General features: G+C 40.8%; 1 protein-coding gene across 1 annotated transcript; it reads right to left on the bottom strand.

The window, feature by feature from the left end:
* Positions 1–192,011: 192,011 nt before the first annotated feature.
* On the bottom strand, positions 192,012–935,107 carry LRP1B (LDL receptor related protein 1B). The gene is made up of 92 exons (XM_060279545.2): positions 934,648–935,107; positions 722,247–722,366; positions 596,184–596,321; positions 499,960–500,079; positions 499,108–499,236; positions 489,979–490,236; positions 474,780–474,942; positions 423,304–423,526; positions 420,184–420,355; positions 414,660–414,803; positions 412,179–412,415; positions 404,739–404,919; positions 396,724–396,943; positions 394,700–394,889; positions 390,354–390,476; positions 389,081–389,221; positions 382,939–383,064; positions 381,466–381,582; positions 372,724–372,804; positions 371,055–371,222; positions 362,206–362,388; positions 359,064–359,264; positions 358,162–358,407; positions 355,271–355,468; positions 352,961–353,165; positions 351,196–351,360; positions 349,703–349,947; positions 348,019–348,150; positions 346,734–346,961; positions 344,378–344,552; positions 343,369–343,463; positions 336,054–336,203; positions 321,634–321,774; positions 317,223–317,348; positions 315,429–315,560; positions 313,938–314,072; positions 311,334–311,463; positions 310,456–310,582; positions 310,159–310,310; positions 309,729–309,853; positions 301,894–302,265; positions 295,308–295,497; positions 293,409–293,613; positions 291,402–291,594; positions 288,947–289,072; positions 286,058–286,186; positions 285,750–285,869; positions 283,324–283,437; positions 282,947–283,096; positions 282,407–282,529; positions 280,910–281,029; positions 280,229–280,357; positions 279,962–280,084; positions 278,100–278,240; positions 276,577–276,764; positions 274,420–274,603; positions 272,960–273,045; positions 270,845–270,967; positions 268,984–269,165; positions 265,804–266,003; positions 262,869–263,057; positions 261,699–261,847; positions 260,879–260,972; positions 256,981–257,097; positions 255,426–255,545; positions 255,035–255,154; positions 253,859–253,975; positions 252,156–252,262; positions 250,547–250,676; positions 250,090–250,196; positions 249,024–249,156; positions 246,965–247,087; positions 245,829–245,951; positions 244,515–244,652; positions 240,770–240,904; positions 239,066–239,185; positions 237,525–237,766; positions 234,780–235,003; positions 233,437–233,543; positions 230,626–230,742; positions 229,080–229,253; positions 227,162–227,287; positions 225,692–225,856; positions 216,910–217,071; positions 214,541–214,715; positions 213,740–213,844; positions 213,235–213,348; positions 203,495–203,571; positions 201,175–201,265; positions 199,335–199,473; positions 196,699–196,797; positions 192,012–193,283 (listed from the first exon to the last, which is right to left on the bottom strand). Exons 1-92 carry the CDS (start codon positions 934,730–934,732, stop codon positions 193,143–193,145), a joined length of 13,905 nt encoding a protein of 4,634 aa, XP_060135528.2. The 5' UTR covers positions 934,733–935,107; the 3' UTR covers positions 192,012–193,142.
* Between the last annotated feature and the right edge of the window lie 96,510 nt (positions 935,108–1,031,617).

Below are 1,031,617 nucleotides of genomic sequence, written 5' to 3'. Positions count from 1 at the left end.
TAAAAGTAGGGTTGTCAGCCAAGTGCTCCTAATCAGGCCAAAACAGTGTGTGTGTGTGTGTGTGTGTTTTAAAGGACCCAAACTGTATATTTTGCTTGTACCCAGTATTTAGAGTAGGTTCATTCAGGAATGACCCGCAATTATTTGTAATGTTAGTGTCACTACTCAGGGCAATGTAACTTCTTTTGTGATTTGCTACAACTATAATAATTTCAAAAGAAAGCCATGGGGCCACACTAGGTAAATGAGCATTTTCCATTCTCCCATGACTGTCTCTTCACAAACTGGCTGACGAATTATTACAAGGAAATATTACATTGGAGTTGCTGTCTTTCTAATGGAAACAGAATGCTGATCTTGATGCATTAGGAAGGTATTGTTAAAATGATTTACTAAGATCGTTTTAGAATAATTAAAAGGATGTGTTGCTTAAATACAAGTGACAGCTAGCTTTCTCTCTCTGTCGAAACAAAATAAAAAAATACAAAAATCATTCCAGTAGCACCTTAGAGACCAACTAAGTTTATCATTGGTATCTGAAGAAGGGTGCATGCACACAAAAGCTCATACCAATGACAAACTTAGTTGGTCTCTAAGGTGCTACTCGCAGGGGACCCAAGACTACGGCCCCCGGGCCGGATGCAGCCCAATTGGCCTTCCAATCCGGCCCGCGGCGACCCCCACCGCCCGCTGCCGCCGCCCGCTCTTACGGCGCGGCGGCGATCTTCCAAATCGGGAAAAAAATCGCCGAAAATCCTTTGTGCGCATGCGTATGGGCCTCTCCCGACCCAGAAGAGGTCATTTCCGGTGCACTTCCGGGTCGGGGGAGGTGCACTTCCAGGTCGGGGAGGCCCATACGCATGCACACAAGCGATTTTCGGCATTTTTTCCGACCGGGAAGCGTGCCAGTGCACCAGTAAGTGTGTGTGCGCATGCGCACGGGCACGCACTCCCCCGCCTTCCAGCCCGCTGCGCGCGCACTCCCCTGCCCTCCGGCCCGCCACGCGGTCGGTGCGGCGGGCACCGGCCCAAAGCCCAGGTAAGTCTGGGGACCCCAGTGCTACTGGAAGGATTTTTTTTATTTTTTTATTTTGTTTCGACTACGTCAGACCAACACAGCTACCTACCTGTAACTAGAACCTCTCTCTCTCTCTCTCTCTCTCTCTCTCTCTCTGTGTGTGTGTGTGTGTTTCACGTATACTGTATTCTCATGAGGTCTGAATTGGCCGTGACTGACCAGGAATGAACCATTGGGGTTGTAGTGCAATCAATGAAGACGTTGACCGAATGTGTGGCAACTATGAAAAAGGATCATTAGGAAAGGAACTGAAAACTGCTGAAATTATAATGCTATTATACAAATCTAAGGCATGCACAGCCAGTCCAAGTTATTTTGGCACTGGAGGCAAACCACCAAATAGTGACCCCACCTCCCCACCAGGGATCAAGGTATGAGTAAACATTTACAAGAAGAACAAGGGAGGAATAAAGATCTACATCAGGCATCCCCAAACTTCGGCTCTCCAGATGTTTTGGACTACAATTCCCATCTTCCCCGACCACTGGTCCTGTTAGCTAGGGATCATGGGAGTTGTAGGCCAAAACATCTGGAGGGCCGCAGTTTGGGGATGCCTGATCTACATCAAGATTGGCTGCTCCTGTGGATCCTGTTACCTAAGGCAGTCACCTCACCTTGCCTCATGGAGGGCCGGCCCTGATGACCAAAACTGCAGTTGGAATATTCTGGTTGCCTGGCCTCCAAAAACGATATTGTGGAGTTGACAAAGGTTCAGAGAGGGGCAAGCAAAATGATTGAGGGAATAGAGAAACTGAAGGGATGCTAATACTCTAGAATGGGGATCATTAAACACTCTAAAGTGCCAACTTAAATAAAATGTTGTGGGGACATAGGAAGCCCCATCCCATATAATCACATGATGTGGTGCACACACACTGTTTGAATGACCATTCTCATCAACTTGGGAGGAGATGGCCCCCTCAAATATTTTATTGTGGGGGCCGAAGCCCCCACAGCACCTAAAAGTTGATTCCTATGCTCTAGGGCGGGGCTAGCTAACACCCTATTAAGGGTCTTATCTGAACTTCCAATACATATTTTATTATCTCCCCAAGACCCTACCAATTTTTGCTGCAGAAGGGGGATTGTGTTCCTCTATATTTGTCTGCCTCTGTCTGTCTGTCTGTCTGTCTGTCTGTCTGTGTGCGCGCACACACCCACACACCGTCTGCATGTGCATATTCTTGTGAGGGTGAATGCAGCTGTCAGTCCCCCTGCCATTCTAGAGATAGGTAATACCCGCATAGGATACATTTTGCTGTATGCAGCATAGCAACAGCTTCAGATGTCTACCAGGCTGCTTGCAGATGTCAACTTATCGTCTTCAGCTACAGATGTGGCTAGATGAAACAGCTTCCCTTCTGCTGCCTGACAGGCTGAAGTGTTTACGCTTCAGATTAATAGGCGTTCTTGTCACTAAACTCAGGTGGTAACAAGATACTGTATTTTATGACGTATTCTATCCATCTCTCAAATATCAAGCTTGAAAGCAACGGCTGTGCAGAGAAAACTATTTGAGGGTGCTTAAAATTAATTGCAATTGCAATTTATGTGAAATGGAATGATGTGCATTCCTGATACTGTATTATTTTTACATTGTTGCAAGAATTAGCGAGTTTAAAAGGCTGGAAATAAGAAACAAGTCTTCCTCATAAATATCTATCACATCCATGGGACTTGCTTCTGTGCAAACCTGCATAGGCTTGCTCTGTCTGTGTTTTGTTTTGTTTTTAATGAGCATTTGTTCAATTACCAAGCAGTCTGGTACATACTGTTGTTACTCTATTGGTCCCAGTGAGACGATGAGGCATGCTTAAGTGATAGGGTGCTGCTTATGCTTGCCAACTCTTGGTTTGGGATTATGGACTCTTTGGATCAAAAACCCTTATCCGACAAGCTGCCAAACCAATTCCCTTATTGCAGCATAGAAGTGTAACCTTGGTAGAAACAGCAGCTTCTCCTTGCTCTCCCACTCCAAAGCTTTCAAAACCTCTTGCAAGGCCTGGTCTCCTTTTATATTGCTGCATGCCACCCAAATCTCCAAGCGGTGCGAGATTCCATGGGTTCCAGGCCTTTACCCAGGGTTGATGTTATTTTAGGAAATGAAACACAGTGGAGACTGTGATGTCTTCACATTTTTGCTGTGGCTGCCAGCCTCCACCACCTGCTGCCACCTCCAGGGCCTGAGCGCCAGAGTTAAGGCAGTAGGTGATATGCAGAGGTGGCGGGCAGCAGCTGTGGCAGGGGGGGCAGCTCCTGGAGGTGGAGTCAGGCTGCCGGCGGGTGTCATTATGGTGCGGCACAGTGGGCACTAATGTTGGGCACCCGCAGTGTGGGCCCCAAGTCTGAGCCCCTGGATGTCTTTATGATATATGGTTTATTTACACATATATCCAACTTGGGCTTACGATGGAGGGGTGTGCAGCATTAACAAAAGTTTCTTGTTTCTCTCATAGCTGCAGCCTTTGATTCGAGCAGAAATCAAATATTGTGCTCTGCCTCTCTGCCTTTCCAGCCTGCAGCCTTTTCCATGCAGCTTCTAACTTACATAACTCCTTGTCTAACCTCCCTACTCTAAACTCTAGCTTTAGCTGTTGAGAGAGGGGGTCCTCACCCGTTTGCCATCTCACACTGAGCCACCTTGATGTTATTTTCCTCTTAATGGCCTATCACACAGGCAATCACCTCAACACAAAAATTTAGCCTGACTTGATTAGCTTTTAACACTTGCTGGATCGAATGATTGGAAGTCTGGCACCCAGCTTGACACCTTGATTCTAACCATAGCTGCCAAGTTTTCCCTTTTCTCGTGAGGAAGCCTATTCAGCATAATGGAAAATCCCTTAAAAAAAGGGATAACTTGGCAGCTATGATTCTAGCACTTACTGGATCCAGGGATTTAGAGAGGTCTAGCAACTCATAACAATGTACTCAGCATGTGGGGTGAGATCTCCTAAGCTATTATTCCCTAGAGCAGTGTTTCCCAGCCTCTGGTCTCCAGCTGTTTTTGGACTACAATTCACATCATCCCTGACCACTGGTCTTGCTAGCTAGGGATGATGGGAGCTGTAGTCCAAAACCAGCAGGAGACCAAAGGTTGGGAAACACTGCCCTAGAGCATAACATATCCACAGATTTAAAAATCACTATAATAGTGGGTGGCACAGTGGTTTAAACCACAGAGCCTAGGGCTTGCTGATCAGAAGGTTGGCGGTTTGAATCCCCACGATGGGGTGAGCTCCCGTTGCTCAGTCCCAGCTCTTACCAACCTAGCAGTTTGAAAGCATGTCAAAAGTGCAAGTAGATAAATAAATAAACGGCATTTCCATGTGCTGCTCTGATTTGCCAGAAGTGGTTTTGTCATGCTGGCCACATGACCTGGAAGCTGTACGCTGGCTCCCTCAGCCAATAACGCGAGATGAGCGCCACAACCCCAGAGTCAGTCACGACTGGACCTAATGGTCAGGTCCCTTTACCTTTACCTTTATAACACCAAATAATAGTGTTTATGCCTAACCTGCTCCCACTACATTAGCTGCCATAACTTCCAGCTATTTTCCTATATCTTCACTCTCCCTGATCTCATTCGTTTCTTCAAGCTGCAGCTCTCTGTGCAGCTGTCTCTCAACTCATCCCTTCTAACTGTCACTTCTCAGCTCAGCTCTCCATCTGTCATTTTCTCCCACCCTGCCCATCACACTCCCCTGCTGTCAATCATTTTTTTCCACTCATCTTTTTATTATACCTCTTTCATAGTGAGGTACAGGTGGTGAAGGCTGGAAAATAGGGAAGAACAGACAATTTTTAGGAATGGGCTGGCAGTTGTAATTAGTACTGAGACAAAGAATCACTAAGGCAATATTTTAACATGAATTCTATGGCATGCGATGCATGCAATACCCCCTAAACTCTCCCCCAAATGTATCTGAAATGCACAACTTCTGTGACTGCAAAAGAAGTAAGGCAGCAAAAGTAACACATTTCCCTGTCTTCAGTCATCCCTGTCTTCTCCGTGGCTCCCAATCCAAAGCTTAAAGTTAAGCAGCTCTTTATTGTTTTGGTGACTGGGCATCACTCCCCATCGTCCAAACAATGTGCAGCACATCAGTAGTGGTTGGTGGTCCAGCAGTGTTTACATGACCTCCTATCATCGGCGTCACTGCGGTGTACCAGGAGTGGGAGAGGCTTGGGGAAAGGGCTTTCAATTAGCTCCAATAATGTAATAGGTTTAAGGAGCAGTGCAGGTAGGTTACAAAGGATTTTCAAACATTCTCAAGCTGCTCTTTAAATTTCTGGCTTTTGGAGGTTTAAGGAAGAGCACTAGCAGCAGGATGTTTTTACAAAGGGCTTTCACTGCTGGGTGACCCTTCCTCATCTGGTTGGATCTTCCATGTGATTCCCATGATGTCTGATCTCATGCTGCTGTTATGAAATGTGGGAGGGAAGGTTTAAAACTTCTCCCTGCCTGCAACCACCCAAGCACTGCTCAGCTGACTGGGGAAGAGCTGAGAATGGTGAAAAGGGGGCTGGACTCAGGAAAAGGAAACCTGAGTCGACATGTGCACACTCCCCAAGGCCTTTTGGGGTTTATGAATATGGCTGGAGGGTGTACAGAATTCATTTTCCTTTGTAGAGTACATGGAAATGTAAGGCTGTCGCCACCCATTTCATGCAGGAACATGAAAAGGTCTGAAGAACAGGGCAGTCTGGTGGCTTCAGAATTGGGTGGAAGGCAAGAAGGGTGCTTAGTTGTTGCAATGTGTGGGAAAGGAAGATCCAGGGAGTTACCATAGGTGTGGTTTGCAAGGGGGTAGGCACAAAAGGAGGGGAGAGGCATGGGCATGTGGATGAAGGTGAAAACAAGGGCGCAAAGCATGCCGGCAGAAATAGAGGAAAGAAATGGGGTTGCGATGGTGAAAGTGGGAAGTGGAAGCCCTAGGGGATTAGTGTGGGGCAATGGCAGAGGGATTGGCAATGCTGATGAACATTTTGGTTTTCGAATGCCGTAAACCCGGAAGTAAATGCTTTGGTTTTCAAACACACCTCGGAAGTCAAACATGCCATGCGGCTTCTGCTGAGTGCAAGATCTGGAGGCCTACCTGCTGGCTATTGAGTTTTTGGTTTTCAAACATTTCAGAACTCGCAAGGTCTTCTGGAACAGATTACGTTCAAAAACCGAGCTCTCTCCGTGTGTGTGTGTGTGTGTGTGTGTGTGTGTGTGTGTGTGTGTGTATGCGAGAGAGAGAGAGAGAGAGAGAGAGAGAGAGAGAGAGAGAGAGAGAGAGAGAGAGAGAGAGAGAGAGATCAAATTTATTTGGTGAATAGCCAGCTCTATAATATGTGGCCTGATTTTCAGGCAACTGGGGAGAAATACCTATCAGCTGTGATGGTATCTGATCAGCACGGGATAAAACATGATACTGAAAATCCTGCTGCCTGGAGTGGTTTATGGTAGAAATAAGCTGGTGTGTTTTTTATATATATAAAACTCTGTTGAAAGCTTATTGTGGTCCCCTCAGTGCTACACAGAGTAGCAAAAGACACAAATTTATCTTAAAACATTTTTCTCCGTTTTACAGCTCTACTGATGATTTTAAATGTTTATGCTATTGGTGCTTATATGCAGTAAATCATGAATGATATATTGCAGCAACCCTTTGAAGTGAATTGCTTTTCTTACCTTTATTTTTTAAAAAATGTGAATTTAGTGTCTGTGAAGAGTAACAGATTGACAATACCAGTACATTAAGTCCCTCATTTATCTTCAGCAGAAGTGTAACGTGGACAAGAACAATATACTTCCAGCACCCCCCTCCCCTCACGACACCGCTTGGCTCCCATGGCAAGTCACCCAAGCAAGAAGATTCCTCAACTTTGTTATTTTTTGCTCACTTAATCTGTCTCCTCCAGGCTTGCAAACATAATCCTAGGTTTGTCATTTGCTTATCATAATTGGGATTTCAAATAGAAAAGCAGTGGAAAAGAATATCTATTGCATTTCCAGCACTCCAAATCGTCACATTTCACTGGTGCTTTGTTTTAATTTCTTATCCATCCTTACCCTAAAAGCTATCAGTGAGTAACTGCTTTTTTAAAAAACAGGTGGCAGAATAGTAAATTAAGATAAATACTTGCGTATTCAGTCTCTTCCAACATGTACATATAGTATGAAATCTATATCTATATCTATATCTATATCTATATCTATATCTATATCTATATCTATATCTATATCTATATCTATATCTATATATATATATATATATATATGTAAAAATCTTGAAAGTGTCGGCCATACTTTTCTCCGTAACCGCTTGACCGATCATCCTGAAATTTTGACACAACGATCCAGGCCACTCCCCGAGCGTTGTTGGGGACCAAAATCCCTGACATCTCACATCTGGGCAGGTAGAAACCTGGTTTTCCACCAAGTCAAACAGCACCCTCAAGTGGCATTATACCCTCCTCCACCCCTTCCCTTCCTGTGAAATCTAAGCCACACCCACAAACCAAATGACATCATCAACCAAGCAACTGAAACCACCAAGGCGGCCATTATCAGACCCCTAGCCCCTGCCAGGCTGCTAGGCCCCCCACTAGGCCCAAGGGGGGGGGAGGTTGAGCGCCCGGATCGCAGGTCGCAGCATGGCCTTTGTTTTATGTAGCCCCCTGCCAGGCCCCCACTAGGCCTGGGGGGGGGGAGAGGACAAGCACATGGAGCACAGGTCACAGCACAGCCTTTGTTTTATGTAGGCCCCTGCCAGGACCCCACTAGGCCACTGGGGGGGGGTAACTCACAGCAACGCACTTGGGGGCACGGCAAGGGGTTTTTACTTTACAATTTAGCACCACTATCAAGTAACATTTTTACTTGATAGAGCTAAAAAAAAAGTTAACCTTGATGTTTGCAATGGAACTTGTACAGCACTTATTTAGGAAAGTGTGCCATTACACCTGAGAAAAGCAGCAATTAGGGGACATAATGGTTTTCTAAAAACAGTTTTAGCTAGCAAAAATAGCAGAGACAGCCTCCCCCCCCCCCAGTATTCCAACAACCCTGCTTTGCTCAAACCTCTGCTGTTATTTAAAACTACAATTTTCCTCTCAGTGATTCTCCGCCCATGCTTTACTCAAACCTCTGCCATTGTTTTAAACCACCACTTTCCCCTTCCCAGTTTGTGTCTCTTCTCACTCCCGTTTCATCACTTTTGTTGTTGTGCAACCTGCCTTCATTTCCCCCTTCCAGTACCTTGCCCTGACTTAATGCAAATCCAGGATTGTGATGCGGAACTACAGATCCTCCAATGGCGGCTGTATAATGACAGCCTTACATTTTTATTATATGGAGAGGCAGGACACATGACTACATAGGTATCTGCACTAAAGAATGATGCGCTCTTGCTATGATGAACAGAGCTCTGCAGATTTGCAAATCAAATTCAAGTAGTGGTTTCCCTTGGTCTAATACTTAAATGTGCACCCTTGGAGAGTTACCACATCAAATTATTCTCTTTGGCTACCTAGCCATCATTTAATTTGCTGCAGCAACCTCCAATTTGTTTAATCTAATTTTGAAACATTGACTGAAAATGAACTAGACACTTTGTTTCCACATCTGTAACAAATGAGATGCAAAGGCTAATATCATAAACCAGCCATTCTGGAGAATTTCTGTAAAGAAATTGGTTTATGACTGTGTCCACATTCAACACAAAGGACCAAAGTATTCCACAGGTATTACAATTCAGTAGTTTGCATTTTTTTTCTCTCTATTCTGTAAACTGTCACCATATGAAGACTGGAAATAAATCTGGGAATACAATAGTAGTAACAATGTAGTATTAGATGTAAGTAATGTAGTAGTTATAGAAGCAGTAGTAAGGCAATGTAATGGCCTGACATTGTAGTTTATGGTGCTTTAAAATAAGCAAGAAACCCAAGAACACTAATCCCATAAACAAAAGAGAGTTGCCTGCCCCCAAAGACCATACAATCTAAATTGCTACAGTAGAAGAGAAAACAGAGAAAAGAGACTGCAGACTAGGCCTAACATCTGAGGAAGAATAAGTCAGAGGTTCATACATATTAGATACAGTCATACCTCAGTTTAAGTATGCCTCAGTTTGAGTATTTTCAGGTTAAGTACTCCAAGGACCGTCTGGAACGGATTAATCCACTTTCCATTACTTTCTTCTTCTTTTTTAAATCTATTTATTAATTTTTCCAATTAAAACACAATTATATCACATCCATTATTTCAAATTATACAAATACATATCAATTAAACCGAATGTTATGCCAAATCATAAAAAAAAAAATTCAGTTCCCATGCTTCAATATTTGGGGATTCCTGACAACTGTCCACACTGCCGTCTTTATTCTAATGTCCTAATCGTCACTCAAAGTCCGTTATAATCCCGATCTTTCCCAACAGTCGCTCTAGATGTTTTCTTTCTTTCATTCATTTTTTTTCCACAGCTGCTGAGATAAGCATCAAATGAGATTTAACACATATTCATTCTCCTGTTTGAATCTTAATCAGTCCGGCCTCCCCATAAATCTCTCTTTGTCTGGAGTGCCTCTCCTGCTGCGTCAATCTTCCAGCGCAGACCAGCGCCATCTTGCAAGACTCAGATCGGTTTCCCTTTCTTCTCAAAGCTCTTAAACTTTCCATTACTTTCAATGGGAAAGTTCGCTTCAGGTTAAGTACGCTTAAGGTTAAGTACAGACTTCCAGAACCAACTGTGTTTGTAAACCGAGGTACCACTGTAGGACTAGGGCCACCCACAGAAAGTCCCAATGGTTTTAATGAAGATGCTCTGCATATGCTTGAAATCAGCTGAAATCAGCTGGTCTCAAAAGTGCTTAACATTGGCACAACAATAAATTGACAAGATGTGGGGCTGGCTTGTAAGAAGTAAGGAAATGTGTAAGATTCAGCTGAGACAGAGTCTGAAAAATGATAATCTCTGCTTAATTCTAAGTAGACAAAAATATAACTTTTAAACTTAGGCAGAGTGAGGTGACAGTCTCAGGCAGCATATGCTAAGGAGGAGAGAGCGATCAGTTCTCAGTGTGCCACACAGCCTATGCTGCATCCAGGGGACTCTCTCCCATCACCAGCAAAAAAACCACTTGCTGGTCTTGTTGGCTTTTGTACATGGAATGGAGGAAGCACCACCTTCTCCTTCACCTTGCAGGCAGCAAAAAGTCTTGGGCTGACCTTAAGCTGGTCAACGGGAAGGAAATGCCTGCTTTGTAGCCAGCGCAGGAAAGGAATGAGTGTAGGTTCCACAAATACAGCAATAGGATGTTACCTTTTGTCTTAAATCTTCCCTGCATGCATTTATTTAATATACAAATGGTTATATCCTGCCTTCCCATCTTTGATTCCTGAGGTGTCTCAAATAAATTAAAATATCTCAAAAGGCAAAAGAGATTCAAAACCAGAGCTGTTTAAAAGTTGAAAACCATGACACAATGAGACAAAGCAGCAGTGTGGGGAGAGGGAGAGGCAATGTGGCAGGCCCAAAGCCTGCCAAAACAGGAGGGTCAGCAATGAGGGGGCAAGATATCTCTCTCTGGTCAGGGCCATAAAGAAGTCTTGGTCTCATATTCCTACACAACGCTGTTTAGATGCTGGCAGATGTGGAGGGAAACCATTGCTACAGTAAAGAACCTAACAGATGAGCATATACAGGAGGTATATGTGTATGTTGAGAAGTTATTTTCACGTGCAGTGGGATTGATTCGCATATGGAAACTTGTTTCCGTAGTGCTGAGTAGGGAAAACGATCCCAAGTTCTCTTTCTTAAGTGGCAAGTCATATAATGACAAGAAGTGGTTTCCACCCACCCGCACTGCAGATGATTTATCATTTTCTATTTATCAGCGTGGTGTTGTTTGCCATTTTGTACCCGTTCCATTCCCCTGGGGCTCTGTGCTGTAGTGCACTCTGTCATTTTGAGCAGCTTCCTTCAGACTTAACTGCCTTTAAAAGTTTGTCATCGTCTGCTAATTTGCCTGACACTTCGCTCTTTGCATCACTTTTATAGGTTATTAATCAAAAGGAGAAAAATAAGGTCTGATTTTGAACTTGGATTCTCTCGAGGCAGTCATTTTTCAGCTCTGAAGAGAGTCAAGCCACTGATTCTTTATTGTCTCCACTCTTATTCTTTTTCGGACAAACTTTCCTTGACCTCACATGAGTAGCATCTTTTATTGCAAGCTTTCCCCAATAAAAATACTTTAAGAATAAATAAAAACACAAACCCAGGATGCTTACATTTAACAATCCTAACTGTTCCCTGAATCCAGGTGTTCTAATGATTTCTGTTTTCCCCTCATTGCTTTGAACCTTTTGTGCTAGTACTGTCATCTGCCAAGGGCTGCCATTCATCACCAGGGAATTCTCAAGTGAGTGAATTTGATTAATTCCAGGTATAAATGTTTCTACATAGGAAGGAGTTGATATTTTAAATGACAGGGGGCTTCTATATTTTTGTCATGTTCCAGTGAAATGCTGGACAGTGGCAAAAATCTAGTTAGATATCAAGACCTTTTTATTAGATTTTTTTATGACTTTCCTTCATACCCATTCTTCTTTGTTGAGTTTTTATATAGATAGATTTTATACAGCCTCAGACCTATGCTAGCAAGGAATCGTGTGTTCATTTTAAGATCCCTGTTGAAGAATTTCATTTGGAACAAATCAGTTTTACACAGCAGAGTAAACATAAAAAGCTACATAATGAAGCTCATTTCATCATAAACTACAATAAATAATATAAATTTTTATGTTTACATTAAATTATTCTCAATAAGGCATTAAAAGCATAGGCTTCTGCTATATTAATACTAATTATTTTAAGCCATCTTGCGGATTCATTTAATGCTGAGGCCAAATGCAAGTACAGTATATTCATTCCAGAGTCTGAATACAGTGGTGCATAATTCTAAGTGTTGTATATAACTACAGTCATACCTCGTGTTGCGTTAGGTTCATGTTGCATCTTTTCGGCTTGCAAACATGGCAACCCCAGAAGTGTATACTTCCGAGTTTCGACGCATGCGAGTGCGCAGAAGCGTTCTGTGCGCTTCACACATTCACAGAAGCACTCTGTCATGCTCTGTGCTTGCGCAGAAGCGCCACTCTAGTTGCGGACTTTTCGGGGTGCAAACAGCACCCTGCAATGGATCATGTCCACAACTAGAGGTACCACTGTAAGTCATCCTGTTACTGCAAGGATTTCCATTTGTGCAAGGAAAGTCTCCCTCCCCTTGCCTGCCCCAATCTGCTCTGGGTTTTCCTCCAAGCCCCAGCAACAGATTTGGAAGTTTCAGAAGTTCATGATGAGGAGCAAGGAAAGGGAAGTTTTATTGCACAAGTGGAAGGGCTGACAGTAATGGGATTATCCTGTGGGTACAATACTAAGTAAATGAAGGAAATGGTGCCATTTTCATTAACTCATCTTTGAATTTTGTTCTAGACTGCAACCAAAGAGGCAATAAACTCTGTTGAAAACAATGGGATTTTCTACTGTATAATGGGTGGGTACTGTCCAAAGAACCATGGGTTAATGACATTAACAACAACAACAACAACAACAACAACAACAAACGTTAGGGTTACCTAAACTTCATTGAACAGGATCCCAGAAGTTCAACTGATTTATACAGGATATTTAAGCAGATGATTAATTTCTTACATTATAATCAATGAGATATGGTTACCTTTGGTTAGACTACCTACTGAAATAAATGAGACTTGAGTACATAGTAAGGAATAGTACCATTGATTATTACGGGTCGTAAGCTGTGACCAGGATAGTGCTCTTTTCACATTTCATTTCATTACAGTTTTATTATTTGCTATCCCAGCAATTAATTCCACATATTTCATTTTCATGTGTTCTACCTCTTCTCAGTGTTTTTTTTACATCAGAATTGTAAAACAACTGAATTTTCCCCAATGTATCACTGAACCTATACACTCCAATAAATTTAATACAGTGAGATCATACTTATGCGAGGAGGGTGGATGGCAAAATTTGATAGTGAAGGGCAACTACTATGACTGAAAAGAAACCAGCAGAAAAAAGGAAAAGCTAATATGATTCCCTCTCCCCATCCACTAATGAACAGGGGCCGTAGGTCCAAAACCTCTTCTTCTCCTTCCTAAACTTTCTAAGAAATAAACTGTACTTATAGGGTGACTGTGTGCATTGCAAATATGCAGTGCAGGTCAGAGCCCAGCAATTCATCATAGGTAGATAGGTAAGTAGGTATGTATAGATATATTCTTTAAGTACCTAACAGCACCCCACATAATGAAATCCATGGAATGGAACAATGACTTAGAAGAAGCAGAAAAGAAGAAGATCTATGATCTTTAACAAGAAACAAGTTTTTCTATGAGGAAATTCAGAATATAAGCACAAAGTAAAGAGCAAAAGTTTTGCCTAGCAGTAGATAAAGCTATCAATCTTTGTTCACAGGCTTCTGCGGAAATGTGGGGAACTGAAATCAAGGGTAGAAAAATTAGAAACTGACAGAAATTGAAATTTAAAAGTCCTCATGGGCATTCATAAGCATTTTAGTGTAGATCTCTCATAAAACATACATTTTCTATGAAATTTTGCCTAATATTCACATTTTTGCAAAGCAATTTCTCCTCATATAGTGCACTTTCGTGTAACTTTCACCAATGCACACATTTTTTTGTGCGCACCTTACCCTAGTAATATGCATTTTGTAAAAAGGACTTGGTTGGAGAACTGCATTTCAAAATTCAGAGAAATGCAAATTTTGAAGGATGGCTGGTTTGGATTGTGTATTGTTTCAGAAAGTACAAGTTAGGTATGTTCACCTTTCAAGGCAAACTAAATAAAATTTCTCCTTCATCCAAACCTTTGCTTTCTTATTTCATAATACCACCAGCAGTTACCTGTCTTTCTTTCTTTCCTTCTTTCCACCTATCTATGCCAATCCAGACACATGCCAGAATATCTCCTCCTCACTCAGTCGAACTGACAGCTCTGTTTCAGAATCACTTAATCAGAGTAATCACTGGGTGAACTCTGATCAACTTCGCTAAACTAAAGCAAGGGTATGCTTTGGGTGTAAGAGTTCTATTAAAATGTGTATGAAGTTCCCTGAATTGTTTTTTTGTTTAGAAGCAGCGTATGATGACCAAAATAATGGCCAACTTACAGAAGGTGGCTTTCACAACTAGTATGTAACGAATGTGTTGCACGTTTGCTTCATAGGGAAAACTGTATGAGCCTATTCAGACATGGCTTTTCCACTGCCTTGGGTAAAGCTTCTCTAGGAAAAGTCTGGCAATGGACCTTGGGCTTGTACACACCCTTACTCGTTCTTCTCATAGAAAGGAATGAATCTTTTAAAGGAGAACTTAATCTTCCACAGTCATGGGAAACGCTGAGATTGAATGGATGCCCACAATTCCTCCAGGGGAGGAGAGGGTCAGGCTAGGAGCAAGAAATAGATACATGACATGTCATGGCCTACTCCCAAACTCTCCATGGGGAAAATACCTCACAAAGCAGGCACCCCCAAACTTCGCCCCTTCAGATGTTTTGGACTACAATTCCCATTTTCCCTGACCACTGGTCCTGTTAGCTAGGGATCATGGGAATTGTAGGCCAAAACATCTGGAGGGCCAAAGTTTGGGGGTGCCTGTCATAAAGCAAGTGGCATCTAAATAACCCAGAACCATCCCTGCCTGATGCAAATAACAAAACGGCACCTCCCCCCATTCCATATACAAAAGCTAGCAGCTGAATCTGATCTTGACACTGACAATAGGAAAGCTGGCTATTTTAGGGAGTGTAGGGCAGGTCATGTGGAACACACAGCTCTATCTATTTAGCATTTTCCATCTGAGGCGGCTGCTTCACTCTGCCTCACAGTAGGACTGGCCCTGGCTCTATGTGAGCCTACTAATCAATAGAGAATATGCGAAGCCACACGCTTCTTTTGCCGCCACTTTCCCTAAGGATGAGGCAGGCATAATAAAGCGAAAGGGAGATAAAATCCCAATTGTATTGGACAGCAAAACACTGCCGTGTATAAGCGTGGTACTTGCGTTGTTTGGCCTTCCTTTATTTTGTTATATAGCCTGTGTCTTCCACCAAACAACTAAGGTTTACAGTAAGAATAACTGATTTGTAACCCCATTTTAAAAGTGTCCTGCTTTTGTTGTATGCTCTCTGATGCATTATAGCCTGGGTATTACTCTAAGCTGGTTTGTGTCAAATTATGCCACTGCTTGGCCTCAAGTCGAAAGTAATAAATGTTTTGTTAAATAATTGATCTAAGACTATAGAATGAAGCAATTTATCACTGAGTCATGATTTTGTGCCTGTTTCCAGTAAATTGTTACAGTATAATTTCCTCCAGTCATTCATCTTAGAAGACTTCTAATGCTTAATGGCACCACACAATACTGAATTTGCCATGTTTAGAAAGAGGATTTATGCGAGCATCAAGAATATCTGTATTTGCCCCCAATGCAAAAATAAAATAAAATAATAATGTGCATTATCTTTTTAGTTAATTGACCTACGAGGTGAAATTTCAGTTGCATGCAGACTGGGACAAAATCATAATGCTTAATGACAAAACTTGTTGGATAATTGGATGAAAATGCAGGTGGAGAAAGGAGTAAAGTGGAATGTGTGGTAACCATGTCTAACATGCTCCTTCTGTTATGGAAAGGCAGCTTCTGTAATGACTTTTCAACATCTCTTAAAAATGTATAAGCTTATCCAAGCTTTCCTGGACTCCATTAATTTTTAATCTTTTTTTGCTTTAGGCTCAACTCAGTTTTATGTGTGATATACAGCTGCATTTTGCTCTCAGCTTGTTTTTTTGGAAATTTTCTTGAACTCTGTTGTGTTTTTATTGTTTTTATGTAAACCGCTTACAGATTTTATGATATTAGGCGGTATAAAATTTTAATAAATATATAAAATTCTAGGACTCAGCACAGATACTTTATTAAAGACACTCCACAGTTTATCCCTGGTCATTTGTTGAACGAATGAAGCCCTGGGTAGATCTACATTTTATCCAACAGCTGGTAGTATGGTGGGTGACAGTGATTGCCTGGTCTCCCAAGAACTGAGTTGCTACTGAAGGGAATGGTGGGGAGGTCAGTGTGAAGCAAACACACGGGCAGGAATGCCGGATTATCTCTGCCATGTACCAGCCTTCCCATTGCCTCACCCCTCTGCCTCCCACTGCTCCCTCCCAGCAGTGACTTGGTTGTTAGGAGGGCAGATGAGCACTACCTGCTTGGCATGCCATATGCTACTGATTTTATCAGTGGTTTGCATGTAGCTAGTTAGCTAGCTAGGATGATATATGTGTTTATGTGAGTCCCTTATTTCCCTGGAAACCCAATAATCTGGATAAGGGAAAGTGAATTCTGCATATTGATTGGAAAGCAAAACCTGCCATATATCACCACTGCCACACAACCAATAACTCCCCCCCCCCAATTATCGCAGTCAAGGGAGGAAAAAACAGAGCTTAGTGAAGACCTTACTGGTGGCATCATGCGGCTGGTGAGGCTGCATTCTCTCCTTGGAAGGTTTCAAGTTGCTTTTGCTAACTTTGTAGCTTCTCATATTAGCAACAAGTTCACTTTTTCCAAGGATGATCTTTGTGATGAGCTGTCAGGCTGCAGCGAGCTTTGGGAGAAAGATTCATTCTGCAGATACTCAACTAGAATCAAGAAGTCTTAACTGAATCAGGCCAAAGGCATGTTCGCACTAGAGTGTTTCAGCTTCCTCCATCTTGCCATCCAACCAGGCTCCTTCTGGGACCCCCATCCTCCACTAGCTTCTAGGCAGCCAGCTGTTCCTTCCTCGGATCCCCACCTCCCCTCAATTTGCTGCTAATTTTCATCGCAGGAAAATCTACCCTGTTTCTCATATTTTAAGACATACCCATAAAATAAGCCATAGCAGGATTTTTAAGCATTCAAGGAATATAAGCCATACCCCGAAAATAAGACATAGTGATAGGCACAGCAGCAATGCCGGCCGCGGCAGGAGGAGGAGGAAAAAATAAGACATCCCTTGAAAATAAGCCATAGTGTGTTTTTTTGAGGAAAAAATAAATATAAGACATGTCTTATAATATGAGAAACACGGTATCAGGGTGACGGAGGAGAGCAGAACTCTTCCCACTTCTACCCACAACATTAAGGACTTTTAAGGGATGAGATCTTCAATCTGAGAAAGTACAAAGAGATGTACTCGCTGTCCTGTTTTCAGCCTCCAAAGCAGAATTGGGGAGGGTGTGGTGCACACGGGGAAGACAGTGGTTAAAGTCCCATTGTGCTTATGGTAATCTTTGCACCAATGGGACATGTAGTAAAATACTGTTCTATGAGAGTTAAACGAGATAGGCCTTTTCATTTTAGAGTCCATTGAAAAATTGACACCAGTTCCCAGGCATATGGAACAAACTCTGTACATACTTGTGCTGTGTGCCTTACTGCTATGTCTAGATATAAATACAAATCAGTCTGAAATTATGTACTTGCACCAGTTATCTGTTGCTCTGTGTTCTAATTTAATTATTATTTTTAACTAGCTATTGTTATCTGCTAAAATCTGAATTTACATTCATATAGCTTATTTGCTTATGAATTAAATTATTGTGGATTTTATTGCCATTAGCTGCCTTAGGCATTTTTTAAATGGAAAGGCGGGGGGGGGGAGGGAGAGATAAATTAATAAACAAACAAAAATGGAAGTAGTTGAAGGATGCAAATCAGTTCTCCAATATATATTTTCCCCCAAATAAGTCAACTGAGAGAGGTTGGCCTATGCTAAAAGTTTGCACTGTTCTCAGAGAAATAATTCTGGATAATTGCCCCAATTGACAGTAAGAGACAGGTGAGAGAACATCCTGCACCCAAAGTGTAGGTACAGACATATCCTGCCAGTGAACTGAGACAATAATACTATGCTCACTTGGCTTGTGACATAAGTCAAAACACCATTCCTGTCACATGGGAGTGGTTCCTTTTAGAGTGCAACTAATTTCCAACTCAGTTATAGCTCAATTTGAAATACTCCTGCAAACACATCAAAGGTGCAGATAATATACACCTTACTTTATTCAGTAAAAAAATAATTTATCACAAAAGCTGCTTTAAACACAGAGGGGGGGAGGGAGAGGGAGAATGATAGAAGTTTTCGCTAAAGCATTTTTTCCTTGCTTTTAAATGTATAGAGCTGTTGTTCTTGCAATTTAGGTCTTTAAAACATTCTGGGGGTTTTTTAGGAGGGGGGGATGAGGGGGGAATACAAACAGTATCATTGTTGGTATTTTTACCAACATTTAAGGAACAAGATTTATATTGATTTTCTGGAAACTGACTTCACTTTGTTATTTGTTTTTATGCCTTTCTCTCCTCACAGAATACAAGACAGCATACATGTGGTTCTCAAATGGTCACCCATCCAAGCATTGGCCAGACCCTGAACCACCATTCAGTAGAGGGAGCAGGGTTGGGCTGAGGTAAAGCTATCCTAGCTCTCCCACTGCATATAACAGGCATAGGTAAACTCGGCCCTCCAAATGTTTTGGGACTACAACTCCCACCACCCCTGACCAGTGGTCCTGTTAGCTTGGGATGATGGAAGTTGTAGTCCCAAAACATCTGGAGGGCCGAGTTTGCCTATGCCTGGCATATAACAAGCTGGAGAGTAATGGTGTGATGTTGCAGCTAAAGCAGGAGTGGGATGGGATGGTGAATGGGATATCCTTGCTTGAATGCTGGAATGACTGGGTGGAGACTGGGTGGAGACTCCGCTGTCCTCTTGACTTCCACGTATACTGTTTAATTCTTCATACAGTGGTACCTCGTTTTAAGTACACAATTGGTTCCGGGGAGCCGGTCGCTCCCTGAAAAGTACTTAAACGGAGTGGCAATAGCGTGCATGCACGAAGCACCGACAGAGCACTTCTGTGCATGCGTGCACTGCACAGATCACTTCTGCACATGTGCACGCCATGGAACCTGGAAGTAAACACTTCTGGGTCCGCGGAGTACTCAAACCGAAAGTACTCAAACTGCAGCGGACGTAAACTGAGGTATGACTGTATACCTGTGTGTATGTGATGATACACGTGTAGAGCTTTCTCCATGCAATCAGGAAGCCCGGAAAAGTAGTGTGGAAAGAGCACTACAGATACAATTTTCTGTGCATATGGGATTGAGGCTTTCAGATTAAATTTTGGAGGTCAGAAGAAGACACAGCAAACACAACTAATCTCCCCTTCATCACTTAAAAAAATACGTAATCTGTAATCTCCGAAAATTCTTATCAACTCCATCTGCTACTTTCCCTAAAGGGAGTAAACATAGTCATGACAGTTTCAGAACACAACACAGAGCTGGGGATTGCTACTGTACCTGTGGTGCTTCACTATTGGTGACAATTTGTAAATGCCATTTCTTGATAGGCTGCAAATAATTAACGACTGAATGGCTAAACAGATTGCTTGGAAATAAAGCCATTGTGAGCTTTGATCACTGAAAATTATTTTCTTTTTTAAAAATAAACCCCCCAAAAACAACCTGCTGCTAACAGTAGGTAAAAAGTTAATGAGAAACATGTAAATGAGATACATGTAAATAATTAATATATCCTTCAGTTCTGAAAAAGATTTGTTGGTGCTGCTGCTTAATAATCAGTTAGTTCATTGTGTTTTTAATCCCTGACAATAAGGGTTGGACTGTTCTTTTCATACTTTTTAAAAAAGAGTTAAATTCTTGTACTAATTACCTGGCAAATTGTGGCTTTTCATGTGTCTACCACCCAAACATTGTATTGGGATGCCTAGGGCAAATCACTTGGTAATATTATGCAAGAAGGAACATGCTACCAGGGCATTATAAACAGAAAAGAGCACATCAGTTTGCTAAAAAGAAGTGTCAACGGCATGGCTGTAATTGCACAAATGTTGCTGCTGCTGCTATTAGCTATGGCAGCTGGGGCAAAGCAGCTAATGTTGAAGGCACCCTTGAGGCCAGGAATGAGATTTTTTGTTAGTACTTTGTGCTGTTCTTACCTTCTTGTGCCTTGATGCTGCAGTTATAGACATGATGCTATTGGGAAACATCAGCCATTACTTTGACCTAGTTTGGTGCACTTGTGTTATTAAATTCTTACATTCTTAATGTAAGACATGAACTGCTACGTGATTAAGAAGGCTCATACATTCTTCCATCATCACCTGGTATGGGATATTGCAGCTGGGTATCTTTGTTTTTCCATTAGTTATTAATTGAGCTCATAATGAGCTGTCCCAGCATGGAAATAATCCAGGTCATTTGAACTGTGAGTTTCAAGTTTTGACATCAAAATTTGCAAGTTTGATGAGGAAGAGCCTTTCTTCAATCCATTGAACAAACCACAGAAAAGTTTCTCTCTGCTTTTCATCAAAATTCTGTATACCAATCATACCTTACAGCTGTGCAAAAGCTCCCAGGGGTAAATCTCTAATTCTCCAGCGAACTGTGTACCAACAGAGTACAGCACAATGAACCTTCTGAGCTCTAGGAGCAAAAAATGTTGACAATGCCGCAGTAGTCTGTCCAACTGTTGGCAAGCTCCCCAGTCAAACTAAATGAAAGCTTAGGCAGAATCATTTTACATATTTTCTCATAGGCACTCCTGCCAGCCAATATAATTGTAGCCAAGACTGGGTAACTAGCTAGAATGGGGCAGTCACCAGCCATAGGAGGTGAGGCATCAACTCCCAAGAGATTTTGTGATGGGACCTTCTAAGCACTAACTTGGATCATTAACTTTTCCTGAACTTGGTTTGTCATGGTTAGGGATTGAACTGGACATTTCTTCCTGAAGTTTAGGCACATGAACAATGAGATTCGAGGTTCAGCAGGAAAATAAAATAAAATCCAGTATCTATTACCTTTAACTTTGCTCTCTTGCGCAAGCTGATATTGTACACAGTGTGAAAGCTGACCACATTGCTAAAAACTTCCAAGACATCTTGCCACAATTTGGACACAAGATTGCACATCTTTGTTTGGATTATACTTCCTAGTTCTCCTGCCTAGCAAGTGATATTTCTAAATCCAGCCCTCTCAGCAAAATTCCTCCTAAGAAATTTTATAAGAAAGTTATGATTGATGAGGGTTGATTTGTGTTTTAACTTTGCAAATCTGCAATATTATCAGCCTTAACATCACAATATGAAGAAATGTCTCCTATCTGAAGAAGTGTGCATGCACACGAAAGCTCATACCTATGACAAACTTAGTTGGTCTCTAAGGTGCTACTGGAAGGAATTTTTTTGTCTCCTATACTGTATTTGGATTCCTCAGTCAAATTCCGAAATGAAAGAAGCTAAAACCAGCTGCAAATATATATACTCCTTTTTCTTTTTCTCTCCCTCTGAATCATATGAGGACAATATCTAAATGAGGACAATACAACTTTCACTTCTTTCTGTCAATTTCAGGCTCGTGCAACTGTTACATGGGGCAGCCCAGGAGAAAAGTATCTGGCCTTTCTCATGTTGTTTTCTATGCTTCCATTTGGAGTCATTGCCAGGCAACCAACCAGGAATACAAGAAGGTGTGGGAAGAGCTAGTATGCTCAGGTTACCTTTTGCAGCTGCTGTGGCAGGCACTTCCAGTGCTATGGAAAATCTCAAATCTATTACCACAGGGCTGCCTGGTAGACTGCTGTTCTGAATCTTATCACAGAGTAGTGCCCAGTAAGACTGGATGAGAAAAAGGGTTGTCCAGCAAGATACCTCATGGGTTCATCAGAGTAGATGATTTTTTAATCAAGGACTTGTGCTTTTTATCTGGCTATCAAGGTACAGAAAATGTAGAATGCACACACGAGTCTACATAGATAGATTGTAATGACAAGGTCAAATCAGATAGCTATTCAGGAATGTAATTAAATTGCTAGAGTATTTTACAACATTTTCATTCATATATTTTTAGTATGTTCATAATGCTTACACATTATCCAGTAGATGGTGGTATTATTTCAGCAACTCTCTCACTCTTATGTCGGAACTGGTGACTCAGGATCTCTCTCTCTCTCTCTCTCTCTCTCTCTCTCTCTCTCTCTCTCTCTCTCTCTCAACACTTGGGGTTCATAGAATCATAGAGTTGGAAGGGACCCCAAGGGTCATCTAGTCCAACCACCTGCAATGCCGGAATCTCAACTAAAGCATCCATGACAGATGGCCATCCAACCTCTGCTTAAAAACTTCCAAGGAAGGAGAGTCTGCCACCTACTGTTGAACAGCTTTTATTTCCAGAAAGCTCTTCCTGATGTTTCGTCAGTATCTCCTTTGTTGTAACTTGAATCCATTGGTTTCAATGGAGCCAGAGAATACAAGTTGAGAGGTCACTGGGGGATCTTGGAACATGTTGAAAATAAATGTTTATAAACCTGCCCTGGGATTTACTGATGGCAGTTATGAAAAGTACCTGTATGAGATTTATGAAAGCTTCCGTTTTTGTAAGTACGAGAGAAGCACAGTCCAAAGTGGGCTCTGATACAATTTTTGGTTCTTAGGTTTTACTGTTTCTTCATAATTCTGAAAATGAAGATATGAGAGATGCACATTTTAGTTTTACTTGGTTCCCAGGCTTGTGTTTTTGGCAGGATAAACACACTTCTCATGAAATAAGGTCTTGCTCAGAAATCTCACTAATTAGTAAGCATTCATGGACCACATGACTCTTTGGATATCATCTGTAGGTAGGGCTGCCATATGTCCTGCCAATCAGGCAAATGTCCTGGGAAACTGGAAACAGGGGTTAAATCATGCCTTAAAAAGCTCCTGGTTTAAACTTTTTGAAATATGGCAACCCTATATGTAAGTGCTGTACAAAAAACAACATCAAGTCCCTCCCCACAGACTTTCATTCTAAATTAGCATAACTAAATAATCCAGTGTAAATGAACTGAGTTGTAAAATGGTCTATTATTGTGCTGTAGGCCTTTCTTCTTTTACAGAAAGCCTGGACACGGCAATGGAGCGGATAAGGGCCAATGAACTAAAAATCAATCCAGACAAGATGGAGGTACTGTTTGTGGGTGGTTTGTCCCCCTGGATTAGTAGTGTGCAACCTATTTCGAGGGGAGTTGCACTTGCATTACCCATGTTCATAGTTAGGGTTGCTCACTGATCAATCTTCTGTCAGCATCGGCTGATACACCAACTGTGACTCTAGCTACACACAGGTAACCCTTGCTTCAGTGATCCATGTCCTGGTAACCTCCTGTTTGGATTACTTCAATGGATTGTAAGTCCAGTATATGGCTGAAAGATTGTTAAATTGGAGCTGGGAAACACAAACATATTACAGCAGTGCTTTGACACATCCAGTGATTTCCAGACCTGATTCAAAGTGTTTTTCTAAAGGCACCTCACAGCTTGAGACTAGAGCATTTGAAGGATTGCTTCTCCCCTACCCAGACTTTGAGAGCTTTGCAGAGGCTCTTCCCAGGATATCTCCACTGGCAGCTAACTAGTGCGAAAGAGCCTTTTCGGTAATGGCACCTTGTTTTTTTTTTTTTAATTCCTCCCACAGACAGGGAGGTGCTTACTCTGTTTTGATACCATGCAAGTATCTTCCTATTAACCCAAGCCTTTTAGTCCACTTTTGTTCTCTACATCCTATTCATTTACAGGCTGTCATATGACAAAAATGCAACCTAAAATCAAACCACCCCAAACTGAGTATAAATCAACATCCTGTTGTTCAATGCCACAACTGCAGGAACAGATGGGTGTACCAACAGTGCTGACATACAGAACACAGGAGGTGTAACACAGATGGAACAGAAGCAGCAGGACTGGACATGATACATACCAAAATACCTTCAAGGTTTTCATTATTGTGGCACAAACCTATGTGCCTAATGGTTAGAAGCAAAGCAAGGTTGGTGGTGTTCAGGTGTTGCTAGGCTCCCAACAGGTCCTGTGCTAGGAAAGAACTACGGTAGTTGCTTGAATAAAATTCACTAAACGAGTTCAGTAATCTCTAAACTGCTAGGTGAACTAAAGGGGATTTAAGTGTTGTGATCACCAGTTTATCCCATTTAGCAAAGGGGAAAGTGCTTGTTTTGCTCTGCATAGGTAGGGTTGTGCAAAAGTAATAATAATAATAATTTATTTATACCCCGTCCATCTGGCTGGGTTTCCCCAGCCACTTGGGGTGGCTCCCAATAGAATATTAATAATATCCAAGAGCACACAATCACAGTGTGACTGTATGACTCTCAACAACTTCACCCTTGTCAATTATCCCAGTGACCTGAAATGTTTTATACTGTGATGCCAATAAAGATATTTGATTTGATTTGATCTGAATAATAATAAAGTGATAAAACATCAAACATAAAAAATTTCCTAAACATGAAATAAAAGTCCCTTTTACTTATCCCACATATATATCTCAATATTCCCTTTAGGGCAGGGGTCAGCAACCTTTTTCAGCTGTGGGCCGGTCTACCGTCCCTCAGACCATGTGGTGGGCCAGACTATTTTTTTTGGGGGGGGGGTATGAACTAATTCCTATGCCCCACAAATAACCCAGAGATGCATTTTAAATAAAAGGACACATTCTACTCATGTAAAAACATGCTGATTCCCGGACCGTCTGCGGGCCGAATTTAGAAGGCGATTGGGCCGCATCTGGCCCATGGGTCTTAGGTTGCCTACCCCTGTAGGTGAAGTTTGGTAGCAGCTCTATCAAGAATTACCAACATTCCCTTCTGAGTGGAGAGGTATTTTTTTGCTGTGGACTCCCCACAGATGAGACAGAATGTGACAGCCGTAGTCCATCTTGACTATTACAAAAAAAACAAAAAACTTTTAAGAACATTTATTTGGTGCTAAACTGTTCTGAGAAATGTCACTTCTTTTAGAAGCTTATTTTCCCCACCCTGCTTCAACATTTGTTGAATATTTTAGCTGAGCAGAAGCCGATAAATTTCCCTCAGACTTTAACTAGGCAAAATTTAGTGGCAGCTCTAGATGGGGCATCTGACAATGGATGAAAATGCTACGTCTTGCACTATAAGTAGCAGCAGCATAGAGCATCCATTCCACACAGAGAGCCACTACAAGCGCAAAAACAAACAAAAGCAATTCACATTCAGCCCTTAATGCAAGGGAACTGTATTAAAATGGAAAGCACATGCGCATAAGGCTGCCTTAGAAATACAGACATGCTCCCCCTGCCCAACCCCAGTAATATAAAGCAATTTATATGTAAAGCATCTGTAATCGCAAAAAGTGTCTTAAATACAATATTCACATTCCAGCAATAAGAGCTCCTATATCTGACAATGATAAATCAACATATTAAAAGGCAGGCTGCTCTCCGCAGCAGATGCTATTTGGAAGGAAAACAACAAGTGAGGTTTGTAATGCGGAGTGAAAATAGTGACAGCACAAAGGGAGAGGAGTAGCTGTAGGCCAGAATACACACACCTTCAGCTGCAATGTGCAGGCACACAAGGGGAAGAATGAAAAAAATGCAGTGAATTTGGGATGCCTCTCTGGCTGGAAGAAAAAGAGCCAATGACTTGAAGGTTGGGGTTCCACCACTTCTGAATCCTGATTCAGAAATCCTGGCTGTTCTTTTGGAATCTTGCATTGGCTTATCATCCCACATTATTATTTTGTGTCACTATATCGTTGTCAGCTAGTTTGAAAGCAAGTAGAGATATGTGGATATATTTTTAAAATAATAACAATAGTCCTGCTTTCAACAAATCCACTTGTTCACAGAGTCCTGTATTCACACACACTATATAACCTTTTTGTATCAGATCGTCCTCATTTTGACAGCTTTCTCACAATATTATAAACCATGCATGCCAATAAATTTTGACATCCTGGGCATCAGTGAACTAAAATGGATGGGAATGGGCAAATTCAGTTCAGATGACCATCATATCTACTACTGTGGGCAAGAATCCCGTAGAAGAAATGGAGTGGCCCTCGTAGTCAACAGAAGACAGGAATGCCTGGTGTGCTCTAAACATAGCTGCCAAGTTTTCCCTTTTCTCACGAGGAAGCCTATTCAGCATAAGGGAATTTCCCTTAAAAAAAGGAAGAACTTGGCAGCTATGGCTCTAAACCAGTGGTCCTCAACCTTGGGCCTCCAGATGTTTTGGCCTACAACTCCCATGATCCCTAGCTAGCAGGACCAGTGGTCAGGGATGATGGGAATTGTAGTCTCAAAACATCTGGAGGCCCAAGGTTGAGGACCACTGCTCTAAGCAACTAAACAACAACAAACAATGCATGCCAAACTAGGGAGACACCACATCATACATTTAAAGCACCATAATACGGCTTTGAACACTCATAGGATGGAATCATAGGATCCTGAGGATGGCGGCCCCCAAAGAATTCTGGGAGTTGTGGATTGCTAAGGTTGCTGGGAGACTCCTCTTCTGCTCCCAGAGCTACAATTCTCAGCTGCATGGTTTAACATTCCCTTTTCCCGGGAAACTCTGGGAATCATAGTTCTGCAAGAGGAATACAGGATTCCTAACAACTACTTGCATCCTTAACGAACTGCAGCTATCAGAATTCTTTGTGAGAAGCCATGACTATTTAAAATGGTATCATAGTGCTTGCTTGAAATGTATCATGTGAATGTGGTCAGAGTCTGGAAAGTAATGTCTCCACTGACTGGTAGCAGCTCTCCAGAGTTTCAGGCAAGGCTCTCTCCTAGCGCTACTTGGAGATGCCTGGATTTGAATCGAGGACCATCCGCATGCAAAGCAGATGCACATACACATGAGCTACAGACCTGGTTTAGATTAGTGTGAAGCAGATGGCAATTTTTGTAGTTTGCAACATCTCATTCTGTCAGGAGAAGCATTTCAGCTTTTCCAGATGGAAAAATTCCCCCTCTTGTTTTCCTGCATGCTGTTTCAGGGGTTCTCCTGACTCCCCCAGAACTAATACCAGTTGGGGGAGAAATCCCATTGCACAAGTTCAGGGCTTCTGCTGATGGGACCATAGCTGCCAAGTTTTCCCTTTTCTCGCGAGGAAGCCTATTCAGCATAATGGAAAATCCCTTTAAAAAAGGGGTAACTTGGCAGCTATGGATGGGACTCATTAGTTGAATCCCACCCCTTATCTCCATTTTACCTTCAAATGTGTGCCACCACAGTAGTATTGCAATTCTATCCATAATTTGTTTACCTCAGGCTCCACGCATGGTCACCTGTTTGTTGCCAAAAACGTAGTAGTTCTAAATCCAGAATCATCAGTGTTCATCCTCAACGTGCTGCTTTCAATCTAGACCAATTCTAGATTCCGTTGTCCAGAAGGGAGGGTGTGATTACTTGATATGCATTTGTAAACCCTCCCCTTGATCAGGTTATCCACACCTTATCCTTCCTGCACATGCACTGCATGAATGAAGAAGGAAGGAAGAATTACGATCTTGGCCTATGTCCTCCCACTATGTGGTGTACAGATGAGGCCACCTACGTCTATTTTCAAATGGACACATTGAGGAGTAATGCAGAACCCATCTGCAATGAGCTTCTATTTTTTGAAATAAAACCAGTTTCCCAAGAAGCACTTTTCAGGGAAAAGAAAATATGCAGCAGATCTAGTTTGTGCATGGACTACATAGAATAAACAACTCCTCAGTCTCCATTAATTCTAGAATAAATTATTGTGTATGCATAGCCTGAATCTGGGAAAGGGACTGCATGTAGGATTGTGCTGGTCTGCTTCAAAAAAAGAAAATATGCTACTGTTTCCATAAGGATCCCAGATGTATTTTGTCTGAATCTCCACCACAAAACTGATTGCAGCAGAATGAATTCATGGTCAAAATACAGAAATTCTCTATGGAAACTATAACTACCAGCTATTATGAGAGTAATATTTCCATCAGTAAAACAAATCCCCTGGAGATTTTGTTGTGTTTTGTCTAGGGATTGGCTTACTTTATGCGTTAGAAAAGATGATGTGATGTTTGCCACATTAATTACTTTCAGCAAAAATCAGAACACAAATTACAAACTTTGCATGCATGCATGCATGAGGTACTTGAAGTGCAGGTGCAGGCTCTGACCTTTTCAGAATATGCCAGCGTTTGCACCTGTGGAATGAAACCAGTTCTTTGCAGCCTGAGATCTCAGAATCACTCCAGTTTCTCCCAGACTTATAACTGACTTTGGCACATGATGCAGGAAAAAAACAACTTATGCCTGGCCTATGTTCTGCTTCAATGGCAACAAAACAAAACAAAACAAAAGTTTGACTAGGCTGATGGGCTTTCCAACAATCCTAGTGGGGGACTTGAAATTTCAGATGGTCACCATCTTCTTCTCTTTTTTTGTTATTCTTTTTATTTGATTCTCAAAAATATAAACATACAACAAAAAACAATTCACAACCCAACTACAGTGGACCCTCGAGTTACGTACCTCTCTGGATACATAATCTTCGGGTTGCGAAAGCAGCAAACTCAGAAGTATTTTTCCGGGTTTTGCCACCCACACAAAAATCCTCTACCGTAGTTACAGATTTTTCAGGGTGCACACAGACATCCAGAATGAATTAAATCCATATCCAGAGGATCCACTGTAGAACAGTTTTTTAAAAAGATAATTAGCAAATGTGCAGGAATCATAAATCCTTTATAATCCAGAATCACCAATATTAGTTTAGATTAGATTAGTTTATTTTAGTGGCTACTAAGCTAGGTTCAAGGTGCTGGTGCAGGTGAACAAAACCCTATATAGCCTGGGACCAGGATAATTGAAAGCTCATGTCACCCTTTATATACCCAATCCATCAGCAGTAGGTCAGATCCATTCTGTACTAGGAACAGGGCCTTTAGTGGGGAAGAACCTACCCTTTGAAATTCCCTCCAGGTACATGTTAAACTGCCACTATCTCCATTGGCTTTTGGGCCCCTTCCTTTTTCAACAAGCCTTTTTTCACTAATATCTTTATCCCAGTCTGCATCTGTTCGGGAACTATCTTAAACTGTTTTTTATATATGGAAGTGTTTTTAATGGTTTTTACACCTTTCTCATGTTGGGGTTGCAACAGTTTTATTTGTTTTATAAATGCATATTTTATCACTGTAAGCCACACCGGGACTTTATGGTAAAGGATGGGTAAGAAATCTAATAAATTACTATCATCACCATTTATTTATACGCTGCTTTTCCACAGAAAACTACTCTCAAGGTGGCTCACAATAAATGACCTCTCATCTGTCTCTTCGGGTTGCTTGGTATATTTTGTTGGTTTGTTTTTGTCCAACAGTGAGTACACTATGAGCACAAAACAGAGGCAAACAACTACTTGCAGCTTAGTGCGCACTAAGGATGGAGGGAGAATTCATTAGAACTGCTTGTCACAGCAGACCCAGTGAATTCAGCAGTTCCAAAGTTGCCTCAAATCAGAAGACAACTCTCCAGATTTTGCAATACATTTTCAGTGTCCCAAAAATGCATGTAAAACATATACTTTACAGGGGGGTGGGAGGCATATAAGGTGCATATTTTACAGAAAATCACATTGAAAAGCATTGAAATAAATAAGTATTCTGTGGGAAGGCATACAAAATTGTATACATTTCACATATTCTTTCAAACACTCCATGCAATATGGGATGCAACAGACCAGACAAAAATGAAATCCGATGGGGTTAGCCTGATCTGTCCATCCTTAGTGTAAACTAAAAAAGAGAGCTTCAGCCTGTTATGTCTCTCAGATTTATAGCCAGATAACTGCAAACACAGTATGTGTTGCTTTATCGTGTCCTTCCTCAAAGAGGGCACGCGTCGCAGTGAGACCTGGCAACCAAACCCTTGTGTTGTGGGTGGGTATGATTGGATAGCCACAGCACCCTATAGGTAGGTCCCTTGATGCTGGGTTTAATCTGACCAATGGGACACTAGCCAATTGGATCAAGGGACCTATATGTACCTATGCACGCGACCCTGAGCTTTCTCTCTTGGTCAGTGCACCGGAACACCCGCCCACCTTGCCCTATGTTTAGGGCTTGTGCGCTTGACCTTGCTATGCCATCATGTGTTGTCTGTCGTTGGGACAGGGGCACAGCAGGAATTTTGCCCATTGGCTGATGGGCTGGTGCCATTTGGGTTTTGCCTGCCACGTAGCAAATCGTCACAACTTGTAAGGTTGTGGATAGGCTCTGGTTCATGTGATAGGGATGGGGGAACACTCTCGCCATCCCTATGTGTAGGATATTCCGTTAAAGGAATCCAGGGACTCAATGGTTTAGTCAACCCTGTGAGGGGGTTGTGCCTGTGCCTGAGTCCAGGGGGACATCTGGTGGTGGACATAGCATGTACCCGGCTTTCCGCCTATCCAGGTGTTTACCCTAGGCTTACTTATGGTAAGTGCCCTGGGTCAGTGCTACCTGCAATGGTGCAGGGAGCTAGTCGAACCAGAGCCTATGCAACCACTCACTTGCTGTAATCAATAAAGTTGTGGCTTAAATTCTGCCAAAAAACCAAACCCAAATTTGAGTCTTGTGTGAATTTATTTAAAGGTTTACAGGTCTAAACACACAACACACTTTATGCTGTTAGATGTACACACCTAAGAAATGTAACATGTGGAGAGGTTCTTAATTGAATCTCTAATGGAGCTATGCAGTGCTAAAGAAAAATCACAATTATGGTGATATTAGCCCCCCCCCCAAAAAAAAGGCAAAGCTCTGCTTTGTTTGTCTTCTAGTGCAACTGTGATAGTAAAAGCTTGGAAATTCTGTTTGTGTTCAAAGCTGCCAACCTTGTCACCAAGGTTAATAGCATCTTTGCCTTGGGCTTGTTCACACAGGCAATGAATCCCAAAGTGTTTTTACCCACTAATCTGAGTCATTCTTAGTTCAAGGTGTGTTCCTGTGAAATACACACAATGACCACCTCTGCCTATGAGGGTACTATTACTCTGCCCGTGATGCTGACTATAAGTTCAGTTATACTGAAGTGAGACAATGGCGAGAAATTATCCAGGGGACTTTCTTCTCATTTTGAAACTGCCATCTTGGATTTACAGCTTGATAATGCACATCTCAGGATAAGTGATCAGGCCTGCAGTAGCGGCAAGATGCAGTACCTCCCCATGGACTCTCAGTTAGCTCCCATCGCTAGCAGCCATTACAAGGGAAGGTAAAATTCTAAGTTCCAGAAATAACAGTGTTAGCGCCTTGGAATGAACTTGGCTCAGTGATACTCAGAGCAGTATGTCACAAAGCAAACCCACCCTCCTTCAGAATATACAAACATACCAAGCAAAATCATAGGCATTTCCTATAATGGCTCTGCAGAGAAGTATAAATTTTACAGAGATTGATTGGTCTGGTAGATAAAGCCCATATCAGGTGAGCATCAAGCTGTGTTGTGAGATAGCTGTGCAATATGGGGCATGGAACATGAAACCTGGGGGAAGCGTAAAACCTGGGCAGAGCATCCAGTTACTACATAAGTAGATTAACACACACAAACACACATGCCTTGGTTCAGCTTTCTAATATCCAAGGCTATATTCAGCTTTCAAATGGGTAAGCAAAAACTCCTCATCCCCGACAGTGTGCTATAAATTCAGGAGGCATAGCTATATCTAAGGTGAAAGCAATAAGCTTAACCTAGCCTTGACTTGCTGTTTGTCCTCCAAAGTTTTGGCTCTTTATTTTGTATTACTAGCCTCCCACATAATTCACAGTAATGAAATGCAAGCAGAACATTATATATATATTTATAATCCTTGGTTCACATTATTAGGAGTCTTAAAATAGCTATTTTGTAGCAATCCATAAAGTTTAATGTAGAGGCTGAATCCAGCATAAAAGAACTCTCTTCAATTTCTTTTGCATAGGGTTACGACCTTATTCATATGTGGCTTCTTTATTAGATTCAGAATGTGCCAAACTTTTTTATATGTATAGAAAAACACAGCAGGAACTGAAGTGACACTTCTGGCTCCTTGTGCACCTTGTGCTTTCATGATTCTGCTGGGAAATGGAGAAACTTGAGGACCCTACAACTTTTGTAGTATTATGCAATAGGAAAGGGCTTGCTGTTAGATTTTTTTAACACCATGTTTTCATTGGTTTTCTAGCAAGCAGTAAAAATAACATTGCAAGTAACACAATCAGTGCTGCAGTGAGTAGACAAATGCAGAGCAATGAAAGAGCAATGGCCAATCAGAATACACACACACACACACACACGAACTTAGAGCCCTGCCTAAATTCAGTGATATGAGAAGTAGCCTCTCCATTGTGAGACTTGAGGTGCTAGTGGATGGTATGTTGTGCTGAATTTTGTTATCTGTTTATTGCACTGATATCCCACCTGTTTCTCCAAGGATCTCAAAGTGGCATACATGCTTCTCCCCATCCGCATTTAATGTCCACAACCTGAGGGCACCCAGTGAGTTTCATGGCCAAGTGGGGATTTGAACCCTCATCTCCCACTCAAACCTTTACCCCACACTTCTGTTAATAAAGCTTATAAATGGAAACAATGCTATATTGAATTTATTGTGTTTTGCTGTTCTTTTAATTAACCTGTAAGGAAGGGCTTGTTTACAGGAGGTAATAGCCCCTGGACTTTCTTCAACTGTGATTTTTTAAAATCTAGACTCCAACTGTGGTCTGTGGCACATTCTTGCTGTCTATCTCAATACAGGCAGGTTTTTCATGGAAACAATGGCTAGGTTTTCACAATGCTACCTCAGGATACCCATTCCGGAGGGTAGCAACATGAGAACAGGCAGGGCCGGCTCATCATAGACCCCCGGTGGCGCAGGGCACCATGGCGCCGGCCTGCCAGGAAGGCGCCGCGAGCTGCGCCCGCCCGCTGGCCGGCCGGTCCGCTGGTCCGCTGTGCAGCTGCGCGCGGCGCCCACCTGCCCACCGCGCTGGGAAACGGGGTGGGAGGGCACCGGAGAGATCGCGCTGTGTCTGCCCGTGCCCACCCGCCCACCACGCTGGGAAACGGGGCGGAAGGGCGCCGGAGAGATCCGGCGTACCATGGCGACAGGGGCGCTTAAGACGGCGCTGAGAACAGGCCTTCTCTGCAGTGGCTCCCTGCACTGGTTTTAAGTGTGGTACTTAAAGTATGGTACCTTCCATTAACAAGCCGACTTCGGTTCATTCTTTCTTTTAAAAAAATATATTTTTTATTATAGATTTTCTTTGGTTACAAAAGTACATGCTTTGTCCTTTTTTCCAGGTCATAGAGTCTTTTCAGGATGATTCAGACATAACACAAAACTGTGGTTAATTGAAAAAAGGAAGCAAAGGTTCTGATCTTCATAGCCATGCCAGAAAGGTGAGCACACAAGCCTAAGTCTTTTTCATGTAATGACAGCATGTCTGAATGAAGCCAGTGTGTTTGGTAAGCGGTAAAGATTACAACCATTTAAATTATTATCACTCCTGTCTATCACATGGTGAGACATGCAACTCACCTGCTCCTCCTTTTTGAAATTTTCTATGATGGGGAAGGTGCTCTGCTCTTTAGTTCAGATGTTATGCTGCATGCATAAGCAAAGGCAGTTCAACTCCCTTAGCTTGCCAGTGTGTTTTGTGACACCCACCAGCATCCTTGGCCACCTGATGGAAAAGCAGAAAAGAATGATAGAAGCAAAGGAGGGGGTGGAGCTTTTAATTTTTCATAAGCTTCACCAGCTATTGTAGGTATCAAACATTTTCCAACACAGCTATTGTATGCATCAAACATTTTCCCTTGGCTGGCAGAAAATTTTATTTCTTTGTTGTTCTTATTATTCTGAATGCTATTTAAATTGACAGTGTCTGAACACTGTGCCATGCACTGGCGTCAGCTATGTTATAATTTTATTTTATTTATTTTTAAAAAGCTGAGTACCAGTGCATGTCATTAGAAATTCCAAATACTGTCTCAAATAATAGGGGGAAAGTGGGAATTTATTGGCATGCATGTCACACACACACACAGTCTGAGGACAAAATACTTGATTGCCTACCCTTAACACAGAATGAGGATTACTCCAGTCATAGATGATTATCTTTAGAAGAGAGGCACAACAGAGCTACTTGTATCCCAAGAAGGATTCTCTGATTAACATGGGCTGATAGTCAGAGGTTTATTTACCAGAAATTACTCACAACTTTCAATTTTGACTTGCCCTTGACCGTCTGCAAGCAAATGGAAGAATTAACAAAAAGGTGGTGGAAGGACAGACACCAGAGCAAAACATAATTGTCTCTTACACTGTGCTGAAAACCAAACCATTTGAATACAGTATCACATGACATGGTTCAAATAATTCTGATTAGCAAACTCTATTAGAGAACACAAAGTTGTTATCACGCAGAGGGAAATGCAAAAGCTACAGTCCCTCAGCTCCCGCAAATCAGTTCGTTGAAGCAAATGGTGCTGCGCTGATTTACAACTGTTGGGGATGTGGCCCATTAGGTTTTGTGGAATCCTCTTTTTAGCAATTCTGCAATTTGATGTCTATTACAAGGTCCATGGAGTTGGCTTTAGGCATTGAAGGAAATGAGAAATACCTTTCCTATAGAGACAGGTTTCTGGGGGTATGGGAATTGGAAGAGGGAAGATTGTTCATTTTTGCTTCAGATCTGAGAGGAATGTAACTACATTTCTAAGAAGACGAGAGATACTTTAAGTGTTCCTAGGTCTCTTCTGCTGTATCCATTCACCTATGCTCCATTTGATAAGTAATCTTGCTGACCGCTACTAATGGGAACGTAATAGTGGGCCAGATGGACTTTGGTTTTTCTCTACCTATAAGAATGGTGTCAACACGTCTTTCTCCAGAATATTGTTTTATCTTATGAAACCATTACCAAGAGAAAGATGTCAAATCCTACCTGCTTTATTGTATGTAGAGGTTTAGTACATCTCCACTACAGCAAAACCTGCACCACTTGTTCACTCTCAGTGTCTGCTGAACTGTGAATGCCAGAACACAGGACCTCTGACAGAGAAAGGAGATGAAATAAGTTTTGGAGTCAGCTGGGGTGCCGCAGTGCATTTTACTTCAACCTTCTCTCACGGCTGGAGTTATCATTCCACCTACTTGAAGCAATTCAAACCACATAATGCAAGGAGAAATTTGTGCACCCAAGATCAATTGGATTGACAAAACTATCAGGGATGAGGAACTTGTCATTATATGAAAATGACTTTGGGTTTCATTTTGTTGTCTGGAGATAAGTTTGTATAGAGCAGCCCCCATGGTCCTGTTCCAGTCCTGCAGAGGAGCACTTGGGGAAAGGCAGTTGTCACAACACCATGGACAGGTCCTAGTGAACAACTTGCTCCAATAAGTGGAATGAGGCCTTTCCTCTGGTCCACTTATCCTAGGCTCTGCCCCCACCCCTTAGGGAACTAGAATCTCTTATAGGAACAACTCTCTGGACTGAAGATTGCCTTCACTCCTTGGCTTCCTGCCTGGTGCGTTCTTTGTGGTTCAACTGGCAAGGCAATGTGGGAGGCACTCAGTTCTTCAGGGGAAAGTGCCAATGAGGTTTCCTCAGGCTCTGGTACGTTGGGATACTGTTCAGTGAGCTCCTGCTTCCCAGGCATGGGAGTGAGCCATTGAACTTCATGTCACAGCCTCCACATATATAGTTTAGTATCCTCAGACCCTGAACTGACCTCACTTTTCCTAGCTGGCTATTGATATTTCCCCCATTCCAGTTATGCATTGCTTGAGCAGCAGGGTCTTCATGAGCACTCTAAGGAGTTTAATGTGGTGTGCATGGCTTTTACGCTCACAACAACCCTGTGAAGTAGATTAGTCTGAGATACAGTGACTAGTCCAAGTTCACACAATGAGCTTTTATTCAATTCAACCCACATCATAATCTAACACTAATCATTACATTACAGTGGGATTTTAAAAAATAAAATAAAAAAATTAATACAAATTGACTGTTGTTACATCCCTCTCTATGAGGGATATGGGTGGCACTGTGGGTTAAACCACAGAGCCTAGGGCTTGCCGATCAGAAGGTTGGTGGTTCAAATCCCCGTGATGGGGTGAGCTCCTGTTGCTCGGTTCCTGCTTCTGCCAACCTAGCAGTTCGAAAGCATGTCAAAGTGCAAGTAGATAAATAGGTACCGCTCCGGTGGGAAGGTAAATGGTGTTTCTGTGCGCTGCTCTGGTTCACCAGAAGTGGCTTAGTCATGCTGGCCACATGACCCGGAAGCTGTACACCGGCTCCCTCGGCCAATAAAGCGAGATGAGCACTGCAACCCCAGGGTCGTCCATGACTGGACCTAATGGTCAGGGGTCTCTTTACCTTTACCTTTTTACATTCCTCTCTTTAAATTGGCTTCTTATTTCTCTCTAGGCCACTTGAATTTTAAAGAGACTGAGATCTCCCAAGCCCTCTTTGTGAGCATAAATGCATGGAACACTGAAATCATATGCACAGAATGGAATGTGGGGGGAGGTCATGTGACCTGAAATAGTTTGGATGGTTCCACAGTATCTGAAGCTCAGGCAACCTTAATTGTTACTGTTTTAGTTGACTATCAATCTTTAATCAAAACTTACTGAGGTTGTATTTTGAGAATAACACATAAAATTCTCTCTCTTTAAAGAAAGAGTTTCAGATAGTCACGTGTCCTTCAATATGGGTCAGACTACATAAAGAGGTGCTAAATGAAACTCGATCATGTCTTTTCAATCACATGTCCCTTTTCTGTAACTGTTCTATGGCTTGGTGCTGACCAAACAGGCCTCCCCCACCCCCCCACCCCGCTTCTGCTTGGCAAACATCCTTTCCAGAGGAAAGGCAATGCACAGCAAGCTTTATGGATATCAGCTTGTGAAAAAAGAAGTTTACAATGGATTTGCTGACAGACCTTCAACTATTATAGACCTAGTCAACCAGCTATAATAAAGGGATTTATCTTGGATTAGAGTCCCTGGAATTAATCATTAATTGGATTAATGAACAGCAATTCATCATGCATGCCAAGCTTTGCCTTTTTCTGACTTCTTGCTCCAATCCCCTTGTAAAAATTTATCAAGGGGAACCCCTCTGCTTGCATAAAGTTCATGAAGAAGTCTAAGAGATCTGTAATTTTGTCTTCAGTGGAAATGCCCAAAGTGATTACAATTCCTTCCGTTTTCTTTGATTTCCCCTCCCCCTGCCCATGGTTATCTTATTATAATTTCCTTTTACTTACATTGGCTGATTACAGTCATACCTCGGTTTAAGTACACCTCGGTTTGAGTATTTTCAGTTTAAGTACTCCGCGGACCTGTCTGGAACAGATTAATCCACTTTCAATTACTTTCAATGGGAAAGTTCGCTTCAGGTTAAGTACGCTTCAGTTTAAGTACTCCACGGACCTTCTGGAATGGATTAATCCACTTTCCATTACTTTCAATGGGAAAGTTCGCTTCAGGTTAAGTACTCTTCAGGTTAAGTACAGACTTCCGGAACCAATGGTGTTTGTAAACTGAGGTACCACTGTACTCTTATTAAAGGGAAGTTGCAAAATGATGGTGATTGGATTGTGGAGAATTTTAAAGTGGTTTTTTAAAATAGAAAACATGGTCATATGTTTAATAATGCTAAGTCAGGAGTGGGAATGCAATATGGCTAAAAGACCACAACAACTTTCAAGTCTTTTCAGTTTCAGTGATGCTCCAAAGTGCTTCTGTTTGGTTGGAACATGCCCTGGGTAGTTAGCATTGATAACCCCTAATAAGAAAATATATCTTACACTTCAGGGTCCCTTCCAACCCTACAACTCTATGATTCTGTGATTCAATACAGTTTTAATTCTCTCGCCATAGCTTGCTGAAGATGATACATGATAAGAAATAATACAAGAATTGTTTGCAACTTTTCCCTTGGTTAAGCAATTTACACCTTCAAAGGGAGCCATTCGCTGACTATGATACTGTCAAATGAAGGGATTCCAAAATAGCACCAATGGTGCTGTTTAGCTTCTCGAAGGCTGAAAAATAAAATTACAGGATGTTTAATCCTTCTAGAGTTGCTAATCATTTTCTTTCAATACCCATAGCAGTTAGAAATGCTTATAATGCCTCCGTTAACAGCAGGTCAGAATTAGAAAGGCAAATAATGTCTAAAACTTCAAAGTTACTTCATTGTAGATCTTCCTAATGCATATGCACAGGGTTTCAACTTGAAATCAAAGAAGTTGTTAGCATGAAAAACTATGTAAATCATTAAGGCTGCAATCCTGCACATAGGCTCCTTAAATCCCATTCACTTTAATGGTACTTAAGCTGCCTAAATATGTGTAGGTTTGTAGCCTAAATCCTCTTTCTCTCCTAAAAGAAGATTAAAAGGAAAATGCATAAACCAGTATTTCCAGGGGAGACAGACAGTCCCATCAAAGTAAACATACCTTACTAGGTCAGCATTATTTATCTGTGTGACAACTTTGTTTCATTTTCCTTCCTCTTTTGAACCACATTACACCCATAATGTGATGTCACAGAATGCCTAAAGGACAATTATAATCCATATACCGTAGTTGTGTCTAATGCTTCCATTCCTAAGAAGTTAAGAGGAACCCTGCTGAATCAGGGCCCTTCCAGTCCACTGTCCTCTTTCTCATAGTCACCAGCCATAGTCACCAGCAAGGATGGCTGGACCACACAGCACTGGGATTCAGGTCAAGGCATCTTTGCATTTGCCCTATCTTAGTTACATAGACATCTCAGAACAACTAACAAAGCTGAACGGTGTGTGGATAGCCCAGTATAAACTCACCACTAATACCATAGGATTACGTCAATGACATGTTGCAAAATACACCTTCCTCCTCATCAGTGTGGAGGGGCCCGATTTAATTTTGGGGGACAGGAGTGTTGCATACCCTTATGTTATCAAATTCTGCCCAGAGTCACAGCTGAAGTTGCTGCTTAGGTATAATATGAAGAATGATGAAAGAAGAAAAAGAGTGGAGGCATCCTATGCATGCACAATCATTGCGATTCAATAATAATAATAAAAAGGATGGTTAACAGTTGGAAGGGCTACCATGAGGGTGGATCTGGCCTAAAGCTCTAGCCCCCCCACCACCACCACCACACAATCCAAAGAAAATGCTATGAGGAAAAGGCGAAGAACTTAGACGTGAGAATGAAACAAGATTAGTAGACTAGTAAATGAGTCAAGGAGTTGACGAGCATTAGAGTACATGGATGCAATACTCAGGACCTATTGCATGTTGAATACTCAAAGAAACTCTAGACTCCAAGCTAGGGCCAGCAGCTCCATGGGATATCCAACTACAGGCATACCTCAGAGATATTGCTGGTTCAGTTCCAGACCACTGAAATCAAGTGAGTCACACATTTTTATTTTTGTTTCCCAGTGGTATAAAAATTATGTTTACACTATACTGTAGTCTATTATTACAGGCCACTATGGTTGCAGGGGTGGGAGGGGGAAACCCTCCTCCACTCCTGTGGCCAGAAGAGAGGCAGTGGGCAGAGTGGGGCCTTCCTTCCCCTGGAGGCAGCTGGGCTGCCTGCAGTTGCACCCACGTCCTTGAAAGAGGCAATGCCTGTGAAGCTCAATAAAGTGAGGCGCAAGTCTTCCCTCCACTCTTCTACCCATGAATGCTCTGCACTGTCCCCAAATCTGTGAGGCTTGCGGGGGGGGGGCAAGAACAGATTGGGAGGGCACAGCAGGAGAGGGGATAAGTCCCATTGCACAAGCAGAAGTTGTTCTGCCCATGCAATGAGTTACTTGGCACGGTTTGGATATAACCCATGTTGCTGGTTGCCATGGATGCAGTCTGAGATGTGTATGTCCTGGATGATGATACACTGTGGTTTGGGCAATCATAAAGCAAAAGAGGCAGTGTTGTGTGTTCCAGAGCCATGTGATCACTACAGATCTAGACAGTTTTAGAAACCCTCAGGAATGAGTTCACAGGATCGGTTCCATATAACTGCTTTTAATATATTAATGGCTATGTTTAAAGTAGATTTTGATTTTATTTTCCCCTTCCTTGCATTACCATTGACATTAGCAGAGGCAAAGTTAGGCCAGTGCTGAGCACTTCTGCAAATCCCTTAAGCTTCTTAGCTGAACCATTGTAGAGCTCTCTTTTAACACTGCTCATGCTAATGTGAGTTAGATGTGTTTTCCTGGTCCCTGTGGAGGCATCAAACTGTCTTTAATTGAGTTTAGAAAACCATGTTTTCTATCCTGGGCATGGCCCCCAAAAGCTCTGCCCAGATAAAATGGAACAGAAATGAATTTCGAAACAACTCCGATGGAATGGTTAAAGAAACATTTATTGAGGTGGACAAAAGCCATATCATCCATCAGAAACAACACATAGCTTTGGCGAGTGCATTTGCTGAATAGTGTACTCACCATTTAACAATGGAAGCACCTTACCCCAGGGAATTATTTCTGTACAATTGTGTGGCTCAGGTAGAGATTCTCTGGCTGTGATTCCTCAACAAGATAAATAATGGCATGTGCTTCGCGGAACTGTGAATGCAATGGCAGTAAAGAAAGAAAAGTTTATTACATATAATTGCTTGCTCTGTTTATGCGACTTCCATAGGAGTTGGACAAGCAATTTAGTTTACAGAGATTTATAATGGTTTTCATGAAGATGTATGAAACTAAAAAGCTGTGAGCTTTTCCCAACCACCTATAAATCATTTTACACATTTAATTTCTCCTGGTTGCGTGTTTATATATGTATGTATATAAAAAAAATTAAGGCTGGCTTTCTGAACTGGCAGGTACTTTGGGATTTCTTTTTCCCACTCTGCATAAGTACACCCTCCCTTCATTCAATTCGTAATATACATTACAACTGTTTAATGCAGGGTTAATGGATGTTATCATTATGTTTATTGACCCCCCCCCCGAAAATAATGTATTACAGGTAGGTGCACAGAGGCATTATATATTTGGCTGCTAAGCTAAATAATAGTAATCATTATGGAAGAAAAATGAAACCAACAACTACATAATGATACATAAACAGGGTTCCCTGTGTCTCCTAAGTAGCCCCAGAACTCTTCTAAAGATCTGGGTCAATTTCCTATCTTCCAACATTACCCAACTGAAAACAGGGACACTTTTATGTATTGTTTGCCACTAGGCCCCTATCCTATTTCTTGGCAGTGGCAGAATCTGCATCTGCTGCTGCTGAAGGGAACAAAAACCAAAAAATGTACTGCTAGCTTACAGTGGGGAGGCCAGCATTAGGAAAACAAGCCGTGCAGAGTCCAGTGCAGGTGGCCATTGTCCGTTGCACTCTGTGACTTCTGTTTTTGAGGGATGCTTGAAAATCTTCATGGATTTTGAAGAACTCAGAGAGCATCAGTGGTGCGTCCTATTGGGAAGGGTAAAGAGCAAGGGAATCTGGTTGCCTTCTCAGCCGCTGCCTCAAGGTGCCTGGAGCATCTTAAAAGCGGTGGTTCCAATGGCTCCCCTCATCTCTTGTCTTTCCCATCACAACAGGAAAGATAAGAGCCCATGGAAGCTGGCTCTTTGCTCCTACTCATCTGTATCATCAGATTTGGGTGGCTGTTGTGGGGAGGAAAGTTTTAAACATTCCCTCCCGGCCACCTCCTCTGCTCTCCTGCCACAGTGGACGGCGATGTGTGGCTCCTGTGTTTGTGGTTTATTTGAGAGTTCTTGGGTATTGTTAGTGTACAGTTCTCTGAAGCATCTGTATTCAAGCTCAAACTGAATGCTCGTCATGAACACCATGCATGGTGTTGCCAAGGTGAGTGAGTCTGTTGTCCCCCATTGGTTATGTGCAAATTGCTTTTTCTGTTACTGATAATTTGGACTGCATTTTACAAAAGATTTCACACATCCTGGGTTAGTTGTAGCAAAGGAAAAATTGAAAGCGTTTTCTTAGCTGAAAAAAGAAAGAAAGGAAGTACTCATTCTGAACCAATGTCACTAGTATACAGTTGTGGTAGATTAGCAATATTGTATTATGTATCAGTGAGTGAGTGAGTGTGCGAGTGAGTGTGCGTGCATGCGTGTGTACATATTCTTTTTGGCCCCTATAGTGCCAATGAAATTCCAGCAGTGAAAGATGTAAAAGAGGGATAGGAGAGCTAGCAGATTTCTGGGCTGTGCATTTCACAGCTAGCTGTACTCATAAGCATTGCACTTTCCAACATAAAAACAGTCAAGTACAATATTACTCATCCAAATAGTCTGGAGTGGGTGGGGGAAGAGAACAAACCATTTAGGCTTTGTACATATGAACAAAGGCAAAACAGCAGCACATCATTACAGATTATATGGGCAGCGGTGGGAAAGCGGCTGCTGATTTGGGTAGTCAGACTTTGGAGCGGACCTTAGAAAAAGCTGCACCTGCTTCTTCAGAAGCTGTAGGAAAAACAACAAAGGAACTTGTGGTGCCTCGACAAGTAACACATTTATTATGGCACAATTTTTATGGTCTAGAGTTCACTGAATCAGACGCATGGTGTGTCACCTAAATTGGAAGGTACACACACACACACACACAAACACAAACACACACACACACACACGGTTGAAGAGGGGGAATTTAGAGGAGTCAGGTTAAAGAAAAACAAAATGAAAAAACAAACAAAAAACCAGCCGGTAATAAAGACACAGAAGTTACTGAGGGTGGAGACGGGGAGAGTACGGGATGGTGAAAGTTTGGATACGATATTCCAGAGCATAAATAGATTTGTGCCTGGGGAACAGTATTAGGTGCTGTGAAGTTCCTGTGAAGGCCTTCTTAGCTATCTCCACACCATCCTTTGGGCTGAACAAGGAAGGGTCAGTGAGTAAGCAAGAGGCTTTTCCTGACTGACTGGTGCAGGTCATGAGAAGTCAGGTAGGTGGAACTGCTTTCATCCTTCTGCCCTGCTAATTTAGCCCTCTTACCTTGCACTATTCCCACCCTAAGTCTGCATCCCAAATCCTGTTTATTAGGCAGCAGTGCAGTCAGTTAAAGGCCAGTTAAGCCCAACAAGCATAAGGATGGGCCCCTTCCTTTCCTTTTCCCTTTGTATATGGATCCTACATACCCTCCAATATTCCACATGACACCCATACCATACATTTAAAGTACTCTTATACTACTGTAAGAGTCATGACTTCCCTCAAAGAATCCTGGGAACTGTAGTTTGTTAATGGCGCTAATAGCTTAAAGGAGGTGCTTAACAAACTATAGTTCCCATGATTCCTTGGATAAAGCTATGACTCTTCCTTAAGGTGGCATAAGAGTGCTTTTAAATGTGTGGGGTGGGTGTGAAATTTATTTGATCTGTCCTCATGTTGTTTTCCTGGCAGAAATAATAGCAATTAGGATGGTGAATAAGTAACATGCATATCTAAGCTCTGGTTGTAATTAATTTGAAGGAGTGTTTATATAGGTAGAAGATTGTGCACTATGTTCTCCATGTCAGACGCACACAGATTAATTAATTAAGCAGTGCCTTAAAAAAACATATCTTCTGTTTGTCCGCATTTTGGTTCAGAACTTTTATACTTAAATTGGACAATTTTGCTTCTTTGCATTTTGTTTGGTAATTAGGAAGAGCATTGCAGCTTGAGCTTTTCAGTGACCTCTCTTTAAGATTCTGTTTGAATCGTAGTTAATTTGTTAATCATAATTAGGGACGTGCTGGGATTAAGACATCCACACTCCACGTATGTTTTTGCAAAGTATACAGAATGGATTAAGAGACATGCTTAGCACAGTTATTGGAGATGCATAAACAGCCTTCTTATACCTTTGGATCCAGTTCACAAGGTCACAAATATAGAATTTATGTGTACATGGTGTAATCCTCCACTAGTGTAATGTCTGTATTGGATAGCATGCCTTCATCCACACATATCCTTGATTCTTGTGAACTTCCCACCTTTAAACATAGCTGCCAAGTTTTCCCTTTTCTCGCGAGGAAGCCTATTCAGCATAAGGGAAAATCCCTTAAAAAAAGGGATAACTTGGCAGCTATGCCTTTAAAGGGAGGGGATGTGCAATGGTAATATTGGCATCCTGAACAAATTAATGATGCCATTTCTTCTGGTGGCAGCACAACTGGAAATCACAACAAAATTGGAGAACTGAGGAAGAGGGGTCTGGATGAAGAAACATAGAATTGAATAATAGAATCATAGCATTGGCAGGGATCCTAAGGGGCATCCAGTCCAACCTCCTTTTGCCCAACATGGGGCTTGAACCCACAACCCTGAGGTTAAGAGTCTCAGGCTCTACTGACTGAGCTATAAGAAGCCACCAAAGGTAAAACGCACTGTTGCAAACAGCTCTACCTCAGAAACTGTTGGAACAAATTCTTGCAATGAAATGCATGTCTGCTCTAGAGATTTATTATGCTGCATTCAGACAGCATCCTGTTCCATTTCCCTGATGTTTCCTTGACTGTTAATTTCAACATTTTATGTGATCTTTCACACAAATAAAAGCCACGTCTGGAAATCTAATAGAATCCAGTAGTAGTTTAGCACTCATCGCATTGAATTGTTTCCAGTAAAATCCATTTGTAACCCCATTAACTCAGAAAATCATGAGAGTTTTGCATTGTAATATCTTGTGAGAAAATTGGGAGTGATATCTTGGCATACAGTTCTTTTCCAACATTAAAAAATGAGTGCAACATAGCAGTGTATTGATCAGAAAGGCAACATTCCACGATGGAACAGGTGCTGCAGTGTAAAAGGACATCAGAAATTAATGCAACCTGTATGGTTGGAGTCTAGCAACAACCTACTCATTCTATCCTATTAGCATGGCTATGAATAACAACATAGGTTTTCAGTCCTTAGTTAGAAAGCCTTGTCCTCTTCAATTCCACACTAGTTCTCTATATGGCGTATTTCCAAGAACTAGCAACAGTAAACAAATTATGTGTTCCCATACTGTTTTACATGGCAGTTAAGAAGTTCAATATCTTTCCATTACTTCTGCAATATTTACCTGTTGGGACATTCAGGTGAAAAATATATTTTTGCTCTGTGCTTAAAATGGCACAATTGTAGACTACTGTATCAACTTGCATTTTAAAGCCATAAATCCACAAAATTACATTATGCTTATAGTTGTCATCAAAATATAAAAGGGAGCATTAATCTTCTAGAATTTAATTTTGCCTGAATTTTAATTCCTCTCTTTATTACCAAGGGGATTTATAGATTTTCACAAAGTTTATGCTTGAGTAAATGGTATGCTACAGTACTAAAGTAATTTTCTAGCTGATAGTTTCAGCATTGTCCTCTTATTTTCTATTAATTTACATGCAACTATTATGATACTGATTTATTTCTCAACTCAGCATAAGTGTTATGCTTGCAATATTTCCACACTTGGCTGATCTCTCCAACCAGACATGCCTTTGCCGAGGGAGAAGGTTGGATCTTCCTACTTTCTCCTTTTCCATCTTTGTTGGGTGTAATTTGCATAGAGGCAGCTAACTTTGTTCCAAGGGGAAAATGTTTGTGTTGTTTATTTAAAACTGTACAGGTTGCAGTTTCCCTCAATGGTCCATGGTGACTAACAGATAAAATTACAACTAAAATGCAACAGTAGAAACAAACCAGCAGTACCAAATCAAATAAAAGGCCAGTATGAAAGATGCACAAGCAACAATAATCACCTAAGTTCAAAAGCCTGGCAAAGCAGCAGCTTCCTAACAACCAAACATCCAGTGCACAAGGACTAGGTAAACTTTTATGGGGAGAGAATTCAATAATGTGGCCACTTTGGAAAAGGCCCTGTCCTGAATCACAATCACCTGCACCTCTAATGGTGATGGCATCCAAAGCAAGGTCTCCTTAGAAGACCTCAACAGATGGACAGATTCATGCAGGAAAAAGCAGTCCTTTAGGTCTTCTGGGACCACACCATATAGAGCAGAAGTGGACAACAGGGTTTTTTTCTGTCAAGAGCTGCATTCTCTCAGGGTTAATTTGTCAGGGACCGCCTGCCAGAAGTGTTTGGAAGCAGAGCTGATGATGGTTGGAGCCAGAACCAGACGTTTTATGGATTCACTCATCTAGAACAAATACCACCTTGCTTTTCACCCTAGCTAACTCAGCTTAGAATTCCACTGCAGGTCTACTCAAAAGTAATCCCTGCTGGGTTTGATGGGGTAACTCTCAAATAAGTATACAGGACATTTTATGTTTTAGTCCAACAGATCAATAAGCTTCAGTTGTGGAAAGCAAGTGAAAGTAATTCCTTCTGACTTAAGTATTCTCCATGCACAGACCCTGAGCATTTTTTTAATCAGATAAAATACTATACATCCTAAATGTTCTAGAACAGGCATCCCCAAACTGCGGCCCTCCAGATGTTTTGGCCTACAACTCCCATGATCCCTAGCTAACTGTACCAGTGGTCGGGGAAGATGGGAATTGTAGTCCAAAACATCTGGAGGGCTGAAGTTTGGGGATGCCTGTTCTAGAACTACATATATGTATAGGAGGGAAAGGATTTAAAAGGCCACTGGAAGCCAATGCTGGTTAAGCAACAGTGGGATAGCATGATGTAAATAATGAGCAGCTGGCGCTGTGGTCTAGACCACTGCAACTCAGGCTTGCCGATTGGAAGGTCGGCGGTTCGAATCCACTCCCGTTGCTGTGTCCCAGCTTCTGCCAACTAGCAGTTCAAAAGCATACCAGTGCAAGTAGATAAATAGGTACTGATGTGGCAGGAAGGTAAACGGTGTTTCCAGGTGCTCTGGCTTCCGTCACAGTGTTCCATTGCACCAGAAATGGAAAGCTGTTTGTGGATAAATGGCAGCTCCCTGAGCCTGAAGGGAGATAAGTGCCGCACCCCATAGTCACCTTTGACTGGACTTAACCATCCAGGGGTCCTTTGTTGTTGTTTAGTCATTTAGTCGTGTCCAACTCTTCATGACCCCATGGACCAGAGCACACCAGGCACTCCTGTCTTCCACTGCCTCCCGCAGTTTGGTCAAACTCATGTTTGTAGCTTCAAGAACACTGTCCAACCATCTCGTCCTCTGTCATCCCCTTCTCCTTGTGCCCTCCATCTTTCCCAACATCAGGGTCCTTTACCTTTTTACCTGATATCCATCCTGGATAGGCTGAAGTGCTTTCCATGAGGCAGAGTGCTGAATATGAAAAGAGAACTCTTGTGGGGAAGCCAGTTTGCCTAAAGGCTGTATCTGGAGAAACTTCCACCTCAGCAGAGAGCCCAGCTGAATTTTCAGAGCAGAATCTGAACCTGAAGGACCTGGTTTGTCTTGACTGGTCAGTTTCATCTTATATTCTTAGGTGGTGTATACATGGCACTATTCAGAAAGTGTGTGTCTATAGTAGTATGGCCCTTCCGAGACTTGTATTACTCCAGAATTCTGGTGGGAGAATCCACAAACACACCCTGCATGCATAGAAGGTTAGAAGAGTCTTCTACTTGATGCCCTGGGTTTCTACAAGCAGAAGGTTTTTGTCGCGATGGAGTCATACCTCTTTTCTGAAGTGGCACAGCCCTAGAAGGATTGTATCACATGCCTCTTCCAAATGCAAGGACTATTTCTTTGGAAATGCAGGGCATTCTCCAACTAAGCAGTTACGCTAGTGCAAGAATCCTTAGTTGTGCAGTGGAACTTCCCCACCATCTCATCTACCCACATGCACCGCCTGCCAGGTAAAACTGCTCCGGAGGGTTGGAGGGAAAACCCCAGAACAGATTTAGGGGTTCCATAGATGTATTTGCAGAGTGAGCAGAAGGCAAGGAAGTTGCATTGTGCAGTTAAAAGTCCTTACGCTAGCATAACTATTGGACACCACTCAAAGGATGCAACCATATTTAAAAGGAGAGCACTCAAAACTGTCATAGTTGAATTCTATGACAGTTGAATTCTGTTGAAGAAATAATAGTGGTTTGTTGAATGTCATCTTTTCTAAAACACAGATCCTGATGGAAGAAGTACGGAAAGGTTTAAGCAAGGATATATTCATTTAGACTTCTCCTTTAGCAGTCTTTGTAGGAAGGCAACGAATAACTTATAAATATAGAAATATGACACAGCTATGTTAATTTAACTCATAAATATTCTATGGACTCCCTAAGATTGCATATTGTTTTGCTTTGCAGCTTCCTAACTTGTACAACCTATTTTTAGGATTCAATTATCATATCAGGAACAGCATCATTTTCAATGAGCACACACATACACACACAATTTCACCTATGAACAGAATTTAGCCAGGTGAGATTATTTAACACCCTCCCAACACACACATTTCAGTTGTACTGTACTAATTAATAGATTGCTAAAAGTAAAAACATTGTGATGCTTCATGTGGAGCTGCCAGCTCATGGGGGCAGATATATTAGCCTGAACCAGTTACCTTAATTGTTATCAAACCATTTACGTACAGTGGTAACTCTGGTTACGAACTTAATTCATTCTGGAGGTCCGTTCTTAACCTGAAACTGTTCTTAACCTGAGATACCACTTTAGCTAATGGGGCCTCCTGCTGCCGGCGCGTGATTTCTGTTCTCATCCTGAGGTAAAGTTCTTAACCTGGGGTACTACTTCTGGATTAGCGGAGTCTGTAACCCGAAGTGTTTGTAACCCGAGGTACCACTGTACAGTCATACCTCGACATCCGAAGGCTTTGACTTCCGAAGGTTTTGACTTCCGAAGACAACCGCGGAACGGATTGTCTTCGTAAGTCGAGGTACCACTGTACTGTATTTAGTTTTGAATGGTCTGACATTGTTTTTTAAATGTTTTGCAAAAACTGAGTGTAAGAAAATAATTTCATGAACAGCTGTAAAAAGAAAAAAAGCAGTGTTTAGAACCAGGTACAAAGACAATTATGTGAACCGGGAAGTGGAAACAAACTTAAGCTCAAAACTGGCTTAGAGGGTTTATGACACACACATACCTGCCCTAGGAACTGTAACTGAACCATGATTTAAATTCCCTGGCTTATCTTGAAAAGAAACACACACACACACACACACACACACACACACACACACACACACACCAGTCATGATGGATATGTACTACCTCCAGTATTTGTGGCAGTATGCCTCATCTTACCACCTGCTGGAGAGAGTGTTGTTATAAGCTTCCTATAGGCATGTGGTGGACCATTGGTCTGATACAGCATAGCCCTGCTTTGTTCAAAAGGAAAAGTTCAGGAGTTTCTTTTGTGAGTGATAAGGTAAGGGCCTCACTTCCTCTTCCGAGTAACCATAGAGAGGAACTGTTGGAGGAGGTGAGAGGAGTAGCAGGAATCATCCTGGGATGGAGGGATCATTCTGTTTGCTGCAGGTATTTTGTTTCACAAATATGAAGTTCATATGAATACACAGATAAAGCTAAGCTAAAAGTTTGACATTTCTAGAGGCTGTGCTATATCAACATGAGAACATGAGGAAGAATACTCTGCATCTATGCTATGATAAACTAAAAAGCCTAAAACACTTTGCACCTCTCTCGTGTCAAGATGCACTACCTGTCTTTGATCATTTTGTGCTGTGACGCTGTGCAGATTTAGTTAACGAAGTTGAAATTGCTTCTGAATAGACATGCTTATGATCCAGATGCAAGCTGGCCTAGAGGATATCCTTTCTGAGATGAATAAACCACAGTATCAGTATTATACATGTGGCTAAAGCACACACACACTGATACAATTCCATTTACACTTGCCAGAAATCAGAAATACCTGAAATGAAACTAAAATGATGTTTTCTTTTCCTGCCATGCTAGCTGATTTAGAAATAATATTGTAGGACTGAAATTCATTCTGCCTGCACAGCTGTCAAGGAATTCTTTTTATATATAATTACAATGATACATACAAAGGAAGTAGCCACGTAAATCTATGCATGTCTACTCAAATGTAACTCCAACTGAGGTCAGTAAGGCTTGCTTCAAAGTAAGTATCATAGGTTTGCAACCTAAATCATATTAATTCCAAAATAAAAAGAGGAACAAATTCTTAATATTAATGTATGTATGTACAATACTAAAAGAGGACTAAAATCCAGGCATCACATTTCAAAGCAAACCTAACAATGGGTTTTGTTGTTTCATTTCTTTTCTTTTTACCATGATGTTGGTACAATACGCTAACAGTTATTGAGGATGTTGCATCTTTGTATGGAAATTGCTCCTTTAAAAATACAATTTTTCTCAAATTATTTATAATAGTGTCATATTTCACACTGCAATTGTAAACTGCACACTAAATTTTCTATATAAAATGCATTTGGATATATAAAATCAGTTAGATTTTCACAGTTGTGTCTGGACAGGAACCAAACCAAATAGGAATGAACAGGAACTAAACCCATATTTCTAATGGGGCAGCTCTCTAAAGTGAATACAGCAGTGCAGCCTGATCTTGTTCACTGCACTTAGCAAAGAAATTGTGTTGATCCATAAAAACTTCAAACCATAATTGGATAATACCTTTATGAGGACCAACAAAAAAGTTACAAAAATGTGGCAAGCTTTTGAGTTCTCCAGACCTCTTCACCATGCAGGATGTTACAGAAATCAAGGAATGGTGGGACAAGGGGACAAGGATATGCAAAATAAGGGGGGGCAAATGTAGTAAATAAGTTAAAGTTAAAGCTTTAAAGCTTAAAGTTAAAGTTAAAGAAGTTAAACTAAAGAAAGTGTTTTTCAACTGTGGACTTTGAAAAATGGTGGCTTGTTCACACAGCCATAACTGCCAGATGTTTTAGTAGGATGTCAAAAACTCTTAAGAGATACAGAAATAGATGGAAATGAGATTTGTTGAAAGGGGGTGGTGGTTGTGGCTAATGCCATTATGTCTTCCATAGACCACCTAATTCTCTTAAATTCCCAGCATGTATCATGGTGGGTAACCTGTAGCCCTCTAGATTTTGCTGGACTCCACTCCCTTCATTCCCCCTCCAACTTGTATATACATACCATTAGTTCAGTTTTGTTGCCTAGTGTAACAGGTGAAGAGGACTCAAGAAATGGTCCCGAGTCAAAAAAAGAATAACCCAAGGAAAGCCTGTGGGTATTGCTGCCTATCTTCTACCCCATATGTTGAGAAACTTTCCCCTTTGCTTCTAATCATTATTCCAAAACCTAGAGAGATTTCCAAAAAAAACTTACCCATCCTTCATATTTTCTTCAGGCACGGTAAATAAAAAATAATCCCTTGCAATTTGCAACTGCGTTCATGTGGTGATCTTTCACCCAAATGCTTTACTGTCCAGAAACACATTGCACCTTCCATCCCATTCATGCTTTACTAATTTTTTGAAAAGGTTAATACAGGTGGGCTTTTTTCGCTTTAATAGCTACTTGATCATTGCTGAAGTCATGCTGTACGCATTAGTCATGCAGACTAAAGAATATATCTAAATGTCGTATCCAATTATAAAGAGAGTTTTTCTCAAACTGGGATATCTATATTAGCACAGCTGGGATTGAGCAGACATGTTTATTAGGGGAAAGGGCACTGGGTTCAATGAGTTTTGGGTGTCTGCCAATCCTGAGGTAGTTGACTAGACGCTCGCCATCTGGTCAGTCAGTTATTTTGACTGTATAACCCATCCTGATAATGCATGGTAGCGACACACCATTGCTATTTATTCCGCTGAGCGTGGTGCTTTCACAAAATTACATTGCGTGCTGGGAAAACACAAGCATGTCATGAACAAAGGCACTACAACTTCCTAGTTTCCAGATAGAACATCTTTCCTTCCCCTGAAGGAATCAATGTGAATGGAGCTGTCCTGGCTTGGCAAACTTGTTGCGCAAATGCATGGAAACAGAAATACAATGTACAATGTCACGTGTTGGCATGGTTGGAAATCTGCCAAGGGTCATGGTCTAATGGGAGGTTCGTTGCCAGCTCCCTGGAGGCTCCTGCTCCTGCTGCTTCTCATCCTATTTGTTACTGCCTGTTCAAAGCAAGCAGGTAGGCACAGAGTGAGGAGGAAGAGCAGTGACTTCCACATACTTTGCTCTCTTTCCCGTGGAAAGTAAAGTGGGCTGGGCTCAGCGAGAGAGGCAAGTGAATGGGCAGTGGTGGGGAGGAGAGCCTCTTGGGAGGAACTTGTTCAAATTCTGGAGTCAGGGTTGAACAAAATATGATTAATAAAACTCATTCTGCCCATAGCACTCTTCTTGCCTAGTCACAACATTCTAGCTGCTGTCATTACGAAATACAAAAATGGGAGTGAGCTTTTCATTTCACTCTCTTCTTGACCTTAACATCCTATCCAGTTCCCTCCACTGCTACACATTGTTTCAACAGTGCTTTTTTTCTTTAAAAATGTTTAGGAGTACTCTCATTTTGACTCAAGAAAATCACCATTTTATAGTTCAAATCAGGAAAAATAAATACAGTAAATAGACAAAAGTACAAAGATTCACAAAATGTTTAGGGGTATGCGTACCCCTACGTCCTCCCAGAAAAAAAGCACTCGTTTCACCTATGACCAGCGAAAAAGTCAGGAACACCAGGTGAGATTATTTAGCTTCCCCCCTCTCCCCACATTTCAGTTGTATCAATGCAATGCTGAAAGCAAAGACACTGGTGCTTCATGAATCCTGCCAGCTCATTCTGTTTTCTAAATTGTTATCAAACCATTTAAGTAGAATGCATATTTGATTTCAAACTATGCACTCAAAAGGAGCCACAAGTGGCTGAAATGGCAAGAACTCTGTTCACCCCTGGCTAACATTCAGTCTTTCTCCTACTGGTTTGGCTTTGTACACTTCTTTCCACCATCAAAAGATAGACAAGTTGATGCCTTGTGAGTGGAAATATCAATGGAAGCCTGAGACTACATGCGCTGTCAGGTTGTAATTCACCATTTTCAAATTGCACAATAGAACAGGCATGGGAAACCCTAAGCCCAGGAATGAATAAGGTTGTCCAAGTCTCTTTATCTGGTTTTCCTGAGGCCACAGCCCTCAGTGGCCTTGCTTCACAACTTCTTGAGTATTTTCATGTGGCGGGAATGTATCCTTGAACTCTGATAATGCCTCTTGCTTGCCTGGATGTAAATGAGGGTGTGGATGTACGTAGAAAGTAGCTTAGCATGTGGAGGTAAAATGTACATTGACTGTTCCACCCACTTTTACCTTTGGTCCCGTCCACCAATGGTGTGTAGCTCTCAGGTGGTTGCCCAGGATGGGATGAAGCCCAGTGGTAGAATGTGGCACCCATCACTATGAGGTCACAGATTTTGATCCTGTGATTGTCTGAATTGTAATAGTTTCCTCTCTTTGATGCCTCAAACTCAACTATCGATGGAATATATAAGAAATATACAGTCCCTTTTCTCCTACTAGAAAGGGAACATCCCTAAAATAAACACTTCTGGTTTACATTCAGAAATAACACCATTTTTGAATATTATTCAGAGAACTTCTGAACATCCTCAAAGCAATAAAAAGCTTTAAAATGAGACTGAAAATTGGTAGTCTAGAAAATGGCATTTTCGAAATGGTAATGTCTATTCCACTCTTCCATTACTGGCAAAAATTGAGCTTGACATTTGGCGATATTGAAATATATTTAAACGTTCTTCTGAATCAGGTATGGAGTTAAATAAATGATGGGCTTAACATCATACCCCCTTCCCTGAAAAAAAGAGTGGCGCTCCTGCCTCTGTTTTCCACTATGTTAGGATTCTGAAATTAGGTAATTTATAGATAGATAGATATTCAGTGAAGCAACATGCTAGCTTTGTGATTATTTCCTAAACACTGGGGTTAAGTAGCATTCTGTATAGCTGCTCAAAGAATCAACATTTCCCCTACCATCTCCCACCCAATCCCTTTATCAAAGCTGTTGTTTCTCCTATCTGTTGCTGATTTGTTGTGTTTTTTATTCTTTCTTGGTCACATGGCTGATCTAAGCCAAACAAGGTATGTTGTAGAAAGAATGATCTTACAATCCAATACAGCCAATATGGCTATGTGATAATGCCATTAAGGGCAACTGAGGCCAAACAATAATGAGGGCAATGTTCCTTGGATCACTCACAAGGAATATCCCAACCATTGTACATCTACAGTATTCAATGTACTATACGCCATCTTCCTTCCAAGGAGCTCAAGGTGGCATACATGGTTGTCCCTCCTATCCATTTTTTTCTTCACAGCACTGCGAGTTTGGCTAGGTTGACAGACAGTGACTGGCCCAGGGTCACCCAGTGAACTTCACCACTGAGTGCTGATTGGAGATTTGAACTCTGGTCCCCCAGGTCTTCCCAGTCTGTAATATTGATTAGGTAAATATTCAAGCAACTATAAAAGAAATGAGTTTTGGATTTGAATAAAATTGTGAAACATTAAATTCTATACTAAGTGCCTCATTAAAATGTCTACATTTACAGTGACCGTTTAGTGTTATGTAGCCAATCATATTTGGCTAGCTGCAGGTGGTACTGAGGGCAAATGAAGTCAATTCAGATGAGGGCAAGTACTGTAAAATATATATATTTGAAGCAATCATTGAAAAAAATCCAAAGAGAACACATTTAAACACAGCTGAAGATTCCCCCCCAAAAAAAAAGTGGAGATGCATTTAGACTGAACCCTAGTATGCATAAATTTGCAGAAGTACTTTATGCACTGAAGAGGAACTAGTACATATTTAATAGATTATGCAGCATAATACATAAAGCATAGTTCGTGTCCTACACAGTTACAATGCTCCCTTGCACATTTCCTCATGAAGAATGTGGTGTACAGCAGCTCCTACAAGCCCCTTTACAACCCCCACCACCATAATATGCTTGCACAGTCTGGGTTTATTCCTTCAGGTGACATGACACATGGGCCATCAAATTACTTTTAGCCCTCCTTACTGCTCATCATGTTGCCAAATCTGATCGAATTAAATTCCTGGTTCTGCTGAGATGGCCCTAACTCTGGGCCTTTGGGAATTAATAGGTGCACTCTCAGATGCTAATGCAAGATGTGGGATAACCTCAGTTGCAATAGTACAGTCTTACTAACTTGCTCAGCTGCTCATGTTACACACTTCACTCTCCATGACTAGAGAGTGAAGATCTGGGCTCTAGTCTGATAATGCAACAATATGTTACAATGGTGCTTTTGTTTGTTTGTTTGTTACTATTTATTATCATTAGACATAAAGCACTGTCAAAAAATTGACACTTTTTTCCAGCATGCATAATAATGCATTGCAAACAAAATAAGCACCATAGTTACATAAATAACCAGTAAAAAGCTAACATTAGATGTTCCAGAAATGCATATTCTTATTAAAATATAATTGAACTTCCTCATTAGGAAAAGAAAAACCCTCTACAAATGTTAATACACTTAAAATATTGCTCAGGTAGCTATTCAAGCAAGAGTAATAGAAATGTGGTTTGCATCTGAAAATAGCTGTGCTTAGCATATGGGAGCGTATTTCTAAATGAGGTCAGAGAGATCCGTATCAAATAAAATTGTGAAACATGTAATTATATACCAACTGCATCATTAAAATGTCTACATTTACTCAGTTTCTCAGGCAATGGTGTGGCACAAAGTACAATTAGATAGATATAATTGTGTTATGTTCAAAAGTGTCCCTTTAAGTATAACTGTAGCATGGTTTCCATTGTCATCTTTTCCCCCTTGTTAAACATTTTAATTATGTTTTAAGGCAGCACAGAAACAACCAATAGGAAACAGATGGCTAGTCATGATATATTTTCTGTTAACCCAATCCTAGTAAAGGCAAAGGTACCCCTGAAGGTTAGGTCCAGTCGCGGACAACTCTGGGGTTGCAGCGCTCATCTCACTCTAGAGGCCGAGGGAGCTGGTGTTTGTCCGCAGACAGTTTTTCCGGGTCATGTAGCCAGCATGACTAAGCCGCTTCTGGTGAACCAGAGCAGTGCATGGAAACGCTGTTTACCTTCACGCTCCACGCTGGTACCTATTTATCTACTTGCACTTTGACATGCTTTCAAACTGCTAGGTGGGCAGGAGCTGGGACCGAGCAACGGGAGCTCACCCCGTTGTGGGGATTCGAACCGCCGACCTTCTGATTGGCAAGCCCTAGGCTCTGTGGTTTAGACCACAGCGCCACCTGCGTCCCTAACCCAATCCTTCCCACCTGTAAATCCTGCATTAGCCAATATCATTGGATTGAGTCCAAATGGATTTTTACTCACATTTATACACTCAGGGGTAGATTATGAATTATTTATGCTGATTTTTCCATTCAGTGGCAGCTTCCAGCAAATATATCCACTTTGCTACTGATGATCCCTCTACAGTGGTACCTCGGTTTATGAACACAATTGGTTCCGGAAGCCTGTTCATAAACTGAAGCGTTCATAAACTGAAGCGAACTTTCCCATTGAAATTAATGGAAAGTGCATTAATCCGTTCCAGATGGGTCCGCGGCGTTCGTAAACCGAAAATTCATAAACCGAGGTGTTCATAAACCGAGGTTCCACTGTACTTTCAGAGTAGAGTCCTCAAGAGGTCAGAGAAAGAGGGGAGAAATCTGATTTGTTGGTTCCAACCCTGCTGAGTAGAGATGAACAGCAGTAAGGATGCATGAATCTCTCAATTTCCATTTCTCATTTTTCCAGACTTGTCACATTTCCACAGCATTGTTTTGTTGTTGTTGTTTTTTAAAAAAGAAATTTGCATTAAAATTATTCAGCATTTTCTGTGTGCATTCTTTCCCATAATATAATGCATTTGAATAGTCTTTTTCACTAACATATGTGTCTTTATTCACACTTTCCCCAATATGTGTATTTTTGCACACTTTTTGGGGGTTGAGAAACTGAGTTGCAAGATTTGCAGAAGTGTGAATTTCAAAGGATAGCTAAATTTAACTTTATATTTTGTTTCACAAAGTGTGAATTTGATAGGTTTGTATTAAAATGCAAACTGAAATTCTTCCCCGTCCCTAATTACCATATACCATGGAGGTAAGACATACCTTAACTGATAGAAAGGAAAAGGAGAAGGAAACATGAAATATTGATAGCAGCCTGGACAACTCAGTTGGTTAGAGCATGGTGCTGATGTTGCCAAGGTTGCAGGTTCAATCCCCATATAGGACAGTTGCATACTCTTGCATTCCAGGGGGTTGGACTCTAGATGATCCTCGGGTCCCTTCCAGCTCTACAATTCTATGATCCTTAAGAATTGGTCAAAATTGCATAACCCCCGCCCCATTCCATATTTTAGGTCAACTCACATATAATATAGACTGCATCTATTGCAACCATTCTTAGGCATTTTATTTCATCTATGAGAAGTAAGGTGCCATCAGAACATGAGTCAATGTTGATTTTATTTGAAATTAACACAGCCAGATGTTGCTGGACCTTTAGTTAAAATCTAAACCCAAATCTCTTTTGAAATGCTTACACTAGTCATTTTTTTACCAATGTAAGTTACATTACATTAAGTCTTCTAATTATAATGAACAGGAATGCCATTTGAACACTCCTTGTTGGCCCGGTGTTAATTAAGATTGTTTCAAATTTGGTCAAAGTGACCTTTATGGCTCCCTTTTCTGGTAAAAGTTGAAATAATGCCTCTTAGTTGCAAATGCTGGAACTATTTCGATTTATCATTATTCATTCAGTGTCTTTGCTCATCTAAAGACTATCAGTTTTCTCTCAATTATGTCCATGAATCTTCCTAATTCATGAATAATCCAAGTAAATTTATTTCCAGGCAAGGCAAAGCTTTGTTTAAATACAAAGTTGGCTAATGACGTTTCAAGATTCCCCCCCCCCATTTATCTTAAAAGATAATGTTGCTAATATATTCATGGATTACTGCATAGATTTAGGCTAGTTTTAAATGATCTTCTGTTGAACCAAGATGACTACGAACATTAATGCTAGAAAGAATTCTTGCTCCAACAGGCACCATGGTTATTTCTTATGCATAATTTTAAGCAACTGACATTCCACATCATTGGGGGCTCCTGTATTATTCAGTGTTGTGTTTGATTGGCCTCCACGTACAAAATGTGAAAAGGTATCCAGTCCTTTGCAAAGACCCCCTCCCCCCCCAAAAAAGCTAATTTCTAACCCTTGTACTTGCAAAGACATACATGCACAATGGTACTCTGACCTCTAAAGTGGGATGAAAGCATACCTTGCTCTTCCTTCAAGGAGCTCAGAACAACATAGTATCACTGGAGGGCAGGGCAGGTTGAAAGATGGTATCTTGCTCTGGGCCACTTAAAGAGCTTTATAGGTCAGTCTATGGTGTTCACATCTAAACCCTGCACTTTATTGACTGTATCACATTTATTATTTTTGCTGGATTTGATCCAGAGTGGAACTCTGCTCAAAAGACACAGGACAGAAAAGGGGATGTGTGTTTTTTTCTGATTCCTTTTTCCAATTGCAGCCTCCTGAAAGACTGATATGGAAGGTTGGGACTGTTAGAAAAACACTGGAACCTAATTTGAATAATAGAATGCTTGGCATCTGATGGGCGGAGCTTTTGTGTTGTGCTCCGGAATCAGCCCCTCCCTTTGGGTGCTCAGTTAAGTTCAGTTAGAGCAGGCATCTCCAAACACGGCCCTCCAGATGTTTTTGGACTACAACTCCCATCATCCCTCGTTAACAGGACCAGTGGTCAGGGATGATGGGAATTGTAGTCCCAAAACAGCTGGAGGGCCGAGTTTGGGGATGCCTGAATTAGAGAGACCAACTGTCATTCTTGCCTCATGAGTTTGTTTTAGTTTCTCTCAGAGTATGTTATTGTGTTACAGTTTTCTTTGTTATTAAAGCTTTGTTTGACGTATACATAAGCCTCTTACATTGCTGGAAAAAAAGAAACTCTGCTGAAGAATGGTGGGATATCCTAAACTTGGGTGAGTGAGGGGATATTCCCAGTCTGGAAGGAGAATTGATTTTGTTTTTTAAATCACCTACATCAACCACAACAGGGACACCCTCCAAAACAGCATGGAGGGAGGATCTGGGAATATTGCCTTTCTCCTTCCTCCAGCAGGTGCCTCCTTTGGATCCCAATATTTTCCTTCTGTGTAAACCAGCTGGAGGACAAGGAAGAGGAGAGAAAGAATGAAGAAAGAGCTGTGAGTGGAGGGGGGCTTTTCCCATCCTTTGGACACCCTGGGAAACTCAACAAACCTTCTGCACCTGGAACTGAGTGTCATAGCTGCCAAGTTATCCCTTTTTTAAAGGGATTTTCCATTATGCTGAATAGGCTTCCTCGCGAGAAAAGGGAAAACTTGGCAGCTATGCTGAGTGTGGAGGGTGCAGCTGAATGGGACACAGCTGTGGACAGCCTGTGGAAATGCCATCCACCTTGGGCCTGCCCATAATCAGCAAGTCTAGAGGGAGAGACTAGAGTTATGTCTGCTGTTTCCAGGAGCTCTTCTCATGGTAAGACTTTTGTGGGTGAGCCGAGAGTTTGTTGGACCCTGAGTGAGAACCCAGAGGCAGTCTGTGTCAGAAGGAAAAGGATTTTGATTTTTTAAATGGGGTTTATAAACATGAAAAATGTTATACAGACAAGTATACAAGTTTTCTCATGTCATTTGTGTATCACAAAAATAGCATAATAAATGTGGAAAAATATCTACAACATATGTTTCATTATTAGTGGTCAGTGTACAAGTTCTTGGTTCATGAATTGGTTTAAACAATTAGGAAGGGAAAGAGGGGGAAATGGTGGGTGGGGTGGTTATGCTTCCATTATTCTACTTAGTGTGTGAGGGGTTGTGTCAGAGTTACTTGTATGGGTTCTCTTACTTGTTGTCTTTCCTTAGTGTTGAGAAAGGTTGGGGTAGCATAGGGTGTGGTTGGTTGTCTTTGGTTAGCTGTAGTGTGAATTGTGTGTGTGTGTGTGTGTGTGTGTGTGTGTGTGTGTGTGTGTGTGTATTTTTGAATCAGGATAGTTGATTCGTATACTGTCGGCAGTTTCTTGTTGTGGTCTTGTTGGGCTGTTTTTTATATATCGGTAACTTCGCACTGAGACAACATTTTTATATGTAACATTTTATATGTAACTGTGTATTTTTGTGATACTTGTTTAAGTTGTCTGTTGTTACTTCTTGTTTGCACACCACTTAAAGATACTTTTAATATATTAAATGGTATAGCAATTAAATACAGTAATCAAATGAAAACCAAGGGCAAGCCTGAACCCAAAGCTTTGCTTTTACTAGTATCATAGACCACTGCCACAAACATGTGAATAAGTAAACAAAAGCCCTTCCTACTAGGGTTTAGTAGGTTTGCATGGCTATAGATGTTTTCTTCGACTCAGTAACATGCAGATGAGGGCAGTGGATTTCAGTGGAGTGTACACAAGTACAGCAGCATGAAGGATTGGAGTCTAACCTGGGTTTTTCATGCCATCTGAACTGATTTACATCTCCAGTGTAATAGTAGTCGTGTCCCAGCCAAAATTCTAAAGAACAGCAATTACAAGATAAATAGTGCAGAGCCTGCTACCGTTCACCTCGCAGGGTCATTTATAATGAAGCACTGGAATCCTCAAGAGGGATTACCAGGGAGCTGAACCAGTATTTAATGTCTGGCATCTTGAAAAATATATTGTCCAAAGGACCATGTGATTGCCATTAAAACAATCCCTTTGGACTGTTTGATTTAAGAAGCTGGTGGCAGGAGGCAAATTCTAAGCAGATGCAACTAGAACGCAAGGTTAACAACAGAGAGCCTAGACATTTTTAAAAAAAACCTCTTTAACAAAATGTAAGCACACCAGCCGAGAGACACATCTTTATCACTACTCCACAACATAACCAACTTTGGAAGCACGTATGCATGCACACACTCCGTCACTCCAAGGCACAGTCAGCTTACATGTGTTTTATAACATGGTGAAAGCAGTAACAACTCCTCTGCGATTAAGGTTACTTCATATGCCAAGTACTGTTGAGTACTTCAAGTGTCAGCGAAATGGCAAGTTCATTTGTCTTCTTGAATGCGGATCTTAAAATAGAGAAAGATCTTTGCTCTGTAAATGCAAAATGATAATTGAGCTGCAAATCTCAATGACCAGTTAAAATACAGAGGAAGAAAGTGGTGGCAGAGGTGCTGGCTAATTAGTCACCCCAAATTTCAGAGAGTTACCAGTTATGACACTACTAGATCAGACTCCGGATGAGGAGTCATACCATGAGATCATATGAGAAAGTGTTTTATTTCTAAGCAAATGTTTTATTTCTAAGCTTGGTTGCAACAGCTTTGAGGACATATGGAGTCCACAGTAATTCAACCACCTGTTGTGTTTCTTTTCACATTTTCTGGTTGAGTGTCTCAATCTGGCCATCTTTTTTTCAAGCCCAGAAACGCCTGTGTACAGACTGAATTCACCTGCATCTATGGTGTCTGCATAAATTTTCATGAAGGAAGATGATTTTTATTTCCCTTCCTTTTCACAACCTTCATTTTGAGCTATAGGGAGAGCCAGAGACACACAACCAAAGCAGGCCTGTGTGTCTATATAAGTGCAAATGGGGTTTTGGGTTTGGACACTGCTGTTTACTTGTTTGAGGCGGATTATCCAGAAATGGAAACAGTGCTCAATATGGAGATAATATTACTTTGTTCTTTTTAAAACAACTTTTATTCTCCTTACTTTTTAAGGTTTCCCATGGTTTGCTTCTCCCTAGCATTCATTTTCTCCGTCCCTCTGCCATTACACTTATTTAGGAATAGATAAAATGGTCAATTTCAATTTCTCATTTTCCCCCAATCTTAAATTCACTTTGTCATCATCTTGCCAATTTTTTTAAAGGACTCTCCTAAAAATTTGTCTGCATTTTAATGAACATTCGCCCAATATGCACATTTTTGCAATAGGCTCCCTCAAATAGAACACATTTTTGCATGTCCTTTTCAAGAAACCATGAGTTTTTATAATACATGCATTCTTCTGCACATTTTTTGGCTAGAAAACTGAACTGCAAAAATTGAGAAGTGTGAATTTTAAAGGAGAGCTGTGCTTTGGTTCGCATACTATTTTGGAAAGTTTGAAATGGATAGGTGTACATCAGTGGTGTGCGGTGAATTCTTTGGTAGGGGAACAGTTAAAGGCAGAGACGCCAGCTTGGGAAGGCGACTTTGTGCACATGTCTTCCTGAAGTCATGTGTGTGAGCATCATGCCTCCCGCTCTAAGCTGGACAGAAGCTTCCCGGGCTTTGGGAAGGAGGTGCCAGGGAACATTTAGGGAACTAGCCTGGTCCACTGACTTTTGCATGTCGAGACCCCGTAACCACCCCCTCAAGGAGGAATAAAAACACTAAGACGCAGGATACAAAGTTAATGTTATTGGGCAAATTTAGGCCACAACTTTATTGGTTACAGAATGTGAGCAGATTCCTTTAACGGAGTACACCTAAGCATGGAGGGGCAAGCGATGGCAAGGCCTCCCCTCCCCCATCAGAATGCCTAACTGCAAAACCTTAGTTGTGACGATTGCTACAAGGTAGGTGAAAACCAAATGGCCTGAGCCAATTTGCCAAGTGGAAAAATTCCTACCAGGCCCCTCAACGGCGACCAACCGAGGTCCATTGCAAGGCCACTAAAGACTAAACTTGCAAATAGGGAGGGAGTGTGGGAGATTGAGAACGAGAGCTGAGAGGAAGCCTCTCGGCTCACACCTCTGTTTAAACTGGTCCTGGCCACGCCCCCCAGCCAGCTGATTGGCCAGCCAATAGATGATGTGGCCGGGATCCCCCGGGTGGCATGGAACAACATCCCCGCCCCCAGAGGGGAGTGAGTGGGCACGCGGTCCACTGCAACTCCTCCCCACAGGGAAGTGGAGCGGATTTACTGGTCCTGGAACTCCCTGTTTTACTTTGTTTTAAAACTTTGCCAACATATAATTCCCTTCCCCTTTCCTTTTACTCTTTTCTGTTGACCCCACTTTCCTTTTCATGTCCACTGTCCTTCTCTTTATATCTCAATTGAATTGCAAGCCAGGAAACTTGTCATTTCATGTGTTTGCGCAGTGGCTCATATATTTTAGACCCTCTAGTTAAATGGTAAAGAAAAAAGGGGAAGTTGTGAATCATTTATAATTTTTCTGACTAATATATAGTCACAACAAAGCAAGGTCAAAGAAGCAAAAGGGAAATCATATTTTAAAAGGCTTCATCAATTAAACCAGAACATTGCTATTTGTGCTAAAGAAGAAGGAATAAAATTGCATAAGGTCATCATAATTACCAGGGAGCCTCCTTTTGTTTCATCAAATTCAAAGGCACGGTTTTGTTCCGGGTCATCTTCTTAATTTTACAGTGGCACAGAACTATCTACAATTATTCCAAAATACCTTCCTTGATTAGTTAGTACCGGTAGTAAGTAATTCAGTAGTCAGTGGGTTGCTCAAGATGTGTTCTTTTTTTCAAAGTGGAAGTTCAATATAACTTACTTAACTGTTAAAGAAATTCAATGTTCCAAATAAAATTGCCATGCATCTGTGGCCAAAGTACATGTGATGCAAATTATGTCTCTTAAGTTGTATGTTTCTGACCAGATGCAAATTGATCAGGCTCCTGAACCTACAGAGCAGGCATCCCCAAACTGCGGCCCTCCAGATGTTTTGGCCTACAACTCCCATGATCCCTAGCTAACAGGACCAGTGGTCAGGGATGATGGGAATTGTAGTCCAAAACATCTGGAGGGCTGAAGTTTGGGGATGCCTGCTACAGAGGGTGGAGGAATTTAACCCTCTCGTCCTCTATCACGGTCCAGATGAAAATTGCCCTTCCAAAATTGCAATTTGCATGAAAGGAAAGATTCCATTAGTGCAACACTGGAGGGGGAGGGATTTTTCTGTGTGTCACCTTTTCTCTTCCCACCACCTCCCCATCACTCCAGAACCTAACTGAGCTCTACTGAGCCTGCTATTTGCATTTGAAAAAAGATTCACACAATATAACATTTAGTATGTGCAGTTTGGCCCCGACAAATTCAAATGAAGACAATAAAGGAGAAATATAGAAGTTGCCTTAGTCTCTAATGCACACATTAAGGCACACACAGGTGGATGGTACCCCCCTACCCCTTTGCTTCACACCAAATTGATCCCTATAGTTTCAGATAGCAAATGTATTGTTAAAAGCAAGCACATGTCAAATTATTTTCAGCATCTTAGAGGCTGAAGAAGACTAACTTTTTACTAGTTAGGATGGCATAATTATAGAGATTTAATTTGAGTAAACAGAACAAGGTTGATTTAACAAGAATGAGGAATTCCGTTGAAATACTCTCTGAAACCTCTAGCACCTCCCAAGAATCAGATTTATTTAAACTGTTTGGGCTTTGCATGGCCATTTTAGTGGAAAGGGATGTGGGACAGCAACTATCTATCCATATGCTTCTTATTATCCCATGCACTTCCTTAAAATGCATAGTTGAGAAATTATTATTGTACTGTACAGTGCTTATATCCCACCTTTTGTCAAGGAACACGAGGTAGCATACAAGGTTCTCCTCCTCACCTTTTTATCCTCACAGTAACTCCTGTAAAGTAGATTAGGCAGAGAGTGTGTGACTAGCTCAAAATCAGCCAGCGAACTGAGCAAAGAATTGAATCCTTGACACCCAGCTCCTCGTTCAATCCAGTAACAGTTACACCTCACTGTCTCTCATGTTGAAGATAATTAAAGTAAAATATAATTACAGAGGAATGGAGGAGGTGATGATCTTGTAAATACGTTTGAACCAAGCTAATTTATAGGTCAAAATGTGCACTTTGAATTGTACCCTGAAGGCTGCAAGCCTACAAGATGCCACATAAGCAGTGAAGCATGAAGTTAAGACAAAATGCTGGCTATTGCATTCCATGCAAGCAGAATATGAGGAGGGGGGGAGTGCTACTGGGAGCCTATTCTGAGCCATCACAATAAAATTGGATAGGAATAATAAGAAATGAATATTCAACCAAAATAATGAATGAAGAAAGCTACTTAATGGCTGATTTTCAAGTAATGAGCGTAGTCAATTTCCTCACATTTTATACAGCACAAAACAAGTTTCCATCAGGAAAGTCACAAGGCATATCCCTTTCCAGATGTTTTATTGAATTATTTAAATATATGAGTCTATTAGCACCAATTCTTGTCAGCGCTACACTTCAGGTGTGAAACGATCTTAAACGAATATCAGATAAAGGATGGACCTGTTGCAGCAATAGATTTACTGTTATGGATTTAAGAGGTCTCCACTGTATTCACATTACTTTATTGCCATTTAGTGCACTCTAATTAAAAATAAAAAGACTTCTCCTTGCCTTCCCCCCTCTTGCGCATTTCTGGAGTGATTTAGCTTTAAAGCGAAAGAGCAAATGACAGATCACAGGAAAATGTTAAACTATAAATCACCCGCTTTTCTGGACACACTGACTATTTATGAGGTTGGAGGGTGAATTCTAGTTAAGTTTCCAGGCATTTGGATACATTAATTCACCTCTGTCACTGTATCCACCATGCACCATACTTCTGTGGATGTTAGTTACTGCCTTACTGAAAACCTGCCAAACATTTAGCAGGTCCTTGCCGGTTCCAACTGAGCCGTGTTGCAGCCTGGCATAATGACTGCAGTAGGTCACTGAAACATGCAATGCATAGAGGTCAGTTCAGGTTGCTAGCATGGCAAACCGCTGGTCATTGTAAGGGAAGAACAGACAGGAGGACAAATCAAGTTCATCCATATTTTAGAGGTGTTTTGGTTAGATATGGGCCAGGTATAGGCAACCTTGGCTCTCCAGATGTTTTGGAACTACAACTCCCATGATCCCTGACCACTGGCCCTGTTAGCTAGGGAACATGGGAGTTGTAGTTCCAAAACATCTGGAGAGCCAAGGTTGCCTATGCCTGATATGGGCTCTAGCTTTTGGAGGGGGGGTGGACAAAAAGAACCACCTGTAAAGTGAAGGGAGAATAAGAGAAATGTTGCCAAGATTTCATGGAGGAAAGAGTTTATTTGGCTTACCTTCCATCAAGGGTGAAGAATCTCAGGCCTGGGGGTTGAATGTGACCCTTCAAGTCTCCACAGGATTCCCATCACACCTCTTCCCCAGGCCCACTGCCTGTTCCCAGCCACACCCATAAAACAGCCTTGCTTCACAATCTCCTCGACTGTTTATGCCTGACTAAAATATGCCCTTTAATTCCAATAATTGCTTGCCTGGGTAAAGAATAGTGAAGGATGTGTGTGTGTAGAAGCTAGCATAGCATACATGAAACAGTTACATTCATTGTTCTTCCCACTTTTGTCTCTGGCTCTACACACCCCTGACATATGGCTCCTGAAAGGTTGATCAGAAGGTGCTGCACCCCTCAGGCTGAAAAAGGTTAACCACCCTTGCTTTACATAGAGTCGTAGAGTTGCAAAGTACCCCAAGGGTCATCTCGTCCAACCCCCTGCAATTCAGGAATCCATGACTAAAGCATCCATGACAGATGGCCATCCAACCTCTGCTTAAAAACCTCAAAGGAAGGAGAGTCCACCACCTCCTGAGGGAGTCCATTCCACTGTCGAACAGCTTTTACTGTCAGAAAGTTCTTCCTCATGTTTAGTCGCAATCTCCATTCTTGTAACTTAAGGGCTACCTTCCAGAGCTTGTTCCATCTTCCACATGGAAGCCCTTTAGATATCTGAAGATGGCTATTATATCTCTCCTCAGTGTCCTCTTTTCCAAATGTCTCAAACATTCATCATAAAGCAGATGAAGGCATCATCCAATTGTGCTGATGCTGGTGTACCATGACATTTCTTCTTTCTGAGTTCCTCCCAGTGGTCATTCCTCTTCTGGGCACTGCTGTGGATACATGACCGGACTGATTGTCTCAAGACACTGCAGTCATCTGCAAGGGTTCACCACATAGCAGGGTTAATGTTGCCAACCTTCATGTCACATTTGCAGACATCTTTGTAGCGCAGAGTTTGTCTGCTAACAGACCTAGTGCCTGAAGTCAGTGATCTCTAAGGATCCTGCTATCTCCCATTCTGTGGACATGACCAATCCAGCATCAATGTCACTGAGACAGGAGTGCAAACATGCTGGGAATGTGGGCCTGAGAGAGCACATCTTTGTTTGAGACTTTGTCCTGCCATGTGATTGCCAAAATCTTTCGGGCTCTTTTCATCAGCATCAAAAAGTGACTAGGGGGAAAATAAAATAAAATTTATTACAAGTTAAGAATTGAACTCAACGGGGCTTATTTATGAGTAGACTATACAGCTCTCAACTTATGCCTGTCTACTCATAAATGAGTCCCATTGCTTTCAACAAGGCTCACTCCCAGGTAGGTGGGTATAGGCTTAAAACCTGAATGTACATAAATCCCATGGGATTTAGTGATACATCTAAGTAAACATACATGATCTAATGCATGCTTAATGGTAAAGGTAAAGGGACCCCTGACCATTAGGTCCAGTCGCGGACGACTCTGGGGTTGTGGCACTCATCTCGCTTTACTAGCAGAGGGACCTGGTGTATAGCTTCCAGGTCATGTGGCCAGCATGACTAAGCCACTTCTAGCGAACGAGAGCAGCGCATGGAAATGCTGTTTACCTTCCCGCTGGAGTGGTACCTATTTATCTGCTGCTTTCGTACTGCTAGGTTGGCAGGAGCTGGGACCGAGCAACAGGAGCTTACCCCATCGTGGGGATTCAAACCACCGACCTTCTGATCGGCAAGCCCTAGGCTCTGTGGTTTAACCCACAGCGCCACCCCTGAAAGCAAATCCCAGTAACCTCTGAAGCAGTTAGATTTAGTAAATGTAAATAGGCTTTACATTTAATGAATAGGATCAAGACCCAACAATCAATGTTTATTTTGCTTAATAAGTGGGGTCACAGTCTTTTAATCCTACTTTCCCTTTCTACACTGCTATTTCTGCAGAGCTAGACACGTTTTTGTTTTTTTAAAAAAGTTAAAATAAGTGATATCTCAAACGATGTGCAGAGCAGCATAATGTTCTGGACAACAGTTATTTTATCCTATGTTTATTATGTTAATTTGCTGCAGATTTTCAGTATATCTGTAGCAAAGTAGATCATTATAAGAGCCTCTGCTCATCATGGAAAACATTTCTGTTTGTTTTTCATTATCTCTCTCTTGTAGCAGCTGATTTTTCAATATTCATAAAAATAAAAGGTCCATTGTGCAGTGTATTATACACTCCTGCCAGAATCTGCTTAGTTTCCCCTCTGAAAGCTGAGTGAATCCTGCTTAGCATTATATAGCTGTCCTTAGCTCTCTTTTTAGCAGTGGCTGCCAAACCGTTTGGAATTACTTGCTGTCTTTGTAACTTACACAAATGCCTGCTGGGGACTGAGATTAATACCAATTCACAGTGTATAACCTTTCCCACCTGCTCTCACTTTTACTATTAGGATTGCCTTTTCCTGGGAGGAACAGTAAAAGAGGGTGATTTTCCTTGTTAAAGGTTGTCCTGGTTAAAGGATATTCTTTCAGCACCATTCCATAGTTTCTTGTTTTCTTTCACTCCTTTGTTGATCCAGCTGTCTTTACAAGTTCCAAGCGTTGCCTTGTTAGATTAAAGCAGACTGAATTGAAGGGGGGGCGGGGGGACATAAATGCAAGAATCCCTGCAAGTGCTGCCAGCTCTCGTTCACTCTGACTTGGGCAAGCCTATGCCTAGATATATCCACCATGAATTGGGCCGAAAAGGTGGCTTGAGAATAGCCTGCTTTCCGTGGAGTATAAAGAGAGGGGAAAAAACCCCACTAGCCATTAATTGTCCCTTCTAAGATCTTATGTACCACTCTTCAGCTCCCCCTATTCAGGAACTGTGACAGGTGTTTAATAATGAATAGTGAAGTGTTAAATTGTATGTATATGAAGTCATTTTTCCTGATCACCGAAATTCCCCCCCAAAAAAACCCTTTAGCAGCTGCACGTTAAATTCTGCAGGTTATGCCGCCAGAAAAGAATAATTCCTAACCCATAGAGCCATTCATGTATCAATTTAAATGCATTTGTCTGTGTGATGGAATAAAGCAGCTACTCTGTGAATGAAAAGCAGAGGAAAAGAATAATTCATCTAACCTTCACAATGGGAGGAAGTGGATGAGAATATGGTAATTATCTCAATGCAGTTTGACTGGGGCTCTAGTTTCATTACTCATGGAGGAAGCTGTGATTTCTTTTATAAATATAATCGTTTAGAATTGTTCTCTTTTTCTTTCGGTTAAGCAAATAATAAAGTGCTTTAAGGAACTTTATGACAGTTTTGTTTTTTATAGATGTTGAGAATCAGGGCAGCATGTGCTTTCTTCCTAGGAAAATGAGGAGTCAAATCTAAAATCAACATTTCGCCCCCTAATCCGATAATGAGTGGGTCTTTCCTAGGCCTGCTCGCAAGATATGTGTGGTTATTGAGATGCATAGAAAGGAGGGCAGGATTACACCCTGCTCCCAATCTCTGTACATGCAGCTGCAGGTACAGACAGAGGCTGGATCTAGGCACATCAAAGAAGCGCTTCAGTTAAACATGTTGTAAACTTTGTATGAGAAATCAGATTGGCAAAAACGGAACTCCACAGCACCATTTGGTTTCACAATGTTAGAATGCATATACAACACATATAAAGTGCTTTTTCTTTGCCAATGTAGCTGAGTCCAGAGCCTGTGCATGTGTGAACATGCATTCAATTGGGAATGCTGCCATTTGCAGTATTCCCTTTTGCCTGCAGGCTGTGTTCACAGTAGCAAGCATGATCTTGCTGCAATCTCCTACTCCACATGCTCAGAAAACATATCTCTTGTGAACAGGGCTTCTCTAGTTACACAGCAGCTGGTTTAATATGTTGTTTATTTATTTGATAAAATTTACAGACCACTTGATTGTAAAAAATAATAATCCTCAAAGCAGTTTATAAAAAGATAACAATGAAATAGAGAAAAATTAAAAACCATGCTGTAAACATACAATTAAAATGCTAAAACAGATTAAAATTACCATAACTTTCTAAACCTATGGGTAGATGTTATAGAGGAATAGTCTGTTTGTCACCAGCATACTGATGACACCCCAAAACTCCTAATGTCCACTCCCAACGGCTTCATGTACCGTAGGTAATAGATAGTACCAGATAAGAAGATGCGAAGAACCACTTTATTCTTATTCCACATTTTTTTTGCGGGGTTAAAATCACATGAGCAGAACGGAGCCTTGGTGACCACTTGCACAAAGTACACATTGGAGGCCACATGTCAAGCAGATCCAGGGATGTTATGTGGCAGAGGCAGCTTGTCTTGTTTTGCCACCGAGGCAAAACAGGAAGGAGCTGCAATCTGCCCACTCCCTCTTGCCAATGCCACTGAAGCCTCGCTTACCACAATCTCATGAGGCTTTCATGAGATCTCCCCCAAACCCAACAGAACAAATTCTCCTTGCTTCTCTGGCAGCAGCCAAAGGGCTTCGGTTTTTGCTTTGTTCCTGTTCCTTTTGTACAGAGGTTTAGATTTTCCATTTTCCCACTGAATCTTCATCTCCCCCTCCCATTTGTAAAGCTTATCTAATCGGTTTTTATAATTGTGCCATCTGAGTGGGGATGGTTTCAGGAATAAAATGGTGAGGCGGGGAGACCATGCCATTATTCCTATCCAGGCTGGGAGTCTTGTGGCTTCTTATTGCAAAAGGAAAGAGTTTCACTCTCAAAAATTTGATGTCACATCTAGCGTGACCCTTAGCAAAGTTGCGTTAAGTGCATATATTGAAGCTTGCTCCATTTTCTTTGTTCCTGTGTAGATAGGTACCTTCCCTTTGGTTTTCACTTGGAAATAACACTGGACAAAAATGAAATGTACACTGAAGAAAGGCCTGAGGATAGCATGCCTTCAGCCCAGAACAAATGGAGGAAATTCCTCAATAAAACTATCATAATTTGCTTCATAACAGAGTTTCCAGACTGGCTATCTGGCTTGGCTTCTCTCTCAAGCCTTTACCTTAACTCTTTTTCTTGGTTTAAAACCTCCAAAACCAATCAATGTCTCAGATCTTATTTGGATAGTCTGGCAGTGTGTGGAGGGATGCCGGCCACGTCATTAGGACTCCCAGCCAATCAAGCCCCCCCCCCCGGCGAACCAATCAGGTTAGCTGGGGTGTGTAACTGGTGCTATTTAAATTGCAGCGTGGCTGGAGGGCGAATTCCATTTGTCTTCTTGTTGGATCTCTTTGCTGCGGAGTTGTCGTCTTCGTTCACTGCTCTCAAGCAGCTGCTTTGCCCAGGCTCCATCAGCAGCGAGGCGGCTGTAATCCCCGTGCCCCACGAGATCAGCTGTGAAGCAGCTCCTCTGTTTTCGTAGCTCTTGCTTTTGTCTTATCGGAGAGCTTGTGTACGGGCAAAGCACAGCATGGTGAAGGGCTGGATAGTGTCATTAAAGTTCCAATATCATTAACAGATTTTCTGCAGTTCTTGAATATGGATCGTTTGAGCACTGTGATTTAAGAATAGCTACCCAACTTGAAGCATTCTCTTTATACATGAAAGAGAAAATGCCTTTTGCAATATTTACACACATACATTTCCCACCATTCCAAAGGGGGGGGGAGATGCATTTTCTACAATTTGAGTCAGTATCATTATTATTATAAAGACAAGATGGGGGTACTGCAGTAGCCATAGCAACAGAATCGGGGAGGAAGGAGAGAATGGCTAAGATCTGTGTGTGTGTGTGTCAGGGCTTTTTTCAGCTGGAACTCACTGGAACTCAGTTCCGGCACCTCTCAGGTGGGCGCCATTACTATTATAAAAGAACAAGGGTGAGTAGCACCTGTGTGTGTGTGTGTGTGTGTGTGTGTGTGTGTGTGTGTGTGTGTAGACAGACAGAGGGGGGAGAGGGAAAAGATGAATGAGAGAGGATATGATATTAGAAAAGCCATCCAGACCTTTCTAAAACAGCAAGTAATATAATCTGTTGGTCAATTATTGCTCATATCTCATTTTTATAGTAATTTTTATCCAGAGTTGCACTAAGTGACATCACAAAGGATGCCCCCATAGGCAGAGGCACGGAGGCAATTTTCACCAAAAACCTTATTCTTCCTGGAGTCCCCCTATGCCTCCTTGTCTGCTCCCAGAAATTGAATGACCCTCAGAACACCACAGGTGATTATAGTAGGCAGGGTCAGTCCACCCATGAGGCAAGGTGAGGCACTCACTTCAGGAGGCAGGATCCATAGTGGCAGCAGATCTGGCCTACGATGGAATGCATTGCCTGCTGCTGTTGCCACGGTGGCAGTATTGGCTGCTGTGCACGCCTTGTGGACCAGATCTGCTGCCTCCTCAGCAGCCCCCTCCCTAAGAAAGAAGATTCCACCTAAACGTTCAAGAAAGACGGGCTTGTGCTTGACTTGACAAACAAACTTCAAGAAAGAAGATTCCACCTAAACATTAGGAAGAACTTCCTGACAGTAAGAGCTGTTCGGCAGTGGAATTTGCTACCAAGGAGTGTGGTGGAGTCTCCTTCTTTGGAGGTATTTAAGCAGAGGCTTGACAGCCATATGTCAAGAATGCTTTGATGGTGTTTCCTGCCCTTGTGGCCTCTTCCAACTCTATGATTCTATGATTCTAATGCTGCCTCTACAGCAGCCTCTTGGTGAATAGGAGGCACTGCTGGTACCCTCCCAGGGAACAAATAGCGGAGGCTGCCCTCTGGGATTTCCCACACTCTTCAAGTATCCCTGCCGCTAAGGAAACCTTTCTAGAATTGTGCTGCTGTTAAGCATGTCACAGCAAAAGATACAGACCAGTATGAAGTTGTGATATGACAACAGGTTTGCATACCACATTCAAAAAAGTAAAAAATGCTAATTAATTCAAGCTATCTGCTTTGTGTATATAAAGCCTTTATAAAGGCCAGGCATGGGACCCCAATTAAAATCTATTAAAAACAATAAAAAATATAGAAAACAATTATGACAAAATACTAATATATTTTCAAGGGAGCTGAAACTAACAGAAGCTGTTGGTGCACAAAACATCTTTGTCTACCAGTGAAAAGCACCCTCAGTTACGCCTTTTGTTTTAAGAACAACTAGAATGAAAATGCTAGACTTCCATGCAGCACATTCTGATCAATGAGCCAAATAATGAAATTCTATTAGCCTTATATATAGTAGCAATAATAGAGGGGCCAAGCAATCTAAAACCTGACTGCGCAGTGGCAGGGACAGTCCCATCATTGTACCAGCCAGAGAAGCAGAGGGCAGAAAAAAGGCAGCTGTGAGCTATGTCAGCCTGGATTTGTCGAGTGAAAGCAGTGGGGCTGGCTTGGGATCCAGCAGATCCCAGGCTGGCTCTGCCCCTTTTTTGGTTCTTTTCAAAGGCTACAATGAGCAAAACACGCACCAGCTATGCTTCCGCCACTTCCTGCAGTGAGCAGGAATTACTCCCATTAGTATTTACTCTACTATATTAGTAATTCAAAAACCAAGCAGTCTGGTCAAAGAGGGACAGATCGCTGTGTCCCTCAACTGTTTGGCAGAAGGTGAGAAGGTTCAATGCTAGTAGCCTCTTAGCAGGCTAATACAAACTTTTGCAGGTTCTGTTGCTCAGCCAAGAACCTCCTGCTCCACAACTGGTCTTTCAAGCAGGGCAATTCCTAATCGACAACTTGAATTGGAATTTGAGGCCTCTATAGGTAAGTGCCTCCACTTCTGCTTACCATCCTACCCTCTCATCATGCTCTCTTGCCATTCCCCCCAGGTTCCTTTTCTCTCCCACCACCAAAAGGGTAAAGCTAGGCTGGAGATCTGTTTCTCCAGATGTTGCTGAAGTTTACTGCTTAGATTTGCCAAATTCATGGCCTAAATTTTTGTTGTATATTAAAGCTTTCTAATAACCAGTTCCCAAAGGTTTTCACTAACGGAGATTGGGGAAAAAACTTTTACCTTGCGGTAGGTCACAAGAGACGGTTGTGCAAATTCCAGCTTGACTCATAGTTTCACTGGAACCAAGTGTTAAAAACAATTCAACAGTTATAAGTTTATCTACGGTAGTCTTTATTTTAAGTGGTTTGGTCCTTTGGGTTTTGAAAAAGAAATCTCCATTTGTAATACAATTGCAAAATGTTGCTCATAAGAAAATAGCAATTGGTTCAATTTAGCAGTAGGAAGTGTGGCTAATGTGCACCTCACCTTCTGCTACAGTCGAAGCAAACAGGGCAGTGATTTCAAATGGCTCTTTGATTAATGATCAGAAAAACTTCATGATTCCTTTACTTGGGTGAACAGCTTTGGTGAAAACAGCAGTCTGCAGGACCTCAAAAGCAGCTGGATTTCATTGTTTAAGAATGCAATAATAAAGTATTAATTTTACTAAACACAAATCCATCAAATAGCAAATCCCTAATGATGGGGGCAGGGGATGTTGTGAATCTGCACCTGGTTTTTCAACTGCTAACATAATTTACGACTGCATAATTTATATTAGAAGAATGATAAACATATATCGCCGAAGGGTTCTTCCTTCTATTTTAGATGGTTTAGCTATTATTTGGGTAATGAAACGACGATAGAATGGCCATCAATGTTTTGGGAGGTGGACATGAAAGGCCAGCCAAGAAGACCAGAAGGGAAATAACATTTGTCTCAATATGTCTGATTATTGCATTCAGTGGAAAAATTTAGCCACATTTATGATGAAGTAAACTTCAGATAAATAGGTTGAAGGTAGGAACTCTGGCTCAGGGCACATCCTCGCTTGGGGAAGACCAACCAGAAGTCCTAGGATTCCTTTTAGAGGAATACCCATGCATAGGGTTGGCTAGGAATCCTGCCACCCCTATCAACCGGAACCAGAGCCTATCCGCCAACCTTACAAGTTGTGACGATTTGCTACGCGGCAGGCAAAACCCAAGTGGCACCAGCCAATCAGCCAAATGGGGAAGATTCCTGCCGTGCCCCTGTCCCAATGACAGGCGACACACGACAGTATAGCAAGGTCAAGCACAAGCCCTAAATATAGGGAGATGTGGATGGGTGTTCCGATGCATGATGACCCGAAAAGAGGATCTCTAGAGTCACGTGCAGCAGTTAAATAGTGGTCCCTCTGACTCTTAAGACTTGCATGCCATTAGCCTAATTGCACCCCATCAGAAGGACCACCAATAGGGTGTTGTGGCTGCTCCAATTGTCCCCACCCCAACACCTAGGCCTGATTGCTGGGTCCCACCGCAACGCTTGCCCTCTCTTGCAGGGAGTACCCGATTTCCTATTCAATATGCATATACACTTTCGAAATACAAAGAGCAAAGAAAGCCGTATTTGTCAGGGGCAGTGGGGTGGGAGATGAGCTATTTATAAAGCAAGAATCTGAACACAGGAAAGGAAAACTAATGAGTGTTTGTTTACGTGAAGGTTCAAGCAGCTTCACTTGGGTTCTCAGCTCCAAAGTAGAGGATACACAAATATGTCTCTGGCAACTCAATTCCTAAATGCATGCAACAGGGAAGCATAAGGACCCACCCTCTGCCTGCACAAAAACTCTCTCTCTCAAACTCCTTCTCCCAGCCCCAGCCCAGCCTCTACCTGCATCCCATGATAACTCTTGCTCTCACTCTCAGCTTTCCTCCTCCTACCGGGTCCATCCTCTGCCTGCACATTTTTGAGGAGTAGAAGAAGCTCAAATATGTGAAAAGGGTGTCCTGTTTGAAGCCCACACAGGACAGGGGATACTTTTCTCAAAAAAACAAAGGATGATCACATTTTTCCAGGGACAAGTGGCAACCCTAGCTATGGATCATCTACTTAGAATAATTCAGACCCTTAATCAGCATTTATACTTGGTTTTACATTTCAGGCCTTAAATGGTCTTAAATAAATGATAGGAGGTAACTCTAGTGCTGGATTATGAACCTGTCATATCCCACATTTATATTTATGCTAGAAGCTAGAATGGCCTTTTCTTTTTATCTAGGCTGATGCCCAAGTGACTCTGTCATTACCTTATGTCCTGCTATAAAATGCTGCATATTTATCTAAATCAGGCACCACAAGGAATATAGATAGATACACACATACAGATAGACAGAGATACACAGGCAAACAAAATCAGAGGGTGAAATAGAGCAAAGTTTCTTTAAAAACACTCCCTCCCCCAGCAGCAGTTTGTTCTTTTTAAGAGCAAATGGAACTGCAGACATTAAAATTAAATCAGAGCAATTTCATGAAGGGAACAAAAAATGTCAAGACCAGTGAAACACATGCATAACTACATAATGAAGAATCCAAAAGGAAAATTGGCTAGGAAAAAAGAACATATGTGAGAAAAGACTATTCTTGAAGTCTACTGTGCAGTAACTATCTCAAAGCCTTAAAAAATATGAAATGAATTATCACCCTCTACTCACTTCATACCACTTATAATGAACATCAGGGAAAGGCTTTTTCTAATGCTAGAAAATTCTATCCATCCATCCCTATTATGAGGCTCATTCATATGAGGTTAAAATCATTTTCATTTCTGATTTTGAGGATTTTATAGGGGGAGGATTGCTTATTCCTTTAAAGAAGATTCAAAAAATATCCTGTGTGTTGTTGACTGCCATTTTATAGTAGTTTTTGACAAATTTTAGTACGGGGGCAGTTTCGAAATCACAGGAACAATATGAGTGCACCTAAATCCCAGTTGGGCCAGGTTAGTCTTGACCAGGCATAGGCAACCTTGGCTCTCCAGATGTTTTGGAACTACAACTCCCATGATCCCTGACCACTGGCCCTGTTAGCTAGGGATCATGGGAGTTGTAGTTCCAAAACATCTGGAGAGCCAAGGTTGCCTATGCCTGGTCAAGACGTTGCCAGTAGGCAGCTGTTCCTACAACCCCCTGGCCTTTTCAAGCAAACTTAACTTTTGAAGGGCAGGGAGATGGCCAGCAGAAAAGAGCTTGTAGGCCTCATTCCTAAGGCCTGTGCACACCTGAGGTTTTGTTTGTTTGTTTTGTTACTGGGATACATGGAAGTGTAGTTAAGTCACATCCCTATCCACTGCACAGACTTTAAGAATGAAACATGCAAGGCCAATAAATGTCATGAGCCAGCCTTGTCCACCACCAGTCCCCTGCTCCCTGGCCAAGATCAGTCTTTTTGGGAAGGGTGAGACTGGATGAGGGCTACCACCCTTACAGACCCTCCAAGTGTCACTATTTTCCAGGACATGGCTGGATCTACAGAAGCCATCCTAGTTTCTGATTTGATGCTGGACTGTCCCGCTTTTCCTTAGGATGTCCCTATTATTGGAAAAATGTTGGAAGGTAATTGAGTTATGTGACCCATGAGCCAAGAAGATATGTAACTATACAACCTTTAAAGATAAAGGTAAAGGGACCCCTGACAATTAAGTCCAGTCACGAATGACTCTGGAGTTTTGACGCTCATCTTGCTTTACAGGCTGAGGGAGCTGGTGTTTGTCCGCTTCCACAGACAGTTTTTCTGGGTCATGTGGCCAGCATGACTAAGCCGCTTTTGGCGAAACCAAAGCAGCACACGGAAATGCTGTTTAGCTTCCTGCCAGAGTGGTACCTATTTATCTACTTGCGTGCTATCAAACTGCTAGGTTGGCAGGAGCTGGGACTGAACAACGGGAGCTCACCCCATCGCGGGGATTCAACTGCCAATCTTTCAATAGGCAAGCCCAAGTGGCACAGTGGTTTAACCCACAGCGCCATCCACCAACCTTTAGAAGGTTTAGGGAAGTTTTTAATAATTTTATTATGTTTTTATATATGTCAAAAGCTACCCAGAATGGCTGGAGTAACCCAGTCAGATGGGCAGGGTATAAATAAATAAATAAATAAAATATTATTATGAAATATGACGTTCCTATTTTCATCAGAAAAATGTTGGAGCGTATGTTATAATGAATAACAGTAAATCATAATAATCCCCCCTCTGCCGCTGTGTGAATTTCAGTGCCAAAAGTTGAATATCCTCCCCCCCCCCAAGATTCATAGGCATTATGCACAAGAGATTCATTCCCCGTGTCTGCATTCATGGGATTGTTGTCTATCACATGATGATATATGTTTTCATTCCACAGAGTGGAAAATGAGGAAGACAAGATGTTTGTGTTGCTGTGTGCCGTGAAGTGGGACTTTTGTCCTTTGTTCATTTCCTTTGCTGTCTGATGCTAGAGAGAGAGGGAGCCATGTTGCAGTGCTCCATGTGTGTTTATATGTAAATGAAAGTAGATTAGCCAAAATGCTGAGTTGCTGAGTTCTGTTATGCAACTGTGCAAACTCTGCGGATCCATAAGTGTGCTGATGTTTCTTGGCATCAGTCGCTGTGATGTTCGGGCTGAAGAAAGCTTTTGAAGCTCCTGAACGATTGACCGGGAGGGAGGGAGCATGCCAGTCAGGCACATGTCTCTGCCAGGGTCCTACTCGTGAGTAGGAGATCCTAACAATCTCTAGTCAATGAATCTTCAGTCAGATCTAGTTCAACCAAGATGTAGCATGAATATTAAGACAAGAGATCAATGAGGTTTCCCTTCCTCGTGGAATTGCTGAGTTTATTTGCCCCCATTGACACATGCACCCCCCAAAAAAAACTCCCACTGCAGTAACCTTTGGAAAATACACAACTCTCAGTGAATAACAGCTCTTTTTTGCACACTAGAGAGGAAGGGATGGGGGGGATCTCTTCTTCCCATTTTAATGCCACTGCTGCTGTGGTCCAAGTCCAATAAGTAGGCTTTTTAAAGGGAAGGACCAGTTCCAGACTCACCATGTATTCAGTCTCTTCTGATGACACACCCCCATAATGCATATGAACTAGATGTAGCCATACATTTGGGGAAATGGGGCATCTGTAAACAACTCCAGCCTCAGATTACTCTGGCAGAGGATGAGTAAATCACAGATTATTCAGAATGTGATTTTATACACATTCCCTATAGAAAAGAATTCTTGATGGTGTGGGCTTATTGAAGCTGCTGTGCTGTTCTTATAAATTAGACCAGGTGAAAAACATTGGGGCTATTTCACCTCTGAGGCAAGTTGACATGATTCAGTGGAGCTCCAAATTACAGCAATGAAAAGTGATTCCACATGTGTAACTTTCAGGTTAAATTTACAATGCTATAAAGGAGATTTTTAATAATATAAATAAACTTAAATCCCTCAACCTGCTGTTTTTTGGCCAGGGGGAATGAAGCCCAATTCATTTTCAATGCCATCCAGAGTACATAGCCCCTCAGCAAAGGCACTCCGGGTAACTTTAAACTTTTTTATCTTTTGAAGTATTTGAGTCTGTTACTAAAATGTTTAGATAATTTATCACCATCTTCACTTGGGAGAGATACTGCCTAAGAAAAACTGAGAAGAAGCCAAGAGGGATTGTCGAATCTCACAAAACTAGCATTTAGCAGAGAACTGCTAAAGAATTTACAGTCAAGATGGATTGGCAAAAACTTTCCTCCATTCAGGCAGGCATGAGTTGAATTGGTTCCATGTGATTATTTTTTGGTAACTGCATTTCCAGATACCATGTCAATGAGAAGCACCTGCTTGTCTTGGTCACCCAGAGCAACGCAGAAGAAATCAAATATAATCTAATTTGTCCAGTAATCCAGATCAGGTGGGGGAAATGATTACAAATTACTGGCAGAGAGGGACTTGCTTTGCATTATTCAATATCATTTACCTCTCTACACCACAGCAAGTATACTACTTTATATATTTTTTTACAGGGGTAGCCAATGTGGTATCATGCCTGTGTTGTTGGACTACATATTCCATTATCCCTGATCAACAGCCATGGTGATTGGGATTGCCAGGAGTTGGAGGAAGATTCCCTACCCCTTCTATTTAACAATTATGTAAGGGAAGAGGACCCATGGACTGCAAGAAGATCAAACCTATCCATTCTTAAGGAAATCAGCCCTGAGTGCTCACTGGAAGGACGTGAAGCTGAGGCTCCAATACTTTGGCCACCTCATGGGAAGAGAAGACTCCCTGGAAAAGACCCTGGTGTTGGGAAAGACTGAGGGCACAAGGAGGGCACAAGGAGAAGGGGACGCCAGAGGACAAGATGGTTGGACAGTGTTCTCAAAGCTACGAACATGACTCTGACCAATCTGTGGGAGGCAGTGGAAGACAGGAGTGCCTGGCGTGCTCTGGTCCGTGGGGTCACAGTCGGACACGACTAAACAACAACAATGGAAGAGGAAGAGACTCCTCCTAACAATGGAAGAAGAATGACCGCCATGTCCTATGGGGAAAGGAGAAAACCATATCCTGTAAGTACAGATGGGATGGGGAGAGCACAAAAAAGGCAGACATTGAGGCTTGACAGGCATATGTCAAGAATGCTTTGATGGTGTTTCCTGCTCGGCAGGGGGTTGGACTGGATGGCCCTTGTGGTCTCTTCCAACTCTTTGATTCTAATTAAAATGACAGATAAACCCATAGCATCCCTAAAAATGCTGCCAAAGATAATGTAATGTAACGTGGGTATCTGTTCATGTATGTGATGTGTTCTAAGTAGATGAGTGTTAGAAATGTGTCCAAATTCTTAGGAGTGTCCTGGACACAGGCTGTTTGTACAAAGTACTATTTTCTGTGCAAAGTACCCTTTCACCTTGTTTATCATTACTAAAATTCCTCCTCCTGAGCTCTAAGTTTGCATGGCATAGGGACAGAGAGCTATAGATGTGTGCTGCACAAACCCCCATCAACTTAGTATTGGTCTTCTTGTGTGGGGTTTATATAGTGGTGGTGCTGCACTGTGACTGGATGTCAACATACACCGTGTCCCATGCTCTCTAGTGGCAATGTGGGCAGTTGAAGGAAAGTAAAGGAAATTACCTGGACCAGGGCCAGTGTAAAGTTGTACCATCAGAGGGAGCCTGACACCACTCTGTCCTGTTTTAATGGGGTGTTCTGTCAGGGGATCAGTTCTTCTGGAATGTTATCAGTGGGACATCCGTCAAATCTTTGATCTCATCAGCTGACCGAACCTGATCACAGTATTCTGTCCTTAGAACACAATCCTAAATACAACCCTCAGAATGGAACTTACTCTTAAAGATGTATAGGATTCTGCTGTACCAGAAAGATGTTTGATAGGCCACAGCAGATCAATGGAAAAAGAAGTGTGTGTTATTAAAACACCTTTATTACCATTCAGCCATTATCTCACTGATGCGTCATGGAGGTAGATGAGGATTTAGATTCAGCTCCTACCTTTTAGTAAAACCTGCAGTTTCAGTAACTTTACCATTATCTTTGTTAAAGCTCTGGCATCTTCCAGGTAAGTATTTCCTATTGCAACCATTTCCCTTTCCAGTAAATCTATATCCAGTTCAAAATGGCTGATGAATTTGCAGTTTTATAGAGGTCTTTCTAATTATCTAATTTTTCTCTTGTCGTTTCTCACCCCTGGTAACACTTCTGAGGTTTATCTGTTCAATTTCATGATTTCTTTTTTCACAGAAAAGAAATTAAGACCTGAGCTTGCCTTTAATGAGGGCAATGAAGACAAATGGATGGCAAATAATACAGTAAGAACAATTTCCTAATAAATATAATTTATAGATAGAAAGGATGGAGTCGCCTCCTTAAAAAATACACCTTAATTCTGTTACTTCTATTTTAAGATTTCACGGGGAAAGAATATTGTAAATCCATGTGCTAGGAGACCTTGAATAATCATTTATTTTCTTAGGATAAGAGAAATCTTAACTACAGTAGAATTGAGTAATATTCCTCCTCCCTAAACCTTTTACTGTAGTATACTCCTGTAGTATTCAGTGGGGGCTACCCTGGGTCAAGTGACCTAACAAATGCAGAACAATGTTTTACTCACTGAAAATTGTTTTTAGATTGGAAAGAGAGCTCCTACCTTATCTACTCTGCAATCTCTGGACTTTAGCAGAAATGGGAGATGGCATAGGGGAGAAACACAGTGCTTGGCCCTGTTTTCTTGGCTTAATAGCAAACTGCCAATAGAAAATAGTGTGTGCAGAGTTACCTAGACCTATGGCATGGCATGGGGCGAGTTGCAGATTAAAATAGATGGATGCCTCACTGCCCACCATCTCTTAATAGCTGGCATTCTTCTTGCTCAGTCCAGACCATTATGTGGTAATATGGGAGGAACTTGAAACTTCTCTGACATTTTCATGTGCCTCCTAGGAGGCCTTTAACCGATGTACCAGAGACTTTTCATATTTAGTTAAATATACCCACGTGTACTTTACTACTAGTTAACCCAGGGATCGGGACTCCCCTCCCCATTGGTAACACTGGCTAGGGCTATTGGGAGCTAAAGTCCAACATCTGGAGGTCCCCAGATTCTCCTCCTCTGATATAGACATTGATGAACCTATGGAGTCAGCTTGAACCTCCAATGGACACTTGCATGGTGACTTTAGTCTTCAGCTGTCACAATTTCACAAATGGTGATTAGGAAGTACAGTCTTACTTTAACATGGGTTTTGAAACAGTCCTGGTCTCTACTTGCTCTATTCTCTGTATAACTCACATTTTGAAAAGTACCTAAATACTTTGTGCAAGGAAACAAATGCAGAACGTAGAAGCTAAAATGCGTAACTAAAGGATTTGCTTTGGGGTAGGATTTTCAATAGCAGGAAATGCTTATAGACCACCAGAAAGCTCTGCTAAAAGTGTCCTTTACATGGCTTAAGAAAATTTAAAATTGGGAGTGGGAAGCTCTTGCAAGCATTAAGAGCATTTGGCGTCACAGATTTCTGGATAGCACACAAATCCAAGTTCCTAGTTTCAGAATAATCATGAGCATGCACTGCATGAGTTGTGACCGCCCTGAAATCAAAACATTAGTTTTGACCTGCTGATTAATTATAAATGCGGGTCATGCCACATATTGTTTATTGACCTCCTCAGAATCAATGTAACGTAGATCATACTAATTCAAGGTATCCAGACTGATGCAGCATGCATGCCCATTGTCTTACCGAGGTGGAGGGTTGCTACGTGTATTATTTTCTTTTGTGAAATGCTTGCCTGCTCTTATTACTGTAAAATATTGCTTTTGTCTTTTTCTTTAGAAGCCCTCCCCAGGGCCATGAGATCTAAGAAGATACTTGATGTGAGGGAGGTAGGTGTGGGTTTTATTTTTCCTCAGAGCAATGCTCATTTAGAATTCACAGGAAGAACTCAAGGAGATATTTGCAACTTTTTCCCATCACACAAAGTTAATTTAATTTACCAGTAGTTTGATTTTCATGGCAAGGTACTGAGACACCTGGCATGGTTCTTTTCTGTGATTTAAATTGTATCCACCGGTTCACATGCTATTATTTGCTTTGCTAGTCGTCTTGGTTCACCTACCACATCATGCAACAAAGGGCAATACCTTCCATGCCTTAAAAATACCCAGGAATAATTAACCTTCCAAGTAGTCCTGTATGCTCGTCAGAGAAGAGTCGTTAAACAAATGTAGAAACAATGGAGGCCTATAATTAAACTTCACTGAAGGACATTCCTGATATTTTCTGAGCTTCTCTGGGTGCTTTTTGTCAGGCTTTGTCTGTTGCTTTCAATGCTTTCAGCTTTAGGCAGAACTGAACTGAACATTCACTGTCCCCATTGTCAGGGCTTCGCAAAAACATCTGTGAGCTGCATTCAACCCACTCAACCTTTTTCTCTGTTCCCTGCAGCCGCCATATGGTGTGGCACTTCATCATAACCGCGAGGCTTGTTGTTCCAGGGCAAAAGCCAGGGGAACTTGTTTAGGGAATAATGCATTATTACAGGTTGGATATTATGGCCCTAAAGTCGGACAGTGATTGTTCATACTGATAGATTACACTATTCCATTGGATTTCTCCATGATTTGGATATTTTTATTATTTATTAGATTTGTATACTGTTCTTCATTAGAAGGTCACAAAATACCTAATAAAACAAAAATAAATGAACAACCCCTCCCCCCACAAACACATTTAAAATGCCATAGGACAGTGGTGGCCAAACCTGGCCCTCCAGCTGTTTTTGGACTACAACTCCCACCATCCCTAGCTTAACAGGTCAGGGATGATGGGAATTGTAGTCCAAAAACAGCCAGAGGACCAAGTTTGGCCAACACTGCCATAGGATGTTAATCAGCCAAAGGCCTCGTTATAGAGAAATGTTTTCACCTGGTCCCTAAACATATTTAATGAAGGCAATAAACGTGTTCTCATGTTACCACCTTTTGTCCGTTGCCACTCCTCTTCTGGAGGAGGCACACAAAGAAGGTCCACAGATGATGGTTGTAGGGTCTAAGCTGGTTCATATTGGGAGAGGTTTAAGTATTAATAGGTTAAAACCAGCACTTTGAATTGGGCCTGGAAACTAATTGGCAGGCAATGCAGTCGAGCCAGAATTGGTGTTATATGCTGTCTTGCCTCGGTGAGCAATCTGGCCACTGAATTTGCACCAACCAGCTAATGTTTATGAAGTGTCTTCAGAGGCAGCTCTACGTATAATGTGCTGCAATGATCTAGGCTTGAGGCTATGAGGTATAGATCTGAGTTAGTTATACCCACTGACTGACCGTCATTCAAGAAGATTTTTGTGCTGCCATATTTCTTTTCAGTTGACTAGGCTTAGCACAGCAAGTGCTAAGAATTGGTGGAGAATTTTGGATCTAGAATTACAAGATTCTAAGATACGATATTTAAGAAAATGCATTCACCTGAAGCATCAGGTAGAATGTTATGCAAGATGTACATAAATCTACAGCAGGGATGGGGAAGTGGCTTTTTTTAGATCAAGGGCCATCTCCCTTAATGGAAACTTCCTGGGGTTAGAACACCTGTGGTACCAAGAGCAAAATTTGGTGATGCAACAGTGATTCTTACCTTTGTACATTCCGGTCAGTCAAAATTCAAGGGTTTCTCACACCTACACACCACATACACATTTTTCCATATTTCATCCAGGCAAAGAAGAAGCATGATCATATTTCAGTGATGCATTCCAGCCATGCAAAAGCACTTGAGGAAGGCTGATGAGGGTTGAGGCCTGGGAAGAGTCCCTGGTGGCATCTAGTTATTGCCTGTGGGCTGGAGGTTCCATACCCCTGAATTGAGGAAACCTCTGGGGTTTTAACTGCGACATTAACAGAGCGCTGATAAAACAGACATATTAACTAAATACAGATGTAGGTGACTGTATTACATTTAATCCACTTTTTTACTTTTCCCCCCAACATGGCTTTCGGAGGGGGGTTTCATGAATATTTGCTTACTTTCCTGTACGGTGCTTCCTAGCACACAAAGATGTGTTCATATAAGGGAGGGCAGATGCATCTCTTTTTAGTATAACACTTCTTGCACAACAAGTCAGCAAAAAACACCTCCTTGGCTGTTTTTCATAGGTGTTCTAAAAGGAGGTGTTTTACTAAAAATATACATCATCATCACCCTTGGCATGCATGCCTCTCCATATGAGATAGAAAGTAAGCCATACATGTGTGAAGCTTTTGGCAAAGAATGGCAGTATTAGTAGATCACTTTTCATGAGACTGGGGTTGAGGCTGTGTTTGAGGGGCATAAGGTAATTTGTAGTGGGACAATCATGTATATTTCTCAGGATGAGGTTTGCATAATTGATTCATGTTGAGAAAATAGACATACAGTCTATGCCTCGGTTTGAGTATTTTCAGTTTAAGTACTCTACGGACTTGTCTGGAACGGATTAATCCACTTTCAATTACTTTCAATGGGAAGGTTCACTTCAGGTTAAGTACGCTTCAGGTTAAGTACGGACTTCCAGAACCAATTACAGTCATACCTTGGGTTAAGTATGCTTCAGGTTAAGTACTCCGTGGACCTGTCTGGAACAGATTAATCCACTTTCCATTACTTTCAATGGGAAAGTTCGCTTCAGGTTAAGTACGCTGCAGGTTAAGTACAGACTTCCGGAACCAATTGTGTTTGTAAACCGAGGTACCACTGTATTCATAATTGCTTAACCAATTCTTGTTGGTAGTTGTATGGAGAGCAATAACGACAATGTCTATAGAGAATTACCAAATCCTATGACTAACGGGGAACATGACAGAGATATTTAAGATTATTCATGGTGTGGATAGAAAAGAACTTCTCCCTCCACTCTCATTATACTGGGACCTTGGCCCAATCAATGAAACCGAATGTTGTAAGATTCAGGACAGACCAAAGAGAGTATGCTTTTCACACAGTGCTTAGTCCAACTATGAAATTCACTCACACAGAAGTAATGATGGCTGCCAATCTAAATGGCTTTTGAAAGAGGATTAGACAAATTCATGGAGATTGGGAGATTGCCACTAACATTGTGATGCATCCTTTAAAATGCACATATAAAAATATATAAAATCCAACTCGTAAGTTTTCCTTAGTGGTAAAATGTACAATGCTAATGCATAGCATCTCCAATGAATTATTTTAGTGACAATATATAATAAGTGATAAAATAAATTCATACATGCAACCATTACTGCACCTCACCTTTTTTCATTTGGAAGCTGGACACAAAATCCCCCCTCCACCCCACAAAAAATGTTTTGTGAGGGAGGATAAAAACTACAGTTTTGGTGGTCTAAAACACAAGCATCACTTGAAGAAAACATGGATTGGGAAGGGTGTGGCACATCCTAATCCTAATTAAGGCTAATACAACTAGATAAATGGAACCTCCTGTGTACCAAACAGAAGAACTTGCAGTGCAAACACTTCCTTTACTATCCCAGGGATGGCCTTACATGTTGTCCCTGTTGCAAAGATAAAAAAAGTAACTGTAGAAAAAACAAAACTAATGTAACATTATTGTTTCCATTTACTAGCTCCTTCATAATTTTTTTCTTCAAGACCGTAATTTGAGCACTTAAATCTTTGGCTACTTTTCTTTAGAGAAATCCCTAGACATAACATTGAAAATGTAATCCTAAGCATTTGTACTGCAGCCAAGAAAACAGGTCATTTCACTTAAGTCTAAAAATTCATTCTTTAGTCTCCCAGTGTGCATGGATTTTGCAGCACATTAGTTAAAGTCACATATTTTTCAGAGACAAAAATAACAGCTTGTTCTTAAACCACAGCACATTATGGGTTCTTTTAAACAGCAAGAAATACGTGGTTTGATTCAAACACAGTTATTTTTTGCAGCTTTGCCAGCATAAAACACTTGAGCATGCATCTGCTAGCAAACATTTTGATCTGTTGTAAGAGACAATCAATGAAATGAGTGTCAGAACATTGTTTCCATATTGCTCCCTAGATTACCATACCCACTGCCCAAATATTACAGCCCAAGAGCGGGTGAATGAATGAATGATTGAATGATTGAATGATTGAATGAATGAATGAATAAATAAATAAATGCCACAAGGTGCAGAAAGTTTGGCTCTCTAATCATCTTGCAAAAGTTGTGACATTTCCAAACTGGCTGGTTTTATGAGCAACTAGTGTATTGAGGTATTTAGTGTGTGGCAGCCCCAGCTCCCAAAAAACCCACCATTCTTGGGCCAATAATTACATTATTAGGTACATGAATGAAACAAGTTGTATCTGTTGGGGAATTGTGCCCATTATTTCACACTCTGAGTTTTTGCCCCTTTATGACCCCCTCAGGAATAGGGTAACTGAAACCAGTGCTTTTTTTTTCTTTAAAAAATGTTTAGGGGTACTCTCATTTTCCTACTCATATTGAAATACTGCCCCAAACTTAGATTCACAAAATGTTTATGGGTATGCGTACCCCTGCATCCCCCCCCCCCGGAAAAAAAAAGCACTGACTGAAACCATTAAGTTGGTAGCACTTGTTGGAAATCATTTTCCTGCATTGTAAAATATCCACTTCAGGATTCCACTACTTCATCTTGCAGCACTGAATTGCAAGGCTATGAACAGCTCCATGACTGGGTATGAACTATGTGGAATTATGTCTTCGCCTTTTTGGTCTCCTCTGAGAACGGTGCAGGAATGTTCCTACCTCAGCAGCTCTAATGGGCCAGAATGGGCAGGGGATCAGGTACAGTAGAGCATTTCCCTGACAACATGGTAAACACTTTTCTGAGTTGCTGTTCCAGTACTGGATTTCATAGGAGTGGCCTGTAAACCAGCCTAACAGTAAATTGCATTGTCTTACAATCTGCTTTCCAGTATCATCACTGCTTCATGAATCTTCAGTACTCATTTCTTTTTCACCCCCAATCATAAGAGATCCAGCTGTCCCTGGAATTTTTCCATTGGAATTGAGTCAGATCCTTGCCGTTGTCAATATGTACTTTTGTGAAGGTTTGGAAGAGATTCCTTAAGTGGAATTGGAGGTTTCTAATTTGTATTTTTATATGGCTCATTGTTATGCTAATGAAATCACAATGAAATGGCACCAGATGCAGTTTTACTGCCATGTACATGGTTCCTATTTCAAGAATATCCCATTGTGCTGAGTGGCTAATTGACTTACAATATGACTGATGAGTGCAGTATGCTTTAGACTCATTTCCAGCAGTTTCAGCTGTTATCGCACCATATTTATAGATATTCTGGAAATATATACAAGAAATGCCTGCTGAATTATTAGTAGTCTCCTGTCTATTGTGGTAGAATCAATAGAGAGCATAGGAACATAGAAGGTTGCCTTATAGCAAGTCAGAGCATTGGTCCATCTAGCTCAATATTGTCTACTCTGACTGTCAGCAGCTCTCTTGCATTTCAGACAGGGGGCATTCCCAATCCTACATTGAGATGCTGGGGATTAAACACAGAAACATAGACTTGTAGATTTGGACCCTGATGGTCATCTAGTCCAACCCCCAGAAATCTGAAGCATACAAAACTGGTGGCCATCCAATTTCAACTTAGAAAACCACCAATGAAAGAGAGTTCACCACCTTCTGAGGGAGTCTGTTCCACTGTTGAACAGCTGTTACCATCAGAAACTTTCTTAAATCAGTATGAGAAATGAGGGTGTGTTGTTGAGTGTTGTGCATAGGGTGGGGGGAAATCACTCTCGGTCTCACACGCATTTCCACATTGAGTTGATCACTGTTCCTTTGAAAGGGAAAAATCAGTAAGTAAGAGGAAGCAAGTGAACATGACGCTCATACTGTCTTTCATATGGGGGGGGGGGATTTCGTATAGTCCCTTTGATGACTCCCTAATAAATCATTGCTTACTCACATTCCTTCTCCTGCAAGTATGTTAAAACTTCAGCAAACCACTGATCTTGCAAGACAAACAATGTGCCATCCATTTTAGAAACTATTATCCTTTGCTGTTGACGAAAGAGAGCCTTTTGTGTCTGGCTCTTGGAAACCAAGCTACATTGATATGCAATTCATACAAGTTCAATTATGCCTCTGATGAAAACAATTACAGCTGGAATTTAAAAGTACAGATTAAAAGGTTTGAATACTTGGCAAAAGTGATTTTAAGAAATATTAAAAGTAAATGGCTTTTTAATTCTATGAATTCATCAATTTGTAAGTTAATGAAATTAATGAAGCAAGAAATGGAATGGAAATTCTAGAAGTTTGCAGGCCTGTACTTAGTTTTCTGTCTATGCAAAATCCCAGAATAGGCATTTACCACCACTATGAGCTAAAGGTAATGAATAGCTTCATTTGAACACTAATTCAATTATACAACTCTCTTTCCCCCTCCCCTTTCCCATCCACCAAATAATTTACAAATGTCTGAAGTCAATGATGGATGGACTTTCTTTTCTGACCAGCAGAAATCTGGGAACAAACACAAATGGCCCTGATCCAGCTAAAGTTAGTCCCACTGAAGTCCTGCTGAAAGCAATGGACAAAGGGGGGTTTACGTACTTTAGACTAACTTCTATTCTAGTGGTTTTAGTGGGAATTCAGTCACAGTCCAGTTCAGTTGGATTGGCACAATGGTAAATATGAAGGTTGTAATACATAGGTTGAAACTACAGAACTATTGCTAAGGCTTCTGTACGGGTCCACACACTCCCTCCTCACCCTGAATAACAATATTAGCTAAGTTTCGTGCTTTTTCCTTCATATTGCAATGGCTATACTGAGAAGTGAGACTTTCTACATTATGGAGTGTGAACAGCAACACAATATCCAGAGAAAAGATTTCTTGCCGCATTTTTATTAGGAAGTGGGGAGTGATGAAGAGAGGTCCAAAGGCATTTGCTATAATTTCTTATTCTTTTCAACTTAGTTGCCAAAGGGCAATTTCAAGAAAGAACATGAAATAAACTACAAACAGAACTTGAGATTCATAAAGCCTTGAAGTTGGGGCTTTATTTTTACCTAATTTTGTTCTGCTACACAATGTAACCATTTTGTGAATCTAGCCTTTATCCACCACTCACAACCACACCATACATTACAATATCCTCCACATATATTAACATATCTATTAGGTGCTTATAATGTGGACAAAATTGTCATGCTGCACTTAGACCAGCCCAGTGCTGGCTTTCCAGAGTCTCTGACAGAAAAGGGTTTTGCTGGCAAAGCATGCTTTCTATCATTGAACTTCAACCCATAAACTCCTAATGAACCAAGGCCAAGGTAGGATTCTCAAAAGGAGTAATGAGCTGGAATAACAAAGCAAAGGAAAACCTTTGGGGTTCAACAAAGCACATGATGAGGCATGAGTGCAGTCAAGCCTCTAGATTCAGATGTCATACCCTCCAACATTTATCCAATGAAATTAGGGACATCCTAAGGAAAAGCAGGGGATTCCAGGATCAAATCAGAAATGGGGGTGGCTTCTGTAAATCTTGGAATGTCCCTGGAAAATCGAGACACTTGGAGGGTCCGAGATGCTCCTTCCTCTGTTCTGGAAACATAGGTAAATGGTGTGTGTACACACACACACACACACACATAATATAAATCATTGATCTTCAGTTAATGGGTTGTAGTCCACAAGTGGCTCACACCAGGTGTAACTAATGGACCAGCTAGTTTTAAAGGGGAGAGGGGTAGAATAAAATAAAGGATAAAGAGAAGTGGCAAATAACAGTGGTCCACATGTTGTAAGTTGTGGCCAAACATGGCCCTGAGAAGTTTGAAGACTGTTGAGTAATAGAATTAAACTTTATATGAGGGGAAAACTTTTCAAAGTTGGCAGTGGGCTAACTGTACATAGGCCTATGTATGATGCACCCAGTAGTACTTCCCGTTTTTCATTGCTGTACCAAGATCCACTGGCATCGCATCGGGGGGGGGGCTGCTCTCCCCGGGTGCCATGTCTGCGGGGGTGACAAGAAGTCACCCTGTGGGGCCTCATGGTGGGGCGAGCAACCATCACACCACCACAGCTGCATGTAGAGGATCTTCTGTTCACGGCTGCAGCCACGAGCAGAGGATCCCGGCACCACTGGCAAACTGGCACACATGCGCTGTACGCAGCGACGCTGCACATGCTTTATATAGTGATTTGCCACTGTCGCCGCTCCAGCGCCATACAGACGGTGCCGGGATCCCTCCATCACTGCTACAGCCGCAAACTGAGGATACCGACACTGTCCGTACAGAACTGGAGCGGCAGCGCCGGCAAACCACTATGTACAGCGCATGTGCGGCATCGCTACGTACGGTGCATGTATCGTACGTAGCGACACCGCACATGCGCCCTACGAAGCAATGCCCGCCCCAGGTGTCACAGCGGCTTCCTTCGCCCCTGCCTAGATCCTGGACCTGATGAGATTTAGTTTTCTAAAACTGGGTAAAATTGCCACTTTGCCCAAAACAAAACACTATTCTAGTTGCAAAGAATTTTTTTTCTGTGAATATCTTTCAGATTTTCACACTAAAGGAATGTGTTGATCTTTGATGCCTTTGACCATGTTCAGTTTGATGCAGTCTTCATCCATTTCAAATAATTACAAATACTGTAATATCTCTTTGTGATATTTTCTTTTTTAAATTTAATCATTGAAGTCATACATAGTGTATGACTAGTGCATGACCTAATCTGTGGTCTTGCATCTCTGGTTCTCATGTTATTGTGGTTGCTGTCTCTCTCTATAGCTTCTCATTGCTATGCTGCATTATCTTGGCAGCAGCAAAGTAATCTCTTTTTTAATCATATAATTAATCTACGAGAAAATGTTGTTCTGCATCATCAAAAACTGATAAATAGGTATTATAAAAGGGTGTGAGCCATGATGTTAAAGTAAATGGAACCTGCACGCAATAACTTGATTAATCTTTTTTTTTTTTTACTTTTGCAAGAATTTAACCTTGATAGGGAAAATTCTTCTGTGATATTAGTTAAAATGCTGTAATAAATGTGTTCTGTGAGGTTGGATCAAGGGATCCATAGGGTTGTGGTGGGATACTCTGGAACTGGGTAAAGGCTCACAACATGAAACTATTACAACCGTAGTCATATGGAATAAATAGAACATCAGAAAATACACAACCAAACTGAACAATTTCCACATAAATCATAATAAAATTAAACTAAAGATACAAAAATTAATATATATAACACCAACAACCTCCCCCAACCAAAAACACTAAATAAGCATCTGATTAGTAGTCAGGGAATGAGCAGTCTATTTAATATTTTTAAAGTAATTTTTGTTGTGGTAATTAGGAACTTAAAAAGTCAAGACATAATGATACAGTACAGAAAATATTTTTTCCGAATCTTAAATCAAAGATATTTTTAGACTGTAATTATTATCACTACCAGCTCTTTTGACATGCACTTGCATTTCTCGACACCATACAAGTTTTCTTTAAGTATTGCAATTAGCTAAGCTTGAATATTGTGCTGAACTGATAAAGAATTTCGTGTTTAGCTTCCACTTGATTTTTTTAAAATAAAAAATAAAAAAATGTTTTAAAACAATTTATGGAGTTTTCAAGAAAGTATTACATCATTCCAAGTAATTTGGTTTATGTATAGCATACATTTCATGCTTTGTTCCCTCATATAAAATTATTCTTTGAAATGTGCAGGTAATATTAGACAGCTGAAGTCAACTCATTTTCAAGTTAACCAAAAATGACTCTATAAATTGTTGAAACCAAACAAACTTTTTCTGATGTATCTGAAGAAGTGTGCATGCACACGAAAGCTCATACTAAAATAAAAACTTAGTTGGTCTTTAAGGTGCTATTGAAGGAATTTTTTAATTTTGTTTTGACTCAGACCAACACGGCTACCTACCTGTAACTAAAACTTTTTCTGGTTTGTTGTGATAGCAATAGGAAAGGAGGTTGCCACTATGACAGGGATATAAAACAGAAATTTGAGTGAAAGTGGGTTAGATTTATTTAATTTAAGACATCTGAAGGCAGTCCTGTTTAGGGAAGCTTTTAATGTTTAACAGACCATTGGTATTATTTATCTGCCCCTTCCCTTAAACCCCACCTTCTTACAGGTAGATGAGTAGAAAGGCCTCCCTGATGCACTTTTCCCAGAGTCCCACAACACTGGGCAGCCTGATACAAGCTGACCTCAAAAGTGCAGCCTGCCTTGCTAGGGAGTCTCTCAGTCCTGAAGGCAAATCTTGAGATTTTTAGGCACTTTTAAGGTAGAAGGGGTAAATTACTACACCCTACCTCCTAAATGTGACCAAATTAATTTAACAGCTCCCACTCACCAGCCTATTAATTTACCAGCTCCCACTCACCAATCTATATTTATCATGATAGAGGACTTAAAACAAAACACGGACTAGGCAGAACACACACAATTTGTCAGTTGAGCCAACATGATAACAGGCCAGAAACTCCTACTCATCCCCAAATGATGCCAAGCAGAGGAGCTTTTTACTCAGAGAGCTTGCACCTCTTAACAGCTATCCTGTTTGAATCTGAATATAGATAGATATAAAAAAGATACAAGCTCCCTAGGAAATATTAGTTGCGAAATCTTTTGTCCGCTTCTAATCCCCTTTCTAGGAAGCTACCCGAAATCTTTTCACTAGTGAAGTGATGCTCAGAAATCTGAATTGCAACTTACCGTATTTTTCCACCTATAAGATGCCCCCATGTATAATACGGTAATTGTCTCTGCTCAGTAAGTCTCAACATTTAAGACTGCATTCCTATAGCCAATTACCTGACTGGAAGTAAGCCCCAGTGAACTTAATGGTACTTAACTCTCCGTAGACACATATAGCAGTTTTAGACTTCCATGGAAGAGTCATATATTGTTTCTAGCTCCTTCAAAAAATCAGTATGGAATCCAGCCTGAAATATTTCATGCAGTCTTATCAAGAAACTTTTCTTTCTTTCTTCACTGAATGTTTTGCCCACTTAGAAGACTCTGCACTCATCTTTCTTACTATTTTTTCTAAATTTAGTGACAATACGATAGTTAAAATGTATAACATGTGTAGCTTTAAGTCAGTCCTCAAGGAAGCCAGCATTCCCTTTCCAATTAAAATACGGCTCTGGAAGTGAGAGAGAATATTGAAGTGAATTTTAGTTCCATATAATGAAAGCTATAATGATCTTTATTTCTGAAAAGGAAGCCACAGTGATTAAATATGTAATCATTATAACAGCATGATCTTAAACACTGAATAAAATACCAGCTGGACCCACCTCAGGTGCCTAATTCTTGTGGAGAAGGAGAGCCCAGTGAACAATTTAATTTCAAAATTAATAGGTGGTTAGTAAGAAGCTAGGGACGAGAGCATATAAAACATTGTATGTCAACGAGAAGATAGGGGGGGGATGCCCCAAGTTTGAGTCCATAATCTACATAATTTAGGTATGAATGGATTTGTTCACATGTAACAAAATGCAGATTATGGTATGCATAAGACCGTGGTAAAATAGGAATATAAACAAAAAATTGGATAAGACAAGGTTAGCTTTGCTTAATTAGACCTTTTTGAAAAAAGTAACTCACATTAGTGACAGCAAAAACAGATGTAGTTTTTGTTTCATAATCACTTAATAGAATAATAGAAAGCAATCTTACAGTCATTCCCTTTTAAAAGGGCAGACAGATTAGTAAAATATTCGGAAATATTTTGTTGTTATGCAATGATGCTTCATTAGGCAGTATAGAATCAGGACAACATGGGGAGGTCTTTGCAGACCCCAGGCACTTCATCATCTCAGGCTGTATTTGAACCTGAAAGACCAAAGAAAAGTGTGGATGGATAGAGAGGAAGTTTTAAGCAAGCATAATTTGTGGTGCTGCACATAAATGATCAGGGGCACGTCTGTAAAGGCATCAACCTTTAGCCTAGTCCAGGGAGCTTGATGCAACATAAAATAGCTTTTTAACTGTAGTCTTACTGGCAAGTTTTTTGATCGTTGGAATTTTCTGGTTTTTGATTTTTTAAGATGCTATATTTTTCAAACATAGGTGTTTTTGCATCTCAGACCAGTGTGTGTGCGTGCGCGTGCGTATGCACCACCCTGCAAACAACTACTGTGTTGCAGGATGTGTTTGTGTTGGGGTGTGGAGTTGCATTCCCTTCATGCAGCTACAATTGCGCTTCAAGACCCCCAACCACCCCCCAAAAATGAAGACACAGTGACACAGGATTTAAGTTACAGTCATACCTCAGTTTAAGTACGCCTCGGTTTGAGTATTTTCAGTTTAAGTACTCCGTGGACCTGTCTGGAACAGATTAATCCACTTTCCATTACTTTCAATGGGAAAGTTTGCTTCAGGTTAAGTACGCTTCAGGTTAAGTACGCTTCAGGTTAAGTACGGACTTCGGGAACCCATTACACTCATACTTCGGGTTAAGTATGCTTCAGGTTGAGTACTCCGCGGACCCATCTGGAACAGATTAATCCACTTTCCATTACTTTCAATGGGAAAGTATGCTTCAGGTTAAGTACAGACTTCCGGAACCAATTGTGTTTGTAAACTGAGGTACCACTTTATTGGGCAAAATTTCAGTCACAGCTTTATTGAATACAGAATGTGAGTGGTACTTGCTTAGGCATTGGAATCATCCAAACTACCATATTTTTCGCTCCATAGGACGCATGACCAACCAGAGTGGTGCAGGACATAGCCCTGCCCACATCAGGAGGTGGGAGATGCTTGGGGCCCCGAGCTCAACACGTACCCTCCTTGAAGAGGATCCCATTTCCCATACTGGTTTAACATTTTATCCCTCTTGACAGGGCACTCCGGCACCTGTGGGGGGAAGAGGGGTCACTTAACTCTCATAACCCTTAACAAACTGCAGGTCCCACAGCTCTTTGTGGAAAGCCATGACTTAAAGTGGAATTATAGTGCTTTAAATCTGTGTATGTCCCCATCCCCCCCACTCTTCTCAGGCTAGAAGCAGCAGGGCTTGCTCTTCGCTGTTTGCTATTACCTCCCAGGAAGAACAACCCACTCAGACTCTATCTACTAATAGTTATTTCATATTATTATATACATTCTCTTTTAATGGAATGGAACTGAACATTACACAATCTTTAGGGTGTTCAGGCTTTCTAATAACTTGCCCACTTCAACTGTGTGGGGGTTCAGCAATGACACCCTTCAACTGCCATTCTTTGGTCTCTTTCCTTCCCTGTCCAACAAGGGCAGGACAGATTGCTGTTGCCACAGGTCTGAACTGATTGCGTGAGGAGGGCTTATTAAATTAGGCCAAGAGCCATTTGAAATTAGGATGAGGGCTGCATGTGGCCCACCTCTGATCCAGGCCAACAAAAAATAAGCTGTCCCTTAAAGCTCTGGCAACACCATTTCACAGAATAATTCCATACACCACAGTAAAAGGAGGTGTGTAACAAACTAGAAGCATGAATTCTTCAGTTTCTCACAGCAAAAAAATAACCCAGTTGTCCAATTTATATTATTTTGATCTGAAAGTTTTCTGTAGTAACTAGTTATTGTTTTGTGGTAGTGGTGGGTTCTTTTTTTAGTAGCTTGGTTAAATTCTAAGCTTCATTGACCTATCTGATTCCTTCCATTTTTCAGAAATTATTTCTTCTGGGCATATTCTTTTCTGAACATGGTTTACTGCCTGCTCACACACACACTCCATTGCGTCTAATCAATTCTGACTATCCTTGTATGATATTTGTATGGAGCGCTGTCAGCTAAAAAGTAGCTGAAGCAGAAGACCTATTTCTTCACAATGGAATGCTAGAAAATTCATCCCTTTGACTCCCCAAATGCATTTGAAGGTAGACAAATACTGTACAATGGATTTTCAGTGATGCCTGCTACGGCATGCGTACCTATCTGGTATATCAAAAGATTTTTAGCTGAAAATCTTCACCAAACTGAGTGGTGTGTCTCCACGACATGCACACATTAACTCACTCGCACTGTAAACTGTTTTTCCTTCAGGGAAAAAAAAAAAAGGTCTGAGATTATGTTAGGTGAGTAAACATGTTTAGCTCCAGGTCAGACATTGTAACAATAATAACATCAGTAAATTATTTCTAGCCCAGTCTCTGTCACATATTCTCGCCAAGAAAGTTATTGGCAAACATAACCCTTTCTTACGCTTCAAGAAACTGAACTCTGTTCGGCTAATTTGCACATATATAATAAATGTTCATAAATGTACCACGCAAACAGTTACAGGAAGACAGGCCTGAAAACCATTTTGACTCTCCCAAACTGACCAGAATTAAAGTGATATCCATCTTGTTGTAGGAGTTTCCCCCACCCCACTGAATCAGACACACACATTTCCACATGACTAGCAACTTGGGAGCCATAATCCTGTCAGCCAGAGGCTCTGCCAACTGGACATTTCTCCATCAATGGTGCCAGACTGCTAGCCATCTCATTCACAATGGAAGACTCCTCCAAACAAAAGACAGTGATCAACTCTTATGAAAATGTTAATTTTTCTTTGTGTTTAGGAATTCACACCTGGGAGGGGTGAGAGGAGGACTAGGAGGTGTCAAAAGTGCTCAGATTTCTACCTTGAACCCTCATTTTTGTGAGGTATTGATTACATAGCTGTGATGTAGGAATTATGTATTGGGGGTGTTTCTTGGTGATGGGAAAACTGATAAAAGTGGAGGTTCTCTTTTGTTCTGGGTTCCTTCCTTGTTCTCCTGCGTGAGGGGAAGGACCCTGTTGCAACAGCAAAAATAAAGGCTTTGCTTCTCAAACTTATCTGGTTGGCCTCTTGCTATACATTCTCTGACCGATGGAGAACCCAATAAGGCTCTTATGTACCCCATAAGGAAATAAGGGCAGATTTTTGCTTTTAACACTACTTTCCTGAGTGGTGTGCAATTTACTGGGTTGGTGCTGTTTGAATTTGGTATCCTAACCTTTGGATGAGAATAGAGGTGGACTGATAATTTCTACTGTTGACCCACTTTGGAACCCTTTGGGGGAAGCAAAAGTGGGTTCAAATCTACTCACTATGTCCCCCATTTCCACATCCAGGCTATTCTTAATGGTTGCTCTGGTGGTGGCTGCTAGTTGATAGACATCATTTGTTACTCTGAATTTCCTCTGTAAGTGACAGTACATTATCACATAGCTTCAGTCCCAAGGCTATTCTGGGGGAGCAAGAACCACCACTTCCCACCTGGAATGCCTTTCTGAACAAGACTTGGTGCTGATGTAGCTGTCAAGAATTCTGCTCAATATTGATCCAGAGCAGATTCCAATGTATAGTTAGCAGAGTAAAATAAATGTGGCACATTACAGGATTCCAAAAAAATAGACCAGAGGCAATTAATATTTCATCAGCAGAGCTTTATTGCTACTGAAGGCAAATGAGCATAATGGCCACAAATCCATACATTCAGGATTGGCACTGTCCATAAGAAATCCAGTTGCAGCAGTCTTAACTGAAACTTACAATAGGACTGAAACCTTAACACTAAGCATACTATGTACAGAACACATCACAAGGAAAGAGAGATAGAAACTGAAACTCAGGCTGCTTCTGGCCTGTTATTAAAGTCTGCATGACTTTGAGTGAAAGAGATAACAGAACCAGTTTAAACCACCTGTTCAGCTTATCTGAAGGAAAAACCAAACATCGGGATCTTTATGCCTGTTTCTAGGCAGAATAGAAATTTGCTTGTCGGTAGAAACTTCCAGCTTGCACTAGCTTGTATCACGCAGAGAAGCTTTCAGAACCCTCCTGAATCAATAGAATAGGGAAGTTCCTTACACAGCTGATCAATACCTTCTGTACCAAGTAGCATCTATCACAGGGAAATGTATGAAAAGGGTGGGGTGTGTGCTGTTGACTGGGGAGACAAAGCCACCAAAAAGCAGGGCTTTTCTTCAGGGGGTACTCACAGGAACTCAGTTCCAGCACCTCTCAGGTGGGGCCATTGCCATTCTAAGAAAACGATGGAGGTGTTCATGGTGAGTTCTGGCACCTCTTTTTCTAGAAAAATAGTATTTCTAGAAAAATACTAAAAGTAAGTTCAGAAATTTGTCCATATCAACCAAGGCTTCCTGAAATGAAAACCCCTCCCCAATTTTGCAACACACATATACAGTATAGAGGCAAAATAGGAGAGGTACATTTCAGTTAAGCCCTAGATGGGAGAGCAATAGAGACTTGTCATTTCAAAAATATTTATGCTCTCTCTGTGTTGAGATCCATTGGAATAGTGTCACTTTCTCCAAGATCTGATGCATTTCAGATTCCTCACTGTTCCCTAATTATTGGCTGCCATCCGCCAGCCATTGTGGGCTATTAACTAGCATTCTGTCTCATAAAGGAATTGTAAGGCAGAAACCACAATAGCATAGTTTGCCAGCAAAGTTTAAAACTCTGCTGCTATATTATCTCTTCTCCCTGAAGACATAACCCAAGATAAACAACTTTACCTTCACTACTAGCCAGCCTAAGGATTTTATTTCTCCTGTTACTTTTATTTCTTCCTCTCGGTTTTGTTTATTCTTTGCACATTTGCATGTGAAATGAGAAAACTTTGCATTAGCTTGGCGAACTAGCTCCTTGGGACATTTATACCTTGTACTTGGCACTGTGTTGAAGTCTATAGACCATCTACATGATGAGCTATTCAATGCATGTCTACCAATTTTAAGATTGCTTCTTAACATCTGTTCAGAATTTGTTCATCCTGATGGCCCAGACATCCTTTGTGCTTGGCTGAACATGGTAACTTATGATTACTCCAGTTATGCCAGTTAAAAATCTAAACAACTGCATCAGTGTGCACTCTGGTTTGTTTGCCTTTATAAATATATTGAATTTAACTTTTTGGTGCCTTTGGGGGTTTCTGTCTGAAATACAAGAAACTCTTTTAGACAACAGCTACAGCATCATCATATAAGAAGCAAACAAGTGTTCTCCCAAGTTTGTCAACCTCCCCTCTAACTTTCTGTTATTACATTATCCCAATCACCCCCAAACTGCGGCCCTCCAGATGTTTTGGCCTACAACTCCCATGATCCCTAGCTAACAGTGGTCAGGGAAGATGGGAATTGTAGTCCAAAACATCTGGAGGGCCGAAGTCTGGGGGTGCCTGCATTACTCTATCACTTCAAGTTAATGCTGGTGCTACATGTAAAAAGGCGCTTTATTGCTGGATTAGATTAGGGTGCCCATATGTACTACTTTCCAGAGGTCAGTTGAAGGGCTTTCCAGTCATAATCCAGTTTAAAGATGAAGACCTATATACTGTATCTCCAGACTGTCTCTCTTTGGTTCTCTCATAGCTTCAGCCAGCTTGAGTCCAGAGCAGCCAACCATGCTCCCCTGTCTCTGAGTTGCAGCTTCTCTAGTCAGTCTTGGTTGTCCTCTCTTGTTCCCCACCAACCCTGGCTCCTTGCAAAATGACATTCTTCTCCTGTCATCTCACTGAACATACTCTCTCTCTCTCTCTCTCTCTCTCTCTCTCTCACACACACACACACACACACACACACACACTTTCTCAACACCTGCCAATTTCCCTGTCTCTGTGCACTCCTCAGAGCTGGGGCGGGGGAAAGACAGGTTGCTTTGCATGAGCTGGTCCAGTGATTCCTTGTCTGGTACAGTTCTGCAAATTGCATTTCTGCTTCCTATCCCAGCTAGATTCTAATTTATTGGATTGCAGGGGTTGGGGGTCCTCATACCTAGCAACAATGATATAATGGAACCATCATACAACCGCGTCCAGCCGACACACGATACCCCAAAAAACCATGCCTCACCTTCCTATCAGTTTGGTGGTGGTTTTAAGGGAATTGCAGGCTGGTTGGGGGGGGGGTTGCGGTTGAACCTAGCAGAACTTTTGAGGGCTAGTTCAGTAACAGCCAGTGAGGTGGCACGGGGGGGGGGCACTCCCAGCTTCCCAGCACTGGGTTGCTGGCATTTACCAAGAGGAAAGGGGTGAAGTGCAGGGAGGTTTGTGCTATGAAGAGCATAAGCAGTATCAGATTGGCACTGTGGCCATGTACTGCACCACACCAAGCTTCCTGTGCCTTGGCCCTCCCCTCTCCCTCTAAGTAAGCAGCAGTGTTGGGAAAGCAACAGAGCCCCATCCACACTGCCTCACCAACAGCTAGTGGGTGGATTAAACCTTACCCATTTTGACAATCAAAATCCTGCCATCACTTGATGTTTTCCCGCTCCCAGGAAATCTAAATAGTCACCCTCTTTCTTTTCATTCACAAGTGGAAAGCAGATGGGGTGGGAAGAATGGCCCATGGTGAAATGGTTAAGTAACCTCTTTTGCAGTGTCACCGCTGCAGTTGACTTCATTGCTGTTCCCTCTAGCCTGTGCCATGCGTAGTTTGAGCCATTGGATTATTAATCAATACTGCTTCAAAATGCTGCACTAGAAGTTATAATGTCCCCCTCCTTCTTCCAACACCTGGTCATTGTCTGTCAGCAAGTAGTTTACATTTCCAGAAAAAAAATACACCAGTATTTCTTCTAAATGTCAATTTCGTGTGGATGCCTATCTGGACATTTCATGGCTTATATTGATTTATACCGTATATTTAAATTAATATTGATGTGTTGATGCTTATGATATTCAATCTTAATGTGAGATTATGGGTTTTCCCCTCCTTTATCTGTCATTCCATTTTCTTTTATTCCTTCTTTCTCTGTTAAATATCTTATAAAATTAATAATAAAAATAATTTTCATAAAATAATCATCAATCCAAACAAAGGACCTCTGAGTTGATGTTGGGAGGAAGCCCCACTGTCATTGCAGTCAATGCAATGCATTCCTTCCAAGGCAAACAGCAGCAACTGAAGAATGATTTTTCACCATGATTGCAATTGTGGAGAGGCGGATTAAAGGTTTGTTCCCCTTCCCACTTGATTTGCTCCCAGTGGCTGCTGTCTTCATTTTTATTTATTTTTTAACAACACTGTGAACATTAAATACTAATACATTTTTATGTCATGTTCAGCTTGGCTGTCAGTTTGTAGCAAAGGCCTATCTAATCAAACTACCCCATTCAGTCCCTGCCCAGTCTAAAGCCAGTGCAGAATTGCTTTGAGAAATTGCTAAATTGAACTAACTTGTGTGAAAATGCAAATTATGCAATGCATGTTTGAGCCTTCCAAAGTTGTAAACTGAAAAGTTAAACTAGAAGGTTGGGTCTCCCCCCCCTCTCTCTCTCTCTCTCTCTCACACACACACACAGAGAGAGAGAGCCTTTGTGTCTCTATACTTCAATCATACCCCTTCTTTATTTTTCAATAGCAGTGGTACTTTATGACACAGTGATTCATGCCATCCTCACTACTGAGTTCAAGCTGCTTCACAGCAGTTTTCAGCAATGCAAAATGAAATATAAGTGGTAATTTCAGAGAGTAGGGAATGGTTCATTCAGGATCTCGGGTAAGCAGGTGTGACCTAGGCAGGCCTACATGATAAACTAAACATTTTGTCTGGGAGTAGTCTTAAGCCTTTGCTCTGAATCTCCAGACAGTTTGTGCCCAACAATTATATCTTAATTAAACACTGAAATGCTTCTTTCTTACTGGAAAACCCTTGCACAAACTCTCCCTGTACCCTATTAAGGTCTTTCCTGGTGCCAGAGCATCACTGCCAAAAGCTGCTTCTGCTTTGGCAAGGAGATGGGCGAGGTCTGGCTCTTAGCAGTGGAAGCTGAATCCGGGCATAGCTGTCAACTTTCGGATTTGAAAATAAGGGATCAGCAGCCTCACCTGTCCTTGGGACAGTCTACGGTATATCTAACAATCCAAGAAAGCAGTGGGAAACGACGCTGGGATAAGGGAATTTCCAGCAAAAAAAGGGAAAGTTGACAGCTGTGGCTTAGATTAAAGGAGTTTCCCACAGAAAAAGGGAGGGTTGGCAGCTATGAATCTGGGATCCCAGCATTCAGTTTTATATTTTGATGATGCTGTGCAGAGGGGCATAGAATCAGACTCCTACTTTCATAGACTTCAATAGGAAAAAAGCAGCTTAAATGTAAGGGTGTCACTTTTAGTGATTCATGGCTCTCATTGTACATTCTCAGTTGCCGTCTCATTAGAGATGCTTTCCTCTAAAGAGATTTAGCTCCTTACCATAGCTGCCAAGTTTTCCCTTTTCTCGCGAGGAAGCCTATTCAGCATAAGGGAATTTCCCTTAAAAAAAGGGAGAACTTGGCAGCTATGCTCCTTACATGCTTTGCTTCATAAACAGACCGTGAGCATCATAATGCAATCTGATGGCGAATGTTACCAAATATTGTTATAATTATAAAAATCACAAAGTTGTATATCCCAATCACATATAAAGCAGTGCACTAATACAATGGATAATGCCTTGACCGAGGAAGGAATATGTGTTCACAGAGCCAGACTTTCACGCACACTTTCATTTCTATGATTCAGAGTGGGTGTTGAAGAGCTGTCTATGTATCAACATTGCAAAGTATGACACAAGTCACCCAGTGGGTGGGTGTGTATAAGTCCCATTTACAAGAACATAGGAAGCTGTCTTTTATTGAATCAGACCAACTGATTCATCTAGCTCAGTATTGTCTATACCAGGTTTCCTCAACCTCAGCCCTCCAGATGTTTTGAGACTACAATTCCCATCATCCTTGACCCCTGGTCCTGCTAGCTAGGGATCATGGGAGTTGTAGGCCAGAAACATCTGTAGGGCCAAGGTTGAGGAAGTCTGGTCTACACTGACTGGCAGTGACTCTCCAGGCTTTGGAGACAGAATTATTTTCTAGGCCTTCCTGGAGATGTCTGCAGAAGCTCTAACCAATGAGCTAAGGCCGTTCCATATTGAAATATGGATAGGATGGATAAGAATGCACATTGCTGCCTAATGACTTGGGCCACTAATCATGCACAACACCTTGTTTCATGTAAGTACAACTGGACTGGAGCCAGTAAATATATTCTAATATCACAGCACTTTAAGAAAGACATTTAAGACAACATAAAGGAAAGGGAAATATTGATATAAAAGATGTAGATTTCAGCATCTTACAAGTGTGTTGTGCTTGTGCTTTTATACTTTTTTATCAACTGCAGGATGATTGTTAACAAAGGCTTCCCCCAGTAGCTTGTAAGCAAAATGAAAGAGAAGATTTAATATGGATAATATGAAGCTCTTACCTATGTGCCAGAAAGCAGCTGATAAGGGTTTTCTTTGTGAAGTGCTGTTTATATTCACAGGTGAGAGAGTACATGCCATTTCCTCTGAGGACAGATTCATCTTTGTGGATAGAATCATAGAATTCTGGAGTTAAAAGGCACCCCAAGGGTCATCTACTCCAACCGGCAATGCAGGAATCTCAACTAAACCATCCATGAAAGGTGGCCATCCAACCTCTGCTTTACAAACCTCCAAGGAAGGAGAGGCCACCACCTCCCAAGAGAGTCTGTTCCATTGTTGAACAGCTCCTACCTTCAGAAAGTTCTTTCTGATGTTTAAACAGAATCTTTTTTGCTGTCACTTGAATCCATTGGTTCAGGCCCTATCCTCCAGAGCAGAAGACAAGCTTGCTCCATCTTACATGTGACAGCCCTTTAGAAATGTGCTAATTTTTTATTTTACTTTGGATGCCAAACACTGACAAAGATCCAAAGGTTCCCCCCCAAAGAAGTTAGCTTCTACAGGTAAACTACTCCTGAAGCTCTAATTCTGTAGTGGCTTGTTGGACATCATGGATGAAAAGGACTGCATTGGAAAGAGGGGCTTCAGGAGTCTAAGGTCCCCCATTCCCATTACGGTTAGGAAATACTTTTCCTTTGAATCTTAGCATAATACAATTGCTAACTTTTAGTTCGACCCAGCATCCCAGAGCAGCAGCAGAAAATAGGAGCAGCTCGTTGCTGCTGCTGCTAGCCCAGCCATAGGCAAACTCGGCCCTCCAGATGTTTTGGGAATACAACTCCCATCATCCCTAGCTGACAGGACCAGTGGTCAGGGATGATGGGAGTTGTAGTCCCAAAACATCTGGAGGGCCGAGTTTGCCTATGCCTGTCTAGCCTGACACAGGATGGAGGAGAGTGGTCACAGTCATCACTCGAACACTTCATGTCTTAGTGAGCCACCAGAGAGCAGAATATTCACATCATCTGACATCACCTCAACAAACACAATGTTTTTCAACTGAGTTAACATTTTTAGCTGCAAGTCATAAAATGACAACAAATCCTGATGTAGTGATTAGAGTCTCTGACTAAGGCTGATTGAAATCCCCACTCAGCTGTGAAATTTGCTGGGTGATTGGGCCAGTCATTGTCTGTCAGCCTAACCTACCTCATAGGGTTGTTGTGGGAATAAAATAAAGGGTGGGAAAGCCATATATTATTATAAGCTGCCCTGAGTTTCTTTGAGGAAATGTGGGATAAAGATGTAATATAAAAATAAGGTGATGTACATGCAGTGTGTTTTTCCCCCTGGCAGTATGCTGTGATATGGAGTACCAGCACCTTGTGGGTGGGGGTGGCATCTTTTAAGGTGTGAGCACTAACATGTCATTTTTTTAAAAAAGCACTTTGTACATGTATGTATAAATAAGCCCAGGCATCCCCAAACTTCGGCCCTCCAGATGTTTTGGACTACAATTCCCATCATCCCTGACCACTGGTCCTGTTAGCTAGGGATCATGGGAGTTGTAGGCCAAAACATCTGGAGGGCCGCAGTTTGGTGATGCCTGAATTAGCCTATCACCCTTTTGTATCTTTTAAGCACCTCTACATATCACAATTAATTATCACACAAAAGAAAACCAGGTGTAAAGACGTATATATTTCCCAAGCTCCAAAACCTGAGATAAAACAATTGCCAAACAGTAGTCAAATAAAACCATTCACGTGTAATGTATCTGCCAAGTGGTAGTTGTCAAAAACTCAAAAAGATCAATTTGAACTGCCTTGTGGTAAGTTTTGTTTACCAAACACAGCATCCAGCCCCATAGCCCCCAAAATATTATTATTCTTTTCTATAATTGTACAGTTGTTTACTCTGTCTACTCTGATTGCAAAATCTTTTAAAGTACATTAGTAAACTGAAACATTGAAAGCAGACACAAAACCTAATTATCCATTGTTTCAAAATACCATATGTTTCTTTTAACATCAAACAATGAAGTAGAACACATGCATATTTCAAAGAAGTTTTTGATAGTAATGGATAAGGAGGAAAGGCATTATCTTGGCCTATATACGGCACGTATGTTAAAAATTTTATTGAATGCTTTTATCTTGGCCAAATGTTTTACTTTTCCTCATACAGAAGGGTAAAAGAAAGCAGGCAATGTGTAGACATAATTTTGGATCCATTTATGGTCCTGTAGACTATTTTTGGCATGTTGATCCCTCTTACAAAATAGCCAGATGTTTTTACCGACTATGAAGGGGCAGGGGAGACGTTGAAATAAAACATATACCGATAGCATCAGGAATAACCCAATTCTTTCTGAGTAGCGTAATCATTCTAAAATGCAAATGAAAGCAATTGCTTTTAATGCTGGAAGAAAAACTTATCTGCTGTGTTTTTTGTTGTTGTTGCTTTTTACCAGCTGGAAAAAAAGAAAGAATTCCAATCACAGCATGCAACCTAAGTATACCCTTTCTTCACATTCAAGTAAATGGGACCTTGAATAAGAATTTAAATGTCAATAAGAGGGGACTAAATAATCCTTTGCCAAAATAAGCCAAAAGATTGCCCATGTGGCTCTGTCTGGGAAAACAATAATTGCGTGGGAGAGAGGAGAGGTGCCGTGTACGCTCACTCTGCCCCTTCCTTTGTCTACCATGTTGTCCCTTCCCAAAGGCTGTTGATAGGTTGAGAGCACATCTGCAGTGGAGCTGCCTACTGAACCCACAGAGGCTGTCCCTGTGAGCTGGAACCCTGAACAGCGGTGGGGATAAACATGCATGTCTCCTCTATCACCCAGTTTCTCCTCTATCACACCATTGTAGCACTTATGTTTGATTAAGGTTAGCTTCTGGTGCTCTTTGGCTATGTGTTGTTCCTAAGAACACCACACCAGCTGCATCACTGACATGCCATTCTGTATGGGATAAAAGCAAGAGAGGACTTTGAAGTTTCCAAACTCTTTTCTTCTACTTCCTCTACATTATTGCTATTATTCTTTGTAGATTAGTTCATTTTTTTATTGTATTGTTAAAAATTTCAACAAACCTTTTTTTAAAAAAACAAAACAAAACCCACGCCATTGGGTCTCTTCCAAGCATGCTGGGATTTTACAATGTAACAGAGCATAGTTTTTTGTACACTACTTGTCCAACCACACTGAACAATAGAAACTGGAGCCATTAACAGTATTGTAGGATACTCATGAAATGAAATACAACTCAATTTGTACTACTGGTGCAGTAATCCTCCAGGTTCTAGTGTTTGCACTCTGTAGGTGCAGTGTTGTACACAGTTAGGTAAAGGTAGTTTTTTTAAGCTGCTCAGCTGTGGACTGAGCTGCGGTTATTTCTATAGGTAAAGGTAAAGGGACCCCTGACCATTAGGTCCAGTCGTGACCGACTCTGGGGTTGCGGCGCTCATCTCGCTTTACTGGCCAAGGGAGCCAGCGTACAGCTTCCAGGTCATGTAGCCAGCATGACAAAGCCGCTTCTGGCGAACCAGAGCAGCGCACAGAAACGCCATTTACCTTCCCGCTGTAGCGGTACCTATTTATCTACTTGCACTTTGACGTGCTTTCGAACTGCTAGGTTGGCAGGAGCTGGGACCGAGCAATGAGAGCTTACCCCGTTGTGGGGATTCGAACCGCCAACCTTCTGATCAGCAAGCCCTAGGCTCTGTGGTTTAACCCACAGTGCCACCCGCGTCCCTTAATCACACAGTTACCTGGGAGTAAATCTCACTGAACTTAGTGAGGCTTGCCTCCGAGTAGGCATGCTAAGGCTTGCACTGCAAAATACCCCAAGACATCATGGTAATTATGTGCCGTTTCAGTTCACTCTACTTCCCCCACATGTGCCTAAATCCCCTTCTGTGCTTGAGTTTGTCCTTCCTGCTGTGCAATTAAATGCCATTCGAATCCTGATACCATCATAGCAGATTGAGCTTGCCCTTGTGATCTTTTGCCATGGTCTAATCAAGAGAGAATAATAGACTTTCAATGTAGGGTTAGCCCAGATTAATCTCTGTTATATGTTTCCTACCTGCCTTCATTGCGAATCGAGAATAGAACGGTTAGAGTTCAAGAGCTCCCCTACATAACTATCATTATATTAAGTAGAATTATTATTCCTGTGTAGGCTAAAACGCAACCTTAATGATAGCCTCAGTATTATCATTAGTAGGTGTTTTCCTCATGATCCTATTTTTGAACGCTGTTTTCCTTGACTCATCCTACCAGCCAAGGAGAGTGAGAGCTAACCTTCGCTGCCTCAGGGGGACAAAAATCCCCTGTCAACCAAAACAACTGTTGTTTAAGACAAAGGAAAAGTAAGGTGTTGCTACATCTGCCTCCTCCTCTGTGGGAGATAAGCACACATATCCCACAGAGCTCCCCGCCCTGAATAGTCCAACATTATATTTTGTTCTATTTTTAAAGTAATGTTCTGTGCACAGGTGAGTCTCATGCTGGGATTCTGATGGATTTAAGGTCTTAGTATGCAGATTAGTATGGAAATGGGGAAAGGAGGCGGGAGGAATATGTATTGTTTTCCACACTGCAGAAGTCTACTCACATCGGGGGCTTTTTCAAATTAGCATTGTTTTGAGATTACTTTCCACTAACACAGCTGAAAAGTTCATACCACAGCAACACTTCATATCTCCGAGTATAACAGATGCTTGACAGTGCAAGCCTGAGTGTGCTTACCATACCCACGCCAGTGGTGTAGGACTGTAGCAGTGGTGGGCTAATTTTTCCTTGGTTCATTTTGGTTACTGAAATATATTTTGTTAGTCATTCATAAAAATGACATTCATTTAATTAGGAAGCCCTTAAGATCACATGCATTTCTTTACTTACATGTCATATTGTTGGTTCCTTTATTTTAAGGAGCAACAAAGCTGGTTTCAACAGCTCCCTACTGGTAGCCATTGTTCTATTTTCAGAGAGTGTTGTTGTCACAGATGGGGTGTTGGCTACTCCCGAGTAAGCACTCCACACATCCTCTGGATTTTCATAGTTTTATTGTGCATGCTATATACAGTGGTGAGATGTCTCAAATCATGTCTGCTCTGCATGGGGCAGAAGCCCACAATGGCGTCTCGTGGGCTCTGACCCCCCTTTTAAGACTGTGCATCCAAACGCCCCTCCTCCTTGCTCTATGGGTCCTCCGTGGTCCCAAACCAGGCTCCTGAGGTGCCGGTCTACCTCCTTTCCAGCCCCTGCTGAAGCTAGCTCCTCCCCTGCTTCCCTGCTACCAGCCTGGAGCTGAGCCACCAGGACTCTGCAGAGCCCTGGACCCGTCTTAACCCTTCCTGTTCCTGATTTAAACTCCCAGACTTGCTGCTGCTCTCCCATCTGATGGAAGTAAGCAGAGTGGGCTGCTCTCTGCAAGCCCTCTCTCTTACATCCACTCCCCCTCCAGGCTCCCCCCTCCCCCCTTTCTGAGGCCTGGGTTGCCTGGTCTGATGTCTGTAAAGAGGGCTGGAAGCCTGACAGGTCTTCCTCCTCTGCTGTAGTGTGTGTAAAATCCTGTTCCCAGTTGGTGCTGGGTGGCTGGTCCGTGTAGTTCCCTCCGTTGTCATCCTCCTCCTCCCTCTGGACAATTGCTTCCGATTCCCGGAGGGCTCCTTGGGTCTGCGTCTCCCAAGCTCCCCACCTGGGATCGCCCTCCCCCTCTGTGTCCCCTGTGCTACTGACGTGTGGTGGTTTGGGTCTGTGGGAGAAAGGAGCGTGCAGTTCCAGTGTGCGGCCCTCCCCTTGCATGGTGTGCATAGGTGCCTCCGCGTTTTGGGAAGCAGGAGTGTCCTGCCTGGCCATCAGACATTTTAACCCCCCCTCCCCCCTTCGGGAGCCCGGGCTCGCTGTGGCACTGTAGACCTCCTCCTCTTCCTTTCTTTCTGGAACCTCTTGGCTGCTTTCTCCCTCCACCCTTCTGTCTAGTGTCTTTTGTGTGATTTCCTCCCCCTCCCTCCTGTCAGCGTCTTGTGTTGGATGTGTGTCACGTCCTCTGAACCTTGGGCTTTCCCTAAAGTGCGAGAGCAAAGACCTTTGACCCACGGGATGGACCTTCCTCGCTGTAGGACCTTCCCCCCTGAAGGTGACAGGGTAGATCTGTGTCAGAACCTTGAAGGGCCCCAGCCTTCTGGGTGCCAGCTTCTTCCCCCTTCCCCCCATGGGAAGGCCTTCTGACCACAGCCAGACCCTGTCCCCTCCGTGGAAGACCTTCTCCAGTCCCCTGTGATGGTCTGCCCCCTCCTTGTAAGCCTCATTGCCCCTTGCCAAGTCTCCATCCAGTTGTTGGTGTACTGTCTCCCTCCTCTCACTCCATGCCTCAATAGGTGGTCCCCCAATCTCCCCCTCCCCCTGCTCTGGGAAGGCTCTGGGGTTTCGCCCAAGATTGGCCTTACTGGGCGTGAGCCTCGTGAAGACGTGTACTGCATGCCCCTCCATGGGGTTGCCATGATATTGCTTGAGAATTTTCCCTCTGAGGGAGTCCTGGGGCATATACCGGGCATCATTGCTAAAGAGTAACCCCTCTTTCTCTGCAAGCCCTTCCCCTGCCCCCTCTCCCTCCCTCAAGTCCCTCCGTATGTTCTGGGTAAAAGTGTCCTCTTTGGTGAGTTGGCTCAGTTTCTCTTCCTGCATCCCCGCCTCTGCGTCGTTCCATCCGCCTGGGGAGCTGATGTGGTGCGATCCTGAGGATTCTCCTTCTTCCATTTTCACGATGGCCACCGTGGCTGTGTGGTCTCGGTGTTCTCCTCCTTCCCTGCCATCTGCATCTCCGAAGGTGAGATCTCCCTGGCACTGGCTGCCCACAGGGTCATGGTCAATTAAGTCAAAAGCTAGCACTTCTGAGTGCCTATTCACTGTCCTCTTCAGAGAGGGGGTCTGTTGCGTGACCTCACCCTCCTGCAATTCCCTGCCGTCTATGGCCGAGACGCTCATGGGAAGCTTCCTTGGGAAAAGGGGAATCTGATTCTGCCTAGCAAAGTCCACCGATAGGAAATCATTGCTGCTGCCCCTGCAGAGAAGCCCGACTGTCTCCTGGGTCTGGCCTCTTGGCAGCTGCAGACTTACTTCCATCTCTTTGTCGTGCTGTGGGGTGTTACAGGAGGGCTCAGTTGTTGGTGCTCTGCCTGGCCCCTCCCCTCCTGATCTGGCATCCAGGCTTGTGTCTGTGCCTGCCTGCTCTCGCCATTCCTTCCTCTGGGGGCAGTGTTCCACCCAGTGGCTGGGTGCATTGTAAAGGCATCTCCCGCCTTTCTCTTCCCTCTGTTTTCCCGCGTCAGCGTTTGAAAGTACCCGCGCGCGGGCTTTGTCCCTCTGCATCACATCTGGCTGGAGGGGTCTGTGCTGGGCTGCAGCTGCCTTCCAGGGACTGTATGGGAACTTGTGGCCGCTGCCTTTCCCTTCCGTCTGTCCCCTCTGCCCGGACTCGCCTCTCAGCCTCCTGCACTTCCACGCCACCATGCCTCTCAGCCTTAGAGCCAGCTTGTGCTGAGGGCCGCCCTACAAAGTGCTGGCCCGTCCCGAGTGTCCTCTCTGCTTGTCCAGCCTCCACTCCTCCGGCTTGGCTGTGTTCAGAGCTGCTCGGTTCACTAAGCCTGGCTTCCCCTGTGCCCGGGTGCCTACCTGGTGCTTGAGCCGTTCCATAGTTGCAGGGTGCTGGCTGCAGCTTGCTCTCTGCTACACCCCTCACGCATGCCAATCCTCCCTTGGCATCTCTCTCTTCTGCTTTAGATGCTGCCAACTTCATGCCGGCTGCTACATTTGCAGCCCTCTTCCCTCGGGGTAGCCATCAAAAGATTGTGGGCTTGCTGTCACAGATGGGGTGTTGGCTACTCCCGAGTAAGCACTCCACACATCCTCTGGATTTTCATAGTTTTATTGTGCATGCTATATACAGTGGTGAGATGTCTCAAATCATGTCTGCTCTGCATGGGGCAGAAGCCCACAATGGCGTCTCGTGGGCTCTGACCCCCCTTTTAAGACTGTGCATCCAAACGCCCCTCCTCCTTGCTCTATGGGTCCTCCATGGTCCCAAACCAGGCTCCTGAGGTGCCGGTCTACCTCCTTTCCAGCCCCTGCTGAAGCTAGCTCCTCCCCTGCTTCCCTGCTACCAGCCTGGAGCTGAGCCACCAGGACTCTGCAGAGCCCTGGACCCGTCTTAACCCTTCCTGTTCCTGATTTAAACTCCCAGACTTGCTGCTGCTCTCCCATCTGATGGAAGTAAGCAGAGTGGGCTGCTCTCTGCAAGCCCTCTCTCTTACAGTTGTGTGGTTCCGAGGCATTCTTGGTCCATGGGGAGGCATAGCTCAGTGGTAGAGCATGTGCTTTACACACAGATGATTCTAGGTTTAATATCTAGCCTGAAAACCTAGAACAGGCACAGGCAAACTCGACCCTTCAGCTGTTTTGAGACTACAACTCCCATCATCCCTAGCTAACAGGACCAGTGGTCAAGGATGATGGGAATGGTAGTCTCAAAACACCTGGAGGGCCGAGTTTGCCTATGCCTGACCTAGAACGCCCCTTGTGGTCAGTGTAGACAACACTGTGCTAGATGGACAATGGTCTAACTTGGTATAAGGCAGCTTCTTATGTCACCTGTTGGTGGGGGGATTGAGTCACAGTTTCCTCCCAGAACAATGCAGTACCCTCTAGGTTGCGCCCATCAAGAGAAACTCCTGCCACTAGGGAAAAATAATCCCTCCCCCAATGACTTATAAAGAGGGAATGAAAATGGACTCCACATTTATTTGCTCAATTAGTACTCCTGATACTGTTTCAAAACAAAAGACGAGTGAACCAAATCTAGTTCAATTTTGTGTTCACCCTGCAACGTGCACCCATAGATTGCAACCCAAAAACTTTTTTCATCTGTGTTGGTTCAACACATGGGGAGAGGTAACATAGTGGCTCTCTTCACCCCAATTATTATGCACAGCCAGAGGAGTTAACTTGCATTGAATGGCAGACTGGCATCTTGGCAGCCAGATCCACAGATGGATGCCCGAAGTTTTCTTCACACATAGCGTAGCCGGCTTCCACTTAAGAAAAGCTTTGCTGGATCAGGCCAATGGTCCACAGAGTGCAGCATCCTGCTCTTAGAGTAGCCACTCATATGGGAAGCTTGAAAGCAGGACCGGAGCACAACAGCACACTCTTTTTTTAAAAAAAGATTTTTATTGAAGTACGAGAATTTTTACATACATTATATTCTCTCCTTCCAATTTTTAATTTCCCGTACCATTTTTCCTTTCCCTTCCCACCCCCTCCCCCACCCATAATCCATTGGAAGGGTTCAAACAGTTGTCCTCAGCCACAGGCACAATGTCTTTAATTTCCACTGAATGTCTTCTGGTCCAGTAGTTGTTATCCATTGAAGATAGGGGTTCCATCTGGTCCTTATCACAGTAGACTTGGCCTTCCATGTTATTTCCTGTGACGTTACTGCCACAATGTCTGACTGAATAAATTCAAACAAATAATTAGTCCAGACCTCTACTGTCCATTTTTCACAGTGCCAGCAGTTAGGGTTCAATCCTGGTATCATATTGGCTAGCTGGGCCGGAGTTCTATACCACTTTAGAAAGAATTTTAGTTTGAGCTCCCTAAATTTGCTTACTTTAATCTCATCTATTCCTTTCATTATCTTTTCGACCTTTGATTCACTAATTTGTTCTTCTTTACTCCATATCTTTTGAATAAGTTGGGTTGTCAGTTCTTTATTTGTAATCATCCTCTTATAGATTTTTCCTATCATTCCTTGTTTAGTTTTTTCCATTTGTTTATATAGTTCCTCTATTGGCTCTTCTAATCTCATATTTCCTATCTCTTGGGCTTTGAGAATTTTATTATATAACCCTCCAATTTTTAACCATTTTAACCATAGAGGAGAGTCCTTAAAGTCATTGCAGGAAGTAACAGAGAACATAGATAACCGACACAACAGCACTCTCCTCGCTTGTTTTGCCCTCCATGAATTCCACAATGCCACACAGCCATATATCAGTCAGCACATAGTCCGAATAAAGCTTTGATGTGGTAGGCCTATCTGCAATCAATACATGTATTTAAATTCTGTGTTTTCTAGAGCAGCCAAACATTTTCTCAGCTGGTTGATTCCAGTGTGGCTGTTGCCATTTGTGTGTTTGAAGGACGGAACGTTTCTGGAGAATGTTAATAATATAAGAGAAAATCTGTTTGATTTGCACTTCGGTAATGTACATATGCTTCATTTCAAAAGGCAAGAGTGCCCCCCCCCCCGCACAGTTCCAAGAAACAGCAAATTTCATTTCTGGTTTTCAACACACAACATGAGGTGTTGAAAGACTTGGTGATGTCAGCCTCAGATTGGAATGTGATGAAAGAGGACATACAGCATTACTGGACAGTAAAATGCCTCCAGCCGCAAGCAAACCTGTCCTTGTTAATTTTATCTCAAACCCATTAGTGATTTGTCACTGCCTCTGAATTCTTCAATCCATTTTCTCTATAAAAATGTCGAGCTGTCTCGTAAATTCATTTATGCCATTGGCTTTTATGACCTTCCTTGAGATCTTACTTTTTGTTATTTCCCATCTTGTATGAAATAGCTCTGCCTGAGTGAATTCCCGGGTTGCTCTTAATTTTCTATTTTTGGCTCTGAGGCTGTGTGTCCCCTAGTTACTAAATTCCTTACCAACAGGAACATTTTGTGCAATTAATTATTTCTTTTGACCCAGTCTATTATCAATTAATTGGCCAAAATACCTATAGAAATAACCTCAGCTCAGTCCACAGCTGAGCAGCTTTAAAAAAATCTAGTACGTGCAGATAATTATAAAAAGTTGCAGAAATTATGAAGGGATTGTTCACACAGGGAGTACACACAAAGTGTTCTCATCCAAACACTAGATTATTCAGGGCTTTAATCCATGTCCCTGGAATATATATGTTTATGGTAGCTGGTAGTTGGACAATCAATCTCTGAAACTCTGGACAGCCCCTTGTGGCCTTGGCTTGATTTTGGCTGTGGTAAAATAAGGCATACAAATATATACAATCCTTGGAAACAAGTTCCATTCAAATCAATGTAACTTTACTTCCATTTAAATTTTGAAGCATCATGTTGGCAGCCACAAATCATGCTATAGTTTAAATGCAACAAAGCTTACCCAAAAGAAGCCAGGTAAAACAGTCTATGTTCCAGTTCTGTTTTCATAATATATTGAAAAACAGACTTGCCTATTCAAAATCAGGCTTCATAGAATCATAGAGTTGGAAGGACCCAAGGGCCACCTAGTCCAGGCATCCCCAAACTGTGGGCCTCCAGATGTTTTGGCCTACAACTCCCACAATCCCTAGCTAAGAGGACCAGTGGTCAGGGATGATGGGAATTGTAGTCCAAAACATCTGGGGGGCCGAAGTTTGGGGATGCCTGATCTAGTCCAACCCCCTGCAATGCAGGAATCTCAGCTAAAGCACCCATGGCAGATGGCCATCTAACCTATGCTTTAGAAGCTCCAAGGAAGGAGAGTCCATCACTTCTCATGGGAATGTGTTCCACTGCTGAATAGCTCTTACTTTCAGAAAGTTTTTCCGAATGTTTAGTCGGAATCTCCTTTCTTGCAACTTGAAGCCATTGGTTCAAGTTCTATCTCCAGAGCAGGAGAAGACAATCATGCTCTCTCCTCCATGTGACAGCCCTTCAGATATTTGAAGATGGCTATCATATCGCCTCTCAGTCTCTTCTTTTCCAGGCTAAACATGCCCACCTCCTTGAAGTGCTCCTCATAAGGCTTAGTTTCCAGACCCTTGATCATCCTGGTTGCCCTCCTCTGCACAGGTTCCAGCTTGTCAACATCCTTCTTAAATTGTGGTGCCCAGAATTGGACACAGTATTCCAAGTGTGGTCTGACTAAGGCAGAATAGAGTGGTTCTATTACTTCTCTTGTTCTGGACACTATAAGTCTGTTGATGCAGCCTAGAATAGCATTAGCTTTTTTGATGCTGCATCACACTGTTGACTCATGTTAAGCTTGTGGTCCACCAAGACCCCTAGATCTTTTTCACATGCACTGCTAGTAAGCCTGGTGCTGCCGCCCCCCCCCCCATATTTGTGAATGTGGCTCTTCCTGCCTAAGTGCAAAAACTTACATTTGTCCTTACTGAAATTCATTTTGTTAGCTTGCGCCCAGTTCTCCAATCTGTTAAGGTCAATTTGAATTCTGATTCTGTCTTCTGCGACATTAGCTACCCCTCCCAGTTTGGTGTCATCTGGAGATTTGATGAACATCTCCTCAATTCCTTCATCCTAGTCATTTATAAAGACAACAGGCGCGGGACAGAACCCTGCGGCACCCCACTTGTCAATTTTTCCACAATGATGAGGAACCATGATGAGGAGCCAGGAACTCTTTGGGTTCGGTCAGTCAACCAGGTACAAATCCATCTAACAGTTACCTTGTTCAACCTACATTTTACCAGCTTCCTTGCGAGAATATCACTTTGTCAAATGCCTTACTGAAATCAAGATCACTATTATTGTCCACATCATTTCCCTGATCCACCAAATTTGTAATTCTATAAAAAAATAAAAGAAATCAGATTGGTCTGGCATGACTTACTTTTGAGAAACCCATGCTGGGTCTTAGTAATCACAGCATCCTTTTCTAAATGCTCACAGGCCAACTGTTCTAGACCTTCCCTGGTATCGATGTCAAGCTTGGTAGTTACCTGGGTCTTCCTTCCCCGCCTTTTGAAGATGGAGACAACATTTGCCTGCCTCTAGTCTGTACAGACCTCACCTATTCTTCAAGAATTCATGCCCAGGCCCATGCATTTACCCACTGGAATTTCCCTGTAGAATCAAGTTCATAAGCATATGACCAAGAACAGCAGTGTGCATACAAATTCCATTTATTTGGTGATTTGATACCTCACTTTTTGATTGACATCCTCAAAGCAGCTGACAGTGTTTATAAAATACGTGGATACAGAATATCCCACCCCTGTACAACTACACCCAAGAAAGGATGGCATTCCTCTCAGGGTGAAGCAGGAACCTGATGTCTTCCTTACCTGCCTCCCCTCCAACTTCTTTTTCTCAGAGCAGTTGGTCTTAGGTGCTTCCATGGTTTTCTAGATTTGTCCAGATATAACACTTTCATTACCCTTTTGTAGTTAAAACTTTGACACCTTGGGTTTGTCATGGAAGTCCCATATTATAGTTTCCTACCGTATAGTAAAAATGTACCCTTACCACATACGTTTGTGAACATTCTAGAAGGTTGCTTGCTGTTTTATCACGGTGTAACGTTCAAACCAATGGCCCGTGCATTAGAGAGGCCTTTTAAGTGCAACTGTAAATAAATTCCTGTGCTTACAAAGAAGCAAACATAAATAAAGTTCAAAGGCAAAACTCCCTGAGACATAAATCAGGCTTTGAGCTCACTTTCTAATATATATATTTACATAGGTAAATGAATAAAGAAGAATGAAATTAAATACAACACTCCACTGCTAATAGTGTCAGGCAAATAATAAATTTACAAAACTAATCTGTTCTACACAAGCTGAGCTAATGAGTGTCATATGGGTCACATCCTCAAATTGCAAATAAATGCTATCATTTATCAAACGAACATGTTATTCAATAAATCTTCACCGCCACTCTTTGTACTTATCTACTGTATCATTTCATATTTATTTCCGATTTAAGAAACTGTTTCTCATGTCTGACCTCGTATAATGGAAAACTACAGAAATCAGACAGTAGCTAATTCAAGAGCCGTATAATTTAGAGCTGAACAGAGTCAGAGACCACTGTTGGTGTGCTCCTCTTTCACTGCACTGTGTATCCTGAGCACAGATATTAACAACTGTTCCTGTTTCTGTGAGAAGTTCAGAATGCAAAACTGTGTGGCTTTTGAAAGACTTCAGAATGCACCAAGTTCAAATATGAAGGACTGTCATTCTTAGTGGATGTTCCCTTCACCTGATGAGTGGTGTTAAGGAGACGTGGGGCAATATTAATTTACATCATTACACATACATTTCACTGAGTGAGCTGATACTTTTAAATCATAAGCCACATTGAGCAGAGGCAGGAAAACAAATAAAGGCTCTATTAATGCAAGTTTGAGATTAAAGGGCCAATGTCAAAGGCTTGGGATCCCTAGATGTTTGCCTCAGGCAGCGCTTTGCAGAAGGGTGGTGCTTGGCAGTGATTAGGGTATTCAAATGGCAGAGAATTTCAGGGCGTATGAATGTTAATTTAGTCTGTGTCTCAAACTGCAGCTAAAAATCCTCTCGCCATCTGCAGCTTGCGCTAGTGGTGTGGAGGATTAGTTGAAAGCAGAAGATTCATTAATGCTCTCTTGAATCTCTGGTTCAGCATAGAAAGGGAAACCTCTTTTTCCATGAGTGAGTCAGCTATTGAGTGAGATTCTACTCTTTTTGGGAAGGGTTCCAAACAGCTGTTGGGTTGGAAAGGGGAGCTACATGTGCAGGACCTGTTTGTGCTTCTTTAGCTGGATTGTGGCTGATTTGTGAGAATGCATATAGGAAGGGTAGTCAACAAGGTACCTTGCAGGTGTTGTTGGACTACAAATCCCATTACCCTTGGTTATTGACCATACTAGATCAGTCCAAAAACATCTGCAAGGCATCATGTTGACTACCCTTGGCATATATATATATCATAGGCCATATATATCATTGGCCAGATCCTGGACTCCCTTACCACCCGTGGGCCACTTTGACAGGTCAGTATGACCGCCCATCTGTCAACAACAGTATCATGGCATCAGGTGACCCAACTTCAAAGGAAAGAATTGGGAGTGCACTCTAAGTGAGCTCCTGGTAGTTTCCTTTCTTCTTTTGCAGCCCTACTTGAGTTTGCACCATCACCACCAAGGAAAAATATGGATCTCTGTAGCCAATCCCAGCAGCAGTTGCAGTCAGCATTTATCAGATGACCAACGCTGATTGCGGGCCTTGCTTTTGGCAAGAAAAGGTGCCAAATACAACCTCCTGTTTGCAAAGGAATAATCTGGAGTGCAATATGGAGTGCACTTTTAGGCCCCCTGGTAATTCAAATCCCCAAAATGCAAGAAGAAACTTGCAAAATTTCATAGGGATCCCCAGAATCAGTTCATACATCCATTAACTCAGGTATGCAGTTGCATGAGTCTTACTTTGTCTAACTGCATATGGGAGGGAGTGAACAGATAAGGCTGAGTTTCCTGCTTGATGCAGAAACTGTACCACATGTTCATTGGATGATTATGTCCTCGTCCTGCTTACTTTCTTTTTACAGTTGTAAGGGGTGGGGCAGTACTGAAAGACAAGGTCTTTTTTCAGAAGTGACATTGTCTGTGCTCCTGTGGTGAGATGGGGTTAATTACAGCTACAATCTTAGACAGGAATTCATCCATCCTGTAGCCATAAGGGACAGAATGTTGTAACATCTTGCCTTCAAACATGATTCTCCCTTTCTCCCCCACCCCCCTCTCTCAGAAATATTGGATTAATGTTGAACCTGCTTCTCAGTGTTTGAGTTATTGTGGAAACAGATAAAAAGTTCTTTCTGAAATCCATGCATGCCTCAACACTTAACTCACTTAAAATCATGGGCTTTCTGTCCCCTTCTAAAGCAGTACCCAAGGGGCCCATTACAAAAGGAAATGGGGCCAGGCCACCTCTGCTCAAACCCTGAAACACTTTTACATGTTCTTACTTAGGGTGCACTTGTGCCACCCTTGTGCCTAGTTTGGAAATTACAGTTACTGCAAAATGCATCTGCTGGGATGCTTATTGGGAGATGCAATTTTACACCAGTGTTGAAAGATCTGCATTGTGGCCTACTACCTACCGGTATGAGCCAAGCCCAATGTTTTGCTGCTGGCATTCAATGCCTCAAACAACTTGGGAACAGGGAACCTAGCAGCCACTGATACAGATCTGGCTGATCTTGAGATCCTCCTGGGCGCCCCTGCTGGTTATTCTACAGCAAGCAGATTGTCTTTTAGTGACAGTGTGGAAGCCTTACATTCAATCCTAACATTAAGAGCCAGACAGGGCTTTGGATAAAGCAGTCCAGCCACCTTCAGTCCCTCACCCATTTTAGGATTTCAGCCTTTGTATTCTCTGGATACTGGGGGCATGGAAATTTCTCCAAATGGGGTGAAACATGGCATTACGGTAGAAAACGCCTCTGTCTGAGACCCAGGGAAATGTTTGCTGGTAGAGAGTACTGGCCTAGATGGAATATTGATCTGATTCAGTATAAGGCAGGGTCATTTCTTGTTCAGCTATGCAGCAATTGGGCCAAAAGTTTGGATAGAAACAATTCACCCACAATAATTTCTGATGTTGGTCAAGGTCTCAATACATAAGCAACACTCTTGCCCGCCGGGCATGTTGACAAGAACAACTTTGCTGCACTCAAATAAAGGAAAGATTCTTTTTATGACTTTCAACATTAAAAATGAATTAGCAAAGCATAATTTTCTAGGGGCCTATCTTCAGATGTCACATTGCAGTTTCTTTTGTATATTCCTTTTTTCTTTCCTTCTGAAGCTGGTTAGAGCTGTTATTTGAACATTAAATGCAGAATTATCAGAAATGGGGATATGCTAGTTTAATTGTGATCTATCAATGTGCAAAGATAATGCAGTTCAGAGGGTTACATCTCTCCTGCTTCTTGAGAGCATATTCAAACATGGTCGGTTTCTTTTTCATGTCCTCTTTCAAACTGAGTGAACATGATGGAAACAAACCTGCTGCTGGTATTATTAATATTTTTAAGATTTCTTACCTGCCCTTCACCAGGGCAATCCCAGGACAGGTTACAGAAAACAACAACCAGCAAAGCAAAACAGAACAGAACACCATACAATATTAAAAGCAATTTAAAACCAAAAGAATAGGGTGAGTCCTAAAAGTATGACAAAAGCTGTGCAATGAAGGTACAATGAAGGTACATTTCTGTGGGGAGGGAATTCCACAGCTTAAAGGCTGCCACAGAGAAGGTCCTCTCCCAGACCCCCAATGCCCAAGTTTATGAGGGAAACTAAACTACAGAAAGAGCTCCTTCTGCCGATCTTAACACTCAAGAGGGTCAGTAGGGAAGTCTGAAGTATGTGGCTTTCTTGAACAGCCAATATGGGAATTAACAGGTTCATTATTTATAAGCTGTAAAAAGTGAAATGTACCTACCTTAGTGCTGAAAGACAACTGGTTGACTTCATTCATTGTGCCACCATCTCCTTCCTAATTTTCCTAGCCATCCACCCTTTCTATATTGCACCTTCCCATTTACCTTCTGCATAGGCATCAAAACAGGGTTTCACATAATCTATTAATGAATTGCTACAGAGGTACACGTGCAGAAAAAATTATGTTGTAACAGTATTCTTTTTTTTTTAAAAAGTATCTTAAAAAGTGCTTTACAACACTGCATTTTTACAGTCCAGATCAGTAAAAGTATGCAAACAACACTGAAAAGCCATCTGTTTCAATTTAAGAGTATGGCTATGATTTAGCATTTAAATCCTCCTTTACAATAGGCCTTCTCACACACACCCGCCACTTTTTTGCTTTTCTGTCAGCGACTCTTGATGCTACATGCATCATTTGACAACCCTGCTGAATTTTGTCGCCAGCATGTTTAGTCAGTCATAGGCTGCTCGTAGAAAGCACCACAGAATACATTGCTCTGTTTCTCTGGATTGCAGCCCATGTATTTTAATAATGATGATTTATAAAATAGCTTACAATGCTTGTGTACATCTTGCTTATTATGAATGGTATATTAGGCCGGTTTAAACAGGCAGCCGCGGCAAACACATTTACTTGATCTTTAATGGTGCATGTCATATTAGAAATAGCTGACTAAACATATGTAAGGCATTTACAGTAGGAAACACAACAGTTAATATCAGGTAAATACATTTTTAGCAATTTGGCTATGCATTGTGGCGTTTCAGTGACATAAACTATATGCAAATGATTTGTAAGACACATATACACTGGTAGGTTTTTATCTTTAAAGGGGAGCATTAAAATACATCATTACCATAACAGCAAAGCAAGACATTCTCATCTGAAGTATCTCAATAGCCTATACTTGGAAGGAAGTCCTATTATGCTTAATGGGGATTATTCCCTGGTAAATGTGCATAGGGTTGCAGTCTTAGGTCTAATAAGGATTTGGAAGGGTTGCTGACCTGTCAAGAATCTGTATGATACATAACCAAATACAGTAGACACAAATCAAGTCTTTCAGGGGATAAGTCCCACTTTCGACTACCAGAGAAGAATTTCAGCAGGCTCTTAAATGTATCCTTGTGCTAGGATAGGGGTGGGGAACCTTTTTCAGCCCAAGGTATGCATTCCCTCCTGGGCAGCCTTTCAAGGCCCACATGCTAGTAAGTGGTGAGGGCAGCTGGGGCAAAAGTGGGAAGAATCATGGGTGTGACTCTTACCTTTGTACATTAGTCTGCATTCAAGCCATGCAAAAGCCAAACTGAGATTTCAGCTGTCAAATATAAAAGTCAAAATGGCAACTCCCTTGCAGGGCTTCTAGGTGAATTACAAGTAACAGCATGAGTATGGGAAAGCTAGACCCAATACCCTTAAGCCCCAAACCTACTCTGTTCTGTGTCAAGTGAATACATTCCTTAAAAAATAATATTCTGTCAACATATCTCCATACTTTTAAACACTTTTACCCTTTAATCCTATTGCCATTGACCAAAAGCATTATCTCATTAAGGAACCATCTAGGGATGGTCACCAGCCTCTCACATTTCTCTGAGCAAAGGTTGTGGTATGAAGAGTTCGTTCAGGAAGGTGACATTGCAGAATGCTATTATCAAGGTGCTACACAGATGCTGACACATGCAGTTGGTCCTCAGAGCTTAGCTGAAAATATATTACTGTCACCATAGAACAGTTCTATTAGAGCCAGATGTTCAGAAAACTTGGTGTACTTCCAAGAACATATTGGCTTCTTCTAGGCCTAGGGCACCCCAGTTTTCTTCAGGGACAGTTCCCTGCCAGCTAGCACAAAGCTGTACACAGAGCAACACATTAGCAGAACAATTAGAAGTTTATCTGATATTTGTGAGTGGAAAGAATGGATTCCATGCTGTAGACCAGGCACCCCCAAACTGCGGCCCTCCAGATGTTTTGGCCTACAACTCCCATGATCCCTAGCTAAGAGGACCAGTGGTCAGGAATGATGGGAATTGTAGTCCAAAACATGACTAGACCACCATGGCAAGGCCAATCCTGTCCAGAAATAGTCATAACCAGTGATAGTGTTAGTTTTCTAGAAAAAAGGGGTGCCGGAACTCACCATGACATGACTTAACATGGCAATGGTGCCCACTGAGTTCTGCTGATAGTGATTGATCTAAGAGCATCCTTAAACCACCCAACTGCTCTTTCAGAGGGACTGCAAGGCTCCCCAGAGCTGGTACATAGCTCAGTTCTCAGACCTGCCATTCCCCCCACGCCACTTAGCACATTAAATTCCACCCATTGTTTTCTTTCCAAAAAGTCAGGGAGATGCTGCAGAAGTTTGCATTTGTTCATTACTGACTTCAAGAGACTAACCTGACAGATAAATAGCTGTGTTAAGAACAAGGGGTAAAATAGACAGAGGTTGGCAAATTGCAAGAATGAATCAAACTTAAATGAATCTGACTCATGTTATCATATCTCCTGTGAGATATAGGAAACAATCAACTCAAGGTCATGAAGTAAAATAATTGAGGCAGCAGGTTCAAGAGAGTGCAAAAAAATCTCACGACAGAGCAGCAAATGGCACTGTCTGAAGCCAAAGTGCATAGCATTAAAGGCTGGCCCCGTTATTTTGACTGAGGCAGAAAATCCCATGTGCACCACTCTGTGTGAGTAAAAATACCACAAGAAATCAAATTACTAAGCATTTGCCACCCTCTCACAACACCCAAAATCAACTGCCCGATGCACCTCTGCCTAATAGTAGAGCCAGACTTGACCATAATAAGAGTACATGAATGCAGAGGTTTCTGGGGCATCGAGTGCTATGACAATCCTATTCCCTCCCCCCACTAAAAATTGCAACACTGACACCCAGCATCTCTTAACTGGAAATATCAGGGATTGATCCTGGGATCTTGAGAGGCCAAAGCACATCTGCAGGTTGCAGAACTGATGCAAGATGACTTGACATCCTAATTCTCCACCATTGTAAGATACAAAAACTGTAGTGGCCATTGGTGCTATTGCTTCATGGCTGGGGAAAGAGACCTCTTAAAGCAGAGGGAGATGGTGGGTGTTGGAAAAGGTCTTCTCAGTTCTCTCAAAGAAGTAAAGGGGGAGAGTTTGTGCCCCATCCTAATGCTCACACAGGACCCTCTGAACACAGTGTTGTATTGGCTAGAAGCAGATTTGTCAATGCCATGGAAAGCAAGTGTTCATGGAGCTATTCAGCACTCTGCCCCCTCCATGATTTATATGTGGTTCAAAGTGTGGGATGCACTAAGAAAAAGCCAGTGTGATCTCATCTAGTGTGTTTGGTTCCCCTTTGTCCCATTCCCATTTCCACAGCATGAATGGGGTGCCAGTTTAGTGGCAGGTCCAACCCTGAACCACAGAACTCCTCCAAAAAACCTATTTATTGAGCAATCACCCTGATTTACTTACAGAAGGCTTGTGCAGAGGTTAGACCATGCCTGGCCTTCACTGGGCATTCATTCTGATTTGTTTATGGGGCAGTTACACAACGGTGAACATTCATCCGGATTTGCTTGCGGGGTGTTTATATGACTTCACATTAAACATTTATCCATCCCAAATTTTCAGTGTGAGTCCCTGTCACTTCCTTAACCACAACAAGTCTGGGTGTTTGTTTTTAATATAAAAAGTAGATTTGCTGCACTAGGGAAACAGTGCTTTAATCCACTTTGAAGGCACAAACCTAAATTTCACAAAATAGGGACAGCCCGAAGGCACCTCTTTCCTAAAAGTTGCACAAAGGATTTATCCAAACCTAGCTCCACTCTCCTGCTCCCCTGGACTTGACTGCAGGTTCTTCTTCCAATTGCCAGTTAGTCTTTGTTTCCAGTTCCGCAGCACAGCAACCATTTTTGCAGCTGTTTCCCTGAATCCTTCATAATGCCTTCCGCAGTTCACAACACATGCCCGTTGCTAACAATAGGTAAAAATCTACAAATGAAAGGGAAGGATGCCAGCCGTAGCCAGGCAGGCACCCGCTCTGTTTGGCATAACATTTATGAATTACCGCCAGGCTTTTTTATAATTCAATATGCCAACCTGTTAAGTACGCAGTTTTGCCAGGCCTTTTCATTCAGAGCATACGATCTCCTCCCTAGATACGGGATTCTACTTCTGTCAGACTTTGCAGCTAAATTGGATACAAGGTTACCTAGATAATTAATCACACCCAGTGCTTATTGTGCATCATCCTTATTACGATGTGTGGGCAGATTTTGCACAGCTTGTATTTTGCTCCTATCTGATTGTGTGAAAGCAGCCGGTTATCTCCCCTCCCATATAATCAGCTCATCAGCACCTCCAGCTTTCTTTCTCTCTTTATCCTTTTAAGAAATGTGAAACATTGCTGGAGATAATACGAAAGAGAGCTGTCAGGGAACAGGTCTCTAAAGAGCATTAAATAACGTTTCCGATTACACAACCTCAGTTACCACTGCGTGGCATTGTGCAGTTAACAGCCACCCAATATTTCGCTTTTCTTCCAGGTAGAAAATAGCGACGCATTATTGTATTGTAACATTTTTGATTGTCACATCTTAGTCAGTCACATGCTCCCCTCAGTTATAATCAGACAATTACAGTGGAGTTAATAGAAACCATGAGAAAAGAATTTGACACAATAACACAGAATCCGAACATATGCAACCAATACGTGGCTATATGTTTGTGGCAGAATAGCTATATACCGTTGAGTGTGATCCAGTCATTTATGGAATATTAATTGCTCAAATGTTACAAATGTGGTTAAAAGAAAGAGGGATCTATCTTTGCTTTTTCACATTGTTTTTTGACTCTTGTTTTTGGTATTTTACCTCATTTTTATTTTATTGTTCACCAATTTAATAGAATCGTAGAACTGTAGAGTTTGAAGGGACCCTGAGGATCATCTAGCCCAACCCACTGCAATGCAGGAATATGCAGCTGTCCCATACAGGAATCCAAACTGCAACCTTGGCGTTATCAGCACCACGCTCTAAGTAACTGAGCTAGCCACCTGATAGCTTCTGGCTGTGATGCAGTTTATAAATCTGTAAAAGAAACAGAATAATAATGGAATGCTGTCCATATCTTTGGGGTTCTGTTTTTAAATGTTGCTGTTGTTGCTTCTCCTCCTAGACATATTTGCCCCAAAGACTGATGTGTTCCATTCTCCTTCTGCATGTATCGCCTCCTTTATTCTCTTTAATCATAGAGTAGCATTGCATCTTTATCAGCCATGGTGAATACCATCAAGACCTGGTTGCAGATTCTGATTAGGAGGTTTATGTTAACTGTGGTTAGCAGCAATGGAGACGTTTATGTTTGCCTGCTCGTTTAACACATTTATATCCCTGCCCTTTAGTCAAAAAGGCTCTCTTGAGTGGCTTACAAAGTGTAGTATTAAGACAGTCCTTGCCCTCAGAATCACAATCTAAAAGACAAGACCACACAAGGAAAAAGGATTAGGAAAAGCATAGCACTATGCCATGGTTAAGCAAACCTGGTAAGGTTTATCAGGTGTGTTGTCTCTGGGCGGCTCAAAAGGTGTTGCCCAGACTGCCTTTGTTACAGCTGTGGAAGCCCCTCCACATTCTGAGCCCACAGAAACAGAGAGGGTAGAAGGAACTCGCTTCACCACCAACTATTCTGTACTACCTCCTCCATGTCCATGTTTCCTCTGGTGTCATGTGGTAGTCTGCTCAGCTGCACCCTTGGCTCAGTCCCTTGCTGTTGAAGGGAAGCTTTTGGCCAACTCTGCTTCTGGGTAGCAAGCAAGCTGACTCTTGGTCTCGTCTGTTTTGCCACAAAGCTCTTGTGGCTGTACCCTTGAGCCACAGCAGAATCTGTACTGTCCTAAGTTTGCATCTTCCTCCAGCTCTTCCCACCCTTTGCTTGTCTCTGTCCTCTCTTTTGCTGCAGTCTAATGAAGCTGCATATACATTCTACCAGCCTATCATGTTGCTGCATCCTTGGAAGCTCACAACCCTTATGCTCCCCAAAAGCTTATTTGCATGAAAGAGGAGGAAAAGGAGGGGAGCAGGGATATTATGAAGGGGAAGCCCAAGGGCCCCCGTGCTCCATATTTATATAAATGAACCATATATATGCGGTTTTTGCTTGGCCAAACTCTCCTGTCCCTTCTCCCTTTTTTAATTTATTTTTTAATTAACTTTGCATACATAAATGCTGGGCATGCTACAAAGTGCAGTTGCTGGGGAGATCTCACAACCACCCATCATTCTTAATTACTCAGACATCTCAAATTCCATCTAAACATATAAATTACCATGTGAAAATTTGTGAAAATTTTTGAGATGGGCCTATGGTAAGTCTTCTTTTAGTTTTCAAAATGTTATTTTGAAGGTAAAATAAGAATCTGGTAAGAAATAGGAACTAAAATAAAGAAAACTGTACAAAACAAAACAAAAAAGGTTATGCACTGAGTCTTTTAAGTACCTAACAATACCTGGGGGTGGCGGGGTGGGGAGTGTGGAAGGCATGTTCCAAAAGTGTAGAAAACCCATGAATGCCACCTTGAATTTCTCGGGGGAACAGTGAGATACAAATGTACCGTAGTTAGTCAGTCAGTCAGTCACATAAGCACTGAATGGGAACACTCTGTCTGCTTTCTGGCCTTTGAAATGAACTATCCAGTCAAAATTTAACATAGTGTTCTTGCTTTTAAAAAACAAACTCAGAGGGAAGTGAACATCATATTCAATCACAGAGGCAATCACAGACAGTCTTTCTTTTCTTTCTTGTCCTGCTAGGTTTGTGGCTTTAAGCTTCTTTTGAAGCACAGAGCCATAAGATGCTGGTATGTTACATTCATGCATTCCTGTGAATGAGTGTGTGTCCTTAGTATAAGAAAGGAAGCTGCTCTGTGCCAGAGGCCAAAAGGGTGGGGCCCCCTTTCTCACCTGGCTGGTAGTGAGAAGGACAATATCCAGAGTTGTGTGAGAGCTGGGCTAGAGGCAGGAAAGCAGGCAGAAGCCAGAAAGTGAGGGCCATGCTTAATTTCTGCTTGAATCCAAGACTGTGACTATTGGGGAAGCTTGATGCTGTGAACTCCTCCATTGTAGGCTCAGGTTGTCTATGTGTGTAAATGAACCATATATGATAAAGACACTACTGTCTCCACTGCCCCACATTCCAAGGAAACTGAACCTTGGTTAAGCACCTGGGACCCCTGGAATCTCATACCTCTCGGTGAAAGAGCGATGTGCAATAATATCAACAGTTTTGTCCCTATATATCTATGTAATTTCTTGCTCTGTTAGAGATAAGAGGGTGGCTAATATTTTGTTTGCATATGTACAAGTTAAGGCTCAATATAGCGAGCCGTACCACTAGTCATCTATTCACACTTGACAACAGAGTGCAAATTGTGGTTTGGGTCTCTCTGGACAGGTGAGTTAAGTGAGGAGTCCCTTTTTAAACCACCTTACCACAGTCTTCCCCCACCTGGTACCCCCAGATGTTGTTTGACTACAATTCCCATCATCCTTGGCCATTGGCTATGCTGGCTGAGGCTGATGGGAATTATCGTCCTCCAACATTTCAAAGACACCATGTTGAGGAAGGCAGCCTTTACCAGTTACTTTTTGTGTTTGCTTCTTTTCTACTTTTCATGTCCCTCCATCTTATGGACATAGAGCTTCTCTTAATTTAATTCAAACTTCTGCAGGTTCATGAAACCAAGCATTTAAAGTAATGATGGGCAAAAACCTCTCAATGTGATTCAAAAATAGATAATAATTATGTGCATTTTAGTGAGCCTTCTTTAAAAGAAAGCCAGTTTCTTTCCAACTGTCTTAAATATATTCATAATTCATCATGCTGCATAAAACTGATTGAAAATCTAGTCCAAACCTCAGACAGCAATTTCTGCTTGCACAGAATGAAGGAGGGGGGAGGGATACCCAAATGGGACTTTTAAAAATGGCCCCAAAGCCAGTGACACAACCCCGTTCATGAAGCTTTAGGCACATGACGGTGCAGCCAAAGAGGTCTGAGGCTTTTTTTTAAAAAACAAAACAAAAAACAAAACAGGTTTTAATAGTTTTCTACCCAGCTAGTGAAGCATTTGAGGTCTGTGACTACCTCAAGATATGTTTTGAGTCAACACAAATCATATACCCAAGCAAATGGCATAATGTCCTCTATGAGATGGCATTGGATCCCATCCAGCCCAGAGATTCCTGCAGGTCCATGGCACGGGAATGAAGGAACACAGCTAAGTCTACTAATTTCAGTGGGTTTACTCTGAGTAGAACTTATTTGAATACCATCCCATTTCTATAAACTCAGAGTATAACATGCACAAGCATTCTATATAACAGGCTTCCTCAACCTTGGCCCTCCAGATGTTTTGAGACTACAGTTCCCATCATCCCTGACCACTGGTCCTGCTAGCTAGGGATCATGGGAGTTGTAGGCCAAAAACATCTGGAGGCCGGAGGTTGAGGAAGCCTGCTATATAACATGCACAAACCATGAATTTCCTCAGGTTCTGCTCAGTTCAGTGGGGATTTCTCCAAGTTAGCTAAGTATATCAGCTGCTATATTGCATGCACAGTCTTTCACATACTTGGTGGATGTACTTGCTATGCAGGATTTGTTTTCTGGTGGTGAATTATAATTTATCTGCCCGTTGCCTGTTCTGCTGTATCACAGAGTATATTCGAATGTTCTTTCTCTTTACCCTCCTCCTTCTTCTGGTCACAAAACTCCTTGATTACTCAGAGATATTAATTTCCTGATTCACTACATCCATTTTCCTATAGGACGTGGGCAGCCAACATGCTGCCTTCCAGGTGTTGCCAGAGTACAAATCCTGTCATTCCTAACCATTGGCCATGCTGGCTGATGGGAGGTGGACTCCCACAGCATCTGGAGGGCATCACATTTGAACCCCTGCCATAGGATGTCCTAACAACATCTCAGTTGTTGAATACTGCACAGTCTCACAGTAAGATTTCATTCATTGCTTTCCTCTTTGCACCTCCTGCACAATGTCTGTTGATCCAAATTGTCCCTACACTGTTAGCGCTGAATCACTCTAAAATGCCTTCCCATTAATGTACTCAGTTTTTAAATATGCAAAATGAATAGACACTGGGTGTATTGTTCTGTAGTACAATGCAATTTTACTACACTGAAATCCCCCAAGAGCAAAATATTATCTGTGATTAGGGCATAACATATTCTAACCATTATAACATATGTTAGAAACAGGCAATATTCCAGTTATTTCAAGAGCATTTTGACTTTGAATATACATTGGGCTTCTCCCACAGAGGATGTTACCCTTATTTGTTAATATCATGCAAGTTGGTTTTAGAAAAGATACATTGGATACATAGAAACAAACTCAGCCCCCACACCCCACACCCCCAAAAAATCATAGTGAGAACAAAATTATGGTAATGGAAACTTTCTTCTTTGAAAAGACACATATGTGGAAGTGAAGATTTCCACCGTCACCAGAACTGACATATTAGTAATTTTCAAAAAGGAGAGGCAGTGTGATGTAGTGGTTAGAGTGGTGGACTAGGCCCTATGGGACCAGGGTTCAAATCCTCACTGGGTCATTAAGATCACTGGGTGACCTTGGGCCAGTCACTGCCTAACCTACTTCAAAGCAATGTTGTAAGGATTGAAGGTGGAAGGGGTGAACCATGAACTTTGAACTCCTTGGAGAAAAAGGTGGGGTATAAATGTAATCAATCAATCAAATGTATTAAAATATTTCATGGAAATGCACAATTATACTATTCCCCACCACCACATATGTGCTTGTTTGCAATCACATTCTCTGAGCCAAGTAATAATTAGCCTAAATTGTTCTTTTAATTATAGACCAAGTTAAAGCAATTATTTGAGTATACTGGAGAATGAATGTTTTACAGTGAACTCAGAAGAAAATCAAACACACAGAGGTCTTAAGCTCCCCCATTATTGCCAATATCCCTTGCTGCCATAGGCATTGAGATATACCGCTAAGTTGAAATAATAATAATAATAATAATAATGTGTATATATATTTATTGTTGCTTAGTTGTTTAGTCGTGTCCGACTCTTCGTAACCCCATGGACCAGAGCACTGTCTCCCACTGCCTCCCGCAGTTTGGTCAGACTCATGTTGGTAGCTTCGATAACATTGTCCAATCATCTCGTCCTCTGTCATCCACTTCTCCTTGTGCCCTCAATCTTCTCAACATCAGGGTCTTTTCTAGAGAGTCTTCTCTTCTCATGAGGGTGTGTGTGTGTGTGTGTGTGTGTAGAGAGAGAGAGAGAGAGAGAGAGAGAGAGAGAGAGAGAGAGAGAGAGAGAGAGAGAGATATGTAGGTAGGTAGGTCTATGATAGTACTGTATGCACACTTAAGTGGGAATTCATTAAAAGGGTTAGAATAGACATACATAGGATTGCATTGTAATTCATTGAATCATAAAATTGTAGAGTTTGAAGGGACCACTAGGATTATCTAGTCCAACCCCCTGTAATGCAGGAATCTGTTGCCCAATGTGGGGCTTGAACCTAGACTCTGAGATTAAGAGTCTCATGCTCTGTCACCTGAGCTATCCCAGAGAGCTGTGTTATCCATAAATCTTCCATATCTTGCATTGTGCTGCGGAACCTTTAAAGCCCAAAAGGCTTAGCTAAAAAGTTAACATGTAAAACAGGGTTTTTACAAACTGAAATTTGCTCATAAAATTCTTATCAATGGAAGTAATTGAGGAAGACCACTATAACATCCCTTGAGCTTTGAAGGTCTGCATTCCAACTTTTAAAATTAATGGAAGTCATTCTATGAATAAAGATACTGCCTTATTGCAAGGAAATTAATTCAGCAGTGAGGAAGCTGTTTTCTCATCTTCCCTTTAAAGTTACACAAATGTGACTTCTTAACTAATTAAGCATCTAGTAAGAAAGAGAGGACAGAAGAAAGGTCACCGTGGTAGAAGCTGGCACAGTTTGTTTCCCTCAAGAAAGATTATGGGATTGCTGCAGTTGAAACTGTTTGAGATTATAGTTGATAATTTGTAATTAACTCTCCAGGGTATTGTGAGACCCAGTTAATAAATACTTGAAACACACTTGGGGACCATTGAAAGAAAGGTGCTATGAGGATGCAAAAGGTCACTACTCTCCTTTCCAGTTTTTTCCTCCCTTTACAGAAGAATGCAGGGAAACCTCTGGATTTCTTGACACTTTGCAAACTGCAAAACCCCTGCAGATGTAAATTATCTCTTCCAGAGGGAGTATGCATGTGTTTACATTGAGTATTACAAGTGTAATTCCTTCTATAGATAAACAGTAATTGTTTTAATAATATTCACACTAATGTTGGTTAAGCTCTTTGCCGGTAGATAAGAGAACCACAAAAAAGAGTGAAATTATAAATACCAATGTTGTTACCCATTAACAAGATTTTCGAGTTTCTGCTAAAGGCAAAGAATGCCAATCACACATTTCCATTTATGAGCATACCGTGCAATTTTTATTCTAAACAGTCTGCAAGGCATTTTAAACAGTTAAATAATAATCGAAAGCTCAGGACTAATTTGCATAGCTGCTGGGCTAATGGAGAGGGCTAGTTTCCAGACTCACAGCGAACTGTCATTTAGTGGCAAGGCAATTTACACAGGCTTACCTGGAACCAGAAGCCCAAATTACAACTATGGGAGTTGCAGAAGGACCACTGACCTCCATCTCCTATCACATCTTAGTTGTATGTAACTGAAAAAAGATGAAAAGATAAATGACGGGACAAACTCTTACTGGCATCTGAAGGCAGTCCTGTTTAGGGAAGCTTTTAATATTTGATGAATTATTGTATTTTAATATTTTGCTGGAAGCCCCCCAGGGTGGCTGGGGATAATAATAATAATAATAATAATAATAATAATAATAATAATAATAATAATAATTATTTATGGCATTTCCCCACCCCACCCTGCAGCAGAGGTCAAAACAGTTACATGATGGCATTTTGTGGTTCACCTTTTGTCGGCCCTACAATGTATTTCTGGGTCAAGAGAATATTTCCTATTATGGCCCTTAGCACTGCAGGTTGTGATCTCTAATATCTCAGAAGAGAGCAGGGGGGCACAATCCAGTGGGAGATTTTTTTCTGTGCACATCTCACTGAAATGAATGGGAGTTACCCCAGAGGACTGTTCCACTCTTGTGCAGCTCTCATTGTTCCAGTGGGGCATGCAGAGGATATTGCCCCCATCATCATTATCACTACGTTTAGGACAGAGAGAAGTGAGCTTTTGGATAGATCTCCTACCAAAATAGCTCGCTTACTTTTTTATGAACCCAGTTACACTTAAAAAGAAAGAAAAAAAGATGCTCCTAATTATGCTGTTTAAAATTAGAAGTATCACACCAGCTGGGAAACATAAAAGAGAGCATTTACAACATTATTTAAAACACAGCAGCAAAAGAATAGAAGCCACATTGCCTATAAACTATTGGTGGAAAGAAAACAATTCTCAAACGCTAACTATATTACAGGAAGCTACGGTACTTGTCCCTTGACTGTATCAGCCTTTCATAATAAAAGCCTGAGTTGATATCCTTCCCTATGTGGGCCATGGCAGACAAAGCCCTGTGGCTTAACCTACTCTCCAATTCCAGGTGGTGGTGGTGGACTTGTACATGCCTCCTGTAGTCCATTCATTTCTTCCCCTCTCCCTTGAGTGCAACAACTTGGGTAATTTTATGGAGTTCAAGAAGCATGGTAGATGGTGCTATGGGCATTGATGGACAAACCCCTAAGTTTATCTTGAGATGGGACAGTGAAAACAGTATAGACTTCACTAGAGCAACTCCTAAATATCTCAACAGCATCTCAGATATTGTTCTTCGGGGCAGTTTTGTCTATATATGGAATGTTAGGCATCTCAGAAACTAAATGTTCCAGGGTCTTTGCACATGGGATGCTGCACCCAGATCTCCTAGGCACCTGACACCCACATTATGGCACAGACACCCCAGAGAACTATGCCTTCTACGCTGTCTGGGGCTTGGGGTGCTGCTGTGGCAACAATCTAGGTACCAGGAAAGGAAGACATAATTAAGACTTTCTGCAGATGTATCTGTGCTACTTTGCAATGAGGAAGTATAAATGAAGAGTTGGGGCACTTATAGGAGCAGGAACTGATGGAACCTGGCAAATGTTTTATGAACCCAGCCTCAAAACTTCATTTGAAATGGGAATTTCGCAAAACACCTGGGACAGGGGAAGAGAGATTTGTAAGAGGGCCATTGCACATACCAAAATCCCCCCTCAACTTTTCCACTCTGTTTCTAGATTCCAAAATGCCATCTACTTATTGTTCTTAGATCCTCAAGTGTGCAATGTTATAGAGTCTTAAGCAGGCTTTATAGGACAAAATATGGCACACCGAGCTCCCTTAATGTATTAATATCCCCCTGTGCTCAAGGCAGACTGACTAGAAATATGAGCAGCTCATTTATTTGAGGACTACGGGATTATATTGGTTTGCAAAGCAAGGAGCTATTAATTTCTGGCCATACTCATGCATTCTATTGTGGTGAATAAGATGCCTCCACAGAGTTGACCAGATTTAGTTCAGGACCTATATATCCAGCAGCAGAAAGACAGCTCCAAAAAAGATGTTTTAAAAGGTGAACGCTGTTCTCCTTAATCAATAGACTAAATCAAGGTTCATTATGCTCCATCCATTTGTTGCACTGCTTTAAACACAGAATTAATTAAGATTCCTGAAAGCGTTGCCTAGGCTTGCTACAGAGGTAGCAACGGTGCTTTGCTTCAGTTCTGTCTTTCCTGTGGAGTCCAAGTACTGCAGAGAAAACTTTGAGCGTCTGAAGATGATATAATTGCTATACATGCTAGGGGTGTGATCCTTTCCTACATAGCTAGAGCAGTCTCCACAGAGTTCAACAGAGCTGTATTTTCACATCTTCCCAAGCATGGATAAATGCAAGGCAGAGTACCAAAGCAGGCTGAGGAAAGGGAGAGGCATTATATGTAGACAGAATCATAATTTGGCCACATAAAAAAGGAATTGCATCAAAGAAGAACAGATCTGAAATGAGTTAAATATTACTGCAAGAGGAGCTATATATGCTCAGCCATAGTGTGGGCTAGCAGTGGGTATCTGAAAATCAAGTTCCTGTGTGTGGTGACACCAACAGATAACTGCCCCAAGAGGAGAGGCAATTCATGCAGGCATTTCAGTTGCCAGCTACTGGGTTGTGTGAATCAGCTGACAGTTGTAGCTTCAGAAACCTGGCCTTTTAACATGCTTTTCATTGCGGCTGTAGAGTTTGAGCCCATTTATGTGCACTGAGGATATTTTCAGATGGTTTACTCCTTAAGAGCTCCTTCAATAGCTTTTCTCTTAACAATGGCTTTCCCCCAAAAAAATTTTTTTGGAAGGTGTTGTGTGATTGTGGTGACAATCCCCCTAGCTGAGCTTTTATACCCACATTAAAGACACACATCTTGCATCCTACCAGTGCAATTGCTAGAAAGGCTTGTATAACAAAAGCCCTTTCAAACACATTAGCAATATAATCCAAGGACTGGTTTTGGGCTTGCTGTTGATGTGTTTTCTTCTTTCCCCTGATTTATGTTAGCAGCAGGTCACAAACACAACATTGGTACTAACAGAAGGCAACTGGGATGAATAAAATGTGGGATGAATGAGACAAAGGCCAGGGCATATTGAGGGGCTTCTTGAAAAAATGAGCAACACTTTCTCAGACTAAGATACCTAGGAATCCAAATACAACAGGTTCTCTTGTGGCCATAACCATGTGAAAAACATGACCCTATCAACCCAGCAACAGCACTGCAAATGGCAAAAAGGAAGAAAAGGACGGACTTAGGAGTGTGGAACCAGCAGAGTAAAGCAACAACAATGGTGTGAGAAGGTGGGAGGGATGGCCATTGGTAGCCATACCTGCCAAGACTCCCGCTGAAAAATGCGGGATCAGCAATGGTGCAGCACCGAAAGTTGCGTAGAAGCAACTTCCAGTGCCGCTCTTCCCATGTGTGGGCACTGGAAATAGGGCAGAGTGGCACCGGAAGTCGCTTCTACACATGCCTGGCGGCCATCTTGCTGGTGGTCGCATGGTGGCAGCCATCTTGGTGGTGGCTGCATGGCGGCGGCCATCTTGGTGGTGGCTGCATGGCGGAGGCCATCTTGGTGGTGGCTGCATAGCAGCGGCTATCTTGGTGGCGGCCGCCGCCATGCGGCCACCACCAAGATGGCCGCCGGGCATGCGTAGAAGCGACTTCCGGTGCCGCTCTGCCCAATTTCCAGTGCCCACACATGGAAAGAGCGGCATCCAAAATGGAGGCTCCCTGGCAGGTAGGAAATCCGGGGGATTTCCGGAATTTTTCTCCATTCGGGAGAACAGCGGGAAATGGATTAAAATCCGGTGTTTTCCCGTGAAAAAACGGGATACTTGGCAGCTACGTTGGTAGCAGCCTAGGAAGCTTCCTTAAACCAAGTCTAACCAACTGGCTCAGTATGGCAGGGGCTGGCAGGGGCTCTCCAGAGTTGCAGGAGGAAACATTCCTAGCTGTAGCTGGAGATCCTGGGGATTGAAATGGGGACCTCACATACAAATAATGTGCTTTGCTACTGAGCCTTTCTCCTTGAGTGCATAACATGATTAATATACAAATCACTTTCTAAGTGTTGTGCTTTGTCCAGCTCCTCACACATTTCTGGCCAAATGTGACAAGCACTTTAGTGATGTAAGCTTCCTGCAAGGAAAAGGAAAAGTTGCAAGTCTTACCCACTTCACTATCTTCATGTGTTTACAAGCAGAGGGCCCCCCTCTAAGCATAGCTGTCAACCCTCCCTTTTTTTTGCGCGGAAACTCCCTTATTCCAAGCCACAGCTGGCAGCCTTCCCTTTTTTTACTGGAAATTCCCTTATTCCAGTGCCATTTCCCGCTGCTATCCTGGATTGTTAGATATAGACTGTCCCTGGAACAGGTGAGGCTGCTGCTGATCCCTTATTTTCAAATCCGAAAGTTGACAGCTATGCCTAAGTCATGCAGGAAAGGTCTTTGTCCATGGAGTTTTCTTGGCAGGGATACTGGAGTGGCTTGCCAGTTCCTTCTCCAGGTGGATCACGTTTAGTCAAAACTCTCCACTATGACCTGTCCATCTTGGGTGGCCCTGCATGGCATAGCTCATAGCTTCTCTGAGTTATTCAAGCCCCTTCGCCATGACAAGGCATTGATCCATGAAGGGGATTTGAATTATGGTGCTGGAGGAGACTCTTGAGAGTCCCATGGACTGCTAGAAGATCAAACCTATCCATTCTTAAGGAAATCAGCCCTGAGTGCTCCCTGGAAGGACAGATCGTGAAGCTGAGGCTCCAATACTTTGGCCACCTCATGAGAAGAGAAGAATCCTTGGAAAAGACCCTGATGTTGGGAAAGATTGAGGGCACTAGGAGAAGGGGACGACAGAGGACAAGATGGTTGGACAGTGTTCTCGAAGCTACGAACATGAGTTTGACCAAACTGCGGGAGGCAGTGCAAGACAGGAGTGCCTGGCGTGCTATGGTCCATGGGGTCATGAAGAGTCGGACACGACTAAACGACTAAACAACAAATGCCTAAGTCATAGGAGCTAACTCCTAGGGGCCAGAGTCCATTTGCCCTACATAAAATATTTGAGGGGACTGGGACCCCCAAAATTATTGGTCACTGCCATTCAAATGCTATGTGTGTACGGTATCTTGTGATTGATTATGCAGGATGGGCCTTACATTCCCCCCCCCATTTTATTCAAGCTGGCACCCCTGCTCTCAGTCATATTTTCTCACCATGCTTTCCAGATGCAAACACACCTTGTCGCATGTGTCCTCTGGTGGACTGTGCACCATTTTTCAATGTGATAGTGATATATTTGAAGAAGCTAATTGTTCACCTGGGCCCTTATCTTTATGTAAATGTGTGGCTTTGCCTAGTGTTACGCAGCCTGAAAACCCCAAGACCGAGAGTTCGTCATCTTGTAGCTGTTTGTTTCATAATTAGATAACAAATTGCAATCAATCTGAGACCACTTAAAATGTTCTCTGTCCCTTTCCCCCCAAGATTCTGATTTGCTTGATATTAGAGCATGTGCATCTTCACACAGCTGATTTGGAATTGTGGTGGCATAGGAAATCATGCAGTGTTCTCTTTCATTCTTGCTATGCATGTCACAGTAAGGAAGGGGTTTTAAAGATATAAAGAGACACACACACCCCATCCTTGCTGGGTCCAAAGGCCTAGGAAAAATGACTCCCAAAGATGCCTTTAGATGATGATAGATGAAATGCCTTGTCTGATGAATAAAGACCACCCATACACAACACAGAAGAAAGAAATCAATTCAAAAGACCTGTTGCAAATCAAATAGGAAGAAGAGGTTAAAAAAACAAAACATACTGTCGCAAGCACATTGTTTGCCATATTCGTCAACCTCCATCTTCAAGGCCTTTAGGAAAGCAAAAACAAATGTTGAATGACAAGAAAAGGCCAATAATGTCTGTAGACCGAGCTGGATAACACAGAAAGGCACCCTAGAACAAGAGACTAAATGTTAACACTTCCTTCAGGTACGATTTCTAACACAAAGAACAAATATTATTAGGAGCAAATGTTAAAGTATTCCAAGCTCAGCATTTTAGTCTGCAAAGCTCAGCCCATCTTTGGTGAATAATGCTCATAAATACATCTAAAGGGGAGACAATCATGAGAAAAGAGATTATATTCAGAGACACAGCTTCAAAACTACATTTATTATTAATTCAATGGAGCCCCTCTCTCTTGAATTATTATGCACTTTTCATTTCAGATGCTCCTCTAAAACAGCATCATTGGCAAGACTAAGAATGCAGTTCCACTTCTCATTTAGTATGAAGGCATGAAAAATACACTTTGCATAACTTGATTTATCCAGTCTTTTTTCCCCTAGCCAAATAAACAGGTCTGTTTCATTGCTATACTTGTTTTGACCCAGACTATACTGCATACCTATAAGGTGCCCTATGTTTTCCTTTTAATTTTAGGGTGGTAGCACATGAGGACAATGTGTGTATGAAGTTGTAACCTTTAATTGAAATTAAAGGTAAAATCTCATATGAGCATTGTGTCCGCCTCAGAACACAAACAGGATTTGGGATTAGAGTGAATGACTTCATTAAAACTAATCAGGATTGCCACTATTTTGCATTTTGCCTGAGTCTGCATCCGTATTTCCCTTGCTAGTGTTTTCTAATTTCACCATAAGGAAAAGGAAAAAAGCAGTTTTGTCTGATTCTGCACTGCATCATTTTCTGTATCTTCCAAAGAACACAATGTTATTTCTGCAATCTAACATTAGATTAACATGGCTGGAGAAAAGAAGCAATTATGAAGAGGGCAAGCAAACACCCCTGAAATTTCTTAATATTGAAAATGTCAGCGAGAGAGAGAGAGAGAGAGAGAGAGAGAGAGAGAGAGCTCATCAAAGTCTGACTTTGCAATCCTCTAGTCAAATGGTTGAATTTAATCTGGGAGGAAGAATTATTAATATTCCTTAGCATTATTAACCCTGTTCAGTAATAAGCTTAGTCAGTGCTTCCTTTCTATTAGAGATGGGTGGACCCATCCCTCTCTGATATCGAATGTGGCTACACAGAATGGATTAATTTGCAGAACATCACTGAATATTCAAATTTTGTCTGTTTTCCTTTGCAGTCCATTCTGAATGGAGGCACCAAAGATGATCCCAATGATGTCATTGGGAGCACAACAACTAGAGGTATCCCCACCATCAGCCCTCACTGCAGGCCATTGCCACCAATTCCCTAACTTACCGGTACTAATGCAAGGAAATGTGAAGGGATTGTGAAAGCAATGGGGAACCACTGGAGAATCTCCCTCCAAAAGCAAATATTAACAGAAGAAGAGGGATTCCTTTCAGGACTGCATTCTCTGATTCCATTAATTCCCCCCCCCCCCCAATAATATGCTATTTGCATTTTTTAATAAAAAAAGCAAACAACCCCTGTTTATTAGTTGCAAGGTGCATTTAACATCATACATACTTTGGCCCTTAGGCTTCAAGACTAGTGGTGGTCAGGTAATGAGGAAGCACAGGGAAATGTAGTTTCTATGCCTTCCGTTCTGGAGTATGCATACTGTATTATGTGCTCAGCATATCCAGGACACGAGGATGAGGAAACACAGGAATTACATTTCCCATGTTTTCCAGCCTATGCAGATAATGCTAATGCTTTTAGTTGCTGGAAGCCTTCCCCACCAATCACCTCACCCTGACAGGCAGGCCCAAACAATTGTTCTATTTGGAAAGTCATGCTTGTCTTATTAGAGAAGTTTTTTACATTGTGGTATTTAGGGTTTCCCCCCCCCCCAAGTGCAGATAATAATTCCACCATGTGAGATGACTGGCATGTGTTTAAGTGCTGTAATACTACAAATGAAGCATGAAACAAAATGTTCCCAGTATGGAGTGTTGCAGTTCAAGGTTCCAGTCAGCCAGGCACGTTCTCTTTCAAGATACTCTCTTACATCCTCAACTCTGGTTTCCACTCTTTGCTCCCAAGAGTCATCATTTTCTGTCCACTGAGCATACTCAGTCCTCATTGGACTATTTTGGGTTTCCACATATACACACACAAAACACCACCACCTCAGCTCTGGGGTACCCCAAAGCTTATGAGTATCTCTCCCTTGTGCATGGATGGTTTCATTATGGGCACATAAGTGCCTGCACTCTAAGAAAGGGTTATTAGCATATCAGGTTTGTAAGTCATGCATCTTTTGACTGAACTGTAATGCAGTGTTTCCCAACCAGTGTGCCTCCAGATGTTTTGGGACTACAACTCCCATCATTCCTGACCACTGGTCTTGCTAGCTAGGGATGATGGGAGTTGTAGTCCCAAAACATCTGGAGGCACACTGGTTGGGAAACACTGCTGTAATGAATGCACAAAGCACACAGAAACTCCCCCCAAAATGAGCTTATTCTATCAAATGCATCAGTAGATTCTGCACAACAGCAACCAGGACCAGGGCCGGCCCTAACATCAGGCAGATTAAGGCAAGTCTCAGGCAGTGGGTGCTGAGGGGCAGGGAATCATAGTGAGGTGCTGGAGGAAAGAACTGTGCATGCTGCCCTGCAGCCCTGGATGTCTTGGGCTCACACACCCTGGAACAGGCGTAGACCACTTCTGATCATCACAAGGAAATGTATCTCTCTCATCACAAGGAAATTCATCACAAGGAAATGTATCTCAAATAGACTACCTGAAGAGCTAACTGCCTAATGACAATTCTCTAAAGTACACAGCATTATATTTAAGACTTAGAGGTGACCTTTGCTCAAGTGCCAGTGAAGCAGCTGCCTTCAAAGTGCCCCTGCGTCCAACCTCCACCCCCAGTGTGAAATTGCTGCATCACACCACTGGGATTTTAAGTAGCTTTGACAGGGTGAGTTAATGTGTCAATGCTAACATTCTGCATCAGGCTCTTTTCTACGTGGCTTTCATTCTGTTTTTCCTTATATGGGCTAAGAATGTGAGCCAAGCAGACCCTGGTTTCTCGGCCATAGACTCACATTGGTCTTAGGCAAGCTGGGATGCAAGCAGCATCAGTTCACAAATGCAACATGTGAATGGCAATAATAGCTTTATTCAGGGATTCGCTGGAAGGGCTAAAAGTGAATACAGAGAAAGTGTAAAGGAAAAGGTACAGGGACCCCTGACCATTAGGTCCAGTCATGACCGACTCTGGGGTTGCGGCGCTCATCTCGCATTATTGGCCAAGGGAGCCGGCGTACAGCTTCCAGGTCATGTGGCCAGCATGACAAAGCCGCTTCTGGCGAACCAGAGCAGCACACGGAAACACTGTTTACCTTCCCGCTGTAGCGTTACCTATTTATCTACTTGCACTTTGACGTGCTTTCGAACTGCTAGGTTGGCAGGAGCTGGGACCGAGCAACAGGAGCTCACCCCATCGCGGGGATTCGAACCGCCAACCAAGTGTACCGAGCACCTAATTTCCTGACACAGGAACTAATCATCCACAGCATCATCTTACCAGGATACAATGTCAGATGATGGTGATGATTGCGAGTGCATTTATTACCTGCCTTTCACCAGCAAGTCTTAGTGTGGGTTACAACAATTTAAAATTCAGAATTATTAGCTCCCGTCCAGCCCTTCACTACTCCAACGCCTTCACAGCCTCTCCTGATTCAAATTGGCATCTCCCAATGGTTGTTTTTTTTATCAGGGCCAGCTCAGTACCTTTTGCTGCTAGAGACTAAAAATAAAAAATAAAATGATGCTGTCCCCTTCCCCCACCTCTTACACCAGGCATCCCCAAACTTTTGCCCTCCAGATGTTTTGAACTACAATTCCCATCTTCTATCCTACTGAACTTTCTGAGGTCGCAACACAGCCTTGGCATTGTCCTGAAACATATATTGTCCCCGTTTCCACGATACTCAGTCACTATTTTGAATAGTGTACTATGTCTTTGCAGCTTGGTTAGTTCAAAAAATTGATTTTTTTCCAATGAATATGCAGGAGGCAAGTCTATTCAGATTACTCTGTAAAACACTGTGTGCTTAGTCAATTTTTGTTATTGATTGCACTGTGTTTAGTTTAATGTGTCAAGCCTTTGAGTATTACAACTTACTTCACGGTTCATTCTTTATGCCTGTGGAAATCCTTCTTTTTTAATTGCAAAATAAAAAAAAGCCTGCTTTATAGTGCAGCATGAATACAGATAGATCCTAGCTGCAAACTTTGGATACAAATCTGGATTTATGATCCAAGGCTGGAGGGGAGTTTCATGTAAGTCCAGGAGTTTCATTCAAATTTCCTACTATTTATACTGGTTGGAAGGTGGAGAATATCTCTGTATGAAACATTTAATCTTGGTTTGTGAAGGAATCAGGGGGAGGGGAGCGTTGTCCACAGTCCTATGTGCAATGTTTTGTAAAAGTCAAATGGACTTACTTCCAAATGAAGGTGTCAGACTTGCAGCGCCACTTTGCAAATAGTTCTGCTGAAATTCATTTTCACGAAATTTAGATTGATAGCCTTGTTCCGGAGTGGCATTACTTACTGGACTCTGACTTATTACACTGACCAAGATCTATTGAAATGGATGGTGCTTGCATAGCAACACTGAACTGTGGATTAGGGCATTTACACTTTTACATTCTTCTGAAGATTACCTCCGTAGCAGCTTGAACAACTGAGGTTTATTTCTAACCAGACTCACAGATCACTCTCTGACCTTTACCTTAAACAATATCCCCATGGGGGGGGGTGTTGACCTTAACCATGTTTCGGACGGTGTAGTGTGACAAAAGACATGAGTCTTTGTTAACGCTGGCATACTAAGGTGCATCTGAAGCACAGGAGTGGGCCTGCTTCAGGAGCAAAATACCTGTGTTTCATGTCTGATCATTTAGAGTCTCTTCAAGGCACTAAAGGGAATAAGAGATGGATTTGTTGGGGAGGGGGGAACCCTCTTCCTCCATTTCATGGCTGTCCATGCAGCATCCCTAATTGAATCCCTTTATTGTTTTCCTGTCCACCTCCCATATCCACTACAAAGATTTTGTCCCTAGCTTCAAAACCCTCTTGGTTATCTTTCTGACCTCATAGCTCATGCTCAGTGTTGAATTACCAAATAGGCCAGTCTATGGCCCCATGCCTTTTAGGGCCTCCATATCAATGGATCAAAATAATATTAATTTGATCTTGAAAGAAAGTCACGATCAAGCTTTCTTAGTTCAATGTTATCCCACTAGAACACAAAAATATGTGGACCTCCAGACGCTGATAGAATCCAGTTCCCATCAGTCCCAGTCAGGGAAGTTGGGAATTGTAGTCCAGCAACATCTGGAAGACCACAGATTCTATATCCCTGAACTATGGTTTATTTCCTTATTCCTCATCACTTTACATAAATTAAACTGAAATACATGTAGCTGAGCACATATTCTTCCACGTTGACTCTCCCCTGCTCTTCTTCCCCTGCTACTTTGAGCACTAACAATTCATATTCTAACTTGCATTAGGTGTTTAAGAAAAACCGTAGGTGTGAATATAATACACAGTATTCTGAATGCGATTCAGTGAGCCAATGAACAAATTTAGCCTTGTTGACGGCAGCAGTTATCTAAAAGTTTGCAACACTGAGCCGCACCGTTGATGTGTTTTGCACCGAATTTTCTCATGTAAAGGCATAGCAGAAGACAGTTAACTTGTTTCCGATTGTATGCAACACGAGAGTGATTTTGAACCAGCTGCCAATGCCAGGGCAGTTGTTGCAGAACATAGTAATGCCAGGGAGCAGGGGTGGGGGCAGGGAGGGGAAGAGAATGACACCTGGGTATTTATCAGCTAGCTTCCCAAAAATGCTCTCAAGTGTCAAATACAACTTGTATTCTCCTCTGGAAATCTTTTCTGGTTGGAAGGATTTCTTCATTCCAGAAAAGGCTGCGACCTCCACTTGAGTGCAGTCAGCAGTGCCAATTATATTGGGTAACCCAACTGAGCAGAAACAAACCTTGACTTTCTTACTCTTTCTGTCAAGGCTTGTGCACTGAGCAGAAACTGGATTACATATTGATTTAGGGCATCTTCTCATCCAGGCATGTGTATTCGTGGTTGCCTGAATATTACTGGGCCTCAAGCCTGACAAATTGAAGTAAACTATTAGTTTCAGGATGCAAAACAACACACGCATAAAGTCTTGCTGTCAGGCACACCATGTTCGCAATTTAGTCTTCTCAGAGAAGCTTCCCATTCATGTCAGAGCTTGGTTCTACCAGGACCAATATTGTCAGCCTGCAGGGCTTAGGGAGGCAAGTGTCCCAACCCTTGGACTTCAAAATGAGAGATAGGGGGCGCTGTTGTTCAAGTGGCTGAGAAAGTAGTTTGAGAAAGTACATGGCTTAAAAGGCAAGTATTCTTTCCCCTCTCACTGAAACAGAATCCTGATATGCATGAGCCAATGCAAGGGCGTACCCACCATGCGGCAAGTTAGGGCAGCTGCCCTACTCTAGAAGCAGGGCTGGTGGGCAGAGGCGGAGCACAGCCCGGCGGAGCGCGAGTTCGCCATTCCCGCCGCACCGCGCCGCACCCTCCCTCCAGCTCCCCGGCGCGCCCTCAGGCAAGGCTAAGCGCGGCGGGGAACCAGGGAGCGCGGCGCGGTGGGCGGGAACGCCGAACTCGCGCTCCGCTGGGCTCCGCCTCCGCCCACCAGCCCTGCTGCTAGGGAGGGGCACAGCCCGGCGGAGCGCGAGTTCGCCGTTCTCGCCCGCCGCGCTGCGCCCTCCCTCCAGCTCCCCGTCGCGCCCTCTGGCAAGGCCAAGCGCGGCGGGGAACCAGAGAGCGCGGCGCGGCGGGCAGGAACACTGAACTCACGCTCCGCTGGGCTGGGCTCTGCCTCCGCCCACCAGCCCTGCTGCTAGGGAGGGGCACAGCCCGGCGGAGCGCGAGTTCGCCGTTCCCGCCCGCCGCGCTGCGCCCTCCCTCCAGCTCCCCGTCGCGCCCTCTGGCAAGGCCAAGCGCAGCGGGGAACCAGAGAGCGCGGCGCGGCGGGCGGGAACGCTGAACTCGCGCTCCGCTGGGCTGGGCTCCGCCTCCGCCCACCAGCCCTGCTTCTAGGGAGGGGCACAGCCCGGCGGAGCGCGAGTTCGCTGTTCCCGCCCACTTTGTGGCCCCTCCCCTTCCGTGCCTTGGCCCCTCCCCTTGCCCCCCCTAGTTTTGATCCTGGGTACGCCCATGAGCCAATGGTTGTGGCCAATCGTTATGCTCACAACAATAATCTGTTACCAAGAAGATCAGCTAAAACTCTCTACATGCCTCAAGACCATGTGTGCATGTTAACTTGGCTCTCGGTAACTACTGTGGCGACACTCAGTGCCTTTTTAGGTTAAGTGAGAACTGAGTATCATTTACCAGGGGAATCCACAGTGATTCCCGCCAAAGAAGCTCCTCAGAATGTTTGCCGCAGAAGTGAATTCCCCTACATGTGACCAAAATTATGATCCCATTTACTTAATAAAACCCTCAGAGTTCAATGCCCCTCCCCCATTCAGGGTTAATTAGAAGGACAAATCCTAAATTTAGAGTTGAGTTGCAGTGATGTGGGCAGGAAGCAAAGCAGCAAGCAGGGAGAGCCATGCTGGATCTCTGCTTGAATCCAAGGCTGCAGCTATGGGAGAAACAGTACCCTTTGGAGGTGTTGATGCTGTGCGTTCCTCCATTGTAGGTTCAGGTTGTATATAAACCATATATCATAAAGACACCACGTTCTCTGCTATGCCTCAATTCCAAAAGGAAACACAGACCCTGGGTAAGCACCTGGAACCCCTGGCCTTTTCGGAGATGGGAGTGGCATGCAATAGTGTATTAATGTAAGCATATTTTGATACAGTTATAAGCATTGGTGTATGTGCTACTTTTGGAAATCTGGAATGTATATAACATGTAAAAATTGTGCATATTTTTTTTAAAACAAAACCAGGCAGTAACAGGATGGGGAATAAACCTCATAAGAAATTTTGGGATGGGCATTTAATGCATCAGAATAGACAGGAGACTAAAAAAAACCAAGACGTGGGGAAGGTTTACATGAATTTGGTTCAAGAGAGCTGTAAATAAGCAAAGTATAGGGATACGTGTGTGTGTGTGTGTGTGTGTGTGTGTGTGTGTGTGTGTAGTATATTCAGAATATTTTGTTTAGGGGTGCTTTTAATGTTTAATCGATTATTTCATTTTTCTGTTGGAAGCCGCCCAGAGTGGCTGGGGAAACCCAGCCTGATGGGCAGGGTATAAATAAATTGTTGTTGTTGTTGTTGTTGTTGTTGTTGTTGTTGTTGTTGTTGTTGTTGTTGTTGTTATTTTATATAAAAATCCCCATATAAAAAGATAGGGGTCTGAATCCCTATATTTGTTGACAACCCAAATAATAAAGCATCACCCAGTAGATAGTAACAGTGTTACTGTCTGCTTTCTGCCCTGATTCCTGTGGGCAATACTGTCTTATCTTTGCTCATATTTGAGATTGGAGAGCAGAGTGCCTCATCCTCCAGTTCTAACCAGGTAGCACTTCATCTGACCATATCATCTTAGGTTACTGGCAAGATTTTATCTCAATGGGTCCGTCTACATGCTGGGCTGGCACATTTGTGCCAATGGAAGGCTTTTTCTCCACAGCAGCCATGAAGGAAATATCATGTGTGAGAAGGGATGTTCTATGAATAACATGGCTCCCATGAGTCCAGGTGCAGCAGTGGTGACACCCATGTCATCGGAAACTACCCCAGCCCTACATGCTGTAATCTGTCCTTAATGTTTCTAGTGTGGGTTTCCTCCCCCCCCATTGGACAAAATGTTCCCACTTCACCCTTCGTCTATAACTGGAATGAAAAAAAAATACATTTTTATTCCTGCTCCCCATCTGCTGTAAAGAGTAATTTACCTGTAGGAGTAACACCAGTTCTTTATACGCCAGTGATTTCTTAATTTATAAACCAATCAGTTATGCACATTTCCCCATGAGGACCTGGCATGCCAGGATATATTTTAACAGTTTATAAGCACTTCTAAATTAGATTAGCAATATAGTAAGTAATAACGATCAAGGCTTGGGTCATTTCCTAGGTATTAATGGCCAGCTGGGGAAAACTGATAGGGGCCAGGAAGGAACCAGAGATGCTGTTATCATTTTGTTAGAGATTTGTTTGTTTGTTTTCAATTATAGGCAAAATGCTTGTTCCTTTGATGCGATGCAGCATGGCAGCATAGGAATAAAGTCGCTCAGCAGAACAAGAATACTTCCACTCACAATTGCAGGAAATAATACTTCACTATGTTTGCACCTGATTAGATTTGAGTGGAATTTATTTCAGATACATACACTGAGGACTTTTGCTTGTTTATTCATTTCTAACATCTATATCCCACCTTTCCTCCAAGGAGCTCAAGGTGGCAAGCATAGTTCTTCCTCCTTCCTCGTTTGATCCTCACAACAATCCTGTGAGGTAGGTTAGGATGTATGACTATGACTGGTCAAAGGTCACCTTGTGAGCTCCATGGCTGAGTGAGGATTAGAACTCTGGCCTCCAAGGTCCTAGTCCAACAATCTAACCACTACACAACACTGGCTCGCTCTTCAGTCCAGAGAATGGCATGCGTGACACTGCTGCCATGGGCTACCATATGTCTGGGTTTTCCTGGATACATCACCGATTACCGCCCGGACACTGCTTGTGGCTGCAGTATTCCGGCTATGTCTGGGAACGTCCTAGATGTAATTGAAATCAATGAGATTTGGTCATACAGGTATTCTGAAATCCCATTCAAATTAATGGGATTGCTAAATTAACTGACCAGCCCTAAAGTGGTGGTTGATTGTGGTTTTTGTTGTTTTGGCCTCTGAACATACTGGGACTTATTGTTGTAAGGGGGGGGGGAATGAATATGAGAATTAACCTCTGCAGCATCAGCCTTCATAGCAGACTGCAGTCATAGCATGCATGTTGCTGTCATGAAGGGTTTTGAGCAGAGGTGAACAAATAGTTTTCAGCAGTGTTAATCTCCATGAAATGTAGCTGATCTGAATGAGTTAGATTTTGAATGTGACATGCTTGTAGTTTTTGAGTGTCATGGCAGTAATCTCACAGAAAAAGAATGACTTAGTGGAATGATGAACAAATGATTGAATGACAAATTGAAATATACTTTCTATTTTTAGTCAGATCATGCCTTGTCATGCCACTGTGTTATAACCAAGGCCCAGTTCGCACATGCATATTATAGACCATTTAATTGCTTACCAATGCACTGTTCGGTATGTGATGACAGGCAGTTCAATGGATGAACTGACGAATAAGTGAATGGGCTGCGTTATGTACAGTATGGACAGCAATATTGGCATAGGAGCCAACTCCTAGGGGCCGAGGTCCCTTCAGCACCCCAATATAATCTTTGAGGGGGCTGCCCCTGCAAAGTTGATGGGCATTGCCATTTAAATGGTGTGTATGCACTATGTCTTGTGATCAGTTATGTGGGGTGGGGCTTACCTCCCCCCTCCATATTTTATTTGAGTTGGCACCCCTGGATAATATGAATATTTTGTGGGTGTAAGGAATTGAACTACTGCTTCAAGTAGCAAATGGTGTCTCTACACAGCTTCAGTGAAGAACCATCGGGACTGGCTCTACCTAAACTAGCCACTGATTTCTCCTGGGCAGGAAGGTGTATAAGAGGCTTCCTGTCACAATGAGACCTTTCATCTTCCTGCACTCTAATGTGCTCTTGTCAAGTTATTCCTCTATCCTGCTTCCTGGTTTGTCCTCTGGCTCTGTCTTGCTCATCAGTTCTGACCACTGAACTTGCTCACAGTTCCCTGCCTCCGGATTCTCGCCAGACTGCATTTCACAGCCCTGTCCTATCATTCAGGCACACAAACAATCATTTAATGTTGCAGTAAGAAATACAGTGGTACCTCGCTAGACGAACACCTCACAGCACGAAAAAATCGCAAGATGACAACATTTTGCGATTATTATTTTTTGCAAACTCGGAAGACGAAGTTTTCTATGGCCATGCCATAGAAAACTTCGCGCAACGAAGCAGGGCGCCGCGAGGAGAAAGTCAGACCGAGAGTCTGCCCGCCTCGTGCTTCCGCCACCGCCTCGCGCTTCCGCCTCGTGCTTCCGCCGCCTACCATTGCCTGGCTTTCGCATCAGCCGGATCCCCCCTCACTCACCTTAAGCCTGCCTGCCTGTGCGCGAACAGGCTGTCTGTCTGGTTGGGCGCGAGGGTCCGGCTACTGGGGAAGGAGGGAGGGAGCCTCTCCCTGGCCCTCCTCCTCCTTCCCCCTCCCCAGAGCCTTAAAAACTTCCAGAGCGGCCATGGCGGGTGAGTCGGTGCCTTTTTTTGCACTTCCCCTCCCCATAGGAACACATTGATTAAATTTCAATGCATTCCTATGGGAAACCGCACTTCGCAAGACGAAATTATTGCAACACGAAACGACTCGTGGAACAAATTAATTTTGTTTTGCGAGGTACCACTGTATAATAAAATATGTATGTGTGAGCTAGCTCCATGAAGGAACAGGACATGATACAGAGCCAACTTCAAATGAGGCAAATGCAAACCGTGCTGTGTGGAATGAATCTGTTGGTGTTCACTTTTAGTCATCTATCATTTGACTTATCTTTCCCCTCTATCACCAAGTTTGCAAATATGAAACTGTTCCTTCGTGCTTATCGTGGGCTGGTCTCACAGCACCTGCATTTTAGTATATTTGCTGAAGCTATCGTTAATGACACTTCTAGAGAGGAGCATGTCTACACATGCAACAATTTTTGCAGACCTTGGCATGAACTATGAATTGTGTGGAACCATAAGTACAAGGCGCGGCTGTTTACTGAGGTGGCGAACGTTGTTTATCTAAACCCATCTTTTGAAACCGTCTCAAGGCTCTAGTCATTCTGTGGCCGCCATCCGTATACTGATGACATGGGCTGTATAACAGCTATCACTGTTATAGATGCCCAGCCATAGTTTACAGACACAATTGCATAACCTGTAGTAAATCCAGCCTACACAAAGCACAACCCTAGCCAGCATGACAATAGTCGAGGATAATGAGCGTTGTAGTCCAGAAACATCTGCAAGACACCGTGTTGTATACACCAGACGATGTACACAATGCTGAACTAGATGGACCAGTGGTTTGACTCAGTATAGGGCACTTTACTGCAGTGGGGGAGGAAGGGGAGTGCAGGCCGCCCCTGGTGTCATCACCGAGGGGGGTGAAAAAATGAGTTGTTGTTGTTTTTTTTAAAAAATGGGTTCACAAAACTTTTTAGGAGTGACGTTGTGACTTAGGTGCCTGCAGGTTCCATGCTGCCTGAAAAGGCAGTGTGGGACTTGCGTCTGCCTACTACCTACTGCCTACAGCTGAGGGGGAGGCGGCAGAGAGGCTCCAAGTGGCGGAGAGGCTCATCCCCCCCCCATGGGCATGGATCACCCTGCCCCTATGGGCGTGGATTGCCCTGCCCCCGCCCCAGGCACCCGAGCAGCTAGCTATGCTGCTGCCTTCCTGTGTTGCTATAGATACTGTTGGCAGTGCTTCTGAATAGGGGGCAGGAATTAATGGGTGATAATGGCTCAGCTCCATATTGCTGCTCTGTGCCTTCGAATGGGTGAAATTATGTGCAAATATGAACAAGCCTGCTTTTAGGTACCCTGACCATGAAATTCAAACATGAAGGACCTTGACTCTCACTCTCTCTCTCTCTCTCTGATGTGTGTGTGTGTGTGTGTGTGTTTGAGAGAGAGAGAGAGAGAGAGATTCTTTCATGTTATCAGATCAAGCAGCATAATGCTGAAATGCTGGGAGCCAACAGCATTCTGAGCATTATTCTCTCCTAACTGCTGTTAGTTGCTTCCTGTAGCATAACTTTTAACAGCATGAGGACCACACTTTCTCAATGCATGACTGCCACTTGTCCAGTAGGTGTTCTTGTCAGTCATTCCTCGGTTTGACTTGAGTGAATAACTGTGGAAATAGAAAGGCAGCAATTATAACTAAGCACACAGCTCCTGTGCTATAAGGAGAAGGAAAAAAAGGTCTTGTGCAACTTATATTTTACTCATCACAACCCTGACATCTAGTCATCTGGCTCAACAATTTGTGTGACATGGGTTAGCTGAGAGTGGAAAGAAGGGCTGGAAAGGGAAACAGGCTCTGTCATGTAAGAAAAGCGTATGAAATGTTGATCTGGTGTGAATGCAATGAAATGTGTATGTAGTGTAATTATTTCAGATGTGTGTATCCAGTGATTGATGTGCGTGGCAATGTCAGCAAGTAACATATCTCAGGTCAGATCCATTAGGGAGCTGTGTTTTTTTAAAATATAAGATACATATGACTGTACCTATAAAGCAGAATAAAAAAGGAGACATTGAAAGCTATAGTGAGATGGAACTGGTTGATGATCGAGTTATAGAGTTGGAAGTATGCTGGTTCAAGCCTTGTGCTTGATGCAGGATTCACAATGCAAATAGCAACTCCAGCATCAGTGAGAAATGGCTATCCAGTCTCTGCTGTTGGGAGAAGAGGCTATTATATCTTGAGGTTCCACTGTTGAACAATTCTGACCATTAGGAAGTTGCTCCTAGTTTACTTTATTTATTTTATTTCATAAAATTAGGCACCTCTTGATTGTTTTTTGGGGAGGAACCTCAAAGCAGTTAACAACAACCACCAACAATGTTTAGGTGAAAACTGCATCTCTGCAGTTTTTACCCATTGATTCTACTTTGGCACTGTGGAAAAAACAACAAGGCTTATCCATATTCTGTGTCACAGTCCTTCCAATATTTGAGGACAGTGATAATGTCCACACTTAATCTTCTCTTCTTCAGGCGAATACATTTGGCATTCAACGGTTCTGAGCCCAGAACCAAGAGAACTGAATGATCTAAATGACATTTATTGGTAATTCCACAGGGTGCAACTAAGAAGGGCTTAAAAACATACAACTACAATCAATATCCAGGGTCTGTTGCCGCAAAATGCCCTATCTTCCTGTAATATGGGGACTAACGGCAAGACAACCAAAGTGGACTTTACAAGGGCTTGCAGTTACTAAGAGACTCACAGTGCGAACTTGGAAGGATATTCACCATCTATTATGCAATGGATAATATGCTTGCTTCATTTGAACGTGTTTTCTATATCTATTTGTACATTTGAAGGGCATCTGGTAATCCACATATGTAAATTAAGATAGATGTGTTGATGTTTATTGTATTGCAAATGTGTGATCAGTTTTTGTTTCGTATTTCTTCTCCTTTTTGTGTTGTAATTTTTCCATTTCTTGCATAAGTCTGCAATATATCTATAGATGGATGGATAGATGGATAGATATATGGATGATACTGGGAAAAGGATAACCTGAGAGAAACCAAATTTGACAGATAACCCCATCCCTAGTGTGAATGAGGAACAGGACTTCATCCAATGGCCATGTCCCCACTGGCTGCACATTCAGCATTAGTAGGAAAGGGGTCCTTGTATTGGGTGCAGATGAGAACAAAGAACAGAGGTGCATAGTAAGAGAGGCTAGGCCAAATTCTCTCTTGCTGAGATATGGACAAAGGACTCGTTGCTGTTGTTGTTTAGTCGTTTAGTCGTGTCCGACTCTTCATGACCCCATGGACCAGAGCATGCCAGGCACTCCTGTCTTCCTCTGCCTCCCACAGTTTGGTCAAATTCATGTTCGTAGCTTCGAGAACACTGTCCAACCATCTCGTCCTCTGTCGTCCCCTTCTCCTTGTGCCCTCCATCTTTCCCAACACCAGGGTCTTTTCCAGGGGGTCTTCTCTTCTCATGAGGTGGCCAAAGTATTGGAGCCTCAGCTCCTTCCAGTGAGCACCCAGGGCTGATTTCCTTCAGAATGGATAGGTTTGATCTTCTTGCAGTCCATGGGACTCTCAAGAGTCTCCTCCAGCACCATAAGGTAGGACTCCTTACCTACCTGTTAATACAGTGTCTTCCATGTGCGGCTTGGGAGAAAGCGGCTGAGAAGCGTATTAGTGGTCTCTCTTTTTCTGTGTCTGTGTGTGTGTGTGTGTGTGTGTGTGTGTGTGTGTATGTATATACATATATATATATATATATATATATATATATATATATATATATAAGCTTGGGTTTAAGGATACAGAGGAACACCTGGGAAGCCTTTAGGAACCAATTTATGTTTTAGGACTCCAGTTGCCTATCCCTGCTTTCTGAGTGAATATGGAATATAAATGACCAAGCAAGGAAGTAGCAATTCTTAATTGTAATTTGAAAACATTTACTTAAACAATGAAGTTTTTAAAAGGACGCAGCAATCTTATTTATTCCTGCCCACCACCAAAACCAAGAGAAAACACCCTTTCATTTTGTTACTTAATTAGGCAGCCCTGTTTAGGGAAGCTTTTAATGTTTAATAAATTATTGTATTTTAATATTTCTGTTAGAAGCCGCCCAGAGTGGCTGGGGAAAACCCAGCCAGATGCGCGGGGTATAAATAAATTATTATTATTATTATTATTATTATTATTATTATTATTATTATTACTACTACTACTACTACTACTTAACTCATCCCGCTTATTAATACTCTCTCTCTCTATATATATATATATATATATACATTACTTAGATTCAGTACATGCATATTTTACCAAGAATTCTCTGCCAGGCAAATGGCTTGATAATTTGGATTGGAATAGTATTTATTTAGTATGGGCCCTGCCTCTGAAAATAAATTCAACCTTCTGTCCACTGACATCAGCAGTTTGGCGTATTACTTCAATTATGAACATATTAGAAGGATGAAAGGATTGCAGTTCTGTTAGAGGAGCACATGAGAGGTGTAGCCCACTTTAATTATATAAGTAATGAGCCTGGAGGTTGTTGTTTTACCAGATCAGGCGGTGTGCCTTTAAGCAAAAGTAAATATGCCAGACATAATTATTACAAATCCCCCAAAGCCTTCCTTACAAATTAGTTTTTGAGAAAGCAATTTTAAAAATGTCCCCACCTACTTTCTCACAGGATCATCCTTTAATGTTCTTGCCATTATTGGGATTCTGATTCCTATGTGTTTGATACAGCCTGTTCTAATAGACAAGCCGCACGCTGAAGCTCTCAATTCTCCAACACGTAAGCTCAGTTTGTTCATGAAACAGGGTGAAGCCGCAGTTGTAGGGTGGCAAAGTTTTAAAGCCAGTGATTTCGACCCCAGCTGTACCATCACCGTGCCTATTCCTTTAATGATCCACATCACCCTCTTTCAGTAGGAATAGGAAAAATGTCCGCAGGTAAGTAGTTTAGTCATGTTCATGAAGCAAAGTTTGAAAATTCCTGTAGGAAACAAGCCAGCCCACTCTGGAGTGATTTCCCCTATTGCAGTATGAGACAGTGATGTGCTTGATGCCAGCGGCAGAGTGACCCCTGGGCGGCGCGCATGCCCTGTGTCCGGGGCGGGGCCAGCCGCCCACAGGGGCACTGTGGGGGCTCCGAGGAGTCTGCCTGCCTCCTCCCACTCAGCCGCCCTACAAATGAGGGGGAGGCAATGGGAGGACTGTTTGGGGCAGTGTGGAGCCTGTGGGCGCTCAAGCCACCATGTCACTCCCAGGAGACATGGGTGGCTTGGGCCCCACGGTGAGTGCCTCCCACCATTTTGTCACACCCCTCAGTGAGGACAACCGGGGCAGCCTGCGCCCACCACACCTCCCTTGCTACGCCCCTGCTTGATGCATGTTGACAGGCAAAGCACTCACAGCAGGGATGGGGAATGTGGTGCCCTCCATATCATATTAGACTTCAGTTCCCATCATCCCTGAGTTTGGCCATGCTGGCTGGGGATGATAGGAGTCCAAAAGTATCTGCAGAACACCACGTCAGCTGCCCCAGACTTACAGGAATAGTTACCAAGCTGTCTCTGAAGTCAGCTTCTTGTTGCAGTGCAGTAGACATGATAAGACTTGTTGTCTTTGTAAGACTTGCTTTTTCATGCAGGCTTTTTTGGGTTAATGTTTTGGTTTGGCAGTGTTTGTCTCTTTTGCTTATTTGCATTGTTTGTGATTTTATTGATTTTATATATTTTTGAATCCTCCTCCCTGGAACTCTTTGTCTGAGAATCTGATTCTCTCTCAACATCCTGGGCCAGCAATAAATAATGTGAACAAAAACAGGTAGCAGGGAGGGCACAAATCCTTACTAGGAAAGGTACAGGAAGGCATTTTCTCAGTCCCATTGGTGATGCCATTGTGTGAGGTGACTGGCGATTCATAATTAATCAATTTCAGAATTATTTCAGAATCAGATTTATTTATCATTTGTCACTTTTTAAAAAAATCTGTTCTGGGTCTCCCACCTCTAAAACAAACACAGACCACTAGCTCCAATGCGAGAGATTTTTCTGCTAACTTTCTCCACCCACAACCCACAAAAAAAGCGTAACACTGAGACTGCACTGATTGTTTCTGGAATTGCAGCTGCAACTTCCCCATCATCAGAAAACCAAGGAAAAAGAAAAAGGAAAGAGGAATGTTTCCACTTTCTATAAACAACTATTACTACCCCTTCCCCCAACAGCTCACATCAATCAAAGGAGTCTGAAGCCAGTATTTCAAAGATTGCATTAAAGCTGCATGCACACATAAAAATATTTTAGAATCAGTGGAGACTAAGTACTAATTTTTTTTCCTACATATTCCACATACAATCTAGAACTATTTATTTTATTTTCTCTTCTTCTTTTGCCCTGAAAAGTGCTTGTTGAGAAATTGGCTTCATTTTGAAAACAAAAGCTCATTGCAGGTTGATTCTGCATCACCCTGTAGTGTGCCAGTTTGAAGACAAATTTAGGTGGTCCAGGGAAAATGGTAAAGGAACCTTAGATGGTTAAGTCCAGTCAAAGGTGGCCATGGGATTGTGGCGCTCATCTTGCTTTCTGGCCAAGGGAGCTGCCATCTGTCCACAGACAGCTTTCCGGGTCATGTGGCCAGCATGGCTAAGCCACTTCTGGCATAATGGGACACAGTGACGGAAGCCAGAGCGCACGGAAACGCCGTTTACCGTCCCACTACAGCGATACCTATTTATCTACTTGCCACTGGTGTGCTTTAGAACTGTTAGGTTGGGAGGAGCTGGGAAAGAGCAACGGGAACTCACACCTTCATGGGGATTCGAACTGCCGACCTTCCGATCAGCGCTGTGGTCTAAACCAGTGAGCCTCTTGGGCCTGCCAGTAAGAAGGTTGGCAGACATACGTAGTGAGGAAAAGCTAATCAAGGGAAGAACTTTCAAATGTGTATCAAGTAATCACACCCATGCTTGCTAGCAGCAGGATCTAGAATAATTCTAGCACAAAAGCAGCATGTTGATGAGAAGTGTGGAGAATTCCAAATTGAGGAAAACTACAATTTTTATATGTGCTGCAAATGGGCGAGTGTGTATGAAGCATGATACTTTGGAGACACTGACAAAGCTTGAGACAGCTATAGCCCTCAATGTACTGAAGGTGAAATTAATAATGAGTAATGGAAACTTTGCACATATCTTGAAGGAGTTTCTCCTCTCCTGTGTGCATCCTAGAAATTTTAATGTGCAGATTCTTTCATTCAGCAGTGGAGAATTTCCAGCTTAAAACACGTAGGAGATCAGAAGGAACGTGAAAGCAGGCAGACAAGAAAAGTGCAAAACAGCGAGAGCTATTCTGCAAGGCTATAATGACCTTTTAGTGTTCCTGAAATTCCTATGCTGTGATGTTTCATATTGAAGGCTGCCAAACAGATGGCGCTGTTATGCAGTCTCAAAAACAATACAGCTCATATACCTTAGGGAAAATCCTGAATTTCAGATGAAATGCTACAGGTTAGCTATGATCAATTGCACTCACAGTAGAGGCTTGTTTTTGTGTTTTTACAATCTGGGAAATTTCAAAAACACGGATCTAAATCGTCTGCATTTTTTGGCCACATCTGGCCAGAGATGATATGAGCATATCTTTTTATTTTTATTTTACTGTGAATTGGAAAGTAAGTACCTGTCTTAGTACTGTCCTTATAAAAATGCTATGTGTGATGTGTAAGTGAGGCCAATTAAATCCAATGAAGTTCCTAAAGACACAGTTCCAGAATTCAATTACTGGTTGAGATAGTCATATTAATGAATTCAGATTTTTCATTTGGAAGCTAAAAAGAGAGGGGAGAAAACCCATTTTCAAGTTTTATTTCGAGACTGAACCTCTAAAGCAGAAGTATTGTAATAGATTTTCGTGGGGAGCAAAAAGTAGCAAACTTCACCTGCTGCCAATCTAACAATGAGCACTGCTATGCAATGCCAATCACTTTGTGCCCACAGAAAATGAGAGCCGTTTTATCTGAAAAACAACCCTCCTCTTTCAACTTGATTTCCTTGAATATTGCACTATTTCCAATCCAGCAAAATAAAATAGAAAGGGATAGCATGAATTTTGGCAGCATCCTCTAATTATGCTACATCCCCCTGTGGAACTATACGAGGAGAGGGGATTCACACCCAAAGTTGTGCATGATTATTCAAGCTTTGTGGGGACAAACGGTCTGAATCACATTTAAAGCAACAGAGATCACATGTCTTCTAAAGAACCATATGAGCAGTCATTATTGTGTTTTCATCCCTAATGCCCTAAGGATATGATAGCAGCTAAGCAGCAGAATAAGATGACAATTGACTTTTGTAAACTGCTCTGAGAACCCTTTTGGCAAAAGGGTGGGGTATGAATGCTCTTCATAATGAGATAAAATAATAATAACTGTGTGTGTCTATGGTAATATTAATGTTATTGGTTTCCAGCTGAAGTGGTTGCAATGTTCTTTCACATGCATGTTCCTAAAATGAACTCCACTTCATCTGTCAAATGTTCACAGTGGATTGGATCCAGACTAACACATCAAGCTTCAGGTCTCTGTCTTAACTTAGTACACTGTTGTGTACACTGCACAGGGTTAGGAAAAACCACAGTGGACCAGTCAAAGACCTCACTTCTGTGGTCCCCCAGTGGGCAATTTAAACAGATCAACAGCATACTATGCAATGAGTAAAAGGTAAAGGTAAAGGGACCCCTGACCATTAGGTCCAGTCGTGACCAACTCTGGGGTTGCGGCGCTCATCTCGCGTTGTTGGCCAAGGGAGCTGGCGTACAGCTTCCAGGTCATGTGGCCAGCATGACTAAGCCACTTCTGGCGAAACCAGAGCAGCACACGGAAACGGCGTTTACCTTCCCGCCGGAGTGGTACCTATTTATCTACTTGCACTCTGACATGCTTTCGAACTGCTAGGTTGGCAGGAGCAGGGGCCGAGCAACGGGAGCTCACCCCATCGCGGGGATTCGAACCGCCAACCTTCTGATCGGCAAGCCCTAGGCTCTGTGGTTTAACCCACAGCGCCACCCGCATCCCCTTACAAAGGATAAAACACCATGGCTAAACTTATGCAAGTTAGAATCTCACAACAGAATAACCTCTGCAAACATAGACAGAGGTATAATCACAAATCTCATCAGATGAAACAAATGATGGCTGATAAATAATGTCAAGATTGTTTAAAATGCTTTTACATATATATATATATATATATATATATAAAAGGTCGGAGGCAGGAAGGATTTTACATGGTACTGAAAGGATTGTAAAGTGAGTGCCTGGTGAGCCACCATGGAAAGGACATTCCACAGGCAGCTGCCACTGCTGACCTCCCCACATTGCCATCCTCCAAAATTTTACAGGAGGGTGGTGCTCTGAGGCGGGTCTCCAAGGAACCTTAAGGTTCTAATAGGCTCATTGGTTCAACTAACTAACCACAATCCAATACATGTTGATTCAGAAGTACGGTACCACTGTATCCATTGAAATCTACTCCTAAGTAACTGTGTATAGAATTGCAGCTTTAGTTTAGCTCCAACCCAGAAGAGTAGATCCCCTAATCGTGTACCTAAAAGGGATTACAAAGGCATCCAAGGCATTAGTATTTAGAGACATTCCTGGAAGTATGTCCAGCTTCATAAATATCATGGGAAATGAAGTGTAGGCAAGATCGTTGCAGAATTTAGCATTTATTATCGCTCTCTTCTAAGAGCTGCTCCCTTCTAAAAGTCTGCAGGCATTTATCTTAGTATTCTTTCCTGGAATGAATTCACCCAAAATATCCAACTCCCTTCTTTGAATTATTGCGATTACTAATTTGATTTAAAAGAGGCAATTTTCTTCGACAAGGCCAATCTGTATTTAAGGGAGGACGGAATATAGTATTATTATTCCTTCTGCTATCAATAAAAAAAGAACCAAAGGCACCCTTGCAATTTCCCCCTTAAACGATCACTCCAACATAAAGAAGTAATTTAGCATAACATGATGATTAAAGACCCACAGATGACAGCATCATAAGAAAGCTATAGAGCCCTATGACTTGGAGCATTTTTCTGGTTTACTGCCTATCCTCTCTTACAAGGGATTGTGATTGTGAGTGTTGGAATGAATTCACCCAAAATGACCTCTAGAGAAGAAGTCCCATTTTGCAAGAATGCTTTGAAATCAAGTGTTATTACTGCATTATTATTATTATTATTATTTTAATAATAATAATAATATAACTTTTAAAAAATCATATTGATGAAGAGATAGTAGATAGGCTTTATTATTATTTTCATATTTTGTACGTGAGATGGTCTCATATTAGAAATAAATTAAAAGAAGCAAGGATGGTAAGAACAACAGAGAATGACAGGCCTGCCTTGCTCAAAGAGCAGATGAAATGTAAGCTGAGGAGATAGGCACAGTGCTTTTTTTTTTCCTGGGGGGCGCAGGGGGATGCATACCTCTAAACATTTTGTGAATCTAAGTTTGGCCTCATTGAGGGGCAGTATTTCCATATGGATAGGCATAAGAGCAAATAAGAGGTGTAATGGATAGAGTCCCAGAAAACAGCTAGGGAGCCCTTTCTTCTTCAGACCCCACTCAGCAGTGAAGCCCACTTCATGAATATGAGTCAGTCACCATTTCTCAACATAACCTGTCCTAACAATCTCACAAGGTTACTGTGAAGACAGCATGGCTGGAGGAAAGTACAATGCGTGCTATCTGCCCTGACCTACATGGAGGAAAAGCAGGATAGAAATGCAATCCATAAATAAAACACCCAGACCAATTCAGACTGGAAGGAAGCGTGTTCTTCCTTCGCTCCAGTCTAGCTGCATGCATAACCAACAGCAATTATATGAAATCTCAGAATGAAATGTGTAATATCCCCAAGATCCAGAACATGACCCTGGGCCCTGGAGGTAACTGGGCATAGCTGCCAAGTCTCCCGCTGAAAAATGTGGGATCAGCAGCGGCGCGGCACTGGAAGTCGCTTCTACGCATGTCCGGACATGCGTAGAAGCAACTTCCGGTGCCGCACCACCCATGTATGGGCACCGGAAATTGGGCGGCGCTGGAAGTCGCTTCTACGCATGTACGGACATGCATAGAAGCAACTTCCGGTGCTGCTCTACCCAATTTTCGGTGCCCAGGCATGGGAGGAGCGGCACCGGAAGTCGCTTCTAAGCATGTCCGGGCATGCGTAGAAGCAACTTCTGGTGCCGTGCTACCCATGTATGGGCACCGGAAATTGGACAGCACCAGGACCCAAAATGGAGCTTCCCTGGCAGGTAAGAAATCCGGTGGATTTACGGGATTTTTCCCAATCCGGGCTGCCAGCGGGAAACAGTTTAAAATACAGGGGTTTCCCGCGAAAAACAGGAGACTTGGCAGCTATGTAACTGGGTAAGCTACTATAATTAGGTGTCTAGTGGCTCAGCCTGTGCATTTGGCTCACCACAAACTCATCCAGAGTAAACTGCTGCCACCACCCATAGAGCAGCAGGGCTCTCCTTAAATATGTTTCACCATGAAATATGGGGTGACAGAGGTGCCAACTTTAATAAAATATTGTGGGGGGGGGCCTGCCCTGCATAATCGATCACACGAAGGAGTACATGCACACCATTTGAATGGGAATGCCCACCAACTTTGTGGGGCCCCAGTCCCCTCAAATATTCTATTGTGGGTGCCAAAGCCCCTACAATCCCTAGGAGTTGGCTCCTATGTAGGGTGAGATTTATTTCCCTGGACTCCAAGCATACACATCACGGATTCAAACCAGCTATTGAATATGTTTGGGACGTGTAACCAGGAAATGTAATCATTTAATAAAATATAGGAAACATATATCCAACATGGATCAGAACTGTTTCGTTTCCAGTGTGCAGGAAACAGATAGACAGGATTTTCCCATATTTAACAATGTGATTCTTCTACCTTCCCTCTAAATTGCTACAAGAACAGTTGTATCGCCTGATCCGCAGTTTGTGCAGACCCAGATAGAGAAGAATGTTTACGGAAAAGAATGTTTGGGGCATTGAGAGAAAAAGCACAGTGGTATTATCAGCTGTCATATGTTGTATGCCTCCTGTCTGACGAAAGCAAGAAAGAGAGGTGAATGAAGTGATCCTGCCTGTACGAAGTGAATGGATAATCCGCAGCCTTCCTTTCCAACCTGCTATCCTCCAGATCTATTCATTCAATTCATGGCCACTAGCCATGCTGGCTGGGGCTGATAGGAATTGTTATCTAAAAACATCTGGAGCTGATAAGAGTTACAGTAAATTGCACATATAGGCAGCAGTGGATGTCATGGTGGGTCTGTGCTCATCTGACCTCCCTCCAGCTGAGTCACTACAGCATACCGGGATGCAGAGCCATCATTCAGGGTGTGTTTGCATCATGCCAGTTTTGTTGCTGCTGAGCTCCTCCCCCTCTCAATCCTGGTATGCTGCACTCAGCACAGACCCACCATGCCATCTGCTGCTGCATATAGGACCTTCACTTCCCCCCCCCCCTATAGGGAAATGCTTTCGATGTAGGAAATACAGATGGCATCAATCGCCCTCGGTCTGTGAACTGCAGGAAATCTAACCATTTCTCTGAACCAGTCAACTTTTGGAGAGGTTTTCATCTTCCCACTTACAAGGATTTATGGCAGCGTTGCACACCGTAATAAAGACATGTAGTCATTATTAGAAGCCTGTGTTGGATAATCTGGTTGCTTAGGTTACTGGGCAGTTTAGCCTGCCAAAAATGATGCATGAGTTGATATAGCATCCACAAAAAGTAGAACTTAGATAATTTTAGTAAAAACAACAACACCTCATTAAGTAAAGGTCCAAAAGACTTTAGAATTAGCCTAGCAACCATCTTATTCTTTTTGCACAATGGTAACTTTCATTTGAAGATATCAGAATGAAAATGATCAGGTTTCCATTATCACCTTTAACAAGAATAAGATTATCTCCCTTGTTTTTTTTCCTTTAGTGAGAAGCTAGGAAAGGGGAACTTTTCAATGGCTTGGGTGTTACAGATTTTGCTGTACAGTGGAACCTCGGGTTGCGGACGTAATCCGTGACGGAGGCACGTCTGCCACCTGCAGCATTCGTAACCTGCAGCGCTGCATCTGGGCACATGCATGGCATGATTTGGCGCTTCTGTGCATGCGCAAAGTGTGATTTAGTGTTTCTGCACATGCGTGAGCAACAAAACCCAGAAGTAACCCTTTCCAGTACTTCCAGGTTTACCGCGGTCCGCAAGCTGAAAACGTGTAACCCGAAGTGTTTGTAACCCGAGGTACCACTGTATTTGGTGGGAGTGTGGTGATACTTTGCATAGGTGGCTAGGTCTGATAGCTGACAACTTACCCTAGTGACTGGCTCTGGGCACAAGGAAATCGATTACATCATGGTTGTCAGGGCTTTGCCAAGACAAAATGAGTGAACCCAAGACAGCTCACTACACCTGACAGGAGGACAAAATTGTAATTGCACTCACCCAAGTTTCTCTGAGCTGGGCTCCCAAATAGCATTTTGTTTGTCAGCCATAATTCTGTCCATCTTCATGCACGTGATCATCCTCAACGCATGTGTTGTGAAGCCCAGAAGAAGATGATTGTAAAACAGATTAATGTTATTTTCCTTTTGCCACCAAATAATGCTGGCTAGTTAGAAATGGTCTGGCACATTCAGCTTTGAAAAGGTGCACAGATATATTAAAAGAGAAAGAAAGAGAAATAAACACTGCCCTAAATAAAATAGTTCAACCATATGCCAGCAAAGCTAACTAGCCCACAGGCACTCTGAAAGCTTTGCTCATAAGAAACCTTGATTGTAATGCTTTTTGTCCATTAGTCACTTGGCGTGGATGCTTTAATCAGAAATATGCCATTCTGTTCATTACTTTGTATGCAATATGACCACTTTTCTTAAGCTATTTCCTGTGCATTTCCTGAAGGATAATTGTGTCATAGCAATGTGGTTTAGGGTGCATGTATGTATCATATCTATTGAGACCCTCTTGATGACTTTGCTGTCAACTGGAATTCCATCTTGGCTGGATGGGATTCCGTCTCTGATGTGAAATTATTTATCTATATTCTGGTTGCGGTGCTACAAATCCAAAATCCATGTAGCAGTTGCTGCTTTGACAGAATAACTGAACAACAAGCAAAATGTACCTCAAAATCATCCAGGTACATGTTTGCTTTTCACAAATTGGATGTCCACACCACAAAGAGAGAAAGCGAAGAGAATAGATTGTGGGGTCATTTCAGGTCTATGTGATTGAAAGGGTAACAACAACAACAACAAAATCATTGCGTGAGAAAGATTCAAGACAGGTTTGGGAAGCCTGCTTTGGAATACATCCAAAATTAATATAAAAAGATTCTGATTTCTACATAGGACAAGCAAGCTTCCTCAAACTTGGCCCTCCAGATGTTTTGGCCTACAACTCCCATGATCCCTAGCTAGCAGGACCAGAGGTCAGGGATGATGGGAACTGTAGCCTCAGAACATCTGGAGGGCCGAGTTTGAAGAAGCCTGCTCTACACAAAATAATAATTATGACATTAAAAAATGTCCCAATGGCTGAGTCACTGCTGCTTATTGGTTTCACGGTACTGATCTCCCTGCCTCTGCCTCGCCCATTAAGAAGCAGCGACTCAGCTGTTGGTAGGTCAGGTGAGCACCACTGATGTAACACACTGTCCACTAATGGTCACTGTGCTGTTTCCGCATGCATTTTAACTTTCAATGAATTGTCACAGACTGAACTTTTTGCATTTCGTTACCATTTGATCTCTGCTACCATTTTCCCTGTCTACCTGGCAACTGGGGATCAAACGTCATGAGGTCACAGTTTTATACCAGATATATCAGTGTTCTCCAGGAATAGTCATGCATGATGTGTGTGATGAAACCTCCAAATCAGGCATCCCCAAACTGCAGCCCTCCAGATGTTTTGGCCTACAACTCCCATGATCCCTAGCTAACAGGACCAGTGGTCAGGGATGATGGGAATTGTAGTCCAAAACATCTGGAGGGCCGAAGTTTGGGGATGCCTGCTCCAAATCTTTCTCTAAATGTGGGCCCCTGGTTTCTTTATTAGATCTTTTGTGATGCTACTTCTGTAAAATAATTTCTGGACAGAAAGTTGCTATATAAAGCTAAAATAATAATAATTACTTTTGACATAGAACATCTCTTTTCAGAATAAAAAATGGCACCTTTTAATATCCTGTAATGCTAGCTTTCTCAATCTGTCATGCTTCTCCCGACCTGCCAGAAAACCTGCTAATTGTGTCCATAAAATCTTTATTTGTCTAACTTAAAACGTATTGTCCTAAAGCAGCAGCAGAGAGTAACAATAAAAAGAAAGGTTAGATTGAATTTGCAAATAATGATACTTTTGATACTGAGCACAAAAGCTATGTTCTAAATCTAAATTTCTGTTTTCCAATGGAATATTGGACTCTAACCAATTAAGCAGTCAAATATTGTCCCCTGATGAGTCAATTGATTGCCTGTTATTTGACCACAGTCAAATAATATTTCATGAAGGCAGGGAATGCCTCGGCTGACAGCCTGTTATTTTTTTATTGCAGTTATATTTTTATTGCAGTATCTCACTATCAATCCCCCAAATTATCCTATTAATAATAGACCACCTTTCTTTGTTTTATTTTGGAAAACCTCATTTCTGTTTGGTTTCTGCTGTGATCATTTGTCTCTTTTCTCTCTGTACCTTAATAATATATAGAGCGGGACACAGGTCACTGCGGTCTAAACCACTAAGCCTCTTGGGCTTGCCGATCGTAAGGTCAGTGGTTCGAATCTGCGTTACAGGGTGAGCTCCCGTTGCTCTGTCCCAGCTTCTGTCACCCTAGCAATTCAAAAGCATACCAGTGCAAGTAGATGAATAGGGGAAAGTAAATGGCATTTCTGGGCACTCTCGCCTTCGTCCTGGTGTTGCTCCAGAAGCAGTTTAGTCATGCTGGCCACATGGCACGGAAAACTGTCTGTGGACAAACGCCAGCTCCCTAGGCCAGAAAATGGAGATAAGCACTGCACCCCATTTTCAAATTCGAAAGGACTTAACCACTCGTCCAGGGCCGTCTTTACCCGGGGGTGCAAGGGGTGCGGGGCACCCAGGCACCGAATTCTGGGGGTGCCAGGCACCTGCCGCTGAAGCCGCCTACCGGTAAGCTCTTAACCTGTTATGAAATAATAAATTATTTTGATCAAGCTAGAAAAACAAAACACATATATACCTAGGTATTATCAAAATGTATACCTACTGTTTCACTAAAAGACTTTCGACTTTGTGCACTCATTTACCAAAGATGTGCCATGCCAGTGGCGGCGCTTATCATTCACAACAGCATGTTTTAATTTCATCACTTACAGTTCAAATTGGTTTAGAAAAATACTTAAGTATACAATATACTTAAGTATAAGTGTATTGTAAATAAATGAGCAAATAAAAAAGTATGTTTCTTTTTCCTCCCTTCTTTCGTAAATAAGAGATTAGGCGTAAGTGTGGTGTCTGACATAAGCATAATAAAGTTAATTTGAGGGCTAAACTAAATTTGGAGTCGGATCTTTACACCCTGATGGCAAAGATCTAAATGCTAAAGACAGCCCTGCATCCATCCATAGGAATATATAGAACATTTAAATATTGTTAAGTCTACAAATGACTGTTAAGAGAGACCGATGTGGTTGTGTGATTCCTACCTGTAAAAGTTCTCATTCCTTTTACTAGGCCTTGGCAGTTTTTATTTGAAAAGCAAGGTTTGGAATTTCCACCCACTTTTGAGTAATAGAAGCGTAAGCCAAACTATATTATATTTCCTGACCATCATTTTTCACAAGTATCCTTTGCATCAGCATTTCTCTCATGCTAAACCAGCTCCTTTTGCACTAGAAGCCCTGAAAAGGTTGGCACCTCCAATCTGCAGAGGAGGACACACACATTATGCTCTCAAGCTTCAAAATCTTTTTTTTTTTTTTTTTAGCTCTTCTCCAAATTCTTCTCCATTGACCCTTGACTCCAGTGTCACTTAAAATGGCTATTGAAACAGTGATGGCTATTATACAGACTCTGTAAAATCCCTTGCAATTACTGCAGAAATTGTCCAGAGGGATAGGCTAGGTTTGGATATAACTACAGAAAACACAGCTATGCCCGGGGGTTGTGGGGCGAGAGAAATGTTAAGGTGGGCACAAAGGTATTTCTTTTCATTCCTCCAAACTTTGTCACTCACACATTTGTTGCCCGAGCTCAAAATGAAATAATTGGAATCAAAGGTCAGGTCATACAAACGGCTTCTCGCATTGCTCTTTGGGATACTGAAATAAGTCACTAGTCTGGAATCTGGCATCTTTATACAGCCTTTGGTTCCAAAGCAGCAGCAGAACTTTCAAGACCCTACCCGACCCTAGTTCTTGGCTTTGTAAAAGGAAACGCCAGCAAATACTTAAAAATTACCAGTGGCTGCTCCAGATTTTGAGGCAGGCAACCAGACAAACATAGCTGCCAAGTTTTCCCTTTTCTCGCGAGGAAGCCTATTCAGCATAAGGGAAAATCCCTTTAAAAAAGGGAGAACTTGGCAGCTATGGACAAATAGTATAATTCCTGTCCCAGTACTGCAGATTTCTGTTCTCCACATTATTCACCTTTTAAAACTAACTATTATGAAGCAAAGGGTAACAGGTGGGTGAGAGGTTTGTTTGTTTTTTCCATCTGACTAGTAGCTCATGAGCAAACAAAATAGGCTTTCTATTCCCACCACTATGCTGGGATAGCTCTGTTAGTAGAGCATAAGACACTTAATCTCAGGATCATGAGTTCGAGCCCCACGTTGGGCAAAAGATTCCTGCATTGCAGGGGGTTGGACTACATTACTCTCGTGGTCCCAGCTCTTCAAAAGTGACATTTTATTCCTTTCCTTCACAATTTTTATTTAATTCTCTATTGGCTTATTTTCTGCTCTCTCTATAAGTGAGTGACATTCATTCCTGTACAGCGTTTTGCTATGCACTGTGCAATGTGGATTATGAAAGGAGCAAGCCAGAAAAAAGGACTGAGTATTTTGACTCCCACATTATGGGAAATTATAGCTAGTATGATCAAAAGTGATGCATGGATATTCTACATATACAACTGCAAACAGATGCCATGCTCCCACGTATATTTTCCCTGTAGCGTTTAATCTCACCTAATTTGGTATAGAGGCAACATTTACCGTTCTCTTCAGAGAGTTCTTTCACAGCCCAACCCATTTCACAGTATGAACATTGCCTCAACTGTCAACAGCTATGTTTTCCATCTGTTAATTATTTACTCTTATTTTTGGCACTGCACTTTCCACTATGCTATAATTAATTCTCTTGTTTCTTGCTTGCTTCTCATAAATATTTGTCCCTTTGGAATTTTCTTCATAAATATAAGCGGTGAACTGAATGAAATGTGCCGGCTCTCACACAACTGTATGACCTCAAAATGCCTACAGGAGAGTTCTACAGTGGTACCTTGGGTTAAGAACTTAATTCATTCTGGAGGTCCGTTCTTAACCTGAAGCTGTTCTTAACCTGAGGTACCACTTTAGCTAATGGGGCCTCCTGCTGCCTCCGCGTGATTTCTGTTCTCATCCTGAAGCAAAGTTCTTAACCCGAGGTACTATTTCTGGGTTAGCGGAGTCTGTAACCTGAAGCATCTGTAACCTAAAGCGTCTGTAACCCGAGGTATCACTGTATATAGAATCTAACCTCATGTTTCCTCTCCTGGACACGTACGGTCTCCCAGGGCCAGCAAAATGCCTACATGGACTGCTGTCAAAAAAGGGGTCGTGAATACGTAGTGTGGGGTTATATCATCCAATGATAGGATTGCATCAGTTAGTTGGTGAATCCAGACCAGTTCTCTGCATGCAACTGCCTCACCACTACATGGGACAGGTTTAAGAATTATGTAGCACGACAATAAACAGGGATGAGTATTGCTAGCATGCTGGTCTAACCATGTGGGAGGAAATTGCCTGCATTGCTAAGATTCACCATTAGACAGAAGCAGCTATGCTGCTCCAAATAATGTGTGAAGTGCCTGATCAATAACCAGAGACTATCCTCTTCCCTCTCAGCAGCGACCTTAAATGAAGTCAAGTTTAAGAGGGGGATGTTATACAACCTCTTAGCACGATAACTTTGGAGCAGCAGCTTTTTCAAGATATGAAGCTCTCAGCCATGTGAAATGAAACATGAATTTTCACACATCAGTATTCTAATATTAAAGCTTCAATGCAAATGACTGCCCTGAAGAGCCTTCCATGGATTTGGGGCATTTTCTTAAGGATTTAACTTTCATTAGAGAACTATCTTGGAAACTTGAGATAGATATAATCCTGGTCTCATGATTCACAGTCCACCCAGTGACATCCTATCCATTTTTGGAGGCTGACAAATATACAGATAAGAAGTGTGTTGCTAATCAGCATGAGCTTGTGATAATGTATGAATAAAATGGAATTGGCATAATGAAATTTCAGACCCCTAGGAGAAGAAAAATGGATATAGCTTCTTTTTAAACATTCTTTGCCTAGAACAGAATAGGGTTTGCTTATACGAAATGTAAGAAATGTCCTGTTTAAAGCTATCATAAGAGCTATTAACTCAAATCTTAGCATTTGGTGGTACCTGGCTTTTTGAATTTGCAAATAATGGTATTGCAAGAAGCAGCACAGCCAGAGGAGAGGAGGCTGATAATGAGATGCCTGTGTTAGATGGTGCACCGACACATACGAAAACAGGGCTGTCCAAAGAACAGAATTAGAATTTTAATCAATACTTACTGGTATAGTTAGTCCTTATCTATCTAAGTTCCCCCCCTTTCACTTTCTTTGACACTTTTTACAGCAGTCAATCTTGTTTTGTCCATGACGACATTAATAATATGTAAGGAAGCTCCAATCATTAAGTTATGCGGAGTGAGAGAAACACAGAACTGGATTATTATTGTCATAATAATGATGACCCTCTTTGGAATGCTTGGAGAAATAATAATAATAATAATAATAATAATAATAATAATAATAATAATAATATTATTTATACCCCGCCCATCTGGCCGGGTTCCCCCAGCCACTCTGGGCGGCTTCCAACAAAATAATAAATGGATCTTATACAGTCATACCTCGGTTTAAGTACGCCTCGGTTTGAGTATTTTCAGTTTAAGTACTCCGCGGACCTGTCTGGAATGGATTAATCCACTTCCCATTACAATGGGAAAGTTCACTTCAGGTTAAGTACGCTTCAGGTTAAGTACAGACTTCTGGAACCAATTGTGTTTGTAAACTGAGGTACCACTGTACTAACCTATGCAAACTTTTGACAATGACATTGCCACAGTGGATACCTACTATACACAGCGAATGACGTGATTTACCTATTCATAACTTTGTGGCACTCAACTGTCTTTGCTGTGTCCATGAGGACCTAGGCATATGTGACCCTATGACAAGTCGATGATTATGACCCATCTGTTTTACAATCCAGTTCCATAGATTTTGTTTATTTCAATGGATTTAACTCCTCCTGAGTAACAGAGGCTAAATCACCTGAAACTCTTGTTTCAGTCTGTAACTGACTGATTTGTGGATTGCATTTTTTTTAAAAAAAATTCATTTTACAATTTGCTGATGCCCATAGTTTTAGCATTCTTTCTCCATGCAACTTTTGTGGCTGTAGCAATTATTAATATGTTATTAAATTTCTTCTCCAGCAGCTGAGGAGGCATTAATTTTTAAAATGGGCATTTTCATGAAGGTGATTTGAAGGTTCCATCCATGTCATTCAGACATGACAGTGGCTCATTAATACCAATCTATCTGCCTAATGTTGTTTCAGTAAACAGGACTTTGAGGTTCTCTGTTTTGATTGTTTTCTGCTGTCATTTTGCTTTCTTTTTCCTACTCAAGCCACATTATTATTTGGAATGCACAAATTCTTTAACAGTGCTTTCCTTTCAGGGAGAGATGAAGCCCCAAACGATATATGGATGACTTTCTTTAGGACTTCACCGTATATCTTTGGAAAAGTCATTTTCCAGTAGCCATGCTCCAGTAGTGGGAAATCTCCAACCCAGGGAACAAATTAGGTCTGGCAAGGGTTCTACGTTAGCCCATGAGGCTGTTTATGAAGTAGGAAAAGATGCAGGGCATTCTAATTTGTTCCTAATTCAGATAATTTCCCCCTTGTTTTGGTAAAGGTAAAGGGGCCCCTGACCATCAGGTCCAGTCGTGTCCGGCTCTGGGGTTGGGGCGCTCATCTCACTCTATAGGCCGAGGGAGCCAGTGTTCGTCTGCAGACAGCTTCCGGGTCATGTGGCCAGCATGACAAAGCTGCTTCTGGTGAACCAGAGCAGCGCACGGAAATGCTGTTTACCTTCCCGCCGGAGCGGTCCCTATTTATCTACTTGCACTTTGATGTGCTTTCGAACTGCTAGGTGGGCAGGAGCTGGGACCAAGCAACAGGAGCTCACCCCATTGCAGGGATTCGAACCGCCGACCTTTTGATCAGCAAGCCCTAGACTCTGTGGTTTAACCCACAGCGCCACCTGGGTCCCTCTTGTTTTGGTAGCTAGAACCAAAATCTTGTAGTAGAACCAAAATCTTGTAGTAGACTCTCCAATGAGAGGGGATGTCATTGGCAACCCTGAGTAGCAGCAGAGAAGCGATATTGTTAGATAACCTCCAAAGCTCACCACCAATTCATTAGATAGAAATGAGCTGGCATAAGTTGGATGTAAGGTGGTCACTTAACTTTTAGTGATAATAATAATAATAATAATAATAATAATAATAATAATAATAATTTCTACCCTGCCCATCTGCCTGGGTTTCCCCAGCCACTCTAGGCGGCTTTCAACAGAACATTAAAACCAAAATAAAACTTCAAACATAAAAAACTTCCCTAAACAGGGCTTGATAAGTCAGCCGTGTTTAGAAAAGCTGATTCCTTAACTTGTGTCTTTGCAATAAATTTGAAATACATTTGCAAGAAGACACCATGAGCAACCATTTCTGTGCTTTATGAAAATCTGGAGAAATAGCCCCTGGCATGTCACAAGGGAGTGACAAAGCTTGCTCCTTAGAGGGATGGCAGCTTCAGTATTGTTGGATGGAACAAGGGTTTAAAGCCCTCCACTTTTCTGTACATCACAATCTCAACTTAGGTCTTACCCCCCACTTTTTTTTTAAACAGCTATGCAAAGTCATGCTATGGTAAAGTTACCAGATTTTTTTTTCAATGAATGCAGGGACACTTTTCAACTCCAACAGATTTTGTATGGGGACTGATTTGTAAACCTGGGGACTGTCCCCTGGAAACGGGTAACCTTATGCTACGGGGAAACTGCCATGCCTCCAGTTTGGGCCTCAGTGGAATTTGAGTCTTATTTAGTAGGATGCGGCCCAATGGAAAAACATTTTAATGATTTTATTTATTATTCACTTTCCAAAATGCAAACAGTTTAAGAGAAAGCTAACACAAACAAACACTGTTTAGTAGCTAACGGCTTACCAGTGCAAAGGGCAGGAAGAGCTTAGAACTCTGCATGAAGCATCATTATCCTGGAATAATTGTTGATGCTGTGAAATGGGATGCTGGTTTGATTTTGTGTAATTCAGTCCCAAGGAAAACAACAGGAAGGGTCTGACAGAAATGAAGGAAGGCAGAATGCAATTTGGTCTTTGATGTGTAAACAGATTTAGTACAACAAAGATCAATGAGGAAACCCTCCAAAGGAATGTGTATTTTAATGAATTATCACATTTCATGATTATTATTTTTCTAAAAAAATAAATAAATTTCAATTATAGACCAGTTTACAAACAGTACTGTGCCTCTTGGGGAAAGCATATGGCAATCAAAACTTCAATCAAAGTCCTGCCAAGTCTCTCATAAAAAAATAAATAGCCATAAGCCAGTGTGTTATTGTCCTTTTAATGTTAGTTGAATGCCTATAATTCTTCTCATGTCCGCCCCCGCTGTCAGCTTTGTGACATTATCGGCCTCTGTTTCACGCTCCTCCCCTTGAAGATAGGAGATTAGCTCATATAGAAAATGTTGGCATGTTAATCTGGAGTATTATTTTGAGATGGGATGATGGTTTCTTTTTTTAAAAAAAAAAGCAAGAAAAATTATACATAATAGAGAAGTTACTATGAGGAGGAAGGAGGGAAATGGATGTATCTTGTGAAAAAAACTGAGTACAGCTGCAGTAAGGCAGCATTCCTCACCAATTATACTCAGAAGTGTAATTAAATGGGGCTTACTCCCAGGTAAGTGAAGTTAGGAATGTACCTTAAACTGTTTCTACAAGTAAATAGTACAAGAGCAGGGCTGCTTCCCATCTTCCCAGAATGCTCCTGTCCAGGGCAGTCTCGAGCAGGTTAGGTGCCCTGGCGCTGAGGTGCGGAAATTGCTCCGGCACCACCGCCCTCGCAGCGCGGCTTCCACACAGCTTTGCTGCGCTACACCCCACCTGCCGGCCCGGCGCCCTGGCACCCCGCGCCACTGGGACTATACCTAGAGCCGTCCCTGCTCCTGTCCACCACACGGACATAGCTCCCTGCCTGCAGAGCGCATAAGTACTTTGGGATAGTGTCACATGATTTCACTAAAGATGATCCTTCTCATATGGGGTGGCGGGGTGGGAAATCTATATAGTATTCAAAGGCCATGCAATGCATCTGCATGGGCAAATGATCTGTAAATCATACTTTTTTCTTATACATTGCACACTTGGCAAGCCATCAGTAATTTCCAGCCACTGTTCCTGTGTTAGTAGCTGTGCTTTTGATTAAAAGTGTCTGTATCCGAGAAGCTGCATGGCCATGCTGACAGAACAGCAATTTAGAATCCTTGTACTACAGCTTCAAAATTTGCAGTTTTTGCTCAGAACTCTTGTACTGAGGAGGGAGGGAGTTCCCTTACACACACAGAGAGAGCTACTGTCGGCATAAGTGCTGCTTATAGGGTAAGGCGTGCACACGCAGAGTCAACCCTAGTGGAAGTAAGAACATACATTGGCAAAAAAAATACATTGTACTCAGTCTACCAGCACTTTCCCACTCATAAGTTACTTCCAGACTGTCACTGTTTTGCAGGATGCATTCAACAGTGTTCTGTTGACTTGGCACAACAAAACCACTTTTCTTGCAGTTTGGGAAACGACAGGGAAATTCATTGAAAAGGATCGGATGAACGCATGATTAATGGAAAGACATGGAGATATCCCACAGACAAATCAGACCAAAATGCTCAATAAAGACCAAGCCTAGTGTAATCTCCAGATATGCTTTCTGCAAGCAAAACAGAATGAACGCACAATAAACATGTCACCCGGAGGAGCTCAGTTTTGCTTCTTGTATCAGCAACTGTGAGAGCAACTACTACCTTATTGCCCTCCCCAAAATCAAAATTAGAGCCTCACAGATCAAGCCTGGATACTTCATTCAGAAACAGGGCAGTCTCGAGCAGGTCGGGCGTCCTGGCGCTGAGGGGCGGAGATCACTCCAGCACCCCCACCCTCGCAGCGCGCAGCATGGCTTCCGCGCGGCTTTGCTGTGCAGCGCCCCGCCTACCGGCCCAGCGCCCTGTCGCCCCGCGCCACCGGGACTCTACCTAGAGCCGGCCCTGCTCAGAAAACTCAAGTCTCATCTAGAGATCCTTGAATCATCCATCTATCTTGAACCTTGTTTGATTGGCAATGTTGCTCCTTGTGGTGAACCAGAGAATGACTGACACAGTCCTCTTTGTCAGTATCAGTTTAGACCAGGCATCCCCAAACTTCGGGCTTCCAGATGTTTTAGACTACAATTCCCATCTTCCCCGACCACTAGTCCTGTTAGCTAGGGATCATGGGAGATGTAGGCCACAATATCTGGAGGGCTGCAGTTTGGGGATGCCTGGTTTAGACACTGCCATGGGAGGAGGGGGAAATAGAAACCCGCTGAACTGCTTTGCCTACTATTTTGCTTCTGCCTTCCTAACTAGCAGAGGTGCAGGAGAGAATGGAATTCTCTGCCAGGTGTTCTGGCTGCTAGCTTAGCTTACCAGATGCAGGTGAGGTAATCACTAATTGATCTAGGAACAAGTGGTTCACTCCCTCTGCTGATCAAGTCCTTGGTACATTTGCCCTCAGTTCCAGTGGGTTAAGACAGATTCCTAAAGGCAGCTGGTGGTCAAACAGAAGGTATACAGTAAGGAGACAAATTACTTCCTTCTAATCCACCTGCTAAGTACAGCCTGAAGTGGAAGGGAGTCTGGATGACAGCCATAGAGGGAAATATCTCAGCCCTTGAGAAGGTAAATATCTTACACTGAAATTCCAGGGGAACTTTTTCACTCTAATGTGGTACCTCAGTTTAAGTACACAATTGGTTCCGGAAGTCTGTACTTAACCTGAAGCATACTTAACCTGAAGTGAACTTTCCCATTGAAAGTAATGGAAAGTGGATTAATCCGTTCCAGACGGGTCCACATAGTACTTAAACTGAAAGTACTCAAACCGAAGCGAACTTAAACCGAGGTATGACTGTATTACAGCTGGAATTAAAAGCGTCCCTCTTTAGCTCACTGTCTTCTAAAGTGATGCATTCTGGAGTAATTCGGGTTCTCCAAAGTTTGAATGCAAAAGGGATAGTGCCTCACTAAAAGAATACTTATATTCCAGACTAAATACTGTACAGTATAGAGGAAAAAGTGATGCTATTGAGGATAGGTGAATTTACCCTCTCCTACTTTCTCTTTCACCTCCTTTTCTTCCTTTCACTAGTTCTATTTATGTCTTACTCATGTGTAGGGCATGAGTGTAAAGTTGGGCTGAGCATTTTGCCCTTCTGTAATGTTGCATTTCCATAATAATTGTTCTTTGTTGTCGCATGTGGATTGTGCTCACCTGTCAGCCATTTTTCTTTGTTGCATATCTGGGAAAGTCACACATATTCCAAAGTTCCTCCCCAGTTCTCCTTAGACTACTTTAGGCATTACAAGTCTAAGAACATGTAGCTGAAACAATTGCATATTATTATTATTATTGATTATATGTGATCCTCAAGGCAGTGGCCTCAGAAGCATCATTCACACTGATGGTGCTTAATAATAACCATACTCAAAGCAACAGTAATATGTTGTTCTACAGCATAAGACCAATTTTATTGGGTCGTTGGTTAATACTCCTGATTTTGGTGCTTCTGTTGTGTGACTTTAAACGGTGGAACCTGCATCTCTCACATTGCCATGCTGTATCTCGCTGCAGCTCAGATTCCTGGAGCTTGTAGTGAGGAAGGCACCCAACTTCCTCTTCCAGTTACTACAGCAGAAGTGCAAAGAGTAGGCATAGCTCTGGAAGCCAGGCACAGCCCACCAGCTATTTCTTGCAGCATGCTTGAAACTTTTCTTCTCTGCAATCTTGTCAGGGAACAAAAATAACAAGTTTATTGAGCCTTGTGGACTGCATTCATCTTGATGAGTCACACGCTGCTCAGGTCTGTGCGATTGCCACTTCTCTGTAATGTGCAATGCAGTCCTCAGAAGTAATATATGTTGGTTTCATGGGCACTTTATTGTTCTACGAGACCAAAGCAGCAATGACTGCCTGTGCCATTTTTAAAAATAGAATTTTGACACTTGCATGGCTGGATTAGCCATTAAAAAAAAACATCCACTGACGGAGATCAAGCTTGGCAGTAAGATATTTTCTTTTCTGAAATGAAGCAATAATTCTTCTTGGTCTCACCACTTGAAGTGTTGTGCAAAATATTGCAGCTACTAATGGGTTAAGCCAAAATAGGGTGGGGAAGCAATAACCCCATGCATACTTTTCTACGAAATGCAGCTGGAAGGCATAAAACATGGCGCAACACATGAAATAGTAGGATGTTTGTTCTTACAACAGTTTCTTGAAGCACTAGGCTGCAGGTAAGATGGATGCGTTGTAAAAGCAAATGAGAAAGATTAGAAGCTGGGGCTGCTGACCTCTGTGGTGAGATGGAGGAGGCCAAGCTGAGGAAGACTTAGCAAAAACAAGATTTCCAGTAGCCTAAATCTTAGGGAATGACAGGTTGCTGGATTAAAGAAAGCCAAAACCACAAGAACACCCCCACCGAAGTCAATTAGTGAGCATATGTCCTCCTAGAGGTGAAGCAGTTTCACACAGAGTTTGTGAAATTACTAATAACATCAGAAGGCTAAGCCTGAAGAAATTAGTTCTTTTCTAGGTATGATTGCTCCAAGTGCCAATTAATGCCTGAGGTCTTCTGACTGCAGGAGAGAATGAGCGAGCTAGTATGTTGCATAGATCGTTTGGCAAAGTGTATTGACCCTTAATGAGGCCAAGTGTGTGGTCCAGAGTGAAGGGAGTTAGCAGCGCGTGAGAGAAACATGTTATTGTCAAAGAGATATAATCAGATTATTGATCCATGAAGTCAAGGAAGGCCAAAAAAATAAGAGAAAAAAGAATGCAACAAAATTTGTTTCCAGTGTTGGCAAGATTAATTACTTAGGGTCAGGTTGGCTACAACGCAAAGCAGTACTGTTTTGTGTATGTGGGAGAGGAACATATGCACAGCTACTTCACTTGCTATTTCTGGCAGATCCTGCCAAAGAGACAAACTGTTAAAGAGATGGCTTGGCAAGTACTGTGGTAGAAGTAGTCATTCATACTAACTACGCAAATTCCAGGCTAGATTACTGTAGCATTCTCTGCCTTTGAAGACAGCTCAGACGCTTTAGTTAGTTCAGAATGCAGCTGTGTTAATTGGAGCAAGCACATAACCCTTACTATATGATCTGCAATGATAACCATATTGTTTCAAAGTGTAGCTTTAATCATTAAAACCCCCAAACAATCTAGACCAGAGTGTCTTAAACATAACCTTCACCATATGGATGTGTGTGGCCTGGCCTCTAAGAACTGCCTCGGAGGCTTTGCCCCCGTTCTCCACTCAGTGGCACTGAGATGTTAACAATATAAGAAGTGCCCTGCTGGGTTAGACCTAGCTGCACATAGTATAATGTTTTGTTCTCACAATGGTCCAACCCAAAGCCCACCAGCAGGCCATGGATGCAACAGCATTCTGCCTAATAATGCTCCATAGTAACTGGTATTCAAAGGCATAGCACCATCACGGCCAGTCACTTTGGATAACCTTATCGCCCATGAAATTGTCTAAAGCAGGGGTTGTCAACCTAGTCCCTACCGCCCACTAGTGGGCGTTTCAGGATTCTAGGTGGGCAGTAGGGGGTTCTACGGCACAAGCTGAATCCTCCTTCCATTGAGCACTGGTGGGCGGTAAGGAAATTTTACAATCAAGAAAGATGTATTAGTGGGCGGTAGGTATAAAGAGGTTGACCACCCCTGGTCTAAACATTTCTTATGCTATCCCAAGTTGATATCTTGTGGTAGTGAGTTTTTGTAGTTTATCTATGTGTATCCTGAATATGTCAGCCTTCAGCTTCATTGGGTGACCGTAGATTCTAATATATGGAGCTAAAACATTTTAATTCCCATGGAAAATATTTCCTTCTGGTTCCAAGCTTCACTGGTCAGTCACAATGGAGCTTGTCATCTCTACCCTTCATTCTTAGTGACATCTGTTTTGCTCTTGCAGACTTGCTTCCTCCCCCAAAGCACAGGGGTTGGAGGGCTCTGCTAAAATGATTCCCTCTGATCATACATAAGACCTCTCAGAGTTCCCCTTCCCCATATGCAAGTTTTCCATAAGCAAGAGATATGCATTTGCAAAGCTACTCCTCCTTGCCTTCCTCCCCCTGCTGTGCTGTTTTGCTAAAACAATATGCTTTAAAAGGTAAAGGTGAAGGACCCCTGACAGTTAAGTCCAGTCACAGACGACTCTGGGGTTGTGGCGCTCATCTCACTCTATAGGCCAAGGGAGCCAGTGTTTGTCCACAGACAGCTTCCGGGTCATGTGGCCAGCATGACTAAGCCGCTTCTGTTGCAACGGAACACTGAAAGCAGAGCAGCACACGGAAACACTGTTTACCCTCCTGCCAGAGCGGTACCTATTTATCTACTTGCACATTTTGGTGTGCTTTCGAACTGCTGGGTGGACAGGAGCTGGGACTGAGCAACAGGAGCTCATCCCATCACGGGGATTCGAACTTCTGACCTTCTGATCAGCAAGCCCAAGAGGCTCAGTGTTTTAGACCACAGCACCACCCGTCCCTTCAATATGCTTAGATACAGCTTAACCATTAGTAGACACTTGTATGTAGCATTTCTGGGGTGTCTGGACCTCGAGGTGCTTCAGAGGGCCCTGGTTTGAATTGTGCATTGTCATACAATTCCTTACAAGGCACACTGCCTCATCTCTCAGTTCAATTCTGATGAAAATTCCTATACTTTTATGACTTACCTAATATTCTAGTACAGTCTAATCCATTTGCCTTAGTAAGTTTTTACTCTGCATTTAAAAAGACAGTATAGCTTTCTGGGTAAATACATTTATTTTTTTTCTGCTCATGCTTCATGAACCTGGAAAAATGTGACGAGAAGTATGCATTCAAGATACATGACTATAAGAACATTATTCAGGCATCATTGTGCATGAATAGGTATGACTGCTCCAGAAATATTGTGAGATAAATATTGTGAGATAATATTGTGACTGTTCCAAAAATAGAAACCCAGTCATATATTTTTTAGTGTATTAGAATGGATCTTCTATAATTTTTAGGATTATTAAAGGATATTTCCAGAGTGTTTATGTAAATGAATTGTTTACACATTGAAGTGGGCTGTAGTCAACAAAAGTTTATAACATAACAACTGCTTAATGCAATATAGGCCTATTGTCACCTGTCAAATTTTGAAATATTTGGATTTTCAATTGCCTTAGCAGAGACCATGTCATTTTGGGTGGACTGTGCAAACTAAATAATAGTTGTAATAGGTTGTCTAGTTAGCTAAAGGTCATCTACAATTTCCCAACTGCAAGTTCTCTCTATCTCAAGAAATATAAATGCAGGACAGCTTAATAAAGAGCTAGACCCACATCATTACATGTCACCAAATTTCAGAACCATACCAGTCCCTTCAAAAACTTGCATAAGCATAATCAGAATATATATATATATATATATATATATATATATATATATATATATATATATATATATATATATATAACAGTGCCAAGCTCTTGCTGCCAGCAAGCTTCAGGCAGTAAATTTATTGTTTACCAGAACTTGGCTATTGCTTTCAGTTGTCAACTGTGTTTAAAAGTGTTGTCTTCCTACTCTGAATAATGAGAAGAAGAAAATACAGGGCTAGGGATTCTAGACATGAATATGGAGCAACCTAATTTGTACATGATAGTCTCTCTTTCAAAACCATGACCCCTGGAAGCCTAAACAAAATGTGTTAGAAAATAGAAAGGTTTATATGAAAATCATCCACAGGCAGAATCTTAAGTCTGTAAAGGTGTGGGCTCCCACCCTCATGAGTACAAAAATCCAGAGAGCTGAAGTAACAATATGAAATTTTCTCCGAAACCACTTGACCGATTGTCCTGTAATTTGGACACAACGGTCCATGTACAACCTCGGATTGCTCACCTCTCATACCTGCACAGGTAAAAACCAGATTTTCCACAAACTAAAACAGTGCCCTCAAGTGGTGTTATTCCCACAGCTCCTCCTCCACCTCCTCCTCCCTCCCCATGGAGTCTAGTCCACACCCACAAACCCCGCCTCCGCCACGAGATCCTGTAAAACAGGGGGACTCTGAGACTCAGGGGGATCTGAATTACCCTCCATTTGACAGACTAACGCACAGCAACGCGTGCAGGGTCAGCTAGTATAAGATAAAAAAACAAATGAAATAAAACCTACATACAGCAACAGTGTTTTGTTTTGTTTTGTTTTGTTTTGTTTTGTGTAGGCTCCTATGATGTAAGTAATGGGCCCCGCCTGCTAGCCTGCTCCCTAAAATATCACATATAAAGGGCCCCTTTACCTTCAGTAGCTTAGGGCCTCATCAACCCTAAATACCCCAAATCCAGCCCTGCTGCTATGACTGGCATGGCCGTCGTGGGTTTCAGATGGTGGTCTTCTTTGCCAGTCTTACTTTAATTTCTGACTTTTTCAAGAGAAGATTGTGCTGGTTTTAAGTGTGCATGAATATAATTTTGGGTTTTGTTTTTTTAAAAAACCTTACTTTCTTTAACATTGTACAATTATGATACAGTGGTACCTTGGTTCTCGAACTTAATCCGTTCTGGGAGTCCGTTCGACTCCTGGAACCATTCGAAAACCAAGGCGCAGCTTCCGATTGGCTGCAGGAGCTTTCTGCAGTCGAGCGGAAGCAGTGTCGGACGCTTGGCTTCTGAAAAACGTTCGCAAACTGGAACACTTACCTTCGGGAGCCAAAACGTACAAGTACCAAGGCATTTCAGAACCAAGGTATGACCGTAGAACGTTGGGGTTTTTTTGTTTTTTTAAAAAATGATTGCATTTTTTGTGGGATTTTAGATTTTTATATTTTGATACTATCATTATGAACCAATGGAAAACAAGATGTAACAGAACTTGGCTTTGAGAACCAGCATTTTAGAATTGGCTCTAAAATACTTTGAGAGATTGCACACTTTTGCATCTAAATAGATATTGCATCTTACATAATCTAGTTTTGGTGCTCTCTCAGTAGTTTGCTTTGCTGGCAAGCCCCTGATTCAAAAATGAATGTCCAGGCTTTCTGTTGGAACTTGGCTTTGTTTCACAATACGAATTTTTATCTGAAATTTAATTTTATTATGCCTGTTCATTGAAATTAAATTGCTACTGGAGTGGCTCCATCTTGGGAAAATACAAATGCAGCATTGTTGCTCCTTGATCAGATTTCATGGTGATCAAATACCTCAATCACACACATTGTTATAACTCAGCCCTTGAAATGTTGTTGAGCAATGCTTTCCATCAGGTTCAAATTGATGATAGGCCACTATATATGAAAAACATGCAACTTCTAGCATCAAAATTCCTTGCTGACAACATAAAAACATCCAAGCTCAGATATATATATATATATATATATATATATATATATATATATATATATATATGTGTGTGTGTGTGTGTGTGTGTGTGTGTGTGTGTGTGTGTATGTGTATATGTATATGTATATATATATGTATATGTATCAAAAATAAATGAAACTGATTAACTGTTGAGTGCTGCATAGACTACAGCTAATTAAAGAGGCTTCACTGATGTTTGTGCAGATATGCATGTTTATTACATCTGAAACCTATTATTTCCAAGCCTGGGAGGGCAGCTGTCTTCAGTAGCATAACTTGATAACGGCATAGTATTCTTAATTTGCTGACTGAAGATGGCCATTCCACAGCTATTCCTTCATAAACGTTTTGGGACCTAGGAAATTGTGATTTGTATTGCCCAGTTGTTAAAATCCCTATTTGAGGGCATGGTGCTTGAGAGGTAGTGGCAGTTGCCCTCAATTTGTTTAGTCTGGGTTTCGGCACTAAGACCCTAATGTATGAGCTTTGTTGAGCGGGGGTGGAGTGTGATTCTGTTAATTCTTCTTGATCTCTCCGCAGCTTTTGATACCATTAACCATAGTATCTTGCAAGATTAACTCTGTAGAATGGGAGTTAGGGGCACTAATGAGTCCATCAGCAGAAGACTTGTGCAAGGATTTTTACTTGCACAATGCCCCCCATTTCCCCCCATGCCCTCTGAAACTGGTTGCAGTGGTCAGAAGAATCCATGGAACAGTGCAGAACAGGGAGACAAGAGGGTGGTTGTTCTGTCTGGCAGGCTGAAATGCTTGCCCTAATGGAACGATCATCTTAAGGTGACATTGGATTCCTCCCAGTTCTGCTTTCAGATAATAGCATGGGTGGCTTTTGCTTGACTCCATTGCATTGTGCTGTAGAGTCCTGCAAAATTCCACCTTATCCCCCATGCATATGTACCACTTGGTGAGATCATCAGAGGTTTGGAAGTGTGGTGTTTTTCTCTATGTTATCTAAGTCCAGCAAGGCTGTGCAGGTGGTAGGCTGCGGTCTGTGTAGATTACAACTGAATTTGTGTAGATTACAACTGTGCAGATTACAGTTTGTGTAGATTACCACTGTGTAGCTACATCTGAATTTGATGTGGCTTGGATGAGGACAAATAAACTAAAGCCAAAGCCAGATGAGACAGAGCTGCTGTTGGTAAATGGTTCGTTTGTACAGGAATGAGGTGACCAATCTGTTCTACATGGGGTTGCATTCCCCAAGGGAGCGCAAGTGTGTAGAGACCCATGGCAGCTTTGGGGTTGGTTTGCCTCCTACCACAACTCCTGGACTGTGATAGTATTGCCGCTATGATGCATTCTCTGGTTGTTGTTGTTGTTGTTTAGTCGTTTAGTTGTGTCCGAGTCTTCGTGACCCCATGGACCATAGCACGCCAGGCACTCCTGTCTTCCACTGCTTCCCGCAGTTTGGTCAAACTCATGTTCGTAGCTTCGAGAACACTGTCCAACCATCTCGTCCTCTGTCGGTCATCCCCTTCTCCTAGTGCCCTCAATCTTTCCCAACATCAGGGTCTTTTCCAGGGAGTCTTCTCTTCTCATGAGGTGGCCAAAGTATTGGAGCCTCAGCTTCACGATCTGTCCTTCCAGTGAGCATTCTCTGGTTAAACTCTTGATTTGATTACTCAAATGTGTAGTATGTGGAACTGCTGTTGAAAACTATTTGGAAGCTTCAGTTACTGCAGAATGCAATTGCCAGAACTTCAGCTGGCACAGCCCAATGGAATAATTTTACACATCAAATCTGAATGATGTACATTGGATGTCTATTGGCTTCTGAGCCTAATGTAAGGTGCCTCTTCTTCCAGGTTTAGTTAAGCAGCTCGGGACCAAATACATGAAAGGATTATTGCCTTTCCTTCCTCTAACCTTAATCTTAGGATCTTCTGAGGGGTTGGCTCTCCCCTTGCTCTGGGAAGTGTATCTGAAGAAGTGTGCATACACACGAAAGCTCATACCAAAATAAAAACTTAGTTGGTCTTTAAGGTGCTACTGAAGGAATTTTTTTTATTTTGCTTCGACTCAGACCAACACGGATACCTACCTGTATCTGGGAAGTTTGTTACATGATAACAAGGGAGTCTTCTCTGTGGTGGCACCATATCTCTAGAATCCCTTTTCTATAGGAATACTGTTAATACCAATGTCAACATTTATATTTTATTTAGGTATTTTTCATTTATTCATCCCTTTTATATTCCACATTGATATATTTGGAGATGGATGGCAGCAAAAGGCTTTAAATATTATAATAATATTTACCATCTGACTGGGTAAAATATAATATGAACGAAGCTGGAAGAAATACCTTCCTCTTAGTGGATGCCTCTGCTGGATCAAAAGCAATCCCACAAATGCAAGGGGACCAGTTGGTTACTCCTACTTTACTGCAGCGCATTCAAATAAGCTACAAAGCCAGAAGATTGTTGCTGTCAGCCATTCACACTGCAATACACTGAACTGTAATTTGTATTTTACGTACAGTTCTTCACAAAGCATGACAATACTTTTGAACTGTCACTGAGTAACTAAGGGACTGAATTTGGCTCAGTCTCTCACTGTGTTCTAGTGACCTTGCATACTTAATCATAATTGAGAGTCAAGTGACTTTTATGGGACATGAATTTTAATTAGGCTTCACATTAACAGTGAAGGTACTTTGTCTAGAATTCCTCTGATTGTGATAATTAATTGGCTGTCAGGAGTCAGCCTCCTGTCTTCCAGAATCTGTTGAACAGCATATTTTCAAATATTTATGAAGATGTTTTAGTGTGTATCATAGAAAATTTCATTATCATTATAATTACATTTGGAAATAGGACAGTTTTCTATTGTCAGATAAACCTTCGAGATAACCCTTATATACCCAGCTGAACGCTCAGCATGCTCCTGCAGTTGCGTGTGAAGACTTTTAAACCTCCCCCTTAAATAAATTCAGACAAGACTCAAATTTCGGTTTGGTTTTGGGCAGAATTTAGGCCACAACTTTATTGAATACATCAGGTGAGTGGTTGCATAGGCTCTGGTTCGACTAGCTCCCTGCACCATTGCAGGTAGCGCTGACCCAGGGCACTACCATAGGTCAGCCTAGGGTGAACACCTGGAATGGTGGAAACCCGGGGACATGCTATGTCCACCATCAGATGTCCCCCTGGACTCAGGCATGGGCACAACCCATTGACCAAACCATTGAGTCCCTGGATTCCTTTAACGGAATACCCTTCACATAGGGATGGCGAGAGCACTCCCCCATCCCTATCACCTGAACCAGAGCCTATTCGCAACCTTAAAAGTTGTGAAAATTTCCTACGTGGCAGGCGAAACCCAAATGGCACCAGCTAATCAGCCAAGTGGGGGAAATTCCTGCCGTGCCCCTGTCCCAACGACAGGTGACACACGACGGCATAGCAAGGTCAAGCGCGCAAGCCCTAAATATAGGGAGAGGTGGGCGGGTGTTCCGATGCACTGACCAAAAGAGGAAGCTCTGAGTCATGTGCATGGGCATATATAGGTCACTTGATCGGTTTGGCTAGCATCCGATTGGCCTGATTAAATCCAGCATCAAGGGACCTACCAATAGGGTGTTGTGGCTATCCAATCGTACCCACTCACAACACAGGGTTTGGTTGCCAGGTCGCACCGCAACACGTGCCCTCTTTAAGGGAGGACATGATTTACACACATGCCATGAAGCCATATGGTCAGTGCTCTCAGGGGGGTAGTAATATTTGGAGTCTAGCACCAACACACACATGGACCCATTCAAGAAGTGCATTAAGAATAAAAGGCAGATGGGCAAAAGAAAGAGGCAAAATAAAGCTTTTATGGAAAATAAAGAAAACAAATTAAGTCTATCCTATTCCAATTACTGAAGAGCAGGCTTCTGGTCTTGTTGCAGTGTTGCAATCAACATTGCAGTGTTGATAGATAAAGGTTGAAGACCGTTGGCAACTATAATCTTCTAATGGCACTTTCCTGATGGCCTTTGACTGACAGCTGGCTCTTAACTAGCCACTCACAAGACAGTCATGTTAGTCAGGAAGAGGTGCTTTAAATATTTGGACATTGGGAGAAGAGTTGGTGCCTGGAGCTATTTCTCCCTTCCTTGCTAGGTGCAGCCCATTCCTCACTTAGTTTATTCAAGGGATATGTGTGTCTTCCATTATACATAATGGGGGATTAGGTAGACTGGGTAATCTTAACAGGACAGGCTGACAGTAGGGCACGGAGCCATGAGCTTGGGGGGGGGGTCTATATGGTTGACCATGCTTGTGGAGAAGGGGGAGTTAAGGGCTTCAGTGAGTTCTATAAAAAATACTGTTCTGGGATGGTCTGTTCTGTTCATATTGTTTTTTTCTGTCATTTTTAAAAGATCTCCCTCATCTTTATGATTGCCAGACAATAGCAAGTACTAAATTAAAACTCGTGTAGCAGTGGGGTGCACCTCTAGCATGCTTCAAGCAAGAGAGCTTGTTTATTTAAACCACCTGAAGATATGTTTAAGGGGGGATCCCAGTGTATAATATTTTCATTAATACTGAAACTTCCAAACTAGGTATACAGGGGTGGGGGAGATTCCTCAATTCATAGGTACGGTAATCTACCCATTGAAGGGAGTGGGTGACTCTTGGCTTGGCTCTACAGTGTGAGCGGAAGAGAAAGTTATGTGAGAAGTGGCAAAAATTACTCCATCACAGACATTTCCCCCTCTGGACATAAATCGTGTCCCCACTATCTTTTTGGCTGTAGATAAACTGATCAGATCCGTTTTGCAAACATCTCTGTCCATTTAGATTGTACTTAGGTCAACTTTGAAGTTAGGGTGTTTACTTTAAAAGTTAAAAATGACTGCATACAAAGATGCTTTGAAAGAAACGAAAGAGCATAATGTAGGCTGTATTTTCAACCTGCTCCATAGGAAGGAGAGTGTTAATAGGTGCATTATTTTTTTTTACATTTTCCTATGCATATCATTCTGTAACCTGTATTGTCCTTTGTTACTCTCTTTAGTATGTTCTTCAATTTGGTGTATAGAAATTGCACCCTTTAAACTGTTTATTAAAAATGCAAATCCACCCTCTATAAAAGTAAAGTTTAAGAAAATTAGCCTCAGTTGATCAATTCTCAGCCTTTGAAGCACCATGGCAATCTCAGCAGAAAAGCCTCATGGTGTTGCTTTTTGTCTTTTAAGTTTGCTGCTGCGGTGTAATTCAAACTTCATGAGGCAACAGTTTTATCCTGAGAGGAGCTTAGCCTTCTTTGGCAAGCTGAATTTCTTCTTTCACTCAGAGTGGATAGCATGTCCTTTATCGCAGCTGATCGCACAAACATGAAAGGTTGTGTCTGGTGCCTTGCAGGGTACTTTAGATTTCCTTATCATTATAAGTCACCTTACACTGCCTCCCCACCCCCCTACTTCTAAGCCACTATATTCCAAGATGAAAGAAAGAGGCGATAGGAACTCAGAGGAACAAACTTTCATTCTAATCCTTCCACAGGAAGTATTTAGTTCTCTTTTTCTTTCTCTACCAAAGACTACCACATAATGCAGACACTACTTACCTCTTTTCAGATTAATACGTTGGAATATAAGAAAACAATGCTCTAACATGGCACTAATATAGCTTGCCTTCTTTTTATAGGCAAATGGTCTTAACATGACCACCATCTTTCAATGAAGTTTTGAAATTCATGATGTTCTGTCACTTATGTTATCTCAGTTCTTTTTCATTCATCTTAACTATCAGTTTTCTCTTTATATATTCCACTTGCTCAAAGCTGCTAGTGAAAAATGCTGGCAGAATTAAAATAACAATGAAGTATTGAATCAAAATATAAATAGATCAGCAACTTTCTAACATGAACATTGGTGATAGTAATTTTTTAAAAAAAAACGGGCTTGAGGGGTGTTAGGATTTTGTTTAGTTTAGTTTTATTTTGTCACACATTTATGGAAAACAATAGAAAATACTTAGCAAAGTAAAAAACATTAAAAAATCCTGAGCTTATGGTTTCTCCTCATGTTATAAAAATGTACTTCAAAGAAGGCTACTTTTAAATTGTAATTACTATAATTACACTCTATATTATTATACAGCTTCTTGTTTGCTTCATAATATCAATGCAGTACTGGACATTTCTAGTGCACAATCACTGGGCACAAATGTGTGTAATTTCAGACGTAATAAAAACTATCCCCTGATCATTTTTAAACTTTTCTCCCCTACCAATTGTCTTTACAGAGTGGAAGAAAACTCAGATAGGGGGAAATCACTGGGTGAGGCATTGGCAGTGCATTTTGGTAGATGCGAAAACTGGTAAGTACCCAAGCTTTCTCTGAGACTCTTCCATGTTGTTTTGCAGTCCCTCCTTCACAATGCTTGGGGAAATGTGTTTGCTGATGTCACACATAATTCTGCCCTCAAATACCATGCCACCAAATTCTTAATTTTTCTATCCATGTTTCTGATCTTAAACCAAAGGTAGGAATTGACTTCATGATAGATAGAAAGAGAGAGAGAGAGAGAGAGAGAGAGAGAGAGAGAGAGAGGATAAACTGTTGCCTGTGGGCATAAGGCCTCATTATCTGTGAGATCACCAAGTCTGAGTCCCCACTATCACTCTCCCCACACTCTGATACCTAAGTTTCTATGCTCCCTGTATCTGCATCACTGTGACTTGGTTCCATCTCTGCAACTCCAGAAAAGAATTCCCGGGAGGGAGATGTGTGTGTTTTTCCTCCTAGTCTGACAGGTTTGCATGCACTAAAATGGTGTATTGCAACTGGTTTGTGGCTGTGAGTGTTCATTTTGATGCCCAAAGCAGGCTCCTAAACTTTTGTTTTTGTATATCTGTTGAATATCTTCTTCTACTGGTGCTGTTAAAAGTACAGGAAATTGGTGCAGAGAATAGGTTGCAACCATACTTGTTCCCCACAAAATGTACAATCTGGAAAATCTGCATGGTTGGAGCAGGATTGTATACTGCCCAGTGAACTTTGGATGAAGGGCAGTATGCAAATTTAATAAATAATAACAATAGTTGTCATTTTTTTAAAAAAAATTTTTGGCTCTGAACCCAGGAGAAAACTAATATGGGAAAATATGCATTGTGTTGGGTTATGAGATAAAAAGAATGTTGTAGCCTATTGTTCCTATGAGATTGATTACCCTGTGGTTACTAACATAATTCTATGCATTTTACGCAGAAGTAGTGTGTGCAGGCTTGCAGTGCTCTGCCTCCCTTTCTTTCTGCTTCTGCCTACCATTATCTGCCCTACTCTTTGTCCCACTGGCCAGTGCTGGAAACAGAACAGGAGTGCCAGCTCCCATGGAGGTTATTTAAAAGCACATTAAGAGAGATTAGCTAAAATGTAGGCCACAGATTAGAAAGGATGAACAGGACCAAGTGGCTTCTAGGGTAGTTGATTAGCAGTGTCACAAGACTATGGGAAAAGCTAGCCTAGCATTCTGTTCTCACAGTAGCTGACCAGCTGCCTATGGGATGGCAACAAGCAGGACCTGAGTGCAAAAGCACTCTCCCCACTTGTGACCCCCAGGAACTGGTATTCAGAGGCATACTGCCTCCCAGCAATGAGGAAGAATTTAGCCAGCATCAGCTAGAAGCCCTTGATAGCCTTATCACTCCTCTTTTCAAGCCATCCATGTTAGTGGCCATCATTATTTCTTGTTGGAGCAAATTCCATAGTGTCAAGGTAGGTTTCCTTCAAAATTGGTGGACCTTCCCAAATGATGATAATTAACAGGAGTACCTGCTTCGGCAAAACATGCAAACATTGATGGACTTTGAGGAGCAAATTGGTAAAATTATAAATATCAGCAAACCTACCATAACATTACTTTCAATGGGTCTTCTGTGAGTAGGACTTAATTGGCTACTGACTTGGAACATTGAACATGTTTGTTTGTCACTGGTTGGACAGAGAATAGACTTTTGTGCAGTATTCTTCAGACTGACCCAGCAACTAGAACCATGGGTACTAGCCATTTAAAAACCTCTGAAATGTGCCGTTCATTATTCAGAAGGGCGAGTAGGGAGACAGGATTCAGCTTCCTCCTGCAACTTTTTCACTTTTCTTCCATCCGACTAGTGAAATTTCAGCTTTTTTTAAAAAAAGGCTTTGTGTTTTCAGTTTGGTTACTTTGTCTTTGTCGTGGAGCAGAGCCACCATGTTTCTTTACCAACTTTGACTCTTCTTAAAAAGAAGTAGTAGAGTTTGACATTTTGTACAACTTTGTGTTGAGGGCAAAATATGACATAGAAATTGAAAGTTTGACATTTTGCTCCCCACGTTTAGTATTAATGGATCTTTGTTTCTTGACATTGCTCAAGAAATATGTTTTTGAAACTCCTCAACACGGTTGTTAGAGTGTTAGAGTTTCATTTGAGTAAATAGAAGTCAGCATTTTTGTGAAGTATGTAGGACTTCATTTTTTTTAAAAAACATAGGCAAAATGACTTTTTAACCAAATGAAATATATTATTCTATTAAAAATAGTTTTAACCAATACTCAAAAAGGGTTGTGATATGTATAACATCGTTCAAGCACAACTGCACTAGTATTACATGAATCAAGTTCTTTTTAATAAAGGCCTCAACATGGCAAAGTTTAGAAATAGGTAGTATGCATGCACATAATACAACAAAATCTTTTTATAAAACAGCTGTATTTTTTTTGCAATGTTCGTACAAAGGGAAAAAAGAGCCACCACAAACATATTTAATCTGTTAGATTAATATCTCATGACAGCTAAAAATCAGTAATGTGTAGCAGAAGAACAAAAGCCCCCACCCCCATTCTTTGTGTACAGGTGTGTGAAATCTTTTTTGTGCCTTTAAAGTTATGTATAAAATATTTCAAGGATTGTTTTTTTCCCTTAACAACCTAGAGAAATTGCAATACGTATTTCTGTCACAATTGAAAAAAGGCAAATTGTATTGATTTTTCTTTTTTCTTTTTATTCTTCATAACCACATAAAATAAGCTAATACCGTACCAGAGAAAGTGCTGGAAACTCTTTACATTGAACGCTCTCCACCCACTATTGAGAATGTGATTTTGAGGTTTGTTGAAGAAATTTTAAAAATAATCCACAGTAGCTTTTAAACAGATAACAAAATGATGAAGACTGGGTTAATTTAATATTTTTAGGCAAGTATGGGTTTTCCCCACTCTTCCCTTTAAGAATTCTTTTATTGATGTGTGTGCTTATGGCTTTTTGCTCTCCTTACACCATGGGGGAATTCATCATATACAAATAATGCATATGGCTGAGTAAATAAATATATAATATGTGTGTAGGCGATGCCCTCTTGTGCTCCAGGTAAGCTACTGTATACAGGACTGCAGAATAGGCCTTATAGCACACATCAATTAAGGTCTTTCCACTTGCAAGTCGTATATCACTAAGTTCTATACGGTTTTACTAAATACGAAGGTTTTTTACATGGTATATATGTTTAGTATAGCTTGGACGACCACTGAATCTCCAAAAACGGAAAAATCTGTGTTCATGCAGACCATTAGATGTTCTCTATAGTACTCATAACTTCTCGGCAACCTAAAGCTAACTGTAAAAGGAAGTTATGTTTTATTTGTGAAATTAGGTTTCCTAAAATTTAAACATTCTGAAGTGGATTTTTAATGGGCATAAAGAGAGTAGACCATCCATACTTCCACCATTTAAAAGATAAACAAATTCACACACTGTACTACAGCCTTCAGACCATATAATGGAAAAGTGCAGATATCATCTTCATCAATTGATTAAGTAAAACCAAAGGAAAAGGTTCATACAAAATAGATTGCTCATATTCACACTACAAAGGATTTTTTTAAATTTGTAACAAATTCAATGTGTGTTATATCAGCAGCATTGTTGTAAATTTTACTGTAGTGCAGATTCCCCCCCCCCATAAAAATACCATACAAATGGTCAGTCAAGTCATCAGCAAAAGAAAAACCCAGAAAACCACCAACCAAACAGAAAAAGAATAATCCAGAGGTAATGCTGATGCTAAAACAATTATAATACTGTTGGTACATAGAAAAGTAATCATTATATTTTATACATTTATACAGTATACAAAAGGTTACAATGGATTATGCCACAGTCTCCCTTATGCCAATTTCTATTTTCTTTGGAAGGAGTTCTTTCCGCTCATCAACACTGGCTAAGGAGTTTCGACAATTTTGCCCATCCATATACAACTTTGCATACACTGGATTGGAGTAGTTTGTTGGCTGAAAAGAGATAAATATGTGATATTTAGAATAGCTCAAGCACAAAAATCAAGAAACCTCTCGTTTTAATACATCATACAACATGCACACATAGGAACAAATCGGGACATGATTATTCATTGCCTTGGCTCACGCAAATCACAAAGAGTTGTTAAATATCTAATGGGACATGCTTTTAATATAACTGATGACATGCAACATGAAGGGAAACTGTTTTTTTTTTCAGGGGGTACTCAAGAGTACACAGTACTGGCTCCTCTTTTTGTTAAAAAGTGTGGCACTTACTGTAACAACATCATGGCGAGTACCGACACCTATTTTTCAAGGGGAAAAACACTGAGGGGAAATCAAGTTTATTGGAAATATGGGTGGGGAACATATGAAAACTATGCCAATTCATTTCTCAGTTTCTTATATTTTCATATGATCCTGTTATGGAGAATATGAATGGCAGTTACCCTTGGAATGACCACAACTCTCAAGGGATACTGCTGTGGAAATGCTTACAAACTCCATAGCATGTTAGGATACCTTCTCTTCAGCCCAGCTGCCACTGCAGTATTCCGATTTAAAAGTTAGTAATGGACAGAGTGCTTTAGTGACAATAATGGGTGCCTCTCCAGCCTGGATGTTGATCTGAGTCAATGAATAGTGTTTTAAAAGCCTGCCTTCTTACTATGTACAGACACATATATTCACATGTGTGCAGTCCATTTGGATACATGTTCCACAGGCACATGAAGTGACTCTCAAGCTAAGTTCTCCACTTGTATGAGGATAGTTGATGGAGATAGTCATATGCACATGTTTCAAAGGGCAACTAGATCAGACTTAAATAAACTGTTCCCCTAAGTTCTAAATATCCTATTCATACAGTTCAATATTTCACTTGGTAATTATACTGAATATAAAAGCTACCAGATCATCAAGACCACCTTGACATTGAGTCCATAGACAATTATTGGACAGATCTATTCATTAGACTTCGTTATGGTTTAATTATGAGCATTTTTTCAAGATGGTTGTCCATAGATGCTTCCCCCCCCTATAGTAATGTATTTACAGCTTCTGTATCATTTTATTTACAAAATCAGAATATGCTTGAAGCATGAATGAAAATATTAGATAATTATCACCATTGTGATATGGTTAAAGGAAAGTTCTGGATTATTAAGGCAGCAACCTTATGCATACCTAATTTATACTAAACTTAGTAGAATTATTGTTGTGTAAACACACATAGCATTGGGCTGAATGTTGTGTGATATAACCATAGTCTATGAAATTGGCTTGAGCTCCATTTTTCATGGCCAGATAAGCTCACAATTAAGCCCCTATAAAGGCCCAGTGAATGGGTCTGTCCAGTCTGTTTGTCTCATGCTGTATATTGTAAAATAAAATAAAATAAAATAATAATAATAATAATAATAATTTCCAACTCTCCAACGTCCTATGAACATTTTGGTGCAATACATGCAAAATGATATCCAGTTGCAGAAACCACATTACAAATGAGTGTAAATGATTTCATATAAATACATGCATCCTTGCATATGAATATGATCATTAATAATAATGTCACTGATGTTTAAGAAAGTTTAAAGCTTTTTGATTCATTACTCAAAAATTATGGGTTGGAGTCAGTCTTGACTTGTGGACATAAAGACTTGTTCTGTCCACGGAAACCTTGTGATCTATGAGGAAGAGTGGCAGGGGGAGGTTAATTTTTTTCAATTTCCCTCTCACTTTGCTGCCAGCAGTGTCACCCCTCCCCCACTGTTCTGGAGGGTCCCTAACCCTCGGGAAGAGTGTGGGAGAGAATTAGCAAAATTCACCTTCCCTCTTCTACTTAACTGGAGCATACCCTGAGTGGAATGCCACTTGGAATATTTTCACCGGCAGGGAGCAAAGTCTGGATCCAGTCCAGCAGATGAAATTTAGAGAATGTTGGGAACATTCATGTCCAACTACTTACTAATAATTTTTATGCCTTTTAAGTTTACCACTAACTTTATTTCGATTCTGTGCCTTGTGCCCATAAATGTGTTCCACTGCCCTAAAATCTTTTACACAATCCAGGACACAATCAGGTACAGAGAACACATCTAATTGGGCATACCATTTTGCTTATTAAGACACAATTAAATATTGTGCAATGTTACTGTCACATTATTTTGAGCAGCAAATAATACTCCAGATAAACCAATTGTCTGATGCAGGGTATTAATATAAAGTGGCCAGTTGATCCTAATGTTAATGAAAAATTGACTACATTTATTTATTTGCCAGAGAAATAATTTTGTCATAAATTTGTGCATTTTTTGCTCCTGTCAGTTTCTTTTAGTGTGATATGGTTATGCTTGCTTACTATCTGCCTGTTGGTTATGCTTGCTTACTATCTGCCTGAAGTTTCTCTTAGAATTAGTAGCAAAAAGGTGCAAACGCTGGTTTCTGTGAAAACAGATGCCAAAGCATCACCTTCGACACTACTGTCTAAATATGACAGAATATTTGAAATTATTTCTTAGCTGGACCTGGCTGCACCATAATGGGGTAGAGCTAACCGATTTGAAGTTTCAAAGATGGCACTGACAACAACGTAGTGTCCAGTTCCTTTTGAGGATTATAACTCTTCTTCAGAGGTGGCCACCACATCATCTGTGGAAGACAGTTTTGGACAATTTCTCTTTGAAAGACCTGAAGAAGTATTATAATACTCAAAGGTCATTGGGTAATAATTTGCTGATGCTCATCTTTGGTTATGCTTTCATTTGGTTACTTACTGTTTTGGGTACCTTTCCTTCTTTTCTTTGTTTTACTGTGATGGGAGCCATGTCTGTTTTAATTTTTCTGAAGAAGCAAACAATCCATATGCTGCTCTGATGCTACATAGCAAAACATGACTTATCTATGAATAAGTTTCCTTCTTATTATTGCTTTATTTCCAGGGCCAAACTAGATGTGACATGAAGCTGTGTCAATACAATTAATGTGCATGTATCTAAATAGCAGAATTGTGAGGGTGGGGAGCAGAATTTAAATTCTTTATCTGCCTGCCACAAAATCACCTCTTCGAAGCTGCTACTTGTGTTTCTAAGGAAGCTCCCATTTGCAGCTGTATATATATTTGTATATATATTTGCAGCCCACAGTTACCCCAGGCTTCCCTGCAGCTGTTATTCACATAATAAATGTGCACATTAATTGCATTTTCACTTTTAACATCAGGTCTAGATTCATTGATACTGTTTCATGTTATATTGTATGGCTATTTTAAATTAATACACCATTCATTAAATACTTGTTTGCATATTAGTGCTACCTTTATCAGTTGTAAACTCATACAAATCATTTCTAACTCTTGAGTAGGGGGCTATGGTAGAATGAGCATGGAAAATGAATGGCAGTTTCTCACCCCTGCTGTTAAAGGTCCTTTCAGGTCAGAGTTTAAGTAGATTGGCGGTGCTGTGTGGGGAAGCTTGAAGACTGTGGACCCTCCCCCTATATACCTGGCCTGCATTTAAATACAGCAATTTTTTCCATTTAGTTCTTGTTTTTAAAATATTGCATTTTCCTTCTACACTTTGAAATAGTATTGAACAAGTAATGAGTAAAACCACATACTTGAACTTTATCTTTTTCCCAAATATATTTTTAATGCATACAAATTAAAAAAAAATACTTTCATTAGTACAGGAAGCATTTCTGTTCTAGAGTAATCTTCAATTTGTCAAATGGCCTAGGGGCTAGCCCTAATTTATTGTTTATACATGTGATTAATTGATTAGGACACACTTGGCCATTCCTAAAAACTATTCATAATCCAGCTATTCCTCTGTCATAGAGAACTTTATACAATACATCATAGTATTGAAATAATTCTTCAAGGTCTTGTACAGATGATGGTAATTTGGAACAACAGGAGTGTTTCCTTTTAAGTGCTGGGGAGATTCTTTGAAAACTTAGCAAAACTGCTTTGCTAGTGTTAGGTATGCAACTGAGGGGGGGGAGAGACCTGTTCATTTGGCACGTAACAAAGAGAATGGTCAGAATTGTTATGTGCCTCAAAATACTTCACATGTACAAGCTGAAAGAAGCCTCTACCAGTACCATTAGGTCGCCCCATGTTAAGAAAGGATATTACAGATTTGGAAAAGGTACAGGAAAGTAAAGTGAAAACAGTTAAGGGTTATTGCACTTTCCATACAAAGAATCACTTCAGTATATACTGGTAGGTCTTTTTAGTCTAGAAAGAAACAATTAAGGATTGATGAAGTTGCATGTATAGAAATCCCTTTCGCATAATGCCAGAACATTTGAAAAAACAACAGTCATTGACACTGAGATGTGCAGATGGCTGCTATGTCTGATGAATTTCAAAAGAATAAGATCTATTTTCCATGAATGGATCAATTACTGCCAGCATTAAATAAATTGAACCTCTAGGTCTCTGAGGAACAGATTTTGACACCTTCATTCCATATGTGATTTTTCTAGATACACTGCTAGAAACAGAACACTGGGCTAGATAAACCATTAACTCTGACCCATCCAGGCAGTGATAATCATTAAAATAACTTAAATCCCTATAATGTTCCAGGCAGTTCTTAAGTTTTTACACTGTTTGCTCACTATCTTGCTATCATTCCAGCATCACCATTGAACAATTTGGCAATGGTACAATCATCATTATGTAAAATAAGTCATTGAGCAGTCTCAAGCATGAGATATTTTGCAGCAGCGGGAAAGAGTGTGTTTTCCCATCACAGGTCTTCAAAATTAATTAGGTAAAAACATATGGTTAGTGAAGATTTCAAATACCTGGTGGGGATAAGAAAGCATTACGGTTCTTCAATTGAAAACAATCAATATTTATTAGGAACAACTCACAATTGTTACAATGTATAATACTGAGCTGGTTTCACACATGAATGTTTGCATTTGTGACTTATAGATTAAGCATTCTAGAAATAATGAGTTGGATTCAAATGAGTCTTTCCATTTCAGAAGAGGCCCTGATCAGTAAGGTGGTGGAGGCTGGTCCACAGCCCTTCCACTGAAAATGTCACGTAATTAAAAATCCCTTCTCAAAATCTCGAAGCCACACATTATGTCCATATTATTTCTACCTTTCTACCCTACGTTTGTCAGTGGACTTCTGAAATGAAACGTTAGGGCACCGTGCCTGTCTGGACATGACTCCACATACTTCACCAAATCTGGAAGATATTCTCCTAAACCTCAGACATAGCATAGGTTAATTCTGATTAGTGTGGTGTAATGAGCTTTTGCACATGAGCAGAGATTATTACGGTACTTCACATTTTCAGGACTAATCCATGCATTGCAAATATGTTATGGCTCAACTGTCCTGTCCCCCATCCCCCGACAGTTGGAATACTTTTGGGGTTTTTTTGTTTTAATTTAGAGAAACATATTTTGGATAATGAATAGTTAAATTGATTTTGGAGAGAGGAAACCTGTGTAAGTTTTTATGTGTTTGTTTACTGGCAATGGATGTATAGGTGTAAACAATACATAAATTCAAAAACTTAAGTCATGTGGTATGGCTGAATTTCTAAGAGGTGTGGCGTCAATCTTGTCTGAAAATGCTACTTAGACCCTCTTACAAGGAAACACTTTCCCTGTCCAAAGATGTGCAGAGAAAAAGTGTCAGTGTCACTCTGTACACATATAATGGCAAGCTGCTTAAATAAGTGCTGTCAAAATCCTATCGTGATGAAAGAGCAGGTTAAAAAATTCAGCCCTACCAAGTCAAAAAGCTACCAGCCACCACTGAATAAGCAGAGGCATTTTCACCCATTTTCTCCCCCCCCTCCTCCAAAGAGCTTTGGAACACAATAGTGTGGGAAGTACTTAGGAGGGCTGTAGGGGAGAAGAGATATTCGTAAAAATTGACCCCCTCCTTGTCTATTAGCTGGAGCTTCTTTTTGCAAATGGAAGAAGACCTTTGGATCCTACCCAACAATAATATTTTACTATTATTTAAAACATAATTATTTGAATTAGGAAACAAATACTTGATTTTACCTTTTCTGGATTTAATGTAAAATCTGAAAGACTTCTTTCGTTGTGATTATGGCCCACCTCATACATATTATATGATGGATTTCCAATCTCTACATTGATTCCTCCATTTATAATTGGTTGTCGTCGGATTGTTTTTGCCCTAAAATATATCACAAGGGAAAGAGTGAATAAATTAATCTCTATATTGGTTGTGTGTGTGTGTGTGTGTGTGTGCATATATATAATATAAATTGACAATATGTGAAAAGAAGACGTGATTTTTTTGGGGGGGGGGGAGAGATATTGCCTTGCCAGCTTAATTTTCAATGTTTCCAAGGGGAGTGGGAAGCTTTTCCTCTGCACACACCCCCTGCACTCAACTATCCCTTGACAGTTCTGTGCTTAGTTTCTTACTGTTCTCTTACTAAACTCTCTCCTTGAAAAACATATTAATTCCTATGACTTTCAGTTTACCTCATATGTTGCCCCTGTTACCTCTATATATACCCCACAGCTTTCCAGTCTCGCTGTCTGCCAATTGCTCTAATTGATTCTGGGAAGGGAGTTATTGTTTTGTTTTGTTATTACTATTTATGTTGTGTTCTCATTTTGTATTTTTTGTGTGAATCGCCCAGTGATCTTTGGATGAAGGGTGGAATACAAATACTACTACTACTACTACTACTACTACTACTCCACTAGGTTGTCTAATTGCAATATCAAGGTCAGCAAGTCCAAGCCAGAACTATTTCTCTTTCCTCCCAAGCCTTCCTTTCTTTAGTCTATGTCTGGTCTCCTTGGTAAACAGCTTTCATGTCTCTCTTTGTACGCTATATCTAAATATTTGCCAAAGTTATGTCACTTCTTCCTGCACAACAGTGCTTTCAATTTCTCTTTGTTTCCTTTGATAAACTCTGTTTTGTAAATGGGTTATCTTCCACGTTGCACAAGCGTTTCTCTGCCCTTCTTTCATACCTAAGTCCACCACTACCAAAAAGGCCCTCTGCCACATTCAGATGGTATGACAATTAATTATCTGAACCCGGCAGAGGGCCTTTCAGTAGTTGTGCCCACTCAGTGGAATGCCCTCCCACCAGATGTTAAGGATATGAGTAATTATATAACATTTAAGAAACATCTGAAGGCAGCCCTGTATAGGGAAACTTTTTAAGGTTTTATATTTTACTGTTTTTTATATATGTTGGAAGCTGCCCAGAGTGGCTAGGGCAATATAAATATAAATTAAATATAAATATAAATTTGTACCCAACCCATCTGGCTGGGTACAAATAAATTGTTGTTGTTGTTAGTAGCAGTAGTAGTATATCCCCCCACTTCACAAGCTGTCCCTTTGTGTACCCAGCCTAAATATCTTGTCCTTACCTATCGTATCTGTTGGTCTTGATTTGTTGATGCCCATGCTGTCCGCTCCACTAGCTCTCTCTTACTGCCTTAAACAGTCACACCCATTCTCCCTTCTTTTTGCTTTGTTTAACTTTTGCCATGAACATGTAGCTGGTGTCATTTTGTTCCTTTCCTTCAAGGCCCATCTGAAAATGCACCTTTTCTATGTGGCCTTTGACTCATCTTCTTAATCCCAGTTCCCAACTATGATCAAGCTTTAAGTAAGTGAACCACATTTGCTCAAATTCATCAAGCCCTACCATTGACTCTCCCACCTCTGTTCCTGTTATATTCCCCATTGGCTATTTCATATTGCAAATTATTTGTATCTGCACATGGTGCCATGCAGAGATAGGATTGGACTGAAATTACACAACCATCATCACCATCCAAGGTTGGTAGTCCTTAGAACCTATCCAGTAAATTGTTGCTTCTTCCATCAATGGAAATTTCTTACCTTCGCTTTCTTTTACAAAGTAGCAAACCTATTACCAATGTAGTAACCAAGGTCACCAAGAGGACGAGTGGAACAATGATTGCAATGCTTCCTGCAACAAATAAGAGAAACAGGTTTGACTATTTGAAAATTTAACACTTGGCAAGGAAACTTTGATAATACCTCAGTAAGCAGAGTGACATGAAACTTTGATTGTACTGTAGATCAGGTTTTAACAAATAGATAAGGTAAGGTAGGAATGGAATACTGGAAGCTGTTTAATGGTTTTTGTGTCACCTGAAACCTGAGTTGTAGTTTTGTTCCTCCCAAAAAGCTGTGAGCCAAGAATAAACCTTGGTTACAGCTCGTGGGTTTGTTTGGAGATGATACTAAGCAGGAGCATATCTTAGCTCCCAGCAGTGTGGAAGCAGCCTGAACAGGGGAAAGCATTATGTTCACCTTTTAAACTATAGTTCAGTTTAATTGCGTTTCAAACTGATGTCCGAACCAGGTCACTGACTGACCTAAACAGTCATTCCATGAGTTGTTCATTATATTCCAATGTTCTGATTCTAAAATATTCTACTGAGAAGTCTCTTTCTCTATATGACAAGATGGAAAATGTAGATTTCTTCTACTATTAAGTTCCAGCAGTTGGCCTGCCTGTCATTCCTAAAGTCCTTTCTCAAAGCTGACATTTTACTTAAGCCATTTGTTGAACTATTTAATTTCTCTTTATTAGCCATTTCACTGCCACCTGACAGTCATACTCCAGTCCCTATTTGTGTGTCAATCTGTCACCAGTCTCCTAGATACCGGTAGCTCAGTTGGTTAGAGTGTGGTGCTAATGATGCCAAGGTTGCAGGTCTGATTACCATGTGAGGCAGAACCATATTCCTGCATTGCAGGGGGCTGGACTCTCCCAACTCTACAATTCTATTATTCTATCCCAGTTTCAGTTTGTTAAAGTAGATTACAAGCCTTCTGGATAGTGTTCATGACACCATACCATATGGTTAAAGTTTGTAACCAAATACTAGTCTGCCAAGCACAGGACATGCCAAACATGTTTATTTGCTTAAACATTACATTTGACTTTTCAAATGTAAGTATGACCTATGGATCATACTTAACTTTTTCTTAACTACTTATTAACCACCGACTTGTCTAAATAGGTCTCTAACCCAGTTAGAGAGTATACAAATGCAAATACATGTTTCTGCATATGTATATCTTACTTGTTGAGCACAAACAGGTCCTGCCTGGTTATCCTCTTGGACACAATAGCCCAGATTGTGTGCAAGAAGCACTTAATTCTTTTTAAAAGTGAATTTCCTTATAGTTAAATAACTACCTTTGATTTGGTGCACTTTATTTTCTGTCAAGTGCTTTTTCAAAACCTAGTTTTCCATTAATTTTGATTTATTCTGCAATTCTCCTAACTGAAACCAAACTTTATTCATCACTTGTTAACTTTCCTCCTATTGTCTTCTTATGGCCATACTAGATGTCATGCTTTTTAGTTCACAAATTACCTGCCATTGTGGGGACCTTGATTCAGATTGTGATTCAGGCATGGAGGGGTAGCAGAGCTTTAACCTTTACCCTTATTTGATCCTGATTGAGATCTGTACCCCTCCCCTAATCCTGCAAATGTCATGGCAAGGGAGAAGAATCTCCCAGTTGATTAAATGGTCCAATGTAAATTGCAGCTGCAGGGCCATAGCTGTCAAGTTTTCCCTTTTCTCACGAAGAAGCCTATTCAGCATAAGGGAATTTCCCTTAAAAAAGGGAGAACTTGACAGCTATGTGCAGGGCCCCCAATCCATATGAAGTCTGCGTCGGTGTAAACAATTAACCTCCCCCTTTCCAGTGTCCTGTTCCAAATTGTGAGCTTCCATGCTGTCAATTTGTAAAAGAAAATGTTTGCAAAGGCAAACTACATAATAAACATTTCACATAGGCTCTAAGAGTTGCCCCATACTTTTCATACTAGAGTGACCCACATGTCCACAGGAATGGTCAATTATCATCATCATTTTATTTGTATGCTGCCTTTTGAAAGTTAAAACCATGCTCAAGGCGGCTTACAACATGAGAATATTTACATTACAAACACAACAAAAGTAGTCATAAACAAGAAAGAAAATATCAAAAAAAACACAACCAAATTGAACAATTTCCACTTAAATCATAAGATGTAAAAATAAAGATACAATAAATTAATGTCAATAATAGTAGCAAAATGCCAATTCCAATAACTTCCAGTGCTATCAAAATATGCTTTGTTCCTTAAATAATGGCTTAAATTATATTAGCATTGTTATTCAAAAAAACTTACTTGTACTGATATTGTCAGATTTGCTGCTTTTGGGAGCTGGCCTCTCACACTGTGTACCAGACCAGTTGGTGGAGCATCTAAAACAACCCAATTAATATAATAAAATCAACTCACACCTACAAATTATACAAAAATATATTAAACAGACATAACCCACCTTAATGAGCAAAAAATCATGATCTAGAGTAAACACCAATAAGGTGTAATGATGCTAACCATTTTCATTTCTTCAGTATCAAAAATTTATAAAATAGTTATGTGGTAATACAACAATGCCAGTTTGTACTGTTAACATTGGGTATCAAAACCTGCAATGAAAGCCACAAATAATAACTAAATATAAAGTCTCTTGTTAGAAGAGACTGATGACATTAAACATTCACAAACTGGGAAGTTTCATTTTTTACTTTCAAAACTGTTTTCATTTTACTATTCTCTCCTGTGTCTTTTGCAAAATGTCTTAACCTAAAATGTATTGACTTTAGACTAATAGAAGCGCCAAAATAGGAATCCTAGACATATAAATAGCTATTATTTCTGTTCCTGTACAATAATTGTGCTTTTTATGAACAGGCCACAAGCAGAAATGAAAAGCTATTAAAAATGGAATATTCTGAAATGAGTTACTTGTTATCCATTAAGCTTGGGTGAGACCTGAGCTGCATTATTTTAATTGGCTGATTTTCATGGGTAGTCAACCTGGTGCCCCCTCCAGCTGTTTTTGGGCTACAGCTATCAACCTTTGGACATAATGGCAGGGGTTGCTGAGCTTTGGAGTCCAACAACATATGGAAGACACCATGTTTGATACTCCTGCATTAATTGATTTGGGGTGGGGGTGGAATGGATTCCAGAGAAGCAATGCCAAATGAGATAACAGAGTGAAAACTAATTCTACCTCAGAGATGTCTGGCAATGGGGGGGGGGAGCATCTAGGAAGATGCCTGAAGGGGACTGACATAGAGATATACCTTGTTTCTGATCATGTGGGCACATATACATTGTCTGCTTTATATCATGCCAGATATAAATTTTATGAGACAATGCTCAGGAGCAAACTAGTTAATTATTCTTGTCAATTGATTGAAAGGAGTAAAAAAGAAGGCAATACTGTAACAAAGCCTTAAACTTTTCTACATCTCATGGATGGAAGACAGGTATTCTATCTGCCAGTACTTGAGCCCCCTTTTCATCATAAAGGCAAGAGTAAAGCAGGACATTTTAATGTTCCTCTTCTTAAGATGAGAAAAAATGATTAGCATGTTGTATGGTGTAATTTTTCTTATCCAAAGAAAAGTATACGCCTAGCTTTTGTTTTAGTAAAATCTGCCTACAGACTGATATACTGTGTGTGTGTGTGTGTGTGTGTCTATACACACACACACACACACACACACACACACACACACACACACACACACTTCCTCAGGCAAGGAGGTTCATTAACGCTGAAATAGAATTTGTAGTGATGCAGTGTTCAAGTCGATTAGCCTGATCTTTGCACACTGTGAACTACACACACTTGATCAATTCAGCATAAAAAGTATTAAAAGCAACTCTATTTTCATACTTGCATGAAAGTTACCTTTCATCAAAGAAATCTTCAAAGTTAAATTTAAGCTAATAGTACAAGTGTTTGCTATCATCTGTCATAATATTTGCTGCCATCTGTCCTGTATACCTTTGCACTGTTGTATCTCCATCCCAAACATGTTAACCATTGGAAAAAACTTGCCTTAGTATCACATCTGGTTCTATCCTATATAGAGAAATGCAATTAATCTATGGTTTCTAAGAATATTGCTAATAGCAGCAGACTGTTGGAAAAGAGACTGCGTGGAATGGGATGTGTATGCAGGTTCTGGCTTTGCCTGCAGTCACCGTGCAACCCCAGGAAGGTTCTGCATGACTGAAAGGATGGTGCAATCTGTTATATGGCTGCACTGCATGTGTGTGTGCATGTGCATCTGGGGAGAGGGGGAGCACCACTATTCAATTTTTCAGGTCTATAAAGCAGGCCTAACTTACCTGCAAATGGGATCCTCTTTAACGAGGGTCCTGGTTCTGCACAGGCCCCTGAGAGAACCCCCGCCAGGTTGAAGGTGCTTGGCGTGGCCCAGGCCTTGTCTGTATAGCCCCACAATCACACCAGGCTGTCTGAGCCAATCAGTGCAGGTGGCATGATTGATGGAGGCTGAGGCACTTGCTTTGCGCTGCCAAACACCCGCCCTCCCATCCCTATTTGTAGGCGTTGCTACTTTGGCCTTGCTTCAGATATTGGTTGGTCGCCTGTTTTGGAACAGGCCGGGTAGGAATTTTTCCATATGGCAAATTGGCAGTGGCCACTTGGTTTTCACCTACCCCCTTAGCAATCGTCACAACTGTGTAAGGTTTGGCAGTTAGGCATTGGCTTAATGGTGTGTGGGAGGGGAGGTGTGGCCATCACCTGCCCCTCCATGAATAAGGGTATTCTGGTAAAGGAATCTGGGGGTCCTGGATCTCACCCGGTCCGCTTGGGGGGCTAGGGCCATGCCAGGACCACAGGAACCCCGGGGTGAGCTTTGGTTGATCTTCATCGATGTTGCTCCCTCGTTTGGTTTGCTGGGAGGGCAGGAGTCAGTGATAGTTTGTCAGTCCTAAGCCAATACCGCTCACTTTGCTGTAACCAAAAATGTTGTGGCCTAAATTTTGCCCAAAACTACATGTCAGTGTGAAGTTATTTACTTGGGGAGGGCCTTGGGAGCCTTGGGGCGCAATAGACCATCAGATAGAAACTATAGTTTTTGGAAGCATACTTGGTATAAGAGAGTTGAGAAGATAAAAAGATAAATATAGTAAAAGTTTGGATACATTCCAGTGAAGAAATATGAAAGTGTTTATATTCTATATTTCTGCAGTGAGTATCTGACCGTATTTCTGAAAATACAAATTTTTAAAATCCTTTACATATTTGTAGCTTGTATGGGACAGTTTACATGTTACTTATGCTTGATGGCAACAGATTCATTTCTACGTAGCAACACACATAAATAACTTGCTACTTTCTTTAAATTGTGCTGGCTATAAGTCATAATACCACAACTAATTTAGCACTGATGTATGTGATAAAGTGCTTCCAGATTTTAAGTTCTAAACTTATTTCTGGAATATCTGTACACTTAACTGAAAATTTACAAAGTTATATTTCTTGCTTTAAAAATCCATAAAGTACAGTGCAGCAAATATCACTTTGGTTTACAATAACATTTAGCTTTCACAGGTGATAAATAAAACACCATTTGTAATAGCATACGACATGTGCTGAGTCCACACCTGATGACAACACAAAACAGAAAAGCAGAAAATCATACTACCGTGTTTCTCCAAAAATAAGACACCATCTTATATTTATTTTTCCTCAAAAAACCCACTATGGCTTATTTTCAGGGGATGTCTTATTTTTTATTAAGTATGGTACAGTTTAACCTACAAGGTTAACCTGTATATCAGTATGGCTTATTTTGGGGGTATGGCTTATATTCCTTGAAAGCTATGGCTTATTTTATGGCTACGTCTTATTTTCGGAGAAACAGGGTATGTAGCCTAAATTAATGTTGAAAAATAATAATTAAAGCCAGAGTAGCTATCTATTGTTATAACTAACAGACTGTGTTCCTGGTACTAGCAATACTCATTTCAACACCTTTGAATGATGTAGGCGCAAATACTCAAAAACGGGGGAAATGGCATATTATAGTATGGCGGCAGTAGAAGATATATGTCCATCTATCTGTGGATGTGCTGTAAATCACAGAACCTTAATTTGGAGAAAAATCTTTCATACGTCAAATCTTAGTACCTTAACTTCGAAAACAGTGAAATTGGGTAGCTGGTTATAAATTATTATTATATTATTATTATAAATGGTGAACACATTAGGCACAAATCTAGCTAAGACTAACATTTCTATCTCCTATAAATTACCATAGGATCTCTACCCATAACTATTCTTGAAAGTGCTTAATGGTAGCTGGATTGGTTGCGAGTTTGGTTCTGGGGCTAATACAAGGTGCTCATATTAGTGTTTAAAGCCCTAAACAAATTAAGCCCAAAATATCTGAAATACCAGATCGTTCCCTGCAGATGCTCTTGTAGCTTAAGATCAATAGAGGGGCCCTACTTTGTATTATTATTATTATTATTATTATTATTATTATTATTATTATTATTTCAACTTACAGTATATCCTTGCCTGAAGGAGTCCATCTAAACAAAACGAATTTTAACCCCATACAGTATACAATTGGTAGTTCCACTGCCCTCAGTAGTGTTTGCTTTTTGAAGGGTGCAGGTGAAGACATCATCTGTGGCAGTTGTGGCATTCCCTCCCTATGGAGGTGCATCTGGCTCCTTCATTTTATAAGGAGGAATTCATCTGCTCTTTCTTTAAGCACAATCATTTATTCTTGCTAGACAGTAAAGTCCCCTTTTTCTTCTCCTGCATGCTGTTCTGGGGGTTCTCTTGACCCTCCAGAATGGATCTGGCGGAGGTGTGGAGGTGCAGAGGGAGAACTCCTATTGCACTAGTGGGATCTCTTGCACTGGCTTCTCCTAGTGTGAAGGATTGGTTGGGCTAAAGATACCTTTGTATGCTGAAGACATTCTCTCTACTCTGGCCTTTGACCCTTCAGACATATATTTTAGGACCCACTGCCAAATATCCCTCTGCCTGTAATTATTTTTGAACTTTTTTAAATAAAAAAATATTGAATTATAAATTGCTGTAACCAATCCTGTAATGGTGAAGTGTGGATAAGATTAATAATTAATTGTGCTTTCCTCTTCTCAAAATCTGCATTAGTGGGTGAAATGTTGAGAACTTTGGGCATCAAGTAAAGCCCTTGCTTTACTTACTTATGAACAACAGTACCTGTTCTGACACAGCAATCTACACTTGCCCTATATCTTTCATTCCTTCTCCCCCTGACTTTTCCACTGTTCATGAAGACTTCATATATGTAATAAAAACTAAAATTCTCAAATAAAGTATATTAGAATTGTTGGTTGTGGTTTAGACCACTTTCTGTAAACAGAAGACTAGTTGCAGCAAAGGGTTCCTTGTAATGGTACTATCCTTGCCTTGTATTCCCCTCAGAATGTTACTTCCAACACTTTTCTGTGTCAAAAGGGAACCTTTTGAATCCAACCTATTATTTACATACTGCAATCACATGATTAGAGCATTTTATCCTTAGAATAATTTTCTGAAATATATTCATAGATTCACTTGAATCAGTGCTTACAGAAACAGAGTTTTGTGATTGGTGTTATCTGAAAAGATTCTGCAGAATTTATGCTGGAAAAAGGTGTGTGCCTATTCTAGACTAAAAATTGTACATTTTAAAGGACCTGATTTTGAAGGAAAAAATCAAAATATTTTTGATGATATTGTTTAATTTTAAAATGTTCTTATAAACTTGTTATAGTTCAGTACGCTGCAGAGTAGTATTTTTCAAAAGAAAATGGTTAAGAAATGGTTAAGAAAATGTTAGTGATTGTTGTTGTATTATACAGTTCTGTCACTTGACGGAGGTATAGATGAATGCATATGGATGTTTCATATCATTCATAAAATATCAATTGTTTGATGAGAACAATAGTTTTCTACAAGAGCCATATCCATTTTTAAGGGTAAATATTCAATCAATCCACATTGTAGGCTGAAGCACTGATGGCATTTTGCCATTCTGCAGTGTACTCACGGTAACTAAAGTGGCATTCGTAAAAGGAGTGTTTTGCATATATTTGTGATTCACTGATATCTGAGCTATCGAATGATTTAACGGGGCAGTCCTGTACATATCCACTGAACAACAGGTCCCAATGAGTTCAGTCTAAGATAATGCCTAAGATCAGTCTCTGTTTTTGATTACATTAGGTAACTAATGTGTCTTGGTTGGTCTTCAACCTTTCTTCACATTTGAGTAGAGTAGATTTATATCTTCAGGATGATATGGCTTAGGACAAATGAAATGAGCTGGTTAATGTAAAATGATGATGATGCTGCTTCAGGAAGCAATGGCAGTGTTTATAAGGGAGACAGAAAGAGTGGTCTATTTTGGATCTGTGTGCCTTGGATTTATTTGGGCAGCCACGTATGTTTAGATGAACCATATTAGAGAGCCTTTTTATTGCTTTTAGCTTCAAAGAGGAAGTATAACTCAATATTGCCTGTTTACATATCATTTTATAAAGAACAGATGATGAAAGACAACATTCTATGAGATTCAATAATAAACCTCTTATCTTAGGGCAGTACCTTTATTAGGCCAAAATGTTGCAAATACAGTGGTACCTCGGGTTACAGACGCTTCAGGTTACAGACTCCGCTAACCTAGAAATAGTACCTCGGGTTAAGAACTTTGATTCAGGATGAGAAGAGAAATTGTGCGGTGGTAGCAGCAGGAGTCCCCATTACTGGTAGCTAAAGTGGTACCTCAGGTTAAGAACAGTTTCAGGTTAAAAACGGACCTCCGGAATGAATTAAGTTCTTAACCTAATGTACCACTGTAGTGTGCAAGCTTATGAGTTTTCTGGAAATCTTCATCAAGCTAGAGTAACAAAGCAAGAGGGCTGGGGGATGGGTAAGTGCATGGTGATAAAGCCATGGATCTCAGACTGTGGTTTGGTAAGTCTTAAGACAGAATGTGAGAAGAGGCAGCAGACATTTCATTGAGGTTCTGTAGGTGCTCACACATGGTGATATTGTGGCTGGCCTAATAATGGTATAGCCTTAAGACGGATTTTTTAATTCAGCATTGCTACCTTCTTGTGTGACTTGAAAAATATCAAATTGAATCAGTGGAATCCTAAACTGGGATCTTATATAACTTTTGTAGTTCTATTCTTTGGCTGAATAGTCCTTCCATTTTCTAGGAAAGATGCCCAATTTGGTTCATGGTACTTTTTAAAATTATCTTATTAGACCTGCTGTCTTGGGGAGGGATCTATCAATCCATCTATAACACACACCCATGTATGTGAACTCCAGCTTTTAGGAATATATTCCTTGCTTAATATCCCTTAAAACATCCCAAACTCTGTCATGCTTATGCTTTGGGTCATGGCAAAATACTGGGAGCTACTGCAAATAAAATAGGGGTGAACAGTCTCGAGCTCAGGAAATGAAAGTAGCCCTCCATACCTTTCTGCCTGGCCACACCACCTCCTCAGGACCACCCCCTCACCCCAGTTCTGCTCCACATCATCCTTAAGTCCTTTTGGCTGTCTGGAATGCATCCTTGAATTAGAATAATGCTCCCTGCCTGGTAGGGCTGGGCGAAATATCAATATATTGTCCAAAACCAGTTTGAAGTCCATGTCATGATATTCTTTGATCTAGCAGTATATCATGATGTGTGCGCTATGCAAAGTCACAATGTGAGGAAAACTATGAGATTTTGATTCCTGCAGCCCCTGTTAACTCTGCTTGCTCAGCTCTTCGCTGCCTCTTGCAGCAGGTAGAGAATCACAAGAGCAGGCACCAGCAAAAATTAGGATGTGGGGGAAACCCGTTAAGACTGCCAGTGCCCCTGCAAAGTTTCAGACATTGTGATGATTGTGATATATCAGTATACAGTGGTGCCTCGCTAGACGAATGCCCTGTTAGACGAATTTTCCGCTATGCGAATAGGTTTTGCGATCGGAGGTTGCCTCGCAAGACGAGGTTTTTTTTCTATGGCCGCCGCTTCGTCTTCTGAAGCATGGCCATAAAAACCTCGGATCACAAAACCTACAGGGCATTCCTCTAGCAAAAGGGGAACGGGCTGCAGCACAGGAAGTAGGCAAAGGAAGATCAGCTGAGAGGCGCTGACAGCTGTCACTGCCTCTCAGCTGATCTTCCTTTGCCTTCTTCCTGCGCTGCAGCTCGTTCCCCTTTGTGTTCTGCTGGTCTCTGCCGGTGAGGGGCAACCGGCAGAGACTAGCGGAACACAAAGGCTGTAGCGTGGGAAGAAGGGGGGAGAAGTGGATTCTTCCCCCCCGCCGCCTGGGGGGGAAGCGGAGGATCCTCCGCTCCCCACCACCACTGCGGGGATTGGATGAGGCTGGAGAAGCCTCGTCCGATCCCGGGCACTGTGTTGGGGGGGAAAGCTGAGGATCCTGCGCTTTCCCCCCCACCGCCAGACAGGGGCTTGCTAGGCGCCGTTGGAACGGCAGCTAGCAAGCCTGCTGTTGTGAAGGGGGGCGGTGGGAGCAGCGCCCGAAAGGAGCCCTTTCGGGCACTGCTCCTGCCGCCCACCCCCTCACCTGGGCAGGCTTGCTAGGCGTCGTTGGAATGGCGGCTAGCAAGCCTGCTTTTGCGGGGGCGGCGAAACACCCCCGCATCGATGCACTCCGGGTGAAGGGGCCGAAGCGCGCCGATGCAGGGGCAGTTTTACCGGCTGCCTTCCCCAAGCCAAGGGGAACGCAGCCTGCAAAACACCCCCGCACCGGCGGATCTGCGGGCGGGGGGAGGGAAGAACGGAGGATCATGATGTGTCTAGTTCACATCTTAAAAACAGAATCTTTTTCTTACTAAACTCATTCACCGATAGTCTTTACCCAAAGGAGAGCCATATATAAAGAAGGAAAGAGAAATGCCATACTTCCAGCAGGCTGCTGGCAGAATGTTTGAACTGTGAAAAATGAAAATGGCCAAGTTGAGAACTGTTTATTTGTAGCAGCAGCAGCAGCAGCATTACAATGCTCTTTAAGACTGCTAAGTGTATGGATTGGCATGAGCACATAGGTGCACCCATTGGGAATGTGTCACATTGTGTGTAAGGTTCTCCATGCTCCTCAAGCAATCCAGATGGGAAGCAGCTTTCAAACATTAGCGGACCACAGTGGCCCCACCATAACAAAATGTTGCTTTCAGTGATATGCGGCAGCCCTAAATTATGCCCACAAAACACAGTGTATGCTTTCTGCTTTCTGCTTGTTTCTATCACTTGGTTTAAGCATACTTAATTGTATGTGGGACATAGCTGCCAAGTTCTCCCCTAAGGGAAATTCCCTTATGCTGAATAGGCTTTCTCACAAGAAAAGGGAAAACTTGGCAGCTATGGTGTGGGATTGCACCTAGTCTCAGTTTCAAATTCAAGATAATTCATTTTCCTGTTGCACAAGACAAGTGTAGCTTCATGTTTTTGATCTGCATATCTGAATTGTGATTAAAATTTGGGAATAAATGAAGATAAATTGTACATAGTAAAGAGATAAGGCAGATCTTCTAATTTGTTGTTTGGAGTAATTGCTTTAAAAATTCTTTTCTATTACATTGATTAAGATGTTTATCACTTCCAACAGCTGACAAACTGTCTGCTTTCCTTGTTCAATTAATCTGTACATTGTAGAATTAAAGTTAAGGTTTCAGAATATCAAATGATGTATTTATGTGTAGTTTGGCATTTTTTATAAACTTCAAGCTATTTAAATATAGACGTATTTATGAACCTCCTGACATGTCACCTTCTTGTCATTATGTAGATAAATAGTAGTATAATATCATGTTCCAATAATATAGCAATAGTATATCTGACACTATTTTAATACACTCATTAGCTCAAGACTACACAAAAGCTACATTTTATTGCACAAATGAACCCTGAGATTAAGTATAAATTGTGAAATGTATATGGATGTGCATGATGTGAACCAATGAACTGTGGCCTGAAATGATGTCACAAAATGCGCAGCATTAAGTGGAAGGTTAAACCTACTTGCATCTCGGTTCATTAAACGCAGTTAAAGTGCAAATTCCCTCATTCTGACAGTAGTAATCACAAGGGTTCACTTTCTGGTCACAGCGCTGACTTTTAAATCCCACAGAGCATCTGCAGAATTTCAGTAAAATACAGCTAAATAAATAAATATTCTGCCTTTTTTTGCCGAACATATTTCAAATGCATAGATAGTAGATAGATAGATATACCACATTTGATGCTAAAACGTACAAGGAGAAAATAGGCTCAGCATATCTATCTATGCACTAATTCAAGTGGGTACAAAGAGCAGTTATAACATATACTATGTAATTAAAGATGCCAATCACCCCTCTATCATTTCCAGTTAAAACTCTGAAAACTGTCAAAACCCCAAAAAAGACCTGGATCAGCAAAAAATTCATTACCACCACACTTGGTAAGAAAAGAAGATAAAATGGCACAAGGAATTGATTGAGTGTAAAAATGTTCTAATAATTGTCAGATACAGCAGCATACTCACAGACAGACGGGTATGTTTGTCTCTGGATCCAACTGACATATACCACCATTGTAGCAATAGCCATCACATAATTGACAACTGGATGCAATCTTTCCATTTGTGCAGCTATAGGAGAAACATCATTACTGTTAGATACACTATTACTGTTGAATGCAGATTCTAGAAACCAAAGTCATAAAATAGTCACTCCCAACCCATGTTTACATTGTCAGTTATTTGATTCTACAAGGTTGAAAAAAAGATAATGCATAGGAAGGTCAGAAGCCCTTGGATAAAAAATAAATATACGAAGATAAGCAAATTGTTCATATCTGGATGGTCCTGACAGTTCCATAGTAAAACACATGCCAATTATCCTAATTGTTGTGATATGAAAACAGCAGACTGGTCCTTATTCTGAGATGAATGATTGAACAATGTGAATTTATATCCAGGTAAGAAACAGAAGTCACTGATTAATATGTCACATTTTTAGCAGGGAAGTGAAGGTACTAATGATTTCCATCCCTCCCATTCTCACAGACACACACAGAGAGAGAGAATTTCCTGGGATATTTCTTCTTCTTGCCTTCTGGCTTGTTTTGAATCTCTGTGTCAATCGGAACAATTGGTATATATGTGTATTTTAAAATCTCATATGTATGGCACCAACTCAAGTTCAAGTACATTTGAACCACTGACTTGATATGCAAGTAGTCACACTGTGTGCCACTACTTTGATACATGTCGATTAACTCTGCATGCATTGCACTGTTAAAATATTTTCCTCCTATTTAACTATTTATCATAATGTAGACTTACTTGCACATTATGTCATCGCTTTCCTTGTCCAGAATGCACTGCCCTCCATGGCATTTTATACATTTGTCTGTTTCACACTTTGGACCTTCATATCGTAGAGGACAGACACATTCTACATTGCCATCATCAGCAATGGTGCAGGATTCAGAATTAACACAATAATGATGGCAAACATCTGCAACGAATAAACATTTCATACATTGCAAGTAATAAAAATAGGATATCTACACCTCATCAAACCCCTCCTTAATACAGGCCCATCCATACAATTTGAAAACTCACTTAAGAGCTACCCATATTTTTGGCCGTGTTTGGCTAGTTGACACAGTTCCAACAATTTCCTGTACCTTCCACACTGCTCTCAAGCATTGCCCTAACATTTCCCATTGTTACAGGATCAGCCTATCAAGAGCTAGAATAGGTAAACTTTGCTTACATGGCAGTCATCTTGGGTTTTAAAAACACAAGGCTATGCTCAAACCACTTTGCTTTCTCTTATAGACAAGGGCTTATTCTCTTCATTGTGTGTGAATGTGTTTGTTATAATTGCTGTCCTGCATATATAATATATGGCAAATTTACATTAATTACTGTGCATTTAGTTTGTGTGTACTTTCTCTTATAATAAGTCATGCTTCTGTGTAATCTTTGAGAGTGTGTTTGTAAGGGGTGGTGTAGGTACACATTTAGGACAGTGTGCAGTGGTTTCCACACAAAAGCTGAGAGATTATGACTGGCCCAAGGTCACTCAGTGAGCTTCATGCTGGTGCAGAAATTTGAACGCTGGCCTCCCATCCTCACTGTATAACACACTGACTCTCTCTCTCAAAATTTTGATTTAAAATTTTGCTCCTCTCCTATTTAAGGGATAATACTACTGGCCTGGATTACAAGATTCTTGTAAAATTACTCCAACAATGCATGAGGAACATACCAAGGCCATAATGGTGTTGTAAGTGTTGTTTATTATAATGAATAAGTGATAAGCTACATAAGCCTATTTGGAGGTAATTGTTCTCTACCTTAAGCCACAAAGTCTAATATATATTTAGGCAACAACTGTTTACCATAAATAATTCTCAAATCCTTGGAAGCATTAAATAAATAACACCCCTTCCTTCTCCTTACTTTTATTTGCTCATTAATGGATTTAGTTTATCTGAAATACGCTGTTATTTTAGACTATGTCAGCAGACATTCAAATCTGATAATCAACACACAGTGTAGCAAGTACCCTTAAATTTACATTTAAATGAATTCTTTTTTTAAAAAAAATGATGTTTGCAGAAGCAGTCAACCAGAAACAATTTGTCTGGCTTTTGAGTAAGCCTCAAGTAAATATTTTTTTCTTAATCTGTGTGTCTGTCTGCATTGATTTATGTACTATATTGTTTTCAAATACCCAATTCAAGTTATTTTAGGATCCATAGAGTTTATTCAATACCAAGAAGAACAGAATCACAATTATTGCTGGGGGGTTTTCATTAAAAGCTTTGTATTTATTTAATAGTCTGCCTACTATAAATGTGCTCAATGGAAATTCTATTTAAGATGCATGTGATTTTCTTTCTTTCTTTTGCTGTTTGACAGATCTTGCTGTATACAAATGAAACACTTGAGTATAATATAATAACTCATTTTATCAGAACTGTTCCACGGTTTTCTTCTGGCTCTTCCAATTTTACAGTAAGAAAAAAATTAAATACTTCGTGGCTTTGTTGAATCTTTTTATTAGTTTGCAACTTTGTTTTTGTGCTTTTTATTAATGGTGGATGTTGTGATTTAAAAATGGGCATAGCCAAGATTTTTGTTAGTGGGGGGCAGAACCTCTGATTTGTATTGATTTTGATTTAGGCAGGCAGGTGTCCCCCCTGCCCCCCCTGGCTATGCCCATGGATTTAAATTATGGCTGTAACGAGTGACATGCCATGATGTGGATATAATCAAAAATATAAATAAGAGCCTCCTCTTTGAAGGTTATGAAAACAATGCAAGGCACAGAAAGCACTTTTTCAGAGGGTGGCTCTAAAAGCTCTGGAATGCTCTGTCCAGTGTGTGTTCATTCCTGCTTATTTTAGAAAGCTTTGTAAAGCTGGTTTCAGCAGGCCTTTCTGGAGCTTTGAAATTGTACATAATAGCACTGGCTGCTTGATGATGGTTCTGTTACTATTTTGATTGTCTGGTTAGGGTTGCTTTTTATTACAACGTAAATTTTAATTATACGGTTTAATTCCGCATGCTGGCTGCCCTCAAGTGTCTAGAAGAAGCTATCATTTTTTAAAATAAAAAAATGCAGTTCGCGCAGGTTGCTATTCATGTTTTAAACTTGCAAAGCTTTAAGTTTGCTGCCTTATATTGATAATACTTACAATATTGGCATCTGTCACCAGTATATTCAGGCTGACAATGGCAACGGGGCTGATTTCCAGCGGTGACAGTGCAGGTCCCCCCATTTTGGCAAAAATGATCACAAACTGTTTTGTTGCAGTTTGGACCTGTAAAGCCCACTGTACAGCTGCATGTAGGCCTTCCTAGAAGACAGAAATTGAATTTGTAAAACTAAGTATGTATTTTTGACTGAAAAATATACAAGTGCAGTTAAGGAAAAAAATGTATGTTACAGACCAATTATCATTCATGCCATGCACAACTAAACATTTTATAATTACTACTCAAATAAGGTAAAGGTAAAGGGACCCCTGACCATTAGGTCCAGTCGTGACCGACTCTGGAGTTGCGCGCTCATCTCGCATTATTGGCCGAGGGAGCCGGCGTATAGCTTCCAGGTCATGTGGCCAGCATGACAAAGCCGCTTCTGGCAAACCAGAGCAGCACATGGAAACGCCGTTTACCTTCCCGCTGTAGCGGTTCCTATTTATCTACTTGCATTTTGACGTGCTTTCGAACTGCTAGGTTGGCAGGAGCTGGGACCAAGCAACGGGAGCTCACCCCGTCACAGGGATTCGAACTGCCGACCTTCTGATCAGCAAGTCCTAGGCTCAGTGGTTTAACCACAGCGCCACCTGGGTCCCACTCAAATAAAGGAAACTTAAATTTAATAACATTAGCAGAAAGAATAGCAGCAGGTCCATAGGTGAAATGGAGGAACAATAAGTGATTTTGGCCCCTGTTTATGTTACGCAAATTCTAAATTTTCTTCTGAAATTCATTTAACATTTAAGGGTTATAAAGTATGGGTTTTTTTTTTTTTTTGCTGAACAGAATGTACAGGGCCTCAATGAGTCACTTTTTTATTACAGATCTAGTGTCTTAAATGATAGTCAATTCATTTTAAATGTGTGCTTCATTATTACAAAATAAGCAGCTGCAACTATGATAGGACGGGTTCCCCATTACAGAGAGCACGATTTGCGGTGGGGGCTGAAAACCACGCCTATGGCAAAGGTGGGGGCATGAGTGGCCACCGTTTGATTGGTTAAGGGCTGTTGTTGGGCAAATTGGTATGTATCATTTTGTGAATCAAACCTTGGGGTGTATTTAAGCTTAACGTTGGTTTTTCTGGACCCTTCTCTTTGGCTGCGTTTCTGATCACTCGAAGCACTTCTGGAGGACAGTGGAGCAATCTTCTCATTGTCTGGTTACATTTTGTTATTTTCCCCTTTGTTCTAATCCTCTCCAGTCCCTTAATTAATTTAACTCCCCTTCCCCCCCTTTTTTCTGCTTGATTTCCCACCCCTCCCCTGGTGGGGTCTTTGTCACCCCAGGAGTGCTGTTTGGCCTCTTACCTGGCCTTTGGGAAGATTCTCCCTGTACCTCTGAGCACTACCCATGCGTTACCCTCCTTGGTTTGCCTTTCCTGATAGGGGCTTTCTTGCAAAAAGGTGCCCCCCCCATTTTGCCCGTTTTATAATTGTAGGCTAGTCAGGGCTGTTCCAAGCCTGGCTGGAATCTCTTTTGTTTATAGTATTCCTAAGGTTGGCTTTATTTTGGGTGTGTGCAGCATTTGTTGGCTGAATTTTAATTTTGCCTTGGGGCTTGAGTACCATTTTGGGCTGCTTCTTTTCGCAGCCATCGCCATTGGGTGTGAGGCTTGTCATGAGACAAAGATTCTTAAGAGCAGAAGCAGTGAGGCCTACACGGCCCATACAGATCATTCAAGCCTAAGCCTGCTACTGTGCTCTCTCTAAAATGTATCTGTTTGCTTGCAGGCTCAGTGTGTGTGTGTAACTGCCTGAATGTGCTGTTGTTGCTAATGCATATCTGTGGCAGACAGAGTGGAGCCAGTGACTCTCTGTGCCTTCAATGACTATGAGCACTCTGTGTATGCTCTTTAACTATGCTATTTCTGAGCCAGTTTATTTTCTTAAAGTATGTTTTGCCCTGATGATAATGGTAGTAGTGGTGGTAGTAATAATAATGATAATAATTGTTATGGTTATTATTATTATCATTTATTTGTATCCCGCCCATCCGGTTGGGTTTCCCCAGCCACTTTGGGCGGCTTCCAACAAAGATTAAAATACATTGAAGGTGCATTGAAGGGTTGGTGTCGCTGGTTCCTCACATGTTTTTAGTTCTTTGCAGATTATGGTGGGGCCTTTTCAGATGCTTCCAGAGGTTGCCTCTCCCAAAGGAAGGAAGGAAGCGTCATCGGAGGCAGTGATCCAGAAGGAGGCAAAGAGGAGCGGGGACGATGATTCCACTTCATCGTCAGTCTGTGCCAGTCTCTCCCAGGTCTCTAGAGGTTGCATCTCATGCAGAGGATGACTTGCTGGTCCGCCGGGCACCATCTTCTGGAGGGAAGTGGCATCAGCGTCGTCTTGCCCTGGCATGTTGAGACAGGATCAAGGATCTGGGTCTTTGGCGGAAGACACTCTGCCAGTGCCGGCCGGAACATTTTCGGGCAGCATATGCAACTCTCGCCCAGTCCTTATTCATCCCTGCGACCTTGAAAGTGTATAGCATCAAAGTGTTGGCCACAATGGCCTATGCTGCACCTTTATGGGCGGCCTTTGCAAATCTCTCACCTTTTGAGTCGCTTCAAAGCCAATTCTTACGCCGACTTCTAAAATTACCAACATGCTCTTGCCCAGGCACCTCCAGACAGGATCCTGTATATGAGTCTTTGGCAGTTGACAGTCTCCAAGTCCCGGCTAGAATGTATCCAGGTGGAAACCACTGACATCTCCAGAGGTTGCATCCCAGAAGAGGATGCTTGTTGGTACACCGGGTGCCATCTTCGGGAAGGAAGCGGCAGCGGTGTCGGTGATCCAAGATGAGTATATTGAGGGGTGGGGATGGCGATTCCAATACCTTGGCATGTATATCCCTCATGGGCTATGATGCGATTCAGTTGGTACCTTGGACCTCTACAGGGGTCTGGGGGGGCCATCCCCTCCCTTCAGGCCCATCGCAGGTGGGGAAATCTTTAAAGTCTTGGCTTAATGGCTTTCAAATATTACAGGGTTACGCTTACTTTCCCCAAAACGCGCCCTGCAGGGGTCTTGGGGACAAGGTTGGGTGGACTTCCGATGGGGCTCCACCTCTTGAATGGCTTCCCCTGAGCATTATGAGTGAGGCAGACGTGCTGGAAGCCGGTTTAGCAGCAGAATTTGGGTCTGCAATAGCGGTTCTTGTTAGCCATGGCCCTGTGTGTGTGTGTGTGTGTGTGTATATATATATATATATACATATATATATATATATATATATGTATATATATGTATATGTATATGTATATATATTTATACATACGCAGCTGTGTGGGAGGTGCCCTTGGGTATCAGTCATACACTGCTTGCCCTATCAGCAGGGCCCCCACCATGCTTTTGATAGAGTGCCCCCCCCTGCAGCAACCCAAATCACCTCCTCCCCAGGCTGATCCGAGGTTGATAAACATGTGTCAATATCCCTTGCCCTTGGTGGCACCCCACTGATTTTATTCATCTTTGATTTTATTTGTCCCCTTTGGGATTATACCTAGTATATCCCTTCTGCCTTCTGCCTGATCCATTATTGATTGCATCGCACAGCCCCCCCCCCCCAACCGACTCCATTCCAGTGGAAGTCCTTGGATCAGGTGGTTGAGCACATTTAAGGCAACACGGCACTCTCAGTGGGACATAGCTTTTCTATTGTAAGGTGATGCCAATGGGCTGCGCAATCGCTTGTGCTGTATTCTAGTCCTTTTGGTACTTTCCTTCATAGGGCCTCTCAAGTTTGGCATGGTTCACTGGGGTGACCCATTATAACGTTTGTTTGCTTTCTGGGCTAGATCAGGTGTCACCTGCATCGGCACAGCCTCCCTGGTCGCCTCTTCTTCCCCACTGAGGAGTCGGGGGTTCTGTGGGCGGCGGTTAGACAGAGGGCCCGATGACCTTCCTTTTAATTAGGAAACCAATGGGTCATCAATGCTTGAATATTCCATTTGCCTTTGGAGGGGCTGTCTGCCCTGGAGGAAGTTATTTTGTAATACTTCCTTTGTAGCGAGTGATGCTTGTCAGATCTGCTCTGGATGGGTGGTCTGTATCTTGCAATGAGTGTGGTTGCCCCTGGTTGCCACTTCTGTTCTACAGGAAACGGGGTGGAACCCATGCCCAGGTTGCAATTCCTATGTTAATGCTATGGTAGTTCACCATGGCATTATGCCTTGAACCGGCTCAGTGCTTCAGGTTCACTATGATGCTAAGTTCTTGACTTTTGGTCCTATTTCAGGGGGGATGCAGGTATGGCTTCGCCCTTGGGGTGGTGACATAATCGTTTGTCATAACTTTCCTTAATCCCCCCCATTGTAGTAGCAGTGCACATTTGGACCCAGGGAGCCCAGTGATTGGCGGTCCGCTTTTGGTGCGATACCTGGTAGTGGTGAGCATTTTGGCTTAACAGCCCTCACGCTACAGCGAATATCACTGCCTTTCATATACTTCTTGTGCTGCTGCTCGCTTTATTCCAGGATCCTCTAATGATATGGCTGGTATTCCTTTCAGCCTGCTTAGGAAGCGCCTTGGATCCTGGGCTCAGGTCCCTCAGTTATTGCTGTAATTTCCAACCTACCTGTGTCACTTTGATAATAATTACTAATTACAAGGTATAGCTTCCATTTTCCCTTCAGCTTCAGGTCTTAATGAAGGCCTGGACTGCTCTTATGGCATTTAGCTGGCAGTCCACGGACATTCGGAGGTATTTGTCCTCTCCTTCTGAGCAGGTCCTGCAAGTCATGGCTTACTTGCTGCAGAATGGCGGTGATCAGGAGACTACCCATATTCAGCCCTGCTATGTCTGTTATCGTGCGGCTTTTATTCAGAGACCCTTGCAAATGGTTTGTCATGCGCAGGGCTTTGGAGGGTTGGGATAGGTTCCAACCTCACTAGACGTCAGATGGGAAGCCAGTCATTTTGTCCTCTTTATAGTATCCCACAGCTATAGCTAAGATTGTCTGTGGGTTAAGTATCTAGGCGGACCCCCCCCCCTTCTCATGCCATTGCATTTTGGAGCATTAAGGGTTGGGGTAAGTGTGTCGGAGCCTGCACGGGGTTGAGAGTCTGGAGGCTTATTGCTTCAGGACTTTCCTTCACAGCCTTGGAGCTTGCCGTTAAGAGTCAGGAGCTCTAAGACGGACCTAGCGGGCAGGGGTACCATCATCAGGCTTCTGGTCACAGGTGGAGTGGGCCCTTGCCCAGTTAGGGATACCTGAAATATCGCGCTCTTCATCCTCTTGGGGGGACTGGCCTGCTCCCAGTGCAAAGATTAAAAGGTTTCCCGTTAACCAGGCATTATTGCTCACCTAGTGTGGCAGTTATTCTGCTTTATGCTTGCCCTTCGCTGAACGTGCCTCATTCCTTCCAAGCAGGGCTGCTACAAAGGTTGGGCACTGGGGACCTGTCAGGGGACAGGATTGTGCATACGGTTCATTGGAAGGGTGACACGGATAAAGGTTTAAGTTGGGAAGTGTCGTAGTAATGCCTGAGCTAATGCCTGTCTGTTATTTTCCTTGTGTTTTCATAGGACCATTGCTGTGAACTGGATTGTCTGCCGCAGCTTCTTGCACTGGGGCTGGCAAGCCCGCTGACAAGTCTGGACTGGGGTGCCGTCTCGGCCGCTTGCCTTTGCAAGTGTATCTTGGATGTCCAGATTGGGAATGCTTTAGGAGGATTTCATTCCTTTGGTGCAGTCGAGTGTGACATGCGAGGGTCCTCCTGCAGCGGTGATGGGCAGCTGGGCGGTTGAGTGGCCTGTAACGGTCCTCCCGTAGCGCTAGTGATGATCTGGGTGGGAATGTTTTGCCGTCTTCGCCCGGAGTAAGTTTGCGTCCTGCAGCAAGCGGACTTGGATGAGCTGTTGGCAGTGCCCCCGGGATAAAGAAAATTTAATTTTAATTTGGGCGACCAAATGTGCGGCAAGGTACCCGCTGCCCAGCTGCCACTAAAGAAGTGAATACGACAGCCCAGGAACTTTGCGGGGGGGGGGTCATAGCTCCTCCAGTAATTTATTTCCAGAGCTCAGGAGTTGGGCCTTGGTTCCAGTCTCGGACGCCCGTTGCACATGCATGTGTCTTGGCTGGCCAGGAGAGGGATGTTGTGGGGCGAATTTCTCCCATTGATGCACAAGCAGTTGCACGCTGATGGACTCCCCTCGGCAATTGTGGTGCAGTTTGGTGAAAATGATTTGCCTACCATGGACTGTCGCACATGGCGGTTTTCAATTTGTGATGACATCCATGAATTGAGTGCCCTGCTGCCAGCTACACGATAAATTTGGTCCCGTCTATTCCAGAGAAGAGAGTGGCGGGGGAGTCGATCCCTCGCTGCCACCGGACGGGCTAGGAGACGGGTGGATTGGGCGGTAGTTAACTTAATCAGGGAATTGGGAGGGCTGATCATTGCTCATCCCCATATTTCTTTTGACGCTGCCCAGGTTTATCGTCTCGATGGGGTTCATCTTTCCACAATGGGTAATGTTTTATGGTTGGAATCAATCAGAGGCTGTTTGCAGTCTTGGTTGGGTCTGTGAGTGGTTTTGGCGGTCGAGCCTTCGGCTCTGGTGGCGGTTAGGCATTGGTTATGATGTTTGTATTAAGGGTCTTAAAGATTAGTTGGCCCCAAGTTTATGCCTGAGTGGTGGGGAAATCCTGGACAGGTATACAGTGGCTCTATGCTGTGTCCGTAACCCCGAGGTAGGGGCCAGGACGGCATATTGAAGCCTCTGGGAGCCTGAAGGGAAAGGGGAGAGTTCTGTACACCCGGTCCCCGTCTCTCCCTGTGGGGATTTCCCCGTGTTGACAAGGCAAGTTTATCTTATTATCAGTTCTGTCCTTAGGTGACAGTTGGGAACCAATGCCTACGCAACCACTCACACATTGTTTTGGATTTTAATAAAGTTGTGGCCAAATTCATGCCAAAAACCATTAAACTTAATTCTGTGTACGTTGTGATTTATTTAGGGGTGGTTTGGGGACCTCCACACGCAAAATGTTGTAGTATCCCTACCCCCTAAGACAGCAGGGAAGGACCTATGGCCTACAGGCCTAATGAGGCACACTAGGCATCAGACGATGGTCCCCTAGGGGCAAACTACACTCACTAAATTACTCTGGTGGTATCACCAACCACAATACTGTAGAGGAGTCTGCCAGTTTCGGCATTTCTAGCTTTCTGGACTCAATACCCTATTTGACTTAGCAATACTATCTCCAGTCTGTCCTTCCCATTGAGTTTATATTCAGAGATAGCCCTGCTGGTTCTTTCCTTTCTACCAGGTTTCAATTTATGCCCCCTCTATCAATGCTGTCATCCAAGACCAAGGTCTTCACTTCATCTATCTTGGTATGGAGGTTTCTAGCATTAGCATATACAGACTTATAAACAGTGTCTCCCTTCAAGGGATAAAAATGAGAGCTTTCTATAGAAATAAATGGAGGCTTGTGCTGTAGTTGGGATTGGGAATCAATGTGTCAACCATTTCTCACAAAAAACCTTCCACAAAATCCTTGTGCATCATGGGTGTTTCGGTTTTGGGCACACAGGTGTGGCATTCTCAGCTGATAACTGGTAACAAAATATAAGATTATAGCTTCAACATCCAATCCTATGCATGTGTACTTAGGAATAAGTCTCATTCAGCTCAATGGTACTTACTCCCAGATAACTCTGAGCTCCTGGCTCCCTCTACCTGCTTCTCCGTTATACCCTTTCCCTCTCAGCTCCTCATACCACAACTGACCCCATTCAATAGGTCTCTGTCCTTTTGAGGGATTTACGTGTCCAAGGGGTACCAAGGAGAGTAGGGGGCAGGACAGTCAGCTTCTGCCCTCCCCCTATTTGTTACAAATATGTGGATCTAATCCTATATGTTAATCAGTTCAATAAATTCATTTCTACTGTTGCATTTTGGACACTAATTCTTGAAAAATAGAGTACATTTTTCATGAACTTTTGCTATTGTTCTTCAAAATTCCTACTAGTTTTGGTTTTCTTGAAAATAGTATTACAGCTTTAGGTTTTAATTATGTTTGTCAGAGCTATGCTTTTAATTAACAGATGACATTTTCTTCGGTCACTTATAAGAGTTCAATACAACTGTCACGAATTTATACATTTTAATTAAAACAGCCCCAAACTCTACTTGCATGATGTCCACAGAGGAATTTACCAAAGGGCTTAACTGTAAGTAAACCACTAATGAATAAATCTCAGAGTTGCCGGTGAGATTTGTTTAACAAATTAACATTTGTGTCCAGATAATGAAGATCTATAATTTACAAGATTGTGTAGCACAATTTTAATCCCCAGCACACAATGAATAATAACTTGTGATCTGCCTAATTGTTTACTTGTTGTTATACCAAGTAATATGTCTGATCCATAGATCGACAGGTGCAGTATCATTTGTAGACCTCCCTGTTCTACCTGACATGAAATGGGAAAGGCCCTCTGAATTTCACTCCTGTTTCCAAAGGGGAGACCCTTTCTAATTAAGCCTTGCTGCCGGTTTTGGGTGCTCTATACTCTCATTGCAACATTTTTTTCTTGGGGCACATTGGAAGAATCCAAAGATATGGAAGCTATTCCTGTGCATGTACATTCTTTTATCAGGATTATTTATTCCTGTATAATGCATGTATTTCATCAACTACTGAAACTTTTTTTTTTTTAAAAAAAACAGCTTTCACTTAAAAATGGTTTAAATACTCACCAAGGACAGAAGCTACACAGGTTCCTCCATTTTGGCAATAGTTGTTACAGTGGTTAGTTTCGCATCTTTCCCCTGAATAACTTGGCCAACAGTAACATCTTTGATCTCCCTTTTCATTAATAACACACCTTCCTCCATTTTCACAAGTCAGCTTACATGTATCATCTGTACTTAAAGCATAAACATGCAGATCAAATTCCTATAAATGTTAATCCAGGCATTGAAAGAAAATGAATGCTAGAATGATGTGAATCATGTGAGCTATAAGCATTTCAGAAATCTTGCAAAAATGTGCATATTTGCCTTTACAAATAACGTATGTCAGCTACTTTTCACCTTGGCAAAAATATGCATTGGTGCAACAGGAATGATTCTGTTAGTGCCTCCTAACACGGTTACATTTCCATATCCATAACATGATATGGCTGTAGGAAATAATAATATTTCTTGCTCTGCTCAACGACTGAAATGAATGTGCAATTTCAGATTTTAGCAGAGAAGCACAAATCAGAGTTAACACTTTTCAATTCTCCATGCATTTCATGCAATTTAGTAAGTTTTTTTCTGAAGTTGTTACAGTTTTTGAAATGTTAGTGTTTTTGGAAACTCATCCATTAGTTCAGGCATAGGCAAACTAGACCCTCAGATGTTTTGGGACTATAACTCCCACCATCCCTAGCTAACAGGACCAGTGGTTAGGGATGATGGGAGTTGTAGCCCCAAAACATCTGGAGGGCCGAGTTTGCCAATGCCTGCAGTATATATCTTAAAATCCCTATCGATCAGCGCCTCTGCTCCTGCAGTATGAAAGGACCTTCTACATTTCTTATTTCAGTGCCCCCTATACGATTCAATAAGATCTAAACTTCTTTCCTGGATCCTGCCCTCCATTGTATCTAAAGACAACTGCTTGAAATTCTTATTAGTAGATGCAAATCCTCAAATAACATGTGGTGGCTGTTTTTATTGTGCTGGCATTGAAACGTAGGGATTCCTTGATAGGGACTGTGATCTAGAACAGGACAATTAACACACTTATACATTTCCAGCACATATTAATTCAAGTCCATCCCTGTTCTTAGCTGCTTGGTCTCTACCAGTAATTCTATAATCGGCCTTAGGAGTTTTAAATACTAGCCCTATCTGTTATTGTAATTCATGTTTTATTTTGTTATGTTATGCTTGTAGCTCAGTGCTATTTATGTATTTTATCATCTTATTGTTTGTATTCGGCATTACTTGTTGATGTTGGTCGGGTTTTTGCTATGGCTAATCGCTAACGCAATAAAGAATTTTGACTTTGGCCTATGCCTGCATCAGTTCTAAGACCTTTATATACAAAAACAAAGGAAATGAAATTCAGAATTCTGCAAGGTTCTCCTGTTGGCCATTTGCCGAAAAGGAGACAAACAAGTTAGCAGCTTGTACATTCACAATCTTTTCTTGAGTACAGTAAATCATAATACCCACCTAAAATGCTTAAATCAGTGCATGTTCCATTAAACAATGACTTTCCTTCAGGACATACACAAGCGGCACCTGAAGGGTTGAGTAAACAGAGGAACTCGCAGGTAAACTCCAAACAAGGATTGAGTGCTGTTTGAAGAGGGAGGAAAATCAGAAATGCATAAATGGATTATTTCTGAAATAAAGAATAAACAAATGTGCCAAGGCCTTAAATTAATTAAGTCATGCCCTGAACAAATCTCTATGAATCAACTTGTGCTTTATTTAATTAGCAATGCATTTAATTCCAGAAATAGTATTTTTGTCAGTGAATATTTTCTAAAGCAATCTGCTGTTCTATTACTATTTTAATAAGTATTATTAATAATCATCATCAACTAATTAAGATTAATGTTCCTTTAAAATCCTGTGGTGCAGAAAATCAGAAACTTGTGATACAGAAAAATGACAGGTTGGAGAATTTTCTACTTAGAAAACAATCCAGTCAAAATAATTTTTAAGTATATTGATTTCAACAGGAGGCATTAAAGCACATAACTGACAACACAATCATATACCTGTCTCTTCAGATTAAATTCAATGGGACTTGCTTCTGAGCTGAGATGTTTAAGACTGCATTTTATCTCTCTTAATGATATAATTGGGCATCCATTGCATAAATGAAAACAAAGCTGATACCCCTAAACCTTGAGCTGTGGTCACATTTTAGCCGCATGGGCTGTGACACTGAGGAGCATTAGCTTTGGTATTTTGCTGCATATATTTACTTACTTATTGCATCATCCCAGACCCTTTCTCCTAATCCTTTAATATCTGTATTTTCCTCCTTTTGTGCACTCAGCTCCATAGTTATCATGTGGTAGGGCTGAGCATGGGGAATTATAATATTTGATAGCAGGCCATATCTTAAGCTCTCCAACTGGGTTCTATGCTTTAGAAGAATAATTTATATTTATTCCACAGTTCTATAGGTGTGCATCAATCACGCTGTCTGTTATGTTTCAAGCACTTAGAAATATACTTATAATTAACTAAGAGTATGTTTTAAGACCCTAAATTGGGTATTATCTCTGCTTGATCAAGATCTAAAAGTCCCAGTAGACTTTCCGGAATAAAAAGAGCACTGAACCAAAGTGCTTTGGCTAGGTATCAAAATGGGCAATTAGGTTTCCCAACTTAATATTCTTCTTTCAGTATAACTATTGGGAGTAATCTTCTTCACTTTATATGATATGCTGTGGTGAAATAAAAAAAGATATATTCTTATGTCTGAAGTATTTATACAGAATAGATTTTTTTAGTTAACGGTGCTTTGTAAAATAAAGACTTTTTAATTTAAAAGACAACTTAATTTTAAAATATTTCAACAATTTTACTTGGAAAATACAGTCAATCCAAAGATAAGTTTATCTTAATTAATTTCACCCCACAAACATACCTGGCAACTGAATTATGACTATTACAAGATAACAAAGCCAATTAATTGGCAACATTAAAAGTGCACACCCAACTCTTTGCTGAATATTCATGCTCGATGGGGAGACCCAAAATCAGACAAACTGCATTGAGGAAAGAAGGCAGTTGGTCTATTATTGCAAGTGTACTGGTTACCTTTAGTTTTTCCCCCATGAAATGCTTCCTACCCCCACCACACCCCTTCTCTCCTCTTCCCCCTTTTCTCATCAACCACAACACACTTGGCTATCAGTATCAGTTAAAGAGCAATCTGCACCACCCAAAGGTAGATCCAGTAGATCCACTTATCCCCAGGACGCCAGAAAGTAACTCACTTGAGTACACGTTGACGGCATGCATAACACCTATGAAGTGATCACTTGTTCATATATATATTCCATATATGATGTCTTAAATTTATAAAGATCTTAAAATATTGCATTGAAAAGTAACAAAATATACTCACAGTATGTTTGTTTGTAGTGATGTGAAATCAAGGCACTTTTTGTCTTATCTGTCTCCGTATTTAGATATTCTACGGAGCCGTGACCAAATTTTTGTACTCTAAATGCACCATTTTTAGGTCCTGCTCCATATATATAATTTTCAAAAATATCAATTCTATGGGGATGGAGTAATCCTTAAAGAAGAAGAAATGTGTACATGTCAATTTAGATGCTATCATCTGGTAACAACATATTGCTAGTTGATATAAGCAGAATTTGGAGTGCCCAAGCGATGAAGGGTTTACAAGATTTCCCTGCTAGCGATAGGCACCCATCAATCTGCTGCAGGATTCTGGAGGAATGTATCAGGAGACAAAAACTGATTACAGTATTTGGAGTGCACCACAGCCCTCATCATAGAGTGCTTTCTTCACCACTGTTAGGTTTGGCACAGATCTGGTGGATGGTTGAGTTTCTGGGAGGATCACTGTCCTTTGGGCAGGGAGACTCAGGAAGCGTAGTATTCAAGCCTAAGGCTGCTAAGGACTTGTAAAGGTAGGTAGTGGGCATTCTAGGGACTGTTCCTCTGAGATGTCCACTTCACTCCATTCCTCTTCTTCCAGGTCTGCCAATTAGATTAGGTCTGTGCCAGGAGAAGGCAGAGTGAGTGGGATTTGGGGATTCCCTGCAGCCCTGTCTCTTTGAAGTCAGAATAGATCAGGGAAAGTAGGAAGCCTGGCATCTCTAGCTTAGCCCCTGAGGGGCATCTTAGATCTAAGCAGTTTGTACTGAAAGAGTGGGAGAAGAGTCCATCTCCCTTGCAAAGTGACTGCTTTGTTCAGGCAGGAGCAAAAAACTGATTGGGAGCTTCCCACTTTCCCAGGGAGTTTCTTCTTCTCCCTCATGACCAGAGCCACAGCCCAATCCTGTTATGCCAGGAGGAGATGTTCAAGTGTTACTTTCTAATAGTTTCAAAGACTCATACATGTACAAATACCCAAGAACATCTTGTTCATATCACAAGCCCTGCACTAAAGAAGAATTTACTTTAGCCTAACTTTGTCTAAATTATAATTTGAAAACTTGTTTTTCAAGCACAACAACAACAATTTATTATTTATACCCCGCCCATCTGGCTGGGTTTCCCCAGACACTCTGGGCGGCTTCCAACCGAATATTAAAAACAGTACAGCATCAAACATCAAAAACTTCCCTAAACAGTTGTCTTCTAAAAGTAAAATAGTTGCTTATTGCCTTGACATCTGCTGGGAGGGCGTTCCACAGGGCGGGTGCCACTACCGAGAAGGCCCTCTGTCTGGTTCCCTATGCTGCAGACTTATCTATAAGACTAAATGTATTTGCATGGTGTAGTTTAAGCAAAGAATTTGGTTTACTGCTTGTAGAATATAAATTATAAATCCCATTTTGTGCTGCCTTAGATTGCAATAACCGTTCCAAAGATGGTAAGCTAGTTTTAAAAAGATGAAATAAACTTTAAAGCAGCATTTTTATATACGTTGTGATTCAATTTAGGGCCTGTGGCCAATTGATTCAAATTATACATACCTTGCTTACTGGTCACACATATGACCAAATCAGATCCATCAAAAAGGACACTTCCAATTACAGATAATTCAAAATCAGCCCAGAACAAGCGCTGACTGAAGAGATCAACTACAAGACCTGCAAAAAACAACATTTTTCTCAAAACAATTCTCTTGAAAAATAGTAAGAAAAGAAAAATAGCACATACTCGGTACATAGCAAGAACACAAACACTGTTTTAGAAGTTTGCTTGTAAGGTTAGGTTTTTATATAGTTAACAAAATTTCACGCAGAGTAGACCAATTGAAATTAATGGAGCTAACTTATCCATGTTTATTAATTTCAGTGGGCCTACTCTGTGCAAAACTTCATTGAATACTATCCAGTATCTTTACTCTGTGTCAGTCCTCATATCCAGTACTGCATAACACCATAAAGTGATCAAAAAATGATCCAAACTACCTTTACTTTTGTATAACTTTTCAGCACAGGCTATGTGCGATTAAACAAAAATTCCGGGAACCAACTTTAGTTGCATTATAACCTCCTGTCTGTTTGTAACAGATCATTTAATCTGCTTAGCAATGCTGATTTCACTTATTGAGCTGTAATCATCCTGGGATATTCTCTGGATTAGGCTTGTGACTATAATGGGTATGACAACCATCTAGTGTTTGGTCAAACTTTGATAGAATGACATGCAAAGAACTGTAGTAGGATGTTCTCAATCATTTCATCCACGCAATATGCTGCTGGTTGCTTATGCATATCCTTGAGTTCAATGGGACTCACTCCCAGTTAAATGTATAGAGGACTGCAGTTCTAGGTTTATATATGTGTATTGGAAGATACACTTTCTTTGACAGCAATAAGTACTTTAATGTTTAAAACATAGCTACATTGTTGATCTATCCATGCAAGAGCACTCATATGGCCAGGTAAGAACAGTAGGAATCAATATTGTTGACAATTCTACCACAGAAGAACAGGAACAAGAATCATATCACATTATTTGGACCTATTTTAATCTTATGTTTTATAGCAGAAGAAGTGGCAGAGTGGGACCTTGCTCATTCTACTTGATCTTTCAGTGGCTTTCAGTACCATCAGCCCTTCTTCACCAACTCTCTGAGCTCGAGGCACATTATTACAGTGGTTCCACTCTTGCCTATGGGACTGGTTCCAGAAAATAGCACTGACTGACCACTTGAATGTTGTGGTAGATCAAAGATCTAGTCCCCCATGTTATTTAATATATATATGAAACCGTTGGGAGTGATCATACAGAGATTTGGTGTGAGCTGTCACCAGTATGTTGATGACATCCAGCTCTATCTACTGGAATAATGTGAAACTCTGCAGGTGCTTAATTGGTGCTTGGAAGCTGAATGAGGGCTAATAAACAGAATCCTTAATTCTTCTACCTCCCCCTATGCTATCCTGTCTGCAACTTGAGATTCACCAGGGAGACCATTTATTCCATTATCTAACAAATCTGGTCTCTTAATAAGGCCTTTTTGGTGTTCGCATTCAGATTGTGGAGCACACTTCCTCATAGATTAGAATGGTGCCAACATTAGCTAGTTTTTGGTGTCAGGTGAAAATATTTATTTTGGGCTTTTAAGCGAACAACATTGGTCTTTGTATCAGAGTGTGACAGTTGCGGGATCATGTATATTATTTTACATAGTGATGCGCTTACTGTGTATTTTATGTTTGATTTTATGTTACTGTATTTCTGTTTTGTTGTGTGACCTGCCCTGAGATCATCTAGTGATGAAAGTTAGGGGTCAATTAATTAGAGAAAATTCCCTTTCCTCCTTGTTGTTGTTTTTTTCATTGACATGCTGCACTGCAGAATTAAGGTCCCTTTGGATACTGCAAACCACTATATATAATTCACCCCAAAAATTTTTTTGATGAGAAGCTACTTCTATTAACATAGTGTTGATCCTATGCACATTTCTTCACAGTTTATAAGTATTAGCATTTCTAAGACAGGGAATTAGAACTTTTGGCCCCCACTGCAACTCCTGCTGTCCCTGACCATTGGCCAGGCACACCGGGGGGGGGGTGATGGGGGCTGTAGTCAAACAATTATCTGGAGGTCCACAGCTTCCAAGAACAATGATGAACTGTGCCTTATCAGCCTGTAGGCAATGACATTACAGTGAAATCTAATAGGCCATGGTTTAGTAAGGAATGATTAAATGATTACTTTGATGATCTGAGTCATGTTAAGAGCTGCAGATGGTAAAAACATTTGAACCATAAAATGGTTTAATTTCTTGCTGCTGCTGTAACAATTTGACATTTTATAAGAATGAAAGGGTTTTTTATTATTTCTACTGAGGTAATAAGCGTAAATCAAATACTGCAAGTTATATATAGCAACAAAAGATCTTCTGAAAGTACAAAATTGATCTTCCACCGGGAGAAAAAGAGGAAATTGTGAAAGGCTTAATTCTGGATAGGTGAAAGAGATACATATCTGCAGCATCAAAAAATGACAGGGGGGACAAAAGGAAAGGAATGACGCTATCCGGTGCAGCATACAGTGGTCTACTGAATGGGACGTAATGCACAATCAGCACCTTCACTACCTCTGAATGAACTACAGAATGTCTTAATTATTCTTAGCTGAATTAGAATGCATTAAAGTTAATTCTAGTATGGGTAAGAATATTTAAAATATAACAACCATTTTTAACTCATGTACTGTAGTACCCTTGTCAGTATCCTTGTGACAGATTAAAAAAATCATTTAACACATTGAGTCTTTGGAAAAGAATTTACTTAAGAGAGGGTATAATAAATCAATGTTTTCCGTACCTGTTGGTCTTTGCAAATTTTTTTGTACTAATATCCTCCTCAAGGTCCCATCCATTGCTGCTTCTTCTATATGAGAATGGTCTCCAATTACTGTCCAGTACATCATGCTGGAAAGAGCAAACACGAAAACACATCTAAATGACAAGCTTACATAAACAGTAGAGGATGCCAACTGAACTTTGTCAACATCTTCCGTTGGTTTCAACTAAGAATGCAAACATTTTCTTTTGAACATCAGCTATATGCCAACTATATCATAACATCCTATATGCCAAACATTAAATGCAGATGCCCTAGCATTTACCATAATCATGTAAAGGCATCTTGCACCCTATAAATAGGAGGGCCCAAACCTGTACAAGCAGGCATTCTATGGCAGCAGTAAAGAGTACAGAGAGTGGCTCAGCACTGTGCAAGGTATATCTCATATTGGCACATCTATGTGATATCTATGTTGTTTGCCAGTGAGTAGCTTTGATCATTCATGGTGATGTCTCTGCCACCATATTGTGACACTGCCTGGCAATGACACAAGTGATCCTTACCCTGCAATTGTCAGTCAGTGGTGACCTCTTAATACATTGTGTGTTCCCTTGTTGACTAGTGTACCTGAGCTGCCATCATTTCAAGGTTTCCTTGGCTAAGATCACCAATTTGTTGTTGAGGCATGCTTTGTTTTTCCAGGTACATTCCAGTTTGGTTGAATTAATCATATTCTCTGCTATTCTAACTTTGAGGGGTGGGGTTCTGTTAAATAAATGTGCATGATTCCAGTGTGCATATTCTCTTCTTGCCTCTGGCAAATCTCCAAAATCTCCAAAGATCCAACCTACAAGTTCCATATTTTCAACTGGGCTTTGGGTTGCAGTTTCTTAAACAGCACTACCCAGTATGGCACAGGGAGTCTGCTGCTGAACAACAACAACCAAAACCCTGTAAAATAATTCAACCAAACCTTTGAGCTAGTCTGAAGTAAGTTCTCTGGAGCCACACTAGAATTGTGTTTGTTTTTATAAGTGAGATCTTAAAACAAAAACTTGTTTAAACTTCATTTAAAGCTTGAGTAGGACCTATGTGACTCAGGTGAACCACTTAACATATTATTCACATAGGCTGTTGTGTGCAGGATATGTCTTAGCATTGGCTAAGTATGTAGCTTAGAATGTGGAGGAAAGATGTGTAACAATTATTTCCCACATTCTGAACAAAAGTCATCCAAGACACAGAAACCACACTGAATGATCTAGTAAGATAAATTTCCTAAAGCCAACGATAACATGTACAAAGTTAGGTTTCAAACTCATAGAACAAAAATAGATCAAAAAGTCTTCTTAACAACCTACCCTTTCGGAGGATTTACTGCAATTGCATATGGTTCTCCTGCCATATTTGTAAGGAGCCTTGTGCAGTTTGGTCCATTTATCTGTCCTACATTGATGGAATATCTTAAACTTGTCCAGTGAGTTGTATAATAGCTGAACCAGTGCATTCTAGAATGATCAGTCCAGTAAATATTTCCAGCTATCCAGTCAACAGCAATATCTCTAGGCCTTTTGAATTCAGGACACTAGGAAAAAACACATCAGATTTTAAATTTAAAAGGGCATACATTTCTCATATTTTAAAACCAACATTTTAATACTGAGTTCAAATGAACTTTTGAAATAAAGAATTAAAAAGGCATTGATTTCAATAGTCTGCAATATCATACAATTAAACATGGAAAAATCAGTATCAACAAATATATTCTGAGGTTTAACATCAGCAGTCACCAAAGCTTCTCCACTTTTTTTTTGCAAGTTCCATATGACTACAATAAATTGCTGTAGGGAAAATATGAATAATAGGTAGGAGGGTTGCCAGATGGTTGCTTTGTGATATGTCACAATTGGCAAGCTTTCCGTCCCACAGCACAACAGGTAGCTATTTAGGCACCTGTGCTTTGTGGTGTCCGGAAAACATTCATTATGGATTTTGCTAATAACTGTAAATGAATAATTGGCAACTACTGAGGTACCATGCAGCAGCAATGAAGCAGTCGGGAGGTGGAACCCAACTGACAATGAAAGCAAGGCAGACAACAAGTAGCCCAAAAGTGGGGTGATGGAGGAAAAGTCTAGCAAAATCTTCAGGTGATGAAAGAGCAAATGGGGTGCAGTAGCTCTGTCTGCAAAAGCATAGAAGAGTAGGTAGCAGTCCCAGGACGATCCTGTTTGCTCAGCTCACTAAGTTTAGACACTACCAGACAAGCAGTTCAGGAGCCCAGTTTTTCACTGTAGGGAGCATAATTGGTAAAGAACATTCCTTGAAATTGCAGACCTGCACATTTCGTGGTCCAGCAAATGGTTTTTAGCCTACTGGTGTTATATTTTGATCTGTCAAAATACTTAACAATTTTCTTTTTGCAATTCAGCCAAGTAGAAAAAAAACAGATATTTTATTTATCAAGCTCCTGATGGTTGTATAAAACACAGGGCAGACCTGCTTTATCTGATTATCAGACCCCGAACTGAACTAAGTATTCTTGTTTATAGCCCTGACCCTTCCCCTAGAATGTTTCGCTCTCAATTTTTCAGGTATACCACCACTAGCATAGCTGCCAAGTTTCCCCTTTTCTCACGAGGAAGCCTATTCAGCATAAGGGAATTTCCCTTAAAAAAAGGGAGAACTTGGCAGCTATGACCACTAGTGAGCGTATTATATTGTTTCAAAAATGAGCTGGGGAAAAAACAGAATAATATCTTTGCATTCAAAGTGATATATTGTACACAGAAAACATTTAAAGAAATTCTTTTCATAAAGCAAAAGGTCAGTTCAATCTCCAAGTGATATGATAAGGACTGCATGGCGAAATCTCTCTCTCTCTCTCTCTCTCTCTCTCTCTCTCTCTCTCTCTCTGTGTGTGTGTGTGTGTGTACATACACACACACACACACACACACACACACACACTTAATCCTTGAAAAATGAGAAAACTACCCTCCCTATTTAAATGAGTATTGAAGAAGAACTCACAATATCATCATAACAATGTTGCTTTGAGATCATCACATGGGCAATGACTTTATCTAAAGAATTGGGCTTCTGCGGTATTCCAGGCTTCTGCGTTAGACAATCTGAGTTCTTATGTTACTCATAAATGCTTTCAATTATTTGCATAAGACAAATGGATCTGATATATGATAGTAACAAAGACCTAATGGTATTACTGTTTGGCACAACAGTTTCCAAAATGCATGGACCAAAACAGAGTTTGAATTTAGGGGACTATCCATAAAAATGCAAATTGGAGAACAATTTCCAAACATATTTGAACACTCTTCAATAGCAGCAAGTCTTTGTTAAATAACTACAAATAAATATAAAAATAGGCCTGGATCCTCTGAACTCCATGCCTTGCCACCTTGATGACCTAGATGTGCTTTTCTCCAACCACCAATACACTGTGCTTTTTGTCTTTACTGCTAACCCTGCCGCCCCCTGCTGCTTCTTTGCTCTGATTTACCCAGTATCAGTGCTGCTGTGCAGCACAGAAGCAGGTCATTGGGCTCTTGTTTTGGTTGCATGTAACGTTTAGCTAATTTTTAAAAAATTATAATAGATTCCCCTGAAGTCTTAAGCTGAATGACTGAAGTCTGTCAGCTGAAATAACCTGTGGGAGGTATTGTGATTCACAACATGCTTTATTTATGTTTGAAGTTTTATTAGTCTCTTTATTTGAATTATTTATATGCCACCCTGGGAAGGCAGCACAACTGAAAAGGCCCTTTCTATGGTCACAACGCACCTCATTTCAAAACGTAGAGGGATTTAGTGGAGGATCTGTGAAGATGATCATAACATTCAGCAGGTTGATGTCAAAGGAGGCAGTAGTCCCAGGACTGCTTTTCAGAATGAAAAACAAACCCCTGCGGGAGCCCCCTTCATATTATTACTAACCTAGGCTAATCTGAATAGTAGGTAATCAATCTTGATTAATGGGCACTTTTTATATTTCAAAATTACCACATGTAGTATACAAAAACCAAGGGGGGGGGAATCCAGTTCCAAATTAAAAATGAGCAAAAATATATGCTTAGTTTACTTACTATCACACCATTACTGCTTTGTCTCCTTTCTCCCTCATGGATCTTTGTATAGAAAATGCCTCCTGGATTAAACTGAGTACTCCAAATTATAATTTCCCCTTGATAATATAGATCCATTCCAGTTATTCTTGAATTATGTTCAATGTGTGCAATCTGTTGATGAACATCACTGTAGTTGAATGGATATACAAAACCCAGGATATCAGTGTCATTAGCAATGTAGAGAACTTGATCTTCAGAGCCTGGAGATTATTGTAATGAAATACAAAAATAAAGTAAATTTCAACTACTAAGAAGTAATGTGCTTCATGTATGTTAAATTTTCATATTTATTTGGGTACTCCTGTTGCCATCCACACCCCACTTAGCTTTGGATACTTTTAAACCCCACTGAAGTCAATGGGGCAGTTTCAAAATAATTCCAGAGGTAAGAGTAGTGTGGAATGAAACCCTATAAACCTATGGCTTTCCTACAAATAAAATATAATCTAATGTTAGCAACAAGTGTCTCATATGTAGGTATATTGAGTAACCTCCCCAGGATTACTGTTATGTGGGACTTCAACATTCAAGCCAAAACTGCCTTATCACAGCTGGCTAAGAATTTCATGACCACTGTGACAACCATGGGTCTTTCTTAGTATATTACTAGTCCTAGCTACAAAACAAGTGTATTTTAGAGGAAAGTATATTCATACTCTTTTCATGGTTGTCACAGTGAGTTTTGTCTTACTGTGGCTACTTCTCTCTGTGGAGGTTTTAGGCCCATTATGATGACCCACTTCCATAGATTTGTGGAAGCTGACAAGTTCTTAAATGATCTTGGAGATTTCCCAGTTAATACGACTAGTGCTCCTGTGGAAGCTAGAGAAGGTGGTGTCCTTGCTGTATCAATTAATTTTGAGGCTATCAACCACAGTGTACTTCTGAGTTGAAAGTTTATCTCTTCTTAAACAGCATATTATGTGACTTGGCATTCTGCACTTCAGTAGCAACAGTTCAAGGTTTTTCAATCTGGAATATGATACTGAGAAAAAGCTGTTTCCATAAATGCCTCTCTTTTCAAGCGTAAGAGATGCAAGCACAAAGCTGTAATTATCTCTTCACTTAGGGTGTTATTCTTTTCAGCACATATCATAGAGATATCCCAGAAGGCTCAATAATGTTCTGTCTCTCCCTCCCCAGTGATATAAATAGCAACACATGAAAGCAATGCACTTGGACTGCAGAATAGGATGTACACCTCCACAAGCCGTTAATTCAGTATGGTGCCAGGTTTTAAGCAACTTGAGATATGCAGAATTGGGAGGGCTTGATAAGGATATTGGAGGTTTGCAGAGACTTCCCAATGACTAGACTGTCCTGGTGCACTGTTTCCATATGCATATGGGAGGGGAGTGGGGGTAGGGATGGGGAGAAGAGAAGGAATTGTCTGTTGAGTTGTACAGGGATTCATTTGCTCATGAGCACTGTGGACTTCTGTGGGAAAGGATCATGGCCAATATGTCCACTAGTATATTCAATTTGTTTTGTCATCTTACCTTTTGCAATGCATCTGCTGTTTCGTTCTTTATAATTTTTTTCACAAGTACATTTGTATGATCCTTTCACATTGATACAAAGTTGGGAGCAGATGCCAAATATTGCACATTCATTGATATCTAGGAAAGAAAAGCCTTTATCATTTCTTTTTCAATTCATTGTCAAAGGTCGTGACAGATAACAATAAAACTGGAACTAAGGTTTTTAAAAGCCCAAAGCAATTCAACTGTTAAAAAAAGAAAATAGCTATTAGCTCAGTCTACAGGTTTAACCTTAGACTCCTAGACTAAGCAAAAGATGCTCAGATTTGAGTTCTGGCATATTATTCTAGCTATTGAAAAGAGTTTAAGCAGTCAAGATGGGCAGTTGGCAACTTATAGGCAGTCCCTTCAGGACACCAAGTAGACATATGAGACTGTTCAAAACCAATCCAAAGAATCTCTGTTAAAACTGAGAGATAAGTTGGGTAATGAAGTTGGGCTGTAGCCGAGTAAGAGCAACTTTGAAAGTTGCCTTTCTCTCTAGCTTTCTTTCGCTTGGTCTCTGTTTTATTTATGTTGTCTTCCACTGGGACTTTTGTTTATTTGTTTATTTATTTATTTATTTATTGCAACATTCTTTCGCCTACCTTTAAAACTAGAGCAAAACCGCTTCATCTGTTTGCTGCCTGATCTGCACCCTTACATCATGCTTTAGTCACATAATGAATGGAGTTCCTTTTTATTTACTTCAGACTGTCCCTCCTTTCCCCAAGTTGAATTACGATGGCCCAAATAAAATGCCAGACTTAGGTGTTCTCTATAACTGCTTTTATCTGTAAACCTATAGTTCCAGAGTTTATAAGCATGGAAAAAATAAATTGCTTTCCTTGATGAGAAGAGTGTTGGTTGAGGTATGGAAATAAATGTGAGATATTAATGCTATGGGGCTGCTGTCACAAAGGTATCCTGTTGGAAATGTGACACAAGGAAGGATACGATAGTCCCCTGTGCAGTTGGGGAGTTACCCTCCTAGGTGAAAGCAAGCCCCAATCTACCTCTCTCATTCACTTTTCTGATAGTACCTCACTTGCCCACAGACCAGATTAGTTAAGGAGTACAAGGCAGACTAATGCTGGTGGTCTCATAGATTCTTGGAATCCCTGCAATTAAGTACCTTCATTTCTGGAAAATTTGTGGTATTATTTATTTTAATCTGTATCTGTTAAGGGGGTGGGGAGGCATAACAAAGGCAGCCAAATTCTTAATAATTTTGCAGGAGCTTAAAAACACAAGAATTTTATTATGAATGGTTAACTTCCTACTTCAAAATAAAAGGTTTTGTTGTTATTAATTTCAGACCCCCAAAGTGGACATCTCATAACCATTCTTGATTGTTATTTGTCAGCTGTTTCAGATTCATTGTAAATATATACAGTAACTTTGGACCTTTTTATAACTGAATTTCTGTTTTTTTATCTGCTTTTATAATACTATTTTACTGGTTTTTGTGTTGTACCTCTGTTTCTGTTATACTGTTCTACTGTTTTCAATTCATGTTTTTGTATACCACTTGGGGATTTTTAAATACTAAGTGGTTTAGAATGCTTTTGAATACATAAAACAAAAATAATTGAAGGCCATCTTTTGACATTTAATGTTGCTATTCATTTTAATGGAATGTTTTTGAACATAAGGATTTCAAAGCAGTTTCTACACAAATACCTTCACATTGCCAGTTCCTTCTGTTCCTTTGAAATCCAGGCTTACACTGACAGAAAAGAGGTGTTTTCGTTTTATTACAGTATGCATCATCACCACAAGGGTTCACATTGTTTTCGCAGCTATATTCAGTTAAGCCTAGAAATAACAAAATAGGAAATTTTGGAAATAACAAAAGATGCAAAATCAAATGGATTTTAGTTTATTTCCATGTTTGATACAGAACATCCATAGCCAGTGTCTTCATTCATAGCTGATGAAGAATTTTGTCTCCAAAGAAAGTCAGCTTTAATTTTTGTTTTGAAGTAAGTTAGTCCTGATATTGTATATGGATGTATATACTGTAATGCCATGTTTCCAATCCTTCATGGTTTGGAGCATCAAGAATGAGACCCATCCTCCTTTCCCATAATCAGCTTGGTTCTTACTTCATTTGATAACGCCATATTTGAGTGAGCCCTCCAAACCAACTTCAGTTTGTATTCTACATATAGACATAATTTTATTTTTATACTGCCTTTCCATAGCTAAAACCATGCTCAAATAGGTTTACAACGTGGGAAAAAAATACATGATTGCAAACAATGAACAAACACCCCAGTCCAATAATCTGTTCAGGAGCCTCAGTGTTTGGAGCTGGAGTCAGTCAGGGCCCTGTCCTCCCAGGCCAGGTGGAAAAAGGCCTGCAAGGCATGGAGAATAGGGTGGGTCATAAAAAACTTTTTTTGGAAAATGTTTCCTCCCTTGATCTTATATCAGGCGTATGGTATAAACATAGTCAAATTTCAAATTTGGGACAAATCGGTTAATATTTAGACCCTGCTCCTACAGATTGAAATTTTGCCTCACTACGCGTGATGAAAACATAGGAATTTGACTCATTTATTCTCAGTATGTTAAATTGTGAACTTATAAACATAATTTTTAGATTTTATGTAGAGCAATAATAGTTGCATACTATTATTTTATGCAATATTTATTTATTTAAGATAAAACATGTTGATAATTTACATGAAAAACCAATGGTTTTGAACAAATTATATGGATAAATTAAGCAAATGGTGTACTAAACAAGTAAACATAAACATTAAACAATAAAACACAACTCATATTATGTGTTGCGTCAAAACATCACATTATACTTAATTACTTAGGTATAAATTGTACTAAATGCTTACATTTTGTGTAATTAATAAAATTTTGCCTTCTGCAATATCATACATGGTACATGTACACCATATTATATCATGCTAAAAATATGCTTTTATGCCTTACACTAAACGTCTATTTTGATGCAAAGTCCTTATTTGTCTCTTGTTTTGGGAATTTAGAGTGATTGTTCATTGTTGTTTTGATGGTAGCATCACGTCTTTTCTCTCCAATAACTATCCTAGATGCTCTAGTAACCCCCTTCACTGCACGTTCAACCATTTTCAAATGGCACTTGAATTTTGGAATTGTTAATGGAGTGGTCACAATATTTAACAGTTCATTGTTTGTCATGTTCCTGATTATTGGTGGCTCATATGTTTTAAGTTTACGACCATTTTATCATTTGTTCCATACAGCCGGCAGATATGTCAGGCACTAGGGAGCCACCTGCTATGGGCCAATTTTGAGCAGCTGTAAGTCACTGCTGAATTCTCCAGAGATGCGTGCAGATGTAACTTGCCACAAATACTTTTTGTCAGTAGATTGATTTTTCCAAACTACTTATGGCATTTCTGGGATTGAATCTGACTGTGCAAAGCATTTATATTCAACAACTGGCAAATCGTTGACACTGGGCAGTAATTTCCAAATATGCCCTGAAAAGGTGTTAGCCCCAGATGTGGGTCCATCTAGTTCAATGATGAGATGTTGTAGAGGCAGTTCATTGGCAGGAAGGAGGCAAATATTCCATTGCAATGGTCGGCCAATGTCTATTTCAATAAGATGCTTAATTCCTCCCGGGGCACCTATGCTTGTGTTTGTCCCATCACAAGCAACTGCTGCAAGTTGACTCACACTAGGTCTTTTTCTCTGAGAAATGAGTTAAGAGAATTTGCAATAGATTTCACCTTGCTATCAACCGGTGTAACATGACCACCAATGTAATTTCCATCAGGCAATGAAACAATTGAAATATGCTCCTCTGTTAAATTTTATTATTACACAAAATGTAAGCATTTAGTACAATTTATACCTAAGTAATTAAGTATAATGTGATGTTTTGACGCAACACATAATATGAGTGGTGTTTTATTGTTTATGTTTACTTGTTTAGTACACAGTTTGCTTAATTGTTCCATATAATTTGTTCAAAACCATTGGTTTTTCATGTAAATTATCAACATGTTTTATTTTAAATGAATAAATATTGCATAAAATAATAGTATGCAACTATTATTGCTCTACATAAAATCTAAAATTTATGTTTATTAGTTCACAATTTAACATACTGAGAATAAATGAGTCAAATTCCTATGTTTTCATCACGCGTGGTGAGGCAAAATTTCAATCTGTAGGAGCAGGGTCTAAATATTAACCGATTTGTCCCAAATTTGATATTTCACTATATTTATACCATACGCCTGATATAAGATCAAGGGAGGAAACATTTTCCCAAAAAAGTTTTTTATGACCCACCCTAATGGAGGTGGTCTTCCAGGACTCACAGCCAAGCTCGTCTAAGCATGTTTCCCCCACCTCTTACTGCCCAGAAACAATTAAAAATACATCCCTTTCTTCTAGAAAAACTGTCACAATATTTTCCACTACAGTTTTACAGTATTTAAATAGGTTTATTAGTAGGAAACAAGCAAACAAGAGATAGTGTCCAAGATGAACTTTGTAGAGCCAGTGTGGTGTAATGGTTAGAGTGTTGGACTATAATCTTGGAAGACCAGGGTTCAAATCCCCACTCAGCCTTGAAGATCACTGGGTGAACTTGGGCCAGTCACCATTTATTAGCCTAACCTACCTCACATGGTTGTTGTGAGGAGGAAACAGTGAGGAGAACTGTGTACACTACCTTGAGCTCCTTGGAAGATAAAGACGGTATGTAAACATAATAAATATTTTTTTCTCAAGGCTAAATGCAACAATGGCTCCTCCACACTTCCACTCATCCTGTTCCTAGAAAGCACAGATCTGAGAGATGTGCTGCTTCTCCCATAGCTTTCCCCGGGAAATCTTCTCCTTTCTGCTGAATCGGAGCAAACATTAATCTGAGGAAAACCCAGTTGATGTTTGCTCCAATTCAGCGGTAAAGAGTGGGTTTTCCTGAGTGAAAGTGGTGGGACGAGCAGCAAGGGAAGTGTGGGTGAGCCCTGTCAATGTATCTCATTCCCTTATTACATAAAAGACTGCTTCAGATTGCAGATTGGAAGCTGTATTTGCAAAAGGGAAGTGAGTTCTTTAAATCATTTTAATATAGATATTTATGTATTCCCCACATTTTTAACATACAATGCACTTTATGATCCTGATCAGCTAATAAATTAACAAGAAGCAATGTCAACTTTGGCTCAGTGGCCACTTTCACATGTAAGCCAAACTCTGGTTTATTGGCACCATGTGAATGTCCAGGCCCTTGGATAAGGTCACAGATGGTGTGCTCCTCTCCTAGCCGAGTTAGATACTGTTTGGTTGATGCTAATTTAAATTCTATAAGATTACACATATCAGGTTCTATATAATATAAGCACACATTCTTTTTTTATTTATTCTGAGAATGGCAAACTTTCAACTTCTAAATCAAACTTACTTGTTTTACAGCCTTGCTCATCTGAACCATCACCACAGTCATCAAACTGATCACACTCCAGTTCCACCGGTACACACCGCTTATTGCTACAAGCAAATTCATCCTTTTTACAAGGCCTTGCCTTATATGTAGTTTTGTCTGCAAAATGTTACAAGTGAGCAATCAGATTTTTCTCCCTTTGCTATTATTATCATTAATGGAACAAGTGCATTTAACAATGAAACACTACCAGTAAAAAAATACTGTTCCCTGGATATGTAGAGACCTACTATATACTTGCAGCAGCCCATGAAATATGACAACCAGAAGATTTCCATTTCTCCCATGGGAGAATTCAGCATCCCAGGATGCACATGTGAATGCTACAATTACACAGAGAAATACAGTGTCTGCACTTGATGCTTCAAGAGGCGGTGAGAAAACACAAAACCAAGAGGAGGGAGCAGTCTGAGTTGGCATACACTCCCCTACCTCATTTTCTTGTTTTCTACTTGGGAATGAGCTTGGCCCTCATTGTCAGGCTGTTTTCACTGAGTATCATGTGAAGCAAGGAGTGGGAAAAGGAAGATGGAATATGCTGGTCCCACCTATGGTCCTCCTGTGCCTATGCCTACAAACAGCATGGAGTACCACTGCACTGTATACAGAGTGTATAGGACAAGAGACAGAAACTAGCAAAGGAGTGGTGGCTGTTGTTGCCACGCTGATGCTTTAGCTGCAGTCAATTCTGCTACTCATTCCTTTAATTTCAGTTCTCTATTCCACTGGGAGTCAAGGCCTCACTCAGTGAACCAGACATGACTTGGACAGTACAGACTTTGGTACTTATCAGGGCAAAATGATCACAATGGTCCTATGAAGTCCAGGTGATTGTGTCAAAGACCTGGACTTTATGGGATATCCTTAACATGTAAGAGATGTTAGCATTTCACTGGATACAGTTGTTAGCCTTAGGGTTATATATTGCTACTGCCCTGCTACCTACCTAGTCTGCATACATAGCTCAGTTGTTAGAGCACGAGACTCTTAATCTAAGGGTCGTTGGGCAAAAGATTCTTGCATTGCAGAAAGTTGGAGAAGATGATCCTTATGGTCCCTTCCAACTCTGATTCTATGAATATCATCCAATTAACTGCTAATGATCCCATACAGTTCGTCCCATTACTTAACATGGTCTCACCCTGTAGGCCTCCGAATCTTTTAAGGACAGTACACAACGTCTGCACAGTGTTGATGACAAGATATAATCCACACATTTTCATAAATAAAATGAGAACTTTGGTCATGATAATCCAAAGAAAAAAAATTACCCACCACAATGGTCTTCATCTGAGTCATCACCACAATCATCAATCCCATTGCAAATCTGCTCATGTCTCAGACAGACTCGGTTATTTCTGCATCGGTGAGGCCTTGTTGGGGGACATGGAAATTTTACTGTGGAAAGGGGAGAAAAAAACTAATGCTATAATGCTCATTATGGATGCAATGTATCCGCTTTGAATAGAGAGGCAAAAGTGATTACATGCCAGATACTGTATAACCTTGGATTGTATCCAGTGATCCATGTGTGTAGTTCTGCTGTTGCAATGGGAGTTCCATTCACTCTTCTACCCCACCCCTTGCTCTGGAGGTTCCCCCTTTCCTCCTACCCACCTGGGGTGGGTTAGATGGGACAGGAGGGGAAGCAAAGACTCAGCTGTGGACACAGAAGTCTGTTGTACCAGTAGATTTAAGGGATTCAGCCCCTTAAACATTTAACCAGGCCTTTACTGCATGTATATACTATGGCTTTAAATCTGCCAGATTTAGAAGAAAAAGTATTGTTGAAATGTTCTCACTCTAGCTCAACTATAAAAAAAAACCTCTTGGAACGTTTGGAGGGACCATGCAACAACACTACTGTGTTTTAACTTGCTTCTTTCAAATGTAGTATTTGCAACGTTTACTATAAAGACATTGGCTGCATACACACTATACCTTTAAAGAACCTTCCAAACACATACTTCCCCTCAAAGAATTCTGAGCTCTGCAGTTTATCCCTCACAGTTACAATTCCCAGCAACCCCTTAATAAACAACAGATCACAGTATTCTTTAAGAAGGAAAATGTGCTTTGAATGTGCTTTAGCAATATTGGGTGGAATTCAACATAGCGCTAAGTGGGGTATTCATGCAGGGAACAGGGTCACACAATGGGAATTTTCTACTGTTCCTGCTGCACACACCCCAAGCCATTTTTACAGAGTAGGGATTAATATTGTGCAAGCAGACCTTGTTCTATGCCACTCAACAACTTAGTTGAATCCTGCCCACAATGTGTACAGTATGAAAACAAAACAGAACAAAACAAGACAAAACAAAACAAAACAAGTGACCACGCAAAACAGAAAACTAAGTGGTCTAAAGGTAGTCAAATCAACAAACCATACTGTAGGAAATGAAACTTACCACATATTTCAGGGAGTTCATCAGAGTTATCTCCACAGTCATCTTCTCCATCACAAACCCAAAAATGCAGTTTACAGAGTGAATTGTTGCAAAGAAACTCATCCGATCTACATATATTCCCTCCTGAAAAACATGGAAAAGCCAAAATAGTTTATACACATATGTTGATGCTTTAATTGTGTGTATAATGTGTATGATATTTTTCTACTGGGAAACTGTTATCTTGTTTGTTTATGCATTTGGGGGCTCTTGCTGTATGCCAGAGTCCTTTCTAATTCCTGGATCAAATAAGGATTCAATTGCTGGACTAGTCAGACGTTTCTTAGTAAGGACCCCTGAATATGGGTTGTTCAGGTAACGGGAATTGGCTCTGTGCCAGAGGACAAATGAGTGGGCTCCCCTCCCTCACCAGGCTGTTACTGTGAAGGACAGGCCGGAGTTATGCATGTGAGCTAGAGGCTAGAAGCGGGCAGCAGCCTGGGCAGCAGACAGACAAAGCCATGCCTGATTTCTGCTCGGATCCTAGGCTGTGGATATGGGAGAAGCAAGACCTTCTGGAGGTGTTAATGCTGTGACTCCCTACATTGTACGCTCAGATTGTATATATGTTTAACTAAACCATATGTAATAGAGGTGCAGTACCGCAATCTCTGCTGTCCCTCATGCCAAGGAAAATGAGCCCTGGGTAAGTGCCTGGACCCGCTAGAATGTTGCACTGCTTGGAGATTGGGGTGGTGTGCGTATATATTATTATTATACTGCCCTATACCTGGAGGTCTCAGGGCAGCTCAAAGAATAGAATAAAATAGAAATAAAAACAACAACCCAATAACCCCACCCCATATATATGATTCAGTGTTGTGTTTTAATCCATGGACTTGATTGATTGATTGATTGATTGATTGACTGATTGCTGCTGCCAATTGGAAGTGGAAGTGACACCAGTAGGGCAACAATTTAAATCCTATTTTGAAGCACGTCATTTAGATAAAATAGCCTATTTTCAATATGGTTTTATTATGGTCACTTCCTAAATCTGATTTGCCTAAATCTTCTAAAATAATACGCTTTTTCTAAAATGAAAAATTAACTTAATAGAGGAAACAGTGTTTTTCTTCAGAATTATAGATCTCAAAAAATAGGTGGGCTTAATGCAAACACAGAAGGATTGATAAAAGAACAAATCCAAAAATCAGCAGATAGTTTAATTATAAACACAGCCTTCACAGAACATACACTTCAGATATGGAAATTGGGATTATTCCTGTGATTGCCTAGGTTTAGGATGAACTAGATTTGTGAAAAGGCAGCCTCAATGAGATAATATTGCTCTATATTTTAAGGGATTACTACAAGTCATAATTCTATGGCTTTTCTGAAGAAAATAGTGACAGTTACAAAAATGCCAAGTTGTGCTAACAGCCAAGGAAGAAAGTCTATTCTATTGAACAAAATGTGACATTCTGCAGGTTAAGGTAAAGGGGGTGGGAGTATCGTCAACCACCTCTGTTGCTACCAGCTTTTTCTCCTTTTGTGCAAGTTATATCACTTGAACATTTGGACAGCAACCTGAAAAGAGTTGAAGGCTGTAGTCATAAGGCCAAATTGCAAGCTCCCCTTCAGTTCAACAGGGCTTGTGCCAATAGAACAAATATAGTTCTATTGTAGATTCCCCCCCCCCCCCATGGTGACCTCTTACTCAGAGGCAGCCTCTTTTCCTTGTACATTCTTATAGCAAAAATAAATAAAAATAAGGGCAAATAAGAATTATTTTGTTTGTATTCAGTCTTATGCAATACAATTTTACCCATATCTACTCTGAATCAAATCCCATTGAGTTCAATGGGTTTTACTTCCAGTGTGTTTTGATTACAGCCAATTAAGCACCGGGGAGGTTCATTCTGGTTAAACATGCATAGGATTATCCTGTGGGCGCGCATATAATGGCAAAAGAAAGAAAAAATCATTACAGTACTGACATGGACTGTTATGGTAGGGGTATAAATAAATTATTAATCAATTAATTAATTAAAAAGTGGGGAAGAACATAATGACTCACCTCTGTCACAATGTTGTTCATCACTGCTATCCACACAGTCTTGGATCCCATCACAAAGCCATCTGATAGGGATACAGTGGGCCTTATTTTTACATCGAAACTGATCTTCCTTACATTCTGTTACACAATCCATCTGTTTAAATACATTTATATGCGGCAGTATTTATAAACAAAAGCAACAGAGTTATAGACAGATCAAGTAGAATTCGGCAAAACTGATAAAATTAATCCAAAGGTAGGTCATTTTTCTCTTAGTGACAGAAAAGTTACAATTAACACTGAATGTAAATAACTACAAATGCAGACAACAACATTTTGAGTTATAAAGGAGGGGGCATGAGATCGACACCTTTGCCCTAAAACCACTCCTTAGCATCCAAAGTTACAGGAGTAGCAGTGTGACTGTGCACTGGGCTTTTCCACCTCTCCAGCTTTCAAGCAAGACTTTTTGTGAGTATAGAAAGTTGGGACCTGGGAAAGAGCTCAGGGGTTGGAGGAGGAAGGGGTATAAAAAGAATTGAAGGAGGGATCTATGTTTTGTGAATGGAAGTGCCCTTGCAGAAGCACAAAACACTTTTGGGTACAGCTCATTAACCAGCCCACAGAGCACCACTGTTCTTATGAAATTCCCAATATTTATTTCTTTATGGATGTATAACTTGCTTTTTGACCAAAGCCATCAAAGTGGGTCACAATGTGAAAATGTAAGGATTAAATTGTTGCATCCAGTTGCATATTGGTTTTTAAATGCAACAATTAAAACAGCAAGCCTGGGCGTCTACAACTCAAGTGGTTGTCTGATCTTTCAAGCTTCTCTTTCAAGCGCCACAGACAAGAAACAGATCTGGTGAACCTCTGACATGAGGTAATTCCAGAATTTGGGGGCCAGAACTGAAAGGACCCTACAGCTATGCAAATCAATGAAAGATTCAACTACCCCATTATTTTCTGTACAAGGAAACCTCTGGGGTAGAATGAAATTCCATAATATTTGCTACTTTAAATTCAAATTTCTAAATTTGCTAGCCAAAGCTTTAGGTCAGGTGAAGACTAATTCACTGCTTACCTCATCAGAGCCGTCAGGACAGTCGTATTCTCCATTACATCTGAAAGATGCTGAGATACACCCTCCACTGGCACACACATACTCACTCGAAGAGCAGGTTGGAGATGCTATTTCAGAAATATATTTGGCATTAGAGAAAGGCAGTGCACTGTAAGCTTGGCATTTGGTAAAATACAGAACTACAGAGTGGCATGTTTGGTAAGGGCAAAATATATTTTATATAAGTCATCTTTCCAGTGACTGATTTCTGTCAATTTTCACAGAAGTCAATCTAGACATTTTAAATTTTAGTCTTACTGAGTTTTGGACTGAGGTATAGAACAGAAAAATAATTGTGGCATTAACAATTATTATGAAATGTGTGACAATGTTGCAAACCTATCACTCGAATTACTAACAGTGTTTTTCATTGCAGTTAGTAATTCTATTAACCCCCCCCCTCCAGATAAAGATTTACCTGGTTCACAATTTTTCTCATCTTCCCCAAGAATGCAGTCATCGTGTCCATCACATTTCCACTTTGCGGAAATGCACTGACCATTGGAGCATTGGAACTGGTCTTTTAGGCAGCCAGAATCACAGTATCTCTGTCATAAACAAAATAATGCAACTAATTGAAGTAATATACAATATGAAATGAAAAAAGAAGATTATGCCTGAAAACGAACAGCATTTGTGAATTCTCCAGTAATAAAACAATCATTTCCAAAGTTATACAAAAGTAGCAGAAGTTATAAAATGGAATAGTAATCACAACTGGATAGCGGGTATAGTAACAATTTTATCAATTTGATTGAGTGATAGTCATGGACAGTCATGGACATGGCCACCTCAAATACGGTGACATTTTTCTTTAAGTACATTCAGAATTATCACTTCAAATTTCAGCTAAAAATAGGGATATATGAAACCTTTCTTATTATTTTCTGTGATATTTCCACCTCATGGAATATTGAGACCACATGACAGGGCACATATTAAACAGCAGTCAAATTTTTGCAAGGTTAGAATTTTCAGAACTCTTAATTCCAAAGTTACAAAGCTTCACAGTAGTTTGGACCTGGACTTAAAAGAGATTAAGATGAGGCTTGATTATGCATTGAATCAAAGAATTGGATGGGACCCAAAGTTCATTTAGTTCAAGCCCCTGCAGTGCAGGAATCTTAACTAAAGCATCCATGACCAACTGTCATCCAACCTCTACTTAAAAACGTCAAGGAAGGAGAGTCTACCACCTTCTGAGGGAGTCAGAAAGTTATCCCTGATGTTTCTGCTTTGGAAAAAAACAAGAAACCATATTGCTGTTGGGAAGCAATGTTTTACTCATCATTTCTGATACCAAGTATGGTAGCTTGCTTTTCCTCAACTGAGCAGGCTATGATGACATTTTATTCTGTGCAAACAAGTGTCCTAAAATGCTGACTTCCTTATGCACAGGTCTTACTGGCTAGTTGTTTCTTGTACTATAGCCCCCCCCCAATGCAAACTACTGAATAACTTCCCTCAGTAGATAAGGATATTTCCTGCAATCTAGTTCTTTAAGCAAAGTTAATTGACCCCAATTCTGCAGTGTACCAATGACGTGAAGAATTTTGTGAGACCATGTTGACTCAACCTTACTTTTAACTTTCTAGAAATTCTTACGTTTGAGCCTCTAAAGTCTTACACTTGAGCCTAAATTTTCTTTAGGCAAAAACTAATACTAAAACTGAATTTTTGGCAGTATGTTCTTCTGTCTTACCAATTACACAATGTAAAGGAGTGGGTTTAAAGTCATTTGCCACTCTTGCCATATATTTCTATACTGCCTTTGGGTCTGCTTGCGCAGCAGCTATGAAGGGGAACCGGGACCAATACTTGTAGATTCAAACCAAGTTATTAATCCTGGATCTTACGTAGAGTATTGATCACATGGTTTTAGGTGGTGTGTGCATCAGTATATAAGCCCAAGCATGGATGTCTGGGGGGTATTGAGGTGGAAAAGGCAATTCATCCCCTGCCCCTAGTACCCCATCATATATACAGTAGGTGGTAAGTATCAAAACCAATCTCTTGCAAAGCCCTACCTCATCTGAGCCATCTGCACAATCATAATCACCGTCACACCAAAATCTTGCAGACATACAGTCTCCATTTGAGCAGTGAAAGTCTTTCTGAGCGCATGTCTGTGGTTCTGAAAGAAGAAATGTTTCAGATTCGAACTAAACACAAGTTAGAGAACTATTTTCTTAGTTTGATTTAACTTTCCCAAGCTTACCCTTGATGCACTAAGAACTGGAATCAGAACTGTTTCCTGGTCCCATTAATTTTGTGTTCTCCCTTTATATTATTTATAATGTTATACATCCGAGGGTGCTAATTGGGTTTAATAAATATTAGAATTTAATTAGAACTGGTATGTGAGGACCCATAATAGCTGGATTCGTGTGTATTCAAGATGTGGGCTGGCAGCTGTTAATATGCGAAGAGTTAATTAACCTAAGCACACTTCCTGGGTTGTGTATTTGACATTGTAATCCTGTAGAATCAACAAGTCTAAAAGCTAATTAGCTGAGGTAATTTCCTTGTGCGGTGACCACCTGGGGATAAGCCATTTAGGTGAAACAAAAGAATGAAAGGGTAGGTCTCATTTGCAAATGTGCTGGTTTCCTCCCTCTCTCAAGGGCTAAGTGTGAATAAATGTGAAAAGCTAATCCCTTTTCAGGCAATGAGTTTTAGGACATCAAAGGAAGGGTCTTCCCCTGGGTTATAAAAGAGACCAGAACTTAGGCTATGGGGGTTAGGGCTGGAGTGATGTAACCAGGAAGCTGGGTTGTGCTGGGCTTGTTGTTGCTGCTGCCATGGAATACTCTGGTGTGTTTTGGGCTGCTGCTGCTGTGAGCCCCTCCATTGGAACTCCAGCTTATGTATATATACAGCATATATATATATATATATAGTGTGTGTGTGTGTGTGTGTGTGTGTGTGTGTGTGTGTGTGAATAAACTAGCCTCTGTTGAGCCTTATTCCTGAAGGAAACACTAACCCTGGGTAGGGAATGCCTGCAACCCCTGGAATATTATGCAGCTGCTCGGCAGAGATTGGGGTGGTGTGTAATAATATTGTGACATTATTACTATTTTTTCAAAAAAAATTCCAGCTTAAAAATGGGGGGGAGGGGTATGCTCATACATATTTAAAATAAGTATGCTTGAAATTCAGAAACTATTGATAAAAGGTATTTTACTCTTACATACCCACAGAGGCTCTCCACTTTTTAGTTCCATATAAGAACATATGCATTTTTAAAAGGGACTATTTTAACTATCAAAAGCTTCCCCAAAGCTTTTGATGTTACTACAATGTAGGCCAAAGTTTTAAAAAGAGGAATTCAATGTAGTGCTAAGGAGATCACTCCATCAGTTCGAGCATTTCTGCTTGTCTGATGAAATTATCTCCCTCCTTTTCCTCTCCCCACCCCCCGCTGTATGCTGTTCTGGGTATTCTCCTGCTCCCCCCCCCTGGTCAATTTGGGAAGGCATAGGGACATACGGGGGTAGGGGAGGCAGAGGAAGGGGAAACCTCATCTTGCACAAGCTTCTGCAATAATAATAATAATGTGGTCTGACCAAGGCAGAATAGATCTGGACTTGATCTACTTCTGTTGATGCAGCATAGAATAGCATTAGCTTTTTTGTTGTAGCTGCATCACGCTGTTGACTCATGTTAAGCTTGTGGTCCACTAAGACCCCTAGATCCCCTTTCACATGTACTTTCAGAAATTACTTACTGCAGTTTTCTTCATCAGAATTGTCACCACAATCATTTTGGCTGTCACACCTCCAGTGATCTGGAATGCAGTTGCTGTTCTTACATTGGTATTCATGAGGCCCACAAGTTTTTTTATCTGTAACCAAGACAGATACTGCTTTTATTCTAATAATCTAAGGTAGTTAATCATTCTGAAAAATGCATGCCAGATTATTATCTATACCATATTAAACTATGTTTCACTAGCAAAGGTCCTGAATTAATTATCTGCTGCTATGTCAGAATGCATTTTATTTTTACCATATTATTATTTCCTCAGGGGTGGGGATAATTATTTGCTTGGATCCAAACTTGGATGTGGCTGGTGGGAAAATCCGAAACAGAACTTTTCACAAGAGGCACTTCTGCCAGTAGAAGGGAGGAAGCAATTTAAGACCCCCCCCCACTGCTGCAGCCTCTTGTGCCCTCAGAAAACTTGCTTCAGATGATTTAGGGATTGTCTAGAATAGGCAAGGCAGCAGAGGGAGGATAGAATCAACAAAAAGTCCCTCCTCTCCTCTTTCGTCAGTGGGATTCTCCACTGGATCAAAACCCCTTTTCTGCAAGAAGGAGTCATTCTAATATGAAATGATTCCAATATGAACTGACTTTATTACCACTAGTTGTGATGAAACACTTAATATTCTTGGGGTTTTTTTCAGGACCCACTCATTTCCTTGGTTTCAACTGTTTTAAAATATTAATTTTAAATAGCTGCAAATCACCCTGGGACCTACTGGTGAAGGGTGGGTAATAAATTTAGTAAGAGTATTTTAAAAATAAAAAAAATAAAAAGAATTCCTTCCAGCAGCACCTTAGAGACCAACTAAGTTTGTCACCTACCTGTAATTAAAAATAATAATTCTTACAAGCCTTACAACAAAAATTGCTCCTGTACATGGTTACAAAGAGATGGCATGCTCAATTCCATTCCCAATCTCACATGGTTTTTCATCCGAGAGGTAGGCTGTATTCAATGGACAATGAGTATGCTCAGTGGTCTTTGGCCTGTTGGCTTCTCTCACCACTTCATGATTTCTCTCTCTCTCGTTTGGTATGTCTGCAAACCCTGAATTTCTACCTGCTGATATTTCACTCTTGTACATGGGGCAGGCACTAGAGAATCGCATTTGCCAGTAGTATACAGGATACTCACCACAGTTTGCCTCATCAGACCCATCAGCACAATCAGGATCCTCATCACAAACCCATAGTTTAGAAATGCAGTGCTTTGTTGTTTTACACTGAAAATGGTCAGGAGAACAGCTGTTTTCCGCTTTAAAGAAAATGAGCTACTTTAAGTACAGAAACTGTTTTCTAACATTCAGAAATTCTAATTAAAACAAATCAAAGCTATTTTAAACTAGCTTTCTCTAAATTCTCCAAACAAACAAACAAAACCCAACAAAAAAACCAATGTCTTATCTCCACTTCCTACATTATTAAAATTGTATTATTCAAAAGAATTCACCAAAACAACAATGTGTATAGTCTGTTTGACTGACCACAAATAATGCAATTTTGGAGTTTCTGCATAAGTAACTTACGACAATCTCTTTCATCTTCTTCATCACCGCAATCATCCTGTCCGTTACACCTGAGATTTATTGGAATGCACTTTTGATTTTTGGTGCACTTGAATTGACCTGACAGGCAGACATGTGTATCTGAGGACAAACAAATAAGAAGACTCAGGACAGAAAACTCAGGTGATTCTCATTTTATATTGCTCAACTATATTACTGCTGTTTTGAAAGCCTCATTATCAGGGCTGGTACCAGACTTCAGTGAGCACTCAGCATGATGTTTGCAATAAGTCCCCACCTGGATCTCTACCTAGTGTTGCTACATGCTACTACTGGCACTGCTGTCATCACCATCACTGTATGCTGCCACCAGTCACTCTTCTTGCCTTGAATCAGACTGGACAAGGCAGGTAGCAACACCTGCTGCTACAGCATGGCTGCCACAACTTTTCAGTGGGAGCTGAGCTGTTACTTGGTTCTGATTTGCAGTGCTTGGCATATTTGCTTACCTAAAAATCAACCATTACCCAAAATAAAGAGATTTGAGGTTAACTATTGCATTTTGGGCAATCATATTTGATATTGAATTGGCTCTTTGAATCTTGTTTGAACTGTTCATTAAAGTAGTTTTAAGTTCAGACTTCTTCACGTTTATCTTACAACCCGAAACTTGGTGTGTGTGTGTGTGTGTGTGTGCGCGCACACACACACACACACACAGTAATTCCAAGTGCATTTTGAAATGACAAGCTGACAATACATCATAACATCTCCTTCGTGTAATTATGTTTTCCCTTCTCTATCACTCTTTTTCATTCCTCTTGTACATCCATTTTCTCCAGGGTTTATTGCCAGACAGCCTTTTCACCAAACAAAGAAGAGTGTTTAAAGAGGTCATCGTTTTCTTGTAACTCTCCTGATAGCTGTTATCAGTCATCTTATAATAATATTAGAGTGATACACTCTTTGTAATTATCTTCCAACTTCTTAATGATTCTTAAGAGCTAAACATTACTGGCAGCCTGGTACTATTCAGAATTTTAGCTAGGGAAACTCAAACACCTGGATGCACAACAGCTGATAAAATGGCATATTCTCTATATCAGTTAAAGAGACAGACTCGTCCCGTTTTACAGATTTCTAGCATTGTATCAGATCTCCTTAGTACTCTTGTGGCAACAGTAAGTTATAGAAACACTAGGGAGGTTTCTCCTTCAGTTCTTAGAATGTTGTGCTGGGATATTTGTGTGGTTTCACTTCCCCCACACCTTTTCTAAACCCTTGCACAGCACTTCTGCATCTTAAACAGGACTGTCCTCATCCTGGTGCAATAGCATTGAAGACTAAACCAGCCACTGGGTAGGAGATATGAAATGCTGGCAGCCCTTTTACAAGGGAAGAATGAAACTGGAACACAGTACATGACACTGTGCTGCAGCTGATGAATGGCAGACTATAGCATCAGATTCTCTAAAAAGCTTTTTCTTTGATTTCTTTGATTTCAAAAAATTATATACCACTTGATTGTAGACGACAACAGCAACCTCAAAGCAGTCTCATGCCATATAATGCTTACCACAATTGAGTTCATCAGAGTTGTCTCCACAGTCATTCTCTCCGTCACATATAAATGCTGGTAAAACACAGAGTCCAGTTCCACACTGAAATCTGCCAGGCTGACATTTAAATTCAGCTGGAAAAAAGGATCAAGTGTTGAACATCTGCATATGGTAATAAGTTTTTTAAAAAAACAACAGCAACAACACAACAGCCTTTCATAGCATTTCTAGGCTTATGAAAAAGCTATCATATATTTGTTTACTAATAAATACAGTAGATATGTAAAGTGTCTATCTCTCAGTCCAAGTACGTTAATGAATGTGTTCCATTATAAGTCAGTGTTTTTTTAATCAAATGCATATAAAATGTTTTGCAATTAACAAGGATGCATGCCTCTACTTTGTAATTTTTAAAGCAACGTGAGAACTATCAGAAACTGGGTGATTCTAATTGCTTCTCTTTCCTCAATGAAGCAATTAAATGTATTTTCTCTTAGCTGTACTAAAATTGTTTCAGCCAGATGACTCTTAATTTACAAATTCACAGCTACACCTTTCTCCCACAACTATATGACATCCAAGCAGGAGAAGTGGAAGCTAATTGGCATGGAAGCTGAATTTCTCAGCAACTGTAAACTGTGGGATTTCCTGCATTCTGATGTTCCTCAGGACATCAGATTGCAAGTACAGACCAGCAAAATGACTGCATTCAAACTACTTAATGCACCAGTATTTACTGTGAATATCTGGATGATAATATTGATACACAAAGCACAAAGACCTTCTGAATACAAAACAAGAAACAGGGGCAGCTAAAATAAGTATGTGTATGCCTAGGTTAATAAGTAAAACTGAAATTTGCCTCTCTGTGAGTGTGAAACTAGCTTGTTTAAATAGAATCTAGCCAACTCCAAAATTATTAGCAAGATTCTCGGCATCCATAGGAAGAAGATGTTCTAGGCTGGAATTACGACTGCTATGCTATGGGACTGCTACAAATCACTACTATGACACCACAGTCCTATGCATGCTTACTCAGAAATGAATCCCACAGCATCATCCATTGGTACTTGCTGCAGTATGTGCATTTAATATTGTGGTCCATGAGTTCTTAATTTTATTGATTCATTTTTAAAATTCTACATTTCCAGTGTTTTCTAAATTAATGGAAGATTTAATAAAACATTCTCTCCCAAAAATAGTAAGGGTTGCACATTTGGGAAGCCTTTCTCCATCCTAATCCTCAGTGTGAGTCATATTTGTTCTTTATCATGGCATTACCAGTAGTGACTTCACTCCTTCTAAGTAGCAAGCCACTCTTCTCAGGTCACCGTTAACCTTGCTTACATTTCCTCTGCAGCAGAGGAGGATACTTTGAGCTCTAGACCTCAGAGATTTGATTGAAATTTGACAAGTGGGGTCATCTTAATGGATGGTCCTGGTTGCGGGCAGGCCCTCAAGCCACTCCCCCCTGGCATGGGAGGAGTTATTACCCTCATGCCAGGGTGGCACCACAATTACCCAGGGCCAATTGCCCAATCAATCTGAAGGGTAATTGTGATGAGTAGTTTAAAGGCAGCAGTGTGACGCATGCCAAGCATTTGCTTCGCGCTGCCAAACACCCGCCCACCCTCCCCTTTTTGTTGTGTTGTTTTAGATGTCTTCTGGCCTTGCTTTGAACTTCGTTTGGTTGCCCGCCTTGGGACGGGGACCGGGTAGGAATTTTTCCATTTGGCAAAATTGGTACAGGCCACTTGGTTTTTGCCTACCTCTTAGCAATCGTCAGAACTTTGTAAGGTTTGGCGGTTAGGCATTCACTTAATTTTGAGTGGGGGAGGGGAGGTCAGTCATTACCTGCCCCTGCCATGGTACAAGGGTATTCCGTTAAAGGAATCCAGGGCCTGGATCCTGTCCGAAGTCCGTTTGAGAGGCTAGGGCCATGCCATGCCTCAGGGAACACCAGGGAGATGCAGGTGGGGTCCACCGAAGCATTCTACCCTTTGGGTGGTTTACCCTTATAGACTTCCTGCAAATGGGGCAGGAGTCAGATACAGTGGTACCTCAGGTTAAGTACTTAATTGGTTCTGGAAGTACGTACTTAACCTGAAGCATACTTAACCTGGTGAACTTTCCCATTGAAAGTAATGAAAAGTGGATTAATCCATTCCAGACGGGTCCGTGGAGTACTTAAATTGAAAGTACACAACCTGAAGCATACATAACCCGAGGTATGACTGTATAGTCTTTAGCCAATGCCTAAGCCAATACCGCTCACATTTGTAATCAATAAGTTGTGGCCAAAATTTGCCCAATAACCTTAAACTTAAAATTCAGTGTCTGTGTGAAGTGCCTTTATTCTAACAGGGGGGTTGGCTTGGGGGTCTTGACACACAACTGTTGGCCCTGGGAAGCAAAGGCAGTTAAACATAACTAGTTTCCTCCCGAGTAATCCAGTCTGGGTTTCAAATTATAGTGAGAAATCACCTAAACTCCATTTGAATTGACCCGCATGTATAAACATACCTATACGCAGCAGCAATCAGTGTGATCGAGTGGCAGCATTCACTCTTGACAGCTGAGTTGCTGCTGCTTACGGAGAGGAAGAATGAGGCAGTGTTGGCCCAGCGAAGATGCGCCAGCAGTAAAGCTAGATTGGTTCCGCCCAGGGCTGGCCTATGCATGATGCAAGGTGAGGTGACCGCCTAAGGTGGCAGGATCTGCAATGTTTATTTGTTCCTGATGCCAGTCTTCTCTCCCTCCTCCCCTGGCAAGGAAGGGGGGTGCCATTCTGTAGTTTGCCAAAATGCCACGGGGTGACCATGGTTCTGCTGGTGTGTTAGCCCAATGCCATCTTCCCTGCTGCTTTGCTGATCCGCTACATGCTTTTTACTGGCGGACAGCATTTGGTTGTTGCCTAGTAACTGCCTGACAGACTTCCAACATAACCAGATGAAGGAATACTGTTAATTGTAATGGTAAGAAAGTGACCTGCTGGGGATCCTGTTTTGCTTCTGCTGTTGCACTGGAGCTCTAGGAAGCTTTTAGTATGCTGATTAAAAAAAACCTACTGGCCTAGTTTGTTTAAAAAATTGAGAATGAAGAGATCTGAAGAGTGTGTACCAACCAATGTAAGCCATGTGCAGCAGAAAAGCAGTAGAAAAGTCTCCACTATGAATTACCATGCAGAAAATGCAAAGCTACGCAAGCCTGTTTTCATGAATATAATATATTTGTATTCACCTGTCACGTATTCATCTGTCATGGCAAAATTATAGCAGGCATACTTGTACCTGCTGCAAACATTGTTTACTTTTAAAAAAATGACAGGAGTATTGTGGCAGGTGCATGAACTATGAGCCTATCAAAATATCTGCAGATTTTACAGCACATTCAGGATCCTGCAGCAGTGTTATTAAAGTGCTAAGCAGCAGTACATCTTATGAAATCTCTAGTGATTGCCAGACTGCTGCTAATCTTCTTTTGTATTATTTGTAAAAGCTATAATATAAATAAGGGAGCTATTAGGAAATTATTTAAAAAGTTAAATATTATACCAACTTGCAGCAGAAACGCTTAGAAAAAGTTCTATTTCTCCAGATAATTAAGTTATTATATAAATTGTTTATTCACTCTGTGGCAGTCTTGTAGATTTTATTGACTCAACAACAACGACAAATTTATATCCCACCTTCCTCCAAGAAGCTCAAGGCGGCATTCATGGTTCTCTATCTTCCCATTGTATTCAAACAACAAACCTCTGAGGTAGATTAGGCTGAGAGATTGGCCTAAAGTCATCCAGCAAATTTCATGGCCAAGTGGAGACCTGAATCCTACTCCAACCCTCTTAACCACTGTACCACATTGACTCTTACAGTATGAAAATGCTAGGTTAATGCAACTTGCTAAAATACTTACGGCATTCTTCAGGTTCATCTGATCCATCCCCACAATCATCTACAGTGTCACATTTCCACCAGAATGGAATACATTTGTCAGTTTTGCAGCGGAACTGCAGGAGAAAGGTATTATATAGAAAACCTTAAAGTGTTAACAGTTTTTATTGAAATAACATGATTTTTTTTTTTGCAAATCGGAAAATAATTTATAAGAAATCAGAGCCCAAAGCCAGAATATGGAGTCTGCTGTTCTTTGAAATTAGTTTCTTCCCCACTAAAGGTATTAATGATCTGGATTCATAGGCATACTTGAGTGAGTGGAAGGCACTTCCATTCTCATGGGTTGGGGGAGGGAGGTATCTTTGGAAATTCCACAGCATGCCAGTTCAGAAACAGAGGGAGACAGTGGGCTATAAAAGCAAATGAGAGATGGAAGAGCCTGTTCCATGAATAGAACTTTGGAAATCAGGATCCAAGCCAACATATATCAGTCAAGTTGGGGTGGGGGAATAACTTTGTTGATGTACCTTAATGAAATTTATCCAAACAAGGAATATAAAGATAGATAATTTAGGCTTCAACATAACTGTAACACCATAAACCAGATTTTTCTGATATATATATATATATATATATATATATATATATATATATATATTTAAAAAACAACAGCAACAAAGTTCCTAATCAATAGTACCTTCATTCATTGCCATTTAAAACTATTAGTGCCCTCCCCCCCTTAATCTCAAAACTCTCACAAGTCTTTACACTGCTTCAAAGTCTCTAAATACATTAATAAGTAATCCTTATAAATGTTACAATATACACATTCTACTTACTTGACTGGCTGTGCAGTTTGATAAGCAAGTCTTATTATCTGCTGCGAGGTAAAAGTTGGTGGGGCAGGCACAGGTGTGTGTTTTGCCTGGGGCCAGGAGGCACAGGTGACTACAGCCACCGTTAGTCAATGCACAAAGATGTTTAGGCACTAGGAATGCAAAAGAGGAAACAATTAAAATGTGCTAAGGTGATTCACATGAAAAGCAACATAGCTGGCTTTCCCCCAGATAAACGTCTGGCAAATAGAGGTACCTTGGTATGGCTAAAAATAAATAAATAAATATGCATATAAATATTATCATCAGACTGTCTATATGAATGAAAGTAATTTTTTCCAGGGGCGGCACATCCCATTTCGCCACCCGAGGCAAAATGGAAAGGTGCTGCCCACCAAGTCCTCCCTTATCTGGGTCATGCGGCAGTTCCAGCAAGATCTCATGGAGTGCACGAGATTTCAGTGAGATCTTGCCAGAAGAAGCCTGTGTCACTGCCACTTCTCCTCCAGTGGTGGAGGCGATGAGGTAGGGTACCCACCTAGGCACCTCCATTTTGTGTCCTGATGCCAGAGGCAGCTGCCTTAGGCTGCGTCATGGGCAGGCCGGCAGGCCCTGTGTGGGTTTGAATGAACACAATTTAAAGTCCTTTTGTACCTTTTTTTACTTGTTCCTAGGATACACACACACAAAAAGGTACAAAAAGCCTTTAAACTGCATTGATTCAAACTGTCTATAAAATACAGTTTACGTCATATTACCGGTATATTAGTTCAGACTAATTCAGCCAATTGACAAGCCTGAGGGATTCCTGAAATTCAAAAAATACTCTGAACTAGCAGAGAATTCTGGACCCTGTGCAACCGTGAACTCTTTCCTGGGGTCCAGTAGAGACTTACTGGCAGTGGTTGCGGGCTCAGTAAGAGTTTACTTCTTTCCAGCACCCATTACAAAAATTGAGTGAGAACTGAGGCGGTTCACAAAGCCAACAAAGGCTGCTTATGTAATGGACCTTCAGTGTCAGACCTTCAGTGAAACTAACCATACTTCTAATATTTTGCTCTTATTTCTGTCATACTTCTTTAGCAATCCAGTATAAAACTGCTTAGTTTAATCACTAAGCAAAGTCTTCAGAACTCTAGTGAATTCAGAATGCTCTTTACAGAAAATATTTACCATCAGGCTGTCTGTATGAATGATACACTTGGATATCAGTTATGGCATGCCACGAGTTAATCAGTGCTACTTTATCTGCTCCAGAGGTTTTATGGGCACGGTTGACTGTCTTGGTTTTTCCATCAGTCCAGTAGATGTAGTCTTCAAATAATGTGAGAGCAATCACGCCTAGAATATGTTGATTAGGAACTGCAACAGAATGTAAGATTAATGTTCAGTTTTGGAAGACTGCCAGCTAAAATATTCCATACTGCAAAAGCTGACAAAGACAAGGACTGCATAACTTCTTGTGAATAATGGCTGTGACAACCTGTCAAACCTGGAGGCTCTTTGTTACCAGTTTAAAGTATCTAGGATTAAGATTAGATACATCAACCCCACTTGGCTAAACTCTGTTGGCCTAACCATAGTGAAAGAAACAGCTGGGTCCCAGGGAACCGATAGCAGGAGACTATTTGTGCGCTGCCACATGCAGATTTGAAAGTTCTTGCACAAATTGTAGGCTGGATGTAATTTATAGCTTCTGCAGGGATTCCTTAATTCTTTGGATGCAGTTTAGTTTCATCATGCAAGGTTATTGTTCTATTTAAAAAGGCACTTCAAGGGCATATTGTTTTGGTTACACTGTGTCTAGGCATGGATATGGTGCGCTTCAAGTCACCACCAAAGAAGAAGAAGAAGAAGAAGAAGAAGAAGAAGAAGAAGAAGAAGAAGAAGAAGAAGAAGAAGAAGAAGAAGAAGAAGAAGAAGAAGAAAGAGTGTCAGAACAGAGCCTATTACCATACTTTCTGGGCATGTACAAAAGGCTGTTGCTTTCCACACAGCTTGAGTTCATGTTCAAGATAGTGAGTAACCCACTTCTCCAGCAATTTTGTTACAGTATTTCATTTCTATCTGAACTTCTCCCTCATTTTGGGATTGAGATTCCAAATTAACTGATTTTGTTTTCAGAGTGGCACTGTACATTAATGGCAAATCATCCTCTCATGTCCCCCCCCCCTCAACTTCAGAGCTTTGTTCAGACCACTTTGTATGTTTAGGTCAGTGTCCCTTTGCATGCTGGTTTAAGTTCACCCATTACTAGTAACAAGCATGTAAAATAGTCATTCACAGTTCATAAAATTATCTAGCACTCCAGTTGGAGACCAGCCTTTACCAAAGGTGTCATGGACTTTGAAGACACTCAAACTCAGGACGCAAGGGAGAAACATGCTAAGAGGAAGTCACGCTTGGCAAATCCACACTGTGATCAACTCCCCCCCCCCCCCCGGAAACCAATGTCCCCACGGTGGAAGGACGTGTGGATCCAGAATTGGCCTCCACAGTCACTTACAGACCGATTGTTAAAACCGTGTTTATGGAAGACAATCTTACTCAGATACAAGTGATTGCCAAAGAGAAGAGAGAAGAATATAGAGTATTTTGTCAAAGGTTTAATCAAGAGTTCATATACAATTTACCATTTTATAAAAATTATGCTCTGAATCTCGCTCATTAAATTATATACTCTTTATGACAACCTGTGTACTTTCTTCTTATATTTTTTAAAAATTTGCAGACAGGTCAATATCGATTAATATTTCATTAATAAACTAATATTGATGTTTTTAATATGATTTTGAATACAGTACTTGTGAGATTTGAATAAAAAAATGTTAAAGGTAGATGAATTCAGAAAAGTCCATCATTGCTCATATGTATGACCCTCCATTGTCTTCCATAGAGCTTTAACTATTTCATGTCAGCTGCAGAAGTAGTATTTATAGAGCTGGCCTCATGAATAGAAGCCAAGTTGGGAGACAACTCTCTCATTTCTCAAGCACTATGAGGTTAGGAATAGGGCGCTTTGAAGTTGAGAGCTAACTCCCCATTTGAACTTCCCCAGTTTTGACAATATATACACAAAAATCAAACCGTGCTCACAAGAAATAAATTGGTAAATATGTGAAAAGTGATTCCCATTATAATCCTGATAGACAATATTATTACTCCTTTATTCTAGATGTGACCTGATGCTATGAGACAGTCAATTCCCAGATAACAACTAATAAGGCGAGATTCAAATCAGGGAAGTATTCATTTTAATTAGCAGCTCAATCTGTCAACCATTTGCTGCCTGGGTTCTCATTTTAGTAGCAATAATCCCCCAAGCTTGCCTAGTAGCAAATAAAAACATTTGGTACTTACACATGTGCATGTACATTTGCTGTGAATATATATATCAAGAAGTTTAGTACAGGAGTCAGTGTCACAGCAGTAATTCTCAAATCACTACAGTTGATTAAGGAGGTGAAGATCTCCAGAACTACACTAGCCAGAAGTAGCCAGCATGCTGCCCTCCAGATGTTGTTGAACTACAACTAATCAGGGGCAATGCTGATTGGGTCTGATGGGAATCATAGTCCAATAACATCTGGAGGGCACTTGCACTAATGGAACCCAGTAAACGAAATATAAAAAATGACTGGATTTTAAAAATTCTATTTCACTGGATTTTTATACTAGAGAAAGATAGATAGGAATAGAAAAAAATAGTAAATACACTCCATTAATTGGTCTTTATATATTCTCACTCATTGGTCTTTGTATATTCCTAAGTTACATATTCTTGAATCACATATGTACTGTCATTTTAAAAGAACTAATGGCTGCTCTTTTATTAATGAATGGAAATAAATGTTTTATGCTTGTACTGGTGATTTTCTCCCCTTTTATGTCTGTATTAAGTATTTTTAGCTTTGGATAGGATAATTGAGTAGTGCTTTAAAAAAACAGCTACAGTCTCATGTTTTCCATCCTCTTTGATATGCAGTGTTCTGATTTCTTAGCATACATTATTGGTGAAAATGTAGTAGATAGAAATACATTCACTTCCATAATGAGCATAAAAAACCTAGCGAAAAAACAAAATTTCTGAACTTTGAGAGCAACTGACCTTTATTTCTATGAGAGCCATCCATGTTAGAAAATTCAATATGGCTTTCATCAGCCCAGTAGAGTCTTCTGTTGACATAATCTATTGTAAGAGCCATTGGTCTAGATATCTGTGTTTCTATCACAATTGTCTGATCAGAGCCATCCATGCCAGCTCGGCCAATGTGAGGATACTCACAGCAATCAATCCAGTACAAATATCTAGGAAATAAAATAAGATAACTATTTTGTTTATTGATACAAATGTATTCATCAGAAAAAAATATGTGTATCATCAGGGGATCAATAATTATTCTATTACTGCAATCCTAAACATTCTAACTAGGAAGTACTATTGCTGGTTAGTAAATATAGAGCTCACTGATTATATTACTTGTCAAAAGAGTGAAAATCTACAAACTATGGGGCAAACTAGACTCTATGGCGGTAGTAGCAATCTTAATGTTACAATAAGAGACATGCATTTTCCTATGTCCTCTTCCCCTCAGTTGGAGCAAAGGATTAAGGTGGAATGTGGTTTGGGAAAGAAAAGGGTTCAGTGCCCTTCACCCACCTCTTAATTTTGTTGTTAATAAAATATCCCCACCCCAATTTATATGGATGTCATGAGCATATGAATGATGTCCCTATAAGACCTAGTTTGGCTGTACTGTCTCAGAAAACAGAATCACATATTGCAGGGCTGTTATTGTTGCTCGAGCAAATGATTCTGCAGGGAGATCCTGACTTCATCAATCAAATGACAAGTTCACAAATATTGATATTTTGCATTAGAAAAGAAAAACAAGTGACCCAGATGTGGATCACGGGTCACATAAGATAAGGCGAGCTATTTCCACCACTGCCAGCCCCCAAAATCAGAAAAGGCCTCTGCTCATTTCTGAGGAGGGGAGGAGGATAGACACTACTGCAGAAACAAAAATAAGATTTATAAAGTGCACTTAATCAAAATTTATTCAGGCCAATTAAAATATTGGTCAGGGGCAGTTGAAAACAAAAGAACACTTTTTGTTATCTATATGCAATGTTACACATCCAGGCTTTAAATCTGCATACTGAAATCAATGGGCAGTTCAGAGCATAAAAACACAAATACATAATAAGAACAAGAACAAAACAAAGCAATAACACCCCTCGCTCCCCCCCCCACACATTTAAAAGGACATAGAGTCCTAGAATGTTAATCAGACAAAGACCTGGTTGAAGAGGAACATTTTCACCTGGTGCCTAAAGATGTATAATGAATAAAGACATCACTATTGATTTCAAGACGCTGCAGCTCCAAAAGCTGTTGGGTGAGAAACAGCAAGCCACCGCTGAAGGCCCCTTTTCTCTCCCCTACCAGATGTCAAAGGGATGGCGGGTGCTTGGCAGAGTCAATCAGGAAATCCTACTGCTTGCCTGTTCTTTGATGTGAACACTATTGCTCACCTGTTCTTTGAGATGAGAGCTCCCAAAGCTAATTTCTAGGCTAGACCAAAGCTGGCTTCGCTGATATCTCTAATAAAAAGCTACAGTCCTGACTTGTAACATCCAGAGAAATAATGCCCAAAGAAAATATGTCACTGGGTATAATTCAGAGTAAAACATCTTGTCAAGGAACAAAAAAGCTTTACCAAATTCTTAAGATCTACTGGATCTTTGTAGGGAGGGATCTATCTGCTTGTTAATTGTAAAGAAAAATTCCTTATTCTGAAGCATAGCTGTTTAAATATAGGGGAAGCTTTACTGCTTTATTATCTTATTTAAGGATGTTTCATCTCTTAATGATATTTTGCTGTAAAGTTTTAACTTATTGCAAATTTATCTCTGCCAGGTCACATAACTAACCCTCCTTCTGCCTTCAGAGGAGAAGAGGATATTTCAATTTTCCGTGAGGGTTGCGGAAGGGGTTAAAGACATCCCCAGGATTGGGGGTGGTGTTGGTGAAGAAGGAGTGTATGTAATAGGACCCTTTTTGGTTGCTGGGGAGAAAAGCATGTAGCATGTTTGATTGGCAGGTAAGGTAAAGGTAAAGGGACCCCTGACCATTAGGCCCAGTCGTGACCGACTCTGGGGTTGCGCGCTCATCTCGCATTATTGGCCGAGGGAGCCGGCGTATAGCTTCCAGGTCATGTGGCCAGCATGACAAAGCCGCTTCTGGCAAACCAGAGCAGCACATGGAAACGCCGTTTACCTTCCCGCTGTAGCGGTTCCTATTTATCTACTTGCATTTTGACATGCTTTCGAACTGCTAGGTCGGCAGGAGCTGGGACCAAGCAACGGGAGCTCACCCCGTCACAGGGATTCAAACCGCCGACCTTCTGATCAGCAAGCCCTAGGCTCAGTGGTTTAACCACAGCGCCACCTGGTACTGACCCTTAAATCCTCAGCGTCCTCCAGTTTGTTTCACTTTTGCAAAGAGCATCGGATCTCCCTCCCGCCCACTGCCTTTTCTTAATGGTTAACCTGACATTGCTTTGCCTGTCATGGGGTCGCTTGCTTTGCAAGGGCCCAGCGGGAACTCTGCCAATTGGCTGATTGGCTCTTGCCATTGGTTTTTGCCTACTGCTTAGCAAACCGTCACAACGTGTTAGGTTGGCGGTTAGGCATTGGTTAATAATTCTGGTTGGTGGAGGGGTTTGGCATGGAGGTGCCTACCCCTCATTAAAATTGTCGCTCCACATAGAAGTATTCCGTTAAAGGAATCCTGGGGCTCCGGGGCTCTAGTCCATACACCCCCGCAATGGGCGGGGCTGGGGCCACTACAGAAATGCCTTGGGGAGCATTTCTGGTCGAGGGGAGAGTGCCTGGACACAGCTACCTCCTCTCCCATGGGGTGTTTACTTGACTTCCCGATACAGATAGGGAAGTCGGAGCTGATCTGTCCCAGGCGGGGGACAGATGGGGTAACCAATGCCTAAGCCAACACTCACATTTAATTTGTATTTAAATAAAGTTGTGGCCAAATTAATGCCAAAACCCAAACTAAAATTCTGAGTGCTGTGTGAGTTATTAGGGGGGATGTCTAGTACCCTCGATACGCAAATACTTCAGTTGTCTTTTGTAACCGTTAAACACATTCATAAACTAACTTCAGAGCAGCTTTTGGTGAAAAGAGAGAGACATATATTACATAACGCACATTCTCCTAATCAGATGTGATCAATTAACATAATTAGTTTGTAATATAGTTCCATACCCAGCTTGAGGATCTAAACAGAGATCTCTTGGGAACTTCACCCTTTTGCTCACAAGAACGGTGGGATATAGGCCATTGACTTTTGATACTTCAATAATCCTTTTTTCTGTGTCAGACCAATAGAGATTCTTTCCAACCCAGTCAACTGCAAGTGCATTAGGAACAGCTGTGTTATGAACTACCTAGAGAAATTAAAATTGTATAAGTAGTGGAATACACAGAAAAACAAGAGCAGAATCCATTTCTTATTCTTGAAAAATATTTAAAAGATGCAAGAGAGAAACAAATGATATTACACTGACAAATGTGATTTCATAATTGGCAGCACAATTAATTGTATATCTACTCAGAAGTAAGTTTTGTTGCGCTCAAAGAGAGTATATAAGATTACAGACCAAATTTCCCAAGATATTTGAGGGAAATTATGCATTTCTTAAAGAGTATTAAAAACAACAAAGAAGAGCCTAAATTAAAACCCAGCTTGGTTTGAGAAAGCAGGTTGCGGTGGGGTCTAGCAAGACACCCCTCTGCTGCTGGGCGGAATCGTCTAGATGGCCATGACTGTGATTGGTGTCTTCTGGGTTGTTGGGGAGATTTCTATGTTGTGATTTTGATGGACAGCCCAGAGGCTATATATCCTTTGCTCGCAGTGTTGGGCCTTCTCTTTCACTGCGTGCATTTTTAGTTTTGAAATGTCCGGGCTGAGTTTTTAAGGCTTTTGTGTAGTCCAGCAAGGCCAAAATTTTCCTTTTAAAAAAAAAAAAATTCAAACCCTCGTAACTCAAAAACGGGATGAGATTTTAAAAAATAAAATTTTAGATTTGAACTTAGTTTTGATCATTGAACAAGTGTACAAAACATTAAGGAAATTGGATGACATAAGGTAAAAAGGTTGGCTCACTTGCCATGGAATGCCCCAGTGAAGTTTCCGACTGGGTAGTTGCTGCAGTCAGGGCCCAGGATACTGAAGCTATCAAGGATAACTATCCAGTTACAGCTGTGCCCTTGCATGGGATGGGCTGTACCACTGCCACTTCATGTACAACTTCTGCACCTAATGGTAAGGTCACACATTCCTCATCCCACACAGAGCACACCTGTAATCTTTGATGTATTTTAATGTTTGTTGGAAGCCACCCAGAGTGGCAGGGGAAGCCTAGCCAGATGGGCGGGGTATAAATAATAAATAATAAATTATTATTAGTATTAGTATTATTATTATTACAAGGTGTCACAGGCAGTGTTCCCTGCCCCTCCTGAAAAATAGGTGCTGGCACTCACCATGAAGTTGTTACAGTAAGCGTCACACTTTTTAACATAAACAAAAGAGGTGCCGGTACTGTGTGCCCTTGAGTACCACCTGGGAAAAAGCACTGATCACAGGAGTGTCCTGAGACCTTGTACAACTGTCCCAGAGCCCTGCAAGCAAGGCACGGGGCTTTAAAAAACTGTTTGCACTAATAACTTGTTAAGAAAAATAAGTTGCAAACATACGGGGAGAAATTCAATCAGCATCCTTAAAGGACTTTTCTAAACAATCAAATAAAACAAGCTACTTTGACTTAATTCAATCACATTGTGACATACAACATACAGTTTTGTAACAGCATATTTATTTTTATTTGCTATTAGAATTACCTAACTACACATTTAACTGGACATGTATTAGCTGAATAAACTATTTGCACAATTTGAGCCCAGTTGATCTCTAGTAAAAAAATAGAACAGATATGCTATTTTGTATTTATAATAGTTCTTACTGGCATAAGTTGTGCAAATGCATAACCCTATTTGGCATATATAATAATATTAAGTAGGAACCCAAATAATGTTTATAATTCCATGATTACTTTCCAGTCACCTTGACATCATTTCCATTCAGATTCATTCTGTTTATTCTACTGCCATTTGGCCTGCTGGAATCAATCCAATAGATGAACTCCTCTTTGTAATCAAAGTCTACTGCAATCACATTGTTCAGACCCTGAAAAGGAAAAAAATAATTAACCAGGTTTTTCCATAAGCTATTTAATACAACAAAGATGGCAACTCTGACAAGATAAATAATCAAAGATTAATCAAAAGTGTATATAACTGGTATAATATATGTCTTGTATATTTTCAAGTTTGATTTATATCTTTTAATAGAACATGATGCTGAAATGAGACTGCTCAATTGTGACACCCACATGTTATTTAAACTGATAAATATAAATAACCTGAAATTAACTCCCCATTTGAGTTAATATATGTGTTACAAATTCAAGTCAGAAAGCAGTAAGGTTTGTATTTTTAAAAAGCACATTGAAGCACATCTACTAAACACCTGGAATTCCACAATTTCTGTGGAGGGGTGGTGGAGTCTAATTTGGCTGCAAGGCCATTTTCCAAGACCTTTGATCTCACAAAGTTCTTCTTATTATTATTATTGCAGCATCACTAACAAAATCTATGATCCACATTCTGGATTTTTAAAAATATATACAACAGGAATCAAAGTGAGTGAGGCTGAGAGACTCCAGAGAAGTGTGACTAGCCCAAGATCACCCAGCAGCTGCATGTGGAGGAGCGGAGACGCGAACCCGGTTCCCCAGATTACGAGTCTACCGCTCTTAACCACACCACCACACTGGCTCATTTGTCACCCATTCAGTGGCAGTTTAGGTGCAGAAAATAAATAGTTTGGTTAGGCATGTTGACGTGCTTTAGGCACCTTTAGGGGATGGGTTGGCCCCCAAGGCTCACTTCTCGGATTCTGTGGTTCAGAGGTGAGACAGGAGCCTCCACCTGGGGTTCTACAGTCCCAGGGGTAAGGTCTCCTCACCGGGAATTGGGGCAGGCTAGGAAGCCGTGCCCTAATTCCTTAGGCAAGGGTGGGTCGCCCAATGGCAGTTATACAGTTAAGTTAGTTATTGTCCCATTGGTCACCCCCCTCTACTGATTTCAATTTAAGATCTAAATAAAAGTGTCCCAGTTCAACCCCATCTTGTGTGTCTGCCTCTTTGCCTATTGGGGCGCAAAAGCAGGTGCAGGAGAATATTCAGGATTCCATTAGAAGTGTGAAGTTAGATCACATATCACTCAAATTGGGAACTCTCAGATGTAGTTTCTGAGAACAAGCTCTGGGGGGGAGGGGGGTTCTCTGGGAAGGGAGAATACATGCTGTTCATAGCATCTCACAGTTAATGAATCAAATGTTCTTGACAGGATTTTGAAAGAATTCATCTTTGAGTATGCCAAGCTGGCTTAGGTGCTTTACTAATTCTTAAAGAGAGAAGCAGATTCCAAATATAAAGAGAGTCAATAGGAGGCATTGAAACAACTTAAACGTTGGTCAACTTAAAAAACAAACAAACAAACAAACTCATAATTTTAGCATATTCTAATTCCAGTCAACTGATACTTTAATATTTATGCCCTCCAGAAAAAAGTCCATTAAAAACTGTGCATTTGGAATACATGGTCCAGTATTTCTAGCAGAAATACTTACCGGATTATACATTTACAAAATGGGATGCGATTCACAGTAGAAATATGGGTCTTATTACGAGTAGGATAACACATTATATCATGATGACTGGTGCTCATGAAAATAGGCACTGGCAGTGGAACTTTATTTGTAGGGGGAAAAAACATTTCAGCAGGTATGGCTACTCAGGATATTGGGACCTTAATAGTAATTAGATTTAACCTATTATACATATTCTTATCAGGTCGAGTGGTCCATTCACATAATTAAGTAAGGTGACAAAGGAAAGTGTAATAAAGAGAAACCTCATTTATTATAGCCCTTTACAGTTACTAGAAATACAACAACTGAATTACAGACTTTTAATGCTCACAGCCAACCCTGTCCATAGCTTATATTGTGCTATGGGTTGCAGTAAAGACTGTGGTTTTATGCTCATCAAGCATTCTAAAGAGCAATGAGTATTAAGATTATTAAGTTTTAATTAGATGATAATTGGAATTGTACCTGTTTCAATGAAGTGTAGTTGGATCCATCAGTACTGATTTTTCTGATTTCATGATGATCAGCAAGAATTAAAAAAGGTTCTTCATCTAAATATAGCGAAAGGGGAAAAAATACTATGCTAGCATTTAAGTTAATTTATGGAACTTCAAGAACAGAAATACAAGTAGTGAAAAATAAAATGCTACATGCTGTGAACAGTGTTGTGGATGAAGGAAACATTAAAAGCATAATATTTCAAGTAAGATCAATGATGCGTCATAATCTGAACAAGAGATTCAATTAGCATTTCTTTCAGAGTACTTTAATTTAGCCTTTGTAATACAGAAAATGTATTAGCACTCTCAATAATTTCAATTCCAAAATGAATTTAAGCACAGCTACTCAGCTTGGCTTTTAAGGGACAAATAGGTGATAAGTAACAGTTGACATTAAGAAAGGGGAAAATTCAAAAGTCAGAAAGGTCCAAATGAATGCATGCCAGAATTTTCAACAAGTAGTGAGCTGGATAGTTCTGAAAATACATTTAACTTACATTTTAATAATTCAAAATTTCTGTAAATGAAGTGCACGTGAAGCACACTTGGAGCTACTGTGCATTAAAAAAATACATTTATAGTGTGATACTATACAGGTGCAATCACAAAGAAGTCCCATTAATTTTATTGGAGCTTCCTAGTAAGTTATTCTCAGCACAACCTTAGAATAATATTTAAGAAATTTACAATAATAGGAATGCCTAGCAAATTCAAACGACTCTAAGCCCTGATTTTCAGAGTGACAGATTTTCAGAGTGACAGTTTTCCAAATCAGTTCCGGGCTACTCAAATGGCATACAGAAAGTCGGTGTTGCCATGATCACTCCTGGCCTGATCCTTCCAGTGCAGTGTATTTTGTGGAATGTTTCCCTGTAATTTCCCAACAATATATGCCTCTTGCAACTGGGCCTACTGAACATTAAAGAACATTTGCATCAATTCTATTCCCACTAGCCATCTCCTGCTTGTGAAAGGTGCATCCGTCCAATTTCCAGGGACCCTCCTTCCTCCGCAGCCCCCACACCACAGGCTGTCCCATTCAGCAGGCCCCATTTAGCTGACCCTCAGGAGAGGATTTATGGAGCAGCTACTGGGGCAAAGGAGGGGAGGAAAGCCAGCTTTCTCCAGCCCCATTCCACATGCTTTTCTACATTTCCAATCCCATAATGTGAAACAAAGGGTGGGACAATATGCTCACATCTGGACAAACATCTATTTTTACCTAAGTATGCCTTAAGACAGTTTGGTTAGTTTAATGCATTGTGCGTTGCACAGCTAATTTTGTTTGAAAAAAGTATGTTTAGGATGACTAAAGGAAATTTTAAAACTAACTTAAGTTGCATTGCTTTCCATGGGACTTAGTTATGACTAAGCTTAACTGCACTGAGACAGTAAAATTCCGGAAGCCAAGTAAGCAAATGATACCTGAAAGAGACTTGCAGCCATTTGGGTTATTAGGTTGCGCTTCATAACCATCTGCACACAAACATTTGTAGGTGCCATACGTATTGACGCACTGCTGGCTGCACGGAAAGCCAGACAAACATTCATCAATATCCACACATGTTTTGCCATCATCCTTCATGTAGAAGCCAGGCCAACATTTACACTACAAAGAAAAATAAAAGCAAATTATGCACCAGACACCCTAAGGGTAGCTGCTTTCTTCCCTGCACAGGCATGGTATCAATGTGATACAAATGTTGTTTAAAACCTAGTAATATAACATCTAAAATAACTTTTAAAAGACAATTCAGACCAAGTCTTCCTCTCCAGGTGGTTTTCCATAACAGAAGTTTTATATTTCTGATGCATGTTTTTGTAAGAAATTCTGAAGCCCACTTTATGAAGGAGAAGAGGTAGCAAGGTTTGAGGATACAAGTTAGAGGTGGACTGGGAAGATATACCCAAAGCATACAGATGACTGTGATCTCCATTGGTAATGCTACACTAATATTTAAATGCTACACTAATATTTACCATCCTGCTCTTTCCATGGCCAAAGCAGGGCAGAGAGGAACGTAACTTTTCATACCAGTCATACTCGGCTAGCAGGTAGAAAGATTTTTCAGCAGCTTCTGCTCCCCCCATCACATACATACACACACGTGCAGATAGACCTTCCTTTACAACTCCCATGATCCCTACCTAACAGGACCAGTGGACGGGGAAGATGGGAATTGTAGTCCAAAAATCTGGAGGGCCAAAGTTTGGGGATGCCTGCCTTAGATGCTTTAAAGAACCTTAGGGAAAAATATTCCTCATGCCACCTCCAATTCTTTCCTCCTCATCTTTTCTCTTCTACTTTTCTCTCATACTTTTCTCCATTTCCCAGCCATTAGACATGGGATGCTAGAAGCATTCATACAAAGTTCTCGGGGAAGCCAATGGGCTAGTAATGTGAAATTTCATTTCCCCCTCCCGCTTCAAAAAGGTGAGCATAATCAAGCTCAGTCTTCATGCTAATTTACAAAAGCTCTAAAAACATTTTTTATTTGTCATATAATTATTTCATTGGTGTAATTTTGATATTTTTGCTGGTTATTCAGTGTGATGGGACTAGTTTCACATGATTTTGTAGTTGTTTTAATGTTCTTTTAATTGTGAACTTCTGAACAAAAATTTGTGGGAAATTAACATTTAAAAGTAAAATGGTGAACAATTAAAATATTTTTAAGATGACTAACATTGCTATGTTAACATTGCTAATGGGACCCAGGTGGCGCTGTGGTTAAACCACTGAGCCTAGGGCTTGCTGATCAGAAGGTCGGCGGTTCGAATCCCTGTGACGGGGTGAGCTCCCGTTGCTTGGTCCCAGCTCCTGCCAACCTAGCAGTTCGAAAGCACGTCAAAATGCAAGTAGATAAATAGGAACCGCTACAGCGGGAAGGTAAACGGCGTTTCCATGTGCTGCTCTGGTTTGCCAGAAGTGGCTTTGTCATGCTGGCCACATGACCTGGAAGCTATACGCCGGCTCCCTCGGCCAATAATGCGAGATGAGCGCGCAACCCCAGAGTCGGTCACGACTGGACCTAATGGTCAGGGGTCCCTTTACCTTTAACATTGCTATACGTTTTTTCTCTGCTGCTTCCCTCAGTCTGTTTCTCCTTTTCTCACTACTACCACCAAAATATTTAGCTCATAGCCTTAAATTAGAGGGGGGAACCTGTGTTCTGGATGTTGCTGCACTACAATTCCCATGGTGGGAGGGGGACTGATGGGAGCTACAGTCCAAAAACATTAGGAGGGTCACAGTTTTCCTGCCCCTGCTTTGCACTACACAGTTTGCTGTGCAGTGTCCCAGATTTTAAGGGTTTAGAATAATCCTTTATTCTGACCAAAAGAAAGGCATATCAAGATATTCAGACATATTTCAGCTTATTTGGCTTTCCATGAAACATCCCCCCCCCAAGACATATAAAACAAAATTAAATTAATGGAATAGCAAAAGCTGGGGGGCACAAGGTGTGCTCTCTTTTCCAGGAAGTGTCAAAATCTAATGTTTATGGTACATATGCAAGTCAAATTTTAGATTTAAAGCTCTATTTATAATGTACTATTTTACACACCAGGACTACCAACCTTGTACCCAACAGGAAGATCTTGGCAATCTTGAGAACAGCCACTGACTTTCTTACTCAAGCATTCATTAATATGGCAGTTTCTCTCATCCGATCCATCACCACAATCTTGTTTAGTATCACAAACATTTTCTTGGGGAATGCACTTGCCATTTTTGCACATAAAAAAGGAACTGTTGCATGACTGTTCTAAAAATAAGAAACAAGAGGGAAAGGACACAAATGGATTGCAATATACACGTTGAGATGTGTCAGAAGTAACATGTGGTCTACATATTAATTTATAAACAGATCATTCGTGAAAATTCAGTCCAGCCCTTCCATATTATGTTTACATATCCCACAGCAGAAAGTTTGCCATCATTTTCACTGGATTGCATCACCAGTCAGTGTAACTATGAATAGTCATAAACATACTGCTGGTTTGTTTCAAATAGTAAATGCAAGTTCTGCCTATATTTCCTTTCGTCCAACACCTATATGTATACCCAAGTGTGGCCCTCAGCTGGATTTTATCTGGCCTTTTTGAGTTCCCTTCTGTCTATCAACTATTTAGCATAAAGAGGGAAAAGGCCTTCATGTTGCAAAATATGGAACAGTGGGTCCTGCCTCTGCAGGAAGATCAAAGCATAGGGGGAGTAATAAAACAACAACAACCCCTGCAGTACCCCACAGCTTAAGATCCAGGGGGCTGAGAAATTCTCATCCAGTGCTCCTTTCTGGAACTTCCTCTGCAGACAAGACCAGAACCACTACAGATCAATGCCTTTGATATCCATCTCCCATACACAGTCCAGGAGGGTCGAAAGCCAAGGAGAGATCTTGTAACAGCAACAGGGTTCTACTCCCGCTGCCTTCTAACAGAGATTATCCATCAGGGTGACCAAGGGAGATTCAGTACCAAACTGTCTCACTAAAGATGGTGATGACCCACCCTTCACCTTATAGTTCCAGGACAGATTCCAACATTAAAACACTATACTAAAAACAGCTCTAAATAACTTATAATCACAGAAGTAAGGTGTGTCCTAAAAATATACACCTCAAATGTCAAAAGTCAGGGTAAAGAGGTACATCTTCATCATTAACTGGAAGCTGTATAAACAAGGCACCGGATTCATCTCTGTGGGGGTTGGGGTTCCCTAGCTTTGGGGCTGCCACAGAGAATGCCACATTCTCGGTCACCAACCCCTGAGCTTCTGAGGGTGGAGGAACTACTTGTGTTCCTTGTAAATATGCAAATTTGCACACCTGCAGTTTTCAGGATGCAATTGTAGTTTTGACGTTCAAGATTTTGAACAGAGAGAGGGCAAGGTTTACAGTTTTGCTGTGCAATCACATTACTAAACCTGGGTTGGACAATTTGAGAGCCTGATCCTCCCCTTAGTTCTTCATGGCCTGAATGTTCTCTCCACACTCCACAAATACCAAATTTTACTGAAAACTACGTACAGCATTATTTAACAACAATGCTAAATTATTATACACATATATTTAATTGTAAAAATATTTTAAAGGCTGAACCTGCACTTCTGCATTTTATGTTAATTGGATGTTCATCAGAATGGTCTGGACAATCAAAATCTCCATCACATTGCCACTGAGAATTTAACAGACACCTTCCATCAGCACAGCTGAATTCTCCAGGATTACAGTGACGATAGCCTAAAAAAGAGTGGCCAAACATTAATAATGTAGACCTCTAAAATTTATATTCCAAAAAAGGTACTACTATCTTTTTCAAACAGGAGCTGATCCATAGAACATTTGCAAGTACTTTGCAGGTGTCTTCCTTAGCAGATGCAAACTTCAGCCATAGTGGTGACCGAACTATCCACAGGTGACCACGGTATGGCCAAAAGGAGCAGTTTCAACAGCTTTCAGCAAGGAGCTACAGGGCCACCACACCCTATTCCATGGCTGGAAGCTGTTGTAACTACTCTGACAAAGCAGAACAGTCCCCAGCCATGAAACAGAGCACACAGGGCTTACAATTCTTCATGACTACAGTAGCAGATTTAGCAGTTTCTGGATCTCTGCTAAATATGATAGGGTTGGGAAATGTCTAGAATTCTACACTGAAACTAGTTTTTGAAGACAGACTAGAAATGTGTCTGATCTGACAAATATAAAGGGTTTGAGTTTAGAACAATAAATTTTCTTACTGTACTTTGCCAAACCTTTATTAGGCATTACAAGTATAGGCCATCATAAAATATTCATATATAAAATTTTAAACTATATACAAATAAACAGCCATATAAAATATATAATAACAAGGATTTTCACTGTGATTTCTTCCTGCTAAATAGTGCCATTCACCACTCTAAGAGATACTATCCAATACATTTGTCAGTTTAGAGTTCTTTACTCAAAATTATTCCATTGTGAGTTAAGCAGTAACCTGGCTGAAGCCACCCAATAAATATTATGGCTCAATTCCAATTTGATCCCAAGCTCTGAAATTTCCAAATCCAATACTCTATCCACAGCAAAGAAATATCTATTTACCCCCTTGTTCTTTGATTTTACTGTGTGGAATATATGTTTTAAGTGTGAAATGTATGTTTTCAAGAGAAATACATAGCGACTTATTTATAAATGATAACTCCATGGCCTATTCAAAGTCGACTGGATTCCACATTTTGTCAAATTAGACATATTGAAAAGATCAAATATCTGTTGCTTCTTAGAAACCGTTTTAATACATTGACAAATTGCTCTGAAAAGGCAAATATTTTCTCTACAGAAATCTTAAAGGAGTATGAGCATTGCTTCCTTAGAAGAAGAAGAAATTAAAAACCTGTTAACTTACTTTCTTCAAACGATTTTATTCTATTTGTGGGGAGTTTATCCTTGTCAACAGACAAATGCAGAGCACACAAACTTCAGCATTAAGACCCGTCTCTGTATCAGAAATTAACAGTGCAATCTCATACAGGTGTCCTGAGTAACTCACATTGAACTTAACAGACTTTCTTCCAGGTGTGCATAGGATTGCAGCCTAAGCTTCTCACAATGCTCCATTTATAGTGAATCAATGTACTACTACTAATGCCTTATTTTAGGGGGAAATATTTTATGGAAAAATGTTTTAGGGGGAAATATATTAGAAAAAGCAAAAGTAAACACAATTCCTTCGGAACATCTTTCTTTGGGAACTTGGAAATTTCAACTGGTTCAAAATGAAGCAGCCAAATTACTGTCTATTATTTAATTTCAAACTCATATAGCTCCAGTTTTAAAACAGCTGTGCTGGTTGTCAGTTTGTGTCCACACCCACTTCATGGTGCTCACATTAAAGCCCCAAATGACATAGGCCCAAAAGTATCTTAAGAGTGCCTCCTTCTTTGCTGAAGCTTTCAGGTGTAAAAAACAATACTTGCCACATTCTAGTGATTCATCCGATCCATCTCCACAGTCATTATCATGGTCACATACAAACTGCTTGGGAATGCAGACTTTATTGTGGCATGTGAAAGTATTTTCGTCACAAGTATTATTAGGAGCTAAGAAAAAAAATGGAACGGAAGACAGTGAACCACCAACTTCTAAAGGACAAATGTCAAGTTATTGTCAGCCACCAATACAGTGGTACAGATAAATACAGCAACCCCTCATCTTATTTATGTATGTTGCAAAATGGTTCATACCACATCCTGCTGTAGCAAGCTCATCACTTCCATTCGGACAATCTCTTTCACCATCACAAAGCCAGTGCTGAGGAACACAGGCATAGGAACCTAAGCAGCTGAACATGTCTGAGGCACAGGTTACGGAGCCTGGGGGGAAAATATTGGTATGATTTTAATTTTATTTGCTACGTACGAAAGTTATATTCTGAAGTGACTAGTTAAAAAATAAAATAATATATACTACAATTTTCTTTAATGATTTCTAAAATCTCAAGTCACATTTGTGTCAGTAACAGTCAGGGACATGCACGGGTGGGACTGCATTGCTCAGCAGGGACAGTGCAGGCGTAACATTGAGACTGGAGGGTTGTGTCCACTTCTGTGCCACACTGTGCTGAGCTCCTTAGTGCCTTTTCCTTCCTTCTCAGTAACTGGCAGTGATGCGCAGAAGAGCAACACAGCTACTCCTGCACAGCCCCACTACTGGTTCAAGGAACTTGGATATTGCTCATCAAGTTGTTATTACTGCACAATACTATATGTCTTATAAGGGATACCAAATATTACATATATTTCTTATCTCATACAGAATAAGATCCAATACTTATTGTCCATTGAGTTGACCGAATGAAGAGTCTAGGGCCAAGTAATTTTGACATGTGCACCCCAAGCTCATATTTGTATCATTGTAGTACTCACCACATATAGGTTTGCTTTCATCCAAGCCATTTCCACAATCATCCTCCCCATCACAAGTCCATTGTTTAGAGATACACTTATTTTCAGAGCAAGCAAACTGATTCCATGAACAAGAGGAATCTGCAAGGGCATGTAAATGATAGGTGTTGCATATGTTCAATAGGAACAGATTCAATATCAACACTATAAGAAAAGCTCTAGCATGCCCCCCCCCACTGACAAGCAAAATTCTTCCTAGAAATTTCTGATGAAGTTCATTTCACATATTGCCCATCTGGAAATTCCCTCCAAAATTCCTAAAGCGCCAATGGAATTTTGCTCAGCTTCTCCAGGCATTGTTAGTATGATCTTAAGCTTGTTTTTATATTTTTAAATCACATTATAAACTACCTCCCATCTTTAACAAATGTAAATAAAAACAATTCTTGTTCTACTATTCATAAAAGCATACCACACAGAGCACACAGCTACGTAGAGGAAAAGACACATATCCATGCCTTCCAACAAGCATTTAAAAATGTAATTTTATGGTAAACAAATATCCTACAACAAATTATGTGAATACTTTTGCCCACTACTAAAGGTATTTTAAGTTTTCATGAACATATTGTAAAAAAACAAAATAGCTCTAAGATCAAAATAATTACAAACTTTCTTAACAGCTTGAATATATAGGCTCTCACAAGAAAAATGGCAAAGTTCTTTGAGTGACTAAATATTCAGTGAGGGACATTCCACCATAGTAAAACATATCAAACTCATTGAAATTGCAGAGGAGTCCTGCAGCAAGGCAGATTTTGATTATCTGTCCTTCTGCAGCCTCCACTGACATGTCCTTCATTGTTCCAGAAAGTTCTCCACCCCCCTGGAACAGCTTTTCAGAAGACTGAATAATTTGTGGAAATCGCCTCTTTCCCCGCCACCTCCTCTGCATACTCTAATCACACCAAAATATATTTATAAGTCTGTTGATCTCTAGGAAAGGAATCTAACAGCAGAATCCTATACATGTCACTTCAGACTCAGCACCTAGGTAATTTTAGACTCTGGAATGAATGGTCTTCTTGCACCCCTCCTTTAAAAGCCACCATGTATTTCAGTTGCGCAGCACGCAGCATTTTTTCTCTCCTCCCTCCCACACTACCATTACCAGATGTTATACTACTTATTTTATGCTGCTCTCTGATGGTCTTTGCAGGGGGCTGGACTGCATCCTAACTGGATCACTCATTACGGAGCTATCCTAGACTACAATCTAGGTATATATGTATATGATTATAGCCTAAATGACCAAATTATAGAATAACGTGTTTGCTATGTAACATGCCTATATAATTTGCAAGGATTTCAAGCTGTTCATTGAGATTTGTAAAAATACCAGTTTAGTTTAGTTTAATTGTATTCTTTTTCTTGCAGAGATTTCAACTGACACCTCCTTTGCACAAACATCCATGGTTCAAAGATAAGATACTAACAACAGTGAGGTAAGATACTAACCACAGTGCAATTCATCACTTCCATCTTCACAATCTTTTTGACCATCACACGCCCAGGTATTCAGAATACACCTCCCACTTGGACAACTAAAATAATTTTCTTCACAGGTATGCTTGTTTCGAACTGCAAATAAAATAAAAGAAGCAATTTGTTTCTGGTAGTCATTGAATTTTGGATGAAATATACATAGAAAAGATCATCTGGGTTAGATTCACTGAATAGAAGGTCTCCTTCCATTCATGGAATGGGTTTTGATTCAGCAAAGGCTCCCACAGGAAAAAGAGGCAATATTTGCCCATTTTCTCTTCCCCATGCAGCCATGCCACATTGTGCATTCTTTGGACAGTTCCTCAGCTGTCCAGACGAGTTTCTCAGGGCACTGAAGGAATCACCAACATTGCCACTTCCTCCTATATGCAGGAGTGTTCCATATGCAGGATTATCAAAGAGAAACTCAACATACAATGAAGAAACAATCCAACTAATGAATAATTATTTATCATGAATAAATATAGAAATTATTTTTATTTCCATAATTACCTGGGCATTTAAGTTCATCTGTGTAATCTCCACAGTCATTAGATCCATCACACATCCATTCTGGTAGTATACAAAGTGATGTAAAATTACAGCTAATAAATCCTGAAGATTTGACTCCAAGTTTATAGAAGTGAGCACAGTCTGTGCTATCTGAGGTACACAAAACGGAATGGGCATACATTAGAATATATTCTTTTCAGTGTGGATCTCATCACTGTGATTTCTTTGACAGTGGTTGCTTAATTTAGCTTCCACAATCACAGCATTGCCTGTTACCAATTAAATTACATCACACAAATTAATTAAACTTACAGTTATATATTAGTATAGTATAAGAAACAAATCGTTACAAATGAAAAAATAACTAAATTCCTTACTGCACTTTTTCTCGTCAGAAGCATCCAAACAGTCCACAATCTGATTGCATTGTGCTGATTTTGCAATACAAGTTCCATCTGCACAGTGAAATTCTGTTGAAGTACATCCTGAAACTACAGGGTGAAGTGTTTGGTGGGTGGGGAGGAAGAAAGATATAAACATAACTTGCATGGTTTGAGATATTTAAGTTTAAAGTTGCTACTAAATTAATTACAATGCTTAAATGTGTGTTGTTTAAAAGTAACAAGTCACACACATCATGACCACAGCCCAGAAAAGCACATTTGAGGGTTGGCCTGTTCAAGATGCAAGCCAATAATACCCTTGTGGCGTTTTATATACCCCTTGCTTCTTCATCCCACAGTCCATTATTTTCCTGGTCGAAAGATCTCTGCATTGTAGGGGGTTGGACCAGATGACCCTCATAGCCCTGTCCACCTCTACAATTCTATGATCCTATGTTTCTAATTGCAGCCTTTTTTGCATGTTTAAGGAAGGTGCTGTGCATTATTAAGTCTCTACCTCCAAGTCTGAAAAGAAAAGCAGCGATATTGATCAGCTTGAGCTGAGAGAAGCTGAAAAGGGACTTTAAAACTGCACACACAAATTTTTGAGCTTCTGTAAAAGAATGTGTATCCAATTGTGCTAATCTGGGCCCTACTTGGCCTAAATACCCAGCAGTTATGATAGGTTTAGCAGAGCATCCATGGTGGATTAAGATAGATGGCATTATGTCTGCCATTTATATATAAACTGCTTGGGATTTTTCTGCGATCTTGTGCTGCTTTCTGTGAGACTAATTGAGATCATGGCAAGAGTCTCAGCAAACAATTGTAAAGCAAAAAAACAAAGGGGAAAGCATAACACATTTTTTGCAAGCCAGCACTGGAGTGTGCCAACGTGCCCTGCCTGAAGAATCGCTGATGAAGCAGTGGTCCTAGTTATTCTCTTCCCCATCCAACTATAACCAATTGATTTGAGATGCTTTAAATATTATCATATGCAAGTTGCCTTACGTTACTTTATTTTTAGATATTTCAGCTCACAGAATTGGTTTTATTTTCTGTACGTTCTACAAACCTATCATTTCACAATGCCTTTGCACTTTGCGCACTAAAAAAGAAAAAAGGTGATTCGCCACAGTCACAGTCTTGAACCTGCTGTTTCATTGGTTAAGCCAGACAGAGATTAAATGAAGTAAGATAGAATTATAGGATAGAAATAAGGTAAGTGTCTGAGAACTACAGTAGACACATCAGAAATTGAGCCAGTGACAATATTCACAATTTTGAAAGTACTAATCACTGGGTTGGAGATTCGGGGATATCTGAAATCAATCTCACACAACATTGGTAAACAGTGCACAATGTAGGAGCATTGCGTTTGCACTCTGAACTGCTCAATTTTCACCTACAGAGGCCTATTTTGCACACATAGGACTGCTGCTGAAAGTGAAAAACGTCTGCAGATGCTTATTTCTACATACAAATTGTCACTTCTAGACTAGGCTTATTTGTTTAACATGATAAAAAAATCCTTCCAGTAGCACCTTAGAGACCAACTAAGTTTGTCATTGGTATGAGCTTTCGTGTGCACCAGACCCTTATATAAAGTGAGAGGGTGGGGAGGGGTATTACTCAGAAGGGTGGTGGGAATGGGTGATCATGTATAATGCTGAATTGCAACTTATTACCAAACTTAAAACCATGGAGAGACCTGGTCTGAATACAGTGGTACCTCAGGTTACAAACGCTTCAGGTTACAAACGCTTCAGGTTACAAACTCCACTATCTCAGAAATAGTACCTCAGGTTAAGAACTTTGCTTCAGGATGAGAACAGAAATCGTGCTCTGGCGGCGTAGCGGCAGCAGGAGGCCCCATTAGCTAAAGTGGTGCTTCAGGTTAAGAACGGACGTCTGAAAAGAATTAAGTTCTTAACCAGAGGTACCACTGTAGAGACATTGGATTCTTATCTCATTATACATGATAATGCTATTTTTAGCCATCTCACCCCTTGCTTTTTCCTGTAAAACCAATCAGTTGTTAACGGTCATCAACAGGTTTACCACACCTATCAGCCAATTACCCATTCTCACCACCCTTCTGAGTAATACCCCTCCCCAGCCTCTCACTTTTTATAAGGGTCTGGTCTCTAAGGTGCTACTGGAATGATTTTTGTTTTTGTTTAACGTGATTTATATACTATATATTTGACAAAATATGTTGACTAAAATATTTGACTGGAATTGGGGGTGGGATGGTGGGATTGAATTATAATTCTGGAGTTCAGATGTGACTTTTATTGGTAGTCAGTGAAAATAAATATTTGGTCATTGGTTCAGGGCACTCACAGATTCTTGAAATTTAATAAATACTAAAATTCATAAACATTATACTGCAAGAAAAGAAACCCCCCCAAATGTACCTTCACAGCCTATTTCATCAGACCCATCACCGCAGTCATTTTTGCCATTGCACACTTGATCTGTTGTAATACAGCGGCGGTTAGAACAGGGTTTAAAGCCTCTTCGACAGCTTCTATTTTCTGGTAAATTAAAATACAAAGACTATTATTTTATTTACATAACCTTCCTATTAACATGGCTAGATGAGAGCAAGGTTTGGAATTTGGAGCAGAGTCAATGAGCTATGAATCAGCTTATATGGCTAGTCAGAAACACTATATGGAAACAAGATATGGCAATGTAACCCAATAAGGTGAAAGAATCTTACCACAATAAAATAACTTCTCATCAGACTTGTCTTTACAATGGGTGATGCCATCGCAGGACAGCTGGTAATCAATGCATTCTCCATTTCCGCATTCAAACTCAGAGTAGAAGTTGCATGAGGAGTTTTTAGCTGAAAGAGTGAACAACAGAAAAGCAAGCAGGAGTTTATTTATTTATTTAAAGTATGCATAATCTGCCCTTCTCCCAAAGTTGCCAGGGTGGAAATATACACAGTCTAAGCAAAAAAGAAAGAAAGAAAGAAAGAAAGAAAGAAAGAAAGAAAGAAAGAGAAAGAAAGAAAGAAAGAGAAAGAAAGAAAGAAAGAAGATCAAAACAAGTGTTAAAAGAAGATACAGAAGTTCAAAGTGAATAGGGAAACAGCCAATGGCAATTATGTAACTAACTAAATATATATTACATAAATCTTGTGTATTTCAGACTGCAAATATTCCACTTAGAGCTGCTGATGTTATAATACAAGCTCATACACTAGATGCTCTGGACCCAAGCCATGGGGAAATAGAAGCCATGCTGCTATGAAAACCTTTTTCTTTCTTTTTTTGTAATTTCCAACTTCATGATGTTCTGAAACCCTGAATCATTTCAATTTCTATCCAATTAAGAAAGACTAGTTTAGGAATAATAGAATCATAGAACAGCAGAGTTGGGAGGGGGCGGCTCTTCAACTAAATAGTTGCACTAGCAGGAGCCACAGCAAAGAGACTCCTCTCTCTTTCCCCTGTGTGCCCACCAATCAGTTCTGGGAGGATCAGAAGAAGGGGAAGGAGAGGGGAGATGGGCCTCTCTGGCCAACTTAAATGCTTGAATTGATGGAATAACCAGCTTAGCAATGTGTTCAATTCCACCCTTTGATGCCAGCCATTTAAAAAAAAAAAACACCACACACACACATTTGTGCCAACCACAGATTACTACTGTCTACTACTGATTCCATACTGTCAATTAACAAGACCTGAACTGAAAGCAATGAATTTGGATCAGAACAGAAGACTAAATTGGAGGTAATTTAGTATACCAAAACAGTAAAAGTATGCTCTTGCCTTCATTTCTCTACACATGAAAAAATTTAAGCATACTTGGGAAAGATGTAAATACAGTGGTACCTCGAGTTACAAACGCTTCAGGTTACAAGCTCCGCTAACCTGGAACAGCTACCTCGAGTTGAGAACTTTGCCCCAGGATGAGAACGGAAATCGTGTGCCGGCGGCGCAGCAGCAGCAAGAGGCCCCATTAGCGAAAGCACACCTCTTGTTAAGAACAGTTTCAGGTTAAGAATGGACCTCCAGAATGAATTAAGTTCATAACTAGAGGTACCACTGTATTACAATGTAGTGTATCTGTTACCTAACAACCAGTGGTGAGATCTATACTAAAGCTGTCTGAGTTAATCAACTTAATACCTTTGGGAAGTAAAAATACTTGAACATGTTGCCAAATTAATTCCAGTTTCGAACTTACTGCAAATCAGCTGTGTGAGGTGTTCTCAGTGATATGCTGATGGTTTGTTATTAGCGGTTCCAAGTCTATACTGAAATAAGCTGTTAATAAGAAATACTAATGTTTTAATTACATTAACTTGGGACCATTGCAAATCAGGTGCCTGTCCATACAAGATCAATTGATCTCTACAGGATATGAGTTTCACAGCTATTCTAAGATTGTGGTACACTGCAACTGTGCTAGAGCTTTAATTAACATGCTTTTTATCACTGTAAATCATCTGTAGGAGTCAATTTATCTCTTTAAATAGCCTCTTGATGTGAAGTATTCAAATAAATCATATACATTATTAAATACAATTAATGTAACAAAATATGGAAATATAAAAATTGATGTAAATTTAATTGACGTTTACAGTTGTAAGCAGCACTTAAAGATTCTTAGAAAACACTGAAAATTTCATTGGATAATGGTCCTAAATTTTAGAGAATGGTAAAGGCAGAAGGCTTACATTTCTCAGCTAACTTGCTGGATGTTTCAAAATACTGCTTCACATTTCTAGCTGGTGGTTTTAGATTGCTCACTTTATGAGAGTAATGGGTATGTGGAGAGTTCGGAGGCTGTGAGGGGTGGTTCCACTATTTGCCACTAGTCATGACTCTTTGACATTTGTGCAGTTGATATGCACAAATAACAATTAGTACTGATTTGATTTATAACCAACATTTTACCCTACAGTTTTACACTGAGTCATACATTCGGCAGACAAATAAGTTAAGACAGAAGATAAAGGGTGCAGTGAAAAAGTTTGGGTACTCCTCCCATGGTTATGTGTAATTGTAAGGCATACATAATTCATGGAACACACAAGGGCAAATTCAAGCACTTACATATATATAAAAGAAATGCTTCAAAAGCTTTCATCAATATATTTTCCAGACAATTTAGCAGATACAAGCAAAATACTGCTGGATCTAGATATGCTGTAGGATTTCAATCTAACTAAATTTTACTATGAAATTACCCTGTCAGAACCTGCTTCACCTGATTGCAGTTCAAAATTCCCTATCTATGGCTTTCATGCCTTCTTTTGTTCCTGGTGCCATTCCAGTGGCGGAGCTAAGCAGCCGTGGTTGCCTTCGTTTGCCCTCCATCTCTCGCCCCGCCCCTGAGGTGCACAATACACACACACTCCCCGGGCAGCGTGGAGACAAGCTCCGCTGCCAATTGCTGCTATTATCAATTAATATTACCCCATCCACCCTCCCAATCCCTATCTACCTCGTTTTCCCTCTTTCTTCTTAGTGTCTCAACAAATGAAACTGATTTGCAAAAATGATACATGTTAAAATATGAGAGACACTGCACACACCTTTGTAATTCAAGAAATCCTTAATAAAAAATATTTACAAAAAAAAATATTACTTACGCACACATCTGTTGTCATCTGTAAGTATTCGTTCACCCCTACATGAACAATTAACACGGCCATCAGGGGTCAGAAGACATAAGTCTTGACAGCCCCCATTCATCTGGGCACAAGGGGATAATTCACCTAAAAAAGAGAAAAAGAGAGACATTATAATATAAAACCATAAAAAAGAAGTAATCTAATATTGACATTGGAACTACTTGCTTCATTGTTCAGAAACTCTTGATAATAATAATAATGATGATGATGATGCCCCGCCCATCTGGCTGGGTTTCCCCAGTCACTCAATCTTGACTGATTTAAATCTTAACAAAATTATGGGACACCTAAGGAAACACAAATTAATTTTAAGCTTTGCTCTTAGTACATAGAGGAAAAAATGGGAAATAGGAAGCTGTAAGGTGCTTTATCTGTGACTGTATTTTGATACCTTCAAAACTGTATATATAAATAAAAATATTGCAGTTTTTAAAAAATGATTTTCTTTGCATAGCAGAACCTTGCACCCTTCTCTTTTCCCCATGCCCCCCTCAATCTGTTCTGGGGGTTGTCTCAATGCTCCAGAGAAGACTTGGGGACAGTATTGTGTGCCAAGTCCCATTATGTTAGCAGGAATCCTTGTGCTGGCTTCTGCTAGTGCACATTTCTGCAATTAGTTTTCTCTAATACAATGCATTTATATGCACATTTAACACTAATAATTCCCTAGAAAAGACCCTGATGTTGGGAAAGATTGAGGGCACTAGCAAAAGGGGATGGCAGAGGACGAGATGGTTGGACAGTGTTCTTGAAGCTACCAACATGAGTTTGACCAAACTGTGGGAGGCAGTGGAAGACAGGAGTGCCTGGCGTGCTCTGGTCCATGGGGTCACGAAGAGTCAGACATGACTAAACAACTAAACAACAACACTAATAATAGGCATTTTATATGCATTTTTAGATGAAGAACTGTATTGCGAAATTATGAGAAGTGTGGGTCTCAAAAAAAAAAAAAGCTGTCCTTCAGATCATGTACTGTTTTAGGAAGTGCAAATCATGTAGATTTGCATTAAAATGAGAACCAAGCAGAATTTCTTGCACACTCCTAAGTGGTGGTGAGGGTAGCACCATATGGTTGCATTGGTGGGAGTGCTGCTGCCAATCCAACACAAACCTCAATTTAGGAGCTGCCCTGCCCCAGGACGGTCCAGGTAAACAGCAGTGATGTGGGGAGCGGGGCGGGGGATGACTCTACACACACAGAGAGAGTTAATGGAGCAGTCTAATGAGCAGGCCAATAGTAACTATATTAGAAGAATTAGGTACGTTGAATTGGGTGGCATTAGTTCCTTCATGAAGTCTGTGTCTAACCCCATTATTATGAGTTACAGGTAGGTAGTCGTATTGGTCTGGCGTAGTCGAAACAAAATAAAAAAATTCTTCCAGTAGCACCTTAGAGACCAACTAAGTTTGTCATTGGTATAAGCTTTGTCATTGGTATGAGCTTTCGTGTGCATGCACAGTTCTTCAGATATCCTGAATTATGACACTATAATGGTGTGTGATACAGATGGGCAAACTTGTCAATTTCTGTTTACCCCAGTTTCTCATTTTTCCCACTCTTAAGTTCAGTTTTCCACATCATGTTGTGAATTCATTTTTAAAAAGGTCTTGACAATTCATGAGCATTTCAGAGTGACTCTCCAAAGCTTTGCATGCAATTTTACATTTTGCATGTTATTTCCCCTAAAATGGTGCATTTATATATGCAATTTTCACTAATGTGAGCATTGTTTGGCACACTTTAGTCTATAAATCTTTATACTTTGCTGGACTACTGCATTGCAAAATTCAGAGAAGTTCAGATTTTGACAGAAAGCTGTGCTTCAGTTAGCACACTGTGTTAAAATACACAGTTGTACAAATTGTAAATGCATATCAATGCAAACTGAATTAAAATTATCCCCATCCCTAGTGCATGATGTCATAAATGCCTAGTACTACACTGTCTTAGAGAGCAATTTAGACTATGGGACATTCACCCCAAAGAAGTTTGAAATGGATCTCTATCAAACAGTGAGTTCCAAAGACCTTCCTGCAAATTCCAAGCCATACCAAGATGCATTGTGCATTAGCCTATGAAGTTAAAAGTGGCCATGCTGGGCAAGTCTGATTATGGTTATAACTTTTCAGGTGTTTGCACAAGGCTTGAAGAGAATTCTTCATTTTTTTTTATCCAAAGGAACACTGCAAACCCATCATCTTGTGAAGATTAGCACTTGTCAACAAATGCTTTAGTTAAACTTGCAGCCCCATTTGGTATGTGACTTTCCTGTCCTATAAAAGGTTACTGTATAACTAAATAAGGAATTACAGTATGATAAACTACAAAAATAACCCTTTTACTTAATTTTTTTTAAAAAAATAACTATCTGCCAATAAATAAATATGAATGGTGTGTTTGGTAACTTACAGCTGTTAGTGTCATTAGCAACAGCTATGATGCCCATTGGTTGATGTGGTATGTCAGATCTAAGAATTTTTGTATCTCCACCTGTGTATTTATTGGATCGCAGAATAGCTCTTCTCACCCAGTCGGTCCAGAAGATCCAGTCATCATAAACAGCCAGACTGAGAAAGGTGCCAGGTCCAGATTTGACAATCACCTGGTTAGAAAAGGAAATAGACATCAATTGAATGTATATTTATACTCCTGCTGTTTGTCTATTTCATTTCTTCCACAGGATGTTATTTTTGTTTCAATCAATACTGGCACTCGGCAAGACAGATTGTTTCAACAAATGGCAAAAAGATATTTCCAAAGATATCTGGCAAGGGATAAACCATAAAATATAAAGTATTGATAGATGTGAAAGAGAGAGGAGGTTTCTCCCTGCTGGATACGGGATTATATTACGAAGCAGATTGTCTGTGCTGGTTGAAGGAATGGTTGTTATTGAAGAAATCACATACAGTATTTTAGATTTGGAAGGTCACAACAATATTTTTGGTTGGAATGCTTACTTGTGGTATGAAAAGGTGAAAGTTCATAAAGGTTTTACAAACCAGGAAAAAATGTGTATTGAGTATGGGATAAGTATAAAAACTTGTTGGAGACCAGAACACCACTATGGCTTTCACCTTTGGAAGCCATAGAGGTGGGGGGAAAAATATGATGGAAAATTGGGCAATTTATAGAAATTTATTAAGAGAAGGTGAAGAATTTAAATTTAAAGAATTTAAGGATTTATCAGAGATGTTAACAACATGGTTACAATATCATCATTTGAATGAAGTATTTAAAAAGGATATGAAGTGGGGATTTGGGGAACAAACATCACAACGAGAAAGTGACCTGTTAAACTGTAATGTTAAAGTGATATTTAAAATTTATAAGATGTTATTGGAATGGGAGACAAAGGACGGACAAGTGAAACCTTCAATGATACACTGGGCAATAGATATTGGTCATAATATAGAAATGGATGCATAGGAACATTTATGGAACATGGATATAAAATTTACAAGATGTTATAGTTTAAGAGAAAACTATATGAAAACGTTATATAGATGGAACCTAAAACCTAGAAAAATGGATAAAATGTATAAATCCAAATCGAATATGTGCTGGAAATGCAAAGAGAATTAAGTTAAGTTTTTTCATATGTGGTGGTCTTGTAATAAGGTTAAAGCTTACTGGGAAATGATATATAATGGACAGAAAAAGATGTTGAAGATAACATTTATTTATAAAAAACCAGAAGATTTCCTTTTGAAAATTATGTGATCAGAACTATGTAAACAGTATAGAAATTTATTTATGTATGCAACCACAGTTGCAAGAATGTTATTTGCCCAAAAATGGAAGGAATAAGAGGTCCCGCTGAGAGAAGAATGGCTACAAAAGTTAATGGACCATGCAGAAATGGCGAAACTTACCGGAAGAATAGGAAATCAAGATAACAAAGGAAGAAAATGGCTTATTGAGTCTTTACAAGCAAACTGTAAACAGATTAAGACATTGGCAGGATTAATGTAAAAACCTGCAGTTTCAATATATATATGGGATATATATGGGAATAGATATATAAAATAATATGTTGAGATAATTGGAGTATGCGGGAAGATGACGAGAAATTTAAAGAACCACAGAAAGAGGAGGAAGGGAGTCAGAGTTTGAATGAATAATTGTTGTTATATATATAAATTATATAAAAAAGTAGTTGGGATGTTACGTATCAGTTCTTGGCATGCTGGCATCATTGGTGTCATTGGCATACAAAATAGTTCAGAAGATAGTTGCATTTCTATAGCAATGTAGTTGCATTTGGATAATTAAAAGTCACACATTATTTTCCCCACATCAATAAGGATTAAAGGATATTGAATGGTGAAGGCAATATTATTGTAAATTACTTTTCTTTAGTTAGACAGAAAGAATCAGCATATTTCTAGAAATCAGCATTATGATCTTACTCACATTTCTGTGTGATCCATCATATTCACACCTTTCTATTTTCCCCAAGCTGCCATCGGAAAAGTACAATTTCTCTGCACTGTGATCAATCGCAAGTCCATTTGGTGTCAGGAGGTCAGTGCTAATAACAACTTGTGCATTTTTGCCATACAATGTAGCTCTCATGATGCTTGGATGCTGCTCATTCCAATTAGTCCAAAACATTAAACTACAGAAAAAAAGGTTGAAAGACAGACACAATTCCCTTATCTTAAAATGGACATTTCAGCCACATAAATGGACATATAATGCAGCAGTGGTTCTGCTTTTAAAGCTGATGGAATTATTTAAAACAGGTCCTTGTAATCACCATAAAATCGCACCTACATCAGCGGCACTTCTTTAGATTAAGGGAATGGTGAAACAAGTACTGAAATAGGATGAAAGGTTCCAGCGTTGAGGGTAAATCGTCTAGACGTTTTGGGAGTGGGAGCTTTCCTTGACATCTTTTAAAATATGTAGTACAAGCATTAAAAGGTCTCCCCACCCCCACCCACATGGTCCCTCTCTCTGCTCAGTCGCTGTAGGATATGTTTTCCTTAGGAGGTGACATGATGGCAACAGCATTGTGTCGGGATGTAAGTGCTGTTGCTGTCAACTCCTGTCAGGGTGGGGTGGGGGGACTTTGGCTGGCAGTGAGAGACAGCGAAAATGTGCTTAACTCTTGTGCTACTGTTTAAAACATCAAGCTAAGTGACACTCCACCCAAATATTTTGGCTAACCCCACCATCAAAAGCGGAAATGCAATCTATACACACATGCACACACACAAATCCCCACATTAGGATGGTGAAGTGCCGCTTCTGTTCAGGGATTCTAACAATCTAATCTTAGGGTAGAGATGCTATGGATCAGGCATCCCCAAACTGCGGCCCTCCAGATGTTTTGGTCTACAACTCCCATGATCCCTAGCTAACAGGACCAGTGGTCAGGGATGATGGAAATTGTAGTCCAAAACATCCGGAGGGCCGAAGTTTGGGGATGCCTGCCATGGATATTCATCCAAGCTTGACTTGAAAACAAATGTCTGGAGAAGAAGACTTTAAAAGAGAGATTTCAAGAAGCCTGGAAACTGTCACATCTCCAACTTGGAAGAAGAGCAGTACAATATGCCATTCAGTACAGTACAGTACAGTACAGTATGGCATTCCTTTCCCCCATAGCTACCAGTCCCTCAAGAACCCTTCTCTTTATTTTCCCACAAGTAGGAGGTAGCAGTAGCAGCAAAGACATATTATTTTTTCTTCTTTCCACTCATTTGTCTTGAAGTGCTCCTTGGTCCATAACTCAGGCCTGGGTCTTGAGACTACAGGCCACAATGCCTGTATAGAGATTCCCAAGGGCCAAACTCAACTGCTCTGCCAGTTATAATGCACTCTCCAATGTGTTAGGATACAAGAGGAGGAATCGGGGAGAAACACTTCCTACTATCGCCACCGTACTGTGGCGATACTTTAGGAGCCAACAGGAAGGTGTCCATTTGACGAGTCCTTCAGACTGGCGTGGGAAATAAAACACTCGAACCCTGCATAGGCAACATATATAAAAACGAATGATACATGCCCTTGCCCCACACGACTTCAGTCTTTTTACAAGCATCAAAAATTAAGCAAAAAGATAAAGAACACTATCCAATACCGACAGGAAATTGTAGAAATCAAGACATTTTGGACAAAATCCATAAAAAAACAATAAGGTGCACTTATTCTTTGGTAGTCCCACAGGCTATGATTGATTGGAATGATCTCATATTAGAAACATATACACACACAACACTGTTTGTTTCCTAATGCATCCAAGAGGAACCTAACTTGACAAAGTAAAGTTTGTCATACAGTAATGAATATGACTATGGCACTTACTTTTGGCATTCATCAAGAGCTAATACATGTGGATGATCATCTTCAGACATAGTTATGACTGCTTCTCTGTTGAAAGCACCTCTCCGTTTCTGATCAACTGTGTGTCTTGTGATAGAAGATGTAGTAGAGCTGGTCCAGTACAAAGTATCCCATGTTCTATGATATGCAAGACCCTCCACAGAACCGACATCTGATAGAGAACACATATTCCATATTTAAATCAAGTGAGCACGCTCCAAAATAGAATTGTGTAAAACTGTCATTGTCACATATGCAAAAAAAAAATTGTAATTACAAAAATAAGCTACCTGTGCAATGCTAATGGACACATGAATGTTTTAATTATTATTCTGGAAAATAATGGTTGAATAAGACTTAAATATGATTGAACATGATTGGATATGCTTGTTAAATAATAGTTCAAATTAACAGCAGTGGATAAATACAACAATTGGAATGTAACATTAAGTTTGATTCAAATAGATATATTTTACCATTGTTAGATAATAGCAGCTTTCTGATTATATCATTTTTATTGGATGCTCACTGAATGTGTGCATGATGTCTTAAAGCACACAAAAAGTGCAAAAATGTCATGAATAACGGAAACAATATAATAAATTTTGTGCTCTAAAATTCTATTTTTCATTTAGAAACAGACAGATAAGAGATTTACGGTCCTTGAGAAATTAATTTTGCTGGTTGACTATTTTCCTACACTAGACTTGTGGACTTCTACCTTTGTGGTTGTTCTCTCTTCCAATTAAAGATGCTGGTCTTATACAAAGTAGGAAGGTGTGTGGGGTGGTAGTGGTGGTGAGTTATCTTGAATCAAGAATAAAGGGTGACAGCCAACTAAGTCATATGCAGAGTTTTTAAAGGCTCTACTTGGGGTACGACTAATGTTGAATATCATCCAGCTACTGGATACTGCAAAGCTTCCATACATACACAGAATGCTTCCAACATATATTGCCAGGCAGCTGGGACAACAAACGTTCCCAACATACACAGCAATCAGAGTAGTTTGTACATGTAGCAGGGGGACATAAATGCAGTTTATAAATAGTGGTTTGTAAATGTAGTAGGGGGTGATTTGTGGGGGTTTGCAGAACTATCAGGGAAAGTGAGTACATAAAATGACCCCTTCAGAAGTCATGGGAGAATGGAGACTGCTGCAAGTCCATTGATTTCAACTGTAATGTAGCCTATTGGAAATAGCCATTAAAGATAGATATGAAACCCTTAGCAACTGTCATGCACTAATTATTTGCCAACAAACTCATGATAAATATTTTTCATTGTCATCTGAAGTGTCAAATAATATTTTGATAACATGAAAATCAATGCCATACACTGATTTTCTCGATCTGTAATAATGCACAGGAATTATATATCCATCTATATAATATTTTCTGCCCTGACACACTAAATCAGGGTGGGGAACCTTTTTAGGCTAGTGGGCCAGATCACTATCTCTTCACCCCACACTTTAGTGCCTAAATTAAAGCACCGATGGCATTCAATACAGAGAGCACCAATTATATTTATTTCATATCATTCATGAAGCAACAGTTTATGAGTTTCAAATGAAGTGAGCACTAATACAATATGATATTAATATACAAACACTCACATTATTCACCTGCTCCTGACAATCTGAATTAAATCAGTAATATGGTATATAACTGATTAACTGTCTACACAACGGAAAGCAACAGCTTATGATTTACAGAGGCAATGGTACAGTGATCACATCATTACATTGCCAAATGCCATCTATCACTTTTACTGAACTTAACGAAGATGGATTGCATCCCACCAATGAGATGCAGCCCATGAATACTACCCTGCTGCTCTTCATCTGACTTGCCTGGAAAACGGAATAGCAAATAAATAACAAAAGTAACTGATGAAATCACATGAAACATCCTTTCTTGTGCATAGACAATGCAAACAACTAAAAAACACCAGCCATTGCAATTGACACTTTTATAACTGGTTAGTTTAAACCAGAAAAACACACACAGAGAGATTGTAAATATTTCCCCCCATTTTAAGTTGACAGTTCATTCAACGTATTACGTTTCTTGTTCTTAAGATTCTATTCTTAAAATATCCTACAAAACCGGAAGGCACAGCTATTCCTCCTCCACCTCAGCCCTCTAAGACATGGTGAATAAGGTAGATGAAACCTATTATGCCCCATGCAGGGTTGGCCCAGGACATTTTGCCATTTGCCCTGGCCCCTTGAATTTGGGGAAAAAAAACAATATTGGGGGTTGTTGAACTGAAAGCAGCTGAACAGCTTGATGCACGTTCCTTGTTTTCACACACAAAAAGTTCCTACATAAATCTTTCCATCGGGTAATGAAAAAAAGCGTAGTGGTGGTGGTGGTTATACAAGACTAACGGATGGTTATGCAGCACAGATTTCAGCAAATACAATCTGTTCTCTCACCACTGTATATGCTAAAACTGGGAACTAATAATGGCCATGCATAATTAGGTGTATGGCCTAAAGTATATCCATAAAGAATATAGTGAGCTGAGTTGTGGTCAATGAATTTTTGGGGGTATTTTAACCATATTATGCATTTACTGCTTGTTTTCTTGTTTACTGTGCTCACTCATTGTGTTCACGCAATTTACCTTTTCAGGAAGAGTCTGTCAATTGCTTTCCTAGCCCAGATGCTGGGAATGAGGTTGGTTTCTGACAATCTGTTCACACAGAATATTTGTAACAGACAACAGGTGGTCACCATTTGGTGACTGATATTAAAGCAGTGTTTTGAAGCAATAAACCATATGAGGATATGATTCAACAGTTCACACAAATTATAAATGGCACAATGAGAGCACTAATTAATTCTTTACTCTTTCAGTGGGTTCCTAAGATAGTCACAAAGCAACAAACCATCAATTGCCTACCCCCACCCCCAACATGTAATAATAAGGTGTAAAAGAAATGAATAAATTGGCAGGATGAAGAATTTGTCTCCTGACTGACATATTGTTTGATTGTCTGATTAGATCCTTTTTGCAAACATTAAAAGAAAGATGCATATGCATACCTATTTTCTCATGCTAAGTATGAGAAAATAGGTATGCATATGCAATTTGTAAAATTAGAAAATGTGGCACTTACTGAACTCATCAACAAACAAACAAATAGAGATTTAACACTATAATGACACATGCTATTTGCGGAACTCTTTATAGACCCAAAAGAAAGTTAAATATTAGGCAATTTCTAAGGAGCCTATTAGTAAAAAACACAAAACATTTAATACTTCCCCCCCCTGGATTTTCAGACTTCATATTTTATTCAACTCATGGTGAAATTACAAAAATGATATAAAGATCTTAGGATTTTATTATAGAAAAAAGTTATTGTACAGAAGCCTAAAAATATTAAGGGAACCTAAAATATATATCATGATTAATACTCAATAAGATAAATGCTAACCTAGATGCTTTTGTCTGACAGTTACATAGGAACCACTTAACCAAAAGGAACAGTAACCCACATTTGAACAACCTCAATGGAGAGATATGCAATATATTACAAAGCCAGTCACTTTGTGTTAGGGATAAATTGACTTTTATTCTATAACTCCTATTGCTTAAAGGTACAAATAGTCTAGGCAGCCTTTCAATTCAGAACACTAATATTATGAAAAATGTGACAAACTGACAAAAGCAAATCAATACCATTTTCCATATGCTAGACACTGAATTAATACTAGCTTTTCTCTCTCAGTCCTTTAATATCCTTTCCTCTTTCTGTCAGATTTTTAAAAAAAGATATGTATTGGCTTCATAACTACATCATGGTATAGGAGTTGAAAGGAACTGGAGTCCAGTAGATAAGCTGATAAAGCTGTTGAGAGCAGCCATTAGAAGTTTTGGAGCAAAGTGTCACCAACACATTGATGACACACAGTTCTATTTCTCTGTAGCATATGAATCAGAAGAGGCTGTCAAAACTCCGATCTAAATGCAGTGGTGTATTGGAGGAATGCAGTGGAATGCAGAATGCAGTGGCATCGTTGTTACAAACAAACAAACCTACACTGGCTTCCCACCCACTACCAGGTCAGGCTTATGGTTAGTTTGCACGGTTCTGAACAACTTAATCCTAGTTACTTTATGGACAATCTGGACCTATTTATCCAAACTTGATGATTGAGATCATCTGTAGGAGTGTTGTTAGTCAACTCCCGTTAGTAAGGCTGAATAGTAAGTAATAAAAGGGGAAAGGAGAACCGAGGGAATCCATCTCTCCATCCCTTTCCTCCATTGCAAGTGGAGCTCCATTAACCCCAAGTCTGGCTCCAACTCATCATAATTTTAAACCAAATACAAATGAAAATGCAACTTGTATCCCCAGTTGTTACCATCAGCAAAACAATTCTAAAACAGCAGCTTTTAAAGTTTTGTCAGGACAGTCAAAAGAATACTGTAAACTGCTCTGTGATCCTCAGATGAAAGGTGGTATATAAATGTTGTTGTTGTTGTTTCAGTGATAAAGCAATGATATTTTTTTATTTAATACCATCATAGTGCATGGTGCCTTACAGAGTTACATGGGCATAAAAGATAAGTCCTTGCCTCCAATCTAAGATGTAAATGACATCTAACTATAACCCCCCCATTTAAAAATGATAATTATATTTTAATAAAAGCCTATCTCCCACTTCTCCTATCCTGGTTTGTGGCTTTTGCAAGCTCTCTCCTCATCCTCGCCCCCACGCCAGTCCATGCATAATCCATGTTGGAAAGGATGCAGTGCATTCTTATGGACATTCAGACTGAAGAACTTTACTAATATAATTCAAACATAAAAGGAGAAGATGCAGTCAGTTTTAACTTGCTCTTATATAGTTACTTATGCACCACTACAGGTAAATAATCTAATAAAGTAACAACAACCAATACCAGGTTTATTAATGACCAACCACTAATTTAGTCTTAAAAACCATCTAAAAACCATAATAATTTCACATCTAAAATACCCAATGTTGGAGAGTAATCTAGTAACGTTCATGTGCAAGAGATCACAAGATGACAATGCAGCTGATCTTACATGTTAAACATACACAAGCACACACCCCTTTATTATATTAATCCGATGCTTACAATATAGTATTTAATTTGAAAAAGTGAATGCAGCATACATGACAGTTGACCGAACATATGGTGAGTTAAACTCTTCTTATATTTATTTATGGTGGTTAAAACTTGTCAGTGACTGATATCCTTGTGAGTTTTAAATCTGTTTTCAGTGAACTGGAAACATGTTAGATAATGGGTTGTTTATACACTGTAAATCTACTTTCAGTGAGCTGGAAATGTGTTAGATAATGGGTTGTTTATGAGTTGCAAATCTGTTCAGTGAGCTGAAAGTTTGTCAGATAATGGGCTGTTTATGAATTCTAAATCAATATTCAGTGAGTTGGAACTATGTTTGATAATGGTTTGTGTATGAGTAGTAAATCTGTTTCCAGTGAACTGGAAACATACTAGATAATGGGTTGTTTCTAAGTAGTAAATCTGTATCCAGTGAGGTGAAAACATGTTAGAGAATGGGGTGCTAGTGAGTTGTTAATCTGATTTAGTGAACTGGAAACCAGTTTAACGGAAGACTCCTTACAAGTCATAAATTTGGTTTCTGCGCAAAGAAAATGTTAAATTATGTGTAGGATTTGGGTAACCATTTGCTTTTAGGGATGTGTAAAATCCATCAATAAATAGTGTCTTTTTAAGTAATAAAGGTTTCTGTGAAGTAGAAATGTATCTTCAGATTCACCAATTTTATTATTGAGTGTTTCAATGAAATACTTTAGCTATTTGCTTGAATATACAGCAGCCAGATACAAATTTTGTTTTTTGGATTTACCATGGTTTTCCTTTGAGGTAAACATCACTTAGTTGAAATTGGAAGCCAGTGCTCAATGCTACTTAAATAGCAATTGTGAATGAAGGCAAATATTTTTTTTTATAAAAAGTTCAACTGCAACCAGTGCTTCAGTATCAGATGATATCCTAAAACCTTATAGAATATATTTGGATTAAGAAATACTTAAGATGCCCAATTTATTATTACAGCTTCCAATCAATTAAAATTCAGTAATTAATCACTTACCTATTAACCATTTAACCATTTACATTAAGCTAATATTGTGTATTACCCAAAACTCAACAAATTGCGTTTGGAGAGTCTAAACAAACTATAAGATCATTACAATTTAATAAACAAAAGCTACCACTCACTGCTAACAAGAAAATCTAGCTGGAATGTGTGTTTTTTTCATTCCCTGTTATGGGAACAGGCAGCTATGAACATGGCAGTAAAAAAGTGCACCCTTAAACTTGCCATCCCACAAATTAAACCAATTAAGGCTGCGATCTAAAAATACGTACAAAAGATAAAGTCCCAGTGAGTAAGCATTGTACTGTAAAGCTTCATTTATTGCAGTTATAATTAAGGGCATGAGATGGTTGCACTTTTTTGGGGGGGGGGGGTTAAAAATAACTAAAATACAAGTGGATTCAAAAAACAACCATGCATAAGTATACTTACTTTCAACTACAACTTTTCTGCCAGACCAATCGTCTTTAATAAGTTGTATGTTTCCAAAGTGTGCATCACTGAAGAAGATTCGGTTAGTACCTCTTCCTTTTTGGCTGTAGTCAAAAGTCAGTGCTATCACATTTTTGAAATATTCAGGATTTTCATAAGGTTGTATTGGTGAATTTAAATTTGTTTCATCCGAAAGATGTATACTTTTAAATATTGTTCTTCCTGAATAAAGCAAATAGCCATCATGTCTCAGGCATGTAACTCCATCCTCAGCTAGGTAGCCATGTGCACAAGCACATGTTCTCTGCATATTTCCTCGAAAAAGGCAAAGTTGCTGACATCCACCATTGTTCTTGGCACAAATGTTGGTTCCTGGAGGGAAAACAATAAATATTCTGATTTTTATAACTTACCATGTCACAGTGATTTTGATCATGTTCATATCACACACCAGAAATGTTATTCATCCATGCACTTACAGTAATATAACTATTACATAATTAAATTAAATGGCTCTTATACCACCAATGGAAGGAGAGGATCCCACCCACCTGATTTTCCCTTCCATTTGCAGCTCATTTTGTACCCCAAAATAAGCTATGGAGGGTTGGGGGATCCTCTAGAACAGTGGGAAAGGCAGAATCAAGAAAATGACCTCTCTATCTTTCTGCTGGAGCTATTATTTACCACAGTCATTAATCAATAATTGAAAGAATTGTTGAGATTTCTGTACAATTGCTAAGGGTTACTGTTATAGATATATATATCAGCTATGAATGTTCAAACATTTCATACAAGGTCATATTTTATTATTTTAGAGGTATTAGAAGAGATCTATGAAATATTAAGAAATGCTTATTTAAACAACTGTACTTGGAAATAAATTTCAATATAATTTAAAACAAGTGTGGTTTGTTTTTGTTTTTTGTTTTGTTTAAAAAACACAGAGATTGAAACAGCCATGCTATTTTAAAGTATCTGAAAACAGTATAAAACAATAGTTTATATAGAAATTATATATATACTTAAGTATATATAAACATAATCAAAAGCACAGACTTTTGTTTTAAGTGGTCTGGTTGGTTATAAATGTTCATTGTAATATTTGTTAAATCAGGCAAAAATGAATGATTTAAGGACCAACTGTCAAAGTAACAACTTTTAAGTACCTCATGTTGGGAGTCCAACCTGTTACTAACATAGTTGTCAAAACATATTTCAACTATTAATTTTAATTTGTACTTCTGATGTTAGCACAGAGTTTCTAATTATGGCTTGGATCCTGAATTTGCTCCTGCTGTTGGGAGAATCTTATGAATGGTGTTTTTCTAATGGGATGCTCCCACTCGTGAATGAGGGCTGATTTTGGTTGATTTCCCTATCCCTATGCAGCCCCATCCTTGAAAACTGGCTCCAGGTGGTTGGAGGACGCCACTAGAACAACAGCGGGGCTTTAGGGAGAAGGAATTGGTAAAAGATTGCCTCAGCCCTTCTAACTGTGCAATAAATATTTGCTTTTCTGCATTCTTCCATAGACAAAAAGAAGAAGAAAATAGTAATGAAAACATAATGATTTGATTACAAATTCAATCCTGATTCAAATGATTTAAGGAACTAATGTTTACTATTAACATTTTAGGTGTCTCTGACTGTTCACTGTTTTAAAGAAGTCTATCAATTATTGTTCATTCCAGTAGACATCAGGTGACAAACTATTCTGCCACCGACAGCCGGTGGCCAGCTTCTTAATTGGACGTTTTTTCTTGCTAGGACCCAGGCCCAAAGAGGAGGGGCTATCTAGCTGGATGTACGTCCCCTTGCCCCTAGCTGGGACACATGAGGTGGGTGAGTAGGAAGGTGATAAGGTATCACCACGCTGGTGGCGAGTGGCCGCCTTCTTGTCTAGACGGCCCCCTTCTGTTAGGTCCAGCCCCCGCCTAGGGTGGGCCATCTAGGAAGGAGTGTTTGCCCTTGGCTGAGGCATGTGGGGTAGGGGCGACCTTCCTTCCAGTAGACAGGACCCTTTTCTTGACCTTATTAGCTGCCTGCACAGCACTACTAGGGGTGTCCCTCACTGTGCACCTACGCATGCAAGGGGGGGGGGAGATATCACCACATTCAGTTGCCATAGCGTGAGACCTGATGGTAAAACCAGCGTGTGAAAACAAGGACTAATGCTGCTTGACGATGTAACACTGTGGGAGCAAACTGAAATCAAACAGTTAGATTGCTAAACTAAGGTCTAACAGACGGCACCAGCGACCTTACTGCACACACACACCGCTAAAGGAAATACTCACCAGCAAAGGTCCTGGAACCTGGAAGGAAAACAAGTGAGCCTGGGCCGAGGGGCATTGGCCCCTTATGCTTGCCCTCGCCCCATCCCCAGCTGGCTGCCCATAGGCCTGCCGAGATGGAAGCAGGTGGGTGGCTCACCTGTCCCAGGAGCCCACGCAGTGTTGCAAACCCCGCCCACCCAAGGGAGGGGGCGAGCGGATACTGTTTATATGTAAACACATTCCAGTAATTTTGGTGCACTGCTAATGGGAGAGAAACCAAAGGCACAATTCACAGAGGTGCTCCCCACTGCTGATGTAACCTTTCCCACCAACACAAAGCAGCTGAGACTAATTTTTTATTTCAGTATCTCACACACCATAATCTGTTGCCATGTGGCCATAAAAATTGCCTGGCTTTTCCCTTGCCTCTGTAACACAGCAGACTGATATGGAGAAATTAGTAGGTGAAGCTTTTCATGACACAAAAAGTACACATTACTAAATTGCTGCAAATCAAATAGCTGTTAAGACCAACTACAGAACAGTTCAAAAGTTGACAGCTCTTGCTATAATATTTACCCTGATAATATCTTGTTCCTTGCTGGGAGCTTTTGCAACTGTTCTAGCATTAACATCTCCCAGTGAAATATGGGTTAGTTCCAGTGCCATGACCAGTGCTATTTTTCTAGGAAAAGAGGTGGCAGAACTCACCATGAACACCTCCTTTGTTCTATTATAATGACAATGGCACCTGCCTGAGAGGTGCTAAAACAAAAGCCCTGGCCATGACTTTTGGCCTTGCGGTAAGGTATGCCCGGGGTTTGCTTAAGTATCAGATGCCTGTGTAGTATGGGGGAGCGAGGGAGGTAAAAAAGCGGCCATTACAACAAAACAGAGTGAACTTGTAGATTACACTACATGTCCCCAATACAGTGGTACAGAAACGAATGTTTCTACTTACGAACGGAGCTCCGTCCACCATCTTGGATGTGGTTTAGATAGGATTTTTTCTACTTACAAATTTTTAGATAGGGTTGCTTTGACTTATGAATTTTTTCTCCCAATGCATTCCTATGGGATTCGACTTACAATTTTTTTCGACTTACGAATGCATATTCAGAACGCATTAAATTAGTAAGTAGACTTTACTTTATAAGTAAAGTCGAGTTACAAACTCCACCAACCTGGAATAGTTACCTTGAGTTGAGAACGGAAATAATGTGCCAGCTCCAGAACGAATTAAGTTTGTAACTAGAGGTACCACTGTATATCTAAGCACATGCAACAGCTTTCCTTGCCAAGCAATCCAATGAGCCTCTATGTGCAAGTCTATGGATGTGTACAGTATATGAACAGAAAGGCCCTTTCCTTTGGGCAGAATCCAGCCATGTTAAGCACTTTGAACCCCATTGATTTAAAAGGAAGTTTTAAATACAGCTTTAAAGAGCTTGTAAGTTGACCTGAATCATTTCTTCCTTTTCCGAATAGCAGCTCCCCCACCAAGAAGTTGCTCTCTGTCAGAAAACCCAGTATGCAGTGAATCATGCAATGGTTGTTTGCAAATTAAAATGTTATCTCAAAAATTGATCTATCTGTGGTCTCCTCTCCATCTCTGCAGTTAGCACAACAAATGCCACAAACAAGCTTCTAGTTACCTAGCATAACACATTCAACTTATGCTGATGTCAGTTACTAAGTTTATACTAAAATAAAAAAATTCCTTCAGTAGCACCTTAAAGACCAACTAAGTTTATATTTTGGTATGAGCTTTCGTGTGCATGCACACTTCTTCAGATTCAGTTTATACTACTTATTATAGTATAGCAACCGAGAAATACTTACAGTAATTGTTTCTTTTAGATGGAAAGACTTGTGCAATCATGCAAATAATATCAAATATCTTGGAGACATAATTTTACAATCATTAATGTTCTAGAGGCTAGAAAGGTTAATATGTGCTGTGGAAGGGTGTATATGCCACTTAATCAGTAAACATATTTAATAGTGTTACATATTTTGGATCATCTTTGATTGTTGTAATGCCTTTCTGTTGTTGGTCTTCATCTGTCTCAAGAGACCACTGAGTGTGCCTGTGGAAGCTAAGTCAAAGTACTGTGTTAACAGCACCAACTGACCTCATAGGGACACAAATACTGGCATTCCTGTTATATTTTTAGTTTCTTTACAACAACTTTACACACCCTGAGTGACCTTAATGGGACTCTGTGCAAATGAAAACCTGACTTTTGGCTTCAACTACTTTTTCACTGATTTTAAATGCCCTTTTAACCATGCATTCAATTAAGACCCACTATCTAAAAATGAAGTTAATCCTATCAGTACTTAGGATCTTGCTGACAATGAAGATGTGGGCATCTGTGCTAGAAGGTCACATTAGAGGGTCAGTACTTGTTAAAGGATAAAACAGGTGTTTTGTGAACAATGAAATTATGTCTGTGCCAATGCATTACAGCTTTAGACCTAAGTTAATTACTTCTATCTTAATAAAACTTACTTTTAAAAAAATAGTTGAAATGAGATAGAAAACATTTCAAAATATTTTCTCCTGCCCCCCCTTTGTCTTGCTGGCTCACTGACAGCCCCCCCCCCCCAACCCCCAGACATGTTGCCTGGTAAAATGTGAAAAGTGTATTAATATCATGCAGATATGATTTTTTTTTTCAAACTGTCAGCCATCGAATTCTAGCATGTTACTTCATTATTCTCCCTTACCCCCAATATTATTTCATCTAGCGCAATCAAGTTGTAGCACAGGCACCATTCACCAGAATAAAACTGTCCAAAAGAAGCATAAAGCCCTCTTGAAGCAAACAGGCATTAAAACTTACTAATTCAGCTGGGAGATATAATTTTTAAGGCACAACACACAAACACGCAAATATTTTTATTTCTAAAGGTCACATGAACAGAAGTGGGCACCAACCATCTATCAAAGCAAATAACAACAACAACAACAACAACAACAACAACAACAACAAACCTTCTAGAGCGTTAGCCATGTTAGTTTGCAGCAGGAAACAACAGCAAACCATTGTGTGGCATATTTAAAGACTAACAGATTTATTGCACTATTTCAGGATGTGACCTGAGGACCGTGAAAGCTCATACCATGAATATTCCACAGTTTTCATACCATGAAATATTGCACAGTTTTAATTGTTATATCTCAAGTGGATGCAGCATATTGAGTCATTGCATCTATAGTTACCATGAGTAAACAAAGACAAGCAAGACCTTTTGTATCCCTGAAATTTTATGTGTATTGTGTATGTACAATTATAGTTCTCTGTTACCAGACCTAGTAGGGAAAATGGATGTGTGTCCAATACAAAATCATCACATTTGTGTTCATCTATATTCTTGTAACATTAGAATAAAATATAATCACAATGGGTTTTATCCAACTGATGCCCTTATCATGAGTGCAGGAACTTTTGATCCAGCAGGAAGCATCATTTAATGGAGAACAAGAGCAAGGGATTTTTAATTAATTCTCCCTCTACCCTGCAGCCCCCAGCGGAGGCTTGACAGCCATATGTCAAGAATGCTTTGATGGTGTTTCCTGCTTGGCAGGGGGTTGGACTGGATGGCCTTTGTGGTCTCTTCCAACTCTATGATTTTCTTCAAATGTCCTGGGAAATCTCCCATCAACCCAGTACTGGTTTATTTTATAGGATTCATAAAGTACTACAGCATTCATTATCTATAAACCAATATTAACAATATTAAAAGCCAAAAAATAAACTAAGCACTGCTGAATTCAGACACACACACTTCCCAGGCATGTGACTCATTTCACTCTATGACAGTAGCAAGTTTTAACTCTTTATTAGCAACAATGTGGTCAGTACCAAGAGTCTAGCCTAATGAGCACAGCAGTTCATCCCCAGTAGGTCTTGCCCCATGGCTCAGTGGCCGAGACTGTAAGTTCCTACCACCCCACAGCTGTACAACTTCCCTCTTCTCCAGGGATTTTTCCAAGCAATCAGATACTGTGCCTGTGTGAAGCCTACCTCTCCTCCACCCGTTTCATGCCTCTTCTGGTTCTGGGAGGCCAGCAGGGAGGGGAGCTTGTCATAGCAGGAGGGGGAGACACCTGTGACTCTTCACCAACTTGACTCATCTCTGCCTCTTGGCATCCCTCCTCCCCTGCTTTGGCTTTGGCTTCTGCCTCTGATTCTGAACTTCTCTCTTCCATAGATTCCTCCAGCTTACTAAGCCCTGTTACCTCATTAGGATCTGACATCCCCTCTTCCCAGTCCTCTCCCTCTAACCATTCGTTGTTGTCCCACCACCGCTCCCTGGGGTTTCAGACCTCTTCCCTTGTTGGTTCTCCAGCTGGTTCTTCCCACCATTCCTCTGCATCCAACTAATCCATGGCACTATTCAGTTCATTAAAGACACATAGAAATAATGCCTACGACAGCAACTCAGTCCTGAAAGTTCCTCAGGCTGGAGGTGGGGCAGCACAGGTGAAACCAACCACCCCGTAATAACAGACTAAGTCTCTTGGAAACACCTCTGTTATGAAGGCTCCTAGGGTTGGAGGGTGGAGCAAAGCAGGTGGAAATGTTCGTTGTTCACTGCAGATTCCTTGTCTAGAATTTCAAGTGCTTCTAATTCTAGGGTGAGACTAGTTTCAGCCTGAGTGCAGTCACCAAGTTTATGATGGACTTGGAGGATCATTTTCAGTTCAGCTCTAGTTCTAAGCGGAATTTATCACTCAGTATGGAAAATAGGGTGCTCCTTGCATCCCGATATCAGTTTATGTAATGCCTTCTTGATCACAACAGTCAGGACTGGCCTAAGACATTTTGTTGCCCAAGGTGAATGATTTATTTATTTCTAAAAACATTTATATGCCACTCTCTCATAAAAAAAAACTGAAAACAAAAGCAGGAAACAATATTTTTTTTGTTGCTACGTAAGTGCTAAAGAACTTCTCTATAGAATATGGCTATAAAATGTCCATTTTCTACTTTCTATCATACAATAAATTTCATTTTGAGTGACTGCATATTAAGTACTGAAACTATGTAACCTTTAGAAATTTCCTATATATTCTATATTTATTTATTTACTTACCTACTTACTGTAATATATTTCACCATGTAGGTCCAAAGTAAGGTGGGACTCAATGTCATAGAAATGTGGCTCACTTTAATTCTAAACTTTGTTTCAAACATACTGTGGTAAAATGTAGTACATTTTAATTTCACATTGTTCATTTCTATGATATTGGCCTGAATATTGTATGATCTTTACATATACTGTACTTTCTCCTATTTTTCATTTCCTGAACTATATTTATAAATATTATGTAGGGGGTTATCTTATTTAATCATCTTTTAGAATATTGGTTTATTTACTGTTTCAATAATATACTTAAGTCTTGTATTTGTGACTGCTATTTAGCAATTTATGAAAACATTGCATTCCAAAAATACAGTTGCTATTTTGTTTCTCATGCAAAAAAAGGGGGCGGAAGAGGGAGAAGGGTACAATCAAACATTAAAGTGTTGAACAAAAGTTTACCTTTCTCACGTCCTCTATTGAAGACTTTCACTTCCTTCAAGTTTATTCCAAGACCTGTCCTCATGGATACTGCCTCTGTGGCATCGTTTTTGTGGCCTCGTCTGATGGATCCATTTGCATGAGCTCTGCCAAAAAGATTTTTTTTTTAAAAGAAAATATCTGATCCACAAATCTCAACTAATTAAAATAAATTAAGTCAGTAAAATGCAGGAGACATCTGGCCTAGCAGAAGGTGAAAAAGCATACTTTTGACTGTGATGTTGATATGGTTTAGCTTTGAATATCGAAAAGTGCCTTTTCTCTGGAAATTACATAGCTTTGTGAGATCCTTTCAGTGACCTTGCTAAAGAATGGCTAATCCTACAAGGGTGAAGCATCTGGCACAGAAATAACATTTTGAGACTCAAATACTTATGGAAAAATAAATTACCTGTCAGACCAGTAGATGTAAGCCCCGAAGACTGCGACTGAAAACATATCCACATTGCTTCCTGACAGCACAATCTCCCGATTCCTTCCACTCTCAAGGTCAATTCTTTCTATCTTGTCCATTCGAGCATCACACCAGTACAATTTATTTTCCTATGGATCAATTGAAAGGTAAGCTCCAAATACTTTTATCCTAGCTTTTATTAGGAAAATAAAATAATGAATGTTATGTGGTGTAAATGTTTTAGCATAGCATAGCATTAAATGGACTCTATTTAGAAGAAGGCACAGAACCAACCTCATGGTCTACAGAAATTCCATTAGGCCATGTAATTCCAGTGCCAACAAGAACCATCTTCTCTGATCCATCTAAACGTGCCTTGCCTATGCAGGGTGCCTGTCCCCATTCTGTCCAGAATAAATATCTATAACATGGGAAAAAATAGGATGAAATCTATGTTTATTGAAATTGATCACAGGGCTAGTTCTTGAGTACTATGAGCATTAGAAGGTTTAGGAAAGTTCTCATCACTGCCTGTTCACTGCATCTCTCACATATGTTTCTGAGAGTCAGAGGGTATAATGGATGAATGGTGTGGGATAGGAAATAAGGGGCTACTATAGGAGGTAAAAATGGGCAAAAATCAGACAGAAGCACCTTGTGCAAGAATGATAAACTTAGTATATTAAGGGGTAGGGGTACAATATATGTATTTTTCAATTAAGGTTTTGTTTTCTAAGTTTGCAAACTTGCAATCCGTTATTTTGTTCACACACGCTTCTGTATTCACAAATGTGCTCCATGAGTAAGAATTTTTGCTACTACACACTCATTAATGCACCCACCCCTTAATGGCATCACATCATAGGACCGCATACTGGATTCCCAGCATTCGCCCAAAGGGGACTATGAACTATGGCCTAAATCCAAATTATTAAACAGTTGGTTCAGCATACTTATGTAAGCTTTTGGCTTGTGCTTCTTGAACAGCTGCCCTTTGTTCCACATGAGAAACACCTCCATTACTGATAGGAGACTAAGGCTGAGAGAATTACATTTTTATAAGATTGCCAAAGAAATTGAGGGATAAATTGAGAGTTAAACTGGGAACATGAATACTTAACCACTATTTCAATAATTTTGTTCAAATGCATGCATATAAATTTTTAAGTTACCCTTTTTCTGGGTGTACAGCTATAGACCTTGGCTGGTCCAGACCCTGAGAAATGACTACATATCGAAAAGATCCATTCAGTCTGGAAACTTCAATATAGTTGAAGCCATGATCTGTCCAATATATATTACCTGGAATGGGGGGGAAGCACCATTCAGTTATGGTGACATAAGTCTTTAAGAATGCTTATACTAACACGGCTATTAATGTAAGTTTTATGCCTGACTTATTACTTATTAATAAACAAAATCAACAATCATATCATATCATAATCATTCAGTCAAATTATAGTATAGTATACTTGTTACAAATTCATACCTAACAATGCTAAGAGAATGTTTAAAATAAATCTTCAGGGAAAGGCCACAAGGAACAACAATCTACCCCCCCCCCCCCAAAAAAAGTAAACAGAGTTCATCAGAGCTTCTTACTGAGTTAATAAAACAAATACATCCAGAATAAAAACAAACAAAAATAATGTGGCTAGATCTAGACTCCCCATGAGTGGAGTAGAGATGTCCACTGCAGAAAGGGAGTCAAGGTGATTTTCACAGATTTGTCGCTCTTCCAGCAGCCCACTTTGTCCCCTGAAAAGCTGTTCTAGAGGATTGAGCACTCTCTAGAACAGCATGGAAGGTAGTGTTGGACGCTGCAGGGGGAAGGAATATTATGGGTCTCTTACCCCACTTTCATTAGATTGATGCCTTTTCCATGAGTGGAAGGAGTCATAGAATCATGGTTGGAAGGGACCCAGTCCTTCCAGTCCTATGCTTGCATCCATCCCACTGAATATTGAAAAGGAAACTGAAAGATGCAAGCATAGCTAACCTACTATTTTTCCCTTGGTTACAAAGTAAACTTATGATTTGAAATAATGACTAGTATAATTGGTTGTTTTAAAAAGCATTTGATAGCATTGAATGGAGTTATTTATATCAGATGTTAAATTTAGCTTTGGAGAGAAATTTATCAAATCGATTAAATGGATCTATCCAACCTCCCTGCCATTTGTTACAGTAGAAGGAATGAGCTGTGATACTATCCATCTTTATAGAGGATGATGTGTCAGAGCTTTCCAATCTCTGTTAGTATTTGCTTTATCCAGTTCTTTTTTTCTGGGGGACACAGGGGTATGCATACCCCTAGACATTTTGTGAATCTTAAATTTGGCCCCTAAACATATTTTCAGCAAAAAAAAGCACTGGCTTTATCAATCAAACAATTCACAGAGTTTATCTAAATAAGTTCAGAACTAAAAGGGGTTAACATTTTAAAAGAGTGCAGGGCAAGACTATATGCAGATGATAGCAAATAAACTTTGTTTGACCCAGCAAAGAGGTTTGAGAATGGGATAAAAATACACTCAGAATTTGCATTAATATCAGGCCGTAAGGTTAATATGAACAAATCAGAATGGTTAGGATTTAACGTTGGGAGAAAAGAAAAAGACATGATAGCCACAGATTATTAAGTTCTTTTGGGGGGGGCACCAATTCAGTAGTTGAAGACATGGAAAATCACCATCATCATCTTAAAAAGGTAAAGGGTAAAGGGGCCCCTGACCATCAGGTCCAGTCGTGTCCGAATCTGGGGTTGCGGCGCTCGTCTCGCTCTATAGGCCGAGGGAGCCAGCGTTTGTCCGCAGACAGCTTCCGGGTCATGTGGCCAGCATAACAAAGCTGCTTCTGGCGAACCAGAGCAGCACATGGAAACACCGTTTTATCAATAACCAATTGCTGTGGCAGAACAATCCAAACCATCAATGTGTGTGGATTGGATGAAAGTGCACCTCTACTGAGCTCTGCCACCTAAGCCAGCCTTCGGACAGCCAACGAGAATGGAGTGATCAGTGCAGCACTTTCCTGGGTGGACAGTAGGATCCCCACCAACAGCAATGGGGTATTCTGTGGCAGGGAATGGGAGGTTCTAAGCTGGCCCAGGTGCTGTGGTTCTTGAAATGGTTTCACTGCTATCACATGCAACACCAAGTCAAATATAGGCTCAACTGCTGCATGAGCTATAGGTTGCCACAGCAATCTACCTTCCATCCACTTTCTGCCAAGGCCACCAAAGGCCACAGCAGGGCTGTGAGGTCAGTGGTGGCCATGCTGCTTTGTACAGTCTCATCAACCAAGATTGTGCTTAGTCATACATTTAAATAACATGATAATACCAGATGACAGATAAATGGTAATAACATTTATTAATGGCAGCACATTAACTATTGCCAACAGATGGAAAACAATTCCACGGTCGTATGCATGAAAACATTGGATACAGTTTATATGGTGAACTTCACCAATGTGACTGAGAGAGAAAAATAATCGGTTCATACCAAAGAGCATCTTTCTCTCTTCATTACTGGAATGACAAAGTGCAGACATGCTCTTGATCTTCTCTTGTGCAATCTTATTAATCTACTTTTGCTGTCATTTGTTTCATATATATAAATTGCCACAGTACTATTCTATTTATTGTTCCTTTTTTGGGGGGGGGGGTGAAATGGGACTGATAATGTTTTTCATATGAAAGGTAATTAAAAAAAGGAAAAGTCAAGCAAAACCTAAATGAACCTAAAGAATTAAAAATAAAGAACTGGTGTTACCCGCTATCCAATCCACTGCAATGCCTTCTACTCTTCCCAAACCATTTGTAATTATGTCTTCCTTCCATGTCTGGTCCCTTCTAGCTCTGCTTATTTTGTTGAACCCCATGTCTGTCCAGTATATTGTATCATTTCCTATGAAAGAAATATTAAAAATTAGCAATTATCAAAAATACAACCTTAAATCTGTAATAAATGCCATTAATTGACATAAAACAAGATCTTGTGGAACAGGCTCATTCTAATGGCGGCCCCCATCTTACCACCTCAAGTGCATGGAGATGTCATTGATGAGAAACAGTGCCTCCATCTGGGGGATGTGTACATAGCTGCTGTGATTTGTGTAACTCTACAAGACTGGGCGGGTGTGTGTGTGTCAGTACAAGGCTGTTAACTGCAGCCAGCTAATCCAACAACTGCTCACATAAGCAGTGTCCTTCATGAACAGTCTTATTGACAGTGTGAATACACATGGCAGTTTCCTGTGAGCAGGAAAAGAATAGGTTTCCATTTTTACTTCCAGTAGCACCTTAGAGACCAACTAAGTTTGTTATTGGTATGAGCTTTCTTGTGCATGCATACTTCTTCAGATACCTGAAGAAGTGTGCATGCACATGAAAGCTCATAACAATAACAAACTTAGTTGGTCTCTAATGTGCTACTGGAAGGATTTTTTTTTTATTTTGTTTCGACTACAGCAGACCAACACGGCTATCTACCTGTAACTAGATCCATTTTTACTGTTCATAAAAGGTCGAGCTATTTATCAAATGAGAAGCTATGATGTTGTATAAGTTTGGTCTTCTGACGTTTCAATGCTCATGCATTAATCAATGCTATTTGGCTGCAGACACTTATTTGTGATTAAGACGGAACTCAACAGGTTTTACTTCTGATGCACATCATCATATTGACAGTTGCATTAATAGAAGCAGCAGGTACAAGAGGGCTGAGCTATCATTACAAAGAGCAAATCAAAATGTAAAGGTATCAGAATGTTTTTCCTGAATTTTCAGAGGAGGCCCTTGAGGGGCGTAGGACAGGGGCATCCTCCAGGTGGTGTTGCTTTCCTTGGGATTGGGGGCACTGGGTTGGTGGCATTCCACCCATAGAAATGACACACCTCCACCCCCACTCCCATGAGCCACTGCTGTATTAAGTTTTGCACACACTTGCCTTCCCCTTGTCCCTTCTAACAGTAACATAAGCATTCGTTTTTCCAACGTTTAGTTAGTATAGACCTAATCTAGGGATGCAAGTATAGATCAACTCTGATAAACGGTTTCATGTTCAGTTGCATCAAAGATTCAAGACTTCCACTCCCTTCTCGAACTCACAAGTCGCTTCCAAAACAGATTACGGTGACAATATTTTGAAACTGCTCAAGATAATAATAATAATAATAATAATAATAATAATAATAATAATAATAATTTATTTATACCCCACCCATCTGGGTATGTTAATATAAAGATAAATATTTGTATTCACCTGCATGAAAATCTATACCCACAGCAAATGAGGCTCCTGATATAGGCATTAATGCGTCTGTCTTATCATTTGGATCAAGAGGAACTCCTCTGATTCCGTCATGAACAGAATACATCAGGAATGCTTCTATGCCTAAAGAAAGCACACATGCACAGAAACAGTAAAGATAAAAACAATTATGAGTATCAGCAACCAGGGTGGATGATGGGGACTTCAAGGGACATTGGAAGGGAAAGGGAAAAACATCAAACCTCATTAATGGCCTAATAACAGTTTGGGGATCTTGTCTGTTTAATGATAGAATATATATTATAAATGGAACACAAAAATTCTTACAAAAAAAGTTGTATGAAAAAATAAGCACCTAATGCTACAATTCTACACCCATTTACCAAGGAGTAAGTCTGAGGCAAATGGTTTACTTTGGAACTAATCTGGTGCTTCTCACAGTTCATTTGCACCATGCCCACCTCCCTGGCCCCTCAATCTTCCCTTCTCCCTCATGATAAGTGACTGGCTTACTGGGAACCTAGCAAAGGGGCTACACCCCAGCTGGTGAGCTACTTCTAAATAGCACTATAATTCAATTACTCCAGTCCATTTGCATTCATCGGATAAAACTAGAGCTGAGCAAAAAAATTTTTTACAACATTTCTAAAATGTTAATTTCCACACACACACCCTAAAGAAACCTCTATGGTGGCTGACATTTTCCCCCATTTTGAGAGGCATTTCTACATGGCTTTAAACAGAAAATGGCAAGGTGGGAGGAATTTTACCCTTACTAAGCACTTGGGCAGAATATTGCCTTCACATTTCCCCTTATATCTGCAAATATTAAATAGGGTTTCTTAATAAAAGCTTGATTTTCAAGGAAACTCCTGGAACATTGGATGGTTTGTGTATGTCATGCTACAGCCCTGTAAAATGTCTACAAATACTGATTACTTTGAGCCAATGGTTTTCAAACTTTCTAAACTCAGAGAACATTTCCCACATTAACTTTCTTGCCTTGTAGAGGATTATGTGAACCGAGAATGAATCAAACATTAAAGAGGAACATCAATAATAGCAGACAAGCTGTCTTTCAAGAAATCATGTCCTTTCTTATAAAAAACCCCAATAAGCTTCCAAGGAAACCTAGTGTTCCCAAGAACATAATTTGAAAGTGCTGTTTCAAGCAATTATTTCAGTGCATGTGTACAACTTACTAACACACTGATATAGTGCTGATAGAAAAGTTTGAAAACACACAAAGAGAGAGTGAAATCATTGGTTACAATTTCTTTGGGCGTTTTGCATATTTCCATATGTTTGTTAGAAGCAACATGTCAAAAGGCTACGAAATCACTATTTCTGAAACTGCAATAACTAGCTTTCTGTTATCAATATCAAAATGCAGAGATTGGAATTACAACAAATCCCTGTATTACCATAGTTAATGTTGTAAATTCTATAAAGTTAGTATAGGAAAACCTGTAATAGCAATAACATGCCAAAAATACACTCAGAAGGATCCAGAGCAGGCATCCCCAAACTGCGGCCCTCCAGATGTTTTGGCCTACAACTCCCATGATCCCTAGCTAACAGGACCAGTGGTCAGGGATGATGGGAACTGTAGTCCACAACATCTGAAGGGCAGAAGTTTGGGGATGCCTGATCCAGAGTAACAATATTCATTGTATTTCCCAACTATGAAGCAGTAGGAAAATTACTCCAGTGGTTTTTATTTATTTATTTCCTTTACTAAGCATTATTATTTTATTTTATTTTTTTGTAATAGTGAAGCTGTACCTTGACATGACATACGGTTTTTCCGAAGGTTATAGCCTACTGTACACAAGCATGTCCGGGTTGATTCTGAGGTTGGTAAGCAAAGCTGGGAACACCCTCCATTACTGTGTTGACATGAATTGCTACCTATAATACAATGGAGTTGGGGAGGGGGGTGAAATAGAAAACAATGCAACATTTATGTGTCAAATAAAAATACGTTAAGGCTAAACTACACGTGACCTTAATTGCCTAATTCTGCCCTTGAGTATAGGTTCTGTTCCACAATACCAGAGTAAAAGCTTTGATCCAGATGGGTGCCCTAAATTTCAGGGCAGGGGGCACTTTAACCATTTGTCCCTACTGGAGTTCCAATCTGGGTTGGCTACCCACACCTACAGTTTGCATTGCAAAAACATTTTATTGTTTTAGTCTGGAGCATAAGCACCTTATGCACCACCCTAGGATCTTGACCCAGATTGGGCCTCCAGCACTGGCAATTTGGGGGCCAGGGGAAGTTGCTTCGAAGTAGACAAGTAGGACTATGGCTTTAGTCATGTAATGCTGACATGAATTACAAACATATTTATATAGTATTTTAATTAAAAAGGAGGGTCACTTTTTGGGGGCAAATATTGCAGTGGGAAAATAATCATCAAATTGATTTAATTATGAAATTTAAGGGACTTCTGGTCTACTGTGGAGCGGAATGGCGGTGTGCTCCGTGTCGTCTGACTAAAAGATGACACGGTCCAGGTTGTTAGGGCTCGGGGGGTGAGTGCCAGGGCTAGGTGCCACCCCCCCGGAAAAAACCCCCACAGACAAGTGGAGACTCCAGGGGCCCAGCAGAGCGAGGAGAACTCGCCTTAACCCCAATCTTCCCGTCGCTGGTGTTGCGAGGGGGAGGGGAAGGGGCTTGAGTGCACTCACAGCTCCATCGCACCCTACAGCCGAAGCCACATACTGTCACCAAAAGCACTGGATCTTCCGATTAAAGGTTTTTTAATTTTTTTAAAAAGAATAAATTAGGCGCAAATTATCTGATTTGGTAAAACGGAAGCCAAAAAGGGAGTCAGCTTTTGATTTCTGGGGACAGGCTCTGCAGGGAATCCTTTGTGAATGGTAGTGGCTGCCAATGGAGACTTTTTAGCAACTTGAAGTTTTAAGAGACTGTCTTTCTTTTGGATACATTTTGGCTACAGTTGTGTCAGGTTGCCCTTCAGAGGGTAACTTTGTGATATAAGTTGACAGTCGGTAGATACAATTTGACAGATTGATATTTGGCAGAGAAGAAGGCAAAAAGACTTTTGCACGAAGAGACTGGAAATATAGGCTCTAAAACTCTAAACCCTGGAACTTGGAGGCACAAAACCAAAGCTAAGCAGGAGAACTCTCTATCTATATTGGGGGCAGGAATCCCCCAGGAAGAAAAGAGAACCTGGAATAGCTGGAGTTGGATTGGATTACAAATGCTTACTGAAGACCAGGTGAAATTATTTCAACACTACCTGCAACAGGTAATGCTTCAACATCTTTTGATATCTTTGGAAGCATAGCTCTTAAAGTTTAAAATTGGAAGATCTGGATTATAATATTTTGGATCACAAAGCTAAAGAACTGGACTATAACATATTGGATTACAATTAAAAAAATAGGACTACTTTCCATTCACCGCCACCTTTTTGAAAAGGACAGGAATCGCTGAAGAGAAGTATATTATTCTGCATTGACTATTTGTGCTGGTTTTGCTTACTTTTTCTGGTTTTATGTGTGTCCTGTTGGATATATGGTTGCCATTCTTGATACGTAGGATTTGGTCGAGTTAATTAATTAATTTTTGGGTGAAAGGGATAGATATCATTCACTTTTCTATATATTTCTATTTTTGCTGGCTGGATTCTCTCCCTTTTGTTCATTCTTTTCTTTTTTGTAAAGATTTGCAGGGGTGGGAAAAGGGCCCAAAAGTGTAAAGGGAAGTTTTTTGGTTCAGCTCGCGAGTGGAAAAATAAGAACTAAGAAATGCAGGTGTGGCCTTGAACAGACTATAACAAAGATTCTAACTGTGGGGAAACCCTCTAGTGTAAAAAGTGAAAAAAGTGAAACATGATATGGGAGCTGTTACTAAGAAGGCCTCCATTGAGAAGTAACGTGCAAGTCTACAGGAAGAGACAATAACAGAAAAAAAACAATGAAGGCAGATTATACTGACTTTCTTACAGAGCAATTTATTGATTTTAGGGAGGAGATGGCCCAGTCAATGAAAAGTCTGGTGCAACAAGTGCACTCAGACTTGGAGAAATCTACCAACTTTTTGACAAAACAGTTTGGGAAGCTGGGTGAGAAGGTTAACAATATAGAAATCAAGGTTGACAAGTTGGAAAAAAAATAGTGAGGAACTGGGCCATCTGAAAGAAGAACAGAAAGCTGTCATGGGGACTGTGGGAGGCCTTCAAGAGAGATAAAATGATTTAGAAGACCAGGTTCTTCTTTTGCAGCTAAAAGAGAGGGGGGGGAAACAGTGGGAATAAGAGGATTACCAATTTCAGAGGAAGAACATAATTTAGAAACATACGTTGCAAAGGCAATTTCAGATTGGATGGGGGAGAGCCAAGAGTGGGTGGTGGAAATGGCTGTTTCAAAGTTCGCATGAGGGAAACTAGACAGAGAAAGCAACCAGGAGATGTCCTTTTAACACTTGTTACAAAGAAAAAAAAGTAAGGAATGCAATCCTTAAAAAAAAAAAGAAAAACTTTGAGGACAATCTTGTGGTCGCTGGACAGAAGGTGGACATTTTTAGGGAAATCCCTTTTAAACTTAAAATCAGAAGACAGAGATACAGGTTTTTGACATCAGCTCTGATAAGAGCAGACATAAAATACAAATGGGAATACCCAGAGGGGATCTCATTCACATTTATGAAAAAGAGATACAGGCTGACAACAGAAAATCAGGCCTTGGAATTTTATGAAAAATACAGAAGAGTCTAGATGCCAGACATGACATTAAAACACTAGCAGAACAAAGGGCTGCTTTGGAGCGGCTGTCACTGGAAGGAGCAGCGGGGGGGGGGGATGGATATTGTAAATGACTCTGAAAATGACCAATCTTAAAATATTAACTTGGAATGTTAACAGTTTGAATGACAAAGTTAAACACAACAGAATTGAACATGTAATTTCAAAACAAAAATTGGATATAATTTGTCTCCAGGAAATACATAGGAAAGGAAGGTAGGTTTGAAATTCACAGTTTGTTCTCTATTGAAGGAAGATTATATGAAAATGAGCCTGGTTTTGACTGGGGAGGGCGGGGTAAAAATAAAAAATTATTATTATTATTATTATTATTATTATTATTATTATTATTGTATATTACACCAGTGAAAATGGCAAAAATGTACAAAGCTGGGTCAAATACAACATAAAGAAAAAGAAGGTACTTTATATCATATGTGGTGGGAATGTAGAGAAGTCAACAAGTTTTGGGAGATGATATATAATAAATTGAAAACAATGTCCAAAATTACATTTGTAAAAAAACCTGAAGCATATTTGTTAGGGATCTTAGGACAAGACCTGCCAAGGAAAACAAAGAACTTATTCATGTATGCTATAACAGCGCCAAGAGTCTTGTTAGCACAAAGAAGAATGAGGAAATACCAATGAAAGAACAATGGCAAGGAAAACTGAGGAACTATGCGAAACTGGCAAAGTTAACATACAAACTGCAGGAGAAGGACAATTGTGACTTCAAGGAAGAATGGGAACTTTTTACAAATTATTTAAAAAGACAGCAAAAGGATTCGGACTCCTTGGCAGGTTTTGAATAAACATCCACAAATTTATTAGTGGAACAGATGTATGTACAATTTTACAACATGGAGAGAACAATATGTGTAAACAAACCAGAGAGGGGAGCTGAGGGAAGTCCATGGAGGGTGGGAGAGGGAGGGCTGGGAGAGATTAAAATGGGGGGAATGTAATTGGGTATATTGATTGATAAACCGTTTTGTTAAATTTGTTTCAATAAAAATATTTTTCTTAAAAATTATGAAATTTAAGTTTTATATTTTATATTTTCAGTCAATCATAATTGTATTTCAAATTTATGTACTTTTTAAAGTCTTCAAACCATGAGGTTTTCAATATTTTACAGAGAAAAGTTATCAAAACCTTCTCTAATAAAATATTTTAATCACATGGCCGCTTTCCAAACTATTTGGCATCCCCCCCCCTAACTCTAATTAGGCTCCAGAGGGCTTCTGAACCCTTTTGGGGGGAAATTTCAGGGGACACAAGGAAATAATAGCAGGAAAGAATAACTGGTGAAAATAATTTATTTGATTCTATTTGTGAGAGAAGAGTGGAGTTCTGCTCACGGATCACTGGAGCAAACCATTGAACTGATCATAATCATGGAAAATACAGTTTACCTTGTTGTGCTGCTTTATCATACACCTTCATATGTACAACTCCTGCAGTTTTGTTTCGCAGAACTGTGGGATTTCGTCCATCTTTCTTATTGCAGGTGCCCAGCTGGCCTAAGTTTTGGTCTGCCCACCATAGCTTCCGATCTGTAAAGATAATGTTTATCATTAAAGAAAAACACTTCTTTACTAATATAACAACTCTAATATAAAAATAGATTCCCATTTGGTGACTTAGTTATTTATTAAGCAAAATGTTTTTAATGTATTACTGTATTTAATTTTAAAAATGCCTTTTCTCTATACCTAAGCATTTTTAATGAACAATAAATAATAGCATGTGGGTGGTTGAATTTATTTATTTGATATACCACCCTTCATCCGAAGATCACAAAGCAGTTTACAACATAAACACACCAAAAAATCCACAAAATACCGGTACATAGCCAAATAGCAAAAAACAATACCATCCATCCAATGTATTAAAAACAACAACCCATGAACAAAGACAGTTCTATAACGTTCAACTACAGTGCTAAAAATGGCAAAGATTTGTCAAATACCTAAAGCCTCTTTTTTTTACAATTCCCTGTCACCCTATTAATAATAATTAAGATAAGTAACAATTAGAAAGTAATATTGTTTAATTAAGTGCAATGCATGATGCTGTATGAGCTACACCACAGATATATGAAGCAAAATACCATACCCTAGAGTTCCGGAAACTGTTTTGATTGTTTTTTTGTTCACAATCAAAACTATTCCAGGAACTCTAAGGGACCAAATTAGTCTATTATGTTTTGAAGAAAGGCATTATATTATAACACTGGGTACCAGGCTCTCAGCACAAGTGGAGGTTCATCCCCTAGCTCCAACACTAAAATATAGTTCCATATAGCCAACCCACTCAAAAAGCCCAAAAAGATTGGCTGCGTGTAAGAGATTACATGAAAAAACACATTGTCTTCAAACTATATCCTGTTTATGTTTTGACTAAATCTTGCAAAGAGTATTACTGAAAGAGAAAGAATTGGGAGACCTAAACAAAATAAAGAACAAATAACACAGTAAGGGGGGGGGACTGCAAAAGAGAAGCCGCAGTGAGGTGGTGGGAAGTCACAGGTGGAAGAAGATTTGTATGAGTAGATGTATAATTTATTAATTTAAGGATTTATGTTGTAAGTAACTCAAGAATATATGTATATGTGTACAATCTACACTCAATAAAAATTAAACTTAAAATAAATAGTCCCATCCTCTGTCAAAAATCATTGTAGCTGGACAAGCACGGCTCAAAGGCTGATATCATATACAGAATCATCATGCAAGTTGCCTTTTAAAAACACAGAGCAGGCCAGCACTATCAATGGCTCCAGAACTATTTCCTGGGAGTTATGAGACCAGTCCTAGCAACCTATGACAACTTGTGCTGGTAAAATGGCTGGTAAGGGGAAAAGCAAGAAGGAGCAGAGATTTTAGAGGACATGTCTATTGCTGTTGCTTTTTCATTTTTTGAACGGGTAACTCTTTATTAAGGCAAATGCCAGACAATCAAATAAGTTCACCACCAAAACTAGGATTCAGGCACCTACTTTCTCACCATGCATTTCTTTATCTTACTAAATAATTTCTACCATACCCTTCAAGACCAGGTTTCCAGGCAGTTTACAAATAAAATGATAAAACTCTATCAATACAAAAATACAACCGAATGCAGTTAAAAGCAGCATTAAAAAACAAAAACACAGTGTAAAAGTCCTTTACAGCACATACTTATACATACATAGGCTACTCTTTAAGCAAGAACAATTGAGTTCCCTGGTAAATGTGCATAGGATCACAGGCTTAGGATTAATTTCTTAGTTCTTATTAAAAAGCCCAAATATTTTTAAAATCCTAGGAGAATAAAAAAGTGTCCAGAACACACATGTGAAGGAAGTGGATTTTGCTATCCTGGATTGACCGTAGGTCAATACTTGTAGGTATTGTAGCATAATTTACATGTATGGGGAAAGATGTCTTTCTTATATGGACTGTTGCATTTTGTAGGGGGCGCATATTTTTACCTGTCTCTTTATTTGGGAGATTGTCATATTAATGTGGACTTCCACATTTGTAATGGGACTTCCTTTCACTCTCCTCTCCTCATACCCCATGCCCCTCAAATCTCCTAGGGAAGGCTGGAGGAACCAGGAAGTATTTAAGCAAATACTTCCTGGGGGGGGGGGGGAAAGCTCTTGCACTAATGGGATGACTTTGTTGGATAAAACCCATTGTTCTCTTACTGTGGTCTGCTTTATATAAGTTCTATATGTTCTGTTTTATGTAATTGTCTAAGATTTTTTCAAAAAATAATAATAATTGATTGTTATAAATTGCCTTAGAGATCATATGGTCAAAAAGTGGGATGTAATTAAATAATGCATACATTAAATAAACATTAATAAAATAGGTAAAATGAATTAGTATTTTCTCTTGCTGAAAAAAGCTCATTATTTTCAATCAGAAAACACAGGATCATCAGTATGTTATTGAAGGGTCCACACAGGAATTCTAAATATGAATAATAATCAACTGACAGCTGTGAAAAAGGAAAATTCCATACTTGGGATCATTAGTAAAGGAACTGAAAATAAAACTACAGAACCTATATCATCACACAATTATACAAATCTATGGTGCAACTGCATTTGGAATAATGTGTACAGTTCTTGTTGTCTTACATCAAAAAGGATATTTTTGAGTTGGAAAAGATTCTGAAAAGGGCAATGAAAACAACCATTCTCCTATGAGGAAAGATTGCAGCATGAATGGCTTTTTGGTGCGGAAGGAAAGGTAAGAAGTGACATGACATAAGTTTATACAATGATTCATGGCGTGCAGAAAGTGGATACAGAATTTTTTTCTCCTCCCTCTCTCATGACACTACAATTCGTGTGAAGTTGTATGTTGGAATATCCAGTTCTTCAGCACACAGAACATAGCTAAACTCAAAGCAGGAAGTGACAGCCACCAGTTTAGATGGATTTCTAAGAAAGGGTTAGACAAATTCAATAGCTAGTACCAGTTCGAAAGCACATCAAAATGCAAGTAGATAAATAGGAACCGCTATAGCGGGAAGGTAAATGGCATTTCCATGTGCTGCTCTGGCTCGCCAGAAGCGGCTTTGTCATGCTGGCCACATGACCTGGAAGCTATACGCCGGCTCCCTCGGCCAATAATGCGAGATGAGCGCGCAACCCCAGAGTCAGTCACGACTGGACCTAATGGTCAGGGGTCCCTTTACCTTTACCTAGTACCATAACTATGCTGTGCTGCCACGGTCAGAGGCAATATGCTTCTGAATATCACTTGCTGTAAACCACAGGAGGGGAGAGTGTTATTGTGCTCAGGTCCTGCTTGTGGGTTTCACACAAGCATCTGGTTGGTTGTGTGCCCCTTATGAGGCCTGCCCCACCCCATACCTCCCATTGCTTAGAACTATTGCAAGTGGAGTCCCCCACTGCTCTCCCCAGCTCCCCTCTTCCCAGGCACATCTTACCTCCCTTACTTAAAGGCAAAAACCCCCAAATTAAAACACACACACACACACTAAAAAGCAGTTAAAACAACTTAAAACATTTTAAACAATTAGGGCAAGGCCATCCCCAGGGAACATGATGTCATTCCTCCAAAGCCATCCCCCCCCCAAAAAAAGAAGACCTCGTCAGCCCCACTCCCCTGGCAGATTGAGCCAATGTAGGCTCTCAACCAGTCAGTCTGCAGGGCGTGGGGCAGGCATCCCTCTGCTGGCCAAGGGTGCAAAATGGCAGGCTTCCTGAAGAGGAAGCAGTTGTGTCTCCTAAGGTCTTATTAAGATGCTGTCTCTTGACATATCTGCTTAAGTGTTCTCTTCTAATGAGGCAACATGGAGTTTTCTTGGCAGGGATAATGGAGTGGCTTGCCAGTTCCTGCACCAGGTGGATCACGTTTAATCAAAACTATCTACTATGACCTGTCCATCTTGGGTGGCCCTGCATGGCATAGTTCATAGCTTCTCTGAGTTATTCAAGCCCCTTTGCCACGACAAGGCAGTGATCCATGAAGGAGCTAGAAGTAAGAGCTGGAGCATAAAGAAGACTGATCGCTGAAGAACTGATGCTTTTGAATTATGGTGCTGGAGGCGACTCCTGAGAGTCCCATGGACTGCAAGAAGATCAAACCTATCCATTCTTAAGGAAATTAGTCCTGAGTGCTCACTGGAAGGACGGATGCTGAAGCTGAGGCTCCAATACTTTGGCCACCTCATGAGAAGAAAAGATTCCCTGGAAAAGACCCTGATGTTGGAAAAAATCGAGGGCACAAGGAGAAGGGGGTGACAGAGGACGAGATGGTTGGACAATGTATTCAAAGCTACCAACATGAGTCTGACCAAACTGCGGGAGGCAGTGGAAGACAGGAGTGCCTGGTGTGCTCTGGTCACGGAGAGTCAGACATGACTAAACGACTAAACATCACCAATGAGGCAACAAACACATGTCATAAATAATTAAATAGCAAAGTCATTTAATAGCACAAATCCTAGCCATTAGAAGACCAGCTCCTTTTTTATTGTTTGCTGAATTGCCTGACAACCAATAAGCCCTTATCACTAGTTAACATTGCAAAAAATATGCTCTCAGAATACCAGGTCAGCGCCTTCACCTGGGTCTACCTAGTGATATGCTAATGTCGCCAAGGGGATAGAGTCCTGTTGCATCATAGAATGCCTTAGGTCAGCTTTCCACAGAGAACAACAAAGTCTAAACAGTTCCCTAATTCCACTGAGCTGCTTGCTTTTAATTAATTTACAACTCAATAGCCCAACAACCTATAATACTCAGCCTCCTTTCTCCACGCTCTCACACAAAACACACACCCTCACCGAAGGTTTAATCTCCTCCCCACTCCCCACTTTTGTGTTTTTATTGAATCAACCAAGAAAAAAGTAATTTATGGGGCTGATAGTTCACAAATCAGAACACTTGGCTCAAATTTTAGGAGGGGCCAAAATCACTCTCCTGAAAATAGGTATGACTTGAAGGGTTAAAATTCTTTTTTAAATAAAAAAATTCCTTCAGTAGCACCTTAAAGACCAACTAAGTTTAAGGTGCTACTGAAGGAATTTTTTTATTTTACTTCGATCCAGACCAACACGGCTACCTACCTGTAACCAATTCTTTTTTAAAAATTCAGGGGGCTTATCCTTGGTGATGGTGCAGTGGTCCTTCTCAATCCTTTTCTTTATGCTACCTCTGCTGACCATGGGAGTGACAGAGCTTCTCTTGGCAGCCAAATCTACCCCTTCCCTGCAAATGACCTGTTGTAGTACAACTCGAGGACATTATGGGGACATCAGTGGCATCCACCCACTCCCACTGAAGCCAATTCCCTTTAATACCTCATCAATTGCTTTTTAAACTTAGAAGTCACTATATTGCAATAGTGCAATAAAGTGGGCTGCTGATCCCATATATATCTGATATTTTGTAAGTCAGGCATATCTACATATAATTAATTTACTTTTAAAAAATTCTCTTGAAGCAAATATGAGAACTGAAAATCAAAGCAGCTATGATTAACAGAAAACAATCTTACACATGTCTACTCAGCAATATATCCCACTGCACTCATGGAAGGGGTAGCCTTTTGATCCAACAGACATGTCTACTGCTGAAAGGGGAAGGGAGTATTATCATTTTGTCTTTCCCCCTCCCCTATGTCACCCTCTTATGGAGAATCACCTAATTATTTGACGCTGGTTTTCAGGGATGCAAGGTTGAGGGGAATCAGTAAAATATGCCTCCCCTCTTTTTCTGTCGGAGTAGGCATCCATTGGATCAAAGGTCCTTCTGTGAGCATAAGGGCATCAACTGGATCCCAGTCATTGAGTTCAATGGGGGTTATCACCCAGGAAGTAGGTATAGGATTGGAGCCCAAATATATGTATCACGTCATTTCATATATAAATAACCAATGGCACACTCGTTCTTTTCTTACTCATAATGCATAGAAATTCAAAGTGTTTATTAGGAATCTATACAGATGCTTTGTGCATACATTGTGAATGCCTCACTGAACCGCAGTAATAACTAATGCATTTTTTTCTAACACTTTAAACAGGATAATTAAGTCCAAATGTAATGGTATCCACTTCCTGTGCAATATGATAAATTTATAAAATGATAATGGCATCTCCTAACCAATAATTCTGTGAAAAGATTGTTCTATACACATTATTATTGTAAATGTTTCTGAAGAGGTACAATGAATGTGTTTATTTACAGCCACCGGCATGGACATAAGATGGGGACAGCAACAGCATTAAATAAAACGATGGAACTATGAAAGAGAATTTCTAATTATGAACCAGATCATCAAGCCTGGCCCAGTTCTGTTAGATGGATACAGAACAACAACATGCAAATAGAGAAAAAGGTAGGCAACACTATCCTCCTCCAGTACGAAGACAAATTATACTCACTATAACAAACACTTTCACCTTTCCTACGTTATTTATGATGCATCAAAACTCACAGTACTGTATATATATATATTGCATGCCTAGGCTACCCATATATAAATGCTGTAACGGGAACCCAACAATCCATGCAATGAGAGACTATATTTGCTGTGGTCAGTATCATTGCTAGATATTGTTTAGTATGTTAGCCATACCCTCCACTGTTCTAGCATTGCAAAAGTGAGGCAATCAGGAGTCAGACTCTGTTGACTTCAATCAAACAAAGAAGTGTTCTAATAGTAACTCCCTATGAAATTAATAAGCGGAATATTCACAGTACTGTTTGACTAATAGGCCTAACAAAATTCTTGCTCCCTGTCAAGTCCTATACAGTACCAGGTAACTCTGCAAATGGGAGCTTCCCTGTGTAATCTGAGCAACATGTCTTCAGCATACCCCAAAGGAACATGTAATGGCGAGGCTCTTCTGCCTATTGAGCTACTAATTAAGATAGTTGCTATTTGCATAAATAGTAAATAGTCTCTAGTCCACCTACCTCTCCTGCTAATTCCAATCATGTAATTAGACAATCCTGTTATCTTTGTTCTCAGATCACAGAATCATTTTTCACAACAGACATTAGAATTAGAAGACAATTCAGCACAGGGTTATCTCATCACTAGCCCTTAGAGTATTGGCCTTCTTTGCAGTCTCCTGCACCTATACAATTAAAAAAAATTCAAAAAATCAAAACAGAATTCTCAAAAATAGCCACATGCTGTTATCTTGTTTTCATCTTTGCAGTGACAATGGCTAAAATCCTTCTTAGGCTGCAGAAATCCCATTAAAATCTAACTGTGAGCCAATGTCATTTCCTTTGTACCACTATTTTTTTAATTACAGTAGAAGCTGTAATTTCGTCAAATTGGGGGGGAAAACCATTAATAAATTTGACTAAGCTCAGGAACTAAAAGTCCCAGTCACACAAAGCCTAGGCAATAAACTACATTTTGAGGAACCAGGAAGACTTGACATTTCAATGTTTGCAAGTAAAGAAATAAAAGAGCCTAGTTATTCAAAAGGAGATTTTCTATGCTCACCTGCCAAATACATAACCTTAAGCTAAAGAGCAATGTTTGTTCCCATTCAGTTGGAACAGAGAAAACATAGCATAACACAGCTTAAGTTCCATCTATTTTATACAGACAGCAAGTGTGCTATGTAAGCAGAAAACTTGTATACTTTTTAAGTGTCCTTCGCACATTCTTAAGCACAGACATTTGTTTTCACTTAAATAGTTTATTAACTGGATAATATTAAAGTGTATCAATATTAGAATAGACAGATCAAATTAAAATACCTACCTGTGCTATTCACATGCTATTTTATTTTAATATTTTAAGTATTATGTTACATTTAAAAATATATAATTGATTTATGCCAACAGTGTTTTCCAGTAGCTAATTATAAACTTATTACTGTAGTTGGTTTATAATGATATACAGGTGTGTGTATATATATATATATATATATATATATATATATATATATATATATATACACATACCTGTATGAGAGCACACACACACAAACACACACACAGACACAGTAACACTTCTATACTTAGTGATACATGTTTTCCTTTAAGAGTTGAAACAATACTTTGAATACAGATTCTGACGGGGCATTAATTTTCATTAATGATGGTTTAAATCCTTAAGAGATGACAACCATATACTGTACTTAAAACTGGACAAATTGTCCAGACATATTTCATATATTACTGCTAATGTGCTTAAGAATATTGTGGCAGTTAGAAAATTTAGGTGTACAGCGGTACCCCCGGTTGCGGACGAGATCCATTCCGAAGCACCGGTTGAATCCTGAGGTTTCCACAACCGGAGGGACCACTTCTGCACACACACGAGCGACGGTAGAGCACTTCTGTGCATGTGTGCGCAGCAAAAATCAGAAAATATACTTCTGGGGTTTGCCGCTTACGTATCCCGAAGTTTACGTAAGCAGAGGGATACATAAGCGGAGGTACGACTGTATATATTTAACATCTGTTATAGTGAATATTGCCTGTCATTATAATCAATTCAAGACTCCTTGAATTGCTAAACAATATGTAGATGGATATCTGTTTAGGTGAAGTCTAATATAATATAATCATATATCATGTAATGTAATGCATGCATCAGTTTATTTAAAATGTAAGCTACAACTTTCTACATTTCTATACTGTGTGAAATAAGTAAAACACTTCAGGTATTCAAAGTATTTGTCATTTGCTTGCCTCTGTATTCAATAAAAAATGTATGTCATTGTAGTAGTTACAGTCTTAATTATTGGTTATCAAATCCTATGGCAATTTTGCTAGGGTGCATGCATATCCTGGTGCATATACAAAACAAACATGAAGAATTGGAAAGGAACTTTTTGCCTTTGCCCGTGGTTATCACAGAAAATGAGATGGGGGAAAACAGGGAACCTTTCCATTAAATCTTTGTTAAAATCAGCATGGTACACAACGAATATGAGCAATTTTACATTACATAAGAGTATATAAAAGTGCACAGCTGATACGTGCATTTCAGAAAGTTTGACTACTGGAACAATACTTAATTCTAATTTGCACAGTCAGTATCATATTTTATCAATTATGTGCCTAGTTTATTTGTTCTAGTATATTATATTTATCACTTAACTAACAAAAGCTTGTTTGACATATTTACATTACTTTTTAGTCACATGTGGGATGGGCTTGAACAAGACTAAAGAACATCTCCAAAGAAGACCCCTCTGCCCCTTGCAAATCCACCGTGACCTGCATTGATTTTGTACACCTCATCACTGTTCACCAGATGTAGAGTGTCTAAGAAAATCCAAATCAATGCCTAAATCAATGCCTAAATCAGGATGCCTTTCTAAGGAAGAAGGGTGTTGGTTCTCAACTTTATTGCTACTTGCTACAAAATGCAATATGTCTGAAGTGGAGCTGGGGGGGGGTGGAACTGAAGGGAACTGCCCCAGGACTCACATATGAGAGGAACACATCAACACTGGCCTTGCAGCATTGTTGCCCAGACTTATGAAAAACAGAGAGTGAATAACTCTATCTCCACTCATTGTTGATTTCACCAACTGGGCTGGGGTCTTCCTCTCTGCATACAGAGGCCATCTGCAATCCTGCCCCATCCCCACCCTGGCCCTGCATGCAAAAGTGACACTGCTACCAGGACACTGCAATGCTGCTGCTCCCCATGGCTACTCCTGACCACCCATAAGAGGTAAAGTGAGGCAAGCCATGCTAATTGTTCTTCAGTGATGATATATTTGTGAGAAGAAAAATCCCTTACAGACCCATCTTTCTCCAGGAAAGCTAACTGGGAAGAGGAGTTTGATTCAGGCAAAGGGTGCATGAGGGGAATTTGTTCTCCTTACAAAAAATGGGCAGCAGGATGCACAAAAATTTAAGGGCTAAGTGAGCACTTCTGAATATGTACAGAAGATGCAATTTCATCATTTTACTTAGTAAGCAACAGAAACGGTAGCTATTGAAACAGCTATTGGGGGAATATGAATTTAATTAGCTGCTTAGACTTAGGTAAAGGTAAAGGTACCCCTGACCATTAGGTCCAGTCGCAGATGACTCTGGGGTTGCGGCACTCCTCTCACTCTATAGGCCCAGGGAGCTGGTGTTTGTCCGCAGACAGCTTCCGGGTCATGTGGCCAGCATGACTAAGCCGCTTCTGGCGAGCCAGAGCAGCGCATGGAAATGCCATTTACCTTCCTGTCGGAGTGGTACCTATTTACCTACATGCACTTTGATGTGCTTTTGAACTGCTAGGTTGGCAGGAGCAGGGACTGAATAACAGGAGCTCACCCCATTGCGGGGATTCGAACCGCCAAACTTATGATCGGCAAGCCCTAGGCTCTGTGGTTTAGTGCCACCCGCGTCCTCAGACTTAGTTGAGCTATTAATTTGACTAGCACAGTGCTGCCCTATTCTGTCTGGCAACTATGTTTCTGGCATGCAGTCCTCCTACCATTTATGCTCTTTAACTGGTGATGCTGACAATGGAACGTGAGACCATTCCCCCTGCACAGACACCATCAGAGTACCCATCACAATTTGCAGGGCCAGTGGCAAACATCAAGGGGTCTTCAGCATGATCCAGGGATCCCCAGTCACCACTAATCCTACTTCTTACAGCAGCAGAGCTGTCTATCCTCCTCCTCCTCCTTCCTCCTCTATATTACTTTAAAAACAAAACAAACACACGTTCTTCACCAACAGCTCCCTAGGCACCTGGGCTCTCAACAACAAGAAGAGTTTGGATTTGATATCCCGCTTTATCACTACCCGAAGGAGTCTCAAAGTGGCTAACATTCTCCTTTCCCTTCCTTACCCACAACAAACACTATGTGAGGTGAGTGGGGCTAAGAGACTTCAAAGAAGTGTGACTAGCCCAAGGTCACTCAACAGCTGCATGTGGAGGAGCAGAGACGCGAACCTGGTTCCACAGATTATGAGTCTACCGCTTTTAACCACTACACCACACTAGAGCCAAAGGAACCCTCCTTCTCATAGAGCCAGGCATCGTGAATTGTTGCAGAATTGTTTTTTAAAACTTAAAAAAAAATACCCTAAGTTTTAAAAGCATTACCAGCTCCCATGACAACAAGTAATAATCATTACTAATTTAAAATAGTTCAGTTTTTGATCCTTCCTGCCTCTTTGGCAGTGCCGACGTCAGGCTCATATGTGCCCATAGTGCTGGCAAACCAAATGGGTCTGGTAGTGGTGCAGGCAGAGTCTGGTAGTTGGCACCAGCAGCACTGCCCGTTTGTGTTCTCTGCTCCCCCAAAATTAAAACACACCCTCACTGATGCAGGCAGAAGAAACTAAACACAGCAGCAACAGACTCTCCCCCTTCCACCACTACCTCTGAGACTGGCAAAGTTAGCAGTTGGAGTAAGTAGCAGAGCACAGTCTGGAATCACTGAGTTGGCAACAGATCACAGTTTGACAACCCTGATTAAATACCCAAACTCTGAACATTTCCAGTTTCACATTTTTAACTAACTTTAAAAAAAAATAGTGATTTGCTTTTACTGCCCTGTCTGTCAGCTCCAATCAGGGAAGCGCATCCTCACGATCCCTTTCCCCATCTCTCCTGTAATGTGAAGGATCACTTACACTATGTTGTTGTGACATCACCTCATTGTACATTTTCCTAATCCTGTCAGTGGCTGCCAATAAGCTACATTAGAGCTGGGAAAATGTACTATGTGATGACATCACGATACAGCAGGCATCCCCAAACTTCGGCCCTCCAGATGAGATTTATTCATACAAAGTTAGAAGTCTAAGGCAAGTTTACCTTTTGTTTTTCTGTTATTCATGGAGTTTGAGGAACTGCAGAACGCTGCTTAGACTAAATCAGGCTTCCTCAACCTCGGCCCTCCAGATGTTTTGGGACTACAATTCCCATCATCCCTGACCACTGGTCCTGTTAGCTAGGGATCATGGGAATTGTAGTCCAAAACATCTGGAGGGCCGAAGTTTGGGGATGCCTGCGATACAGGATCCTTCATAGTACAGTGGAGAACATGACATTATGTTTTGAGCATAATGAGGAGAGTTGCCTTGTGGATACAGGGAAGGATTTAGTCCAGGCTTTCTCAACCTCGGCCCTGCAGATGTTTTTGGCCTACAACTCCCATTATCCCTAGCTAGCAGGACCAGTGGTCAGGGATGATGGGAATTATAGTCCCAAAACATCTGGAGGGCCGAGGTTGAGGAAGCCTGATTTAGTCTAAGCAGCGTTCTGCAGTTCCTCAAACTCCATGAATAACAGAAAAACAAAAGGTAAACTTGCCTTAGACTTCTAACTTTGTATGAATAAATCTCACAAAGCAGTTTGGTTTCATCAGTGGATCACTGCAATGCCACGCAAAACCACACAGTTATTCTTAATAAGAGTAATGGATCCTTTCCTGCCTGTTTTGTTGTTGTTGCTTTTTAAAATCACCTCCAATACTGCTGGTCATTGCCAATTCCAGATACTACATAGTATTACATTGTAAGATGCAGGTGGGGTTAAAATAACTTGTCACATGTGTTTATTCCTCAGAAGCACCACTTTTACTGGCCAAACCACCACAAATTATACATACTTCGTTACTAATTGCTATAAATAATTGCATGGGTCTTCGCATTAGATATAAATGCCCAAGCTACAAAACCTTATGTTTAAGAATTATGACAGTTTGACCCTCCTTTACTGTATCTGCAGCTGTGACGCCTAGTTATGGCCTAGCCAGTCCAATTAAATGACCATCCCTGACTCGTTTATTTCCACTCCCAAAGTGCAGAACAGGCAATGAGGCGAACCACTGCCACACATGACACCAGCATGCCCCCAAACCCTACTTGTTACCAACACAGCAGCAAGCTACCCTGCATTCTCCTATGGAAGATGAGGTAGGAGAGGTTGCACAACGTTCATAACATCCTTTGTCCCCATCACAGCTGCACACGCAGAGTCCTTGGATTCAGAGTCCCTGAAAAGCAGCAGCTCTTAGGAAATGGACCTACTCCCTGGTCCATCCAACACAGACCCACCAGCACCAGATCCCTCTCCAAGCCCTGCAAATCCTAAGGATTTACCTTTAACTACAGATATCAAGGAGTGGGCTACCTGCTCTTCTGAGGTTTAAGAAAGGCCTGCAGCACCTCCAGTGACCAGCAGCAATTTATCATGGCTAATATTGTGTGGCTACACCAACTAAAGCCATGGTTACTAACAAGGGTGCCACAATTGCCAGGATTTATAACGAGGATTTGAAATTCATTTGAAGCATACCATGGTGCTATGGTCTCCTCCTTAAAAAACAAAACAAAACCCCAAAACTTGTTACAAAATTGTGTGCTTGTGTGGTGGGATGTCCGTCTTTCTGGGGCTGGATCTACATTCACCATTTAAACGTTATTAGAACAATATTAGAAATATCGTTATAAAAGATCAGGACAAAATAAGTCCCATTTGGTTTCTCTTTTGCTTCCTTTCCACAAGGTCTACCTAATTTATGACAGCTAGTTGCTCTGCAGAGCGCTCTGGTGTCACATTTTAATAACACATTATTAACGTTTAAAAAGAATGTCATATGGCTATATGGTTATCAGAACCATTCCTTAACTTTTTTTTAGCGTTAAACATGAATGTAGATCCACCCTCAATTTTTTCAAAGCAGTATTTATATCAAGCAAGAATTTGCAAGAATCATAGAATGCTAGCATTGGAAAGGACCATGAGGGTCATCTAGTCCAACCCCCTACAATGCAGGAATCTTTTGCCCAATGTGGAGTTTGAACCCACAGACCTAAGTTTAATAGTGTAATGCTCTATCGGCTGAGCTGTCCTAGGTTCTTCTACCTCTGGTCCCTGTCCTTAATGGATGAGGCATAGTATACCTGTACCAGTCCTAAATTAACAATTCTAGAAACTGATCTTCATTCTTTAATAGCAGCCCTCACTTACTTGCATAGCTAAATACTAAAAGCCGCATATTCCACAATACCAAAAAGGGAGGTATGGAAAGGTTTGTTACAAATATGGAAAAGGGGCTGTAACTGATAATGTTATATTCACTGTGGAGCAGAGAGACTCCCACGGATAAATAATGCACTCCCAAAATCACCTAACTTCCAAAGTTTCTAAAACCATCTAGTTTAAAAGAAGATTTCTATACTATAGCTCAATGGAAATTTATCCATCAAACAATAGTTTAAACAAAAAAAATTAAAATAAAAGATGCTAACTTCAAAAAATTATACTAAGAAAGTACTTTCAGAGCAACGTGGGAGTTACTTTGAAAGGCTGACAGGAAAATGAAATGCTGAATATCAAACATGCTTATTTAGCTGTTTACTTACCCATAATGGTTAAGGCTGTAGCTTTCGTTAGTTCTTCTTTCATTGAATCTATTACGTCAAAACCGCCACCATCTAAATTGCATCGGTTTATGGTTCCATTTCCTGAACTGATCCAATAAAGCCTGTTTTCTGCATAATCTATAGATAAACCTGAAAAAATACAATACATGAAGCATATTTGAAACAATTTAAAACTTATGCTTTATTTTCTGAATGCTTACACAATAGCAAAATTTATCTACAAATTGTAAGACATCTAAAAAGTAAAGAACTGTTTGTGGCAAACAGCAAGGTAAGTTTTTATTTGGCTGAATAGTGTTGTGAGTTTGTGGGTGCTAGACCTCTAAATTCCTGGATCCTTTTAAGTGTTAGAATTTAATCAAGGCTCCAGGTGCCAAACTGAGTGCCAGACACTTCTAATCCCTGGATCCAACAAAAGCTAATAGCTAATTAAAACAACAAAGTATCAAAGGGCTCGTGCTAGATGGCAAATGGGTAGAGCCCCCTCCCTCAACAGATAAAGCCAAAGTTGAGAAGAGTTATATGAGCTAGAAGCCAGATGCAAAAAGCTGCAGGATGGAAAGGCAGAGAGAGAGAGAGCCATGGCTGATTTCTACTTGAATCCAAGGCTATGGCTATAGGAGGGGAAAAAAGACCGTATGGGGTGTTGATGCTGTGAACCCCAGCATCACAGGCTCAGGTTATATATACAGTGGTCCCTCGATTTATGAACTTAATCCATTCCGAATGCACATTTGTGGGTTGAATAGTTCGGAAGTCGGAACGCGGCTTCCCATAGGAAAAAAAATATTGCTTCCGTCTTATTTATTCTACCTCTCACTTATTAAAATAACTAACAGGGATGGTCTGGGGTAAACCGAGCCTCCCCCCTATTGCTCCCCTTAGCCTTTCTGTATTCCCTCATGCACTCGAGGGTTTTATTCTATTTCCTTTTCTTTTATACAAAAGAGAGGCCTCTTCCAGCACAACTGTGGCCAGGTACCTATTAGGGCTGTATCTGAGACTATCCCTTGTGTCCACAGTATAGGACATAAGTTCTGCCTCTAAGAATCCCTTTCTGTAAAAGCTTGCCCCTTCCCTGAGGTAACTTTATGACACCCTGGGTCTGTCTGCCTGGCTCGCCCCCTTTTGTGCACCCCAAAGATACAAACTAACAGTTCCACTATTGAAGGAAATGTTGTCTTTTTAATGGGTGTCCTCATGAATGAGTTTCATGTACCTTGGCTGGAAAATAACACAGACGATTTTCTGATTGGCACTTTAACACTGGAAATTTTATTTCTCAAGAACGTAATGGTTGCTTTAAGGTATTCCTGTTGTACAAGCTTGGTTTCAATCGTAATAACCTTGTTACTCATGTACTGGATAACCCAACGACTACCTAACCTTAACCTACTCTCCTAGATCTTCTTTACAACCACCCTCACACTCCCGTTCCCCCAGCACCCTCTCAACTGACAAAACAGCTGTTCCTTCTCTTTAAACATTCAACCATTCCCCTCCCCTCATGGAATGTCCAGTCAGTCAACACGGAATCTGAGTTAACCCTTGATGGGTCGGGTTGATAAAGAGTAAAAATGTCACACCAAGGCTATGGCTATAGGAGAAAAAAAGATGGGTGTTGATGCTGTGAACCCCAGCATAACAGGCTCAGGTTATATATACAGTGGTCCCTTGACTTACGAACTTAATCCGTTCCGAATGCACATTCGTAGGTCGAAAAGTTCGGAAGTCGAAACGCGGCTTCCCATAGGAAAAAAAATATTCAGAAAAATTCGTAAGTTGAAAAAATCGCATGTAAAAATTCGCAAGTCAAAAAAGCCACATTTAAAGCCGCCAACGGTTTCCGTTCGGATGTAGAAAAATTCGTAACCTACAGATGTCAAGTAATTCGTAAGTTGAGGGACCACTGTATGTGCAAATAAATCATACATCTTAAAGACACCACAGTCTCTGCTGTGCCTCATTTCTAAAAGGAAACACAAACCCTGGGTGATCGCCTAGAACCCCTGGAATCTTGTATCGCTCTGAGACTGGGGTAGAGTGCCACAATATGTTGTCTACTGTTCTGAGAAAACACATGGTCACTATACAATTCTTTCTAAAAGGGTACTTAATATGATTGCTTAGTATTAATTACTGTTGCTGTGTTCTAGATTAGCATTTTTAGGGGGGAAATGGAGATTGAAATACTAAGCAGGCCGCAGGTTTATAGAAAATATGATATAAAAGCATATTTTGACAGTAGCAGTATAATTACACTTTAGGATAAGAACCCAATAGTACTATGAAAGCATTCTGTATAGCAGCCTTCACTAAACGGGTGCTCTCCTAGATGTTTTGATGCTGGCTAGAGCTGATAAGAGTTGTAATCTAAAATACCGGGAGGGTGCCAGGTTTGTGAAGGCTGATGTATAAGGTTCTTCTCAGGTCTCACACAAGCAGAGAGCATGGGATTTTTTTCCTTTCCTTCCTCCCTTCCTTGGCAACCAGATCAGAAATATGTAGGGAATTCATTTAGGATCACCGCAGTCAGATGGAGGCCTAGCAATATTGCCATCGTAGGACTACCAGAGGATGGCTCCTTACTCTTCTCCACTGCTAGCAGACAATGGGTGCTTGTTCCTTCTGTGAATGGAAGGGCTCCAGAGACTGACATTCAGTGGAGGCTCAGTGCAGTCATAAGGGGAAGGAGGATCGTCCCCTTGCAGATCTGTGTGTCATAGCCTACACTGATTCATCTTTGTGGAGGCACATTTTCAGGAAACTGTAGGGGAGAAAGAATGGGTGAAAACTGACCCCTTCTTCCTACAGTGGAATTGTCCTATGACCACAGTTCTGCTCATGAGAACTCTGGAGCCCATCCATAGAATAACTTATTTCAAAAAAGCAAGGATATATGAAATTGATTACTTTGAATTTATAGTATTAGGTTAAATAACTTCATTTTTATTGGCTCAGAATTTTGGTCTATGCCAGTATTTTTGCATTCTATTCACCACTATGGTTACTCTATATCATAAAGAGTGCACATTGTAAGAAACATACATAGTGGAAGATTGAGATGTGTGAGGGAAGGTACATGTTTATTTGAAAACAGATTTTAGAGGCAGGGATGGGGTGGGGGGACTCACACCAGGAAAGGGAAACTGGAAAATACTTTAACTGGAAACTGGAAAATACTTTAAATTAATGACTCCAACCACATACTTCTAATTAATGAGTTCATTTAATTAATGAATCAAGCTTTTGCTCTTAATACTTCTGAAATCAAGCCATAAATCTAAATTAGGAATATTAAACAATGGATTAGCTTTGAATTTAAGAGCAGCAAAATTCATTCAGCCAAAACTGCCTGAAGGCTGCAATTATTCACTCAGTACCAGTACTCACTCATAGAATGCAAGATGGGTGTTCTGACAAGATTATGATGCACTTGTATTTCAAAATTTGCTTATGATTATAAGGTCTGGCAAAGTAAGTAAGATTTTAAAAACCAACAAGAACAAAACATAAACCAGTCAATTATTGAACACTTTCTTTCTAAAAAAATCAATCCAGTGAACTCTAATAAAAGAAAGATTTCATATTAAATAAATCATTATTTCTTTACAATTCTAGATTTTGTGGCTTTACTAATGCTATTAGAAAGCTCACCTTCGTCCAACACCTTGAATGGGGCAAGGCAACAAACATTATATGCTGCTCTTTCAAGCAGCTCTTTTTGGATCTCGCTTTTTGTTACCTGCTTAAAAGCCTGGCAAAAGCATTCTGTACCAAATATAGCTTGCACACCATTTTCAAGGGTAATCCTATGTAGAATGCATCATAGCAGACCAATTGATTGTAATGTTTCAAGGGCAAGGATTACTGAAGCTATCGTGGTCTAGGGTTACTACATTGGTTGCTGAGGCTACCCTAATCTATGGATGGTCATAGCTGTTGAACCCACAGGAGATAAAAAAAATAGGCACTCCTAGCCATTGAAGCCACCAGGGCATCAAGTGACAAGACTGGATCCAGGGGGATCCCCAAACTATGTCTTTGATCCTTTAAGGGAAATGCAACCCCATCAAGAACAGAAAATCTTCCCGTTTACTGGACACAGGAGCAACCTACCTACAGTACCTCAAAGTCACAAATCTAATACACCAGGAACATTTATGAACAAGTCGGTAAGGAAATATTTATGCCAGGATTTAGACATAGAGCGGAACTGAATGTGGATAAAGAATTTGCCAAGGTTAATATTGGATGACATTAAAGAAAACTATTTTAGAACCCTATCCCCGTGGTATTTAACTCCATACAGAATAAGTAAAATATATGGAACAGAGCAATGTAACTGCTGACGGTGTAATACACCTTCGGCAGATTTCATTCTTGCATTTAAGAACTGCTGGATAATACAGATCTACTTGATTTTGTAACCAGTGCATCTAATACAGTATTAATATCATATGTACTCTGATTTCCTAAGTTGAACTGTCCCCAGGGGACATTAACTTACAACCGAGGAGGGTTGGAGATAGAATTGCCAGTATGCAAAAAAAGGAACAAAGGTGTGCATATTCTGATTGACGGTTGAAGGTTTAGAATTCTTAGTAAGGCACAGTGGTTGGCTAGGGCTTGCCTAGACTGGCCAGAAGAAGTGAATATAAGTCTGGGTGCTAGTCAGACAGAGGTCAGTCAGTGTTGGTTGTTGCTCGGTGTTCCTGGTGGGTAGCCAAAAGAAGAAGACAGCACAGGAAAAGGAGGGAGGAAAACAAAGACCTGAAAGGAAGGCAGAGTGGCTTGGTGGCTCCAAAACTTGCCGGGGTAATATGGCGCCCTGAATGAGAACAAAATTTGGAGTGTCCCCCCAAAAAATATTCCTCATTTTCACAATAATTCCTTTTGGTGCAGTTGCTTTTTTAATGGATTTTCTCAGTAGGTACACTTATAAATATAGAATAGTAGTAATAGTAATAATAATGATGATGACGTCAACACCACCACCACCACCAACACACCCCTTTGGCTCGGTGCCCTGTGCACCTGCACTGCCCTAAATCCAGAGCTGGGGGTGACTAAATTACTAGGTTTAAGCTGAAGAGAGGAGAGGAGAACCTATCTAGGGTGCTGATAGGCAGCTGGGAATGCTAGGCTGTGGTGTTTAGTAAGAGAGCCAGAGGAAGATTCCAGGACAGCAAAACCAGGCATGTGCTTCAAAAGGTCAGTAGGAGTTGAAACAGAGACTTCAATGAAAGACCGCAGTGACAGTGTTCATGAGGCTTAACTGGGGTGGAGTAAATAGAAGGGCAATCTGGAAAAAGTGTTTTTAAAAGGTTCCACAAAGCTGTCTTGGTTTAGTAATAGTAGCATTAAATAGGCGGTATTTAAGTAACAAGTTAGCAAAGTAGATACAGTGGTGCCTCGACTTACGAAGGGGATCTGTTCCGCGGCGCTCTTCGTAAGCCGAAGCTTTCAGTTGTTGAACTATCTATTGTGCGCAAGCGCAAAGTGTTATTTTGCGCTTTGCACATGCGCAGGCCACGCACGCCGCTTCTGCACAGGCGCAGAACGCACACACGATGAAAAGACTTCCGGGTATGCCGACTTCGTAAGTCGAAACCTTCGGAAGTCGAGTCATTCGTATGTCAAGGTACCACGGTACCTATTTAAAGACACAGCCAGATGGGCGGGCTATAAATAAATTATTATTATTATTATTTAACTGCATAAGCTTCTGTGCTACATACTCTTGCAATAAACATTAATATCTTGTTAAAAACACTAACTTGCTAGCCAAACCCCTACCATTGCCCTGCAGTAATCCTCTAGACTAGAGTATCCCATTCCCATCCCACGCTACTACTAAGCTCACTTTTCACCTTCCCAACTTAGATTTCATGATTTTATTCTACTTCCTGCACATAAAACAGACAGCATAATGTAGATAAGAATTGTTTAAAGAATTGTTTAAAAAAACCCCAATGTATTAGTCTGCATTGGGTACAATTTGACATGTCGTAATCAAGAAATGCTCTGATTGTGTCTTGGTTAAAATTTCAATGCTGCTGACCCTTTTATCTCTGTGTGAATAATGAGCCACTGTTTCTTTTATCATTCATGTATCACCAGACCATGGAAAGAATGAGCGTCATTAAAATAGCTCTAAGTGATATAGATCACAAGTGAATATTTTAGGACTTAGCAATAAAAAGTCAATTAAACTATCTCCCAAAAACAGACATTTAGACATAATTTATCATTTTGTGTTCCTAGAACTCTGAGAACATCCAAAGAGATTATCTGGTAGTTCTCAGACTCAAAAGCACATTATATTTACGATAATCTTGTTAATTACGTGCTGTGCTTGTCAAACATGATGCTATAAAGCAATAATAAATGATGAATGAAATAAGAAATGAAGAATGCTACAATGTTAAGATTCTAGAAGAAAGCAAATCTGACCTTGTAGCATACAATTGGAAGAGTGCATGACAATATGAATAATTTTCAGCATTCAGGAGACAGTTATTAGAACTACATAATGATAAAATGTTTGAGCAGTAGCCTCTAGTAACAACAGTATATATTAATCAAAATCCATGGATACATCAATCTAGAAACACAAGAGAGAAATTTTCCTTCATCTCTTTTTGTCACTGGCTACAGAATGGCAAGAGAGCTGAAACCAATGCTATCAGTCTGGCAAGAATGATTTATTGGATAGAGAATTTGAAACTTGGTCTGTAGTTTGGATTCGGGAACACTGAAAAGATACTACTGTGAAACTTATAAGGTGACACAATCCATGTCACATGAGCAGGCTTACTTCCCCTGGGTCTTCCACCACCTCCTACACCTCTGGAGCTGCATGTGGGGCTGCAGGGGTGAAGAGAAATCCATTCTGCAAATGGTGTCCATTCCATTAAGAGACAGACACCACTGGTTTTCACCCATAGTGCTGTATACTTGCTTCTGTACTGACCTCCCTCCCTGATTATCCACTTAACTTGTTCCTTTCATAACAGAGCTCACATGCTACTTGGAGTATCTCCACAACTCATACAGCAATTCTAACAATACAATAGCAAATTGAAATCTGGAAGCCAGATTGCCCATGATTCCTCATCCTCAGTCCTGAACAAGCTGTGACCCAGCAAGCCAAACACTAGGCATTGTGACCTATTTTTCTCCTTAAAATCATATAAATTATGAATATTATGCAAGATTTTTTTATTTTATTTAAGAGAAAGTTGCACCAAAGTAACTTTACATGAAAATGAGTGATCATAGTAATATTTACCAACTGGATCCTTTTGATTCTGAAACAGAATTTTGCTGTTGCTGCCATCCATATTTGCCACATTAATGGTGTTTCCATCAGTCCAAAAAAGTTTTCTTTACAAAACAAAAGAAACAAAAATTACATCAAAAAGATCAAGCTGCAATCCTATTCTGTTTTACATTATCATATTGGAATTAAAATTCGCATGAATCCAGAGTGTCTCTGTATAGATTCTACAATATTCTTTTTTGACCACATTCTTCCCTTAGTTAAATAAATAAGTATGGTAATATCATATACTGACCATGCCAAAGGGTCACAATACAGATTGGTGAAAAAGCAACACAGAACCTTCCCCCTCAAACAAATAGCATCCCCATCAGAGATGAATGCATGAAAACCCCATTTGTGATTTATTCTTCCACACTCCCCTCCCCCCCTTTTGGTAGGTGTGGAATTCTGAAAATTCATGGGGCCTCCAACTCCCACAATGGGTTATCTATATTAGGAAGCTGGTGATGCACAAGAACAGAGGCATCACTTCATAACTTAATTTACTAGTTAGTACAAGCAGAGCTCATCTTACATAAATTTCACTTATGTGATTGCACCTATATGCAAATCACCCCAAAATAAATAAGCAAATAGAGCATGGGAGAAGGGGATGGGAGAGCGGGAAGAAAATGGCCAGCAATCCCATCAGCTACTGGGAGAACACTTGGCTATAGATGGAGAGTTGGCAGAGTGCAGAGAGAGACTGGAGGAAGGTGGAGCAAGCTTTGGAGGCAGTTGGAGAGAGATCCGAAGAAGCTGGAGAGGTTGCAGAAAAGGTTGGCAAGTCATCGGAGAAAGTTGGAGGGATTTGCCAGGCTTTTAAGGTTTTCTATGGAGTGTTCTGGTTTTAAGTGATTTTGCTTATACTGTACACACAATAGCTAGGAACGTAACCCTCATGTAATATGAGATCAACCTGCGTTTCACCTGAAAAACAATTGCAAAAATATTGGTGTAAATAATCATACTTTACCCTTTAGCTGGATGAACAGCAAGACACTGTGGTTTATCAATTCCATGTATAACTGAGGTTTTTAAAGAGCCATCTAAATGTGCCACATTAATTTGTGTTTCATCAAACTCTGAGCTAATCCAGTATAAATTACGGGATAACCAATCCACAGCCAGTCCCCGAATGCTTTGAATGTCTGCAAAATGTCAAACAGCAAATAAGTTGCCTAATCAGCTCTGCCAAGAAGTTTTCACTCATTTTAAGAAGGCTTTAAATATCACTGAAATTGTAAACAGGAAGACCAAAACACAGGTAATGGGATGGATGCATTTGCCATTTTGTAATTAGAAAGAATTTTTCAATCAATGGAAGGGACAGAGATCTAGCAGAGGCTCCTCCTACTGGTGGAAGGAACTGTAAGGCAATTTGGGGTGATTTCATCCTGCAGCTTGCAGAGCCATCTCCAATACTGTTCTAGAGGGTCCCATGCTTCTCCAGAGCAGCTTTTTCCCCCAATGGAGGTACAGGGTATTGGGGAAGTCTATGAAATTATCTCCTCCCTTCCTCCAGTGGAAGAGTACTATGGACGGTTAATGGCCCACATCTTCCTATATCTTTCTGCGTTTAGAAAGGCATTGTTCACACACCTGTGAAAACTGTGTTGGTTGCAAAGTGGGAAATGTGTGAAAGGGTCCCATACAATACAAATTTAAGCATTATTTTTTCATAGATCTGTAGCAGTATCTACTTTTCTTTCTTTTAAAAAATGCCCTTAAACTATGAATCTGTCCCTTCAATGCTGAATTTCATGGTGAGAAAATTGAACTTAAGAACTTAAGAAATGGTTTGTTGGACCAGATCGAGATGCATCTAGCTTAGCCTTCTATTCTATTATCAAAAGTGGCCAGATGTCTCCTGCAGCTCACAAGCAGGTATGAAATCGATGACCTTTATCTGCTTATTACAAATAAGATTCTGCCCCTGAAGCATCTTTGAAGGACTGTTTGTTCTAATTTCCCTTAGACTGAAACTGAATTCACTTAGCAAAACCACTACAATGCATAAACATGGGTCCTAAAGTTCATACAGTATAATATACCCATTGCCATAGCTATTCCATGACAACTCTCCAACATAACATCGTTAATGATGCAGAGCAGAAGGATTAGAACTTGAGAATTACTTACAAAATCCCAGTGCTGCATCAATGGTTTCTTATTATTTGACAAACATGAAACTGCTGCTGTGGTATGTATCATTAAGAGTGAATTCAAAATGCTTAAATTCCATATTCTCCTGGGAACTTGTTGGAGGCTTTAAAAAGGCAGCAGAATTAAATTAAAATGGTGGTTGTGGAAAAAGGTGAATTCCATGTTAGGTATTGTTAGGGAAAAGATTTAATTTAAATGGCTAAAATCACAGTGCTGCTACACAGACCCAAAGCGTAGCTGCACTTGTAAAGTTCTAGATACAGCAAAACTAGAAAAGGTACAAAAAGAGAAGCCATAATGGTCAAGGGGCTGGAGCAACACCCCCGAGTACCTAAGAATCTGGGATTATCCTATGAAGCGGAACATTGGAAGATTCAGGAGTTAAATAGGGACTACTACTTAATTCAGTAAATAGTTGAACAGTGTTAACTGCCACAGGATGTAATGGTGGCCACTAACTTGAACGGCTTTAAAAAGAAGTTAGAGATATTCATGAAGGATGAGGCTACACAGGAACACTGGTCACGGTGACCATGTAAAATGTCCAGTATGGTATGTCTCTGAACACCAGTTGCAAGTGGGATTAGTGTATTGCTCATGTTCTGCTTGTGGGCTTCCCGTAAGCATCTGCTTTGCTGCTGTAAGAACAGGATGCTGGACTAGACGGGCCATTGGCCTGATCCAGCAGGGCTCTTGAGGAACACAGGATGCTCTTTGACACTGCATCAGACCCATTGGTCCATCCAGCTCAGTATGGTTTGCACTTGACTGCTCCCCAGGGTTTCGGTCAAGAGTCTGTCTCAAATCTATGTGGAGATGCTGAGGATTCAATCTGAGGCCTCCTCTGTGCAAGGCACATACTCCACCAGTGATCTACAGCCCTTCCTGCTCTTATAATGCAGTTACTCAACACCACCATTTCTAACCTGAAAAATTATTTCTCAATATAGTCTTAGGGTGCTGAATGATTCAAACTAGATCAGATACATGCATTATGTAATAATTGACAAGTGTCTTGTATTGTACCAAATAATCAAAATTAGTTTTGCACATTAAACATCGCAACAAGATGCTTTTAGGCATAAGTGTTGTCAAATCTCCACAGTTCAGTTTGATAGCCCCGTCCACCAGCTAGACTTGGAATGTTGCATTTAAAATATGTTTACCTCTTGATATAACAGTTTCTAAACCAGTCCCATTAATGAAGGCTCGTTTTATAGTTTGCGTTTTCACATCAGTCCAGTATAAGCGCTCCTCTGCTGCATCAAAATCTACAACTGTTACATCATCGATATCAGGAACCGTGAAGGCTGTTATGTAGTTGAAGTACGGGTTCTCTATGTCAACACCTCTTATTTCTGAACGTCTGGCATAAAGAAGAAATTTTTTCATTTCTGTAAAAAATATGTATGCCATTTATTAGATGCAGATCAAAGGAATATTATTACAATCTGTATTTCGTTTTAATGATGATCTGAGTTATACATTTATATATTATAATCTGGTATTCATACATAATTTAGTACAAAGCAGGTAAGCACATTCATCTGGTCATTCGTAAAAAGTTCACATTGTCCACGATATGTAAAAAGTCAGCCATGTTTGTTTTTAAACAGACAAAAAACTAAGAAATTGTTTAAAATCCAAGTATCTGTAGTTCAGAATATTGTTAAAAGACATAACATTATTTGGTAATTCTAAATGGCAGTAGCAGGCAGTGTGCTGGGGAGGTGGTGTTTATCAGCTGCATCAGATTGGCCTACTACAGGCAAAGGCAAACTCGGCCCTCCAGCTGTTTTGGGACTACAACTCCCATAATCCCTAGCTAACAGGACCAGTGGTCAGGGATGATGGGAATTGTAGTCCCCAAACATCTGGAGGGCTGAGTTTGCCTATGCCTGGCTTACTAGGATGTAATGGGGAAGGTGTGAGATAGTAGTGAGGTTGATGAGATGCAAATGCACCAGCAAAACCAATATGCCGTTCCTGCCAATGTGTTTGCATCATAATGCATCACTATAGTTTTTTTTTAGTATTTCTTCTTATAAGCTGCTTTCTGAGCTAGTTCTTAAGACTCTGAAAGTGATATCAAGACAATTTCAGAAGATGAGTGCACTGAGATTAAAAACTGTTAAGTCCTTTTTTTTTTCATTCTGCACTTTACCCGCCTCATCATTTTCTGATGATGCCCTTTCTGCTTGCCAACCTCCCTGTTCTGCAGAGATAAGTTCGGTGAACGTACTAGACACATCCACAACAAAAAAGCAAAAGTAATAAATATCAAAGCTTGACAAGCCAAATACATTTGGGCGTCTTGTTGGTTCATGCGAGACAAGAGTTACCCTCAAAGTTATCAGTAAACAACATGTCCCCTACTCTGAAATTTAAGTAGTTAAGAGAGAGAGAGAGAGAGAGAGAGAGAGAGAGAGAGAGAGAGAGAGAGAAACTTACCATAGCATGTTTTTCTGTCTATAGACAGCTTCATCAGGTGAGGACATGCGCATGCAGCACTTCTGTTGTGATTGATCAGGCACATATGAGAGCAAGGACCTCTTCCATTGTTAGCAGCGCAAGGATTGGGAGCTAGAATTAAAAATGTAAACTGAACATGTTAGTCATACTAATAAATCTATTCTGAAGGAGACCAATGAAGGCTGACAATGAGAAAAAATAGATATTAGAAGAGGGGAGGGGAAGAGAATGGCAAACAAATTTATTATATAGTAATAGTTCACCACTGATAGATCGCCTTCATTGGAGGTTTTAAAGCAGCGGTTGGATGGCTATCTATCACAGATGCTTCGGTTGAGATTCCTGCATTGGAGGGGGGTTGGTCTAGGTGACTCTCAGGGTCCCTTCCAACTCTACAAAATTCTGTGATTCTCTGCTGTTGCATTCTGGTCCTTCTTGCAGCCTAGGCATCTGGTTAGCTACTGCAAGAACGGAATGTCGGACTAGATGAGCCACCAGCCTGATCTGGCAGGCTCTTCTTATGTTCAGAATTGTGTACTCACTCACGTGGGTTGGAAGAGATTGAGATCCTGTGGAGGCTCCCTAAAGTCAAGCAGTCTTCACCAGTTTGCCTACATTGACTCCACGCTGCTCTGAAGCACCCCCAACCCCCTGGAATAGCTAAGAGGGATGAGAAAAAGGAAATCCCTCTCCTCTACTGCATTCTGTTTATGGGAATTTTGGATTCAAGCCATTAAAGCTTCAGAATAACCTCTTCAGAATTATCTCCCTGGTAAGCAGGGCTTTTTTTTAAAAAAAGCTGGAACTCTCTAGAATTCAGTTACAGCACCTCTCAGGAGGGTGCCATTGCCATTTTAAGAGAACGAGGGAGGTGTTCGTGGTGAGTTCTGGCATCTCTTTCCTAGAAAAATAGCACTGCTGGTAAGTGATCTGTTTCTGTATAGATGCAAAATAATACTACATATATTTCTTAATTTGAAGACTTGTATTGTAGTAACCAAAGGTAATTTGGATGGCATGCTAAGAGATGCCTTTTTGAACTGCAATTATTTACAGCAAAGGCTTGTAAAAGGGAAGCAGATACTTGTAATCCCTTCCCCTGCCTCAAATCACAAGAGGTGTTCCTGCTGCCATAGCCCTTATAAACCACAGGAAAAAGCAGCTGTTAACATTTGCCCCCATTCCATACCGATCTATTAAAAATAATGGCAACATGAGAAGGTTCCAGGTCAGTGCCATATACAATATATCAACACAGCCTAAAACAATATTTGTTATGGTTCTGACCTAGGGCTAAAAAAAATCTACTGTCTCCCATTTTCAAGCGATTGCTGGTAATACTTCACTGAAGCAGATGCAAAGGGCTGTTAACTCAATGTTTATGATTTCTTTAGTGCTCTTAATATTGCTAAAGTTTTAAGATGTCATTTAGCCAACAATAATGCTGCTCAGAAATGTTCCTTTTCTTTATATAAGCACCACAAAACAGGAAGCATTAAAAAGCATTTGAAGTGGTACTCACATAATGTCAATTTAACAAGTCAGTCATATAAATAATAATACTTATTAGCTAAGAGGCATTCATTCATACTGCTGGTATGTAATGTAGAATCTGACTATGAACAAAAAGACTATGACACCTTTATTAGAAGTGTTAATTTACCTTGTGGTTGACGACTTGGGTGATAGATCTGAAGATCAAAAGGTTGTGCACTAGTTTTTTGTATCACACTAACATTTTGACCTGTCCATTTGTTGGCCTTTGACAATGTGTTTGTCCTCCAGTCTGTCCAATATACTTCGCTCCCATATAAAGAGACAGCAAAGGGATGAGAAAGATATTCATGTCCTCGTATAATTTCTATCATGTCAGTTCCATCATACAGTGCGGAATAAATAGCATCTGACCTGAAAGATAACCCCCCCAAACAGAAATCCATTGTTTGAAAAAAGAGCAGATGTGAGATAAATCTGAAACTGGGCTTAGTGCAGTTATGACCTTGAAACTATATTCTGGAAAATTAAACAAATATGAAAGGAATGTAATTCAAATGTTTGGGAAAGGATCATAGCTCAGTGGTAAAAATATAAAAAAATAAAGAAATACATGCAAAGGGGTCCCAGATTCAATACTTGGCATCTCCAGGAACAACTGGGGGGTGGGGTGGGTGAGCAGGGCGAGGGGCGGCCTGAATCCTTGGAGAGCTGCTGTCAGTCAGTGCACACAATAGTGAACTAAAGCATGAGTGAGTGGCTAATCAGCAGTCATCCAGATGTCATTGGGTTTCAACTCACTTCAATCCCAGTCAGCACTGTTTATAGTTAGGGATGGTGAAAGTTTAATCTAGCAGTATCTGGAAGGCAATATGGTTCCCAACCCTGGGCTAAGAAATCTGACACGGTGAAGGCAGCTTCCTTATCTGACGTGCCTCTAGCCAATTCACTGAGACTGTGAGTGGAAGCGTTGTATAGGAAGTGAGGTTGGAGCAGTGCAATAATGTCAGTAGGGCCAATTCTCCTTCCGATCCATTTACATTACACGAGCCCCACCAACAGGGCTTTTTTCAGCTGGAGCTCACAGGAGTTCAGGTGGGCACCATTGCCATTCTAAGAGAACAAGGGAGAAGCTTATGGTGAGCTCTGGCTCCCCTTCTTCTAGAAAAATAGCACCGCCCGCCACCATTTAGCCCCTCCCTCTTTGGTTCTGGTGTGCAATAGAGATCAGCTGGTGGGGGTTGTAAGCAGCACAGCCCCAGAGCTGCCTGAGAGGTTGGGTTCTGGGAGTCTGAACACAATGAGTGGCTTGCCTTTGTGGCACTGTGGAAGTGCCTGGTGTCTGTTGTGCGCATAGCTTAGTGAGATGGATAGATCACCCTTGGACCCAGGGTGGAATTACTCATGCCAGGTTGAGAGTGGGAGAGGAAGAATCCCAGCTCTCACATGAAGTGTAGCGAGCCTGCACCAAAGGAATGTTAGCTTGTTGCTAACCTGTCTCCTTATGATGAAAATCTGGTAAAAATTAATAGGGCTGTTCCCATTTATCCCCAAACACTTCTTGTGCCTTCATTCCTACTTACAGGGGTGGGAAGACAAAGAATAAATGCAGCTCTGCAACTTTTCTTTTTCTCATACAAAAAGCACAGGAAACATGGTTACCTGGCATCTGTCCATACTATTCGTTTTTCAAAATGATCCACGGTGAGGCCATTAGGCCATGCTCCACTATCCATGTCTTTATATATTATCTTCCTTCCCGCTCCACTCATGGAAGCAGACTCAATGCGAGGAAAATTGGCATCCCAATCTGTCCAAAACAGAATTCTGAGTGATGCAAAAAAAGAGAAAGAAAACAAAATGTACACTAAAAGATGAAACAAATAATATGTACAGGTGTTGTTTTTTTAAAAAATACCATCAAATTAGCAAATCTGGGCTAGTTATTCTAAGTAGAATACATTTTTGACATTACCAAAACGGCTATAAAGTTTAATCATGGAGTTCCCTAACTTTCTAACACAATGAAACTATTCTGAAAGGAAATGAAACTTTTCTCAGGATAGCTCAGTCGACAGAGCATGAGGCTCCTAATCTCAGGCTCCATGTTGGGCAAAAGATTCCTGCATTGGCAGGAGGTTGGACTCGATGACTTGCATGGTCCCTTCCGACTCTACGATTCTGTGATTCTATGAAGTTGAACAAATAGCCCATTTATATTAGAAACCCAATTCTGCCCTATTTCCTATGGCCTCAGTAGCGGAGACACATGCTCAAAACAGTATCTCAGTCCCTCCTTGCCACCAGCATGTCCTTGTCATTTACGATAGGGAAGCGAAATAAGGAGTGCGCCAGAAAGGACTGGAAAGCATAGATACATTTTCATTCAGCCTAGACTCCAAATGGTGTTTGGGTGTGCTCAGATCTGATCTTACTCCAACATCCACAGGAAGATAGTAATAATATGTCAAGGGGCGGGGGATAACATTTTAGAGTTGCGCAGGAGGTGATGCAAAAGATCCTAACCAGGAATTCACCATTTTGAAGCACTGATAAGACTGATTTTCTCCCTACCTGATTTTCTTCCCTGCAGTGTGCCCTTATTCCCTCTTCTAATATTGCATATGGATAGAATTTTGAGACAGGTGCTTTACATTCCAGTGTCAAGATAAGTGCGAGTAATGTTAAGGCATAATCAATGCTAATTGGATGTAGACCTGATACGCAATGGGCATTTGATTGCATTTGGACGTATAATTGCAACACATTTGAGGAGTGGTAGAAAGTAATGATCATGCTCTAAATCTATAAAGGATATGTCTCATTGTGAAAGAGGTTCAACTTGGGAATTAAAGATCCATTTCCCCAAATGTAAGGGAACATGGCTGCTCTGCCTTCAGATACATTAAACTGGTATGAAGCAATCCTTGGAATTTGTGTCACTGAGGAAATGGGATGAAGGGGGAACATTATATATAGCTGATAACATTACACAAGGCTCTTTTGGCAATTATACTATTTAATTTTCCTCCTGAAATATCCTACTTGATTTAATTAACATGTTGCTCTGACAGTACACACTACCACCTCTAGAAACATGGGAAACGAAAATGAATGTGTGTGTGTATTAATTTTATTAACATTATTATTATTATCCTAAATTATTATTATTAACATTATTATTATTATCATCTCCACATCAGAACATTAGATACTCAGGAACAGAAAAATATATAGACGAGTGAGAAGTCATCATGCTAATCTCAAAAACAATCTGTCTTCCAGAAAAGATTAATAACTTGTTTCATAGTAGGGTGGGTCAAAATTACCAGTGCTAAGGACAAATGAAAAACCACATCTCACAGCACCTATGAAAAACATTTGCGCAGTTTCAATGTAAATAATAATCACAAATACATTTAATTACCCATATCTAGGATCCAAAGCAATAGCCCTAGGATGTTCCATGGCACCTGCTATTAATGTTGTCCTCAGTGTACCATCTAATTTAGCAACTTCAATTTGGTCCAAATTGCTGTCTATCCAGTATATATTTCCAGCAATCCAGTCAACAGTAAGACCTTCAGGGGTAGCTAAACCATGCTGGACCACTACTTCAATGGAGCTTACCCCTGTGAAAATATTAGAAGTGTTCTTAAAATGATTAATGCATTAAGTTTAAACTTGCACAAAGTAGACACTGCAACAGAAGAACTACTTACTTTTAAAATAACGATACTGGAAAACATTAGAAAAATTAAAATATTAAATATTAAATATTAAAAAAATTAAAATATAGTACTATAAAACATTATAAAATAGTAGGTTTATAGCCCATTCACAACTTTGCAATTATGGAGAAAACTGAGAAGTTTACTAATTTCAGAATGGTGAGCTATTTTTGCAACAACATTCACCTTTTTAAAAAAATGGCCCCGTGTCAGTGGGACTTGCTCCCAGTAATGTGTGTAACCCTATACACACATTACTGGAAGCAAGTCCCACTGAATTCAATGACGCCTACTTCTCAGTAGACATGTATAGGATTGCACTGTGAGACACTTACTGTGGAACAGGAATTATCATGACCAATCCTCTAATATGCAAATTACCACACTAGGCATAGTACGATACGCAAACTATTAGGATTTACTAATATTATTTTCTTACTATAAAATACAGTACATTTCTGGCGTGCATCACAGGAAGGGTGGCGCAGTGTCAACTAACCTTCTATTAAGGCTGAGCAGAATTTGGCCACAATCCTGCACACTGTGTGCATGGAGAGCATGGTATGGATGGATTCCACGTGTCCTCTTCCCGCCCCCCACTGTCGCCTCTGTTCATAAGCCTTCTACTATTCTAAAAGCCATCGTGTGACTCGACTGGTCAATGCCATTTGCACTAGCAGCTGAGACCCTCCCCCATCTTACCTTCAAGCATTTGGAGCCTGCTCTTCCCCAGGCCCATGGTGTGCAGGCTACTCCCAGCAGAAGCAGGAGTGGAGACACGTGCAGGGGTCTGGTGGGAGAGGGGAGGTTATACTAGAGCCCTACGGGAAAAACTTCACACTCTGTTCTCTGTGCAAGCAGCATGCAGGATTTCGGCCTGTGGAAATTTTAGTGTATATGTGTGTGTCTCTGTTTGTTTGTTTGTTTTTAAACATAAATCAATCATATCAACTGCATCATTTATTCTACTGGTGGTAGGCTTTCCTTCCAGAGGAGAAAGAAGAAATGCTGTGAGCAGAAAGCTCCCCTATGTTAATTGAAGCTTAACAGTAGATATGGAGCCTGAAATAGAGCAATCTGAGTAAACATATTTACTCAGAAAACATATTTACCGGTACTCAGAAAGAAGCCTATTGTATGTGCTTTAATGTATCCATAATGCACATTTCAAAAGGCCATAAAATGCATGTATTTGGATACAGCAGAATCCTGTGTATGCCTACTCAGAAGATAGGGTTGCAGCCTCTGCAGTCTGGCAGGGAAGTGTCTGCCGTTCTGCCTACTTCCAAATGGTCTCTTTCTCAAAAATGTCATGTCCTTTGTATTGTGTCCCCCGGTGGGACCGCCCCATATTCTGAGAACCACTTTCTGAACAGCTTCGTATTCTAGGCTTGAGATGCCTTATGTTTAACACAACAGCCATACCAATAACCCTACTGGATCCATCTAGTGCAGAACCCTGTTTTCCACAGCAACCAGGTGAGCTTATAAGAGGGTCTTATAATAGTTCTCCCTCACTATTGCCTCTCAGCAAACTATATTCAGTGGCATACGGCCCTAAACATAGAGGTTCAAGTTTGCCTAGGAAGCTTAGTTTGGTCAGAATTGAGTATACACTTCCAGAGTTTATGCTAACTACATTACTTCTGGTAATTACTTCTGGCCCATGAGAGGGCCGTGAAAATTTATGTCTCAGGCTTTTTAGACTCGTTTACCCATGTACTATCTGAAACCAAAGGGGGACGTTGGTTGCCAGATGGATTTTTTTTCAGGTTTTCTATCCCACTAGTACCACAAGCAAAAGGTGACAATAAAAAAAGTTTGGAGAATGTTAAACAAGGGGAAAATAGTATCACATTATAAGAACCATTTTGGACTGTATTATTTAATAGCATGTGGGGAGAAATAATTTGCCCAAATTTCATGGATTCAACATAATTTCACCAGTTTTCTCCAGTTGGCTTTTACCAAGATCATTTAAAAAAAATCTAAACTTCATTTCATACCTCCAGTTTCAGAAAGCTTGCCTCTGTAAATTTTATCTTCAACCACATCTGTCCAGTACAGTAAACTCTGATTGAAGTGAAAATCAAGGGCTATTGTATTTCTCAAACCAGGAACTAATAGGCTGTAATCCCGTTTCTGTAGATCGATCCTTCTGATCTCATGCCGAATAGAGAAAATTATGAAAGCTTCAAATGGATCTGGGATCACAAAAGTACAATTTGTATAAAATATAATGATTAGATCATTATTGTGACAGTAATAAAAAGGCATTCATTAGACTAACCCTCACAGAATATTATAATTGTAAAATACTTATGCATTACATTTCTTGTAGTATTGTTTTTCTAAAATACACATTGCCACTTAAATCTAATCTTTATTCAGATACAATAATATTGAACTGACACTGCAAATATGAAAATTAGATTCAACAATCTAACTGTGGTCTGAAGCTCTAGTAGCATAAATTTGTCATTGGCGACAGTTCAGAAATATTCACAGCAGAATCCTGTACATGTCTACTCAAAAGGAAAACCAACTGTGTCCCAATTGTGCTTTCTCTCATGTAAGAAGTGCAGCCTGGCAGAGCAATCCACCACCTCAAGACAAGGGAAGGAAACAATACAGTTTTCATTTTCCTCTCTCTAGAACCCTCCCCAGTGTTTTGCTATCTAGCCCTGAAGGGCTGAGCATTTTATTGATATATAGTAGAAAGTGTGGGGCAATTCTATTGTGGGAAAGGAAAAACATGTCCTTTTATCCTCCTGCAACTTCACTGTATTTGCAGATGAGTTTTTAGAAAGCACTTCATGGCACTCTGTCCCACCACCTCCAGGTGCCTAGGGCTCATTTCCTACCGTTTCCTTCTCTCCCCTCCCCACAACTTACACCTTCAACATTCCATGCTTCCTGGAGGCTACTAAGCATGTTCAGTCCTTGCTTATTTTCATTTTATGAACTAACACATAAGTGTTAGGATTATTGCTATCCTGGGCTGCTTCAGCAAGGACTGGTGTGATTTGTTTATATCACATGAGTGTCATGAGTCTGAGAGAGTGTGGGGAATGGAAGTCTGTTTTATCTGTTTCCTACAGAGAGTGTTATTGTATTACAGTGGTACCTCGGTTTGTGAACGCAATCCGTTCAGCCGAGGTGTTCACTCGCCGAAGCGTTCGCTCACCAAAGGCACGCTTCTGCGGAGCGCAAAGCGCCGATAGAGCACTTCTGCGCACGCGCGCGCTGCACAGCTTCTGTGCATCAGACGCCGCGGAACCCGGATGTAAACACTTCCGGGTCCGCGCCGTTCATAAACGGAGGCGTTCATAAACAGAGGTAGGCGTAAGCCGAGGTTCAACTGTATTCAGTTTCACTTCTGGTGTGTCACAGTTCAGTGTGATTCTGTTCTATGGTGGCAGAGAGAGCAGATGTGATCATGGAGCCTCTGTATATAGTTTGCTAATGAAGTAATTTTAGAACTACACATGAGTCTTCCTTCTCGCCCCAGCAGACCGAGGAGAAACGCCGGCTGAAGGAACTGGCTCAGCGGCAGGCAGAGGAGGAACCCCTGAAAGCCCCCACCGTGGTCAACCCCAACCCCAACTACAGAATAGAAATAGTGTTCCAGAAACTTCATATATGTCAACATATCTTCAGGCTCAGCAACAACTTTAGCCAGGTTTACCAAGAAACAGGAAAACAAAATAGGATAAATAAAAATTGTATTACTTTTATTTATAAGTAATAACCCATCTAAATTCAACATCCATTTGGAATGAGAGGAAAATTGGAGATGAATATGTATATTATAGTGTTGGATGCCTAATGGCAGCAGCTTTATTTTTTAAAAAATAATAATCAGATAATAGTTAACCAGTTGAAACCCCCAACTCTAGCCCTGAAGTTGTGAATCATAAACCCCTTTCCTCGTAACAGATTTAAATATATGGGGTTCTTTGGTGTAATCTAGGCCACAGGAACTGTTGGCTTAATCATGTATGGATGTCTCTAGGTAGATGTTGCTTGCAGTCTGTAAAAGAGGGAGTGCTGTTATAAGAGTTTTAAAGAACTCTGTTTTATTTTGTAAAAAAAGAGAAAGTTTATAAATGTTAAAAGGAGGCAGACCAACTATGTTAATCCAGTGTTCCACTCATTATTACTCAGAAGGGCAGTTACTCACACAGAGGTCAGAACAAAGATTATATAATCCCCAGATAATAATAATAATAATAATAATAATAATAATAATAATAATAATTTATTATACCCCGCCCATCTGGCCAGGTTCCCCCAGCCACTCTGGGCGGCTTCCAACAAAATATTAAAATACAGAAATCCATCAAACATTAAAAGGTTCCCTAAACAGCGCTGCCTTGAGATGCCTTCTAAAAGTCTGGTAATTGTTATTCTCTTTGACCTCTGATCGGAGGGCATTCCACAGGGTGGGTGCCACTACCGAGAAGGCCCTCTGCCTGGTTCCCTGTAACTTGGCTTCTTGTAGCGAGGGAACCGCCAGAAGGCCCTTGGTGCTGGACCTCAGTGTCTGGGCAGAACGATGGGGGAGGAGATGAGGAGATGCTCCTTCAGGTATACTGGACCGAGATCCAAGCTTACTCAATGCTTCACACTATGAATGTCCCCCATGTGAAAAATACAAGTATAAACAATCAGATCTGTAATGTCAAGCTTTGTTAATTGAATGGCAATTTGTACATCTCTACAATTTGTGAATAAACTTTCAAAACCTTGTTATCCTAGGTGTTTAAGAGTTAAAGATGAAACAACCTGAGTGACTCATACTGCTTCTCCAAAGTGAATAGGCCTTATTTTGGTTCCCCTATATTTTCATAAATAGAGCTCTACAGTAGTGAATAGTCTGTAAATGTCAACTTACCAATATTAGCACAGCTTTCTCCATCTTTATTGAGCTTCCAACCTTCGTAACAGGAGCACTTAACAGTATTTTTATGCTGTTCACACACTTGGCTGCACTTCTGGTGTTTGGCACAATGATCTATGAATTCACAGGTTTTATTGTCTGAGCTCAGGTACAATCCTGGTGAGCATGAACACACAATTCTACCTCCAGGAACTATTGAACACTGGTGGCTGCAACCGCCATTGTTAAGCAAGCATTCATCTGCAATTGAAGAAAACAAAACAGAAATTGGTGTTTTTCAGACATAAAATGCAGACTAAAAGAAGGCTACTTAGATCGGTAGTAAATTGTACTGGATTGAGACTAGAGAAAATTAATGTATAGAACTTCTCAGGAATCAGTATAAACTAATTTCACTGCATCTTTTATTAGCATTGGAAGGAAAAGAGGAGTATGTTACTACACATAAGGATTTTTGCTTATACAGTGGTACCTCTGGTTACAAACTTAATTCATTCCAGAGGTCCGTTCTCAACCTGAAACCATTCATAACCTGAGGTACCACTTTAGCTAATGGGGCCTCCTGCTGCCACTGCACGATTTCTGGTCTCATCCTGGGGCAAAGTTCTTAAACCGAGGTACTTCACTGTATTCACTTTGAAAGTGTGAAAAGTGTCACTGAATGCAGAGCTTGGATGTCTGCTACAACCATCTAGAACTGGGGAAACGAAAATTGTGCAGATCCATTTCAGTGAAATGTTGTGCAATTTCAAGCGTAACAAGGAAAGGGATAATGAAAAGCTCAAGTGATAATGCACAAAGCTTTCACAATATTAATGTTTCCAAAGGGCAGAGGCAAGCATACACAGTAAATCTGATAAAGGGAACTTTTTAATATAGGAAAGAGCATGAAGTACCACAAAGGACATCTTCATCAGATCCATCCGGGCAATCTCTTATCCCATTGCAGAGCTTCTCTGGCTGTAGGCAGATGGAAGTTTCATTCGCGCAGGGGTATTTTGGTGGTCCACACATATACCCTTCACAATGATCTTCATCAGAGCGATCCTCACAGTCAATGTCCCCATCACACAGCCATGCTTTGCTAATGCATCTCCCTTGAAAAGAGCAAAATAAACACACAGAATCAGACCAAAAGCAAATGCAGGAAAATATTCTGAACAAAAATGTTTGGAAAAACTTTGCTTCGTATCTTAAAATAACACCTATAACACCTACAACAAAGTTGAGAACAGCCATTTCCTGCCCCAATGTCAAATTTAAAAAGCCTTTGATGGAACAAAAGTGCATGGAAGTAGTTCAACATTTTATCTGTCTGAGGAGAGTATATAGAGAAAACACGTGTGTGCGTGCAGTGTTATTTAAAACGTGAGCTTTGTTCCTCTTCCTATTTAGTGCATTTTTAAATGCAAAAGAGGAGGAAATTTTATGGGAACGGTTACACTTTGCAATGTGAATAGGTAAAAACAGAATTATGAATAAGAATAGAAGAGGGAACAAAGTACCACTACCACCACCCCCGTTCCAAGATGAATCTGAAACAAATTTATGAAGGATAATAATTTTTGAATAATAAAAAATAAGAAGGGGTAATCTATGATCAGTTATTTGTTTAGATAGAATACTTATAACCAGCTTCATATCTCTGAGACACTCTCAAATAGGGTTGCCATGTTTCAAAAAGTTACCACTATATCTGGTATCAAGTATAGAAATGTCCCTATAGGGACATGCTTATTCAGGTGACATTTTCTGCCTTCAGCCTTTTTCTTTTCTTTCTCAAACTGACATTTTTATTTAAGCAATATTAAAATAGAAATCTGAATTATTGAGATTAAAGGCAAATATTGGGAGTTAATATGCTCCTAAATTTATTTCAAGTCAATTGAACTGCCGAAGCACCGGTTTCGTTTTAATCGCCCTTCTGTGATCATTCTGTAATTAGCTGTATCTCAATCCCGGTTCAAACATGAATAGTGGCACTCGGGAACCTGCTGTTTGGGATTAGTGAAGCGCTATACAAGCTTCACTATGTATTTTCATTAATATATACAATGTTATGCACACTTCCCCCAAATATACACCTTTTTTTTGTTGGTAAACTGCATCATAAAATTCAGAGAAGTGCGTATTTTGAAAGCTAGCTGTGTTTTGCTTCAGGTGTTGTTCCAGGAAGTATGAATTCCTCCTCATCCCTACTCAGTGGCAGAAAAGCTCCCCAGATCTGCAAATGAACAGCAGCTGTTGTCTCTCACTAAATTCAAACTTTTATAGCTGCCAGCAGGCCCCATACTGTCTATTTCAAAGATGATGACATTCAACTTTCCCTGCTACATCCTGCTCCTCTCCCCCCCCTTGTTTGATCCCCACCCCCAATATTCTCAGGTCTCATCCAACATCTCACAATTGTTATTTTTTTCAAAGCTGCTCATATTTCCTCCTCTGTTCTCTTCAAGTCCGTTGCCTTGTTGGCCCAACATGATGTTTTTATTTAATTGCCCAGTCTAGGCCAACAGGGAGCTAATGAAAGCCACTGATGCCAAGTAAATTGGAAATAACCCAAAGTAAATTGAGTTCGCTCCCATAATAACACACTGCCTCAATTTTGTTTTATAGATATATACACTTTTAGAATAAGTCTACTTCCTTGACTTCTTTTTCACCTTTTCCCCATAATTTATATAAAGATGACAAAATGACATTGGTGACCTCTATTATCTCAAAAATTCCAGGCAGGACTTCCAAATGGTATCTGGTCTAACTTTTGACAGGTCTGAACAGATTATTAACAGAGATTGTGGATGGATATTTCCTTCTGCCTATAAAAACACAAATATCCATTGATTAAACCAGCTGCTGTTACAATTTTTCATTGGGTTAAGGTGTTTTTTAAACAAACAAACAAACAAACAAACTTACCTTAAAATATGTAAGTTAAAGGTATCATGTTGTATAGCTTATTTTAGACATGTTTTAAGTATTCCTGACATCATATAGCATATATGTAGTACAACCCATTTTAATGTACTTTGCATGTTGTGATATTTTACTTGTATGGTTGTTGATTTAATTTTGTTCAGGTTTGTGACCACATAATAAATATGTTTAGACTTCTTTTCACCTTGATGAAAAGAAAATAATCTATAATAGAATATTCTTCCTACACTCTGATAGGCTAGACACTTGCTATTATCTAAAACAAAATGCATATGTGAGCACATTAATCTTTGTTGCACTACCTAGGAAAAGGCCTACAAGTAAACTTTTATTGTTATGCATGTTTTGATACTTATTTATGAAAAAAAAGGTTTTTCCCCTAGACACTGTTTTATTCTGTATTATTCTCTAAATAACTGCCCTATAGTAATCCATTCTTTGCTTTTATAGCTGTTACATACACACAGCTTCTACCTGCAAAGCTTTCAATCATTTTGAAATATTTACACTATGCTATATTTCTTATTTAATAGCACTCTTTGCCAATTGCATCTGGAGTGTTTTACATTGAAATAATACAATGAAATAGATAAAACCACATCAAACAAAACTCCAGAAATAATTTTAAATGAGGGAGGTCACTGTAATTTATAAAATAACACAGCATAACTGTGTGTATATATCAGCATTTCTGCTCACAGGAAGTGACACTCACCGTGCATGAACAAGGTCTACTAAGGTAATAAAAAAGAAAATATTTCAAGCAGTAATGTAGCTTTTAGTCAAGCAGTCCCTGGGAGCTTGTCCCATGGGCCACAGGATAGTATCAGACCTCCCTTCCAAACTTCAGAAAGATTTTGGATCCAGTATCCCTGCCAACACAGAATCCTCCGTAACCCTGGCAGCTCCCATGTTGGCATGGCCAGCGGTTCTGAATCCAGCTTTAAGTGAAAAGCAGATAGTAGCATTAAAGAGAAGCATGACCACTTTTATATTAGCAGAGCCAAAAATTATCTCTGGTTTTCGCAATATAAAATTGGCATATTGCTTTCAAATAAACAAATATTACTTTACTCTTAATAAAACATGTTTTTTTGGTACCTGTGGTCTTGCAGGAAAATTTTGTTTTAGCATCACATGGGCGTATGGTTCCATTACAGAACTTTTCGTCGCTGCCATCCTCACAGTCCTTTTCTCCATCACAGCGCCATAAGTCAGGAATACAGTTTCCATCCGGGTGGCACTGAAATTCTTTCCCATTACATCCTCCAAGAGAGGCTGTTTCTAATGTGATAATAATAATAATACAAATAGATGGTCAAGATGACATGTCCACATGTACCAATACTCCACATGTTTCATTAACTGCAAATAAACAAACACAAATGTATCTGCCCTTTGCTGGATACCGAGGCGAGATGCAAATGGGGGTTGTGCTACACCCCTCTCATTTCCTAAAGATCTCAGATGCAGTGAAGTGGGTTTTTTTTTTATTCGTTTCCCTTCAGTGGATTAGAATGAACTGTGAAAACAGTTTTGACTTCCTAGAGTTTTAGTGCCAAAATTCAGTGGAGCAGGACTACAAGATTCAACCCATCCTGAGACCACAAGCTGGATGGTTGTATAGCTAACCAGTAACAGAAAGATGGCGGGTGGGAGGACTCAAGCACCCTACACTATTCAGAGATCCAATACATTCTGAAGACCAAATAAGCAAGTTGGAGGAGCAACTTCCGGCTATATAATTATCATCATTCTTTTCTTAGAATGGGTTTATGTATTCTTCACCCCTCTTCTGTTGTTAACCAGATAGTATTCTCTGTGGGATTAACAAGAATGAGATGAAATAGGATAGGAGCTGCTGGTCAAGTATTATTTGCCTACACACCATTTATTCTGATTTCACCCCAGTAGTAAGGAGGGAGAGACTAGTAGATTGAGGGGACCTTCACCTCCCACTACTCTGAACCAGGTCTCATACTTCTGCCGCAAAGAAATGTATTTTAATTAAGTTCGTTCTTACTCCTCCTTCCTCTGTGATAATCACAATCCTATGCTTTCTTTAAACTTGGAGACATCCTTTTCAGTTACTAATTTTCTTTACTCAGTCTATTGATGCCGAGAAGATCAGAAAACTGTTGCACTGATGCAACTTGTTTCTTTATTTTACTCAAAGACTGAAAGAACTTCAAGGCTACCTATGGTTGTTTTACAAAAATGAATGTACCATAAATTTAGCTTTTGCAAGGTTTGTCAGTGTAATTGCTCCTAGTTCTCTTTGAAGTTTTATACTGCTATTTTTGTGGTGTTACTTTGAGGCAATTTCAAGCAATCCTTGCTCAAAGTCATCACATCACTGAGTTTCAAAGCAGGGAGAAATCTGTGCTTGTGGCTTCACAATGAAGTGTCCTTAGCACGACATACAACATATTCCACAACACAGAACTCAAATGCTTATTTCATCCCGACTTTTCAAGCATAAAGAACGTGTGCTGGTACCCTGAGAAAAAAATGCTATTTATGAGGATATTTGCTGAAATTGTAATGAAACTGACTAGTTTCTATCATATAATGATATTTGGGTTTTCGGGAGTCTAAAACCTAAGTGTGCATGTGTTGCTCATTTCCAAACTTTCCAGCACATAATGATATTCCAATGACCAGCCATTCATAGTCATGGATTTATGTGGGACTTGACGAGTGGTAAACTGCATGCAGAACCACTTGGCAAAGACATCCAAGCAGATCTTACAGCCTATTTGTAATTAAGTCACTCAATTTTCTCTTAACTCAGCAGTCTCCAACAGCAGCCAACTTTCCTGCTGTTGACAGAATGCCCTGTTTGGAACCCGGTGGGAAGGCAGCTTCTGAAGCAGTTTGAGTTAATGGTGCATTATGCAGCCTTCCCTGCTGTCTTGCTTCCCCCCTCCTCATAAGTAGCAATGACTCAGCTGTCAGAAGGTCAGGTAAGCACTGTCACTCCACCTCACTACCTGCCAATGATGCAGAGTCAAGTGTCCTTCTATCCACAAACACAGACAATTGCTCTCTAGTTGTTGTTTTTTTACCTGGAAATCTTTATTCCTTTTTTTCCTGAGTCTACAACTAGATTTGGATGCCATTATTTGCTTAGGAGTGCCCCTGTTGGCATCTACTTTGCCCATAGCTTCTCCTTTCCCTAAACATGTTAAACACTGCACCTTTTTCCTGAACATTTGCCCACTTTCCAAACAGGCATTTACTATTCTAGGTTGGTTGCTTGATTCTGCCCTCATCTCCCAGTAAATCCTTGTCATGGTCACTGAATGAGAATTTCATTTTGCTTTGGATTTATGCTGTGTCAGAGGATCCCCACTTTCACTCTTTTGTCACAGGTTTCCAGCAGATTATAAAAGGAGTCAGATTTCAGCACTTTCCCCACCACACCACTTGATACTGAAGCATCACTGTGCATGCAAGTATTACCGGTATTTTATCTGTAGTGCATCAAGCCTTCAGTAATTTGCCTTACGATCTGCCTTGGAAAAAAAAGTTTATCCAAAAAAACCTCTCCTTTTGTTACTCCTGCTTGGGTATCTCAGGAGGCCCCCCTGCTACCTAGAACAAAGCTCCCAACATTACACACATAACATAAAAGTTTTATGTTACATGTAACATAAAAGTTTCTGAGCCAGTTCTGCCATACTAACAGCAGCTTCCCCTTCAGCAGATTGGAGTCAGGGCTACAAAGAAAAATGATTTTCTTAGCACCAGATTAATTTCCTCCACTTGTTTAATAATGTTTCAGAGGGCTTATTCACAGAATGAACATAGGAAGTGTGGGAACAATATACCTTTGGAACAGAGCACAGGCAACCTTTACACTATTTATGAAGCTTTGCCTAAATGTCATGGAACAGAGATGCTTAAAATGAGTGTCTTCTTCAGTTTGACACTATTCATCTACAGTCCACTTGGGGAGGCTGTTTTCCATATCCCAATACCATCTGAGGTGCAATTGGTGGGAATATTTGAAAATACCTCATCTGTTGTAGCACTCACAATATGAAATGCCCTGCTATGAGATTCATTTAGCCTTGACCCTGCTGATATTCTATGGCCAGCCGAGAGCAGTCTAACTTCAGCGATCTTTCATCTAACCATTGATTGCAATGATTGTTCTTGGCACTCTTCTTGCGAGAGGGGGAAATCATATGAACCTTCTCATACACTGAAGTTACAGGACCACACTGACTGGCCTTGGCTTTTACATCTGGCTGCATGTTTGGCAATTGTGTGAAGTGCCCCTATGCACTGAGTTATGAGAAAATGACTCCTCCTGCAAGGGAAAGTCCTGGACCAATCAGGAATACTACATTATTGTTTTATTTTTATCTTGCTTTTCAGACAATTATTCTCTCCCAAAGTGGCTAGCATACACAATTTTTTTAAAAAAAGAATGAGAAGCTCTACCACAAACTAAGTACAGTCATACCTCGGTTTAAGTACGCTTCGGTTTGAGGACTTTCAGTTTAAGTACTCTGCGGACCAGTCTGGAACGGATTAATCCACTTTCCATTTCTTTCAATGGGAAAGTTCGTACTTAAACCGAGGTACCACTGTATGCGTAAGAAGTCCTGTTGGATCAGGCCAGAGCCCACCTACTCCGGCATTCTGATCTCACAGTGACCAAGAAGATGCCTTGGGGAAGTGCACAAGCTGGGTGGTTTTTGTAAATTAAAAAGAGAAAATGAGATACAGAGATCCTGTCTTACAAATTTAAAGGACAATACACTTCTGGGGGAAAATGGGAAGGAGAAACAGAAATGCCCTTCAGATGTTGGCGTACTCCAGCTCCTGTCAGCCACAGCCACTATGGCCAATGGACAGGGATTATGGGAGTTGTAGTCCAATAATTTGGGGGATCTGGAGGGCCACAGATCCCCAATCCCTGTTTTAGTAATTAAATGTGAAATGGAAAGGAGGGAATTTACATTTTTAGTTAATAACATAATAATCAATTAAAATGAAATAAATTGAGTCTACTCAACAGCGCCTCAGGATTTTCTTCAGCCAGCACCTACTTGGGTTTCTAGTCTTTTTCCAGTATGCATGGCATCTTTCCTATACTTAAAAGAGCAACATAATTCAGTGCAAACAGAAATGTCTGCATAAAGGGCAAACTAGATTTTATAAAGAGCTGCAAACCAGATTTTAAGTATAGTATTTAAAATCACATTCTCACAGACAGCTTGGCCTCAAGCTAAAATGTAGCCTGAGGATAAACACACATTTATAAATAATTCATGTTGCTTTTAATGTTTAAATATTAATTCTTTTGTGCTAAAAGCATCAGGATAAGGGAAATCTGTGAGGATAAGTTGTGATTTTTTAAAATGAAGATTTTAATTTGTGTATGTATTATGCATGTGATCCCCCCCCCCAAAGCCAGTCTGGTTTTCCAGCACCTCATACACTGAAAGCATAAAGGGAGACGGAAATGATCCATGCTTCTGGAGCAGGGCAGTCCAACCTCTCAGACCAAGTGGGCCGCAAGAGTTCTTTGACACAGAGCCCATGGGCCACACAATTAATTAAATTTCTGTATCGTAAATAAGAAGTCATTGCAAAGCATACTTCTCAGAAACATCATTTCTGTCAATGGTCTTCATAGTTTGGCTTGTTCATCATTGCTGCTTACCATACACAAATTCAATCCAAGCAGATGAAACCCGAGAGCACAGAATGAAGGGAGTTGCAAATTCACTCCCTCATGAGCCTGCATTCTTTGAATGGATTTTTACAGATCATCTTAGAGAGTAACATAATGCAATATCTATCAAAGTATTTATATAGTGCCCTTCAGTCCTGAAAGGGGTCCACAAGACAGTTAATTACTATAAACATACACCTCAATACAGTGAAAACTGAAAGCACTGAAAATATATAAACAATTACTTTAAAGATAGCAAATAATAATAATAATAATAATAATAATAATAATAATAATAATAATAATAGTGTGCATTTAGTAATTAGATTATAAACTACCGAAGAATAAAAATGTTTTAGTTGGCACTTAAAAACCACACATGATCAAAGAGGGGGCCAGCCAATTTTCTCTAGAGAGAGTTACAGCTGCTGTGCTAAGACTGAAAAAGCATGGTCATAATAAAAATGTTCCCATCCTTAACACGTGGTATATTATATTTTGACTTTTTTTCTAATGGAAGTCCAGAATGTTTACTAAGATTTGTTAACAATCCTTCAGATGTTCTGAGCTGTGTACATCTCTTCTTTTATACATTTATACAGGCTCAAGTTTGAAGTTCTTCAATACCAAATATCATATATGTGTTGATTCAGTTTATAATAATAATAATAATAATAATAATAATAATAATAATAATAATAATAATAATTTATTATTTATACCCCGCCCATCTGGCCGGGTTCCCCCAGCCACTCTGGGCGGCTTCCAAAAAAAACAGAAATTCTAAAATACAGAAATCCATCAAACATTAAAAGCTTCCCTAAACAGGGCTGCCTTGAGATGCCTTCTAAAGGTCTGGTAATTGTTCTCTTTGACCTCTAGTGGGAGGGCATTCCACAGGGTGGGTGCCACTACCGAGAAGGCCCTCTGCCTGGTTCCCTGTAACTTGGCTTCTCGTAATGAGGGAACCGCCAGAAGGCCCTCGGAGCTGGACCTCAGTGTCCGGGCAGAACGATGGGGGTGGAGACGCTCCTTCAGGTATACCGGACCGAGGCCGTTTAGGGCTTTAAAGGTCAACACCAACACTTTGAATTGTGCTCGGAAACGTACTGGGAGCCAATGTAGGTCTTTTAGGACCGGTGTTATGTGATCTCGGCGGCCGCTCCCAGTCACCAGTCTAGCTGCCGCATTCTGGATTAGTTGTAGTTTCCGGGTCACCTTCAAAGGTAGCCCCACGTAGAGCGCATTGCAGTAGTCCAAGCGAGAGATAACTAGAGCATGCACCACTCTGGAGAGACAGTCAGTGGGCAGGTAGGGACTCAGCCTGCGTACCAGATGGAGCTGATAAACAGCTGCCCTGGACACGGAGTTGACCTGTGCCTCCATGGACAGCTGTGAGTCTAAAATGACTCCCAGGCTGCGCACCTGGTCTTTCAGGGGCACAGTTACCCCATTCAGGACCAGGGAGTCCTCCACACCCGCCCGCCTCCTGTCCCCCACAAACAGTACTTCTGTCTTGTCAGGATTCAATCTCAATCTGTTAGCCGCCATCCATCCTCCAACCGCCTCCAAGCACTCACACAGGACCTTCACCGCCTTCACTGGTTCTGATTTAAAAGAGAGGTAGAGCTGGGTATCATCAGCATACTGATGGACACCCAGCCCAAACCCCCTGATGATCTCTCCCAGTGGCTGCATATAGATGTTAAAAAGCATGGGGGAGAGGACAGAACCCTGAGGCACCCCACAAGTGAGCGCCCAGGGGTCTGAACACTCATCCCCCACCACCACTTTCTGAACACGGCCCAGGAGGAAGGAGCGGAACCACTGCATGACAGTGCCCCCAGCTCCCAAGCCCTCTAGACGGTCCAGAAGGATGTTATGGTCGATGGTGTCAAAAGCCGCTGAGAGATCCAGCAGAACTAGGAAACAGCTCTTACCTTTGTCCCTAGCCCGCCGGAGATCATCGACCAGTGCGACCAAGGCAGTTTCAGTCCCATGATGAGGCCTGAATCCTGACTGGAAGGGATCCAAATGGTCCGCTTCTTCCAGGCGTGCCTGGAGTTGTTCCGCAACCACTCGCTCAATCACCTTGCCCAAGAATGGAAGATTTGAGACTGGGCGATAGTTGGCCATATTGGCCGGATCTAAAGATTTTTTTTAAGAAGCGGTTTAATAACCGCCTCTTTCAGCGGGTCTGGGAAGGCTCCCTCATGGAGAGAAGCATTTACCAACCCGCGAAGCCCATCGCCCAGCCCTTCCTGGCTAGCTTTTATAAGCCAGGATGGGCAAGGATCAAGGAGACAGGTGGTTGGTTTCATTCGTCTAAGCAGCCTGTCCACATCCTCGGAGGTAACAGATTGAAATTGATCCCACAAAACTTGACTAGACAGGACTCTAGCACTCCCCCGCCCCGGCCCTGCTCCCACGGTGGAGTCTACCTCTTCCCGAATCTGAGCGACTTTATCTGCAAAAAACTTTGCAAAATCATTGCAGGAGATCATGTGGCCCGTACTGGGCCCGGATGGAGCAGGTGGTTCCGCTAAATTGTGAACCACCTGGAAGAGTCTCCTGCTGCTGTTTTCTGCAGATGCGATGGAGACGGTGAAGAAGGTCCTCTTCGCCGTCGCCATTGCCACTTGGTAGGCTCGAAGTTGAGCTCTAGCCCGTGTCCGGTCTGATTCAAAATGAGTTTTCCGCCACCGGCGCTCTAGCCGTCTCAACGACTGTTTCATTGCCCTCAGCGCCGGGGAAAACCACGGGGCTGTCCGGGCTCCATGCAATCTGAGAGGGCGCTTCGGAGCCAGACAGTCAATAGCGCTGGTTAACTCCGCATTCCAGCGGGCCACCAGGGAATCAGCTGAAAGGCCATCGACATGGGATAAAACATCCCCTACCACTCTTTGGAAGCCAATTGGATCCATTAAGTAGCGGGGGCGGACCATCCGAATCGGTCCCACCTCCCTGCAGAGGGAAAGGGTTGCGGAGAAGTCCAGTTGCACCAGAAAGTGATCTGACCATGGCACTTCTTTTGTTTCGCTTTTACTTAATGTCAGATCACCAACATCCATAGAGGTAAACACCAAGTCCAAGGCATGTCCGCGGCTATGAGTTGGGCCAGACTTATTCAGGGACAGCCCCATGGTGGCCATGCTTTCCACGAAGTCCCGAGCGGCTCCTTGTAAGGTCGTGTCGGCATGGATGTTAAAATCCCCTAAGACAACCAAGCTAGGTGTCTCCAGGAGCACATCCGACACGACCTGAAGCAGCTCGGGCAGGGAATCCTTGGTGCAGCGGGGAGGTCGGTACACCAAAAGGAATCCTGTACTGCCTCTATTGCCCAACTTCCAGAACATGCACTCAGAGAACTGGGTCTTCCCAATAGGACGCCTGGTGCAAACTAATGACTTCCTAAAAATCACTGCAACCCCCCCTCCCCGCCCAGATGGCCTGGGTTGCTGTGCATAAGAGAAACCTGGTGGGCAAGCAGCGCCAAGAACGGGCCCATCGGCTTCCTCCAACCAGGTCTCTATCACACATGCCAGGTCAAATCCTCCATCCACAATCAGGTCGTGAATGGCGGTGGTCTTATTCATCATCGACCTGGCATTGCACAGCAGCACCTTCAGGTCATGTGGGTATCCCTTGCTGATTCCAATATCCGTCCGGTCAGGACCAGACCTGGAGGCAGGGATAGTCCTCAGACAACGACTAAGTCTGCCTCCTCGGTAATGACATGGTCTGGTCTTAGCGTAACTCCTCCTCCTACCCGTGACCACTGAGATCGGTTGTTCCAGTGCACACACCCCTGTGGAATCTGCCCCAGCCATTTTGCTTGCTGGGACCCCCTCCCGGGCAGCCCTGACCCCTCCCCTTAAAAACAAAATAAAACCTCTGTAAAAAACAGCAAAGAACTCAACAAAAGAAGAACACAAAAAGACAATAAAACAATAAAACCAAAAACAATAAAAATTACAAATACACTAAAATTTAACAGATTCCCACACCCAACTAAAAATCCCTCCCACCTACCACCCCAAACACAATAAAACAATAAAACCAAAAACAATAAAAATTACAAATACACTAAAATTTAACAGATTCCCACACCCAACTAAAAATCCCTCCCACCTACCACCCCAAAGAAGATAAAAACATTAAAAATTCTTTAAAAAGCATTTTAAAAAGGACTCTGTGCAGTACGTTCTCATGCGTGTCTACTTGGAGATGGGGGAGAGAAATTATATATAATGCCAACCTTCCTTGGTGCAATTCGGTTTGTTTTCATCACTGAAGTCTCCACAGTCGTTGTCCCCATCACAAGCCCAATGACCTGGAATGCATCTGCCATTGGAACATCTGAACTGGTTGTCAAAGCATGAATGAGCACAGTTCAGTTCATCACTGCCATCCCCACAGTCATCATCTGTAAAAATGTGTAAATATTTTTACTCATGCCTTAAAGTAGTATTGTGAGCTATAAGCAGAAAATAGAATTTAGGATGGGTTCTCACTTCAGTTTAACCAGCCTTTAATTCATATTATTTTCTCTTTTTCAAATCAAAGTTAATACACACCAAACTAATAATTGTGTACATTTAAGTGGATCAAAAGTCCTCACCTTTAAACAATGCAACTAATACAGATAGTACACATATACATGTGTATGCACTTGACTCGCATAACCATTTTCAATTTCATGAGACAAAGTCCCTTCCGGCATAGCAGGAGGGGAGGTTGCGGACAACCACAGGCCCTTCATGTGCTGGGTGTGTGTGGCTGTCATCCCTCATTGCCATTGGCTGTGCCCCGGGGGCAACGCTCCTTGGTGCGTCCAATCTGGATGTCCTGGGGGGGCGTGGCTCACTGATTTAAGTGAGCGTGCGGCCGGGGGCTCAGTCTCTTGCGTCCTGCCCCCAGCCGCCGGTTAGGCATTGGATTATCGCTGAAAGGTTACCGGTGGGGGGGAGGTTGCTGCCATCACCTCCCCCAAAATGCTGAAGGGCACTCCCTTAAGGAGTCCGGGTGGTGTGGCCATGTCCGAAGCCGTGGTAGGTGAGGGCCTAAGGCACGGCCCCTATTGGTGGCCCCAGGGTGAGTTCCTAGTTGATCTGCGTTGTAGGGCTCACCCAATGGTGGTTAACCCTTCCCAGACTGCCAGCACATCGGGCTGGAGTCGGATATAGTTGGTTAGATCCAATGCCTAAGCCAATACCTCTCTACATCCCTAATCAATAAAGTTGTGGCCTTTTTATGCCCATTAACCTTATTCACCGTGTCCTGTGTCTTTATTACTTCGGGAGGGATCGGGGTATCGCCATGCAATACACTGTATATGGTGTGTGTGTTTGTGTGTGTGTGTGTGTGTGCTGTCATGTAATACATTCCCTGTGTGAATGGAGACCTTGTGCATTTGATGCCTCCCAACATGTAGAAGATTCTCACTTTAGGAACTGCTGAAACAAAGCCCACGTGAACCAGAACAATAGGCATATATATAAACCATGACACTTGAACAATCTGAGAAAATTTCCAGAGTAAGGACATTTCTACCCCTTCCAAATGAGACTCTGCCCTCCATATAGAGCAGGCATTCCCAAACTCAGCCCTCCAGATGTTTTGGGACTATAATTCCCATCATCCCTGGCCACTGGTCCTGTTAGCTAGGGGTGGTGGAAGTTGTAGTCCCAAAACATCTGGAGGGCCGAGTTTGGGGATGCCTGATATAGAGAATAATTACTTCTTTACAATGCAGACAAAGAGAAGGAAGGAAATTTTTGTGGTATTGTTTCATTAAATATGATGTTCCACTAACTATTCAAATAATTAGATACTCATGTCCTGTGGCAAAATGTGCTCTTGATACACTAAAGCATTTAGGTTAAAAACATACATATGGTCAAAAAAACTGAATTATTGGTTCTTACCAGAATCGCACTGCCACTTGCTACTAATGCATCTTCCATTTTTGCATATAAAATGAGCTAGTGGGTCACAAGTAGGGAACTCTGTAAAGAGAAAACTCTAACATGAAATGACAGAATTAATATACCAGTTTGACTCTTCCTTCACCAATACAGGGATGGAAAATAAAAGTGTTATTACATTAGTAATTGTGGTGACTGAATCACGAGAAAATAATGTATATCTATAAATTTGTGCCATCTTTTAAATGCCTACTGAAAATGCTTCCATTCCACCAGGCCAACACAGACAATGAAGAATACATCTTTCCATAATGGTTTATTGATATTCATTTTAAACATTTTAATATGTTTTTATTGTATGTTTTATGTATTATTGCTGTAAATTGCTTTTTTCTTTTGATGATATTGTGGTATATTATATACCACACTCTTCCTTGAGGTTTCTAGCAACCGGTATTCAAAAGCAAACTGTCCGACAGTGGAGATTTAACATAACGGTCAGGGTTAGCAGCCTTAGTGTTTAGTACACAGATAAACCTATAAAATAAAACATTTATGGACAGTCCCCACACATTTCCTGCAGCCAAAGACATCTCAATGCATTAAACACACCAGGATTATCACCAGCTGTTCTGATAGTCGAACCTGATTTATGTCAGAACATAAATTAAATTAGCTCCTAACTTGTGTATACACCCTGAGAGATGTTTATACAGAAGTCACAAGCTTGGTATTTTCCCCCCAAGTCCTTAAAAAAAATTATTTATTGTACTAGCATTTATTTATGAACTATTGAACATATTTGCTAAAGCATTATTATTCCAGCTGAAAAGATTTCAATGCAAGTTGAAAGCTAGATACAGACAGGACAAAGGTGAATCAATGTATGACACTGTATTCACCTTTACTGCATTATACATAGCAAATCTTGCTTCTGCAGACAAGGTTAGAATATATTATGGCTAAAGCAGAATCAACACACAGTATAAAGCTAGAGAAGCACCCACCCAAAAAGTAAACATATTTTGTTACACATGCTCTCCTTAACAATTTCATCAGACAAATACCGTGTTTCTCCTAAAATAAGACACGTCTTATATTTATTTTTCTGCCAAAAAAACACAACATGGCTTATTTTCAGGGGATGTCTTTTTTTTTTAAGCTACTACCCTGGGAGGCTCGGCCCGCCGCTGCCGCAGCCGACATCCTCCCAGGCGGAACGCTCCGCAGCGCTTTGCCCCACAGCGAGCCCTTCAAGGCGCCGCCACCGCCGCCACTGCCGCCACCGCCGCCACCGCCGTTGGCCACCAGGTGCTGCTGCGGATGCGACGTCGGCTCCTCCTTCCGCTGGCCGCCGCTCATTGTCCTTTTCGGCCGCCGCCTCCCTCCCTCCCCGCCGGGCCGCTGCTGGGTCGGGGCTCGAGCGGGCGCCGGCAAAGACAGGCGCGTCGCCGCCGCCTCCCTCCCTCCCCGCTGGGCCGCTGCTGGGTCGGGGCTCGAGCGGGAGCCGGCAAAGACAGGCGCGTCGCCGCCTCCCTCCCTCCCTCCCGGGCCGCTGCTGGGTCGGGGCTTGAGTGGGAGCCGGCAATGACAGGCGCGCCGCCGCCGCCTCCCTCCCTCCCCGCTGGGCCGCTGCTGGGTCGGGGCTCGAGCGGGCGCCGGCAAAGACAGGCACGCCGCCGCCTCCCTCCCTCCCTCCCGGGCCGCTGCTGGGTCGGGGCTTGAGTGGGAGCCGGCAATGACAGGCGCGCCGCCGCCGCCTCCCTCCCTCCCCGCTGGGCCGCTGCTGGGTCGGGGCTCGAGCGGGAGCCGGCAAAGACAGGCGCGCCGCCGCCTCCCTCCCTCCCTCCCGGGCCGCTGCTGGGTCGGGGCTTGAGTGGGAGCCGGCAATCACAGGCGTGCCGCCGCCGCCTCCCTCCCTCCCCGCTGGGCCGCTGCTGGGTCGGGGCTCGAACGGGCGCCGGCAAAGACAGGCACGCCGCCGCCTCCCTCCCTCCCGGGCCGCTGCTGGGTCGGGGCTTGAGTGGGAGCCGGCAAAGACAGGCGCGCCGCCGCCGCCTCCCTCCCTCCCCGCTGGGCCGCTGCTGGGTCGGGGCTCGAGCGGGAGCTGGCAAAGACAGGCACGCCGCCGCCGCCTCCCTCCCTCCCTGCCAGGCCGCTGCTGGGTCGGGGCTCGAACGGGCGCCGGCAAAGACAGGCACGCCGCCGCCTCCCTCCCTCCCTCCCGGGCCGCTGCTGGGTCGGGGCTTGAGCGGGAGCCGGCAATGACAGGCGCGCCGCCGCCGCCTCCCTCCCTCCCCGCTGGGCCGCTGCTGGGTCGGGGCTTGAGCGGGAGCCGGCAATGACAGGCGCGCCGCCGCCGCCTCCCTCCCTCCCCGCTGGGCCGCTGCTGGGTTGGGGCTCGAACGGGCGCCGGCAAAGACAGGCGCACCGCCACCGCCTCCCTCCCTCCCTCCCCGCCGGGCCACTGCCGGGTCGGGGCTCGCGCGGGAGCCGGCAAAGACAGGCGCACCGCCGCCGCCTCCCTCCCTCCCCGCCGGGCCGCTGCTGGGTTGGAGCTCAAGCGGGAGCCGGCAAAGACAGGCGCACCGCCGCCGCCTCCCTCCCTCCCCGCCGGGCCGCTGCTGGGTCGGGGCTCGAGCGGGAGCCGGCAAAGACAGCAGCACGCGCCTGTCTTTGCTGGCTCCCGCTCGAGCTCCAACCCAGCAGCGGCCCGGCGGGGAGGGAGGGAGGCGGCGGCGGAAGAGGATAATGAGCGGTGGCCGGCGGAAGGAGGAGCCGACGTCGCATCTGCAGCAGCACCTGGTGGCCAGCGGCGGCGGCGCCTTGAAGGGCTCGCTGTGGGGCAAAGCGCTGCGGAGCGACTCAGCGAGACCCAGCGGGACCCGGGAGAGACAATACCCCAACACGTCTTATTTTGGGGGGATGTCTTATTTTTTTTCCTTTCGAAAATCGTGCCATGGCTTATTTTAGAGGCACGTCTTATTTTAGGAGAAACACTGTAGATGGCGCCTAAATCCGAATTGATATGACAGCTTTCTTTATTTCAAACTTGGCTTCAAATGAAAAACAATGTGACTGAGAACATTGAGCTGAAAACTACCCTAACAAGAAGACTGTTGCTTGCCTAATAGTTGTGATATAATAATTTGTGCATGCGATAAGAATTGCTGGTGATGTTGACAGAGATCAATGTACCTGTGTTTTTGTTGCCTTGTGCTAGCTACTTTGAATTTAAACAGCTTACATTGTAACATTTTGATATTGATGTATATTCTATAAATATCTAAGTGATTTGGATTAACCAGTGAAAGGTTTAACTAAATGAGGATTTTTGTGTGTGAAGAAGATAATGTTCATACGTCTAAGGAAAATTTAATTTGAATGTCTATTAGCTTGCACTCTCTTAGAAAAAAACAAAACCTTCCAGCAGGAAGGAGGGGGAAGAAGCTTGTGCGGTCTCAGCTAAAGGCAGTTCTGCTATTACAATGCCCAGCAGTATGCAGAAGAACATTGCTTTAAATCCTAAGCTCCACAGGGCTCAGTACAAGGATAGTATGGCATAATCAGCATCTCAGAAAAGCAGACTACAAAGGTACAGGACAATATGAGCAGTATTTCCTTTGTTAACTTAGCTTTAATTGGAAAAGGAAATGCTGAGTAAACAGGTGTCAATTATTCTTGAAACACATTGAAGGTCTGTTGAAAAACTCATGCAATATTCTAACGCGTTTATGGTAAGCAGAATTAACACAAGGCCCTTTTTCATATTATCTAATTTAAGATCAAGATACTAAGGATGTCTTAGTCATCCTTTGTATCTGGGTGTAAAAGATAAGTAACTAGTATCATATTAAGCCAAACTTAAACTAAAAAAGGCTCGTTTTCTAGAAAGCACCACATGCAAATTTTTCACCCCCACCTCACCTATAATATAGCTAACTTTTACATACAATTTGATGTAAAGTTGTGTCTAAGTGCAGGGGTGGAAGATCCCTTTCCCTGCCTTGCTGCTCCCACCACTGCCATACCTGTTGTCAGTGCAGCTTCTCCACCTGCCCTGCCACTGCCATAGTTTTAGGCAAGAACTTGCATGGTTTCAGATGATACCAGAAGTGCTTCTGTGCCAGAAGCGGCAGAGAACCTGCAGGTCTGCAGGGGGGGGGGGACTTCAGCCATCTCAGTTTAAGTACTCCGCAGACCCGCCTGGAACGGATTAATCCACTTCCCATTACTTTCAGTGGGCAAGTTCGCTTCAGGTTAAGTACGCTGCAGGTTAAGTACGGACTTCAAGAACCAATTACACTCATACTTCGGGTTAAGTACGCTTCAGGTTGAGTACTCCGTGGACCCATCTGGAACGGATTAATCCACTTTCCATTATTTTCAATGGGAAAGTTCGCTTCAGGTTAAGTACGCTTCAGGTTAAGTACAGACTTTCGGAACCAACTGTGTACTTAAACCGAGGTACCACTGTATATCATTCACATATCTTGAAGTGAGGTTTATAGGTATCTTATCGCAGGAGTGAAAATGTGTCTATAGATGTAACAAATGTTAGGGATAAAAATACACTATTTATTATATGTTCACCCAAGTGAATTTTTCAGATCAAGCATTTTGCAGTACCTGAATAACAGAAATCAAGATCCTGTGACAGTTATTATTAGATATGCATATTATTATTATTATTATTATTACTACTACTATTACTTATACATCAGGTGTCATTTACCACAGCTGCCAAGAAATTAATGTGCACACATTTTAATGCATTTTGTTAAAGATTTTAACTGATTTTAATCATCATGCTAACAATTCTAACTTGCATGTGCAGTAAACAAGGTGTATATAAAATTTGTTCATGATAGATTTCTATGCATACTGTCAAGGTACCTTTTTGAACAACAGCAACAACAACCACAACAACCAAACAAAAAGCCACTAGTTTTATGCCAGCAGAAAAAAATAGTCTCTACTGTGTATGCTGTAGAAGAAGGAGAGGACAAAGGAAGAAAGAGAGGACTGAGAAGGAGGAAAGATGACAGACGAGGATTATAACAAGTTGAGCAGCAGACCAGTGAGTGCATTTATCGTAAAAATAAATAAATAAAGTCCTAAATAAAGAGTGAGGGCATGGGGCGGGGGGAAATAGATAGCTGTGATGGTCAAAGAAAGCAGAATTATTTATTTAACCTTTTATTTTTTTTTCAATTTTTTTACCACACTCTTCACCTGTAGAGGATACCAGAGCTGCTAGCAAATCAATTAAAAAAACAAGGCAGTCCTCACACCTTTCAGGTTTACAATCTGAAAGTCATGACACAAAAGGGGAAACAGAAGTTATAGGAAATAAAATGAAAATTGCAAACCAGTTTGGAAGCAATTCAGGGAGAGGAAAGGGAGCTGGACTTACATGAAGTTCCCCACTAACTTCTTAGTGCAGTCCTATGCATTTTATCCAGAACAAGCCATTCTAGATAGCAGTCCCTCAGGGACAACCTTCCAGGCGTCAAGTGGCAGTGGTGTGTCGGTCCAAAGTCCAAGTGTGTTGAAAAGGTGGGTAATGCAATGGATGTGACTCTTACCTTCTGCACTGTAGGATGCATTCTACCCACACAAAGTCCACACATGGACACATATCCGTGCATCCCTCTCCAAACAAACAAGATGAATTATCATAGTCCAAGAACAAATCTCAGTAAGACAAAATGTCTGTGACATAGGGAAAGGGGTATGGCCTGAGGAGAGGGTGAGCCCAGGGAGAATCCAGAGGGCTGGAATGAGAGGTCTAGAGGGTCATATATGACCCCCAGGCCTAAAGTTCTAGGCTCTGTGACACTTACTTCCAGCTCGGCCTTATCCAACTGCTAGGTAGAGTGAAACAGCTACCTCAGGAAGCTGATGTGCAGTGTCATGAAAGAACAGCAAATTGTGTGTTATTTATTATTATTGAAATACATTTAGTTTCCATGTGACCTTTTTTGTCTGAAATGCCAGGATAAGTTGGAAGCCATAGATACTCAACACATTGGCAATTATTATTATTATTATTATTATTATTATTATTATTATTATTATTATTATTATTATTATTATTATACCATGCCCATCTGGCTGAGTTTTCCCAGCCACTCTGGGGAAGGATGCAACATTTGCTATAATGTCTCAGGCTGAAAGACATCTTGGCCCAGGCTGACTTCCAGGTAAGTGTACATAATTCTGCAGCCTTGAGAACTCAAGCTTGCCAGCAACATACAAAGCCTGTTGAGCTCAATCTACGCTTGATAAGTCTATAATTTGCATTCAGAGAAAGGAAGTAATCCAATGTTGGTAAAAAGCTACTTAATTTTGAATAGTAGGATAGCAGTCACAGTAGGGTTTATTGATGCATCTATATCTATATCTATCTATTACCTATTATTTATTATCTATGGTAGAGATCACGTTAGCCTCAAAATGCACTCTGGTTGTCTAAATGACAGTGCCACCTCAGCAAAGGACTTTCAGAGGCATACATAGGAAAGGTAAAAGGGTAAAGGGACCCCTGACCATTAGGTTCAGTCGTGACCAATTCTGGGGTTGCGCGCTCATCTCGCATTATTGGCCGAGGGAGCCGGCGTATAGCTTCCAGGTCATGTGGCCAGCATGACAAAGCCGCTTCTGACAAACCAGAGCAGCACACGGAAACGCCGTTTACCTTCCCGCTGTAGCGGTTCCTATTTATCTACTTGCATTTTGACGTGCTTTCGAACTGCTAGGTTGGCAGGAGCTGGGACCAAGCAACGGGAGCTCACCCCGTCACAGGGATTCGAACCACCGACCTTCTGATCAGCAAGCCCTAGGCTCAGTGGTTTAACCACAGCGCCACCTGGGTCCCATAACATAGGAAAGAGCCTATCTCAAATCTCTGTCTGGCTTTCTATGGTGACCCATAGAAGAGACTCCTGTGCAGAACAACAGCATACAAGCTTATAGTAAAAATAAATAAAGTCCTAAATTGGTTGTTGTTGTTTTTTACCATACTCTTCACCTGTAGAGGTTTATTGATTTGCTGCTAGCAAATCAATTTAAAATAAAAACATAAGGCAGTCCCGACAGGGAAACATAGAACAACTTTAATGTAATTCTAAAAAGACTTCCTGCTTTATTTGTATGTATATCAGTTTAATTTTTTTCTTCCTCTTTACTGCCCAGGTTTTATCAGTACAAATTAGTGGCCGAAACTATTTACCACATTACCACACACTGTAAATGTGAATGTAAAAATATTAATATCAAAATAATTGCTGCTGTTTGCCATTACTTCATGTGTGTGCAATGCACTCTCTCTCTCTCTCTCTCTCTCTCTCTCTCTCTCTCTCTCTCTCTCTCTCTCTCTCTCTCCTGCTTCTGAGAAGTGCAGTTTGTCAGAATAAAGGTAGGGCTGTTTTTCACATGTTCAAAAGAACTCATCATTTTTCATTGAAAGTGATGGAATAAAGTCCTAATGAAACTTATAACCTTGCCAGCATAATGAAAGAAAGGGAAAAGCCTCCATTTGATAAAATCATTAGTGATCTCTCTGCAATGACCTCTATGCATAATGTGGAGTTTTGGGGAGAGAGGGTGCATTTTTGTCTTGTTTAATCAGGGGAAGTCATGCTACAGTATTAAACATTGATCAGCAGACATTCATTATTGGACTAATGTCTTTCTGTTTCAAGCTGAAATACTAAGCACTCTGGGGAGTAGGTACCTTTCGACTCATTTCCTTCTGGGTAAACATCTGAAAAATCTTTACATTCATAGGTAAAGGGACCCCTGACCATTAGGTCCAGTTGTGACCAACTCTGGGTTTGTGGTGCTCATTTCGCTTCACTGGCCAAGGGAGCCGGTGTACAGCTTCTGGGTCATGTGGCCAGGATGACCAAGCCACTTCTGGTGAACGAGAGCAGCACACGAAAACACAGTTTACCTTCCCACTGGAGCGGTACCTATTTATCTACTTGCACTTTGACGTGCTTTAGAACTGCTAGGTTGGCAGGAGCTGGGACCGAGCAACGGGAGCTCACCCCGTCGAGGGGGTTTGAACCGCCCACCTTCTGATCGGCAAGCCCTAGGCTCTATGGTTTAACCCACAGCGCCACCCACGTCCCATATTCATTCATAGGATGGCTCTTTAATTCTGTGAACAGAACAGATGATAAGAACCCAGGAGAACCATGAAGGCAAACCTTCCTCCCCTCAGACATTCACACCCAACATACTGTACATGCCAGCAATGGTACAGCAGCTCCTTCAGTTCTGCTACTATGCTACTGGCTCAGAATCACTGCAATATATAGAAGGAATTTATTCTGTGACATTGGTCATGAGAGGGGTAAAGAGGTGAGGCAATGCATTAACCCCTATGGATGGAAATCAATGTAATGCTGGAGGAGGGGGAAGTATGCAGGGAGACCCTTCCGCCCTAAGGAGTTGGTGTGCCTGCTTTCTGTCAAAATATGTATTTCATTCCAAATTCTTCTCGGCTGAATTCCCAATAGCATTACCAAATCAGCAAAGAATAGTGAAAACAACAACAGGCAGAAATCTTCCCATCACTGTAATATCTCATGCTTTATACAGGAAGTGTGGAAGACTTTTCAGATGGCAAAGGGAACTGTTTTGTGCATCCTTCCTCATGAAAGGGAAGTCTTGGCAACAAATTGGAAGCCATAACATATGTCTTATTTCCAAAAGGGGTATTAATTAACTTACCACAAGATGCAATTTCATCTGATTCATCACCACAGTCATCTTCCCGATCACAAAGCCAGGAACTTGGAATACACCGTCCATTACCACAAGAAAACTGGTCAGCTTGACATGTTCTTGCTTGAGAGGGAAATTGACACCGAAATAATAAAGTATGGAGGTCAACTATAGTCTAGTTGAATCATACGTAGTTACTATATATCAATTTCATGCACAACTGTACTTTCTAATATACATTCTATAGTAGCATCATACTTTAATTGAGCCATTGAGCTTCTAAAGCATCAAAAACCATTGTCAAAATTAAAGCAAATAAACCTCTTAAAACATATTTAATTTATTTATCTTTAAAAAAGGGAAAAAAACCTTCCTGATATTCATGATATGGCCTTAGGAAGAGAAAAAGGGTGAGAAATAAAACAAAAAAAAAACTCACAATAATTGCAACACACACACACAATTAAAAAGTAATAATATAAATAATGTTAAAATCACAACACTATATTCAGAGATAATTCAAATATGACTACATTAAATGTATATTTATGTTCTGAACTCTCATGTGCATCAGTGAAATCACTCTAAATGGGGAGTCACCTGTCAGCTCAACAAAGCTCCACTGATGAGTGGCAAAGAAGTTTTCCTGCTTGGCAGCTGAGCTGATCAAGGGAGCCCCGCTGACCCTCCGGCTCACGCAAGCTGGAGAGGCAGTGGATTTGCATAGCTGGTGCGCAGGGAAGCTTCTACACCGTGTGTCAGCTGAGCTGATCAACCAAGCCTAAGCTGGAGTCACAGCAGGGCTTTCTGACTAACAGCTGATGCATGGGAAAGTGCAGCAGCCACCGCTTTCTCATCCATCACTTGTTAGCCAGGAACCTCAGCAAAGCCCTGCCGTATCCCTGGATCACAAGGAAATATGATGTCCCCTTTGGGGTCTGTGGAGGGCCTCCTCGTGAGCCAGAGGCACAGTGAGGCTTTGCTGAGGCTCACCAGGTCTCTCCCCACAGAGATCTGCATGTATGCATGGTTGTATGTGAATATGTGTAAATGGGGGGAAGGCAGCCGGCATATGTAAATACATAAATAATTATAACTCCAGGATTCAGGATGAAAAATAACCTTACATGATGTCTGTCAGTGCATCCTGCTTAATTTCAACTCCAACGAAATGTTTAAGAGGGACAAGTTTCTACTTTCAAAACAGCATAATGCTCTGATGGTCAAGTAAAGCCATATGGATAGATTAACTGCCAAATCACTTTGGAACAGCCAGGCACAAATAATAAGTAAAATGTCATTGGCATTCCAAACCTACTGCCATCAAAATCTCAATTCATTTAAATCTGCAGTAATCAGATAATCACTAAGAGTTTGGTTCAGTGCAATTTTCCGCCCAGAGAATTTATTCAATGTAGGATTAAGATAAAACTTTGTCACCTCAGGAAGAAAGTTGTGGCTTCCCTCCCTCCTTTTTACCTGCACAAGTTTCATTTGATTCATCTTCACCACTGCCACAATCATTTGCTCCATCACAAAGCCACCTCTTGGGGATGCAACGGTTATTGTGGCACTTAAACTGATTGTCAAGACAGCTGTGATTGACTGGAGAAAGAAATACTACATTTTATCTTAAGTACGTAACCACAGTACTGCTGAAACACTGATAATATGGCTTATTTTACATCACATTTGGTGCAAAAAGGGTGATAGGCATATAGTGTAATGGTATACATGTCTACCCAGAAGTAAGTCCCATCAAGTTAAATGATTGTAAGCCATTGTTTTATCTTTGTTAAATGAATTTCCCCCCCAAAATTAGCTCAATGGGGCCGTTTTCCAGGGATATGTGTGTATATGTTGCAATCTTCACATTTTTAGACTACATACATTTCTTTATTTTGGATCCTAAAGTTTCAGTTGCCAAAAAAGAATAATTCATAATTTTTAAAAAAGAATTAAGGATTGAAATTACCCTTATAAACAAATAAAGCTGCAGAATTGGAAGGAACAATTTTAATGTACAAAGGTCAGAAACTAAATCATCCCTCAAATATGTTAAATTAATTAATTAATTTAGCAAAACTTATATACCTCTTGATTGTCTAAGGCTATTTACAAAAAACATAAAAATGTTTAATAAATACCAGGTATTTAGCAACGTTCAAAATATGATGAAAGTCATCAATAGCCAGAAAGAGATAAAATATATGCAATTTCTATATGTCTCGATAATGCTGCTTAAACAAAAATGTTTTAAACAGGTGAAGGTACCTGCATGTCAGAAAACAAGGCAGCAGCAGATGAAATGTATTTGGAGGATACAAACCCTAACAAAGATTTTCCCCACTCCATTCTGTTTTGTTGATCTGGACATTGGCAAACATTACAATAGAATATTCAACATTTGGATTTAAAGAAGCATAACTTTCTCTCTCTCTCTCTCTCTCTCTCACACACACACACACACTCTCTCTCACACACACACACAAAATTCTAAATACAAGACAGAAATTGGGATAAGGTTTTACCAGGGATGGGTACCAGAAAATCAGGACTAGGATTCATGAGCAGAACTACAGATGGATTTTGTTTTGTTTTGTCTTCATCCCTCAACATTCACCAGAACCAGTAAATTAATGGGTGCTGCTGCACACTGCTAACTTTTAAGCAATATTTAAGGCTTAAAAGAACTATCTCATGACTCCTGGGCAATGAAATGGTATGACTGGGATGATTTCACTTCATCTGAAGTGATATGCAGTTTAATATTGTTTGTGCTTTGAACACATAATTGTGGCTCTTTTAGGTGAGAAGGTTTTTTAGCAATCTACCCAATACTGAAAAACCTGAAAACAGTGCTATATGTTTGTTTATTTATTTATTTCTCTATCTGCTTATTTAATTTTCTCACAGACCATCACAAAAAACTACCGTTTGGAGTAATAGTATTTTACTTGTTTGTTGTTGATATGTGTTTGAGGCAGTAGGAGTGGTTGATTTATGTTTGGGTCTACTTAGAACTGAATTGATCTCTAAAATTGCTATTCATTGCACTGCTGTTACTCAAAAATGCTAACGTGCAAAGCTTAACATGAAGTTCTCTAGTCAGCTATGGTTACAATAAAACAAACAAAACCACCACCGTAAAGTTAATGAGCATGAAATGTTGCTTATGATGCCCATTCAGTACATTCTTCCATATTTATTACATATTTTATAATGCCATAACTTATTACTACATGCCTTCACAATAATTATCTATCCATACATATAAAATTAACGTAGTTGAGGGCAATGCCTATTAACCAATAAAACAAGGCATCTTACAGTTCAAACCAAGAACAATAAAAGTTAAAGGATGAAGGAAGCTTATAAAGGCATAATGTTTCACAGGGAAGTATTAAACTTCCATAACAAGACACACAGGGAGCCAGAGCTGACTTAATACCAACCTACTGTGTTCCTTATGCTTAAAAGCCCCAAAGCCCTTAACTAGTTTTTCATGCTTTGTCTAGTTATACTACAGCCGTCTTCTTTTGGAGTCATTTAAGTATGTATAGTAGCCACTTATAACACTAACAAACAGAACATTTTAAGCAATAACAAACGCTCATTACTTTTGCTGCCTTTGACCCAACTCTGTATGTGGTACCAAATGAATTGTTACTATATATTCTCTATATTATGCCCAGACAGGTAGACTGTGTATTGTTAATACCTCTGCTGCTTTTATTATTATTAAGCAAGTTTAGGATATGAGCTTCATTGTTCATAGGTTTGTTCCAGAGACTGTTCGCTGTTGTATCCGAGTATGTTTTTATGCTGCTGAAATTATGTCAAGGTCCTGCATAACATGATGTGGAAATCAATTGACCTATTAGGTTATGGGCACAGGGCAAGATGCAGTAGTTTGCTTTGTACGCCTGGTTTATTGATATGCCACCACATCTAATCACTGTGTATATTTAAATGAGAGCCAACTATTTCTCAGAGCATCTCTCTTGCTGAAATCAAATGGAGTGTTTAATTTATGCTTGGATCATGCCCTGTGCTTTTAATGACACTTCCTATCGGTTTCATTTTGCATTCTCACATTTTGAATGATTCAAAATGATGATCTAAAGGGCTTTGTATCTGCAAGCCTATTGCTATGATTTTGCACAGACAATATAGGTAGCAAATGGTAGTAAACTTGCCTAGGAAACACAACAGCGTAAGATGAAAGCCTAAGGCTCTGAGGTCATAAAAACCACCTACAGTTCAGCAACCCTTCCAAAATGATGAAAGGAAATCTTTACTGGACTGAAAAAAAAAGTGCAGCATATAAAAATGTACCTTGTGCTAAGCATTAAATTAGTCAAGATCTAAAACTGATTAAAATTTGATATAAAGCTTTTATATTGTGCCAACAACTAATAGTAGAACTACAATTCTCACTACAAGAAAATGACCACTGTTATTAAAAAGAAAAAAGGTCTGTTCAGTTCCTGTACTTATCAAATACTTGTTAACATCATACAGTTGTAGTGCGATTGTGCAGGGGCCAAGAAGCCAGTAGTATTCACAGCCATTGCTTATTATTACTATTCCATAAGCAGAAAATGAGGGATATAACCAAAGACTACAGAAAGAGTGAAGAGAGCCTCAAGCTGTTAGTCCAAAACCCTGGTGATTTAATAATACAACATAAAATGCCAATTTATTATTATTGCCTTATCTATAGATATGGACATCAACGGGTTGCAGTATTACATATTATTGGTCTGTAGTAGCAAAGTGCCCTCAGAATCAGGCTTTTGGTAGCAGAAGAAACAGAAGATTGGATTTTCACTTTTATCTTAGTGTAAAACTAGTATGGGAACAGATAAAAGCCACGGATGGAGATGGTGAAAAGCAAAGGAACAAAGACATAAAATCTAACTTCGAAACAGAAATTCTCTATCACACAGTGTTCCAAAAGCACTGCGCTAGTCTTAGATCATACTGAGGGCTTCTTTGGCGATGGTTAAGGGATAGATAGCTTTGAATCACTTTTGCATTTGTTTCATTGTATGTCCATGCAGTCTCATTTCCACATTAATCTTCGATTTTAAAAAAGAAGCAAAAATTGGCATTAAGATACATATATTTGAAAATGTTTACAAATGCATATAAAATACAGTGGTACCTCGACTTACGAACAACTCGGCAACCAAATGTTTCGACTTACAAATGGGGGTAATGGCTGCGCGCTTAGGAATGTCTCGACATCCGAAAGAAAACCGTGGAGGTTTTAGATAGGGATTTTTCGACTTATGAATTTTTAGATAGGGTTGCTTTGACTTACGATTTTTTCCGTTTCCAATGCATTCCTATGGGAAATCGCGTTTCCAATGGCGTTTTTTGACTCACGAATTTTTTGACCTACAAAGGTGACTTCGGAACGGATTAAATTTGTAAGTCGAGGCACCACTGTATGCATTTCTGAACACATTTTCTCTCTCAAAATGCACATTTCTAAATGTATTTTTATACCTAATATGAATTTTAAGATGCATTTTAAAACTTTTTTGAGCCAATAACATCATCACAAAATTGAAGTGTATGACACCTGAAGGATGACTATATTTTGAGCCACACATAAGACCCCAGTGATGCGGGTCAATTCAGCCCCATTAATATCAGAACTTCAGAAGCTTTATTCTTCAAGCACTCTTAGCCGTGCCCTTACTATATGCAAAGTCTGCCGTTACTGGTCCAAACAATTGCTTGCAAGTGCACATTCAAATAGTAATTTACTGGTAATGATTGAATGTTTGTCATCTGGAGAGAAAAACACTGCTAAAAAAGTAAGTGTGAAAAGTTATAAAGTGCTATTTTTAAAATGAACAACTTGAACAGACAGCAAGAATATATGCCTAGAAGTATGTCTTTTACAGAGATCAAAAAAGTGTTCAAAAATTCATCTGTTCAAGATAAAGAAACAAGAATTATTTAAGCACGTATGTGTCTTTCAAACCTGAAAAGGCACATAAATAGCTCCCAATAAAGACCTTTATCCTTTTTAAAATGATACCATAGTGATCACATTTCCCTAAGCCGGGTACTTTGATTACGGGAAACTTTCTCATATGCTCACTCATCTCTGTAAATTCAGGAAACGTTCACACATAAAAATCTAAATTTTATATTAAAATACAGAATTTTTTTAAAAAAATTGATGCATTTTGGAGCTGAGAATTGCATTGAGGCACATGAAACTGTGAAAAGGTGATGGATAATTCAGTTCCGATCTGCACTTCACTCCCAAAAGATCAGACTACATACTTTGTTCTGGAATCTGCAAAGACAGAATTCGCCCAGCATTCCTGCCTATGACAAATTGGCATGCTGCAGTCTATCACCCTGTTCTCTCCCACATGAATGTAACACTTTACCCAAGATATGGAAACAACTTCTGTTTGGCACTATTCCCTCATGGTATGTGTGAATTTGTTTATTTTAGCACATTTATATTCCATTTCTCTTCCATCATGGAACCCAAGCTAGAGTATATGGCGTTGCAAGGCAGTCTCTTCCATACAGACACTGATCAGGTCTAATATTTATTTAGCCGCCCTGGGACATTTTAAACAACTGGGTGGAGGTAGACCCAATTGTGTTGAGTTTTCCTCATCCAAATGCCCCCAACCATGTTTCTGCTTACATGCAGGTGGACCAGATGTCCCATAATTGCATGAGATTGCACCACTCGGTACATGTGGCCTGTGACATCTGCAATATGTATTTTCAGGACGCACCATATCATTTGTGATATTTTTAATCAGAAGTTTCAAAAGTTGTTTTTAATAATGTATTTAAATTGTTGCAACCTACTCTGGGACCTTAGGGTGAAGGGCAAGTAATAAAACATATATAACTATAACGACTACAATATGAACTAGAACATTTGAGAAGCATTTTAAGATTCACAAAGAAATAGGGACGCTGCAAATTATTGCTGACATGCTGTTGCCTCCAGTCGCATAAGCATTTTTCATCCTTACAATGGCTTTTAAGTAGTAAAGTAGTGGCAAACATTTAAGACATCACACTTTTGCCTGCATTTCAGTTCCCATATGTCTCCTTTACAATATATCGAGGCAGCAAAAGCTGTACAGCATCTTGTTCCAAACTTATGTCTGTTTTCTTGGACACTCTTCAAGAAACCATTGCCAAGAAGCAATGAAGTGTTTAGCGACCTTCTGCACAGTAATTCTGGCTCCTGGGCATTTAAATTGATTTCCCTCAGTTTTTCCAGCAGAGTTTACCTCCTGGCCCAACAACCATGCAAGGGCAAGGGGCAGTAGCATGTGAGGAACAAAAGCAGACACATCAGAGGGTGTGAGGATCATTAGCATGATCAGTGTTATGAAGCAGGGCCCTCCCAGTATGCTTTAGAGTTCCTATTCCCTACAAATGCAGACCGAGGAAAAAAAATGAATGATATATACATCAAAATGATTAGTCAGCTATGGCAGCTTCATTTCCATTCCCCTCAGACACTTACATACCGTATTTGCATAGATTTTTTTTTAAAAAAAATGTAATGAGAGTGTTAATGAGAAAAACACAGACCACACTTTGCACAGATACATACAGCAAATCTCTGAATGCTCATCAGAGCCATCAAGGCAATCATCATCCCCATCACAGCGCCAGCGGTCTTGGATACAGCGCCTGTTCTGACACTGAAACTCTTCAGGTTTGCATAACCTGGGTAGCACTTCTCCAGAATTAACTAAGGGTACAAATGTATAAAGAATATGCAGTATTAGCTGTCTATAGCAAGCATTAAATATTCTTTCTACTTCACAGCCTTCAGCTCTCATTATTACATATTCATAAAATAACAATCCTATCTGGAGTTTTCTGTAATAATAATAATAATAATAATAATAATAATTTATTATCTATACTCCCCAGCCACTCTGGGCGGCTCCCAACAGAAGAATAAAATAATTGATTGACGATTAAAAGCCTCCCTAAACAGGGCTGCCTTCAGATGTCTTCTAAAAATCTGGTAGCTGTTTTTCTCTTTGACATCCAGTGGGAGGGCGTTCCACAGGGCGGGCGCCACTACCGAGAAGGCCCTCTGCCTGGTTCCCTGCAACTTGGCTTTTCGCAACGAGGGAACCGCCAGAAGGCCCTCGGCACCGGACCTCAGTGTCTGCGCAGAACGATGGGGTGGAGACGCTCCTTCAGGTATACTGGACCGAGGCCATGTAAGAGCAACAAAGTGCTTAGGAATCAGTCTACTAATTATTCCAATATTAATCAATGCTTTAGGATGATCCTACATCATCCTTCACTATAATAACAGCACCCCACTTCCTTAAGTGCTAAAGCAGAGATGGGGAGCCTCGGGTCCAGGAGCTGGATGTGTCCCTCTGAGCCTCTCTATCTAGCCCTTGAGACTCTCTTCAAGACATACATCTCCCTAGCCACATTCCCTCTTCTCAGGACACACCCATCACCAGCCCTGATTCACACTGTCTGTGAGTGTGTTTGCCTGCAACAAGGGGAACATTTATATTTCTTACTCTGCCCACTTCTACCTCTGACCCACTTCAAAAGGCTGGCCAGAAGGGAATGCAGCCTTCAAGCTGAAAATTTAAGTGGGGAATAATTTCAGTCTAGGTTTAAAACAACCCCAAGACTACCTTTAAAGCCCCAAGCATTGAACAGAAATCCTTAGAACACTGAACACTGTGCTCAGTAAAAAAAAACCACCTCTGTGCTTTTCTGTTCTGCTGGTGAAAAAGCATAGTCCCCTACAGTTAGACATTTACAGTTTTACAGACATTCGCAGGCTTCCTTTTTTCTCCCTGCAACATTAGGATAAACTCAGATACTTTCTAGGAAGATCGTACTTGTGCATCTTGTACTGTTCGCCTCCAAATGCTGGTTATCAGCACAAGCACACACTCTGCCTCCGGGAACAGCTAAACAGAGAGTGCTGCATCCTCCATTGTTAACCCGGCACGCGTTGTCGCCTGAAATAAAATAAAAAAGCAACCTTAATGACAAATAAACAACATGTTATAAGAGTATAATATACAGAGACCATGAAGAAAATTGCCTTTATCTAGCAGACACACTGCTTTGATCAATGTGGTTTCCTGCAGGTACAGAAGGTACAACATGATCTAATTTGGTCACAGTCTTATCTCTTACTTTTAAAAGTATAGGACTACAATGAAACACTACACATTAGAATGAACTTATTTGTTTCATTTTCAAGCCACCCTTCCTGCTTTATCGTAACTGAGGTAACATATGTGGTGTGGTGCTGGCGGTGTGCATTTAAGCTTACTTGGCAATTTAAAAACTGGCAAAATGCTGGTGCTTGAGAACATTGGCATGCCAAGGGAGGGAGGGGTTGATATACTGAAAATATTCTGGTAATATCCTGTGTCAGTGATGGTCAGGCAGGGGTGTTATAATAGCTTTTCCCCTCATACACTCAATTCATTTTCACCAAGAGGAATTCCTTATAACCATCCATTCCATATAGGACAATTGAACTGATGATTAAGTAGCTGATGCTACTTAATCTGCATTCTGGGTTCAGTTTCTCCTTTACAGCAGAGTAACAAAACATTGGAAAAGTGGGTCAGAAAGACTGGAACTGTCTTTTTTATTCTTTTAAAATGCATAGTGCATCTTAAGGTTACAATCCTATAGCACTTACCTGGGAGTAAGCCCCATCAAACACAATGTGGCTTATTTCTGAGTAGACAGATATATAGGGTTGTGTTGAAAGCAACTGGTGTCAGTTGAAAGTTGTAAAAATAAAAATGCATGTCAAGCTACGAAACAATAATATAAGATGAGGGCATTGACTAGTGTTACTGCTGAATTTTGCCTGAAGCTATATTGGATGCGGATGTTAAGGTTTTAGCTCTTGCAAAACATCTGAGAAAGAAAGAACTGGTTGGTTTTGCCACAACTAGAAAAATTCCTTAGACATTTACACAAACTTAGGTCATCTCCAATTCCACATAAAAGAAAATTTAGAGCAAATTTGGAGAGTCTTTTTGAGGCAAACAATTTCAGGTTTTTCAAGGGACTTTCAGTAAGCCCAACATGACACCTCAGAGGATTTTGAACGTCTTCAGATGGATGTGACCGAAATACCATTTCATCATTTTGAAACTTAAAATCTTTTCTGATTAACACCACAGACCACACAAACTAGAGAGACCTCAGGTGTTTACAAGCTCCATAATACAATTCAGCTTTTAAGCTGTGTGTCAATAAGGCCTGGTTTATATTGTTCAATGCATCACTGACTACCACTGTTGAAATATAGGCTCCACATAGCATTAAACTTTATTGCAGGCCTTAGAATCATAAAGAATATCAGTAGCCAGATTATAGTTTTTAGGCAAACAGCATAAAGGTAAAGGTAAAGGGACCCCTGACCATTTGGTCCAGTCGTGACCGACTCTGGGGTTGCGCGCTCATCTCGCATTATTGGCCGAGGGAGCCGGCGTATAGCTTCCAGGTCATGTGGCCAGCATGACAAAGCCGCTTTTGGCAAACCAGAGCAGCACATGGAAACGCCGTTTACCTTCCCGCTGTAGCGGTTCCTATTTATCTACTTGCACTTTGACGTGCTTTCGAACTGCTAGGTTGGCAGGAGCTGGGACCAAGCAACGGGAGCTCACCCCGTCACAGGGATTCGAACCGCCGACCTTCTGATCAGCAAGCCCTAGGCTCAGTGGTTTAACCCACAGAGCCACCTGGGTCCCCACATAGCATTAAACTTTATTGCAGGCCTTAGAATCATAAAGAATATCAGTAGCCAGATTATAGTTTTTAGGCAAACAGCATAGACATTGTCTTATATTTAGTTAAGACAATGTATATATGTATTTGTGTGTTTATGTGTGTGTGTGGGATCCTGAAAGTGATTCATTCAACAATACTAACAAGGCAAAGTATTTCAAAACTGCATTTTAGTTAACAAGAAAACCCATTAAAGTAATAAAAAAAAACTTGGATGGCTACACAAATAACTCATATGTGACACATCCTTCAAGTCATCCTCAGTACAGCCTTAAAAAGCTGTTAAGTGGTTTGTAAATGTAAGCTGACTAGAGGCATGTAGGGTCCATTTTTCAAGACTGTTCATAGGTGGCATCAAATTTATGCGTGTTTGTGTTGTGGTTGTTTAGAACCTGAAATGTTGGATACATACATTTTAAATCCAAATCAACACTCGGTTTATTGAGCCATGTAACTACTACTACAAGTCTTGGAGGAGATATAAAAGTGGGGATTATTGATTAGGCCGTAGATGGATTTTTAACAAGCAGTTTATATAAGCTTAACTAGCAACATAGGCTTATATCCTACTTCCATTAAAGTAAATGGAAAGAATCAATTTGGATTCTGTGGAAACCAAACTGAATGTGCATGAAGACTATATTATTCTTCATCAAAACAGATCCCTATACCATTACCAAATAGCAAATCAATTACCATGTGATGCTTCTCTGTGTCTTTGAGACCAGCTAGAATTGTACATCGCAATTGAACGTTACAATTTTAGCTAGTGGCACAGCTAAAAGAGAGCCTGAGGTGAAATCTCCCTTGAAATGTGAGAAATCTCCCCCGCCACACACATTCTGGGTAGTATAAAGGAAGACAAGCTACCAATATTCAAGCACCTGGTTATTTCCCATACCCAGGGCCCTTCCAGGGCTGCCACAATGTCTTATGATTTATTTTTGGATGTATGTATTTTGTGGATTTCTGAACAAATGTTCTCTGTGTTAAAAAATAAAAATAAAACACACACAATGAAATCCAGAAAGATGAAGACCAAATAAAATAAAATAAACTATAAAACCTAATAAACTATGGATCTGTGGTTTAGATCACAGTGCCACCCGTGTACATACATACATACATACATTATATATAATGATGTTTATGATTTGTAAATTTTGGATTATAACTACTACTAATAATACATTTACCATACTTATTAGCCACGTGTTACGGCTGTATTTAGCAGGATATGGGGAAGAGCTGCTGTCTCTTCCCTCACCTTCCCATGCCTAATCCTAAAGTAAGCATCTGGACCTTGGGGTACTGAAGGGAAAGGAGGAAGAGATGGCATGAGGATATCCTGCTCAATCTCCAAGTGAGCAAATGATCAGATGTACTATTCCTAATATCCATGCTTGATTTTTGTGAGCTTAATCACTGTTCCTGAATTCCATCTCTCTCTCTCTCTCTCTCTCTCTCTCTCTCTCTCTCTCTCTCTCTCTCTCTCTCTCTGACTTTCACTATATCTCTCTTCTCTGTGATGTTTGTTTATTTTGATAAACTCACAATTGCAGAATCCATGCAGAGTACCTCCTCAAATAAGGAAGTCATTTATGGATTGAGAGAAAGACCCCTTCATCTATTGTTTATTGTTTTCAGTCTGTCTACCTAACTGGAGGAGATTAGACTTAATCCAAACACTAGCTGCCCTCCTGCCACCGAGGGGGGAAGAATAAAAATAATTGTATGGAGGTCACTATGAATTTCTAGTGTTCTCTTTTTCAAAGAAAATTGATCATATTCAAAATTAACCTTGAACTTTTTGCTACACAGGAAAAGAACTGAAAGAGTTATCGGTCATCAGACTTAAAATTACATAGGGGAATGGCTAGATCTACTACATCTTCAAAGCCATGAAAATGTTATCAAAGCACAATGAACATAACTTCAGACCTTTTAAATAAATATTTGCAGACCTTAAAAACTTCACAGAAAGATCTTCAGATCAAAACCACAATAGGATTTGTTCAGCATCCAATAATATTTTTGAGAAGGTCAGAGCAAAAACCTAACAAATCTCAATATCTATAATTAGTGAGTGGAGCATCTCCTCCAGTTAATAATAGCCCTGATGTATGTTGACTGGATCAATGAATTGTTGGATTAATAATACAAGAAATAGTTAATTGTAACAACTACATAATCCACGGACATCCAGAAAGTCATTTGGAATTCATTTCAATTTAAAGAAATGCATCATATTTATGACTAACTTAAGTCATATTTATTTTAATGGCAGTTAGTTGTAGCTAATGTTTGCTGGAATGCCTTACAAGTTAATGACAAATGTTGAGACAGTGTAGTAAAAAGGTAGCCTTTCTGTAATTAATGTTAAAGCACTGCTCAGTGTAAATACAGAAAATATTGTTTTCAGTACCTTGCTGCTTGTGGGGATCATAAATCTGAAGCCCAAACAGAGGTGATCTTTCACTTCTTAGAAGTGTCACGTTTCTAGTCATCAAATCCAGTTGGAAAATAGAGCCATTCATATAATCTGTCCAGAAAATATAATTCCTATGGTGTGACAGTCCAAATGGATGGTTTAATTCTTTTCCACTGTAGACCACCTACAATTAATCAACATTAGTTAAAGAGATGTTAAAATTCACTGCACCAGTAAAAAGCTTTACAATTCCACCTTAAAACAGGTAAGGGGAGGGGGAAGACAGAGACAGAACTTGAACAATTTTGTCCAAGCATAAAGAAGCTGATCAGAAACAGGCCATGTTCAAGGTCTTGTCGTTAACACACAAATCCCCTGAACAACCCAGGGCCATGTTACTTGAAATACCAGCTGCCTCATACGGACCTGAAAGATGTCTTAGATCATCTTGCAAAATTGTCTTAGATAATCTCATTGTGGTACTGCGTCTTACACAATGTCATAGGGTGTTGATAAAAAGGGCAATTTCCTGGTATTGACCCTATACTTTGGAATGCCATCCCTTCTGCTATATGTGAAGCGGCAGCCATCAGTTTCTTCAAATGTCTTATAAATTTCCTGATACTGTATTCTGTTCCTGATTTAATGTGTTTTTAATGCAGTTTTATACTACTGTTTTACTGGTTTTATGTTGCACCTTTGTTTTAATGTTATCATTTAAATTTTTTAATGTGGTTTACCACTTAGGGATTTTTTTTTAAAAAAAAAATTAAGCAGTTTATATGTGTTTTAAATAAATAAAATAAACCATATAGTCACAAATACTAGGATTGATGTGGGTAATATTCACTAGCTTTGAATGTGTATCGGAGGAATTGTTCCTTTGTGCTGCATTAACCGTTTGTGTGAACATTCTCCATAAAAATTAAAACAATCTTAAGAACATTCTTAGCTAGGGAATAGCCCCAAAGAGCTATTTAGCTGTTTTAAGATTGTTATTGGTGTACTGACTTCTCTGTTTATTCTCAGTTTCACCTGAGGGTGCAATCAGGATAGAAATTGTGCTCATTGATCAACTAGAAACACTTTTTTTTTGCACTGGTGATGGAACAGACCGAAAGCTGCAGAAATCTTTAGCAAAAGACAATTTAGTTGTTGTTGTTTTTCCCTTTGCAGAAAGTCCTCTAGAATGTCTGTGTAATTAACTGGAATTTTCATCCTATCCACAGAACTGGGAAGAAATTAAATGCAAGGAGCCAGGCACTGATAGGATTGTTCACACTTCACGTTAAAAATGTGAGGATACCGGAGCAGTTTTGTCTGACTGTTGATGGTTCTGTGATTCTGCCTAATGACAAACATTGGTGAATATTCACTACATTAACCCTATGTGTACTGCTAGCTGGTATAGGTGTATTTTTAGAATGTTATGCATTTATTTTTACATATCCTACTTTGCCTCCAAGGAGATCAAGGTGGCAAACATGGTTCTCTGGTTCTAGGAGAGGCAGGCACAACCACACTGTCTTCTAGGTTCAAAACAATGGACTCTGCTATACTAGCGATCATGAAAGTGTGAACTCTACTATACTGTCGGAGAATGTCAATGTCGGAGAAGCAGCATGTGCTACAAAAAGTATTTATGTAGTTGGCTGTGACCAATCAAGATGGTCAGAGAGAGCACTCCCATTAGTTTTAATGTAGACCTTTGTACTGTACTGCATCACCATGTACAGAAAACAACTCCACATTAACACAGGATTACCGTATTAGATAACAAAGTCTCTTTGTGTTCTGCTTCTTCTAAAGAAAATAAATAACATATGGGCTGCACCCTGCATCAGGATGCCAGCTAAACTACCTTAGTCATCCTTATGCTGGGAGTCTGTCCCCCCCATGAACATAGATCAGCCTTAGAAGGAAAGAAATAATAATATTAAAAAAACTCAAAATTTAAAGTTGCAATATAATTCAGTGAAATGAAAGCTTGAGGGCATCACAGCATCACATTTTTTCACCTTTCTGTCAGTTCCATTCAAAAATATCCTTTCAATGTGATCATAATAGGCATCACACCAGTATAATACGTTGTTTTGATAGTCCAGAGTTAATCCATTTGGCCACAACATCCTTGATGTAACAAAAATCTGTCGGTGGTAGCCATCCATCCATGCCTTCTCAATTCGTCCCACGCTATCGTCTATTTCATCTTCTTCCCAGTCTGTCCAATACATCCAACTATGAAATGATAAATAAGCATCCATTTATTATTTGAACCAAATTGCAGAATGCCTTCTACAGAGATGCAGTAGTTCCTTTGGGTTTCTACTTTAAGCCTTCTTAATGCTTCCTTCCTTCCTTTCAAGAGCAATAAATGAGTAACAGAGGTAATCCACCAAGGGGGGTGGGGGGGAGAAAAGCTACTCCTGTGTGACCTGAGAGAATATAATCAATTATATGATTACAAAACTGAATTGATTGACATGGAAAGTTGATGCTGTGCTAATGAGCTGCTTCAAACTTTACATAATCACACTAGGCTTAGGAAATCTCTTTCTCTTAACCGGCAAACTGTCTTTATCATAAAGGAAAGAATTATGTGACGATTGGAAAATATGTATTTCTAAGGCAAACTAATTTAACCATTTTCCCAGTTTGTGGAAATTTAATAACTAGGTGTGAATTAGTTCTGCAACTGGGAATATTCCTCAGCACTCCCATTAAAATTGTTTGTTTCCATAAAATATTGTGAATCATCCCCCTTTTTACAAAAATTACTATGTTATAACCAGGAGCAAACACTCTACACTATGGGTGATATGCAATTAAGATACAGTAGACCCACTGAAATACATTGACTTAAGTCCAGTTTCAATGCATTGAGTATGACTTACAGGGCTGTATTTTGCAATAAAATGTTTAGGATACTCTATACCCTGTAAGTCGTACTCTGAGTAAATCCGCTGAAAACATATAGGGGTGTATTTTGTAATTATATTCAACTAAGTTTAATATTTTGGCAAAATTAAGCCTCAAAAACATAGAAAGGAGGGAGGGGTGCTTTGGAAGCTGAAGCAGCTGTCTAAAGTTCAGGTCCTACAAAGGCTCAAGAACCTTAAAGCTGTTTGGAAGGAAAGGATAGGACCCACAACATGATCTTTTGGAGGATGACTCTTGAAGGTTTGGTTTGTAAAAAACAAAAGAAAAAAGTTGTATCTTAAGAAAGACACACATGGAAAGCAACAATTTTTAATTATTTATAGCAAGGGAAAATACAGAATTCTAACACAAATTCATCAAGGTATAAGTTGCCACTGACTGGTATATAGCATGATGACAGTACAGATAAAAACAAAATTTGGCATTCTAGATTTCTGAATTCTATTACAAATTGGCACCAAATATTATTTGGTCTTATTGAAGAATCGAGGCAGCGTCCAACATGCATGTTTCATAAATTCTGATGCAGGTGTGTGTGTGTGTGTGTGTGTGTGTGTGTGTGATGCCAAGCATGTTGAAAGACAGCTTATGTGATTGATTGACTATTGAACATCCATTCTGATTTGTTTATGGGTCAGTTGTATTACAATGATCATTCATCCTGATTTGCTTGTGGGATGTATACATGTTTCTCCATTTAATCATTCATTCCACACTCTTTCCCCCATTACTTTCCTAACAGCAACAAATCTTCTTTAAAAAAAAAGAGAGAGAGAATTTGTTGTGCAAGGATAATGTAACACTTTCATACACTTTAATTGCACAAACTTGAATTCCTGGTATGCTCTTGAATTCCTCCCCCCGCCCCCAACAGTGAAAGTCTGGAGGCACTCATCCAGTTGTGCTCATCTGAAGACACCTTTAGTAAAATCTTTATGTCAGCTATCTTGAATTGAAGTAAATAACCAGATCAATATACTCTTTGCTCTTCTCAACAGTACAATGAATCAATAGCACTTGCAAACATTTATTTGACTTGTTAAAAGGCCATTGCTTAAAAATAGTCCTCTTTGTTTTACAGTTACCACCAGACAACCCAAGTAGCATTGATGCTCACATCTGGAATTAATTAAAAGACAGGCATAGCTCCAACAATATTTATCTGAAGCACATAGAGAATTATAATGCAGTAACTAATAGTCCTTTCTATATATATATATATATAAAACACCACACATTATTTTAAAAAATACAAATGGGGGAACTGGTTGCTGTCAGGCATAGGATGCTCAAATACATAGATCACAATTCTGCTTAACTAAAATAGTTTAGTAAATGTGTGTCACGACATCATTTTTTTCAAACATTCCCTTTCTCAACTATATAAGCTTAGTATTACACTACAAATCTAGAAGACTGCAACCCATGAACTGGAACATTTCATAAATACAATTGCCAGTGTCAATTTGATACAGGTTCAGCTCACATTTCTTCTATGTAGTTTAAGTCAACATAAGCTTCTTGTGGAATAGCTTGTGTTCAATCAAGTATTATCTAAAGGTGCAAACCCTGGAAAAATGGAAATTAGTCTTACCATTGAATTTCTGTTTAATGATCTGGATGAAAGACATTCCTCCTATGGGGAGACAGAGTACTTTCAAGGCTTTTGCTCCTCTCCAGGCAGAGGAATCATCCCCACTGAGTATGGACCACTGGTTCCTGAAGGAGAAGATCCTCCTGAACATCAAACCTCCAGGGAGCCTGCACCATCAAACTGACTAGATCTGGGAACCAAGCCCCCCAGGCCACCAGCATCACCTCTGTTTGGACTTGATGGACTTTCTGCACAGTTCTCTGAATCAAACTGAAGCCAGAAATGCATAAAGTGATCCCAGATGTCACTCTGTCTCCAGTGCATCCAGAGACAAAAAGTTTGAATTGAAGGTGCTTAGCTGAACATTTTCTGCTGAAGCAAACAGGGTTGTCACTGGTTGACCCAGCTAGCATGCCAAAAAGTAGAACACCATAGGGTTCAGCTGCCACTATGCTTCTTTCACTGTTATTTGGCTCAACAAGTCCACTCTTTTCATATGTTCTGTCTTCAGGCTGAGTAGATGACACTGAAAGGTTTGGCGAACTCAGAAGTTTGGACACCTCTGACATCGACATGCAGTATCACGAGCCTCCCTGTCTACTGACATAAGCCTTGGCCAAATTGTTGTCAATCCAGATCAAACCAGAACGAATATGGCATCCCTGGTCCTCCAGAGTCAGGATCCTGCTCAAGGTAGACCATTTTCACACTGAGGCCCATCTGGACATCTTTGCCCTGGATAAAGCCCCCCCCCCCCGCCAAAGAGGTTTGAATTGGTTGTGAGAACCACACAAGAGGGCTCCTCCAGGGACACTCCTGCAGACAGATTATGGGGTGCCAGCCACCAAGACAGCTCCCTCTTCAGTGCAGATGGAATCCTCACCACCTCATACCTCTTTGCTGCAATGACATATTGATATGACCTGAGCAGCTGATTAAGTGACCAGATATGAAACTGAGCCCATGGCAGGAAAACAAAGCTTGGTAGCATCAGGCCCTGCAGATAGGTAGATTGCATTGGAGTGCTTGGCAAAGATGACAAAATGACACATAAGGCCAGCAGAAGTTTGTCCACCCATTCCGGCATCAGACATATGGAGAAACGTTTGGTGTCAAGGCAAGCTCCAAGGTGCCTAAGAAACTTGAGTGGGAAAGACGACACTCTTTTCCATGTTGACCAAAAATGCTGATTCTTGCAGATAGGTGAATATTGTGAGGGTGTCCTGCATGCACTGATTCTGAGAAGGGCGTGCACCAGAATGAAGGGACACAAATGTTCCTAGAGCATAGATGAAGTCCTTCACCCAAGAAAGGAATCAAGGAAACTTCCCCTCCCTTGGAAAGGCAAATGGAGGACTAAGGCTCCATGGAATATTCATTCCTGGCCTCTGCTGGCTAGAAGCTCTATATATGACATCAGCCAGAAGAGATTGTACAGCCACACACATCCTGGTGTCAGAAAGGTCTCCGGAGGGGCAACCGACAAGTGAGAGGAAGCCATTGGAGCAAATAGAACCACTTTCTGCCAATTGAAGAAAAAAGGTGGGGAAGCCACTGCTGTATACCAAATGTTGCAGCCACTTCTTTTCAGCAAGTACTAGCATGCTTGCTGAGAAGTTAAGCTGGGACTACACAAGCTAGCCAACTTGCCAAAAATTGAAGGGTGTAACACTAGTGGTCACTCTGAGGGTACTTATTAAAAGAACCCCTGGACGGTTAAGTCCAGTAAAAGGCGACCACGGGGTTGTGGCACTCATCTCTCTTTCAGGCCGAGGGAGCCGGCTTTTGTCCACAGACAGGTTTCCGGGTCATGTGGCCAGCATGACTAAACTGCTTCTGGCACAACAGCACACTGTGACAGAAACCAGAGTGCACAGAAAAGCCGTTTACCTTCCCACCGCAACGGTACCTATTTATCTACTTACACTGGCGTGCTTTCAAACTGCTAGGTTGGCAGGGGCTGGTACAAAGCAATGGGAGCTCACTCCATTGTGGGGATTCGAACCACTGACCTTCCAATTGGCAAGCCCAAGAGGCTCAGTGGTTTAGACCACAGCGCCACCCACGTACTTATTATAGGCCTGCTAGCAAGAGAAAAAAAGAGCCAGCCACAATCAATGCATAAATGTAACTCCCACTTCATGGTGGTTCTTTGTAGGATTTGCCAAAAAGCTGTTGCTGTGATGAAACTGGCCCCTTGTGGATATAAAGTCCACAAACACACACCCTAAAGAAAAAACACCCACAAATAACCCCAGAGGGTTGGGAGTGCGGGGAAAGGACCCAACATTTTCTCATGACAAACCAACAAGTAACCAGGAGAGAATACAATAATTCATAAAACTCACAGGAGGTTAGTGAGTCAAGGAGATTGGGGGGGGGGGTCAGGAAAATAGTCAGAAGGAAGGTAAAAACAACAATGATAGTCTGAAAATCTATCGACTTCTGGGGTGTCCTGGTTTTTACCTTTTTAAATATGGCAACCCTACCTTGGGAAGGGGGTGCGGGTGGCACTGTGGGTTAAACCACAGAGCCTAAGGCTTGCCAATAAGAAGGTCAGCGGTTCGAATCCCCGTGACAGGGTGAGCTCCCATTGCTCGGTCCCAGCTCCTGCCCACCTAGCAGTTCGAAAGCACGCAGTGCAAGTAGATAAATAGGTACTACTCCGACAGGAAGGTAAACGGCATTTCCACGTGCTGCTCTGGTTCAACAGAAGCGGTTTTGTCATGCTGGCCACATGACCCGGAAACTGTACACCAGCTCCCTCGGCCAATAACATGAGATGAGTGCTGCAACCCCAGAGTTGTCCACAACTGAACCTAATGGTCAGGGGTCCCTTTATCCTTGGGAAGACCTGCTCGAAGCGTGCAATAGGAAGCATCATCTCATAGGAGGAATGTCTTTCATCTCTATAGACTAGTTGGTATATAGTTCATTATTCGGTAATATTCTGGTTTACTTTGGTTCTAGAATAGCATGAAGGTTCATTTGCTACACACTATGTAACTCACCCACTATTAAAAAAATCTGGTGAACTTGAATAATGAATAACATAGAAAGTGGCTTGCTGTCTTGCAACATTATTTTGTAAGGTTTTTAATATGCATAGTGCATCTTATAATGTACTAGTTTCTGATCTTTTAAAAAATTCCTTAATAAGAATATTACTCTAACTATCTTGAAACTAGTGGAAGCAGCAAAGGAAGCTGTTTTATACAGTACATTCACTTGAGACCATGATCCATTAATTTTGAAATGAACTGTTCTTTGAGTACATGTTCACTACTGACTGCTGTCTCCCGTGCCCCAAGCTGACAAAGCAGAGCAAAGAGCATTCTGATTAACATGAAACTCATAACTTCTTAACATATCTATCATTTCTTGGTTCTCTAAATTACTACCACACCACTTTGTGTAGGGGTGGAGTAGGGATCAGTTATTTGCACACTGTCAGGTGAATGCTCTGGCCTGATTTCCCCTGGGCAGGTTTCTCTGCTGTAGCCTTGCACTGAGAAAACATGCTGCAGCCAAATGCTGTGTATCTCTGCAGAAGACATGGGCAGAAAACTCAGCACAATTTCAGCTGTATATCTCTGCACCTTCAGCCCTCTACATGGCAGATCTAAACCTAAGTACTGACTCTTCAATTAGCTATTGGTCCCCATTATGTCCAAACCGGGTTCAGAGCAAGCCAGGTTCTTTAACCTGTTTTATTTCACAGGGGTACCAACTTAAATAGAATTGGGGAGGCAGCACAAGTAAGCCCCACCCCACAAAATCAATCACACACACACCATTTGAATGGCTAATTATGTGCACGTCTTCGATTTAAATACATGGCATTTCCTATTTAAAATGGTGGTGATGATTATTTCTTGTTTGCAAGGTTGGCTTCATTTAAGCTTTAGGGTTGATTTTCTCACCCCAAGGTATCACCTGAGCATAGGGGGATACATTCAGAGGGTGATATTAGATTCCTTTGCTACCAGTCTCCCATGTCAGGTTTCTCCAAAACTATTCAGTCCAAACATATAGCGGTCAAATTTCTCGATGTATGTCAGCCCCTATTAAAAGCTTCAATCCACCTGGTCTTTGACAACTGACATCCTCTTTTAAATTGCATAAAAATTGAGTTGAAACTAGGTGCTGGCAAAGTCACCTTGTAGTGGGGCAAAAGGTGCTGTGATTCCATTGGTAGTTCAACTCAATATTTATGCAATTTAAAAAGACGATGTCAGTTGTCAAGAGTTAGCTATCTTGCTGACAGAGTTCAATGAACACTACTGCATACTAGGAAGGCTAATACTAAAGTTGTGTCTTTAAGTAGATGGAAGCATGATGTTTGTGGACCAGTTTGAGATTATAAAATCACTACTTCAATTCCAATTCTTAGAGGGACTATTGCAAAAACAGGATGTTATAACATATAAACATATGAAGCAGCCTTATATTGAATGTAACCATTAATCTATCTAGCTCAGTATTGTCTACAAGGACTGGAAGAGGCTGTCCAGGAAGTGCTGAGTTTTGTGTTTGAGATGAAGTCTTTGATGTGAATAAATCTTCTATTATTGTAATGATCTAAAACAGGCATCCCCAAACTTTGGCCCTCCAGATGTTTTGGACTACAATTCCCATCTCCCCCGACCACTGGTCCTATTAGCTAGGGATCATGGGAGTTGTAGGCCAAAACATCTGGAGGGCCACAGTTTGGGGATGCCTGATCTAAAAGGTTTCAGTATTTGAGATAAACTGTATTTGAGATAAAATAATATAAACAATTAAATAGTAATGCAGAATTGTTCTTCACCAATTTGGTCTTACTTTTCGAAAGGGATTTTTAGTATTACCATATTGTGCCATCTCCCTGTTTGTAGGGTTGGAATATTTTCAAAATCACAATATTGGACTAATCCACATAGTTGCTGTTTTTTCTCTAATCCGTACTGTGCTACTTCATATCAGTTTCACTCTTCCCTTCAACTTCTGTTAAAATAGCCCAATTTTTACAAACAATTACCATTTCACACTCACAAATTATATGCATACAATGCATGTACACATTCATTGTACATGCTGTTCAAGGTACACATTCTGGCTTTTGCTTTGATGTCTACTCCAGTTTTACGCCATTTCCCGCTGGTTCCATTCTAGGCAGTGATTTTTATTCCATTTCCACTCTATTCCTTCCCAGTCTATTCCCACTCACAGCGTTTCCCCACGCCCTTTGTAATTGTACATATTTTATGCACAATTACCTGTAGATAATGCTGCCTGGATACAAACAAGGGGAGTAATGATGGGCTAATCACAGTGGAGAACCCAATTTTGGTGGTCACAAAAACAGCCAAGCATTATTCCCATGGACATCTAGGCATACAATTCACTTACATCCATTGAAATATCTAGTTTAACAGTGTGAGAGAATATTATTGGGGGGGGGTAATGGTGAAAAGGGGCTAAGTTTTATTTAAACTTATTTTTTAAAACCTTTCATACCCATTGACAGGATCCACAACAATTCCTCTTGGGTGTGACATGTCTCCTTCCAAAAGAATCTTCCGACTTTGAGAGGCTTTCTCTAATCTGGCAACATTAATTGTTTTCCTATAGCCATCATTTGTCCAAAACAGATTATTTCCAAGCCAGTCTACTGCAATGCCTTCCACATTATCGAGATCTGTTTAAAGAAGCATCAGATATATTACACACAATATATTGCTAATGTTGTTATGTATTTGTCATGCTTTAAACTAGTTCACTTTCTCTTAAGTCATCCAAATGCGATTAAGCAGTTAAGAGTGCATACTACGAAGGAAGGAAAACAAATTGATCCACTATAAAAAGTCCTAAACGTGTTATAACATCCATATGCGAAATGTGCAAAAAAAACCAACAACAACAGTGTGGTACCAGTGGCTAGAGGGCTGGCTGGCTGGCTTCTTATTCAGTAACAAAAGCTACTACCTGGGTTGTGAGGCTAAACTGCCACGCAGAGCTCCTTCAAAAAAAGTGTTTATAACAACAGAAATAAATATTTGATCAAAAACAAGAATATAATCACTTCTACATGAAGTCAAAGGAAGAAAGCAGAATCAGACTACTGTACAATTGTAGACACACTTACCTAGGTATATGTTCCATAGGACTCACTGCAACTTACGAGCACACATGCATAAGATAGCACTGTTAGTTATACAGTGCACACAAAGACATACATACATACGCACTGCCCTTTGAGGGAACTGAGTATTATACATATTTCATTATGTCATGAATTCAGTATGTAAAGCCAGAAGATGTGGACAACATCGTTTATTAGAATGCATGCCAACAGACTAAATGTAATGCAGACATCAAGGAAAGGAAAGGAAAATATTTCTAAAGTGTTTTGGCAAATTCTTTGCAAAATTTGTAAGGGTCCACTGTAAAGATAGGGAAAGGAAAAGACCTAACTAAAAGCGACTGGAGATTCGTACTTAGCTCTTCTTAATAACTGTTATCAAGGAAATGGGTTTTTAACTTTCTAGGTACAATGAAGTTCTTTCACTGGACGCCATCTGTGTGTCACACACACACACCTGTAAGTTTTTGAATTAAGTGAATCTTTGGGATAACACTGTAGTAGTACAGAAAGTCACATGGCAGGATCTGTTTCCAAAACACAATATAAGGAAATAAAAAAAATAAGCATTTAACGAATTAAAAGGAATAAGGCTGCAAGCCGCTTAGGCCCTTTCAGGTCCTTAAAACAAAGGTTTTGAGGATGTTCTAACAACATAGCAAAACATTTTCAATAAAAAAAATACTCTGTTTTTGCTTTCTACTCCCCCACTTCCAATATATTTCCTGACTGGCACTAGGCTTGACAGTTTCCAAAGTGATTAAATATAGCAGGTATAGCAGTAGGTCTGTGAGAAAGCCAACCCAGCCTCTGACATGGTAGATTATAATATGATTATATTGTGATACATCACATTTAAGCTTGGCAAAAGTAACTGAGGGATGGTAATAGAGGTAAAAAAAGATTGTGGTATAGAGGTAAATTTTGAAGTGCAGATCTCATCATGGCACCCTCATCCCCAAAGGAGAATCTGAAAGAGCAAGTACCTATGTTGATTAGGTATAAAACCCAAAGAGCGGCAGTATTGCACAATATTCAATTTATTGAAATGAGCTAGCAGTCACAGAACAGACAGAGGCAGATTTAGGGTAGCGCAACTGGTTCCCCCCACAGGGTGCCTGTAGGGGGTTCCTGCCTGCCTCCTCCTCAAAGCCTAGTTAGCACTTGCCCAGCTTTGGAAACAAGAAAGAAGGGCTCTTGGGAAGGACGTGGCAGCCAGGGCGATCGACCCTTTCCTCACCCCCCTAGCCATGCCACTGTATAAACAGAAACAAGAAAATCAAAGGGATAATGTATACATTGGCAAATATGTAAATGGAATGGAACATGCCCAATGAACATGAGAATTAATTTCAGAATGGATTGTGACATGTTTGTACATTCCTATCTATAATATACAAAAAGTTCACTTTCTTTTATCAAAAATTCCTGCAAAACTTGAATCCCTGCCTCAAACTAAAATTCTTCTCCATCTTATGATACTTTCCATCCAATGGAAAATGAGTGAAATGTTAAGGGCAGACTTCTATGCACACTTAGGTAAAGGTAAAAGGACCCCTGACCATTAGGTCCAGTTGTGACTGACTCTGGGGTTGCTGCGCTCATCTCGCATTACTGGCCGAGGGAGCCGGCATACAGCTTCTGGGTCATGTGCCCAGCATGACTAAGCCGCTTCTGGTGAACCAGAGCAGCGCACGGAAACGCCGTTTACCTTCCCGCTGTAGCGGTACCTATTTATCTACTTGCACTTTGAGGTGCTTTCGAACTGCTAGGTTGGAAGGAGCTGGGACCGAGCAACGGGAGCTCACCCCATCGCAGGGATTCGAACCGCTGACCTTCTGATCAGCAAGCCCTAGGCTGTGTATGCGCACTTACTTGGGAGTAAACTCCATTTAACTTAGATGGAGCTATTTCTCAGTAAACATAAATTGCATCAGCCTACACATATCATTAATCACGACTGCTCCTTTCATTGCCTACACTTCAAAATAACAGTACTCCTCAGTTACTAATCCAAAAGTGAAAAACTTAATTAGTTTCACTTTGGAAAAAGAACCTATTAAGGATACTCTTTATATATACACACACACATTCTCTTCCCTTCGCTGTTGCTACACAAACAGCAGATGCACACAACCTCCTCTAATGGCCTTTCCAGTTTTTGTATTTGATCTCTTTTAGTCTAAGATCATTTTAACCCAGGCCACAGACAGAAAGATAATCAAAGCTGCTGGAAAATTGCAACTCTTACCAAGCAAGTACAGAAGTATTGCTATGTTGTTGGCATCATTAAACAGTGCCTGTGACAAGTACACCTAACAAGCACCTTCCTTAGCAAATATAATGAATGCTCCCCCTAAATTGATGGGCTTTTCTGCCTGTTCACTTTCCCTCCTTTTTCATTGTAGGTTATGCTCCAACACGGGGCACACAGGTGGACTAATAAAGGCTCAGACAACTTTTAATTATTTCTGTTATCTGAGGCAGGCAAAGCTGTATAGATCAGGATATGAACTCAAGCTGCAATCCAGACCCTAAAGGGGGAGCGGTGGGCTTAATGGCATGACAGTGCCACCACTGCATTCATGCCAGTTGGGAATCGGGATGGAAGGTGGCTGGTAGTTAAATTGCTAAAGATCCCAGGTTGGATCAGCCCCTTTCTGCCCTGTTTCAAGGTTGGCATCCCTCCGTAGGAGGAATTATCCACTCATTCGAACTCTGCCCTCACAAGGCCAGCACAAGGTGCGTTTTTGTGTGTGTGTGTGTGTGTGCAGCCTCAGTACCGTGTTTCCCCTTTTTTAATACGTAGTCATTAAGTAAGCCATGGCAGGATTTCTAGGCATGTGCGAAACGTAAGACATACCCCAAAAATAAGACATACCTCGGAGAGGTTTGAGACCATGTGGGAGGGGGTGCATGAATTGAGTGCGTTGCCAGGCGAGCCGCGCTGGGAGCCTCCCCACTCTTCCCAGGACTTTTTTCCACTCGGGCCGAGCGCCCGGACAGGGAAGCCCCCCGGTGTCGGGAGCGCTGCTGGCCCCTTCCGCGCCTCTGGAGCATTGTGGGCTGCATGGCCCAAGGCTGAGCGGCGACGGGAGGCCCGCTGGCCCTTCCGTGCCACCAGAGCAACGGACGGCGGCGGGAGCGCTGCTTGCCCCTTCCGCGCCTCTGGAGTGTCGTGGGCTGCATGGCCCAAGGCTGAGCGGCAACGGGAGGCGTGTGGGCCCTTCCGTGCCGCCGGGGCAATGGGTGGCGGCGGGAGCCCTGCTTGCCCCTTCCGCGCCTCTGGAGCGTCGTGGGCTGCATGGCCCAAGGCTGAGCGGCAACGGGAGGCGTGCGGGCCCTTCCGTGCCGCCGGGGCAATGGGTGGCGGCGGGAGCGCTGCTTGCCCCTTCCGCGCCTCTGGAGCGTCATGGGCTGCATGGCCCAAGGCTGAGCGGCAACGGGAGGCGTGCGAGCCCTTCCGTGCCGCCGGGGCAATGGGTGGCAGCGGGAGCGCTGCTTGCCCCTTCTGCGCCTCTGGAGCAACGGACGGCTTTTTTTTCTAGCCGCTTTTTAAAAACAAGGCGCTGGACTGGAGGGACCTTTGGTTTGGTCCGCCTGAGCTCTTTCTGTTTAAGCGCGGGAGAACAGTTCTTTGGAGAGGCTCTCCCAGCTCCCGCCTTGGGCTCTGCAGCACCACCTTCCACACAGAGGAAGCGTGAGAAGCGCAGCTGCCGAGGGCCCCGCTGACCCACGCGGAAGCCATCACGTCCCTCCCTCAAAGCTATGTTGTGCTGGAGCAGCCCAGCAGCTTAGCCGGCAACGTCTCGCCCCGCTCCCAATCCGCCTTGCCACCCACGACTGGGCCATTTCAGATTCCACCCCACTCCTGCCCTGCCTCCTCAGCCGCTGTGCGATCGAGCCCCCGCCAGCCAGCCGCCCAAGCCTGGCTCCTTGAAGGCTTCGCAAAATCCCTGCCTAGGCTGGAGCTGGGGGAGCCTCGCGCCATCGCTTCACACACCCGCTCACGGCGCGCCCCAAGCACCAAGCTACCCCGGCGCGGGACCTGCCCGGTTCCCGCGTGCGCAGGTTCAGGCCGCGGCTTCGGCACCGAACGGACGGTGACGGGAGCGCTGCTGGCCCCCTTCTGCCCCGCCGGAATGTTGTGGGCTGCATGGCCTCGGCGCCCGGAACCGGCGGCTGCTGCAGCGCCAAGCAGCGCCCCGAGCCAGCGGCCTGTCATAAGGTACCGACTACACTTTCCTCCCTTCCTGTATTCCGAGAGCCAGTCTCTGCAAATTCCACCCTTCCTGTCTGCCTTATAAGACCAACGAGCAACAGAAGGTACCGTAATAAAATAAAATAAAAACCTAATAAAGAATTAAGACATCCCCTGAAAATAAGACACCTTGTGTTTTTTTGAGGAAAAAAAGTTATAAGACGGTGTCTTAAAAAAGGGGAAACACGGTAATAGGTTGGTCAATAAACTAAGGCCCCTCAAGACACATGTGCTGTGGGTGGATACAGTTTCATCATATTCTGTATGATGATGCATGCAAGGACTCTCCTGATCCACTTCAGGCCAAGTTAGCCTCAGTGGCTCCTAGTATCAGGTGATTGACAGGTGAATGGCCTCACTCACCTGTGAAATTTGGCATGGCAGGGATGAGAAGATAGGATCTGGCCCACCGCTCCGAAAATGTTCTCCACCCCTGACTTAGACTATATACTGATGGACCATATACACAAATGCGGTGTAATATAATATACAAAACAGGAATCAATGGTCCAGATTTGGACCCCATTCACCTATTATTCACCCCTGTTTTATGTAGTTCAGACCATTCAAATGCCGTCAGATTATCTTGACCAAGAGAAGATAATTTAATCAGAAAGGAAAAGTGAGGGCGACCTAATATATAGGAATTCTGTAAATAAAAAGAATCTCATTTGCAATTAGATTTGTCCTTTGTTTTGATGTTGGGCAGAAAGAGAACTAGAAGGAAGAAAATAAAAAAGTGGCTGGAATATTTGGAGGCAGGGAATATTGGTCGAAACAAATCACATCAGCAACCAACTACAGTAGAAGGAAAAATAGTATCAAGATTCTGCCAGCTGCAGGATATAAAGAAATTGATGCAGTGGGAAGGGGGAAGGGATAGATCATTTAGATCTATTAGCACTTATTAGAAATCAGTGCACCTAGTAGTTAGTTTGAAATGTTCAAATTTTCCTTAAGCACATATTAGCACTGTGTTATAAAGAATCTGTCTCATGATTAGAAAATGATTATTTAACAGTAGCTGAGAAAAAAAATCTCATTACCATGAAAAATGCAACGGAGCTTTCATGAAACAAAAGCATAAAGACACAAAAAAGGTATTCACTACTGTACTCCTGGTCAGCTCAGCAAGGGCTATGAAGAATAGCAAATGAGATCAGCAAGGAAGGAATTAATTCCACTGTCACTTAAGTAGCAGAGCTTGAAATGCTTTTCTTTGAAATAGGAGTTTGGATATAATCTGCTGGTGAGTGAAGCTGCTTAGATGATTGACTGCAACGTTTCTTAGGTATGTACAAGTTGAACTAAAGATGTCTTGGAAATAAGCTTGGTACCACTTGATGCCTTTGATGTATTGGGGGGGGACCCTTCTCTGGGTATTTGGGTCATGCAGGATATGTTAAAATTTGATATACTAATGACCATAACATGCAGCATGTGCTTTGCAATAGTGTTTTTGCAGTTCCTGTAGGCTTATTATGAAACAATTCTATTACTTTGCTGGCCAGGGGGAGCAGGGGGGGGGGAGAGAGATAACCTTTTTTTTAAATCTAGAAAAATGCATAGCCATAGAGGATGAAAGTAGGGATCAGTACCAGGCTACCTGCCTTGTATAGATCTGTAAGATCAACTACACGGGGGATGGAGAACTTAGGACTGGGGGGTCAAACACAGCCCTCCAGACATCATCATCCATCCCTTGGGATTCTCCCTATGCCACACTTCCCAGCCAGATCTTGCCCCTTCAGGTCATATTCTGCACTGGCTTTGCATCGTCCTTGAAATGCCCCACTCCCATGGAATGTGCTCTTGATCTCTGATATTGCCTCCTTCTTGCCTGACTGTATGTAGAAACTGGCTGGACTAACACATTGCTCTACCCAGTGTTGCGGCCCTTCTCACCACTGGCACATCTTGCATGTGGCCCCTGGAATGTGGCCCTTCGGCTGAAAAAGGTTCCCCATCTCTGACTTTGATCACCTGGGGACATTTTACTCAAGGCACCACACCTTACATATGGCCACGAACCCCAAACAGGCACGTTCCACCCTCATCCCTAGACTTTGGAACACTCTTCCTTCTGCCGCACGTGGAGCACCAGCAAAGATGTTGCTTCAAATGCTCAGTAAAAAAAGTATATTTTTTTGTGCAGACTTTCGCTGATCCATGAGATTGGATCCATACTACTGGATTCCTGTTTAATTATGTTTTCACAATATTGGTTTACCACTTTGATTGTTGATTTGTACTGTTTGTACACAACTTAGAAACATTTAAAATATTAAGCCATTTAAAAATACTTTTTGAAGAAATAAAGTGATTTAAAGCAGGATTTCCCAAACTTGGGCCTCCAGCGTTTTTTGGACTACAATTCCCATCATCCCTGACTACTGGGCCTGCTAGCTGGGGGTGATGGGAGTTGTAATCCAAAAACAGCTGGAGATCCAAGTTTGGGAAGCATAGAAACATGGACACAAAGTAGGTGCCAAGTTCTTGCAAATGCTTGGGTGAAATTTTATGTTTATATGAAATCCTTCTAAGTTCCACCTACCATCTTTCAAGATTGTCTCCCGCTCAGAGCCATCAATTTTTTGACGTCCAATCAGGAAGCTGGTAGTGTCAGCAAAGTATATGTAATTGGTCTCAGCATGAAAATCCAGAGCTCGAGGATTAACTAGGTTTTCTATGGGGATCATATATTCATCAGCTACTTTGGTATTCAGGTCCATTCCCCGTATTATTCCCGGGCGTCCCTTGCCATAAAACAGGAACAACTCATTCTTTGGTCCTGCATAAGAAAGATTACAAACATAAACCACCAATGCTGCCTAATTTCTTTACACTGAATACTGTCACTGTTTAATTAAATGGTGCAATTAGTGTGCCCCCCCCCATTCTAAATTCAAAATTAAGCTCCCAAATATTCTGAATGTATCTAAACTCAATATGACTGGTTAATTGCATTATCTTAATTAAAACACAAATTACTTCTGTGACTGAGTTATATCTAATTAATCACTGCCTTTTCTGTAGCAATACATGTTTCAAAAACTGAATCGACCATAGGATAACATTAGAGCCAGGGTAAAATGGCCTGTTATACTCTTGTAGGCATTCTCCAAGTCATTAGGATCTATTGACAATACCAGTACAGTAAACTTTAGCAAACAGACAAAAATGTGCAAAGCAAAGGATTGCAATTTCAACTGTTCATATCTGTGCAAATGATGCATTCTGCCAAAGTGAAAAACGTAACATACAAATACCAATCATGTTGTTTCTTTCTTAAATAGCGGCCCATTTAATAACTTGGGGCATTGACAGAATTATGAAGTCTCCTTCTGTATAAACTACAGTGGTACCTCTACTTACGAATAACTCTACTTACGAATGTTTCTACTTACGAATGGAGCTCCGTCCGCCATCTTGGATGCGGTTTGAATAGGATTTTTTATACTTACGAATTTTTAGATAGGGTTGCTTCTACTTACGAATTTTTTCTCCCAATGCATTCCTATAGGATTCAACTTACATTTTTTTTCGACTTACAAATGTGCGTTCGGAACGCATTAAATTCGTAAGTAGAGGTACCACTGTATACAGTATTTAAGATCTTCCACTTAACACCATGAACATGTTTTTGTAGAGCCACTTTTGTCTGGACTGGAGGCCTGCGTTTAAATATTTCCTTACTCAGTCATCTCCTGCCATTCCCTTTTAGCCGTTCGGAAGATCACTTCGCAAAGCTATGTCCCAGATTGGATTACTGCAGTGTGTTCAATCTGAGGCTGCCATTGAAAAACGTTCAGAAGATCAACTGGCACAGAGCAGCCTTCACCAGCCTTGCGCCCTCCATATGTTTTAAGACTACAGCCATCTGTGCAAAGCTGGAACTGAGGTGAGCTGTAGTCCAAAATATCTAGAGGCACCCAGGCTGACCAAGACTGGTATTATAAATATTCTGTTTATATCACTCTCCTGCTGTTTCAAGTGTTTTGGTTGCTCATTTGCTTTTGAGCTCATTCCAAAGTGCTGGTTCTGACCATTAATATCTACACGGTCTGGAATCAGGATACCTAAAGAACTTACTCAGGTGGTATCCCATTGCCATCTCATGCACAATGAGTGAGGAAGCCAGGCATGGTCTTTTTCTGACTACAGTATTTAGGCTGTGAAAGTCTTCATCAAAGGTATTTGCATACCTGCCTCACTGCACACCTTTTTGAAAGCCAAGCACTCAGAAATACAAGGATCCAAACCTTGGCTATTTGGAAAACCTTTGGATTAATTTAATTATGTAGCTGTCAACTTTTGTCTACATTTACATGGGCTTTGTCTTTATAGATTTGGTAAACTTCTGCTTCTGTGAACTGCCTTCAAGATTATTGCAGGGAATGTGAAATATTAATCTTTTAATGAGTAAAAAGAACAACAGATGCTATGGACTACAGCCAGTACAAAAATGTTCAGAGGAAGAAAATACTTCTGCAAAACTACCTGAATGGTTCCATTTAGCAAAATGTTGAGAATATAATGCTGTTGCCGTTAGCTCTGGGTCAGTAAGATTTCGGTGAAAGCAAAGGAAGTGCAAACATTTCATGTACTGTAATTTGCACGAAGCAAATCCAGTTTATAAAGGCAGCAAATGTATTAAATCAATAAGTTATAGGACTTTTTTTGGTTACAAATTAATGATGACTGAGAGCCCTTAATGCAGCCTGAGAAGGATTTTGTAGGATTAAGACAAAGACTTATCACAGTAGCATATTGTAGGAGACAAGGATAACTAGATAAAGCCACAGGACTAATTTACTCACCTCTGCTGCTGCACAGCCAAACCCGAGCAAAAAAACTTACACCAGGAAATAAAAACAGGATGGGGGTAAAATAGCAGGTGCATATTGCCAAGCACAATTCATCAACTATCACTTAAGGTTAGCACTGCTGCTGTTGATGATGATGTTAATTAACACTCGGAATCCCACTCTGAAATATTAGCTGCTGGCAAAGTGTTTGATTTTAAACAACATACTTTTGCATGACCTGCCATCACTTCCCAAGACGAAACCCATCCTGCAGCGACAAGTCCTGGCTTTGTAGCTGCTGCTGAGCAAACAGATGTGTGAGCATCCCCCTGGCATTCCATATGGGTCTAGTTCACATGCATGGTTCCTGACTGCAACAAATGAAAAACAGCAGGTTAGAAATCCTTTTAAAGCATCACTGTCATATGCATCAGTGTGGAGAGAGAACTTAGGTGACAGGACACACTTGAATGCCACAGCATTGTTGCCCCCCACCCCTGCCACACGCACACACACACACTCACTCTCACACACACTCCCAGCAGCAAAGAGTGTTTAATAAAAGGGATGCAGCACGTAGTCCACAAACAGTAAATACTACCTATTTGGCTAGGACACAGGATAATCTTTATGGATTAAAGCACTCTTCACATATATATTCTTTACTCGTGATTATATTACAGTGGAAATTATAACATTTTGGAAAAGTGTGCACTGCATGATCACAGCTGCTATTGCTAATCACTGTTCTTCAGTGATCCATGTCTGCTCTTAATGTTGCTGGATAAATGAAAAGTAATGTATTTTTCATCTTTTGTTGGAAGCCACCCAGAGTGGCGAGGGAAACCCAGCCAAATGGGCAGGGTATAAATTGTTGTTGTTGTTGTTGTTGTTGTTGTTGTTACTTGCCCTGGCTCATACAGCACTGCTACTCAGATCTTGTGCATAACTGTTGTGCAACTACTATGGGTGCACAGTCCATGTTGTACATCTCCACTGTTCCTAAAACCCACATTTCCCTTTGATCATATTTAGTACAAATTTCAGTATAGCTTGTAAAACTTTACCACATACATTCATTATTTCTTTAAAGGCTGGGTGCTTCCATACTATGGTAGGATGACCAGGATACAACCTGGAAATGGGCTATACAGTGGTACTTTGGGTTACAGATGTTTCAGGTTACAAACGCTTCAGATTACAAACTCCGCTAACCAGGAAGTGGTTGTTCCAGGTTAAGAACCTTGCCCCAGGATAAGAACGGAAATCGCATGCAAGTGGTGCAGCGGCAGTGGGAGGCCCCATTAGCGAAAGCATGCCTCAGGATAAGAACCATTTCAGGTTAAGAACGGACCTCTGGAATGAATTAAGTTCTTAACCCGGGGTACCACTGTATGTTCTTTCAAATCACCAGATTAAATGGGGGAAATAGTGACTCACCAGTTCTTTCTCTAATTCCTCTCCCTGCCTTGTAATGAGTAGATCTCCAGATATATCATAGAGCAGGAAGAGGAGAGCAACAGCCAGAAGATCCAGGTACCAATTGAGGAGACCCAGCTGTATTGCCTACTTGTAATGTAGTTTTAAAGGGGCAAGTCTAAGATGATTAACCTGGAAACCCTGCTCTTTAAGGTCTGCTCTTGCAGCCCTTTTAAAGAACAAAAAAGGTAAATATTAATGAGGTTTCCTCTTCATTTACTGCAATGCACTGCCACTTATTTCTTTATCTTTCTTCTTCAAAAGATAAGCACTAACACTCTGAGGACTGGTACAAACATTTCTCGTTTGTTTTAAAGGAACAAACATGCCTTTCTTGTAACCATAACCCCCTGCTATAAAGTTGTCCCTCATTTGCTTTGTTCCTATCTTATACCCAAGACTCAAGACTGACCCCATTGCTCCCATTTCTGAACTAACAACAATAATCACTTCCTGTATGTGCTAAGAAATACAATGTTGAAACATATGTACAAAGTGTCTGGTAACTAAGACTCCCGTATATGTTACACTGTAGGAGCTACTTTCCCATAGTTACAACCCACAACACTGCTATAATGTTTGAAGGCTGGTAGCCACATGAACAGGACAAATAATACAGATTGTGCTCTCTCTGATCCTACTTCCATAATAAGAACCTGATCCACTGGCCAGACCCATGAAAAAGGCACCCAAAACACTAATGTTTAAAAGGCATATGATAAGAGGAGTAATACACTTTAGCTCTGCCATTGTAGGGATTCTATACTTAATGCTGATAGCTTTACTGTGCCGTTGTAATATAACTGTTCAAAGGACACTCACATCATTTATTTTTTTTTTAAAAAAGCATGGTAGTCATACAATATAATTCGAATCCCAAAATTCCTATACTGGCAATAAGTAGTGAGGAAACATCCCAGCTCACGGTATAAAACTCAGTGAGGGATTCCACATTGCGCCACAGCAATCATTTTGCCATCACAAACTTTTCAGTCTACCATACATATGATCCTGCCTCTCCTCCCCCTGCATGCTCTTCTGAGGGTTCTCGCCCCCCCCCCCCCCGGTAAGAGCCAGTTTGAGGGGTGCCAAGTGTGCAGGGGAAGGAGAGGGTAGAAAGCCTCATTGCAATCTCACCACCTGAAGAGGTAGGCAAATGACAACAGTTTCCACTGTAGATCTTAGCATGTGATCCGGTTAATACGGCACTGAGGACAGCGGTAGTCATATAACATATCATGACCACTACCATATTCTTTCATTTCCCTGTGCGAAATCCTGGACAAAATATTGTGATTTAGCGTGCCTGACTACTGAAGAGCAGTGAAAAATGTCAGGATGAAAATAAAATTCCTCCACATCAGCAGCAACATAAAATTACTGAAAGTGAAAGTTAAGGTATATCACTTAATGTGTTCCACATTGGCAAGAGTTTCAGATGAGAAGGGTTTTTGCAAATCTTAATCTCTAGAACATCCAGGTACTCCTTTTTAGGAATAGAAATAGAGGATGAATATCTTTCCCCCAGTTTCATCCAGTATTATTTGTTAAAAGAAAAACACATTATAGCTAAATCTCAGAATTATATAGTTATAATAAGCGTTATCACTGATTCAGGCCTCAGGTTAGAAAGAGGATGGGAGACAAGGGCAATAATTATTAAGGGAGATTCTTCTTTTCTTTTCTTTTCTTTTTTGGATTGGAAACCAGAGCAGCTGCACTGTTACAAACTACTACCAGCTAGTGCCCTATTTATTTCCAGGTTCCTGACCTAATAACATTGGGAGAGCAGTTTCCCAAATTGTAGAAGTAGTTTGAGATAAAAACCCATTATACCAAACAATTTGTAAAGATAAAGGGAACACTATCAAGTATAGTGTTCTGCAGACTTGCCTAAGCAGTTTTTGTATGGAGGCTCTTTCACATCTGACAAGCCATGACTTGCTACCGACAAACCATGATTACTTTTTGGAGTTTTTGGTTATGGGCTGGACATGATTTTGTTACAGGTGAATTTCAGGGTCACCAGTAGACACCCATGTTCATAAGGAATGATACTGATCTACAGGGCTATATTGCTTTTTAAGTACTGACGGTGGTTTTTCATTGTTGGTTACTCTACAGGAAATACAGAATGGGCCTCAAAAGAGATTGAGCAACAAAAAGGACAAAAAGGAATATTGCACCAGAATACGAAATTGGTAGAATACAAAATACAATGGTAGAACGGAGAATAATGTAGATTTTTTTTAAAAAAAATCCTCGGGGACCAAATGGAATCTGTTGTAATCCTCAACAGAAAAAAATAATTACCAGTACCAACTAGAATCATCAGATGAATTGCTCCAATCCAGGTCTAGCCATGCACAATGAGCTCCTATGGGAATGTTTACCCCAACCTCATCAAAAGAAAACACCCAGGTTTGCATGCACATCTCTATTAGCTGTGCACATGGGAATGTTGCTTCTGTTCACAAATATCCTTTGGTAGATGGCGTTAATATTTCAGTCAAAGTACCACTAGCATGTATGCAAAAGGTCTTGTAAGAATTAGCAGATGATGACGGCCGCTGGAGCAGCTCTTTGGGCAATGGTGATTGCTGTTTTCTCTACCTCCTGTTTCAGATATATGTGTCCAAAGTCTCAGCTTCCATATACTTCTTAATAATACCTATATTTTAATGATTTTCATTTCCAAAGGAGCAGCTGGCTAAGTTTCTTGTATTCTAAATACACCGGTAACCTGTTTGTATGAACTCTCAAGCATAAATATGAAATGTTTGATCTTGAAAGACCTAAAGTTGCATCCCAGCCACTGCTACATGACATTAAAGACCTTACTGGGGAGGGGGAAATATGAAGGGAAAATAAAACAAGGATTATATAGCCCATTGCATGTGGAAAATAAAATACAAAATACTTTTGTTATCAATAAAGGTGCCCCCCCCTTTATTCCTATTCTGTTAGCTTATTTTTCAAAAAATAAATAAAATGGCTCACAAAGTTGGTAACTGTAAAACAGCAAGATAAATAATACCCAGCTGATATGGTAGCCAGCCCGGCAAAGCTTAACAAGCAAAAACATATCAATTCAGAATAATATAATTGCAGAAGTATAGCAAATGGCACTAAAGGATAAAACGTAATTACAAAAGGTGCAAGAAGCAGTAGAGCATAATAATGTACTAGGCACACTCAAACCTCCCAACTCCCTCTGAGAGGGATAGAAAGTCATTTTGCAGCAATATACTTCTTCATGTGCTGACATCAGAGATCTGAACTTATAGGATATATGGATGTTCTCTCATTCAATGTTTATCGTCACACTTGACACAGCTTTTTGAATCCTTTGTAAGAAAGTAACTCTTATACAAAAAGTGTGGCCACAAGTCTACATCGTTATGTTTAGATATCCTGTTTGTGACAACAAATAAATCACAGCCATTTCTTTTTTCTTTCTTTCACTACTGCTAATGGTTACTAGGTGGGCAACCTATGTAAGATAAGAATCATAATAAATTTCATTGGGTGGGAAATCAACCAATGAGTCCAGTCAACAGAAGTCCTATGCAAGGACACTTGCACAATAGGGTTTCCTCCTTCATCTCCATCTGTGCCCCCCTCCACTCCCAAAAATTGTCTGGGGCGGGGTCAGGAGAACCCTGGGACAGCATATAGGGAGAAGAAAGAGGGATCATTCTTTCTGGAAGGCCTAGATGCTTGCACTAATGGAATAATCAGAAGAGGGTGACATTGAATTCCTTCCGTTGTTGTTAAGAGTTAATTTTTTAGCATTAATTTTATAGTTTTAAGAGAAGCATTAATGGGGACATTGGACCTGGTTGACAGACTATTTTCCTACCATGATGCAACTGTGGAACAGTTATCTTGTGGGCATTCATATGGAACCCGTTCTTGTTAATGACTTTTCCACTTACCCTGTTGGACTAAAATTTTAAGTTCAGCTAATGTCTTGGTAGCTGTCTAGTGGAAATAATGGGAAACTAATTTAGAATAATAACAACTCTGCATTGGAATGCACAAATGTAATTCCAATCCCTACCGAGACACCACCTTTTGGAACTGTTTGCACACTCGGGTACCAATCACTTTTCTCCCCAGCATAAGTGAAATTGAATAGAATCAGAATGCCCATACCAGTGGAACCATGCCTATAATGAAGAGTGAAACTGCTTCCCTGATTTCAAGGTCTACATTGTTTCCTTAAATCAAAGGTAGTAAAGGATAGCAATGAAGTTGCTGGAGCCTTACCTGTTGGTTGGATTCTTGTGTGGTACACATGGATCTCTTGAGCATTTTCAAGTCTAATTAACACCTGTGTATCTGTGCCATTAAATCTGTTTATTTGTATGACACTGTAGTTATCTAAATTTGTTGCATACAAATAGTCTTCAAATACAGTCAGCCCATAAAGATGTCTAACCTGAGGGAAGAAAATATATAATCATCATATGATCTTATCAAAAAATTTCCTAATCAAATGGTAATGCAAGGCTACACACAGAAATGAATAATGGGAATCATATTTATAAAGTCAATATTTGTTAATGAAAAACTCATTAAGACTCAAACCACAAATGAATTCTGCTTTCTTTTTACTTCCACAATATAATTTTGTTTTAAATTAACTCAGAAGAGTTGTAAAGAGGTTTAGGCAAGTAAGAACATATCAGATGCCAAAGGGATTAGATCAAGCACAATAAGCTTTCTCCAACTGTGACCAGTATTAAATACTTGAGCCTACATCAGGCGTCTATTTGAAGGAAATAACACAAAAGCAAGAATGATCGATGCTTCTGATGTAACTTCCTAAAGGCAGGGTAGAGTGACATGTTCAGCTAAATCATATGGACAGAAGCACATGGGATGAGAGCCAATAAACCATGTGGAGACACAAGTCCACAGCCTCACTTGATTCAGATGTCATGTCGAGAGAGTGGGTATCATCGACATAATGATGGCATTTCACCACAAATTCCTGGATGATGCCACCCAGTGGTTTCATATAGATGTTAAAAGGCATGGGAACAAGATGGTACCCTGTGAAACCTCATAGTGCAAGCACCAGGAGGCTGAGTTAAAGTCCCCCAATGCTACTCACTGGAAGTAACCCTGTAGGTAAGAGCAGAAGCACCATATGAGTTCCATCTCTCATAAGAGCCATTCTAAAAATATATATATCATGGTTGTTGGTATCAAAAGTTGTTGAGAGATCCAACAGAAGCAGCATAGTGACACTCATGCTGTCCCTCTCTCTCAATTTAGGTCATCAACCATGGTGACCAAGACTAATTTAGTGCTAAAACAAGCCCTGAACAGCTCAGATAATCCATTTCTTCCAAGCATGCCTGAAGCTGTCCAGTCACCATGCTCTCTATCACCTTGCCCCAAAGAGGAAAATTTGTAACTTAGCAGTAGTTCTTCTATACATCTGTGTCTTAGCATGGTTTCCTGAGGAATGGGTGCCTGCACACCTATAGTCAGCATCACTACCCTCCCACAAGGATGTATTAATCACCTCCTGGAACTACTCTATCAATCTATTCTGCCCAGCTTTCACAACTGATGAACTGTGGCCAAGAACACAGGAGGTAGGCCACATTCCTTCAAGCTCCTTGTCTACAATTTCAGGCCACAACAACTGAAAGGGTCTAAAACAACAGAACCAGAGTGTTCTGGACACCCTCCCTGATACTGTAACTACACCACCATAATGTTTGCAACAAATCTTAATGACTTTGTCCTCAAAGTACCTTGCAAATCTGTCACAGCAGGCATCAGAGAATTTTGTTGTCCCCATCTCTAGCTAGCCTATTTCCCACCCCGAAAAGTGCTGCAAGTTGCTATTTCAACCTGAAAACTCAACAATGGCAGAGAAGTAAGATTTCTTTTCTGCTATCACTGACACATGATAGGCAAGCTTGTGTGCGCCTATCTGTGTTCAGTCATGCTCTAAGATTTCTGCCATCTGCTCTCCAGCCATCATCCGGCTTATTTAACTGCCTGCAGCTATCTCTCTCTCCCCCCCCCCACCAAAAAAGAAAACCAGGGAGCTGATCAAGATCTGCAATGCCAGAGAGGATGCTTAGGAGCAATGTTGTAAATAGCTCTACTGCCATTCCACAGCAAGACAAAGGCCTTAGCAGGAGCCGGCAAAAAAATCCCCAGAACATTCAAACTCTGTCAGAGTCTATAAATCTCTTGGGTGGGGGTAGATCATCTTAATCCTTTCCCTTTCAAAAATCAGGATAACCTGCCACTGAAAAATCTACCCCAAAACTCAGGGTCTCTGAGAAAGTGAAAGGTGCTACTGCTAGGAGACTAGTGTGCGGATGTGCGTAATGCAAATGCATGAGATAGATACAACAAATTAAAAAATTCTTATGTAGAACGAAATCTACGGTAATCCTTTGACATTCCTGTTGTGATTTAAAACTGTGTCCTACTAATACTCCCTCGTGGATTTCATTTGAGCCTGTTAACAGCAGTAGTTTTTGGCAGCCCACCCTGAATTTAGTTTAGATTAGCTTTCCATATGCTAACCTATATATCTATAGGCAAGCTGAGCTTAAATCAGCAGGCACACAACTGGAGGTCCGAATAGGCCAGGCATCCCCAAACTGCGGCCCTCCAGATGTTTTGGCCTGCAACTCCCATGATCCCTAGCTCACAGGACCAGTGGTCAGGGATGATGGGAATTGTAGTCCAAAACATCTGGAGGGCTGAAGTTTGGGGATGCCTGGAATAGGCTGACCAAAACTCGCAACTGTCACAGGCTCAAAGAACTGTACAATACAGAGTCTTCCCAAAGCAAGGACAAAACCTAATGCTTGATGGTTCCTTGTATCAAGAGGCCTGTCGGAGATGTGAATTAGCCAGAGCTCAACACATGAGCTTCACTGTATGCTCACTTTGCGAATTAGTTCACACCATTAGATTATTTGAAATTACTCTGAGGAGCAAAACTGTATGGGGTCCAAGAGATGAAAAGCCACTTACTTCCATCACATACCTGGGCTGTGTATTATGCATGCTCATTTCTCACGCTACTACAATTTTGTTTACTACAATTTAAAAACCTGCATTTCTGGGTCTTGAGTTTGGCAGTTTCAGGAAGTCCATGCTGAATTGATATTGAATTTTCATCATAAATGCTCAAAAAAACCATGTAGAATTTAGTATACAGCAACAGCCAGGCAGCCAACACTTGTCTCACTTATAGGCTCACGTTGTTTGCTAAAAATTATGAAACCGTCTTTCTGTAAAGTATTTCAGTGGACACAATAATTGCCATTAGGAATGGCTAAAGCTATGGACATTCACAACACATGCATACACACATGTAAGTATATATGGAAACATAGTACTTACAAGTCGTCCTTTGATTATTGTGTGTCTGTTGTGTCCCTGGTAGTCAACAACTTCTACAGAGTCCAGATAGACATCTACCCAGTAAACATATTTACTGATCAGGTCTAGAGTAAGGGCAGTTGGCTGCTCTATTTTAGATACTACTATCCTTGTTCTGTTCATCCCATCCATGTCACATCTCTCAATTTTAGCAACATTCCCATAGTCGGTAAAGAAGAGTTTTCTGTGAAATAACATTAAGGCACATTTTAAAAAAAAAATATGCATTTTTGACAGGAAGCAAAACCACAAGGTTTATTCCCTGAAAGAAGAGTTCTCTCTCTCTTAAATTAGTATTTAAATATATTAACTTTTAGAAGAATAGCTGTTTCAACCTCTTTTAGGGGGAAAAATAAAGGTGCAATCCAAACTCCTCGTCCTTGACAGTGGGGCTTTGGAAGCAGTAGCAGAAGGTGAGAGGGGCAGGGTGAACTGGCCCAAATTGGGCCTGATGATGTTGCATGACGACAATGAGACTGGCTTGGATCCATGCGATTCCGGGTTGGTTTAATTCCATCCCCAGCCCATCCTTGGAACATCCCGTTTCAGGGCCTTTCACTGGCTACAATCAGTGGGCAGCCCATTCAACGGCACTCCCACCGGCACATTTGGCAAGGCTGAAGGCTGCATAAAAAACTCATGCTTGCATCAGTTTGGTAGTGGTGGCCAGCAGATGGTCAGCTCAGATGGGAATGTTCAACAGAGGGCCACTTCCATCTAATCCAACCTCGCCCACCCCCAACCCAGAATAAGAAGGATGTGGCACTTAAAGACTAAAGAAAGTGTAATAGTGTAAGTTAGTTCCACAATAAAACAGCCTTTTCAGATGCTAAAATACTTTTCATTGTTTTTAAACCTTAACAGCTCATGAATTGCAATATTAATGAATATCAAAACGTTTTAAAAAACAACCTAGTTATGGTATTCAACTTTTACTCAGAGTAGAACCATTGAAATGAAAGAACATGACTGTTAGGTCTATTAACTTCAAGGGGTCTTATCTGAGTTGAATACTACCCTAGGTAACAAAAGTTACAACGATTCTACTTTATGTTTACAGAAGAATGACTGTTACAATTTTGAATACTGAAAAGTGTATTCCATAATTTTATTTGTTTAATTTGTATACTGTCATTCCTCAAAGTAAGTCACGGCAGTGTATATGAGGTAACTGATTTTCACAACCTGTGACGTAGGTTAGACTAAGAGAAAATGAGTCACCTGAGATCACACAATATACTTACTAGTTAAAGAGAGTTTTGAACTCCCACCTCTACAACCCTTTCTTATAGCACAGCAATACATGTTACAAAAATGCAGAAAATAGACACATCAATGTTGTTGATAGTGGAAAATAGAAACTTTGCTGCTAAATACAAAAGACAGAGAGATACCAGACCAAAGCTACGCATGACTTATTTGGGCTCAACTGACAATGTTGTCCTCATGCATATTCAGAACACAAAATTTAAATTATGGTTTTGTGAATATAGTTTTTAGTAGTACAGAGCGGCAGAACAGCAAAGTAATTAAGCAGCTGGAAAAGTAAATGTGAGCTATTGACAAATAATACATGCAGAAGTAATCCAGAGTTCATGACTATCTCATCTTTTGCAAAGCGTAACATCTCACAGAAGGCAAACTATTGACACTTTAGTCTTATCCATTTTGAAAGAGAGAGAAAAAACTGCTAAGCCTTGAAGAAGCTCTACTGCATTTATCTCTCAATAGATTTGACTCACTGATTCATTAAGTATAAGACTAACAAGAATCTATCAAACGTACCTCCAAAGCTTCTAAGCCTGATATTTGATTAGCAACCACTATGTTTAGTAAACACAAATCAATTTCAATTAGCCTGACAATATTTTAACAAGATTACTTTCTCATGAGACTAAATTACATTTGTAAATAGAAGACCAACTTGCCATGACTTTTAACACTATAAAGAATAATCCGATTTCGAGAGACTGAATGGCATAATATTGCTGTACAAATCAATGAGATGATTTTCCTGTAAAGTGCTGCTATTAGAATTTGAAGAAAAGGCCTGAGTTGATGATGATTAAGTATTTTTTAAGTTAGTAGGATTTAGCCAATCTAAATATTGTGTCATCCCACCAAGGGCATGATCCAGTTAAAGTTAAGTACTTGTAAATCCCATTGATTTCAGTTAGAGAGACTTAAGAATGCACTTTGCAGAATCAGACCGTAAGTCCAGTAAAGGTCAATGGTTTTCTTCAAACTGTGTTCAGAGGAACTCTGGGGTTCTTTGGAAATTCATCTGAGTTTCCAAAGTTACGATCAGTAATGATGGAGAAGCTTTTCTTAAAGGCTGCTTGCTACTATTGATCTAGAGAGGCATGGCAATGGTGGACTTGGCAGTACTCCACATGAATGTACTATGCAACCTAGAACATGCCCCGGAATTCTCTGCAATATTCAGAGGTCTTTTTTTTTTTTGCAAATGGTCAGGGGTTCCCCAGTAGACAAGATATTGTGAAATGATTCCTAGAGGGTAGAAATTTGACACCCATTCTCCTCCGCAGGTAACACCTGTGTTATTTGAAAGATGTCACTAAGTATACTTATAATTACTGGAGTAAAGTGCTGAATCTATGTGGAAAATTTAAGTGGTTGGAACATGTAAAACAGGTCTAAAGCACAACTTATGACTAGAATATCATGGACAAATCTTGAAAAGAAATTTCATAGACAAACAAGGCTATAGACTAGGTTTAGCAGACATTTTCCCACTGAAGTATGACAGATGGCTGTGGTTTCATTCCGGATATGGCAAGTGGCCATGAATTTGTTAATTACTGGAAACAAATCTGGTTTACTACAGTGTTATTTATGATTGTTATATGCTGCACTTATCCCTTCCAAACTGAATAATGCAATGAAACATGAAGCAGTGGGTAGAAGAGGAAATAACAACGCAAGTTAACGTATGTTATAAAATGTGTATCCTCTTTTTACTCATCAATGGCACTAAGAGCAGACTACAAAATATAAGAAAACACAGCAACAAATATATACAACAAAAGCTACCATTTGCTAATTTTTGTTCTGTTTAGTGCTGGGCTGAACCTTTTTGATTGACCTTTCTTTTGCCATTGAGGAGAAGACCAAATATGGTCCTAAAGAGAGTTATTCACCTGATATGACCAAGGGGTCTAGTCCTAAAACACACACAGACAGAGCAGTGTAAGGCTCTATGCATGGAGGGTCTGAGCACTTCCTGGAGTGACTCCAGGAAGCTTGGACCCTGTGTAGATAGCCTAGGGTTCAACTAAAGGCTCCTAGGCCACCCTATACAAAAAAAGGGTGAGTATAACCCCCTTGCAAATTTCTTTGAAGATTTCTCACTCCTCAAGTTGTCCTCCAATTTTGTTGAGGACAAATGAACAGGAAAGTTATGGAGCAATTTTTAGCCCACTGTTATTTCTGTTGCTGAAATACTGCTTTTGTCAACATTAGTGACAAAGCCTCCTGCAATCTAGCTTCTTGTGCATAGTCAGGAAAGGCTGCAATCAATACATCTTCTGAAGAACAACTGCATCGTCCATTAACTTTGTTTGCTCTCTCAATCACCTTCATTATCATCAATAGGGGTCACAAGTTCTCATTATACATTTTATGAGGCCTGAATGGATATCAATGTAACTAACATCTTATTAATAACAACATTCCCTTTTCATATCTTGGGAAATTGCTAACATAACTGAAGCTGCAGTCCTATATATGGTTACCTGGGAGTGACCCCTACTGAACACAGGACAGTAAACAGGCAAGGTTTCGTTCATCCTGGAAAGGAAATCCTTTAAATAAAAACTTCAGAATATATACACACCAAAGTAACAAACAAAAACAATACCCCCAGTTAAAAATGTCATAGATTGTTGAATTAACTAAAGGCCTGGGAGAAGATGAATGCTTTTGCCTGGAGCTTAAAAATGTGTAATGACGGCACCAGGCGAGCCTCCTTAGGGAGAACATTCCACAAGCCAGGAGCCACCACAGAAAAGGCTTGTTCTTGTGTTGCCACCTCCTGGACCTCTTCAGTCGTCTTCTTCTTCTTCTTCTTCTTCTTCTTCTTCTTCTTCTTCTTCTTCTTCTTCTTCTTCTTCTTCTTCTTCGATCACTCATGGTGCTTTAGGTATTGCAGTCCTGACCCTGTTTTGCAACAGATGCCCTCAATTTTCCTCTCAGGGTACAGTCATACCTCGGTTTAAGTATGCCTCGGTTTGAGTATTTTCAGTTTAAGTACTCCACGGACCCATCTGGAACGGATTAATCCACTTTCCATTACTTTCAATGGGAAAGTTTGCTTCAGGTTAAGTACAGACTTCCGGAACCAATTATGTTTGTAAACCGAGGTACCACTGTACCTGACAAACAGGCTCTCTTGTTTCCACCACTAGGGCCACTGAGGGATGCCTTTTCTGATTTTAAACACATAGAGTCATCACCATCCATATTCTAAAATGGGCAATTCAAATAAACAGTATCATAAAAGTGAAAGAGACATAACTAAGCTCCCCTTCAAGCAATTCAATAGCATTAGGAAGAACAGCTGCATGGAGGATAGGATCTGCTAAGTAAAGCTATGTTATACAAGTCTAGATTTCTAATTTAATATATGTATTAAAGATTCAAGAGTTTCAAGGGATTCAAAGGAGAATTGCAGTTAGCATTAGCATAAAAAGATAGAACAATGTTGCTTAGCTAACCATTACATTCTAAGATGATTGCTCAGTGTCTTACCAATCTGAATATAGTAGTCTTATGAATATGGATAGAGATACAGTAAACTTATTTATGTGGTAAATGTGGGGATCCAATCATGTCATGTATCATGTTTTTTTCTCTCTCCATGGGCACATGGATGGAAATACTTTGCACACTGTGGAGTTAATGACAATAACCCAGCGTTTTCTCCAACCTGGTGTCCTCCAGATGTTTTGGGCTAGAGCTCCCATCACATGGGCCAATAGAAATGCAGCCTGGGACCAATGCAAACTGTGGTCCAAAATATTAAATGGTTGAAGGCTGCTCTAAAAGGTTTCATTACGAGGAAGCATTTTTCCTCCTGGAACCAGGGACATAGAATACATATGGAAACCTGCCTTGGGGGCGTATGGGTGACAGGAGGGGAGAGATATTTAGAAGTGAAAAGAGGAGGAGGTTGGCTCCAAGTACACATTATATACATATATTATGTTTAACCGAGTCAAAATATTTAAAAGCTGACAAAATTAATTAGTGATTTATCACAAAGCTAACCCCTTCCTCGTGTTGATATTGGTATCTCTCCATTTTTAGCAAGTGCGGGTGATGCCAGCATTACTAGCAGATGAAGAAACAGTCGTGCCATTAGTATACACTCTGCCTGTTTAAAGCAGAGACAATTCAAATATGCTACAAATATTTATCCTGCAATCCAAGGGGAAAAGATCCAGGATTTAGAGGAACCCCCCCCCTCTCTCTCTCGGTATATATATACCCTTATATATATACATACCCTTACAACCCCCCCCCCCACACACCATTATAAAAACATTACCTGGAGAAGAGAAGGTTAAGTAAGGGGTGATATGATAACCATGTTCAAATTTATAAAAGGATGTCATATAGAAGAGGGTGAAAGGTTGTTTTCTGCTGCTCCAGAGAAGCGGACACGGAACAATGGATTCAAGCTACAAGAAAGAAGATTCCACCTAAACATTAGCAAGAACTTCCTGACAGTAAGAGCTGTTCGGCAGTGGAATTTGCTGCCAAGGAGTGTGGTGGAGTCTCCTTCTTTGGAGGTCTTTAAGCGGAGGCTTGACAGAGGGGGCATAATAGGTCATAGATCAGGACAGAGTTGGGGTATTCACGGGGATGAGGGAGGGGGATGAGGGAGGGGGATGAGGGAGGGGGATGAGGGGGGAATCACAGGGGTAAGCGGGGGGGTGAGGGGCAGATTGGGGGAATCACAGGGATACGTCATGGATCGGCACAGGGTAGGGGGAATCACACAAATAACCCACAGCAATGCGTGGCAGGGCCAGCTAGTGTGTGTATAAAAATGCATATATTTAGTGAAAATGGCATACAAAATGCATCATCTTAGATCAGGGGTCCCCAGACTTACCCGGCTTTGGGCCGGTGCCCGCCGCACCGATCGCGTGGCAGGCCAGAGGGCGGGGGAGTGCACGCCAGTGCACGCCCGTGCGCATGCGCACACACACTTATTGGCGCGGTGGCGCACTTCCAGGTCAGAAAAAGCGCCGGAAATCATTTGTGTGCATGCATATGGGCCTCCCCCGACCTGGAAGTGCACCGGAAATGACCTCTCCTGGGTTGGGAGAGGCCCATACACATGCACACAAACAATTTTCGGCGTTTTTTTCCGACCTGGAAGAGCACCGCCGTGCTGCGCGCCGTAAGAGCGGGCAGCGGCGGGCGGCAGGGGTCGCCGCGGGCCGGATTGGGAGGCCAATTGGGCCGCATCTGGCCCGTGGGCCATAGTCTGGGGACCCCTGTCTTAGATCATTTTAGAGGACACTGCTTTGTTTAAAAAAAAAATGTGTGCATGAGGCAGAATTGCATAGAATCATTCCTGCATTGCAGGGGTTGGACTAGAGAACCCCTGAGGTCTCTTCAAACTATATGATTAGGAGAAATTATGATTAGGATAAATTCACTAACATGCTAATTAATTTTCATTCTCTCTCTCTCTATCTCTCTCTCTCTCTCTCTCACACACACACACAAACACACACACAGAGAGAGGGGGGGCATTCTTGGAAGCAGGTCTCTGGGCTCTTGCTCTAATTCTTTTTTTTACTATATAGCAGTATCCCTGGTAACGGGGTTAAGTTTAATTAATGCCATTTCTTTTTCCATTTAAACCAGGAAAAGATCAATAGATGTGATTAATACTTTTCATGGTTGCAAAGTTTTAATGTAAATTAGTGCTAATTTTATTAATGTGTACCTAGAAGCTAATTTGGAAGTAATAGTATTACAATTCTGCCTTGCTGGCTTGCAAACACTTTTCTTTCTGCCTTCTCCTTTTGCTTCTGTCTTAAGTAACAGAAAAGAATCAGTCAGGCTTGAAAAAAAGATTTGGCAGAAACCAAATGATCCATTTTATAACTAGGAAACAGTAAGGCTCCGCCAGTCAGTCTGACAGCTCTTGTTAGAAAGCTACAGAACAATCTGCAATAACATTGTCTGCATGAGCCAAATGATTGTTAAAGCTTAAATAATTTCACTTTGAAATGAATTAGTATACACCCAGTCTGATCATACACCATTTAAATGAAGGTATTCATTTAGCTACAGAACAAGGGCAACACCAGGCAATAATTAGCCTTGCTTCTTGTACAGCATTAACCAGTAGAGGTCCAAATATCTGCCTGGTGTGTTTCCTCAGCTCTGACCTGGAGGAAGATCCAATTTAAACTATACTATCATTCAGAGCTTATCCACACTTACTTTTCCTCTGCTTTTTCCAGGTCTCTGTTTCATACCTTCATTTATAAACACCTTTTTTTTTTTTTGCTCCAGAGCTTTCCCCAAGAAAGCCCACTCTTTAAAGCTCAAGAAGGGCAAATGGCAATTTGTGGAAAACCTGAATGGACATTTGCTCTGATTGAGTGGTAAAAAGCGGGCTTTCACAGGGAAACCTGGGGGGGGGGGTATGTTAAAAATACACACATGGGCAGGGAGGGAGCTTTTAAGCACAGAACAGTGCCTGGAAAGAGCAAAGCAAAATGTAATTGTGGATAAGCCTCAGTCTTTTCTGTCTCCTAGAACGCCTGACCATAGGATTAACTAATACACAATCTAGCATAAGAGGAGCCTGCTGGATCAGGCCAATTAACCATCTGCTCCAGTGTCTTATTCTCACAGTGGCCAACCAGATGCCTGTGGGCATAGCAGCCAACTCCTAGGGGCTGAGGTTCCCCGCCACCCATAAAATATTTGAGAGGGCCAGCTCCCTCCCCCCAAAAAACATGGGCACTGCCATTCAAATCGTGTGTCTGTGTGTTGTGGTTGATTATCCAGGGTGGGAATTACCTGCCACCCCACCCCCCATATTTTATTCAAGTTGGCATTCTGGCCTGTGGGACTCTTCCCTCTTGCTGTTTCCAGCAACTGTCACTTCATTCAGTGGCTGAGCGCAGAATATTGGCAGGCTTGATTCTCACAATACAATTGGACAGAAGAGCGTCTCCACATTTTGCCTTATATTTCAGCTTCTGTAACTGGGAATCTGGGGCAGCTGGTGGCCTAAATAGAACAGGGTGGTTTTTTTGTTTTGTTTTTTAGGATAACATGCGGAGGAGAAAAACCATGTACTTGTAATCCTTGAGGTCCTTTGAATAAAGATGGAGTATAAATATAATAATATTAATAAATATATTTTCCTATATTTCTCATCTTCTTCCCCCGCCCTTACCAGCCCCATGCACATTTTGCAATTTTCCTCCTGATACTGTAACCCACACTCAGTCAACATTTGACCAATATACACCATATATTCCGGCGTATAAGACGACTGGGCGTATAAGATGACCCCCCAACTTTTCCAGTTAAAATATAGAGTTTGGGATATACTCGCTGTATAAGAAATACGACCCGGCGTATAAGACGACCCGTGACTTTTGAGAAGATTTTCCTGTGTTAAAAAGTAGTCTTATACGCAGGAATATACAGTGGTCCCTCGACTTACGAATTTAATCTGTTCCGAATGCACATTCGTAGGTCGAAAAGTTTGTAAGTCGAAAAAAGCGGTTTCCCATAGGAATGCATTGGAAACAGGAAAAATTGAGTAAACCGCATCTAAAATTCATGAGTAGAAAAAAAAACCCCATCTAAACCACAATGGTTTTCCTTTCGGATGTAAAAAAACAAAACAAAAAACCGTAAGCGTGCGGCCATTTTTTTCATTCGTAACTCGGAATTTCGTAAGTTGAGTACTTCGTAAGTCGAGGGAATACTGTACAGTATATGGGGTAGAATTCACCTCAGAAACCCTGTCAGGTGAAGCCCTGCACAAGGACTTCTGTTTGCAGCATAGGGCTTTCCCCCTCTCATCCTGCTGCCCCACAATTGACGTGTGTGTGTGTGTGTGTGTGTGTGTGTGTGTGTGTGTGTGTGTGTGTCAAAAGCACACACAGAACAGCGTTGGGGGGGGGATCATTCCATCTGGCAAGCAGCAATGCTTGCGCAGACAGAACATTGGTAACAATGTGGCATTGAATTCTACACGTTTTAAACATTTTCATTGACCTAACACAACAAATAATTCGGTTTGTCACAGTACAAATGGAGAAATATTTTCCCCAAAGCCACCACATCATTAGATGGAAGAAAAATACACACCTCCTGTCAACTTCACGAAGCCACTCATCACATATTCAGAATAAGCTGCTTTTTATCCTTTCCGTCCCAAATGTGGCAACTATCCTCAAACTTTCCACTCTGACACTGTCAAGTTTTGAATCAGTCCACTGATCCACTTTTTAACTGTAAGCCATAGAAAATCTGCCCCCTGGTTTCTCATTATAATGGCAGGATGTGATTCAGCCGACTCATTCTTAACATTGGGCCACAACTGTGACCCTATAATTCAGGTTGTTTTTGTGTTACTTTTAGAACTTTCTCATATAAACTCTTCAAAAATTGTCAATTTTGTTGGAGGTAAATAGATTCACCTATGACTTTCTGGATTCACAGTGGTAACCTATAGGCCAAAAGGTTTCATATCCCATTACTAATCCTCTGAGTCAGAATCCAGACACTGGTTGAAGACTTTCTTTATGATAGCTTTAGGTTGTGTGTGTGTGTGTGTGTGTGTCTCACAAAGCCTAACACCACGTCTCTCAGCAACAGAATAGGATCATTAAAGAGCTTTTTCAAATGCCTCTGATATGAATGTGGAAAAATCAGTTGGTTGCTATGATTTTTTACTTTATTAGTTTTTTTATTGCTTTACACAATGAAGCACTATTAAACTTCTGCTATGAGTGAATGAAAATAGGATTCTTTGTTTTGGAGAGAGAGAAATACATTTTCACCAAGAATGAGTCAGCCATTTAATTATGCAGCAAGAGAGTGCAAATTACCTTATTCCTGCATAGTACAAGCTGAAGTATCAAAATGGCCTGTAAGCTATAAAGATATTTAGGTAATCAGAAGCTTGGATATGTGGCAGTTCTCTCAAAGCTGCTGATGTATAGTCACACAACTGTTATTTCCACCATGATGTCTTTTCCTACTTGTTCAAATCCTGGGTGTAGGAGTTGCTTAATGCATTTTGAGAAACTTGTTTTGCATGGAAGTCCATCACAAAAAAAATTGCAACCCCTCTCCAAAAATCAACACCTATAGCAAAAAAGAAAAGAAGAAGCAATTGCTTGAATTCACACAGGCTATGATTTAATGCCTTGCAACTGCATTGTTTAAGTGCGTGGAGAAGGATGTGAAATAGTGGTCAGTGTCTTACCCACCACCATAGGGTATTGCCCAGCCCCGCTGCTGCTACAATGCTACAATAGATAAAATATGAATGGTATATAAAAATGCACCATATGAAAAACACTGTACAGTGGTACCTCGCTAGACGAATGCCTCATAAGACGAAAAACTCGCAAAAGTGTTTTGCAATTTCAATAGAGACTCGCAAGACTAAGTTTCCTATGGCGCGCTTCGCAAGATGATTTTTTCGTCCCATAGGGTGCCTCGCAAGACAATTTTTTCCCCTCTTGTGAGGCACCCTATGGGAAATTGCACTTCAATGCATTCCTATGGGAGCCGCTTTGCAAAACGAATTTTTCGCTATACGAAGCGACTCGCGGGACGAATTAAATTTGTCTTGCGAGGCACCACTGTATTGTCCAAGCTACTGCTCAAGTCAGGGTCATGACATGCAAGAGCAGTGGTGTCTGCTGCGCATTGGGGCTGGTAGGGCAGAAGGCTAAGAGACCAACAGCAGGTAGAGACAGAGTCAATGAGAGCGAGGACAGCTAATTCTAGTTTTTTGGTTTTTTTCTCCACCCTCCTTTATGCACAAGGGCAATACCAAACTTAAACAGAAGGAAGTTCAGCTGGCTTTAAAAAGGCAGGCAGGCAGATGGGAGGCTGAGTAAGACTAAGGTTGGCTGGGCAGTGTGAGCAGCTTCCACTATGGAAGAGGAAATCATGTAAAAAAAATGAAATCTGTCCACCCCAAATCTTAAGGCATGTCTTCTTTCAAACTCAATCTCTTGGCCAATTGCTGAAAAACGTTGGTGAGATACATCATTCTGAAAGCCAACTATCTTTCATTTCTATATATTTTTGTTAGCATGCTATACATATTAGATGTCTATCTTTTAATGAACACATTGTCCCATTGATTACTGTTCAATGAAGTAACGATGAAAATTATTTCAAGTCTTGGTTGTATCACAAAATTTATTCTCTTACTTCTGTAGCTGAGCCACAAAAAAGTAGTTGCTGATAAGTGATTTTCCATGGACTTTCTTTATTAAATCTATCATTTATTTATTTATTTATTGCTTCCTTCCCTTGATGAGACTGCATTAAAAAGCAGGCTTTGTTCAGCACACCTCAAAACTGAAGTTATTTTTTTGTACATATTTGAAGCTATCACATAACAACTTGATAATTTTAAACTTAGCACATCAGTTAGTGCAGACAAAACCTTACTCTTTAATGCAAGACAAGGTTCACATGCAACCCTGTATGTGCATAGGTGGGCATGGAAAAGAAAGAAGAAGCAAACTCAGTCCAAAATAAAGCAAACAATTTAGAGCACAATATGTGGTGACGCGGGTGGCGCTGTGGTCTAAACGTCAGAGCCTAGGGCTTGCCGATCAGAAGGTCGGCGGTTCGAATCCCTGCGACGGGGTGAGCTCCCGTTGCTCGGTCCCTGCTCCTGCCAACCTAGCAGTTCTAAAGCATGTCAAAGTGCAAGTAGATAAATAGGGACCGCTACAGCGGGAAGGTAAACGGCGTTTCCGTGTGCTGCTCTGGTTTGCCAGAAATGGCTTAGTCATGCTGGCCACATGACCCAGAAGCTGTACGCCGGCTCCCTCGGCCAACAAAGCGAGATGAGCGTTGCAACTCCAGAGTCATCCGTGACTGGACCTAACGGTCAGGGGTCCCTTTACCTTTACGTGGTGGATAGTACTTTTGCATGTGTTTTGCAAATGTTCTCTAAATCTGCTGTTTTTGAGCCGACACCCTGGGTGGTGCATCAGCACTAGAATAACAGGACACAAATGATACAATCACAATAAGAGTAGTGCGGAAGGATGAAGAGTGCTGTAGCTGGTGCTGAACATTTGGCAACAGGAATAACTTGGAAGAAGATACACAAGGGCTGAACACAGATACAAGCTGTCTCTACATGTGCACAAGGTTTCTGTGAAAGACTATACATTTGTTCAGCTGTGCAGCTCAACTGAGACTATACACTCATTGAATGCTACCTGTAATTATGAGTTTACAGCTCAACTATTTGTGTGCAGTTGTTGAATGTTACATGGGAACACACACACCCTACCAGCAATGGAAACTGTGGCACCACCAACTGTGGCCTATTAGGTTTGAGATCACAGTATTATCGCTGCTAGTATTGCTATATTGGCACCGGCAATGTATCACGCTGTCAGTAACACAGGTAACTGAGACAGGTTGCCAAGCCCATTCAAAGAGATGGGACCGACATATTTAAACGATACAAGGCTTGCAGTCTGGATACAGTCAGTCAGCGCATCTTCTGCTCAAAAAGAAGGGAGAGTAGCCTGATTCCTCACCTCTTAATCTAGTACGCTGAATGCTTGAAAATGAGTTGTGCTAACAGAGCCCTTCCTCGCTTTTCATATAATCAAGTGAATAAGGATTCAGGAAGCCATATTCATGTGGTGGCTTTCAACTGTCACATATTTTACTGGGTTGTTTAAAGCTTTCTTCATATTGTGACAGACCTTGCCATTGCCTTTCCATCTTAATGTTGCAGCTTTCAGTGGGAAAGCGGTTAGTTATCTGTGAAAGCTCTCACATGAAAATATAAATTCATCATGAAAAAAGTTGTTAAGGAACCTGAGTTCATTCTCAAAGGTATCTCAAGGTACCACTCCCACTCATTCATATAGCAGACAGAAGTAGTCAATGAAAATTGGCTGGAGCATGGGTTGGCAAACTAAGGCCCACGGGCCAGATCTGGCCCAATTACCTTCTGGATCCGGCCCGCAGACGGTCCGGGAATCGCCGTGTGGATCGCCAGCATGCACGTTCTTTCCCTCTCCCTCACATGGGCGGCAGCGGCGACACCTCCCTCCCTCCCTCCTCCTGGCTTCTCCCCGCCCTGCCTAGAGGAGGAAGGGGGCTGGGCTTTGTTGGTGCCAGAAGCAGTAGCGCTCAAGCAGCCGCGATTTTAAGCAGCCCCTCTCTGGAGCCCTTTTGCGCACCGCTCATCGTCCGTCCCCCCCGCCGCCAGCCCCTACCGCTTGCAAGACACAGGTAAGCAGCCACCAGGGCTCATGGTGTTCTTGCATCATTTTTATTTCAAAATATAGTCCATCCCCCCACAAGGTCTGAGGGACAGTGAACCGGCCTCCTGCTGAAAAAGTCTGCTGACCCTTGGGCTGGAGTAAGTGGTATTAAGACTATACTCTATGGGCATAGTTGTCCTGCACAAGATTTGGCAAGTAATTTTGTCTTGTATCTTCATTTTTAAAGATGAGAAGAAAACAGACTTAAGCTTAGTTTATAAACATAAATAAGGCTTAGCAGATCAGAGGTGAAATATGGTCCCCAGACTGATAGGTTGCCCACTCATTCACCAGTATATTTGGACAAATGTGCTTTAAAAAATGATGACATTTTGAGAAGCTTGAGTCATTGAATCCTTGGTGTTTTAACTTTTAAATTATTTCAAATACCATTTATTTCATAAAATCAAGAATTCTGAATGATCATTGCTATTTGTGAGTTGTCTTTATTCTACTAACATTACCTTGAAGGTATGCATAAGGAACAGGAGCTTTCTCCACACCCATAATACATTTTATTAATATAAAAATAAATTATAAAAACATTCTTTTGCCTTGATATTTTATGACCTATGCTAGACTAAATGTCAGCAAAAGTTGGCATTTGAAAGCCTGTCTCATCCATCTTTTTCAGAAAATGCTACAATAAACATCATTATAAAGGATTATGTTAAACTAATCACAAATCTGAAATTTGCCAGTGCTACGAATGTCATATGCAGAATGGGAACACACATAAGGCCACACACAGAAGCACAGATTTTTATCAAAAGTTTGTGACCCTGGTTATTTTTTTATTTTTAAGTGATAAGTGATGAAAACACATCCAATTTGGCATTTGGAACACAGGTAAAATTCTTGTTGGTCTTGCAGAAGCTTATCATCTTCATCAAGATGCCTTAATTCAGTATTATTCTTTACAACATTTCACAACCATGAGGATGTGGAAGGATTCCCCCCCCCTTCTACTGGCAGACCTTCCTCTAAAAAACTAATTCAACATTTCATTCATGCAATATTATGCTGGCACTCGGGTTAAAATGCTCCCAGGAAGAGATCCTTAGTTGCAATATCTCCCCCATCATCTCATTCTGAAACACCTTCATGTGATCAAAGCTACTCTGTACAGAACTACAGAGTGCAGCCCCTGATAATTATTGTTCTAAGAAATGCAAGAGTGGGACGGGGTTGTAGCAAAGTTAAGGGTAATCTTACATGGGATGCGGGACTCCTGAGCACATGATGAAACCCACTAATCACATTTGCATTACAACCCTATACTGTATGTACAGGGACTGCCTGTTATGAATCTGCTGTTTTTAAAATATTGTTATATGGTTAAGGGATGGTTTGGATGAGGTCATCAGGTGCCCTCCATGCCTGTGGTTTTATATCTGAATGATAGGAGTGTGTAATAGAAGGAACTGCAGAAAAGGGCAGCCTGGCCACCATTTTTATCCTCCACAATTCCTCATACCTACTGCCATCTGGGGTCATAGTAGGAATAAATGGTGGCAAACCAGCAACAACATGGTAGGGAATATTTGGAGAAAATTCCCCAAGGTGGCTTCTTTTTTCCTAGAGTTGTGAGAAAAATAAAAATATTGCATAATGTATGGGGGGGGGGAGTCTAAGAAATTTCAGCTGTTTTAATTTGACTATCAACCAAGAGTTATGTCAGACGTACTCACAAAGCTACTGGCTTTCCCTTTTGCTAGCTATGAACTTTTTTTTTGCATATAAAATAGGATTTGATAATTAACTCATCCTTTTATCACATTTTATGATATTCTCTCCCATTTTACCTTGCAGGGGGGTATTGGTATAGATCAGGCATCCCCAAACTGCGCCCTCCAGATGTTTTGGCCTACAACTCCCATGATCCCTAGCTAACAGGACCAGTGTTCAGGGATGATGGGAATTGCAGTCCAAAACATCTGGAGGACCGAAGTTTGGGGATGCCTGGTATAGATGTTCCTATTCTTCATTATCTTCTATTTATACATTGGAGTATGATAAAAATCATTATATATCATTGTGCTTCAGCTGAAACCATACCTGGCTGGGCAAATATGCATTGATATTAATGCAATTATGGTTTAGGTTTGTTTGTGATTTCTTTGATAAATTAGGAGTTTAGCAAACTTAATAAGACCATCTATATCCAGGGAATATGAAATATGTATTTCTTAAGACACATTCATTAAGCTATAATAAATGTAATCCGTGGCAGTCACTGGCCATGCAATGATGAAACATATGTTTACCAACAATTTAGCTGCCAAATCTAGTCCTCTTTATGTCCACAGGTGAACATTTATATGAATTGGTCATGACATCTGTGAAATAGTTTTATATAATTGTCCAAAGGGTTATTTGTGCAATCAAGATTTACTATAAGCATAGCCTGAGAGTCGGTCACCAGCAGTGACTGACATTCATGCCATAATTCATTTGTACATGTCTGTGTTTCTTCATCTGAAAAATAAAAATTCCCGTTTCTACCTGTCAGTTACTGAGAGATTTTTATAATCACCTAAAGAAATTACTGCTTGTATGATTCCCCCCCCCCCAATATGTCTATTACAGATGTAAGGCAAATATGCTCACATGTGATTCACTGACACTGGTTGTGGGCTAAATATTTTCCCATCTAGTTTGAATCCTGACTGACAGCTCATGTTAGAATAGTAACCTAATTGAAACTTCCCCTTCAAATTCTTTAAAACATCCTCAGAATTGGTTTGAATGCTCGCATACAAATAGCATATGCACACCATACAGTTTTCATAGCAGTCATGCAATCTTGAGCCGCCCTAGACCCAAAGGCCTCAGTGGATCCCCCGAACCATCATCCTGAAAACTTCAAAAGCAACTCTCAGACCACCCATGTCAACTCTGGAAGGAAACTTATAGATAGCAGTGTGGATGATACCCCAGAAGAATCCACAGTCTGTCCCACACACCCAACGCATGAACTCAGTTGGCTAGGAAGCCTGAAGGAGGAGATAGAATTGCTATAAAACACAGCAACTGCCCCTGCCCAACCCTCAGGCACACTCTAGTGCTGAGCTGAGTAGCCAGTTAGTCTCTCCCAACTTTGTCTAACTCTTTCCAATTCTCCACCCATTTGAGTATGACATGCCCTATAAGTATTTTTAATCTACAGAAGGAACAAACATTATTCAGAATGCGAAGATCATTATGGAATCAACATATTTAATGAGAAAAGTATCCTTTCAACACCAGAGTAATAGTGAAGATAAAATGGCTGAGAGAAAACATCCCATGCAATTGTCTTGCTCTACATGCTTGCAGTAGGGACACAGATGGTGCTGTGGGTTAAACCACAGAGCCTAGGGCTTGCCGATCAGAAGGCCGGCAGTTCGAATCCCTGCGACGGGGTGAGCTCCCATTACTCAGTCCCAGCTCCTGCCAACCTAGCAGTTCGAAAACACGTCAAAGTGCAAGTAGATAAATAGGGATCGCTACAGCGGGAAGGCAAACGGCATTTCCGTGTGCTGCTCTGGTTCACCAGAAGCGGCTTAGTCATGCTGGCCACATGACCTGGAAGCTGTATGCCGGCTCCCTCGACCAATAATGCGAGATGAGCGCACAACCCCAGAGTCGGTCATGACTGGACCTAATGGTCAGGGGTCCCTTTACCTTTACCTTTACATGCTTACAGTATTGCTAAATTGAATGAAATATTTCCATAGGGGGAAAGATGGATGGATGGGTGTGTGAAGGGAGCCCCAGTATAAACATTAAATGGAATTCCTTTTTTTTTTGGTCAGCTGCAGCACAACTGGAAATAGCCCACCACTGGAAGTATTTTGCAACGTTTATCGTACAAGTCTGGTAGTCCAAGGTGTGGCATATTGCATTAGTAGGAAAACAAACTCAATGTTGTGTAACAAAGAAACACAACTTTCTGGGTACCCGGGACCCTTTTCTGCATTATATGGCAAGTCAAGGTGGTGTTGTGAAATGCCTAACAACAACAACAACTGGATTACTGTGTCACAAAATGATGCACACCTAAAAAGTGTGTCACCAACATAAAAAGTTTGGAAATCTCTGTTCTACACAATGCAGATAATTCTGGGCTATTTTGTAGGGTGTATTCTCAGTTCAGGCAAGTAAGTATTGGTCCACAATCAGGCAGTTGGTCCACATCGTCTGAGAATGTGTGCACCTCATGCACAACACTGCCCTGAGGCTAGACACTGCGAGGAATAACTGCTGATGCTGGATAAACTGTTTTTCAGGTAGCTTGTCTGCCATCACCAAGCTTCTTATCAAGAAGCCCCAGGGTCCCTAGAAACACACTTTTAGAAATCACTGCATGAAATTATAAAGGACAGTTGCAAAGGTTAAAGTTTTTGCATCGTCTATGGCATGTGGCACATAGAGTGTGTGATAGCATGATAATTTACTAAAGGCTCGTTGTTAGTAGAAAGCATTTATCTAGGTTCTGGCCTTTGGATTCTTTACAGATGAAAGGCTTCTGAACTGATACCAAAATATTTTTTACATTTACACTGCTAAATTCAGAATCAAGCATATGTTTCAACTCCACCCACAGAAATCTTGTTGCTAGTTTCTTTAACATCCTTTTTCATTTCAGCTGCACAACTGGGAAATCAAAGTTGACCATTTAATTTTGAAAATAATTCTAGGGCTTGTATCTGATGTTTATCATTTGTATAAAACAATAGGCAGCCAGCATGTGTGAAACCAACAGTAGGGAAAAGATAGAGAGAAAACATGCCATCATTTCTGAAGGTCCGTGATCAATAGATGGTCAAAAGAAAATAAATAAATTTTGCATTAGAAAAAACAGTTTGATCAAATCCTGCTCACAAGTTTTGTGGCTTTCCCTTGATTACAGACCAAAGCCTGTCATCTTTCTCAGCAAAGGACTCTTCATGTCCATTTGATCTTTTGCTTTTCTTTTGACTTCAAATGATGTTACCAGTTAATGATAGCTAAGATGTGATTTGCTTGTGATGTAGATACTATAGAAGCTAAAATGAGGCTGGCGCTGTTACATCAATGCTGGCCACTAGCTTGCTGTCTGATGCAAACCACTCACTCCCGCTATAAAACTTTGATGCACTTGAAATAATTATCTATTTGCAAAAGGTTCTAATCCTTATTTATGAGACCTTTCCTCCATGACCCCATACATTTGCTACCTAGGAAGAGTGATCAGTTTATAACCTTCATTCCAAATTAGTATAAATCATTTATAATTTATACTTGGTCTCTTCATTAGGAAACTTGAGGAATTCAATCTTAATAAATAAGATGATCTGGACCTTTCTGCACCTAATATGCAGATCAGAAAGTAAATTAGCCTTCAGATTTCACAATTATCCAACCTTTAAGATGCAATCCTTGCCCCCACCCCCACCCCAAAATAATCACACACACACAAATACATACAAATACATTGGAAATGCATATTTGGGGAGATGTGTCTAGAAATGTATAATTTGTGAGAAAAAATAAACATCTAAATATGTATTGAAAAGTGAAATTTCATGCAAATTACAGCTTAATATGGGCTCCAACTCTGAAACGGGAGAGCTAACAGGAGATAAAGAAATGGTCAATGCATTGGGTAGTGGGGAAAGTACAGTGGTACCTCTAGTTACGAATTTTATTCGTTCTGGAGGTCCATTCTTAACCTGAAACAGTTCTTAACTAGAGAGGTGCTTTCACTAATGGGGCCTCTTGCTGCCGCTGCACAGCCAACACACGATTTCCATTCTCATCCTGGGACAAAGTTCTCAACTCGAGGTAACTCTTCCAGGTTAGCGGAGTTTGTAACCTGAAGCGTTTGTAACCTGAGGCAGTTGTAACTCGAGGTACCACTGTACTTAAATCTCAGGAATTTAAAAGGTAAATTTGTATAATTTAAAATTTAATGACTCTGTGTCAAAGTCTTCTGCTGGCTGGGCCCAGAGAGTGAGGTGACAATGCTTGTGGGAGAGTTCAGCCCTCTCCAGACCACAAGCCTGAAGTCTCCTCAGAGGAGGAACTAGAACTAGAGAAGCGGGAACCTGCAGTAGATCTCCACACTGTGATAACTCTTGTCAATTGATCCAAATATGCCTTTCTCATATCTGGTGCCCACACAAACTGCCTATAATCCTGTTCAGATCTCAGACCATGCCCCCTGATCTCCCCTAAGTCCACAGGAGCTTTAAAAGCAGCAGCCCAACCCAACAGAATCAGACATGCTGCAGGATATGAGGGGACAGTAAACCATGCAGAAGCTTTAAAACCAACAGCTACCTTCCAACTTCCAGCTTTCTAATCTGGGAAAGCAAGTAGTCAGAGACAAGTACACAGTCAAGGTCAGGCAGACATTAAATGGCAGGCAAACAGGGATCAGAGGTGACAGATACAGTAGCAATAGTCAAAGGGAGGCAGGTGTAGGTGGTCAGGCTCAATAGTCCAAGATATGGGGGTGATGGTGGACCACAAACCTTGCAGGGACTGTGTTATGAAAATATGTGGCTGCCCCACAAGTTGACGGGGACAGTCATCTTTTTCAACATACAGTGATCTGTGCAAACAACCAGACATGGTTGTGTCCTTTTGTTTCCAGGGATCATTTGCAGCCCTGTTTTCACAGTGTGTGGCAGTCTCTGTCCATCTTTCAAAAGATACCAAGAAACAATTACATGTCAAAAGAAAGGGGAGGAAGGAATTAAAAGCAGCCTTCATGGTTGAGCAACTTGTACATAATTTACTCAGGCTTCAAATTCCAAATCAGGACTCAATTCTGATCTCATTAGTCCAGGGGATGCAGATCAGGATGATCCAGTTTGGAATCCAGATGTGATGAACTCCTCTGCTCCTAGCTTGCTTTCCCAAGGTGATCAACCAGAAACATTGATACAACCCCTCAAGAGCCTTCTGGTTTTTCAACAATCTCCCCCTGCTCAAAGACCACTTACTGGGCTTGCAACAGATGTAACACTGATGATGATGGTGGTGATGCACAAAGTGAGAAGAGGAAAGGATGGAGATCTTCTTCAATGTCCTTTCCATCTCTGACACAGTAACAGTTATAAAGGATCACAGGTACTTTCTGTCCTGGAGTGCCAGCAGACAAGGGGAGGAAAGGACAGGAAGCTTGACCCCTTTTGTTCCTCTTATTTTACTGATGGAGGACAGAGGAGGAACTGAGGGTCTTAAAGGGGACATGGATCTGAAGATTCAGAAGGCTGGAGATTAGGAGGGAAAGGATTTGGGGACTGGACGAGGGCAGTCCAGAAAGTCTTCTCTGTCTCCAGCCCAATATTTTAACCTGAGCTGTAAAAGAATTCAGAGCTCAAATAGCTCACCTCTTCTTTGAGGTCAACTTTACAAGTTCTTCCAGGCAGAACCTCAGCAAGTTTTGCTGGCATCTCTTTTCCAGAAAGGAGAAATTTTATTTATTTACAAGGAAGCTCAATCCTAGTCTCGATTTCCAATCAACTAAAGCTGTGGCAAGATTCAACACCCACACTTTTGGACGCTTATTCTAATTCATAAAGTTTTGTAGTTCAACAAGAACAAATAACAGATGCCTCTGGGGCGGTAAAAAAAGAACACAGTATATGAAATGAACCCAGTGAAGCATAATGCATGTCAAATATGCTGATCAGTTGCTTTCTATGAAAATCTTGAGTATCTACAGTACAGCTAGCTGGGAAATGCTTGAATAAAATGCACAAGACTTTCACAAATCTACAAGTTCAGAAGGACCTCTTTTAGACAGACAGCAGAGAAAGCACTATTGGCTAAATAAAACATTAACATGAAACAAACCTTTCATTAGAATATTGCAATTTATATAATTTTTCATGGAAAAATATTTACCAAGATGATCTTGCATATCAGCTCTTAGCTCTCAGTGGAAATTAGAAATAATCCATCTAATTATACATTTCTACAGCTTATATGTAATGAAATGTCGACCTTACCTATTTTTCATTGAAAGAAAGTGATCTGCAAGGTGGAATTGCTTGGGTTTTGATTCCACAAATGGCAAGTCTTTGAAATGTAGAAAGGTGTAATAAAAAAAAGTTAAACTGGCTTTGTATTATGCTTTAAAAGAAATGCTTAAAGGAGATCTGCATGCTATGCTCCATAGCTGCCAAGTTTTCCCTTTTCTCGCGAGGAAGCCTATTCAGCATAAGGGGAAATCCCTTAAAATAAGGGATAACTTGGCAGCTATGTATGCTCTGTTTCAAGAACAGAAAATGGACCTTTAACAAGTACTGGAAGAGCTGCATACAAAAGAATCAACCCTCTGCTCTCAATTAAAAGAAGTAAATTTGCATGACTCTGAACAAGTCTTAGTTAATCCGATATCAGCCCTTTGCTTCTGATTGCAGATTCTTATGTGAATTAACAAGACAGAAGTATGCTTTGAAAGAACTAGTGACGACAATTCTGCCTATTGTGTTATTGGTTCATTATGGTGTGGTAAGCCTAAAAAAAGGCAACACAATCATCAATATTTCTTGCTCAACTAAGAATAATCATTCAGAGCTTCAAAAATCCCCAACATTTGCTGATCTATACATCAAACTAACGCGGGTGGTGCTGTGGGTTAAACCACAGAGCCTAGGGCTTGCCGATCAGAAGGTCAGCAGTTCGAATCCCCGCGACGGGGTGAGCTCCCGTTGCTCGGTCCCAGCTCCTGCCCACCTAGCTGTTCGAAAGCACGTCCAAGTACAAGTAGATAAATAGGTCCCACTACAGCGGGAAGGTAAACGGCATTTCCGTGTGCTGCTCTGGTTTGCCAGAAGCGGCTTTGTCATGCTGGCCACATGACCTGGAAGCTGTACAGAGGCTCCCTCGGCCAATAAAACGAGATGAGCGCCGCAACCCCAGAGTCAGTCACGACTGAACTTAATGGTCAGGGGTACCTTTACCTTACATCAAACTAAATGTGGAGGGGTTTCTATTATGAGATTTCCCATCCCCTCCTAAGAAAAGCAGCCATGGGTTAGGAGGGTGAGGCTGGTTCAAATGGGACTGTAGTAGAATGGGAGAGGGTTAATTATTTCTCACCAGGTAGTTTTCTGAAACCTAATTTCCTCTATTTGCTCAAAAGAGGAGTGGGGATCCAGGCATGTTTCACCCTGGAGGGAAAATAACAGTGGGTCAGTAGTCAGAACCTTGGTCTGGAGGCAAAGCTGTTATTATTTGGATGGGCTAGAGAGACACCCAATGGAATGGTTGACAACACAGGGGGTGGATAGAGGTTTTCCTAATGCCATCCAGATTGGTACGAATGATTTGGTTGAGAGAAAATGCACTTATCAGCTGCAAATCTCTAGGTTTTTTCATACACCACAACTAGCTTTACCTTCTTTTGGTCTGAACATTTGGGGTGCCAACAATGGTGAGGCAGGTGCTAATGACCCAAAGCATATCAACCTTTCCTGTAAAAAGGTTAACAGGGCAATGTTCTGGACAGTATACCGGCTAAATGGGCATGTTATTTGGTACCCTGAAATCACCTCTGATGAAATGGACTTGTTGCAACCAGATGGGATATACCTATCACCTATTGACATTGAGGCCTGGCTATTGAATATCTACTGGGGCTTATGGGATTTGTTACAGATCTGAGTGGTTTGGCAGCAAGTTGATGGGGAGGAGCCAATTTGTGTGGCAGAAAAAGGCATTGGGTTGGTTCCTTAGTCTAAAATTGGAGGTGGGTGCCCCACCCTCCAATATCCAGGATGAATTTCAGAGTACCCCATTAAAGGGGTCCAAGGGTTGGGCTACATCCAAAATCCCAGATGGGGGTTGATGAGCCATAGAACATCCCTGAATCGCATTCTGGTGGGATTCCACCATTAGATCAAAGAGGGTTATCCTGTTGCCAGGATTGACCCAGATGGAGATATCCCCCAGCAAGTGGGTTGGCTGATCCAGAATAAAAACCCAGTACCTATGCCAAAATCCATTTTACATCTGCAATCCATAAAGTTGTGGCCATTTTTGTTTTTCCAATTCCAAGCTGCTGTCTTGTCTTGCTTATTGCAAAACATTGTCATTTCTCTGCCTCAGTGGCTGCCGGGCTGCTGTGCTTTGACCCGCCACTGATTTTACTTTTAGGGAAAAGTTCAGATATGATCTCAATTTCCATGACATATCTAGGTTTTTTCGCCCAAGGACTGGCCCTCGGTCACAATGTATGCCGAATCATTCACTAGAGATTGATATAATCTCTCTGGCAACCGTGGCTACAGAAATGAGAAAGGGGAGCAGGAAGAAAACAGGTGCCTGAATTCACCTTTTTACCATTATAAAAGTACTCAGGCTGGATATAAGCAATTTTGTATTCTTTTTACACATTTGAAATGCAGGTTTCTCTTCACAAAGTATGGATACACATTTCTCTTCTTCCACTGATAAGACAAGATTTGTATGTTTATGAAATAATACAATAACCTGGATACGTACTACCAAAGGTTTGTTTTAATTAAAAAAAAAAAAGTGGGATGAGTGCACATACCAGTGACCCTAAACAGGGCATAACAGTGACCCATAAATTTCTTTCAAACTGCCTCTGTCCGAAACCTAATCTGATACATAAGTGTGATAAGAGAAAGCTTGCATATGTACGTTTTAAATAAATAATATGCACAGCATGCACCGCAGGAATCAAATGGGTTTATACAGGATAAAGAGTATGCTACTGAAAGCTTTCCTCCATTAAATAATAAAGAACTCACACCTTTGGTAAGTACTCAACATTAGGTAAATTCAAATGCCACACATCAGAACTTAGTTGCCTGCTGCCTTTGAACAAACTGGTGAGAAATGTTTAGGTATTCTTTATCAAAATATCTACAGCTGGACACCAGAACTTTGCTGGTTTCTTGATAATGATAGTCTGATACATGCTACATTTTTTCTATGTTGACCACAAGGGTCAGCATTGCAGCATTAACTACATAGAGGTTGTAAGGGGGAGGGCTTATAGAGAACAGCCCCCCCCCTCATCAGGTCGAGCTCTTCGCAGAGCAGCAAGTCCAGTAACGGATCAGATTACAGGAATCAGGAATTAGAGAGGGAGGAGAGAGGCTCTGACAGCATGCGAGAGTCTCAACACCGAGTAGAGAGGGAAGCAGCTGGGAAGGAAATGACGGGATTGGCCACTGGAGAGCAGTCAGAAGGACGGCCCTCCCCCCCCCCCGACGTCTGAATTGAGGCGCACAGCATCCCGTAGGGCGAGAGGGAGGCGCTTTGGGGTTCCCAAGCTGTTATGTTGGGCGCGAAACAGGAAGAAGCCATTGCGAGGTTCTGACTCGGAGTAAGCAGACATGTTTTCCAGACTCTTTGCACTGTAAATAATATGCACAATAAAAACACCTTAAAGACAAGGAGGTGTGGAGCATCGTTACTCAAGAGTAGCCACAAAAACCTCTGACGTAGGTGAAGGGAGATTTTGTGACAATATGTTACATGCTTTATTCCTGCCCCCCCCCCAATCCAAAGTTGTGGTTCCTCCCCTGCTGAAATGTTACAATGGGCACTCTGAAAACACAAGTGACCCTAAGCTGGCAATTCCCAAACTCCTTACTGCAAAGTAATGTCATTAAAAGTAAGTCACTTTTAGAAATAAGTCATCTAATGCTTGTTTCTGAATTCTTTTAGCAGAGTTCACATTTCTCCTGGTAGTGCTGAAAAGTTGCAAAGAGCCTTAAGAGACCAGGAAATTCTTTCACGCAAATTGTGCCTCTCCATCATTAGGATGTGTAGGCTGAACTCCGTTGCTCAATTTAGAATCCAGAAGATGGAGGTCTGCAAGGTGACAGGTATTTTGTCCTAACTTCTTCTCCCACAAGTAGGCAATTATCTCTGTTGTTCAAACACTTTTCTAACCCAGTGCAGAACACTCTCAGGTACTAACAACAGGACTTCAGGAACTCTTAATTCTTTACTTTAAAGTACACAAAGTAGTGCACAGGTCACAACAACAAAAACGGATTGCACTTTCATTTATAATCCATTTGAGCCAGCAATTCAAAACTAAACCTTGTGATTCAGACAACTGAATCTATGGCAGTCATTTAACAACAATGGAAGCTAACATGAAACCACATAATGTTTGCAATAGGTCACTGGACATTAATGATATATCCACTAATCTTTATTTAATTTGAATGGGAATGAATTTTGATGAAGGCACATAAATGCTATATAACATGCCTTTGTTTTATCATTGCTCAGCAGTTGCCCTTTGAATACAGTATATTTCCTGCTATATCATATAATAAAGCTGGGGAAACTCAGTAGCTCTAGCACAGGCATCCCCAAACTTCGGCCCTCCAGATGTTTTGGACTACAATTCCCATCATCCCTGACCATTGGTCCTCTTAGCTAGGGATCATGGGAGTTGTAGGCCAAAACATATGGAGGGCCGCAGTTTGGGGATGCCTGCTCTAGCACAACTTACAGATATATATTTTTAAAAAATATGGTCATTAAACATCACTTCAAACTAGTGATTATAATTGTTCATTTATAATAATTTGTATTACAAATATAGACTATGTGAACTACAGATCAGTTTCATAACAGAAGGTCAAAGTATGCTGTCTCCTCTTGGGTGTGTTTTTAGCTCTGTGTCAACAAAAAAAATCGCAGTAATGGTGCTTTGACATGTCACAAAAGTCAAACCAATGTAGGGCTGATATAGCAAACATATAAAAGTAGTAAGTCCAAGGAAACATGACACTGTATTTGATTTTAAAGGAATTAACTCACCTACATCAACCACCATCTCTAATTCACATGTCAGAAAGCTGGTACTGATTTGCCATTCATCTGTATTGTGACTCATGGTGCAAACTGTGGACCGCAATAAAACTGTGTGTGTTTTGCTGCCAGGTGTGTAGCAAATGCATGTTGAGAAAAGACCAAAAGTTAGGAACCAAGGTGATGGGGCTTACCATAATCAAATCACTCAAATTCTACTGATTATGAATGCAGTCTTTATTCTGTAAAAATATTATAATGTTGTCCTATATTCATAAGTGTGACCAATCCTCCAACAATGGTACCTCAAGAAAAATAGTCTATTTGTCCTTGTATTATCTAAATCTTGATTGGAAATGGGCATTTCAGGGACTTAGGAACAGGTATTTTATTTTGCAACCTTGCTACCAGAGATCCCTTAACAAGAAATGTCAGGGATAAAACCTGGGTCCTTATTCCTAAACAACACAAGCTTTATCAACTGATTTGTGAGATTCTCACAGCCTTTGGGCACAGTGGCAAATGTCACACAACAATAATACACCTTAAAATAATCCTTCACCCTCTCTTAATCATATAGACATTTTACCAAACAACCCCACACTATTTAAAACTGTCAATAGAGTAGCCCAAGCAATAGATTCACAATCAGATAATCAAGAGATGACTTTTTCTTTTGATTAAGCATTTCAAGGCAACACAGAATTCAAGGAGCATTAACTTCAAGCAATAATACTAATATGATGCGAGAAAGGCTAGATGTCCCCATAAACCTGTGATTTAAAATAAAACCAAGCTGTATTTAAACCCTTCCACTCATGTACGCAGTTTAAATACTCTTCTCATAAAATAACAGGTTTGCACATACAGTTCTGACAAACTAGGTGCCAGGCTTACTCTCAATAATTTATTAGGAAAAAAGTGGTTGTGGCTCCATGAAACACTATTAAACTCTGTGTTTTTGTTTTTTGTAGAACAGAAGATGAAAAGTGTCAAAGCCACTCAAGTTACTCAAAAAACAAACTTGTGTTTAACGCCAAATTTATATTTGCTTCAGGGCAATTCCAGCTCCCAAGTGACTGTACCTATATTATACATGTGGTTTTCAATATTCACTTGTCAAATCCAAATTCTATATTTCTTTGCATATGGCTCAATATCTCAGATGCACACCAAAAGAATGTAACATATGAATAAGTTCTAAGAATTACAGAATAAAACATTTCTAAAGCTGAAATGGCTTACTTGATCGACCCTAAATTTGGCTAACACACTTTGCATCAGAAGTGTAATGATCTAATAGTGCAAATGAAGTCAGCATAATGGAGCTATATAAAGTTTACTTCAATGCACACTGGATTTCATATGTAAAAAACAGAACTATTTTGCATCTTCATCAAAAATAAATAAAACAAAATAGAATTCATGAGCAGAACACTGCTTGCTGAAGACCATGTCATCTTAAAAAAGCCAGCTTGCAACAGAAGAGACAGAAATGATGGAATGCTCTTGCTTATATTTTAAAAATATAGGCCACATTTTCACAAACCCAAAAGACAGACAACCTAACACCCACAAGGTGGGGGGCTCAAACCTGTTCCTCCCACATGCTGGGACTATATTAAAGGAAGGATAGCTGATAAGCACTTTTTAGGCCACAATTTAGGGGTGGCATCTTGATGAGCCACAAGTTGTGCAGGCCTGTTTTGGGTAGTGCAATGTTGTTGTTGTTGTTGTTTAGTCGTTTAGTTGTGTCCGACTCTTCATGACCCCATGGACCAGAGCACGCCAGGCACTCCTGTCTTCCACTGCCTCCCGCAGTTTGGTCAAACTCATGTTCGTAGCTTTGAGAACACTGTCCAACCATCTCATCCTCTGTTGTCCCCTTCTCATTGTGCCCTCAATCTTTCCCAACATCAGGGTCTTTTCCAGGGAGTCTTCTCCTCTCACAAGGTGGCCAAAGTATTGGAGCCTCAGCTTCAAGATCTGTCCTGAAGGATCTGGGTAGTGCAATCCAGTATCTGTATTGCACTACCCATTCTACCCATTCTGGGTAGTGCAATACAGTATCTGTATTGCACTACCCATGTCTATTGTAGTGCAATACAGGATATGGGTAGTGCAATACAGTATCTTAAAGGGGGGAAACTATCACTGGAAGAGAAAAAAGAAAAAAACAATGTTTTCTCTGTCTCTAAACTAAGCAATTGCCTCCAATAATGTTTGTTAATGTGTTAAGAAGTTTATTCAAAGTACAAAAGAAAACTGCCAAGGAATATTTTTAAACTTAGCTGCAGGTATCACTTAACTTTAAAAAGCAACATCCTTTATCATTGAAACTAAGCACACATACAGCAGATCAGGACAGAGTCAAGTTCCACTACTGTAGAAAGTGTATTTTAGCTCCTCCACCCCCATGATATATATTGTTAGCATGGATTCAATGTCTAATCCAGCACATGCTGTGTTGAAAATACAGCAGAGAGTGTTTCTTATTACCAGCTGCCATTTTCCTTTTTGTTCCTCTAAGAAGTATCCATTACCTGAGTTTACAGTGCTAGGATACCAATAATGAGAAAATAAATAGAAGTCAAGATAAAGGACGCATAAGGAATGCATGGCAACTATGATACATGATGACCACTAGTTAATACAATACCGATAGTTAATACAAGTTAAAACTTTTTAAAAAATAGATTTAACTATGTTATCACAAAGGAAGGCATTGTTCCCCTTTCTCCTCCTAACACATAATATCTCCATAAACTCTCCACAAGCTTCATTTAGTGAATAGAGAAGAGTATGGTGTAGAAAAGAGGTTGCCAACAAGGTTCTCGTGGGTGCACATACACCCAAAGAGGCCTTCACTGGTGCCAACAGGTTCTAGTCTTGCCAAAACTAGACTTGAAAGAAGTATTCTACAGTAGTCAATAGAACAGGCTGCAATGCAAGCTTGGTTTCAGTATGGAAGTGTAGTGTCCTCAACAGTTCATCCAGCTTGATAATGTGCCTGGATGCCCTAAAGGGTTGGCAACTCCTGGCCATTCTTTAACTAGACATTCTCTTATTGGTGTTTGTTTGTTCTTTAAAAAACAAACTAATAAACCATTTCCTATTACTTAAAAAACCAAAAAAACAAACAAATGTGATGTAAAGTTACAATTGAGTGCTACTGAGACAAGTGCTGCATTAGTTCACATAGCTACTGCAACATACAACATCCTTTATTCATTCCTTATGGTAAGATGGCAAAATGTCTCCTATTCCTTGGGGGGAAAGACCGGACTACAATTATGCACATTCAAAGCATAGTGTGTGTCTTTGTCATATTCCAGTAACACAAAGAAATTGGCAGCCCACGCAGCTGGGGGGGGGGGAATCCACAGTGGTTATGTTACCTGCTCTGCAAAGTGGTACAAGGCAGGAATAACCAGAAGAGGGCAACAAAAATGGTCAAAGGCCTGGAAACGATGCCTTATGAGGAACGGCTTAGCCTGGAGAAGAGAAGGTTAAGGGGTGATATGATAGCCATGTTCAAATATATCAAAGGATGTCATATAGAGGAGAGAGAACGGTTGTTTTCTGCTGCTCCAGAGAAGTGGACACGGAGCAATGGATTCAAACTACAAGAAAGAAGATTCCACCTAAACATTAGGAAGAACTTCCTGACAGGAAGAGCTGTTCGAAAATGGAATTTGCTCCCAAGGAGTGTGGTGGAGTCTCCTTCTTTGGAGGTCTTTAAGCAGAGGCTTGACAGCCATCTGTCAGGAATGCTTTGATGGTGTTTCCTGCTTGGCAGGGGGTTGGACTGGATGGCCCTTGTGGTCTCTTCCAACTCTATGATTCTAGGAATGAATGATGTGAATTTTGTAAACATCTTTGACTGAGCTTGGAATTACTTCATCCCCACAATTTCAGCACAGTATACCCACCAATTAATATACTGTCCATCCTCTCATGGTTGTGCTCCCCTCCCCCCCTCCCAAGTTTCTGGTATTTCTGGTTTCTAAAGTGTTGTGCTTAGTGCCAGTCAGCTGTTCTTCCTGCAGTGAAGTATTAACAGGTTCCAAAGCTCAGACCTTTCCCTCATTACATGCAGAAAGGGGAAGCTTTTTTTGGGGGGGGGAACAACCCTCAAGATGCAATCTGTCAGCTCAGTGGGGAAGCAGTGACCTGAGGACAGCAAAAAGCATGTATTTATAGTTGATAGCAGAGATGTGTCCAATAGTGGGATGTGTGTGTTTTTATTACAGTCTGTTTTCCCATCTGACATCTCTGTGGGGGAATGTCATGCCACTGAACGACAAGCGCCATCATTAACCCCAAGAGAACACATTAGGGCAGATGTAAACTTCATTGGCCAAGGTAAAGAACCCTACCAGAAGAAGCCATAACAAAAACAGCCAGCAAGCAAGCTCTGTGAACAGAGTGCCTTGTAAGTCAGGAAGGAAGGAATCTTGTTTCCCCCACCCCCTTAGATTCAAAGGGCAGGAGGCTAGCCCCCCAGCACACACACATACAAAGCAGGACAGGAAGATGCATAAATGTATTTCGAGGTAAAATAAAAAATAACATAAAATCATTTCCACAGGATTCGAGCCTTTGACTAACCAATCACAATGTAAGTGGCCATGGCCTTCTACATGTGGAACAGAAACAGGTATGCTAATTTGGAATCTTAGGTACTATGGCTGTACAGTGGAACCTCGGTTTATGAACACCTCGGTTTATGAATTTTCGGTTTATGAACACCGCGGACCCATCTGGAACGGATTAATTCATTTTCCATTACTTTCAATGGGAAAGTTCGCTTCAGTTTATGAACGCTTCAGTTTATGAACAGACTTCCGGAACCAATTACACCCATGCTTCAGTTTATGAACGCTTCAGTTTAAGTACCCCGCGGACCGTCTGGAACAGATTAATCCACTTTCCATTACTTTCAATGGGAAAGTTCACTTCAGTTTATGAACAGACTTCCGGAACCAATTGTGTTCATAAACCGAGGTGCCACTGTACTATACACACAACTTTGGCTGAGTCTTGCCACTAAGCTATGCTATTCCATATCCTGTCATCTCTCAAGGCAGGATTCAAACTTCAGAAATAATAATAGTTTGTCAGGCAAATGGCATTTCCCCCTGTGTTTTCAAAACAACAATCAGCAGAAAAAGTCAGGACAAATATGGAGAATAAAAGGATATGAGAGCAATAAAGGAAATGTTTAGGCTGGGGAGAGGGAAGATAAACTATTGCCAAGTACCCAGCATATAAAGTGTAACTGGATATAATTTCAAAACTGTACCTGTACATGTATCACACTCTCGTGAAAGCTGTACTCAGAGTGTATTATTCACTGACTCTGCTCACCCTGCTCTTCTCTCATTGTAGGGTGTGTTTTGTTTGTCATAGTATGGAAGTTAGGCAGAGAGAAAGGGCTTCTTTCCACAGGAGGAGGAAATAAAACGAATGATTTTATCATATTGATCTGGCCTTCCTAACATGTGACCACCAAGCTTAATGCTGTTCGTGAGTCATGAATTATGGTCTGCCAGATACTTGACAACCTTTTCCCTCTCCCTCTACTTTTGCAGCCAAAGGTAGAAATGGAAACATGTTTATCAAGCCCTCCAGAAAGCCTGATGTATGGATGAGTAGTATTGATCACATTGTAGAGGTCTGAATAACACTGATTCTAAGACTATTTAACACACTTTAGGAAAAGGGCACTTGTAACTTTTCAGTGCCCATCCAACAGGGATGGTCTGTTATAATACATTTACTGGCAATATTATTCTATTTCTTATCAGGATACAGAGCACATGCTTATTTCAAATCTACTCCATATGTTTCTTGTAAATAAGATACAAAAGGAATTCTAAAAGCAGCAGTTTGCATAGGTTGCATGTTGGCATCTGTCTCCACTGGGACACAGTGGAGGAGTGCACCTTTGGGAGTGAAGTCAAACGGTTGGAAGGTGAAAAGGCCAATACAGGAGAGACTTGTCTTGTTGCAGCTGGGGCAAATGAAAAGTGTCTGGTTGTGCAAATGCAGATGCACCACTGCATTTCTTCTCTCAGTGGTAAATCCTCCTCTGGTCACTGATCTGTCTCCAGGCACTGCAGTCATCTGCAAGGGATTCCCACACAGTGGAGCTGATGTCGCCAGTTTTCATGCCACATTGGCAGACAGAGTTGGGTCTGCCTATGGACCTGGTGCCTGAAGCCAGCTCCCCATAGAGCACATCCTTGGGGATCCTGCCATCTTCCAGTCTATGGATATTACCAAGCCAGCATAGCTCACTGGCTTGCTATTGTATCTCCCACTCCCACTTCTAAATTAAACCAAATCCCACCAGAAATCATGGAAACAAAAATTCTATCCGGCATACAGTCCTGATAGAAACTTCATTGTTTCATCTATTTTTCAATACTGCAGGAAGTGGGAACATAAAACATAGACTTTTTTGTAAAGTATATGCTTTCTACATGCACCTCTGTTGGCCTTCGTGAACATTATGCTTGGCTTGTCATCCTGAAATGGCTTACAAATTGTGGGACTTCTCCTTGGTTTCATAATTCTTAGCTGCTAAATACCACACTGCACTATGTGAACAAGTTCTCTAAATGCTTTTATTTTATTTTATTTTATTTTAAAAGTACTATTAATGTGTCAATATTTATTTCTATAAAGTTCAATAAAAGACAAACAAGCAATACTCTGGTCCCAGCTGCTTAAAGCTTTTTTAACATTCTTGTTCAGAGACATCAAGCAATGTTTATTCATGACTATTTAAATATTGAGGGGAAATGGCAAAATATGAGCAAGATTATTGTTTACAAAACAATCCTGAGCTTAAAGTGCATAGAATTCAACTTCTAACTATATATTACTATTCAGAATTTATGGAAATGTATAAATTAAAGCTGTATATCCGTATAACTATGCTTAAACAGATTCAGCTGTCTAAATAGATTGATTTAAAACAGTGCTATGCCAATATCAGTGGCTGACTTTTTCTCAGCCTGTTGCAGGAGGAGGAAATTTGAAGAAAATGATACAAAATTCTGGAGAATATTGGAGGGGTACAGGAGTTTAATATGGTGCTTACCTTATTAAAGTGGCAATGTGGCCCAGGCGTGTGTGTGTGTGTTCTTCCTTCAGTTTTGTTTTTTAAAATAATCCTTTTAAAATAATCCTTGTGTGACTCTCTGCAGCTTCCCCAGTTGCCTGCACTGCCCGGGTGCCCTAGAATACGTTCCCCAATGGGAGGATCTGTGGACAGCTGGAGAGGCAGCCACTAGAGAGCCTTAGAGTGGTACAAAGTCCTTTAAACTTTCAAAACACTGTGTGCACTCCACTTTCTCTGTCTGTTTGTGAGTGGGCATTTCCCACAGGATTATTCAGAGACCACTTGGCGCTTGGTTGCTTCTACACCTTAGGCCTGCTGGAGATATGGTGTTGTGGAAGCAGCCCTAAACTGTATGTGGATGACGAGAGGGACTGCTGCTCTGGAAAGAGGTTTTGATATGTACATTCATGTTCTTCATTCTGAGGCAGAGCTCATGCTTCGCTCCAGTACTTATGGGCTTTATGCCCTCAGGTATGGGAACTAAATCAAAGTAAAGCAATTTGGTTTCAAATGGCCATCTTGGTTGTTAAGAGGTCGATATTGCAAAAAAAATGTAAGGCCCTAATGGGAGCAGATATATACTGATCTCATGACATCTTGCCACATACAACCAATGAGAACGTAACCTATATCAAAAAAGAGAATCCTGATATGGTTGAAGATATCTGACAATGATTCCTTGACCTTGCTGGGGATTGAGAGGGTGTGTGGAAGCTCTGATTAACTGGGACAGTTGATGGAGAACCTCCTGCTTTCTCCTTCATTTCTCCTTGCTTCTGTTCTACCACACACACACAGCCGGCCCGCCCACAATATATTTATCTATTTACTTAAGCTTGTTTTATGTGTTCTTCAGAGCCTGAGAGTGGGGCTCTGAAGGAGGGAAGGCAGTTGAAGGGGGATAGGGGAAGGGAAGGAACAAAATGAATTTAATATCGACCAACTGTTTTGGAATACAAGCTCTTTTATTGTATTAATATATTTCAAGTTTTTTTTAAGCCGTGAATAAAAATGTAGTTTTTATGTGATAGAAAAATAATGTGTATAGGTATCCATGCAAACACTTTATTGCTGTTCTTTCAATTAAGAAAATTTGCAAGTCTCTTAATACTCTCTGTCACCTGTTGCCTGCATCTGCTAGAAGTGCCCTTTCTCAGGTAATGACCATAGTTAAATCTTCAAAAGACAATAAAAGAGTTTCAGAACCATGATGTCACAGAAAGTAAAAGCACCACCCGGCAACGAAAACATTAAAAGCACCATGAGGCATTCAAGACACCATCTGGCATAACTCGAATTGTCAGCAAACACAGAGTTCAAATTGATGGGCATATTACTGCTTAACATAGTTGACCAGTTAAAAGGTAAAATTATAATTAGATAGTCATTGTAGAGTTTTATGGCTTATATGGACAAATGAGCATAGTCTTGATTAACTAACTACAAACTCAATGGAAAGTGTTGCTCAAGCTAATGTTTTTGAAAGTTAAAACCACTGAAAACTGAGCATTTTGCTACTTGTCTGAAGAACAGCTTAGATTTACAGGAACAGAGGGGATATTCACCATGCTTTTCTAATTTAATAGTATGCATTTGCACATTTCATACTAAAGAAATAATAATTATACTATGCACAGCTGCACTGTAATATACATACAGAATACATATGAATAATATATTTGATTTGTGTAACTTTTAAATGTTTTCTTCCAGTGATTAGCTAACTTCCTTCATCTCAAATAATAAATGGGTTGTGAAACCCTCTGTTGAAATGGAGGGGGAAGCACCTATATCATATGTACCTTAGTTTGGGATCTCCTAAAATGGCTAAACACTCAATCTCTCTACAAGTTGTAATCTAATCAAAGCAACTATTTACTGGCTGTGGAGTGCACAGAGACTTTGAATATCCTTGGCAAGAAGTACTTTAAGATCCGTCTATAGGCTATTGTTAAGCAGGAACAACACAGTCATCCCTTTGTGAGTACAGTACTTGAAAGTGAACATTCAAGGATGACACTACCATTTTGAGTCATTGGGCACTTCCAGTGCTCTTTTTCTAAGGGGGGGGGGGAGGTGCCAGAACTCACCATGAATGCCTCCCTTGTTCTTTTATAATGACAACTGTGCTCATCTGAGTTCCGGAGAGTTCCAGCTGAAAAGAAGCAGCCCTGGGCACTTTTAAACAACAGCTATTTTGCCAGTGGGATTCCACCACAGTGTGACAAATTCAGCTTGTGCACCACTCAGCATCTGTAGCTATCAGTTATCTCACTCCTCACACACCCCTAAGAACAGACTTCCTAGTTAATCATTAAACTGCAAGTATTATTTTTCAACTAAACTTCTGTGGCTCTCTGAGTACCTTATGTGGGCAGTCCACCACCTGGTCTAAGGAATCAAAAGTTATTCATGCTGTGACCCCTGCGTTTATTTAAGTTCATGTTTTTATTTCAAGTATTTCTAACCATTTTTCACCAGAAAAGATCTCAAAGTTGTTGCTAGTTTCTGAACAGACAGAGAACAGTCTCTTTTTCAAGCATACGCTAACAATGGCTACTGGCCTTGGACACATCATCTGATTAATGCTGACCATGCAAGTGGCTAAATTAGCACATATGCTCATAATATGATTTGAAATATTTATATTTTTCGTCTGAGCATCTTCATTTTTTTCTCGGCATTCTAAGGTTTTAAGCTTCTACCTGGTTTCATTTTCTACTGTGCTTTCCCAGTTTGCTTATTATACTGGGAATGTTGTTCCCCTGTTGGGTCAATGGAGAAGAGCAATCAGAAGCTTTAAATTGTTTTAAATACGAAATTGTTGTATTTCTTTATTGTTGCTGTTTTTATTGTTTAAACACTTGAACAAAATTTATAGGAAGCAATTCATGAAGGGGAATAATGAATACATAGATGTGTCACATAATCCAGGAATATGTGTACATGGATGTTTTTTAATTAAAAACAAAATTACGCATTTTCACCAGTTCCATGGATTTTTTATCTAGCAATTGTTGAGAAGAAAATGGTTTCCAATCCATGTATGTCACCCCTATCCCCCCTTTGATACCTTCCTCAGCAGCTCTTTTGCTAAATGCTCAAGGAATCCATAGGGGCAGGGGAAGGGATGCAAAATACTCTCAATATATATCCAATGCATTTGACAATGCTGCTTGCTCCTTGGCTCTCAGCCAACATCTCTTTTTTTAAAAACAACAACATCTTTTGTAAATGAAACAAGCCTAAAATTGAAGAACTTTGGATGAAGCCAAGTTGCACAATCACTAGATATGCAACCAAACAGAAAATCTCCAAACAAACACAGTCAACAACATGGCAAAGGCAGCCTCTCGCACTGAAGGTAAGTTAAGCAGTGTGGGTTTTATCTCTCCCTCCTCCCTCCATGATGAAGTACTCTTTGCAGTATGTATAATAAACAGTCCTAAATCAGCATGTTAATAAATAGCATGAAGTCAACCTTGCAGAAAAAAAATATTCTTAGTAACATTAGTTGCATCAGCACTTTGCAAATGGAAATAGTTTTGAACAATAGGACTATCTTATATCAACGGAAGTTCTAGGAATATAGAACTGTGTTGTGCCGTGTCATCAATGTCTTTCTAGCCTCCAGTTAAAACTTGTGAATTACTGTTATTTTACTTTCAAAAGCTGCTTGTGCAGTATGTCACCAGTCCACAAACTCAAAGGATTCAGTCTACAGTTGTGTCTCTTCTAATCTTTCACCCCGTCACTCCATAGTTTTTAGCCATGTAATTGTTGGGCACACTGGCAACTAGGGCTTGCCCATGGTTATAGCCAGTCATGGGTAAGCTTGGGTATGGTTTGGGGAGTGGAGCAAAAGTTAGACTTTGTCCCTCTGGTCTGCTCTCTGACTATAAAAACCAGCCATGATGCCTGGGCCCCAGCCTCAGTTGTTGCTAGATTCCCCGCCCACGTTACCTGCTCTTTATGTTGTAGTGCTGCTGAAAGGTAAATGGGAAGTCCTTGCAGAGGACATTGCTATGGAAGTGTTCAGTCATCATACAGGGGGCCAATGTAACCAATCTATTCCTTCATAAGCCCACTCACTCTCATTCATCTGGCTACCAGGCTAAATACAAGGCTCGGCTAAAGCTGTTTGCAATTTGCCACCTTAGTTCTTACATCGTCTATTGTTTTTTCATAGCGATATTTTGATAGCAGGTCTTAAGGAATCATATGAAAGACTGAACTTGTTTGGTGGGAACATCACTTTCAGCACCTGAAGTGAAAATCTCTGTGTAATTTGTGTATTTTAGATACATTTAATCTCCACTTTAAAGTATTTTGTTGTAAAGTTATATGCTCAGTGCTTTCATCTGAGTCCTCAATTGCTAAGTGTGTTGAGACATAGAAACAGAAATTTATTTTATGATTACCCTTCCACTGAACAAATTATTGCTGCAACATATAATTGAGAAACATAGTTTTCTAGTGCAAAATACCACGTACGTAAATTCTGTAGTTTCTGCTATTGTATTACTGGACCACTGCTTTATAGCTACATTTTTATATTTTATATTCTGTCATACTTGCATATACCTAACTGCTTCTTTTTTGTATGAGTCCAGCACAAGTTAATAGAAAATTAGAAGTATGCTATTTCTTCTGAACCACCTTACCGCACCAAAGATAATTCTTAATTAAATGAAGGTAATAAGAAAAAGGAGGCTAACAGACCCTCAGCCTTCAGCAATCTACATAGAAACAGAATGTTTTTATGTGAACTCTTACTGTGATCATGCCAAAGACAGAACTGTCATCTCTGAAGTGAGAAAGTAACTTTATAAGAGAACCTGCCCAATGCCCGTAGTGAGGCGGGGGGGGGGGGAAGTACTTAGGGTTTTGATTTAATACAATTAAAGATATGATAACAGGTCTGGCCTTGCAAGCCTCCTCTTTTTTGCAGGTGCCAAACTCCCAGTGCCCAACAAATCAGAGGAAGATTTTGATCTACTGCATCCACAATTCCTGACATGCCCCAAAGGCCGGGAGGGGGGGGGGCTACACCAGGCCTAGAACTAGCACACAATTTCCCTTCCCCTGGGGCTGATCTGGAAAATTCAATTCAAAAAGAATAAGCCCCGAGAAACAGACGCCCCCCCCCTTTGGCCGTCATGGAGCAGTGGATGAGGGTGGGGAGGAGAGCCTGGGATTCTTTTTAAATGCTTGAGTAGTTGTGTAAATATGTAAATCATTTTATCAGTAGCAGCAATTGATAAGTTTTACTATGCTTGTCAAACTTTAGTAACTATTTTTCTTCAGTTTTACGGGGCTATGGAAATGGGACAACTATTAGGTTTGGGTAAAATCCATACTGCCTTATACAAAATTGCTACCTCCTCTAGTGTTAATACTTAATTTAAATATTCAATGCAGGGCCGTCTTAAATTTATCTGGCGCCGTGGTGCACGGATTCCTCCGGTGCCCCCCATCCTCAACCCCACCCCACAGGCGTTGAGAAGGGTGTCAGAGCGGGGAAGGACCCGAGCAATGCTTCTCCTGAGGCGTTGGGATACTGAGGCTTAGCAAACCTTCGCGTGTCACAGGGTAGGGACGTGTGACCTGGAACCCCCATTGGTAAGGGCTGGTGGGGGAAGTGAGGGGTGATGCTGCCTGCCTGCCTGCCTTTATTTTACTTAGGCTGCTCTGCACGCCTGTCTTTGCTCGTCGTGGCTGTGCTCTGTTTACATGCAAATAGTTCTGCCTAACAGCGAGGATCGCCAGCCCTGCTGGAGTACCCCACTGCCCCCACCCCAAAATGAACCTGTGTGCCATCTGCAGCGAGGCTTGCGGAGCGTGGAAAGTTGGAGGCAAACTTAATGCAATAATGTGCGAGCCATCACCACACGATCTGGGATACTGAAGTCTTTGTGCAACTATTTCTAGCCTTTCCCATTGAAAAGCCCCCTTTCGCTTTGATTCCGAGAGAGGAGAAACACAATGCTTTTGTCTCTCGGCACAGCTCTTGGCTCCTTTACCGAATACAGTACTCTCCCCCCCCCCCGGCAGAGATTTCCAGATCTGTGTATCTTGCCAGCCCAGTGCGCCAGGCAATGAACGCATGGTGGGGTCTGAGAAGGCTCCGGAAAGTTTTGGAGCGGTTTGAAATGTTTGTGCAGTGCTGAGTTCAGATGGGAGACCTTCCTCGGGTTTATTAGCCGCAACTGACTGCATGTCTCCTGGCAGAGAAACATGCTGGAGCTCAGCATGGTGGAGGCGGGCGAGGGCTGCACTGCCAGCGGGGCTGGAGGGCAGATCCTCCAGCAGGGAGGAGATGCTGTGGAGGAGCCGGGCTCGGGAGCCACCAGAGCTCTTTCCACAGCGCACCCCGGCCTCGCCTCCACGTGGGCAGCGAGGCGGCGCTTGCTCCGCGCACCTCCCCCACTCGTTAATTAATAAATAATTATAATAATACTTATTATTCACTTTCTAAAGCACCATTCTCAAGGCAATTTACACATAAAAAAGTTAAAAACACAAATACAAGACTAAAATGCTAACAAGTGGTAAAGACCAAACTTATCCAGCTGCAAAACCCACTGAAACAAAAATGCCTTCAAGTGTTTCCAGAAAGTACAGCTTGTGAGTTCCTATTGACTTTCAACCAATTCTAATTCATCTTCATGTTCCTCCCTCAACCTGCCAAACAGGGGGCCTGGACTCTTAGCTTTCATTAAAAACGCAAGTCAATCAGACATGTATAAATAAAATAGGAAATCAACACATGGATACAATGCGCTAACACTTATTAGGCAGATATTACAGAGGCACTGCTGCAGCAAAGACACTTAATCACTGTAGCTAAGCAATCAGAAGGGAGGAATATGAGGCATTTCCTGTGCTGTATCTTTCTTGCTGAAGTGATTCACTCTTTTCCAACTGCAGTGAGTACAGGTACAGGAACACATATCAAATCATGTTTTTAATAGCTGTGTGGCAGGGACAAATTAAGCACAGTAAGCCTTTTCTAGTATGGAAATTCAATTATGGGGAAAGCTTTCCCCATTGACATTCTGTCCAATATCTTATCACTTCTGTGTGGGGCCCTGATTTACTTTTGGACTCTATAGTTCAGCAAAGCAGCTCGTAACATTCTAAATGCTGAATAAATTCTTGAGGGTAAAAATTTTATGAACTAAAACAGTTCATTTGGATGAACTTGGATTGAAATACTTTGTTTTGTAAAAGTACAAACTAGAACTAGTTCCTTTTTAAAATGAACTTCCCAAGCAGCTGGGAGACTTTGAACACAGCCTTAAAAACAACAACAACAACAACAACAACAACCCTTGGCATGCTTTATTATTAATGAGAAGTAGTAGCATCTTTTCTAACAAGGAATGAATACAAATTAAGCTAGTTAATTAATTAAGTTAGTTCAGTGAAAACTGGGTGCAACCCTTTATTTACTGGAAATATTGTTGAATGTTGCTTAAATCCATCTATAATGGACTGAGATTAAACTGAAGTGTCATAAGTCCATCATTTTTATCATAAGGAGTTTCTGCTGCTGCTGCTCTGTTAAAACTTGTGCCATGAATTTTGTCCCCACATAGGTATTTTCACCAGCATCATTCATTATTATTTTTTCATTCTGTCTTTTTGTTTTTTATATAGGTTTTCGTTAGCACACAGCTCATTTTTAAAGTATTTTGTTTCTTTGGTACTTTATGACCAACTGCCATCATACCAGTCAATCAGTGAAATCTATTTCATTCTAGCCCGGGCATCCCCAAACTCTGGCCCTCCAGATGTTTTCGCCTACAAGTCCCATGATCCATCGCTAACAGGACCAGTGGTCAGGGATGATGGGAATTGTAGTCCAAAACATCTGGAGGGCCGAAGTTTGAGGATGCCTGTTCTAGCCTATAAATATTACAGGAAAATATGGTGAAAGTTATAAATTCTATACCTACCCTGGACCCACTGCTCTGCAATAGGTATTGCGGCTTCTCACAGACTCCTTTTAATGTACCTTTAACATGATGTGGTAAACTATTGGTTTACATTGAAACATATGCACTTAAGAGGCCATGCTACCACTTCACTGTATGTGTGAACTGAGGAAAGAACTCAGGGATGATGTGTCAGGTGCTGGAAGGCTTCAGCCAGGAGCCTGGCATGTCAGACACTCGTTCTCCTGCTTACTGTGCTACTGGAGTTGGTTACTTCATCTGTCTTCTACCATGAATTTGTTGATCACTCCTAACTTTAAGTTCGGCCAATTAATATTTTTTAATAGGACATAAATAACATTATCACTGATGTCAGGAAATTTGTTTTTTGCTACTAGTTCTCCTTATCTAAAGGGCAGGTTCATCTGGGTCCAGTTCAGTTATCTCTGCTTATACACTCTTCCCAATCGTTCATCTCTAATGACTGGTAAAACTAGACATGTTTTCATCACTAAAGGATGCCGAGGTAAATCATGAAATAGACTTCTAAGGCAGGAAGAAAGCTATCATCTATCTGTGTCCTCTGTTATTGATTACTGTTCATGTGGAGTATTTTGTTTTTGACAGAATACTTGTGTCCATCTCAGTAAAATAATTGGACTGAATCCAATCTTTAGCTATCCATAAAAAAGGAAGGGCTACTTCCATTCTTGGAAAAGTTTTTTAGTTGATCAGAGGAATCTTGTTGGCAGAATAAGGAAAGGGTGATGTTTGCCGGTTCCCACCTAGGAAACCGCTGTCCTGGAGGAATTCCCATCTGACCAGATTTGATTTTTTTGAGAGCACAGGGGGGAGTGGAAATTGTCAACAACAGCAAAAGCCCCCCCCCTCCATTTCCATCACTGGAGGTGTTCTCTGTGACCAAGGCAAACTATAGAGCCAAACCTTAGCAGGTGCATATATAAACATTAATTATTTTCCCCATTGTTAAGCATATTGCTTTGCAATTTATTAGAGGTCCTTTCATGAGCATTTTATTTGTTCAGTCATTTCCTGTAAAATAGGTATGTCCTATTTTTCAAACATATAAGTATGACTACACAGATAAAATGCTTATTTGTCTCATGAGAAGTGACAAGTTCTGGCAGCAGAATGAGAGTAATACTAATTTAGAAGATGGAGAATGGTGGTGACAGCTCAAGTTTGTACTTTGTGCCCAGAAAAAGAAGGGTCCCTTAGTACCATTTATCAAGTAAAGAGAGCTGAGGGTAGGGGCAGTTAACAATTCCAGTCTGATGAAGTGGGAAATGTAATATATAATTGTAAAACACAGATTTAGGTCAGCACTTGATCCTTCACAATTTGTTAATTTATTTTCTAACAGGGTTGTTCCAGCCCCAAACTGCAACCCAGTATATGCATCACAGAACATTTTGAACTAAAAAGAACCCAAAACAAAAGCAAAACTGAATATGTATGTAATTTCATTCTCCCCTTTGTAGCATAGATATCTATGTTATGGACAATTTACTTTCTGCAACATGTCCTTTACTTGAAAGTAATCGGAAAAGAAGATAAAGTGGCAAGCTGTGTAAGGCCTAAGAGGTAAAGTAATTGTTTTCAATTTAGTTTTCTTTTAACTATGTTCTTTAAAAGAAACTGCTGCTATTTGCTTCATTTGAAGAAATATCACATCATATTCCCAGCAGAAATATTTTTAAAGCCAGAGGAAAATGCATAAGGAGTCTGTGTCTAGCAGGTTAAAAAATAACAAAATCCAATAAATGTTTTAATGTAAGATGAAAAACCCAATTATTACTTATGTTCGCCTCTTAGAAATGGAGAAGTGCTTCACATATTACATTTTCTGCACCCAGGCTAAAGTCCAGGAAATTCTAAGCTTAATTTGATTTTGAGAGCTGCCTAGAATGTCGCAGGTACCCACAGAAGTTTTAATACTATTAATAATACTTGTGTGCCCAAATCACTTAACTACCCAGCAGCAAACCTGTTAAGCATTACTGTCATTTAACCATTATCAAGAGAAAAAAATCCTTAGTCTGAATAATAGCATTTTTAAAACAAATACTATCAGAGCAATAATGCTCAAGATGGACAGGTTTTCAACTTGCAGTGCATGAGCACACATAAGTCATTTTTGTTAGCACATTTCAGATCCCCCAAATATATATTTGTCCAGCAACTACTTGTGGACTCAGGCACAGGAAGTGTGCAGCCTAGTACAGGGCAGGCCAAGGGAAGAAGACACATGACGTTGGCACTGGGTTGAAATAGGCCTCAACTTTATTGATTAAAGATGTAAACAGATTTTGGCGAAGGGACCCAGGAGTCCCAGGTAAGCTGTCATTTTTAGATTCATGCACTCTCTCAGATTTCATTCATTAGTCACATGGGAAACTTTGCATTCCTAAATCCAGAAATATCAAAGCTTGTATTTGCCCGGAATACTCATATTTTTGGAAAGAACGCCCCTTTTCCCATGGACAAAGGGTGAAATGTGCAAAATACAGTACTCAATATATTCTGAGGGACACTTGTTCCATCATGTGTTCCAGCACTGTTATAGGTTAGGCTATGCACACTGTGCACACTTACTCATGAGTAACCCCTACTAAGTTTAGTGGGACTTGTTGCCAAGAAAACCAGCATTAAAGAGTCTGGAAACACATTTTGCATTTAGCAGGTCTGTCTACTCTTGTGGAATGTGATTTAAGATTTCTGAAATACCCCTGCAATGATTACCTTAGCGAGAGAGCAGCAAAGCACATTATCCTTAGTGCATTCTACTACGTGCAGTAATAACAGCTCAATTGTGTTCATTCACAGGCTAATGTGACACATGAAAGGATGTGTGGGTTGTGGCATCTGCTCTGTGGATAATTTTAAAGTCCAACTTGTAAACAGATGTGTGACGGACAGCACAGCCAGACTAGAGTCTGGTGATGTTGTTCCTCTGAAACCCCACCAGAGTGCTGGAGCATCTCACAGATTGGCTACAGAGTCAGCTAGCCACAGAGTGGGGAGGAACAGCACTTTGGGAGGGGGAAGAATAAAAGGAACAGTTTCTGAGGGAGAAATTTAAGCTGGATTTAAATTGAGGGATAGGGTTTGGGTTTTGAGAAGGGGCAAAGGTTAAGAGATACAGTTTGATGTTAGTTAGGGAGTGAGATAAGGATAACTGGTTCTGAGTGAAGTTAAACATATACACTGAGTCTCAGTCTAGCCAGGAGGGGAGAGTTCTTCTAGGTACAGAAGACTCCCAACCCAGTAGCAAAGAGTGAGGTGATCCCCTGGTGATCTGTTATATCATATAGAAGACCACAGGTGTGGGGATGATTAAGAGAGTGGGTAACTGGAGGAGAAGTGTCCCTCACTCATGAAACAAAGTATTAAGCTGTGAAGGAAGTATTTAACTGCAATATCTAAGTGACAGAAACTGAGTTGAGCATTTTACCATCCGTTCTAGCAGCCCGAACACCTACCACCTGAAGTGTAACATCTGGTTTTTAGTAACTGAAGTTTAAGAAAAGTTGTACCTATAGTTTTGTATTTAACCCTGAGATAGCTTAGAGTTGGTGGACAAGGGAGGGGCATCCCTCGCAGAGGAGTTGAATGTCTTTTTTGCCCGCTTTGAAGCAACATCTGCAGCAACACCTGCGGAGGCTAGGCCACCATCACCACCGTCGCCACCATCGGTGCAAAGGAATGTGGTATTCAAAGTGGAGGAAGGAGAGATGAGGAAGGTGCTGAAGGGAATCAACTCAAGGAAGGCTACAGGGCCAGATGGAGTAGCTGGAAGAGTCTTAAGAGACTGCGCAGACCAACTAGCGGGAGTCTTCACTGGGATTTTAAATCGATCCCTAGCCCAGGCTACTGTCCCATCTTGCCTGAAGTCTTCTATTATTGTTCCAGTACCAAAAAAATCCAATCCGGAGAATCCGAACGACTTTCGTCCAGTAGCACTTACACCCATAATTATGAAGTGCTTTGAAAAGCTGGTACGAAATTATGTCATTGCCTGCCTACCAGAGGGATTGGACACATTCCAATTTGCCTACAAAACGAAAAGATCAACAGAGGATGCCGTGGTGATTGCCCTCCAAGCTGTTCTTGCACATTTGGAGCAGCGGGGGAGCTACGCCAGACTGCTTTTTGTAGATTTCAGCTCGGCATTCAATACCATTCTCTCAGAACGCTCCCAGAGGGTCCGGTTGGGCCCTTATATGTCTAACATGCTTAGGACTAACACAGGAACACCACAAGGATGCGTGCTTAGTCCGCTCCTTTATACTCTTTATACATATGATTGTGTCGCTGCCCACCCTAGAAATAGGGTTGTCAAATTTGCAGATGACACAACCGTGATCGGGCTCATCTCTGATAAGGAGGGTGAAACTGAGTATAGAGATGAGGTGGAGCGACTGACAGAGTGGTGCAGAGTCAACAACTTGCTCATAAACACAAAGAAAACTAAGGAGCTTGTGGTGGACTTTAGGAGACAGAAGAACGAGGTCCAGCCACTCTTGATTGACGGAATTTGTGTGGAGAGGGTAACAACGTTTAGATTTCTAGGCATTGAGTTACAGGAGGATCTGTCCTGGAGTGTTAATACAAGGGGGCTTGTGAAGAAGGCGCAGCAGAGACTGTATTTTTTGAGAATTTTAAGGAAAAACCATCTTCCACAAAAGCTGCTGCTTGCCTTCTATCACTGTGCCATACAGAGCGTGCTCACGTACGGTTTATGTGTGTGGTACGGAAGCTGTACTTCCCAGGACAGAGCAGGGCTGTGTAGAATTATTAAAACAGCAGAGAGCATTATTGGCTGCTCACTCACCACCTTAGAACAAATTTACACCACCAGGTGCCATAGAAAAGCACTAGATATATCAAGAGATCCAACGCACCCTGGTCACCATTTCTTTCAGCTCCTGCCATCAGGACGGAGATATAGAACAATGCAGGCAAGAACGAGCCGTCTCAGGAAGTTTCTTCTCTAGAGCAATTTTGGCCTTAAATGGAAAGCCCGGACTTTGAAGTCATCTTATTTTACTTGTTATTTTGTAGTATATTTACTGTTTTTAATTAGCTTTTGAAATTTTGGATTATGCGGAATGCTTTATCTGAGTGGATGTAGCAACCGAGTAATTTCGTTGTTCCCGCAAGGGGACAATGACAATAAAGATATCTTATCTTAAGTAAGTTAACTTCGAATTGAAAGAAGACATTTCCTGACCCACTTTGTTTCATACACTTCTTTTTGTTTAACAAAACCTTTCTTGTTTGTTTGATCAACTCCTGCCTGAGACTCTAAACCATTAAGTTTTCCCTCACACAAGTCCCCCACTAGATAATCCATTGTAAATTGTAGAAAATCATGTAACTGGTGTACCTTGAGGTGGGTGCATTATATTTAATTGGGGGCAGTTAGCGGGAGTGGATCCGCCACATTATTAATTGGTGATATTAGATGGTGGGTTCGCTACATGAGTCTATTAATGAGGGGTTGTTTTTATAATGGGAAAAAAAACCCATCATGTATAAAAATCCGATAAATTCAGTGCCAAAGCAGACTGAAAAAGATATTCTGTTTCATTTATTCCAGCTTGGGGAGTCTAGAAAATTGATTTGGGCACTACATTGTCATTCTGACAATGAATTATGGGAGCAAAAACACAAATCCAAAGGTTCATCCCAAATGCTTTAGCAATCTGTCAGAAAAAATATCATGCACATACATGATTTGTCAGATTTATTTTTCTCTATGGAACCTTTCAAAATGCTAGGGTTAACCCCAGGAGCTTAACCAACTAGACTTATGCTACTTCAAAAAGCATTTCAATTGTTTGGGTATTCTGTTGGTCTAAATTGTTAGACCAACAATTATTTTGGTTATTTTGTTATTTTGTACATGAAGTGTGCAACTGACACACACCTTTTGCTTTGTGCAGTGGGTTATGCATGTGGTGTCACTGTCAGAAACATTAGGGATCCCCTCCCTGTCTAGCCCAGCTTACAACCTGTAAACTTGGATTCAGTATATTCAGAAAAGAGTTAACATGGTGACTTTGTAAAGCAGCAATTACAACAAACCCTAGTTTTCTGCGGGAGCCTTCTCAGCCAGCAAGACTCCACCCCTTCACACCATTCTCCAGGGATGATCTCCAAATTCCAACCTTGATGTCTATTGTAAGAAAATGTCTCCAGATTACTACAATCACTGCACTGCCAACCCTTTCTTTTCTTTTCCATTTTTCTTTCTAGCACCTGACTGTGTTTCTCCGTTTTGCCTAGCAGCAAATCTAGCTTTCCCCTATCCTTCCATTATGTGGAAATGGACATATTCATCACTGGAAATGACTAACACTTGAAAGTGCTAACAGAAAGCCTTGATCAGAAAAGGCCCTGAGAATATTATTTCCCTAAAGCAAAATGTAATTTATTTAATCCTTGAATGAGAACAAATTTCCATTTCAGAATGAGTTTCCTTAAAAAAAAACCAAAACTTCCTTGAAGATTTTTGGATAGCAAAACCACAGCAATGCTACAGCTTCAAAGTCAATGCCTACCTATAATGACAGGTTGGAGGCCTTGGCAGTTTCCTAAGAACAAGAGCCAAGTTTTTTGGAAGACTAACTCAAATCCAGGCATGTCAAACCTGCGGCCCTCCAGATGTTTTGGCCTACAACTCCCATGATCCCTAGCTAGCAGGACCAGTGGTTGGGGAAGATGGGAATTGTAGTCCAAAACATCTGGAGGGCCGCACCCCCCTCTTTCTCACACACACACCTTAATGTGGAGGAAGCTAAATAGGGTTAGGAGGTGGTTGCTGATGGCAACAGGCAGATTATCTCTGTAATATGGCCCATTCGTGTAGTAACTGGCTTTCAAAACTTGTATCCCCTCATAGAGCACTGCCATATAGAAACTTGCATGGGAATACTTAGCTTGGTTTAGCTTATTCTATCTCACTCCATTTTAACCCTCTTATAAATTATTGTCTTTTTATTTATTATTATTATTCTTTTTTTAAAAAAAGTAGTTTTACATCTTTACCCCGGGATTGTAAAAATGTTCATTTTTTATTTGATTTCACTGATCGCGCCTGCGGGCTGCAGCAGTGGATCACGGCTGGGATCAGCAGCAGCCAGGACACTAAAAAGCCTCCTGGAAGCTGTACAAGTAGCAGTGGTGGTGATCACGCCCCAGTCCCAGAAATCAGCAATAGTTACAGACTAAAAAAAACCCCGCTCTTTAAAGCTGAAGCGCAACAAACGGCAATTTGGGTTTTCTGTGGATTGTCATTTTCTCTGATTCTGCTTTAATTTGCGGGTTTCCACAGGGAACGCTCTAGCCTAGAGCACAAATGAGAGGGTGCTCAGACACAGAGCTTTAAAGCCTGAAAAGAACAGAAGAAAGTTAAGTGTCAGTAAACCCAGAGAGGCAGTTGGGCTGCCTCACATCCTGGGTTCCCTGACTCAAACAGGACAATGAGATGTCAACATATGGCTATGTGTATCCTAGGCCCTACCCTGACAAATACAAACCACTGTCAATAGGATCCAGTAATGGAATAGATCGAGCTGGTTCAAGACAGCAATTTGTTTATTGATACCGATTACTAATAAAAAAGCTCATATTTGCTAAGTGTGGTTTACTATTAATATAAAAAGATTATGGTCCTGAATACATTAATAGCAGAAGATAATCTTGTAAGAGCGTGTATATAATACCTTATGGGAACATCCAGTTTAACTTGCTAAATATAAAAAATGTACATATTTTGTAATTAAATGTACAAGGCTGATGAATGTAGGCAACTTTATTAAAGTGTTGTGCACATATTTATATGCCCCATTCATTTCATGCTTCACTTGCAATGCACTCTTATGAAGAAGTTTTATTAAAAAATCTAATAAAGAATTAAATAAAACCAATATCATTATGAAACAGGTAAGGACATTATAACTCAATATACTCAAGCAGAAATTCTGCTGTGGTGGTTAGGTAATAATGAATTCATATGAAAAATAAGAACTTGGAAAAAGAGAAGAGGTGAGGTAAAATGTAGTAGCAGGAGAAGCTACAATATACATATATTGAAATGCTTATCTTTTTCACTTTTGTGTCTTAAAAGGGGTATACCATTAACCATCATTTTTATAACCACAGGTTAATATCTGGAATCTAAAGACTACACTTCAACATCCATTAACAGACCAAAATTACTAGTTTAAATTACATAAAATAAAACCCAAATATATTGCATAAATAAATACACGTGAAAAGGGAGCTAGGTGGTTTGAAAATATCCCATTCATTGTTAAGAGAATTACTAAACAAATCAGTTTAAATACAACTTCAACTAATTTCTTTTGAAACATCACTTCAGTCAGATCTAGTCAAGCTTACCATCTGTTGAGTACACAAAAGCAGCTCTATTCTAGAATCACACAGCTTCCTTTGCAAAGTTTGCATGCAAGCTGTTCTTGTCAAAATTAAACCCATGTGATTATTCATCTTAATATTCAATCAGATGTTAAGTAAAGAGTGACAAAAGTCCACATATGGATGACAAGCTGCTTCTGTAGTAAATATTTTCCTTTTTATTGAACAGAGTCTTATGATATTGTAAGATGTTCCTCACCAGCCACTACAGACTTTGCTATCTATAGGCTAATATAAAACAAGGTTGAAGTAGCCACTTCAAATCTCAGGCATCCACACCATTTACATTATTAAGCCATGTGTCTACTGCTGCGGCTGATAATGAATACTAACTTGTTTATATGATTGGTGAAATGACAAAACATGGTTCCTAATACTTTGCATTATTTTATTCTCCAAAAGTCTGCAAATGTGTTGCTATAACGCAAATATACATTCTCGACTGCTGATACAAAATATTTTAAAGCACTGGTACAAAATATTTTAACTGGCGCTCCAAAGCACATTGAGAAGGGTGCCTTACTATTGTATATGCATACACTACGTTCCAATGTCCTCATTTAAAAGAAAAAGTTGACAGTGACATCTCTCTTACTTATCTATATTCCATAAAATTTACATTGGAATTTTAAGCAATGGACTTTTTGAGACAGTGACAACGAAGTTATTTTTCAATTTCCTCTGTGATTTGGAAATGACAGGGAAACATAGGAACTAAATTGTTCTGAAAATATTTGTTGCAACTGAAGCAAGTTATGGAGGCATACCATAGAAACATTCTGTATCAGTTATGTTCAGGAAAGCTTTGGGCAGTGAGTAGCAAGGAGAAACAAACTTTTGCTAACCTGTGAATGTTATCATTTGTATTCAACAATTGTCCATGGAGTTCAATCGTTCATTCTCTTAGCTACAGAAACCAACCAGAAACTATGTAGAAAATACCACATTTGTTCTCCTTCCAGTTATATCTCCCCCCCCACACACACACACAAGGACCATGAGAACTATAGTGCTGGTTGCAGCAGCAACAATATCTTGCCTGGGATGTAAAGAGCTAATCTAGACACACCTGAGCACATTCCAGTGGGATATTTTTAAAAATGATTTTATTTGAGCAGAAGGCTCTCTCCCTTCAATACTACAAACTGCTTTTGATAGGATTTCAAAAATGGCTTGTGGTATGATATAAGAGGCCAGGTGGTTGTTTAATACTTATAAGACCATAATTACTTCGGGTATTTCAAGCTACTAGGTTCACTTCTGAATATTCTTCACCATCTTTTTCTTATGCTATGTGCAAGGGCAAACAGAAAAACATATACTTCAAAGCAAGGCTTCTCAAATGTTGTGGTCTAACTTCAGATAACCAGCACACTTTCCAAGTGAGAAAAGATTAAAGATTGAAGTGTTATCATTAACTGATCATTCAGAATGGATACTAATGAGAATACACACAGGGGGGGGGGAATCTATCGGAACCTTTGATTTTCTTTATACTTAGCATGCCTATACACATCTTACAACAAACAAATATTATATCATTGAAAGACTCACCCCAAACCTGGATCCACAGCAACTGATCTGGGGTTGTGGAGGTCAAGATCGATCAGGATGACACATACAGATCCATTGTAGTTGCATACAAAGATTGTGTCACTCATACGATCCACAAAATAAAAATTCCCAGTAAGCCAGTCGACTGCCATTTGCTGTATATCTGCCAGAGTGAAAAGATTGTTAAATTAATTATGCTAATCCAACTTCTGTAACTCCAGATATTACTCCAAAGGAGATATTTTAAACATTTGAAAGAAGTAGTTAATGAATTCTTTGAGAACAAGGGATAACTATGAGCAGTGTTTTTTTTCCCCTGGGGGGATACATACCCCTGAACATTTTGTGAATCTAAGTTTGGCCTCATTGAGGGGCAATATTTCAATTAAGTAGGAAAATGAGAGTACCCCTAAGCATTTTTTAAGAAAAAAAAGCACTGGCTATAAGTATAGTACATTCTGCCTAAAGTAAAGTTTAGTCATAGAATACAAATAGAAGAGGAATGTTATAGTTGCCATTTTTACTTCTGTTGTGAATGGATAAAATTTCAGGTGCAAATGACATACTGTAATGATCGCAACTGCAACCCCCCATAACATTTCACTGTGAGTGCATCATAGAAGGAGTAATTATGACTTTTTCACAGAAACCACAGATTTCCACCATGTGAGGAATATGTTGGTTTGTCACTAACCAAAGAAGCAGGATATGAAATAAGCTATGAGAATCACAAAAAGCTTCAGAGATGTATTGCAATCCTGTCAGTCTAGAAGAACCCCCCTACCACAAAAGCTCCCCAACCCTATTTCCTTCAGAACAATGAAGGAGGTCCATATTTTCCTCATCACTTGTACCTTCACTTGGCTTTCCTCAACATTTTATAACCCTGCACATAAACACACTACAGCTGTAGATACAGTAAAAATTTGTATAGAGGAAAGGTAACTAGACCTTCCTTACATGGGTCCCCAACTGTTTGTCCTAAATCCATGGGCAGTGGTGGGATATATTGCCATATACTATATATCCAAAATATGAAAAGGAACAGACATGGATCAGAGTCCATCCTTGAATGGACAGAGTTTGAGATTGGCATAGGGCTCAATGGAACCTCCCTCTTTTCTTGCCTCTTATCTGCTGTTGTACACGTGCAAGGCAGGTAACTCTCCGACTAAAAATCCATGTTTGCTTTATTGTATTCATCCGGCCTTCACTCTCCACCATGGTACTTCAGTTTGCAATCTGTATTGCTTGAAAACCAGGCACAGGGAAGAGATGGGCAAGGGATCTATGCCTGTACTGATTCGTGTAGTTGTGGCTATACAACAGATGGGTTGTATGATATAATTTCAGTGAGATAAAATGAATATACTTAGATGAAAGTATATGCCTATCTTTGAGTTACAGTAGTAGGCATGATTGCAGATGTGAGGATGTATTCAGAAGTTTTCATTTCCAATTTTATTGATCACAGCTTGCTGTGTTGTCAAAAACTGAGAAACTGGTAAATCTTAGCTATGATTTGTTTGGAGCAAGCCAAATTCAAAACATGGGCTATGAAGGTGGTTTATTTAAATACACCTTAGTTAAGATTTGAACAAAATGTGGATCTGTGGATACTGGAAAAAATGAGAGCAGAAGCTTCTGATCTTCTTCTCAAGGCCACGCTGATGAAGGTGCACCAGGCCAAGGCTCACATAGGTTCCTATCAAAACTAAATAATATTTTATCATGTTTCCTGAAAGCAGCTGTTATGTAACAGGTAATTTATACAAAAGGTAAATTTATAGCCATTGGACCTTACAATAAGGAGAGGTGGATGAAATATGCAAAATTAAAAAATGTGGAGTAACACTTCAGTTGTCTAAAAATATATTTTAAAAATGGTTTCTATGATAGTTTTTAAGTACAGATAGGGTAAGCCTACAAAATTAGCAGCTTGCTGCAATCAAGCCTTTGAAACATCTCTATTAGGGCTTCTTATTTTTAAGGAAAGGGCTGGTTCTCTGCTGTTTTTAGTGTAACAATCTGTATGTAAATTGTAATATTAAAAATAATGATATAAATTATGACTGCACAATGGACTACACAAAACAAAACAAAAACGAGTACTGGGTGGTATTCAGCTATTTTGTTTTACATATAAAAGATCCACAGAAATTAATGCCCGTAACTTAGATATGTTCATTCATTTTAATGGATCTTATCTGAGTAAAACTGATTAGAACACTTCAATTGAACTTAATATGGTAAAATATCGACTCCTTCCTTTGCTTGTAAACAGGGGCACTTGTGAGGTGTTTTTAAGAGGAAAGGCTCATAGTGCTGTCTCACTCTGTTCTGTTCTGTTTTATAGACAATGTTTTCACTCCTGTCTTCCCATACACAGTTCTTCTGACACCCCTTGAACATTGCCCTCTCCTGTCTTTCCCCTCCCTCCCTCTTTCTGCCTTGCCTTTATCTTTCTATCCTATTCCCCTTCTTCCTCCTTGTTGTCCTTCCTGAGGCAGACCAAATTCCCTTTGTTGCTCACCCTCTTTTCCATCCACCTCCTTCTCCTCCTTCCCTAGGTTTGGTTTCCTTGCCGATATTTCTCTTCCATTGGCCCAGGATGCTACTCGCTGCTGGAATCCATGAACGCTGCCCTCTTATTTTTTGCAGGATGCTTTCAGAATCCTTATCTGCCACTCCCGCCTCCTATTCCTCAGCTTTCTCTCAGCTCAGTTGTTGAGTGACAGTGTCTGCCGGAATCCCTCTACCATAGCCTACCACCTACAAATAATAGTAGGTACTCAGTTGACCACCATTCTAACGCTGCTTAAGGGGCAAATCACTGGAAAACTTTCCTTCCATTACAGCCGTCATAATTTACTCTTCACGCTGTCACTTCTATTTATAGCCTTTCTCTTCCCGCTCCTTCTTTCCCCTTTTAATTCAGAGGTTTGTTGTTGTTTTTTAACCTCCTCATTGTTGCCGCTGTTTTTAGAAATGTGCAGCTTTACTATGACAGCACAGACTAAAGTACTACCTGCTTCAGTCTCCTTTGTCTGACAGTAGCCATTGCCACATAGTTTAAAAGAAGGTCGAAAGTTGCAATTCATTGTTTTGTCTTTCTTCTGCCCTGAATTGCCAAACTCAAAAACAGATTTAAACAATTGCATAAAATGTTGCTTAGAAAAGATGTGGCATTTCATGGATGTTTGCTTGCATGTGCACACGCACACACACATATAGTCGTGAGATAAACACCCAGCTTCCCCCCCGCCACAGATTGGTATTGAGAAAGGGTAGGATACCTGCTTTGCATGCCGAAGGTCCCAGATTCAATCCCCAGCATCTTCAAGAAGGGCTGGGGGACTTCTGGAGAGCAGCTGCTAGTCAATGTGGACAATACTAAGCTAGGTGGATCATTGGTCTGATTCTCTAATAAGGCAGCTTCCTGTGATTCTAAGAAAGGTCGAGCTTTTTCTACAGGTTTAATAGTTTATTGTATCATCTTTCCAAAGGCTAGTGCACATTTATCACTGGTGGCTAGATTATTATGATAACAGAAGATTACAACAGGCGGTTGTCAAATCAATTCCACTCACTTTGATATCAGTGTTGGATCTTCAATATAGCCAGCCTGCAACTTAACTTGTGCACCTTCAACTTTACACAATTGACCCCCCCCCAAAAACCCTAAACATTAAAAATAAATAAAGGGGGGGGGGCTTTGTGCCTGTCTTGTTGTGTTTCTGTTGAGCATCCTGCCAGTGAATTATAAATGACATGCTGCTTTCAAGTTTGGAAAGTTGTAATGGATTACCAAGTTTGCCTCTGTCTAAAAAGCACATTCCACACTTTTCTGTGCACATCATGAAAAACCTACTTAACTTGCAAATGCATTTTTAATGAATAAGGCTTCTAATCTCTGCAGTGTTTCTCTCTCACTAAAGAAATAAATGACATTAAACGTCTTCTTTTTAAGGTCCATAGTTGTCAGCAAGTAGGTTTCAATATACCTAGTGTAACAAAGCTTTGGGGACACTCCTTTTGTTAAAAAAAAATACCACCAACACTTTTCTTGCCTCCTCTCCAACTATTTAAATGTCTCTAACAACCAACCAATTAGAATTCCACATTGCATTTTAGACCTATGTGGTAACACTAGAGCCAAATTATGTACATACTAATTAACTTGTAATCTTAAATTTTTATTAACAGTGTTTTAACAGTGCTTTTAGTGCCTCTGGATGAATCACAAAATTGTGTTCTCTATTCGTGTAAATGGTACCCACTTAAAGATCAAGTAAGAAACATATTCAGCCATGTCCAATTTTAATACACCCAGGTGGCGCTGTGGTTAAACCACTGAGCCTAGGGCTTGCTGATCAGAAGGTCGGCGGTTCGAATCCCTGTGACAGGGTGAGCTCCCGTTGCTTGGTCCCAGCTCCTGCCAACCTAGCAGTTCGAAAGCACATCAAAATGCAAGTAGATAAATAGGAACCGCTACAGCGGGAAGGTAAACGGCGTTTCCATGTGCTGCTCTAGTTTGCCAGAAGCGGCTTTGTCACGGTAGCCACATGACCTGGAAGCTATACGCTGGCTCCCTCGGCCAATAATGCGAGATGAGCGTGCAACCCCAGAGTCGGTCACGACTGGACCTAATGGTCAGGGGTCCCTTCACCTTTACCTTTTTAGTGCCTCTGGATGAATCACAAAATTGTGTTCTCTATTCATGTAAATGGTACCCACTTAAAGATCAAGTAATGTAAGCAGGGCTGGCGCATCCATTCAGGCAACCTAGGCAGCTGCCTAGGGCACCAGAATGGAGGGGGCGATGGCCAGCCTGCCCGCCGGTGCTGAGCGGTTTCAGGCTGCTATCCCGAGGCGTACGCGTACCTCCGGAGAGCGGCCTGAAGCCGCTCTACAGGCTACAGCTGACAGGCGCAGTGAGGTGGCCCCAGGCTCGCGCTCCCACGCGAAGCTCCAGAGGCATGCGGGAGCCTGGGACCACCTCCCCGCGCCTCTCAGCTGTTTTTATTTTATTTTTATTTTTTCTACTTTTTTATTTTATTTTTATTTTTTCTACTTTTTATTTTTTCCATTTCTATTTTTATTTTTTCTACTTTTTCTATTTTTCTATCTTCTATTTTTTCTATTTTTATTAATTTATTATTTTTTATGTGGGGGGTGCCAGAAGGTCATCTCGCCTAGGGCGCAAAAAAACCCTAGCACCGTCCCTGGTAGTAAGTCTCCCTCTCTGATATCCCTTTGAATACATAGGTGGAGGCAGACTAGTAGGGAGCCTGCAGGACAAAGTTTGATAGGAGAAACAGTGGAACACCATCTGATGCAAAGACAGGATACAAATCTAGCAACCAAGCAAGCGAATAATATCCTTTTTCCCTAGCATGTTTACTCCAATCAAAATCAGAGCGTTTTCCCATGCATCCCTGGTTTCCTTCACTGAAGAGGTGCCCTGGTGGGCAACTACATCTCACTAGCTGCCCTGTGTGGTACATGGGCTCTACAAGGGTGGTATAAAATGACCAAAACAAGACAAAAATGCTCCTATAGTAAAAGGCATATAGAGACTCTCTGTGTGAGAGGAAGAAAATACAAGTGAGGGGGTAAGGATGTAAGAAGAGGTGGCTGGGGGTACACCAACTTGCGCCTTTCCCCTATTTCCCAATCTGCTACAAAAGTGGGTGTTGATGACTGTACACACACCTGTCTATGGACTGTTGCCAATGAAGTACCAGGCAACAAGAGGGAGACGGGAGGAATTATCACTGTCAGCGGTGCAGCATATGCCTGTGCTGCCCAGGGCGGGCATGCTCCCGAGGGAGGCATGGCACAGAGGGTGCCCTCCCAGGCGCAGGATAGCCACTCGGGTGACTGGAGTGGCGTGCGTGCCCTGCAGCCATGGGCGGAGTGAGCCGTGCATAGTGGACATTTGGTGCACTGCCCACCCGCAACTCCCCCAAGCTGTCAAAATGAAGGGGGAAGGGGGGAATGCTGCAGGCAAAGCGGTGCAGCTCCCCCCTTACCCTGATGGCTTGGGGTAGGCTTGGGAGTCACAGGCAGGTGGCGTGCAAATGTCACCCCCATCAGTGAGGGCACCCAGGGCAACCCCCCCCCACTGCATCCCCTTCCTACGCCCCTGCCTCCTGTTCTCCGGACAGCTCATTTTCCATGTTCTACTGTTAATGAGGCAGCAAGCAATCCAGACTTCTCTGCACCACATAGTATTGCTTGTGGCCTGACATGTTGCAGCATGCCTTCCATAGCAAAAGCCTCCATATCACCTTTGGTAAGATCAACATAGCATCCTTAGTAATTAAACATATTGAACTGACAACCAACTATAACTACCAGATGGTGTTCAAAAACATTGCCCCTAATGTACATTCCTCCCTATAACATAGTATCACTGTATTTCAATTTCTTTTCGCCTGTGTACAGTAGCACACGTGCTAGCCATAAACACATGCCTGGAGTATGCCCTTAACATGCTAAAGGATTTTGACAGCACTTCATTAGTATAGTAACAATTCTTTACTAGCAGGTAATCCCCTGTATATATTTTAAGGATCACAGTATATTCAGCTTCCAGAGCATTGATCTAGTTAGCATATTTTACTCCTTGTCTTAGCTGCCAAGGGCAAAAAACCCATTTAAAAAATGTCCAGAAGAGCAATCTAAATGGCAATTATCAAGGGAAATATAGTTTGTTTTGTTTGTAACATGTGAAGATGCTTGGTTTTCACAGATCTTATGCCAATTCAAGAAGTTTCATATCAGTCCTTGTGAAATTGCTCTATAGTGGAATAAGAGCTGTGAATTTTATTTTCTCTTTCCTGTTAGGGTTGTTGATTTCTGGTTCAACAAAAGCCAAAGACTAGCACCCTCAACATGGAACTGAAAATAACATTCACAACCCTGCTGTCAATTGAGATAGATTTCATAGAGCAACAGAGGGTTCTATAACAATATTCTCATGTAAAAAAATATGATGCATATCATCAAGTGATTGGAGGATTGTTCAGAATTGTAGGAGTAAAAGTAAAGTTTATGCCAGTGGCAAAGTAAATTCTGTTCTCAATATATAATTATAAATGTTTTCATACAATATGGTTTCTCTCTGGTATCACAGACCCGGAAATAGTCCCACCATGACTTGTGCTAATCCAGTGGGCATCACCTGCAACTTGAGAGTGTGGCTGCCAGCCTCAGCTCCTTTAGTTTGATCTAAAGTCTGAACATATAAAGTTTGTGACAATATCAAGTCACAAACAAGAAAAAATGGGGCCTTTTCGGTGGCTCCCCATTTGCGGAATGCTCTCTCCAAAGAGGCTCACCAGGCACCTTTGTTACATACCTTTAGGCGCCAGGCAAAAAGGGCGGCCTGCCCCTTTAAGCACTCGTGGAGCAGACCAGAGTGAAGACTCCTGCTGTGTGGTCCATTCCATTGCCCCACCCAACCCCAGCTGCCATTGATTGGCCAAAATTTGAACTGGGTTTGGCGGGAACCCAGCTGGCTCCGCAGCAGCCAGGGGAGAGGAGACAACAGCTGGAGCAAAGATGACGTGGTTTCGAGGGGATGAGGGAAGCTCTGCACCGGGCCACAACCACCCCCCACCCTTGTAAGTGGCCATTCTCTTCAACCAAGCGTTTGGCTGATTAACATTCTCTGTCTGTGGGAGAGTAATTATTGGTGTGTTTTGCTTTTGTTTTGTTGTTTGAATTTTGCGTCTTTATTCTGTATTTTTCTAATGTGAACCAACCTGTGATATCCAGATGAAGGGTGGTATACAAATTTAATAAATATAAATAAATAAATACAATTTCATACCCTAGGAAAGTTCTTATTCCGGATCAGGACATCTCCTTCAATAACTGGCCAAGGTCTCCAATTATCTCCAGCAAGGTTGGGAACTATCTCCAGCCCATAGTGCCTAGCTGTCACCAATTCTGGAGACTCTTTGGCTTATTTTCCACTTGCACAGCACAAAAAAGCCACCATGAATGAAGCTCATGGACCAGTTTGAGAATAAACAGATCCATGGGTCAATCTATTCCAACTCTAATACATTCCGGTAGCCCATTTCTTCATTAGCTTTGGACCTATCTAATTTGGTCTTGTTTTAACAATGGGATAGAGTTATATCATTCTGTTCGCTCCAAATTTTGAAGTTTGCATCATGTCCTGATTAATGAAGTCTTTATTTTCAGACTGCTATAAACAACTGCCAACATATATTTATCTAACTCTAGGAAATCTAAAAGTTCCAAAATGTCCCTTATTATGCACATGCACATATATGTATTTATGTATGTATCTTACAGAAAGAACATATTTATTTTATTTACCTAAACTCGGGTTAGTACAAATATATCCATTGCCTCTTATCACTTATCTCAGGGGTGGGGACTTGGATCTGACTGGTGGTCCTGATCCTTATATTTCCTACCCCTGCAAGCTAACTTGTGCCTGCCCTTTTCTAGACTATATAGCGTAGTTTTTTTTTAGTTACTCTTCCATCTTCTGTTCTAAAGCAAACTTTTCCAAAAGCAGTTAAAAGCAGACTTATTCAACTTGTACAATTACCTGGGAAGAAGTCCCATTGAACTAAATGGGATTTACTTTTGAGTAGATACGTATAGCACAGCACTGATTTTAAAAAAATACTAAGGCAGGCTGCTTAATTTGTTCTTGCTGTAAATTGCTCCATACTGACCACATCCAAAAAGGGAACAAAATATTATAAAATACTCATTTTTCGTAATCTGTGACCACTACAAATGAAATTATGTCTTCCTTGATTGTTTTTTAAGTAGCTGACTGTTTTTGCTGCCAATTTCAGGAACAATCAAAGGGTAACAACAGAAAGTGGTCCCATCTCCCATTTCTGCTTTACTGATTTTTAGTGGTGTTGCCAAATGATTGTAAATTTGCAATAGGGTCTCAGCTGTTTGGCACCTCTGGAGAACAATGACGGCAGATTTATAGAGGTACAACAGCCGTAACACTCTCTTTCTTTTAACGACACATTCAAAAAGCGTACTATAAATCTTTGCAGACAGTAAATCAAAACTGGTTATTTACTTCAAAGTAGTTAAGTAATCTGCTGCTAAACTTAAAATTAAAGCATAATTTAGCATCAATTGATGTGCCATCAAGTACCCAGAGTTTAGTGAACCAAGCTATTAAAGGGGATATATGGCATGATTACGCTACCCTACACGCTTTGGCTGTTTCCAATTGTCTCTTTGCAAGGCATTGTGTAAGCTCCCTCCACATTCTCATTGGAATTCTAGTTTACACTCTGTTTTTTTTTCTCTATGTCATGAAGTTCAGTGGGGGGAAAATAGCTTCTGTTCTTCAAAATTAATGCTACCATTTTTATGTTATCCCATAAAGATGCTAAGCAGTGGGTAATTAAAAATTTTAAGTTGTATACAATATTTTAATAAAATATGGATTGACTTTCTAGTAAAAAGTTATTAAGAAAATGACTTGAGGGGGAAAAAGGTAGAATGTTTTAATACTCTGAGTGCAGGTCCTCAAATATGCTTCTCCAGGGATAATATAAAATCTATTTATTATAGTCAGCTTCTTAAAAGGGAATTCATATTTCAGGCTTTATTATGCCAGGTTGGCATTGGGGGCTGGGGTTTGCTAAGCAAACAACATTGATTCACACTACTTGGAATTGCAATGCATTCTCCTACGTAAATTAGGACTTTTAAAATGCACATAAGCCTTAAAACCACATTCTATTTACAGAGACAATGAACAAACATGTTTTGTGTTGTTTTTTTTAGGTATGGACAGATTTACAATACACAAGTAAGTGGCAATTACAATAGTGTTAAAAATGCACTTTTTCTCCTTTTCCCTAAATTCACCTATGTTCTTCTCAGAAATCAGCATTTCCTGGTTATCGTTAAATATTTAGTGCTAGTTTTTAGCTTCTCAAACATGGATGAAAACCCCCAAAATATTGATGTCTATTTTGGAAGCTTTCAATGTGAAACATTTTACAAATGGGTACGACAGTATTTTATGCTGATGTGGCAATACAGAAAACAGTGGGCATCAATTAAGCATGCTCAATCAGATAAAAATAAAACTGGGTAAACATTATCAGCAGAAAAGCATCCAATAACGATCATCTTGTTGATCCATCAGCAATATTTAATAAGCCAATTAAAGCAGCTTATCCAATATTGCACAGTTATTCCTTGGCTACTAAGGAATGAAATGCACTTAATTTTATGCATTCAGTCATAGCAAAAAATAAATAAATGTTGTTACAAGAATTAAACTTAGGTTGATGTGATTCACACCCTCACTTTTGGCTCTCCTTCACATGGAGGGTGGAGCAAGTGTAGAAATTCGAGCCACTTCATCTCCTATTAAATTTCCAAGAACCATGGGAGTAGGGGCTATAGGAACAACATTTCCTTGGAATGAAAGAAGCTCTCAACTCTACTCTGGCTGGCCCTGGCACTGGCTACTGTCATTCCCTGCCTCTGCCTATCAGCTGAGCGTGAATCTCATTGCACCTCTTCACACTGCTATTTTCAATAATATATGCATTGCATCTGGATACATTGTGATGGAAATTATACAGGGTTTCCTTCCCAACAGTTGCTTCGAAATTTAGCAAAGAGCTTTGTGGATACTCCCTTGTCTCTCTTAAGTAAACTGCATGTATAGGACTGTTATTCAAAATAGCAAACATACAAAGTTGCAAATATTTGCAATTACTGTAAATTGTTCATATATTATTTAGCTTAAAAAGCCAATGCTATTCTGGGCTGCATCAATAGGAATATAGCATCTAGATCAAGGGAAGTAATAGTACCACTGTATTCTGCTCTGGTCAGACCTCACCTGGAGTATTGTGTCCAGTTCTGGGCACCACAGTTCAAGAAGGATACTGACAAGCTAGAACGTGTCCAGAAGAGGGCAACCAAAATGGTCAAAGGCCTGGAAACGATGCCTTATGAGGAACGGCTTAGGGAGCTGGGTATGTTTAGCCTGGAGAAGAGAAGGTTAAGGGGTGATATGATAGCCATGTTCAAATATATAAAAAGATGTCATATAGAGGAGGGAGAAAGGTTGTTTTCTACTGCTCCAGGGAAGCGGACACGGAGCAATGGATTCAAGCTACAAGAAAGAAGATTCCACCTAAACATTAGGAAGAACTTCCTGACAGTAAGACCTGTTCGGCAGTGGAATTTGCTACCAAGGAGTGTGGTGGAGTCTCCTTCTTTGGAGGTCTTTAAGCAGAGGCTTGACGGGCATATGTCAAGAATGCTTTGATGGTGTTTCCTGCTCGGCAGGGGGTTGGACTGGATGGCCCTTGTGGTCTCTTCCAACTCTATGATTCTATGATTCATTCCATTTGTATCCCACATTTCAGACCTATAGATTCTCCTCTACCAAGGCAGCTAGTTTGGATTAGAAACCTGGTGCCTTCCAGATGTAACTACAACTCCCATCAGCCCTAGCCATGTTTACTTCAAAGTATCTTGGGGGAACCAGGTTGGGAAAGGGTGGTTTAGTTCCAGTTCCGATCCTGGTTATTGTACATTGTTCCCCATTAAATCTCTCTCTCTCTCTCTCTCTCTCTCTCTCTCTCTCTCTCTCTCTCTCTCTCTCTCTCTCTCTCTCCTCTCCCCAGAACTGCATCTGCACTCATGCAGACTGTATTCCACTTTGCTGGTCAAAACAGATTCCTTCCTCTCACCATGGTAATGCCTCATATGTACCATTCTCAACTGAAAAACTTTTGTGTTTTACACACTATCCAAAATCTTAGAGGCTATATAAAAAAGCTATTGCTTTTTATAGCTAATTAGTGTCTAATAATCAATTTGACACACAGACTTTGATAAATGAATGGAATAAAGAATTAATGAGCCCCATCTTAGTTAAACAATGGGATAATGTACTAGCCTCCATTTCTAATGTGTCATTAGATTTCAAACTATGTCTCATACAACAAAAGATTCTCTTTTGAGTTTATTGGATTCCACCACGATTGCTTAAAGGTAAAAGGTAAAGGGGCCCCTGACCATCAGGTCCAGTTGTGTCCGACTCTGGGGTTGCGGCGCTCATCTCGCTCTATAGGCTGAGGGAGCCGGCGTTTGTCCACAGACAAACTGGCCAGCATGACAAAGCTGCTTCTGGCGAACCAGAGCAGCGCACGGAAACACCGTTTACCTTCCCACCGGAGCGGTCCCTATTTATCTACTTGCACTTTGATGTGCTTTCGAACTGCTAGGTGGGCAGGAGCTGTGACCGAGCAACGGGAGCTCACCCCGATGCAGGGATTCGAACCGCCGGCCTGCTGATCAGCAAGCCCTAGACTCTGTGGTTTAACCCACAGTGCCATATAAATGACAACATGCTGTTGGAGATGCAATATGGAAAATGCTTCTTTGAAACATGTTCATAAAGTGTTCAGTGTCTGCAATTTTTTAGGGGAAAATGCTAGGATGTATAAATGCTATTGTGGGGAAAGAGTTAAAAGTTTCATCATTTAGAGCTATGTATCTAATATATGGAGCTTGACAACCGGTCAAGGTAAATGGATTCTCTGTGCCCTTACAGCTGCAAAAAGGCATTGGAAGGATAAAAATATGCTCCCTTTGATCAATGGATAGACAACATGACAACTCTTGCAACCTATGAACGGACCGCTTTCAGACAAAGATTACATATGGACAAAATTAATTATATTTGGAACATATTTATTGAAAACATAGTTGACTCCTTAACTGACGTATACTTGAGGGAAATAATAAGTATCTACTTACATATATGCTACATAGTTCTTCAATCTTAATTACATGTTATTGTTAACTTCATTATTATTGTTTTCCTTTGCTTTGTTTTTTATGTATTTTTTTCTTTCTCTTTTTTCCTCATTTACTTTAATTCACTATATAACTTTCAATAAAATAAAATAAAATACAAAAAAAAGAAAGTAAAGACAACTAAATAATGCAGCTGACCCTAAGCCTAGCCTACTGTCAAACATTCAGGCTGCTATGGCCTGTTCCTTGGCATAGATCTGAGACTTAGCAGGATTCTGAAATTATATACATCAGTTCTCTTAGCAGTAGTGCCAGCTATTACGTAATGTTCAGGGAAGTTTTTAATGTGTGACATTTTAATGTATTTTAAATCTTTGTTGGAAGCCGCCCAGAGTGGCTGGGGAGACCCAGCCAGGTGGGTGGGGTACAAATAATAATAATAATAATAATAATAATAATAATAATAATAATAATAATAATGAATCTTGATGAGAATTTTGCTTTTTTTAAAAATTGGAATCAATAGTTTCATATACTTATAAAAGGGTGTGTACCTTTCGTTGAAGTCTCACTGACTTCTGCAACACCACACTTAATCAGAATGCACGTGGTGGGCTGCCCTTGGCAATAAAACAGATAATCAGAACAACAATTTGCATTATTTCTAAGATATTCAATTTCATATGATGTAGAAAGTGACCACTTAGGAAGGGCTTGTCTCCTTTTAACTGAAGATGTTAAATTACTGCACACTTTCTTTTCCCATTTAACCAGGCAGATTTTAGTTTTCACCCATTAAGGATTCTACAGGAAAGAGATATATATTACAGGGCTTGAAAATGGACCGTTGTTCAGTTATTGAGAAAGTTTCAGGATAAATAACGAGGCAATTTTGCACTCATTTTAGCTCTGCATTGCACATGCAGGCTATTCATGCTTTGTTAAACATTTTCAGGTGTCAGTTATTGAGCCATACTCTTGATCTCAATGGCTCATTACGTGCATTTTCACCAGTCTTTCTTTTGCTTATAATCAATTTCCTTTGTGAATGAGCAAAACCTGAGTACATATTAAAGAGAGGAGGAAGATTTTTTTTGCTTACTTTAATTTCCATTATTATGGATTTTCAAAGTGAAACACAATGGAAATAAGGTTGCCATTTTTATTTTGATGGGGGTGTGGAGAGGAGAATGCAAGGAAATGCTGGTGCATGGTCTGAAAACAAGTTGAAGAAAAGCCCAGAAAGACATCTCTGGAACAACATACAGGGACGAATATTCAAGCACTCTCCAATTAGTTCATTATTTTTGCTTATATGGTGTGATGGAGTGTTTATGTAATTATGCATGCGAAGAATATTCAGACTTTAGCATCAACTCCAGAACCGTCATGGTGAAATGCATAGACCATCTCATCAAACTCCAGCTGCTCTATGACATATTGATAAAATGAACAGCTTATACACGGTGACAGGACAGCCCAACCTTCTCATACATTAATGGCCTTACTGCCTTTATTAAATTCCTTCAAAGCATTAAATGACTTTGTTTTCAAAGTGACTCAGAAGAATTGCACAATGACAACTTGGCTATGCTCAAAGTAATTCCGTTCCACTTGTTTATAGTGAACTTTTCAATCCAAGAATAAATGTTCAAATTCATAGCCATCATTACAGTCTTCAAATCAAAAAGCCTCAAGTTGCCTTTTCTCTAAACACAAAGAATCTAATATTGTTCATATCCACTCCCAATTTTTAAAAGGCGTTCATTGTTTCCAAACAAAAAATAAATCTATACCCAATAACATTACACAGCTTGCTTATTTAAATTTGTACATTGCCATATTCTAAGACTTCAGTAAAAAAAACAAAAAAAAAACACCCAGATTTATGAAGGAAGATAAAGAAGGGTGTCACCTGTGAGGAAGTCCCAGGTGCAATGGGATTTGTTGGATGGCCCACTCTGACTTCACAGAGCCAATATAAGAAAAGGGAGAACCAATGTCAGATTTCCCTTCCCTATGACTGCTGAAGCTTCTGACATCCTGACCCAACAAAAGGAGCACTGACATCAATATGCCGAAAAAGGGAAATCCAGGAAATGGCTTGGATTCATCCAACCTCCCCTCTCACACGCCCAAACTGGGAAGAAATTTAGAGATGTTCCTAACCACATCTAAACCTCTCTGCTTACATTGTTTCCATGGGCAGTGCTTTAGATATGACAATTATATGGCCTTATCTCCCCTGATTACTACCATAAGATGCCACCCTAAATAACGTTCGTATAATAACATTAAACCTGTAAGAAAGTTTGCTGAAAAAAACAGAGGCTCTTATCATTTTGCTTAGAGTTACTTTCTCAAACTTAAAAATACTTACTGTGAAGATAAGGAATAGTGCTTATTATCCATTCATCTGTTAGCATGCCAGTTTTTGATGTCTCAACGCATTTCAGCTGACTTGAAGATTCCCTTGATTCAATCCAACAAACTGTGTTTGTGTTGTATATAAAATCCAATGTTTGAATTCCAGTTCCTCTCACAAAGCCAAGGGGGGATGATTTAGTTCCATTTAGATATAGGACCTCAATAGTATCAGAGCTTGCAATCAAAAGAACTGGAGGCGAATCATTAGGATCTGAAAAACATAAACAGAACAAACGTTAAGGAAAGAAGGGAAAGGTTAACCTTGGGAGTAGCCGCAACAATCCCCTGACAAGACCCAACAATTCCTTTCAGGAATTATATCAGTTAATATAGATTCCAACCTGGAGTGCTAATCCCACTTTCATTGTGTTGGAAGAAGTAATGACCAGCCACCTTACATTTAAGATTAAGTTGTGAAGATGTAGCCCATTTTAGCATGGTATGTGTGTGTGTGTGTGTGTTAAATAAGCCATAGTTTTAAGTTTTGCTTTGAGCATGAGTAACTCATTATTGCCTGCTTCAGAAGGACCCATGAGTGTACTCAAATTGGACAGGAAAGAGTAGGTGGAAAGCTAGCTGTGGAGAGCGACAGAAAGAAAGGTATTGTTAGAGATATGTGGCAAAACCTATAAATTAATAAATGTCAGGGTTTTGATTTCCTGGGGGATGGGTTAAGACAAAGTGCAGGGCTGCGCCAGACTGGGAATTCCTGGGCTGGGTTATGCAAATCAGCCTGACCAAGCTAGGTTAAGGGAACAATAGAGAGCCATTGAAAGTGCTGCCAGTGCAAGAGAACTGCTTTGAGGTGTGAACAGGGACAGGGGTTGGAAAGGTTGCCAGGGTAATTGCTCTGGGGAAGGGCAAGGTGCTTCTGGGGGGAAGAAGGGGGAGGAGGAAGTAAGTAAGTAAGGGGGAGATCCATCTTGGTGAGGGTGAAGGAAGGACTGCCTGCAGTGCTCTGAGCCATGCTGCAAGATCAGGACCCCCTCCATACAGACTGAGGGTGTAAATAGGCGAATAGCCCCTATTTCTTAATGCATGAGTGTGTCCACAGTGTTCTATTCTCCAAGGGACATAGACACTGTGTGGGTGCCTGAAATCCCATGCGCTCTTGCCATGGCTTGGCAGAGAGAGGGATGGGCGCTAGGCTTTTGTAACAGTATGAAGTCTAAATCTGGTCTGAACTTCCACCCAGGAATGAACAGGCTGAGAGAAGTTCTTGAAGAAACTACTATCAGACACCAAAATCCTCAAACCCCAGAGGAAAACATAGCTTCCCTATTCTGGGCATCACCAGGACAGCTGGTCCATCCTAAAAAGTGTACTATTGGAACTGGGGAATGGATCTGCTGAATTCAGACCCTCCACGGGACAGTCCTGGATTGACAGAAGCCATCTTGGTTTCTTATTTGATCCTAGAATGTCTCGCTTTTCCTTAGGATGCCCCTATTGTCATCAGAGAAATGTTGGAGTACAATGGAATAGGATGTCCCCAGGGCTTTTTTCCCAGTCAGAACTCACCACAACTCAGTTCTAGCACCTCTCAGGTGGGCACGATTGTCATCTAAGAGAATGAGGGATGCATTCATGCTGAGTTCTAGCATCTTTTTTCTAGAAAAATAGCACTGGATTGCCCTATTTTCCTCAGAGAAATGTTGGAGGGTATGTGAGTTAGGAAGTCAGGCCACCTTACCCTATATATATATTCGCTTATCTCCTCAGATCTCCTAACAGATTAATTTGTGAAGATTTGAACTGGAATTACCCTGATAAAGTCAGATTAAGTTAGGCTAAAAATGTTAGATTATAAACTAAGAAGGCATATGAATCTGGTTTTCTGATATAGAAACTTATCTAGCTTTTATACAACACAGACTCCAGTTCGACACTGAAAATATAGTATTTTGTTTTTAAAAATGTAGGCTCTAAAAGGATGCAATAATCTTTCTTAGGCATAAAACTAAAAATGAACATTTGCAGCAACAAACTAGTATTAAAAGTTGAGGGAAAATAAAAATAAATGAAATTCAAGAATGATTGCTGTACTCTTTTTGTATAATGATGAAAATGTATGGCAGTGTGTCCAAGAAATTCATATTGGATAATGGTACTGAACGATACCTCCCAAAGAGGGGTTTGCACATCGTCCCAGGTATATTTATGACAAGGGAAATGGTATATTCAATATTGAACTGCAGTAACTGATATTTTTTTTAAGTGCTGTTCATAGTTGGTGAAAACAAAGGTGAAGACAACAGGCTTGTGATTTAGAATATAAAAGTCTATGTTCGGAACACTCCCACCCCTGAACTAGAATTTATCTCAGGAGAATATCATGCAGTAAGGCCACACACCAACACAAACTTCATAAAACTGGAACTAAATAATAATTCACATCATTAGAGGTTGTGTCAGTCACATGTTGACACCTAATCTATACGTGTTAACTCATATTCCTCCTGGAGAGGTCTGGCAAATTGCCATCCTCCTTAGGACCATCATTTAAAACAACAAGACTGACAATATCCTAAACTGGAACAGATAAGCAATGACAATTCGCTGTAGAGATTTGCTTGCCTCTGGAAGAAAACAACCAGATTTGTCTTCCATTCTGATTCACTTTGATTAGCTTCATGACATTCACTTGTTGCAACTGCTCATGAATTTTCAGAAAACTGCAGGAAGTTGTATGTACTTACAGGATGCAACTATTCCAGGTATTTAAATGTGAGAGTGTTCACAGTAAATAGGTATTAAAATATAAGTTTTGAAAGGATGTTAATGTTAATGCTATTTTGGAAGGTGTTTGGTTGGGATAGCAGACCAGTTATTCTCTTTATGTCCTTATTCAGCCCTACTATTTTGTTGTCATTTGACTATATTACTTTACTCATCTTTGGTTTATATCAATGATACACTGCCGTCTGGATGAAAGATCTAAGTATTTTGTTTTGAATAAAATAAACAAATTGCTATATTCACAACCCAAGTGTTTATAGCTCTAAGGCAGGAGTAGCCAATGTTGTGTCCTCCTAATGTTCTGGACTCCAACTTCCATTGCCCCAGCCAGCATGCCCAATGGTCAGGGATGATAGTCCTCAACATCTGGAGCACATTATGCTAGCTCAGGCATCCCCAAACTTCGGCCCTCCAGAGGTTTTGGACTACAATTCCCATCTTCCCCGACCACTGGTCCTGTTAGCTAGGGATCATGGGAGTTGTAGGCCAAAACATCTGGAGGGCCGCAATTTGGGGATGCCTGTGCTAGCTTCTAAAACAGGTCTTAACTGCAATAGTCATAAGTCATGCATTGTGTAGACCAGCTTGTTGGAAGAAACCCTAAACTATATGCATTACATTTTAAATGTTTTATGCAATACACAATTTGCTGGACAAGTTTAGATAATGCAGGTAACTCACAGCTCACTTGCATTGTGCAGATTCAACTTTACGTGGTTGACAGCTGGTCAGTTGAAATCCCACAACTTCATACGCATGGAAGGTAGGGCGTTTATAAGTTCTTTTTGCACTGGGTTTTCCACATAACAAATCATACAGAAGATAATGTAAACTGGTGCCTCCTCTCTTTACATATCCTCTATGGCAAGACTCACCTAAAGTAGGAACAAGCCACCAGCAGACACTTTCGTTCTATAGTTCTTATTCATTCACCGGGGCTTGTGTAGTAGAACATCCTTGTCAATTGTATAAGTGTCCTGCTTTTACTACCTATTTTTGCTTGCCTTATGTTACCCTTCTCTTCAAAGAATCACAGATTTGTAGAGTTGGAAGGGGCCATGAGGGACATCTAGTCCAACCCCCTGCAATGCAGGAATATTTCACTCAACATGGGGCTTTAACCAGTGACTCTGAGATAAAGTCTCATGCTCTACTCACTGAGCTATCCTCAGAGCTTGTTTCAAAATGACTTGCTGTGGTCCTGTTCTCTCTCTAGTGGCCTCTGATCTTTCTAAAAGCCTTCTGTTATTTTTCCCTACACTACATTATATTCCAAATCTCAAGTGTATACAAGATCTCAGGTCCACAACAGCTAGAGATAAACAAAGAAAAGCACACAATCTAAGCATTTTTGCAGTGTTTTGAACATATATGCGGATCTGCTGTATTTGAAAGGCTGTAAGGAAAGCAATATTCTAGTGACAACAAGACTATAATTAGGCCAAATTAGTTTTAAACTGTTCAAATAAGGATGCTGTATTTGGTGTTTTAATGAGACATGGAATGGCACACCTCTAACCCACGTATATAAAAAAGTCCTTAATTATATCTCTCTTTCTCAAAAGGTAGTTAGTTTGCTCCTTGACTGTGGTTAAGATGATGAAAGACTTGTATTCTCTTCTCTTCCTATCTGCTTTTTACTTGAACCACAGATCAATAAACAGTGTCACAACACACAAGAAACCAAAGTCTCCCCTGCTACGCTGCCACCATCAGCTGCAACTCTATTGCTGAAGAAAATCTTCAGAGTATTAGAGGATAAGCTTACCTTATAGAACATCTTTTACAAAGGAAAGACAGAAAAAACACTGGGAAAAATTACAATCCACTTTGAATCATCTTGCTATATTAAAAACAAGCTTTATAACAGATGATTCAATAGGATCTGGAAATTTGCTAGGACTGAGACAAAAGGCAGGTGGAAAAGAATGCATGAAGTACAGTATTTGAAAGAAAACAAGAGCAGAAATATATTTCACAATTATATGCCTGAAAAAAGAGCGGTGCACATTTGAAATCCTAAAACTTTAATTTAATTTAGTGAGTTTCTCACATGAGCATTGTCAATTTGTTCTGAATAATTTTTTAGAAGAGTAGAAAAACATACACATTAAAGACTGTGCAGAGCAGACACCTTTTGATCATAGTAAGGCTCTATTCCTTTCATTAAAGTCTATTTTTCCCCATAGATCTGCTATAAATGAGAAATATAACCTTGCATGAGCTTTTCCAGAAGCTAAAAATTTAAGGACCCTTTTTTTGATATTCTTTTTCTTGCATTGACACTAATATAGTTGTGAAAGCCTTGCGAAGAAGAATAAAGGTTCTGAATCTTCAGCAAAACTCTATTTCATTCCCCCCACCCCTTAACTAGGAGCTCTGGCCTTCTCTCAGTAATGCAAATATGAGTCCAATTGATTCCAGTAAGCTAAATGGATGATTATCAAGGAGCAGGCCTGCAGTCTAGTTATCAACTAGATATTGGGGGGGGGGGGCTTTTCAAAAGAAAAAGTAGACATAAAAGGATTGTAAGAAAGCTGATCACAACTTTATGGCAGCTATTTCAGCATCTAATTTCAAATCTCATTTTGGAACTTGATTTTTTTTTAAGCCAATGATGGCCACTGTCCACTAGGACTGGTGAGGTGAAGGGCAAGGCAGAGGGCAGGGCAACTAACAGCAATCAAAGCTGGAGGAAGGCAGAGCACACGTGCCACATACAGAGACAGAACTTAAGTAGTGAAGTGGGGAGAAAGAGTAAGGCGAAGGGAAAGGGAGAAACAGGGAAGTTAAGGGGCAGAAACAGCTGGGAAAGGGCAGACAAGTTATGGGCAGGTGAGAGCTCTTCTGTGCTGCACTGCAAGACAGGAAGCCCTTTTACCCCAGCACAACACAAAACCTAAACAACCAGATCATGGTTCCAATATAGCAACTTTTCCTGTGCTGCTTCTTGCCCAGTCTTGGAAGTGGTATGTTGGCTAAGCATCCTTCTGTCAGAATAGAACGCAGCATCACCAGCAGTGTGAGAGGTTGAAACCACCCTGAATGAATTCTAATTGGTCGAGGGATACCACTCAAGAGTAAAACTGAGAGAAATAGGACTCATAGGATGCAGGTTTAGTTAAGCTCAGACTGGCTTGACATTCATAAGGTACTGGCAGCAAATGCAGATCTAGGGGAGTTCGACTAGTTCGGCTGCCCAGGGTATGGAGCTTCTGGGGTGCCACAGCAGGCACCACAGCCATGAAGTCCAATGGAAAGCAAAAGGTGGGAGGGGTGGCACTAGATTTTGATGTCACACAGGGCACCACTGAAATTGGAGACTCCAGGGTCTGCCGCTGCTGGCACAAACAGAAGCTGAACAGACACTATATATAGAAAAATATACTCATGAATGAAACCCCCCACTCAGAATGTTTCTCTTGTTGAAGGCAAACAGGTAACTTTCACATATTCCCTCTTGGAGACCTCTTATGTCCCCTGAAAATCTGCCTTAGAGGGTAGGGGGAAATAACATCATGTTTAAAATGATGTCTCCAGTGGATTGATTGTGGGCAATGGTCTTGATTGAACAAGCCGATCAGCTAGCTGGCAATGTTGTCAGGCTCAACTTTGGCAAGCTCCACCCCCAAGTTCCTGATTGAAAATTCTAAAGTGTAGCTGATCCCAGTGAGGTTTGAAGTTACTGCTGATCAGCATAAGACTCCAAGCCCTGCTTTCAGCAGAGATGGGCTTCTCTTAGTGCTTGCATTGGGTGCCAAATTTAAAAGGCACCAAGTACAAGCCCCACTAGCCAATAAAAAGTCAGGAGTGCATTTTAAGATTCCTGACTGTTCCTTTGCAGTCACATCTTTACCTGCCCCATACCTGACATCATAAGTGGCATCAAAGGTGGGTGTGGCTTGGGGGGGGGGGAAACAGCCCCACAGGTAAAATAATAAATTAGGATCGGCTGCCAGGTTTAAATAAGCCTTGAGGTTGCCCACTGCTGATTTAGAGAATCCACTGATTAATACCGGTATCTAGCTATTAGAATAAAATGGCTGCCACTGAAAATTCTATGGGAATATAATAAAAACATGGCACTTCATCTGAATAAGTATTGTATTGCAATCTTTCTTCAGAGTTGGAAAAGGCTCCTCTTGTGCAACCACATCCACTGATACCAGAAAGCAGGGCTAGGAGTGTTGTTGGACTCCAACTCCCATCAGCCCAAGCCAGTGTGGCCAATGGTCAGGGATAATGGGAGCTCTAGTTCAGCAACACCTGAAGTAAAAAAAAAAAGAAACTGACCCTGTCTACGTGAATATCCAACATAGACATTTTTTGGCTATCAAACAGCAAGCCCCAGTGATTTAGTGCCACTATATGCATTTTTTTCAAAAAGCAGCTTAGTGATGCAGAGTTCTGGTCATTTTGGCTGATAGAATACTGCCAAGATTCTGGGCCCTTGAGGGGGAAAGGAACACGTAATTAATTCCAGGCTCTACATTTCCTTAGCTGAGAGCTCTCCCATCTATGGGAGGGATGTAGAGGCAATGAAGGGCAGGAACAGCTGCTAAGGCAGGCCAAACAAAATGAAATGAAAAAGAAAGCTTCATATAGCGGACATTTTCCTTCCAGCAAAGTCCCTTGCTTACAAGGAAACAGGGAAGGAAGAGCAAAGGAAGATTTTTCTGTCATAAAACATAGAACTGTATGGCCAGAGCAAAGCCCTACATTGACACTGTACACTACTAACCAGGCAGGGCTAGTTACTACTGTTTTAGTTGTATTTATCTGCAACCCAAAGGAAGTACCTGTCTGGTACCACTGAATAATAGGAAATGCAAAATATATAGATGGGCTGCACCAAAAAGAAAAGAAATAAAAACAAAAACGAATGGTATGGGAGTAAAACAAAACAGGGATGGTGTAAAGTTTCCTAGGCTCGCAAACTTAAGAAGTTTGCTGAATATACTTTCAATTTGTGGCTGGCCTAATCTGATGAATGCTGTAATCCAACATATGTTAATCACAAGTAGAGTTTAGTCCCAGGTAAGGGTACATAGGTATCTACCCAAATACTGACAAATACTTATTTCATAACAGAAAAAAACCAGGTTAAAGTTTTAAAAGTGTTTATCTGTAGTTAATTGGCAGTTGTGAGTACAGTATCAGCAATGACACCTGCCAAATCTCACTAAAATGACATTCATGATGAATGACAAGTGAAAAGAAATATTGAAATTGATTTTTGCTGCATAATCTTAGTTTGTATTATATTACTATATTTCAAATCCATTGCTGTGGTTTATTTCTTGGGCTTAAAAATGCCTTTATTTGTGTGTACTGCTCATAGCTTCATGATCCTATGTTTACTTTAGTTTCAGTATAATAAATTTATGTAACAGTATGAAGACCATCCAATAAACCCCTCTATATGTCCATAAAAAACAGTGCAACACCATATGTGTCTACTCAGAAGTTAGTTAATTCAATGGGACTTACTCCATTGTAAAAGTATATGAAGGCAACCTAATAAAAATAAAAAACATTTATTTTGTTTTTCATTTGCACCATGGAGAAGGGTGGTCTCCTTTTACATGCCAATTTCTTTTTCTTCTCTTTTTCACAGTAAGGCAGAGTGCCTTGTATGTCATTATGCATGCTGATGGTGAACAGATTGCAGGGGAAAAATAGGCTGTAGAGTCAACACATTGACTAGGGAAATCCTTTCTTCAATTTGACTTCATTAAACCAAACTTGCTAATTCCCTTAAATGCTTAGTTTATTATTGCTAATGAAAATATGCATTAATTATCTAATAAGGCATAGTATTAATATCATTAAATTGATTCTCATGGGATGTTGCTAGGAGCAAGGCAGAGTCTCAGGTCTAACATCCAAAGGGAATAATTACTTCCTGATAGATTCATTTAAGGTGGACTTAAATTATTATAAATACTCATCTATATGTGGGAGAGAATCAGATGAGATATAGTTGAAGGATAGAACTGACTGAATTAACCTTGACTGAATGGAGCTGTCCACTCGCATTAAACTTTTTCAAATGTTTTTGACTAATATAAAGACTACCATATAATACTTCGGGAAAGGTTTTAATCCAGCTTTCTGCTGATGTGTTAGTTTTCGATCTGCAAGGGGTTTGAACTCTTGACACCTTGAGGGTTCTGTTCTGGTTTTCCAACTACATAAAATGTAAAAATGAAAGAAATTTCATTCATACTTTGGCATAATCTATCACATTTACTAAGGCAATAAGTTTTATCTACTGAAAATCAAGATAAATATGAAAGAGCTGGGGGAAAGAACTACATAGGTGACAATGGTTTCTCCTTACCTCTTTTAACTTTGCAAGATTTTTTGTCTGGCTGAAGAAGATAACCTTCCACACAGCTGCAAGCATACGAGCCATCTGAATTTTCGCAAGATTGGCTACAGACCCCATACAGGCTGCATTCATTTACATCTGATGGGAACATCAAAATGGTTTGATTATAAACAAGTGTTAGAATGAGAGATTTACATACAAAGCCCCCTTCCTTTTGTCTAAACGTCAAGCTTTCTTTCCTGTATCTTCTTGAGTCTCAAGTCATATGGTACAGCTGAAATCTGGGACATTAGCTGTCTGAAAAGATGGTCTGACTATCTGAGGGCTACCCAGTAAATGTGTGAAAGTTGATGCAAAAGTTCACATCCTAGTTAAAAGCAGGATGACTTTCAGCTTCCTTCCAGCATTTCTGTGACTGCACTCTAATATGTTTTCAGGGTTTCAATGTTCTCTTTTCCCCATGATCTGCCAATCTCACCCCTCTGTTCTGCTCTGTTAAGTCGGATGATCTTGGCTAAGCAGCAATGACATTCCATTTCTCTCACTCCTTGACAAAGGATCTTGCTAATCTGAAGAGTGACAGCACTGATTTCGACATTTTGACCTTTTTTAGGACCCTTGCATAAAAGCAATGTCCTGTTTGACCATTGGCTATTTTCTCACTCATCCATGACCAGGACTGAAATGCTATCCTGTTCTATCACAAATATCTTACTATTTCAAGGTGGTGATACTTCAGACAACTATACATTAAAAATCATATGCAACCTCTCCAAGATCTCCTGAAATCAAGATGAAACCCCACCAAAGTAGTTCATTGAGCTCGAGGGTTTAAAAATAATGACAGAATGGTTGGTGTACCTTGGCACGTTTTCCCATTGATGCCAAGTTCATATCCTTTCTCACAGTAGCATCCAGTTCTGTTCCTGGATATAGCACATTTGTACTGGCACCGCATTTGTTGACATTTTGGTTGCATTTCTGCAAAAGATAGAGAGTAAAATGTTATCAAAGTGAGCATATTTCATATTATTACTACAGTAACATTCTTGTTAAAGTAAATGCATTTACACCACCAGAGGCAGGCCAGAATGGAAAGACCCCGACTCTGACATTCATGAACTTGAGTCTCTAGCTAACACAGTTTTCCTGAGGCAAGTTAATAAGTTCACAGATCAAAGTTTTGCCTTTTCCACCCTTAAAGCCTTAACCTGAAACACGGGGAATGCAAGAGAGCAGGTTGTTCTTTGGAGCTGCATTGGTTTTAGAATAGGAAACCCTTGCTAACCTCAGGTAGGTGTAGGGGTGTGTGTGTGTGTGTGTGTGTGTGTGTGTGTGTGTGTGTGTTCCAAATTTCTGGGAGTCCTTCAACTCATGAGGAACTGTGGGCATTTCTTGACTCTTACAATAATGCCCCTAAGCAAGATGGATTGGTATTCCTTTTAATCTACCCTCAACTACATTCCTGAACAGAAATCCCGTGACAGGGATTTTTTTTTAAATGTAATTTCTACATCTAAATCCACCAGTTCTTAAACATCTCTTCATATTATACAGACAAGGTGAAGAACTTTCAAGCTGGTGAAAAAGAAGCCAGATGATCACTTGGTGCTAATTATAAATTGAATTCCCAGCTCCTAATTGGTGGTATTGGCAGCGCTGCCACTACCAGGGTAGAAGGGCAGCAATAAATCAAACCAAACTGAAGATCTTCCCGCCAGATTATCTATTTAGCCTGTCACAAGTTCTAAATTCTCCCCGTAAATGGGGGAGGGCAAGGCAATTGCAGCACAGTTTCAGTGAGGTTTATAACTTGGTTATTAGTCAGTTAACTGTCACTAGTTGAAGAGCAGTTTTTGTCAGGTATTTCAATTCCTATTGCTTTGTTTCTGCTTTGCCTTTTCTTTTGCTGATTATCTTCTTGCTTCTCTTCTTTCTTTTTCCCCCCATGTCTCCTTTCAGCTGCTCCCGAAACCAAATTTCTCCCTAGGTTTTGCCCTTTCCAAGCTTCCTGCATTCCTCTCTTCACTGATACAAGTATTCTGTCATCTCACAGGTGCATATATTACACATGGCCTCCAGCTCCTGCTTCCCCTTCATGTCAGCAAGCATTAACAACTTTAACACTATGGGGCAAAGATAATTTAGCTTGCAATTCCAGCAAGTAAGGCAAAGGCAAATATTAAAAAACTGCTTTAAAATGGGAGTGACTTTAGGGGAGTTTGTATGCTACATTCAACAGGTGTACAGTTTGTGTACATGCCTATACAACCATTTAGCTGTACATGTGTTATTCACATGTGACATTCAACAAGTGTACTCTTTCTAGTCTATACACATTTGCTGGCTGCAAAAGGGAATTGCTTCAATGACACTTATTAAATTTGTCACGGAAGCAATTCCCTTTTACTGGCAACAAGGCAAGGCATGCCAGGCATATAGCACTTCCTTAAACAGTATTGTGTTCATTACTTGTTCCTGGCCACTTATGTTCTTCTTAGAATTACAATCAATGTATTGCGTAAGTCAGATTTGAAGTGAAATGTGTGTCGGCCTTCTAAGGTACAAAGGAAGTGAAACTTTCCCAAGGGTTAGTAAACTCTAAACATCTTTGTCAGGTATATCTTGAACTGAAGAACAAAGCATGTTTCTCCTTAAACGCAACACCAATATGAGGAAAACCAAAAGATTCATGTCTGAACAAGAGATACACTCTTCAAGTTTGCTGTTTAACAACAAATGGTTTTAAAACTTTTATGAACATGGTTTAAAGAAGTGGAAAACACGTAGACCTGTCTGCCTTTTCTATTGCATTTTTATCTTTGATCACGGCTCCAGGCCTACTTTGCCTCATGTAACAAATATGCAACACAGTAATATCCAGTTCTTTCTAGCTGGCTACTTGAATAAAGGTATCACCTGTGACAAGGCCTTTCACCTTTCTAGGGAAAGTCTTAGGCCTGCAAAACTTCCCCCTTTACTGCACACTGGTTCTGGCTGAAAGTCAAAGCATGATTCTATCCCTTGGAACAGGCATAGGCAAACTTGACCCTCCAGATGTTTTGTGACTACAACTCCCAACATCCCTGACCGCTGGTCCTGTTAGCTAGGGATGATGGGGGTTGTAGTCCCAAAACATTTGGAGGGTCGGGTTTGTCTATGCCTGCCTTGGAATGCTGCTAGAGGAGTGGCCACAGTTTATCTACAGTTTCACCAAAGGAAGTAGCAGGATAAAATTGAACTCCATGTGAAATCATGTTTCCATCCGTCCTTAGGTGAAGAGCCAGTGATTTTGTTTCTTTCAACGTTAGAATTAAGCATCGTTCAGTGAAATTTATTGCCGGCAGCTTTAGGACAGCCCCCCCCCAAAAGTGTCTTCACACAATGCTTTGTTCATTTGTGGAATATGCTACTATGGGATGTGGTGACGGCAAGTGACTTTAAATGGCTTTGAAAAATGATTGGCAGAATTGTGGAGTGTATGTGCCCCAAATAAACAGCAATTGGCCCTGACAAGTGGGACCTGCAAGAGCATTCAGGCAGGCGTGGCCTGAAGGGGTGGGGCGGGGTGTCACACATGTGACACCATGCACACGCAACAGCTGCCTCCCCCCAAAAATGTGGGACCCAACTCGGTGCACCTGCTAATGCCTCACTCTTGTACATACAGAAGAACCTAGAGAACTAGCATTACTGTTAGTACATACAATGATAGCTATATGGAACATCTAGGATCAAAAGTAGTCAATGGGGAAGTGTCGACAGGGGGGGGGGATTGAACAACGGGAAAGGTTGTTTGCCTTCATGCCGTACTTGTTGACTGCCTGGAACAATCTGGCTAGTCAGTGACAGAAATCACGATGATGAACTAGATGGGCCCCTGGTCTGATCTAGAAGAGCTCTCACATTTTTCAAGCTAATGGCCATTCATTTAGTCTTATGGCTACAACTGCCTGAGGCGTGAGGTTGCAGAAGCTTTTGTATTATTCCAGGAACTGTTTTGCATGCTTGGCACAATTCCTCAGTTAAAACCCATCAGGAACCTCTGACTTTCACTCAGCTGTGTTCCTAATTAAAAGATCTTGCAATTTCATTTGTCAGTCAAGTTCTCGCTGTCTTATCCTCAACTCAGCGAACCACCTCTCACACAAAAAAGTCTTTATTGATTTAAGACAACCTCTCTCTGGGTTTTTGATTTTAAAAAAATGAAAACAAGAAATGAAAACCTTGCCAATCAGCAGTTTGCTGTTCATTCATCTCTTTAGCAATGACTAATAAACTTATTGCCCTCCTACCCACCTCCTACACACAATGAATTTTCAGAGAAAGAAATCCACTCATAACACAGTAATTCCAGCTAATTACTATCCCTTATTAACCCTCCAATAACAGAGTGAGTGTGAAGCAAGAGCTTGCCTTTGTATATGGTCTGTCTCCAAATAGTATGCTTATCTGTGGTACGTTAACGCATTTCAATACTATATTGGAGTATCATCCAACTGTTTTGCAAAGCTGGTGTCAGCTACTACAGTGAGGTTGTTGGGTGACAAATCTTTTATAATGGACAGATCAAATGATTTGTTCAGACAGAATAGCATGAACAAGTTTTGTTTACTTGTTTCTCCCATTCCATCTCCTCCACCAGCACAACCCTGAGAAGAGCGGAAGCATTCAATTCCATTTTTCATGAACTGCAGTTTAGTATTAGATCCAAACCTTGAGAATTCCACTTGCACATAGATACCACAGGGGTTACCATGATAGTTACCCTTTTTCTGGGATGGTGGTGGCTGTGGCCCCTCACAGATCATCCGTCATCTCTAGTAGCCAGGATGCACAGGCTTGGCTGGCCTTGTAAATCTTTCTGGCTGGCCCCATTGCAGGGTGGGATTGCCCACTAAAATCTCTAATTTGAACAGGCCAATCAGGGGCCTGCTAGTGGGCAGAGCCTCACTGATGGACCGTGATTCGGATGCTTCCACTGTAGTCCAACAGTGACACATAAAAGCTACCTAGATAGTTTGGAGTCTTGGGGAGGCCAGAATCCTTGGCACGGCCCTGACAAAAGTTTCTGCCCTCTGGCTGGCGGATGAAATGGATATACACCCAATGCCTAGCCAAAATCCACCTACATCTGGAATCAATTAATTTGTGGCCATTTCTAACCCAAATCATTCTTTGCTTGAGGTTGTTCATTACAGCTTAGCTGTAGTCACTGCACAAGGGGGTGGTGGTGCTGTGACTAGGAACACAACTTTTATCTGTCACTCTCTCATAGGCCTTCAGTTCTTATAAAAATCAATATTTTTTTTCTTAAACACACAAATCCAGGCAGCTCTTTGCTGATGCCACTTCATGCATTCAAAGGCATACAACATTTTACCATAAAGGTAGCTTGATTTAAGACGTTGTAAAAGAATAAACAATAGAAATATATAGCTTGTCATCTTTTACTAGTGACAATAACAATAAACTTTATTGATAATTTAAACATAGTATATAATTACACAGTTCATTGAAAATTGTTAGCCTGCATGTGTAATTCTTATGCCCTAGACAGGTTGTATTTCTTCTTCAAGCAAGCATGAAGGAGGAGTCTGCTGAATTCCTGTTGCAAAGTGGGGAGCCTCTCCTAAAATGTAACCTGATTTATTCATCTCTGTTTTATCTTTTGACTGATGAAAAGCATTTAAAAATATTTAAAAAGTGGGTAACCAGATTCAATTCCCCTTTTCGCTCTTCTAATTGCTCAGAGAGGTGCTGGTTTTCTTTTTAAAAAAATGTGTATTGAATTCCTTCACATTGCCATTTATGTCCCATTGAATTCAGTAGGACTTAGGGGCAGGTAAGATTGCTGTTCTGTTCCTTAAAACATGTTAACAAATTATCATTATGACATCAGGTGACCAAGAGGCAGATTGTCCCACCCACCTGTTAAAGTAGGCCTCTGGATGTGGGGACAAGTAATGACCTGGTCTGCTAGGACAAAAAGGTTCACTTCCCCCTGCTATATGGGGAGGGGAGAGGGTCCCCCCCAGATTTCCCCAGAAGGGAATGTAGCTCAGTGACTAGCCCTGTGGCTGCATGAAGAACCCAGTCTCAGGCCCTGGCCATTCCAATTAATGCACCCCAGGGAGCAATGAAAGGAAATGAATTGGAGAAAAGGATCAATTAGCACTGGATACAAAAGAAGATGGAAGGCTGAACAGGGAAGAAAGACGTATGAATATGTTAGCCAAGCCACATGTGGAGAATGAGCAGTCAACTCTCCCAAGCAGTTCATCTTGAGAAAAAGAGAAGCCTTCTCATGAGTGGTGCTTGTTCTCATTTTTCTTAAAATATATTTTAATGCCCTTCTTATGAAAAATTCCAATGTGGTGCATGATGGAATTAAAAAAAGAGATTTACACAGAATTGCTGTAACTTCTTGCTTCTTTTGCTTTGCCTTTCCATTACTATTCCTAAGCAAATGCAAGGTCCATGAGGCTCTGGCTAGACTGTTGCCCTGGTCAAAGTACTGCCTTAGTCAGCTGGTTGGGGTTGTCTAGTGATAGTGCTGCTATCATTGTTGCTATGATTTCACAGAACCTAAGTAATACTGTAGTTCAATTTACCTTTTATATTTTCCAGCATAATATCTACAGTACCACAATAATAATTTAAAAAGACCATAGAGAAAATATGGGTGGATTCAAAATTTGTTTACATTAAGGGAAACCTCACCAGATTCTACAGGTTTTACTTCTACATAACTATATTTTGGACTGGAGCCTCAGGACTTGTAACATTCTTTAAACACAATGGCACCTGATTTAATTGAGCCCCACACTGTCATAGCTCCAAGATAGTCTGGTTACTTTATTTAAAAAGAAAGAAAAGTGCAGTCATTGTGCTTTGTTGTTTTGCTCTGCATTTTTGTCTTGGCATGGAGACAGGCTGAACAGACCCACGTCACTCCTTGACACAGTCAAGGTACACACCGTCTTCAGTCAAGCTGAGGGCATATGAGCACAACAGGGAGAAGTATAGGCCAGAGAGAGTTGGAGAACACAGCCCTATTACACACCATGCTTTCATAGGGTGTCTGAGGATGAACCTTCATACTGGATTGTGCTGCATATGTTCTCTTGGAATAACACAATCATTTTATGGAGCTTAGGTGAGCATCCTATCTTATTGACCAGTGTGAGAAGTCCTTTTTGGCTGATGAGATCAAAGTCTTTCATCAGGTCTATGAAGGTGGTGTACAAGGGGGCATCTCTGCTCTCAGCAGCTGGCGGAGTGAGAAAATCATGTCGACTGTTGACCTCTGAGCTCTAAAGCCACATTGTAACTTGAGATAGACCAGTGTTTCTCAACCTTTTTTGGGCCACGGCACACTTGTTCCATGAAAAAAATCACGAGGCACACCACCATTAAAAAAGTTAAAAAATTTAACTCTGTGCCGCCCTATATTATAATTATGACTGTAAGAAACACTTGCCAAATATTGCTTTCCGGCGGGTTAGTGCTGTGTATTGGCGGCCGCCAGGCTCGTTTGCACTGAGCTTTGGGAAAGAGGAGGAGAAATATTGCTTTCCGGCGGGTGAGCGTTGTGTATTGGCGGCCGCCAGGCACGTGACAATGCAAATTGCCCTTCTCGTCGCCGCACGTCGCGGCACACCAGCCAGCGCCTCGCGGCACACTAGTGTGCCGTGGAACAGCGGTTGAGAAACACTGAGCTAGACCCTGTCAGACAGAGACTGTAATCTGTTGAGTACTACATGGTTAAAGGTTTTCAACACAGCACTGAGCAGGGAGATTCCTCAGTGGTTGTTACAATCATGGTGGTCACCTTTGGTTTTGTAGAGGGTCACAATGCTGGAGTTTTGCATGTCTTGTGGCATGGACCCTGTTTCCCAACACTGCAAGAGAAGGCCATGGAGTTGCATCATGAGGGTGGAGTTGAGGCTGGCTATCAACACTTCTGTTGGGATTCCAACCAGTCCTGGGGTTTTACCACATGCCTGTGAGTTGATGATGTTTTTCAGATCGTCAAGGGAGGGAGGGACACCCAGCTCTTCCAAGACAGACAGAGTCTGAATGCTGTCAACTGCTATGTCAGCAACCATGTTTTCCTGCAAGTACAGTTCTAAATAGTGCTCTCTGCCCATTGCTTCATCTGTTTGCTGCGGTCTGTGACGATTTCTCCAGACAAAGTTTTCAGCGGTGCAGTTTTCCTGACGGCTGTTCCAAAGGCCTTCTTTGTGCCTTCATACATTTAGTGGGTGTCGCCACTGACAGTAGCAAGCTGAAGGTTCTGACATAGTGTTAGCCAGTAGTCATTGGCACATCATCTGACAATCTGCTGGGCATCGCTCCTTGCCTTTCTTGCTGCAGCAAGTGTATTCTCACAGGACTCATGCTCAACCAGTGCAACTAACCCTACAGCATACAGTGAATGTAGGGTCATTCATCTCTCTCTCTCTCTCTCTCTCTCTCACACACACACACACACACACACACACACACACACACCCTGTCTCACACAAATGTTGAGATAACTGTGAAATCAACATAAGCTATACATTCTGGAACCTTGCTGCCAGGGCCAAGTATACCGTGAAATGATAAAACACTGTCATCTTGTAGTTCTGGAGCAATGGGTAGCCCTTGGAGTCCTTCCTAAACACGGTTGTGGACAATGGCAAAAAAATGTACATTTAAAGTATGTCTTATTTGCTCTTATCATGGGTGCCTCGAACTTTAGGTGCATTCACTTCCCAAAGGCACACACAGCAGCCATTGCTACTTACATTTAATATGCTATTTATCCCTTTTGTAACACAGAATTAAATGTCTATCCAAAAGGCTAGTCTTAAATCACACACATAAAGTCATTTATGCCAGCAAAGCACATGAGGAGTTCTATTAGTCTCTAAGCTTCACCTAGTAAACCATACAAATAAGGGCAAAAAGGCTGCTATACTGTGTTCCTGCCAGTATTAAGGAACATCTGCGTTCATTATTTTGTTTATTTTTAAGGTCCTTTTTTTGAACTATAGTGCTGCTGCTCTAGTTATTTTAAATGGAACATGTTGCATATGATAGAATTATATAGCAGTATCTTTTTTCCATTTAAAATGACCTACTATATTATGCTGAGGCATCATCTTCTGCTTTACAAGCAAGAATTGTTCAGTACCATGCTGCCCTTGAAGAGTACAAAGAACTTTAGGACAGATTACTAACAGCTCTTCTCAGAAATCGCATTCTAATTGTATACCATACATATTCTAATATCATTTACATATTCAGATTTTCTTTGCCTGGCTTGTGTTTCCATGGATGTGATTGTATCTATTCATGTTCTTTTTATTATTTGATACTCTAATGTCTAGACCTTTATCAATTATAAGCCATCATTGTTTCTCCCTTACCCCCGCCATTTTATATTACCCATTTTTCAGGTACATTTCTTTTGCAGATTAGCTGGTATGATCTAATTTAATTTGCCCTAAGCTTTTTTGTCGTTTCTGCAGCATAACTCTTTCTTGTTTTCTTTCTTGACAGCAAAGGATACTATGATTGATAGAATTCAATTGCTGGTTTGAAATAATGCAGGCGGTTCTTATTGTACAGTTGTCGGCCTTTTTATGAGATTTACCTATTGTACCATGAAAAATGCGACAAAAATATAATGATCTTTGGTCACACACCTGGTCCCATAACTCTGCCATGGTAAATATACCATGGAGAATAGATATGGAGATATGAATTGAGATTCATAAGCTTGCTTACCAGTCATAGCTGTGCAGAGTCAAAGGCCAACATAGTAGCAAAATGATTCACATTTAAGATAATGTGAAATACATGGAGAAGACAGATGTGCTCTATTAGTTATTGCATGAATAAGTTAGAAAGTTAGGCAAGCAGGGTAATTACTTTGCTCAGTTCCAGATTCTACCCCATGTCTCCAGGTGTGCATCACTGTTTCCTTGTGTATAAGTGAAATACGCTATAATACTATGACAGCCTTTACCAACATGGTGCCCTCCTGAAGTTTTGGACACCGCTCCCATCAGCCCCAGCCAATTACTAGCATCCCTTTTATGAGTAAGATGCTTGAGAGGATGGTAAGCTGGGCAACTGTAGGCACCCCAGGATGAAGCAGTTTCTGGCCCAGTTTCAGCACCAAAACTGTCTTGGCCACACGACTGATTACCTTTACCTGGAGGGGGATGGGAAAAATACTATTCTTAATTTTCCTTAACCTCTTTGTTGGCTTTGATTATTGTAGACCGCAATATCATCCTATAGTGTCTATGGGGGTTGGGGGCACTGTGTTACAGTGGGAGGACCCTGCCTCCAGGATCACTGCCAGAGAGTAACATGTGGAAACTCCTCTTTGAACCCATGGTAAAATTGCTATGGGGCTATGGGGATTCCATATTGGCTCCCATGCTATTTTAATGCTCTAGTTATTTTTTAATGTTGTGTTAGTATTTTTCTTTTAGTTACTATTTTTATTGATGTCTATGTTGCACAGTGATACATACACATCCCTCTGAGCTCTTCTGGAGGAAGGGATTTATAAGTGTCTTAACGAAATAAATATTGCAACCTTCTGCTACCTCCACAGCTACTGTAGTTCTATGGTCAAGGTTCACATAGATGACATAGTTAATTCTGTGTGCAATACTTATTAAATCTAAAACATTGCTAGACCCTCTATTGCCATATCTTCTGCTTTGCAGTCAAAACATAAATATTAATTATAAAAACCAAACAAACAGGTCATATAGGGCAGCAAAAATACTGTATAAAAATGTGAAAGAAAGCTTTAAAAATTGTTCACTAGCGGGGGGGGGGAGATAATGCCAAATAAACTTATTTGATGAGGATATTCTAAAGACAAGGAGAAACAAACAATTAGTATATGAATGGCAATTTCTAAAAAATTTCTATAGATCCCATTATACAGAATTTTGATGCCTTTGGAGTTTTGTTTCAGGAGACCCTCTTTTGTAAAAAGTCAGAAATACTCACAAAGGCTTCCCTTCATTATACAGCACAGTGGAAAGTAATTTGTACGAAATTACTTCAAAGAGAGGTTCTGAACCACCTGAGAGTGAAGAGTTAGATTAAATCGCATACTCCCAACTGGACATAAACTGCAGTTAGATGGCTGTGCTGTAGATCAGCAAACAAATTATCAGTGTTCTCTCTCAAAATGGGAAGAAAGCAGCAACACACTTCCCCCCTGTGATGTCAGGCCATGAATTTGGACCTCCAGGGTGATGACCACTATTATTTGTACCCTGCACCTTAATCAAATTAATAAAACTTGAACACAGCTAAGCATTTGATTCGGCAACATACATTTTCATTGAAATCACTGCACTTTTAGACATACAACAAAACCTAAGATTTAAAAACTGGACGATCTGCACACAGGCAGAAACCAGCACTTTAAAAATATTGCTGAATAATTGTAGAATCAAACATGGATGAAGAATCTCTTATAACCTATATAGACAGAGAGCCTATAGGCTCAGTACCTCATCCAGTCAGACATCACAGAATGATTTCTAGATCTTAGATAGATTGAATAAGTTTATATTGGGGAGGACAAAATCACTGTCTATTCAAATGTCAAGTCTATTATGTGAAACTGCTTTTAAGCTCTTAACAGTGTGTGCTGCAAAGCAGTTTTGCATTGCAGATAGAGTTTCCACACACAATAACTTTCTGACCTTCAAAGCATTGGTGCTGACCTTGAAAGCCCTAAACGGCCTCGGTCCTATATACCTGAAGGAGCGTCTCCACCCTCATTGTTCTGCCCGGACACTGAGGTCCAGCGGCGAAGGCCTTCTGGCAGTTCCGTCCCTGCGAGAAGCGAAGTTACAGGGAATCAGGCAGAAGGCCTCCTCGGTATTGCCACCCGTCCTATGGAACGCCCTCCCATCAGATGTCAAGGACATAAACAGCTATCTGACCTTTAGAAGACATCTGAAAGCAGCCCTGTTTAGGGAAGTTTTTAATGTTTGATGTTTTATTTTGTTTTTAGTCCTCTGTTGAAAGCTGCCCAGAGTGGCGGGGTAACCCAGCCAGATGGGCGGGATATAGATAATAAAATAATAATAATAATAATAATAATAATAATAATAATAATAATAATAATAACTCTAAAAATCTGAGGAAAATTGGGATTCCGGTAATCAATCTTCTAAACCACCCAGTATAAGAGAACTCACCTGGGTATCTGCATAGATGGCAAACAGCAGCAACGGAGAGAGAGACAGAGGGACAAACAAGAGGATTATCCTTTACAACTCTCAGATCACATTGAGAATCAGTTTTATGAAGCCAGTGCTGATCCTGTTTCTGTCTCACAGGAGGAGACTGAGTGCTTTGCATTTTAAGTGCACAGGGTTCAACATTGCTTTGGAGTTATTTTTTCAAGCACTTAACAGTTTTATAAAGTTTTGATCTTCAATCCGGAAGGTTAAGTGAAGCATAACAGCAAATGGCTTTAATTCTAAGCATCAGTATTGGCAGGAGGTCTGGGATCTCTAAGGAGTATTTTTTTCCTTGCCATTTACCTCTAGTTGGGAGGCTGTGCTCCAGGTTTTTGAGGCTTATATGATATCCCAAGGCACTGGTTGTCATAATTGTATAGCTTGCTCTTTATCGCCATGCTTTTTATGTCTTTATCTTTATTCAGTGTCAAGGACCTTCACAACTGGACAGCTTAAATGCTCCATCAGATTATTACAAAGATGACATGAATATTTTCACAATGTTTAAACTGCAGCTGTGCTGATGTTCACCGTTGAATGCTTTCAGCATGAAAAGGAGCACAAGCTATTCCTTGAATATGTTTTTCATGGCTTTTTGCTTTGTCACTGCCCCTCTCAAGAACACCACTTTGTGGTAGCTGGAATGATATTATTGCACCAATTCAAAATAAGAGCAACACTTTTGCCCCTGTTCACAGCACCTCAAAACATTTCAGTCCCTTCTGGTCCAAATGTATTGAAATACCCCACATTAAATCCTACTGCTTTACCACTGACACAAAAAATTATGTGTGAAACCAATTCTGACTTGGCTAAGCAGTATTAGGGGTATTAGGACTTCCAGTTTGACGGTGCAGTGCAGTATCAGGTAAAATATGCATGAATGGGGACAACTGTAACTTTGTAATCCATGGTACAGCATAACAACTCACAAAAATCATTACCTAAAAAATAAAGGAACTTTATGAAGTACACATGCAACCAGAAAAAAAATGATTTGTCTAAAATGTTTCCCACTACCAACCAAGAAAACACAGTTGCATTGATCTTTCTCCATTTCACAAGTTTAGCATCTACAGCTTTTATTGACAAATATCTACATTCTAGTAAGATATTTGTTACACGCTAGATAGGACTTTTTCCTGTATGCACAAAACAGCTAAAGGACAGTGCCACCAAGTGCATCAGAATACACTCCTCTGAGCACTGAATACCCCTAGTTAGATGCCAACTTGCAACTATACCGAGCACCCATATCCTCTGTTGCTTTATTTTCTATATGTTCTGCAAGTTCACATTCTGCAAGCTTATGTTGCTGGGGTTTCACAGTCCTACCAGCTACCTTCTAATTGAGTAAATTAATGTACAATCACAACACTGTCATCAAACTGTGGAGGTCTCTGGTTTGCTCTACAGGTGGCAGCTGCAGGAGGCAGGACCAAGGCATTATAAGGTTTAGATCAGTGTTTCTCAACCAGTGTGCCTCCAGATGTTTTGGGACTACAACTCCCATCATTCCTGACCACTGGTCTTGCTAGCTAGGGATGATGGGAGTTGTAGTCCCAAAACATCTGGAGGCACACTGGTTTAGATAACAACAGAATAGCCAAATGGGATTTAAACAAGCTACAACTTTATTGATGTCAGCAGGTTTTGGGATAGGCATAGGATTGATTGATTGATTAGATTTATATGCCACCCTTCATCATAAGATCTCAGGGCAGTTTACAGATGTGATGTCTACCCTGGATCAACCAACCTGTCTTCTGGTTGGTTATTTTTTGCAAGGTTAATCATGGTTTATGATCGCCCTATACTGTACATCAAATCAAGGCGACCTCTTCAAGATCACCATTTGGGAGGATGCTATGGCTCATTAGCCCCCCCCCCCATCATGGGTGTCTGGACAAAAGCACCCCCCTGGATCCCTTAAGGGGAATACCCTGAATTTGAGGGGCAGAGGGGCTACACCCTGCTTCACTTTGGCTAAGGATTCAGCCCAGTGCCTTATCTGCCATCTGGTTGTGACAGTTGCTATAAGGTAGGCAAAAATCCCAGACAGGTCCAATTTGACTGAAAGCAAATTACTTCATGGCCTCAAATATGGTAACTGAAGACTTCTATATCTAGGCCTGCTGCAGGGGCTAGCCTCTTTACCCTTGAGCAGCCCTACAACATAAAGAGCATGGAGGGTAAGCCAGGGCCTCGGTGCAGCTGGGGAAAATCTTTCCTCTGGTCTTCTCCCTAAACCATGCCCCCCCAACTCACCCACAATTGGCTACAATGGCTGGGGAGCCCCAGAAGGCAGTGTGTGCAGCAGAGGAGGGAATTGCACCTTTCCCCCATCACACCAGAACTAGGAGGACACCAGCAGCACTAGACCACAACCTTCGCTCCCCACAAAGCTGCTGGTAAGCAGCCTTTCCCCAGTATTTCAAACTCTTCCCAAATTGCGAAAAAGCACTGTATATAATACACATACACACAAGATCCCATCTTTCAATGGTTATATGCAGACTCTTAGCCACATGCACAAAATATTGCTGCAGCTCTGAGTTCCAGAATCTCTCTTTAAGCTTGTTTCTTGCCTCTTTATAGTATCTTCTTTAGTCCCTCAACGAATCTCTTCACAGTCTCCCAAAGACTGTCCTTAAACGGTGCTGAACCTGCCCTTTTATTCTCTCCAGTAAGAACCCTTTAACCTATCACCAGGTTCACACAAGAATTCCAAAACTAGTTTAAATGGAATGTCTGATAAACGAGCTATCACGTTCAAACTTTTTGAATTCTAGTGAACCATATAAAATCTGAGTACTGCTATCAAATGTCATAAGTGAAGCTCATAAGTTACCCAGTCAACAGCTCAGCATTGAGGAATGCATCTTTCTGACTTCAGTTAGGATTAGAAGACCAGATTTTCCCCTCAACACACTAAACCAAATACAACACATACTTTGTTTCCAGCAGAACAGCATTCTGGTGTGGTGGGTGAGTGTTACCCTCCCCACACTGATGTTGCTGCTGCTTACCTAGTTGGGGTGGAGTGGGGCAAAGTGAAGTTGGGGCTGAGTGGGAACACCAGAGTTGGCACCGGATTGGCTCCTTTGCAGCCCTATCCTCATTGCCAACCTATCCCCCCACTCTCCTCAGGTAAGTGGCATCCATGTGGTTTTGAGTGGACAGCTCAGTGGCATTGTCCCACCATACTAGCCCTCACTTGTTCTTACATATAGGGACTTCCGGTTAAGATGGCATCCGAGGCAGCAGCTTCTAGCAGATCTCTGACCCTATAGTTCAGCTTTAAATGTTTTAAATGCTTTTATCACAGTCTATTAGTTTTAATTGTAGCCTCCTGTTGTTTTATTTTACTGGCCTATTTTATTGTTTTATTGTCGGTCGCCATGCTGGCCTGCTATTATACAAGACACCTCACCAGCTGTAACACCTCATCAGCTGTAATCCAAAAGCAGAGAGATTTTAGGATGAGTTACCGCTTCACAGAGAAGGAACACCAGATGATACTACCAACTTCAGAGCCCGGCCCTGTCGGAGAGGAATTACAGAATGACTGCAATCTACTCTAATTACTGTGAGCTGCTCCCCTCTCCTCCTTTCCTCTGAGCCCTGGGAAAGCAGGAGAAACATTAAGTGTCTCCTCATAAAGATAGTTTCTTCACAGTTTATGTTGTCAAGTCAAGATCTACAGAGATAATTTGGATCTTCTCCCCCCCCTTCTGCATTACTTGCACTGGTCCAACAGACTTGCAGCTACACTTCAGGAAAGACAGAAATTCCAGAAAACTTTCCTAAATGACTATACCACTATGATGCTTTCATATTCCCATTGGTTAGATAATGTATTTTCCAAAGTACTTAAAGATTCTCTGAATGGAATCATTTTTATTATTATTTTTGTATTTTACCCAATTTTATATTTTGTGAAATTGATAACCAGCTCGCCCCCACATTGCCAACAACAAAATCCGAAAACAGCTTCTCTCTCTTTTCTATTCCATTGCCCACAGAAACAGAAATAAAACACACATCAATTCCCATTTGAGCAAGATTATATTACTATAAAATAATTCCTTATGTGATACAATCTAATAACATTTTCTTGGAGCAAAACTTGGGGGGGGGGGAATGCCATCATTTCTGGTAAAGAAAATGAAAAGGTTGTCATTTTCAGAGTGGCAAAGGAACCTAGAAATTCCTACGTAATAACTGATAGACCTAACAGAAAGTCGGGATATCACAACCCTGAGAGCGTTATTACTGTTGAGAAGAAGAAAATAGCAGCAATATTTGTATTGCCTTGGAAGACTTTGTTCTTTTTGATAGTTTTCCTCACACACTACATTCAGGCTACTTTCAAAGTCCAGCTGATCTTTTTAGTATTAGGTTCATCTCCATTGGAGCCCATTCTATAGAAAATGCCATCATTAATGGTCACAAGTGCCCTATTGATTGCCACTAAATCAGGTAAGGTTAATTGGCTGCTGCTCCTTGGCATCTCTTTAGCATTTGACACCATTGATCACAAAATCCTCCTTGATCAGCTGAAGCCTGCAATTCAGTGGGACAGTGATAAATTAGTTTACATCTTGTCTTTGAGGCATGCAATTTACAGAATCAGAAAGAAGTCCTTCTGCCATCTACCACACAACACTCATCTGGGAAAGGGCAAGGGTGTTTGCCTGTTATTAAGAGCTTTCTGAGGCTTTTATTTGGGCCATAATTACACTGAACTGAACACACCACTTGACTCTTCTAGCTCTTCCTTGGGTGGAGAACTAATCCGGCAGAGTTTTATATCAACCGAGGAGCTTGTCGGTCTACCAAATTATACCAGGAGATGGATATTCAAGACCACTGAGGTCTCATCAAGTCAACAGAATTGTTGATCTTGGATTTGGAAAATCAGAGTCTTCTTGAGCCAGAGACTTACAGTGAGCAAATTCCCATTGTTTGGCTTCAGTAATAATGAAAACAATAAAAAAAAGACTGTGATACACTTTGTACACTAACAGCACACTTGTCTACTCAGACGTTAATTCCATTATCTTTAATAGGGTTTACTCCAGGTAACTGGGTATAGGATTTCAGTCTAACGCTGCATATTTTGCAGGGTGAACATCCCATTGAACTGAGTGAGGCTACCAATAAAACAAGCATTGGATTGGGCCGTAAAAGTGCTATAACCTCGATTAATAACTATATTTTATCCTATCAAACTTCACTGTGTGAAGTTGAAAAGCCAAGAAATGTATTTTGTGTAATGCCTTTTACTTTCAAATATTCTACTAAATCTATTCACCATTTCTGTTGTTCTCCCTGCAGAGTCCCTGACTTTTCCAGGCACTTGCCATGAAGAGAGAGAGTGAAAGCGAGAGAGAGAGAGAGAGAGAGAGAGAGAGAGAGAGAGAGAGAGAGAGAGAGAGAGAAGGGGAAAGAAAAGAACAAGAACATTGGTAATAAATCAAGCAAGCATGTGGCATATCCTTCAGATGAATCCATTTGAGCCACTTGTATTTTTTAGAGTGAGGCAGCAGTCATGTTTTTAAAAAATATATGAAGGGGAAATTGCTAACAGTTTTTCATTGAGAAAGGCATTGAGGCTTATTAATAGTGGGCACCATGTTAATAAATGTTATGGGCCTCACCGTATCCCTGCTCAGCTTCAGAGATATAGACTGGAAAGGTTGATATATGGCCAAACCTACGATGGAGCAAAAGTTCTTAACATTAACTACAGAGTGTCATGGCTTTTTACAGATTAGGAGACATGCATTTGTCAAAGAAGTCTCAAAGGAGGCAGCAATGAGGGTCAGATACACAGGCGCGCTGAATGAAGTCAACCCATTCCCAGACTACACTACAATGAAGAGATGCATCATTCTCATTGTCCTCTAATGTAATTGTTCGATGAGGGATTTGAACCCCGTTCTCTCATGTCCTAGTCCAAAACTAAACGCTACCCTACCCTACACTGTCTTCCCAGTATTCTGATCACTACTAACCCTCTTCAACTTGCTTTGTAGACCATACCACCATGCCTCAGACCCTGACTTTCGTCGGAAAAGCACCCTTCAACTCTTCAGTTCTACAAGTAGGTAAGGGTCTTGCTATTTTTTATTTATTTAACTCTTCCAAAAAGAAGAGAGCAGGCACAAAGGAACAAGGAGCTCATTTTCCTCTACTAGCTATTGGGGGGGCACTATGGCAGCTGCTGTGTGTTGCACACTGGTGGGGAGAGCTATTGCAATGTTCTCTTCTGCATAGCTAACAAATATCATTTGCATTGAATAAGGAAAAGAAAATGTGGCAGTAAGCTTCAGTATAAAGATGAAAAATGGAACTTTGTCTAATCCTAGATCAGAACATACAGCGATATAGTGTTTTACCTTTCCACCCTCCAGGTGAAAAATAAATAAATGAAGGCTATACTTCTAATCTTATGCTTGGAAAATAAAATAAAAATGTTTTGCCACAGGAAATGCTCAAATAAAAATAAAAGTGTTGTTTATATGAAGTTAGAAACATTAGAGCTATGGGCAAGCTGCTAAAAACTCCTTTCACATGACAGCATTTTTTTGTTACACAGATGTGACAGCAATTATAGGAGGGGTCACCAGACTTAGGGGCTGTGGGCATATTTGAAATTATGTGAAGATGTCACAAGCAGCACCCCTTTCAGCTTCCATCTCTTCCCCCTCCTCAATGTCACACTCCCTCCCTAGAAAGAGGGAAAGCACACAGTTGCCTGAATGTGCAGATGCAAACACACACACACACACACACACACACACACAAACACACACACTTTGCTTTTCCAAGGAGTGTAGCTAGAAGTCAAATCCAATATAATTAAAATGGATCCCTTTAAATTTGCATGTTTTTAGCCCCCCCCCCCAAGTGTAACAGATTAAAGCTTACATTGGTACACACAATAAAAACCAGAGACCCAGTAATTGCCAGCACTACAAAAAAAACATTGCTCCAAGGCATAGATCCTAAAAGCTTCATGAGTTTTTCCATGGTATGACAAAACCAGCAACAAATAACAGAACAAAGCGTCCACACATAGGAGGCTATGAGTTGATGGTGGTTCTGAGGGAATTAGCAAACATTATGAGAATCTATACGGTTCTGTGAATCTGATTATATTTTTGCACCATGGCAGAACTTACGAGCACTGGATCTGTGATTCTTACAGTTCAGCCAATGGCAACTGCTGGTGGCTGGAGCGTGTGTGTGTGAAGAAGCGTCTCCACCCCTATCGTTCAGCACAGACACAAGGTCAAGCTCTGAGGGCCTTATGGGACCTCCGTCCCTGCAAGAAGAGAAGTTACAGGGAAGCAGGCAGAGGGCCTTCTCAGTAGTGGCGCCCGCCCTGTGGAACACCCTCCCACCGGATGTCAAGGAAATAAACAACTATAAGACATCTGAAGCAAACCTTGTATCAGGAAAAAATTTAATGTGTAATATTTTACCATTTTTAATGTGCTGCAAGCCACCCAGAGTGGCTGGGGAAACACAGCCAGATAGGTGGAGTATAAATAATGAAATTAATAATAAAATTAATAAATTATTATTATTATTATTATTATTATTATTATTATTATTATTCCACCTTTTCAAGGGACTCTGTTCCACTGGATCTGACAGGTGTGTGACTTCCCTCTGTCTCTGATACTCCATCCTCCTGCTCCATTCCTCTGGCACCCTACTTTCTACTCCTCCCTCTGCTGCCGTTCCCAGATCTTTCTCCTTTCCCTTCTACCTTCCTGGGTCCTTTTTCAGCAGGGTGGGAAAGTAACCACACATTCTACCTCATGACAAAGGAGGCACTGGAACTGGTGACCAGATAACATCCAAAATGGCACAACTGCATCTTGCGATGCCACAATGGAGACAACAGAGTTACATCATTTTAAACATCGGCCTAGTCACATCTGCTTGTGATGCTTAGGAGAGTGACTGTCCACATCAGACATTCCCAAACTGCGGCCCACCAGATGTTTTGGGCTACAACTCCCATGATCCCTAGCTAACAGGACCAATGGTCAGGGGTGATGGGAATTGTAGTCCAAAACACCTGGAGGGCCGAAGTTTGGGGATGCCTGGTCCACATGATTTACAAATGCACGACAGTTACAAATACATGATGATGATGATACCTTTATTGTCAATTACAACCTGTGTACAATGAAATTAACTGAGCCTCCCTCCCCCACACACAAGCACTCAATCTCATTGCACTTTGTGTATTTGTCGCACAACACACCAATCCCGAAAGTCAGTTACACTATATTACTTTCCGTTCAGCAGCCTAACAGCCCATGGATAGAAACTGTTTTTTAGCCTGTTGGTACGACTGATTATACTTGTATATCTCCTGCCCGAGGGTAGAAGATTAAAGAGGTGCTGGCTGGGGTGTGAATCGTCCCTGAGAATTTTTCTCACTCTACTAAGGCAACGATCCCTTGCGATGTCATCTAGCAGGCTCAGGTGACAGCCCATGATATCATATGCTGTGTTCACCACCCTCTGTAAGGACTTTCTGTCCGTGGCTATCAAGCCAACATACCACACTGTGATACAATATGAGAGGACACTTTCTATTGTGGAGGAGGTCATCAATTGTTGTTTAACATTGTTCTTTCGCAAGACCCTGAGGAAATGGAGTCTCTGTTGGGCCTTCCTAACCATCTGAGTTACTGTATATTCCTGTGTATAAGACTACTTTTTAACCCGGGAAAATCTTCTCAAAATCAGGTGTCGTCTTATACGCTGGGTCGTATTTCTTATACTGCGAGTATATCCCAAACTCTATATTTTAACTGGAAAAGTTGGGGGTCGTCTTATACGCAGATTCATCTCTACCTGTAATTAGACCCATTATGGCAGTATCATCTGCATACTTAATAATTGCAGTAAATGGATCAGTATATTCTCTATCTCAACCAAGAGAGAGGGAAGATTCTCCCTCTCTCTCAACTACTCTCCTTCCTATATATTGAACACACACACTTCTCAATATGAACTATTAAATATATGATTCCCTCCCCCCACAGGCATATTCTCTTAGAATTCATAATCACTTTGCAAATAAAAAGGCAGTTGAACAGGGACTTAAAATATATCAAAAGCAATGAAACCTCTCAATGGGGGAAAAGGGGAACTGAAATTGAAATAGGTCTTCTAAATATATATAAAACTACTTATTTGGTTTCTTTCAGAGGGAGTGCTGTGGGATTGCCCAAAGGATCATAAAAAATAGATTGTGACAAATATGCATCTTATTTTTCATATTTTATAAATAGAATCTGACTTATTATTTATATTATTTGGGGAAAAGAAGCTGGAACATACACATTTGTACACAGTGTGCTGTTTTGTGCAGACCTTTTCTCTCCACAGCTTGTGATGAACTGCAAAAATATGAACTCACAAGGTGGAACAAAAATTAGAGAGGAAATGTCTCAGAGTAACAAAGATGTATTTTATGTTTTCTGTAGCCTTTCTTTATGCTAGCTAGTTGGACCCATAGACTGCATGGCACTCTCAGACCCACAACAAAAATTCCTAGGCTCCAAACTTCAGGACAACAGATAAAATACAATGCTTACTGAGGGTAAAACAAAAGCGCTATTCAGAAAGTATGAGGTGGGCTGCCTCCTGTCTACTTCTATTTCAGCCAGTGTGTTGTTATTCAGATTAGTTCACTCTTTGTATAACAACAACAAAAACCACTCCATTTGTAAACAGACTAAGTACTAAATATCCATGCCTAACAGTCAAAATCATTTGCTTTAAATAGGTTGATTTCTTACCTTGCTCAACACAGCTTTCTTCTTCCTCCCTTTTTTTCAACAGGATACATACACACCTTAAGTGAGGTGTGAGTTAAGGGAATTAAATAACTGACAGTTCCTCCAACCCAATTTAAAGATGACTCTCCTATTCACCTCTTTCATAATTGCACAGAACACAACCTATTGGGCCAGTATTGTCTATATGGACAAGCAGTGCCTCTGCACAGTTTCAAGCAGCAGTTTCCCCAAGCCCTCCTTGCTTCCCTTTTCTACCTTGCCTGCTGATTGCAGCATCTGGGCTTGATGAGGCATGGGACCCTCACCTGTTCCAAGCCTACTCCAGCTGAGGAATCCCAGAGCTAGTGAGCCCCAGCTGTGGACCCTTGCCTGCCTCAGCCTCCTAAAGCTTTCCTCCCACTGCTCCCTATGCCTCAGAGCCCTCTGTCATCATGGAGACAGGGGTCCCTCTGGTGATGGGCTCTGCTGTTCTGGTTCCTACGCACTGACTGCCATCCCCTGTCACTCCGTGAGTACTTCCTACACCAGGCATAGGCAAACTCAGCCCTCCAGATATTTTGGGGATACAATTACCATTATCCCTGACCACTGGCCCTGTTAGCTAGGGATGATGCGAGTTGTAGTCTCAAAACATCTTGGAGGGCCGAGTTTGCCTATGCCTGCCCTACACCAACCTCTCCTTCCCCGTCCCCAGCTTGCCCCTGTGGGTCCCAGTCCCAGCTGCACTCCACACTGGGATCCTCTTCTTCCTCCCCATCAGCCTGCCAGTTCATGACGGCACCTGTTCTAGTTGCATGCATCTTCCATTCCCACACACCTCACCAGTCCTTCTCCCTAAGATGAAGTGCAGACTGATATAAATATGTGAGTTATTGATATAAATGGAAATTGTGAGGGTGAACAACTGGACTTAGTGATGCCAGGATCAGGAAGTCACCATCTACCCAACTAGAATAAATTTCATTTCTGAGGAAGCTTCTCATCAAGACTAAGTAAGAGACAAAAGTTATGTGAATTCAGCAGCCTGCCTGGTCTCATGAATGCTGTGTATATATGCAAAATATATGCGAAATGAGATATCAGCTTGAAATACATGTTAGGAACAAAGGAAGCTAGCTAATATTGAATTAATATTGTCTGCACTGACTGGCAGCAGACATTCCCAGCCCTAGCTGGAGACTTTGGAGACTGAACCTGGGATCTCTCACATGCCACAGCACTACACCCCTGGAACTTTTCACTGTTCATAGAATTGGAGTGGGTATAAGAACTCATTATTTGTGAACATAGTCAGCGGTAATATCACCAGGCAGGCGTGCTAGAAAATAGCAATTGAAAAGTTTCAAATTAATATTAACTATTAATGGATAAACTATAGTATAAATAGAACTCCTAATTGGACAACACAATTCTCTGTGTTCCAAATGCAGATGTAATAAATTCAAAGTACTTTCAAAACTATGATGACATCAGTGACTCAAGTAATAATATACGTTTCCTTCCTTGCTTTCTTATTTGTGTTTGACCACCTTCCATCCAGTATTTGCTCCATTTTTAAAACCAATTTATTCTTTAAGCAATTTGACAGCCAAGAAGATGGAAGGGTGACCCATAGCCTCTCCATTTTGTTTATAGGTTTATCCTTCTCAGACTGACAGTTAAGAAAATGGCAACATAACATCTTAAAATGAACTCAGAGGAAATATTTATCATGTATTGTAAAGTTTGAGAAAAGCAATGCACAAGACTAGCTGTGGAACCTATTAGTGATTCTTTGGAGGGTGCAAAGGAACAACAGTTTTGCTCTTAACAGTAACAACCGTCACATGTTCTTCACAGAAAAAAAAATTCTGGCTTAACTGGAAAATGATTATTTCACATGGAGTTTACACTTTTTGAAAGCAATGCAATACATTCTTTCCAGATGAATTATCCAAACAAGGCTACATACATAATTTATTTTGTTTCTAAATGTATATTTGATATAAAAAATAAAAAAATTCCTTCCAGTAGCACCTTAGAGACCAACTAAGTTTGTCATAGGTATGAGCTTTCGTGTGCATGCACACTTCTTCAGATATGTTTGATATGTTTGTGCTCTTTGGGGCTTTGGTTTATCACCTTTCTTGACTGGATTAGGGAAAACACAATTGAGTTAAAATATGTTAAGGGGAAAAATATTGGGATACTGTACAATCCTATGGCCTTGCTGCATATTAGTTTTCATATGTAGCTGCAGAAAATTATTTGAAGTTACATTTAATTTTTCACCTTTCAAGCTACCTGAATATGAAGGTGATCTGCACAGAATACATCCAAGACCTGCTTGCTAGTCCCCTTAAAATACCATGCTGAAACATCAGTGCTATAAACAGCCTCTGGAAGGTGACACTTCTGTGAATGTCACCAAGCTTATAGAGCTAAACTGTAATTTGCCCATTAATCTCCAATACTTTTGCTAACATGGGCTAATAAAGGCTAAGCTTGCTAGCACCCATGAAAACATTACAAAACCTACCAGCTCTCCAGAATTTTCCTAAATGAGAAGTGTTTTATATAAACAAGCTACAATTAAGTTGAAAGAGAGAACAACAAAGGGGGGGGGGCGATACTGTAGCTGCTACAGAACTGGCGAATGAATGCCAACCCTACAACAGTGCCAAAGAGGCCAATCATTCTGTGATGGCAGCTTCATGATTGCTAATTATCGAAGGTGAATCAAAAACAAGCTGACATAAAACTGCTGGTGGCAATTCTTTTCGTTTCAAACACAAGAGACAACTATAAGAGACCTGCTGAGAATAAGCATACTTCAGCTGATGCATCCAGTTTTTGGACCCAAAGTATAATGTGAAGGGGTCATAGAATATTTAAAATTAAAAGGGTGTAGGAGTGCGCCTTTTAGCAAAGAATAAGAAATGCTTCTACCATAATAAACCTCAATATTCTATAGCTTATATTCTATAGCTTACCCAAAGGGGACTTGTTGTGCTTGAGACTTTGTGTTTATGATCTACCTGATATAAATTTCAAACAGATCCGGTACAAATTGCCACAGGCATAAGAGGCTTTTAAATGCTCAGAACTCTCACACTGGCCTCTTTTCTTGCAATGTTTATACAGGTACCCCGTATACTACTTTCTCATGAAAACTAATGTGCTTTATTCAGTGTTGACATAGACATGGGGTGGCATTCAAGTAAGTTTTACTCAGAGTAGGACCACTGAAATTAATGGACATGACTAAATTAGGCACATGCATTTTAATGGGTCTACACTGAGTAAAACTTAGTTGAACACCACCCACGATTTCATCGGTTTGACAAAGTTCTGAGCGTTCCAACGTACTTGTGCCCCATTAAAGCCTGTGGCAGCAACTACTGGCAAAATAATACATGGCACATGTATTATTTGAAGCAAAAATTTGCCATGACTTCAATATTTACAGGGGGGTGCTATGTGCAATGCCAGTTCCTTTCGTTGTGATGGAGCGATTAGATATGGGGATGTTACCAACCTTTGGGGGGCCCACAATATACCTGAAAAGCTGAGAAACCATCATGGAGAAGCATACCCCACAATCCTGAGTGCTCCTGCTGCAGCTTCACACACATCAACACATATCTGTAAGCCGTAGCTCGCATGCTCCAATAGGCGGTGCATAAATAATAAATTATTATTATTATTATTTTATTATTACCCTCCTCAACCTACAACCTCACACAAACAGAAACAACACTTTCAGCAGACTCTTCCTGTACCCATGTAACCATGAATGCTGGCACTATCCACATTGGCATTCCCCTATCTAGTAGGCAGTCCTTTAAAATCCATCTAAGTATTCTCTCAATGATAGTGACTACTCAGATGCTTCTGGGTGACCGAAAATGTGTATCTGGGCGATCAGAAAGAAAAATCTTATAGGAGAAATAGTGCCCATGGTAACAAGGCAGATATGTTAGTCAGGTGCGGCTAGGCCAGTGAACAGATGGATCGTGGCCAAAGACTACAACTGCTTCTGCAATAAAGCCAGGCTCAAGTTCAAACAGGCTCCCAATTAAAAGGAGTTGTGTAATACAGAGGCTACAACTGAAAATGCCTTCTGAGTGCTGATGTGACCTTGAAGTTCTGAGCTTGATGCATATTTGGCACTTTCAACCTTCAGGGCTGCAGTATGGCCTTCAATGTCCATCTTCCCTTATGGGTTACACATGCTGTTCTGTGATGGAAATGCTAAAGGGCTTTTACTCCACCTAATTCAGAATATTTTTTCAAGTGGTGTAACAGCTGCTTTGGGACTCAGTATTTTTCAGCCTCTGCACAGTGAACAATTTTTCTGTAATAGGTTTTCCAAACCCTAAAGTTTGCCTATGTGGTGCCAGGTAATTTAAGGGCCCACTAACAAGCCAATCATTGCGGGAATGCTTTCTTCTTTTATTCAACATTTTGTTTCACTCCCACCTGACCTATTTCCACCTGCAGCAGCCTATTTTAGCTGAGCTGCAGTTTGTTAGCTAGTGATATTTTTTTCATTGATTCAAAGTACCATCCTGGGCAAAGTTGGACAATATAGAGAAAATGCAAGTTATTACCATTCCAAAGAGTAAGAGAGGCTGTTAAAAGGATTTGCGGTCATTAATTAAAATGTCAAATGTGTGTTGTCCTTAAGAGCTATTATGGAACTTTTCAGATGCCCAGCTACAACTACAAACTTTCTTTTGAAAAACGGTCCTTAAAATCTCTCTTCCCTTACACTTCTTCCATGCAGAGAAGCCAGATGCATATTCCTGCATTGCAGGGAGTTGGACTAGATGATCCTCAGGGTCCCTTCCAACTCTACAATGATTGTGTGATTCTAGGAAGCTTTTAACCGTACCCTGCTCAAACCAATACAGTGGGGCTTCAGGTCAGGTTTGTTTTGCCTTGTCCCAAGTCTCAGATTTCATGTAACCCACTAAGCCCCTCATGCCTTCCAATCCTTGGATATTTTGTATGCATAGTAAAATCCTAATATTTGTTATATGCTTGAATTATGAAAATGATTGCTTTGTAAGAATACTACAGCATAAGCCTTCTCTTTCACCATATGCAGAATACAAGGGAGCATTCTCACCGGCAATGCAAAACTATCACTAGGATGTATAATCCTCATTAAATGACATATTATTTATATTAATCTTTCTCTTTTCGAACTACACAAAGTCCTTGTCAGAAGCAGGGAGCATGGGCATATAAAATAAAGCACATAAAATAAGTCACAGATATAAGCCCTGAGTTAGAGCCATTTCAAGTTGAATGGGGACGTGTAAATCCTGCTGATGTGTAAGTGTAAATCGTCTTGAAAATCATGCTCTGCTTCAGCATATCTGCAAGGGTCAGAGGAACATCTCAGATTTGAAATCTCGCCCGCCTTCGCTCAATGCGGTAAATACATAATTTTCTGCTTATATTACTAGTTAACCCTTTAATCGATAACCCAGTTCATCATCTGAGGTGCATACTGGGTGTCATAATATAAAGCCAAAGGAATAGTAATCAAGATTGATTGGTTGCTGTTGGCTTACCCTGGAAATATTTTTAACTATTTTGTTTCTGATTGCCCATTTTTATGTTGTTAGGTTCTAATGAAACTGTGCTGTTTTATGTATGATACAAGAGATTCAGTCTGACAGAAATGACTTATCTGACTTTTCCGGGGATGAAAATACTACAAAAGGTCATTTGACATTACTTATCTTCCTAGTGTTAGCTTAGTAGTAGCCGATAATTATTTGGAAAAGATATACCGTATGTGTGGTATGTCTTGTGGGGGGGGGAAGCAAGTGGAACTTTCTGTTAAAATAGAAGTCCTAACATTCTACAAACACTTCTACAGCAGAAGGCATATCAAACCCAGTTACTGAGATGAAGCAGCCTTTGGGATGAAGCGTCGTGGCTGTACTTGACGAACATGAGCTATAGCATTGCATGCAAGTGTTATGTATAACTTCTTGCTCAGCATAAAATCTTGCTCTTTTAAAGATAACAGCGGTAAGTTCAGTTCTCAGGTGCTCTCATTTGCCAAAGGAAGTCTGTCTGCTGCATTCCTTGTGTGCTCTGCATGAAAAATTTATATGACTTCTTGAAATGGGTTCTAAAATTCTACAAACCCATGATCAAACTTCAGTACATAAAAAGCTTATATATATCACATTTTCATCCACTGATGCTAATGCATTAGCTTACAGTATCAGGAGGAGAGACTCTGAGTACTAAGAAAAAAGCCACCGATACCGATAAATATGAGGGAGGCTACATGGAGTAAATTATCTGAAGGAGACAGATGTCAGGGGTTTGATTAATGGATCAGAGCAGGAAAAAGTTAGAGGAAAAGACCTCTTATGATCTCCGTAAATTGCTGCATTTGGACAAAAGACATGGTAAACCTCCCACTTACGTTTGCAGATTTAGCAGTACCTACTTTATCCTAAACTTTTATATGGAAACGTTTATACATAGCAACTTGTCAGATAGTCCTGTGGTCTCTATAGCAGCAATCATGACACAAATTGCAGTAAAGGGTAAGTAAAAGTAAAGGGACCCCTGACCATTAGGTCCAGTCGTGACCGACTCTGGGGTTGTGGCGCTCATCTCACATTACTGGCTGAGGGAGCTGGCGTACAGCTTCCAGGTCATGTGGCCAGCATGACAAAGGTGCTTCTGGTGAACCAGAGCAGCGCATGGAAACTCTGTTTACCTTCCCGCTGTAGCGGTACCTATTTATCTACTTGCACTTTGACGTGCTTTCGAACTGCTAGGTAGCTCACCCCGCCGTGGGGATTCGAACCGCCGACCTTCTGATCGGCAAGCCCTAGGCTCTGTGGTTTAACCCACAGCGCCACGTCCGCCAAATACTAGGAACCTTAGGGCTGACTTATACAGGCATGTTAATCATTTGACAGCGTCAAGTGATCACACATCAGACACTAGAAACAGAATGTTTGTGTTGTTTTCATTTCCGGGCACAAAATGGCACTTCTAGAATCCATGGCTTCTGCTTGGAAGGCAAAATTATAGCAACTACAATCCCACAATCCTTTGCAAGAAGTGATGCTCATTATTTCCACAGCAGTGGACCCGGGGAGGAATGACTGCTAGGAGGAGCACAGAGAGAAGCAGCTCTGTGGTGTTAACACTGAACAACTGACTCATGGGGGGGGGGGCGTGAATACCAGGGAATATATACAAATCGTTCTTGTTCAGGCATCCCCAAACTCAGCCCTCCAGATGTTTTGGGACTACAACTCACATCATCCCTAGCCAACAGGACCAGTGGTCAGGGATGATGGGAATTGTAGTACCAAAACATCTGGAGGGCCAAGTTTGGGGATGCCTGTTCTTGTGCAATAGCAATGTCTGAAAAAGTGAGCAGATGTTTGGGACAGTTTGGAGAAGGGATCCCATATTCCAGCATTTGCCACAGTTCTGCCTTCACATCCCAAACCACAATGTGCTATAGGCAGGGAGAAGTACAATAGAGAGGTTTGGCTGTGTACACACAACAGTTTAAAGTGGATTTGATGCAACCCCTGTGGGTTTGTTTGTTTTTTGTGTGAACCACACAACATTGTCCTCCAACAGACAGCCTGCATAGTGTGGGTACTTTGTGGTTTGTTATGTGTGTAGTGTCATTTTTCTGGGTGCCATTTTTCACCACACACCCCTACTTCCATAGGCGAGGTAGTTCTCGGTGGGCTGCTGTTGCTGGAATTATTATTATTATTATTATTATTATTATTATTATTATTATTATTATTATTCCCAGTGTTTTGTGCAAGTTTGGTTCATAGGAAAACTTGTATCTCAAAAATAGGAAAAACTGACCATTCACACAGGTGACAAATATCTGTGAGAATACCCACCATTGATCTTATGTTTCCAGAACTCAGGGAAGTATTAAAAATTGCAGGGAAATCGCTACATTTCAAATTCTTACTATGCAAGGAGAAACTGAGGGATAAGGGCATCAGAATTTAGCAGGAAAACAATTAGGGGGAGTGGGGGACAGTGCATTGCAATTAAATTAAAAACCATAAAAGAAAAAGATGAGAAACTGCAAAAAAAAAAAAACATTGAAAGCACCAGAGTAGGCTACCTGATAATAAAAGCGGAGACAAACGCTTGTGAAACAAAAGTCTGGTGTAGTACTATGATTTGCCATCCCATAGAGTGATTGCTGTATCCTGAGATACAATCATTTTTTCAATTTTTGTAAAGAATGAAACAGCATTCAAAAAAGACCTTCAAGAAGAACAATGGGCAACAGCTGCAACATTCTCCTTTTGATTTTCAAAAAAAGTGTGTGAGAGGAGAAGATGTGACCTGATTGAGAAATGTCACTCGGCATCAGTAGCTCTGACCCGTCCTCTTTCAAAAGAAGAGAAGTGCACCCTGACTGAGAAAACAGTGCCTGGAAAGCACATTCTCCTAATCTCTCTGAGGAAACAAGAGCCAACTGAGCTCTACCAGGCAATAAGCCTCTCTGTTTGTTCTCCTTCAAAGAGTGACAAGAAGACCTCACAGAGAAAAAAACAAAATAAGAAGCCCTCCTTGCTCGTCAGTAGAAGAACTGCAGAACAACTGAGAAACAACTGCAGAATCTCATAAGATGTATACCCTATAGATACCCGAACATCTGTGAGGTCATGATCCAAAGTGGTGAATGTTTGTTCTGATATATAGAGGGAGAGAGAAGAGAGGAATTGCTCTCTCAAAAGCTTCAAGAACTATCAGCCCACACAGACAACCATTTTAGCAGTATCTTGGACTGATAGAGGGCAAACAAATAAAACTAATATCGTCACTCACTGGGATGACAGAGCTCACCCAAGGCAGGTTGGTAACTTATATGGGCTTAGAGTAATGGGGAAATGAAACATTTGCACCAGTGGCAATTTCCTTCTCCAACCCCAAATTGCACTTTGAATTCGGAGGAGTTTAAAGAGTCATTTTGAAGTTCTGTGGATACAGCTTCTAAGAGGTGAAATTCAGAAGACAAAATAGCCCCCGCTGGATCACAACCATAGATTTTGATCTCTAAACGGCAATTATTACTGAAATTAGCACTGCAATGAGTAGGTTTACTTTTACTTTTTGAAAATAACTCCCTTAAATCAAATGAAAAGAGCAAAAAATAATTCCTTTCAAACCACTAGGATATATAAATTAAAGTCTCACTTTCCACTTCATGCTAGCTTTAATAAAGCGAAGAAAGCCACAGTAAAGCAGAGCAATGCACAGAAGTGGGTTGTAGTAATTTGGTTCACATTGTTTAATTAATAAATCCAGTAACTCAAATGAAAATATAAAAGGAAATTAAAAAATTATGTGACTCATGCACAGGATATGCTTATCTTTGGAATATAATAGTGGAATTAATGTGTGTGTGAAAGAAGAATATTGTTTGGTGAGAAAACTGGGTTGTGTCCAGAGGTTGAGAGAGCAGAAGAAAGTTAGGTTCAACAAATCTTTCTTCTCCTCTCCTTTCTACTTTCTGCCCGCTGTACCTCTTGAAGACACTAGCCAGAGTTTGGGTGGACAGTGGCACTGTTGTATGCAGGGCTGCACCAAAATCAGGTGGAAGGATCGTGCAGCAGCAGAAATTCCACTCGAGCAACATCCTCCTGCCCAATTTCAGGTTATTCCTCTTCTCACACTGTAATCAAGTATGATACAGTGCCTGCCCTGCCCCCCCCCCCAATTCAAGAGGGACTTCAACCCACTGTAGGGTTTTTTTGTGGGGTTGGGGGGGGAAGTACAGGGGCTTCAAACATGAGATTGGGGGGAAGTAAGATCAGTTGAGCCAGCTGCCTTCTGCTCACACAAACACTGTATACAACCCATTCATAGAAAGGTTTGATCCATAGCTGAATAGTTGGGAAAGCATCATGCAGCTTTCTAAGCAGATGAAAGTTTAGAGAATGGTTCATATTTATAAATGCACACAGACTAAACTTGAGAGTAATATGACGTTGATCACATCTTGGTTTTTAATATGCTTGGAATAGTTTTACCTATTAAATTATTTTGGAAAAAAATATATCAATGGATATATATATATATATATGAGAAAATCAGAGACCTTTCTGCACCCATTTTTAGGGCCAAAGCATTCATGGAGATATTTAATCCTTTCATACCTCTTCCTCTGAAAAGCCCTCTTCCTAAAGATGCTACTAGCTGCATTTGGAAAGAAATAACTTGGGCTGAATCCAGTGTTCACCTTCTGGAGATGGAAAGCCATCTGATTTAGCATAGGGAAGCTGCTGTGGAAGAGGAGGGAGGCTATTTTTCATCCCCCAACCTCTACAATGCAGCAGGTGGCTGTGGGGAGAAGTGAGGTACCAGCAAATGTTGCCTTCCTGTCTCCCAGTGGGAACATCCCCTGAGTGGAACTTCATCTGAGCATGCTGCCACTGGCCGAGGCAAAGTCTAGATCCAAAGCAATGTTCAACTTTTTTGTCCCCTTATCGCTCTCATTTTTGATGTGTGCACAAACACACTGCTTTGTACGGTGAAGATTTACTATATGGTGAATGGAATCTATGGAAGGAAAGGTAAATGCAGTGTAAATAAGCTGGTCACAGGCCAACAAAATACCTAAATTTGGAACGTAGTGAGAATTGGCCACCTTTTTTGAAGTCAGCGTTAATTCAAGAGAACAAAAGCAAAAGAGGATAAAAAAAACCCAGATCAATTTCAAGCGGCCTCAAGTCACAAAGGATACCTGCTTTTAAAAATCCCACAGTATTTTAAAGATCTCAGACTGCCATGGAATACATTTAAGGAATAAAAAATCTTAGCTCAGTCAACACAGTTTTGCCTTCTGTCCACCACTTCTGCTCAGAGAACAGTGAAAGAAGGCGGCTAATGGCGATGGTGTTAAAATAAAGTTAAAGAATGTATACAGACTTAGCAGCTGCAGCTTAACAAATCAAACACAAACAGTAAAATATCCATCAGTGATTCCAGTCAGACAGCTTTCATAACCTTTATCCACCATCTACAAATCTCAGCATTAAATATTTTCCTCTGAAGTAATTAAGAGCTCTCTGATACATTATCTTTTTTCAGTGGTAGTCTGGACATGTGTCAAGCTGCCCGTAGATAAGATGTTATGCTGAACACAGTGGAAGACAAGCAAGATGTAATGCAGAAGATAATCACTTGCATGACTGAATAAAATGAGCTCTCCCTCCTCCCAATTCAGTTTTGCAATGTAATTATTAGAATATTATTAATTCTTACCTCTACTGTATAATATCAGAGATTACCAGGTTTGCATATTAGGCACTGCTTTATGAAAGTGAGTCATGGGCAACTTACAACCGCCAGGAGCGACGCCTCAATGCTTTCCACATGTGTTACGTCAGGAAGATTTTGGGCATCACATGGCAGGACAGAGTCTCAAACAAAGATGTACTCTCCCAACCCCACGTTCCTAGCATGTTTGCACTCCTCTTTTAGTGATATCTCCACTGGCTTTGCCATGTCCACAAAATGGAAGGTGGCAGGGTCCCCAAGGATAGCTTCAGGCACAAGGCCTGTTGGCACACGAACTCTGCATTACAAAGATGTCTGCAAGAAAGACACGAAGGCTGGCTGTTTCACTTCACTCCCAAAGGCACAGTCTTCCATTGTCTTCTGAAAGAGATGGATACCAACAGCAAACATGGCTATGTTTCAGTTGGTTGTTCCTGCTTCTGTTAGAATCAATGAGTTTGAGATATGCTTAGAATGACTGAATCAAGGGTTTTACATTGATTGTGGACAGTGATCTGGACTCAAAGAAGCATAAGTGTAATTCCAGGTATTCGAAAATACTTTGGATAACTAGCAGCCTCCCATGCTGCATAACATTTTATACTTGTGGAAACCATTTCAGCATGTAAATGGTATATAAATTAACAAAAACAAGAATACTAATTTGAAACTGAATGGATTTTGCAAACAGGTTTGAATGTATGATATGGAGGTGAGCCATTCAAAAGGAAAAAGTCAGAGAGATGAGCTTTGTAAAATCACCATCTTGACTTTACCCTAGGCTTTGAAGTTAAAGGCACTCCAATGTTATGGGATTTCTCGTGAACAACACTCCTCAGCTCAGTGACATCCATCAACTGGATTTAACCTTGTGATTACCAAACATCTCACCCTACAAGTATATAATGTGGGCTGAAACTGATCAGTCACATGAGTAAGACAAGTTTTAGCTGTGTGCTGTGGATCAACTTCAGGATTATGGTTTCAAATATTTGCTTTTTTAAAAAAGGAAAAGTGCGGGGGGGGCAATTCGTATCAAGTAAGCAGAGGGAGAAAACAGCTGCAGTGGTTTGCTGTGTTAAGGCTACCACTGTTACAATCCTAACTTAGTTCAACAGACTTATAACATCCATTGTCAAGGAAGGAGTTCTTGACTTGATCCTGACCAGCTTCAGTTGAAAATGAATGGGGGCAGGTAATCCATCTCAAACTATGCCTTTTAAAGTTAAGTTCGGGAGAAGGAGTGGGTGGATGGTGAAGAGCTCAACATCCACTCAGAAAGAATCCTGGGGATTCTCACACTACAACACACAGGGAAGAAAGAGAGTTGCCTATGCCAAAGAAAGATCTGGATAAGGTCTACACATGAGGATATTTCTCCCTTCCCCCTTGGTAGGCAAGCAAACTGTGCTTGTGATTATTTGCTTAGGGATTATGGATCACTGAAGAAAGCAGAAAAGGGATCGGAGGAATCCTGCAGATAGGGGATTTGGCCTTTTTGTTACAACATGCAATGAGCATGCCAAATGCACTCCTTGGAACCCGCTGCCCAGTGCCCATATAAGCAATGCACAAAAAACCTCATCAACGAAACCCCATCATTAGCAGTGGGCCCTTCTTTCTGTCTCACCGGCAAGCACAGTGACACAGGACAGGGCCTTTCCTGTTGTGGCCATTCAACTATAGAATTCTCTCAAACCTGTTGGGTTTCTGCCAAGTTAAAACTTAGCCTTTTAACCTGGCTGTAAGCTCAGTGCTACGGCATAGACTTTGCAGCTTCCTGTGTTGCTATTTCTTTTCCTAAGCATTTGCAGGAAATTAGCTGAGCTGTTTAAGGTTCTTGTTTTATTCTGTACTGATGTATGTTATTGCTGGTTGCCTTTTAATTATTGCATTTCACTGTGCTTCTATGTGATGTTATATTCTTTTGAAATATGTTGGAAACCACACTGTGTTCATCATTTATGATGGATGATCTAGAAATTTTTGAAAGTAAAATTAAAAATTAAAGAAAACTGCCATACAAGAAAACTGTCATATACAGAAGACCCAGCATTGAATGTAAGTCCAGACAAGTATCTTCTTTTAATTGTTATTTTCCATACTGTGTAAGTCACAGCTGAGCAAAATGAGTGTGTTTGATGGTGAAATTTTGACAAAGCACAATACAAAGGCTTTTCAACCTTTGACTTTCATTTTGTAAAGGTATAAAAATACAAGACAGGAGCCTGAATTTTAATGGCACTGCTATTGTTCTTGAGCTTCTCAAAGCCTTGTTAGCTAGTTCACTTTTCTCTTAAATCTTCTTTTGACATAGGTTATCCGGATGGAACTGAGAGCAGAATTTAACTTCTGAAGCCACAGACTGGTTAATAATTCTGTTACTGTTATGGATACATGATCCATAAGAGAACCTAAATCTCCTTTGGCTGTTTTGGCTTAAGCTTTCTTTTTCTTTCCCACTCCCTAAAACACTTCAAATTCTTTTATTCTTCAAATAATCAATTTTTGTCTGCTATGTATGTAAGGAATGGCTGCTTTGAAACAACAAAATGTCCAACACAAGAGCCCACAATTTCAGTAGCTGTTTTCAGCTGTGCATGCCAGAGCCACAAATAATTAAGGTACTGGATACTTAATGAACCACAGCAATGTTACTGAAATGTACCGGTAAATATTGTATTGTATTAATAGTGAGAATGATTATTTTTGCTTCTTTTCAAAACATACCTGATGGTATTTCTGATAGTTCAATACTATTAAAACGCAGGTAACTAGTTTTGGTTTCAAAGGTTTTGAGATGAGAGGTTAGCAGCTTTAAATACTAGCTACACCAAAGCAAAATTAATCCTCAAGGTATTATCATCTGTTTTTAGGGATCTTAAAGAATTCCAACGAAAATAAAAATGAGAGCAGAAATTGCCGTTTCCTTATTTTCCCCATGTCTTGGAATGGAAATCAATCCATTGAATACAATTGGTGTACGCCATTCTTGCTTCCAGTCTGCAAATGTTACATAGTGGATTATGCCCCCACCCCCATTTGCATAGTTTCTTTTGCATTGATATGGGATGGAATAATCTAATTTATGTAATTTCACCACAACCGCTGTTGAGTTGAATAATGCGTTTTTCAGTGGAAGACGAACTGTAGCGCAGCAGAAACAGTGATACATGTGAGGAATGCAGGGTGCGACTGAATATGATGCATTCTTACATCATTCTCTGTATTTGTTTATTTATTTATGTAAAAGCTTACCACAATTCGGATTTTTTTAACCACTGAAAAATTTCAGAACTCGTAAAATGTAATGGAAGCCAAACAGAATGAGAGCCAAGTAAACGGACGATTTAATTCTAGGAGCACTGTAGTGAACTGAAACTGTGGATAGTGGTTATGTGTAGATGGAAAAGCAACCCTTCCTCTTTACTGAAAGAAACAAAGCACATGTGGGGTATCTGATCTTGGACGTTTAACATGTCTCTAACACTGTTTGCAGGCAGCTGCAAAGAACCTTCATCGGCTTTCTGCTTGGAGGTACGTAGCCTTGGGCACATCTACTACCACCCAAAGCACTCCTTGGGAACCTAGCATTCTAGAAGCCCCAAACAAAAATCAATGTTCTTTTCAATCATTAAAGCCTACTTGACTGCTTGGTTTCTTTCAGGATCCTTTCCATGTCTATTAGCCTCAAACCACACCATATCACATCAAAAGAAAACAGGCCTTCTCTTTTAGTGATGTAGTACAGCAAATAAATGGAGTGTCACAATCCAGTTAGACATTTATTCAAAGACTATATGGAGAAAAGAATTATGAGAAAATATGCAGCAGACATAAAGATACAGTATATAAATGTTGGACAATATTCCCCCTCCCACCCCCGTCATAGAATGACGGGGCTGGGAGGGGAATCATGTCCAAAAAGCCTTTAAAGTTATATAATGCCCTCAGGCTTGAAAACACAGAACTATGATCACTGACAAGAGTCAGCTTGTCAGTCTGTCTTTTAGACATTTGGGTTTTGGCTACTCACATAATATCGTACACAGGAAGAACTTCCTTCCATATCTTTACTTCATATCGAAAAACTATTGATTGGAACCAACCACAAATTAACCTAAGATCAGTGTTTCTCAACATTTTTTTAATCCATGCCCCTATTTAACTAATATAAAAATCCCATGGCACCTAATTCATTTATTTGAATTTTCAGAAGAATTGGAATATTATAACTCTTAATAATAAATAGTAATAAAACCCAACCAAAGAGTTGGCTTCAATTATGATGCATGCTTCTCACAATCTTTTGGGTTCAGGGCACCATGGAAGATAGACAACATTTTAGCTCACTTTCAGCATCCAGACCGTTGCACTGTTTTGTTTCAACAGCTATAACAGCAGAGAAACCAGCTTCCTAAGGCATGTGGATGAAAATGGCATAATGATGCACAGAGTCTGTTCTCCTGTTTTGGGATATTCAGGTAGATATTTCTGCCCAATCCTTTCCAAAGAAAATTGTTTGAAATCATGGTTGGCAGCTGAATCACACCTGAGTTCCAAAAATTCCTCTTGGAAATGCTCTGGCAAGGACTGAACATTAGTGATAAAAGGGTTCCTCACAGTGTGCTCTACAATCAGCAGAATACCCTGGCAGTGGGAACTGAGCAGACTATTTCATATTGTCTGCAGAAGCAAGTTGCCAACCAATGAAACTTTTCCAGGTGGTTCCTAGGTAGTCATAGTAGACATAGTCAGCATGTCTGGAAGCAGTGGTTGGACCTGGTTGGGCATTGGCTGTGAGTAGGAAGTCCACTGCTTCTCTCCTTGTGGTGATTATATGTGTTTAATTGTTGTAATGTTGTAATGTATAATCAGTTTAAAGGGAAAGCCTCATCTATTGCAGATGCACATTCCAGTGCAGAAACAGATATCTCCTCTGATGAGTCTGGGTGCTGAGATTATTTTAATAATTATTTTAATAATTTGTGCCAGACCAGTATAGAGATGGGGTGATCAAATTAACACCTACCAATTTTGGCAGATGTCACTGTAACTGGCCCCCAAAATTGGCATAATTCTACGAAGTGTACCGAGAAATGCTCTCTCATGCTCTCTTTTTCCATATATATATATATATATATATATATATATATATATATTCAACAGCATGCACAGATTTGGGTGCAATAGCATTTGCAATTATACATACTAAACAGTGGCATATAACCCACATGTGAAAGGCTAACATTGGCTAAACCTAGAAATATACCTGCTCAGTTGGTAGAGCATGAGACTCTTAATCTCAGGGTTTGAACCCCCAATTGGGTGAAATATTACTGCATTGCAGGGGCTTGGACTAAATGACCTTTGTGGTCCCTTCCCACACTACAATTCTACCCCTGCTTATGCAAAGGTATTCCTGTTCCTATTGAATTCTTTTTAACGAACAGCTAAGAACTCAGCTCAGCCTCATTCTGCCATCTAACAGCAAAAAACAAATTCAACCTCTTGCTGCTGAAAGGGTGGCAAATTGGTTCCTGCTGACAGCTGAGTTACTCTAAACAGTCCTTAACAGTTTTGAATGAGAGCCCTCAGAAAATACAGGTCTTTAATGGGAATTGGCTGAATTCCATTATTTGGTGCATAAGAGGGATTTTACAACAGCTAAAATAGACACTGTGTCACAATTAAATTCTTTTTGTTTTGTTTTTCTGCAAGCCACCATCTTCATGCATGGATAGTAATGATAAGACTTTCCCCCCTCTAACTCAATTTGATTCATAACCATGGCACTTAATTTGTTCCTCTAAAGCAGGGAAAACTGGATCACCAAAGGATATGATCAGTACATGACTTATTTTTTTCCTTTTATACAGTAATTACTCAGAGAACAATATTTTCTTGAGCATAGTTATAGAGTTGAATATATCTCTGAAAATATTTTCTTCCATTATACACAATGGCAAAGAATATAGTATTTGGAAATATACCCAGAAGGGGAAATCTCTTTGGCATAGTAGCCTCATCCATTTCTTTAATAGTCAAAACAAAATGAACACAGTACTTAAAGTAATAGGTTTTTAAACGTTTTCTGAGATGAAGTGGTACTCACTCCAGAGCATTTAATTCAGTACTGCACAGTTAGAAAATTGGAAAGAATGAACAATTTGTTGTAGCGTATTTGGTTGTGTAGACACAATGCTGCTCCTATCAGTATTATGATGCAATCTACCACATTATTATATATTTGTACAAAAGCTGACATATGCAAAGCTGAGTTTCCAATGCTTTCTTTTTCATCCCTTAGGAAACTGCCTAGGTGGCACACAGAAAACATTACTGTCTGCAGGAAAACTCAAGGCATCAGATTCTCCTGTTGGCTAACAAGAATAAGTTACCTTGCTGTTTTAGAAGACTAAAATGATTAGCAAGGAACAGGAAGAAAACAAAGTTGCAAATAGCAAAGTGAACTTATTTCTTCCCTTCTCCAAGTGATCTTTTTCAGGCATGTGTGGAAATAGCAGGATTCAATCAATAGAAGTTGTGAGTTTATCAATTTATAACATGCAGAACAATGCTGTGCTTCAGGTGAATTCATTAACAAACTCCTTTTGGAATTGAAACTTTATGTTTCACATTGTGATGACTCTGCCAAGAATATTTGCTTTGGTATCCTTGAATGCAACCAGATGGAAACAGTTTCATCTTCAAAGCTGCAAGTTGCAGAAAAACAACATTTGAAGCATGGGCCAACATGTTTATATATGTCATTACTGTATATATGTCATCGGAATTCACCTCTAGTTTTGATCCAATGTTCATTTTTATATATCAGTGCAAATTACATTGCACTGGACTAGATACATAGACAGATAGACACACACACACACACACACTATTGAGCACCACATAATGAGTATCACAAGCAGCTTATTATAAAGAATGTGATGTGAACAGTATGACTGTATACTATTGGAATTTGATGCAAATTATAATGCAGACATAAGACCTTTAAGCCACAGCTCCAGCTGAATGACAAAGACTCCTCTAGCACCTTTATGACTAACAAATTATTGTGCCATGAGCATTTGTAGGTCTGCTTCAACCTAATCAGTTTTAGCTGAAGAATTATACGTCAGCAATCAGGTCAAGCCCAATATGGTGCTTTTGTTTAGCCATTCTCCCGCACAGATGAGGAAAAGCTCTGGTAATCAAGTCTTTCCTCTCCCCCTCCACCCCACAGATGAAGTGTTCTGTCAAGACCTGACACCCATTACAACTCCTTTGAGAACTTATTGTACTTTTAAAGATGATTTATAGTGTGCTTTGAACATTGTTGTTTCATATGGTGAGGTCTTGTTAAAATGCTGATATATTGAGACAGAACACCACCACCTTCTAAATATAGCTGTGATCATATATAAAACCCGTCTTGGAGGCTGTGTAGCTACAGAAATTGCTTTCCATAAGAAACAGAACCCTTCATCTCTCTTAAAAGCTTTTCACCCCTGAACAAAGACCATTTCCTTAAGGGATGTCAGTCCCTAATTGATTTTTGGAGGATCTGACATAAGGTTATGCAAAGATGTTTCATGCATTTGATGCTATATGCTGAGAATCAGCATATTTTTATGAGTAAGCAGATAGTCAGTTTCATTTGAGATTTTTCTTTTGTAGCCATACAAAACTCATATGAAAGAGGCTTATAATTTGTTTAATGACACAATTATGGGCACGTCCACATGACAGTGTCCTCATGAAAACACAATTCCATATTATTTTCCCTTTCAATCTGGATTTACTGTTTCTGCACAAAATTCAGTAAGTGGAGAAAAAACGAAGACATGATAAATTGATCTTAAAATGGGCTGCGGGATGTGGGATGACATCATGTGGATGCTGCAAAAAACATGCATGCCTAAGAAGCACTGACTCTACAATAAACTGTGTAGAACTGCCCTCTATATGCTTTAAACAGCAACTTTCCTACTGACAAAAACAGCTCACAATAAAGAGTAAAAACATTCCCAATCCTAGTGTGAGGGCACATCTGATAATCTACACCCACACTAGGACTCCAATACTTCTTTAATAATCCAATGAAAGACACATGGGGGGGGGAGAGCAAGCCTGTGATCTGCTAGATTCTGATCATGGCACAAGGAATGAACTCAATCTGCCTGCTCCCTACCTTGCTACCACTGCTGCTGGGCTACATATGTGGCAGACTGCTGCCTAACACACTAACAGCACAATCCTATGCATGTATACTGAGCAGTAAGCTCCACTGAGTTCAACAGAGCATAGTCCCAAGGAAGTATGTATAGGACTGTCACCTAACAGTGTCATCCTGTGAATATGTACTCAGAAGAAAGTCCCCTTAAATTCAGTATAACTTACTCCCATATATGTATCTATGTATAGGATTGCAGCCCAAAAATATTACTATCACTGTGGAGTCCTACAAAACAGGCTGAACAACTTCCACCCCTGTATGCTGATACTCTTGTTTAAAGCGGCTTTGTCATGCTGGCCACATGACCTGGAAGCTATACGCCGGCTCCCTCAGCCAATAATGCGAGATGAGCGCGCAACCCCAGTCGGTCACGACTGGACCTAATGGTCAGGGGTCCCTTTACCCCTTACCTTTACCTAACCATTAAATATAGTATATTTGTACACATGGGTGTTAACTGCCTGCAATTTCCCATCTGCCACACCCCCTTAAAATGAAGTATGTGTTAAGACAAGGGAAGGCATCATCCAGATCAGAACATGAAAGATTGCGAGTTAAGATGAAGTTTTCTTGAAACACCAGTCAACTTGCTGTCAGTACATCTACTATTCTATAAGCTCGACTTTTAAAAAGTTGTCTGTCATCCTGCCATTGCATTCATGACAATTGTTCTCTTCTCCTGAAGATTGCTTTTTGCACATTTCAGAAACAAAGCATTTCTCATGCTGTGATCTTCTCCAAATATATCAGAAAGATGTGGATCTGACTGCTTAGTTTAGCAAAACCCAGCATTCCAACAGACAAGCAAGTTACTCAAATCAGTCCAGATGCTTCCATTTACTTGATGTATGTTGTTCACAAAATTGTTCACAAAATTAACTATAGAAAATCCCTATGGCTAAAGCACAAAACTGTTTTTGTGGTATTTTTTTAAAAAAAAAAAATTCTGAAGGCAAGTTCATGCACATTAGTACTTTTAACCTGTGCTGGAACTCACCTGAGGGGTAATGGTAATGGGTTCTTGTGAGTTCCCCCTGAAAAAGCCCCACTTTTAACCACTCAACCCAGCATAGCTGCTTCTCTCCACTATCCTGAGTTTTCCACCCAAACGGGGTTTTGTTTACATCCAGGCCTTCAACTATTTCTCCTCTAAATTTATCCTTCTAATTGGGTCAATGATGTTTTCTTTGATCTCTTCTTCCTCAGAACTCTTCATCCATTGCTCCCTCAGCTTCTTGATTTTCAGTCGATGTTTACTTTGCCCTCTTCTTTCAACTATCCTGCACCTAGACTTCCTGGGCCTTCCTTACTGTCTCTGAACCCTTCCCTCTCAGTTTTGCAATCCTGTCTGCCTCCTAGTTTCTCCTGTCCCTCTGTGAGGCTTTTATCGAGCAAGATGATAGCTCTGGTCAGTGGTCACACAAAAAGGAGGATTGTATCTACTGCCCAGCCTTCAAGGCTTGATCCCAACACTTTCATTTCCCTGCAAAGCCAGTTGTTGACCATATTCCTAGTTTCTCAGTAGTGTTTGTAAACATTCCATTACTTCACAGTAGTTCAGCCAGAAGTTTCACTACTTCAAAATCCTCTAGAGCATTACAATATAGACCATTTACTTTAAAATATTGAACAAAGATCTAAGTCTTAAATGATGTAGACACCCCAAATCTGAAAGACCACCCCCTTCCCTACATAATAATAATTTAATAATAATCTTATTATTTATACCCTGCCCATCTGGCTGGGTTTCCCCAGCCACTCTGGGCAGCTCCCAACAGAACACTAAAAACAGAATAAAACTTCAAACATTAAAAACTTCCCTAAACACGGCTGCATTCAGATGTCTTCTAAAAGTCATATAGTTGTTTATTTCCTTGTCATCTGATGGGAGGGCGTTCCACAGGGTGGGCGCCACTACCGAGAAGGCCCTCTGTCTGGTTCCCTGTAACCTCACTTCCCACAGTGAGGGAACCGTCAGTAGCCCCTCAGAGCTGGACCTCAGTGTCCAGGCAGAATGATGGGGGTGGAGACGCTCCTTCAGGTATACTGGACCGAGGCCATTTAGGGCTTTAAAGGTCAGCACCAACACTTCGAATTGTGCTCGGAAACATATGTATATGGTCTCGGCGGCCACTCCCAGTCACCAGTCTGGCTGCCGCATTCTGGATTAATTTCAGTTTCCGGGTCACCTTCAAAGGTAGCCCCACATAGAGCGCATTGCAAGCGAGAGATAAGTAGAGCATGCACCACTCGGGCGAGGCAGTCTGCAGACAGGTAAGGTCTCAGCCTGTGTACCAGATGGAGCTGGTAGGCAGCTGCCCTGGACACAGAATTAACCTGCACCTCCATGGACAGGTGTGCGTCCAAAATGACTCCCAGGGTATGCACCCGGTCTTTCAGGGACACAGTTACCCCATTCAGAACCAGAGAGTTCATCCCACACCTGCTCACCCCCTGTCCTCCAAAAATAGCACTTCTGTCTTGTCAGGATTCAAACTCAATCTGTTAGCCACCATCCATAATCCAACCCCCTCCAGGCACTCACACAGGACCTTCACCACCTTCACTGGTTTAAAAAAGAGGTAGAGCTGGGTATCATCTGCATACTGATGAACACCCAGCCCCAACCCCCGATGATCTCTCCCAGCGGCTTCATATAGATATTAAAAAGCATGGGGGAGAGGACGAAACCCTGAGGTACCCCACAAGTGAGAACCCAGGGGTCTGAACACTCATCTACAGACACTCTCAGGTGGGTCAGGATCAGCAGAAGGGAACCTCAACCATATAACTATAGTACAGTTAGATTTTATAACATAACAAACCATTTGGACAGAAGTATCTATTCCACATATGGAAGGACACCTTTGTATACAGGCAGTTATGTATCAAGACCCATGTGCCCCCCCCCCAAAAAAACCTATGGGGTTCAAATAAGCCATGTCATCTCTAGATTGCCATTAAATGAGCAATCTTCTTTCAAACAGTCTGTTGTTACAGGGATAAGGAATTAAATGCTGTCAGAATAAAGCACCAAAAATCTTTTTAAAAACTGCACTTCATTGCTTCGAGAAGGTCTAGAACGACATTTCTGAAACAAAAAGTGAGGCTGGGAGGAGGAAAAGCTGTGCTTTTTAGGCAAGTGCAAGTGCAGAGGACAGGAAGAGTGCAATACCAAACAGTCAACAGATGGCAGGGTCAGTAGGAGAGCAACACCAGGCAATCAGCAGATGGGTAGGTCAGCAGTGGAGCAACATCATGTAGTTGGCAAGTGACTACAACAGCAGGAATGCTTCTACACTCACTTCTCAACATGACATTAATCATATCTGTTGGAATTTGTATACTTCTTTGGGAAAAAAATGTCTGAAAGAATTAGTGTTAAATTTAGCAAGGCATTTTAGCTTTGTCAGAAGCTAACCACTCGCCTGCTGCTAATTCTTTCAGTTTATCACTCTTGCACTGATAGAAATGGCTGGAGATCTTAGCAAAATAAAGCATGAAAAAATACATATTAGCAAGCCTTTCTTGGACAGGTTGGGTTTTTGTAAGGAACACATCGAGCATTTGACAGAGAGCAAAGAGAAGGCAGAAGGACGGTGTTGGAAAATACAAAAAATAAAAATAAAAGTTCCAAAACAGCAACCATCAAATACACATTACAACAGGCATTTCATTAATTTCTTGAAGAAAGGCCATTGTGTAATGCAAATTACATGTAATGAACTATTACTATAAAATAAGGGTCCTTTGTCTTGTGTTGTTTAGTAGACTAATTCCACGGGATTGGTAAGCAAAAAGAAAGGGTGGAAGAAGCAGCCAGTATTGCTTCTCAAAACTCCCGTGATGCATATTCCTTTTTCAGAAGATTTGGAATGGCACAAGAAGTAGTTGGTGCTCAAGGTTCTTATGCAGGCACCCCCAAACTTCGGCCCTCCAGATGTTTTGGACTACAATTCCCATCTTCCCCAACCACTGGTCCTGTTAGTTAGGGATCATGGGAGTTGTAGGCAAAAACATCTGCTCTTATGCAAGGAGATTTTTGTTCTGACTAATCAGGTAAAAGGAATGAACTTTTATACAATCCTTCATTGACCCTTTCTCTCCTCCTATAAAATAATAATATACATGCTTCAGGGTCTGAGAAGTGTGGAGTTTCACTTGTGCTTTGCAAGTGAAAAATGATACATAAGTTGTTATAACAGTAATTTCCCACATAGTAGTTCCACAGGTGTTGCCTCCTTAAATTTGGACAAGTGGGCAACATGGGACCTCAGAAGACAAACCCTCATAACCCAAAGATATACATGGATTAAATTAGATAAAATATTAAGTCATACCACAAGGGCATAAACAACAGAAACAGATTAAGAAAGACAAGATCTCATATTCTGACCACTGTTTTCCTTCCCGTTATATGGTAATTTCTGAAGTTGCCACTTGGTGAGATCCATGTGAAAGCAGGTTCTCTGAAGAGGAAGAGGTGTGACACTGAGCACCTAACTGGGGGATGGGGCATGTACAGAACTCATGCTTTTGTGCGGCCTCTTTCCCTCCACACTTTGTTTCCTCTTGCCTCGCCTATCATTGGCACGTGGCCTCTGGGAGGTTGCCCATGAGGGACTACAGTTTTTGAGCTGAAAATTGGATTCCCACCCCTTGGCTTGAAGGATCATAACTGCTGGATTTTGTACAGGGCACAAAACATGGTGGTAGAAAAGGGTACGTGTAAGTTGGCATTTAGCAAATCATCCAAACTCCTCATACAAAACTAGCCCGGAGGTGGAACTGTACCACACTCAAGACAAATGCAAGACACTTTTCATACTATCATGGCAGGCCGATGAGTTAAAAATAAAAGTTGATTTTACTTTTTTCACTTCCATGACATATACATATATCAGGCAGGTCACCTCTGTGACAGTATGTCTAATTGGAAGCCAGCCATTAATTCAGACAGTGAATATCCAATTTGCATTTCTATCAAAAAGTGGCATAAAGAAAATCTTAGAACACTGGCATCAATTTAACACTTCCTTTTGCTTCTGACCTCCTTTCCTCACATGTTGCCCTATTAGTCCTTTTTCTGTGGAAATTGGGCCAGCTATCTGCATACAGAATGCTGGCCTCCTCACAGTTGGCTTCCTTATTAACTAAATATGGCAAGTAAGAAAGTTAATTATGTCTCATGGAATACCAATCACTTGGGCTACTTTTGTAAACAAACTAGAGATGCTATAAAAATAGTAAGTAGCTGATCACTAGACACATTTCCATGCCAGTTTAACTGATTTCTGAGAGAAAGCCACAGTGTCATTTAAATTTGAGAGCTTGGAAAAAATTGGCAAATATTTCACTTGCTTGTTTAGGTAAATGCCACTACAGTAAAGCTTCCATTATTTGAAGCTTCTGATCAGGTTGACTCTCTCTCTCTCTCTCTCAAAACAACAACATGCATCTTTCATGCAGACTTCTGAATATTCATTTGGGAGACTGTATTTTGTTATAATAAATAACAAACAATATAAGCTGCTGCCTTATATTCAATTTCACCTGTTTTGCTTGTTTTTAGATTTTATTTCTGCCACCTGCCCTGGGATCCTATGGTGGAGGGTGGGTAAGAAATATTATAAATCAACCAAATAAATAAATAAATAGATTCTGTTAGTCCAGTGGTTTTCAACCTTTTTGAGTCCACAGCTCTGTTGACCAACTATATTCTTTCTGCAGCTCCTTTGTGGGATACCTGGTAAAAACTTGTGTTGTTTTGTCATTTAGCAGTTGTGCCTATCATTTTTTAACATAGCTGCCAAGTTTTCCCTCTTCTCGTGAGGAAGCCTATTCAGCATAAGGGAATTTCCCTTAAAAAAAGGGAGAACTTGGCAGCTATGTTTTTTAAGGCTTAACATTTAAGCAGTAGAGCTTTGAAAGGCATTTAAAAACTATGAGTCATTCATTGCCCTGCTAAATGCTGCTTTTTTAAGTTGTAACCATTTTAAATAATAAAAATTAATAATCATACAATCTGAAAAACATATTAACAAAAAGAAAATACAGACAAAGTGCACTTTGATACACTTTGAGAGCTCTTCCCCCACCTAGGTGGTCAACTTCTCACCGTCAGGGAAATACAGATTACAAGGCAGGTGAGGTTATAGAAAATGGGGAAGTGAAATAGTAAATTGGTATTCATTTGAAGTGGGGGAAGCAGAAGCCATTATAAGGCCAGAAGGAAGGACAACTAAACCACAAGTAGGGGGAAAACTTCTCCCTCTCCCAAGCCCTCCCTCTCTTGATCCACTTAAGGAAGCCCACAACCCCAACAGGTTCCCCCACTAGATCTTTTTTTTTTTAACAATACTCTCTCTTTTTAATTAACCAAGAAGCTCTCACTCCCCTCAAAAAGACAAGACCCCCCCTTTCCCCTTCTTGTTACTTGCAACCATACTCTGCTTCCCCCACAACCCCCCATCCACCCACATCATCAAAATGGGTCTCCTTTTTGCAGCAGGTAGAAAGGGGGGCATCTGGAAAAGTATTCCTCCTGCCTTCTTCCTCTCTGCTCAGCCCCCTCGCCCCACAACCAAGCCTTTCATACATCTGATAAAGGCACTCACCAAAGCACCACAGCCAGGATCTGGGCCCCAGAAACCTCAAAAGAAGGAAGGTGGATGTGTGGGTGGGGAGGGGAGGATGTGCAATCATTGACTATGTGTCAGCCCCATATGGTGGCTGGCTCATTTCTGGTGCTTTTTTGCTAGGCTGAGCATGTTATAGCCAATCAGGAGGAAAGGAGAAGGAGAATAGGAAAGGAGGATGGGGAGAAAAGTACATGCTGTAGCCAAGAGGAGGGGGAAACACAGGAGGTTTATTTAACCCTTTCAGAGGACTTGGAGGACTAGATTTATCCATTAAGAGGAAGGCGGGCAAACAGACAGACAGACAGACAGACAGATGAAGGCTAGTGCTGCCTCAGCTTTCCCCACCCACAGCTCCCCTGACGATCATTCAAGGCTCCCCAGGGAACCACAGCTCACCACTCAAGAACCACTGATCTACTCCATCAATGTCAGCAATGAGTTGCTTACATGTTTCAGCTGGAGTTCCAAACATCTTTCTAGCTCTGCGATTAAGGAGAAACTATAAGGATAAAAAAATTAGTCTGTGGACCCTATATACTCAGCTACTGAGCAGCATCCCTGAAAAGTACAGCATGCATAGCTGCCAAGTTATCCCTTTTTAAAAGGGATTTTCCCTTATGCTGAATAGGCTTCCTCGCGAGAAAAGGGAAAACTTGGCAGCTATGAGCATGTGCCTTCATTATTAATAATTTTAGATTAAAACTGATTGTTATGAGGGCAAATATTATGCATAATTGATTTAAAACTCACTTGCTAGAATATACTTCTACCATTAAGATGGAGAAAATTGCAAAAAAAATTTTTTTAAAAAAAACCTTCATATTTACAACTCCCCACTCCCCACTGCCAATCTAGGTCCTGCCTAAACAAAGCTGTAAGGCAGAGATAACATAACATTTCACCAAGGATTAGAATATAGAACTATGTGCAGATATTAATTCTGTCACTGGACTACTCCCAATCTATGGACGCCTTAGAGCAAGTGATGCAAATATTTCAATCTCCCGCTATCACTACACTATTAGATCTGCTTAGCTGAGGTTATACAGAAAAACAAAATTAATGGTAAAGGTAATTTCTGAATTTTTAAATAAACCATATATATATTTGAAGACGACTAATTTGCTGGTGTATGGGCGCGGGTGGCGCTGTGTGTTAAACCACGGAGCCTAGGGCTTGCCAATCAGAAGGTCGGTGGTTCAAATCCTCGCGACAGGGTCAGCTCGCGTTGCTTGGTCCCAGCTCCTGCCCACCTAGCAGTTCGAAAGCATGTCAAAGTGCAAGTAGAAAGATAGGTACCACTCCGGTGGGAAGGTAAAGAGTTTCCGTGTGCTGCTCTGGTTCACCAGAAGTGGCTTAGTTATACTGGCCACATGACCTGGAAGTTGTACCCCAGCTCCCTCGGCCAATAGAGTGAGATGAGCACCGCAACCCCAGAGTTGGTCACGACTGGACCTAATGGTTAGGGGTCCCTTTACCTTTACCTTTAATTTGCTGGTGCAGAAATAGACCAGACACTCCCCTAATACAACTCCATATTCTAAAACACAGCCTTATCCTCCATGAATTTTCCTAATCTCTTTTTAAAGCCGTAGAAGCTGGTTTCCATCAGTACATTTTGGGAGAGCAAATTCCATGATTTAATCTACTTTGGGTCCACTTACTATTGGTTTCCTTGTCTTCTGCCGTACAAGTCTCAACAGGACCACCCGCCACTGATTACTATAACTTCAGTCCTGTATTACTGAACTAGAGAAAGCAATTGGTTGAAAAGACTTCTCGTTTAGGGATCTGCTGGCCCTCTTCAGGCCTTCCTGCACTGACAGATTCCTGTCAGTAAAAACGAGAAATGATTGCAGAGATAGCAGAGGGTGTGCCAGCAGCAACAGAGTGAATGGAAGGCAAGAGCAATCCAAGTCTACAGAGTTTCTTCTCTATGAACAATACGGTAGCATATTTTAAAAGGACGAGTCTTGGGCAGCATATTCAAGGCATGCCCCCACTGGAATGGAAGCGGGTAGTGGTATTGAGGGCTCCTTTCACTATTCTACCCTCTCATTACATTCAAGTGAAAACCCAAATCTACTCTCAAATTTCATTTAGAAGCAAAGCACGGTGGAAAGCCTGCTTTCACTTATCTTGTAATAGGGCTGCTTCACATGCTTTGTTTTGAAGTTTTTCTCATCTATATTATCTACAGCTAGGAGAACTAGGACTGATTATCACTGCCAATTAAGGCAAGCTTGCTGCAAATGTTTGAAGCAATACTTCTGAATCACGTAAAAAAAAATTTACACAAAAAAAACCCATATTGTTAACCTCCACTTTGAGTTCTATGCTGCTTGTTCCATTTGGCCCTGCATCTTATTCACCTCTTGTTAGAACGGCTGCAAAGTTCAAAGCTAATAGTTCCCGGCTATAATAATCATGTGCATGACACAGACATGAATTTAATGAGTTCACTGTCAGCTGTAATAATGAACATTTGACTTCACTATGTTGGATTTAATATGCAAAAACTATGATAATATGGTCTCAATATTCCTATAGGTAAGGAATATTCAGATGAATGACTGCAATGCTGCAGGAACATTAACAACTGTAATATTATGATTATGTGTTTGTGTGTGTGCACAGAGTCCTGTCCTACAGTTTATTTCATAGCTTTTGGTTTTAGTTTCAGAGTTAAATACTTTTCATCATTTATTCTTGCTGAGTCTTTTTAGCTTTCTGCTCTCCAGTCCATGGTAGCAGTTCTAAATGGTGTTGCATTATTCCTGTTTACTTTCCCAAGCTATTAAATGTCACAACGAAAAGTGCCTATTAAATTTTGTGTGTGTATTAAATACCACAATTCTATAGGCTCTTGCAACTGAAAGAGTTTACAGCAAATAATGTTTATGTAACCCCATTACCACTGGGCCTCTAAGTTTTCGCCTCAGATTCCCCACAGCATACTACTGTACTGTGAGGCATTGCTGTAGCATATAAATAGAAGCCGAATCAATTACCCTTTCTTCTCTCCCAGGCCCAGACAGTTTGTATCCTTGGTTCAGACAATTATAAAGCACTACAGAATTTTATGGAGTTCAGGTTCTGTTCTAAAATAAAATGACTTGTCATTTCCTAAACGTAGAAGATATCTACGTCTTATATTGGAAGGTGCTAAGGGGTTTTGTGGTGGCAGAGAAGCCTCTGGTAGTGATTTGTTCTGCTGGTCTGATGTCACAAGACACCATGCTTCAGGAATAAAGGAAGAAAAGCAGCTGTAGGGAGAGATGAGCCTGAAGGAATAGTGGAAATGAAGAATGAGAGTGTAAACTTAGAAAAGGGTTGTAAGGGGCCTAAAGAGACAAAGCTTCTTGTTTTGAGATCCATCCCAATAGTTTGCTTATACCAATTGGCTGGATATATATGATGCAGAAGATGATTGGACTGAGCAGCAGAAGCACAAAATGATTATACTTTTAACTTTAGCTGAGATGAAACACAGAATGGAAATCAAGATTCATTACATGTTAATGTGGAAATTATGTAAACATATGTTCCTATAAGAGCATGTTAAATTGTCATGGTCAGTGAACCAAGGTCCCTGATCATTTGGAGCTAATGGAATAAAATTGATCACTTTTTCTTACACCATAAATACATTCTGCTTGAGGGTGGCAAATCAGCTGTGGGTCTGGTCATTCAGATTGACCTAGCAGCCACATCATATCACCTCAACAATATTAGGATAAATGTATATAGGTGGAGGGACGCGGGTGGCGCTGTGGGTTAAACCACAGAGCCTAGGGCTTGCCGATCAGAAGGTCGGTGGTTCAAATCCCCGTGACGGGGTGAGCTCCCGTTGCTCGGTCCCAGCTCCTGCCAACCTAGCAGTTTGAAAGCACGTCAAAGTGCAAGTAGAAAAATAGGTACAGCTACAGCGGGAAGGTAAACGGCGTTTCCGTGTGCTGCTCTGGTTCACCAGAAGCGGCTTTGTCATGCTGGCCACATGACCTGGAAGCTGTACGCTAGCTCCCTCGGCCAATAACGTGAGATGAGCGCCGCAAACCCAGAGTCGGTCATGACTGGGCCTAATGGTCAGGGGTCCCTTTACCTTTTTATATAGGTGGAATGAATAATCATCTTAACAGTACAGTGGTACCTCGGTTTAAGTACACAATTGGTTCCGGAAGTCTGTACTTAACCTGAAGTGAACTTTCCCATTGAAAGTAATGGAAAGTGGATTAATCCCTTCCAGATGGTCTGCAGAGTACTTAAACTGAAGCATACTTAACTTGAAGCAAACTTTCCCATTGAAAGGAATGGAAAGTGGATTAATCCGTTCCAGATGGGTCTGCAGAGTACTCAACCTGAAGCGTACTTAACCCGAAGTATGAGTGTAATTGGTTCTGGAAGTCCGTACTTAACCTGAAGCATACTTAACCTGAAGTGAACTTCCCATTGAAAGTAATAGAAAGTGGATTAATCTGTTCCAGACGGGTCCGTGGAGTACTTAAACTGAAAGTACTCAAACCAAAGCATATTTAAACTGAGCTATGGCTGTATTTCTACTAGATAAATGGTTTGAAGACTGAAGACACAGTGGGTACCCTGCTAAAGGGGTCCAGGGTGTGTGTCTTTGTCCAGGAGCCCACATGGGTGCCAGTGGGCCATAGCACCCTTCCAAGGGGTGGCCCTGACAGGGTAGTCCTACTTGATAGATGTACTTCATAATCTAAAATAATTTGTTGACATACATCTGTTTTTCTGTTATGCAATCTTAAGCCCCGTTACATTATTTCCATTTTAAAAACATCTATTTAGACCCTACCTGAAATATCCAGCATATTAAAAAGAATTGAGGATCTCTAGCCAGCATAACTGATCATACCTGGTTCACAAGTAATCTTTGTGCACCGAAAGATTTGGTTTGGATGCCCAGTGTATCCTGTAAATTGCATCCAGTATATGGACAGTTTCAGAGGATGAAAGCTAGCATCTGTAACCATATTATTATTATTATTATTATTATTATTATTATTATTATTTTATTTTACAGTCAAGTTCATTTTTAATATTTATACATCAGCACTTTAAAATGTGTTTGAAAACCAAAACATATGAGCTAAGTAGATATTGATCTTTTTTTCTAAATAAATTTCCCATCAAGCCGACCAACAGTATCATGTTTCTGACTCCTGTGATTTATAACAGCTGTGATATTACACTTGTAAGATTGGGCTTTCCTTCTTCAAGCTAAGCCTATTCTTCATATTTGTTTATTTTCTAATTAATAACATGGCTGGTGGCTTTTCTCCTCCCTTCAAAGAATAGTTATCTGCCCATTCTTTCTCTCCATCCTATTGCAACCCATTGATTTCCACTCTCTTTCCCCCTTCCTTTATTTTAATAGTGCATATAGTTGCCCTGTGAATATTTGAGCCCTTACGTGCTGCTTTCTCCTGAGGATTCCTGTGTGGCAATTAAATATTCACATGAGTGTAATATAATACACTGGCAAAATATAATGACATTTTAATTCGACCCAGTAGAATTGTCTTGATAGACACTGGAATTATGCTTTCTTAATCCAATTCTCAAATGGTCCAGTTAGGAGATAATGTGGTAACCACACATGTAAACCTCCACCTGCAATCTAAATTGATCCAGTCTAGTTACAGGTTTACAACCACTATTTGTGAGAACTAGACCAATTCTGGCACAATCTAAAAGATTTGGACAGATATAATTGGCCCTTGGGGTATATATATCTCAAGCTCTGTATTCTCTGCCTGCCTCTATTTTATGTTTTGTTTTTTTAAAAAACTTTCAAAGATAAGTAAGTATCTTACTTTTGGATACCAGAATGCAATTAAATGTAGTGAATTGTTCTGTCAACTCATTGTGCAGCTAATCCAAAAAAACCAACAAGCATTCAACTGAAAGCATGGAACAGAGAAGAGTGGAAACAGGGTTTCTTTTCCCTGAAGGATCATATGATTTTGAATCTGACTTTTGTCTCAGCATATACAGTACTACCAAAAACAATGCCCATCTACCACCACTGTACCACTTTGGTAGTTAATTAATATGTTATCATAATTACAGTATGCTATTGCAATATTTGTCTTGCAAATATAGTTAAATAAACCACGGCTCAACCAAGAATACCCAATATTGTTAAAACAGGTTAACAAGCATCCAACTCTTCATACTCATGTATCATAGTCATTGATGAGGCTGTTATTCTTCCGTCAGCAAAACAGTTATTAAAATTACTTGCTTACACCAATATGTGCTTAGCTTAAATCAAACAGAAAAGTATTCCTTCCTTGTAGAGTTATAATTTTAGAACATTCACAATCAGAACTTTCTTAATTCACAACAGAAAAAGTCTATCAGAGTAAATGATCCAAGCTATACATAAAACACCATGATTCACCCTAGATAGGCTTATACAGTATGTCTGAAACACCTAGCATAGCCTCTGAAGAAGTAGGGAAACAACTTCTCAGAGCTTGTCAGTACTGTAATCTCTTTTCATGGGCAGCAAAGAGGATGAGCTTTTAAATTCCTCTGATAACTGGACCTAGCACTTTAGGATTTTCAGAATGGTGGCTCCTACAATTGTTGTAAAGCCATCATGCCCTTGCACATAGATTTGCAAAGCCAACAAACTCATCCTTCCTCTTCCAGATGACTTACTTCTTACCTCACCTCACCTCAGCTTTGATTGTCTGTTGCCATGAGAGCTCACCATTAGACAGCTGGAAGGTTTAGGAATTCTGGTCCTGGCAAAACTATCATTGTGAGCTTTTCTCTCAGCAAGAGCCTCTGGACTGTTAAAGAAATCCTTCCCCTGCACTTGGCCTCATGCTGCTGCTAAACTCTTCAAAATCACTAAGGCTGGGTAGACTTCCTACTTGCCTCTGATGTTTCAAGGACTTCACTCTAAGGGTAGGTGTACCTAGGCAGGGGAATTAGATGGAAATGAAGGAATAGAATGCTGAAGTGGTAAATGGACGGCAACATGCAGGTGGATAAAATTGCATCCTTAATTTTTAATGCTCCCCTGAATAAATGAAATTCCCTTTCAGTGTAAATATAGCATCTGCATCCCACTCCATTATATACTGCTCCACCAGAAATACACATAGAGTAGGCAGAATTTGTGAATGATGCTCCCTTCTGAGAAAGTTAATGGACCATTTCCTACTAACAGCAACAATGTTGGAAAGAAGGAATTATGTTCCCTCCACTTTGTTTCCAATCAAAAGTGACATTAATAAAGGTGTGCACAATCCACTGTGCACAATTCTTTCCATGGGTCAGTAAGAGAGCCCTACAAATTTATTCTAGATTTTGGATGAGAAAAGTGTGCCAGTGATGATCAAATCAATAATGTCATACAGATTTCTTCTCTTTTTTTTGGGGGGGGGTGTGTGTGTCTTGTGGTCATTTGTCATGATTACATTCCCATCTTAATTCAGTTTATAGTCATTAATGTTCAATGGTATACTTCAGCATGTTATGTTGCAGCCAATTCTAACTGCATGCAAACCCATCTCAGACTTTTCCTTAGTAGTTAAGAGGGGATCAGCAAAAACTGAGTGCCCCACCCTTGCACAAGTGGAAATGCTTCTTCTCCTAGCACAAAACCTTCACTGGATGCATTTCATTACATTTCCAAATCACAAAAGAAAAGGGACAAATGTCAAAGCAGTTTTTTTAAAAAAGAATGAAAAAAGGATTTTGATGGATTGAATTGTAGACACGTGCAGTAATTGCTCTATGTAAGGTCAGCAGAGATGAAAATGAAATAACATTACCATTAGATTAGATGTTAACAAATGATTTAACACGCACACAGAGACATTGTGTGAGTCCTCTACTTGCAGGTGGCTTGTTTTCTTTTTCCCTTTGTCTCTGCAAGGTTAATAGCCAAAAAGCCCAGTTGTATTATATCATGTATTATATGTTTGTATTAAGCACATCTTTATAGCAGGTTTTACACGATTCTTTGTGTTCTTTCCCCTAATTGACAGTATTTCTTATGCTGGCTTGTAAGTGGAGAATTATATATTTGTCTTAACAGGGCCGTCTTAAGCATATCGGGCGCCCGGGCGCCATGGTGCGAAGATCGCTCCGGTGCCCCACCCCCACCCCGTTTCCCACCGTGGCTGGCGGGCGGGCGCAGCGCCGCTGCAGCGGACACAGCCGTGTGGCGCCCTGGCGCCCTGCGCCAGCCAGCCTTGCCTTAGAGCCGGCCCTGTGTCTTTAGCTGTTGCTATTTCTTTTTCCTACTGCAGATTTTATCTTCTAATCCAGCTGCTGTTGCTCGGAGTAGAAGGGTTTGCCCTTATTGCTTAGTACTGTTAATTTTTCAGAATCTTCGGAATGATCCTTTGCCTACACATTGTTAAACTACAGTGTATCTGAACTACTGGACATCTAAACAATAACTAGCAACTGAATACTTCTACTTCCCCTCTTTGCTGCCCCCAGATGGCCCCGACAAGATTAGTGCAGTTAAATCTGCCACCACCCCAAACAAAATCTATCATTATTGTTTTTAGAAGGTATGTGGCATCACCCAGTACTGACCAATGGTGTATTCATGGTACCCCATTAGAGGGGGTCTTGGTGGATGTCCCTGTACAAAAGCCAAATGTGGGGAAGAGAGGCCATAGGGCTTCCAACAGTGGCCTCAGTAGATTGGTGTCTTGGGAAGGCCATAATCCTTGGCATGACCCTAAAGTAGTTCCAGCCCTCCAGCAGTCGGCTGGAATATACACCCAAATGTTTGAGCCAAAGGTCCACCTACAACTGTAATCAATGAAGTTGTGGCCATTTTTTAATCCAGATCGTTGTTTTCTATGTTTGTACTGTTGCACCTCACCATAGTATTAGGCCTGGGGTGGGTGGGTGCACTGTTACTGGGACCACAACTGGAATTCTTTTTTATTATTCCTCCCACCCAGCCACCCCCTTGAGGGGCAACAATACCAAGATGTCTTGGCTCAGTATATGACTGTTTAGATCAAAGGCAAATGCATAATACAACAAAATGAAGTTTAGGTTTCTTTCTGCATCCCATCCAATGCCTTTGCAATCTGAACAATGGTAAATCCTTCAGGAATCCCTTGTTTAGCCTCACTAATTAATCAGAGATAGAAGGCAAACAGACTGTTGTTTGAAGATAAACGTTCTGTAGATTAACTACAATGATCAATCAAGTGGGTCAGTTCTACATTTATTTATAATATCGCTGTTTATTGCACTGAACAATGCCTTCTCTAAAGCCCTTCAGCGTTGTTTATGGTTCAAAACTATTGAAGTAGGTGAAAACCATTGAAGTGGCTCCTCAAAGAGTTATTTCAATAGCCAGACAACAAGTAAGAGAGAGCCTCCCCACAGGGCCTCCTTTTATCACATAATCATGTTTGCTATCATGTATTTATCATCAGTGCAACCACCAGCCACTTGGATAACGACATCTTCTAAATGAACAGGGTGCTCAGTATACAACATCTATGTTGCAGTACCTACCATTTAATTTCTTCTCTGTTGGAGAAAGTTAACCCTGTGCCCGGTTTATAGGCATCACTTTTTTGTACTCCTTAGACCCATTATTTATGTGGTTATTCTGTATCTTCTAAACACTACAATTTGTCCTGTTTCTTTTTCTTCTATCAACAGCTGCTGCCATCTTATTTTTGGTCTGCTTACACCCCTCTCAGTGTTGCTACACAAAATGCTCATAGCAATTTAGCAGGTCTTTCAAGGATGCATATTATGTAAGGGAGAATTTGCATGTAAAAGATAATTGAAAATGCTTAACAAATAATGTTCATAACAATTCCAAAGTTTGTTAGAAGCAGAAGTTTCCTTTTCAGAGTTCCCCAGCAAGTCGGCTAACTGCTGGTTTTAGTTCAAGCTGTGAAGAAATTCAAGACTGACACAAAGAAGGCCCAGTCACTGCCTGGTGGACTCCACTAATTGAGTCAATCTATTCTAGAGCCTGATCCAGGTAATTGAAGTCAGTGGGAGTCTTTGCATTGACTTTGAAGGAGACTCTTGCTTGCTTAAACAGGAAAAGTAGTTCTTTTCACAAAGTTTGTAGTTCCTATAACTCTAGCCTGATGTTAATTATATGGATAATATTAAATGCATGTAGTGCTAAAACTAATTATATAGTAGTTAAAACAGAGTACTGAGAATATGCACATCTGGTTGCAAATGTTAACTTTTTAATGATTAAAATATTCACTTGGGGCAGGTAAGATAACTTATGAATGAGCGTGAACTAATTTAACAGACGACGGATGGTTAAATGATCATTTATTTTAACTGGGGCAAACAGACATTATGGTTCTTCAACTTAAAACAAAGGTCATTATCTTTAATTTGTAAAGTTCCTGAACAGTGTTAATAATTTAGAATAAAGGGTGTTTAATATAAAAAAAATTAACTAGATCCCAGCTCTTATGGTGTAAGCTTTCGCTGCCAATTTAATTAGATTACTTTTTTTGTATGCCGCCTTGGCCTGTTAAGATTAATAATGAAGAAATCGAGTTAAATGTTGCTAAGTTAATATAAAGTGCAAGAAAAATGCTATAGATTAGATGAGGACCACAAAACTGCAGGAGTGTGTGAGGCAGACTTAGAGGGCAATCCTATGCATGAGTTCAATGACTTGCAAGGAAATGGTGTAAGATTGGAGGCTTAATTGGATTAGTCTCTCTAATTTAGCATACCATGTCAAGTGCAGCTCTAAAGCTGTTTTTGTAGTACAGTAATGATTTACAGCATATGCCTGCCTGTGATGGTACTTAGATGATTCCTTTGTCACAGGCACACTATAATCTTGGTAGACAGCAACAAAAATACAAAGGCAGATAACCACATACAAAGATGTCCTGTAAACCACCCTTCAGTTTTCTCATATGGTGATAAACAAAAAAGAAGGTATGTAATCATAAAGACTCTTTTGTCCAAAACTACTCCCATCATCTTTTACCCTGAGAGATATATGATAGCAGTATAATAGATACAAGAACAGCCTTCTTTCACTTGATATATAATATATCATGGGCTTCTTCAGAGCTAAGCGGCAACAGAGGGAACAGGAAAGTATACAAACTTGCAGTTTTTCTTTAAAATGATAAACAGTGTATTTGTATTTGACATGTATTTATCACCTGGGCAGGCCAAAAAGAGATTTATTAAGACAAGATTTCCGTGGAAGTGCAAACAATAAATAAAACATTGGGCAGGAAAATGTCACAGGGTTTTAGCCCTTGCTTTGATGCCTGAAGCTTTGTTTTCCATTAAAGAAATATCAGTTGTTAAAAGTTATTGCTGTTCCAGTAAACCTAGTTCAGCATTTGTTAATATCCCTAATGCTTAAAGATGGATCCTTCTAACCAATGTTTCATCTTCAGACAGTGAATACAGACAGACAACCTATCACAGAGTGCATGCAACTCAGACCTGCACATCTTGTTAGCCACCAAGTCAAGCACAGCTCAGGAGCACTGTAGTTTGGCCTGTCAGTTGTTTGACAATTCCCCAGACAGACAGCAAATCTGGGTTTATTGAGCTCCTCTTGGACTATCTTCAGCTTGGTGGGTCACAAGTTCAGCAAACCTGATGCAACTACTTGGGAAGTAAGTCATCTTCATTAATGCTGCCTGGTGGTAAGGACAATTTTACCACTGCCCTGCTTCCTTATATTTTTGATCCAGTAAAATTTTCTTCACCACTTTGTGGGATGAGACAGATTACAAGAGGTTACATGCATGTTATTCTTTATTACCACTTGGTAAATATCCATCTTGCAACTATACAGCACCCTTTAAGACACCCCCAACTCAGCATTTGATGTGCAAACCAGCTAGCTTTTGACATTCTAAAATGCTAATGCTGCCTTTTTTTGCTGCCCTTCTGATCATTTCACTTCATTTTGTGTTGTGTTTTTTTTTGTGGTATATCCAATTACATCTTGTGATTCATCTTATTGTCAACCCATTTGGGATGGTAAGGAGCCAGGAACAAGACAGAAGTCAGGACCAAAGAGCAAGCTAGAACCAAAAGACAAAGAGAAGGCAGAATCAAGGAGCAAGACATAAGTCAGGGCTTGAAGGGCAATGTCAGAGGCTGCCCACAGCTAGGCCTCCAGGCAGTATGATCAATGGTAAACACAGGTGGGTGAGAGGAAAACAGTTGGTTGAGTGGGATGCTCTCACCCTCCCCAGCATGTTATGAAGAAGAGAAGTCAGAGAGGGAGGACCAGCCTCAGTAGTAGCTTATTCTTGAAAGGAAAATATATTTACAAATTGAGACCTTGCCTTAGTGTAGGAGACACAGCAGGAACCAACAGCAGGAAACACTTTCTGGGTGGCAAGCTCAGTGGCGAGCCAGGAAATCCAGGAATGGATATTGAGGGAAGAGTGAAGGGAGGAAGAAATTGTACCCCAAGGATAGCTAAATAATTAGAAGAGTCCCAGTCCTCTTATACTACAAGCCATGGACACATCAAGGCCTCTCTGAAGGAAAGACAATGTTTGGGGGCTCTGAAGGTGATCATAAATTGGCTGCTAATTTTAGGGAGTGAGGATATAATCCAGGACAAGAATGATTCTCTACAAACTTAAGAAAAGTGTGCTGGATCAGGCCAATGGCCCAGCATCTCCTCCAGCATCTTATTTTCACAGTGGCCAACCAGAATGAAAATAATTATATACCTTAAAAGAAAAATAGCTGAAGAGCTATTTAAGGAATAGAAATGAGCAGAGAGAGCAAGTAGGATAGTTAGGAATAAGGGACTCAACACCAAGTGACTCAACTGACAATATATTCAGGAAAACTGAACCTCCATGTTCTAAGTTTCTGTTCCTTCTGCATAGCATGAGCTGAGGACAGCAACAGGGAAGGGCATCTGACTGACCATTAGATGGACTTTCAGTGTAATTCAGAAAGGCCTTCTAACTCAGATGTTTGCGTATTTACAATTGGAGCCAATACATGCAGTGAGTTGTTCAAGTGCAGTCGCCACATTTTCATGGCAACTGTCATTTTATCCACAGAAGGACTTGTATTTATAACCGTACCCTCTAGATGGGTTTCTGCTTCTCACTGCAGCAGCAAGTTCACATATTGAGAGTACTCCTAGAACAAACACTGCTCTGGTGACTCAGAGGAGGCAGCAGTGACCATGGCAGCCTAAATGAGCAGGTGCCTCCTTTATTTGTGCTCTTGTCACTTCCAGGTCAGAATACTGCATTGCAGTCTGCATGGGATTCTCCTTGAAAAGCAAGAGTTGTGGATTCCTGAGTTCTGACTGGAGACAAAAGTCTGGGTTGTTTTATACTGATCCTTTGACAGCTACACTGGTTTGCCCATTCCCTTTAATGCAGGGTGCTGGCTCTCACCTTTAAAGTCTTGAATGGCTTGGGGTCACAGTATCTCAGGGAACATGACCAGTCATATAAGCCTGATTGAGAGCCAGGTTCTACTTCAAAGGCCTTCTCTGCACCCCCTCATGACTGAATGTATGGTGGTGAACACTGAATACAGGATATTTTCAGGTACAACACCCAGAATCCAGGATAGCCTCCAGAGAGGGATGTGTCTGCTCTCATTGGTGCTCATGTTGCAATGGAAAGCAAAGGCAGTTAAAGGTCAGCAAGCTTTTTCAGGTTATTGGCTTTAAACTAGGACTTCACTACTGCTGCTACACCTATAAATTTGTTATAAACCTATTTTGGCTTCATCTTATTTGACTGTGTTTTGTTGATTTATGGCTTGGAGAGATTGTTAGTCACCTTGATTATTTTCATTAAAAGACAGCACAAATGTATTAGAAATACATAAAATATAAATAATATGTGTGAGAGGAAAACAACATAGTTTAAAAAAGAAGGTGGGTGCCACTGGTGAATGGCACAGAATCTTTGCAGAGGAGCAAAGGCCAGTTTAGTGTAGAAATGCTAGCATGTCAGGATCATGCCAAGATCTCAGGCATTTCTGCTGTGAAATTTTATGGGTACCTTGATGGCAATTTTAATAATTAATCCATAAGGCGAGCAAAAGCTCTCACCTCATCATCATTTATAGGCTGCTGTAATACAATATGGCAGTTTCAGTTTCATGGTTTGGACAGGTCAGCAAAACTAAATTTGGAATTAACCCAATGGTTAATTGCAGAAAGATAGCTGCAAAGACGCTGCAGTCTGTTCTAAGCACAAAGCATTCATGTGGCTCAGAAAACTCAGGAGTCCAGAATTAGCTTTTTGAGTTCTTCAACTGACCTTTCTAAATATTATTAAGCAATTACTTGTATTCTGTTTCTAGCTGTGAAGCAAAATATCCCCCATTCATTGTCTTTCTTTTCAATAACTGAAATTACATCATGTAGTTCATCACAGATATGAAGGACAGGTGTGTGTTCTGAGTGCAGTTCTGTCCTGCTTGAATGTGGAAAATTGGATACTGGGTAGGGACAGGGAAAAGAATTGATCTGAAATGACATATGGGCTAAAGGTGGAAGAAGCTGTTTCGTAAGGTCAAAATGGGATCATAGCTTAGTTCTTGTTAAAAAGAGAGCGAGAGAGAAACAGGTTTCTGACAGCTTTGAGATATGCTGCTTTTCCTTATTTTTCTTTTGTTTGTTTACTATTTTTTTGTTTTGCTTTGTAATTGAGTTTGTGGAGGGAACACTTTAAAACAGAAGACTATGAACATGCAAAATGCATCTTGGAAAAACTTGATGATAATCAGTCTGCTTTGATGTTTATTTCTTTGTCCCTTCATCTTCTTACAATCAGCTATTTAAAACTTGTTATCAATAAACTTAGTTCTGATTGTTGTTGTTGTTGTTGTTGTTGTTGTTGTTTAGTCGTTTAGTCGTGTCCGACTCTTTGTGACCCCATGGACCATAGCACGCCAGGCACTCCTGTCTTGCACTGCCTCCCGCAGTTTGGTCAAACTCATGTCCGTAGCTTTGAGAACACTGTCCAACCATCTCGTCCTCTGTCGTCCCCTTCTCCTAGTGCCCTCAATCTTTCCCAACATCAGGGTCTTTTCCAAGGATTCTTCTCTTCTCATGAGGTGGCCAAAGTATTGGAGCCTCAGCTTCACGATCTGTCCTTCCAGTGAGCGTTGTCTTTGTCCATGGAGTTTTCTTGGCAGGGATACTGGAGTGGCTTGCCAGGTCTTTCTCCAGGTGGATCACATTTAGTCAAAACTCTCCACTATGACCTGTTCATCTTGGGTGGCCCTGCATGGCATAGCTTATAGCTTCTCTGAGTTATTCAAGCCCCTTTGCCACGACAAGGCATTGATCCATGAAGGGTAGTTCTGATTAGGTTAGTTCTGATTAGGTTAGTAGTTCTGATTAGGGTAGTCCAAAAGCAGGGTTTTCAGCATATATGTTCTTAGATTTGATGCAACTGTTAACAAACCCTTGAAGAGTCAGAAATGCAAAAATGCAGTAACAGTTTCTTACACACACAACTTGGACCCACCAACAAATAAAAGTCTTTGTCTCTAACCTGAATAAAAGTAGAATCATAGAATCATAGAGTTGGAAGAGACCACAAGGGCCATCCAGTCCAACCCCCTGCCAAGCAGGAAACACCATCAAAGCATTCCTGACAGATGGCTGTCAAGCCTCTGCTTAAAGACCTCCAAAGAAGGAGACTCCACCACACTCCTTGGCAGCAAATTCCACTGGGAAGTATCTGGGTCTGTACATTTTATATAATGCTAGGCTTATATATTTCTGAATTTTCTTGATGCTATGTTTTTCTTCCTAAGTGTAACGGAGAAGCTTGATCCTCCCTGGTTGTTTTGTTGCTGTGCTGTTCTGAGCCAAGCCATGGTTTAGCTTAGCTTGTCATCCAAACCTGGTGTTGTTGTTTAGTTCTCCCAGACAAACCATGTGCTGTAAACCATTGGACAAGCCTTGATTACCCCTCTGGGTTTGTCTATAAACCATTAAATCACGAACCTTGGTTCATACTATAGGCTAACTCAAACTAGAGTTTAGTTCAGCACAGTGCAGCTGGAAAATGATTGGTGAGAGCAAAGGAGCCACAGTCTCCTCCCTGGCAGCCCACACATTTGTTTGTTCATATTAAGCCATGGTTTGACTTAGCATTATGTGCAAATTGGGCCATTGTTTAAGACCCAACACTAGACTCATAAAAATGAATTATTTAATGTGTTCATGACTTGGGAAGAGGTGGAGACAGGCTATTTAAGCCTGCTCTGCCTACATTCTTCCTTCTTCCTTAGACACCTGCCCTCCCATCCTTTGCAGTATAGGCTGTTTATTAGCTGGGGATAAGTAGGTTGTTGTTGTTGTTGTTGTTGTTGTTGTTGTTGTTGTTGTTAAAAAAGATCTGATAGGCTCTGGGTCTTTTCTTTTTCACCTACTTTACACAGAAGGATATAGAGAATGGTCTCTCATCTCAGATATGGTGCCTAATATAGGTATGTGTTCACATCTCTAGTCTATGAAATGAACAAAAAATAAATAAAGACTCAACCTCTGGAGTTTTTCAGAAAGAAAAATACAAAACCACCTTTTAGGGCTTTGACAACCAGATTAGATTCAGTGACAGAAGATTCTGAATTGTGAATGTTTACAAAAGAGAGGTAAAAAGGAGGTGGGGAAAAAACACTAACAGTGTAGAGTGGAAAATGTTGATGTAGGCCTTTTTTTATTCTTCTGTCAGTCACCCGGTATCATGTAAGACATTTATTCATTACACCGTTATGCTCCTGAGAATGGAGGGTTTCGATTGAGATTCCTGAAGACATCCAAACACCTTCAGCATTTAAAGTACATAAACTGCATCCAAACACTTACAGTTTAGCATCTTCACCTGTGCATCGTACTACAGGGAACTATGCATTATGTAGACCCCATACAAAGCAGGGTCCCTAAACACAGAGAAAGTATACACAGACCCATACTCACAGCTGCATTCTAGATTATTTTCTCACCTTTTATTATTATTATTTTGGTCATTTTTCTCTCCTTTGAGCTGACAAAATTTGCCGGAGAGTGTGTCAGAAATTGATTATCATATACAAGAAAAATAATAGAATCTAAAAGCATTGCTGATCAAAATTTCACTCCCATGTCAGAGAGAAAAATCTAAAGAGGGCAAAAATAATGCTAGAATATATTGATTCATTAAAAGCATGTAAAGAATGCTGTGATAAGGTTTTTTTTAAAAAAATACTGTTTCTCCTGCAGTGAAAATGCAGCACACAAAAATATCCTATGGAAAGATTGTAACACCCTGTGTCATTGTTACATACAAGAAAGGCACTGATTTTTAGCAGCACTTCTTCCTTCCTTCCTTCCTTTCTGAAGTGCATACATATGTGATTCCTTGCATAAGAGAAAAACCCAAGCTCTGTGACCTCCCCCAGGTTGCAGTAAATGATTGGCAGTACAGAAACCCTCCATTTTTATTTGATATAGTTGATAATTTTGACCCTTTATGATCTGTAGCAGGTTTCAGAGCAATCTTCTATATTCAGGAGAAAGGGTTATACAACCTTGCAGAATCATTTCCTCCAACCAGGAGATTGTGAACAAGAAGTTCAACCGGAGGCCATGTGCTCACATAAATGAATTCTCCTTCCCAGCTAGTGGTGGTACTTTTCAGGTGCAAAGAGCCACTTGCAACAGCTTGTATACTGACATCAAACAGTATTTTGAAATGTTACCTCTTTCCCCAGTATTATACTTGGTAAGTATAACTCAGGTCCTTGACAGTCAAACACCTTCATACCTAGGTTGTGGTTTAATGAATTTGCTTTCCCTCAGCCCATTACATTTATTGCAGCAAAAAAAAAATGTACAGAAACTATAAGACAATCATAATGGACTAGAGTACGAATAAGCTAAACTGGGATTTCAGCTCCATACCAATTCAGAGAGGGAAATGTATTTCTTTTGCAGGTTATAAAATAGGAAAGATAGAATGAAGACTTGGGGAAAATAAAATGTAAATAGGAAGAGATAAGATGAGAACATGAACTCATACTGAATATATATATATATATATAATTTACAGTCTTGCAATGCTGGATAAAATTACCACTTGTCTGTTCAGCATAAGTCAATTTTATATGCTCATACAGAACCAACCATCAGCTAATCACAAGGGCTCCTCTATAGAGGTTTTTTGCTAAGTATCTAATATCTAGTCGGCCCCCTTAGGAAGATCATTCAGTAACACCGATGCCACAACTAAGGAGACTCTGTGGAAACCCACTATGTTCCATCAGTGTGTGAAAATAGCAGGACCTCTGATGTTGCATATAATGCACAGGGAAGGATTTGTAAAGGACAAAGTCATATACCCAAGCCCCAAGTTGTTTAAGGCCTTTAAGAGAAGAGGCAACTCAAACTGAGTACAACATTTCCAAGGTTACTATTGAATATTCACTTTTACCCATGTACCAAAATGTATGGAATAGTAAAATAAGCTCTTGCCTTAACTTCCACATCTTGTAAATGCAAATATCTTCTGCCCTTTTCGAGTGGGATTCAACTAGTAAGTCCCATCAGTGGAAGGCCACACAAGGACTTCCACTTGTGCAATGGGGTTTCCAGTTGTTGCTGTGGATGAGCTGAAAAGTGTAAAGGCTGTAGTTCACACTTTTTCAGACAATAGAATTTGTAGTATGTTGAAAAAGGCAGGCATATTACCTATAGAGCCCCCTTTCCAATGAACAAATAGGAGTGTGCTTAGGGTTCCTAGTTTTATTCTCACAACAGCCCTATAAGGAAATCTAGGCTTATATGTAAGGGACTGGCTTTCTGACAGAGCAGAGATTTGAACCCAGATAATTCCAAGCAAAGTTCATTACGACACTCTGGCCCATGCAACTATCTGCATAATGGATCACACTACAAGTACCATGCTAGTAAGCCTGTCCCGTTTCGGATTTCTAGGATGGATGCATCCCAGTCTTGCCCAAAGGGTGGAAGTTGCAGAAATCACCAACTTACCAGGACAGTAGTAGCTCCAGAGACAGCTAAAGTTAAGCACAACACATTTGGTGCATGTTTGACTTTATGCTGTGAACGCCGCAGCAGCAAATTAAACTCTCAAACAGTGCCACTAAAACAAGTAAGGTTACTCCAGAGCTGCTCATTTGTGAACTACTCCTTCATTCTCTTCCAGTGTTCTATAATGAAAGCCATTCTCAGTCCTCGAACCTAGATGGAGTGTTAACCATTCATAAAGAAAGCACACACCTTGATGTGCTGTTGCATGAGTAAAGATTCTTCCAGGGCAGATAATCCCCAGCTGCTGAATGTGAGCTAGTGGCAGAGAAGAAAATATTGAATACCATGCACCAGTGTTTCCTTATCACTTCCCCCTGTGGCATACATATCACAGTGATGATAAAAAACTTTCCTTTGACAGATTGTTTCATGTTTCCTTGCAGTGTGATGAATTAAGCATAAATATGACCTTGCAGTGGTATATGGCAAATAAAGAAAACAAAAACAAGCAGCAGTATCCACTGCTGAAATGAAGAGGTCTCAGTTGCTGCCAGAGCAGAGAACCGTTTTCAGAGCTTTTATCCTGAAAATATCATCTACATTTATGCACACATCAATCAGCGGCATAATATGTGGCTATATATACCAACATCACCCTTGGTTATTTAAGTTGATTGTGTTAAAAAGTACAGAAGATCAGCAGAGTTGATAGCTAGCTTAGCTGGTGGTAGCTTCTGATATCTCAGATACATTTTTCCACCTTGATTTACTCAGCTCTGTGGGATGCAGGATCAAGTAATTCTACTTCCCTTCTTCAGGCCAGGCTGCATAATGACAACAAGCTGTTAGTTCTCTTGGGAGGCAGGCTGAATAGGCATCATTACTTTCACTTGCAAAAATTATAAACCGTTCTCCCAAAGAGTAATTTTCAGTTATCTGGAAAACAATATAGCTATTTAAATTGTTATTTCTGTCAAAGACCACCCTTTGTCTAGTCCTCCATAATTCAATTCTCTCCTCCCACAACATATAATCTGATCTGACAAATAAACCCATCAGGCAGAGCCGGCAATGAATAAAAATCGCAATTACGGAATGCAAGTAAATTGTGCGAATACCAACAACACAGTTTTCACGCGCCCCCCCCCCATGCTACTTCAGAAGTATGGACCTGAAACTGGCTTTGTAATGCATGTAGGCATTTGCAAGCTTTGGCTTTGTGTCTAAAGAGAATGTTCAACATGGAAACTCTAAAAGGGAACCTACCCCAATGAGACAAGCCCTTACATGTCACCCTTGCAGAGTCACCACCAAGGGAAGCACACTGATAGCAGGTGACAAATCTGGAACTGGCTTTGATATAAAGTAGTTTGTCACAGATTTGTCTGCCACAGATGCAAATGGCAATTTGGTGGGCAGGGCTTAAGCAGGGATGGGGAGCCTGTGGTCCTTTGGACCAGCTTTAATTGGTCCTAGCCAGCATGACCAATGGGCAGGGATGATGGGAGTTATAGTCCAACAACTGGGGGGGGGGGGTCCAGTCAGCCAGGCTTAAGAAAGGATTACACTCATGGGGACGGACGCTGGAAATAATCCCACCCCATTCACTCCAGAAATACCTCCAGGTTACAAACCTGCTCCTTCAAAGGGAGTGTAACCCAATCTAGAGCAGGGCACATTTCACTTATCCAGTCCAGAGAACCACCCAGTACCCACTAGCAGTGCTTCAGTCTTGTCTGGATTGAGCTTTGGTTTATTGGCTCTCATCCAGGTAATTACAAGGCAAGGCATTCACTGCCTGAAGATATAAAGGCCTAGAGCAGTGTGTTGTCAGCATATATACCTGGCAACTCACTCCATAGCTCAGTGGTTTCATTTAAATGTTGAACATACTGAGAGGAAGACTGAACCCTGTGGAGCAGGCCCATGCAGAGGGTTGTGGCAGCCGGGTACACTTACCCTAGACTTCAGAGGGCTAAGTTTGCCAGGATCCCTGCCAGAGACTGGCTGCTTTTTTGTTTGAATTTATAACTTCATTCCAACAAGATTCTCACCCCAGGCCTCAAACAAGCTCTGTCCACATTGAAAGCTCCATGAGGCCAAACAATGTACCCCAAGCACCACTCTTTGAAAACCACAAATAAAGTAGGACTGGAACTGCTGCAGAACACTGACCCCCACTCCTAGCTCAGACAGTCACTTCCAAAGGATAGCATGGTTGATGGCATCAAAAGCTGCTGAGAGAACAAGGAGAATGAAGAGAAGTACACACACACACGTCTCTTTCCCAGTAAAGGTGGGTGACCACGACAATTTCCATGCCAAAACCAGGCTTAAACCCTGACTGAAATCAATTTAGAAGAAAATCAGGCTGGATCTGGCCCACAAGCACTATTCATGACCTATGATAAATATCTATATTTATTTATTCACTCCAATCCTATTTTCATGCAGCATGAGACTCCTCTTTGATATTTTCTGCAGTCTCTTGGTACAGAGCTGCTTTGGCTAAAACTAGTGCTCACTTATTCCTTTCAAACTGCCCCTGTGGTTCTCCAAATCCCACTATGAGCATTTTTTATTCAATAAGATATGCATGTGTTTGGCCTGGTGAATCTATCTGGAACCAAAAAGAAAAGGCATTTGGTAGAGAAATTAATTACTGAAGAGTGAGTGCGCATTAGTAAGCATTGTCTCATCAGCATTTGCAACTGGTGCTACAGTAGGGAGGAAACAAAGCTGAAACAGGAGATAGAGGAGAGATAAAGGGGTGCTCTGAATAGTAAACACTCTTCCTTTCAGTGTGCTGCTGTTGATTCCCTTGCCTCTCTCTAACAGATTAGCTTCTCTAGAAAGTCAGTGGTCTCTCAGGTCTCCAGCAGATGCCTCAATAGTGCCACATACTAAAGCAACACCTAGATGGGATGCAGCTGTCCAAAACTACTAGCATAAAGCCAGCTTTGTTATCCTTAAGGCTGGATTTATCTGATGAATCATGCACAGATGGGGAAAACTGTTAACTAGCAATCATAATACTCAGCCTGCATGGCAGGCTTAGTGCTTCAAGCACGACTCTAGCACAGAGGCACGGGAGCTTTTGCAATTCTAGTGTTTACATGCCTACAGTTTTTCTTATTGGAAAATCCAGACAGAAAATAGTAGGATTGTTCTCAGGCCATTGCCTATGTATTCTTTTTGACAAAGAGATTATTGTTAGGTAGTAGTGATGGTTGCTGTGGAGATTAAGATGAGTACAGCTAAGTCAGTCTGCGTTTTGAACATTTCACAACATTGGATAACAGCACAATTGGGATACAGAGAAATGCTGCTTCAGAGCCCATGAAGACAGAAATGGAGAAATCAGCTGCTGAATCCTCCTCCTTTCGTCTTTAAGTTTCCTAACAATTAATGTCCATGTGCAATAGGACAGTGTTAGATAGACTCAGAACCAGAGTAGGCTCCAGGTTTGAAGGGGTCATTGACAGGGGGCCCTTTGGTGGGCCTTGTAGGAATTCAATTTTAGGAGATTTTAAATTAGGTACTAGTTGTTTGATCTAGAAGATCCTGCAAAACGTCCTTAACGATCCATGGAGCTTAGGTTATCCACTGGATATACAGCACAATTAGAACAAATGAGATGTTGGTTTCAGAAAAGCCTCACACCAACATTGCTCCCTGAACCCACATATCCCATGAGTAGGGGTACAGTCTAAGACAATTCCTGCACATCCTGAACACACTGCTCTGTTTCATCTTATTTGGTTCTTAAAACCTTGGTGTCCATAAATGGTTGTCTCATTCAAATGCAACACCCCACTGACTCTTTGACCACCCCTTTTCTCCACCTGTGACTGACTTATGCTCCAGTCAGTCATGTGCATAAGTTGAGTGTAAAAAGAGTAAGAAATTACATGAGATAAGTAAAAATACAGCGTTGCTAGGCGCTGACTCTGCAGACCGGCTCCTCGATCCGGTGCTCCGCGCAGCGCTCACATATGTTCTAGCGCCCGTTTATTTAACGGGCTGAACAACACTAGTATGAAATAAAATGCCTTCTCTACTTGGAGCCTCTGGATTAGCAAATTCTTCCCCAAATGGGGAGGCTGTCACAGTAACTCCAGCGTAAATGTCTGTATTTAGTTAAAGGAAAGCTGAGATATGGAACTTCTCACCACAAGGAAAATGCTGTGGAAAAGAATTTAGCAATTAGTAGAAAATGATGCCAGTATTTGCCAAACTCTGCCTCCATCTGCCCCTATTTTGTGATGTGTCCTGCCCTTGCAAAAGCATTTTGTGACTGTAGGACCTCAGCAGTTCTTAGCCAGCTCAGGGGGGCTCCGGAGGGTAAAAAGTTTGAGAACCCCTAGATGAGAGAATTTGCTGTCTGTATGTAGGACCTATGCATTTACAAATTTCATTATATTCCTGGTGAACCCAAACAGCTATGCAGTAATTGCTGCCGCTACCTGTTCAAATTGAATAGGCTCAAAAGGAGGAGTCTCATTACTTTAAAATAATGCAATAAGACTGCAGCCTTCTTGAGCGCTTGTCAATAAAAATGGATTTGCAATCAAATTATCATATGACAGTAATCGCTGCTTTCTAGTTACTGACATTTCCTCTCTAAAGTTTACTTTATGACTAAGGAGAAAACAAGCTGTTATTTTGTCACTGCTGAAAGATGGATGAAGGCAAGGAGGCACATATACCACTGCAAATAACCTATGGCTCTTTGTCAATATAAGTGGACAAAGCATTTCACTTGACAAGAAGCAACATAGACCAATACCTCATTCTCATAGAAGAGGTTGTCATGAGAACTGTACAAAGTAAACATTAATTCTTGTTAACATGAGTTGATGAAAGAATGGAAGGTTGCGAACATTTAACCCATCTTTTGAGCGTGTTTGTTGCTAAATATATTACACTCCAGTTACCTTATACATATTTTCATACGTTTTTCAAGGATAATTTCACTGAAATGTAGAACATTGCTTTCCTTAAATATAAAGCCTCACTCTTGCTTATTATTTTAAATTTTAGCTATGCAAAAGAGAAATTGTTGTCAAAAGCCCATTTCCACCCAGTCAGAGTAATATTACTGATTGCTACACCAAGCCAGTCCTAGGCAGAGTCAGTTACGTTTGTAAAGCTCACTGAATATATTGGGACGTACTTCTGAGTACTATTAGTAGTAGTAGATTTATAACCTGCAAGCAGCTACTCATATGTAGGAGTTCATTATAGCACGAGTGCCCTATGTACAAGTAATGTGTGAATAGCACTGTTGTTAATTCAACAACAGTGACAAATTTCATTAATCCCACCTGCCATGAACATCTTTCAGTTACCAGAACTTCTTTTATATAATAGCAAGTCAGTACTAAAGGTCCATGTAATGAGTTTCTACAGTCTCCTTTGTTGAAGGCTTCTATTTTTCATGTGATGCATAGCCTGAGCTACACAAGGAAAAGTCTTCCTTCTGTTACCACTTTCATAAACAACAGCTGTGGGATCCCAGGATGCATTTATATGAAAATTATTTGGGATTTGGGATTTTTTTTCTGTCTGGTTGTCAGTTCTATTATTTAATACTGAGATTCACTCTGTAGTTAATAGCTTAATGCAAAACTGCTTTTAACTCTCATGTCTGCTTTGTCATTTCTATTATCCATTTCTCCATTTGTGTGGATTCTACAGGACTCACTTTAGGTTATCAGATTGCATTAATCACTTCCTCCTGATAAACCTAGTCCTTAGAAACTCCTGAGCTCTGCTTCATTGTTTATGTCAGGTTCAATTCTTCCTCTGGCTCAAACCAATACTCTGACAGAGGGGAGGGAATTGCAAGTTCAAATGCAGGGATCATTCAGTTAGTAACCTAAAGGTTAATTCTGTTGATCCTTAGTCAGCCAGCCAAAAGGAGTATAGTTGGAGGTGTTGCCTAGCAACCAGTCAGAATGGTATGCTCCTTGTGGGGGGTAACTCATGCTTTGATAGGCTGTGTAGTTCTGAGGTGTTTTCCCCTATATGTTTAGTGTTGAGTACCTTCATGCTATGAATTTGGGCTGATCTAAGAAAGACAAAACCTCTCTGTTCCTTTCTCCTTATGTTAAAGTATACAGGCGATTAGGTAGCCCTTGTTGCTCAAGGAAATCTATGCTACAAAAGGAATTCCTTTAGATTCCTTCCTGCTTGATAGAAGCAGACAATGAGGCAGGCTGGCTAACTGGTTAGGGTTGCCAGACTCAATAGAGGACAGGACTTCTGTGCCTTTAATTGCCCTGCTCTCTTTTGAGTCTGGAAACCTTAAAGAGAAACCAGTAGACCCTTTGTTTAATTTCCAAGCAAAGGGCCTGCTGGTTTCTCTTTAAGGTTTCCAGACTCAAAAGAGAGCAGGGCAATTAAAGGCACAGAAGTCCTGTCCTCTATTGAGTTTGGCAACCATACTGACTGGGTACTACCTGGCCAGATCTCAATGGAGGTTGCAGTTATGTGGCTCACCTGGCACAGTAGTAAGCAATTCCTAACAGGTTGCTGCTTCAGATCCCCCCCCACAGGCTTTTTGCCTACCCACCCACAAAAAGAAAAGTCATAAAACCAGGTAGCAGCAACAAGCAAGGGTGCAATCCACACATTAGTCTGGGAAGTGCAGAGCAGGTGAGCCAATCTCAAAAATAGCACCCACCAGATTCCTTGGGCATCCCTATCTATGAGCATTCAAAGTCCTAACATTCTCCTGAAATAAAAATTTGGGGGCCTATATCACAATAAGTGAATGGTGGAATGAATGAAAACTGTCATTTGTCTTGTTTCTTACAACTATGCATACAATTCTTCCAGAGCAGTTTATCATTGTCACTAAAAACATGACAGGAAAATTAGCGGTACTCTGAGAAATACCTCTAAAGCTTATTAATTGTGCAGGTTTGGTTTGGTTTTGTTTTTTAATGTTTGGAAATACCTGAGGTTGCAAACCTTTGAAGTTTACCCATGAAGTGATTTTCTTTTCAATGACTCTGCGAAACTAGGACACTTCCCAAAACAAATATAATTCCTGGGTATATTTACAACAGTTTAAAAAATAAAAGAAACCCCTGCATCATATATATATATATATATATATATATATATATATATATATATATATATATATATATCCACTGCAATATTAAACAATGATAATGCCCATCTAAGTCGTTTGCAATCTTTCTTATGAGTTATACAAAGAGACCCACTAACTCCAGCAAAAGCGTTTGTGAGTCTCCTCCATAAACTGCTATTCTGAATTTAGTGATAAAAATAAGGGCAAATCACGGTGGAAAGCACTTTCCCCATTAAGTACAAAATGGTGAAGTATTTTACTCTTTGGGGGGATTACACATTGGCCTGTGTTTTTAGATGTGCTGGCTTTCCCTCTGCTCAACAGTCAAGAACTCTAAGCCCAGAGTGCTGCTTAGTTCTGCGCAGTTTTCATCCTCTTGTCAAAAGCAGGGAACCAGCAGGATTTCCCCAAAGAGCTGCACTGGTGGCTATCTATTTTTAAACATCATAGATTATTCAACCATACAGCATAAAAGTAAAGAAAACGGCCCATGTCAGGCACAGTCAGGCTTGTGAACAATTCCCTGAAGAATTTAATTGTACAAATGCTACTGGTAAAACATGCCGTAAACCTAAAGTTGCGCTTCACATGATTGTCCTTAATCGCAATGCATATAAAATGTAAACACTTGTAACATGTATGTATAATACGTCAGATTAAATGTGTTTGTGGGAGGGAGGTTTTTGGTTTGTTTTTGGTGTTATTGGGTATTTTGTGTTTTCACTTTGTACTTTTTATTTTGTGACCCGCCCTGTGATCTTCAGACCAAGGGTGGTATGCAAATAAAATAAACAAATAAATAAGGAGGTGTGTCACACGGAATTATAGAGATCTTGTTTCATTATCTGCGTTTCATAGGCATTATGTATTCAGTGGTCTGTGTTTGCCTGAGCTTGAATCTGGACTAAGGATTCTTAGCCTCTGTGTTCTGATTCAATACATGATATCCAATCACAGAACATTTCAGGATTTGGGCCACTGCCATTGGCCCTTAAACTCTGAGTTCTGATGCGCATCTTGGGCGTTTAGACAGCCAATCATGTTGACAGTGGGAGTTGCTTTGCCCCTGTTGTCCAGTTCTCTTAGTTCCATAAAGGTTCTTGCTGTTATCACTGTGTCTTGCTTCGTGGGGACCCACCTACACTTCAATAGGTATTTAACTTATTGCTATTTTCAGATTTCTTGGTCCCAATGGAAATTATTATGTAGACGGTTTTGCTGTACAGATCAAGCAAAATAATAATACTAAGTAAATTCTCCAAAATCTGTAACTTTACTTCAAAAAGTAAAGAAACCTTGAAATAGTGTGTTTTTGAAAAGTGTTAAAGGTAGCTTGCCTATGGGCATTCTTGGAAACATATTTGGTAACCAAATCAACATTCTACCTCATGAAGAGTTTACATAAAATTTTCCTGCATACAGAACCCTCCAAGACCAACCACAGCCCAAGCCAATAAACATAATTAGACATCCTTTCTATTTAGCCAATGTTTGCCAGTTTGTTTGTTTTTTAAAAAAACATACAGACCACTAGAAAAGCATGTCTAGACTTGCACTTGAATAAAAAACATCATCTATGGAAAAGAGAAAAGTTGTTTTGATCACTTTCTTTGGGCAGTATAATACAGAGGCTTTTCACAAATCCAAAGGTCCTTCCAGGAAATAAACAATAAGCTGTGTTGGCATCTGCAAAATACTGGGCTAAGTTGTATGACTGAAAATTGATTGATTTTTTTTTTTTAAAAAAACCTTGTTGGTTTAAGATCAGGGTTAAGACAGATAATGCCCAGCCAACCAGCGAGGCCTCTGATTGGCCCATTTGAACTTAAGGTTTCAGCTGGCAACCAGGCCCAGCGAACCAGCCAGCCAGGGAAATTCCCAGATAGCCAGCCAGCGACATGAGCTCTGACCACCCAGAGATGGCAGCTAGGAGCCAGGGATATGCCGTAACCATCACCCACCAAGTAAAGAGGGTGAGCAGCCATTAAGGCTCATAATTGCTCAGGCTCCACAAAGCCAGAAATCAAAAGCTAAGGCTGATGCTGTAACAGGCATGCCCCATGAGGCTGTGAGCAGTGATGTGTTCAATGTCACAAACTTCTTACAACTTACCCTCTGTGCACCTGCCTTTTTCCATGGTGTTTCAGGCCCAAAGACAGATGGGTCGAAGTGCCAGAGACCAGCAAAGATCCCCATGTTATAATTTTCTCTATTGTCTTATGAAGCACCTGAGCTTTATTATTTTGCTAAAGACATCCTCTTGCACATTGACTTGCACCAGTAGAAGAGAATAAACACTATTCACTTAGTGTTAGGATGCCAACAAGTTGGTGTGCTGAAGAGGAGCAGTCAGGGTCAGATAAAACCGAGGTCAACATTCCGGGTCAGAGCCAGCCGAAGTCAAGCAGTCACATAGGGGTCAGGAGTAGCCAAAGTCAGTTCAAGCCAGAAGTCAAGGAGCCAAGGTGAGGATTAGCCAGGAGTCAGAAAGCCGAAGTCACGAACACAGGAACCAGAACAAAGCGAGCGTGAACAACTACGTACTCCAGCACAGCAGTTGCAGACACTGCAGAATGGGGCAGCTGGTTCTCCTTAAGTAGCCGGTTCACTCCCACACTTCTTATGAGCTGCTGCTGTCTCTAATTGCCGCCTACGCTTCTCAGCTCGGTGTTCTACAGCTGAGAAGGGAGGAGGAGAGGGGATCGGGCCGATCCCCTTCCTGATTGGGACCTGCTCCTGGCTCAACTCCTTCCTCCAGCTCTGATCTTCCCTCCTCTCTGTCAGATTCCTCCTCTTCCGAGGAGTGCCGCCACCAGTCTTCCCCAGGCATGAATTGCTCAGAATCCTCTGTGGGTGCCGCCTTGTCAGGGGGCGGGGACATGCCACCACTCCTCCTCATCTGTCTTGACCCTGACACTTAGTGAACCTCAGAGGAGGCTGAGGTTGTTTAGTGTGTGGCAGGGTATGTGGAAAGGGATTGTGTATGTTTCAGTCTGGGATTGTGTTTGTGAGGTGGGGGTTCAATTTTGGGCAAGGGGTGTATGTGTGTTTCAGTGTGGAGCAGTGTGCCTGGGAACTGTGGGGTGGGGTTTAGTGGGGGCATAGTCTGGGGTTTCAATTTGGGGTGTGTATATGGAGTTCATTGGGTGGGATTTGTCGGTGGGATGTGCAGGGTTGGGTACAAGGTGGGGTATGGAGTATTTGTGGTGATGTGAGGCAGAGCCTGTGTGTGGAGGTTTGTGTAGATCTTTCACTGTGTCACTGGTTATTTGGCAGCTTGTAGCATGGAATAGGGGCAGGTTTGCAGTGTGGCTTACAGGTGTGGTTGAGTGCGGTCCTCTCTAGTAGTTTGACAAGCGGTTAAACCCATGGTAAGCATCTCATACTGATACACTGCCACAATCACTATCTCTCCACATTGCCTACCTTGCAGGGTTAAAGTAAGGTAAAGGTGCCCCTGACCATTAGGTCCAGTCGTGTCCGACTCTGGGGTTGCGGCGCTCATCTCGCTCTATAGGCCGAGGGAGCCGGCGTTTGTCCGCAGACAGCTTCCAGGTCATGTGGCCAGCATGACAAAGCTGCTTCTGGCGAACCAGAGCAGTGCACGGAAACGCCGTTTACCTTCCCGCCGGAGCAGTCCCGATTTATCTACTTGCACTTTGATGTGCTTTCGAACTGCTAGGTTGGCAGGAGCTGGGACCGAGCAACAGGAGCTCACCCCGTCACAGGGATTCGAACTGCCGACCTTCTGATCAGCAAGCCCTAGACTCTGTGGTTTAACCCACAGCACCACCTGGGTCCCATCCTTGCAGGGTTATTGTGACATTAAATACTAAGATCCACCATCCTTCTGGCAAACCTCCTGGGGGACATTCAGTGTGCTGTAGGGTGGGTCTGGGGTATTTTGTGAGAGGGGGTTCAATGTGGAGTTGCAGTGTGATGCAAAATAGGTTGTACTGGGGTGGGTGCATTTGAAGCAGTAAGGTGTGTGGACTGCCAGTTACAATTACGGTATATCAATGTCTCTAGTACAGCAGTTACCATTGCATATGCAGATGACAAGAACAATATGTAAAACTTTAAGAATGATTAATTGCTGCTGTTCAAATACCATCTGATTTTCCTGATACATTCTTTGATTACTACATCACAAGTTCAGATGTTTCCATGTTGTGGTTTTTTGTTCCTATATGAACCAGTCTGTATAATTATTGCGTGGTTATACTTGGGTTGAAGGGGGCTTAAATGCTGGCTATGAATGGAATTAGGTCACATCTAGCACTATTTAAGGTTTTAAGTTGTTTGTAAATAAATAGGTTTTTGAGAAATATAGAAATGCTAGATGTAGAAGGTCTGAAAGAAAGAAAACTTGCATTTATTTTCTCTTCCTTTATATGTAATCTTGTTGAGACACCAACTAAAAAGTTAAGCTAGCATTATGCAGATATACCTGGGAGAGTAAATCAAATTGAACATAAGTATTTCCAATTAGAAATGCCTAGGGTTGTGCTGTTACTCATTTGCAGCAACAGCAATTTATGTCAATTTCATAGTCACCTTGATGTTATATTTTAAGTTGACTTCATAAGAATAGCAGGTATGCAGCCAAATCCTATGTATCTTTACTCAGAAAAGGATCCTCTGTGTTCATTGGGACTTACTCCTAGGTAAGTGTACAAAGGACTGCAGTTAACTGAAGTCCTGAGGGATGCACAGATTCGGCCACAGCATCATGCACTGGGCCCGAGCACACACTTACGATCGGAAAATGGGTCTTAATTTGGGGCTTCCTCACCGGGTCAGAGTGACGTGGATCACAAGGAGAGGGATGCGTTGGGACGAATTCCTGCCAGCGGTGAAGGCTAGGGCTGCCTTGCAGGGCTCCCCTGATATTCTGGTGGTGCAGCTTGGAGAGAATGATTTGGCCTATCGTAAGGGCCAGGATCTGAAGTGGGAAAATTTTTATGGACTTTGATGAACTGTTGGCTGCCTTCCCAAAATTGGCCATCTTTTGGTCTTCACTGTTGGAAAGGCGCATCTGGCGTGATTGCATCTCCCCTGCTGCTATTAACAAGTCTAGAAAGTTTCTGGATCTATCTGTGGCCAGAAGGGTCTCGGCCTTAAATGGATATGTTATACCACACCCTGCAATCAAGTTCAGTGAGGCGTCGCTGTATCGTGCTGATGGCATTCATCTTTCAAATGATGGAAATGATGTTTGGCTTGCTGACATTCTAGGTGCTATTAGGTATTGGTTACGGTTGTAGGGGTATTGGCGGCGAGCCCCTCTGGGGGGCTCGATTGGCGGTAGGCATTGGATTATCTCTGGAAGGTTCAGGTGTGGGAGGGAGGTTGCTGCCATCACCTCCCCCAAAATGCGGAAGGGTACTCCCTTAAAGAGTCTGGGGGCGTTGCCAAGTCCAAAGCCATGGTAGGTGAGGGCCAGAGGGCACGCTCCCTAGTGGTGGCCCTAGGATGAGCTCCTAGTTGATGTGCATCCCAGGACTCATCCAACAGTGGTTAACCCTTCACAGACTGCCAGCAGAGCGGGCTGGAGTCGGATATAGTCGGTTAGATCCAATGCCTATGCCAATACCTCTCTACATCCATAATCAATAAAGTTGTGGCCTTCTACACCCATTAACCTTATGCAACGTGTCCTGTGTCTTTATTTCTACCAGGGAGGCATCGGGGATCGCCACACAACTCAGAAAAGGATCCTCTGTGTTCATTGGGACTTACTCCTAGGTAAGTGTACAAAGGACTGCAGTTAACTGAAGTCCTGAGGGATGCACAGATTCATAAAAAGTGGGAACTGGCAATCAAACTTGTTGCAGGTCATGTGGTACCTACCTTTGAAAATATCAAATATTTAAACCAACTTATAAATAAAAAAAAGAACTGTACTGTCAACAGCAATGAATTATGCTGGGTTGTGTGCTAATAATTAAAAGGTACCTTTAAAGTTGCCTTAATATGAGGGTTATATAAGGAATAATAATGGAAAAGGAGCATGTAACACTTAAATAATTCTAGATAAACCATTAAGATTAATGCAAAGAATTAGAGGAAAACAACAGAATGGGAAAAACCAGAGATCTGTTCAAGAAAATTGGAGATATGAAAAGAACATTTCGTACAAACATTACCATAATAAAGGACAAAAGTGGAAAGGATCTAACAGAAGCAGAAGACATCGAGAAGAAGTGGCAAGAATACACAGAGGAATTATACCAGAAAGATATGGAGGTCTCGTACACCCCAAGTAGTGTGGTTGCTGACCTTGGCCCTGGAGAGGCAAATGGGCCTTAGACAGCACTGCTAATAACAAGGCCAGTGGAAGTGATGATATTCCAGCTGAACTATTTAAAATTTTAAAAGAAGATGCTGTTAAGGTGCTACACTCAATATGCCAGCAAGTTTAGAAAACTCAGCAGTGGCCAGAGGGCTGCAGAAGATCAGTCTACATCCCAATCCCAAAGAAGGGTAGTGCCAAAGAATGCTCCAACTACCACACAATTGTGCTCATTTCACACGCTAGCAAGGTTATGCTTAAAATTCTACAAGGCAGGCTTAAGCAGAATGTGGGCCGAGAACTCCCAGAAGTGCAAGCTGGATTTCGAAGGGGCAGAGGAACCAGAGACCAAATAGCAAACATGCGCTGGATTATGGAGAAAGCTAGAGAGTTCCAGAAAGACATATACTTCTGCTTCATCGACTATGCAAAAGCCTTTGACTGTGTCGACCACAGCAAACTATGGCAAGTTCTTAAAGAAACGGGAGTGCCTAATCACCTCATCCGTCTCCTGAGAAATCTCTTATGTGGGACAAGAAGCTACAGTTAGAACTGGATATGAAACAACTGATTGGTTCAAAATTGGGAAAGGAGTATGACAAGGCTGTATATTGTCTTCCTGCTTATTTAACTTATATGCAGAATTCATCATGCGAAAGGCTGGACTGGATGAAACCCAAACCGGAATTAAGATTGCTGGAAGAAATATCAACGACCTCAGATATGCTGATGACACAACCTTGATGGCAGAAAGTGAGGAGGAATTAAAGAACCTTGTAATGAGGGTGAAAGAGGAGAGCGCAAAATATGGTCTGAAGCTCAACATCAAAAAACCCAAGATCATGGCCACTGGTCCCATCACGTCCTGGCAAATAGAAGGGGAAGAAATGGAGGCAGTGAGAGATAGAAGAAGAAGAAGAAGAAGAAGAAGAAGAAGAAGAAGAAGAAGAAGAAGAAGAAGAAGAAGAAGAAGAAGAAGAAGTTTGGATTTGATATCCCTCTTTATCACTACCCAAAGGAGTCTCAAAGCAGCTAACATTCTCCTTTCCCTTCATCTCCCACAACAAACACTCTGTGAGGTGAGTGGGGCTGAGAGACTTCAAAGAAGTGTGACTAGCCCAAGGTCACCCAGCAGCTGCATGTGGAGGAGCAGAGACACGAACCCGGTTCCCCAGATTACGAGTCTACCACTTTTAACCACAACACAACACTGGCTCTCTTAGGTTCCATGATCACTGCAGATGGTGACAGCAGCCACAAATTTAAAATACGCCGGCTTCTTGGGAGAAAAGTGATGACAAACCTGGACAGCATCTTAAAAAGCAGAGACATCACCCACCATCACGATGACTGGAGCTGATGGAGTTGAACACTTTATGAAGGGTCGGTTTTTCCCAATCTTGATGTAGATGGAAAGCCAGGACAGAAATTAACTCAAATAAATGCAGAAAGAATATTAAGGTGCATCCAACTGTGTGCTGTATTTTATGAACCAGCAGCAAACCAATGGACACAGAAGGCAAAATTTCTATTGCTAACCCTGCAGATGAAAGCTTAAAATGTTACTTTCCCCTTGTATCCCTATATATATTATGCAGGGTTTCCCCAAATAAATGCTTCTTATAATCTGGTGAATTTACCCTTTCAAATTAGCTGCATGAAAGCCACTTGAGAATAGCTTCAGGGGTTGTCAGTAAGAGGTCCCTGAAAATCAGCTTCATCTGCAGGAACCAATTTCAGGGGATAACAGTGCAATCATATGCATGTTTACTTGCATATACAACTGTATGCAATGGAATTTATTCCTAGATAAATGATTTAAGATTGTAGGCTAAATCTAACTCCACTATTATTAGCCACACAAGCTAAAATCTCCTTGAACATTTCCTCCCTTCTTCTCCCTTCCTAACTTTGTGTACAATCTACAAATTTTACTCAGATTCTTTATCATGTTGTCTCACTAACAATCTTGATTATCACTTTTACAGATTATTTTCACACTGGATTTTGACCTTGTATGGTAATGAAAGATAATAGTGAATCATTTTCTTTGTGTGTGTGTGTGTGTGTGTGTGTGTGTGTGTGTGTGTGTGTGTAGAACAGGTAAGAAGATTGATATTTTAGACATCGTAATTCATTCTGGAAGTTATTTCAGCATTAGTTATGATACATATCTTCAGAGTTAAAGTACAGAGGCCACTGAAAACATTAAGCACATAAATGTCTTCATGCTTGTTAGTCAATACCTCTGATTAAACTGGTCTGTCAGAATCTGCACTTTTAAATATGAAGAAATTGTTATATGGATGTACTCCAATAAGCGCCCTGTGACCCTGGAGATGTTTCTTTGCCTCCAACTCTTACTAGCCCCAGTCATTACAGCAAATGGTCAGGCAAGATGGGAATTGTAATCCAACAATATTTGGAGACCCATGAGATTGCCATCCTTTTTTTTTTTGTGAAGCCCAGAGGGGGGCACATACTATCTTGAGAAGACTAAATTGAGTTTAGATCTAGCTCCTCAAAATAGTTGTTTGCTTTATGTAGTTTCCTGTATTTACTTTCATTGAAAATAAATAAAATAAATACATTTATATATGCATTTATACAGAAATTCAAAGTGGCTTACAGGTTACTAAAACTGACTGAAACAACTAACAAAAATAATAATAAAAAATTATTTAAAAAAAACAAAACAGTAGTCTTATAGGAGTGGAGAGGGTATGGTTTGCATGTAATCTGTTGGACCCATCCAACTCTGAAGTTTTATATTAATAAATTGGAATTCTGTAGTACGAGGAACTGCTGAAGCAGTCTCGTTGTAAAGTTAATGCCCTAGCCAAGTCTGTTAAGCATCTTTTTACATGGCTAAAGAGTTGGCCAAGCACTTTTGTTGCCATAGTAACAACTACCTAGTGATGCTTCTATTACCTGGCTGGAGGCCACGGCATGCTAGCAAGTATGAGAACAATAGCTCAGGCACCAGACATGCTTGATCTTATCAGTACCGGTAGCTGGGAACTGTAAAGACGCAAAGGCTGAGCTTGCTCTGTGTGCTAAAGCCAGAGCTATGGGTGTTTTATTTATTTTGTTGTTGTTGTTGTTGTTGTTGTGGGGACCAGGACTTCTACACCCAACCAAATAGATGAACAATATGTTTTGGGGTGTTAATACCCTTCCATCCTGTGCTCAGCCTGTATATGTGTGTAAATAAAAGTATATATCACAAAGAAGTCTCTGGAACCTTCATTCCTGGAAAACCAAACCCGGGATATGTGCAGATCCCCCTTGGAGACTGGGATGCACATAACAGCACTATATCATACGAGCATAGGTTGAAACAAAATTAAAAGAAGATAAAACATTAAGCCACCTGAAAAGCTTGGAGAATAGAAGGAGCTTAGCATCATGCCTGAAGCTTAAAGAGAGGAAGTGAAGCATACCTCTCTAGGGAGAGAGTTCCATATTTTGGGTGCTGCAAGAGAAAAGGCCCAATTCCCTTCTGAGAATAGTGGAACACACAGAGAGGCATTTATCTTTTTTATTTATACAAATTTCTACAATGCTCTTCAAGCAAGTTTCCTGGGCAGCATTCCAACACACACATATGCACAAATTGCATTGCTTTTTATGAACCCAAGCTGTATACATGCTCCTAAAATCTACAGCAAGAAAAAATATTCACAATTAAATTTTAGACCACATCAATGTGTCTATTTTAACATCAAAGGAATTGAAAATAAAACTGCCACTATCATAATGTCATTATACAAATCTGTAGTGTGACTGCATTTGGAAAAATGTGTACGGTTCTGGTCACCTCACCTCATAGAGGATAGTATAGAGTTGAAAAAGGTTCAGAGAAGGGTAACAAAACTGATCAAGGGCATGGGTCAACTCCCCTATATGGGAAAGGTTTCAGGATTTGGGACTTTTTAGTTCAAAGAAGGTGTGATTAGGAGGTGACATGATAGAAATTAGTAAAATTATGCATGGCATGTATAAAGTGGATAGAGAAAAGGTTTTCTCCTCTCATTACCGTAGGGTAGGCATAGGCAACCTTGGCTCTCCAGATGTTTTGGAACTACAACTCCCATGATCCCTGACCACTGACCCTCTTTGCTAGGGATCATGGGAGTTGTAGTTTCAAAATATTTGGAGAGCCAAGGTTGCCTATGCCTGCAGGGCCTAGGGACTAATCTACACTGGTCAGTTAAAGTGTTTAGAATGCGTTATAAAAATGTGACACCAGAGGGTGCTGTAGAGAAGTGACTGTTGTTTAGTCATGTCTGACTCTTTGTGACCCCATGGACCAGAGCACGCCAGGCACACCTGTCTTCCACTGCCTCCCGCAGTTTGGTCAAACTCATGTTGGTAACTTCGAGAACACTTTCCAACCATCTTGTCCTCTGTCGTCCCCTTCTCCTAGAGAAGTGACTAGTCATCAATGTAAAATTGTATTGAGAGCTATACTACTTTTTTACAGTGTTTTCCAGATTGGTGTAGATCCAGCCTAGAACTCATGGACATCCAATGAAGCTGAATGTTGGATGATTTAAGATGGATTTAAAAAAGTACTTCTTTGCACAGTGCATAGTTAAACTATGGAACTCACTCCTATAAGAGGCAGTGGTGGCCACCAACTTAAAAAGAAGATTAGACAAATTCTTGGAGGATAAGGCTATCAGTGGCTACTAGGCATGATTGTGACTTCTACCCTCAATAATTTAATTCATGCCTATTTGAGGTTGAGGCCCTAGCACACATCCAATGATGCTACCAGGAGCATGCCAGGGCCAACAGACCTAAGCGTCTGTCCCACAGCCACCCCAAAGCTGGCAATGCAGTGGTGGAAAAGATTTGCTAGCTTTGAATGTTGTTTATTAAATTTGTATGCCGCCCTCCATTCGTAGATCTCAGGGTGGCTCACAACACACACAAAAAGCTTGCATTCATGTCCATGACTTGACTAAGAAATTCGTACATAGTTCTGGTAGTACAGAGCATAAACAAAGCGGCTGTGAATATCCCCGCCCCGCCCCGCCCCCCCCCCAATCCACGTAAATTTGAGACAAGGAAAGAAAATAAGTAGTGGCAGCGAAATGTAGCAGGAGAAGCATTTTTAGTCATTAAAAGTCTAGACGAATCCAGGCCCAATTTGGAATGGGCTCGGAAAGTTCAAATCAAACCCACACATAACCAAATCAAACTTAATTCCTATAACTGAACACGACCTTTTAACTCTCTCTTTTTTGTGTGAATGTACTTGAAATGTCACATTATAGCTATTTCACAGATGATATTTTGGCTGGTTTTCAAGTTGTGGAATTGATGTTGCTGAATACATTTGCTTTCGGTTCTTGTGAAATTAGATCTAAGAACAAAAAAAGCATATTCTTTAGCAGAGCTACACAACTTATTATTTGATCTACTAAAATCAGCACAGGACTTCAGACCACAAGAGATTCAACAAATCTGATTTTCCAGGGCTTTGAAAACCCCAAAAGTTATTAAGCCCTTTAGCAGGTCAAAATAGACCTTTTGGCTCACAATATGACTTTCTGTTAAATCTCCAGATCCATGACCTCCTTTCTCATTGACTGGAAGATAGGCTAAATCCCATTCACTCCAATATTGACACACTGGATTCTGCTTGCCTATAATAAGATGTGGACAAACTCTGTCATGGATTCAATATCTCAGCAGTAAGGCTTCGGTGACCAAGGGGTCACGTCAAAGGAATGGAAAAATTTAGTTCCATCGAAGTTGTTCTACATGTAGGTATGAAGTCACATATTCATTCCCCCCACTGAATAATGTCGTCTTAATAGTTTAATGCTATATGACATTTCCTGAAATTAAAAAATAAGGCTTCCTCTCCCTCTAAGGAATACTAGCATGGTGAGAAGAATTTACTATTATTTAAATAAATGCTTATTCAGAGAGGCATAAATTGACTTAAATATTGACGTGAAGCCTCATCTGATATGTTGAGGTTCATAGTGGTAAAATTATCTGGCTGAACAAAACATTCCAAAATGTGAAGTCAAATCATTTGATACTGTTCGGTGGAGAAGTGTGTGTGTCAGACTATATGATATTTAGAAGGATTTTGAGTCAGCACATGAATAATAATAAAAAATTATATGTTATAGTGACGTAGCCAAGATAGATGCCAAGGTTTGAAATGCAATGCTTTAATTTTGGTTGAAAGTGTGTAATATCATTTCCAATTGAGAGGGTTATTTGCTTCAGCTGCGTAAAATTGACTGTAGTTGTGATTAACAATTTGGAGCTAAAGCCATTTGAATTATTAAACTAGTCATTCTACAGTCTTTTATAACCACCAAATATTTAATGATTAAAATATATTACTAGGCACTGTCTTGTTTTTACATTATGTATATACAAACAGAACACAGTGGACTTCTACACAGTGCTGCACAGTGTGGTTATTTCAGATTCATATATTTGCACTAATTTCTGTTTTAAAACTTTTCATATCTTAATGTACAGGGCATATTTATGCATACTTGCCATACAAAAAGGGATAAACACACACAGGCATTGTACCTTGATTCCCTATTTTATTTTTTGGTGTGGCAATCTTTCTTCTTGTTTTCTGCATCATCTTAGAGCAGCTTTAGCGGGAAGAAGATCCACAGAAACTGGGCACACTCCAAAGCAGGTCTGAATAATACACACCTGAAGATGTTGTGGGGAAGAATTACCTGAGACAATGGGTGAATGTCACTTTTGCTGCCACCAGAAGAAGAGAAGGCCAGAGAAAGGCCGATGCCTGAGGGGAAAGGGGACTTTCCAATTTTGCCGCCATTTATATTGATTTATATTCTCCCAAATATATTGTCCAGAGTTGCAAACACATCACTAAAACAATTTTTATTTAAAAATTATAAAAACAGTTATAAAACAATCATGTTTTCTCAGTCAATTATTTCATGGTTGCCAGAATAGTATCTTACAAGCCTCAAATTCCTGGGTTAACAGCAATTCTTTTAAATTCTCCCCAAAAGCCAACAGTGTGATAGACAGATGAACCTCACCAGGAAGCGCATTCTCATACCTTCCAACATTCCTCTGATTAAATTAGGGACATCCTATTCAACAACAACAACAACAACAACAACAACAAAGTCTGCCCATCTGACTTGTGTTGCCCTGGCCTCTCTGGTCGGCTTCCAACATATATGAAAACATAATTAAAAAATTAAACATAAAAACTGCCTTCAGATGTTTTCTACAAATTATATAGTTACCTATCTCCTTGGCTCGGGGGGGGGGGGTGTCACATAACTCCATTCTTGCCGACATTTCTCAGATAAAAATAGGGGCTTCCTAAGGAAAAGCAGACATTGTGGGATCAAATCAGAAACCGAGACGGCTTCTGTAAATCCGGGACTGTCCCTGGAAAATAGGGACGCTTGGAGGATTTGCATTCTACAAGTGGGAACCACTAACGAAAAGACTATGTCACTGGGCAGCACTAACTAGACAACCCCCAGTGGCAGCACCACCAACAAGGCCCCCCTGCCAATCTCAGGGTCCAAGATGGTTGATACTGGGGAAGGCATTCATTTAGGGCTTTGTAGCCTAACACAATTTAGGACTTTGTAGGCTACCACCTTGAATTGGGCCTGGTAGCTCACTGGCATGCTGTGTTTGTCAGACAGTTACTTATGCTAGTCAATTACTTCCACTTTGGAAAGCCACCTGACAAGAAAAGCTAAACGAAGCCAAGAAGTTAAGAGTCAGCCAGTCGGAGCACCTCAGCAACAAGAAATTAAATGAGTTGTGGAGGGAAAACATACAACCACCCATGTTCTCTCTCTACGGCTAATATCAGCTCTAGAGAGGGGAGGAAATGTGGATTAGGATTGCAATGCAGAAGTGAAGGGTTAAATTTGTGACTCTTTGTAAATGGTTGTAAGCTGCCCTAAATGTAAGGGCGGCGGCGGGGGGGGGGGGAGAGAGAGGCAGAACACTGGAAATGCACCTCCAGCATCACATCCATTTTAGCAATTTCAAGGAAGCTCAAAAGGGTTTGGATAAGACTCACAACATTTTTCTGTGTGGGTCCATGCAACCCTGATTTGTATCAATTTTTATTACACATTTGAAGTTAACATAACTATTGGTCTTCTAAAATTCAGATGATGTAAACACAGGGTGCATAAATCATTTCTGAAGCCATCTGTTGTTATTTCCTTCCTCTTACTGCTAAAAGCCAAAGTAGAGAAGACCAGGTCTCCGGCCCTCCAATACATTTCTCTTTTGAAAGTTTGTTTTGTAGCAGAACCTTCGTGGTATAAAGTACAAGAGAATACAGATGTATTTATAATAAGACAATTGAGGCAGAGTCTGTGGTGTTGTTAATGGAGAATTATGTGATTCCTTCTAGCAACATTGTTCTTTTTTGCCAGGTTTACATTCCTCTGGGATCTCCACTCTGTGTTTATTCTCTTGCTTCTTGGGTTGCAATGGATTCAGCTTCACTCAGAGATGAGAGGCAACTTTTGTGAGCTAAGTTTCTGAGAGTTTTGCACTACTTGTAATGAATTAAATTTTTAAAAGGTTTGGACACTGGCAGTTACAATCATCTTAAGATACCTTCTGAACTTTGTTTAAAACCTTTGAGTCTCTTGAGGCTCTCTCTTTTTCTCCCCATTAACACTTTAAAGAACACTGACCAAACTTCTGACAATCTCCCTCAGGACAAGAATAGCTTCTTCCTAACGTGCTCCTTGACAGGTCCTTTAAAGTCATTAGCTTCCTCTTTTTTTGTTTCTGTTTTTTTTTACTTCAAAGTCCACATGTATCTTTATTTCACCCTGAGCTTATAGCAAATTCCTCCAAACCTTTGAAGTGTGTCTTAGAAGGCAGCAGTCAATGCTGAGCCACAACAGCTAATATCAAGTATTCTATGGGTTTGTTTCTCACATTTTGGATTGTTTGCCAGAGGAATGAGAAGACAAAGACAACTAAAGGTCTTGGCTGGGAGCCAAAGTACTGCTTCAGAAAAGAATTTTTGGGGCTTCTATTTCTCAAACCACAGTCCCCTGTGCTGCATGGCAAATAATGTTTGAAACTGAGTCGACTTTGTAAAGTAGTTTGTGTAGTATGGTGTAGCCCAAGGTTCTTCAATGCGAATTCAAAAATCCCACTGTGAATACCTTTTGTATATGACTCCCAACATTCATATTTGAAGTGGTGTTGTGGGGGAAATAACATTATCTATATGCTGAAAGTAAAATACCTAACACATCTGAACTGCCCTCTTGAGAGAAGATTTTCCAACAGTTTGGTGGAACAGTAATACAGAAGACGACACTTATGACTATTTAAACGTATGAACTCCTAGAAATGGTTTTTGCACCTGATTATAAGAAAACATTAATTCACTGGAAATAGCTTTCCTGAAACATTTTCTGCTACCCCATCAGCAGAGCAAGAATTGAATTTGTTATTTGCCTTTGGCAAGCAGACATTGAAACCATGAATACATGCATGATGGAAATTGGACTCCTCTTTACTATCTCTTTGTGAATATATGCATTTTTTGTAAACGGCTTTAAAATAACATTGTATATTTTGTGTACACACTCTTCCTTAATATTTTCAGGCGGTCCCTACCATTTTTCTACCTTACTATTTTAGGTATGTTGTTCCTTCCGTCCCTGCCTTTTGCTGTCCTCTGATCTAACTTGAGATGTCTTCTTCTATGAAGTTGAACCTCAATTTCTATGTCAAGTCGGCTCCTGCCAGCTGCACAATGCTATGTCTGGGAGCACTGTTGCAGCTGGACTACGATTGGCTGCTTGGCTTGCAGATCCACTCAAGCACCTGCATCTAGGGGTGTGTTTGCAGGCTTCATATGTTTTGGCTATGTCCCCTGAGGGACTCACGCAGAGCCTAGGGCTTGCTGATCAGTAGGTCAGTGGTTTGAATCCCCACGACGGGGTGAGCTCCCGTTGCTCGGTTCCTGCTCCTGCCAACCTAGCAGTTTCAAAAGCACGTCAAAGTGCAAGTAGATAAATAGGTACCGCTCCAGTGGGAAGGTAAATGGCGTTTCCGTGTGCTGCTCTGGTTCGCCAGAAGCAGCTTTGTCATGCTAGCCACATGATCCGGAAGCTATATGCCGGCTCCCTCGGCCAGTAAAGCGAGATGAGCGCTGCAACCCCAGAGTCGTCCGCGACTGGACCTAACGGTCAGGGGTCCCTTTACCTTTACTCAACATAAGGTGGGGCCAGGCTTTGGGGCTTTGCCTTGTCACCATGCCCCTTGGAATGGGCAGGATTTGGGTCAGCCACAGTTAAAGCCACATTAGCTTCCCTCTCTTCTCATTTCCCCTGCAGACATTATAAATAAAATGTGATCCTAGTTCATCCCATCACTTCTGTCTCACATCTGTATTCCTGGCTCCAGTCAGTACACTCTTAAGAGTACCGTATATACAACAGCTCAATATAGGAAGAGCTTCAAGAAAGCCAATACAAAGCATGCATTTTTCTTTGCATTGTGACCACAAAACAGTGGTCATTCCCAGTACATTGCGTCCAAAATAGTTTTGAAACTGTTACCCTGAAGGGGCTAGGAAAAAGAGTTGCTATCTTTAAAAATAAAAGAATTATTTGGCTTGTCTCATCATCTCCTCATCTGCTGTGTAAGATGAAGAACTAATATATTTTTCAAAATACAATGCAAAAATGAGCAAGTCATTGGTATCTTATAAACAATATAGGTTGTTTATTGTGCTTCTCAGACTTGTTCCCATATACTGTACATATTATTTCAGATAACCAAGCATCAAGAATCAGTTTTGAAAAAGACTGAAGCTCATAATGTAAAACAATCAAACATGATAAAACCATTTTTATTCTCTGCTACCATGAAGAAAAGCATTTATGCAGTTTGCTCACCAAGAACAAAAGACAATTGCCTCTATCTATAAGCTGACAGTAAAGAAATGGCGGTGCCATCACCTGTTTCATTCAGTGTTCATATGCATTACCTTTTTATGCTGCAGATACAAGCATAATGTAACCTTGCACTGAAAAGCACTCTGCCTTGTGTATGTCCTATTTAAAATGTTAATGCAATGAATTAACACAACAGTAGTATTCTCCCCATTGTAAAAAGCCATTCAATCATTTAAATTAATCAAATCCCCTCCATCTCCCACAAAAGACCTGCATTTTTAAAAGGTACATAAGTTACAAGGATGCTTATCTAAACTTTTATAACAAAGTTTCTGCAAGCAAATTGCAGAAATGCATTGGATTCAGTTTATTTTCTTTATGTATTTATTTTATTCTCACCACCCACCCACCCATCTTCCCTTCCTCCCAGAGACTGAGTAGTTGACATCTTTCCTATATTTAATGGAAATGAGGCGTTACATTCAGTCCTTTGTGTAAGAAACCTAAAAAATCAGATCATCAGGGTGGTATTCAACTAAGGTTTACTCAGAGCAGACACATTTGTTTTATTTATTTTATTTTACAGTGGTACCTTGGGTTACAAATGCTTCGGGTTACAAACGCTTTGGGTTATGAACTCCACTAACCCAGAAGTAGTTGCTCCGGGTTGCAAACTTTGCGCCAGGATGAGAACGGAAATTGCACGGCGGCGGCAGTGGGAGGCCCCATTAGCTAAAGCGCGCCTCAGGTTAAGAACGGTTTCGGGTTAAGAACAAATCTCTGGAATGAATTTAGTTCGTAACCCAAGGTACCACTGTATTTATGAAATCTGTATACCTCCCTACACCCATAGGTCTTAGGGTGGTTCACAAGATAAAATTAGAATATAAAAACACAAAAGACATAATCCAAATAAAAACAACCCAATAACACCCCCCAACACATTTTAAAAGGGCATTGGATGTCAATCAGCCAGAGGCCTGGTTAAAGAGGAATGTTTTTCCTGGCACCTAAATGTGTTTTATCCTGTGAACCGCCCTGAGACCTGTGGGTATAAGGTGGTATATAAGTAGTAGTAGTAGTAGTAACAACAACAACAACAACAACAACAACAACAACAACAACAACAACAACGGCGCTAGGTGAACCTTCGCTGGGCAAATGTTCATTTCATTCAGTGAAATGAATGAGATATGGTTACCAGATTTTTGGGAGTCAGCAGTGGGAGTGGTGAGGCAAAAGACATGCATATTGTATAAAGGTGCAAAGCCCTTCTTTCACACCCTGTGAATCATAAATGCACGAGTTTTTAAAAAATGGGCAACGGCTGCCCGCCCGCGACTCCCAAGCCTCACCCAATCAGTCAAAAGAAAGGAGGAAGGGGGCAGGAGATCACACAAGACACATCATATGCACACAAGACACATCATATGGGGACTTCCGGCGAGGAAAAATGGCAGGCGTCACAGCAGCGAGTAGCTCCTGAAGCCAGCCAGAGCCAACTGCACTACCAGGCTGGCTCTGGGCTGCTGAGGCTGCCGGTGCCATATTTTCCAGGGACAGATTTGCAAATCCGGGGACTGTCCCCGGGAACCAGGGACATCTGGTAACCCTAAATTAAGACTACTAATTTTAACAGGTCTGCTCTGAGAAAAGTTAGTTGACTTACTCCCACAGCATATTGTTATGGGTTTGTATGAGGCAATGGTCCCCTAAAAGTCCTGGGCGCCAGCTTCTCCCCATAATTTCTGAAACTGGTAAATATGGGGTTTGAAGCCAAGCCAGCTTCCTCAGGAGCTGGACTTATGAGAAGTGCCATCCAACAACAAAGGCAAGTGATAGCAGGGTCATTACCCTGACATTCAGCATCATACAACAAAGGGGAAGGTTGCCAGGGTAACAGGGGTGTGTGATGTCACTGCAGGAAAAGAGGGTATTCTTTTACACTGAGGTTTTTTGGCAAGGCATTTTGGGAACAAGACAGAGGAAGTAGGGAGAACTCAATGCTCTGAGAAGGGGGGGCTGACGCTATGAGAGGAGCAATGGGGAACGCTCTTGGGTATAATGTTCTGCACCCCCTCCATTTTAGGCCTTAAGTGTAAATATGTGTAAAATAAACCATACTTCTTAAAGACACTAGTCCCTGCTGTGTCTTGATTTCCCAAAAGAAACATAACCCTGGGTGAGCGTCCAGAACCCCCCTTATATCTTGCTACCACTTGGCAGAGACTGATATTGGTGTGTAACAATATACAGTAGGTCAGGTTCACTGCACAAGACAGTTAACAAGTAGGGACTCCTTCAATACTTGGAAGAAGGTGTTGCCTTGAGTTTGGAAACAAAAATATTCCACCAACATTCTACCTTTGATTAAAATCGTTTTTGTGTTTTTTAGTCATCACAAGCAAAGCTTGTCCTTATCACAGATCTTTTCTAGCAAATCTACCACTGTAGAGGGGTATCTGAAAACAAATTAGGGCTTATACTTTTACAGGATATTCAGTGTCAAACTGAGCATGAAGATACATGTTTGATGTATATATTATTTCATGTCATAAAACAAAAAAGATGTAAGAATAAGGTAACAGCTATCCCTTTAATGTATACCTTTTTTATACCTTTTTTCATGTGTTTGACTTTTAATCCATCTACTCCCTAGGTTCTACAGTAGCATTTCTCTCCTTGACTCTAAGCTTTTAAAGCGACACACAAAAGCCATTATCTGTCGCTTGAATGAGCTCTTAACTTCCTGTACCCCTTATTAAATTCACCGCTATGCATATCAGTTGTGAATTACTGATCAGCACTGTTTTCAATTACGCAGTCATGCGAATCTGAATTTGGTTTGCATGGTGCTTCTTTGGTACCAGTACCAGACTACATTACAACATTTCAGTCTTCATTTCCATCTGTAAAGTTGAAATAATACTAACATACTTTGCAGGGTTGTCCCAAGAAGAAACCACAAATGGCATCCTAATAGCATAAGTTGTCATCCATAGAGGGCTGTTTAGACGTGAATCCAAATTAACAACTAAACCGTGCTTTCTCTCAAGTTACCAAGTGGTTCAAATATTTTGCAATGAAAGCTTTAAATTTGAAAAAAAGAACACCAAAGCCAGGTGACCTAATCCTATATTCTCATGCACATACCGTACATGTTGTGCCAGCTGAAAACAGGTTACAGTGTTAAGCTTCTTTTGTTAGGGTCAGTAGAGCACCAGACAGAGACATCAATGCAGTTGCAATACAAGTGGAGGGCAGCCCCTATTCCATGCAGCTGCTCTATGCAAACAGCTTTTACTGACACTGAGGTGGAATCTACACACATATTTAAAAATGCTGTGAAAATGCTGTGAAAATGCTTTTTAAAAAAACGCTTTGAAAAATATATTGAATTTGGCATAGCTCACTATCGCCATCTAGTGTCCCATTTGTATACTGCACTTTACAACACACTTAAGATATTTTATTTGCAGTTGTGCAGCTGAGTCCTGGGGTAGAGGAATGGCAGCACTATGGCTGGTGTAATAAATTATAGCCTGAAGGTTTTTGGAATGGGCAACAGCACAACTTTTGCAGAGGCAGAAACTTTTTATGCTTTACACTGAATATTCACTTTTGAAATGCCTCCATATTTTAATAATTTATATTTTCTTTTGCAGCTACAAAAGAAGAAAACCCATAAAGACCACAATAAAGAAAAGAAAGCAATCAAATCAAGAACATGGGCCACTACATGGTTGCAGTTATACATTCTGAATTTATAAATTAGGCTTTTAAAAGTTTTACTTAAATTTTTTACAAACACTTATTTCCTTTGAAATCAGCATTCATAAAGCAATTTCAGAATTTTGTCCTGAAATATAAACATTGCATAACAAATTGCACACTTTTTTAAAAAAGTGAGTTCTTTAAATCAGAATAGTTGTATTGGATTTGCCAAGTACCTAACAATGGAAGCAATCAATAGAGTGGCAACCTTGTATTTTTATTCAAGTTGTACAGATTTTGAGTGCCACTCTTTTGGCAGAGAACACAATCTATAAATATTAGAATAAAATAAATAGTTCTAAGGCTTGTGATGTTTCAGTATTTGTACATAAATAAGAACAGCTACCATTTTAATGAGCTGATTTATAACCTTGCCATGTTACTAATTAGGCTTATTCAGTCATTTAGCAGTTTTAACAAACATATACGGAGGAAGGGATCCCAGGAGCATAATTCTTGTTGAGGACCAAAACAAATTGCACTTTAAAAAAATGGCAAATTAAATGAATTATTTTCTTTTGACAACTGTTTGAATAGCACTTTTAATCATAAAATGCCGGAAGTTTTCTAAATGCCATTATTAATAGTTAATTAAAGATTCAAATTCTCAGAAATACAAAATGATTTGGTCTACTGAACCATTTACCACTTTGACCACCAAAACAGTGTAGGGCAGAGAATAACATTAAAAACCTTTGTGTGTTTGACATGTGAATGACAACACAAAGCATTATCTGATATTGCACATCAATCAAATCCCTAAATGTGGAAGCAATAGTAAGCCTGCTATGGCTTTGCAATTATGACTACTACCAAACATTTGCTCAAGGTAAGCCAGATGAACATGTATATACATTAAATTTACATCTCAGGGTAGGTCAAAAGGTAGGAACTTGACAAATTATTAGTGATGAAGCGCTAGGAATACCAAGGTGGATATGGAACCACTGCTAAATTGAATCTAGTCTGGCTCTGAAGCAGGGGTACCAACTTAAATAAATATTTGGGGGGCAGGTAAGCTCCACCCTGCAAAATTGATCACAATAGGTGATGCATGCACACCATTTGAATGTCCATCAACTTGGGGGGGGGGGCTTCAAATGTTTTATGAGGGGGTAAAGTGACCTTAGCATCTAGGATTTGGCTCCTATGCTCTGAAGTGGGTTTAGAGAAGATGGAAGTGGGTTGATGAATGAAGAGGAGATACCAAAAGTAGCATGGATGACAAGCACACGGAAGGGAGTCAGAGAAGATGATGTTGGAAAGTAACTGCGGCTACAAAAGGGGTGTTCCCTAGCCATTCATTTTCTGGCAATATGTCATGGCGTGTGACGCCAAGGACAGTTTATAAGTGGTAGTGATACAAGAGGAGGGAACTTTCAGAATCGGAAGAATTTCGTACTGCCCCTCTGCCCACAAACCCCATCTCTTTTTATAACATTTCCTTGCAAGACAGCCCCAATCCAGCTAAAGTTCAATGAAGCTATTAGGAAGCTAAAAGGTTCTGCTAAAGAGTAAAAGTGGTAAACTTGCATTTAATGTATCCACAAGAGTAAATCTAAAAGTTAAAAATAATAAACAAGCTCAACCACTACCATCCCTAAACCCCCGAAAGTGGGAAGTTTCAAACCATCATCAAATACACTTACCCCGACAATGTACGCCTTCATCATATCCATCAGGACAGTCATACACGCCATTGCAGAGTTGGGACAAGTGAATACATCTGTCGGTGCCAATACATTTAATATGATTCAGGGGACACTTGAATTCTGTTTCTTCAGGACCTAAAAAAGAATAAATACAGACTAATTAATATGCAGTCTGATTCTGTTCAAATAAATAAAGATTAGTAAAGCAAAGAAAGTACCCTACTGTCATGTATTTGCATAATATTTCCACTTTAATGCTAGCTGCAAGCTTTTCTATGCATTTGTCTACTATGCAGCTTTTCTGTGCATTAGCAGCAGAATTATAGTCTCTTAATAAGGATTAACATAATTAAAGGAAAATCAACTGTTTAAAGAGGATAATTTTTTTAAAAAAATGAAGACTATGCAATTTATCATTTTTATGGCAGGTTTACTTTTCTCTAAAGATTAGGGATGCTGAAAATTATATTTAGCAACGTTAAGGACAGTGTGCAGATTGTTTTCAAATATTATTCAGTTCTTATTTTTCAATATGATTACAACGCAAGCCTGCTAGTCTTTTATTTAGCAGACCTTAGGCAAGGATTTAACCATTTATAGCAGAGGAGGGTAAAACAACCTAAACAAAAATGCATTCATTATGATATATGGCAACATCAAGAACACCAAAATACTAATTATTACTATTATTGCCCACACAATATACACTTGTTAACTATTGATATTCTTGCATTTTCTGTTATAGAGCGGGTAGTAGAAGGGGAAAGTAGGGATGGAAAACTAAAGTTAAGCCACAGATGGGTCTCAAAATTTATAGGTGGGTCTCACATCAAAATGTTTGATAAATGCTGCATTAAATGCTAGGTTTGTTTGAAGCCCTAGATTCAGGAAATCTAACTAGCAGCCTGAAAGCTCATTCTGGTCCCCATGGGCTTCCCACCTGGCCCCAACATAGCTCCCAGCCCCCCCCCAACTCCAAAATTGTGGTTCATGCAACAGCTCCGATTTAAACAAAGGACTGTTTATCAGGGTAGCTTTGTTAGCCTGTTGAGGGAAAAACAAAGTGTATTATGGCACCTTGAAGACTAAGAAATTTGCATGTACAGTACACAACTTCAAACACCAATGGTAGCAGCACACCGGAGCCGGAGTAAATGGTAATGTGTGTACACAGTCTTAGTGGGTTTTCCCTAGAAAGGGTAGATCTGGATTAAACAGAGGGAAATACAACCTGGCATTTTGAGCCAACAATGTCATTGTATGCATGAGGAGCACTGAACACACAAGAAAGACCCACCTGGAAACACCCTGAGCCAGCCAAAGATGAATAAAAGGAGGAAGAGTTTAGTTCTTTTTCACATTACAGTGAAAATCAGAAAAGTTATTTTATTCTATTGACAGCAAAATAATTTGCATCAGTCTTCCACAAGATTACCTTCCACTGTACTAAGTCAATTGGCTCTTATACTTCCTTCTGCTAAAATATACAGACTCTCCTATAAAGAGCATTAACACTCTAAAATCTTTAAAATAATATCTGACTTATCCCCGGTAAAGGGGATCACACAACTACTTGCAAAAGCCTGTTTGTTTGTGAACAGGGGATTGTTTGAAGTAAAGATGAATAGACTCCCAGAAATATATACAAATCATGAAACTACATTTCCAAGGGGAATTTTTTATTCTGTTTACAAAAACAAATAAGCAATAGATCAAGAGGGCTGATTAACATACAAATGTTATTATTCTGACATTGAGTGGTTTGGGTATATGTAGTTAATATTCTTTCTTGGCATATTGCTCTCTCAAGGCCAGGTAATATTGTAAAATAAAGTTATGCTAGGAATGAGTGAGAAAGCCTAAGCAACGGGTTGGTTTAGGGCAGGCATCCCCAAACTTCGGCCCTACAATTCCCATCTTCCCCGACCACTGGTCTTGTTAGCTAGGGATCATGGGAGTTGTAGGCCAAAACATCTGGAGGGCCGCAGTTTGGGGATGCCTGGTTTAGGGTCTCCTCATCCTAGGGGTTTTCAGTGCTCAGATGCTGGAAGAGGAATGCACTCAGTCAATCTTGATAATTTATTTCCTCAATATAGAAGATACTGGGAGAAAACACTATGAAGTGCTAAATACTATCTTTCCTACATGTGGCCAGAATAAGAGCTTGCAGTATGTTGCTATTCCTAGTTAACCTAGGCATCATACATTTAAGAAAATGATGGTAGTTTCCCTGAACTGGGCCCCTTATGTGTTTTGTAGGGTTTTGCAGAGTAGGTCAACACGGCTGCAAAAATATAATTATAAAATTTCACTCTAAATTTAAAATGAGCTTTGCATGCCTTAGGCTTGCCATTATGTGCAACCATGCAGCTATCCAGAGGGGCAATGGGAGAGGCCTTGGGTTAGGAGACTCATAGTGACTAAGCTGCCATATTGTGAGTGACCCCAGTAGGTAGAAGAGAACTTATTTCATGCACAGTGAAATAAGATTCGTGGCATCCTACAGCTGCATCCCTGTTCATGACAGCTTGGTAATGCATAAAGTCATCAGAATTCCATGGGACTTAGTTCTCAGAAAAACATGTATAGCAGTGATGGCCAAACTCCAGCTGTTTTTGGACTACAATTCCCATCATCCCTGACCACTGGTCCTGTTAGCTAGGGATGATGGGAGTTGTAGTCCAAAAACAGTTGGGGGGGGCAAGTTTGGCCATCACTGATGTATAGGATCAGACTACATGTGAAAGGCAGATGTGCGAAAGGCCACAGCTAAGCTCAGATAATTGCCTCCTTTATGCGTGCGTGTGAGAGAGGAATGACTTTAGCATTCAATAAAGGGGACAGGTAAACAGGAGCACCCCTGACTGTAGGCTGCAAAGAAAGATGAAAGCTGCCCAAGGTTCAGCAGGAACTCACCTTAGGGCACAGGGAAGTCAGGGCAGCAGATAAAGGTTTGGCACTCCCCACCCTCAGGGTACTTCTCCTCAATGTGAAGCATTCCCCACCCCCACCCCTAGGGAAGGGAATGCAGCTACACACTCTCAGCAAGAATTACTGTGGAAAGAGCATGCGAGGGTGGTTTCAGGGGCTCGTTCTTATTATAAGCAATTTCGGCTTTACATGCTACACCCTGGAACGTAACCCCCATGCAAGATGTGATCCTAGTAGTATTACTAAAGAAGGTCAGTACAACAATGGAGTCAAAGTTTTAAAGCAATCAGAAAAAATACTTTGAAACATGTAAACATTTCAAAGTCACTCTACTTAAAAAAATTAAATGTTGTTTTTGTCCCTACATATCTCTTCTGTTCTTCAATAAAACCACATCCTTCTGCTACTGGAACAGTCACATTACAATGAGAAGACGGAAATTATGTTCTCTCTCGAAATGATCTCATATATGACCATACAACATAATTCAATAATACATAATGCATTTGAGGACATCATGTATCAGGGAAAGACAGTTTGATATAAATCGTCTCAGATTTTAAATTGGTTTTTTTAAAATAAAGAAATACAGATGAATCATTCTTTCGAGGGCTCACATTCTTTGCGGTTCTATAATTATCCCCTCTCCCAGTGGAAGTGCATATAAAAGTGGTTCTTAATGCACGTTTTTGCCTGTCTGTGTTTGTACATAGGCATACAGAAAGTAACCACTATCATTTGGAAGTTTGGAGTGTCACGAGACAAAGGTTCTTGAGAGCAGAAGAAGTAAGGCAAGACCTACAAGGCCTATACAGTACAATCATTCAACCCTAAGCCTGTTAACTGTTAACAGCAAACTGCTAAATCACTGTGACTCGTGACTCATCTTGAGCGATGACTCATTCTCCCTATAAAAGCAGCCAACTTCTCTGCGGGCCTCAGTGTCTGTCTGTGTAGCTCAGTGTGTGTGTTTGTGTTGTTGCAGACAGAGTGGCTCCAGGACTCCAGTTAATCAGCAACCAAGACTGTGCCTCTGTGAAGAGTTAGATAGCTGCTATGAGCACTCTGTGTATGCTCTTTAACTAGGCTGTTTATGAACAACTTTATTTTCTCAAGTAAAAGTTTTATTCTGTTTATGAAGAATACTCTGTGTGATTAATTTATTGCTGTGTGACATGGAGCAGGTGATCATTCTTCAAATGATCATCCCATAATTAAGAGAGAGAGTTTATGAGTTGCTTCCTGGATTTTGGGTTGCTTCCAGGATTTTATCTGAAAAATCAATCATCTTAAGTCAGTCTACACATGTTGGACTTGTTCATATGTGTAGCTCACATGTATAATTTGGTAATATGAGGGATGTGGGGAGGTGTGTCAGGTGAATTGGGAGGCACTGTGTCTTGTCACTCCTACCGTGCTCAAAGGGGCCAACTGGATAAAGGATTGTCTTATCCAGCCCTGAGACAGAGAAAAAGAGAGAACGCTCTAGTAATGTTGCCTACAGCTTTCTGTAAAGAAAGTAATTTAAAATTCTTATTTCATCAATATCAGAATTCTAAATCCATTTATCCACATGTGCTTAGCTTAATATTGTGAGGTACTGACTTGTCCAAGAACGTTAAAATCATAGTGAACATGGATCTCCAATGTACACATACCCAACATGAGCGTACCACACCGTCCCTATATCTTCAAATGTTTTCTTTTTAAAATGAATTTGCAAATAATTACTATGAGGACAATATGAATAAGCTGCCTTTCCTACCCTCAGCCATTCATTAAGAGCGGTCGGAGGGTGGTAGGATGACTGTGTAGTGACCTAAGAGATGGGAGTCCTTCTGGATGAGAGAGGAGCTCTCCTTCCATTGACCTTGGATCTTTGTAGTCCCCCAAAAGGCCAGCCAGGACCTCGCCTATCACAAGTCTTCAGATGCTTGTCATAATATTCTTGGTACTGGCAATCAAAACAAAGGTTTCTCTGCAGTGGTTTTCATAAAGCAAGCACCTATGGACTCTCTCTGCAGTATTATCTGATGAAGTTGATTAATGACTGTAATTAAGATATTTAAGCTAGAAAGAGCAATCCATACAACTACCATTAGAACTATGTTTTATAAGCATAAGCTGAAATGGTAATGCTGTACTCCTGAAGAATAAAGTATTTTGGCAATTGAGTTTAAACCCATAAACAGGCAATGGAAGGAGAATTGAAAGGGGTGCAAGCCTAATTGTCATGCACTATACACAGCTAATTAAAGGACTGAAGCTAAAGTCCAGGATACACTCCCCAGGCTTGTCCAATTGCCCTTAGTCTAAAAGGGGCTGCCTTTCTCACCCACAGGGCTCTGTGTGAACTATGACAGCCCCTTTCAGACTAGTATCAATCATACATCCTCCTGCACATTCCCATTTGCCTATTCATGCATTCAAACTGAATGTCTGAAGACAGCTTTGGTGAGGCTTAAAACTGAGTAAACATGGAAATCTTAACTGTTTGTACAATGTATAATTTTTTGGAGGAAGAAAGCAAAAATACAGTAAACACTCAAGTATGGGGGGGGGCATAAGCAAGTTGATAGCAAGTGATAACAAATATATCAGCATTCTCTTTCTAGAAGCATAGCACTGTAAAGTCCCGAGGGTCATCTAGTCAATGCAACAATCTCAACTACATAATACATACAGAATCATGGTGTCTAAGTCTAAACAGATTGAAAGTCCCATTCATATGCAATCCCTTTTGCATAGTTCTACGCTATGTACTGCTGTTTGCAATGATATTACCATTTAACTGAGTTTGGGAGCATCTCAGTATGATGTATACTTTGTTTAGTCCCTTTAAATAAAACAAGCATACATATCTGTATTGTATTTGCATTGCAGCTGACTGAAGGATCCTAGACAATGAGCATCGGTCTCAACAAACAACAACAAAAGAGAGAGCACTATGAAAAGCAATAGATGACAGCAAGTATTACCCGCACAGCTGTAAATATAAAAGTTACAGAACTAGACCTTGGCTTCATTAAATCATTCTAGCTTTGTTCAAGTCATTGGAGCACCTCCAGTTTACAGCACCCCAGGACGAACTCAAAGCAAATTGGTCTCTTTGTAACATAACAATGAAACAACCATATACATACACTCTCAGAAAGAAGAAACTGTTTTGGCTTTTAGTTTTGTTTTGGTACATTTCACTCCAAGTGAGAGCTTCCAGTTTCCATGAATAGGATGCCATTCATTCTGGCTTATGCTTAAAGTGTTGCAGTACAATTAAGCTGTTCCAGACTTCCACATAAATGACCCATTCAAATTAACTTGAGAAGGGTGGTTGTATTGGCATCACAGACTTAATGGCTTGAAAACGGTAAATGTGCATCTAGGCCTGGTTATTATACAGTAGTGACACAATAAGCTCTAAATGAATGGACTGTGTCCTCCTACTGTGCCTAGAGCTTATTTGTGCAACTTAATGATCAAGCCCAACCACATTCAGTTTCAGAGTGCATAACACAGACTTACTGGAGATATTAATGCACCCGTAGTTGCTGATTGGTTCTCTCATGTGATGGTTTTCTTCCAGTCATTGTCTAATGAAAGTGAGAAAGGTGAAACCAATCTTTTGCATACTTATTTGGAATCAGCTCACTGATTTCAACAAGACTTACTCCCTGGTAAGTGTGCATAGGATCAGTGCCTCAGGGGCTTGAAAAGAAATAACCCAGCTTAAATTTCTAAGATGCGAGAAGAGCTTTTAATGCAGACTGCTGTAGGCAATCTCCAACAAGCACCAACATTATTCAATTTGGTTATGTCTCTTTTCTCTTAGCCCTGCTTTCTGCGTGTAATTTTCCAAACCATCATTTCCACTTCCCTCCCACCTGATATTAGTGAGAAAATAACAGACATTTGTTCATCTTGTTTTCAGCCTCAGCTTGCATTACTTCCATTTAAAAATATATATATTTCTCCCATTGTGAATAACATTTTCTCTTGTAATGGATCCTTGGTGAAGTTGGAATTGCTTGAATGATTTGCTCTAACTGCTGTAACTACACTGATAGGTTTTAACTTTGTGGAAAATTTTGGTCCCATGGGGTTCTCCTCCTTTTTAAAGCTATGGAGCTGGTAGCTTTTTATTATTGGGGAACATAAGGAAAGGCAAACGGAAATAACACATGAATGATTAGGCAGTGAAAGTGTCCCCCCCCCACAGCATGTTGCAGTTAAATGTCCCAAACCAATGAGGAATATCAAAAATATATATGAAGGCATATACTAATACAGTAGCAATTTCAAAACTGTCAGTCCTTACGTAGCCAAAATGGTACCATCTACAACTAAAAGAAAGGTATCAGCAGGCTTAGGGGGTCCTTAAGGCTTGGATAAGTATGAATCATCTTTAGTGGGGGGAACTCTGGGGAACCCCACTCTCCCTCCCAAAGCCCAGAGTGTGTTCACTGGAGAGAATAATGCAGGCTATCTATTTAGAAAGGAGGGATGAAAAACCAGGGGGAGGAAAATGGAATGGACTATTGACACTGAAAGGACGTTGAACAGAAAGACCCCACACTGCAACAATTGTACATTGTTGTCTTAAGTGAAAAGCATTATTTTCTGTAAAACACACACACACCATCTTAGAGCTAGAGCTATGACCAGCAGGGCCGTCTTGAGCAGATTGTGCGCCCTGGTGCTGAGGGGCGGAGATTGCTCCGCCGCCTGCCCTGCCCTTGCAGGGCGCAATTGTTTTCCGCACGGCTTTGCCGCGCGGCGCCCTCCTTGCCAGGCCGGCGCCCAGCTTACCAGCCCCGCACCGTGGTGCACTGCGCCACCAGGGGGCTATGAAGAGCCGGCCCTGATAACCAGGCTGACTTGCTTAGTTGGGGCCAACAGATTGCAACCCGCAGGCTTTGAGAGCAACCTTCATTAGCGAAGTGCCAAGGTGATGAGATTTATAGGGATTATAACATAGGTACAAAACCATAGTAGTAGTTCAAAAAGAAGGAATGCATGTTTCTTTAGGATGCATTTGGAACAAGGATAACTAGAAACCATCCTCTTGAGAAATTTCACTAGTCTTAACTTTGCTTGAAATTCATATTTTTCTCAAACCAAACATTTCCATTTCTCCCTTGGAATTTTGCTTTAAGGTCAATATGAATGGCAATTCTAGGACTAGCATTGGATTTACACCAATTACTGTATTTGCATTACAAATATTAGGAAGTGGCATAAAGCAACCATTACAGTCATGGGTAACTATGCTCATTAAGCAGTTTTTAAATGGTCCTCTTCTTTGAAATCATTCCCCTGCTTCCCCCCCCCTCAATTTGCTAGATAACTGTGTTAAAAGTTGATTCCCCCCTTAACTTATGAATGCCTTCCTAAACTTTTAAAATGTATTCCACTCTGAATCTGCCCTGAAAAGAATGCCTATAGTCCAGAAATCCCATTATTTCACATGCACATTGCAGTGGATGATGCTAGCTAATAAGTAACATTGAGCAGTAACATCATTAGGGGGGAAAACAGTTTGGCATTTGGATAGGTGCAATTAAGAAATCGCAAGAGGATGTAGATTGCCTTATTGACTAAATTTGGTTTTTGAATTCTTAATGCCTTCTGTACATTATTTTAGGAATCTTACTTGCAAAATTAGAGTGTGCCACTAATCTTTAGTTGAAAAATATCTTCAGAATTATAGTTAATTACGTCAAAGCTAGTCTGCACATTTTTCTTAAGGAAAAAGAAAAACCAGAAAAGTAAACTGAAACCTACAGTTCACACACATGAAGACTGAGCAGCTCCTACCAATTGCACAAGAAAGAATTCTTCAGAGCACATTGTCCAACCATTTCAAGAACAAAATTGTGAACCTCTGCAATTGAATTGAAAATCAAAGAAAATGTGCCAAAGACTTCTTTAGCTTGCAGAATGCTTAAATAGCTGCTTGTATTCTTTATACTGTATTCTAAGAGACTGACATAAAAGCTTTGTTAATGGATTTTTCTGGTGATTTAATACAACACACTAAAAGCAGTGTTTTATGCCTGTTGTAGTAAGAAATGAATGTTGTCTCGTGTAAATTGTCATTCATTAGTTATAAGGAACCTATTAGTAATTTTAAAGGTTTTTTTCTTTTAAACTTAATTAGCATCACACATTTTGAGGCTTCCTTGTGTCAATTGTTGTAATGATTTGATGTCTGTGCATGCTAAAGAATGGGCTGATAATAAGTGCCTCAGCTTGAGAGAAATGATAGTAAGGTGAACAAAAGGGTGTTAATTACCCATACAATTAAAATGTCCAATACCAGCAATATTGTAACACTTCCCCACTTATGGTTCGGATATTTACGTACCCAACTTGAATAAATGTCAGCAGAAAAATGTAGATGTTGATCTTTGTAGAAATGTACTGAGTATAGGTAACGGAAGTACAAGGTTTATGATGACAGCAAAATAGTAGGCACGCAATTTGAAGATCCTATACAATATCCATCTGCTATTCTTTTTATTCTTTCTGATTTAAAAGGATACGAGCAAATGGCAAAAATCTTTTGTAAATGCACTGTGTTCCCTGAATTTCACAGGACCACACAACATTTTCCTCAACTATTGGGCCAGGGTGGTATATTGGTTAGAGTATCAGACTAGGACCTGAAAAACCAGGGTACAAATCTTCACTTGGCCATCAAGACCATCACTGGGGGCTGGGGGTGGTTCTAAAGCCAGTCACTACCTCTCAGCCTAAATGACATCACAGAGTTGTTGAGAAAGGGAAGAGCCATGCATGACACCCTGAGCTGCTTGGAGGAAAAAAGTGGGAGATAATTGTAAATAGTATATATATCATATTAAAATATGCATAATTAAATTAAAGTTGGAGGGTTTGTTTGTTTGTTTTTAAAAAAAAGAAATGTGAAGCAACAACAGCAACAACAAAACCCTACCAGAATGTCCAGCTCATTTAATACAAGTTTGAGGAAAGTATGTTTTCATAATTATTAATTCTTTTGGTATTTCCTATACAATGTTCTCATCTTATAGTTGAGAAATTCAAGAGTTGGATACAGGATCTCCCCTCTCTGGAGGTATCAGCCCTAAGTAGAGTTATGTCCAATAAGCTCCCATCAGCATAAAAAGGGGAAGGCTCCCGCCCCAAAAAAGTCCTCTTCCCTTGTAGTCCCCAGTGCTTTGCTATTCTAGAGGGTCATCCAACTTCCTGAAATAGATGGGAAGATGGGAGCAGGAGGAGACGACAATTGATATTGTCTCTTCCCCTATTCCACCATGGGAATTTTTCCACTAAAAGATTAAAAAGCCTTCTGTTCACAAGAGGCAAAATCCAGATCCAAGCCATCGTATTTTCTACTCTTCAATTATGAAAATGGGAAAATATTATGGAGGGCTGATTCTCAGTAGTCAGGGGTTGGAGGCATGTGGAAAAGATAAAGGTTTGTGGCAAGAACTGTCTTTTAGGTGTACATCCGTTGGCTATAACCCACCTTCTTAGTTTAAAAGGTTGTTTTTGCTGGGTGATGTTCACTACTATATTAATGTGTAATTTAGGTATTTAGATGAGAATTTGCCATTATAACATTCATACTTTTGAAAACAAAATAATGTTATTTACAGAGCCAACGTGGTCCTTTCAAATTATGGATCACTTTTAAAATAGAGGGATGAGGGAACCAAAGTATTGCATTATTTAATCTGTGTTGTCACTAATTTTCAAGCTTTTTTACCTATTAATGCAGCAGTGTAATGAATACTTTTTTAAAAAAAGATTTGCCTTTTTTGCAGTGTATTTCATTCACTTTTGTCCTCTAGAAGAACACATAAATGTAAATGAAATCTCACTGAAACAGAATGTGTAAATCATTTCTTCATATGAAGTACTGCACAGAAATAATATAAAACCATTTTTCCTGTGAGAATTCACAGTTGAACATTAAGCAGTTATAAAGTGCCTTTTTACGATGTAAAAGCAAAAACTGCATCTAGAAGAAAAACTTTACAAATCACAGACATTGTGACTTCTTTTTGGCTTTAACATGCTGAACAGTGTGCAGGGGGAGGAGAATGGAGATTGTTCTGTTGCTGATGTAATGATCAGAGGGCCTTGATTTCTTTCCTATGTGTCTATGTGGAGTTGCATGTGCAATGAGAATATAAGCGCCACTCACAAACACTTATCCATTGTGATTGACGGATATTTTTATAGTGTTCTGATTGACTGTCAGTAGGGTACTTTTATACAACGGCATCTAACAATGTCATTGCCACTCATGCAATGGAACTTCCCTTCCCCCTCTCTCTCCCCCCATTAAATTTACTCCGGAGAGTTGAGGGGAACATCCAGAGCAGATTTGAGATGGAGTGGAGAGGGGCAGGGGAGGAAGGAGAACTTATGTTGCACAGGCAGAAGGCTTCTGCTCATGCAGTGATTTCCTTGACTACAACCCTCCGTAATACTTCTTTCGCATTGGTATGTTGTTCACAGTTTTATGAGACTATAACGTTATATAAACGAACCATAACATAACTATGTTATAGAAGGTACACCAACAGGATTAATTGTACCGAGGGCCTCCAATTCCATTCAGAAACATTCAATGACTAAAAGATATATCCAGGTTCCGAGCAGAACAGCTATTCAACCAAGTCAGAACAGCGCAGATCCACATTCCTATTCCACTTCTTATCAATTGGGAGTATCCTGTTAGAGCAGCAGAAAACTTGCAATAGGAAATTCTGTTTTACACCCAAGCTTGCAAGACTTATTTGCAGGTTCTTCAAAAGTACATTGAAAGCAAATATGAGATCAGTTTTAATTTGTGAAGAGTTGTTTTGTTAAACACAAACAGCATATTTTTTTGTCTGAATCCTGAACATGGTATAGAAATATCATACTTGATGGTTCAGTTGACTGAGATAACCTTTTATAGATACCAGTTAACAATGCAGAAGTAGAGGCTGTTCCCCCCTCCCTCCCAGCTTTCTGGCTTTTTCTGTTAATGCATAAGGAAGGGAATTTCGCAGCATTTTCAACAGCCTCACAAAATCTGCTTGAGCACACTTCATAGGAGCCAAGAAGCCTTTAAATAAAACAAGAAGCAATAATTCCTTGGGACTCAGTGATTAAATTTAATAAACTACTAGGACTCCCTTGTTTCACCAACAATATTTCATCCCACAACAAAATTGAGGATGTGAGGGGAAAGAAACCAGCCCTTTTGGGAGAAAGTGAATTATAAAACCTTCGGTGTGAGGTATAATAGAAACAAAAGGCGTGCAGTTTTAAGAAATATGTCAAAAGCCACAGGCACAGTATTACCTGCCAACAAGGAATTTTGCACTGCATTATCTATTTGCTAAAAGGTATTTGGGACTTGCCTTCTACTTAGTCTGCAAACTACAGGTAGTGGACAACACTGCAACACAATAGTTGACAGGAGTGATTGAGTGTGCCAGCACATTACACCTGTGCTCAGTGATCTGCAATGGCTGCCAGTTTGCTACTTAGCCATGGCAAGGTGTTACTATTCATATAGCTCCTGAAGGAGCGTCTCCACCCTCATCGTTCTGCCCGGACACTGAATTCCAGCACCAAGGGCCTTCTGGTAGTTCCCTCATTGTGAGAAACCAAGTTACAGGGAACTAGGCAGAGGGCCTTCTCGGTAGTGGCACCCGCCCTGTGGAGCGCCCTCCCACCAGAGAAAAACAACTACCAGACTTTTAGAAGACATCTGAAGGCAGCCCTGTTTAGGGAAGCTTTTAATGTTTAATAGATTATTGTATTTCAATTTTCTGTTGGAAACCGCCCACAGTGGCTGGGGAAACCCAGCCAGATGGGTGGGGTATGAATAAATTATTATTATTATTATTATTATTATTATTATTATTATTATTATTATAGCCTTATTAGCTACTAAGGGTTCTTAAGTTGCGCCCAGGCAGGGACAAAGACAGTCAATAACGACACCGGGGGTTGAGTTCCATTCAGAGAAAGAGTTTAATCTCTAATTAGAGAGACTCTTGGTGATCAGCTTCACGACAAGAGTAAAGAAACACAAATTTGCAAAGATTCTTATACACTTCTTGGGCTCCTCCCCCCCCTCCTCAGGCATCCACTCTGTAAGTGTGCGCACATGGTAGGCTTTAGTACCGCAGACCCAATATGCCTTTATGTCCCCATGCTCTGATACTGGTGGTGCTTGCACTCTTCCCTCTTCCGCTTCCCAAATCAGGGAATTAAGGCTGTGGGTGATGCCATGTTTATGGGTTAGGTCTGAGCTTTCCCCCAAGGATGGTGGTGGCATCGGGCGTTGGGCAAGCAGGCCACAAGGCCGGCACGCTGCTGGGCTGCTACCCACCCACCCATGGTGGTGGTGGTGGCATTGTGCATCTGGTTACTCTGGTTACTCTGATATTGCCCTCCATATGTTCCAAATACTGGGCTATTCAGAATGTGCTCTCATTCCATGGCTCCAGCACAGCACATTCACAGGCTACAAAATGCAGACTGTGCAATTGGTTTGGCTAGCAGAATAAGCCACCATTTCTGCCATTTATAGCCACTTATTATAGGCTCTAGAAACCACTATAGAAATTGCTTTCATCCATTGCAACTTACACTCTGAAGAGGAAGGAGCAACTGGCTCCACTGGTGGATCATGAATTGCCAAATGGAGATGTGCCTAGTATCTTCCATTGGATTTCTAGAAGGAGACCATTGGGGGGGGGGTTGGGCTCTCATTAACTGTTTGGTTACTGTGAGCGATGTCGGCACACAAATAGCCAGTGGGAGCATTATGGTCAGAATCAATAACATCAGGGGCAGCTGATGAAGACCTCATAGCCTATATTTCCAGGTGTGATTTAACCATGCCAAAAACAGAAATGCCATTATAGCTCAAAATATGCCCACCCATAGGCCCATCCATTACTTAAGATGACTTGATGACCTCAGCCAATGCAATCTTATTGGCTAAGCTGGGTCACTGCAGAAGTGCTCGCTGGTATTATTAAGCCAGTAACACCTTGGCACCAGTTTACTGCAAGTGCCACTCAACATCCACCATTCCTTTAGTGTGGCAACACCTTGCTCTGCAATGCCCTACCTATTCGCATGAGGCAGGCATCTTCACTATGCCATTCTAGATGCCTGCTGAAAAATTCTGTTTCAGAGGATACAAGATCTTGTTACACCTTCTTTTACATTAGTTTAATGTTTTACTGTGCTTGTTGCTTTAGAATGTTTCAGATGTTTCAAACTGTGTTTAAAGGTTTTGAATTAGTTTCATTTTTAATTGCGCTGTTTTAATGCAGATATGTTTGCCACCCTGGACTTCTTTAGGGAAGCGTATTAAATAAATAAACTAATTCATCTTCATATAATAATGGGCAATATACTGCATATTCTTGCCCACTGAGTTCAGTGTTCCAGATAGCGTAAGCACCATGAAGCAACAATTTGGTATTCTTAAGAATATTTCACATTTTGACAAATTTCTCCACATTATAGCAAAGAGCCCAGAAATATAGATGGGTCAAGTGTTTAAGGAGACTCTTGAAATTCAGTGTCTTCTCTCTCTGAGGCAAGTGAGCCCCAATTCAAGTTTGGGAGCGACCTACTCAGGCTTGTCCAGTGAATTGAGACTCACACCCTCTGAAGCTGTCAGATGCACCCAAGGATCCTCCAGGCTTGCTAGCCTCAAATTAATGACGACTCAACATGAGGAAAGAGCATCCTCTGATTGGCTGAGAAGAGCTGTCATTTGCAAGTAGGGAATCATGAGCATGTCAGTTCCATTCAGTTCTGTTTCAGCTCCATTGCCCATCTATTTCTCATAATCAATCATCCATGTGGCCAGCAGGGCATGCACATGCTTTATAATTTCCTATTGCTTCATATTAATGCTCCCAGTTTAATGCAAATGGTATAGACAGTGAGCTAAAATCTGCTAGCATAATACAGTGGAATAACATTAAGAGAGTATTTTATTTTGAGAAACGGAGGATTACACACACACACACACACACACACACACACACACACACTGCCCACAGTTCTATGTATATTTGAACAAGTGTTGTATATTGTTTATACAGTGATTTAATCAAAACACACTTAGATTCTGCTGGGAAAGAATAATTTAGAATAAAGTCAACTGTCAAGGGATGGAAATAGAAACTGCACAGTTTTACAAGCACAAACACTCACTTTATTGAAAGCAATCCATCTCTTTCATGTACTCATATTCCTAGCAGTTAAAAGATTTTTCAGTTAATCATAACGTAGAGTGTATTCAGCTGAATTTATGACAGATATTAAGAACATCTGCCCCCATATTAGAGTGAAATTTCACTGTGAAGCATCAAGACTCTAAAATGTATTAAGATGAAATGTTGCTGTGTTTTAAAACATGAAACCCCAGAATGTGTCAAGATCGTTTATGGGAAATGTTGTAAATGCCAGTGTTTTATTATAAGGAACATACAAGCTTTTGGAAAGATATGGTAGCTGCCAGATGGCCAGAATAAGCCTACAGTTACTATTTAGTTTCTCATTCTAAAATTTTTACATTGCTTTCTACAGCCATAGCATCTCTCCTTACCCTCCAATGCCTTAAACAATCACATCTAGAATATTTACCCAGCAAATAGTAGGCCCTTCCCAAATCATCATACCTCTTTTGCCTGCAAACTGCACATTAATTCCAAATATTGTTTTTTTTCTTGTTCCAACTATTATGCACTGCATTACTTCTATGCCTATTTAGAACTTATGGAGATCCAGTTGTAGCAAGGCTCACCAGGACTTAGTCAAGGCATTGGTTTCCAGGGAAAAGGCTCAGTCCTTCAACATGCAAAGTAAGAAATATTTTTAAAGCCCCTTGAACAGATGAACTGTGCATCTCTCTCACTACCAACTGAAGATTGAAGAGTGTCACTAGATGGCAAAGATTGCAGCATTAAGGTGCAAACCGTGTGCAGGTGGGTTTGTGAGAAACCAGTGAAGGTTTAGCAAAGCAATCACAGCACTGCAGTGGTATAGTATGTGTTGCCAGTGCCTGGGGCTGCATGTAGGTGGGTGGGTGGGAGGAAGGGAAATGGACAGAGTGGCATCTGCATCACCCCGGAGGTTGCAGCCACAGAGATAATAAAAGAAGAGTTGTTCTGTGCGTCTGGAGAGGTCACTTCCTGGTTTGCATGGGAAAGCCATTTTCAACGGAGCCCAGCAACAGAAGCATACAGCTGTATTGAGGCAGCATCAGGTGTTGAAATGTTGTGCCCCTAACAATTTTGCACCTGGGACAACCGTCTCTCTGCCATCCCTTGAATATATAAAAACATTAAAACTGCCACAGTGGTGACATAGCACAACTTCAATCCAGCTTGGAAGGGGGGGGGAGATTGGGCAGTAATTGAGTGAATGCCTCTTGCAACTAGACATGTTGGCAATTAATGGGGGTTCAAGAGAGAAAACAGTCCAATGCAGGATGCCAACCATTCATTTAAGGTACAAGGTGGGGTTGGATGGGGATTGGACAAGGCTGGAAAATCTCACAATCCCTAAATAATTCCTCTTTTTTTCCCTGTGTGTGTGTGTGTGTGTGTGTGTGTGTGTGATTTTTCATCCCTTTTGAAAACTTTACAACTAACATGTTACTACTACTCCTCCTCTAAAATTTGAACTGGCTGTGTGGAGGAATAATGCGGGCAGACTGGGGGAGCATCAGGAAGCAAGTAACACAATTATATGTTGAGCAAATGGTCCAGTATAGATTGGCCTCAAATTCACTATTAATGACATGTCGCCGAATACACCTACAGCAGAAGTGTCACTGGGAAGTGACCTTTAAGTAAAGGGACAAAGGTTTTCAGGTAACCTGGCATTATGAAAGGGATAATCGCTTGGTATGGCGAAGTCCTTGATATTGCAAATAAAAGCAAATCCCTAAGAATCATATGTCTAGATATTTTCAGATATTATAGATATCATTTATCAATTATGTACCATATTCTATGTATATTTGCTCAGAAATAAGGCTCGTATAATTGAATGTGAATAGCTCCAAAGAAAGTAAACAAAGAACTGCAGCATAACAATCTGATACCTATTTATTCAGACATAAGTCCCTGTTAGTTCAATGGGGCACATTCTCATGTAACTTTGCGTATGACTTCAGCCTGAGAGTGCAAAACCTATCCATGTTTACTTGCACTGAATCATACCCAGGTAAAATGTTTGCAATTTCAGCCTTAGCAATTGACTTGGAATATCTTGCACAGTAGGTGCCCTTGTGGCATATCAGTTGTTTCTGAGTTGGTTGAGCATTTTATTAGCTGCAAGAGATATTTATTTCAGTAACAGATTGATACTTTAAGCACCTAATGATATATTTAAACTGCAGTAAAAACAATCCATGGCTAAGCAATTTATCTGGCGGGGGCAGGGGAAGATGAAGCCACTAGCTACAGTGGCAGGGAAATAATACAAGCAGACACCCCAATTTTGCAGTTCATTGCACGCAATTACGCAAATGAATTTCTACTTAATTCAATAGGGCTTCAAGTGAGCTTCGATTCCACCCCATATACTCCAAGCTGATATATTAGTTTCTTAAGGGTTAAATTTAAGTATTAAAGAAAGGAAAGGAAACAATGTCTCCATGCCTCTCAATTCAATCTTTTTGCCATGACCCTAGTTACATACAGATTACTGTTCCTATCAAACTAACTGTTGGCTTTACTTGAACTCTACAGAGAATTGTGACTGTATTCATGTACTTCTGCAAACCACTAGAAATGCAGGATGCTTGTTTTTATTACCTGCCCATGTTTTATTTACTAAACCCATCTTGAATCTTTACATATAGTCATGATCCAGGAGTACTAAAACCACTGGGTGGTAGCCAACTAAGTTTTACTCAGAGTAGACCCATTAAAATTAATGAGCATAATTAAGTTAGATCCATTAATTTGATTGGATCTGCTCTGAGTAAAACATAGTTGAATACCACTTGTAATTCAGAGCAAACCGTAATGACAGTCCTCTCACCCTATACTAGATTAGGAATGGACCAATCTGTCATTTTTGGTTTATCTCAATTTCCCATTTTTCCAGTCCTCTCACATCTCCACACCAGGTTGCAACTTTAAAAATAATAATCTTCAGCATTTTACAGTACATTTCTCTACAATTTAATGCATGGTTACAGGGCCGTCTCGAGCAGGTCAGGCGCCCTGGCGCTGAGGCGCGGAGATTGCTCTGGCACCCCCGCCCTTGCAGCGCACAGCACGGCTTCCGCGCAGCTTTGTCGCACAGCGCCCCCCCCTGCCGGCCCGGCGCCCTGCGCCACCGGGAGTGCACCTAGAGCCAGGCCTGCACGGTTACCTAACGAACACATTTTTGCAAGCTATGTTCCCAAATACAATGCATTTTTGTATGCATGCTTTCACTGATACGAGTATTTTTATCCCCATTTTCAGCAAATTTATGCATTTTTGCAACAACAACAAAGGGGGGGGGGGGTTCAGAAAACTGCACCACAAAATTCAGAGAAGAGAATATTTCAAAGGATTGCTATATTTCATTTCACCTGATGTTTTGGAAAATACAGGTTAGGTAGGCATGCATAAAGGTGGAAGCTGAACTGAACTTTTCACCATAGCTGCCAAGTCTCCCATTTTCCCCGGGAAAACCCCTTTTTTACTTACCTTTTCCCGGTGGTCCCCCGTATCACTTCGCCTCCCGTTTTTCTCCGTTATTTTCTCCTGCCGGCGGCCATTTTTTTTCTTTCTGATTTGCCCTTCTATGGGCACCAAAAATGGCCACCGCCAGCTTCAAAAGCCGCATGTACGCATGTCCGGAAGTGCATAGACGTCACTTCCGGTGCTGATGGCGGCCATTTTGGTGCCCATAGATGGGCGGAGCGTCACCAGAAGTTGCGACGGAGCACTTCCTGACATGCACACAAGCGATTTTCGAAGCCGGCGGCAGCCATTTTGGGTGCCCATAGAAGGGCAAAGCGACACCGGAAGTTACATCGACACAACTTCCGGTGTCAAATGGCTGCCAGTCCCAGATTCTGCAGTCCGGAACTTGGAAGGTAAGCTTTTCACCCATCCCAATAATGGCTCCAACTAAGTCCTACTCAGAGTAAACCTGTAGAAGTTAATGGCCCTAAGTTAGTCCTGTCAATTAACTCCAGTGGTCCTACTCTAATGGTTCTAATGTTGGCTAGGGAAAATCTCCCTCTGTAACCCCCCCCCCCCCAAATTCCCACTCTGTTGAACTGTTGGAACAAGGTGGGAGGGATTTTGGGGTTTAAGGGAGCAGGTTGTTTTCAAATGTCACCTTCCTCTGTCTCTGCCTATGGAATCCTTCTGCTGGATCAAAAGCATTCTGAAAGAGCCTTTCTGTTTGTTGACAATGAAGCCAGGACCCAACCCTCTGTGTTTTAAATGACTGGAATGTACAGCTGACCAGTATAACGAATCTGAAAACAATTATTTTCTAAGGTTTGCAAGCATACCTTTGATCAAACATTATGAATAAATGTTTGTTGTTGTTGTTTGGTAGAAATAAATATGAAGCAGTACCACATGAGCTTGAAGTTGTTTACAATCCTAAAACCCAGGGTGGAATACTACATCTATTAAACATGGGTTACTTTATTTATGCTAAACAGTTCAGTACCTAGTTATCAGCATCTTGTATGGGAAAATAAATAACACAAGTTAGGCTTTGGATATTTCTTCAGGGAATAGCAGCAGACTATGTTATGTTGGTACATCTGTCATGATTGGCAGCTGCTCCTAGAAAAAAATTATAATGAATACCTTTGTGTTATTCATCAGAGTTGTAAAAACAAATGGGGAGGAGCTGGGGAGTGGAGACTCACCTAGCCAGAATACTTGCCTTTTTAAAGTAACACAGCAGATAATTTTTGAACAACCCTACATTTTGGGCCTTAATTATCAATCAGCTGAGACTGTAAAGTAGATGCTGAAAATTAGGGCAGCAAAGTAAACATGCAGTTTTATAACTAAGCTGCAGAATTTATCCCTAATGAGCTTCTTTTTTCACTTTTACCCTGAGCAAAGAGGATGGTTTGCAGCATGTCTAGAAAACCAAACAGCACTGGGACACTTGGGGGGGGGGAAACAACCTGGGGATATATGGCAAGCTGCTTGTTTATTTATTTATTTATTTCACCAAGATGGCCTGATTTTAGTTTTTATTTTGCTTTGCTGTGTCTGGAAATGGGTTTCTAGAAGACTTGCCTCCCCCCCCCCCAATGTAGCAAAAGCCCCAGGCCGCTATGGAAGCTGTGTTAAGCACAAGCCTATAGCTGAGTTACATCCGTAGACCACAGGGAAACAGTCTTTACCTTTATCTGTGCCTCTGGAGAGGATTAGGATTAGGTAGAGATGTTCCTCTACCTGACTTTGCTTGGCTCTTTTGGGCTCCAACAGTGGAGGGGCACACAGAAACCCCCCCTGTGCTGTTTGGGAGGTGTAGGCTGTTTGGTAGTGTAGCTGCCAGCAGCAGTTGTTGCAAGGCTCAGATATAGGGCATTTGAAGGGTGAGGGTGGAGCAACACTGACCAAGGATCTGCCAGATCCTCTGTTGACCCATTAACAGGTGAGACCATCCTGGAGCTGGTGCAGCGAAAAGGAAAAACATGTGTTCCATCTTCTGCCCTGGCCATCAAGGATGTGGCACGGATTCTGCTGTTCCAATTCAGTCCCAGGTTCTTTCTGAGAGCTTTTTCACATGGGACAGTGCATATAGAGATAACAGTTTACCAACTGTGCATACAGATATCTGGCTATAGAAATGAACTTTATGTCAAAAGTAACTATGGTTTACATATGTTCTTTGCTATTTACTGCTCTGCTGTATATTACAAGACTAGCCAAACTGAAATTATTTAGCATATAAATCTTTCAGAAACCAGTAAAACACCATTTGCACCTCATGGTTATAGGCCACCTGGCTTTAAGAGGTCACTGATACTATACTTCAACTTCCAATCAGAAGCAGTCCTAGTTTGTGATGCATAGGGGAAATGGTGTAGAACTGAGGCACATTCATTGCACGTTATTCCTGTTGCAAGACCTGAAATTACATGCTTGGTGCTAGCAAATGGATGTTTGGGATGGGTTGCAAAAGTGCTGCTCTGTGCAGCGTTCAAGCCTGAGGTGAGGCTCTGGCATTCTGAGACAATCTGAAATGTTGCAGCGAGCTGGCTCTGCAACAGCAAGAACTGCCATGCTCATTTTATGGAATTACGAAAAACAGCTCAACAGAATCTGCATGTGTCCATGGTGAAGCTAAGGATCTCTAACATATATGCCATTCTGAAGCTTTTTAAGGTATAATAAATCAAGCTACATTTGAGCATACATGCTTGAGTTATCAGCACTCTACGACAGTAGGAAAGTGACACATCAGAAGGCGGTACACATGTTGTTAAAGCTAGGCTGTTACATGCTTGTTCCCACACATCCTGCCCTGGACTTTGAATATAGGCTATTTTTGCCCATGTCATATAAGAACTCATCAGTTTCTGGTGCAGAGGCTCACAAACAAGGGTATTTCATCATTCAGTACTGCAGTCAGACATAACATTAGACCCTGGACTTAATTGTATTATAGGGGCCCTATTTAGGTGATGTGCCAGTTGCAAGCGATGATTTTCAGGTTCATTCTGATGCATTAGGGAGTATGGGTTTCAGAGTTTACTTTAGGGGATGCTGGTGAGCTCAGCCTTAAGCGTTAAGGTATCAAACAAGAACTAATATTCCTGGATCCCCTCCCCACATTCCTCATTGGGAGGGGCTCTTCTGGAACCACAGGGTGCACTTCTAAACAGATAACCAGGCAGTAGTTAGGATTTTAGCCAAGCAGTCATCCTGGTTGGACCGGGTACTCCAGTTGCTAAGAGCCTTTGTGTTTTAAAAATAAGAAGAAAGGGTGCTGGTTGATGAAGGAGCAACCAGCATTCGCTCCAATTGACCCCGGCTGCTGATGCTGGGCCTATTTGCCAAGGATGCAGCATCATCTGCTACTATTTGAGAGTCATAAGGGGGTGATGGAACCCTGGACTTCTGCTGCACCAGTGCTTCCATAAGAAAATAAAATGACCTCAAAAACACTGTCCACTCATAATAATATAAAATGCAAGACATTGCGACTTGTTTCGGTATATCACATTATTTCTGTACCCAAAGAAGACAGCAAAAATGTACAAGGGTTATTTTACAAAAGAGGAGCGGCGATTATGTTTGCTAAGATACTGTAGCCATCTAATGTGATATATAGACTTGTAGATTGTGGTTGCAACAGGTAAAAAAGATGCTTTGCATTTCAAGATGAGACCTTTTGGATAATTCCACACTTCAGATCAAGTGTGCCTCATACAGCCTTCAAAGCACTGATCAGTCTTGCTTTGTTAAGCACCCTTGTGTGAAAACGGAATTGTTTTTTTACTGTGAAAATTGATTCTGTATGTTTATAACAAAAAGGGCTTTGCTATTATGAATCTGAAAAAATCATGGTTTTGTGAGTATATAATAAGATTATTTTTCCTGTACCATTAACAACTGTGTCTATCGTCAGCCAATAGACCTGAACCACTTTTAATCCGTAATGTTGTGCCACTGGACATTGCTATGAGTGAGGAAGAGTGTCTTCTAGGGTTTGTATTTTAACCTACTTGACTGAATTATAAAATAAAAAATATATTTCAAGTAAAGTATGGAGGGAAGCATTTGGAAAGTATAACTTTTATTTTCTGCTTTTGTCCATAAATATCTTAGCTCTTCCTGAGCAATACTGGAGATCATAAAAAGTAAACCCAGAAGAAAAGCATTTCCACAGTCTCTGAAACACTTTACTATAACAAATACTTTCAGAGTGATATTTTGAGGATTGCTGGTTCTTGTCTATTGTACCTTAGAAGCTTTTCTGGAGGAAAAAGTCAATGCATTGTTGGGGGGTCCTCCTCCCATTTCTCTTTATCGTAGTCTCTTGGGTAACCTTTCTTCCTTGTGTTTTTTTTTAAAGAGCACTTTAAAGTGTGCTTTAGTACTCAATTCATCCTCTGCACTTCACTCTCTTTTTGCTATCTCTGACAGTCAGTTGTCGTGCCCTTGACAGGCATACCACACTAACTTTTTTCCTTTTTAAATGTTCAGAATGAGTTAATGGAATCATCATATCTCTTTAATGTCACCTAATAGGACCAGTCCATCAATAGAGACATTCAGTTTACTTGCCAACATCTAAAAATCCCAAATATGTTGCTTTCCCTCGTGGCCTTTCAATCCCTATTTTGTCTCTGTTACTTTAACCAGAATGATTTGGCCATACCTGAACCATACATTTGAAGCACAAGGTTCCTCTCCCCCCCCCCCCAAAAAAAGGGAAATGCAGTTTGCTAAGGGTGCTGGAATTGTAGCTTTGTGAGGGGTAAACTACAAATAAGGAAACTCAAGAAGACATGACCATATTTGCATTCACTGGGATCATTTCTCAAAATATGCACTAAAGCAAGGATTGAGATTGAATATACAGTGGATTTAATGATTATTCAAAGTTGTAAACTCTTATCTAGGTACTTCATGCTTAGTTTTCTACAACAAAGCTAGTTTTCTGTTAATTATGAAACATTGCTAAACACGAGCAGTTAAATATGAAGTCCTGAGCAGTCTGCTTGCAAGACTTTCAAGCTGAGCTATGTAACAACTCAGAATGAATAATAATAATAATAATAATAATAATAATAATAATAATAATAATAAACATTATTATTATTTATTATTCATACCCCACCCATCTGGATGGGTTTCCCCAACCACTATCGGAGGCTTCCAACAAAATATTAAAAATACAATAAAACATCAGACATTAAAAACTTCCCTAAACATGATGTGAAAAGCTTACACATTCAGGGAACATGCAAGGTGGCTGAAGAAAGGAAAATCAATAAATTGCTGGGTCACTGTATCTTAACTGACAATGTTTCTACATAGGAAATCCATAGTAGGGTGAATGGGGTGGGGAGTGGGGAAAGAAGAGTAATGAAAGGCAGGAAACAAGGGGCGTTTTTTAACCAGAAAGGATGGAAATTGTCTTGTAAATAGGTTGAAATCCATTGTAATGTTAGCGCAAGTTGCTGTAAATTGTCCTGATATTATTTTACAAATAGTGCTATAGAAATATTTTTATACCGTATTTTTCGCTCTATAAGACACACTCCCCCCCCCCAAAAAAAAGTAAGAGGAAATGTCTGTGCGTCTTATGGAGCAAATGTGTGGTCCCTGGAGCCAAATTGCCCAGGGGCGAAAGGCAGATCATGCTTTTTTTAAAAAAGAAAAGAAAAGAAAGAGCTAAAGGCTAACAAGAGGAGGGAGATAAGGGAGCTAGCTCCCTCCCAGGCCTGCCCAGGCCCCTTGCCCAGGCCTCAATTGTTGTCTGCAGAGGGAGGCTGTTTGTTTCCCCAGCGACATGTGACTGGCTGATTAGATTATCTGTCTAGAAACTAGAAACAGGTCCATTTCCTTCCCTAGAGAAGCTGCAGAACTGTAAGTTGAACCCCATAAAAACAGGATTTTCTCCCTTTGCAAGGAAACTCAACAACTTTGAGCTGATCCTCAAAAATGGAGCTTTCCACCTTTGCAAAAAAGATGCACAACTGTGAGCTGACCCCCCCTCCACGGGGCTTTTCCCATTTGCAAAACAAGCTGCACAACTTTGAGCTGATCCTCCAAAAAATGGAGCTGTCCCCCATTGCAAAAGAAGCTTCCTCAAATATCTAAGGGGGGGGGGGGCAAAGCCACCTAGGCCTCTAGGACAATTCAAGAAAGCAAACTATTTTTCTTCTTCTTTTCCTCCTCTAAAAACTAAGTGTGTCGAATGGTCAGGTGCGACCTATGGCGCGAAAAAATACGGTGAATAAGAGGCTACAACATAGCTTGAATATAGTTCAGGGGGAGCAGCGTCTTCTCAACAGGCTAAAGTGGCTCCCAGATGGTTCTGCCCCTCTCCTCTCTAGAGAAGAGAGCACCAAAAGTAAAAGCTGGGCGAAGCAGTGATGCCAAGTCCTCTTTCCACCTCCTAGATATTCTAGCTGCTGGTAAGTGTCCATGCACATGGACTGGTCCCACCGGTGCACCAACATTTCCTCAACGTCACCGCTACTGTACCCTGCTCCAGGGGAACAGCTCTGTCCTACCACATATGTCACTGCTGAGTGAATGAGTGAATTAGCCACGTGGAAAGTGGCAAACACTGACTGGCAGTGTCTAGGCTGCCACAGAGCACTTTCTGCTTTCCTCTCCCAGACCAGACTGCAAGGCTTCATGGCATGCTTTCTAACGTCTCCCAGCAGCACTTACCCTTATGACACTTTTCTAGTGCTTAATTTGTCTTTCCATTATTCCTTATGTTATGCTATGCTATGTTACTTAATAATAAGGGCAGAGGTTGCTTCTTAGAGAAATTGTCTGTTCTGACAAGCAAACTGAAAAAGTTTTACATGGACTTAACTCTGAAATGTGCATTTTCTTTCCTGAAGCTGTTTTCATCTCTCTGTGTGGGCAAAAACCTCTCTCTCTCACACACTAAATTCATTTCCTTCTCATTATCATCAGAGTCAGGCTCATTTTCTCACTTGCACCATCACTTTTAATTATATCCAGTCTCGTGGTGTTATATTATTTTGTACATTAGTCTTCATAACCGTGTAGCTGGTGATCCTGTCAGTATCAGTGATAGTAGCGGGCAATGTCACACTGATTTTTGCGTCCAGTTTTTGCAGCATTTTTTCTTTCATCTTTACCACAATAAATAAATAAATTAAGAAACTGAGACTCGCCATCACATCCATGTATCAAATCAGCATGTCTGTACATTTCGCTGTGGTTATTCCAGAGTCCCATGGAAAATCGCACAACTTCCTTTCCTTATGGCCAGAATATAGTTGAAACTTTGAACAAGTTGGTTTATTGTCCACATTTGTATTCAAGCCCTCCTCCAACTTAACTTAAAGTTTTAAAAACAACTGAAAAAGCAAAGTAAAATTCTGTCCCCTTCAAAGAAAGTGACTACTTTCTTTGGTGGTGATTAAAAGGTTGATTCTCTTCCATCTGAAGACACAGTGCTGATGGACCAGAATAATCTTAAGAGAGTATCATGAATGCTGCAAACTTTGATTGTTCCCATCCCTGGATAGCATTGCCGCCATGTGTTAAAGAAAGGGATTAGTGCTTCAGATAGCTGTACGTGGCTCTGATTATTAGAGCATGCTACGCACCTCACAGAGCGACTTGGGTGGTTGACAAAGCTGAATTTACTGCTGAAAATGTCTAAAGCTAGGCTGCTTGCTTGAAGGGTTTCTTTGTCACAAGCAGTTGCATTAATTAAAGTTGACAAATCAGAAAGGCTGTTATAGTTATCGGCACTCTGAAGGAGCGGAAGCCTCTGCAAGCAGTTTCCCCAACCCTTATCTCACCATTTCACCTCATGGTGACTTTGCCTTCTTGCAGACATTCTCTTTCCTGACCTAAAGTGATTTCAAATTTATCAGTGTTCGACAACAAGGAAGACGGTGAGGAGCTTGATGTCTGTTTCCATACCACTAGAGATTGTACTCCCACCCCTGAGATAAGGACAATGTTGACATGCACCAAGATTCAAATGATTGTCAGACATGACTGTAATCCGTATTTTGTAGAGTTTCGTCAAGCTGCTATAGAGATACAGTCCCAAGAGAAAAAGCCCCTCAATACTCATGAGTTTACTGACATATTCTTTAGGCCTATACCTGTTCTTTAGACGTTGGGCTCGTCTTACTAAGCTGACCTAAACCTAGATAAAAACTGTAAGGGAGGGGAATTGTATGTTCCTGAAGTTTCTGGATTTGGGATGTCACAGAGAAGAAAGCATCAGGCTTCGTTCACAGCGAGATGAAGAATGTGACTGCAGATTTTCAGAATGTACAAAACTCAGCTCCTTGCAGTGGACCTTTGTTAAAAACAAACCACCACATAATTCCCACTTAAGCTTTCTACCGAATGTTTTATGTGACAGCTCTGTGGTACAGAGCTCTTACTTTAGCAATCTACAGGTGTGGATGGCACCCTTTCGGTGTACAATTTTCATCTTGGGTGATATGTGTGAGCATTAGTGCGGTAAAAGAAGGTGGAGAAAAGAAAGATTATGAAAACATTACTCTTTGGGATGTCAACAGAAAAATCAGAGAAAAGCAAAAGAGCAATTATTTTTGGAGGGCCAATAGACAGGTCTTCAAGGCAAAAAGCTACAAGAGACTTCAAGAAACTGAAACAATGCAAAATAGCAAGCCTGAGGTTAGTAAGGCAAGAGGGAAGAGGTTAAATTTCTGATTGTTTCTTCATACTGCACAGACTAAAGACTGCACACCTTCCACTTGCCTGCACACAGAGCCATTCATATGTGATCTAGTGGACAGAGAGTGGGACTTGAATTCAGAAGTTATAGATTTCATTTCGTCTACTGCTGTGGACTTCAAAGATGGATTTGGATAAGTCACATATGCAAAATGTCTGAACCTATGGAGCAGGATTTGTTACCTCAGTTTTCCTTGTGGTTTTGTACACATCTTTTTATTAAAGATTTTTCAACATACCACTACTGAAATACACTAAATAACTCATCATAGGTTAAGTAGACAGAGCCCAGCATTGAAATGAATTAGGTACATAAGACCATTAAGAACAGTACAAATAAAGAGCCAGTGGCAATCTTGGCCATAAAATTATTCACCTTATGTGAACATAAACCTTCCACATTGGGGAATGTTGAGAGGGGCTATAGAGGTCCTTTTCTCCTATTAATAGAACTAAGAAAGAGAATTCGTCCTGTGTCAAACTTCTCATATCTGAAATCAACTCTACCCACTTTCTGATGTCATGTTAGGTTTTGAGAGGGCGTTATTCTCTATATCAGTCCACCAGTCATGCACTCCCCGCCCCGGATGGTCAGTTTCTCAGTTGCAAAATGGGGGTAATATGACTAATTTCCAAGGTTTTCCTGCACAAAGTTTGCAAAGTACTGTTTAAAGCAGGGAAGATAAGCCTGTGAACCTCCAGATGTTGTTGGATGTTGGACCTGTCCTGGCCACTCTAAACTAGACTTCTGATTCAGGTGCAGTGGAGCACACGATTGTGTTACCAGTGTTGAAGTAAGATTTTTCTTTCCCAGTCAGCTGTCCAATGGAGAATAGAGAGGGAACGACATATTGTTCTTTGCATCAGGCAACAAAATATTTTGGGGTGGCTCTGGGTCTGAGTATAAGGCAGCTCCTTATATTTCTTCCTTGAATTCTAGCAATGTTGCTACTAAAACATCAATAGGTATACCACAGCCTATTTAAGGCCTACATAAACTTGATTTGGTGTTTAAAGTCAATTATTTCTATCTGGAACATAAGAAAGATCAGGAAATGCGAGAATAAGGTAGTTGAAGAAGAGAACAAAAAGAGAACGAACAAAGAATATTATACCTGAAAATGGCAGAAAGAGCAAAGCAAAGAATTAGTTGCAGAGGAACCCATGTGAAAGAAGCAACAATAAAATACCAGGCTACAAAATGTAGTAGGGCAGACCAGAAATATGTCATATTTCTCAAGGATATTGGTTTTAATCAAGTTTAAGATGGCTGCATCTTGAGATTATTGCTACATAACAGGAGTTGAATAGCACATCTGTCAAGTTCCACCCTGGTTTACCAATCCACCACAAAGGTAGAAATAAAGAGGCTATTAAGTATGAATCAGCACCTTACTCTTTCCAAGTTGAGTTTTAAGAAGGCTAATCCATCACAGTAAGAATATAAACAAGATTGCCCAGATTTCCCTCTTGAGAAGCAAAAAGTTACCTTTTCTAAGGATTTTAAGGTAGCAGTTTTCACAAGTACAAAAGCTGGGTAATTTTGGCTAATAAGTAGGCTATCACGGCATGACAAGGATAGCACTGAAAAGGAACTAGGTGAGGAATGGGAAACAATAGCCGTTATTCTGATGCACTGCAAAAATGTCAAAGTAGGTTTTGACAATGGCAGTGATAAAAGATTTGTAATGTCATGTCACTTGAGTGAAAGCTTACAATGCAATGAAAGGGAATCTTCCATTTATCAGGACCATGACACTATTGCTACTTGCTGTGAGAACAACCCTGACTGAAATAAGAATAACAACCCTGACTGAGCAAACAGCATCTTTAAAGGACAACCTTTGCCTTAAAGGATACCAGGTAAATAGCAATGAAATGAAGCTATAGAAAAGGCAGTGGCTACTATTGCTTTATTAAATATAATTCCTGGCTTTATATCAACCTCTTAAATATTTGATAGAAGCAAATATTTTAATTTTGGTTTTTTAACGATTAGAAGAAATGCAATTAAGTTGTCAAATAAATCAACATATTTGATGACAGGGTAGAATGGTAACAAAATATGTGCAATGCCTCAGATGGCAGGTGATGGTTCCTACTGGCTAAGAATCCAGGTCTCTCAAGTTAGGCCACACTTGCAAAGACTTGAGAAGCAGTGATACTTTCCCACCTTTCCCTAATATTACAGAATATACTGCAGCTCTGATTAGGTCCAGACCTCTGATTCTCTAGGAAACCCATATAACTCTCATTCCTGTACATTTGACTGGTAACCAAGTGCTGGGGTATGAGATACTTCCTTCTGCCCTCCATGCACTCCTTGCTTCACCTTCTACCTACATAGACTCTTTCAGTGGAAATGAACTGCAGCATATATCCAAAATGAACATTGATAGTTGACTATACTGAAGTCACATAATTGTTGTTGAAGTAGTCACATATGCCGAACACTCCCTGAAACACCTCTATCTCTTTTAAATATCCCTCCAGTGATGTTTAATGGAGGAGGGAGGTGCTTCAGAGAGCAAACCACTCTCTGAAGTGCCTCTCAGTCTCCTTTCAACAGCTCGCTTGGGCTGCCTGCCACCCACCCTGCTTGCTTGCCTGCAATTTGGCAGCAATGCAAACCGTAGCGTGACAACAGCTCTACAGTTTTATTATATATAGATTTGCGCGCACAGACAGAGACACATTTCACTTATGTTCTCTACTGAAGTGAACATAGGTTAAATGAAATGCAAATGTTGTGAAACAGAATTTCCATTACAACCTATAGCTCAATAGATAGTGGTCTTTCTGTAGCAGCTCTGTAACATGACTTATATGGTGCCCGTTACCCTTCTTTTATCCAACTCAAATTAGGAAGAACTCACAGCTCAGGGGCACGGCAGGAATTTTCCCCACTTGGCTTATTGGCTGATGCCATTTGGGTTTCGCCTGCCATGTAGCAAATCGTCACAACTTGTAAGGTTGTGAATAGGCTCTGGTTCAGGTGATAGGGATGGGGGAGCGCTCTTGCCATCCCTATGTGTAGGGTATTCTGTTAAAGGAATCCAGGGACTCAATGGTTTGGTCAACCCTGTGAGGGGGTTGTGCCCGTGCCTGAGTCCAGGGGGACATCTGGGTGGTGGAGATAGCCTGTTCCCGGCTTTCCGCCTATCCAGTTGTTCACCCTAGGCTGACCTATGCTGTTGCCCTGGGTCAGTGCTACCTGCAACGGTGCAGGGAGCTAGTCAAACCAGAGCCTATGCAAGCACTCACTTGCTGTAATCAATAAAATTGTGGCCTATATTCTGCCAAAAACCAAATCAAAATTTGAGTCTTGTCTGAATTTATTTAAGGGGAAGGTTTAAAGGTCTTAACACACAACTGGCAGATCTCCAAGAGAGCTCTCTGAGCCTACTGGAATTGATTCTAAGAAAGTGCTATTTACCCACAATGCTTCACTCTGAGGTAAAAGGTAAAGGTACCGCTGACCATTAGGTCCAGTCACGGATGACTCTGGGGTTGTGGCGCTCATCTCCCTCTATAGGCTGAGGGAGCCGGTGTTTGTCCGCAGACAGCTTCCGGGTCATGTGGCCAGCATGACTAAGCCGCTTCTGGCGAACCAGAGCAGGGCACGAAAACACCATTTACCTTACCACCGAAGCGGTACCTATTTATCTACTTGCACTTCGAAGTGCTTTCAAACTGCAAAGTGGGCAGGAGCTGGGACAGAACAACGGGAGCTCACCCCGTCACGTGGATTCGAACCGCCGACCTTCTGATCAGCAAGCCCTAGGCTCTGTGGTTTAGCTCACAGCACCATGTGATCCCAAAGAGTACTTGCGTCATTGCTGCTGTGCAGCAACAATGAAAAATGCTGTTGGAGGCAATCTCCAAGGACATCTCACCCACAATGCATGGATGGTCATGGTGTGACTGCAGGTCAAAGAGGAAGAAGGTGAAAGAGCAGGAATGATGGGATGCATGGAAGAAGGCAGAGGCAGTGGTTACAGAGGCCCAACATCAAAGGCAGCAGTAGAAACAGAGAGGGGGAGGCACTATAGTGTTTTGTGACAACTTGATGTTGTCAGGGGCCAGATGCTAAGAAGATCATCGTATATTTTTGTAAATCAGAATTTTCAGAATGTACTGATCACCTTATGAGCATAAAAAGTATAACTTGGCTCCCCAAAATGGAAGCAACCCACAACAGTCCTGTTGTTTACTTTGAAGAGAGCATTGCTTTGGGTTAGGTCTCTCAGCAGGCAAGATAATCTTTTCAAGAGCACTGTGGCAGTACTCAAGAAGAAAAAGATGACTCCAATTCTAAGCCATTACTAGTATGTAAGCCATATCTGGACTGCTGGGATCTAAATGCAAGCTTGTCTTCCAGTCTCATTACAGAGAAAGTAACATTAGGTTTGTATTTATATAAAAGTCCCATCAAGGTCTCATTTGTACATGCCGAGTTTTCCTAACCCAAATTATATACACTGAGATAGGGAGCTTTTTGCTGATAGTTGGCAGCTGTCCAAAGTCTTCAAACAGCAAATGAAGAACAGAACACCCTGAGCTGCATTTTAATTTCCATCTTATTTCAAAACAGGATATATGTCCTCTACTCAATCAATTCAGGGTAGAGATTTAGTATGTAAATCTTCAGCTCTTACAGGTGCTATGAGCTTTTAACTCACGTATCTTCCCTACTTCTTTTTTCAAAGATATTTTTGTTCTTGTCATGAAAAAGCTATTTCCCACTTTGTTCTTCAGCTTTCTTTGCCAAAAATAGTATATCTTTTGTGTTCTATTTATTTTTAATTAATCTTTCAGGTTCAAATACTTCTACTATGATCTTCTGTCATTGTTATTTCTTTCTCATTCCCTCTCAAATTTTTCTTCTTAAAAATAGATATTGATATATTGTAAACAATAAGATTCTTTGAAGTTTTTAGAGGTTTTTCTATTTCTGCTCTGATTTGTGTGTGTAGTTTTAGATTAATAGATAAGAGAGAATATTCACATGGAAGTTTTATGTTACTTGTGGGGTATATTCATTTCATTATCTATCTATCTATCATCTATCTATCTATCATCTATCTATCTATCTATCATCTATCTTCTTCTTCTTCTTTGGCGATCACTCGTAGCCGAGTAAGATTGTCTTCCATAAACATGATTTTAACAATGGGTCCGTAAGTGACTGTGGAGGCCAATTCTGGATCCACACGTCCTTCCACAGTGGGGACATTGGTTTCCAAGTGGGAGTTGATCACAGTGTGGATTTGCCAAGCGTGCCTTCCTCTTAGCACGATCTATCTATCTATCTATCTATCTATCTATCTATCTATCCATCTAATCTACCATCTATTCCATTAATACAAATTAGCTACCGGTAAGTTAGCTAAGCTTATAATATTCACATTCATTTTTTGTGTGACTGCACCATGATGTGATCTCACCGACATTTATCCCAGCTTCTGATTACTGAATTTGTTAGGATGTTCCCCAGGCCAGTTCGATAAATGAGATTGCATCTTCTCCACAGTGTGAGTGAATAGTCCAAATGGAATAGCATATCAGCACCACACTGTACAATAAATTTTCATGCAATGAAAACCATTACACAGCATTTCTCCCAGATTTTCTATACTAGCAGTATCCAATCTTGTTCAGGCAGGCACACTTGAAGAAATGCACATATAAGAGAAGTCCAAACAAAGGCGAAGGCAAACCTAGCTGTCAAAGGCATTCACAAAGTGTCAATTGACCCATTCTGACCAGCTGGAGAAAGCAGCTCACTTCAAACCCATCGGTTCAGGAAAATGAGGAACTCTGTTGCATTCTGAGCCCATTTTTAGTACTAGGCTAATAAGACTCATTACAGGCCCAATATTTTGGGCTTTAAATGACTATTTTAATAGACTTGGTACTCTGTTGTGAGTGTGTGTGATGAGGAACATGAATAAAGAGTTTCAACACCTGAATACTCTCTCTCTCTCTCTCTCTCTCTCACACACACACACACACAACAACAACATACATTCCTCCCAAATGTATTTATGTGGAATGTAATCATGTCTCTTAAAAAGCAGAGACATTACCTTGCCAAAGCTATGGTTTTCCCAGTAGTGATGTATGGAAGTGAGAGCTGGACCATAAAGAAGGCTGTTCGCCGAATAATTGATGCTTTTGAATTATGGTGCTGGAGGAGACTCTTGAGAGTCCCATGGACTGCAAGAAGATCAAACCTATCCATTCTGAAGGAAATCAGGCCTGAGTGCTCACTGGAACGACAGATCGTGAAGCTGAGGCTCCAATACTTTGGCCACCTCAGGAGAAGAGTAGACTCCCTGGAAAAGACCCTGATGTTGGGAAAGATGGAGGGCACAAGGCGAAGGGGACGACAGAGGACGAGATGGTTGGACAGTGTTCTCGAAGCTACCAACATGAGTCTGACCAAACTGCGGGAGGCAGTGCAAGACAGGAGTGCCTGGCATGCTCTGGTCCATGGGGTCACAAAGAGTCGGACACGACTAAACGACTAAACAACAACAATCATTTGCAAATGAGACTATGGCATAAAAAAATATATGATTCATTTCAAAGGAGTTGTATAAGTGAGTTTACAGGCCAGTGCTCTGCTCTTTCTACAGATAGATAACTAGAAATGTGTAAATAAATACAGCATTTTTGTGGTGGGGAGGTGAGGAGAGAAAAAGAGAACATCCGCTTGTTTTGTTTTCTGAAAGGAAACCTTTACTTTGTATGATGGATGACAAACAAAATGGTTCTAGGGCACTGTTACTGGAGCACAAGTAGCTAATGTCATTTGTAGATTCCAGGTTTAAGCCTAATTACTGTTTTTTTCACATATATCAGTGAATATGTACTTCCATATACAAGAAGGAGGTGTCCCTCCTACAAAAGAGTAAGAACACAACACTGCATAAACTACGTTACATGCAAACCTTACTATCTCTAAGACTGGTAAGTTGTTTCAGCTGTCAAGACTGTGTACAGTACAATACTTTCCTAAAATTCCCACTTATAAAAGAGGGTCTAATCCTGTTATGAGCTAGATCCAAAGGTACATCTTTATATTTTCCATTGAATGATTAACCATATCCCATAACAGATAAATTTTACATCTTGGGATATCAATTACAAAATGCCAGTGCAACAACAGTAAGCATTTAATAGAAAAAGACATTCTATTATATTTCATTGACCAAAACAATTTGTTGTTATGAGCTGTCCTTTTAATTTTGCATCAAATCATTCTGTTGTGCGTAAATAAGACAGACAAGTAGAGATCTGAAATTGTGGATTAGCAAACATAAAAGTAAAATTAGAACTAAAACTATTGAGGCCCTACTAACACCACGTTTTCTGGAAAATAATCCATTTTCCTGGATGTTGAAGGCTTCCAGCAAATGAAAAGAGGAATGTTTCTACACATAAAGGGAAAGATATCCACATTTAGGCTGCATTCGTAACATGGGGTTTATTGCATTAAAGGCTAGTTCTTCTGTTCCATTTTCTATCTTTCCTTTCACAATGCACACAACTCTTCCATCAAATCTCAACTGCAATACCACCATGTTGCAGTAACTGTCATTCACACAGCAGGGACAAGCAACTAATGTCAAAAGAGTTATTGGTTCCACTTACGCTGAGATTTACCCATGATTCATTGCATTCCTCTCCCTCTACATTCTGCCATTATTTACCTTTTGGGCATGACTTTCAGTGCTAAAATACTGGCACATTCTGTCGTGAAGAAAAACAGGTGGGGAGCATAGCTGCCAAGTTATCCCTTTTTTAAAGGGATTTTCCCTTATGCTGAATAGGCTTCCTCGCGAGAAAAGGGAAAACTTGGCAGCTATGGTGGGGAGCACAGTACATGTTGGTATGCCGCCTCATAGTTTGTCACATGAGCAGCTGTGGTGTAAAAACCTGAAAATTGTGGGGAAATTGCCATGCAAAAAACTCACAATTTTCCAGGTTAAGAGGGTTGAAAATGGATGTTTCCCAGAATCAAATAACACAGAAATGAGTGATAAACTTGCATTCTATTCCACAATATTCCATAGGTTTTCCAGAAGGGGTAACTCTTAGCAGGTTAATGTGGGAGGAATGACAGCGGAGGTGGTGAGCAGAGCAAGCCAGGATACATCCCCTAGTATCTGTATGCTTTATTCTTATTTATATGTGTTGATTCATTATATCTGTATAATACAACACAGTATAAAACAAGTATCGGATTGCGGACAAAGTTGCCTCATTTGTACAAGGCCCATGCAACTGAACTTCTCTCCCTTTCCCCATCCCCCATTGCTCCTCAAATCTCTTCTGGAAGTTCAGTGTACCCTTCAGAGCAGATTTGTAGGAAGCATGTGAGGGGCAACCAAGGAGAGGGAGGGGAAGTTCTGTATAGGTTTTACTCAGGCATAGGCAAACTCGGCCCTCCAGATGTTTTGGGACTACAACTCCCATCATCCCTAGCTAACAGGACCAGTGGTCAGGGATGATGAGAATTGTAGTCCCAAAACATCTGGAGGGCCGAGTTTGCCTATGCCTGGTCTGGTTGTTGTCTTTATAGCAGGTAAACACAGGAAAATGAGCCATGTCATGTTCAAGCATTACTGCTGCACAACCTCCATTTGTTTTAACGGGATGTGCTCATGATCTCTACATACAAAGCGCCCCCTGAAATTACTGGAGGATTAGAGTAGTAGTAAAAAGTACAAAGACAAAGTTGTCACAGTGTCTGAGTTTTAAAAACTTTTCCCCCCCTGAGAACAATGAGGGGGCTCATTTGGGAGGTTTTTCTGTCATTTACACTGAAGAGAGCTTCGGTTGCAAGCCTTGTCTGTCCACCCCACCCCACACCCATTGACAACAGTGTGATTAGAAAATTGTAGAGCCACAACAATTCCTAAGCATCTTTATTAGAAGGCTTTCAGTTCCTTTTAAGCTTCCTCCATAGTGTTTTTATTTTGTCTCCTTTCGTAAGTGTAATTACACAGAGTTTTGTAATTGCTCCATACTCTATAATTACAGAAAATGCTTTTCCTAGTGAGAGAATTGTGTAAGGACTGCCAAATCATGGTGTGATGTAGAGGCCCAGAATGTACACAATGTACAAGTGGAAAGGACAGTGTTTCATGGAAGATATTATATATATTTTGTTGCACAACAATAAAGCATAATATCTAAGCATTTTTCGAACCAACCAGTTCTGTGCTTGAATAGTTTCATGCAACATTCTGTTCTTAGAATGAATGCATGTTTACTAGTAAATGGATTTGCAATAATTATTGATAATGCACTGAAGCAGGCATGTAGGAAAGGTGTTCACAACATTTCTGTTTTCCTCATGACATTACAAAATATATTTTCAGTTGGTCACACTGCCATGTTTTTTAAAGGTTTTGTTTTTGTATGCTATTTTAGCTCACCCAGTTCTGAGATTATAGAAAAGTCACAATAAAAATATTTCTTATAGTGGACAATATTCTGTATTTCTATGTGACCAGGTAGAACTAAGTGTGTTGTGCTAGAGAGTTGCATACCAAACCCTGCATATATCTGGAGAAACCTTGCATTTCTCTTAGTAGAACAATTACTTCAAGCTTATAATGTTAGATCCACTGGGAACAGTCACTTATTCAGAGCCATAAACTGAGGCTCTGAGACCCAAATTCTGTTCATCTTGATCACTACATAGACAACCCTGGTAGTCCCATCATTGCTCCCATTTCCATAGCTTCCAGAACCACTCCTGCTCCTTCTCTCTTGCTTTCAACCATCTCCCTAAATCCTTGAAAACACTCTGCTGCAGGTAAATGCTCCTCTGGTGACTAGTCCTTTTCTAAGCAAAGCTGGTTCAGGTATTTGCCACTAAAACAATTCAGCTCTCACCCACATTGACTGAATCATTTCAGTTTTCTATGGAGGAATAATTTATTTGAAAGTATTCAGCAAATTAAAATAATTCTACTGATGAAAAACTTACCATGTCACAGGGAAGGAAATTAGCCTTCTCACCGCTGAGATATGCTTTAATATGGCAGTGTCTAGAATTCAGTACTTAGGTCCAGGAATTGCAACTGCAAACTCAACTACAAAGTTTATTGGAGCTGTGGCCAATGGAAAGGGGTCCAGCAAGCTGGGAAGGTCAGGACAGTCTAAGAAAAAGATCATGGGGGAGTTCCTAGTGGGGAGATTTCCTTATCTCATCTCACATCACCACCAGTCCCAGAAGCATGGACTCCACGTCTGTCTCCAGATCTGGAAGGCTCTGGCTCATCCACTTGGCCTATTGAACCATCAGCTCTTGAGTTTTCAGAAGCCATGGCTAGCTCTGCCTTTCCAGGGAAGGGGGTTGCCCAGCCTATTCCATCTCATAGAATTATAGAATTGTAGAGTTGGAAGGGACCACAAGGGTTATCTAGTCCAACCCCCTGCAATGCAGGAATGTTTCGCCCAACTCAGGAATCAAACTCACAACCTTGAGATTAAGAATCTCATGCTGTACCAACTGAGCTGTCTCTGAGTTGGCAGTAGCACATCCTCCATTGTCCAAATCACAGGGGCACCAATGCAGGCATGAACAGACAAGATTGGCTAAGTCTTCTTTGTGAAGTGCTAGGTTGACTGCTTAATCTAAGGGTCAAAACTGCTTGCTGTGCTATGTTGAGCCTGCCCCATTCCCTTATCATAGGGTTGCAGGGGGCATGCCACTTTCTTTACTTTTGTAGCCAAGTGTAGACTGATCTGAGCATTAAAGATTTTGGTAGAAACCTCACCCTGAGTTTGAGCTGTTCATCAGGTTGAAGCCAGCATACTGCCAAAGCACCATATTATTTATTTATTGCTAAACACAAAAAATATGCATTCAATAATAAGGTGAAACAGTTCCCACCAGGGAATCAGTCATCGGTCTCAGCTAGGGCAAAAATGGGAAGGACAGGTCTCCATTGGGTTCTAGGACACAATGCAAACAACTGACGTCTTCATTAACTTCTGTTCACTTTCCTCAGGCACCTGAAAGCTACATAAATTGTTTACAAGCTGCAGATGGATGCTGCTGATCCCATTCGGGTGACCTCTTTTACAGACAGTTTTGAGATATAGAGAGGTAATTATGGTATCCACAACTCTGAATAAATCCTGCCTAGTATATTCATTTACTCTGCTCTACATAAATACACCATCTGAAATAAATCCAGCACTGTCTGATCAGATGTAGTTCTGCCTAAACATAATATCTAAATAAAGAAGAAAGGGAAAGGGTCATTATATGCCACTGATTAGCAAAAAGATGAATGCACCTTGTCTGGAAACCTTATAAAATGAGAGCTATAAAAGTAGGAAAATATATTTTTGCTCCTTCTATTCTTGCACATCAGGCCTGTTACTAGGGATACATAATTCTGCCCATTTCAATTTCTCATTTTTTTCAATCACAAGTTCAGTTCCCCACATTTCCACAACAGTTCGCAAATATTATTTTAAAAATTCATTAAGAAAAATCCACCAGCATTTTAGTGGACATAATTTTTGTATTTTTGTATGTGATATTCCTTAATATACACATCTTTGCAAGCTATTTCCACTGGTTAATGCATTTTAAGCACACTTTCTTGCTTGCTTTTTAAAAGCACACTTTCTTGAAACATGAATGTTTTTGTACACATTTTTCTGGTGGGAGAATTGCATTGCAAGCATAGGTTCTGCATTCTTCATATAGTCAATGGTCAGTTTTGCTGCGTTGATTAAACTGCACAATCATAGATAAAATAACAAGAAAGTTACCCATTCTAACATGCAAAACAAACTTAAGAAGCTGAAGAAAGTGCAGGTAGCCACTGCCAAAATCTATGCATGTATATATATCTTTCCCTTATAAGTCTTCTCCTGTACACAACCATTTAGAAACGTTGGACATTCAGTCTAGGTGGCATGGGATGAAAATAACCCTTCAATGTCTTAATTTGTTGTATACAAGAATAGACTTGTCAAATTGTGCTCAGTTCAGAATGCTGCACTGTAAGACAGATATAAACATTTTGGAATATTCAGAATGAGAAACAGAATGAGGAAAGGTTGAAGGAACTGGGTATGATTAGCCTGGAGAAGATGGAGGAGGATATGACAGCTTTATCAAAGAGTTGTCTCATACTTTACTTGTTCTTTGCTGCCCGATGAATAGCATTAAATCTACAAGAGGGTAGATTTCTGAAGTACATTGGAATAAACTTTCTGATGGTGAGGGAAGTTCAACAATAGAAGCAATTACCAAGACTCTCCTTCACTGGAAGTCTTTGAGCAGAGGCTGCTGAGTATTTCAAGAGGAGGGTTAGACCAAAAGGCCTGAAAGACACCCTCCAACACTATTATTCTATGGGGGGAAAAGATTTTTTTAAATATGCATGCAATCAATTGGTTTCTTTAAGCTACTGTCAATAGAAAGAGTTAACTACCAGATAATGGTAATTCATGTCACCAATGGGTTATTTGTTAATTAACTTCATTTTTTAGAATAGCCTCTTTTCGATTGTTAATCATAATACGCTAGCATCTAAGGTTAATTTTCATACCTTTAATGAAAATATCTTCCATAATGCATCTGGACACTAATTAGATTCCTTGTTTTTCAAAATCTAAGTATGAAATTTAATATTGAATGGATAACTTATGAGTCCATTATTTCTGTATAGAACAAACTCATGGGGGAGGGGAGCATTATAGAGAAAGATTGTGCCCAAGTCTTCAAATGAGACGTCATATATTTGTGCCAACATCTTACATGAGCCAATAAAGGGAAGGAGTGTCTAGTGCCATGATGCTGATTTCCTCTATGTTTCATTCTACCTAGATCAGGCATCCCCAAACTGCGGCCCTCCAGATGTTTTGGCCTACAACTCCCATGATCCCTAGCTAACAGGACCAGTGGTCAGGGATGATGGGAACTGTAGTCCAAAACATCTGGAGGGCCGAAGTTTGGGGATGCCTGACCTAGATGAAACATTGAAAAGGCTATAGCCTAATGTCATGGCACTTCATTCTTTGAACATTATAATACTGAGCAACAACAAAAACAGGATAATATTTCATCTGTACATCGGCATTATGTACGAGAGTGCGAAAAACAGAACAGAAAGCAAAAGACTGAACCACGGATGTCTCAGCAAGCAGAAATAGCTATCAAATAGGTACAATCTGCAAACAGCTAAGTTGCATTTCTAGCTCCTGAGAGTTTTTGCAGCCAATAATAGACCGCTTCCTTCTTCTTTCTTTAATTGCATGGATATCGGGCACAGTGGGTGGGAGAGATAACATCTTCAGCAACTAATTAGCCGGAGACCGTTGCAGTTTCCAGCCATAGATGAAAGACTTTGGGGCAGCCCAGCACATATGCTCTTGACATTGTAGCCTTTATACTTCCATAAAGACATCCATAAATATACAACTTTATATATTTAAAGTTTATGTTATGTTAAGTCTATTGTGGTTTTTGTTGCAAAAGACTAACACCCAGAGATCAAATTCTTTATATCCATCATGCTGCCACATTCATAATGTGTTGTTTTTTTTTTTATCACCACCATGACATCTGATTAACGTGTTGATAAAATTCTTCAGGCTGTGTTAATGTTTCTGCGATACCTAACCACATGTGCACACACGTACACACAAGTTTTCTGACCACATGAGGGTGAGAAATTCTCGCCATGGTGGAATAATAATTTAATATAACTTTATGATGAAGTGCCCCCAGATGATGGTAGAACTTCAGTAATTTTTTTACTGAAAAGCAAAATCTCAAAGGTTTTCAAAACTATGAGATATCTAATAATCCTCTTGCCAGCTGCTAAAGAATTTACTTAGACTCATGAAGTTAATATTGCTTTTAATAAACTTTTGCTAAAAGAAATAGTTTGTTATTTAAATCACCATTTGGAAAGTTTATTCTATTCAATATGATGAAATCAGTCTAATCACAGACCTAAGTAGCAGCGAACAACACTAAAAGTGTTGCCTCTTCTTAGTAACACCTGCATTATTTTGTTTCCTTCAGATAAATGCTTTGTTCAAGATTATCTGTGAAACTAATTAAGGAAGAAAACAGCCATCTGTTGTCATTTTAAGATTGCATGACCACTTTGTATGGATGTGGAGCATTCTCCTTTGCTGATAGCAATGGTTCTGTTTGTGAGCATGGCCACTTAAGCCTTTATTTAACAACGGAGCAAGCCCTAGAGAAACAACAGCTCCCAGCATCAAAGCAGAATACTTTCTAAAAAGCTACACAGAAGGATACAGAAGTATTAATTTCAATTATAGATTTAGTGTATGAAAAGGCATTTTAAATTCAACTTGCACAATTTTCATTCTATTATGTTAAGTATAGAGCTAGCAATATACAGTACACAGTATAAATGGCATGAGTCCCAGTAAAATCCTTACATTCAAGGGTTCAAGTTTTAAGAGTTTTAAGACCTGATCCCTTAAATATAAGCATTTTACTGGTAATCAAGTCCATTCATACAGTGTACATTATTAGTCATCCAATCACTTTCATTGCTGTACTTGCTATGCAATGAAGTGGTTTCATTGCCATGCAATGAAGTGTCATTTAAATGATACACTAGCAGCTTGGAAGTCACTTTCGTGCGTGTTTGTCTCATGTAATAGCATTGAAAGCCCTGCACTGTGGGGGTTTCTCCAAAGCAATAGTTACTCTCCCTCCTGGTGGAGTGCCAGCTACATGGGAATCGTAGAATCATAGCACTGTTGAGTTGGAAGAGACCCTGAGGGCCATCTAGTCCTTGCACCGCAGGAATCTCAAGTAGATCATATATGATAGATGGCCATGCAACCTCAGCTTAAAAACCTCCAAGGAAGGAGAATCCACCACCTCCAGTGGGAGTCTGTTCTAGCTTTTACTGTCAGAAAGTTCTTCCTGATGTTTATTTGGAATCTCTTTTCTTGTAACTTGAATCCACTGGGTTGGTGTTCTAGCCTCTGGAGCAACTTGCTCCATCTTCCATGTGACAGCCCTGGAAATATTGGGAAATGACTGTCATGTCTCCTCTCAGTCTCCTCTTATCCAGGCCTGACATACCCATACTCAACCATTCCTCATAAGGCTTGGTTTCCAGACCTTTGATCATCTTGGTCGCCCTCCAGCTTGTCAAAATTCTTCTTCAGTCGTGGTACACAGAACTGGACACAGTATTCCAGGTGTGGTCTGACCACACAAATAGCTCTACCTGCTTGACTGCAAACCTTTAAATCTGGGATGGGAAAGCTCAGGCCCAGGGACCACATCCAGCCCTCCAGGCACCTCAATCTGCCCAGACCACATTTGTCATAGGCCCTGTTCTGCACCCTCCTCCAGCACAATTGCCTGCTTGGAATGTTTTCTTGAACTGTGATAATGCTTGTGTGTGTGTGTGTGTGTGTGTGTGTGTGTGTGTGTGTGTGTAAATGTCTGAGTTCTTCATGGCTGGAAAACAGCCTCCCACATAGGCAACAGTCACATCCACTTTTGCCTCTGGCTTCACTCCCTACTGACATGTGGTCCCTGGAAGGTTGTTCACAAGGTTGGCCATTGTGGAAACGTAATAGTGCACGAGATAGAACTTTGGTCTGATCCATCAAGGCTCTTTTGTTCTTTGGGGCATGTCTGTGGAGCATGGAAGGATCAAAGGAAACAGTCCAACAAAGTGGGACTGTTTTTGCCATGGATGAAGTAGGAAGAAATTCCTGTTTTTCTAGGCAAAGCAAACAAATAAACAGATGAACTTGACTTTGCCTCAGCCAGGTAACAGGTGACATCATATGTGGGCCCATGCTAGTATCTACAGAGCCCTATCGTCAGTATATAGTCAGTAACCAATCCTGTCATATCAGTGCCTTTTTGGTGAAGGCAGAAATGTAGATGAACCCAGATGAACCCATCACACGTTTCTATTTAAATTTCTTCTGCCTCATTTAACTGTCTAGAAAAGGCGATACTTGCCCCTCACTCTTTATAATTTAATGTAGTACAATCATTAATGGAAATTACATTCATAGCACTTTTAAAATTATGTTAAAATAGCATTTAATTGACAGTAATTATTGAAAATTCAAAAAAAGTGTCTCTAATACATGTCTTCTGCTTTTGGGAAGGAGCATTTAGGTTGTCAGCAGAACACTATTTGTGCATATTTTATTAATAAATGTTGTTGTTTTTTCCATTACAAGCAATTATATTGGATTTAAAAAATCTTAAACCATTTTCTTGAGTTTTTCAAAGTACTAGAAATATTTTAACCCCTTTGCTGCAACTTATGCTAACAATGTAAATCTTAAACCCCATTACCTCTACATAAGATAAAAACAACAGTCCAAGCATACAATTGCTCAGCAAGTGTACTAAACAGACAGTGGAGGACTGTGCCCCCATTCTGACCTTAAAATAAATGTTATTATATAAGACCTTAACGATTCTCTTTATGGAAATGAGATATCCCAGATAATATTCGGTTGAAAATATGTATTCCAATTCAGAAATTATAAATCCTATGTAACTCTTTTCTGCCTTCCATAAGCCTCATTTTACAAATCAATTTATAAATTCTTCCATATTTTCTCTAGCCACTATCTATTAGTTCTGTACTCTTTTCACACTGGGGTGGGAAAACACTTTTTAGATTGAGGATTATGTTCCCATCTGAACAGCCTTTCAGGAGCTACAGGCCAGTGGCAGCAGAGGAGGAAGTAGAGTCAAAAGTAGGAGAAGCAATAAATGTAAATGTTACCTTTGTAACACTAGGGTAGTTTTTACACACATTCACACACCCCTTTCTATCCTCCATCCAGGTTACAAAGAAGCATTATCAGAATTCAATGACATGTCCTAGCCAGATACAGTGGAATCTCGGTTTATGAACACCTCGGTTTATGAACACCTCAGTTTACGAACACCGCGGACCCATCTGGAACGGATTAATTCACTTTCCATTACTTTCAAAGGGAAAGTTCACTTCAGTTTATGAATGCTTCAGTTTATGAACAGACTTCTGGAACCAATTACACCCATGCTTCGGGTTAAGTACGCTTCAGGTTGAGTACTCCGCGGACCCGTCTGGAACGGATTAATCCACTTTCCATTACTTTCAATGGGAAAGTTCGCTTCAGTTTATGAACGCTTCAGTTTATGAACAGACTTCTGGAACCAATTGTGTTCATAAACCGAGGTACCACTGTATATGCACTCAGTGACAGTATGAAGTAGGGCTGGTAAGGTGTGCATCAGAGCAGGAGGTTTGGCTTGAGGATAATCCCAAGGGCAAGAAAGATCTGGAGGGACGCATTTCCCCCCTATGATATCTCCTTACCCAAGTTTGTCAAATTCTCACCTGTTTCCCATGCAAATCTTAGAATCATTATTTTAGAAGCCAAATACCAGTCTAATTGCAATGAATAAAAAATAAAGTTAGTTGTAGTCTGTGTTTACTTGCCTGTTTTCTGGAACATTTGCCATGCTGTTAACATGATAAACGATTAACATATGGGAGAGCCAATTTATGTCAATTTATGACAAAAACTCGTCTGGCAACTTTGGGTTACTGCTACATAGTCATTGCCTGTGCATACTATTATGTAACATGAGGCTGAAAATATTAAATTGCTGAGCCCGTCAGAACTTGACTAATTATTTTATACAGCTATGATGGAAGGTGCTATGGTCAAGTGTTATTTAACTTTATAAATACTAAGGCTGATGTTCATTAGAGCTGCAAATTCACAGCTTTATCGTATAACCATTTAAATGTTAATCAGTCAAAAGGTTAGAACCATTATTAATGGTATTAAAGCTCTGGCTTTGATTCAATGCATAGGACACTGAACATGAGGGGAATCATTTCATTATTATTATTGTTTTTAAAAGTGCACCAGTTAATAAACTCCCCATATTTTCTACACAGCACTGAATATAGCTCTTAAACGTATCTTCTGACATTCCTTGTTCTGCCAAAATGGCATGACAGGCTTCACCAGCATGAGCAATCCTTTGATCTAGCTAGCATATCCAGTGACAATGATTTAACATTTTGGAGGGATTGCATAGTTGCCTGCAACTGAAAATGTCTTTCTGGTGACAGCTTGGTAGGGAGGGAAGACAAAGGTGTGGAAAATATCCATTTAACTATACAGTGGACTACTGTATATGTTTTCAGGCTTTGTTGACAACCATGGGCTAGATTAAAGGTTGTGAATCTGATGTATGTTTGAAGGTGGCCATATTTTTAAAGGTATACCTTTAAAGCAACACAGAATTTTGATGTGCAAAAGATCAAGGCACAGTTAAAGACTTGGAACTCCTGTTGATTTCAATGGAAAGAATAAAGCAGGCTTTTAGCTGTCTCATTTAAATAAGTGGAAATCAACATGCTTAAGAGCAAAATCAGACAATATACCAAGCTCTTAAGTGAAACAGCAGTTTCCCTCACTTTGCAATAGAACTTGTGTCTTGAAGTCATGATGTTCCATGTTTACTCACCCCACACAAGGAATGGCAGGCAATAATGTTATACAGGGACAGGGCACTGGATAACATTGTTGTTGTTAGTGGTTTAGTCGTGTCTGACTCTTTGTGACCCCATGGACCAGAGCACAAGTGTATGTGTGTTTGTTTCAGGAACTTTGATTCTTTGCATCAACTGAAGTAATGCAAAAGTCATTTTCAGTAAATTGGGTTTAGTGGTGTTCACACCCATGTGAGTATAGGATTGCAGCCTGAATTCTTAAAAAAAAACAGCCCCTAAAATTAGATATGGACAGTCCCTATAATTTTCCTGCAGTCACTTTTAATTCTATTTCAACATATTTCAAGACAGGTCAGAATAACTGCAGAGGTCAATGGCTTTCAAAATATGGTGGATGCAACTTCTTGTAATATTTAGAAGTAAATCCTGGCCATCATCTCCAATGCTTAGATGCAGAAGAAACTGATGCAGGGCCATTGCAATAAATGATAGTAGATAAACACTGCAGGTAGAATGCATATAAGGTGCTGAGAGTTGTCAGGAGACCCCTTCTTAACAGTCCACGAATCCCTCTCCCAAGGGAACTCTCAGAACTGTAACTCAATGAGGGGAATACGGGTCTTCTAACTACACCAGCACACTATAATTACCAGGATTCTTTGTGGAAAACTATGACTGTTTAAAGTGATGTGGTACCAATTTAAATGTGTAGTGCAGATGGGCTCCAGATCCTTATGCCAGACAGAAATGCGTATATACTATATTTATGATAGGAACAGTAACATTACAAGTTTTGTGTCACTCTCTTGACAGCTCTGCATGATATAGGAGACGGTATATCTGGTTGCCTAACTGTTTTGTCCTTTTTAGGTGCTTATCAAGGAAGATAACACACTGTAACCACAAGAAAACAGTATCAGGCTTCTGACAGAACCAGCAAAGAAATTAACAAAAAGATGTTTAAGAAAAAAGAATGGGAAGCCCTGAAAGCAAACATTATCTTTGTTTAGGATTTAAACTGCAGTTGGAATTCCTTTCCAATTCCTATACTGGTAGATTTGTTTTGAAATCATTCAGGGCAGCATGTGCTCTGTCCTTCAAATTTTAATTAAACTGACCACAATATATATTATTTATTATTTATGAAGTTAATTAATCCATATATATTTTGCACTCTGTATTACAGAATAATACAGACTGCAACGGGTGTGAAGGAAAACAAGAGGAAGCGTTGGATCCAATTCTGCCCTTCCATATGCAGGTGGTTAATTGACCCAGTGGATGTCTCCACTAAGGGAAGAGGAAGGAAGATGGCAAAATAGCATACAGTAGCAGAAACAGCTGCTGTAAGACATGTTTATGTGGTTGCCACCTAGGATCCCCAAATCAAAAGTGTTTCTGGCGAAAAAGTTGGAATGGAGCATGCTTGAGCCCTGAGTGGTTCCAAGATGGATGGCAGACTAAAGACCGTATAACAGAAACCAAGAAATTAAACCGGCGTTCATCTTACTGGTGTAGCCTGCATACATTAGAGTAGTAGCAGCAGCAACTGCTTATAGCAAAGGCTTTGTGCTCTGCTTAAAGTGTACATACGTGCTCACACACTTTCTGCAAGTCTCCCATCTTTTTCTCTGTGGGTTTCCTGCCCTGCTGCAAGAGGGATTTCTCAGTGTATAGGACCAGGGGAGGTGGGTTTTTCTTCTTTTTTGGAAAATCTGATCCTCCTAATTGAGGGCCCGTGGAGCCCCCCCCCCATCCTTGAGGGGGTCGGAGATTGAGTCCAGCCTATGTGATGGCCCCACAATCACACCATGGCCTATTGGCCAATCAGAGATCGGTGGTATGATCATGGGGGCATATAAAAGGAGGCGGCACATTTCTGGGGATTCACCTGGCTTCACAATGCTGAATATGTCTCCTTCCCAGGGTGGTCCCACAACAATCTCCTCCAGAGAGTTGAGAGGCCCTCCAAAATAGCACAGAAAATAGTGTGGGGACTGTACAAATGAACCCTTCTCCTCACTTTCCATTAGTGGCAGAAGCTGACGCATCAAAAATTCTACCCTGAAGAGGCCTTACATTTGCATGAAACACAACTGGGATGTTTTTCATTGTAAGCAATCAATACAAAGCAATAGTACTTTTACAGTGCAATCCTAACTATGTCTACCTGCTTCTGAATTATTTTTGATTCAATGGTATCCACTCCCTGGGAGGTGGAGGTGGGACTGTAGCCTTTGCCACTAATTACAAAACAGATTCAGTAGCATTTATTTCTGCATGTTATAGTACTCTTTCCTTCCAATCACCCCAATCAGAAAAGCTGACTTGAACATAGGATTGGGACTGAATGGAAAGGGTTCCGGGCATTTTGTCTGATTACACAGACACCACATATTCCCCAATTAAACATACAACAAAATAAAAAAGTATCTCTTCAGTTACAGCACTACCATTCAAATAATTGTTCTGATACAAATAAAACATGTCCCAATTTTTGGATTTTGTATCACTTGTTCCCCTTTCATAACCTATAAACCTGATGCATTATGGGTAGCACAAATGTAGCTATGACTAACTGTGGTGATTATTTTTCCTATTCCTCCTTTATTACAAAGGCAAAAGAGTAGAATTTGTGGCAGTGGACTGATGACTTTCATGCCTCAAAAGATATATTGCACCTAATGCATCATGTCTTTCAAAACTTGCATTTATTCCGCAAAGCAAGGTTGTTGTTGTTTTTTTTGAAAAAGTTTCCTAATATATCTAAACTGTACATGTCGTCGTCCCCTCCCCGCCGATTAGACCAAATAAAACATCGTGATTTTCTTCTTCCTAAGGAGAACAATTCCACATGATTGACTGTTATACTGGAGATCCCAATGTGTGAAAGCAGTCCACGTTATGCCCATCCTTCAATATTTTTTGTCCCTGTGCACCTTACTCAAGTAAAACAGCTGGAGAAGTTTTTAGCTTGTTAAAGCACAGAACAAAGTACAGCTGGGCTGGCTCCCTTCCGTGGATTTCTTTTGCATTTTAATAGCAATGGAGTGAAATTTGCTGACAGATATAGAATTGCTAATGTAGTCCCATTAGAGATTGATGAGTGGGTGGGCTGCTGCTCTGTCCCTGATATATAGCATAGAGTTCCTGCTACCTAGGCATCTAGAAGCCAGGCACACAGATCTGGCACACAGATCTAATGCTTCAGATCCTGCTAAGATGGTGGCAGGTTGGTTGCATGTTGAAATCAAAAGGTGCACAGCAAAAACTACAGTGGGCTGTGGATGAGCTGAAACACGTCACCTACATGTTGATGACCAAATTAAGGAAATTTTTTACTTCTGTAGCTCTGCACCCATTTGATGTCTAATGTAGATGTGGGATTCATACAAAGTGGACAGCGGTCATTGTGCAGTTTGTGATGGCTGTAATCCCAACTCCACTTCCTTGAGAGTAAGATCCATTGAATTCAATGGAATTTCTGGGTGGACATGGTTAGGATTGCCACTTAAGAAATGAAGTTTCAGACTTCACAGCAGTCTCCTCCAACCTGACGTCCTCCGGTTGTTTTGAACTACAACTATCAGCTCTAGCCATTCTGGCGAATAGAGTGGTGGAAGTTGTAGGTCCAAACACCTGGAGTGTACCCAGTTGGATGTACCCGGTTGGATTTTTATAAGCGCAGCTTAGAAGAAGTCACATATATAACAGCACAAATAAGAATATTCAAGCAAAGGAAGAAACACACAGAAGCTCCTTCTTTGCGGCATCTTTATAACTTGTGAAGCACCCAAATAATGTTTGTTTTTTTAAAAAAAATATTGTTCTTGCACTCAACTTCTATGGCAAAGAAGTTTGAAACAGTAACTGCAGTGTTCCCCTTTCTTCCTGCAGCATTTCTCAAGAAAAACAAAACAAAAGTCAAATAAGAAAACCCCAAGTATTTTAACTGGCTGCAAAAATAATAGCATGACTGGAAAGCCTTCTTCATATTTGTTCTATATACATTTGAGGCTGGCAATACTAAAGGTTTTGGTCACCTTAGGAGCCTCAAACCTTAGCTAGAGAGAAGTGGCTTCACACATTACATTTTAAGTGTCATTTGTCACATTTTTCTATCACATTAATGAAAATGTGCAAATTGGCTTTGCGACCCACTGGCAAGTGATAAATTTTCAATCCTGACTTACAAGATACATAGCCTGCCAAATGTTGTCAGACTCACAACCAAGGAGGGCGGGGAAGTCACAGTGCACACTCGGATATGTACTATGTCTCATCAGACTGAAAACAAGTATATGATACATTTCAAAATATGGTAATTTCAAAGCATGTAAGCAGTAACTGGTTGAGACCAACAACTCATAAACCTAAATATTTGGTTCTCAGTAGTGCCTGATGAGTTCTGCAATAGTGCAATGGAAACATTCACAACATTTTACTTACTCACTGAGAACACTTTACAAGTTATACTTTTAGATATATAGCTAAAAATATAGAATTGAATCCAAAGTTTTCATTCCATTTAAAATCGAGCTATGTCCACAGAAGGCCGCCTTACATGACCACAACTGTCGTTCTGTGGGTAAAATGGTCATTCATTAATAGAGTGAAAAGTTTGAAATCAACTCATAAAGTAAATGGAAATCCAGGATGGGCTTTGACACCCTTTTGAGTATAGTGACAAACAGAGGTCTGTTGCTGTGCAATGTGTGAGACAAAATGACAGGGCACTTCTATATTGCCTCAGTGTTGTTACTATCTCATCTATAAAAACCACCATTGAAGAAATACAAACATTTTGTGTGCCTGCATGTGCATGATCTAAGACATGCATGTGGAGGAAAAGAACGGCTGTCCCCGTCATTGCACATTCAATGGGGAAGTCATTGAGATAGAAACTCCATGTGAGAATTGGGGGTCTTGTAGCAGTAAAGGAAGGCAGGATATTGGATGCACCAGTTTATAAATGAACTTGATGAGATAACATTTTTCAAGAAGACAATATAGTCGTCTTCTTTTTAGTGCATTTTGAAAATACATTACTGTGACCTTGAGAAGCAATCTATTTCATTACTAAGGGAGTTATTCAACTACTTTCTTCTTTTAAGGCTACTCTGCTTTAACAGTAAATGACAGTCAATTGTGGCATTCCATTTATTAGCTGGCATTTCAAACCTTTAATTTTGCATCCATTTGCATAGTATTTCCCTTATAAAGTCATCCTGAGTGAATTTACACAGGCTACTTCCAATTTCCTTTTTTTATTTTCTTGAATAAAAAATGTTCATTTTCTATTTTTATTTTTCTAAAAAAAAACTAGTAGCTGCAGGCAGCTAGAAACAGCAAGGTTGAAAGCACTGCAGCAGCTTCATCCTTAACCACTTTTCTTACAAATAATCATCATAAACTGCTGCCTCATTTAGCATTCTTCTTTTTATGCGGGTAGTTCATAATAATTTTAATTTTGAAAGTGAAGAGATGCGGATATTAAAAGTCAATGTACTGTCTTGATTGAACTGCTCTGTAACTTGAGCAGCATGGTCTTACGATGCCGTTTCAGCTGGTGTAGCTTGGTTTGTGCTCCTGCAGACAAAACAGCATAATATGCTTGACAAGTGAAGTAGAGACACAGCACCAGTGAAAAGGTGCTCTGCCATTGGAATGGCTTGGCAATGCCTGACTTTGTCCTGGTGTTAGTGACAGAAAGCTGCATTGAAATATACATATACATTTACTTGGTCACCTCCCAGAACAATGAGATGGCATTGTCCTTGCAATGGATGGATAGCTCAATTAATCTTGCTTTAATTCATGCTGCTATCGGTTGGCTTTCGGGAATGAGATCATGGTTCCTGGGCAATGATGATGCTTCTGGTGTTACCCCATGTTTGCCAAAAGTAGGCAAGGATACATTTTTTCTTCCTGTCTCATAATACTAAAGCTTGGGGCACTTGGTGAAGCTGAATGTTGGAAGAGTCAGGCCAGACACAAGAAAGCACTTCTTAACACAATGTGTAGTTAAACTATAGTATTCAGTACCACAAGATGATCACCAATGCAGATGGCTAAAAAAGATAAAACAAATTTATGGATAACAATGGCTATTAGTAAAGATAGCTATGTTCTCTCTCCAAGTCCTGCTTGTGTGCTTTCCATAGGCAACTGGTTGGCCAGTGTGAGAACAGAATGCTGGACCTGATGGCCCTGATCCAGCGGGGTATTCTTATTATTTTTATGCAACAAGGAATCTCAAGGAATCCTTATTCCCTCTCTTGGAACAATGGTTCGTAAAATGACAAAGAGAAGGAGGATCATTCATAATCATGCTATGGACGCAGAACAGTTGTCCCCTGACCATACTATGTTATTGAAAATGTCACTATCCTGCTTGTGAGATGCCCAATGCATCTAATATCAATCACTTTAAACTTTATAATATAAAGCAATTCAAATTCTAAAACAATTAAAAATGAACCAAAAATGGCGGAAGATTAAAAAGAGCAGAATGAACAGGGAGAATACACCGAGGCCAGCTGGGGCAGGAAGTTCAGAACAGCTGTGAAGAGCTTTCCTTCCAACCACAGCTCAGATGGGAGCAGGACATGCAGAAGGGCCTATCTGGCTTGTCTGAGTGGATTGGTAGTAGCACATACATGGTTATATGGTCAAGGTACACCTTAGCCCTTGTGCATCATATATTTTGGTAATCAGTTTCACACACGGTGGGTGGAGCTTTGCCCTAATGTGGCAGCAGAAGGAAAAGGTGTTCCTTTTTGTTGTTGCTAATATGGTATATTATGCTTTCTCTGTGGAGCATATTATCAGCAGCTTTGTAAAGCTTTGTTCTATGACACCATCAAATAAAATATTTGTGGATTAGTCGGTGTTATTATAGTATTATGTTACGTATTTTGCTGCTGTTGTACTGTTGAAATATATTGGTTTATTATTTTACTTATAAGTTAATATGATTTTAGTAGGCTTATTTAATGGTTTGTATTGCTATTTTTTATGTTGTTTGTTGGCCACTTTTGGCTTTCTACAGAAATGAAAAGTGAAATATAAATATCAACATTCGAATGGAGTGAATATCGTATGGATTTGCTGGGAAACACAAAAATAAATAATTGTTTTTTTGGCAAGTGGAAAGTTTTAACAACTCTAACTTAGGCAATCTGTCATATGACATTCACTTCAATTCTGGAATGTTGCTTCCACCAGCAAACGAAAAGTTGATGTTCCTTTGTTGCAACATCCATTTATAAAGACTAGTGCTAAAGTCACTGACACTAGCTGCTACTAATGATTAGGTCACTGGTACTTGAAAGGATCTTTGCTCAAAATCTATGTCAAGAGCATAAGTGGCTTCCTGCCTGCATTAGGGGTACTTTACTGTGTGGTGCTCTGGCTCAGCAGACTCACAAAAAAGTCAAAAGCCTTTATCTTTCCTTCACCTCCATAACTAACAAACATAAATCATGCATAATAAAAGCTCATACTATCAAGGCTCTGTGCTGTAAACACTGTGATGAATGCTTTTTTGTGTGATAAATGTTTAATATGGAATGAAATGGTCAATTTCTCTAGAAGCCGTCTGCCAGTGTATCTTTCATATCACTGAAATGGGCTGACTTATCACAACAAAATGAAAGCAATGTACCGAAGAAAGCCAGGGATGCCTTCCAGAGGAAAGAAACCACAGATGATGATTATCTCATGGCTTCAGATTTTTGCTGGGTTGGGGAGGTGCTAGAGGAAAAACCCTGAAGCAAACTGTTCACAACTCTCTCTGTCTCTTAATCTGCATTCTGTTGTGAAGACAGAAAATTAAAATTAAGTGGCAGTAATAATACATAATCCCAGGGGGGAACAGGCAACGCAATACATTCAAGCAGTCTGGTGGTAATGGCACTCGTTCCTAGCCAGGTTGGGACCACTGGAAGCCAGAGCAGAGAGCTCTTGTAAATTTGTAATATCTGCTACAGTAGGGAATAGTAGAGCAAGATTTGCCATCCTCTCTAGCAACCTTGGGTGCAATTCTGTATATGTTTAGGCTGCATAAACTCTGTTGAAGTCAACTAGGCAGGGTGCACCATTTCTCCAACAATATTTTGATCTAATTCAACCTTTGCTGACCTGGTGTCCTCCAAATGTTTTTGTCTACAACTCCCATCAGCCCCAGTAAGCATGGTTGTGCTGGCTGGAGCTGATGGGTGACGTAGTCAAAAACCAACTTGGTGAAAGCTGGTTAAATTCAGTGAGGTTATGTCGAAAACTTGTCCTTCAAAGCCAAGTGCCTCATTATATTGATCTGTGTTCTGTTCTTTCAGTACCTACTAGGCAAACCTGGATGAAGTCACAGAGTTTCATCCCTAGGCCTTGTCATTAGACAACAAAAGAGTGTGAGATCAGGTAGGAGGCTGACAACACCGGAGCACTCCTCTCTTCCAGAGCATTTAATGTTCTTGAGAGCTTCCTTAGTGCTGAAAAGGTCAGCACAAGTCTGTGCCGTTTCTTGTACTGCTGTTGATGCTCCTGTTCCTCAATCTGAAGAGTCTGTAAGTCACTTTTCAAATATGTAATGAAACAGGACTCCAATGAGTGGCCCGGAAACAGATTTGTGTAAAATCCACCACATTTTTTTAACGAGGATCTGTTTCCAGTCCACTCATTGACTCATCTGTCATTACATTAAACAGAGTCTCAGGCAACATATGCACCATTCATTTAAACCTCCCCTTAAAGAAATCTGGGAACTCTAAGGTTAAGGGTGCTGGAAATTATTAGGGGACCACTATTCCCCTAACAGAGCTGCAGTTTTCGGAGTGGTTTAAAAACCAGTACCTCTGTTTTAAAAGTGTGGTGTGGATGTAAGCCTTGGTTTCACCAAGGTCGATTTTATTCACAGTACAGTTAATTGACAGATCTACTTTTATTACTGAATTTTCACAGAACACAAAAGAACACCTCATATTAAATGTATTTTGCATTTGATTGCATCTGAGGCATAGAGCACATGGTGCTGACATGCTGTACACAGCGCTGATGTCTCTTTTGAGCCATATAAGTTTATACTGGTGCCTCTCTTGAAAGATAGTCTATTTGTTTAAAAGTCAACGCCATGGTTATTCTCAGTAAATCAAGTCTAGTCAGGAAATTTTCCTTCTACCTCATGGACCAAAACAAACAGTCTGATTTATGACTTACTTTCCACTTGGCATAATGATGTCTAACAGTTTTTGAGCACATGAGACATCAAAAGTAAAAAATGATACTGGTCTTACTGGCAACATCAATCCTGTGGTTTAAATATTAATTCTTCAGCTTACATCTCCCGCCAACATTGTTATCACCTCAGTTTTAAGAAAGCAATACACATTTTTTCGGGGTTTGTGAACAACGCACACAAACAATCTTTGGTCAGTGATCCAATTTTAAGTTTTAAGGGTCTCATCATGATTCCAGGCATCTTCTTAAAATCAGCTCAAAGTTCAAAAACCCAACAACCTTGCACAAAGAAAACAGGGGAAAGCCTAGCCAAAAACTAGGGTTGCCAGACTCCATAGAGGACAGGACTTCTGTGCCTTTAATTGCTTCTTTTGAGTCTGGAAACCTTAAAGAGAAACCAGCAGACCCTTTGCTTGGAAATTAAACAAAGGGTCCGCTGGTTTCTCTTTAAGGTTTCCAGACTCAAAAGAGAGCAGGGCAATTAAAGGCACAGAAGTCCTGTCCTCTATTGAGTCTGGCAACCCTACCAAAAACATTCTCTCTGCTATGTAGTTTTTTGTTTGTAGAAGGCCTTATTATGTGAGTCCTGAACAATGCTCCAGGTGAGTGTGAACTTTAAACAACTCTTAGTGCATACGCTAATTAGATTTTAAATTTTAAACCTTGTGATATACAGCTGACATTTGTGAACAACAAGCATCACACCATCAGCTGGGTAATTTAAGTATTAACAGCCTCCAGCAGGAAAACCAGACAGACTGCAAGTCACTTATGACAGACTTTCTAAATGTAGGTTTTATTTGTTAATCCTATAAATGAACAGGCTTTTATACAATATTTTGACAAACTGAGGTGGGAAATGCCAGGAAAAAGCCAGCAAATGGTATGAGTCAGAATTTACATAAATCCTTTCAAGCATCTGCTAGTCTCGGACCATATGGATTAAGACAGCAAATGAGGGTACCTTTTCCAGTACCAAATGTTTTGTGAAATTAAAATAATGTAGAAACGATGTAAGCAAAATTTCCTTGCCTCTTTGCCTGTTCTACTGAAGTTCATTGAAGAGACAGAGGGCTTTACTTTGACAAATGGGCAACGTCAATTCATTTTAAAAATAATTTATTGGAAAATAGGCTGTGGGTTTTTTTATTAAAAATTCTCAATTTAAACATCTGCATTCTTCTTCAAGGGAAATTGTACACTACTGATACACAAACGCTGGTCACAGAAAAAGCTGTTATCTTCCAATTTTGTTTGTCCTTTCATCTTCGTTCTGCCCATTTTTCAGTGAACTTCAAAATCCAATTTTATAAATTGGCTTGAAATGGAATATTTAGATATTAAAAATGCCACCTGTCCTTCACATTAATTAATTTCAATAGCTTGAATTCATATGATTAAAAATAAACTCTTTAAAAAGTTATGGTAGCTTGTATGTGTGACTCCCAAACACAATTTCAACATTATACATGTTGTAGAATAGCCTAACAATGTAGACAAATTTAGGAAGTGCAACTTCAGAGATCATAAAATATTTGCCCCAGCATATACGAAAACACCAGAGTACTGCATGAAGAACAGATACAGAGTTTCAGCTCTGTTCAGTGATTTCATTAAATTAACAGAGGGCAAATGGGTAGGATAGACAGTTTTAGATTCAAAGACTTCAGTATTTGTGAAGTCTGCATGGTATAGGCATATCCTCTTTTATAAGCACTCCTCTTTTATAACATCAGAATCCATTTAATTAACACATTGTTAATTAACATGTTGTTGCACTCCAGCTCCAATCAACCCCAACAAACTTGGCCAATGGTCCACAGTGATGGGAGCTGGAGATGAACAAGATTAGGAGGGCAATATGTTGGCTACATCCGCTTTAAACAAATATGATGCCCTCTTCTTATATCCTAGCAAACATTTTAGCATTTTTACTAGGAAAACTGTCTCCCTGCTGCGTACCTATTTAGCATCGAATGGTATCAACTTGAAACTCACCCTTCACGTTCTTTGCTTTCAGCCTACCATAACCTGGTAGGGCTAATCTCTTAAAAATATTTAGAAAGAAAGAGGCATCAATTACAGGGACTTTAATTAGCACTGAGATTAAGCTTGGGGGTGGATGTTGCCTGCAATTTGTGTAAGAGTCTTGCATGTGGCAAATTAGAACTCATCCAGAAAATTAACCAAGTGTATAATGATCACAATGCCAGTTTCAAGGCACTGAATGTTAAATATAGGACTTCCGAATAATTGTCTCCTGAATAATTGTATCTAGTTGTGAAGACACAAAAGGCTTTTAATCCAGCCAGGTTTTAAATTTTAGTAACACAATGAGTTGGATCATAACTAGAAAACCCGTGAAGCTAGCCAATGTTGATTTCAATTCCTGCAGCCCCTGTTAATTCTGCCAGCCCAGCTCCCCCCTGCCTCATGCAGGTGGCAGCAAATCACAAGAACAGGTGTCCCGGCAAAAAATCACGATGCGGAAAAAACCGTGAAGCCAGCCAATGCCTCTACATACCTCCATCCTTATTTCAGACCTTGTGATATATCAGTATATTGTGATGTTTAGCTGGCGATATATCACAATGTTGAAAACCAGATGTTGCCCAGCCCTATATTCCACTGAATCTTAGCCCCATATATGAAAGAAAGAAGCCTTTTCATTTGTGAGCACCTTATTAGAATCTAACATTGGTATATGTGTGTGCATGTGCACATATGTGCGTGTGTGCATGTGCACATACAGTATATTGAGAGGTATCAATAGACCTCCTCTCACACATTATGATCCACTGTGTGTAGAAAGGGCAGGTACCATGCAAGGGCATTGCTGATTTCCATGGGGAAAGCTGTGGAGGATCTTGCTGCACTGAAACTGACCACTGTGCATGCAAATTGATACTAGATGCCATGTGCATGTCAATACAACCTTGGTCTTGCAAGGGCAGGGCTCCATTCCACCATGAATGGAGATGCTGCTTCCCATCTATTTTAGGCATAAACTACATATTACAGTTCGGGACCCAGGTGGCGCTGTGGTTAAACCACTGAGCCTAGGGCTTGCTGATCAGAAGGTCAGCAATTCAAATCCCTGTGACGGGGTGAGCTCCCGTTGCTTGGTCGCAGCTCCTGCCAACCTAGCAGTTCGAAAGCACGTCAAAATGCAAGTAGATAAATAGGAACCGCTACAGCGGGAAGGTAAACGGCGTTTCCATGTGCTGCTCTGGTTTGCCAGAAGCGGCTTTGTCATGCTGGCCACATGACCTGGAAGCTATACGCCGGCTCCCTCGGCCAATAATGCGAGATGAGCGCGCAACCCCAGAGTCGGTCACGACTGGAGCTAATGGTCAGGGGTCCCTTTACCTTTACCTTTACATATTACAGTACAAAGAATGAATGACTGCCACCAGCTCATGGCCTCATCCCTGTGGACAGAAACACCTATGTCTATCGGAAGATCCAACTAAAGAAAATAAATGACATTATGCCATCCTGCTCTCTGCCTCCACCCTCCTTCTTTGACTGCCTCTTGGGGAGGTAGAAGCCCTTCGTAAACTGATAGTGTGTCACGCATAACGAAACAGAAGGCATGTGGAGAACAAAACAGAGGAGAGGAGCTGCTGCTTACAGTGGTGGCCATGTGTCCCTCACAGTTAGTCTGTATTGTCTCATTAGAGGCCTGTCTTTTGCTAAATTCAAGCGCTTATTGCACATTGATGTCTTGCTGTGTATGAGCATTGGTACAATTCATTAATTTCTGCTATCAGTTCAAAGGTTCAATTTTAGTATATCTACTTAGTTAAAGTATCTCTTCGAGCATCCCTCCGCCCCTCCACACAGCAATTTCATCTAAAACAAAAGTATTCTTATTCCATTCTACCAGCATTTTTCCCTTTCAGTGAAGGCTATAATAGAAGTCAGTTTTAAAATAGCTGAGCCATCAAGTAACTGATCTTCGCTGTGGACTTTGCAGGAGTCTTTTATTTAAAAGTACCCCTTGGAGAGCTAAAGGGGGGGGGAGAGAAATCAGCAATGCGCTGACATCTGTCAGCTAGTTGTCTTCAATTAGCAAGCATAAATAGGATTTTCTATATATATATATATATATATATATATATATATATATATATATATCAACAAAAACAATTCCATCACATATTTTTAAATACATGTATTTAGTAGCAGTCCAATTCAAAGTGATAGTTTCGACCTTTAAAGCTGAAGTAGTTTGGGATCCAGTTACCTGATGGGTTTCTTGCACCCATATGATCCAGCTCAAACCTTGAAATTGACTGCAAAGGCTCTGCTCACAGACCCATCAGTTGGTACAATCAGGCTGGTGGGAACACAGGACAGGGTCTTTTCTATTAAATCTTTTGCCTATGAAACTCCCTCCCGCAAGAAATAGGTTTGGAGTTCTCTCTATTTGCTTTAGGTGGTTCGCAAAGACAGTCTTGTTCAATACACCTTATTCTAGGAAAGTTGAGAGATCAATTCATTTGTGATCTCATTTAAAACTGTTTAGTGTAGTGGGATTTTGGGATGCTAGGCTAGTTGTTATCATGTTTTATGCTTTTTTGCATTTTTTGAAATTCTAAATTGGTGGTGCACGTAATGGCTGAACATATACAGTGGTACCTCTACTTACGAATTTAATGTGTTCCGAACGCACATTCATAAGTCAAAAAAAAAAAAGTAAGTCGAATCCCATAGGGATGCATTGGGAGAAAAAATTCGTAAGTCGAAGCAACCCTATCTAAAAATTCGTAAGTAGAAAAAATCCTATCTAAACCGCATCCAAGATGGTGGATGGAGCTCCGTTCGTAAGTAGAAACATTCGCAAGTAGAGTTATTCGTAAGTAGAGGTACCACTATATATTAATGAAGTTGATTATCTTATTTTTGTTTATAATTTCCTCACCATGAGCCACTTTGGTTTTGAAAAACACCATGCAAATATATATCGAAATACTCACAATTAAATCCCATTAAAATCACTAGGTTCTATTCAATTGTATCTGTATTCAGTCAGAAGCAGTCATTTCATTCATGGAACAGTCTTTGATCTAGCTTGGTAAAGGTAAAGGGACCCCTGACCATTAGGTCCAGTTGCAAACGACTCTGGGGTTGCGGTGCTCATCTTGCTTTATTGGCCAAGGGAGCTGGCATACAGCTTCCGGGTCATGTGACCAGCATGACTAAGCCACTTCTGGCAAACCAGAGCAGTGCATGGAAATGCCGTTTACCTTCCTGCTGGAGCGGTACCTATTTATCTACTTGCACTTTGATGTGCTTTCGAACTGCTAGGCTGGCTGGAGCTGGGACCGAGCAACGGCAGCTCACCCCGTCGCGGGGATTCGAACTGCCAACATTCTGATCGGCAAGCCCTAGGCTCAGTGGTTTAGACCACAGCGCCACCCGCGTCCCAATTTGATCTAGCTTACATCTCTGCTAATGGAAAGGGACAGGGCAACTTCACCCCAATTTCTGTCCTCCTCCAAGGCTTCTTCTGCTACTTTCTGCATTGTTTTGGAGGAGCCCCCAACCTCCCAGAACAGATATTCAGGAGAAACAAATGGTAAGGGATGATAGAGAAATTTGGTTTACCGAATTTGCATTCCCTGAAACAATATGTGAACTGAAATGCAGCTATTCTTCAAAATTCCCACTTTTCCTAATTTTGCAATGCAACCAAATTCTACTCTAACTAAAAAACTGTACATAATATTTTACAAAAATGCATTATATTAGTTTAATTTTTTTTTCTGGTGATACTCCCCAGTACAGTATTGACATCTCCCCTGCCCCCAAGATGCTCAGCTACATGTGGAGCCACAGCATGAGCAAAGCCCTGCTGGGGCCCTGCTACCACTCCCCTTTGGGGGTGTGTGTGTCCAGAGCATGTGAGTCCTACTCCCTGAGGAAAACAAGAATGGGCAGTTCTGCTTGTGACACACTTCCCCCACCATACACTTGTCGTGGTGGGGCACTGGTTAAAATTGTTTTCAAAATGCTGATTGGTTTTTGTGAGAACTTAAAACAAACAAACAAACAAACAAACAGAAACTGGTATGGAAATGTAGTGCTGCATTCAAGAATGGGAAAAGGAAAAGCTGAGATAAAACTGAATAATTTGCCTATCCCTAGAGGCAGTTGCTGAAGTGAGCAGGAATCAACAAAAGGGTTCTCCTTCTTTCCTTTGTGGAGCTGTCTGCTGGATCCAAAGCACTTCTGTTAAGTACATAAGTAAAGCCTGCTAGATCAGTGACCAAGCAGATGTCTGTAGGAAATCTACAAGCAGGACATGAGCGTAAGAACATCTCCTCCTGCCCTATGGTTTCCAGCAACTGGTATTCAGAAGCATTACTGTTTCCATCCATTATATTAATGGAAAATAACAATTAAGTGAGCCATAGGTTTCTGTTTCTAAATTAAGCTGCAACCCTATTCCTAACTGGCAATGCGGGTTCACCATTATGGTGAGCACGATTTGCGGTGGGGGCTTAACAAACCACTCCTGAGTTCCAAAGGTGGGGGCATCAGTGGTCACTGTGGAATAGGTCCTCGGCTGTTGCTGGGCAAATTTGGATGTTGCAATTTGATGGGTCAGCCCCCTTGGTATAAAAGCCAAAGAGAGAGGTTTCTCTTTCTCTTTGACTGCGTTTTCGGATCCCCACCCTCCCTCCACTGTTTTTAGGCCTCTGTGTTGACATTGCTGTGCCTCTCATGGGGTCACCTGTATTCAGGGGCTTGGTAGGAATTTTTCCATTTGGCTGATTGGCTGGTGCCATCTGGTTTTTCCTACTGCATAGCAAATAGTCACAACTTGTAAGGTTGGCGGTTAGGCATTAGTTATTGGTTGTATATGGGGTCTGTTGACTGCGTTGGCCCCTTGTGTTAATGCCTGAGTTAGGGGAGATTCCGGTTAGGAATACAGGGGCTGTATGCAGTGTCCATAACCCCAGTAGGGGGATCAGCAACACACATGAGCCCCTGGGAGCCTGAGGGGAGAGGGGAGAGCCTATTGGACCCGACTCCCTGTCTCTCCCTGTAGGGTTTCCCCTTGTTGACAAGGCGAGTTTATTTCTGTCCTTAGGTGACAGTTGGAGAACCAATGCCTACGCAACCACTCACTTGTTTGATATTTGTATTTCAATAAAAGTTGTGGCCAAATTCATGCCAAAAACCATTAAACAAAAATTCTGTCTATGGTGTGAGTTATTTGAGGGGTGGTTTTGGGGACCTCCACACGCAAGTAACCCCACTGAACACAAAGGATCTTACTTCTTGAGTAAGCATAGCATTGCTCTGCTAGCTTTTTTTGTTTGTTTGTATAACAATCCTGCATATTTCCAAATAGTAAATACTTTTACTGAATCATTTCTTGACTATTTCCACTTGTTACAGACTAGGTAACCATAAATGGGGGATGGCGGGAATGATTCACTGCTAATTCTGCTGCCGTTGATTTTGCTGCTCTCATCCATGCATTTGGTGCTGTTATATAATGAAGAAAAAAGATAGAAGCAAGCCTGACTAAATGCCTGCCTCTCCAACTGCATGCATTCAGTAGAACAGAATGTACCACTTGACATGCAAGACCGTGTGCCAGTAACACTGGCTTAATACATCACTGGAATCAGATAATTGTCAGATAGAATGGGCATTTCTGATCAAGGTACAGCAAGAAATGTAATATCTTCTTTATTTCCCTTTTATTTCCTCATCTAGCATTTATAAATTCCAGACAGCAGAAATACTTTAATGACAGAACATTTTGCCCTCTCCTGAGGAGCATGTGAAAATAAGCAAAAGTAGAATAGGTAGAAGGCAGATGGCATGAAATGCAAAGTAGTCTAATGTCAAAATAATGGTTATGGAACAGCTAGGACAGAACAGAATCTTAGAAGACAACTGAAGGATACTATGCAGATTAGTGCAAGTGTATCCCATGCTTTCTTGCATTAAAAGCTCTTCATTAAAAGCACGAAAATATATAAATTTAGAGTTGTGTGTGAGGATTACATAGCATAAAGCTATATACAAGTATATGATATCAGTATATGTGTAGATCTAAATGTGGTTTACATTGGGACAAATTTAGCATAGCAGTAAGTGGGGCATTTGTGCAGAGAATGAGATCCACTCGCACAATGAGACTTTCTCCTCCTCCTCCCCCTGCATGCACACATGCACGCGCGCACGCGCACACACACTCCAAACCTGTTCTGAGCATTCCCTCAATCCCCCAGAGCAGACTTAGGGGGCATGTGGTGAGGAGAGCAGGGTGAGAAGTGGTCCTTGTTTTGTGCACACAACAACTTAGTTTAATCCTGTAAATTCTGTTTACCACACAGAAAGGGTTAAACCACAGAGCCTAGGGCTTGCTGATTGCAGTTCGAATCCCCGCAATGGGGTGAGCTCCTGTTGCTCAGTCCCAGCTCCTGCCAACCTAGCAGTTTGAAAGCATGTCAAAGTCCAAATAGGCACCACTCCGGCGGGAAGGTAAACGTTTCCGTGCGCTGCTCTGGTTTGCCAGAAGCGGCTTAGTCATGCTGGCCACATGACCCTGAAGCTGTACACCGGCTCCCTCTGCCAATAAAGCAAGATGAGCACCACAACCCCAGAGTAATCCGTGACTGGACCTAATGGTCAAGGGTCCCTTTACCTTTACACAGAAATACAACACATGTCCTTGGTAGTTCCTTAAACCTGGGACTGCCTTTGAAGACTGATGCTACTGAATGGGAATATACTTATCCAGGTCTAAAACAGCAGCACTGCCCCCTGGCCCATTCGTACACAGTTCAACATGCATGGTGCTTACATTTTAAGTCATACAAAGTAGGGCCTGAAATATCACCTTCTCTCATTTCAATCTCCCTGTGCACAACAATCATTTTTGATCAGCATGACTCACTGTCTGAGGTGACAACTCTTCTCCACTGGCCCTGTCACTCACTGCTGCCTCCTCTGGGTTTGGGACACTTTGTTAGTTTCCCCCACCCAAATTTTTGAGGAGGAGGTATCGGCAGCAAACAAAAAAGCAAGTAGAAGAGACAAGATTGATGTGATATAGCTCACATTTAATTTGATGGTATGCCTGAAAGTTCAAGTTTGAAGGTGGACTTTGAAAACGTCAGAAGAGCATGCTGTGAGTTCTCTTGATATCTCCTTACATCTGTCCCATGTTAGTGTGCATGATCTCATGAGTAGCAGAGACCCTGTCTTGTGTTACCTGATGAATTCAGATAACATGCTAGCCTTGTGTTAATAGGAGAAATGTCCAGGTATCATGTTAGGAACATTTCTCTTAGGTGTTAAAATTGCTCTAAGGTCTCCATGGCACTGATCCTACCCTGCCCCGCCCTGCGCCCCCAACCCCCCCACCCAAGTGCAGCAATCTATGTAAATCCTTAACATCAATAGCAAACTCGTTCTGAATTGAGCCATTTATGAGTTTCCCCAATATAGATAACAACCTTCCTGCTTCCCCTACTGTTTTCACATATCCTTGGTCTTCAAGTTTCCTGCTGAAACCAATCTCAGTCAGAGAGGCTATTTTCTTGTTATCAGTTCTCTGATCAGAGGCAGAAAGTACTTATAATCTCCCAAGAAAAATGCTCTCACTAGATTTCCAGGCAGTTTGGAGACCCAAGAGATTTTGATAGCTGAGATAAAGTTTTAATAAGAATCAACATGGTTGGGTGCCTATCAGAAAAGAGCTTAGACCTCAGGACCTTTTGATGCTTGCCTATTTCTTGTGATAAGGGAAAAACAAATAAAATGCAGCAGTCTCCATTGCTTGTTTGTAACATGCACACCAGGAAATCTTAACAACACTATAGAATTCCCTGTGATCCAAGATATCTTCTAAGTCTGCAAGTATGCTTTCTGCCAAGACAAACAAGCATTTCTCTGAGTTAGAATTTTCGAATAAGTCGCTATATGTGCCAATCAATTTCCCCACGATACTTTATTTCTTGACTTTGTTTCCTTGTATGACAGGACAGTGATTTTTACTAAAACACCACAGCAGGTGTTAGAAAAAGGTCTACCCTGAAGGATATTGAAATGTTTCAGGGATTGTTCACACCAGAGTTTACTGTGTGTTTGCACCTGTTTGCATTCTTATTAAATTTGGGTAGCCCACATGATGTTGCCCCTGAACAACACCAGTCTTGATGCTTTTCATCTCTAAATTTGGATCTACCCAAAATGTTTCGGGATACTCTCATTTTGACTCAAGAAAACCACCATTTTATAGTTCAAATCAGAAAAAAATAGAGTAAATGGACAAAAGTACAAAGATTCACAAAATGTTTAGGGGTGTAAGTACCCCTGTGTCCCCCCAGAAAAAAATTACTGGATTTACCTGATTTTATAAATTGGGGCGAGTGAAAAGTGCTCCAGATTATTATTATTTTGTCCCCCCCCCTACTTTCTGCTATTCCCCTTTCCTTGCCCACTACTCCCTCAGTGCTTTCATTTCTTTTCTGGCTGTGTTCCTAATGATTCCTGCTGTGCTTCTTTTGATCCCCCAGATTTACACAAAACTGGAAAACTGCACAAACAAATCTCATTTACAATTTCTACACCAGATAAGTTGGGCAGCAAACTGAAAAATGTGCACTGAGAATTTACAAAGGCCCATCTTGTCCAGCATCTTGCTGTCACAGTGACCAACCCTATGCCCATAGGAAGATCTGCAATCAGAAGCTGAGTGCAACAACTCTCCCCTTACTTGACAGTCCCAGCAGCAACGGATAGTGCAGGTAGAACAGTCATCATGGCTAGTAGCCACTGGCAGTCATAGTTCGTGAGTTTGTCTAATCCTCTTTTAAAGCCATCCAAGTGGGTGGTCTTTACTGCATCTTGTGGTAGAGAACTGTATAGTTTATGTTCTTTTCTGGTCTGCCCTGATTATTATTATTATTATTATTATTATTATTATTATTATTATTATTATTATTAGCTTCCCTAAACAGGGCTGCCTTGAGATGCCTTCTAAAGGTCTGGTAATTGTTGTTCTCTTTGACCTCTGATGGGAGAGCATTCCACAGGGATCATCCATCATTCTGCTTCACGGGATGTCACAGGTCCTGGTATTAGTTGAACATGTTCCCATAAGCCATCTTCCAAGTATAAAGAAATATAACCAGCTAATTTAATACTGTTTCCGAGATTTTAACCAAATGTTGCATATGGTTTTATAGTAAATAATGAAATGCAAAATGCCTTCTTGGATAGGTGGAGAATAGAGAGGTGAATATGATACATGTGGAAAAAAGATGTGAATGTGATACATGTGGAAATGGAAGAAGCAGTTGTCCCTTTGTAATACTATTATTACTACTACTACTACTACTACTACTACTAATTTATTATTTATACCCCGCCCATCTGGCTGGGTTTCCCCAGCCACTCTGGGCGGCTTCCAACAGAATATTAAAATACAATAATATATTAAACATTAAAAGCTTCCCTAAAGAAAGTGATAATACTAAGACAACTTCATGGATATCATTGGCATTTCAATAACTATTGTTGCTCATAGCACTCTAAATCAAGGTCTGGAACTGCCCAAAAAGTTTATAGAATAAATTGGCACATGATTATAGACATCCTATACATCTGCAATCAATGGAAGATTTTTCACTAAGCCACTTTTTAACCTATCTTTTATTTTGAAATATTATTTAGTATCCCCTTTGTGCTAGAACACAACTATTAGCAATACTTCTATAAAAATAAAATTACTACCATCACCTACTCCTACTAAAAATAGAGAAATGTCTACAAGCCAGTCTACAAACAGCCCTGATAAAAAACATCCATAGTTATAACCCCTTTAAAAATAAAATAATAATAGCAGTGGTTAGGCAATAGAGCTGCTGCCTTTTATTTGAAACTGGCATCTCTGCTGCTATATTCTGGCACTTATTGCAGGAAACACATGTTGAACTTTACATCTAAGGCAGGCAGATTGCTGAGATCTGAGTTTTGTTGGTTTCAGACACTCTGCCAGAGAGCTCTGCATCTGCAACCTCAATATGATTACAAGGTCACAGGATAAAGGAGAATTTTTAGGTTCAGTAACACTGATTAAAACTGTATGCTCCATGTTTGGGCATGAGGAGTTTGTAGAACAAACTGGCACATGTTTATTGGCTGTAAAAGATAGGGTCACATCTATGATTTCTAGGCAGAGGGGAAATAGCTAGAGAGCACAATATTACTTGACATAATGCCTAAGGTTTCATTCAGGCATTCCTGCTTGGAATTCCTTGAGGCAACAGCATTGCTAAGTCACGTAATAAATATATAGTAATATCCAACATGGGTCTTATTCAGAAAAAGAAACTCCATTGATTTCAATGGAGCAGGGTTTAATTGGCTATCACACAGTGCACTCAAGCTAGGACTTCTGATCCAGTGGACACTTCTGCTAACCAAAGAGGAGAGGCACATTTTCTTTTTTACTATTCACCCTTCTCCCTGTAGCCCCTCTGTAGCATCCACCACCACCACCACTTCCTTTTACCCTGTTCTGGTTCCCAACTCTCTGGTTTTGTCAGGATTTCAGGGGAGAGAAGGAATCAGTAGAATTCCTACCCCGTCTTTTGTTAGTCACCACCCACCCTAATTTGGACAGTCACTCCAGAAGGATACTAAGGCCGATGGTATCAAAACCGCTGAGAGGTCAAGAAGAATTAACAGGGACATGTTTCCCTTGCATCTCTCTCGACAGAGGACGACCAAAGCAGTTACTTTGTCAAAACCGGGCCCAAACCTCAAATGAAATGGTTCACAAAAATCAAGTTCTTACAAAAGCACCTGGATCTGGTCTGCGACCACTCGCTCCAGAACCTTGCTCAGGAAAGGGAGATTACCAACTGGTCGGCAGTTAGGTTTTCCAAATCCAGGGAAGGTTTCTTAAGGAGTAGTTTTACCACTGCCTCCTTCAAACAGGCAGGGACCACCCCCTCTCATAAAGAGACATTGATCGCCTCCCTGGCCCAGCCAGCTGTTCCCTCCCTGTTTTCTTTGCTACAAATTGTTTTCATCCATTAAAACAAAGTCTACACTCAACCCAGTCTGCCTGTCTCTGCCTGTGTAGTGGTGATACTAGCCTCACTCTTTGTGCACAAAACACCTTCTTTGCCCCACTGGGCTTTTGTGGAAGCCAACAGACCCTGTTGTTACATCAGCTCCAGGATGGCGTAGCCTGGAGCAGCCTTTTCCTTGCCCCTCGCCTTCCACCCAGGACATTGTGAGCACTGCAGCTCCATCATGCCTTCCACTGCCCCGGCTGTGGTTTGGACTGTTCCGCCATTTGTGAATTGAAACAAGCAGACCTTGCTCATTAAGCTAAGTCACAAATTACTTGTTTGTTTGCATGTTAATTAAAAACCCATAATATGTGTTAGGGTTATAAAATGTTGGGGGGTGGTAAATGAACTAATTTTAAATGGTAATTGGTAAGTGGATTCAGTACAGCTTTTCAAAGCATCATCTCCCTGTACAACCTTTCTTCCCCCAGTACTGATGATATGAATACATGCCTGAATTCCACAGATATTAAATTCTGTAATTTTTCATTTCTGGAAAATAATAATTCTGTCTATTTATGTGGTCTCATTTTTTACCCATGCCATATCATCCGCAGTTCCTACTTACAATATTGCATTTCCCATAGCAATCTTGATTGTGCTGCTGATAGAGCCTTCTGCTTATTTCAACTCAAAATGTTCTATGTAAACATAAAGTCTAAAGCTAGCATGCAGTCTGAATGTTATATACGCTTGTGATGTAATGCAGAATGAAGCATTTGCAATTATTGTTTCCGATCTACATAATTTATGGAAGCTTTCCTAATTGTATATTCATTTTTCTATTCTTTCCCTTTCTGTGCTCTGTCACATTTTCCCTACTTCTACAAGATGAAATGCAACAAGGATTTTACACTCATATCTAAGGCACAATTTCCCGCTCCGCTCAGAGCTTCTCTCACTCCTGTTTTGCATTTGTGCAAAATACTGCTGGTAATTTTGTATATTTGCTTATGTATTCCATCCACGAACAAGCCATCAAAGAGACAGAGGTGAATGTTCTGCCATATCTGAAGAGCTATAAACATGTGTATGGATTCAGAATTTAAAGATCCTGCTGAGGACTCTATACCCTTGGGAGAGACACCATATCCAATTTATTATCTTTCCTCTGACAATGGCATTATTACGAGTGTAGTAATACCAGTTTGCCATACTACTCATGTCTACCATTAAATGAATGTTAAATTCCATCCTTATTAAAGAAATTGTTCCATTTAAACACAGCCCTCTGAAAATGAATCTGCCTTTCATCCACCATGACAAGAGCCAGATAACAATGAAAATGCTATTTAAAATGATAACTGTATTTAAAATGTCATTACATTGCAAACTCTTGTGGTAATCTGCTTCTGGTCCAAAAGTGAGAATATGGCTTTGTTGCTGCCTAATTGATGCTTTTGAATTATGGTGCTGGAGGAGACTCTTGAGAGTCCCATGGACTGCAAGAAGATCAAACCTATCCATTCTTAAGGAAATCAGCCCTGAGTGCTCCCTGGAAGGACAGATCGTGAAGCTGAGGCTCCAATACTTTGGCCACCTCATGAGAAGAGAAGAATCCTTGGAAAAGACCCTGATGTTGGGAAAGATTGAGGGCACTAGGAGAAGGGGACGACAGAGGACAAGATGGTTGGACAGTGTTCTCGAAGCTACGAACATGAGTTTGACCAAACTGCGGGAGGCAGTGCAAGACAGGAGTGCCTGGCGTGCTATGGTCCATGGGGTCACGAAGAGTCGGACACGACTAAACGACTAAACAACAACAACAATGAAATGCCCATCAATGTTTTCAGCTGCTAATACTTAGCAGGCAAATATTTTGTTGGTCTTTTCCAATTTAAACTAGCTGGATAGTATGATTAATTCTCCTGTTCCCCATTTGTAATATGTAATAAAACCTTCATACAGACTTAATGCTGTTGCATTTTTACCCAGCCCCACTCTACGTGGTTGATTACATTGGTGGTGGGGAAAGAGAATCATACAATGACATGATGGTGATGGTATCTAGATATGTGAATTCGATTTTGGTGGCAGCTACGTATGCAGGGTAATGTCTAGTTCAAGAGTTCCTAACTGTGGCCTGTAGACCACTAGTTGTCTGCAAGCTTCAATGAAGCTTCAATGCAGCATGTCTGAAAAGAACACTTACAATTTGAATTCAACAGATTTCTATGGAACTTACAATTTTAATACAAGAACATACAATGTGAAATGGCAAGCACAGAGGTTGGTTTTCCCCCCTATTCCAATAATTCTCTGAATAAATCCAGACCTAAGCACTTATTTCCTGGTCTTGCAAGCAATTTCTCAATGCTGGTTCCTCTCTACAGATCTACCTCGATGCTGTTACCTGGGATACAGTTCGGAAGATATAAGACTGTACTAAATTTAAGTGTAAATATATAGCAAATGACAGAAGAAAAGTGAGAAGTGCATATATTGTGTGACTAGCAAGAGTATAACAAGCACCATATGACCATTCTGCCTTTGTTGATATGCCAGATTGTAAACCTGTGAAAGCAGAAGCCAGCCCCTAAAAGCCAAAAAGTATTTTTATGGTACGTTGTGTCATTCGTAAAAAGGGTTTAAAATGAAAAAAAGATGGTTTTTCTTTAGAATAGACTCTTACCCGAGGGCTAACACAGCTCTATTTCATGCCAAATAAAAGTTAGATGAATCTCATAATAAAATGTTATGGCTGCTGGCACAATTAATTAGGGCTTGTGGAGAGCAGAATGCAACTTTCACCTCAGTCAGAAGTGTCATAGAAGAAAGGTGACAAATATTGGGAGGGAAAAATAAATCTGTGTATAAAGGAAAAACTAAATCCATCTGAGAAGGAAGAGGCTGAGAAAATATTAATCAGCCAGAATTATGTATCTGGGCATTTGTTAAAATAAATGTCAGAGAAAATGTTAGGCAGCCACAAAATGGGTGTGTGAATAACAAATGTATGTACCATACTGCTGCACTGTAATATGATTACAGAAAGAAACCAAGGCTAAATTGTGGTGAATAGTTAAGTAGCATTCCAAGTGATAGCTCCCTCTGTGCACAAATTAAACCACAGGAAGGAGGGGGAGAGAACCCCACTCCACAAACCTCTGTATGCAGTTCTAAGCTTCTCTCAGTGCTAAACAAAACCTGCATCAACAAATATTTCACACAGAAAAGAAAGTCTCTAGTGTCCCCTAGAGAGAGAGAGAAAAGAAAGTCTCCAGTGTCCCCTAGAGAGAGAGAATTAGTTGAACTCGCTTTCCCCATACAACATCAATATTATTACTATCTACGCTTTCAGGCACTGCAAACAGTGCTTCACAATTACTTACCCTGACCACCTCCCCATAATGAAAATTCTGCCCTGTTGTGGCCTCCGAGTAGCAGGAAGGGAGGCAGCTCAACAACCTATGGTTCCCTATTAGTAGGATGTCTTGGTGAGTAGAACACTTCACATCTTGCATGTGCCGGATTTAGCAGGCAATTGGTCCAGATCCAGCCCCTGGGTTTGCCTACCCATGATCTTGGCTTTCAGCTCCCTTACAAGCATCTTCTTCGGATTCGGCTAAACTACATTGTCTGCATTCCAGTGCCAGCTGTAATAGTTCTGGGTGTTGGGCCCATCTTACTCCCTTTCCAACTCTTTACCCCCTCTCTCAGCATCACTACTCTGGACTACATCTTTCTCATCCTCCGCGCCCTTCACTTTCCCCCAACGGAGTCCACCCCCTGCCTTGGTTAGTATCGTCTTTCAACCCTGCTAATCCATGGCCTTGTGTCCTGATTCTTAATGCTATCTGCTTCATTCAGGGCCTCCTCCAGTCTCCTCCTCTGGCTGGCTCCCTCACTTCACAGTCCACGAGGAAAATGAAGCAGAAATTGCTGAAACCGGCAACAGCAAGCCCATATTTATCCCACCGGTATGAAAGGTGAATTTTTTAATGAGCAAAATTCCAGATGTTCAATGGTCTAAAGTCAAGCAACATCCATGAAATATATAGTTGTTATTTGACAGAAATGAAGACACACTAGCTATATATTACAGGGCTTCAGGATTATTGTAGTACAGATTTATCCACATGAAGAAACGTGAAGTAAATAAATCTCACACCCATACCAGAAGGTGTAGTACCACTGAGTAGAGGCTGTAGGGAGGATGGAATCCAAGCATCTCCTTCTCTCAAACTTAGAGAAATATTATTTGCAGGAACCAAAGGACAAGCAGATCTGCTCAGAAGCTAATCAATAAAAACCACCCAGATAATTGAGAATTTAGAAATATAATAAAGTTTTGTGTTGAATGGAAACAACTTAACTGAAAGTTGGGTTGTATCACTTTAGAATTGAATTTTGAGGAAGCTAGAGCTGAGTTCTTTCAAGCTGAAATCTCATGAAGGATGACCTCCTGAGAAACAATCACAGAAAGGGGCATATTTATATAGCTTTCTGACAATGGGATGAAGAAACTTACTGAATACAGTATTTGGCAAGTCAGAATCCAGATCATATTGTTTGCCAGTCAATCAGTGTGCAGAACAATGTGAAAAATAACATCAATATGCCAACAAAAATGTTCTAATGACTGGGATGTCTCTTGAGATTTCTAACAAATTTTACAGGAAAAGTCTTCTAGCCCTTGTTGAAAGATAATTTCTTTTGCATTGGGTTAAATGGGTTCAGGGAAACCAGTGCAAGTAATTCAGATACTGCTGGACCTCAGAAGGAACATTACTCTTGAAATATAATAAATCATAAAGCTCTCAACCTCCATTTATAGGATCTCAGATAGCAGGGCTCGAAAACACTCTTGTCTGATAGCCAGTCAGGCATAATGGACTAGATGAACCAGCTACCATCTGACTCAGTAGGAGACAGTTTCATGTGTTCTAAAGGAGGCCAGAGTTTTGAAGGAAATTGCTTCAAAATATTTGCCTATTTAACTGTGTGCAATTGTCAGCCACCCTTTCTTGCAATAAGAAAATTAAGTGTTTGCTGTGAGAACATTGCGTCAGGCAGGGCAATTCAGCAAAGCAAATTGCTAGGAGATAACGCAAGTCTGGCCCATCCCATTCCATGTTTTGATAATATGTTAGTGAAGAGTTCTGCTTGACTGCTTCAGCAGTCAACATAATATGGATAAATGCAGGGGCACCGTGCAGTTTCCTCTAAGCCTTATTAACAGTGATGACTTGACATGGAGCTCTATGGCTGAGAGATGACAGATAATGGCATTTTATACCATGATACATAGCCTACAGGATATTCTTTCTTTTAAAAAAATGAACTTTCATTTTAATCATCTCTCTCTCTCCAGATCCATAGGGGAAACCTATGTATATATGTTTCCCCCATGGATTCATCTTTCTCTGTTTAGGAACAGATGTGAGAAGGAAACACGGATTATGGCACAGTGGTTCTGAATTAACTCCTTTATGAATCTCATTAAGATGCAAGCTAAATTTGATATCCCTAGACAATTCCAATAGATTTCACTATGTCAAGCTTTTTATTTCATTAAAAGGCAGTGTTCACCCCTCCCAAAAAGAAACTCAAACAAAATTTTCTAAAGGCTTATGACTTTTTATCTTTCATTAAAGCTGCTGCAAAAAGGGGGTTAGAGGAAGATGATGGTGGTGATTTATACCTGCTCTCTTTAATTATTTCCTGAGACACCCTCACCAACCCTGTAATGAGAAAGTCGGGGTTCTTCCATTTTCTGAACATCACTATCCATATTAAAAAATCTAAGACAAGTGGAATAAAAATGTCCAGATGTGTCATGATGTGCTTAATTTCCTGAAACAGCTACCTGTTTGTACTCCCAATAAATTCATGCTGAGCCACATGGAGTCAGTTTTTGGCACACAAAGCTGTGGAAAAAACAGGCTAAAGGAATGGAGAGAGGACGGAATGAGACTGCAAAAACAGAATGCTAGAATATGAAAGGAAGAAGGAGAAAGAGGAAGAGAGGAATAACATTTTCATAAGAACAAAGCCATATGAAAATCTGCAACAAGGAATGAAACCATCAGCAGGGTAGTCCAGGGAGTATGCCAGATAAGCAAACTTTCTAAAATTCTATTGCCTTTTAATTATCTTGTACGTAGACCTTGATTCTACTTCTTTACTCAGCAAATCTCTTCAACATTACTGAACATTTTCCAATTTAAGATACATACATATACACCTACTTAGGTTGGAATGGGAGCCTCTGGCCCATGGGTCAGACTTGACCTGCCAGGCCTCCACATTTTGCTTGTGAGGCCATTTTGGGGAAGCCATGCCCACACTCCTTAAACCTGATGTTCTGCAGGTTTTAGGTGTAGGGCAGATAATGGCAGGGCTTCAAAGGAACGTTCATGAGCTCATAGTGAGCTCCTGATTGCTCCTTTGCTGAAGCAGGACACACTCTCACCCTTCCATCAGGTGGTGGCTGCTGAGAGCACACCTAGATCAAGGAGGAGGAAACCTTTTCAGTTTAATGGAAATAATTTCTTCCTCCCAGCACTGCTCTTTCAACCTCTAAAAACCGAATGTTCAAAGAGCAGCATTGTGCATTTGGAAAGCCCTTTGCCAACCAATATACTTTAAAAAAAAAGCCAAAACAAATTAGGAAATCATACACAGGAACAAAAGGAACTGAATTGCCCCACTCTCTACAGCACACTAACGATACTGGAGACAGATGAGTGGGATCTCCTGGTCATGCCTATGTTTGCAATTGGAGGAAGGGCACACAGAGCTGACTAGCAAGAGAATGGGAGGTGGGGAGAAATGTTTCCCTGAACTGGCCTAAATTGAAATGGATTATAGAAGGATATATGGGACAGGAAAGAGTGTGGCTTCGAAATATTGGGGAAAACTTCTTTTTAAAAATTCTGATTGACATTTCACCTGGCACGGCTATGCCCTGGTTTCCTTAATGGACCAGCTTCCATGGCATCATTGAAGCATCTAGATCAGGCTTCCTCAGCCTCAGCCCTCCAAATGTTTTTGGCCTACAACTCCCATGATCCCTAGCTAGCAGGACCAGTGGTTAGGGATGATGGGAATTGTAGTGTCAAAACATCTGGAGGGCAGAGGTTGAGGAAGCCTGACTTAGATCATAGAAGTCTCTTCACAGAGTCGTTTATGGTCTCTTCATAGAAGTGCTTGCACTTGCAATAACAAAGGCTGCATTACTGCTACAAGAGTAGTAAAAGCATTATCTAGAGTGGGGTAACCAGCAAGCAGCTCCCTTCACTGACATTTGGCCATGTTGGCTGGAGCTGACCAGAGCAGTAGACCACAATATCCATACAGCAGTATGTCAGAGTAGCTCTAATGTAGATACTGCTTTTTGTGGTATTGATAATGTGAGCTCCACTGCTAGAGACTACTTTTCCGAATAATATGAACAGCTAAGCATGAGTTCACTAAGTCAAAAACATTTTCACTCAAATAAAATGATCTCTATTTTCTGCATGGAACTTTTAATCTTCTATTAAGTGGCATTTATATTCTATGGTGATGCCATCATAAAATTAAATATATTAATAGACCGATAAACAGTGCAGTAATCAGCTGAAATTACATTTTAATCAAAGGGCAAAGTAGGAAAAGGAATAGACAGAAATCATATTAGGTGCTTCTAATAGCATTTTAATTTTTCATTGTAGTGCTACTAGTATGGTAACTCTAAATTGAAAACTATTAAAACATCGTTTTCTCAGAAGCAACCTAACCCTTATATTATTCACAGGAATGATGGCACACTCTGCAGAGGAAACGAATGTTAATTTGTTTCATTTATAAGCATTTTTCCCACACTAATTATGTAACTTCCAAAATACAGTACAAGTTCCTTGTTTTAGTTTCAGATTCAGGCATTCACAAAGAAGATAGATATTTTGTATTTGTGAATAATCTAGCCTAGCCTTAAAAGCCACTAGGTGTGTTTTGTTGGAACTGTAATCTGGTCACGCTGCCCTGTTGTTTATTCTATATAATATACATTCAATCTTTTGCAGACACACTTATGCTATTGCCTGATAGCCAACATGATGATATCATCAAGTAAACACCAGGAATTACCGACATACACTGGAAAACTAAAAGTTTAAGATTCTTAATAATATAATGTGGCAAAAACATACAATAATATACTGCTTCTCAAGCAATGCTGACACCACTGAATCAGCTATACTTCACTAATGTGACTCAGCTCAACAGTGTTCGAGTGGCTAGTGCAGGGGTCCCCAAACTAAGACTCGGGGGGGTGGGGGTGGATGCAGCCCAATCACCTTCTAAATCCGGCCCACGAACAGTCCGGGAATCAGCATGTTTTTACATGAGTAGAATGTGTCCTTTTATTTAAAATGCATCTCTGGGTTATTTGTGGGGCCTGCCTGGTGTTTTTACATGAGTATAATGTGTCTTTTTATTTAAAATGCATCTCTGGGTTATTTGTGGGGCATAGGACTTCATTATTCCCCCCAAAAAAATTATAGTCTGGGCTCCCACAAGGTCTGAGGGACAGTGGACCAGCCCCCTGCTGAAAAAGTTTGCTTACCCCTGGGCTAGTGTGTTATGTTCATTAGAGAGGCATGACCATGAAGCACAAACGGGGAGTAGGATGTTTACTGCTAGCATTGTTGCATGACTTTTCTAAACAAAAACAGCAGCTCAGCCTAGCCCTAAATGAATACAAGTGTCAATTGTCAAGTCAAGTCAAGTCACTGGTGCATTGTCAAATTCATCTACTTCTTCAACTTCCCACCATCAGCAGCTCCCTTCACTTTGTGCATCTAGGGTATATTTGAAATGTAACACACACTCATAAACTTTGAGCCCTTGTTGCAGAGTTATACTTACAACCATCGCCCAAAGTCCCTGGTTCAGTTTCACAGTCCCACAGCTCTCTGAGCAACAATCCACTAATTGTTATCCGCCCAGAGTATTATCTCTCAGAAAATTAATTTAGGCCACTCATTGCAACATTACCAGCAAATGGATTGTTCAGTAGGAAACCCTGAAGATATTCAGTTTATGAAGATGGATAAGGGAATATGAGTAATTGAGGCTATAATAAGATGCATGGGTGAATAACCATACTGGGTTGTATTATGCTGATGTCCCTCTGCTGATGGCTCTTAGATACAGAAGACGCTTCCATCAGCAGAGCAGAAATCAAGACAATCTCTGCCAAATTGTACCCCTGCCCCTGGCATTGCCTCCCATGCTGCAATGAAGGTTCTCCAACTCCCATAGAGCAGATGTGGGAGGGGTGCAGAAGATACAAATTAGTACAGTTCCCTTAATAAGTTTTATAAGTAACTTTTGAAAGAAAGTTAAGAGCTTGACAGAGGGATCAGTACAAAATGCAAAGGATTTTCCCCCCCATAACCTAGTTATTTGATGAGTGTGACATTTTTGTGGGTAGAAGACAGAGGAAGCTGAAGAAGAAGTGAAGGCAAGTACATGAAGATGCTTTCACTTTGGTGTCTGGCTGGGTTCTTTCTCCCTCTCTCATAGCTTAAAGTCATGGTTATGACATTCATATGACAGCATTCCATTGCAATTAAGCATAGCTATGCAGAATGAATGTGCAGGGAGGATCATGTCTGCTGACCTTGGGCCCGGACCTCTGTATGTTCATCAAAACTTCTGAACGGTGCCTACACAAGGTATAGGGAAAAAAGGGTCTCTATATGCACACTGTAGCTTGTATTCCACAAAGACCTTTTATATGTCCAGTGTAAGAATACTAAAAATGCACAGAAGGGGAGGAGTGCAGTTGCAGCTGGCCCAACTAACAAATTATGTGTGTTCATTTGTTGGTGGAAACTGACCCTACACTGCTGCTGTACATTAAAATAGTTTTGGCACCTGTGGGATAGTTTGAATATCAGTTGGCATATAACCCTTTCTTGGGGAACACATTCTTTAGAGTGCTACTTGCATGTTGGTATTATTGTGATTATTTAGACTATGGCCAGGCTTTAGGCTCCACCCCAACACCTTGAATCCTAAATTTTACACTAATATTGACTCCTATGATTTAGAGTTTTCTTGTATTCACTACAGTGGATTTGAATATTCACTTTATCCATGATAATACATTGAAAGGGAACATAAAAAGAGGTGTTGCTACAGCTAAACAACAGCATGAACTGAAAGCATTAATTGAAAAATTACAGAAAAACAAAACAAAACAAAAAAAACCAAGGCAGTGACAGCTGTAATGTCATCATGTCAATTAAATCTGCTAAAGCAAATCTGAGTTGTCTGCTGTAGCCCAATGGACAATTTCAAATGAATTCCCTACTGCAAAGCAACTCCCGGAGAATCAGTTTCTCAGATGCTACTAATGTCACATTAGAAGATTCGAAGTGCTAAGAAAAACACATTCTTTAGAATCAGTTCTCATTTGTAATTATTGCACCTAAGGAGATAGTAACATTGATTAATTATTACTTGGGGGGGGGGGAGCTTATTTTGCAGTGTTAGCCAAGATAGACTTGTAACAGTAAACTATTGTAGCAAGCAATATTATCAGATACAGTGGGAGCTCGGGTTAAGAACTTAATTTGTTCTGGAGGTCCGTTCTTAACCTGAAACTGTTCTTAATCTGAGGTACCACTTTAGCTAATAATGGGGCCTCCTGCTGCTGCTGCGCTGCTGCTGCACGATTTCTGTTCTCATCCTGAAGCAAAGTTCTTAACCTGAGGTACTATTTCTGGGTTAGCGGAATCTGTAACCTGATGCATCTGTAACCTGAAGCGTCCGTAACCCAAGGTACCACTGTATTGTCATGGACTGGTTAGACACAGGGGAGTCGTGGGAGGAATGGGCTGGGGAACCACCAAAGGGAGAAGGTTCAGAACCCAGGGAGTGGTGGTGAGACTAAAGTGAGGGGTCAGAGGGAGAAGACTGGGAAGAGGAGGTGTAAGAAGCTGAATGAGTGACAGGGTTCAGTGAGCTGGGGGAGCTTGTGACAGAGAGAAATCAAGAATCAGAGGCAGAAGCTGAAGCTGAAGCTGAAGCAGGTGAGTGGTTGGTCAAAGGCAGAGATGAATCAGGCTAGAGAAGAGTCACAGGTGTCTCCCTCTGCTACTGTGACATGCTTTCCTCCTCCCCCCACCCCCACTTCGTGACTCCCAGGAGTGGGATGAAATGGGTGGAGCAAAGACAGAAAAAGACATAAACAGCTGTGAGGAGGTGGGGACTTTTAGTCTTGGTAATTGATTTCATGGAGAAGGACCCATAGGGCATGAGGTCCTCTGCTCCTTTGGCCTAAAACTCAGCCAAGTATGTGAAGATTATGTTTCACTAAATTGAAAGAGTTGACTCCAGCTTTGAACCATGTGATTTCCTGACCAGCTTGCTCTGTGACAGATATTTGAGTGGGTTGTAGCTCTACTCAACCATTTTAGAAATTAGGAAATGCAACATGTGAGGGGACCCTCAAAGGTCTAAGTGGATTAGCCTTGCCTTCTGTCCCTATACCATTGCTTCTCTGCATGATATAGGCCTACTGTGCAATGTATAATAGTTAAGGAGTCAGACAGTCACCCTCCAACTTGTGGAGGAGCATGTTGAGGTTTGAAGAGTGGAGCTAAAGCATGCACAATGCATTTCCTGATTTCTAGAATGCACGACTAGGGCTTGTATAAAGTTGGTGGTTCTCCCTATCTTCAGTACTGTCCATACAAGAACCTTATTGCTTCCTGACTGAAAGAAGCACAAAATTTCCCCTGGCTCCACCCAGATACAACTAAGTCCTATGCCACCTGGTAACTAAAACAGAAAATGACACTGTAGACACACAGGAAGGGCTTCTAAGGGTCCTTTGCAATGGAGAAGGGACTGTCAGGCTGCTTAGGTTGAAGGGTGTACTAACCATTTGTGGGGAGCAGCCTAACTGATAGCACACTACTAAGGTGGAATTGCTGGCTGCTTCAACTCTCCATAAAATATTAAGCTGGCAGTTTAATACATGCGGCCACACACTTCAGAGCATCTGCTTGAGGTCATGATTTTTTCTCTCAGATAACACATAAAATATTTTAATATTTGCAAAATCATTTGAAATGTATTTTCTGAATTAATCATAAATTGTTAATCCAATTGCCACCAGCATTGCACACTTTTTCAGATAGATAGCTCTGACTAAAAATCTATACTTTTAATTAATAAATAGTGAACTAAAATGTACAAAAGCTTCTATGACTCAGTCTAGGGATGGATGTATTAGTCTAGTTTTGTTCCATTTAGATTCATCCCCTGCTCTTTCTGTGGGTTAGTCCTGAGCAGAGTAGACTAATTGAAATTGATATATATGACTATGCTAAGTAGAACTTAGTTGGATACAAGTCATTTTTCCCCATTCTGTTCTATTCCACATCATATAGAAGGATTTTTTGTCTTGTCTTGTTTAACAAAACAAAACACCCCCATACAACACTTAGATTCATATAAAAGTAATTATTTGGGACCATATTTGACTTTTAAAGCATAATTTTGAACATGTATACATTTTAATGCATCTTTTAAAGAGAGAATTGCATGACAAAATTTGGATGATGGTCATATTTTATTTATGTTCTTATCTTTAAATTTATAACTCACTTTCCGTCCAAATAGCTCAAAATGTAGGATACATGGTTTTCCCTCCTCATTTCATGCTCACAAGAACTGTGAGGTATGTTAGACTGTGAAACAGTGACTGGTCCAACATCGCCCAGCAAGGTTTATGGTTGAGCAGGAATTTCATTCCTGATTTCCCAAGTCCTAGCTCAACATTGGAACAATCACACCCTTTGGGCTCAGATTATACTATACTCTATGGATTAGTTTGAGAGTACAGATTAGTTTGGCTCAGTTTTATATGTGAGATGAATGAAATCCTTGAGTGTCCGTAACTTGGTCTCTTGAAAACCGGAGATGCAATTCACCTGAAATTGGGGGAGGGATCTTGCTCCAGCAGAAGTTCTGCTGGCAGAAGTTTCCTCTGCACTGTTTCAGTGATTCTCTCTCCGCAATGCTACACTGTTCAGGTCCCACAACCCTCTGGAGAGAGTTTTCAGTGGGTATAAGGGGAAGCAGGGGAAAGGAAGGGAAGTGTAAGGTTGGTTGTATGAGCTCCCATTCTTTTGTGCAACTATCGGATGCAACACAACATCTGTAACACAAACACATAGTGAGTTAACAAAATCTGTAGTGATTATTTTTCAGACAGTTCAGAAGCAGGAAAAATGTTCAACTTGCTCCTTATGTTTCAGGGATGGCTGAAAAATGAAGGCAGGGGAAAGAAATTGATTCATCAGCATGTCTATCTGTGCAACTCATATCTTTGAAAAAGCAGCTAGTTACCACCCAGCTCATTTCTATTTCAAAAGTTAAATGGACATCACCATACTAATCCTATTTTAGAACCAGCAATAAAAGTTCATGGTGTAGATGTATCCCTCTCCTTCATGTAAGCATAAAACCTGATTGAAATGTAAATTTAAAAATTAAAATTTCTAAGTGCCACAGTAAATAATAAAAATTACAGCCACACGATGTCATTCACAACAACTACAGTAATTTAAAAGAGTCTGATTTCTTAAACAGCATAAATAAAAAAATGCTTTTTTAATTATAAAAACTAAGAAAATCTGAGCAGCATGAACAAAACAAAAAAAGCTTCTAATATTTGATTTGGCATTTTCCTGTTGACATTCTGCATATTTCATTTATATTTTTCACTGTATTGTTTTCCTCAATAAGACCCCTCAAAATATTCCCTTAAAGGCAAAAAGTTTGATATCCAACTGCTCCTACAATCATCTTCATCTTTCAAACACTTAGAACATAAATTAGGTTAAAATGATTATCGTGGATTTTACCGGGCTTGTAGTAACATGCTGTTTCCTAGTATTCCAATTAATTATGTCCCTTTGAATTTTTATAGAGCATGCTGTGGTACAAGTACCCCATATGTTCTAATTAATTGTATTTTAAAGGGGAAATGTGCTAACTCAAGAAAATAAGTTACATCTGGAAAAATAAGAAACAGAAGGCCCACAATAAGTTGCAGAGAAATTTTCTGCTGAATTTTTTCCATCAGAATATGGACAGATTCCTATAATTCACAATGTAAACAAACCACCAGATTTTTTTTTCAAGGGAAAGAAGCAATGATGCCATCAAGGATTCAGTCCTGCACAAGGGGCCATTCTCACCACATTTGTATATGGATAGTTTACCATATGGCAGTGATGATGCGGGTTAAGATATCCATAGACACCCATCATTTCAGAGTAGCTTACAGAGCTAATAAGCATGTTTAGTTTAGTTTAAGAATCATCCTGCTGGTCAAGGTTACAGAACCCAATACAGTACACCAAATGCTACACCAAATAATAAAAAAAATTAAGCATGCTTCATTTTAAATGCTTGGAAAAACTCATTTATTCACCACAATGACTGTTAATAGAGAATGGTGGGTTACAACCCAAACAGCATATACTGTATTGTGAAGTGAGACATACTGAAGTCAAAGGAATTTCCTTTTGGATAAGCAAGCGTGGAATACTGGTGCAAATGAGTAAAAACGTAGCTATATCTAAACTACATTATTAAATTACAGAGGCTGAAGTTGAAGGTGTCACTGATGCTATTTTGCAAGGTCAGAAGAATCTCTGTAAGACAGTCATGAGTCAAAGTGGCCTGAATGTTTTGTAGCCTCGGCAATGCAGGCATGAAAGAAAGAAAGAAAGAAAGAAAGAAAGAAAGAAAGAAAGAAAGAAAGAAAGAAAGAGAGAAAGAAGGCACACTGGACGTGGTCTGTTTTATAAAGCGTTAAATCTATAAGAACCAGATCTAGTGACCTGCTAACATCCCTAATATACAGAATAATAAATCATACGGTATGTAAATGGAAACTTGTATTTTTATTCCATGCATGACATAAGCAAAGTTGGTAGAAATTCTGCAGACACATTTTCTCACTCTTCCACATTTTCAAGTCACAGTAAGAGCTACAAGGAGGGATTTTCCGAAGCACTGAATCTTAGCCTCACAAAGCTCACTTTGAGATTAATGGGAATCTTATCAAAAAGATAACAAACAAAAGCAGAAAAGCTCAACCACATAACATCAATAGCAGTTAAGGTATTTCAAAACTTTTCCTTAACTAAAGCTGCTGGTTCAGAGAGACTTTTTAAGTGAGCAAAGCAATTTAAAATCAAAGTAAACTGTTTGCCCAAAGCCATTAGGGTTTAGTTCCACACTATGTGTTGTCAGTGTAGATTCACTATATGTGGCAAGGTACAGGGTGGGCGAACCCACTTAGGAAATGCACCTGTGCATTATGAGATTAAATATTATGTTCCAGCTTCTTTGTAAGTGTGTGGCTTTTAAATAACATAAACACCCACAGTGCCAAGGAACGGAAAGTGCAGCAAAGGTTAATCACCGAAACGCATTTGCTACAACAATTTAACAAATTTGGTTTGAAAAATGAAGTCAGGTTGGCTTGAGAAACCAGGCTAAAATACCCTAGGCTCTTACTATACCGCAATGCCAAAATGTCCTCTCAGTTAGGGGGAGGGAGGGGGTGAAAGAAAAGAAAAGAAAAATTAACAAGATGCTGCATTGGACAAAAACCTAAGGGAAAGTTCCAGAGGTTGCTACAGTTGGTATTTGCAGTAGGAGTCTCATTCCAGAGCTTCATTAATAATCCAGATAAAGGCCATGCTGTTAATTAAATTTGTATATGAAAGTAAATCGGTAAGTGCTGCATACAGACCTCAATAATAAGCATATTTGTGCTGATTTTGATAACACCTAAGTCAATGAGAAAGTCTCATTCGGTAAAGTGTGCTTTAAAAAGAAATTTGGCTGCTCTCCTGAAACAATTTATTGACTTTAGTGCTGTGCTTTTTGAAGATGCTATCACTATATCTACAGCGACAAAGATGCAGGACACATAGATAAAGGAATTGTGTTCAACAATGTCAACCCTAATTTTGCCCATTTCATGGATTACCTGTCCCAAAGGAGAATTCTATTCGTCTGGGATACCTGCAGTAATACTCTGATTGTTAACACCACACTTTGTCTCACTTTTTGCCAAATCAGGAGAACGAGGTGCATGTGCCATTTACACAGGTTTGCTTATTAGAACAAAGTCACCTTTTCCTGGCTGAACTTCACCCTTCTGTGTAATGAGTACCACCAAAAACAAAGGTTATCCTGATTATACAGAGTAAAATAAACAGAGCATTTTCAACATCTGTGCTGATTAATCCTCCATAGATGTTCCAGATGTCACCTAGGACAACTGATTTTCACTGAAGGTCACTAAAGAGTTAGACGAATCATAAAACCATTGATTCCACCATCCTGTCCAAAAACGACCATCAAGTATGATGCTTGAGAACTGAGACATAAGTATTATTTTTGTCTTCCAAATCTCTCTGTGTGTGATATGACAGAAGTCATACAAGAAGTAAGTAAAATGTTTTTATTACATCAGAAGCATCTTGCCTGGTGGGGCACAGATGCAATGTTGCTGTTGCTAACTAATCAACCTCTCTGCATCCTGCTCTTCCTTTAGAAAGGTGACAGCACTGATGACCTAGCACTGTCACTCATGCCATATTAAGCTCCAGATTACAAAATTGCAATGCACTTCATGAAGGGCTGCCCTTGAAGATAGTTCAGCTTTAGTTGGTCCAAAACGAAGCTGGGCAGTTACTAATTAGTGTGCACTTTTTGAATCATGATATGGTGCCAATATCCTTGGACTACATTCAAAATGTTGTTGCTGACCTTTAAAACCTTACAGGAGTGGATACCCTAGAAAAGGCCCTCTCCCTCTTCTAGCAATAACATTATCTGGTGAGGCCCAGCTCGGAATGCCTAAATCCACCCCTTCTATCTTAGTGTGGGGTTCTCCCTATGAGACCTGCAGTGGTAGGCTCCTTTTTGCCTGTTAAAAACAATTGAAGACTGCTTTAGTTCCATTAGGGCTTTAGGTGATCATACCATTTATATGTATTTTGGAGCTGTTTTAATTGGTATTCCATTATTTTATTATAATTTCACAGAACCATGTAATTGTAGAATTGGAAGTAAACCTAGGAGTCATGCAGTTCAACCCCCTGCAATGCCGGTATATCAACTAAAGCATCCATGACAGATGGCCACCCAGCCTCTGCTTAAAAACCTCCAGGGAAGGAGAATCCACGACCCACTGAGGGAGTCCATTCCACTGTTGAACAAAAGGGGGTGGAGAGGAGGATGAAATTTATTGCCCAGAATTTATTGCCCTCTCAGGCCTTCACCAGAAGGCCTGAGAAGTGCTTATAGCAATATAAAGTACAGCATTTAAAAGCTTAATACACATAAAACTGATATTTTTTTGGCCCCTTGGGGACCCAACTAGTTAAAAAGCTTGGGTGAAACATGTCCTTATCATGTATATGAGGCCACTAAGAAAGTTTACAGAAAAACACAGCAGTCCAGTGCCATTAATGATCAGACAATTCATGTCTCTCATTTTAATCTAATACACATTCTATATTATTACTACTTAGTATCTGTCTAGAAGAAGTAACTAAGCTGACTAAACTGAGATGATTTTTTTTTTGGGGGGGGTCTAATACAGACCAGACAATTCCCCCCCCCAAACTGTGAATAATTTGTGCCATCTGAGAGGGTGAAGAACTGGAAGAATATTATTCTGGGGCTTAAATATCTGCATATCTTTCTTTTGCCTAAAGGGCAAAACGTAACATGCTTATTTTGATTCATTAGGAATTTAATGTCTTAGTCTGACATATCTGATCCACTTCAACCTAAAGTGCACTGTTAAGAACACCATGCATGTACTGCTTCTGGAGAGAAAGGTTCTTAGTCACTGCATCACAACTAGTGTTATTTTTCTACGTATAAAAAAGAGGTGCCGGAGCTCACCATGGACTTTTCCCTTATTCTCTTAGAATGGTAATGATGTTCACCTGAGAGGTGATGGAGCTGAGATCCAGTGAGCTCTGGCTGAAGAAAAGTCCTGCTCACAACTACAGAAGACAACTATTAAGTTGTCTAAAGTTAAGCCATAATTTAGAAATGTTGCAGACATTGGGTTGGCGTTCATAGGCAAGGGTTAAGACTGTAAGGGAATGGAATTTAGAGTATATTTTATATATTCGCTGTTGTCAGTGATTGGCAGGGTGGGATGGGTTATAAATTCAATTAACACTAACTACAGAACAAAAAAGGAGTTAAACAATGAATCTGTATGCAAAACAGTAACTTCAGATGCACAGTACAGTATTCTAGTTCTTATGCGGCTTCTTATCTGTGTCCCCTTTGACACGGCACAGGTAAGTAAAATATGAATGAAATTTCATTTGCTTAACAGAGCTGGTTGTATTGAATATTAAATGCACATCTTTTGAAAACCCAGCTTTCGTATAGTAACAACACAATGCTGTTAATTCATTTGAGTAAAAATTAAAAGCTTTTGCTTGCAGAACTTTAAGCCAAAGGCAATTTGCATTTATTCCAAAACTATGGCTAAATCATGGAAACCGGCCAGCACTTTTCTGATTGCCAGCTTATTTCTGTAGTTTTATATAGGGTTTTGTGTTCTGTTCTGTTTTTGTTTTTTAAATGAAGCCCTTTTATTCAATTCCCACAATCTCTTGAGCATTTGAAATGAAGGCCAACATAATCAAAATCAATTTCTCTTCTAATCATGTGGACTATGTTTAGCATTCAGGATATATGCCTGAAAGAAAGATACTGAAGGAGTTTGCGGGTGGAAGGTATCTAAAAAGTTGTCCAAACTTGTCATGCTGTCTTTCCAAATGAGCTAGCTGTGCCTATTAAATAACTGATTGCTCCAGTGTAGACATTGCCTTTGCCTTCTCTGCATGCCTTTCAATAAGGTTCTTCCCATAATGAGATGTACGCCTGAATAAAGTTATCTGTCATATTTTACTTTTTGACACACTTTCCATTCATCAGGTACCTGCAGCCTTGCTATCAATTTTGACCCAGCAGTTCTCAACAGTGTCCTATGAGCAAAGTGAACAGAATGTCAATTGGAAAACAAGAAATGGGAGCAGAGATGACACACACGGTGGATGAGAGATTCCTTTTCCTCCTCCTCTTCACTTCCAGAATATATCCAGCAGCATATTTCTTCTTTATACAGTATACTCCTCCTTTTTTAAATATGTTATTTACATCCATCTCAGTACAGGAAATTGCACTTTGAATTCAGTAAAACTGCTGGAACAGCTGCACTTTGTCGTAACAGTACAAAATCAGATACGGATTGATATTTCCATTAATCCTCCTTTCTCTAGCCTGCCACAATTTAAAAAGTGATTTTTGGCTGCAAACTCCATCCTTCATATTGTGAATAACATCCTCCATTTTTATTACAGTTGCTTCTATGTGTTAGTTATAACACATATGTTACAACAGTGGTGGTTGCCCTGCATTCTAAGTGGAAGAGTCAGATGTCACCTGCAGCTTCATTATGTGACAATACCTTTTCCAGCCACTGGCAGCTATAAACAAGGTGAACCACTGCTGATGAAAACATACAACCATGTTAAAATGAGCATAGTTTTTAGCATGTACAAAGTTGCACCTGGGCATAGGAGATAGCATCATTTTCTGTCCTGCCTTTATTTGTCACGTCATGCACTGTTTCTTTGCACTTCACTTTCTGCCAAAAGCTGCATTATTTGGTTTGCTGTTCGTTGTGGCAAAATTGCATAATTACTGTAAGTTATGTCATTAATTATGTAAATCAGAGAACTGCATTATTCCACCCCATGCATTTCAGTGCAAAGGAAACACAATGCAAATTGGGGGAGTTGGATGTAACCAATTATGTATCGTTTGCGGACTGGAAGGTATATAGTGGAATTACTAGTATAAAATATTCCAAATACATATTACAGTAAATATAACCAAATGAGGGATGTCAGAACAAGAAAACAAAGTTGGTGTCGAGTCCTTATTTTAAAATGGAAAAGTAGAAGGGAAAAATAAATGATGGGGGAGGGGGGGAGAGCAATAAAGTCCCAATTACTGAAAATTCCAGCCCCTGGACCTGTCCTCAACCTCACTTATAAATCTGACAGGATTGCAGAGCCACAGCATAAATGTTTGCAGTATAATTACCATCAGGGCATTGAATCTTTCTTGATAAGAGATACTGAAATTATTTTATTTCCTTCTTTCTTTTCTCAGCAGTTTCCCCCCACATCTTTTCCCCCACAATATTAATCATTTAGTAGCCTAAAACAGAAATCCTAAACATAGGATGAAACAGTATAAGCTACCCCTATTCCAAACTCTGTTCAGGAGTAGGACTACTGCTTTACGTTTTGCCAGCTGAGGCCTGGTTGAGGTTGCATAGCCCTAGCTCAACCTAGCTGAGGTCTTACTTCAGCATATACCCGGCTGAGCCGTGATGCGGGAGTTATGTTGGTATACTCATCTGAAAGAGCCTTATTCTAAACTTGATCATCCTAGCAGAGCTTGGGTTTGGATTGTGCTGTTTGGGAGGAATCCTACCTCTTGGCTAGGAAGCAGAATCACTTAATACTCACACCAGCTCTCCTCACCCCCCCCCCATTTTTTAATGCACCAGGTTTAGGTTGGCATAGTAAAGAGGCTGAAATTGGACCCCTTGCCAGTAGCTGGAACAGCTTAAAATACCAGCAGATTATTGGCCAGCTGAGGTCCTCACCCTTCCTGCCCTAAGAACGCCCCGTTCCAGTTTATGCTGGCTTCCACCTGTGAGAATACCAGTGTCAGTAGCTGCTGCCTACCTATGCGATTGGTGGGCATAGCAAAAAACTCTGCTGAAGAAAACCCTCTCCCAGCAATAAAGCTGATCCAAACATCTTCCATCACAGCAGATTTTTTTTGGGGGGGGGTTAATATGCATTTGGTGCTTTTTTCTGATATGAGTAGGAAAATGAGAGTACCCCTAAACATTTTTAAAAAGAAAAAAGCACTGTATGCATTATTCATTTAAAATAAAGAAAGAAATATTCTTTATTGGTTTCCTAGAGCATTGTGTTCCCAACACACTTCTTTCTCGAATTCTTCTGCTCATAGTATTCCTTTCTTTTCTACTATTTATCGTTGTTCTACCCAATACATATTGCCAGGTGATAGAGATGTTCCACATGTTTAACTTGCTGGCGTCAAGTTTGAGTGAAGCAAAATCGACTGCTTGGAAATGTGAAAATAGTGGTGTATTTCTACTCTTGCACATAACAATTGACCCATAGCAGAGGAAGGAGGAAGCAGATGCTATGGATGTCTTTTCTGTAGATCACCTCATGTTGTATAACATCTGTGCTACAATAGAAACTCATTTTCAGCAATTCAGACCAACATATAAATTATGTGGAGATGGATTTTTATCTCATAACATTTCCTGACAGAAAATTGTAGTCTGTACATTTCCTCTTGCAATTTTTCTTGCATTTTAAAATTACCTACAAGATGTTTTGGAAGCTTTGCACAATTAGGCCATAGTCCAAGAAAGCACTTTAGCACTTAGGGCCACTTCACACAATACATTTTACGTGCATAGGTGTAAAAAAGACACATGGAGTGATATGTATACCCCACAATGGCTGAGAGTTTGTCACATGAGTATATATTTATAAGCAAAAATGTCTGGTTTCTACACATATCATGAGGCAACAAATAATTGTGGAATTTTCACATATGAATATTACATAGATATACAGTATGTACAGTCATACCTCGACATCCGAACGCTTCGACTTCCGAAGGTTTTGACTTCCGAAGTCGCCCCCCCCGATGTCTTTTTGCCCCACACGGTTGGTGCCTGCGCGAAATCGTGCTTCGCGCATGTGCACAAGCGGCACTTTGACATCCGAAAACCTTGACTTACGAAGACGGCCGTGAAACGGATTGTCTTCGTAAGTCGAGGTACCACTGTATTCTGATCCATCATTCTTGCCTACACACACATGGGTGGGGTTTAAATAAAATGCTGTGCAATGCAAGCCCTTATAGCAACATGCCTGTGTTTTAAAGGTAGAGGCTGTCATGGCTTAATACAAAAGGAACTGAGTCAGCATGAGTCAGCAGTCTACAATGAATTGTCAAAGCCTGCATGACTCATGCAACCTTTCACCTACACATGCCTGTATATATAGAGTGGTCATTGATTGTATGTGGTGTGGGTTGGTCGAAAGCTCGTTGTATTTGATATGTATAAAAGCTGTTGGTCGTAATTGGAGAAGATTATTTTTAGAACAAAAGCAGCATTCTGCAAAGTACTTTCTCAAGGACTCTTGTGCTGACTAGGGTCCAAGGACCAGGCAAAGGAGGCAAAGGAGGTCAGAACCTTTTCCCCCCAAACACTGACAGAGGCATACCTAGTTACAGTTAGGTAGCCGTGTTGATTCATAGTTGAATCAAATAATAATAAAAAAATTCCTTCCAGTAGCACCTTAGAGACCAACTAAGTTTGTCATTGGTATGAGCTTTCATGTGCATGCACACTTCTTCCGATACACTGAAACACAAGTCACCAGACCCTTATATATAGTGAGAAGGTGGGATCAGAGACATACCTGATCCAGTTTTCAATTCTGATTAGCAGAAGCCACAGGAAGAGAATGCTTAATATGATGTGAATAACAACATCGTTTTTCTTAAAAAAAAACAACACATTGCCAGAATTTGATAAATAAAAGATAAGAATAGAACCATGTAAGTAAGCAAAGGGAGTAAGGAACCATCCCATTTACAGCATGCATAATTGTTCCCCAGGTCTTCCGGAATCTTGTCTTGGTAAGCTTTCAGAATGTCAAGCAGTAGGGTTTCCATCAGCTCCCTTGTGAGGCTATTTTATTTTGCCAATGCATTTTACTGACTAGTAATATAAACTTTTAGCGTGGCTGGGGGAGGTTTTACTTTACAGCTAAATTGGAGTCACCACCCTGGTCAACTGCACTGAAAACCAATGAAGAAGAATCAGAGTGTTGTATTCTTTCCTATCCATCTTCTGGTGAAAACCTTCAAGGGTGATGATCCAGGCAGCTTCAGTCCCAGAAATGGGTTGAAAACTAGAATGGAATGTATCTTAAATATATATATCTGTATCAAAACCTGGAAAATACCTGAAGCTGACCGGCCAACATATACACTCAAGGATCTTGCCTCAAAAGGGCTTATTTGAGATAAGGTAGCAGTTATTTATATAACGGTGCACCTACTTTGTGCAGACTGGATTTCTGCTCAGGAAAAGTTGATTCACTGACAGACAGATAAAACAGTTCTAAATACTATTGCTTTATGCCACCACAGGACAGCATTCTGCTACACTGTCATGGTAATTTCATGCTACCAGGGTAGAGAATATTGCTCCACTGTTATAGTAGAAAAAATAATTTCAGATGACTAGATGTATATCTTGCTTTTGAATGGATTTTTACCTGTTTACGCTATGTTTATCTGGGTTGTTTTTAGGGAATGACAATATGCTGTTAATGTTTGTAAGAAAAGCAGAAGCCTTTTGAGGCTGTTGGAATTTTGACTAGCAAGAGGAAATTCTTGATATCTCTTTGTTTGCCTTGTGAAGAAAAGGGGGGGGGACCACCCTAACCAGTGCTATTTTTTACACTTTCAAGCAAGCAATTTTGCTGGAGAAGGTGTTTCTGCATTCAGCACACGAACGCAAAAAGATTCTTTAGCATTAGTAACATACATAGTAGCAAACTGCAATCTCCCCCCCCACCCTCAGTAATTTGGAGGGGGTCCGGGGCTGGGAGGGAAAGGATGTGTAACACTTTGTGAGAAAAAGTTTTATATGGTACCTCATACTAAAAGCAAAAGAGAGCAAAGATGAGGAAAGCTACAGATCGATGTAGAAGATAGAGAATTATCACAATGCTATATGCAAAGTAGAATTTACTGTGGAAGAGGGTTGTAAATACCTGCATATAAGAAGAAGCATGCAAAAATGTATTCTGCTCGATACATAATTATGGGACTGTGCAAGATTTTGTATTCCAAAAACTACTGTTCAGTTTGAGGGAAGTGCTAAACTTCAAACTAAAGTCATTATCCCAGGTTGATACAGCTTACCTGCCCTATACAAATGTTAAAATCCCTTAAAACCAGCCAGCTTTTATATTGTGAAATGCCTCTGGTATCACGCTGTGCTAAATTATATGTGGTGACTAAAAATTGCAGCATTATGATTCCAGACTGACACGTCTGGCTTATGCATTGATTATGAATTGCATTGTGGGTATAAAGATGAAAATTCTCTTATGTACAGGGAGTTTTGATGAGATTCTGAAGCAGGCATGTTTTAAGTTTTCTTCTTCTTTCTCACTCCCATTACAGTGGTACTTCAGGTTACAGACGCATCAGGTTACAGACCCCGCTAACCCAGAAATAGTACCTTGGGTTAAGAACTTTGCTTCAGGATGAGAACAGATATTGTGCCGCGGTGGCATGGCGGCAGCGGGAGGCTCCATTAGCTAAAGTGGTACCTCAGGTTAAGAACAGTTTCAGGTTAAGAACGGACCTCCAGAACGAATCAAATTCTTAACCCGAGGTACCACTGTACTTTCTAAATAAAACCTGTGCAGCACCCCCTCCCAATACATTGCAAAGTAAGTTGAGTTTTTGCTTACTTCTATTTAATTTGGATTTAGACATTCCACAGCTCTTGCAGCTCTGAGCAATATTTTCTCATTTGTACTTGTCTGACCTGATTTTATTTCTGTATTTTCCCCTAAATCACAGAGGGATGCTATAAATGTCAATAAAAATTAAGCTCTAGCCAATATAAAGCCACATATTCCTTTAAGCCGCTCACCTGTCTTCACCTGTAATAATTAAAAGCAACAATTTGTTATACTTCTTATGTGAAATTATACACAAAAAGTAAAACAATTCCGGTAGCATGTTAGAGTAGAAAACAACCTGATAGTGATCTATTGTTTACCATATTTACTAAAGGATACCTTTGTTTACAAGCACAACAGCTTGGGTTTGGGTTGGTAGACATTCACTTAAGCACCTTGCCCAATTCCATCAAAAAATCTATCAGATATCAAACCACTGCCCCAAATCTGGATAAAGGAGATTCCACAATCTGCCAGGGAAGCTTGAACAAGTGCTGTGCTGACCCTAAAGTTAGGACATTATTTTTCATATTTAATCTAAATCTGACTCCTTGTGGTTGAAAACGTTTTTTTTCCCCTCGCAGCACTATGAATACCCATTATTTCACACTTCCAATTTGAAAATTGCATATGTGCTGTTAAAAATGCTTACTACCCCAAAGTTAACAGCAGGTTTAGGAATATAATTATCAGATATGCTGGAGGCGGGCGGGTAACTTAATGAAAATGGTAGTGGGCAATTTGGTTAAGTATCAGCCTCCATGATTCAGAGCTGCATTATACTGCTTCTAGGCGGTTCTGTACAGAGAACATGATGATGATGATTAAACCGATTGTATGCCTTTAGTGACTTCGTTCACATATAATGCTAAACCAAACTTTGGCTTAGCAAAAATGAACCAATGTTCCTGGAGTGATGTATGTGGCTACTGCATCTCTACTACTCCACTCTTGCTGCTGCTCCTACACTATCTGGGTCTAACTTGTGGTTTGGCTTAGCATTTGGCAATATTTAATCTAGGCCATGCATGACTAAACATAATTTCTTTGGTCAAAATACCTTCCAGAAATATCAAGTGACTTCATTTGGGATGCATTTCATGGTCGTGTTTATAATGGTATGGGTTTCCTACTAGATTTCTGTGAGTAGGAATATCAAGTATGAATTATCCTCAAGAAATGCCTGGACAGAGCCTTGGACTTGTTAGTGCTGATAACTATGGTGATGTTTCTCTATGAGAACTATGAAGGCAAGTTAATGATCAGAGAGGACTCACGGGGGACTCAGCTAGATTGGTAAAGAAAAAGCATTTTATATATGTTGTATATGTGATATAACACTGTGACAGCGGATTTCCATGGAGGAGTTTACAATGTGTTTAACTGAAATGCTTCTTTCATGTGTCTGGATCCAGCCTTGGATTGTCCCTGCTGGCCAGGAAAGGGGTCAAAATGCCTGTGTGTGAAAATAACAGAGGCAGTGATATGAGTCAGAAAGATTAAGGGGGCAATCCTAAAGCAAGTTCCACTGAGAGGATCAGCAGAGGATCAGCAGCAGATCTTTGGCTCAGTCACAATCTTGGCTCAGCCAAAGATAGGCTGATGTAACTTGCTCATCCTGGCTGAGCCAAGACCAGTGTAAATCCCCAAAAGGAGACATTCCAGGAGCATGTTGGGGGCAAGACCATAGCTGCCAAGTCTCCCACTGAAAAATGCGGGATCAGCAGCGGCACGACACCAGAAGTCACTTCTACGCATGTCTGGACATGCGTAGAAGCAACTTCTGGTGCCGCTCTGCCCGATTTCCGGTGCCCAGGCATGGGTGGAGCTGCACCGGAAGTCGCTTCTACACATGTGACATGCGTAGAAGCGACTTCCAGTGCTGCGCTACCCACGTCTGGGCACCGGAAATCGGGCGGTGCCAGGACCCAAAATGGAGCCTCCCTGGCAGGTAGGAAATTATGGGATTTTTTTCCAAACCGGGCTGCCAGCGGGAAATGGTTTAAAATACAGGGGTTTCCCGCAAAAAACAGGAGACTTGGCAGCTATGGGCAGGACCAGGGAGGGCTGGATTCTAATCATGTTCACCTCGATCACACAGCCTAGCAACCTGGTGTTGAACACTATTTTGAAGGCTTAGGCAGAGCAGCAGCAGCAGCCTCACTGTTGAACAAGACTTGGATCAAGTGTAACTTTATGCCAGCATAATTTACACCTGCTTGCTTTATGCCAGCTTCATGTTCACAGTATTGCTCCCTAAGGCTACAATCCTATACACACTTACTTTGGGATAAACACCACTGAACACAAAGAGACTTCTGACTAGAAAAAGAATTGTACTATGAGAAAGGTTGATAGGTTTGGGTTCTTATGCGCTAACAGCATTTGATGTGCTGAATGTCTTCCCCTGGAGCTCTGGTGTGGAAGCAGTGAGCTTTGACTGTCTATTACTGTATAGTGTTTAAGCAGTGCATGCAACTATGTATACTATCTATACTATATTTGTATACAAATTTGTATATTTGTAAACAAACACAAATATTACAAAGTGTTTAATGTCCCCTGCCAAAATAAACTATACATTGGTAAGCACTGTGTATCTGGATTTTTTTTAAAGCTCAGAGAAGGGTGGGTATAACAATATGCACAATTTTAAAATGAATGGTTCGTGTAATTATTTTAGAGGCAGGGCTGGTTACAGATTTATAAGAATGCATCAGATATGAATTTAAGTTCTGTTGGGTGTTGGGAAGGCAGGTCTGCTAGAAAGCCGTGCCCATGCTATCCCACCAGGATTGAAGGGGAAAAGTACCCATCATGAGCCGACCAGTCAAGTGAATGAATATGATTGTGGGTAGATGCTTGTTAGATTAGAACATCCTTAAACTCCTCTGACACTTCCCTAAATCTGATCTTGCACACTGGCAAAACATATGTTTGGAGGTGTGAAAAGAGAGCCCAGTGCCAACTTTCTCCTCTCTTTCTATCCACATATGGCATATTCTCAACTATGCCTGCAATTTGGTAAGCTTTCATCAGACGCAATCTCTCATTATTAGTCATATTAAAGATAAAAATCAAGAGCATCATTAACAGAGAGAAAATATTCCTTTCAAGACAGTAGTGGGTTTTAATTTTCAGTATAAAAAACTCTAAAAATATTGTGTATATTTATTTGCTATTGTGTTCAAAAGCCTCAGGCATCATTTCCTTAATATGATACTGGGAGGTAGTGCTGGCTTAACACATTCCCAACTTTCCCAACAATTTTCACGAAAAATGAAAAAAAAGAATTTATGTTGCTGCTATCCGAGCCAATAGATTATTTTCATTTCTTTTGTTATGTTGATAGATAAAATGGTTGAGGTTCAAGAAAACCTCCCCAGAAACATTATATGGACAACAACTTCCCAGTTCTATGGAACAACTTCAGAGTCAGCCCTAAGAAGTCTAATGGAGTGCAAATATTCAGCTGAATAGTCTTTCATAAAACAGTGAAAGCATCCTCCCACATGTCTTTTCGAATGATATCTTGAAATAACATAAAAGCAAATCCAAGGGAAATTATTAATAATCTTTTTATTCCATTTGCTACCTTGTCCTGTACTGTACATGTCTATCATAAAGATTATCCTCAAAACCTCCATGGAGACCTAATGTGAAATTACTCGTCAAGAGTAGGTCAAGAGCCACATTCATGGATAAGCACATTGGTTCCCTGCTTGTGAATTTAATACTTTATAGAAGGTTCCCTGTTCAGTTGTACAGATGAAACTTCAAAAATTTAACATGGGCAAGTCTATCCAGAGTGATTAGCTCTAAAATCACATATATTAATGGCAAACTCAATTCCCTAAGTGTCAATCCTTTTGTAGCCAAATGCACCCAACCCAGAAACACAGAAGATGTTAGGAGGCCTGGGTAACCAAACAATTTTACAGAACAACAACAACAACAACAACAACAACAACAACAACAACAACTTGGGTGGATGGGGTGGGACAGAGAACCCAAAACAGCCCAATGAGGACTGTGCATTCTCTTTGAGCCCAGAATGTGGGAGGGGCAGAGGGAACGGAGTCTCCTGGAATAGGGCATGGCTGATTAACTGGAACCCTGAGCAAGAGCATTTCACATGCAGATCTTTCTAACAGAATGTCTATCTCCAGGGGTAGATGATGGGGAAAATAGCATACAGAATTTACCATGATAGTCTACATGTGCATTTCTCCGAGGAGTCTTGCTAGAGACAGAAAGTTAGCGTACATGGTCATTGCTCTCATCCAGCAAAGCAGTTTCTAACCTTCTTAAAAATAATATCAGGCTTGAATCTTCTTCACTGAAGTCACATTGGGAATTTTATTTGCAGAACTATTTTAGTCTGCAGCCTTTTCATCATCTGGACTAAAAGCATTATTAATCAAAAAGCAGCACTTTGGACAGGGAGGCATTTGTGGTAGCAACAGGTGCAGTTTTCTCCCTTCTTAGCAGACCCCCTTGGTGCACTGTGTTCATGCCGTCATTTTCACCTAGGCGGAGACTGAGCAGAAAGGATGGGCCAAAAAAAAATAACGAAAGCCACAAAATAAAAACAGGTTGTGTGGGTCAAAGGACCCTAAAGAGATGAAATAGGAGCCAGAAAGGAGTGTTTACTGAAATAAAGAAGCAAATGAATTCAGGGTTACCCCAGTGGCACCCAGAGTGAGATCTCTCCAGGGGTGGGGCTGTTATTGGGAAAGACTGCAGTGGAATTTAGAGATGAGGGTTCAAAATGGAGATAAAAGAATGGATATCAGGGTTTATCGGGGATGGTCTATTGGGCTTCAAAGGCTGCACCATGCAGAAGATTATAATAATTGTTTGCTTGGGCAGAAAAATATGTAGCATAGCCCTAGCAGTTGCCTTCATATTTCATTCTGTGTTTCATATTTTCTCATTAGTGAGTTTACTTCTGTCATACCTTTCCCATTACATCCCACCTGTATATTCCTATCACATGGATGCCCCACTTTTTAGTTCCTAAGCAATATATTGTGTCAGGACTCTTTTGTCTTTTTAAGCTTTTTTCATTCTCTGTGTCTCCATTCATTTTCACCTCTCTTTTCCTAGTTCTACCCATTCAATTCTTCACCTTTATACAAGTGCTTTCTTCAAACGCATGCAAAAGAAAAGTGTCAACAATTCTCCGTCAGAAGAGCTGCAAACGTACATTTCTGTAGGAATTAGGTGTTGCAGAAATTGCAGGGTGTCTCTAGAATGCATTTTTCTTATGTTCTGCAACATCCCATAAACAAGAAGGATTTTCTCATTCTCAACACCACTTTGATTTACACAAGTCAGTAATGTCAGTGCAACTATTTCACAAAAGGTATTTTTCAACTACAATGTTAAACCAATGCTTATTTCATGCATTCTCTGGTAGCAATTTAAAAAAAGTGACTTTAGAGAAGGTAATACTCATGGAGACCTCCTGTACATCTGAAAGGAGGGGGGAGGAATTCTCTTTATTGTTATCTTCCTTTTCTTGAAAAAAAAAATATTAAAAGAAGCAACATCTTGGTTGTGTTAAAGAATATATATTTTTGTCTGAATATAGTGCTATTCCCACTGAAAAGGAAATTCACTGAACTGAAAAGTAAGTCAACCGAGAACTATTGTACTTGAAAGAACTCTTCACTGTAAAAAAAGAAAAATAAAGGAAAACCTTCCATAAAACACAGCTTTTTGCTCCATTAACCCATATACAGCTAAAAAGGATTACAACACACTTATAAATTTCAGGATGGTAGGAAATAGTAGGATTCAAAGCGTAAGAAATTCTCCAAATATTTGCAATTACCAACCATATCTAACTTGGATACATTTAAAATGTCATTAGACAAATTCATGGAGGATAAGACTATTGGGGGTGGCATACCAGTCACGACAGGAGAGAGACTGCTGGAATCACTGCAATCTTTTTCACCTGCCATGACCCACCTGCCTGCTTAGAAGCCTTCTAAGAATGAGCCGCTGCTGTTCCCGCTTAACATTTTGTGGGGAACGGTCTTTGCCTTTTGGGCAGGAACATGAGTGAACTGAATGTTTAAAAACACTTTTGAAATATTACAGTTTTGTTTTGAACTTTGGTTACTTGTATTGCGTTGTTTATTTCTTTGTGAGCTGCCTTGGGGGCCTTTTTTGTCTAAAGGCGGCAGATAAATAAACAGTAGCATAACATGGCCTCCAGCATTTGAGGCCTCCAGCAGCCTCTGAATACTAGTTCCTGGGAATTACAGGTGGGCCAGAGCTGCTGGGCTCCTCTTCCGCTTTGGAACTCCCTAGGGCATCAGTTTGGCCACTGCGGGAACAGAATGCTGGCCTGCATGAACGAGCCTTTGGTCTGAGACAGTAGGGTTCTTATGTTCTTAACTGCCATTTGCATTTTAGGTGGATACTTCCCCATTCGCCCCCACCACCTCACTGTTCGGTGAGGTATAGACGTGTAAACCTATCAGCACCATCTGGTACGCAGGCTGAGACCCTACCTGCCTGCGGACTGTCTAGCCAGAGTGGTGCATGCTCTAGTTATCTCCCGCTTGGACTACTGCAATGCGCTCTACGTGGGGCTACCTTTGAAGGTGACCCGGAAACTAAAACTAATCCGGAATGCGGCAGCTAGACTGGTGGCTGGGAGCGGCCGCCGAGACCACATAACACCAGTCTTGAAAGATCTACATTGGCTCCCAGTACGTTTCCGAGCACAGTTCAAAGTGTTGGTGCTGACCTTTAAAGCCCTAAACGGCCTCGGTCCAGTATACCTGAAGGAGCGTCTCCACCCCCATCGTTCTGCCCGGACACTGAGGTCCAGTACCGAGGGCCTTCTGGCGGTTCCCTTGCTACGGGAAGCCAAGTTGCAGAGAACCAGGAAGAGGGCCTTCTCGGTGGTGGCGCCCGCCCTGTGGAACGCCCTCCCATCAGATGTCAAAGAGAAAAACAGCTACCAGATTTTTAGAATACATCTGAAGGCAGCCCTGTTTAGGGAGGCTTTTAATGCTTAATAGATTATTTTATTTCATTTTTCTGTTGGAAGCTGCCCAGAGTGGCTGGAGAAACCCAGCCAGATGGGTGGGGTATAAATAATAAATAAAAAAACAGTAAACCTCTTGCTTTCTGCTGCGCTTCTCTCACCCCCTCATCTCATTCTTCCTGCCTGTCCAGCTGATGGTTGGGTGGGGGACAGATCACTGAATGGACCGCTTCCAAGAGAAATAAGAAAACTAGGGAGCATAGGTTTGTAGTGTCAGTCCCCCCAGAAAGACGGGCTTTTTCTAAACCTCCCTTTAAGCAACGGAAGTACCATGTTTGACACCACATGACATTTTTTGCTGGCAACACTCTCCCTCTTATGCTGCACATGTCACAGGAGGCCTTGCTGCAGGAAAAGAAGCAGGCCTCATGCTATAGATCTCCACCAAGTATGCTAAATAAATGTTAAGACTGTAGTGTTTAACCTGTACAATGTAAAGGAGTTCCTACTACTATTTTTAAAGGCCTCACCACAGTCTTCTGTACAGCGACTATGATGCTATCGGAGAAAAATGGTAGACGAAGATGATGGTTAATTATTAATGTATAGACTGGAGAACACAGAATATATTACCAGATATGCTTCATGCTTTCTGTATTGACGATGGATGAGAGTTCACAGCAAGCCCACTTCTCTAGGCCAGTTCTTTTTTATTTTAGAGGCAGCCAGATGGGTGGAGACTCATATATAATATGCTAATATTGCTGTTATATTAATAATAATGCAGCTGACTAGTCTTGCTTTTAAAACTGTAGTGGACCAATATTATGGAAAACTGATGCTCACTATCCATATTGTTACTGAAGCACATTACAGCTGAGTTTTATGCAGGTACCTATGTCCTATCGAGTTTATGGTATCCACCAGGCTTACCAAAGGAAGTCGTAATGTGTACATGATTAAACCTTGAGGACAGAAAGAGAAGCTTGCCCTTCTTCACCAGTACAATAGTGTCACCTCAGGGTGTAAAATTTGTGTGTGTTTATTTCCTTTTAGATTTCTTTCTTTCAGCACTTTGAATCGGAATCTGTGTGATAGGAATAAAAACTCCACACAGATGAAGGTGTAAGGTACCTCCAGGGAATTTAGGTTGCAAATGATTGATGTGCTAATAGGATGCTTTGTGTAAAGATTGAAAAACAGACTAGAAGGGGGAAAGGCACATTGGCTGTGGTATTATAATGTTTCAGAACTAAATTCCATGAGAAATAGAAAGATCTTTGGATGTATGTTTTCACTTACTCCAGAGACTCATACTTCCTCCAACAGAATTTGCCTCTAAATAATAAGTAAAAATTGGCCAGTTAAAATGATTTAAGCCTTACATTATTCAGATTCAGAGCAGAACGTGTATTCCAGTGTCTTGTATATATTCTCATGTATTATTTTTCAAACCAATTTGCCTGTGCACTTTAAAGCAATTAAAACATTACAGCACACTTTAAAAACGTGTCATGCCATATTAAAGTGAAAATCTGTATATATTCATGACTACAAACAAGTAGTTTGCTTAACCCACTGGAATATTCTGGACATTTCATCTCATTTCATTTTTGAAATGGCCAAGTTAAAAAACCAAGTATTATTTACTATTACTGTAATCAAACCCTTCTGCAACAGAAATGCAAATGTTCCATTTATATAGGGATCATAGTACTTTGAAACAGTGCTTTTCATAGAATCATAGAGTTGGAAGAGACCACAAGGGCCATCCAATCCAACCCGCTGCCAAGCAGGAAACACCATCAAAGCATTCTTGACAAATGCCTGTCAAGCCTCTGCTTAAAGACCTCCAAAGAAGGAGACTCCACCACACTCCTTGGGAGCAAATTCCACTGCCGAACAGCTCTTACTGTCAGGAAGTTCTTCCTAATGTTTAGGTGGAATCTTCTTTCTTGTAGTTTGAATCCATTGCTCCATGTCCGCTTCTCTGGAGCAGCAGAAAACAACCTTTCTCCCTCCTCTATATGACATCCTTTTATATATTTGAACATGGCTATCATATCACCCCTTAACCTTCTCTTCGCTAGGCTAAACATACCCAGCTCCCTAAGCCGTTCCTCATAAGGCATCGTTTCCAGGCCTTTGACCATTTTGGTTGCCCTCTTCTGGACACGTTCCAGCTTGTCAGTATTCTTCTTGAACTGTGGTGCCCAGAACTGGACACGGTACTCCAGGTGAGGTCTGACCAGAGCAGAATACAGTGGTACTATTATTTCCCTTGATCTAGATGCTATACTCCTATTGATGCAGCCCAGAATTGCATTGGCTTTTTTAGCTGCTGCATCACACTGTTGACTAATGTCAAGTTTGTGGTCTACCAAGACTCCTAGATCCTTTTCACATATACTGCTCTCAAGCCAGGTGTCACCCATCCTGTATTTGTGCCTTTCATTTTCTTTTGCCCAGGTCTAGTACTTTACATTTCTCCTTGTTAACATCCCTCTTGTTTGCTTTGCCTCAGAAGACTGAGGCAAAGAAGGCATTGAGGAGTTCTGCCCTTTCTCTGTCCCCTGTTTGCATTTCACCATCTTCTCCTCTAAGTGACCCCACTGTTTCCTTGTTCTTCCTTTTGCTACGGACATACCCATTAAGCCCTTTTTAGCAGGCCTGAGTTCATTCTGTGCTTTAGTTTTTCTGACTTTGTCTCTCCACGTGCTGGCTATATATACTCATTCTGCAAATGAGTGGAATGTAGTTAAGCATTTTACTATCCCCCCCCCCCCCGATAATTATGCAAGTCATTTATAGCTTTCCTTTCTTGATATGATATTTGCTACTCATGACATTTCCAAAGTCCTATCTATTTGTGCATCTATATTACATATGGTATTTCCCCCACTATAATAAGAAGAAAGCTTTTCTCAATAGAATAGTAAAGAATTTTGCATTGAAATAACATTCCATGCACGTAGGCAACTTAAAATCTTGATCATGCAGGTGCATAGGAATAGTTTCCCCCCCCCAACCTTGGGCCACTGGCATGACTTGTCCATTAGAAATACAGGATCAGGGCTTACAATAATTCATTCATCTGTTGATTCAGGCAAATAATGCTGAATCAGTCAGAGCTGTTCTACTCATTGTGCAGCATGAAGTGATGGACTGAGGTGGTAGAATATTGGTTGTACCACTTCAGACTAAAGAAACATCCAAGTAAGAAATTTGAATGATTCCCCGTACTGTATACAAATGACATGTAAGAAAACTAGGAAATCAGAAAGAAAGCTCCTTTCTTGATCAACCTTCAAAATAGGATAGGTGCACTAGTCCAGAAGTCTAACAGTTCAGTCTTCTACCTTGTTTTGTATATTGTGCAGAATGTCTCTGCTTCCATCATGGTAGCAGCTTGGGAGCTGCTATATACTACTCCTTCCTACACCTCAGAGGTAGTGCGAGAGCCCCACACCGTTTGGGGGCTGCCTACACTGAGACTTATGTCCACGTCATTCCAGAAGGGCAACTCTTGCTTGAGAAGGAGCAGCAAATGGAGCTCAGCTAGCATCTCCCCCTGTGTTGCCCAGAACTTTCCATGCTACTTTGATGGCATGGAAATTCCAGCAATTCAGTGGTGCTTACACCACTGAAATAATGTAAGAATGAGCTCTTCGTCATGCTCCATAAAGACCTGATTTTAGGTGGCATATAAACAAACAAACAAACAAACAAGTAAATAAGAAATAAAACCAGGCTTCCTCAACCTTGGCCCTTCAGATGTTTTTGGCCTACAACTCCCATCATCCCTAGCTAACAGGACCAGTGGTCAGGGATGATGGGAATTGTAGTCTCAGAACATCTGGAGGGCTGAGGTTGAGGAAGCCTGAATAAAACAGTACTAGATAGCAAACCTATTTTCATTCAGTAGTGTCATAAACACTACTTTTATGATAGTGCAGAGTTCAAACCGGCAAATTAAAGCAGTTAAACCACATATCCTTTTCGGATACAAAGAAACATTTGACAGCTCTAGTAATCAATCACATATAAATTTCCAGCTGCCACTCATGTTCATTCTATCTGTTTTTCTGGTGTCTGTTTAAGTACACATTATCGGCTGACCTATTTCAGCATCTCATTCTTTGCTGCCCTGACTACGGGAAAATACAAATGTAAAGGTACTGGTAAAAGCATTCAATAAGTTGAGAACATCACCTCACCATCTTATTGTAACACACTGCATGTTCAACAAACATCAAGAATCTTTGATCAGAGGAAAAAGACATCAAAGTTTCAAACCTCCACTCCAAAATTATATCTATCAAATATTGCCTTTATTCGCAGTTTTAAAAATGAGGAATATTCTCAAATGTTCTTCTTTGGATAGAACTTTCTACTGGGCAATTGTTAAAATAAATCACAAAAGCCTTGTAAATTGGTCTTTGTGAATGCAGCATGCTAAAGAAATCAATATACACATTTGAGGAAAGTGAAACCATGCATTTATGAGTCTCTTAATGTGCAAGTCATCCACACTGTTTCTAGATTCTTTTACTCTTTTAATAAATTCCTCACTGTAATGATCAATAAAAGGAACACCAGGAGAATTCTAATTTCAATGTCTCCAAATGAACAAATAAGTCATGTAAGTTATTATTTAGCTCAATTATACTCCACCTTGTTGGTCCATTGACCTACCACTATATGATAAAATATAATAAAAACATTACAAGTGACCCTATGAGATTCATACTAAATTCGCAATAGAATCGAGAAAAGAGTAGTGGGCAGCTTGGGGGGGTGGCAGTGCTTACCTGACCTCTGACTGGTTGCATTGCTGGTTCTTACTGGATTTAGAAGGGAAGGGGCAAGGCAGCTGTGAAGTCAGCCTGGTGCAAATCCATTGGTGGGAACATTGGTTTCACCAGTGCATTTACACCACGCTGAACTCACCACCTCTTTGCCCCATCTCTATCTATCACCTGGTAAGCTGCAGCAACATGGCTAACCAGAACTCTGGCAAGTACTGACACCCCACCATGCCATCTGCAACTGCAAGAAACCAAGAAAATGTGTCTATATCCACAGGTAAATGTGAACAACAAATGTGCACAATAATTAAGTGTGCAATGCTTTTATTTTCAATTCTTTACTTGCAGGAGTTTATTTTGCCTAGACCTCCTCCTATTTTCAACCTCCAAGCATCCAGTGGCTATATTTGAGCATGAATATTGATCTTTTTGAAGTTTTTCATCAAAATGTATTTATACATTGTTAAAGAACATTTGAGGCAAGAGGTACAGAGCACCATTCCCCCTCCTAGCAACAGCTTAAGGAGATAAGCAAACTTGGTGGCTTGTATATGCATGGTATTTTTCAGAGCTTGGTTCATGGCACCAAAGGAGACATGCATCAGCAATTCCTTAACTGTGTTAAATAGCACCCTAAAGGTAAAGGTAAAGGTAAAGGGACCCCTGACCGTTAGGTTCAGCCGCGGACGTCTCTGGGGTTGCGGCGCTCATCTCGTTCTATAGGCCAAGGGAGCCGCCGTTTGTCCGCAGACAGCTTCCGGGTCAGCATGACTAAGCTGCCTCTGGCGAACCAGAGCAGCGCATGGAAACGCCGTTTACCTTCCTGCTGTAGCGGTACCTATTTATCTACTTTGACGTGCTTTCGAACTGCTAGGTTGGCAGGAGCAGAGACCTAGCAACAGGAGCTTACCCCGTCATGGGGATTCGAACCACCGACCTTCTGATTGGCAAGCCTTAGGCTCTGTGGATTAGACCACAGCGCCACCCGCATCCCTATTGGTGCTATTTTATGCATCAGGGCAGGGAGAAGCTGACATTGATGGCATTACAATTGCAAGGCCTTTCTTTTTTTACCTATTACTTCTTACAGTAAGAACTTCAAGAGTAATCATGGCACTGTAAATTAATGGGATTTGACTTTTGAAGGAATTAAAAATATCGCAAGATATGACACCCCAGAGGAGCCATTAGTTGTATTGTTATCTCAAAGTGAAATTTTTCACAGGAGATTTGGAAATGACATTTATTTTTTTGACAGCAGATTGTATGGTCATTTGTTTTAATTGTGAAAACTTACAATAATTTGGGATATGATGTTCATGATTAAGTTAGCAAATGTGGTTAAAATTAGAGAAGGCATGCAGCAAGAGTATAGATTTATAGAAAAACTGAGTCTTTTTATTTCATTCTGGAATAATAATTTTTGCCATTCAATAAACCCTTATAGTTTATCAGGAGTAACTTAATTTTATTTTTTTCTTCCTTATAGATTAAATCATAATTTGAGATAGAAATACAGGAATATATAGTTTTATTACTTTATGTATCCCTCCTTGTCATTTGTCTTTCTGCTTTTATTTCATTTTACTAATTATAATACTTTCAGTTCCTAGCTCATCGCCAATTTAGACTATAAATACAGTTGTCAGTGGATCTTAAAAGTGTATTTTTCTGCATTGATATAATATGAAAAACACTGGTATATCATCATGTGCCAAAGCCTTGTTTTACTTTTGCTCAGAAGCACTTTTGATTTATGTTAATTTTAGTTCATGAATGTTATGCTGTTAAGTTCTGAAGTAATACCACACATTTCCTTTTTTAAAAATAAGAAATGTCCGTGATCCAAGCAGTAGCTGCTTTTGTCCACATACAAATGGCTTGCTGATTTCCCCATTGGCTGTAGCAATTCAACATTATGTATGCACTGAATGCTGTTCCTGATAGTTGCTTTCATCTTCATTTTCTGACAGCTCTGGTGTTTGGGGGGGAGGGCTAAAAACTTCTGATTGTGCATGGAACAGTGCAAATATTCATTTGGAACCCAACCAACAGAGAAAACGTCTGCTTCGCTGGCTTCACCCACCCCCTAGAAAGGGATAGAGGAGTGCTGTGGCAGAGGCAGTAATGACAAAAATAGCATCAGTTTCCCCACCAGGGATTATGGGTCTAGATGTTACAGACCCATCCATGGCAGAGACAGATTCTCTGCTAAAATCTCCAAAGCACAAACTACTGCTGCTTGTCTCCTCCACCTGTTTCAAGGTAAGCAACAGAGTTCTTGCAGTACATGCAGAGGAAGAGGGAGGCTGTGCTCACAGATCTGATGCCAGCAACACTGTACTGTGAGCAAGTTTCTGCTCACCTTGAACCTGGATTCAAGGATTCAACTTTTTTTGACGTTCCTGCCACTACCAGCTAATGTTTACCCCGCCAAAACAAGTGTTACAAAATCTATGCACTACCCATTACTTTTAAAAACAAAGTCATTATTTGAAGACCATAAAGAAATGGTGCCTCATAAATAAATGCTTCTTCATGGTAGCCTCTCTCCTGCTTATTGCATGACATTGGAACGACACATAGGAAATCACGTTTAGTGAATGGCACAAGACTCTTTGGGTGAAATCATTGTCTGAGAAATTAACCAGCCAGATTAGAGCAACAAGGAATGCTGTGTGAGAAGATGACTCTCACTCTTCACTGACTGGCATGCCTTTATAACATTTTTCATCATGTAGGTAAGCAAAAATACAACCTCCTGGCACACATGGTTCTTTATTATCTGATTTGTGTTGTTAGGAAGAAAGGTCACGGGTTAATACTGCTACAGAATGGAACCTGATTTAGGAAGTCAAAGGATACTAATATATGCAACATGCCAAGCTTGTCACATATATTTACTGTTTCTTGGTTTTCTTTTTTTTATGTAGCTGATAAAAATCTCATTAAAAATGTTTACTAAAACATGGGAAAGCTTTTTCAGTTGTGATACAGGACTGAAACAGACTTTTGCACAATACAACATAGGAAGCTGCCTACTGAGTCTGACTATTTAGTCCATGCAGCTCAGTATTGTCTACACTGACTGGCAGCAGTGCTCCAGAGTTTCAGACAGGGTTCTCTCCCAGCCCTACCTGGAGATGCCAGGGAATGAACCTGGGACCTTCTGCATGCAAAGCAGATGCTTTACCACTGAACTATAACCCTTCCACCTGCTTTCTGACTGTCGCTCCGATTTCTGTATCTCAGGGATGGAGACTCTGTGGCCCGCCATATGTTGCTGAACTACAATTCCCATCAACCCCAGCCAGCATGGCTAATGTTTAGAATAGTGATAGGAGTTGTAGTCCAGCAACTGGAGGGTCTGTGGCCACAGGGTCACAGGTTTTGCATGCCTGCTCTGATTTTCTTAGGAGAATCTCCTGAAATCTAGCTCCCTTGCCTGTTTTTATATCATCCATCTCACAGCTATTTTTGTATGTACATTTCTCCAACATCCCGCTATAGAAACATCCATCTGAAAATAATGAATGATAATTGAAGATGTTATTTCATGTGATTATATTGCCTAATTAACACCTTCCTGAGTTTGGTAAAAGCTTGCTAGCTTACAGCTCCGTATGCAACAACTGTTCAAGGAAAACTGATAGTTGTGAGTATTCTCATTGTGATATTTTATCTCCTCTGTATGTTTCTCTTTTCTGTGGCTGCCTATCCTGCTATGAAGAAAGTTCAGGGTGGTGGTTTTTTTTTTGCTTTGCAAATTGGCTGTAGTCTCCAGTTAATCTAACTTATAATAAAACAAAGGAAAGCAGCCCAAAGTTATTTTTAATTTGAATCTATTATTTCCAGTTCTGCCAGGTTGAATAATGAGAAGCCCTCTTCTATGCACATCTCATTTGCACCTATTTTGCAATGCCACATTCAAACTCCTTGCTGCTCCAACCTTCATCGCACCCAAACAAATGCCATGTGATATGCTGGTTTTGGATTTTCACTATATTTTTTACATCTGCTTCTCTACATTCTTCACATAGTCCTGCTTCAATGTTGCATGCAAGTACATACAAAAATGTATCAGCTTATTTATAGTAAATTTAAATGTGCAATACTGTCCACAGGATAACAGACTACCTAATTTGCTTCATGTACTATACAACTGGACTTTTTCAAGTGAGGGGGAAATTATACTGATAATTACTGTATTAGATTGCACAATCTCCTGTCAAAATAAATAAATTATTATTATTATTATTACATTTTTTTAGATGTAGGGAAAGATTGCAACATTAGAAGAAAGGCTGGTGTGCATGTTCAGAACACCATTCTATGTTTTGAATTCTTAAAACAGCATGACTCATGCACTCATTCCAGGTTGGGGAGATGCAAATAGAATGAGATGTTACAGTGCTTTACTAATTTCACTGTGACAAAATAATGGGCCCTTTAAGCTTCTGCTTATTTGGGTGTGTGTATGTGTGTTTTGTTTAACTTGCATCAATCCTCCCGGTATGTATGTGTGTGTATCCCAAAGGAGCCCAAGATGATTACTTTTATTAATATTTTGCTTCCATTGTGACTTTTGAGAGCACCTCTGAAGTCAATGGGGTCAGGCAATATTTTGAAACCACCTGTAAAAGCAGGGTCTAGCTTTAACATTCTTATATCCTTAATCCTTTGTTTCATTTATTTGAGGAAGCGAAGAGTTAGTGATTTATTTCTCTTTCATGCTGTGTTTGTTTATACTGCCATCTCTCAGTACTTAGCGTAAGTGGGAACTCCTATGCTGATGATCCATCTTAATGAGGATGTGCTCATATGGGCTGAGACGTGAATCAAGGTCTCTGTCATTTCAGTACTGCATTCCTATTTTGATTTTAGGAATGGACATGGATATTTGTCCAAAAACATGTGTGTGTGTTTTGTTGCCTGTTATCAGCCAATGTGAGATCCCTTTCTGATGATAGTCAAATGATACTCAGTTAAGTACATTTTATCCTCCCAATCACATTGTGTTTCCTTTGCACCAAAATGAATGGGGTGGAATAACTTAATGACAACATAATCATGCTACGGTAGACAGAGAAAGTAACACAGTATTTGAGAGAAGACCTGCAGTTGAATGGAAGCAGTGCTACATGTGAAATGATGCTTTATTTTATCCCTCTCTGTGAGTCATGCTTGAAGTATGTACCACTATGATCTACGATAGGATGCCTGATTTAAAGAGTAATCCTATGCACATCTACTCAGAAGTAAGTCCCACTGAATTCCCCAGGCCTTACACTCCCAGGTGTAGGACTGTAGCCTCAGTCATTAAAATGTGACTGGCATACTGTTCTGTGAAAATAATACTAGATGTTACATGGAGTTACTCTGTGAGAACACCTGTGTAGGTTATGCTACAAATCTCTGCTTAAATGTGGTAGAATGAGATTCCAGCACTGCCTTAAAAGGAAAAATGCAGACACAGCAAAGTGCCAATTTACCTCATCTCCATAGTTTCCCCACCTGCTCCTATACATTTCCCACCAACAAATGAAGCCAACTTCCTTCTCTCTTACCTACGCTAGAATTAACCTCTCGTTAAGACCCACTGCCTCTCCCAAATCTAACACCCACAGCTAGGACTTTTATTTTTAGCATAATGCATTTAAAATTAGCACTGTTAATATTCACTCATTATTTAGCTTAAAGTACTTTATTTTTTTTGCATGTTTTAGCATAAAAAGCACATTGGTTAAAATTGAATTCTGCTCATGAAATGGCGTTTGATTCAGTGGAGGTGTTTCCCTAACATGAAGGAAGGGGATTTTCTCACATTTTCTTCTTTCCCCAACATTTTCACATACCACCCTCCACACTGTTCTGCATCTGGATCAGATTCTGGACATGCAGTGGGAAGGGCAATTCAAAGAAAATTGTTTTCTCTTCTCTTAAATTAATTGGTGCTTCCACAGATCAAATGCTTTCACAAAAGTGGAACAGCAACATTGGATTTCACTCATAATTTGTATTGTAATTTATTGCACTTTTCTCTCACCCAGCAACTGCTTGAATATTTATTATACAAAGCACAGGTCCGCCCCCCCCCTTTTAGACTCCAGAAGTGCCTATTTTACATCTTCACTTTTTAGATATATTACATTAATGAGTCGGTTAGAAACCTCCATTAGACTGTGCCTCTTGTTTTATATGGAAATAATACTATAACAATTCTAAGAATACTAATTTCATGGGCATGGAAATGGTCAGACGTTAATGCAAACAACAAGAAGGATGTCTGTGGCGGCAGCGCACAAGACATAGGGTTAGTATGCTTGCAATTTCTTTCCTGTTGGGCGTAAAACTATCACATAGGATAGTTATTAAATAGGATCAATTGCAATATATTTGAGGGAGGGGGCAATGTTTCAACTATTTGAGATATTCGAGCTTGTTTTGAAATTTATTTTATAATTCAACAATTCTCTTGCAACATTTCATTTGCTATACAGAAAGGACATATTCACAATATGAAACATGAAAACAGAAGGGATATACTTTTGCTGAAAGACAATTGAATAATAAAAATACTTTTAATAGTACATTTATTTATTATCTCTTCTTTGCCTTGCTTAGGTAGGTTGAGTGCGTATTTTGTAATGTAACTATCTGACTTTTAGAAGACATCTGACGGCAGCCCTGTTTAGGGAAGTTGTTAACATTTAATGCTGTATTGTTTTAACACTCGATTGGGAGCCGCCCAGAGTTGCTGGAGAGACTCAGCCAGATGGGCGGGGTAAAAATAATAAATTATTACTATTAATAATATTCTGTTGGGAGCCACCTAGAATGGCTGGGGAAACCCAGCCAGATGGGCGGGGTATTATTATTATTATTATTATTATTATTATTTATTGGATTTGGAGGGGTGGTAGTTTCACAATAGTCCTCTACTCTTTTGCATGCCACGTGCTCCCTGATATGCAGCATTTGTGACATTTATGTCAGTGATTGAAAAAAGTATTGAAAACTGTTAACATGTTCTTATTCCCACCCCCACATCCCACTGATAAATACAAATTCTATCATGTATTTGCTGTTAATACTGTAATTACCTGAAAAACAACTTTCAGCTTGCCTAATATTGTATTTGCAGATGTGGCATGCATTCATTGTTGCTAATAAACTTACAAAGCAGGTAAAAATTATGTGGAAAAATAAAGCACTGAATCACCAGTACTTTAAAAATAAAGCACCATCTCAGATCACTGCCAGAAATGGAGCTTAACTCTAAGGAAGAGTGTCCACTGCTTTACACATTTGTATTATTGACCCTCAACTTACTGTGTCTGGTTGTAAGGTGGATTAATGTCAACAGTGGCATGAAGAGGGAACTCACACAATACTACAGATCAACTTCCATGTTCAGGAAATTCCATCTTTCTAACACCATTCTGGTCACTGATCTCTCATATTCCATGTGCTCTTTCCTGATATGTTACACTGCTCATAAAAGTATACCACTTTGAGTGAGCACTGGAAGTATTAAATGGGCACATCAGTGACTGACTCTAATGTATGAATTGGTCCTAATATATATTGCATTAACAGCTATGCCATCCAGACAGAGGGCCTTCTCGGTAGTGGCACCCGCCCTGTGGAACGCCCTCCCAGCAGATGTCAAGGCAATAAGTAACTATTCTACTTTCAGAAGACAGCTGAAGGCGGCCCTGTTTAGGGAAGTTTTTAATGTTTGATGCTGTACTGTTTTTAATATTCGGTTGGAAGCCGCCCAGAGTGGCTGGGGAAACCCAGCCAGATGGGTGGGGTATAAATAATAAATTATTATTTTTATTATTATTATTTTGAAAAGTTGATCACCCATGTCAAGGCCTGCTATTATATATACACTCCAAAAGAAGATTTTCAAATCTTTGGTTTTTTTCACGCTGAGCAAATGTCACTCAGAACAACAATTTTGCAGTGCCTGCATATGTATATAAGTTAATAGGCAAGCACCACACAGCCGAGAAAGAAGTCATCTGAAGTTTTTCTTTTCACATACCTTCAAGTGCATTACCGAATAGTCTAAATTGCATTTCATTTGAATTTCTATTGCTGGGTAGAATGAGGCATACACCACTTTCTACAGTTATACATAATGCATTGTTCATAAGATCTTTTGTCCTGTATTATTTCCCTGTCCACAGTGAAACACCTTTTCACTGGCTAATGCTACTTTGTGCTGTATGCCTAATAAAACATCTAAATCCTTATTTTAAATTGTGGCATGGCTTTTTAAAAAGAGCAATTTCACATTTCTTTGGGAAAGCCATCTGCTTGTGAATGACAATGGTTCTCATCAGTAATTTTGAGAGGAAAAACAGTCATTACACTTTAACACATCTCCGGGTACTGAATAAAGAATAACACGCAACTATTATTTAAATAGACTGCATTCTTTACAGTGTGATCTTTAAAGGCCAGGCGTGTCATTATTATAATAAGAGCATTTGTAATGGGTTGCACTGTAACTGAGGCCCAAGGTGAAGTGGCATTATCTCAAGCAGCAGCCTTTGAACAGAACATTTTGCCACAAAATATTATTGTCATTTGTGAATCCATCTACTGCAAATATGGTAATTATCTGTTTGCTCCAACAAAGTCAATGCGGACACTGGAAACAACTTTGCTTCCTTTATCTTCCCAAAATGGCATCCACCTAAAGTAAATCAGGTTTGGGAAATGTTTATACACCTAAACATGGATAGTCTTGTGAAACATTTATTTATGAAGACCTTGCACCAGGAACATGAAGTTCAAACAGCTCAGATAGGAATTAGAGTTCCTACCACTAAAGGAAAACATAGCTATTTATAATCACGTATGTGTTTTATTATTATTATTTTACGAACCACCTTTTACATGTCTCATGTGTGATTACAGCCTTCGCAATTGTTGAAGCATGCGTGTGTGTTAAGCTACCCAAGTGTAAGATGTCAAGTGATAAGCTAACATATATTTCTGAATTTAGAATAGGAATGTATTGACCCCATCACACACACACACACACACACACACACACACACACACACATCACACTTTCCCCTGAATAGTCCTGAATTCTGGCTTAATGAGGAAATCTCTACTTAATTCTGAATTTTAAGCATGCACATTTTCCCACACTTTTCGATTTATACAGTTAATCTGCTTTTCTCCCTCTTCTGTATCTCCAGTAGTCACTGTGCATTGATAAAACAATGAAAAATTCCCAATACTACAGAAAGAAGAACAGCAGGGCAGTATCGAGCAGGTCGGCCGCCCTGGCGCTGAGGGGCGGAGATCGCTCTGGCGCCCCCGCCCTCGCAGGGCCCGGCGCCCTGGCACACCATGCCACCGGGGGTCTACCTAGAGCCGGCCCTGAAGAACAGGCCATTCAGAACTCCCAAACTTGGGGGAGAAGCATCCCTATTTCAGAAAGGGAGGCAAGTGCATCAGCATAACCCTATTTAATGGTTTGACTTTTAGGATGAGATTCGTACTTTGCAGCTCTGGCATGACATCACTAGCATCCTACTGCCTGTGGTACATTCTCCCACTTCCTGCAATACAATTGCATGGCGTCTGACAGAGAGCAGTATGGCTTCTTTCAAAAGACTCATGAAAAGAATCCTGTAAGAATGTAAATCAAGTGGGAGAGAAAGGTGAAGCACGTAAGGAAGGAGCTAAGAGTCAGAAACTTCATTTCTATGGCAGCCCTAAGTTTTCACACAGAGTCTGGCAACTGATGCAAAGCACCCCTTTATTCTCTTTTGGTGATCTAGCTGGAATTAGAAGAGAGATGCTCCCTGTGTAGCAGATGAAGCAGAAGAGTGTGAGGGGAAAGAAGCTGACTAAACAGGCAAAGCACCTGACTCTCAGCAAAGGCAGGCCAAACTCTAGAGACAGCTAAGTGATCTAAGGTGTTATGTTAGCTTGTAGAATGTACAGAGGGCAATGCAAGTGTCTTTTTGCTGCCTACCCTCCTTGCCCAGTGAAATGTGAAAGTAGCTTTCTTGCGGGGGGGGGTGGGGGTGGGTGGGTTGCGGTTGGGCAGGAGTTTGAGCTCGATGCTACAGAAATGATTAGACACATTCAACCTATTTCTCTTTCAACCAATTACCAAAAAATTGAAAAATAAGAAAACGGGAGCCACAAGTTCTTAGTTACATTAATTGGGATTAAAAGTATCATACAAGAGAGGTTGATTTTTTAGCCACCGAAATAACAGTGAAGGCTGAAAGCACAAGCAAGCTGTTTGGCATCTAATGATTTCCCAAAGTTGGATGCCAGCTCCAGAATTCCCAAATAATATAAAACCAAATTATATTATTTGAAAATTATTTACATATATCTGCATAGCATCTGCATGCTCTGGTCCATGGGGTCACGAAGGGTCGGACATGACTAAACGACTAAACAGCAACAGCATAGCCTCTGTGTTGCATTTCAATAAGCCTGCACAGTGTCTTCTCTGCACCAGATCCACAACTTTAGGCTACTGAAGCTTGAAGGGAGATCGAATATCACTGTTATTGCCCGTCAATAGGTGGTACGTTGCTGTTTGATGGTCCCCTCCTCCTAAAGGTACACCACATCACATCTGGCAACATTATTCTGCAAACCAGAAGAAAAATTTATAGCTCCAAATAAGCCTATCTAAGGGCTTGACCGCAGAGGACCAAAATGTGAATTTGGAACAGCTGGCCTGCCCATTAATGCAGGGCCATCCACATGACATCTCTCCATCCCAGTGTTGTCCCAGACCTCTCCCACCCCACCTTAAATGCAGACTTTTTATCTTTGGAAAGTCCAAAATGGAATAATCCTGCATTTAGAGCAGGAAAGGTTCAGGGTAATCCTAGGATAGGGTCTACATTTTATTCTGGTGTGAAAAAGCCAAGGACTCCCCTGATCACTTTTTTTTAGGAGCCGTAATATCGTACATCAATCTCCTTTGAAATGCCTCCCTCCCTTTTATGGCTTCTCCCCCGCAAAAAAGAGAGCTCCTTTTTCCTGCTTGGTGATTGCAATGCAGATGGATAGAGCAGTAGGAGCATTGCTGATCTGCAGTTTATAGAAATGTTGGAGGAAAAGCTTTGCAGCCAGAGGATAGCATTGGCAGGGATGCGAAATGAGAAATAAAAAAGAATAATTGAAGGAGGCAGTAGGCTACAGCACTGCAGAGGTGAGCAAATAGCTTCCAAGAGAGAAGAGAAGAAAAATAAACAAGATAAAGGAGGTGAGAAGTTAAAGACAGCACAATGGGGAGGGGAGGGGGCTTGTGATGTTTTGTGTCATAATCAGGGCAGCAGCATCCAGTAGGTGCACTCAACATCAACGGCAAAGCTAGAAGTGTTATTAACTATATCACTCTCTTGCCCCACCACCACTGCCTTGCTGCTTTTTAAATAACAGCCACACACATACCAATATGTATCATGATCATGGCAGGTTAAAATAGGTAGTTTAATCGTTTCCTCCATGCTAGACCCCACTGAAAATCAAACCAGAGCAAATGGGCTTCATTGTCTATCTATCTATCATCTATCTATCTATCTATCTATCTACTGGCCGCCCTAGGGTCCCAGAGTGAGTTTTAGCATTAAAAACAATTAAGCTCTCCTCTCTGCCCGTGCTATGCTCCCAATCCGGATCCGTTCCTCGTGAAAAAAGCACACACACATATAAGAGAGAGAAAGAATGTTTATGATTTGTTTGGCCCTAACCCAGCCACTTTCCCAGGTTTTAGACTTACAGAGCATGATGAAATTGCTTTCCCATTACTGCAGGTAGGACTACAACCACAATTTAGACAGGATTTGGCTAGAGTCTGGGATGTGACAAAGGAAGCTAATGGCCCTCAGTAGGAGCTAAGGCTAAGCTAATGATTTTCTGATGAAAAAGTATCTGGTAATGTCAAAGGTGTTCAGAAGGCGTGTTCCTCACCCCACACCCCGACTGAGGAGGGGCTGTTGCAGGGCCATGTAAGTGTGTGGAAAGGAAACAAAATAAGCATATTTTGGATCTCTAGAGAGGAGCCAGAAAAGCAAAGAAGAGCTGAGCTCCAGAAGGCAAAAGTATATATTAGACTGCCTCTCTGGGGATCAGATGAAGGGCAGTAGGTTTGCAGCCTGCAGGAGTGCGTAAACCTTGGGTTGGCAAGTGATTGTAATTAAGCGGTATACAAATTGCCTAAATAAACAAACATAATTATTAATTATGTTGTCTCTGAGTGCACATGGATTCACAAATGCCATCTTTGGTGCCACAGGCTTCCCTTACCGAAATTAGTCTTGAAAGAAGCTGATTTTGTTGTAGCCGATAGAATAGGTTGCAGCAAGGGCTTGGTTGTTTGGAGGTGGGTTGATGCCCATGACATTTTATACATGTTCCTGTGGACTTAAGTGGCTCATCTCCACCTATGCCCTACCTGTATACGTGCAAATAAATGCAATGCTACAAAACACCACCGGCTATCTCTCTTTTAAAAGGAAACCAAACCAATGTTACTGCTTCTCTTGGAATATCTCGCTGCTCAGGGAAGTAGAAAGCACGTAACTGGAGGATATACAATACTACAGTTTACTGCTCCTAATGTTGGAAGTTTCACTACTGGTTAACAATGATCTTCCAGTTTCAGGCACACCTGCTGAATCCCTATTGGGTGGTTGATTCTTCCTTTTCTCCCTGCAGCTCATGGTGTTAAAGAGATGAAGGAGTTAAGGGATGCATCAGTTTTGCATGCCCTCATTCTTCCCCACAGTCCACCCAATACCATTCCCTTCCAAATGCTTTTTTTTTTTAATGAACAGGGGACACTGTTGCAGCAGGAAAAAACAAGCCAAGGGGAATAAACCACAAAAGAAGTAGAAAAGAATGAAAGTCAAATGGATGAAAGCTCAAAGAACTCATCTGCTCGAATATTCACTTGCACTCTGGGGAAAAGCATGAAAGACACAAATGGTTCCCCTGAGGGATACAGAAAGCCATACAGAACCATGCTTCCTTACAGTGCTGTTAAGGTGCCATAGGTTGAACCAATACTCTGAAGCATAAATCCTGGTACTGTTGGAAACGTGTAGCTGAGTCATAAAAAATAACATTGACCTTTGGCTAAAAAAAGAAGAAAAAGGACAGCATCATTTGAGTCTAGGTATTAATGATTGGTATAGTTTTGCCTTTTAAAAGGGATCCCCCTTTTTAAAAAAGTTACTGGAGCTCAGTTTTCAAATAGGCACACATTTTTAAAAGCTAGCGCAGAGAAAGTGCAATTTAGCTAGCAATTAATCCTTAATGTGATCTAATTATTCCTGACATTTGGGCATCAGGCACTATACTTCAGGGGCCATATTCTTCTCTTGCACCATAGGTAGGAGTTTGCATTGAATTCAAGTAAGCGAACTGCTGCCATCAGCTTTCAGTTAAATTAACTTCCTCCCTACAAACCTGATCTGGAAACAAAAGAGGCATAAGATAATTAACCATGGCTAAAGTGGAAGAAAAGCTGACGTTCCCCCATGACCATACTTTGCTAGTGATGCAAAATAAGGTGCAGTCTAAATCCTTCCTTTCCAAATGTGCAGCTGCACATTTTATTCCCAAAGACAGATAAATTGCAGGGAATAAGCATACCTGACAAGTCGCAGAGACCTGTATCTGCACAATTCTAGGCTTCGTTTAGGGATTTGAGTAGTTCTCATTTCTCCTTGCAGTGGTTGCATTTTAGTGGTGGGGGAAGTGACCTCCATAGCGCCTGCTCGCGCCGAAAACAGAGAGAGGATGTTGATTTATTTGTAGTGGCAAAGTGCTTTGACACTCAAGGGTGAAATTCACCTGCTTGAGAAAGGCCAGCAGAAAGTTTATGCTTAAGTGTACCTAAGTGGATCATATAACCAGCTTTTGCTGATCAACTGCAGTGGAAAGAAATTTAGCATTTAATACAAGGGTATGATTGCACTTTGTGCAAATTTATGAGCAGGAATAGAAAAAAAAACAAAAAAAAACTTTTTGTATTTATGCTGTTTTGCTTTTTACTGGATTTATGCTGCTTTAAATACTCATTTATATTTCCTTATTGTTAGATGGCTCAGAGAACTTCTGTGGTGGCATACAGATACCATTGGTAAATATATAAATAAGCAGCTCTGAACATTTTTCTATTGCCATTTAGGTTCTGCAGAGTTTGCAGCAGAGGAAGCTTATATTAGCTTGACTCCTATCCTTATATAGCAACGTACACTTACTTGAGTCATTTATTATGCCTTTATTGCTTTGACTCATTTATTATATTTTTCTCTGCAATAGGAAGCACTGCTTTTATCAGTCAATGCTTTATTGTTGAGAGCAGCTGAATTTAGTTCTTGGGAAAGTAGCATACAAATATGAAATCAAATGATATCAGAATGCAGCACCAAGAGTGTGCAATCAATTACTGTAATAAAAACAAAGAAAGATGCATGTCTTTACTAAAATATGCTAATAATGTACATTACTTTCTTGAAACAGTCTGCTACTCATATAAATTATTTTAGCTTCTGTTGGCATTGCTCATATATTATATTTAAAGAAGAACTCCATTCATGTCAAATGTCTCTTTTCATGAATTTTGGTGTCAACTCTGCTAAGGGTGCATCATAAACCACTTTTCTCAAGGGCTTGACTGTTCTGGATCTTATTACTGGGTGTGCACTGGAACATTTAAATCAGGGTCCCCAAACTAAGGCCCGGGGGCCAGATGCGGCCCAATCACCTTCTAAATCCAGCCCCCGGACGGTCCGGGAATCAGCATATTTTTACATGAGTAGAAGGTGTCCTTTTATTTAAAAGCATCTCTGCGTTATTTGTGGGGCCTGTCTGGTGTTTTTACATGAGTAGAATGTGTCCTTTTATTTAAAATGTGTCTCTGGGTTATTTGTGGGGCATAGGAATTCGATCATATATATTTTTCAAAATATTGTCCGGCCCCCCACAAGGTCTGAAGGACAGTGGACCGGCCCCCTGCTGAAAAAGTTTGCTGACCCCTGTAATATTCCAAGCTGAGTCAATAGCTGCTTCTTGTCCATGTGAAGGCATATAGCCCATAAAGAGTCTCAATACTGCTCCTCCATCTGGCTCCAAAAGTGGTCTGATCAGGACTACATTTCCAGGTAAACGGGAAGACTGGCAAGAAACCACTTCAGGTCTCCCAGAGCAGACTCATTCCAGCAAAGGGGAGCAGTAGGCAGAGAGTATAGAACAGGCATCCGCAAACTGTGGCCCTCCAGATGTTTTGGCCTACAACTCCCATGATCCCTAGCTAACAGGACCAGTGGTTGGGGAAGATGGGAATTATAGTCCAAAACATCTGGAGGGCCGAAGTTTGGGGGTGCCTGGTATAGAAGGAGGAGGAGGAGGAGGAGGAGGAGGAGGAGTTTGGACTTGATATTCCGCCTTTCATTCTCCTTAAGGAGTCTCAAAGCAGCTAACAATCTCCTTTACCTTCCTCCCCCACAACACTCTGTGAGGTGAGTGAGGCTGAGAGAGTATGACTAGCCCAAGGTCACCCAGCAGCTGCATGTGGAGGAGCGGGGAAGCAAACCCGGTTCACCAGATTATGAGTCCACCACTATTAACCACTACACCATACTGGCTCCCTTTAAGGCCTTGCCGCCCACCTCCTCCTCATTTTTCTTATCAGATGTGGCCCCCAGTCCATCCTCCTGGTATGTCATGTGAGACTAACTGGTCACCACATTTGGGGTTGAGTAGAATTTGTTTGTTTTCTTCAGGTTGCAGTAGGGATTTTTCCCTCTCCTACTCCACATTGTGGTGCCAGCTAAAGACAGCTAAGCAGTGAGTGTCAGGTTGGTTGGTTCAATTGGTTTGGTCACTTGCCAGGTGTGTGTGGGAAGGGAGGAGATGGACTTAGATGGCAAGTACCTTGAGGCACTTTGAGGTGGCTGGGGATTCCAGAGAGTTGCACACAGGGCTCTAATACCTGTGGGATGGGGTATGGATCACTTTTGGGGTTAACCTATGTCACTCACCTGGGGTTGTGCAGCCCTGAGAAAGTGTGAATCAGGAAGACCCTCCTCACCCAAAGAGGCATGGCAGGGGGAAAGAGTTGGATTTAAAACCAGCTATTACTCCTCACGGGGAAGACTCACCCAATCAGCAGGCTTATGAAAGAGTTTTGAATGGTTTCCCACACAAGGTCTCTTTCCCCTGTGTAGCTGTAGAAGTCCAAAGTTTCTTAGTTATATTGTAATGAAGTGGCCCTAGTTTACCCTACAAGTTGTGTCTTGCCTTTACGGTTCCAATCTCCTAGTGCAATTTCTCCTGGTCAAGTCCTATAGTCACAACTCTTTCTGCAAAGTTTCCTTGTCTCTGGGTTTGCAACCAAAGGCCAGCTTTTGCTCCTCAGGAAGGCAATTTTGATCTACAGTTAAGGAAGGGTAGCAGACTTAGAACTTGTCTTTAAAAGGCACCAGGAACCTCAATTGCTGTACTACAAAACATCATGTTTCTGTTTTAAATTCCTGTAACATTTATCCTGTCTATACTTCAGATAAGATGCGAGTTAAAACTGTCTTGCCAAAACAATAATGCTTGCATAAAATTTGTCCTGTGCCTTTTCTCCTAGTAGGGAAGCTTTTAATGATTAATAGACTATTGTATTTTAATGTTTATTGAAAGCCACCCAGAGTACTGTACTAATTTTTTATTAGTAGTACAGTATTATTAGTATTAGATTTTGGCACTGGAGCCCTGAAGAAATGTATGTGCTCCATTTCCAGACTTTCCTTTTTATTTTATGGACAATCTGTTCCCAAAACATATGATAGAAGTTTTTGGGACTGTCAAAACAGTCCCTGACAAAAAAAAAGCCACCCTCTCTAGGCTAAAACACCAAAAAAGCTACTGCCCCTTTTGGCCAAGTTAAATAATGTACCTAGTGGAATATTGTAGTAGAAGTACCAGTCAGATTGGACATAGATTTGTGGTCATAGATTTTTGGATGGAAAATAACAATGCTGTTCAGCAACTTGACATTTCAGATGATTATTAATTTTATGTAAATACTGCAACATTCCTGTGATCATGCACACTTACAGCTCAGTGCTAAGATTTAGATTAATCTGTCAGTGAAACTGAAAAATGCCATGAGCCAAATCCTCTGTTAGTTCCATTAACTTCACAGCATTGGTGCCAGTGTGCACCAGATGAGGTTCTGGCCTCTCCATTGATTCGGGTGCCCAGCCAAGCTGGTTGGATTTGAACACTGAAATGATTTAATTCACAAGCAAGCTACAGGCCTAGATGGAATTATAATGTGGTGGTTCTTAATTTGAAAACCCAAATATATAGAAAATATAATGCATTCTTTTTCTAAACCAATTGAATATTGAAAGAAAGCAGTTAAACACCCAGTTAAATATGAAGCAGGAGATCAAATCTTTTTATCCAGTACAACAACAGCAGGTGACATCACTGAAATCAGAAAAGAAGAATAGCAGCTAAAGTTAACACAATGGAACAATCTAGTGCTGTATCTAAAAACAACAGCTTGCATGTTCATGTAGGGTTGTAGAAGAGCGAGTATCCTGTAGCTTTCCCTTCTGTGGACAAATAGCAATGTACCAGATTCATTGCATATTGGCTTTGAGGGGAGGAAATGCCAGTTCAAACTCAACCTATGAAACAGAGTTATGAATTTTGCAAAGCACTTCACAGTGCAATATAGCTAAAAAATTTCACTTTTGCTTGTCATCCATAAGCAATGCGTTATTGGCTAGTGTTCAAAAGCGTGGGTGAGTGCGTTGACAACAGAATGCTGACAAACAGTGTAGCTTCTGATGCTAAAATTTAAGATCAGCTTGGAGACAAGGTGACGAGGTAGGCAGTGACCTCAGAAGGATGTTTGAAAGGATGAAAAGGGAGGAAAGACTAGAGAGGAAGCAGGAAAGGAGGGGACAAAGGAAAGGGTTTTGGTGAAAACATCACACAAGGCCTAAATGTAGTACTATGTACTCTTGCCATGAAGGAGGGAAGGGAGAAAGAGGGGCTAACACCTGAGAAACTGAATGTGAGGCATATATCAGAGGCAGGTAGTTGAAGGAGAGGTAAATATGTGTGACAGCACGGATGTGAAAGAAAGTGGAGCAGAAGAGTCCGTATGAGAAAGAATAAGCCAAGGCAAAGGAATGGGGCTTGGGGGTGGGTGGGTCCTAGATATTTATCTTTTAGTAGACTGAGAATGATTCTATTCACCTTTTCAATTTATTTTTATATTTGTATACTTCCATTCAGGCCAGAAAAGCCCTCCCAGGCAGCTAACATAGCATAATAAAAAAAAATAACATAACATTAAAATAAAAATAAAAATACAACACAGATACATAAATTGTTGAGTAAAAGACAACAGGATAAAACAACACAAACCCAGACCAGCAATCCTCAGAATCCACAGACCAATTCCAGACTGTCAGGAGGTTTTTCAAGAGTTTTTCAAGTGCATGCTGTACTAAGAATTTAGGTTTGCAAAATTAAAATGGAATAAAGCACCCTAAAAAAAGAAATGGACTCTTTGAAGTTAGCAAAGTGACAGGGAAATGTAATCAAATGGATGAGAAGAAAAAAAATAACTAATGGGGAATAATGTATAAACACCCCATAAGCAAATTGCAATGAATGCAGGATGAATGTCCATTGTTTTATAACCTCTCTGCAAACAAATAAAAATGAATACTCAATAAAGTCCAGATATAATCTTACCTCTGTATAAGTATTGTACAAGTAAATCAGGATAAGCATTCCATAAACATGTCAACTGGAAGAGCCCATAATATAACATACTACCGGTAAGCAGTGGCAGTTTAAAAATCCAGCCCAACATCATTAATTTGAAGCAAGTTGGAAAGGTATTTAAGGACTAATTTAAAACAGGGAAGAAAACACTATATCCCAGGGGAGAGAGCTCTACAAAGTTAAGTAAGCTTCCGATTGTTGGGAACTGTTATTGCAGTGAACACCTAAATGTAGATCTTCAACTGGATAGACAGCAGAGAAGTATCAAAAGCAAATGGCTACGTACTAGAAACATGGAAACGTGCAGTAAAAATAATAAAAATCCTTAAATACTCAACAAGAAACAATCCTGCTACCAGCGGGATTCCCTAGTGTCTCTATTGTCTCCCTAACTGTTCAGCTCTTCACTGACTTTTAGCCTTGTTCTTTTTGGTCAGCTAAAGCACACGGTGCAGAGAAAGAAAGCTCCTGTTGTCATCCGCTACAAGAGAAGTGCTATTCTAGGAAGATACGTCTATTGCTCCCAAGGGATAAAGGCAGCCTATTGAGTCCCTTTAAAAAAAAAGGATTTGAAAAAGAAAAAAACCATATTCAAAGGAGTTTTTATAAGAAGAATCCCAGTAAAGCAAATTACATTTTTTTAAAGGACTATAGATAACACATTGCATTATACATTAATTTCTTAGTGGCTAAGAATTTGGCCTTCAGACTGGATTGGCACTGGGGTATCAGCACTTGAGTAATAGTTGCCTCATGTCAAGCGGTGTTAAAAAGATGGTGTCTCCCCACAGTGATATCCCCATCTGGCAATCCCCATCTGGACTCTTAAATTCTCCAGCCAGGGTAAACAAGGGGGGGGGGCTCAACTGGTGAATCCCAGCCCCCTTCCTGCGACTCCAAGAGTGGGAGCCACACACCAAAAGTGCTCCCAGGACAAGAAAGAAGCATGGGGTTGAAGAACAAGGCTGGCAATGGTTCAAAAGGGAAAGGAGAGAGGAACATGTCAGCGGACTCATTTGAACAAAAAGATGAATCTGAACTCAAAGATCTGTGGGTATTAGTTCACATGGGTCTTCGTTTTCTTATTCAGTAGAGTCTTCCCAGCTCAGATCAAGGGCTCAGATCAAGGGCTTACTCAGATCAAGGTGACAGGAGGAGGATTTGGTGCTCATGCCACATCCAGGTATGTATTTGGTTGAGAGATGAGTGGGAAGCAGATGCCTCCCCTGAGATAAAAATGGGCACATCATTTAAGATGGGCAAACTCTACTGAATAGGAAAATCAGAAACCATTAATACAGATTTAAGTGCTGCATGCGTTAATTAAGAAAAGCTAAAATATAGGGCACAAGAAAATTGACACCTACCAACTGGAATAGGCCCTCCTTGGGAATAGGTGGCTAACTTGGGAACACCCTTGTGCTTCAGCACTACATTCGCTGAATCATATCCTATTGTTTTATAATCAGATTGCTCTGACTATCATTAACTAGTCTGGCTACATATGAAGATTAATAAAGAGTTGGATGTGGATTGTGTCCGCCCCTCCCCCTGCCGCCCCAAATTGGGCAATATATTTCCTGCCTTGCCTGCCATCAATACCATGATATGCTGTGTCAGCTACAAAAATTCAAAGCTCCCACTGGTCTTGAGTAAAATCAGTCCATTTTCTGGTCTTGAGTAAAATCAGACCATATAAATATTATCTTTGAAATGTCTTCATTCTTTCTTCTCACTGGAAATTGTAGAATCCCGTATCTCTTTTACCTGACACATGAAACTTTTTGTGTTTATATGCTGTGGTCTTTGACTTCCTGCCCCCTTCCTCTGCCCTCCAAACTCACCTCAACACTTCATAATCCAATTTTATTACTAGCTACTCTTACATGAAATGATTATCTTGAGGACATGGATCAGAATTCCTCATTTTGTTCTTAGTTCTAAAAACAAGGGAATGTGAAGATATAGAGATTTAGTCTAATCTCAAGAGTGCTGAGGAGAAGCCTACACTCAAATAGCCCTCAGCCACAGAGAAAACAAGATTTTTTTTATGGTGATGATTAAACATGTTTTATTAAAGCTTTCCCTGACATTTTTCATACTTTGCTTCTTTCACCTATCACTTTCTTTTTCATTTTCTCCCTTTCCATTTTCATTCAAGGTGTCCGTATTCCTCCTACTTTTGTTGCAAATGACATTTGGTATACTATTATTTTCTCTCTCCTTTTTACTTCTGCCCTCTGTAGCTAATCTACTAGGTCAGAAAGGAAATACGGAACATATGCTTGGACGATATTGTTCATTATAAAGTGAGACATGAACAAAACACCTCTCTGTTCTTTCAATGCACGTTTCTACAAAAAGTCTATACATCACGAAGAATCCACCTTTTATACCGTAACTAAACGACACCATCAGAAATGTCACAGTTCAAAGTAAAACTAGGAACCCGCAATCCACTTTTACTTACAGACATCTATCGACTCATCAGAAGCATCAGGGCAATCAGGTTCTCCATCACAGAGCCAATTTTGAGATACACAGGTCTTGTGATCATGGCAAAGAAACTCGCCTACGTCACATAAATATTCTGTAAACAAAACAAAAGTGAATAATGAAATGGTTTATGGATGATTGAAAATAAAAACAGGGCAAATAAAAAAGTAAAAAACAACAACAACCCACAAATAAATTACAAGCTAATGAAATGAGGCTTTTAAGCAAATATGCAAAAAAGCATAAAACATAAAATGCATTTGTTGTTCACTCTTTCACCCAATACATAAAACACTACAACTCCATTTAAAAGGTATATATCAGATACATTAGACAAATCCTCACAATGTATAGTTTATATGCTGAAATTGTTATGCCGCATAATAATTCATTATGACGGTTTATTTACTATCACACACACTAAAAACACTGAGGGGAAAGGCCTTGTGTGCAACACCTTTGGGAACCATTTTCCCCTCAACTTTGTCCTGGCACTGGCTCCTCAGGTGAGTTTTGTGGTTGCCTAGCAACGGTTAAGACATACACTTTTCCCCAGAAGCTGCTAGTGGGGAAATTCAGTCGACAGAATCACTGGCTGTCAACTATGGGATGATAGATTCCTACCATTACCTGTAAGTATCTATTGGGGTTCTTCCCTGTGTTCACAGGTGTGGTGTTTCTCTGATGTCTGAGGCAGCATATAGTCATGACTAGTGGCCATCGATATACTAGGGCCTAGTCTACACCTGCAGCAGAACGAGGCGGCCTAAAGCTGAGGTGTAAAAACGGACTGCGCCAAGTCAGCTTACAGGTGGTGCATTCCACCCCTGTGTAGATATGCTACTACTGAGTAGCCAGCAGCACTCCACACAAATACAAACTTACTGGCCAATGGTGCTTTTGCTCATTCACTAACGGTGAGCCTGCAAAAATATCCAACATTCATAGATAGCTCTCCCCCCACTCACTCAAATTTCTCAGTTGGTTGCAGCCACTTCCTGTTTTCTATTCTACCTCACCTGCTGTAGGTAATAGGAATGTTCTATTACATTAAATAATCTGGGGGGGGGGGGAATTCAAAAACAAATGGCAAATTTTGCTACATTCTTTCTGCCTGATGTGTTAGTTCTTTGTTGGCAGGAAGTTTTTTTAAAAAAAACTAAATGGAGGAGTGTTTAAAGTAGCATTTACCTCCTTTCCAAGTCTGAGAGGGTTAAACCACGTATGTATTTTACAGCTCTTCCCCCACCCAGTCATCTTTATCCAAGATAATATATTTCTTTTTAGGAAGGCTTTTCCTGTCTTTGTTGTTGTTTGTTTGTTTGTTAAAAAAAATTGTCTCTTTGAAATATTTTTTAGGGTGTGTATGTGTCTGGGATTGCTTATGTCTCTCGCTTTGTGCACATTGTAGATGTGGTGTTAAGTTGTCTTTTGTCTTTTGTATATTTTATATTGTCAGTCACGATTGTAGTGGTTTGGGTTTCCATGAGACCGAGAAACAGGATAAAAATGCCAGTAAATAACTACATTTAAATTTAAAATTTAAAAATTCAAATCATGTGCCAACAGTTTCCCCCTAAACTTAATTACCTTTGTTACACTTGTCTCATAATTATCTCATATCACAAAGTGATATGTTTAGTTTTTCGGTAATAAATTGCTATTACGTGCTTGGGCACTACCTGCATGAATGATGCTCAACAAACTGGACCTAATGGGAAGTCTCTTTGCCACAGTATATGGTTCAAATGGCTCCTTCAGACAAGGTGTTTTTTGAGCATTCATCCTGCTTTGCTTGCACAAAACCTACACAGAAGTGAGATTGTATCCATCCTTATTGTTATTTTTTCTGGTTCATCTGCAGGGTGGTTATGCAATTATGAGCATTCACCCAGTACAGTGGTGCCTCGGGTTACAAACACTTCAGGTTACAAACACTTTGGGTTACAAACTCCGCTAACCCGGAAGTAGTACCTCGGGTTGAGAACTTTGCTCCAGGATGAGAACGGAAATCATGCATTGGCGGTGTGGCGGCAGCGGGAGGCCCCATTAGCGAAAGCACGCCTCAGGTTAAGAACAATTTCAGGTTAAGAACAGGCCTCCAGAACAAATTAACTTCGTAACCCAAGGTACCACTGTATTCATCCTGATTTGTGTGTGGGGTGTTTATACGTCTCCCCCTTAGCCATTTGTTCATCCCACACTTTTCAATGCATTTCCCTGATATTTTCCAAACTGCAAAAAGCCTTATATTTATAGTGGATTTGTTGCACTAGAACCCTTTAAATGCACACACCTAAAGTTCCAGTATGTGCCTGCATATCTCCCACAAAATAGGAACAAGTCTGGCGGCACCCTTAGCTTTACAGCTGATTATTTTTGAGCCTGGAGGAATTCATTGCTTTGTTAGATAAGTTAAACAGTAAAAGAGACTAACAAAACTTAAAAACCTAAACAATTTAATAAGCTGTTGTGAAATACGCTGGGATTAATTGTTGTCTCAGACAACAGATCTGTATAGAATTGGTGTAATCAGGGCAGAGAATGCCTCTGGTGTGCTTGCTAAAGCAGTCTCAAAGCTTTAAAGAAACTGTTTATTGTTCCACAGTGTTAGGGACAGTTACATATTATCCCTCTAGGAACTAACAGTAGGAGGGGTAGTTTGCTGTAAGCACCCTATTTATTTTATTTTGTATCCAAGTATACTATTTTCAAGGTCAGCTCCTGAAAACATTGGCGGTGGCACATTCAAATGAGTGAATTTCTTCCTTCAACGTAGATCAACCGTTTGTATTATTAAGAATACCTAGTGTGCTATTTTCTTGACTCAGTGGAAAAGCTAAGTAATGTTTTGCTTGTAAGCACATATAATAAAGCAACCTAGACTGCTGAGCAGCGGAGCGAATGTTGTTTTTAGCCATCTTGTCTTTGTAAAAGAATAAACTACTTGTTAATTAAACTGTGGGATTATGGATCCCATGGAGGAGGTTTGGTTTAAAGTAGTTCAAAACTCCTGTTTTATTGTACCACTGTTTAAATGTACACCTGAAACCAAAACAGAGAGCAATTGTAACCCCGGTTGTCATGTTTACTGAATAAAAATTGCTCAGTCTGCCTGGAGCCGACATAACGCTACATGCAAACTGCAGTGGTATGCTACATTACATCTGCAAAGGCCTTTAATAGTAGTATTTTACATCTTCCCAACATCCCTAAGAGGAAAATAGGAAACTTCCATATACTGAGTCAAATGAATGGTCCATGTATCTCAGTACTGCCTACAAATGCTGGCAGTGGTTTAAGGCAGGGTTCTTTTCCACCTCTACCTGGAGCTGCCAGAAATCAGAGCCGGCCCAGCAATTAGACAGGGCAAGGATGCTGCTTCAGGCAGCAGAAGCCCCCGAGGTGGCATGTCCATGGATGCTCCACATGCGCTTCCGCCAGTACTGTAGTGAAGTGCCACCACTATCGGCACCAATTTAGAGCAAGATTGCGTCTATTGTGGGTGAGGTCTCACCCAGAATCAGCACAATCGTGCCCCAAATTGGCACTGGTGGTTGTGCTTGCTTCTCTACGAGCAGCAGATTAAGTCAGAACACGTGGCGGCGGCAGAGCAGGTGGTGGCAGCAGGAGCAGGTAGGTGGTGGTGGCAGCTGGGCAAGGTGGAACTTTCCATTTAGCCTCAATTGGCAAAACAGGACATGCCTCCTCTGTCAGGAACTCAACCTTAGGGCCATTGTAGGCTAAGCTACAGCCCTTCTCCAACCAGCTTCAGGGGGAATTCAAAATGAAAACAAATAAGCAAGTCTTCTCTTTGTACAGTGTTAGTTTCAAAGGTCAGTTCTGTTCCTTCGCAGGGCTCATTGATTTCTTTGAGCAGGTCTATACTATATGATCTTTTCAAATGACTATTTTTTTTTAGAAAAAATGTAATAAATGCACAGTTGTGATTGATTTATTGTATTCAATGGGACTGAGTCATACTTATTAAGGAAGGACTACTGTTGTGCATAACACTGAATAAATACAATTCTCTGCCTAGTTAGCACACCTGGATTGGAACTTGGAAGCTGTATGTGGAAAGCAGTTATACAAGTGTCATGACCATTTACTGAATCATGCTTGTAACATCATCACTACCACCAATCTTCCCCCTTCCCATGATATTTTTTGGGGGGGAAGGGGAGTGACTTTCTGAACAAGTTTAGCATTTTGACATCTCAGTTGAACAGAGATTATGCTCATGAAACTCTAATGTTATTGAATCTACTGGGCATGTTCTTCTATACTGCCTGTTGTACTGCAATACCCAAAGAGAGCTAAGTTTACAGTCAGTATTAAGAAAATTACGTGGCTGCTCAGAGGAAACTCATGTTAAATTCCTTCTTGCCGATAAAGATCCAGATATCATCAGACTCATAGCTGCCAAGTTATCCCTTTTTTAAAGGGATTTTCCATTATGCTGAATAGGCTTCCTTGCGAGAAAAGGGAAAACTTGGCAGCTATGCAGACTTGTTGCAAATTCTGTTTTATAGCAACAAGAACAAGACAGGATGTGGTGAAAGTGATGGCCTGCAAATGAGTACCAATTTTCATCTCCGGAATACAGAATTTAGCTGAAGAAGTGTTATTTTTAATTCAGATAAGTTTATAGGAATTGTTTAATTACATCCACTTCATTTTGCGGATGTGGCTTATGTTGTTGATGTTGTTGTTAACTTTGCTGTCTGGTCTTTGACCGCAATAAAGATTGATTGATTGATTGATTGATTGACTGACTCATATATAAAGTTACAAGCAAGAGGTTTCTTTTACTTGCAGAACAAAACTAGATGGGCAATGCAAGGTATATATCCTACATCTTAGGGCCCAGTTAGACAACAACATCAACAGCAGCAGCAGCAGCAGCAACAACAACAACATCAACCCCTATGCATGACAAAGCACAATCTTGTTCTGTCTTTTATTTTTTGTTTGTTTTAAATCAGTCTTGCAGCTTGATCCTATTTACTCTCAAGTGCAATTAATTAAATGGCACTTCACATAAGTACACATAGGATTGCAGCATCACTAGCTTTGATGTTGATGGAGTAATCCAAGTTTCAGATCTGGGGGAAAGACATTTAGTTCGAAAGTGTATCTTCCAACTTATTTTTCTAAGAATATTAGAACAAGGATAGCTGAAGGACACAGAAGTCTCTGAACTATTAAGGTAGAGGCCTTTCTTCTCTGCTACATTTTATTATGTTTGATACTTTTATCTTTTCTTTTTTTAAATAAAATACAGTTTTTCCTCCTTGACTTCAACTGCCAGTCAAAATACATCATAACCAGACTAATGCCTGTAATAATGAACAAAAATGCATGACAGCAACCTATGAATAGCAACATAAATGTCTCAGTAAATGGAAGAACCAGCTGAGAAATATATGAAACCAGAGAACTGTCTTATCACCAATTTCAAGGATAATGAGAGGCACAGAAAAGGGGGAAAATATACCTTTGTTATGCAAGAAAGAAAGTCAAGGTGGAGGCAGAAATGCTTGCTGTCATTTCATCCAAAAAGTAGGGCTATATTTTTGTAATTGAGGTTATTGACTGTAGCATTTGTGGCATTCCGATAATTCAAAATGACTGAAGTAAGTCCAAATTAGTGCAAAGAGTCTTTGGGAGTCATTTGTGTCCTACTTGCTGAAAGAAGAGTTTAGGCATTGAGACACACTGGGTAGGGGAGATCCCTGTGACTTTCCATATTCCCAGGACCCAGTTTCACTTCTCATTTGTTCCCCTTTGCTAGTTCCACACTACTGTCATAACATCATGCTGTTATCTGTACACATCACAACACTACCTGGTGCAGTTCTATTTCAGCCACACTCGCTGTCTGTCTAGCACCTGAAACTCCAGTCAAAGCAAAAAAAAAAAAAAAAAGTTGACTTCCCTGGGGAATGATGTCACACTAGTTGCAAGCTGCTTTATGGTTTGTAGACTTGTGCAGTATTTTGCCGGTCAAAACGCAACAAATATACAGTGTAAAATGGTACTCAAGTTGAAAGGTTTCCTCCAGATTATAAAAGAGACAGTTTGACCTGACTGCTGCCTTCTTGTTTTCAGAATATTATACACTCATACAATGAATGTGCCAAATAACTGCATGGCCTCAATCTAATTTATAGCCATTTTCAGCAACACTGTAGTACTCAAAACAGTCTGCATTGGGTGGTACACTGATAGCAGGCTGTATAAAGGTAAAGGTATCCCTGACCATCAGGTCCAGTCGTGTCCGACTCTGGGGTTGCGTGCTCATCTCGCTCTATAGGCTGAGGGAGCCATTTGTTCGCAGACAGCTTCTGGGTCATGCGGGCAGCATGACTAAGCCACTTCTGATGAACCAGAGCAGCGCACGGAAAGGCTGTTTACCTTACCACTGGAGTGGTACCTATTTATCTACTTGCACTTTGACGTGCTTTTGAACTGCTAGGTGGGCAGGAGCTGGGACCGAGCAATGGGAGCTCATCCCATCATGGGGATTTGAACCGCCGACCTTCCATTTGGCAAGCCCTAGGCTCAGTGGTTTAGACCACAGCACCACCTGCATCCTAGTAGGCTGTATATAGCAGGGCAAATGTATGCTGCAGTAGAGTACTATAGTTGAGTGGTATAGAATGTGCTTTTGTGCAGAGATGGCAACAAGAATTTCGAGCCCCAGTATGTGTATTGGGCCCTCCGACTCACTCAAAAAAAGAGCACACAGATTTGCACATGTTTTGTGCCATATACAATTTTGTGTCCTCTTCTGCAGGTGGAGTAAAGGGTTCACATATATAACAAAATGCTGGACAGATAGAATGAGAACTGGTGTAGATTTCCCCCCAATTCTATTTCCATCCCTGAAAATGCTTAAACCGTTGAATTTCTGCCTGCCACGCAACTGTTTGAGGCATAAACATGCTGCTTTCTGCCAGTGCCAACCATAATCCAAAGCCTAGGCTGTAACCCAGTAGCCACTTACCTAGGAGTAAGTCCCAATAAAGGCTGAAATTCAATGTTGCACTATGATGTAAGTTCCATCATCTATGCAACCATTTCAGCTTGCCAAATGGAATAATCTCATATTGCTTCCTCCCATGTGCTGCTGTTCTGAGAGCTCTTCTGCCCCCCCCCAAGAGCCAGTTTGGGGGAGCACAGGTGGTGCAGGGAGGATGAAACCTTTATATTCTATTTAAGAATAGCAGTATTCTATATCGGCTGCATTCTCAAGTGAGGCATTTTTAGCATCACTTACAAAGTGCTCTAAGATTAGCTTCCTTCATATTGTTAAAGTGAATGCTGGCTGCAATCCTGCATACAGAAAGGCTGCTTAAGCTCTATTGATTTTGATAGAATTTAAGCAGCCTAAGTGTGCAGGACTACATCTGCCGCCTTTTCTTGACACCTCCTGCTTTCTCGTCTTAGATCATCCGTCAGCGCTCTTTTCGATACCCAGCTAGATCGCTCCCAAAAAGTGAAAGTTCACAGACCGTTGTGAAACAGTAGGAAGCACATGCTTCCAAGTCACCTAACTTTGGGACAATGAAAATTCCGCTCTTCAACTCTCCCATCTTGTACTTCCACTACATGGCAAAAGGTTGCACCTGGAGAAGTATGGGTAGAGTTCTGCTTCTGCAGTGAAGCATACTCAAAATGTGGTCCCTCAAAGATCTACTCTTGAGGATAATGGAATTGGTCCACCCTGCGTGAAAAGAAGTGCTCTCCAACGTATAATAATAATAATAATAATAATAATAATAATAATAATAATAATAATATACCCCGCCATCTGATGGAGGTGGAGACGCTCCTTCAGGTATACTGGACCGAGGCCATTTAGGGCTTTAAAGGTCAGCACCAACACTTTGAATTGTGCTCGGAAACCATAGCTGCCAAGTTATCCCTTTTTTACAGGGATTTTCCCTTATGCTGAATAGGCTTCCTCGTGAGAAAAGGGAAAACTTGGCAGCTATGTCGGAAACATACTGGGAACCAATGTAGATCTTTCAAGATCTTATAATTAAGCTGATATGCACACATGTACAAACCTAAACCTATGAAGCTTGGTGTGCAAATGTAAAAGCAACTTGTCCTTAATATACTCCAGAATGTTTCTCTTCATAAAGGGACTCATAACTTAAAAGACATGCTTTAGAAACATAGACTTAGATGGACTCTGCTCAGGAAAAAAAAAACAGTGAACATTATCATCTTGCGATAAAATAATTTAGGATTGCCGTAGATTTTTTGAGGGACTGCAAAATTTACCTTTCTTTTATTATCCAATAGTTCATTTAGCCCTTCAAAATGTGGCAATCAGAATATGCTTTGAATGCAGGTGGCAACCAGTGTCAGCTAGCTAGGAAACAGTTGCCCTTTGAAAACATAAATTTTAACCCAAAATGAAGCTAAGGGTGTAAAGGTTGTTTGTCTTTGATCACATACTCTGTCTGAGGTCAAAGGTATTCTCTTGTGTTGTTAGTTGGTTGAATATAAATTAAGAAGAGGAGGTCAATAGGCCTCTTCAAAGAACAAAAGAAAATATTATTAAGCAGTTCTTCAGAAGGTATTTCAGTTCATAAGCATGTAAATGAGCCGAATTTGAATCCACAGTAAATTCTAAGTATAAAATAAATGAACTATTGGCATATTTTAATAGTTTGGAAATATTTCACTTCTAGAACGACACATTCTTCCTCTTATTACTTTCTCTGTCTTTCCTGTCAATGCCGAGAGTTACTTCCAACTCAAAAGTTCTATACTCTACATCTTTTCTAATGCTTCAGTCACACTTCCTTCAGACCCTCTAGGTAATTGGTGTGCTGTCTTCAAAGTGCTTCCAAACTCCATCTGCTCAGAGAGCTTGAGACCCCCAAAATCAAATTTTCCATATGCTAGCACTTTGTAAAGTAAACAAAACATAAATAGCATGGAAGGTTGTCTGTTCATCATAGTCTGGAATGTGCATATTAAGCTCTCTTTGGGGACTTTAAAGAACATTATTATCATTCCACTCAGCCAGAGGTAGCAGCATAGGTTGCCTGGGTAATTAAGACAATTGCCAATACCTCCCCACATGTTGGGCTTCCATTCCACCCACTCTCAGGCTTCGTAACAGTTTATAGTCCACAGTATGCAAATGGAAAAGGGGGAGTCGAAAGCAACCATATGAGTTGACATACCGTTAGGAACATAGGCAGCTGCCTTATCCAGAGTCAGAACATTCATCCATTTTGCTCAGTACTGTTCACACTGACTGGAAGCAGGTCTCCAGGGTTTCAGGCAGTGAATAATTCCCAGCCCTACCTGGTGATGCATGCAGAAGGTCCCAGGTTCAATCCTCAGCATGGCAGATGCTCTACCACTGAGCTATGTCCTTTCCCATTGTTATTTGATGGACCTTTGCTGTTCCAGCTGTTTGAAATCTGAATATGGTTTTTTGAAAATTAAAACTAATTCACCTCTATGTGTCCTTCCTTCGCAAATAGTTTCCTTATAGCTTTGCTCAACCATTCACTTCCACACAATCCCAGAACACACAGAGCAGCAGAGCTGCTTCCATTTGTCCTGTTCCCACAAGCTCAAGCTCTGCCCTCCATGTATGCAGAGGGAAAGGTGAAGGGGGGATTGTCGTGTGTTTGGCTGATCGTGCTTAGAATCCTCCATGTCAATGGGAATGCCAATCATGCAGGATTCCAGACAGTATGGAGGATACTAAGTGTGTTCAGTTGTTCCATGCACAAAGGTCTGTGATGGGGACATAAGGAGAAGGGCTAGCATGCATCTTTCTCTCTCCATGCATTCTGAGCACGGAGGCACTGGCACAATGGAGGATAGCAACCCAAACATTTGTGGATGGTGAGCCCTCTCTAAGCTTTTGAAATATGCTAAACTATGCCCCCAAGCCCCCAAATATAAAACACCAATGAAATAGCTTTAACATTTTTGAGGCAATCTGATCTCCACTTCCTTTACCTGAACAGTGTTGCAAAAGAGTCCTGCACAGGAATCTTATGCCATAATTTTTACTAGTACAGTATAGGTCTTTCTACAGACTGCAATACTTTTATCCTACAGGTCTGGCATTATTTCCAGATTACAATAAAGTCCCTTCCGGCATAGCAGGAGGGGAGGTTGCGGGCACCCACCAGCCCTTCACGTGCTGGGGGGATGGCTGTCATCCCCGTGGCCATTGGCTGTGCCCCGGGTGCATCCAATCTGGATGTCCGGGGGGGGGGGCGTGGCTCACTGACTTAAGTGAGCGCGTGGCCGGGGCTCAGTCTCTTGGTTCCTGCCTCCAGCTTTGGTTTTCCCGCCCACCCTCCCTTTAGGCAGGGCTTTCCTTTAGACATTGCTGCGGACCTCGGTTGGTTGCCGTTGAGGGGCCTGGTAGGAATTTTTCTACTTGGCAAATTGGCTCTGGCCGGGTGATTTTCGCCTACCTTGTAGCAACTCGTCACAACTTTGGTTCTGGTGGTTAGGCATTGGATTATCTCTGAAAGGTTACGGTGGGGGGGGGAGGTTGCTGCCATCACCTCCCCCAAAATGCTGAAGAGTACTCCCTTAAGGAGTCCGGAGGCGTGGCCATGTCCGAAGCCGTGGAAGGTGAAGGCCTAAGGCACGCCCCCTATTGGTGGCCCCAGGGTGAGTTCCTAGCTGAGCTGCGTCGCAGGGCTCACCCAACGGTGGTTAACCCTTCACAGACTGCCAGCACAACGGGCTGGAGTCAGATTTAGTTGGTTAGATCCAATGCCTAAGCCAATACCTCTCTACATCCGTAACCAATAAAGTTGTGGCCTTTTTTAATGCCCATTAACCTTATTCAATGTGTCCTGTGTCTTTATTTACTCCTGGAGGGATCTGGGTATCGCCACACAAATGGTTAAATAACCTCCTCCAGCACATATGTTTAATCAAAGCACACAAGAATCACTGCATATCTTGGAATTACTACTAGTGGTGGCCTTTAATGAACAGAAAGTCCACAGAAGTATTCCCCCTTTTGTTGTTGTTGACATAATAGAGGCAGTAATGTAAAGGTCATTACTTGTAATCACATTATTTGCTAGTCTTTTTTCCTCTAATGGGCTCTAACTATATAGGAGATTATCAAAGTACGAATTTAGAACTACCAGGTTGACAGATGATTGTTGATTTGATGTCCTTTTCAAAACAACGGAGCTAGACTCTCTAGTATATGGTGCTGCAAGTGGGAGGAGAGGAAGTTCAACCTAGTAAGCAGGCGTCTGTTATACTCACATTTGGACACCTAGGAAATACCAGGAACTACAGTTACCTGGCCTAGAGAAACTTTATATCTACATGGTTTATACTTATTTCATATGCTAATTTGAACAGTCTTTTCCTTTCTTTAGATTCTTGCAATCCTTCTGAATATATATATATAATCAGGAAAGACAGAGAAATAGACTTTTTGGTAAAAGGAGAAAAGAAGTGCCAGCACTCGTATCCTGATGAAAATGCAGTAGCTGCCAGCACAAAATGGCTACCGTGGGCAGCAAAACAAGAGCTGCCAATACTCTATATCAGTGATTAATGTCACAAAAAACCATGTGTATTCTGAATTCTATAATGCACACAGCATGCACCACAGCTTCAGAGTGTTTCTCAGTTTTGAAAAGGTGGTTGACCCCTCATGCTAGCAGACTCCATAACCTAAAATACACAGAGACAGAATGTGTTTTGCATTTGGTTCTGTAACTAAGCAATGAGACAGAGAGTGATGAGTAAAATTGTTGGTGAACACCAATCAAGGATAAGGCATAGGGCTTTGATATCAGGGGGGGGGGACTCAACAAACTGGAGAAAAATGAATTATGAAGTATAAATGGCTTTTTCTTCTTCTTTGGTTCTTAACAGAGTTCATAACACAAGTTTTAGGTTCCAGTCACTCATATTTCTTGACACTTCACTTGGTTTCTTCCCACATGGAGCAGCTTAATTAAGAGATAAATGATGTCTACAACAGATGTCTTCATGTTTGCTGATAGATGGAGAAACTCTGCCCACAACTTCTTCTAACAAGAGTGTGGCAGGGGAAATAGGTAAAGAAGCAGCAATAGAATGAGGATGCCCACTTGAAGGGGGGGGGAACCAAAGGAAGGAAGACTTTGAAGCAGAAAAAAATTGGCACATGTCAGCCTTTCCCAATCCGGTGCCCTCCAGATGTTTTGCACTACAACTCCCATCAGGGAGAGAGGGTTGATTATAGTTGTTGTCCAGAACAGCTGCAGGACATCAGCTTGGGGAAAGGCTAGCATACATCGAAGAAACATTTGTGATGGCAAACCAATGTACAGTAGTTAAGGTAAAGAGTCAATACAGTATACACAAGCATCTCTAACATACAGTTATTATGCAAAAAGGTTGGATCAGGGAGAACATCACATTTATGTTGATAAGCAGGATTGCCAGTGTGGTCCACCATGGTCCAATCAAAATTCACACTTCTCCACATTTTTAAAAATAATAATTGCAAACTCATGGAAATGTGCATAATGGAACTTAATATTGGTGTGTGTGTGTGTGTGTGTGTGTGTGTGTGTGTGTGTGTGTGTAATGAGAAACTGAGAGGAACCAAAATGGACAGCTTCACACACCACCACTTCCTCCTCCAGGAAAACATAATGCTGACAGACGGGGAGCCTGAGGTTCATATTTAACCAGTCTTTCTTTTGTCTATATTCCATCTTTCTGCTTCCCTCAGTAACTATATTGAGCTGGATCTCTGAGTATGACATATGCAGCACTGTGACTGTAAAGATGCCCAAAATTATCTGAGATCTGGATATTTGAGGAAGAATTCAGTGTCACAGTGTGATTAACATTCCATTTGCACAAGCATTTCAGCTTGCCAGATGGAAAAAAATTGTCTGTGTGCTGTTCTGGGCATTCTCATCTCCTGATAACCCAGGCCAATTTTGAGGTATGCTGAGCATGCACAGGATGCGGCAGCAGGAGGGAAGCCCCATTGTACAAGAAGTTATTACTCAGGGCTTCTGCTGATAAGGCTCATTAGGTGAATCCCACCCATAAATTATCCTTTAAATTAAAAGTATTAAACAATACTGGTAGTATTGTTTTTTTGGCTGACAGTGCATTGAAAATGACACAAATGCTCACTTTTCTTTCGCTGCTATTTAGTGCCTTCCCATTCGACTTCTTCTGACTGCTGGTGCTGCTAAGTGCTGCATCTTCTTTAAAATAAATCAAATACAAAGCTTCAGCCACTGTAGTACACTGATCATGTACATAGTGGAATGATAGAAACAGTGCTATGTAGCAATAAGATTTAGCTAGAAGGCAGTGAGTGCATTGGCTAGAAAGCCAGTTCAGAGTAAGGGCAATGCTTCCAGGAACAGCATTTCCCTCACTCTTAATGGGTGAACTTTTCTGCCTCATTTGAGAGCAACCCTTGGAAAATTACCCCAAAGAGGATAATTTTTGCCACTGCCAATCAGGTCTGTGAAAAAGCACAAGTCCCATATTTGGCTCAGGCTTGCTTAACCAAACAGTTTAGCTATAAAATATACTTTGCTTATTAAAAATGAATTTACAGAATGAAACCTGCAGATTAAGATGTGCCAAGAAGATAGAGTGCTCTTCTGAACAAATACTGTTTCTTTTCTGCTTGTTCAGAAGTGCGAACAATAGTAGAGAAGAATGCATTCAGATAAAATAGGCTCTTCATTGCTCCTATCTTTCCGTCAATTCATTTCTTTAATTCAGCAGTTTATATATATATGCAAAACATGGACTTTTTCACTTTTCCTCAAAACCGTAAAGGGAAAACATGTTTTAAATGCAAAACTGGGGGAAATTAAAGATATGACAGTAATGTCTTGCTGCAGCTGGCCTAGCCATTTATTGTCGTTTTATGCTAATTAAAAAAATTAGAGAGAAAGTAAAATATAGACAAGCAACACTGCAAAAATTTTCATCTTAATAATGCCAGGTCTAGGAAAGTTGTGAGATGCACAGATGCTCCTAGAAACAGATGTATGCTAGTGCAGAGCAAAATGAAATTTAAACATTTATTTTCTAGTAAATGTAGATGTTGGTTAAAAGAAAGGCTGACCAGACAGCATTAAAGATGTAGCAAAGCTCTAATAGCCTCCCACAACATGATTAGAGCTTCCTTAATTACCAGTTTTGCTATCTCTATCAGACCGCATAGCTCAGTCTGGATTATTTGAAATGGAATCTGTTAAACATTTTTCACAGTCAACCCAACAACAATTACATGGAAGAGGCAAGATGTCATTGCTGATTAAAACATGCGGGGACATGTCTACTACATCAAGTCATGGTGCACAGGGAGGAGCACTTATAACCTGCGAGATCAGAAGCAACCTGATTGTGATGATGGATCCAAACTCTGAAGAAACTATAAGTGTGTCCAGCATCCAACTCTGTGGGTGTCGCAGATCCTCTTATTGGTCTGTAAGTGGTTAAGGTACATGAAGCAGAAAGCTGGAATGAATTGAATGTTCTTCCAATGGAGAGATGTAGGAAGTGGGGCTCCCCAAGGATCGGTATATACACACAGTGAATATAATTCTATAGAATTCACTACCACAAGACAGAACGATGGCCACCAGCTCAAATAGCTTTGAAAGAGGATTAGGCAAATTCACAGGGGATTAGGTCAGGCATCCCCAAACTTCGGCCCTCCAGATGTTTTGGACTACAATTCCCATCTTCCCCAACCACTGGTCCTGTTAGCTAGGGATCATGGGAGTTGTAGGCCAAAACATCTGGAGGGCCGCAGTTTGGGTATGCCTGGATTAGGTTATCAATGGCCACAATGGCTGTGTACAACCTCCAGTATCAGACACAGTATGTGTCTGAATATCAGTTGCTGGGAATCACAAGCGGGAACAGACCTGTTGAGCTCATGTCCTTCTTGTCATCTTCCCAAAAGCATCTGGTTGGCCACTGTGAGAACAGGATGCTGGACCAGTTGTGGAAGTGTGCATGCATGTAACGCACGGGTTATCGACGAAATTTATTTTAGCATATTCTGTTATTATAATGATTAATAATAATAATAATGCATTACTTCTGCAGCTTACGGCACCAAGTTCTGGAAGAGTCCACCAGCTTGGGATTCATTAATACCAATAGTTTTGACAAGTGCAGAGCAAATTAGATCCAGTAGCAATGCTGTCCAATCTCTCTATGTATGTTTAGTGAAAAAAGCAAAACAGAATGTCATGCTACCTGGGCCAATATATTTTTAAATTAGCACTAAGAAGAATGGAGCTTTTCAGCCATGTAGCACAAAGATCTTGTGATTTAGCTATTATTTGCTGAACCCAGTATCAAATGTCCCTTGCCTTACTCGAATCAAGATTCTGTCCAAGACATGGCATAAACACCCAAAGACCCCAAAGGCTTAATATGAACACGTGTAGATTTAAAGGAACTTTACATGCCTCCCCTTCCCACTGTATCCTCTTTTGACCAGCTCCTGAAAGTTGGAGATCCCTTCCTAGCAGTTTTTAACAGCACTTGGAAAATAAAACGGGCAACTATTTCCCTGGGAACAAATGTGCTTGGCTATTCTAGCAGGAGACACATTATATCTCATTTGAATATGCTGGCAAACACCTACTGCTACGTATTGCAAAGGATTCTGGGACATATTCTAGTTTACAGAGCATTGCTTAAGCATGTGCCTTGAGAGGCGAATGTTTGGTTCAGTCACACACAGAGTTGCAGTAGTATTATCCGTGGTTTTAGGAAAATGTAACTTTATCTATCAGGTGCACTTTTAAATGTGTAGATCTCAGCAAGGAGAAGGTGACTTTATCAATTTGAATGCATAGCAAATATCCTTTAGAGCTGCTTCTGATAGTACAGATTTTTCCCATTACACACACAGTGTGGAGCTTTTCATGAGCAGGTTCTGCATCAGAGTGGTTTATCAAGGATTCACATGATGTGTCTTATTTCAGACAGCAGGATAAAGGATATGTAACTGTGTGGTCTGTAGGAAGTGCATGTGTGCATGTGTGGGTGTGCATATCTCTGTGTATGTACCAACTGCAAAAATTCAGTAGGCCATCTGTCCTGTTTTTCCACCACTGCTGTTATTCATTACTGTAAACCATTCACATAACACTTTAAAAATGCAATCTGTTTTAACATATTCGGTTTCTTCATCCACACAAAAAAACCAATAATACAAAACTCCGTCAAGTAGGTCATCGCTGCCTCACAAATGGAGAACTGAGTCTGACAATGAATTGCTGAGCAAAGATTTGAAACTGGCTCTTTCTTGGTGCAAATAAACCCTTAACTTTGTGTTGTACCCTAGCTCAGTGATAAACGGTACACTTAAAGCATACACACACCCATAATTGTTGCTCAGTAAGGGGTGAACTACAGTTCCCAAGATTCTTTGGGGAGAAATTGTGTGTGCAGTCACAGGACATTAGGACAGTGCCTTGGCCTTGTTAGGTCTAAATCATCTTGCCAGGCAACTCCTTGATTGATGAGTGGTTTCCAGTCATATATACTGTATGTTAATAGGCCCAGATTGTTTCCAAGGCAATCCAGTATGGTGTGGGAGAAGGCTCAGATACCTTCACATACTAATAAAATGTGACTAAATAGTCATCTAACCTTGTTTAAAGCTCATTTTCTTTCCTTTTCTAGTCCTCATTTTAATATCTGTGACTCTCCTCAATTTTCTAATGTTTCCTTGCTGAGATAGGAGAAGAAAGAGAGCTTCAAATGTGCAAATCAGGTGGATCTTGGGCACCTCAAGGACCCACTCGTCAGGCAAGGAGTTGCCAAGCAATTGACAGCCTCCATCCTAAGAAGAACTCTGAAGATGCAGATCCAGTTGCCTGTCAACCAACCAGATTCACACTTTTGAAAGTACCCATGCATTTCCTGCATGGTTCCAAGGGCAGAGTGAAACAAAGCCATGGCTGGATCTTGCCTGTGAACCATAGGTGTCCACTCATCCTATAGGCAGATAGGGATTAAATGACTTCGGCAACCTTTCCTCACCTACTCATTAGGTAACAGCCCATTCTGTGCATCAGATCTGCCAAGAATAAATCTTGAGGTCCCATAGGGATTGGTGGAATCAGATGAACTAATGCTAAGCTTGCCTGTTAAGCAATTTGCTCTCTTTGTAGCTAACAAGTGAAGCCCTGGGAAGCTTTCTCATGTGGATGTTACTGTTTAATTCAAATGCTCTTGTGCTATTTTTAGATCCTCCTTCCTCTGCTTTTTTAGAGATGAGCTACTCTGGCCTTACAGGTACTTAAAAAAAATACCCATCAATATATAGCCATCTCTGATGTAAGTACTGCTGTTTATTGACATTATGGACTGCCTCCAACATGAAGGGGGCTGCATGCCAAGAATCTACTGTCAGGCATCTGTCATTCATAGCAAGCATTATTTTCTAATGAAAGCACCATAACTGCCAGTAGTATCTTACTGCAGGTACAGGTTACAGACAAAGTGTGACTTCATACATTGCTATGGTATTATGATACCCTCCCACCCCCAGCAATTGAAAACTCCTATAAAAGCTGCATGAAAACTGCTAAGAACCTCAAATGGGGCCTGTTTGAATCAAACTGAAGTTGCATATGATCTATTTTATTTATTGATCATAATACTGTATTTCTAAATCTCCAGCTTATTAAAAAGAAATGTCATGGCGGTGTACAATAAGCGCATCGGAAAATGATGAAATCAAAAGAAGCAGACCAATGGCCAATGCTGACTCAAATTAATTATCCAAAAATGCTGTCCTGATATTTCCTGCAACAAAAGCTTTGCTGCCTACCCCAAGTGGTGGTGCAGCTGTAGTCAGCAGAGCAATGGTGCTGCCCATATGCAAAGAATGTCTCAATTGGAACAAGACTACGTAGATCATCATGACACAGAAATTTCCCTGGGGGCACTGTTGGTAAAACAAATATCAAATAATTTGGAGTTCTAGTTGTGAGTTAAATCGAAAGGAAAGTTACCAAGAACTCTGGCCAGAAATTTCAATGTAAGGAATAAAACCTACTCACGAGTTGCAGTCAAATAAAGGTATGTATTCTAGTGAGAATAACAGATTTAAACAGAACACAAAAAAGCTTCAGGTTCACAGGAGCATATGTAGCTTCAAATAGGTGTTGCACCTTAGAATTCACAAAATGTGTATACCATATATAATAGTACATTAGATAAAAACAGCTAGTTGAATTTTAGGATGGAAAGTAGAGTATGGAGGAAGAGTTAAGTACAACTTCTTCATTTGCCCCTCATTGTCAACAGGAAATGCACTGGTTTGGCTAACTGGGATGTGTTGCAATGTGCAGTTTGGTTTTCTGTAGCCTGTGAAGTAAAAGAACTGTTGACTAGTGAAACAAACTAAGAAGAGCTGTTACAAAGTGGTTAGAATCCATATAATATGTCACTGGAATTCAGTGAAGCGTTCTATAAAATGACCTGTACCCACGCTACCTTATCTGTCTTCTAAAGCTTTACAAAAAGGTAGGTGTTTTTATCATTGCTTTTAGAACAAACACAGCAAATGACATCCCACAGTTGGCCAAAACTGTGTATCAGCACCACTTGCTTTTTCTTTAAAGGGCACTGAAGAGACACGGTACACTCTGGAATCTACCCAAATGCTTCTCTTTCTCCTTGTTTGGCCATTTATCATTTCTAAAGATGCTTAGAAGGTGAAAACAGACTGGGTGCAGGTGAAGGCTGGGGAGTTGTAATAAAATAGTGGGTGGTGATTAACTGCCTCTCTCTCTCTCCCTCTCCCCCCTCTGCCCCCCCTCTCTGAAACTCAGAAAAAAACTCTGAGAACATGTCCTCAAACATCTACAACTTTGATGCAGAATATCTGTCAGCTATTCAACAAGTGGTCCACCAGAAAGTTAATCAAAGCACATGTAAAGAACCAGAAAAACTGTACATGCTTATGTTTTAACCTCGTGTTCTATAATACAGCTCTATAATAAAATAGAGGCATATTGGAGTGATTTGACACACTTCTGACAAATTCCAGAAGTGTATAACCATATTTTTGCAACATTTCTGCCCAAAGTTTTATCATCAGTTCTGTCCAAAGTTTCATTCATTTAGAACTGACACACAGTGATTGATTATGTGAATGCATGTGACATGTGCATAGATTATTGGTGCACCTTTTTTTGGGGGGGGGGTGACATGCACCTGGTGATGGGTGTGATAGTGATCAGTCACAGCACCAGTAATCAAAGTCACAGTCAATGCCACTGATATTTCCTTTGATGAAAGGGTAGCTGCTATCTTGCCTAAACTCAAAGTTCCTACATTGCACTCTTCATATGAGTAAACAGACTTTCTGTCCCTAAGCTGGCAGCCAGGTATATTCTTAGAAGCAACCTTAGGCATGAGCAGCCGCATGGTTGTTCATGGTTATCTGAAGCCAGTACCACTGAATTTGATGCATAACACTGCATCTTTCCTTGGCATGAACAAGGCTATGTCAAACCTGTTACTAAGATACACCATCATTATTATCATCATCATCATCACCACCATCACCATCTGCCTTATATTTGATAATGTCCAAATACTTGGATGGGTAGTGACGAGTTTTTGAAGTATGTAATCCTACACATGGTTCTTTGGCATTGGCCCCAGTGACCTCAGTGGGACTTACCTCTAAGTCAAGATGTGCAAGGTCAGGCGGTGATGTGTTGTGGTTAGGGTGTCAGACTAGGAACTGGAAAGCCAGGGTTCTAGCCCACACTCAATGGGTGACCTTGGGCCAGTCTAATAATAATAATAATAATTTATTATACCCCGCCCATCTGGATGGGTTTCCCCAGCCACTTCCAACAGAATATTAAAATACAATAGTATATTAAACATTAAAAGCTTCCCTAAACAGGGCTGCCTTCAGATGTCTTCTAAAAGTCTGGTAGTTGTTTTCTTTTTGACATCTGGTGGGAGGGCGTTCCACAGGGTGGGTGCCAGTATAGAGAAGGCCCTCTGCCTGGTTCCCTGTAACTTGGCTTCTCGCAGTGAGGGAACCGCCAGGAGGCCCTCGGCGCTGGACCTCAGTGTCCGAGCAGAACGATGGGGGTGGAGACGCTCCTTTAGGTATACTGGACTGAGGCCACTTAGGGCTTTAAAGGTCAGCACCAACACTTTGAATTGTGCTCGGAAATGTACTGGGAGCCAATGCAGGTCTTTCAAGACCAGTGTTATGTGGTTTCGGTGGCTGCTCCCAGTCACTAGTCTAGCTGCCGCATTTTGGATTAGTTTCTGGGTCACCTGTTTGTCAGCCATCCTACCTCACAGGGTTGTTGCATGGATCAAATAGAGGAGGAGAACTATGTATGCCACCTTGATCTCCTTGGGGGATAGATTAGATATAAATGTACAACAACAATAACTATTATTTTCATTTGATTCCAAATTCCTTTGGTTTAAACTATAAAGAATTCCACCCAGATTAAGACAAAATGGTTGTTAGAAGTTAATAGTTGCTGAAAATCATTAGCACATATCCTGTATTCTTCATAGCATCAACCAGAGAATTAGCAGATACACATGTGAACATAATGGGTTTTTATAATGTCAAAATATGGTCATTTACAGGATGAGTGCAAAATACGCAGTTCTTTGCTAAGCTAAAAATTCCATTCACATAAGAAAGGAAGTCAATTGGAAAAGACGATGTTCAGATGGAATAGACCAGTTAAGCCAAAAAAGATTTAAACAAAATGCCTACATTTTACTTTGCATAATTGCATGCTCAAATATTGTAAATGCCAACGATAACTTTTAAATATGCATCCGTGAAAATAAATCTTCATACACTTTAGATAACTGTAGGAGCAGACCCATGATTCATGATGACTTTATTAAAACAACAGAAGTTGTACACTTTGGAAAGTCACATGGAATGTAATTGGTTTAACTCATTACAGATGTGCATTAGTTCTTGGACTTAGAAAGCAAAAGACCAATTAGAGCAGGGAAGAAAGCTGCTATGATTATCCTAATTAAAATTTTGTTAAGTTATTTATAGAATTACACAAGGAAATTACATTCCTTATTCCATAAGCTATGCAACAAACCATTAAACGCAGTAATAAAATCTATCACACAAAAAGACCAATTATAGCACATTCATGTAAATCTCTTTGTGCAGTAAATCAAAAGCATCAATCACTACTGCTTCCTCACGCAAACACAAAAGAGGCATTTCTGTATCCTTTAATCGGTCAACACACTTAGACCCCTAGAAGACTGTAGTCTGTTAGATTTGGTTCATGATGTATTGACTAGGAAGCAAATATCACTTCTGTATCTGGCTACCATATTTTATGGTACTAAGCTTAGATTAACAAAGTCAAGAGATGCGGGGGAAAGCCAAGAACTGCTTCATTAAAAAAATACTCCAGAAAAGAATAGTAAATTGTTTCATCACCTCTTCAAAATGTGTTGATTTATTCCTAATTAAGAACTGATGAAGCAGCATTTTGAAATCTTTCTATCAACACAACACACATGATTAACTCATAAGCAATCAAGGCATTACGGAGAAAATTAGAAGTAGGATTGTCATAAAGAGCTGATGATCTACACCTGCAAGATGCATCTGGTAGGGTTTAATTTGCACTATGAAAGAGTTTGCCTGCCATTTTCCATATCTAAGATTTTAATTATGTTTTCAAATCGTATTTTAAATTGAGCCTTAAAGATGAAAAATAAAAGGTCTCCGAAAAGAACATTATTTTATTGTGATTTTTTTGCTGTCCAAATAAATGTTAAGAGCTTTTATTTTTAAGAAGAAGAAAATTAGAAACTATTCTTAGATACAAAATTTAATGACCACTGGTGTCTATTTCACTACTAAACACTTGGAAAATGGTAGTATTATAAAATTTGCCATATATGTTGTTACACAAGTGCATTTATTCATACAGTAAGAGTCAGCAATGCTCTCAAGATTAACAAATTAATCAAAGTCAAGAAAAGTCTAAAAATGAAAAGCCCCACATTTCCAGTTCCTTCTATAGATGACCTTCCAGCTTTAGATCAAAAGATCTAACTGTGTTATATGTAAACACTTAGGGATTTTATATATTGAGCAGTATAAAAATTAAATGAATGAATGAGGCAGTAAAAGAAAGGCTGCTGGAGAAGCGATCTCATTTTTCTGCCCCTAAATCCCCAAATTCCATTTCTGTGCTCTGAGACCTTAGTCAATTCTGCAACCTCTTTTCTTCTTCAATGATTCCTCTCCCAAGTTCTACATAAAGGCATCCTAATTATTGTCTTTCATTTATCCTGATACTGATCAGAAAAGTTGTGGCAGTCATGCAGGTAAGAATAAGCCTTCATATATGTCACAAAATGAAGCACTTCTTGGAAATCTATACAACTTGTTGAACTACCACAGGCAATGATGTTTATAGGCTGAAGATAGCTTTTTCAAGAGAATCTTACTTAATCCACTGGGGCTTTTTCCCCAGACTGCCCTAAGGTAGCAACCAAGACTTCCTTGGTTATAGTCTTATTTTCTTCTCTTCTTGAAGTAAGGTATTATTAAGGATGCTTTAAGACAAACCGGGTTTCTTTCCAAGTGAACTGCACTGGTTAAGCGGCTGTAAAATGTATGAATTTAATCTCTTCTGAGAACTGTGGCATGCCCAGGATTCCATTAATATATTTCCTGAAAACTGAAGTCCTTCAAAATATATTTGATTACATCCCCTTCAATTCTAATGGGTTGAACCCACACATGCAGGCATATACAGAGTGTCTTAGCATTTTTAGAGATGTGCTAGGCTAGGCAATCTTAAATAGGTATACTCAGAAGACCCACTAAGTTCAACTGGATTTACCCCCAGGATAAGATTGCAGCCTTTTTCTTTCCTTTTTTTGCATTGGGTTTCAACAATAATTCTCCGGAATCCAAGTAGAATACATCAAATCCAAGTGAATGGAGAAAATGCCTTCCATGTTTATTTATACCGCAATCTGTTGTACTTTATCTATGATTCTGAGATCAGTCGCCAACCATTTTATGTCTGGCAATACACAGATAATTGGTTCTTTCTCCATATGCCACTATAGACACATGCATGTGTGTGCATGTACACCCACCCACACATGCTTTGATTAGCCTTCTTTGGCTGCAAAGCTAAATGTGCTTAAAATGGAGTAATTCCCACTGAACAGAGGTGGGACACATTTCCATCTAAATAAATGTGTGGGATTGCATTGTTGCTTTTATTTCTGTTGCAAGGGGATGCAGAAACATCTAATAACATACCTCCTACTTGTATCCATCTAAGATCCAGCAAAGCAACCAGTTTAAGCCATTTAGAACATGAAGGTCCCAAGAGCAAGACCTACTACTGTATTCATAGGAAAACAGCTCTAATTCTATACTGTACATCCTGATGGTTTCTTTTGATGGCCAATGGTCAGGGATGATGGAATCTGTAGCATGAGGAGTGTCATATGTTTGCTAGCAGTGAACTTTGGGCAAGGAAAGGTAACTGGTTTCATGCAAGGACCACACTTCTTCCGGGGAGGGCTGCTGGGAACTGAATGCCATGTGTGTGCAGGCGACTGTTACCAGATACTATCTGATTAGGAATAAGAGGTTCTCCCCTCACTGCCCCCAAATCATTCTTTTTTTCTTTTCTTTTTTTCTTTTGTTTCCCTGCTTTACTCTGTCCAGGATTCCGCTCATCACAAATTCTGGTGTAGCTAGGAAATTTGCTAAAATTAATTTCTGAAATGGATAATGGGCAGCTTGTCTCAAATTACAGTTCCTACATCTCGTTTGCCTATTACTCCCTTCTGCATTGATGAATCAGTAGGGGAGGGAGTCTTGATGGGAGCTGTATATGACTGCTTCAGGATTCTTTTCCTGTTCTCTTCAGTTAGTTTTGCTGATAGGAACACAGGAAGCTGACATACTTAATCCATTGGTCCATCTAGCTCACTGTGTTCTACACACAAAAAAATGCACATATTATTTATATAAATGTTCTACAATGACAGGCAGCAGCCCTTTGGGAGTTTCAGACAGGCATCTCTCCCAAACCTTCCTGGAGACACCAGGGATTGAACCTGGGGACTTTTGCATGCAAAGTGAATGCTCCACCACTGAGCTGCAGTGCCCCTGCATGGTGGTAAAGCAGGTTCTCCCCTTAAAGGAGAACATGGGTTGCGGAAGGGTTAACAAGACATCCCAGGGTTGGTGGGGCGGGTCAGTTTGGATGGCCACATGTGTGATTGGTGGGTGTGCTGTTGCTGGGGAATTTAGCATGTAGCAAATGTTTGAGTGACAGCCTTAGCCCTATATATGCTTAACGTGCAGCTTAGTTTCACTTTGCTGCTTGCAACGAATCTCCCACCCGCCCTCCTCTATATTTAGGGGTTCTCTGCGCTTGACATTGCTGCGCCTGTCATGGGGCCACCTGTTTTGGATCAGGGCCTGTTAGGAATTTTGCCCACTTGGCTGATTGGCTGGTGCCAGGTGGTTTTTGCTTACCACGTTGCAATAAGTCACAACTTGTAAGGTTGCGGTTAGGCACTGGTTCAAATTGAATGGTGGAGGGGTATGGATTTTGGTTGGGCCTGCCCCTCATGGTTGCTTCTGCCTTTAGGGGTATTCCATTAAACAAATCCTGGGGTTCCACATGTTTGTCCATTTATCCCCGCTAGGGGCCAGGGCCGCGCATGAGCCTCGGGGAGCATTTGAGGGATGAGGTCAAGGGCTTGGGCCCCTGCCCCGACCTCTCTCAGAGGGTGCTCACCTACTGGCTCCCCTACTAGGCTAGCGGGAGTCAGATCTGTCCCAGGCGGGGGACAGATGGCTGGAACCAATGCCTAAGCAACTACTCACATCAGTTGTATATTTAAAAAGTTGTGGTCAAATTAATGCCAAAAACCTTAAACTTAAAATATTGTGTGAAGTGTGAGTTATTGGGGGGATGTCTTGGTACCTCGGCACGCAAAATGCCACACTACACAATCCTGATACATGTACAAATCAAGCTTGCTCCACTCACACCCCTGCCACTCAGTGATGTTTTATCAATTCAAATAAGTGCACATGCTCCAGAAAGTGGTAGAATCTGTTGAATTTTTAAGTCACTTCACAGGCTAGTAAGATTTTTGTTTTGCTTTTATTCGGTGCACCTTGCTGAAGCACTTGGCAAAGAACGTTGTGTTTGAATTTAATCCTATTAGACATTTAAAACTGTCAGTTCTCAAGTGAGGAGGAATGGCAGGATTGGACCCTAAAATTACAAATTAATGCTGTCATAATATTTCCTGCAACTTATTATTTCACAACGTATTCATCTGTTTCTTATCATCCAGCCACACTGACAGAGCTATTAATCTTGGCTACAGAGAAAACAAGCCAATTAAAATATTAGCTTCTTTCTTAAGCCCTTTGGAAGTTTTGAGCTCTGTCATTTCACACAAAAAAGGAAGGCAATTTAACCTTAGTAACTCTCACTCCCACTAGTAGTGAACAGTCTGCATTTAAATCTGCTTTGTAAATGAAGTCAATGGGTGCTCCCTCTCTTCTTGCAGAGTATTTTACATGTTCAAGCACAAACCAAACTTTACATCACTTTTTGTGCACTTTTTGTGTGTATCTGGTTTCTAGTGCTGCAACTCCAGCCCCTTGGAATGAGTTCCCAACTGTAATAAGACAACCATTTAGCATCTTGATATTTAGGCAGTTTTGAATACATTTTTGTTTAAAAGACTTTTCCTGAAGTATGATGGTCATTTTATGGAATATTAAGGCATAAGTGTAGAAATCGGGTTTTTTGTTTTCAATTTCATTAATTTTGTAATCTTCCATCTTATTTTATCTTACTGTACACCACTTCAGTGGCTCTTAGGGCTGGATTCAACTAAGTTGTCACACTAGCAGAAGTCAGCCAAACAAGTCCCACTAGTGCAATGGGACTTTCCTCCCTCCCTCCCCAGTACGCCTTCCCCAAATCTGTTCAGAAGGGTCATGAGAGCCCACAGAACAGTAAGGATTCAGAAGCTGTTTATAAATTAGCAAATAAAATAAAACAATTAAATGATGGCAAAAGAAGAGTATTGAACCTTGACTGAAGTTTGCTGTTTGACATACATATGCAACCTGTCTTGAAACACCCTGCCAGTAGGTGGGAGGTGGCCACAAATCACATCTTAGGCCACAGGAGAAAGAATGGTATCTGGACTTTAATCAATCTGACCTCCTCCATAGTAGATATGCAGACTGCCAAAGGTAGGGTTGCCAGACTCAAAAGAGGTCAGGACTTCTGTGCCTTTAATTGCCCAGCTCTCTTTTGAGTCTGGAAACCTTAAAGAGAAACCAGCAGACCCTTTGTTTAATTTCCAAGCAAAGGGTCTGCTGGTTTCGCTGTAAGGTTTCCAGACTCAAAGGAGAGCAGGGCAATTAAAGGCACAGAAGTCCTGTCCTCTATTGAGTCTGGCAACCCTAGGCAAAGGCCCAAGAGCCTTTAACTGTGATGGACCATTTGGCAAATGCGAGCCCCGGCACCTGCCTGACCATGCTATATATGCTGACACTGAGCCTGGATAGCACAAATTCAGTTAAGGTAAATATATTTCCCTGTTCTTGCAGATGTAAATGTCATCCGTTGGAGCCAAAGGTCCATTGCATAAGCATAGTGGCACTCCTTTTTGAGAAAGATGGTCCTACTCCAAAGTTCCACTGATTCCTCCTTATTTTGCTGTTTCCAGTACCCCATCTTAAGCTATTCCAAAGACCTGATTTAAAGAGTGAGAAGGAGGGGCAGGAAACTGACTGTATGAGCAGAACACTGTTCAGATTTCTTTGGATCCAGCATTATGTCCTTAAATATTCAGTTCAACTGCTAGTCATAACAAGACTTACGGCTGAAGAAGCCAGTTTGTATTTGCTATTTGGTGCCTACTTTCTGTTCCATCTAAAAAAAAAAAAAACATCTACGTACATTATAATTCCCCCCCCCACAACTGCAATTTTCACTTTTATGCCCAGAATCTACCTTGTTTTCCTGTGAAATTCAAACTGTGAAGAATCTGCACAGCTCGGTGTGAAGATGTTTTCTCGGTGAATTTGTTTTAGAGACTCTTCTAAATCTCATCCGTGAAAGATGCTAAACAAAACATCAGCAGTGGTATCCTGTGCTATGATAATTACAACTTGTTTTACCCAAAATGAAAATAACTTACAGGTGGAAGTGGAGAGGGGGGTGGGGCGAGGATAGCTTCAACTGTTGGATGTGGTTGCTCAACTTTTGCATATTAGTATACTGTATTATCAGAAAATCAGAAAACGTCTTAAATAGGAGCTAATCCTCCTAAGCTATCTAGCAAACCGTATTTGCTCATTTGTGACGATTTCATGGGAGCATATTCAAGATGCTTTGATCTAAATGTGTGACAGTTTAACAATAAAGAGAGAGGTCCTCTCTGTCTCAGAGCAGCACCCCTGACAAACAAGCTATATGGGCCAAACCACCAATAATATATTCCACCAACCACAAGCCTGTCTATGCCTTGTACTGTGTTGTGCCTTGCCTCTAAAGCAGTTGAGTTAGCTGACACCAATATGTTTGGGGTTGTTGTTTTTTGGAGGGGAGAAGGTTATATTAAAGTCCAGGGTTTTGATTTTAGGAGAAGCACTTGGATAGGCAGCTGCCTACTTTCCCTCAATATCTCTGGCCCTTGAGCAAAGCTAGCTTCCCTCTCCAATCCTGTGTTAGACATGAAGCCTAATGAAAGAATTAAGGTTGCTGACCCCAGCCACCCTGTAAGTTACTTAAAGGCACCACCCAAATAGCACTGGTGTGTGTGTGTGTGTGTGTGTGTGTGTGTGTGTGTGTGTGTGTGTTGCAGTGGTGCTCTGGAGGTTCAAGAGTTGTGCTTTTGGGCACTTGGAGGGGGAGCTGCCAGACTGGTCCTTGGAGCCACTACTAGGCCACTCTCAAACCTGGCACCAGCCCTGAATTCCAAGGAAAGTTAGAAGAAGCAGAGAATTAAAATAAAAAGGCTTTGGGTTGCCCTTAAGAAAAGAATGATGTTCTAAAGCTAATCACACAAAGGCATAACAGATGGTTTCAGAATACACAACTACTAGTGACTCAGTGAACTGGAGACATTCTCAGAGGAGTCGGCCCATGACCTAACACCATGTTGATCAATCTATTGGGGATGGAAATGCATACTCAAATGTCTCATGGGTTGACTCACTTAAGAGCAGAGTTGAATAGATGTTCATGCAAAGCTTCAGCTAACAGCCCCAAGTAGCAAATGAATTAATTGTGCCAACTGTCCTTGTATATCATTAACCTCCCTTACGTAATGGTTCTAAAATAGTCAAAAGGAAGAACCAAAGCACAGAGCAGAATAATGTTTAGAGACAAGATAAATTCCTGAAGTCATGCATCACAACATCTGGGAGAGGGACCTAGACAGTGGCTATGTATGATAAAGAGTAAGAAGCAGCTTCTCCAATGTTTTAGTGGATTATTGGTAGAAAAGCTCTCTGGTAGAAACTGGTAAATTACTTGCAATATTCTCCCCAAGAAGAGTCCAATAGATTTACAAGCATAATATTCAGACCTCTTTCATTCTATCATACTGTAATGCACATCCTTATTTTTTTTAAAAAAACAAACAAACTCGTATCATATTCAAGAAAATGTAATCTTCATAAAACCAGCTCCACTTAACGAGTTTGATATAAATCCAAACCCGTTTTCAACTAGAGGAAACAGAATTAAGCTAGTAGAATATGGTGTGTGTGCACAGTTATGGAAACAAGTGGCTTTGTGCCAATCTGCACTTAGTATTTTGCTGTGGTGCGAGAGGGGGGTTGTTTAAGACATGATTAAAAGTTACCCAGCTGATAGCTTGATTTTGTGCCATTTTGACTATCTTGGAAAAATTGCGTAAATTCTTGGGTTGCATCAGACCCGGTGAAGAAGAGAATCTGTTGGTGTGTCATCTGCCTCACAAAGTTTAATGAGCTATAGTCACGTACCTGGAAAATTGTGCTCGTGTTTTGTTTTTTTTAATTAGGAATTAAATAACTTCTCTTCCCCCCTATTAATTATAGTGATGCATGAGAACAGTGTGTTTATTTGCAGATATCCTGTGAGTGGCACTGGAGGAGTCTATGACATGCACAACACAGAAGGAAAGGACCCCAGAGATTACGATTCTATTAGTTGGTTAAATAGATGGCTGCTTTAAAAAAATATAATTATCTGAGGTGTGTGTGTGTGTGTGTGTGTCTGTCTGTCTGTCTGTCTGAGTGGGTGACATTATAAAGTGCGGAAATTCTACAAGAAGAGGAGGAGGAGGAGGAGGAGGAGGAGTTTGGATTTGATACCCCGCTTTATCACTACCCCAAGGAGTCTCAAAGCGGCTAACAATCTCCTTTCCCTTCCTCCCCCACAACAAACACTCTGTGAAGTGAGTGAGGCTGAGAGACTTCAGAGAAGTGTGACTAGCCCAAGGTCACCCGCTGCAAGTGGAGGAGCGGGGAAGCGAACCTGGTTCACCAGATTACGAGTCCACTGCTCTTAACCACTACACCACACTAGAATATTCTACCAGTATTCTACAAGTCAGGGGTTGGGAATCTTTTACTAACCCAGGGGTGAATTTCCTCTTTGGAAACCATCCATGGTAGGTGTGAACAAAACAAAGGTGGGTGTGATATCACACACTCTTGCACACACGCACATGCACACGAGCTCACACACACTATACACAGCACACCATTGCATTCATGCCAGTATCTTCTAGTGATTAGAGTGTTGGACTAGGACCTGGGACACCAGAGCGGTGGCATAGCATGTGTTGCCAGCACCCAGGGATGCACGAAGGAGTAGGCTGGGAGGCAAGGAAATGGACTGCATGTGCATTCAACTGCCTAAGGAATCCATACCACCCACGAGGTTGCAGCCGCAGAGATAAGAAAAGAAGAGTTGCTCCATTGTCAGGAGAAGTCAGTTCCTGGTTCACATGGAAAAGCTGTTTTCAACAGAACCCAGAGATTAGGGATGCCATATGTTGAGATTTTCCCAGACATTACGGGGATTTCAAGGCGGAATTGACATCTGGGGGGTATTTCTGATAGATGATGCTTTGAAAAATCGCATTTTTTGGCATTTTTGTAAAAAGAAAAGAAAAAGTGCTCAACAATTTGGGGGCCTTCCTAGAAAAACTCAACAACTTTCAGAGTGTCCTGTTTTTTAATTTTTGAAATATGGCAACCCTACCAGAGGTGGAAGTGCACAGCTGTATTGAGGCAGCACCGGGTGTTGAAATTTTGCGCCCCTTACAATTTTGTGCCCAGGGAAACAACCCGTGTCCCCTCCCATGCTATACCACTTCACCAGGGTTCACACACCCACTTGGCCATGAAGCTTATTGGGTGACCTTGGTCAGTCGCTGCCTCTCAGCCGAACCTACCTCACACTGTTGTTGTGTGGATTAAATTCAGAGGGTGAAAACTGTGTATACCACCTTGAGCTCATTGGAGGAGAAAAGGTGGGATATAAATGCATTTAATAATAAAAATAATAATAGTCATAGATCCACACAAACACACCAATTCAACACTACACACCACTCTGTTTTCCTGTTTAGCCTCCTTCCTTTTCCCACCCCCTTCTCTTAGGTCCACTTCTTAGACGACTGCTCTGCATTAGAAATTATTGCCAGCTGCTTAATATAATAAATTGTATTGGTTTTTTTATAAAATAATAATAATAATGCATCAGTATGTTTTTTTGTCTTTTGAGAAAAATTAAAACATAAACGTTTAACAGAATTATATATTTTTAAAAAATCAAAATATGATGTTTAATTACAAAAAATATTTAGGAAAATGTTAATCAAACATTGTTTCCCAAGGCAAAGTAGGATAAGCAAACAAAACAAATGTGTATTGGTCCTATGAAATACGCTTTTGTTTTTCAGGCAAATCCTTTATTTGGTCTGCAAGGCAGGAGAAATATTTGCCAAGCGCATTCAAAGGCGAATAATTTACCCTTGGGAGCTAGCAATTTTGTTTGGTGAAGTGGGCCTGTCATTCAAATGCCCAATATGCTTTGACAGTAGAGTTAGTTTGAGAAAACACAGGGGTGTCTAGAATCAGATCCTCACATTTGTGCTATCAAATATGACACCCACCAGGTACCTGGTATGAGGATGTTTTCAGAGAACAGAAAATTCTAACACACACATTATGCAATACCGACCCAGACAATAAGACCGATTAATATCCTGAAGCCTTTTCCATGTGAAGATCACCTTCCTCAGAGTAGGGTGAAAGACTATGTTAACTACAGCATGGCATTAACAGTGCAGACTTATGTATGCTTACTCAGATGTGAGACCCATTGAACTCAGGGAAGCTTACTCCGTAGCAAGAGCAAATAGAATTGTGGTCTTAGTCGAGCAAAAGAACACATTTACCCCCTATTTTTGAAGCAGAAAAAATGTGCAAAACACTGCTTTTGAGAATGATCACGACTGCAACTAATCAAGATTTTCTTTTTGATGACTGTTAACACCTGCAAACCCAGGTAATTTCCCTTTCTGCTCATTTTTCAGTTCTTTTAAAAAATCCCCTCTTGCCGCTTGATTAGTGTTTAGATAGGTTTGATCTCCTGATGCAATAAGACTGCATTTGAAGCTTAAGACAGTTATAGTAATACATATATTCAGGGGAAAATCATGTTCAGGGGGAAAAGGAAAATAAAGCACCACCCATCCTTTAATGTTTTAGTGCTTATGCACACAGAATCACTCTCACCTGAAGAAACTCAGAGAGGGAAATGATGTGTATGTCTAAAAGTTTCCTTACTGAGGCAGAACTTTTTACTTAATTGGCTGTGGATTGGCATTCAACATGTGTCTGGGGTAGAAATGACCTCCTCCTTTCCCACTATTTACCTACTAAAGAGCACAGTTGCCAAAATAATAAGAAAAATGAAACGGCAGAAACATGATATACTTTTCAAAGTAAAAAAGTCTCTTTGAAGTTCAGATAATTTACTTTGTGGTGTTGCTGAGCATACAGTTTTTTTAAAATTCATAGAAGTATGGGGGTGGCATTTGAACACCGTAGTTACACAACAGCAGGATGGCAAATTTAGCTTAGGAAAAATATTAAAAGCAGCAGTTTGCTTGAAAGCTGTGATTGAGCAACTGCTTTCCTACATGCGCTGAAAAAATATATATGTGTGTTTTTCTTGCTGCCAACTGCATATTCTACAGGAAGCAAACGGTTTTTACACCAAGACCTAAAGCAAGAGGCAAAATGCCTTTGAATTAACAGTTGGGGATATTGGATTATATATATGAATTTCTGCACATGTTTAGGAGGTAAGTCCACAAAGCTGCTTATGAGTCTAAGCCAAGGCACATGAGGTTACCAGCTTGCTAAAATTCAGCAGTGCTGGATCTGACCAGTGCCTTGATGGGTCTCTGCCTGGGAACTGCATGTACTGTGCCCAAGGTTCCACAATGGAGGAAAAGCAGGGTGTAGATATAATATACTGTAATGTGTGTGTGTGTGTGTGTGTGTGTGTGTGTGTGTGTGTGTGTGTGTGTGTAAAGTAAAGGGCCCCTGGACAGTTAAGTCCAGTCAAAGGTGACTATGGGGTTGCAGTGCTCATCTCACTTTCAGGCCAAGGGAGCTGGCGTTTGTCCACACACAGCTTTACGGGTCATGTGGCCAGCATGACTGAACTGCTTGTGGGTGCAACGGAACACTGTCACGGAAACGCCATTTACCTTCCCACCACAGCGATACCTATTTATCTACTTGCACTGGTATGCTTTTGGACTGTTAGGTAGGCAGGAGCTGGGACCGAGCAATGGGAGCTCACCCCATTACAGGGATTCAAACCACCAAGCTTCTGATCAGCAAGCCCAAGAGGCTCAGTGGTGTAGACCACAGCACCGCCCACTTTTGACATGCACCTCTTATATTAGAAGCCTTGGCCATGCAAAGCACTGTTGGGGGAGCCAAATAAGAGGCACCTTACCTCCTTCCTCCAAAATACAACAGTATGGGATGAGTATGGGATGAGTTTCCAAATCAAATGTAGCTTTAAGAATCTCTCTCTTCCCGTTCCCCCTTAAAGCAGCAGCATTTCTAAAAGAACCAGGTGCTCCTTGAATGAACCAAAGCATTTCTTTTTTAAGGAAACTTTATATGGCATCTCTATAGCTAAAACAGCACATTGTTTAACCCCACATTACAGGTCAACAACAAAGCAAATTACAAACACATGTGTCAATAAGGATCAAGAGCTTCTATCGCTTGACCTTCTCACCAACATAACAGGAAAATCAATGCATCATCACTCTCTGTGTTTCATGCTGCTTCATTGACACAAACCTGCTGTCTAAAAATGAATGCTCTCCCCGTGGTTAGATTACTAGGTCTAAATGATCCTTTCCCCCCTTTTAGCTTTACCTTCAGACATTTACATTCTTCCAGTTTATAACCATTTTATCAGCCACATTTCTATCCCAGCCTTCCTCTAAGGAAAATTCATGTGGATTAGTTTAGTTTATCCTTAAAACACTTGTGTGAGATAGTAAGGGTGAAAGAGAGAGACTGGGGTCCTAGTCAACCCATGGCTGAGTTGAGAGTTCAACCTGGGTTTCCCCAGACCTAACGCCACATTTCATCTACTGCACAACAATAGAGCCCCACCCAGCCTTCTGCTATGAACAAACATTTAGGGACCTGGGAGTCTGTGTGCTGGTCCCACTTCCCAGTGTTACACACCCACCAGCTCCACTTGCAACCTTGAGACAGGTAAGAAGGGTGCTTCCCAACCATGTTCAGAAGTCTGCATGTTGAACCATTCCCACAACTGGTTACCATGTGTTTGCAATTAGGCAAATATCAATTATGTCTTTGTACATGTAAAAATTGAGCTGGCTGTTCCAAGTGAGAAGTATTGCCTATAGGAACTTTACAAAAATTGGCCTTTTAGGCCACACAAACGAGCCATACAGGAATGCATGAGCGGCTGGCTAATAAGACTTGCTGTGGGTAGTAATTCTGGTAGATTTATTTGCAATGAATATGGTCTAATCTGGTGAATTAATCTACAGAGCTATTGCGTGAGTATTTGTAATCCTATCCTGTGCTGGAAATTAATACCAATGGCATTTATGTATATATATATTCTTTTGCATTGCCCAATTTCAAATTATGTCATTATGGAAGAAGTAAACCACAAAGCGATACATACACCCATTGATTAATATTTTCCCAAAGCTTACAAGTTACAATTGTTTGTGTTAAGGGACTAATAAGAACTCTAAGATTCAATAAAATCAGTAGTTCTCAACCTTCTAGTCACATTGAGTACACAAATGCTGCATCACCACAGAATAACCTTGACATAAAACTGGCCCTTTATGTAGAGCTTAGTTCTTTTACCTGAAGTGCCCATTTAAAACATGGTTCGAAGTATATTGCCAACTATCAAGGCAATAATTCTCTTCAAAGCACTTATGTCATTCACACTTTCAGACAAAAAAGAAAAAAATTCCTTCAGTAGCACCTTAAAGACCAACTAAGTTTTTATTTTGGTATGAGCTTTCGTGTGCATGCACACTTCTTCAGATACAGTGAAATGGAAGTTTCCAGGCACTTATGTAGAGAAGGGGTGGGGAGGGGTGGGGATGGGGAGGGGGGATCACTCAGAAGGGTGGTGGAAATGGGTGATTGACTGACTGATAGCTGTTGATGACCGCAAACGACTGCAAATGGTTTTGCATGAAAAAGCAAGGGTTGAGATGGCTGAAGATCGCTTATCATGTATAATGAGATAAGAACCCGATATCTCTGTTCAAACCAGGTCCCTCCATGGTTTTGAGCTTGGTGATAAGTTGCAATTCAGCAACTTCTCTTTCCAGTCTATTTCTGAAATTCTTTTGTAGTAAGACAGCTACTTTGAGATCTTCTATAGAATGTCCTGGGAGATTGAAGTGTTCTCCTACTGGTTTTTCTGTCTTCTGGTTCCTGATGTCAGATTTATGTCCATTTATCCTTTGGCGTAGGGTTTGGCCTGTTTGTCCAATATAGAGAGCTGAAGGGCACTGTTGGCATTTGATGGCATACACAATGTTAGAGGATGAGCAATTAAATAGTCCTGAGATGGTATGTTGGATGTTGTTGGGGCCAGTAATGGTGTTGTCTGGGTGTATGTGGCAGCAAAGTTGGCATCTGGGTTTATTGCAGGCTCTGGTACCAGTGTCCATGTTAAGTCTGGTGGTTGTATTATTGTGGGTGAGGAGTTGTTTAAGATTGGGTGGCTGTCTGTAGGCAATGAAAGGTCTTCCTCCCAGAGCTTGAGAAAGGGAGCGGTCATTGTCCAGGAGAGGCTGTAGATCTCTGATGATGCGTTGTACTGTTTTAGCTTGGGAGCTGTATGTGATGACTAGTGGTGTTCTGTTATTTTCTTTTTTGGGTCTGTCTTGCAGCAGGTTCTCTCTAGGTATCTGTCTGGCTCTGTTGATCTGTTGTTTAACTTCATCAGGTGGATATTTTAGTTCTAAAAAGGTTTGCTGTAGATCTCTTAGGTGAGATTCTCTGTCTGTAGAGTTGGAACAGATGCGGTTGTAACGTAAGGCCTGGCTGTATACGATGGATTGTTTGGTATGTTTGGGATGGTAGCTAGAAGCATGTAGATATGTTTGTCGGTCAGTTGGTTTTCTGTATAAGGTGGTGTCTATACGTCCATCCTGTATTTTTATAGTAGTGTCCAAAAAATGTATTTCTTGCATAGATTGGTTCATTGTTAGGTTGATGGTGGGGTGAAAGTCATTGAATGTCTGGTGGAAGGTTTCCAGGGTCTGTTGTCCATGTGTCCAGATAATAAAAATATCGTCAATGTATCGCAGGTACAGGAGAGGTTTGAGTGGGTAGGAGTTAAGGAAACGTTGTTCTAAATCTGCCATGAAGATGTTGGCATACTGTGGGGCCATGCGGGTGCCCATGGCTGTGCCGCTGATCTGGAGGAACAGGTCATCACCAAATTTGAAGTGGTTGTGGGTAAGGACAAAGTGGCAGAGTTTGGTAGCAAAGTCCGCTGTGGTTTTATCTGAAATGGTGTTCCTTATGGCTTGTAAACCATCATTGTGTGGGATGTTGGTATATAGAGATTCCACATCCATAGTGGCTAGTATAGTATTGTTAGGAAGATTGTTCAAATATTGTATTTTCCTCAGAAAATCTGTGGTGTCACGTACATAGCTGGGAGCACTGATAGCATATGGTTTCAGAACAGAGTCCACATAGCCGGAAACACCCACTGTAATGGTGCCAATACCTGAGATGATGGGGCGTCCTGGGTTTCCTGGTTTGTGTATTTTGGGTAGAAGATAGAAAGTTCCTGGCCGAGGTTCCGCTGGTGTGTTTGTGAGGATCTGTTCTTGGATGTGTAGGGGTAGCTCCTTAATAATCTTGTTCAGTTCTTTTTTGTATGCTTGTGTGGGGTCTGAGTCCAATTTCATGTAAAAGGCAGTATTGGAAAGTTGTCTGTGGGCCTCTTGGATGTAATCAGTTTTGTTCATGATGACGACAGCTCCACCCTTGTCTGCCTCTTTAATTATAATGTCTGGGTTGTTCCTGAGATTTTCTATGGCTCTCCTTTCAGCATGGTTTAGATTTTGTTGTAAGCGATGGTGTTTTCTGGTCACATCCGTTTGGATTCTGTGGCGGAAGCATTCGATGTACAGATCTAGTGTGGTATTGCGTCCATCAGGAGGGGTCCATGTGGAGTCCCTTTTTGTGTAACTTCTTTTCGGTGGTAGTTGGTGGTCAATGTTCTGTTCATTGATGCGTTTGGAGGGTGATGGTTGTTCCCCAGTAAGTTGAGAGGTGTTGTGTTGTGGGGATGTAGTTTGTTCTACTTTGTCTTGTTCTTGTGTGTGATGAAAATACTCCTTCAGGCGTAAACGGCGGAAAAATGCTTCCAGGTCCCCGCAGAACTGAATCATGTGTTGGGATTTGGCAGGGCAGAATGATAGTCCCCGTGAAAGGACGGATTCCTCAGCTGGGCTGAGTGTTTGCTGTGAAAGATTGACAATGTTGTTGATCTTGTTTTGATTGGTGGCCTGTAGGTTGGAAAGGTTGCAGAGTTTTTTATTTTTCTGGTTCTTCAGTAACTCCAGTTGAGAGTGGTAAATGGTTTGTTTTTCCTTGTGGAACTTCTGCCAGGCCGGGTGATTCCTGATGGAGTTCTCCAGTGCAGAGAGTTCCTCCTTTATTAACTTCTGTTTGGAATACAGAACGCCGATAAGATGTTTCAGCAGTTTCTTAGATAAAGTGTGGCATAGTTTTCTGGCATATTCTGTGGGATAAGTTGATTGAAGAGGGTTCTTAATTCTAAGACCCTTAGGTACAATGTCCAGGTTTTTGCATTTAGATAGAAAGAGGATGTCAGTTTGTACCTGGGCAAGTTTCTTGGTGAGGTTGATGGACTTCCATTTCATGCGGCTCAATGTGGTGCCTTCCATAGTTCTGGTTACAGGTAGGTAGCCGTGTTGGTCTGGATCGAAGTAAAATAAAAAAATTCCTTCAGTAGCACCTTAAAGACCAACTAAGTTTTTATTTTGGTATGAGCTTTCGTGTGCATGCACACTTCTTCAGATACAGTGAAATGGAAGTTTCCAGGCACTTATGTAGAGAAGGGGTGGGGAGGGGTGGGGATGGGGAGGGGGGATCACTCAGAAGGGTGGTGGAAATGGGTGATTGACTGACTGATAGCTGTTGATGACCGCAAACGACTGCAAATGGTTTTGCATGAAAAAGCAAGGGTTTTCATGCAAAACCATTTGCAGTCGTTTGCGGTCATCAACAGCTATCAGTCAGTCAATCACCCATTTCCACCACCCTTCTGAGTGATCCCCCCTCCCCATCCCCACCCCTCCCCACCCCTTCTCTACATAAGTGCCTGGAAACTTCCATTTCACTGTATCTGAAGAAGTGTGCATGCACACGAAAGCTCATACCAAAATAAAAACTTAGTTGGTCTTTAAGGTGCTACTGAAGGAATTTTTTTATTTTACTTCGATCCAGACCAACACGGCTACCTACCTGTAACCAGACAAAAAAGAATTAATTTTATGATTTTTTTTATTGGATTTCTTGCCCAGCCCTTCACCATAAGGTCCCAGGGCAAGTTACAAGAATATAAAAAATGCAATAGTAAAATCAGTTAACACAATTTGCAAGCAAAAGAATAGGTCCTAAAATAGATATATATCTCAGCTGTCAATGAGACAGATGATGGAAGCTATATAATGAAGGTGTCTGGTGCACCTATGTGAGGAGTGAATTCCACAGTTTAGGGAATGGCAATCAGTAATTTATTTTCAAATAAATTTAATTTAAACACCAGTGTTTTGGATCTCCACATCATGACGCTGCATTAACTTATCACAGGATGGGAACAGTGTTTTTAAAGTAACGGTAAACAAACATTGAAGACATCAATAAGTACTTTACTGGACCAGCATGTTTGTAGAAATGCACCTTTGCTTTGGTTCTCCGCATATGCCACCCACGAAACTGAATCTAAGAAAAGCAGCATCTTGTTCCCACACTGCACAGATATCATCCAAAACCTTACATCCATTAGGCTGCTTTGTTAGCACAGCAAACAGCTGTGCAAGTGACGACTCAACATCGTTGGAGGTACCTCCTCCCATGGTTCCTTACCACACTGTAAAAAGAAACCATGCTGATAACTGACAGTGGAAACTCATACAAGAACCTTCACTTGTGTAATAGGGCTTTCCTCATCCTGCCCCTCATCCCCAAAATTGGCTCAGGGGAGCAGGAGAACCCCCAGCACTGTGCCCAGGGAAAGGAGAGTGGGAACATTCTGTATGGCAAGCGGAAATGCTTGTGCTGCTGGAAGGATCAGCAAAGTGTGACACTGAAATATATTGTGCATTTACAAAAAAGAAAAGAAAAAAAGAAATATATTGTGCATACATTTATTCCCCACCTGAATTTTGTCATGGACTCAAAGTAGTATACATGTGGGTATCTAATAATAATAATAATAATAATAATAATAATAATAATAATAATAATTTATACTGCACCCATCTGGCTGGGTTTCCCCAGCCTCTCTGGGTCGCTCCCAACAGAATATTAACAATAATAAAAAAGCGATAAAACATCCCTAAACAGTGCTGCCTTCAGATGTTTTCTAAAGGTCAGATAGTTGTTTATTTCCTTGACATCTGATGGCAGGGCATTCCACAGGGCGGGTGCCACCACTGAGAAGGCCCTCTGCCTCTAGGCACTGACCAGATCCAGACCAGCTTAGCTTCAACTTGATGGTGGTCTCATGCACTCTTAGAGCATACCCTGGGGCCATACAAGCAAAATCGAGTGCTAACATAGCATCTTAATCTCACCAAGAGTTGGTTTTATCAATACAGCACCAGCTAAATGATGCACACAAACCGAATTGCTCATGTCAGTGCAAATATAACTCAAGAGCAAAGGACTCTCGTGACCTCTCAGCTCCACATCTATGAACTGTAAAATAGGAAGCGAATCCTCTGTGCATTTATTGTATCAATGTTCAACCGGGAATGAGAGTACATTGTCAGAATAAAAGAAAAATTGCTATTGAAAGTATCATCATTCTCTGTTGCCCCTTCAACAAACTTTTTGCTTTCTTCACTTGCTTTCCAAATCAGGGTGATTTAAGTTGTCCCAGGAAGTGCATTTTCCCACCCTTTTGATTCCTGCTTATGGGTGAAGTTGGGATTCCCTTTACTATCTGCTAAAACAGAAAAAGAAGTGGTGGTAATAATGAAGATGGTAGTTACAAAAGCTATGCAAAGATGTGGGCTTTGTGTATATTGATTTAGAGACTGAGTGTACAATGGATATTCAGTAATAACACATGCTTCCACTTATGCTTCCACTAAAATAAAGTCACCACTTCTGTATATATTGCCAGTGAGCCATTGAGATGGTCACTTAAAAGTAGTGATGACATTTTTGTGTGATGTCGGTAGTTTCAGGGTGAACTGAACTTGAACAATAGTCTCGTTTCACATAAACCACTGAGCAACCATTAGAAAGTGATGATGTTCAGTCTCTAGGACCGAACTTGTGCCAGAATGGAACCAGTGACCTTTAAATGAACCACTCCATACCTCATTACCAATCCCATGAGCCGTTCAGTCATCAGAAAAACACTTTTAAAAAAAAGCATTCTAGAAACACAACTCGCTTTGAAGAATTCTGGTACACAAAGTTTATTTGTTGATAGCCCAACCCAAGAGATTGCAAATGCTTCTCTTCACAGCCAATTCAAACAGTTTCACTTTATGAAATTTTCAGTACTATACAACTTAACAAATCATTAATCTACACACACACACACACACACACACACAGAGAGAGAGAGAGAGAGAGAGAGATGCACATTTTCAACAAGCATCAAAACAAAATATAAATATTTTGTCCTCTAGATCTGTAGTCTATATAATGATTCCATAGCCCAGCCTCTCTCACCTTGGGGCCCCAGATGTTGTTGGACTACAACTCCCATCATCCTTGGCCACAAGTACTGTGTAATACACTGGTAAACACACACACACACTATTGTGTGCAGTCTGCTTTCTGTCATAGTATCACATGTATCAGTTAGTTTGAAAAATATCACGGAGCAATGGATTCAAACTACAAGAAAGAAGATTCCACCTAAACATTAGGAAGAACTTCCTGACAGCAAGAGCTGTTCGACAGTGGAATTTGCTCCCTAGGAGTGTGGCGGAGTCTCCTTCTTTGGAGGTCTTTAAGCAGAGGCTTGACAGGCATATGTCAAGAATGCTTTGATGGTGTTTCCTGCTTGGCAGGGGGTTGGACTGGATGGCCCTTGTGGTCTCTTCCAATTCTATGATTCTATGATTCTATGACACAGCTGTAAAATATGCCCAAAGCTATATTTTCTCTTTCAAATATCTCAAAAGCTGCCAAATCTTTCCTGTGACACCACTTCAGCTTATTGGACACCCAATGGTGAGCTTGGGTGATGCAGTCAGTTTGCTGTCTTGGAAAGGAGGCCTTTGAGTCTATCATGTTTTTACCCAGCTAATGAGGTCAGAACCTTGGTAAATGTCAAGTTTATGAGTAATGTGCCATGGGGGTCATGACCATACATGCAATGGAGTCAATAGAGAGTTGCAATTATAGCACTTATTATTACTAAGGGGGAAAGGTGAAAGCCATGTGTTAAAGAAAACTAGAGCACAAAAAACCCTCTATTGTTTAAAAATGTTGTATTCCTCCCCTCGTCCCGCTGAACAAGTAGCAAACATAGATATTAAATACAGGAAAACCTAGACAATTTTTAGCACTAGAATTCATGGTCTGATGTCTTCCTAAACCACAGTGTATAGTATTGATTGTTATTTTATTAGTGTACACAATGTGCTAGACATTTTATAGACTTAAGTGAAGCTTAGTTTCTGTCAGTGCGACAAAAACTAATTATTTTATTTTAGTCTGCCCTCTAGCAAGACGAAATAATAACTTGATTTATATCCTTCAGCCATTCCAAAACATATGGTCCAGAAACCGAAAACACAGCAGCTTGTATACCTGAGAAAACCATCTTGCTTGCAAATGTAATTCAAGATGCTGTGAAACTGGCTCCAAAAAACTCACAACGTCTCTCTCTTTCTCTCCTTTGGTGAGAACCTACCGGGTATGTCCTGTCTTGCTAAGATGACTCTCAAACTGGAGTCAGTGGGGAGAGGTGGGTACGATGGCAAGAGAAGCTTTGAGGAAAATGCAATGTTCTGTCTACTAAGGAAGATCAGAGCAGTGAGATATACCAGCATAAACAAGATCTAATTCAGATCCTGGGGCATATTCTAGCATAGACTTTCTATGAAGCTGATTTTCTCAGTTTAGCAAGCAGTTCTTTTCTTTCCTTCCTTTTTTTTTCTTTGCCTTGCACTCCTTATCACAGCTTTGCAGGGCAGGTCTACATTGCCGTAACATACAGGGCAGCATAAGCTATCTGCAACTGTAGGAATCGCTCCCCCCCCCCCGCCCCCAAACAGTCACTTACTTTAATACAACGTATCAAAGCATTAACATGACTGCTCCTTTAAAAGGTCAACAATATAGCCATCTCTGTCACAAAGCAGGCAATTTTGCTGATCACACCTGCTCATCTTAAGCAGCTTACGCTCCCTAAGAAATGTGGGAAATGGGACATGATATGAAGCATCTGTTATTTGCTTCATGCCGTATTTTACATGCTAAGAAATACATTTTGTTCTAAAGGTCTGACAACTGAGACAGGTAAAAGAAATAACAACAGTGTTGACTGTTGGGCTGTGCGAGTGGTGCAATTCATTTTTACCATCAGGCGTTCAGAAAGAATGAAAAAGCAAATGCTCTCTCCGTCCCAAATCCATTTTATGTTACGGGGGTAGCTATCAGGACCCATGAGGCAAAGATGGACAGCTCATTGCCTTTCCATTAGTGCTGCTTTAATAATCTGGTAGTTTTTTAAATAGAATGCAGGCCTATTTTATTTCCTTTGCCTTAACAATTGTAACAAGATTCCCCCCCCCCAAAAAAAGTAATATATGTGGAAAGCTATTTTATTCTTGGATTTCTAAAGGTGAACTGATCTGACCCTACCCTTCAGAAACCAGCTCTGACACTACTCCTTGAAAGGCAACCATTGCCCCCCCCCCAACTCAGCAACCATATCCTCAGAATCATGCAGGAGACATCAGAGGTAGGTGAGGGGAATTATCCTTTTGCAGTTTGGGACCCTCCTCATGGAACTAGATGGGGTTAAAGCTGGGTTATGAGGGAATTTAAACAGCAGGCTATTTCTGGAGGAAGTGAACTGGAAAGGACTTTTGTTTCTGTTACAGTTGGCAGAATCTATCAGAGCTGGCAGAGAAACCCAAAAGCAATAGATGAGATTTCTGATAAAGGTAGAGCTAATATAGAATTCTGTTTTCCACCCCCAAAAAAACCCCTCTTCTTTTTAAGTCTGAATTTAAGGAGGTCATCCAGAAAAAAAATATTGCACAGACTCCCCTCTTATAAGTTCACCTCACGTTCCAAAACTTTCAAAAGACCTGCTCTATTTTCTTACTTCTACAGTCTCTTTATAACAGATTGCAGGAGAATACAAAGAACAGGTGTCTTTCAGCTGGGATTATATGACGGGAGGAGAAAAGCATGACACCTGTCAGGTTTCATTTGATCATAAACACAATATTGTTAAATACTGAACCCGAGAGTGACGAATATTTGCTTACTCTCTAGCAAAAAGAGTAAGGCAGTGGCAGGGGGTTGGGAACATGTGTATGCAGAGCCTTGTTAGGTCAGGCCGAAGGTGTATCTCCTGATCTACTCACAACCAGAAGCCTTTGGGAAGCTTTCAAGCAGGAAATGAGCACAACACTACTGGCATTCAGAGGCATCCATCTTCTAATGGGTGCCTTATGCCATACATTTTATAATGGCTTCTTTATGGAACCTTTATTCCCAAAGGAAAGGTCTCTAGTCCTGGAGCTTGTAAGTGGCTTTTGTTTATGTTTGCTCAGTTTCTTTGTACCCACATACAAAGACTGTCACAGCAATAATGGGGCAGAGTTGGAGTACATCTGTGCTATTAGGGACATGCTAGTTCAAAACACATTTCGCCCTGAAGATGTTCTCTCTTGTTACCTCTGGCTCACCATTACCCTCATAAAAGCCCAACATAATGAAGATCTGTTGGATCTCTCAGCACTTATCACATTTATTCCTTCACGGCAAACATAAACAAGGATTTTTCAAAGTCTGCTATAACTAAATTGATTTCAATTGGCTTGTTAGAACTAAACTCGGGTCCAGCAAACTGCAGCTCTTTGATTCTGATGTATTATTATAGGAGATGAGAAAGCTGGAAGACATCATCTGCTCTCTTGGAACTTTCCTAATACAAGTTGTGTACACAGGCTTTATTAGTAGCTAAAAGCCGGTATTATTGTTGGGCTCCCTGTCCATGAGAGGCTGCACATGGCTCTTCAACGAAAGTGCTGTTTTCCTGAGACAGGATGTCAAACACTGGGAATTACCGGATTGGGCACAGTTATCAGTCTCCTGGGTTGAAGGAAGGGAGAAGGGAGATTTGGGAAACTTAAAAATTCACAGAGATGATTGTATTGAATAATTTCGGTGCAGGGAATCTGGGTTCAAATCCTTCCTCAAGTCTGTGTTCACTAGCTATCCTTCACTATGTCACTGGCTGCCTATTACCACACCAGGCTAAGTTCAAGGTGCCCTGTGCAGCGTGGGACCAGGAGACTCAAAAGATCATATCTCCCCTTATATACTCAATCAATTACTGTGCTCCACAGGGGAGGGCATTCTGCAGATACCATCTTATCAGGATGCCCATGCCACGCAATGTAGGAATTAGGCCTTTTGGAATTCTCTCCCCATGAATATTTTCAGCATCTCTGTTGTATTTTCAGCATCTACCAAAGGCCTTCTTTCAACAAGCCCTTTAAGCTGAAATCTTTCTCAGTCTTCATCTGTATTGGAATTTATTTTTATTTTCTTTTTCTTTTAAAAAATAGTTTTTATTGTTTTATCAAGGTATGAATTTGGTAATGAAATAAGTATTGTACAGTCTCAATTCTCCCAGTGTACAATGGCAGTAATGGTGACCAGTGGCATTTTGAGCAAAATATATTCACCCCAAATCCTGTGTACCTATAAGCACCTCCCTCATTTTCTTAGAATGGCAATGACACCTGCCTCAGAGGTACCTGAGAGGTGCTGGAACTGAGTTCTGCCTGAAGAAAAAAAAGTGCTACAAAGTGCTCTTAACTATATTTTAGCTTGAGGAACAAAGAAGGAATAAAAAACAGCTGCGAGCCTGGTAGAGGAAGAATGAAAGCCATAATTTAAACTGGTCAGTTCTAAAGTGGCTTTACCCAGCTTGATTTGAGTGCCCCAAAAAACCTTGCAGAATGAATGCCAGTTGCAGGTTCAGGGCTACCGGTAATTCTAGGCAGAGTGATGCAAATGTCTCAGGAAGCAGATGCTAAGAATAGGGAACAGAGCTCCCTAAATAAGTGCTTGTAGTGCCTTTTGAATGCTCTTAAAATAGGAACAAAGAAAACACAGGAGAGAATGAGTTTCTCAGTGAGGCTGCCTGACTAAAATATATGGTGTGTAATATGCACATATAAGTCCTATCAGAGGTCTATCTAGCCCAGTACCGCCTATTCTGACTCAGGACCAGCCCAAGGCAACTTTGCTGAGTACTGTAGGAAAACATGGCACTTCCCCATCCCCTGCTCCATTCAATCTAAAGAAAGCAACTAGACTGCCCGTTGAATCTTGTTTCAACAATGGGGTCCACCACAACTGAAGGCAGCAAACTATTTTTCTATAGCAGGCTTATAACCAAATCCTTTCTCTGGCCAAGAGACAGTTGCTTTACTTGCATAATGTGGAAGGAAAAGAGGCATATTGATCTTCCAGCATGTGCATTTTCTTTGTATAGAAAACCAATCAAGGCCAATAAAGAACTAATATGAATGGATGTTGGGGTTCAACATGTAAACAACTGGACTGAAAGACAAATGAGATCAATGGAAAACTTTGGATTTTACTAACAAGGTAGTATGTGTGCTTGTGTGTGGGCACACATAGGTCTTTTTTCAGCTGTAACAACACACATTTATGCATTTATTTACACATTATATGATAATATGTTACAGCTAATGAATGTGTTCCAGGTTATATGTGTCAAGTTATAGCTTTAGTGGATTGTAACAATGTAAGCTAAAATTGTATGTTAGTGGTTAAATTTCTGAGGAGTCACCTAAAACAGTTTTAGTTTGCCCTTCATAATTTTATATATTTATTTTATAGGATTTATATTCCTCCATTCATCATAGAAGATCTCACGGCAAGCAACAACAATTAAAAAGCCAAAAATATGAATACAATTAAAATAGTCAAAATATATTATAACTCTCATTTGTCAGGAAGGCCCTTTGGTGGGTTATCAATCATTTGACCTAATATCGCAGTAGGATTAGTATGCCCAGCAGATTTCAGCATCAAAATAGCTCAATATGGGAAGAAATAATCTTTTAAGTAGGCCACAATTTGTTTGGGGCATTGCATGTCAGAAGAAACATCTTGTATTGGTCTTAGTGAGGAACAGGAAGCCAGTAAAGATCTTTAAGGACCAATATTACATTACATTTTGCGCAAGCTTCAGTCTCTGAATTGCCTTCCAGAGTCACCTCATTTACAAATGAGGAGGATACTAGGCCATGAAAACCAAGGGCAGTCTATATCTGTCCAGAATGGCCATAGCAAGAAAACCAGCCACATCTGGAAAAGGTACTCCACATCACTGAGTCCACTTAGGCTTCAAGTGACTGTGCAGAATCTAGGAGCACCTCTAGAATATCCTTTAGGAAGAGTGTGATCCCATCTACCACACACCACCTTTCTATTTCTTCTCTGAAACTGGCTCTGTAGAGCCTCCAATTCCCAACCCACAGAGCTGGTCCAGGTGGGTACCATGGCCAATGGGCAAGTGAGTGATTAAGGAGAACAAATAAGGCAACACTCTACTGTGTACCTCTTCTGAAAGAGATCACTTAAGGTAACTGTAGATAAAGTGGGGCTTTGACATTTATGTGAGGCAAGCAAGACTGAAATCGACAACTCTGCTCCGCTCATCCCTGATAACATACACATAACAGCTCCTTTCTGGTGCAAGTGAAGCTAGCAATCCTGGCATTATGTCGGATGGCACAATGGAACCTGTGAATTCTGCCCATAGCCACAAAATCCCGCTTGTGTCCTACTGTCACATAGAAATAGCTCCCCAGCTCTGGCACAAGAGGATGTGTGGTAACCTCTGAGGAGCAGAGAGGGCAAGGATTTGGTAGTCTTTTATAAGATGATGGAGCTCAACTCAAAACCAAAATGTGTATTTTGAAAGGTATGGTGAACTGAAGCCTTGTCCTCAGCTTTTCACACAGATACTGAAACACAGAAACATTTGAAGGGGTGTGCATGCCTTTTCTCGGCAAATTCCGCCCAGGGTGTAGTGGGGAAATAAACAGATCAGTAATAGGATTATGTTTGTCTGGCTTCAACTTATTCATGTTAGCTTGCTTAACAGTGGGAGACAGGACAGGTGGTGGCATGGAATATGAATCCATGATAATGGCTTCAAGATTTTAAGTCACAGTAAACTACTATTGCAAGCTCATTGTGCTGGGGGGAAACAACACTAATTGTTATTACTTTAGTAGCCCTCCAGCCATGCAACTTCTTTTTAGTATGCAAACTATTTCTTCATTGCAACAACTTTTTCTATATACATCTTGCTAGTTTGATCATGGCAGTATTAAAAGTTTTCCTCCCACCCTGCTTGTGAAATAATAAAAGCTTTCCTTTATGTTGCCAGTAATTATGAAGCAGGCAAGATGTTGCCCTTGAACCACAAAGCAGATGCAATATTCTAAGAGTTTTAATTTACTTCCAATTGAAACTTAATGTTGCACATGCAAAAAGGGTTTCTTTTCATCAGTCTTTTTCTTTAATAATAATAATAATAATAATAATAATAATAATAATAAGTTGCTGGGCACATCTAAGCACAACTGTCTCAAAGATATCAAAAGTAGATTGTCATATGGCAGATGTTCTTGAGTAAATATATTTCATTACATTCCACAACAAGGTAGAGAGATAATTTTAAAGGAACCAATTAACTCAAATGTTCACTTCCCCCCAGCCTCTCTCCTTTTGTTTCAACAAATTTCCAAGCTTATAAATTAAAGCAGAATATTGTCACATTCTCTTGAGTTTTGGGTTTTTTCTACGTTTCTTTTTTCTGACTTTTAAGCAGCATTTGCCTTTGGGATTAGTTATTTTCTTGTAGGACACGGAAAGAGATTTCTCTCTCTTTGCTTTTTACAAACACATGCAAATTTCATGTAAGCAAGGCATATGCTCGATCTAAATTGAGTCCAAGCAAGGCAGTTCGTTCAGGAAAAGCAGATGCATTCACCTTGGGAGACTGGTTGGATATATAAACAGGATGTAAACACTGATTTATTTAAAAAAAGAATGTAGCAAAGTGAGATTTAATGTATTGAATTTGCATTTTTTTTTTACTTCCTTACATGGGCGTAACCCCCCACTGACTTCAGTCAGATTTACTTCTGAGCAGAAGCAGATGGGATTATGCTATGAGAGTACCACAAACTTAGTTGATTGGTTGCAAGGGAACTGATCCAGAAAATCGAATTAGAGAATTCAAATAATACTCTAGAACTGAAAATAAAGTTTCTCTGAGGGGCGAGTTCACACATCATCATTCCCCTGGTCACTAAGCACGCAGATCTGCTTATATTGGGGGGGGGGATGCAATAAAACAATAGCACACAAATCTTATGGAACATGAACTTTAAAAAAAAACAAAAAACATACAAAAAACAACTATTAAAAGCAACCACTGGCAGTCACTATGGAAAGAGCTTTTATATCACTTCACTTTGAAAGAATATTCAATTAATGTAGTTCAGGAACCAATGACTATGGCCCACTTCATATATTATGTGTGAAGCCATTCTCCATGTTGGTACCCAAATTGTGGAATACCCTTCCTTCACAGATTCCACTGGTGGAGATCCAACCCTGATTACCGATTCTTGATGTCAATTAAAAAGGCTTCTAGTCACCTTGGGCTTTGTCGAAACTGGTTGTAGAGTTCAGTAGCCTACCCCTGCTGATGTGATGTATGTAATGAGGATTTGCAATGTTATATCGGTTTTATGAAATGATAAAAGAGTAGAGCCTATGCTAAGCTATACCAAGGAAGTTTGGTCAATTGAATGGAATCTTTGTCACCAGCTTCTCCGGAAGTTGCTGCTGAACCCATTATTGAATGTAAAACTCAGAAACACCATTTTGTACTTATCAGTATTTTTTCTTCTCAGTTCTACAATACTTAATCACATACTCTCTTTGAAAGATACATAATGGAATTTGACAATTCAACCACCAAATTAATTATGCTAAAAGAAAGAAAAACACATCACATTTTCAAAGTAAAAAGATCTGGTAAAAACTAAATAATAAACACAAATGAGTAGTAAACACTGGGTGTGTGTGTGTGTGTGTGTGTGTGTGTGTGTGTGTGTGCAGTTTTATCCTAATTAAAATCCAGAATGTTGTTTACTGCATGATGTTTATTTAATTGAGGCTTGTGAGGCACAAGTAACAATTTACTTTTATTGTTCAGCAGTTCTGCTCAGCTTAATTCTGATCACAGAAAAAGGAGCTACTCACTTCACCACTCTCTCAAGGAGTCCCCCCCCCCCACCCAACCCACCCCAACTGGGAATTCTTCCTAATGGATTAACCCTTTCAATTGAAATTTTGACACTGTTGTAATTGTTCCTCGTATGCAACCTATCATGTCAAATGAAGGAATAAAATTAAGAGAAACAGTGGATAATTTGGTTCATTCAGATTGTGTTTGCTCTCAAGGAGACAGGCTATTATTTCTTAAGAAAAACCATAATGAGAAATTTTATGAGCCGATTGTTCAGATCAAGAACAGGGCATTAGAAGAATGTGGATTTGATTAAGGTCCACCTGAAGCCTGAAGCCTCAGCATATCAAATAGGAGGGGAAGTTTTCTTTACAAATCATTTCACAACAGGGGAGTTAAACATAAGGTTGAGGGAAGGTTTTTTTGAAAAAAAAAATAAGGAAAAGAAAAAAAATCAGCATTTCTCTTATTCTGATATTAAGCAATATAAATCCAATTCTTTGGAGAATGATCACCCCCTTTAAAGAAATAAATCATGATTTTATATATGTATTGCACAAAATCAAAACAAAAAGCATAGCTGTTTGTAACTTATATAATAATTTGTTACCTGAATGTCATCATTCTGGTAATAGTAAAAATATCATTTAAGCAACATTAGGGTTGCCATATTTCAAAAGGTGAAAATCCGGACACAAAATCCGGACACAAAAGGAAATTCGCCAAAATCTACAGTTGTCTGGATTTTCCTGGACATTTCACTGATTTTTGCCCGCAAGGCAGAAACCGTGATGTATATATGTTACACCTGTTGATTAGCTGGAGCTCACTATTTGTTGGATGTGAACTATCACCAAAGTAGTTTTGTGCACAGATTTTATAGTGATACACACACACACACATACAGTGAGAGCGAGGGAAGAAAAATCTAGAGCTTGTTTTCTAATGTCTGCCCCTTGTAGGATATCTGCCCTCTCAAAGTTTCTGGTACAACAAAGATTGCTGATGTGCATATAAAACTTCAGAATGTAAGGGCTTCACTATTTAATTGAATATTTTAATTGGAATTTTAAAATTTTAATTGTTATTACAGGTTTACATTCACTAAGAAGCACAGCTTTGCACTGGAAAAAAACCTTCTTTCCTCAATCAGGCATTGTTCTTAAGTGTGTGAATGTACACCTCACAATCCCATCCATTGCTTAACATGTGCAGTGCGTTCCCGACTAGCACGGTAGATCCTCCTTTGTCTTCAATTCAATGAAAGGGAAACAATCCCCCCATGTCCTCTGGAGAGATGCATGAATGCGCTTAATGCCTTCCGTAGTGCTGGGGGAGAGACACAGAATCATCCTATTTTCAGATCATTCTAGTAGCAGGTGTTTTGCCACAACATGTACAACATTTCATCTTTCTGTCTCTCTATGGCTACAGGATCTTAAAAATTTGGATACATTTTTAACGAACTGCCCAAGCATGCAGGCACCCATCCAGTCACACTCAACATAAACTCAACTGGTGTTTTCCAAGCATTGTCATTTTCCTACCCATCACTGGAAACATTCTCCTACAGTCCAAGGGTATGAATAGATAATCTCTTGCATGTGTGAGTTGTCTTGTTTCCAGATAAATCCCTTTCCCCCAACATTTTGCATGACCAAGCCATTTACAGTGGTACCTTGGGTTACAAACGCTTCAGGTTACAAACTCCGCTAACTCAGAAATAGTACCTCAGGTTAAGAACTTTGCTTCAGGATGAGAACAGAAATCGTGCTCCGGTGGCATAGCGGCAGTAGGAGGCCCCATTAGCTAAAGTGGTGCTTCAGGTTAAAAACAGTTTCAGGTTAAAAACGGGCCTCTGGAATGAATTAAGTTCTTAACCAGAGGTACCACTGTACTTGGGCATAAGTCCCACTGAGTAGGCGTCTCCTTCCAAGTAAATGTGCTAAGGATCACACTGCACAAGATAGATGTTATAAATTGCTCTCTCTCTCTCTCTCTCTCTCTCTGTGTGTGTGTGTGTGTGTGTGTGTGTGTGTGTCCGTCCTCAGTGTTGAATAATCCTTGAACAGGGAGACATTTTTGTTCTAAAGCTTACTTTAATTTTTTGGTTTAAAGAAAACTTTTTTTAAAAAAAAGCAGCAAAAGGCACTGCCGTATGGTCATAATCAAGCCATGAAGTCCAGGCACAACTGCAAGACCGTTATTCAGAGAAGCAACTCTGTATGAAGTGGGGAAATGTCAGGGTGTCAGGCGTCCAGTATGTCCCAGTGCCGTAATATATTTTCCATAACCACAGACTAGTGGAAATTTGGCAGACATAGGAAAGCTTCTAGAAAAGTTTATATATGAATTTACTACTTTCTTTGGTAACATGGACTCCTTTGGTTATTTCATACCTTCCATGGATTTAAATCAAAGCAACTCCAACTAAAACCTAGTCTCTTGGCTGCTTAACTACAACAGGAACCAAATGTATCTCAGTTACCTTTCCAGAAAGTATGGAATATTGGCATGAGACATGACACATCTTTCAGGGGGGGGGGGAGTTATGAGGCTGAGGTCATGATTCCACCTGCAGGAGAGCTCTAGCTGGTTTCTGCCAATGAATCACATAACTGCAAGCCTTAAAGGGAATATCTAAGCTCATCCAATCCAGCTACCCACAGAGCTACTGAATTAAGCACGCTCAAGCTAATTCTGTCAGAGCAATTCCTAAAATAGAAGGCTTTGGGCTATGATAAAAATAAATTGCACCTTTGGGCTACCAGCCGAGACTGGGAGGGATTCAGAAAGCTAGTAATGCCAGAGGTGTTGATAGAATAAGAAATATGTCTTTACATGTAATATTTGCAATTCTGATGCAGCAGATTAGTCATTTGAGATTTCCTTCACAGACCAGCTACCACAGGTAGTGCCTTTTATTTGCATTCAAGCAATATCCTATCTACAGGGAGAAAAGCTGACACATTAGATTCTTATTACATCATAAGTGGCAAAGGCTACAATCTTGCACACAGGAAGGCTGTTTGAATCCAATTGACTTAAACTGAATTTAAACAGCCTGAATGTGTGGAGGATTGCAGCCTTGCCCCATTAATATCAATGGGTATTTTGCTATGGATTTCAAAGAGGGCAGAATTACACCGCACGAAGATATCATGTAAAGTCACACTTTCAGGACAGTCCTATGCATGGCTCAATCCCAGGTAAGTGTATATAGAACTGCAGCCATAGTAAACTGTAAAAGAGTCAATTGTCATTGCGGCTGGCCCCCACTTCTAGTCTGAGCCAGTAGGGAACAGTGTAGTGGGGCAATGCCAATCAGGTGACCTTTGGTCAGTTGTAGTGTTGCTGCTAACTGGGCAGTACAGAGGGAAGGGTGATACAGCAGCTAAGTTGGTGTTTACAGCATAGTGACCTTGTCACTGCCCTGTCCCTCCACACCTCCTGGTAAATAGCAGCTGTATGACTGGAGGTCAGGTGGGCAATGGCACCCCACCATGCTGTCCATTACTGATCTGAGCCAGCCCACCTTCAGCTACCAGATCCTGTTCAGCCTGTGTGAAACCCATGTTGATCTTCTAGATTGGCCACCATTATGTACGGTAAGGCAGAATAGCTGGTGCCTTCCAGATGTTGTAGAACTCCTCCGCCTCCGCCTCCGCCTCCGCCTCCTCCTCCTCATCACCATCATCATTTTCCAGTGCCTCTGGCTATGCTGGCTGGGGCTGATGAGAGTTTGAGTCATTTGGCTGTCTACTCTTGGAGTATGGAACAGTTAAGGTCTTCCAGTACATTTCTTAATTTCTATAACACACTTTTTATGTAGAACAATGTTTGCTATCTCCCCAAAAATAAATTCAGTGTCCTTTTCCTCCCTTTTGTATTTCTATACTAATAGGTAAAGGTAAAGGTACCCCTGACCATTAGGTCCAGTCGCGGACGACTCTGGGGTTGCGTGCTCATCTCACTCCATAGGCCGAGGGAACGTTGTTTCCTTCCCGCCTGAGCGGTACCTATTTATCTACTTGTACTTTGATTGCTTTCAAACTGCTAGGTGGGCAGGAGCAGGGACCAAACAACAGAAGCTCGCCCCATCGTGGGGATTTGAACCACCAACCTTCTGATCAGCAAGCCCTAGGCTCTTGGTTTAGACCACAGCACCACCCGTGTCCCCATACTAATACTTTCTGCCTAATACTTTCAGCTTTCTTTTCATAGAAGTCAAGGAAGTGACAACAGAAAAACTATGTTATGCAGGTGATCAGGCCAAAGTTAGAATGAAGCATGCATTCTGGAGAATGAAATGCACATTCAGAAGCCAACTACATTCAAAAGCTGGAGAGAGGAAGATTCCATTTTCTTATCCTGACTGTTTGGAACACATAAAAGCAAAACTTTGAGTGGAGGACATTAAAAACACATACACATCTTAACCCAGCGTGAACTCAGTATAGCCACTGGGGCAGACTGAATCTTTTGAGTTCAGAGAACTTGATGTAGCAATCAAGCAACAAAATCCACACTTGGGTGATTTATAGCTTTCTAATGCGGAAATGTTGCTCTTGGACAGCTTTTTGCAGAATTGCTTGTTAATTTTGCCTGAATTGTGAAGAATGTTACTTCCATGCAAATTACGTTAAATCTCATTTGCAGTTTATTTTTCTCCATGACTGGTCATCTTTCATTTCCTCTGCACATGTGTTCACAGCTCTGAGTCGGTGTGCAGCCAACCAGAGGCTGGTGATCCCTCCTGAACTCATTGAAGTCTGCATACAAGAGGGCATACATTAGCACCAGAGTTCAGGAAGAAAGAAGTATTAGCTCTCTTTGTATTATGCAGAGTTTAAATGGACCATCCCTCACCTCTGGCAGCTGTTGCTAGATGCTGACATAATGTCACAGCCGCAAGGCAGGCGAAGTTTTTAAAAAGAAGCACAGAATGACCAGAAAGGTCTTCCAGGGCTGCAGCTGCTTTACTCAGATCTCGTATCAACTCCATTTTATCAGCCCACAAAATACTGAGGAAGGAGGGAACAGGGCAGATGCATGCTGAGCCATTGCTACAGCCATGCCCTCCTATTATTTAAGGCTCCTAGACTGTGCTAACCTACTTTTGGAGGTCAGAGTGGTGTCTATCTCTTGAGAATCAGAAAGTCAAAGTGCTTAAGCAATATCCTCTTCCATGTTCTCTGAGCATAATAAACGTCCGATACATGGTGCAATTCCCACCAGTCTTCACCTACAATGAAATTCAAAGCAAATCTAGGGATGAGTGCTTGAGAAAGACATGTGGGGAATTCTGGTGAAAGGCAAAAGCGTTGTCATAAAATGAGTGAAATGTCTCAACAAGGTTTCCATTCCATTCATTAGTTCAGTGGCCAAATTCCACCTAAGATAATATTAAGGACTAATCTGAAATCAAAACATCCAAGGACTTTTGAAGGAAGGAGCAGCCACACTTGAAGGAAGGAACAGCAAGACATTTCAAAGCTTTGGCTCTGATTCACATTTAATGAACTCAGGAAGGCAAGGGAGACAGAGCTAACAAAGAGGAAAGGATGCACAAAAGGAGAAGCCTATTTCCTCAAAAGTTTTCACATGACTTATTACAGTTCAATGAGTTTAGGGACACAGGTTCCTTCTCCAAGAGCAACCTTACAATGTAAAATTCGAAATTCTTCCTCCTAGTGCAAGATAGGCAACACAATCGGTTCAACTTGCTTCAGAGATCCTATAGAATTTTAAAGTTTGATATGGCTCCTGAAGAAGGAACCCATGTTCCAAAATGCATTGAGCTGTAATCAATCTTATTTTCTCCTTTTTGCGTGCTTAAAGAGGTAACAACAACAAATCTCTCAACCAAGAGCTGTTAATGCCCCATTTATTTCACATGGTATTTTTTCCCTATATGGACATACGCTTATTCTGGTAATGTATTCTGTACAATGTGGCCATCATTGTGCTCTAGCTCTAGTTCGATTTATACCACTATCACTGCTTCAGTTGTAACAAAACTATTATTTCATGCAGTGTTTATCCCACAACTAACAGCTAAATGCTAAGGTTTGTTAACAAAACAAAACCATGCCACTGTACAAAATTTGGAGAAAATAGTTTCATTTCTCTCCAAAAATGTATCCTGATTTCCTGATGCTTACCCATACTGTGAGGCACTGGTGTTAAATACAATATTCTAAAGCAGCCCTGTCAAGCTCATAGCCTGTAGGCTGAACACAACACAGCAACTGTGTATTAAGGCTGCCAGGTGCTTGATAAACCCTCTGGTGTCCCGCCCCCCCCAGCTCAGCCAGGGTTGCAAAAACAGGGGATTTAGTAAGCACCTAGCAACTGCAATATGTGGTTAAGATGCAGCCTAGGGACTGTGAGTTTGACAGGCCTGTAAAAATTTAAAGGAATGCTGCTTTAACATGCAAATGAAATGCAGCTTAATGCATGTGAGCCCCATCTGTTTGAAAAACTCAGCAGCAGAGATGTATGGAGGCCAGGAACACAGTGTATATAAATTCATCAAATAAAAAGTAATTACTCTTGGAAGAAGGAGAATCATCTTACATTAGCTCTGGCAATAGCATTCCATTCCATACACATTAAGAGCAAAGCAATCCTAAATGTATGATTAAAGCAGGCATTAGAGCAAAGATTAATTAATTGACACTTCTGCATTGTAGTGCCAGTACAGAAATCACATGATTGGGATTCTGGTAACACATCTTTAAATTTGACAACTCTAGCATCTTCAGTGACTTTAGCTTCCCGACCCTTAAAAATATATATCTGATGCAGTTAAAAAAGACACACACACACACACACACACACACCGCTGTAGTGAAATGTATTCTTCCACTTTCAGAAGACTGTAGAAACTCATAGGTGATGGAAAGAATATAGGTGACCTTCAAATGTTTAGAAATTTATAAAGAGGTGTATGTTTTCATAGAGATTTTTTTAAAAAGTCAATACAAATCAGTCCACTAATCACAGCTATTTCTCTGCCTGCAAAATCAGTTTCATCCTGTTGCATTGGTGGTTCTGGATCAACAGTCAGCCTCTAATAAAAGAGAGGCATTTCATAGATGTAAAGAAAAGTAGCTGTAATAACAGTGCTTCAATGCTACTTACTTATCTCCTAACCTCCTCCTTTCAAACCTTTCCATGCTCTGTTGCCCACACTGCTCTTACCCTAGAATTAGCTACCAGAAAAACATTTGACATCAAATGCTGCCTCCCAGTAGCATTGTGCTGCCGCCAAAAGATTCACAGATAACTCCCCTAATGAGATTGTCAGCCTCCTGCTTGTTAAAAATCTACCTCCTCAGCCCATACTCAAAATACTTGAAGGGATAATCGGTTACAGTCACTGTACTAGTTTTAACTAAATTAACCTTTACAGGCAGATTACAGGGGAGTTTATTGATCGTGGCATCATTTCCCTCCAGCACCAACATATTGACTTCTGCTGGTCATCTTAATTCCGTAATATATGTCGGTCTTCACAAGCAAGAAAAGGATTGGGGGAGGGGCCTGCTTCGAGGGGCTTGAATCAAAAGCACATGCAAAATGCAGAAGCATCTTGCCCATGGCTGAAAATAAATGCTGCAATAATTTCTCTGCCACAGAATCTCACATTCTTCAGCTAATGAGCCCTTTTGGGAAGTTGATATGTTGAAGAACACACCATTACAGCCTCATTTTGTTCAAGCATTCTGAATATTAACATTGCAGGCTTCCAAGACCCAACATCTCTGAGGTTTAACTATGTGCTGATGTTATTGTCCGGACTCAGTAATGTGTAATTGGTTGGACGTAGGGATGGGGGAAGAATTTGAGCTGCATTTCACAGTGAACGGAAGCAATCTAACACACTTGATCTTTCTTGCAGCTGACCACACAACTCCCAGTTGGATGATGCATTTTGTAATGCACATAAAAATATGTATTTTACACAAAATATGTGTACAAAATGTGCCTTTTGCAAATGAATGCATGGAAGTATTGTGAAGTGTGAATTTTATATTTTAAAAGCGCGTGTTTTGCTGAAGGAGTGGCCTAAAACGTGCACAATTTAAATGCAGACTCGTTCAACTGCTCTTTCAAAAAGTCTCCACAATACTGGATGGAATGGACCTATCATTGTCAGCAAGATTCATGTGAGACTGAATAAGGTTGGTCAGTCCACCCCAAGCTAGACACCTATCTAATTGCGTGGTGAGACAGTAACCAAGAAGGCATAAGGAAATTGTTGCTGGTAGAAGGAAGCAATTTGGCTCCTCACAGGTATAGGACTGGAAAAACTCAACTCCATTGCAAGTACAGTATGGAGCAGATGAAGAAGTTTCTTGGCTGGGTAGCTATTCTTATTGTGGCTGCAGGTAAAGGTCACCAGCTGAAATAATAATAATAATAATAATAATAATAATAATAATAATAATAATAATAATGGTTTGTTTTAGCCAGAACTCACCAGAACTCAGCCTTTGGTATCACCCAGCAAGTCCCTTCCAAGAAAGGTTGACCTCATCCTAAATTGGATGGAGGTATCTGCTCTGCTCTGGCTGTCAGTCATAATAAAAGTATACTTCAGTTGCTACTTGCACTGTTGCAGATTAATCCTATCCATGTGATTAGTCAAATGGACTGGGATTGGCACATCATGAATAAAAATGAAATGAAATTCCATGAGTATTATTGAAATAAACTCAAATTTTGAACTGTTCATCTCCCATTGTTTAAACCAAGAAACAGAACACACATTTAGAACCAATTGCATGGCAATGTTTTCTTCTGGAACTTAACAGATATTAAGGATAAGTTCAAACCACCAAGTCTGGTTGTTGAGAATTTGCTGCAGTGGCTTCTTCTTCTAGAATCTGATATGTGGTAAAGTGGTTGCGTGTGTACTGGAATGTATCACATGCTCCAAATTTAGTCTAGGTTTACTGCAATAAGCTGGTCCTTCAAAATGCAGGTGCAGCACTCAGGACAGCATTGGGGAGCAACCCCCAGCCTTCTCTGAGCATGTATATTTTAAAAGGCACAGGCACTAGATATGTATGTGGGCTTTACATCTAATTCTGCTAGCACGTGTTCTGCATCCAAGTACAAAAAAACAGAGTGAATAGCTATCGTGAACGTTATTTGGACATTATTTCCATGGCAGCAGGCTGAAGCTGGAAGAAAGTTGCTCGTTTTTATTAAGAGATAAATGTCCAAAGCTTGGCACATCAACCAGTGTTCCTCTAGGCAGTTTGTGCTATAATGAATGGAGAGGCGGCACTGACAAGTTTCAAGGTGGTTTGATTAAAGCAAAGTATCAGCGGGAAGAAATGTGGCAAGATAAAAGACTGATTACCCTCATTTGGATGGCTTAGAACCAGAATTTGTGTGTGTGTTTCCTTAAGCTCCCAAGTACATTATTTAGAACTGGCTTCACATATTTTAGAGACAGTAAAATTTTAAGAGGATTGTATACACTGTAGGAACACTAGATTAAATGGACTATTTTCTAGGAGCCACAAGACTTCATGCTCACTACCCACCAGTGAAAAAAGAATACTGTGCAGCACTAAAATAATAATAATAATAATAATAATAATAATAATAATAATAATAATAATAATGTTCCAGATTTAAAATCTGAGGAATTGAAAATATTCTTAGTATCCCCTCCCTTTTTTACAGGAACATAAAATACAGTTATATTTAATACAGTTAATTGGTTAATGTTTGCTTCATGAACCTGAAAAGTAGATTATAATTCATTTTGACCCTCTGCTTAGAACTCCACAAAAAGCATTTGATGAAGCCAAAGATGCTGAATAGAATGTGAAACAGCAAATCTGATGGCATTATTAGTAAATCAGGGTCATGTTATTAAGAGCTTTCACTTAAAAAGGAGTTGGCTGCATAAATAAAGCGAAAATGGATTTCAAGATTCAGCTTTCAAATATAGGGTGAAGCAAACATTCACCAACAGTGGATCACACATTGGGCCTAAAGAAGATTCCAATGGGATTTGCTGTTCTGGCACCAGATGAAGAATGGACCTATAATATTATAGTTTACAACTGAACTAAATAATAGATCAACACCTTCCACGTATTTTATATATTTCCTTATTATAGCTCCTCAGAATTATATCCATCCTTAACAAGGTTAGGGGAAAGCCTAAGAGAGACCTAAAACAGCTCTTAGTGCTCCCATGCTCTCATCAAATCTGTTAAATTTTATATTGTTGCTACTATTGAGATGTTTATATGGAACTGATTTAAATGTAAGCCACCAATACAATTTCATATGCCCACCTTGCTACTATTCACAATTCTGCTCTTTTTCTAAATTCCATCCACTTCTATCCCCTTCTTTTCAGTTTCCTTATTCTCCCCTTTACCTCCAGTCTTATCCTTGATTATACTGACTCTTCTTTCGCTATGCCTCTCCAGATTTCCATTTCCCTCCTCTCTTTATTTCATAGCCAGTTTGCATTTGCATGTTCATGTTCATCAAGTGAAGGTGTGAATCAGCTGTCTGTTCCAGATGAATCACAAAGAACAAACTTTTATAGCACCTGGCTTCAAAGAGGGCTGTGTCAAATATTCTATACTTTTCAGTATCTTTTCTCTCTCTCTCTCCACACTCATGTCCCTCTCTGAATTCCGTTTGACACTCTACATTAGCTGGTACAGCTCTTGACTATTCTAATCACTTCTGCTCTGTTTTGAAGATTTCTCTTCTTCACTCATCCCACCATCTGGAGGACTCCCAGAAGACTCCACCCATGCTTTTTAAACTGGATTCTACTAATATTGCACTGACATAACTCTTGAGTTAAACCTTGTTTATGCAGGTCTAATTGAGAGGAAAACCACAGGTGCTGTAGGCACCCTGAACCTCCTTCATTCCTTAGCTTGGTTGTACAGCCAAACCATGTACCTCTAAAACTTGTCTGACAGGCCATCTGCTTCTGATTAACTGGCTTCTTTTTTTTGTCCCAGTCTCTTCCCTGTGACAGTTTGTGTTGAAGAACTTAGGGGAAAACATGACAACATACTGCTTTGTATTTTGAAAAACGGTACTGCCTGCTCACACACTGATTGTATAAGCTAATCTTTTGCGATTCAAAAGTTTTTGTGCATCATTATGGTACTGTGTGGGAAATACAAACTCAGAAACCAAAAAAGTCATTCTACACTATTATGTGATAATATCAAACCCTCGCTACGTATTTTAGCTGAGAGACAGAGCAATCCTGACAAGGTGTGGGGGACAACTGAAGCCATAGCATCACTACCACATTTGAAGCCCTCCCTGCTCATGCTGGTCAGGGCAGGGGGTGGGGACAGATGTTGGTGTTTTTGTGTATGCGCAGAAGGGTCTGGATCAGGCTCCCCTCAAGGAGCTGGACCAGCTTTGTACCCTGCAAATCCATGGCTGGCCGCCCAGCTCTGTTCCCACCCTGCCCCTCTTTTGGAGCCCTCTGCCAAGGGTAACGTCTGGTAGAGATTCAGCTTCCACTACATTAGTGGCACACCTTTCTGCTAGTGGAGGCTGGTGGTAACGAACCAGTGCGGACTCCAACACTCTCCTCCACTATTAACATTAGGGTAGAGATTAGGATTACAGCCGAACTCGTGTTATAAATTAAGTTCAACACTTGGGCTATAACATTATTGTGTGCATATTTGTTCTTCCAATGAGGTATGAAATGACAAGACTTTAATAGCTAAATTGTTAAAAGCACATGCATAAAAATATATGTGTGTGTATATGTGAGGGTGGTATTTAACTAATGTTCACTCAGAATAGACCTAACTTAGTTATGATCATTAATTTCAGTGGGTCTACATTGTGTAAAAACTTAGTTGAATACCATATTTGCATTCATGTTACGTATTCACTTTTGTGTATTTTAAAAAATCAGATCCACAAGGTTATTAAAGACATAGCTGACATTCAAAATTACACATAAAAGGTATACAGCTTTGCATAGTGATAGCGGTAGCTGTTTAAACTGAATACTGGAGATCCAGAACAGGCATTTTGTTTATAAGGAAAACAAACACTGGAAGAATTTCCTGAAATGTAAGCTGTGTATAATTTGCATATTTTGAAAGCATATATAATTATTTAGCATGCCTGAGAGCAAGTGTGATCCACTGGATAGGTTCCTGGACTTTGAACTAAGGCTCCTTCATTTTAGCAAGAAATTGCCACGAAGGAACAGAGCACACAAGCCTAGGTTCAAACCTTGGCATTACCTAAAGAAGTTCTCACACCAGAGCTTTGAAAGATGGTTCACTTAGACCCCAGAGAGCCTTTACCAGTTTGGTTTGACAGTTCCAGGCTAGCTGGCAATAGATCAGTATCTGGAAACCCTTTATACCCGCATTCAGATCCCAGGTGTGCTATGAGAAATGTAAGCTTTTAACCACTTTGCACACATATTCTTATAGTAATGTTTTCGTGATTCTCTAAATGAGTCATAGTTGTTATGACCATCAATCTTACTCTGAAGTAGCTAATTTGCAGCCCAGAACCACAACCTATGAAATATTACAATCAATGCAATGCTGAGAAAAGCGGTGGCATGTTTCACCATCTGACCCACCTAAACCCTTGGTTTTCAATTTCCCATTAAATCTGCAATATGAACCCTGGCTGCCAAATGATGGTGCCTTGGTCAGAAAAGTCTACGATTGCATCTCCAACACATTTTTAGTGGTAGTTCAGACCCACATGCTTTTGTGTCCCGTCCCCCCCAATACAGTATCAGGGCTCTGTCTGTAGAGAAAGGCATGCTCCGTAACTTAGCAAAAGGGGACACATTAACCATCCAGGTGCTGAAACTAATGGTTACAGTGCTAATAGGGCAATTATCACACAAGTGGCAAAGTGTTCAGTGAGTTCCTCATTAACACAGTTATCAACTGCATATTAATAAAGTAGATTCTTAGCTTTTACTTGCATCATATTACAGATGGGCGCGCACACACACAGCTTGAAATGACTGCCATTCTCTGTTTCCACATATAGAACTAACAGTTAATTTGCTCTTGCATTTGTTACTTTTCTCCTTTCCCAACATCTATCTGAAGCAAAGCGGGTGAAACGGTGGAAAAGAAACTGTGAAATATGGAAGACGCAAATGTTTTAAGAATGGGATCATTCCACAAGGATTTCTTCACATTTGCACAAAGGCTTAATTTGGACAAAGCACATCCTATTTTATTCACTAGCCTCCAACAGATGCTGCTGACAGTTTACTGAATGGTGCGCCAGTTAATCTATTTCAGACAATGAGAAAAACAGCATTAGTTTTCACGTAAATTAAATCATGCACAAACACATATTAATTGTGAAGTCTGGAAGCAGGGAAAGGGATCGTGCGGAGCACATGGTCCCCTAAAGTGCTTTGGGAATTTTTTAATCTTTTCAATAAAACATTTTCTTTGAATAGCAGTTTCCAAACATTTCCAAAATGGTAATAGAGGTAGCCAAGTACAATTTAGAATCTCCCCTTAACATCCATTCCACATTCAGTAAATAGTGCAGGGGGGCTTAGAGGAGAACCTGGATACAACGCAGGAATACAGATTGTCAGTGTGGTGAACTTATCTGGCCTGTGTCTGTTTGGATAAATTGGGATACTTGATTCATAATGGGTAGGTGTGGGGAACCAGTGGCCTTCCAGAAATTGTAGGACTCTCATGAGTCCCAGACAAAATGGCCAATAATCAGCAATAACAGGAATCACAATCTAGCGATTATCTGGAAGAGCACATAGTTCCCACCTCTGCCTTAGTGTGGCCAGCTAATGGTAGTTGAATAAATGGATGATCTGATAGCACCATGTGCTTGGCTGAGAAGATCATTGCTTCCAGCAGCACTTGATGATTTCTGGTCTTAGGCCAGGAGCCAAAGAACTGTTGCAACAACACTTAAAAGATGTTTGCACAATCAACAGGAAGTTCTTGTTCTTTGAGCAGCAAGCCCCCATGTCCTATTTCAATAGCTTTTAAAATTTCTTGAAATTAGTTTGCCATGGGAAACAGCTTTCTCTTGAAGGTATGGAACAAGTTGCATGATTATTTGGATCCTGACCTACATGTCTTCGATGATCAAGTTGCCAGTGTTTTTTCAAGATAAGTTTATCCATTGTATATTGTGCATCTATGTTGTTTTCAATAGCACATTGCATATGTTGCTCTGATTTTTAAAGCACTATAAATCTGTACGGTTTCCAACAGCAACTATATTTCAGTAGCAAGTCTGTTGTTGATTATGTGAACTTTTTGATGCTAAGGGAATAGTTTTCCCACAAAACTATCTGTAGAAACTAATCGAGCTAAGTCCTTTAGGTCTCATAACATCCTCTAATGAGATGAAGCAGGATCTAAAATGTTGATAAGTGCAGCATATAGCATGCAATATAGCTGTCACAAACTGGTAAAATGTTGCTATGACTGCTTAATCAAACTTTACTGGTTGACAACTGAAACGAGACTGTAGGGGGAATCAGTGTAGAATTTATATAGGTGTTGAACACAGATACCTATATTGCCTTGTAGAATTCAGCTGCTTACAAAATGGGAGTGGCTTCATTTTTTCCAACTAAATCTGCAGGTTTCCCTTTTACTGAAGACAAAAAATATCTAGTTCTAAGAGAGAAATGCTCTCCTAGTGGAACTTGTTAAACACTACCCTGAACTTAAGTTCTGACTCTGATTTAAATGGGAAAGGGCCAGCCAGATTCATCAGCAAACCAGGCTCCATTCTCTTAGCTAGGACAGAACCCCTACCAAACTGCTTTGAAGTTTATTTTACAATCAAGTGGTTTAGAAAATTAAACAAACAAACAACCTATTCAGCCAAAGGCATCTGAATGAGGACCTCTGCACTTAAAATACTCAGAGCCCAAGGAACCATCCCCTTCCACACCAGGGACAATACATATTCTTCAACTCTACCTGTTGATGCAAGCATCATCTGGAGGGAACCATTTGAGAAAAGGAAGGATACTCGTCTCTAAGCCTGCCCCTTTAAGAGTTTCTATTTCTCAAGGAAGGGTGGAGCCTGGGAGACATGACCTGGTCATGGAGATCGTCCAAGGCTTCCTTGAAGCAAGCTGCTCACTTGTTGCTTTCCATGTGCTGATCGGTTCAATCATATTAGGTAAAGGTAAAGGAACCCCTGACCATTAGGTCCAGTCATGACTGACTCTGGGGTTGTGGCACTCATCTCGCATTACTGGCCGAGGGAGCTGGCATACAGCTTCCAGGTCATGTGGCCAGCATGACAAAGCCATTTCTGGTGAACCAGAGCAGCACACGGAAAGACCGTTTACCTTCCCGCTGGAGCGGTACCTATTTATCTACTTGCACTTTGACGTGCTTTCAAACTGCTAGGTTGGCAGGAGCTGGGACCGAGCAACGGGAGCTCACCCCATCGCGGGGATTCGAACCGCCAACCTTCTGACCGGCAAGCCTTAGGCTCTGTGGTTTAACCCACAGCGCCACAGGAAAATTCAGTCCTGGTCAAAAGCAGCAGCTATGACTCAGATATGGAGAAGGAGAAGTCAGCTGAGTCTGCCTTATCTGAGCCTCCAGCAAAGAACAGAACTTCAGGAACTGATCCTGAGATAGGTGGTGTGGAACCTGAGATCCCTCTGAAAAACAGAGGGTCCCAGCTGAGGTCCCAAAGATAGCTCTTCCTGAGCACCCCCTACCACTTACTCCCTAATGCCTGCTCCCTGGTACAGAGAGCACATCAGACACGAAGTAAGGAAAGGGCACCCAAAATGCTCCAGGCTCATAGGTTGTCTCTTTAAGGATTCTCACCTTTCAACCATAGAGGAAGTTAAGGAAGGAAGCCAGCATATTAGGTGGTATTTGAATCTAGGATTCCATTGGAGTACTTCACTGCACACAGTGAGCTGTCCATGGTCCTCATATATCTTGTTTCTGAGCCTTTAATTTCTCCTAAATGCTAGACCTGTACTAGTTGCCTGTCTCTTCCTATAGATACCATAAAGGATGGTCCTCCTTAATTCATGTTCTTGCTGCCACCCCGACTACTGGCTTGCCTTCCTGCCTCTCAGGCCATTCATTAGCTCTACCACTTCAGAACAGGAGTTCTGATTTTTGTTGTAGTTCTCAAGCTTGGCCAGCAGTCACAATAATTCTTCAAATAATTTCATTTTCTTCACATTTTAAAAAATATATAAACGGAACATAATGTCTTTGTTTAATAGATCCATTGGAGTGGATAACAGTTTTATAGGTTTCAATGGAGCCATTGGCCCATGCTGCATCCTGAATCAACAATGACTTGGGGTCATGTTGATATAACTCTTTTGTTTCCAAGAAAACAGTTATGCTTTCCCCACACAACTGTGTGATCAAAGTATGATTGAGTGGTTTAAGGATAAATCCTCATCCCCTTGTGACGGGGGGAAGAGAATGGCAATTAGCTCTTTACTCTGCCTTACCTACTTTTCTGGCACCGGGCCTAATCATCCCTGCAACTGGTCCTCCACAAGGTAATTACTTATTTCAAGATTCCTCTTTTGCGAACCCTTTCCCCATCTGCTCTGTTTCCAGGAAGCGATGCCAAAGGAAGAGAACTGACACATGGGACATGTGCCATGAACTGACAACTCCTTGGAGCGAGGATCAGTTAGAGAGATAAAAGCAACTGCAGTTAGCAAGCACAATGTTATGAATTGCTAGTACACGGAACCAAGGCCACCCTCTGGGCATTAGGGGCTGAGGTTTCTACAATTATAGTGCTATAGTAAACCTTGAGCTGGAAAGACATATACTCATCTCAAAAAAGATATATACAAATTAAGTTTTTTTGTTTCCATTAAGCAGTTTTTGATTGCATGAAGCAGAGCTGCAACTAATTTAGCATTCAAAATTGACACCAGAGTTAACTTCAATACTAGAGGCTTGAAACAGCATATTTTAACTGATAACTATATATATATATATATATATATATATATATATATATATATATATACACACACACACACACACACACACACACACACATACATTATATCATTGGCCTTTTCCTCTTAGAGCTGAGGGTAGCATTCTTTAGGCCAATTCAAAATGGATCTCTCCAAAACAGATTAATTTGAAGGATGGCTACCAGACACAGAAAATCTGTTAGTAAACTGGATCCATTCCAAATCAGCAAAATCTATAGGACTTGCAGCACTCCTGAAGACACTCCAAGGAACACATCCATTACTCTTTCCTATGCCCTTCATTTCCCAGAAGATGATAGGATGCTGAGATGAGACTAGGCCTGGACCAGCAGTGCAGAAGGATATTCCTTCGATGGTTTGCAGTACCACTATATGATAATGAAAACAATGGAAGTGATGAGAAACGTAGTTCTCATGGTTCTCCGGCTACTTCTGTGCAGCAGCATCTGGACCTCAATGCATTACTGTGTAGGTTTCTGTGTTATCAAGGACTCATTACTTTGTTCTGGGTATAAGCTTTCATGTGCATGCACACTTCTTCAGATTCAGGGAGCAAGGATAAGTCACCCCCCCCCCCGCTCAATGGATGCCATTCAGACATGTCTCTTTGCAAACAAATGAACTCCTTCCATTCATGGGAGGAACTGGGATACAGCAGAGGCTCCACACCCCAGGAAGGGAGAAGAGGTTAATTTTGGCCGATTTCTCCTTTAGCATCACCTCCCACAAATGTCAGAGGGTCCCCCAACCTTCCAATCAGCTTTTTTCAGGGGGCACAGAGGGCTGTAGGAGAAAGGATGAATTGGTAAAAGAGGAAGTCTTCTTTCTCCTTCCTCCAGCACAAGCATAAATTAGGTAAATTTCTGGTTGCCGTAGCCAGAATACTACAGTTGGAAGCAGTGTCTGGGTGGAAATTGCTGAAATATCTGGGGAAATCCGGGGGGGGGGGGGAGAGAGCTTAAGAATTCTGCCAAAAAAATACCCCTCAAGAACTTTTGTGTACAGATTTTCACTTTTTGAAATATGGCAACCCCAGCACAACTGCTTTTCCTCCCTTTCCTCTATTTCATCAAATTTAAAAATGACTCATGTTTCCATTTCTGCAGCCTCATATTAAACAAGTTCTGCTGACATTTGTCTGCAATCATTTATGCACAGAATGATTGCTCAACGTTTGGTATGAAAAATAATCATGATTAACTATGTGATACGGTAATTTAAAGAGAGGCAACAGAGGCATTATTTCATGTTGATTTTATTAATACCTTTTCTTCATGGTTTTTAACACCTCTTCAGAGCTTGAAAATAAAATTTCCCTACCATTTTGGTCTTTTTCCTATTTGGGCAGCATTGTGCCTAATGGAGCTTGAAATTAACATGACTCTTTTTTTGTTTACTTCCTGTTTTGCACAAGCAGCATCAGGGATGTTGATCTAGCTTGTTAGTTAAATGCTACAGCAAAGAATGCCCAAAGCATAATGTGTTATTTCCCATTAGTTTCACAAACTTCACAGAATGACTGCAGTTTTGTGGAATGCAAAGCAGACAGTTAAGTGAGGATTGCTGAGCCTTGATACGGAAATTTTCCACAGGTACAGGAGTTTGAGAGTTCATGTGCCTACTTGGCAAGGATTGCATAAGGCATCTCAGTGGAAGGGTAGCTTCACATAAGAGCACTAGGCTACCCTTCCATTAATGAAATGGATGATTTGCACAAGTGAACTCATCGGGCACAAAGGAACTTACATGAAGCTCTGATTAAGGTGGTAGTGTAAGCCATCCTGTTTTGGTAGACAAAGGTGCTATGCATTCCAGAACAAAACTATGTATTTTCAGTGATAATCATCCCCTGACACAGAATATTAATATAATATTACTATTAACACTTATGGGCATGACAAAAGAACCAAAGTGTTGGAAGGCAACTGAAGGGACTGTGTTGGTGTTCAGTTGTATTAGGAAGACCTGATACAGTGGTACCTCGGTTTACAAACACAATTGGTTCCGGAAGTCTGTACTTAACTTGAAGCGTACTTAACCTGAAGCGAACTTTCCCATTGAAAGAAATGGAAAGTGGATTAATCCGTTCCAGACAGGTCCGCGGAGTACTTAAACTGAAAATACTCAAACCGAGGCGTACTTAAACCGAGGTATGACTGTATTTCTAATTATTGGCTAGCATTGTACTGTATTAGTAGAATGGTAGTCATGATGACAAAGGACCTTTATTTCTTAATTTACCGAATTTCCTACCTGTTCTTCACAGTTACAATCTTATAAGAATGCAGTATTAGAATCAGTATTTTTTTCAGCTTAGTGTAAAGTGTAGATTTGCCAGGGGATAATGAAATGGAACCAGAAAATGAACCTCCTTTCCCTCAACAACAATTCACCTAGAGGAGAAATAGTAGTTCCTCAGGCAGGCATCTTAAACCACACACTCACATTAGCCAAGTGGGATTTTGGTGTACATCTGGTGGCCTAAAGTGCTGCTCTATGATCCACAACCGAGTGAAGGGTTTTCTTGCAAGAGTAAGATGTTTCTAAAATGTAGGTTCTATATTGCTGTACTACCTAACAAGCAGAAGCAAAAACCACAGGATATCTCATAATCCAGAGATGAGATTTTGTTGCTTGCTATTTTCCCATGAATATGTCTAATGAAATCAAATGGTCTCTAATAGTCAAATTTAGTACATTTATACTTTCCTGCTGTCTCGCCTGCTACTTCCCTGATTTATCTGTGCTGCTCCATTTATGGTACTTTCTAAGCCACATTTTTTTATCAGTACTTATCTATTTAAGTATTATTTCCAGTGGCAGGTTTTTTTTCTTTGTGTGTGTGTGTGTGTGTGTGTGTGTGTGTGTGTGTGTGTGTATCCTGGAACTTTTTCAATATATATTAATTTGTATTTTTAAAATTACCATTGTGTAATTTCAGGAGTGTTGAAACAATTCTAATTCAAGATGTTGATTTTATACTGTGACAATGCTTGCTCTGCCCACCCTTCATTGAGTTAAATGTGGATCACCATTAACAATCAAGGTGAGTCAGTGAAAGCCAGGTCATTGTACTATATGAATATGATGCATTGCCTAACAAGCATGTGAGAATCTAGAGAAATTGCTAATGTGGTTCACTTTCTTCATGGCATTGAAGACAAGTCACTGTTGTCTCCATGGCTTTCAGAATCTTTAGCTCCTTGAGCAAAAAGAAAAAGAGGGGGGCATAAAAAGTGAAGGCTCTATAGATATTGGGCATCAGAAACCATTTGTGTAATACAAAGTAGCAGCTACGAAACAAAATATATCATAATGTATGTTGTTTGCTATTGAGTATTGCTGTATGAAAAATAGAAAATGGGCATGGTGATATTTCTCTTCAGCAAGCATTTGTTCTTGATATTGTGCCTTATATAAGTGTACCTGTCTAAGTGTACCTGTCTATATAAATATGACAAATAGAGACGAATTTGAGTCTTATGTCACACAAAACCCGCCAAGCTCAAGGTGGCCTCAAGGTTGAACACAACCTTATTACCTGTCCGCACTGTCAACCCTATTACCTGCCTTTGAAGTGTACTTTCTCTGACCCCCTGGTTCAGGCAAGAAACATAATACACCAGTAATGTTAACTTGACTCCTTGGAAGAGTAATACCATTTTGAAACAAGCACAATGTTATTGCCTGGCTCCAATCCAAACCACACATACACACAAATGAAAACCAGAAAGAAAATTGGTATCAGGTTATTTTTTACACTATGTATGTCTTTTGGTCTTTTTGCAATATAGTTTCCTTGTAGCTCTTAACTGTAGTTTTAAGAATGTAATAAGAACTGGAATATTAATAGATCACAATGGTACTTTTCAGTATAATTATATAATTCTGGGCTTTTTATCTGGACCAAGGTGAAATACTGGGAAAATAGACTTGACACATTCCTAAATTCTGTTGAAATGTGCCTTTGGGTCATGGATAAAAAGATTTTGGTTGCCCTAATCAGGCAGACTGCTATAGGAAGTGCTTCTCGCTGAGCTGGCAGATAATAGTAAATAATGCACAGTTCATTATGCACAGCTTGCAGAGATACACACTGCATGTATGACACCTGCTTAAACGTCATGCTTTTGGTCTTGCATATGGCAGTCTGAAATAACAAGCTTTTTATTATTATTTTAGGGGCAAATAAAAGCTCCCTAGAACTTGACAAGCACCAAAGTAGTCCAGTATTTCCTCCCTCCCTGTCTATTTGTGTTGCACAGGGTGCTCTATAAATGTTTCATGAAGTTCAGTTGGGGAAGCAAGGCCAACCCAATACATGTTGCTATTGAGGCAAAGAACAAAATGGTGCCCTCCACCCATTCCACACACAAAAGCTGACCTGGCAACTGGAACTTGCTTCTACACCGGCAATGGGACAGCATCCTCCACCATAACTAAAAGATGGCAAGCTGGCTAAGAGGCAAACAGTGTAGTACACACAGGTGTGGTCTCCAAAACACCAGTGCTGCGAGTGCTCCAGTTGGAGAACAGCCTTTACCAAAGGTGTCATGGGATTTGAAGAAACTCGATCTCAGGACGCAAGGGAGAAACATGCTAAGAAGAAGGCATGCTTGGCAAATCCACACCGTGATCAACTCCCACCTGGAAACCAATGTCCCCACTGTGGAAGGACGTGTGGATCCAGAATTGGCCTCCACAGTCACTTACGGACCCATCGTTAAAACCGTGTTTATGGAATACAATCTTACTCAACTACGAGTGATCGCCAAAGAAGAAGAATCCTTGGCTACCTCACTCCTCTTAATAGTAGGGCTGATCCTGTGGGAAATCCCCCCCCCCATCTTCTCAATCCCAGAACCAAGAAGGAAAGAAATTGGCTTTCCCTTTAGAAAAGGAAATGCTTTCTAAAAATATGGGATCATACTGTTCAGTCATCTTGTAAATGATACCGAGTTTCATGAACTTCCAGTAACTTGAATGATCATCTGTTTCTACTATCGCCACAAACAAACATTCACAAAATCCATCAGCCAACCACCTTGAAAAAACCAAGCACGTTTCTCTCTCGATATGAGGTGATATCCTGCTTCTGCTTCAATTGGCCTCAAGCAGACAACCAAGATCTCCCCCCCCCTTTTCTGAGGAGCAAAATACTGGTACAGAAGTGGTGGAGACTAGAGACAAGACTGCCTCTGTTAGATCCAAATCTTACACCTTGGCACTGGGATCGCTGCCCCATATCATATTTAATTAAGCAGCAGGGCATTAGGTACCAAGGCTGTGGGTAGAATTTGCTGCATTCACAACTTTGGTCTTTAGAGCTGGAGGTAGCAGCTTAGCAAGTCGAACCACAACTGTGTTGTAGTGAAGGCAGAGCAACGAGATGCAGAGGAGCAAGAGGAAATAAATAAATAAGCAAAAGGTCTGTGGTAAACAGACACTTCAGGGCTACAGCTGTTTTATTATGCCGAGCTCTAAGCTTCAGCTAGCAACAACAACTTGCTTGGGAATGGCTCCTTTGAGAATCATCATGAGAGAAAAATGTCAATACTGATCAGGCAATTGCAAAGAGAGGTTTTCAAGGAAGTGCAAAGCTTTGTTAGAGCCAAAGATTTCGTTAAATATTCAATATTTGGAGCCTGGAATTTGAAAAGGCATCCTTTTATTGATTTCTTCACATCTTATCCTTAACCGGAATGGAGACAACATAATCACAGTGTCTACTTCCTATGTTGCTGCTTATTACAGGGTTACAGGATGAAAGATCCCAAAATGAGAAATAGACACTGATCCCTAGGGTGTGCCCCCTTGTGGGTGTGTGTCAGAATGAATGAACTCCGCAGGAATCAGAGTTTATTCCTGTTTCCTAACAAACTAAGTACATTGTTCTCAGTAAGTCCCCTTTACAGCCTTTTCTTTCACCGTGTAATCCCCAATCTGATTTTAGTCAAAGCCACCTCAAGGTTTTAGCTTATTTTCTAACAAATAGACAAGAGAGATATTATTTTACCATATTACTGAAGCTCATTCTTGTACATCACATTTTAAAATAACTAATATGCGTGTGCAGGTGTAGAGATGTTAAGTCCCAGTTTCTATGTGCATTCTTAGAGCCCAAGTTATCAGTGAAAGAAGAAAACTAGAGAGTTCTGGAAGGCTACTAATGGGTTCTATCCATGAAACAGATCACCTAATGCTGCAGAAAAATCACATGGATGGTGGAATAATCATTCACCTCCCTCAAAACTGCTTCTAAAAAATCATGCTTGTGTGATTCCCTCATGGGGGAAATATCCCTTGTGGGGTAATATGTCTGACAGCAAACTGAGTTTGCCCTAGGATGGTTTGTGTGGGGGAATTAATTGTGCCAATAGAATTAAGTTACCATCCACAAAAATGATAGTTAACCTGTAAAATTTTCAAGGTTCCCATTTGTTTAGAATTACTTTCTGCCAATAGAAGTATCACTAGGTTTTTGTCACTTCTTCCACACAAAACAAGAAATGGTAATTTCATAAACTGCAGTACAGTGTTCACACCACCCTGTTAGGCAAATCATTAATAAAAGTTCTGTCTCACTGCCGTAATCCTTACTTGTCGTTGTGCCAAATATCCATCCTTCATTGCATTTTTACTCCTTGCTCTGTAAGAATGGAAGGGTAGAAGGACTTTGATGGTCATATTGAGTTCCTTGCTACTTCATGATTATCTTCATGTAAATAGGGCGGCCTACATGATTTAGGAGTGCAGAGGCAAAGAGCTTCATACCAGGAAACTTTGCCCAGCTATGCAGTCTCAGTCCCAGTGAAGTCAATGGGTTATAACATATATCACCAGGAGCAGAACTGCAATGCATGTCAGGACTGCAATGCAAACAATTAATCTTTCTACTAAGATATTCCCCCATGCCAATTTGCATTTAAAAAAAGCTCCAATGAGAAAATATTTATTAGTAATAACATATGTTAATGGCAGATAAAATAAGCAATGTGCTATGATACCTGGTCATTTTTAGTTAAAAGATGTCACAGCCAAGTTGCAATTTATTTACTTTCCTGGTTACAAGCATGTGTTCATCTAAAGAAAATTTCAGATTGTAATCAACAGATGGCAGAACATGATTTTTTCCCCTCTTTTCAATTTTCTTTCCATTTTAATGTTTAGGTCATTATCTTTAATTCACTTAAGCCATTCAACAAAACTGCAGACATAGTAACTCAGTTCAGCAGAGATATGTCTGTGCTACAGAAAATGCTGAAAATAAGTTTCTGTGTAGAAAGAATTTTGGAGATATCCCATTAACATAACAGTGGAGATAAGAGGAAAAACATGAAATTGGCTTGATCTTGAACTAGACAATATACAGATAGCATTTCTATTTGATAAAAAGTCCTGATAAAAATTGCTGAGAGAATACATGCATAAAATAAATAAGGTAGAAGTGCAATATGTATTTAATCCAGGTCTCTGAAGCGTCCTAACACATATTTTCAGGTAGTATCACTACTAAATGTGTTGGAACAAAACCAGGAATTGTCTATAAATAGGGGTCTTAGCAAAGGGCATTGATTGTTATTTTATCTTCAGATCTGAAATTAAACTCCTTATCCTTGTAGCACCTACATAAATAACTTCAGTAATGTTTGTGAAAGGTTCTAGTGAAAACTGCAGGGCTGCCTTTTGGATGAAGTGTTGATAGTTCATGTGCAATAACATCTCTTCTAAATACAGAAAATGAGGTTGTTTCTACATTACTCTGGTTTTTTTAATTTAAAACCCCCCACATAAAAACCCACATTAAAATACATTTTAAAAATGTATTTTTGAATGCTTCTCAATGTATTCAAAATATGCTTTATGAAATATGTTCTGATGTGCTTTTTGAGCTGAGAATTGTGTCACCAAATTCAAAGACCTGTGGACTGCCAGCACACCAAGGGACAGCAATAGAAGAACTGCCAAACAATAAGCAAATTATGTAAGGATCGGCCAGCGGGTTTGAATTGACATATGAGATAAGCATCCCTCCACTCCTCCAGGCATGCAAAGGGCTGCTGGGAGAAAAATATCCCTTCTTGCTAAGTGAGCTTTGGGTACATGAACCCAACCTGCACACCCAGACTCCCTAAAGGACAGCCCCAAATACCCTGCAAGCCAAAATTTGTGGAAGATGACTCAAGAATGCCCTTACACTACAAAATGCCTCAGGGTGCGTGACAATTAAGTTCTTAATTTCCATTACCTGACCACAATGAATGCCACAGGAGGTGATCAGTGTCGGCTAGTTCAGTTGTGCAATCTCGACAAAAACTCTGTTTTGATTGGTATATTAGTCTGGGTTAAGCCTGTGCAGCTGGGGAGCAGTCAGGTACACTTGACTCCCACCCCAGGTCTTGGACAAGCTCTGTACAAGCCTGGTCTGGGAGACACAAGTCAGGTCAGTTCATATCCCAATGCACAAAACCAGAATTCCTCAAGCATCTTCAGACCATAGGTCCATCTAGGATATGTGGAAGCACTACTCACCTCTAGAAGTTGTTAAACCCCAGTTCCTACCAGCTCCAGTCAACATAAGCAATGGTCAGGGGTGTTGGGAGTTGTAGGCCAGCAACATCCATAGTTTCCCCTACCTGAACTACGGTAGGTAAATATCATCAACACTGATTGGCAGCAGCTCTTTGGGGTTTCAGACAGTGGGCTTTTTCAGCTCTACCAAGAGATGCTGAGGCTCTTATTTGTCACCTACATGCAGAGCATGTGCTCTACCACTGACCTATGGCCCTCCTCCCCTTTTTACAGAGCAATGTGCCTGCACCATTTGCTTCAGCTTTCTGTGCCTTCAGTTGTTTCATGAATTATACTATGTGCATATTGATAAGAAACTAACTGCAGAATAGCAAAGTGGTGGGGGAAGCAAGTAGTGTTTTTATATGCATCAGGGCACCAAGTTTGTGTTATATGTGGTATTTGGTTATGTGCCCAGGTGCATCAGAAATGTGCAACTGGAAAAGTTGTGGAAAACTGTCAAATTTTAAACTAAACTTAGAAATAATCCTAGTTAAAATAGAGTTCAGGAGGAGGAGGAGGAGAGAGAAAGAGAGAGAGAAAGAGAAGATGATAAGGCAAATGAACAGAAAGAACAAGGGCAAATCTGTTCAACTCTGGAGCATTCACAGGTAACAGAGTCCAAATGGTTGAGCTTGAAAGTTATTTCATATAAAACTATTCCAAAAATTTGCCAATTGAAGAGAAAGTAAGCACATATCCCAAAGTCTTTAACAGGGGTCTGCTGGATATCTGCTGAAGTTTACCTGAGAAAAGCAGCACATTTCACATTAGTTTCAGCATCCAATGTTTGAAAACAACAGAAATATATATTCATACAGAGGAGAAGCTGGCACATTTACAGAAGTGCAATGACTCGCTTCAGTGCTGCTGGCTCATCTCAGGGTGAACTTAGGCGATTTCTATTCTTGAAAGCATGTGTGACCTTTTTTGGAAATAAAAACAAATATCTCAAATGTATCTGAGAAGAAACCTCATCTCTCTCTCTCTTTTTTAAAAAATAAAAAACCACCCCTAAATATTTGTTTTGCATCTCTCCCTCATGTTTATAGAGCTCGTATGGTTATTCACCTGAAAGCTGCCTTATACCAGAACAGGCTATTTGGCAATGTAGCCCACCAATGTCTACTCTTACTGGTACTGGCTCTCTAGGGTTTGGGGCCAGGAGAGGTTTCTCTCATCACCTGTTACTGAATCCTGCTTAACTGTGGGTGGCTGCAGATAATCCACAAGGTAAATCTTTCCAAACACTATGAGGAGGAAGCAGCTCAACTACCACAGGTTGACCTTCTTCAATCTGGGCCTATCCAAACTTCCTTTTGCACTGCATTTCCAGGTACAGGTCAGTGCTTTGTAGGTCCATGTCAGAGTGGGGTCCCCCCCCCACACTTTCCCAAGGGAAAACCCACCATTTGCCACTGAACTGGAACCAACAGCAACCTGTGAGAAACCAACAAGATATGATTCAGCCCTTTGAAAGTGTGAGGGCTACCACACTGATGCTCAATGCCTATCAGCCCTCATTCTTTATAAATGTATATCCAATAGAACAAGAAGGAAAGGTGTTGTGAAAAACTGGAAAACTACTCAGCTTCTTAAAAAAAATTCAATGAACTGAGGCAAATTTTGATATCACAAAAAAAATATTACATTGCTTCTACCAGGACATAGAAATGTTTGCTTTACTGCGCTAATGACAGAGATGACTTTGAACATAGTTTTATGATTTGGGCAATTGAAGGGTGGTCATTTTAAGGCTCTTTAAATGTGCACAGATTTGTTTTTAACACTTCAGGGGGTGAGTTTGCAAGAAATATATATGAAACGCCAAATAGCTATTTCGGTACGATAAGCATCACTTTGCATTTGTCTTAAAAACAAAAACTAAATGCATATAGCCTCATACTGGCATGCTGTCTCCATTTCAAAAAGCATTCCTGCTATATTACTCAAGGCAGCTGGGCGGCATGGTAAATGTGTCATTTGCTATTTAACTTCTCTGTGACCTGGATTTAAATTCACAGTAGTGCAGAATAAGACTTCAGTTCTCTCAGAAGGCTATTAAGCTCTACTACACAGAAAGGCTTGTGCGGAATTGAAAATTAACAGAAACACTTCCCCTGTGCTGACCATTTTGTATATACAAACAGCAGTGTGTGTGTGTGCGTGCGCGTATGTGTCTGTGCGCACACATTCACATGCACACACTAAACATGCTCAAACGCTTGAAAGCATTAAGAAGGGGGAAATAAATGATTTTTATTAAAAGGATTCTTTCACAATAAAAGAAAGGGAGCTGCCATGAATAAATCTTCTGTTCATTCTGAGAATCTCTGCAAAATAGTCTAAACAGTCAGCAGGCACTGTGATCCAGCACATACTTACTCATTCCTATGTGCCGCCTCTCATCAGCATGCTTTTCAAATTGTCAGTTTCCCCTTTTCAGAGAGGACAGAAAGGGATGCCACTAAAAAAACCTCCACACAAACACACCCCAAGGAATGTTCACCTTCTTCATCACTGTATCACTTTGCGTTTTATTAAAGCCTTTTTATTAAAATGCTAATTCATAGGGAGAAAAAGAGATTTGCTATAATCATGCTGTCTATCTTTATATTAACCCACTATGCTGCAGAACTACAGTTCATCAAATGATGTCATTACCAACTGAGGCCACCAGAAGGAGAGGAAGCAGCAGCCTTTCCATTATACGGTACTTTGATCCAGCTCCATGGCTTGTTGAATTATTACTGGCTGAACTTTGTAACTAAGAACTGTTGCAAAAGTTTGTTTTCTTCCTCCTCTCTCCCAATCCCTTTTTGTTTGATGTTGTGTCTTCTTATAGATTGCAAGCCTGAGGGCAGGGCCTTTTTATTTATTATCTTTGTAAATCTATCTCAGGTTAAAAATGCTTTGGATAAATTCATTAAGTAATGATATGGCTTTGGTAATGACTCCATCAATGGACTGAGAAGATGAGAAAAATCACACAACCTGCCACCAAAGAAAAAGCCAGCAGCTGTAATCCCAAAGCCTGTATTCTGCTCTAAAGTTAATACAAGGAAATGATTTAGCATAACTTTTCAAAATTTGAGATTTGGGGCATTTTAATGATGATTAGGATGGGAATGAGCATTGGAAACAGTTGATACTTTGGGCTACTGGCCTGAGGAGGTAGAGAAGTGAATGAATTAAAAAGGATGGAAATCCACCATGTGAAAGTCTAGATTTGTGCAATCTCAGTCTCTCCTCCTCTTATGTTTCAAGAAATCCCTGTTAGAAATTTCTATTTCTAAATGATCAACCTATAATATTAATACACTTTATGTTATATTTTCCCTATCTTGAGAAACATGTGTCTGCCTGATGATCAAGCTGAAACAGCTAAATAATTTTAAATAAATGAATTGATAAAATATAAATGATCCCGTTTGCCAAAACCAGAAACGAACAGCATCATGATTCCAAACACAAATTCTTCCTTCAAAATACAGTATTAATTTCGCTTCCCACTTCTATGCTATTTTTGTGTTCCTAGTCTTGGGGTTGGTTCACACACTTCAGTGTTATTAACATCAGAGTTACCACTGCCTATGCATGCCTGAGAAAACAATAGCCTGTTTTAGAGGACCAGATGAAGCATGCATTTGGATGCACTTACAAGTCCCTTTCAGACAGGAGTCCCCTGCCTAGCATGGGAAAGTTGGGGAGGCTTTTTGGGGATGAGCCAACATTATGCACTCATAGGAACATACAAAGTTGTCATTGGTCCATCTAGCTCAGTAGTGTCTACATGACTGACAGCAGCTCTCCAGGGTTTCAGGCAGGGGTCTCTCCCAGCACTACCTGAAGATTCCAGGGATTGAAACTTGCACCTTCTGCATGCAAAGCAGATGCTCTGCCACTGAGCTAAGATTCTTCCACCCTGAACATAGTGACCCATGTATTGCTTGTACACAGGTCAAATGTATGAAATGGCACCACACCAGTCTCAATCATGTTTGGATCAGTATATTCTGAAATTGTTTAGGACTCAGAACTGATCTAAATGGAGGGCAGTAGAGAGAGTCAAAGGGAAAGCTCTGTGCTGTCACATTGCATATTATCTTCCCCCTGAACATGCAAAAGGGGCAAGAAAGTCTTATATGTGCAAAATTTGGGAGGACATTTTCCCTACTAGGAGTTAACTTACATCTGTTGAATGAAATGTGGCCTCCACATTATGGTAGGAAATGCATGGGGGAAATCTGCTAGTGCAGACATATACGAAATTCTTATTCTTTTTTTTTTTTGACACAGAAAGTCAGGTGGGAATGTAAATTGTCCATCTTTCCCAGATGGCAGGAAAATCACTGACCATGAAAGGGAGGCAGTGACAGCAATCAACACAGAGCGTGCCACACAGTTACCTTGGTATACAGTAAGCAAAGGTCAGTCTTTACATGTGGTTTCTCTCAAGGGGATGCTACACTTGGGAGGAAAGTCAAAAGCCTAGTAACGGCATTGGGTTAGACACATTTGTTGCCTTAAACTTATAAACTAAACTTTAAAAGAATGGATTTTATACGCAGTGCTATATAAAAGTCAGTAGCTAATGATTCACCATAATACATGATTTAGCTGCAAGCTACAAAAACATAAAATAGTGCAAGAAACTAATTTCTTATGCTGCTTTGGGCATTTGGATGATTTAAACTCAGATGCTGCCATATTTTTTTTTAGATTCCTGACTCATGGCATCTGATGAATGACTGATCTGTTTAGACATCCTTTTTCTAAAATAAATGTGCTGAAATATCCAGATAAGCCAATAAAAGTTAAGATCTCCCCACCCCCAAAGGTCAGGCAAGGATACTGCTCTACTGTACCACAAACTTTGCTGCTTTCTTTCCCAAACGTTAAGATACAAAAATAATGAGGCATCAGTAAGGTGTTTCTGCATTTTAACATGCAAAGTCATGTGGTAGATGTGTTACCTCTATGTACTTTGTGCATGCAAGCACGGATCTGATTGTATCATTCACTGTAACAACTACAGGACCACCTAGCACATGACCACAACATAGCTGTCAACTTTTCCCTTTTCTCGCGAGGAATCCTATTCGGAATAAGGGAATTTCCCTTTAAAAAAGGGAAAAGTTGACAGCTAAGCAAAGCAAATTTGCATATGCATTAGAGTGTCATTGTTTACTTCCCTGCATTACTGGGAATGCTCTTATCAGCTGAGCACTGAATAATGAAGAGCAGCATTTGGCAAGAGAAAATAAATGCATGTGCTTTTAACACATTAAACTGTTTATGGAGTCAATCCTTATGGAGATGAGATTAAGTGGGAATTGATGAAATAATTCCTGGAAGGTTGTGATGGGGAAGGCATCGAGCCTATCTTTTCTGCCACTCCCCATGAAGGAAGAAAAGAGCAGAAGAGTCTGAAACAGAATAGGAGTCCTGTTCCCTGTACTCTTTCCCTCAGCCCCCAGCTTGCTCAGCCTTGAGGAAGAAGTGTATCCCTGATCCTTCACTCCATCCCTGCGGTAGAGGAGGAAGGAACAGAGCAATGTGAATAATTAGCTCTCTTCCTAGATTGTCCGTCTCCTATACCAAGTTAGTCTATTAGTTCTCCTAGGATGGCATCTGACTGGAGGTGGCTTGCTAGTGTCTCCAGCAAGGGTCTTTTCCAGCCCTGCTAGTTAAGATGCTGGGGATTGAACTGAGCTATGGGGCCCTCCCTCTGCACTCTTGAACTTCCGCCCTCCACCTTTATTAAAGCAACTAAACAATCTCCATAATTGCTATCCAAGAAAACCAATGGATATTTCTCTTATATGAATTACTCCCTGTAATAAGTACATCATTTATATATGGATGGCCCAGCGTATACCTAAATAAAATGGATGGTAAACTAAGAGATGATTCATGCAAGCAATTTACCCCTGGGTCTTATGCATTTCATTTCATCCACTTAAAAACAGACATAGGAGAAAACTCATTTCAGGATAGTTAGCATTGTCTATAGTTCATGTAAGCAGCATTGTCTATGCCAGGCATGTCAAACCTGCGCCCCTCCAGATGTTTTGGACTACAATTCCCATCTTCCCCAACCACTGGTCCTGCTAGCTAGGGATCATGGGAGTTGTAGGCCAAAACATCTGGAGGGCCGCAGGTTTGACATGCCTGGTCTATGCCAATTCACACACTGTTGCGTCATATCACACACTCTTTGCACAGTTGGTAACAGACGTCTGATAAACAAAAAGCAAACAAGCCCCCTCATATCTGCTTAAAATTTGTAGAAACAAACTAATGTGGAGGCCCTGTCTGTGATGGTGTCCCAAATATGGAATTCCCTCCCCACAGATGCCCAGTTGTGGCATCTGTTGAATTTTGACTCATTCTGTTGGTTGCATCTTGCCCTGAGAGCAATTGATATAAAATGAAGGAACCCCTACTTTCACCTGTAAAATCTTGTTTGTGCTCCTCTGGAACCATTCAGGAAGCACATTGCAATCAAATTGATCCTCTTCCTGACCCATATCCAGTGCTACTAGAGCCCTACATTTGCTTAATGCATCGTGTGTTCATAGTCTACATCAAATCCTTCAATGTATTTTGCAGCATATTTGTGCCAAGACTCATCCAATTACAAATAAAAGCATGGAGCCAGATGACCTAAGAGTCTGTAGTCTTGTGTTACACACTAAAATGAGTAATGCAGTAACATTGCAATATGTCAAAAGAGGAACGTGATTTCAGATGCCTTGAAAAGCTCCTCACCAGTTTCAGTAGAAATGTTGCAAATACATCCATAGGAACAAATAACCTTAGAATTTTAGAATTGGAAGGTACTCCAAGAGCCATCTAGTCCAACCTGCTTCAGGAATCATTGGTGAGTACTCTTTAGGTTCAGTCAGTCAACCTGCTACTAATCCTTCTACCGGTAGCAGTAACATAATCTAGCCCACATTCTACCAGCTTCTCTGCAATAATATCATGGAGGACTTTGTCAAAAGCCTTCTTGAAATGAAGATACACCACAACCACAGCATTCTTAGATCAACCAAGCTTGTAACTCTATTGAAAAAGGAAATAAGAATAGTCTGGCATGACCTGTTTTGGAGTGGTTCTCCAGGTTTTCAGACTCTCCCAGCCCTACCTGGAAATGTCAGGAATTACACCGGGGACTTTCTGCATCCAAGGCAGATGCTATGGGTCTTCTTCATATACCCAAGCCCAGGATATATGAAAGGCTTAGAGAGAATTAATGATCATAATGCCCCTTGGCAGATATATGTGAAGACCAGAAGTGGCTCTTATTGTATGTGGGTGTGATTCCTTTTTTATGTCAATGGCCCATTGCTTTTTGTGAGAATCACAGCATCAGTAAAGACACCCCACCAGCACTACCAATGTATTTGAGGCAACAGCTGAACTTTAAACAAAATAACCAAAAAGACTTATCAAATCTATATCCTCCCAGAACCAACAATAAGGGAGTGAGAGTATTCAGAGCAACAATATTGAAGGAATCTCTCACATATTCTGTGAGTTAAAATATGCAAATGCAATACAGTTGCTGGGAGATGGAAAGCTATTTGAACCTGTGAAAACATTGCAATCTGTGCTGCTTTTGAATTTCCAAGATCTGTATGTTTCATGCTAATCAGTTGATTCATATTGCTACTATGCTAAGCAAAAGGATACCATATAAACTATGCTCCCTCTTTAATACTCAAAGGCAGTCCTCTGCACCTAACACTGGTTCTTAATAGGCAGATCAGAGAAATACAAATGTACAATCCTCCTATCTGTCAAAATGCTTCAAGATCTCCATACTATATTACTAATCTGCAATTCTGGAAGTAAGTTTTATTGAACACAAAGGAACTTACTTCTAAGTGTGAATAGGATTGCACTATATGTTTTTTCTGTTGTACAGCTGATTGCTGATTTTGGTAGAAAGACTATAGTGTGAAAGAGCATTCAGTTGCCATATAAATAGAGATAGCAGAGTTCAAACATTACTAGTAGCTCTACGGTAGGAGACATTAACTTTGATCACCCTCTGAATTACTAGCTGAGCAAAGCCAAGAGTCATCAGCATTTGTTGAGGCAAGTCCAGTTCTTCCCTAATCTACTGCTAGTAGGGTTTGAGGAGAAATTCAATTCAGCTTGCATTTAAAGGAGGCTTTATCACATCTTCCAAAACAATACGAGAAGCAAAACACCACAATATTTTGTGGTCCAGCAAAGTATAGAGCTAACCAACTGTCAAAGTTTTGGGGTTTAAGTATACTTCTAACTAACTTCTACAGAGAAGGGAGAGGGCTTCCTTCGTGAGTGAATAAAATGGCACCAAGTCCTTTGAATTGTTGTTTGTTCCTTCTAGTGTGCTATTGTGTTTTATGAGATACACTTGAAGTGAAAATGACATGACCTTAATTTTGGAAAGAGCACATCTTTAACTTTACAGTTCCTGAATCTCAAATTTAACTCAAAATATTCTCTTTCATTGTCTGTGTGAAGTCTGTTCCCTGCTAACAGGAGGCTGATAACAAGATCTTTCTGCAAAATACAAGGAATAGCACTCTGATCTTTTCAGCAGCTATTAGGGTCAGGATGTAAGCTGTTCTTCCAGCTTATGTGTGAGACAAGAGCTTGTACTGGTCACAGATAGTTCATGAAGGCTCTATTTTATTAGATAGCGTTTTGATTACAAAGCAAAGTATGAGCACTAAAGAAGTATATAAAATGCCCATGAAAATTGGGTGCATGCACAGAGAGTTTTAACAAGTAGGGAGCAGTATATAGCAAGGCATGCAAGTCCTTGTTTTAGGGGAAATCCACCAAACAGCAGTATTTCTCAAGGTAGATATGGCTAATGCCATGTGTCATGGAATCAAACACCTACAGTGAGAAGACACTGGAGCCAAAATAAACAGTAATGTGTACACCGACTATGAGGGAGAGAAATAATCACAGGTCAACTGCCATAGAGAGGATCTGCCTCTGCATGTTTGCCTGACCTGCTCTTCTCTGAGGTGCTTGTGTATATAAAATGTCACTGTTTATTATGATAATGCAAAGCTAGTATGCCTCCTCTGTCACTCAAATATAATGCACTGGTCATAAATCAGTAAGAAGCCTACTTAGGCATGGCCTTTGTAATCAGTACTGCATGTATTGGCTGTTCCCTACATAATGCACTTCTAAATGTGGGCTATTATTTTACACCAGGAATACATTAGTACAATCTGCAGCCATTCTGTCTTTTGCAAATCATCCAAGAGCATCACACTCTCACATGCACAGAAAGAGAAAGAAAAAGAAAAAGACAGAGACTTGCCTGCTTCTCTTGGAACAAATGTTTTGACCATGACAAATGTGTTTAGCAGTCTTAGTGATGAATAAGCAAAAGGAATTATCAATGTCCCTTTAGTGCATTGTCATTTTTGCTTTTACACTTCATGGTTTTCTCAACTCAATGAGTCACAAGCGAAATACTATATTCAAAAACATCTTATAGAATCCCATGTCTCTCCCTAGTAATCCTTTGCTTTAAAGCTTCAGAGTCTGTGTATGTTTGTTCTGAAATTCATACTCTGTTTGGCATATACTAATATGATAAGGCCAATGTGTTTGCTCTTCAACTAGTTTTTAAAAAAACCCAACACAAGTAAGAGACGTCATTGAGATATGGGTGAAATATAAAGGAAAATTGATACCAGTAAATTCCCCACTAACTCCAGTGGTGATGATAGAAGACTTTGCAGCAATTTTTTTAAAAAGAAGTGAAAGCGAAGAAAATACTTAAAATGAAGGAATGGGTGGAGAAAATGAGAAGCAAGCTCTAACAGGAAGCAAAATAACTTGGTTTAACTGTATACAACTGGAGCAATGGACAAAGAAGGGAAAACAAGAAATGCAAAAAATATACAAAATTTGAAAAATGATTATAAAAAGGGGAGATAAAGAAGAAAATATAGCTATAAAAGGGGAAAGCAGTGAAATTTATAAAATATTAGTAGAAACAGAGGCTCAACAAGATCAATTAAAAGAGGTGTGGGAAAAGGAGACAACAGGGCAGATAAATAGTCAAAGTTGGGAGAAAATATGGGAGAAATGCGCTTTGCAAATGTTGTCTATAAGAATAGGCAAAAATTCAATTAAAAAAAAAAGCTTTCTTAAAGTTCTAAGTGCATGCCTGACTATCACTCAGCTTTCCCTTGCCTGTATATAATGAAACCCAATAGGACATGATCACTTCCTCCCAAGGTTTTGGTGAGGACCATAGAATCAAGTCCAAAAGAGAGGATCCCCTGGATGCTTCTTCTACCTTCTGGTGGGAAATGAAATTGTCAGTGAGACAGCTGAGGAATTTGTTGGACCTTTGAGTTCCAATAGATATCGGGGTATCTCTCCTTTTTGAATGTTTGGTAACAGGGGTGCCAACTTGAATAAAATATGGGGGGAGGTAAGCCCCACCCCACATACAGGAGGACATACACACACCATTTGAATGGCAATGCCCATCAACTTTTGGGGAACATGGCCCCACAAATATTTTAGGGGGAGGGGAGGAGAAGGGACCTCAGTCCCTGGGAGTTGGCTGCTGTGCTTGGCTATCAGCTCTAAGAAGGCATCATCCAAGTCCTTAGATAGGCTTGGAGGTCTCACCCACAGTAAGGTCATTGTTCTTTCCCTTTCCTACAATTTTTACCCATATACTGTACCCTTAATCTGCCTTCCATGCTCCAAGTCATAGATCTGTTCATACTGTAAGTTTTACACTCTTTCTGTTTGATCTACTCCTTTTGAGCAGGTTGTACCTCTCAATTTCTACATTCCAGTCATGAACAAAAGATTCCCTTCCCTACCTCCATGTAGTTGAGTGCTTCCTTTTTCTCCTCCTCCTCTCCCTTCTTCCCTGGTGCCTACCTTATTGTCCTTTTGGCACCATGCAAAGACAGGTTTATTCTCTTGAGCTTTTGAGATGCAATTTTAAATCCTTCTGACTTTTATGCAGCTTTTATGATTCTGTGGCTTTTACTTTTTATTATGTTCCCATTTACTTTTCCTATTGTTTTATCCTTTTTTGGGGCAAACCTCCCCGGAAATATGATTGAAGAGTGGTATAAAAATACTTATAATAAATCAATCTCTGATGACAGATTATAGTGCAATCTGTATGAATCATACTATATGGATAGAAGGGTGCAAAACATTTTTAATAAGGACGTGCAAATCTTGTTCCATTGTATTTTACAGAATTGTATACTGGTCTATTATAATCAGTGTCAATCGTCCATTGTTTGAAATGTCTTTGGATTTTCTCAGAAGTTGTGTGTGTGTGTGTGTGTGTGTGTGTGGTTTCTGCCCTCAAAAGTCATTTATAACCCTGGCATACAGTAAGATCAGCAGATGAAACTGATAAGCTCTCCATGCCACCCCCCCCCCCCCGCAAGCAATTTCTGCTGCAACTCTGGAGTGTCCCTTCACTGTAGATGTGAAAAAGGCAACAGTTTTAAAATCCCTTGTCACTTAGGGGCACTTCCAGACTGCCACTATTTCTGGGTGGCATTCTATCACATACCTGCAAATTCAAGTTGCGTAACTGAAGTTGATTTGGCGCACTCACTCAACCAACCTGCTTCTTTCCCCTGCTCCCAACAAATTGGACTTTTTGCAATAAGGGGTGGGAAAATGTGGCAGGGAGTATAGGATAGCAATAACTAAATTTCATGGTCATTTTAAAAAACCAACCTAGGCAGGTTGTGGAGTCCCATGACATTCCTAACTCTTAAGCTGGAACTTAGTTTAATAATGTATCAGGGTGAATGTTCAATAAACCTGGAAGTGACCTTACACTAGGCATCCCCAAACTGCGGCCTTCCAGATGTTTTGGCCTACAACTCCCATGATCCCTAGCTAACAGGACCAGTGGTCGGGGAATATGGGAATTATAGTCCTGAACATCTGGAGGGCCGAAGTTTGGGGATGCCTGCCTTACACACACAGTGCTATTTTTCTAGAAAAAGAGGTGCTGGAATTCACCATAAATGCCTTCTTTGTCCTCTTATAATGGCAATGGAGCTCACCTGAGTGTTGCCGGAATTGTTTTCTGCAGTGCTTTTTTTCTAGGGGTACGCAGGGGTATGCATACCCTAAACATTTTGTGAATCTTTGTACTTTTTGTCCATTTACTGTATTTATTTTTGAACTATATTTGAACTATAAAATTGTGATTTTTCTTGAGTAAAAATGAGAGTATCCCTAAACATTTTTTAAAGAAAAAAACCCACTGGATTTCCGGCTGGAAAAAGCCCTGCAAAGACCTACACAAACACGATAGTGAAGAGACTGGTCCCAACTTGCTGCTGATGTGGAAGGAGAACAGTGCACATTTCAGGCTTTGCACAGAATTCTCCAAGGTCCATGATTTCAGTATCATCTTGACAATGCAGAGTCCTCTCTGGACTTGCAACAGAAGTTGCTGGGAGCAGGGGCTGAGTTTGTCAGCTGACATAAATGTGAACTGACACACAAAGTTGCCTTATACTGAGCTAGAATATTGTGCCTTCCAGCTCAATAGTGTCTACAATGACTGGGAGCAGCTTTCTAGGATTTCCCATGAGACATTTCCTCCCCTCCCCGGAGAGATCGAACAAGGGACATTATGCACACAAAGCAAGTGATCTACCACTGACAGACACCATACTACCAACGACTGGTTTTTGTAGGGGCTGCAGCCTCTCTGATTCTGAAACTGTGGACACCATTATACAGCTGCAAATAAAACATGTTAAGTGTGTTGTAACGTGCAATATACATATGTAACAGTAGATGGTGACAGTGAGCTATGGCAAACAATGTATTTTTAAAATGTCTTTTTTTTTTTTACATGTGTGTAGATTCCACCTGTTAGTACAGCTGGCACTTCCTTTTAGCTTTTGGGAACAAATTTAAGGATAGCCAATTCCCTCAGTTTTGTGGGTGACCACTCCCTCACGCCCCCTGCAAAAAAAATGCTACTGCAGGTCATAAAGAGTAAAATGTAAGACGAGCAGAAGTGCACCTCAGATGTCACAAAGCAGTCTCACCCAGTAATCTCAGAAGTCAGAAGGCAGCCATCTCACCCAATGAAAATTAGCATTTGGCTTGTAGCCCAGACCACAACCTCAAAATAAGTCTGGCCCTAGTGTGGTTTTCAAAGACCAATGAAATCCTTGCCACTGAATAGAGAACGAAAGCTTTGCTTGCAACTCTTCCTTATGCAGAAACCCTTCTTCAGGAACGTATGAGCAAAATAGTTCTCACATCCCCACTCCCTATGGCTTATACACCTTTGCAGCAGGAATTAATTGCAGCTATTATGTGTACCTGGTGCTTATTTTTGTCAGTGCTTTTTTCACATTGTACAAGCTTATGCTGCTATAACTGAGAGCTTCACTGAACTCTGGATATTTAGGCAATGTTCAAAGAACAGGCGCTAAAGACTATTTCACATTTAAAAAAAACAAAAACACTAGAGGTGCCAAAATATTCATGAAGAATAAAAAGCACCATATTTTTCCATCTATAAGACGCCCCCATGTATAACACGCCCCCTATTTTGGGAGACTCAAAAATGCACAGTTCACCATTGGCACTACCATGTATTTTTAAAGGAAAAAACCTAGTCTTATACGCGAAAAATATGGTATATCAATCTGTGCATGAACAACTAAAATAGTACTGATAATTTATAATAATAATAATAATAATAATAATAATAATAATAATTTATTATTTATACCCCGCCCATCTGGCCGGGTTCCCCCAGCCACTCTGGGCGGCTTCCAACAAAACAGAAATTCTAAAATACAGAAATCCATCAAACATTAAAATACAGAAATCCATTAAACATTAAAAGCTTCCCTAAACAGGGCTGCCTTGAGATGCCTTCTAAAGGTCTGGTAATTGTTGTTCTCTTTGACCTCTAGTGGGAGGGCATTCCACAGGGTGGGTGCCACTACCGAGAAGGCCCTCTGCCTGGTTCCCTGTAACTTGGCTTCTCGTAGTGAGGGAACCGCCAGAAGGCCCTCGGAGCTGGACCTCAGTGTCCGGGCAGAACGTGTAGTGTAAGGGGGGGGGGGAAGGAACAAGGGAACAAACTAGAGACTGCAACATAATGATATGTGGCACCAATATGTCAGGCATAGAAATATGAAGGCTCTGGCCAATTTGTTTTGTCTTCTAAAGTAAAGCTTTTCCAGAGCTGTCACCCAGCTAGATACACAGAGTAATAGTAACCAAACTAGGAAAGATCTCCAGAGATATTTGAAAGGGGGGGAGAAGATTCCAAACCGATGGAAGAATAAATCCTAATTCTCTTCTGAAGAGAGAGAAAATGGGATAATCATGAGAATACTAGAGGGATAAGCCTGTTGAATAAGAGCCAGAGAATCTTTACCAAAGTCACCCTAAGTAGGATTGAGAAAACAGCGAATGAAACTAATAATATAGGGATTAGAACAGTTTCTTGAGGAATTGGTGCTTTTTTATAGAAAATATTCATAAAGATAAAGGTGGTGGTGGGGGTGTTCATGAGACAGTTTGGACAGATCAATTGCTTTCCCACAAACAAAACAAAATCAAAGAGAACCTTTAAGAACCTGCTCTTCTGTCTTGCAGGTTCATAGGAAAGGAAGCAATATTTGAAACATTATTGTGGCAAAGTGAAAATAGTTGCTTTATTACTAGCCAAAAAAGAGGAAGAAGAAAGTGTGCTTTAGAGGAAAACAGTGCTTTGCACAAACAAGATGATTATGGCAACAGTGTCTCACAGTTCAAACCTGCATAGAAGAATGATGTACAAACAGTTCTGAGGAATAAGAAAGCAATATACTACCAAGAACTCCAAGAACCTGTTCAGAATAAGAAGCTTTCCACTGTAGATTAAGATGTGAAGAACATAAACTGACATTTATGGAAATGATTTAGGCACAAGGTGATTTATTTATTTATTTTAAAAAACTGATTGAAAGCTGTACCATCTGGAAAAAAATGTAATCAAAGGCAGAAAGAACTTTAAAGAGAAATCTGGCAAAGGTCATGAGAAACCACAAATGCTTTGATATATGAATGTTAATAACCTGGTGGGAATAGGTGGGTGGTTCTGATGTACTGCTGTTCATAAAGCATTTCCATTCCATGGCTATGTTAAGAGGTTTGCTCACTCCTGCAGTTTGCAAGACTCCTTCAGTTCAATGGAGTTCATGCTATCAGAATTGCTTGAAAGACCAAGTGGCTTCAACATGTCTCATAAACTAAATGTCAAGTGTCCATGATAAAGCTTAAAAAGGTAAAGGTAAAGGGACCCCTGACAGTTAAGTCCAGTCGCAAACGACTCTGGGTTTGGGAGGCTCATCTCGCTTTACAGGCTGAGGGAGGCGGTATTTGTCCGCAGACAGTTTTTCCGGGTCATGTGGCCAGCATGACTAAGCCGCTTCTGTTGCAATGGAACACTGGCACCAGAGCAGTGCATGGAAACACCACCGTTTACCTTCCCGCCATAGCGGTACCTATTTATCTACCTGCACTTTTTGGGGTGCTTTCAAACTGCTAGGTTGGCAGGAGCTGGGGCCAAGCAACAGGAGCACACCCCATCACAGGGATTCAAACCGCCAATGTTTTGATCGGCAAGCCCAAGGCTCAGTAGTTTAGACTACAGTGCCACCCGCATCCCAATGATAAGGCTTAACATGTTTTAAACCAATACTATGCATATTAGAGTAGTGATTCCTACAGTGATTTAAAAGAGCGTTATGACTGAATATCTATCACCCAGAACTATGTGCTTTGGAAAGGAGCTCATTAATGACTTCCTATATTTATTTAGTTATTGGAATTCCAATTATCTCTTTTTGCCCCCAAAAGTGCTATTTATTTTGATTGTTTTAATAGCTTTGCAATCCATCCTGAGACTCGTAATACTGCAGGATTAAGAATAATATGTCCAGACTTTTAAAAACTTCATAATAATCCAGATTTCCTTCCCTTAAAAAGTGTTTATTGGCATTCCTTGCATGTATTTGTTATTCCTGAATACAGTGGTACCTCAGTTTATGAACCTAATCCGTTCCAGAAGTCTGTTCTTAGACAAAAGCCATTCTTAAACTGAGGTGTGCTTTCCCTAATGAGGCCTCCCTCCGCCAGTGCCCTCCCACCGTTAGGCTTCCGTTCTTAGACCAAGGTAAAGTTCGCAAGCCGGGACACTGCTTCTGGTTTTGTGGAGTTCATAAACCAAATAGTTCATAAACAGGACTGTTCTTAAACCGAGGTACCACTGTACTGTGAATTGCAAAAACAAAGACAACCCAACCCCTGTCAAAACCATGGGCATGGCTGATTTCCGTGGATAATTTTTATTCTCTACAAAAGTGTGAGAATAATTCAACATAGCATTGAGGTGATCACTCCATCAGGTGTGGCGGGGTGTGTGTGTTAGAGGGGATCCTGTTGTGCTATTGTAAGCCCTTGCATGGGCTTCCATGACAGCAGCCTTTCTCAATCTTGAGTCCCCAGATGTTGTTGGACTACAACTCTCACCATTCCTAGCTAGCAGGACCAGTGGTCAGGATGATGGGAGTTGTCCAACAACAGCTGAGGACCCACAGTTGGGAAAGGCTGCATTAGTGGGATCAGTTAATTGAACCATATGTAAAAGAGCAAGAGAAAGCAACTTATATTTCGAAGTGGGAGTACAAGTACTCTGTCTGGAGTGTCTCATGTTGAATATTGGCTCACTGGCCTTATAAAATTGTCTGCTGATCACTTATGACCATTTATGTTGTTTGTAAATAAAGAATAGGTAAAGGGACCCCTGACAGTTAAGTCCAGTCAGGAACAACTCTGGGGTTGCGGTGAATATCTCACTTTACTGGCCGAGTTTTTCCGGGTCATGTGGCCAGCATGACTAAGCCGCTCCACAAACAGTTTTTCCAGGTCATGTGGCCAGCATGACTAAGCTGCTTCTGGCACAACAGAACACTGACACCAGAGCAGCGCACAGAAACACCATTTACCTTCCCACCAGAGTGGTACCTATTTATCTACTTGCACTTTGACGTGCTTTCGAACTGCTAGGTTGGCAGGAGCAGGGATCGAGCAACGGGAGCTCACCCCGTCGTGGGGATTCAAACTGCTGACCTTTTGATTGGCAAGCCCAAGGCTAAGTGGTTTAGACCACAGAGTCACCCACATCAAATAAAGAATATATTACCCCAAATCGCTATGGGTGATGTCCAACGTAAGGTGCTCCGGGCAGACCCACTGAAATAATCCAATGATTTCAATTCACTTTGAGTATGAAATACAGTCATACCTCGGTTTAAGTATGCTTCAGTTTGAGTACTTTCAGTTTAAGTACTCCGCGGACCAATCTGGAATGGATTAATCCACTTTCCATTACTTTCAATGGGAAAGTTCCAGAAGTACGGACTTCTGGAACCAATTACACTCATACTTCGGGTTAAGTACGCTTCAGGTTGAGTACTCCGTGGACCCGTCTGGAACGGATTAATCCACTTTCCATTGCTTTCAATGGGAAAGTTCGCTTCAGGTTAAGTACGCTTCAGGTTAAGTACAGACTTCCGGAACCAATTGTGTACTTAAACCGAGGTACCACTGTAGCTGGCTACTCTCACCCCCTATGTTTCCCATGCTCTCTCATTCAAAGGAAATCAAGTGTGGGTTAGCACTGCCCTTTCAATTTCTCACTGCGTAGGTTAGTAGGGAACTTCCAACAATATTATGAGTAGATTACACGAGTACAGTACTTTACTTCAGCTGATAAGCCATCATTGACTTTAGTAGTGAGCCAAGGCAAATGTGGCCTCTAAAAGTACATGACGTTCTCAATAAGATATCAAAAACAAATGTACTGGTAAACAACAAAGGAAACTACTTATTTTTTGTATTCTTTCACTGTTTCATTTTCATATTTTCCCCATATTTGTTTACAAGCTCCAATTGGCAGAAGGGAGGGGGCGGAAGGGAAGATCACTCCTACACTAAGAATTCTAATGCTTTCTTTGGGATCACACCAGGCCTTTGCTTAACATCCTATGTATATTCCCTTCTTAAGATTCAGAATCCGCTTGCATTTTTAATAAAAGCTGGTATTACTGAAAACCTGGATCAGAATCCAATATTTTTCAGGAGTCATTTTACAACTTGGTTTATCTGGAGGTTCTTGCAAAGCCAACATATACATCAGAAACAAATATAATATTTTAGTTCTAGCTGAACAAATATCTTAATAGGCATTGTATTTGCCTGCCTGGATACCAAGGACTCAAATTGCCGGTTTAAGTTTTATAAAACAGATTTGAAATTGCACATATTAATAATAATCACAACTCTACCTAAATCTCACAAACTTATTGTCCCTTGCAGTTTAATTTCCTGCATGGTGGTGAACATTTGAACACCAAACAATTTAAAATCTGAAAGGTTGTTATTGGTCAAATTCTTACCAGTGATGTAGACTTCTGTCACTGCTCTTTCTAAGGAATTCAAAGAAAGCACAAGTCACTCACAAGGATGGACCCAGACACACAGGACTCCACAAAGCCTTCAGTTGAGATGGATTAGTGTGTGTGTTCCCTAGTTTGTGTCAATTGTGCATCTCTACTTAAACCAGCTGCATCCCATTTCTGTGTTAGTCTTAATTTTTGTGTGGAGGGAGGAGTCTGCATGAAAAAAAATAATTTAAATTCATGCTTGTGGATTCATTTTATCATAAAATGTGCTGTCTAAATGTGTTTTCTCTTAAAATATGCATGTCTAAATACATGTTATTTTTTGGAACTCATAACTGTATCACAAAATCTGAAGAAGTGCAATCATAGGGTAACATACCTCAAACAGCTTGAGTCCCAAAACCGGGATGCACGTCTTCCCGTCTGTGCTCTCGTGCAAGTCACATGACCCACGCGAGATCACAGAGCCCAAGAGACACACTTATTCAGAGCTGTGCTCACATGGCAGCCAAGAGCACACTTTTTGGGGCACAAAAAGCACTTTTTTGAGGTGAGAGCTTGATTTGAAATTGTGTGGGATCATGCCACCCAAAATAGCTGCTGTGCTCTCACAGAGGAGAAAAGTCCCATTTTTCTTGGGCCACTTGCAGGATATGGGGTAACTATGTCCTCTTCTGCACATTTGTCCAGGAAGTGAAGATCAAATAAAACAGGGTTGTTGTTTTTTACAGACAAAAGCCCAAGCACAGAGAAAAAGATAGTTTTGCATAATTTTTCCAAATATCCTCTACTATTTGGGGGGGGGTGCATTCATCTTTCCTTTCTCTAGCCACCCTGTTCCCTAGGCTGCCACAAACACATACAATGCCCTAGAATGGGAGATGAAAATGGTGACCAGGCAGCCAAAAGAGTTGCTGTTGTTGCTGCCGCTGTCATTCGGAGTGGTGGCAACAATAAAAAATATAGGGGCCACTGCTGATGGCAAACCCCACCTGAAGAAACTGTCAGAGAATTTATGCACCCACCCATCAGGATAAATGGTTCCCCCATATTTATCCACCCACAAAGAAACTGGAAAATTTCCAGATGCCATTTGCATACAACTCTAGCTTGCATCACATTTTGCTAACACCGAAGTCCTCAAGCCCTACACTTGATATATGCTTATAGTACTCCTAATACTCAGCAGAATTCAACAATTCTGACATCTGCATGCTAGAGCCTTGCTTGAATTCATTATAAGTACATCATGATTACATTCCCTGATACTGAAGAGAAAGGGGAGGGAGGCTCCCTACTTATGTTTCCTATTCACATTAGGGATCCATGGAAGATTTAAGGCACTGCAATTTTGAACCTGGAACTCACTGGGTCTGGGACTGAGGTGCTTTATTCTCTGTACCACTGTGATGGTGTACCAAAGGAGTTAGCTACTGTACTGCTCCCTGCTGTACTTCCCTGTGGATGGTCAAAGGATATTTCAGAAATAGTCAAGTGACATGAAGTCCCAATAAGCTCCTGGGTGTGGTTTCGTTCCTAAGTCTGAATCAATTATTGCTCAAACCAGGGCCGTCTTACCCATAGGCGCGAGGGGTGTGGGGCAACCGGGTGCCGGGCTCTCAAGGCCGCCAGGCTAAGAGTCTGGGGCCCAAGAGTTGAGTCCAGGGAAGAGCTGGCCCATCGGTTGGAGCACCTTGGCAGGCTCTTCTGCTGCGGGCAGCTCTGTGCCACAAGTTCGGGGGTGACCGACGCAGCGAGACACTGAGGTGGCTGGCCAGCTCTGCCCTCCTGCGCGCCTGGGACTGGGCAACCTGGGGGACGGGTGCCAGGCAGATCTTTGCACCCCGGTGCTGCATATGCTTAAGACAGCCCTGGTTCAAACACATACTTAGCTCTCAAATCAGACATCTGTGTGTCCCTGACAGTCCACTCAGATGCAATGTGCCACTTCCTGCTTCCCGTCTAGCCAGGACAACAGTTTTTAAGCTGAAGTTTAACTTGAAAACTCATTGTATATGGATCAATTTTAGCTCCAATGACACTAACGGTGACTTGCCGAATCTGGTGTACTTTTTAGGCAACCCTCCCCTCCATTTCCATTCTCAGAAATGTCTTACAATTTGTCATTCCTCCATTTGAAGTTCCAGAAACTGTCACTAAGGACCAGTTCTGGCATGATTCTAAAAGACCCAGATCTGTAATCTCATCTATACTGAACGGTTCACCTCAAGGGCAAGATACCCCACTCCAGTAATGGAAGTTTGGATATTTCAAATCATAGCATCAGAGTGACTACTATCTCGTTATTTGACGTTGCTGCCTTACTGGGCTCATTCCCAGGTTGAGCTGAAAACTAATTCAAAATTCTAGTTTCCCAGAGTGTAATGGCTGACAGTAATTCACAGCACTTCATATTCAGTTTCATTTTTTTGCATGTGATGCATTAGATTTCATCACTTCTTGTTAAAATATGATACATGAGATAATGTGCTAGAACACAGCATCATATGCCATTCCTCCCCACAGTTCATCACTTATGTGACTCAATCAAACTGGTAGAGGGTGGCATATATTTACTGTACCTTTTATTGCTAATATTGATTGGATCTGACTTATAAAAGGAACAGCTGCAGGCGTCATACAATGAAAACTGTGAGTGTGTCATAGTTTTCCTCTGGTTCAGTGCTCTCCTTAGCAACTTACATTCATCATACTTGTTGAAGGAAAAGTGAATACCCCCCCCAATACCTCCACCATGTCCCGAGAGTGCAATTATTGATAAAAACCTATAACCTATTGGCCTACTTAGAACTCTAAGTGGTCTGCTGCTCGTGTTCTTCCCTTGAAGATCCCATCTATTCAGTAAACAGGACATCTGGACCACAGAATCTAGTCATATATGAAATGTGAGTTCAAGGCATATTGATCTGTATGATAAAGGGAGATCACAGGTTGTGCTGGCCTAGTTTTTGTTGCTGTTGCTGTTTACTGGTTTCTTTTTCCTGTAAAAATCATCCTTGATATTCGTCCTCTTTAATCTCACGCAAGACAAAAGATTGAAAAGCATTCAGAAATATATGCATTCACATTTCAACATTTACTTCCCTCTTCTTTTTGTTTTGCTTTGCTTTGGGTAGATGTTTTACAGAGTTGACTGGCACAAGGGAAAAGGTTTGACTGACGGGCATCGTATTCAGGATGATAGTTTACTGAATCTGTTGAAGCAAACTGAAATAATCCTCTGAAAGTCAAATTTTTGCAGTTGTATACCGGTAATTGTAAGGAGCACATATGCAATATCCAATTTGGACCTCTGTGGTTTCCATTCTGATTATGTTTCCATGGGATAATAAGGTGAAATTCCCAGCCTTTAGTTCCTTGATCTACTGTGAGAGAAGGATGGGGGATGAAATTTGATTCAATTTGCATTTTAACATGAATTTGCTTAATTCAAGATTCCAAAAACAATATGTGAACTGAAATGCAGCTGTCCTTCAAAATTCACACTTTGCAGTGTGGTTCTCCAATGAAGAATATGCATATATGAAGGAAAAATGTAATGATGCATCCATGTAATGGAAATTTCCATGTAATTGAAATGACATGCAAAAATGAATTATACTAAAAATAATTCCTCCCAAAATGTGCCTCATTATAGAAATTAGTAGTAAAAGGCTGATGTATTTTCATGAATATTTTTTGGAATAATTATGGAAGTATGGTGAACTGATAGTTGGAAAAATAAGAAACGGTGGGAAAGCAAAATTAACAGATCCTTCTGCCCCTATCTCTAGCTTATATGGACCTGGAGATAAAGTGGTATGTCTGCCTCGTGGTTTTTCATTTCATCTTGTGGTAACAGCATCCCCAAAGGTCAGGTAAAAAAATTCCTTCAGACCAAAAATTCCTTAAAGACCAACTAAGTTTTTATTTTGGTATGAGCTTTCGTGTGCATGCACACTTCGTCAGATACACTTGAAACAGAAGAGTCATACCCTTATGTATATACAGAGGGTGGGGTGGGGGTGGGTGGGAATGGGTGATGGGCTGATGGGAGTGGTAAACCTGTAGATGGCTGTTAACGACTGCTGATGACTGCAATTGGTCCTGCGGGGGAAAAGCAAGGGCTGAATTATCACATTTCCCCTGATAACTGTTTATAGGAGGGCTAAAGAATTTTAAAACGAAAAAATCTGGGGTCCCTGCCTAGGGGCGCCAATGAAAGTCTTCACGGGCACAAGGGTAACCCCTGCTCTGGTGAGTTGTTGCAGAGCAGAGCCTATAGGTGAATTTCAATCTGAACCATGCCCAAGGGTCATTACAGAAGAACAGAATCCTACTCCTTTCCCTGGACAGCTACCAAGAGGGATTGGGACTTGAAAAAATTGAGACATACACTCCACTCCACTCCAGCTGGATTTTGCTGGGTTGCATTCATTTGTGCATTGTAAGGTTGTGGCAAACATTTGCACTTCTTAGGATGCAAATGTAGGGTTGCCATATTTCAAACAGTGAAAATATGGACAGAAAAGTTGTTTAGGGTTTTTTTTGTTGGCAAAATTGTTGAGCTTTATAGAAAAACAGCAAAAATTGCGCTGCCGATTAGGGCTGCCAGTATTCTGGATATGTTTCGATGTGGCCCCTAGTGGTATTGGGGTGCTCATGTTTAAAAGAACCAAAGTTCTGTTTTCTTTATCTCCTTACACATTAGGAGTGGAATTTCATGTTAGTGTTGTAGTTCTAGAAAAGCAAGCAAGTGTTAATTTTTACAGCGGTTGTAGATTCCTACAAGTTCAGACCTTTAATATTATCATTTTAATGTTTCCATCTCTACTTTCTTTATCTCTTTGGGGCCTCAACCTTATTTTCTTCAGACAGAACTAGATTTTTTTCTCTCTTCAAACAGCAACATCTGAGTTGAATTAAATAGACTTATCTTCATCTCTTTCTTCTGAAAGTACATCCGTGCACTGCATAATATAGACCTCTAATTGACTCAATGGGTACTTTTACATGCAAAGATGCCTGAAAAAATAAGCTTCCTTTCAGGACTATATTTTGAGCCAAATAAGAGAAATTGCCCTAAGTAGACATGCAATTTAAAATTAAACGTAGACAGGAACAGAGTATGCTGCCTGGCAAATTTTTATTAAATGTAAAAAAAATGTTTCCAGTATTCTCATGACATGCTGAAATGTAAATCGTTTTAATACTCTTAACTAATGGCAAACTTGAGTACTTTTACAGAGGAATTCTACACTCCATTATGTTGGGGGAGAAGAGATGTTGCCATTATGTTGGCTGAACAGCCTCTGTGTCCTATAGATGCTCACTCCAGAGAGGGAGAGGAAAACACACAATCCAGGAAACCCCCAAAAATGATGTACAAAAGGCAGCCATGCCCCCTGGATCCACGAGTGTGCCAGTGTTGAAGCCCGCATGCTGCCTACACACAGGAGGAGCCAATGGAATTCAAAGGATGAGGAAACACTTCCAGCAATGTACCAAACAACAACAGAGCGTCTCAAATGCCTCAACACCAGTGTGGACGTGAAAGTTGTCAAAAATGACTAGTATAAATCTTAAAAATGTGGAGGGGATATATAGCTGACACATCTAAGATTCCCATAGGAACATCAAAATTTACTGTAACATACATATAGAACACATATCTGGAATGTCACATAATCCAGTTGTCACCTGAGTTGGTATTTACTGTTAATCAGCTCTGTTGACTGATTAAAAAAAATTAATCCTGGGCAGCAGAAACAGCCAATTAAGTAGCAATTTTAGGCCTAATCAGTTGTTAAATGTTGTCACTACTAATCAGCTTTTTAGCACCCTTAATGGTGGACAGCCGATTAGCTCCCAGAGACTTTTAATTCTGAGCATCTCACAGATGGACAGTATTTCCAGGATCATTCAGTTATCTGGAAGCAGCAGAGGACCCTATACTCATCTACGTTTCCCATTAACTAGGTTTGAGAGACCTCACAAGGGAACTATTTTAATGCAAAATTCTGAGGCAATGTTCTTGGGGAGGGGGGCGGAATAGGTGATTACATATTCACAGCTAAACTTCTGCCTGACCATGGTAAGAGAGCCAATAAACTGCAGCTCAGTTCAGTTAAAGCACAGTCTCTGTGCATAGCTCCTTAGTCTACTCCCTGAAGGATTAGGTGTGCAATTTGAAGTGCACCTGGATCCACCATGGCCATTGCAGACATGAATGGCTCTTGTAGGATGGTTTGCCTTTGTTGTTTATGACTTTATCTGGATAGAGCCTGGGTTCAGATGTCTACACCTGGGCGACATCTAGGTTTGCATTCTTTGTGGGCTGCCTATGAATATGGTTTGGAATTTGCAGTTAGAGCAAAATTTAGTGGCAGTTAAGTAAAGAATTATGAATGTGCACAAATATCAAAGCACCATATCATATCAGTTCTGGTACATCCACACTGGCTGCCAATTCACCAGTTAAATGCTAATTTTGACTTATTAAGCCTTATATGACTCAGAACTCCAGTAGCTTGTGGACTTTCTTTGCCATCTGAGCTGGCTCAGAGCTAAGATCATCATCTTAAGCCTTTATCAGTTTGCCTCCTATTCCTATTTTGTTTATGATGTTAATAGTTTATAGATTATAAATGTCATATTGATTTGTTAATCATATAATGCAACTTTTGCTGCTATTGTCATGTTTAGCTTATTTTTAGTTTTGTTAATGTTTTATGGATTGCAATTGTTTTATTGGTGATTTGTTAATTGCTTTATATGCTTTATTTTGCATTTGTGACGTTCTATGATGTTTTATCATGTTATTGTTATTTATTGTTTGTAAGCTGCTTTGAGATTCCTTTGAAAGAAAATCGGCATAGAAATACAATAAACCAGTCAAACCAGTCAAATCAAGAGAAATGTCATTTAAAGTGGCAGCCCTGCATTTTATTTTAAAACCTTCACCTCTGAGCTGCCGCCTTACTGACTTTTCAACAAATTAAAGTGTTTGTATAGCAATTCCACATTTTGTTTTTATGCAAATGAATAAAATAATAATAATAATAATAATAATAATAATAATAATAATAATAATAATGCAATCAAAGTGAGCTTCCTCAACCTTGGAAGATGTGCTTTGTGAAAAGTTACAGTGATAGCCTGGCTTTATTTTACAAACATCAGTTTGTCAACCCTTTTTCAGCAGCCAAATCTTTTGAACCATTTTAAGTTTTAAAAGAAGTATAGAATGGTTGTACCATGATGAATGAGCATGCAGGATTCTGAAACATTCACTTCTAAGTGTAAAAGAAAATGTCAATATCTATCTCTTCAGTGTCCTCGGCTTTCTGCTAAAGTGTGTGATATCATTACAAGAATCACACTATTTCTGCAGAAAATGTTTCTATTTTTGTTCGTCTTCTGCAGCAGTGGTTTTACGAGAATGCCAAGACAAGGCACTAATTTAACTTAGAACATTGTGGTTTTTTGGTACGTACTATGATGTCTAACCTGGAAACATCTGTCTAATCTAGGCCACAGGGCATCCACACATGACCTTTAGCGTTCCCTCCCTGACCACATTCCACTTTGCTAGATTGCTTCTGGCCATACTTAGGCATACAGGGCATACAAGGCTCTAAGAAGACACAGAAACCAGCACAATCTGTGCACAATATCACCTTGCATTCTTGTTTTCTCCCAACTCCATCAATGTGCTCTGTCCCTTCTTGTTGAGTCTTTTACCTCAAACTTTACTGTAGTTTCCCCACTGTGTTTCCCTATTTTAAATCACCTCTCTTTAAGGTTTTGAAAAAGGCCAAGCTTCCCTTTCTCAACGCGCCTGAGACTTTCAGTGCTGCCAAACAGAATGAGTAGCCAACTGCCTGAATATGGCAATACAAGGAGTGGGGGAAAGGAGAAGTACCAGTTGAGCATCCCACGAGAACGACTATAGGATGCTAGCATGCTGCCATTCCCATGACTTTGAACCAAGATAAATCCCTGCTAATAGAAGGCACCAACAGAATAATAGGCTACATACCTGCCAGGTGGGGGTTATCAAAAGGAAGAATGGTTCCACTGAGCCACACCGGCAGAAAAATGAGTAATTCCACAACACTGAAAAGCCCTGACCCAACAAAGCACAGAAGACTGGAAACAAGACTTTGTGCAACTAGCAGCTCATGAGAAAATTCAGCTCTATAAATCACATTAAAAGGTCAAGATTCCAAGAGATTTGGAGTGCATTTATGGAACTCTTCACCGAGTAATGCACACAACTACCCTGTTTCTCATATTTTAAGACATACCCATAAAATAAGCCATAGCAGGATTTTTAAGCATTCAAGGAATATAAGCCATACCCCGAAAATAAGACATAGTGATAGGCGCAGCAGCAATGCCGGCCGTGGCAGGGGGAGGAGGAAAAAAATAAGACATCCCTTGAAAATAAGCCATAGTGTGTTTTTTTGAGGAAAAAATAAATATAAGACGTGTCTTATAATATGAGAAACACGGTAGAAGCAAGTGGGAGGCACAATGCAGGGATGGAAACACAGAATCATAGAATCATAGAGTTGGAAGAGACCACAAAGGCCATCTAGTCCAAGCCCCTGCCAAGCAGGAAACGCCATCAAAGCATTCCTAACAGATAGCTGTCAAGGCTCCGCTTAAAGACCTCCAAAGAAGGAGACTCCACCACACTCCTTGGCAGCAAATTCCACTGTCGAACAGCTCTTACTGTCAGGAAGTTCTTCCTAATGTTTAGGTGGAATCTTCTTTCTTGTAGCTTGAATCCATTGCTCCTTGTCTGCTTCTCTGGAGCAGCAGAAAACAACCTTTCACCCTCCTCTATATGACATCCTTTGATGTATTTGAACATGGCTATCGTATCACCCCTTAACCTTCTCTTCTCCAGGCTAAACATACCCAGCTCCCTAAGCCGTTCCTCATAAGACATCGTTTCCAGGCCTTTGACCATTTTGGTTGCCCTCCTCTGGACACGTTCCAGCTTGTCAGTATCCTTCTTGAACTGTGGTGCCCAGAACTGGACACAGTATTCCAGGTGAGGTCTGATCAGAGCAGAATACAGTGGTACTATTACTTCCCTTGATCTAGATGCTATACTGTACTCCTATTGATGCAGCCCAGAATTGCATTGGCTTCTTTAGCTGCTGCATCACACTGTTGACTCATGTCAAGTTTGTGGTCTACCAAGACTCCTAGATCCTTTTAACATGTACTGCTCTCAAGCCAGGTGTCACCCATCCTGTATTTGTGCCTTTCTTTTTTTTTTTTTTGCCCAAGTGTAGTAGTTTACATTTCTCCCTGTTAAAATTCATCTTGTTTGCTTTGGCCCAGTTGTCTAATCTGTTAAGGTCATTTTGAAGTGTGATCCTGTCCTCTGGGGTATTAGCCACCCCTCCCAATTTGGTGTCATCTGCAAACTTGCTCAGGATGCCCTCAAGCCCATCATCCAAGTCATTGATAAAGATGTTGAATAAGACTGGGCCCAAGACAGAACCCTATGGCACCCCACTAGTCACTTCTCTCCAGGATGAAGAGGAGCCATTGATGAGCACTATTTGCTTGTCTAACATAATGTGCTCCAGCAGAGCATTGACACTCATTGATCATAACCCTTCTGTGAGCATGCAGAACTGAATGCTGTATACCATGCTAAACAACCGGGGGGGGTTGTACTGTTCTGTTGTAATAATGTGAAAATCCTAATAAACTATAAGTTATAAAAAGAAAACAATAGCAACTCTTCCCACGGTTTAAAGCTGACATTTGCACCGGAGATCTTGGAAGACCACCAGTGGCCACAATCCCTGGATGGAGATGTACCATGTGGTCAAGTGTGTGCCTTTTCCTGGCCACAGAAAGCCATCATTTGGATGGGGTTGTTTCAATTCGGACTGTAAACCAGACAAACTATTTCCGGATATTTTATTATTATCACTACTCTGCTTGTTTCAAGCCATATCTGGTGACCTATCCCTGGGAGGAAGTCTTTGCCTAGGTCAGCAATGGTCAAACTTGGCCCTCCAGATGTTTTGGGACTACAATCCCCATCATCCCTGACCACTGGTCCTGTTACCCTAGGGATGATGATGGGAGTTGTAGTCCCAAAATAGCTGGAGGGCCGAGTATGGCCATCACCGGTCTAGGTAATCAGGATATTTTCTGGGTTTTTTGGCTTTACATTTGTCCTCCCCACAAATAGCAGCTCTGCTCCAATGGCTCAGCTCTAACACATGCCAGCCTATCATCTCCTGAGCACAATTGGGAGTGCATGGTATAGATTTCTCCCAGGTGAAATATTGTGGACTGCAGATGTATCAAGCTTCCAGGCAATCAGGTATAAATAACTGTTTTGTATTATTTCACCTTCAATACTGAATTCCACAAAAGTGTTGGTAACCTCTATTTTATACCAGGCCTTTGGGGGATCTGATTCCTTACTATGGCACTTAGATTGTCCAACTGTTTTATTGCACTGACTAGATTGTACCTGTCTATTCATTTTAATGTTTGGATTTGTTTTATTATGATTGGAAAGCATTCTGGGACCTTTCGTTGAAATGCAGTCAATGAATTCTCTAAATAAAATAAATAAAATTCCAACCTGGAACTATTTTGCAACCTTTCTGTTAAAAGATAATTCTAATTACTCTATGTGGGTGTTTAATTATTTGTGCCTTAAGCCACCCATTGATAATGAACAGAAGCTACATGAAGTGGAACACATTTGATTGAATTCTAGTATTATTATTATTATTTTTCTGAAACTAAGCCTTTTTCCATTATGGGCCAAGTACAGATAACATACTAATTTGATGGCTGCATTTACACATTTAATTAAATAAAAACACTGAGCAGTATTTAAGGAGAGAGTAAATGGTCTATAAGACATCCAACAATGTTCGATGTGATTTTTGTTGTTGTTAAAAAACAAAGAATGAAATGTGTATAGTTCTTTGGAAGCTTGTTGAGAGATAAATGTTGTGGGCAGAGTCAATGAAAATTCTCAGTGTTCAAGCTGTTGCTGGTATACATGCAGCTCGATTTCTTTAAACCATCTGCCTTGGATCATCTTTAAATTTATAAGTACGGCGTCTGAAGAAAGTAACACCTTTCAAAATAGTATATGGAATTTAACACCATCGGAAGGCTGCTCGTGATGAAATTTCCTTGCAATTAAGTACACACGCGTTACTAACCCATGTGTTAGTTTATTTTAATTTTAGTCTGACTAACCCCCTACACCTGTGCTATTCCCTTGTGGCAATATGGAAGGGGGGAAAGCTAACTTACACCCAGTTTATGTGTTCATATCTCACCTTTCCCTCCATGCTGGATTTTAAAGGGACAAGCATGGGCTTTTTAGGCAGTTTCCCATCCAGCCACTAAATAGACCCGAGACCAGCTTAGCTTGAGCAAGGTTGATGTACCACATGCTTTGGGAAGACACCTTGATGAAAGTCCCTGTGTGGTCCCCTAGAACCAGTTCTTACATACGAGAGGCAACCAGATGAGTAGCCAACTGCTCTAAAGATTCTTTATATTGCACAAGTTAAATACACCTGCAGAAACAGCACAAATGAATTTATCTGATCAGGATGCAGGGAACAGATAAATATTGACACATGAAATTAATGGGGCAGTGAGAGAGAGAATAATTAATTGGATGGGACTATGAGCCTGGCTTTCAGCTTAGTTTACCCTCAGCATTTCGCAAAGCACCTCAGCATCCTGGGCTTTTTCTCAAGTTTGGAGGCTGGGGGATAGGGACTTATTGGGCGCGCGCACACCATAGCTGCCAAGTTATCCCTTTTTTAAAGGGAGTTTCCCTTATGCTGAATAGGCTTCCTCACGAGAAAAGGGAAAACTTGGCAGCTATGGCGCGCACACGCACACGCACACGCACACACACAGACACACAGCCAGATTTCCATCATATACTGGAAGCTGTACATTGATATGGCTAAGGAGAGGGCATTCCACCACAAAGGGGGAGGGAAGCTGGTACTGACCTGCTGAACATCAAGTTGCCAGGGCCAAAAATGAGACCACTCCTCAGAGGAGCAAGAAAACCAATATCCCAGATAAAACCCTAGCACTACCAGCAAACTTGAGGAATCTGCTATTCCTAACAGACTCTGACTTTTAAGCTGCAAGACCAGGGGTGTCCATATCAGTTGCTTCCACTTCTGGCTGTGTCTTGGACCTCCCCATCCCCCTCAGGGCCACAGGAGCAGAGGGAAAGGTGGGCCAGACACAAGCTTCAGGATGACAATTGATGTGCTGAGTTAGCCTCGCAAGGGAAGAGAGGAAAGCTCATGTAGATGCCTTCCTGGATCAAGGGCTGGCAGAGAATCAAGAGGCTGAAGCTCATACAGTGGTACCTCCGGTTACAAACTTAATTCGTTCCAGAGTCCGTTCGTAACCGGAAACCGCTCGTAACACCAGGCGCGCTTTTGCTAATGGTGCCTCCCGCTGCTGCTGGGCTGCTGGAGTGCGACTTCCTCTCGCATCCCGGGGCAAAGTTAGCAACAAGGGGCATCTACTTCTGGGTTAGCGGAGCGTGTAACCCGAAGCATTCGTAAGGGGGACTGTACGTAACATGAGGTACCACTGTATATAGGTTCTCCATCTGAGCTAGGCATTTCCCTAAAGTAATAGCTCCCTCTGGCAGGCTCCAGGCTCCAGGACACGGCCAACCAGTTGTCATGTTCATATCCAAGAACTTCTACAGAACTGAATCTCTGATCTTAATCTGACTATGCAGCCAAATAGTGAAACGAGGACAACCCCAGCATATTTAGCTTTTAGGCACCCCTCATCCTTCTGAAATGAAAATAAAAAATGTTTCCTGAAACTTCTTAAACTATTCTTCTCCAGCTCTACTTAAAACACCAGTTGATGCATTCATTTCATATCCTATTGTATGGCATAGTGTCCATGCTCCTTATTCCCCCCACTTTGCTAGCTATTTCTTTACTGCTCCAGTCATGGATTGTGAGCTCTTTGGGTTAGTGTTGTAAAAGCATAGTGCACATTGATTGCACACTATATTAAATAGTAAAGGTACAGTTGTTACACACAGTTACCAGGTGTACGTTTTCCTCTCTGAAGACAAATGAAGAACCATCAGATCACAGAGGCCTACAGTAAACCTTTTCCAGAGGTATCACTCTAAAATTTTTATTGTACCTTGCACGGGAGTTATTTCTTGTTCTTTTCCTCTTAGAAAAGTTCAGTTTCTTTAAAAATGGATAAAAGGTAAAGACCACTTCCTCCCAAGTCAGCCTAAAAGGGTTTATTGTGTTAAGCCATACTGAGCATATCTGTCTATCAGATCATTATAACTACAAGGCCACTTTCAAATGTGTGCACCTAAATGCTCAGAGGATAACAGCATTTCTGCCTACTCCATAATCTTTGTCAGATTTGTGCATTCAAGCGAAGTTCCACATTTTGTGTTACTAAGTGGCAGAGAAAGCAAAGAAGAGTCCTTGAAGGGGCTGCATTAAATAGTATGTGAGAGAGGACTACAGTAGTTGCACAATAAAGAAGAGTGGGTGGGGTGATTCCTTCCCAACAATAAGGAACTTTGGTAGTCTCCTGCTGTTTGGGCTTCTGCAAATGAGATGCTTGCTTTTTGTATTGATGCGCTTAAACAAATTGTTCTTAGCACTCCATCAATTGTGGGCTGAAAATGGTGCTTCTTCAGCACCGCTCACATTCGTTCTTCACACCTAAGCCTCTGTACCTTCAAATTAAGGAAACTGATTGGTACCAACGGCATTGTCAGTGTTTACTGCATTCTTGCAGGCAGATGGCCTGCTATGTCACTTTAGCTCTTCTTATTAAGTTGGGGAGGGTTGAAAATGCTTTGTGTCTGTTCTATCGTCGTTTTATGGAGCTTGTATCTGCTACCTCTCCCTGGGATCCACTGAGGTGAAAGGCAGATTAGAAAGGCTCTTAATCAAAAATAAATAAACATTTGTCTGGAGCATTCACTTGGTCTTGATTAGTCATCTTTAATTCACTCATCAGATGACGTAACATCTGATTCACTGCATTCTACCTTGTCCTCCCTCCTGGTTTTTCCGGATCTGATTTATGGTAAAAACAACAACAACAATTATTGTTTCAGCCTGTCAAGTGTGGACTGTTAAGAACTATTTAACTTTTTCAGGGCTAACACATCCTCAATGATGAGCTTTGTGCTTGTGGCCTCTGCTTCTAACTTCCCTTTTCTATGTAGTGCAGAATATTCGCCTAAATTTGATCTTTAATTATTCTGCCACTGAATCTCCAAAAATCTGCCCCCCCAACCCTCCATAGCAGATTTGGTGGGGTTCAGTGGAGCTTAAGGGAAGGGAGGAGGGGGAAAAGTTTCGCTCAGGCAATTACTTCATTGGATTCAACCCTTAAAATTTTGAATTGTGATAACCAGAATTTATTAAATGTAATTTCCCCTTATATACAGTGTTGCTGATTTCGACCCTGCATAAGATTGGATTGCCTGTCCCGGAAACTTTGCACCATAAACTATTTCTGCATCTCTGAATTGACATGCTGTCTTGTGAAATAGTAACGTAACAAAATAACAGCATTCTTTCCTATAGTGCAGGGCTGGACTTTGAGGCAGAATTCACCCACTCAGCAGAATGAGTAAGCTGGCCCCAAATTTCAAGTGGGCTGTTTCATTTTGCAGCAAGTGATTAAATTCCCATTAAAATCTAAAGAAGGGGGGGGGGGCTCCCATAAGACAATTAAGGGCAAAGTCTAAAATTGCCTGGGTGCAACACTGGTTATTGCTGCTAATATCAATGTTGATTCTGTTATCACCATGTCATTATTTAAGCTTTAAAAATAAATGCTGGTATGCTTACTTTGTGCCAGCTATGTTCTAGGTGATGTTCCCTACTGTTCCGATAATAAAACAGTTAAATATAACTCTTGTCATTTATTTAGTAGCATGTTTTACAGGCCACACATCTTGAGTGAAGATTGCGCCCTTCATTAATTTGTTTTGTTGACAAATGTCTCTGCCACCTTCCTCAAGTAATGCAGCTGGACCTGTGTTACATCCATTCCAATTTCCAGCTGCGGTGATGTGCCACAAAGAATTGCTACAGCTGTACCAAGAGGCAGAATGAGCAAGATTTAATTTATGAATATGGAGGGTTTCTACCCCTTCTTCCTTCAGCGCTTCTGTTTCCAGCAGGAAGGAACTGGCACATTTTATGGAAAAAATATATAACATCCACATAAAAGGATGCAGGGCAGGGTTTGCACATTCCGCTCCCCCCCCCGCGCTTTTTTGAACCCACTATATTATTTCAACCCAAGAAACTACAGCTGCAGTATTTGACCCCCATGATCCTGGATACTGTGCTGAATGTTAGGCAGTGGGAATGAGTGAGATGGTTCTTATTTGATTGGCAACAGGGGAGACAGTGATGTGTGTGATATGTGACCTTGAATAATGTGTAGACAAGCTCAAAGTAAGGAAGGGGAGTTAAATATAAACGGAGGGTGTTAAGAATGTGTATGTGAATTATTTCCTTAACAAGGTTACTCGCACAAATTCTGACAGCTAGAGGTGTCTTTGTGAAACTCCCTCCCCTCCTTTTTCCCAGATACTTGAGGAGAAACGCCTGAAGCACAGCTACCACTAGCTTATTATCTCTATCAAGCAAAAGCACTAAGTATCACCTGGATCATTCTCTGCTATACACCTTTAAAATCCAAACTTGGAAAAAAAAAACATTTCTTTTCATAGGAGGGCATGCTCTTGTTTATGATAGCTGACAACAAGCAGCTGTTTGTATTTTCTTTTTCAAAAGCACTACAAAACCCCCAAAATTCTATAGACACACACGAGTGTGACCATAGTCTTGCACAGAGTGGTGTCTCTCATTCGTTTCACAGGTGCTAGAAGTAACGTGGCAACAAGACAGACAAAATTGTTTGTGTATCTAAAAAGCCAACAGGCTAACGGCATTAGCATATTATTTTAAAGCCAAGCTGTTCATTGACGTCTGTAGTTCTAGCTCCTTTCTGAATATGGAAAGAAGGGACGACGGATAGATATCCTGAAAACATGGAAGAGAGGGAAAGTGGATGGGCAGGGGTTAAATCTTCAGCAATGAGCTTTATTGACCAGCAGAAGATTGCTAAAGCATCCGCTGTTCATTACTGCGCGAGTTCACAGAAATTTCCCTTGATGAACATACACAAATGTTAGCATTGGGCCAATCAAGAAAACAATTAACCATGCTCAATAGTTCACTGATTGCACCCAAGGATGTCATCCTGAAAATATTGAGAGGAGGAAAAGCTATTCAAGATGTGGGTCAATATATAGTTAGAGGTTTGCATCCTAAGGACATGGGTGGCGCTGTGGGTTAAACCACAGAGCCTAGGGCTTGCCGGTCAGAAGGTCGGCAGTTCAAACCCCCGCGACGGGGTGAGCTCCCGTTGCTTGGTCCCAGCTCCTGCCAACCTAGCAGTTCGAAAGCATGTCAAAGTGCAAGTAGATAAATAAGTACCGCTCCGGTGGGAAGGTAAACGGTGTTTCTGTGTGCTGCTCTGGTTCGCCAGAAGCGGCTTTGTCATGCTGGCCACATGACCTGGAAGCTGTAGGCCTACGTCAGCTCCCTCAGCCAATAAAGCGAGATGAGCGCTGCAACCGCAGAGTCGGTCATGACTGGACCTAATTTACCCCCCTTTACCCCTTACCCTAAAGTTAGGCACTGAGAGCAAGAATCACTTTTGTCATACCCCCCACCCTTTTTGATGTGGCTATCAATCTGATTGAGCAAAAGTGCCCATGAGCTAAAACATTACACATTCATCACTAATTACACTCATCCATTAACTCAAGAGTTAATCAGATCCTCAACTTGATTGCCTGTGACTGGCAATGATGGGTGGATGGGTGGGGGGGAAGGGTGCAGAAAGAGAAAGAAATGTGATTGGCCCCACTCAACTTTAGCTCTGGCCCCACCCCTTTGGGCCTCTGCCCTGCCCACATTCTACTCTGGCTCTGCCCACTCGCAGTATGTGACTCTTGGCAAATTATCCATGAGATAATGTAGCCATCAAGAAATGGGGGGGGGTACTTGTCCACACCTGCTTTAATGAAACACCTCACCTTTTTACAGACAAAAAAGCACAATAGCTAGGTGCTTTTTCTAATTGGAAATGTTGTGGAATGAGCCCCAATTCACAAGTGCATGCACATCACCTGAAATCCACCACCAAACTCTATGATTAGATATTTCAGTCAAGAGAGAGCACACTAAAGGAGCAGGTTCACAATAGGAGCCAAGCAGGTCGAAATCAGCCTTGTCCATTTGCCTCTTTCTCTCGAGTCACCTGACACAGCCCTAAAAAGCACGGCTATTATTGGCATCATGGCTCTTATTGTTGCCATTGGTCTGATGACATGGCAGCTTGGCAGCCTAAGCATATATAGTTATCTACTAAGCAGGCTGTAGAATTTAAATGTACCATATTTTTGTAGACTGAGTGAGCAGTTTCAAAGTCTTTTGATGAAACCAGACAGGCAATACTTGATACATGTGCACAGGGCCAGCGCAATAAATTTTGCTGCCTGAGTTGAAGGACAAGGTGATGCCTTCCTCTAAGGGACATACTGAAGCCAATTGAATCTTCCTCCAGTACTCGTGAAAGGACAATATCTGCCACTGCTCTTGTGGGCAGCAGGCTAGCAAAGGAGGTACAGGGCAGGCCATGTGACACTCACAGCTCTGACCCCTCCCCACCCCTCATCATCTGCCACCTGAGGCAGCTGTGTCACTCTACCTCATCATCGGGCCAACCGTGCACGTGCATGATAGATAATTGCAGTCCATTTGACAAAGGATCAACCCGTTACCAGCATATGTAATGTGTCATGTTCCTCTTTGAGGACTCTGATAAGGATCAGTGGAAGAAGCATGAATCAAAGTTTTCCTCCTCAAGCCCCCAACTTGGAGCTAGACCCTCCCATGGAGACTTTCCCAGGAATCCTAACCTTAGGCGTTGTCCCTGAACCTTGAAGCTGGTTTGACCCTTGCCTCATTACTAGTGCCTCAGGACTCCTGGACTAATTTCTAACATTGTCAGTTTGTTATAATAAAACTTGGCTTCCTTATTTACAAGACAGTATACCTGTCATTCTTGGGCAGTAGCCAGGATGTCAGGAGTCCCGGTTAATTAAAAAGCACAGTTAATTAAAAAGGGAGATTTATTGCAAAAACAAACAGGGTTCGTCAGATGGCTCTAACAAGCCACCATCCTCATCAATCATGATGATCCTTCTGAAGACTGCTTCCTGCAAGACCAGAAGCAACTGAACTTTCGCTTCTGACATCTCTTGTTTTGCTTCCTGTCTTGGAGCCCTCCCATTTGCCGAGACCTTGAACTGAGAGGGTCAGCTCCCAGCTGTTCCCCATTCTCTGAGGGGCTGTCCCTTAGCTCTTTCCCGCCTGATAAACTGCTTCGTTCTCTGTTTGTGGCATTTTGCACTTCTCAAGAGCATTGGCAGGGTTCTGGCTCGCTTTTAGTCATTCCCTTATCAACCCTCATTCCAAGGGGCGGGGGAGTTGGCACTAGCCAATGCACATCCTGCCTGGCAATTAACCCTCTCTGTTCCTGGTTGCTTCCTTCAACTGGTTGCAAATCTTCCCTGGAATCTAGCTGCAAACCTTCCCTGGCATAGCTGTCAAGTTCTCCCTTTTTAAAAGGGAAATTCCCCTATGCTGGGGAATTTCACGAGAAAAGGGAAAACTTGACAGCTGTGTTCCCTGGGGGTTGGCTCATTCATGACACAGGACATAAGGCTGGTATAACAACAGTCTAAAAACCTGCCAAAATAATATTAGTTTAAACCCTAATTGGGTGTTGTTCTTTCTGAAACAATAAACTTATTTAGTTTCCCTAAATTTTACAATGGCACATTTAAGAATCAGATACACTCTTCTCTTTAGCTTTACAAAAAGAGGAAACTGAGGTAGAGGACAGATTGTTTCATTAAATTACACTACTCTGAAGTATCCACATTGTAGTCCCTAAACACTTCATTAGGTTGAGTTGTCCTAGATCTAATAGTGAGTCATCAGCAGAGCAGGGATTAGGATTCAAGAGTTTTTGGCCCTCTACTCAGCCTAGTAAGCTACAACACATCTGGTACCTTACTGTGGCCACCAAATTATTGGCACTGGGGAAGAGAGAGAGAACGAACCGTACAATTCCCCCGCCATATGGATGCAATGCTGACTCACTTCACCTTGAATATATAAATGGTATAATGACTTTTGCAATAAGACTTTGAGATGGCTCCAGAGAGCTCCTTTTATAAGGTGACAGTTCTTCTAAGAACAAGCTTTATTGGCTTACATTTCCAGGGCTCCTGTAGAACTGGTTATCACATTAAGAGCACCCTTCATCCACTGTGTTGTGTGTGCATGTGTTTTACAGCATTATTTGTACCCATCACACCTTTTACCTATAAAAATAAGAGGGCAACTTTAAAATTCTGAATGCATTACGTCTGCACACAAGAGATATTCACATACAAACACAGCCCTCTGCATGCTCACTAGACCTCTGTTAGTGGAGATTGTGTGAAAGGGATTACTTACAGCAAGAAAAGGAAAAACAAATTGTTGTAGTCAATCTGAGGCACAGCAATTGTATGCTCTCTCAAGTTGTAAACTGAGTATATATGCACATACACATGAACAAATATACAGTAAATGCGACCCTGTGCTTCTTCTTTCCAGACTTATCCCAAATTCTGTCATTTTTTGGGATAGTGGGACATAATTAATATGGTCTAATTTGACATTAAAGCATCCCACTTTTTCTCTCTCCCAGTTTTATTATACTTTGAAAAGTCCTCTGCTCACCAGAAAGAAACATAATTGCAGGTAATCATAGGAGAATGCATTGATGCACCACTGAGGCTACAATCCTGTACCCATTTTCCTGGCTGGGATGTAAGACTCACTGAATACAGTGGGACTTAGGTCTGCGTATACGGTTGAGCAGTAAAACTGGAGTCTGTAGAGGAATTTCCTGCACCGTATCATCCTATTTAAGAGGGGATTTGTCCCATGCTTTCTGTTATCAACAATTAAGTTCCAAGCCTCAATCTCAGGGCAGTCCTAAAATGGGCATCAAATAAAGTGAAGAACTGAGGTCTTCATTAATGATGTACATTATGGATGCCTGCAATTTTCATAGTAAAGCAGGAACATATTGGTGATTCTTTCAGTTCAATCCTATGCATGTGTACTGAGAAATGCATCCCATCATATTCACTGGGACTTTCTCAGAAGAAAGTGTTCATACGATTGCATCCTGAAGCTGCTTGAAATGTGTGTGTTATGTACAGAAAATAATAATAATATGCTAATGTAAGCAGACCAAGATATAGATATAGATATAGATATAGATATAGATATAGATAGATAGATAGATATAGATATAGATATTTAATAAAGACAAAATACAAGCAGCATCAAACTGTATCATACCAAAAAACTAGAATGGATAAAAGGGAAAGGGGGAAAAAAGAGGGAAAATAATACCCTACATTAATTCATGTGATGCATCTTTTATAATCACAATCCAAGGCATCAAGAAATCACTTTATCCTAATCTTCTAAAATATATCCTCTTCAGAAACTTAATTGGGCCATTGGGGGTCTGTGTTCCATCTCTGTTGTATTGGCATATATCAAAATTTTAGGGCAAATAGCATACAAATGATTTGATTTATATTCTTTCCTAGTTGCTTTTCTTTGATACAGTATGTGAAACACTCAGAGAGAGCTATATCCCAGACTACCAAACCAATAATCTACTGAGGGAGGTAAGCAAGATTTCCATTGACTGGCTATTAACATTCTTCCTGTTGCTTGTAATAGAACAGTGTTTTATGAGATACTCCAGGACTTGTCTTACTTCCTATTGAAAGCAAGGCCCAAACTGGATGTGGCGGTAGTGACTGATCTTTGAATTGAGAGATAATGGTAAAAAAGACACTTATCCATAAACTATATAAAATTTCACATTCCTACTACATATGCATATAAGTTCCAAGGATATCTTAAGACCTTGGGAAGAGCCCATTGCCTGGCTTACTAGTAATATTGGATAACAAGTCTTTAGAATCCAGAGATGTTTGAGCAATTAAGGATTCAAAAGTAGTTAGAGAACATAAACAACCCTCCTTAAGAGCTAGAGATTAATCAAATGTAGTAATCTGAATTAACTGAATTCATATATGTGGAATATTACAATTTTTATGCATTTTAGTTCTAAGGCAGGACGCAGAGGATCCCAGCTCCCCCCCCCCCAAAAAAAGAATCTGGTAGCTATGATCTCTGCAGAATTGCAACCAAACAGGAAAGCTTAATACTATCAATGTGTTTGGAGAAAAAAATAGAAATTATTATCTAGTTTTGTTGTAAACTAATTGTTCTTTATGACACCCTCACTTTCTTTCTTGGTCACACTTGTGTGCAAATACACAGACACGTATGATGAAAGAAATTTAGTGGCTTAAACTTCTTAAGAATGTATTGGACATTATTGCCCTAACTATATCAAGGGTAAAATAAAAAAATTCCTTCAGTAGCACCTTAAAGACCAACTAAGTTTATATTTTGGTATGAGCTTTCGTGTGTATCTGAAGAAGTGGTATGAGCTTTCGTGTGTATCTGAAGAAGTGTGCATGCACACGAAAGCTCATACCAAAATATAAACTTAGTTGGTCTTTAAGGTGCTACTGAAGGAATTTTTTTATTTTGCTTCGACTCAGACCAACACGGCTACCTACCTGTAACTATATCAAGGGTATTAAGATGCTGTAATTCTGACTTTTCATCTCCTGAGGTCACTGTTAGTAACAGTGGCTTTTTTGTTGTTGTTGATCATACCTGACTTCCAGTGATAATGAAAGTTTGCACTGGAAATCTTCAAACTGCATGCACGAGAGGGGAAAATAACATACCATGTAGCTCAAAGCTATTTTTTGCTAGCTTCTTCCTCCCTTTATTACATTCAAAGTTGTCATTCATTGCTATAATACCTCACAATTAATGGCAGTTAATTAACCTCAGAGAAACATTAGTGATTTACATTTTTTCAGATGTCTACTTAAAAAGAAAAGACGCTGTCTCATAGAAATGTTAAGTGAAGGAAGACTTGTTAAAAAATATATAGCAACCCTTATGAGTTTGAGGGAGAAAAGTTACACCATCTTAAACTTTCTTTTTTTCCTGCTGTTTCTTTGTTCAGGGACTTTTTAATAACTGACAGCTGCTAAGGGTTGACAGCATTCCCACAATGACCTGCTGTTTTTGAAAGAGCAGTACTTGCTTGACAAATTGTGCACTCAGGGGAACAGGGGCACAGATTTTATGAAGCCAGTGCCATTTTCACAAATTATACTGCACCACAGAGCAAAAGTTTTGACCATGCAATGACTAACTAGCTGAGCTTAGCACATAGAGATCCCCAGGAGCATGAGGAATGAAATCTTCTTCAAAGATGGGAAGATATACTGTCAGTGGCATTTTGTCCTTGGGGTTGCATTGTCTTCCTCCATGGGGACAAATGTCTGGCAGATCTACCAGTACAGCTCTATCCATCCAGATACTGCGCGTATGAGAATACTGTGAGTCCTGAAGAGCATCATTACACAACATGCTGCAAGTGCAAATTCACACTTCTCAGTTTTTGACACTCCTTTACAAATGGAGCTCTGTCGGTCGTGACATTCTCTGGAGATTTATAGTAAGGTGCACTTATTAAAACAGCATCCACTTTAACCCTTTTAGGAGCATTACATATGTAAAATGAATATATCCAGGAAAACCTAAAGTCGCAATGCTGTATAAATATTCAGAAAATATCACTGACTTTCCCCATAATTTGATTTCCCTATAATTTGATGGACTTTCAGTTCACCTTAGGGGGAAAAAAAAGGAGAGATGTTACCAAGAAGCTGTCATTAGCCATTGTTGAGTTTTGCTTTTCTCAGCAGAGAGCAGATTTTCAACAGTTGTCCAAGCACGGGCATGTTGTTCTGCACAATTTGTGACCCAACAATATTAAATTATTTTGCCTACGGCTGTAAAATAATAATTTCAGATTTCCCTCCCTGTAAAATCATTATAAGCCTCCAGGCACTATTCCATTTAAATCACAGACTTCAACGTTATTTGTGATGCATTTTGGAATTTAATTTGTTAGCAAGTTCTTTTTTTAAAGAGTTAATACTCCATTTCACGGAATGCTGGTTTTTTTGAGGTGTTCTGTCACAACTTGCGTTTGCGTTTAACTGTGAGAAAGAAACACATTAAGAAGTGTAAAAATGTATGGTCTTTTCCTTTAAAAAAACAACAACAACTCACTACTGATCTTCCAATAGCCTGTAAAATATATTATAATCTGTACAAGACTATAAAAAATAAAATAACACAGAAGGAACACAGTAGGGCATGGAGTTTGCCTCCAGCCCCAGCCTGGGGGAAAGTGATAATTCTACTCAAAACACAACCACAGATCAATTTTTTAATAAAAAAGACCATTAAACCACTACAGCAAATGGCAGAAGAGAATGTGAGGTGAAATAACAGGAAAACAACAGCAGAATAAATAGAAAGTAGGGCTTGTAATGCGAATAGAACACATTGGCAGTAAGGAAACTCTTTATGGGTAGCAAACATCACATCACTTCAAGAAACTTTTGGGAATTTTAAAAAAAAGTTTTTCAGGCTTGTATTCTAAGATAAATAAGCGCACCTCCTGCACAATGCAGATTTTCTGCCCCATCATCTACACCTGAAAAGTCACTCTTGAGTGATGGGTCAAAGAGGATTACAAGTAGGGGTTGGTGGGGACCACAGCTATATGAACAAAGGGACCTTCTGGTTATACAAGGGTACTTTGGGATCCTAATCCTAGTCTCTCTCTCTCTCTCTCTCTCTCTCTCTGTGTGTGTGTGTGTGTGTGTGTGTGTGTGTGTAAGACTAATGGCAAGGGGCTCTATAAACAAAAAATTCTCGGCATTAATGTAAAAGAGCTCAGCAGATCAAGACTTCCAGCTCCTATTCAGCACCCTTAAACTGTCTTTCATTTTGTTATATGTGTCCTTTCATTTTCAACATCTAAAAGAATACATTAATACAAGGCCATTTCTTTCCCATTTATTTATTTATTATCTAAAATATTTTCTGAGCAAATGGCCATCCAAAGAGGACTACTATTAAAAATGAGGAAAAGATAATAGGCTTTAAGTTCATCTTAACAGGCTGCATTTTTTCTGATTTCGCTAAAAAATGGATGAGAATGTTGTTTGATCTGCATTTTAAGCAGAGCTACCTAATTTGCTGGACTACCTAATTTGCACCTCCTGGACCAAAACATGGATGACCATGTAATTATCATTCAGATTTTGCACATCTTAATTTTCTGCTAAAATTCTTAGCTTCATACACACACACACTACCTTTATGTATATTGTGTTGCTCTTCATTAATCACCTGTTATTGCAGAAATGGACTGAAGAATACATGCACAATTTTCATGGACCAGAAACTGACTGAGATATCTATCCTTAGCTTCCCCCTGTTCTTTGCCTCTCATGAGAAGGCAACAGTAGCTGCTCCCATAGAGAAAACTGTGTACTGTATAGTTATTTCCTTGTTCTCTCTGGCAAGGAAAAGAGAGAGTCTTTGACAATGTTTTTTTTCCAGCTATAGGTTCTTGTGCTGTCTTTCAAAACTAGATGCCTGTGCAGGCACAGAGGGAATTCTGTATATGTGGTGGTTTATGAAGAGATTAATGCTTGAAGCGGCCTTCAGGAATGTGAAAGACTAGGTTTCTACTGCGCTATTCAAGACCAAAGAGATAGTAGACTGGGGAGATGTTAATTATATGAATCATTGGCTTTATACTTCCTATCATAGAAAGGAGTTCATTAGTAGTTTTCACATACAGAAAAGACAAAGACGAGAGAGGAACTTTGACCCAGTTCTCACTGAGGAGGTAAATCTGTGTCTTGGCGGTACCACTTTAGATTGCAGATGTGTATCCACATAACTGAATGCTCCCCCTTAGCACGTGGGCACACACACACAAATTCTTCTATAAGAAACTATACAGACAGAAGTATTAGGGTTCCAGCAATTTCTGAGTATTTATCTATTTCAGTTGTAAACTGCTATAATTTAAAATATCTCAGAGCAGTTCACAAGTGACACTGTCAAATATATATCAGAACAAAACAAATCCATTAAAAACATTATCAGCCTTAAAACAGCAGTGAGAAAACAGTTCCATAGGCCAGTGTTCTCCTGTGTTGGGTCTCCAGATGATACTAGACAACAACTCCCACCATCCCCAGACTGCTTAGCCAAAGGCCAAGGCTATTTGGAGTTCTAGTCTAACAGTGTCTATGGACCTTGAGTTGAAGAACACCAGGTCTACAAACCAAACTTTCCAAAGCCTATTTAAGAAGGTCCAAAGGCCTGAATCAAGATATAAACTCATTTTCATTTGTGAAATCAATCAGGTGAGCCTTAGACTCCAAAATGGTACAACCCAGACACAGGTTCACTTCTTTTGTAGAAGTGTCCTAAGAAGTTTTATCACAGCTGTTACACTGAAATTTAATAATGTTTCATGGAATACACCACAAGCATCAGTTGTGATCCTCTAGTCTAGACTTTTTGCCAAATGTACAGGAAGTAAAATTAACCAAAGAATAACTGCTGTTGGCAATGTGTTAAGAGATGACAATTTCAGAAAGAATTGCTGCAAACAGTATTTTACTCATCACGTATATGCATACTTCACCCAGACTAACATAAACTTAAATTCACTAAAATTCTAAACCAAGGTCAACATAAATGTTAATTTGCCATTTGCTTAGGATATTTACTTCTTCTACAGTAGGTAGCCCTTCATGTGATGCCAGGGAATTAGGATCCATAAGAGCCAATGGATAAAAGCGCAATCAATATAAATACAAATTCTTTCAATACAATTGTTGTACAATTATAATACCATACAATTTTTAGATTATTACAGTGATATAATTGGTAGCTGGGCAGTTTCTAGACTGATGAGCAATTTCTTAGCATTAAAGAAATAGCCATATTGTTTCTAAAGACTGATCATGCTGTCATGAAGAGGATGGAAAGGTATTACAAGTCAAGGGGAATTGTTAAGTGGGGAGGATAGCTTTAGGAAGTTGATGTCCTAAAAGTAGAAGAATTTTAGATTTATATAATTCTTTAAAGATACTAACTAATCTTTAATATTCCATGTGTCTTGGTGTCTTAGTATTTTAAAGGGAGAACTTTAATGCCTTCTGCCCCTTCCCCTCAAATAATTAAGAGTAAGGCAGAAGTAATAATCAGAATGCAACTGCTTTAAGTAAATTGGCTGCCTGTCTCCTAAACTCACATAACACCCCATTCACAATCCATTTAATAGCAAGGCATTTTTGACCAAGATAGATTGTAATTTTATATAATCAGTATAACTGTGCTTTAAAGCTCAGACACTCAGTCAATGCGATCTTTCAAAGCACCATTTCTAGGGGACACTCACCGACTCAAAGCTCTCTTCTAGCTTTCTAAATTTCGCAGAATTACCATACAAAGCAAAGGGGTACAGTGGCTGCAACATCATTTCCAAAAGTGATGAGATCATGTGATTATGTCATCATTTCCATAAATTACTGCACCGTGATTTCCTTTCATACCCTTTCTAGCTTTTTAGATAAAAAAAGGGCTGCAGACTTAAGCACCGGGCAAGCTTCATTGGTTATTGGCACACTGTGGTAAAGTAGAAAGGATCAAAGAAATGAGGATGGAGAGCAAGAATAGACAGATTTCTCCCCAAGGCAGTGATAGCCAAACTTGCCCCCCCCAGCTGTTTTGGGACTGCAACCCCCCACCATCCCTAGCTAACAGGACCAGTGGTCAGGGGTGATGGGAATTGTAGTCCCAGAACATCTGGAGGGCCAGGTTTGGCCATCACTGCCCTAAGGACTAGTCCAGGCATAGGCAAACCAGATGACCCTCTGGATGTTTTGGGACTACAACTCCCATCATCCCTGACCACTGGTCCTGTTAGCTAGGGTTGATGGGAGTTGTAGTCCTAAAACATCTGGAGGGCTGAGTTTGCCTATGCATGGACTAGTCAAAAGTGGGGGGAGGGGGTTGATCAGGAACAAAAGGACTTACTATATTCACCATCTTTGATTTCTTTGTTTGCCTCTTTTCCATGGTGAACCATCCTCAAGCAACTCACATCAGAGAAAATTGTACAATAAAATACAGCAACATTTCTAGCCAATTCACTGATTACAAAACATGACAAAATTTAAATAGTCATACAAATATTAAAATCATAGAATTGTAGAGTTGGAAGGGACCACAAAAGTCATCTAGTCCAGCCCCCCTGTAATGCCGGAATCTTTTTGCCCAACATGGGGCTTGAACCCATGGCCCTGAAATTAAAGAGTCTCATGCTCTACCAACTGATGTAATGCAAACTTCAACCCACCCCTCCAATTTCTCAGGTAAGTCAATGCACTAGCAAGCCTAGAAGATCCAATTCACAGGCAGCAATGCATTCCTATAGATTTGAAACACCAAAAAAAAAAAAAAGCTACTGGGAGAAAGAACTTGCAAAACAAAAGACTAATGGCCAAGTCTACAGACAAATGGTCATAATAACTCAAAAGTGTAGGTGCTTTCTTTTACCTGTACTCAACATTATACATCAATCCCCTTTCTAACCCATCTAGCTTGGATTCAATAAATTATTGCAAGAAAATATCTAGCATAGGTTTCTAATAACTACCTGATAACTAAAGAATGCCTGAAGCATTTTTAAAGTGAAATGTCTTCACTGTAAGTGATGGTTTATCACCAACACAGTGAGAAATAGCCTCTAATATAAGATCGGATATTAGCAGCTGCTTTCATTTTGGGGACCTACTCAAAAACAACAACAAAATTGAAATATCCATTAGAGAACAGATTATTTTTCTTGGTGGGTGGGAATGAATGGTATGGTTCTAATGGAGAAGAGATATTTGTCAAAACTGGGAGTCATTTGTTTTTAGGAGTCATTCGTCCAGTGATTCATTTTTCAGTCCCTATTTCTGCTACCTTCAGACAATTTTGATTTTTTTAAATTCATAATTTGGTGTGTCATATGCTATTGTAAATGCAGAACTAACAAATCAAGCGACTAGCATAATATTAAAAATGAAATATTTTACAACTTAAGGAAAAAATGCAATTGATTTTGAGATTGACCTTGGAAACTGCACATCAGCTGTACAAGTGACTAAATTGCACTTTAATTTTGTTTAATACCATTTTCCTCCTTCTTTGCCATAATTTTCCTTGGTTCCATTTGTGTACACTGCTGTTTAATCTGGTTCACTGTGGCAACACAAATAACAATAGGTGTATCCAGGCATGTGCCTGAAATACGTTTCCAGTACTTTTTTCCCTTTTTTTGCCATCAATGCATTCCCCACTGCATTAAATGCAGTGCCATTTAATTTAATTCACCATGGTGAGCCAGGGTGTGCTGACATCACTACACTACCTCTGAAGTCATCAGCACTCATAAACAAAAGGCATATTCAAGCATTCTCTCAAGGTGTGGATGGGTACAGAGATGTGAATTCAACTCCCTGCTCAGGGTCAATGTTTCCCAGGAGAGGAGGAGGATGTATCCGTTTCCCCCTGGACTATGTGTGCCCCCCCCCGTGGTTGTGTCTCATCCCTGTGTTTACTCCCATCCTGTAGCGACCCATGAGGTATCCTGTCCCCCTCCCCCCACCCTGTGGCTCCCCCCACCCTACGTCAGCCCATGACCTGCTTGGGCCCCTCCCCCCATCTCCGGCTCCATTCAGGATAGTATTTAAAGGGCTGTAGAGCTGAGGCCTAGTCTGTAAAGTGGAGCCGAGGCCTAGTCTTTAGGCTGTAAAGTAGAGGCGAGGCCTAGTCTGTGAAGTATACTCGAGGCCTAGTCTGTAGGCTGTAAATTAGAGCTGAGGCCTAGTCTGTGGGCTGTAAAGTAGAGCCAGGGCCTAGTTTGTAAAGTAGAGCAGAGCCCTAGTTTGTAGGCTTTAAAGTAGAGGTGAGGTCTAGTCTGTCGGCCTTGGCTTGGGCTAGTATTTAAATGCGAGCCAAGGTCTCCGCCTTGTATCTCCATTCCATGGCCCCGGCCTGACTCTGTGGGTTGTCTGGTAATGGCCGCCTTTGTGGTTTCAGTTGCTCGGTTGATGACATCATTATTTGGTGCCGCCCTTCAGAGCTTTTGCTGGTGACAGTGCGTGATCTGCCTTTCTATTCGATGCTGCTGGAGTCTCCAGAGCTTCTGCTGGTGGTGTATAATTTGTGTGCCACTTTTTGTGTTTAATCATTTGCCAGATCCCTCCCTAATGGGCAATGTATGCTTTGTCCTAATTTGATGCAATTTGGTTCTGAGGAAGGGTGTTACATCCACGCACACAGTGGGAATAGATAGATAGATAGATAGATAGATAGATAGATAGATAGATAACATTCAAGGTCATTTGATTTAGGCTTAATTGTAGTAGCTGGGAATAGCTGATTCTGCTGCATCTCTTTTGTAGGTGGTATGGGAATATACTGATTTGTATGTTTTATGATTGTGATTTATAATATTGCATTATTGGAGTGCATGTTGTATACTGCCTTGAGCTGTTATTGCTGTCTAAAAGTCAATAAATAAATATACAAGAATGAAAGAGGATTAAAAAAAAAAGTCCTGCGCATAAGGGAAAAAGCACTTTTGGGGAAATGGCTAGTCAAAAGGAAAGTTCTGCTATTTTTATGATTGCTTCATTCAGAAGATCATATCTGTGAGCCAATATAAATAATAACTTGGCTTCTTACCTGTGCCTTTAAGGGTAGGGTTTTTAACAGGAATTGGTAGCACAGAGTTCCCAATCTTGATCAGGACTCTAGCATGACGCACAGCAGCTCAGGTAGCAAATTACAAGCATTAGCTTCTGAAAATAGTCATCACTGATTTTGATATCAAATATCATCCAGAAATTCTCAAATTACTCAAAGAACATTTGCCACATTTTTATATATTTGCATTTGACACCCTATAATTAAATTTGATACAATACAATATTAATATTGAAATCAAGTATTTTAAAGGTCATGTGCAATGCTATTTGGCATTTGACATTTTGATAGCTGACACTCAGTAGTATCTTGACAACTTTCACTGGTTTCATTTGATAGTGTTCAGTATCTGGCAGTATGGATAGATAAATAGAATGGCAGGTAGTTCTGACAACTAACAACTTGTGATTTCATGACTGTCAAGGCCAGGCATCCCCAAATGTTCAGATGTTTTGGAACTACAATTCCCATCAACCCTGACTACTGGTCCTGTTAGCTAGGGATGGTGGGAGTTGTAGTCCCAAAACATCTGGAGGGCTGAGTTTGGGGGGCGCCTGGTCAAGAGAAGATGCCTATTAAGTCTAAAGTATGTACTGTACTTTGATTGTGAATGTTTTGGTTAAAAAGCTCACACTAAAAATGTAAATTTTCATTATTAATTCTCACCCTCAAAATTTGAGTGGTAAAGTTGGGTGATTCTTCATAGATCTATAATTTGCACATGCTCGCTTCAGCTCTCACATCCAACACTTGCTTATTCTGGGGGATCACCATATATATTTTCCATAGACTGGGAACAATAGGGAAAGTCAGTTATTCCAAAACTTAACCACTTCACAGTTGACACAAGAAAGAAAGAAAGAAAAAAGGAGTTTGGATTTGATACCTGCTTTATCACTACCCGAAGAAGTCTCAAAGAGGCTAACATTCTCCTTTCCCTTCCTCCCCCACAACGAACACTCTGTGAGGTGGGTGGGGCTGAGAGACTTCAGAGAAGTGTGACTAGCATAGCTGCCAAGTTATCCCTTTTTTAAAGGGATTTTCCCTTATGCTGAATAGGCTTCCTCGCGAGAAAAGGGAAAACTTGGCAGCTATGGTGACTAGTCCAAGGTCACCCAGCAGCTGCATGTGGAGGAGCGGAGACAAGAACCCGGTTCACCAGATTACGAGTCCACTGCTCTTAACCACTACACCACGATGGCTGGTACAAGAGTGCCAATAGATGACATTGTGTGACACAAGTGTGCACAGTGTGGCACAAAGGAACAGAGTTTCTCCCTGTGCTGCAACAGTGCTCAGTATGCCATATCCTATTAGCAACTCCTTTAGCAGATCGTAGGTTCAGTGTACAGTGGTACCTCGGTTTAAGAACAGTCCAGTTTAAGAATGATTCGGTTTATAAACTCTGCAAAACCGGAAGTAGTGTCCTGGTTTGCGAACTTTACCTCATTCTAAGAACGGAATCCGAACGGTGGAAGGGCACTGAAGGAGGGAGGCCTCATTAGGAAAACCGTGCCTTGGTTTAAGAATGGTTCCAGTTTAGGAACGGACTTCCAGAACGGACTAAGTTCGTAAACCAAGGTACCAGTGTACATGCAATGACCATTTTATGCGAGGTTCTGTTCTTGGCCCCCATGCGCATTGGCATAGCACACACAAGTGTGCCACTCCGCACCCAACCCCGTTATCCACCCCGCCTTGTTACACCTCATTAAGCCCCCTGTTTCACCCCCTTTCTTCCCTCTTCCAGGTCCAAAAAGACCCACGTGTGGGCAATCACGTGTCATTTGGACGTGCCTAAAATGGTCACCACCAATTTAATCATTTTAAACTGCTATATCTCAGTAGAGCTGCTATTACTGAGGGAGAAAAGAAAAGAAGAGGGTTAGATACACTATTGTGTACTTTCCTTTTCTATTATGAAGTTACTATTCTGCTACATCTGTTGTATTTTTATTGCTCAACCGTTACTGATTAGTTACACTGGTCCAGGATTTAATAAGGACTGCAATTTGAAGTCTCCACTGCTTGCTTGAGACTCTCAGGGTGGTGGGAGATTGAAGGGAGGAAATAAAGGAAGCTGTTTTTACAAGGAAGCTGTAGATATTTAAATACTGGTTGGGCATTTATTTGCATAATGGGGCAAACTATTTTTATGTGAATTTTTTTGCTTTTATTTCTGTTTTGCTTAACTGTTGCTTTTATGCCTTTGCAGTTTAAATTATCTTAGCCACCCTGGGCTCTAGGATGGAGGATGAATCTTGAATAAATAAATGAAATGAAATACACTTTACAACTATATGGCTTCTACTGGGTAGGAGGGGTTTTTTTTTATTCCTTTTTTCATAACAATCTGAAAAACCTAACAGAAGCTACAATTTTCAGCAAGTGTTTTCTAGATTCTAATCTAGTGTTAATCTATTTCTAGATTAACACTGCTACCAGCGCACTGCTGTTCATATGGCAACATACATGCTTAAAAAGAGAGAGAAAGAGAGAGATCTGTTTCATGTCTCAAGACATACCGTTAACAGCCACAATCCAGAATTTAAGTGCAGTATGCAAGTGCATTGATTTCAAAGTGCTAAAGGGTGCCTAGCTTCTTAATCAGATTGTAGCCCTTTCCATTATTATTGTTATTATTATTAGCCAGCAGAATCAGTGCAATTAATCAGCTATTATAATACTAAAAACATTTGTCTGTCACTAAACGGTGTTGTGCTCACTGGTAGAGCCTGCTTGCTTGCCAGAAACCCATTAACATCACATCACAGATGAAAAGGAATTAATCTACAAATGATTTCAAAAACAGGTAGGACTATTGTATCTGAACTAATGATTCATAAAATCATTTGCAGCTATTAGTCTCTAAGGATAAGTGCTGTTACCGCTTTTATTTCAGTGCTTGGCATGGCTCTGTCAATTTAGATTCTACCTGGTGCAATGTGATGGATTTGTGGAAGCCTTTGAGGTCCTGTCAGAAATTTCAAGTTTAGATTGCTATATACAATTACAAGTGTCATAATATGAAATAACAACTGAAGTCATTTAGAAGAAAGGGGGTGGATATCTGGGTGGGTAGGGGAAGAATATCCCTAGGCTAAAAAGGCAAATGTTTAATACTGTATTCCTTTAAAAATGCAGTGCAGCCTTTTAACGTAAGAAGATAAAAGATCACATCTCTGTGGAAAGGCTGACATCATCTTGGAACCCAGAAAATGTGGAGCTGGAGGAGATGTCACATGTGGGAATATTTTAATAGGCAGATGTCAACACCTTAGAGCATTTCACCAGCTGTCAGTGGCACAATCTATTTTGGCTGGACACATTTTTTTAGGGGAAAAAACCCTCAGTTTGAAATACCTTAATCAGCAGTTCTTTCCCCCCTGAACCTTAGTTTGACAGGTATAAAAGCAGGACTTTGCAATGTCAAACAGATCTACATGAAATCCTAGGAGAGAGGTGGATGCTGTTGTAGAGCCTTAGAATTTCAGGTGATAACAGAAGGACTCCAGTGACAGTAATTCCCGATTTGCAGTGGTGCAGCTGAGTACAAATTCTGGCCTGGCTGGTGAGATATCTCAGGGGATGAGAGACTGATAACAGAATTCAGAACCTTACACTTCTAGATCTTCATGTTAAATCCAACCAGAGGATCAGGGACTGAAAATACAAACCCAAACATTATCTAAATCCTCTTCAGCTGTCTGTGGGAGAAGAATTATAATTCTCAAGCCATTTGCTAGAGTAGAAACATTTCCAAATTCAAACTTTATCGCAATGGAAACTTCAAGTCACTCTCCCACTTCTGATGTAGGACCATAAATGACACTACAGACTGTTATATAAGCAATAGAGAGAGAGAGACACATATTGTATTAAGAGCTTACAGCCTAAACCACAATGGAAGAGAAAAGAAGTGAAGCTATAGTGGAGCAAGGTAGACAGATACAAGGATAGTTGGGAAATATATCCAGCAATCTAGTAGCTCTGTGGTACAGCATCTGCATTATATACAGAAGGTCCCAGATTCAGGTCCCAACATCTTCAGGCAAGGCTAGGAGAGACCCCTGTCCAAAACCATGTAGAAGCCATTGCCAGTCAGCCTAGACAATACTGAGCTAGGTAGTCCAATCGTAATTAGTATAAGACAGTTTCCTATATTCCTGGCTTATTTTTCTGACAGCAGCGAAGGTGAAATGGTTAAGTTAATGGCTCCCTGGGAAAGGTCCATTTTCAAGAGGGTTTGGAGGGCTAAGAGTTGTAGGACCGGATAGGTATTCTCAGAGAGATTTCCAGGCTTAAAGGGCATGAATGGGAAGGCAGCAGGAACTCACCAGGCAACTGAGGATCAAAGATAAAGTGCAGTGATTCTGTTGATTCAAACAATCTGAATGGTCTAAACAGTAGATATTCATTCGCAGTGGGACCAGATTTCCCAACATTCCATGTTGTGGCCTGCTTGTCTGACCCGGAAAAGAAAGCTTCCCTTACAGAGGGAGAAAGAAGAGAGGAGATGCTGCAAAGGAGAGTGAATGGAGACAGAATCAGAGGACCACAACTTGTGAGCCGGTTTGTGAAGGAGCTTTGAGACTCGAAGTAGAATATCCTTATTAGCAATCTGGAAATTAACTGTGTCAGAAAAGCCCTGGAAAAAGAGGGACCTTTTGATGCATATTGTTAAACTGCCAACCACAAACGCCTGTGTAAGGATGTGACATTTTTACATTTTGGATCCTGGTTTTATATACCACCCCCTAAAGGCCTTGAGGGACCCAGGTGCCGCTGTGGGTTAAACCACTGAGCCTAGGGCTTGCTGATCAGAAGGTTGGCGGTTTGAATCCCTGTGACGGGGTGAGCTCCCGTTGCTTGGTCCCAGCTCCTGCCAACCTAGCAGTTCGAAAGCACATCAAAGTGCAAGTAGATAAATAGGTACCGCTACAGCGGGAAGGTAAACGGCGTTTCCATGTGCTGCTCTGGTTTGCCAGAAGCGGCTTTGTCATGCTGGCCACATGACCTGGAAGCTGTACGCCGGCTCCCTAGGCCAATAATGCGAGATGAGCGCGCAACCCCAGAGTCGGTCACGACTGGACCTAATGGTCAGGGGTCCCTTTACCTTTACCCTAAAGGCCTAAATGATTACATGTTTCCTCATTTGCCGCCTCCTCGTTACATCACCTGTTGTTGTTAGCCATGTGTCCCTGTGTTTGCTAGAGGCCACAAGGCTATTATAGAGATTGCTTCCATACTTGAGTACAATCCTGGCTGCACAGAACTGCTAGTATTCCATAGCTCATTGCAGAGTTTTCTCTACAAAACATAACTGGAAGATGGATTTCAGAGCCACCCATACTCTGCCTTTTCAGTCCCTGCTGATTCAAAGCTTTACAAACCCCTTTATTCTCCCCTTTCCTTCTCCAAGCCGATAAATGATGTAAAAAGTGAATCTGATATCCACAGTTCTTGTCACAAATGGCCTGTGAGGTGGCACGCTGCAGGCAAGAGCAGATGGCAAACGCTAAGTAGACACTGCACCAGATAATTGGGCTGTCCTCAATGCCAGTATGATACAGCGCCAATTGTATTTTAAGAAGTCAATGTATGTGCAGCTCAACTCACACATATCTCTGCGTCAGATCTATTGTCTCACTGTGTGCGTCTTGCCTGCGAGTCCATCTTGGCTGTGAGTCCTGGAAGATCGGCTCTCTGCCTTGCAGGCCTTTCTCCACCTGGCCTGGGAGGGTGGAGCCCTACAAAAGTTGAGGCTGCTGAGCAGACTGTTGGGCTAGGGTATCACTTAAGGGGTCTTGTTGGGGGGGCAGGGTTGTTGCTGTTATTGGGTTTTTTGTATCTTTATTATTTATTTATGTGAAAATTGTTCAATTTGGTTGTGTAATTCTGGATGTTTTATTTATTGTTAATGAATACTTTTGTTATGTTCTGAATTATGATTGTTTTCATGTTTTTCGTGTTTTAAGCCACCTTGAGCACTGTTTTGACTTTGGAAAGCTGGTGTACAAATAAAAGGGGATGTTGATGTCTGTGTATAGGAAACAGGTATGGCAATTGTAAAGCCCTGACCATTAGGTCCAGTCATGGACGACTCTGGGGTTGTGGCGCTCATCTCAATTTATTGTCCTTCAAATTACCGTGGGGTTGCCATGTGTCCTCTTTTTCCAAGACCTGTCCTCTTTTTCAGGGGTAAAATTTCTGTCCGTGTGGATTTTTTAAATTTGCCAAAATGTCTTTGGCTATGATTTCTGGATGAGATATAGACATAACTGGTGTCTGAAGACTTGCTTTCCTCTTCTCTTCTCCTGTCCCCATCAGCAATATATCACAGCTTCTATAGTCTACATATAGTAGGAGTATTCAAAATGAGAGTCGTCCTTTTTTTTGCTCTTCAAAAGATGGTAAGTCTAAATTACCACCTTCTAACCAACAGTGGATTTTGCTTTTTTGGGTTGTTTCAATAGTCAAAGAGAGTAGTAAAAACAGGCAACAGTAGACAGGTATGAAATGGCCAAGTATTTTTGCTCTGGAAAACTATTAATCATTACTACTATTATAGAGATGAATGCACACATTGTGTTAGAGATTTTTTTTTATTTTTTTTACATTCCTTGAAAAAAAAGGAAGAATTGCAGCTCTTTGGACCAAGCAAGATCTTCTTGATCAGCCTCAAATGTAGCAGTTTTGCCACACACTCCTTCATCCCCAGCATGGACCCCAAAATATTTTACTTCCTATAGATGATTTGTCTCAACGTAATCCTCCAGAGCCTAGGGTTTCGCTTGCCAATCAGAAGATCGGCGGTTCAAATCCCCGCAGGGGGTGGGCTCCTGTTGCTCGGTCCCAGCTCCTGCTAACATAGCAGTTCAAAAGCACATCAAGTGCAAGAAGATAAATAGGTACCGCTACAGCGGGAAGGTAAACAGTGTTTCCGTGTGCTGCTCTGGTTCGCCAGAAGCAGCTTTGTCATGTTGGCCACATGACCTGGAAGCTGTATGCCGGCTCCCTTGGCCAATAACACGAGATGAGTGCTGCAACCCCAAAGTCGGTCACGACTGGACCTAATGGTCAGGGTCCCTTTACCTTTACTTAATCCTCCAGATAGTATTGCAGCCTCTTCTCTTCTACAGATTACAAGGAAGAAACTCTGAAGAAATTAGATTTGTGTCCACGTGTTGTTTTTATGATGTTTCTAAAGACAACTGCATATTTTGCAAAATTAATATTCAGAAAACATCAATATTCAGAAAACATGTCACAATTGCAAATGCACTTTCAAATCTATACAATTAACATTAATGCATTTGATCTCCATTTTAATAAGGAGCTTTTATTTTCTCCAGAACTATTATGCCCCCAACAAACGTTTTATTGCCAAGGTAATACAGTCCTACTAATTGCAAAGGCAACAACCAAGGGTTAATGGAACTATTTCATGGAAAGTTGATACATTAAAGAATTGTTGCAACCAGCACTTTTGTCATACTCCTGGCAAGGTTATAAATGATTGGCTTTTTGTCTAGTCACTTGTTAAAGAGGCTAATAGCATACTAAAAATCCTTCCCTTTCATGTACAAATTAATTGTATCCTTTTGCAACTCACATCAATGTGCCTTGCTCGGCATTTTAAGGCTTATGAAAGGTTTATATGGAACTGATGCATCCTCTCATTTATTGCACACACTACCTCAATTATCCCCTTTCCACAAATTGAAAGCAAAGACTCACTGCTGGCTACAGGCCACTATCAACATGCACCAATTTGGCAGAAAAATGAAAAGTTTCCTTCAAAAACAAAACAAAAAAGGAGAGAGTGAGGGGGAAAGGAACCTCAGGAAGCCTGCTAAAATGCTGGCAAATTATGTCTGTATCTACTAACACCTCCAAAAGAAAAGGCTGCATTTTAAAAATGAACTGCACGTTACTGCTGTAAATTTACAAGGGACCTGATCTCATTCTACTAATTGTGGATAAAAGAAAGCATTACACAGCCGCAGAATTATAGAACTCCCCACTCTGCACATCCTGTTAGCAAGAGACAAAAAGATTTTAGCGCTAAGTGCTCTAGTGTCATGTCAGGCAAGAGTCTTGTTTAACACGAGTACATCATGTTTACAATAGTGATGGATCTCTAAGGGGATGGAATAGAGCCTTCGACAATCCTCACTGCTGCAAGAGCTGCAGGGGGAATTGAATGTCATGCGCAGGTTGGAGTCTTGAGAATGAGGCGTTTGCCCTAGTGCTCTTGCTTTATATACGGTAATTTTCATAATTCAAAATTATTTATATTCATTGTGGAAAGAAACAAGTGGGTATACAAAATCAAAGCAGTAATATGAATAAAGTTTCAATAAGACACAAACTGGCATATTCTGAATTCAGCAAAGTATTAAGGATCAGTGCCCAACAGGGCCGGCTCTACATAGACCCCCGGTGGCGCAGTGCACCACAGCGGGGGGCTGGTAAGCTGGGTGCCGGCCTGGCAAGGAGGGCGCCGTGCGGCGAAGCTGCGCGAAAACCAATTGCGCCCTGCGAGGGCGGAGCGGTCGGCGGAGCGATCTCCGCCCCTCAGCACCAGGGCGCGCGATCTGCTCAAGACGGCCCTGGTGCCCAAGAATGTCTGCATGAACTGATAAGTTTTTACTAACTGGCAGAATGCTTGCACTGTAGGAGCCCATCATATCTCTAAGGAGAAATCATTTCACCTTGCGGGAACCACAGCAGAGTTGCCATAAAATGCATCTCTGCTAGACATGGCATGACCAGAAGGGCCACCTTCAACATCCTCAGTGAATGGGCTGATCTATGTGGGAAGAGGCAGTCTTTCAGGTAGCCTGCAGCTTGCATACTAACCCCAAGGGCAACTCCACATACAGCATATTGCAATAATCCAATTTTGAGATTACTGTTGCATGAATTACTTGCCCAAAAGCGATGCAGCCCACATTTTACCATCTCGTCTGCAAGAATATCACAAGGAACTAGCATGGGCGAATATCACTGGCAGCCTACTCCTAAGCTTTAATAACCACACAGATTCTCAGTCACTCACCATTCCAATAAATGAAGCCCGTCATCCGCCAACAAGCTTCTCTTCCCAATAGAACCTCACTACCTGTCTCTCACCCAAGAGCCCCTCCTATTATAGCACAAGCAATCACTAAGCTAAAATGGGTAACACCAGTGCACCTTGTGGGATCCCAAAGGGCAGAACCCCTTTGGTGAGGTCACTTATAAAGTAACCCTGAATTCAGTGAGTCCTCTTCTGCACAGTGCTTCTCTGGTGAGCATTGCTGCTCAGCAGAGGGTCTTTGAGTTCTTCAAATACAGTAGTGAAAACTTCCAGGCTTCTAAATCCATAGCTGCCAAGTCTCCCGTATTCCCCGGGAAACCCCCGTTTCTCCAGCTGTTCCCAGCTGAAAAAACGGATTTTTTTGTTTTTTCCCAGTTTATTCTGGCACGGTGGCCATTTTGGAACTGGGCAGAGCATGCTCAGAAGCGACTTTTGATGCAGCTCTGCCCAGGTCCAAAATGGCTGCAGTGCGACTTCTGGCACGGTGGCCATTTTGGAACTGGGCAAAGCAGCATCAAAAGTCACTTCTGAGCATGCTCCGCCCAGTTCCAAAATGGCGGCAGCGCTATTTCCGGTCTGCTACTTCCGGTCCGGTCCCTTATTTCTCCGATAGGAACTTGGTAGGTATGTAAATCATGTAGGGGACATACATGGATGGAAAAGGTTATCTACACCAGAAGCTATCCCTCAACTTGTGAAGAAGTTATGTTACCTTGGAGAGAGGCTAAATGCATAGACTGCAACCCTTTTAAATCTGTGTTGCACACAAAGAAGAGCTGTGTTCGTTCCCTGCTACAATATCTTGTTGATTGTGTTGATGCTGAATAATGTAAGACCCATTTTGTACATTACAATATGTGGGAAGAGAGAAAGCATGAGTAACAGTTCCTGTTTTTGTGCTTCCTAGATAAACAGCCAAAGGAGACATCTGTGCATCACCATCATAATGGGATGCAGAAGCTTCACATGCAGACGCAGGGAATGGATGGGGCTATCTACTTTGATATTACACAAGTAGCAGTGAAATCTCATTCCAGCTTCTAAAAGCCACTTCACGTCTTTAATCTGTATAGCTAAAATATAAAACATGGATGATGCAAACAAATTCATGGAAGAGAAGGCTATCAATGGCTACTACCCCTGATGGTTATGTTGCACCTCCATTGTTCAAGGCAGCTTCCTTCTGAATCACAGCTGCTGGGAATATAAAGTTGGGGAAAGTGATGGTCCGCTTAGGTCCTGTTTGCAGGCTTCCCATAGACCACTGTGAGAACAGGATGCTGGGTAAAATGGGCCACTGGCCTGACCCAGCAGAGCATGTACACTTTTCAGAGAAGCAGAAGTGGCTGCATGCTCCTCTTGAGTGAACACTCAGTGGCAAAGCAAGATTAGCCTCTATGTGATGCATAGAGTAGCCCTGAAAGATGCTTTTTGAAAACCAAGGGAGAGCAACAACACAAACAGTTTGAGGTCAGAACAAAGTTAAATGCAACAGCATCAAGTGGTGTTGTTTTTCGTTTAAGTGGAGCATCTTGATGCCTGTATTTTATTTTTCCTTTGTTATGGGAACATTTGCCTATTCACAAAGATAATTACTTGCCAGAAGCTTCATGACATTGTGTTGCTGTAATGATACTATATCAATCTGACATGAGGTCAATTCATTTATTATCTTGATGGTGGGTAGGGGGATCTTAAACAAACTCCAACCAAAATTCCATATATGTGCCTTTTGGCTACAGAGGTTTAAATGCAAGGAAATTCCGAGAATCAAAGAGGGAAGAAATGTAAACTTTCTTAGGCCTGCCTTTGCCTTTTTAGCATCTCATATTTCATGCTATTTGATAGTATACATGACTAGATTTAATACTCAATCATTTTCCCAAATCCAATTTGACTGCCTAACGGGGTTTAATTTACATGATGATACAATTTCTCACACCAGAAAGCATAGTAACCCTTCTTCTTCATAGGTTAATGGTGATCTAGCTTAAAGCCTAAAAGATAATTACAAGGAATGTGCTTCAGGTGACAAAGTACTTTTGACAATCCCAGACTGTTGATAGCTTTTTAATTATAGCTCTCTCCACCATAAGAAACAGTGAGCTTTTCTCCTAAATAGTTGGAAGGCATTTTCTGCTCTATTTTTATATTTTATATTATTTTATTTTTACTAAATTGCACTGTGTAGTAATCAATATTTTCAACTGATGGGTTCCCCCAGGCTTTCTTCTTTTTTCTGCTTTTATTTTAAGGTTAAATTTAAGTTGTGGGTTAATTTCCTCCCCTCCTTCCCTTATAAAATGAAAACAAAAACAAATGAGCAGCAAGGACAGAATACAAACATTTATTGACTTGCCTCTTGTCTTTGGTACTTAGTTGATATTTTGTGACATTTGAAAAACGGAAACTTTGCAGGGTATTTAGGAAAGCGCTCTGGAAAGAGAAGGTCAGGAACCAAAGGAAACCATTGAGGGATGGAGTTGAAGATTATTAACTATGATCAAGGGCAGAGGAAAACATTGGAAAATGACTTTGTAGGTTTTGAACATCGCACTCTTTTTGATTTTACAGGTCACTATATAAAGCTATAGATATTCTGTATGTGAAGAAAGGTGGTTTCTTTTGGAGTTTGCAAGCTTCACGGGTAGGGTTTTGTTCGCTTGCTTGCTTGATCCAGCTGCGACATCACCATTGCCAACATTTTGAATACATAGAATGGCCCAGCAATTTCTTACAGCATACTTATTGATCACTTCCTTGGGTGTTTTCTTTAAAAGTGATATATCAATCTGAGATGGTAGACAGACACATGCTTAAGATTACTATCTTCAGCTAGGGTTGCCAGACTCAATAGAGGACAGGACTTCTGTGCCTTTAATTGCCCTGCTCTCTTTTGAGTCTGGAAACCTTAAGGCAATTAAAGGCACAGAAGTCCTGTCCTCTATTAAGTCTGGCAACCCTATCTTCAGCAGGGTTTATTACACTTACACACACACACACACACACACACACACACGGAAGCATAGAATTGTGAGTTGTGCAAGAAGTAACATAAACTTTCTATTTAGTCTACTGTATATGCAACATTCAGGAGTACCTGGTGTGCTATGGTCCATGGGGTCACGAAGAGTCGGACACGACTAAACGACTAAACAACAACAATATGCAACATTCTAGAAGAGTTCTAGCCAAGATGATGTCCTCCAGATGTTATTAGATTACAACTTTCATCAGACCTAGCCAAAACATCTAATGGTCATGGATGATGGGAGTTGTAGTACAGCAATATCTGAAGGCAATATCAGTGAGAGATTTTACAGAGATTTTACAGGCAATATCAGTGAGAGATTATCAGTGAGAGATTTTACTTTCTTGGGCTCCTTGATCACTGCAGATGGTGACAGCAGTCACGAAATTAAAAGACGCCTGCTTCTTGGGAGAAAAGCAATGACAAACCTAGACAGCATCTTAAAAAGCAGAGACATCACCTTGCCGACAAAGGTCCGTATAGTTAAAGCTATGGTTTTCCCAGTAGTGATGTATGGAAGTGAGAGCTGGACCATAAAGAAGGCTGATCGCCGAATAATTGATGCTTTTGAATTATGGTGCTGGAGGAGACTCTTGAGAGTCCCATGGACTGCTAGAAGATCAAACCTATCCATTCTTAAGGAAATCAGCCCTGAGTGCTCCCTGGAAGGACAGATCGTGAAGCTGAGGCTCCAATACTTTGGCCACCTCATGAGAAGAGAAGAATCCTTGGAAAAGACCCTGATGTTGGGAAAGATTGAGGGCACTAGGAGAAGGAGACGACAGAGGACGAGATGGTTGGACAGTGTTCTCGAAGCTACGAACATGAGTTTGACCAAACTGCGGGTGGCAGTGCAAGACAGGAGTGCCTGGCGTGCTATGGTCCATGGGGTCACGAAGAGTCGAACACGACTAAACGACTAAACAACAACAACAATATCTGAAGGGCACCACGTTGACTATCCCTTTCTAGAATATGTCATTTGAGAACTGACAGCTGTTCACAGAAAGGCTAGAATCGCAGCCTGTTACACAGGATTTAAGTATTATTTTCCATTTTATCTCTAAGAAAGTTCAAATAAAACCAACTGAAAAGGTTTCCAAAATGCAGTGCAAATAGCCAATCTTTTAGTTAAGGGTGCACTTTAAATTTCAGTTTTCTTAATTAGATGACCTTTTGATTTTTATTCTGGGATATTTGTCCTTGTTAAGATCTAAGGAAAAAGGGATTACTTACTGTATGGCAAAGCTATTTTGCAACTGAAATGTCTAGTTGTTCCACAAAACATAAATTTTGACAAAGTGATTTTCATACTGAAGGCACAATAAACACAGGTTGGTACCTTGGACTTTCTATAATAATTTAGGAAGAAAGTAATTGTTTCTCAAGTTGTTTTAAATTGAATAAAAACAGAATGGAACTGACAGTTTGCAAAGGAAATCGTAACCAAAAATCTCAGTTTTCTATTAGCTAATGTACTTGAACTGTAATGGAGGAGAAAACGAGTTGTTTAAAAAAGGGAAAGGGAAAAATGTGTAGAATTGTTCAAGATAAATAGCAATTAAAATATATTGTAAACTTGAAAACATTATTCATTACTAATCCTGGTAAAAAAACCAAAGCTACTTGAGCTACTATCTTACTTCGACGCTGAAACCAAAAGTCAGGCTCACTCTCAGTGTTTGCGTCATCCTTTTCAAAATTTCCTGATAACCATTATCAGACTTCACCTCTTCTTTTCTCCTCGCCCATTGACAACGTTCTCTCTTCCACCCACACTTCATCTGTCTTTAGTAGCCGCTCCAGTTAGAGCTATGATCTGCTCAGCAGGCAGCTTGCAAGATATGTTGAATATGAAATAAGTGTTTCACATTACAAACTGCACAAGCACATGAATGTGTGTCTGGCATGCGTAGGTGGCACAGCTGTACACTGAATTGGGGTAGATTAAAATGAACCCAAATCTTAACTGAACCCAATTCATGCCCACTTCAGCTGTGTGATTGAAACATGTGATGTGCAATCTGCTCCCTATAAAGTGACGAACGTTGCAGCAAAAAGTCCCTGCTTCATATATATGCTTATGGGGGTTTGAACTGCCAGCAACTATCCAGGGAAGACATCTAGCAGTGGCTATGGATAGCTTGACAGAAAAGGTCCCAGTCTGGAGCAGCTATGAAAAATGTGATTTACATATTAGAGATCATTAGCAAAGGGATTGAAAATAGAGCTGCTGATATAATAATTCTGTTATAAAAATCTGTAGTGCAAGCACACATGGAATGCCATGTACCGTTTTTGGTTGCAGCAGAGCTTGAAAATGTTCAAGAAAGGGCGACAAAAATGACCCAAGGGTTGAAATAACTCCCTTGTGATAATGAAATACCGGTACATTTGGGAATGTTGAGTTTAGGGAGTACATGATAGAATTGTAGCCAAGAATGCAAGAGGTGGTGAAGAAGATAGACCTTTCCCTAATACTGCGCACATGTGTTTTAATAAAATATTATAAGTTGATAACCCTCCCTCCAAAAAGCTAAAGACTCTGAACATGGACTTGCTGCAATTTATTTCCACACCCCTGAGAGAGGGATTAGAGCACTCGTGGCTGAGCAGGGATTTGGATCTGGGTGACGATGGTCTGAATCCAACACTCTAGCCCAGGGTTTCCCAAACTTGGGTCTCCAGCTGTTTTTGGACTACAACTCCCATCATCCCTAGCTAGCAGGACCAGGGGTGAGGGGAATTGTAGTCCAAAAACAGCTGGAGACCCAAGTTTGGGAAACCCTGCTCTGGCCCTGGTGGCAAATCGGTTCTCTGCCACTTTAGAACCAGAATGGAACATGCATACAAGCCATCAACATCTCCTAGCCCTTCTCTGATTTCTCCACAATTAGTGACATTTGGTGTGGTGTCAAATATTCTTTTCCCCCCTCTCTAAGAATGCAGTTGAGTTTCAATCAATTGCAACCAGTGTTGCCTCAGAGTCATTTATTATTCTCCATGGTTGTTTTTCATATAGTTCACCTGAACACTAGCTCCCCGTGTGCATTATAGGACCTTTTCCTAAAAATGTTTTGTGTCTTGCTCTGTCTATAATGTTCTTCACTGCGGCTATTCCTGCCCCCTGGCAATTTGCTGCTGTAGAACTCAAAATATCTGATCAAACTATGCCTGCTTTGTGACAATTCACTTGAAAGATGACCTCACTCCATGTCCTCTTCCAAAATTCATCTGAAAACCCACTTGTGAACTATTGGATTCGAAACCCATCTTTTCCAGGGAATAAATGGCTATGCTACCCTTGCACAGCTGCAAAATCTTTTCTCCATCTCATGACAGGCAGCAGTGGTTATTTGGGAAAAAAATAGTCTGAACAAACTGAGCAGCCACTTGAAAGCAGCGAAGGGAAATAATTAATCGCAGGAATTGGATTAAGTTTGTGATGCCAGCGTCACTTTCATTCATTTGCAGTAACTCCTTGTGCAGTTCCCAGAAAAAGAGCCTGAGCTATCTTAGCTGCATTTAAGCAAAAGAACCTGAGGATTTATTCAAGTGCCAGCTGTGGATTAAGCCGAAATGCACAGCACACCCTTTTGGCTAGGAAAATGACCAATGTGACTGCAACCAGATTTGGGGGGAATGCACAAGCTGCTTGTTGGGCCAGCCAGGATCCAACCCTTATGCTCCAATCCTATATATGCACAACTGGTATGACCTTGCCTGCGATGCCAGGATAGCATAATGGCTTATATTCTTCTGCAGCAGCCTGTAATGCACACCCTCCTTTCTGATTTGCTGAAGCAGCAACTCTTAAGGCTGGGCTGTTATTGAGCCTTTTCTTTTTTGGATACAGAAAAGGGGGAGGGGCAATCTTGCCACCTCTCTGCACTTAACAAACAGCAGTGCCTGCAATCCATAAATCATTGATCTGAGTCGCAATGTAGACTCCACTGAGTGTTCTGCAATGCTACACGTAGTCTGTGGTTTGTGGCTTGCAAACAAAATGTATAGGAGCTTCTGTTTTTGTGTGTGTGTTTGTCCTTTGTTGTCAAATGCTCCAGTCCTAATAGCAGAGGGGACTGTTTTTAGGTGTCTGCATGATTAGGAGGAATATTCACCAAAAGGTTCAAAGGCCTGATTCTCAACATAGTCAAGACCAGCTTGGATGGAAGTGGGGAGGGCAAGCGAAGAAGAAGAAGTAGTACTGCTGCTACTACTTTTTTTACATCTCATAATGACAAGATATATAGCTGCCCCAGTCACTGAGATCGCAAAGACAGCATATAGATTAGGTGGAATATCCACTGGCATCTATCCATACTCCTGTACCAAGGTCTTGTGTGATCTGTTCAGGATTTGATCAGACCCCACATGCTGCATCCTATATGGCATTGTAAGTACACAGTTCTATGCATGGACTCAGCTAAACCGCTGCAAATAAAACATTTTAAGTGTGTTGTAAAGGGTATTATACAAATGTGACACTACATGGTGATAGTGAGCTATGGCAAATTCAATAGTATTTTTCAAAACTTTAATTAATTAAAAAACAACCACCATGTTCACAGTGTTTTCTACATGTGACTAGATTCCACCCATGTTTATTCAGACACAGGCCTCGGTGTCTTCAGTATTGCAGCCTAAGGCAGGCATCCCCAAACTGCGGCCTTCCAGATGTTTTGGCCTACAACTCCCATGATCCCTAGCTAACAGGACCAGTGGTCAGGGATGATGGGATTTGTAGTCCAAAACATCTGGAGGGCCGGAGTTTGGGGGTGCCTGGCCTAAGGCATCTCAGAGTGATTCAGGATGCTGTGTGTCAGTGGCATGTCCCATGCTTTTCATTGTTGTTTTAAAGTTTTACAGTGAGTGATGCTAGGAAGCCTCACAACAGCAAGTTTGATAGCGTTGCAATACTTGCTCAGTTAGTATAAAATAAAGACTTTAAAAATAAAGACTAGCTACTTAAATATTGCTGGTGTTCCCAGGGTTCTGTTATAACCTATATTCTGAATTCTATGGTGGAAGGGAGGGGAGGGGAGGGGAAGGAGGAAGGAAGGAAGGAAATGAGAGAATGCACAGTGCTATCGTTGTCTGATCCTTTAAACCTTAGGTATACCATTGAAAGTTTGACATCTTATATGTCTGATGGAGAGAGAAAAAGAAAATGCAGTTCTCTTTAACATTACCTCCAGCACTTTTTAAACAACAGGAGGTGGGGTAGTTACAATGGAGATACCTGTAAGTCAGGCCTTTGATGGATCCCTGAGATAATTGCCAAATTTTCTTTCCAGTTCCCATTGTCAACAACAATTTGAGGGTTCTGGAAAACATTACTCTGTAAATTGGGCATATTGACATATGTGGCACCTTATCCTATGCTTCCACTTAAGTTAAAATTACAGTGGAAAGCACAAAATGCAAATTAAAGGCACTGAAAAATAAAAGCCAGCATTATAATTTAAAAGCATCTCATAAAATAAAAGGTGTTTCAGTAGGAATCCTGTGAGTACTATTGACTGCTCAGGCCACCTGCACAGACATTGCTGAGCTTAGACTCCTGCTATTATAGCATCTTTTCTATTCGTTTCTTGTAACACAGATACAATGCACAAATAAGATTTAGAAAAAAAGGAGCTGGGAGCTGGGTAATACCAAGTGAACTATTAATTTGGCTGACAGCAAGGAAAAAGACAACCCCATCTGCATTGAGTCTATAGGAATAAACTATAATTTCCACCTTTTGCATAATTTTGTGTAGCCTATATGCCATTGAATACCTCACATTCCCATTTTTCTCTGGCAAATTCCTAACCTTTCTGTAGATAAGCAAACTGGAAGAACTTAGTCTGTTTCTTATGGCTGTTCAGATGAAAGTGCAATTTTGATTTTATAATATAAACAGAACCAATTATTGAACTTTGAACATTCAAAGCGCAGCATCAAAGTGCAGTTTTAAGATCTATCATGCACATGGCAAATCTCATCATGTTGTCAACAGTAATTCCTGCCTGCCTATTCTTGGTCAGAGAAGCAAGTAAAAATGAAGATCAGTGCTGTGACCTGCTATTATATAAAATATGACTGGCTGTCCAGCACACTTCTAAGTCTTAATTGACAGCAGTGACATTTGGAAATGGGCAGAGATGATCACTGGGCAAAAGTAAATATGAACTATGAAATAAGGACTAGTTGGCAAATCAGTGGGTTTTTCTGATCTTTTCTTGATCTTTTTCTGAGAGGTGTTTCGGGTAATCAAAATGCTAAATGGGATCCTCTTCAAGGAGGGTCCTGCTTGCGTTCAGGACCTTGGGGCCCCCATGGCATCCGGAGGCAAGGCTTAGCCCGGCGTTGCTGGGGCGGTCTCTTGATCAGGTTGTTTTGCAAGTTGGGGAAGGGTGAGGGTTTATAAAAGGCAGCATGATGTGTCACAGCCTGCCGAATACCCGCCCACCCACCTTCGGTTGGTCGCCTGTTTTGTGGCAGGGGCCTGGTAGTAATTTTTCCACTTGGCAGATTGGCACTGGCCATTTGGTTTTTGCCTACCTCCCAGCAAAAGGTTTGGCAGTTAGGCATTGACTTAGTTGTTGTTGGGGGGGGGAGGCGCAGCCATCACCTGCCCCTCCTTAAAAAAGGGTATTCCGTTAAAGGAATCTGGGGGTTCTGGATCTCGTCCGAAGTCCGCTTGAGGGGCTAGGGCCATGCCAGGACCACAGGAACCCCGAGGTCAGCTATCGCCGATTTGCATCAATTTAGCTCCCTTGTTTGGTTTACCCTTCCAGACCTCCTGTGGAGCGGGCAAGGGTCAGTTTTAGTTTGTCAATGCCTAAGCCAGGCATCCCCAAACTGCGGTCCTCCAGATGCTTTGGCCTACAACTCCCATGATCCCTAGCTAACAAGACCAGTGGTTGGGGAAGATGGGAACTGTAGTCCAAAACATCTGGAGGGTCGAAGTTTGGGGATGTCTAGTATTGGCACTATAATAGTGTTATTTCCCTTTAAAAGTAAAGGTAAATGTACCCCTGACCGTTAGGTCCAGTCATGGATGGCTCATCTCGCTCTATAGGCTTTTGTCCGCAGGAGGCAGGAGCCGGCGTTTGTCCGCAGACAGCTTCTGGGTCACGTGGCCAGCATGACTAATCCGCTTCTGACGAACCAGAGCAGCGCACAGAAACATTGTTTACCTTCCCTCCAGAGGGGTACCTATTTATCTACTTGCTCTTGGCGTGCTTTCAAACTGCTAGGTGGGCAGGAGCTGGTTCCAAACAATGGGAGCTCACCCCGTTGTGGGGATTCAAACCGCTGACCTTCTGATTGGCAAGCCCTAGGCTCAGTGGTTTAGAGCACAGCGCCACCCGTGTTATTCCCCTTTTGTTGTTGTTGTTTAGTAATTTAGTCATGTCCGACTTTTTGTGACCCCATGGACCAGAGCACACCAGACACTCCTGTCTTCCACTGCCTCCCGCAGTTTGGTCAGACTCATGTTGGTGGCTTTGAGAACACTGTTACCCGTGTCTTAAAGGCAACTTCCTATCCACGTACATCTCTGCAACACTCTTGGGAACTGTTCTGATCCTATTATGTCAACTTTCCATTCATGCTGTCATGGGGCTTCATGTAAGAGAGGACTGGGAGTCCTGAACAGAATTATCAGTACCACAGGTCCCCAGCTTCCTTCAAAAAAGCTAAGGCAGTGAAGCTCATTTGTTTGCATAGTAGATATGCCTGCAGAGCACAAAATGTATAACGAGTCTGACTAATAACACTGCACATAAAAGGTCATGATCCTGTCAGGCAACCTTTCACACATAAATATGGCCTCCCCACTGCTGCCTTAGAAAAGAGAAATAACTCAAATGAGCTTAGAAAATTCAGTTCTGTCTGCCATTGCAAGAAACAGGAGTCTCCAAAATGTGTAAGGCTCTTCTACTTTGTCGCCAAATGGAGACCCTCTGTGAGCAGGTTCCTCTAGTTATTTCAGAAAAAGAGAAAACTCCACACCTTTTCAAGCTCTTCCACTTCACTTCACTGAACTCCTTTGATAATGGCGAAAATATTTCATCTTAAAATACAGGTTGCTGGTGGGGTTTTTTTTAAAGTGAAAGCAAATATAAAGCAGAAAAAGAAACTGCACAAGCGACAGTGCTTTCACTCTGTGAAAAAGAAACTTGCATATGAAAGGGACTTCACAGATTCCCACTTGGGGAGGGGGAGGTAATAAGTAAGCTTACAATGTAAACAGGTAAAGTGCACACAGCTCCCAATTTCTTCTTCTGATGAGACCGTGTGCACAGAGCCGCTTTTTCATTTGCTGCCCTGCTGCCTGTCACAACATGCAAAAGAGCTTCAAATCTTTGCGAAAGGGAAGAACAAAGTGGAATGCTGGGCATGCAAACTAGCCTTTCATTTCTTTTCCTGACCAAATGACTCATTGAAAAATGGAGCAGGGATCTAAATTCGAAAAGTCCGTGGCAGCGCACTTGCTATGGCATACTCATCTTGGGCAAGAGTACAACCAGCAAGTTCTCTTCCCACCCTGGAAAAAACACTCCCTCGGTGATGGGTATTGTGGTAGTTGTGGGGGGACCATTGTAGCAACAGCAGAAATGCATGCTCCTAGCTCCAGCCCCTCAGACTCTGCCTATTGCTTTAAGTCAAGATATCTGAGATCACCGCCAGACTGTCAGTGTTTTGCAGAACGGATTCAGGTGAATAAAGTAAATATACATTTGCACAACTAAAATTGATTAGATTGTTCTGTCACCTTGACACAACAAATCCACTTTTAAAAAATGAAAGCAAAACAGCAGCATTTTATAATCAGGAAAGTGAGAGGGAAATACACTGAAAAGTGTGGGACAAACAAATAGTTGACAGGAAGATGTATAATCACCTCACAAGCAAATCAAGAAGAAAGCTCATTGCGGTGTAAGCTCCCTGCAGCCAGATGCTGAATAAATACCGGACGCAGTCTAACCTCTGCATAAGCAAGCAAATCAGAATGGATGTTCAATAAATAGTTCACCTGCAGGAGGCCCTGAGGCAGCGAAAGAATATGCCATGCTGGAATCTCTTGATGTTGGTTGTACAGATGGACAGCTGATCCCTTTTGTATTTGCCACTTGGTGTAGCAAGCAATAATGTGCCCCACATCAGTGAATGAGCCCTGGTGGGGTTCAGCCTAGGGTGAAGGGCTTGCTGCCACCAGTGTCAATCAGCGACAAGAACATTTGTTCCTCTCATGTGACAAGCATCTTCCTTTGATAACCTGAACTAGAATGCAACACTAGATTGTTGGCGAGGGTAAGAGAGGCAGCACAATAAAAGTCAATGAGCCTGAGTTACACAAGGCTGACACCAGTTTCATCTCTACGGGCTCATGATTGACCGAGGCAATCTGAGGTTCTGATAGCATAAACCTACACAGTCCACTAGGAATATTTGCTCTCCATTTCATATATGCCATGAAGAGCCTTAAACTTGTTTGCTGAATGTCACTGTTTCAGTTCATCAACTCACAATGCAGAGACCAAAGTCAGTTCTACGGGGACAAATTCTTCCCCTTTCCTTCCCCCCTTCCTCTTTGAGCAAGCACAAACGGGGCATGCTAACAGGCTGTGAAATGACTACTCCTGGGTTTTGTTTCAAATAAACATCTTCCGTATTAAACCTTCTGATTTTTCTAACCCCAATGCAAATATTTACAGAAATCAATCATCGCTTGTTGCCTCAAAATGCTTCCAAATCACCTATCCTATCACTCTCTCTTTCCTAGTAGGTCACAAAAAAAGTTATTAAAAATAATATATAGTGCATCGCAGTGACAGCTGTCAAAGCAGCTGCATAAAACAAATGTGTTTTCCCAATTCTTGCCCAAAACAATAAACAATGGAAATTCCCGATGAGGGAATAAAAGACCTATCAAAATATCACATTGAAGTTGTGCCCTAGCTTGCCATCAATTGATTATAGACTCATGATTTTGCTAAGGAGCAATGAAAAGGTATCAGAAATAATTGTTTAAGGAAAGGAACAAAGCCATGGGAAATTACTGATGATTTTCTGTTTCCAGCTGAAAGTACAATAGGCTGTTGCCTTGCTGTCTCAGGTGCATTTTCCTAAAGTGAGCCTGTCATGGAGTGGTACAGTTTTAAGCTGCCTGGGATTCATCCAACTTGGCCACCCCTGCATATGTCGCAGCAACAGCAACATCCTCGTTAGCTCAGATTATCTAGGTTTCCATTTTCAGGCTTGTTATGGGCCCATCTTGCCATTGCCATCCACATACCCTGCCAAATTAGTTGGGGAATATCAGCACCACTAAGGCACGTGTGTGTGTGTGTGTGTGTGTGTGTGTGTGTAGAATGTTTCCAAAGAACACACTATGGGTGCCTCTGTCACTCTTTTGTGAGAAGGATTCAGGCACATACCATACATTTAGGTTTCTGCAATTACAGTGGATTAAAGAACTCTGTCACCGTAGCACAACAAATCCACCGACTTTTAGCAGCTTGGGAGTTGACCAGGAAATGCACTGAAGAAAGTGTGGGGAGAATGCATGATTAACAGGATAATAAATATATACAAGTCTGGGTGAATGAAAGATGAATACTCATTGTCATGTGACTGCCCCATAAACAAATCAGAATAAATGCTCAATAAAGACTGCATATAATCTCACCTCCATGTAAGCTTTGTGCAAGCAAATCAGGAGGAATGCTAAAAAAACCGGCCATTTGGAGGAGCCCCAAGTTCCTTTCTGAGATATGGCAACCCATGCTAAGCCCCACAAGATGGTTATTTCAGAAGTTCAGAGTTGTGAGTAATGGATTCGAATATACTTCTCTTCAGTTTGCTTTCCTGAGCAAGCTCACATTCAGGCAAAGGGTAAATAATATCCCCACTTAAGAAAGACAGGTCCAAGTTATCTGTTCACCTGACAGAGCAGAAATGCAGCTAGTCTTATCTATCAGGTACTATGCAGAAAGCAATCAGTAGTTCTCTCTTTCCCTCTAGCTTCTAAATGGCTGGTGATGATGATTAATTCTCGATTAAGGGTGAGCTTAAGTGGCATTGATGCAGCTTCAGTTCTGCACCTGAGATTCCATGTATACTTACTCTGAATTGATTAATTAGCTTGGCACTCTCTCCAGGATCCCGGAGTCTCCCTCCACACCACTACCCAGCTCAGAGAGTATGGGAATTCATGGATGTTGAGAGATGTCTGCATCAATACTTTTGCTGATGAGAATTCTTAGAAGGAAAAAGGTATGAAAATCCAGAGAGGACATGCCAATTGATTTTCTATGTAAATAAATAACCAATTAAAGTGACCACATGCTTTTGCCAGTGTGGAGTTAATGACTGCTTAAAGGGAGAGTAAATTTTACATTGTGGCTTCATTTTTGAAGTGTATAAAGAGCTTAACCAGCAATTAAAAACTGATGAATAAATGGTGCCTGTGAGTTCAGAAAGGTACTGTAGAGGGAGGGGAATTTTTCTTTACTCAGCTCTCATTTAAGGTATAGTTGCTTAATTCACACTTTCTGAAACACAACCACCTCTTGAAATCTGCACCTCTATGAATTTTGCAATGTAGGTCCTGCTACTGTACAAAAACACATACAAAAATGCAAATACTAGGTTTAAGTTCATATATAAAGTCATACATTAGGGAAAATAGCATGACAAAATGCACTGGATTATGGAAAATTTCTTTGCCAAAAAAACCGTATATTAGGCAAAATTGTACACAAAGTCACAAATATTAGCAGAAATTCACATCTGCTGGTGCAATTTTCACGTGAAAAGAATTCACAAACTGATGTGGAAAACTGATCTTATGATTGGGAAAATGAGAATCCAAGAAAAAGCACAATTGACATCTTTACACATAGCTCTGGGTGATTAACCACACCACTTGGGCATGTTCACAAACTTGTTCTCATCCCTCTGTGGTTTCCTTGTGAAGGTTACAGTGTCATAATCTGAATCCTGTGAACTCAGTATAAGGCAGTCGAAATATATATAAAAAAATTGTCCAGTAGCACCTTAGAGACCAACTATGTTTGTTCTAGGTATAAGTTTTCGTGTGCATAAGGCAAGTATGGTGTATTCAGGCATGGTGTATGAAATACAACCGAGCCTTCAGATTCCCCTCCCTCTCTTCCTTAGTCTAGGAGAGGGTTAGACAAAGCAGTGCCCTTCAGATTTGTGTACTACAACTTCCCTCGTCTATTCTTCCCCATTGCATCCCTACACTCCCCCAAACTGCCTTTCATTCATAACAAGGTCTATTTGGATTCCTCCTCATATATCCTGAAGTACCAGGGACCTTGGAAGTTCTTATGCAGCTGAGAACCCCTTTCTGTATTGAATAACATCCAGCTGCTTACCACTGATGACATTGAGTCTAAAAGGAATAATCCCTGAATGTTTCTCGCATAGGACTAGCTCACTGTGCCAACTTTACAGAAGGTTAAAGATCAGGCAGGAATCCATCTGAAATCCTAAAGGGGAAAAATATTTCTTCTCTCAGATGTCCAACAGCCATCTCAAATCTACGGGGAAAACTCCCCTAGCTTATTTTTCCACTAATGCTCTCAGTATTGCTTTTTTCCCTTCTTCTCCCCTACTTCTCCCCTCGCAAGGGAATTGAGCTGTCTGCCTGGCTTAGCTTTCAGCATCAACAATTCCATTCTGTTTACCACATTCTGCTGTGTCTCCAAGTTTTGATGGCTCCTCTAAAAATATGATAGATTTCCTTCCTTTCCATATTCTCTCAGCAATTAAATATGTTACGTGTAAACTGCTGAGCCCTGCCAATACGCTGCAATTGTTCCTTTGCCCCCCTTATTTTACTGCAGCTCATGAAAATCTCTTACCAGGTATTTAGTTCTATGATTATCAATAGCCGGCAATGAACCCAATATCTTACTTACAATACCAGGTTCAAGACACTATTCCTACTGATAAGATCAATGTAAGATCGGTTCCCATCCCCACCCCTGCCGCCTTCCAACTGCATAATCTTCAACGTATTGCTTACAGCTTCATGAATAATAATTCTGCTTGAGTCACATTCTTTATTTTGAATGATTCATAGAGCCTCTCTCCCCCCCAAAAAAACACATTTGAATTTTAGCAATATAAGAAATATGGTTATGATACTTGCATCTCACATGTACCCAAGAACTCAAGGGTACAAACACTTTTACATTACAATGTGAAAATCGTAGGCTGCAATCTATATGCATGGTTATGTGGGAAGAAGTTGCAGGAAACACAGTGGGGATTAATTGTGAGTAGACATGTATAGGATTGCACTGCCAAGCATGCACGTAATTTTCCTATTTACATCAATATAACATGAAATTTTGACTTGAGGTGGCTTGGGGCCTGTCTTTGAAGAGCAGAGCAAGAGGCTTCCTGGTGCCTTTCAATATTCAGAACCATGCTTAAAATTTGTGAGGGAAGCTTTTACAGCTTTGTTGCTTCCAGAGAAACAGACAGTGCCAGTGAGATAATATTTTATTTTTAATTTATTTATATAATCTATCTGCTGCATTCTGTTGAGGAATACCCAAAGTAATTGTGAACATAAAAATATCACTTTAAAAAAAGGTGAAGGAACATTTAACCACCATACCCTTAAAACCTAAATCCTTACATAACAATCCACATATAAAAATACAATTGGTTTATAAATAGCTAGGCAAGCCACATATAAATAGAGACATCAGTAAAATTAACCACTTTGAGAATCACAGATATTGCAAACAAATAGCTCCTAAAAATACTTTTTGATATACAAAAAAAGAAAAATACTAATGAGGCAAGACAGTATCAGACACATCTTTCTTTGACAGGGCATTCCAAAGTATGGGGCCCACCACTTCACATACCCTGCTACATACTGTACCCCAAACTGATACGTACAAAAGAAGAAGAAAAGAGCAAGGATAAGTGTCTGGCAGAAAGTTTTCCTTTGACTGGAACAGGCATCTTCCACTGTAACAGCCAATGACTCTAAAGCACTGGTACTAAATTCTAGCAAAAATAAGTACAAAATGTTATTTATATTTATATCTCACTTCACCTCAAACTGATGGCAGCCTATAATCTGAACAGCATGAAACTTCATTAAAAGCACAGCATTGGTAGATTATCATTATACCATCATAATATCACTGGAGCAAACAAAGGTCAAAGATGTTCAATCTGCTGTGACAACCTGATAAGAAACTCTGTGGCTTTAGGTTTTGTTTTTCTTTTCAAATGTTACCAGTGTGGTGTAGTGATTAAGAGCGGTAGACTCGTAATCTGGTGAACCGGGTTTGCGTCTCCACTCCTCCACATGCAGCTGCTGGGTGACCTTGGGCTAGTCCAGTGTTTCTCAACCAGTGTGCCTCCAGATGTTTTGGGACTACAACTCCCATCATCCCTAGCTAGCAAGACCAGTGGTCAGGAATGATGGGAGTTGTAGTCCCAAAACATCTGGAGGCACACTGGTTGAGAAACACTGGGCTAGTCACACTTCTTTGAAGGCTCTCAGCCCCACTCACCTCACAGAGTGTTTGTTGTGGGGGAGGAAGGGAAAGGAGAATGTTAGCCGCTTTGATACTCCTTCGGGTAGTGATAAAGTGGGATATCAAATCCAAACTCTTCTTCCTCTTCTTCATACTCTCCATGTTTGGTTCCCCCACAAGTGCTTAAAACATAATCAGCAGCATATGTTTCCCTTGTATTGGGACCTGACTGCATACCCTCAATTTCATTGCTTATGATTTTAATTAAGGCTTTACCTAATTGTGTATTTCATCTTATACTACCTCTTGGTCTTTCTGCGGTCTTCACAGCTTCCCTCCAGCAGAAGGACATCTAGGTAAAATTATCTTCCCAACCCCCTGCTGCCAGTTTCTCATGTTTCTGTTTTATATACAGTACTACTTATCCACCAGTCCAAAACTAGATTCTAAAAACATAGCATAAAATATTTTACTGAAGTGGAATTAAACATCTTGCTTTTGAGAAAAGCAATAAAGAGAACTGTTTCCTTAGCCTTTACACAATCTTTCCTGATGTATAAATTGCCCATTATTGATAAAAACATTTACTATTCTTCTGCTGCTAATCTGAGACTATACTCCTGTTTAGACAATTGTTTTCTGCTGCTTTACTATGCAAAAATCAATTTTCATCGATCCATTTAGCAGTTCAAACTTTGTTTTCAACAAAAAAAGGTAAAGTATGTTGAGCAAGGTTAGGTACTCCCTCCCCCTAAATTACAAGTCCCGTCTAAAGGCAGAATAATGCTTGAAAATCTCACATCATTTGGAGTTATGAATGCATGTAGATGTATATAGTTAGCCTGATAATCAAGTTTATGGAACCAGAAGCACATGTGCACACACACACACACACACACACACACAAGGAGAAGGCTCAGGATCACATTGGTCAGGGATGATGGGAGTTGTAATCCAGCAATCCTTGCGGAGCCACAACTTCCCCATCCTTGAATCAGAGGACCCTTTGCCTAGAATCCCCTCAAAAGTAGGGCTCGCTTGCATGGCTATCTACTACACACCTAACGAATATACAAATTTACTTAACAAGCATTCTCATTTCAAGCCAGCCAATGGCACTCCCATTTACATCGTACAATTGTTTAAAACTCAAAATGGATCTAGGAAGAAAGTTCAAAATTGTTATTTTTTTTAAAAAAAAGTTTCGGCAGTGTTTCTGGTATTTAATAAATTTGCCATGGTGCTCCCAGCCACAGCTTTGGCTGCAGCTTACCACCAGCTGACGTGAAAGCTGCTCAAAATAGATTGTCCAGGTTGTGCGTGGCCCAAACATATTGACGGGCAGATGGACATCAAGGAGCAAGTGGCTTACTACTTTTGCTAGAGCACAGCCTGTTCTATTTCAGGAAGCTTTAGGAAAATCCATATGAAGCATGTATTTCCACTGTGGATACAGAGGTGAAAAGCAAGGACATTCCCCCCATTTTAAGTTTTACACTTCATCGCTAACAGTCCTTATAAATATTGATCAGCCAGATATGCAGGATAATAGTATCGCTTATTTGGCTGAATGAATGGTTAAAAAACAAAAAAACAAAAACAGGAACATGGGGATTCTGGATAGTCATCATTCAGAACAGAGCTGATAAAATACAGGAAATGAATATATTTATCAAAGTATAAAATAGGTTAATCATAGTAAATGCATTTAAAGGGGTAAGAGGTATTCCTTTTGTCTTATCCCCATTAATTCTGTCTTTGCCCTGGTGCTGCATCAAATAAGACATTTCACAGATGCAGACCACAACCTACAGATTGCAAAAATCGCCATTCTTTTATTTAACCTTGCTGCCCGAGTGTTGAAAAATTTGCAGGTTGGATTGCTCTAAATCCTCTGCATTTATCATATAAAAGCCCATGGAAAGATAGCAGGCTTTGCTTTCAGCTGAAAAAGAGAGGTCAAACCACTATGTGCAATAGCACTTGAGTTCCTATATTACTTAAAGTGTCTTCTCTGGGTTTAGTTTTCCCAAGTGATCACTTTAGGAAATTCTGTCAGTTAGGATACTGATCCTGTGACATTTTCCGATGCTTCCACAAACACCCAAGGGAAAATATAAATGCTTGTCACTATTTTTGCCAGGTCTGCTGCCAGAACACGGTTGGAATTTTTATATTCATTTTTAATACTCTATTCATATTTCCCCCTGTTCTATCCCAAAGGCTCATGGCGAGTAGCAGCATCTTTTAAAATCATACTGTTTTATAAACATGGTTTGCGTAAAGACCTCGGGGATGTCTACCCAAAGTCAAAAACTTTTCCACCATCATTCCTTATTGTTTGCTTCTGCAAACGACCTGCAGATTTCTCTGGTGTACAGAACCAAAGTTTCTGCATGAAGACAGATGGAGAAGGTAAATAATGCATGTAAGCGATAAACTGGGCCTTTTACACTGGTATAGTCCATTGCAGGTGTGTGTTTGGGAATTTTTGGCATGCTGCCATACAATGTCATCATTATTCAGCTGCTATTCTGGAACAATGTACCGGTACTAAAAAAAAAAAAAACTGTTTATTCTTCTACCTCAAAAATGTATACATTTATGAAGAATCTGGAATGGATCCTCATTATTTCCATTTGTGTGACATGTGTACAAGCAGTGCCCAGGTTTCTTCGTGGAAGAAGTAAGGGTTGGGTGTGGTTTAGAAGGTGTATGAGCAGTGTGAGCTGAAATTGTAGTGGCTGTGGGTTCCATTGAGACTTCAGGAGGCAAGTTATTGATATTAGGCAGATCCTTCTTCATTGTATATTATTTCCGACTACTAATAAAAAAAGTCTTTGTTGTTTAAGCAAGCCTAGTCAGAGATGTATTTTTATTATATAGATTTGGTTTTTTAAAACTATTGACTTTATATTTTGGTAATTATGTCTGGTTTATTAAAGTCTGTTGATTTTAGTGGTATTTTAATGGATATTTTACATTACTTTATATTAGATTGTTTTATTTATTTGGTTATATACAAATATTGATTGATTGATAAATAAATAAATAAATAACACATAGAATTAGCCACCTTCCATTTTGACATTAGCAGTGGATTTTGAATAACTGTTCATTTGGAAACCACGGGGCCCTTTTTAAAAAAAATTCAACCCCAGATAAGTACTGTGCAAAGACCACAGTGAAATCTCACTGTCTGTACTTGCCATGGACGAAGCCAAAGCAAAGAGCATAGTTGTTCTAGGGTATGTTTTCAGATTAACATAAAACCCTAGAAATGCTGCTTATGAATGATTCAGCTAGAAATTGATATTACAAATTAACTACGTTTGCATGATTGATTCTCTTTTTTTCTTCAAAAACTGGTAAATTGATTATTGTTAACACACACCCCTATTTAACAAAAAAGAGTTTGGTATTATCGTAAATCTGTTCCATTTACACACTAGCTTGGACAGTGAAATATTACACCTTGCCAAAGAAATATTTATGAAGCACAGGATAGCCTTTTGACAAAGAGGAATCATTCCTCGCACTGGTTTCTCGGAATCATCAGTCAGATCATTTTTTTTTATTAAAAACAACAACTCTCAGACAGTTACAAGCACCATCACTTATTATTATTTTTAAATAAAGAAAACATAATGAAACAAACAACGAAATCTGAAGTTGACAAAAGTAACTGCATCATCAAATCAAAGCACGTACTGTGGGTGTTAAATAAGATATGTAGGGCTGCAGCAATGGCATGTGTAAAAATTTTCATAGGGCAACTGTTAGGGCCAGCTTGGGATGATGTCATGAACATTGTGCCTCCCTCCCTAAGCCAGACAGAAGCTTCCTGGGCTTTGGGAAGAAGGTGCCAGTCTTAAATGCTTTAATATCCTAATTTACTGGGAGCATTTAGGGGACTAGCCTAGTCCCCCTGCCTAGTCCATTGATCACACGCCACTGGGTTACAGCAATGGCAAAAGGTCTTTAAGCAGACTTATGAAAAGGTATAGACTTATGAAAGGTATAGACTTATGAAAAGGCATAGACTTATGAAAAGGACACTCAAGGTCGCAAAGGCTTTTTTGCAATTTCCCCCCTATTTTCTCCCTTCATTTAAACCTCTGCTCTTTTTGATGATTCTATGGGGCATGTTTGCGTTTCCAGAGCTTACACCCCCTTCTCTGCACTTGGTATTCAGGTAGTGGTGGCAACACTTCACCTGGACCCCTTTTCGAGTCCCATCAGTTTAAGATTTGGCTTCCCCGCACACAAACTCCCAAATCCGAATTACCCTTCTTTTCCCTAGTAAAATTGATGCTTCCACTTAGCCAATCAGATCTGGCAATGCAGCAGTGTCACAGGGACCATAGGAAGCTAATTCAGAATGAGGGAAATGCTTCATTCATAGCATTTTGCCCTGGCTCTAAATGTGGTTCCTCATCAGTACACGAATCTGATTAAACATGTGGAAATTTTAGTGGTCCCAAGAAGGCCAATTTCAAAACAAAAATGAGACTTAAGCAGCAGACAGTTGCGGTTGCGAATGCCCATGAGGAAACATAAAAAGGTAAGCCTGTTGTGCTCAAAATAAAGATTCTACTGAATTATATACCAGAGATGCATCCAGTTTATCTTCCTGTTTCCAACAGTGACCCAACTTTATGCCTCTAGGAATTCCATAGATAGGGTTTGATGGAAATAGCTTGTAGTAATGGGTAATAACAATGCCTCCAGTAATGGGTAAGAAACAATGTCTCCAGTTACTATGGGTTGGTGCTAAGTCCACCCTTTAGCTCAGGCATCCCCAAACTTCGGCCCTCCAGATGTTCTGGACTACAATTATCATCATCCCTGACCACTGGTCCTGTTAGCTAGGGATCATGGGAGTTGTAGGCCAAAACATCTGGAGGGCCGCAGTTTGGGGATGCCTGCTTTAGCTTGTCTCATTTTCTTATGCAGTGGTTTGTTAACCTGTTCATTAGTACAATGGTTCCCAAATTGTGGTTAGTTATGCTCAAGACACCAATTCTCAACTTTATATGTATGTTTACACTGAATTGGGATGTGGGATGAAGTGGGATGTAATTCTCAGGGAACCTGGAATATTAGTCATGGTTAATGTGTCACTTCCACAGAACTTCAGTGCAGCTAAGCCTTTGGGTGTAGCCAACTTTTCTAAGGTTAAGAAGTTTAAATAATAGGAAATGGTAGTTCAGATTGCCCAGAGGATGGTTTGAAATCAGACAATGAATTTCTTCTGCTTAGAGAGAAGGCCACATGGGAACCATACTTAAACAGCTCTGAGGTTCTCAGAGAAAGAGACTTGTGTTAAGTGAAATTAATGCATCAATAAATAATAGATACAACATCATAAGAAATTATCCAACCACAAGAGCAATTTACCACTAGAAAAGAAACTCCCCGGAGTAGTTGTGTTAAGTAATTTGGGGCATTCCATGACAAATAATTTGTCAGGATAGCTTTAGATATTTGGTATCAGCGCAATGAAGCTAGGCTATATATTCATGTGAAGTGCCTTCCAAGTCTAAGATTCCATAAATCTATAACTGGCAATCTATTCCAGAAGGAGGATACTGTATTTCTCACAGTGTTTTATAGTGTTTTCAGTTGGGTGATTTAACCAATGGCCTTTCTGAAAATAACTTACAAAGCATTTTACAGTTATGGGCCTGGACAAGACATGACAAAAGGCCAACCAGATGCTTATGGGAAACCCACAAGAAGCACACAATCACAATCACATTCCTCTTGGTCAGCTGCCAGCTTTCAGTCTACCTGACTCACAGTGCTGTGATGAGGAGGCAGATAACATACGTTCTGCTTTGAGCAGCTCAGAGGAAGTGCAGCATACAAACGTAGTCAGTGATTGAATGGGCAAATAACAGCAAAGTTATCAATGCCATCAATTATTTGAAGAAGGTATTCCATTTCAGTCAAGTTTACCATTTGATCCATAAATCCATGATTACTTATCATAGTAACAGATACACTATCTGTTTGTTTGTTTTTAAAGAAAGTCTGATTCTCAAAACTAAGAGTTCCAAAGATGTTAAAATAACCATAAAAGGGCTACTGGGTTTATAAGCTGTGAACCAAAGCAGGAATATTTTGCATTAAGAATACAGAGAGTAAATATAACACATATAAAAATTATTAGTGATTTATACTGTACTTTTACAAATATCTTGTAGGTCCCTGGAGTCTGCACCACTCAAAACACCTTGGATTTAGAATGAATTATGAAAATAAATACTGCGGTATCAGTCTTGCATTTCCTCCCCGTTCCTGTGCGTAAGTTGGAGGGTGGCAATTCAGAATATATAAGATGAGTTCTACTAAACAGGCATTTTAATAAAATTATATTCCCATTGCACTCATTTTTATACCAGCCTTAACCTGCCATAAAAACAATACAGTCGCTCTGTTTTGTTGATGGGCCACCTACTTAGCCATCTGTGCATAACCTCAGGACATGACTTAAGTTTGGCATGGAACACAGCCCCGTGGAATTAAGCCATTCCCTTTTAAGCACACTGCAGTATTTCCTCTGGAGGAAATCATCCTGGCTCATAAATGTGCAGAGATGTTTGCTGTAAGGCATCAGTGTCAGGCAAAGATTAGGACTTACCACTGTTCTGGCAACAAAACATTCATGCCGTGGCCCTTTATTGATCAGACCAGACCTAGTGTTCAATGCTGGCGGTGGGGAGGTGTTAGAACAAGAGATAGGGGAACTTGATTCGTGTATTTTGAATAAATTGGTACCCTACTCATTTGGCTTCCTTTGTGCAAGAGATGTGTCAAATTTATCCCACGTAAAAAATAAATACCGTATTTTTTTGACCCAAAATTAAGAAAGAAATATTTCTTGAGTTCCTGAGCTATTTGGGGGGAAAGATTGCTCTAAGTCGTTGAGCTTTTTTTGGGGGGGGGAGAGGTCGCCCTTCAGTTTGGCTTTTCTTGGCCAGCCCACTTGTTGCCAAATGCCTGTCCACTTGCTCACCTCCAATCACCTCCCCATTTGCTCACCACAGCCACCAATCACAAAAGCTGTGAAGCTTTTTTGGGGGGGGGAGTCCTACCATTGTTTCTCCCCCCACCACCAATCAACCAATCGCCTGCCCGCTCAATCACCCTACTGCCTGCCTGCTGCAACTGCTGACAATCGACCACCTGCCCACCCCACTACAGTCATACCTCGGTTTAAGTACGCTTAAGTTTGAGTACTTTCAGTTTAAGTACTTCGTGGACCCGTCTGGAATGGATTAATCCATTTTCCATTACTTTCAATGGGAAAGTTCGCTTCAGGTTAAGTATGCTTCAGGTTAAGTACAGACTTCCGGAACCAATTGCATTCATACTTTGGGTTAAGTACGCTTCAGGTTGAGTACTCCGCGGACCCATCTGGAACGGATTAATCCACTTTCCATTATGGTACTTTCAATGGGAAAGTTCGCTTCAGTTTAAGTACGCTTCAGTTTAAGTACTCCGTGGACCGTCTGGAATGGGTTAATCCACTTTCCATTACTTTCAATGGGAAAGTATGCTTCAGGTTAAGTATGCTTCAGGTTAAGTACAGACTTCCAGTTCCAGAACCAATTGTGTACTTAAACTGAGGTACTACTGTATCCGTGTATAAGGTGACCCCCAATTTTTGCCAAAAAAGGAGGGAAAAACAGTGTCTCATACATGGAAAAATACAGTAAATTGGATTGGAAATGTGGGTGGATCCAGAATATTACACTAAAAACTTTGTATCAGTGGGGAACCTTTATCAGCCCAGGGGCTATATACCCTCATGAGTAACATTTCGGAGGCCACATGCTAAAATATTGATGACACCCTATTTCTCCAAATGTCTGAGTCAGGTGAGGACAAGCAAGATTTGGATTGATGCCTGGATGCGGTGGTGGAATGAATGGATTTAAATCCTGGCCATATGGGTGAATGGTTCTAATATATTGCGGGAGATGAGCCAGTTCCTTGTTCAGGACAGGACTGCACTCCTCCTGATGGAGCAGGTACTGAGACTGGGGCCCTCCTGGATCCATCCTTGTTGCTAGGAATGTCTTTTACCACCACATCAGCTGAGGGCTCATCCACACCTACCTTTTGCCTTGTGCTTTCTAGGTGCAGGTCTGTGCTTTAAAGTGACATGTTTGAGTGCTTTTTCTTTTTTGACCTGCCACTTTCCCCAGGAAAACCTGCTCTTTAATGTTGAAATGGAACAAACAGCAATTTGGGTTTTCCACGGATTGCTGTTTGCTCCGATTCAGCAGTAAAGAGCATATTATCATGGGGGAAAGTGGGGAGGGGGGAATTCCTGGACACAATGCTTTAAAACACAGACATGTGCCTAGCAATGCGGTACAAGAGGAAGTCCAGGTGAGCCCTGAAACTGTTGCTGGGTCAGGCTTCGCTCTGCTTTGTTCAGTAACAGGAAACCTTGAAGACAGATCACTGTAATGAGCTCTGGGCTGGGCTGCCCTTCAAGTTGGTTCAGAAGCTGCAGCTCGTACAGAACTCTCCAGCCCTGTTGCAACCAAGTGTTGGCTACTGACAACAAATAACACCTGTGTTGAGGGAGTGGCTGCCAGTACACTACTGGCTTTATGGCTTTACAAACTAAGAGTATCTAAAGCCATAAACAACCTGGGAGCGGTGTACTTAAAATACTGCCGTATTGTCTAGATCCATGCCTGATCTCTGCAATCTGCCACTGAGACACATCTGGCAATGGTTGGGAGTGTAAAGCTGCCCACAACAAGAAGCTATGCCTTTAGTGTGGTGCTGCTGAGTTTACAGAACCCTCTATCCAATAAAATCAAGCTGGCACAGTCTGTACTGTGCATTTCAGCAAGACTTCTTATGAAAGCAATGTGCTTTTTTATATAATGTCCTAGTCAAGTGACCCAATTAATACATCTGATTCTTCAATGTATTTGCTTTTATTTTATTTACTACATTGTTTTTGGCTTTAATTGAGATGTTATGCACTGCAGAGATATATGAATCTGCAGTATAGAAGTGAATGATAATGCCAGAGTGGCCAGAGGCAGAGGGGAAAAGTAGGTGGAGCAACCAATAAACCTATACCTTTGTATAATAAGCTACAATGCAGGCACACAAAAACCAGAGGTTTCTATACTCAACCATCCTCCAACTAGGCAAGTGCGTCACGTTAGCAAGCGCATATTAGAGTCAGGCAGAAGCATTTCAGTAGGGCATGGTGCATGGTCCATGAGTGTGGTCTGGGGAGGACCCTGAGGGCTAGAAAGAGAAGAGGAGGAGGAGTAGTAGTTTGGATTTGATATCCCACTTTATCACTACCCAAAGGAGTCTCAAAGCGGCTAACATTCTCTTTTCCCTTCCTCCCCCACAACAAACACTCTGTGAGGTGAGTGGGGCTGAGAGACTTCAGCGAAGTGTGACTAGCCCAAGGTCACGCAGCAGCTGCATGTGGAGGAGCAGAGCCACGAACCTGGTTCTCCAGATTATGAGTCTACTGCTCTTAACCACACCACCACACTGGCTTGAGGGCCACATTTGACTGCTTTAAATCAACAAGCCTTTAATCTGTAAAAAAATAAAATCGGGCAGTGGGGAGAGGATTTGGCTGCCCATCAAAGTAATGCAGTCCTGTATCCGCACATATTCCAATAAATTATCAAATGCAAATGAGCAATGGCCCTGGGAGAGACGTCAAGACTGTTCTGCTCTCTTGCTTGGATGTTTACTGATGCAACACCTATGTCCTCCATTGTGTAACTCCTGATTTACACACCAGATTTGGTCGAGGTTAATTGTGGAAAGAACCAGACCTTGTGGGAGAAGTGAACAAAATTATATTGTCTTTTAAATCTAAATTAGAAACAATGAGTCAATCTGCAAAGGCCCACAGAGATTCAGCAGTGAAAAACATAATGGGTCAATTTTTAAACTAAATGGAGCCCTCTAGCTGCTGTTCACTGGGCTTAAGCTAAAGGCTATGTGGCTGATTCATTCCAATAGATCACAGCTGGCCAAGCACTTTCATTTGTGATACCAGATACACATACCCCAAAATCACCCTAAAGTGAAAGCAAAGCAAAACTGAACAAAACAAAACATATTAGGCACATCGTAAAAATCTGTTAGGATTGGTTTGTTGGTTTGTTTGGGGTAATAAAAATACAGCCTTTGTTTTTAAAAATAAAAGTATCATTTTTTTATGATCAGGCATCTGCCGAGTTATATTCCTGATATGCAAAAATATTTTGTCTGTTCTGACAAGGAAAAGACAAATAATTTGAGCCTGTAGCACAGTTTTATCTATCTTTCTATCTCTCTGTCTTATCTATACACACATCTTGTGGCTTCTCTGAAATTAAATGAACACGTCTAAATAGAAGAAAGTACATTTCAAATATGGATGAAAAATGAGGTATTGAAGAAGGGGACTGTATCTGAGTTGTAGCATAAATGTTTTTTCATTTGTTTTGTCAAAAGTCCCAATCCCCTGGCATCTCCAGTGAAAAAGGTGTTCAGCATTACTGACAGTGACCTCCTATGTATAAAACTCTGGAGAGCTGCTGCAGAGGAAATACAGTAGACAACATTTGGCTAGATGTTCTGCCTCACTATAAAGGTGCCTTCATATGTTCCTCAATCGATCAGGTGAGGCGTTCCAAAAATGATGGTAACTAAGGGTGCAGCAAAAGGTCTGGTCAAGGGAGAAATCACTTTCCTAAAGTGCATCAAGCAAATTTTGACCATTCTAATAAAGTTGCACTTGCTTCTGCAAGAAAGAACCCAGGTGACTGGACTAGTCCTGAGGAGGATTGGGCTGCTGTCTACAGCCTTCAGCCAATTGGAAGAAAATAAGCTCTCTCCAAATTCTGTATTTTATGGGATACAGCAGTAGTGTGGAGAACAGAAAATGCATGGGTGCTGTCGTACGTAGCAAGAGATTTTGTGTGAAATGTTTCCTTTGTGGCTTGAACAAATGTTTAACCTTGATAGCACAGCTGTCTGAATTTCATCATTCATGCTGAAGCAATTTGCTATTGGCAAATCAGCTTTTTGTGTGTGTCTGAAGCAGGCTATAGAACCAGAGAACTCTAGGAATTCCATCCATAGTGTGGAAAACCCAAGCTTAACAGATGTATTGAGCTTGCTTTCAGTTGAGTGCTGTCAGCCGCAGTGGCTACAATTCTTAATGTCTGAAGGAAAGCCATAGTAATTTCATCCTGAAAGGGAAGATATCTGCTCGCTCGAGATACGAGCTGAAAGGAAAAGCCAGTGTTTCATTTCTTTATTCATTAAATTTGGCATGAGAAGGACAGAGCTAGCATGTCTGTGCATTCTGTATGACTGCATGCCCTTCAGAGGTCTTGTTTCTTGCTTATTCTCTTGCCCCTATGATTAATTGAAGAATGGGGATTTTAATTTGTGAGGAAAGGTTGATTAATCTACCAACAAAAGCTGCAATTGTTGGTCCTCGAGGTCTCTCTATATGCAGCGTCGGATTTAAAGCGCTGTGGCTAGTTTCCCTGCACAGGATGCCGAGCTGAAGGTGCACAAATAGTAATAATAATACAGTAGTAGTAATTATATAGAAACCTATATTTATATGAGCACCTACTGAGAAGATTCATAAAAAAGCAACGGTACCAAAATGAATTATTGTGAAAATAAGGGGTTCTTTTTTTGGGGGGGGTGTCCCAAATTTTGTCCTCACTCAGGATGCCATATTACCAGAGTCTGCTATATGGTCCTTGGAATGGCATGCTCCATACCACTTCTTCTCAGGCCAAACCCCCTCACAGAACACATTTCACACCCCAAGCAATTTGCCCACCAGGAGCATGTTAATACCCCCCTGAATGAAGGATAGAGAGGTGTTTGTGAATGTGTGGAAAAACTAGCCCGCTCTTGAAAGATAAACTTTACATTTGCGGCTTTCCCAGCTTTTGCCTCTGGCCCCGCCCACAACTAGCATGTGGCCCTCGGAACATTTTGCCCCATGGAATGTGGCCCTCGGGTTGAAAAGGGTTCCCCCACATCTGCAAGGACTAAGCCTCCTGAGATGACCGGGATGTGCTTCTGAGGAAATGTTCACAGGATTGTGCCCCAAGGCAGTCTTAACCTTGCTTGTAAATAATTGAACACAGTGGGACTTCCTTCTGAATAAACGTCTCATGCTAGCATCCCCATGAAACCAGTGGGAGTTGCTGCCTGAATTTGTACATGGTTGTGCTTTTCTAATAAAGTAACTCACAGATACTGTTCATTCTTTTGAGATACGCTACATGTTTCCACAATATGCGTGCGGGTGTGGTGGCTGTCTTCATTGTAGATATAAAACAACACACTTTCTTTTTATTGTAATCATGCCTAGAGTTTTATTACTATAATTAGTACTCCCACAGCTATATGTAGCCCCAACCTCTTCTGAGCTCCTCTGAATGCTGATGATGAGATACAAGCGTTTTATCAACATGATCCAATAATTTCCTTTAGGAAAAATAAGGTAAACAGAGGCAAGCTAAAGTTTATTTTCCCTTTTTGCCAATGGTGAGATTCAGCAGAAATCATCTCTGTGAAAGCCCTCCCTACAGGGAGCAATTGTATCTGAAATATGCATTTTCCTAGGCTCCCTGCTGGATCTCTCAAATCTATCTCAACCAGGAGTCCATTTGCAGTAGTCTGAATGATAGGCTGGGGGTCTTTCAATATGCTTTGTAGCTGTCGATAGGTCACAGTCTTTATTTTTAAAAGAAAAAAAGACTAACAAATGTAAATTCACTAATTGGTTTTTTAAAACATGTGTCTGCTTAAAAACCAAAGTATGAGGCTGATATTCCCCGGAATTTTAAGCAATGTAATTATCTGGAGTTGTGAATGATACGGTGCTTCAAGTGGATTTCCCCTAAGACATCAATTTATTTAAATGCCCATGATATTCTGTGTTCAACTCTTTCACAGAAAAAGGCTTTATATCACAAGTATTCCCATTTTTAAAAAATCACATTGCAACAAAGCAGCCCTTCTGAACATTTCCTGGAATTGCTCAATAATGGGTTTATCTCTAGAATATCCTAGGCATCAGTTCTGGCTTATGATATCACAAATGACACCATTCTACCATGGTTTCCTGTGAGAAAGAATACAACTCCCTGCCCAGTTTGTATCTGGAGGTCAGAATCTGCCATAGAAACTTAAAGGGCTGGTAGAGTTTCTGACTTTGGGGGAACTTCCCCTTGTCTGACCTTTAGTCATAACAGCTCTTCCCTGCAGCCCTGACCATTAACTGGAAGCAGATGAGCAATGTATCCTTGTGAAGATGCTTCTGGAGAAGACAGGCATGCGCTGAATTTTCCAGCACATGGAGTCTAATGTCAAATGTCTCCTTGTGGAATTCACCCACCATCTACCCATATCCAGACATAGATTAACTGTTGGATCTAGGCTGCAGTAGATTGCAAGTTGCACATTGATCACTGCCAAGCCCCTCTTTCATCAAGTTACCTTGCGGAGGAAGATGGAACACGCATGGTAAAAGTGCCTCCATACAAGTATTTTCGTCTGCATAGAAAGCCAAGGCTTGTGCTTGACATTTTTACATGCGGGAAGTCATTAGTTTCTGGATAACATGCTGAAAATATGGACCAATATGAACTAAAAGAACCACCATAACACGTTCAATCATTTCACAACATAAGTGTTGCTGCGTCTGAGCCAGTGATTTCATATTAGATGCCTTTGGCTTTTAAGAAAGTGCTAAAAACCCTTGCAGTCAAAAGTTCAAGAAATGCTACTAAAGACTTGTAAGTGTAACCTTAAAAGCATGCAGTAATGTGCTGCTACTTAAGGGGTTTATATTCCAAGTGTTGGAAAGAGTACCATAAAAATCTTTGTACTTAAAAAAAATCAGATTTAGATAGTCACCATTACAAATGAGCAATGAGATATTAGAGCTCTTACACTTTGAGAGACATAAAAATTGTAATTTAATGATTACATGCTACCTTTGATCTCTAGAAGCATCCCTCTGGTATGGGATGAAAGACGGAATAAAGTCCTAAATGCAAGGTCTACTGTCAGCCACTTCAACACCTAATTTACTATACCTCCAAGAAATCAGCAGTGAAATTCTATGTCATATTTTTAGGCTTTAGCAATTTTCTCATAAATTACCTTGGATCATATGTTCCCCATCAGTCTGCACACTTGACTCTTATCAACATGAATACTAATTCCAAATCCAAATTGTGTCTATGTTTATTTCTACTCTTTGGTTTTACTTTTTGGTGTTTTTTAAAAAATAGCAATGTTCAAAACTCGACATACAGCACATGTATACACAAGTTACAGGTTACCGCTATTTTAGCTGTAAGCTGCCTTGAGTCCTTGTCAAGGGAAAAGGTGGAATACAAAGAAAGAAAGAAAGAAATAATTATAATAATCTAAACAGAAGCAAGTTCCGCTGTCTGTTCCACTGGGCTTAATCCCAGGTAGGTGGAACTGGAGCTTCAAGGATCCTTATGCAAATATCTCTGTGATAAGCTCCCAGCCACAGAGAGAATTCAAAGGGCCAAACTACATGTTAGGTGGGAGATCCAAGATTAGACCTGCTAATGTATTTTTTCTCTTAAAATCAGTCTGGGGAGGGACATACTTGCAAAAGATAGTTAACCCTTTCACCCCATCCCAGTCTCACTATGTTATATGCCATGGCTACTGATTTCTTATGGGGCTGTTTTGAGAGTTTCTTTTCACAGTTTCTCCATCTGATTTTTTTTTTTTTTTGCATCCCTGTCAACATTGGGGTTCTCCCGAGTTTATCAGTACCTCCCTCTTCTGTGTGGGTGTTGCCATTTTGGCTACATAATAGTAGTCACTCTCCCTTGAAGTATTGGAAATAGACAATGAGATGGTGGTGCCATCATTCATATGCATTTTCATTGCTGGAGAAAGGGAAAGTCTATTTGGTCCCTTTAAAATCAAGAGAGAAAGACACCAAATCTGGCCATCTAGGCCTGTCTCTTTGGCCCTCAGAATTCTCCCCATGTCCTTGAACTCTGATAATGTCTCTTGCTAATCTGGATGGAAGACAGAGCAGTACAAAGGTAAAATATACACTAACTACTCTGTTTACTTTTGCTTCTCTTCTCACTGGCCTAGTGGTCCTCAGAAGACTGTCCAGAAGGGAATGTGGCTCTGAGGCTTAAAAAATGTTCCCCGCCCGCCCCCCCACTACCCCTGGTGCATTAAAGGGACTCAAGATAAGCAAGGTCACACATTGCTATGGTTTGGCAACGCCATTCTCAAGCTTGTTAAATGCATCTTTCTCACTTGTATGCTTTATCAATAATAAATGCCATCTTAAGGGGTCAGACTAGGGTGCCCTTAATCGAGTTACTGAGTGCTTTTACATGTCTGAATTGCAGAGAAGGAGGCTACTAAAAGCTAACTTTTCTGGTTTTGCCTTTGTTGGATGCCAAGACCATGGTGACACATGGTGCATTTGAATGTAGGGCAAGCCTCCTCTCAGAGCAAGGGAGCAGCCAAATTAAACTTTGATGCCGCCAGAAAGGGGTTGAATGACAACCAGAGAGGGGGGCTTCAGATGGAATACATGTCATTTGGAGCTATTAAGTTTAGCATTTGAGTTCTAGATATTTCAAGGACCATTAGTGTAATCATCCCTTGCTAGATGTTTTGCGTGGCATTTTATAACAACGTAAGGTCAGAATAATAAACAATTCAATAAACAGGATGACTAAGTCTTAAGAGGAAAGCTGTCCATATCTGTTCCTATGGAAACTATACCAGCAACCAAGCAAATAAATAAATAAATAATGAACGAATGAATGAATGGCACATTCAAGGCACATTCAAGGCAGCCCCCCCCCCAAAAAAAACTAGCACAATCGCACTAATCAACTTTCTTGTCAGATATTTGGAGTTTACCACCATTAAATTTATCATTGTGTTGTTGTGGTTTTCAATTGCCTTACCACTTGCTGCCTACTACCCTGGGCTCCTCTGGGAGGAAGGGCAGGGTAGAGATTTTATAAAATAAATAATACTATCAGAGAAAGACTAGAGGGACCCAGGTGGCGCTGTGGTTAAACCACTGAGCCTAGGGCTTGCTGATCAGAAGGTCGGCGGTTCGAATCCCTGTGACGGGGTGAGCTCCCGTTGCTTGGTCCCAGCTCCTGCCAACCTAGCAGTTCGAAAGCACATCAAAATGCAAGTAGATAAATAGGAACCGCTATAGCGGGAAGGTAAACGGCGTTTCCATGTGCTGCTCTGGTTCGCCAGAAGCGGCTTTGTCATGCTGGCCACATGACCTGGAAGCTATACACCGGCTCCCTCGGCCAATAATGCGAGATGAGCGCGCAACCCCAGAGTCGGTCACGACTGGACCTAATGGTCAGGGGTCCCTTTACCTTTATCAGAGAAAGACACTAGAAATGGTGAGGGCAAATGTTATTGCCTCTGTACCAATGCTGCTCTGGGCCAGATAGTAGAGAATGACTGCAAGCAGGGAGGCTGCTGTTGTACTCAGATCCTTCTTTCGGGCTCCCTGTAGACATCTGGTTGGACACTATGAGAACAGGATGCTGGACTAGATGGGGCTTTTGGCCTGATCCAGCAGGGCTTTTCCTATGACTTTATGGTGGTGAATAATGGCAAGGCTGCTGAGTCATGGAAGGCAAGAGTGGGCCATAAGGAAAAGAAAGAACAAGTAATGAGTCAACACTAAAGAACTCTATTTAGGAACTGGAAAGCCAAAACTGAAGTCAGCATGGTGTGGAGCAGCGAGGTGGATAATACTTCACTAAGCATGAAAGATAATGACACGAATGAGTTGCTGCGCTCTATTATATAAATGCCTATACTCTGACAATGTGATATATGTATTGTATGGTCTATACAACATAATCGCTCTCTAAAGTAATTTATATGCAGATAGGGTATGTATTTATGTAAGATATTAAAATTAATTGTGTGATAGACCAAGCAGGTATAAGAATCCATTATTTAAAAAAGATGGTTTAATCAAGTAGCATATAGAGCATGATTCATTCACTGCTCAATTACGCTTTGCGAGGGTAGTCTGCGTAGTACATCTGGTAGTCTGCGTAGTAGAGAGTGCACTCGTTTCATCCATGTCAACCATGTCTAGTATCCTGCAGCTACTATTATTTTTAATGCAGGTTTTAAAATCAGATCCTTTCATTAAAATGGCTCAGATCAGATCCAAACCTGGCACTCGGCAAGCAATAAGTGATAGGTATGCCAACCGTGAAGCACTCATAACCATGTATTTTCTGCTTTCCCTGTGCTGTGAACCAAATTAGGCTTTAGAGAGTTAAGACAATACATGGTCACATTTGGACATTTTATGGAAACCTTTTAGGTTTAACAGGCAAAGCCAAGAAGAGTCATTTTCTAGGCAGTGGTAGTGATTGTTAAAATGCTGGGATAGAGCTTTCCTTTCTATATCGGAGTCTGAACAGTTTCAGGGTAGGTCTAAAACAGGCACCCCAAAACTTCGGCCCTCCAGATGTTTTGGACTACAATTCCCATCTTCCCCGACCACTGGCCCTGTTAGCTAGGGATCATGGGAGTTGTAGGCCAAGACATCTGGAGGGCCGCAGTTTGGGGATGCCCAGTCTAAAAGTTATTTTAGTCCCCAAACAGTTAAAAACAATTATGCCTAAAGCAGAAAGTTTTGGCTTTTTCAGGCCTAATCTTGGGACTGAAACGGCCTTGGTCACGCTGGTCGATAATCTCTGGTGGGCCAGGGACAAAGAAGAAGAAGAGTTAGGACTTGATACCCCACCTTTCACTCCCCTTAAGGAGTCTCAAAGCTGTTAACAATCTCCTTTCCCTTCCTCCCCCACAAGGTGAGTGAGGCTGAGAGACTTCAGAGAAGTGTGACTAGCCCAAGGTCACCCAGCAGCTGCATGTGGAGGAGCAGGGAAGCAAACCCAGTTCACCAGATCACGAGTCCACTGCTCTTAACCACTACACCACGCTGCTCCCTAGTTCACAGGTGAGAAACCTGTGGCCCTCTGGATGTTGTCTGACTGCAACTCCCCCCCCCCGACCACTGGCCAGGCTAGCTGGGGCTGATGGGGGGTTGGAGTCCAACAACATCTGGATGGCACAGACTGCCTACCACTGCTCTACACACTCACCTGGGAGAAGGTTTCACTGAACTCTTGTTGGCTTAGTTCTGAATAGACAAGTATATAGGAGTGCTTTGCAAAATTACAAATAACTGCTAAACTGGACTGTGTCCTAGAATTTGGTGTTCTATTATCTTGAATGTGATAGTACTATTATTTATTTCAAGCATTTTTTATCCCAGTCTTGAGTAAAAAGAAGCTCCCAGAATCGCTTACGTTAAAACGACAACACACAACACAGTCCCTGTCTGCAGGCCTACACAAAAAGAAAAAGGGGATCAAGAAAAACAAGCAAACACAGAGCACCAGTTTCTTAAGGCTACAAAATTATTCTAACATTTGTAGCTTGAGCAGTTCAGGCAGAGCCAAATGGATGTGATCTCTCAGCAGCAGAGTCAATGTAGCAGGCTCTGCTTCCTATATATCCCACTGGAGCAGCCAGATAGAATAACCATGCCAATACTATTTTTTAACCCTGAATTGGAATTCAACACTTTTAAGTTTAATACTTTAAAGTCCTCCCTTTCCATGAGCAATTAGCATACATTGCACGAGTAGCCTAGCCTTAATTGTACTCCTTAATGGTCCTCTCCTCCTCATTATTCAGCAACCCTTCATTGGCCCCTCAATGTAGCATGGTAATTTTTCCTTCTATTGTTTCTTCAGATTTTAAGCTGATAACGGTGCCTGCCAAAGTTATGTGAAGTCTAGAAGTGACAGGCATTATCTTGACTAAGCAGAGCTTCAGAAAAATGGCTTCCACTTTATTAGCATAGACTGCTTGTTCTCAAGTGAATTCAGAGTCCTTTAGCTGCACCTGTGCAGATTATTTGACTGAAGAGGGCAAATGGCGAGGCTGATCTAGAAAAATACAATTTTGTTAAATTAAGTTATGCTCATGTTTGCATTGCATTTACTTTAAAATATGAAAAAGGGAAAGAGGGAAATGTGAGGGGAAAGATCCAATCGTGTTCAATCCTCTATACAGCAGATTTCACCTTCTGAAAGTATTTTCGGAATAACACAGGCCCGGTTCACACATCATATCAAACAACAGTTAAGGAAAAACTATGATGAATATGCTTATACAATGTGCTGGTGCATACTGGGAGCCAATATTTTATCTTGAATTATGGATCTTGGTTTGTTTGGAGAGAAACCATGAGCCCAGGTTCAGACACTGCGACTTGTTTTCCAGTGATGTGGTAGCTGCATGAGCAGGAGAGGTGTGTGTGTGTGTGTAAAAGCCGTGGTTTGGTTTTAACTATAGTTTAACTATAGCACCAAGCCAGGTCACTTTCCTTCTTATGTAAGCAGCTGAAAGCACAGAAGTATGATCTAGCACTGCAATCTGATTTCATGATTTCCACTTGTTTCATTACCGTTGGAATGAGGTGAAGCAACTCCACAAAACAGTGAAGGTGTAAATAAGAAACTCTTGTGGCGAAATGCAGCCTTAGCTTAATTTAACTCACAAGACACGAAGCGAAGGAGCACAGGCTCTTACAGATAGCAATGTGGTGCATGACATTTTTATGGGTGTGGGGATGGACAGCTACTTAAGAAGAACCTAGCATTGCAAAAGGATCAAAGTTGGGTTGGTTACAGCTGATTCATGAAAGTCAAACATATTTGCTGAACAGAAACTGTGTCACCCACCCATCCAGAGTCCTTTTTGTTTTTAAATTAGGCCTTTGCTGCACAGATTTAGGACCATGTTACCGTATATATTTGCATTTGTTTGCATATCTTTAAAATAGTAGCTCACAATCTCAACCATGAAGCAGTTAAATGGGGTCAATCCCCCCTCCTGGTGCCATAATCCAACAGAACTCTTCTATCACCGAAGCTGCTATCTACCCAGCAAGGGAAACTTCCAATGGCTAGTGTCAATCAAGATTAAATGCCAAATCAACTTATCTGAGTTAACAGATGTCAATGAAAGTAACTGGCAGATATGCTGCTACAGCTTTGTATGAGGGGGGGACTAGGTTATTTTGTTGTGTTGTGCCACTGCACAGCTTTCCAGGCTTTTATTGAGCAAGATATGAAAGTATTCACATTTGGGCAACCAAAAGACCCTCCCCCTTTTTCCTTACAAGGGCAGAAATTGCCCAGGACTCCACAAATGAAAGGGCCCCACACATGGAGGTCCTACATCAACATTGTTTAATGCTGTATTTGACGTTTATATTAGGGTGATGAAACATGAGAAAAGGATCCATGTGTGGGGAAAATGTAGGAGTGATATGTATCACTCTTGGACACTTCGGAATTATTTTCTGGCAACATCTAGATCACTGTACGTAAGTATTTTAAGCTGCTATTTTTAAAAATTGTTTTAATCTGATTTAGTATCGCTTTGCTTTTGCTTTTAAATTGTCTATCTGCTTGCCGCCCTAGGCTTCTCCAGGAGGAAGGGCAATATATAAATTCAGTAAATAAATACATCACTTGGGAAATCCAATATAGTATTTAATTTTGTCTTTTAATTTTAAAGACATAAAATATTAATATTCTGGTTCCATGTATGGATGGCATTTGAAAGAATCATATGCACATTTATTTATTTCCTTCCTGGGAGAGGATGCCATTGGCACATAGGACTGAGAGAAGGAATGGATGAAGCCCTGGCCTCTCCTATTCTTAAAAGTGCCATACTCAGAATGTTTTCCCATTCTTAATTCTATTCACTGTACACCAGTGTTTAACTTGCCTGGGAGTTCTGCCCCATTTTGTATCTGAGACACCAACTTTGGCATGTGACATCGCACGCATGATGTCGGGAGGAGCCAGCGGGTGGAGCCGAATGTGGCGGCAGCACAGCTTCAATGGCCAGCAGCTCCTCCCTCTCCTGCCACTGCTACCAGAGGGGGCTGTTTCACCACTCCGTCCCATCTGCTGCTGCAGCAGGAGGAGGAGGAAGAGCCAGGAACTGAAGCCATGCCGCACTCTGCTCTGCACTTGGCCTCCTCCACTCCCTTTGAACACTGGGGGAGGGTGGCCAAAAATATGGGAGCCCCAAAGAGCTTACCCCCTAGGAGATGGCGCCCCAGAAGCCAAATGTCATTGAGGGCCATGTCTGAACTACAGCAAGTCATAAATCTTTGGGTACATGTGTTAAGGCTTAGCACTACCTAGGAGTATATTTACCCATGCTATATTTTGTCTTGCTTACCCAAAGGGCACTACTATGATTAGAGTATGATATTACCAACCCCTTGCCACACCAGGGTTATCAAAGCTGTGGTGTGCCTCTGTTCACATATGCAGAGTGGATTGCAGAATCCATTCTGGGTTCCATATTCTTGGACCAGAGTCCACCTCATAAGATACCTGAAGACTTCATGCAACAAAGCTTTTTGTTGTTTTTCACCACAGCAAAGCTGATTCTCAGATCAGATGCAGGTAACATGTAGTTCAGGAACATCTGAAGGGCCACAACTCCCAGCATCCTGGCCACTGGCTCTGCCTACTGAGGCAGATAAGAGTTGTTTGACAAGATCTGAAGGGACAAAGAGTTCTTCACATTTGCAGTCTACACCATCCCGTAAGTGCTTTTTGTTTAAAAACCATACACTGAGTGTAGATGTGTTGTTTATACTCCCATTGCTACCGGTATATTGTTGATCTGTTCTCCTTACATAATACATAATATTATGTATGCTCACTCTCATCGAACCTCAGTTTTGTTGCTAAGGATCTTTAAGGAAAACCCCAAAACTTCCTTTTTAAAAATATCCCAACTGATACAGTCCATGGCCACATGCTCTTTAGTACCACTACAGATTTCATCGGAAATGACTAGCAACGTAGAATGCTTTTAAAGAGCAGGTGGTAATTGAACTGCAGACAGCTAAACCACATAATCACAATTAGCAACATTAGCAAGAGAGTGCAAATCTCATTGAAATCAAGACACCTGGTTGTTTCCCCTGGTATCTTTAACACTGCTTTATATTCTCTTGATTGCTCTTGATTGCCCTTGTGAATCTACTGTTTGTGTCTTCCTCATTCTGATTAATTACTCTTCCATAATATATTACCTTACATTCTATCCAAGAGCCTACCGTGCTTACACATACTTTCCTTGCTGAGAGTTAGCAGTTTCTCCTTACATAGAGGACATTTAGCAGTACTTTCCGGTCATGTGATTTAGTCGCATTGGCTTTAAGTGCTTTATTGATCTTGTGTTAGTTTTTAATCATGGGTTTATGTACATTTGTTTTTAACTAGTGTGTGCATTTTAGTCATGTTTTATATATAATTGGATTTGTACACTGGATAATTTGGGGTGGGGGGACAAGCGGTTGATAAATTTCTTAATAAATAATTATATCCAAATGCAGAAGGAGTTTTGGGGGTGGGGTGGGGGTAGGGGTGGGGGTGGTACCCTTGGTCAATGCATCTTTGGTGGAAATCACAGTTTCCGATTCTGGCCAGTTTCAACAAACCTTAGTTTAAACTATCCACACTGTGCTTTTATCGTATGACAAAATTACATCGTGATGCTTCATGGGAAGCAAATCATTAAGGCAAATTGTTATCATCATGTCTTTGGTTTAGTATTTTATCTTGGACACTGTGTCTGAAGTAGTTAAATATCCATCCACTCCAGGGCTTTTTTTTCAGCCGGAAATCACCTGAACCTCTCAGGTGGGCTCCATTGCCATTGTAAGAGAACAAGGGAGGTGTTCATAGTGAGTTCCAGAACCTCTTTCTCTAGAAAAATAGCACTAGTCCCATCATTGAAAGGTGAGCCCTTGCCTGCTCCTGCAATGAAGCGCACAGCAACCCTGTCCTGGGTCAGTAAAGGGGGGGATCAATAGTTCTCACAACAGCAAGGTAATTTGGCCTACAGCATAGTTACTTCCTATCCATTACATTTGGTTTAGATACTGGGTTGCATCCAATAGTGTTCATACTCACTGGTAGACCCAGTCAAAATAATGGACATGACTAATGTATGTCCATTACCTTCAGTGGGTCTCCTCAAAGTAGAGCTTAGTTGGATACGCCCTCTGCTCTCCTGCATTTGAATCAGAACTTGAAGAAGTATTCTGCAAAGACAGATACACACTCTGAACTATGCATGTGGAGAAGCCCTGGTATACAAACCCGTCAGTGAATCATCTTCCCTTTTTTGATATGGACGCAAATTCCAAGCAAATTAGATGTTAGATTTTGCAACCCTTTAAAAGTACTGTTAACCTTTTGAAGCCGGTAGGGTAAGCCAAACAGAAATGATGTGGAAAATCTGCTGCCAATACTGCATTTCAGAATCCACCCCTCCTGCCCCCACTTTGAACAGCAAAACTGATTATTCTGCTGTAGCCAGCAAATAACCTCAATTAGAATAGAAGTTACATGAATTCCTGTAACAGGGACTTTATCTCCCCTTGGCTAAAATGACCTTTGAAAAACTAAGGTAAAACTTTTAATTAAAAATGTGGGTAGCTTTTTAGCTTGCTTGTAAAACAGAAACTTTTTGCACACTCTTTCATTGTTTCTGAAGTACAAAGGCTTGCAACAAGTTCTAAAATATTCATTGTTTTCTATGGGTAATATGTATTCACTTATAGGTTTAATCTTCAACTCACATTTTTCACATAAAATATGCTCGCATGAAAGGTCCATTTCTTTGTTGCTACGATGCTTTATGAATAAAATAGGTTATGGCATTTCCATTTGGTAAGTTTGTATATGAAAGACGGGGTTCATTACGCCAAATTGATTAATGAGTGAAATATGTCAGTTTGCACTTGACGCGCAATAAACTGTACTGTTGGAGAACTGCATTTATTAGTATAAATCATTTATTTGCTTACGAGCTGCACTGGGGTGAAGCTAAATGTAAGTTGAAGTTAAATAAATACAGGCATCTCCTAGCTTGTGATTCATTGCACACAATCCCCAAAGAAGTTAATAACTTTTCTATCTTGAGTACGGGCACTTTTATTTTCTTAGGATGAATTACAGAAATGAAAAGTAGCCTTGAGATACCTTTATGCAGATAATTCATAGTAGGCTAAGCTGATTAGTTATTGTTTTGAAACATGCCCCTTCTTTTCAAGGGCTGCGCCTTATCCCATTGCACAAGAGAACGGCAGTATAAGTGCCTCTAATTTAAAAATATGCAAAACATCAATTATTACTCTTTTCTAAGAGAGAGAAAAGGTCAAACTTTGCAATGGATAGTTGGAATTTAACATATATGTCTGTTAGTGATTCTGAACAAAAATTCTCCCAAATCAGCTAGGTACATACTAGGTACATAGGCTTCCAGGCATAGGAGCCAACTCCTAGGGGCTAGGAGCCCCCCAATAAAATATTTGAGGGGGCCAGGCCACCCCAAAATTGATGGGCACTGCCATTCAAATAGTACGCGTGCACCACATCATGTGGTCAATTATGCAGGGCAGGGCTTATCAGCCCCACCCCCAATATTTTATTCAAGTAGACCCCTCTGCTTCCAGACACTTATCATGGATGCAAGCAGATGCTGCTGGTCTAACAACATTAAGCAGCAGCCAGTTCTCTGAGAAAGTAGTCTCATCAAGTAAGCTGCAAGTATGTAGATCTAGTGTACAATGGGCATAACAGCAGATCAATGCAATTGTAGCTTCTTTGGCATGGCTTTGCATGTGCCTAGTTGTGTTCAGGCCATCATGTGGGTATCATTCATGAACTGATGAGATTACTGAGGGTTCCGCCAGGGTGGTGTTTTATTGTAGGTGTATTCTGCAGCTTGACATTGATGCAATAATAGTGCATGAGTGGTGGATTTACTCTGCTTTAGTGTGATCTATGTTGCGTCCGCAATGCTACCACATCATTGTTGTCCAGAGGGGCAACAATGCAACAAAAGCTGAACAAAAATAAACCAGAATGTTTGTAATGTAAAAAAGTATGGGATTTCGGCAGGAAGTTAACTGGATATGCACTGACTGGAAATGAAGCATGCCACTCTTGCAAGTGCAAACAATAAAGAGCTTCTAGTGCATGCAAGCATCCCGACAGCATCATGAGCACAAATAATCATGAATGCACAGTAAAAATGACACCTGGATATGTCCCTTTGTCAAAGAATTGGAGCCATCTAGCCTAGCACTCTTTAACTAGTGGCAACTTTCTAAAATCTCAGGTAGGGATCTTTCCTAGCCCCTAAGAACTTGGAACTTTATGCATGGGGCTTACACCCATGCAACAAGTAGTCTGATCCTCTGCCACACAACCAGCACAGTTGTCATCTAAATCTGTAGTAGTTTAGATGCAGATGAAGGAGCATTCTTTATCTGAGAAGCAGGGCAACCGTACTGAGGGCCAGGTATTTACTTGTGGTTCTTTATATACAAAAGTTGGAGGACAGCAGATTAGGGGATTCTGCGGCCCCAGCCATCATGGCCAATGATCAGGGAGTATATGATAGGGCCCTGCCTCTTCTTGTTCCCTTCTTATCCCTGGCAAAGTCACTGAAGGTTCTTTCCTGTCATAGCTGAGTTGCTTCTGGAGAGCATGTGAAAATTTGCTTTGTGTGCTGGCCTACTGCTGGCATATTAGTATCACATCAAGACAACTAATGACCCCTTTGCTATAGTTTACAGATACAGTACTGGTATTGAATCCTGTGAAGCACTGTACTTGCTCAGTCCAACAATGGGCTGATGAAGCATTAGCACAGGTTAAGTCAGCAAGATAATGGCTGGTTCCTAATGTGCAGCACAACATAGGGGGTGGAAATCACTACAGTGGAACCTCGGTTTATGAACACCTTGGTTTATGAATTTTCGGTTTATGAACGCCACGGACCCATCTGGAACGGATTAATTCATTTTCCATTACTTTCAATGGGAAAGTTCGCTTCAGTTTATGAACGCTTCAGTTTATGAACAGACTTCCAGAACCAATTACACCCATGCTTCAGTTTATGAACGCTTCAGTTTAAGTACTCCGCGGACCCGTCTGGAACGGATTAATCCACTTTCCATTACTTTCAATGGGAAAGTTCACTTCAGTTTATGAACACTTCAGTTTAAGTACTCCGCGGACTGTCTGGAACAGATTAATCCACTTTCCATTACTTTCAATGGGAAAGTTCGCTTCAGTTTATGAACGCTTCAGTTTATGAACAGACTTCCGGAACCAATTGTGTTCATAAACCGAGGTACCACTGTACATATCTACTGCAAGCTGCAGGTGGGAGTACCTCATTTCCTCACGCACCATCTAAATAGGAAATATCCACAACAGGATCCTTTTTCCTTGATATTAATGTATGGGAACATTAACAATATGCCTGCTATTGGCACAGTGACTGTTGAGCACCCACACCAGTGCTGCAGAGCCTTGCCCCTGGTATTCTAGGAAGCTGCATGCAATGATACATGCTGGATGATGGCTGGATGAGTGCCAAAGGCATACTACTCACTCAGAAGCTGACCAAGCACTGCTTAGAGCACATAAGCACACCTACCATGCGGCAATAAGGTCTTACTTTGCAACCTCTATTGTGGTCTCAAGTGATTGTCCAGAAGAGCTTTTCTGGGCATTCACAGCATCTGGTCTCACCTGTTAGTGAGGATGGGCCTTTGGAGGTAATGGATATACTTTATGAAAGTGTGGATGATAAATACTGAAACAATTTAAACAGTGTAGTTGGGAGTGATCCAGTCTATGCCAGTGCCTCGTTCTGCTGCATGTATAGATCAGACGGGCACCAACCAGACTTTTAAATAAAAGCATTGACAATTCCTGCTTGATCATTCCACAACACAGGGGCCCTTGTCCAGATTTTTAAAACTACATGAAGAGCAGAACATATTTTAAAAACACAGCCAAATTGTCAAGTAATCATCATTATCCAATGAGCCAACTTTATAGTGCTGGCTGGCACCAGAGTCTGTCATTTCAATTTATTGAACTTACATCTGCTAACAATGGTATTATGCTTTGCCAAATATATTTTAAGAGGGGTGCCAAAGGTCTATGATAGGTCCCACTCCTCCAGATTTTGATTTTGTGTGTGTGAGTGTGTGTGTGTCAGACTGTTATACACACATTCTGGTAAACAAGAGAATGGAGCAGTATGAGACAATTTCATCCAGCAGCCAAATACATGGTGTTTGAGACTACATGCCCACCAAAAAGTGAACATTTAGCAACTGTTACCAAGCAACAGTCTCTGAGAATAAATTGAATCCCAATTTTTGATAGTGGACATAAAAGACTTAAATCTTTTGATCAGTGCTGGCTGTAGCATATCCTGTATGTACACTAAGCAATTTCTGATATTTTCTTTAGCATAACATATAGCCTCTTTTAGTGTATGTTTGTAGGCAAAGCTAAACCATATGTTTCATGAAGCAATTCCCTAAGAAAACTACTCAAGTTTTTTTAGCATTAGGGTAATGAAGAAAACCTGACTTCACAGAGGATTGCTATAGTGTGATATCAAGTACCCATCACACAGGAGCATTGCATCATGATTTGATGTAATGGTGGTCTTACATTTTCTAAGCCCTCCAGCTTTCCAATTCAGGGGCACCAGTTATTAGCCCATCATGCTTTCGCTGTCGTTGATCTACTGTCCTCCAAACCCCAGGCAAGAGTGAAAAAAAGTCCGGACAAACTGTCTTTGGTTTCACTTTAGTTTGTGCTTTGAAACAAAGTTTTGATTTGCCTCCCATGTTGCAAGGAAATTCATCACAAGATTGCTGTAGCAAAACTGATCTATTTTTTTTTACCTGAAAGGAATGTCCTGTAAAGAAATAGATATGTTTTTGTACATTTCGTAAAAGGAGGAGGAGGAAAATTCCTTCCTCTGGGTCTTTCCAAAGAATCTGACAACCTGGTTTCATGCTCTTTGTGAAACATGTGGCAGAGGCAGATTTAGGAGACCACAACCAGTTCAGTTGTACTGGGCATGGAGCCATGGTGGTGCGGCAACTATGATTTAGAATCGACTGCAAGAGATGGAAAGGGGGCATCGGATTTTGGCATTGCACAGGGCAACACTGAAATTTATGACTGCATATGAACTAAAATCATTCAGGACAGTAAGAACCAAGGGCTCCAGAATTTACATAGTGAGTGTACAGTAGTGATTTTGATTCTGCCAAGGATATCTTACTATTGCTTCAAAATGCAGAATTTCCTTTCATATGAAGAGCATTAATTCTGAATGATTTACCCAATGCACTTATACTCACTCTGTCCAATAACAACTAGTAATTCACACCCAGACATTTGTCACCTTGGAAATGCAATTTAAAATCATTATCTAATCATTCCTGTCTGTTTTCTTGGGGGGAAAGAAAGGAGGGAAAATCTGTTTTTCCCTCAAGACGAATAATAGGAAGATATAAAGCACCAGGTTTTTACTTTTCATAAAATCAAAAGGGGCTCTTGATCTGAAAGAGATTCACTCATACATGGTCCAAGTTACAGTCAGTGTTTCAGTTTTTTTCACACGAGAGAATTGAAAAGGGTTAGCAGCAGCACAAAATGCTTATTCAGATATTTGTAAAATGTTCAGGGTACATATTCTTCCTGCCACTGTACCAATTTTGAAAACAGGAAGAGGGTGGTCTGTTTTAATGCACACATGCCCAATGTCAAAAAGATACAAAGCAGATGTTCCAGGTGGGAACTTTCTAGCCTAGTTATCAACCAGAGATGCAAACATTCAATGGAGGAGCATTTGAATATGCTGTTCCCAGGGCCAGATTTAGGTTTGATGAGGCCCTAAACTACTGAAGGTAATGGGTCCCTTTATATGTCTAGCTGTCCTTCATCACCAACAAATTGTCGCTGTTTTTTGTGTTGAATATATGCTACATGGTAATTTATGGACCTAGTAGGTATCTAAAGCCATTTGCACATAACAAATAGGAGCCTACACAATACAAAACACTGTTGCTGAATGTAGGTTTTATTTTATTTCTTTTTTATCTCATATTTTGGAAATATACACCCTGGTTTTTTTCCTTTACATTTTTTTTTGGGGGGGGGGGCAAGAGAGTGGGGCCCTAAGCTATAGCTTGTTTAGCTTATATGTAAATCTGGCACTGGCTGTTTCCACCACCACCTGCATTCTGAAGCAGTACGATCCTAAGAGGGCTGCACTCATCTGTTTTGACCTTAAGAAACTTATAAACTGTTCTCAACAGGTTCCTAACAGAATCATAGGTTTTGAAGGGGCCACATTTAGCACAGTCATTTCCCTAGCTTTTTCTTCTTTTCTTTCCAGATTATCCTTTCCATATTACCGGCAACTTGTCTACCAAGTCACCCCTGTCATGGAGCCTCTTTTCACGGCAGAGGAATCTAGAGCAGAGCCTCACCACTGGGACTTGCCATCATCCTCATGAGATGACAGAAATCTACAGAAAGCATGCTCAACACTCCCTTGTCTTGGTTTACTGTAGAGAATGATTGGGAATGATAGAGAAATTGTCTATGGGAAATGGAGTACTCACATCACCATCTTCTAAGTGAGAGTTCCTGCTAACCTTCCCTGGGATGCAATCTGCAAAAAAATGTTCCTCTTGCCTAACTTCTTCCACAAGGCTAGGCCATCTGTCTGCTTTCCCCCTGGCAAATCAGCCTACAGAACGGATACCACAGTGTGTCGTACATGTTACAATAATGCAGATAAATCGAATGAGTTGATGAATATATTCATGGAGTGAACATGTTATCCTGGATTGAAGACCTGGATATATTTAGATCCCAGTCCTAAGCATATTTACTCCAAATTGAATGGAAAGGATATCTGAACAAATAGCTAAAATTGCAGCATGAGCTGAACTACCGGTACTAAAAATGGACTGAAAGTTGTACATCACTGAATTCTAGTTGCTGGGGAGCAACAATAGGAGATGGCCTCTGATGGACCACTGAGGATAAGCAGGACTGAATGGACCCGCAGGGCTTTTCTTACATGTTCATATTATATGATAAAATATTTTAATAAGACAAATGATATTCTATATTGAGACAAGACTAGATCCACAAAATTTCATAGTGTCTACATTTTGCTCCAGACAACAGGACTGGATATAGCTAACTAACCTAGTTACTAATATGGTTCGCTAAAGGCACAAATCAATGGTTCAAATTAAAAGAGCATGGCATTTTATTAGTTATCAACATTGCTTTTCAATTTTAAGTATAGACAAAGAATTACTACCTCCTTCTTCAACTCTCACCCAAGCTTCCTCACTTTGATCTAAAGAAGAGGATCTAGCCATGCACAGAAGCAGGCTTTGGGGAGCTGATTTGCTTACCAGGAGCAAGATAGGGTATAAATTGAACAAGCATCCAAATGCATACCTGACAGAAAGTGAGTATCTGCAAGGTATATCTTCCAACAGAATGCACATACAGATGTGCCCAGAAAGGCCTATTCTTATATCAACTATGCAGTGTGCAAATAGACATCTGCAGTATCCAGACAATTTGGATCTGGATACAATCTCTATTTGTGCTATAATCCACTGAATGGGCATAATAATATGAGTTGGAAGGGACCCTGTGGGTCATCTAGGGCAACCACATGTACAGGAATCTTAACTAATGCATCCATTACCACCTGTGCATAGAAACCTTCAACAAAGGAGAGGCTACCACCTCCCAAGGGAGTCTGTTCCACTGTCAAACAGCTCTTAGAATCATAAAGTTCTTCCTGGTGTTTGGTTAGGAATCCCCTTTCTTATAACTTGAAGCCATTGGTTCAGGTCCTAGCCTCTGGAGCAGAAGAAAACAAGCTGGCTCCATCTTCCATGTGCCAGTCCTTGAAATATTTGAAGATGGATATCGTATCTCCTCCCAGTCTTCTTTTAATGGAGATCAATTAATGGATAACACAGCTCTACCTTGGTTCAGAAGACTGTGGGTTTCACTCCCACCTGGTCACCTCATGTTATATTGGGGAAAGGGGTTGCGGCTCAGTGCCAGAGCACATGCTTTACATGCAGAAGGTCCCCATTTCAATCAAGAAGGATGGACAAAGACCTCACCTGAAACCCCAGAGAGCCTAAACAATGCAAAGTTAAATAAAAAATTCCTTCAGTAGCACCTTAAAGACCAACTAAGTTTTTATTTTTTTATTTTTTTTATATCAAAATAAAAACTTAGTTGGTCTTTAAGGTGCTACTGAAGGAATTTTTTTATTTTACTTCGACCCAGACCAACACGGCTACCTACCTGTAATGCAAAGTTAGATGGACTGACTTGGTAAGGCAGCTGACTAATTCCTGAATTCGGTCCATTTGCAGATAAGGAGATTTAAACTGGGAAACATTTCCTGGCACACCTTGGAATTTATTTATTTAGCAATGTGCAAAGAAAAACAGGGCAGTCCCTGCTTCAAGGGGCTTACAATATAACAATCAGCACAGCACGCAGGAAGTCATTTCAGCCCTCACTTTTTATGTATCAGTATATACGGTAGAACTTCATTTTAGTAACAGGGCAGTGATTGGGGGGAAAAATGCCTTCAGTTGTTAATATATGTTTAAAAATCTGGCTCAGCCTGTGAATGCTAATGACCTCCATCCCGGAGTGTGTGACAGGTGCTGAAAATAAAACTCAGACTGATTAGCATCTATTTAATGTCTTTAAATGAGGCGTTTCTTTTCTTCTATATTTGTTGCAGCATTAGTGGAACTGCCATTAAATCCAACATGTTTCTACTAGAACAGACACATCCACCCTGAAGCCAAAACATCTTGGCCAAAATCAATGTATTTTAACTCAGAACAATAAAACTATATCCAAGACAGTATGCTATTATTAAAACCAATAAATGCCTCCTAAAAAAATACATTTTTTTTCAGTGAAGCCAAATGACAGCCACTGAAGGAGTAAGTTGAAATCCAGTTTATTAAAGAATTATTGTTAAGGTACTTGCTACACAGTACAGCTCATGGTGGGAATTTGATAAAAAATGTGAAGTCATATGGACAACGTATGGAGCAGAAAGTAAACATCCATTTTTGGTTGTGCAGATGCTTTGTGTGACTGGATTAGTTTATTTTAGTTGTGTAAGAACATAATAAGAACCCTACTAGTTTGGACTAGAGGCCCATAGCCCAGCATTTTGCTCATTACAAATAAGTAAAGCTGTTGCTTTTTTCTTTTAAGAAAAAGAACATTACTTTCTTTGCTCAGCTTTTCCATTTAATAAATGAAGAGTGATGTGGATGTTCTTTATGATTACCCAGTTTGCTGTTTCATTAAAAATGGTGGCTGAGATCCACCAATCAGATGCTGCCTAGTTGGGTCTCTGCAACACTTGGAAGAATGAAGAGAGATAATGTAAAACCAGGCAGAGAGCCTTCTCGGTAGTGGCACCCGCCCTGTGGAACACCCTCCCATCAGAGGTCAGAGAGATAAACTACCTGACATTTAGAAAATACCTAAAGGCAGCCCTGTTTAGGGAAGTTTTTAATCTGTGATATTTTAATGTATTTTAATGTGTGTTGGAAGCCGCCCAGAGTGGCAGGGGAAGCCCAGCCAGATGGGCGGGGTATAAATAATAAATTATTATTATTATTATTATTATTATTATTATTATTATTATTATTATTATTATATAAAAGTGCCTTCAGTCAAGCATCATGCTCATGGTTTGTGTTTGCAACAACTCGGAAAGAACTCTAATGTTATTTTCAAAAGACTCTTTGTAATGCCACATGCTGTGGCCTGCACTGTGAGAAAAATAGGACGGAAGGAAGCATGCCAGCTAACCCAGCCTCTCCTTAACATCACTGCTACCACCAGATGGATCAACACCTGGCTTGCCAGTAGTACTTGTGAAAAGGACAAAAAATGAGTCAACAGTATGATGTAACAGCAAGAAAGGGGGGGGAAGCTAATGATATTCTATGTTTAGCCTGGAAAAGAGGAGACTGAGAGGAGATATGATAGCCATCTTCAAATATCTAAATGGTTAAATATGGAGCAAGCTTGTTTTCTCCTGCTCTGGAGGCTAGGACCTGAACCAATGGCTTCAAATTACAAGAAAGTAGATTCTGACAGCATCAGGAATAATTTTCTGACAGTAAGAGAAGTGGAAAGGACTCCCTTGAAAGGTGGGGACTCTCTTTCCTTGGAGGTTTTTAAGCAAAGGTCGGGTGGTCATCTGGCATGAATGCTTTAGTTTAGATTCCTGCATTGCAAGGGGGTACCCCCAGGGTACCTTCCAATTGCAATTTTATGATTTTATTATTCCTGTTTCCTTGGCATCTTCCACTAAACAGCCACTTTCTGAGATAACCAGACTCATATGACCAACATGCTTAAGTCTAATTAATATATGAAGGGGTTAATAGCATAGAGCGGTGTCCACTGGTTCTTAACTTGTGCTGGCCCACGTTACAAGTATTAGCCAAAGGGGCAGCTTCAGCTGGTAAGATGTGCATTATTGTAGCTGTTACAGTACATATTCTTGCACTTCTGACCAGGCATACGGTAAGTTAATAGGGCTGAGTTGCTGGTTGAAGACATTTCAGTATGTGTCATTTAAGAAACACAGGACCAAAGACTCAAATTGACCCAAGATAATATCCAGTTCATGCCATGCATGCTCTTTTACATGACTCCCCCCCCCCCCTATCATTCAGTGAGTTATTCTATACAGATTACGGTATCTGTCTTGTTGGTCAATTTCAATTGGTTTACAATCATATTCTGATCACTACTGAGGCAACACTGAGAAGCTGAAGTGAAAATCAGTCCCCGCCCCATCTCCTCCGCCTGTGTGGCTATGAGATGATCAGGGGCGTTCACTTCCATTTTCAACTAAACCTTGGTTTCAGTTTGTGATATGCAATGAAAGAACTTAACTATGAACCAGGGTTCAAACAGACATACTGAGTCAAACTTTGGCTCAGCAGAGTGTGGCTCGAAAGTAAAAGAAGAACAAAGTGCTGTGAGCTCATAGATTCAGATGGTTGCAGTAAATCATAGTTTAGCTTCCTGTGTTGCACAAACCAGGCCAGTATGCCCTAAATGGAAACTGTGGTTAGTGTTAACAATTATTTATTGAAACAGGTCAGGATTATTAACTATGGTTTGCAGTTGGTTTGCATCAATAAACCATGGTCATCATAATCACAGTTTGTCCAGATTCAGAGAGCAAATTCTTCTTTATAGAAGAGGACACAAATACAATATTAAAATTGAAAGAAGACTAGTCTGAATAAACAAGTTTTTAAAAAAATAAAAATAAAGGTCACAGAGAAGAGTAGAAAGGGAATGATTAATAATAACAATAAAATACAGCACAATGCTATAGTGTGTGTGTGCATTGCACACACAATTGTCTACATAAATCTTTTACAATTCTAGCTATATTTCCATAAAAAAATACTGCTTAAAGCAAAAGACTGACTTCTTTAGACCTTGCAACAAAGCTGCCAGTCACATATTACTTTTATTCATATCACACATACAGCATTAATATTCCCTGCTGATTGAGCTTGGAACGTAAAAACCAGCAAGGAATTCAGTTTTATGATTTTAATTTATATTGTGTAATTGGTTAGTCTTTGCTGATGGCCAGGGACCACGAGTAAACAAAAATTGCAGCTTAATGAGGTTATCATGAAAAATTATCATTATCATATCAACCGATAGTTATAAATCTGTTATAAAAACTTACAAAATCAAGGTGTTTCAGAGTGCAACTGAAAACAAATAAATGTTACAGAGAAATGTTGATTTCTGCTGGTCACCAGACTCCACATAAGCCGACATGTGTCACAAATGTGTTGCTTTCTTATCATGGTACAGTAAAACTCAATTCAGAACTTGCTCTCTAGCCCAGGGGTAGGCAGAAATTAGATCAGGATCTACTCGTAGATCCTGGGGGACCAGCTCTAAATCATTCCAGCTTCCTATGGTTTAACAATAGTGGGGGGGGGGAATACATATTTCCACATACTGTATATTTGAATGCTCAATAAGCAGGTTGCAGAGAAGTGCCTTTGTGTCTTTTGCACTTGGCTGTGTCTGGCAGATCTTGGGCCACTACTACAAAAAGGCAAGAAGCAAACAAAACAAAGTAGACCCAACAGCGCTTAAGCCTTCCCAGCCCTGCTCGAGCCAACTGTGCTTTGGAAGTAAAGTGGAAAGGCAGTCACTTAGCTTCCATTCACTGTGCTTTCTTGCCATGCTATCCTTATACACACGCACCAACCATTGGGGGGATTGGAATTAACATTTAATAATGAATAATTGTCGCCTGATATCTTGGACTCACTCCCTTTTATTCTCAGCTGGCCTGTCCCACTTGCTATGCCTACTTATAGCTTACCTTTGAATCTCAAACAAGAAGATAGGAAGTTGACCAGTTAACACAGAGATAAGCCCGAAGTATTTTAGACAAGAAACCCAATTTGTCCTACTTTCCATCTGCCAGAGAGTCTTCCTTTCCCCACCTTTATCACATCATTAAATATCCCCTGTCTGAAAATTGCTTGGAGCCCCATAGGTCAATCAATCGAAGGAACAAGATACATTCACTTCCTGAAGGCAAACAAAGAGGGGAATTTTATTTGCCCAGAGAACCTGATGGTTATATAATTCCTTCATTTACAATCTTATTCGGTGAATAATGACTTTGAGAATATCTTGCAAGGATCTGTTTTACATCTATATTAGTTTCTACACTCTTACTAATTTGGAAACTCATAAATCACACCATTCCCCCACAGACAAAATCGACATAATAGGAGATTTAACTGCAAATTTCTATATCCAAGGCCACAACACAAATGGAAGTAGATATCATACTTGACCCAATGACAGCATTTGAACACCAATGGTGGATTCACAAAACCATTTCCCCACTATCTGTCAGTCATCAATCCCCATAAACATGGGTTTCTTTAAGCAGGTATTCAAATATTCTGGGGGTAAGGGGACATTCTGTTCCTTTCTTCCTGCTTGAGGATTGTGTAGGGTGGCTAAAGTGTCCTACAGCCCTCTGTTAGAAGGCATGTTTTTAATCCTCTCTGAAGATGTCCCCTATTTGCAGGATAGTGCAGTCAAAGTTCAGGTTAAAGACAAACAACTATAAGAAGATAGAGCAGGTTCCTTGAAGCTGTCCATTAGCAGGTAGCACCTGGACATCAGGCACACACCTGGTACATAGCTGTCAAGTTCTCCCTTTTTTAAAAAGGGAAATTCCCTTTTGCTGAATAGGCTTCCTTGCGAGAAAAGGGAAAACTTGACAGCTATGACCTAGTAACAGCCTTCCTCCTATGCTGAGATGTGATTTATTCCTATTTGCAGGCCTTGGTGCGGTGGAGCCATGGGTAGGACAGGGCAGATATGACATGAGTTGCAACAAAAACACAGAGCAACAGTATTGAGATATAAACAAGGCACAACTTTGTTGATTACAGCAGGTTTCGCCAATGGCATTGTGTACGTATCCTAAGATCAACCAGCCTGTCTGCTGGTAGATGCCTAGCAGGGTTAACTAAGGTTAAGGGTCACCCTATGACATACATTAATTTAGGGTTAACCCCTCCTCCCAAAATCACTATTTGGAGTGCTACGGCCCATCAGCCCCCATCTGGGCATCAGGACAATTGCACCTCCCCCAGGATCCTGTTAAAGGAATACTCTGAGGAGCAGCGGGGGGGGGGCACCCCTCTTCTCAGTTAGAACTAAGGATCCAACACAATGCCTTATCTGCCATTAAGTTGGGATAGTTGCTATGTGCCAGGCAAGAAAACCAAGAGAAGCTCAATTTGTCTGAAGGCAAATTACTGCATCACCCTGAATAAGGCGACTGAAGGCTTCCATAGCAAGGTGGGTACATAGGGTGCACCCCATACCACTGGACACCCACAAACATATAGAATAAGGGAAGGGTGGGTGGGAATCCCACATGCAATTGGTTTTTATAACCAGGGAGCAGACCAGAAGGAATAAGTTTTCTCTCTTGTTCACACCCAAGCCACCACACCTCATAGCTTGCATGTGACTGGTTGGAGCAGCAGACAAGGCCCAGTGTATAACATGGCTGACAGAAGAGGAAGTTACATCTTTCCCCAGCTGCACCGAAGCTGAAAAAAGGAGGCGCTGTCCACCTGCAGCCACGCCACACCACACCACAACCACTGCCTCCTGCCTTGCAGAGGTAAGCAATTTCTGTTGCAATTATTTCCAAATTTCCACCCATGCATATAAATTATCATGTGAATATTTTATGCAAAACTTGTCTGGCAGGGGTTACTAATGGGTTTCCTATTTTCTGGTGGTGATGAAGTGGGCACCATTACATTGTGCAATCTTTCCCCTCTAAAAAAAAGCATAATCTCTCTCTCTCTCTCTCTCTCTCTCTCTCTCTCTCTCTCTCTCTCTCTCTCTCTCTCTCTCTCTCTCTCTCTCTCACACACACACACACACACACACCACCACCACCACCACCACCACCAGGGCCATAGGAGCAGAGTAGGCAGAGAACTAGGTGGGAGCTTCAGGGCTGACATCAAATTGCCTGTCTAGCTGCAACTCAGGAGGAGTGAAAACCACCTTCTACATAAGCTCACATTCTGGGCAGCTTCATTCCCTCCCTGGACTGTGGAAATGAAGACTAACTACCTGTATGATGTTTTTGAGCTTGGTAGGTTGGTACAAACTTTGAGAGATACTTGAAACATGACAGAATTTTAACCTGCCATACCAGCTGACTAAATGCACTCCCTCAAACTCATTTCCCTCAAACTCATTACTGGCTTTGCTCTAACAGCCATGTAGACTCCCAGATCGGTTTCCCATTTGGAAACCTTAACATCTACCTACTGTACCTTTTGTTCTTAAGAACCAAACCATTTTCTGCATAAACATAGCAGATTGGCATACCCAGCATAGCTCGTGTTGGGGAAAGCAGCAAATGGCGCCACTAAATACCAAAATCTGTTTCTCTTCAAAGCACTACATTATGTATATGTGTTAAACGGCATGTGAATTATTCCAAACGAGTTTTACATTGTGAAAAAATATGCTTAAAATGTGCCCTCTTTAACATTTCATTAAAAAAAACCTTTTAAAATAAACCTTAACATCCCAGTGGCCAGCTGTACCAGACAAGACATTAATGATTTAAAGGGATATTAAGAAGATCAGCAGATTCTTGCTTAATTACACAGGCACAATGGTCAAATATACCTAATGTAAAAGCACTGTGGCTTCAAGAAACAACTTCTTCACGCCACAGTATTGGACTCAAGTGGACAGTTTCATAACATCCTTGCTCAGTGCTGCATTAGTGAGCCATGATGTACATATATGGGACCTGCTAAAAAAAGAAGCAGTCTAATTCAGTGTTTCTCAACCAGTGTGCCTCCAGATGTTTTGGGACTACAACTCCCATCATCCCTAGCTAGCAAGACCAGTAGTCAGGAATGATGGGAGTTGAAGTCCCAAAACATCTGGAGGCACACTGGTTGAGAAACACTGGTCTAATTCATAAAGTTAACATATTCTTAAAGGATATCTTAGCTGAATCTCCAACAGCCTGGCAGAATATTTACCACTACTGGTCCATGGGGTCATGAAGAGTCGGACACGACTAAACGACAACAACAACACTGCACATTTGGATGTGCACCCCAGTTACTGTGGTTCACACCATGTGGGAAGAAATTGAAACTGGAGAAGTACACCTAAGCACACTTGTCTTCCAAGACTTCTTCCTGTCCCCAGATGGAACTAGAAGGGGCTACTGGCTAAGAGGTTCTTGTATTCCATATACCTAGTAGGGTAAAGATCCAGACCCAGACATCTGGTATGCCCTGATGGCTATGCTTATACATGCAAGGGAATCTCTGACAAGTGTCTGCTAATTAGGTAAGTACCACAGACATCCTGTTTTTCAAAAGCCAAGCTGTGGACCCCCAGCTTCTGAAAATGTTGATGCCTCTATGGTAGTTTTCATTGTGTGAATGGTGCCAAGGAACCCCTGGGTGGGTTATGCAGACCCCCTGGGTTCCACGGACCACCAATTGGGAGCCACTGCTCTAGATCCAGAGGATCCAGAGCTTCCCTATTGGCTTGACCAAATACAACTCCAACACATCCCCATCTTTTCAAGTGAGAAGAGAGTCTTCCTCACAGCTTCAAAAGATATGATGGGCTAAATTGATTCCAGGGATGTGTACCACAAGGCTGGCCCCGTTTAGCTTGTGGCTTATGTTGCTATATAATTTTTAAGGTATTTCCCCCCCCCCCCCTTGAACCATTTCACATTCCCAGTCCGACTTTTGTAAGCAAAACCGTTTGAAGCTGCAAGGAAGATTGTCTCTTCTCACTTGAAAAGATGGATTAGGAATTAACATTTTAATTAAACATGGTTTAACTAATATTGGGAGCACTGCAATTAAAGCCGACACAGATACAGATAAACATATCTTTTTATAGTTTGTGTCCTTTTCTGCTCTGCAAAAGAACTGATAAGATTTAGGACTTCCAGCATCCTAAATCATAACAATATGATATCACGCATCAGATAATTGTACAAACATAATACCCCCAAAAAGGCAGATGGTACTGTAGCGAGAACACTTGAAACAGACACTGCCTATTCTTTGCCTCAAACGTGTCTGAGGACATGCTCAATATGTAAATTAATATAAAACACCATATTATCATGCTTATTAGTCGAATGGACTCTGTTGTGGAGATAAATCACGAACAGTTTTGAGGGGGTTGTCCTTAGCGGTGGAGATGGTAGTAGCGGTAGTTGCCTCTCCATGGCTGCCCCTGCCAGCCTCCTCTCTTGGGCTGCTTGTAGTAGCTCCTGGAGAGCAGGCAAGGAGGGAGAGAAGCTGCCACTGCCAAGGCCCAGCCTCGCATGACACTCCAGCTCTGAGGTGTAGGCAGAGGGCAGGAATGCCCTGGACAGGAAGAAACAGAATGTTGGAGAATATGCAGTCTGTGCTCCATCCTCCTGGCTGTGTCACAATCTAAAATCACCACCTCAGGTCCCCCTCTTCCTACAGTGGCCTTCTATTAGCTGGCTGCCCTGGTGGCATTTAAACCCTCTTGCGGAAGCAGGTAGGTTAATTTCTTCCTACCAAGGCTCCCAAAGCAGGTGAGAAGGAATGGTCCCATCACTTCAACTGCTCCTGGGAACACCACTTTTAGCCATGGCTTCCAGCTAGTGACATTTTGTGTTCGTTAGTTAGACTTTGTGTTTTTGTTTTTTGTGAATGATATGCTGTCAGTGACTTAATGCTTAATGTCAGTGGTTAATGCTTAATGTGTCATGCTTAATGGCATCACCAGTGCCTGTCCCTGTGAAATCACTAAAGAATGTCCCTAGGTCTCTGGTTTAGGACCCCAAATCCCCTGGGATTGCTCCTGACATGGCAACTCTGGCACTTTTCGGATTTGGCACTTTTTGAATTTTTCTGCAACTTTGTTTTTTTAATTTTGTGCAATCTCTTGCACAAGTGAAAGCATCAGAGCTGCTATGGAATGCACCTATTACACGAATACTTGTGCAAGCTTTTGCAAACTAGAACCAGTGACTCTAGATAAGCAATTTACATTGCTGGAAATGTTGTGAGAGTTCTGATTCTTTCTGTAGAATGCAGATTCCTCTTAGGTTTCTGTTGTTTTTGTAGAAATGTATCACATAACACACCTACTGAAAAAATGGGAACAAGATGTGGGGGACAAGCATGGAAGTTTGCAACATAACTTACAGCAGTTATTGCATTTTGGAAAGATATACCTGCATTTCAAGAGGTGTGCATGTCTCATTTCAAGCAAAGTTGCTATGGTGACAACCTCATTAGAACACTGCATTTGAGAAAGCTAACCTGCATTCAGAATGTTAGAAAGAATGTCATTTATAATAACACTTGATGCAGTAAAAAGTCAAAGTACAGAAGAGTTATGTGGAAGAGAGTCTACTAATATAAATTATGAGAATAAATGAAATATAGCCCCATGCTCTGCTGCATTATTCAGCTGTAACAAAACCTAGCCCAACCAAGAATGGTCATCTCAGATCTCCTTGAACACCTGAATTCTGATGTTTGATCTGTGTAAGATAATATTTGGCTTCCTGGGATTCTTGCTTTTTCTAACAAACCTAGGCAATGTCTTCATCTTTCATTATTTCTCTTCCTTTCCCTTCCAGAACTTGAGAGTTCAAGGCTTCTTTCGAGTTTCCCTGCTTAATTAGAATTCTCACATGCTCACCTCAATAGTGAAGTCAGAATTCAAGCATCAATTTAGCCATAGCTGGGGTAACTTTGGATCCTCTGTAGACTGTGAAGCATTTTCCAATGCAATGCGTGGAAGATCAGGAAGGGTGGGCATAAGACATACAAGGACCTGAGTCATGTGTGTCCCTGCTGACACTTTGATCCTTGGTGTGTTTAGTGAATGTCTGAACATGATTCAGGTGTTCAAATAATACATGCGATCTCCAATATATCCTCCTACTCAGGTTTCCCTTTTCCTGGTCTTTAACTACAAGTTTCTTATTCCTGTCTCAGGAGGTGTTCACAATGGAATCGGACTATATTTTTTATTCTGGTTTGAGTTCTTTTTCAGATTGTGAATATGGTTGACACAACATGACACAACACATTGTGTCACAACATGACACAACACAGGAGGCTGCCACATCTAATGTAATAGTCCCTGGAAATGAAGCGGCTTAATTTGATCTAAATAATCTGGTAGATGGGTTTATAAAATAGTATTCATCACCGATTGACAAATTTGGCATAGGAAACCATAGCATCTTGGCTCCCTTCTTGCATTAGAGGCTTTTCTGAAAATACCCCCTCCCCACAAACACTAGTTGGAGGATATAATTATGAATGCAAATATTTGAAATATGGATTGATGTGATATCATCAAAGAAATGAAGGGTATTCAACATCTTTTGTGAAAGCATCCTTATAAACTTCGCATTCTGACATACCTTCCTTGTAGACTATTCAGATTTTATTAACAAACAACATTCTATGAAATCATTTAGACAGTTGACTGGCAAGCATTTTTAGTAATCTCTGAAAAATGACAGGAGGGGAAAGAAGAGCATGGCATGGATAAAAGGTGATGAACTGCAAATGGCATCCACTCCCCGACCCCCAAAGTGGGTTGTTGTTGTTTTGTGGTGGTAACATCTGCTGTGGGCAACAATGTGGTGATGGGTAATGAAGGGTTTTTGGGGGGGTGGGGTGGGGGGGAATACCTTCCCACTCCTTTGCTGATCTGCATTTATCAGCTGAGGAGCATGGGTGCATTGCGCCTGTCTTTGTGCAGCGTGCTCCGATGTGCTTTTTGGCCATGCCCACTGCTGGATTGTGGCTCATAGAGATGCTATAATGGGGAAATGTTGCCCTTGGCTAAAAAGGGTTAGCCTGCAACTTGACTCCTGCATGATTCATTGCAACTTACTAGGCACTGCTGACCGACTGGAATAGCAATCACAAGGCAGTGGCCAGTAACTCTAAAATAACTAACTATCAGTCCTTTATGACAGCTAATAACTCTTGCAAATTTATCAGCTGTTCCATAGCTGAAGAGGAGGAGGAGGAGTTTGGACTTGATACCCTGCCTTTCACTCCCCTTAAGGAGTCTCAAAGCAGCTAACAATCTCCTTTCCCTTTCTCCCCCACAACAAACGCTCTGTGAGTTGAGTGAGGCTGAGAGATTTCAGAGAAGTGTGACTAGCCCAAGATCACCCAGCAGCTGCATGTGGAGGAGCGGGGAAGCGAACCCGGTTCACCAGATTACGAGTCCACTGCTCTTAACCACTACACCATGCTGGCTCCCAGCTTCCCTCCTCCCTGCTTCCCTAGTCAGAAATGCAGCAAATGCAGGATAGAAGCTGAGTACAGTATCTAGATCTCCCTAAAGGAACATCTGCTGCATTGCAAAGTTAGCCAAAGGAGGGCTCAGCTGCCGTTGAAATCAGATTGGTCACATCCATAATGCTGAACAGTGGGCATTCATTGACTGAAGTATATTAATGTATATTTGGATTTCATTATTTTAAATCTATGATTTAATAACTTTAATTGACAGACATAATGCATGGGTACAATGCATTGGAAGTTGCTTTAGGGTTTATAACAAGTAGAGATAATTGTAAATGAAAAATGAAAGAAAACTGCATGGCTTAGTAAATGAGTAATTAACCTTTCAACTCTACAACTACAGATGGAATCTTGACAAGAGTGACTGAAATAGCGTTAATGGTTGTTAAAGAGTGCAATAAAATTAATTTGATAGTTTTAGATTGATTTCTTTTCCCTTCCCTTCATACTGCCATGCTGGAGTCCCGCTCACAAGCACATTCCACCTTACCATCAAATCCATTTGTGAATCATGCCTCATCGAAAAGGATTAATTTCTCTTTTTTATCTCCATTCTCCATCTTAAAGACTACAATTATCATTTCAATGGGTTTTACTGGGCTAAAGAAACAGGAATTTAAGTGGCCTGCCCATATGGTTACTAGAGCTCTATCAACAAGAGCAAAGTAGTTGGACTAGCAGATAACCCATTTTTGTGGCTCTCATTTTGTGCCAATACTTTACCCTGGCTACTAAAATGGCTTAAAAATAAAAGTCTAAAGGAAATTGCCTAATGAAACAAGCCAGAAGAACTTATTAAGCTTTTCCCTGCAGCTGATCCACTCCTCCATCAAGATGGCAGCTACAGCAATGTGCATTCAGAGTGAACTTATGTGTCATCCTTAATGCCAGACACACATATTTTTGCCCAATGGTAATAAATTCTGATGGAGTTTGGACTGCAAGCCGCTGCTCAATTAAGGCATGCCTTCCTACATATATGGAGTTCTAGCTGCAGGAACAATGTGTTTGAGTAGAACATTTTCATTGTACACACCTTTAGACTAACATAAGCAGCCTGTTCTGGCATGTTCTTCATTCAAGCACTATTGATATTTTCTGTAATCAAATAATTCTCTAAGGAGGCATACAAAAACCAAGCAGTTCTAATTGATTTATTGAATTTGTTCCCCATCCCCTTTCATATGAAATCTCGGTGTGAAGCAAGTCATCATATTAATAGCAAAAAAAAAATAAGAGTTCAATTTTAAAAGTTTAAGGAGACGGAGTGATGAGTTCTAGGTAATTCAGATGACAATAGGACAAGGCTGTGGCAAAAAAAGAAAAAGAAAAGCCCACAAGCCAACTGAGAGGGAGTTTGCTTTTCTTAGGGATTCAAGCAAGAATTTAGTAAAAAGAAGACTTTCTCCTAAATATCCCTGTACCCACTGATGGTGGGGAAGACATGTATTTTATTATCATAGTGAACAAATAATTAATTAATAAACTCAACCTATATAAAGTACCAATGAACTGCTGTAACATACTGATTGTGGGCAGTTCTTGTTGACACAGCCATATAGGAGTATGTGTAGATTCATTTGCAACTTACAGATTTTGCAATAAAAGGCAGTGTTGGCTAAACAGTTAATTGAAACCCCCAAGGACATTACTTTCATCCTCGCCACTTAGTTTGTATTCTTACTCTGCATTAGGCACCTCTTTGACAACCAAAACCCCAAATCCACATTTGTTGCGGTAGATTTAAAAGATTGGCATGCTTTTAACATTATAATTAATGCTCATTTCTCACTTACAACATAATACCAATTCTCATTCTGATGATATTTGGTTTAGCTTTGTTGGCATGTCCACTAGCAAAAATATATGCTTGAAATCTCTATTGTTCCTAATCTGGTCATATTTTGCTCTTCTAGGGAGATTATAAGGGTGAGTGAAAAAAAATAATCTCTTTTTCTGTTTTGTGAACATGGCAATGTCCATTGAAAATGTCTTTGTGACCCAGACAAGTTAGTTGCTCTTTCTGTCACCTCTGATTTGAAGTTGCAGTGAGATGAAATTCATCAAGAAGATTTTCTTCTGAAACTATGGGTATATTGAACGATAAAGGGTAAATGGCTGGCAATGGCTGTGAGAAGGGGAAATTATTGTGAAGAAATGAAAGCTTGTATTGCATTTCCTAACCTCACGGTTCTAATTCTGTTTTTCCTGTCCTTAAGAGTTGCATCTTCCATTGAGTAATTGAGAAAAATATTTAAAAACACTTACATGCTACTTATGCAGCTTTTCCATCTGTGTCTCATTTGTGGTATAAATTTAACTTTCCCATTGTTTTGTAGCTTAAGAGAGGAACTTTGAATAAATCAGAGCTGCAGTTACCAATTGAGTAAGATTAATCTTTGAAAGGAAAGCATGAGAAACTTTAAGAGGTGATCTGATTACAGTTTATAAGTGCATTCAGAGGAAGAAAATTCTGGATGTGTCAGATACATTAAAGGGGCAGGAGAATGGATTCAACAATGGCTAAGAGATATCTGGAAACACTGTTACATTTTGTACTTTTGTAATTTAGATAGTTGATATAAATCTGCCTTCATTTTGCTTCATTTCATCTTCCAACCAATGGGACCAGAAGCTCAATCCAGAGCTTTTATGTAGTTAACCGTAGTTCTAACGCATTAATGGATTTTATGAAGAACTAACTCGTTTTTAATAAGAGATACAGATGGTGTTCTTCAATGATGGGAAGGCTTGCAATATGAAGTGGGCACTGAAGAGATTTCAGCACCACATTTTGTCAAGATGTGGCAGAAGGTCTGACCTTATGAATGATATCTGCCCTGATGGGGTTTTTTTTAGCAAGTAAATATTTTAAGTGGCACTTGACAGAAAATTTGTGCAAACATCTTGCTACTGAGTAATGAGGTCCGTGAGCGTACATCCCACTTGCTGCTTTCAAAATAAACTGATTTCAATGCTTCAACATTTAACAAGCGCTTCGAATTACTGAGTGGATTTTGATCTATGCCTTATTCTTCTTGCTCATATATTTTCTAGGATACCTAGAATCAGCTGTGGATAAAAGCGCATTATCAAAAGTGTGAAAGAGGAACAAATAGATTCTTCTATATCTCCTTAAATAAAATAAGCATTCATCCATTCATTCAAGCAGATTTTCTTTTTGAGAACAGAATTTATTTTAGAGAGTGATGGGGATGGAAGCAAGTTGGGGGGAAAACAATGATTTTTTTCCATGGTCCTTTACTGTCATGATGTAAGCTAGGTTTTTGTTTGTTTGTTTGTTTTTAAAAAAAAGGTTCACTCCTCTAGACAGCTTAGTTTTGCTTACTTCCCATCGCAAGTAGATTTCATAGATATCATGTAGTAGGATGACCTGTAACCACAATGAGCATCAAAATAATAAGGTTTCTAGTGAATTGTTGTGCAAAGATGGAGGTTTGTCCCTATCCTTTCAGCTTCTATTATATCATATCTTCCAATACCTTTTCTGTACAATATTTCCTTGTGGACGTGGAACTGCTGAATCTTGTGATGATGGAGCCATATCTGTTCTTGTGAGAACTCACTAGCTCTTCCTGTCGGTTCTCGTGAGAACTCACGGGCTCTCCCTCATTTTAGAGTCTTTCGCTGAGACTTTATGTGGTCACTGCTCTTTCAGGGTCAGAATTTTTTTTCCCTCTCAGTCACAGCTGGCTCTAGGTTGTGAGATTCTTGACTTTCTCCCACTGACAAGCAGGCTTTCTTCTTAGGCGTTAAGTCACACAACTTGAATGGAAATGGAATTGGGCAGGATTTCAAGCATAAGAGGACCCTCATATAGGACCATGAGGTGATGTATCAGTTCCTGGTCATAGCTTGTGGGGATATGAGCCTGCCATCACTCACCTCAGACTGCCAGTGGGGTCCCAGATGCAAAGCCTGTGCCATATCAGGTCTTCCCTACTAGTTAACTCCTGTGGATATTCCTCAACTTGGATGGGTTTTCTTCAGACCAAACAATGAAAATTGGAAGTGGATACAGATCTGTGCCATATGCTACACTAATACTGCTTACTTTGTTATAATCTATAAAGTTGTGGTTTGTTTTAACCCACACATATGTTGTTTTGTCTTGTTACCCGATCCTTGCCCCAGAGACAGCCTAACATGCTAAAGGTGATACGATGGGGCGCAGTTTACTATACCCATATTTTCTATCTCTGTCATCTCTTGATATATATATATATATATATATATATATATATATATATATAGTCCAGTAGCATCTTAGAGACCAACTAAGTGGTCTCTACTTGGTTGGTCTCTAATGTGTTACTGGACAATTATATATATATATATATATATATATATATATATATATATATATATATATAGACTGCATCAGACCAACACAGCACATGAATCTCTGGATAAAAAGGTTTTGAAATATATGGGGTACAGAGACAATTGTGAGATAAATATAATCAATGCCAATATTGTATCATCTTGAATGCTTGGGCAGGGTCTAGCATTAGCTTCTAAGTAGAAGGTAATAAAATGTTCTTGGACATAAATATGGGTTAGATCCATAGAAGCATGGGTGGAAGGAAGGAAGGAAGTGCTACTCTGCAAAAGGTTGTACAAGATTCTACTCGGTGCTGAAATAGCTTGATTGTATAGGAGTTCTGAAGCTTTGGGTTCTGTATGTGATTGCACAAGCTTTTGTGGAAGTGAATGAACATAGTTGGATTTAGTTTCACTTTTCTTGTGCAGCACTTTGGTGCAAATTGTAACACATTTCTTCAGTGAGCAAAAGACAGCTTCCACAGGTGGAAGAATACCATTGGAACTAAACCTATGTGATCTGTTCAAAAAGCTTAGGACAATTAAATTTATTGTCATCTTAAGAGTATTCTGTGTGTTAAAAGCTTCAAGGTGTGCTTTAAAATTGTGAATTATCTTTCTCCGTGTCCCTTTGAATGTGTGTCCATTCCCACACCTACAGACATTTTTCTTATCTTCTCCAATATATATCACAAGATTATTCAAAGGAACAACACTAGAATTCCTCAGACCCTTAAGTTCTCTTTGTTCATTTCAAGAAGAAGGACTTCTGAATTGCCACTAGATTTTTATTTTTTTAACAATTCTCAGTAGTAGTGAAATCCTTATGGGATATTTCTAAAAGTTAAGTTTTATTTCAATAGCACCCGCATGGCTCAACTTGAAGGATAAAGTCATTCAAGACATTGCCATATACAGAAAGTTATGAGGGAATATCCTATTGATAACAAGAATAAGACAAGTGAAAGTCCTTGGCGCTTTCATCTTAGCAGAAGGAGGGAAAAAGTATGTATGTTCTGCTTTCTGAAGTGAAGCTATCTCTCAACAGTGAGCGGTTCTGTCAGAACATCAAGTCATTCAAGATGAAGCATAATGTGAAAATTTATTTAGGGACATCCTGCTGACAATAAGAATACGTTACGGGACAATGCAATACCACTGTAGCGGTAACGTTTCAGAAAATATATATTAAGATACTTTTCTTTTCTTATCAAAGAGTTGTAGCGCAGTTTTATCTAAATAAGACCAGCAGAAAGGCTGCCCAAACAACCCTTTTCTTCTTCTTCTCCAAAGTGGCATGTCTGCTTATTAAAAGAATTACTTGGTGATACAGATGTCACCAGGCATTTTGACCCATGAAGAAAACACTATTTATAGGGCAATGAATCTAAAATAAGCTCAGCAGAGCATTATAATAAAATGTACAGGCAAAAGATTCTACATGTACCAAAAAGATGTCCCAGGTGGAGGTATTTATTGGAAAAATAATAATAATTAGTGGCCACTAATGTTTGACCTTATTGGATTTTAACCATTAACATGTTTGCATCACAAAAGTTTGATTTCCAATCTGCTGAATGGCCTGAGAAAACAGGGTTCAGAATTCACATCAGTCATGCACATTCAGGTCAAGTTACAATCTTGGAGACTCAGTTCCCTAACTGTAAAGCAGCACTTCCAAAAACTGAATGGGGTTGTGTTTCTTTTGCCATCATCACAATGTTTGTTTGTTTGTTTGATTTTTTTTAAAAAAAATGATGCTACAGTCTTGGTAATCCTCTAGATTTTTATTCTGTTCTGTAATACAGGTATGTTCAACATATTGTAACCTTCCATCTTCCGATAATGAAATAATACATGCTTCAGATACAGTGGAAAGTATTTGTTGAAAGTGCCTCATTATATACGGTATAAGATCAATATTTAAATGTGTGGTTTTTTTATAAAAAAAACTTGTTTAGGTCTACAACTAAATGTATGTTTTGTTAAATATCCTAAGGAATACCTAATTTATGGTTCTCATGCAGTATGTGACTAGGATCCTGAGTTCCCATGGAACATTCCTGCCCATGGAAAGAAACATGGTTCAAACTAATAAAATAATAATAATAATAATAATAATAATAATAATATATTTAACAAAATAATAATAATAATATAACAAAATATTAAAATACAGAAATCCATCAAACATTAAAAACTTCCCTAAACAGGGCTGCCTTGAGATGACTTCTAAAGGTCTGGTAATTGTTGTTCTCTTTGACCTCTGGTGGGAGGGCATTCCACAGGGTGGGTGCCACTACCGAGAAGGCCCTCTGCCTGGTTCCCTGTAATTTGGCTTCTCGTAGTGAGGGAACTGCCAGAAGGCCCTCAGCACTGGACCTCAGTGTCCGGGCAGAACGATGGGGGTAGAGACGCTCCTTCAGGTATACTGGACCGAGGCTGTTTAGGGCTTTAAAGGTCAGCACCAACACTTTGAATTGTGCTCAGAAACGTACTGGGAGCCAATGTAGGTATTTCAGGACTGGTGTTATATGGTCTCGGTGGCCACTCCCAGTCACCTGTCTAGCTGCCGCATTCTGGGTTAGTTGTAGTTTCTGGGTCACCTTCAAAGGTAGCCCCACATAGAGCGCATTGCAGTAGTCCAAGCGAGCGATAACTAGAGCATGCACCACTCTGGCGAGACAGTGCACAGGCAGGTAGGGTCTCAGCCTGCGTACCAGATAAAAACAGCCACAATAAATCATCTGCTGCTTTCCCCCCTGATCTTGAAGATAGCCAAGAGCAGTTCTTCAAATGTCATGCTTTTTCACCCTGCCACAAGTACATGAAATGTCTTGCCTGTTTTGTGAAACCATGTGAAGCTCATGATACTTTCAAGAGACAAATCTTTAGCTTGAAAGGATGGAGCTTCTACCACAGAAATGGGCTTGATCTGAGTCTTTACAAAAGAACAGTGAAGCATCCCAACTATTCCATGTAAGCCATTCATATGGAAAATGTAACACAGATACATATACAGAAAAATGTTCAACCTCTATCTAACTGAATCTGTGGACATACTAAACAAGCCAAATTCTAAGGATCTTCAGTGTCAGAATGTGGCAGGGCTGCATGCTTATTTATATATTTTACTTCTAAAGCAATATGAAATTTCACCTTTAAAAAACCCACTCACATTTTGACAATGACTTCTCTTCCTAGGGAAGTGGATAAACATGAAGTGGCTTTTAAAAGACAACAACTGTCTAAATCAGATATTCCTTAAAAGCTGCCATTAGTTCCATGTAACATTATGCTAATATGCAACTACAGCCTGAGAACTGCTAAAGAGTTTCTTCCTGCACACAATTATATTGAAGAATCCAATTATATGTTTAAATAATGACCTTGTGCCTCTAGGCCTAAGCAGTGCTTTGTGCTTCTTTACTCACAGAACAGTTTCTTCACTTACCAACACAACCTATTGAAAAAAGTTCAATTACATTTATGAGCTATTGAATTCTGCCTCAGTGTTTGGCTACTAATATCTGACAGAAAGATTGCTTACATTTACTATATATATGACAAGCATTCTCCTTAAGAAATATACTGCATTTTGTTAAGCAAAATCTATTAAGTAGTGTCTGACAAATTTATAATTATTTAAATATGTATGTTGGCCAAGTACCAATAACATGAGGGGGCCTCTGCCTTGTAAATGTGGGGCAAAAAGAAAAATGTACAGCAGGCGTCGACAACATTTTCTTCCCGTGGGCCGGACATGGGCAGCACAGGCGCAGAAGCCATTTCCAGTGGAAATGGGCAGCACAGCACCAGAAATCATTTCTGTGTATGTCTGTGGCTGCGCAGAAGCCATTTCCAGTGCTGGCTGCGCAGAAGCGATTTCTGGCGCTGCTTGGCGAGTCCCCACGCCGCGCCGGTTTACCGCAGCGCGCGGTGGACTTGCCGAGTGGGCGGCTTGGTTCACAGGTGGCCCGTGGACCAGATAAATGACCTCCATGGCCGTATCCGGCTCATGGGCTGGAGGTTGCTGATGCCTGATGTACAGCTTCCTCCTTCACTGCAACACTCTGAAAGACAAAACTGTAGCTGGTGAAATTCAGCCTTCTTTGCAACTCTTAAAGGCACAGGTCCTGGTAACTGGTGTTGGCAGTCCTTGTAAGGGCTGGGTGACAACACCCCTCCCTCTTCTTTTCCTGGCAGGAGCACTCTCCCTCCCTGTGTGAGTGTCTCAGAAAAACCAGGACATCTCATTTGTTTCGTGTGAGAGCACAGTGCCTTGCAGGTGATGGAGTTGTGGAGAGGGTGTACCAAAAGGAAATGCAAGTTTAAGAAAGCCATGGAAACAAAATACAAATACACACTTCTGTAGCAAACTTCCCCCTGAATTATACTTGTTCTGATTGCATCCAAAAGTGGTCAATAAAAGCTGTCTCTTCTGTACCCTACATATGACTGAAACAAAAAAAAGGACATTGCATTCCCTGTCTTTTATCTCACTTGTCAGAATTGGACCATCCCTCTGGTTCTGGAAAGCCTTTCATTTTTCAAGGGCTCAGGGACAATACAGCATTCTGTGGTCATGTGTATCTCCAGTTTCTACAGCAGAGTTGGAGCCATTAACACATTTTCTGGCCTTAGCCAAAGTACTGTATTATAGCCATAGGCTCTCTGTCTACAAAATAGGGAAAAGGGTGAAGTCACCTACTTTGGCAGGAGCACTCTCCCTCCCTGTGTGAGTGTCTCAGAAAAACCAGGACATCTCATTTGTTTCGTGTGAGAGCACAGTGCCTTGCAGGTGATGGAGTTGTGGAGAGGGTGTACCAAAAGGAAATGCAAGTTTAAGAAAGCCATGGAAACAAAATACAAATACACACTTCTGTAGCAAACTTCCCCCTGAATTATACTTGTTCTGATTGCATCCAAAAGTGGTCAATAAAAGCTGTCTCTTCTGTACCCTACATATGACTGAAACAAAAAAAGGACATTGCATTCCCTGTCTTTTATCTCACTTGTCAGAATTGGACCATCCCTCTGGTTCTGGAAAGCCTTTCATTTTTCAAGGGCTCAGGGACAATACAGCATTCTGTGGTCATGTGTATCTCCAGTTTCTACAGCAGAGTTGGAGCCATTAACACATTTTCTGGCCTTAGCCAAAGTACTGTATTATAGCCATAGGCTCTCTGTCTACAAAATAGGGAAAAGGGTGAAGTCACCTACTTTGGGAGGGAGGAACTCAAGTGGTGGAGCAAGTCATCTTAAAGTGTTGGCCTGGGGAGGGTTGGGATTTATCCCTATACTGTTGTTAGCTTCCCATTTACTTCAGTTAGGCTAACTGGGGGGCGGGGATTCAGAATATTGTTTGGTTTTTAATCTAAAAATGCACACAGAGAGAGAACAGATTATAGCAGGCTCCAGAACACCTCACATGCTTAGCCATGTATTTGTTGGGATTACCTCTTGGCCCAACTGCTTAGTGCTGAACGATGGCTCACAAGGACACATAATGTGGGTGCCTCATATACCTTCTGCAGGTCTACTATGAGTTATAACGTTACCAGGGGGCAGGAAGGACATTGAGATTTGGGGCATTAAAATGTCTCCATATATCCTGCTGACAGTGATAGTCCTTTTACAACTAACCTATAGTAAAATATTGTTTAATGTCAAAATAAATAAACATACACCTACCAGGTTTGTGTTTTTTAATGTCTCTTGGCCCTTTAAGGTTTTCAAGGTCCATTAATGATAAATTTTGAAATTTTGCATTCATTAACAAGTTTTAAAGCACACACACTCACACTTCAGCGCACAACTGGTTTCAAGCTCAATGTCATGAGCATATAGTACAAACTAATTAAGATAATGGGAGTTTTGTTTTAACTTCATTTGGAAAGATGAACAAAATATTATGAACAGAATACTATGCCATTTGAGGTTAAAAAGTGAATGCTAATTAAGGCTCCTGTGTACCTTCTGAACATTAGATCAGTACGTAGTCCCCGTAATTACAGGAGAAACACAGGAGTTTTAAGCTTATGCAGATTTATAACTTTTGGCAGAACTGTTCCTTTAAAGTGTAGCAGAGAGTTAGTCATAATTATACAAGAATTGAGCGTGGGAGAGAATAATTTGTACAGCACACTCTGCCTCAGCAAAACATCTTTGTCCTCTTATTTCAAGGACCATTGTTTTTAATAAAGGATGAAAACTAATAAATAAATGCTCCCTACATTCATTTTACTCATAAAATATAAAAATCCAAGGGTAATCATATTGAAACCAGGTTAACATACTGTATGTATATGCCTTTCTATTTCTTTTTTAATGATGTTGCAAGGTCGTATTCTTCCGTACCTGCTTGATAGAATCCAACCTCTAAGTCAGAGATCACCAACTTTTTAAGACTCCTGGACGTATTTGAATTTTTGAGCAAGTGCCATTAGTACCTCCAATCTTTTCTCTCTCTCCTCCCCCAGATCAGCCACTCCACTACATACAGTCAAATATAGAAAGTGTGCACAAACACACTTTACTGTTCCAAGGTATCTGAGTAAAATGGTAACCTGACCCTTGAGAAGCACATAGAGGTGAATGAGGAAGTGAGAAAGAGACACTCTTCCAACTTCCTCCTTCAGCTCTATGTCCTTTTCACAGGAGAAAAGGAAGCCACCTTCAGCACCTCATAACCAAGGGGGCAGTGAATGAAGTGGGTGGCTAAAAGGCTTCATGGGCACCTTAAGGCAACTATTATGCCCATGGGAGCCATGATGACCCTATATAGCAAGTACAGTTGCATATTCTTGTGGGAGCAGCTGTTGGTTATGCCACAGTTAGGGCAACAGTTTTAGTTTCTTCCCCATACTGAAGTTGGAGTAAATGCAGAATTATGCATGGGAAGACCAAGGTACATTAGAACAAAGATGGGGAACCCGTGGCCCTCCGGATATTGCGGAGACTGCTATCCCTGACCACAGACCATGCTAGCTGATCTAATGAGAGTTGTAGACCAACAACATCTGGAGGTTCACAGCCTCCCCATCACTGGATTGAAGCAGAGTACATATTTCACACATCTTAAGTAGCTGGAGGCATGGTTTGGGCTGTGTTTTCAAGAGTCAAGGGAAAATGTTTGAGTCATGGTGGTTTGGGATACTGTTATTTACTTAGGAGAAGCATATTTGCTATGCAACCAATGGGTGGTGGGATGGGGGGCTCACATGCCCTTTGGTCAGTTGCATCGTTGCTGATTGCCAAAAGGTATACAGGGAAGAAAGAAGTGGTCGGGTTGGTGTGGTGTGTATACACCAACAAAGGGCCGCTACTGACCTGAGGTCAAAAGAGTGCCACCATGTCACTACACCATCAGCTACTTGTCCTATGTATGTTTACTCAGATGCATTCTCACTGTAGTCAATGGATAATAGAAAACTGTATGCACACCGATTTATTCTGGGGTTTTTTCACATATTCAAGTATTTGCATGTATTCCTTTCCAACCCATCTTGCCAATGAACACAAGGGCATACAACGGTGGGGTAGAAGATAGACTATGACTGAGGGACCCAGGTGAAAGTCCCCACTCAGTCATGACACTCACGAGGAGACACTCTCTCAGCCAAACAGAGCTCACGGCTTTGTTGTGATGATAAAAGAGGGCAGACAAACATGCACACAACCTTGAGTTTCTTGGAGGAAGAGTAGCCTAGAAATGTAATAATATTTTAACTGTACACATTACGTACTGAAACACAGGTGGGGAGAGGCATTTGATGGGATCTAACATCACATCAAGATCCTTTTCGAGATGCTTTTCACATCAGTTTGTGTCCGTCAGGAAGCCCCACAGAATTTAAATATGTGAATGAACAGGGAGGTGCCGCAAATTGTCTTTACACTAATTCAGAAGTAATTTTAAGAATTTTCCATGTGTTTGTGGATGGTGCAGATATAAAGAATAGTGGAATGGATTTAAGTAGGGGAGCCCACTTAGTCCTCTATGTAATCATCCGTAGAGATTTGCACTGAATGGGGTGATATAACCATGATCTCGCACATCTTACCCCTGTGACTGTAACTGCATACATTCATAATATATATTAATGGAGCAACAGGGAGATTTGTATGAGAACAGACAACTCAATATTGAAGCACTGAAACAGCTTTATTTGAATTTGCCCATCTTACAGCCGCTGAGAATACTTCCCGTCAGATTGACAAGTTGAAGTTCCATGTGGCAGAGCACCGTACAGCTGGTTTTTGAATGTTCTGCTTCTAACACCCAAGTATTAATAATGAGATTGGAGCCCAGCCTAAAAACACACCCAACAAGAGCATTTGCTGAAAGGCTTTGGGATCAGATTTTTTTTTTTTAAGGTTCACAAACAAGGATTAAAAGAAAAATGGCTACGTTGAGAACCCTGACTTTATTGCATCGGCACAGAATAAGCCCGTATTTGGTACACCTCAACTGTCTGTTAAACCACAGCAATTCTGTTTTAAAGTTGTTCCTGCATTTACTTACATGTTACTAAAGAAATAAAGCAACATTTCTCTTAGATGTGTGCATTCAAAAGCAACCCTTGCCTAGTTTGTAGGAGTCTGGAAAATCATTTCCATAAATTTTATTCATGGTGAAAGGAATTCAAACTATCTTTAGAAGAAGAAGAAGATAAACAAAGACATAATCTATGTGTGAAAGGGCTTGAGTTATGCGGCAAAGGCATCTTGCTGGTATAACATCTGTCTGCTTCCCTGTACAGTGTGTTTTCATGTCTGACAGTGCAATGCCTCTCACAAGCATCAGTACATTGTTTGCAGGAGAGATGGTTTGATTTGAACAGGCTATACTGAAGATAATGACACTAGATACAAACAAATTAATAGTTCCCAGTTAGACAACCGTACAACCCATCATGAAAAATCGCCAGTCACCAGCCAGAGAGAATTTTTGAGTTCACTGAAACAGTTCTATTAGCAACACGCCCAATTTTACTAGAACCTAACAGAATTCACCGGATGCTGCATGTATTTCTGACATGTTGGGCAATGACATCCAAAATATCTGATATACCAATAATGTTAAAGGCCCATATTGGCATGCTGCCTCTTGGAGGAATTAACATTCAGTTCTGCTTCTAAACTTTAGAGCCCCATGTGGCTTGGAGTTGCACACACACCAAACCAGACCCAGAGGTGATTTTTTGAGGCCCTTCTCTGAGTGCCCCCACCAAATTTGGCGAGAGGTGACTACCAGAATGCAGGCCTTTTGGGCGGTGGTGCACCAGATATTTAATGCCTCCCCAGGCAGGCTCACTAGGTGCCACATTATGATCCTTTTGATGTTCCCAGTCATTTTAAATGGATATTTTGGTGCTTTTTAAACACTGCTTTATATTGTTTGCTGCTGGTGGCTTTAGCTCTCCTCTTTCTGTTGTGATTGTTTGCTTTTTAAAAGGAGTTCATAAATTGTATTGTTCGCCATTCAAATAATATTAAATAACCGGGTGGTAGGCAAATGTGGTAAATAAACAAGCATGACACACCGTAACACAGCAACAGTGGAAAAAGTTGGGTGCAAGTTGACGATCCATGTCCTTTTCATTATATTTTCAAAATCATATTACAGATATTTGGCCCCACGTTCTCAAGCTGCATGGCTACCATTCTGTATACATTCAGGACCCATCCTCATTAGAGCCCAGCAGAACCCTTTGTCTGGCATACCAGCGCCCTGCATGCCCAGGAGCCCATTTCATTGCTGTGATTGTAGTATCAATGGAAGGACTGAGACCCAAGTTAGTTAACAAGTACTGACAATCCAACAGGTTGTTCTGTTGTCCAGGCTCAGCAAACCTATCTGCTGATGTCAACACAGTGGCTGGCAGGATTTGGAAGCAAAAGTGTCATTCCTATAAGGAAGCATGTCCCCATCAGTACTCTAAAAAGGAAACTGTTAATATTCTGCATTATTCTTTTTAAGGAAGCTTGGTTGCCTAAAATAAACTTCGTGTATTGCTTTGATTAAGCAAGCATTTTTAATTATTGTGTCATCCCTACAAGATACTAGTGTTACATTGGCAAAACTTGTATGTCATCAACAACTCATAGTTATCTCAGATATGTATATTACCTAGTTTGACAAGCTGTGATATTATTCTATGGCTTCTAAGTAGGCTACATAGAAAAGAAAAACTTTCATTAAGAAATTCTGACATATTCCACATTACCAACCCACTTTCTCATAGATACTAATCCCATTCTCCTACCCAATTTCACCAATCTCCTTTTTTATATTTATCTAAGCCTTCTTAATGTAATCATTACTTTCCACTACCACCACCACCACAACCAAGTTCATATACACCATAGTGTCTTACTTTGGATATTCTGCAGCCTAACATGGAGAACTGATGTTAAACAATAACCATCGCCTGAATGGCTTCTGCAATCCATATAAAATGTCACATGGTGTAGAAATGTCACATCAGGCCCTCTTATGTTCCAAATCCTTTTTAGGTTGAGAATGTATGATTTGTTTAAACACGATGTGCAGATTCTTAATTTGCCCTGCAGTTCTCCTCTTTTATCCAACATGACATAGTGATATGATGAGCTAGATGATCCTAAGTGAATTTGATTTGGCGGGTATAATTTACAGGAATGTTGTCTTTTTAGGACTAGATTGATTGTAACTTAGACAGACATAGGACTTTATCACATAGGACTAAAACATTAGCAAGCAAAAACTGACACATACACACACACAAACAACACACCAAAGCAAACATTAAAGCCAGAATTTTGAATGTGTCCACTAATCTCACATACAGTGAATATGGACTTTCACCTTACATTCTACAAAAGGTTTGCAAATGTACTTATATGCCAAATGCAGTGATGGTTTCAACCTACAGTGGCTGAAATCTGGTCTGGGGCTTTAAAAGAAAGCTTGAGAGATTTTGGAATACACACCGGGGGTTGGGGTAGAAGATGCGCTTGGGAACCAAAGTCCTTATGGGATAAGATGCTTAAGGATGATATTCCATTCACTGATCTGAAAGGATCCACATGTAACTTTCAGGGTTTTCATTTTGGGAGGTGGTGAGTACTTACCTGTTTCCCCCCTTGCTTTCTATCAAGTACGTTTCAACTGAAGGCATTTTTTGAGGGCCAAAGTGTTGCTTTTCTTTTTTGGACAACCATAAGTAATGTGCAGTACCTATTTAATTTTTGAGCGCCAGCTGGGAAATTGACCTAACAGGTTTTGGTAGTTCAATTACAGCAGAAACAAGGGACCAAAATAGCATTACTAAAAACCATTTGTACTTGTTCAAATGAGTTTTAAACAGGCGAGTAAACAATTTGGTATCTGGTCTGCAGAGCACAAGAAAAAGAAAAGTTTTCACAATGTAAATTCAATTTCCTAAACAATTACATTTTTGAATGGGAATCTAATTAATTCCTTGTAAACTAGATATGGACATATTCAATGCATTCTCATTTCTTGCTTCCTTTGAGGCTTGCACAGTTTAGGAAGCTATCCAAGTTAATAGGATTTGCTTTGCATCCATTCTGAAACAAGATATACCATTTGAATCATGCTGGCAACTAACCTTTCTGAGTTTAACAACTATGAAGAAGAAAATAGAAACCATGCTTTGATATATATACTTCAAACCAGCCACCACAACAAAACAATGGAATCCTACATGTCCTTGTTGTTATTATTAGGCATATGGGTAAAATAAAGAAAGAAAGGATAGCAAAGAACCTTCACCCAACTATGAATGCACCGTATGCTTTAAATCCAAGCAAACGAAGACAATTTCCTTCCTGTATGGGCTCGATCCGTAAGCCAGTTAAACTGGGATACTTGGACATCAGTTGCATCTAATACTCTTAATTTTCAGTCTTTGACTTAAATGGTTTACAAATCAAATAGAAGATATGAACAAATATAGGACCTTTCACCTGATCCTAAACATGTTTACTTGGAAGTAAATAATGACTGAGTGTCCCCTCCCCCCAGGATGGAACCTCTAACACTGAACATGCATGAGATTATAGGACCACCACTGTTCAGAGCTCCTGTGCTTTTAAAAACTATGTGGTGGGCAGAAATGCAACATGAAAATTTGGATTAAATTTATGAAACTCATGAATTTCTGTCTATTTTGCATCTTTTAAAGTTGCAAGAACCCTTTCAGAAAAAAGGTGGCAGCACTTTAAAAAAAAGAGGATACTAATTTGAAATTAATGAGCCTTACATGTTCCAAGTAATGAGTTTAGAGTGAGGGATAACAAATCAACTGAAATCTGGTTTTATGATTAGGCAATAAGATTGGAACAGTTCTGTCCAGCAAACATTTACTTTCTATTAATTTCACTGAAATCTGCTTCCAAATATATTCATTCGGTAGGTCTCGTTGAAATAAATGGGCCTTGACTTCAGGGAGCTATATTTACTACTTAAACAGACATTTGCACAGAGTATCGGAAGGCAATCTAAGGCTACAATCCTATGCCCATTTCCCTGGCAGTAAGTCCCATTAACTTCAATGTAAGCATGCATAGGATACATAAGCATCCTAAAGTTGAATATTCTGGATTAAACAAACAAACTCTTGTGTTGTGTATTGCTGGACAGTTTTATATAGTCCTGCATGAACATTGAACTGCTTAAATGAACACTGATGAAAAGGAGTGAATCCATAGGTTACTTTGGAAGCAATAGCTAGTCAATAGTTGCAGAATTATGCTGCTGAACAACTTGTACTTTCACTAAATCCTCAGCTAGTGCTGGATAGATTTGGAGAGTGTGTGTGAGGATTTCAAAGTAACAGAGAGATGCATCACTCATTGTTACTGCCTCTTCTTTCTTCCTGGTAGTAAAGCTATTGTTTCAGATCTATAGATAATTGCTGTCATATAAACACATCCATAGCACTCTCCTCATTTACCTGGGAATCACAATTCCATGTAATAGCACAATTCTAAGACATATCTACTAAGAAGCAAGTCTCACCAAGATCAATGAGGCTTACTCCCAAGTAAGTGTGCCTAAAGCCTTCAGTTGACCCAGTTTCCTGACTCCTGTGTAGTACTATATGTCCTTGAGAACCTAAATACTTCGGGAGTTTTCATAGCATATTATGTTACACTTAAGCCTTTACTGATCAGTGGAGATGTAATTAGAATCTGGACGTTTTCCTGTAATGAACTGCATGGTACTTGACTACAATTTACAAAGTGTCAAACCAGCAGATACTCTTGATAGAAAGTTCACCTGATCTAGGCTTAATTTTGTGTGTGTGTGTGTGTGTGTGTGTGTGTGTGTGTGTGTGTGTGTTTAAAACAGAGCCTGTACAGCAAATTTAGATGCTTTCAGCAAAAGGACATGGCCAAGTGTCCTTATAATCCTAACCACGGTCGTTCAGAAGCAAGTCCCATATGAATTCAAAGGGGTTTAGTACGTGGGGTTAGGATTGCAGCCTGATCCACCTTATGGGTCTGACCTCCAAGACAATGTGCATAAGATTGTATGTAAATAAAGCATCCTAATGTCACATATATGCGCTGTGTGTGTGTGTGTGTGTGTGTGTGTGTGTGTAAGTAAAGGTACAGAGGATCCAGGTGGGAGGCAGCCATCCAAAACACATTTCCTGCCAAGGAGTCCCATTGACGGCTACAATTCTAAACGCACTTGGAAATAAATCCCACTGTAATCCACTGGGTTTACTAAGTAAATTCCTCAGGATCAGGGTGTTAATAAGATATCCTACTCAGAATAATAGTCGGAGGCAGTTTACTCATTCAAAATCCTGCTGGATTATATCTATGGAAATATATAATTTTGCAAAACTGGCCAGGTGGAAAGGAAAGGGAACTTACTTCCATGCAAGCTATGTTAAAAATCGGAGGCTCAAGAGGAGCTTGGAAAAAGAGTAACCGGCTCCTTATTCGAAAGTGGTACAGGAGGAACCCCCGGCGGCCGAAAGGCTTCGTGAGCCCCAGCAAAAACGAGCGAGCGAAGTTTATGACCTATTGCGGTCCTCCCACCCCCCAACCTGCCCGGCGCACAGCAGCCGCGCAAGAGCTAATTTCATGTGTGGAAGCAGAACTGGAGGGGTGGGGAGATGGAAACTGGTCCTTGGAGAATGGGACCATCCTAGATCCCTTACAGGGAGTATTTAGGGGGATAATAATAAAATAATAATAATAATAATAATAATAATAATAATAATAATAATGGGAGCCTGGAAGCAGAACGAGTTCAGACCCAAGCGGGCTTTTTCAGGAGCTCTAAGGAAGAAAGCGAAAGGCACTACAGAACCGAGAGGAGCTCAAACTCCCAGGGAGGGATGCAACACCATCATCTGCAGAGCCGCCGCCAAGTCAACGCCGCCGCCGCTGGCGAGGGAAGGACTTTGCTCGCTGGAAGGGGTGCAAGCATACAAGCATCTCTCTCCCCCACACCACCTGATTTTGATCCCAGCCGAGTGGGAGATTATAGTTATTAAAACAAACAAACAAACAAAACAAGCGAAGCGCAAGATTGTCCTAGGGGCAGCTGGTCTGCAGGAGTCTTAAGTGAAGTTTGCGCTACTTTATCCAGATATAGAGCCGTCCCAAAAAGAGAGAGAGGTGGGGTGAGGTGACACAGAAGAGGTGGCACAAACCATGCAAGTCGGACGCCTTACCTCCTTCGGCTCCCACTGCCAGGACCTTAGCAATAGGACATAATCCCGAGACGGTGAGGACGGCGAAAAGGAGAAACTCGGGCATGGTCGAGGGAGCGGAGTCTCGCGTCCTCCTGCTCCTGTTTCTCCTCCAGGCTGCTGCTGCTGCTTGCTCCTCTTCTTCGCCCTCTTTGGCCGCCGCCGTTGCTCGGTTCACCCTTCGCTTAAAATAAAATAAAGAAAGAAAGTCACTGAGCGGCAGCAGCAGCGGAGCCGACGAGGAGGAGGGTGGCAGGCTGGCTGGCTTGCAAGAGAGCAGCGCGATTGGCAAATGTCACGGGGGTGGGATTGTGCTCCAGGAGCCCAGGCTGCCTTGCCTTGCCTCGCCTGCCCGCCTTCTCCGCTGCTTCCAGCAGGATTACGAGGTGGATGTGTGAGAGAGCCGCTTGTGTGTCTCGACTTCTCAATGCAGAGTACGTCTGATCTTACATCACGCAAGAGGGGCAGTCAGAGAGAGAGAGAGAGAGGAAGAGAGAGAGAGAGATGCCAGAGGATGGGAATCTCACTGATTAATCACGGAAGCCGCCATCCTCCAGCTTGGGTGTCCACATAAATCATATCTATTACTTAGTAAGAGGCATTTAACACAACAAGAAGCACACCGCTTCAAATGGAAAGCCCTACAAATCAGACCGAGGCAGTCCAGCGAGGGGAGAGGAAAGTCAGCCGTCCACGTATCCCTTTGGGATCTAGGTGCGAGAGAGAATAGATCTGGGTGGAGAGAGGGGGAGAGCGCTCGTTCGCTCGCCTCCAGCAACAAAATTGGGCGAGCCTTCCTTCCTTCCCGGGAATAGGAGCGAGCCGCCTAACTATCCCAAAAGCCAGCCAACACAGCCAGGCAGGCAAGAATGGAGCCTTTGGGGAAGGGAAGCAAAGTCAGCTCGTTTTGCTGGTTGGGAAATTGGCGAAATGGCAAAGGAGGGGAAGGAGCGACGGGAGAGAGAACCCAAAGTTCTCAAAGGCAGCGCTGCTGGACTCATTGCAGGATGTTCGTTTCCATTGCAAATTGACAGGTAGGGTCAGGTCCTGCTGAGTGACTCAACAACAACAACAAAAAGGTTTCTCACCTAGGAGAGGCCGAAACTCCAGATATGCTTAACAGTCCAAAAAGAAGCGGCGAGAGAATAGGGCAGCTTAATTAGGATGTATTACCTCTCCAATGCAGAAAGTGGAAGCAAGTGGCTTCAGATTACAGTAGTGCCAAACTGCTCTTTAAAAAGTTAAGCGCTATCTGGTACAGGGCTGGGCAGATTTCAGACTTGTAGGGTCTACTCTACTAGAACCCTCAGGGCCACCAAAGGGAGACACATGCAAAGTAGGGGCTAGCTCCTCCCCTTGTACATTATGTTAAGAATTAAGGGGCTTCTAGGGTTGCCATATTTTGAAGACCAAAAAAGGGGGCACATTTTCCTACTTCTACTTTTAACTATGGATTGCTATGACAACTCTTGTTTTACATACCCATAAAAAAACAGGGTGTGCATGCTGGACCCGGTAATTTGTAATCAAACTAGTGGATTTTCACTGCACCACCCACACTGCCACTCTGACCTTCCCAGTAAGCAGAGGTGACTCACCTGTTGGGAGGGCAGGTAAGCATCTCCACCCCATGACACCATCTGCTACTGGGCAGAACATTACATTTGTTCAAATGCATCATTACTTGCTTATCCCCAAGTTATTGGGTTACTCCTAATAACGTATTTTAAGATGCACTGCATAAGAGGCCAATCACACGTGGTCTTCAGCATAGTTTATCTAGCCAAGGATAGCCTTGCTAAGTGTCTGGTGCACTGGTGATCACAACAGTTGATTACTGTATTGCCCTTCATATGAAACTGCTGTAGCATTTGCCAGAAACCTGTAACTAGTACAGAACGCAGCAGCTAGGTTAACTGAGCTATGTGCCTGACTGTGGCATGCAACACCATTCCTAAAGGAAGTGTACTGGTTGCTGCTTTGCTATTAAGCCAGGTTTAAGGCTCTGGTTTTAACCTATCAGGCCCTAAACAACTTGGAACCAAGAAAATGCCTTGTCCCATACAGAGCTGACCAGTTGATAAAATAATCTACAGATGTCCTCCTGGTTGTGCCACAGCCTCCAAACATCCATCTGGCATCAACCAGCACCCTTTCTGTGGGGGTACTTGCTCTCTTGAATAGTCTCCCCATGCTAATTCTCTCTCTCTCTCTCTTTTTACCATGGCTTTTGGAATCTACCACTACCAGCTGTTTACTGTCTACTTGATTATTATATAGACATTACATTTTATTATATTGTTGTACACTGCCTTGACATGCCCATATAACAGCTGGTATATCAATATTTTAATTTAATTGATTAAACATTGTCATGAGTGCCATTCCATTGATATTTTAATGATAAATCATGATTGTGACAAAGACACGGTTCTCCCCAGTTCCATTGACTTGAATAGAAACTTATTCACCTAGGTAGTTCGATTCCAAGCAGCACTGAATAAGAACACCTTGTACCTATTTTCATTTTCAATTTATAAGGAAGGGTCAAGGTTCCTAAACTGATGTATACAAGAAAAATGATTAAGAGCTCTCTCCCCAGGCACCTGTGTCCCTTTCCCAATCTGCTCTGGCAGGAAACCTAGAACAGAGGGCACACAAGAAGAGAGGCAGGCAAAATTATGCTGTGAGAGCAAAAGTCCTTCCACAAACAGAATGACCTCATTGGATACAGTCCCTTAGATGAAGAAACGGGAGACTTGTGCAAATAGTGCATTAGATAATTCTGCATATGCAAGAGATACTGAGAAAGAAAATGGCTTAGAAATGGAAGACACAACCTATTCTTGCAAGGAATAACATGTGATAAGTAGACTAGATAGAGGCCAATAGATAGACTAGTTTAAGAAACTCATCATGTGGCTTTGGCCAAGTCGCACCTGAGTTACTGTTATATGCAGCCTAAGTACACCTAAAGGGGGGGGGAGCATCTTCATATTCAGGCTTATCCCCACTTACCTTTCCTCTGCTCTTTCCAGACATGGTTCACACTTTAAAGCTCTGTGTCCAAGCATACCTCCCTCCTTCCATTTTTGCTCTGGAGCTTTCCCCATGAAAACCTGCTCTTTAAAGTCCAATCAGAGCAAATGGCAGTCTGCTGAAAACCCAAATTGATGTTTGAGTGCTAAAGAGTGGTTTTTCATGGGGAAAGCTCCTGGGCAAAAAAGCATACAACCACAACACTTTGACAGAGCTTTTAAGCACAGGCGCCTGGAAAGAGTGGACAAAAAGGAAGCATGGTTAAGCCTTTAGTCTTCATGACACATGTATTCCTTAATTTTGATGAGGTTTGAAGGCCCATGTGGTGTTTCAAGGCCCCAATCCAAAGTTTAATGAAAAGTTGATGCTTTTATTTTTGCAGCTTGTGTAGTCAATTTTATCACTATTGGAATGACTGAGATAACTGGAAAACTATGTACATCAAGACAATCTTTTAAATATCCTGCTTAATGTTTTAGTTACTCTTCATGTCTGTAGATGCTTAGACCAGAACCATGCAAGTGCAGAAGAACAATACTTGCACAGTATACAACTTATTTACTTTCTTAACATAACTACAAATGATATTAGAGGTCAATAGTGCCCTGTAGGTTTACAAAGTCCCTCCACAAGCCTCAATTTTTAAAACTTTTTTTTTTTGTTACCAGTAAAACTGTCATCGTCGTTGTCCCCATCAATAGCTCTTTGCAGAATTACTAATTTTGCTTTTTGGGGTCATTTTGACCCCAATTACAATGCTCTTTCTCAGTGCTTTGTGCCATCTGAGTACATTGCAGCTGATGAACAATGACTGCCATTCAGTGGAAGATGTCCAATCAGAAAGTTCAGAAAGTATATCATCCAAATCATCAAAGCAGGCATAAAATTGTGGCTGTTCTCCAGTTCCAAAAAAATTGTATGCTTTATGATGCTAACATATATAAGAGGAAGGAAGGTGATGTTCCAGTAGCTCAAAATCTAGGACAGATTGTGGTTGAGAAGCTAACTACAAATTTACAGGGTTTTGGACTAGCTGTAATAACTGTGACCTTTTCACCAATGTGCCACTAGTCTTCTGTTGGCACACTGGGGGGGGGGGGGGCACACACCAAAGCAATCATAAATTACCCTAGCATTCTTTATCTACATATCTTGATACACCACCAGCAGCACTTTTGCTTTTTTAAAAAGATTAGCTAGTAACATACTTAGTCTGGATATCCCAGACTTGGGTCTTCAGCTGTTTTGGACTACAATTCCTACCATCCCTGACCACTGGTCCTGCTAGCTAGGGATGATGGGAGTTGTAGTCAAAAAAAAGCTGGAGTACCAAGTTAGGGAAACCTGGTACTAAATAAAAGAAGGGCAGTGGTCTTCCTTTCTTCAATGCTGCAGTCTCAGACTACAGAGCCAATCCTGATAGCATTCTTGTTATAATAAGACTAAAGGTGCTATGACAGGCACCTATGGCACTGTGGGTTAAACCACAGAGCCTAGGGCTTGCTGATCAGAAGGTCGGCGGTTCGAATCCCTGCGATGGGGTGAGCTCCTGTTGCTCAGTCCCAGCTCCTGCCAACCTAGCAGTTCGAAAGCACGTCAAAGTGCAAGTAGATAAATAGGTACCGCTCCAAGCGGGAAGGTAAACGGTGTTTCCGTGCGCTGCTCTGGTTCGCCAGAAGCTGCTTTGTCATGCTGGCCACATGACCCGGAGCTGTCTGCGGACAAACGCCGGCTCCCTCAGCCAGTAAAGCGAGATAAGCGCCGCATCCCTAGAGTCATCCACTACTGGACCTAATGGTCAGGGGTCCCTTTACCTTTACCTATGCTTATATAATCACATAATACAATGTTTTAGTGTACCATGTTAGTTGTCGGTCTTTTGAATTTGGTATTTCTCACTGAATACAGCATTTAATGCATTCCAATTGTATTCTGAATCTTCTGGATCTGTGGTAGTGTTATTGTCCCTGTTTGGACCTGGCTTGATTACCAAGGCTTGGTTACTTACTTTGAACCCAGATAAGCTCAGGTTCCTTAACTGATAATTGGGCTACATTCGACTGCATTTCCAAAAAGGTGTCCACATATACTTTCATATGCACAATCAAACTTGTGGTTGGAAGTTCATAATGGTACGGACATTTTAAAACTCATCACTGCCTAGTAGACCTGGTTCTAGAGTTGGTAAACCTTGAGTTGGGTCTAGGGACATAGCCAGTTTGCCAGGGATGTTGAGAGGCCCAGCTTCAAAACTGGTAGAGCCTAAAACTATTGGCATCAAGAAGAGCAGTTGCTGGGAATCACTAGTTCAGAGAGTGCTGTTGTGCTCAGGTCCTGCTTTCTGGCTTCCCATAGACATCTGGTTGGCCACTGTGAGAACAGGACGTTGGGCTAGATGGGTCACTGGCCTGATCTTGCAGGCTCTTCCTGTGTTCTTATGTCATCTCTCTTGGCAATTATATGACAGAAAATCACAGCAACAATGTGCTTCATGTAACCATTTTGCTTGTTCCCCTCATGCAGTTGTGGAATTTGGAGATTGTGCTTATGCTGTGTGCCATGGCTACAAGTTTTAGGAAAGTTGTTAAAGGTAATTCACAACTGATTAGTATTGCACTGCTATATAATGGTTATATATGTATGTTAATTGAGCAATGTCCGACCCTCCAAGTGCCCCTATTTTCCAGGGACATCCCTGATTTGGAGAAGCCATACCGGTTTCTGATTTGATCCCAGAATGCCCCACTTTTCCTTAGAATAGCCCTATTTTCATTGAAGAAATGTTGGAGGGTATGGAGTTATCTGACGCCCAAGCCGTCTGAAGGCAATCCGGTATAGGGATTTTAAAAAAATGATTAATGTTTTATTATGCTTTTATATATGTTGGAAGCTGCCTAGAGTGGCTGGGGCAACTCAGTAAGTTGTGTGGGGTATAAAATAGTAAAATGATCATTATGGAATGGGATGTCCCTATTTTCATTGGAGAAATGTTGGACGGTATGCAATGTGTGTTTTGTGTGTGTGTGTTGTTGTTGATGTTGTTGTTGTTGTTTTAAAAACAACAACTATGGAGTCAGTTAGCCTGCACACACTGGTCTTGTGGCTATGTGCATTGTGGGATATTATGGACCCTGATGATTTATTTGCTTCAGTATACTAAAAAAGGAAAAAATGTCAATGAAGACATGTTTTTTTTCCTACTTGTAAATAGAGCCATGCTTACCACCAGAACTCAAATGTTTTATTTTATGGCTTTCTTTGGATACATTTGAACCTAAAACACAAAACTGATTTGATTTGGTCTTCTTTCTTTCTTATTCTATTGATGAAGATTCCACTATGTGCTCATCCTTTTACAGGTAACATATATCATCACAATGATCATCCATGCTGTGAGTATAGAGAAGGATGATCAAAGCCACACACAAGAGATGCCTACAGCATGAAGAATATGCAATTTGCTTATTGGCAAACTGGCTCTAACAAATCAATCTGTATTGAAGAACTGCTTTTACTAAAACATATTCCCAAACATCTAAAACCTTATTACTGTTTGGTTTCCCCCCCTGTTTTTGTCCCCCCCCCATGTATTATTTCTATGATAAAATAGCTCAAATTGTTAAAGTTAGAGTAAAAGAGTCTTTGAAAAACCCATTGATCTTGCTTTCTATATTACACATATGCCCAAATGTATTAATATGGGGGGGGAATCATTTGGGGGGGGACTTAAATGAAAGTCAATGGAGTATTTACAGGAAGTCAGGTGTCAATACACAATATGCTCCGGGAATTATAAATAAAAATGCAATTATGCGTAAGTAATCATTTGTCAAACAACCATCCATAAATGAAGCATGGTTAAAATAGTGTCATAAGGAGATGGTAATTATCATAGAAGCCTGGTTTTAATATATAGGCCATCGAACAAATAAAAGTTGACCTTTATTAAATCACTTTCCCCCTCAATTTCATTTCCATTAAACATTATTCACTATGAAGTCACATCTATGTAATGAAACGAAACTACATTAACTATATAGATCAGAAGTGCAAATATGTTTGAATAATGTCCATTTTAATCTTTTCACCATTAATAAATCAGCACCTAAACCCTATAAATTGCCTGATGTGCCTGGCAAACATGGGTGACTTTGACTGTTCATACATTGTACTAAAGCTGAACTTTATGTGAAGTAAGCTGGTTGCAAATATAACGTATCCTATGTTAATGATAAATCAAATTAGATATTTAAGTATTACTGAAATATATCAATTAGGAAAGACTAATAACCAATGGGAACTTTGGGCTATGGATAGCCAGTCAACACCAGCATACTTTCAGGCAATACCTAATTCCGCCATAAGAGTAACAGAAACTTGCTGGACAGCTGGAGTGAATTTAAAGTACATTCCACATTCTGAAAAGGAAACTAATTTCCTTTTTTTTAAAAAAAAAAAAGAAACTAAAAAATAAAATAAACACTGTAAATTTTAAGCAATAAAAGCAAATTTCAGTTTACTCCATCAGTTGTGCAAACTTTGGCAGTCAAAAGAAACCCAAAGGAAAATCCAAACTTCATACAATAGTCTCCATTTGCAGGCACACAGTTTAGGCTGTACTGACATACCTTAGAAAGGAAGTCCCAGGATTCCACTGTTAGTTGACCGGCAGCCACAAAGGACAAGTTCAGCAACTTGAATTATATTTGTAAATTTATCAAGCAACATCCAAAGTGGTGGCTGAACAAACCAGAAGAGTGATTCTCCAGAATGCCATGGATTTTTAAATAGTCACCTATAATATGAATTGGTCTTTATTTATTTGTATAGATAGCATTCCTCAAAACTACTTATTTTGGAATGGTTCCATTTTGTTCTTGTTTCAGTGATCTAGGGATGGAAAAGTTTGTGACCACCTAGATTAGGGCTCATTCATATACAGGTACTCAGGGCTGGCCCACCCATGGGGTAAGATGAGGCGATCACCTCAGGTGGCAGGATCCACAGTGTCAGCAAATCCTGGTGTACATTTTCATTCCTTGCTCTTGGTACAGATCTTCACTCACCCCTTCTTCCCTGGCATAGAGGGAAATGCCATTTTGTAGTTCGCCTCAGGTGCCAAAATGTTTTGGGATGGTCCTGCAGTATCTTTTGACTCAGACATTGGCAATTACCAGTTAGACCACGGAAAAGAAAAACAGATCACTTGGAGCTTCTTCTTTTTTGTCTTTCTCTTTCCTTCAATGAAACAAATAATCAGTACGTTCAGCTCTTGACAGCACTGACCTTCCAGAAAGAGTGAGGGATACGAAAATACACACTATGGACATGCATACGTTCTCGTCAGTATCAGCTATCAACCAATAATTGTGCACAGGTTAGCCGTGGCACAGGTTAGCCGTGTGGCAGAGTTTAGAAAAAGCATAACAAGAAAGATATGAGAATCTACCTCAGGATATTGTGACCTGATATTTTCAATTTCTTTCTTGTGAGCAACAGTAATGAGATTTGCTCGAGAGTATTCCTCTAAAGGGGGTTGGGAAACTGTCAATGGCTGAAAGTGCTTTTTATAGCCTTGTAACAAAGATTATAATTAAATAGAAAATTAACAAAGAAAACTAATGAAGAACAGAGGAATCAAAGCTACAAATGCTGTTCAAAACTAGTTTGTTCCTACACTGCATTATAGCTTCTTCATCCTAATTGGTGTTATTAATACTGACAAGTTAAATAAATGAATTCATCAAGCTATAGAATATTATGAAATCTCTTATTGAGATAAATTAACAAAGCCGAACCAATCATTCTAACTCAACTAGTTTAAAGCAATACAAGAATATTAATTATCACCCAGAGTTAATTTTACATTAGCAATTATGGAACTGTTTTGATTTGCTTATTGAGAAATCAGTTTTATTGTCTTATTTTGTTTTGCTGGCTGCATTATGCTGCTAACTAGCGATTCACCTGTTACCTGTCAGGTCACACTTTGAGAAGAAAGACAGTGGTTGTACATATCAAAGTTACTGGACTGTGTCAAAGGGGTGATGTATGCAGCTTCTGACAAGGAGAAGTTGGCCTGTGAAGCCAAGTTGCTAGGGAATGAGATTGGCAGCATTTCTGGAAACAGGCCAGTGTCCTGCCCCATCCTTCCAGATATTAAAAAAGTTGCTAGGCAGCAGATGACACAGAATGAGAAGAGTAAGAACAGCACTGAAGGGAGAGAAATTGAGGGGCTTCACTTGAGCTCTAAGGTTTCCCTATGTATATATATTCTGCGTAAAGCAACCATCTCAAAATGACAACTCAGAAAAACAGTTGCTATGGGGTTTTACCGATGGCGTGATCTAGACATAAAACTCATATAAATGTGTTGTGATGAGCTGTTAATGTGCATTGGTAACAGCTGCTGACCAACTTCTGCAGGACTTTACTGGAATTTGCATTATGAGAAATAACTGCCAATACTTAAGGATAAACTCACATCTCACATTTGATTTGCTCATTTCAGTGTGTGTGTGTGTTTGTGTGTGTGTGTAATTCACATCAATTTCTGAACTTTGGGAACCCAGCAGGACGAGTGCCAGTCATTTGACAATCATTGACTCGACTTTTTTGAAAGGATTTATACAATAGTTTAAGAGGAAACAGTTCACTAGCAACAGGGAAGCACTTCAAACTGCTCCTGCGGTTAATGCCTTCAATATTCTAGCTGGTTGAATAGCCGAAAGTCCAGAAAAAGAACTTTGCAAGTTCTGAAAGTCATGTTCCCTTTTATAAGCTTTTAAGCAATGGAAGACTGGGGAAAAAACCATGACAGCTTTATTTGCAACACATCAAAACACTCATCCGGTACTTATGAGTAAGTGTTACCATGTACAAATCCCAGGGTAACACCACCACCACCCTCCAAGGAATTGTTCAAATCACAAACTACAAGGACATTGAGGATCTGTCTAAACCTCCAAAGAATCTCCAAAAGATTCACAAAATGAAAACAACCTGCTATTCCTAGATCTCATAAACACCCATTTGCTGAAGTTTTAGGTCCAAAGTTTTATATAAACTCAGTAGCCTCTAGCTATAATATGGCTCATAACAAGCCTTCATTGCTAACTTAAGTTACTCACCTTGGTTGTTGTTTTTTTCATACAATCATGAAATATACTAACATTTAAACCCAATACTATGACCCAGTATTTCACACGCCACCTTCTCCACCAACTATATTGGTCTTGCATAATCAGGGCCAAAAATGAAACAGGAGCAGGATCTTATCGTAAGCAACTTCCTGCTGCGCATTTTCTACCAAAAATACCCAAACCAAAACAACAACCCAACTACTCTCCCCACCACAATCTTTCCCCTTATACATACAGGGCAGCTGCATGTAATTTAGAGTGAGGAAAATATTTGGAAGGGGAAGATTAAGCAACACTCTCCCTTCCACTGCTTGCTCAAGATATTATCCATCCCAAGGATGCTTTTCTTCTGCCTGCAATATCTATTTTGTTCCTGAGCTGTACCACACAGAAATATCTTAAGTAACACTAGAAGAAAAATATCACGACATGCACAGTCTCCATTGTAACATAGTATACAAAAGGCTTCTAAAGGGTCAACAGACTATTGCAGATGACTTTCCTGTCAACAAGGGAGGGGTGGAGAGAATGTCTGTTGGAGAGGAAGAACCAGCCGTCTTTCCCCCACTTAGCAGAGCTAGGATGTTTCTTTAGCAGTAGCGGACACCCAAAGCAGACTGAAAAGGTTGATCTTTAAGTCCCCGCCACAATCTAATGGGATAATAGTTTCTTTAAAGGAAAGCCTGTGTTTTGAAGTGTTTTAAAAATCCACATACTGGTATGAGTAAGAAGTCAATAGCACAGAGAGAATAGATCAGTATAAAGTTCAGTTTGGAGTCATAGCTGTGGAACTTTTTAAAATTTCATCAGTTCTTACAAGACACCAAAATGCAAGTAAGTGGTTGCTTTAGAAAGTCTCCCATTGACTTGAAAGTTAGGATATTTCTTGCAAAAGAAATGGAGGGAGAGGGGCTGTGCTTTTCCTTCCCAATAAGAGGCAGCTGTTAAGGTAGCTGCATTATCTTATAGGAAATGGTATATAAACAGTGTGCCCGCCCCCCCTAGAAAAACAGGTGCCGGTACTCACCATGAAGTTGTTACAGCAAGTGCCACACTTTTTAACAAGAGAGAGAGAGAGAGAGGTGCCAGTATATCGTACCCTTGAGTACCCCCTGCAACAAAAGTTTTCAACTTGCAAAAAGTTCCATGGACTGTTTGCAATGGCAGGAGGAAATGAGAGAAGGGAGTAAGAAATTAAATGGCAACAACACACATACAGATGGCACTTTGTTTGAAATTATTTCTACTGCTTGAAACCATGTAAATGATTGTGTTAGTTGCCAGTGCATTTCCAGGCTCAATTCAATGTTCTTTAAAGTCCTAGAAGATTTTGGGCCCCACTTCCCAAGTGAGCCAACCCAGGTTCTGAGGGCATTCTGAGGACACTCCTCAGAGAGCCCCCTCCTGCAGAAATTCTGAAGGTGGCAACAAGACCTCTGATTGCTGACCTCCCCCTCCCCCCGCCTACGGAATGCTCTTCCCAGGACAGCTTGCCTGGCCCCCACTTTGCAATCTTTTCAGTGACAGGCAAATAATTTATTTTCCAAATAAGTTTTCCAAATATTTCACACAAAAAAACTGTTGTTGAGTTTTTGTGATGTTTAATCTATGCATTCTACAAACTATATTGGGATATTTTGTGTTTTGTTTCACTAAAACTCGTCTATAAGTTATTGTTTAGGCATCATGTAAATTCAATATTAAAATGAGATTCCAGGAACAGCTTAGCCTTTTTCAAGCTTTCTCTCCACACAATTCCCTGCCCACACACAAGTAGAGCCACCCCATTGTCAATGTATTGGGGGGAAAGAATGGGAAAAGGGAGCCTGCTGTGCAGGATGGAATCTCTCCCATAACTGGAAATCCTGGGGTTAATAGTAAATGGGAACTTCTTAGGGAGTAGGGGCTAGAGAAGTATTCTGAAAGTTAACCCAGACAAAGTCCTGGTACTGGGCAAACCATCAGGCTTGGGTTTAAATCAGCTTTGTATTTTTGTGAGTACCCTAATACTGTCCTGTGAAGGTAGCATTGATACCAATGGGTGTGTTAGCTAGTTTGTCAATTACGAGACCTAGCTATGCTAATTCATAATCTGGTGGTCTTCAGATTAGACTACTGTAAAATGATTTGCATAGAGGTGCCCCTGAAAAGTTTCCCGAAACTCCCAACTAGTGCAAGGGAGGGAAATGGGATCTGGGCAGCTTGCTGGATTCTTACCCACCCCTACAGGCCAAGTTTGACAGATGCTACCCACCTGTTAATCACCTTGCATCACAATGACATCGGGTGACCCAATTTCCTTTGCCCAGGTGGTTTGAAACCAAGCCATGCAGGCAAAGGCACAGCACTGCAAAGCACACAGGCAAAGATCACAGCAATGTACAACCATTAGCTGGAGGTGTCATGAGAAGCCCATGTGCAGAACATAAGTATTAGTGTTCTGTCACCTAAAAATTGGCACTTAGGAGTGCTGACACAACTTGGGTGTCCTTCCACTGCTGTTTTCCAAGCAGCTGGCTTTCTGAGGCATGCTGTCCCTGATTCTGGTGCTAGGATATAACCACCATTTGTTTTTATTTTATTTGAATATTCATAAACTATACTTTCATGGGAAATATAGCCAGGCATTATGTGCAACATAAAATTATAATTTAGCAATAACAGCTTCAGTAAAAGCACCAGTAGCGTGTCAATAAAAACTGATAGGTAAAACAAGTCAGATACCAAAGACCTTTATGAACAGAACATTAAAAAAAAAAGTCTAGAAGTAAGACTGTGCAGGAACTCCTCAGGGCAGGATCTGCCACACTAAAGACCTGAACCCTGTTAAAGGCTGGCCACCAAAAGTGCCCTGTCAGAAGATCTCAGTGATTGAGGTGGAACATGGGGAATCATGCTTAAGGTACTTTGGGTTTAGATTGTTTCAGGCTTTGATGAATAAACACAAGAACCTGGAACCTGGTCTGGGTGCAAACCAGCAACCGTTCCCTCAGAAAAGGAGTAACATGTTGCATTCTGCAGCTTCTGGACCAGATGTAAGGACATCTCCAGATAAAGCACATTACAATTACAGTAATAAAGACTTAATGTTTATAATGCATAGACCACCATGGACCTGATCTAGTAATGGTCACAGCAGGTGTACTAGCCAAAGCTAGTAGAAGGCCCTTGTAGCCAGAGAGGCCATGAGGGCCTCTAGTGACAAAGATGGATCAAGGAGTAACCCCAAGCTGTGAACCTGTACCTTCATCATGCAACCCCATCCATAGCAGGCAACTGACCTATCTCCTGGCCATGGAAACCACCCACTAAACACGACTGCTGCTATTGATAAGTTTTGTCCTCCATGAACTTATTTAATCCTCTTTTGGTGGCTTTCACCACATCACGTGGCAGGCAATATCATAGTTAAACTGTATGCTTTGTGAAGTACTTCCTTTTGCCTGTCCTGAATTTCCTGCAATCAGCTACGTTGGATGACTCCAGGATCAGGTGTTGAAAGTTGGACAACAATGTGTGGGCACACTGATACCCTCCTCCACCAATTTTCTCACACCATCTATAATTTTATAAACCTTTCCATGTCATCGTCCCCCCCCCCCCCCGCTTACCCTTTCTCTGAACTAAGGAGTTCCAAAACTTCATTTTGTCATAGGGTAGCTCCTCTACTCCCCTAAGCATTTTGTTTATCTCTATCTTGCCTTTTCCAGCTCTACTGCTGTGCACCTATACACATTATTCCAAGTGTGGCCATACCACAGATTTGTATTAAGGCATTAGGATACTGGCACTTTTATTTCCACTCTCTTTCCTAATGATCCTTAACATGGAATTAATTCACCTTTCCCACAGCATCTGTCACTGGGCTGATGTTATCAATTACCTGAGAGGAAGACACCGAAGAAAGGGGGGGGGGGCAACAGAGCCTAGGAGGAAGTAAAAAAGAAAATAAAACTGCAAAAACTGAATGATTGGGCAAAGAGACTGATTTCCTTTCTCATCCTCTCCAGTTACCCAAAATAGTAGGGATCCATTGACCTTCTGTTTATCCAATTGATGGGAGAAGACTTTTTTTGTTTTTTGGATGGCCCTTAAAAAAAAAGCAAATACCCATTTGATTAGGAATGGTTCCAAGCAGCAAGCATAGTATTCTATCAGCTGATGCTGAAATCTGCTGAAGGGACACAAAGTTTGCTTAGTAATCATAATCCAGTTGGTGTGAATTAGGAAGTCAGCTGCAGCAAGCAATGTAGCCTACTTTTTAGGGATATAGACAAATGGGCATACATCCCGTAGGGAGCTTCAGCTAAGAGGGAATGTGCCTCACTTTGGTAGTAGAGAAACAGAACTATAGCTCCAAGCAGAACTTCTTATCCTTTCTGTTTATTTCTCCACTTCCCCAGATGTAAGATTTCCTTCTTCATTTCTTACACAAGTCTTTCAACGGGCTTTTGAGATTTTCCTTTTGAGCAAAATACACACCTGGCTGACTTGCAGTTTCCCCTATCCTGTGTAGCCTTCCATCAACATCCCAATCACCTAGTCTTATGCCAGCAGAAATATTATCAACATGAGGAAGAAAATTAGGGAGGATATGAAAGAGTTCCTCTGAAGTTGTTATGACTGCTGAGCCCAGAATCATATACGGTGGCCACTCCCAGGTTACCCATTTATTGAACATTCATCCTTATTTGTTTGCACAAAGTTTGTGGGACGGTTAGATGATGATGTAGGGTGTTTATGGAGCATTACCTCTGATTTGTTTGTGGGGAGGCTAGAAGACATTGCATCAAGCAAGTATTATCCAATACTTTCTAGTTCATTTTTCCATCATCTTGCTTGCTGCAAAAAAGTCTGACACTGTGTACAGACTAGAGCTTTAAAGCACATTTGAAGCACAAAGAATTATGGGCATTGCACTTTGCATCTCACAGAGCTACATGCAATGCTGCTTATATTTCACCCGTATCACACTTCAGTTTAGGGCAGGAAGCATGTATTAATCCTGTAAATAAAAGACTATTTTCTCCCTTTAATTCATATACAAACTCAACATGATTTTTTTTTTTTAAGTATTTATCCTTCTGGGTTATTGCGGCCCAGCATCAATATCTTAATCACCTACCTTTTTAGTTAATTAGGCCAGAAGTTATCGCTTCTATACCTGTAATGCTTTGCAAAATCCAAGATTCGTTTTACTTTAGAGGAGGATTAATAGTGTTATGTGCTGCTCAGCCTTTCATTTTATAGAAGCTGTATCCAAACGGGTACATAAGATTGTATAATACACTATTGCAAAGGGTGCTTTTAAAAGAACCTTCCTTAGGCCACACAGGTTTATGCATGCTTAGAGAAGAAACACGCATATGCTGGCAACCGGGTGCAAGACAGTGGGTACTTCATCCTCATTAGGAATTAAAGCGTATTAATCATAAAACCATCCAAAATAAAGGAGCATCTGGTTCAAGGCTTTTTTTGAAAAAAGGAATTCAATAAAGGGCACACAAAGGCAGTCCGAATTATTGTTGTGGCAACAGGATGCAGTGGACAAAGTATTTCTTCCCTGACAAGATTATAACAGGAACAAGAAGATGAAGAAGAAAAAGCATCTGTAGATAATTATGCCAGTCCTCAAGTCAGCAAGCTGCATAAAGATGACGGTGCCTTTCTGCTATCCAAAAAGTCCTAATACTCTGCATGAGACTAATAATTCTAAGTGGATCTAATTAGAAACCTAGTTCTGCATCATCATCATTTTTTTAAAAAAAGAAATGGTGTACAGATTGAGTATAATCGTGGTTCTGAAAGTCATTTGAATGTACCTTTGAAAATATCCCTTTCAAGGGCAACAGTGCAGAGGCAGGGGGTGCAATGTTATCCTGTTTTACTCTCTTTTGCTCCCTATATAAAAGGTAATGGGAACGCATGCCCTGGGCCTGTCTGCCCCTTTCCATAGGAACATGATCTGACACTGCTAGGAGAAATGTGATTCTGTTTGTGATACTTGAGTGACCCCTATAGGATACTTCTCAAATTATTGCTTGAACTCAACAGTGCAAAAAGACTGATAAGTTTACACCACAGAAGATTGGATTGTTACACCCCAAACAAATAGAGGATTGCAGGGAATATGTTCGAGAATCCTCTACTTCTCTCCTGCTTCCCCAGGGGATAGTCAATATGTATGCTTTGTTTCTTGCAGTGGGAATTTTAAAAGCATGCATAATACTGGCGAAGAGGATGATTTTTTAGGCAATGGGTGTAATAGCTCTGGAAATCCATGTTTTTAAATTTCATGGAATAGCTGCGCATTTGCAGACATAAATTATTATTATGTTGCTTCTTCCAGGTTGGGACATGTGTGACTTGTAAATTAAGGAACGGTTTACTTCTATGGTATATCACACACATTTGTATTTAACCCTTTCCTATTTATCACACACACTTTAACCCTTTCCTATATATCATTTCCTGTATATGTATATTTTCTCCGCCTTCTGAATTGCAGCAGGAGCAATCACTGCAGGAGTGCAGCCAGAGGGAAGGAAGTGTTTAGCTCTTTCGCAACACAATGGTCCCACTACAAGTTGCTTCCCACTAAAATAAACAATGTCTGGAGCTGGGTAAAGGGTGGTTTATGTCCTCCTTCATTACAGGTTATTAGAAGTTTGGAAGCTAAATTCCTACTCCACTTTTAGCTTAAAGCAGAAAAACAATGAACATGGCACAAATGGATTACAAAATTCAGAGACATGCAACTTTCAATGGGTGGCTGTGTTTTGGTTTTTTGTATTATTTTAGCAATTGTGAAATAGATAGGTTTGCCTTTAAATATGAACCAAACCAAATTTCTCCCTCTATCCCCAGGTTAAGTAAGGCCTCACCAATGGCACCTTATTTTTATTCAGGTGGTAAATTTGTGGCATGCTTCCCAGATATTTTCTTTAAAACAAAAAAACGACACAGAGAAAGTGACCTTGTCACAGAGACAGCTAGATGGCTCCTTCTCACCAACATCTATGGCTGGCTGGCTGGCTGGCTGGTCCACTCTCTCTGTGTGTGAGTGTGTGTGTTTCATGTGCAGGACCTACAGTCTAAAGCGATACAGCACAGGAAGAAGATTTCTGCTAGAGAGCAGCCTAGGACTGCAGTTTCCGGTGCTACAGCTGCTAGGTAAAAGGTAAAGGGACCCCTGACCATTAGGTCCAGTCGTGACCGACTCTGGGGTTGCGCGCTCATCTCGCATTATTGGCCGAGGGAGCCGGCGTATAGCTTCCAGGTCATGGGGCCAGCATGACAAAGCCGCTTCTGGCAAGCCAGAGCAGCACATGGAAACGCCGTTTACCTTCCCGCTGTAGCGGTTCCTATTTATCTACTTGCATTTTGACGTGCTTTCGAACTGCTAGGTTGGCAGGAGCTGGGACCAAGCAACGGGAGCTCACCCCGTCACAGGGATTCGAACCGCCGACCTTCTGATCAGCAAGCCCTAGGCTCAGTGGTTTAACCACAGCGCCACCTGGGTCCCTAGCTACAGCTGCTACTTGCTGCCTAAACACCTGCACTTAAAGCTACCTCAGAAAAACATGCTGTGTGACTCTGACTAGAGGAATAACATATAAAGGACATTTTCCTCCACTGCCTTTCCTCATCTCCTTTCTTGCCTCACTGAGATGTTAAATTAAGGGGAGCCTCGGAGTTCCTGTCAAGTCTGAGCAACTAATCTGTTGCAATGTCTTCTACTAGCAGAGGAAGTTTTTTGCCCAGTTCCTTTCCTGGGATTCCACAATTTGCAGGACTGGAACGGATATCAATTTCCAGCTCGCCAAAACATAACACCAAACATAACACTCTCAAGTTGCTGCTGCCACACATGAATCAGTGGCTGATATAACGCACTGCAAGTACAGGAAAGGCAATTCCCACTTTTCATTGTTAGAAGTCCCTGTGGCACTTGCCTGAAGCACAGGTGGAACAGAAGGTATGGCTGATGGTATTCCCAGGGTGTTCCTGTGGCAGAGCTGGCCTGGTCAAGGATCCAGCTAATGACAGTGGGCAAAATACAGGCCTCTCTGCTGTGGCGGCCTGGAGATAGTGCAGCAAAAAAGGAGATGGAAAATCCCCACCTCCTGCCCTGACCAGCAGGAGTGGAAAAGCTGATCCATTCAGCCCCATTGATCCTGGCTAGTTAGGATAGGATTCATTCACATTCACACCATATGCCATACATTTAAATCACTAAGATTCCACTTTAAACTGTCAGGGTTCCCCCCCCCCCCAGAATCCTAGGAACTGTAGTTTTTAATTGTTGTTAGGAGATCCTTTTTCCTCTAACAAACCTACAATTCCCAGAGTTCCTTGTGAAGAGACAGTGATTGTTAAACATGGCGGGCTCATCCATACTATTTTTTTCGTGCTTCCCAGTCTGTCTCTGAACACTTTTCCCCGGGGTATCCTAACAACTCTCAGCACCCTTAACGAACCACAGCTCCCAAAATTATTTTGGGGAAGCCATAACTGAGGTATCATAATTCTTTAAATGTATGGCATGACTGTGGCTTCAGTAATATTTAGGGTGACATGTATTACACATTGTATACCCATGCTACTCGGTTTTAAAAATGAATATACACTATGAGGATAAATGCTACTCAAATGGCTTCATTTGTTTTGAGCAAAACATACTTTGTGGGCTTAGAAATTGCAGCTATCCTTGCAAGAAGACCACTGAATAGCATGAGGTTTACAGAAAGGTGGTTATTAAAGGCAGCAGGAAGACAAGGGTGGAAACCTCCAAATGCACAGGAATGTGTTTCAACCCAAGACATTTCAAATAAGAGTCTTAATATAAAACCATGAAATAATGAAAACATACAAAATAACAAACACAAAACTTAGCAATTTTCACAAAAGTAAAAACTATAAACCAGGACAACCAAATTATGGCATTTTGACCATATAAAAGTACAAAAACAAACAAACCTCAAAACCTTCTAAATACAGTAATTGATATCAATAGCAGTGAAAAGAAAAAAGTGTCAGATATGGCCTCAAATAGACAATACTTGAAAAATGCCTTCCTTTTGCTGGAAAAGGAGAGGATAAACTAACCTCTTAGTTCATGAGCTTAGTCCCTCAGCCTCCAGCCTAGCCTGCATGAGTTTGCTAGATCACTGCCAACAATGGGGTGGGAGAAACCCTGAGGAACCACAGGTGTGGCTCATATCCAGAATCTGTAAGCCTCCAACTGCCATCCTAATTATGCCTGCAAGGAAAGGAGATTAACTCTTTAGTTGCACTGAGAGACTTCCAAATAGCGGAATGAGAATGCAAGAGAAAGAGAATCCAGCTCATTTTTGTTTTTCACAGGGGGCTGTCATGATGAGCTCCTGTACTTCAGAAGGCATCGTTACACCACTGAGGTAAACAAGGAACTCCTTGAGAGAAGGTTGTAGGTTCTCCGATGAGCATATCCTGTTACCTTCCCCTCTCTCCCAGCTTTTCTTCTCCCACCCACTAAGTAGTTGAAGAAGAGAAGAGAAGTGTGCCCAAGTGACACACATTCATAGTAAATGGATCTCCTTTTCAGACAAATTAGGCTGGCCCGAGATAAGAGAGGACAGGGTTGCTGCACTTTTAATGGTTGGATAGGAGAAGAAATTTCATCAGGTGTCATTTGCATGACCAGCCACACCTTATGGACTGTCATTTTCTGCACAACTATCAAAGATGCAAGAGTCCTGTCCTTTTTGCAGCTGGACACCTAAAGCTGATACTACCACTGCCACCTTTGAAACGACAGAAACGAAAGATACACCCACACACCTCTCACTATCTTTCATCCAGACAAGAAAGTAGCATTACCAGTATGCAAGAACACATTCTAGCCTGGCAAAAACACTGTGTGTGTGTGTGTGTGTGTGTGTGTGTGTATACAAAGCAGGACTGGGGAGGGGTGTGGCCTGGCAAGAAGGGGTGTGGCTGTGGAGAGGAGAGTCCTGAGGGACAGACAGGGAGAGTTGTGTGACTTAGAAAGAGACCCAACAGCCACACTAGGGCTGGGTCTATACTCACTCTTTATTTATTTTATTTTTAATTGCTTTTTATGGAGATTTAAATTGGTTATTCATATACATATTCCATTCACTCTTTAACATATATTGTACACATATAAAAACCAAACAACAATATTTCTACACTCTTTGAATGCATTTGGTTTCTTAGTTCATTTCCTTTTCTACAAGGTCTACCCACTTATTTCACAGGTAGAACTCTGCAGCGTCCTCTGGTGTCAGATTTTTAATAACGCATTATTTACGTTTATCATAACCCTTTATAAACTCATTTTTAGTGTTAAAAGCCACAAGTGTAGATGAGTCCCAAGACCATAGACCTGAGGTTACCAATCCCCGAGCTTGTTCAAAAACTGTGGGTACTGAATAGAACAGTTCACAGAAGTGGATATGAGTTATGGACTCAGAAACCTTGAGGATCTCTGTTGGTGCCTGTATCTATTGCCTCATCCAGTATATCTTATAGATAGCCCAGCTTGCTTTTCCTTTTCTGGCCCCACAACACTGTTCAGAGGTCAGAATGAGGCTCGTTCCACCCAGTTGGGATTAGCTTCAGTATTCTGTTGTTCCATCAACAGCTTTCCAAGCGAACCTTCACCACACATAAAGCCAAGCTAGCTATCTGGTGCAGGGGTTGCCTGCTTTCCCCCCCTGTCCTCATTTTTCACAAAATGCATTAAAATGCCATTTGTTGCTTTCCACCCATCGCAAAGTCCGCTGCATCTTTCTGGGAAGGACATATCTGCTGCTTTCCAAGAGGAACCGCTAAACTTGTACTTTATAAAGTGAAGCCTATAACTCAATCTTTGCGAGTCAGTGCCATTTCCAGACAAAGTGAGATCAATGAGTACAAGACAAATGATAACCCTCTTCAGTTACAATGAAGTATACAGCTCAGATCCGTTAAATCAAAGACCTAAGTGTATGGCGGTGATATCTCTTAAGCTATGTACAGAGCCAACTCCTGAGGTGGGCACATGATTACTTTAAGGGAGATGGCAAGTGAGGGCAGAAAGGAACTGGATAATCGATCTTGTCCTTGCACTACAAAAGGTGCTTCTAAATGATAAGGTGGAGAATGAGCAGAATCAATGAAAATTCCCATTGCCTCCATTCTACAGAAATACCTTTAGGCAATCAGTCAAAATGCACTTCACACATGTGAGCCTGCAAGCTGAGGTAACATTCCCATCACAGAGCTCTGTCAGTTCAAAGTTTGTCTTGTCTACTCAGAGCTCAACCAACAGGGCTCAGCAGTAGTCACATAAGGGAGAGAAATATGCTTCTTGCCCACCCACCTCCCAAAAAGTTTGACATTGTGTAGTGCGCAAAACAAAGAGAATGTAGAAGTGAACATATCTTTTTCTTTCTTTCTTCCAGTGCAATTGCCCTCAAGAGACGAAGGAGACATGGCCTATTTGCAGCTCTCAGATGTGACATTTGGCTTTGGAATGAAGGCAACACCTCAACTTTAGTTAATGAAACTAGATAGTTTTACAGGAACAGATCCCACCACAACAAAAAGCAGCATATCTATTTACTTCATGGAGTGGAGTGCTACTCATGTTTTATCTGAAGAGGGCCTTTCTGTGCTTGCTCAAGGGGGTTTGCTTTCAAGCAAAGCTTGCTTGGGATTGCAGCCTTAAGCAAACATTTCCTTGTTTGTCTGATGGTAGACTAGAGATGGCAAACAGGCAGCCCCTGGCCCAGACTGGATTCATTTTGGGGGGGGGGAGAGAGGGAGAGAGGGAGAGAGAGAGAGAGAGAGAGAGAGAGAGAGAGAGAGAGAGAGAGAGAGAGAGATACTTTCTACATAATGTTTTGTCTTGGTGTGGCATTGCACATAAGATCTGGCCAATAGCAACTTGGAAGCAATGTGTAATGACAAAAGGCTTGGGATGCAATTTACACGCTGCTTACTTTGGAGAAGCTTCATGAGAGAAACAATGAAATCTATGAGGCTTTTTAAGAGTAATCTCATCTACAGTAAATGCTTTGTGCATTGCTCCTTCAGGGCCTGTTTACACCATTGCCTTTGACTATTAGGGCTTACCCATATGGCTCTAATATCAGGGACCAGGCACACAGTTTCATTACTTATCTCTGAATTTCTGAGGTGCTTCTTTTGTCTCCCCACTGCCACCAGGATTGATAGCAACCGTTGCGGGCTGTGCAGTCCAACATCTGGCTTACTGCCCTCTGTGGGGATGTCCCAAAGCAAAAGGCAAATCTCAGTTCCTCTTCTTCAAACACTTTGACATGTGCAAGACTTAATACTCTGAACATCACGGTCTGGAGAGAGTGCTGGGGTGGAATTTAAGCAGCCTGTCATCTTTCTGAGTAGTTTATATTGCGGGTCCCCCTCCCAATAGTTATTGGATTTTAAGACAACTGTTAACCACACTGGAAGTCCCATTCTGGGAATAGGATGCTTCCCCCTCCCTCCCTCCCTCCCTCTCTCTCACGTTTTGCAGATAATAGTTAAATAAGTGTTAAGTATAATTGATTTAATTGACACAGAAATGGAAAGTGTGTGTGTATTAACGAAGGTTTAAAATGCAAAAGGGATATATGTTTATTGCTAACACTGAATCATATTTTTATGGGCCTGGACAATGATTTCTTCCAAAAGGAGTCAGTTCTTATGCTTCCAGTCATTTCAAACTCCACAATATTAATATATGCAATAATAAGTACAATGTGAAAACTCCTGACCCGGTTTGCATGCTGTCCTTTGAATGGAAATGTACTGGTGTACAGAGCCTTGAACAGCTTGGGCCCAGGTTATCTTATAGACTGCTATAGCCTGCAAGAGATGAGCCAATCCCAGAGCTTCTTGGGCTGCAGCATTAGTGGTTCCCCATGGACCAGAAGCATGATTCATGTCAGCCAGGAGCCATACCTTCAATGTAGTGTGCCCAACTCTATTGAACTCCCACAGTGCATTTTTATTTTGTTTATTGAAGTATTTATAGTCTGCACTTCATGAAAGTATATCAAGTCTTGCCTAAACAGTTTCTAGATGATGTTGGAAAGAAGGCAAAGTTGAACCTCCACACTGGCACACTGCAGGATTTGTCCCTTGTGATCGGAAACTAGAAATCAGACAGGTACCATCCTTGTTCATTTCAGGTGCCCAATTTAAATAGTTCTGTTTCAGAAAGCATGCCTTTCTGTATGCCACCTTGAGACATCTAGTTAAAAGTAAAGTATAAATATATCAAATCAAATAAATAAATGGGAGCTTATTTCTTGATTTACATACATGTTCTAATTGTAGGTTTAAAACAAACAAAAAACACCCCACCTTTTATTTCAGAGTAAAGTTAAAACTCTTACAAATTCACTCATGAAAACTGCAAGTTAAGGTTCCTGCCTTTACTTGTATGTATACCATGTAAACATGCAATGTCGCTTATGTCTGCATTTCTTGCATAGTTAAGACAGGTGTTTTAAACATACAATGCCCATGTTTTCTGAAACATGACTTGAATTTGTATACAGCTTAGCTCGACTTTTAAACCAGCAGTTCAAAATTTACTGAATTACACCTCACTCATGTAATTTCAAAACATTCAGATGCTTTCCCTCCTTTTTTACCACATTTTCTCATTTTAAAAAATGTGCTTGTTTTTGTAAATGTATGTGTTGTCTTGTCCTCTTTATTTTCTTTTTCTTTTTTCAGGCCCTGATGAAGACTTACGATTTACACAGGCCAAAATGTTATGGGCTTGTTGAGGAAAAAAATCATTTCCAGCATCTTGAGATTCCCCCCCCCTTTTTTTTTGTTCTATTTGAATGCAAACTGTTTCCTGCTACCTTTTTAAAACCTGAAAAGAAATGCTTAAAAATAAGCTTACTGTAAACCAATACTACTCTTCTCTATCCTACCCTATCTCATCCAAATTATCAAGGTGTGTGATCTTCCTTTAATGCTATTATAGGCACAGCTATGCACATGAAAGCTCATATCAATGACAAACTTAGTTGGTCTCTAAGGTGCTACTGGAAGGAATATTTTTTTTTAATTTTGTTTAGAAAAGTTCAGTTATGGGGGTGCACAGTAATGCACTTAATAAATAAGGGAGAATCCTAGTTATGGGATGCCAGTGTCATTTATTCTGGCTTAAATTAAACGGGCATAAAGTGTACCAGATCAGACTCCAGTCACAAGCGAGGTTACTGCAGGCTGAGTTGACCTAAGCCCAGCAGAGGGAAAACACACGTTGTTTTTTTTAAGAGTAATTTTTTGTAAATTCTGCTGGTTGCTAGGTCATGTGACAAAGCTGAATGGAGTTAGGATCCAGTACAATCCTCCTCAGCCTGGTTCTGCTCCCACTCCCCTATAATTCTCATTTTTTAGTGCTTACACCAGCACAGCACAACACACACACACACACACACACACACACACACACACACACACACACACATATATATATATATATATATATATATATATATATATATATATATTCCTGTTTAAAAATGTACACACATAAATAATAAAACATGACGTGACTGACAAAAATGGGTCACTGGGGGGCGGGTTAAAATATTAAACATATTATTTCACTCTACGTAATAATGAACAGTAAACCAGTTCAATGAATTATTCAGTAAATCAACTTGGAAAACACAGAATAATAGGAGTGAGCTAATGAGTAGTGCCTGCTTATCTACTCCATGTTGCAAAATATGTTGTAGGTATGTCTCACCCATGTGTTGCTTCATTGGTATATTTCAGGGGTGGCCAACTCCCAAGAGTCTGCGATCTACTCACAGAGTTAAAAACTGGCAATGATCTACTCCCTTTTTTGAGGTTCAGGTCAAAGTTGTTGAGTTTTTTTCAGGGAGGAGGTAAAATGTTGAGCTTTTTTAAGGAGAGCCGCAGTTGTTCAGCTTCTTTGGGGGAAGCCAATGATCTACCAGTGATCTACTGCATGCGTCTAGTGATCTACTGGTAGATCACGAGCTACCTGTTGGACATGCCTGGTATATTTCATACACCAGCATAACTTCCTTCAGTCGTAGCTCAACTACCTGATCCCTGGCTGACACAAGGTTGGGGACTAACATTGCCATGCCTCCAGTTGAGCTGAGAACCTGCTGGCTAAGCTCAAGATCCTCCGCATCCTAACTCACTCTAGCAGATCCAGGGTTAGGATTATGCCCTACATAAATAAATAAGGAGAAAGTAAAATGGCTGCCTTCTCCTTTCTATTTCAACAGCGGTTTGGCTCTTTCTTGTCCCTTTTCATGGATTCCACCAGTTCTTCCCTTTTGTAGAGACCCCTCTAAATATGTGCTATTCCTGTGCATATGTTCATAACTCTGACATTTACGTGTGGAGACCCTTTAACCTGGCCTAGAAATAAATTCAAACAGGACTCAAAATTTTGGTTTGGTTTTTTGGACAGGTGTTCCGGTGCACTGAGACCTGAAAGAGAAGCTCAGAGTCATGTACAGCGGTTAAATAGTGGTCCCTCTAACTACTTTGAATGGCATGCCCATAGCCCAATTGCTCCCTGTTAGAGGGACCACCAATAGGGTGTCATGGCCGCTCCAATGATCCCGCCCCAACACCTAGGCCTGATTGCCGGGTCCCACCGCAACATGTGCCCTCTTGTTAGGGAGGACCTGATTTACTGGCTGGAACATTCACAAGGGCACATAAGCGGTGTGACTACAGCCTGGAACCTTTCTCAGGAAAGCTCTTTTCCCAGGCTTTTCCAAAGGGTTTCTTTATTAATACTTGGCATGAAAAGATCAATATATGTTACTGTAAATCCCAATAGTTTAATCTTCATGTAGATTCACCTCCTCTGCAATCCTATAAATTGCTGTTCGGAAGTAAGCTCTGTTGGGCTTGCTACAAGGTAAGTGCATATAGGACAACAACCCCACCCTCTCTCTGTGTGTGCACATGCTATCAATCATAGCTGCCAAGTTTTCCCTTTTCTCACGAGGAAGCCTATTCAGCATAAGGGAAAATCCCTTAAAAAAAGGGATAACTTGGCAGCTATGCTATCAATATGTGAAACTGCTATGAGGATAGCCTCACTTTTGTTGTTGCTGGGAAAGGAAAATGGCTTAGCTTTGAAAAATTACCAGCAGACTCCAAGTTCAGATGCTAAATGGGACAGGCTTAAGATGGAAATCAACATGCCAATTTCCCTTTCCCCAAAGTATGAATAATTCTATTCCTTCACTAATCAAACCACACAAATATATTCCAGATTGGAAGAGGATTCGCTTCACATTTCTTCCACATGCTGAATTCCCATTGTCTGCAATCAGGGTTGTTCACAAAAAACACCAGCTATCCTGTCAGCCTGCCCACAGGCAAAATGCATGGAGAATGAGTACTATTTAACAAAATCCTGGCAGCCCAGTGGACTAAATCAGATCCAGGGAAGGGGAAATGTTGGCCTCTTTCCCAGGGCTACAGAATGTCAGTGTTGGCAACTTGTTCCATGCTTACATCTAAGCAGGCTTCCAGATTTACTTTTCAGGCCTAGCCAAGTGTTCACCTTAATACATAGTACCACTGCCGATGATATAAGTAACAGCCCCCCACAGCAGAATAAGATGTGCTTTGTCGAGCAACTGCTCTACATGCTTTGATCCCCCTTGAGAAACAGCAGCAGTGATCAAACGGAATGTGCACGAGCTTGGGCAGAAGCCCTGGAGAACAACCAAGTTCTGTCCACCATCATCAGAAGCATTCTCTTTTAGATCCTGGCATGCTTGCATAACCTCCTTCCTGGAGGACCTTGCAAAAGCATGTCTGTTCCATGACATATTGTCATTGGGCAACCATTCCCCCCATTCACCCCAAACTTTGTAGAGAGAAGCTTTTAATTATGGAGCATATGGTCATCTTTGCAGCCTACTGTCAGTGAAAGAAGCCACACTGGCTTATGCTGAAAATTCTGTGTGGAGGAGGAATGCAGAAGGAGACAGAAGTCTGAATGGCTCCTGTGGACTCAGCTATACAGCTGCAAATAAAACATTTTAGATGTGTTGTACAGTGCTATATACAAATGTGACACTAGATGGCGAAAGTGAGCTATGCCGAATTCAATGTATTTTTCATAACATTTTGTTTAAAAAAAGCATTTTCACAACGTTTTTTATATGTGTATAGATTCCACCTGTGTCTACCATAAGCATCACTTAAGAAGCACAAATGTGCTTTCATGTTTATTTATTCTCTCTCTTTGATTTCTCCCAGGATGTGCTTCATGGGTGCAGGGGGAATGACAGGCTCTCTCATTTTGATCTGACTGCTATCTGCAGCAGGGAACTTTCTTTTTAGCTGAGAGGCAGGCCTGACTTTCTCACTGTTCTAATGGTTAATATTGCTGCTGGCTTTACAATTGTTTTCTCCCAGCAGTTTAATTAGTTTTATATGAGCGTTTTGCTGGATTGTGAGATATTATCCACTGCTGTTTTAAACAGCTGTACTTTATCGAAAAGGAATATTGTAGTTTTGTGTTTAACTTTTGTGTACTTTTGTCCTGAAAGGCAGCCTAAAAAATTTAGCTGTTCACCCGCCTTCTTCTACAGCTTGAGGCTATGGACTAGGGGTGCTTCCTTCCAGACTGTCACTCTGTGCAAGTATAGTTGATGGTGAGCCCTTGCTCAACAAACCTGCTTCCTTCCAAAGACAGGGCTTTTGTGATAAAAAGAGGGGGAAATGCTGAAAAGTATGCAATAGCACTTGCACTGCAACATCATCTAACTTCCCCATAACCAAATCAGGGTGGATGCACATTAAACAGTCACCGTCATCTAATCTCTCTGCAAATGAATCAAGATGAAAAAAGGTTGTCTGAAAGCGTCCTTGGAAACTGTACTTTGATTATCAGTTTCACTACAAGCTAGGGAATATGGTCAGACAGTAGGGCACTAAAGGAAGACACTGTTTTGCAGTTGGGATCAAATTGCAGCTAAAGCTCTCTATATGCCCGGGTTGCCAAATACCCGAGAATTCCCAGACATGTCCTCTTTTGAAGGTCCTACATGCCCATCTGTGAGCAATTTTACATTTTAAAGAAAATGTCCTAGATTTGGTTTTATAGGTATATATATGTTGTTGTTTTTTGTGGGGGAGGCTATGGTACATGTGTGGGTGACCCCAGCTCTGGCTTAATGGTGGTGGTGGTGCTATTGGGCGATTGCCCTAAAAAAGCTCAACAACTTTTTGTGTCCAGATTTTTACCTCTTGGAGTATGGCATCCCTCCATTACCCTAGCACAACAAATCCACTTAAAAGGACTTCTTGCACATAGGAAAGTGATAGGAGATTGTACTGGGAAAGGGAGGGATGAATGCAAGATTAACACCATGACAGAAGTCATAAAGGTGAAGGTAAAGGGACCCCTGACCATTAGGTCCAGTCGTGACCGACTCTGGGGTTGCGGCATTCATCTCGCGTTATTGGTCGAGGGAGCCGGCGTACAGCTTCCGGGTCATGTGGCCAGCATGACAAAGCTGCTTCTGGTGAACCAGAGCAGCACACAAAACACCGTTTACCTTCCCGCTGTAGCGGTACCTATTTATCTACTTGCACTTTGAGGTGCTTTTGAACTGCTAGGTGGGCAGGAGCTGGGGCCGAGCAATGGGAGTTCACCCCATCATAGGGATTCAAACCACCGACCTTCTGATTGGCAAGCCCTAGGCTCTGTGGTTTAACCCACAGTGCCACCTGTGTCCCTGACAGAAGTCATAATCCCAAATTAATCACCTAGTGGTATTACCGTAAGTAAACAAGTTCATTCACTAGGAAGGATCTAGTATCAGCCATATTGTGAGAGTGTGGGATACAGATTAGATCGTTCAGTTTGGCTGATCTAAACATGAAATAAGCACTTCATTTTGTAAGAGGCTGAAAGATTGCCATAGCCTACTGTCTGCAGCCCTCTCTAGCTCAAAAAGGTAATAAATAAACTCTCTCGAAAGAGAGTTAAACTTTAACTCTCTTATTTGTGTATGTTGCTTCTGAAATATATATAATGAGTAACTTAGGAACCAGAATCAGAATCTACAAAATGATGTTTTTCCCAAGCTATTTAATCTCATAGTCTTCATTGGAACCTTCACCACCTCTTCTGGATTGCTTAATGAGTCATACATAGAGAGAGAATAATCCTGACACTTTGGGGGGAAATGCATACATAAACCAGACAGCCGCCAACTGAATATAAATGCATTTGTGTTCATATAGTTTTGTTTGACTTTGCATCTCTTACCCTAATTCAGAACATTCACTGTCAGACATACAGTTCAGGAGCCCTGAAAGCAATCAGGAATGTATCATTTATTTATGGATCCCTTTTCACACACACCTTAACATTTAAACATTAAGGAAAGAAATGCCGTCTGAGTTTATTTTTGATGTTTCGCCCTGTGTAATTAAAAGGATGTTTGTGAACCTTTTTTTAAAATTAGAGTTATGCAAGCTTTTAAGGTTATCATTTGCTTCAGACAGAATCTCTGTGATGAGAAGGTTGTTTCAACCTGCTGTCTGACCAGATCTTGTTTTGAGTCTTCTTCTTCTTCTTCTTCTTCTTCTTCTTCTTCTTCTTCTTCTTCTTCTTCTTCTTCTTCTTCTTCTTCTTCTTCTGTGAGAAAGCATATTTGTGGCATTCAAAATTGTAGGCAAGTACTGGAATTCACGCCTGTCTTAGGGCAAAAAGTATAAATTATGCATCCTCAGTTTTTGCAACATCAACTAACACTGAATGAAGACACACTTCGTTAAGTTATGACTTAATCATGCAGGGTAGGCCTTTGCGGGATCTGTGCCTCAGGCTCTGTTTCACCTCTGCAGTTCACCCAGAGAAAGAAGTACTAGCTATTTTATATAAAATCCCACAAACATAAACCAGAATAACTCTTCACTTTTTTGTTTCTATGTTAGCCACACTGCCTCCTATCAATCAAGCCTCCTACTTTTCTGAATCACGTAACCTGTGGCAAAGAGCCTCAAAGAATGGCCGCAGCTCCTTGCAAAGGCAAGCCTTGAAAATAAAAGATCAATAATAACCTGAAGCTTTACTTGCCAGCTGTGCAGGCAGGGGTGGGGAGGAGACTTGTTTTCTCCCCCCATTAGTCATCATGAAGGCAATTTCCCCCTTTTTGAGTGTGGACAAGAATGCAAACAATTAAAAAGAAGTTATAAACAAAGTTATTGCCTAACTAGCACTGGAATTCACAAATGCTTTCATTAAAAGGGGAAGAGGTAGACATTTAAGGCTATTGGGTGTGATATTATCAGCTGAAGGTAAGGTGCAAAATGAAATGAAATAAATCCAGGTCAACATGAATTAATTTAATACGATTAAAATGAAATTTAGATTTTAGAACTACCAGAGACCCACAGCCTGCTTATTTCATATTGGCTATCTGGCTAGGGCAGGTAAAGTGTGTGTGTGTGAGAGAGAGAGAAAGCGGGGGTGGGGGGAGAGAAATATGAGATTTCATCCTCTCATTCATTCCTGGCATCATTGCCCCCATGTTTCCATACCCTTCCCATCTCCTTGATTGTCTTTCTAGTCTCATTAGCAATGCACAGTTGTTCCCATCCCTGGACCCTGGCTAACCTCCCCACTTCCAATCTTCTTCTATTTACAGAACTTCCTGTGCTTAACTTGTTGGCTCTTCTAGCCCTTTCCCCCTTCCTCCACCTCTCAATTCACAAACCACGTGAGTGAGATGAACCCCAAGAGGTGTGGGTTGGTTTTCCACTTGGGGGAGGGGGAAGGAGTTCCCACTTGGAAATTCTTGACAAAGGAGGCTCAACTAGCCCTATCACTCTTGAGATTCTTCCAACAGGCTTTATTTTATTTTATTTTATTTTTTTAGACATCCTGTAGTGAGTCCAGTACAGATGTTCTGCCAATGCCAGCTGCCTGGAACTATTCCCACATTCCACTGAAGGAGTGTAAGGGTGGGAAATAGATGCACCAGGGGCATGTCTCTACCTCGTAAACACCAGAGAATGCCAAGGAAGGAAGACATAAGGAAGAAGGGGTCAACAGAGGAAGACAGCATGGGAAGAAAAGGAGCAGAAAGAAATACCGGAGAAGAATGATTGTAACAATAGTTAGTAAGGAGGTGCAAGGAGAGAGATTTCTCTCCAATACAATTTTCCATTTGACTGCTCTTCTCCTGCATCCTAACTGGTGCCAGATGTATTGCTTTCCTTTCCTTTGGAACACATCAGTGAGGCCAAAAGAGAGGGGTCTTGTCATCTGGGCAGCCCTGGACCTCCAGTCTTGTGCCCCGGAGAGGTCACTTTGGAGCTGCAAACACAGATCCTCTTCGGTCTCACCTACGCTGACCTTTTATCTCCACTACATCTAGACTTTGGAAGGACATATTATTGTGACCTTGGTGATCGTTAGTAGTATGCTTGCCCTTTGACTGTGTGAGGACATGACTCTCTCGTTAGCTTCAGAATGTGGAACTAGAGAACGTCAGGTGGGGCTTTAGCCTGTGCTTCCCCACCTAGCTCTATCAAAAGAAGGACATTGCAACAAAGACAGGCAGGAAAGCAAGGAAGTCACACTTAGTGAGTTGGTGATTCACCACCCAGACATTGCGTCCAGTAAAGCTGAACTGTATCAGCCAGATGGAGTCCATCTTACAGATGTTGGAAATAACATCTTCCTGTCTTACCTGAAGATGAGCCTCCAAGAGGTGCTTCTCGATGGGGGAAATGACAGATTTTTGTCCCCTTTTGTGGCTGTTAAGGTAAGCGAAGGGGAATAGTTGTGTTTCAGCCTGATGAGTCCCTTTAGGCACATTTCTGGGTGATGGGCTGGCCCTGAGGCTTACTATTTGGGCTCTGAGGTAGGATAAGAGCCCCCTTGAGGCTAAACTGCTTCTTCGACCTGAAGCTATGGGGCCTTCGGGTAGGGTGTGTGGAGCAGCATAGGCCTTCCTATTCACATTTATGGTGTGGCCTGGCAATGGGAGGCAGGTTGCGAAGCCATGCCTGCAGTAGCAGGGCTTTCAAATTTCAGCAGTGCCCTGTGTGACACCAAAATTCAGAGGACCCCCACCTCTCACTTTGTGTTCTAAGTCATTGTTTCAGATAGCCCTGTGGTGCCCTCTCAGCTCAGTGCCCAGTGCAGGTGAACTGGTAGCATTCCCCTAAATCTGCCTCTGATGTCTATGTTTCCTGCATAAGAGGTTTTTTGGTTTCCCCTAGAGGCTGCAGTTTGTTCATGTTTGCTCCTGTACCAATGGCATTTTCCCTATGCAGGGGTATTTCGTGGGTTTTATTTTTAAATTAGTTATACCACTTTGTAACTAAACCAAGTTCAACTGCCTGTGCAACTTTTTAAAATGCAATATGGAAAAGCACATGAACCAGACCTTTGAAGAATTTGTAAGTAAACAAAATTTTACGTTATCAGATGAGTGGTCTTTTCCTATAGTGGGGGAAGAGGGAAGTTTTTGAACTCACAGGGGCATACTTTAAAGGTCTAGCAGTCTATATTTCATCGTTTTACTTTGCTGCATATTTTGGGACTTTAAATCTCTGTGGTGGTTCTCTCACCAAAGAGTACTTGCCCCAAACTTGGATCTTGGCATCCAGGAATTCTCATTCCTCTCTATGTATCCTTTCTGTGCACCAACAATTGAGCCATCAGGTCACAACATATTATTGTGCCCTTGGCTTCTCCCTTCCGCATGATCAGCAGTAGTAAGCCTACTGTAAAACTGTGTGAAGACATGACCCTCTCAGTAGCTTCAGAATGTGAAACTAGAGAATGTATATCCCCACCCAGCTCTAGCCAAAGAGGAAAATGGCAACAAAAACAGGCAGGAAAGCAAGAAAGTGACTTTATGTCAGAGCAGTCACATTGTCCTCCCATTGTGGGGAGAAGAAAAAGAAAACTACAGGAAACCAGCCCGAACAGCAAGGAAACCTCTTTTATATATAATAGATACATACACATCTATTCTATTCTAGCTTCAAACAGAGCTTTGCGAATCTGTGGCACTTGGTGCATGTAGAAAGAGTTGATTGTGGAACAAAAATAAGATACAATATACATCTATTAGAATAAACAATATGACAAATGAGATATAATACAAGAAAAATGAATAAAATCACAGTAAAGAGCAAAATTTGTTACAGATTGGAGCTAGAAACTGAAAACGTATTTGAAATATAAATGATTACTGGCTCCCAGGGTTGAAATGCCTTTTGGTATATTAGCTTTCAATTTCTGGAACACAGTTTTTAATCATTGCTAATTGTTTCCAAATCTTATTTAATGATTCTTTCTTCTTCCCTTTTAATGCCTCAAATTTGACTTCTAATGTTTAACAAAAGCAATTTTAGCTATTCTCAATGCACATAACAGCAGTATATCAGGGATATTTATTTTAACTTCATTGAGATGAAAGATTATAGGTTCTAAGATAATTGAAATTGAAAATCTCTTTGATAATCTTATCTGCCATTTCCCAAAACTTCATTGTTCCCCCACATTCCCACTCCAAGTGTCTGCATTCCAGCATTTGAGTATGAAACCTATTGATTGCAGACCAATGCAATATGTGGCACACCTGTTGGGAGAAGAAGGTATAGCCACATGCCTAACGATCATGCTTGAGTTTAGTCCAAGGTGAGAATCCACATTGCCCACACAACAATTTGTATAGCATTGTGTGGAGAAACTGGATAGAGCAAGGTTTTTCTCCTTTTCAAAATACTTGAAACCAGGGCCATGCAATAAAGCTGAATGTTTGAAGACTCTGGGCAGACAAAAGAATATATTTTTGCACAGTACATTTAATAATAATAATAATAATAATAATAATAATAATAATAATAATAATTTGCATACCACCCTTCATCTGAAGATCCTAGGGCCATTCACAACAGAAAAAGACAGAATAAGAATACGAAATTATGGAGTTTGCTTCCAGATGAACTAGTGATGGACCTCAACTTTGACAGCTTTAAAAGGGGATTAAACAAATCCATAGAGGAAAAAATCACTGGCTGCTGGCCTTGATGGCTGTGTGCTACCTCTGGTATTGGAGGAGGTGTAGCTCTGAACAGCACTTGCTGAAGAGCCCATTAGGGAGACTTGCTTGTAGGCTTTCCTTAGGGATCTGGTTAGCCTCTAGGAGAACAGGTTGCTGTGCTAGATGGGCCTTTTGTCTGATCCAGCTGGGGTCTGCTTATAGTTTTATCTGGTTCCATGGACGGCACTCAAAATGCACAAGGGTAACAGTTCTTTGGTCAAATGGAATTACTTGTATCATTTGGGGGGGGGATTCCAGTATTAATAATACAATCGTCTTCTATGTCTGACTGTCAGGATTGAAGAACCCCCAGTTCGGAATAGGCTGTTGTCTGTTGAAGATCTGCCAGCAGAGATGGAGGAAAAGAGGGAGGGAGACGTTGCAATGCAGGTGGCCGGAGAAACAAGCAGACAGACAGTGGGTGAAAGTTTTGCGATAGAGTGAGGGAACTAATGGGGAATGACAGCTTGCCAGAGGGAGGAAGGGAGCCTATGAGCTTCAGAACCCGCAGGAGGGGAGGGCTCCAAGCAAGAGAGCGGGAAAAGCAGTGTCATAAAAAAATGGGCGCGCTTCCGTTTCTGCTGGAGACGGATGAACAAAAGTGAAAGTTAAGTCAAGTCATTGTGACTATGGTGGAAGCTGCTAGAGAGAGAGCTCCCAAGTTTCGGTGTTTTGTTTGGCAATAAACCAACCTTTTAATTAACCGGACTTGTGTGTTATCAGCGGCCACTCACACTGACTTTCTCACTGCTCTCTTCAATAAGGGCACCGATGTGCTACGAGTCTTACCAAATAAGTTCCCCTCCTCCAGCAAAATAATTGGAGCCGTGACTGCTGAGATAACGGAACAAAAAGGAAAGAAAACACACACCTACATTATTTACCATCTTGGTCCCCCACTCCTGCCCTGACACACCCCCACACCCTGGAAAGCTAGATTAGCTCTGAATAAGGAAAAGAAATTTCCTAAGAGCATCATTTGGCAGCAGATCACTGTTTGGTTGACCTGTGGCTCTTTAAATGTTGTTGAACTTCAACTCCTATCATTGCTCATCATTGGCTTTGTTGGGTGAGGCTAATGGGAACTGGAATCCCGTCACAACTACAGGACCCACAGGTTCCTCATGGTGACAGAGCAACCCAAGGTACCCTGAATGTGTTGGTACTATAATTCTAGAATGGGAGCATGGAGACCAGGGGTAGAAATGGATACACTCCAGAAAAGAAATCTCAAAGATACAACTCTATAACCTCAGCACCCAACTCAGGTTGCTTGCATGCATTTGCATGTCCACACAAATGTATGTGCCAACACAAAATTATATGTCTAGGTGCCTTTGGCTCTGGGTGGTATTATTTTTCATTTGATAGGGCCAATAAACGTTTGGATAAGAAGCTGGCTGTAGATCACAAAGCAGATGAAATAGTGCACATATTGGCAAAAATGGGGAGGAGGGGAAGCGGTGCTGTTGCCAAGTTTCTAATTATTTTCAGCCACTGCTCCCTGTTCCTGCAACTCTGTTCTTCATTTATCGGATTTCCTTCCGTGACCAGGTTTAGGATGTGAAATTGAAAAATATATTGGAAAAAGTGTAGTTGGGAGGGTGGAGGTGGATTTTCCTCCCCTATTAAAAAGAATATCAATGGGGGGCATGAATTACACCCCCCATGCTTATAACAAAGCAATAAAGTCTTCTTAGCATGCTTCCAGAGATTGCATCCTTCCAGGGCATATTGTAAGTGAAAGGTGCACTAATTATGCATGTACAACACCTGGAAGCCAGATGAGAACTTTGCCTACTGCTACTAATCCAAGCAGAGACACGGGTGGCGCTGTGGGTTAAACCACAGAGCCTAGGGCTTGCCGATCAGAAGGTCAGCAGTTCGAATCCCCGCGACAGGGTGAGCTCCCGTTGTTCTGTCCCAGCTCCTGCCCACCTAGCAGTTCGAAAGCACATCAAAGTGCAAGTAGATAAATAGGTACCACTCTGGCAGGAAGGTAAACGGTGTTTCCGTGCACTGCTCTGGTTCGCCAGAAGCGGCTTAGTCATGCTGGCCACATCACCCGGACAAATGCCGGCTCCATTGGCCTATAGAGCAAGATGAGCGCCACAACCCCAGAGTCATCTGCAGCTGGACCTAATGGTCAGGGGTACCTTTACCTTTACCATTCCTGATCCAAGCATGAGAATCCTGCCTGACACCTATTTAAACTCTCTTTTGCCTAACACTGCAAAGAACCGGGTAGCCCTCTTCAGACATTTGGCTCTCTACACATAAGGGTTTAAAGTATGTAGAAGGGCAGGAGGACACATGTAAAGTCCACCTCCAATGTGATGTGCAGGGGTTCCTTTGGAACCTTCACTCACTGAGCATGAAGGTCTGAAGGGAGCTTCTAAATGAGTTCAATTAAACACATGTCAAAGCCCCCTTCAGACTGTCACTGCAGAAATTGGGGTGGGGCTTGGATGTATGCCCCCTACCTTTCCACCCAACTTCACATACCCTCCAACATTTCTTTGATGAAAATAGGGACGTTCCATTGCATAATGTCATATTTACTATTTATACCCCACACATCCTACTGGGTTGGCCCAGCCACTCTGGGCAGCTTCCAACATATATTAAAACATTAAACTTTTTTTTAAAAAAATGCTTCACTGTACAGGATTGCTTTTAAACAGCTCAGGCACTGGATAACTCCACACCCTCCAACATTTCTCCAATGAAAATAGGGGCGTCCTAAGGAAAACATTCCGGGATCAAATCAGACACCAGGATGGTTTCTCTAAATCCAGGACGTCCCTGGAAAATAGACGACACTTCAAGGGTCTGATTTCCAATCTTCCATTTTCATGAGGTAACAACATAATTGCTTCTCCTAAAACCACACCACTATTCCTTGTTCCACTTTAAAAGGCCAGACAAATAATCTTCAGAACCCTTTTTTATTATTAAAGAAGAGACAAGACATTGCATACATTTATGTATATATGAAATGCATTTCTATTATATAAGTGTATTAATATTCTGTGGAACTCAAGGGGATAGACATTTCTCCAGGCACTCTCCAGGCACTGCCCTGTTTAATGGCAGCAACACCAGAGGCCTTTAATGCATCAGGTGTATTGATACCATGCCATAGGGTCATAAATATTTACCTTCGTTTTCTCAGAGCTGATTACCTGGACAGCTTAACTCCCTTTCCTCCTTATATTGTTACATCATATGCTATGAGATTTTGAGCACGTTGTGTTGTTTTCTTTGTTTCCTTTTTCCACTGACTATTAGGAGTCTTCTAAATCAAGATTTATTTATTTTGAGGGGCAAGTGTTTATGAAATGGTTTTAAAAATACATGGGGCATTTGAAGTTATATGCCATTTACTTCAAGTTAACATCATTGATCTATCATAAAATCCACAGGATCTTAAATGAAAGCATTGGGGTTTTCTCATGCCAGATTTTACCCTAGAGATTTTAATAGTATCATAAAACAGAAGAGCTTTGATTTATGTACACACAGCCCATCAAAAGCACACAGCTGTGATTTTATAAGGACTTTTATTATTTTTCCTGACTGTGATCCACATACTCTATAAGTAATTGTATATTAATAAGCCTCTAGGTGTTTTATATGTTTCCATTGCATTTATTGCTAAATAAGAAAGTGTGGATTCTGTTGGCATTTTCAGATACACAGGGTGCTTCTAGATGGGAGCCCTCTAGCACAAACCATTGATGGATCCCCCTTCCATGGACAATTGCAATCTGCCTTTCATACTGCAGCAGAGATTGTGGTCCTTTTCTCAGCTTGCATAACCCCTTTCCCTGGATCAACTGCTATCGTTGAGGCAGAGGCTGCTTGGGTGGTGCAGGGTGCCTTTCACCAGCTTAGGCTGGTGGCCTATCTGGATAGGGAATAAATCTGGCTACAATATTCTATGCTCAAGGTTGGATTATTGTAATGTGCTTTATGTGAGGCTGCCCTTGAAGATAGTTCAGAATGTTAGCTGCCGGACTCTTGAGAACAGATCACATAACACCAGTTCTATTCCAACTATACTGGTTACCTGAATTCCAAGCCCAAGTCCAAGTGCTGGCTTTGACCTTTAAAACTCTTTACAGCTCAGGACCCCAATATCTTCTAGAATGCCTCTCCCAATATGAACCTACTTGGGCCCTGACATTTTTATCAAAGGTGCTTCTCCAGGTCCCCCCCCCCCCGAGGAAAACTCAGAGGATGGTGGCAAGGGAAAAGACCTTTTCGATTGTGGCTCCCCATCTGTGAAATGCACTCTCCAGTGAGGTCTGCCTGGTGCTTTCATTGAGATAAAGACTAATATTTTTCCCCTCAGCCTTTTGATAGACTGAGATAAGGGTGTTTGTTATTACTGTGCTGCCAGAGCTTCCTGTGGATTTTTGGGGAGGAGGGGGGTTGTTGCTGTTGCTTATTTTGTTTTATGGTATGCTATAATTATTCATGTTCTAACAGTGCCATAGGTCATTTGGATAACTTTGGTTAACAAGTGACTAACCAGTCTAATAAATGATAATAATGGTGATCCTGTCCACATCAGAACATGATCAGATATAGCCAGGCTTCAACTTGATTGTCCCTGTTTTCTTTCCCCAGCTTCAAAGTTCATTTTTTCCTGAGCATGTGGGGGTACAACAGTGTGTGTGTGTGTGTGCACGTGTGTGTGTGTGTGTGCCTGCATGCACACTTTTATTTTAATTAGCAGAACTGTACTCTATTGAAATTCTTAAATGGCGCTATATGCCTTCCCCAGTGCTATTCCTTGCACATTACAAAGCCTAGTGCAATTATCCTGCTGTGTAGACTGAACAGTGGAATCTTGCATTCAAACCCATCCACTGATACTGGACATCTATAGGACAGTGGCTGAGAGGATGAGAGTGGACCTGTGATTTCTTGGCACCTGTTTCAATGGTAGCCCATGGGTATGAAGGGCGGGACATGCCAAGGGCACACAAAAACCTGGTGCTGATTCTGCCTGGGGACACAAGGGGAGACATTATTATTGCATATAAGCAAGCACATAGACCACCTCCATCTTTTCCATAAGGTGACTGTGGGTTTCACTGACATGCAAAACATACTATAATTCATAGCAGCCTATTTCTAATAGAAGGGAGCACCAATGCATACTCTCCCCCAAGTCATGCACAATGCAGCCAAGTTCCAATCTAGAAGGGGAATCTCTGTGCACAATCTTGTTTCCATCTGCAGAGTACTCTTGCTAATGTACTTTTAGAAACAATTATTGTCAAACCTACGGAGGGAAACAGCAGCTAGGTTTAAGAATCCACTTATCTGCCCCAGGGAAGCTCAAGGAAATGAATAAAAACATCCACAAGGATTTACTATCGCCACAATAGTAGAGGTAATTGGGCTGGCTTTAGGACAGGATAACTAGTTTAAAATAAAGCTTTATATGATGAAAATCCTAGGTCTTTTTAAGGACCTATTTTTGATGTTAACTCTAATCTTTGGACATGTTCCATAAATTCATGCAGTTCAGTTGTGTTCACGTAGCTGTTACTGTATTTGAATCTAACCCATTTCCTCTCTGTTTGTATGAACGACCTAACCTACTATGGAAGCTGAGGCTGGTGTGAATGGAGGTGGGCATTAGGAGTTCTTAGGCCTGTAGGATGAAAAGGGATGCAAAAATGCGTAAGAGAGGGCTTTGATTTTCCTATGCTAAATTGTCAAAATTAATGCATTTGATAAAATGCAAGGAAGCAAGCATGCTTCAAGATGTGACAACTTAAATTTTTGTCCCATACTCAAGGCTATGTCAAAGGGGTTTTTTTGGTGTGGGTGTGTTTGTCATTTTGTAATAGTCCAAAGGGACTGGAGGAGAAAGGACCAAAAAGCGGAAAACATTGATGGATTCAGAGCTGGAGTACAAAATCAGTTCTTGGTTTATGGAGCCTTTGCATCAGCCTTCTTCAACCTGATGCCCTCAAGATATTTTGGACTACAACTTCTATCAGCCCCATTCAGCAAGGCCAATGTTCAGTGATGATGGGAGTTGTAGTCCCAAACATCTTGAGGGCATCAGGTTGTGAAAGGCTGCTTTGCATGATTCTAACATTAGAGAGAACTTGCTACTGCACAGCAGAAAAGAGACTGGCTGGAGATAAGACCTTCCACCCATAGTTCATAAGGTGTTAAAACACAAATATTTCAGAAATAGGAGACACCAGCCAATTCTATATATACCTAGATTTTCTGCTGGGCTCCCTGGATACCAATTGTGTGAGTTGCTATTGACTCAAAAATAGGGCCATTTCATAACATATGAATAAGCTCTAAGAGCAGCCAATAGAGGATGCTTCTGTGTCAAATTACACATGACAGGACTGTTGTGGTGTGATTTATCCACCCCTACCTGTCATCCCAAACTTGAGGCACACTCATGAGCAGATGTGAGGTTTTAACATGCTCTAAACTCCTTTCTTTTCTCCAAGAATACTCTCATAACTCTTCCATTTAGTACCTGTGCCCCCAAGCCAAACTGTATTCTACCTTTGGCTTGGGGGGGGGGCAGCAGATGGTATCTGTGTCACCGTCTGAACAAGCTGAAAATTACAGAGGGTTTTTATGGACAAAACCAATCTGATCAAAGCCTTTCTCAGCTTGCCCATCCATTCTGATTACAGGATTTCCTGCGGTCCTGTTTGAAAGCTCTGTTGCACCAATGAAGAGTAATAGGCTGTGGCCTCTCGGTGCCTCTGGGAGCTTTACATTGATTAGGAGGTCTGTAATTCTAGTTGTGTGGTCTCCATGAGTCAGAATGCTTAAGTACATAGGGACACTGTGGTCACAGAAGAATGGGAAGAGTATCCAAAACAGCTTTTTTTCAGTGTATGGTGTTGCATTTGTTAAACGCACTAAAATGGTAGAACAAAATACACTTCTGTGTTTGTCTAGAGTCATTTTGTTGTTTGTATGTCTAGAATCCATGGAACTCTTTTGATGCATCTCTGGACTAGTTATGGGAAACAAAAATATTATTGAGATGCACGAAAAATAGGCAGACCTCACCTCTGGAGTTCTATGTCCAGTTCTGGGCACTGTAGTTTAAGAAATATCTTGACAGACTGGAATGTGTCCAGAGGACAGCAACAAAGATGGTGAGCAGCCCTGGAGACCAAGTCTCATGAGGAAACAGGAGCGTGTTTAGCATGGAATAGAGAATTAATAAGTAATATGATATTATCTTCAAATGATTGAAGGGCTGCCATATAAATGATAGCACAAATGTATTTGCTGTTGCCGCAGAGCACGTAACCCAGACCAATTAAACATTAGGAAGAACTTCCTGATAGGATGAGATGTTTGGCAGTGGAACAGGCTGCCTTGGAAGGTGATGAATTCTCCTTTGTTAGATGCTTTTAAGCAAAAGCTGGAAGGCCATCTCCCAGGGATACTGTAGTCCTGGTTTTCTTGCAGTGGAAATAGAGGACCTTTGAGGTCCCTTCCAACTCTAAGATTTACCTCAAAATGTCTGTATGGTAGAATTGTGGCAGTCTGACTTTGGCACATCAGAAATGAGCTGAAAACAATTTGTCGTGGCCTGCTCGAATGTGGCAGTTACTCTGTTATAGGAAACTCTATTTAGAATGCAATCCCATAGCTGTTTTCCTGGGAGTAAACCCATTGAACTCAATGGGGCTTATTTCTGAATAGACATTAATAATAATAATAATAATAATAATAATAATAATAATAATAATAATAAATAATTTATTATTTAGACCCCACTCATCTGGCTGGGATTCCCCAGCCACTCTGGGTGGCTTCCAACAGAAAAATAAAATACAGTAATCTATTAAACATTAAAAGCCTCCCTAAACAGGGCTGCCTTCAGATGTCTTCTAAAAGTCTGGTAGTTGTTTTTCTCTTTGACATCTGATGGGAGGGCGTTCTACAGGGTGGGCGCCACTACCGAGAAGGCCCTCTGCCTGGTTCCCTGTAACTTGGTTTCTCGCAGCGATGGAACCGCCAGAAGGCCCTCGGTGCTGGACCTCAGTGTCTGGGCAGAATGATGGGGGTGGAGATGCTCCTCCAGGTATACTGGACCGAAGCCATTTAGGGCTTTAAAGGTCAGCACCAACACTTTGAACATTGCACCATTAATATCCTCATTGCGTATAAAATAAATATGTTGTCATGGAATGTGAAAGCATTTCTCATCAAATGCATGCAACTTTCCTTCTGGAGTCCGACGTAGTAGGATCTTCCTACAAACATACCCCAAAGTGACTTTTTGTTTGACACACAATCTATATGCCAAAAGTATGCCAATCTGGATAACAGCTCATGGGCACTAAATGTCAATCCTTTTTCTCTTTCATTAGCTAAAAGCTTCTGCCCGTTATCCCTGTCTCACAGTCACTAAATTGAAAACAAGAGAAATTTTACTGGAAACCATTTCTGGTTGAGTCTTGTATCCTCTCAAGTGGGTTCCTGCATTAAAAGTTGTTGCCAGGCTAAGAAGTTCAAAGCTCTGCAAAATGTGTCAAGCAACTTCAAGAAGGGTACCATTCACCATTAAATTAAATGATTTGAAGTCTGAGGATCAAAACCCAATTCTGCTGTGGCCTTTGCCTCGAGCAAAGTAATTATTACTCTGACTCAGTTTCTTCTCTGTAGTAGAATCACAGAGTTGGAAGGGTCTTCAAAGGCCATTTAGCCCAACGCTATGGACAGTGCAGGAAACCCAGTACTTCTGCATCCCTGATAACTGTCAATCTGGCTCCTATTTCAAAACCTTTAACAAAAGAGAATATAGGAATAGTAGTCACCAGCTTCACGGGCTCTTTGTGCAAGAAGAAATGCGGTTTTAAAAAATGTGCTACTCTCTCTTAACTGTAGAGCTGGTGTGGTCACCTGAATAAATAATAAAACTCCCACGCTACTACAGTATAATCGAGAAAAATCTCTTTTATTCTCTGTGACAGATGGAAATGTTTCGACATTCAAAGGAAACATTTGGTATTTCATCTTTATTTTGCATAGCATCTTCTCATGGATCAAAAAGTTTACGGCACTGTGTCATATTCTTAGAGGCTTCTTGGTTTGAGAGCTAATGTGTTAAAGGAACTTTGACACCTACGTCGGAAAGCAGTAGGAAATGTGATAAAGAGTTGTGGGTTTAGGAAACATTTGTACCCTGTGAACAGAACCACAAGCAGGGATGAATATGGCGAGGGAAAGCATGCTACAGTATTTAAAAACATTTGTAGGGACACTCTAGATAACTGTTGTTTTTCCATGCCTGTTTTATGCACTGATAACTGTTTGCTGGTGGCTTTCCAGGATTGGTGCAGAACATATCAGAAGTGTGTTCCAGCTTTTGTCACCTTCAGAAGCTCTTATTGTGAAAATAGCTAAGTGGGTCATTTGGTGGTGGGGTGTGTGAAGAATGGTACTATTTATATCTGGGGACCAGGTATGTTCCAGATATTTAGTCCTCTTCTTCAAACATGAATAAGCTGCAATTTTTAGATATCCTCTTTTATTTAGCTTCAGGGACTGGACAGATAAAGTTTGGGTCTTAGCTTGGGGCAGTGGTGGTGAACTTCAAAAAAAGTTGTTATTACATATTTGTCCCTTTCACAAACAGCCTCCTAAGGCCAGAAAATATCATGGTTTGGGAAATTTATGAGCACATAAGAGTAGTAGGCAGGTGGGTATAGCTTCAGTTGCCTAAATAACATTGACAGAGCCCCCGCCCCCTCCCATTTCTTTGCTGGTCTGGTGAATTTCTGCCCTTCTACAGAAGCATTAGAGTTGCCCAGAGGTGAGATCATTGATGTGAGCAGTCAGTTATTGCAGTGGGTTTCAGCATTTGGCTGTTCCATCTTGGATATTTGTTCTGTACATCTCTTAACAACTGCCCATTTTAGCTACTCTGGACTTTATCCACAGGTACACTATAAAAATGTTACATCTAAGACATCATAGACAGTCTACAGGCCCAGAAGCAGGAAGCACTAACCTAACAGAGAGAGCAGGTATCATTGATGCATGAGCTTTAAAAATTTAGACCATTTAGACAAGGCTCCTTCCATCACCTCTCATACGGCACCTCTGCATTTTCAAGCCACAGAGGAGCAATTGTTAGAAGCACAACTATTCTGTAGCCAGCAAAGCGGAGGGGGGGGATAATTTTGCTGGATACATTCCCACATTCTTCAGCACAGATGTATAAATGCAACATCAGCTTCACATAATGAGTTTTTCAGATGAAATTTCATTTTAGATGAATTAAGCAAACACAATAGCCCTTACCTTAAGTTCTTTAGTTTGATTAAATTCAGATTGCTTTATCCTTCCCTTATAAATCAGGTACTTATATTGCTAGAGATTGTTATCTTTAGGATTCATAGTAGGTAATACCAATATGTGGAGGATTGTCTTATACTACAGGATGAATTCTTTTTGAGAGAAATGTAGGCGGTTTGAAAGAGGGGTTGCTCTTTGTGACACCAGTGTGCAGTATCCATCTCCTTTGACCTCTTGTGAACATGTTTTGGTAAAGAACTTGGAATTTTTTTTTTGCATTGTTTCAAAACCAGACAATGCTTCTTTAGCTAAAGTTTGAAATGGTACAAAAGGAAGGTGCACTCTGGGCTAAGGATGGCTGTATCTCTCAATTTCAATTCTCCTAGTTTCTCATTCAATTCACTTCTCCATAGCAGTTTGCATTTTTTCATATACAGTAAAACAAAATCCTCTTGAAAATTCATCAGTATTTCACTGTGAATTAATACTAATAAACACATTTCATAATGAAATTTTCTCCAAATTTAATGCATTTTTGTGTTATTTTCCATAATACATGCATGTTTATGCACATTTCCCCCTAAATATTTACAGCTTTGCCTATATTGTTTGGCTAGGGAACTGCATTGCAAAAGTGTGCATTTTGAAAGATAGCTGTGCTTCAGTTCATGTATTTGTATAAGTGAATTAGAGAGTTTCTCATGAAAATGTAAACAAAATTGAAAGTAACCTCCATCCCTGTTCTGCATCTTCCCAGCTAAAGTGCAGATCAGAAGACCCATAGCTCAGGGGTAGAACATCTGTTTTGCATGCAGGAAGTTCCTGGTTCAATCCCTGCCATCTCCAAGTAGGGCTACGAATGTCCTTCAACTGAAACTCTGCAGAGTTTTTTGCCAATTAGTGCAGGCAATACTGAATTAAATGGATTATTGGTATAAGACAGCTTTTCATGTCCCTAAAAATTAGCTAGCCAGTGCACTTTGTACTTTTTGAAAGTTTTGGTGCAATTCTTAACTCAAAAAGGATGGGCATGTATTTTAAAATGCATATTTTGAGAGAACATAGTTTGAAATATATATGTTTAAATAATATTGTGATGCATATTTGAATGATGGCATCCACATCCACCCCACTCAATCACATATTAATATGAAAATAAGGTGAAGTGGGCTTATGGGGAAAAGGGGCCAGAACTTGACTGATCTGCCCATCTTTGCTTTTGACCCTCTTTTTTAAAAAAACAAAAGGAAAAACAAAACAAAACAAAATCCTGTGGCTCATCTCCAGCCTTCAATTATGAAGAAGCTCAATAGAATAGCTAATACATTAGTTCACCTTTCAGTTCAATGTTTAAACACTGATTTCCCATTAAAATGACTTATGGGATATATAGAGTTGCTAGGCTTGGGGCATCCCAAACCTGAGACCTAGGGGTGGCCTCTGGTAATGTCACAGAGGTGGCACTGGATGTATCTCTTTCTTCTGTATCAGAGACTACATTCTACACACATACAAATCAGGGTTCTACACACACATCTGGGCAAGCAAGTTCAAGGACCATCCAGGCAAGCAAGTTCACAGTTCAAGGACATATTCTATCAAGGCAAAAGTAATACAGGGGAGCTGAAGCAGGACCAGCGAAGGGTGTGGCCTGGGGAGGGGGAGAGTCCTGAGAGCCAGAGAAACATTGGGGGCTAAATTTGTTGAGCCTGGCCTGAGGTTTCCCACCCCAAACCAGGATCAAGGTTGTGTTATATTGATTTGTGCCCACTGACAATTCATTGCCATTAAAATAAATTTGTGCAACCTCACTTCTCTTTTTGTATCTCTCCAGTGACATATTTTAGCCACTTTATGGAGAAGAGGAATGTGGGAGAAAGCACCAGAATTCCAGGCAATTTCTGATTCTTCTTTCATTTCATAAATAAAGCTTGCCTTTCAAGCCGGCGTTTCTTTGATAGCTGTTGTACAACGAGCCTAGAAGCAATGTACTTCACTCAGTGAGACCTATTTAAATAAAACAAATGAATTCATGATCAAAAATAGACCCTGGCATAGCACAATGTATTATTATACATGGTGAGATGACCCTCTTTCATATCCTACTTTGCATGACTGCTGTGTGGGAATTGCTAATAAAGAATTATCATTTTACATGCTGCTTCAAGAAGACAAATCCTGTTGATGCCAAACAAAGGGGAACTGCCTTGGCTTTGACACTCCATAAGAAGCATGTGATGTAATACATTTCAGAAGTCTGAGCATCAAAAGGGCAGTGAGAAATTCAGTGAATAGTTAAATATTTATAGTTTTCAGCAGATTCTTGGGCTTTTTCAAAAACAAAAAATCTGCTTTGGTTCAAATCAGAAAAATGTGGTCATTACAATTATCACATAAATGTGGCACATTATCAGCATGATTAGTACAGGCTGGTGATGACTGAGCTTGGTGATTGTGTCTTTGCACTGGTGCTGTTGCGGAACATGGCATTTAATCTGGAACAATGTGGGGAATGTTCATAGGGAATGATAAAGTGAGACATTAAAGGAAATAAATAAATACAAGGCCCTATGGAATCTAACCTGGGTGCCCACGCTAATAGAAATGAAACTTCCTTTCATTGATCGGAAGAGGTAAGAGCTCCAAATGTTTGCTAATGCCTCGGACAGTATCTGATCCATTTGCAGACTGCTAACATAAGCATGTACCTCTATTTGGACATTTACTAGCCCTGACAAGAATGCACGTGCCTTTTCCAACAAGTATTGCCCCTACTGGTAAAACAATTAAGAGTTGCTTATATCTCTGCATCTCTTAAGCTTAGGACCCTCCACTTCAGGTGCACAGGGATATCTCTTGGCACTCTGAAGTTTTGCACCAGGTCAAAGGCTGTCTGGACTTAGCCTCTTCTTAAGATGGGCACAGAGACTTCAACTTTGCTCCCTAAGCCTTTCCATAGTTGCTCTATACAGAGAAGCTTAGAAAGTATCTGACCTCTGGCCACTTAGCACTCCAAGAATCTGTTCCTTCCATGAGGAACAGTGCCAAGGCACACAGCATGCCCACATTTTGTGACCCCACTCATGCAGGGCATCTCCATAGTGAACAGTTTATTGTATTCATGGTCACTTAGGGTTTTGTACATGTCTGGGAAGACTGAGCTAGATGAACCAAGGGCCTTTCTCACTATGAGGCTGTTTTTCCCTTGAAAGTAGAAGGGATGAGCCATCAAACTATTGGGGGGGGGGTGACAAAAAAAATCACACCGGGTACCACCTGGGCTTGCTATGCCTCTGAGTCCATGACTTCACTGCCAGCCAACTCTCTCTCTCTCACACACAAACAAACACACAAATTGCAGAGGAGAGGCAGTTTTATCTATAGCGGTAATCTCTAGAGAGTGCTTCCGGAGCTCAACCCCACAGAGAGAGTCACCCCTCTTCTGAGTCCTCTTCTGGGGCTTCCTGGAAACTGGGTTTCTCTCTTGTCATGCCAAGCTTTGGAGCAGAAAGAAGAGTTAAAGAGACCATCACTTGAGTATTAGGAGATACAAACAATGCAGTAATCACAAACAATGGCTGGCTTCTAAGTCAAGCTGAAACTAATGTATAATGCAGATATCAACCTTGTTTTTTCATCATTATCTCTATTATGCACTGTTTTGTGAAGCTGGGTTCCTAACCAGCTACTCTGCACCTGATAAGGAACAGCAGGAGTTCAGTTGGTAGGGAAGGATTCCTTCCCTGCCTATTGATCTCTTGAGTAAACATCCAATCCCAAGCAGTAGAACCAACGACATTAAATGGAACATCTCCAAATGAAAACTGGAGATGCCTGTGGATTCGTAGGACAATGCCTTATACCAGGTGAGACAATCCATCCATCTAGTCCATAATTGTCAACTAGCAGCTTTTCAGGGGTCCTTCCGTGCTATTTGAGTCCTTTTAAAACTAGAGTTGCCTGGAATTGAAGAATGCTCCCCTCCTTTGACTAGAATTTGATGCAGACTGCCTAGTGAGAAATATAGATAGTTACTGATCTCCTAATGTTATCTGCATTGTGCATTTATCAGAAGCTTCTCTGGTGCATCTGCCTTAGACACTGGCCAACTCTTGTAACCCTCAAAGTTCCTATGAATAGACTTGAAGTCTGGATGCAGGTGTCCCCATGATTATCTGTACCTGAAATATATTTAATCAGGATACTGTTGAGCTGTCAAGTGGGTGGATTGTGAATGGTTTAAAAGACCATTCCAAATATGACAATGCATGGGCAGTACAAGCCAGTATTTCTTTTTAAACCCTGGAAAGAAACCAGGGTACATCTGTTGTGTTCATGTGCCAAAACTTTCGGCAGAGTTCTTCTAACAGCAGCAGAAAGAGCAGCAGTCCTATTATACATGGAAACAGATACAAGACAGGCAGCTTTTGTTTAAATGTTACTGTTGTACTTGCCACCTATCTACAAACCTTTTGTTGTCATAGTCATTATCTTCACTGCTAGATAATTACACTTTTCCCTTTGCTTCACAAAAAAAACCCATACCACTTATTAGCACGCAAAAGCTGAATGCAGCATGCAGTGTATTATCTTGGTAATGACAATCTGTATTAAACAATATTTTGGGAATGGTGCTGCCCACTGACCAGTAGTGGAGAGGGATGTGTGGAACAGCCATGATTTATCCCGGGCAGCTTGGTCTGCATTGCAGAGATCATCATTTCACAGCTTTTCACAGCACAGAGAAGCTAATTTCAGCTGCTGCAGAGAAGGCACAGGATAAAAGTTGGCAATTCTGCTTGGAATGGGGGGGGGGAATCACAGTTTTTTTGGCCTTCAAAGAACTAGAGTACCGTGGGGTTTCCTGCTACCCACCAGGCATTACATTATGCCAATAGGTTTATTTATTAAGAAGAAATACACACATACCAATCCTAATCCCATAACATTCCCATGCCACCATGAATTATTGTTCTGTGTGGAGCTCAAACATTTCATTTATTATATTTATGGATAATGCTTCAATTTTATGCAAGAAAATCCTATAGAACAGGGATGGCTCACCTTGTTTTTGAGCAGAGGTGCTGAGGGCCACATTGACTGATGGTCATCTCTCCAGGGAGAGTGCATGCGACAGAGGGTGTCAACAATGTGTAAAAGTGGAGGTGCTCTTATTAAAAATCTTTTGGTGAGGACAAATTGTGGGGCTCCTTGGGAGGGTTAGAAAATCATTTGGCATCCTAGAATCACAGCAGGAGGCCCCCTGGATTAGTCTCTCTCTCTCTCTCTCTCTCTCTCTCTCTCTCTCTCTCTCTCTCTCTCTCTCTCTCGTGGGAGGGGGAACAAAAAAAATATTGGGGAACCAAATACGATCATGGACCATGGCTGCCATAGCTCTTTATAGTGGAGGTGGCTAACCTGTATGTGTGAAACTGAAGGCCAAAGTACCTCCCTGGTCAAGTGCCATAAACAAAGGAGATGATGGGGTGATATAAAGCTGCCATGAAAGTGACTGTGACTTCCTAAGCCAACTTTGTATGAAGCTTTTCTACAGCAGACAGTAAAGCAATCAGACTGAGAAGAAACCTCCATCTGTTGTTGGACTTCTCTCTCTTGCCTAACCTAAAGTGCAGGTTGTTGTGAGGGGGAAGCGGGGAGCAGTCAAAAACAACATTCCCCCTTGAGTGCCTTGGGAGGAAATGTGTGGTATAAATAAATGAGTGAATCATACAGAGCCTGGGTGGAGACCTTCTGGCCTTCCTGTGTTGCTGGACTATAGCTTCTATCACCTCTTACCACTGGTCATGCTGGACTGATGGGAGTGGGAGTCCACTGGCTTGAGGGCCACAGATTAGTCATATCCGCCATACAGACTAAAGTTCCAACCCAGTACTTACATAGAGAAGTCCTATTGAATTCAATGGAACTTGCTTCTGAGCATAGATGCATAGAATTGCGCTGTAACAAGTTTATGATGACATACACGTTCGTGGAGTGGTGTTCTCTTAATCAGATCAGAGCCAACTCACAAAACCTTATGCCATAAAAATATATTAGTTTTTAAGCACTAAAAGATTATCTGTTACTTTTTTTTTATCCTGCAGGAGAATAACATATCAATTGCTATGGAAGTTAATTGGGAGTCAGTCCCATTAAAGTAATTTGGACTTTCTTCAACGAATCATGCATATAACTATGCTGAGCACGAGTTCTTATAATTTAGTAGTTGGTGAGGCATGTTTACATTAGCCCTTCCTCCAAGGAACTCAATGAAAAGTATATATAATCCCACCTTTTTATCTTCATGACAGTCCTATGAGGCAGGTTAGCCTAAAAGCACATGGCCCAACATCACCTAATAGACTCCATTCCTAGGGTGGGGTTGGAAGATGGTGCTTCCCTGGCCCAACTCCAACACTATAACACACTGTATCTTCTGTTGTGATCAATAATTTTAATAGTTGCAGCCATGTGGTCAATAAAGTCCTGGTGCCTGAACTTCTGTTAACTTTGACAGTTAGAGGAATCTGAAACAGATAATATTGCATGGATCATCATAAAGCAACAGCACCCATTTAACCAACTATTTTCCAGAGTCCCTTTGTTCCTCTTGCTCTCTGCCTCTGGAACATGGATCCTGCTGGCTCATTGTCAAGGGTAAAGGGGGCCTGATGTGATTGAAGTTGATCCTGCTTTGGGGCGGAAGACTGGGCTGGATTGCCTTCTTGTCCCTCCAAGCATTATGAATCCATAACAATGGGAAATAGCTTGGATTTCTGACTAATTTAAAATTGGATGCAAGATTCAGTTGGAGAGCTCTGAGCGACATTAAATCTGTCTTTTCCGATAACTACTGGGAGAGAAGGCCAATTACCTCCATATTTAATCCTGTGAAAACTGGCAGCGCAGGCAGGATGATTCAAATTTTTGTCTTCCCCACTTGCTAGAATTATTGGATTTGATTTGGTTTATTGGAAGGATCAATGGTTGGTGCTGCTAAGGCATACGTTTAACTTCATCACTCATAGTGACTCCTGTGCTCCTACTGTATCATTCTGCTCTGTATAACTCCTACTTTGCCTATCTCATTCCCCACGCTGGGTATATCGACACTTTATGTTTGTAAACTACAGCTTTCCATTCAAACAACATGAGTGTCTATAACTAATACATGTCAGAAATGCCAGTGCTATGTTAGAGTAGTGGAAATGCTTGATATTACTGTTTTTTTGTCTCCAAAGCAAAACGTGAACAAACAGTTCCCTTTCACTAGCCCATAACTAAAGTTTGAAGACCTGCATAATATTAACTATATTTCTGCTTAGACCTGACTTCTTAGAGGTGATAAATGTTCCAGCCATTGTGAGCTGCCTTCGTGGGAGATGAATAGATGTGCATGACTACATTGGTAGAGGAACATATGAGACAGATCAGTATGATTAATTTCAGCATTCAGAGAGTTAAACACCATCAATAAATAAAAAAGGCATAGAATAATAGATGAAGTAGGGATGGGAAAGGTATTTGGGAAAGTTAATGTTTGTTCATAACTTCCTTTAATAATTTAAGATCAAGCCAATGAAAAGAGTGTTGAGTGAAGAATGCAGCTTGATGTGAAAGAATTGGTAAGCAGAAGACCTTGATGCAAAGAAATTAGCACCCAGAAAGACCATTTCATTATGGGTATCTAGATCTTCGGCAAAGGAGCCCAAGACTCACATTATGCCAGGTGTGGAGGTATGCTGCCATGACATTAGTGGAACAGCTGCTGTATCTTATGAGTGCTCTGCTAGAGAAGAAAGGAGGGACACAATTAGTATAGACAAAAACAGCACAATGATGACAGATATCTTGGCAAGACACCCACAGCCCTCCTGGGACAAGGGTTCAAGACCAACCAGGAAAGGAAAAGCCCCTTTGGCCAAACAGCTACACTGAAGCACTTTTAGTAGGTGGTTCCCTAGACCAGATGCATGGGAGGTGGCTGCTCTTTATGGGGCCACACACCTTTGCCATCATTTCAGACTCAGGTGGTCTCAGTGGCACAGAGTGCCTTCCATCAGTTTTGGCTGGTGCCCAGCTGTGCCCCTATCTGGACAAAGATAGCCAAACTTTTGTCATCTATGCTCTGCTAACTCCCAGGTTAGATTACTGCAATTTGTTATATGTAGGGCTGCCTCTGAAGACAGTTCAGAAACTAACTGGTGCAGAATTCAGCAGCTAGGTTGCTCACCAGGGCCATACAGTTTGAACATATACTGCCAATCCTGGCCTGACTGCCCTGGCTGCAAATTAGTTTCTGGACCCACTTCAAAGAGCTGGTTTTGACCCTTAAACGGCTCAGGAATGCAATACCTCAAGGACCGCCACTCCCCGTACGAACTCACCCAGACTTTGTGATCATCATCTGAGGCCTTCCTTCATGTGTCTCCCACACAAGAGGTCTGAAGGATGTCAACATGAGAACAGACCTTTTCTGCAGTGGCTCCTCATTTGTGGAATGCTTCTCCCAGGCAGGCTCACCTGGTGCCTTTGTTACACATCTTTAGGCACCAGATGAAAACATTTCTCTATAACTAGACCTTTTGCGGATTAACATTCTATGGCCTTTTAAATATGTTTGTAGAGATAGGGTTATTGGTTTGTTTTTGTTTCATTATATATTTTGTGTTCACATTTTGTATTTTTATGTTGTGAACTATCCTGTGATCTTTGGATGAAGGGTGGTGTGAGGGACAGGAGCTATAGACTGCCCCCTCCCATCGTGATCACCAGTTCCTCTCCGAGCACAAGCGGGAGCGGGGAAGGAGATGAGTCCAGTGGGGAAACAGGAAGTAGCGCGCAGGGCTCTGACAGGGTCACAGAGCCCCTGCGCCGACCGGGATAGGAAGGAAGGGAGAGGGAAAGGGGGAGGCAGGAAAACGCGGCTAGGAGACCCCTCCCTCCTGTTCCAGAGCTGCGCATGAAGAAAAGGGGGCGGAGATTAGGGATCCCCAGATTACCTTGTTGGAAAAAGACGCGGGAATCCCCATTCTGGGGTACTGACCCAGACTGAGAACATGTACCTTGTACAGCTTCTGCACTGTAAATAGTCTGCACATAATAAAAGCATGAAAAGGCATAGAATCCCCTGGTCCTGAATGGGGTAAATGTGCCCCTGAAAGACCAGGTGCACAGCCTGGGAGTCATTTTAGACTCACAGCTGTCCATGGAGGCACAGGTCAACTCTGTGTCCAAGGCAGCTGTTTATCAGCTCCATCTGGTACGCAGGCTGAGTCCCTACCTGCCCACTGACTGTCTCTCCAGAGTGGTGCATGCTCTAGTTATCTCTCGCTTGGACTACTGCAATGCGCTCTACGTGGGGCTACCTTTGAAGGTGACCCGGAAACTACAACTAATCCAGAATGCGGCAGCTAGGCTGGTGACTGGGAGCGGCCGCCGAGACCACATAAAACCGGTCCTGAAAGACCTACATTGGCTCCCAGTACGTTTCCGAGCACAATTCAAAGTGTTGGTGTTGACCTTTAAAGCCCTAAACGGCCTCTGTCCGGTATACCTGAAGGAGCATCTCCACCCCCATCGTTCTGCCCGGACACTGAGGTCCAGCTCCGAGGGCCTTCTGGCGGTTCCCTCACTACGAGAAACCAAGTTACAGGGAACTAGGCAGAGGGCCTTCTCGGTAGTGGCACCCACCCTGTGGAATGCCCTCCCACTAGAGGTCAAAGAGAACAACAATTACCAGACCTTTATAAGGCATCTCAAGGCAGCCCTGTTTAGGGAAGCTTTTAATGTGTGATGGATTTCTGTATTTTAATGTTTGATGGATTTCTGTATTTTAGAATTTCTGTTTTGTTGGAAGCCTCCCAGAGTGGCTGGGGGAACCCGGCCAGATGGGCGGGGTATAAATAATAAATTATTATTATTATTATTAAAAGGCAACGTGTCAGAGTCGTTACTCTAGAGTAGTCGCCAGCGACCCTGTGACAGGTGGTATACAACTTTTAATAGAAGAAGAAGAGAATGGATTGAAATTGATAATTTGAGGTTCTCTGTTCTAAGGACTGTTCAGCATCTGGCAGATGTTGCTGGCATAAATTACAGAAGCCACAGGATACATATTGCCAGTTCTGATTATACTGGTAACTAGGGAGGAAGCACTAAATCAGAGAATCTCCAGAGGCCATTTTGCACTTTTGAGGCAGCTAATCCCAAACATCATGGAACCAAACCTTTCACCCAGGCTTAATAAAACACTTCGAAGATGAAAAAGGCTGTACAAGTTCCAAGGATTATCACTGTGACATAGAAATAGATCAGAAATTGTAAGGGGAGACTCAACGTTGCCCATCTTTTGTATTTCATCAAGCGTTTGAAATTGACACCAAAGTACTATGAGTGATTATCTTTATTTATTGGCTCTTTCTTTTTCTTCTTCTTCTAAAAATATATTTAACTTTGAAACTGAAACTCAATGAAATTTGAAGGGGTGCTCTTGCAAAAGCACCGTGAGAACAACCTATCATCTGAAGCCTAATTGTCATTTGTATTTCTACCAGATTTCAGTACAAACTGGATTGGCAAGGTCTGGATGGGTCAAATGATTGTATCCCCTGGAAATAAATACTATATTTGTCCTGCAGGATCAACTGTGCGAGTTGTAGGCCTAGTAATCAAAAATGGGCTGTCAGTCAAGCAAATTTTGCAGCTCAACACATATGCAGAGATTCCCCCTGCACTAATCTGCTGTCTGCAAACTGTTATGACATATTGGAGGAAAAGAAGACAGTTGTGTAAAGTGGGAATAAAGCCTGAAGCTACTATGCAAAGGCAGGCTTGATTTGGGGAAATTGTATTAAAAAAAAAAAAGTAAGAGCACTTCAAATACATGGAGATTTTTACAGCCACCTTCCTTGGTATCTTATTTAGCAAACTTGTGGTGTTACTTCAAATGTTCCAAAGGGCACCAAGTCATTCTCTCCATTAATCAAAGTATGCCTCAGTCCAAATATTGACTGTTGAGTTGCAGAACTCCTTGAACAAAATCGTTAGGGAAAGAAAATGTTAGGAATGGGCTTCAAAATTCAGAAATAAGCTGGACCTGGAGACAATTAATAGAAAGGAAGGGGGAGAAAGGGTGAAGGGGGCACAAGAGGAAGGAAATGAAAATCCATTAAAAAAAAATATAATTTAGGAAAGTGATTTAAATATATACAATTTAATGTGAATATACAAGCTCTGCTAGCTATCCCTAATTATGTTATATAGCAGTGGATGAAAGCTGTATTGTCATGTAGAATTTAAGTTCCCTTTTCTGTTATATTTCTCCTCTGTAGATCCTAAGGAATGTCCTTTAAGAATTCATAATCTTAGTCATTATCTGTAGTCTCAGTATGGGTTTCCATGGTGCCCTGTCATCCAGTTCATATTGTTGTTGTTGTTGTTGTTTTGTCGTTTAGTCGTGTCCGACTCTTCGTGACCCCATGGACCATAGCACGCCAGGCACTCCTGTCTTGCACTGCCTCCCGTAGTTTGGTCAAACTCATGTTTGTAGCTTCGAGAACACTGTCCAACCATCTTGTCCTCTGTCGTCCCCTTCTCCTAGTGCCCTCAATCTTTCCCAACATCAGGGTCTTTTCCAAGGATTCTTCTCTTCTCATGAGGTGGCCAAAGTATTGGAGCCTCAGCTTCACGATCTGTCCTTCCAGGGAGCACTCAGGGCTGATTTCCTTAAGAATGGATAGGTTTGATCTTCTTGCAGTCCATGGGACTCTCAAGAGTCTCCTCCAGCACCATAATTCAAAAGCATCAATTCTTCGGCGATCAGCCTTCTTTATGGTCCAGCTCTCACTTCCATACATCACTACTGGGAAAACCATAGCTTTAACTATACGGACCTTTGTCGGCAAGGTGATGTCTCTGCTTTTTAAGATGCTGTCTAGGTTTGTCATTGCTTTTCTCCCAAGAAGCAGGCGTCTTTTAATTTCGTGACTGCTGTCACCATCTGCAGTGATCAAGGAGCCAAAGAAAGTAAAATCTCTCACTGCCTCCATTTCTTCCCCTTCTATTTGCCAGGAGGTGATGGGACCAGTGGCCATGATCTTGGTTTTTTTGATGTTGAGCTTCAGACCATATTTTGCGCTCTCCTCTTTCACCCTCATTAAAAGGTTCATATAAGTTGCAGATAATATCAGGTCCAGGACCAGTTCTTGCATGCCCTTCTTCATACATGAATTCATTTTTCAGGCCAATCAGACAGAAATATAGTTCAGTATGGAGTGAAATGCAGCCAAGTATAAAAGAACTTATATATTATGCTAAGATGCAATAAGTGGCTCTACCTCCCACCCACGCCCACGCCCACCGCCCCTGTGCAGGGTATATTGATGAAGGGTGGTATAAGATTGTATCCCAACACAAATGTGGTACAGCCCTCTTCATATGTTTGGGTAAATGTGTAAGGGCTCAAATTGTGTAGGTGGCACTGGGGGGATGTGCACTGCCCCCATGCATTCTGAGTTTTCCACACCCCATGGGAAAAAGACTCAAAATGACTTTGCCCTGGGGAGGAGTGAAAGAAGGAGCAGGTAGGATCAGGCCAGTCAGGATGGTGAAGAAGCTAAGCTTTATAAGAAGGCTGTGCCTCAAACACTCAGCCCTTCTCTTTGCAGTTCCATTGGCTTTGTGCATTTGGGGGTCTGAGTATGAAGGGGGGGACCCCTGATTGGCCTTGTGACTCCACCTTTTCACCTGCTCCAAACTGCTGGGAGTCCTGTTCTTGGAGATGCTTTTTTTTATATTTATAGCTTCCAGTCTGGGCAGCAAAAACAAGACCTGATGGGGTCAATAACTGAGGCATTATTGTGTTAAAGACACTCTTTGTCACCCTATGCCATCTTGCTGCTGGGTCTTTTGGGGTGCCCTTTAGGCTTGGCAGGTGCACCAGAATGAGCGCCAACCTGGCGGGGCTATGGTGTGCTTGTCAGATTCACGCACCCTAGGAGAAGTGTTCCCTCCATAGCTGCCAAGTTATCCCTTTTTTAAAGGGATTTTCCCTTATGCTGAATAGGCTTCCTCGCGAGAAAAGGGAAAACTTGGCAGCTATGGTTCCCTCCAATCTTTAGCTGTTAGGCAAGAGGTGGAACCTGCAAATATGCCAAGGAGTAAGGAGAGACCTGTCTGGACTATATTCTGATTCAGCTTATTATGTTTATTTGGTTGTTTGCAGATCTTCAATGTAGTGAATAAATATATTTGAACGAATCTAGTCTTCTTTAAAGGTGTGCTGGCAAAGGACCATATGAGCATCAATTTGAACTAAATTTCAAAAGATCAGTTCATTACATCCCTTTTAATAAATCTAACAAATATTTTGGTCCCTTAATGTTTTCAACTTTAAAAGATATCCTTTAATATTAAGTAAAATTGCAGAAAACATTTGCAGAAAAAAACAGCTGTCTTTGTTTCTTTCAGCAAATTACATTTTGATTATATTTTTTACCAATCTTGTATCATGCTCTACTACTAAAGATTATTATAGTTTATCTGATGAGATGAGATATCTCATCAAATCCTCACTGACATTTATCGAGCTGGAAAATATTATTTGCTCTTTGCTGCCAATCAAATGGTTGACTCATACATTTAGTAGAGTTGCCTTTAGTAGAGTCAACTGCATCATTAAAAAATGTATATCGGGGAGAAATTCTACAGTTGAAGGTTCTCGACTCCCTTTATATCTATGCTGGATATGCAACTCTTAAATTTCATTCATACAGATTATAATTCATTCAGAAAATTTGAAAACAAACAAACAAATGGATGCAAGATTGTAAAGGAAGAGGTAATGGCTTAGTATCCCACAAAATACTGGAAAATTCCTTAGGCCTGCATTAATTACTTGCATTTCTAGACTGGTGTTGTGATCCTGAAGGCAATAACTTTTTGAAGATGTGGGAATGTTTTCTTGTAAACATGGATATGTATGAAGGTAATCACCATGCTTTAGATACCCATACAATATCTGATGTGGGGGTTCTTATGTAATAATGCTTCACATTCATTTCTACTCAGAGGACAAATCCAGAATCTTAGTGCATACACTGAGTATCTGTTTTCACTGACCTTGCAAGCAAACCTATATACATCAGAGATCAGATCCTAAATATATCACTGGATCAAAACGAATGTATTTGTGAAAGGAATCAATACATTGCTTTGGCCTCTGAGTCACTTTCAGAATTCATTTCTGAGTCACTTTCAGAATTCGTGCATTTTATGTGGGTCCATGTACTACCAGTTCACCAGTACTAAGCAGTATTGGCTTAGGCATTGGCATCAACAGACTATATCTGACTCCTGCCTGTCTTGTAAGGGTATACCACCAGTAGGGGAAGCCCCGCTGATGTGGATCGACTTGAGCATCCCCTGGGTTCCCGCTGGGGTCATGGCATGGCCCTAGCCCCTCCTGGGCTTCAGATGAGATCCACACCCCCGGATTCCTTTAACAGAATACCCTTGAGCACGGAGGGGCAGGTGATTGCAGGGGCGATTCCACGTCATGCCGTGGTTTAAATTGATTTGCCTGATTGGCCGCTTGGCTAACTGGTGTGGCTGGGCCTCCCCAGTGTAAGGCAGGATGCAGTCCCATCCCACATGCTATGGGGGGAGGCTTGGCAGCTCGCCCACAATGCGTCCCCACAAGGAGGTGGAGCTGATATATCAATATGCAACTTTGAAGCTAAACAGTACCCCAGTCCAACAGCCTGTTCAGTAGGCACAGCTTTTGTAGCTAGAGTCAGTCAGTGCCTTGCCCTCCCAGGCCAGGTGCAAAAAGGCCTGCAGGGCAGGAAGTAGATCTTTCAGGACTGCACAACTTTTGACTAGTCACTCTCTCTGGCTAATACTACCCTATCTTTCTGGTTTGTATGGGAATTTGAGAAAGGTGCCGGGGGGCGGGATCAGGTACTCCAAACTGAGCTCTTAAGAGAAAGAGTGGAATAATAATAAATAGTAGTAGTATTAGTGAGCTGCAAAGGTGACTTCTGGGTAAAGTTGTGCTGCGGGTGTAGTGGCCACTGGTGTACACACATATCCAACGCAATTTTTCATCTTCAGGTATTTTCAGCTTTAATAGAAATCTTCTCTGTAGGTAGGTAACCTTACATTTCTGGGGAATTCAGCATCCAGACCTATCAATCTTGGGGAGAAAATCTTCTAGCACAGACATTTTTGTGTGTGAAGGGCAGATGAAACTGGCCTCTGTGCTTCAAGGACTCTAATGCCCAGCTTCTTATCAGTACTAACAAGGAAGTATGCAAATTGTATTTCTTCAAAGAAATGGGAAAACCTGAAATGTGTGGTACAACAATGGAGATACTAGCCGTGCGCTATTGTAGTCAGATCATAATCTCACCTAGGCAGTATATTAGACACAAAGAAATATATAGCTAGTACAAAAATTCAATTGTACCTATGCAAAATTCAGCCAAGACCAAATTGATTCAACTGCGACTTTCTTAGAGTCATCAAAAGAAATGGCATTCTTTGGTGCTTTAATGCTTTCAGTTTAGATATCAATGAGGGAAACAATGGTTTACCAATTATCCTTTCAGGAGGGTGCTTATTTAAATTAAAAACATTATTACATATGCAACCGTTTAAGTGGGGGAAGAGAAAGCAACTTGGAATATGATCAGCATTCAGTGAAACAATTCTATACCTTTGGTCTTTGAAAGCAATTCTTTGCTTTATAATTATTTGGAGTCTGGATTAAAGTAGCGGCTCAAAGAGATATTAGGCAGCAGAACTTGTGGTGTGCAAAATGTTGTCCCTGCTAATTAAATTTTCTTAGGTATTTTCCTCATTTGATTACTTTATGGTATGAAGTTGGCAATTAGATAACCAGCAGACCATATATACACATCTTATAGGTGAACCCTTCCCACCACCACCACCACCCAGTGTTAACAAAAGAACAATGGGTCTTATCTCTGCTTTTTTCTGTTTTATATGCCAGTACATTGCTGCTGAAAATATTATACCCTAACATTGTGAAAAATGTGAAATGTCTTTCACAATAAGTAAATGTGAAAAATCAATTTCAAAGAAAAAACCCACATATCATAAAATGTAAATATATAATATCCCTTTATAATTTTATTCGATGGGGAGGGTAGTCTGGTTGCCCTCTTTGGATACTATCCAAGCTAGTAGTTATTCCCCTGTAGGATGAAATTCTGTAGTGGAAGAGGCTTCTTATGTGGTCGAGCCATTGCCTTTGTTAACAAACTTTGGCTAGAGCCAAAAACGTAAGTATCTCTTTGCATGACTAATGCATACAAGTGACTGGGTGCCACAGAAATCACCAGATATTTCCAGAAGAGGGGACAAGTCTCTCCCCCATTTTCTGGCTCGAGGCAATTTTATCAATAGTGCAAGAGAACAGTAGACAAGGACCAGCCTCAACTGGAATTGGGAAGAGAGAAGTTCTGCCTTGCTTTCTGTGCTGAGCCCAGAGCTGTGCCTTGGCGACAGTGGCTTAGAAATCAAATGGGATAGCAATATATGTTTGAGTGTTAATGCTGTGAGCCCTTTTATTTTATCCTCAGCCTGCATATATGTGGAAATGAGCTACATATCACAAAGAAAAGAGTTCCTAGTGCCCTTCATTCTAAGGAATCCAAACCCTATGATGTCTTCATATCCCTGAAGTCTCTGCATGCTAGGAGATTGGGCTGCAGAAGTGAGATTGTGTTGCCTGGAGAGCAAACCGTGAACAAGGTGTGCCTGAGCTAAAAGGTAGGGTGTAAAATCCACATCCCGAGCAGCACAGGGAGTAACATGACAGAGATTTGAAAAGAAAATGGATTCAATGTACCAGCTACGCCAAATGAAGCACCAGAATTCAAAGTCTGGAAAGATCGTGCCAGAGGCTGGCAAGATCATACCATAAAACTGAGGCCTTTCATGTGCAACTGATGAATGCTGTCCATGAATGCTGACCCCTTATTGGGTGGGATTGGACCCCTTGGTGGGTGGGATCAGGCCTCTGCATCCATTAAGCAAACCCCAGAAGTGAAGGTCGCCCAGAGTTTGGGGGCCAAAATGGAAAGGCTTCTGTTTCTGTTTGGGCTCGTGGCTGACTGTGAGAATAAACAGATTTAAAATCTTCTTGCTGTCTGGCAGCTTCCTCCTCCTTAGCCTCAGAGTTGCCCTTCTCGAACTCTGCAGGGAGAAGGATGGAAGCACATCTAAAATTAGTTCACTTTGCCTGACATTGGTTCTGGCTCCACCTGTTGTTCTCCCTGCCTTTTCATCTTGCCAGTCTCAATGGACAACAGATTCACTGGGGGCACAAAACATTGTGAATGAGGTCTTAGAAGAACCACTCCACTGCTCTTGGGGAACTTTTGTTTGTATCATATGTGCTAAAGCAGGGGAGACGCCTGCCTCCGTGGTTAGGTAGATTATTGACTATCCAGCAGTCAGGTTTAGATTATGAAAGTCTTTTTTTTTAAGGGGGCTGATTCCTGAAGTGTGTTGATAGTGTTAAACTAAACAGTCAATCCATTACTAGGCAATCACCCTTTCAGGGCAACCCACAATTTAGTTTGCATTAGTAAGAATTTCCCAACTTGCCTAGAAATAGACTGAAATACGGCTGAAATTTCACTATGGTATTCTAATTTTTAATTTCCCACAAATCTGAAATGGAGGACGAAAAAACCCCAAAGGCTCTTTTCACCTTGTTACCTATGTATTGCAGACTGAATGGTTTATATATGGAAACTAAGCTGTTTTACGGTAGTCCCTCATGGAAGATACTGGAATCCATTTTGTGCAGAGTAGGCATAAAAATGGCCGAAATGTGAGCAGGATGCGGCAAAATGAGACAAGGATGTGTGCATTTAGAGGCACAATTGCTTCTTCCAATAATGACTTGAGGGGAACAACATGGCAAAAATCTGCATTGGTGTTACCCTCATAGAAGCAATTCCTACCAAAGAAAATGAACAGGAAACAAAAGAGGGATATGAATGAGAAACTACAGGCCGTATTGTTGTTGTTGTTGTTTAGTCGTTTAGTCGTGTCCGACTCTTCGTGACCCCATGGACCAGAGCACGCCAGGCACTCCTGTCTTGCACTGCCTCCCGCAGTTTGGTCAAACTCATGTTCGTAGCTTCGAGAACACTGTCCAACCATCTTGTCCTCTGTCGTCCCCTTCTCCTAGTGCCCTCAATCTTTCCCAACATCAGGGTCTTTTCCAAGGATTCTTCTCTTCTCATGAGGTGGCCAAAGTATTGGAGCCTCAGCTTCACGATCTGTCCTTCCAGGGAGCACTCAGGGCTGATTTCCTTAAGAATGGATAGGTTTGATCTTCTTGCAGTCCATGGGACTCTCAAGAGTCTCCTCCAGCACCATAATTCAAAAGCATCAATTCTTCGGCGATCAGCCTTCTTTATGGTCCAACTCTCACTTCCATACATCACTACTGGGAAAACCATAGCTTTAACTATACGGACCTTTGTCGGCAAGGTGATGTCTCTGCTTTTTAAGATGCTGTCTAGGTTTGTCATTGCTTTTCTCCCAAGAAGCAGGCGTCTTTTAATTTCGTGACTGCTGTCACCATCTGCAGTGATCAAGGAGCCCAAGAAAGTAAAATCTCTCACTGCCTCCATTTCTTCCCCTTCTATTTGCCAGGAGGTGATGGGACCAGTGGCCATGATCTTGGTTTTTTTGATGTTGAGCTTCAGACCATATTTTGCGCTCTCCTCTTTCACCCTCATTAAAAGGTTCTTTAATTCCTCCTCGCTTTCTGCCATCAAGGTTGTGTCATCTGCATATCTGAGGTTGTTGATATTTCTTCCAGCAATCTTAATTCCGGCTTGGGATTCATCTAGTCCAGCCTTTCGCATGATGAATTCTGCATATAAGTTAAATAAGCAGAGAGACAATATACAACCTTGTCGTACTCCTTTCCCAATTTTGAACCAATCAGTTGTTCCATATCCAGTTCTAACTGTAGCTTCTTGTCCCACATAGAGATTTCTCAGGAGACAGATGAGGTGATCAGGCACTCCCATTTCTTTAAGAACTTGCCATAGTTTGCTGTGGTCGACACAGTCAAAGGCTTTTGCATAGTCAATGAAGCAGAAGTAGACGTTTTTCTGGAACTCTCTAGCTTTCTCCATAATCCAGCGCATGTTTGCTATTTGGTCTCTGGTTCCTCTGCCCTTTCGAAATCCAGCTTGCACTTCTGGGAGTTCTCGGTCCACATACTGCCTAAGCCTGCCTTGTAGAATTTTAAGCATAACCTTGCTAGCGTGTGAAATGAGCGCAATTGTGCGGTAGTTGCAGCATTCTTTGGCACTGCCCTTCTTTGGAATTGGGATGTAGACTGATCTTCTCCAATCCTCTGGCCATTGCTGAGTTTTCCAAACTTGCTGGCATATTGGGTATAGCACCTTAACAGCATCATCTTTTAAAATTTTAAACAGTTCAGCTGGAATATCATCACTTCCACTGGCCTTGTTATTAGCAATGCTTTCTAAGGCCCATTTGACTTCACTCTCCAAGATGTCTGGCTCAAGGTCAGCAACCACACTACCTGAGGTGTACGAGACCTCCATATCTTTCTGGTATAATTCCTCTGTGTATTCTTGCCACCTCTTCTTGATGTCTTCTGCTTCTGTTAGGTCCTTACCACTTTTGTCCTTGATTATGGTAATCTTTGTACGAAATGTTCCTTTCATATCTCCAATTTTCTTGAACAGATCTCTGGTTTTCCCCATTCTATTGTTTTCCTCTATTTCTTTGCATTGCTCATTTAAGAAGACCCTCTTGTCTCTCCTTGCTGTTTTTTGGAAATCTGCATTCAGTTTCCTGTATCTTTCCCTATCTCCCTTGCATTTTGCTTGCCTCCTCTCCTCCGCTATTTGTAAGGCCTCGTTGGACAGCCATTTTGCTTTCTTGCATTTCCTTTTCCTTGGGATGGTTTTCATTGCTGCCTCCTGTATAATGTTACGAGCCTCCATCCATAGTTCTTCAGGCACTCTGTCCACCAAATCTAAATCCTTAAACCTGTTCCTCACTTCCACTGTGTATTCATAAGGGATTTGATTCAGATTGTATCTTACTGGCCCAGTGTTTTTTCCTACTTTCTTCAGTTTAAGCTGGAATTTTGCTATAAGAAGCTGATGATCTGAGTTACAGTCAGCTCCAGGTCTTGTTTTTGCTGACTGTATAGAGCTTCTCCATCTTTGGCTGCAGAGAATATAATCAATCTGATTTCGATGCTGTCCATTTGGTGATATCCATGTGTAGAGTCGTCTCTTGTGTTGTTGGAATAGAGTGTTTGTGATGACCAGCTTGTTCTCTTGACAGAACTCTATTAGCCTTTGCCCTGCTTCATTTTGAACTCCAAGGCCAAACTTGCCAGTTGTTCCTTTTATCTCTTGATTCCCTACTTTAGCATTCCAGTCCCCTGTAATGAGAAGAACATCCTTCTTTGGTGTCATTTCTAGAAGGTGTTGTAGGTCTTCATAGAATTGGTCAATTTCACTTTCTTCAGCACCGGTAGTTGGTGCATAAACTTGGATTACTGTGATGTTAAAAGGTCTGCCTTGGATTCGTATCGAGATCATTCTGTCATTTTTGAGATTGCATCCCATTACAGCTTTTGCCACTCTTTTGTTGACTATGAGGGCCACTCCATTTCTGCTACAGGATTCTTGCCCACAGTAGTAGATATGATAGTCATCCGAACTGAATTCGCCCATTCCCTTCCATTTTAGTTCGCTGATGCCCAGGATGTCGATATTTATTCTTGTCATCTCATTTTTGACCACATCCAGCTTACCTCCACTCATGGTTCTTACATTCCAGGTTCCTATGCAATATTTTTCTTTACAGCATCGGACTTTCCTTTCGCTTCCAGGCCGTATTACCAAAGAGGAAAGGGGACAAGTGACTTTAAATTCCACCCAACCACATAGTCACCAAATGATCTCTCAGCCTTACAGGCTTTAGAGCATTGTTGCAAGGGTAAAAGCATATTTGAGAATTAAAAGTGCAATTTCAGTACATTTTAATTCACTTTTTAAGGATATAATTTAACTTGATTAATTATTTTAATTGAACTTCAGCCTTCATGGGAATTACTTTGAGTCTTCCAGTATCAGTTATGTACATTTCTATGCAGCAGTTGAATTTTTTAGTGGATGATATAAAACAATTCCAAACAAAATGACATTTTTTCAATACACACCATACTAACACTTCAGTTATTCAGTGTAGCGGACATAAAACAAATACAATACAAGATAGCAAAGTTGCATTTCTATACACGTTTCACAACATTTATATTTAATAAATGCTTTACTACCAACCTACAAGACATATATCATTATCCAGCAACAGGGATCTGATCCTATAATTTACCAATATTAACTTTTTTGTGCCTTAATTTATCTCTTCGTAGCAAAAATCTGTCTTTTTTGTCTTATACCTGTACAATGCTAAGGGCTAAAGAAAGAAATATAGTGTATATAAGCTCAAAAGAATCTATTTACTACTTTAACATTTCTCAAGTCATACATTAACATTTAGCAAGTCATAAAGAATTTACATCTCTAAGCTATTTGTGTGTAATAGAGGTTAGCAATATGCATATCATGCTGAATATGAGCAGCATTTACAAAATGAATTCAGTCCACCTCAAATTGTAAATAGGTTATACAAGTAGCATTGCTCAACTAATAAAACATATATGGCCCCCAAAATATTGTAAGAAAATCAGAAGACTCAACTGGATTTAAACTGGGCCAACATGTTATTGATGCAACCATATATGATTTGCAAAAGGGCTTATAGTGGATAAGCACACTAAGAAAATCTAATTCAATGTGGTAGGGACTGGATCTGATACAGTACCATCTAACAGGTTGCACCCCAGGTGGGAATGTCCAAGGGGCACAGCCCTCTCCTAGTCTGCAAACTGTAATAAAGACCATGGGTTACTGAGGCTCACCTAGGTCCATTCATCCACCAAACTCTAAACTTCTTAAGTTCCATTGGGTGTGCTAGGGGTTCATCAGCATCTTTAGAAGGAGTAAATCCTAAGGGGATTACAATTTAACTCCCTTTCTTCAACCTCACTTTGAATGCTGGTCAATTATTGTGGTCAATTATTCTGGTTCCACATAAAGCTGCTCTTTTCACTTAAACATTACTAACACTTAGTGACATTTAGAACCAGCAAGGAAGACACTACAAAGCAGGCAAAACCCCTCCCCACAAAAAACAAGGAAAATTCCTGCATATCCCCCAGAGTGGATGGAGATGAGCTCCAACTCCTTTTGCTATATTAAACATTCTGTTACCTGGTCCTTAGAACTGTAAGCTCAATACAACCTGCACACCTAGTGGTGGCAGCTAGTTTCCACTTGACATGCTTCCAGCTACTCATTCGTTTGTTTTTGCCACCTTGTAAATTCTTAAGTCCTCCTCAGATTTATAGACTGAATAATAGTTCTAGTCTACAATTGGGATAAATGAGGAATATAGGCATTCTGGCAATGCCCAAGAGTTGAGTATTTGGCATATCAACATAAATCAAAAGCTGTCCGGTGATTTTATAATAACCAAGGTGATTCCTGGAAGAAATGTCAACGTCATTTCTAAAATGCAGTAAGAGACAACAAAAGTAGGTCAACAGATCAGCAGTGCATGAAGTCAGATTAAACTGCAACCACATTTCCGCAGAGCAAAAATTTAAGATGGGGTCATTTGCAGCTTACTGAATGTGAATTTGATGGATGAATCTACAGGAGATTCCTTTGGAATGTTGCAAAATATTTTATGTAACCATTCTTTCTTAGTAAATGTCATTTCATACATTTTGCCCCTGCTGTGATCACTTTCCACATTCAAAGATGAGACTTACCATGAATTTTAAACTCACAATCCTGAGTATGTGTGGAATAGGAATGCTGAGAGCAAGACCAAGCCTTTAGGCATAGCCCTAAGCTAACAAGAGTGTTGTGACTCCTAAATACAGCATTAAATCACAATGGCTCTTCTGTTCCTTCCTGAGTCACAGGCGATATTTTTCTGACAAACATCAATGGCTTATTGGTAAGCCAAATACATTTTACTTGGGCCTTGTAACTGGCCGAGATATGTGAAGAAGGAAGCCTTTAGTCTTTTGCAGTCTTTGTTTACTCTTCCAGTGAACGACTAATGCCTATATGCATCTTGTTTACTGCTTTCTGCTTGAGCATCTGAAGTAGGTGTTCTGGTCTTACAAAGATAATTGACTTAAGTGAAGCTATTCTTCTGCTTAGTTTTAATACTGGGGGAAAGGGAGAGTCAAAACTAGACATTAAGTAGGACAGGAGAATGTGCTGCCAGCCTTAGGTCTTCTTTTCTGCAGACAATGCACAAAATATTAAATTGTAGTAGCAAGATACTATTATAGCAGCTGTCCAACCATTTCCTTTGTTAGAAAACTTACTGGTTAATAATCCTGGGTGAATGGCTGTTGTTCTCTCAGTGGAAGCTAATGGTTTGGACATAGTTGGGAATTTATTTCTTGTGCTTGAGTGAGACACCCATTAGAACATGCGGAAAGTAGCATTGAATGCCTCCTTTCCACCACAGCCCCCCATTTTTAAGAGGACTGGGCAGGTGAATGTTGTGCATATTTGTGTGAATAACCAGCAGTTTTTGCAGTTGGAAAAGTTGGGCAGAAGAAGAGACAAACCTAGGAAGTATCCAAAGACATCTTTGAAGATGAAAGTCATCTCCCTAGGAATTTGATGTGAGAGAGTAAATTTGTTGCTTTGTAGGAGTACCTGCAATTTGCTTCCACGTGTGCTTTTTTTTTACTTAAAGGAAATACCACAAGAACACCATAAATCTCCAATATTCTCACCTCTTAGGGAATATGGAGCAATATGAATTCTCATTTACAGTGGAATGACTTTTAATGCTTTTTCTGCCACCATTATTGTCCCGTCAAGCTTTGGTAGCAGAAGGAGAGAAGAGAGCTTCAGCAAGAACAGAGAAATACTTGTCTATAGGTAGGAAAGCTCCAGTTTTTTGCTGGGGTATGCCAGGGGCCACTCCTCATCTTCAGTGAGGCAGGATGCTCAAGAATTAACCCTTTTGTTTCCCATCTCTGCCTGCTGTGTTTATTCCATACTGATGTTTCTTCTGACTATTGTTCCATGTGTTGTTAAATTACAATTCACAAGCCATCTATTAAGCGTAAAATGCATTTAAAAAGAAGAAAATATGAATTAAAGCAAAGCTTTATTTTTCTTTTCTTTTCTTTTCTTTTTATAAAAAAGTCACATCAGTAAGAATAATGAATAAAGTTTGATAAATTTGGGCATCCTTACTAGCATTTTGTGAACAGGGAACAAAAGCCTAAATTTGTCCAATAATTTATTCACTATTAATTGTTTGTTCTGCTCTATCTACCATTATGCTGAGATAATTTGGACATGCCATATTTTGTTGTTTGCTCAGCTTTTCTACTGGAAAACCTTTTTTTCAAAAAATAATAATGTGATAACATAAAATGGTATGTTTAGACAAATATGTTTAATGCTTAGTTAAAATGTTTCACTCAGTATATTTCTCCCATTGAAAAGACTCTGTATATTTTGCCCATTGGAAAGACTGCAAAAATCTCTCTCTCTTTTTAGCCAATTAGACTTCTTGCATACTTAGTAGATTTACCTTGTACTGTACATAATACACTGTTTATACTTAATATAATGTGTTTTATTCTGAGGAAAGAAATTATTCACAGCTACATTTCTGGCAGTTAAATTACACTTGCTTGTAGTTTCACCTGCCTACTGCCCTTTATATATTCTGAATATTATCATATTCTTCTGAAGTCCATAGCAAATATAAGTCAATCCCTTTGAAAACCTAGCACACAAGGGAGGCCCATTACTGGGCTTCAGCTGAGACATCATTAGTTTGAAGCTATGACTTCACCTGGATCTGAAGCTGACTTGATTCCTCAAATATCATTCTCAGCCTTTAGTTGTGGGTCACCTTTTGAGCAGGAAGGCTTACAAGATCTCCTGCTGAAAGGAGGGAGGGAGGGGTTCCCACGTGGCCTCTTTGGGCCAGTAGGCTTGTGAGAGGAAACCTCCTATATACAGGAGGTCATTCCCCTGTGTCCCTATTCTCCTCATCTTTCAGCTTCTTGCCCTCCCTTCCCATGATTTGAGCAGTGTGGGTCTTGCCAGTTACCGTATGGGGTAAGTAGGAATTGTTAGGGTCCTCTCCGATTAACTTTGGTTCTTAATTTAATTGGGCTGGCTTTAATCTGGCTGCTGCCTGTTGGTATACTGTGTGGGCAGGGAAGTTGAGTTTTAAAATGGACAGCACCTTCAGGCATGCTGAGTGAGTGGTACACCATCAATCTCCTCCTCTTGTCAATGGGGTTGGAGGGCAGCTTGGTTTTGTGCCGTCAGGAATTCATGTGTGCCACATGGTGATGGTGGGAGTACCTTGCACAGGTCAGGTCACCCACTCATGACTTCCTTTTAGGAGAAGATGCTGTTGATCTACCATTAGGCCTTTGTGGGTGGAGGAGCTCCTCTGGGGTGCTTTGACTCTCTACCCATACATATTTTGTTTGATTTGTGCAAGTTCTTTCCCTATTATATTATTAAATAGAACCTTTAACTCAATTCTTTAGAGTGGAGTCTTCATTTTAGGTGTCAGGTAAAAGGCTTAGTTACAGGTAGGTAGCCGTGTTGGTCTGAGTCAAAGCAAAATAGAAAAAAATTCCTTCAGTAGCACCTTAAAGACCAACTAAGTTTTTATTTTGGTATGAGCTTTCGTGTGCATGTACACTTCTTCAGATACACTTGAAAAAGAAGTGTCAGACCCTTATATATATATACAGAGGGTGGTGGGGGTGGGTGGGAATGGGTGATGGGCTGATGGGAGTGGTAAACCTGTAGATGGCTGTTAATGACTGCTGATGACTGCAATTAGTCCTGGAGGGGGGGGGAGCAAGGTAAAAGGCTTATCCACATAAACCTGGTCCAATATCTCTATACATTCTTGCGCTCTCTGCACAGAAATTGCCCTTCCTGGAACTGGAGTGTCTGAAAAACATGATAACCTGCCCATCAATCAGAGGCCCTCCAGTGGGCATTCCTGCCTTTTGAGTGGGCAGGGAGGGAAGGGGGGGAGAGAGAGGTGGGGCATTTTCAGTTGTGTTTTCAAGACTACAACACTTCTGGGAATGTTAACCTGCTTTGATTTATATCTCTTGGTTGGCAGGAAAAGTCGATCTTGTTTTCTTGAGGGTGTAGTGGAATTTGATGGCAATTTCTACGCTTTTAATTAGAGTATTGTTTCAAACATTTAACTTGTCAGCTTTCTGTTATTATTGTTAGTGTTGTTGTTGTTGTTAATATTTTTTATGAACTATATGCCTACGTAACTGATACCAGCAGAAATTCACAGTAACCATACTGCGCATTAATGAATGCACACTGTCCATTTGCTCTTTCCTCTGCTCCAAGGGTTTCCAAACTCTAGAGTGAAGTATAAAGTTCAGAGCCAAACCTTTTCATCTTGTGTAGGTAATTCAGAGTACGAACTGAACTTATATCTCTTGGCATCTGATTATACATACGACTCCAGGAATTTTTAGCAGCTTGCAGTGTAAGGAAACACTTCAAGACTGCTGTTCCAACTGATTTCAAAGCACAGTGGGTTTGGCCTCATCAGGCAGATAATAAGTAGCTCAAAGAGAGTTTAAGGCAAGTTTTAGACAATGGGAATGCTCTGTTTGCTAGGTTTTCAGATTGTTGGAGTTCCTGTCTAAAAACAGACAAATTCTATGCATTTCTTTCTTTCTTACCTTCTTGACTTGAATTTTGCTCCCCCTATTCAACCTTTGTTTCTTCATTTTCATTTATCCAAGAAATAAGCACACTTTTTGCCCCCCCCCCCACACACTGCTTTTTAAAGGATGATGAGAGGTGTCTTTTAAAACTGTCACATAATTGAGTATTGTCAAAATTGGTTGTTTCTTTCATGAGGACAGCAGGAGAACATATATTTTATTGTGTCTATTTTTAGTATCTGATTAATGTTCCATGGATAATACATGATTACAAATGCAACTATTAGCTGTTCCATTTCAAATATATACTTGTATTATCCATACTGAGGAAGGCTTTTTCACAGCACAGATCCACTACTGCTGGGCTCAGTCAGAGAATCAGAATGAAAATCTTTTCTTATAGTATGCTTAAATACTATTTAAAAGGTTTGCCATTATTTCAGTTCTCTTTAACAACTGTCTAACTTAGGGTTTAGCTGGAAATCACATTATGACTGAATATTATTGGAAATGCACCAGAAAATTCATTTGGAAAATTCAGATGCATCAGAACAAGAAGGGACCACCAGAGTAATCCTCCAACATTACGGATTCACGTTTTGTTGCATATGAAATAAACATACGTATGTTTTCAGCTAATGAGTACTTACATCATCATGTTCTCTGGGGCTATTAAAGGAATTGTCCCTACCTGGTGGAGGGCCCCAAGACCCCTGGAATCTTGTGTAACACTAGGGAGAGATTGGGATGGTTTAGTACAGTACCTTTCTTGCTTGTGTGGATAGAGAACAGAGACAGCTGTGTGTTTATATGGCTTTCATAGTAAAAAAACAACAACAACCCATTCTATTCATACAAGGAATTCTACCTGCACAACAAAAATTTCCCTTCTTTTTCATCTCCCCATACCCTGCCAAATCTCCTCTGAAGGGTGGAGATAACAGGCGTGAGGGTGTAAATGGAAATGGAGCTTCATCGCACAAGTTTCAGGGACTGGACAGAGGAGGAATGGTGGAGACCGCCTCCCTAGCTTGAACCTTCCAGAGAAGAGAAAGACAGTTCAGAATTTCAGAATTCAGGGTTTGAGGGAGGTCACAGCTCAGAGGCAGATGAGGGGCAAAGTTTGGAAATAATGGGAGAGGGGGAGGAGGAAGAGGAAGAGGAAGAGCTGGAGCAGCTGGCTGACGGGTTATCACTAGAAAGCATTCCAGACCCTGCTTCTCCCAGAACCCGGTGGGCAGTTAAAGTAGGAGAGCAAAGAGTCCAGAGGCAGATGGCCCTAAGCGGCAGCCATAAGGTGGGTGGCACTGTTGACAATTGAGGAAGTAGATGAAAAGGGGTGTGTGGAGATTTACTTGGAGCAACACAATTACTCCAAGAGGCTGTATTTCTAAATCTCTCTCTGTGAATATTGAATAGAAGACATTGGTAAGAACTTTCCCTGTCTTATCTATTCCTTGCAGCCTACCATGGGAGGATCAGATTCCCTGACACCTGACAACAAGTGAAAGTACTTGCATGAATGGAACAATTTTGGTGATACAATTCACCGTGTCCAGTTCTGCTAAACCAGAAGCCATCATTTTTCCAGGGATGAATTTCTTTTTAATGGTGGCTTTCAATCTGGCCCTCTCTGGAATTCTCATATTCATTCAGTTACCTTTCACACAAAATTCAAATAAGATTATTGACAGATATTGAATTCTAGTGTTTTCTGTTAATGCATGCTTTCCCCCCCTAGATCTGATTTTTTATATTCTGTGTGTGTGTGTGTGTGTGTGTGTGTGTGTGTGTGTGCGCGTGTGTTTATAATTAAATGTAAGCACCTGTCTTCCATAGTGGACAGCAAAGCAACACAATATCACAGTTTCAAAAGATATCAAATCTTCAATTAAAAGCTTCCTGCTTGTAGGGTCAGCTAGTTTATTCCTTTCTTCTTAGTGTGGCTATTTCACCATATGAAAATTAAAAAGGATAGTGAGGAACTAAAATATGAGAGTTCTCCCTACCACGGGAACAGAAACTGACAATAAGAGAAAGTTATGAGAGGCTATTCAAGAGTAATTAGGGGATTATTCATCATTCATTATTCATTACCCACCCTGTTGCACTCAAAAGGGCTGAAAAAGCAACCAACTTTATTATTAACTTCGGGAGGAGGCATTGCTGAATGAACTTAAACATTATAGAAGTATCTTGGCTCTGAGGAAAGTGTTGCTAGAAAATATAGCACTGGGTAGAATCACTGTTTCAGTTCCACTTCCAGCTAATTGCAGAAAAGCAATCCCTCAGCAGAGCTGGAGGGCTCTAGTGTGGAAGCAACTGAAGATAGCAGTTAGACACAGTTGCTATTTTTCACACAGAGAGCTTGCCAGTTCTTTATTTCCTTTGCTCCTTTATTACCCCAATGAATTAATTATCATCACTCATGTTTCTGAGGAAAGGATTTTGCCAAAGGTCCTAATTCAATCAACACTGAAGTCAGCAGGTCAGAATGGCATGGTTTATATTTTGCAATAATTAGCAGGTAGCTGAAGCAATGACATGGGGCAGATTACTGTCAGACATTTTTGTGCTTTCTTTTTAGAAAGTGATCTCAGGAAACTTTCTTTAAAACAAACAAACAAATAAGAAAAATGGTTTTTTTAATTGTAGAATAAAAAAACTATTACTTTATCATATCCTAATGAAATCACCGTCAATGTAGCAAAATGCATCAGCATGCATTACAAGGAACCAAATGATTGAAGTTGCTGACTAACCACACTGGTACTCAAAAATTCTTTCTAGTGTGATTGTGTGACAATGCACACAACATATCCTAGCTTTTTGTTGTGCTGTTAATCCCAAATAGTATTTTGCCTATTGTATATGCGTTTGACTGTATTCTCGTGGCTGATATGAGATCATAACAATAAAGATTGCTTGATTTTATCACATAAAAATTCAGAAATATAATTTTTCCAACTTAATTCCAAAATTAAGAATGGAAAACTGATCATAAGTATTTGCATGCACTGTAAGCATTATAATAACATTTCAATATTATAGTCATTCATTTGAAGGATTCTACCCTATGTGGCAATAAATGCTGCCATAGAGGCTTACACAATCTGAAAGGCATGACACAAAAGGAAAAAAGAGGGTTGAGAATGGAAGAGGAAACAAGCAAACTCAGGCATCTGTTCTTAAATGAGATGCTGGAGCTGATCTTTCAGCAAAGCCAATGGAACGGCCCTATTTTTTCCCCTCTCCCTCTGCTGCAGTCTGATAATGACACAGCAAAGAAACAATTTTATCACGTTGCTGTTGTTGTGTAGTTGTAAGTGGATTTGTAAAGAGTGCCTTCTTGGGCTCCACTGGGAGGGAGGATGGGATATAAATTTAATAAATAATAAAATCAATAATGATGGTAGTAATACAGTCGTACCTTGGTTGTTGAATGAAATCTGTTCCGGAAGTCTGTTCGACTTCTGAAAATGTTCGAAAACTAAGGCACGGCTTTCGATTGGCTGCAGGAGCTTCCTGCATGCAATCGGAAGCCACGGAAGCCATGTTGGATGTTCAGCTTCCAAATAACATTTGCAAACTGGAACACTCACTTCCAGGTTTGCAGCGTTTGGGAGCCAAAACATTTGACTCCCAAGGTGTTCAGTTTCTAAGTTTTGACTGTACTCTAGAAAAGTCTTCTGTGCAATAGAAGCTTTCCCCAACTGTGGTCTAAAGCAGAGGTGAAGAATCTGGGTGCATTCAGAAATGCGGGGTATTGGGGGTAGTATTGTGTTGGTTTTCCTGGTTATAATGCCAGCACTTCTGTCCTGGTTTATAACATTCTTTGTTATATGATGGAACTGTAGATTTTGTGTTGATATATGGCCATGGGACATGGGTGACGCTGTGGGTTAAACCACAGAGCTTGCCGATCAGAAGGTCAGCAGTTCACATCCCCGTAACGGGGTGAGTTCCCATTGCTCAGTCCCAGCTCCTGCAAACCTAGCAGTTCGAAAGCACGTCAAAATGCAAGTAGATAAATAGGTACCACTACAGCGGGAAGGTAAACGGCGTTTCCGTGTGCTCCTCTGGTTCGCCAGAAGCGGCTTTGTCATGCTGGCCACATGACCTGGAAGCTGTACGCTGGTTCCCCCGGCCAATAACATGAGATGAGCACCGCAACATTAGAGTCAATCACAACTGGACCTAATGGTCAGGGGTCCCTTTACCTTTATGGCCATGTCACATTGCTGTGAGACTTTTGTGAGCTGACAGTTTGTCTGAACCCTGGGAGAGAACCTGGAGGCTGAGAGGAAAGGCGTGTCAGAAGGAAAATGAATTGATATGGATTTTTATATATTAGTAATTTTCTTTTAATGTAATGTTTTTTTATATGTAACTGGTTTTTTTGTAATATTCTGTTTAAGATGTCTGTTGTTGTTTCAGTTTTCTGTACACTTCTTAAAGATACGTCACCAATCTCTCTTCTACCTTTTTCATGGGAGACAAATGGGAAGTTTGTCGCAGCTGGAGAGGGAGACACCTGTGACTCTTCACCAGCCTGTCTCATTTCTGCCTCTTGGCCTCCCTCCTCCCATTTGCCAGCTTCAGCTTCTGATTCTGGACTTCTCTCTGCCACAGACTTTTGCAGCTCACTAAGTCCTGTTATCCCCTTCAGCTTCTGACACCTCATCTTCCCAGTATTCTCCATGTGACCATTCATCATTGTCCCACCACCACTTCCTGGGCTCTGAGCCTTCTTCCCTTGACGGTTCCCCAGCTGGTTCCTCCCACCATTCCTCTGTGTCCAACCAGTCCATGACAGCAGTGAGGAAGAAGACCAGAGGAGCGTTTGGTTCTTCATCTTTAACAGCTGAACAGAAGGTGGAATTTCAGCAATGAAGCACACTCTGCCTGCACATGGCAATCAGTGCTTGCCAAAAATGGCTTCTTCTAAACCTGCACAAGCATTAAAGGTTGTTGTTGTTTAGTCGTTTAGTCATGTCCGACTCTTCATGACCCCATGGACCATAGCACGCCAGGCACTCCTGTCTTCCATTAAAGGTACAGGAGTCCTATTGGTATTTGCGTCTAGGCATCCTACCAGTTACCTGCAGCGATGCTGACAACAACAAAAATAGCTTGGCCTGTTCTTTTGTTTTTAACAGTGGCTTGATTGGCAGAAATCAGGCAGCGAAGCTTTTCGCAGCTTGGAGATAAACATTCTTTCTTGCTAATTAATTAAAGCTGCTTTTAGAGGCACTACTTGAAGGTCTGGTTCAAATGTCAGCAGAAGTCTTAGTCTTGGTGATTAACATCCAATAAAAACATCCATTAACTATATAGAAGTTAGCCAGTTTTCGAAAAATGCCACCACTTTTGGACAGCACAATTTTTATAGTGCTTTACCTAGTAGCATGGTGAGGTGCCGCCACTGCTCACCAGACCTCCTGTTCATTACCAGAAGGTAAGAGTGAGGGGCAAGGCAGTGGTGAGGCTGACCAGGGGCAATGGCACTGATGGAGTCAATCCAGTGCTCCTGCTGGTGTGTTCGTACTACACTGACCTTGTTGTTCTATCTCACTGTAAGCAGGAACAAGTGGCCAAGTGAGTGTTGCTCAGCTGAGTGGTGGCACCCAAACACGCTTCTAGTTTACTCTCATATAAATGCAGCATCTACTGGCAGAACATTACCTTTAAGTCTGTGGTCTTACTTCTCTTTTCCAGCTCCTTTTCACTAAACAAACCAATGCCATTGGGAGGAACAATAATATTTGCACACAATTTCATAAAGCAATGCCATTTTATTTTGGGGGTTTTTTTAGTGTCAGGTTTATTTGTTAAACTCTGGTGACTAAATATTGACATCAGTTGGTATGACAAGGCAATTCCCACGACATCTTCAGAAAAGACACACGAGGAGTCTATCCTCCTTGCTTGGAAGTTAATGTTAAACCTCCCACTGACTTCAGTGCCCTTTCACATAGGGCTATAAGCAAAAACATGGATGTGAGTCTTTTGATGGAGTTGAGACCGGGAGGGTCTTGCAGCTTTGTCAGGCAGCTGTAAAAAAAGGACTGTCTTTCCTTCTCTTTGTGATAGGCTCAGAAGCCCTGCAGACAAGGCAGCCTTTCTAACCAGTCTCCAAGCCTGAGGTGAACTTCAGTATCCTGTGGTTTGCACAATTTCACTTTCAAGTTATTCTGTCAGGGAAACTGACAGACTCAATGATGTTACTTTAAAGACTTCTTGGGAGGAGAAAAAAAGAGAGAAAGAATAGGATGTCAGAATTCTCTTCCTCAAATGCTAAACTCACCAAAGTTTTATATGCCCCGGCAGTCAAAGAGCTAAGAATTCAGTTGATCTTGCATTGCTTAAAAGATCTTGGCTTCATTTAATTTCCTCTGTCCCCAGACTGAGCTGCGTAGTATTGGCACAATGAATAGCCTTTAAGAGCATAACCTAGAAATATTACATATACTGCTTTCAAAAAATAGAAGAAAGAAAGCTTACCCAAAATAGAATATACATTATGCTTTCAGAAGTGAAAGTTTGTGATATTTACATCACCTTTACAATGCACCACCAAAATGTTTTAAGGCCCCAGACAGGCTGTAATCATCCAACCAGATATTCTTGAGAAAGCCAAGTGACTACTCAGGGACTACTTCAAAGCAATTGGCTTCTTGATGGCAGGGAGGATGGATTGGAGAACATAAAATCAGATCGGTTTCTGAAGGACAGTGAATAGGAAATTGTTGTTTAACCTTTTATGGCATAGAAGAAACAGCAGGCATGAAGAAAACAAATGAATTGTTGTTACTCCACTATATATCTATGGAAATGTAGCAGTAGTAATGGCCAAAACTGCAACAGAGTGGAAGAGAAACAAGAACAACCCCCACCCTCACACCTACCCCCACCCCCACTAGTGCTGCTTTTAAGATGCCCACAAAAGTGCAGATGTCATTATTTGTTATCGTTGTTTTCTGTTCAAATTATAGTTAGGAATTGTAGTTACCAGAGAGAGCCTCTATATCCTAAACCAGGCATCCCCAAACTTCGGCCCTCCAGATGTTTTGGACTACAATTCCCATCTTCCCTGACCACTGGTCCTGTTAGCTAGGGATCATGGGAGGCCAAAACATCTGGAGGGCCGCAGTTTGGGGGTGCCTGTCCTAAACCTTCAAGGTAGCTTTGGGACTCACAGAAATGATAAACTAGAACTCCCTAAGGTTAGTTTATCTCCCTAAGGTTAGTTGATTCTAATACCAATCATTTCCCACCCTGTGGCATCTGACCCTCTTCAAATGATGACACAGATGAAACAGGTCCTCCCTGTGGCATCTGACCCTCCTGTTGTCGACCCCTCCTTTCCCAACACATGTACATTATCTCAGCAAACTGGATTTGGAAATACTGATTGTAACAAGCAGTTCTGCCCAATGTACATCTGAGTTCAGTGGAGAAGCTAAATCTTTCCAGATGAAACCAGTGCTACCTAAAAGATGTAGCATTAGGTGAAACAGGCCCATTCTAAACTTGCAGAAGCCTTGTAATGATAACGGGGAACTTTATCACATAGTTCCCCCCCCCCCGGCAGCATAGGACTGAACTTCAAGCCATGCTGTTCTCTTCTATATTTAACAGTGGCTCAATTATCATTCATGCAACGTTGACTGTGTGACAGGAGGAGAGACAGTGCATGAATTACCTATCATCCAATGAAATTTCCAATTAGAACTCAAAATACAGATCTAGCACTTGGGTCGTTCACGTACCTTCCTGAAAGCTGATTACAACGTCATGATATGAGAGATACCATTACTAATGCAATATCAGTGCCAGCATCGTCTCCTCCAGCGTCTCAAAAACAAGTAAGAGGAGAGCATTTAATTAGGAACCTTTCAGTATTAATTCTCTAGTTTAATAGGCTTTTCTGGTTGATAACGAAACTGATTATGTGCCAACAACAAATTGCCTAATGGTGGGCACAGCATTTCTTTATTTTCAAAGGGGGGAAAGAGGATGGGAAGTGGTGGGGGAGGGGGACATGTTCCCTCTCCAACCTGTGTTTTTGTTATTACGCCATCTGTATTTTTTAAAGCTTAGCCTATATTAGTCAAATTAGTCGAAGCACAAGTTAAGCTAACTCCCTATATTTCCCCATGGATTGAAATGCTAAATATTTTGAGGGGGGGGGTCAATGAATATCTAAAGCCCACTGCATTATTGCTGGTTTATGTAACATTGTCGGGATAAACAGACTGAATGAGGTTAACAAGCTATTAGGGCCACTTGAAAACCTTTGCTGCTGAATGGGTCTTTGTAGTGTCAGAAACTTCACACACAGCAGCTGGACAGTATTGCACACACATTCGGTGATACTGGAGCAGGTAACTGGAGCCAGGAAAGCATGCTCAGTCGAAGAGGAAGCTATCTAGGTCACATCCACACCATGCACTTAAAGGCCACTTAAAGTGCATGGCTTTTACCAAAGAATTATGGGAATGGTAGCATCAGGCGTGAAGAATCCTCTCCCCCTCCAGTAGCATCAAAGGCAAGAATAACAAGCAGTTTGTATTTTGTAGTCTTTTTATTCAGCCATCTGGTTGCAAGACAAGAATCCATGTCTCCACACAAAGAGAGATGTTGGCTACTCTGAGCTCCTCCTTTTCCATCCCCAACAACATCCTGAGCACCAATGGGAAGTCCCAGGATTCCCACCCCTCTGCCTTCTAGAAAGCAGAGGGACCGACGGGCCTATGGAGATGGAGGATCCCCCATACTCTCCAGGGAAGTGTCCGCCGGCTGCACCCTCACCTCCCCTTCCTCCTCCCTATCTCGTAACTAGGCAATTCTCCCTCAAATGGTATAGCATCTCTCTCCCTCTCTCCTCCTGAAACTGCTGTAGACAAGGAAGGGGGACTCCCCCCTCCTCTTTGGAGAGAAGCTGATCAGACTGAGTGCACACTTTCCAGTCTTCCTGTTCTGACTGTGCTGAACTGTAAACTACGTACAGTTCTTAGGATTTTGCAAGGGGTGTGTGGGTAGCAGAAGCAGCCATGGCTATTGAAGTGGTAGAAATGTGCTTTAAATGTATGGTATGGGTGGTGACCTCAGGACAGAGGAGGGAAATGACATGGGGTAATTTTTTCCAAATGGGGTATCTAAAATTAGGACTCGTGTGTGAATTTGTTTTAAGTTCTTTTTAATATTGCATCTTAAGATTGCTGTAATCTGCTCCGGTATCTTATGGTGAAGGGAGAGTAAGAAATTGAAAGTAAGAATAAGTCCACTAATTGCTCACAGAAAGTAGGCCCAGTTTAATGAGGGCTTAGGTGGAATCTAGACACATATTTTTAAAAGTTGTGAATATGCTTTTTTTTTTAAAAAAAAAAGGATGTGAAAAATATATCAAACTTGCCATAGCTCACCATTGCCATCTAGCATCACATTTGTATAATGCACTTTACAACACACTTATTTGCAGCTGTATAGATGAGTTCTTCATTTCCCTCAACCTGGTGTTTATGCAAAACTCACTACAAAATAGGAAGACAGGAACCTGCCTAATACTGCCTAATCCTCTATCTGGCTCAATATTGTTCACGGACTGGCAGCAGCTTTCCAAGGTAATTCAAGGACAGAATGATGATTTGTAGTATCAATTTTGTAGCACTTAGTAACAGTTGTCATCAGCCTCACATTATGCTAAAACTAGGGTGCACTTATTCCACTTTATTCTCATACCTCTAGTGAGTTAACTATGTCCAATACGGAATTCAGATTCAAGGTTCTAGATACCCAAAGGTTGCAGGTCTCAGGTACATGATTAGAAACCTCTTGCTGAGATCCTGGTGCCCTGATTGCAAAATCCAATTTATTTCTTGATTCTACTCCCCTCTCCTCTAGGCAACTATGCACACCAATTTATCTGCCTCTTCAACAGTTAATTGTCAGATCCCAGTGATGCTAAATCAATTCATGCTTATTAAATAGGGTTTAAGACCACATCTATAAATGAGGAGTGCTGTTGTTATGCAGCTTGCGTGCCTTTTTTTGTTATGGTTTCTTCATGGTCAATGGGGTTATGCATCTGCTGACTCTTGGATAAACTTTAAAGCATGCTTGAAAAAATAAGGCATCTACAAGCCTAGAGCAAAACTTCCCTTGTGTTGAATATTGTGATGAGAATACAGAGGAAAGTAAACAGCTGTTGTTCAGGAAAGGACCTAGATATGTTTCGAATTCTCAGGTCTGGCGCATTGGTCAACAATCGCCTAGCCCACCCCCACCCCCACCCCCATGCTACTCTCACCTCTAAAGCTGTGATTCTGCCAGAGACACTCTCCCACAGGATAAAAAAAATTTCCTTCTAGTAACACCTTAGAGACCAACTAAATTGTCATTGGTATGAGCTTTTGTGTGCATGCACACAACAAATTGTGTGCATGCATGACAAGTTTGTGTGCATGCATGACAAACGTAGTTGGTCTCTAAGGTGCTACTGGAAGGATTTCTAAAATTTTGTTTCGACTACATCAGACCAACACGGCTACCTGCCTGTAACTATCTCCCACAGGAGGCAGTGATGGCCAACAACTTGGATGGCTTTTAAAGAGGATTGTATAAATTCATGGATGACCAAGGTTTGAATGGCTACAAGCTGCTAGCCATGAGGGCCATTCTCTGCCCCCCTCTCCCCGCTCTGAATACTTACAGGTTTCTCACAGGGATCTATGCAGCTGGCCGCTGTGACATCATTTGATCCAGCAAGTTCTTCTTATATTTTTCATGTGGCCACATTCCTGCCCCATGCTTTCTATCTCTGCATCTGATGGAAGGCAGAGTCACCCATTGTTCATAATAGCGTGAGTAGGGTGTATGGGCATAGAAAGGAGGCACATTTATTTTTCAAAAGAGGAAATACATCACTCCCAAATGACGAAAAAATGACATTGGTTTGCATATAATTTGAATAAAATTAAGATGACATATCTAGAAGCAGTTTGCTTATGAGTGGGAAAGGACCGCAGGGCCCTTTCCTTTCGCCCTGCTTCCAATGCCACATGGCTCATGCCAGGTTTCCTGTGTTCTAGTGTTAATTCTTCAGAGAACAGTCTTTTCTATGAATGGTGGCTCCCCACATGCTCTTACAGGGTCTTAATCACGCTTGTGTTGCAAGGTGGCCTGGAATTTAGTTGCAAACTGCCCTGGGATTTTCAGTTAATGGGGTGGCATGTAAATATATTAATAAAGAAAATAATAAAATACCCCCAGCCCCTTCCCACTCATGTTGCCCCTTTCTTGTCTGAATAGGCCTTGGGAGTCTTCCAAATTGTATGAACTTCTTATGCATGTGAAACAAGCATTTTGCCAGCATTCTCTTTAATACGCTGTACTGAAATTAAAATGCATGAGCAGGTTTCCAGAGTTTATGTCCTATTTGTGTAACTGTTCTAATTTTCTATAACTAATCCCCACTGTAAACAAAGGGGGGGGGAGAATATGAGTAATCAGCTGCTTTCTTTTTCCTCCTCATTATCTCTTTACATGATAAAAATAATAATCTTTAAATATTTACAGTAACGTTTGTTCCTTCATCAGGAGAATGAGATGCCAGGCAGGTCAAGCTTTCAGAGCTGCTTCTCAAGATATGGCCACTTCTGGGAGATTGACTCAACATGATCACAGTCAGCTGCCTCAGTAGATCTGCTCGGCCAAGCTCTGATAAGATAGCTGATAAGGACAGTGTTTGGTGTTAAAAGGATTATGTTTGGATTGCTCTCTGTCCTGCTGAATATCACCCAACTCAGTACGTTTCCAAGCACACTTCAAAGTGTTGGTGCTGACCTTTAAAGCCCTAAATGGCCTCGGTCCAGTATACCTGAAGGAGCGTCTCCACCCCCATCTTTCAGCCCAGACACTGAGATCCAGCTCCAAGGGCCTTCTGGCGGTTCCCTCGTTGCGAGAAGCCAAGTTGCAGGGACCCAGGCAGAGGGCCTTCTCAGTAGTGGCACCCGCCCTGTGGAATGCCCTCCCACCAGATGTCAAAGAGAAAAACAACTACTAGACTTTTAGAGGACATCTGAAGGCAGCCCTGTTTAGGGAAGCTTTTAATGTTTAATAAATTATTGTATTTTAATACTTCCATTGGAAGCCACCCGGAGTGACTGGGGAAACCCAGCCAGATGGGCGGGGTATAAATAATAAATTATTGTTGTTGTTGTTGCCCCTTCTTCCTGATTTGCTTTTCAGTCTGGAGCCTTATATGCAGCTCAACCTTTCAAGGACTATGGTGGCCATGTATAGCAATTTAAAACACATTGAGTGGCCATGTTGGGATAACTGGCATGCCCCACATGCCAGTTCACATGTCATTTGAACACCAGCACAGAGGTCCTCTTCATTTAACTTGTGAAGCCTCCTACCTTACTTCCTTGCAGTCCCAAGTGCCTCCACAACTCCAAAATAAATGTCTCTGACATTCTGGTGAGCTCATCGCCCTTTCAAGGATAGGATTCTTCTCAACAGCAGGAACTCTCTTGGGTTTGTTTATTTATACCCGGGCCACTGAGGTATGCTGCACCTATCTTTTAAAACCTCCTTCTTTCCTCATGTGTTTCCTCTCCCTTCCAGGTTATGCTTGTATCCTCTTTTATACAGCTCTAAGCTTTCTCTTACTTCTCCATAGGTTCTGCTCTTTCTCCTTTCTCCTTCTGGTTATCTTCACTTGTTTTTGGTGTGTTTCTGAAATATACTCGGAGTCGAGAGTGAATTTCATGCTCTTTATTCAGCTCATAGTCATCTAGGAGAAGAAGTGAAGAATGCTCTTTTCCCAAAACCATCTGCTTATATACATTATTTACACAATGGGCCTTGCGTGATTGGCTACTTCAGGGCTACACCTGTGGGCCAATCAGGTTGTGGATTGACTTCTGCCTGCAGCCTGATTGGCTGCTCCTACGGGCCAATCAGGTTGCAGATTCGCTTCTACCAGCCGCCTGATTGGCTGCTCCTGCAGGCCAATCAAGTTGCGGATTCACTTCCACCTGGAGTTGGATTGGGTAGCTCCTGCGGACCAATCAGACTGCTGATTCTGAATCCTATTGTTCTAGGATTCAGCTCAGTACATAACAGTTTCCTACTTGGTTCTCTGCTTTTTCCTCTTCCTCCTCTGCTTCATACTCCCTCACACATTCACACCCACTTCCTGTCCTCCCTTCTAGTCCATGCAGTCTTTCTCTTCTCTTCCACTTGCCTTCTCTTTCACTGGCTTCCATTCACCTCTGCTCTCTCTACTGCCATTCCTTTTGCTCCTGCTTCTTTTCTTGTATGTTCATTCATCCACTCCTGTTTCCCTTTCTTGGAGGCTAGGACCCAAACCCAAGGCATCTCTCAGCAAGCTGAGTGGCACTGTGTCCTGAGCACATTCTCCCCACAACAGTTCAAATGACTCACCTTCTTGTTTGACCACTCAGCAATCCGAAGAAGAAGCCACCCTGCCCTGTCTCCACATGACATAAGGGCAATGCTCTGGCATTCGATGAATCAGTGATGGGGAACCTGTTGTCCAAGAGCTGTTGGTGGATTCCAATATGGCCAGTGGTCAGGGGTGATGGACGTTGTCGTCCAACAACATCTGAAAGATTCCCCATCCAAGCAATTAATGGATTTAGCTCGGGAGCAGTCTCTGCACCATGCAATGTATTCATTGAATGCAGTCTAATGGTTTTCAAATTGTCCAAATTCACAACTTTCCCATGGCAGTGGTCAACACAGTATATTGGTTAGGAAATTGTGGCTGACCCAAGCAAATGGATGCAGTTGGCAACTTTACCTTCCCTTGTTTCTTTTTCTTTTCGTTTTTTTGTTTTTTAATTCCAGATATAGTGGTGGGGAAAGAAAAAAAGGAAAGGATTTTTATCAAGTCTCTGACTGCGCCTCATAGATTGAGGTTGTCGTAGTGCATCATGGCTTGCACTACACTACAGGATTTCTCCACCTCATGAGAAGACATATTTTGAGAAATGGCCCTTGGGGTAATTATCTTTCTTCTCAATGCAGTTCAAATTCAGCACGAACAAGGCTACTTGACACGAACCCGCTCATATGAATATAACACCTGAATGGTTTCCCTTTCTTTATCACTCTACTGTCCCAGATCAGTACATTTACTAATTCAACAGCAGCTCTTAAATATAAATTTGTCAGCTTATTAAGGCATGCCAGGCAAAGCCAGAAGGAAGATCACAGATCAACAGAATATAAACGGTATTGATTCAATATCTAAGCATTCAAAAACACAATTAACACAGGCCATCAACATTGCCTCCATGACCTCACTCTTCAGCACAGCATGATCTTGGATACGACTATCCGCAGCTGCGCCAAAACGCTACTTTCTGAAATAACACTATTGTCAACATGATGAACGACCAGTTCTATAATGTTAACCCAAGCAAAAATTCTAAGTGTGGCATAAGACATCAAAACATAATGATTATGTCACCCCTTTTATCTTACCAAGACCAGGGCAACAATATATAATTGAGCAGTTTTCCCTCCTTAGTAAACAGTCAATTTATCAAAGTTTCATTTTCTTGGGTTTAAAAATTCTGCACCTGCTGTCTTACTGGAAAGGGGTGGTTTTGTTTTTCCCCAGACCCTGTCTCCTCAGTTCATTCAAATCAAGTAACTCCTCCATAGGCAGATGCCTCCTTATTCAAGAGCAGGATCTTTCTGCACTTGGGTGAAACAGACATAGGATTCAATAGTGCCAACCTCTCCCCTTCTTGCTGGTCATCCTTTGCTGACCATGCCACAAGGTACACACAGAATGAGAAATTCATGTGCACCTCCTATATATCCATCCAACCCATCTTCTCCTCTGCAGGATTGCAAGATTATTGGGCTAGTGCTTGAGCAACTCATGATCTAAGACCAGGGTGGGTTAAATAGGTTTCCATTTCTGGGCCTCATCCAATCCAATGGAGCTTCTCCACCCCCATTGTTCAGCCCAGACACTGAGGTCCAGCCCCGAGGGCCTTCTGGCAGTTCCCTCACTGCAAGAAGTGAGGTTACAGGGAACCAAGCAGAGGGCCTTCTCAGGACTGGGACCCGCCCTGTGGAATGCCCTCCTATCAGATGTCAAGGAAATAAACAACTATCTGACTTTTAGAAGACATTTGAAGGCAACCCTGTTTAGGGAAGCTTTTAATGTTTAATAAATTGTTGTATTTTAATACTTCTGTTGGAAGCCACCCAGAGTGGCTGGGGAAACCCAGCCAGATGGGCAGGGTATATATAATTTATTATTATTATTATTATCATTATTATTATTATTTATCATGCTTTGGTTTGTGTGCCTGAAGACTAGCTGAGAAGAACAAGGAAGGTAGGTGTACTATGTGCCCTGTGCTGATCCTATTCTGAATTTCAACGCACCTTAGTAGAGTCATAGATTGATCTATAATAAATGGTGTCACTATTGTGTAAGTAAAGCCATCACAAACTACTACTAATCAGAGACTACTAATAATACAATTGACATTTCGGTTCCTTTGCCATGTAAATGAACATTAGCAACACATTTGAAAAAAGGAACTCCCATATTAAGCCATGTGAAGGGGGGAGAAGCTAAAACAAGAAAGGCACATATAATCAAGTGTTCAGCGATACAGACCAAAAAACAACAACAACCCAACACCCAACACTCTCTTATGAGAAATAGCTGCAAAGCTTATGGAAGGGCAAAACTAATTATTCAGATCAATTCACAACACCTCCCGCTTTCAAATCCCACACAAAGTAAACGGCCTGTACAATAGAGTGAACTACATGGAATATTTGCTTTTCCCGCTGATATGTTACTCTTTCAAGATCCGTCACCAGTCTAGGTCTCTGTTTAAGTTTGTATTACTTTTCTTTTCATCATCATAATTATCATGAGGGTACCATGATGACCTTATGCATTTTGACTCTTTTACTATATATTTTGAAAAAGTGGTTTGTTCGTCTTTTCTCTATGCGTTCAAACGCCTACTGAGATGCCATTATCAAACTTGGTATAACACTTCCTGAGATAAAGGAGCATCCCCCCCCCTACATTCGGATCCCATTTTGAACCAAGGTGCAGCTTTGTAGTCTCAATGTGCAGATGAAGCAATGATGTTGGGTGGAGAGTTTGAATTTGTTAGGTTAAGGGGAAGATTCTGGGGCAAGCTGGGCCAGTAGAAAAGGGACAAGCTCCTCTTGAAGTGGAATGGAGCCAGACTACATTTTTGCTTGAATTCAAAATGATGATAGAGCAGTTTTAAAACTGATTGGAGGGAAGGAAGTGACAGGACCTGAGGAGGGTCCAGTTCATTCCCTATGGGATGAAGACGATAAAGGCACTGTTAGTGGGTGGAATGGATGGGGGTTGCCTGCTCTTGAAGGATCGGGTGTGCAGCTTGGGGCTCCTTCTGGGTCCATTGCTGTCGCTTGAGGCTCAGGTGAGCTCAGTGGCACGGCTGGTGGTCCAGCTGTGCCCCTATCTGGACAGAGGTAGCCTAAATTCTGCCATATACTGTATACTTTGGTAACCTCTAGATTAAATAACTGCAACACATTATACATGGGACTGCCTCTAAAAATGGTTTGGAAACTTAAGCTGGTGCAGAATTCGGCAGCCAGGCTGCTCACTGGGGCAGGGTGGCTTGAGCATATAAAACTGATCCTAGCACTGGCTACAAATTAGTTTCTGGACCCAATTCAAAGTGCTGACTTTGATCTATAAAGCCACAAATGGCTCAGGATTACAATACCTCAAGAACCGCCTTTCCCCATATGAACCAACCTGGACCCTGTGATAATAATCTGAGGCCTTTTGCATGTGCTTCCTTCACAAGAGGTCTGGAGGACAGCAACATGAGAATGAGGGCTTTTCTGCAGTGGCTCCCCACTTATGGAATGCTCTCCCCAGGGAAGATTGCCTGGCTGCTTCATTACATATCATTAGTTGCAGGCACAAGCATTCTTCTCCTCCCAGGCCATTGGCTAATTAAACAATCTATGGCCTTTCTTGAGAGTCCCATGGGCTGCAAGAAGATCAAACCTATCCATTCTGAAGGAAATCAGCCCTGAGTGCTCACTGGAAGGACAGATCCTGAAGCTGAGGCTCCAATACTTTGGCCATCTCACGAGAAGAGAAGACTCCCTGGAAAAGACCCTGATGTTGGGAACGATGGAGGGCACAAGGAGAAGGGGATGACAGAGGACGAGATGGTTGGACAGTGTGACCAAACTGCGGGAGGCAGTGGAAGACAGGAGTGCCTGGCGTGCTCTGGTCCATGGGGTCATGAAGAGTCAGACACGACTAAACAACTAAACAACAACATGGCCTTTTAAACTGGGGCAGGGGGCAATTGTTTTTGTTTGTCATTACGGTATGTATTTTTGTGTTTTTATATTTAAACTTGATAATATAGAAATTTAATAAATAATAAATCAATAATAATACAAATTTCCACCCTACCCTTGCAAGGATGCCATTTGCTATGTTGGCCTTTTTTAATAAAAAAAAAAGCAATTGAGTACGTTTCAATGAGTCCAGTTGCAAATCTTATCCGTGACACTTCTGTGCAACCTAAGAATATGACATAAATTCTTCATGGGACAGCAAGAGGCAATTTATGAAGCTGGATTAAACACCATGACCGAACACACTATGACAGAATTGTTGCCATTAAATATGCAAACACACAAAAAAACACAATATGCCAAAGAATAACCCGCTGAGGTTTCACAACAAAGGAATGTGAAATTCTGAAATGTTCCTTAAGGAAATACTAATCAAACATAGTTTACTAGTTCAGATATTCCCCTGCCATAAATTGAAATAGTTTAACAGATGCAAAATTGTGATTACTTAACTAGATGTTTTTGAAGATCTGTTGCTGGTTGCTAGTGAGGCACTTTCTCTTACCATATTTGCCTTTGAGAAATGTTTTAAATGAAGTTTAATTTCATTGTGGTTTTTTTGTGATTTTTATATAAAGTGCTCAAGTGGCTGAGTTATGTGCAATGCTTATGCATGTTTCGTTGGCAGTGAGACCCATATATACAATGGAGCTTATTACTGTGCAATTCTTACTTATACGGGATAAGTAAGGATTGCACAGTAAATCATCTAGTGCTAAATATTATGCACACTTACAAGGGAATGCCGGTAAGTCTCACTGAACTAAGTAAAACACTTTTCCAAGTGTAAGGTCGGGTGAAAATTATGCGCTCACTTATTTGACAGCAAGGCCCATGCAATCCATTAGGACTTATTTTGGGAGATGCGAGAATCTGTCAGTTTCACTTCCTCTCAGTTTCACATCCTAATTGGGGGGTGGGGAAGTCTACCAAAAGTATTTTGGTGTGAATTACTCCCTGCCCCATATATTCATTGAATGCAATTTTGCTTAATACCTACATATTTTTACAAAGCAATTTTCTCTGTTATAATGTAGTTGTGTATAAAATTTTCTCTAATACATGCATTTTAATGTGCAGTTTGCCCTAATGAATTTTTATACACATTACTTGGCTGGAGAACTGCATTGCAAAATCTGGAGAAGTGCAAATTTCAAAGGGCAGCTGTGTTTCAGTTCAGGTATTTGTTTTACAAAAGGTGAAATGAGCAGGTTCACCTTCAAAGGTGAACTGAATCAAATTTCTCCCCATACCTAATTTGAGGAAGCATCAATAGGATTTGGTTGCATATCACAGAATTGTAGTGTCCTTCTAGCAGAGTATGCTCCTGTCTCATTGCCAATGGTTCTTTGTCAGAGAACATTACTATCCATTACGTACTTATTGCCTGATCCTTTTAACTAGAGCAGGTATGGGGAAAATTTGGCCCCCCAGAAGTTGCTGGTCTTCAATTGCCTTCAGCCCCAGCAAGCATGATCAATGGCCAGGGTTGATAAGAGCTGTGGTTCAGCAATGCCTGGAGGGCCAAATATTTCCCACACCTGAATTAGAGAATGAGGGACCAAACCTGGAACTTTCTACATTCAAGGCATTGTTTTACTCCTGAGCTATCTCCTCCCCAAATAATAGATTATTTTACAATATAGTATTTATTATGAAATAAGTCCATAACTCCAAATGATTAGTTAATGTGTACCCACCCTTGCTTCTTTAATGTGGTTGTTTTACTTCTTTACTTTACATATATTGAAGACCTTCTGTCCTTTCATTCTTCAGTGACTCAGTGGATATTTCTAATACTGAAACTGATGCTGTTAACTCTTTGTAGAAGGAGGACTGGGCTGCAGCAGAAGAAAAGGTAAAGCAAGTATTGACAGGCTACTCCTTGCTGTATCATCCTCCGTATTAATCAAGACACGAGGCATAGCTAATGCCCTCTGCAGTGATAATGGACATTTCTTTCCATCTCTTATAATCATTATTCATATGGCAGGCCTTTTTACCCGAGCCACAAGGTCCACTGCTTCATTCACGAATCACTGCTATCATGCCGATGTGTTTTTTTTTTGTTGTTGTTGTTACGAATCGCCATAAATTGCTTCTTTGAGGTGCTAATGTTATATTGTTTCCCTGTGTGATTTGTGTATTATTCATTGGCTTTCTCACCGCACACATATGCAAAGCCCCTTTTACCCCTGGCTCAAATATTTGTTTTCTTCCAGTGATTGCTTTTGGAGAATCACTCATTATTCTAAGACCTCTGTCAAAAGAATCTCTCTCCTGAATGGGAGTCTGATAAGCCTTTCTTGATACCTGCCTTCTGCTGGCATACAGAATCCTTGGAACTGGTGCTTTGCTCTAATGATATACTAAGTATTTCAGTCCTTTGCACTATTATCTAGTCAGCTGCTTGCATGTCCAGATTTGGAACTTCGTGCTTTACTTGCGTAAGGATGCTCTTGAAAATATGTCCTTCATAAAAAGCTTTTATGCTAGAAAAACATTCTCAGGTTTTTTTTTTTTTTACCCAGCTTAAAGTAACTATCACACTTCAAGGCTGTGGTTGCCATAATAGCTGTGATGAGCTGCTTGCATACATTACAGCAACTACATGTCTGAGATTATGTGTTTTTTGCATGTTCTTGTTTTATCCCAGTAGTAGTTTTAGGCTGCAATTCTATGCATGCTTATGTAAAAAGTATGTCCCAAGGAAGGTTGTGACGCTTACATCTGAGCAAGCATATGTAGGTTTGTACTGTCAGTCATGCAGGATCTTATTCATGTTCCTTTTCTAACCCAATGCTCTAGATACCTCTAGATGCTTTAGACTACAGTGCCCATCAGGCAATGTAGCCAATGGTCAAGGAACATGGGAGTTATAAGCTAAAACCTCTAAGGACAACAGAATGTCCTGCTACAGAATGGGAACAATGGTTACTGCTTATAAAATACTCTGGAGCATTCAGCGTCAGTATGCACATATTCTCTTCTTGTATTTCTTAAAATTACTGTGCTATATGAGCCAGTTCCTCCCACATTGCAGATGTGGGTTGGAGCAAGGGGTGGGGCTAAGTCTGAGAGTGGATGTGAAGCCTTGGTTTAAAGCTGGCTTAATATCCTGGTTTGTTTGTAAGCTATTCATCATGGTTTCTGAGTTTGCACATAATAGAAAGGGAAAGGGCCCCCTGACCGTTAAGTCCAGTCGCAAACGACTCTGAGGTTGCGCACTCATCTTGCTTTATTGACCAAGGGAGCCGGCATTTATCTGCAGACAGCTTCCGGGTCATGTGGCCAGCATGACTAAGCCACTTCTGGAAACCAGAGCAGCGCATGGAAACGCCGTTTACCTTCCCACCAGACCGGTACCTATTTATCTACTTGCACTTTTGACGTGCTTTTGAACTGCTGGGTTGGCAGGAAAGCTTTGGTTAAATGCTGTATTGTGACTCACATGAAGTGGCAGGAAAGAGTTTGCGTATGATACACACCACTTGGCTTAGTATTGCCTGTGAACATGGGCAATGAGGCAGCAATGCTCAGATAAAATCAAAAGTCTTAAATGCCCAAGAATTGTATTTTGGTTCACTGTTTTGTCAGCCATCAGAATGACCGCTCCCCACATCAAAGGGGGGGGGGGCTTTTGCGCGGTTGCCCCTGGTAGTTCAGACTGGCATACTCCCCAGGCTGGATACCTGGGGTCTCCGCCTACCTCAGCCAAGTCGGCCAATCCCTCCTGGGGTGGTGTTGCCAAGGGATTGGCCAGGTAAGGGGAGGGATTATCCAGCACACACAAGGCAGGTGAATCTTACCTGGGAAGCAGCAGTCGGCTCCAGAGCTTTTCCCACCCTCCACACCCTCATTTAAGTCTTATTTTGCAGGTTAACCTCTTTTTTCCTCAAATACACAGGCGCTGCTATGTCAGGACCACTGTTGAAGGGCTGGAAAGGAATTTTCCTGCATTGGCAGGTTTTGCCTTTCCCGTAGCAATACGTCAAAACTTTGGCGGTTTCAGGGCTTGGGCAGAATCCTAGTCTATCTTCCTAAATGGTGGGGGGCATGGAGCTGTATCCCACACCCCCTTTGCAGTGGTGATATTGGGGTTCCCCGTTAAAGGGGTCTTGAGGGGAGGCATTGTCCATACACCCAAGGGTTGCCATTGCTCTCCCCTCCAGAGGTGGCAAACGGGGGGGGGGGCTCTCTGCTTGAACATATATTCTCCAGAGCCAGCAGCCCAATTCCCACACATTCTGGATAACCCTGAAGTCTCCCAGATTCCCGGCCGGGGGCTGGGAGGGATAAACGCCCAATGCCTGAGCCAAGGTCTCCCTTAATAAAGTTGTGGCCAATTTTTAATCCCATAACAAGTTGTCTTGAGTCATTATTCCGCTCAGGGGTTGCCTGGGATTTGGGGGACTCCACCTGTCTGTGCAGGGACCCAGGTGGTGCTGTGGTTAAACCACTGAGCCTAGGGCTTGCTGATCAGAAGGTCGGCGGTTCGAATCCCTGTGACAGTGTGAGCTCCCGTTGCTTGGTCCCAGCTCCTGCCAACCTAGCAGTTCGAAAGCACGTCAAAATGCAAGTAGATAAATAGGAACCGCTACAGCGGGAAGGTAAACGGCGTTTCCATGTGCTGCTCTGGTTTGCCAGAAGTGGTTTGTCATGCTGGCCACATGACCTGGAAGCTATACGCCGGCTCCCTCGGCCAATAATGCGAGATGAGCGCGCAACCCCAGAGTCGGTCATGACTGGACCTAATGGTCAGGGGTCCCTTTACCTTTACCTTTACCTGTCTGTGCAATATTCACTCATTCAGCCCTACCACACAAAATAAGACTTGTTTTATTTCACTTCCCGCCCCCCTTCTTTTTTTGCTTTTGTCTCTCAATTCCTCCATTTCCTTGACCTTGTTGTCAACTACTTTCCATTTTACCTTCAGATTCACAGGTACATAATCCACTGTGGTGAGATATGTTAGATACCAGCCCAGCCTATTCACATCTTTTCCAAATACTGCATCTCTCCCCACTGCAAAATAAGTCTTTCCCTTCTTGATCTCTTCTTCTCCACATACTCTGTCTTCATTTATCCTATCCTCTTATAAAACCTCCACAGGTCCATCATGTTCCCTGTATGCAACTTACCCTTTTTACTCTACTCCATTGCTGCTGTACATTGATGCACTCTGAACAGCTTAATTATGATTTATACTTGCCATATCCACTGTCAGTTTCCATCTGAGACTTGCATACAGTTGAGTTCCAAAATGATTAAGAGAATGGAATATTTTGTATATTATGGATGCCTTAAGCACGAGAACACTGAAATACAACCTAAGATGTTTATAAACAAGTGGTTTCCATTTTGGGAGGGCAAGGGGAATTCAAAACACGTGTACCAGTAGTTACTTATTAGGAAGACGTATGAGTAATATGGTGAAGTCTATTATCATTATTATAGTTGTTTTAAAGACTCTTTGTGCTAGCTGTGCATCTCAAAGGAACAAATCTGTTTGCCTTTTCTTTCTTTTTAAAGGTGACTATTTGCCCAAGGTTATTAAGATTGTCGTGGATGTTGCGTGAAATAAACTTGTAACAGCAGCAAAAACTCTTTAGAAATGCACCACTTGATCTTAAATATTTCCAAGACTAGGTCTTTACATTTTGCTGTGAAACTCATCTACTGTAACATGAAATGGTGTCCCTCGGGTTTGGGAGAACTTGGAAAAATAGTTCACATTATCATGGAATATATACTTATAAGTAACACGTTTAAGTTGAACAAAATATATCTAAACCAAGCTTATACATCCTGCGATGTACCAGACTGAATCCAGTGATTCTCTACCATGCATGTCGGAAGATGTTTTGCTGAACACTCAAGAACCCTTTGTAGCCTGCCTGTAGATGGTGATGGAAAGTGCTCAGAAGGCTGATATATGTGACTGATGAGCTGTGTTTAGCTTAGTATATTACAAGTTGTCCAGGCTGATTGGTTCCCACTACAGCTCATAGCTATTTCAGTTCAACTCTTATTGTCAACCATTGGCACAGAGTGTTGTTGCCGTCAACAGCGTTGATAAGGATACGTCTGCCTTGTAACTATTTGCTATGCTAGTCAGCAATACAAACTCCATTTTCTAAGACATCACACTGCTATGAGATGTGTGGGGTTAACAAGAACTTGCCCTGCTTGTACTCATCCCCAAAGTGTATGATTGGCCCTGCTTGTAGGAAGAATAACGAGGTACCGTAAATAGATTGATAGATGATCTCATTCAGCAAGTCAATAATGGTGCCCTAATGTAGGAAAATTCGTTGCATTGTATCCACTGACAGCACATTTCCCCGCTTCTCCTTGCACCTCTGAAAAGCTTTTCCAAAGGGTTGGGGACTCCCTGAATAGTATGGTCAGTAGGCGGGAGAATCAGCTGTAGACACTTTTCATGATGTGTCTCTTCCTGATTTAGGGCAATTGCCCTCTCATCCTTCAGTGCCCAGCAACACAGCACTTTCTGTTTAGGAGGGTCCCTGATCCTGCAGTGAGGCCTTTGGGTGGGCTCAGGGGGCTATAGGGAGAAGTGCAGGAGGGGAAAGATCAGTTGCATGTACTTTCTTCCAGTCATGCTACCACTGAATGCAAGCCATAGATCTTTTCATTTGCATGCCCTTACACAAAAATAATTTCTTTCCTGATCATATGATTTAGCACCAAATGATGTACCTAAATGCTTCTTGTCTTTGGATCTTCTAACTGGGCCAGCCTAGATGAAATTTAAGCGAATCAGTTTCATCTTACCCCAACTCTGCATATACCTCCAAGCAGTGCTTGGAGTACTCTCATTTTGACTCTAGAAAATCACCGTTTTATAGTTCAAATCGGGGAAAATAAATACAGTAAATGGACAAAACTATAAAGATTCACTAAATGTTATGGGGTATGTGTCCTCCTGCGTCCCCCCAGAAAAAAAAGCACTGCCTTCAAGGAACAACATGACAGGACGTCATACTGAGATATGTAACAATGCTCAGTCCATTCCATTTTTTGTGGGAAATTGGTGCTTATGGCTCAAAAGAGGCCCTTATGGCTCATAAGCGTGTTTCTTTTAACTGCTACAGTTTGTATACCCAATAAAAGTTTTCTTTTTTTGCCTACACTATTTCTCTGAATCTACAAATTGCCATTTGAGAAATTCTTTTTTGCACATAATATGGTTATGTGTAAAAAGGGAAGGGGGGAACAAGCGGCACATTGTTGAATACTATGGAAAATTGATTTATCCCACATGCTTATGATGGCTGCTGTATGGGGTCTGCTGATATAATACATTTTGTTAAAACAAAGAATTTTGCATTCTATCAGAGTCCCTTTCTTTAAAATCCAAGCTGTAATATAGGGTCATGTGAATTGAGCCAAAAAACAATTATTAGCTGTATACATTTGATTTGTTTGAAATGAATACCAATAAGCTAACGCACCCATCTAACAGTGGGTAGACAATGACTATTCACTGGTGCCACAAGTCTCCCATTAATGACCAAACCACCTTTGTAACTCTTGTAGAAGTTAGTATGCGGCATTTATTGTCATGCCCTTTTCTATTATTTTTGATGTTTCATTTCAATAACATAACATGTTATACAAGTAGCTAAGCTGTTCTCCTGGTCTTCTCTGCCATTGTTTTAGCAGCGGGGTGGGGGTGGGGTGGGGATATCTTTTTTTATGATTCTTTCATCCAGTTCAGGCTCTCATTAAAATGCATTGAATTCTTTTCCCCATTGTGCTCAATTCTCCTGCCAGTGTTGCCTCTTGCGAAGGATGTTTACACACTTTCTGCCACTAAGGATGTTGGCAAAGGCTGGGTTATCTGTGTCAATTTGCAAAACTGTCTCCTGGTTTATTGGTGTGTACATGTCACTATTTTTTTTAGAACTACAGCAGTTTGACTATAACTGGAACATAATTCAAGCAGATAATTA

The sequence above is a fragment of the Zootoca vivipara genome, chromosome 1, assembly GCF_965207765.1.
Source record: "Zootoca vivipara chromosome 1, rZooViv2.hap1.1, whole genome shotgun sequence".
Lineage (NCBI taxonomy): Eukaryota > Metazoa > Chordata > Lepidosauria > Squamata > Lacertidae > Zootoca > Zootoca vivipara.
This window is presented reverse-complemented; position numbering and strand designations above follow the sequence as displayed.

What these genes read in the sequence shown, in the direction of transcription:
- LRP1B (XM_060279545.2), bottom strand. Translation starts at nt 934,732, where the DNA reads ATGCCCGAGTTTCTCCTTTTCGCCGTCCTCACCGTCTCGGGATTATGT. An exon ending in TGAATGGAACTGACAGAAAG is followed by an intron (nt 394,890 to 396,723) that starts GTGAAAAAATGT and finishes GATTAATTGTAG; the next exon opens with GTGGTCTACAGTGGAAAAGA. An exon ending in TTCTGATGAAGAAAACTGCA is followed by an intron (nt 252,263 to 253,858) that starts GTAAGTAATTTC and finishes TTCTTCTTTCAG; the next exon opens with AACCACAGACATGCGCTCAG.